Raw genomic sequence first — 1,022,674 nt, forward strand, 5'->3', positions numbered from 1 at the left:
TTGATGTGTATGGTCACTAGTCTCTCCTCAGTTAGCTTCGTGGCCAGCTAATGATTGGACATATATTAGATTAGACACATATGAGACATTAGGGCCTTCTCAAGTCTTCCCTAGGTATGCACATAGCCCTGCCCATACTTGCATCCTTCTAAAATTCCCAAGAATATGTTGAAACTTTTAAAATCCTCCTATGGACATCTCATTCCCTAGCTTTTCCTTTTATATTTTCTAGTCAACTTCATGTTTGCCCTAATTGTAGTTGACACCTCAAGCAGCTGCAGTGTTGAACAACTGCCACAGATTGATTTAAACAAAAGCCTGTTCACACTGAACGAGGTTGAATCAGGTGAAACAAAGACAAGTTCTATAGGTTGAGATATTTAGAGAACTGCCAGACAGGTCCCTGATGCCATTCTGTGGGGATGGAGCTGGCAGACACCCTTAATGGCCTTCTTCCACTTTTGATGGCTGCCAGAATGCTGTTTTTACACCACTATAATTGTAGGGCACTTGGCTTTTGAGAATATTGCAGAGTTGAGTAAAAGAATATGGAAATATGGTAAGTTAAAATGTCACAAATTTCACTGTTCTTGCCTATATCCAGAAAATTTTCAAAAATAAAGACTTCTCAAATTCTTACAAGTTTTTAATTAATTTCCAGAGTAATGAACAAGTTAATTTAGAATTTTCACCTGTGTTCTTATTGCTTTTATGGGGAAAAGGGTTTTCAGAAGTTCTTACACTGCCATTTTAGTAATTAACCACTGGAAGAAAATGTACAAACTACACCTCTGACAAAGGATTCATAACTAGACCATATACCAAACTGAAAACTCAATGAAAATTTCTTAAAACATCCAATAGAATATAGAGAAAATTCATCAACAATCATTTTGTAAAATAGGATATATGTATTCAAAATAAACACATGAAAAATATAGCTACTTTAAAAACAGTTTGGCAATATATTACAAAACTGAATATGTGACTATTTTATAACTCAGAAATGCTTATTAATTTATCTTAGATAAATGAAAGCCAATGATCACACAAAACCTTATACATTAATATCCATAACAACTTTATTTATAATAGCCCAGAACTAGAAAGAACATAAATGTTGTTCAACAGGTGAATAGTTAAACTATGGCACATCTCTACCATGGAATACCACACAGAAATTAAACATTGTATTACTGATATAGACAACAGTTTGGATGCATCTCAAGGGAATTGTGCTGAGTGACAAAAGCCAATCTCTATGTGTTATATACTGTATGATGAGATTTATATAACATTCCTGAAATAATAAAATTATAAGGATGAAGAACAGATTAGTGTTTACCAGCTTTTATAGATGAAAAAGGATGACAGGGAGATGTTTATAAAGGAATAGCACAAGGGATCTTAGTGGTGATGGAACAGTTCCATATCTTGATCATTGTGGTGGTTACCCAAATATACACATGTGGTAAAATTACATAGACCTACACACACACAACGCACACACACACACACAAAGTAGTGTAACACTAGTAAAGTCTGACTAAGGTCTGTGGATTATACAGATGTCAATTTCTTGGTTTAAATATGATACTGTAGTTATGTAAGTTGCTACCACTAGAGGAACTAGATAAAGGGCATATCGCACTTCCCTGTACTCTTGCATCTTCCTTTGAATCTATAAATATTTCAAAATAAAAGTTTTTAAAAAATCAATTGGAATAGACACATACTTATTCCTATAGTAGTGTTATTATATTCATTTATTAATATATTCTCATAGCCTTCTTCATATGAAGATAAGGTATAGGGAAGAGTCATATCTAGTATTTGGGAAACGGAAAGAAACTCCAGTGGACCCACTTGAGAGTATATCATGGCAGAAAAAATTTGTTTCAGATGTACTATTTTCTGGTACCACAGATAAAGAATAAGGATAATGCAATTGGAACAGTTGAAATATTGGCTTGTTTACTTGCATTTGTGTGTTTGTTTTTAAATTTTTACTCTGTGTATTAGTTCATTCTCATGCTACTATAAAGAAATACTCAAGACTGGGTAATTTATAAAGAAAAGAGTTTTAACTGACTCGCAGTTCTGCATGGCTTTGGAAGCCTCAGGAGACTTACAATCATGATGGAAGGCCCCTCTTCACAGGGTGGCAGGAGAGAGAATGAGTGCCAGCAGGGGAAATGCCAGATGCTTAGAAAACCATTGAATCTTGTTATAGATCACTATCATGAGAACAGCATGAGGGAAATCACCCCCATAATTCAATCCTCCATGTGGTCCCACCCTTGACACATGGGGATTATTACAATTCAAGGTGAGATTTGGGTGGGGATACAGAGCCAAACCATATCATTCTGCCCCTGGCCCCTCCCAAATCTCTTGTTCTCACATTTCAAAACACAATCAGGCCCTTCCAATAGTCCCCCAAAGTATTAACTCATTCCAACATTAACCCAGAAGTTCAAATCCAAAATCTCATCTGAGACAAAGCAAGTCCCTTCCACCTATGAGCCTGTAAAATTGAAAGCAAGTTAGTTATTTCCGAGATACAATGGGGGTATAGGCATTGAGTAAAAACACCCATTCCAAATGGGAGAAGTTAGCCAAAACAAAGCTATAGGCCCATGCAAGTCCAAAATCCAATAGGGCAGCTGTTAAAGCTTAAAGTTCCAAAATGATCTCCTTAGACTCCATGTCTCACATCTATCTGGGTCACAATAAAGCCAGAGGGGGGCTCCCACAGCCTTGGGCAGCTCTTCCCCTGTGGCTTTGCAGGATACAGCCACCCTCACAGCTGTTTTCATGGGCAGGTGTTAAGTGCCTGTGGCTTTTCCAGGTGCATGGTGCAAGCTATTGGTAGATCTACTATTCTGGGGTCTGGAGAACTATGGCTGTCTTCTCAGAGCTCCACTACACAATGCCCCAGTGAAGACTCTGTGTGGGAGCTCCAACCCCACATTTCCCTTCTGCACTGCCCTAGCAGAGGTTCTCCCTGAGAGCTCCACCTCTGCAGCAGACTTCTGCCTGGACATCCAGGCATTTCCATACATCCTCTGAAATCTAGGCAGAGGTCCCCAAACCTCAATTCTTGACTTCTGTGCACCTGCAAGCCCAACACCATGTGTCAGCTGTCAAAGCTTGGGGCTTGCACTCTCTGGAACAATGGCCTGAGCTGTATGTTGGCCCCTTTTAGCCACAGCTGGAGCTGAAGCAGCTGGGACACAGGGCACCATGTCTCAAGGCTGCAAAGAGTAAGGGGGAGCCTGCGGCCTGACCCACTAAACCATTTTTTTCCTTCAAGGCCTCCTGGCCTGTAGTGGGAGAGGCTGCAGTAAAGGTCTCTGACATGCCCTAGAGACATTTGCCCCATTGTCTTGCTGATTAATATTTGTAGTGAAAGGAATATTCTACATCTTGAAAGGAGTTTCTGTTACATGAGTACGCATTTGTCAGTACACATGAATTGGTATACCTAACAGGTTTGTATACGATACAGTATATAAGTTTAGCTCCATTTATCCCCCAAAGAAGTATAGAAATATTAAACTCTACCTCCTGATATGCATGATAAAGAGTTTAAAGATGAAGTGTATTGATGTCTGTAACTTATTTTGAAATGAAAAAAATAATTATTTTATAGATAAGAGCATTAATTGATGCATATATTTGTGTAAAAAGAAACATAAAAAAGTTTGTATATGACTGTATAATTCCTTACATTTTTCAGTGTGTTTGATTGAACATTTTCATAATGAAATGTTGGGTGAAATATTTGGAAATGAATATAATCAACTAACTTGTAACCTTAACTTGGAGATTGTATCAAATTGGTTAGAGGTGTGGACGAAGCCAAATTAAATTGTAACTATAGGTTTTTTAAAATTTGTGTTGAGTTAAATTGTAAGGTAAACTGAAAGAAGCTGTGTAAGAGAACCAAGGATCATCATGGTAAAGAGAACGAACATGAGATGTGTGTGTGTCTGTGCATGTACATGTGTGTGAGAGAAAAAGAGAAGGGGGGGATAGCTGGGCACAGTGACTCACAATTGGAATCTTCATGACTTGGGAGGAGGAGGTGGGAGGACCACATGAAGCCAGGAGTCCAAGACCCACCTGGGCAACATAATGAGACCCCCATCTCTACAAAAAATTTAAAAATATTAGCTGGGCATGGTGACACATGCCTTGTAGTCCCAGCTACTTGGGAGGCTGAAGTGGGAGGATCACTTGAACCAAGAAATTCGAGGCTGCAGTGAGCAGCGATTGTGCCACTGTCATCCATCCTGGGTGACAGAGTGAGACCTCAACCCCAGAGAGAGAGAGAGAAAAAAAAAAGAGAGAATATTTTAAATTATTTTGCAAAATTCAACAATTCCAAAATACACTTTATTCAAGAAAAAAAATAATTAAAGTATGCATTTTAGATATTGGGGTGATGTCAGCAAGATGGCAGAATAGGAATTTTCTCCTGTCATTTCTCCACTATCTACAATTTTGACAAACACTCAAGTATGAGAGTACCTTTGTGGGAGTCTGATAGTCCAGCTCACAGATGGAGCAAAACAATTATGAGAATAGGCACATTGAAAAGAACCATAAAATAGTTTCACTACTTATGTCATCCCTCTCTCAAGCTAGCAGAACTCAATGCCAAGAGATACACCTTTGATGCATGATTTCTCCAATGGGTGAAAGGGAGAGTGTAGTAAATGAATGCCTGGCTTTCCTAGCCATATGGGACACTGACCAAGAGGCCTACTTCTTTCTCTCCCCACTCAGAATACTGAGGGAATCATCATGGCTGAGTGACTGAGAGGCTGTGAGCAGGGAATAGAGGTAGGAACTCATAGCAACCAGAGACTGAAATTCAACAAAGGGACACATATGCTACTAACAATTTCATAGACTCCATCAGGAGACCCACTAGTGGCTTGGGATGCCTGAACTGCAGACCCCCGAAACTGACACATGGGTGCTCCTGAAACTTTGCATGTCTCCCTCCTTCCTCTACCTTGGCTTGCTCCCTGCACATGGCCCAAACCCTGACAGTGAGTGTGAACTTGTGAGCATGCAGAGGCAGGCAGCTTGACTCTGTGGGAATGGGAGAAGGCACACGAACTTGAACACTTTAGGGCACCATATTAGAGAAAACAAATGGGAAACTCTCAGAATTTGGTTTGGTTTTATGAAATTAAGAAAAAACAGATAATTTTAAAATTTCTCAAAAAGAGGTTGAGTGACACATCTACAGAAAGGATGTGCAAGAGTCTTAGTTTCCCCAGTCAGGCTAACTGGTATAACTGTTTCTCTTCTGAAGCCAGGCAGTATAGACTGAAGGAGGTGACTACTTCTTCAAATGTGAACATGGCAACATGAGATTTCAAGAAACACCTGCCAAAAACAACACAAATATAATACCACCAAAGAAACTCAATAATTTTCCAGTTACCAACAAAAAAAAAATGGAGATCTACAAATTTCCTGACAAAATATTAAAAATAATTGTTTTAAATAAGCTTTGGTTGCTACATGAGAATATAGACAGAGAAGTCAGTAGAATCAGGAAAACAATGCATGACCAAAATGATAAGTTCAACAAAGAGATAGAAACTGTGAAAAACAAACAAACAAACAAATTCTGAAGCTGAAGAATACAATGAATAAAATAAAAAATGTAACAGAAAAACATCCACAGGATACTCAATCAAATTAAAGAAATAGTGAAGTCAAAGCATTAGGAGAAATGCCTAATATAGATGACAGGTTGATGGGTGCAGCAAACCACCATGACACGTGTATACCTATGTAACAAACCTGCACATTTTGCACATGTACTCCAGAACTTCAAGTATAATATAAAAAAAAGAAAGAAACTATCAGAGTGAACATGCAACCTACAGAGTGGGAGAAAAATTTTGCAATCTATCCATCTGACAAAGGTCTAATATCCAGAATCTACCAGGAATTTAAGCAAATATACAAGAAAAAAAAAAAAAAATCAAGAAGTGAGCAAAGGACATGAACAGACACTTCTCAAAAAAAGACATTCATGAGGTCAACAAACATGAAAAAAAGTTCAACATCACTGATCATTAAAGAAATGCAAATCAAAACCATGAGGAGATACTATCTCATGCCAGTCACAATGGTGATTATTAAAAAGTCAAAAAATGACAGATGCTGGCAAGGTTGCAGAGAAATAGGAACACTTTTACACTGTTGGTGGGAAAGTAAATTAGTTCAAACATTGTGGAAGACAGTGTGGTGATTTCTCTGAGATCTAGAACCCAGAAATAGCATTTGACCCAGCAATCCCATTACTAGGTATATACCCAAAGGAACATAAATCATTCTATTACAAAGATACATGCACATGTATGTTCACTGTAGCACTGTTCAAACGAGCAAAGACATGGAGCCTACCCAAATGCCCATCAATGATAGAGTGGATAAAGAAAATGTGGCATATATATACCATGGGATACTATGCAGCAATAAAAAGGAATGAGATCATGTCATTTGCAGGGACACAGATGGCACTAGAAGCCATTGTTCTTAGGAAGCTAATGCAGGAACAGAAAACCAAACACTGCATATTTTCACTTATAAGTGAGAGCTGAAAAATGAGAACGCATGGACACAGGGAGGGGAACAACACACACTGGGGCCTGTCAAGAGGGGTGGGGTGTGGGGAGAGATAATGTTAGGAAAAATAGCTAATACAGACTTGGCTGAATACCTCAGTGTTAGGTTGAAGGTGCAGTAAACCACCATGGCACATGTTTACCTGTGTAACAAACCCACATATCCTGCACATGTACCCTGGAACTTAAAATAAAAATAAAAATTAAGAAAAAACCAAATCAAACCATAGTACTATAGGAAAATCATCAGTCACAAAGAAAGACAGCAAGAGAGGAAGAAAGAAACAAAAAAACTCACAAAACAGCTAAAAAACATTTAACAAAATAGCAATAGTATGTCTTTACCTATAAATAATTAATTTTAATGTAAATAGATTAAATTATCTAATCAAAAGACACTGAGTGGCTGAATGGATGAAAAAGGAAGACCTAAGTTCTTGCTATCTATAAGACAGTCACTTTAGCTGCAAGGACACATACAAACTGAAAGTGAAGAGATTAAAAAGATATTGCATGTAAATAGAAACCAGAAAGAAGCAGAGACAGCTATACTATACCAGATAAAATAGACTTAAAGTCACAAACTGTAACAAGAGACAAAGAATGTCATTATAAAACAATAAATGAGTCAATTCATCAACAAGATGCTATTTTGAATATATAGACACCCAACATTGGATCACCTAAATATATAAAGCAAATATTAATAGATCTGAACAGGAAATATAGACTGTAATGGTATAGTAGTAGAGGAATTTAATACCCTGCTTTCAACAATGGACAGATCACCCAGACAGAAAATCAATAGGGAATTGACTTGAACTACACTTTAGATCAAATGGACTTAACAGATACAAAACATTCCCTACAAAAGCAACAGAATGTACATTCTTCCCAAGTAATTGCGCAGGTACATTTTGAAGATACATCAAATGTTAGGCCACAAAACAAGTGTTAACAAACTTAAGAAGACTGAAATCATACCAAATATCTTTTCTGATCACAATGGTAAGAAATTGTCAATCAATAAAGGGAGGAAAACTAAAATTCACAAGTATATGGAAATTAAACAACACACTCCTAAATATCCAAAGAATCAAAGAGCAAATCAAAAGAAAAATTTAAAAAACTTGAGACAAACAAAAGTGGAAAAACAATATACCAAAATATATGGGATGCAGCAAAAGGCATTTCTAAGAAGGAAGTTTATAGTGATAAATGCCTACCTTAAGAAAAACAAAATCAAATGAACAACCTACACCTCAAGGAAGTATAAAAGAACAATAAACTAATCCCAAAGTCAGACGAAGGAATGAAGTAAATATCAGATCAGAAAAAAGTGAAATAGAAACTAGAAAAATAAAAAAGAGCAATAAAACGGAGTTGTTTTTTGAAAAGACTGAAAAACAGACAAGCCTGTAGCCAGAGTAACTAAAAATGAAAGAGAAGACATTACAGCCAATACCATGGAAATGTAAATGATCATTAGAGACTATTATGAACAATTATACACATGTTGGGCAATCTAGAGGAAATAGATAAATTTCTAGAAACATACCACAACCTAGCAAGACTGAATCATGAATAGAGAATCTGTAGAGACTAATAATGAAAAAGAATATTGAATCAGCAATTTTTTAAAAAAGAACTTCCTAACAAAGTAAAGCCCAGAACCAGATGGCTTCAGTGGTGAATTCTACCCAACATTTAAAGAAAATCTAATACCAATCCTTCTCAAATCTTCCAAAAAACGAAGAGTAAGGAACACTTCTAAACTCATTTTATGAAACCAGCATTATTCTCCTACCAAAGCCAGGCAAGGACACTACAAGGACAAAAAAAGAATACAGTCCCAAATCCCTGTTGAATACAGATGCAAAAATCCACAACAAAATACTAGCTAAAAGAACTTAACATCACATGAAAAAGATCATTCACCATAATCAAGTGGGATTTATCCCTGGGATACAAGGATGGCTCAACATACTCAAATCAATAAATATGAACAATAAGACAATGAAGGATAATAATCATATGATCATTTCAACAGATACAGAAAAAGCATTTGAAAAAAATCAACATCCTTTCATGATGAAAACTTTAAAAAAATTAGTTAGAGAAGGAATATCCCTAAACATAACAAAGGCCATATATATGACAAACTCATATCTAACATCATATTCAGTAGTGAAATGCTGTAAGCTTTTCTTCTGAAATCAGGATCAAGAAGAGAATGCTCACTCTTGCCACTTCTATTCCACATGGTACTTGAAGTTCTGCTTAGAGCAACAAGTCGAGAAAAAGAAATAAAATGCATGCAAATCAGGATGGAAGAAGTAAAATGGTCTCTGTTTCAAACCACATGGTCTTCAATACTGAAACCCAATGACGCCAACAGAAATTAAAAATGTTGGAAGTGATAAATAAATTCAGTAAAGTTGTAAAGATTTTTGGGGACTTATGTGGTTCCATATGAATTTTAGAATTTCTTTATTTCTGTAAAAAATTCTATTAAGATTTTGATAGAGATTGCATTGACTCTGTAGATCACTTTGTTTAGTGTTAACATTTCAGTAATATAAATTATTCTAATCTATGAACAAAGGGTTCTGTTCCTTTTTTTTTTTTTTTTTTTTTTTGAGACGGAGTCTCGCTCTGTCGCCCAAGCTGGAGTGCAGTGGCCGGATCTCAGCTCACTGCAAGCTCCGCCTCCCGGGTTCACGCCATTCTCCTGCCTCAGCCTCCCGAGTAGCTGGGACTACAGGCGCCCGCCACCTCGCCCGGCTAGTTTTTTGTACTTTTTAGTAGAGACGGGGTTTCACCGTGTTAGCCAGGATGGTCTCGATCTCCTGACCTTGTGATCCGCCCGCCTCAGCCTCCCAAAGTGCTGGGATTACAGGCTTGAGCCACCGCGCCCGGCCGGGTTCTGTTCCATTTGTCTTCAATTACTTTCATCAATATTTTATAGTTTTTAATATACAGATATTTCACCTCCTTTGCTAAATTTATTTCTAAGTCTTTTTTTTTTTTTTTTTTTTTTTGCAATTGCAGATGGGATTGTGTTCTTAATTTATTTTTTGGATAGTTCATTGTTTGTGTGAAGAAACAACTGATTTTTTATGTTTTTTTAAATCAACATTGGTGAATTCTATCCAAGTGAAATTGGTGAAATCCCACTTGATCATGGTGAATGATCCTTCAAGTATGATGTTAGGTTCTTTTAGCTAGTGTTTTGTTATGGATTTTTGCATCTGTGTTCAACAGGGATTTGGGTCTGTAATTTTTTTTTCTTGTAGTGTCCTCGTCTGGAATGGTATGAGAATAATGCTGGCTTCATAAAATGAGTTTGGAAGTGCTTCTTTCTCTTCATTTTTTTTGGAAGATTTTGAGAAGGATTGATATTAGTTTTTCTTCAAATGTTGGGTGGAATTCACCAATGTTGATACAAAATCAACATAAAAAAGCAGTTGTTTCTGTACACTAACAATGAACTATCCAAAAAGTAAATTAGTGGCTGAGTGCAGTGGCTCACGCCTGTAATCCCAGCACTTTGGGAGGCTGAGGAAGGCAGATCACCTGAGGTCCAGAGTTTGAGACCAGCCTGGCCAACATGGTGAAATCCCATCTCTACTAAAAATACAAAAATTAGCCGGGCATGGTGGCAGGTGCCTGTAATCCCAGCTACTCGGGAGGCTGAGGCAAGAGAATCTCTTCAACTTGGGAGGCAGAGGTTGCAATGAGCCAAGATCACACCACTGCACTCCAGCCTGGGTGACAGAGCAAGACTCCATCTCAAAAACAAACAAACAAAATAAAATAAATGAGAAAAACAATCCCATTTGCAATTGCATCAAAAAGGAAAACTTATTTAGGAATAAATTTAACCAAGGAGGTGAAAAATCTGTACATTAAAAACTATAAAATACTGATTAAAGTAATGAAGAAGAGAAATAAATGCAACAGTATCCTGTGTTCATAGTTTAGAAGAATTAATTTTGCAAAAATGTTGATACTAACCAAGGTGATCTACAGATTCAAAGCAAGCCCTATCAAAACCTTAATATAATTTTTTACAGAAACAGAAAAAAAATTCTTAAATCTATATGAAACCACATAAGTTGCCAAAGATCTAAAACAATCTTGAGAAAGAAGTTTAGAACTAGAGGTATCACATTTCCTTATTTCAAATTATGTTATAAAGCTATAGTAATCCAAACAGTATGGTATTTGCATAGAAACAGACACATAGACCAATGGAACAGAAGAGAAATCCAAGAAACAAACCCACACATATATGATCAACTAATCTTCAACAAAGGCACTAAAAATACATCATGGGGAAACATAGTCCATTTAATAAATGGTATTTTAAACATTGAATATCCAAATACAAAATAATGAAACTGGACCCTTATCCAACACCATACATTAAAATCAACTCAAAATCTATTAAAAACTTAAACATAAGACCTAAAACTGTAAAATTACTAGAATAAGAAATAAGGTCTCTGACATTGGTCTTCGCAATAACTTTTTTTGGCTGTAACACCAAAAGCACAATGCAACAAAGTAAAAATACACAAGTCAGACTACATTAAATTCAAAAGTTTCAAAGCTAATGGTGGCCTATACCTCTAATCCTAACACTTTGGGAGGTCCCAAGGCAGGCAAGATGGCTCGAGCCCAGGAGTTTGAGACCAGCCTGGGCAACATGGTGAAACTCCATCTCTACTAAAAATACAAAAACTGAGGTGGGAGGATCACCTGATCCTGCAGAGGCCAAGGCTGTGGTGAGCCATGATCATGCCATTGCACTCCGCCTGGGTGACAGAGTGAGACCCTGTTTCAAAAACTAAATAAAATTTTAGAAAGTATCTGCCTAGCAAAGGAAACAATTGACAAAATGAAAAGGCAACCTGTGGAATAGGAGAAAAGAGTTGCAATCCATATTTCTCATAAGGGGTTAATATCCAAAATATATAAGGAACTCATACAACTCAATAGCAAAAATACAAATAACCCTATTTTGAAAAATGGACCAAGGAGCTGAATAGACATCTCTCCAAGGAAGACATACAAATGGCCAACATATATCTGAAAAGGTACTTAACATCATTAATCGTAAGGGAAATGCAAGTCAAAACCACAATGCAGTATCACCTCACACGTGTTATTAATAGGAATAATATTATCCAAAAGTTAAAAGATAATAAGTGTTGGTAAGGAGGCATTATTGTACACTGTTTATGGGAAGGTAAATTAGTATAGCCATTATGTAAAACAGTACGGAGATCCTCATAAAAGTAAAAACAGAACTACTATATGATCCAGCATTCCCACTTCTGGTTATATATCCAAAGGAAATGAAATCAGTATGCACTCCCATTGCACCATTATTCACAATAGATAAGTTACGGAACAACCTAAGTGCCCACGGACAGATGAATGAAGAAAGAAAATTTTATACATAGATATATATATATATATACCTTAGCCATATAAAGAGGGAACTCTTTCTATTTACATAAACATGGATGAAACTTCAGAGCATTTTGATATAAGCAAACTAACTGAAAAAGCCAGATGCAAAAAGAAAAAATACTAGGACATCATTGAATCTTAAAAAGTTGAACTAACGGAAACAGAGAGTTGAATGGTGGTTACCAGGGTCTAGGGGTTGAGGTAACGTGGAGTTGTAAAAAAGAATTATTTAAAAAAAAAAAAAAAAAAAAAAAAAAAAAAAAAAAAAGAATTATTTTAATTTTTCACCTTTATATACCATTTAGGTTGTTCACAGTAATTATGTTACCTTAAAAAAATAAAATGTGCACGTTAGATGGGAAGATGTTGTTAGAACATAATTTTGCTGATTTTTTTTATATGATTGTACTGGTCAAACTACCCTTATAACTTGAAGAATTCCTTTTTGAGCAGGCAAAATACAGATTGTTCAATAGAAGAAAGGGAGGAATTAGTAGGGCAATCTTCTATAGCCTAATAGGCAAGGTTGTGAATCACACTTTGCTCATAGTCCATTTTCTTTCATTTTATCTACTGACGAGAATAATTTACTCATTAGGTTTCTACAAAACATATACAGCAACTCCATTACAGAGATGCTCAAATAATACAGACCTAAGTGGCTCATCATCTCTTTCTGGTAATGAGGTATGATGGAATGAGGAATTATAGAAAGATTGCTCCTTTCCCAGACATCATTTGCATACCAGGGGCTCTGCCCCTCATTGTCCAGCAACACTAGGCTAATTAATATTTTTGAGATACCCAGTGCTATTTCTTGTGCCTTTCATGTGAAGCTCTATGCCTTCACTTATACTATTCTGTTCTGTTTTGTTTTATTTGACATTGAGCATCTACACTTCCTTTCCGGCTGTTGAATTCCTACTCATCTTTTAAGACTCCACTGAAAAATTAACTCTTCCTTGAAAATGTTTAAATTTTCCTAACAAAAATTTTTCCTCCATTTTGCTTTTTATATTACCGCATTTATTATAATCTAAGTGTGATGCTTGCATGTCTATCTACCACTCTACACTGAGTTTGTAGAAAGAAGATCATGCAAATTCGGCTTTAGTACAGTTAGCCTTGCAGGTGACTCCAAGGAACTTTGAAGCTCTCTTTACCCAAACTTCCCTAAGAATAGCAACATGACTTCATTAGTTAGTGTCCTGCTACACACACACACACACACACACACACACACACACGCACACAAACAATAGGATAGTGTTTGTTTTGTGTATATCTGGCACTAAATATGTTGGTAAATATATTGGTGGTGTATTTTGAAACGTCCTTAAGACTCATGAAAGTCGCCGGGCGCGGTGGCTCACGCCTGTAATCCCAGCACTTTGGGAGGCCGAGACGGGCGGATCACGAGGTCAGGAGATCGAGACCATCCTGGCTTACACGGTGAAACCCCGTCTCTACTAAAAAATACAAAAAACTAGCCGGGCGAGGTGGCGGCGCCTGCAGTCCCAGCTACTCGGGAGGCTGAGGCAGGAGAATGGCCTAAACCCGTGAGGCGGAGCTTGCAGTGAGCTGAGATCCGGCCACTGCACTCCAGCCTGGGCGGCAGAGCGAGACTCCGTCTCAAAAAAAAAAAAAAAAAAAAAAAAAAAAAAAAAAAAAAAAAAAAAAAAAAAAAGACGAAAGTCAAACATTTTTCAAGCCATTTTATTCAGCTGTTTTACATTAAGAAGAAAACTATAGTATAGCCAGACTTGGAGAACTAATTCATTCTGGTTTTGAAACTTTTGAAGAAGAAAATAACACTTGGATTGTAATCATCCAGTTTGTCCCAGGGTATTAGTGACAGAGAGGTTTCCATATGTGAAGAACATAAAACGGAATACTTTCAATTGGAGTCCCACTGTATTAATCCCAGTAAGGAAAGAAAAATTCTCTGTTACTAAACCCCAGAATATCTTTTTCTACAAAATTGATGCAGTTTCAATCAATTGATCTTTGTGTGAATGCTTTATCCAGGCCTCAGTAATGTGCTGTGCAGCACTGACAGTATTTAAGGTATTAAATATCTACTGTGCCAACAAGCTGAGTGATTGACTCAAAGGAGCTGAATTTTTACTCAATCATTGTCCCATACATTTCTCCTACTCTAATTGCTACCTTTACACAGCATTAAAAACAAATTAAGAGCATATACATTATTAGAATATAAAATATGCAGATATGCTAACACGTTGCAGGGCAAACCTGGGCAATACTATTTAGTGTACGCAAGTGTCATGGCTGAAAGGATAGCTTCTGAAGCCAGAGAGCCATGGATTTTTGAACTTGACTGCTCCGTTCTCCCAACTGAATAGACATATGATCATCCTCCCAGAGGAAGACAGCATCTCTGAGTTCTTTTGGAGGTACATCTATGTGTGTGCCTGTGTGTGTGTGTGTGTGTGTGTGTGTGTGTGTGTGAAGTGTTTGTACAAAACAGAAATAGAGAGGAAGTGTTTGTAACAAAAACTAATAAAAAATGAGAAACTGAATTGACATTTGGTTAATTAGTTTACAGTTCTAAAACTGAAAATCATCCACATTGTGTGTTCTAGAAAGACTTCCTGCATTGTGACAGAATTGCAACTGTTACAAACTTCTTCCAGTATGCCCACATAGAAATTGGAAAATCCCCAAAATGATGTCATATATTCTACTTGTCTGCATTCTTTATTATGGTAAATGTGATGAGAAATACAAGATACTTGTACTCATGCATGTGATATTAGCAAAGGAGTTCATTGATTTGTCACAGATTATTGTTCTCTGTGCAACAAATTCAAACCAACCTCTAATAGTAACAGTGTTTAAAGATTAAAAAGGCCCAGAATATGTGATGGTTCACGAAAGAAAGAGTAACTTCCAAAATTCCTCCAAGCTGGGATTTTTTTCATTCTCTCTCTCTCTGTTTCTTGGAGATAAAGAGCAGTCCAGAATTAGAGACACGTTCTTTTGAGTATACTACTACTTATAGCATTCTCAGTCGTGTGAAACCATGAGACCGCATCTTTGTGGACAGCGCAATAAAACTTATGAAAAGTTGTCTTTGTAAATATGGTTAAGAATTTGAAGGGTACTAGTGGCCTGACCTAGCTATACTTTGCTAATTGTTTTATAATTGGAAATGGTCATCTATTATACCACTGCCATATCCCTGTACAGATTTTTGTACTGGCAATTAGAGTCCCGCTGTAATCAATTTCTAAAGTACAAAAATGGCTTTGAATAGAGGTTGAAAGGATTTTCAGAAACAATAGAAAAAAGTGTAGACTGTCTTGAAGAGATTGTTGTTTAAAGACTCTGCCAGTGAAGGCACATTTCAATTTTACCCATGAAGGATATCTCATCTAAATGAGCCTTCTAAGACACATTCGTATGAAATTTGTTGAAAATGGTTATCAGTTCTGATCCCACCACCCCTTATCCACAGAATAGTTATGGTCAGCTGATGTAGATGAAGAGATATTCATTTTCCCTCATACGTTCATTTCGACAACGGATGCTTGGAAAAGTTAAATCCATGTAGCTGAGGTCTTTGAAAAACTCTTCAGTGAGCTTGACTGGCTTAAAACTGGAACAAATGTACTGGTTAGGGAGTGGAGGAGTGCCACAGATCACTTCCCTCTCAGTCCTTTAAGGATTCCATGGCAATGAGCATGTATTCTCTTTGGGTACAAACAAAACTCTTGGAAGGGGGAATTGAAGCCTGTTTTGCTTTGAAAAACTTGCAAAAAAGCCTGAAGAAAGTGTTGTTTTCTTTTCCATATTCAACCTCAGCCTAAATACAGTGTAATGACTGAATATACATTCACATATGGGGTGGAAAACTGACATTAAGTGTTAGGCCATAGAACACCGACATTAAGTGCTATGGGTATAGAACAGTAGGTATCAGATTCAGGAGATTCCCAGGCCAAGCCTGAAACAAAAGAAGCATACAAAACGTCACAGATGATTCAGGTACCCATAAAAAGCTTGAGGACTACTACTCTACTGCAATGTTAATAGACGCTCCATGAAAACGTGGCTTTGTGGCCAAATAAGTTTGTCTCAGCATTTGTAAAAGTCAAACAGATTTCTTTAACACAAGACTTTTCAGAAATTAATCTGCTGATTCACACTAATCCTGAAGAAAGGAATAGTGTATGCCAGTGTGATATGGTTTGGCTCTGTGTCCCCACCTAAACCTCATTAGAATTGTAATCCCAATGTGTTGGGGGACTGACCTGGTGGGAGGTGACTGGATCCTTGGGGCAGTTTCACCGTGCTGTCTCAAGATAGTGAGGGAGTTCTCACTAAATGTGATTGTTTGATAAGTGGCGCTTTCCCATTCTCTCTCCTGCTGCCATGTGAAAAAGGTCCTTGCTTCCCCTTCATCTTCTGCCATGACTGTAAGTTTCCTGAGGCCTTCCCAGCAATGCAGAACTGTGAGTCAATTAAACCTCGTTCCTTTATAAATTACCCAGTCTCAGGTATTATCTTTATAGCAGCATGAGAACGAACGAATAGCAGTGGTTCTCAAAGTCCCAAGGACCAGCAGCCTCAGTATCACCTGGAAACTTGTTAGAAAAGGCAAGTTTTGGGCCCACACAAGACTCACTCAGTCAGAAACTCTGAAGGTGAAGTCCGGTGATCTGAGTCTTATAAGCCTTCCAGGTGATTCTGATGTGAGCTAATATCTGAGACCCAATAGTATTTGAAGTGTTTCCCACAACTATTTGACTAAAGAGTCTTCTTTTTTCTTTCATCAGTTAGGTGGCAAGACTAATATTTTCTGCCAGGAGGAATGCTACTAAAAGATGTGCGTGAGGGGGTGGGGTGGGAAAGGGTGTGTGTGTATGTGTGTGTGTAATGAAGATGTGTGAAAGTATTGATATCATCACTTGTAGGAAGGTTTATTTGAAGACTATTTATTTACTTATTAATTTATGTTAACACCACCGTCTGTTTAAAACAACTTTAAGGCAGCTCAAAAAGAATGCTGGCGGTAAAGGATTGTTCCCGGGCATTTTGACTCCATCCTATTAATGCAGGCATCCCTGAGACCCCCATTGTGCTAATATGCTTATTACCAGCAGACCTACACTATTTCTGAACAATAAAAAAAGGAAGACCAGCAACCGAAGTAGTCAATGACCAAACTTCAAAGTTCTTAGAGAAAGAGGGAGATAATGTACAATTTTCCCTACTGATTAAAAATTAATAAGAGTTAACAGGGAGAGGTGGTTGAGCGAGAGTCTCCTGATTTTTAAAACATGGTACAAAGGCTCCTGCATTTGAAAAAGGCAGGTGGGCTTACCTCATGTAGGTGTGCTTTAGAGCTCAGGCAGGATGAAGCAGGATGAGGAGGACTTATGATGAAATCACGAGGTGACTAGACTGGGCTGGGGTGGGCAGGGGTAGGAGCTCATGCTGAATCTAGTCCAAACATCATAGAAAAGAGGAGTCTCCCCTCCTTGCAAAAGCAGGCTGTTTGGAGCCCCAGTAATTTTATTTGCAGATGCTCTGAAAAACACTAGTCAGTTACATTTTATGTATTTCACAATTCTTCCCTCTATATACAGATGTTCCTTTACTTACGATGGGCTCACATACCAATAAACCCATCTTAAGTTGAAAATGCATTTAATACACCTAACCTAGCAAACATCATAGCTTAGCCTAGCCTACTTTAAATGTGCTTGGAACGTTTATATTAGCTTACAGTTGGACAAAATCGTGCACTACAAAGCACATTTTGTAATAAAATGTTGAGTATCTCCTGTCATTTATTGAATACTGTACTGGAAATAAAAAGCAAAATGGTTGTATGGGTGCTTAAAGTATGAGTTCTACTAAATGCCTATTGCTTCTGTACCACTGTAAAGCCCCCAAAAATGTAAGTTGAACTATTGCAAGTCAGGGACCATCTGCATTGACTGTTTTCAAAGTGTTCATTGCCAGACAGTGCAGCTTTGGGGAGCTAGAGAAAAGTCATCAACATTAAAAACAATTGTACATTTTCCTTCAGTTCTCAAAGGTAGAAACGATACTAGATATTTAGTCCTGTGTATTCGCTCTAGAGAGGAGAGAAATAAGCAACAGAGACGGGAAATGACACTGTGAGTGGCAGAGAAAATATTAGCACAAAGGTCTCATTTGTATAATTTGACCACTGAATGGGAACGTGAATTCCTCTGTACCAATCTGAAGTCCAGGTACGGTAACTAGTAAAATAAACACATTTTAAAGTGTTCATGTTAATATGAATCTCTAGACTGTAGATTATCTGAGGACAGTGACCTTATCTACATTATACAATGTTTACTTCCAGTTGCTACGTCAGTTACTGGCACATAATGGACACTCAATAAATACATGTTGGAAGATTATTCTTTGAATGAATATAAAGAGTTTATTTGGTGCGTATTTGGGTATACAACAAATATTAAACAACTTTTTTTAAACTTTTTGTGCACAGGACAGAAAACTGCCTGTACATGCTATGTCCACTTTTGGAACACAGATTTTTAACAATTATTAATGCACAAATCTTACATATCATGCAACTCTATGCCAAGAACCCAACTTTCTTCCATGCAACAGATATGAAGCTCTAAATGGAAACCTAGCTAAGTCTTAAACACTTTTCCAGTAGCAAGTATAATATATGTTGTTGAGGGAAAACCAGTCTTAACAATTCCTTGTACACAATATTCATATGCCAAATACAATGACAGGAGGACTCATACATATACAGGTAAGACATTTCTTGTTTTAACAACACAAAAGACAACATCACAGTTCCACAGTTCCTGTCTTTACACAAGAAGCCACAACAATAGTTTAACATGATACACAAATGGAATTTAGAGAAATCTACACTTGAGGATAATTTTTTGAAGTTATCTTTACTGACTGGGGTTGACAATACAACTCAATTTCTACGCACAAAGTACAGCACAATAACTTGACCAGAATACTACAAATCTAAAAAAAAAAAAAAATTGGTAAAATCACAAGAACACTGTTACCTTGAGCCTGAGAAGCCAATTCAGATTCAACCCTGAATTTGGTTGATTTGGATTAAGTGACGCAAAAAGTCAATAGAACCATTGAATTTCAGAAATCATAAAGTTGCACTATGCCAAAGAAAAGAGTACATGTGAAACAAGCGTAGATAGAAAACATCAAGCCAAGAAAACAACACAATTCACATAATTTTGTTTGCCCCGACAAAACATTTAAGCAGTTAATTTTGTTATGTTTTGTTTTGTTTGTTTTTGAAGAACAATTGTGGTCTTTGAAATTTTCTTGGTGGGAGAGCAAATTTTGATCAGCATTAGTGCTGTGAAATCTTTTTGGATTATCATCCCCAAAGTATAGGTGAGATCATGAGAAAATTTGGCAGTCCTTCTCCCAGATTTAGTTCACTGAAATGCTTGGCATTCTTTTGCAGAAGCTCAATCTAAATAATGGGGCTTTAGTATGGACGATAAGAAGGTCTAATGGCAGATAGAATAGTGAACTCTGCCTGTTTGTTTGGTAAATGTCACTGACAAATTTGAACTTTTGGGTGAAGGACTGCGAGAAGAATTCAACAGCACCTGGAGGTAAGGTTCTGTTACAGAGCCCTTCTTTTGCCCTCACTGGCTACGTTGATTCATTGTGGCTCATGGATTTGCCTCCGTTCAGCACGCCAGAGACACTTCTGCTCTTGGTTGGGGTCCCGCTTCCAGATCGGGAGAACTCCGTGAGGTCGTGCAGTGATGGCTCCTTGTACATGGCCACTGAAAAGCACACAAAGATGGTGTAAAAGGCCTTCAAATGGGCATACCGATCGTGAAAATTTCTAAGAATAGCTTGTAGGTGTTCTGTTCTACACACCTAAATGATAAGAGTGTGAGGTAATGCATATGTTAATGAGCTTGATTTAGCTATTCCACAATGTATACATATTTCAAAAATCTTGTTCATAATAAATATATACAATTTTTATGTCAATTATAAATTAAATTCAGAAAAGGAAAAAGAGAAAAAAATACATTAAAAACATGGGCACACCGCACTGGTCCTCAACTTTTCTTTTGGTTACTAGGCTTCTGTGCCTTAAGCCAGACATGAAAAACACTGCTTTCAAGGACTCAGTAGAGAGTGGACAGGATCAGATTAAGCAAAAATCTAGCCTTGGTGTAGTAGTGTGTGAAGAATTTTAATGCCTAACTTCAATCACATATGGTTATGTAAGAGAGGATTAATAAAAAATGCATTTAATACACCTCTTAGAAGTTTAAATATGATCTATAGCATACTGTGCAAGGCAAATATTACAATTTAAAATATTTTAAAACACTGATTTCTATCGTACTTTAAAATGAAACACTTTAAGAGCCTAAGTATTGGATAATTCTTGGTATATTAAATGGTAAAATTTATTATTGTTGTGCTATAAATAAACATAATAGCTTAGAGTTATGGAACACTTATAACACTAGATACTACTCTAAGTGCTTTGCATGCATTATCCCATTTAGTCCCTATGAGAATCTTATGAGTACTCTTATCCATATTATACAGATGGACTTGAGGCATACACAGGTAAATAACCTGTTCAAGACCATCCAGTTAGTAAAAAGTGAACTTGGGCCTTGAATCTAGGCAGTCTGGCTCCAAAAAACGTGCTATAAAACACAGTGCTATGCTTGTTTGAATTGCGCAGTGTCTGCCTCTACTCTAAACCCCTACTCTAACCCCAGGCTAGTAATCTCTTTGAAGTCTTCCTCTGCTTTGCCTGCATTTTCTGTCTCTTCTCTACCATATCTCACTATTTCTTATATTCCTATCTTCCATAGCCTATTCTTATCCCTCACCCTTTCTAATCTGCTGTTAATTTGCTAATAATCATGGGAAAACTATAAGCAAAATTTGCTGAAATAATGTGTTGGGCCCTTAGAGAGGACCCAAGGAACTTTCTGGTGTTAAGAGTACACACATTATTTTTTTTTTTTTTTTTGAGACAGAGTCTTGCTCTGTCGCCCAGGCTGGAGTGCAGTGGTGTGATCTCGGCTCACTGCAAGCTCTGCCTCCAGGGTTCACACCATTCTCCTGCCTCAGCCTCCTGAGTAGCTGGGACTACAGGTGCCCACCACCACGCCTGGCTAATTTTTTTGTATTTTTAGTAGAGACGGGGTTTCCCCATGTTAGCCAGGATAGTCTCGATCTCCTGACCTCCTGATCCGCCCGCCTCAGCCTCCCAAAGTGCTGGGATTACAGGTGTGAGCCACCACACCCAGCTGTGTACACACATTTTTAACACCTATGTTTCTGCCCAGGAAACACTGTAGCATAATTTGGGGGTCTTGGCTGTCCTGAGTTAGCATGTAAGTTACTTCTACACAAGTAAACTGTCACTATATGTACATGCATTATGGAAAAATTAAAATCAGGAGAGCAAATGTTTTTGAGTGTTACAAAATGTACGGTTTTAAAATAAATGTCTTAATGTGGAACAACTGTTTCATTTTCAAAAGTATTATTAAGGACTGTTTTAAATTACTATTTCTAAATGTTCAACCTCACTAATCATCAGGGAAATGCAAATTTAAACCACAATGGGATACCACCTAAATGCTGCAAGAATGGCCATAATTAAAATGTCAAAAAACAACAGATGTTGGCATGGATGTGGTGAAAAGGGAACACTTTTACACTGCTGGTGAGAATGTAAATTAGTACAACCACTATGGAAAACAGTATGGAGAATCCTTAAAGAACTAAAAGTAGCATTGGATCCAGCAATCTCACTCCTGGGTAGCTACTGAAAGGAAAATAAGTCACCATATGAAAAAGACACCTGCACAGGTATGTTTATAGCAGCACAACTCACAATTGCAAAAATATGGAACCAACTTAAGTGCCCATCAATCAATGAGTGGATAAAAAAAGTGGTATATATACACCATGGAATACTACTCAGCCATAAAAAAGAATGATATGATGTTTTTTACAGCAACTTGGATGGAGCTGGAGGCCATTATTCGAAGTGAACTCAGGAATGGAAAGCCAAATATTGTATGTTCTCACTTAAGTGGGAGCTAAGCTATGAGGACACAAAGTATAAGCATGATATAATGGACTTTGGGAACTTGGGTGGGGGGAAGGTTGGGAGTGGGGTGAGGGCTAAAACACTACATATTGGGTACAGTGTATACTGCTTGGGTGATGAGTGCACCAAAATTTCAGAAATCACCACTAAATAGCTTGCCTATGTAACCAAAAACCACCTGTACCCCCAAAACTATTGAAATTTAATAAATAAATATTATTTAGTAGCATAATCCATAGTTCCCAAAATATCAAATGTACCTTTTAGTGGTTTGGGCAGAAAATGAGCTGCAGGCTTGTTCTTCTTCACATGGTTGCCTTTCATGATCTCTCCTTCTTTGTTCAGACCCAGATACCACCCTCGGCCTGACTGCTGCTGACGGTATATCATTGATGAATATGTCACATAATAATTTTCAAACACTGATTCTTTGAATTTGCACTCAGGTGTGAAAAGTTCCTGCAACAAAAGTATATAAACAGAAGTTCAGTGTTTATAGCTACGAATTTCCTGTAGAATCATGCGGTATTGCCTTTTAGGAGGTTAAGACATACTTTGTAAAAGCTTGCATGATTGGTGCTCTATTTTAATAGTATAAACTATCATAACTGGAAACCAGCAGACTATATATAACATTTCACATGATGCTTTAGAAAAAGCCGTAAGTGAAAGTGTTATTGATCAATGATTAGCTCTCTTTGTAATAGGTAATGGGAACATCAGAATAAGCCACATAAGTGAAATATATCGGACAACTACAAGAGTCAAGGACTGAAAAGACAAGCACAAAACTGACACATGGAGCTTTGTTCCCTTCAGGGTTCAATATGAAAAAAAAAAAAACATTCGGTCCTTGTACTTAATTTTCATGGATTCTTGAGTTATTATACACTATGGTTGTCAATTGCCTCAGGCTGAAACCTGTGTTACAGTGCTTTCTGCCTATGTTTCTAAAAGAATGCTACAAAGAAAGCCTACCTTTTACTTTTAGGTAAACCAAATCGATTTTTTTTTTTTTGGATCAATGAACCTTGACTTGAGACAGAAAGAAAAATTCCCCCCTCACCCCATCCTTGCCTTATAGTAACATTTACATGCAAATCAATACAAAAGCAAGGAATTTACGGTGATTTTACTAGCAGACATGATAGAGCAGCCCAGTGGACTTTGAACTCAGGAATGTGGTTTTCTGTCATGCATTTGGCCATTTTTACTTTAGACTGGATTTTTCAAAAGAAGGGCTCCTGCCCTCAATAGACCATTTCAAAGAAAAAAAAAAAAAACACCTTTTGTGTGTTTGAGTGTACGCGTGTCTATGTATACAATAAACAGCCATTAAAAATGATAATTTCTAAGCTAAATGAAATGAATAGTTTGAATCTATAAGAAATCCACAGAGTAGCAAAGGGCCTACTTGGAGTGGAAGATTATTAGGAAAATGCTAACTGAGCTACATGTGATAGAGGCACCAATTAAACTACCAGATTTTTGCTAATTTGCTGAGATGTTATCAGGAAAAACACTTGGTACTATCATCAAAAACATGTATACAAACTAATATTGCAAGCTTTCTGGGGCACCAGTCTTTTAAAAACAATGTCTCCATCGTTTTACCTTTCTTTATTTTCATATTGGATACCATTTTAAGCAACACACACTAGCTGAGCACCAACATCTGAAGCCCTCTCAGTCACTTCAGCAAAGAGGGATATATTCCTCATGCAAGGCAGCTTTTCTCTGAAATTTAGGCACTCAAGCAATTTCCTTTCCTTTTTTCTAGGATTCTACGATCAGTGCTTCACACAGTAATCTGCCTAATCTCCCCTCAGCTTCCCAATCTGGCTCCCAGAATGCACGAATTGGAGTATCTTTGGGGGTTATTTCAGCCTAGGGGCATACTCATAGATCTTCAGAGGATTCACACAAATTCAACCTACTCAAGAAGCAATGTACTTCTAAGGCAACTGTCACATGTTAGGAACCAAAATGTTCTATTTATGGGCTGTGAAAACTCCTCTTTGTAGGATTTCTCAACATAGAGAAAGCCAAGAAAGTACCAAGAAATTTGACTAGAAGTCTCCACATTTCCTTTAGTGGTGAGGACAACTACATAGAATGTTGCTGAAATTCTTTGGGAATTAAATCACTGTATGGAAAAAAATCATCATTGGAGAATGGATTTTCCTTTCATAAAGAGTCAAACCATTTGAAAATAAATCTGGTGAAAAATGCATATGATCAAGGCAAGTGATACCAATTAGCCACATAAACAATGTATGGCTGACTTCAGAATGGTGAGATGGGATCATTGCATATTCTAGGTCAGGTCCCCAAAATGGGCTGCATTTAATGTCTTGTGAGATAGCAGCATTCATTCATTCATTTAATACACATTTTCTAAGGATCCCTTATGTACTTGGTTGGTGCTAAATATTCATAGGTAAGTAGTATGTGGCCTCAGACAGCTTATCATATATTTGTAGGTGTCAGGCATGTACCCAAATGTCATAGATACAATGTGTGCTACCATAAGGAAAGAAAGGGAGGCTTACAGGAGGTGCTGTATGAAAACAGAAAAGGCCAGACTTAATTCTGACTGAGGGACTAGGGAGGGATTCACAGAGAGGGTATCATGTTAGTTAAGCTTTTCAATACAGAAAACGGAAGAATATTTGAAGCACAGGGCCACACTTCCTCTACTTTTTCTGTATTCTCTGTCTTAGTAATTGGAGTCCACCATCCTGGCAGTTGCTCACACTTAACACTTCAGAGGGCCTTTCATTTCATTCCCGTGCTCTCTAGTCCGTGATCCATGACCTTCACCTTCCATTCCCAATGCCACTGCTCTACTTTGCGCCTTATTACCTCTTCACTGGACTGCTGTCATAACCTCCTAACTGGTTTCTTCTCTTCAGCTGGCAGGTTTGCTTTCCTAAAGCAAAGTTCCCTTCCTTGGGAAATTTGGATTTCACCTTGCCTATAGTAAAAACAACAAACAACTTGATGTAACATTTAAAACTTCTCCACAATTCAGTCACTACCATGCCTTCCAGCGTCATCTTCCAGTGTCATTCACCACAGAACCATGTGTGCCTTTGTGCTTTACTGATGCCTTTGCTTAGAATGTCATTCCTTTGTTTCTCTACCTACTGGCTTTCCTCTAATCCTCCAAGGCCTAGCTCAAATATGACTGCTTCCAGAATCACATATAATCTCTCCCAATCAGAACTGATCACACCTGTTATCTGTGCTGCCATAAACTCTATCTACATCTCTAGCATGGCCCTGTGACTCATACAACTGTATGATTAGCTCCAGATGGCAGGGAACTTGTCTTACTTTTTTCCCCAATCTACCTTCCCTCCACAAAAATGACACGTTAGCACATGGCAGACCACTTGATTATTGTTTATATAATTTGAATTTCAGATGTTCAGATTTAAATATTGGAAATTCTAGGATTCAGAATTATCAACTAGTAAAAAGTCTGCAGGGAATTTCCTTAATACCATATCATGAAATCAGTTGTATGTAAAATGAGGTTGTCACTGCATGGACAGATTCTGCAAGTGTAATTTAGTATCTGTTAAGAATAACATAGCACCTACAACTTCAGGAGAAAAGACTTGGCAATTGTTACAACTATCGAAAAATGGCAAGGAAGGACTCAATGAACTGAATGCTCTGTCACATCCTGGCAATTTCTTAGTCATCACCACTAAATTTGGACTCAAAAACTCCGTAGAGAGGGAGAAAAATGAGGCCAAAAAAAGAATGTTGAAGCTACCAAAGGAGTGTTCTGTTCTCTGTGTATGACACTGTCATTTTATCCAGTGTTGAGTAGGCAGAAGAGGCTTGATTTTTATCAAATGTGAAAAAATGTGAACATCCCACCCAACACAGGCAGGTCCACCAAAAGGATACAGTTTCACCCCTGTGTCTCTGCAGTGATTCATATGAATAATAGAAACTGGATTTGTCCCAACCCACGAAATCCCTGTTCAGAGGAGACTAGGTAGATGTATGCCAAGGAACCAACCTACTTTGATTGATCTGGAGATGCTCACTAGTGCACTGGAAGAAGGTACCATAGCGGTCTTGACACATGGGAGGCACTAAATAAAGGCAGCAATCACTGTGTTCTGTATTTAATAGGCACTAGATGAATGTCTGCTATTGTAATTAATGCACGAATGAGTTAAAAAGATGTCATGCATTCCCTGCATAGTCACTGAGAAATTACTTGACATGACTACAAAATAAAAGATGCTTTAAGTCTTATAACCTTTTATGTGTTGATTTCTCTTAAAAGAAATATATGTTTTGCATATCTATGTTTTTTCAGAAAAATAACATTTACTTAATGAAATAATCAATCTGTCTCTAAAATTTTTCCTCTGTATAATCATGTCTATTCCCCTTGAAGTTCAATGTCTGTTTCTTAGTGAATACTGAACCTTTTATTTAAGAAATTCATGGTGGCTCACGCCTGTAATCTCAGCACTTTTGGAGGCTGAGGCGGGTGGATCATGAGGTCAGGAGATCGAGAGCATCCTGGCTAACATGGTGAAACCCTGTCTCTAGTAAAAATACAAAAAAAAAAAAAAAAAAAAAAAAAAAAAATTAGCCAGGCATGGTGGCATGTGCCTGTAGTCCCAGCTACTCGGGAGGCTGAGGCAGGAGAATCACTTGAACCTGGGAGGCGGAGGTTGCAGTGAACCGAGATTGCACCAATGCACTTCAGCCTGGGCGACAGAGCAAGACTCCATCTCAAAAAAAAAAAAAAAAATCATATCAGTTAGTATTATTATAGTATAATGATAATATTTTGGGTAAGGAATGAAGAATCTACATTCAGAGAATAGGTGGATCCAGGAGCAAAATCTAATATTCCTTTTTACCAACGTAGTCACATGATGATGGAGGAAATAATTCTTTGGAGGTTGAAATATCACTGACAAGAATAAAACATTTGAACCCTGAAATCACATCCATATAACATATTGGGGAATTGTTACAATCACAGATGTTAATGGTCAGCTGCCCTTCTCAGGGCATATTAAGACCTCCACACAGACTTTGAGAGGCAAGTGAAGAATGCATTCGTGCAACAGTTATGTTAAATATATGCAAATAACTGCAAGACCCAAGGGTGTACCAGAAAACATTTTTTCCCTAGAACAAAGGCTTGGGAGCAATATAAATTGTTATTCTCTGTTACAGTCAGAAGAAGCAACAGTGGCCTGGCTTGCCCCTGGCACCAAGGGCAAAGTATAGACAGAGAATAGTAGTATCTCTTTGGCCTCCCAGAGCTGGAGCCAGGTTAATAGAAGAGTGGGCTGTGATGATGGCTTCCCTGAATGGAGCCAAGTAAGGACCATGTCAGTCAGCAGATGGTGTGCAGCTATATCTTCAGTAGCCATACCAAAATGATGAGGGCTAAAATATCTGTATAACATTTATGTTATTTCAGAGTCTTAAACACATCTCCAATACCAAAAGATACACACCAAGACTAAGTGCCTTCTTGATTAAAATAAGTAATTTGGCAAACACAGGCCTTAATAACAGGTTTTTCATACTTTTTTTCACCCTGCTCTTGTATTTTCAGCTATAGTGCTGAGATAGAAAGCCCCTAAGGGAAAAATTCTAAACATACATGCATGTGACCACCCCCCGGGCTTACACAAACAACTTATCTAGAAAACCCCTAGCCGTTTGAGGTTGCAACATACACGCATGTGACCACCCCCCGGGCTTACACAAACAACTTATCTGGAAAACCCCCAGCCGTTTGAGGTTGCGAAAAAGGCGGGAACCAACCAGAAACTGCCGAATGTTCAACTTTAAATGTTAACCAATAATAAGCTTGTAACTACTGTTTCTCTGTGACTTGTTTGTACCTCGCTATAAAAGAAACCCTAAAACAGCAGCCGGGGCCTCTCTCTTTACCTGCCATTGTATAAAGCGGAGAGGTCCGGGTTCGAACTCGTAATAAAGCGACCCCGGCTATTTGGCTTTGACTCTGGACTCTGGTGGTCACTTACTGGGGTCTCGCGACTTCGGGCACAACAGTGCAACTGATAAGGTGGCACTGTTTATTTGAGTCCGCATCTCAGCAGGATGGGAGGCTTTGAGGATTGCCATGCAGACTGTAAATGTTTCCCTTTAGCATATTTCTCTCAAAAACATATTTTTTTTTTTTAACGTGGGCTGCACTGATTCCCTTGGATCTAGAGGGAGCAACAGAGTGTACTGAAGTTGTCCATACATAAAATGGTAACACTAAGTCCCCAGTCTGGCGAACAAAGCCTGTGATGGCAGTGTTGCCAAGTGCACACATCCTGGTATAGATTCATGTGTCTCAATATATTTTGTTTAATTCACATGTAACTTTTTTTTTTTTTTTGAGACGGAGTCTCGCTCTGTCACCCAGGCTGGAGTGCTGTGGCCGGATCTCAGCTCACTGCAAGCTCTGCCTCCCGGGTACACGCCATTCTCCTGCCTCAGCCTCCCGGGTAGCTGGGACTACAGGTGCCGCCACCTCGCCCGGCTAGTTTCTTTTTTTTTTTTTGTAGTTTTTAGTAGAGACGGGGTTTCACCGTGTTAGCCAGGATGGTCTCGATCTCCTGACCTCGTGATCCGCCCGTCTCGGCCTCCCAAAGTGCTGGGATTACAGGCTTGAGCCACCGCGCCCGGCCCACATGTAACCTTTTTTAAAGCAAGAACAATAGAACACAGAAAGAAAAACAGTTGATAGATACTATGAGTGGGCATTTAAAGAATGTTTCATAATGAACCTAGAAAACACAGTTTCCTCTTTTTAGTGGGTTTGATAAACCTACTTTAACTAATCTACCTTTTCCTTCTACATTCCCACCTCTCTCTCCTTCTCCTCTCTTCCAGTCGCATTTTCAGTAGCCTGACCTTCCAATTCATTGAACAATTACTGCCAGTAGCAAGGGTCACTCTTCTAATTCTGAGCCATGTTCTGATGATAATTAATTTTCCAGATTAAAAGTTAGGTTATTTCAGCAGGTTTGACTTGCGTGCACCAATTATTCCCCAGCCTAATGAAATTAATGTGCAGATTAAAATTAGATGTTCGACTCTGTTAAAAAACTTGAAACAATAGAACCTTAAAACATAAATCATGCCCATGGGGGTGACAATGTAACTACCTATATTGTCTATACAGGCTTCCCTTCCACCAGTGATTTCAAAATCCGGGACTAATTATTATATTTAGGGCTTTGATGTTCTCTTCCAGGGTATATTTGATGTGAATGAACTTCATTATTACTGAAATCAAAGCATGGGAAGGGAGAGATTGAGGAAGAGGGAATCAATACTCACCCAGTGCACTGTAGCTAAGCAAAATTATTAATTCACGATAAACAGAATATGGATTGCTCCCTCAAATATCCACTGGACTATTAGATACTTGAAGGTAGCTCCTAACATAAGGTCTGGCATACAGTAAATTATCAAAACATACCTAGTGAAATAAATAAATTAAAAATAGAACATATGAAGAACATATGGAAGCTCCCTTGTATAAATCCAAAAAAGGTTTAAACGTGGCACTACATTTTCCAATTAATAGAGGACTATTTTTTTTTTTTTTTTTTTTTTTGAGATGGAGTCTCGCTGTGTCACCCAGGCTGGAGTGCAGTGGCCAGACCTCAGCTAACTGCAAGCTCTGCCTCCCGGGTTTACGCCATTCTCCTACCTCAGCCTCCCTAGTAGCTGGGACTACAGGCGCCCGCCACCTAGCCCGGCTAGTTTTTTGTATTTTTAGTAGAGACGGGGTTTCACTGTGTTAGCCAGGATGGTCTCTATCTCCTGACCTCGTGATCTGCCTGTCTCGGCCTCCCAGAGGGCTATTTTATAGCAGAGACAGGCAAGTCAGAAACTTGCCTGTGAGGGTAAAAAAAGTAGGTGATCAAAGGAGGAAAGTGGCCTAGAGGTAAATTCAATTTCAAAACTAGAAAGGATGAGAGACAGGGGAAGGAAGAGAGGTATGGAGAAGAGGGGGAGAGAGTGAGGGAGGGAAGCAGGGAGGGAGGGAGGGAGAAAAGGAGGAAGAGAATAGAGAATAACAAAAGCAAAACAATACTTAAGCAAAAATAAAGAAATTCCTAATAATCCAGACATAGGCAAGAACCTTATACTCTTAATCTTTTTGTCTGCAAATAGTTAAGTGTTTCAATTAAATTCTACTAGACTGATTTTTGTAAAATGGTGAAAAAAATCTACCAGTTCTGCTGATCTTACTGGTTGTTGTATGAGGATGCAATGAGATGATCTAGGGTGAAAGAAGCTCTGAATATTGTAAGCTCCAAAAACATGAAATGTGGGATTGCTTCTGATAATATAGGCCCAGAAATCAGGGCCAAATAAATAAATCCACTTTTCAAGATTGTTCTTCACTATGGGATCGATTTACAAAAAAAGAGGCTGGGCTATATGTGTTTTATTAACATGGAAGAATATAAATTCTGTCAAAAATTAGGACTGCACATGAATTACACTTTGTGTTCAGTGCTCTCCTCCAAGCTTGGTTCTCAGAGAACTGTTTTGCCTCCTTTCATTTTTCATTTCTGTCCGCAATAGGCTGAAATGGCTGTAGTCATCCAAGCCATAGCACTAAAGAAATGCAGTGCTTAAAAAGGGTTTCAAGAAATACCATGCCACAAAATGACTTAAAAATACACATGTTAATTAGCAACCATTTGTAAAGAAATGCAAATTGGAATTAAGAGTATGCACATTGGGACTATTTTTCCTCATATGGTTACACTGAATTATTTACCAAGAATTTCTATCTTCCTAGATATTTCATAGATATTTTAATTTACCTTATGTGGACCCCACAAAATGTCAGCAGAGTGTCGCTTTTCCTCCTTAGTTCTTCACAAACAAAAATAAGAAAAATATTCAGGAACCTGTCAACTAATGGCCTGTTGAAAACAGAACTAGGAGTCAGATATGACCATATTTCAGCCCTGGAGTTCATTTAGTCCTCTATACTGAATTGTTCTGGATTTTCATATATTTCTGTAAAGCAATGTCATACAATGGCTTATCCAGGCTCTGAATTCTTCCAAAACAATGTTTTATAAAACACACTGAAATAAGCTAGAAGTTAAAGAATGAGAGCAAACAAATACAATACATTCCTTCCAGAGGCTAAGATGGGTTATTTTTGTTGTGATATAAAAATTACATGATCCAAACGCCTCACTCTCCTGCAAGCCTGGTCAGCAAATACATTCTGACATGGAAGTAGCTTGTTGAGACTCGTGACAAAGAAGAGAGAGAGGCCACATGTCTTCAAGACTGTGTGACTGGCCCAAGACTGTGTTAGTCTGACCCTAACCTTGCAGAAGAATACAGATTGCTTAGGCAATCCAATTAGGTGGCAGAGGGAGTAATTCATTTTACATAAAGTATGTTCCAGAGAGACTGTGTGAACTGCTGTATATTTTAAAACTTATTAGGGCATCTCACTGTTTAACAGAAATCTGTGGAATGTTTTTTTCAAGTGAAGAACACTTCTCTAAGGTGAGTAACCCCCTGAAAAACCTCCTATTAACCTGCTTATTATGTGTATTAATTCAGCATATTGGTTTTTTTAATGGCAGGTTGATCTATGTGTTTTGTTGTTGTTGTTGCTGTTGTTGATTTAAAGTCTGTGCTTTTTTATTTTTATTATACTTTAAGTTCTAGGGTACATGTGCACAATGTGCAGGTTTGTTACATATGTACACATGTGCCATGTTGGTGTGCTGCACCCATTAACTCGTCATTTACATTAGGTATATCTCCTAATGCTGTCCCTCCCCCCTCCACTAACTCCACAACAGGCCCAGGTGTGTGATGTTCCCCTTCCTGTGATCTATGTGTTTTGAAAGGTGAATCAAATATCAGATATCTTTTCTAAAAATAAACCTTCTAGATTTTTAGCCAGTCGCTGGAATTCATTTGTGCCCATTGGATACATAGTCTCTGCTACTATGAAGCTTTCTAATTTGTGGCAGTCCTCTTCTCTGTATTGACTTCAGAGTGGGATCTAAATCCAGCTGCAAGAATATGAGTTCTGAAGTACATGTTATCCGGAGAACAAGCTTAGTAGGTTGTGTCTTTTTAAATAGCTGTTGCAAGCACTTGACTAAAAATTCAAAGCTTAGGAGCTCTGAAAAATTTTCACAGAGATCCAACCAACTGTCATGCACAAGACAAAGGTCCTTTCCTCCTAAATGAATTGAAAAGCTCTAGCAAGGCCTATTAAAAATAAAATGACACCAAAGTGGGTGCATATTATATTCTTGTACCTCAGGATTCTTTTTTCTTTCTTTCTTTCTTTCTTTTTTTTTTTTTTGAGACGGAGTCTCATTCTGTTGCCCAGGCTGGAGTACAATGGCATGATCTTGGCTCGCTGCAACCTCCACCTCCCGGGTTCAAGGGATTCTCCTGCCTCAGCCTCCCAAGTAGCTGGGATTACAGGCAAGGGCCACCACGCCTGGCTAATTTTTGTATTTTTTTAGTAGAGATGGGGTTTTACCATGTTGGCCAGGCTGGTCCCAAACTCCTGATTTCAGGTGATCCGCCTGCCTTGGCCTCCCTAAGTGCTGGGATTACAGGCGTGAGCCACCGCACCTGGCCAGGAATTTTTGAGAATCATACTTTTGACACACATTGGATAGCAGCTCTGTTACATTTGGTAGGGTTTGTCTCTGAAGAAAAGTGTCACAGTAATTAGGAGTCTGCTTCTTCAAAAACTTTGAAAGGAGACTTTCTTGAACAAGTAGGAAAGTAACGCTAGACAATAGCAACTGCTCAAATGGAAGTCACCAATGTATTCTTTCTCCTGCAAAACATAAAAGCTGGTGTCAGGGCAAGGTGCAAAGGCCTCGTCTATAAACCAAGGATTTGAATGGATGAGAATGGTGCTGCAGAGGACTATTAAACTGCTGCATCACATTACATCTGCAAATGACTACTGAGGATAACAAGTGCTAAAGAGGGGAATCTTTTTTACGAAGAGCGAGCGCATTTCTACTCATCAGTCCCTTGAAAGGAGCTACATGAGAGGATGCTAGTGGCAGTCATTTGTCACGAATCTGAATGGAGGGAGCCAATTTATTCATTTGAGACCTAAACAGAAGAATTAATTCTAATCTAGGATTTAATGAAAGCCTACTGTGTCCCAGGCACTGTGACAGCCCCCTTTGAAATATATAACAATCTGCTTTACTCTTGAAGGCACCTCTCAGTAATTACATCCCTCTGGCCTGAGAGTTCCTCCCACCTCACAGGTTAGAAAATCACAGCATCGGTACCCTTAACAAGTCATTTTTTTAAATAAACTCAATTGCAAGTGCACTTTTTCACCCACAGAGTAGTTACTGGGTAGACAATAGCTGTAATGTCAACTCCCTTCTAAATGCGCAACTTCAACATTTGCTGAAGGCTCAGCCCTCCCTCCTATTTGTGTGCCCTGGCCCTTTTGAAGAGCTCAGTTCTAATTTGCCTCTTCCACTTCCCAGTTTTCTGACTGTAGGCAATTGGTGTGTTTTCTGATCCTGCATCTGCAAGATGGGGACAGTATAATGTGCCTCATAGGGAAGATCGCAGAAGGCATGGGGAAGCAGTGAGCCTAGGTGGAAATGTTCAACAACTACCAGATCCCTTCCCTTCCTTTAACTTTCCATTTGTGTGATATATAAGAAAATGTAGCATTCTCCCCACCCTGCAATTTGAAACTGGTATAAAAACTGGTGAATGTCAATAACAACAGAGAAGAAAAGCACCTTTCCATTTCTGTGAGGGGCGAACGCTACACATTAATTGTATGTGCGAGAAAGGCTTACAGTACTGATTTCAAGGATGACAATACATGAGCCTTTGATTTAGGGCTTACAATATTCTAAGAATCTAATACTAGAATTACTATAATGTGTATCAGTGAGACCACATGATAATAAAGGGATTTGTGAAATAATCCAATATTAATAGGCCAGATGACATTTACACATCTCACTTTAATTACTATGCTACAAAACTACAGTATTATTATCTCATTTCCTTTGTTCCAAACCACTGTTTTACTAGTTCTACTTTCATAATGTAGGTTACTAATAACAATAATGAAAAATATAACAGTACTTTATGTTTAAGCAGTGCCTACGTTTAAAGTTTTCTACAACTGCTTGAATAGTTATGGCATTCAAGTGATAGGTAAGGGACAGTTTAACAAAAGTAATGATAACAAAAGTAATAATTATAATGGGTTTTGGTAGACTTTTAAAAAATTCTCTAAAGAGCTTGTTTTAGAGTCAAAGAAATGAAACCAGAGATGCTAATACACTGGAACCTGGCATGAACGCTTTCTGCTGGAGAACTAATCCAGTGCAGGGACGCAGCTCCTTCTAGAGGAAGCTGGGATCTGTTTAAGGTAGGTGGTACTGGCATGTGATTGATATTCCTGGGGCTTCAAGACACTGAAGATCCAGGAGCTCTAACTGATCCTGAGTTCCAGAGGGTAGGAAGAGGTTTGACACAGAACAGAAGCCAGGTCAGGCAGCCTATCCCCTAGGCCACTTCTTTTTCCATTACAGTGGACAGCAGCATTCCATTTATTTTATATAAATCTGTCCACTTAACATTCTCCTAGATCGTGGCATGAAAAGGTCACTCTTCTATTGCAAAACTGTTCACAACTGAGTTTGGGCACATGTTGGGTTTTTTATTTCCAGTGAACTCTGCTCTAGAAGTATTCAGGAAATGACCCCAGAGCCCCTTTACTGAAATTAGGCTTCTGCCTTTTCAGGTACAGATGCGGGTAACACATATAAGGAGATATATTAATTATTGAGTCAGATTCGTGTGTTTATGTGTGCACTCACATGCTTACATACGTGAGAGAGAGAGAGTGAAACAGAGAAATATAAAGCAGAGAAAGACAACAGAGAATGAAAACACGGAAAGTTAAAAAAAAATGAGCCATTTGCTTTCCCCAATTCTATAAACCTGTGGACTTGGAGAAATATCCACCACCCTCACCCGTGAATGTTTAATGGGGAAGACTGGAGAGGAAGTTGTCTCTCCTTTGCTGGAGAAGACATCTCTTTACTGTCCAAACTCCCAGCTGTGCTCAGAGCTCAGGGTGAAATCTGATAGGTTGCCCAAGGTAAGTAAAGTTCTTCTTTAAAGTTAGTGTCTATAGAGGAGCCAAATAGAGGAGTAAACGTATTTCTTCCTGGAGATTTTGCTATGCTCAATGCACATCCATCTCTGGCGGGGGGGTGGGGGTGGGGGAGGAAACCCAGGACTCTTGAGAAGTTCAAGATTGGTGCAAAGAAATCCTGTGAAAGCTCATTAAAACAAGACACTTTGAAATATGAATGTCACCATCATAAAGTGAATCACATTTTCACAAGGGACATATAATGCTTAGATGTGTAGCTATGTTGCAGTGAACAAGACAACGATTTCCTATTTATGACTAAACTGCCATCACCTGTGATGCTGTTTATGCTTGTTATCACTTTATATTATGGCCTCTGTAGAAACCACTGCAGTGAAGCCTGAATTCTAAAAATGCAATGATTTACAGGAGTGTTTAGGCCACGTATCTAGCTACAATTCATAACTGAGCCCTTAGTGGCTTGAATTAAATTTGGCTTGCCTTGTATTTCCTGAAATATTGCAACATTTTATATTAATATTTTAAAAGGATTTTGATAACATTAAATTTTGAAATTGGCAAATTACAGTTCTTTATCAAAATATGCAATTTAAATTTTCAAATATTTGTTACCTAAGTATCACTGTAGCTGAAAACACAACACAGTAATATCATATAAACTATGAGAATATGTAAAAATGATTAATACTCCATAAGCTTTGTACAACCATTACCTATCTGAAAAAATGTTCAGTTCTACTTTCAACAATGTAGACTGTTAAAGTATTTGCATGAGAATGCAAAATACATAAATTATTCCTGCAGGGAGCACTTAAAACTTGAGGTAATTATATAGCATAGAAGTTGTTTCAGACAACTCAAACAAAATAACAAGTAATTCTACAGTCACCCTTTAAAATGATTACTATTCTGTGTTACCAGTGATCCTGATCATTTAAAAATCCCTCCTTACAATTACATTCACATGATCAATTCTTACTTTGTTCTTTTACCATCAACCTCTTACAGCTGGCTCTGAAAATTTGCATGCTATAAAAGCTGAACTAGTCAGCTAGTAGAGATGAATCCTACAGTTATATTCATGCTGTGAACAGAACCGTAACACTCCCTTAATATATCTTATCATTGCACTTTTATACTAAGCGTGCATCCAAATCAAGTCCTATTTTTTACATTCCTCCTGCTCAAAATCTTTTAATGGCTCTCTGCTGCCTACAGGATAAAATCTAAACTCCCTGGCCGGGCGTTCAAGGCCCTCCACAATCTGGCACCTGCTCTCCTACAACTCTAGCATAAGATTCCTCAACTCAAGCCAGATTGGAGAAATAAGTCCAGGATGAAAAGTAGGAGAGATTTTTTTCTTATGAATGGAAAAATATCTCCTACAAACCAATTACTGTGCTTCAAGGGTAAGATACTCTCTGCGGGTAGAGAGAGAATCATTAGGTCACAGGGAGTATGTAACTAATTGCTACTAAATCTCTTTCTTATGCTCTGCAGTATTATTTTTTTAAAATCCTGAAAAACGACTTGCAGTTCTCGAACATCCCAGTTGTCTCATGTCATGGTTCCTCACACTGTGATTTAGCAGGCAGTGCACTTGTGCAAGGCTGCCATCATGCACGCAATTCTTTAGGGCCACTTGATAATAATAGGCACCTCTTCTTTTCACAGTGCACAGAGAAAAAGAGTCAAACGTCAGCATGTCAGAAACCTCCAGGCTCAGCTTTGGCAGGAATGCAAATACACTTTACCATTGATTATTTCTGAAGACTTTTCACAGCATCAAGGAAGAGGAAAATGAAGTCGTATCTGAACAGAAGGAAGCTAAATTATTTATCTCATACTAATTTTTACCAGATGGCTGGTGAAGAAAAATCTATATTGGCAAATATGTTGTATATATTACCTTAAAGATAATCAAGGGGCCTAAAACTTTAAATGTCCACAATATATTTGCATTTAGTCTTAGTGCTCACATTGATTTCATGCACAGGTTCTTCTGAGTGCACGTGATTGGTATACAATAAATTGTTATCACTAAGTCATTATAAGTTGCACCATCTATTCATGAATCACATCAGCAATTAGATTGCTTCTAATTGTTAAACTCTCGGATAAAATATATTTGGTATGTCATTACATGATGATGGCTACTATATCCCTCAATATCAGGAGGATACAAACAACACTCCTTCCCCAAGAGAAAGGGAATATTGCCCTTCAGTGAGAACACAGTTCTCAGAATTAAACTCCCTCACTAAGCTTCAGGCAGAACTTGTTAAATGCTAACTTCCAACTAAAATAAACACAGTCAGTTGATGGAAAGGTGATGACTGTAAGGGAGACAGGGTGTACCAGATATACATTCTTTTCCTTTCCTGCCCAAGTTATGTCTCCGGGGGGAGGGTTGCATGTATTCCACATCGGATTCTACCCTCCCCGGCCCTGTCATGGATCCATTTGCTCTGCTTTGAAGCTCACTACTGGGGAAAGGAGACATAGACTTGTTCTTTGATTGACTCTCAAATGCCAGTTGTTCAGGAAAGACGACATTCAATTATGTGTGCTGGTTTATATCAAATAAAACGTTTTCAGATGAGCCTAGCTATTCTATTCTGTTCTCTAGGTAAAGCAGGTATAAGTTCTGGCTCCAGAAAGAAAGTGGTTTGTGTAAAGAATCATAATGCATGGTTTACCCAGATGGCGAGAACTCCTCTGAACAACATCTTGATATAATGTTTGTTGTTTGGCAGAATGTATGGTATCACCTCTGGCTGACTTATGAAGACCAATTTTTCTATATGGCATTTAATGAAGAGTTTACTCATTCAATTCAACAAAGAATTCTTAAGTGCCTATCACGTGCACTAGTTTTCCTAAACTAGATTCAGACAACCATGGTGCTTAGCACTTTTGGAATAGCATGTGCCTTCTCTAGACAGTTGTCCAACGAGCAGTTCCCAGGTCTCAGCCTGAACTCATGAAGTATCCTAAAGTGTATTCTTACAGCAAGAAGACAACAGATCAAAACTGAGTTCTATAGTCTACACTGGCCAAGCAAGATATAACTCTACTTTGCATGAAATCTCTTCCTACTAGAATAACCTGCTCGAGCATTTATTCAATTCCAAAAGGATTCATTTGGTAAATTCATGTTATAGTTAAGTAACCTATTACCATCAGAAGCGGCAGCAGCTAATTACTTACCAATTTCTTGAAAAAAAAATGTGATTATCCTAGATCAAGGTACAGATTAAAATTGAAATAGCTTATGTTGAAACCTAAAACCAGATCTTTCAGAATCACACTTCAGAATGACCCAAGTTGCCACCGTGACAGTACCTACAAGAACATACAAGTTGTACATGCTATGACTAGCCAAATATGAGTCAATTAATCATAGTGAACTATAAACAGTACTGTACATTCTAGGCCAATATAAGACATTAAGATTCAATTTTTTCTTTCTCTTTTTAGTTGACACATCATAATTGTACATATTAATGGGATACAGGGTGATGTTTCGATACATGTATACAAGGTATAATGATCAAATCAGGATAATTAGCATAGCCATCACCTCAAACATTCATCATTTCTTTGTGTTGTGACCATTCAAAAATCTTCTCTTCTAGCTTTTTGAAACTATATAATAAATTATAGTTAACCATATTCACCCTTTACTGCTGCACAACACCAGAATTCATTCCTCTTATCTAGCTATAATTTTGTACAATAGGGCTCCATTTTTAAATCACCTTTCTGCACAGGAAGATTGCTTCAATCATCAGAAACAACATGCCACGAAATACACGTTGGTGTCACTGAAGTTATAGTTGTTTATGCAATTCAGATCTACTGAAAGAATGTTTACAGAAGCTGGATATTTGCTGAACACCGTAGGGAAGAGGAAGGAACAGGGGAACCATAAGCCAAGTGACCAGAATAAAAGAGAGTATGAAGACTCTGAGTAAACATTGACAGAATTTCAAATCTCACAGCTTTGGGGTAAGCTCCACAGACTAAGTTGCCAGGGACTTCACTAATTTTCTAGCGTTAGAAGGAAATAGGAGTAGATAAATTTAGCAGGTATGAAGCCATTAGAACAGGAATGTTTAACTCTGTGCAAGCACATCAAATTATGTGTACAACTCCCATGACAAAGCAAAGAGATGGGGTGTGTAAACAGCAGTGACAGGAAGACAGACACACACATAAGCAGTGAAAATAATTTCAGACTACACATTTGTTTTCTTAGCAATATAAACTCTCCATTGTTTTAAGTATTCTCAATATTTAGGCACCGTTGCGCACTGTATTCTGTATAGATAATAATAGATTCGATTTTTCCTGAGCCTGAGTCACAGCCTGGTAGTAAATTAGGTGCTTAGGAAGGTACTTTACTTCTGAGGCCACTGAGCCATCATTTAGGGCGTAATATGTTTGCCATGGTTTATGAAGATGCTCCTGACTCACTTCAGTGGGAGTTGTTTTTGCTGCACTGCTGGTAGCTGAGTTAAATGAGTGTACTCATTATTTTCTTTGTGCAGTGTAGATGGGATGGGCTAATAATACTTTCTTGCCAATTCCATTCTGACCTACAGAGCAAATACCCACAACGTTTTGTTAAAATCTGAGGTTCATTCTTTGTGTGTGGAACAAAGCAAAGTCAATGAGGCTACATGGGGTGGAGGGAAAATTGTGGACTCCTTGATAGCATTCCCTAATTGACTGTGTTAGTTGGCCACTGGTACCATGTAAACTATACATGTTGTATAACAGTAATTTACAATATAAAGCAGATCATGTCATTCTTCTACTCTACACCTTCCAATAGCTTTTCATTTCACTCAGAGTCAAAGACAAAGCCCCTGACTTGGCCTAGGAGATCATCTGTGACCTGACCACTACCTACATCTTTGCTCTTGTGTATCATTTGTCCTCTTTTTCATTTTATATGTCACACTGGCTTCCAGGCTTGTCCCTTTAATATGCTAAGCATAGCCACACCTCTGATTCTTTGAACTGGCTTACACCTCTACCTTGAATAATTTTTCCCCAGATATCCGCCTGAACCTTCCCCTCTCATCTTTCAAGTACCACCTCAACAGAGAGGCTTTCCCTGACCATCCTATATGAAAGAGAAACCCTTCTCTCTCCACACTCTCTATCCCTCTAACCCTTCTTGTTTATTCTCCAAAGAAAACTATATCTTTATTTGTTTAATGTCTGTCTACCCTCTCTATAATATGAGTTCCCTGTGGACAGGGATTATGTTTTGCTTATTGCTGTACTCCAGCATTTGGAACAGTACATGGTACTCTGTATTCCTGCCATAAAAATGTACTAAATTGAGGGATAGATGAATCCTGGTGGCCTGATACATTGAAGGAACAAATTATTCCAAATTATTAAGGTCTTTGCATAACTATTAAACAATTAGACCTGTCAAAAAATATTTAGGACCCTACTGAGGTACAGTTCTCAGGACTTTAATTTTCACTGCTGTTATGAACTGCATTGTAATTATAAATCAGCATCTCTACCCAAAGAAACAAAATAAACCTTTATGAATACTTTTGAGCTAAACATGAAAGGCTATTCACGAAGAAGGTAGGGCAAGATGAAAGGAAACAGCTAAAGAGAATACCTTTGAAAAGTGTGCCAACAGGTAATTAATCATTAAAAGCAGCAAATCCTGATGGCTAGTAAATTTCAAGGACTTATCCTAGTAATATATGAAAGTGAAATCTTCTCAATGTATCAGAAATGCCAATTCCTTGTACTGAACAAAACAACAAATGAAGAATACATCTTTCCAAAGAAAATTCTGTAATTTTGATGATTTAATTAAAATACATTGCAGATTACAGATTAAACATTAAAACATCGAAAGCAGGTTAGCCAGGGACCTAGTATTTATCTCTGATGTTTCATGGGGGCTTAAAACCTGATGTCACTCGTGCTTAAAATGCTCTTTGTAGAATATGAGCATCTCAGGCTGAGCACATATAGTATAGAAGGGTTCATGGTTCATTCTTTTTGCCATGGACCACAGTTTTTCTTCAATTTACCAAAACAAAGATAAGAATTTTTTTAGAAAGAGAAATATTAACCAAATACATGCCACAACTTGCTAATTAAGTACAATGGGATACAAAAATCAGTCACTTCGGTGCCGCGCTTCCAATGTTATTTAGAGAAGGAAATGATTTGAAAGGAAGCATAGTAAGGAGAAAGAAAAAAGAATGATAAAGTTAATTAATTATTAGCAATTAATTATTAAATTAAATTAAAATTAAATAAAAAGTTAAGAATAAATTTTTAATTACAAATTAATCACAAATTGGATTAAAAGAGTGATTAAATTGTGAATTACACTTCACACAAGTAAGTATTTTACCAACAGCAGTAAACACAAAATGTATCTTTATTTTACTCACTGGCAAGTAGGTACATCAGGACTCCATCATAGTGTACCTTGTTAATAAGTGAACTCAGAAGTAACGTATCTAATCAAATACTTGGGATGGTTTAGCCAGGAGCAGAGGTTCAGGGCCCTGACCTAAGAGCAGTGAAGAGGTTTAGCTGAATTCCCTGCAAGATAGTCTCTTTTGTATATAAACTAACAGACTAGATACTGGACTCAAAATAAAAGTAAGGCAACAAGCACAATAGGCCCTTTAGTTGCTCCTTTCATGGAAACTGGTTTTTAAGACATGCTCACTGCAATCAACTGTCTTGGCTTGCTGATTTTGGCACACTGGGAAAAGGAAAAATGTATAAGGGGCGATTACATGCATTAAAAAAAATCTGAACTAAAGGTTAATGGCAAATAGCGTTCCAGATTGGTGTGCTGTACACACGTTTGTTCTTCACTTTATATTCTATATTAAGGACGCTTTGCATTTGCATACTGGTTGAGTTTTTAAGTCCGTAAGTTGCAGAACAATAATTAGAACCCAGCCAGGTCTGTCTAACTTAGTAACTTTGGGCAAGTAATGTTACCTCCATGCCTCAGTTTCCTCATCTTTAAAATGGGGGAAAATATAGTACATTCTCCATAAAGTTGTTAGGAGGATAAAATAAGTTAAGATTTGTAAAGGGCCACCCAGCCTATAAGGAATTTCCTAAAGCAGAAGTTTATAAATTGAGGAATGAATGGCAGTATTTTAGGATGTTTGTATTCATATAAAACAATTACTTTATGCCTGAATAAAATAGCATAGTAATGGCTGCCCCTATGTATAAACCAAAACAGGACTAACAACCAATTAGTGTCTACAGTCAGCATCAAATCTGCTTCAAGGTGAGTGATTTAGGCTTTTGGTTTTCAAAATGGGGTGATGGGCTAGGCACGGTGGCTCATGCCTGTAATCCCAGCACTTTGGGAGGCTGAGGTGGGTGGATTGCTTGAGGTCAGGAGCTCAAGACCAGCCTGGCTAACATAGTAAAACCCCGTCTCTAATAAAAATACAAAAATCAGCTGGGCGTGGTGGCACTCACCTGTAATCCCAGCTACTTGGGAGACTGAGGCAGGAGAATCACTTGAACCCGGCAGGTGGAGGTTGCAATGAGCTGGGATTGCACCACTGCACTCCAGCCTGGGTGACAGAGTGAAACTCTGGCTCAAAAATAGATACATACATACATACATAGCGAGTGATGGCAGGTAATGAAATTCTGTGACCTCATTTTTTTTGGTAAGCTTGTTTTTTTTTTTTTCTGTACTTCATCAGTCATCCTTAGAGCATAGGTTAGAATCCTCCAACTTGAAGAATTTAAGTGATATTTCTAAATATCTGGCTAAGAAATCCCCAGGAGATTTCTCTGGAAGCACTTTTCCACTCCTTTGGTCTTCCACAGCTTTTGAGGAGTAAGGCTGCTCCTCCTATTGCCAGGAAATGAATTGCAAGAGCTTAAATTTTGATAGTGACCACCTAAAAGTGCATTTCATTCTAGTGTACCTTCTTCTTGTCTACATAGTAGTTCCTAGGTTTTTCTTGTGTGTGTGTGTGTGTTTTTGTTAATACCCTCATCTAAAATATTGTCAAAATGTCGCTCTGCAACAGTCATCTGTGCCTGGTAGTCTTCATTTGGGAGTGGCCATATCATAGAAAGAAGGAAATCCAGAGTATCCACTGGCTTTTAATTCAATGTCTGTTCAATATCTGTTTCTCCCATTTAACGACAAGCTCAGATAAGGCAGAGGAAGTTTTTGGCAAGCATCAGACAATCAGTGGATTATTGTTGAATGAATAAATGTTTGGATGGATGAAGGGATAGAAATATATAATGTAGGAAGCTATTTTGACGATGGTAGAAGGAGTAAAGATACAAGGGTCAAAAATAGATTTATTCAGAATTTTGCTAATTGGTTAAAGAAAAACAAGAGAAGTTTAGATTGTCTATAAAATTTGGTGAGACTATTGATAACAGGTAGACAAAGTAAAAAGTGAGAGAAGGTTAAGATGTGCTAAGGAGGGGCTACCAGGGTTGATGAATGTGGGTGACAGTTACTTGAGAGGTGAAATGCCTTTTCGAAGGTGCTACTCTAAGCAGATTTTAGCCAATCAGTAATGATACTGCATAATGATGGTAAAATAATAATTTATTATGCAATCAAATGATTTTAATTAATATCAAAGTGTTATTATTATGTTACATCCATCCTGAGATTAGCATTTGGAGCATAATTGCTAATATTAATGCTTTGCATCTATTCATAGCAAATATGTTGATTATGCTAACCCTATGGTTTCAGAGGGTAACTGGAGAATGCATACCTTGTTTGGGGGCTACTCTTAACTCTGTAGGAATAATTCAGAACCTGTGATACTAGGATACCTTTCATTCATTCATTCATTCATTCATTCATTCAACAAACACTGAATACCTACTACATGCATGAAAAGTGTAGACACTATGCTAAAGCCCTAAGGATACTACAGTGAACAAGTCACAGCTATTTCCTGCTTTTTCAGAATTTACAGTCTGGTTAGAGAAACAGGAAGGATAAATGTTGCAAGCACTGTTTGGTAAGATGAGTACCAAAGTAGGAGTAATCATAGTGCGCTATTAGGAACTCTGAGAACACGTGGCGCTCTAGTTAGAGAAGGAGCTGCTGTTTAGTAAGAGCATCCTAGACTGAGGTATAACAGCCATTTTAGCCTGAGGGCCACTAGAGAGGCTCAGTCATAACAATGGATATTTTATAATAGAAATAGCTGACATTTATTCAACACGTATAGTATGTCAGTAATGTGTACAGAACTTTACATACATTATCATAGGGAATACGACGGCACAGCGTATGTAAATCCCATAGGTGTGGGGGGGAATAGCAGAGTTGCCTTGGGAAATTTTCTAAGGCTTTCTCTAGGCTGCAGTGGCTCCTCAAAGCTGATAGCAATAGCAAATAAGAACAATCCCGTCACAGTATCTCTTGGTTGGCAAGGAGTTCAACTGAGCTTATTGGAGGAGGAGACCATAGCATCTTGTGGGGTTCATGATAGCCAGTGAATGACAAGACTTGGTATAATATTTCACATTGCCAATCACTAGGAGCATATGGGTTTAACACTAACAAATCTTCTGGCAGATGCCAGTAGGTTATTAGCTTAATGCTGGTGGGTTAAAGTGTCAGAAAAGTAGGGGGCACAACCTCCTTTTCAATCTTCTAGGTAGGTACTATTAAAGTGTGAAACAAATGGCAGGCAGACTCCTCAAAAAATAGACACAATGTCCAAAAAACACAGAAGGCTGAAAGATACTAATTTGAGAACATGGTGAGGCATCTTAACCAGGGAAATGCTACACATACATAGAAAGGAACAAAGTACCAGCTATGGACATCATGAAGGCCTAACTTTTCAATCAGACTGACGGCACTGAATGAAATAATCTGTTATATTTAATAACCCTTGCTAAAGCTTTTCAGAAATCATGATGGCATTTCATAGATCACCCCTGTGCACTCTGAGCTCAATTCTCAATTATTGGTAAAACGACTCCTACATATTATTCTCCTTGACCTTGTTCTTTAGGAATTATTGGAAATCAATTTTAGAAAAAAAAAAAGCAAATTAATTGGCATATATTTATTGATTGCCTATGGGCAGGGTAATGTACTAGGTTCTTGGAAATGAATGAAAATATTTAGTTGAATCTTTAATTTTGATCCTCTGGGATCCCATTTGTCATGAATAAACACAACCCAGTAACTTAAGAAGTAGGTGTTTATGTGACTTCATCTATTATTAAAATAACATTAATCACCATGTTATTGAATTATCTTATTAGAACTGCAAACACAGAATTTCCTTTAGCAATTACTGACTTCCTACAGACACAAGCATTTAAATATGGCCATTTGCCTTTAGCCATAAAGAGCCAATATTAGGAGCTTTTGCCTCAAGCCACATGGGTATGCATAAACTATTTGAAACCATTTTGAAATTTTGACACAATATTATACAATCATATTGCATGCGATGATGGGACTACATTGACTACTTTTATCATCTCAATTTTCCACTTAATGGCTTTGGCTATATACTTAAGGAAACCAAACCAATGATTTGGAGTGTCCTTCTTGGAAATTCTCATGACACACATTTAATTTTTTAAGTTTGAATTTAAATTTTTTTGTGGGTGCACAGGAGGTGTATATATTTATGGGGCACATGAGATATTTTGATACAGGTATACAGTGTGTAATAATCACATCAGGGTAAATGGGGTATTCAACACCTCAAGCACTTACCCTTTCTTTGTGTTACAATCCAGTTATACTCTTCTAGCTATTTTAAAATGTACAATAAATTATTGGTGACAGTAGTCACCCTGTGACTATGAAACACTAGATCTTATCATCCTATCTAACTATATTTTTGTACCCATTAACCATCCCCACTCCCTGCCTCACCCTTTCCAGCCTCTAGTAACCATCATTCTACCCTCTATTTTCTATGGCAAATATTTTATTTGAATGTTGCTCTATGTAGGATGTACTTCATTTTTAGAATAAAGTGATCTGAAATATATTACAGTTGGTGGAATTATACAGATAATACACACTCACTATAGTATACATCTAAGAAAAATATAACGAGGAAGTTTCATTTCTGTCCCCAAACACTACGTTATACAATCCAAAGGTCCAATAGAAACACATTTGAGGAAGTCTGCTCCTTTAGGTAATATACACTGTGTTGCCTTTTCAGAAATCTACCACCACTACTCCTCATTGAGTAGAGGAGTTAGGGCTAGTTAATAGATCACAAGTGACCCAAACTACATAAGTTACTTGGCTAGTATGTGTCCATGGAATTTTCCTTCCTTCTCCCAAACCCTATCATAGTTCTCTTACTCAGCCTTTTCTTTTGTTGTACCCTAAATAAATAAGAACTTGGAAAAGGGTATAAGAAGCAGCATATCCCTCAAAGATCTTCTTCTCAGATACCTGGTGCTCCTCTACAATTGACATTTGTGGATACAGAGTAATGGTTGCTTTCTGCCTCTTACATAAATCAAAACTGTGTTTCCATTTCTTTGCAGAGACTTATGGCTAAGGAACGCTTCAGTTTCTTAAGTTCTGATGCTAAGTCCACTTGGTGCTTTGGAGTTCCAGTGGGGATGAATGAAAGCATTTCACTGTGAACTCTGGTGATGTTACTAGTGCTGCATTACTTAATCATATTAGATAACTTTCATATTAGGAAGTCCAGGAGGCACCATGATTGTTCGGAGATTTTCTCTGTTTCTCACGTAGTCTTCTGTTTTCACCAATAGTATTAGATAGAAATTTAATTTCTCTGCCTCAGATGACTTTGGTAAAAGAAAATGAGAGAAGGAGAGTTGGTACATTAGGTTAGAAATAAGGGTATAGGAATAGTTGAAGATCAGTATTTCCTTGTTCATTTTTACAGGTAGTTTGCCATTTTCATGTGTTTCATTCTATAGGAATGGCTTTGTTTTATTGCGTTTGATAACTGGGCTATAATGAGAAATAGAACAAAGCTGTGAAAGGGTTCATGACAATATCTCACTAAGTACTATTTCTTTGAATGTAATGCAGATTTCATCAGGGGGTTCTAACCTTCTTTATCACCTTAATCTTTAAGAACAATAAAACACAATTCTCAACAAAAATTCTAATCTGCATATTAATCAAGATTTTCTTCTCCTTGGAGGAGTTAGAATAAAAATACAAATAAACAATGCATCAATATAAGAAATGAGAACACTTGCATTTACATAAAGCTTCATCCAAGTCTATGTGAGAAATATAACAAAATCCACACTAGTAAAGTTGAAATTCATGAAGTCCTAATGATGTTTCCCTGAATTCTATAGGACTGGCATTGAGTGATTCACTTCCTGAGCATTGACAAAATCGGATCCATTGTTCCTTTAATTTCATTATTTTTTCTTACACAATAGTTCCTTTTCAGACAAGAGTACAGTAATAGGTAATGACAAGTACAATAAAAATGATAATGTTCTTAGTTAACAATGAATGATTAAACTGTCTTGGTAGAAGTCAATACGGTTCCATATTCTTGTGAGTTAAAAGATGACTTTGGAATATGCTTCAACCATCACTTTAATATACGTTGTTCAGCATGAGAAAGTTAGCTTACTAAAGAGTGCTTTCTAAAAAGCATCTGAAATAAACGCAGCAATCAGCAAGACATACTGAATCCATGTCCAGAAAATTTCTGTTTTTAAATGGAATGAAGCATGTACCCCATGGCAGAGACAAAAAATGGAATTCAGGTAAAATGGCACATCTGACTCTAAAAAGAGCATTTTGATTCTGTTCAAAAGTTACATCTAAACACTAAAAGCAGCAAGGGCCTCTTCAATTTTCCATTTGCTAAGTGTTTCTAATCTATTCTGCAATAAAAACATGGTGTGCTAATAGATAATCATTAAGAAGGAGAGAATGGTTTTCAGCTAGCTCCCATTCTCTCGAGGTCCACCAGTTGTACTTCAGATGCCCTGGTGCCTACTGGATAGCTACTGGGTGCTGTCACCAGCCAGCTGACAAGCATAAGATTTGGAGTGTTCCTTTGCTCTAGAAGGCTCTGAGCTTTCACATTTCCTTTTTTATTGTTTGGTCCAAAGCCTTATTCAGGGTTTCCAAACTATCTCTCATTAATAAGGAACTCCAGCTTGAACAAGACTAGTTCCCCCTCCACTCTCAAAGTCTAGAGTCTGGACTAATGGAAAGGAAGAAAAAATTCCACATTAGTGAAGTTGTGGAATCACAGACCTCTATTCACAGTTAAGTTATCCAGGTTAAAAAGAAAAAACCTCAAATGCGTTTCTCTTGGAGTTTTGTATTAATATTATGTAACACAATATTTAGGACAGAAATTTATCTTCCTATTTTATTTTGCTTAGGTGAATATTGAAATGATTGTGTATTTTCTGAGCCTCCTCAGATAGGGAGGAGGCAGTCAGAAGTGTGGTGAGACTAAACCAACCTGGAATCAAACATTTTCTACAGGCAGAAATCACTAATCAGTCTTGTGTTAAATTGCTCAAGAAAATCCATAAAGCAGTTAACATCACCTTGATTATTTATATACACAGACAGTTGAAAGTTGACTAATAAGATTTGGGAACAAAATATATAAAGCAGCTGACGCCCATCATAGAAAAGCGCACATAAAATCCACACCATAATGCAGGATGACCATTTCTAAACTCATACCTTGTGTTCAGGCATCTACTAAAACCTTGAGAAGGATAATATTTGTTTTATATTTTAATTCTGTGTCTAGTTCCAAATGAATCATCATTGACTACTCTCCCTCACCCAAAATTATGTAAGCATATAATAAATGGCGTTGTGGTTGTGGATAATCTTAGAAATAGACATTCAAATAAACAGGCATATAATTCTTATTTAAAAGTAAACTGGCCATCTATGCAAAATCCGAATACAATTTGTATCGGAAAAATTATAGGGTTGGGGTGTGTTTGTTTGATAAGAGAGAGAGGAGGGGGACCATTTTAGTCTATGTTTTCAAGGCTTTACACTTCACTCAACATAATTGCAGCTGCAACTTTAGTTATTCTAAAGTCATGGTGGGGAATTCCTAACAGAAAATCTCACAGCATCTTCTTTTGTGATTCACCTGTATCTTTGGCATTCTTTGTCATCTGATCATCTACTAGTCTAAATTACGTTTCATTTAGCACACTTCCAAGTCTGTTCTGACAAACAGGCAGCTGCCACTAGAGCATCTTCTTAAATGGCTCCATAAATGAAGTAAAGAGTATGGCTGTTCCAGTGGCCTGTTTTGGCTCAATGGTACAATCTTCCAGCTGGTGAATTCCCCAGTAAGTAACCACTACAAGAACAATTTGTTTGACTGATGCAATGAAGCCTGAAAATTGCTATGGCACAAAGCTGCCTCCAGATTGGGAGGAAACTTTGGCTAGCACAGTCCCTTGAAGACATAAATGTGAAAGGCCATCTTACATTTTGTTTTGACTAGGGCTCTCGAAAAGCTCAAAGTTACTTCAAATTATTAGTCAGGTTTGAAATGTTATATTCAATACCTGTACAAGTCTTTAAAAGACCAATCATTCCTTTGTTTCAGTGAAATTATTTAAGTGATTTTAGGAGAAAACATTCAGAAAAGCAAGCAGTAAAGATCAGCTGAAAAAGGGAAGTTGTTACAAGAGAGATCATTTGCTCATTGATCTTCAAACACTAGTTTGCATGTGTGAGAGAGAGAGAGAAAAAAGGGAAATGAATTAATTTAAAAAATTAACTTAAGAAAAAAATATTCCACAGATGGCTAGTTATAGAACACTTGGCAGTTAGAAAATGCCAAGAGGGTTTCCCACATAAGGCTGAGAAAAAAATGAGTTTATTTCTTTTTAAAACAAGCAGTGGCAGAAGGACCAAGAAACGGAAGGAAAAAGATAGAGGTGGAAAATCTGAACCTCCCTCTACCAATAGCCAACAACGGTCTGATTACAAGAATTTAGGAAACATAGACTACTTATTTTGGTTCTAAGAAATGCAGAGGAAGTTCCCTTCTCATCCTTTTCCACCTTTCTCACCACTGCTCCATTCAATTTTATACCTACGTTGTTTTTAAACTCAGCATGCACTGACCTTAATATTCAAGGGTATGCTGGGTCCAATGAGCTCTCTGGAAGTGAAGGAACACAACCAAGATCTTTGTTTGTGACCTAGAGTTTGCTCCTTTAGTCCCTTCATATTCCTCTACCCTGGAGAGTAGATTATATCCCAGTTTCCAGAAATCACCCCAAGACAAGATCCAGGTCTCACTGAAGTCTAAGACTCAAAACTAATTTGAAGGAACAAAGAGAGGCTTGTCTGCTTCTCCTTGAACCTGTGAGGCCTTAGAATCTGTGTCAATTCTTCTTCAAGTATCATAGGAATTCTATGGCTACCTGGGGTTCAGTTTGAGCCAAGGCTCTAATGATCTCAATTTATTATTGATTTGACTCTGTAATTAAGTTAGTTTAATCCTTGTGCACTGAACAACCAGTGTACTTACTGCAAGTGTTCCTGACTGGATGGAAGAGATAGTAAGGGAGCTGTTTCCTGTGCCTTTTAAGCAGACACAGGCAAAACCATTTTGGAAGATTTTGTAAACACTCAGAATATGTGTATCTGCAATACATCTTTCTGGCTGGGCCTTTGGAAATACATCAAAAGCGTCTAGCATACTTTAGTTAATGCCTAAGCATTAACTCTGAACACAGGGATAATATTACAAGCAGTTCATTCCTATTTATGAAAAGTTTGTAGATTTTTGGCAGTAGATTGTATGTCAGTACTCTGTAAGTGCTTGTCAGATGAAGGCAGTTTAACTGAGATGTAGTGGCACTTAATTTTTGAAAGGAAGAGAAAGCCCCTACCCTCATGTAAAACAAGTGACCAAAGTGTGTGCCTAACCACTTTGTAAAAGGGCACAAGGATAAGACAGGGCAGCAAAAGGTGCTATTTTAAAGTACAAAAGAATAGCAATCTGCTATAAAGAGAAAAACATGAAAGCAGGGAGCAATAATGCCATCAACTAAATTAGGGCTGATACAGGGCTGGGAGGTACATAATCATCTGTTTCTCAGATAATCAGATGAGAAGTGAAACCATTCCCAGTGTTTTCAAAAATGTTAACACGTATGCTATCACTAAGATGTTTTCACAGGGAGTTTTTGTCCTATGATTTAATTCCCTGGCATTTACATTGTATTTCTTCACTTATCTACATTTTGAAATCAAAATGTTCAAACGCTGAATGATGGCAGTCTAGACTCTCTAAACTGTCCAACAAAAGACATGGATTTTCTTCTTCCTGAGAAAAGCCTGAGTTGCTATATTATCTCATAAACCTCATCAATAAGGATCCAATATCTGAGAGTTTTTTTCTAGATATAATACACTGTGTATTTGCATTCCTGAAAAGAAAAAAAATGTGTTTTTATAGTTAAAATCTAGCCGTATTCTGTTGTCAGCTAATGAGGAAACTCATGAGAAAGCTACACTCTCCTAAGGTATGATCCAAAACATATGTAAGACAATAATTGAATAAGAGGTGCTAGAAAGAAGCACTTAAAGAAAGTGAAGTTGGGACATGGCAAAATATATTGGAAAGAGTATTGGTTAGGAGTCACAAGACTTGCTTTCTAATTCCAAATTCCAATGTTGTCAATTATTTATTAACTGCGTGTCTTTTGGAAAACCACTTCATCTTTTTGGACATAAGTTTCCTTACCTATAAGGACAGAATAATGAGTCCTTCCCTTTCTCACAAGGTGGTGCAGGGATCAAATGAGGAAATAAAGATGAAAATACTATAAATTTTAAAGTGTTAGATATAGGTCTATTACAATGATCATATATGAACAGAATACAGAAACCTATATAACTTATAAATAAAAGATTATGATTCCATTTCCTAACACTTTTTTAAGAATTCAAGTGCCTGATCTAGACATAAAGGTTGCACACATTTAGGTGTGAACAGTTCCCTGTTCCCAAAAACAAAAATAAGTAGAGAACAAACTAGATTATTACTATTCAACCACTAAAATTATGATTAAGAATAATATGTTAATATATGGAAGAATATTCATAATAATGAGTAAAGAGCAAGTTTGAAATATGGTATGCATAGAATTATTCCAAATGTACCTATGTATCTTTATGTAATATATATTTTATATATGTACACATATATGTGTATACATATGCTATATTATATATTAGGCTATATATGTATACTATGTATTTATAAATATATATGAAATACATATATATTACACGAAGATATATACATATATTTGGAATATATGTATACATATATAATATACATATATAGTACACAAAAATGTATATTTAGATTATGTGTATGTATATATATTTAGAATATATATAGAGAGAGACAGAGAGAGCAAGAAAGACAAAGAGAGAGACAGAGAGACACAAATTCCAGCTAGCCACTACAAGGATCTATAACAGAACATTAATATTGGTTTTCTTGTGGTTGGGGGACTTTTTTTTGTGTCTGTAGATACCGTTTTGTATTTTCCAATTATTCTGCAAAGACCATATATTACATTAGAAAACAGAAAATAAGCATGCACAAAATAAATGCTCAGAGAGAAAAGCTCAATTAGAAACTTAAAATTCTCATTGAACCTAAGACTATAAGAGAGTTACAAAGACATTTCAATAATTACTAAAGAGACTTATCAGGATTAAGTTTCTTCATAGAAGAAGATCAGTTGACTTTTCATGAAGCATTGGGGTGGTGGGGTAAGATTCCAGGTGAAATGGCTTTGAAGTTGAGTTCCAGTCAACATTTGCCATACGGTGGTAGTCTGTGCCCTCTGTATGGGAAACCCTGCCCTGCGCTCCCTTCAGTAAGAATACAGATAGAGTGCAGACCAGGGTCTCCCAACAGCAGCTGATTCAACATTCCACTCCATATTTTCTGTCTTCTTGTGATTCTACGTGGGAATTGGATGGCTCGTTGAGTTACCTTTTCCTTTTGAGTTATTCCACTTCAGTGATGGACACTAACTGATGAGGGTAGACTGTGGCTTTGTGGATCAGTTTGTCCCCTGTAAATAACTGTACTTTCGGACTTTACATAAATTTTTCTTAGTCTTAAAAAAACAAAATATGACAAATTTAATGCATGATAGGATTTCCATAGTCTTCCAAGAATTACAGGCTTATATATATTGGCCTGAAGTCAGCATGTTATTATATGGACTGTAACAGCAAATAATATCAAGTATTTGTTAACTCAAGGAACTTAATACTGTAAAATGTCGTGCACATATTATCATTCCATTTAATCCTCTTAAGAGCCCTATGAGGTCTATACTACTATTACCTCCATTTTATAGATGAGGAAACTAAAGGACAGATGGATTAATAATTCCTTTGCCCAAAATCATAAACCTTATTAGCATTTGAATTGTGTTTCAAACCCATGTAATGTCAGAGCCCTCCCTCTTAACCACTACAAGCATTTTAAAGGCAGATATTACATATCATTTATTATGATGCTGCAGCCTGCTTAAAATTTGGATAGCAAAAGGTTGTAGCCACAGGGTAAGAAGGGGAAGAAGTGGGGGAGGGTAGTGTGTTCTATTTCAGAGATAGAGACAATGACTCCATTGTTGGTTATTTTGAGTTTAAAGAGCCATTAGTGAAGGTTAACGTGCAGCAGCCATTTGTATATATAAGTCTGGCTCTCGAGATGAAAGGTGTCTGCAGATGAATGGTAACTGAAACCACAAGACTACATGTAATAATCTAGAGAACACAAGCAAAATACAAGACAACTACTGAGGCTGGAAACTGGGGGTGGGGAAGACATCCGACCTTTAAGAGGAGATGAGGGAAGTGTAAAAATTAAAAGAAAAATAGTGGTGGTGTACAACAGAGAAAAAGCTGTGTTGTGAAAGGCCATAGTGTCAGGCCTCTGAGCCCAAGTCAAGCCATTGCATCCCCTGTGACTTGCACATATATGCCCAGATGGCCTGAAGTAACTGAAGAATCACAAAAGAAGTGCAAATGCCCTGCCTCACCTTAACTGATGACATTCCACCACAAAAGAAGTGAAAATGGCCGGTCCTTGCCTTAAGCCATGATATTATCTTGTGAAATTCCTTTTCCTGGCTCATCCTGGCTCAGAAAGCTCCCCCACTGAGCATCCTGTGACCCCCACTCCTGCCCGCCAGAGAACAACCCCCCTTTGACTGTAATTTTCCTTTACCTACCCAAATCCTATAACATGGCCCCACCCTTATCTCCCTTCGCTGACTCTCTTTTCGGACTCAGCCCGCCTGCACCCAGGTGATTAAAATGCTTTATTGCTCACACAAAGCCCGTTTGGTGGTCTCTTCACACGGACGCGCATGACACATAGACGAGATGGTTTCAATGAAAAAGGTGACCAACATGGTCAAGTGCTGTAGAAAGGAGAAATAAGGTAAGGACTGAAAGGAGAAATGGATTTTAGTTGGCAGTCACTAGTGACATTAGCAAGAGGAGCTAAAATGAGGGCAGAAGATAGAATGAGGAGGGCTGAATAATTAAGAATTAGATGAGAAAATAAAAGCAAAGGTAAAGCTGAATAATTTAAAAATAGGCGAGAAAATGAAGAAAGCTCTTGCCTATCAAAGGAAAGAGACAGTCTGAAAGAGAAACTTAGGAGAGACTTTTTAGGATGAGAAGTCTTGAAATGATCTGTATGCCAGTGGGAAAAAGTTAGTAGTCCAGGAAACAATGAAGTTACAGGACAAAGGATAATTGATGTATCTAGGTCCACATGGCTTTGGGAAGAGATAAAATAAATGGAAATATAGGCCCCGAAAAAGAAGAGGAACTTTTCTTTTGGGAGACGGTTGTTGAACTGAATGGCTTTTAAGGCCCTTCACAATACAGATGTAATTTGATAAAGGATGGAAAAATCCTACCGTTATTGTAGTGAGTTCTGGAAAACTAGACAGAGAATGTACTCCAACCGTATTAAGCTGGCAAAATATGGCACAAAACAATGTTATAAGGCTCCAGTGTACTTCAGACAACTACCAATAACCCTTCGCCTGATGCTAAACCCAGACTTTTTTCAACAAATCACTGTCTCTTTTTCTTTCTTGTCTGGCTTCTTTTAAAAGCTGAGTTTGAAATGTGATACCTTTGCATGAAAGTGGCATGCAATCTACATGTCAGTTGATAAGAGTATAGTGGAAATGTTGCACTTTAATAATGTGAACAGGATCTTTCTGCCTCTCCCCTGGCCCCCCACACCTTGTTCTTACTATCTCTGGATTCCCTCTCTTCCCTAAAATACCTTTAGGATTTCTCCTATGTGCATAACAAATAACAGCATGATTTACATTTTAGCACTTCTTCAAAGAGGTTTCCAGGTGCTAGATACAAGCTGTAGAAGAGCTTGCATTTTTTCCTTTAGATCTAAATAGTCTGAATCTCAGTATTGCTCATGGGAAACTGTTTCAAAGGCTGAAGTGTCAGATGCAGAAAGGAAAGAAATGAGTGGGTGGGAAGTTCTACATGCAAACCTGTCACACTCTTCTTTCATTTTCAGACCTGAATATGCATGGATGCAGAAATTATAGCTTATTCCAAAGTTTTTATTGTCAGCATCAAATTTAACAAAAAAAAAGTCAAGAATATCAGATTGGTATATTTAGGTGAAAATGTTCAACAGACTTCATCTTTAACTCAAATAGTTCTATCTGTTAATAAGCCCTTTAATTCCCTTTGAATACACTTCAAGAGAGGGCTCCAAGCAAAGTACACAGTAAAATCTTATTTATTCCAATTTTACTACTTTGAAATTTACGAGAATTTAAAAACAGAATAGGGAAGAAACTTGATTTTGTTTAGAGATCCCTTTATACATATAGAACAAAATAATAACACTGAGAAAGAAACTTTAAAAATACTTGCAAGTCAAATTATAAAGATGATGCATGCATAAGAATGTTTACCATAATATTATTTTATAACAGCAACAAAGGAAAAAATGCATCAGCAGAGGACTGGATAAGCAGATTATGGTACACACATACAACAGAATATTATTCATCTTTTAAAACAATGATGTGGATGTACATTTATTGACATAGAAATACATGCACAAGATGTGAGTAAAAAAGCAAGTTACAGGACAGGTCATATAAAGTTATCTCATTTACACACAATCAAGTAGATATATGTGTATATATATATACAGGGAGGCATACAGGTGATAGACACTGAAATATCTGTGTAGTGAGTTTGCGGTGATGTTTTATTTCTTTTTGTTTCAGTACAAAATAAAAACTAGAGATGAAAAAGTGCCTATGAACAAACTTTTCTGGAATACTCAAACAACTTATACTTACACGTAAACAACTGAAACACTAATTATATGTCATTTCATTAATTCAAGTCATCTGAGGACAAGAGTTAGCATAGTTTGAGATAATCTAGAAAACTCATATAATTATGTTTCCTTAAAAATACTTCATAAGACTGTCCCACTTCATAATTAATTTTTAGTTGTAAGTGGATTTTCTGTGTGTCGTGTGCACTGGAAAAGTTTCAATGTTGTTCTGTAGCTGTGACAAACACGCATTACCCATCACCATTGCCACCACCACTACCACCACCACCATCATTTCCATTATTAATCTATATCACCATAAAGTATATTTAAAATATATTAAAATTGATTAAATAACTCTTAGTGGAAATAAATGTATACTTCAAATACAATGCTCCCTAGCAACAAATGTCAGCAAGTGATAAGGAATCAATAGTTGGACTATAGGAGTTCAATATAAATTAGGCTGAATTATGTCTCTGCTTCATATAGAGGGATACTCTTAGCAAGAAAAACCTCTGGTTTTTCTATTTATATTTACCTGCTTTTGGACAAGTCAACATTTCCTCATCAAAGAGTTGAGTAAAATTATGAATCTTATAAATACAGGTAATGTTTATCAATATCTTTTCCTCACACAGTACTTGGATATTTATCCATTACATTGATTGAGTTTAAACATTACTCTTGGAAGCTGTTTGAATGTCTGAACTAACTAATCAATTAATTAAATAGCGTAGGCACCATTTATTGAGTACCTAGTATATTCCAGGTACTCAGGATAGATCACTAAGCAAAATAAAGACCCTGCCCTCAAGGAGCTGACATTCTAGTAGAGGAAGACAATAAACAAATAAGCAAGTACATATTTATTCATTCAACGAAAAACAGCAAAACAAAAATCCTGACTGCAAAAAAACTTATATTCTACTGTGCATACACAAACAATATACAAATAGACATTTTATTCAATAAATGTACATTTAACATATTTAACATGACGATCTATTTAAATGTGCTGTATAAATCATGGATGCATAAAATGGATATACAAATAATAGATAATGGGAGATAGGAAATTATGACAAAATACTATTTTAAATTAAGTAGTCAGGGAAGCCTCTGTGGAAATGTCATATATGAATAGAGACCTGAAGGTAGTGAGGGAGTGAGCAATGGGGAAATCTGGAGAAGAGGAGTCCAAGCAAAAGAAACAGTCAGTGCAAAGGCTCTAAAGCAGTGGTGGGTTTGTCACAATGTGAAGAAATGGCAGGAAATCTGATATGACTGGAGCATAGTGAGTGGTAAGTAAGGAGCTAATAAGGGTTAGGGGGATGAGGTCAGAAAGATAGCTAGGGGCCATGTCACAGAGGGCATTAAAATCCATACTAAGGATTTTGGACTTTAAAGAATCCATTGGAGAAATCTGAACAGAGGAAATGTCACATGATCTGACTTACTATGAACAGGATAACTGTGGAGCACAAAGTGGGGAGGCATAAGGGATAGAAGCAGGGATGCTAATGAGGAGTCTATAACAATAATTCAAGCGTGAGAGGGTAGATGTAAAAGACAGAAGTGGAAGTGATGAGAATTGGTTTAGTTCTGGAGTGCATACATTCTGAAAGAAAGACAAAGGTTTGTGATGCGTTGGCTGTGTCGTGTTAGAGAAAGAGAGAAGGCAAGGAAAACTCCAAGGATGTTGACCTAAGCAAATGGAAGGATGGGATTGCCACTTATTGAGATGGAGAAGACTGTGAGCATGTAATATTTAGGGAAGTGATATGAGTATTTCTATTTGGGACTTGTTAACTGAAAGATGATAATCAGGCATCTACATGAAGAAGTCAAGGAAGCAGTCGGAAATATGCCTTAACTTTAAATAAGAACACCAGGCTGGAGAATTTGGGGAATCACCAGTATGTAGACAGTGTTTGAAGCCATGAGAGTAATACATAAAGAGGGTGAGTGAGGGTAGAGAAAAGAACAAGTTCAAGGATAAGTCCTGGAGCCCACCAAAGTTTACAGGTTAGGAAGATGAAAAAGAACCAATAAAGGAGACTTAGAAGGATCAGTCAGTGAGGTAGAAGAAAAGCTAAGCGAGTGCGGTGTCCTGAAGCCAAGTGAAGAAAATGTTTTCAGGAGGAAGGAATGGTGAACTGCATCAACCACCACTGTTTAGGTCAAGGAAGCAGATATTGAAGACTAGACACCATATTTGGGAAGGTGGAGGTAATTGTTGATTTTAGGAAGAGTAATTGGGTAGAATAATGTGGGGAGGGCTAAAAACCTGGTTGGAATAGGTTTAAACAGAGAGAAAGGGAAGAGATGAAGTAGATACAATGATATACAATTCTTTCAGGGATTTTGCTGTAAAGGGAAACTGGTCAATGCAATGGTAGCTGGTGAGGCATATGCAATAAAGGAATATTTTTCTCATTTAAATGAAGCTGAAAGAGGAGACCCTGTGTTTAGGGGATACCAGCCACTTATATGCGATGGCTGGAGGAGGTGGTGTTTGATTTGCATAGGGCTCAGGGGATTGGTTTGACCAGGCATGTTATTTATGTAACCCATGAAAAAACTGGCTCTTCCACCCTAGCCTTTTAATATGGAAATGCAGCGAGCCATGATGTTTATACACATGGGGATATGTGGGAGTAGCCATGCTGCCAAGCACATGTGGAGGCAAGGGCAAGGGGACAGCAGTGGCATTAGGTGGACCCAGTTTTTAATGGCTTGGATTTGCATATTAAAGGTTGTCAGTTTGGGTTTAAGAGCCAGGGATTTTATGCTAGACAAGAAATTACTTGGAACTGCAAAAAACCTTTTAAGGACCCCTTTTTCTTTTTATTTGCCTAAATTAAATGGGATAAATAACAGTAATGTTGCCGGGTGTGGTGGCTCAAGCCTGTAATCCCAGCACTTTGGGAGGCCGAGACGGGTGGATCACGAGGTCAGGAGATCGAGACTATCCTGGCTAATACAGTGAAACCCCGTCTCTACTAAAAAATACAAAAAACTAGCCGGGCGAGGTGGCGGGCGCCTGTAGTCCCAGCTACTCGGGAGGCTGAGGCAGGAGAATGGCGTAAACCCGGGAGGCGGAGCTTGCAGTGAGCTGAGATCCGGCCACTGTACCCCAGCCTGGGCGACAGAGCGAGACTCTGCCTCATAAAAAAACAAAAAAACAGTAATGTTTGTATGCTGATGGGGTTGATATGGTGGAGAGGGATACGAAGATATAAGAGAGAGAGAGAGAGACAGACAGAAAAGAACAATTTCTAGACTGATAAATTTGAGTAAGAACTATGGAGTTGAATATACTGCATGACTGTAAGAGCTGGCCTTATATAAGAACAAGGAAAAGCATCCATAATAACAAAGAAAAAGACAGAATATGGATCACAGCTAGAAGTGGGTGAGTAGATATGGTGGTAGGGGTATGAGGACATTTTGTTCTGACTTTCTGTTTTCTCTGTGAATTAAAAGCCTTAGCCTTAGGAACGGGAGAGGGAGGCATTCAGGATTTCAGGAGAAAGAAAGTTCAAAACAATTAATTAGGTTGGTATAAAGGTAATTCACTAGGGAAATTCTAATATAGTACTACTAAAAAGGACAAGGTGGAAGAGGAGAGGGGGAAGGGGGGGAAGCAGAATAAATTGAGCACTTACTAGGTACCATGGGAATACACTTAAATCCCTCAACTCTATGACCATAGTTTTCTATTATTATCGCCATATTATAGATGACAGAACAAAGTAAAGACAGTAACTCATTTGAGTAGAAGACTTACTGGTTTGCATTGATGGTCATTAAGTTTAAGCCAAACCAATCAGCATGGTTGTATTTTCCTCCAGCAGAACTAGTATAGATGCCAAATTAGCACAGATGTGGATTGAACAAGGGCTGGAGTATTGCCAATTGATTAATTATGGTGGGAGAAACAGAAAATTGAATCAATGATGTATGAAAGTGTGATTAGTATGAGGTCTGCATCACCTAAGATGAGGAAAGACAGAAGTGAAGACATGGAAGCAATTGGAAAGAGGGAGTGGAGGCTGAGGAACTGAGAAAAGGTTTTGGGTAAATATACTATCTCTCTGTGCGTTCATGAAATTTGAAGTCTGAGAACTAGAAGGAATGATCTGTAAATGTAGAAGGTAACAGTCAAATTGTGGGATGATTGAAACGGAGATGGGACAGAGGGCAGAGGTTACTGATGATGACAGTCTAAGATTTTCCATAAGAGTGGATGACTGAGATAGGGTGGACAGGATCATTGGAGGATAAAAGTTCAAGGAACTGAGATGGCAGAGCACTTAAGAATCATCTATATGGATACTAAAATTATCGAGATTTACAGCAAGAGTAATGCTGGAGGGTGTGACCAAATTGTCAAGGGGCAATTGATAGTGGTGTTGGAGAGAATGACAGTCAAACACAGGAAAGCCTCCCAAAGAGTTTTATCTCCCCTTTAAAGGAGATGCAACCAAGGGAGAACTAAATAGTGGTGTACAGTATAAGGTCAACTAATAGTTAAGGACAAACATTTGGCAGTTCTCATGGTTATGGCTCTGATGAGCACTCCAAACTCTTGCCACTTTCCCAAGTAATCAGTTTACGTTTCTATTAGTTTGCTACTTGCTAACTCATGTCGTCATGAGTTTGTTAAATCTATGGATACTGTTGCTCATGCCATTTTCTTCCCAATGAAGCAAGCTAGACTTTGTACTATGCAAACGCAGAGCTCATTTGTTGTAACAAGCTTCAAACAGAAATATTTGTCTGATAAATATTTTTCTTTAAAGTCCTGGTCACCTAGTCAAAGAAATAGGATTTACTCAACTGCAAGGCAAAGGATACATGGAATCTAAATTTTTGACATTTGAAATATTCATAATTTTGCTATGAAAATCTTGAGAAATCATAATATTCATCTGTCACATTTTTAACTGTACATTGTATACTACATGCAACAATAATTCTGTGAAAGAAAAATTCTTTTTCTAATTTTTGTTTTTATTGTATGTTATAAAAGAAGTATGAATAACTATATAAATATTACGAATTCAGTTTACTATTATTTTCATTTTTATTCTATTTTGATTTATTATTCTTAATTTTACTCCTTTTTTCACATTGATGCACTTCTGATAATCTAATATGCATCTCAATAACAATGCCACAAATTAAATCAATGCCTACACAAAGGGGAGTGGAAAACTGAGATAAGTTAGACACTGTCTAAAGGGTCCATTCTTCTGCCTTTTTGTCTTCAACAAAGGTAACAAAACTAATTTTAGAAACTTGGATACAGGCATAAACATAAGAATCACATATTATTCTACCATGTGGTAACAGCCATTTTGAATCTTTTTGGGGAATGTTCATCTTTGGTAGGGAAGGAGACCTAAGAGAGATGAGACCTGAGTCCTGTAAGATATATTTTTGTTGCTGTTATACCCTCTCACTATTTGCATTTTGTAGTAATTCAGCCTTCTGCTAAATCATCGAGAAAAACGACAGTTGCTAAAGCATCGTTGTCATTAACCAACAGTTTTACTTTAAACAATGAATAGCTGTTTTGAATGAATGGAAACATTTTCAATCTGCAGTAAAACCAAAGGGGGAAAAGCAACTAAAGATTAGAGTCAGCAGAAAAAGACATAAGGAAAAAAAGCTGAAAAACACTTCCATATTTTAGACTTGTAATAGCACAGTGAATCCACAGCTACCTCATGCCTGGCCCCACCAAACCTACAAGGTCTGTTAGCCCGGCAGACTAAGAAAACTGGGTGAGTTGGAACTAAGGTACAGGCTAAGTTTAGGGGCCATTCAGGGTTCAAAGACACATTAAAAGATGAATGGGATTAATGGACTTGGAAAATCCACTTAAATGTCCAGTAAAGATTTATCTTTATGAATTTATCTTTTCTTCACCACTATGTCTCATTGACTTCATAATGTCTTAATGGTATCCTCAGTCTTTCAATCTATGAAATACAGACCCTATAAAACAGTGGTCCCCAAGCTATTTGGCACCAGGGACCAGTTTCATGGAAGAAAATGTTTCCACAGATGGGGTTGGTGGAAGGGGTGATGGTGTCGTGATGAAACTGTTTCACCTCAGATCATCAGGCATTCGATTCTCCTAAGGAATACACAACCTAGATCCTCCATTTGTGCAGCTGACAATAAGGTTCGGGCTCCTATAAGAATCTAATGCTGCTGCTGATCTGACAGGAGGCAGAGCTCAGGTGGTAATGGTTGCTCCCCCATTGCTCAGCTCCTGCTGTGCGGCCAGGTTCTTGACAGGCCATGAATTGGTACGGAGGTTGGGGAACCCGTGCTACCAAGCATAAATGGTTATATTATCTGAATTACAGAGTACATCATTCTTACGGACACAGTCACTATTTCCTTATAAGGAATTCACATTGCTACAGAATCTTTCCCATAAATCATTCAGTTGGAAATTTAAAAGGTTGAAAATATGATTCGTATTTCAAACTAGCTCTCTCTTCAGATTTCGTTGATCCTTTCACAGAAATTTTCATATTTCACTATATTATGTACTGTCTATTATCATTATGCGCTGATAGAACATCTCTGTAAAACAGACCATCAGGAATAGTGGTGAACTGTGGGATGACAGCTTAAGAAATAAAGTAGCATTCCAAATAAATTATCCCTCAAAATGAATCACTGAACTGTTAGATTCACTCATGCCAATCTTTCTTATTGTAGTTTTAAAGCACTCTTTGCTCCTTTCTGATATATGGCATTCACACTGATCTTGAGTCTATGACCAAGTTAGAAGAAGCTACAACTGTGAGCCTATCATCATGCCCTATTTGTTCACATTTACAACTGAACCATAGATGTTTTACTGTTACACAGGTGAGCCATGTAAACTCTTTGCTTTGAAACAATGGCAAACTTATCTAATACGAACTTGAATGAGCGTAGTGTTTCTTTTTCCACTGATAGTCTCAGCTTATTTAACTTAGAAAAGCTTTTGGCCTATACTGAACAAAGAAGTACACTCAACCAAGTTAAACAGGGTAACAAAGCACTCACAAGAGATGTTTTTCTTTACAAAATGTTCCATTAAAAGTCCAAAAATCCAGATTGCTTTTCCTCAAGTTGCACTTCTAAGCTAAAATTAGATTTTAGATCCTACAACTATATGAGCCTCAAGAAATGTTTCCAAAACTTTTGGTACATAGAAGGTAGCCTTAGTCCGATGTTCATTCAGCCACAGTGATGGGGACGCAAACCTTTATTTAGCACATATATATGACTAAAAATTCACACAAATAATCTCACATAACCCCATGAATAGATAATGCTCCATTTTATTTTTAGAGGCAGGGTCTCACTCTGTCAATCACCTAGGCTACACTGCTGTGACATGATTACAGATCAATGCAGCCTCAATCTCCTGGGCTCAAGCAATCCTTCCACCTCAGTCTCTTGAGTAGTTAGGACTACAAGCACATGCCACCACACCTGGCTAATTTTTTTTCCTTTTTGTAGAGACAGGGTCTCGTTATGTTGCCGAGGCTGGTCTTGAACTCATGGGCTCAAGTGATCCTTCCACCTCAGTCACCCAAACTGCTGAGGCTACAGGCATGAGCTACCACACCCAGTCCCATACTCCATTTGTTATTAAGGATTCTATTAGGTAACTTTCCCAAGAGCACACATCTTGGGAGTGGTAGAATATACAGGCATAACTTGGAGATATTACAGGCTCAGTTCCAGACCACTGCAATAAAGTGAGTATCTCAATAAAGTGAATATTGCAATAAAGTGTGTCACATGAATTTTCCTTTCCCAGCTCATTTAAAAAGTATGCTTACACTATATTATAGTGTATAAAGTATGCAACAGCATTATATCTAAACATTCAGTGCATATATCTTAGTTTAAAAATATTTTGGTGTTAAAATATGCCAATGATCATCTGAGCCTTTGGCAAGTCATTATCTTTAGTCCTACTTGAGGGTTTTGCCTGGATGTTGATCGCTGCTGATTCATCAGGATGGTGGCTATTGAAGGTCAGGATGATTCTGGCAATTTCTGTGACAATAATGAAATTTGCTGCATCAACGGACTCTTCTTTTCATGAAAGATTTCTCTATAGTAGGTGATGCTGTATGATACAACTTTACCCACGGAAAAACTTATTTCAAAATTGGATTATGTCCTCTCAAACCCTGTATATGATTTATCAACTAAGTTTTTGGAATATTCTACATCATCTGCTGTAATTTCAAAAATTTTCATAGCATCATCACCATTCAAGAATAGATCCAACCTATGAAACTCTTTGCTCATCCATAAGAAACAACTCTTCATCCATTTGTTATGAATTTTATCATGAGATTGCAGCAATTCTGTCACATTTTCAGGCCCTACTTTTAATTCTAGTTCTCTAGCTGTTTCCATGACATCTGCAGTTGCTTTCTCTACTGAAGTCCTAAACCCCTCAAAGTCATCATGAGTATTGGAATCAACTTCTTTCAAAGTCCTGTTAATATTTTGACCTCCACCTATGAATCATGAATGCCTTAATAACATCTAGAATGATGAATCCTTTTCAAGTTTTCAATTTGCTTTGCCCGGATCCATCACAAGAATCAAGATCTATGGCAGCTATAGCCCTATGAAATGTATTTCTTAAATAAGAAGACTTGAAAATCAAAATTACTTCTTGATCCATGGGCTGCAAAATGGATGTTGTGCTAGTGGGCATGAAAACAACTTTAATCTCTTTGTACATCTCCATCAGAACTCTTGGATGACTAGGTGCATTGTCATTAAGCAGTAATATTTTGAAAAAAAATATTTTCCCCCCAGCAGTAAGTTTCAAAAGTAGGCTTAAAATATGCAATAAACTATGCTGAAAACAGATTTGCTGTCATCCAGGCTTTGTTGTTCCATTTGCAGATTAGAAGTAGAGTCATAATTCTTAAGTGCCCTAGGATTTTTGGAATGGTAAATGAGCACTGGTTGAAACTACACTAGCTCCTAACATGAGAGTCAGCCTCTCCTTTGAAGCTATGAAGTCAGATATTGACTTCTCTCTAGGCATGAAACTCCTGGGTGGCATCTCCTTCCAATAGAAGGCTGTTTCATCTACACTGAAAATCTATATGGCCGGACATGGTGGCTCACCACTGTAATCCCAGCAGTTTGGAAGGCCAAAGCAGGCAGATCACTTGAAGTCAGGAGTTTGAGAAGAACCTGGCCAACATGGTGAAACCCTGTCTCTACTAAAAATACAAAAATATTAGCCTGTTGTGGTGGCAGGCACCTGTAATCCCAGCTACTTGAGAGGCTGAGGTAGAAGAGTCTCTTGAACCCGGAAGGAGGAGGTTGCAGCGAGACAATATTGCGCCACTGCACTCCAGCCTGGGCAACAGAGTGAGACCAAAAAAAAAAAAAAAAAAAAAAAATCAGAAAAAAAGACAATCTGTTGTTTTGTGTAGCCACCTTCATCAATGATCTTAGCTAAATCTCCTCGATAACCTTGCACTTTTATGTTACAGAGATGGCTTTCCTTAAGCTTCATGAAGCCACCTCTAGCTTGCAACTTTTCTTCTGCAGCTTCCTCATCTCTCTCAGCCTTCACAGAATTGAAGAGAGTTAGGGCCTTGCCCTAGATTAGCCTTTGGCTTAAGGGAATGTTGTGGCTGGTTCTGTCTTCTATCCAGACAACTAAACCTTTCTCCATATCAGCAATAAGGCTATTTCTTTCTTATCATTTATGTGTTCGCTGGTATAGCATTTTTACTTTCCTTCAAGAACTTTTCCTTTGCATTTACAACTTGGTTAACTGGTGCAAGAGGTCTAGTTTTTGGCTTATCTCAGCTTTCAACACGCCTTTCCCGCTAGGCATAACCATTTCTAGTTTTTGATTTAAAGTAAGAGAAGTGCAACTCTTACTTTCACTTGAACACTTACAGGCCACTGTATAGTCACTAGTTGGCCTAATTTCAATGTTGTGTTTCAGGGAATGGGGAGGTTCAAGTAGAAATAGAGAGATGGGGGAATGGCCTGTCAGTAGAGCAGTCAGCACACACACAATATTTATCAATTAAGTTTGCCATCTTATATGGGCATGATCTGTGGTGCCCCAAAACAATTACAAGAGTAACATCAAAGATCACTGATGACACAAGATCACCCATAACAGATATAACAATAACGAAAAAATTTGAAATACTTCAAGAATTACCAAATGTTACCTGGAGACATAAAGTGAGCACATGCTGTTGGAAAAAATGGCGCGGATAGAGTTTCTTGATGCAGGGTTGCCACAAACTTTGATTTGTAAAAAATGCAATATCTGCAAAGCATAATAAGACAAGGTATGCCTGTACATGCTTATGGTGGCTATATTTGGTATCAGGACTGGATTCCCCTATATCCCTATTTTCTAACTCTGTATACGAGGAAAACAAGGTTGTGTGTAGCTACCACTGTAATTCTGTCCCATCGCTGTCTATAAGTATATTTTGAGATGGAAAATATAATGCATTGCCATGTCTAGGAAATATTTACAGTGCTGCCACAAGTTGTGCCATTCAGGTGAGCTATGTCTCTAAGACAGAAAACAAGAAGTGCCAACAGTGGAAACCTACATCATTGAATAAGTTTCTTTCCTCTGTTAATATCAGAGTTGTGTGTGTGTGTGTGTGTGTGTGTGTGTGTGTGCGCGTGCGCACGAGCGCTCCTTTGTTTAATTTGCCCCCCACAGTGCAGTCTTCCACACCATTTGTTATTTCATTTGTTATTTTCATTTTCATGTCATGTGAATAAATGTGAGTAATTGTGGTAGTTAGAGACTTTACTCCCTCGGATGGTAATTATCCAATCTATAGTTCCATTCCAAACTCAGTAAAATAGTATTAGAAAAGTTGATCTTCATCAGAAAGGATCTCTGGGCATAGCAGGATACATAAGACATGTAATCATAGGTCAAATTAAAATAATTTTACCCCCCAAAAGTACCTGTTATTTACTATGTTAACAGGTTTTATTTGTATTACTGCAAAATGTCAGCAAGCTTCTCATATATTCACAGGAATCTTCTATCCTCTCTGAATTTATCAAGCTATTATTGCCTAGGACTTACATTACTTTTGCTGGCAAGAAACCATGCTTGAGAATGCTTCAGAGGAATCGTTAGCAGATGAAACATCCAAGCTCTGGTGATCTGAAGTGAGAGGAGGGGCTAATGCGCCAGGTGGGCCTTAGTTTTGCTTATTTATTCCTTTATATTTAATTCTATCAAGTATAAAAACTGTTGACATTTGGGATTTCTGAAAATTAAACCCAAGGAGTTCTGTCCTATTCCCTCATAAACAAGCCAGGAAAAAGCTAGTTTATAGTTTACAAACTCCTTTCGTTGATCACTAAATAGCAATGAAATTAAACAAAACTATTAGAGGACATAGAGTATGTCATAAAATTCCTGTTTATGCACAAATTATTACATTTTAGAGAAACACAGTAAGATCCATGATTCCAAGTTCCTCCTGCAAAAAAAAAAATATTTGAAGATGGGGATTATCTGTCAGGAACTATGAAGATTCTGAATCCACTTAATTTGCAGGATCATCAGTGCTTGGATGGCAACTAAACACACACACACACACACACACACACACACACACTCTCTCTCTCTCTTTCTCACTCTCACACACACAGCTCCAATGTTAATAAAGAAATCATGTCTCTTCTCTTGTTGTATGGGGTATTGATATTTGAGTTTTAAGTCCACTTGATTTGCTTCCCGAGTCATTATCAGTGAGGCAAGTATACAGACTAGGCAAGTGAGCCCTCATTAAATGATTTAACAACTAATTGCACCATAGATGCACATGTCTAAGTCCAAATGAGAATTTTCTTCAGTTTAGAAATATCTAGTTATATACCTTACCATTTTCAAAAGCTGTCTACCTCCCTTTACATACAACGAATTGCTGTATTTTGACACTATTCACACATTCATTTGTTATATGAGTCATAGGCCAAGGAAATGTGACATTTTCCATAATTCAGCGGGATGAAGAGGCGGACCATTAAGTGGAGGCAAATAGAAGGCACAAACAGTCATCCTTTATTGGTCAAGTCCAATTATGTCCCCAGTGGAATTCTGTTACTTTTATATAAATAAACCAAATAATGAAAGGCAGAGGAAAATAAAAGAATGCTGTCATGAAAGATTCATTAGAAACCTATGTCCACTGTTGTAATAACGAGCAGGAAACAGTTGTTCATTTCCCTAGGTATATCCCACCTATTTCAAAGATGATCCCCTGGATATCCAGTGCTAAAGAGCACTCATTAGATCTATATTCTACATAACCTCATTGCTGTAGATTTTATTAAAAATTTAATAATGGATGCAAAGTTAAGGCATTTATTACTTGCAAAATAGACTTAAGAGGTCAAAGGAATATATTATGCACTATCATTTGATATTTAAGGTAATTGAGAACCGAACAAAGGAAGGGAGCTGCTCAAGTTCATACATTCATTTGAACATGGGTTAGAAACTGCATTCTGTATTTCTAATTCTGTGTGCCCATATTGTGAAACACACATAATTTGAACCTCCAAATTCTTCCTTACTAAAGTGTATCATTTTGATCCAGTCATCTTTTACTATGTAAAAGAGAAAAATCACTCATTTTTTTTTTCTCAGTCCTTGGCTTTGTACATAGTAAAATTCTCTTCTATCATTTATTTACTAAATACTGGTAAAATATTTACTGGGTATTTAGTAATGAATTTGGTATGGTGGGAAATATAAAAGATGGGGAAGGCATCCTTCTTATATTCAAATAGGTTAAAATATGGTTTGGGAAATATCAGATTTACATGCAACAAACATTTGGAAATAAAGGAGATATGAGAAAATATTACACACATTGTGCTTCAAGAACACAAAATGAGGCACAGTGATGCCTCTGCAGGCTTTTTATGAGGTTGTAACATCACAAGAAAATAGCCTGATATTAGCCAATATTACTTATCTCTTATTTACAATTGACTTAATGAAGCCCAAACAGTGTATGTGGTCTCATGGGCATGCAATCCAACCTCTTCTACTCAGGAGATTTTTTTTGCTAAATAAAAATATGAAGGCAGTGAGTCCTTTCATAAACAATTCAAGAAAGGGAATAATTGCAGAGAACAACAGACAATAAAGCAAAAACAAACCCCCAAAAAAATCCTAACTCATTTGAATTTAGAATGTTACACCTGAAAGGAAAATTAACTACTAAATATTCTTATAAACTGAAACTTCAGTTAAAAGCAGGAAGTACTGTTGAGCTGGTATGCTTCGTTTAGCAACCACAAGGAGATATAATAAAACTATCTAGAGCAACACTTCTCCCTTTAATTAAGTGGGATGACCACTAAAGGAGTATAATTGCCTTGGGACCACTAGCAATGTCGTAACAGCAAGAGAAACTTTCCAAGACTTCTGGAATCTATACAAATCTGCCACAAGATCGCACCAGGGGCAGTGATTTGGGAATTCTACACAAGATTGAGACTCATCAAACAACTAAAGAAAAGTTATTGTATCTTGCAAGAAAGCCAATTAATGGTTTCCTGACCAGCACCCCTAACAAATAAAGGTACTTCATCTACAACTTCTAGAATGAAATAACCCTTTAGTGTGACCCCATGCCATTAAAAAAAAACTGTCATAAATGAAAAAAAAAAATGGACAAAATGATGAATGGCACATTATCACGATTTACTTACTGTTACAAATATACTTACTTGGACTTTATATTTAATTCAACAGTTCAAAATAGCAATCCAAATACAGCAGCTTTTCTCGATCACTTGACAAGTGCACATAGTGTGATGTAAGATAATGCAGGCAATAGGGCTTTAAAAGTATGAATTGCCATACTTAAAAGTATGTATTTTAATATTATTATTACACTGAGCTGTCTCTATAATCCTACTCTTAGAATCCTAGAAGCAATTTAAATGGAAACTATTTTTATAGCAAAGTTTATTTGGCATGTTACAAACTAAATTCCCTCAGATGAGATTCTCCTATATAGAGTGAGAACATTTATTATTTTTTTTATCAAGGGTCCCTATGAACTTTTGACCCTCAATGTATTCTGATGTAGTAGCACTGCATGTGGCTTCCTGAAACAGTAATTTTCTCAATATACTAAATGAAATGCTGGTTTGTGATGAGACGGTAATAGGTTGAGTGACCACAATAACAGCAAATAAAGGTTCAATAAAATCTTTTAAAATAGAAAAATTCTTTACTATGGCTGTACTTAGATAAACCTCCTATGAATAATATTATTGCGTTTCAACATCTTGCTGCTAACTTTTAAGAAAAAAGGTTAATCTTATGTTCTAAGGGAAAAAAATACTATTTATGCAAAACTGATACTGGTTGGCATCAATTTTTCCCGAATGCTCCAACAAACATTTGAGAATGCTGTTTAGCCACTTGGTTAGGTGAACCTATATTCTTATTTATAATGTATGAAATAGTCATTGATTCATTAAGAAATTAAATGTTGGCAACACTTATGTAAAAGAGAGTGTTATTGTGCTTATAAAAGTGAAATGGGAACGTGATGAACAATTTGTGAAATAATTAACTAACGTGCCAGAAATGAACAATTTGTTGGTAATACATTCCAGGATTTTTTATAATGTGCCCAATTTTCATTTTTCTTGACTTGCAAATACTATATGAAGTTTGAGATCTGTCAGGTTCAGGGGTCTGAGACATACAAAAAGCAAGATTTAACTATTAATATATGCTATTTATTCAATAAATCAGTAGGATAATATTTCACACTCTTGCAACACATTTCATATAGAGATCTTAATATACTTACACCTCTATGCAAATGACATTGATGTCGTGGTAGAATTTCTTGTATTACTCAATTTTAGGTTTGATAAAAATCTATACAATGTCAGCTAAGAAAATTATATCATATGAAACGAGTGACTCAAACAAACTGTGTAAATGACACCTATACTTGATGATTAGTTATACTTAGAAAAAGCCCAGAATGTGTATATATAAAGCCTCTTAAAGGTTGACTTAGTCAGTATTCAATTAAGTATAATAATATTTCAGGAAATAACAATAAAACTATTAAGCACGGGTGGTTAAAGCAATGTAAGAATCCAAAACAAAATGATGATCTATCTTCCCTCAGCATGCTTTTAGGTCAGCATTTAGCTAGTACAATAACCTACCACATTCAACATATACAAAAATAAACCCAAAACGTATTAAAGATCTAAATGTAAGACCTGAAACTGTGAAACTAATAAAAGAAAACATTCAGGAAATGCTACAGGACATTGGTCTTGGCAAAGATTTTTTGGGTAAAACCTTAAAAGCACAGAAAATAAAATTTAAAAACTAGACAATACATGAAGCTAAAAAGTTCCTGCACAGCAGGGAAACAATCAACAGAGTGAAGAGACAACCTACAGAATAGGAGAAAATATTTACATACTGTCCACCTAACAAGGGATTAATAAGCAGCATATATAATGAACACAACACAATAGCAAAAATAAATAAATAAATGAATATATTCAATGATAAAGTGGGCAAAGGACCTGAATAGACATTTCTCAAAAGAAGACATACAACTCTTCAACAGACACATGAAAAATATGCTCAACATCACTAATCATCAGGAAAACGCAACTCAAAACAATGAGATATCATTTCACCTCTGTTAAAATGGCTAATACAAAACAGACAAAAAATAACAGATGCTGGGTGCGGATGTGAAGAAAGGAGAATTCTTGTACACTGTTGGGAATGTAAATTAGTACAGCTATTATGGAAGACAGTATGGAGGTTCCTCAATATACTAAAAATAAAACTACCATATGATCCAGCAACCTCACTACTGGGTATACATCCAAAAGAAAGGAAATCAGCATATCAAAGAGATATCTGCATTCTCATGTTTACTGCAGTACTATTCACAAGAGTTATGATATGGAATCAACCTAAGTGTCCATCAACAAATGAACGAATAAAGAAAATGTGGTACATATAAACAATGCAATATTATTCAGCCATAAAAAAGAATAAAATCATGTCATTTGCAGCCACATGGATGGAACGGGAGGTCATTATGTTAAGTGAAATAAGCCAGACACAGGAAGACAAATCCTGCATGTTCTCACTCACATATGGGAACTTAAAAAATTGGATTTTTTTTTTTTTTTTTTTTGAGACGGAGTCTTGCTCTGTTGCCCAGGCTGGAGTGCAGCGAGTGGTGCGATGTTGGCTCACTGCAACCTCCACCTTCCAGGTTAAAGCAATTCTCATGCCTCAGCCTCCAGAGTAGCTGGGATTACAGGCGCGTGCCACCATGCCCAGCTAATTTTCTGTATTTTTTTTTTTAGTAGAGATGGGGTTTCAACATGTTAGCCAGGATGGTCTCGATCTCCTGACCTTGTGATCTGCCCACCTGGGCCTCCCAAAGTGCTGGGATTACAGGTGTCAGCCACCGCAGCAGGCCCCAAAAATTGGATCTTAATGGAGGTAGAGAGCAGAATGATGGTTACCAGAGTCTGGGAAAAGTAGGTGGGAGGGGGAATGCAGAAAAATTGGTTAATGGGTGCAAAAATACAGTTAGATAGAAGGAATACATTCTAGTATTCGATAGTACAGTAGGGAGATTATAGTTTACAAAAATTTATTGTATCTTTCAAAATAGCTAGAATATTTGAAACATTCCCAACACAAAGAATTGAGAAATGTTTGAAGGGATAGATGTCTCAGTTACCCTGATTTGATAATTACACATTTTATACATGTATTAAAATATGACGTGTACCCCCCAAATATGTACAATTATTATATATCAGTAAAAAACTTAAAAAAAACCCTACTCTAGTAACAACCAAATCTCATTATGGTTCCAATTTTTAAACTAAGGCAGTTCACAATAATTCTGACAAGAAGGATGAGTGTTTCCACTTCAAAATGGAAAACTGACCATATAAAAAGAAGATTGCTCAAATGCTTCTATATTTACCATAAAAAAATACTTTTTTCAAATATCCTAATAGAAAATCGCTAAATGAACAATAGGAGAATCTGACTTTTGGGTATGAAATCAAATCATTTAAAGCCTATTTGCATAGGTATGAATGTGAATATTAGCACAGACGGAGAGAAAATCAACGATTAGTGTCTTTTAAAATTCTGTCATCATATCATTTTCACTACTAAATAACTGAATTTACTCCTTTTTATACTGTATTTTTTTTTATTACAGAGGTGATACAGAGATTACTGGGCATCTGGACCAGGAGTTCTCACACTGTTGAACCCTGAGGGCAGAGGTTAGTCAGAATTTCAGAGAATACTAAAAACCTTGTGTAAGAAACTGCCTTTCATTTTCATTTCGATTCCCTGAAACTCCCAAGAGTGGTGTCCTGACTGCCAAAAAGAAAGGTAGCTAGGTCTGAAATAAATCTAATTCAGAATTGTTTTACATTTCTGGAATTCTTGTTTCTTTACTATTATTATCTCTCATTTATCTGCCAGCATCTTTTGAATGTCTTGATTTTACATAATTACAAAGCAACACTACTATCCAGGCGGTTTGTTGCAAAACAACTTTCTCCTTGGGTCTACACCTACACTCACGCCCCAAGTGGCAGAGCCCTTGCCTCTGACAGCAAGGACCATCAGTGGTTCCTGCAAACTGATAGGCATCACCAGAATGTGTTATAGATACTGAAAAACAAATGAACCAAACCAAACCAAACACCTCTTTTGATGCTGAAACTCCTAGTCTCACCAAGGCTTCTGAGGTTCAAGATAGCTGCCGCTGAGCAGAGGAGGCAAAAGGCTGAGTTACAGAGAAGAAAAGTCTCACCTCAAAATCTGAAGCGAAAGCATACCTCAAGTAAGTAGGATATTGGGAAAGAGAAAATGAAATAAAATGCTGCTCTGTTTGCCCTCCATGTGGGCATTTAAGGCCAAGGTCCACAGCAAAGAAAATAACTCAGCAAAACCACCCATCACGATTCTGTTGACCCCCTATTTTCAAGTTTAATTATTTGTTTGAATAGTCTCATGCCTTGATCAGGGATGGCATTTAAAGTGTCTGTTGAGTGTATTTTCTTATGTGAAATTTAATAATTGTTTGACTGAAATACCCTTGTGATGTACATGAGCTTTGATTTTTTGACAGCCCTACTGAAAGCAGAACTTTTTTGTTCAAGCAAATAATTATTTTTGGGACTAGAGGAGTACAGAGAAACATAATGAGTTGGCCAGGTCGCTTCCCTTACTAGTAAAGATTTGAGGAACATAAATGTAATGAAGAGCTTTAATAAATGTGTTTTTTATCCACTTACTGCTTCTAGTGTTAACCACTCATCTAATTACAGGGAAGGGGTAAATGAGTAATGGGGATCTCAAAGAAGGAGGAGATAGGAGGGTCAAAACTTTGCTCTGTTTCCTCGTCACTCATGAACGTCAATAGGAGAAAATGATAACTCTTTTTTTTTTAAAGAGAAATAAGCACTTTCCATTCCTCAAAATATCAGGTGTTAATAGATATTGCATGTTATAGATTCAGGAAATTATATCTCTCGCTACGGGTCAGCATTGTTTCTCTTTGCTATGCCTACTATTGGAACTTGAAGTTATAGAAAAATGGAGGGAAATATATCCCTGTGTCATTGGCCAAATATGTGAGGTGGACTCTGATACATCTAAAAGCTTTGGTTGGTTGAATCTACTGTAATCCACTTGTGCTGGGTAAGTGGGAGCCTTTTCTTTTCTGAGTCACACATATATAAAAATTTTAAAGAATTTTATCCTACATCATTTCTTGATATGATTGAAAAGCATTTTCCAGTATATTCAATTTTACCTCCTCATGGCATATAAGCATGATCTTAGTGTGATCTGCTAAAGTCTGTGGTGCCAAGCAACCAATATATATTGTTTGATATAACTGGTAAATTTCCATAATGATGCACTCTCACCCACCCCCATCCCAAGGCATTCAAATTGTTTCCCTCTATGGAATCTTCTTACAGTGAGTTCTGGGCTAAAAATAGCATTGCCAAGCTGCAGAAGTCAGGATGAAACAGTTTATGCTGATCCTGTAGTAGATCAACTATTAACAATTACAGATCTGAATCTGGGATGAATTTCCTTATGTATACTATAAATTCCAGACATTGACAGTATGAATGGATCAACATGATCACGGTTTGGGGAGCCTAGTATCTTATGGATATTCAACAGGTATATGCTAATCAATTGGTTGGCAAAGCTTCTGGACCATTTTATGCTTCGACTTCTCTGGGAGATTAGATGTGTGACTGGGCTCTCTGAGACTCGAAGAGCAATAAAGAGAGTTTTCAGGAAATTTCTACTTCAAAGGTTATGATACAATATAAAAGCTCTCAGTTTCAGGTCTCCCGTAGGCTCTATCGTCCTCAGGGAAAATAGCACTGCAAAGAGGCTCTTTCGTTAACACGTTTATTACAGTGAATCATTGTTATGACATGGGAAGGAACCAGGGAATACTTGAAATATTTTTAAGACGTCTTTAAGCAGATCAACAAACAAGCACTCTAAAGAGGACTTTTGTTATAGCCTTGCTGATTCTGTGGCCAGGATATAGCAATAGATTTGTTGAACGCAGGCTTTTTCGTTATAGTATTTACTATACACAATGAAGTTTTACCTGTTCAAATGTCATTTCTGAAAGCTATGACTTTCATTTCCTGGTATCTCATTGCCAATTAAGAAAGTATTATGGAATGATTCACATCCTCTTTCTATCAGACATTTTTCACCCTTTGTATTATTACAGTCTAAGTTATGATACTTTGGGGTTATTTACATATGACTCTTCCAAATCCTTACAGGACATTTTTTCTTGGGTAAAAATGAACATCATACCTAATTTTAATTACTTTTGTTATATGATGTGCCAGAATTCCTATACACATCTGAGGCCCTTTTAAAAGGAGGTGTTATATATTATGGCTGCTGGCTATGTGAAAAATCCATCCAAGAAATCAATTGAGGCTTTCACGGTACTTCTATTTCCAGAACTGTCAAAAGTAGTTAGCATCAGATTATCTGATGAATAACTTAATCAGAATGTTAGCATAGATGTGTTATCTATTCACACATTCAGCCTGGACAAAAAACATGAAATGTATTATTCAGGGGCTTGCCAGTTATTAACCTTGGTTACAGCTATTACAATGATCAGAAAATGCTTTCATTTAAAATTTCCCTGTTCAGAAGTCACAATTCCCTTTAAGTGGTGTAATCATTGAAACCAGTGCTGTAGCTTCCAATTTTTTTTCTTGTGTCTCAGTAATTCACTTTCTTATGTAATTTTAAAACGTTACCACTTCAGAGGACCCACAAAAGTTTACAATTGGTCTCTGCAACTTATTCGAAATATTCAATAGGCCTGACAGAAATAATATCATCAGTCTTTATGTTTTATTATACACATCTCTATTAATTATTTCAATAAATATGTGTTGAAAGCTTCCTTTTGTTAGGCTGCTCTATGACTAAGGGGGAAGTAGACAGAAAGCAAATCAGTTACTAATGAATGAGCATAGGGTTTTGTAGGCAAACTATTTCAATGCACAAGGTTCATGGGAAAAATGTTTCGCTGAGCTTTTTTTTTTTTTTTTTTTTTTATGTTGTGGATTAACATTATAAAAACAAGGAGATAGAGACTAAAAACAATGTCTTCACCAAGACATGAGAATCATTGGGTAATCACATAAAATAAAGCTAAAAAGTCGTATTTGCTGTCTTTCATAAAGCCATGTAGCATTACCAAATATGTTGCTAGAGCAATCTCCAAATGTTCAGTGTAGGTTATGTATTTAAAACTTAGAATTATTTTAGGAATTCCAAAATAACTAGTGCCGTTATAGCAACAGAGCAATGAATATAACATTACATTTTTCCATTTGTTTTTCTTATATGTGCGTGTACATGTGTGCGTGTGTGTGTGTGCGTGTGTGTGTGTAAATCCCCTTACATCTGGCTTTACTTGCTAAAATTCCTCTTAGTCATTCCTGCCAGTTATTTTATTGTTTAGCTTCAAGAGTCTCGCTTTTTCCCACAAATATGAATTTAGCTTCAGAGTTAAAACCATGAAACACTCTGTTAAATATGTGCTCCATGACCTCTAATTTGTATTATTTTTTTCAACTTGGACTCTAAAACAGAATACAGAGCCAGTCACATTCTATTTAGCTACAACCAATATTGTCTCCCTGATTTCTCAGAAAGTGCCATCCTCAGTCATTCTTACACCTAAAACACTAGACCATCACCCTGAATACTTTACCCATTTTTTGATATTTTTTTAGAGTCCGTAAAGAGAAAATAGTTGACTTTGAAGGTACAAGCAACCAGATTTATGCAATTTCATATACAAATAATGCCAAGCTAGATTTTCTTTCATATTTTAGTGAAACTTACATTAACTGCAAAGAATAATAAACGTGAAACAATCTGTGATGTAGTGAATGTTTTTTGGCCTTGAAAATTATACTGATTTACTTGTGTTTGGAAGTAAAATCTAAGATGAATACTGCTACTTCTGTATATTTTTCACTGCAATAAATTTAAAGATTTTCATCTTACTAATACCAAATCAATAGCTGGACACCTCTTTAAAACATAAGAGCTAGCAGACCCATTTAGTAATAAACAAAGTTTGATTATTTTTCTCTGCTTTTTTCCTGTAAAAATTTAACTTTCTGTATTTTCCATTTCTAGTGATAGCATTCAGAAATATGTGTGTTTGTATAATTACCCATACGAACCATTAGTGTGAACTGAAAACATTCATCAGAAATGTTTAATCCCATAAAATTAAATGATTCATCAAAAAAGTTTATCTAATGTATACTACACACCAAAATTAGGAACCTAAGTTTTGATAGTAAACACTTTTCCAATTTTATATTAAATAAACCAAATTCAACAATTTGTTAATTAACTGACATATATCAATAAGCAAAAGTTTTAATCAGAAGTTAGAATACCTTTGTGCCTATGCTTTTTGATTTTTTTATTGTATAATGATCATTTTCTTCAATATTGGATGTGATACTGCTTGTGTTTATTTTAAATCAATTTCCTTCCATAATTGAGTCCATATCACTTCCCTAAAGAGTTTTCATTATTAAACAAAGCTCTCCACTTAATTCTATTAGATTTTTAAGCCTCTAAAAAGTAACACCAGAATTTAAATTAGATGTACCTGCTGATATACCATCCGATATAATTCAAACATTTTACATGCTAGAAGTACATTCATCACTGTAAATTGATCAATGAGTTCATCTAAAGTTTGACATCCTTTCTGTATTACAGTAAGAGTTAAAGATGCAAAGCCATACCATTGAAAATTAGGTCTTCAATTGTCACACATTAAAATCATAGGAAGTAAACAAATCAGCAAAAGCGTAAGCCTGCAGTTGACAGGTAAACATACTGAACATCTGAGGCATCTTAACATAAACCAACCCCCTACTCATGGTATGAAATTAAAATATGTATCAGAATCGATGTTATTGCACCTAAACAATGCAAACAACCCTTCCATTAATTGTATTTAAGCCCAGTGACTAGAATGCTGAACCCAGAAACTGCTGCCAGATCATATTTTTTATGACATTTTTTGGGGGGGGGGGAAATACACGTTCATCTTTTCTTTTGTTTTCTTTTTTCTTTTCTTTTCTTTTTTTGAGATGGAGTCTCCCTCTGTCGCCCAGGCTGGAGTGCAGTGGTGCGATCTTGGCTCACTGCAAGCTCTGCCTCCCGGGTTCATGCCATTCTCCTGCCTCAGTCTCCCGAGTAGCTGGGACTCCAGGCGCCTGCCACCAAGCCCGGCTAATTTTTTTTTTTTTTTTTTTTTTTAGTAGAGCCGGCATTTCACCGTGTTAGCCAGGATGGTCTCAATCTCCTGACCTGGTGATCCGCCCGCTTCGGCCTCCCAAAGTGCTGGGATTACAGGCGTGAGCCATCACGCCTGCCCATTTTATTTTTTTCTACCTCAGTTTAGCTATCAGTAAACTTATATGACATATCTGGGAATCATTGGTCATTTGTCAATTTATAGACTAATTATTTTACTTTTCTAAAGAGGTTTGGGATTGCTGAAAACATAATATTAAAAACTGGGCTCTTAGGAGCAGGATATTTACATGGTCTCAAAGTGTCTCCCAGTGGATTATTTACTAGTTGAAACACACACACACACACCCCACACACACCCCCAGAAAACCAAGCATTATAGAGGGGGAAATCAGATAGCACCTTGATTTTATCATCAAAATTAACGTCCAACGAGGGGCAAATGGATATTGCCAACCTCTAGATGTGATACCCTAAGAAGGACATACTATCACTTATGCAGTACTCTGGCTAAAATGCTTAATCTCAATTGAATTAAGAAAAACCACCAAGCAAACCCCAAATTGTGAATGCTTATTTTAAAATTAGAAAGTGGACTCTTGTCTTCAAAAATTCTATCGTCATAAAACACAAAGAAAGTCTCTGGAAATGTTCTAGATTAAAAGAGACTAAGAAGACATGCCAATGCTGTAACTGACCCTAGACTGGATTCTCTACTGAAGGAAAAAATGAACATATTTTTCCCTTAAAAAATTGGAATATAGACAGTCGATTAAATAGAATATTGTATTAATGTTACATTTACTGCAGTTCATTACTGTCAGTATATAAGAGAACATCCCTATTATTAGGAAATAGGTGTCAAGTGCCAGGGTAGAACATACTCTCAAATGGCTCAGAAAACTGTGTGTGTATGGGAAAGAAAGAACAAATGATAAAGCAAATGGAGCAAAATGAATTGGAGGATAGGATATATGGAGTCATTTGTACTAGTGTTATTCTTGCGAGCTTTCTCTAAGTTTGAAGTTATTTCTGAAAAAAAATTTTAAGCAAAGGAACTAAAATCAGACTGTAAGTATATATTATGTATCCCTTTTGATGACAACAAAGTCAGTCAGTAAATACATATTGAGAAAACAACAGTATGCATTAATCAAGGCACTGGGGATACAGCAGTGAATAAGAAAAACACAATATATGCTGTCAACATGTTAAATTCTAGTTGGAGAAGATGCAAAATAAACACACAAAATGATAATTTTAAATAGTGATAATGCCTTGAAGAAGATAAATGTGGATAATACAGACAGTGAATGTACTGCTTTAGTTAAGGTGGTCAGAGATGACCTTTCTAAAGAATGTCACTCCAGTTGAGACGTGAACAAAGAAGGAAGCAGCTATGCAGGTATTTGGGGAAACAACCCAAATGTCCATCAAATGACAATGAATAAACCAATGTAGGAACATACAATGGAATATTACTCAGCCATCATATGGAATGAAGTACTGATACATGCTACAACGTGTATGAGTCTTTTAAACTTTACGCTAAGTGAAAGAAGACAGTCATAAAAGGCCATATATTGTATTCCTTTTGTATGAAATGTTCCAAATAGGCAAATCCATAGAGAGACAAAGTAAACTAATGTTTGCCTGAGACTGGGGAAAGGGATAAGGTGTGTCTATTAATTGGTATAATTTCTTCATTTAGCGTGATGAAAATATTCTAGAATTACACAGTGGTGACGGTTGGACAGCCTTGTGAAATATACTGAAAACAACTGAATTGTACACACTTTAAATGGATGATTTTAACATACGTGAACTATATCTCATTCAAGCTGTTTTAAAAAAGGAGGAGGTAATAGATAATGGAAAAGTGGTCAATAGCCTGAAATATGAAAAGGTCCAAGAGTATGGCCATGAGATTGATCAGGCTGAGAAATAGAAAAATATCCTTACAGTTAAAAAAGGTCACAGAACTTGAGACCAGTTTTGTTGGATGGGTCATCTTCAGGGATTCTTAAGTTACCAAGAATGTTAACATATGAATGACAAACTCAATGTTAGTGTCTTTGAGAACAAGGAAAATGACAAAACACTTACTAATTGAATCATCTAAATGCTGCATCTTGGGCTGCCATCTCAGGCTTTTCCCTGTTCACCAGCAAAAGCATTCTAAGAATATTCATGCATGTATTCATACATCACACACCTTAGTAATTAGATGCATCTCTCTAAATGTAACGTGTTTAGAGGCATAGTCAAATGAAGAATTTTTCCATTTAATATTTATATTTCTCATGTTTAGTTTGTTTAAAGCAGTAATTCTTAACTGATTTTACAATGGCCAAAAATTTGCAATATGTGTTTAAAAATTATAAAAATTTAAAAACCAAGCTAAATGCATAGAATTAACTAAATATTAACTTAGGCATAGAATATTCTTAAAGGAAAGCAAATCTAAGTTGTCAAAGAATAAAACAAGTGAAGCTAAGGTGTCACAACTGCTAAGGGGCTGGTATTGTTGTATTTGTCACTATTTCTGATAGTGATTCCTTCAAAGGAGATTGCATTATGAGATGTTGTGAGTGAAATGTAAGAACTCTATGTAATGAGAGAAGAAACAGTAAATTTAAGGTATGTGAAAATAATCCAGTAGAGAAGAAAAATATGTCCCCTTAGCTCAGATTGCAATCTGACTGAGCCGTTGGGATTAGTAACACAAGCTGTCTCATTCCCATGGCATCAAGCTGACTCTCAGAAAGAGGACTGCTTTCTGGTCTTGCATCTATTTTGCTTTGGTAGTCCCAGGACTACAAAACATGACAGTAAAATCACTCCCACAAGTTTTCCCTGGAAATTCATGAATGAAAAAGGCTTGTCAAAGGATTTCTACTTGTCTATACATTTTGTCTGCCCCAACCTCAACCCAAGCAATACATGTATTGTGAAAAAGGAAAACTAGATTTTTTTGAAAGGTAAGTAATTATATGGGTAGAACTGCTGCTAATGAGTTCTAGAACATTCCAAAATAAAAAAAATAATGCTTTTGGTTTGAGTTTTTGCTATCCTGTTTCTAATATATGTTATTTCTTATTAAAGTAGACACAGAATGGGAATTTTTTTATATTTAAGACACTGGACTTTCTATAGTTAATGATTATTTATTTCAAGCAGTTTTAAAACATTTATTACAAACAGCTTTATGCTATTAAATATTCATACTGTGAAATTTTGAGGAACTCTCAAAAGCCTGTGTACAACTCCTTATTCTTTCTAAAGAAAACCAAAGGTAAGAACAAAATTCTCTCTGCACAATAAATAACAACTTCCTTGCAGTCCCAGAAAGACTCAGCATACATCACGGACAAAAGTAAATATGTTATGAAATAATGGCTAATTATGATTCTCTGTGCCACAGATGGTTTTGCACTGCCACTTGAGCCTACATCAAGTCTGTCCCCCATGGCAACAAGAAAAAAAGGGGGGGGGGAAGGGAGAGTGCAGTGCAAGAATTCCGAGATTAATCATGGAAAGTAAATTGCTATCTCTGTAACAATAACAATGTGGAGGTGTTGTTTCTTTATTTAATGGCCAAAAGGGAGAAAAAAATTGGTAAAAACTGTAAAGTTGAATTTCCCCCCCGCCAAAAAATTGAGGGATATAGAAGTGGAAATGCAAAAGAAGGGAGAATAAAGAAAAAAAGATAAAATAAGAAAGCTCTTCCAGGGGTCAGTATTTTCTATCATCTCAAGAAATATTCCTTCAAAAATGTAAAAGCAATTTGCTTGCAACAACAGAAAGACATTGGTATCAGGAATTTGGAACAAATGATTAAGTGCATATAAACTCATGGTTTCTGACTTCAGTGGTGGGTCCTCAATGCCTCAGTGCTATTCAACAATCATTTTTCTTAAGCTCAGATCAGTGGTTTTCATAAGCATTAGCTGGGAACTTTCGAAAATATTCATGCATAGATCCCACTCTTGGATATTCTGATAGAATTGGTCCAAGTGTAACACAAAGAATGGAATGTTTTAAAGGTCCCCGGGTAATTCTGATGGGTACCTATGACTGAGAATCATTATCTAATTACAATCTAGGGGTCAGCAAGCTTTCTGGGAGGTAAAGGGACAAGTTATTTGGTAAATAATTTAGGCTGTGTGGGCCATAAGGGCTCTGTTGCAACTATTCAACTCTGCTGTTGCAGTGCAAAAGCAGCCGTAGACAATAAGTAAATGAATGGGTGTGGCTGCGTTCCAATAAAACTTTATTTTCATAAATAGGTAGTGGGCTGGATGTGACCCATGGCCTCAGCTTACCTACTCTTGTTTATTAAACTGTTTCCACTACCCTTGCCCAAAACAGTTGTTCCCACCCCTGTTTACCTACAGTTACCCCCGTACCTTTGACTTTCAGTAGGTGACCTCTTATTCTACTTTAATGGAAAAATGCAGATCATCTGATAGAAAATTCTTCTACTTCCTTGTCTATCACTTGCAGACTCAGTAAACCTATGTCTGCATCTGTCTTCATCTCTTTGTCTCCTATCATAGATTCAGTGTCCCTTCTTTTCAAAATGAATGTAATTCTTTCAATTATACTTAATTCCATCACCCTTCCATCTCTTCTGCAGCTCCACTACATAAAGAATACCATTTCTTATGTCTTTAATCACTCCCTTTCTATTTGTTCCTTTCCTTTCCTTAACAAATATGTTCAAGTGATATCCTTAACCAAAGAACCCTTAGTCTTCCTCAACCCTGTATTCTGCCCTAAATACACACCCACCCTTCCCTTCCCTTAGAAATTCTATACCTGTTGCCTCTACTTCTCTCATCCCATTTACTCCTCAAGCCACTAGAATCCGGCTTCTGTTCCTAATATTCCACTGAAACTGCTTTTGTTAAGATCACCCACAACATATGAAACATTTCACATTCCTGACTCTTCTTAAAACTCTTTCCCCATTTAGTTTTTGCAATACCATTATATCTGCCATAATCAGTTATTCTTCCTCTGCTGGTCACTTCTATGCTGTTATTTTCTAATACTATTTGACAAGCTCTCTCCTCTTCTTATGCTACATATTCTCATAATTATTTCCATGGCATCGACTGCTACCTACATGTGATAACTCCCGAGTCCTATTTCTAGTTCATGTCCCTTTCTCAAGTGCTAGGTCATATTTTCAAATATCCCTTGAAAGCTATACTCAGGTATCTTCCTCAAATCTGCTTTTTTCCCCTTTATTTCCATTTGGTTAATAGCTTCACCATCAGCCCAAATGCCAGAGGCAAAATTCCCCCTCTCCCTCATGACCCCTGATAATCCACTGAGCACTGCTGTGAAGACTTTTATTAAAATTCTCTACCTGAAGACACCTCATTCTCATCTATGCAGTGAATGGCGACCATACATGTTTTTTTTTTTTTTTTTTTTTTTTTTTTTTATTATACTTTAAGTTCTAGGGTACATGTGCATAACGTGCAGGTTTGTTACATATGTATACTTATGCCATGTTGGTGTGCTGCACCCATCAACTCGTCAGCACCCATCAATTCATCATTTATATCTTGTATAACTCCCCAATGCAAGCCCTCCCTCCTCCCCCCTCCCCCCTCCCCATGATAGGCCCCTGTGCGTGATGTTCCCCTTCCCGAGTCCAAGTGATCTCATTGTTCAGTTCCCACCTATGAGTGAGAACATGCGGTGTTTGGTTTTCTGTTCTTGTGATAGTTTGCTAAGAATGATGGTTTCCAGCTGCATCCATGTCCCTACAAAGGACGCAAACTCATCCTTTTTTAACCATGTATGGTGGTTCTGCTTTCCTTCCAAATCCAATCAGCCACCAAATCCTGATGACTCTACCTCTAAAATATTTCAGTAATTCATCTCCTTTTAGCCATTCCCACTGCAACCGCTTTTTAGGCAGACTATAGTCATCCTTCACCAATTTTTTTTTTTTAAAGTTGCCCACAACAGTAGCCCCTCACCTCCTTTGCTTACTTTTGCTCTCTCTTTATGTCATTGTCCTTCTCTTTGCTAAGAGACACTTTGCAAAGTTGCATGTAGTATTTCTGTAGTAGAAGTGCCCTGGTTTTATGCAAGGGAAGAGTGATCCTTCCTCTTTGGTTGCTGTCTCCTCTTGATGAAACATGGTATTTCATTAAGCTTTTGATCTCAGCAATATAAGTTGCTGAAGTTATTAGGAGAGAACTCCATCCTAAATAGTCTGGGCACCACACTTTAAATAAGATGATAACAAAATGAAGTGCCCACTGAGGATGGTGATCAACTTGGTGAATGGATTCCCAGCCACAATCAATAAGGAGTAATTGGAAGAACTGGAAAATTAATTCTAAAGAGGATTCTGATTTATGTTCTGGAGCAGACTAATTTGGATATTCTTTCCATATATGAACTCCAGGATCATCAATCAGGCATATTTCCTCCTTAACAAAAACATAGTTCCTTTTCTCTAATAGAAACACTTACTTAAGGCTTCTTTTTTCTTAACAGGACATACATGCAAGGTGTGCCACATTTGGGTATATATTGGCCCACCCATCATGGAAAGGAAGTTCACCAATCTATAGTCCTCATTTCCCCTGGGAAGCCTTTCTTAGAAATGAGCTCACATTGACATTTACCAGTTTGCTGGAATAATGATTAATTTGAATGGTAGGCTATACATTTTCAATATTGGTTCCTTAAGTATAATGTTGAATGCCCTAATTTTCTTGAGTGGGGGCACCTGACGTAAAACCCAAGTTAAATAATTTTCCACATTCTTACTTAAATATTATTTCCAAAGTACGTTCTTCAATTGTGATGTTGCAAAATTTATATTTAGTCAGCTTTTCTCATCAGGGCACCATAACGGTGACTGCAACCCATTGAAATTCTGGATGATTTATCAGTAATTATTTCCTATGATATCTGGCATGTGCTTTCTCAAAAGTATGCCCAGTATATTCCGTTTCCTTATCATGCCTTCACAATATTTTCAGAAAGCATCTATTTTATTAAAAAACCTACCTTTGTATCTGGTCCGGTTGAGAGAGTCTGTTGAGCTACAGGAAATTACTTAAAATTAAATTATCTTACCTTAGTACACAAATCTAAAATAAAATCCCCTTTCCTATCTTTTATAGTAGCACTCTAGTATTAAAGTGACATATTTCATGAACTTTGCCATAAAATCACATTTTTCATTTAGTAAAAAGAACAAACCCCCCATATTTATTAAGCAATCAGACTGCTGAAATTGCCTGATAGGAATACTGATAGTGACGAGGGTTTGAGTTATATGCTGATAATTATCTTTTTTTCATCATCTTTTATCATAATATGAAACAAACTACCTGATTTACCAAATAAACAGGCCCTCTGTGGCCTTACTCTTCTCCCACCTCTTTCCCATCTTGGCCTCTGCAAAACAGGGTTATGATATGGTTTCCACCATATCTGCCAAGAGTCTTCCTGCACACCTGGCTTTGAAAGAAATTCAGGAAACAAGCGAGCAAGAGTGGTTAAAGGTAGTGTTTCACTTGAAGTTCAAGGAACAGATTTCTATAGTCATACTAATAACCTTCTTCAAGACTTGCTAGTAAGACGTTCGACAAGCAATGTTCTCCATTTTAAACATTCTTTTCCTTTATTAAAATACTTGAATTCAAAACAAAGATTTAAAAGTATTCATATATTACGCTGGGTGTGGTGGCACACGCCTGTAATCCCAGCAACTTGGGAGGCTGTGGCAGGTGGATCATTTGAGATCAGGAGTTTGAGATCACCCTGGCCAACATGGCGAAACCCTGTTTCTGCTAAAAATATGGAGTGTCACCACTGCACTCCAGCCTGGGCCACAGAGCAAGACTCTATCTCAAAAATCATAATAAATAAATAAATAAATAAATAAATAAATAAATAAATAAATAAAGTTAAATTAAAAATTCATATATCAAATAGTCTCCTATAATCTGAAACTAGATCTGCCAATAAGAATAAAATCTTAACCTTAATACTGTATCATTTTGCTTATATCTAAATGTCAAAATTTTTTTAAAGTTTAATTTGGCCCCATGTTCCATACTGAATTTTAGTCTACATTCTTTATACATTCATCTGAGAAAAAGTTCCATTTTTCATTTTGTTCACTCCGAAGTTACAAGAAAAAGACAAGCAGGAACTTATAGGTAAGGAAAGGTTAAATAGTGCTTGTATTGAAAGCAGAAGCAATCAGGAATCCTATTCTAATCAAACTGAAGATAAGAAATAGAACTCTAGAAACCCTTCAAGAACTGATTTTCATTTCCTCGAGTTGATCTGAGGGAGAGACCTCATTATGTTTTTTTAGGAGTAAACCTGGATAAACACATGTTCAACTGAGTTATGGAAATGACTTTCTTTCCCACAGCTGCAAGGCAAGGCAGCGAGACAGACCATTATATGCTACATAAAATGACCCAAATGACACTATATTAAAAAATGTTCAGTGAATCTTTGATTATATACTAAAATGCTTGCTTCAAATAATTGATTGGTAATAGATATATTTTTCACAGAAAGTTAATCTGTCCTTTCAATGAAATATTTCCATCAACATTCTTCTCCTCATCACAGAAATCTGTAATGATAACACATATAAAGCACATTTTCTTTCATATCGGATGAAAACTAGAATAGTCAAAACATGCACACAGTCAAAGGCTTACCGAGGTGTACAAGTATCCCTCACTGTTCATTGCCAAGTACAGCTTGGTTTGAACTCCTTGGATAGCCACCACTCGCAGACCCACAGGGATGAGGTTAAACAGAGCTGAAATTTAAAAAGAACATGAAAACAATGTCACAATTCTGAATTTCAGAACTTTTCAATGTTTCCAGCAGGACTGTCTGGTCCTCCAAAAGTAGTGTGTAGTTGGTGAGGGTATGCGTATATGTCTGTTTATGTATACATACATACACATACACACCCCCACAAACATACCCACACACACCCCAAGGCAGACAGATAGGGTCTCATTCTTCCTTTTAGTGTATTTAATTTCATGGTTGCAGCCAGATAACTGGAGCTGTAACTACATATTATTTAGTAGCCTGGAGAAAATGGAAGGCTTTGGTCACAATTTCATGGTTTTTACAGTGTTGGAGGTGGGGAATCTTGATGCTGCTGGAAAGATACAGTCCCAAGAATTGTTCTGTACATTAAATAGTGTCATTATCAACAAATTAAGGTTTTAAACTGCTCCCCAAGATAACTGCTGAAATTCTCACAGTCATATTTAAAATCTACCTGTTGGGTAGAGAGTCATTAGACTTTTAGAAGAGTCCAATGCCTTTATCTAAATTATCTGTGTTATTCCGTATAAAAGAACCCCAAAATAAATCCAGGTCTTGTAAAAAGAATAAGTCATTTTGTAGTCCTATGTTTCCAGAGTAGTATTTCCTTTTTTTATTTTTGTTTTTTAATTTTCGAGATGGAGTTTCGCTCTTGTTGCCCAGGCTGGAGTGCAATGGTGCGATCTCGGCTCACCGCAACCTCCACTTCCTGGGTTCAAGGGTTTCTCCCGCCTTAGCCTCCTGAGTAGCTGGAATTACAGGCATGTGCCACCACGCCCGGCTAATTTTGTATTTTTAGTAGAGGTGGGGGTTTCTCCATGTTGGTCAGGCTGGTCTCGAACTCCTAACCTCAGGTGATCTGCCTGCCTTGGCCTCCCAAAGTGCTCGGATTATAGGCGTAAGCCACCACGCCTGGCTTCAGAGTAGTATTTCTTAAAGGATCAACATTTTCCAAGATTAGAATTGAGAGGGCTCCTAGCTTTTAGTCTCCAAGAACAAAAGACATAGGAATAAAAATAATGAACTTAAAAGAGGTTTATTTTATTATTTTATTATTATTATTTTAGCAAAATAGTTGCACGTGGGCAGCCAGTTGGTGCCAGTGAGGACTTCATTTCTCCATTTGAAGATCTGACTGCGTGAAACTTACACCCAGGCTTTCCTCACAACCACACACCACTCACTGGAGACAACTAGTGGGTGTCCTCCCACTACCAGCTGTCTACTCCCTCCCACACTGTGAATAAAAATAAAACAGTACATTTTTAAAACGTAGTGCTTGCCACACACATCTTTTGAAAATAGCCTGTGCACCTTTCTCTCAGGAGTCGTAGACCAATGTTGATGATTTTGCCTTGTTTTGTAAGTTTATTGAGGATGATAAATCAGTCTGTTATGGTTTCTGTGAACAAGAATGTAAAGGAGTCACCCTGTGGGTAAGAGTAGTTTTTCTGGGATCACTCATCTCTGTGCATATATATTCTGCTGCAGTAGGTGGGGTAATATGGATGAGAAATACTAATGAAGAACTAAATATTCCTTGGTGAGCCTACAATGTATCGTTCCTTTAAAACCAGGGTGTTACCAAAGAGGAGCTAGGACATATTGTACAGTTCAAAAGACAAGTGTTCCTACCACATGCCACTGATGGCACTTCATTCAATACTCATCAAATTAAAAGCTGTGCCCTTCTGTTATGTGAGGTAAAGGAATGTAATTGCACAGATTGCAAGCCAAGATCTCATGCTATATTTGACAATGCAATACACAGACAAGAAGTCTGACATCTCTGAGCATGTCATGTGTTTGTCATATCCCTTTCTGTTGAGGATATCTTGTTCACAGCAGGTGTTCAACACCCATTTGTGGATTGATAGCAATCTGTATGGTGAAAATATGATACTATGTTTTTGAAAAGTAAGAGATCACAATCCCATTTATATAAAAGTTCATACTTGAAAAATTCTGAGATCTAAAAAACTAAACCAAAACTTCCAATATGGGGTTGGTTTAAAAGCCATATCACTACATACCACTTGACAACTATAATATCAGTATATGTTTGACACCTAGTTTAGTCATAGTAATAAATGACAGAGAATGATAAATTAAATTCAGAATTATTTATAGAACTGCATTTTTAAAAATAATATTCTGAACTTTCTCAGTGCTCTTAATGTGGCTTATAACAAGCACAAGAAAGAAACAGAGAGAGATTTAAAAAAACTGATTTGATTTTCACCATGTTCTCCAATCACTCTGACTCAGGTTTTAATGAGCAATGAAATGTCTAAATTTCAAACATCAGACAACAGAAGGAGGAAGAGAAGAAAAAAAATCAGCAATCCATTCCTGTGATTATTTAATCTTGAATAATGGTATTAACTATATAGCAGAACTATGTACTTTTCACTATACACTTTAAATTTCCATGAAGTCTGGCCGGGCGCGGTGGCTCAAGCCTGTAATCCCAGCACTTTGGGAGGCCGAGGCGGGCGGATCACGAGGTCAGGAGATCGAGACCATCCTGGCTAACATGGTGAAACCCCGTCTCTACTAAAAAAATACAAAAAACTAGCCGGGCGAGGTGGCGGGCGCCTGTAGTCCCAGCTACTTGGGAGGCTGAGGCAGGAGAATGGCGTAAACCCGGGAGGCGGAGTTTGCAGTGAGCTGAGATCTGGCCACTGCACTCCAGCCTGGGTGACAGAGTGAGACTCCTTCTCAAAAAAAAAAAAAAAAAAAAAAAAAAAAAAAAAAAAATTTCCATGAAGTCTAATTAAAAAACAAAAAACATGACCCCAAAATAAAAACTTGATGAGAGTAGCAAATCTAGAGATTGACTGATCATACTACTACGATCTTTTCATTTCTTTAAACATTCAAGATAGCTCATACACTGGGTTGGTTTAAAATATGTCTAAAGGGACAATCTGCCCAGATAAAAACGCAAAGAAATTATATCAGGGGTGAGCTTAAACCAAATAAATATCTTCCTATGTGCTTTTGTTTCTCTATATCTGGTATCTTTCCTCATGGATTTAAGATATTATTTTGATCAGGATAAAAATATTATAAATATGAGAAAAAAGTTAACTTCATTTATGTATTTAAAACACATTCATTAAATACCTAAAATCTCTTCTTCCATCTCAGCAAAAGTTTTGAAGAAGTATTTAAAACATAAATGTGCCTGTGTTTCTTGTTTGTTCTGTTATGTCTGCATAAAAACAAACACCTTCTATTTAAAGGGCCACTTCATCAGAGCCATGCACCTAGTTGTCACCCAGTGTTTGCTGAAGGCAACACTGAAGCCATGCTTCTTCATCAGCTGGCCAAGGTCAATTGCTCAAGAGAGAATAATTAATAAAAGTATATATTAATGTAGGTTGGAAAGGCAACATGTTGAACTGATAACGCTTCTGCAAGTTTGAAGAGAAAGGGAAAACTACTCTTTTAAAATGTCCTTCCTTGCACCCAGGGCGGATATAATAAAACTACTGCCATGGGATGTCTATCATCTTTTCCTTTTCAAGGGAAAATACATAATTTATAATGGCTGATTTCCTCATGATGAGATTTTATTGAACTGAAATGTATCATTATAATACATCTACATAAGGTAAGGTTAAATGCATAATATCAAACATATGTTTTCAGAAATGGATATATCTGTATAAATGTGAATTGATTTATCATGACATTGCTTACCATGTCTGAATAAAAACAATGCAATTCAATTAAATTAAACTAAATGAGAAAATATGCTGCAAATAATGAAGGTTAATAAAAATAAGAAGAGTAAGAAAAATATAAACATAGTATCATGAATACATATTAAGGAAATATCACATACATGAGTGATAGTTGAAAAAAACAACGTGTATTCTCGTTATGCACATTTAAAATAATTAAACAATTAATACCAATAAAATGGCTTGGTTTTAAGGAAAAAAAGAATAAATTTGGATGGCTGGTCTTCATGCTATATCAGTTTAATCATTAAACCTTCTTGTTTCATGATGACTTATGCCCCACCATATCCTCAGTGGCAAAGCTAAGCTAACTCACTAGCTTCTGGTCACTCTTAACATCAGGAGCAGATCCAAGCTCTACTGACTTGCTATTTCTATTGAGATACTTTCCATTTGTATGCATCATGTTATGACGATACTTACCTTTAGTTGACTTACCTCTCTATTTTAATCTGCCTAAATACAGATTCCTGTTATCGGGCTATGTTCTTTAATGGTCTTTCAATATCATTAGTAGTACACAGAGATGCCATGCATACCAGTCAGTTATAAGACAACCAAAGGCAGAAGCTATGTATATGTAGGAACTGAAGAGTAAAACCTACTGTATGATTTAAAGCTCCACAGTAAGAAATGGAGCCTTGATATATGTGTGTGTAGTATGTGTGTGTATCTCCTAAAATGATTACTTAGAGTGTGATCTTGATGAATTTGGTATATTGCCGTTAATAGGACACAGCACATGAATTGTCTATTTTTTTTTTTTAATTTCCTTTCAGGAAACACATGTGCACACCAGCCCCAAAATATTTCTTCTCTGATTTGTACCCAGAGATGTTAAAAAGGGGAAAGAAACGTGACTGGATAGGCTCACTGGCAGCTAATCATGAACTTCCCTTCAATAATGCTCAACAGACCCATTTTCCTGAGGCACTCTGGAAAGCAGGGCAGCTTACATCCCCTAATTCCTTCCCCAAATATCAATTTGCACAATAACTTACGGGAATGTTTTATTGCAGATCATCACTACGCACTAGTGTCTGTTATTTGATTACAGTAAAGCCCTCTAGTTACACTTGCCCTAATAGTTTCAAATAGAAGAGTGTGCATAAAAGAACAACTAGGATTCACTATAAAACTTTAATATCACAACAGTGACTTTTGCAAAACAGTGAAGAACCATTTAATATGAGGTTTTTGTTCATCCTCCATACCAACAGAGCTTTCTTCAATGGTAATTAAAAGTGACTTCCTCTTGAGGTTATAGATTGGCCATCCCCCCGAAGCATTCCTAAAAGGTGGGAAACTCTTTACAGTTATTGGGACCCTCGTCAATGGCATTGCTGTAGCCATACATCTCTTAAAAAGCTGCAGAGTACACTGCTTAGCATTCAGACCTACTTTCCTTGGCTATTTTCTCAGCCGACAATGGGATTATTACTGGGAAATTATCAAAGGGTTTGAGAAAAATTCAGTAGTTGGAGAAAACAAAAAAAAAAAAAAAATTGTGAGAACTAGGTGTTTTAGCCTTGTGGAATATTTAATACATCTCCAGAAATCTGTATATTGCAAGAAAACATCAATTATCATTGAAGAGAAGCCTGCGCTATTTGTGTTTATATTTTTATTACTCCAAATAAATAAAACACGTAATTAAAGGTTATGTTACATCTTGGAATCACCTTCCTTCAATAATTAGAAATAAAACCCAATTATTTTTTATGTGTTTCTATTTTAGGCCCACCATTATAGTCTCCAATTTGGTCTTAAACCATGGTTAAAAAGAAAGAACTAAAAGAAATCCCTTTACCCACCTGTGGAGGTATCTCAATGTTTAAATTCCACTAGTCTCAGAGTTATCAGTGTGTGTGTGGAGCAGGCAGCAGAAGTGAAAGCTTGTAATGATGAATTTTCGTGGTATGAAACTACTCCTCTCTCTTGGGTTAAGACCGGTTCTTAAGAGTAGAGATAACATGCTATTTCTGGATCAGTGTGTGGGTGAGTAAATTTTCTGTGGGAAAAAAAGTAATAAAACCCAAAGGATAGCCATAAATCTATCTAGATTTCCATGGAGATGACATTTGGATTATTCTTCAGATGGTGTCAACATTATTTGCCCTAGTTTACTATCTTAGATAGACTCACATTCAACTTCCTTTAGGTTAACCTGTGTAAACAGGATTATGTAGTGTGATTATATTTTTGCATTCAATTCAGGATTTAGGAAAGCGTATTTATTTTTAAAATAAATAAAAAGAACAGAATGTTAACAACATACTGGCATATACTATTTATTTCGCAGTCACTTACTGTAAGTGCTGTCCTCATCTTTGGTGCCATCAATGGTTCCATCCGCCTGCAGCTGCAAGTGGTAGCCTTGTCGGCTGTATAGCTTGGTAACTATACCCTTAAGCTGAGGCTCTGCAAAGAGAACAATGGTTTGGATCAATCGATAAATTGTGCCTATGTAGTTGAAAAGACTCGGAATTTCAATTTCTAATTTCAGTTACAAATCTTAATAGAATAAGTCAAACTACACTTTTTAAGTGTCTGAAAGTAAGAAAACAAACTCCGAGTTTCAGAATAAATTTCCAAACTAAAGAAACATTTTATTTCTACCTGGAAACATTGGTAAAGCTTCTGAAAGTGTCTATAGTTTCTGACAACCTGTCCTTTGGTTTATAGAGGGGAACTCTATCTCACTGAGTATTTGTAATGGGATGGCAAATGGCTATTATGCCTCTTGAAATTGTGCTACTTTTCATGTGAAAGAAAAAGGAGAAATACAAAGATAATTCCAAGTTGTTTGCCAACCAACCAAGGACCAAAAACCCACTAGCAAAGATTTCCTTCAGAATGACCACAATTTGAATAAATAATCTCCTTTATTCTAAGAAGGTAGAAAATGCATAAACAACCTGGAACCCCATTAAGGAAACTGTATTTGGAAAATTGAGCCTTTTATACCAAAAAAGGGAGGAGGGAGATACAACAACCCATGAACACATCTTGTCATATTAATTACCATGAGTGAAAATGTGTGTGAAAAGAGCAGCGTTTTTGTTGGTGGGAAGGAAAAAATCAGTGCACACTAATTTTTCAAATTTCATATCAGAAGTGTGATTATCAAAAATATGAATTCTTAATTAAAATTATTTTCAATTATGAATAACCATAGATTAATCAAGTGTCTAATTTACCAGTAACAGCCATGTTATCCAAAATTTTCTTTTACTGAATACAAACACCTGCGCTGAAATAATATTTATGTGATTATTCGAGCCACATAATCATTCTTTGCAACCACTTAAGCCTTTTTTGAAACATGCTTAATTTACAGTTAATGCATTAAAAACTTTGTGCAAACAGAAAACGTTATGTCTGCTTTCCCACGCCAGGGTGTGTAGCACACATAAATGGAGAAATAACAGATCGGTGAGTCTTATTTTTTGTTTTGTAATATTTATCTAGTAAAAGGTAGAAAAGAGTGTAAAAGATTCGTTTGGTTGAGAATGGCAAATAAACTGCATGCTCGCTTGAAGGTCTACCTTGACGCAACCTGACACCTAGAGCTGAATTTCCAGTCGCTGGAATATCGCGCTACTCGTACCACCGAAAACGTTCAAAAGCACCCACAGTCTGGCTATGAGTTTAAATTCCCTCTTCAACACCGCATTTTAGTAGCATGTAACCAATTATACTAGTCTAACCAAATCTCTAAGCTCTTTGCAGCAAGGTTCTAGAAATCCCCCCTCCCCCCGCCCCAGCAAACATTTCGAAGCTGCACCACAAGTCAAGTCTGTCCCCAAAAGCTTAAAAGTAATCAAAGAAACGCAATGCCTAGACAGCAGAAGCCCACGTCCCTTGGAGGTGGAAGCTGGAGGGGAAGGGTCTGACAGGTAGAGATAAAGGTAAGAGAGGGATTCCCCAGGCTCTCCTGGGGCGGGAGGATGGTGTCTGCCCAGCTCTGCGCCTGCAATTTCCACGCCACACACATCATAGCCATGTCTGGGTCACGCCTGCCCACAGCCCACCGGGCATGCACATATGTGACATGTCCGAAGCTGAGGGCAAGCCTCCCAGGGCAGAGTATGCCCCCAGGCTCTGCGCCTGTCCCAGGGCAGTTGCAATGCAGCAAGCGTGTTACTGTTACGGAGGCAAGAAAGCCATCGTCTTCCCACGCACGCACACAGGCTAGGTGGCCTCTTCTGCACAAGATGGGCCACCGACAAACTCACCTACGCTACATACCTGCTCCCCACCGCCCCCACCTCACTCGTAAAGTATGGGGAAAAGAAAGCAAAAACCCTTTCCGACCTGGTCTTCTTCTGCGTCTCTTCTTGGAGCCGAAGAGTTTGACCCGGGAAAAGACATTTAACTTGTTTTTGTCGCAGCTGGTCTTGCCTTTGCTGGGGCTGCTGACACACTTGCAGGCGTTGGATTTCTCGCGCTCGCGGGCTTGCCTCTTCTGACGGATGAGCGAGCTGGCGATAGCCGCCGCCATGGCCACGACGCCCACCACCACCGCTTCTTTTGCTGCCCCTCTGTGGGTTCACCTCCTCCTCCTTCTCCTCCGCTGCTCGTCCGCTGTCTCGCGACTTCGCCGCTTTAGTCTCCTTAGCCTGCGTTTGCCCGGGCTTCTCCGCACTCGGGCTTCAGCCAAGGAGGGGGCTCAGCATGCCGTCCGAGCTCCTCCGGCGGCGGTCCGGCTCCCGCGCGGGCTGCTGGCTGCCTGGGTCGGAGTCGACGCCACAGCCCCGGGCCGGGATCGCGGGCGAGACTGGCAGGCGGAGGCAGCGCTGCGCGACTGCGTGCGGTCGGCCCCTACGCCCCGAGGACACTGTGCAAGTCCAAGTGGCTCGGGTCGGAGTTTCGCGGCACCCCCCGCCCTGTGCCGCGCGGAGGGGGCCAGAGGAGGAAGGCGGGCGGAGGGAGTGAGCGCGGGCGGGAGACAGGCCGGGAGCCCGGGCGGCCGGAGGGAGGAGGGAGGAGGCAGCGCGCGGGGGAGCGCGCCCTCGCCCTGGCCCCTCCGAGTCTTCCACTAGTCCTTGCAACTTCTCGGCGTGATAATCGGGAAAAGTTGGCCCGTGCCAGCTTTCCGACAGGGATCAAACAGGTAATGGCCTCGCATCTTCGCTGTTGCTGCTGCTCTGGGCGCGGCCCAGTCGCAGCACAGGAATTCAGCCGCCGCAGGCACCCTCCAGAACAGCGCGACAGCCTCCTTGCAGCCCCCTCCCGCGGCGGCCCCTCCCTCCCGGAGCTGAGCCCGTGGGCTCGGAGCCGCAGGCTGCCCCTCCCACCCCCACCCCCCAAGTCCCCGGCAGGCCGTGCCGGCTAACACCTGTAGGGGCTTCCGCACTGCCCCATCGTCCAAATCCTTCTCCCCTCCTTTTCCCGAAAGGAGCTTCGGGAGGAAACAGTGATGGAGGAGGAACCGGGATGAGGTAGTTGGGCTGACGGAGCGTGGGTTTGCTTGGCATTGGGGGATGGCGTGGTGGGGGTGTTTCCTTAGTGTTTGAGCTGACCAGATTGTGCTCGGGCTGGAGCCCCTCAGAAGTTCGCCAGATCCCTGCCTCAGGCTTGGACGCACCAACAACCCGGAGAACCCTCACACACCCGCGCGGAGGTATTTTGCTTGGCGACACTTGTAGCCATTCAGGAGAGGAGGCCAGAGTCCCCAGACGGGTTCAGCACCAGCGGCAGCAGCAGAAGCAGGCACTGCAGAGCTGCGCCCGCACAACACGCTGCCACCCAGTGGTTTTTGCTGACTTTTCATTTCAAGCCAATTTGTAGGGTCCAAAACCTGTTTTTCCTCTACGCCTCCTTATCTGTCCGCTCAGATTTGGGATTCAAGCAGAGAGCTTGGGTCGTGTAGCATGAGCACTACGTGTCTGGGAAATGCAGAGTCGAACCCCTCTATTTAAGCCGCGGCCCATCTCTAATCTCCTAACTTAGTTTTTTCTGCTCCTCCAAAATCAGGCAGACTCCCTCCCTCCAATTCAGGAACCAGTCTGGCTTTTCGCTGGCCTCACTCTATTAACAAGTTCTGTCCTCTCCCTGCGTTATATTTTATTCTGGAGGAAAAGAAAGAAGAGGTTTTGAGGCCAGAAATGCAGTGAAGAGAAATGGCCTATCTACATCCCTACCTTCAAACAGACACAATTATTTGACTATTTTATTTGATTTCTGAGGTCAAATAGGAAGCAAAATAGAGCAGCTCTACTACCTGGCAGCTCTACACCGTCTTTACTGAACTCCTGCATGGCACCCCCATCACCTCTTCTCAGAACTAATGTAGATGCAAAAGCAGATGCTCAGCTTATCTTCAGACTCTGGCCCTTTTTTCCTTGCCTGACCGTCCAACAAACACGCTCGGACTCAGCAACGCTGAAATGCTTTCAGGCTTCCTAGAACATAAGAGCTGAATCACTGGACCGTTCTGTAGATTCCATTGCTTCACAGGGGAAGCTGTTGCTACCCCTCCTTCCACTTCTCCCCAATCTTGAAATGTCTCTTGCTCCATCAGAAGCACCACTGTGTGTCTGCAAGGTAGACTGGGGTAAAGGTTGCAGTGGGCTGAGACTGATAGTTACAGGAGAATGATGCCAAAGGGTCTGACATTTGCCACCTACTGTTTTGTGCTTTTGGCTTTCCCAAATGAAAAGGGAGGACAAGGTAGACGAGAGTTTTAACACCTCAAGTCTATTCAAGTATCCACTTCTTTAAACTTTGATTCATGGGGAAAAATAAATCCCTGATGAATGACTGGTTGATATTGATTCTGAAGAGTAGGAGGCTACTTCCTAGTTCAAAATGTATGTGATTGTTGTTTAAATTCCAGATACCATGAAGGGAAATATCTTACATAAAGAGGGGTCAGGAGAAGCTTTGATCGGGCCCAAATATTTGGGGTGGGTGATGAACAGGTACAAGTTCTCTGCTATTCTCTTCATGTCTTTACCTTTTGCTGAGCACCAACCCCAAGGGCCTTTTGTTCCTACTCTCATTTCTGTGTTGGGATCCTGACCCAGATCAGGCATGCAAAAGCTAAAGAAGGATGAAGTTCTGATTCAGGAAGGGGATAGACCTTAGAAGGAGAGATGGTATTGAGAAAATCATAAGGGCTTTCCCACACCCTTTTTACTCCACTTCTCCTCTCAGATAGCCCTCACTGTTTGCTTCTGCCAACACCATTCATAAGGTATTTTCAGGATGCCTGTAGAATTATTGATGTGGCCACTCTGTGGTACATATTAGAGGTAAACAGACTCCGAGAAGACTTCAGGAATATATAATAAGAATGGCGGGGGCATTTATTACAAATTTGCAAACACAAACTGTAAATACATCCTTTTGGTTCTAACTCCTGTCTACTCCACATGAGCTCATGGAACCACTGGGCCAAAGCTGATAACCAGGTGATTCTACACATGTTTGTAGATGTCTTTCATTGGTCTAATCCTTCTCTCCCTGATTAAATTGTATAATATTGAAAAATGAAGAGTATGGGGAAGGGGGAAACAGACTCTCCCTCCATCACATGTTCCTGCCAACCCACAAAAGGTGTTTCTGTCTTTTTATACCCTGCCCCCCTTGAATCTTCTGTCTTCATGAACAGGAAAATGCATGGCACGTTATCAATGAGACTTGAGAAGGGGGCATCTCTCTGTGATCTGTCTGCCTACAGACCTCATTCATTCTCCTCTCTCTTCTACTAAGAGAACTCACAAAGGTCTGTGACCAGAGGGTAAATTCAATCTGGGGCAGAAAGTGAAAGAAAACCATTTTGAAATTGGGTCCAAATCATATTGCTCAATGAACTTAACCATTCATAATACAGATATTGGCCAGGCGTAGTGGCTCACGCCTGTTATCCCAGAATTTTGGAAGGCTGAGGTGAGCAGATCACCTGAGGTCAGGAGTTTGAGACCAGCCTGGCCAACATGGTGAAAGCCTGTCTCTACTAAAAATATAAAACTAGCCAGGCATGATGGCGCTTGCCTGTAGTCCCAGCTTCTCAGGAGCCAGAGGTTGCAGTGAGCCGAGATCAGGCCACCACACTCCAGCCTGGGCGACAAGAGTGAAACTCCACCACACACACACACACACACACACACACACACACACACACACAAAAGCAGATATGTTCGTGTTTTCCTAACTCTCATGTCTATTTCCCAGGTGCTTAAAATTTCAGAGACGAATGTGAATATTACTTTCAAATCTCCAACAGGAAACTATGCCAAAGTCACATGTATCTTGAGAAAGTATAATGAAAGAATTGCAGCCAATCCTAGAGAAGCATATTTTGCTTTTCTTTGCTGTCCCACTGCCTTCCTGGGCCAATAGTATGACATTTGTGTAGGGGAAGTAATAAAGAATTCTCTTTTGACACCTATTTACGAATCCCTTTTTCTCCTGTTTTGATTTGTTCCTAGCAGTTCACATTGTGCCTTTGCTATGGAACTTCCTGGATCTCCTTCATATTTGTAAATTTCAATTATCTCTGCTTATCCCTGGTGGTTCAAACTCTTCAGTGCTCTATTCTAATGTAGGGTCTATTCTCCTTTGTTTCTCCCAGGTGTCCTCTCTCCCATTGCATTGTCCACCAACCTCTTTTTTTGACCATATTCAGAAAGAAAGCATTCTTAGCTTCTTTTTCTAACTCAACTCCTAAAGAGTTCTATAGCCTGGCAGGCTGGAAACATATGTTTTAGTCCTATCTCTGCCACTAATTGGCTGTGTGACCTTGAGTATGTCATTTCTCCATATTACAGACCTCAGTTTTCCCATCTTTAAAGTAATGCTTAGACAAGATTGGCAGTTTTCACTTTGTATTCTTCAGCACTCTAAAAGTAATGAAAAGTAATAAAAGTTCCCTCGCCAATGTTTCAACAGTAGATTTCATCTATTTTAACTCTTCTCATTCAACTGTTTATTTCTATTTCTCTTTTCATCTGTTTTATATAGTGGAGCGCATTGTATGATTTCTTATGTAAAAAATAAAAATGAAAAGATTCTGGTACTAAAAACAAAATGTTTGGAAACCTCCAGATGATATGTTCCTTAAAGTCCTTTTGGCTCTGGGAGCCTCTGATTATTTTTCCCATATGTTCCTGTTCCTACTTCTTTATCTTCCCCTCTTCGTACTTCCCATCTCTCTGTTCTCTTCCCACCCTATGAGAACATAAATTCTAAATTGGATTCCAAGGAAAAATGCAAAAGTCCCTTTGATTCCACTCCTCGTGGGTTCACTTGAGAACTAGGTTTTAGCATTCTTTTCAGAGAGAGGTATGTGAGTTATCTGGGCATAGAATGCTGATCGTTCTCTGCCAATCTCTTTTGGCAGGCCTCAGAGGAGCTGTAAGGAAGCTGAGGGGACCTGCTCTCAAGAGGCATCTCCAGGAGAGAGACAGAAACCCAAACAGATGTGACTGTGATGAGTAAAAGTGAGAGAACTCAGACAGCCTAATCGGGAGCAGCCTCAGTCCATTCTGAGCAGAAAGGAATTGACTGTCTTTCTGAAATTCTGAAAATGAGAGGTTTCAAACACCCTTCTTATGTGAAGATAAGCTCACTCAGAATCACTTGCCAGTTTGTTCTCCTTCTACACTAACAGTTCACCAAAATATCTGAGTGGCAAGTTACCAGGTCAAGGACTGATGATGAGCTCAAAGAAAGGAAACGTTGGCAGATTCAAATGCACCAAGGTCGAGTAACACTGGGATCTCCCCATTCACTAAGTAAGGCAGCAGAGGGAGTATTTATGAGATAAGGCAGCCAAGTACCACCTTTTGTAGTCTATCTACAAAGGCTCAGAGAAACAACTGGATAGAAATACAAATGAGGAGATTAGAGAAAAGCTAACAGAATAGGCTCTTTTCAGCCAGTCAGGCACAGTGGCTCACACCTGTAATCCCAGCATTTTGAGAGGCTTAGGCAGAAGGATCCCTTGAGCCCAGGAGTTCCAGGCTGCAACAAGCTATGATCCTGCCACTGCATTTCAGCCTGGGTGACAGAGTAAGACCCTGCCTCTAAAATAACATAACATAACATAACATAACATAACATAACATAACATAACATACCATAACATAACATAAAATAAAGAAAAAAGAAAGGAAGAAAAGAAATAGACTCTTGACAGTTAACTCCAGGAAGAAAAATGCAATTTAAGGAAATCTTGTTAGTGTCACACTAGAATTCCAGGTAAAGAAAGAGTGACTACTATATTCTGTTACATGCCCTGACACATATATTAGCTGGCAAAGATTAGATCATTTACGGGAGTTAATACTTCAGAAACAAAGGTCTCCAGAACCATCCTTTTAGAAACTGATTGGCCCTCTGAATTGCATTTAGAATGAAAATCCACAAGACCTTAGGCTTGCATCACACTAGGATGGTGGCTTGGTCTTCATTATGTCCTGTCTCTGAGATCATTCTCTAAATACTTAAGCTATAGAATTTACTGAAGCTACCTTTGATTTATATTTAAAATCAATTGAGAAAACACTGATTAATTCTGATCCTTAAGAAGAAAAATCCTATCACCCACATAAAAATTTCATTGTTCAGTCATAATTTATGAACATTAAAGCCATAAAACGCCCTGATGGTATTAATCATGTCCGTGAATTCAGCACTTCACCATTTAATTAGCCATGGCAGCTGCAACATCGAGAGTTCAAGGCCTCTGATTACCTGCTTGGCCATTTAATCAAGAAAACCTGGAGAGAAATAGCAGCTTTCTGGGGTGGAGGTTTCTCTCTTAATCTTGAGGAGAGAACACAAGGAAATGAGCTTAAGCTTTAATATGTGGGGATTTAAGTTTGGTACAAGGAAAACATTCTTTTCAGAGAGGGTTGTTAAATACTATAATTGATTGCTGATTTTTCTTCTATAAAAGCTTTTATGAATACAACAAAAACCTTTTCTATCTAGGTGGGTATGTGGGTTGATTTTCATTAAGACTATCATTCTGTCATAAAAACTACACTACGAATTGTATAACCATGACCTGCCACCACGAAGTAATCACAGGGAAAGTGGAAAGGGGCAGTAACACCATTATGAGAAGGCAAAGGTTCCCTCTGATAGGACATGGGGATTGCTAGTGCTTTTGTTGTTGTTTTCGTTTGTTTTGTTTTTTTGAGACCTGGTCTCTCTGTCACCCAGTCAGGAGTGCAGTGGCATGATCAGCTCACTGTAACTTCTAACTCCTGGGCTCAAGCCATGTCCCACCTCAGTCCCCAAGTAGCTGCAACTATGGGCACATGCCACCACATTTAACTACTTTTCTTTCTAAGGCTAAGGTCTTTCTTTGTTGCCCAGGCTTGTCTCTATCTATCTGCTGGCTTCAGGTGATCCTCCCACCTTGGCCTCCCAAAGTGCTGGAAATTACAGGTGTGAACCAAAGCACAAAGCTGATTGTTAGTGCTTTTGCCTTTGGAAGATCATACTGGATGAACCTGGAGCATGTGGATCAAGGCAGTCACATTCATTTCCTAAAGTTTCTCTCATCCAACTTGCAGATAACACTTTGTAGACACAATAAATGTATTATTAATCAAATGGGTTGCTTCAGTGGTGACAGAGTGTCTAGAGCCAAGAAAAGCATCAGGTTCTCTAAGTGAATTTGATTCTGTTTTACTCAATAATATTTGAAGATCTTGAAGGAACAATTTCTATTTTATGAACTAAATGATAGCTAACAAACATAAATGAGGTGTTTCTCTGGTGAGACATTTATGGCAGCCTAAAAATGTACAAGAATCAGAGGCAAAGTATCTGTAACACTGGGTTCATTTCTTGCCCAGTGAACTAGGTAATCTAAATGAAAAGCTAGGGGAAAAAATGATGGAGGATTTGAGGCAAAAACAGACAACCTAATTTTTCTGGATTTAAGCCAATTCAGGAAATAAAGTTACTGGAAGGTGACCTAAACTCAGGATTTGAGGAGAGGAATGCAGTGTGGGCAAATGATCTAGTGTCTGTTACTATTTAGCATATGGAGGCAAGATTCACAACCAGCATTAAGGAACACTGGTGGATTTCCTACTTGCCAATGGCACTGTTTTACCCCAATTTCCTATCAAGAATTTATATTTCTTAAAGCAACACAGAGGTAATGGGAAAATACTTTAGTGTTCCCTCAGGATTAAGAGTCTTAACACAACTCTTTTCAGACACTGACCAAGATTTGGGCAGAAGAACCTGGTATATTCAGAGAAAATACTATCCTCCATATTCTGAGGAGATGAAAGACAAGTTGTGCAGATGCCCTAGATGAAAGAGTTGTGCAGATGCCCTAGATGATTTTTAAGCTGTCCCCTCTGCTTTAGATTTGTTTTTCCCAAAACTGGGGTTGGAAATGATGATAACACTCAATAAATACTATGGTTATAATTGGACAAGCAACTTGTTAAGTGCTATAACCTTATTCCCTTTAATCCTTACAACAACATGTAAGGTACGTATTATCATTATTGCTGTTGCAAAGGTGAGGAAAGTGAAGCCTAGAAAGGCGAAGTGATATGATTATGGTTTCCTGGCTAGTACATAAGTGGAAGTGCAAGTATTTAAACTAAGGATCCTTAGCCAAAAAGTACAATTTATGTGTACAAGGCCAGACCTTTAAATACCACTTCTTTCCTCATTGGCAGTGGGTCTGGAATTTGGGTTGCTCAACAGTGGTGTCTGGATGTGACTATCTTTTTGCTTGGGGGACTGAACAAGATGAAATATAGCATGATTTTCTAATCAGTTTTTTTTCTTTTAACAAAACTGAATTATGAAATAAAAATAATACATATGATCTATTTCTAGTTATAAGCACAGTTCATAACATTCAATAACTTCTTACAGCAATATTTAAAGAAAACATTGCTAACTTTCTCATGAAAATTATAGGACTATAAATCACTACTTAATGTTATTCTTTGTTTCCTAGTCCAAGAAATAGTTTGACACTGGAACCTGCTTTGACTCAGGTAATCTGGGACTTTGGAATGCTATGAGACCCAAAGGACACTTCCCGGCCTTTCTCTCCATCACTACTTAGCAGAGACAAGAAGTTAAAGCACTTCAAACACTCAGTTCTTTTCATATAGGAAAAACTGGCTTTCCACACTGTAAGCTTTTTTTGTGCCATCTGTTTTTAACTACAGGAAGCTTGAGTTCAGCCAAAAGAGAGAAAAATGTTATACACAGTGTATTCACTTCCATACTAGGAAGCCCATGACTATCCTTTTGTAATTAGGAGTTTCTCCAATATCTATTCTAGCTAATTTGCTCTATCTTTTCCCTTCTGACAAACAGTTAAAAGTACAGTCAACTGACTGAACTTATTTAGCAAGTTTTCTTGCAACCACTGAAGGCCTCAAGCAATTTTAGAGACTGATTTCCTAACAGGAACCTTGATGCTCACCTAAAGATTTCATTTTAGAGAAGAGATCTGAGGCAAGAGAAGTTAAATACATTTGGCTTGGGCCATTTGTTCATTTGTTCATTCATTAATTTATTCATTCAAAATTTACTGAGAACTATTTGCCAAGTACTGAACTAAGACCTGAAGGATACAAAAATACTAATAGCTCTAATGTATTGAGCACCAACTCTCCTCCAGGCACTATTCAAAGTACAATAAATCATTACTTAGTGGCATTGATATGTTCTTGAAAACTGCAATTTTAAGCGAAATGTCATAACGAAACCAAAATTTCTTCTCATCAACATTATGAGGAAACAATATTGAAGGAAAGGACATTATTTGAAGACCTGCTGTGTGTCATTTCACTTAAAGTTGCAGTTTCTAAGAACCTATTTATGACATTTAAGCGAGGACTTATTGTACGTTATCTTTGTTTACTCTTTTAATACTTAAAATAACCTTATGGACTTATCCCCATTTTACAGATTAACACACTGAGATGAAGAAAAGATAATGCATTCATTAGTGTAGGGAGTGGTGGAGTCAGAATTTGAATCCATGCATACTGACTTTATATCTCATGTTTTAAAAAACGACTCTACTGCCTCTCCAGGGACTGTCCCTGGCCTCAAGTGGAGGAGAAAGAGAAGTAAAGAGTTCACTAAAACAGAAGTGTGACAAGCACTTTAAGAATGATACTAAATATCCAGTGTTTTCAGAGCCCAAAGAGGGCACAGCTAACTCCGTGGGCAGGAGGGCAGGAAGGCAGGAATTGAGTCCAGCTTCAGAAAACAAAACCTGTCAGTGAAGATGAATGTGGGAGGATGGGAAGAAGCTCAGAAGTTGGGGAACGAAATTAGGTAAAGCCAGACTTCAAACCTGGATTTCGACTGACTCCTGGTACTGTATTCTTTTTACTAGGCCATATTACTCAGCTTAAAGAACTTGCAAAACCTTTAGATTTTTATATCCCTACACTTTGAACATCAACCATTGGGGATTGGGAGAAATCGACTGTGCCATGTGGATATTCTGATGAACATTTGTAAGTTTTTATTCCTTGCTTATAAAAGATTGTCTTCTTTTTCCTGCTGATCGCATTCAGCACATATTGTCAACATTGATGTCCAAGTATACAGTTGTTACTGATTTCTGACTGGCACCAGTAGAAGTAATCCGTTTAGAAAGATGCCAATAAAAATAAAAATTACATTGGCATGTATGCCATGTGTAAGTCAGCCATTCTCCTGATATGACTGGAGTGAAGTTGGAGACCAGACATTTTTCACTTGGGCAGTCAATAAATAATTTTATGATGATAAAACTTTAAGCTAACAAATTAAAGATTGTGTGAAAAGGTTGTCCAAGCCAGGTCATGCCAGTAATTCATCTATATAGATTTCAATATTCCTACAGGAGAGAAACAACTAGGATTTGGTTGGTATTTGAATATATTGAAAACATATTGAAAATTTCCCTGCTCACTGTATTCCTCTTCAACTGTGCTTAATCAGTTTTTGTATTGCTGTGCTTCAATTCTGGAAATTTAGCTATCAACTCTTTACTTATTGCCTCTCTTTAAATCTCTATTGTTCTACTGAAATTTCTGTTAGGCGCATCCTACCTATTCTTCCACAAAACGCAGAAATAATGGATAAAATATTCATTTTATTTAGTCTCTCCTTCATGATTCCTTACTTCTCTTTCCTAGTTCCATCTCTATGTCTTTCTTTGCAAAATCTGGGTGCTTCACTGCTCCCCTCTTTAGCTGGATTTATCTGTTGATTTTGTTTTATTTCATTGATAGAAATACTATATTATATATTATACAATAAGATGAATGACATAAAATTACATACATACACAAATGTTATATATATAATATATATACACATATATTAAATACATATACATATTTACATTTTGTTTGGTGTTTGATAATATGTCTGCTATTTTTTCATGATGTTCTGACCATATCTTATGAATTTTATTCCTTTATCTTACTGAACATTTTGATGACACTTATGCACGTATGTTAAAGCCTCTTTCATATTGCCTTATTTCTGGAGTCTGAATTACTCTGGTTACTGTCACTGCTGACTCTTCCATGGTGTTTTATTCCTCTTCTTGCTCTGTAAATTCGACTGTGTGCTTACATTCAACAGGAGAGTTGTTCTCTGTAAAATACCACATGAACCCTGGATAGTACAGTTATCTACCTCAATAGTGTTGTGTTTTTCTCTGCCAGCACTCTATGGGTTTCACTGATTAACAGATCAGTTTTTATTTTAATTTCCCAGTACAGATTGATAGTATGAGTTCAGATGTGGGTTCCAATATCTTATATTCTCAGCCCAGAATGGAAACCCCACTTACATTCTGTGTCCCCAGGCCTTGGACCCTGATTTGTCATGAACTGAATTGGACTCATTGGCTCCTGGGGTTGTGCAGTAAATTCAGGGCTCTGTATCAGGGCTGTGGCTTCAACTTAAGTCCCAGGGTATATACCCACTTCTGCTACACTTGATGGCCATTTAACTTCAACTGCTGTAATTTGCTTTGGCTTTGAATTGTTTCTTAATTTCTATCACCTACAGAGTTTCCTTTTTTTGCTTTTGAACTCTCTTGCATATTGTCAAAGACTTACGGTAATATTTTACTATTTCTGTGTTTTTGTAGAACAGGTAGTAACAAGCAATATATTCAACATATTGACTATAAGTCCTCATTCATTCTTTACTTTCACCATATCACTAAAACTACTGTTACTAAAGTGATCGGTAACCTTCTTATTGTCATATCCAATGCCTTGTTCTCTGTCATTACTTTATACAACCTTTCAGCAGTGTTTGATGCTGTTGACCATTCTCTTTGTAACACATGAACCTTCTCCCCTTGGCTTGTCCAACATTATGCTCTCCTAGTTTTCCTCATATCTGTATTTGACTGCTCCTACTTTGTCTCATTTTCTGGTTCCCCTTTCCTCTTATTAACCATGAGTGCTTTAGGATTCTGTCCTATACCCTCTAATTTTCTCCTTCAATCTTTTCTTTCTAGGTATTTGGTCTAGTGACTTTATTCATCCATCCTACAAATGTTCTTTGAGCATCTACTATGTGCCAGGCGGAGTTGTAGGTATTCAGTGGTGATCAAAGCAGATATCTTGACCACATGAAAATTATAGTGTAATGAGGAGTCAGATAATAAACAACACATATAATTAGTTATAAATTGTGATTACTGCTATAAAAATATGTCATTCAAGAGTAATGCAGAAGAACCTAACTGAAATTGGAAGGTTAGAGAAGGCCTCTAAAAGGAGATAACATTTTGCTGACTCTTAAAATATGATATGGACCCAGCCATATGAATAGTGCAGGAGAGAAGTACCATTTACACTATGACAACTCCAATGGTCTCCACTGCTTTCATCTACTCAGTTCTGAGCTCCATATAAGGATAGTTATACCCAATTGACCCTCAGGACCTCAAACGAAACAAATCCAAAATTGAACTTATCTCCCAATACTGATTCCTCTTCTCTTATCCATGTAGTGATTAATGGTGTTTCTTTTATCTCACCCCTTTCTGGATACATCTTCTATTTTAACCAAACCAGAAACCTGGGCATTATCCTCAACTCTTTCCTTTCCTCCCACTCTACATCCAAGGGGTAACCAAATACCTTCTTCATAGCACCTCTAAATTCCAATTGTTAAGACATTCATCTATTCTTGTTTCATTTCTTTCCTGAATTTCATCATAGTCTCCTAACCGCATTCCTCTGCCTCTTGTCTTGCCTGTGATCAAACTACTCTGCTCACTGCTACAGTTCTAACCTACATATCTGATCACATTATGCCCTGCTAACAGGTATTCAGTGGCTCTTCATCATGCACAAGCCTTCCAGTATCGGGACCCAGATTTCTTTGTCACACTTACTTTTTGTCACTCTCTGACACACTGTATTTCAGGCATACCAAAGTATTTCCTTTCTCCAAAATAACCTCCTCATACCCTTTAGCCACTCCAACTGCTATACCCTTGAAAATTCTATTCCCTCCTACCTAGCAAAGTCTTTAGGATTGATCTCAGATATGACCTCTTCTGGGACACCTTCCTCAAATTTCCCATGTAAAAATGTTCTGTTCCATAGCCCATATATATATATATAGCTATTTAATGACAACTGTAAGATTAATTTCTTTCCACTTGTCTGTCTTTCCCACTAAATAGTGAGCTCACTGAGGCAGGGATTAGGACTTCATCTCTGGGTCTCCACATCTAGACAGAGTAGGGGCTCAATAAATTATAGTTTTATGAATAAATGAATTAGCTAACTCTCTCTTTCTCCCTTTGGAAACTGCACAGGGGACATCTGAAGCAATGAAATGCAAGACAGGTCCATTTTGATGAGTAGGTTCATGTACAATAAATGTTAGAGTATGTAGGACTTAGTTCATGTTTTAATAACAAACAGAAGCAATGTTCAGGCATTAAAGTATAAACAGAGGACTATTTGATTCTTGTTAAAGGGAAAGTTAAATCAGGTTAGTAATTATGTTGGTCCATAGTTTAGCCATATTCTGATATTAAAATACTCTTTTACAAGTATACAATTATACAATACTCTGTCTCACGAAACTCTTTCACAACCAATGTCTTATTCAATCTGCATGAGAACTAGTGAAGTAGGCACAGTAGGTTTCAACTGGGTCTTTTTATAAACCGGACAATTGTGTGCCACCAAGAGGTCGTGGTTTGCTTAACAGCACACAACAAATTTATTAATTCATCATTCATTAACTCATTAATTATCTCATTCCAAAGAAGAATTGAAGTGGCTTACAAAAAGGTGCACAAGAAAATAAAATTGAAACACAAATAAAGAAACATCAGAGTGAACGACCAAGAGTCAGATAGAAGAGGAGGCCAGCAGGGTTTCCAACCAAGGTTTCTAACTCCTAGTCTCACTCCCTTTCAGCTCCATTAGGCTGCCTCCAAAAGCTTTTGAACCACTGTGTGGTGACTGGCAAGAGATTTGCTGGCATTAATAAAAAAGTAGCAACAATTTTGACCTCACAAAGCAAACAGCCCAGTATCTATTTGAATAATCTCCCATCAAATGTAAGCACTGAAAATTGAATCCAAACTTGAATTACGGCAATTACCCTGCTTGGATTAGAAGCCTAATCAACCAACAGACACAAGTAAGATGAAATGAGCTGAAACCACAGAGAAAATTGGTCCATGAGAGGACAGGGGCCTGGGTTTAATTTTCAGAGCTACATATATGTTTAAAAAGATAGCTCTATTTCGGAGGTAAACTAATTCAATTTTGATCACATCACATTTTACAGATATCCACCTGCTCCTGGATTTTGATGAGAGTTTAAATAATAAAGTGACTTTACTTGGATCCTATGTTTCAACTAGAATCACAGCTATCATTTTCTTAAGTGTTGTACTGAAAATGAAAATGATAATATCTATAAAACCTCTCTAGTGCTGACATTTCCAAGTCTCTTTTCCAGCACAAACAAAATTAGAAAATGAAAAATATAACCTTTCCCACTCTGTCGTTTCTTTACAGGGTATAAAATAGAAAGGTAGTCTATACCCAAGAATTATGACCAACTAACAGGAATAATAATAACAGTGATAACAATAATAGCAGCTAACATTCTTACAAGCATTTACTCTGGGCCAACCATTGTTCCAAATACTTTGCATATGTCAACTTATCCAAATCTCATAACAACTTTCTGAGGTAGGTACTATTATTAGCTCTACGTTATAGGTGAGGAGGAAAGATACAATGAGATTAAAAATTTTGCCTAAGGTCACACAGCTAATGAATGGTGGAACTAGGATACTAACTCAGACAGTCCTGCTACACACAGATATGGAAATAATCCTGATTTATAGTTATTTGGTTAGAGGTCATAAAATATACAAAAAATGTATATTGTATACAATTTTTTTTTGTATATTTTATGAATGATTTCAGACCCTCTTCTACTCCCTCTTACTTTCTTTCTGTTTATATCACTGTCAATTAACTTTCCAGTAGTAGAGGCTCAGAGATGGTAAAACTACTACTAAATTTACAGAAAGTTGTATGAATTTCTTTAAGAAGTGGGAATACTTCTCCTTTCCTCAGTTTTTTCCTATTTATGGTCATTGCAGTAATTTCTATCATCCTTTGCAGCTTTGAAATCACTTCTTCACATGTAAACAGCTAACCCTGGTGTTGCCATGGAGATTTATATCAATGCCATGAGCCAGGGCCTAATTTGCACATTCTGCTGATTAACAGGAGTATTTGCTAATCCCTGCCAAGCTCTCCCATCCACTACCATGACTAATCTCACCGGTTTCAATGCATGGAATTCATGAATGCTAGAAACCCATCGTCTTAGGTTATTTAACACTTCAATTCTGTTCAGTAACAACTTAATTAAATCTTGAGGGGAAAAAAAGGTCAACAGAAAAATAAAATTAAACCTTTTAAGAAATTAGTTAACAAGAAGGGAACATTGGAATTCACTGCTGTGAAGCAGAACTAATAATACAATAATGCAATATAACATAAATGGTACATTTCATCTTGGGTACTCAGGAGGTGATCATCTGACCAAAAGGTAACTGTCATTTATTAAGAGAATTCTCTGAGCTTGTCAGTGTGGTAGGTGCTTCAATATGTGTTATTTCTTTCATTTTTACAACACTCCTATGAGGTAGGGTGTTTTTCTGTTTGTTTTGTTTTTATCAGGTAAGAAAATTAAGACCCAGAGAAGTTGAGTCATTAGCCCAAATTCACACAACTAACAAGTGACACTATGTGAAAAAAGCTACGACCACCCAATTGTGTCCGACTCCTTGCATACCACTTGAGTGGAACTGTGCACGGAGCTTACTTTCCATCCCATATTTTGATTTTCTGGAAGACAGAAATAGGACAAATGAAGAGAAGCTGCAAGGAAATAGATTAGGGTTCATTTTGATGAAGACATTTCCAACAACAGGGATTGTCTAAAAATAGGTAGCATGGACTATCTTGAAAGGTAATCAATGTCTTGTCACTGGCAATGTTCATAGAGGGGCCATGGGATCACACAGACCTGTGCTAGTACCAATCAGATGTTGTGGAAGGGATCCTTGCATTTAGTAGATGATTGAATAGTATCATCATAGACCCTTTTGTCAAAGCCCTCACACAAAGACTACCAGAGAAACCTGCTGATCATACAAAGCCGGGTATGTGAAACACACTAAGCAAGAGAAAGTCTCCCTTGACAGAGTCTCAGTACTATGTTCAAAAGGAGGAGTTAGCAAAAAGTACTTCCAGGGTTTTCAAGGCTGGGGTTAGTCAAAGGTAATTCATTTTAGGACAGAAGTTGTTAAGTATGGTACTTAACAATGCAGGTTGGAATTCGTAAACTAGGCAAATTGCTGGAATAGTCAGTGGTCTTATCTTTAGGATGCATAAGCCATGTGGAATTACTATTAAAACAGTCTGAGCTAAAAACCAATAAAAAGCAAAGAAACTCTCACAAACCAGAGGAGATTGAGGAGACATAATGACTAAATGCACTGTGCTATCCTGGATTGAATCCTGGAACAGAAAAAGGGCCTCAGTGGAAAACCTGGGGAAATCCAAATAATGTCAGGGGTTTAGTTGATAATAATGTACCAGTGTTGATTTCTTAGTTTTGACAGATGTACCATAGTATGTTAACTTTAGGGAAACCTAGATGAAGGGTATATATGAATTCTCTGTACTATATTTGCAACTTTTCTGTAAACCTAAAATTATTCAAAACATTTTTATAAGTTTATTAAAAATATTTGGAGTTTCGTATGTCTTGCACGTCACAGTTGGCTTCAATTTATCTATTTTGTGAGCTATGGTTCAATATGTTTTACAACTTACAGTTTGCTTCATTTCTTACCTTGATCTGGAAACCACCTCAGAGACCATCTGGTCTGAACAAAGTTTCTACTTAATTCGAACTATGGGGAAATAAGTAATGTGGTACCATGGGGCTCCAAAGGTGTATGTAAAAATAAGGCCTATTTTTTACTCATTCTTTTTTTCCCTCTAACTTTATAATTTCTGGAGTTAAGAGGACCATCTTGAGTACATAAATAATACTGCACCAACAGGTCTATAGGAGAAGCATGCACATCCTTCGTCACTGCTAATAGAAAAGCAACAAGTAAAGACTACTGAAGGCCATGATATGGTCATTTACCCAGGGGATACAACTCCCTGGATTTAAAAGCCAGTGCACGAGAAGTCAAAATAGGTCAAGAACAGCTCCTTTATGTCTCATTCAATCAGAAACTGCACACTTGTTCTTCCTAAGCAGTACGGTAAGATTTTTCAGTATTAAGGGTGCCAGCACCAGACATTATGAATTTCAAGTCTGTACTTCTTCGGGGAAGCTGGCTGCAGATGGTGTTCATGATTGCAGTAGAGAAATGCCATTTAGGGCAAGGAGTATTGATAATATAATGGATATTTTCCTAACGGTATTTGGCATGTATTTGTACTGATATTTACTTTTAGGTACTCAGGAAGCTTGAAGTTCCTCCCTGCTCACCCCCTCCTGTAAAAATATTATATTATTGGTAATGAACAAAGCATGACTTTGCATTTGCAAAAGTAAGGGCTACGCATTATAATAAGGTAACATTTGTTATGGGTTTGCACATAACTAGAAACAGCATTGAGTTGTGTAAAAGTTGCATTGTCATTGCCATTTTTCAAACTACAGGCTTGGTGGAATGATGGAAACAGACATCCTGGGATTTGAGTATCAGTTTTCCTACCAACTAGTCTTAAACTTCAGGAAAGCTCCATCTATACTCTGGGCATCTACTTCCACACCGATAAAATGACAGATCTAAGTTATATGACCCCCAAGGCCTATGGACATGAAAGTTCTTAGAATTTAATTAGTCCACCACTAATCAACAAGACAATAGTTATGAGGGTTTTCAGTTGCTACATCAAACTGAAAAAAAAAATCATGCAGCACAGGAATCCTGAAGCCCTGGGGTAAGCTTCCCACTTAGTGCAGAAGACAGTGGACTATATGGCAGAGTGGTTAAGAGCATGGGCTTTATAACTGGGAAATTTAATTGTGAATCTCAATCCAGTAGCACACTAGATATGTGACTTTAGAATGCTATTTAACCTCTCTGATCTTCAATTTTTTCTGTTGTGAAATTTAAATAACCATAGTGTCTACCTCCTAGGGTAACTGGGAGAACTAAATGGTTAATATTTGTAAAGAGTTTAGCATGTGCTTCACTTGTAGTACACACTTAATAAATTGTAATTGCTGCATTTGTTATTCTTCTTGTTGATATACATATACTATTAAAGACAGCTTTATCTGCGCATACATTTTGACAAAAAGTCATAATCTCTTATCTACTGTAGACCAACTGAGATAACTGATACTCAGTTAAGACCTCTAATGGTCTTCCATCTCCTCAACTTGCCCTAGTGTGGGCTGTCTGAAATGGAGAAGAATAACAGCAAATACTTATATTGCACTTACTCTATGCACCAAACACAGGTCTTACACATGTATTAATTAACCTAATCCTACTGATGAGGTAGGTACTGTTATTACTCCTAACTTTTGGATGATAAAACTGAGAGGTAGGGAGGTTAAGCAATTTGGCCAAATAGCAGCTAGTACATATCAGAACCAGGATTTGGTCACAAACAGTCTGGATCTGGAGTCCCTACTTTTAACACTCTGCTTTGCTGCCATAATGACAGCTCATATTTGGTAAGTGCCTACACCAAGTACCAAGCTCATTATAAACCATATCTGTAATCATTACAATAATCCTTCAAAGTAGGTATTAAGTGTATTTCAATTTTTTCTGATATGGAAAGTGATGCTCAGAAAGACTAAGTAACTTGCTCGACATCACATAAAGAAAAGGAGTAAGATTCATTTTTTAAAAAACTCAGAGGCTTTAGGAAATAAGGCAAATTTTACTCGGTATCAAATATCTAGAAGGGTAAGTAACTGCAACACCAACATTCTCTCTGGGAAATATGCATAGCACCCCTATTAATGAGGCACAGGAAGCAGTAGCCTTCATTGAAGCCTCCCCTGCTGCTAGTTCAGGCCCCACAGGCCCCGGGGAGATCTGTAGATCTCTTCAACAAGAAGATTTTCTCTTATATAAAGGGAGAGAGTTACTGAAGCACATAAAGAAAGCTATCATATGAAATTCAAATTTGTTCAACCTTCCTGAGAATGAATCTTAAGTGAACAAAATAACATTCTGACTAAAGCCCATAATCACATTACTTTCTACACGATGAAATACAATGAGATGCATAGAGAAAATAACTGTGGAACAAATTCACCCTATTTAATTATATGGGAGAAGAGTTCTAGATTTACCCTAGAAATACATAGGATATCAATGTGAAGCTAATACATTCTTTGTACTCTACTAAGGAAATCTACCTAGGAAAAACGTGGAACTAGGCTAATGATTAATATTTTCTTGTCTTTAAATTAGATGTTTGAAAGTATAGCCCATAAAGAATGTTCCCCAAAGCATTATGGTGAACATGAACAATAAAGAGATGGAAAAACATATACGTTCTGCAATTTTAGGCTTTCATCTTTGGACATTACTTTCATGTAACTCCTTATTTCGATTGTGTGCAAAAAATGTCTCCCAAGTTCAAAAGGTCGTAACAATAAATATGAAAAAGAAGACAGATGGGAAAACTTATATGTTAACAGTGACTTTTATTCATCCAGTATTTTCATATTATATTATCCTTTCCAAAGTCAAACTTAGCAAAAACTAAAGAAAAATGCGTGAATTAATACTCTGATGAGGATCCTTACATGCAGTAAAATATAAATACATTTATATTAGATCAAAGTCTTTTATGAACCATAATCCATCATGGAATGGCTTGTTTGATAATATTCCACTCCAAGTAACACAATTTTTGCAACTTTCTTGTTTTGGCTCTGTGGGTTATATAACTCCTGGTTATCCAAAGTTTCAGAGTGGAAGCCATCTCTCATCTAGATGTAATTGGGGAGTATCTCCCATTCCTTGAGTACTCCATCCCTTGAGCCATTGCCCCTTGAATCTTTAAAGAGTATTTTCATTTAAAATTTACCAAGAACAAACTCTGGTATCCAAATTGGAGACTGGGTTTAACCAGGCAATATGTGTAATTATTGCTTAGTCAAGTATGCACAGAATTTTGGAATATTATGTGACTGGTGGATATTTGATTTACATTATATTGAGTTCGCATACTTTTGCGATAATGGTACTCAGGCACAAGTCTAATATATGCTAGTAAACACATTTCAGAAAGTATGAGTTAAAACCCTCCCACACTCTAGGCTTTACAATGAGTAGGAAATAGTGACCATCTACTATTGGGAGAGGGGAATAAGGGCTGAGAGAGACCTCCTCTCCCAGTCCTAGGTGCGTGGTACAGGAAGGCTAGGAGTAACATCTGAGAGACACCATTGACCCGCTACTGTTGTGAAGGGTAAAAAACGTAAGAGAGAACACACCCTCCTGCCTGTGTTATGGAACACAGAGCTTGTAGAAGTATGGTGTTAAGAGAACAGAGACAAACCATCCAGGTACTCATAGCTAAAGCATTGCTATAGATAAGATGGTGATCCTGCTCTTAAATAAGGTAAAGTCTGTGGTGAAATGAATGTCACTAAAGCTCAGATCCAGATCAATCTAAGAGTAGATTGATCCCAAACAAAATACTAATGACCTAATAGAAGAAAAGGTATTCTTATTTTTGGACATTGACATAATTGACCTCAGTTTCTGTTCTTTTACACATAGTGACTTGCCTTCAAATAGAAATTAGATAAACAACAAGAAAAGACTTACAAAGAAAGGAAGAATATATGAAACATACTCGAATGATAGATCTGAGTCTGAGATGGCCCAGGTTATGGGATTATCAAACAGGACCATAAAATAACTATGATACGTATTTTAAAAGGTCTACTGAGAAAAGTAAATAACATGCTTGAATAAATGCATAATTTACGTGTTGCGATGGAAAGTACAAATAGAGAAAAAATTGAAAAGCTAGAAATAAAATGTAGAATGTCAGAGATGAATTCTTTGTAAGGGCTAATCAGTTGACTGAACATAGTAGAGAAAGGAATTTGTGACTTGGTACTTTGGAAACAAGTATCCAAACAAAGTATCCAAATGCAACAGAAAGAAATAAAACAGTTAAAAAAAAAAAAAGGAACAGTGTGTGATATCTGTGGGACAACAGCAAACCATCTGGCACATGAGTAATTTGGAGTCTCAGGAGAAGAGAGAATCAAGCAGAAGCATGTGAGGGGATAATGGCCAAGAATTTTTCAAAATTAATGAAAGATAACATCTTATATATCTAAGAATCTCAGAGAATATCAAACAAGACTAATAAAACAAACAAACAAACAAAAAACAGCTAAACATATCATAGCCAAACTGCTAAAAACCAAAGATAATGAGAAAATCTTGGAAGCAGGCAGAGAAAACAGAAACACTACCTACAGTGGGACTACAATAAGAGAGACATATAACTTCTGACCAAAACAATGAGGGACAGAAGACAATGAAATATCTCATCTTTAAAGTGCTGAAAGAAAAATAAAATCTGCCAAACTTGACTTACATACCCAGCAAAAATATGCTTCAGAGATAAAGGTAAAATAAATAAGTTTTCAGAAGAAAAGAAACAAAGAATTTTTCTCCAGCAGATATACACTAAAATAAATGAACAAAAATGCTCTTTATAATGAAGGAAAACTGTATCATATAAAAATCCAATCCTGCAGGAAGAAATGAAAAACACCAAGAGTAAATAAATTGGTAAAATATTAAAGATCTTTATTTTAAAACTAATGTGTGCATGTATATAGAAATTACATCAATGTGTATTGACTGCTATTAAAAAATAATAGAATTGTAATGAGAGGTTTATAGCACATATGGAATAAAATATGAGAAAACAATCATGAAGGTTGTAAGAAAATTGGAACAATAATGTTGTAAATGTCTTACCTTGTTTGTGAAGTAATACAGTATGTTTTGAAAGTAGCAGAGATAATTTAAAGATGCATATTGTAATCTTAAGAAATGCTAAAAATAATAAAAATAATGTAATGTAAAAGTTATTTGATTCACCCCCGAAACATTTAAAAAGAAAAACAGAGGGACACAGAGAAGATGGGACAAACAGAACTCAAATACTAAAATGGAAGATTTATATCCAAACACATGAACCATTACAATAAAATTGACTAAAAAATGAAATAAAAGTCAGAATTTGGGAGCTAGAAGAAGAGAGACTCAATTACATATTGCTTACAGGAAACAGACATTAAACATAAAGAATAACAGTCAAAAGATAGAAAATATAGACATTGCAAACACTAATCCTAACAAAGATTGTGACTGTATAACTATTAGATAAGGTGGACTTCATGGTGAAGAATATTATCAGAGATAATGGGGGAAATGTCATAATTATAAAATGCTCAATTAATAAATAATACACAAATTCCTGTATGTGTGTGTGCCTACTAACAAAGGCACTACATACTTGAAGCAAAAGATTGATAACACTAAAAGAAAACATAGGTAAATCCATAATCATAGTTGGAAGTTGCAATATGCATCTTTCAAGAATTGACAGAAATTGTATTCAAAGTCAGAATATAGAAGAATTGAAAAACACTGTCAATCAATTTGACCTGATATAAATTTATAGAACTGACCAACAGCAAATAACACATTAATTCACATGAAATAGTCACCAAGTAAACCATAAGCTGAGCCACATCCCATATTTAAATGCATTCATAAGAAATCAAACAGAATGTTATCTGACTGCCAAATATCAAGTTTGGAATTAACATCCAGAATGTACATAGACCACCCCCATAATAAGAAATCAAACATTATATATCTAAATAAGTCATGAGTAAAAAAAAATTCAAAAAGAAAGTTAGAAAATAGGTTGACTTGAATGATTAAGTACAATATATCAAAACAATGAAATTAATGTAAAGCTGTTGTTATAGGAAAATGTGTACCTTCAAATGCCTTCACTCAAAAAGAAGAAAGTTATAAAATAAATGATTTATGTTTCCACCTTAAGAAATGAAAAAAAAAAAAAACTAATTAAACCCCAAATAAGTAGGAAGAAAGAAGTAATAAAAATGAGAAAGGAAATCAATGACAGAAAACAAATGGAGATAATCACCAAAGCCAAAAGTTGGTTCTTTGAAAAGATTAATACAATTTTAAACTGCTAGCAAGACAGAGCAAGAAAAGAGAGAAAAAAATGAATCATTAATATAATAAATAGAAGTAGAGATATCACTAGAGATGCTACAGACATTAAAAATATAATAAAGAGCTATTGTGAACAACTCAATAAGATAAGAAAATAAAGATTGGTGAAAGACTTGAAAAAATACTTCTTTAAAGAATATGTACAAATTATGTATTCTGTGATGTTTGCATGATGCCAAATCACCTAGCAATGCATTTCTCAAAATGTATCTGCATCCCTAAGTGATGCGTGACTCTATCTTTGGGTTCACATGCAAAGTATTTCTATAGAATTGTTTTTAGAAATGAATTACTGGGCCAGGTAGTTTGTACATTTTTAACTTTGATGGGTACTGCATGTTCTCACTTATGAATGGAAGTTAAATGAGAACTTATGAGCACAAAGAAGGAAAACACAGACACCGGAGTCTACCTGAGCGGGGAGAATGATTAAATAACATGTAAAACAAACCCCCATGACAAGTGTTTACCTATGTAACAAACCTTCACATGTACCCCCAAACCTAAAACAAAGGTGAAAAAATTAAATAAATAAATAAATAAATAAATAAATAAATAAATAAATAAATAAAAAGAATATGTACAAATTACCAATAAGCACATGACAAAGTACTCAACATCATTAGTCATTAGGCAGATGCAAATTATTACCAAGATGCAATGCTACCATATACATACAAGAATGAATAGAATGAAAATAACTGACAACCCTAAAAGCTGATGATTATGAAGAACAATCAGAACTCTCATACATCACTGGTGGGGATATAAAATGGTACAGCCATTTGGGAAAATTCTTAGGCAGTAACTCAAAAAGTTAAACTTATATCAACCTTATGACCCAATAATTTCACTACTAGGTTTTTGTCCAAAAGAAATAAAAGCATTTCTCCACAAAAAGATTTGTAAAAAATGTTTATAGCAGCTTTACTCATTTAAGCTAAACGCCAGAAACAATCCAGATATCTCTGAATGAGAGAATAGATACACAAACTGGCATATTCATGCAATGGATACTAGTCAGCAATAAAATGTAGTGACTTACTGATATACACAGAAAAACAGGTGAATTTCACAAACATTATTCTGGATGAAAGTAGCCAGACACATGAAAAAGCACAAAATGTAATGTTTCCAATTCTATGAAGTTCTAAAATAGGAAAAACGAACCTATGGTAATAGAAGTAAGTTAAATGGTTTCTTCTGGTGGCAGAGAAATGTTGACTAGGAAAAGGCATGTGGAAGCTTTTTGTGGTGATGAAAACATTCTAGATCTTGAAAGAGGAATAAATTGCACGAGTATGTGTATTTTGAAAAACTGATAAAACCACTTAACATCTGAGCACTTTATTTTATATAAATTACACTTAAATTGAAAAAAACTTTAAAAGCAATATACAACTGCTTGTGTATGGATGGGCGAGGGGAGGACAACAATGAAGACTAGTGAGTCACTGGTGCAGAAGAATACTTACAGGAGTGAGATGTGGATGGTCTTCCTGTATCAGAATCACATGGAGCGCTTATTAAAATGTAGATTCTTGGGTTCCAACCAACTCAGCTTGAAATCTTCAATTTTAGCCAGTTTCACAGAGGATATTGATGGCACACACTAAAGTTTGGGAACAGCTGGGTTGCAGAATTTTCAGCCCAGAATACAGAATTTTCCCATATAGAAATAATGTAGTTAGACAACATTGAAGCTAATGCTCAAAATGTGATTTTGGATATTTTCATGAGTTATGAGTGTTATGAGTCAGCTTTCATATGTCTATAAAATCAGATTATTTTATTTTATTGAGATGAGCTGACACTTATTTTTAGTTGGATCTTTGAAACTGGGCATCTTACAGAAACTATAACTGGGATTCTAAATCTTTTTGTGTTATTTACACGTGAATTGTCAATAAGTATTCATGTAAAAATGTTTAAAGAATGTTTAAGCATCAAAATAATAGCTTTGTTTCTGTTAAGAATAAAGCATTCATGCAATTGCTATTAGGAACATAAACACACATGCCTGAGATTAACAGCTACCAAAGACTAACAAACTCTTATATTGTAATTTAAAATATATAAAGATCTTTCAATCAGAATGGTAACAATCGACCAACGAACAAACCAAAACTTGCTGAAAATCTACTATGTCTGGGATAGGATGGCATTACATGAACTGAAGACTGGCTCCAGGGTTCATTAATCAGAAATCTTGGTCATGCTATGTCACCTCTCTGAGCCTCAGTTTCCCTCAGTATTAAAATGAGGAAGACAATAACCTACCGTGTGCAGTTACTGTATGAATGAGTTATACCTGTGCAGTGTACAAGTTGGGGAAGGGGCTGTAGTTGACATTGAACAAATGGTAGTTTTCATTTTTTGATCACACAGTCTAACCAGTAGGGTGGTTATTTAAGACTACTTTATTTAATGAAGAGGAGCCAAGAGACTGTTTAACAAGGATCAAGTGGATCACATACTCAGAGTATGAAATAGTATGGACGGGGAAAAAAAAAATGAAAACCTGACATTTTGTCTTTGGACTCAGTTTTCCTTTGGAGTACTAAGATACATAGTACTTGCTTAGCGCAAGGGGACAAAAAACATTTAGAAAAGCTATATAGGACAGGGTTATGATGTGACTTGGGGGAAAAGGACCAAAGGCTGTTTGAACCGCTTCTACACTATATATCCCATGTTCCATTCAGTACTGCATACCTAGAAGCTAGCACACTGCCTGGACTATTGTAGGTTCTCACTGCATATTTGTTGAGTGAATGAAAGAAGGCAAAGGAGTCTTCACAGTTTGTATGCAATCCAGTGCAGTTCCCCAGGAGACTATATTAAGGTTTGGAATGACGTTCCCAGTCAGTAGTAGCAAATTTGAGTCGCTTTGTCATCTGTCTTATTATCTTGGTATGCTACTGTATAGCAGTGTTTAACTAAGTCAAGGAATTCTCAGAACCTAACCAGGTTTTTTTTTTTTTTTTTTTTTTTTTTCACATAAATGACATGTGTAGTTACTATCATTAGTAGTTCTGTGCTATCAGTTAGGGAAATAAGGTGTTGAATATGGGCCTTGCCTCCTAGGAATTTAATAATCCAGAGGGGAAAATGAGCACAAAGGTAAAAACAATGTAAGAAAGTTTTGGATGAGTGTCATATGATTGGTTTAGCCAGTAAGTACTATGAAAGTTCTAGAGGGGAAGAAATCTCATTTGGTTGGCAGGAGAGGAAAGGTATCTCAGAGGACACAAACCAAATTTTCACATACATTGAAGTCCCTGGTTAATTTATACCTCCTCGATGAGGCTATCCCAAATCCAGCCAGCAGACGGCATCTTTCCTAGTTCTAGTCCTCTGCTGCTTTTTTGTTATTTTGGTTACAGCATTCATCATAGAGTGTCTGATATCAGCTAGCTGGGCAGTCAGACTGTGCCTTCCTGGGAGGCAGGGTCTATGATTCTTTCATCTTGGCACCTTCCTCGGTGTCTAGCACATCACAGAGAGAGCACTGCATAGATTATACATTGATGAATTGGGCAAATTCCTCTAGGAGGCGATTGGATTGCCTGAAGTAGTTCTTGTAGGAAAGGAAGGAGATAAGACTAGAAAGGTATGTTGAGCCAGACTATTGTGGGCTTTGCTTACAGAATGACATCAAACACTGCCTCCAACTAGTTGGCATTCAAAGTGAAGCCCGTAAAGGTTTTGATATAAGGAAGGGACATGAGGAATGTGGTATTTCGAGACATTATTTAGATTTTATCCTATTAGCTAGTATTAGAGCTGGAAAAATATCTTCTCTTATTCAGCTACACAGTTAAGCATTAGTGGAACAATGAATATTACAAAGAACACTTATATTTTGTATTTACACAGAGATGCATGCACATAACCAACCACAGAAAGAATCCTAGTAAACACCTCCAAGGCCGACTGCTCTGGAGCCCTGGAATATGCCTAAATAACACCTACTCTATTGTGCAAGGTGAAGTTCCTGTATCATAACTCTTCATTCTCTAAGAACAGAGTAAAGGATGGAGTACATTGGGAAAGAGCCAATATTTAGACATTTCAGCGGCATGTTGAACTAAATATAGGGAATTGGCATGGTAACAGATTAGAGTTTTGGGTCCAGGAGATATGCGTATACCCTATTTACATAAGTAAGTGGCCATGCCAGTTATTCACGGCTCCTTTGGATAAAGTTTTTAAAAATTCTATTTTAGAAGGCAATAATATAATGTCATATCAGATAAAGCTGCTAAATAGTAAGAAACACCAACAAGCTATTCAGAAACTTCCAAAGCAAAGTGAGCAGATTTAAATGTAACCATTTTTAACATTCTCACAAATGAGGCATTATTACATTAAAGCATACATAAGCTTAGCAAGCTTTGGTCAAATAATTTCTTCTGAATAGAATGCAGATATCTTGTTTTCAGTCTGATATTTTAGAACTCAGACTTTCAAATGGATAAATTAAAGAGTAATCCTTTTAATATGTCTATTATAAAATAAGTCTTCACTTTATAGAAACACTCACAAAAAGGCTCCTTTCTTTACTGCACATCCCATGCGGATTTCACGTGGGATTTGATTTACATATAATTTTATGGAAACAATTGTATTTTATAAAATGAGAGACACTTACACTGCCAACTGAGATATGCCTAAACTTTTAGGCCATACCCAGTGGCCCTGCTGGAATGAAAATAAAAGTTATGGCACAATCATTTTTCTCCCATGAGACTGGTATCCCAAGGGGAACTTACAAAACTCTTTCTACCCAGGAGGCACTCGCTTCCTTTTGAATACTCTCCTTCCTTCTCAAGCGCTTAACTGCTGGGGTGAATTTTTCTACCACCCTGGATGTCTTCACTTCCAATAGTTTTCTCAATTCCAAAGCCTCCAGTTTCTAAGGCAAATGGCAAAAGACAAATATAGACTACCACTATACATTCTAAAAACCTGAATTGAAGATGGTCATTTTTGCTTTGTTTTATAAGATCAGCTAGATTGTTTAATCATTTTCCCAAAGAAAATATAAAGAAATATGTTCTAGTGGTCTATACAGCCATTTTGGATACATACAGTTACTCAACAAACACTGAGTATATACTACGCACAAGCCCAGGGCCAGGCAGTTGGAACTGCATATCATGAGAAAGCACTTTGAGGCACTGCCCAGGTGATAATGGCCTCAATGTTTGGAATGAGTTGAAAGTACACATTTGCAGTCCCTGAAAAATGGACAGGGAATTGTTGATAAAAAACAATTAGTAAACATATTGTTTCCTAAGTCCCTACAGCTAAGGAAATTATTAACAAATACATTGTTTTATATATATACACAAAAATATATACAAATATATATATATGTAAATATAGTTTTCTTCCCTGAGAGAAGAAAATCTGTCTTCATGTGCTATTTGAGAAACTCTAAGTCAATACGATACACGGAGTACTAGGCAGGTGTAGGAATAGCCACTGAATAGAAAAACTCGTAATTATTAGAAAAGAACATGAAAGGACCTTAAAAAGCTGAAGAAGTAGTTGTGGACAAGCAGAGGGGAGCACAACAAGGACAAAAAATATTTAGAGAAGTAAATGGTGAGCTAAATAAGGTAGGTTAAAAACAAGATTGAAAGGGTAGACTAAAGAAACTAGGGTTCCTTAACTTACATAAGCATAATCATGAGGGCTTCTGGGCTGGGAAGAGTTACACAGAGCACAGCTGCTGTCTGCTCTTTAGCTTCCCTGAGGATCAAATGAGAGGCAGCAGACTTAACTGGAGATGGAGAACTTAGGGTGGATGTTTCTGCCTTGAGAGCTACTGAGATGAGTTCTTTAGTGAGTTTGTGGATGTGGTGGCTGGGACAGTCTCATCTGTGTACAAGGGTTGAAGTGTTTTCCCATATGAAGGCTAAGAGATAAACTACGTGACCTTTCTTGTGACTTGCCATTCTTTGGCTGCATATCCTTTCTCCTGATCTCATTTGCATTGTTCTATTATGAACTCAGAGCCTATGCTACATCAGATACTTTCATATTTCCTTCAGAGGAGCAACTGCAGCATGTTCAGTCATTACCAATCTGTCCCATAGCTTGCATTCATTTCTGCAAAGGGGCTCAGTTTCTCACAAACATATATTTATTAAAAATGGACATGTCTATTTATAACATTTCATCAATCAACCTAGAAGTCTATTGTAAGCATAAAGTTAGTTTGTGCTTGAATCTAACAAAACAGCTTAGATGGCAATTTGACAGTCTCCAATTCATAGACTCACATGTCAATAAAATAATTGTTTGGTGAGAATTTCCTGTATCACAGTTCTTACTCAGCAACGAATTAATGTGTGTGTTTCACTCAAATACTTTCAAGCAGAGTGATGAGCGTAGTTGTTTCAGCCATATATACTGTATCCTGAGTAAACAGGCATATAGTCTGTAGTTCCTTCCTTTAATGATTATAAGCTGTCCCCCACCTGGAAGGTGAAAACTCTAATGGGTTTCTCAGAGACATGAATTGTGGAAATAATCAGAACATTAAGTGTTGAACCAATCCCACAAATTCTGTAATGATTTTCATCACTAATATTGCCCTTGATGTACTACTCATTCAAAGAAGCTTTTTTATTCTCTCATTTTTATGGGGAACCCAATTAAAAACAATTAGATAAACAATGCTCATGTAACATGACAGATCAATCCAAATCTCCATTTGGGGATGCTCTAGGAGAACTCCAAATAGCTCCGGAGAACCTGTGAAGTACTCAGAAAGCCTATTCATCCCAGTTAATTACGTGAATAAACACATGCTACTCAGCAGTTTCAGGACAGAGGGAAGGATCTGGAGGAAACAGAAAATCACCATGAATAATTACTCATCTGGACAAAATGTTCTAACAAAATAAAACATTTAGCAAGGTTAGAGTTCTCTGGGATCCTTTAAGGTTCAACGATAAAGAAAGTGCAAAGGGTTTCCATGAAAGTGTTTGCTTCATGAGGTTGCTTTATTCAGACAATACGAAGATTGGCAAAAAGTTTTCCAAGAAATGATGCCATTTTGTATTAGTTATATGTAAAAACTTCCCATTAAAAATGTAGCTGGAGGAGTGATTTCAATCCTCCAAAAGAATCCCTGTCCTGCTCTTTTTAAAGAGACTTGAAACTGGTCGCTCCGGCAACCTTCTCTCAGCTTGTTTTTCTCCGTGAGCTGGAAGCTCTTGGGCGTTGGTTCCATCAGCTATCTGCGGCATCTGCCTTGCCGCCATGGAGGAACCGATACTCTCCTAGTTTCACTGAGACATTATGGAGTGCCTATCTTCTGTGATTTCCCTGAAGATACACCTAATAAGTTTCTCAGAATTAAAGGGTGATTGTGTCCACCTTCCCTTGGCGAAGTGTCATCTTCTCTTTCTTTCCTTTCACTAAGCTAAAAGAAAACTACATTAAAAGCCAATTATAATTACTTATTCTCTTTTTTTCTTTAGAAATTAAAATTAATGTTTTGTGCTGTATGCATAGAGTCAATGCAAATCTAGAAGTAGGAAATCTCTCTTGAATCAGTGAGTGCCACCATTTTCTAAATGCAAATAGAGTTTCAAATGATCAGAAAAACACATTCACTTTCCTATAACAATTAATATTTGAAATTCCTCCTAGAAAAAAAAAAATGATGCATTTTTCAAAAAGAATCCATTAACAGCCAAACATCCCGGAGTAAAGGGAATCAAGAACCCCTGTCCCATCCAGAAAGAAAAAGATATCAGCAGAAAGATCCCTGGTATAATTTTGTTAATTTCTACAAAGTCATCAATGTCCAGGATAAACATTCAAATCTACGTCCTTCAAAAACATTGCATAAATAAATCTTACCTGAATACGACTTCCTTAACAAAGCCATGCTTCTTTATAAGCTGGTCCTACCCAGACAATTGCTGTCTACATTTGGAGCAGACACAGAGAGAGAGGAGATCAGAGAAAGTTTAAGGCATATCTAAAGTATTCTCCAAGGTAATGGCCAGAAACATCAAGCTCATACTCTCGGTATAGAGAGATCATTAATGGGCATTAGTGACAGACCATTATGACTCTCCCAGATCATTAATGATTCATCATGTAGCAGTATTGTTCTGGCAGTAATCAGACCACTGCTTGGACTCAGACATAAGCTTTGCCTATACTATTTGCTGAAACTTATTATTTCCAAGCATATGATTTTATTTTGCCCTCTAGAATTGTGAAAAACGGTCTGTAACAGGATCCCTTAGCACCTTAGAGAAGTTTTTGGAGCTAGCTGCCTTATTTGCTAGACTTCTCCCACAGTCAGGAATCTTACAGTCTGAAAGGCTCCCCGATAGCCTTTGGGATGTTGAAATGTGTCTTTTATTTTGAAATTGAATTATTGATGAATAGAAAATGCTACAAGCAAAATAGACATTTGTAAGAATTATAGTTGCTCAATCCTCTGTAACAATTACTCGTAAAATGTTGAAATTCTACCAGAACTTTTAGTTCTGTGCCACAAAATTATATTTTCATATCAAAGTCTCTTGTTAAAAATTCAGAAAATCTATGAGCAGCCTATGAAAAGGCTTTTAGCTAATTATAACAAAGAGCAAGAAACAGACTATTTTAGCATTACACCATTCTCGTTACTGAGGCACTCAATACTGCTAATATAGGAATCAAAATTTTAAGAAAAAGCAAACCCTGAAACAAAATTGCCATACTTTTTATTTTTGCTTCATGGAAGACCCACTAATTTTGTTAAAAATTCAAATAGAAATGGAAATGTAAGTTATTCTGGGATCAAATGAGTCCTTCCTATTGAACAGATTGGATTCTCCTTCTGTGTGGCTCTGGGAAAACTGCCCTTGAGTCAGAAAGAAAGGAAATCTGTCTCAAGTTCTGAATATTGTCACTATCAATGACTATTGAAGAATTACCAACACCCACGGGGAGCTATATTTATTAAGCCCCAATACTCATATTCAGTGCTATATGGAAAGGAAGATAATGTATATCCAAAAGCATTCCACAAACTTACATATTTTTTCATAAGCTTCTCCGCATAATCAAAATTGCCTTGTGCTCTCTCCCTCCACTTTTCCATCTAACATTAAGAGTGTAACAGACAATAGCCGCAAATGTCAGCCCCTCCCAAATGGATCCAGCCTCAACAAAATTGGTTTAGCTCTGAGGATGGGATTTCAGCAGTAGGCAGCGGATGGAGAAAATTTGTTCTGCCCTGAAATCAAACACCGTCCCCTCTACCCCAATAGCCATCCACAGCCCAGGGACCTGAACAACAGGAGCCTTTAGAACCCAAAAAGGCAAAATATCTGTTCTTTGGTAGGGCTACCTCCTGGACACATGACCTATGCAGCAGCAAAGGGCCCTGCTCTGAGAAGGGCCCTGCACTGGGTTTAATGATTTGCCGTCACCATTTTGAAACTAACAATTTTTTGAACAAGGGTCTCTACATTTTCGTTTTGCACGAACCCCTGCAAATTCTGTAGCCAGTCCTGTTCCCTAGAAAATCCTTATTTTAACTAGTCAATCATGCTTAGAAGCACAGATGATCAGATTCAGAATGTGGCCATGGGGTATTCCCCATTGATCTTTGGTTGGGAAGCTGAGCTAGTGCTCAGGCCACCAGGTAAAAAGTTGCAAATATTCAGATCCCTGTTTGCAAACCAAAATGGCTAATGGAAGAATTTAGGTTTCACTAAACTCTTTACACAGGAGAGATGCCAATTTCCTTCAAACAAAAATAGAAAACCCTAATATGGAGGCAGTCTCTCTTGGCCAATGTAAGAGCTCTTAAAAAAAAGGCATTTCTCAAGGGACAAAATTAAGTCATCTTAATATGAGTGGTCTTATCAGGTCTAATCAAGAGACTCACTCTTTCAGATGTGCCATAGCTTCTTATAATGGCCCTGCAGGGGCTGCACTGGTCAGTGTAGTGGGGAAGGGGGTCCCCAGGGATGGCAGCAGCTCAATCTATTGATGTCTAGACAGCACAGAAATAAACAAAATGAGGGCTGACATGGAGCCAAATTGCAAGTCAGGTAAGATTTATTTCTGCTATCCTCTCTTTCCTTTCTCCTAAACTAATTCTCAGCCATGCAGGGCCTTTGTGCTGTTCCCTAGCTGCCTGTAATTCCACTGCAAGAGGAGCCCTCTCCACCCTCAGTACCCCATGCTCCTACCTTCTTTTGCATTCCATATCCCCCTATTCTCCTAGTCATCAGAGTGGCTGGTCTTGGTCAGGTGTTGTAGAGGAAAGCAATCTGATTAAGCTAATTCACACAAATTTGTCAATTTTCACAAAGGTATTCTCATTTTGGAAGCAAGTGTCTTGTTCTCCAATTGGCATACTTTTAAGAAGTATGACAAATGGAAGGATTTTAAGCAATAGAAAGGCACAGACAATGGTAGTGCTCACCTATTCTATGTAGCCTTATGTGGTGATATACTTCAATAACATCATCATTTATTGAGTGATTTAAGTTTTTAAACCTGAGGACTAAGGTCACCCCATCCTTTAAAAAGTACCAGGGGACTCAGGTTCCATACTACCAGACTTGGTTTTTGGAATGTACTAGGCTTTTTCACACCTCCACAGGTTTGTTCAAGAACTTCCCTCAGCTTGAAGTGTCCTTGTCCTCTTATCTGCCTACTAATCTTTCAAGTAGAACCTTGTCTACGAAGAATTTTCTGCCAGCCCCTCCACATCTCTCAATTTGAATGTGACCTCCTTGGTCCCCTCACTGTACCCAACACCTATCGTTGTACTGGATTGTACCCAGCTGCTTATATGTTCCCTCATTTACTGGACTGTGAGTAGCTAGAGGGTAAGAACCACATGTGATCTGACCACCACCTGTGAATAGATCAACTCAATAGAGAAGGTGAATACACTAGATGTTTGAGACTGCGTGTCTGTCATAACTGTGGCACACACATGTTCACAGATTAGAGTGCAGTTTGCATTAGTTGACTTAGGCAGTGACTACATAGGTGGCTTTCACTTGCTTTACAATGGTTTTAATCCAGATAGTGTAAATACTGAGGTCCCCACATGGCTCTGTGTCATTCAGCCTTTTCTGATAGATGCCATCAGCAAGGGGCTCTCTCTCTCTCTCTCTCTCTCTCTCTGTCAATCGACGAATAATACCCCAGAGGTCAAGATGTATCATCTGTTCCTACAGGCAGAGTCCAACTAAACAGAAGCTGACAAATCTAGTTAAATTTTTGGCTAGTGGCCTTTAATTCCAGCCCAAGAAGTTACAGATCTCCAAGCTTTCATTGCATTGTGGTCAAGCAGCACAAGTAAGCTTCCTGCCTTCCTGGAGGCCTCAATCAATACTCTGCCCTCTTCTTAAAGCCCAGACACATCAAAGGCAATAATGCCTGAGATTTAATCATTTCCCATTAAAATGCAAAGCTCTGTCTCCAGGCCCCCTTGACAGTTTAATTGTTTTAAAATGTCTGCAGAAGCTGCTGTAAACAGATTTGTAGTACGTTGTTTACTTGCTGTGCCACAGCAGCCTCTTGGCTAATTAATGAGCATTTTGCTGCAAATTGGGCCTCTTGGATGCACTGATCCCCCTCACCTTGGGAAGAATTTATGGAAAGGAGGAATTTATGGGAGTAAGGACAGATATATTTTTCATTTAAACAATACTGAGTACTAATGAGTTGAAATCTAAAATCCACACGAAAACCTGCACAGTGATGTTTATAGCAGCTTTATTCATAGTTGCCAAAACTTAGAAGCAACCAAGATGTCCTTCAGTAGGTGAATGAATAACTAAACTGTGGTACATCCAGACGATGGCATAAAAGAGTGCTAAAAGAGATGAGCTATCAAGCCATGAAAATACACAGAACTTTAAATGCATATTACTAAGTGAAAGAAGCCAATCTGAAAAGGTTACTCCACGTGACTCCAACTGTATGACATTCTGGAAAAGTCAAAACCATGGAGGCAGTAAACAGATCAGTCATTGCCAGGGGTGGGTAGGGAGGGAGGGATGAATTAGAGGAGCACAGAGGATTTTTTTGAGCAGTGAAACTCCTCTGTATGATACTATAATGGCCTTTTATACATTTGTCCAAACCCAGACAATGTACAACATCAAGAGCGAACCCTTATGTAATCTATGGACTTTAGGTGATAACGACGTGTCAATGTAGGTTCATCAACTGTAACAAATGTACCACTCCAGTGGGTGGATATTTCTAGGGGGGAGGCCATCCAGGGGATCACAGGGTATATGTCAACTCTGTACCTTATGATCAGTTATGCTATGAACCTAAAACTGCTCTAAAAATAAAGTCTATTTTTAAAACATGTACTGGGTACCTAACATATGCCAGGAGTATGTTTTCTCTGATCTTCATGACAACCCTATAAGGTTTTGTTTGTTTAGATTTTTCATTTTTGTTTTTGTTTTTGCCTATGTGGAAACTCACTAAGAGAGAAGTTTTTTGCCAAGGTCACAGAGATGGCAATTTGGAATACTGTCAGGGGATTCAAAAGCTTGCTTAGTGGTTAACCTGGATACCCTTGATGGTTTCTCTCAACCTAGAGTTTTCAAGATTTTGTGTTCCTCCTCCTCCTCCTCCATAAAATGTTCTTCAGTGAATCCAGTTGTTTGAAGTCTATCGCAATTGCCCAAGTCACTCATTTCCTACAATACTAAAGAGTTCCAGGAAGGAGGGGAAATGCCACACAGGAAGCTCTCCAACCACAGTTAGAAGGTTGGAAACCTTCATTCCTGTCAACCACTATGTACTGTGCTTCCTTTAATTTTCACTGAGGGTAACAGGGGCAGAGAGAACAGCCAGGAAGATTTCTGCCCTCCTGCATGAACACAAGAGTCAGCTTCAAATAACAACCCATGAACTATACTAACCCATAGTGCAAATCCTAGTCAAGCATCATTGAGATCCTGATGTGTGGAAGGCATAGGTAAAGACTATTATATACCTCCAAATACCATCTATTTGATTATTTTGATATCATGGCCACAATCATGCAAAAAACAGGTGGTGGGGCTGGGGTGATAATTATTTCTTCATTGGGCTTTTATAAGAATTAAATGAGATATTCAGATAAAGTCCTCAGTACAGTGCATGGCATTTCGTGAGCAGTCAATGGAAGTTAGTCCTCTTCTCTTACCCTTAGTCTCTTCTTGCCCATTCAGTTGTCTCTCTTGTAACCTCATCATTATCCTGCTTGACATTTTTTGGCAGCATTTTTGTGAAAACAGATCAATAAGCAAGCAATCCACAAACATTAACTGAGTCCTTAGAACGTATCAGGACCTTTGTCACGTGCAGGAGTTATAAATATAGAAAACACACACATACACACAGAGCCCAGGGGTTAAAGGAACAAGTCTCAATGAGAAGACATACATGAGTACAGTGTAAAAATATTACTCAGAATCCAAGGCCATCAAAATATGCTGAAGGTAGAAACTGGAGACGAGATGTTGAAGACAAGATGTGATTTGCTTAAGCCACTGGTTACACAAAGTACAACGTTCCCAAATATTGGCTGTGTTATGTGTGCTCCCCATCATGGTTTCATAAGAAACAAATCTAAACAAGTGTACACAGCTCATACTACTATATCTATGTGTTATTACTGACAAGAGCTGACTGATATCCCATCTCTGATACCTGGATGAGCCTTCTTCTAAAATGGTCTATCCTGTATGAGAGTTAAAAGCAAACATAGTGCATGTGTTTATTCTGTTCAGTTGTGTTTCTGACATCATAGTACGTAACATCTAAATTTGTCAATGAACAAATTCCAGATATACCACAAATCATACATCTTTAAACTTGATGCCTGAATCTTTTAAAGGACTTAGGGTGTGTGAGTGTGAATCTTATTAGTAGGAAGACTTGGCCGAGGCATACATAATTTTCTGGCAATGGTGGAGAGTCATTCCATTCTTGCACAATTGTACACAATGCAGGGAAAATAAAAAAGTTACTTGGTTTGTGCAGTTCCTCTCTCTCTGAGGAAGAATAAATTAACAGAGAATGGCTTCTTTTGTGTTCGTAGCACCCCTTTGTGGAGAAATAATGTATTTCAGTTGCATGCTAATCCTCCCAACAAGGCACGTTTCAACAATTTCTTTTTCCTCTCAGGAGTTTCATGGAAAAATAAATTAAATATTTAGATTTTTCCAGGTTAACATCTCATGACAATAGGGACAAAACAAATCAAATTACAATCCTTATTCATTTCATTTATCTGGAAGATTCTCTTGGCCAATTTAAAAATTAATGTCAAATTCTTACCCTATTTTAGGAAAAATTCCTTTCCATTCTTTTATTCCGCAAACATTTCCAGGGTTCCCATGATGTTTAAGGCCTTTTCTGGGTGTTTGAGACACAAGAATAAATAATCCCAGGTCCCTGCTAGGGAAGGAGCTTGTCTAGAGATGAGAGAAACCTGCGGAAGGCAATCAGTGCCATCTTAAAGAATATAAGGCTCAGAGGCTGTGCCAGGCCTGGTAAGACTCAGAGAAGGTGAGAGGGAACCAGAAAAACTTCACAGAGCAGGTGATAGTTGAACTGAGCATTGAAAATTGAACAGCTGTTCAAAAGGCAGATGAGGTTGATGAGGGAGCACATTTAGAAGTGTGAAATTACCTGAAACTAAACAGGACACAGCTGAAATTGGAAGTTGTTTGGCATGTCCACAGACTAAGGGGTGAGACTGGGCACAGAGGAGAGGGTTTGGGAGGTTCACACTGAAGAAGCAGGCAGGGAATAATTTAGGAAGCCAGTTTAAGGAGTTTGGATTTATCTCAATGGTGACTAGGTTTTACACCAGAAAGGAATCAAATGACATTCAAAAAGGTGACTTGGGCTGCAGAGTGGAGAATTATGAGGGGGAAGGAGGAAGATAGGATATAGGGAGCTCTGTTAAGAGACACAGGTGACAGTGATGAGGATCTAAGTTAGCATCTTGCTGTGAGGATGAAGACTGGAGTTGTAGGTTCCCTACCAGAACCTGGATCACTGTCTATTAAAAAAAAATAGTTCTATTGACTACAGAACTATTTCCTAAAAGTAACTGGCTCTTGCAGGAGGGGGCAGAAAGAGATGATTTCAAATAGCTATATAAGGTACTCTTTGATTTGACCAACACAATGCAGATGGACTTCACCACCTCCCTAGATTCACCCGGAAGCAACAGAGAAAATTAGTGAAAAGCAGGAATCCTAGAACCACAAGGGCATAGACTGGAGTCCTGGCTCTTCTGCTCATGCTAAGATATGCTTCCTTGGGCTTGTCTCCTCATATTTTTAAAACTCAATTTCCTGCTCTGTAAAATGGATCCAAAAATTCTGTCTATCCCATAGGTTGGTTGTAAGAACTCGAGTAATGTATGCAAAGCACTTACTACAGTGCCTAGAATATAGTAAGCAGTTGATAAATGCTGGTTTCCTTCTTCTTCTTCCAGGCAAATTAGCCTTTTGTAAGATGGCTAGTGTGCAAGTCCCTTAGTATCTCCCTAGGGCTCTCTACCCTGGGCTGTAAGCAAAGCCTCTATTTGAAAGGTATCACGTGATTTCATCTGTTTCCCTCCTAACCATGACAGACTCTAAGCTCCCTGATAGAGTTAGGAACAAACCAGGTTCTGACACTCCCAAGGGCCTGATCTGTGTGCCCAACAATTCTCATCAGAAAGAATGGAACCTGAACACAAGGCTGACAACAGAATCCTATGGAAATTCTAAGTCAGTCAAGAAAAAGGCAGGCTAACAGGAGAAGGCAGCCCAGCCAAGATAGGAGGCCAAACGGATGTTGAATTACTGGGGGCCCATGTGTAGGTGACTCAGGGAGGGAGAGAGCAGGGTAGGCCTGGAGGAATTATTTGAGTCAAAGTACAACTCACAGCAATCACTTTTTTCATGATTTTTTCAGAGTTACCATTCCTAAAAGAGAGTCTTGGAGAAGAATAATCCCATCAAGGTTCTCTGAATGAAGAGGTCCTGTGATCAGAGAGTTTGTGAAAGATGGCACAGCACAGCAAACTATTGGGAATTAGTATTATGTATTTGGCTTGCTAAAGGGACAACTAAAGCCTACAGTAAATAAATCTATTTAATGTGAGAAACTCTGGAATAAACATACTAATTTGCCTTCAGAATCCTTTATTTCCCACAATAGCTACTAAGGTCCCTTAATAGTAGCATTGAGGGAAAATCACTTCAAGGGCACACTAGGCTGATGTCTCCTGGGCACGGGCCTCTTTAGCCAGGACTGACAGAATCACTCAGAGAGGCCCCTCTTCGTGGCCTCTCAAAGGTCTTAATCCCAGTTGGCACTGTATTCTCAACCCATCTATCAGATGGCCAGAGTGGGATGAGGTCAGAAAGTTTCCAACGACGATGCCATCTTCACTGCTTGTAGTATTTTTGGTTTCCAGGCAAGGGTTCTTTTAGGGAGCTTTTAGATGCCTGGTACCTTGGAAATAGTAAAATTAAAGTCCTTGAAGAAAGATGTCCACTTGACCTGGAAAGAATGGAGCTTCTCTGCCGGCCAAAGAGATTCTAGGCTGCAGGATTAGTAACCTGAAGGGACGGAATGGGAGAGAACTCAAATACCGTTTCTCAAGCCCAGAGGTTCTCCGGGGCTTCCACTAGTCCCTGCACTGCTCCAGCAGCATAATCCTTTGAGATGAAAGGTAAATGACACTCAGAATATTTGATCACTGGTTACAACTAATTCTGCTGCTTTGCTCCAAGGTGATTTAAATATACTGTTTCATTTAATTGCACAAAATTTTGATAATCTTGGGATGTATACCTGTTATGAACTGAATTGCATCCCCCAAATGCATCTACTAAAGCTCTAACCCCCAACGTGACTGCATTTGAAGACAGGACCTTAAGGGAGATAATTGAGGTTAAATTAGGGCCCATAAGGTAGGGCTCTAATCTGATAGATCTGGTGTCCCTATAAGCTGAAAAAACACTAGAGCTCAATCTCTTTCTATGGAGAGGAAAGGCGATGTGAGCACAGCATGAAGGTGGCCACCTATAGCCAGAAAGAGGGGTTTCTCCAGAAACCAACCTAACAGTACCCTGATTTTGGACTTCTAGCCTCCAGAAGTAAAATCCATTTGCGTTGTTTATGCCACTCAATCTGTGGTATTTTGTTATGGCAGCACTAGCAGACAAATACAGAACTCATTTATTTTAAAGCATATACAACTTTGCCATTTCTTTTTCAAACAACTCCACCTAGAGGACAAGACAGCAGTCCAAACGTATAAAACTATGTAATGCTTGGAAAAGTTGATGTAACCAGGAGTGTTTTAAAAATGGAAATCCGCTGTACAACATTGTGCTCATAGTTAACAATATTGTATTGTACACTTAGAAATTTAAAAGAGTAGATATCATGCTATGCTTTCTTACCACAATAAAAATATTTTTTTAAATAACTGGGAAAGCAATTTTAATGAAAGAAATAAGAGGCAAAATCACAATCTCCAAATGAAAAGTGAATCAGCAAATGTTTCACAAGTGTCTAATCTGTACTGCTCTCTGTGCTTGGCTCTAGGAGGTTGCAGTGGGAAACATAATTGTGAACAAAACCTAGTCCCTTTCTTCAAGGAGTTCAGTGTTTACTGGAAGAGACAGACAATAAACAGGCACTTTCAATGCAAAGGAGAAGTTTCATGCTACAGAGAAGGGATATCTCACAGGACCTTCCATTGGTTGGGGGTTGGGAGGTTGAAGTCAGGGAAAGCATCCCAGAGAAGATGGTATTAAGCTGAGAACTGAAGGAAGAGCAGGAGGCAACCAGGTGAAGAGAGTAGCTGCTCCAGAGAAATCATACAAAGCCTCTGCCCTAAATGAGCTTTTAGTCCCAGGGGAGAGAGACCAAAATACACACACACACACACACACACACACACGCGCGCGCGTACACATAATTACCTTAAAAGGAGATAAGTGTAATGACAGAAATGTGGCACAGGCATTGTAAAATCACATGGGGGGGTGGGTACACATGCCTACCTACCAAACCTAGCCTCAGGGATGATCAGGAAAGCCTGTCTTAGAGCAAGTGTTTGTAGCTGAGCTTTGAAGGCTAGTGGCCATCAGTCAAATCAATTTTGGGGAGGGTGAAAATGTGCTGGGCTGAGAAAATTGCAGGCAGAGTTCACAAGTACAAAGACATACAGGCTTGGGACAGTCTAGCACAGTTTAGAAATGCAGGCAGTTTGGAATGGCTGGAGCACAGATTTCCAGGGATGGGATGAGGAATAAAACGATGGAAGGTGTTAGGAGTCAGATTGTGTGTGACTCCCTGGACCACGGGAGAGGATTTGACACAATCCTTTATGCCATGGGGAACCATGGAGGCCTTTAAGCAAGGGAGAGACTTGATCAGATTGGCATTTTGGAAAGATTTCAGTGGCTGCAGCATGAAGACTAGTATGGCGGCTGTAGGTACAAGACTAGAGGTGGAGAGAACTATGGACAGCATGTCAATTGTGCAAGAGCAATGCTGATAGCCTCAATTAAGGCAATGACACTGTGAATAGAGAAAAGGCAACAAACCACAGGGCCACTGTGGATATACAATCTATAGACGTTGGTTATGGACCGCAATGGGGAGGGGAAGAGGAGGTAGGTTCCAAAGAGTACTACAGGGCTTCTGACTTGGGCAACAGGATGGTTGGGGTGTTAGAAACTTGGAGTGCATTTCACCATTTTTTTAAAAAAAATAAAGGTTTATAATTATATGGGTGATTTAAATAACTATGGTTATATGAAAAGAGTTGTTGGATATTAGAGCAATAATTATTTCCAGCTACATTACAATGCTAAACTGTCAGGCTTTTAAATAATTCAAATTAATGGAGAGATACTTCAAATTTTTTATTTCTTTCCAAAAGACAGCTTTAGTTAACATCTTAAAAAAAATTAGATTCAGGGGGTACATGTGCTTGTTTGTTACATGGGTGTTACAATTGTAAATGGGGGCGGGGGCTAGGCTTCTAGTGTACCCATCACCCAAACGGATTTTTTAACATTTTTATAGGTGAGGAAGCTAAATTTGCACATCACTCAAAAAGTGACAACTCGTACTGCATACCAATGTTTTTTGACTCTCTGCCAACTAATTGTTTTTTGCTGCACACATGTGAATGTGCACACATATACACATACGTTCAGTGTTTAGGTATGCCTATAGGGGATGGCAGTGAAGATAATCTAGAAGTAATAAGCCTGGAATATGGGAAAGGGACCTGGTCTAGAGAAAAAGATTCTGTACTGATGAGCAAAGAGATGGTGCTTACAGTCATGGCGGGGGTGTGGAGATGGATGAGCTGCTCTAGGAAGAATGCAGAGAGACAGATTAGAAGAAGGCTGAGGATGAAACCATGAGAAACACTAACATTTATAATAGAGGAAGAGGACACAGTGAAGGAGACTAGGGAAGACCAGACAAAAGGTAAAAGACAAAGTAGAAAATAATGACATCACACAAACCAAGGAAGGAGAGAGTTTCAGGAAGGAAGAAGGGCCTCCCAAGAGTTCAAATAAAACACTCTTGAGAAGTCGAGTTAGTTCAGGATTGTATATATCCACTGGCTTTTGTCACTAGAAGACGACAACCTTGGGAGGACAACCTTGGTGAAAGTGGTGGAGATAGTGGGCTGAGGAAAGAAAAGGAGGTGAGGAAGTTATTTTTCCTTCCTTCTTTCCCTGCACCATCTATTGCCCCATTGCCAACTCACAGTATAATCGTGCACTATACTGCAGACTAGCAGAATCTGGACTCTAAGGAGTCAGAAGAGAAATGAGAAATGTGTGTCCCTGCAGAACTTTTCCTGGCTTCATTCCTGCCTTACTTCAAAGTGATCCATGCTCAGAGGCATAGGCAGGTTCTGATGAGGGTGGAGAGGCGGGTGGAGGGTAACTCTATGCCTGAGAGTTAATTAGATAGGGGAGTTAGTACATAAGATGTCACCCTTTAACTCCTCTAAGTGTGTCTTGGTCTTGCTTTTGTATCATTTCCACTAGCATCTTTCTTTCACAACTTATATCAATGAAAGGTACTACTTTTGGAGATATGCTTAAAGAGGGTAAATACCTCCTCCTTTTTTGCTTTTCTCTATGCCCATTACCAGAAAATTATGTTCACAGGCTGGAACAGATGTCCTGCAGGAACAGATCTTGCTTTGAAATCCTGTGTATGGAATGCATCATGTCAACTGGAATATATGAGGTGTATCCATGGTCAAAAGTAATGGTGTGATGAGGGCAAGGCATACATCATTTCATCTAAGAAGTGGAGAATTAAACATGTTTGCCACTGTTCTCATCATCATCAATATCACAGCAATTATTATTAACATTTACTCTATTATTTAATTTAAGCCTCACAACGACCCCCCAATACAGCTATTATTATTTATACCATTTTATGGTGGACAAAACAAAGGCCTAGAATATTGATAGTAGAACCTATTCAGGTTCACACAGTAAGTAGAAAAACCTGGATTTAAACTCATTCAATAATTCAACAAATGTTATTGATTGAGCACCTATGATGGACTACATGCTAGAGAAGTGTTCTCCAAAGTGGGATGCATGAGCCTTAGGAATGGGCAAGAGAATTATATATGGACGGCTGGGCGTGGTGACTCACACCTGTAATCCCAACACTTTGGGAGGCTGAAGCGGGCAAATCTCCTGAGGTCAGGAGTTCAAGACCAGCCTGGCCAACATGGGGAAACCCCATCTCTATTAAAAATACAAAAATTAGCTGGGCATGGTGGCGCATACCTGTAATCCCAGCTACTTGGGAGGCTAAGGCAGGAGAATCGCTTGAACCCAGGAGGCAGAGGTTGCAGTGAGCCAAGACTGTGCCACTGCACTCCAGCCTGGGTGACAGAGTAAGACTCCATTTCAAAAAAATAAAAAAAAATTAGATATGGAAAGAGCATATTGGAATATGTATTTTTCTCAACTTTTAAAATTTGTATGTTTGCATATACTCTATAATACAACAAATAAAAATATGAAATATATTAGTAGATATATACATATGTGTAATTTATACATACATAAATATATACACTCGGGTAGAGGTGTGTCATCAGAAAGTTTATAGATGGGTAGTCTAGTGATAGTGGCAAAAAAGATCTTATTACCCCTGACCTCCTGGAGTTCACACATTCAGACATAGGACTGTCTGTCCTCTGAGCCTATGCTCCTGAGTCTCTCAATTTTATACTGCTTTGAAGTACACAAATCCTTCACATTGTTTGGACCAAAGCACAGACCATGGGTTTAATCTAAAACATAGTTTTGTGAACAATTTATTTTCTAGACATTTATCTCTGAGGCTATTCCTCATTGTCAGAAAAAAATCAAAGGTATCTATGTTTGAATCTGTACCTTCCATAACTCATTTTTATTGATGATGAATTTTTTATAGTTGAAACATGAAATGAATCTTAAAATTTGAAATACAAACCCAGATAACTGACCATACTACAGAATAGTTTCAATTTTCACACACTCCCTAATTACGATTTTGTATTTGTATATTTAATTAATCCATTCTTTCAATAATTAATTCACCAGATATTTATTGAGAGCATGCTGATTTCTGGCCACTGTTCTGTTGTTCTAGGCACTAAGGAATTAAAGCAATGATTCAAGTTGTACATCAGCATATCTCGAAATTTTTGTCATTTCCAAGAGCTAAATGCTAGGGAAAGCTTTACTTATCTGAAGTGCTGTGTTTTTCGCCTTGCTGTTTCTTAGCTACATTCAGCAGACAGGGTAGCACTGTCAGTCACTCACCTTTGTCAGATAAAAACGCAGCAAATATATAGAAATTTATTGTATTGGTAGAAACAAAGTAACAGTTCCAAAAGTGGTTTCCCATTTTCCTGGCTATGAGCTACACTTTGGATTTTTAGCGTACAGACATCAGGATAGAACTGATTAATCAACTTTCTGCCTTATCAGCGTACTGGAGTTCTCAAAGAGCCTAATTCAGTTGAAAATAAACAATGTCAATCTATAAGATTCATGGGACTTTGAGATGAGTGTATAAATGCTGTAACCATCCCAACCTCTTCAGTTTTGTGGCCAAATATGGGGAATTTCTGAGTGTAAGACTGAACTCTGTGAAAGTAAATGTTTCTTTTATGAAATGCCTCAAGTTAACCCAAGAGGAACTCTCAGTGGTATAATATGTAGACAGAATTGAGATGTGTCCTGGCTGACTACACAAGACAGTTAACAAGAATAGTTCTAGTCTACTAAATGGCAGTGTTCTTGTTGACTTAATCAAAATTGATCTGATACTAGGCTTCTAATGATGCTCTTTTGTTTGAATAAAGCTGATTGATCTCTTTACTGAACTGGTTGTGTCTTACTGCTCTCTGAATAGCTAACAGGTTGTTCTTCATTATGGTTATCAACAACAACGAAATCACACTACTAGCACATAAATGGGTTTCTGATCATAGGACTCAGAATTGACAAAATGCCAAGCCCTCTGATCATAGTGGCAACACATAGCTTCCAATTAGAATCAACTTTATCAGCATTTAATACATACAGGTTACTAATACACAGGCCTAACTGGAATTTTGAGTAGAAGGCATCTTCTTGTGTTTCTTCTAATCATGGAGTGTGCCAAATATATGTAAATGTTGATGTTTTGCTCAAGACTGGAGAGAGGATTTCCAGTAAAATGGATGTGGCATAATTCAGTGTATGCATATAAAAGGCACTAAAATGTAGGCTCCATAAGGACATGAATATTTGTTTGATTCCCTGTTATGTCCTCAGTTCCTTATATAACACCCAATGCACAATTTTTGGATGAATAAATGGATACGAGTATTACAAAGAGTGTCCATTTGATTACCTTGACTCCCTTACCTTCTCTTGGGCATACCAAATTACATTCAGCTTCATGAGTAAGTCAGGCTCCCTCTCCCACTAGGGCTTTTGCATCTTTTGTCGCTGCCATTGGGAATCTTAATTTCCAGAATACTAGCCCCACTCACATTACTTCACTAGTCTCCGGACATGAGACTTCTGTCCTTAGAAAGGCCTGCTTGAACAGTTGACCCTTGGCTGGTGTCTGGGAACTTGGCTGGCAAAAGTTCTTTACACGGATACAAAACTTGCTAAATGGTAAAAGTGCCTCACTATGTTTAAACAGTTTTGCACAAACAATGTGGTTTATGCCAAACACCTACCTGTTTCCCTTCTGGGCATCTGGGATTTTGGTACATCCCAGGCAGAAGATGCCTATGTGACCAGCCCACAATAAAAACCGTAGGCACTGATTCTCTAATGAGCTTCTCTGGTAGACAGTATTTCATGTATGGTGTCACACTTGTTGCTGGGGAAAATAAGCATGTCCTGTGTGATTGCGCTGGGAGCGGACTCTTGGAAGTTTGTGTCTAGTTTCCTCCAGACTTCTCTCCATGCACCTTTTCCCTTTGTTAATTTTGCTGGGTGTCCTATTGCTGTAATAAATCTTAGTCAGGAACATGAGTATGTGCTGAGCCCAACAAGTTCCAGAGTGAATCATCAAACCTGTGGGTGATCTTAGAAGCCTCCAACATATCTTTTACTATACACTCATCGCATTTCATGAAACAAACAAATAGCCTCAGATTCAATCTAGACAGTAAGTTTTATGAGGGCAATAACCTTCCTGGTTTCACTCAGCACCATATCCCTAGCCCCTAACCCCATGCATGGCACATTGTGGATATTAAAAATACTATTGGAATTCAGGAATCAATGAAAATAAATAAATAAATAAACAAATAAACCAACCAGAGAACTCTCTATAGGGAATTAAATTAATCAAAGTCTACAGTTACAAACCAATTGTTAATAGGAGAGGAATGGTTATAAACTCAATATTGGTTTTGATTTTGACACTTCAAGGTCCAACAATTTCTTGTGGAATACATGTCTAAACTTATAATAAGAACTAATTAAAAAATATAATCTAATGCATTCAGCTTTTTTTCTCACATGTAGCCTAGTATGTGGCATGCATAAGGCAATAAACATGGTTATTAAATAACAAATACATGAAAATATATAGCAAGTTCAAACTCTATAATGAAATTACATTAGTTTACTCTCAGAATAAGAAATCACCCTGAACTGTGAAACACCATTCATTAGCCAGTCATCACAAACTTGCATTTCTTTTCTGCAAAACTTACCTGTACTTTATAGGATCACTTGTGTTTTGACAAGATCTCCAGGCTTCTTGCTCTAACTCATTATTGTAGTGATGGGAAGACAAAGGTTCAGAGAGGAAAAGAATCACGGCTCTCTGATAACTGTATGCAGTGTGTTACGGATTGAATTGTGTCCTCACAAAACTCATAGGCTGAACTACCCCCAAGACCTCACAATGTGACTATATTTGGAGATAAGGTCTTTATACAGGTGATTAAGCTTAAATGAGGTTGTTACGATGGGCTCTACTTCAATCTGATTGGTGTCCTTACAAGAAGAAGATACTAGGACACAGAGAGACACCAGGCACGCATGCACAAAGAAACATCCGTCTGAGAACACAAGGAAAAAAAAGGTGTCCATCTGCAAGCCAAGGAGAGAGGCCTCAGAAGAAACCAAACCTCAAACTTGGACTTCTAGCCTCCAGAACTGTGAGAAAATAAATTAGTGTTGTTTAAGTCACCTAGTATTTTTGTTATGGCAGCTCTAGCAAACTAACAAAAGGATTTTCTCATCCTCCAGACGAAAACCTTTGCTACAATTCCTGTCAAACCAGAGAAAAGGGAAGGCAGCGGGCAGTCAAGGATTCCAGAAGCCCTGGGCAGTTTCTCCCTTTCTCCAGCTGTCCAGTCAAATTTCAGGCTGGAGAAGTCAAGCTAGTCAGTGGGAACCGCGGTGGGGGTGGGAGGAGTCTGCCTGGGCAGCCAGTTTGAAGCCGGCCTGCTGTGTGCTGGCTGTTAGCAGGCAGGCTCCTGGAGATGGCAGCATTAGCTAATGATTGCTCCTTCAGGCAGGACAGCTGCCTTTCTGCTTTTTTTCCGTAGCAATTTGTGGCAAGGGAAGGCTAAGCAACGGGCCCAAATAAAGCAAGGACCCTTGCCAGGGCCATATGTTTCTAACTGAAATGGGGACCCCTAGAAATGCTTTTTGAAAGAACCATGTACTGTTAGCTAACTGCAATTCCCCTGCCCCAGCCCTTTCTTTGTCAGACCATAGCCTTCAGGAATACCAGGCTGCCTGGGGGACAATTGTACACTGCATTGTTAGTCTGGGGTGTAAGTTTCCCACTCCAGTAATCCTGTTCAACTCACAGTTCTGTCCCTCCTCCTAATCCTCCTTCCGCAACATGCCATTCGTATTTCTGGCTCCAGGTGATGCCCACTATATACTCCATCTGGAATACACTCCTTCTTTCTCTTTATCTAGCTTCAGTCCTTTACCTACTTCCAAGCTGAATTAGACCTCTGTTATCTGTGAGGCCTTCCTTGGGCACCACAAGCTGCAGTAAGGCTTCTTTTCCTGAAGAGTAATGGTGCCACATAGAAGGAGTTGAGCAAAAGGTACACAGAGGCAGGGGATGGAAGCGATGAGAAACAACCCTGTCTGTGCACCTAGTGTGCCATTTACTGGCTTGGTACCTAATCCGATGCTGCCTGAGTAACATACCTAGCATCATGGTTTGACTCTTGGTCACATTACATATCATGTGCATTGGTCACTGCTGCCTCAGGGTTCTCCCTGCCAACCTCACCCCTTTCCCACCCCTCCCCCATCCTTTGAGCATCACCTACGGTGTATGTCGCTGAATTCCAAGTGGCTTGCAATTTTCTGAACTTGGTGTTGAATATACATTCAGAGGTGAATTCAAAACCAGCACGGAACCTCTGTGAATTTCCAAGAAACTCTAAAAACAACTATTTTGCTGTGTTTTCTGCCATCCTTAAAATATCAGTCAAGGGCTTGAAGAAAGAGCTAGCTGCTCCGTGAATTTTTTTTTTTTTTTTCTGTGCCTAGAAATGTGTGTGAACCAATAGTGAGCTGGCAGTATATGAGACAGGGCAAAAGGAGCACAGGAAGGAAGACACCAAAAAATGCCCAACACAGGATCTCTGACCTTGAATTGTTTAGACGAATAAGGAAGACAAGGTACTGAGTGCCACAATGAGGGACAGGCAAGGAGATGTGGGGCCAACAGGAAGGCAGAAAGGAATAGAAAATGAGGAAGGTTTCCTGAGAACCCACTATACACCAGATTCAGTGACAGTGGCTTCCATGGATGATCTGCTTCAATTCCTTTAGCAACCCTGTGAATTGGTAGTATTATTACATTAATGTCTGACAAAATGAAAATCAAGCATAATTGAATTGCCCAGAACTGCACATCAAAAAAGTAGTAAGGGTAGGAATTGAACTCAGGTCAATTGTACTTCAGGGACTGTACTGTTAGTCACTGTGCTGAACTTCAGCTCTAAATCCATGGCAAGTCAACTTTTACTAGGCGGGAATAAGGAAGCTGTGTCTGCGCCTCAAAGTCAAGTTGGAAGGGTTGAGAAACAAATGCAGGGGAAGCCAGAGTGATCCCTAAATGTCACTACTACTACACTTCTTCCTCCCATCTGAGCTCAGGGAACCTAGTCCTCACCCCCTCCCTCAATGTACACACCGGGGGCATGTACTCTGGGGAAGAGAAAAGGACTTGTCCTGTGTTCACACAGCATGTCTCCTGATGCTCAGTGCACTTTCCTTGCACCCAGTGTTTAGTCCCAGAATGTTACACCTTCTCAAAGCAAGGACCGTACATTTCTATGCATGGTCTTTTCCAGACACATCCCAGCTAGAGCAATCAACAGCCAAGACCTCGGCCACTAGATCACTGAAACTGACCAGAAAAACACAGCAAGTTCCTAGGTCCTCATGCCTGGCATTCAAGCTCTTCACTCATCTCTGCTCTGGCTCTTCGACCCTCTCTTCTCAGTGACCACTAGCTCATGGTTGAGATGAGTCCAATCTGGCTCCTCTCACACAGGAAATGCAAGGCCCTCGGCATACCAGGTGTCCTCTCCTTAAACTGCTTGACTCCTGCAGCCTACCATGAAGCTTTCTGGTCCTACAGCTCTTTTTGCTTTTCAGCAAAAAAAGAGTTTTGATTACAAAAACTCTCAGAAGTAAGAACATTTATCCTTGTTAAAGGACACAGCCAAAATCAATATATACATACATTCGATCCCATACAGCAGTCATTTCATTTATGCTAATTAAATAACAGATCCACAGTCAATTATTTGGCTATTTACTAATGGAAAATTATGAAAGTGACTCATGCGAATAAATTCATGCTCCTCCTTTTAATAATTTTAGGATGGTCTGCACACATTTTAATGCAAAAGTGCTCACATTCCAGGTCTGCCTGAAGAGCAGGCAGGTCCTTTCCTTGAACGACAACTCTTTAAGGCCAACAGGGTAGCAAAAAGTAATGAGTGGAAGCTGAGAGGGTAAAAATATTTACTGCACATAGTCCACATTTGGCTTCCATTGCAGGTTGGTCTGAGTCACTGCTGGCTTTTGCTTCATAAATTAAAAAAGCAGATTTCTGAATAATTGCAGATTCCGTGACCAAGGGCTTGGAATGGCATCACGTATCTGATGAAACCACTTTTGCTTCAAGATCTCAACACCCTTAACCTTCTGCAATAGATTGAGAACACTGCATACACCAAGTGAATATTGATGTCCTGACATCTCCTTAGGGCTTATTTCAAACTGGTTGCTTTCCCTGTAAAATGCCATTTATGGCAACTGGCTGAGAGGGAGCTATTTATAGTAAGCAAAGCAGGGCATTGCTCTCGCAGACAACTCAAGTGTGCTTTTCTCATCACCTGTTTCTCTGAACAAGCAAACAAGGGAAGAATGAAGTTCTAATGTTGGCTGAGGAGAAAGAAAATGTGTGGAGCAGCTACAAAGCATCAGCTTGCTGTTCTCAGGCCCTGGTTTCCAGGGGAAATGGGGTAATCTTTAACCTTCTCAGTGCAGTCCCGCCTGCCTCACTCTGTGGCTGAATTCTGGCCACTGCATTGTCCCAACTGGCCTACTTCTCAAGTGCAGCATTAGAAAAGAGGAAGGGGTACGGGCTGTGGGATCCAAGAGACCTAAATCCACTCTGGCACTTAGAAGTCATGTGACTTTGGACAATTACATCACCTCTCTTCACTTTAGCTCCTCATCTGTAACATGGAGCTGTGTAGGCCTGTTGTGAGGCTAGAGCAGCAAAGCAGCTGACACGTCATAGGCCTTCTGTAAATGGCAATTGTTACTGTCAATAGTGAAGGTCAAGATCCTGTATTTCACCTCTTCTCTATACCTCGCAATGATTAGACCAGTTATTTTATGAATGAAAACAGCCTTTAATAAATCCTTGCTATATGCCTGGAACTCTGCTGGATGCTATGCATGCCTTGGTGGGGTATATGAGGATGTAGTGGGGGTAAGTGGGGAGATAATTGTTATAATGAAAGGAGTTCTCTGCTTTCTGAACTCCTGTCACCCTTAGCAACCATTATCAAGCTCAAATATGTTTGTGCCAGAGTTCCTAAACAATGCACAGTTAATCCAGACCGATGTTATTTATATTGCTGTTCACCTAACACATATTTACCATCTTTCAACAATTCTTTGCAGTCATCCTAAACAGAATAAGTGGAAAGGCACCACTGTGTGGTTTGAATGTCTATGTGTGCATGTACATGTGTGTGCATACTTGGACCAAAGAGAAGGCAAGGAATCAAATCCTTTGGCAAGTACTTAAAAAGCAGTTTCTTTCCATGAACCCTCTTCCCCTTCCTTTGAGTTCCAGTGTTGATTCCTAGGGAAAAAGGACCAGACAGCTGACACAAGCCTGCCTTGGTGTCAGCCTCACTTTACAAAGTTAGAGAAGAGAGATTCTGGAACCCACCAAGGTGGGCAGGGGAGGGTGTTGGGGGGATCTGGAAAAAACAAAGGAAAACGTTAACAGACAATTAGTTGCAAGTTAGAAGACTGAAGGCTAGCAGACTTGCCTTTGTCCATACCACTCCTCCTTATCCACAAAACTATGTGAAGCTCAGCAAGTTTAACTACTTTGTCCAAGGTCATGTGGCTAGTAAGAGGCACAGCCAGGATTCCACTTCAATGTGAGCTTACTGTCAAGGCCTCCAGCTTTCCTCTTGTACCATAATGTACCACGAGGACTTTATTGACAGGTCACTGAGTCAACACAGAGCCAGATTAGAATCCATATCTAAACTGTTAACCTAGGTCCTCTAACATCTCACCGTAAGAGGTGCCTAGAAAGCTACAAGTGAAAACAAACAAAAAAACAAACCTGGAACAATCAAGTAAGGACAGGTCAAAATGAAAACCAAACGTTCTCCCAGCTTCTAAGAACTTGTGTCTGGTCACAAATTGCATTATGTCAAGTACTGGATCAAAATCCAATACTGTCATACTGGATGTAGATTTACATGGATATAGACACTGTCATATCACGTAGATTTATGTTCCTCTCTGGCCCTGATCTCAGCAGAATCACCATGTTGAATGTGCCTGAAAGAACCTCAGGGGGTTAATTCAAGTCAACTTAAAAGGCCCTTGACAATACTTTTTTATGGCTCTTGAGATTTAATATTCTCTACAGTGCTGCCTGCTCTCTCCTTCGCTTGCCATTCAGATCTTGTTAATGATAACTGACGAATTTCACAAAGGTCACAGACACGATGTTTTACTATCATTACTGCACTCAGTCTTCACCCTTGAATTGAGTAGTACTGCTCTCCCAGAGCTCTGAGTGCTTCACCACTCCTGGAAGTGCTTTGGGAAAGTTTAAGGTCAAAGGCTTTGAAAGGGCCACTGAGGCAGCAGATAGATAAGGAGCCATGCTGCCGTCCACAGGGTTAAAGCCAATAGTAAGCCAGTGGCAAGTCAGTTGCTCAAAAAGCAAGTCAATAGTGCACTTCCGCATGATGTCTGCCCCATTGGATTCGAAAGCAGCAGCTGTGACTAGGGACCTCCACTGTCCAGCACAGTGCCAGTCATAAAGCAGCCCCATCATCAGTGCCCATCATGTTTGCCCCAAATGTCCACCTCCAGAGGATATTTTTGACCTTTAACTTCAAAAGACCACTTACCAGCATTGGACATTGAGAACCACACTTTATTCTTCGATATTCTCACACCTTGACTTTCCTGACTCTGCATTATCCTGGTTATCTTCCCACCAAATCCATCTCCTCCTTTGTCTCCTTTATCGCCTGATTTTCCACTTTCTGACTCCTAATTGTAGGTGGTGCCCAAGGTCTGTCAACACCTCTTTTTTTCTTTCTCTTCTTGCCTTTATCTCTAGATAAGTGCTGTGCAATAGCACTTTCTGTGATAATAGAAATGTTCTCTACCTCTGCAGTCCAATATGGTAGCCACTTTCTAGATGTGACCATTGAGTAATCAAGTGTATCTAGTGTGACTGAAGAACTGAAATGTTAGTTTCATTTAATTTTAATGTTTAAATTTAACTAGCTGCACGTGGCGGCTGCCTATCTTATTGGATAATGTAGCTCTAGACATTTGCATGTAGCAATCTCATCTCATCCTATGGTTTCAGGTATCAACTCCATTTATGACTCCTCAATGTCATTTGGCTTGATACCAACTCCCCAATGGTGCCTTTGACTTGATAACTACTGTATGTGGAAGAATTTCATAGCCGTTAACTCCAATGAAATCTCTACTTACTGCCCTAGCATATAAAATAAATACTTATTTAATGAAAGGATGAATAAAGGATAGGTAGTTTATTTTAATTTCATCCATTTTTGTGAGAACTAGATTTTTTGCACTGAGATGAAGACTATTTAGACAAAGAAGAAATTAATTGGCTGGTTGTTCAAAGATAAAATTTACATCTTTCTTCAAATTTATTACATTTCTCTACCACATTTAGGACCTTATGGGCTTCAATCCTGTCTTATGAGGAGGAAGCAGAGTGTCAGCATTAAGATCTTGGTATTGACAGTCAAATTGTCTGGGTATGAACCCTGGGTCTACCACTAACAAGCTATGCAACAATAGGCAAGTCACTTAACCTCTCTGTGCCTCAGTTTTCTTATCTGTAAAATGGGAATAATAGTAGTACTTACTTGATAGGCATATTGCAAGAAGTAAATGAGATCATGCATTAAAGTGCACCTAAAGCAATACCCAGCATATAATAATGATGCTAATAATAGCTAATATTTACCTGAACCACAATCTTCCTGTGTTCACTAAATCTGGCTTGGATACATCATCCATTGGGAAGCCCAGGAATGCTGGATCTCCGGTCCAAATGAAGTACCCTTAAGGAGGTACCCAAACTCCAGAATCTAAGTTAGCAGAACTGCTGAATAGACATAGTCTTGTATATAATTTCCAAAATGGCTGAGTTTTGTTTTTACCGTACTTGACTATAAGTAGAGAAAATGGAGACACCTGCTTAGCTCACAGCAAACTTGGGAAAAAATGTTTATGTTTATGTATATGTATTATATCATACATATCTAAGATAATACATAGTTTATATTATATATACATATATATATTTTTCAAAACATGCTGTGAGTTTAGCAAAGGGATCCATTGTTTCAGTTATACTACATACATCTTATATAAATATATATTATGCAGACAACAAACTATATATTTATTTATATATATATGGAAGAGTTTCCCCTATTTGAGTGGATACTTAATACCTACAAGTCTAGCTGGGAAATCATGTATGTCCTTGCTGGTTTGGGGACCAATACAGAACACACTCCACAAGTGTTTGTAGTCCTTCCATTGTCACATCCAACACATTTGCCTGTGCACAAAAGCGTGGCTGTTGTACCTATAAAGACACTGTGTCTCTTGTACTGCAAGCAAGATAACTGGATGCTAAGACCCAAAAGTCAACATTTGTTTTTGGATTGAGTGTTCTGGTAACAGTTAATTAGCATCTTCATGCACAGTATTATCCTCTATCCTAAATCGTGAACCTCGACATGAGGGGCTGCTTCAGTGGATACTAAAGAGTTGGCATTCTTCCCTTTGTGCACCACCCCGTGCCTGCCTTTAATTCACCAGCTGTAAAACATGGCCTTTAGCTCTTTCTCCACATGGTATGTTGCAGTTATATGCTACATCCAGTGTTAAGAATACATCTTCAGCAATGGAACAGCTGTCGCTCTTGCATTTACATATCATATAGTGAGAAAACAGAGCCAGGGAAATGGCCGTACCAGGGCAGCATGCGGACAGTAAGTGCTCACACACCAGCTGGCTGCTCCTTAGAAAGAAGAGGTTGTCAACTAGATACCTTGCCATCTACCCTTTGCCTGAGGCATAGTAGAAAGGTAAGCACTGACAGTTCCACTGATCCAATCATTCCAAACCAGCTTTACTTCCCCCTGCGTGAGTAGCCTTTGCTGACCGTGTTTCTAGCTTAGACCCTGAGCTGAGAAACCCCTTCCATTCCTAAAGAACTTCAGATCCAGGGAACTATGAGAAGAATCCAGCATCTCAGGAACAAACCGTGACGAGGAAGCATGCCATCTCTGAACCTGAGCCGTGGACTCTTGGCATAAACCTCAACGTGTGGGGCTTCTTTTCCAGATGAAAGCATGTGCAATTAACCCTGTGATACTCTAACTGAATAAAATCAAATTCTATTTTTTTCTGCCTGAAATAAAGTTTGGATATGCAGCAATCCTCTAACCCCTGCTGATGCAAACACTCAACTTTTTGCAAATAGTATAACAGTTACTAGGCATACACTCTTGTGTAGGATGCTTAACTGTGGCCACAAGTTCAAATCTGGCCCAATGCCATCTATGTTTACACAGCAGCAAGTTTAGGGTGACTTCTACATTTTTAAATGGTTTAAACAAATAAAAACAAAGACTGTTTCATGATACATAAAATTATGTGAAATTCAAAGGTCAAGGTCTGTAACTATAGTTATAGAACCTGCCTTTAGTTATAGACACAATCATACTCATTGGTTTTGTAGTCTATGGCTGCTTTCTAACCAGAAAGTTGAGTAGTTGGAACAGAGGCTGCAAACTCTAACATACTAAGTACGTACTGTCTAGCATTTCACAGAAAAATTTGCCAACCCCTTTCTTAATGCTCCAGTAGCCTGTTTTATAAAATGTCGTTAACTTTACCTTTATTTTTAGACTTTTCTAAGAATCCAATTAGATGATAAACACAAATATGCCTTCTTGGGGATTTGAAAGGCAACACAGAGGCAGGAAAGAAATCTGGGGTAATCAGAGAAATGGCTGTTACTTCTTCTTTTCAGTAAGTTCCTCCACAATAATGGCAAGCATCTATTCAACACAATAAACATGTGTTAAGCCTCTGAATGGCAATAAAATGGTTAAGAACTCAGGAGTTGGAGGGATCTTGCTTTGGATATGAGTTCTATTGTTTCCCTAATATGTATTTGGGAAAAGCCTTATGACCTCACTGAACCTCTTTCTTCATCTGTGAAATGAGGCAATAATATATCATTCCATATAATGTTCACAGCAGTCCAGTGAGAAAAGGAATTATTAATAAAGTGTTTTGTAATGCAAAAATGCTTTGCATGCAGCTGTGATTATTATTACAAGTACTGTCTCTCCCTCAGTCACTTGCTTAGTCACCCCTTCAGAAAATTCCAGATCTATTAGGCATGGCTTCTCTTTACAGACTCTAACGACACATACTGCCTTTCTTCAGATAGATTTCTGTGGTCCTGTTCTCTATGATAAATTCCAGCAGCTTATTTGACATAGAAAGTTAGACTCACTCATCTCACTGGTACTATACCAGGCACTCTGTCCCAGTGCCCATTTGTTACATAGTAGAAAACACCCAAGACATATTTCAAAACAAATCAAGGCACAATTTGAATGAGAGATTGCCTGAAGCTTAAGGCCTAGAGGAGATTTCAGAAAAAGCGTAGTTGCATAACAATGAACAGGAGCTATGTTGTGATTAACAGAGCTGTTTCAGCAGTCAGATGGCCTTGGGTTTGAATCGCCACTGTGCCCTTTACAGCTGTGAGGCTTGGAACAAATTATACTCAATCTCTCCGAGCCCTTTGAGGTCTCCCCATTGCACTAGAGAAAACACCACCATCCTTCCCATGACTATCAAGGACCTGCACAATCACACTTGTCGTGTGCAACTCTTCCTCTCCCTTATACTCTCAAGTCTTACTGGGCCTGTTTCAGTTCTTGAATGTTCCATGCTCTTTCCCACCAAAGGGACTGTGTACTTGCTGTTTCCTCTGCTGGGAATGAAGCCCCTATTTCCACTCTACTCTCTTGCCCATCTTACCTAGTTGACACCCATTCATCTTTCAGACCTCATCTCAGCTTAAAAGTCATTTCTCTAAGAAAATCTTCTCTGACTCCATCCTCCATGTCTACATAACTAATTTAATTCTTTCTCACAGATCCCCACTGTAGCCTGTACCTTTGTGTACTAGCATTTGACACCGATACTTACATTTTTAAAGTATAAATTGAGCATTATTTGTTAAATGTCTGTCTCACCCAGAGAGCTCACCACAGAGTTTGGATTTCCTCACCATTTTATCTCTAGCACATAGATTTGCACTTGCTACATAGTAGGTGGTGAATAAATGCTTGTTGTATACATGAATGAGTGACTCTGTGATGTGCTGTTGCTAATATGAAATTTTAGAGGACATCACCTTTACAGAGCTAACAAGTTCTGGAAGGCTATCAATTGCACAGTGGTCATTCTACTGATGACAAAATGCCCTGGGAAGCAGGAAGAATGTTTTCAGAGTGGCAGTTACAACCTCCCTGCTGACATGATTTCAGTGCAAACCCATTTCTCTTTACTATTGCCAGTCAGAATGCTATTAGAAATCAAATAATGCAACCCATATTTAGGGAGTTTAAATATCTTTTTGATGTTCCACATGATTTATAATGTCTGCAAATGCATAGCCGAGGTGGCTGATGTTTCCTTACCTCGCAGCAAATTAAGTTGTCTATTTTTCCCTAGTAGGTGTGTGAATACTGTAAACCCAATGAATGCTAACGATAGAACATGCTTGTAAAGAGACCAAAGTGAATGAGAGAGATCGTTCCTATTAGAATCTTCTCACCACTTCCCATGTTATAGTTTGAGGTCTTACATTTACATCATTAACACTTTTTGAGTTAATTTTTGTATGTGGTGAAGGGTAGTGGTCCAGCTTCAATCTTCTACATATAGCTAGCCAGTTATCTCGGCACCATTTATTGAATAGGAGGTCCTTTTCCCATTGCTTGTCTTTGTCAGTCTTGTCAATGATTAAATGGTTGTAGGCGAGGTGCTGAGGCCAGGAAACTCACCAGAGCATCCATGCCCAGATGATTCACAGGCCCATGTGCTCAGGGACAAGGCCCTGTGGGCCAGGTTTTCAGAGTCTAAGCGGCTTCAGGGGGATCTATGTTTTCGGTTGAGTGATGTGGGGTGAGAGGGGACCAGAACTTGGAGAGCTATTATGGAAACAGGATTCAGGAATTGAGATCGCCAAGTTGAGTCTCTTGGCCTCAGCAAGGCACTGGTGCCGCCTTCTTCTTCTTGAAATAAAATAAATAATCTCATTCATATTTTTGCGTCTTTTATATAAGATATAAACACCACATAGCCCATTTAGCAGAATATACTAAACGTTGTTTCCAGGCATTCAGTGATGCATCTGAAATTTTAACATGTGCACAAGTCCCATGGGGATCTTGTTAAAATTCAAATTCTTACCCAGGAGGTCTAGGATGTGGCCTGAGATCCTTCATTTTATTCTGCTGGTCCATGGATCAAACTTTGGGAAACAAGCAATACTTTAGTCTGTGTCTGATATCATCAGTAGTAACTGATGTGATTCATGATCATTCTGAGCCCCTGCAAATTCCTTCTGAATCATCTCAAAATAGTAGAAACTCAGGACATCTATCTGAAATTCTGGAGGCCATAGTCAAACTATCTCCAATGAAGCAACTCTTGGTGAAGCTATGGAGTGTTTCAAGCTTGATATATAATGGATACAGGCAGAAGTTCTACTCAAAACAGATATGGCTTTGCATCCTGGCCCAGGCATTTACTAGGTATGTGACCTTGGTCAGGGCATTTAAACTTTCTGAACATCAGTGTTCCCATCTGTGAAAAGGGAATAACAATTTCATGGGGGAATTTGGAGAATTAGAAACCGGAGATAGACGACAGAGCTTGGCAGGAATTACATCATCAGAGCAGAGTGTTGTCTGTTCAGCCACATAAAATCTGGTTGCAATTAAGACTCACACTACCTGGCCAATGAAGCTTTGTCATTGGTAGTTGTCTATTGTGGGAATACCTTCTCAGAAAAGAGAGCCCCGAAGGGACCGCAAAGTTACAGAGGTTTAGGACCTGGCCCTTAGCCCTTTTTGATCACTACCATCATGAACCCATCCAGGGCGCAACATCATGAAAGTCGGCCATCATCATGGGCTCCCCTCTCCACAGCCACGGTCACTCTTTCAGGCCTGGTTATTTAGAAACTTGTCATTTTAACTTGAGACACCATGAAACATTTTTTGAACTAAAAATATTCTTCCCTCGATGAAATGTGGAAAGGCTTGTAGTTTTAAGCATGCATTATCTGATGTATAAGCTCTGGAGTCAGACAGTCCAAGTATCATGTCTGTCATTTAGTAGTTGGACCATGGTTTCAGTTCTTCTAGCTTTTATGCTGTTCCAATTTAGGATAGAGGTTAGCCTTAAGTGTTAGTGATCACAGTGGCTCTTTTTGGGGGTGCTAGTAATGTTCTGCTTCTTCATCTGGGTGCTCATTATTTAGGTGAGTTCAGTTTGTAAATATTCATCATTAATTATACATGCACTCTTTTGTATGTATGTTATACTTCACGACAAAATTAAAATATGTCATTCCTACCTATTAATGCAACTACAAGGACTAGGCAATGATCTGAATGAATACTTTTAAATGCAAGTGCAAAGTGCAAAGTCAAGAGTAAGTAGTATATGTATCATTAAATAGTATATATATAATATATACACATAATTTCACAAGTGGCCAGTCTCTGTGCCAATAGCCTAGGAGGAGACATTCAATTAATCCACACAACCAACCTACTTCCTTTTATTTTGGTCTATGTGTGAGAAGATAGAAGAAGCAGATTGCAGATTCATGGATCCCTAGAGCCTCTGAGGGAAGAGTGGGGAAGACTGAGTAGTTTGGGGTTCAGCACAGCATACTCTTGACTGCTTTTGTTCTGTTCCGGGGGTGTCTAATTGTGTTATGCTGTGAGTAGTCAATATTCTGCATCCAGTAAAAGTTATGAACCAGGGTTTAACATGACTCAGTTGACTGTTCTAGTAACACTGTAAACACGCTTGATCTATCTACATATATAGCAATGATACGAAATTGATCCATGACTACTTGGCAAGTAGGTATAAATGGATCCTATTTAATGGTAGTCATTGAGGTTAGGGTGGTTTTCTTGAATATATATTTGTGTGGACATAGGAGTGGCATTGAACTTCTCTTTGATTATACACTGCAAAGGATTTACAGTAGGCTTCACAGTAATATGGCAGGGTGGTTAAACATATAATATGTGAGCTTTGGCATCAGGCAGACCCAGGTCCACGTCCCTAATCTGCAAGTTACCAGCTGATGTAACTTTTTACAAGTTACTTAACCTCTCTGTGCTTCAGTATTGTTAGAAATGAGTTGGGCTGTCATGAAGGTCAAATGAGATAACAATTGTAAACTGTACTTAGTCCACTGCCTAGCAGAGAGTAAACATTCAATATGTAATTATTATCATACCACTATGCCCATCACCATCATGGAAAATCAGTAAGTTAAAATGTGGAAAGTGCCTGGTGTAAAGTTAGTGCTTGATACGTGTTTTTACCTTAAGACCACAGTTTCTGAGATTAGCATTGGTGTGGGACCATTCGGCCGACGGGGAAAGTGAATATTTTTCTGATTAGCTATAGTACAATCTGAATGTGTAAACAAGGGAAAATAAAAAGTGAATACAAATTATTGTTGCTGAAGAGGACTTGCAAAGCCCCCCAGAACTTGGGCCAGCCCACCTTGTGTCTGGCCTCTCATGCTGCCTACTATCAATGAATCACCTAGTTCCAAGGAGACGATAGAGAAAAAATTGAGCACCATTTCATGTAAGCATAAGCCCTGAATCCTTATCATAGATTTCTCTCACTTTATATTTATTCATGTAGTTTTGCATTTTCATGTCTCCTTTAGAACATGATTTCCCCAAGTGTGTTTCAAAAATAATAGTTTTTAGAAATGTATTATTCAGTGACAAAAACAGTTATGTGGTCAAATAAGGTAAGAATTCTGCATACTATGCCCCTCTCTTGAGATCTCTAACACACATTGTTCTGTCAAAGGCTCTGACAAGTCCTGCCATGTATTCAATCACTTGTTCATTCATTCATTTAATAAAACATATATTGAGTACTTACTATTAGCTAGTCAATATTTTTGGCACTGGGGAGAATATAACAGGAGCAATATTACCCCATAGGGCGTTGTTTAATTCCGTGTTTCCCAAATCATTATCTCTGTAAAGACCCTTTATAATTTGCCACACTCTCAGCCCCCTACTTTTACCCCAGATAAAATGAGTATCTTAAGGTTTCCCAAGCAGGGCACTCAATTTCAGACCTCTGTGAATTTGCTGGTGCCGTATCATCCTCAACTTAGAATGCCTTTTCTCCATCCCTTCCACCCCCTTTTGACTCACTAACCCCATCCTTTCATTTACATCCTGCTTAAGTTCCAGCCTCTCTGAGAATCCCTCCATGTTCCATGGCACTAGACTGAGATAGCTTTCTGTCCTCTGGGCTCTCGTCATGTCCTGTGCACAACTACTATCGTGGCGCATTTTTAAATGATTTCTTTGCTTGTCTGTCCCATGCCAGACTCTAATTTCCTAGAAGGAGGAGACCATGCCCTGCCCCATCCATCTCTGTATTCCCAGAACTTAACACGGTGCTTGGCTCTGGGTAGTGACTTTGCAAATGGGTGTTAAATGTTTTTGTGAATCAGGGCCAAGAGTCTACTGCCTTCATGCAAATTATATAAAAAGGCACCAGCTCTGAGGAGGCACAAACTGGGAGTGCATAATCTGGCAAGTGCAAGGCCCATATGTGCATGTCTGGGTGGGGGTGGGGTGGAGAAGGTGGGAAGTGCCTTCTCTGGGGGCAAGGTTTGAAAAGCAGAATGTGGGTTGGTCTTTGGCCCCAATTGACCCCTTTGGCCTGGTAATTTTTTGTCAGCAACCCAAGAGTGTAAAGAATGGGGTCCCAGGTCAGAGGGGATTTTGGAGGTGACATTACACTGATTGACCTCCACAGCTTTTTCAGACTCTGAAATACTATACATCTAAAATGAATAAACTAAAGAAAAATTCCTATGCAAGCCTACATATAATTAGCATGCATCCTTGCTCCTGCTTAAATTATTATATAAGTTGGTTGTACTCAGTTGATAGCCCATTCACCAAATCAGACATCTGCTACTCATTTGTTTCTAAGGAAGTGAAGACAATTCGGCAGGATTCCCACTACGATGAAATAAGTTAAAATTGGTCTTACTGCTGTATCTCAATTATGCAATCTGGAAATTATAATTAGTATATAGGGTTGCCAGATGAAATATAGGGTGCCAATTTAAATTTGAATTTCAGATAAATGATACTTTTTTTAGTACAAGTCTATCCCGTGCAATATTTGGGATCAACTTATACTAAAATTATTTTGTTGTTGTTTCTCTGAAGTCAAATTTAACTGGGTGTCTTCTATTTTTGTTTGCTAAATCTGAAAACCCAACATGTGATACCCTTCCAACAGCCAAAATAGGGAAGATTTTCCTGGCACTTCCCCTCCAGAAAAAGGTGTATTTGGGGTAGTAATTAATAGAGACACATTAGAACACTGTCCGGTCGTTTCCTGACTGCAAGATAGAGTATACAAGGAAAAGAATACAGTTATGATTCTGGAAGAGAAAGAAGCTCTTCTCTCAGAAAAAAAAAAAAAAAAAAAAAGGAGGAAACTCAGTTTAGAAGGATTTAGAACACCAAGGTGTCATTGCTAAATTCTGTACAGACTGTGATAATGAGTCCATTTGAAGTGTAAAAGAGTGCCCTCATTTTTGCCATTGATTTGTTAGGTTTTGTTCTCTCTGCTTTAAGAGAGCATATACATTTATTTTTTCTTTAAAATGAAGTTTTTAAAATATTACACTGAAGAGATTAAAAATATTTATATACAAGGATTTCATAAAAGCAAATATTAAGATACATATACATATAGTAAAATTGTCTCTATAGTGGGACAAATGAACATATCCATCACCATGCTGTATACCTTAAATATGCACAAAATTTATTTTAGGATGTGGAGAAATAGGAACACTTTTACACTGTTGGTGGGATTGTAAACTAGTTCAACCATTGTGGAACACAGTGTGGTGATTCCTCAGAGATCTAGAAACAGAAATACCATTTGACCCAGCCATCCCATTACTGGGGATATACCCAAAGGATTATAAGTCATGCTGCTATAAAGACACATGCACACGTATGTTCATTGCGGCACTATTCACAATAGCAAAGACTTAGAATCAACCCAAATGCCCATCACTGACAGACTGGATTAAGAAAATGTGGCACATATACACCATGGAATTCTATGCAGCCATAAAATAGGATGAGTTCGTGTCATTTGGAGGGACATGGATGCAGCTGGAAACCATCATTCTCAACAAACTATCGCAAGAACAGAAAACCAAATACCGCATGTTCTCACTCATAGGTGGGAACTGAACAATGAGATCACTTGGACACAGGAAGGGAATCATCACACACCGGGTCCTATTGTGGGGAGCAGGGAAGGAGGAGGGATAGCATTAGGAGATATACCTAATGTAAATGACGAGTTAATGGATGCAGCACACCAACATGGCACATGTATACATATGTAACAAACCTGCATGTTGTGCACATGTACCCTAGAACTTAAAGTATAATACTAAAAAAAGGAAAACAAAAATTTATTTTAAAATTAACATACTGAATATAAAAAATAAAATAAGATTTCAACTGGAAAAAAAAGCAAGAATTAAATGTGATAATGCATTTTAGGCATGTAAACATGCCTAAATATTAGGCTAAATGTTCCCAAAATTACACTTGTTAATATTATCATCCTTATTGTTGTTATTATTTCCACATCTGGGGCAATCTAATATGAGCTTCCTTTCTTTTAGCACATAACAGGAGGACGACCCGTTAGAAAAGGGGACATCCGTACATTGAACTTCGCCCTCAAGGCTGTGTTTGTGCTCTCAAATTATGGCACACACAACAGCAAATGTTTTACCCAGACACAATTTTGATGTTATTTATCTTCATTCCTTATATATTTTGTGTGTGAGTTCTTCAATCCATGCTGTTTTCATCCATTTTCTTAAACACTGGCATTGGACAAACTTTGCTGAGTTTTGTTAGTTGAGTTGCAAAGATCGGCAGAGGTTGTATGCTACTTTCCATTCAAAGGCACATTCTGCTAACAAGATTATGAACTAGAAACCTGAACTCTACCATAAGTTGATTCACCATGGTTTAGGCCAAGCCACTTTTTCTTTTGCCTCGGTGACCTATTTAATAAGCCATTAGCTTTGAAAACCTTCAAAATCCAGGAAGTACTCTGAGTATAAATAGATCCTATGTAAAGCTGGTGTTACCTCTCATATTATTAGTTCCTGATAGCAATCTGGACAGGTATCATTCACTGAGTCTTGCTGGCATAACTAGCTATAAAAGGACCTATAGTGGGCTCAAATCATAGCAGCATAGAAGAATATTTCTGCACTACTAACCGAACTAACTGGTGTGTCAGTTTTTAAGTTCCAGTTGATGGCTGGTCTATATTTAGTAAAAAAAAGAACAAAGAAAGAAATAAAAAATAAAAATAAATAAAAAATATATTTTAAAAATGCCCTCACTGAGAAATGATAGAGGTGATTGGATGAATGATCAGCAAAAGCAAATGATAGTTGCCAAATAAAATTAAAAGAGGCATCAGGATTCCAGGAGGGAAGTCAATTCAAATACAGCCATGAAATTGGTTAGTTCACCCATATGGCCTGTGAGCCCGCAATGTATAGTGTGCCTGGGAATCCATCCTGATGCACAGTGCTGCTCCTTCCACTGGGGTCACTTGCAGCCCTTCCAGAAAAATCCTGATCTCACTGGGTCCTCAGAAGGCAAAGGTCCTCAGGAGCAAAGGTGGACTGACAATGGGTGAAGTTGATGAGCTTCCCAGATTTCAGTGATCACATCACAGGGAGCGCAAACATGTCATTATTCCCACTTGGACTTTTTTACAACATAGTAAACACTCATGACTACAGCCCATCAGGATCTCACTCTGAAATACTGAATTTGGATCTCAGGACTTAAATGATGCATGTTATCCATGTTTCATAAAGTCACACTACAATATGTTGTCAGGTGGTTAAGGCTAAGTGAAATTTTAGCCGTTCTTAGTCCATAGCAGTTAATTTTACAGTTTTACTTCTTAGCTGCCAATACTTTCACCGTGGCACAAAATTAATTTATGATTAAAAAATTTATTAGAAAATAATGTTCAAGGAGGGGTGATTTCACAACTTGGGGACAAAGAGCGTTCAGCATCAACCAAGTATCCACAGAACAGGCCTAAGGTACTATATGCCAGCAATGCAGCATGCCTTTGGCCTTACTTTATGTAGCTTCTGTCCAGCTATTTCAGCTGATTTTGTTAAAGCCAACCAAGAACAGGTTTTGCCTTCACAAATATACACGTGAATAGATACAAATAATCCAAGTCTTGGCTTATCTCCTCCATAACTTGATACAAGCCCCCATGAGCCATTCATTCCAACGACAACAGTCTTACTGTCCTCTGTCCTTTCATTTTCCCATGATTTTTGCCTGTAAAACTCTTGCCTCGGGCCCAGCCTTTACAAAAATGATGATCTAGTAGAGAAAAGTAGGTAAGGGTATTCCTACCCATTCTTCACAGGAACTGGGAAAAATAGGAACTCAATAAATAAATTCTTGGCAAAGTTTTTCAATGAAAAAATGAATAATGAAATTTAACTCAGTTTACAAAACACAACTCTAATACTTCTGCAGGAATAGAGATGATGATGGTAATGATGATGACGATGATGACTGATGATGGTGATGAAGATAGCTAAAACTTATACACAACTTGCTATGCACGAGGAATTATTCCAAGTACTTCGGAAGTCATTTAACCCTTGCTTCAATCATATGAAGTGGGCACTATGCGATGTCAATTTATATATGAGGAAACTGAGGAATAGAAAAGCATAGCACTTTGGCCAAAGTCACCCATCTAGTACGTAGTGAAATTAGCATTCAAACTGAGAGAGTTTGGTGCCAGAGTCCGTGCTCTTACCCACCATTCCAAACCATTATGGTTTCCTAGACCTCCCATAGCACCTCCGCAAAATTTGGTTTAACTCCACACTGTTGGCACTTAACAGAAATTATTAAAATAAAAGGCATGGTATCTAAGTGCCCACTTTCACACCAAATGGTAAGATTCCTAAAGGCAGGGCCCATGTATCATTTGTCCCTGTATCATCTAGGGCCTACTACAGTATCCTGACCTATCATATATCCAGAATAAATTGTTTTAAGTGAACCCATTTAAAATATTAGGCCAATCCATAAGAAACTGACATTGTTATAGGTCAAAATAGTTGATTGTCAGAAATTTATTTTAGTTAAACTTAATAGAATATGGACAACACCCACCTGCTCTGAGGCTGCACATATTCTTTATTATGCTCTTTATTTTTCTTATTTTTAAAATGTGCATTTATTTATTGAGACAGGGTCTCGCTCTGCCACCCAGGCTGGGGTACAGTAGTGCGATCTCGGCTCACTGCAACCTCCTCCTCCAAGGTTCAAGTGATTCTTGTGCCTCAGCCTCCCAAGTATCTGGGATTACAGGCATGCGCCATCTTGCCGGCTCATTTTAGTATTTTTTGTAGAGACGGGGTTTCACCATGTTGGCCAGGCTGGTCTTGAACTTCTGACCTCAAGTGATCCACTGTTTTTCTCCTCCCAAAGTGCTGGGATTACAGGCATGAGTCACTGTGCCCCAGCTCCTCATGTTCCTTGAATGATTTATTTGCAGCACATTGATAATCAGGAAGAGAAAAATACTATTAGAAAGTTTACTCACCTACTACTGATAAGGCCAGGACAAGAAAAAGTGCATAGTTCTTGATTTCTTCATGCAAATATTTTATTCTTCATTTTCCTTTATGGGAGGTACATAATTATGCCTTGGGGTGTCTGCAACACCGTTTTTAAAGGTCTCCAAATTGGCAATGGACAGTGCATCAGACATTTTATCAAGGTGATGTTTAAATTAACAAAGTCTCCATCCAATTCTTATCTCCTCTCTCATTTATTCATTTAATTCTGCAAGTAATATTCAAGCATTTCTTGCAGACCAGGACTTGGGAGATACTAAAAAAATATAACCCAGTTCACATAGGTGGCTTTTTGTGACTCTTAAGTGGTAATGATATATCACTCCACAAGATGGCACTAATTCTTCTTTGTATTCCTTTTCCATCATGATCGAAGATTCTATGATTTTTCTGCTGTCACAGAATACATAGAAGCATGACTTCTGTTTTGCAATTTATGCAGCTGACTGCCCATATTAACATATTCCAGACACTTGAGTCCATTTGGCTTTCTCAGGGACTTTCAAATGTTTCTTTGGGAGAGGACGTGTATTACAGCATGGAGACATGTTGTGATGTGAGGGAGTCGAAACCTTTTCCTATTGCCGGTCTCTACCCTGGAGGAGCACTCAGGCTTCAAGAAAAGGAGGGCAGAAAGCTGCATACAACATAGCAGAATGTACGCTAAGGCTGGAGGAGCTCAGTGGGCCTTGGGCACTTGCCTAAAGCTTCCCAGGAAAATAGATGCTCCAATTGCATCTTGGAGTTCCTCATATGCAGCTTCGCCATCCCTAGTATTTCTACCAAGACTGATATTATGTATTTGTGCCCACTGACACCTAGATCCTCTCTGACAAAAACATGGGGTTGGCAAATTGTGACCTATGATTTTACTTCAAGAAAATATCCTAAGGCTGCAAAGAATACTTTCGAAAATCATATTAACACTGAATGTTATATACCAGGCAGTTTGCTACACACATTGTAGAGCTTATCTTATTTAATACAAGAAACTTACGAGATATTTTTGCCTGCATAACAAACACTTATACCATATTAAAAGCACTTTTCAAATATTAACTCACTTAATTAACCATCATAACAGTCCTACGAGGATATATGCTGTTTTAATCTCCATTTTGTGAGAAACTGAGGCACAGAGGGATTTAAGTGATTTGCCAAAGGCCTCACAGCTGCTAAGAAGTGTAACTGGGGTTCATAACCAAAAATGTAAAACATCGAGTTTGGGCTCTTATGTTGCCTCTCTGTTTCACAGGAAAGTTAAGTAGACCCATCACCTAAGAATGTCCTCAATTTCCTGCCACCAAAACCTATAAACTTATCTGAATATGCATCTTCTCTCCTCCCTGTCCCTTGCTAATACTTATATCCTCATCTGTGTTCTGAGTTCTTTTCTCTAAGCACGTTTTGGGACCTCACTCTGTTGACTCACTCTCTCTCTCTCTCTCTCTCTTTCTTTGCTTCCCATTTTAGGCCTTTAAACTATAATCAGATGTCTGGTCCAGACAAGATGGTGTAGATGTATTTCTGCCTGCTCCTCTGCCCAAAGTGTTAATACAAATATGAACCCTGGGAATGATGCAAGCAACAACTAGAGGAAAACTCTGTAAGGTGGTAAAAGGCTGGCTAACTGGTTTAGGATCCCAGTATTGGAGAAATAGCACAGCAGCAGGGTGTCTTATGATCCTCCCCCTATCCAACAGAAGAAGGTGACACAGACCCAGCATTTCCTGATCCCTGACAGAACAGCAGATGGCAGCCCAGGTAGGCTTACTTCTTTACTGGATCAAATGGTAAGTCCTCCGACAATATCAGGTGAACCTGGTAATGGTGGCAAGGGGACATGATTGGGAGCCCTACTAATAACAAGTAGCCAGGGGAAGCACTCTCCTTCCCTGCCAGCCCAGGACTCTCTTCCCTTACTGTGAAACAGCAGGCAGTCAGGCAGTACCAGCAAGGGGTATCCTGCCCCAACAAGCAGACGTTGTCCAAAAAGATATTTTGTTTCTACAGACCTGACACTCTCTCCCATTTTGAGAGACATCAGGTATTCAGGAAACACCAACCAAGGAATTTCTACCACAAGAGGGTGCCCTGTACATGAAGCATTTTTGTCCCAACAAAGGGGGAAAAAGGACCCAAGCATCCCTTCTTCTGCCAGAGGATGCTGGAGCAGGTGGGTGGAAATGATGGGAAGGGCCCAGCCATGGCAAGTGGCCTACCAAGGAAGGTTCTTTATTTCTGTGGGCCTGGGAAAACCCTGTCTGCTCCCTTAGGCAGCACAAGAAAGGACCAGTGGGAGTTCCAAGGCACCAGATAAACCATGCCGACCAAAATAGCACCGAAAAAGCTCTAAAAAAATATTAAAATGCCATTGTAACCTCAACTCACAAAGTAGGCCAGAATCTAATGCCAAATCTCAATGGAGTGACTTCCCGCTAAAATACAGGATTTAAACACGATCCATAGTCTCCCAACATATTAGCCAAAATGTCCAGGACACAAACAAAAATATCACCTGTCATACCAAGATCCAGGAAACCCAAAACATAAATAAAAAAAAAAAAAAAGATACACTCAGTTCATAATAACATTGAGATGACTTAGATGTTAGCATTACCTGATTGATATGGATTTTAAAGCAGCTATCATAAAAATGTTTAAACAGCAATTACTTATTGAAAAGGTGTCCTGAGTTCTCTGTCAATTTCCTCACTGCCCATTCAATCCTGCTGTTTCCTTTTGGAAATACTTTCCCCTCCTATCACAATGGCCAATCCTAATATTTCTCTATTAGCCTACTTCTTTTCCTTCCAGTTCACAAGCCAGAGTAATCTCATTCTGTTAATTATCTAATTTTAGCAAGACCTTCAAGGTACTGACCTCACCACCTTCTCACAGTTCGTCATCTACCTCATGTATTCACGTCTCTCTACCCAGACCTTTTATTTGATAATCCATTATATTCACCATTTTCCAAATATTATTAACTCCCTAATTTCTCTTTCCCTCCATCACACATATCTGCCTTGCAAAGCCCCAACTCTAATTAACTCTATTCTCTTCCTACTTCATTGCTGTCTTTTAGCAGGTGAGTTTTGCTTGAGAAAAGCACACAGCAGTGTTGACAAGTTTCACTTTAAAATCATAGTTGGACATATCAAATGAGCCCTCTGTGTTGTCTGAACAGTCTACTACACCTACACTTCCCTTTAATGTTCACACTTCCATTCTCCAACACAATGATGTTACAGTGTTTTTTCTATTCTTAAACCTACATGTACATCCAACATCCAGAACTTCAGTCACATATGATGACCTTGACTCAATTGACCAGGAGGAGCACTACAGTGAAATGTCCTTACTTCGCTCCATGGCTAACTCCTCCAGTTGTGCTCAGCATCCATCTCAATCCATCTAGCCTTCTTAAGGGCTTTTTTCTCTTTCTTGTATCTTACGTTTTTCCCTCTTTACAGGATTGCCCACATCAGCAGATAGGCATACCCTATTTATCAAGTATCTTACCTCACCTCTGCATTGCAGTTACCACTCCATGTCTCTGTTCCCTTTCACAACCAAATCTCTTTCATAAGTAGTCTATCATCACTATTTTCAACCCTAAAGTCTTTTTCTCCCCTTGACTCATTCTAATGTGGCTTTTCCTTCTCTACCACTATACAGACATCACTGTTATCAAAGTTATCAACAACCTTCAGGTAATCAAAGTCAGTGATCTCTGCTCTTCATTTACTTGGGCTCCCAGCAGGATCTGACACTGCCATCTAGCCAATCTTTTAAAAACTCTCTTCTTCTCTGGGCTTCCTGGATACTTTATTCTCATAGTTCTGTTTCTATGCCACTGGTCTTTCCTTCTAAATATTTTTTACAGCTCCTTTTCTTCTCACTCTAAGTGACCTCGGCCTCATTCAGTCCTCAGATTTAAACACCATGTATTTGTTGATGACTCCCCAGTTTATGTTTCTACTCATGTCCAACTGACTACTTGACATCTCCAGCTGAATGTCCAATAGGCACCTCAAACCTAGGATTCCAGATACAAACTCGTGATTCTTACCCACAAATCATCTCTCCCAGAAATTTCTAGTTGCTCACATAAGAAAACTAGGATTGATTCCACTTATTTTCAAACATCATGTTCAATTTTTTCTAAGTCCTTCTGACTTTGCTTTCAAATGTATATACCAATTCTGTCTACTTTTGTCCATCACTACTATTAGCATCTTAATCTGATCCACTATACCCATTTTTCCAAAGCACTTGCTTCAGATGTTTTCTTTCTTAGCTTCGTTAACCCTCTAGCATCCATTATTCACTCAGAACCAGAGCAACCTATTAAAAAAATAAAGCATTCACTCCTTTTCTTAAGATCTTCCAGGAACTACCCAACAGACTTATAATAAAATCCAAACTCCTTTTTCTGTCTATTTTTCCAACAAGTCCTATAGGAAAAGCCACAGAGGGATTTCCATCTTCACTCCCCAGAAAAAAAAAAACTTGAGCCAAGGTGGAATGGAACTAAAATATAAATACCAATTCTGTATCTGCACCTGAAGAGGAGGAAGCTGCTTTATTTGCAGGAAATCAAAAGACCATGGCAGCTCTTTTCCAAGTAAGGATGACTCAGTCTGGCACCTCCAGAGCCTTCCTTGGGGGACAACTTTCCAAATTTCTCTAATATAAAGTCCTTGCTTGAAGCATGCTTACTTCTTCAAGGTGTCACAGTGAGTCAGACAACTTCCTGCCTCTCAGAGTTTGTCAGAATCCTCCCACCCATCTCTTTACTTCGCCTCCTACTGTATCCTCACCTAGACAAATCCAATGATCATTCACCAGCAAGGCCAGAGGGCAGCAATGACCCAAGGAAAGGCAACAGAAAATTTTTGGCCTTTTGACTTCAGGTCCCATGTAGATCTGCTGCTAACTAGTGTGTGATGCTGGGCAAGGCACATAACCTTTCTGTGCCTTCATAGTGTCAAAGTGGTCCCTACTGACACCACAATTCCATCATTAGTTTCTACTCTTCAGGTCACCACACATCACCAGTTCTATTAGCACCAAGTCAAAGAGAGAAAATGCAATAGGTCATTTTGGAAAAACTATAACTGGGCATTTTCCCTTCTTTTTGGGAAATCCTGTACAGTGAATCAATGTTTTAATCTTTCTCTTGTGAAACAGAGAAATCTTAAGCTCCTGGACCAAATTGTCACTATCTGCTCACTTACTAGTTTACAATTTGCAACAGTTTTAGACTAATTTCTTTAAAGTAGTGGGTCTTGCTTGACTTTTCAAAGCAGAAGATTCTTCCTCATTATCTGCACTGTGAAAATGTTTTAAAAGAAATTAAATGAGGAACGATTAATTGATATTTGAATTAGCCCTTAATCAGCCAGATGGGGCTGTGGAAGCATCAGGCCAGTATTGGCTCTGGCAGCCCAGATTTTGCTGCACAGAGAAAGAGTGCTGCTCCCCATAACAGACACTGGATGTCTTAGTCATTTGGGGCAGCTATAACAAACTACCAGAGGCTAGATGGCTTAAAACACAAGCATTTATTTCTCATAGTTCTGGAGGCTGGAAATTCAAGATCAGGATGCCAGCATAGTTGGGTTCTGGTGAGAGTAGTCTTCTGCATTGCAAATAGCCAACTTCCCTTTGTCTCTTCACATGGCAGAAAGACAGCCAGTTAGTTCTCTGGCTCCTTTTTGGTTGGTTGGTTGTTTTATTTATTTATTTTTTATTTTTGCTCTAAGTTCCCAGATACATGTACAGAATGTGCAGGTTTGTTACACAGGTATACATGTGCCATGGTGGTTTGCTGCGCCTATCAACCTGTCATCTAGGTTTTAAATCCTGCATGCATTAGGTATTTGTCCTAATGTTCTCCCTCCCTTTGCCCCCCACTCCCCAATAGGCCCTGGTGTGTGGTGTTCCCCTTCCTGTGTCCACGTGTTCTCATTGTTCAACTCCCACTTATGAGTGAAAATACTGTCTTCTTCTTATAAGGTCACTATTCCCATCATGAGGGCTCCACCCTCATAACATAATTACCTGCCAAAGACCACACCTCCTCCTAATACCATCACATTGGGATTGGATTTCAACATATGGATTTTGGGAGGATGAAAACATTCAATTCATTGCATTCCAACCTGGCTCCCCCAAATTTTTGTCCTTTCTGAAGGCAAAATAATTCATTCCATTCAAACCAACCCCCAAATTCTTAACTCAACTCCAAAGTCTCATCTAAATGTCATCTAAATCAGATATGGATGAGATTCAAGGTACAATTCATCCTTAGACAAAATTCCTCTCTATTTATAAACTTGTGAAACCAAACAAGTCATATCTTTCCAAAATACAATGGTGAGATGGCCATATGATAGACATTCCCTTCCAAAATGAAGAAATAGGAAAGAAAGAAGGGGTGACCAGTTAGTTGCAAGCAAGTCTGAAACCTAGCAAGGCAAAATCCACGACATCTTAAGTCTTGAGAATAATCCTTTTTGGCTTAATTCTCTGCCCTCTAGTCCCATTGAGATGGAGGTCTCATCTCTTGAACATGCTGGGGCAGAGGTCCCAACTTCTGGATCCACTGGGGTGGCTATCTTGCCCTTGCAACTCTGCTGGGCAGAGGTCAGGCCCCTAAGGCTCTGGGTATCGCATACGTCATGGATATGGGTGGGGATTGTTTGACCTTTTGAAACTCAGGCAGCGGCACTAATGATCTCTGAATCACCTTTAGGATCCTTCTTCCCTTGTCTTCAGGAATAAAGCATATTTTCAAGCAAATAACTCTTTGGTCCTGTCCAATACAATCTAAGAAGCCTTCCTTCCCTCCTTCCCTCCCTCCCTTCCTTCCTTCCTTCTTGATCAATACAATCTAAGAAGGCTTCCTTCCCTCCTTCCCTCCCTCCCTTCCTTCCTTCCTTCTTGTCCAATACAATCTAAGAAGCCTTCCTTCCCTCCTTCCCTCCCTCCCTTCCTTCCTTCCTTCTTGTCCAATACAATCTAAGAAGGCTTCCTTCCTTCCTTCCTTCCTTCCTTCCTTCCTTCCTTCCTTCCTTCCTTCCTTCCTTCCTTCCTCCCTCCCTCCCTCCCTCCCTCCCTCCCTCCCTCCCTCCCTTCCTTCCTTCCTTCTCCATTCCCATCAGTTCAAACTGTCCGTTTTTTCTATTGGGGTAGCTGATTATGTTTGTGGTTGACATCCATGCTAATCTCCTTATCAAAGATTCCTTGGTCAAACAAACTTTTACTTTTTTTTTTTTTTGCAATATGGACATACTGAGAAATTTCCAAATCTTTAAGTTCTAGTTCCTTTTGGCATAATTCCATCTTGAAGTCATTTCTCTCTCTCTTCAATTCATCTTGAAGTCTCTCTCTCTCTTGAATTTTACTATAAGCAGTGAGAAGGAACCAAACTACTCATTCAACAGTTTGTGTAGAAATGTGCTCAGCTAAATAAATATCCAATTTCATCACAAGCTCTGCCTTCCACAAAACACCAAAACATGAACATGACTCAGCTAAGTTCTTAGCAACTTCATAACAAGGATCACCTTTTCTTCATCGTCCAGTAACATGTTCCTCATTTCCATCTGAAATTTCATAAGAATGGTCTTTATTCATGTGTCTACCAGCATTCTATATAGGATTATTTATTTATTTATTTATTTATTTATTTATTTATTTATTTATTTGTTTTAGACAGAGTCTCCCTCTGTTGCCAGGCTGGAGTGTAATGGCGTGATCTCGGCTCACTGCAACCTCCGCCTCCCGGGTTCAAGCGATTCTGCTGCCTCAGCCTCCAGAGTAGCTGGGATTAAAGGTGCCTGCCACTATGCTCAGCTAATTTCTGTTTTTTTTTTTTTTTTTTTCTTTTTTTTTTTAGTAGAGACGGAGTTTCACCATGTTGACCAGGATGGTCTTGATCTCCTGACCTTGTGATCCGCCCGCCTCGGCCTCCCAAAATGCTGGGATTACAGGCATCAGTCACCGTGCCCAGCCCAGGATTACGTATTTATTCTCTAAGGAGATGGAAGTTTTGTCTACAGTGTTCCTCTTTCCTTTCTGAGCTCTCACCAGAATCACCTTTAAAAGTCCCTTCACCACTAGCTTCTTCCAAAATGCACTTCAAAACTCCTCCAGTTTGCAGTATCTATTTCCAAAGCCACTTCCACATTTTTACGTATTTATTGTATCAGAACCCACCTGTTAGTACCAACTTCTGTCTTAGTTCAGGCTGCTGCAACAGAGTACCATAGATGGAGTGGCCTTAAAAAACAAACACACATGCTGGCACCGTGATCTTAGACTTCCAATCTCCAGGACTATTTTTCACAGTCCTGGAGGCTGGAAGTCTAAGATCACGCTGCCAGCATGGTTGGACCCTGGTGAAGCCTTCTTCCAGGTTGCAGAAAGCCAACTTGCCATTGTATCCTCACATGGGGGAAAGAGAACTAGCTATCTCTCTAGACTCTTCTTATAAGGACACTAATCACATCACGAGGACTCTACCTTCCCAAAACTACCTCCCAAAGGCACCATCTCCTAATATCATCACACTGGGATTAGAGTTTCAACATATGAATCTTGGGAGGATACAACATTACATCCATGGCACTGAAGCAAACCTGAACTGCCCACCCAATATACAACCCTAAAACCTCATGACTTGCTTGCCTCCACACTCTCTTTCCTTTTCAATAGCCTATCCATCACCTGGTCCTGGCGAACTAACTTCAGAAATGTTTCCCAGATAGGTCCAGACCTAAAGAGCCAACCCTTTCTCTCATCACCTTCATCTACCTTATGCTTTCTTTGTGTTTTCTCACCCCTATGCCTTTGGCCTCTGCCTTTAGTAAAATGTCTGCCTCTAATCCCATGTTTGCTTCTTATTCATCTTCTCAAATGCAGCTGAATTGTCCTCTCCTCTTGGAAGCGTCACCTGACTCTCTAAGACATAGGCATGCTTTCCTTCCTCTGTACTTTCAAAGCTATTTGCCATACCCTTTCCAAAATGCACCATAGTGTATGAAAATATTTCAAATTTACCTGTTAAGGCTAAGTCATTCTTATCTATATATTGCCAGCACCTTGCATAAGGCTGGTATACTCAAGTACTGTCAACCCTCCCTATCCGTGAGTTCCATATCTGTGGATTCAACCAGCCACAGATAAAACATATTCAGAAAAAAGAACAATAAAAAACTGTATAACAATAAAAAATACAAATAAAAATATGTCAATAACCCCATAATTATATACAACTACTATGTACAAATAAAAATGTAACAAAAACCCCCCAAAAACTATAAGACAAACAATACAGTTTAACAACTATGTCCATAGCATTTACATTGTATAAGGTATTATAAGTAATCTAGAGCTGATTAAAAGTATGCCGGAAGATACGTGTAGGTCATATGTAAATACTACACCATCTTATATAGGGCACTATGGCATCTTCAGATTATGGTATCCACGTTGAGGAGGGGGGTTCTAGAACCAATCCTTCATAAACACCAACTGATGACTATACTTAGTCACTATCTGTTGAACAAATGAACATAAGAATGGATCCTCAAAACCTGGAATTGCCTATTCATGAAACCAAAAAGTTGTGCTTCCTTTACCTAATCTCTAGAATGATAGCTAGGCCCACTTTTTTATGCCAAACTGTTAATTGACTGTTTTATCTGGAAAGTTCTTTCTTCTACCTACCATTGGTTGTGCTATTGCATTTGAACTGATCACAGAAGACTTAGCTACTGCTTTGTATTAAACTGCAATCAAAGGAAGAAGTAATAACTCCTAGATTGCTGTCCTGGAAGGCTCCCTCAGTGGCCTGAATGGTAGTATCTTAATGTCTGAAGCAACACTTTAATTTCTGTACAAAGCAAGATATTTATGTACATTCAAGCTAGCTTTCTCACCCTAATGATCATCATTGGAAAAACTCCAGGAGCATTCAGCTAGAAAAGTAAAATGTAATTTTAAAAGGTTCATTTGTTAGTCATCTACCTTTCTCAACTTACCCCCAGGATATATTTAAAATCCACGAATTTTGACAGAAAAGACATTAGCTTCATCTGTGGTCTTCATATCAAAATTTTAACCATAGTTAAAATGTTTGCCCATTAAAATTTAATTCACCCCCAGCTTCTTCATTCCCTTCTAAATTCCTAAAATTTATGCAATTTTACCCAAGAGCAAAGATGACTTAACTGTATTCGAAGAAAATAATTTTAGTGGCCAAAAAGCTGAGTAGCGCTGCTAGCTTCTCACAATAATACTATCTTTCTCCCTTATGATCAATCTGCTCTATAGGAGGGCTGAGATATATACCTGCATTGCTCATGCATGGCAGAATGTCTAGCATAGACTAGACACTCTGTAAGTTGCAGCTGACACCAACAATAACAACAATAAATTTAATAAACATGCATTGACACCCACTATATTTTCTGTACTTCTTTATATTAAATCTTGACATCTCTTCAAATTATTACCCCTATACTTCAGATTAGAAAACTAAGGTTTAGAGAGTTTCAATGCCTTGCCCCAAATTACATGGCTAGATAGTGGGTGGCAGAGCCAGGAAATAAACCCATGTCTCCTTGTCTCCAAAGCCTAGATATTTTTTTTCTCACTAGAGCATGTGACCAAAGTGATCTCATTTCTATTTTGCAGGTGAGTAATCTAAGTCCTAGAGAGGTTAAAGTAACTTATCCAAGGCCATATCACCTAGAATTATTGGAGTAGTTTTTAACCAATTTCTGCCATATTCCTAAATTTATACTCTTTCTCTTATACTACTTTGTTTCAGTGAACAAATGGATCTTGGATGGCCTGAGACTGATCCCACAGGATGTCAAGAGAATCTGGAGGCGGATGGGGCATGATGGGTGAGGAGTGACATTTTAAAAGGTAGGAATGGAAGGCAGCCATAATTCTCTCTTCATATTCCTAGTGGTCCAATTTGGCCCTGTACATGCTGGTTTCCTGTATTTCAGAGCACAGTTGGGGATGTCAAGTCCCCTGTAGTGGGTTGAGTTATGTTCCCCCAGAATACATGTCCCTGCCCTAACTCCTGTAACCTGCGAATGTTACCATGTTTGGAAAAGGGGTCTTTGTAGATGTAATTAAGAACTTTGAGATGAGATTATATTGGATTATCTGATAGGCTCTAAATTCAATGACAGCAGTTTCTTTATAAAAGGAAGGCATAGGAATATTTAAGACAGAAGAAGAGAAGACACATAAGAAGAGGAAGTGATGCGAAGACAGGCAGAGACTGAAGTGCTACAGCCACAAGCCAAGAACACCAATGCCTGGAGCCACTATAAGCTACAAGAAGCTTGAAACGAATTCTTATCTAGACCTTCTAGAGAGTGCAGGCCTGGTGAAAACTTGATTTTAAATTTCTTGCCTTCAGAAACTCAAGAGAATAAAACTTTATTAACTGAAGCCACCACATTTGTGGTAATTTGTTATGGCAATCACAGGAAACTACCACATGCTCTGAGCATGGTTTAAGGTACTTTCATTTCTAGATACACAAGAGGATAGTTCTATTAACCTCTAGGGCTGAGCACTTTCATTCTGACAAATCCCCAGCCACGGAATTCAGGATGGTCAGCATTCAGGGTGCAAGCCAAACTTCTTGAACTGCAAGGCACAGGGAATCAATGGGTGGCAGTCAGGGCCTAGTAAATGCCCTGTGATTGGAAACATCTCTTGGTCCAATATGTTTGTCAGTAAATTCTTAATAACTGTGAAGGTAAAAATTCTAACAGAAGGAATCGATACCATACTACATGTATTAACCTATACATGTGAGGACTTCAGCTAGGCTTCAATTAGGTCAGTTTGCCCTGCCTTTAAACTTCATCTGAAGATTCATGATGTAGTGAAGTCATCATGGTCTTTGGTCTAATAACCTGGGTTTGAATTCTGGTCCTGTCCAAGGTCACAGTTATTTTGAGCTGACATGACTAGAAGCTTCTCAGTTTCCTTGTATGTAAAATTGGGATAGTGACAATAACTAACTCATTGAGATGCTGTCAGGATTAAATTCAATATTGCAATTTTACATGCAATATCATTGACACAAAATAAGTGCTCATTAATGGTAGTTTTTGCTCCATTCAGTAATGAGACCTCAGGCTGCATGCAGCTCTACCATTGCCATCCTCTCCTCCAGCTGGATTGGGAGTAAGGGGTAGAGACTATACTCCCATTCCCATTGCTCTAACTTAAGTGGAACATGGCTTAGAACAACAGCTTCCCCTCCATCCTGGATCAAATTCTCAAAGTGGGGAAATGGTGAAATTCAGTGTATTTTATAACTCTGAAAAGAGGTGACGGCTTCTCACCTTATCTGCTAATCGTTTCTCAGATCTTACAGTAAAATTGTTGGGGTGAGTAATGTGATTGTCCCCAACCAGTATTTTTGGCAACTCAGGATAAAATGTAGTCACATTTATGACATGAATGATTCATAAGGATTAAATTTTTTAAATGAAGCCAGCAAAACTATACAAGCTGCCATCACAGCTAATAGGCTAGACTCTAGAATGTCATGATGTTCAGGGAAGGCATGCACTTGAGTAGCTATGGAGATTGGATGATCCCAGTGACATGAATAATTTCTATGAAGTCACACTTCATTTACATTGTGACATTTATATTGTGACATCATATGATGCAACTCATCTGTTACACTAAGTTAACAGGCCTTACCTCCAGTCTGATCTCTCATGTCTTTTTAGAGGTATTACAAGGAAGATCTGCCAACCTAATGGGTGGTCTTTTTAAAATTCTGACAACGGAGAAAATACCTGTAACTTCTTATTTAGTCGCAGGGAACATCAAAGGTAAGGAAACTGACCTATTGTCCCAAAGGTAATAATTTATTTTGAAATATTCTCTAGAGAAAGAAGAGGTCAGGATGGAGTGAGCAAAATTTAGTGTGCTTTTAAATCTCTATCACTGTTACCAAGTCACAGGTTAACTCCCTCTTCAGAATGTCAGTCATTTAAGAGAGAAAAAAACAGAATCATAAATAACTCTAGCCAGAAATAGTACAATGCCTGTGTTTGTCCTTAACTGAAGAGGTATTTTGACATTTTGTGCTGTGCCTGACATCTTAGAGTTTCTCCATGAAAGTATGCAAGAAGTTAAACTCAGACAATCCAAGCGAGGTTGTATTCATTCTTTTGGGAGTTCTCTTCATAACTACGAACTCAGAGTATACGATGGGTCAAGTTATTCCCTCAAGAAGCTAAACTGTAGGTGGAATGGAGCCAAATTAATTAACTCCTACATAGGTTTAAGTTATTTATAAACCTGAGAAATAAGCACAGCCTGGATTCCCAAGTGCCTCTAGCTAACATTCTTAACTCTTTATTGACCAGCTAAAACTACCCTGAGTCCAGCTTCTATACAGGAGAAATTTTAGTTCAACCAGGTCATTTCTACTAGTCTTACTCATTCTTCACACTATAAAATTTGGCAAAAAGTCCTACAATAAACACAATGACACAAAACAGTGCTAAAATACACAATTATTTTAGGATACTTTGTACCATAAGTTATTCCTGTAAGTGATGGAGTTATTCTGAATCATCAAGATCAATCCAAATTGAATGGCTGTCATGGTTGCTTGGCAGATAACACATAGAGAGCAGGTCTGGGACAGGTGAGTTCAGGAACACACAGCCTATGTTGGAAAGACAATGGTGATGAAAATGGTTCCTTTCATAGACCACACGGCCAACATAGATGTCTCATTCAAGTTGAGTTCATGCTAAAAGAAATGTAGGACTGGATTGGCCCATAAGTGATAAATATAATTACATAATTTATTGTCCAAATCAAGATACTTCTGAAGATATAATGAAGAACTATGAAAACTTATACTAAGACCCAGCTATAAAGCAGGGAGCAGGGACTGCTAATATTAGACCTCAGTGGCAACAGAGAGCTAACACCTTGCATGATGCCTGGCTTATAGTAAAGTCCAATAAAAATGTATTGAATGAACAAAGGAATAAATTAAAGTTGAATCACTTTACTTCTCCAGTGTCTTTCAAGCACTAATAATTGAGGTTGGTGAAGTGAACCATTATTAAGGACTTGGTGGTGGCAGTGGTCTTGATTTACCTGTGTTATAATAAAGGGAGAGAATGGTGTTCTAACCATCAAATCCAACGGCTTTGTTTCAGGTGACACATTCTTCTTGAATTTTTTTTTAGTAAGTTCTCTATCTTTCTTTCTTTTTTTTCTTTAATTTTACTTTAAGTTCTGGGATACATGTGCTGAACATGCAGGTTTGTTACATGGGTATACATGTGCCATGGTGGTTTGCTGCACCTATCAATCCGTCATCTAAATTTTAAGGCCGACATACATTAGGTATTTGTCCCAGTGATCTCCCTCCCCTTGTCCCCTACCCCCCGACAGGCCTGGGTCCACGTGTTCTTATTGTTCAACTCCCACTTATGAGTGAGAACATGCGGTATTTGGTTTTCTATTCCAGTGTTAGTTTGCTGAGAATGATGGTTTCCAGCTTCATTCATGTCCCTACAAAGCACATGAACTCATTCTTTTTTTATGGCTGCATAGTATTCCATGGTGTATATGTGCCACATTTTCTTTATCCAGTCTATCATTGATGGGCATTTGGGTTGGTTCTAAGTCTTTGCTATTGTAAATAGTGCTGCAATAAACATACGTGTGCATGTGTCTTTATAGTAGAATGATTTGTAATCCTTTGGGTATATACCCAGTAATGGGATTTCTGGGTCAAATGGTATTTCTAGTTCTAGATCCTTGAGGAAACGCCACACTGTCTTCCACAATGGCTGAACTAATTTACACGCCCACCAACAGGGTATTTCTCTGCATCCTCGCCAGGATCTGTTGTTTCCTGACTTTTTTTTTTTTTAATTTTATTTTATTATACTTTAAGTTCTAGGGTACATGTGCATAACGTGCAGGTTTGTTACGTATGTATATTTGTGCCATGTTGGTGTGCTGCACCCATCAACTCGTCAGCACCCATCAATTCATCATTTATATCATGTATAACTCCCCAATGCAATCCCTCCCCCCTCCCCCCTCCCCATGATAGGCCCCAGTGTGTGATGTTCCCCTTCCTGAGTCCAAGTGATCTCATTGGTCAGTTCCCACCTATGAGTGAGAACATGCGGTGTTTGGTTTTCTCTTCTTGTGATAGTTTGCTAAGAATGATGGTTTCCAGCTGCATCCATGTCCCTACAAAGGACGCAAACTCATCCATTTTTATGGCTGCATAGTATTCCATGGTGTATATGTGCCACATTTTCTTCATCCAGTCTGTCACAGATGGACATTTGGGTTGATTCCAAGTCTTTGCTATTGTGAATAGTGCCGCAATAAACATACGTGTGCATGTGTCTTTGTAGTAGAATAATTTATAATCCTTTGGGTATATACCCAGTAGTGGGATGGCTGGGTCATATGGTACATCTAGTTCTAGATCCTTGAGGAATTGCCATACTGTTTTCCATAATGGTTGAACTAGTTTACAATCCCACCAACAGTGTAAAAGTGTTCCTATTTCTCCACATCCTCTCCAACAACTGTTGTTTCCTGATTTTTTAATGATTGCCATTCTAACTGGTGTGAGATGGTATCTCATTGTGGTTTTGATTTGCATTTCTCTGATGGCGAGTGATGATGAGCATTTTTTCATGTGTCTGTTGACTGTATGAATGTCTTCTTTTGAGAAATGTCTGTTCATATCCTTTGCCCACTTTTTGATGGGGTTGTTTGTTTTTTTCTTGTATATTTGTTTGAGTTCTTTGTAGATTCTGGATATTAGCCCTTTGTCAGATGAGTAGATTGCAAAAATGTTCTCCCATTCTGTAGGTTGCCTGTTCACTCTGATGGTAGTTTCTTTTGCTGTGCAGAAGCTCTTTAGTTTAATTAGATCCCATTTGTCCATTTTGGCTTTTGCCGCCGTTGCTTTTGGTGTTTTAGACATGAAGTCCTTGCCCATGCCTATGTCCTAAATGGTACTACCTAGATTTTCTTCTAGGGTTTTTATGGTATTAGGTCTAACATTTAAGTCTCTAATCCATCTTGAATTAATCTTCGTATAAGGAGTAAGGAAAGGATCCAGTATCAGCTATCTACTTATGGCTAGCCAATTTTCCCAGCACCATTGATTAAATAGGGAATCCGTTCCCCATTTCTTGTTTCTCTCAGGTTTGTCAAAGATCAGATGGCTGTAGATGTGTGGTATTATTTCTGAGGACTCTGTTCTGTTCCATTGGTCTATATCTCTGTTTTGGTACCAGTACCATGCTGTTTTGGTTACTGTAGCCTTGTAGTATAGTTTGAAGTCATGTTTCCTGACTTTTTAATGAGTCCGTCATTCTAACTGGCATGAGATGGTATCTCAATTGTGGTTTTGATTTGCATTTCTCTAATGACCAGTGATGATGAGTTTTTTTTTCATATGTTTGTTGGCTACATAAACGTCTTCTTTTGAGAATTGTCTGTTTATATACTTTGCCCACTTTTTGATGGGGTTGTTTTTTCTTGTAAACTTGTTTAAGTGCCTTGTAGATTCTGGATATTAGACCTTTGTCAGACGGATAGATTTCAAAAATGTTCTCCCATTCTGTAGGTTGCCTGTTCACTCTGATGATAGTTTCCTTTGCTGTGCAGAAGCTGTTTAGTTGAATAAGGTCCCATCTGTCCATTTTGGCTTTTGTTGCAATTGCTTTTGGTGTTTTAGTCATGAAGTCTTTGCCCATGCCTGTGTCCTGAATGGTATTGCCTAGGTTTTCTTCTAGGGTTTTTATGGTATTTTGTCTTATGTTTACATCTTTAATCCATCTTGAACCAATTTTTGTGTAAGGTGTAAGAAAGGAATCCATTTTCTGTTTGCTGCATATGGCTAGCCAGTATTCCCAGCACCATTTATTAAATAGGGAATCCTTTCCCTATTTTTTTTTTGGTAAAGTTTATTGAAGACCAGATGATTGTAGATGTGTGGTGTTATTTATGAAGCCTCTGTCCTGTTCCATATCTATTTTGGTACCAGTACCATGCTGATTTGGTTACTGTAGCCTTGTAGTATAGTTTGAAGTCACGTAGCATGATGGCTCCAGCTTTGTTCTTTCTGCTTAGGATTGTCTTGACTATACGGGTTCTTTTTAGGTTCCATGTGAAATTTAAAGTAGTTTTTTTTTTTTTTTTTTCTAATTCTGTGAAGAAAGTCAGTGGTAGCTTGATTGAATAGCATTGAATCTATAAATTACTTTGGTCAGCATGGCCATTTTCACAATATTGATTCTTCCTGCCCATGAGCATGGATTTTTTTTTTTCCATTTGTTTGTGTCCTCTCTTATTTCCTTGAGCAGTGGTTTGTCATCCTCTTTGAAGAGGTCTTTCATGTCCCTTGTAAGTTTTATTCCTAGGTATTATTATTCTCTTTGTAACAATTGTGAATGGGAGTTCATTCATGATTTGGCTCTCTACTTGTCTATTATGGGTGTATAGGAATGCTTGTGATTTTTGCACATTGATTTTGTATCCTGAGACTTTGTTGAAGCTGTTTATCAGCTTAGGGAGTTTTTGGGCTGAGATGATGGGGTTTTCTAAGGATACAATCATGTCATCTGCAAACAGAGACAATTTGACTTCCTGTCTTCCAATCTGAAAACACTTTATTTCTTTTTCTATTTGATTTTAGATCTTTCCCACTTTCTGATGTGGGCATTTAGTGCTAAAAATTTCCCTCTTAACACTGCTTTAGCTGTGTCTCAGAGATTCTGGTAGATTGTCTCGTTGTTCTCTTTGGTTTCAAAGAACTTGTTTATTTCTGCCTTCATTTCATTATTTACCCAGTAGTCATGCAGGAGCAGGTTGTTCAGTTTCCATGTAGTTGTGCAGTTTTGAGTGAGTTTCTTAATCCTGAGTTCTAATATGATTGCACTGTGGTCTGAGAGACTGTTTGTTATGATTTCCATTCTTTTGTATTTGCTGAGGAGTGTTTGACTTCCAATTATGTGGTCAATTTTAGAATAAGTGTTATGTGGTGCTGAGAAGAATATATATTCTGTTGATTTGGGGTGGAGAGTTCTGTAGATATCTATTAGGTCTGCTTGGTCCAGAGCTGAGTTCAAGTCCTGAATATCCTTGTTAATCTTCTGTCTCATTGATCTGACAGCGGGGTGCTAAAGTCTCCCACTATTATCGTGTGGGAGTCTAAGTCTCTGTAGGTCTCTAAGAATTTGGTATATGAAACTGGGTGCTCCCGTATTGGGTGCATATATATTTAGGGTAGCTAGCTCTTCTTGTTGCATGGGTCCCTCTACCATTATGTAATGGCCTTCTTTGCCTTTTTTGATCTTTGTTGGCTTAAATTTGTTTTATCAAAGACTAGGATTGCAACCCCTGCTTTTATTTGCTGTCCATTTGCTTGGCAATTAGTCCTCCATCCCTTTATTTTAAGCCTGTTTCTTTGTACATGAGATGGGTTGCCTGAATACAGCACACTGATGGGTCTTGACCCTTTATCCAATTTGCCAGTCTGTGTCTGTTAATTGGGGCATTTAGCCCATTTACATTTAAGGTCAATATTGTTATGTGTGAATTTGATCCTGTTATCATGATGCTTGCTGGTTATTTTGTACATCAGTTGATGCAATTTCTTCATATTCTCATTGATCTTTATATTTTGGTGTGTTTTTTTGCAGTGGCTGGTACTGGTTTTTCCTTTCCATATTTAGTGCTTCCTTCAGGAGCTCCTGTAATGCAAGCCTGGCGGTGACAAAATCCCTCAGCATTTGCTTGTCTGTAAAGGATTTTATTTCTCATTCACTTATGAAGCCTAGTTTGGGTGGATATGAAGTCTAGGCTGAAAATTCTTTTCTTTAACAATGTTGAATATTGGACCCCACGCTCTTCTGGCTTGTAGGGTTTCTGCACATAGATCCACTGTTAGTCTGATGGGCTTCCCTTTGTAGGTAATCTGACCTTTCGCTCTGGCTGCCCTTAACATGTTTTCCTTTGTTTCGACCTTGGAGAACCTGAAGATTATGTGTCTTGGGGTTGCTCTTCTCAAGGAGTATCTTTGTGGTGTTCTCTGTATTTCCTGAATTTAGATGATGGCCTGTCTTGCTATGTTGGGGAAGTTCTTCTGGATAATATCCTGAGATGTGTTTTCCAACATGGTTCCATTCTCCCGTCACTTTCAGGTACACCAATCAATTGTATGTTTGGTCTTTTCACTTAGTCCCATATTACTTGGAGGCTTTGTTTGCTCCTTTTCATTCTTTATACTCTAATCTTGTCTTCATGCCTTGTTTCAGTAAGTTGATCTTCAATCTGTGATATCCTTTCTTCCACTTGATTCGGCTATTGATACTTGTGTATGCATCACAAAGTTCTTGCTCTGTTTTCCAGCTCCATCAGGTCATTTATGTTCCTCTCTAAACTGGCTATTCTAGTTAGCAGTTCCTGTAACCTTTTATCAAGGTTCTTAGCTTCCTTGAATTAGTAGAACATGCTCCTTTAGCTCAGAGGATTTTGTTATTACCCATCTTCTGAAGCCTACTTCTGTCAATTCGTCAAACTCATTCTCTATCCAGTTTTGTGCCCTTGCTGAAGAGGAGTTAAAATCATTTGGAGAAGAGGCATTCTGTTTTTTGAAACTTTCAGGATTTTGGCGCTGGTTTTTCCTCATCTTTGTGGATTTATCTACCTTTGATCTCTGGTGTTGATGACCTTTGAATGGGACTATTTGTGTGGGCATCCTTTTTGTTGATGTTGCTGTTATTGCTTTTGTTAGTTTTTCTTCTTACAGTCAGGCCCCTCTTCTGCAGGTCTGCTGGAGTTTGGGAGAAGTCCACTCGAGGTCCTGTTTGCCTGGGTATCACCAGTGGAGGCTGCAGAACAGCAAAGATTGCTCCCTGCTCCTTCCTCTGGAAGCTTCATCCCAGAGGGACAACAAACCAAACCAAACCAAACCAAACCAAACCAAACCAAACAAAACAAAACAAAACAAAACAAAAAACTACTGCAGCTAGCTCAGTGTCTGGCCAAACAGCTGCCCAGATTTGTGCTTGAAACCCAGGACCCTGGTGGTGTAAGCACACGAGGGAATCTCCTGGCCTGTGGACTGCAAAAACCATGAGAAAAGCATAGTATGATGGCTGGGTAGCACAGTCCCTCGCGGCTTCCCTTGGCTGGGGGCGCTAGGGCCCCCAGCTGCTTGTACTTCCCAGATGAGGCAATGGAAACATAAGATTATTTGATTTTTCAGACTGTCTCTTCCAGTAAACTACATTAAAACAATTTTAATATTAGAAACAGATCCTTTGCAGTCTAATAACTTCATTTCGGAATGTGGGGGTCTAAAAGATCCTATCTCATTTTAAATAAATATTGAAATATCAGCTTGACTATAGGGTGAAGATGTGTAATAGTATTTAATACTAAATGGTATCATGATTCATTCAGGATAAAACTATCTTACAAAAATTATTTCTTGATACCAATCAAATTGAAAAGGCAGATGCTTTAAGCAGGTGAAAAATTAATTGACTTGGGTTTATGTATGTTTTGTAAACACAAAATTGCAGATGTATAACTTCCTACACATTCTATAAATACCCTCAGATATGGATAACAAAAATCATCTATATATGGTAACTTGGGGGAAATAAATATACAAGGTAATATCAGATGCTAAGTTATTTTCAAATATTGATGTCTAAGGAAATCTCATCATTTCCTTCCCCTAAACCCATTTAAAATACTTTGCTATATGTTCAGACAGTCGGCAAATTACACCTGAAGTTAACTGAATTGAGAAAATTGTGATAAACATACTTTCAGGAAGGAATTTAAATATAAAAATGGCTGATGTTTTCATTAAATTGACTGCATGGATTGTATTTTATATTTTTAAAAAATGCAACATTTGATTGGACTTGTGCTCCAGCAATCTGAGGTCAAGAGTGAGAGTGGGGGAATCTTTTGGGTTCTACAATCTAATCAATCATCTGCTAAGTAGCTGGAATGAGAAGCAAAAATTGCATAATTCAAAAAGCATAGGGGCCAGTTAAATTCTGTAAATTTTAGGATATAACCAATTCAAAAACTTTTATTTTCTTCAAAAAATTTCATTTTACTGTAGTAAGAGCACAACATGAAATCCGCCCTCTTAACAAATTTTTACACATACAACATGTTATTGTTGACTATGGGTTCAAGGTTGTGCAGTAGATCTCTAGAGCTTATTCATCTTGCTTAAATGAAACTTTATGCCCCTTGATTAACTCCCACTTTTTTCACTTCCAATTTTAATCCTAGAGAAAAAGGGGGAATGTTGGGTCACTACTCAAAACCTGGTATGGCTGATTATTTGATTAAAAATGTCTACAACCCTTGCATCTAGTTCATCTTTGTGACCCTAGGACGAAGCCTGGCATGTGATACAGTGTGGATGTTTAATAAATGGCTGTTAATGAATAACTACGTTAATGAAAATAAGATCCTTACATAATAACATAGTTTTCCAAAATATTCTCTTAATCATTTAGTTAAGTGGCATCTTACTCTAGTCATTTGTATTGTTAATTTTGAAGGTTTATTCTCCCCTTAAAATTCATATTTTTCTGCTATATAACTTACCTAATCATAAAAATAAACATGTTCTTATGTTTCAGAAGCAGCCAACAATTCTGAAAAAAAAATCTCCCAATTTATTGAAAGACTTTAGTCACATGAAGAGCGTGAATCTCAGTCAGCACAGCCAGCACAGTCTGCCCATCCTCACCGTGTGCCAGGGGGCCCGTCCCCCACTGTAACCATGGACACTATCAATAAGAAAATGCAGATGCTAAAGGTGGAGAAGGATAATGTCACCGACCTCATCGAGCAAGCCAAAGCCAATGAGAAGCAAAGTGAAGACTGCTAGAAAGAGCTGGGTGAGGAGCAGCAGTGCTTCCAGAAGAATCTGAAGGGGACAGGAGATGACATAGAAGAGTATTTAAAATTCATGAATGATATCATGGAGAAACTGGAACAGGAGGATAAGGATACTGTTGCTGAGGCAAATGGGGTCTCTATAAAATGCCTCATTCGGCAGGTAGAAAAGGAGCTTGTCTGGGCACAGGTGCATCTGGCTGTAGCCCTGCAAAAGCTGGAAGATACTGAGAAGGTAGCCAATGAGAGGGACAGAAGGATGACGTTTATCAAATACCAGGCCATGAAGTAAGAGGAGAAGATCCAGGGAGGAAAACTAGATCACTCAGGAGAGATAGCTGAGGTGACCAAGATCCGAGCCAGACAGCTGGAGGAGAAACTTCAAGCCATGGACCAGGCCATCAAGGCACTCAGGGCCTTAGAGAAGGAATATTCCATGAAAATGTGCAACTATGCAGAGGATATCAAATTGGTGGAGGAGAAGCTGAAGAGGATTGAAATCCAAGCAGAATTTACAAAAAGGTCTACAGCAAATTGGAGAAGGCCATCAATAAGCTAGAGAAAACCATGAATAGTCCCAAAGAAAAGAATGCGGAGACTCGCCAGACCTCGAACCAGACCCTACTCTATCTATAAACTAAGTAACCTGTGAGGGCCAGCCCTGCCTTCAGCCAGACTATAGAGTTGACGCCCCAATGCAATAAAACTGATGCTACTAGCAAGAAAAAAAAAAGAATTATTATTTTCTATTATTTTTATGTTTAACAACAGCAAATTTCAGTTTATATAACTGAAACCCTATGTGACACTCAAGACAAAACAATTAAAAGCAGAGCTTGGATGTATGGGGAGGTAGCCTTTAGTCCCACTCTGAATCCCTCTGTGCCCTAATCTCATTATCTCTCCCACAGCACTGTGCAGCTCAGAAACCCTAGGGCTACCAAAGGCAAAGTTTGTAAACAACTACTCTAGGACACACCTTCAGTAGGGATAGAGTAGGAAGCCAAGTTTTAGACCATGGTAGGACTGTGAGGGCATGAATTTGGAGCTGGACAACACGAATTCACTTGAAAGAATGTATCACGAGGTAAAATGAGCAAGAGCTACAACCAGATTATGGTAGCTTCCTAGAATAGCACAGCCTATGCTCCTGTTGGTGGCAGCTGCCTCAGCAGAAACATGGAAGCTGTTGTCAACATTCAGAGTGCACTGGTACAGAAAGTCAATGCTTCCAAGTGTTGGAAGAGCTTTTTTCCCCATACACTCTCACCTGCACATCTGTATTTCTTTCCATAGCTTCGCCGCCTGAGAAAGTGAATTGATACTACTCTGAGGGAACCACTCTACATACTGGTCCAAGCAGACGGTATAATCCCAGGAGGCAGGGATTATGTCTAGTGCTCTAGATAGGCCACAGAGGGCACAGATATTTGAGATTCCTTGAAAGTCATATGCCCCCTGCACTCCACTGTCCACATCCCTCAACTATGAGCAAACACTATAGAAGAACTGGGACATTTCAATCTCAAAGCAAAGTGGAGCACAGCACCCAGGGCACTCTCAGGAAATATCGAAGTCATCAAGTCAAGACATATTAAAGCATATTCACCATAAGGAACTAAGGCCACTCTATTTTATCAGAGCATTAATTCTCCACACCCTTCCTCTTTCCCTGGGGATAAATCTTAAGGATCAGATTAAATCCTACGTCCTGCAGGAAGCCTTCTTCCACTGCAGTTTTCAATGACTTCTATCTTCTAGGACCTTTATTTGCACTTATCATTTCTACTACATCACTTTTAAATTATTTACTTTTGCTTCCTGAATTTATTCTATAATAGTTTTCTGGGAGAGTTTCCAAGACAGTCAAATAGGAACAACTCCAGTCTATAGCTCCCAGCGTGAGTGACGCAGAAGACGGGTGATTTCTGCATTTCCCACCGAGGTACCAGGTTCATATCACTGGGGCTTGTCAGACAGTGGGTGCAGCCCACGGATTGTGAGCTGAAGTAGGGTGGGGCATCGTCTTACCCTGGAAGCGCAAGGGATGGGGAAATTCCCTTTCCTAGCCAAGGGAAGCTGTGACAGCTGTTACCTGGAAAATCGGGACACTCCCACCCTAATACTGAGCTTTTCCAATGGTCTTAGCACATGACACACCAGGAGATTATATCCCACGCCTGGCTCAGAGGGTCCCATGCCCACGGAGACTGGCTCACTGCTAGCACAGCAGACTGAGATCAAACTGCAAGGCTGCAGCAAGGCTGGGGGAGGGGCATCCACCATTGCTGAGGCAAAAAAAGCAGCCAGGAAGCTCGAACTGGGTGGAGCCCACTACAGCTCTAGGAGGCCAGCCTGCTTCTGTAGACTCCACTTCTGGGGGCAGGACATAGCTGAACAAAAGGCAGCAGAAACTACTGCAGACTTAAACATCCCTCTCTGACAGATTTGAATAGAGTAGTGCTTCTCCCAGCACGGAGTTTGAGATCTGAGAACAGACAGACTGCCTCCTCAAGTGGGTCCCTGACTCCCCAGTAGCCCAACTGGGAGGTACCTCCCAGTAGGGGCCCACTGACACATCATATGGCTGGGAGCCCCTCTGAGATGAAGCTTCAGGAAGAAGTTGAATCCCTGAATAGACCAATCAGTCAGGAACATTTGCTGTTCTGCAATATTTGCCGTTCTGTAGCCTCCGCTGGTGACACTCAGGCAAACAGGGTCTGGAGTGGACCTCCAGCAAACTCCAACAGACCTGCAGCTAAGGGTCCTGACTGTTAGAAGGAAAACTAACAAACAGAAAGGACATCCACACCAATACCCCATCTGTATGTCACCATCATCAAAGACCAAAGGTAGATAAAACCACAAAGATGGGGAGAAACCAGAGCAGAAAAGCTGAAAATTATAAAAATCAGAGTGCCTCTTCTCCAAAGGAACGCAACTCCTTACCAGCAACGGGACAAAGAAACTCAATCAAAACCACTCAACTACATGGAAACAGAACAACCTGCTCCTGAATGACTACTGGGTACATAACGAAATGAAGGCAGAAATAAAGATGTTCTTTGAAACCAATGAGAACAAAGATACCACATACCAGAATCTCTGGGACCCATTTAAAGCAGTGTGTAGAGGGAAATTTATAGCACTAAATGCCCACAAGAGAAAGCAGGAAAGATCTAAAATTCACACCCTAACATCACAATTAAAAGAACTAGAGAAGCAAGAGCAAACACATTCAAAAGCTAGCAGAAGGCAAGAAATAACTAAGATCAGAGCAGAACTGAAGGAGATAGAGACACAAAAAACCCTTCAAAACATCATTGAATCCAGGAGCTGGTGTTTTTTGAAAAGATCAACAAAATAGATAGACCACCAGCAAGACTAATAAAGAAGAAAAGAGAGAGGAATCAAATAGACGCAATAAAAAATGATAAAGGGGAAATTACCACCGACCCCACAGAAATACAAACCGCCATCAGAAAATGCTATGCCTCTTAATAGGGGACTCTTAATAGCCTCTTAATAGGGGACTTCTCTGGTCCCTCCTAGCTCTAGGACTTAATTCTTCAGAGGAAAAAGGTAGAATATTTCAAAGCACCGTATGGAAACTTTTTTTTTTCAGAAGTCCTATTGCTTCCATCTCAGAAAATCTTAAAGTTTCTATGGTAGTTAAGAGCATGGGTTCTTGAGACTTAGGTTGAAAACCCAGATCTGCTACTTACTTCTTATGTAGCCTTTTTGAGGTTCAATATCCTTTTCTGTAAATAAAAAATATTAGTATCTACCTCAGTGGGGTTTTTTTAGGACAAGATATCAATTATATAAATAAAATATACAAATGGTATATAGTAGTGCTCAATAACCAGAATCTGTCATTAACCTAAGAATTCTGAGAAAAAGCAAGCTAGAAACATAAACTATAAGGCTGGAGGTGGGAGTGAATAATGAATGCTTCTAGCTACTAGTACATAGAAAGTCCTTTTAGAAATGGAACTCCCCAGTGATAGCTCTGGTACTTTTTGCTTTCATATCATAAAGCCTCCAGATCCTTCTCTGAGATTTCTATCCTCTTATCCTTCAAGTTGCCCATTCATAAATGTATGGCTTAAGTGTGGAAGCCATTTCCCACGTTTGCTTTCAGAATTCCACTTTTTAAATATGACATTAAAAGGGATGGCCAAATGGTCTTTTGGTGTTAATATGGTAGTATTGGTGGCCACCGGTTTCTTACCCAAAACAGAAAACTTTCAATAATGGAGGCTGACTCTTAGTAATGTTGAAAATCAGCACATATAATGTTTATTTCTCCATTTTTAGTGGAGAAAAATACCTTCTTTATTTAAAAAATAATGTTCATAATACTTATTAAGGAACTGCATGTCACATTCACACGTACTTCAAACAATAACTTGAAGGTGGAATACTGTGATTTGCACTGAAGATTCAGAAAATAACACCAACAAGATAGGCCAAGGGTCTTATCTGAAGCAGCCAATCAGGCCAAACATCAAGCCAAGACTTGAATTCACAGCTTCTGTTATGTAATTGTGTATTGGAGGGACTCAATTTCTCAGGATTTAATCCGTTTGCATCCTTGAGAAACAAGTAAAATAAAATAGAAATTACAGTAAAAATGGTAGGTGGTACATAGTATTAAACTAAAAGAACGAAGGTGGTAAAACAAAAATTCTTTTATTTAAGTGAACAATTATAAAGTAACAATAAGATAAATATCATAAAGCATTCTAAAGAAATAGCAAGAACCATTCCTGTTCTCAAATAACTTATCAATTACAGACAGAAACATCAACTTTTATAAAACTCATCAATTCAATTTGATTCAATTTATCTATTGTTCGATTCCACAAACATGTACTGAAAACTTGCATGTACCTGGTGCAATGCTTAGCACTGAGGATGCATAAGACAGTATCCTCATCCTCTAGGACACAGGTAGCCAAACTTTTTCTGCAAAAGGCAAGATAATCAATATTGTGGGTTTGGGGTCATTAAGTTTCTGTTGCAACTATTCAACTCTGCCACTGGAGCATGACAGCAGCAATAGATAATATGTAAATGAATGAGCATAGGTGTGCTCCAAAAGAAACCTGTATTTATTAAAACACACAATTTGGCTCATGGGCTATAGTTTGCTAACCTCTGCTCTGAGCTCGCAGACTAGTTCGTGAGACAAATCAACTTACATCTGAAGGTAATACAGTGGAAAAAGTATTTTATTTGAGAGATAAATGGGAAAGTTACTACTGCCTGACAGAAGGGCTTGTGGAAAGCTTCTGAAAGTAAATGGCATTTGATCTGGGTTTTGAAGAAAGTGCAAGATTTTGGAGAAATTAGTAAAAGTGAATTTGTGGAAGGTTGTTTGTGCATGGTGCTCCTAGATAATGGAGACTAGTCCAGTGCATTTAAAGTAAGGGAAATACATGAGGGGTGGCAGACTAAGGCACTAGGAAGGTTGTCAGGGAACAGCTCAGAGAGGATCCAGCAAGTCATATTCAGAAAATTGGGTATTGTATTTCGGTCAACAGTGGGCAGTAAAGAAAAAATTATGTGACCAGATATGCGATTTACCAAAATGCCTCAGGAATCAGCGAGGATGATAGCCTGAGGTAAGTTGGCAGAAAATTAAAGACAAAGAGGCTAGATAGGAGAATGTGGTAATAGGCCAAACAACCAATGGTAAAGCCTTCATCTTAGGCTTTATTAGTGAAATGAAAAAAGGAGACACATTCTAGAGATAGCTTATACCTGCATTGTCCAAGATGGTGTCCACTAACAACATAAGGCTCTTGAACACATAAAATGTAGCTAATGTGACTGAGAAATTGAATGTTTAACTTGTTTAAAATTTTAATAAACTTTTATTTTGATATAAAAACCAGTACTTGGTTCAGTTATCAGAAAACTTTTGAGTATGCCTGGAACAACTTGGGTAATATCAATATACTTTTTCAGCTATAAATGTGATGACATTGAAATACAAAATATTTCTGATGAATATTTAGTGTCTGCATTGAGATGTACTTTAAGTACAAAATATGTACAAGATTTTGAAGACTTAGCATTTAGAAAGTACAGTATTTCACTAAAAATTTTTATATTGATTAAATGTTGAAATACTATTTTGGACATATTGGGTTAAATAAGATATATTATCAAAATTACATTCACCAGCTTCTTTTTAGTTTTTAAATGTGACTACTAGAAAAAGTAAAATTACACATGTGGCTTGCATTATGTTTCTATTGAATAATGCTGCTTTAAAAGAGATTTCTATGGTTCTGTGACAAAATACATGGAACAGAGTAGAGGGATCAATGGCAATAAAATTGAATGATAGGAGGAGTATAAGATAAAGATAATTTCAAGCCTTTTAAAAAGAAAAATAATCAAATTATTCTCCCATAGCCTAGTTTCTTCAATATGGGAAGGAGAACCAGGCTCATACCCTGCATGTCTGTTTCTAGCATGTATTACAGGTCCTCATATATGAGAGGTACAAAATGGCTGATGATGAAGACATGACATGATTACACACCAAATCAAGATCAACCTCAGGTTTAGAAGTGACCTAAAAGATCAAGATCAAGTCAAGAAATGTGATTTTTTCCTCTGCCCAGGATTTCTATGCTTGGTTAGAATCAATCATTCTAAAGCATACAGAAGGCCTCTGTTAATCTCCTCCTGCAGAAATGAGGACAGGTTGTGGCACTATATTCTTCACAGTAAAAGAGTCAAAGCAATTTCTTACCTTTACGTTGTTGCACATAGTAATGCTACGGATTGTCAACAAGTTTCCCAGACCACAGTTATAGATAATGGGATAGAAATATTTCGAGACACCTCAGGGGCAGTCAATAACCTGATGGAAACAAATTACCAAAAGCTACCTGGGTTCACTGAAAAGAAGGGTCTTTTCATATGGGCAGTGTCCTTGAAGAAAATAGAAAGCACACTCAAGGGAATAACTGAGGAGTGTTTAATAAAGGGACCATTTAAAGAAGTATGGATAGCACTCACAAAACCCTTATGAGGTGGTGAAGCTCCCAGGAATGAGTAAGAGTATAAAGTTGTTATCACACTTAAACTTGGAAGAGCAAGTGGACAGAGTTATTACTGAAACTTACAAAGAGTTGCAGGCTTGAAAGAAGGGCCACAGATAGAGGAACCCCAAATTTTATCTCTCTCCTGTCCTCCAATCTGTCACCAGTGCTCCCCATTGGCCTATTCTAAATGAACCAACTTGAAGTCAAAGAGCAAGAGTTTCTGGATGATTCACTCAGTCCGCATCTTATGGCCAGCAAAGGGCCACAAAAAGGAAGCGTATGAATCTAGAGGGGCAAATGGGGAATGTTTTCCTTCTGAATTCATTCTCCAGCCCAGGTATGTAATCTGTGAAACTATACTGAAAATTAAAGCATAGGCAAAACCTGTGCCCAGATGATGAGGAACTTAATGAAAAGGGAAATCAGTTAATAGGGATAAAATTAAACACATACAAGTCCTTATAATAGATGAACACACCCAAGTCCTTATAATAGATAAACACTACAAAAATATCCAGAAAGTGAGTGGGATTGACTCAACATCATTCTTTGGAGAAAGCCTGCCTTACCTATCATTTTCTTCCTCTTCTCTTTCTAAAATAGCACAGTGCCATGTCCTGGCACTGAGGTTTCAAAATGGATAAAATCAATAACAACGTAAGTCAACTTCCCCCTGTCCTCTCCTATGAATTCATAGGTATCCCAATTGGCAGGTCTTATAACCCTTTTACATATGTGGTGGCTAAGAGAGGTTAAATACCATGCCCAAAGTCAATTATCTGGTCAATGACTATGCTGGAGACCTTAATCACTGTGCTCAGGATAATGGTATGGAGAGTCTTGAAATGATTCAAACAAGGATAAAAGGGGACATTTGAAGAAACTGACCTTTTAGATCACTTCTAAACCTCAGGTTGCTAACAAGTAGAGAACAAAGTAGAAAATTCACTTTTGGAAGAAAGGATCTGATCTCCTTGCAAGAAAAGCAAAGTAAGATCTTCAATATATCTATAGCTAAAGACTAAATATAACGAAACCATTACCTGGCACAAGGTTGTCAACCTCAAAAGAAAGCAACAATCCTAGTCCCCTGGCTAAGCAAGCCCTTTATTCTTCCTTCCTCTTCAATCAATTTCTTGTCTACCAGCAGCATACCCCTGACCCTGCCAACAGGATTGAGCCTGAGCCAGTTGGATTCTCTTGTCTACAACTCTTTGCTAAATGCTGAAGCTGGGCTTTTCATCTTGGATGAAAGAGAAAGTTGATGATAATTACTGCCTCCAAATTTGTTATGTGGCCATATACACATCGAACAAGGAATATGGCAGAGTTGTCTTTAAATTTGATGAAAAATCACTAAAATCAATCAAGGCTTCACAGAGAGGTGAAGGAAGAGTGGCTGAGAAGAGATTCTGCTTATTGGAACCAATTATTTTGAAGAAGCTACCCGCCCCTTGTAATCAAGAAACTAAAAGGTCCAATTTGTTAGTATTCATTGGAATAGAAAGAGAGGACACACATTTGCATTATTTCCTTATCTATAGAATATTTAGGAAACTGACATTGCTATTGAACTGCTCTAAAATTTCAAAAATAAAGAATCTCTAATAATGTAATCAAAATTTTTGTTAAATTGGCCATGCAGTTCCTTACCTGGTAGGCAGTGTCATGATGCCACAGAAGTTGTCCATTACCACAATCGTTATGGTTTTACTGAATACCCAGGCAGTGGAGATACCAAGCTGAACTCATCCTTGTCCTCCAGGAGTTCCAAGTGTAGCAAATGGAAAACCAAGTCAGCTACGAACATACAATGTGGTACAGTACATATAGAGACTGTGGGATAACCAACACTGCAGAGTAGTGTGGAGATGAGGAAAGTGTCACATGTCAGAGAACATCATTCCAGGTCTTATGGAGAAGCGGAGGTCTTATGGAGAAGCGGGAAAGGCAGGGAAGACTGAAGGAACAGCATGAACAGAGTCAGGAGGCATGAAAGTCCACAGCATGTTTGGGGATTGTCAAGTGGTCCAATGTGTCTGGAACAAGAGAAGCTTTGAGAGGAGATGATAGAAGGTTTGGATACAGTTGTAATATATTAAACACTGTGAAAAAGGATTGGGCAGTGGGGCTATGGTGAGATAGCTAGGTGGGAAGGGGTCTCCAGAGAGACTCCAGCTGGCCTGCGCTCTAGGAGGAGTGCATGATGGGGTGGGGCCACAGAAGTTCACACAGTTTGCAGCAGGGAGGAGTCTGGCCTCTCCTCTTTCTGGGTGGAACCTGGAATTCAATCTGTGAGTCAGGAAGCCCACTGGCAGGATAAACACACTCTCTCACTTTGCTAAGAGTCTCTGTTTCCCCTTTTCTTCCTTTTTACCCAATAAAACTCTGCCTTCCTCACCCTTCAAACTGTCTGCAAGCCTAATCTTTCATGGCTATGTGACAAGAACCCTATCTTTAGCTGAGCTAAGGAAAAGTCCTGCAACAATGGGATTCAAGCTTCTACTTGTAGAAGCAAGGGGCAACTTGAATCTATTTCAATTCAATTCCCCTATACAATTCCTCCCGCTATTAATACTGTAAGTACTGTAAAGAAAACCATGACTGCAATTGTTTTCATTTCTGAGCACTTACCAGGTGCCTGTTTCTATGTTTGGTGATACACATTGTTCAGTGACGTGATATGCACTGTTTCATCTGATCCTCAAAAGAACCATACCATGTCCATATTATTGTATCCATTTAAGAGATCAGAACATTAAACTGATGGATTATTTTTATATAGGGAATAGCTGAAACATGTGAGTGAACCCATAACTCATTTTCTTGCATTTCCTATCCGTGCCAATTAGCACCAATAGTCATCCAGTCTCCAGAGCTCCTTTATCTGAGCATATTTATATTTTGAAAGACAGCATAGTCAGTGAAGTGAGAAGGAAGAAGCTAGAACTGTAAGAGAGGGAAGGCTGACTGAGATCAAGGTAATTGAAGAGGCAGGAAGAATGTGATCCACAACACATAACAAAAAGGAAAGGAGGATTAACCTGGCACAGGAAGAAAGACATTTTCTGAAAGATGGGGAATGGGATGGAGGCTGACTGCAAATGAGGGTAAGTTTGAAGGTGCAGAAGAGGGAAGCTAAGGGAATTCTCCTGGACTTTTATCTGCAAAGTCAGACAGTTCATCTGATGAGTAGACTTAAGATGGGGCAAAGGCTTGAGCCTCGTTGCAGAGGTTTAGGACGTCTGCTGTGAAAGATGAAAGAAGAAAACGATAAGACATATGACTGAATGACTGATGTGGTGACTTCAGTGGCAAGGCTAAATCCTAAATGCACATGACCTACTCACTTGTCAGGGCAAAGAGCCAATAGGGAGAATTATTCTTTTTAAATAACCTAAAAAATTAGAAACTGACAAACTATGATACTTTTTGTTCAAAACTGACCTAATGCAGGTCAAAAGTTAAGGGATAACTGAAGATATACAATGACAGTAATATGTAGTAATATGTTAGTCTTAAAGATAAAAAGTATATTTTAAGTGGAGCTATATACAACACTGGCTATAAATACAGGCCAAATTTTACTAAATTTTGCCTATATTCCTTCTAAGTATATTCAAAGAGCCCATGATATGTTAACATTAGGTCTTTGAAGAAAAGTGATTGGGTGTGGTTAGGATTTTCCATGTTAAAAAGTCTTTAACTCACCTCCTTTTCCTTCACTTAGCTATAGTTTCATGGCCCCTAAGGAAAAGGAATAATGTCTTTCTGCTTCAAGGGAATTATATGCCCTGTTCAATTTGTACATAAGAACAATATTCATGCTCAACCATTTTCTCCTCTGGGCATTTCCTCCACTACACAGGTAGCTCCCAATACATTTTTTATGCATACAGGACTAAGGACTTGAGAAAAGTGTTGCTTTAAAGAGGACGACTCTAGGATCACTGAATAAGGCTATGGGGTGTTTGGGCTGTTCTGACACTAATATTCTCTTCCTCTTACCTATCACTGTGACATCTCAGTTGTGAGAAATCCCCACAAGGTTATGACAGTTTCAATGTTTTAGGAGCTGCTCACTGGGGAAATGTATACATAATACTTAAAAAGCACTGTCTTTGGAGTCAGACAAATCTGGGTTCAAACTCCAGCTCCAATTTCCTAGCTAGGTGATCTTGGGCAAGTAAACAAAAATTCATGCTCCACACCTCCATTTCTCATCCTGAAATGAAGGACAAACATTAAGATCAAACTCATGATATTCTTATGGGGATTACAAAAATAATGTGTATAAAGACTTATTTTGGTACCTGGCACATAATAGTGGTCCATAATGTGCAGCTAAATAAAAATAACTCAGTGCTTTCTCTTGCTCTTACTTCAAAGGAAAAAGCAACTCTTTCATCCTTTACGTTTCCAGGCCCCCACGATAATCACACAAACTCTCTGAAAATGAACTGCTATAGTTAAGAACTTGACCTCTGGACTCTGATTGCCTGGGTTTGAGTCTCTGCTCTGCTACTTACAAGCTGTGTGATCTCAGGCAAGTTACCTTTCTAAGCCTCAGTTTTCTCATTGGCAAAATGAGCAGTAAATGGAATCATGTATTTAAAGTGCAGTGATTAGCATATAATATGTGTTAAATATGTAAGCAAATGATATTAATAGGCAGCCTCACTCTTAGCTCATGAAGATAAGCTGATAGTTTTTTCAGAGGCAGTATGACAAAAATGGAATTTTAGGCTTCCTGCCAATAGTGTACAAAATTCTGTACTATACTTGGTTCTGTGGTGGCAGCAAAACTCACCCTAGGATGGTTAATTACTTGGCTTCTTAAATAGGGAGTTTCTAACTCCTTAGGCAATAAAGAAATAGTTCAGCTACACTGGGACAACCTGTGAGGACTTCTAGACCTCCGATTATGGGTCTCACAATGTGGGCAAGGGCATTCAGAGATAGCATCTGACAAAAAAATGTTTTGGATTGAATAGCCATCTATGCTCTCAGTTACCATCAGCTAAGCTTTCTGATTCATAAAGATCCTTTCTAGAGGATCACTACATCTGTCCTTTCATAAATATTTGGATCTGCTATTTTCCACAGTATCATGTGCCACGGTACTGGAGCTCTAGTTTTAGGATGCCTAGCCCAATGCATTGGGTACTCTCGGGAATAAGTTTGCTATTTCTGGAAACCTCTTAATTCTTTTAGGCTAAGTGAATACCATTAGACAACATATGTCTATAATGTACTAATGGCACCCAGGTGGCCTAAAATGTGGCACACCCCTTAAATTCCTAACTCATTTCCATACAAGTCATTTATAATTTTCAAACAAACTCTACCCAAAATGAAACCAAATTATGGTATCTTTCCATAGAATATAAAACACAGAAACACATGCTTAAAATGTGCATTTCTCAAGTGGTAAAGGAAAGATATACATGGTAATATTTTACAATAAATATTCCAGTTATGAAAGCCTCTTCATGATCTGCTAACTAAACGGAAACAGAAAATCAGATCCTAAGAATGCTGCTAAGGGATGGAATCAAATAAGGTAATCCCTTATTTTATCTAATAAAATGGTTTGATCTTAGAAAGGTGCGTATGAACCAATACTTATTTAAATATACTTTGGAATAGCATTACAAAGCAATCTTTCAGTGGATCTATTAGCAAATTGAATAACCACTCCCATTTACCTCTTTATAAATCCAAATACTCAAATAGTAATACTTAAAGTGGCATTTGCTTATGAGCCAAGAGATGCTAGCTCAAAGCTACATACCTCAAGTAATTTTTATTCCAACAAGGATCTTATGGCACTACACTGGTACACAGGTTTATTGAGGCATAGTAAACTGAAAGACAAGCCATAAGACTTGTAACATCAGGAACTGTAACATGGAGGAGCATTTATGGCACATAGCCACCTCTATATAGATTCTACTTCCTGTTCCATTGGCTACATTTATTTTTTGAGACGGAGTCTCACTCTGTCACCCAGGCTGGAGTGCAATGGCATGCTCACTGCAAGCTCTGTCTCCTGGGTTCAAGCGGTTCTCCCACCTCAGCCTCCTGAGTAGCTGGGACTACAGGCGTGTGCCACCACACCTAGCTAATTTTTGTATTTTTAGTAGAGACGGGGTTTCACTATGTTGGCCGTGCTGGTCTCGAACTCCTGACCTCGTGATCGGCCTGCCTCGACCTCCCAAAGTGCTGTGATTACAAGTGTGAGGCACTACGCCGGGCCCCAATTGGCTACATTTTGAGATTCAATGGTATCAAAGGAAAAGTCTGCCAGCTACCAGAGCATGTTCTAATGCTAGAAGAGTTTGTATCCAAGATAGAAAAAGGCATTGAGAAGCAACTCCCTGGAAACTTCTAATGAACAGATCAGGTTGTTCTGCGGTGCTGTGAACGGATCCCAGTGATTGCAACTTCATACCCTTGCGTATTGAGGGACACTCCTGAAGTGGAAAGACAGTGAAAGAATGTTGAGGGTCCTGAATAGAGAAATTAAGACAGGAGCACAGAAGAGCTTTCATGGGGGGAGGCAGTACTTTGTAACTGTGGAAATGATTTTATACACATAAAATAAATCATATAGGACTCTTTAGATTATTTAATATTCTAACATGCAGTGAAAAATTTCCAGGGCAGGGTTATGCCAATTATCTGTTTCTCAAACAGTTTTTACTCTTGGGAACTTTCGTAGGTGAGTATTTCATTTGGGTAACATATTGGGAAATGCTGCTATAAAGACAATTTTAACAACAATAGTTAGAATAACTAGAATTTATTAAGTGTTAGGAACAGAATATGTGAAACTCAGGAATCATTCTAGAAGGAAAGTGTAAGATAGGTCCCAGTGAGCAGTTTGCGAGTGGCTAAAAACAGATGAGGACTCTGAAGGCCCATTTTTACATGTCAATGACTGTATAAGCTTAAGGATGGCAAGATGAGTTTAAAGGATCACTCAGAGCTAAATCATGATAATCATAAACAAAGGTAATAGTAATAATTTCCCTTTATTGATTACTTGCTATGTTACAGGCACTATGCTTAATCAATCCTCAAGACAACTCTGTAAGTTGAATCTTATCATTGTCTCTATTTTGCGCTTGTTTTCCTCCAATCACACAGCTAATAAGTGGCGGAGGTGGGGTTAAAACCCGGGTTTGTTCAGCTACTAGTTCTTTGTTTTAATTCTAGTGGAATGTTCCCTCATTAATACACTGGTGACAGCAAATTCTTAAGGACCTTCAGAATATCATGTACAGTGGTTTACACTAGAGTTAATTGCACTCAACAGAAGGCACTAGGAGAAAACGATATATATGAATGGATTCTCACAGTTCAGAATTAAAAATACAGGAAAATACAATCAGCAACCCAAATGTCTTTAGTCCAAAGTAACTTGCAAAAAAATTCCATGTGGATGCTAGTTGCCTTGATAAACTAATGAATCTATTGCTCACTCTGCATTTTAAAATCTCCATTAAGGTAAAACAGCAGTCAAGAGACAGATCTTATTGTGCAACACATTCTGTGAAAGCCACTTACTAGTAAGATTAACATGCCCTTAACAATGGTGTGGAACAGTCAGCATTTCCTATTATGAGAAGTATTTTTTTTTTTTTGCATTGAGAGTTATCAGAAGGTTCCATTTACTTTGTATGCCACCCTCCCACCACCCTGTCTGCTTTATAAAACAGTAGCATTGTGGTCTTCAATTGAGAAACATGTATTGGGCACCTACTACGAGGCAGGAAAAAGACACAGGACATTCCCTCTATGGGAAGACCAAATCCTTTAATTTTTAGCAGGAAGTGATGAGAACTTAAATGGAGAGTACAATAGTTTCAATATCCCCTCTAAAATCCATATTGAAATTTAATTGCCATTGTGATGGTATTCAGAGGTGGAAACTTTAAGAGGTGATTATGTCATGTGGGCTATGGCCCCAGAAATGAACTAATGCTGTCATAACAGGAATGGGTTACTTAAGGCAGAAGTGTGCTCCTGATAAAAGGATGGCCCAATTTCCTTTCTCTGTCTCACACACACATGCTTTCTCAGCATATGATGCTGCTATAGTTTGGGTATGGTTTGTTTGTACCCACTAAATCTCATGTTAAAATTTCAACCCCAGTATGGGGGTGTTGTAAGGTGGGGCCTAGTAGAAGTTATTTGGGGCGTGGAAGTGAGTAATGCTGTCCCTAGGGGGTCAGTGAGTTATTACTCTACTGGTTTCCAAGAGAGCTGGTTGTTAAAAATAGCCTGGCACCTCTTCCCCTTCTCTTGCTTCCTCTCTCACCGTGTGATCTCTGCACATGCCTGCTCTGCTGCTTCTTCCATGAGTGGAAACACTCTGAGAACTTCACCAGATGTAGATACCAGTGCCATGCTTCTTGTTCAGGCAGAACTCTGAGCTAAATAAACCTCTTTTCTTTACAAATTACCCAGCCTCAGGTATTCCATATAGCAACACAAAATGGACTAAGGCAGATGCTTTCTGCCATTTTTTGACTCAGCAAGAAGGTCCTCACAAGATGCCACTCAACCTTTGACTTCATACCCTACAGAACCCTGAGCCAAATACACTTTTTTTTTTTTTTTTTTTTTTTTTTTAAGACAGATTCTTGCTTTGTCACCCAGGCTGGAGTGCAATGGCATGATCTCAGCTCACTGCAACCTCTGCCTCCCAGGTTTAAGTGATTCTCCTGCCTCAGCCTACCAAGTAGCTGGGATTACAGGTGTGCGCCACAATGTTTGGCTAATTTTTGTATTTTTTCAGTAGAGACAGGGTTTCACCATGTTGGCCAGTCTGGTCTCAAACTCCTGACCTCAGGTGATCCACCCACCTCGGCCTCCTAAAGTACTGGGAATACAGGTGTGAATCATCGTGCCTGGCTTAAACTTCTATTCTTAATAAATTGCCCAGTCTGTAGTAGCCTATTGTAACAACAGAAAACAAACAAAAACAGAAAATGGGTACTAAAAGATGGGAATGTTGTTATAACAAATTCCTAAAACTGTGGAAGTAGCTTTGGAATTGGGTAATGGGCAGAGGCTGGAAGAATTTGGAAGAATAGGCTAGAGAAAGCCTAGCTGGCTGTGAATAGAATGTTAAGGGGGATTCTGGTGAAGGCTCAAAAGAAGAAGAGAGCTATAGGAGAAATTCAAATCTTCTTAGAGATTACTTAGGTGATTATGATCAGAATGTTGATAGAAATACGGAAAGAAAAGACCCTTCTGAGGATGTCTCAGAGAGAAATGAGAAACAAAGTATTGGAAACTGGAGTAAAGACCATCCTTGCTATACAATTATAAAAAACTGAGCCGGATTGTGCCCATGTCCTAGAACTTTATAGAATGCATAATTTAAGAGTGGTGAATCTGGCTGAAGAAATATCTAAGCAGCACAGCATTGAAGCTATTGCTTGGCAACTTTTAATCACATACAGTGAGATGTAAGAGAAAATAAATTATTTAAAGATAAAATTTATAATTAAAATAGAGAAGCAGAACAGAAAAGTTTGGAAAATTTGCAACCTGGCCATGTAAAGAGTGAAAAGGTGCGTGTGTGTTTGTGTGTGTGTGTACATGTGTGTGTGTTTTAAGCTATCTCCTACAAGAAGGAGAACAGGTGTGTTTAGGAAAGCAAATGAAAGGTATTGCCAAGCAACCATTTGCTAAAGAGATTATCATAAATAGAAGGGAGCAGGAGCTACTTGTCAAGACAATGGGAGAAATATCCTGAAGGCATTTCAAAGATCTCAAAGATCTTTGAGGCTTCCCCTCTCATCACAGTCCAACGGCACCGGGGGTGCAGAATGGTTTTGGGTGAAGGGCTTGGGGCATCTTCCATGCACTCTCTGCCTAAGGATGCCTTGGGTCTATTCTCCCCACATTCCAGCACAGTGTCCCCTGGCCAACCCAGCTGTGACCTAAGTGAGCTCAAGTGCAGCTCAACCTGTTGCTCCAGAACGGACAAGCCATACATGTTAGCAGCATCCATGTGGTGCTACTTCTTCAGGTTTGTGGAAGGCAAGAGCTGTGTAGAGATGGCTTCCTCCACTTATATTTCAAAGGATGCTGTGGACTGCCTGGGGGCCTAGTTATAGACTTGTCACACAGAGAGACTACTAGGCAATGACTAGAGGAGCCATGGGAAAGAGGCAACCTCAGAGAATCCAGAACTATGGGGCCACAAGTGGCCAACTCCATAGTAGGAAAGCTACAGGCATAAGACTCCAAATTGTGAGAGCTGCTGGGTAGACTGAGCGCAGAGAAGCCATAGAGGCAGAACTGTCTGAGACCTTGGGGGCCCAACCCCAACCTCAGTGTATCGAAGAAGTGAGACATGGAGTCAAAGGAGATTGTTCTCCAGCTTTAAACTTAATGATGTTTTCCCTGTTGGGTTTGGGAATTATTTGAAACAACTAACCCTTCGTGCCTATTTCTCCATTTTAGAATAGGAATATATATTCTATTCCTGTCCCTCCATTGTATGTTGTTATTTTTTTCCTTTGCCATTCTATTTTTCTTTTTTTAATTAACTTTTATTTTAAGTTCAAGGGAAGAACTGTAGGTTTTTTACATAGGTAAATTTGTATCATGAGGGTTTGTTTTACAGATTATTTCATCACTCAGGTACTAAGCCAAGTACCCACTAGTTATTTTTGCTGATCCTCTCCTTCCTCCTACCCTCCACCTTCTGAAATGTGCCAGTGTGTGTGTTGTTCCCCTCTATGTGTCCATGTGTTCTCATCATTTAGCTCCCACTTATAAGTGAGACCATGCAGTATTTGGTTTTCTGTTCCTATGTTAGTTTGCTAAGGATAATGGCCTCCAGCTCCATCCATGTTCCTGCAAAGGAGAGGATCTCATTTTTTATGGTTGCATAGTATTCCGTGGTGTATATGTACCACATTTTCTTTATCCAGTCTATCATTGTGTCTTTGCTATTGTGAATAGTGCTGCAATGAACATACACGTGGATGTGTCTTTATAATAGATTGAATTATACTCCTTTAGGTATATATCCAGTAATGGGATTGTTAAGTTGAATGATATTTCTGTTTTAGGTCTCTGAGAAATTGCCACATTGTCTTCCACAATGGCTACACTAATTTACATTCCCATCCACAGTGCATAAGTGTTCCTTTTTCTCCACAGCCTTGCCACCAGCATCAGGTATTTTTTGACTTTTTAATAATAGCCATTCTGACTGGTGTGAGATGGTATCTCATTGTAGTTTTGATTTGCATTACTCTAATGACGAGTGATGTTGAGATTTTATTTTCATTTGATTATTGGTCGCCTGTATGTCTTCTTTGGAAAAGTATCTGTTCGTGTCCTTTGCCCACTTTTTAATAGGGTTGTTTATTTTCATTCTTGTAAATTTGTTTAAGTTCCTTATAGATGCTGGATGTCAACCTTTGTCAGATGCATGTCTGGCCAAAATTTTCTCCCATTCTGTAGGTTGTCTGTTTAGTCTTTTGATAGTTTATTTTGCTGTGCAGAACCTCTTTAGTTTAATTAGATTCCATTTGTCAATTTTTGCTTCTGTCACTATTGCTTTTGGCGTCTTTGTAATAAAATCTTTGCCCATGGCTATATCCTGAATGATATTGCCTAGATATTCTTCTAAAGTTTTTACAGTTTTGGATTTTACATTTAAGTCTTTAATCCCACTTGAGTTGATTTTTGTATATGGTGTAAGAAAAGGTTCCAGTTTCAACCTTCTGCATATGGTTAGCCATTTATCCCGGCACAATTTATTGAATGGGGAGTCCTTCCCCCATTGCTTGTTTTAATCAGGTTTGCCAAGGATCAGGTATTTATAGGTATGGAGACTTATTACACGGCTCTCTATTCTGTTCCACTGGTCTATGTGTCTATTTTTATACCAGTACCATGTTGTTTTGGTTACTGTAGCCCTGTAGTATACAGTTTGAAGTTAGATAGCATGATGCGTCCTACTTTGTTCTTTTTGCTTAGGATTGCCTTGGCTATTCAAGATCTCCGTAGGTTCCATATGAACTTTAAAATAGTTTCTAGTTCTACAAATAAGTTTAATAGGAATGACATTGAATCTATAAATTGCTTTAGGCAGTAAGGCCGTTTTAACAATATTGATTCTTCCTATCCATGAACATGGAATGTTTCTCCCTTTGTGTCATCTCTGACTTCTTTGAGCAGTGTTTTGTCACTCTTATTGTAGAGATCTTTCACATCAGTCATTAGCTATATTCCTAGATATTTTATTCTTTTTGTGGCAATTGTGAATGGGAGTTCACTCCTGATTTGGCTCTCGGCTTGACTGTTGGTGTACAGGAAGGCTAGTGATTTTTGCACATTGATTTTGCATCCTGAGATTTTGCTGAAGTTTCCTATCAGCTTAAAAACTTTTGAGCTGAGACTAGGGTTTTCTAGCTGAAGGATCATGTCATCTGCTAACAGGGATAGTTTGACTTCCTCTCCTCTTATGTGGAGGTGATTTATTACTTTTTTTTTTTTTAATACTTTAAGTTCTAGGGTACATGTGCATAACGTGCAGGTTTGTTACATATGTATACTTGTGCCATGTTGGTGTGCTGCACCCATCAACTCGTCAGCACCCATCAACTCGTCATTTACACCAGGTATAACTCCCAGTCCAATCCCTCCCCCCTCCCCCCTCCCCGTGATAGGCCCGGGTGTGTGATGTTCCCCTTCTCTTGCCTGATTGCTCTGGTCGAGAGGGCCAATACTACGTTGAATAAGAGTTGTGACAGAGGGCATCCTTGTCTTGTGCTGGTTATCAAGGGGAGTGTTTCTAGCATTTGCTCATTCAGTATAATGTTGCCAGTGGCTTTGTTATAGATGGTTTTTATTATTTTGTGTTATGTTCCTTTGATACCTAGTTTACTGAGAGTGTTTAAAATAAATCAATGTTGAATTTGATTGAAAGCCTTTTCTGCATCTACTGAGATAATCATGTGGTATTTGTCTTTAGTTCTGTTTATGTGATGAATCATATTTATAGATTTGTATATGCTGAACCAACCTTGCATCCCAGATATGAAGCCTACTTGATCATGGTGGATTAACTTTTTGATGTGCTTGCTGGATTTGGTTTGCCAGTATTTTCTTGAGGATTTTTGTATTGATGTTCATCAAGGATACTGGCCTGAAGTTTTCTTTTTTGTTGTATCTCTGCCAGGTTTTGCTATCAGGATAATGCTGGCCTCATGGAATGAGTTAAGGATGAATCCCTTGTTTTCAAATTTTTGAAACATTTTCAGTAGGAATGGTACCAGCTCTTCTTTGTACATCTGGTAGAATTCAGCTGTGAATCCCTCTGGTCCTGGACTTTATTCAATTGGTAGACTATCTATTAATGCCTCAATCTCAGAACCTGTTATTTGTCTGTTCAGAGATTCAGTTTCTTCCTAATTCAGTCTTGGGAGGATGTATCTGTCTAGGAATCTATCCATTTCTTCTAGAGTTTCTGGTTTCTGTGCAAAGAAGTGTTCATTCTATTCTCTGATAGTTGTTTGTATTTCTATGGGGTCAGTGGTAATATCCCTCTTGTCATTTCTGATTGTGTTTATTTGAATCTTCTCTTTCCTTCTTCATTAGTCTAACTAGCAGTCTATTTTATGTACTTATTTTTTCAAACAAAAGAAAACAAAATAAAACAGCTCCTGGATGGATTGATCATTTGAATGGTTTTTCATGTTTCTATCTTCTTCAATTCAGCTCTGATTTTGGTTATTTCTTGTCTTCTGCTAGCTTCTGGATTTGTTTGCTCTTGGTTCTCTAGTTCTTTTAGTTGTGATGTTAGGTTGTTAACTAGAGATCCTTGTAACATTCCAATGTGGACATTTAAAGCTATAAATTTACCTCTTACCATTGCTTTAGCTGTGTCCCAGAGATTCTGGTACACTGTATCTTTGTTCTCATTAGTTTCAATGAACTTCTTGATTTCCACCTAAATTTTACTATTTGCCCCAAAGTCATTCAGGAGCAGGTTATTCAATTTCCATGTAATTGTGTGGTTTTCAGTGAATTTCTTAGTCTTGATTTCAAATTTGATTGTGCTGTGGTCCAAGAGGCTGTCTGTTATAATTTCAGTTCTTTTCCATTTGCTGAGGAGTGTTTCACTTCTGATTAAGTGATCAATTTTACAGTAAGTGTCGTGTGGTGATGAGAAGAACATATATTCTATTGTTTTGAGTTGGAGAGTTCTGTAGCTGTTAGGTCCATTTGATCCAGTGATGATTTCAGGTCCTGAATATCTGTGTGAATTTTCTGTCCCAGTGATCTAATATTGTCAGTGGGTTATTAAAGTCTCCCACTGTTGCTGTGTGGGAGTCTAAGTCTCTTTGAAGGTCTCTAAGAACTTGATTTATGAATCTGGGCCCTCCTGTGTTGGGTGCATAAATATTTAGGATAGTTAGATCTTGATCAACTGAACCCTTTACCATTATGCAATGTCTATTTTTGTTTTGTTTTGTTTTTTGATCTTCATTGGGTAAAGTCTGTTTTGTCAGAAACTAGGATTGCAATCCCTACTTTTCCTGTTTTCCATTTCCTTGGTAGATTTTCCTCCATCCCTTTATTTTTGAGCCTACATATGTCACTACATGTGAGATAGTTCTCTTGAAGACAGCATACCAATGGGTCTTTGATCTTTAGCTTGCCACTGTGTGTCTTTTAATTGGGGCATTTAGCCCATTTACATGTGAAGTTTTTATTGATATCTGTGGATTTCAACCTGTCATCATTATGTCAGCTAGTTATTTTGCACACTTGTTTATGTGGTGCTTTATAATGTCACTGGGCTGTGTACAGACTGTGTAATTCAGTGTGTTTATGCAGTGGCTGGTAACAGTCTTTCCTTCCACATTTAGTGCTTCTTTCAGGAGCTCTTGTGAGGCAGGTCTGGTGGTAACAAGTTCCCTCAGCATTTGCTTGTCTGGAAAGCATCTTATTCTCTTTCACTTATGAAGCTTAGTTCAGCCAGATATGAAATTCTAGCTTGGAATTTCTTTTCTTTAAGATTGTTGAATGTTAAAAAAAGGAAAGAGAATGTTGAATATTGGCCCCCAATGTCTTCTAGCTTACAGGGTTTCAAGTGAGAGGTCTGCTGTTAGTCTGATGGGCCTCCGTTTTTAGGTGACCTGGCCTTTCTTTCTCTCTAGTTGCCTGTAACATTTTTTCTTTCATTTAGACCTTGGATAATCTAATGATTATGTGTCTTGGGGATGATCTCATTGTAGAGTATCTTAGTGGGGTTCTCTGCATTTCCTGGAATTTGAATGTTGGCCTCTTAAGCTAGGTTGGGGAAGTTCTCATGGATGATATCCTGAAATATGTTTTCTAAATTGGTTCCATTCTCCTCATCTCTTTCAGGTACATCAGTTGGTTGTAGATTCAGTCTCTTTACATAATCCCATATTTCTCAGTGGGTTTGTTCTTTCATTTTCATTCTTTTTTTCTCTGTTCTTGTCTGCCTGTCTTGTTGCAAAAAGCCAATCTTCAAACTCTGAGAGTCTTTCCTCCACTTGGTCTATTTGGCTATCAATACTTGTGATTGCATTATGAAAGTCTTGTGGTGTATTTATCAGTTCTAGCAGGTTGGTTATGCTCTTCTCTGTACTATCTATTTTGTCTGTCAGCTCTGACAATGCTTTCTCATAATGTTTAGCTTCCTTGCATTGGGTTACAATGTATTCCTTTAGCTCAGTGAACTTCATTCCTATCCATATTCTGAATTCTCCTTCTGTCATTTCAGTCATCTCAGTCTCAGCCTCAGCCCAGTTCCGAACCCTTGTTGACGAGGTGAAGCACTCATTTAGAGGAAAGAGGGCACTCTGACTTTTTGAGGTTTCAGTGTTCTTCTGCTGATTATTATTTCTGATCTTTGTGAGCTTATCTACTTTCAATTTTTGAGGCTGCTGACCTTTGGGTGGTTTTTTTTTTTTTTTTCCTTTAACAGTCTGGCCCTTTTTCCATAGGGCTGCTGTGGCATGCTGGGGGTCTGCTCCAGTTTCTAGTAGACTTGAATTTTTGAGTACCTGGAGGTATTACCAGTGAAGGCTGTGAAACAGCAAAATATGGGAGCCAACCCCTTCCTCTGGGAGCTCCATCCCAGGGAGGTATGGACCTGTTGCCAGCCTAAACACATGTATAGGAGGTGGCGGACAATCCCAGTTGGGTGGTCTTGCCAAGTTAGGAGGAGTGAGACTGGGGACATGCTTTAAAAAGTAGCCTGGCCACATTTTTTGTAGAGCTACTGTGCTGTGCTGGGGGTCCACTTCATCCCCTGGTCACCATGGACACTCTGAAGCCTGAAGACTGGAATGATTATATTGTCCTAAGAGCAAAGATGGCAGTCTGCCCCTCCAGTTGGGAGCTCCCTCCCAGGGAGGGCTGAGACGACTGTCAGCCAGAGAACACCATTAGGGGTAGCCAGAGACCCCAGGTGCGAGGCTCCACCTGGTGATGAGAAATGGGTTGGGGAATCCACTTTAGAAAGCAGTCTGACCACATTTTTGTGGGTCTGCTCTGCTGTGCTCTGGTGTTACTTCCACGCCCGGTCAGCTTGGGCTCTGCAGAAGCTGGAGGCTAAGTTTTTAAACAGCAAAGATAGCAGCCCACCCCTCCCTCTGGAAGTTCAATCTCAGGGAATTTTCAAAACTCTGTAGACCAGGGAACACTAGTGGGGGTGGCTGGAGGCCCTGGCTGGGAGGTTCTGCCCCGTGAGGAGGAACCTGATTGGGCACCTGCTTAAAGAAGAAGTCTGACCACACTTTTGCAGAGCAGCTGCGCTTTGCTGGGGTACTGCTTCTGTCCCCTGTCAGTTTGGACACTCAAAGGCCCACAGGCTGGACTGGCTGTGTCACCCAAACAGCAAAGATGGCAGCCTGCCCCTCACTCTGGGTTCTCTGTCCCAGGGAGTTTTCAAATCTCTGTTGGCCAGAGAAAACTGGCTTGAGTGGCTGGTGGCCCCAGTCGGGAGTTCCTGCCCAGTGAAGAGGAAAAGAGCAGGGACTCATTTAAAGAAACAGTCTGGCCATGTTTTGGTAGAGCAGCTGTGCTGTGCTGGGGGATCCCTTCAAACCTTGGTAGGTTTAGACTCTCCAAAGCTTGCAGGGTGGATCAGCTAAGTTGCCCAAACAGTAAAGATGGCGCCCCACCATTCCCCCAGAAAGCTTTGTCCCAGGTAGGTGCAATACTGCTACTGGTGACTGGTTGGAATTCTAAAGCAGTGGGTCTTATCCTGTGAGACACAGTGGAAGTGGACTTATCCTGTGTATTTATCACAGGATAAAACCAGTGGGTCTTATCCTGTGAGGCACAGTGGAAGACTATCACTGCTTAGCCCCCTAGATTCAGCCCCTTTTGTAAGGGTATGTACAGGTGTTCAACCTCCCACTTTGCTGGAGTTGCAGTTACTTTTGCTAAGAAGCCTGAAAAGCTGGAGTATCTAAAGCTCCTGGGTCTCCACACGTGCCCGAGTGGCTACTCTGCAGAAACTCCATGTAGCTCTGTGTGTCAGACTGAAGGTCCCAGTAGAGTGGATTCATGAGGGGATCTCCCGACCTGAGGGTTGCAAAGATCCATGGGAGAATTGTGGTTTCCCAGGGTCACACATTCTACTCAACTGCTTCCTTGGGTGGGGGAGGTTCACTTGGTTCTGTGTCACTCTCAGGTGGGCTGTCATTCTTGGCTCTCCATGGGTTGAGTTGTTTCCTTCATTAGTCCCAATGTGAGTACCTGAATGTTTCAGTTGAAGGTGCTGTGTTTTACTGCCCTTTCCATTCCTCTCTGTGAGAGCCACGGAACTTCTAGTCAGCCATCTTGGCCACTCCCCATTCCCTCCATTGAATTTTGAAAGTAGACAGTTTGTTTTGATTTCACAGTCTCACAGCTGGAGATAAATTGCCTGAGGAATTTGCCAACCTGAGTCTCACCAATATATGATTTAGATGAGACTTTGAACATTAGAGTTGGTATTGAAATAAGATTATTGGGGCTACTGGGATGGAATCAATCTATTTTAAATGTGAGAAATACATGAAGTTTGAGGGACTAGGAGAAGAACGCTATGGTTTGTATAAGTCCCCCCAAACTCCTGTTGAAATTTAATTGCCAATGTGATGGTATTTATGGGTGACACCTTTAAAAGGTAATTAGGGCGTGAGGGCTCTGCCCTCATGAATGAATTAATACCACTATTGTAGGAATAGATTAGTTAAGGCAGGAATGGGGTCCTGATAAAAGGATGGGTTTGGTTCAATTTCCTCTATCTTTCATACCTGCACACTTCTTTGTCATATAATGGCTTTCATTATCTTATGACACAGCAAGAAAGCCCTCACTAGATGTGGCCTTTCAATCTTGGATTTCCCATCTCCCAGAATGGTAAGTCAAATGAATCATTTAAAAAATAAATTATCCAGTCTATGGTCTTCTTTTATAGCGGCAGAAGACAGACTAAGACAGAGGGTCTCAGAAAAGTGCTGAGAAATTGAGAATGAAGGGTTATTCCACGAATATATCAAGATGAGAGTATTGGGAATAGATCTGGGAAGGCAAAGGGTGAGGTTATGGTTTGTGCAAGGTTTTTAAGAGTTATGAACTTGACAAACTTTGAACTTATAGTGACGAGCTGTGCTGTTCACAGAAAAAGAAAAGTGAAAAATCTCAAGTTAAAATGTCAGATATGAAAAATCTTTAATAAATCAGGTCTTCCATTTATGAACAAGCAGATTTGAATGCATACATATGCAGCTACCATCTTTATACCTAACAAAAGATTTACCAATGCAGTGTTTTTGTACCTATTATAGCAATTACTCTAGAATAAAATATTTTGCCAATAGAGAATATAAATTTAAATTTAGCCACATCTTAAACAACAGTTCAAGTTAGTAACCCAGGTAACACCCCAGATGGAAAAGTCATCTGGTTTAGAAAACTTACAGTTCAAAATTCAAATCACCTTATATTTTTAACACCTCCTGGGTTTTTCAGTTCTGCCTTACCTAAACTCTTTGAGGTTCAATTTCCTTCTGTATAAAATTGGGATAAAATATCTACATTCTAGCATTTCTATTGAGATTATAGAAACTTGACGTGATATCTGGCCCAGATTGCGCTTTAGAAATGGTGGTTATAGTGTTGCTGCTCTAAATCCAAAGTCAGATGCTGGGGACAAAGGTAAAGAGAGGAAAACCTGACTTGAGGCAATATTCTACAAGGTTGTCTAGTTTCCACTGAAACTGGAACATCTGTATGTTTCTCTAGCTATTCATTAAACTTCTCCATTATCTAAACTACTGGAATTTGGAATAGCTGTAGAAATATTAGAGATTCGAGCAGCTATGGTGCTCATAAATCAGTAGTGCTACTTCTATGAATAGGCTACCATCTAAAAGAGAAACGGGTAGTTTGAAAACCTTTATACTTTTAGTTAGATAAACATCCCACCTGTGTACCTAAGGCTTATCCAGAAACAGTTTACACCCAGGGAGACTATGGATTGTTATTCAACTTCTAGCAGAAATAGGCAAACATTGAAGCAAATGAATGGTAAAATTCGATATGCACAACAGGTCGCCCTGCCACTGTATACTTCTTTACAGGGGAAACCATAATAAAACAGTAATAAAACAGTGGATATCTAAATGAAAAAGGGAAACGTAAGTGAAAACAGATGTGGTTCCTTTCAGACTAGAGCCTCCCCATACCTGACTCTCATGACTCTCACTGTGTATCTGGAAGGGAAGGAAGGAAATATAGGTAGAACATGAATGCCAGGGAAGCCCCAAGACAGGGGCTGGTGAATTGAGGAGTGATGTTAAAATTGATATCTATCATTTTGACTCAGGATATAAAGGTATGAAGTCCAGTGGCCAGGATGGTGGTCTACCAACCAAGCATTTTCTCTCGCTGCCGGTTTCTGATTTTCTGCCTATGGTGAGGGGATTTTCTTTGCTCCAAATTATTCTTCCACAAAATAACACAAAACAAGGAGCTATTTGCATTAGGTTCATGAAAGCATTAGGTCCCTGAAGTCAAGATTTGACGCACTAAAAGGAAGAGTTAACAGGTAACAAAAGGAAAAGTATGCTTACCTCCTAATCCATATAGCAGGTCTTGAGAGTCTCCCTTTGGGAAGAAACAGAGTGTGGCTTGGAAAGAGTATATAGTTTTGCACTTCGATCTCCCCATTTTCTAATGGTGAGATATTGGGTAAGTTACTTAGCAAATTCAACAGGTTAACTAATTTTCAAAAGGAAGACAGGCAAATATTTAGAAAACGTTACTTTTGCTTCTCCCTGTGCCCATACCAGGTCATACCTAGGCTTTACTCTTCTCAAAGCCTAGAATTAAGATCATGACTTTCAGCAAAAATGTGAAAAAGGAGAAGCCCATGGCCATCATATATGGCCAGGAAACCTCCCCTCGAGCTCAACCAAGGCAGCAAAAACTTGAAACATTTATGAAGTCAGACTTCAACAATATCTATTAGTTGAATTTCCATTTTAACGATGCATAAAGTTGTCAGGAAACATAGTAACGAATTGAGTCTTATTTTAAACCATCTTGAGATATATAAAATAAGAAGAGAATTCAGTACCATACACTGTGTACAATACACAGTGAGAGTCAGGTATGGGGAGGCTCTCGTCTGAAAGGAACCACATCTGTTTTCACTTACCTTTCCCTTTTTTCATTTAGATATCCACTGTTATATTATTGTTTTATTATGATTTCCCCTGTTCAATCCTGTTTTTAATTTTTTTTTAATTTTTATATATATAAGGATACGGAGACTCAAAGAAGGAACAGACCTTATCCAAAGTAACATGAGTCACTGAGGGCACTTTACCATGATAAAGGAACAAAATCAAAGCTAAGAAACAGGAACCAGATAAACCACAATTGCTTTTGAAAAAAAAAAAAAGTCAAAATATATTAAATTAGCTGAGAGGTAAATTTAATTATATTCTTTAATAGTCTTTTGAAATATTAATTTCTCTGAATTTTAATGAGTTTAGTTACTGTATGGCCCCCAAAATATTATGTGAAACTTCACAAAATACTTTCTTTCCTGATCTCAAACACTTGCTGACAGTGTAAAGAAACCAGGATGATGTAAGGACAAAGTGATGCTTCATTTTGGCAGTCATTTTAAAAATTAAATACTGAGTGAAGCAACTAGCCCAGTGCCTGGCACCATTATAGGTACCCAATGTTAGTTGGGTCTCAATAGTTAGCTTGAATGTTCTAAGCTTTTTAATGTTGACCTAGATATGAAAACATGCAAAATAGAATCTTGAGGAATACCTTCACCTCTGCTCATCATCAGACCTGCTGAAGAAAGGCTAAACTGAGCAGAAGCCTTCTAAAAGGACAGCAATGAAAAGATCTTTCTGAATGAGCTTATATTTGAGCCTGAGCCCATGACATAACTGCCTTACATTCCTTTTCATATACAGAGTTTTCATGTCAAGCTCCTAAAAGGCAGGGACTCTGTCATATTTCTCCAGATCTCTTATAGTAGACACAGGGAAGAAACCAAGTTGGAACTCATTCAATGACAGTGGAATTTAACCCGAAGTAGCCTCAGTTTTCTTACACCAAATCATTACACTGAGCTCGACTGGAAAGCCTTATATAATATAAATATATTTATACTTGTAGAAATAGCTGAGATAAGTTAAAGGTCTGAGAAGGGCAGGGGAAGGATCAGGAAGAGTAAGGTAGACTTTGAATTAAGTTGAAACTATTATCTTAGTAACCCAAGGATGGAGAACCTTGGTTATGATGAAACCAGAAGTATTTTGACTGGCTCTCAAAGAAGCAGAGTAATTTTCAGGCTATATGTGCTTTGTTTGTATAGGTATTATATAGCCCAGTGGTTCTTAACAAGGGGATTTTGCTCCTCATGAGATATTTGGCAATATCTGGCCATATTTTGAGTTGTCACAACTAGGATGGGGTGCTACTGGCATCTAGTGGGTAAAGTCAAGGGATGCTGCTCAATATCCTTCAATATATAGTACAGCTCTTGACAAAAGAATTATCTAGCCCCAAATGTCAATAGCACCAAAGTTGAAAAATCCTGCTCTAGCTCAGCACAGAGCCTGGCACTACTGACTGAAGGAAAAATAAATATCTCAGCTAATTTTTACAGCAGAAAAGCATCACTAACAGATATGCTCACTGGGTTTTAGGTCTCACTTGTGCTTCTCATGATAATTTGGTGTAATTTTTAGGCCAATGTTATCCATTATCAAGTATTAGAATGTGTTGGTTGATTTGTTAAAACCCTCTATGTAGAAAAAATAGGTAACATTCCATAAATGTAATAAATACAAAAGCTCTAGAGCACTCTAGGGGCACAGGATGGCTTCTGATTTTCCCGGTGTCCACTCCCTGCCCCTCCCACCAGCAGTGATATTACTAAATAAGAGAGAAGATAAAGTTCAGTTTGCATGTTAAATGTAACCTTTTTCCATCTACCTGCAGAGATATTTCTCCTCCTTCTTCAAAGTCCTTTCTCAAGGTTACCACATAGAGGAGAAGAGGATGACAGGATATCAAAGGGGTTCACAAGCTCCCTGGTTAGCTCACATGTTCCACTATTGAGATTCCAACCTATAATCAAAGCACCAGATCCTCTCTCAGCACAGATTTAATTTAGACAAAGTCAGGAAGAAAAGTAGTATTGGATATGCTAAGGAAAAAATGGAATGCTGCTAGAGGTGGATCCGTGAATGCAGTATTTTCTTTCTACTTTTTAAAATTTTCAATAGATTTTTTGGGAATGAAGTATTTTCTGTCATGACATTCTCCTGTCTTAGGAAAAAGGGCAGTCAGAAAAAAGTGTCTAAAAGCTCTAGTCTCTGATATTAGTTTAGAAATGGGTAGTATCCTAATGTAGTCCAAATTAAGGGACAATCCAAATGCAAGGGAAAAAAACATTCAAATGTATAGCACAAACCTTAAAAAAGATTTTTTTCCCCAAACACTCTATCTTACACTATGAAAAATGAATTCATTTAATTTATTATTGTTTTAATTCCAAACACACATTGCCTCTTTCCTCCCTTGAGGCTACTAAGGAAGTAGCATTTGATCTTGGTGAATGGGACACTCTGTACAGAAAACTTTCATCAAATTTTGCACAGGAAGTTATCATTTCCTTGGGATCAAAATTCACAAATTCTAGACAAAAACTTAGCCTAATTACATAGACTGTATATCATACCGTTAACAGCTCTTCACCACAAAACTGTGTATTTGTTCTTTTTAAACACTAGTTCTTCTATTCAGCAAGAAACGTTCACTGCTAGACAAGGAATCAATTTCTACAGTCTAGCAAAAGTGCACGTCTGTAAAGTTGGCAGAACACTTGCTTTATTGGCAACACATGTAATGTCATCTTGATTGCACCCTATTAATATGGCTTCTTCAAAGTTTGTCAGTTTTAAAATACTAAACTTAAGAGGTGATTTAATTTTAATTCTCAGTGGTCCAATATTTTTAGATTACAGAAAAAATTACTGAGCAAGTTTAACTACACTCAGAAGGATAAACAACAAAAGAATAAATCGGTCTTGCCAAAGCCTTAAACTGAACAGGCATTATAGAGAAGAAAAATTGATGACATCTTTACAAAGACCTACTCTCTCCTTAGCACTCAGACGGCATCTAATTCCTCATCACTCCATCTATCAAGGGTCATTTTAACTATTTCAGTGATTTATGCCAGCTATTCCCAAGAGCATGAGAGGCAGAGGCATCTGTTCTACCTTGAAAGGAATTGGATTACAAAGCCTAGATGCTAAAAGGGATATATGAAAGGATTGTATTAAATTAGCAATGATTTACTGCATTCAGCTCTACTGAGCCATTCCTCCTTCCTGAAGCCGAGTCCTTCCTTGGCTTCCCTAGACCTCATTTTCTTGGTTTTCCTTCTTTTTCTTCTGGAGTCCTTTCTCCTCTATAACATCTTACAATGTTTCTATGCCCCAGGCCTTGCTTCCCTATTCTCTCTCCCTGTGTGTCTCATCTGCTCTCATGGTTTTAATACTGGCCAGAGGCTAATAATATTGAATGTCTGTTACCAGCATAGAACTCATTCCGAAGCAATTTAAATGCAAGGCCATATAGTGCCTGACACACAGAAAAGTTGCTCAGTAAATGTTGAATGAAAAAAATTAATAAATGAAATATTAGAGAAGATAAATAAGACTTGAAAGACACATGGAGAGCTGAGGTGTGCTATACAAACTCATCATAGAACAGTCAGTGCCACCCTGCCTTACCAGCTGACCACAAATATATTGTTGAGCCCAGGAAAGCTCAGCAAAGCCCAGCTTAGATCAGCAGAACCACATAGCCAACTTATAGCCCAAAAGAAATAAAATATATCTAGCTGGTTTAAGCCACTATGTATTAGAGTGTTTTTGAATGCAACACAATCTTAATAATCAACTAGTCTGCTTTCCTGCTAGTCTTTAATTCCTCCTTGAGGGCAGAGATGTAATCTGTCTTATCATGCTGTGCCTAGCCACCATAATGCCTGGCTTATGCAAGACACTCAATAAACGTCTATTAACAAATATATCAATTCTGCTAATGGTGATGAGAAGCACTCAGTCATTTGCCACCTGGAATTAGAGCGAATGGCCGCTGAATGCAGAATATCTAAATGTGTTAGATAAATAAGTTATTTGTAATAATAAATATTAATTGAGCACTTACTGTTGACAGACACTGTGCTATGCTTACGGTATCTATTTAACAAACCTCTATTATAAATAGGGATGCAATAGAGGTTGTATATTGAAATGGAGTCCTGGTTGGGAAGGGAGATAGACCACTTTTAAGACACCAGTAGCCATTCACAAAGAAAAAGTGGCAATAGAGGAAAAGGTTCCTCAACTATTCTGATTTGCTTTGGGGATTTTTTTCTCCCTCATTAAATATTCTGGGTACATTTAACCAATTATCCACTAAGTGAACAGCTTACCATGTATGCCAATTAGAGATTTACTGAATTAGTTCATGTACCTTCTAACATGGATTCTAAATGCTGTCTTCTCAGAGAAAAATCAAGTAAGTACAGAGGGGAAATGGCTGAAGAAGGAACATAAGAGAAAAGTTACTAGCTGGCAGCTTCTATAATCCCCACTTTTTGAAATGCCCTTTGTTCCTTCCTTGTTGCTTGAAAAGAACCCGATTTTGTTCACAGCCTGAGGCACTCTGCTAGACAAATGTCCTCGCTGTATGAATGGCTTGCTTCAGCCCATATTATCCCATAAAGGGCTGTGATTAATCTGGGCTTTGTTGGGCTGGATGTATCATAGAAAGAACTCCAGTAGAGGTACCATGTGAGCTGTACTATTCTGCTTTTAAGAGTTTTTCCCCCAAATAAACTATTTTAAATAGTAGTATGTGTCCGTGTGTGTGTGTGTGTGTGTGTGTATTCAAACCCTGTTTGAATGGCAACCAGCAAACACAAAGGGGCATGTTTCCCTGGTCCCAGTGTTTTGTGCTTTTGGAAGGGACAGAATCAACTGTGCCATCATGAGGGCAAGGGCAGGTCTCTGGTGGGGCTCAACTGAGACATCTCCTGCCTTATCGAGGTCCTCTGTGAAGGTCTTACACCCACTTCAGGGTAAGTCACCTGTGCTCATGCATGGAAAGAAAGAGAGAAGAAGCAAATAATCTCAATATGGGTATGTCATTTCCTAGAATCTCCCTGTATTTGTGGACAGACTATCGTCAAAAGGATGCCACACCTCTCAGTGCAAAAGATCACCACAATCCAAGGGGAACACAAAAATCTGGAGCAAGAATGAAATCTCTGAGCTCTTACTAGGAGTGCCCAAATCTGGATGACCTAAAATGGGCTTCCTCTACCAGAGTGCACTGCACCTCAGAAACACAGCACTCCCAGAACTTTGCATCACTCCTGCCCTTTTCTTCACAAGGGAGCTCACGACACAATCAGTTAAGGCCTAGTGGTTCCAGGTGAACTATGTGTTTGAAGCATGACACCATTTAAGCAAGCATTTCAGGAAAAATGACCTGCACTTGAGATTCTATTTCTGCCCTCAAGGAGGAATGAAAGTGACTAGATGTTCATACAGGGAACAAAGGGAAGGGATGTGTGACAAATCTCAAGAATGTTGCTTTGTTTAACCCCTTGCCTACTGCGTATCCCAACAATCAAACCAGGATGTGGGCAACACACCAAGGAAGTCCTTCATTGGGTGCACTGGGTAAGTCTATCCTGCTGAGAGGTTAAAGGTAGTTCTCCAGTTTTCTTCTAAAGATAAGCTCTTGCCAAAAGTCGGTAAGATAGTGCTGAGCTCTTTTCTCGTTTCCTATGCCTAAAAGGAGTCAGGATATAGAAAGAGCTGAGAGAGTACAGTATGGTGGAAAAGATCAGGCTTGGGAACTAAACAGACTTGGCTTCGAATCTCAATCAAGACACCAATTAGCTGTGTGACTTTGAATGAGAATTTCACATCTCTACACTCATTTCCCATTATGCCTTTCAAGACTGATGACACGCACCTCATGGGGTGGTTGGGAAGATCAGCAATAATAAACCTGAAGTACCTGGCACATAAAAGATGCTAAAACTTGTTAGCTAAGCATCTAACTATAGCACAGTATAGAATCTTCTGCACAGAATGCATCATGAAAATTGCTGGCTCCTCCTTCTTCATGCTTTCGGAGGAAAATGGACCATTGTATGCAGTCCCACTCCTTGTACAAACTGCAAAGAATAATCTCTTAACAGTGACCCAATCCAGTGAGCAGGACTTAATACTCACGTGCCTTAAGTCACTTCTCACTGTGTAATGACAGTGTTTTCATGCAGGTGCTTAGGTCGCCAGAAGATATTGTGTGAGACAAAGTTTTTAAGTGGAAGAAAAATTGACCTAAAGTAACCAAGAACTGCCCTGTGGTGGAGAAACTTAAACCAGCAGAGTGAATAGATTCCAACTCTGACAATGCAGATTGTAAAGTATTTTGACCAAGTCGAATGTCATAGGAATTTGCCCTGAAAACATATTTTTAAATTAAATCTGTAAATTTCTATTTTCTCTTAAGAACAAGTCAACTCTTTATTGTTTTCCTGACAGCAAGTACAAGGTCCCTCCAGCTTTGGTTACTTGGTAGATCAGGCAATATGTCTCAATAAGGTATAACCCACACGACTAGAGAACAAAGTGGGGGCCCCTTCTAAGGCCACCTTTTGTTTGAAACACATTTTCATGTAACTGAAAGAAAACGGACTTTGGAGTGAGATAAGCTGCAGTTCAGTATTGGTTTTACCATTTTCCAGCCAGGTGACTTTAAACAAGTTATTTCACCTCTGAGTGTCTGTTTCCTCACCTATAAAATGGAGAGAAAAAATACGAACCTACTTACCTTCAAAAATCACTGTGAGAATTAAGATGATGTTACGTGAAGTGTTTGGCACTGTTGGGGGCCCATAAACTGATACCCTGAAGACTGACACTTTGGCATGCTGAGAGATCGGAGAAGCTGCCACAGAATTAAGGTCCCGCTAACCTTGCCTTTTCTACCGGCTCCCATGCCAAATGAAGAGAGGGACTCTTCTGGAATTTCCTTATCTGAGCAAAAAAGCTTCTTTCCAAAAGAAATACAATCATCTTAAGTCCCACTCCCTAGGGATCTCATCAAATAACCTAGAAAGCTCAAACCACTGGAGAAGAGAGTGGGACTCATCACCACACCCGACAGACCTTTCATCCACTCTTCTTAAGGGGCTATGTACAGTGCTCTCACTATATGTAGTAGTGGGCCAGTGGAATTGTGCTCTCTTCCCTTTCCCCCTAGTGGATCTGGTCTTTAAGTCAATGTACCCTTGCTGTTTTCAAAGCTGACCATGCCTGAAGGTTGTCCTACAGCTGTTCTGAGAATATATATCTTAAAATAGTAGTTCCAAGAGATTACCTAAGAAACTTTATCTGCATAAGACAACCTTTGCTCCTCTGAATCATTGTCTGAGCACTGGGTCTATTCGTTTTCCCTGAAAATCATCTGCTCCTACAACTCTCATTTCCCTCTCCCCTATGAAGAAGGCATTTAAGTCTCAATCTGTTGGCCTCTCTTTGAGTTCATATTTTGTATGAACATGTGTGTGCATAACAGTAATAAATTTGTTGTACTGTTCTCTTATTAACCTGTTTTCTTTTCTTTTTTTTTTTTTTTTTTTTTTTTTTGAGACGGAGTCCCACTCTGTCGCCCGGGCTGGAGTGCAGTGGCCGGATCTCAGCTCACTGCAAGCTCCGCCTTCCGGGTTCACGCCATTCAACTGCCTCAGCCTCCCGAGTAGCTGGGACTATAGGCGCCCGCCACCTCGCCCGGCTAGTTTTTTGTATTTTTTAGTAGAGACGGGGTTTCACATTGTTAGCCAGGATGGTCTCGATCTCCTGACCTCGTGATCCGCCCGTCTCGGCCTCCCCAAGTGCTGGGATTACAGGCTTGAGCCACCGCGCCCGGCCAACCTGTTTTCTTACAGTGCTGGCTGTTCGCTGTGAACATTTATGATGGAGAAGGAAGGGGTCATACCCTTTCCGTCCCTACCGCAAATACTAAGTTCTGGATAACTATCAATCATTGTTTTCATTATTAATTACCTCAGGTTAGAGAGTAGGGATCCCATAAGTTATAAAAAATAATTCTTTGCTAATACCCAGATGTCTATGTAATATCTGATCCTATGGGACTTGGGAAAGTGCTCAGGGCAAGTTTTAGTAATACTCCCAACAATGGTAGAAATTTTACTCTACAGGGAAAAAGTTAAACAATGGAATCAGCTCTTGAATAATTAAAAATGACATTTCCTCATTTTTACTATTATGGTTAATATGGTTTGGATCTGTGTCTCCACCCAAATCTCATGTTGACTTGTAATACTCAGTATTAGAGGTGGGGAATGGTGGGAGGTGATTGGATCATGAGGGAGATTTCTCATAAATGGTTGAGCACCATCAGCTCAGTGCTGTTCTCCTGATAGTGAGTTCTCATGAGATCTGGTCATTTAAAAATGTGTGGCACCCCCCACCCTGCTCTCTCTTCCTGCTGCTCTGGTCATGTGAAGTGCTGGCTCATGCATTGCCTTCTGCCATGATTAAATGTCTCCTGAGGCCTCCCCAGAAGCTAAGCAGATGCCAGCATCATGCTTCTTGTACAGCCTGCAGAACTGTGAGCCAGTTAAACCTATTTTCCTTATAAATTACCCAGTCTCAGGTATTTCTTTATTAGTCAGTGTGAGCACTGACTAATACATAGGTGGAAAGGCACATTCCCTAGCCTAAAGAAAGCAGAGTAGACAAATGAGCTTTTAATATCTTTTATCTAGGAACAGATCTATTGCATTTAAATTGAATTTAAGTATTCATTAATCATTCCACTATTTGTATGCCGGGACCAAGTCTTCAGTTCCTTAAAGGTAAAGGTCATTTCATCTCCTCCTTTTGAGTGCTGCACTCCACCTAATCTTAGGCCTACAGAATGAGCAAGTACCTCCTGTGTCCCTTCTGCTTATGACAAACTCTTGCTTTCACAAAGCTGAGGAAGGACTGTAGAAGAATTTTATTTCTTTACACTTAAGATCACTTTTTAGCACTACAATTTGTTTTAGATAACAAATGTACTTGTGGAGCACGAGTGGGGAAACTGAGCATATGGAGAAGCCACGGAGGGGAGAAGGCATGGGTTTTAGAAGCCAGAAAAACTAGGTTCAAATCAAGTCCTCCCATTTACTGGTGAAGTGACTTACTCTTTCTGCACCTTAGTTTGTTGATCTGTGAAATGATGGTAGCAACCCTATCTGACAGGGTTTTTGTGATCATGCTTCTAAGGGGCTATGCACAGTGTTGTCACTGAAGATGTGGCCCAATGGAAGTACGCTCTCTTCCCTTTCCCTTTTGTAGATATGGTCTTGGGGCCAATGTACACTTGCTGCTTCCAAAGCTGGACATGCCTGAAGGTTGTCCTGGAGCTGTTCTGAGAATATATATCTTAAAATAGCTAGGGCACATAAGTAAAAATTTGCTAGCACATGGTGGAAGCGGACAAGTGATTTTCATGTGTTGGAGTGAGTGTGGATGTTGGCTATGAGGCAAGACAAGGGTAAGTGCTGATAAAATGCAGAATGTAATGTCTCTTTGTTTAACACTTTCCCAGTGGTCGTTATTCAAGGTGCTATTCTTAAGCACACTAAAAAATGCAGTAGAGTATAAGAAATGAATATCAGAATCCATGTAGTTTAAAATGCTAGGAATGATTTATAAACAGGGATAGCAATGAAAGCCTCGTAATCATGTCAGAGTCAATTTTCATATACAGGCTGCTGTAATCTTTTCATGATGCAGTAGACGATTACATTTAGATGATGAGGGCAATGCTTCGATGATAACAGCCTCTGGTGTAACAGAGACAGATACCCAGGTTCCAAGCTGCTTGAGTCAAGCTTTGCAATCTTACTCTAGAGCAGTAGCAATCAAGTAAATAACTGTCAGTACTTTTCTGGCATATCATGACACCCTTTTCTCCTCCATCTTCTTGTTTAAGTACAGTTATACATGGCTTCTGAGCACCTCTTTGACCTATATTTGCAAGCTGCATCAGATTCGGAGAGCAGAACAAGTGTTTCAACAATTGCTTGCAAGAAAGAATGTTGGTCACAAGGTGGCAGATTACCACACGGTTATGGAGAAGCCTAATTTATTTTCTAAAAGCACAGTGTGGCAAAAAAGAAAGGGAACTTCAGAAAGGTGTATATGCACACATGGTGGGAAAGATGGATACCTTACATGGCCATAAGTTCTAAAGGTCATATAAGGGCTGACTCTCCAGCTGAGCCCTCTATCACAGGGCACCTTTTGAAAAGGCCCATGCAATCAGCATAATAAGATTCCTGGATTGACAGCTGACATCACTCAGCAGACCTTATGCCAAGGTGATTATTTCCTAGGGCAGTGATTTCAACCCTGTTAGCACATTATAATCACTTAGGGAGATTTTAAAAAAGTACCCCTGTTGAGCCTCCACCACAATAAATTTTTTTCCAGTTATAAAGTTCTTTTTGTTTAATTATTTCTTCTCAAGAAATATTTCTTCTCATGAAATAATTTACAAGGACATAGAATAGAAACGTTTTATCTGTATAAAAACTAATAACTAAAAGTTGAGTATCTCTTATTTGAAATCCTTGGGACCAGAAGCATGACAAGAGATTTTGCAGGTTTTGTTTGTTTGTTTGTTTGTTTGTCAGGTTTTGGTTTGCTGTTGAGCTCAGGCATCAGTAGTATTTAAAGGTCTTCAGTTGATTCCAATGTACAGCCAAGCTTGAGAATCACTAATCTAAAGCAGTGTTACTCAATGTATGGTACAGAAACCTAGCACTGATCTGTGAACTATGTTACTTAATACAATTCTTATTTAGTACAACTGACATTACTTTTCACAGCAAGACAGCAATACTTTCTTCACGAACAAAGCAGCGATTTACTTTCTGGCATAAGATCCTTATCTAGTCATGGATTGATAACAAACAATTTGGGATACATGAACAACACTTTGAGTAGCCTTTCTCTAAAGATAGTAGGTGGGAGTCAGAGAGGAAGGGAACAGCAATCATTTTCACAAGTGTGCTACTTGACAAAGCTCATCTTTGATGAGAATACACTGCTTAGTAGAGCCAGCAGAGTCTGTCCCAAAGTGTTACTTGGAAGATGTTTATCTGTATTATCAGTAAAAGGGTCCAGTAGCTGGAAGATGCTATTTACCACTGAATTGCCTGAGGTAGACAGCTTCTTAATCCGCAAGACTCTTTAAAATCTTTCATATACTCATATGCATTGTGACTCTCTAGGAATGGTGTATAATTTGGGAAACATGTTTGACCGCAAATGCTGTCTTTTTAGATAAATGTATGATCAATGTTGCATGAAATATTATTGGAAAACGTTGATCTGATAACTATTTAAGAACCTGTGAAAAAGATTATAGTTCACTCCTGTATTCTCTTCAACCAGGCAAGTGAATTGTCATTTAAAACAAAAGACAGGGTGAAAATTGGAGCAGAGGGAGCAGAACATTCTTGTGCATCTCCTTAATAGAGGTAGACTTCTAACATCAGGATTGGGCGTGATTTGGGGAATCAACTAGTCTTTCAGGCTATGCCTTTGTGGACATGGAACACAGCCTAGCTGGGTCATACCATGCTGAGTCCAGAAGGCAGAATTTCTTAAGTGTTTTATCAACTGGCTAGGAAGAGAAAAAAACTCCAGAAAACTTGGCAACACAATCCCTGATGTCTTGGCCTTGAAAGGGGCAACACCCACATGGATGTATAATCTCCAGATGTTTTCAAGTATCTTTGATTTTGACTTTATAAAATCAAAATCACCAGCATACACTGTCACTCATCTAGTAGACCTTTCAAAGCACTTTTGCAAATAAGTATCATTTTAAACATAAATGACTGAAACGGTTCATTGGTGCTGGCTTCATACAGGAGAAATGTCTGCTCCAAGTATTAACTAAGGAAGACCTCAGCCAAGAGAGTTACAAAGGAGAAACAATTTTGTCTCAAGGAAACCACCACCATGATTGGAACACATAACATCAAGGGAGAGGAGAGGTCAGTTGCTTTAAAAGGTGAATAATATTCTAAAGAATGAAAGGTTATTAGTTTCTACGGTAAAAGCCAGCCTCCAGCCTAGAGACTGAATGGAAATGCATATATTCAATAAGAGAATGATAAATGTCCATCTTATGAAAGTGAATTACTGGCTACTACACATACCCCTTGATTAGACTATAAGTTTTCCAGAGAGTAGAAACTATCCACAAAATATGACTTCATTTTGTGTTTGCTGCCATAAGTTAGGAGAAATAGGAGGGAAGAAAGAATGAGTTTCATTGCCATTGCTGGTTTCCTAATGTTATCAGGACATAAGCTGTAAGAGAATCAGAATTAAATACTTTGTGGGGAGAGGATCGTGTTTACTCGTTGCTAGTGACCAAGGCCACCAGATTTCTGGCATTAATTTGGACTAATTTTATTTTTTATCTTTCTTGTGACTCTTCAATTAAGCTGCCATTTGCTTCAATGAGCAAAGAAAATTGTCTTATGTCATTTTGTCATCCTTCAGGTCATAAATCAAAGGCAGGGGTGGTCCTAAGTCATGAAAGAAAAAAAGTGACTTTGAAATACAAAGGTTGAGAATACTGTCTTCTTATCTCTTCAGAGTCACCAGAACACATGGTCCCATGCTTTTCTTTTTAAGTTCCGGTGTACATGTGCAGGATGTGCAGGTTTGTTACATAAATGTGTGCCATGGTGGTGTGCTGCACCTATCAAACCATCACCAAGATATTAAACCCAGCATGCATTAGCTATTTCTCCTGGTGCTCTCACTTCCCCGCATACCCCCACCTCAACATGCTCCAGTGTGTGTTGTTCCCCTCCCTGTGTCCATGTGTTCTCATTGTTCAGCTCCCACTTACATGTGAGAACATGTGGAGGTTGGTTTTCTGTTCCTGTGTGTTAGTTTGCTGAGGATAATGGCTTCTGGCTCCATCCACGTCCCTGCAAAGGACATGATCTCTTTCCATTTTATGGCTGCACAGTATTCCACGGTGTATGTATACCACATTTTCTTTATCCAGCCTATCATTGATGGGCATTTGGGTTCATTCCATGTCTTTGCTACTGTGAAGAGTGCTGCAGTGAACATACACATGCATGTATTTTTATAACAGAATGATTTATATTCCTTTAAGTATATACCCAGTAATGGGATAGCTGGGTCAAATGGTATTTCTGGTTCTAGGTCTTTGAGGCATTGCCACACTATCTTCCACAATGGTGGAACTAATTTACATTCCCACCAACAGTGGAAAAGTATTCCTATTTATCCACAGCCGCACTACCATCTGTTGTTTCTTAACATTTTAATAATCACTTTTCTGACTGGCATGAGATGGTACCTCCTTGTTGCTTTGATTTGCATTTCTCTAATGACGCAGAAAACGTCTTCAGTAAAATTCAACACCCCTTGATGTTAAAAACTCTCAATAAACTAATTATTGAAGGAACATACCTCAAAATAAGAAGAGCCATTTATGACAAACCCACAGCCATTATCATTCTGAATGGGCAAAAGCTGGGGGCACTCCCCTTAAAAACCAGCACAAAACAAGGATGCCCTCTCTCACCACTCCTATTCAACAAAGTATTGGAATTTCTGGTCACGGCAGTCAGGCAAGAGAAATAAATAAAGGGAACTCAAATAGGAAGAGAGGAAATCAAATTGTCTTTCTTTGCAGATGATGTGATCCTATCTCTAGAAAACCCCATTGTCTCAGCCCAAAAGCTTCTTAAGCTGATAAGCAACTTCAGCAAAGTCTCAGGATCCAAAATCAATGTGCAAAAATCACAAGCATTCCTATATACCAACAACAGAAAAACAGAGAGCCAAATCGAACTCCCATTCACAACTGCTACAAAGAGAATAAAATACCTAGGAATACACCTAATAAGGGAAGTGAAACACCTCTTCAAGGGAACTATAAACCACTGCTCAAAATACATCAGAGGACACAAACCAATGGAAAAACATTCCATGCTCATGGATAGAAAAAGTAAGTACGTTTAAAATGGCCATACTGCCCAAAGTAATTTATAGATTCAATGCTGTTCCCATTAGACTACTATTGACATTATCCACAGAATTAGAAAAAAACAATTTTACAGTTCGTATGAAACCAAACAGAGCCTGCATAGCCAAGACAATCCTAAGCAAAAAGAACAAAGCTGGAGGCATCATGCTACCTGACTTCAAACTATACTATAAGGGTACAGTAACCAAAACAGCATGGTACTGGTACAAAAGCAGACACTTACAACAATGGAACAGAATAGAGAACTCAGAAATAAGACCGCACACCTACAACCATCTGATCTTTGACAAACCTGACAAAAACAAGGAGTGGGGAAAGGATTCCCGACTTAATTAATGGTGCTGGGTAAACTGGCTAGTCATATGCAGAAAATTAGAACTGGACATCCTCCTTGTACCTTATACAAAACTTAATTCAAGATGGATTAAATACTTAAATATAAAACCCAAAACTATAAAAACCCTAGAAGAAAATCTAGGCAATGCCATTCAGGACATAGGCATGGGCAAAGATTTCATAACGAAAACATCAAAAGCAATTGCAACAAAAGCAAAAATTGACAAATGGGATTTAATTAAACTAAAGAGCTTCTGCACAGCAAAAGGAACTATCATCAGAGTGAACAGACAACGTATATAATGGGAGAAAATGTTTGCAATCTGTCCATCTGGCAAAGGTCTAATATCCAGAGCCTATAAGGAACTTAAACAAATTTACAAGGGAAAAATAAAACAACCCCATTAAAAAGTGGGCAAAGGACATGAACAGACACTTCTCAAAAGAAGACATTCATGCAGGCAACAAACACATTAGAAAAAAAAAAGCTCATTATTGCTGATCATTAAAGAAATGCAAACCAAGGCCCCATGCTTTTCTAATAGAAAACGAATGTCCCCTCAATTATTCTAAAGGAGACAGACATGGAACCTAGTTATGTCTTTCCTGAAAGTCAAGATACTTTCAGCTGACAAGCATCAGAGGTTATTACCCAACTCTAGCTTAGTGACAAAATGATTTAATAACCATAGTTTAGTTTTATTTAATTATTAATTCAAATTAACACTGACACATTTTTCTCGAAAGGAAAATTAGTATTAAGATGAGAAAGGTACAACAGGAAACAACAGTGTTGAAAAACCATGAAGATGAAAAACATTTCCCTCAGCATGTTCCTTAGCATTCCTCTGACTTCCTCCTCTCCCATCATTAAGGCAAGATTGATATTCATGGTGACGTATGCTCTTTCTGGAATAGCGCAACGCATTATCAGAGTAACAGACATGGTAGTTACAAATATACCCCCTTACCATTTAGCATATAATTTTGCTTTCTCTTGGTTGGTGGAAGCTGCCATACTTTATCATCAGTCTCCAGTACAGATTCTCTTCTCCAACCAAAGCCACAATGATTGGACGGCTCTCTGAATAAAAAGGTTACGAATGCTATAAGGGAGACAGAGTGTGTGTGTGTGTGTGTGTGTGTGTGTGTGTGTGTGTGTGTGTGTGTAATCACATGAAAACAGGACTATAGGAAAGAGCCCAAATGCCTGATAAAAAGATGGTGACATATCACCAAGCTCTGTACTACTTTCCTGTGTTGCATTAATTTCTTCACATTTACTATGTAATCAGAATTTTCAACCCTAAAAGCAAACGCTGGGAATCCATGATTTACTTTTCCCTGTAGATTTCCAGCACTATCTACTTGCAAGCATGTTTATCTTGGTGTGATTCTCTTTAACAATCTTCGAACATCAGTAAAAGCCCAAGGAGTGGCATTTAGGAAATGACAACTATGCTAATATTAGATTGGCTTCCAGGAGTTACTCTAAACTAGTGATTTCATTTTGGCACACATGGCATAGAAAGATAAAGTGAACAAAAAAAATAAAGCTATGAAGCTTATACTTTCTTTTGCCAAAAGGCTCCTGGAACGGTAAGAAAAAGATTTTGGTAATGATCTCCACTCTCCATGTGGCTTTCTTTTAACAAAGAACATTGCTGGTACTGGGCCAAGTTAGACTCTCAGATACTTTGTGTGCACTTCTTCAGCCAAATTCCAGCACTCACATAATATTGTATCATAAGTGGTTTTTATAGAAATAATCATGTCACTGAAAATCACAAATGTTTGGAACAGATTTAAAAAATCGTTTCGGAATTGGATATTCATAAATAGAAACCTGGTTTTGCCAAAGTGTAATTTGGCCTTCGTGTATCCTGAAAACCCAGTGAGATATTTTAGTCCCTTTATGTATTATTTTATATGGATTCTGAGGGCCCTGGGCATAATACAAAAATATCTTTAAAAAGATGGGTGACTATAAACAATGTTAAATTACCTGAAGCAAATTGTAAGAGGTCATAAACTATGGAAATAGCCCAGCCCTTATAAACCTCTGCCAAACAGAAGAAATAGCAAGACTTTACACTGATTAAAAAAGAGTTGGATAATTTTTATCAATTTAGTAATTCCAACTGTATCATAATACACATAAACCTGTTTAATTTAATTAATCGTTTCTAAAGCTTATGCAATTCAAACATTTATTTCCCCAAAAGGCTTAAATTTTTTTTTTAATTTTTCTTTTGGGGGTTTTAATATTGCATAAAAAAAACTTCATTAGGAGAGGTTATACTAGCATGTTGGCATTGCATAGACCAAACGATGTATGGCTTAACCACTCTGTCCATTGCCTTCACCTGCTGTAGAATTGGTGGGCCTCCACAGCCAAGGTCAATTAAGGTCTCATGTTTTGGCACGGAGACCATGACAGGGAGTATCTCTTCAAAATGTTTCACAGAACAATGAAATGTTTCAATGTGTAGACACCGTTTTAATGCAAAACACTATCCATTTGTTAAAAAAAAAAAAAAAAAAAAAAAAAAAAAAAAAAAAAAAAAAAAAAAAGAGGTCTTTTATTTCTACTAATTATAATAAAATGTTACAACAACTTTAAGAGGGAACTGAACACTATAACTGATGGCAATTATAAAACAGTTCTGCAAAAAATCTTCCAGGTTGCCAGAATGACCAGTGAACCCTTCCAAACCCACAATTACTTCACCTGCAAAAATGTTCCAGGTTGCCAGAATGACCAGTGAACCCTTCCAAACCCACAATTACTTCACCTGCAAAAATCTTCCAGGTTGCCAGAATGACCAGTGAACCCTTCCAAACCCACAATTACTTCACCTGCAAAAATCTTCCAGGTTGCCAGAATGACCAGTGAACCCTTCCAAACCCACAATTACTTCACCTGCAAAAATCTTCCAGGTTGCCAGAATGACCAGTGAACCCTTCCAAACCCACAGTTACTTCACCTCCTGGAAATGATGGGCTTCGATATCCTACATGAAGTAAGCATGTTAATTTCTTGGCAATGTTTCCTTATTTATCCAAGTTCAGCTCCACAGCATGTTTTCTTTTGCCCCCATCTAAAGTCTTCTGGATCCTGTTAATTTGTGTAGAGATCAAGTGTTTTCATTTTAAGGTCCGAGTTCACAATTAGATTCTGGGATCTTGCTTGCCGGGGTACAGTAAGATTGCAAATAGTATTTAAATGTCATCCCAGAAAACCTCTGACTTTAATACTAGTTACAAATCATTCATAAGAATAAAAACAGAAATATTAGCTTTGATATCGTGGCAGGAGGACCTGAAAGGAGGGCAAGACTAAGGAAAATCTCCAATCTGAAAAAAGGCAATGCCCATCATCACAGTACACAAGTGAAAGGATGGCAGCCACATTAAACACAATGGCAACAGCTCAATATGTGGATTAAATGACAGATCAAAAACTACCCAAACTTTGTAGAAGAGAGTTGAACTGCTACCTATTCTCTTAAGAATTCTCTATATCTGAAAATATTCATAACAGTATTGACAATACACTCCAGATGGTACTTGAAAATAACAGATCCTGTCAAAATTGTATGTAATAATAAAAGGAATGGGGTCTTAACTGTTTTTTAAAATCTGAAATATTGTAAAAAACATTTTAATTATGTAACTGATTGCTTGACTGAATTTAACCAGCTGCCTCTTAACTGGGTTATGTTTCTTAACGAAACCAAATTTTGATTTTTAGGCTGATTTGAAGGTACAAAAACTGTGTGTGTGTGTGTGTGTGTCTCTGTATGTGTGTGTGTGTGTGTGTGTCTGTGTGTCTGTGTGTGTGTTTATAATTTTTAGAGAAAAAAAACAGAGAATATTGGAATGTAGTATATATAGTAAAGTAATTGTCACTAGTTAAAATTTTTTGTTTCAATAAAGTACAAAAGAAAGTTAGTATCTTCTCCACTAAACAACCAAATGATTGCTTTTACTCACTGTAAAGGTTCACCATTTATACCTCCAGATGAATATGTGTGGAAATTGGTCGTCACACTCAACATGAATAGTTTAGATACCAAAAGTATGGGTAGAATATAAATATGAGTGCTCTATTCTATTGTTGAATTAAACACAGATACATGTAGGCTTCTCATTTTCTCCCAATGATTGTCTAAAACCCTATTTGGAAAGAAGAAAAGGGGAAACTTTGAGTTGTGAAGTTTTGCTTCCAAAAGTGTGGACTACAGTGCATTTGGAGAAATTTATTTACTCACCAAATTTTAACCCCCATGCCAGTCCTTCCCAGATCAGAAAGACAATTATCATAAGGATTCCTCTAATGATGCAAAAGGACAACTTGAACTAGAAACAAGGTCGCTTTTAGAAATTATACAAAAACCACAAAAGTATACACCAACTGCCAAAGAACAGGTGAATTTTGTCACTTCCAAATGTCATTCATTGGTAAACTGCCTCAATGATATTTAATGTGAGGGGAAAATGGGCTGTTTAACAATAAGTATTCGCATTTACATTATAATTCTCAGATGTTATTTTGGAAGCTGGAATGTAAACAGATGCAATACATTTACCACATTTTATTTGTAATGTGAAAAAATATTCCTCTTTGATAGATGCAAAAATGTTGGAAACAATGAATAAATACCATTTCTGGCCAGATGAAATACTTTGAAGGTATATTTGTGATACGAGTTGCAGTGAGTACCTTATTAACCTCAGTTTAAGTAACAGCAAGTAGAGTTGTCCAAACCTGTACTTGAGCTGAAAAGAAAAAACAAACTACTCATAGTTTCCTTTAGGCATGCATTTTACCATGGCAAAGTGCAACGGGGCGTGCATTATATAGGTAATCTGACCTGCTTCAGCAAACTAAGTAGATCATGAGCATTCGTCGAGTGCAATGCAGAAGCTTTATGGAGTGAAGGAGAGTTGACAATTTTTGAAACAATCTTCTCATTATTTCATTTTAGAAGTTTCATTCCTCAGCTGACTGCCGCTTCAGGAATGCAAGGTGATGGGAACAGACTTGGCCAGATGTTGGCTACAGAAGCAAGCAATTTTGCCAGCCCAAATGGGGCAATAAAATGACAGCAACTGAAAATGTTTCAGCTGTGAAAAGCAGTGTAACGCTGTGCACTGTGACAGAGATGACCATATTATACAGCGTCCCATCTGAGACTGTATAACACTTTCACCAGCCAGCCAGGGGGCCTCCTAGCTATGGCAGGATCTGAACAACACACAGCACACCAGAGGGCAATGCACAATCCAAAAGAAAGAGAAAGAAAGAAGAATGAGAGAAAACAAGCAAAACACGCGTCTGTCGTGCACAAACCTTCCGGCTCTGTGTTCTCTTTGTGGTGTACTTGCTTCAGCGGGCAGCAGAAGATTTCGTGACACTTAGCACGAAAGGGGGACTCTTTTTTCTTTAATTCCGCAGATTGGATGGAATCTTGTCGTAACATAATGTATTCCTGTGTGCCAGGGGGGGCGTCATCCAGAACTGTGGTCACCACATAACAAAATGAACTCAAGTTAGGGCCTCAGAAAAGCAGCGAATGTCTTAAATCAAATCTACTCCCAGGGAAGACTAAAACAACAGCCCTAAGAAAAGTTTCAAAGAAAAACATCTAATAGCTTAGTGATTTTATTTTAATGGGCTTAGTTTAAAATACTAAAGCTTTGCCAACAGCTACTCGACTGTATATACCTCTGTTGCTAGTACAATGAAAACAGTGTTAAATCATACCCAAAGTGCAAAAACGTATTTTAATATGGACACTCATGTTGTATCTAAATAAACACCATGTAGAACTTATAGGTTTCAGATTGAGATACAATATACATATTTATAGGTTAAACTGGCTAAGGTCCACCCATTATCAGTAAATTTGCTTCTGTTTCTTTTCTTGGTCTAGCTCCTGGTGAGGGCCTTACTTCTAAGCAGTATACACGGAGACAGACAGAAAATCAAAGTCACTGCTCTTTACTCTTTGATTTCCAAAGAGAACTGAAGCTGTTGCAAACATTCTTCAGATGTTCAAAACCCCTTAATGAAGACAAGAGATTCCAGCTGAGAGCCCATGAAGCAACACCTCGTCAAAGGACTACCTTGTTGGATTGTAAAAGAGCCAGGCCTGTTGTAATAATTTTGGCCTTAAGTATACACCAGGATCCTCTCAGTCCACATTTTCTTTCTAGGCTCTTTATATGCTTCCTAAGTGTATCACTAGTGTTTCTGTATCACTATTATTTTTATTCCCTGCAAAAGCAAGATATCTGCCTTTATAGGGTTCACTGCTACATTCTCTATTCTGAAAACCTTCCATGAAAATAGGTGCACATTTGATCTGCATTTTCAGAAACAGGGAACTGACCCCAGCATGAATTATTTTCTTTCACACCCTTCCCAATGAGGCCATTCCATTTCACCAGAAGTGAGTCAGTGCCTCCAAAGCTTTGATTAATGATGAGCTGACTCATTCTACTACCGGAAATGCATACATTTAACATGCATTTAGGAGGACTGATACTACCAAGCAAATTTCTTGTGGGGTGAATAATGCCGTGGTGTTTGTAAAAAAATAAATAAATAAACAAATGGTGGCTGAATCTCGATGGGATATGAAGCTTCTGTGTTGGGTAAAACATTCCTAGCTCATTGGCTGGGATCTTAAGGGGTTTTAAGAACTTCCTTTCATGTTAAGGAAAAAATGGTATAAAAACCAACATCACTTTTAAGTTAGTATTACGAGTTTAGAACAAGTTCTTGATAGGTTGACTCTATGAGGAATTGTTGTCTCCCTTTATAAGTCATTAAATTATGCAAGATGGTGATGAATATTTTAGTCAGTTCTCTATTTTCCTCTAGCATTCAGCAGCAGCAATCAAAAATATATATAGACACACCACGATAGCTTTTTCTGCAGAGGGTTCCCTTCATCTACTAGGAATGTGACTCTAACTTCTTAGAATCTCGTTGAATGTACATCTTTGCTAGCAACAGCTGCTATTCAAAACATTTGTAACCATTTCCTGCCATGAGCAGATAGTTATGATAATATAGACACTCATCAAATTCCAGCATCACAGCTGAAGACAAATTCTAGTTTTACCATCCAAAATATTTAAATAAAACTCCCCAAATTGGAACTCTTTAAAAAAAGAGGCACCCACGATTTTATGGAATCTGAGAAATTCCATTTTCATCCACTGCTGTATAGAAAACATATAAGACTGAAGGACAATTGGAGGATAAAAGAGAAAAAAATGACTTTTTGACAATGCATAAGGAATTTGTTATTCAGAAGTACGTGACAAATAACAGTAAATTCTCTTCCATTTTCATTGTTCAGTACCAACAATGATGTCACAAATGGCATTTCTGGAGATTAATAGTGGACTGAAGCTAACAGCCTTTGGCTGACTCTCCAGCCATCAGCTTTTCCCAGCTGGTCATTAATTCCCAGAAAATGCCTTGTACTGGCATCATTGTTGTTTAATTAGATACAACTGGTTATCTGTAACACACAACAAAATTCTAGTGAAAGCTACATGCTGACTGATACAAGTGTTAACCCCCAAATTCATACGATGGGAAAAACATGAAGGTCATAAAAGTGCAGGATAATTGCTTTCCACAAAATTCTCCCTGTCTTCTGTTCTTTCTTCAAATTGAATTTAACAAGTGCAAAAGGTGCCAAGATGAGAGTGTTTAAGGAGTCATCTGAACAATAACCACAGGCACAGAACATTTCCTTGGAAATCGTGAACATCTGGGAGTTAATGGGTCAGCTTTGGGTCTCAGGCTGTCTCTACTCAATACCTCAAATGTCAGTCAATTCAAGCAAAACCGAAAAAAAAGAGTAGTCAACCAACAGTAACTTGATGTTATGTTGGCAGAAGAGCTAGAAACACTGATTTGAAACCAGAAGTGGCATTGTATAGGCAACACATTACTCTGGCTTATAAAATCTCTTTAATTGGAGATATTTTGGATGGGAAATTAAAACTATTATATCAAATACACTTATTCCCAGGGCTCCCTCAAGTAGGAGAGTGGCTGTATGTGCAGTGGACAGCAGAAAGAATGAAAGATGACTTCCCACAAGACTCCAGCAGTAAGACAGGTGGGCAGCTTTGTTCTAATTCCCGAAGAAAGTGATAAGGATGCAATGCATCCGTGGGGTACCAGCTCTAGGAAGGGAAAGGGAGGCTTGCAAAGAATCCAGCCCATTAAGATAGGAAAAAGGAACGGGTTTCTTTTTTCCCTGGCTTAGTCCAATGTTTTCATCCATTTTACCCAATCTGGTACATTCCCTTCTTACACATGACCTCTATTCTCAGACAACCACTCTTGCCACTGTTCATTTGAACCATTTGTCCACCTTCCATTCAGTGACTCCTGCTGCCCTACCCAAATCCAGTCTTGGAAGTGGACAAAAAATTCCAGTGATTAGGTAGACATTAGATTTATACAAAGCTTCCTCCGATGTCAGAAATTCAACTTGACTCTTCAAGACAGATAAGGTGGTAAAAGTGGCTCATGGTTTCTTTCTGGATCTGGAAGCCCCATGGTGTCTGAAAGACTGCTGAGCCCCGTGAGAACAGCTACCAAAGAATAGGCCTCTGGGGGAAAATTTTGCCCATATAGGCAGTGCCCCCAGCCTTGAAAACACAGCCCTCCTATGCAGGACTCCGAAGTCTCACAGGAGTAGTACAGAGTAGGAGGACACAAGGGCACATGTGCAAATCCACACATCCACAGACACACAGACATTGACAGGTGGCATACTCAGACACAGAGGTGATAAGGAGAAGTGACTTTACTGGTGGGATGATAGTTATAAACACCATTTAGAAAAGAGCTACTTCCCATTGCAAATGTTGTTCCACTGACTAACCATCAGGTTGGCAAGCTTGCACGTAGGTTTGGTTTCTCAGCAGCAGCAGTGCTGTTTTGCCATTGTCAAGGTCAAGGACACAGGGAGCAGTCATGGTAAGACGAGAGAGTTTGACGGAGTCTAAGCCTGCTGACCTGGCCTAACGTACTCATGTTCACAGAAATACAGTATTCCCATTTCAAACTAGAGGTAAAGAAAGAACCAATCAATAGAAACCTTAATCTCTGATAGAATAAAAAAAACAATGCAATGTATCCTTTAAATATATTTTAAACTAAATAAGTTAATCATTTATCTTTCCCATATTTGGAATGTCTTGGTTTACTCTATAAAAGTTCTTGATTTGGGGGGGCGGAGCAAGATGGCCGAATAGGAACAGCTCCAGTCTCCAACTCCCAGCGCGAGCGACACAGAAGACCGGTGATTTCTGCATTTTCAACTGAGGTACTGGGGTCATCTCACTAGGGAGTGCCGGACAATCGGTGCTGGTCAGCTGCTGCAGCCTGACCAGCGAGAGCTGAAGCAGGGCGAGGCATCGACTCACCTGGAAGCGCAAGGGGGAAGGGGATCCGTTTTCCTAGCCAGGGGAACTGAGACACACAACACCTGGAAAATCGGGTAACTCCCACCCCAATACTGCGCTGTAAGCATACAGGCACACCAGGAGAATATATCCCAATCCTGGCCGGGAGGGTCCCACGCCCACGAAGCCTCCCTCACTGCTAACACAGCAGTCTGCCGCGATCTATCCGCAAGGCAGCAGCGCGGCTGGGGGAGGGGCGCCCGCCATTGCTGAGGCTTAAGTAGGTAAACAAAGCCGCTGGGAAGCTCAAACTGGGTGGAGCTCACAGCAGCTCAAGGAAGCCTGCCTGTCTCTGTAGTCTCCACCTCTGGGGACAGCGCAGAGCTGAAGACCAACAGGGGAAGTAGCTGGAGCCGGTGCAGACGCGAACGACTCTGTCTGACAGCTTTGGGGAGAGCCGTGGATCTCCCAACGCGGAGGTTGAGATCTGAGAACGGACAGACTGCCTGCTCAGGTGTGTCTCTGACCCCTGAGTAGCCTAGCTGGGAGAAATCCCCCACTAGGGGCAGTCTGACACCCCACACCTCACAGGGTGGAGTACACCCCTGAGAGGAAACTTCCAAAGGAAGAATCAGACAGGTACACTCGCTGCTCAGCAATATTCTATCTTCGGCAACCTCTGCTGCTGATACCCAGGCAAACAGGGTCTGAAGTGGACCTCAAGCAATCTCCAACAGACCAACAGACAGTCCTTCTGACTGTCAGAAGGAAAACTATCAAACAGGAAGGACACCTATACCAAAACCGCATCAGTACGTCACCACCATCAAAGACCAGAGACAGATAAAACCACAAAGATGGTGAAGAAGCAGGGCAGAAAAGCTGGAAATTCAAAAAATAAGAGCGCATCTCCCCCTGCGAAGGAGCACAGCCCATCGCCAGCAACGGATCAAAGCTGGTCAGAGAATGACTTGGACGAGAGGAGAGAAGAAGGCTTCAGTCCATCAAACTTATCAGAGCTAAAGGAGGAATTACGTACCCAGCGCAAAGAAACTAAAAATCTTGAGAAAAGAGTGGAAGAATTGACAGCTAGACTAATTAATGCAGAGAAGATCATAAACGAAATGACGGAGATGAAAACCATGACACGAGAAATACGTGACAAATGCACAAGCTTCAGTAACCGACTCGATCAACTGGAAGAAAGAGTATCAGCGATTGAAGATCAAATGAATGAAATGAAGCGAGAAGAGAAACCAAAAGAAAAAAGAAGAAAAAGAAATGAGCAAAGCCTGCAAGAAGTATGGGATTACGTAAAAAGACCAAATCTACGTCTGATTGGGGTGCCTGAAAGTGAGGGGGAAAATGGAACCAAGTTGGAAAACACTCTTCAGGATATCATCCAGGAGAACTTCCCCAACCTAGTAGGGCAGGCCAACATTCAAATTCAGGAAATACAGAGAACGCCACAAAGATACTCCTCCAGAAGAGCAACTCCAAGACACATCATTGCCAGATTCACCAAAGTTGAAATGAAGGAAAAAATCTTAAGGGCAGCCAGAGAGAAAGGTCGGGTTACCCACAAAGGGAAGCCCATCAGAATAACAGCAGATCTCTCGGCAGAAACTCTACAAGCCAGAAGAGAGTGGGGGCCAATATTCAACGTTCTTAAAGAAAAGAATTTTCAACCCAGAATTTCATATCCAGCCAAACTAAGTTTCATAAGTGAAGGAGAAATAAAATCCTTTACAGATAAGCAAATGCTTAGAGATTTTGTCACCACCAGGCCTGCCTTACAAGAGACCCTGAAGGAAGCCCTAAACATGGAAAGGAACAACCGGTACCAGCCATCGCAAAAACATGCCAAAATGTAAAGACCATCGAGGCTAGGAAGAAACTGCATCGACTAACGAGCAAAATAACCAGTTAATATCATAATGGCAGGATCAAGTTCACACATAACAATATTAACCTTACATGTTAATGGACTAAATGCTCCAATTAAAAGACACAGACTGGCAAACTGGAGAAAGAGTCAAGACCCATCAGTCTGCTGTATTCAGGAGACCCATCTCACATGCAGAGACATACATAGGATCAAAATAAAGGGATGGAGGAAGATCTACCAAGCAAATGGAGAACAAAAAAAAGCAGGGGTTGCAATCCTTGTCTCTGATAAAACAGACTTTAAACCATCAAAGATCAAAAGAGACAAAGAAGGCCATTACATAATGGTAAAGGGATCAATTCAACAGGAAGAACTAACTCTCCTAAATATATATGCACCCAATACAGGAGCACCCAGATTCATAAAGCAAGTCCTTAGAGACTTACAAAGAGACTTAGACTCCCATACAATAATAATGGGAGACTTCAACACTCTGCTGTCAACATTAGACAGATCAACGAGACAGAAAGTTAACAAGGATATCCAGGAATTGAACTCATCTCTGCACCAAGCGGACCTAATAGACATCTATAGAACTCTCCACCCCAAATCAACAGAATATACATTCTTCTCAGCACCACATCGCACTTATTCCAAAATTGACCACATAATTGGAAGTAAAGCACTCCTCAGCAAATGTAAAAGAACAGAAATTATAACCAACTGTCTCTCAGACCACAGTGCAATCAAACTAGAACTCAGGACTAAGAAACTCAATCAAAACCGCTCAACTACATGGAAACTGAACAACCTGCTCCTGAATGACTACTGGGTACATAACGAAATGAAAGCAGAAATAAAGATGTTCTTTGAAACCAATGAGAACAAAGATACAACATACCAGAATCTCTGGGACACATTGAAAGCAGTGTGTAGAGGGAAATTTATAGCACTAAATGCCCACAAGAGAAAGCAGGAAAGATCTAAAATTGACACTCTAACATCACAATTAAAAGAACTAGAGCGGCAAGAGCAAACACATTCAAAAGCTAGCAGAAGGCAAGAAATAACTAAGATCAGAGCCGAACTGAAGGAGATAGAGACACAAAAAACCCTCCAAAAAATCAATGAATCCAGGAGTTGGTTTTTTGAAAAGATCAACAAAATTGACAGACCGCTAGCAAGGCTAATAAAGAAGAAAAGAGAGAGGAATCAAATAGATGCAATAAAAAATGATAAAGGGGATATCACCACTGACCCCACAGAAATACAAACTACCATCAGAGAATACTATAAACGCCTCTACGCAAATCAACTAGAAAATCTAGAAGAAATGGATAATTTCATGGACACTTACACTCTCCCAAGGCTAAACCAGGAAGAAGTTGAATCCCTGAATAGACCAATAGTAGGCTCTGAAATTGAGGCAACAATTAATAGCCTACCCACCAAAAAAAGTCCAGGACCAGATGGATTCACAGCTGAATTCTACCAGAGGTACAAGGAGGAGCTGGTACCATTCCTTCTGAAACTATTCCAATCAATAGAAAAAGAGGGAATCCTCCCTAACTCATTTTATGAGGCCAACATCATCCTGATACCAAAGCCTGGCAGAGACACATCAAAAAAAGAGATTTTTAGACCAATATCCCTGATGAACATTGATGCAAAAATTCTCAATAAAATACTGGCAAACCGGATTCAGCAGCACATCAAAAAGCTTATCCACCATGATCAAGTGGGCTTCATCCCTGGGATGCAAGGCTGGTTCAACATTCGCAAATCAATAAACATAATCCAGCATAGAAACAGAACCAAAGACAAGAACCACATGATTATCTCAATAGATGCAGAAAAGGCTTTTGACAAAATTCAACAGCCCTTCATGCTAAAAACGCTCAATAAATTCGGTATTGATGGAACGTACCTCAAAATAATAAGGGCTATTTATGACAAACCCACAGCTAATATCATACTGAATGGGCAAAAACTGGAAAAATTTCCTTTGAAAACTGGCACAAGACAGGGATGCCCTCTCTCACCACTCCTATTCAACATAGTGTTGGAAGTTCTGGCTAGGGCAATCAGGCAAGAGAAAGAAATCAAGGGTATCCAGTTAGGAAAAGAAGAAGTCAAATTGTCCCTGTTTGCAGATGACATGATTGTATATTTAGAAAACCCCATCGTCTCAGCCCAAAATCTCCTTAAGCTGATAAGCAACTTCAGCAAAGTCTCAGGATACAAAATTAATGTGCAAAAATCACAAGCATTCTTATACACCAGTAACAGACAAGCAGAGAGCCAAATCAGGAATGAACTTCCATTCACAATTGCTTCAAAGAGAATAAAATACCTAGGAATCCAGCTTACAAGGGATGTAAAGGACCTCTTCAAGGAGAACTACAAACCACTGCTCAGCGAAATAAAAGAGGACACAAACAAATGGAAGAACATACCATGCTCATGGATAGGAAGAATCAATATCGTGAAAATGGCCATACTGCTCAAGGTTATTTATAGATTCAATGCCATCCCCATCAAGCTACCAATGAGTTTCTTCACAGAATTGGAAAAAACTGCTTTAAAGTTCATATGGAACCAAAAAAGGGCCCGCATTGCCAAGACAATCCTAAGTCAAAAGGACAAAGCTGGAGGCGTCACGCTACCTGACTTCAAACTATACTACAAGGCTACAGTAACCAAAACAGCATGGTACTGGTACCAAAACAGAGATATAGATCAATGGAACAGAACAGAGTCCTCAGAAATAATAACACACATCTACAGCCATCTGATCTTTGACAAACCTGAGAGAAACAAGAAATGGGGAAAGGATTCCCTATTTAATAAATGGTGCTGGGAAAATTGGCTAGCCATAAGTAGAAAGCTGAAACTGGATCCTTTCCTTACCCCTTATACGAAGATTAATTCAAGATGGATTAGAGACTTAAATGTTAGACCTAATACCATAAAAACCCTAGAAGAAAATCTAGGTAGTACCATTCAGGACATAGGCATGGGCAAGGACTTCATGTCTAAAACACCAAAAGCAACGGCAGCAAAAGCCAAAATTGACAAATGGGATCTAATTAAACTAAAGAGCTTTTGCACAGCAAAAGAAACTACCATCAGAGTGAACAGGCAACCTACAGAATGGGAGAAAATTTTTGCAACCTACTCATCTGACAAAGGGCTAATATCCAGAATCTACAAAGAACTCAAACAAATATATGAGAAAAAAACAAACAACCCCATCAAAAAGTGGGGAAAGGATATGAACAGACATTTCTCAAAAGAAGATATTCATACAGCCAACAGACACATGAAAAAATGCTCATCATCACTCGCCATCAGAGAAATGCAAATCAAAACCACAATGAGATACCATCTCACACCAGTTAGAATGGCAATCATTAAGAAGTCAGGAAACAACAGGTGTTGGAGAGGATGTGGAGAAATAGGAACACTTTTACACTGTTGGTGGGATTGTAAACTAGTTCAACCATTATGGAAAACAGTATGGCAATTCCTCAAGGATCTAGAACTAGATGTACCATATGACCCAGCCATCCCACTACTGGGTATATACCCAAAGGATTATAAATTATTCTACTACAAAGACACATGCACACGTATGTTTATTGCGGCACTATTCACAATAGCAAAGACTTGGAATCAACCCAAATGTCCATCTGTGACAGACTGGATTACGAAAATGTGGCACATATACCCCATGGAATACTACGCAGCCATAAAAAAGGATGAGTTTGCGTCCTTTGTAGGGACATGGATGCAGCTGGAAACCATCATTCTTAGCAAACTATCACAAGAACAGAAAACCAAACACCGCATGTTCTCACTCATAGGTGGGAACTGAACAATGAGATCACTTGGACTCGGGAAGGGGAACATCACGCACTGGGGCCTATCATGGGGAGGGGGGAGGGGGGAGGAGGGAGGGCTTGCATTGGGGAGTTATACAAGATATAAATGATGAATTGATGGGTGCTGACGAGTTGATGGGTGCAGCACACCAACATGGCATAAGTATACATATGTAACAAACCTGCACGTTATGCACATGTACCCTAGAACTTAAAGTATAATAAAAAAATAAAATAAAAAAATAAAAAAAAATAAAAAAAAAGTTCTTGATTTACTCTATAAAAGTTGTATCAATAGACATCACATTGGCCTCATAAAACAGCTACTGAAATATTTATTACATAACAAACACTGTGATGCAATCCTCTATGTCATTTCAAACAAAATTTCTTTAGAGATAATTTAATGCCCCTTTGTTTTAAAACATAAGAAAAATAAATCTCAGGAGGGGAAGCAACTTTTTAAAAGTCACGTAGTAAGTTATTGAAAAAGTCTATCCTGTAGCAAGCATTCCAGTGTGTTTGTCAACAAGTCTAAAGTAAGACAACTTTGACCGGGTTCGGTGGCTCGCGCCTGTAATCCTAGCATTTGGGAGGCCAAAGCGGGTGGATCGCCTGAGGTCAGGAGTGTAAGACTAGCCTGGCCAACATGGCAAAACCCCATCTCTACTAAAAATACAAAAATTAGCCAGGCATGGTGGCACACGACTGTAATCCCAGCTACTTGGGAGGCTGAGACAGGAGAATTGCTTGAACACAGCAGGCAGAGGTTGCAGTGAGCCAAGATGGCACCACTACACTCCAACCTGGGTGACAAAGTGAGACGCCATCTCAAAAAAAATTAAATAAATAAATAAAGTGAGACAACTTTGTAAAAGCATCAACACATTAGACAGTTATTGGGTTCTTCAGTATTTTTTAGCTTCCAAGATTGCCCGTCTCCAGAAAACCTTTTCCTTTACTCAAAGACAGAAAAGCAACCAGAGACAGCCTAGGAAACTATTTTGACAATGCCACAGAGGCATCTGCCCCCTCATCAGGCCACTATAATTCGTAAGCTTTGCTGGCTTCAAGCTGGAAGCAGTTAACAAGCCCTCAATTATTTGATGATGATGCTGTTTGCCTTTAACTCTTCTGAAACATAATGCAACATAATTAATGATACATGATTTTAAATCAAAGCAAATCTGAGATCTCCAAGGCCACAGCAATGTAGACAGCAACGGGACTACCAATCAAAATTATTAGACACATATTAGTGACTCCAACAATACTTTAAAAATCTATGAAACAGAAAATATGGCAAAATATACAGATTATCAAATGTCCTTAACTGATCAGAAAGAGAGAAAAAATGGGGTAATTAGAGCAATTACTCTTTCATGTTAGTGAGCACCTGTCATGCTGAAAAGTGCATTCAACCACAAGATGTGTTAGCTCAAGACCTCCATTTTTCCTCCCAGCTAACCATCTACTTATCTCTATATAAGATTTCAGCTTTACTGCCACCATGAACACTATGAAGTTAGCAGGTTTAAATGTGCATGAGTAACTTAAGTAAATAATTCACTGAAGGGAACAGATCAGTACTAATGGTCTTTCAATTTGTCCAAGGTAGAAACAACTTTTAAATGTTTGGAAATTTCAGTTACCTTCTCCTTTGCAACCTCCCTCATTCTCCAAGCATTACTAGATCTTCATCCTATGTTTCTTCAGGCTAACTTGCTCTTTTCATGTTAGAATGAAATGCAAACTCCCTACCCTGGTGGCCCCCCACTTCCTGAATTTTATTATACACCTCTCTTCTGGCTCACGTTAGCTTTCCATTAGTATCTAGAATATGCCACGCTTTCTCCTGCCTCAAGGCCTTGTACCCCTTTATGTCCTTCAAATGGCCCCTTTATGTCCTTCAGGGATCCATTAAAATGTCACCTCCTCAGAGATGCCCTTTTAACCACCTTAAGGAGGTTTCAATTCGTCACAATCTATAATTACTTATATATGTATGTATTTGTCTCTTGTCTGGCTCTCCCTACAAGAATGTTAGCCCCCTGAGGCAGAGACATTATATGTCTCGTTGACCATTTATATGTGGGACCTAGGATAGTGCTTACTCATAATACACACAAACAATTATCTTTGACCTATGTAGCCTTCCCACGATGCTAAGACATATGGTCAGCTCCCTCTCCTAACTCTTAATTTCCATATACGTTTTAAGAAATTTATCTTGTGGTGCCTTGGGCCAGGTTTTTGGTTATTATCATGGACCTTAAGTAAAAAGATCGATGATCATTATTTTGACATATATCTTTTTTCAACAACTTGAATGTAAGCTCCCAGGACAGGAACCATGTCTCAGTCTCTTTTGTAATCATTTTTGCTTTCCTAATGGCCTATGACGCTTGCCATACAGTTGTTTTGCACGCACAAAATCAGCCCCTTCTAGGGATAGTCATGCCTACATTGAAGGTGTACGTTATGAAGCGGTAATAAATGAAGAGTCTAGCCCATTGCCTGACACCTAGTAGGCACAAAGTAAATGGTATCTGCAATGGAGGAAACAGTGTCCCTGCCAGAGATGAAACTGTTGAGCAATGCACTCTGGGAGTTGCAAAACCAGGAGCCTCACCCTGACCTGATGCTTTCTGTGTAACCTTTAGAATGGAATTTCACCTCTGTGGGCCTTGGCTGCCTCATGTCAAAAATAAGGGATTTAGACTAGGTCAGGGTTTCTCAGCACGGGAAATTTGACGTTTGAGGCCTAATAATTCTTTGTTGTGAAGGGCTGTTTTGTCCATTGTAGGATGTTGAGCTGTATCCCTAGCCTCTACTCACTAGATGCCTGTAGCACTGTTCCCCAAAGTTGTCACAACCAAACATGCCTCTAGACATTGTCAAATCCCCCCTAATCCCCGCCCTGACAACTGAAGGCAAAATTGCCTTATTTGAGAATCACTAGACTTGATGGGTAAAGTCCTTTTGGCCTGCAAACCTCTTTGTGAAGAGTTAGCATCAATCCTGGAAACACTTTTGTGACCCTCAAAGATGTTCAGCATCCTGCAAGGACTCAGCTATTCCATTCTGGAGAGTTTGGCCCATACAATGCTGACCAGGAAGAGAGGGGAATGCACTGGTGTGCACATCAACCTCCCAGGTAACAGAACGCCTCTGACGGGCAAAACATAAAGCACCACTGCTACACATCAGTGGGGTCTTCACTCGGCATAGGACAAAGACTTTCTCTACTCAGTGGCATCACTTGGCATTCTGTGAGTAGCCTCAGGGGCCTGCTGTGAATGGCAGGTGGGGCCCAGCCAACCAAAGTCCTGGCCCAGGTGGGAACAAGAAACAAGAAGGGGAGGTTGGGGGACCCTCTTTCACCTTATGTATACAGCTTCCTCAAAGCCCATCCTTTCCATCAGCCAAAGGCCCATGTGGCCAGGAAGGATAGATAACCCTCCTGAAGACAGAAATGGGTCCACTAAGAAGAAAAGTGCGGTTTCTACCAGAAAAGCAGTCTTCTTCCAGAAGTCCTCTGCCCCTGTATGAATGACATGTATTTTTTTCTGTGCTACAATTTCAAACAGATAAGAAAGCTATGTTAAGGCTAGAGAGGGGTACATTCCACCTTAGAACACTGGTTATTGCTGTACATCTCTATGGGACCATCAGGAGAGTTGACACCAGCTAGTTATGTTCAAATTTTATTGCTTTAGCTCATTGCACTCCCTTTCCATAAATGTTGTTCACGTCCAAGTCAAACTTAAGTGAGCCTCACAGTCACCTAGAGGGCTTGTTGAGACTCATTGCGGACCCCCACCCAAGAGTTTCTAATTGAGGTGGTTTGGGATGGAACTTGAGAACTGGCAGTTATAACAAGTTCCCAGGTGGTGCTGATGCAGCTGGTCAAGGATCATACTTAGATTGGAGAACGACTCTCCCAAGCTACTTATCTCTCCCAGGTTTCTCTGCCTGTATGCATTCTCCTCTGCCCAGTACGAACGCTATCTAAACCAGTGGTTCTCAGTTGTGGTTTAGCATTAGCACCACCTGGAGGACTTTTAAAAACTAAAATACTCATGTTGCCACACCAGACCAATTAAAGCAGAATTGCCTGGCTGGGGTCTGAGCACTAGTAGGTTTCAACGCTCCTCACATGATCTGACTACAGAGCCAAGGTTGAAAATTACTGCTCTAAGTAAAGCCTTTCTTTACTCTCTCCAGTGAAAATTCCCTTCTTTCTCCTCTCTCTCCTCTCTATCTCCCCTGAGGGCAGGCGCTGGCCCATGATTATCCAATTATTTGCATTTCTTTCCACGCCTCAGGCTAGTTGCTACATAACTCTTGTGCAGTGGTGCTGTTCATTGTGTAAAATTGTACAGCAGCACACGTCTCTACGCAGAAGCCCTGTTCCAGCCTCAACCACCACGGGGGTTTGCTCAGAGTTCTATAGCATTAATACAACCCTGCCCTGTGTTCTCATTTTTTAAAATGACCATCTCTTGACTAGCCAGTTTTGAATTGAATAAAATCAAATTCCATTTTTCAAAATACGCCCCCCTTCGAGATCTTAGGTGAGCAAGAAAGTCAGGACCTATAACATGTGTCTACCCTGGAGCTGGTCTATGATGTTGTATCTCTACTCTCATCCCTCCTGACCAGCTCCCCACCCTTAGGGTCCGTACAGAACCATTTCAAACTTTATATAGGCTGCAATCTCAGAGCAGTCCAAGCTCGCAGTCACAAAATAAAACGGTACCAAGAACTAATTGGAAACCTTGTTGGTGAATGTCTAGTTAAATACACTGGACATTCTTTTATGACATCCACGAAAAAGGGGACTGAGGCTACATTTTTCCAGAAATTGTTTCCTTGAATCTTGTAATTCAGTGGTTCTTTACCCTAGCTGCACATCAGAATCACCTGGGGAGCATTAATACCATGCCTGTGTTTGGGCCTCACCTCCAGAGATTCTGGTTTAATTGGCCTATGAGTGGGGTTTAGGTCTCAGTAGTTTAGAGTTCCCAAGGTGAAGCGAGGGTGGCAAATCAAAGTGTCTATTTGAAGAAGCAAGAGAAAAAAACATAAACGTATGCACAATTAACTGCAAAGACCATGTTTTTCTGAGCTTAGAAGAAAGAGCTTTAGAAGAAACTAGGACTTTAAAGTGCTAGGCCCCTTCATCAAGCATGGAATCGAAATGGATTATCTCCTCTCTTAAGAAGAAAGTTTCAAAAACCTTGGGCGGTATGGCAGATTGTGCTATACTGGCAAGGGCCTTATAATCAACCTATCCTGCTTTCAGATCACAGTTCCGCTCCCCCCACCACTGCCACTCACCACCAGTGTGACCTTGGGCAAGTCCTGTGTACTCCTGGAGGCTTAGTTTCCTCAACCATAAGATGAAATGATAGCTATTGTTAAGTGTAAATCCTGGCCCAGCATCGTGGGTTTCACCTGGGAGCTTGTGAGAAATGCAGACTTGCAGCACCGCTAAGTCCAGATCAGCAGAATCAGAATCTATTTTCACGAGGTTCTGAAGTGACTGCTATGCACATTAAAGCTGGAAATGCGCATTGCACAGTAGCTGGCACACAGTCACATAGTCAGTACTAACTCTGGGTCATTCTCTCCTGAGGCCAAACATTATTTGGGCATAAGTTAAATGTATACTCATGGAAACACAACTACAGTTTGGGGAAAGAACACCGCCTACAGCATGACCTTGTGCAAGTCAATTTCCAATCTCTTACAGATGATCAAACTGAATCTCGACGTTTAATTCCTAACAAGGTCACTTTAACAATTGAAAAAGATAATGTGAGTGGGAGCATCCAGCATAGCGCCTACCCCATGATAGCTATTCCCTGTGTATTAAGTACTCCCTGCTGGATGCAATGGCTCACACCTGTAATCCAAGGGCTTTGAAAGGCTGATGCAGGAGTTTGAGACCAGCCTGGGCAACATAGTGAGACCACATCTCTACAAAAAAAAATTAATGTAAAAAATACTACCCACACATAGTGACACACACCTGTAGGTATGGCTACTCAGGAGTCTGAGGTGGGAGGATTGCTTGAGCCCACGAGTTTGAGGCTGCAGTGAGCTACGATTGTGCCACCCCACTCAAGCCTGGGTGACAAAGAAAGACCCTGTCTGTATTAGTCCATTTTCATGCTGCTGATAAAGACACACCCGAGACTGGAAAGGAGGTTTAATGGACTCACAGTTCCACATGGCTGGGGAGGCCTCACATCATGGTGGAAGGCAAGGAGGTGCAAGTCACATCTTACATGGCATCAGGGAAGAGAGAGAATGAGAGCCAAGCAAACGGGGTTTTTCCTTATAAAACCATCAGATTTTGTGAGACTTATTCACTACCACGAGAACAGCATGGGGGAATCCGCTCCCATGATTCAATTGTCTCCCACCAGATCTCTCTCACAATATGTAGGAATTATGGGAACTACAATTCAAGATGAGATTTGGGTGGAACCACAGCCAAACCGTATCACTGTCTCTAAATCTATCCTCTCTCTCTCTCTCTCTCTCTCTCTCTCTCTCTCTCTCTCTCTGACTACAGGTGTGTGTTACTAAGGAAGTTAACGTGAAAGTGTCTTCCACTCCCACCACACGCAAAAAATTGTCAACCACTTATATCTGCTGGTACAGAGAAGGCCTCACACGAACTTCACTTTATTTTCTAACCAAAGTAAGAGAGATGACTCAGGGGAGAAAAAAGATGGCTGTACTACTTATGGATTATCAAATTGACTAACAGTATTTCTTTCAAAATGCTGTCTGAAATTTCATGCAAATGTTCAATATGTGTCTGGCTTCCTTGAAAAATGTTATTTGGTCTCACTCACTTTGTGTTAAATGCAAAGTGCCTCTGGCCACAGTGTCCCAGGAACTGAATCATCTAGGCAGCCTTTAAAGATTATTTACATATTGATTCCAGGCACTGTTTTTGCACTAAATTTTGCCTCTTCCTCCATGCATACTTCTGGAGGTCACTGCCAACATTTCAGGCAAAGTTTCCAGAAAACTCACTGCCCTATGCATGTTGTTCCAGCCAGCTGTGCCCAGTGTGTGTGTGTGTGTGTGTGTGTGTGTGTGTGTGTGTGTGTGTTTGCATGCACATGTGTGTAAGGCTGGACACATGTCTTTTACTTTAGTAACTATTAGTACAGAAACTCCAGTTAGGCTCACAGAGTGATGTCATAGTTACTTATATAAACTTTCTTGCCTGAAATCTTCTCAGCCCTTGATCTTAACACGTTTCTCAGACAACATGATAGGCTAAATTGCTAGAGAAAGCCTATTTTCTTGTCTCAATCTTTACAATTTTTGGAGTATTACAGCACAGAGGACCGAGGTTTCCTCACCAATATACAATAGAGTGCATTCTCAGGCATTACACTCCTGTATTCCTAGAAAATGTTCTCATCAACCCCACACCTCTTCACACGACATGCTGGAAGAGCCCTGCATTATGCGTCATCGCTATCCCCTTCATAATTTTATTTGGTGTTTGGAAACCTAATCTCTGATCCAAATTTCATGGGTCAAATGAGAAGTTTGGTCCCGATGGTTGCCTGAAATCTCCAGGGATATGTTCAGAGCTCCCTGCCTCATGAAGACTCCACCTCATGGACTCAGTTGACCACCAGGAATTCCTTGGTTCTAGTGCTAGCAGCAAAAAAACTTACACTGCACTGTTGCTTAAAAATTATATGATTGTTGGTGGGATTGTAAACTAGTTCAACCATTATGGAAAACAGTATGGCAATTCCTCAAGGATCTAGAACTAGATGTACCTTATGACCCAGCCATCCCACTACTGGGTATATACCCAAAGGATTACAAATTATTCTACTACAAAGACACATGTACACGTATGTTTATTGCGGCACTATTCACAATAGCAAAGACTTGGAATCAACCCAAATGTCCATCTGTGACAGACTGGATTAAGAAAATGTGGCACATATACACCATGGAATACTATGCAGCCATAAAAAAGGATGAGTTTGTGTCCTTTGTAGGGACATGGATGCAGCTGGAAACCATCATTCTTAGCAAACTATCACAAGAACAGAAAACCAAACACCGCATGTTCTCACTCATAGGTGGGAACTGAACAATGAGATCACTTGGACTCGGGAAGGGGAACATCACGCACTGGGGCCTATCATGGGGAGGGGGGAGGGGGGAGGAGGGAGGGCTTGCATTGGGGAGTTATACAAGATATAAATGATGAATTGATGGGTGCTGACGAGTTGATGGGTGCAGCACACCAACATGGCATAAGTATACATATGTAACAAACCTGCACGTTATGCACATGTACCCTAGAACTTAAAGTATAATAAAAAAAAAAAAATCTACTAAACAAAAAAAAAAAAAAAAAAAAAAAAAAAATTATATGATTGAAGAGTGATCAGTGCCATCATGCGCACCTCCATCTTTCCATACCCACCCCCCAAAGGTATCTAAGTAGCAAACTCATTTTACCTTATTAGTCAGGAAACACTTTTATTTTCAAGCAGGTAGGGTTCTCTCCTTTTCCTTCCTGCCAATGTTTTGTGATCATATATGCTTCTGTCACCTATTGGTGCTTTTCTCCACGCCCAGGAACAATGGTGAAAATTCACTCAAGTACATTAACAACCCATCTTGACTGACCTTTTGGCAAAAACAATAAAGCAGATACCAATAGATAGGCTGATCTATAGAACCCATTTCTGAAATATGATGAAGTATGTGTATGACATTTTGGCTTTGTGCTACCTGGCTTTCCATGTGATGTGGCTGTGCCACTGATGAGATGAGTAGCAAAAGGAGGGAGGAAGTAGAGGAAGGGATGTAGGAGAAGCTCTTCCAATTGATCAAGACATGAGTCCTGGGATCCTCTTGTTTCATTTAAAGAATGCACTGGTAAAAGCCTTCTCTCCCTAGTTAGTCACAAGCTGCACTCAAGCTCATGAAAAGGCAGCTAGTTCAATTTGGCCGCAACATCATATTCATCAATTTGCAAGCTCAAATGGTCAACACCTCCAGGAAATGCATTTCTCTACCTATATGCTGTGGAGGAATTTGTCCTTACATACTTAAAAGAAGCACATTTTTAGCTAATGGAAAACACTAGAACATAACTCTCAATTACAATAGCTGAAATCCAGAAAACAATTCTAATAGAGAAAGAAATATTCCAATTAAATGGGTGCTTTTCTTAGCATTCTTGCATGCCACAGGTTCTAATTCCCCATTCAGTAAACAGAGCTGCTGTTTCTTTTCAGCGGGGCTGTCCTTGCAGGGATTACAGATGGAAGAATATATTGTGCCAGGTTAGAACCCACTCCAAATTTGTTTGAGAAGAATTTCAAAGCAAATGGTATTTTAGTTTGCTTACTCTTGGCAGCGTTTCTATTTAAGAAAAAGGCATTATGACTTCTTTGAAAGCCTCAAGCCATCAAATGTCCTTAAAATAGCATTTAACGATTTAGGTTTAAATGAATTATAAACACTGACATTTAACTCCCCTCTCATTCCCTATAAACCTAGCTGGTTAATTGAGGTTTTAGCAAAAGAGCACTTGGCCTTCTTTATTTTATTAAAGACAACTCTTCCAAATTGAGCTCTAAGCTGCATTTGATGCTTAGATTCAGAACATTAGGAATTGTCACATTATTTTGTTAAGTAGTAAAATAGAGTTCTTGATATATACCATACACTTTTACATATCATGTTTAATATTCATAGCAACTCATGTTCACATTTAACACAGAGAAAACTGAATGTCAAACAGGTTACAACATATCCCGAGTAACCTAGCTATCAAGATGCAGAGCTGATTCAAACCAAGGTCTGCATGCCTCGCAAACCTATCTTCTTACCAACTATTCCATACCTTCTATTTGTCTCTGTATCTCTGAAAGGCTGAATAATGGTCCTCAAAAATGCCCATGTCCTAAATTCCTGTAACCTATGACTATGTTACCTTAAGACTGCAGATGAAATTAAGGTTACCATTCAATTTACCCTTAGATGGAGGATATTAGCCTGGATTATCCAGGTAGGCCCAATGTAGTCACATGAATTCTTAAAATCAAATAAGGAAGGTAGAATAGTGGAGGAGAGAGATGAAAGAAGCGGCAGGAGGGATCAAAAGTTTGAGGAGACTCAACTTGCCATTGCTGGCTTTGGCGATGTAGGAAGGAAGTCATGTGCCAAGGAGTATACATAGTCTTTAGAAGCCAGGGATGGCCCGCAGTTGACAGCCAGCAAGAAAGCAGAGATCTCCATTCTGCAAGGAATTGAATCATGCTAAGGATCAAAAGGAGCAAGAAAACAGATCCTCCCTAGAGTCTCCAAAAAGGTATGCGGCCCTGCCAAGACCTTAATTTTGGCCTAGGGAGATGGGTGTCTGACTTCTGACCTACAGAAATGTAGGGTAATCAGTTTGTGTTGTTTGAGTCCCTAAGTTTGTGGGTAATGTGTTATGGCACCAATAGAAAACAAATGAAATGTTCAAACCTTGATACTAAAAACCTAAATAGGTTTTAAAGTCCACATACCTGCTGTAGTTATAACAATAATCAAATATTGTATGCAGAATTGACACAGCTTCACTGAATTTAACCTGAGAAGAAAGCATACACACAAAGAAGCTTCCTCTGGGGTTTTGATTTTCCATTCCTTCTCATCACACTGCCTTTCAACATTCTTCCAACAAATATTTATTGGAAATCTACTGTATGCCAGGCACTATTCAAAGCATACAGTATGTAGAAGATGGGGGAGAACAGACAAAAATTCTTGCTTTCATATAGTTTACACATTTGAGGGTGGTGAGTCGTAAAGAGACAGTAAACAAATTGTTAAGCTGAGACTTCCAAGGGTATCTGAGTTACTGATTAGAAAGAAGCTGCTCTGAATTGCTGCTAGATCCACCTAAGTGGGAAATAACCATTTATGAGTTAAGTTCCTAATGTGTCAATTAGCTTTCTGCTACTGCAGTACAATTTAGCCTAATCTACGTAATATAGAAGGCCTCACTAAGAAGAAGACATTGGCACAGAGGCCTGGAGGAAGTGCAGAAGAGAGTGAGCCATAGAGATATCCAGGAGAAAGGTTTCCAGTATAAGTATCAAAAATGTAAAGGTCCTGAGATAAGAGTGTGAATTGCTGTTTTTGTAGAAAATGAAGGAGACCAGTATGGTAGGAACTGAGAGATTGAAGAGGAGAGAGGTAGGAGATGAGGCCAGAAGGATAACAGTAAGTCTGCTTATATAGGCCATTGTAATAGCTCTGGCTTTCATTCTGACTGGTGGACAGCCAGCCACTGGATAGTGTCAGGCAGAAGAATGATGTGAGCTGGCTTATGTGTTCGAAGGCTCACTCTTGCTGCTATGTAGAGAACAGACTGCAGGGGGAAAAGATGGAAGCAGGGAGACTAGTTAGGAGGCTACTGCTATTATCCAAGCAACAGGTGACCGTAGTTAGGACCAGTGGCAGTTGTGTAGTTGGGAAGAAGTGCTTAGATTCTGGTTATACATAATAGGAATATAAAACTCTGATGAACAGAAGTCATGGCTGATGGTAGGCAGCATCTAATGACACTATTTACTATAGATACCCTTTGATGATAATAATTCCCTGGGATACACATTTCACAGAGGGAAAATAATTACTGTGAATTAGCTAACTCTACTCTTCGGGCAAGGAGGAGAGACATCCCACACTTAGCTCTCTCCTGCAGTGTCTCATTGCACTAAATACATCTATGTAGAAGGTGATCACATAGGTACTTGGCAAATATTAACATTGCAGGAGAGAATTGATGGCAGTGATGGAAATGATGATGGGCAGTTTGCAAAACAACATCCTTGAAAAATTGATTCTCTAGAACCCCTACACCATTCTTGTTTCTGTCCTCTAGATCAGCCTAAATCAGCCTAGGCTCTACTCCTTATTGTATAAGACACATCATCTGTGTGAGTCCAGATTTCCTCAACTGGAGCTGACCAGATGATCTCTATTTTTTTTCAGAGCTTACATGGGGCAGGGGGATCTTCCCTCTTCTTGATATTGTTTTTTGATATGAATCTCACTAGCATAACAGTGCTGGCTTCCCTCTGGCCCGTGATTCACTCTTTTTTTTGGAAGCGGTAGACTGACTGGTGAGGTTTTAAAAGATAAACTAGCATTCATAGCTCAGCTCCTTCCTTTTTACTTTCTCCTTGGGAGTCAGCTCACTGGAGAAAGCATTCATTCTTCTCTGCTCCTTTATGCCTTAAGTTTGTAGGGGGAGGGTCTTTGTGACAAGCGAGGGGTGGAAGATGGAGACAAGGGTCTACTGTCACTCAGGGTTTTCTGTGGCCAAGTGATTATGTCTATCTAATTGCTTTTTATACACTGTTCTCATTTTACTTCTTAATTTGTTTGCAACTTAGAGGGAGAAAAAGAACATTTTGAGGTTTCTTTGTGCTCCGCTGCCACAACTCCCAGCAATATTTGTGAATGCTCAGAATCATGGCCTTCATAGTATTGGAGAAGCCTAAATCCTCTACAAAATGTGAAGCTTTGTTGGCCAATTTGGCTCTGGCTTCCTGTGTTTCATGGTCCAGATCAGTACCAGGAGACCTGCACTACAAGGCAGGAAAAAAATTGGAAGGAGGAATGATAAAAACACCAGGTAGAAGGAAAGAGGGTGGTGAGGGAGCGTCGGTTTGGTCCTTCACAGATGGAAGGTACAGACTGCCACACTCATTTAAAAATCTGCTGCTGCCATGGAAATCACTAGTTATTGACTGAAGTTCGTGTAGTCCCACAGGAAGCTCTGTCAAAATCTGTATTTCAAAGCAGCAATAAGGACATGGGAAAGATAATGTAGGTCATACATGGGAACAGGAAAACTGATGCAAAGGGGAAGTAAAGCTGTGAATTCATTCTTCCTGAATGGCATTGGAGTAATGTCCACACTGGGAGGCAGCACAAGCTTCCCAAATCTTACCTCCCTGTCTTTTCCAATGGCCCCTGTCAGTGAGTCTCTCTTGACATGCCTCTGATTTTCCCGTTAATTAGACTCATGTTGAGAAACTGGTCATTTGGGGAGTGTTTATTGGTGTCTTCTAGAAATTGAAACATGCCAGTTTTCACAAGCTTGAAAAATATCAGCCAGAGGAAAACCATTTCCCAATTCTCATACTAAAGACAGCTCTCTACTTCCTCCTTAATGGACAGTTAAGTAGAATTTAAGATTAGACTCAAGAAAGACAGGGCAAAAGTTCCACATAAATTATCTCCCAGCCAATTAGATGCTTAATTGCTGACTGGTAGAAGAGATACTTTTAGAGTTCTTATGAAATGCAGAATAATCACAATCCTTTAAGAGTTGTCTAGAGGACAATTCTTTCTTCTCTTTTTTTTTTTTTCCCCAATGACTTTTTGTAACCCCTGTTTAACTGACAACTTCTCAAAGACAAGCTTACTACATATAAGACATTCTAAGCTACTCGAGACATCACTTGATGCAAGTCTCTATATGGCAAATAGATCGTTAGGTGAAGTTATGACAACCTTGAAAAAGATGTTTTGGGCAAGAGAGCAAGATGTCTTGGGTCACACTCAAATCTGAGGCAGCAATGAACATGGACTGACTTACATGCAAATTTGGGTTGTCAGCCTTTTTGAGCAGGCCATTTCTCTATAAGCTCCTCTTCTCTGCAGGGAACATTGGGAGTTCCTTACCAAATTTCCAGTCATCAGAAGAGTAACTTGGTTCTCTTTTTGATATCTATGCCTAGGTCAGTCCTAATGAATGGAGAATGTGGCAAAGGCAAACAGACAGAGGAGGCAATAGGCATGCCTAGCTGGGAAACTATAAGCAGCCTTGGGCCTCTCTCTGTACTTAGCTTCCTATTAGCCTCTCTGCTCCTGAGAAAGTGCAGTTTGTGACTGGGCGAGGTGGCTCATGCCTGTAATTGCAGCACTTTGGGAGACCGAGGCGGGTGGATCATGAGGTCAGGAGTTTGAGACCAGCCTGATCAACATGGTGAAATCTCGTCTCTACTAAAAATTAGCTGTGCATGGTGGCGCACACCTATAATCCCAGCTACTCAGGAGGTGGAGGCAGGAGAATCACTTGAACCCGGGGGGTGGAGGTTGCAGTGAGCCAAGATTGCACCACTGAACTCCAGCCTGGGTGACAGAGTGAGACTCCGTTTAAAAAAAAAAAAAAACAGAGAAAGTGCAACTTGCTTCTCTTCTCCCAGCAGCTCACTGGAGACACACAGCTTAAAACCTTGTAACCACACCTGTAATGTACTCCAGCGACAGATGCAGGAAACAACCTGATGAAGGCCAGTCATCCTTGACTGGTTTATTGGAATAGCAGAAACTGGATGAGACCATTTGTCATAATAACTGAATTAGTGCCACTTGTTAGGGGAAAGGACATGTGATTACTGAAGGACAATGTGATGGCTAATTTTATGTGTTAACCTGACTGGGCCATGTGGTGCCCAGATAGTTGGTCAAACATTATTCTAGGTATACCTATGAGTGTTTTTTTTTTTTCTTAAATCGGTGGACTCAGTAAAGCAGATTGCTCTCCATAATGTGGGTGGGCCTCATCCAATCAATTGAAGGCCTGAATAGAACAAGAGGACTGATCCTCTACTAAGTAAGAAATAATTCTTCCTGCCTGGTGACCTTTGAACTGAGTCATCAGCTTTTCTCTTGCCTTCAAACTTGAGCTGAAACATTGGCGCTTCCTGTGTCTCAGCACTATGAGCCAATGGACTAGAATTGCATCATCAGCTCTCCCCTCCTGGTTCTCAGGCCTTTGGACTTGGATTAGATATATAGAATCAGCTCTTCTGCATCTCTAGTTTGCTGACTAACCCTGCAGATCTTGGGAATTGCATACCTGCATAGCCATGAAAGCCTGATTTATTATTATCTCCCTATCTGCTTGTACACACACACACACACACACACACACACACACACACACAAACTTTATTGGTTCTGTTTCTCTGGAGAACCAGATTGAAGCATACACACACTATGGGAAGCCGAAACACATAAAAGGATCACTTGCCCATTTCTTTTACCAAGTTTGACATAGCTGCTTTGGGTTTTCATTGTAAAAATCAGTTCTCTTCTTTCCATCTCTCACCAATGCTGGGTGATAGTTCCACATTGTGGTGGACACACCCTAGAATGATGACAAATGGGTTACACTCTTGTATAATCCTCGCAGCTTAAAATGTAGGGAGAATCTCTGACATGCTTTTAGCCAATAGAATATAGTAAAGGTAAAGTGATTTTTAAGATGTGATTTATGCCCCTGATCAGTTGATTTTGAGTTCATCAAAAGGCACATTAATCTGGGTAGGCCTGACTTAATCAAGTGAAAGCAATAAAAGAGAGATTTACCTTCAGGTCTTAAAAAAGTAAACTGCCATGTGAGCAGGCCTAGGAGGGGCCACGTGGCAAGGGACCGTGGGAAGTCTCCAGCAGCTCAGAATAGGCCCTGTGTGACAGTCAGCAATAAATGGGGATGTTGGTCCTACTGCCACAAACAACTGAATTCTGCCAACAATCACATGAGCTTAGAAAAGGATGGTGACCTCCAGAAAAGAGCACAGCCATAGGCCTTGTGAGATACTGAGCCACCTATGCTATGTCCTCTAAGCATTCACTGGCAAAGAGTTTACTAGCCCCAAAAATGATGTCATTTTGAGACTTTGACTGTTAAGCTTGAAGAAACGAACTACAGTGATGGACCAGAATAGTTAAGATGGATTCTCTATATGTTCTTTAAAGATTAAAGATAATAAAAATTATCTCAAAACTTAGTTACCTCAGAAAGATTACAACAAAAGAAAAATTTCTTAATAGAATCTAAGTAAAGCAAATAAGGTGTCAGTACTATTTCTTCCATCAAAAAGTCATTTTAAATATAAAATCTGAAAGCCTCCTTTTAACAGAAAGCCAAGCACTGCATGTTCTCACTCACAAGTGAGAGTTGAACAATGAGAACACATGGACACAGCGGGGGGAACAACACACACCAGGGCCTGTTGGGGAGTTGGGGGCGGGGGGGGGGTGAGGGGCGGGAACTTAGAGGACAGGTCAATAGGTGCAGCAAACTACCATGGCACACGTATACCTATGTAACAAACCTACACGTTCTGCATATGTATTCTGTTTTTTTTTTAGACGAAATAAAGAAAACAAAAGCCTCCTTTTAATGAACATTTCATTTTTATTCATAGAAAAGACACATTTGTGATCATCTCTTTTTCTCTTTTAGAGAAAAAGATTATTGAAAACACTTTTGCTTCATTTTAAATAATGAAACCACTTTTGAATAACTTTATTTTTAATTGGAAAGGTTTTCTTTCTCCATAATATTTTTTATTGTGGTAAAATATATACAGCATGAATCCATCCATTTAAATAGTTTTTAAGTGTACAATTCAGTGACATAGATTATAATCTCCATGCTATGAAGCCATTACCACTATTTCCAAAATCTTTTCATCACCACAAACAAATTCTGTAGCCATTAAACAACAACTTTCTATCCTTCTCTTCCCCCAGCCCCTAGTAACATGAAATCTACTTTTTATCCCTATGAATTTGCCTAAGTGGAATCATATAGTATTTATCCTTTGATAACTAGCTTCTTTTACTTAGCATAATGTCTTCAAGCTTTATTCATATTGTAGCATGTATCAGAACTTAATTCCTTTTTATGGTTGAATAATATTCCATTGTGCATATATACAACACATTTTTGTTTATCTTTTCATCTGTTGATGGATTCTCAGGTTGTTTCCACCTTTGGGCTATCGTGAGTAATGCTACAATGAACTTTGGCATACACATATCTGTTTGAGTCCCTGTTTTAAATTATTTTGTGCATATACCTGGGAGTGGAATTGCTGAATCAGATGAATCTCTATTTAGCAATTTGAAGAACTGCCAAACTATTGTCCACAGTGACTGTACCATTTTACATTTCCACCAACACCACATAAAGTTTCCAGTTTCTCCACATCGTCATCTTCACTTATTTTCCTTTAAAAAAGTACACACGCTAATGAGTGTGAAGTGGTATCTCATTTTGTTTTTTATTTACTTTACTCTAATGATTAATGACATTGAGTATATTTTCATGTTCTTATTGGACATTGGAGAAATATCTATTTAAGTCCCTTGTCCATTCAATTTTCTTTTGTCTTTGTTGACTGTTAGGAGTTCTTTCTATATTCTAGACATTAGGCCTTTATCAGATATACAGCTCACAAATATTTTCATCCATTGTGTAAACTGTCTTTTTCACTTTCTTGATAATGTTCTTTGATACACAATTTTTAATTTTGATATAATCCAATTTTACTTCTGTTGCTCACGCTTTTGCTGTAATATCTAAGAACCCACTGCCAAATCCAAATTCATGAAGAGTTACCCTTACGTTTTCTAAGACTTTTATGGTTTTAGATCTTATATTTAGATATTGGTCAACATGAATAAATTTTTTTTATTAAGTTCTGGGGTACATGTGCACAACGTGCAGTTTTGTTACATAGGTATACAAGTGCCATGGTGGTTTGCTGCACGAATCAACCCATCACCTATATTAGGCATTTCTCCTAATGCTATCCCTCCACTAGGCCCCCACCCCCTGACAGGCCCCAGTGTGTGATGTTCCCCTCCCTGTGTCCATGTGTTCTCATTGTTCAACTCCCACTACCTAGTCAATACCATTAAGGGCATAGGCATGGGCAAAGACTTCATGACTAAAACACCAAAAGCAATGGCAGCAAAGCCAAAATTGACAAATGGGATCTAATTAAACTAAAGAGCTTCTGCACAGCAAAAGAAACTATCATCAGAGTGAAAGGCAACCTACAGAATGGGAAAACATTTTTGCAGTCTATCCATCTGACAAAGGGTTAATATCCAGAATGTAAAAATAACTTAAACAAATTTACAAGAAAAAAAAAAAAACCCTATCAAAAAGTGGGGGAAGGATATGAAGAGACACTTCTCAAAAGAAGACATTTATACAGCCAACAGACACATGAAACAATGCCCAACATCACTGGACATCAGAGAAATGCAAGTCAAAACCACAATGAGATACTATCTCACGCCAGTTAGAACAGTGATCATTAAAACGTCAGGAAACAACAGATGCTGGACGGGATGTGGAGAAATAGGAACGCTTTTACACTGTTGGTGGGAGTGTAAATTAGTTCAACCATTGTGGAAGACAGTGTGGCAATTCCTCAAGGATCTAGAACCAGAATTACCATTTGACCCAGCCATCCCATTACTGGATATATACCCAAAGGATTGTAAATCATTCTACTATAAAGACACATGCACACGTATGTTTACTGTGGCACTATTTACAATAGCAAAGACTTGGAACCAACCCAAATGCCCACCAATGATAGACTGGATAAAGAAAATATGGCACAGATACACCATGGAATGCTATAAAGCCATAAACAAGGATGAGTTCACGTCCTTTACAGGGACATGGATGAAGCTGGAAACCATAATTCTCAGGAAACTAACACAAGAACAGAAAACCAAACTCTCCATGAGTTTATTTATGCATATGGTATGAGATATGGGTTCAGTATGCATGTGGAAATCCAGTTGACTCAGCAGCACCTGTTAAACTGTTTCTCCATTGAATTGATTTAGCACTCTTTCAAAAATTAATTAATCTTAGATGTATAGGCTTATTTTTGCAACCTCAATTCTATGCTATTATTCTATATGTGTATCCTTATGCCAGCATCATACTGTTACCATTACTGTACTTTATAGAAAATTTTGAAATCTATTAGTATGACTTCTCCAACTTCGTTCTTCTTTTTCATGATAGGGGTCTATATAGGAGGCCTTTGTAATTCCATATGACTTTGAGGATCAGCTATTACATTTCTGTAAAAAATGCTCTTGGAATTTTGATAGGGATTGCACTGAATCTGCAGATCACTTTGAGTAGTACTCACATCTTAACAGTATTAAGTCTTTCTATTCATGAATACAGGATGCCTTTCCACTAATTTAGGTTATTAATTTCTTTCAGCAATGTTTTATAGTTTTTAGTGTGTACAAGTCTTTTACCTCCTTTGTTAAATTTATTCCTAGGTATGTTATTCTTTTAGATGTTATAATAAATGGAACTGTTGTCTTAATTTCCTTTTCAGATTGTTCATTACTGGTGTATAGAGACACAACCAAATTTACATGTTGATTTTGCACCCTGCAATTTTGCTCTATTTGTTTATTATCTCTAGGAGCTTTCTTGTGGATTCCTTGGGATTTTCTGTATATACTATTATGACACATGCAAAGAAATAGTTTTATTCTTTCTTTCCAATTTTGTAGCAGGGTAATCCTGGCCTCAGTGAATGAATTAGGAAGTGTTCCCTCCTCTTCTATTTCATGGAAGTGTTTGAGCAGGATCACTGTTAATTCTTCTTTAAATGTTTGGCAGAATTCACTAGCAGAGTCATCTGGTCCTGGACTTTTTATTGGGTAGTTTCAAATTACTGATTCTATCTCCTTACTTGTTGTCAGTCTATTTAGATATTGAGTTTCATCATTAGTCAGTCTTGGTAGATTGTGTTTTACAAAAGTTTGAGCATTTTGTCTAGGTTATCTAGGTTATCTGATTTGTTTGCATATAGTTGTTCATATTATCCTCTTTATTTATATTTATATTTCCATAAGGTTGGTAGTAATGTCTCCACTTACATTCTCATCTTTTTTATTTGTATATTCTCTGTTCTTTGTCAATCTAAACAAAGTTTTCTCAATTGTTCTGATCTTCACAAACGAACAACTTCTGATTTCATCGATTCTTCATGTTGTTTTTCTCTATTCTCTATTTCAGAAGTCTCTGCTCTAATCTTTATTATTTCCTTCCTCTGCTTGCTTTGGGTCTAGTTAGTTCTTCTTTCCATAGTTTCTCAAGGTGTAAAGTTAGGTTATTGATTTGATATATTTCTTCTTTTTTAATGTAGGTATTTACAGTTTTAATTTCACTCTGAGTAGTCCCTTTGCTATATCCCATAAGTTTTGGTATGTTGCTCTGTGTTTTCATTAATCTCAATGTATTTGCTAATTTCTATTGTGATTTCTTTTTTGGCTATTGGTTGTTCAAGAGTGTGTTGCTTAATTCCCATATATTCCTGAATTTTCCAAGTTTTCTTCTATTATTGATTTCTAGTTTTGTTCTATTGTGGTTGGAGAAGATACTTTGGGTGACTTAGATCTTTTTTAAAATTCTGAGACTTATTTTGTAACTTAACATATGGTCTATCCTAGATAACTTTCCATGTGCTCTTGAGAAAAAATGTTTAATCTGCTGTTGTTGGGTGGAGTGTTCTATATATGCCTGTTAGGTCTAGTTGATGTATAGCGTGATTCTATTTAATAGTCATTTTATGAAAAGAAGTTTGGTATTATCAGCTTGGAATCAAATAACTTTCTCAAAATAAGTAATTTTCTTCTATCATCTATCCTCAAAGGAGTCCCAAATTCTTCAGGATAACCAACAAAACCTTTAGCTCCCCACTAAATAAGCTGTTACATCAAGGGAAGCATGGTTTCAATTTATACCTCAGGAAACTCAAGACATCCAGAGTAAACTAGCTGTTACCCTCAGCTTCAGCTCTCATTTTGTAGGACTCAGTGGGGCTGGTTTCAGTAGGGAGGTTATCTGTTTAGTGTAGTAGACCAGTGATTCCCAAACTTTCTTCAACAGCCAAACCCTCTGTTCAGACAAACTCTTGCATGGAAACTCAATACATAAACTTGTTTGAGGAAGGGTTAAAGAGGAATCCCTGCTGGATTTCCTCCTTCCCCTTCCGTCCCTCAGGCTTCCTTCTTCATCCCAGAGGTTTTGAAAACCTCTGCCCTAGATCACAGGCTTTGAGGCTAGGAGAAAAGATATAGAAATCTGCCCCCCAAAACTCGTCTATTCTCTCTGCCTCTAGGACAGTGGCAGCTACCACTTGCCTATGCAATACTGTCAGGCACAGAAGCAGGTATGATGTAAAGAAGCATAGACACATGGCTCAAGCAAATTACAGTGTTGTCATCTCTGGCATCGGCTGTCCAAGGCTTGCATCAGCTTCAACAAAGAAGTTTTCTGCTGCAGGGTCAGCACTCATTTCACTGCAACTTTTCCATGCACCAAACAAATAAATTCAGCCTAGTGTGAACATTTCCTTTCTATTCTAGAGATTGCAAAAGTAATTGCCTCTGATTTGGAGGTAAAGCCCAACTTCATCTCTGTCAGCCAGAAGTGTATCCAGCAGCATCTTCAACCAACATATGGGAATTAGATATTAGGTGTGTGGGGGGTGGGGGTGGGGGAGGGGGACAGAGGACCCGAGATGAGAACATGTGATCCTACCTCATAAAACAAACCTTTTCTTCAGGTCATAAGGTGAGTTCATGTCCAAACTGGGGTACCAAGTTTGCATTTAGAAGAGCAAGCACAGGCTAATGGAGGGAAGATCAACCACTTTAAGGGAATGGAAGGCATGCCACCACGAAGCTGAGGTACAGAGTCATGGTTACTGAAAATCTCATACAATGGAGTATGGGATTAATCGATGATATTTCTCAGTAATAGCCAACCAGGAGCCAAGACAATAAAAAGAAGGTGGCAAATATGCTAGCAGATGACAGAGATAGACAAAGAAACAGGTGGCTGTACAACTGATGAAAAGCAATGTAAAATGAGATCCAAGAATAATACAGCCACAATCCAGAATATCAGAGCTCACAGAACCGCTCTGTGGGAATCACAGTCAATCTCCAGGGGGCTTTAATGAGAAGAGCACTACCTCAGCAAATCACTTGGAGAAAACAAAGATTTGGCTTGAATAAATGGAGATGCATTGGCACCCCCACACAAAGAAGAAGTGAAATGATCATATTAACAAGCAAAATGCTAAAAATAAGTCATTATCTTTCCCTAACACTTTCTCCAAAAGGGTATAGCAGTTAGAAGACGTGGGGTCTATTTCTGACTTAGCCACTTGCTAGCTTTGTGATCTTGGGAGAGTCACTTAAATCTCTGAGTCTTTATTTATTCATCTGCAAACTGGAAATAAATTGTGCCTCCATTTACTAATTCACAGGAAAGTATTAATTAAGGTGAGAGACAGGGCAATTCACACCATTTGGACTCCTACAGGTGTTGGAGAACTAGAGAGTCAGACAAAAGGAGTATGTATATTACACAGTATGAGTTGCCCTGATCTTATACCTTAGAAGTGGTTTTGTGAAAGGGGGAATCAAATGCCCTCAGGACCATGGTCAAATCGTATGCCAAAGGTGGCTAGTGGAGAACTTCAAAGAGTTGGAGCAGCTTTTCCAAATCTTGGATTTGCTCATTCACAGCCCACGCAAGGGAGAGGGCCTCCTGTTGCAATTTTCTCACACTGCTTGATAAACTTCATATTTACAACCAGACACTTGTTACCCAAAGTATTTGTTCTCTAAACCTTGTCCCCAATAACAATGTCCATTTGTCCAAACTAGTGAGAAGTGGAGAAAACTCAAATTTGTTACTTGGTATTATTGACATTGGTTCAGATTTTCCAGCCACAGATTATTTCCCCTTCTTAAAGTTGATACAAGGAATATGATGGCTCCTGGTTCGCTATTATTGAGAAATATCATCAATTAAATGACGTAAAGACAAAATGACGTAAAGCACTAGGGTATCTCAGAAAAGGACAAATACTACATTCACACACACAATTGCAAGAGGACAGGAAGGAAGTCGATATTTATTGAACAGGATTTCAAATAACTAAAATGAGGCATATAAAGGGACCTTCCTGTGGATTCACTTATCAATGTAAAAAGGAATCAATCACCGCAACACCATGCCATTGAGACCCTAGTTAAAATGCTCCCCTTTACTGAGTGACAGAATTAGAAAGACATTCACAGATGTCAACAATGGCACCATGAGCCATCAAGTTCAAAAATATCCTTCCTGGCTCCTTTAGACTGGCATGAATGATCTGCCTTACCACCCAGGGTGCCTAGTTTAATAAAATATAACTGAAAGTTGACATTTGCAGAGAAAAATAGAGCATATTAGCTTCTAAAATTATATTGTTGAAAGTGTGTTGTTTTAGGTCAGGTTTCTTAGGTAGAAGCAGATCCTGAGACGGATTATTTGGGGTAGAATGAGAGTAAGAAGGAAGGGGAAATGAAGGAACTGAAAAAGCAACGCTGTGGTCTCATCTGGAGTCTAGCTCTAATTGACCCCAGGAGAAGCTCTGCACCATGAATGGCACCATAGGATTGGTCTCACCTTGAGCCAAGGGGTTGAGCCAGTCATTGGCTGTGGGCTGCTCCCAGTGCTCCTGCTATAGAGAAGGGGGTGACCATAAGCTTTAGCAACCAACACTCCAAGTAGCTAAGGGATAGGTACCCCTGTGTGGTAAAGCGGATCAACAGTGTCCACTACACAGTTGAATATCACCAGTTACTTTGTAAACTTCTTTCCATGGGTCAGCCAGCTCCTGGCCATGTCTTTAACTTCATCTCCCATTATTCTCTGTCTTGCTCACTCTACTTCAGCCACATTGGAGTATATCATCATCGTAAGGTCTCTGCTTGGAGCTGTCTGTGAGCATGTATCTGCATTACATCCTCCTTTAACTCCTTTAGTTCATTATTCAGATGTCATCTTCTCCATGAGGCCTTCTCTAAACCACCCCCAATACTGCCACCCATTACTTCCCCTCGTGAATGTTAACTCCAACAGGGCATGAATTTTCATCTTTATTATTCTTCTTCACTGATGTATCTCCAGTGTCTAGAACAATGCCTTGTTCATTAAATATTTGTTAAATAAATGCATAAATATTTCCTTAATATGAATTTCTTCTACCCTAAGCTTGAGCTAACTGGAATGTAATTCCAATATTCACATATTTCCCTATACTTCATCTACACTACTTCCAGTACATTAGTTTCACTTTAAAAAAAACAATTACATTAATGGTATTGTTTATTCCCACTTCGTATTTTCAAATGTTTACCAAATCAACTACAGTCATTGCATCCACATGGGTTATGAGTCATGTTTGTTTTGAGAGTGAAAATGCTTAAAGCTACCAATTCTGCCAGTCATGAGGGACAAGGCGCTATAAGAAATAATGTACTTTCACTTACCAAGTACAAAAATGGCATTCAAATGGAATGAAGGTGCATTGTACATTCTAAAAGAGACCCAAGCCCCTACCCCCACCCCAGTGAGCTGCATCTGAACAGAAATCCATGTAGCTTTTATTAACTAAAGATATCCATTATATACTATTTATTTTGAAACCCAGAAAATAATGCAAGCTACTTTTTATATTCCTATTTATAATACAGTGTTTTATAAACAAAAATCAATACTTGTGGTATGAGTCTTTTGAACCTGGAATGAAAAAGAAATCCCAGTATTTTGAAAAGCCAAATGTTTTCCTAACTGATTCATCTCAGTAGGGACACAAAAACAGTGCAAGCTCTGGTAGATTTCACCCATTTCCCATAGTAAAGGTGCATAGCAATGGCTCCAAAACCTTACTAGTTTCATGACCTTGGACTTTCTCAGCCTTATTTCCCCAACTATAAAATGTGAATAACCCTCATCAGGGTTGTTGTGAGCATTTCATGAGATCATGGATATGAAAGTACTCTGTAAACAATAATACAGATGGTTTGAGGTAAATCTGGCCTCTCAGTAGGGCTCTAAAATTCAGCATGTATGTTGTGTTTCATAGTTTTAATTACTTGGAAAAAAAAACTCCACCAAACTAGGCAGATATAAAGTCCTTGCAAATTATGACCACAAAGTACTTTGGATACGATGGTAGGAAACTCGGATTCAATAGTCACTTTTAAGTCCAATCCTGTGCTTTTGTACCTGTTAAACAACTATGACTGGGAGTCTTGCCAGGAAGAGCAAACTTTGGCCTTTATCCCAGACTGCTCCTTTGTCTCTGGGCTAGTGTTATCTACTTTGCTCTAGTCTGGTAAGTAGATCCAATGTGGCATGGTGGTTAAGAGCATGGGCCGTGGCATCAGATTGAATGGGTTTGCGTCCTATAACCCTAAATTACTAACTGAGCAAGCTGAATAATGCTGCATAATTATCTCCCTGAGTCTCAGCATTCTCATTTGCAAAGTGGGCAAATCAGTACAAGTATTTACCTCACTTATAGGATTGTTATTAGGATTAAATAAATACATGAAATGCGTACAACGTCTAGCTCACAGCAAACTCCAGAAGGGTTAGCTATGATTGTCACATAGATGAGCTATACGCAAATTCTGTTTTTGTTTCAATTTTACCTTAATAGACTCGAGTTCCCACTGTGCTAAGTAAGCATTATGGAAACCCTTGAGCTAAACCCAAAAGCTAAGCTACCTCATCTGGCCAAGTCATCATGGATGTAACTAACCAGGCCTCTTCCTTGTTGAGCTGCAATGTGATACCATGAAAAGAGCACTGGACTTGAAGTCAGAAGACTTCAAGTTTTGGCCCTACCACTTACCAGCATTGTGACACAGATAAACTCCCACTACTTCCCCCATTAGAATGAAAGCTCCAAGAGGGGAGAGACAATATATAAATGTGTTCATCCAGGCCCAGCACAGTGATTTGAAACTACTAGGGGCTTGACAAAGACTCATTAAATAAATTAAATAAATGAATATGTCTGAGTCTCAATGTCCTTATGCATTCAAGGGGATGATGATAGTGACCCTGCCTCTCTGTCAAGGTTATTTAAAGACTGAGCAGTGGCTCCTGCAGTAACCTCTCTTCTCCTTCTCTAGCATTTATCCCACTTAAATGTGACTGCCTTTTTATGTTGACTTCCTTTGCCTAATAGAATGTCTCTCATGAGTTCTCTCCTCCTTCTTCTCCCTTTTAGTTTAATACCCATTCATCCATCAGTTCTCAGCTCAAAAGGTCCTTTCTCTCCTCAGAGCTTCCCTTGCCATTATAGCTTTTCCCATATCTTCTCCATGGAACTTACGCTATATTTGTACGGTTGTTTCATTCTTCCAACTAGACTATAAAGACTGTCAGGGCAGGGCCCATGTCTACCTCGCTCACCACTCTATATTTTGTGCCTTGGCCATTTGCTAGTCTACATTTGCTAACCTTGGCCATTTGCTAACCTACATCAATAATTATACACCATTGAGTTGTATCATTCCTTTCCAATGCTCTTGGGAATATCACTTGGCAAGTTATTCATCAGGAAAAATGCACTATAAAATATTCTCAGATACTGAAATTGAGAAAGCCAGAACTCCACCTCAGTCTTTGTGAGGACACATCTGTTTCATTATGATCCCAAGAGACTAACTTTCTTGTCCTTGGACTCTCACTAACTCTTCTACTTCTAGGTTTCAGTCCCCAGCCGCCTATATCTACAGCTTAGCATGGAACCTGGCTTAGTGCTCTACTGTTGGGTCATCTAAGACCCATGCTCACCAGGTCTTTATGTGTGATGGTGCTTCTCAGATTCCCTAAGGTTGGCAGCTGACATTTAGCACTCCTTTTGGCTTGTAAAGGGTGGTGGGGAGGGGATGGAGGTGAGGAGAGAGAAGAGGTGTAATCTTTGCTTGCTTCCCAAGTTACTGCCATTTTTCCTTCTTCTTCTTCCTTCTACCTGCTCATAGGACCAAGAAAAAGAAAAAAATTCCACCTGCTACTACCAAAGTCATGAGTCAGCACCGTTTAAAAGATCTTCCTGCTGAATCTCTACAACCTTCCAGGCAATTCAGTATTATTATCATGCCTACATTCCAAATGAAGAAACTCTATGGCGAACCATTCTGTTAGCAGCAGTCTCGTGAATGCCATCATTCTTCTGATATCTTCGTCCACAAGAAGTCCTTAGTGCAATATAAATATGATGCATGACACTGTAATAATTTTTGCTGTGTTCCATGGGCATTAGAATCATTCATCCAACTAATTTTTTTTTTTAGCACCAACCATGTCCATGTGCTGAGCACTGTTGTCAGCACTGAACAAGACAGACAGACACAGAGCTCCAGGAACGGGAGTGGGAACAGAAAGACAGATGAAAACAAATATCACAGTATTACGAGTGCTCTAATGGTGGATACAAAGTATGTCTGCTGGTGCAGAAGAGAGTGGTAATCCAGGGTTGGGGTGTAGGGGGAGAGAAAAAGCCTTCTTTGCTGAACTACAGAAGAGAATGGCCAAATCCAAATAAGCTAATAACACAAAGCATTTCTTCCCTCTGCAAAATATTTATGTAACCAACACATGTCTGTTGCATACCAACTCTATGCAAAGCACAGTGATGTGCACTAGAGATGCAGAAGGAAATAAGGCAAACATGGTCCCTACCCTTAGATGGGAATTTGAACCAGATGTACTAAAAAGACATCCCAGCAAGAATATTTGATTGTTTTTCCTTTCAAGCAAATAAAAATCCTTTGATTTGGTATCACCATGACAAACCCCAAGGGTAACAACGGGCAGTCTGTCCAAGATAAAAGCATCTCCTTAGAATCTTAGAAAGTGAAAACCCATCAAATCTCCCTGGTGTCTTAGAGAAGACAACACAGGTGGCTTTCACGACTCATCCCATAGCCTGACTCTCTGGAACAGGCCCATGAAAGAAATGACAAATAACTCTAAGCAGCAGGCATGGAGAGAGCTCCGTGAAAAATCATTCTCATTCATATGCCAGAGCAAAGACTTATTACTGTGGCATCCTTGCTTATAGCTGTATATCAAGGCTAGAACAGAGAAGAGTCTGCCATGAAAAGGAGGCAATGTGTACTACCGTGCCAGAAATTGGGCTTTGGGAGCTCAGAATGGAGAGAGAGCCTAGATGTTGGTGTATATTGGAAACCCACTCGTTTTAACATGAGAGGAATGTGTTACCCAACCTCCACCTTTTGAACTTTTTTTTTTTTTTGAGATGGAGTCTTGCTCTGTTGCCCAGGCTGGAGTTCAGTGGTATGTTCTCAGCTCACTGCAACCTCCACCTCCCAGGTTCAAGCGATTCTTCTGCCTCAGCCTCCCAAGTATCTGGGATTACAGGCACCTGCCACCACACCCAGCTAATTTTTGTATTTTTAGTAGAGACAGGGTTTCACCATGTTGGCGAGGCTGGTCTCAAACTCCTGACCTCAGGTGATCCACCCGCCTCAGCCTCCCAAAGTGCTAGGATTACAGGTGTGAGCCACCACGCCTGGTCTGAACTTTTTCTGTGTAAATACTTGAGCACTGTGAGGGTTTGACATCATCTCATGACTTTGATTCTACAAATATTTTTGTAGTACCTATTATGTGGCAACTACAGTGCCAAGTTACATATAAGATAGTGATAGTGCTTCTCTTTCCTTGAGATATATGAACCACTGGTGTCATTATTAACACTAACCCTCTCCATTTTGTATCAAGTTGTACACACTAACAGCAATGGCAACAGCACTGATACCAGTGACAAGAAATATAGGTCTTTCTCTTTGCCAGGTATTGTTTTGAGTATTATACATACATTAATTCATTTATTCCCCATAATACCCTTATGAGGAAGGTACTATTATTATTCTCATTTTACTGATGATTAAAGTATGGAGAGCTTAAGCAACTTGAAGAAGTTTAAGCAGTGATTTTGCTTACTTAATCTGGTGTTGAAATACACCATTCCAGGAATGCTTTCAGTACACTTACCATGTGCCAAACTAAGGTACACTGCGCTAGCCTTTACTAAGGTTCAGTAACCTCTCACTTATTAACCAGTCAATTGGGCTTTGTGATCAACTCACAAATACTGAGCATAAAACAACTTCCTAGGTCCATTCTAAGGTGCTAAGGAGAGATCCTTCAACGAATGTATGTTTCTGTGATTGCTATTACTGCTGTTGTCATTTTTGTTAATGTGTGTAACTTGATACAAAATGAAGAGGCATGTCTTAGTCAGTTGGAGCTGCTATAATAAAATACCATAGACTGAGTGGCTTAAAAAAACATTTGTGGCCAGGAGCGGTGGCTCCTGCCTGTAATCCCAGCACTTTGGGAGGCCGAGGTGAGCAGATCACGAGGTCAGGAGATTGAGACCATCCGGGCTAACATGGTGAAACCCTGTCTCTACTAAATATACAAAAAATTAGCCGGGCGTGGTGGTGGGCACCTGTAATCCCAGCTACTCCAGAGGCTGAGGCAGGAGAATGCCTTGAACCCAGGAGGCGGAGCTTGCAGTGAGCCGAGAATGTGCCACTGCACTCCAGCCTGGGCAACAGAGTGGGACTCCGTCTCAAAAAAAAAACAAAAAAAAAGTTGTTCCTGACAGTTCTGGAGGCTGAATATCCAAAGTCAGGGTGTTAGCATGTTCAACTTCTGGTGAGGGCTCCCTTCCTGGTTCAGATGGCCACCTTCTTTCTGTATCTTCATGTTGTGAAGAGAGGAAGCTCTGGTTTCTCTTCTTATAAGAACACTAATCCCAACACTGGAGCTCACCCCACATCAACTCATCTAAGCCTAATTACCTCCCAAAAGCCCCACCTAACACCTTCACGTTAGAGGTTAGGACCTCAATGCATGAAATGTATGAATTTGTCAGAAACACATTCAGTCCATGTGATGGTTAATGCTGCCTGTCAACTTGATTGGATTCAAGGATACAAAGTATTGATGCTGGGTGTGCCCGTGAGGATGCTGCCAAGAGAGACTAATATTTAAGTCAGTGGGCTGGGGAAGGCAGATCCACCCTTTACCTGGCGGGCACAATCTAAACAGCTGCCAGCGAATATAAAGCAGGCAGAAAAACATGAAAAGGAGAGACGGGCCTAGTTTCCCTCTTTCTTCTGTGCTGGAGGCTTCCTGCCCCCAAATATCTGACTCCAAGTTCTTCAGTTTGGGGACTCGGACTGTCTCTCCTTGCTTCTCAGCTTGCATATGGCCTATTGTGAGATCTTGTGATCGTGTAAGTTAATACTTAATAAATTCCTCTCTCTCTCTATATATGTGTGTGTGTGTGTGTGTGTGTGTGTGTGTGTGTGTGTGTGTGTGTGTGTATAATCTCCTACTAGTTCTGTCCCTATGAGAGAACCCTGACTAATACAGTCCATAACAGGGAAATGAGTTGATGTCCAAGTCTTATCCTCCCATCTAGAGTGCAAGCACTTTTAAGGGCAGAGATTATTACCCAAATATGTGGTAGTTATACAGAGCCAAATTCATACAATAACTGAGTTTAAACCTCAGTTTCACCACCTACAAACTATGTGTCCTTGGGACGGTTACTCAACCCCTCTGAACCTTATAAAACAGGCAAATTGATAACACTGAATGGTAGGGATTAAGTTATGTTATTGATGTAAAATATTAAGTACAATGTCGGACACAAAGCAAACAATTCGTGCTAGCAATACATATATGTATATCACAAGAAGCAGAGTAAGAATAAGTAGGGAATTAGCAGTACAGAGGGTAAGTGCTACAGAAGGTCAGCAGGGACAAGTAATATACAGACAAGATCTGTATAAACTGCAGGTGTCAGTGAAGGCTTTATGCAGAAGGTAAGAGCTACAGGATTCTTAACAATAAGTGAAGCAGAGGAGGCAGAGTGTTTCAGATGAGGAAACAACTTGAGCTACTACAGAGATCTGGAGGTGGGAATGAGTAGAAGTCTCCAAAGGAGTGACCAGGGATCAGGCTGCCAAGAATAGCTGGTGCTTAGTGGGGAGCCTCTAGTTATAAATTTGGCTGATTTAGATGGGCCCTTGAATGCCAGGAAGAGGAGATGGGGGCTCATATATAGTGGGTTCTGGAGAATCTAGTTGAGAATTCAAGGGAGCATATATGGGTGGTAGACATACTTAGCTACATGAATGTTTCTCTCCTCTAAGGTTTAAAGTGCCCTAAGAATGCAGCCATCCAATATTTAGGGAGCACCCACCAAGACCCAGGAATACATAGATACATGTGGGGAGGAAGCAAAGGAGGGGAGGGGGCGGCAAAAAAGGGAGGGAGGAGCGGGGTGGAGAGAGAGAGAGAGAGAGAGAGAGAGAGAGAGAGAGAGAGAGAGAGAGAGAGACAGAGAGACAGAGAGGAAAATGAAGGTGATGTTGTAAGAAGCTACAAAGCACACTGCAAGAGGCAGCTACCAAGGCAGCTCAAGAAATCCATGCAACATTTGAAGCATGAGGATTAGAAGAGTAAGGGGACAATTAAGAGACTCCCAGGGATATGAGAAGGACCTCAGAGGTAATTGAGAAGGCTGAAAAGGTCAGATGGTTTGAGCGACTGCCTTCGCCCTGATGACATCTATCTTCCCCTCACCGTCTCCCCAAACCCAGATCCTTTGCTTTTTGAGATATTCTTCTCACTCCATTTTGGCCATTTACCTCCCAAGTGGGACTCATAGCAAGTGGATACACGAGGCTTCTCCTTGCATTTATAATTTTTCCACCTTATGTTGAAGTGGTGCCTCGGAGATTACAAAGTGCTCTCACATTTATTTATTATTTATCAAAATCCTCACAGCTGTCTTGTCAGGTGGGCTCAGAAGGGATAACCACCCCCATTTTAAAGATAGGGAAGCCGATGCCTACAGAGATGAAATGACTTGCCCAAGAGTCACCTAATAAATGACAAGTCAGTATGACCACTCAGATGCTTCCTTCACCCTGCTATGCTTGCAAGGAGCTGAGCTTTTTCTCTGAGAACGATTTCATGTCATCAATCACTTAAGGGTAAGGAAAACAAAAAAAAGCAGGTCTTAGAGAAAAGCTTCACCTGAGGCCTATATTGGTAACACTTCACTAGATGGATAATTAGAAATAAGTCGGAATTACTAGTGCAACCTGTAAGGTGAGCCACCTTGCATAGTATCCAGCATAGGCACCCAGATATTGCTTAAAACTAGGAGCTATTATGGGTAAACAGACTCACAATAGTAATGCTGACTCCAGCCTGTCCTCAAAATGTTCCTTGACGCACTAATCAGAGTCACTATCTGAATGAGCCAAGCAGAGAGTTCATATTTTTCTGTTCATGATGCTTACATTCATTGTTATTGGGATAATACAGGTCTACCATACCTTATGAGGTTATTAGCAATTTCAAACTCCAAAAGGTTCTACATAGAAAAGACATATTATATTTCTGTGGTATTATATGACCTGAATGGACGTATTGGGCAGCAAAATGTTACCTGAACTGCGATGAGGAAACTTACTCTCTTTATTAATCCAACTTTTTTTTTTTCTTTTTTTTTTACCATTCTAATACACAAAAATGTTCTCTATTTCAAAACGCCCCAGGTCTCGGGGATTTGAAGGAAAGACTAAAGGACCTGTAGTATATTCTCTGCTTACCTTATAAAACTATTCTGAGGAGAAAATTTAAATGAATGTGTATGTCCTAGGAGTTCATAGAAAAAAAGACACTACGAAAATCAAAGTGATTTCCATATAATTTGGAACTATAGCTATAGGGATAAGCTTGTATTATAACGGTGCCGATCTAAGTGGCTGCAATTTTTGTGGGATCATTGAAAAATAAGGGAGCAAAATTTCAATGCACCACCCACTAAGGCTGGTGAGCCACTGATGCAGGAGATACTTTGTAAAAGTGATCCAGCAGGTTTAGCCTGAACTGTGGGTTTCACTTCCCAATACAAGGGCTCAAGTTGCTGTTGTAGATTTTCCATCAGAGTCAGGGTATGGATGCGTGTCTGAAGTTGGTTCCGTTGTGGTACCCTTGTCCTTGAAACTCTATTTCCTGTGACATAGAAGCTTCTTCCTATTTTCACATATTTGATTTGGAAAAAACTTCTTCCATGCCCTTATGACTAATCCCCAGACTCAAAGCTTCATTAATAAAAAACAACAAAAAAATTAACTAGTGGCCAGGCGTGGTGGCTCGCACCTGTAAACCTAGCACTTTCGGAGGCCGAGGAGGGTGGATCACCTGAGGTCAGGAGTTCGAGACCAGCTTGGTCAACATGGCGAAACTCTATCTCTACTAAAAATACAAAAAGCCAAGTGTGGTGGAGCACATGCCTATAATCCCAGCTACTCGGGAGGCTGAGGCAGGAAGATTGCTTGAGCCCCAGAGGTGGAGGTTGCAGTAAGTCAAGATTGTACCACTGCACCACTCCAGCCTCGGTGATACAGGAGAATCTATCTCAATAAAACAATGATGATGATGATGATGATGATGATGATAAGAAGAAGAGGAAGAAGGACGAGGAGGAGGAGGACATCATATGAGATACCGCAACCTACTTATGAGCTGTGTGTTCACAAGCACAGAGTCAAAGAGGTATCTGATTATGAAGGCCATCTTATTTTTCCCAAGGAGGTAGTGACACTTTCACAAGTAATTAGATCCTAATTCCCCTTATCAAAGGAAGTGAGCAAAGTGCATGGTGTGATGCACCCTCTACAGCCTCTATGCTTTGCTAAATCCCTGGTGTACCAAATCTAGTCATTTTCATCAACTCATTCCATTTTCCTGGGAATCTGTAAAGTTATACTGCATATGGGCACAATCAATATCTTCCAAATGTAGTCTGTCATGACAATTCATGTTTTCAGGCTCAAATCTCCAAACAGAATTAACATGGTCTTGGTAGGTTTGAATTTAAACGATAATTTTAGTTGCATCTTATTCAATGGGAAAGCAAGTTTTTTTTTTGCAAAAACGACCTCAGAAGTATGTTATTACATCCGTACTGTATGCATAAATAGAACTAGAGAGGTTGAGTTCAGCAATTCTGTGAGGACTGCAAACAACAGGTAACTCAAGGCAGTAGAATGCAAATGGTGCATTCAGAAAAAAATAAAAGAGCAACATTTATTTGCAAAGTTTTCTGATGCCTTACTGAAACTTTCTGGTCAATCGAATTTATTTGATATTCATGAAATATAAATTAAAATAAATAAGCCCGGCCAGGCGCGGTGGCTCAAGCCTGTAATCCCAGCACTTTGGGAGGCCGAGACGGGCGGATCACGACGTAAGAAGATCGAGACCATCCGGGCTAACATGGTGAAACCCCGTCTCTACTAAAAAATATAAATAACTAGCTGGGCAAGGTGGCGGGCGCCTATAGTCCCAGCTACACGGGAGGCTGAGGCAGGGGAATGGCGTAAACCTAGGAGGCGGAGTTTGCAGTGAGCTGAGATCCGGCCACTGCACTCCAGCCTGGGCGACAGAGCAAGACTCCGTCTCAAAAGTAAATAAATAAATAAATAAATAAATAAGCCCTTGCCTACTGCTACTGCCCAAGTAGCTACTGTATTCCAGCCACTTTCCCATTGGGAATTACATGCATGATATCAATAAGAACCCAGTAACAGAATGTACCCAAGAGAGGAAAGTAAGCACTAACAAATTTCCTTTTTAGGTAAAGCTATATTAATATGAGCTAGTGGGCACAGAACTGATAGTATTATGCTAAATAAAATCTATGATCTCAATCCACCCCAAATTACTGAAATGTAATGGGAAAGGACTTTACATCCTTTCCTACCACTGGTCTGTGCCATAGGTATACTTAAATTAACTTGTTTCTGCTTATTAATGTGGCACATGCCCAATTGTGCAAAATTTAAAAATTAGGAAAATCATTAAGAAGAATACCAAATAAAGGTAATCTTCTATTGACATCCTGGCAATGTTTCTCTTTCAGTTCCTTTTTTCTACACATTGTTAATTTTTCTCTCATACAACTAGAGTCAAACTTTTATATCCAGTCTTTTCACCTAACATATAACTGGCATTATCCATGTTACTATAATTCATTGTCAAATTTTAAACAGCCACATAATAAGCTACCAACCAATCCCCTAACACTGAACATTAATACATAAGGCGACAAAGAACATCTAAATCAGGTTTACAGACAATCACAATGAAATTTCTTAGTTTACGCTATAGATGTAGAATTGTAAGATCAAATGATATGTACATTTTAATACTTTAGACACATCTTCTCGACATGATTTCACAAAAGATTGTTTGAATCTACTTTTCCATCAGCATTGTACTTGAATACGTCTCAATGTTCTTTGACAATGCATATTATTAAAATAACACCAAATAAATGAAACCACCTTTTGTCAATTTGATAAATAAAGGTTTCATTAATGTGAATTTTGTTGATTACTAGAGAAGAAAGTTGAGCACTTTCTCATAGATTTATTGGCTATTAGTAGGTTATATTTTGTAAATTTACTCATTAAGTCCTTTGAGACTAGGGTCATATTTAAAATAAGATTCTAGATATTTAAAATAAGAAGAAATAAAGTTTCCTTATACTTCCCTATATCTATCCTAAATACCTCTTTCCAATATCCAAACCTACTTTCCATTGTTCTGTTCTTAATGGGGATAGCTCTATGCCTTGAGATATATAAAGATCTTACTTAGTTTAGCCATCAGCATCCTCTTCCTTAGAAAGATCCTTTAGTGTAATGGCTCTCAATCTTTAATACACATAATAATTTGGCATGCATCTTTAAATTCAGATTCCTTTATCCCATTGCCAGAGATTTTGATTTAGTAATATTTGTGTGGGACCCAGAAAGTGCGTTTTAACAAGCATACCAGTTAATTCTGATGTAGGTGATGTAGAGACCATACGTTGAGAAGCACTGCTTTAGCCATTCATCATAGATCTTTAGTTACTAGAAATTTGGTAGGAACTCCCCTGTGCCTGCTTCACCAGTTTCCTCTTCAGTGTTTTTTTCCAGGGAACTTTGGCATTTAGGCCTGGATAATTTCTTGTTGTATGGGACATCCCACTCAATGCAGAGCATTTCACAACTCTATCACCTGCCCACAAAATGCCAATACTTCCCTTCAGTCAATACAACAACCCCAAAACACTCCCAGAACTTTGCCAAATATTCCCTATAAGGGTAATACTGCTCCTGAGTGAGAATCACTACCATAGTCATTTTAGCTCAAATTGTAAGGGCACCTCTGACCAGTGCTGAGACTCACAAGAGAAAGTCACTCTGTGTGTGTGCATACGTGTCTATGTTTAACCCAACATCATGTTTCTTTTTACTTTTTTTTCTTTTAGTTGGGTCTCGCTCTGTCACCCACGCTGGCACATAGTGCAGTCATGGCTCACTGCAGCCTCAAAATCCCGGGCTCAAGCAACTCTCCTGCCTCAGCTTCCTAAGTAGCTAGGACCACAGGTATATGCCACCACATCCGCCAAATTAAAAAAAAAAAAAAATTGTAGAGAAGGAGTTGCTCAGGCTGGTCTTGAACTCATGGCCACAAGTGATCCTTTTGGCTCAGCCTCCCAAAGTACTGGGACTACAGATGTGAGCCACCACATCCAGCCCACGTTTTTTTTGTTGTTGTTGTTGGTTGTTTTTTTCTCCCCTACATGACCTCAGATCTACTTGTTACCTTTTAGCAAAGATTAAGACATTTGGCACACACAAGATGGTAGAAGTAGAGCAGAGAGTGAACTAGGGAATGAAGAGCACACATCTGTCTCTTTTGGTCTCTAGGGAGCAGTCTCCATTCAAGTATAATGGAGGAACAATAAGGAGTTTGAAAGCTACACGATGACACAATTATTGCTCATATTTCTCTCACATAATAAAGTCCTTGCTATACTTTTCACCAAAGCTGTCATCCTATGTCCAGGTTGACTCTGGTTTGAGGCAATCAGGTGGCTGCTGGCATTGGAGGCTAAGGTACATGAAGTATGTTCCCTTGGACTGCCCATTACAAAAGAGCAGAGACGGGAAGAGTGAGACAGCAGGTATACATTGGGCAGCTATGGCAGCCAGAGGGCAATTTGTGTGGAACTATGTGGGCATTTTGCTCACTATGAGTTTCAGTAACTCCTGGGCTTTCTTTCTCTTCCTTCCTGACAGTGAAGCAACACTTAGGATGGCTTGCCATGAAAATATCTCTGCATTAGTAGTTGATCATCTGAGATTAAGATGAAAGAACCAATTTCTGCCACAGTCTATGGAATGGAATGGTCCAACTAGCATGACTGTCAGCTTCTTGGATTCATTTTATTTTTTATGTTAAGCGGGATAGAGGAGACAGGTTCAAGAAGTGATTCTACTAGGGATATCATCTGGTCAATAACCAATGGTGCAAGACCAAGGGCTACTCAACACACCAAGTAGGAAACTTGCCATGGAGCTGAGAGTTACTATGCAGGGCTGTGTGTATAGGCCACTGGGGTGTGGCAGGCCTTACTGCTGCTCCCATTGCTTAAGCAACCACTGTGGGGATGGACATTTCTATCCTCCGATTGATGGTCAAAGGAAAAAGAAACATAGTATCCAGGGTGAAAGGGTCATTCTTGAGAGTTTCAAAGAAAAGACTACAGAGCAACAGTGACTCAATAAGAATTTCTGGGCAGCAATATCAACAGGGCATCCATTCATGCATTTTGGTGGCAAGGATGATTAGTGAGTTCTTCTCTCCAGAGTTTTTGCCAGTCCATTGACTGGCTGCATGACCTCTGTGCAGCAAAAAACACTAATAATCACTTGTTTCTTACTCCAGCTCCCCACGTCCTCAGTCTCCAAGGTGCATTTTCTGTCTTGCCCCTGAAATGGCCCGAACATGTACACGCTACACATCCACACTGGGAATGTGAAACACCTGATTTGGCTCTGTAAATATACTTGATACTTTTCTTGGACTCCCTTACTTGATAACCTATTTTTTCCAGCTTTATTGATGTATACTTGACAAATAAAACAGGATATATTCAAGGTGTACAACTTGATGATTTGATATATGCATACACGGTGTAATTATTACACCAATCAAATCAGCACATCCATCATCATCCACAGTTACCAGGTATGTGTGTGTTGGGAGGAAGGGTGAGGACACTTTTGTCTTATGGGTTAATATCTAAAATGTATGGGGAACTCATACAACTAAATATATAAAGAATTCATACAAACAAAAGAAGAAACCCCAAATAATCTAAATGTAAAAATGGGCAAAGGATTTGAATAGACATTTTTCCAAAGGAGACATAAAATTGGCCAACAAGTATATGAAAAGGTATTCAACAAATCAAAACGACAATGAGGTAATCACCTCACATCTGTTAGGATGATCATTATCACATAGATAAGAGATTTGTACAGTGTTAGTGGGAATGTATATTGGTACAGCCATAATGAAAAATAGTATGGAGGTGCCTCAAAAAACTAAAAATAGTACTACCATATGATCCAGCAATTTCACATGGGTATATATCCAAAGGATATAAAATTAGTATGTTGAAAAGATATTTTCAGTCCCAAGTTCATTGCAGTTTTATTCACAGTAGGCAAGATAAGGAGTCAATGAGTGTCCATCAGTGGATGAATAGATGAAGAAAATGTGGCATATATACACAATGGAATATTATTCAGCCATAAAATATAAGGAAATGTTATCACATGCTACAACATTCATGAACCTGAAAAACTTATGCTAAGTGAAATAAGCCAGGTACACAAGGTCAAATACTGGATGATATCACATACATGTGAAATTTAAAAATTTTCAACTCATAGAAATAGAAGAATTACCAGAGGCTGGGGTTGGAAGAAGGTCTTGAACTCCTGGGCTCAAAGGGTACAAAGATTAAAGGGTACAACATTTCAAATAGGAGGAATACGTTTGTGAGATCTATTGCACAGCATGCTGACTATAATAATAATGTATTGTACTTTTCAAAATTGCTAATGTAAATTTCAAATATTCTCACTATAAAAATGGTAAGTACATGAGATGATGGATATGTCAATTAGCTTGATTAATTATTTCACAATTTGGGTGTGTCTGTGTGTGTGTATATATATATATATAATATATATCTCAAAACATCACATTGTACCCCATAAATATGTACCAATACTACTTGTCAAATTAAAAGTTAAAAATACACTTTAGATAAATATTATGATAGGGGAATTAAATATCAATAGTTCAGTATACAATAGAGTCGTAAATCATTTTCACCTATACTTTTCTTTCACCAACCAGTCTCTATTTCTAGCCTCTCACTTTCCTAACCCATCCTGCACATGGCCACCAAATTAATCTTCATAAAACATTGCTTTCATCATCTAAGTCTCCTCTCTAACCATTCAATGGCTCCCTACTTCTTATAAGATACATCCAAACTCCTCACCCTATCCTTCATAAGACAGTATATGTACAAATACACAGGCTTTGGAGTCAGGCAGACATGAGCTTGAATCCGGGCTGTGCTTTTTAGCTATGTTAACTTAAGCAGGATGCCTAACTTCTCTAAACGTCAGTGTCCTTGTTTGTTAAATGGGAAATAATTGCCCTTCGACATCTGACACTTTTACATGCCATTCCTCCTTCCTAGAATGCCTTCCTCAACCTCACCTGTGCCACCCTGTCTGAATGTGCCCTACCTATCCCTCAGGATACTGCTGCAGTAGCTATAGCATATTAGACAGAAAAGTAATGAGACCACGTAGATGATGGCAGATGATGGTGAGCATCTAAATCCCGGTTCCAATCAAAAGTTCTGGGGGTGGGAACTTTTGATTGGATCTGGGATTTAGATGTTCACCATCATCCTTACTTGACAACCTATTTTCTCCTTTTAGTTTAGGTCCTCCCCCTCCCTTGAGACAGGGTCTGGCTCTGTCACCTAGGCTGGAGTGCAGGGGTACGATCTTGGCTCACTGCAACCTCCCCCTCCCAGGCTCAAGCCATTCTTCCACCTCAGCCTGCAGAGTAGCTGAGACTACAGGTGCACACTACCATGCCCGAGTAATTTTTATATTTTTTGTAGAGATGGGGTTTCGCCATGTTGTCCAGGCTAGTCTCCAATTCCTGGGCTCAAGTGATCTGCCCGCCTTGGTCTCCCCAAAGTGCTGGGATTACAGAGGTGAGGCACCACGCCCAGCTTATTTTCATTTATTTTTTTTCTTTATTCAAGGCTAAGTCTGTTGCTGCTTTGGCTTGCATATTGGAAGGGCTTGGGGCTCCATTCAGCCTTGCTTGGCTAAGTGAATATGGATCTCAGGTTTGGAATGGCTCACACGCTGTTGATCACTAACTGCTGTGAACAATTATGTGAGCAAGTTCTAAGGCCACATGACATCAGGTAGAGTTGTTGAGAATCTAGAAGAAAAGCCTACCAGTGAAGCATGAGGGAAGCAGAGCCAGTCACAGCAGATGCTACACACCTGCCATATCTCTGTCTGCTGGGCCAGCACTATTTCCATTGTGTTGGATCTGGAAGACTTTAAGGGTCCCTCTGAGACTGGGCACACTTGCTGATTAAGCTGAGCACATGAGGCACAGAACTAAAGAGTTCACGCCACCTAACTACTGTGAGGTTGATGAGTCTCAGCCCTCACACCACATCTAGGGTTGGGATGATCATCCATGGCAATTTGTCATAAGAATGCATTTCACAGCCAGGGCACTGGTCCAGATTCAGATCTGAACCAGAATTATTATCTCTGTGATAAAGAGATAAACAAAAGTCCATGCCTTTGTTTTATCTTGATGAGGTCAAACATTCATAGGACTCTCACAAACACCTGATGGATCAGGGAACATCCTCTCAGGCTTTCAGTAGCACTGCTGACAAATCACACCACATGTACAAAGCTTAGACAGAACATCAGCTGCCTCTGAAGTTAAATCCCACTTGCCTAAATAAATGCCATGGGATCTTTCTCCTGCTACAAGAGGCATATTTGCTCTTCTATTTAAAAATGCATCCTCTGACATTAACAACAACAATACAAATTATGATTTCCTAGTAGAGCTGCAAACAAGCCAGGAGAAAGGGAGGGGGTATGAACAGTATTTCATTGCACACCGTTTAACTACCTAAAATGTATGAGTTGTTTGAGTACAAGCACTACCTATATTATTTACTTATGTGTCATCGGTGACTAGTACAGGGTCAAAGCTAAAAGTAGTTGGTTCATAAATATTTCTTGAACATCTAGTGGGGGCCAGGCCAGGCAATTTACCACACGTTAAGTAGATGCTTGGTATATGTGGATTCAATGGATGCTTTTGTTTCATTTGCTTCTACTCAGTCACTAAGGCAAACACGTAAGTGCAAGGACCATGAAAGGCCCAGCACCCATTTTATGCCCCAGTTCTTTGAAAGAGAAACACAAGGAATTATTTCACCTTCAGTCAATGTGTCTAGACTCCCTTTTTTCCCACTGTGTCCTTTTTACTATTTTGAAGTATTCATATATTTTTTTCACAGAAGGTTTAAAGAATATTGAGAGGTGATTAAATGCCCCAAGTTTGTTGGGAAGGGGGAGATTCGTGAGAGAGAGAGGATAAAACAGAGAATCACCTATTTTAACATCTTCATAAAATATCAGAGCAATTTTATGATGCAAAGGAGAGAATTTGCATCATCTGCCTTTCCTGTGCAATTGGCAGTTTGAGGGAGAAATAATTGACAAAACTCTTCGGTCATTTATCGTTGCCTCCCTTCTCTCTTCTCCCATTCTCTCTTCTATGCCCATATCAAAGGCTCAGAAGGAGGTTGTCACACTAAAATTCTTGGAACATCTCCTTTCACTGAGGAAAGATCTTTCTGGTGTTTACTTTCACACTGGTGGGACTGGCCTCCCCTCCCTGCTCCATCACGATTCCAGCCGTCAAGTCCATAGAATTAGAACCCAGATTCAATGTTCTGTCTCTCATGTTTTCTCACGTTCTCTAGCTTTTATTTAGTTTTTTTGTTCAAGGCTAAGTAGGTTGCTGCTTTGGCTTGCATACTGGAAAGACTTGGATGAGAAAAAAAGCTTGTGCTTTGGGGGGTTGAGTTATCAGAATATGGAGAAACTCAACACTTGCTGGCTCTAGGCTAAGGTTGATACGCATGAGTAGGAGAAACATGGAGAAATGGAAGCTTGTATTTAAATACAAATTTCAATGTCATGGTTGTTAAGCCAATTACAATCCCCCTGTCGTGTGCAGCATAGCACCCTGTCCAGGCTATACCCTGCACTCATATCCCATGGAACATCCTTCCAGGTGTTGGTTAAGGTCACTTTATCAGTCCTTCCCTTAGCACAAAAAGTTAGTCATATCAGCACAGTTCTCTCCATTTCTTGGGGAGAATGCTTGCCAAAGTTGACATTCGTGAAATGCTTGCAAGGTTTCATGAGAAACAGAGGCTGCTTGGTCCAGGATACACATGCCCAGAAAAGCTTTCTGGATCTCAAATCAGGAAGCTGCCAGAATTAGAGAAAGAAGTTTCAAAACTATGTACATGGTGGGTCAAGACAAGAATGAATTGAATGATACCAACTCAGGATGCCCTCCATCTTGGATTTCTCCAAAAAAGAACCTTCTATGCAGTGTATTTACCCCAAAAAGAATATTTTAGCTTTTCTTAAGGTAATTAATAAATGGATAACTAGTTTCCACCACCCTCAGGAAATTGCCTGCAATTTAGAAGCATGAAGCAGACAACTAGCTAGTTCAGCTCCCTAAGTGAGGTCACTCATTTTTGGTCAGAAAATTAGAAATAGCACCATTATGTATGTATATGAATATGTAAGTGTCTATGCACATGAGTATATGCGCATATACCCTGGGTTTATTCTCATGAAGGGAGCTCAGTTTTGGAGATTAAAAAAAAAAAAAAAATGGGAGAAGAGAAGAGGAAGGAGAATGAAAGCTATAAATGATGAGATGTCCTATCGGGCCTGATAAGTCAGTCAGGTTCTTTTTACTAATTGAAAATGTAATGTGACTAAAGACCACCAGTCAATATTTTGAGGCTCCCACTGGATTCTCAGCTGCATTTACATACCATAAGCTGACCATGTCACTTACTAATGTCTAAAATTCCACTAACTCAGGGATCCACACAGGATCATGTCAACTCCTCAACAAACCATTCTTACATAGTATCTCCATTCTCATCCCTCCATCCCTCAAAACTGCAACTCTTTATACTCATCCTTCCACCTCTGTTCCTTTTCTTAATCTTCTCCATCTCAATAAAAGGTACTATCCAGGAACGCAGTACAGAGAATCTGGGTTTCTCTCCTTCCCACACACCCTCAGTTCCTATCCACCAGCAGTTTCCATGAGCTCTATGTCAAAAATAGGTCCCAAATCTGATCACTCTCATCATCCTCACAGCCACAACCCTAGTCCAAGATACCACTACTCCTCCGCTAGATTCTATAGTAGCTTCCCAATATATCTCCCCTTCTGCATTTTCGGCCCCTTCTACTCAATTATTCACATAATCTTCAGAGCAAGGCTTTAAAAACTGAAATCTGATTGTGTTGCCTCTCACTTAAAACTGTCCAATGGCTTCCCATGTCACACAGAAGAAAACCCAAACCCCTTGGCATGGCCTACAAGGCTTTATATGACGTTACCCCTGGGCACCTCCCTGGCCTTATCTCCTCTGACTCTTCCCCTAGTTCACTGCTTTTTTCTGCCCTTAGAACATAATCAAAATATCCCTGCCATAGAGGCTTTGCGATTCCTCTGCCCTTGGCCTGGATCACTCATTCACCTCTTTTCGTTGATGAGGCCAGCCCCTTCTTACCATTTGGGTCTCATTCTTAATTCCAACTCGACCCCACCTTAGGTAAAGAAGTGCTCTCCAATTATTCCCTGTCTACTCACCTTGCTGTGTTTCTTTAGGACATTGATGACTTTTAGACATTAGATGTATATCGGCTTCCGTGTTTATTCTGTCTCCTTACTTTGGCACATAAGATACACATGAACAGGGACGTGGTCTGTGCACTGCTGTATCCCCAGCATATTTTCTAGCACATAATCAGTAAGTATGCACTAAAAGGCATGCTAGACCTGCCCTTGTTTTTTAAGTTGGTTATTCCTCTTTCCTTCCCAGTTTCAGAATTTAGCATCTGGACTGATATGTATTTATGAAATGATGAAGCACACGGTGGGGCTGTTTGCTGGAACTTTGCCCAACCCTGGTAGTTCTGTCACAGACCCTAAGCCCATAGGTCCCGCATATCTTTGTAATCACCAGGAAACCTGCATGGAAAAGTGGGGAGCTCAGTGTGCTGAGGGCACAAGTGCCTGTGCAAGAGGCCAGGGCAGAGGATTACCCTTCCTTTGATGTTTATAGCATTCCCCTTGTCAGGAGCTATTGATATGGTCATCCCCAGGCACCTAGACTCTCTCGAATCTCTGAGCCTTTGAATATAAAGTATTTCCTTTCTCTCTTCTATGATTTATCCCACTGGCAAACTTGTATTAATAGACTTCTCATCAGCACCAAATGGAGTAGTATTTTTAAAGTACTGAGGTTGTTGGTGGGGACTGAGGTATCTCCATCCAGCTAACCCATCATTAAACAAGTGAAAGTGAAATTTCAATCCCAGAAAAAATAAAACTGAGAGAGTTCATTGCTTATAAAACTTCACTAAAAGGATATACTGTAGTTTGAACAAAATGCATGGAGTAGGATGTAAGAAAAAAACGGCAAGCAAAGAAGTTGCTAGTGAATTTAAATAAACACTAACTGTAAATATTAAAAGAAATAATGGCTAATGGAGGAATTGTGAAAGTAAGGTAGAACTAAATATTGATAGACAATAATTTGGTATGTAGTAATTGGGAGAACAAAGTTAAAACATTCTAAGTTCCTTACAAGTATTGGGAAGAGAGTAGAGAAACTGAATAGTTTTAGATTTGTGAAGCTAATCATACTTCCTAACATTTTAAGAAAAACCAGTAAAATAACAGAAGGGAAAGTTTGATTATGCTTCTGAGTGTTTGACTGGTAATGCAGAAATCTACTTTCCAGACGTTTAGCCTGTTGAGTTGCAGATTTAAGTATGTCAGATATTTCTGTTAGACTGCTAGAGCAAAGCACTCAACAGAGGTTATTTTGATGGTTATAGCAAGGGATAAATGTGGCACCCATTTTGTATAATACAGAAATGTTCTTAATGTGGCCTATAAGCTTGAAAACAAAGTGAGGGTATATTTCACTCATTTGAGTAATTCAATCTTGTTCTCATATGATCTCCTTGTTCTCTGAAGGAAACCATCCCTCCTTTTCTAATAGTTTGATCACGCCTTAAAGTTTTCCTTTCCACAGATACTCTCACAATCTCATTTAAGCTAAAAATTTTAACGTTCTCTCCATCAACTTTTTAGCTATTTTGGGGGTAGGAACAAAATCTAAATTGGAGTTTTACTTCCTCATTTTTTTCTATCACTGTGATAACAACAAGTAGGAAGGATAAAAGAGGAGGAATACAAAATCATACTGATTAAAACTCTGCAAAGAAACCTCTTGGTAGGAATATTTAAATACCAAAAATACATTTATTGGGGTAATGATTTTTTGAAATCTATGCAAGAAGTCTATATATATTTGCTAATGGCCTCTCTTTAATACAAATTATATGCAGCATCACCTAAATGCCTAAGTAAAACCACAAAATCATGTTTCAGTGGCTTTAAGGAACCCATTACCACATTTGACTAAATATTCTTAGTTTTAAATAAAGATCAATTTCATAGAAGGTGAGATTAGCTATTGTTTTAGAGCATGGTGAAAAGAACAAGGAGGAAAAAAAAGATCTAAAGTTTAAACGCTGGTTGACCATTAAAAAGGAAAAAAAAAATACTAATTACCAGATTTTGTCAATCATCAAAGGACAAGCTTGATGCATACAAATTTCTAGGCCATCAATTAAAACTGGATTTCTAAATTCCCATTACTGAATATGCCAACAATCAAATTTTAAGGTTGATATACTACTGCATAAATGTTATTGTAGAAAGGAAGACAAGAAAACTGACAAGTCTATAAAAATATAAAATGGCAAAATGAGTAGGAACCAATAAAACTATATTCCATCAGCTGAAAGCAATCACTCTGGTCCAGGACAATGATTTCTTCTGGCATCCAGATGTCTACAACTGTTTAACAGGGCATAACCCAGCACCCTCCCCAAGCATCTCTACCACATTGTACGTCAGACTGAGAATGAGTTTTTCTCGAGTATTCAAAGCATCTTATTTTCACTGGTGATTGGTATCTTTGCTTCTCAAAACAGAAAGGAGTGGTTTCAACTGGACCTTAGGCTGCATCATGATCACTGCTCCTTCCAAATAAGAAGTCTCCAAACCCCAAACAAGTAGATTAAACGGACACAACTACCACTATATTTGAGACAAAGTTTTCCCAAATACCAACGTCATTTCTAGCTCCATATCCATGATCTCCCTTTCCACTTATCTAAGATGTCTTCCCAGGCCTCTATGCCTATCTTAGTTCTCTTACAGTAGAGTCCAGGTATCTGTTCCCTCTATTAAAACTTGAGAAAATTCTTGCCTTTTATGACGACTGTAGCATTTATTTTAAACTAAATCACCTTGCATATGTGCTCTGTTTAGTTCACATGTTCTTTCTCCCCTAAAGTAGAGTATTCTATGCTGCTCAATAGCAGAATGGTACAGTTCTGGGCACCTCAAGTCTCAAATACTGGCCCAACAATGCTTCTGTGAACAGGTGTATATGCATGGTAGGTAGGAATGGGAAACAAAGGAAGGCCACAGTGGCAGTTATGATTGACCATGTATAAATGACTAGAGATTGATTCTCTAGGTGAAAGTTTCTAGCTATATATATGTATATATTAAAGCCTTTTTTCCATTTGGCAGATATGATTGTTCTGCCTCTCTTCCTCCCAGAGCTTTAGAAAAGAGATATACAAACAAAAACCCAGTAAATACTAATGTCAAAATAAAATATATTAAAGACGATTTCAAGCACAAGAAGACAGTGGCTTGTGTCAGGATACTTTAAATAGTGTCAGGATACTTTAAATATGGATACACAGAAGTAGCACAAATAAGATTTCAAAGAAGCACTTTGCAACTCCCAGGATGACATTTAGAATTTGTGTGTGTATCGTGGTCGTGTGGGGTGGGCTGGGGCGGGGGGGCAGTATCTTTTAAATGAAATATAGTTGGACCTGTGTTGGTGCTTCTGGCAATGACATAAGGTGTTTGATGCAAATTGAATTGTTTCGAAGAGCTGTTATATTTCACATATGAGTGCTGAGCACCTGCCAGGTTCTAAGCCCTTTGCTAGGCACTGGGAAAACAGATAAAACATAGGGCCTTCCCTTAAGACACTTCCATTCTAGATCAGTGGTGTTCAACCCACATCGGCTGCACAAATAAACTCTGCTGATGGACAGCACTAGAAATTCTGTAATTCAGTGGTTCTCACTCTTGGATGCACATTTAAATCCTCCTTGGCCTTACCCTGAGACATTCTAAATTGCTTGGCCTATAGGAGAACCTGGAGGCTGGACACTGGTAATTTTTAGAAGCCCTCTCAAATGAGTTTAATATGCGGCCAGGATGAGAACCTCTGAGTTGGAAAAACAGACATGTGCATTCCAAGAGAAAAAATCACATAAGCCTTTTTTCTTCCTTGATAATTTATGACTTGAACTAGTAGAGTATGTTGAAAGTGAAACTTGATAAAAAATAGATTTTTCTCTAATGTGACAGGAATCTAAGTGTCAGGAATCTTTCTATTAGAAATTTAGTCATTACCTGCAAATCCATATGGAATATTGAAAAGAACTTTGAAATCTCAGTTAACTCACAGTAAACTTAAGTACAACCATGACCTAACCAGACAGAAAGGAAGAAGAATGACTTAAGAAATCTGGCAGTGGTCTGCACACTGACATGGAATCTGCATCCAGATTGGGTTGAGTTGCATAGAATTCCCCTAAAATCTGGGATTCTCGGGACAGAGACCTCACTGAGCACAGAACCCATGGAGTAGATGGTGCTACAGCTTGCCTGTTCTTTGAAAACGGAGCGGTGACCCATTGAATTTTTCATGAAAACAGAGTCTCTCACTCAAATGTAGGTCTCCTCTAAAAGGAATAGTAAAAGTATTTAATTAGCTAATTATAATACAAACACACGATAGAGACTTTAATTTTTATAAACATCAGATAATGTGACTACTTTGACAATGGAATATACCAGATATTGCCATGGGGATAAACTATGCTCAGGATGAAAATGAGACTCCATGTACTCCCTAAGCCACGTGGTTGACAGTGCATGGGAGCCCCCAGAAGGCAGTAAGACTCTAAGGGGACCTTGACAACTTTTGGATGCACATATAAATAAATATGCACTGCCCTAGGGAGCTCAGTGGGCAGCTTTTACTAGGTGTGATTTTTGTGGTCTGATGTATTTTTGTTGTATTTTATTTGGGGAGAAGGCAGTACATACAAATTGCACTTTTGTGAGTGAAAGTGACTAAACACATGACCAGGAAGCCCTAACATGCTCTGGCTTTGTAAAACACTTTAAGTTGGGAAATGGAGTTGTTTAGGTCGTGGATCCAGTGGGAGAAAGTCCACATTACAGCATGTCGGAAGAGCCATTAGTCCTTATTCTTAAACCCCCCTACCATTCTCTATGTGATCTAGCATCACCGTTGAACCACAACTAAGCCAAAACATGTTCAGTGGGTTATTTTTGCCACAGAACAATGAGGCATATCCTGCTCTTCTGGTTTGAGTTTTTAATGACAAGTCCATGGGTGCTATAGGTTAAGCAGATGGAAATGAAACATCCACCTCATATGGTCATTTTATTCAAAGAGTTTTACACGGCTAGGTAAGAATCATGGAAGAAAATTCCAAAAAACAATGCAAAATACTATTAAGTGAATGCTCGGTCTAATATGTCTGGAATCATCATCCCCAGGCTCATGATCAAACCCTGGCTGTATTATGTATTCATGCTGTGACCCAAAGGCAACAGAGGCAAGTCACTTAGCCCCCAAGTCTCATTTTCCTTAAATGTAAAATGAAAATAAAGACAGCATGTACCATGCAGAGTTACTGTGAGGAGTAAGTGAGTTAATGTGCAGCATGCAATAATTATTGATTGCTCTTGTCGTTTTTCTTGGCATACTCATTGTCTATTGGATACTAAGTTTATTCATTCACATGTTCATTCATTAATTCATTCAACATATATTTCCTGAGCACCTATCATGTGCTGGGCATAGTTCTAGGTCGTGGGGACATAGCAGTGAACAAAGCCAAGCCTCTGTCTTTTTGAGCCTTACGTTCTAGTGGCTGAGACAGAAAATAGAAAAATTAATAAACAGATAAAAAGCAATGTCAGGTAGCGATATATGCAGGAAAAAATAATAGTGTAGGCTAAAAGAAGCGTCAATGGCAAGGGTTACTTTTAATAGACTGCCAAAGAAAACCTCACTGAGTGTAACATTTGAATAGAGACCTGAGGTTTCAATACTCCTGGTGACTAGGCCACCTATTTTTTTTTTTTCTAATTAAATCAATCAGGCCATTGGTATAGCATGCAGTCTCAGCCTTCAGTTCTGTGACATGGAGTCCTGTGTCTCCTTTCCCCAGCATTCATGTTTTAGTTGCCCAGGGATGTGTGATTACACTGACAGCATTGCACTGAGGCAGGCAAAAACGTCTGTCTCACTTGTAGCCCAGCTAAAAAACCTTGAATGTTAAAATGTGGCAGATCATTATTCTACCTGTCGATGCTCAAAGAGTAAGCTACTACTTTTTTCCACTCTTCTAAAAATAGATAGCTGCTTCACTAACATGCTGTGTAACAAAGAGGCTGCCTGGCTCTCCATCACATTTATTTCTTATTATTCAAGTTGGCTAGGATGGTAGAGTTAGCTCCTGCCTCCCGAAGGAATTGTGGCCAGCCAGCAAGACACAGAGAATGTAGATTCCCTGTTAGAAAAAGCCTGGAGGGATCATCTTAACTCAGCTTAACTAAGGGAATCCGGACAAGGAGGCAGGGGTTCTCCTACTCTCTCCCCAGTGCAGGGATGGTTTAGCATCACCTTCACTAAGACAGAATATACTGGAAGGCCATTCTGACCTATCTCAACTGCCCTTAGTCACATCTCTGCTACCTCCCCCTCCCCTCTCCCTAACAGATCCGAATCAGACTGATAACAAGATTGTGGGTTGGGAAGAGAACAGGGAGTTAAAGTTCAGGCTGCAGCTGGAGTTCTAGTAATTCAGCCTTGGGAGAGAGAACTGAAGCTGAGTCAAAATGCCTAGGGCCTAGGCATTGCATTCCTGACATTAACAGGACTGTAGGAAGCATCCCATGTGGCCTTTTCATTTTCTGCTCCATTTCTGAGCTGGGATGAGCACAGGCATACAGCCCTTGTTTCAGACAAAGGTCCTGCCACTGAGCATGCTCCTTGAGGGCAGGGATGTGGTTGTGCTTTTTGAGACACCTTTGAGTGTCTAGCATCATGCTTGACTCTCTGATCTAGGTCACTTTGGTGATGTGTTTATTCATGATTTCATTATGACACCTGTTTTCTTAATGAGCCATATACACATGGGGGCTCACGGGCAGCATTACTTGGTTTTGAGAATTTAAAACCTAACTGTTGTTTACCAAATATCAAATAAGAATGCTGATTAGAAAGGCAGCCTGATATGCTAAGAGAAAGCACTGAGCGGGAAGTCAGAAGACCTGAGTTTTAATGTTTCTGAATAGCTGAAAGAAAATGCACAGAGAGAAGACAGAGAGTTATTTGCTATTTCGTGCATCAAATACACCAAAATGTTAATGATATCTGTAGATCGGGATTATTGGTGATATTTTTCTTCTTAATCATTTTCTATTTTTTTCTCAATTTTATCTAATGAGCACATAAAATCAGAATATTGACATCATATAAGAGATCAAGCTAGAATCTCATTTTTTTCATCTATTACTTCTGTCACTTTGAAGCCACGTACAGTCGCTTTTGAGGGTCCTTAGCTTCCTCATGTACAAAAGGAGAGGTAGGGATAAGGAAGATCCTTCCGTTCTAACATTCTGCGCTGCTAATGAAGTTTTTAAAAATGATATGAGTTAAAAAAAAAAACACAATTTAAAGAGCTGAGACATTACTACTTCTTCAAGTCACCATTACCAGAGTTGCCATGTGCTGCGGGAGCCAATCCTTTCAGCAGGGTTCTGACTCCCAGGCTGAGAGTCCACTGGTGTTGCTATTATTCTGAATTCACTTGTGAGTCACAGTCGGCCCGGTATTGGATGTTGAAATGTCTTTGTTGCCAACGTGTGGGATTAATAACAATCTATTCCTAACATCTGCCTTCAGCTGAAGCAATGTCTTTATTTCAAATTCTGCCTTAGCTTGTCCATCAGACATACATAGAACATAGTACATCAATTATCTCCTTTAACCACACTACGAAACAGAAACAAGTATTATTATCCCCATTTTATGAATGCTGAAACTGAGGCTCAGAGAAACACAGCAAGGTACCAGAATTTGAACCTAAGGCTGCTCAGACATGCTAAATGTCATTCTAGGAATCTGACTGAAGAAAAATGTGCATAGCTAGGTTTGCTGGGGGTTACTGAGCTTCTAGTTGTCTTTATAAGGTTTTCCTCTGTGACTTAGGGACAGCAAATCTCATAGCCAAAAGGATTTTGTTATTGTGCTGTTTTCCTGTTTCCCAGGGATGGGGATAATGATCAGCACTGCAAAAGCCTCTACCGCTGCTCTCACCCAGAGTGGGAGACTTGAGGGTAGAGGCAGAAGCTGACAGAGTACCCCAATGGAGCAAGGGGTAATTATGCCACGATCTCGGCTCCTTCCATGTGAGAATGTCCCAAAACCCAGAGAGATGTAAATGTGGCAGCAGACCCAATGGAAAGCTCCTGGATGTGAGACTAAACGACACATCCATGGAGGCTTCTCGACTTGGTTTTATGGTCTCAGTTCAATTCAGACCTGAAGTAGAGCCCATTCATGCTTTAAGATTCAGAGAGGTAACACTGGCTTCTGATTGGCATGGCCACCCTATGGAAGCGTATTGTTTCCCAACTTTGTGCTAGCATGATATTTTTATCACAAGGGCCAAGAGCAGGGCTAATGCACGCAGGGACAGTGAGTATGGTCAAAGAGCAGCAGGATTACTAATTAGTGTGCACAACTCTGCAACTTACAGTGAGGTGATGTTGGACGAATCCCATAAGTTCCTTAAACTCCATTTCTGCATCCATAAAAGGGAGATAATAAATCCATTTCACAGCATGTTTATGAGGATTAAACTAGGACATTTATCCAAAGTGAGAGGAAAATATTATCTGGGTATGTTAGCAGGCATTTGGTGGGTATATATGTGAACTGGCATGCACATGAGCAGGGAGTGTGCCATAATCTAATGAGTCTGGGAAACACAAGAGCAAAAAAAATTAAGTTAGTATATCATAGCTTTTATATCACAAACTTCCCACTCCATCATGGAGTCCAGAAGCTGCTCAAAAGCCCCACAGACAGTTCAAAGGAGACCCAGAGGGTCAGGATGGCCTGAAGAAGTTAATCTAGCCCACCTGCTTGTTTAGAGTATACAGAGACAAGATCAAGCTATGTACCACAGGTCTTCCTGCATTTGGCTAAAGGACATAAGGACATCATGTTAGGAGTCTTCAAGGTTAAGGAGTACACCTCAAGGTCAAGAAATATACTGGCCCCAGGCTGGTGCCCAAGACCCTCCATCATGATCAGGTTGGTCACTTTTGATCACAAAGAGCAACCCGTAAGATTGGCTGGCAAGATTTGCCATATGAAAAGACCAAGTTACAAGAAGATATTAGTTTAGCCTAGAGGTGACATTAATATCTTGGTACTGTTGTGGTCAGATTCCCAAGCAGATAGGGCAAAACCAGCAAGATTAGAAAGTTCAATGTAGAGGCCAAAGAATAGCAAGATGGCAGCATCAACTTAAAGAAGTCCCAAATGAATCTAACGTCAACAAAGGAAGCCACTGCAAGTTCTGAAAGGCTGGTCTTTCTGCTAGATCAGAAATATTTAAGGGAACTTTCCAATCTTGGCTAGAGCCAAACAAAAAGCTGAGATTTGAAGGAGACAGAGTATGCTACAAAACAGCAAGAGAAATATACTTTGGCTCTATGGAAACCCAGGTGAGCATCTACCATCCCTCCTTGAAACATGGTCTCTACACACAGGACCCAGGTAATTAATTTATTGAAAATTTATAATATACCAACTGTATCAGCTACATGACATTATATTTAATGATTAAATAATGTGCCTAGGGTAACATTAATGGCAAGAACCAGGATCCAAGTTGATCTGATTTCCAAAGCCCAGGCTTTTTCATTTATACTGTGAGGTAAGCAGGTCGTTTGGCTTTCCTAAACCTATTGGCCTCTATGTCAGTATCCCAGTGCAGGATCCTTGCCAGTATTCCTAAAACTTGGTCCCATGCTTATTCATTCACTCCCACAGTTCAAAGGCCCCAGCACTCAGGATTTTTTCAAGCAAAGGAGGATTTAGGATGTTGGGATAACATATCCTCAGGTGACTAAATAGTAAAATGAACCACAACTTATGTCAATAAAGGAGAAATTACCCCACTTCCAGGAAAATCTGAAAGTCTTGCAGTAGATTTTGAAGACAATTTCATACATACTTTGCCTGAGTGCACCTCCAGGCCATAGTTCCAGCTTTGTTCTGTAGTGAGAATGCCTGTGTCTGGTCAAATCCTGTGTGTTTTTCAAAATCCATCTCATCATGTCCTTTGCAGAGACATGGATGGAGCTGGAGGCCATTATCCCTAGCAAACTAATGCAGGAACAGAAAGCTTAATACCACATATTCTCACTTATAAGTGGGAGCTAAATGATGAGGACACATGAACACACAGACGGAGACAACACACACTGGGGCCTACCAGGGAGTGGAGAATGTAGGCAGGGAGAAGATTAGAAAAAATAATTAATGGATACTAGACTTAATACCTGAATGATGAAATAATCTGTACAACAAACTCCCACAACACAAGTTTACGTATATAACAAACCTGCACATGTACCCCTGAAATTAAAATAAAAGTTAAAAAAACACAGTCTATCTCAAATCTATCTCAAATCTAACTTCCTGCTGGGAAGTATTTGCTCGTTCTCCCAACATGCAGGGGCCTTCACTGCTCTAAATCTCCACGGCAAATATTTTATCTTGTATCACAGGTAACTAATAATTTACCTTTACAACCATCTGTAAACTTTGCAAACCATCTGTAAACTTGTCAAAGTGGAGACTGCATATTCCTCACATCTGTATGTTCTGAAACACCAAGAATAACACCCTGTCTCAGAAGACACTCAGGAATGATCCCTGGACTTAAATGCTTATGGAAATGTCCAATACATATCGTAACAGAATAGCTCCTTCCAGCTTCCTGGAAAAAAGAAGTAAAAGGGAGTAACACCCTTGGTCTCTGAGCAAACAGCTTTCCTGCTATCTTGGAGACTGGTATTTTTATATATCCCAGAAGTAGCATGGCACATTTTATAAAAATGTTTGGAGTTGAAATAAAAAATACTAAACCAGACAAATTCTGACCTGAAATCTATAATTCCTTTAAAATCCTTCTGTTTAAGATGACAAGCAGAGATTGATTAATCCAAGGTTGATGAATGGATAGCTTCATTCCCCTCAATCTGTCTTCCCCTTTCTCTATTGAGAATACACGTTTTGCCATTGCCATAATGTTTCCATGGCAATTTACATTTTGAACTTATCACAATCGTTTTCTGTTTGCATTCAGCATGCTAAAAAAGAGTGGGTAGGTCCACATAGGAAACAGCAAAAGACTCAACCATTGAGATGTTAAAGGTCATCCTTCACATCGGAGGCAGATCTGAGAAGACAACACTGACTTCAGAGACTTGGGCTCTTAAGGCATATTAATCAACAAGCCAGCTGTCCATACAAAGGAAATAAAGAAAAATGCTACCGAATTAGAGTTAGAAATTTCTATAAATATATCACTATTTAATCAACTTGGAGTAAAAGATTGATGAAAGTTGATCAAAATTGGGCAACCTAAGGAGCAGATTAAAGAACACAGATCCAAGCCCTACCCAAAACCCACTGAATCAACACCTTGGCAAAAATGCCCAGTTATTTGCATTTTAGTAGGTTCCCAAAAGATTCTGTTGTGCAGCTATGATTAACATCAAGGATTTATGTAACTGCAAAGATGTCAGATTTGAACTCTCACTCCCAGATTCTGTTCTGCCTTGGCATGAAGTTCCCATTCAAAATGGTAGTGGGGGTTTTGGAATGATGTGGATAGTTTTCAGCCTGCATCCAGGTTTATTTTGAACCCCTTTAAAGAGTCCTGAACAAGTCTCTGGAAGAGAGCATCCTGACCCTTCATCTGCTCGAACGCAGTCTTTGGCCCTGACATTTCCCCAGAACCAGGTTTTCACTCTTGTGTTGTCCTGGTATGAAAAGAAAACAAACCCCCAGCAAAGACAGCTCATTTAAACCCAAGATATCATTCCACAGCAATAAACTGTAAACACAAATTCACTACATCTCAAACCCATTTGTAACCAGACAGCATTATTCTACTTTTAAGGGAAGGACCTTGTTATGATTTTCTTCTCTTGCACCCGGGAAGAAAAATCATTTCTTTTTTTTTTTTTTTTTTTGTTTTTTTGAGATGGAGTCTCACTCTGTTGCCAAGGTTGGAGTGCAGTGGCATGATCTTGGCTCACTGCAACCTCCGCCTACCGGGTTCAAGCGATTCTTCTGCCTCAGCCTCCTGAGTAGCTGGGACTACAGGTGTGTGCCACCACATCTGGCTAATATTCGTATTTTTAGTACAGACGGGGTTTCGCCATACTGGCCAGGCTGGCCTTGAACTCTTGACCTCGTAATCTGCCTGCCTCAGCCTCTCAAAGTGCTGGATTACAGGTGTGAGCCACCACACCCGGCCGCATCTACTATTTAGAAGTCCCAACTGTAGTTCGGTTACTGTTAGACTTGTGAAGATTTGAGGAAGCAGATTACCCTGAATCACAGCAATACACAAGTCAGGAAGGGGAAAGAAAGAAAGAGAAAGAAAGAGAGAAAGAGAGAAAGAAAGAAAGAGAGAGACAAAGAAAGAAAGAGAAAGAGAAAGAGAGAGAAATGAAAGATGGAAGGAAGGAAGGAAGGAAGGAAGGAAGGAAGGAAGGAAGGAAGGAAGGAAGGAAGGAAGGAAGGAAGGGAGGGAGGGAGGGAGGGAGGGAGGGAGGGAGGGAGGGAGGGAGGGAGGGAGGGAGGGAAGGAAAGAAGAAAGAAGAAAGAAAGAAAGAAAAAAGAAAGGAAGGAAGAAAGAGAAAGAAGAAGAAAGAAACAGAAGAGGAAAGAAAGAAAGAAGGAAAGAAAGAGAGAAAGAGAGAAAGAAAAAGAGAAAGAAAACTATCAGGTCGAACAAGGAGTATTTTAACATCAGCCTTAAAACATAATAATATGATTTGACTGATTTTTCCAATCCTTATGATTAGAAGAATTTTTTGTTTTGGGTTTCTGGTGCAAAGATAAGACTCCAGGATGAAATAACTTAATGGAAACAACATGCATCCACCCCAGGATTACATCCAGACCAACCCTGAGGGAAGGCTCTCACTGTTATCCTGTTAGTATTCTTTGTACTGTGCTTGAACCAGGTGAGCTAATGCCTCATTAATGAGGGCAAGGCCACCACTGAGATAATTCCTCCCCTTCCGGGCCTTAAAAATAAAGAAAATACAAAACGTCATGGAAAATTTTCATGAGCCTTTGACAAAATCCATTCACTAATTACAAATCAATCATCAGTCTTCTCAGAGATCCCACGCTCAAGGCTCCTCCTGAGAGCGCCTTATCCTCACCTCTTACCACTCCCCTCAACAGCAAGTAGCTCATGGCCAATAAAGTATTGAGATCCAGGCAACAGGGCACTAGGTGGGATGGTTCCTTCTACTTGTGGTCCCAGAACTGCCATTGTCTTTCACACAAATACCCTTACAATCCTTCTGGCCCCATCCCATTTTCATGAATCCTTCTCCTACCATTATTTTGCAGCTATCTCACTCTGTACATAGTCCAACTTTGTGGTCTCAGCCTGCTCTTTCTGAAACCATTTGCAAAAAGTGAAAGTCTAGCCCTTCGTGCTGCCTTCCTTCGCTGATTCCCCAGACAGCAGGGTTGGGGTATTCATGGCATGGGAAACATTCATCTCTGCCTTTTTCTTTAGATCCACCGTGCCTGACAGCACATTGGCAGCTTCCAAACCCACTAATGGTTTCCAAAGGTTTTGTAAAGCCAAGACCTCGCTAGTTTCGAAGCTTCTGTTGGACTTTTTTTGCCTTACAAACAGAAAAACATAAGAAATAAAGGAAAATAATCTTTTTTATTCGTACAAAAAGACCTCCCATGCTTATATTGGAAAGGCCCTGCTGAGAATTCCTTGTAGAGAAAAGGAAGTAGTAGGAAAACTGCTCCAAGTTTAGTTTAGTTAGTTTTAGTTTATCTTAGAAAATCCACCAGGTAGTTTCAGGTCCCATGACAAATGCGTCACCATCTATTCTCTACCTGTAACCACTTGGCACTGCCTGCTCCTGTGCACATGGACAATTCTTTATGGCAATTACTTGCAATTTCTGCCTGCCAGAGTGCATTCTCTGGCCCCAGAAGTTTGCTCAGCCTGGGCATGGGGTAAGCTGGAGAGTTAGTAATTTCCAGGGAGTTGACATTCCCAGGAGTAGCCCTTAGCCAATGACTGATAGGAGTTAGTGAATAGCTACTCCAGTTTTTTCAACTCAGAGGCATGTTCTGCACAATTCCTAGGGTTCCCAGGATGACTGTGCTCCAGTTGCTCATTAATATACGTTATATTGGCTTAAATACATTCCTTTCTTCCCTGTTTCACTTCCCTACTCCATTACTGGAGCTTCCGGAAATCACCTCCCAAAGAAACCACTGGAAGTCAGATCTTATCTCAGGACCTACTTCAGGAAGAAGCTGACTTAAGACACTTATCCTCATTATCAGACCCAATAAACTTGGAAGAAGAAATTGGACATATTCGATTCAGTTTCTTTCTCATTCTTGGTAACTGCTTGCTTGAAGGAGCATGCATTCTTGTTTGCTTGGCCACCAATCTAATCTATGTTCTACAAGCAGCTTTACCAAAAATTGAGGTGATATTTTCACCTTTATCTACCGCACTACTTTGTCTCATTTTTTCAAGACTCAAATGGGGAATGAAGGGGTGTTATTTATTGATCCACTAAAGCCTCCACAGGTATTTGTGTCTTATCCCCATCTATTGTCAGATGGGATCTACAGACGAGTAAATCCAAATCCTCAGGGGTTCAGGCTGATGGGTCCATGGTCTTCTCTTCATCATTGTCATCAATTTCTATACACACTCATCAGAGATGTAAAAATGCTCATTTCTTGCTCTATGAACTTTGGGAAACTACTGAAACCTCTGCATTTCCATCACAGAATTTTTGAAGGATTAGATGTGAACTAAAGTGTCTTTAAAAATGCCTGGCTTGTAGTATGTGTTGAACAAATGGTAGGTAAATTTAAATGGTGAACTGTGTTGGCTTCTCTAAGTTCTTCCGGGTCCTAGTACCTTCACTGATCACATTTACTTCTTACCCATTCCATAGCAAATAAATTATATAAATACATCTTTGTTTTGGGTCATTAGAAGCTGCAAGATGTGAACAGCAAGCAGCTCTGTAATGACTGGGTAATTTCTTTTTCAATTGGTCCTGCTGGTGTTGCATAAAGGTGCCTCCAGAGCTTTGGGAGACCTATTGATCACAGAGTAACATCTGCTCCATGATTCCCAGTGAGTCGATTACAAGACAGCAGGAGATGACTTGAAAATCTCACTCTCTAAGTCTAGGATAGCAAATTCCTGACATACGGGACACTCAGAATTCTTAGTGCACGGTGCCCAAAACACTTTTCACAATACTTCTAAATAGAGACTCCTGGTATATTTCCACAATTGATTGGAGTTGACAAGTGAAATGAGCTAATTTGCAAACCCTGATCTGGTTAAATTAGATCAAAGAAGAAACAGTCTTCATTTAATATGGGAAAGCTTACAGGTATGTCTAATTATGATGCGAAGAAAGGGTCTGCATTTTGATAGACCACCATAAGACAGGGACAGCAATGAATCAGAAAAAGGCCAGCTTTCAAGACATCATATTGATTATAAACTCATTTTCTATTTCTGATATTGACAAAGGTATCATTCAGTGAAATATTAATATGAAACTGGCAGAACAAATTAACTCCTTTAAAACAAATTGAATTCTCTAAAAAAAAGCTGCTTCACTTAAGAGACTGATCACATTTTACATGCTATTCAGGTATCACATCAATATTCAACTGAGTACTGATCATATTTCAGTGAGACCAATACGAGCAGAAGCAGATGAAACTTTAGAGACCGAGTTATCCAACCTACTCTTTGTACAGATTAGAACACTGATTTCTACAAAGGACAAGGAATTTGTCCAAGTTCACATAGTGAGTGAGTGACACAGTCAAGGTGTCCCAGATTCTGGGCCAAAGCTGTTTTTACTACATCAGATTATCCCTAAATCACCAAAACAAAAAACAAAAGGATGGAGGGAGCAAGAGTGACAAGAAAAGAGGGAAAGAGGGGAAAGAGCAAGATAGTAGAAGATGTGAAAGTTTTGTTTTAAAGCTGATCCTGATTATAACTATGTAAATGGGTTCAAATAATACTATTAATTATGCAAAATATGAGAAATAAAGAAAAAGAGAACAGCATTATATTGAATTACTAAGTGGTCTAACACTTAGGAAAACGCATGTTTAGTTTTTGCCTCCTGCACTGTTAAGGACTGAATGTGTGTGTCCCTCCCAAATTCATATGTTGAAGCCCTAACCCACAATGTGATGATACTAGGAGCTGAGTCCTTGGAGAGGTAATTAAGGTTAAATGGGTTTGTGAGGAAAAGCCCCTAAAATTAGTGTCCTCACAAGAAGAGGAAGAGATACCAGAGCATCCTCTGTTTGCCATGTGAAGGTACAGCAAGAAGGTAGCGATCTGCAACCAAGAAGGGAGCCCTCACCAGAACTCAACAATTCTGGCACCCTGACCTGGGACTTTCAGCCTCCAAAAATGTGGGAGATACATGCCTATTCTGTAACCCACTCAGTCTACAATATTTTGTTACAGTAGCCCCAGTTAACTAAGACACCCACACTTCACGTTACTTTTTCAGCAGCAAGTCTCACTCAAGATATTTTATTTTCCTATCATTTACAATAAATTCTAAATGACAGATCACTTTTGGACAATTGCTTCAAGTTCACTAAAGATTATCAAAGTGTGTTCTTTATATCTCATGCTTCCTTGGAGTTATGCTTTATTTTCCTTTTTTTTTTTTTTTTACTTTTAAGTTGCCTTTGTTATGAACATATTTTGCTACAGGCAACATCTGGGGGTGTGTATTTCAGATGCCACAAGTTACCATGACATAAAATTGGGCTTTCAGCTCTCTAATTAAAAACAGACTTTTTGCTTCAAAATGGAAAAGTCCAGAAGCGGCAAGAATTGACTCGAAAGGAGGCTCTATTTTCCCTCACTTACCATCAGAACAATCTTCCTGAGTTATGATGAATCTGAAAGGAATGTCCATGATTACTTCATCTGACATAAGGAAGTACCGGGAATTTTAAAGAGTCTGACCCATCTCCCTTGGAAAGAACATGTGTCTGTGTCTATGATGGGGAGGCAAATCATACCAACAGATAAGTTAACCATTTTGGACTAAAACTTTTCCAAAACAATTGATACAATTCTCTGCTTCTTTAAAAAGAATACAAAAAAATATGATTTCCTGTCTTCTTGTGCTTCAGTATTATTTTAATGCAGCTCTTGGCTTTTAACACTGAGCCTTGTTATTTGTACATACTCTCTGGGAATTGAACTTCGGCTTTCCTTCACTCTGTCATGATTAAACAACCCTTTTTATTACCAAGGTCTTCACTGCCTTGAACACAAATCCTCCACACTGCATCCTGTGGCCCCCAGACCCTTATTCACGGTTCTAAGCAGGTCAGCCTACAGAGCTCTGGCCAGTCCTGCTTCTCTCATGAGGAAGGGAGCCATAGACTATAAGGGAATTTGCCTGTGAACTAAGAACACTAAGGTTGCTTTGCTCTGTGAGGTCTTAGGTCTGCTTATTTTGAATGCATCTCTTTCATCCCCACATTCGATAAAGGGTCTCTGATCACTTACTATCCATCAGACCCTGCACTGAGGGATACAGCTATTAAACAAGTCACAGTCTCATCTCTCATGGAATCTACAGTTGGTTGGGAGACATAGGTGAGTAAACATCCAGCTACACTGCAGTGTGAGAAGGGCAATAATGAGGGTAGTGCAGGGTGATGATTAAACATAAAGAAGGAGCTCAAAACAAGTCTTGGGAAATGTAATGAAAGGCTTCCCAGAGGAGTTAACAGTTGAGCACTGAAGGATGACCAAAAGTAGATGACCAACTGGAAGAAAGTCGAATTAATTGAGATGGGCTGAAAAATCATCATTTGTTGCCTTCAGAGTACTTGTCTATAGAATTTCACTTATGCCTTTCAATGTAATTCTAATGTATGACGTGCTTCCAAATTAGATCAGTGGAAGTATTAATACCATGTAACAATTAAGAGCAAAGAGGCTCTTTGGTCCCTAGGGGCTTACCTATGAAAAAAATGCAAAGGAATTTATTATGTAAGATCACAAAAACCACAAACCATAAAGGAAATGACTGATAAACATTGCTACGTTAAAATATAAAATGTGTGCATGAAAAAATACACCACATACAAATTAACTCAACAGGTCACAGACGGGACAACATTTATGGTATACTTAACAAGAAAGGATTAGTGTTAATAATTTTAAAAAGAACTCTAACAAATCAGCAAGAAAGGGGCCAAAAATAACATTAGAAAAAGATGGGCAAATGATATAAATGGAAATTTCAAGGAAGAGAAAGTCCTAATGACTTTGTCACATATAATTTCGAAAGTGTAAATTAATAAGAGGAAGATGGTACAAAAACTCAGAAAAATAGTCTGGCAGTGACTTTCAAAACTAAATATGAACTTATCATACAACTCAACAATTGCACTCTTGGGCATTTATCCTAGAAAAATAAAGAAGTTTTGCAAATTGTAAATGATTCAAACGTCTTTCAATGGGTAAACCAATACGACTGCATGCAACAACTTGCATGCATCTAAAGGAAATTATTGTTGAGTAAAAAGGTCAATCTCAAAAGGTTATATACTATCTAATTCCTTGTATATAGTACTTGTGAAATAATAATTATAGATATGGAGGACAACTTAGTTGCCAGGAATTAGGGAGAAGAGACAGGAGACGAATATGGCTGTAAAGGAGGAGCACAGGAGAGTCCTCTGTATAGGGAAGTATGTTAACTGTCATGGCGGCTACATGAGACTACACATATGATAAAATTACATAAAGCAACACACAGAACAACACGAAGGCGCTCATGTCTAACTGGTGAGATCTGGGCAAGCTCTAAATATTTGACCAGTGGTTTTGATGTTGTACCATAATTGTGTAATATGCTAATATTGGAGGAGGCTGGGGAAGGTTGTATAGGACTTCTCTGTGTATTCCTTTGCAATCTTCTGTGAATTTATAGTTATTTCTAATAAAAAGTTTTTTAAAAATTAGGAAGAGGGGAGAGTAGACTTGAGGCAAAGTAGGCAAAATGACATTTGTTTATCTTGTCAGCAGGCAAGTGAGAGCAGGTAATATTTCTGCGCCAAATACTATATGTTTAAATTATTTTGTGATCATAATAAACAATAATAGTAATAGAAAAAACAGGTTTGAAGTCAAGCATACCTAATTTAAATGATATGTCTATCACTAATTAGCTATATGATTATGAGACTGTCAATCTCTCAGAATATCTATTTCCTCTTTTATGAAGTCAGCGTAAAAATCCCTGTTTTTAGGGAGTTTTTTTTTTTTTTTTTTTTGAGATGGAGTCTCGCTCTGTCGCCCAGGCTGGAGTGCAGTGGCCGGATCTCAGCTCACTGCAAGCTCCGCCTCCCAGGTTTATGCCATTCTCCTGCCTCAGCCTCCCGAGTAGCTGGGACTACAGGCGCCCGCCACCTCGCCCGGCTAGTTTTTTGTATTTTTTAGTAGAGACGGGGTTTCACCGGGTTAGCCAGGGTGGTCTCGATCTCCTGACCTCGTGATCCGCCCATCTCGCCCTCCCAAAGTGCTGGGATTACAGGCTTGAGCCACTGCGCCGACCAGGGAGGTTTTTTTTTTTTTTTGTAAGATTGATTAAAATAACGAACATAACACGCCTGGCATATACTATGAATGGAATAATGACTGGTATGAATTTATGATAATGATGATGATAAAGGTTGCACCTTCCTATAAGGCATCAGCTGAAATGAATTTGACATGGTCCCACAAGGCAAGCTGAAAATCATTCAAGTTAACCTATGGAGGCTTTTTCTTAAATGACAACAAGTCCATCTTTGGTGGTTTTCTTCACTTTGGCAACATCAAATCATATCATCCTTTAAATAATTTCATATAATACCATGAAATGCTATCACATAGAAGGTAAACTGGGATAACTGATGTGCTATCAACACTGCCACAGAGTTGTATTACTAGTGTTCAATGTTGTAATGATAGAGAAAGATAGAACTGGAAGAGTGAGGTGAGAGTAACTACTGGGAAATACGCTCCAAGTTCTCTTGGTCTTCTCTACTGTCTACCTTATCTCTGTAGATAAAGGTTTCAACGGTTCTTGGCAAGTCTCTATGAACTCGGCCAACTATGCACAGTAGAACTGGTATCAATTTTAATGTAGTTAATATATTATGTAAGCAGTATACCTTAGTTCTCTTAAGAGCAAGGACTTTAGATTTAGCTGACCACTAGCTCTGCCACTTACTTCATGTATATCCCCAGACAAATTACTTGGTCTCTCTGAGCCTTCACTTTCTTATCTATAAAAATACAAATGATAAAACCTACTTCAGAGGGTCATTATCAGCATTAAATAAAATAATCTGTGTAAAAGTCTCAGTCTGGTGCCAAGTACATAGTAAGCACTCAAAAATTAGCTATTATTTACCTACCAAACCACTAAGTATTACTTACATCAAAAGCAACCTCTACTGAGCATGATATTTTTTTCACAAAAGTTCCTAGAGGGAATTAAGAGGTCATAGAAAATGAACTGGGCTAGGACATTCACGCACTCATCACTACTACCATGCAGAAGTTGTGCAATGTGAACTCCAAAGTGTGTAAAGGCTTTGTTTCACTGTGTGAACTCAGGTGGTAAATACTATGGATATTTGTCAAGTTATTTGCACATTTATTATTTCATTTTATAGTATCAATTCTTACTCCAATGTAGCCCTGACTGTGCTACTGACAATGTTGATGGAATAGGTATTATAAAAAATGCTACCAAGTTCCTTAGTGTGAGTACTACATGTACCCTTTCCTGTCACTATTACTTCCAACTCCCTTGGGAAACTATGGTTTCTCTACTTGTCCTTTTTGCCTCAGCCTAAGAAACATATCTTGTGATTTGTAAGAAGACAGTCAATATTATGGGGCAGCGTGATTGCTATCCTGCACAGAGGCATGAGAACAGACTTGACTGCGTTTCCAGGATGTTTTAAATCTAACCTTGTAATTCTACTTGTTGTGATGTATTTTTTTCCACAAGAGATATCTGAGTGCATGGTACACTAGTTCTGCACTGTGCTAGGCACTGCAGGGAGAACCAAAAATTATGAGGTAGAATCCATGCTTCAGAAAAGATGAAAATTAACTGAGGAGATAAAACAAACATAAAACAATCAGAAGAATAGGCTAATCATGTTCTCCTTATGGAACTCAAAAAAAAAAAAAAAAAAAAAAAAAGAAGAAGACCTCTCTATCATTGTTTTTCATCTTAAGTCTATAGTTTAAGGTGTCAATAGCTGATTTTGCTACTGGCTACACTCCAAATAAGTCTCTCTAAGAAATGACTTCCCATTTCTGAAAATGTTTCCATGGCCATATTTTCTCACAAAAAAATGAAACTAAATTGGGGATTTCTAACTAACATCCTGAGCGTAAGCAATGTTTTTTCTCAAAATAACATGTCCATTATCCAGATACCAAACAGGCTTTCAATGGCAGAATCTGAATGTCTTCGTAAGTTTTCCTCTTCCATAGCATAAGGCTTATATCCCAAATCGAACTGGCCCCAAGGGTGCCAATCACATTCATGGGGAAAGGGATGGGGGATTATGTCAAGGTGGCCTGCATAGAGCTCTGCCTGCCTCAGTCTGTGGGGAGTTTCTTCTCTCTCTACATTGACCTACTGGATGAGCTCATCTATTTCCATAGCTTTAGTCATCATCTTTAAGGGGGTGATCTAAAAACGTCCATCTTCAGGACTTAACTTTCTGCTCAGCTCTAGGCCTGCCTTCCAATTGTCCACTAGACATCATCTTCTCAAACTAGAGTTCCTCAAGAATTCCCACTTCTATCAAGAACACTCCAATATTTCCAGTTGACTTTATAGACATATATTTGATTCCTGTCCCTCTCTATTTCCTCACCTCTAATCTGTCACCAAACCCTGATAGTTTTGCTTTTAAATATCTGTCTTTACCCATTCCTCATTTCCACTGTCACTTTCGTAGTTCATGGTAAAATTTCACTTAACCCATAGTACTAGAAACATTTCTTTGTAGGATGCCCTGCTTCATCTCTAGCCTGCATCCATTCATTCCCCTTACAAAAAGCAGTCTTCTTTCTACACTACAAATCCACAGCAAACAGCCCATATATATTTGTTGAAATGATATGAATTAAATTGCATTACAAAATATTCCTATATGACAGACAGTTTCCTTATTTGGAACATGTGCATATTAATGATTTAGGGATGCTATGAATGCTAGAGAATAAACATGATTTCAAGGTATTTTGCAAGCATAATGTCCCAGGACTTGAAAGTAAAAATACATTTCTGTCTGCTATATTCACATTCTATGAAACCATGAGCATTTTTGCAGTATGATGTGCTTCATAATACCAGCTTATTAACATTGTGTGTTTGTATCTATGGTACTGCCTTTTGGAAACTGAGGAAAATTTTAAGAGTAAGGTACTCACACTGAGATAGGGCATACTACTGGCCCGTCTAGGGCAATAAGGAAGCCCTGGTGAATGTGAGATGTTAACTTATTTCCAACCTAATCCATTTATTTTCAGCTCCGCTAACTTACTAGAGGATGAAACGGAATATATTTAACTATATGATCAAAACATAAGGATGATTCACTGACTTTTCTAGCTTGGTAGTACAGCAATTGATTTGCTGGTACAGCCCTGCAGACACCATCTTGTACAGCTACACTGCGTGAAACAGCGCCAAGCAAGCCACCCTGCGTTTTCATTGAATGAGTACAGGCCTTCTTTGCTGCCCTGGTTGCTGCCCATTTGACATCTGTCCCAACTCAGACAATCTTCAATTCATGTATTCTCCTGAAAAATGCACATGGCCCTGGGCTTCTTCTCCATTCCTATATGTCTCCTCCTCTTTGACAAAGATCCAGCCACATGAACCTTCTGTGGAGTTCTTAAGCCAACAATCAGCCTCTTCTTTCCTGTCTCTGGGCCTTTGTGCTTGCTGTTTCCTCTACTTAAAATGCTTTTCCTCTAGATAAGCATATGTATGGCTGCTTCTCATCATCCATGTGTCAGCTCAAATGCTTATTCCTTTATTTAAAGGAGCAATGCTTACCACCACATCAGGTGCTCTTCAGCCCATTACCAAGGAAATCTCTCCAGTGGTATCATTATTGGTGCATTCCTGAATTGGGTAAGACAGGAAAGGATAACCAAGTTGAAACTTTGATACTAGAATTAATACCTTGTTGCTAATGGAAAGTTCCTTTTGATTTTCATGAAACTTTATGAGGTACTGAGGAGAGGATATATTAGTTCGCTTTTTGTTGCAAATGGCAGAAAGCCCACTCAAATTAGCTTTAGCAGTGATGGGAATTTATTGGCTCACATGTGGGATGTCCAAAGGGGTATGTTCGCTTCAGACATGAAAGGATCTTACGGTTTGAACAATATCAGCAGTACTCTACCTTTTTTCTCCATCTCTCAGCTTTGCTTTTCTCTGTGTTGGTTGTATTGTCAGACAGATTTTTCACACAGTTGGAAAAGATGGCCACTAGAAGCACTAGGCTCTGGGCTGGAGACATAACCATGAATAGGAAAGATACAATTCCATCTCGCTTAGAGGTATGACTTGAGGAATGATGAGCTGTCTGGACATCCACCTCTTGTGACATGATACAGAAGTAAAATGGACAAAAATGGAGGCAGCAAGGGCATATAGATATGCAAATAATGAAATAAATAAGGTAATTTTAGATGGTGACAACCAGTATTTAATATGCCTTTAGGACGTCTTGGTCACAGCTTCCCATTTATTTCAATTCTAGCCACTCTTTATAAAGCACCTACACTGTGCTTCCCTGTGTCAAAGGGTTGGAGTGCAGAATTGAGTAATTGAGTCCATGCCCCTTAATAACATACAGTAGTATGCTATTCTGACTCAACTAGCCACACAGTAAGCACAACAGGATGGAAACCATAAGGGACATGCTAACCAAGGGACCATCCTAGTAGGTGAACTCCCAGTGTTTGAGGTAGGGGGAAAGTTTAAAAAAAAAAAAAAAAAGGTAAACTATTCTATGTATGAAGTGGTGAAGGGCAGAACTAAAGTCCTGGTAGTGGTAATTGAGAAGTGATCAGCCATCAATATGCCTGGGTGAACGATGGTTTCCTGAGAGCTACAATGAATTCAAGTAGCAGCAGGTCTCAATGAAAACAATAGGGCAGAGAGTGATAAGCTTGCTTTGAGACATGCTAGTTTGAAGAATATGTGGAAAGCAATGATCAATATCATTTCTGTTCCCATTTGTTGAGGGCCTTTATGTGCCAAGAAGTATGCTTCATATACATTGTTCCACTTAATTACACATCCATTGTCTCTTGGCAAAGCAGATGTTGGTAGTATCACTTTTTACTTTTGGGACACTTGAGACTCTGAAAAGTTATGATGCTCATGCAAGGTCACACAGCAGGTTATGACACAGCCAACATTTGACCCCCTACCACTGTCTGACCCTTTCCGCCTTACCACCCTATGTTATCACAACTATACCTTCAAAATCGGCAACCAAAAAAACCTTACTGGCTTACCTTCCCATTAAAATCATTTCCAGTTGAAGAAAGAAGAAAAGGGGATGACTCAACCCCAACAGGAAGGTTGATTTATTTTGGAAGACTTTTCACAAGACTCTTTACGGAGCTCTCTGACAGCGCTAATTTTAACCAAGTCATTGTGAAGCAACCTTGGATTCTTCTATGCAAAGCAAAGTACAAACACAAGCATATGACTCAGCACAAAGCAGCTGTGGCTCTCCCTCCACCCCATTACCCACACCCCAAAAGGGATGAGTAACAGGTTCACTAATAAATTCAAAACTTTTTCAGAAAGCCCGTCCACATCCCCCACTGCTCCCAGTTTTTAATACTGAGGCTTCAGCACCACTTCCCCAAAAGTCCACCCTGGTGAATATTCTTCCCAAAATTCCCTCTTGCTCTGGTGTTGAAGGCAGGATCAGCTTCGTTGTGGGACATGCCCTACAAATGGTAAATGTCAGTATGCATCTCTTTTCTCACACCACTGATCAAAGAGAAAGGTGAGCATGGAAGAGCTCAGATTGCAGTAAGAGCAGCAACAGCAATGGTCATGGAAATCCGGTCTCAATTTTTGGATGAGGGTCTCTGCGTAAAGAGCTCTGAGATGCTTCCCTACATTACTGTCACTGTGAGAGAGCTGCCCAGGACCCTCTAAACCCAAAGTCTCCCCACGATTTTGTCCTATCTCTCTTGTTGACCTCACTCTCCACCGCCAAGAAATGGAGGTGGGTGGTTCCTCAGACTTTGATCTGGAGTCCACAGCCAACTACCCAGCAGGTGAGGGAAGTTCTCCCTCACTCTTTGGAAAAATCTGAAGATCCTCTTTAATGTTGCCTGCCAATCACATGATGTGTTATTCATTCCACAAAAATATAATAATGCACTACTGTGTTTAAGACACTTTTTTAGGGTTCAGTGACACAGCATGACCCAAACAAAGATTCTTGCTTTCATGAAGTGGGAGAAAACAGACAATATGCAATCAGCATAACATGTAAGTAAATCATGCAGTAGAATTAAAAGTATGGTATAATTTGATGAAAAAAGAAAAATGTGAGCAGAATAAGGAGAACAAGGAGTGCCAGCGTGGGAGGTAGGTTGTGGCATTAAATAGGATGATCAATGTGGGCCTCATTGACATTGTGAGCGATAAGCAAAGACTTGAATGAGATGAAGGATTTGGTCCAATAGACATCTAAGAAAAGCCCATTCCAGGCTGAACGAACAACCAGTGCAAAGGCTCTAATGTGGGAGCATGCCTAGTATATTTTTAAAACAATAGGCTGGGTGCAGTAGCTCACACCTGTAATCCCAGCACTTTGGGAGGCCGAGGTGGATGGATCCCGTGAGGTCAGGAGTTCAAGACCAGCCTGGCCAACATGGCAAAACTCCACTTCTACTGAAAATACAAAAATTAGTAGGGCGTGGTGTGGCGAGCACCTGTAATCCCAGCTACTTGGGAGGCTGAGGCAGAAAGAATTGCTTGAACCCGGGAGGCAGAGGTTGCAGTGGACCGAGATCGCACCACTGCACTCCAGACTGGGCGACAAAGCAAGACTCAATCTCAAAAAGGAAAAAAGAAAAACAAAAACAAAAACAAAAAAACAATAACAACAACTAAGCCTACATGGCCAGAGCAGAGTAAGTGAGTCTTATTCGGTCACCTCTTAGAAAGCCAAGATGATCCATTTAGGGCCAGAGTGCGAACCTTGCACCAACCGACCAAATGCATTTGAACAAACCAACCAAGTGAAAGCTCTAGTACTATCTTCACAGCTCCATACTCGCTACAGAAACAGGCAAAATTCAAAAACAATGTGTTAAATGGATGAATGAAAGAATGAATAAATGAATGTAAAACTGTAACTTTTATTATTACAACCTTATCTCTCTGCAGTTCACACTTAGTCCCAGGCCCATCCAACTGTGCTCCATAGACCCATCCATAGACCCATCCAACTGGGCTCTAGGGTTCAACCCACTGGTTTTTACATTGAAACAATCCATGGTCTACTCTGCAGTCACCTATGCTGTGCTCCATGGAAGAGACCACACTTCATTTTAAACAAGTTTCTCTCCTTGGCCCCATTTGCTTATATGAAGTTCCAATGCATTTAACAATATTGTTGCTCACTGGCCTTTTGCTTCTCAATCCTACCTCTCTACTGTTTCCTCCTACATATGCTTAAATTAATTTCTTCTTGAATTCCCCACAGACTTAGAACATAAAACATGTCTTCATAATAGATCTTACCACCTTCTCCTTTGACTATGGTTTATTCAACTAACTTGCATAGTGTGCCTGATATGTGCTGAACACCATTAAAGGAGAAAATGCCATGGTCTTTACCATGAAGAAGCTTTCCACCTATCAAGCTAATATAAACTACAAGCCATATACTTAGTACCAGCAAGGATGAGGTAGTCAGTCACTACCATAGACTGGGTGTCTATATAAATTGTTGCACTCTTTTGAGCAAACAATTTGGAACTGTATAACAAGACCTTAAAATTTCACATCATTTTCCCTAGTAATTTCAATCCTTGAAAGCTGGACTAAAGAAATAAAGATGTGATCAACTATTTAAATATAAAGCTATTTATCCCATTCTGTAGGTTGCCTGTTCACTCTGATGGTAGTTTCTTTTGCTGTGCAGAAGCTCTCTAGTTTAATTAGATCCCATTTGTCAATTTTGGCTTTTGTTGCCATTGCTTTTGGTGCTTTAGACATGAAGTCCTTGCCCATGCCTATGTCCTGAATGGTATTACCTAGGTTTTCTTCCAGGCATTTTATGGTTTTAGGTCTAACATTTCAGTCTCTAATCCGTCTTGAATTAATTTTCATATAAGGAGTAAGGAAAGGATCCAGTCTCAGCTTTCTACTCATGGCTAGCCAATTTTCCCAGCACCATTTACTAAATAGGGAATCCTTTCCCCGTTTCTTGTTTTTGTCAGGTTTGTCAAAGATCAGGTGGCTGTAGATGTGTGGTATTATTTCTGAGGGCTCTGTTCTGTTCCATCGGTCTATATCTCTGTTTTGGTACCAGTACTATGCTGTTTTGGTTACTGTAGCCTTGTAGTATAGTTTGAAGTCAGGTAGCGTGATGCCTCCAGCTTTAGAATACAGAATGGGAGAAAATTTTTGCAAACTACTCATCTGACAAAGGGCTAATATCCAGAACCTATAAAGAACTCAATCAAATTTACAAGAAAAAAACAAACAACCCCATCGAAAAGTGGGCAAAGGATATGCACAGACACTTCTCAAAAGAAGACATTCATACAGCCAACAGGCGCATGAAAAAATGCTCATCATCAATCACCATCAAAGAAATGCAAATTAAAACCACAATGAGATACCATCTCACACCAGTTAGAATGGCAATCATTAAAAAATCAGGAAACAACAGGTGCTGGAGAGGATGTGGAGAAACAGGAACACTTTTACACTGTTGGTGGGACTATAAACTAGTTCAACCATTGTGGAAAATAGTGTGGCGATTCCTCAAGGATCTAGAACTAGAAATACCATTTGACCCAGCAATCCCATTACTGGGGATATACCCAAAGGATTATAAGTCATGCTGCTATAAAGACACATGCACACGTATGTTTACTGCGTCACTATACACAATAGCGGAGACTTGGAATCAACCCAAATGTCCATCTGTGACAGACTGGATGAAGAAAATGTGGCACATATACACCATGGAATACTATGCAGCCATAAAAAAGGATGAGTTCGTGTCCTTTGTGGGGACATGAATGTAGCTGGAAACCATCATTCTCGGCAAACTATTGCAAGAACAGAAAACCAAATACCGCATGTTCTCACTCATAGGTGGGAATTGAACAATGAGATCACTTGGACACAGGAAGGGGAACATCACACACCGTGTCCTATTGTGGGGAGGGGGAAGGGGCGAGGGACAGCATTGGGAGATATACCTAATGTAAATGACGAGTTAATGGATGCAGCACACCAACATGGCACATGTATACATATGTAACAAACCTGCACGTTGTGCACATGTACCCTAGAACTTAAAGTATAATAATAAAATAAAAGCAAAATTAATTCCTTCTTCAGTTACTCTGAATAAAAATTTCAGAAAAACAAAACAAAACAAAAAAAAAACAAAGCTATTTATCCGAAAAATTATTTAGGACAATTAAATTCCCCTAAATAAGTAAATATTAAAATATATTACAGTAAAACTGTATAGCTACCAGGAATATTTAATGACATGGAGAAATGTTCACTAAGAAAAAATGGATACAAAACTGTATGTACAGTATTGTAATCATTTTATTTTATATAACATACATGCATAAAATATTGAAAAAGAATACAATAAAATACCTATTTGATCTTCTTTGGATGTTTAGGGTTACATGTACTTTGTCATAGGCCAAACTTGTGTGCTTTCCTGAATCCTCCAGACTGAGCAAATATTTTAATTTGTATATTAAATTTTAATAAATAAATAATTTATACATTTTAAAATTAAACAATTTAAATATTCTAAAGTAAGCAATAGGCATTAGACAAAAATATATATCTCGTTTTTGGAAATTTTCTCCAAGAAAAAGGGCATGAATATTTTATATATGTGTTGCATTATATCTGGAGAGGTGACAGTTAGAGATTGTTGAATCTTTTCCATTCCGGCCTTTGAGGGACACGCTGCTCTTGCAGGAAGACGTTATGACAGTGCTCTCAGAAAGTGAAAGACCCCACCCAGGGGTGCCCTCACACCCCAGGAATCTCCCAATCCCCAGAGGGCAGCATGATCCCTACAGCAAAAGAGTAATAAAGTTCCTCTCAGAAAGGAATCTGCAGGAGCCTCAAACGAAAGAACTATAGGCTGGGAAACAATCTTAGAAAATGCTCACTGTAGCCCCACACCTCCTCACTGACGACAAGAATTTTGTCTAGAGTTTCTCTGTGACTTAGCCAAGTCAGAATGTGCCTCAATATCAATGAGACATGAAGATTTCCCTTTCCCACACTTAAAATGACATCCTAAAATATAGACTCACCATATCTTTCCAGTCTTCATTCTCACCATGCCACACCATGGAAAGCCTGGTTTTCAGTGATGCAGGTCTCACTACTGTTTACCAAACACATGTGTTCAGGTCAGATACTAAGCAAGCTCTGCTTGGGCTTTGCTTTCTCTCTCAACAATGACTGACTGTACTTGACATAACAATCACTTATTTCTCTTGCTCTCTTGTCAAAGTCACACAACTTGCCCAAACAGGCATAACTGATTGGAAAAGAATGGACAACTGACCAAAGCTGGGTGACTTTGGCATCGGGACACAGGAATTCAAGTCAATCTCTGTTGGATCCTCAAACTAGGAAGTATTTTTAAAGTGGAAGCTGATGTGACTACAAGTGTGTGAAAGCAGAAAAAGAAAACTGTGTGTGTGTGTGTGTGTGTGTGTGTGTGTGTGTGTGTGTGTGTGTGTTTAGTGTGGAGAAGAGATAAGCTTGAAGTGGTCTTCGAAGCAGCAACAAAAGTTTATATGACCCAAGATGATGAAACAAGTAATCTTGGGTTCTCAAAACTTTCAGTTGTTGAATCCTACCACAAGATCTAGGGGCAGGCTATGATCATGGACTCTTCCAATATAATCTCCTTTCTTATTTGAGCAGTTCAAATGGGTTCCCAACTTACTTACAGAAATTTGCCCATAAGTTAGCCAGTACAAAAGAATTAAAATAATTGTCTTCATACTAAAAGATAAGCTCCATAAGAGGCCAGATGATGCCTGGGTTATTCCTCACTCTGTCCCTAGCACTTAGCAAATAAGAGGCCCTCGACAATTATTTGCCTCACTTGGACAGCATCCTGAATCCCTGTCCCTTGTGCCTAAAATATGCTCCCATTTCTACTTAGTCCAGTTCAAACTCTATTTTTTCCACAGCTCCTTTGTTGGCTGCATGAGTCCACAGATAAGACATCCTTTCCCTGTACCACTCTGCAACTGCAGTCCACAGCATTCACCCTGGTCCACTGTTGTGAACTGCCTTAGCTCTGTGTGTGTGTGTGTGTGTGTGTGCGCGCGCGCGCACGCGCACGCTTGATATCAAAAGATTATAAAATCCTGGAAGGAAGGGGCCACCCTTTCTCCCACTTTTCAGTATATTTCCAGTACTATCTTTGCCAGAGAGGACATTTAATAAATATTTGCCTAAAAAGTGCAGCATGCATTCAAAATGTACTTTTTCAAAAATCCTCAAGTCAGTCTGACAGGAAACTGATAATTTTTAAAGCCATGAACTCAAGCCAGCAGGGTATTGGGTGCCTAGCAGCAAGTGGCCTGAAAGAGTTAATGAGCCTCAAGTCTGAAAAAAATATATAACTTGTTTACATTGAGGCCAACATATTTGTTAAATTCCTAGCAAAACATGCACTATGCTAGAGTGTCTGATTTTCTTCCACTGTGTTTATGCTGTAATAAAGTAATGATTCTATTTGAAAACTGATTGAATTCAACTAATAACTGCTGTGTTCATTTATTTAGTAAAAGCAAAGTTCAGATTGTAAGGTTTTGTTTATTTTAAGGTTCACATAAACAAGGCAGATAGTAAAATGCATATAGAATGGAAAATATGATCCACTGCTTTCTGGATGGGTCAACTTTCCCCTTCAAAAAAGACTCCAAATCCAGAGAAATAGCAAAAATGAAGATGTATGAACAAAACTTAGGAGAACAGATCTGAAGGTCTTTTAATCTCTTCTATTTAAAGTCAAAAATAGTCACTTGTTCAGTGTCATTTCTCATCATGAATCTAAGAACCTATGCTGTAAAACTCTATCCGTTTTCACTTGCTGTATCACCGTCCCCATGTAGTTAAATGGCGGCTTAGTACAGATGGTAACAAATAAGCCCAGCTGCTTATGTACTGCAGTTGTTTACCAAAAGTGCATCACAGGGAACACACACAGTTCAAACCACAACTTGACCAAATGGATTTATAATTGAAGTTGAAAAGTCAAGAGCTGTAGAGACACCCCAAACCTCCCTTGGCTGCTCTGGGCTGAAGCACTTGATGTATCCCTAGCAATTTGGGTCACCGAGGTACACATGTATCCTACATTTAATAATTGGTTGTCTGTAGGAAATGAAAAATGAACAGAAATGACAGAAGAAATGAGCATGAATACAGCTCTGAAATCAATTCTCTTCTGAAGTGTATTTCTTATGAATTACACATTAAAAAGGATTTTCTACCATAATCAAAATTCCAACCATATTTTGCCCTTAAGGCCAATCTTTGGGACTATTTACTCTCTACCCAAAATGTTTGGCAATAGTGACTATGTGCTGTAGGAGATACCAGAATACCTGAGCACTGGATACAGCCCATCTGCAACAGCAGACTTGGTCCTTTACTGAAGTGAATATGACAGAAAAGGGCTCTCCTTTTTTTTTTTTAAAAACTGTCAGCTTTTCCCTAGGCAGCAGGGCTGTGGACCGATCTATAGCTAGGGAGTAGAGACTGACAGGGACTCTTCCAGCTACAGATGCTTCTGGGAAATCTTCAAGCGAACACTGTCTAGGATAGTATGAATCCCCTTTGCTTTAGCGCAGATGTTTTTGTGAAACTCCAACCCACCAGGGAGTTGAGAGTCTAAGCAGAATCCTTTTGTCAAGAATCAAAATGATGAACCAACACCTCCAAGCTGAAACAAGAAAATAAACTCATTAAAAATAGAACATGTCACATTATCTAGTTTGGGGGCTGAGTGTTCTTCCAATCCTAAAAACAACTCTCTGTGGCCAAATTGCTACAGGCCTCCAACACACCCAACGTAGCTATATGTGAATAGAGTCATCAGCTTCTGCTGTTCGTATACAAAAGCCTGTGTATTTCTAGTTTTATCCAAGGATATGGAGATGGCAGAATTTATCGTTTGCAAAACCTCAAATGTACTGTACTCAGCTGTACCCTAAATACATATGTGTCTACTAAGAAGAGTGTAACAAAGGGTGATTTGCAGCATTCAAATATAGATGTATGTGCTCAGATAAAAACAAATAAGTACACAAATAAGAAAAAATGGCCCACACTCAGTGTGCGACAAGTGGGCCCTTTAGCTAGTGTCGTCGTGTCCATTCTCCGGCAGCTTAGGTGGCCACATGGAATGAAAAGCCAGCAGCCAACTATCCCCCCAGCCAACCCATTTTAAAGATCCCTCCTCCATGGAGTTTGCAGCAGTTCACTCCCTCGAAAGGCATAGTTTAGCCTGCAATGCATCTTCTTTAAAAAGAGTTGAAGGCCATTTACTGTTCCTGAGATTCGATCCAATGGAGTCGTCACTCTCAACAACGTCCTTTAAAGCTTAAGTGGCCGGGCGCATTGGCTCAAGCCTGTAATCCCAGCACTTTGGGAGGCCAAGACGGGCGGATCACAAGGTCAGGAGATCAAGACCATCCTGGCTAACACATGAAACCCCATCTCCACTAAAAAAAAATACAAAAAAAAAAAAAAAACCAGCCAGGCGAGTTGGCGGGAGCCTGTAGTCCCAGCTACTCCGGAGGCTGAGGCAGGAGAATGGCGTAAACCCGGGAGGCGGAGCTTGCAGTGAGCTGAGATCCGGCCACTGCACTCCAGCCCAGGAGACAGAGCGAGAGTCCGTCTCAAAAAAAAAAAAAAAAAAAAAAAAAATCGCCACGAAGATAAAAGGTGCAGAGCGTAAAGGTGGAAGAGCTTAGTACCATTTGCAGCAAAATAACCCACTAATCCCATCCTTTTGTACCAGATCACAGTTTACTGAGCCATTAAACGAAACCCCGGCCGGGGGCGGTGGCTCAGGCCTATAATCCCAGCACTTTGGGAGGCCGAGGCGGGTGGATCATCGGGTCAGAAGCTTGAGACCAACCTGACCAACATGGTGAAAACCCATCTCTACTAAAAATACAAAACTTAGCCGGGCCTGGTGGCATGCGCCTGTAATCCCAGCTACTCTGGAGGCTGAGGTGGCAGAGTCGCTTGAACCCGGCGCGGAGGCGGCGGGCGGAGTGCAGAGGTTGCAGTGAGCCGAGATCGCGCCATTGCGCTCCAGCTTGGGCGACGGAGAGGGACTCCGTCTCAACCACAACAGCATAAAAAGAAACCCCTTCCCGGAACCAAACTGAAAGATAACCCCAACTGAAAATAGAAAGGCGAAAACATGTCAGGAGTATAATGTGTGTGTGTGTGTGTGTGTGTGTGTGTGTGTGTGTGTGTGTGTGTGTGTGTGTGTTAACTTTTAAGTTGGTTTGCTTCTTGGTTGTTTTTATATTATACAGATGTGTCTGCTAGAATCAGTAGCCATCCTGGACTGTTGTCTCGTCTTCATGGCTAGTGCCCCTGCTCTACAGGCCCTGGATTATACAGACACCTTATATCTCCTCCAGTCTAGAAGCAATTTATGTTTCATAGAGGACCAGTGTTAGTTATCTGGAGCTAAATTTTAGGCCCACCTCTGCCACTTAATATGTGAGACCTAGGGCAAGTATAACCAGGAGACTAGGTGTTAAGTCTGTAAAAGAGAGGTCACCAGTTTTCTTTACACCATGCTGCCTTTAGATAGAAATTTCAGAAATATTTTTATCATGTCAATGTCCAGCTCAAAACTTGTACTGGCTCCCCATTGCCTGCAGGACTAAGTTCAAGTATCTGTCTTCCCAACCAGTCTGTGAGGTTACTGAGGGCATTCACCATGTCATAGTCATCTTTAGATTTGCAGAACCAAACATCTTTGGTTCTATACCTTTCTAACCAAGGGCATACTAATTTTTTAAGAAAACCAAAAATATTTGGACGAGAACAGCAATAGACTTGTGGAAGATTCCCTATGGTATTTCTTAACATGGACACTCAGTGGCATGACTTGGGGTTAAATATCTGTCTCCTAAGACTTAGGTTCTGTAGTGTAGACTGGAAGCTCAGCCAACCAGACAGAGAGAGAAAAAGTTGTGTCCCCACTCTAAACACAAACAGTGAGGGGCTGTCAAAGTGCCTTGTTGCTCAGTAAATGTGATGAGGGCAAATCTAATCTCTAAGTTTCACTTTTGGAAGTCCCAAGGGTAACTAACTTCAGAAGGAGGTCACTCTGGTTGAATAACATTGTGTTTACCTTAAGACAAAAGAGTAAAATGTGTGGGCCTTTGAGCAATGGCTTCCGAATTGGTCTTTATGCTTCAGGCCCAGCTTTCTTCACACCATGCTGTCTTTAGATAAAAATTTCAGAAATATTTTCATCATGTCAATGTCCAGCTCAAAACTTGTACTGGCTCTCCATTGCCTGCAGGACTAAGTTCACGTATCTGTCTTCCCTACCAGTCTGTGAGGTTACTGAGGGCATTGACTATGTCATAGTCACCTTTAGATTTGCAGAACCAACCATAGTAACTGTACACATTAAACTGGATTAAGTTATGAACCCAGTATCCTACGTTGAAGACTACAGATGATTTTAATTTTCTGTCTTACTAACCAATATTTCAAAATCTTCTATAATCAACAGATACAATTTTACTTTTCTAAATGAAAAAAAAAATAGGTTACTGAGAATTTTGGTGTAACCTCTTTTGCTTTTAACTTTCAAGAGCTAAATCGAGATACCAGCAATCCACAAAGAACTCTGCAAAGTTCTCTGAGCAAGACTTGGCTGCCGTGGAGGGGCTCCTACACTATTCAGGTATGTGGCAACTAGAGGAACAATTATGCCATGAGGCAAAATGTGGCAATAGCTATAAAAGTAGTCCTAGCAAAATATCATAGGAGTTCAGTGGAGGAAATGGAGCCATAACCAAGAAGAAGGTGAGGATGCCTTCTCCTTAAAAAGCTGATCAAGATAAGGAGGAGGAACATTCTTCCCCATATGATCACATCTAAAAAGTGCTTGGTTTGACCATTTCATGGGCAAGCAGAAATGAACTGCCATCATGCTAAAAACTGCTTTTCAATCCTGCCTAATTAGTCTGAAGCACAGTAACAATTTGACATCTTGTTTAACATGTCAGAATATCTTGATGGGAACTCGTATTTTATTTCAAATGTGTGCTGCTCATGGAGCATGGCTCTCTGCTTACAGCTTTGAAAATAAATGGGATAAAATGTGCTGTAGGTTGCAAAACTGCATCTGTGATTTGGTTGCTTAGTAGGTTGGAAATAAAAACATATGCTCTAATGGGAATAAATGGTAGGGGCCCAAGCCAGTCCATCATAAATCTTATTCAATTGATCCTCATCCTCATACAAGTGTACCCAGCATTTTGACATTCGACCAAGTCTTTCTGGGAGTTAAGCAAGGCAGTAGTCATTAGCCATGTATCGAGGATGTGAAAAGAATCTAAAAGTTTTAAATGTCTGGCCAAAGGTCCCAATATCCAGTAAGGAGAGGAGTTTGGGGGGAAAAAAAAATACTATGCGTATTACTAAACATAGTCTAGTCAGAATAGAATTTGTGATAAAATTTTCTCCCTCTTCTCTTCCTGCCCTCGAATACAGCACCCCCAAGATTTCAGGAGGAGGAAAAGAGTGAAAGGAGAGATGGACACCTCCCCGATTTGGTGAAGATGAGTGGTCCTCCTGTCCTATAGCATCAGAAGAGAAGGTTTCAGAGTCTTTACTCTTTGCAGGAAACTGTTGGGCAACCCCTTCAATGGGTCAGGGCCTCTATAATTCAAGGTCTGCTTGCTCTGTGCTGCAAGTACAAACAAGAACTACAGTCATGTCAAATACTGTTAGAAAGCTGGGAAGCTGAGCATTTGAGGATTGTGGGCCACAGTTTGGGGGGAAAATGGAAAAAAAAAATGCTCTTTCAGACTGCTTCACATTACTTTCCTGGAGAGTGGACTGTGATCATGCACCATCCTATTTTGCCCACAGGGCATTTCTCAAATAAGGGCACTCAGTAGCTTAACAACAGAGATGGCACAAGGGAGGATAGATTAACTTCTAGTGACTTGAAAAGAATCAGGTGCCAAGTTCAAGTAATCTCCTCACTTATTACCCTTCTTCCAACTCTGCCAAATCATTAAAGGCTTTGAATGCTCACATTTTGTACAGCCTGAGAGGTGAAAAATAGAGCACATGAGATGATGTGTGCTTTCTTATTTTTATAATTGGACTTTTAAAATTAACCTACAGTAAACTTGACTTTTCTTAGTGTATAGTTCTATGAGTTTCAACACATGTGAACATCTGTAGAACCTCCACTGCAATCAGTCACTCCCACAGACTCCCTCATGCTACACTTTTAAAGTCACACAGACCCTCTTCTATATTCTGACAACCACTGCTTTGTTCTCCATCATTATAGTTGGGTCTTTTCAAGAATGTCATAAAAATGTGAAAACGGAATCTATGTGGTATGTGTTTTATTTTGATGTGCATGAGGCACACTTGTAGGCCCTGCTGCTTCCAAATGTCAGTGGTTAAATGTACAGCCTGGCTGGGCTGTGGGGTCAGGAAGTTATTGTAAAAACTTCATTTCTCCATCGCTTCTTCAGGGTCACTTAGGCATCCTTAGTGACAGAGACAAAGACAAGGTATATTGGGTGATTCCAAGGCCCCAAGGTTGTACATGAGCAAAGGGGAATTATCTCAAAATTCTTGATAAGGCTCAATCATCTCTTGGGGTGAAGGCCCCACAGTCTACACTGGTTGTGCTCCCACAGACCAAAGAGCCTCCTATGTTCTACTGCTTCTTCCTAAACCTCCATCCCTGGGATGCTTCTTTTTACACAAAAAGAGCTCTCCCTTAGTAATCTTACTGATGGCTGCCAAAACTCCCTCAAGCTTCAGCCCAGACCCAAACCAACATCAAAAGCACTTTGGATGATTCCGAGAAAATTATTTAACCTCATTGTGACTAAATTTCCTCATCTGGAGAGTAGAAAATAATGAAATATATCAAGTAGAGTAATCGTAAGGATAAAATGAGATAATGCACATGAAGCGTTACCTAGACATAGTAAGGGCTCACTAAGCATTAGCTATTGTTATAATAATTATAACACCAAATAGTAATTACTTGTTAGCATACCAGTTTCTTGCATCAGACTGGGAGTTGAGTTCCTTGACAGCGGGGACCTGGTGTCATTCTCCTGTAACCCCAAACATCCATAATAATGGCTGACCAGAATAAGTTCTGGCTAACTCCTGCTCACTCTATAATTCATTAACTCATTCAATAAATACTAATTGAGCACCTATAATGCATTCCTTTCTACGGAAGCACACCTTCTGCGGGAAAATTTCTGTGAAAACTTACATATTGTGGTCTCCAGGGAAAATCTTAATGTTTTACCATTCTCCGTTACCCCTTCAACAGTGGGGACTGCAAGGCCACAGTGAGGGGAGCGGTCACAATGTTATAGGGTAAAGATTATACTTCATTGGGAAAAGGGATTAAAGGTCTGTGTCTGTGTAGCACAAAAATGAGGATGAGTGTGACTTTGGCTTTTTTCTTTTACATCTGTTTGTGAGAACACCTCCCTGCAGTGCCAGGCCATCTCTCTCAAGTGGTGCTCTTAGACAGCTAGTATGACAGAAGCAGGCCCAGGCCCCCTTTCTGTGTGAGAAGAAGCATCCTCTTTCCAGTTAATCTCTACTCCCTCCTTTATGGAGTTTAGTAGAAACCCAGAGACACTGAGTTTAGACAAAATGAGCCCTTCTGGTCTTATAAATCTAATTCAGCTCACTAGGGCTAGAGTTACACAGTATGTTGAGAACAAAACACCCAGAGAGTGTTCCTTTGTGTATATCATGGGGCAAGATGGCAAGGATGTAGCAAATATCAATATTTTCAACACAACTTATAATAACACACACGCACAAATACACACAGGCTAGATATGAACCCTCATCTGTACTCATTTCTGCACCCAAATCATCTCTATACGACACTTCCTGCTGCCTTCTGATTGCCTTCTGACTCTCTAGGAGCTATGCCCTTGTCCTCATGGCATTTCTAGTGTGTGGCATAGCACCCAGTATATTGGCATTCTCCATTAGTATTTGCTGAATGAATATTTGTATGTAGCTATGTACATATGACTGCATGAATGTAAACACACTTTTCTGGTATCCCATGGAATCCTATATCCGGGTACACTGTAACTTCCCAATCCCCAATCTATACTGCAGCTAGCACTGTGTCTGACACAGTATAGATTATCTTTTAATATTTGTTGAAAGAGTAACTCTAGGTGAACAATTTAGAAAAGAAAAATTGAAGGCCAAAAAGATAAAGAGAAGGCTATTAATCAGTTGACTGCACTTTAGTATTCTGCTTTAGAGAGAAGATTTAGCACAACACATGTTGCTAAAAGGATTAGGATTGGAGATAGAAATATATAAGTCAAATGCATAAAGATTAAAGCTTGGGGAGTAGATAATCTCACTGGAGCAGGATGTAGATGAAGGCAAGAAAGCCCAGAGGCAATCCCTAAGGAAACTACCATTTAGAGAATGGTAAGTAGGAAGAAGACAATTAAAGAGACTGAGAAGCAGTGGCTATTGAGGAAGAAGAACCAGGAGAACATAAATGAGGATGAGGGTGACTAAACATAGGCATAGTACTAAACATAGTGTAGTCAGAATAGAATTTGTGATAACATTTTCTCCCTCTTCTCCTCCTGCCCTGGACTACACCACACCCAAGAGCAGTCAACAGATGGATGGTGCTAGGAGGCAAAATGGATGTGAAAAGAAAAGACTGATTGGGTGACACAGGAGTTCACTGGTAATCTTGACAAGAGCAAGACTGGCTTGATGGAGGGGTGGCTGGAGGGATAGCTGAAATGGTGTGAAAAGATAATGGGAGAAGTAGAGGCGGTCAGTATACACACAAAGAGTAAGTCCTTCTTCCAGCCTTTGGGGAAACTTAGTCTGCCTGCCAAATACCTTTAGAACTTCATTCCTTGCCCACTACTTGAAAAAACATTTCTCCTGGCCAAATCAGAGCAGTTGTAGGATGTAAATAACAGGCATACATAAAAGGAAGCCAGTGGTGAGCTCTTGGCCTGGGATTCACTGGATTCTGCAGCTCCAAAGAACTATGACGTAACTGCTTATGCTACCCTCTGTTTGCTACTCAGGCCCGGGCATAGTCTCAGCCATGCCCCCACCCATTCCATCCATTATTAATAACATAATTGTAATTAAAAGAGAGAGAGAATTTGTAATGCATCAAGTAGGAGCTGCAACAAAATATTTTGTTATTCAATGATGAATTTGTAAATTAAACATCTAAATACAGATTTCTCCCCAAGAGATGTTCTGACTTGAGGCTGAGCTTGATGTACATCCAAGAAACTGTCTAATTACAAACTAGGCCCTAAACCTAGATGCTTAGGTAAGTTTCTCAAGCAGAGCACAGTGCAGTTTTTTCTACTCAGCTTCTTGTGCAGGACTGGGGTGCAATGCAAGGCAAGGGTTAGACAAGCTCTGCTAAGAAATTTGTCCATTTGGCCCAAGGAAATTGTCCATTAGGCCTTCAGAGTCATTTGCCATGTTGAGGTGGTTGGCTTTAAATGTAATGTTAATTTTACTTTGCCTTTAAAGTACTTGGAGAAGAGAAACTGGTATTTAAAGGCATTTCCTAAAACAACAACAAAATCCGAAACTTGATTTGTCCCAAGATTTTCATTCTTGGTTGAGATAGTGCCAGGACATAGTAAAACCAGGCCTAGTCTGGCCTCCTGCTGACATTGCCAAAGCTGCTAGTAAGGGTTTATTTATGGAAATAAGGCCAAAGATTAACTGACCCAGAACAAGCCCTAAGTCAAATGATTTCTCCCTTTATTCATAAGCTAAAACTAAGACAACACAAATATTGTTTCATATTCCACGAACTGCAGATCCTCAGCGTTTCAAATTTAATTTTCATATATCAGAGTTTTGTTATTTAACTTTTATTTTAGGTTTAGGAGTGTACATGTACAGGATCATTATACAGGTAAACCGTGTGTCGGGAGGGTTTGATGTACAAATTATTTAGTCATCCAGGTAATAAGCATAGTACCTGATAGGTATTTTTTTTATCATCTCCCTCCTCCCAACCTCCACCCTCCGGTAGGCTATGGTGACCGTTATTCCCCTCTCTGTGTCCATGTGCTCTCACTGTTTAGCTCCCACTTATAAGTGAGAACATACGGTATTGTTTTTTCTGTTCCTGCATTAGTCTGCTAAGGATAATGGTCTCCAGCTTTATCCATGTTGCTGCAAAGAACATGACCTCATTCTTTTTTATGACTAGATAGTATTCCATGGTGTAAATGTACCACATTTTCTTTATCCAGTCTACCATTGATGGACATTCAGGTTGATTCCATGTCTTTGCTGTTGTGAATATTGATGCAGTAAACATACATATGCATGTGTCTTTCTGGTAAAACAAATTATATTCTTTTGAGTATACACCCAAAACTGGAATTACTGGATCAAATGGTAATTCTGTTTTAAGTTCTTTGAGACATCGTCATACTGCTTTCCACAACAGCTGAACTAATTTACACTCCCGCCAGAATTGTATAAGCCTTCCCTTTTCTCTGCAACCTCACCAGGATCTGTTTTTACTTTTTATTTGTTTATTTGTTTGTTTGTGTATTTATTTATTCATTATTTTGAGACGGAGTCTCGCTCTGTGGCCCAGGCTGTAGTGCAGTGGCGCAATCTAAGCTCACTGCAAGCTTCACCTCCAGGGTTCACGCCATTCTCCTGCCTCAGTCTCCCACACAGCTGGGACTACGGGCGCCTGCCACCACGCCTGGCTAATTTTTTTGTATTTTTAGTAAAGACGGAGTTTCACCATGTTAGCCAGGATGGTCTCGATCTCCTGACCTCGTGATCCGCCTGCCTCGGCCTCCCAAAGTGCTGAGATTACAGGCGTGAGCCACCGCGCCCGGCCTATTTTTCTACTTTTTAATAATGGCCATTCTTACTAGTGTGAGATGCTACATCATAGTGATTTGGATTTGCATTTCTCTAATGATTAGTGATGGTGAGCATTTTTTTATATCCTTGTTGGCCGCATTTATGTCTTCTTTTGAAAAGTTTCCTTTCCAAAACTGTTCATGTCCTCTGCCCAGCTTCTAATGGGGTAATTTTGTTTTTCTTGTAAATTTGTTTAAGTTACTTATAGATTCTGGACATTAAACCTTTGTCAGATGCATAGTTTGCAAATAATTTGTCCCACTCCGTAGATTGTCTGTTTACTTTGTTGATAGTTTCTTTTGATGTAGAGAAGCTCTTTAGTTTAATGAGGTCCCATTTCTCAGTTTTTGTTTTTGTTGCAATTGCTTTTGGGGTGTTCATCATGAAATCTTTGCCTGTGTCTATGTCCTGAATGGTATTTCATAGCTTTTCCTCCAGGGTTTTTAGAGTTTTAGGTTTTACATTTAAGTCTTTAATCCATCTTGAGGTAATTTTTGTATATGGTGTAAGGAAGGGGTCAAGTTTCAATCTTCTGCCTGTGGCTAGCCAGTTATCCCAGCACCATTTATGGAACAGGGAGTCCTTTCCGTATTGCTTGTTTTTGTTGGCTTTGTTGAAGATCAGATGATTATAGCTGTGTGGTATTATTTCTGGGCCCTCTATTCTGTTCCATTGGTCTATGTGTCTGTTTTTGTACCAGTACCATGTTGGTTTGGTTACTGTAGCCTTGTAGGATAAAGTTGGGTAATGTGATGCCTCCAGCTTTGTTCTTTTTGTTCAGGATTACCATGACTATTTGGGCACTTTTTTGATTCCTTATGAATTTTAAAGTAGTTGTAATTGTGAATAATGTCATTGTTTTATCTCAACACACGCAGAGAACGCCTTCAGTAAAATTTAACCTCCCTTCATGTTAAAAACCCTCAATAAACTAGGGATTGAAGGAACATACCTCCAAATAATGAGAGCCATCTATGACAAACCCACAGCCAACACCCCACTGAATGGGCAAAAGCTGGAAGCATTCCTCTTGAAAACCAGACAAGAAAGGATGCCTTCACTCACCACTCCTATTCAACATAGTACTAGAAGTTCCGGCCAGAGCAATCAGGAAAGAGAAAGAAATAAAAGACATCCAAATAGGAAGAGAGGAAGTCAGACTATTCCTGTTTGCAGACAATATGATTTTATACCTATAAAACTCCATAGTTTCTGCCTAAAAGCACCCTGATCTGATAAACAATTTTAGCAAACTTTCAGGTGCAAAATCAATGTACAAAAATCAGTAGCATTCCTATACACCAACAACATCCAAGCTGAGGGCCAATGCAATCTCATTCACAACTGCCACAAAAAGAACAAAATACCTAGGAATGCAGCTAGCCAGGGAGGTAAAAGATTTCTGCCAGAATTACAGAACACTGCTAAAAGAAATCAGAGATGACACAAACAAATGGAAAACATTCCATGCTCATGGATAGGAAGAATCAATACCATTAAAATGGCCACACTGCTCTAAACAATTTGCAGATTCAAGACTATTCCTTCAAAATCCTCAGTCTTATACAGACAGAAAGTCCTCAAACCTCATGGGATCATATTTAAGTGGAAAGTCCCTGCTTCTGAAATTTGAAGCCAGACTGGGTTGTATGTATGGCCTCTCATTCCTCTGAAAAAAAAAAAAAAAGGTAGCATTTCTGCTGATACGCAGGCACCAGATGCTCCCTCTCCACTAGTGTGTCTATGATCAAGTCCCCTTATACCTGGAGTCCCTCAAAACCAAGGCCATAATCTGGAAGAGCACCAGATAGAGCTTAAATGTGCAGTCTATATACTTAGGTCACAATTCTTCCGAGTGAGACTTACTGGCCCAAGAGAAAAAGACCTCTCTCATTGGTGTTATTTTCAAATAAACAGAGTCTATGGTCCCAGCCTTTCCTTGTCCTACAAAAGGCTGTCGTGCCCATCTATCTTTTCTTGAGCCACTACTTAATGATATGTCTGGCATGGTGAGATGGGTTTTCCATGGATTATCTCATTTGATCCATACAACAAGCCTTGGAAGTTAGTATTATTATTCTCCCCATGTCTTAGGTAAGCAAACTGAGGCTGAGGGTGAACCATTTGCCCCAGGTCATATATATAATAAATGACAGACCTTAGCCTCCATGTCTTATGTTCCTACTCCTGCATACTGTCTACTCTGGAACAAAGTGCCTGCCTGAGTCAATAGCACATTGTACCACCTCCATTAGGAAAGATGCCCTCCAAACAACCAGGACTGGAGTGTCTTTTTAACACATACATATCTACATAACAATTTGGCAAAGAAAAGGATGCCTTAGAGGCAGCCTACAAACTTTGACCCTAGGTTACCTGTGTATAAGCTACAGTTCTAGGTCCAACAAACCTGGTCATTTGAGCAATAAGATAATGTCCTTTTCTGTTTTGCTCTCCTCCCCTACTTCTTTGGAAAAGCCATTAGGAAGAAATGCACCCTTTTTTTGCTTGCTACAGAGCTAATTCTTCCTGTCCATACAAAGAACCATTCTCAGAATTTTACCTCTAACAACACATCTCTGGACAGTTAATTAAGAATCCATTCTCAACTAGACACAATGGTATTTTCTATCTCTTTAGTTCACAATGGGGGAAAAAACAACATCGATATTGCAAGAAAAATACAACTGGGGAAATTCTCATTATGCTGACTCCTTGTATATTGTGGTCTTCAAGTATCTTGTTGTTTTTTGTTTGTTTATTTTGCCATTTAACACATAACTTTTCATCTTAGAGATTGCTCTAGGCCATTTACAAGACTGAAAAATTTTATCTGGGCCTGACAAATAGTTTCTGAAAGCATTAGACTATCCAAGATTCTACTTTGCTCATGTAATTTATGTCAACTCCACCTAAAATCCCCCAAAAAACCCACCTGTTGTCTCGCATTGACTATAAGCCCTTCATCAGAATTCAATACTGTGCATATATATAAACTTTTTTGTACCATGGGAAACATGGAAGGGGACTGTTGATCAGGGACTGGACAATCTGTTCCTCTCCTGGGCATCACAGTGGGCCCCAGGGCTGTGCCTGGGAGTATCACTGGCTCACTCCCAAAGCCCATGGTCTGTGATGAGGGTTTGCAGAGGCCCCTTGCAAGATCCAGTGTCCAATGTGTAGTAACTCAACATTTAGTCTTGCAGGCTATGCAGAACTCATTCTGGCTGATGTGAAGGGCACCTTGCATGTAGGACAGTACACGGCAACTAAAGCCCTGCAACTGAGCCCATATTTCAACATTCCATTGAGCTAAGAGAATATAAGCTAGCTAGGAGCTCTCTAATATGAATTCCTATGAAAATCACATAAAGTATGCACTGCTGAAGCTCTAATATCTGACCTACTGGGAAGTAGAAATCCTGTCTGTCAAAAATGTCATTCACTAAATGTCATTCAGTAAAATGTGCCCCACATGGATAACTGCAGGACATTTGAACAGTAATAGAAAGGAAGAAAAATTGAAAAGCTAAGTGGATCTTCACTATGACTTCATCTAGAAGGACTGAGAATGAACCATCCCGGAGTAGACATATTCACATTCTCATCATTTTAAAAAGCAAGGATCATCACTGTAAAGGGGATGAAAGCAAAAGAGGAGGGTGAACTTCACTGCTGAGAATAATTCCATGCTATTTTCACCTCTCGGGGACAGGGTATAACAGGTTACATGGACACTATTTGACTGCCCGAGTAAACCTTTTCAAGAGCAACAGCAGCTGAAATACTCTATAGGGAGATGTCTGAAATCATTCATGAAAAGGGAAGGAAAGGAGGCTGGGCACAAATTCAGAACTGGGAACTGGATATTTGTATTATTTTACTGGTTGTTTAATGAATTCATCACAGATTTTTTTTTTTATATCTCCTATACTTAAGTATTATTGCCCCTGTTCTACCAACTCATCGAGCAAAGATTTATGGAATGCCTATACAATATTAAGCTCTAGACCTAAGGCACATGAAAATTGTGTGTGTAGAGAAAGAAGATGGAGACTCAGGAGATGCAAATTCTGGTCCTCCTTGCCATTAAGGTGCTGTGTGACCTTGAGCCAATCACTTTGCTTTTTAACTCTGATTCCCCTCCATTCTCCCTACAGAAGGATAAGATAAATGGCTTTCCACAAAGATTATAAGAAGGTCATCATGGGAATCCATGAGCTATTTTTAACATTTCAATAAGCCTAAGGGAGATGGTTTATAAAGATTGCTAAGATCAAGCTGACCCTAGACCAACTTAACCATCTACTGCCTTCGCTTTGGGAAGGAATTATATCATCTTATTGTGGTTACACTGGTTATTTCATGCTGACCAGATTCTCTCCTGAGAGATCATTAATGGCTCTAAGCAAATAAAAAAAAATGACAAAAGGAATTATTACATGATAAAGGTAATTTGTTTAGTAGGCCTGATATTTCAAAACACTATATGCAGGGGAAAATTAATTAAAGATGCCTTAGATAATGAAAACTTTTGGAACCACTAGACTAGATCATTTCTAAGGGCCCCTCAAGTTCCAAAATCCTCTAAAGCACTCCTGAGCAGCCAATAGATCACAGGATGCATCTTACAGCCAGGCAGGCTAATTTCAGGCTGAAAGATTAAAAAGCAGGTTCTGTACTGCCGTTTCTCAAATATGACTAAATATTAATTTTTTTTTTTAGTTGCTAAACAGAAGTGGCAATTCTCTCACTGGTATTTTTCTATTTAGGAAAAAGTTGACATAAAATTTGAATAATAAGCTACCCATTCTTCCTTCCTTCTCTCTAAACTTATGTATTGAGTATCCACTATTTGTCTCATACAGTATTCTTTTTACCAGTTTGACCATCCACAAAAGCTGTTGGTCACCATTGCTCTAAGGACTCTGTTCTTCTTGGTGGTGGAAGGGTTGAGGTGAGGTGTTGAGCGTATAAAAGCAGTCTGCACTAGGAGGAGGTCAAAGTGCAACTGCAAAGAGCAGTCTAGTAAAAAGTAGATACTGTAGTTAGAATCTGCAGGATCCGATGATAGACATGTAGTATAATGGAGGGCTTGAATTTTGGTTTCCTACATCTTTATAAACCAAAATGGTATTCTTCACTGCTATGAAGACTACATGCGACATGCATTTATCCCCTTTTGGTGCAAAGTTCTACGTCCTAAAAGCATGGGAAATCATTAAGATGATTTATGTTAGGACTGCTCCTCTACTCCTCAAGCACAGATGCTGGCCTCCACAATCTTGAGTAATCAGGGTGAGTCACAGGTAGCAACAACAAAAGGTAGTCAAATGTCTACTCTACAGATCAAACAGATAGCAGGACTGGTTAGTTCAGCACTTCTGCAATGAACAGTGGGGGGGCATTCCTAGAAGAAGGGATCTACTGCCCCAGGGCTTTTTATTATTAACAGGGGTTGCCAACAGAACCAATTAAGTCTTTGTCAGGAAAGCATTCAGTAACTGAGAATTATCTTGGTGAGTATGTGTTCAATTAAGTGAATGTGCATGAACTAAAAGGAATAGGTAGATGGAAAAATGATTCAGTGGGTTAGAGACATTGGAGAACAAAAATTGTTTTGTATTAGGAATGAGCAAAGAAGGTATCCTCTGTGCACTTACAGTGACTGTAGGTTATCCTCAGAGAAGCTTGTCTTACACCATAAGCTTTCCAATCAACTGTAGAATACTATTAACAAATTAGATGATATCGATAAATTAACAATTTAGTTTTTCTAGATACATATTTCATTGCATTTTTTAACATTATGATTTATTTTTGTCAACCTATTTCCTAAGGAATGGATTCCTCCAAGCTGTAACTTCCAAATTACTCAGTTAAAAAAGTCAGTCTACTGAATTTAAAGAGTTGTGGTGGTTTAAAGCAATGGTCTGAAGCCAGACTGGATAAGCTGAAGTTCTGGCTCTGCCACTCACTATCTGTGTGATGTTAAGAAAGTTACTTAACAGCTCCAAGTCTCAGTTTTCCTATTTGTAAGGCAGGTATGATAATACCTCTCTTGCAGAGCTATCAATTGTCACAATTGGAAATAATACATAGCCAGTATCTACCATATGGTCGATTTTCAATAAATGGGGGCTCATTGTTATGAAGTACAAGCAGCAGGAGGAAAGCACTGCGAACTGAATTCACTATGTGTTCTGTTAAAGAGGCTAGGGAGAAAAGAGCTGCTGGATCTCAACTGACATCCTACTGGACATTTGAAACCAGTAAGCAATTACTAATGGTCCCAATTCTACATAATGTTTTTCCAGGAGGACAGAATGTGTACCAATTTAAAGTGAATGAACTCAGTGTATTGGACTTACAAAGAATAATTTAGCAAGGGAGTTGGTGGTGATCAAAAGATGTGGGAGCTTGTCCTGCCTCCATTTAACCTCTTTGAATCTCAATTATTACATATGGAAAGTGGATATAACAATCCCTGACTGATCACTTCAATACGTTTTTGTGAAAATCAAGTGAGATATAGAAGATCCATGTAAACTCTAAATGATGCAACAGCAGGAAGCATCGCTATTATCAACACCATCATCATTTTTAAGTGGCCCTCCAATCCTCTGAAATATATTTCATCTGTCACAGGACCCAATACCCGCTTTCTCTCAGCAAATAATCTATCCTTACAAACTGCACCATTCACTAGGCAGGAAGAGCATCCGAAAATGTGTCACAATCATATGTTCAGAAAACTATGATGCTCCTGACTCTTCTGTCAGTCTCTAACAACTTCAAAAGTTTGGGAACAAAACTGCAAAAGAAACAATGAACATAAATAGAACATTTCAGTACTGTAAAGCAATTTGTTGCGACAAAGCAAACAATAACTTGAGTGCAGAGGCCACAAGGCAAATCTAAACTACTTCATTACACCAGTGTGGCTAAAACGGCTCCCTGCACCATCATACCCCAAATTGTTTTTTCTGTGTATAATTAACCACTTTGCTGTCACCATTTCCTGATTCTTCAGTTGTTTAAGTTTCCATGGCAAGCTCAAAAACAAAGTGAAGCAATGCTAGTCAACTATGAGTATATGATAAAGGGACATATGGATAAAGGATGACTGTGAACATCTAGAAACTCATATAATTATTTTTTCGTTTTAATGTCACAGTTTGAAATGAGAAAAAAAAAACAAAAAACTTTGCTTTTTCAATTCCAGATAAAGGATGTATGAGGAAAGGGCATGACTTTATAGTCAGGCAGATTTATATTCAATTCTTAACTCCAGTACTTACTAGTTTTATGCCTTTGAGCAAATCACTTTAGCCCCCCTGAATCTCAATTTTCTCATCTACAAATTGGGGGTATAAATATTTATTTTTGCTAACTGATTGTGAAGAATAAATAAAAAATCCTATGACCATGCCTGTCACATGGTAGGTGTTTACCAAGTGTTGACTTCCGTTATTCTTTTGCCTGTCCTGTCATGAGGAAGACCTGTGAATTGTGCTTGAGTTAATTTCTCTGTGTATACTATGAGGCTAACGTCTCAGCCCTCAGAGGTCAAGACTAAATAACAAACAAATCCATAACCAAGTGATAGCAAAATAATTTGATCCTAATCACATAACTACTACAGGACTGAACTGTCACTACCCAAAGTTCTTATGTTCAAGTTCTAACCCCCAGTACCTTGGAAGGTGACTGTATGTGGAGATAGGCCTTTAAATTACAGTAATTTCAGTAAAATGAGGCCATATGTGGGTGGGGCCCTAATCCATTCTCACTCCTGTCCTTAAAAGAAGAAGTCTGGACACAGATATATATGTGCACAGAAGAAAGACCATGTGAAGACAAAGGAAGAAGTCAAGTCGGCCATCTACAAGCCAAGGAAAGAAGCCTCAGAAAGAAGCCAACTCTGCCAACAACTTGACCTCAGATTTCGAGCATCAAGAACTGTGAGGTAATACATTTCTGTTGTTTCAGCCATCCAGTCTGTTGTATTTTTGTTATGTCAGCCCATGCAAACTAATACAAGGGCTTACCCACACAGAAGGGGCAGGTGTGTTGTGCTTATTACTTTCCCCATGTTATCCAAGGTAGAGGTCAATGCCTATAAACTCTCCAGTATGCTTTGATAAAAAAGCTCTGAGATGATTCTGAGGATATACCTGCAAAAGAAGATGATGAACTAAACATAAGAGGATGATGTTACCTGTTGACCTTTTTTAAAAAAGATTGGTGGGCATAGAACCTGGGGATTCAGACAAAGAAAACTCAGGAAGGATAAAGAGCACATGCTAAGTCCCCACTTATGGCCAGGCAGTGTAGGCTGCGGGAGTGAAAAAACAGATTTCCTCTAGAGCTGAGGCCTTTCGGAAGGTGCCCTAGAGGAAGAGAGACCAGAATGCCATGTGGTGAACTTTTGGCTTCATTATAATGTGCAGCCAAGTACAAGTATGTTCCAGTGTCATATACAGGAGCTGTGAAATCAGTAGAGGTCTCTAACATTTCCAAAATTTTGGCTCCATTTTTAGGCATTAAGACAAAATCTACCTTGGATATTACAATGCTGGAATGCAAGGACTAAAAGGAGGTTTCTCCCTTTCAATTTTGTAAATCAGTTTCCTAGTTTATAGTTGGAACTCTTAGTGTAGACAACTGAATTCCTGAGATTGTCACTGTGAACACTACTTGTCTCTACCCTTGTTAGATGGCACATTTTGTTTTATTGTGTACAAAGTTGATTGCTTATCTGTCTCTGCTCACTCCAGCCTCTGAACTTGCAAAAACAGAACTATAGTGCTCTTATTACAAAAGTATTGCAATCTGAGGCAGCATGGGTGAATGAGAGAGGGAAGGAACAGTCATATTTATTGACCCAACAACTGTATTAGGTAGGTATTATTATTTCCATTGTACAGGTGAAGAAATCTAGTCAGTAGCTGGGCCAGGATAACAGCAAAAAATTATCTGGCACCAAAGTTTGTGATCTTTTTTCTGATACAGCATTGCTACAGAGGTGAAGAAGAGAAATGACATCTAGTTGAAGAAATCTGGAAAGACATTATATTTGAGCTTGATCTTGAAGAAGGATGTAAAAAAAATTCCTAAGGCTGCCATAACAAATTACCAAAAACTGGGTAACATAAAACAACAGAAATTGGTTCTCTTACAGTACGGTACGCGAGACATTTAAAATCAAGCTATTGTTATGGCCATTCTTCTAATGAAGGCTCTAGAGAAGAATCCTTCCTCGCCTCTTCTTAGCTTCTGGTGGTTGCCAACAATCCTTGATATGCTTGGCTTGTTGCTGCATCACTTCAATCTCTGCCTTCATCATTACATGGCCTTCTCACCTGTGTGCCCGTGTCTCTGTGATTTCACACGACTTCTTATAAGTCTTATATAATCCAGTCATTGGATTATAGCCCATTGTAATACAGTATGTTCTCATCTTAACTAATTACATCTGCAAAGACCCTATTTCCAAATAAGATCACATGCTGATGTTCCAAGTGGATGTGAATTTAGGGGGAATCACTTCAACTCAGTAAAGATGGATATATGTTTAGCAGATAGATATGGGAGGGAAGGTTTCTCAAGATAACAGAATAAATGCAACAGCATGAATAAAGAGGCAGAAACAGTAAAACATTGGAATTATTTAAAAAATAGTAAATGGTTTGCTGTGGCAAGAAAAGAGGTAAGGGGATATAATCAGGTTGCGACCAGAGCACAAAGGGCCTAGAATAATTTGCATGGGGAGAAAACCAGTACATGTAGTTCAAAACACTTGGTTAGAGACTTTGATGCCTAAGGCAAAAGGAATACTCAGTTTTTTGTGCTTCTGTCCATATATTGACTCTGAAAACAGCAGTGGTAGCATCAGCAGAAACCAACTTACATACACAATCCTCTCCCTCTCCATCCCCCACAACAGGAAGATGTTAAAAAGGGAAATGTATGGAGCAAGTTCCACATTCTTCTCTATCACTGGAATCATTCAAATAGGTGTTTCCATCATTCAGACGTGACAGATAGCCAGGGACCCTCCTCTATGATTCAGAAATGCATTGAATCAATGAGGGAGTTGCAAAATGACCTCACATATCAAACAGATATATTCTGTGAGTACCGTTCCTGAACACAAAAGAGAAATATATGAAAAAATAGACCCACAAAACTATCCTTCACCTTTTTAAGGATTAACTCATTTGAAATTGGAATCTCACTTTAGTTTACGTTTACATATGTATGTCATTACAAATATGAGGCTAACCAATAAGTACTGTTTTCAGTGCCTATGATGTTAGCTACTGCGTTCATATTCTTTGAAGCACTTATATTCTCCAGTATTTATTTAAACCTCTTTCGATAGATGGTAGGAGTGAGCCTCACAACAATCAAGTCATATGTCCTTGTATTCCAGTTCCATGTTTGCTTTATGTCAAAGTCCCTGCTCTTTTCACTGTACACTGACTTAAAAACCTCTTCAACATCTACATTTACCCATATTTAATGAACACATTGTGTCTCTGGAAAAGCATTACATGTATTCCTTCATATAATTTGAGTTTTCACTAATAAAATTGTCCTTTATGCCAGGGAGTTTTATAATCATATCTGTCATGTCTGTGCTTGGAGATTCAGTTATTACTATCACTCAAAATAATAAAGATGTGATTTTAGACATATAGAAAGAACTATGTTTGTAACTATAGCGTAACCCTTCTTAATGGGTCATCTCTATGTCAATGGTTCTGTTTGAGGTCTAGTAGGGGAAGAAAAGGTAACCCTTCCTATATTTGCTTCTGGCACTAAAAGCTCTGGGTGAAACTGGTATAATATGTATGAAAATTATTATAAGTACAACAGATACCATCCGTTGAGGGCTTACTATGTGCTATGCCCTGTGTTAAGAAGTGACCATATACTTGCTCATTTAATAATGATCCTCTGACATAAGTTAGTGTTATTATCTCCTTTACACAAATGAGAGAATTAATACACAGAAAGATCAAGTGACTTGCCTAAGGTCACGCCGCTGGGACTGGAGTCAGAAATTGAACAAAGATCTGTTGAACTTCAAAGCTGTCTTGCTGAATTCTATAGTATTCTGCCTCCCATCAGTTTATTCTGATAAAAATTATCTCATGGACTAATGCGTCCTCTATAATAAGTAAGGGCAAAGACGGATGCATGTTGTAGTCATTAAAATGTAGGCTCTTGAAGAAAACAAGGAAGAATATCTTCATGACTTTAAAGTTGGCAAATATTTCTTAGACAGGATATAGTATAAACCATAAAACATTGACAAATTAGGCATCATCAAAATTAAAATATTCTGTACATAAAAAGAACAGAAAAAGATTAAGTAAGCCACAGTCAGGAAAAAATATTCACAAAAAATATACCAAACAAAGGACTTATATTCATAACCCCTATGATGCAATAAGAATGCAAACAGCCCAATTTAAAAAATAGGTAAAAGACTTGAACAGTTGCTTCACAAAGAAAGATATATGAGTGGCCAAGAAGACATGAAAAAGTGCTCATCAGGGAAATATCAGGAAATACACATTAAAACCACAATAATATAGCAACATACCCACTAGAATGGCTAAAATTTTAAAAAACTACATATATCAAGGCTGGCAAAGATGTGGTGCATCCATAACTCTCATATATTGCTAGAACCCTGTTTGGTATAGCGTGTTTAGAAATATGCTTTGTAGTTCCTTGAAATGGTAAACATACTTTTTCCATTATCACCCAGGAAATCCACATCTAGGTAAATACACAAGAGAAATGAAAACACCTGTTTGCAAAAATACCTGAAAACAAACAATCACGACAACTTTACATATAATAGCCAAAACCTGAAAACAATTCACACGCCCATCAACAGAAGAATGATAAGCACATTGTGATATATTCATACATTGCAACACTCCTTAGCAATAAAAAGAAACCACTGATACATGTAAGACTATGGACAGATCTTAAAACCACCATCTGAATGAAAAGCAGCTAGGTACAAAAGAGTTCATAGTATATAATTCCACTTATATGAAATTCTAAAAAAGACAAAACTAACGAACATGTGGTAAAAAATAAATAAATAAACATAGAAAAGCCTTTGTCTCTGGAGTGGGTGAGGCAGTTGACTTAAAGAAACAAAGAGAAACTTTCTAGGATGAAGGAAATATCTTTATCTTGTTAGGGATGTGGGTTATACAGGGATAAGCATTTGTCAAAGTTCATAAAATTGTACACCAAATGTTGATGCATTTCATAGTATGCAAATTTAACAAGAGAGAGAGAGGAGAGAGCATACAAATTACTGAAGAGCAAGTTTTAAAATCAAACAGACTTGGGATGAATCCAGGCTTCATCACTTAATTTATTTCATGAATATTTATTTACTGAGTCTCTGTTGTATGACAAACACTGTTCTTACTGCTGAGGATACAGCAGTGACCAAAACAGACAAGTATTACTGCCCACACAAAGTTGTTTAGATAATTTTTTAAGCACAATGAATAAGTCACTGAAAATTGTTAAGACAGAAAGTGGTTCAAGTTGCATTTTTAAAATATCATTGTCATCCCTATTCAACAATAAAAAATAACTTACCAGTTGTGTGGCCTTAGGTGAGTCACTTTAAGGTCTTTAAGCTTAATCTTAAAGTCTCTTTAAGCTTTATCTTCTTTCTTTGAAAATTACAGAAAATATGAATGCCTATTTCAAATATTATCATAAGGATTATGGAAATATAGGTAGCAACTGACACTGAGAAGTTACTCAGTAGCTATTATTGTGATCTACTGTGAGATAATTCTACTTTATTACATGTGTCGTTAAACTTCATTACTTAGAATTCAATCACAAAATAGAGAGAAAGCATTTTTTTTTTTAAAATGATCTGAGAGATCAGCTGGGGAAACTAATTAAAAGCAGATGCGTCAAAGTTCACCCTATTCTGTATTACACGCCTTGTGGATCTGATATCAAGAGACTAAAGCAGAAACAAAATGAATTTTCCGTGGGGAAAAATATCATCTTTGAGGACAACTAGAAACATTTTATTTTCTCTGTGTGAATATCACCATGTTTGAATGGTGTAGGAAGTCATAGGCCTCATTAATGGAAAGACACTTTTAAACGGTAAGAAGTTCTAAGACTGAAAGCAGCGAGGGAAGGGAGAATCTTTACAACTCCCTAGATCAGTGGTTCCCACATTTGACTGCTGATCAGAATCACCTTGCGACTGGACCTGTAGTATAGATCCTGTGACCATCCCCTAGATCTCCTCAATGAGACTGTCTGGGAACTGCAACTGTGCATCTACACTTAAAAAATAACTTTTAAGATAATTTTGACACACTCAAGTCCTGAGTCAGCATAAAGAACATGTGCTCAAGCACAAACTCTTCATTGCCTAGTGGAAAAAATTAGTCCATAGAGACAGGAGGGAACTCAATCGTGTTTCACACAACAGTTATTGGCTAAACCAAGGCTCTTTAACCCATGCCCTGACATGTTTCCTGTGTTCCCTCCATTCAATAGGGATACAGATAATTGGTGGTGAATACAACATTCAGAATACAAAGTCTGCTGTGGGGTCCTGACGAAGATAGGCAAAATTACAAACGCTTGGTAGTCTCTCTTTTACTCCTCAAAACACTCTCCTAATGTGGGTATTATTTTTTCCAATTTGATTGATGAAAGCACGGAGGCCCAACAAGAATAAGTTAACTCGACCAAGGTTATACAGGTAGTAAGTGGCAGAGCCATGATTAAAATTCATGTCTCACTGGATACAAAGTGTGTGCTCTTAACCACAACACCACACCACTCCCCTGGTTTGAAACTATGGCCTGGAAATTTTTCAATAGTTTTTAGTTCCTTGGATAGGCTGAAGCTATCTCTAAGTAGGTCTCTTGTTTGGCAGATGAACTATCTTCGTTTCTGAGGTAGCACAGAGAAATTCCACCCAAAGAAACATCAGACTTCAACTCAGGAAGTCTAAAGACCACCTTGCCTCTAACCCTAAGAAAGAGGTCTGTGCACCGCCTTTCTGCTTTCTTGAGTTCGTTGATTTGTTTCTTCCTCTCCACTTTGGTACTCTGAAGCAATGTGCTCATCCTGCACCAATACACAAGAAAGAGAGACTAGGAAACACTAGGCTTGGCTTGCCCATAATCAGGTCCATAACGGGTAGATACTTCGGCTGAGGCTCAGTTGGATTTCTTGACAATGACAAAGTAGGTTAGAAGACTGGGATGGAGACAAGCCCAATAATAGCCTAGGTTGTTTTGCCAGTGGCCTGAAGCCAAACAAGCACCATACCAGGGCCAGCACCAGATACTGTTTCTTTAAGAATTAGGGGCAGAGAGTGTGTTTGTGGGAGGCCAATAGGATGGCACTTTGTCTAGGAAAAAGAGGATGCTTTTGACTATGATGTATATTTGAATAAAATACACGTCATAAAACGGAGACAAGTCACACAGACACGAGAACCAGCAGAAATAAGGCAGAAAGAAGAAAGGCCTTGATGGAGCGACAACACAGAAATCAGCTGTTATATCCTTTGCCTGCTGCTCAAATGGGGGTGATTATTTGTAATTGTGGGTTTAAATTACACTGCGCCCAGGTTCTTCGAGAAGCTAATGTGGTATGAATGTAGGAGGTTTACAATGAGAAGAGAAGTGAGGGTTGGCTGAGACTCTGTCCTAGGGATCAAGGGCATGGGTTCCAGTCTCAGCTGTGCATTGACTGGATGCATGCCCTTGAGTTAGCCAACTCTGCTCTTTTTGGATCAATTTTCTCATATAAACAATAAAGGAATTAGACCTAGATCACTAGCTTTCAAACTGTGTTCCTCAGAACCTCCTCAGGAACCACTCTAAGCGAGGTAGGGGTGTGCATGATTCAGTCTCTCCCTTCCTTTTACCCCCCCCGTTTCAACCAGGGATTCTGTGGTAAAAATAGTTTTGAAAACCAGTGAATTCGATGATCTGTAGGGTTGTTCAAGCACTGAAATTCTGTAGTCTTCACATACTATGGGCATGCATCCAAGAGTGGACTAAACCCTTGAGACTCTTGTAACTGGATGATAAATTATATATACAAAACTACACATTTCTGGAAGAAGTGTTCATAGCTTTCATCAGATTCTCAAGAGTCCATGATTCCTGCTAAAAGGGATTTCATAAGGCCCCATATGCTCTAAATCAATTACACTGTAATCAAGATTTGGTACACATTAGGATATTAGTATATGCCTACAAGGAAAGAAGAAAAGAAAGGAAAAGGAAAGAAGAGTGAGAGAAAGATCAGCCCACATCTAATCTATCAAATCAGAATTAGAGAAATCATCAAAAACCACATACAGGCGCTTCATAGAGGAGACTGGAAGTATTGTCCAAACTAATTAGACCATGTCGTAGTAAGAAGAAACAATTAATATATCCATGACACAGTATCAAAACACATAAATGATTTCACGGTATTCAGAGAGGCTTGGCACAGCTGCCGGGTGCTACTTTGTAAAAAGATGGATGAAGAATGAACAGACACAGGAATAGATTTACTTTTCATCTCCAAATCAGACATATGTTCAATTCAAGATGAAGAAAGCAGATGGGAGTTAAAAGTTCAGACTTCAGAAGTCAGGTAGCATGATGCCTCCAGCTTTGTTCTTTTCGCTTAACATTGTCTTGGCAAGGCGGGCTCTTTTGTGGTTCCATATGAACTTTTAAGTAGTTTTGTTCCAATTCTGTGAAGTAAGTCATTGGTACCTTGATGGGGATGGCATTGAATCTATAAATTACCTTGGGCAGTATGGCCATTTTCACGATATTGATTCTTCCTATCCATGAGCATGGAATGTTCTTCCATTTGTTTGTGTCCTCTTTTATTTCGCTGAGCAGTGGTTTGTAGTTCTCCTTGAAGAGGTCCTTCCCATCCCTTGTAAGTTGGATTCCTAGGTATTTTATTCTCTTTGAAGCTATTGTGAATGGGAGTTCACTCATGATTTGGCTCTCTGTTTGTCTGTTACTGGTGTATAAGAATGCTTGTGATTTTTGCACATTTATTTTGTATCCTGAGACTTTGCTGAAGTTGCTTATCAGCTTAAGGAGATTTTGGGCTGAGACGATGGGGTTTTCTAAATATACAATCATGTCATCTGCAAACAGGGACAATTTGACTTCCTCTCTTCCTAATTGAATACACTTTATTTCTTTCTCCTGCCTGATTGCCCTGGCCAGAACTTCCAACACTATGTTGAATAGGAGTGGTGAGAGAGGGGATCCCTGTCTTGTGCCAGTTTTCAAAGGGAATGGTTCCAGTTTTTGCCCATTCAGTATGATATTGGCTGTGGGTTTGTCATAAATAGCTCTTATTATTTTCAGATAGGTCCCACCAATACCTAGTTTATTGAGAGTTTTTAGCATGAAGGGCTGTTGAATTTTGTCAAAGGCCTTTTCTGCATCTATTCAGATAATCATGTTGCTTTTGTCTTTGGTTCTGTTTATATGATGGATTATACATATTGATTTACGTATGTTGAACCAGCCTTGCATCCCAGGGACAAAGCGAACTTGACTGTGGTGGATGAAATTTTTGATGTGCTGCTGGATTAAGTTTGCCAGTATTTTATTGAGGATTTTTGCATCAATGTTTATCAGGGGTATTGGTCTAAAATTCTCTTTTATTGTTGTGTCTCTGCCAGGCTTTGGTATCAGGATGATGCTGGCCTCATAAAATGAGTTAGGCAGGAGTCCCTCTTTTTCTATTGATTGGAATAATTTCAAAAGGAATGGTACCAGTTCCTCCTTGTACGTCTGGTAGAATTTAGCTGTGAATCTCTCTGGTCCTGTATCTTTTTTGATTGGTAGGCTATTAATTGTTGCCTCAATTTCAGAGCCTGTTATTCATGTATTCAGGGATTCAACTTCTTCGCGGTTTAGTCTTCGGAGGGTGTAAGTGTCCAGGAATTTATCCATTTCTTCTAGATTTTGTAGTTTATTTGCGTAGAGGTGTTTATAGTATCCTCTGATGGTAGTTTGTATTTCTGTGGGATTGGTGGTGATATCCCCTTTATCATTTTTTATTGCATCTATTTGGTTCTTCTCTCTTTTCTTCTTTATCAGTCTTGTTAGTGGTCTATCCATTTTGCTGATCTCCTCAAAAAACCAGCTCCTGGATTCATTGAGTTTTTCAAGGGTTTTTTGTGTCTATCTCCTACAGTTCTGCTCTGATCTTAGTTATTTCTTGCCTTCTGCTAGCTTTTGAATGTGTTTGCTCTTGCTTCTCTAGTTCTTTTAATTGTGATATTAGGGTGTCAATTTTATATCTTTCCTGCTTTCTCTTGTGGGCGTTTAGTGCCATAAATTTCCCTCTACACACTGGTTAAAATGTGTCCCACAGATTCTGGTATGTTGTGTCTTTGTTCTCATTGGTTTCAAAGAACATCTTTATTTCTGCCTTCATTTCCTCATATACCCAGTAGTCATTCAGGAGCAGCTTGTTCAGTTTCCATGTAGTTGTGAGGTTTTGGGTGAGATTCTTAATCCTGAGTTTTAATTTGATTACACTGTGGTCTAACAGACAGTTTGTTATGATTTTTGTTCTTTTACATTTGCCGAGGATTGCTTTACTTCCAACTATATGGTCAATTTTGGAATAAGTGTGATGTGGTGCTGTGAAAAATGTATATTCAGTTGATTTGGGGTGGAGAGTTCCGTAGATGTCTAATAGGTCTGCTTGGTCGAGAACTGAGTTCAAGTCCTGGATATCCTTGTTAACTTTCTGTCTTGTTGGTCTGTCTAATGTTGACAGTGGGGTGTTAAAGTCTCCCATTATTATTGTGTGGGAGTGGAAGTCTCTTTGTAGACCTCTAAGGACTTGCTTTATGAATCTGGGTGCTCCTGTATTGGGTGCATATATATTTAGGATAGTTAGCTCTTCTTGTTGAATTGATCCCTTTACCATTATGGAATGGCCTTCTTTGTCTCTTCTGATCTTTGATGGTTTAAAGTCTGTTTTATCAGAGACTAGGATTGCAACCCCTGCTTTTTTTTTGTTCTCCATTTGCTTGGTAGATCTTCCTCCATCCTTTTATTTTGAGCCTATGTGTGTCTGCACATGAGATGGGTCTCCTGAATACAGCACGCAGATGGGTCTTGATTCTTTATCCAATTTGCCAGTCTGTGTCTTTCAATTAGGGCATTTAGCCCATTTACATTTAAAGTTAATATTGTTGTGTGTGAATTTGATACTGTCATTATGAAAATTGCTGCTTATTTTGCTCATTAGTTGATGCAGTTTCTTCCTAGCATCGATGTTCTTTACAATTTCGCGTGTTTTTGTAGTGGCTGGTACTGGTTGCTCCTTTCCATGTTTAGTACTTCCTTCAAGAGCTCTTGTAAGGCAGGCCTGGTGGTGACAAAATCTCTCAGCATTTGCTTGTTTGTAAAGGATTTTATTTCTCCATCACTTATGAAGCTTAGTTTGGCTGGATATGAAATTCTGGGTTGAAAATTCTTTTCTTTAAGAATGTTGAATATTGGCCCCCACTCTCTTCTGGCTTGTAGAGTTTCTGCTGAGAGATCTGCTGTTGTCTGATGGGCTTCCCTTTATGGGTAACCTGACCTTTTTCTCTGGCTGCCCTTAATATTTTTTCCTTCATTTTACCTTTGGTGAATCTGACAATTATGTGTCTTGGGGTTGCTCTTCTCGAGGAATATGTTTTTTACTTCCTGAATTTGAATGTTGTTGGCCTGCCTTGCTAGGTTGAGGAAGTTCTCTTGGATCATATCCTGAAGAGTGTTTTCCAACTTGGTTCCATTCTCCCCATTGCTTTCAGGTACACCAATCAAACGTAGATTTGGTCTTTTCACATAGTCCCACATTTATTGGAGGCTTTGTTTGTTTCGTTTTACTCTTTTTTCTCTAAACTTCTCTTCTCACTTCACTTCATTCATTTGATCTTCAATCACTGATAGCCTTTCTTCCACTTGATTGAATAGGCTACTGAAACCTGTGCATGGGTCAAGTGGTTCTCGTGCCATGGTTTTCAGCTCCATCAGATCATTTAAGGTCTTCTCTACGCTGTTTATTCTAGGTAGCCATTCATCTCATCCCTTTTCAAGGTTTTTAGCTTCCTTGTGATGAGTTCTAACATCCTCCTTTAGCTCGGAGAAGTTTGTTATTACCGATCTTCTGAAGCCTACTTCTGTCAACTCATCAACGTCATTCTCTGTGCAGCTTTGTTCCACTGCTGGTGAGGAGCTGCGATACTTTGGATGAGAAGAGGTGCTCTGGTTTTTAGAATTTTCAGCTTTTCTGCTCTGATTTCTCCCCATCTTTGTGGTTGTATCTACCTTTGGTCTTTGATGATGGTGACCTACAGATGGGGTTTTGGTGTTGATGTACTTTTTGTTGGTGTTGATAGTATTCCTTTCTGTTTGTTAGCTTTCCTTCTAACAGTCAGGACCCTCTGCTGCAGGTCTGTTGGAGTTTGCTGGAGGTCCACTCCAGACCCTGTTTGCCTGGGTATCACCAGCAGAGGCTGCAGAACAGCAAATATTGCAGAACAGCAAATGTTGCTGTCTGATCCTTCCTCTAGAAGCTTTGTCTCAGAGGGGCACCTGGCTGTATGAGGTGTCAGTCAGCCACTACTGGGAGGTGTCTCTCAGTTAGGCTACTCAGGGGTCAGGGACCCACTTGAGGAGGCAGTCTGTCTGTCCTCTGATCTCAAACTCTGTGCTTGGAGAACCACTGCTCTCTTCAAAGCTGTCAGACAGGGACATTTAAGTCTGCAGAAGTCTCTGCTAACTTTTGTTCAGCTATGCCCTACCCTATACTACAAGGCTACAGTAGGCAAAACAACATGGGACTGGTAGCAAAACACAGATATAGACCAATGGAACAGAACAGAGCCCTCAGAAATAATACCAAACATCTACAATCATCTGATCTTTGACAAACCTGACAAAAACAAGAAACGGGGAAAGGATTCCCTATTTAACAAACGGTGCTGGGAAAACTGACTAGTCATATATTGAAAGCTGACAATGGATCCCTTCCTTACACGTTATACAAAAATTAATTCAAGATGGATTAAAGACTTAAATGTTAGACCTAAAACCATCAAAACCCTAGAAGAAAACCTAGGCAAACACCATTCAGGACATAGGCATGGGCAAGGACTTCATGAGTAAGACACCAAAATCAATGGCAACAAAAACTAACATTGACAAATGGGATCTAATTAAAATAAAGAGCTTCTGCACAGCAAAAGAAACTACCATCAGAGTGAACAGGCAACCTACAGAATGGGAGAAAATGTTTGCAATCTGCTCATCTGACGAAGGGCTAATATCCAGAATCTACAAAGAACTTAAACAAATTTACAAGAAAAAAATAAACAACCCCGTCAAAAAGTGGGTGAAGGATATAAACAGACACTTTTCAAAAGAAGACATCTATGCAGCCAAGAGACACATGAAAAAATGCTCATCATCACTGGACATCAGAGAAATGCAAATCAAATCCACAATGAGATACCATCTCACACCAGTTAGAATGGCGATCACTAAAAAATCAGGACACAACAGGTGCTGGAGAGGATGTGGAGAAATACGAATGCTTTTACACTGTTGGTGGGAGTGTAAACTAGTTCAACCATTGTGGAAGACAGTATGGCGATTCCTCAAGAATCTAGAACTAGAAATACCATTTGACCCAGCCATCCCATTACTGGGTATATACCCAAAGGATTATAAATCATGCTGCTATAAAGACACATGCACACGTATGTTTATTGTGGCACTATTCACAGTAGCGAAGACTTGGAACCAACCCAAATGTCCATCAACGATAGACTGGATTAAGAAAATGTGGCACATATACACCATGGAATACTATGCAGCCATAAAAAAGGATGAGTTCATGTCCTTTGTAGGGACATGGATGAAGCTGGAAACCATCATTCGGAGCAAACTATCGCAAGGACAGAAAACCAAACACCGCATGTTTTCACTCATAGGTGGGAATTGAACAATGAGAATGCTTGGACACAGGGTGGGGAACATCACACACTGGGGCCTGTTGTGGGGTGGGGTAGGCAGTAGAGATAGCATTAGGAGAAATACCTAATGTAAATGATGACTTAATGGGTGCAGCACGTCAAAGTGGCACATGTATACATATGTAACAAACCTGCACGTTATGCACATGTACCCTAGAACTTAAAGTATAATAAAAAACAAAAAAGAAAAAAAAAATTCAGCCATCAGAAATAGAATCCCCATTTGACTTTCTTGGTACACAGTAGGGACCTCACGAAACACTTGCTGATGGATTAGGAGACTGTCCCAAATCACCCACTGGTAGGAAAATTAAACTCTTTCAGGTACCTAGAGTCTTTCCTCATGAGTCAGAAAAACCCTTAACTTACTTCTTGAGCATCTGTTAGAACCCCACTCCTGGCAAGGCCCTCTGACCACTCCCACCGGTGGACAGCTCTCAGCATTCTGCAGTTGCAGACCTGTGTGCAGCAGTTTGAGGAACATATCACCTGTCCCTTCACACCTGCCCTAGAGGTTACTGTTTGCTTTGCATTGACTAGCCGTTATCCAGAGAAGTGACTCCTGAAGGGATGTGGCCAGTGTGACTCCCCTGTCTTGGCTAAGCACTTGACTCTAACTTTCTCTTTGACCCCACATTGCCACAGCAACACATGCCCCACATAAACCTTCTTGGTACTTGCCATCTACTACCTTGGGTTGTCAGACTTATTTGCTATGCAGTTATCTGACCTCCCCTATTACATTGCATATGCCATGAGAACAAGGAGAAAATAAACCAAACACAATCTTTTTCTGTTTTAGTGAGTCTCACTATGTTGCCCAGGCTAGTCTTGAACTCCTGGGCTCAAGAAGTACTTCTGCCTCAGCCTACTGAGTAGCAAAATACAATCTTCATGGTTAGTGTTTTGCTTACTGAAAGTCCTATTTAATTTGTCTTCTTTGTCCTATTTCTAAGTATCCTATTTGAATGTTTAAAAAAGCAGTGTAGTTAACTGGAAAAGTATTTCTATTCTACTATATAATAGCTTTTAGTGTGGTCGTAATCAACTAGCTATGCCTCAGTTTCATCCTCTGAAAAATGGGGACAGTAATACTGCACTCATATATACACTTAACAAATACTTGTTGAGCAGCTACACTCAGCCAGGCAGTGGGCTAGGAGACTGACTTGAACTGTTTAAATAAAAGGCAACTGTAGATTCTTCTTCCATTAAGTCTTCAGTGTATGAAGAGACTTAAATATTAAGCAAACAACGTAGGAGTTGATAAGGAAGTTCCAAGGATACTACAGAGACAGACAGCAACAGAAAAATCGGTTTCCACAAGACTGTAGAGAAAGAAGGATTCACTGTGAGGAGAAGAGGCCTACAACAGAAACAGGTTGAGGGAGAGTTTTCCAAGCAGAGAGAAAGCAAATGCAAACAAAGATCTGTGGCCTGAGACAACTTAATTCTAAATCAGAAATCAGCAAACAATGGTTTATGGTACAAATCTGACCCCCCACTATTTTCCTATGTCCTGTAAGCTAAAAATAGTGGCTAGGTCTTCCAGGGATCACAGAAATTTTGGCAGAGTAAAAGTCTATTTGAAATCTAGGATTTTTAAAATATCCAGAGGGTGGGATCAGGTGCCTTAGAGATAAGGGGCACGGTGGATATTTCTCCTTTCTTTTTCCATAGGACATTTCAGACATCAAACAATAAGTAATTCCAGCTGTCTTAGTCGACTTGCGTTGCTATAAAGGAATACCCAAGGCTGGGTAATTTGTAAAGAAAATAGGTTTGTTTGGCTCACAGTTCTGCAGGCTGTACAAGAAGCATGGTGCCAGCATCTGATTCTGGCAAGGACTGCAGGAAGTTTCCACTCATGGTGGAAGGTGAAGGGAAACTGGTCTATCACATGGTGAGAGAGGGAGCCAGAGAGACGGGAGGAGTGCCAGGCTCCTTTCAACAACCAGCTCTTGCGGGTAGCTAACAGAGTGAGAACTCACAAATTTATGGGGCTGGGGGGTGCCACAAAGCCATTCATGAGAGATACACTCCCATGGCCCAAACATGTCCCACCAGGCCCCACCTCCAAACATGAGATTTGGAGGGAACAAATATCCAAACTACATCACCACCTATTCTAGGAGACAAGTACAATAGGTAGCTTGGAATGGGAATAAACTTCCTGAGAAGAGGCCAGCCATCTGTTCCATACACACCTGACCCCTAACGTGATGAATTCCCAGGGCAGGTTAAGATCCTTGCCCTGCTGATGAAAGAATGATGAAAGAACAAAAGGAGGACATGCCATTTCCTTGGCCTAAATGGCCTCCCCAGGATATGCCTCTCACCTCCACTTCCTTTATCCCTTCAGGTCTTCATTTAGATGTCAACTCCCTTACTCATCTCTCAGGCTGTGTTAGGGGCCCCTGCTCTGGGATGCTACACTATCTATCATGCGGTATTGCCATCTATTCACCTACAACCTTGCTTCCTTTAGAGCACTGACTGAATCCATCTTGTGCACCACTGTATCCCCAATGCATAGCACAGTGCTTGACACAAAGGATGGACTTGAAAAATGTTTGCTAAATTAATGAAGGAATAAGTGAATGGATGCAAGGATATCTGGTACACTGACAAGGTAATGAACATCCAGGTGCCCTTCTATATTCTCATTTAAGTCCAATGTTATTGAGCAAGTGGTTTCTTGCATTCTTTCACCAAGCATCATTCAAATGGGCCTGTCATTAAAAATTTCACTATGAGCAGGGAGGTTCCAGAATGATTCGAGACTCAGGACCGGCTACACAGTTTGTGGGGCTCAGTACAAAATTTAAAAAGTGAAATGGCCCTTGTTCCAAAATTAGGAATGTCAAGATGGATACAACAGAGCATTGAACCAAGCACAGGATCCTTCCATGTGTGGTGGCCTGTGTGACTACACAGGCCAAACACCCATGATGCTTTCTCTGAATAAAATCCAGAAGTCCCTTTGATATTTATAGCCCATGAATGGGAGTATTAAAGAAAATATGTTTTTATTTTTGGTGTTTTGATGAATGAAAGCTTTGGTTTTTATTTTGTTTTAAATTTTGATATATCAAATCTATCAGTCATTTGCTTTGTGATTTCTGCTTTGGCTTTAAATACCCCTGTAATAGTTAATATTGAGTGTGAACTCGACTGGATTAAAGGATGCAAAGTATTCTTCCTGGGTGTGTCCATGAGGGTGTTGCTAAAGCAGATTAACATTTGAGTGAGTGGGCTGGGAGAAGCAGACCCACTCATGGAGAATCTCTGCTAGGGCAGTGCAGAAGGGAAATGTGGGGTCAGAGCCCTCCCCTCCCACAGAGTTCCCACTGGGGTATTGCCTAGTGGAGCTGTGAGAAGAGGGCTACCGTTCTTCAGAACCCAGAATAGTAGATCCACGGACGGCTTGTACTGTGCACATGGAAAAGTCACAGACACTCAATGCCAGCTGTGAAAGCAGCTAGGGCAGGGGGCTGTGCCCTTCAAATTATTTGCTTCCAGATACAATGTGCATACAGGCATTGGGTAAATACACCTCTTTCAAATGGGAGAAATTGGCCAAAACAAAGGGACTTTGTTTGTGCCCTTCAAAGCCACAGGGACAGAGCTGCCCAAGTATGTAGGAGCCCACCTCTTGTATCAGCGTAAACTGGATGTGAGGCGTGGAGATTGGTTAATGCTGGAATGGGTTAAGACTCTGGGGGACTGTTGGAAGGGCATGATTGTGCTTTGAAATGTGAGGACATGAGATCTGGGAGTGGTCAGGGGTGAAATGATATGGTTTGGCTCTGTGTTCCCAACCAAATCTCACCTTGAATTATAATAATCCTCATCTGTCAAGGGAGGGATAAGGTGGAGATAACTGAATCATGGGGGTTGGTTTCCCCCGTACTACTATTGTGATAGTAAGTTCCCATGAGATCTGATGTTTTCATAACGGGCTTCCCCCTTTGCTCAGCAGTCATCATTCTCTCTCCTGTTGCCTTGTGAAGAGGTGCCTTGCACCATGATTTTAAGTTTCCTGAGGTCTCCCCAGCCATGTGGAACTGTGAGTCAATTAAACATCTTTTCTTCATAAATTATTCAGTCTTGGGTATGTCCTTATAGCAGCCTGAGAACAGACTAATACAACCTCCCAAAATTGCTCCCTACCCCCCAAAATTGTTAAATATTCCACATTATTCTGATATTTACTATTTCATTTTCTTTTATATTTAACTCTTTAATATAGCAGGAATTCACTTTGTCTATGTTGTAGGGTAAGAATTTAATTAGATTTTGTCCCTTAATGGGCAGAAAATTAACAAATACCATTTGTTGAACACTCCATCCCTTACACTTTGTGGTTCTTCATGATTTTCTTGGCTTAAAAAAAATCATTGCATGCTAAGCTCAATGCACACAATTTAAACATAAATTTCTCATCTTCTAAAAAGGATAACCATTAAGAATAAACAATGTTTTGTGATACTGAACTCACAGGTGGCAAGTCTTCCAATGTTACAGAACCTTAAGGAAGTAAAGTAAAACTGGACAAGGTGGCTACGGCTAAGAAAGGCATGGATAAAGGGAAAGAGGCCTAAAGAAGATGGACAGTCCTGGGGGGAGGGTGGATTAAGACACCAGGGAAATCAACATCCATGACATCTGGGTGGAGAGACTCAAGCCACAGTTTTGAATATAAGCCATTTGATCCAACTGCATAATGCCTTCGGAGTTTATCCCTTGGCAAAGGTCAAGACAAAATACAGTAAACAGAATATAAGGCTATAATGGGATTTATTTATAGCCACAGGAAAATACAACGCTGTACCTTGTGGAGGAGATGAAATGGAAACTAAGGCAGTCTATAACTGATCATCACTCAATTAGTATGTTTGTAAAATTTCCTGGAAGCACGAAACTAAAATGAGAAGAGGCAAACTGGAAACAGTGCAGTGAGCGGTCATTCTAGTTCCTTCCTTTTCCAGACGACAAAACTAACGCTCCCCACTGTGAAAATGCTTCCCCTAATTCGGCCAGCTACTAGGTTCCAGAAGCCAAACTCCACTTCATATCTCCTAACTCTACTCTTTCTATTTCATCTTGATGCCCCTCAGGAACGTGATTAAAATAAAATAAAAACATACTTCTTGCAAGTTGGGCTGGGCGTGGTGGCTCAAGCCTGTAATCCCAGCACTTTGGGAGGCCGAGATGGGCGGATCACGAGGTCAGGAGATCGAGACCAACCTAGCTAACACGGCGAAACCCCGTCTCTACTAAAAATACAAAAAACTAGCCGGGCGAGTTGGCGGGCGCCTGTAGTCCCAGCTACTGCGGAGGCTGAGGCAGGAGAATGGCGTAAACCCGGGAGGCGGAGCTTGCAGTGAGCTGAGATCCGGCCACTGCACTCCAGCCTGGGCGACAGAGCGAGACTCCGTCTCAAAAAAATATATATATATATATTACTTCTTGCAAGTTCTGACAATTATTACATAGCAAGAAGATATGAAGGTAAAGATTAATTCACCTGTGTGTGATGGAGATTTCATTTAATTTGTTAGTTTAATATTAACGTGTAGGGATAATGATTAATAAACCAAATCACAAGGGGAAATTTCCATTTCTCCCATACTTTTAAGGAAATGGAAGTTGCAAAATTTAGTGGCACTTTCTTGACTTTGCAATCCTACTGGGTCATAACACAAAACTAGTTATACCTTTTCCAAACCAAGGAGAAGTGAAATTAAATTGACTTTTCTCCCTCCCTCCCTTTCTCCCTTCTTCTCTCCATCCCTCTCTACTTTTTATTTCCTTTTTTCTATCTTCCTCCTCTCTTCTTTCCTCCCTGCCAGGCTTTCATGGACTCAAACATCTTTTCTGATTCCTGACCAAGTGCTACAATAGTGCCAAGTACTGTGAAGACAGAGTAGAAAAGATACAGTCATGTTAAATAGAGAATGCCACGAGGGAGGGTTCTGACATGCAAATAATGAGAAACAACAGCAAAGCAGAAGCTATAGTGAAACTCTGCATGTTTCACAAAGTTCTCATGCTGCATTTTTCAGCTCCATCAGGTCTTTTATGTTCTTCTCTACACTGGTTATTCTAGTTCGCATTTTTTCTAATCTATTTTCAAGGTTCTTAGCTTCCTTGGGTTGTGTTAGAACATACTCCTTTATCTCAGAGGAGTTTGTTATTATCCACCTTCTGAAGCCTACTTTCGTCAGTTCATCAAAATCATTCTCCATCCAGTTTTGTTCCCTTGCTGGCGAAGGGTTGTGATGCTGTACCTTTTCAGAGTTTGCTGATGTTGATGCTATTGCTTTCTGTTTGTTAGTTTTCCTTCTAACAGTCAGGATCCTCAGCTGCAGGTCTGTTGCTGGAGGTCCACTCCAGACCCTGTTTGCCTGGGTATCACCAGCAGGTGCTGCAGAACAGCAACTACTGCTGCCTGATCCCGCCTCTGGATGTTTGGTCCTAGAAGGGCACCTGCCAGATGCCAGCCAGAGCTCTTCTGTGTGATGTGTCCGTTGGCAGGAACTTGTAAGTCTGCTGAAGCTGCACCCACAGCAGCCCCTTCCCCCAGGTGCTCTGTCCCAGGGAGATGGGGGTTTTATCTATTAGTCCCTCACTAGGGCTGTTGTGTTTTGTTCAGAGATGCCCTGCCCACAGAGGAGGCATCTAGAGAGGCAGTCGGCCTTGCTCAGCTGTGGTGGGCTCCGCCCAGTTTGAACTTCCCAGCAGCTCTGTTTACACTGTGAGCATAAAACAGCCTACGCAAGCCTAAGCAATGGTGGACACTGATTTTCTGAAAGAGGACTAGGCAAGTTTTAGACAAATGGGGACTGAGAAAATTACTTCAGGCAGAGGAAATGGCATATGTAAAGACACAAAAGTTGTAGAAATAATATATCCATTCAGTTTGTTTCTCTCACTAGAATGTAAATTCTATGAAGCACCTTTTGTCTGTATTGTTCACAGCAATATACCCAGTATCTAAACAAGCACCTGGCACACAAATATCCACTGAGTGAATAAATGCTTTTTTCTGGAGCTAGAAATATTTTGGATGACTAGAAAATAAACAGAGTTGATGAGAGTTGAAACTGGAGAGAGAGGGGCAAAACAGGCCGACCTTTGTATGTCATACTCAGGAGTTTGGGCTTTATTCGGCACAGACAATGGAGAGTCATTGAAAAACTCGAAAAACAGAGAAGTGACACAGTCATCTGTGTGTCCGAAGACTTATTCTGTAGTATAGGTAGTAGGAAAGATGGAGGAGAGGGATTGATTGGAGGTAAGGAATTCTGTCGAGTTATTGCTGTAACCTTGAGATGACTGGAGCATGAACTGAGGTAGTGGCAGTGGGGATGGGGATACATTTATGGAGCAAACGCAAGAGAACTTTGGGATAGGACATATCTAGAGAGATAGGTGACAGAATGAAACATCTAGGCTGGCTTCTAGGTTTCTGATTTATCTGGTTGTATCACTTACAAACATTTGGAATATACAGGGCAAAGCAGTTTGTGGAGAAGAATCGAACAGGACATGAAATTGCAATATACCTTGTATGTCTGAAAAATAAAATAAGATTGTGGGGTGTCACATTTATGAAATTTCTCATAAGATAGGATGGTGCGTTTTTCTTACTAGTGTTATAGTTTTATAAGAACACTGGCTCTGAATCCAAAATGGAATGTATTAGGAATGTGTTTTAATTAGCACGCCACTACAGCAAATTAGAGAGTTGAGAGCTTGTCATTGCCTCCCATGTATAACAGGCAGCAAGAAACTAAATTTAAAAGTCTAACACCAATGGAAATCCATAAAGCTACCTGACTCAACAACTATATCCACACAGCCATTGTCCTTTGTTGGCAGGCAAGCAGCTCAAAACGAATCAATCAAACCTGTTTTTGATTGGCTGACTCACCTACCGTAACAGCTGTGCATGAAAATGGCAACAATCTTAGACTAAAATAAGTGAAGCTATAGAGAATTGAGTGTGTGTGTCTGTGTGTGTGCATGGACACACCCCGGATGCTATGCTGCATGTACATGCCATCTACAGTTAACGCTATAAAGCCAAAGTGAAGTAAATGAAAGGAAATTCACATTTTGTGAACACACTAACCATGTTTTGGGCACTTTACATCCACCACGCCTATTTATTCCTCACAGTAGGCTTACTGATCAGAAGGCAGATACAATCTATAAAATTTTTAGTTTCTGGAGTGCATGAATGATGTCTTTTTTTTTTCTTTTTTTTGTTTTGAGATGGAGTCTCGCTATGTCACCGAGGCTGGAGTGCAGTGGCCAGATCTCAGCTCACTGCAAGCTCTTTCTGGGTTTACGCCATTCTCCTGCCTCAGCCTCCCGAGTAGCTGGGACTACAGGCCCCCGCCACCTCGCCCGGCTAGTTTCTTTTTTTTTTTTTTTTTTTTTTTGTATTTTTTAGTAGAGACGGGGTTTCACCGTGTTAGCCAGGATGGTCTCGATCTCCTGACCCTCGTGATCTGCCCGTCTCGGCCTCCCAAAGTGCTGGGATTACAGGCTTGAGCCAATGCGCCTGGCCAAATGATTTCGGTTTTATTCGCCATTGCAGCTACAGTGCCTAACACAATGTCTGGCACATGGTTGGCACTCAGTATTTTTAAAAATAATTAAGTGGAGGAAGAGAAGGAGGATGGGTATCAAGACCTATTTTACAGTGAGTCATACAGTTAGTAAGGGACATACCTGGGACTGATATGCTCTTTGTTCTACGACTCTATGCTATTTCTGCACTGCCATATTGTTCTCCACAATGACATAGGAGGGAGATAAAGAAGAAGAACAATATGTCACTCTGTTTGGAGATTGTTAGGCTACAGAAACAGCATCAATTCAGATGCTCCTAAAAACAGCCTTGCTGAAAAGCTTTTGACCCAGAGCACGTCACGCTGCTTCTAGTTCAACTGTTTCCAATTATACCTAATTCACCTACAGGAGAAATTTATCTTCTCATAAAGCAACAGGGGGACCCACGATATTTGTTAGTGATTAACAAAAAATGCATCTAGGAGTTAATCACTTCCAAACTGGCCTTCATCTGCTTGAGTTTCCATCAAGCCTTTCAGATTCTCCTAAGTTCCCACTTATTCTCCACACTTTTTTCAGCAACCAAATACTATTTCGAAATATGACAAGAAATAAAATGATTTTAGGCACTAGAGTTGAGAATTTATAGATAAATGTTACATTTAGATGCTTAATTCAAATAACCACACAATGGTGGCACTTAGTCTTTTAATCTTTCAGCAAACTCATTGGCAACTTGAGTAAGAGTAAAATTCAAAAATCTGGTCTCTGCAGTTAACGAAGATTAAGCGGGTTCATGATGAACTGTATTTTCCTAAACTTCAGAAGTTGAGTGTTTCTAAGTAATGAAAAAGAATATATGCAAATCTGGGGAGCACTGACCAGTGTGGCCCACAACACCAAGTGTTCCCTGGTGAGAAATAGGCCAGGGTATTGCCAAGGGCCTGGAGTCAAAAATAGATTGAATTCCTGGCTCCTCTACTTATTAGCTATATGGCTTTTGGCAAATAAACTATCCTCTCCAGATCTGTTTCCTCTGTTAAATGGGAACAGTATCTACCTCAAAGGAATATGGTTAGAATTAAATATAATGTTACATGTAAAGCAGTTAACTCAGTGTCATGTACATAGTAAGTGCTAATAATGGCTAGGGGTTTTTGTTTTTAATGGACAAATAATAATTGTACATATTTATGTAAAACTATCTACAGATTCTCCAATTTAATAATTTTGTTGTCTTTTTTTAATTGAGTTGTAATAGGTTTTCCTAAGTCCCTTGTCAGATATATGGTATACAAATATACTTTTTTCATTGTGTGGGTTTTCTTTTTATTTTTGTTTTATTTTTAAGGTATATTTTCTTTATAATTGTCATATAATAATTGCACATGTTTATTGGATACAGTGTGATGTTTTGATACATACATATACATTGTGTAAAAGTCAAATCAGGGTCAACAGTATGTTCATCACCTCAAACACGTGATTTCTTTGTGGTATGAACTCAAAATCCACTATTTTGAAGTATACAATACATTATTGTTCACTGAGCACTCTACTGTGCAACAGAACACAAACATTTTATTACTTCTAACTGTAACTTCGTACCCATCGATCAACCTCTCCCCAACAGTGGTTACTCAAGCCTTGGTAACCACTATTGTACTCTCTACTTCTATGAGATCAATTTTTTTAGATTCCACATGTAAGTGAGATCACATCATGTTTGTCCTTCTGCACTTGGCTTATTGCATTTAACATAATGTCCTCTAGGTTCATCCATGTCACAAATGACAAGATTTTATCTTTCTATGGCTCAATAGTATTCTATTGTGTGTGTGCATGTGTGTGTGTGTGTGTGTGTGTGTGTATCTCACATTTTTCTCTATTCATCCATTGATGGACATTTAAGTGGATTCCATATCTTGTCTATTGTGAATAGTGCTGCAATGAACATGGGAGTGTGGATATCTCTTCAAAGTGCTTATTTCAATTTCTTATTGTTATTTTTTTGAGAAGTTTCCATACTGTTGACCTATACTAATTTACATTACCACCAATAGTTTATAAGGATGGAGTATCGCTCTGTCACCCAGACTGGAGTGCAGTGGCGCGATCTCAGCTCACTGCAAGCTCTGCCTCCAGGGTTCACGTCATTCTCCTGCCTCAGCCTCCCGAGTAGCGGGGACTACAGGCGCCCACCACCATGTCTGGCTAAATTTTTTTCTATATTTTTAGTAGAGACGGGGTTTCACCATGTTAGCCAAGATGGTCTTGATCGCCTGACCTCGTTGTCCCCCCTCCTTGGCCTCCCAAAGTACTGAGATTACAGGCGAGAGCCACCGCGCCCGGCCCTCACCAGCATTTTTTATTTTTTGTCTTTTTCATAATAGCCATTTTAACGGGGATGAGATGATATCTCATTGTGGTTTTGATTTGCATTTATGTGATTAGTGATAGCGAGCATTTTTTTCATATGGCTGTTAGCCATTTGCATGTCTTCTTTTGAGAAAAGTCTATTTAGATCTTTTGCCCATTTTTTAAATCAAGTTTTTTTATTTTGCTACTGAGTTTCTTATATATCCTGAATAATTTACTTAATTATTTTTTCCTAGGTAGAAGCCTTGTCAGTTTTGTTTATTTTTTCAAAAAGCTCTTAATTTTGTTGAGCTTTATAATTTGTTTAGACCCTATTTGTTAGTTTTGCTTTGATATTTAATATTTCTTTTCTTCTACTCATTTTGGGTTTAGTTTGCTTTTGTTTCTCTAGCTCCTTGAGGTGCAATGTTAGGCTGTTTACTTCAAATATTTCTACTTTTTAATGCAAGCATTTATTGCTCAAACTTCTCTCTTAGAGCTGCCTTTGCTTTATTCCATAGGCTTTTGTATGTTGTGTTTCCATTTTCATTTGTCTCAAGAAATATTTAAATATCTTCATTGACCCATTGGTTGTTCAGGAGCATGTTGTTTAATTTCCATGAATTTGTACAATTTCCAGAGCTTCTCCTCTTATTGATTTCTAATTTCATTCCATTGTGGTCAGAAAATATAGTTAATATGATTTTCATTTTTTAAAATGTTTTTAAAACTTGCTTTGCAGCCTAACGTATGACCTATCCTGGAGAACGTTCCATGTGCTGTTAAGAACAATGTATATTCTGGTGCTGTTAAATAGAATGTTCTGTAAATGTCTGTTAGGTCCATTTAATCTGGAATGTGGTTAAACTCCAATGTCTGTTTGTTAATTTTCTGTCTAGATGATCTGTCCATCGCTGAAAGTGAGGTGTTTAAGTCCCTTACTATTATATTGCAGTCTATCTCCCCTTTTAGGTCTATTAATTTTTGCTTGATACATTTTGGTGCTCTGATGTTGGGTGCATGCATATTTGTAATTATTATATCTTCTTTCTGTATTCCCCTTTATCATTACATAATTGCCTTCTTGGTCTCTTTTCACAGTTTTTGACTTAAAGTTTATCTTGTATCATATAAGTTTAGCTACTCATGTTCTATTTTGTTTTCTGTTCACAAGGAATATATTTTCTCCTTCCTTTACTTTCAGTCTATGCCTGTTCTTACAGGTTAACTTGAGTCTCCTGTAAGGAGTATATAGTTGGGAGGTACTTAGGATTAGATAAAGTCATCATCAGGGTAGAGCCCCCATGATATGACTGGTAGCTTTATAAGAAGAAGAGAGATCTGAGTTAAAGCACTCTTGCCGTCTCACCATGTAATGTCCTCTGCCATGTTGTGATTCACCAAGAAGGCCCTTACCAAATGACAGAACCATGCCCTTGGACTTCCCAGCACAGAGAACTGTAATAAATATATTCCTATTGTTTATAAATTACCCAGTCTGTGGTATTCTGTTACAGCAGCAGAAAACAAACTAAGACAAGGGATCAGAGGCCAGGAGTCAGGTGAATGCAGAATTGGATAATACAGGACAGAGCAAATTTGGGGAAAATAAAGGAAACTAAGGAAATGATAATGTTAACAGAACTGGGTTACCTGTGACTTTTCACTATTGGGTGCTTGGTACGTAATGAGTTGATTAAAAGGATATGAGCAGGATATATAGTGGAGCTATCTGGCTAGTGCGATTTTATTCATTTTATAATACAGCCTACAAGGATCCCATGACCCTGGAAACAAGGGCTCAGGCAAGATTGCCGCCCTGCAGAAGCCTCATCTCTATAATTCAGCCAAGTAGCTACTATTTGACGTGATTGTTACCTTTCAACAGTCTTTTCACTGAGTCATTATCTCCTCTTTCTGGTTCTAAGTCTTTTATTCTCAAATATTTAAATAAAGTTAGGAGAATTCAACTCCATAGGAAAAGCAAGGAAAGAGAAAAAGTCTAACAGCATATCAAATGGCCACAATACATGTTTTGTAATCTAACAACTAGGATTTCAGTTACATATATTACATCAGTAGATATTTACATTCATCACAGCTCAGTAAAGGAGACCGTGAGAATTAGCACATTCTATGGATTGGCATCAGCATGGTGCTAAGCAATGTAGAAGACGCATAGCTGAATCATATGCGGTACCTGTTTTCATGGAATTCATATCTAGTGCAATCAAGTGCTGTAACTACAGGCACCCTAATTTTTAAACCCTAAATCAGAACACACAGTGGGACTGAGGACTTCAATTTCTCTTGTGGTGCCAGAGGCAGTCTGGAAAGTAAAGTTTGGAGGCTGAAATACTGAAGTTTCTGGGGCACTTTGATGGTTGTGCTCAGGGACTGACTGACAAACTTCATCCTTCTGTGCCATTCAGATGAATTGCTTCAAGCAGCCTTGGCTGATTTTTCAATGGAAAAACAATAATGAAAGCAATAATACTCCTCCTGTGCATGGCACTTCACTGTATATAGAGAGCTTTCACATGCATTATCTCCGTTGAGTTTCACAGCAAGCCTGTGACATGTGCAGGGAAGGCATTGTTATCTCCATTTTCCAGTTGATGGCACAGGCTCAGAAAGTGAGGTTAACTATCTTGTCCAAGATCATGTACATAGAGAAGGGCAGAACTGGGATCCAAACTTAGGATTTCTGATTCCCAGCTCTTCTACTATACCAGAATGTTAAAGAACCAGAGAACTGTAAAGAAGAAAGGCCTTCCGTATTACCGGGGGCTCTAAGAAGGTTCCTTGGAGTAGATAGGATTTGAACTTCAATGAGAAGAATGGGTAGTTCTTTTGTCACAGATCCAGAGGAAAGAAAGGGCCCTGGAGAAAGAATGGTGTGAGCAAAAGATGGCCAAAAAAAGCACGGGGGATGACATCAGGACTGAGAGCAGTTCACTGGGGCTGCAGGGGAACAAAATAAAAGCAATGTTGAGAATGAGGGTAAGAGGAAAGTTGTGAAGGACTTTGACATTTAGGGCAGAAAAGACCAGACCTTTGTGGTCTTTGGAATCTATGGAAGGTTTGAGATGATCAGAGTTCAAGGTCACTATGTTGTGTTTTATGGAGCCTAAGCTGGCAGCAATGTGAATATACTGGGGAGGTGGCAGTTTGGCCTATATAGGAAATGGAGCTTGAGGGAGTTGCCTAAGACCAAGCGCATTAGATTTTCAGCCACTGTTCATTGGACACTTCTCACTTTCTCTTAATAGAAAAACAAATTGACAACCTGAATTGCATTAGTGGTCATTCAGTGACAACTGCTGTTTTCAGTCAGGTCTTGTGACACTGCATTACTTTTGTTATGCACTGGACTCAGGAATGCTCCTGGTCCCTTGTGACCACCTGAAACAAAGCTCACATTCCTCTGACCTTTCAAGTAAATCATTGTTAATAAATACGTTTACTCTGTAAACATGTGAGAGCTTTCAACAGCTCTATTTTAAAGAATATTTTTAAAAATTGTGAATTGCAAAGACATGCAACAAACCTAAGTGTCCATCAACCAATGAGTGGATAAAGAAAATGTAGTATATATACACCATGGAATGCTACTCAGCCATAAAAAAAGGAACAAAATGTCTTTTGCAGCAACTTGGATGGAGTTGGATGCCATTATTCTAAGTGAAGTAACTCGGGGATGGAAAACCAAATACCATATGTTCTTACTTATAAGTGAAAACTAAGCTATGAGCATGCAAAGGCATACAGAGTAATATAATGAGCTATAAAATCTCAGAAGGGGGATGGTAAAAGGAGGACAAGAGATAAAAAATGATATATTGGGTACAATGTACACTACTCAGGTGATGGGGACACTAAAGTTTCAGACCTCACCACTATACAATTCACCCATGTAGCCAAAAACCATTTGTACCCCCAAAGCAATTGAAACAGAAAACTTTCAAAATATTTGTGTGAATTTTCTGGAAAAAAGAGGCCATTGAAAATGGATTAAGGTGAGTTGTTAGCAGATAGATGGAATGACATTTTACACAAAGAAAACAGGCACAATAACACATTTGAGACTTGATTGTTGAAATTATAGTCCTTTTCTCAGTGGTCAGATGGAATAAAAGGTCAGAGTCACCATTTTCTCCACAGAATGCTGCTGAAGTTATAATTTTAATATGGATGGATTCCATAAATAAAAAGATGTTTTACAGTGTTCTATAAACTAGCTTCTGTTAGAATAGCAAATGTTCAAGTCATTTAAGATATTAACTATGACTCAGTGCACATTTAAGATAATCAAAATACTAACAATGAACTCTTTGAATCTGAATATTAGCAATGTAGAGAGGGGTAGTTTTGGAAGGTCCAGAAACTTTGTTCACATGATGAACACTGGCCCAAAGCACTGCCTGGATAACAACATCAGTGATTCTCACTTGATGTGGTCTGGCTGGTACTTCTTCACCTACCAAATATATTAAATGCAATTCATTTTCTTGACTTATTTTAAGTGTTTATCCTTCCCTTAAAGGACTATTTAAACTTTCAAAATATAGTGTGTTATAACATGAGGAAGGCATTGAAATGTCATCTTTATATAGCTCTGGTAAATAGTGGGAGCTTTTGCCATCAGTCTACAAAATCTTAAATGATCTTGCCTGTGATCTACTACTTCATAGGTGAGTGGAATCAATACTAACTTGATGGACAGTAATTCTTCACACGAAAATACTGTGGGAAAAGGTTTCTTTTTGCCACAGCTTGCAAATTCCTCACAATCACCTTCCATTCCTAAGAAATTGGCCTTTGCACCACAAGTGTCTTCATATACTTGCTCATGAATATCTGACCTTAATTGGTAAGAACATACCTATACATGCACAGGTATCAAAATATATTTGACTGAGGAGCCTGACTTGAAAGAAACATGGAGTAATGAAGGAGGGTAGCACAGATGAAATGTGAGAAATGGGAGGAGAGCTAGAGAAAAAGAGATGAAGGAGTAACAAAGAGATGGACAGAGCTGGAAGAGACAGTCTTACCTTCACTGTTCTCATGAATTATTTAAGCTGGTTTAGTATTCAAACATTTAAGGTAATTGACAAAAGCTAAGCTGAAGTCTGGGACCTGTACTGGCCAAAATATTAGCCACTAACTATATGTGGCCATATAAATTTAACTGTACATTAATTAATATCAAATACAATGAAAATTTCAGTTTTCTATTCAGATTAGCCACATTTCAAGTGCTCAAGAGTCATATGTGACGAGTGGCTATCATATCAAATAGCAGCAATCATAGCAAAAAGTGTGGATGTGGAGCATTTCTATCATCATAGAAAGTTCCAGTGGACAGCATTGTCCTAAACCATTATTTCAGACATGACTTGATGGACCTCCCATAACACTGCCAGGCCACTTCCTTCTGCACGTCTGTTCTCTCTGCCTCAGAACTTACCTCTGTGTAAATTTAATCTACTTTCCAACCTGTTTAATCTCTATCGGCTAGCTGCCCCAGTGTTCTTAATGTTAGATTACTTGATGGTTTCAATCAACAATGATGATAACAATAGTTAACATTTACTGAAGACTTATTATGCTTGTACCAGGTTCTTCTAAGCATTAGATTTATATAATATATTCAACCATCACAACTCATTTTACAGAGGGGGAAACTGAAGTAACAAGAGGTTAACACTGCCTCCAAAGTCATACTGCTAGCAGGGGGCAGATCAGTATCCGAACTGAGTCAGTTTGACCAAATTACTGAATGTTTTACAGGATTTTGAGAAAATAGAGTAAAAAACAGAGTTATGTACTTTAAGACCCTACAATTAAATCTACAAAAACAGCAAAATTAAGTAAATAGTAAACTATTCCAAAAAAATGATAAACATCAAAAGATTTAGGTACCAGAGTAAAAAGTGCATTTTCCACTAATACGGAGCAAGCTTCTCAAATTACAGGTTTTTGAATGAAGACTTGTTAAGTGGTCACCTTACCTGCTTCACCTGCAAGTAATGTCAAAGCAGATACAAACAAATAACTACTAGCATCTTGGCATTCTCTACGTACACACACCTCCGTGTAAAGAAATGTAAAGGTCAGACCTCTTCTGTGAGAAAAACCCCACCGTGACTGGATAAAGAAATTACAATCGTTTAAATATAGGACAGATTAAGGAGACACCATCAGGCAGGAAGCACATTAGTTGGGAAATCAAAATGCCTATATTCCAGTACTGGCTTTGCCACTGGTTAACAAGCATTGGCGCCTGGGGTTAGTCCATTCTTTTTTCGAGGTTTCAGTTGCCCAACAACAAAATAAGGGAGGAGTAGACAAGATCAGAGATTTTCAAATTTCGGTATCTGACTTTCCAAGAATGAGTAGCCTGGTATATCTTCCTACCATTTGTGTATTCCTTTTTTTCCCATTTCAATTTCCACAATGACCTTTTACCCATTTGACAAAAGACAGACAGACATACCTCTCATCCTGAATTTTAGTATGGAGCATTGTACCAGAGGGCAAGCTCCTCTGGGGAACCAAACAACGAAGAAGGAATTCAAGACCATAGAGACTCCTGAAAGAGTTTCTGGAGAGCAAAGCAGAGTGTTTGGGTAAGAAATCATTGATGAGGCAGTGCCTTTATTTCATCCAAGTGACAAACTCATGGCAAGGCTCTGCACCTTAGCTACCTATCTTTGTGTTAGAATTCAGTAGTGAGATGCTTGTCACAGGGGAATATAATGAAATCAGACTCTTCAAACAGAAAGCCAGTCTGAGTTGGCAGGCTGGTTTGACAATGAGTACTGGTTTCACTATTGAGGTTACATGGCAGACATTTCCCATAAACTGAACGAGTTAATTAAGCAATGCCAAGGCTGTGATAAAAATGTACTTAAAATGTATAATCAATATGCAATATGCTGAAAGTTATTTCCTTCATAACCATTTAAACTCATGACTAAAATGTATATACATATATCTCAACATAAAGATGTATGAACAGTTACGCAGGTTTTCAAATTTTTTTTTCCTTTTAGAGGGGATATAAGCAAAAAGAGAAATTGAGGATCACTGAAACAGATATTCTGAAAAGCCTGTCCATCTCTACCAGTCAGTCTGGGCTTCTCTAATGTTCAGAAGCATTTTTTACCCCTTCCTTTTAATCCCTGAGCGAACCCTTACGTGATTTTCAGTCTTCAGAATATATATTACCGGATTCTGCAAATCTCCTTGAAACATGTAGCCTCTTACCTTTCAAATTCTGAAGTAGGAATGAAAAAGAATATACTACTCCATCTCTCTCCTGGCTCATGAGTGATGATCAATAATAATTTTATGTTGTCTTTACCATAAGGACTTGATTAGGGAGAGAATGTTTTCTTTTAAAAACCAAATTTTGCATTACTCGACACTTTGTTCCTGCAATTAGCTACAAAATGCAATACCATTGCTAACACTCTTCCCATGAAACAGCTGCTTGATACATTTTAATAATCTCTAGAGAATAGTAATGATCGTAAGCACTATGGATGCTTCCAGAAGTGTGGGTTTGTTTTCGTTTTTGTTTGCATTAATGGCAAGGAAAGCATAGAATAAATTTGTGTTCAGGAGAAATACAGGTTGTTTTCTGGATGATAAGAATGAATAATAGAGTTTGCTTGTAGATACCCATTCATTTTGGTGACTTCTTTATGTATTCAGTTTACAGACCAAAAAAAAAAAGGACGTGAAAAAAATGTCAAATAGAGCAGAGAATATAAATAGGAAGAAGGTTTCCATTCACATATTAAGAAAGAGACATTGAATTCCTATTATGTGCAAGGTCTTGGGTTAAGCACTAGGAGTAGAAAAATACGAATAAGATACAGTCCCTGCCCTCTACAAGCTCATGTTTCAATATGAGATGAAATCAGACACAAAACTGTCAAGTTTTGTTTATCTCATTCTTATGGCAATGATGCCTTAAGAGTGGAATGCTATGAGAACACAGAAAAGGGACATCTGAGGAGATTCTAGGGCCAAAAAGAAAAGCTTTTTGGACAAAGTAATGCTTGTGTGAAGACTGGAAGATTGAGCAAAAAATAGAGGAAAAGGGTAGTCTAGGTAGAGAAACAGCAGGTACAATGGCAAGAGGATGTGAAAGAACCTGGCCCAGTTGGATAAACACAGTTGGAACAAACTTCTGTGCTTACACACACACACACACACACACACACACACACACACACACACACACACACACACATGAACACAAGGGAGGAGGCTTATCCTGATGAGAAATGAGGCAGTTATGAATCAGGGTTCTATATGCTATACTAACGAATGCAAGAATTATTCTGAATAAATGATCCTATTTTGAGCAACCATGTATGTCAGGTATATACCAACATGCTAGGAGTGAATGTGAAGAAATGAAGATGGGTAGGAAATATTCTGTGCATTGTCATTCACCCACAGGGGGTTCCAGAAAATGTTCAATCAGCCTGCACCATCAGGCTATACTCCAACAGCCCATTTGGACGGCAGTTCACAGAGAGGTAAAAATTGGGAACAAGCCTACCTCATTAAACTCAACTCAATACCCACCCACAGGCAAAACGCATTTAATTCTAAGCTTGGTGGCATACCATGAAGCCTTTCTCATACTCAGTCCCCTTACCCTTTTTCTCACATCTTATTTTTCTCTCTCTCCCACATATCTCTTGGTTCATCCAATTTCTTTGCTCTTACCACCTGCCTTAATCAGGCTTCCAGAATCAGTCACCAGTTGGTGTTCAGAATCAAGGATCAGACTGGGCATCTGATCAGAGCCAAGCAGTTTGAAAAGGCTTAGAAGAAGAGTCAGAAAGGGTGTGTTAAATACTATTGTTGTGTGGCCACTGTAGTGAGCATGAGGATAGAAGTATAAAACTACTTTAAAGTTCATATGGAACCAAAACAGAGCCCACATTGCCAAGACAATCCTAAGCCAAAAGAACAAAGCTGGAGGCATCATGCTACCTGACTTCAAACTATACTACAAGGCTACAGTAACCAAAACAGCATGGTACTGGTACCAAAACACAGATATAGACCAATGGAACAGAACAGAGCCCTCAAAAATAATACCACACATCTACCACAATATGATCTTTGACAAACCTGATAAAAACAAGAAATGGGGAAAGGATTCCCTATTTAATAAATGGTGATGGGAGAACTGCCTAGCCATATGTAGAAAGCTAAAACTGGATCCTTTCCTTACACCTTATACAAAAATTAATTCAAGATGAATTAAAGACTTAAATGTTAGACCTAAAACCATAAAAACTCTAGAAGAAAACCTAGGCAATACCATTCAGGACATAGGCATGGACGAGGACTTCATGACTAAAACACTAAAAGCAATGGCAACAGAAGCCAAAATTGACAAATGGGATCTAATTAAACCAAAGAGCTTCTGCACAGCAAAAGAAACTACCGTCAGAGTGAACAGGCAACCTACAGAATGGGAGAAAATTTTTGCAATCTACTCATCTGACAAAGGGCTAATATCCAGAACCTACAAAGAACTTAAACAAATTTACAAGAAAAAAAGCAAACAACCCCATCAAAAAGTGGGCAAAGGATATGAACAGACACTTCTCAAAAGAAGACATTTATGCAGCCAACAGACACATGAAAAAACGCTCATCATCACTGGACATCAGAGAAATGCAAGTCGAAATCACAATGAGATACCAACTCACACCAGTTAGAAAGGCAATCATTAAAAAGTCAGGACACAACAGGTGCTGGAGAGGATGTGGAGAAATAGGAACACTTTTATACTGTTGGTGGGACTGTAAACTAGTTCAACCGTTGTGGAAGACAGTGTAGGAATTCCTCAAGGATCTATAACTAGAAATACCATTTGACCCAGCCATCCCATTACTGGGTACATACCCAAAGGATTATAAATCATGCTGCGATAAAGACACATGCCCACATACGCTTATTGCGGCACTATTCACAATAGCAAAGACTTGGAACCAACCCAAATGTCCATCAATTATAGACTGGATTAAGAAAATGTGGCACATATACACCATGGAATACTATGCAGCCATAAAAAAGGATGAGTTCATGTCCTTTGTAGGGACATGGATGAAGCTGGAAACCATTATTCATGGCAAACTATCACAAGGACAAAAAAATCAAACACCACATGTTCTCACTCACAGGTGGGAATTGAACAATGAGAACACTTGGACACAGGAAGGGGAACATCACACACCGGGGCCTGTCGTGGGTGAAGGGGAGGGATAGCATTAGGAGATATACCTAATATAAATGACGAGTTAGTGGGTGCAGCACACCAACATGGAACATGTATACATATGTAACAAACCTGCATGTTGTGCGCATGTACCCTAGAACTTAAAGTATAATTTTAAAAAAAGAGGTACACTTAACAGTGGAGGACATGGTTAATGGGGGTCGAATGGCCTCGGCTCAAGTGGCTTTTTCTTTTTTTTTTTTTTTTTTTTTGAGACGGAGTCTCGCTCTGTCGCCCGGGCTGGAGTGCAGTGGCCGGATCTCAGCTCACTGCAAGCTCCGCCTCCCGGGTTCACGCCATTCTCCTGCCTCAGCCTCCCGAGTAGCTGGGACTACAGGCGCCCGCCAGGTCGCCCGGCTAGTTTTTTGTATTTTTAGTAGAGACGGGGTTTCACCATGTTAGCCAGGATGGTCTCGATCTCCTGACCTCGTGATCCGCCCGTCTCGGCCTCCCAAAGTGCTGGGATTACAGGCTTGAGCCACCGCGCCCGGCCTCAAGTGGCTTTTTCTAGTTGAAGGATGTAATCAAGGTTGGGAGAAGGTTGTTAAGGTCAGGAATGTGGGTGTGGCCAGAGAGAGGTGGGAAACAGGTCTGGGAAATTTATCTGAGTTGTTGGGTATCGTCAGGATTCAGAGATATGATTTTGTTAAGGGATGTAGTTGTGCTTGGAATATAGTGAAAGGTGAAAGATGTAATGCTACAAGGGACAGGGAGCCATTATACTGTTTCTTTGTTTCTCTGATTTCAAGCTCTACCATTGTCTGTACTTTACCAATATTCTCAGTCCTTCCTCTATGAAATGTTATTTTCCTCTTCCAGTCCCTCCACATAGTCAGGACACACCTATGCTAAAGAAAACAAAAGAGGACAAAACCCCAACTCAGAAGGTATGTATTTGAATGAGGAACAGATTGTTGCTAGTGGGGGAAAACGGCTTCTGCATTTAGTAATGCATTTATGCATGGAGACTCAGGGATTCATAGAGGAAGTTACACAAGAAAGACTGAAGAAATAATCATTTCAGCTAAATATGATAGAATCCATGCCCTCAAAGACTGGTAGAAGAGAAACTTTAATACATATGATTTAGTGGCAGAGCAGTCATCAGTACAAACTGGAGTGGGAAAAGTATGCCCAAGGAATCAGAAGGCCAAGGTTCTCATCTGGGCTCTGCCACCAGATAGTTTAGAGTCTTTGGGCAAATAACATTCTTCTTTCTCTTCTTTGACCATCAATTTCTCCATCTCTAAAATGGGATTTGATTTGCCTTTCCCTGTTGATTAGTGATGGTGAACATCTTTTCATATACCTGTTGGCCATTTATATGTCTTTGTCTTTGGAGAAATATCTATTTAAGCACTTTGCCAATTTTTCAGTGGTAATATTTGGTTTTTGCTATTCAGTTGTAGGAGTTCTCTACATATTTTGGGTATTAACCTTGTATCACATATACAGTTTGCAAATATTTTCTTTCATTCCGTACGTTGCCTTTTCACTGTATTATTTCCTTTGCTGTACAGATGCTTTTTACTTTGATGCAATCCCATTTGTTTATTTCTGCTTTTGTAACCTGTACTTTTAGTGTAATATCTAAGAAATCATTGCCAAGATCAATGTCAAGAGGCATTATCCCCATGTTATCTTCTGGGAGTTTTACAGTTTCATATTTTACATTTAAGAGTCTTTTTTTTAGTTGATTTTTGCAAGTGGTGAGACATAGGGGTGTAATTTTATTCTTTTGCATGTGGTTATACAGTATTCCCAGCATCATTCATAGAAGAGGCTATTCTTTCCCCATTGTGTATTCTTGGCACCCTTATCAAAGATCAGTTGAATATATATATATATATATGAGTTTATTTCCGGGGAAATGTAAATCAAGACCACAGTGAGAGATCATACCATACCTGTTAGGATGGCTACTATCAAAACAAAACAAAACAAAACGAAAACTACCAAGTGTTAGTGAGAATGCAGAGAAATTGGAACCTATATACACTGTTGGTAGGAATGTAAAATGGGGCAGCTACTATGGAAAGCAGTATTGAGGTTCCTCAAAAAATTAAAAATAGAACTACCATATGATCTAGCAACACCATTTTTGAGTATTTACACAAAAGAATTAAAATAAGGATGTGGAAAAAATATTTGGATTCACATGTCCATTATAGTATTATTCACAACAACCAAGATATGGAAACAACCCAAATGCCCATCGATAAATGAATGAATAAAGAAAACTTGATGTAGATATACGATGGGATGGTGTTCAGCATTCAACTGGTATAAAGTTCCAGTTATGAAAGATGATTAAGTTCTAGAGATCTGCTATAACATTTTGCCTATAGTTATATAACATTTTGCCTATAGTTATCAATACAGTAGAATGCACTTAAAATTTGTTTAAAAAGACAGGTCTCATGGTAAGTGTTCTTACCACAATTGCAAAAAATGAGGAGTTTTGACTAGTGAGCAATAAAGATCAGAGCTAGAAGAAACCTCAGCATTTTGTTTATGGTTTTGTTTTGCTTTGTTTCTTAAGAAGAAGCAAGGGTAGGGCGGGCGCAGTGCCTCACACCTGTAATCGCAGGACTTTGGCAGGCCAAGTCAGGCAGATCACTCGAGCCCAGGAGTTTGAGACCAGTCCAGCCAACATGGCGAAACCTTGTTTCTACTAAAAATACAAAAATTAGCTGGGCATGGTGGCACAAGACTGTAGTACTAAGTACTCAGGGGTCTGAGGCAGAAGAATCGCTTGAACCCGGGAGGCAGAGGTTGTAGTGAACCGAGATTGTACCACTGCACTCCAGCCTCCAGCCTGGGTGATAGAGTGAGATTCTGCCAAACAAACAAGAAAGAAAGAAGAAGAAAGAAGAAAGAAAGACGCGAAGAAGGAAGAAGGTGAAGAACGGATAAGAAGGGAAGAGGAAGAAGAAGTAAGGAAGAAGGAAGAAGGAACGAACGGAAGAAGGAAGACAGGGAAGAAGGAAGAAGAAAGAACGGAAGAAGAAGAGCAAGAAGAAGAAGAAGAGAAGAAGACGAAGAAGAAGCGCAAGAAGAAGAAGAAAAGAAGAAGAAGAGGAGGAGGAGGAGGAGGAGGAGGAGGAAGGAGAAGAAGGAGACGGAGGAGAAGAAGGAGGAGGGGAGGAGGGGGAAGGGGAGGGGGAGGAGGGGGAGGGGAAGAAGAAGAAGAGGAAGAAGTAGAGGGAAGAGGGAGGAGGAGGAGGAGGAGGAGGAGGAGGAGGAGGAGGAGGAGAAGAAGAAGAAGAAGAAGAAGAAGAAGAAGAAGAAGAAGAAGAAGAAGAAGAAGAAGAAGAAGAAGGAGAAGAAAGGAGAAGAGGAGGAAGAGGAGGAAGAAGAGGAAGAGGAGGAAGAAGAGGAAGAGAAGCAGCAGCAAGGTAAAGGTAAAAATGTACTGAGGTTCTATGTCAGTTCTCCACGTGTGTATTTCTTATTATGTTTGTATTTTTTAAGAGCAATGAGGCAACACTGACATCAGTTCTCGTTAAAATGAAAGTACAACTGGAGATGTTCCCCAGTCACAAAAATTACCTACAGTACAAATAGGATAAAGGCAGTTTGGGGGAATATTAATGATATCACACTTAATCATACTAATGTCTTTTAGTTAGGTAGTAGCTTCCTCCCAAATAACTCAAATGATGCATCGCTACTTTTTTCATGCTTACCCTCACGACACCCCTGTGAAGTAAGGAAACAAAACATCAGCATCCTCCATTAGGCCTATGTGGAAGGAAAAGTTTAGGCTGTGTCTAGATCACACTGAATATGTTGCGACAAGGAACTAAATGTTCCACAGATTTACAGAAAGGAACTGATGTCCTGGATTTTGGTTTTGGTTTCTGTTGGTTTTTCACCAGCTAAGCTAACAAGCTTCATAGAATCAGAGTTTTACAGAAACACACAGAGAGGAGAGGACAGTGAATAGTGGCAGAGATGGGATGAGGATTCAAGTCTGCTGTCTCTATCTATGGCCTTCCACCATGCCCCTGCCTGCCTCATATTTCTGTTAAACAGGATGGAGTTTCCTGTGATAACACCTCCTCAATCATTCTGGTTTTTTACAGAGATTAAAAATAAAAGTGATTCTTAATCTAAATACCCTAGCAGCCTCTGAGTACAATTTAGAAGATGAGATATATCAGTAGCCCAACAGGCTGGAAAGCTTGAAAGTGCTTCCAGGTTTTGCACAAGGTCATACTGGACTATTCTCAAACTCCAAGACAATGGTTACCTAACAAATATGAGTGATTACTGGATGTGGTTTCTAATTTGCCTAAGTGTCTTATCACTTAGTCTTAAAAAAATGGTTTAGGCCGGGCGCGGTGGCTCAAGCCTGTAATCCCAGCACTTTGGGAGGCCGAGACGGGCGGATCACGAGGTCAGGAGATCGAGACCATCCTGGCTAACACGGTGAAACCCCGTCTCTACTAAAAATACAAAAACTAGCCGGGCGAGGTGGCGGGCGCCTGTAGTCCCAGCTACTCGGGAGGCTGAGGCAGGAGAATGGCGTGTACCCGGGAGGCGGAGCTTGCAGTGAGCCGAGATCGCGCCAAAGCACCCCAGCCTGGGCGACAGAGCTAGACTCCGTCTCAAAAAAAAAAAAAAAAAAAAAAAAGGTTTAATTATTACTCAAACTATTGTTGTTAGAAAATAAGTGAACAGTAAATAAAAATATTATTTTCTCAGCAGAATACCTAGCATTGGAATAATTTTATTAGGAGAGACTATCATTTTTGATGAATAAAAGCCATCTGGTAATAAAATTAAATGTGACATTTTTTCTACAAGATGCCTTGAGAGATGAAAAGACTGCTAGTATATGTGATCTATATAGATACCATATAATTTGGCTACTTGATAAAAACCCAGCACCCTGCTTATAATCGACTCTTGCTTCTGACGATTTTACATGCATTACTTCATTTTACTTTTACAACCAGACAACTTGGCACTATTATTACACCCATTTGACAGATGAAAAACTGGGGCATAGGGAAGTTAACAAAGTCAACTAAAGTCACATAGTTAGTGAATGATAGAGATAAAATTCAAACTCAAATAGACTAGCTCCTATGTCTATGTGCCTGGAAATGTACCAGTGGTAGGATTGTTTGTTTTTAATTTTTTGCCCTATAAGGGCAATGGAGTTCAGCTCCATCTCCATGTCTGATCATGGTAATTGCAACCAAAGAAGCACTTTGAACTCATCTATCACAATTTCTTTCATTTTGCCCATGAGAACACTGAGGACTAAGCCAGGTTCAAGATCAAACAATGAGTGAATGGCAGATCCAGGAATTGAAACTATGTGCCATTACCTCACACGTCTCCAGCCTGAATTTCTTTCACTACACTATGCACTTGCCCTCTACTGGGTTAGCAAATCCAGTTAATCACTGCTTCAGCAGCAGCATGTATTACCCCAACATGGGAGGAAGGAGGGTACATTTTCCCACAAAATGGAAACATTTAAAAAATTGTTTTAGAGATGCAGTCTTGCTATGTTGCCTAGGCTGCATTTGAACTCCTGGGCTCAAGCAATCCTTTTGCCTCAGCCTCATGGGTAGCTGGGAGTGCAGAGGCACAGCACTACATCCAGCTGGAAACATTTTTTAAAGAGTAGGCTGCCATACCAACTAAATAAATTTGCTCTAGAATAAATTTCTATAAAGCAACCTGATTTTCCCATTGAATCCATTTTAAAAATAGAAATGTGTTACATTAGATTATCTTGCCATATGATATTATAAAAAGTATATCAAAATAGTCATAGGAAGGAAACATAGAAATTTAACAGAAATAGAGCATTCTTAATAATCACCTATTACCTCGTTATCTCTTCATACCAAATATTTAATACTGTTATAATGTTGCTTGTGCGACAAATATTTAAAATAAATGAAACCTGAAAAACCTTCAGAAGAAAGAAGACTGACATAGCTTTGTAAATGTATGTATCATTCTGAAGGCATGCAAGGAGTTAAATGGCCCAGCCACACTTCAGTTCCTCTACATACTGAGGAATTGGACATGCTGGCAAGAGACAAAAAATGTCTCTAAGATATCTCTGAAGTGTAGCACAAATGTTGTGTCACATCCATAAAGGTAGCAGTAGTGTTGGCAGATGTCAGAGTAAGCATTCCGTTGTTATAGAAATCTAATTATTTTAAATATTCAGATCTCCCTGGGTCACTGTTTGCTCTGCCCCATCCTTTCCCTTTCCTTATAGTGTTCACTCTTAGACTCTGTTCCTACTCTACTGATAAGCCTCCGGGTTATTCTGAATACTCTGCCAGAACTGCTGTAACCAGCATCAGCGGCAAAATGGAAGGTGCAAATCCTGCAAGTAGCTCCAGATGTGCAGTTCCACAGAGGGAACTCATGGCTTAAATTCATTCAATTAAATTTTAAAATTCAAAACTGGATAATTTTCAGCTAAAGTAAAGCTTTGGCTGATGTTCATTTTGTTGACTAATCTTAACATTGACCAAAATGACTTCTTAATGCCTCAGATGGTAGATGAAGTTCTGATCCAAATGATGTATAAAAAATGTTAACACTGGAAAATTAGCTGATGATAATATTAGTCAGCTATATCAGGGGAAATTAGTGCATTATTGAACTCATATTGGAAATTTCTTAGGGATCATGGTGAAGTTAACATGTGTTTTCTTAACAGCTATTACGCAGCTTTTGGCTATAAAATACGTGTACATTTTGATGATAAACTAAGCATATATAAAACATGCTGTTCATTTGTGAGTTCATTCTCAATGTTGATGAGGGGACAAAAACATAATCTATACGACGTCCTTAGTAACCTACAATACCTTGGAGGATAGGAATGAATTTTCTCATTACAATAATAAAAATAGCCTATTGTTTTATTGTTACACATAAAAATAATAGTTTGATTTGTACAGCTTAATTATGCTCTCTCTGGTTTTCACTTGTTCCCTAGTTTCCAACAACAAGCAGAATCATTTTCCACCTAACTCACTATATGATCTTTCACAATTCCCTTGGTGGACTCTTACATTTACACTCCTTGCCTAAATCTTGGTCTTCCAAAATCTCCTTTATTAACACCTTCCTCTTCTTTCTCTATACTCACTCCTGCTGTGAGTATCATCTGCTCCCTGTCTCCAACTAGCCATGTGCTAACATCTCTCTTTAATCACCTTATTTTCTGTAGCAGATGAATTTGGCAATTAAGTCAGAAAATCAGATTTCTAATTCTTAGTACAGGTGAAAAGGCGTATACCATGTGTTTCCTAAATATTTGTTGAATGAACAAATGAATAATTGAATGCAATCTATGCTATATAATGATGAGCTATTGTCATAGGCTCCTCAGCTGGGATCTCTAAATCATGTTCTATAAAAACGTAGGAAAGCCCACAGATTGAAAATTTATCAAAATTGGTTACTATTTTTCTAAAAGGCTCCAGGTTCTGAATGTACATATTCTCATTCAAAATAGCTTTTCTCTGCCATTAGTATGCAGAGGGAGTATGCAAGCATTAGTATATATGACTGCAACATGTGCATCACACAGAAAGCCCAAACTTCCTTTAGCTCTGGAACACACAAACATCATTTACTACTTACGTGAATGGGACAGTCAATCTACCTAGCTGCCTCATTCTAAAATACAATCAAAGAAAGCAGGAGCTGAAACTAGCATAGAGTTTTGAGGTTTAAGTAAAGAGTGAAAGAGACAATTGCACACCATTGCGTCATTCCGAGCAGGCTTGCTGGTATCTTCCTTATTGTAGCTCATCTTTTAATAAATTTTTGTACTTCATTTGCTCAACACTAGGAAATATACACAAATATCCTGAAGATTGCTGAGAACAGAAATGAAGAATGACTAAGTATTCGTTTTAGAAAGATGAGAGCTAAGGTTTTATACTCTTTCTCTTAACACGTATCCTTGGCTGTTGGCTACCACTTACAGATGAGTAAAATATATGCTACACTGAGTTGGGAAATAAGTTTATTCTCTTATGTTAATGATATGTTTGTTTTAATATCTGCAACCAGGAACAATGAAAAGAAGAAACTAAGAGACAAATGGCATCTGTATTTAACTACCAGAAAGGCCTCTTTAGAAACTGGATCAAAATGAAAACTTCCCTCCCTAGAAGCAAGTTTGTCAGTATGGAAGGACTCCATTTTGAAACTGATTTGGTATCCTGGGATTTTATTTTGCTGCCGAGTTGTACTGGCCAGAATACCACGAGGCTATGGTGATCACAACCACATTTCTTACCGGATTTCCCTACAATTGAAGTGAACAGCTGGTGAGGCCCACCTTGAAACATTTCCTAACCCAAAATATTCATTTAGAAGGGATCCAGCACCTGGTAGAAACTCAATAAACAGTAACTATTGTTACTAATTTTTCCATATTTAGAAATTCCCAAGCTAAATAAATTTCTTGGTATTGTCATAGATATCTGCAGTAGACAGATTTCATCTGAAAATAACATTCCGAATTAGAGGTCTTGCAGAGATAAAGCTATAACAGTAATCATCACAGTTATGGGAAAATAGCACAGACATCTAACCATAATAGGAGACTGATTACATTTGATAGTTGAGCCACACAATGATACTATGCAGACATAAAAATCATTATATAAAATGATAATGACATGTGAAAACAATCATAATTTACTATTAAGTGGGAAAAAAACAGGTTATACATCTTTGTGGAGTTAAATGGCCAGCCTAGAGTTATACAACTACTTTGAAAAAGCACCAGGAAAGAACCAAGATTCATCCATACCCAAACCGTGTTCATACTATTGTGTCACATTAAAACCCCAAAATTCAAGTTTGGAGTCCCCAAATAAGCTATAATATCCACTGCCTTGAATTAAGTGGAGACTTAGTATAAATTTCCAGGCAGATATTTTTAAAGACTTTATAAAAACAAAGGAATGCTGAAAATATGTTTTTGGCATCTTAAAAGAATCCTGCCTGAACAGTATGTCTCAAGGACTGTAGATTTCCTAATATTTCAAAAAATAGAGACATCCTTTTTTTCCAGAAATACACTGAAAGATACCTTCAGAGTGAGGTATATGTACTGTGGGATTATGTGCAGGGCACTTAATCATAGGGGGCCAAAATTATGGTCTATAAAGGGTAAGATTTGGAGTAGATATTCTCTAAAATCTTCTGGCTTTCTGGGTTAAGATTTAAAAATACAGCCCTTACACCTATGTACCCATAAAAATTAAATCATTAAAACTAAAAATAATACATAAATAAATAAAAACTTAGCTTTCTGAGTAAAGATGGAGAAACACAGGCTTTATGGTTAGACAGACTTGGTTTTGAATTCTAACCAGAGCCTATGTATTAGTCCGTTTTCACGCTGTTGATAAAGACATACCCGAGACTGGGCAACTTACAAAAGAAAGAGGTTTAATTGGACTCACAGTTCCATGTGGCTGGGGAGGCCTCACAATCATGGAGGAAGGCAAGGAGGAGCAAGTCACATCTTATGTGGATGGCAGCAAGCAAACAGAGAGCTTGTGCAAAGAAACTCCTGTTTTTGAAACCATCAGATCTCATGAGACCCATTCAGTATCACGAGAACAGCATGGGAAAGACCAGCCCCCATGATTCAATCATATCCCACCAGGTTCCTCCCAACACACTTGGGAATTACGGGAGCTACAAGATGAGACTTGAGTGGAGACACAGAGCCAAACCATATCAGCCTCCGTTACCCTATGTGGCACCTCTGAGTGAATTGGAAAGCTCTCCCATCAAGGTAGACACAACTCTGTAGGCACATGTAGACAGCCTTTGGGAGAACAAAGTGCTCCTTCCTTGGGAAAAGACAGTCCCAAGCAAGGGCTCCAGGCTTAGTTAGCAGACCGTACGCTGGATTTCAGCTCCCATGACTTCCCTCGGTATGCATCCTTGTGCACTGTGCAACCACAAGCCTCCTTTGAAATGGAGGCTCCAGGCCCAGTGCAGTCCCACAGTTACTAAAGCTCAGAGTCAAACTATCAAGAGGAAAAGATAATAGAGCTGGCCTGAAATTTAGTAGTCGCTAGTCCATTGATGCCCTCTCATGATGTTGTAGCTGTTAAGTGCTAATGGATGCCTGCTACTTGAGAACACTGGGAGAAATATTATTAATGATCACAGAAATAGAGTGCATGCTTTCCTCAATTTGGTACTTAAAACACAAATTCCTCTCATGGAATGAAATTGGGAACCCTTGCACCCTTTGAAATAAGTGGTTGTTATTGCTCTCATATATTGCATGCGACTGTGTGTCTGGTACTTTACATATCTTGCCAGAGATATGGAGCGTTCTGGTCAGGACCCTCTTCTTCCAGTCTTGGCTCACTGTGTGACCCTGGGAAAGTCATTGCCCCTCACTGGGCCTCGTTTCCTCCTCTAAATCATTCAGGCATGGGCTAGATCATCTCTAAAGGTCTTTTCAGCTCTGAGTTATATGACTCTATAGCTCTATTTTCTTTTAGAAAATAAGTCAGATCTCTGAATCAGGTGGAGAGTAGGAGGGAAGCAGAAATAGTTTCAGTAACAATGGAGATGGCTGGCATTTTGACGCTCCCTGAACATGACTATATTTTCTTAAAGACAATCAATAAGGGAGAGTTTCGGAAAGTATTTCAAGTAGCTATAAATGTCAGTTGTATAATCTTATGTAATATAACTTATATTACCAGTGACCTCCAGAAACATCATCGTAACGCAGTCTTCTCCCAAATATCACCAGAAAATAAATACATTTCTGTTTCATCTGTATAACCTCTGTGCTAGATAGTTGAAAAAGTCCACTTTTGCACTGGTTTGCATTCCCATCAGCAATAAAGAGGAGTAATTCTTTCTCCACAGCCTTGCCAAGAGAATATGTTGTCATATTTTTAAATTTTCACCAGTTTGATAGGAAGAAAACAGCATCTTGCTATTGTTTTAGTGTGCATTTCTCTAATTATAAGTGAGCTTAGGCATTTTTCCTCTACTTATGGGATATCTTACATATACATATATATGCACATATATATACACATATATATGCACATATATACATATATACACATATATATGCACATATATACATATATATGCACATATATATACACGTGTGTGTGTGTGTGTGTGTGTGTGTGTGTGTGTGTGTGTGTGTGTGTATTTCCTGCTTATGTCTTTATTTTTCCCTTTTTTTTGATCATCACTATGCCAACTGGGTGTAATGAGGGTTTTAGTCATTTAGCACTCGATTTAAGAGTTCTTTATATTTGCGGGATATTAGTCTTTTGTGATATGGTGCAAACATTTTCATCCTGTTTATCAGTTATCTTTCAATTTTGTTTAGCATGTTTTATAGTGCAACTGTTTTAGTTTCATGTAGTCTATCAATAATTTATGTATTTAGTTATTTTTGCATATGGAATTTCATGTAAATTGAAAAGTTGTAGTTGGAAAGCCTTAAACAACAAACTTTAAGAGGAAATTATCCATGTTTTCTTCTAGCATTTCTGTGGTTTCATTTTTACACTTATTTAGCTGTTCATTTTGGAGTTCATTATTTTATATAGCATGAGATATAGGGATAATTAAATGATGATAATAACAAAATAAATATCCTGGAGTATATACTGACAAAAATAAATAATTGAATAAATAAATAAACGGAGAAGGGCAGATGTTTTTACAGTACAATTCAAATTAACAAATGTAGAATGAGTGATGTAGATAGAACATTGCCATTGGGCAAACACCACAAAAGTAATTATTGTAGTTAAGAAATGTTAACAGGTGCTAAAAGTAGTGAGCAAAACATATGATGAATAACAGGTATTCATGGTATTTACAGAATCTCAAAGTATTTCCTAACAAAATACGAATTAATACAAAGGGAAAACCAGTATCATCCTTATAATGGAATGACCTAGTGACACCACATTTCCCAAGTGATCAAGGTTAACATCACAGTAAGGAGACACAGAGAAATTATGTACCTCTTGGTAGCATGCATTGGGAAAGACACACTTCTGTGTTATCCCTGCCAAAATTCCTAACCTGAATTTAACCATGAGGAAACTTCAGAAAAACTCTCATTGAGAAACATACTGAAAACTATCTTACCAGTTTACCTCAAAAATGTCAAGGTCATGAAAGACAAGACAAGGCAGAACTGTCACAGCCTAGAAGAGGCTAAAGAGAATGGCAACTAATTGAAACATGAGATACTGGATGAGATCCTCGACCAGGAAAGGAACAGTGGTAGAATAACTGGTGAAATCTAAATAAAATCTGTAGTGTAGGTGACAGTATTGTATCAATGAGTGTCTCCTAGTTTCAATAATTATACTATGGTAATAGAAGAAGTTAAAATGAGGGGAAACTAAGTATGCAGAAAATCTGTACTAATGTACTAATGTTGCCACTTTTCAGTAAGTCTAAAATAATTTCAAAATAAAAAGTTACAAATGTCCCTTTTTGCAATCCAGTCTATTTATCCAAAGTGAACAGCTTAAGAACTGAAGCAGCTTTCATCATCAATGCTTAATGAAAACGTATCTCTAAGACAACAGAGTACTCAAACCTAAACTCTAGCTATTGGTTAACCATCATAGCTGAATACCATCCCTTCTAGAAACTCATCCCTCATTACACCCAGTTGGCATAGTGATGATCAAAAACACAGATACATAGGAACCAAACCAAATTCTCACACTTTTTGCACATCATAGCTATATGATCTTAAGTGCCTTAATCTCTTAGAGATATACTTTCCATACCTGTGAAATTGAGACAATCCCCACCTTCCCATAAAGCATAATAAAAATTAAATGACACACCATGTTGTCATCAAGATTATATGAGTTCAGGTGTAAAAGTGTCTCTTACACTGTCAAGAAACTAGTAGACACCAAGTAGAAACTACTCTTTCCATCAATTTTATTATCATGCTAATTGATCCAAGTTTTCCTCTTGGGATCTATGCTTTTAAAATTACTAGAACTATTTCTGGTCATTAGAGATATATGTTTTACCTCCTGTATAATACTAGAGACTACTGGATCCTTGAAATAGCCTCCAGTTTTGCTACTGTCATTTGTTTTAGTCTGATCAGACTGCTATAACAAAATACCATATTCTGAGTGGCTTCACAGAGACATTTATTTCTCACAGTCTGAAGCCCGAAAGTCAAAGCTCAGAGTACCAGCACAGTCAGGTTCTGGTGAGGGCTCCCTTCCTGGTTGCAGATAACCACCTACTTGCTGCATCCTCTGACAACAGAGAGAGGAGGCTCTGGTCTCTATTCCTCTTCTTATAAGGGCACTAATCACATCACAGGTGCCCCAACCTTATGAACTCATCTAAACTTAAGTATCTCCTAAAAGTCTTACCTCCAAATATCATCAAGTTGGGGGTTAGGGCTTCAATATGAATTTTGTGGGCAAACATCTAATCCATAATATTATTGATAGTCATTTTACTTGGTAGACTTAATTTCAAATTTAGAAATAAATACATTTTAAACAAATAATTCCCCTACCATAAAAGTTGACTAATTATTATTTCAGGATATTATCCCTTATATTTTCCTATACATATATGTTAGAGATATTATAAATTACACTGAACATATAGTGTGTGTTTTCATTCAGCATTTGCATCAATATTCATACAGACTTAGAAAACACCCAAAATTCATGCTTTTTACCGTGCTTAATATTTAATCAGAGTATGCATTATAGTACTAATTAATCCTCTATTGTTTGATATTTTACGATTTGCTTCACACAATATTATTCTTATAAACAATGTTACAATGTGTTGCAAAGTATGTAAACAAGTATCTCCACTTTTGAGAGCATTTATCTATGCCAATAAATATTCTTTCATAATATTCTTTTTAACAACTGCATTCAGAGAGGGGTGGAGCTACAAGACCAAAGAGAAAGCTCCACTGTTTGTCCCACCCCAACTCAAGGACAGCAATTTAACAACTATATAACAACAACAAAAAAAAAGCATCTTCAATCAGGTAAACACTCACAGTACCGGCTGTTAACATTGTATCACTGAAAGAGGCAATGAAGAGGGCAGAAAAGACAGTCTTAAATTGCCAACATTACCCCTCCCCCATCCCCTAGCAATGGTTACATGGCATGGAGAGAGAATCTGCACTTGGGAGAGGAAGAGTGCAGCAACTGTGAAACATTGCTTTGACCTCGGTGCTGCCCTGTCTCAGCAGAAAGCAAAACTGGGATAATTTCAGTTGATGTCCACCTGTGGGTTGTGTACTTATTTTATTTATTTTTTAATTCTGACTTTTATTTATTTTTTAACTTTTATTTTAGGTTTAGGAGTACATGTGAAGGCTTGTTACATAAGTAAACACGTGTCACAGGGGTTTGTTGTAGATATTATTTCATCACGCAGGTATTAAACCCACTATCCAACAGTTATATTTTCTGCTCCTTTCTCTCTCCCTAACAGCCCTCCCCCAAGTAGATCCTAGTGTCTGTTGTTTGTTCTTTGTATTCATATCTTCTTATCATTTAATTCCCACATATAAATGAGAACATGCAGTGTCTGGTTTTCTGTTCCTGCTTTAGTTTGTTAAGTATGATAGCCTTCAGCTTCACCCATGTTCCCACAAAAGACATGATCTCATTTTTTATGGCTGCATAGTACTCTATGGTCTATATCTACCACATTTTGTTTATCCAATCTGTCATTGATGGGCATGTAGGTTAATTCCATGTCTTTGGTATTATGAATAGTGCTGCAATGAACATCTGTGTGCATGTCCCCTTATGGTAAAATGCTTTATATTACTCTGCGTATGTACCCAGTAATGGGATTGCTGGGTCGAATGGTAGTTCTGCTTTTAGCTTTTTGACAAATCACCACACTGCTTTCTACAATGGATGAACTAATTTACATTTGGAGGGAGTATTTAAACCACCCTCAGAGGGGAATCGCCCATCCCAGCAGTTGGAACGTCAATTCTGGCAAGCCTCATCATGGTAAACTGAAGTGCACAGGTACCCTAAATAAACTTGAAAAGCAGTCTGGAGAGGGTCCAGCAAGATGGTCAAATAGCAACAGCTTTGGTCTGCTGCTCCCAGGGAGATCCCCGCAGAAGGTGGGTGATTTCTGCATTTCCAACTGAGGAACCTGGTTCATCTCACTGGGATGAACCTCGTTCATCTCAATTGCCAGAAGAAGAATTCAGAAGGTCGATTATTAAGCTAATCAAGGAGGCACCAGAGAAAGGTGAAGTCCAGCTTAAATGAATAAAAAACATGACCCAGAAAATGAAAGGAAAATTCTTCAGTGAAATAGAATAACTAAAAAAAAAAAAAATCACAACTTCTGGTAATCAAGGACACACTTAGAGAAATGCAAATTCACTGGAAAATCTCAGCAATAGAATCGAACAAGCAGAACCTAATCCATCAAAAACAAAGAAAAAAGAATTTTAAAAAATTAACAAAGCCTCCAAGAAGTTTGGGACTATGGTAAACATAAGAATAATTGGTGTTCCCGAGGAAGAACAGAAATGTAACAGTTTGGAAAACATATTGGAAGGAATAATCAAGGAAAACTTCCCTGACCTTGCTAGAGATCTAGAAATCAAAATATCCCCAAAGAAGCTCAAAGAACACCTGGGAAATTCATCATATAACGATCATCACCTAGGCACAAAGTCATCAGGTTATCTAAAGTCAAGACAAAGGAAAGAATCTTAAGAGCGGTAAGGCAAAAGCATCAGCTAACCTATGAAGAAAAACTTATCAGACGAATGCAGATTTCTCAGCAGAAACCCTACAAGCTTGAAGGGATTGGGGCCTTAATTTTAGCTTTCTTAAACAAAATAATTATCAGCCAAAAATTTTGTATCCAGTAAAATTAAGCTTCGTAAATGAAGGATAGATACATTATTTTCCAGACAAACAAATGTTAAAAGAATTTGTCACTACCAAGCCAGCACTACAAGATATGGTAAAAGGAGGTCTAAATCTTGAAACAAATCCTCAAAAAACACCAAAATAGAACCTCATTAAAGCATAAATCTCACAGGACCTATATAACAATAACACAATGAAAGAAAACAAGTTATTTAGGCAACAAATCGCAATGATGAATAGAATACCACCTCAATACCACCTCATACCTCGATACTAACATTGAAAGTAATGGGCCTAAATACTCCACTGAAAAGATACAGAATGTCAGAATGGGTAAGAATTTACCAGCCAAGTTTCTGCTGTCTTCAGGAGACTCACCTAACACATAAGGACCCACATAACCTTAAGGTAAAGGCGTGGAGAAAGATATTCCATGTAAATGCACACCAAAAGCCAGCAGTAGTTATTCTTATATCAGACTAAACAAACTTTAAAGCAACAGCAATTTCAAAAGACAAAGAGGAACATTATATAATGATAAAAGGACTAGTCCAAGAGGAAAATATCACAGTCCTAAATATATATGCACCTAACACTGGAGCTCCCAAATTTATACAACAATTACTATTAGACCTAAAAAATGAGATAGATGGCAACAAAATAACAGTGGGTGACTTCAATAATCCACTGAGAGCACTAGACAGGTCATCAATACAAAAAGTCAACAAAGAAATGATGGACTGAAACTACAGCCTATAACAAACGGACTCAACAGATATTTGCAGAACATTCTACCCAATGACTGTAGAATATACATTCTATTTATAAGCACATGAAACATTCTCCAAAATGGACCATATGATAGGCCACAAAACAAAATCTCTGTAAATTTAAGAAAACCAAATTTATATCAAGTATTCTCTCAGACAACAGTGGAATAAAATTGGAAATCAAATCCAAAAGGAACCCTCAAAACCATGCCAACAACATGGAAATTAAATAATCTGCTCCTGAATGATGGTTGGGTCAACAATGAAATCAAGATGGCTATTAAAAAATTATTTGGGCCGGGCGCGGTGGCTCAAGCCTGTAATCCCAGCACTTTGGGAGGCCGAGACGGGCGGATCACGAGGTCAGGAGATCGAGACCATCCTGGCTAACACGGTGAAACCTCGTCTCTACTAAAATTACAAAAAACTAGCCGGGCGAGGTGGCGGGCGCCTGTAGTCCCAGCTACTCCGGAGGCTGAGGCAGGAGAATGGCGTGAACCCGGGAGGCGGGGCTTGCAGTGAGCTGAGATCCGGCCACTGCACTCCAGCCCGGGCGACAGAGCGAGACTCCGTCTCAAAAAAAAAAAAAATTTGAATTGAAATACAATAGTGACACAACCTCTCAAAACCTCTGGGAAACAGCAAATGCAATGCTAAGAAGAAAGTTCATAGCATTAAATGCCTTCACCAAAAAGTGTGAAAGGGCACAAATAGACAATCTAAGGTAACACCGCACAAAAGTGGAGCAACAAGAACAATCCAAACCAAACTCCAGCAGAAGAACAGAAATAATGAAGATCAGAGCAGAACTAAATGAAATTGAAACAAAAAAAAATACATAAAAGATAAGTGAAACAAAAAGCTGGTTCTCGGAAAATATAAGTAAAATTGATAGACAGTTAGTGAGATTAACTAAGTAAAGAAGAGAGAAGATCCAAATAAACTCAATTACAAAAGAAACGGGAGATATTACCACTGATGCCACGGAAATACGAAAGATTATTCAACACTACTGTGAACCCCTTGAGGCACATAAACTATAAAACTTAGAGGAGATGGATACATTCCTGGAAATATACAACTCTCCTACATTAAACCAGGAAGATACAGAAACTCTGAACAGACCAATAGCAAGCAGCAAAGTTGAAATGGTAATTAAAAATTTGTCAGCAAAATGACGTCCAGGATCAGATGGACTCACAGCTGAATTCTATCAGACATTCAAAGAAGAATTAGTGCCAATCCTATTGACACTGTTATACAAGACAGAGAAAGAAGAAATCCTCCCTAAAATATTCTATGATGCCAGTATCACCCTACTACCACAACCAGGGAAGGACCTAACAACAACAACAACAACAAAACTACAGACCAATATCCCTGATGAAAATAGATGCAAACATCCTCAACAAAATAATAGCAAACTGAATCCAACAGCATATCAAAAAGACAATCCACCATGATCAAGTAGGTTTCATACTTGGGATGCAGGGATGGTTTAACGTACGTACGTCGATAAATGTTACACACCACATAAACAGGATTTAACACAAAAATCACATGATCATTTCAATAGATTCAGAAAAAGCATTTGACAAAACTCAGCATCCATTTATGATTAAAACCCTCAGCAAAATCGGCATTGAAGCAACATACCTTAACGTAATAAAAGTCATCTACAACAAACTCACAGCCAATATTATACTGAACGGGGAAAAGTTGAAAGCATTTTCCCCTGAGAATTGGAACAATACAAACATGCTCATTCTCACCACTTCTATTCAACATAGTTCTGGAAGACCAAGCCAGAGCCTAGTCAGACAAGAGAAAGAAATAAAGGGAATCCAAATTGGCAAAGTGGAAGGCAAACTATCGCTTTGGCAAACTATGATCGTATACCTAGAAAATCCTAAAGACTCATCCAAAAAGCTCCTAGAACTGGTAAATGGATTCAACAAAGTTTCAGGATACAAAATTAATGTACACAAATCAGTAGCTCTGCTATACAGCAACCGCGACCAAGCTGACAATCAACTCAAGAACTCAACCCCTTTCACAATAGCTGAAAAAAATAAAATAAAATACTTAGGAATATACCTAACCAAGGAGCTAAAAGGCCTCTACAAGAAAAACTAAAAAATACAGAAGTAAATTATAGATGACACAAACAAATAGAAACACATCCCATTCTCATAAATGGGTAGAATCAATACTGTTTAAATGACCATACCGCCAAAAGCAATCTACAAATTTAATGCAATTCCCATTAAAATACCACCATCATTCCTCATAGGACTAGAAAATAGACAATCCTAAAATTCATATGGGACCAAAAAAGAGCTCACATAGCCAAAGCAAGACTAAGCAAATAGAACAAATCTGGAGATATCAGATTACCTGACATCAAACTATACTATAAGGCCATCGTCACCAAAACAGCATGGTACTGGTATAAAAATAGGCATCTAGACCAAAAGAGAACCCAGAAATAAACCCAAATACTTACAGCCAACTGGTTTTCAACAAAGCAAAGAAAAACATAAAGTGGGGAAAGTACACCTTATTCAACAAATGGTGTTGGTATAATTGTCAAGCCACATGTAGACAAATGAAACTGGATCCTCATCTCCCACCCTATACAAAAATCAACTCAAGATGGATCAAAAACTTCAATGTAAGACTGAAGTCATAAAGATTCTAGAATATAACATCGAAAAAACTCTTCTAGACATTGGCTTAGACAAAGATTTCATGACCAAGAATGCAAAAGCAAATGCAACAAAAACAAAGATAAATAGATGGAACTTAATTAAACTAAAAAGCTTCTGCATGGCAAAAGAAATAATCAGCAGAGTTAACAGACAACCCACAGAGTGGGAGAAAATCTTCACAATTTATACATCCAACAAAGAACTAATATTCAGAATGTACAAAAACTCAAACAAATCAGCAAGAAAAAAAAAAAAAACAAACAATCCCATTAAAAAGTGGGCTAAGAACATGAAAAGACAGTTCTTAAAAGAAGATATACAAATGGTCAACAAGCATATGGAAAATGCTGAACATGACTAATGATCAAAGAAATGCTAATCAAAATCAAAACGCAATACCACCTCACTCCTGCAAGAATGGCCATAATCAAAAAATCAAAAAATAATTGATGTTGGCTGGAATGGCTAAATAGGGAACACATTTACACTGTTGGAGGGAATGTAAACTAGTGCAACCACTATGGAAAAGAGTGTGAAAATTCCTTAAAGAACTAAAAGTAGATCTACCATTTGATCCAGCAATCCCACTACTAGGTATCGACCCAGAGGAAAGGAAGTCATTATACCAAAAAGATACTTGTGCACATGTTTGTAGCAGCATGATTTGCAATTGCAAAAATATGAAACCAGCCCAAATGCTCATCAATTAATGAATGGATGAAGAAAATTATATATATGAATACTATTCAGCCATAAAAAGGAATGAAATATTGGCATTCACAGCAACCTTGATGGAATTGGAGACTATTATTCTAAGTGAAGTAACTCAGAAATGGAAAACCAAACACTGTATATTCTCACTCATATGTGGGAACTAAGCTATGAGGACACAAAGGTATAAGAATGATATATTGAACTTTGGGGACTCAGGGGAAAGGATGGGGGTAGCAAGGGATAAAAGACTATTCATTGGGTACAGTGTACACTGCTTGGGTGATGGGTGCACCGAAACTTCAGAAATCACAACTAAAGAACTTATTCATGTAACCAAACACCACCTGTTCCCCAAAACCCTACTGAAATAAAAAAGAAAATGTAAATCAAGCATCTTCTCTGAACACAACAGAATACAACTAGAAATCAATAACACAAGGAACTGTGGAAACTGTGCAAATACACAGAAATAAAACAATATGCTTCTGAATGACCAGTGGGTTAATGAAAAAATGAAGAAAAAATTCAGAAAATGTATTGAAACAAATGGAAATTGAAACACAACATGCTAAATCTTATGGGATACAGCAAAAGCAGTACTAAGAGGGAGGTTTACAGCTATAAGTGCCTACATCAAAAAAAAAAAAAAAAAAAAACTTAAAATAACCTAATGATGCATCTTAAAGAACTGGAAAAGCAAGCACAACCCAAACACAAAACTAGTGGAATAAATGAAATAATAAAGAGCAAGAGCAGAAATAAATGAATTTGAAATGAAGGAAACAATACAAAAGATAAAGCTAAAAGTTGGTGTTTTGAAAAGATATACAAAATTGACAAACCTTTAGCCAGATTAACCAAGGAAAAAAAGAGAAAATAGCTGAATGAAAATCAGATGTGAAAAAAGAGATGTTACAAATGGTACCACATTAATTACTACTATTAGCAACTATATTCCAGTAAGTTGGAAAATCTACAAGAAATGAATGAATTCCTAGAAACATACAACATATTAAGATTAAACCATGAAGAAATCCAAAACTTGTATAGACAAATAACAGGTAAAGAGATTGAAGCCATATTGAAAAGTCTCCCGCTCAGGACCCGATGGCTTCACTGTTGAATTATACCAAAGATTTCAAAAATTAACACCTATACTACCCAAACTACTCTAAAAAATAGAGGACGATGGAATAATTCCAAACTCATTTTACAAAGCCAGTGTAATCCCGGTACCAAAACCAAAGATACATCAAAAAATGAAAACTATAGGCCAGTATCACTGATGAATATTGATGCAAAAATCCTCAAAAAATATTAGCAAACTGAATTCAACAATATATTAAGAAGGATCATTCATCACGACCAACTGGGATTTATCTCAGGCATGCAAGGATGGTTCAACATACAAAATCAATTAATGTGATACATCATATCAACAGAATGAAGAACAAATATCATATGATCATTTCAATTGATGCAGAAAAAGCATTTGATGAAATTCATCATCTCTTCATGTCAAAAACCCTCAAAAAACTGGGCATAGAAGGAACATATCTCAACATAATAAAAACCATATGTGATAAACTCACAGCTAGTATTGTAATGAATGGGGGAAAAAAACTGAAAGCCTTTCTTTCACGATTGGGTACATGATAAGGGTGTTCACTTTCACCATTGTTATTCAACATAGTAGTGGAAGTCCTAGGTAGAACAAACAGACAAGAGAAAGAAATAAAGGGCATCCAAGTTGAAAAGGAAGGAGTCAAATTATCCTTGTTTAAAGATGGTATAATCTTACATTTGGAAAAACCTACTAAAGACTTCACAAAAAAAATTGTTAGAAATGATATATAAATTCAGTAAAGCTGCAGGATACAAAGTCAACATACAAAAATCAGTAGCATTTCTATATGCCAACAGCAAACAATCAGAAAAATGATATCCAGAAAATAATCCCATTTACAATAACTACAAAAAACCTAAGAATAACAAAAGAAGTGAAAGATCTCTATAATGAAAACTATAGAACATTAATGTAAGAAATGGAAGTGGACACCAAAAATGTAAAGATATTCCATGAACATGGATTGGAAGAAGCAATATTGTTAAAATTTCCATAGTACCCAAAGCAATCTACAGGCTCAATGCAATCTCTATCAAAATACAAATGATATTATTCACAGAAATAGAAAAAAAAATCCTAAAATCTATATGGAACCACTACAGACTCAGAATATCCAAATAAATCCTGGGCAAAAAATAACAAAACTGGAAGAATCACATTTCTTTACATTAAATTATAGTACAGAGCTATAGTAATCAAAACAGCATGGTACTGGCATAAAACAGAAACATAAATCAGCAGAACAGAATAGAGAACCCAAAGACAAATCCATACATCTACAGTGAACTCATTTTTGACCAAAGTGTCAGAAACATACATTGGGGAAAGGACAGTCTCTTCAATCAATGGTACTGGAAAACTGGATATCCATATGCAAAAGAATGAAACTAGATGCCTATCTCTCACCATATACCAAAATTTCAACCCTCACTAGAAGAACATGAAACTGCCCATCTCCTTGTACTCTTACCAATACATGTCATTATTTTTTAATCTCTGCTGTTTTAATACGTAGAAAATATCTCACTTCTGCCCTTTTTTTCTTCTTTGAGTTTAGCTAAACATTTTAGTCTCATTTAAATGTGAATTATGCGAACCTAGGAAGGAGTTCACCTGTTTGTGCTTTATATGTTGATAACAAGCAACATGTGAAAAGAGGGGGGAAAGTATTATTATCTCTATTGCTATTTTTGCAAATAGTGAAGCTGATGCTCAGGATATCAAAGAAATTTTCCCAAAGTCAGTGAAAGATCAAATCTTCTAGCACTCTTCCTAGTTCTCTCCTAATCTGCAGTTGCTAAGTAAACACAAGGCTGATAGGCAATCACAGTTTTTCTAACTGCAAATAAAAATGTAACATATATAATTTAGTGATGGAGTTGTCCCAGCTTTCTCCTCTCCTCTCTCCTTTTCCTTCTAGCATAATCTTGGCAAAAGAAAGCAAAGGGAGGAGGAAAGTAAGGCAGCTGGACTTGGGAGGTCTCCCAAGCATAACTAGAACATATTTTATTCACTTCAGCATTTGGCTCCACAACAGTACTTGAGATGACAGTCTGTGAGATGCCTCAGGGCCAATCACATGGCCTCCCTACTGATGTCCTATCTAGGTTGCTCCAGCCTCCCTGGTCTCCAGTTTGCCTTTTGCATGGAGATCCAAGAAGAAATGGGCCACTTGAGGGACAGTTGCTTTCCCCCATACCACACAAATAGACTCATTTCCTACTTTATTTTCTGTGTTTTTAAAGAAAGATGGAAATGCACTAATCTCTTTCACTCAAAGTAATGTTTGTTTTGTCTTTCTAAAATATTCGTATCCTTCCTTCACACCGAATACTCAAAACAGACCTCTGTGGTAAATAGGTGCAGCATTCCTTCAAATGACTTAAGTAACTCTCCATTTTACTCTAGAATATATGTATATACAAACATACACATATACATGTGTATATATGTATATACACACACACACATATATGTAATACATATACACATACATACATATCAAAACATTCAGGCTAGGATGGTTTGTGTGGAGATGGGGGGATCAAACTTCTTACAAAATTTAGGCCCAAGTTATGTCCCCAACTCTGTTATATAGACTGCATTGAAAGTTCAGAATGAATCTATGTTGTTGGGAGTAATTCTACAATGATTCCAATGGAGATGAATAGATGTGTATATATGTATTACATATACATATACACACACACATACACAAATGTATGTGTACACTCCTATATATGTAATATATATGAATACACACACGAGTGTGTGTAAATACACATGATAAATACCCATGTGGTTGTATGAATGGAGGCGATAGAAATGAGTCCAGAGGCAGTGAGAACAAACATTAGTTAAGAGACTGCTGTGTACCAAGTACTATAACTATATTATCTAATTGAACCTTCAAAGGAATTCTTGAAGTGGGAAAAGATGGTACCAGGTTAATCCATCAGACCTACTGGACGTATTCACTCTTCAGGTTCCCTGATCATACAGAATGTCTCCGGTAAATGCCTGGCCATATAGAATGCCTCCAGTAAATCTGCATCCGGTGACTTCACTCTGGGCGGTGTTAATTCAGGATGCTTTGTAATAGAGATAAGTAGGAGCAACTTCTTATAAAATTGCAGCCTGAGGTGTATCATCAACTCTTATATATTCCAGAAGTTATTGAAAAACTGGAGTAATTCAGCATGGGAGAGAGATAGGTCAGGATGGTTTTTGTGGAGATGGGAGGATCAAACTTCTTATAAAATTTAGGCCCAAGTTATGTCCCCAACTCTGTTATATAGACTGCATTGAAAGTCCAGAATAAATCTATGTTGTTGGGAGTAATTCTAGAATGGTACCAATGGAGATAAATAGATTCAACTTCTTATAAAATCAAAGTGCAAGTTGTGTCATTTCTTTCAGCTTCCTTGATAATATGGACTGGCTCAGTGGAAAGCAAAAGGTAAGAATGGTTTGTTGTGAAGACTGATGCGTGGGACCTCTTACAAAATGGAGACCCAGGGCATGTCTTCAACTCTTAAACCTTCCAGATTGTATCAAATGTCTCTAGTAAACCTGCAGTGAGTAATCCACATTGGAGGATATTTCTCAGTGGGGACGATCAAGGCAGATTCCTTAAAACATATGCCCTTAACTCTATAAAATGAGTCAAGTAATTCAGCATTGGAATTGCCAGGACTATCAGGCCAGTGCAGTTCGCATTAAAGACAAACGCATCAGACCTTTGAAAAAATTGAGGCCTCAGGTATGTCTCAACTCTTCAGCTGAGGATATTAAGAGGCAACTAAGTTCCATCTGCCATAAAGCCCCAGGTGGCAAATTATTTTTGCTCTGTGCTTACCTTAGGAAGCTGCCAAATGTAGCTTCCAATATCCACAAAGGGATAGAGATTTCCAAGCTGTGTTTCTAAAGCGGGGAAAGCCTGTTAAAAAGGTCACTGTGATGCAGCTAAGGAGACTCTGTCCCGGTGCAAGACCAGGTACTTGTGAGAGTTTCACTGGGCCACGAATCTGGATGACCAAACTAGAACATGGAAAAAGGTTCATCCGGGCCTTTGAGGTTGAAGGGACTCCATTGTTGGCCATCTCAGGAACTTTCCCTCCTTTAATCTTTTTTTTTTTCTTTTTAAACAGCTTAATTGAAATGTAGTTCATATGCCATATAACTCACCCTTTAAAGCTAACAATTAAATTTAGTATCTTCACAGAATTGTCAAACTATCTCTACAATCAATTTTAGAACATTTTCACTACCCCCAAAAGAAACCCCATATCCTTTAGCAGTCAATGCTCCCCACGTTTCCCTCCTAGACCCTCTCATCACTAGCCAACCACTAATCTATTTTCTGTCTCTATAGATTTGCCTAAGCTGTACATTTCATATAAATGAAGTCATAGAGTTTTTTTAATTTATCTTTGAAATGTAGCTGTCTTCATGTCTTATTTAAAAAATGAGCACTCAGAGAAGTCAAGTAATTTCCCCATGAATACACAGGTAGAAAGTGGTGGAGCCAGGATATAAACCAGGGCGTTCCAGAAAACCTGGGTTCCAGCCCTACCTTAGCCACTATTTTGCTTTGTGAAATGAAATGATTCAACACATACTTTGGATGTATGTTAGAAAAGATTTGGCAAGGTTTTGCCTGTAAGAATTCAGACACAGAGAGCTCCTGGCTTGAGCAATTGGGTGGATGAAGGTTCCATTTATTGAAATACGGGGAAAATGGAGGGAAAGGTAGGTCAAGAGAGGCACATTAAGTGAAAAGCCAAACTAACACTACAGAAAATAAAACAAAATCCTCACATTCTGAAGGTCTCCAGAGTACAAAAGTCAAAAACTAAAACATTGAAAAGAAGAGAGAAAGGAATATAGATATGAAGGGCTGAACTGACTTAGCCATCATAGGCATTTCGATGAAGTAGACAGCATAAGTCCACAACAAACAATTATTAAAACTATAACTGAGGATGACTTTTCTGGGCTGAGGAAAAAGCTGAGAATATTGATAAAATGAGTCCCACAAATTCCAAGCAAAAACAATGAAGAGATCCACACCTAGATAAATATGATGTGTATATGTGTGTGAGTGTTCATGTGCATGTGTATGTGCATAAAATCCTACAATGATCCAGCTAGAAAAAAAGTGCTCAATAAACAATAACTATAAGGCTGGACTTCTCTAGAGATTTTTTCCTTCTGATATTTAGTATTGCAGAATTTTGCTAGGAAAAATTAAGACCTTACAGACCTCAAAGCTGTGAAAAAAGGGCTAGCTACCACTGTTATCATCATTAAATACTATCACATTGAGCCCTGAAGAAGCAGTACAGATTAATAGAAAACCTGTCAAACTAGGTGCCCGAAGATTTAGCTTGTGGTGTTGGTCACATGAAATTACTCAACCCCCTTGAGATCTGGTTCCTTCCTATTTAATATCAGGATAATTACACTTCCTCATACTTTTATAAGAAGGACAAAAAATGATGATCTATGCTAACTTGGGGTTACAAATTCACCAGCAAAATCAGCCTAATGTTTTTCACTTTCCTTTCTTAAAGCAGTTCTGCTTTGTCCTTCCCTTCTTCGCAGACAGAAATTTGTAGTTGAGACTGCATAACCTATGGGAACAAAAAAATTCCTCTTTCCTCATCTCAAACTACCAGTTTATCAATGTGGCAGCAACACAGCTAGAAGCATCTCTTTTGCACAGAGAGCAGCAACTCTTTTGACAGTCTAGGTCCTCCAGAATTTGGTCCCATCCTGCTTGGTAAATTGTATACCTGCCCCTCTCAAGAATGAAGCTGACGGGTCTTCCTATTACATTATTGCTGTCTAATCTACTTTCCATCACCCACTCTGTATTATGGGGCCTGGTTCACACCTGCGCTAGTACCTTTGCTAAATGGAGTTGGCTTGGCATTGACGAAAAGATCGACGATCAGCTTAAATTCCACCTTTGCTATAAAGCTTTCCCCAAGAAGGGCAACCATTGTAAAAACTCGATAATTCAAGTTTCTAAACAGTGGTACAAATAATGTGATTAATGGTCAAGTCATATTCTTTAGTTTCTGTTCTTCACAATTTAGTTCTGTGCTATTCACTATTTTCGGTATATTTTATTGCATCCCAAAGTTCACTGTAATTCTCTTAGTTGTTAGGGGTGGAGAAGTAGGATGTACAAAAGAGTAATGACGTAAGAAAATGTGTAAGCTATAACGAAAGTTAAAACAAATCAAGATAAAATATTGAATTGGATAATAACCTCAACCAGGAAAAAAAAATGTACAGAGGGAAGAATGGAAGGCTGTATGATGAAATGTTGGCAGTGATTATGACCGGGTGATGAAATATATTGTAAAATACGTTTCACTTCCACTAAAAAGGAAGCGAAATATATTCAACCACATTCAATCGCCAGAAGCACCTAAGACATTCTCCACTGAGGCCAGCAAACAAAAATAATTAAAATGTATGTATACATAAAAGAAGCCAATAATTTAAATTCCCACAATGAACAGTTAATTACATTTACAAGTTAACAAAATTAAGAGATATGCTTTTGGAGGTAAATTTTGGGCTGCTATTCTCTAAATTTTATAACATTTCTAAGAAGTAAGTACTTGTTTAAAGTTTTATCTTTTATTAATTTTACCAAAAATAAACAGGTTTATTACATAAAGATTAAATGTAAAAATATTAATAAAGTAGCACTACAGTCTAAATATAAGTGACACAAAATGGCATACATATAAGGAAAATTAATAAATCCACAATTACCGCAGTAGTTTTAACACACACCTGTCAAAAAAGTGCCAGATCAATCATGCAAAATTTAATACAATCATAGATTTGAACTACATAATTAACAAGCTTAATCTAATTAAACCGTATAGAACCCTGCACCCAATAATGAGAGAATACACATTTCTTTCAAGCACATGCAGAACATTAGAAAATCTGGCCACACATTGGTTGTAAAGGAACTCCCAAAAATTCCAAAGAAATGCTTTAATAAAGAACACAAGCTCTTTCCAAAATTCCAAAATCCAATAATAAATGATTATCAAAGACAGGAAGGAAGGGAAAGAGAGAGAAAGAGACCTACCAACCTGTGTGTTCAGAAACTGAAAATATAATCTAAATAATGTATAGGCTGAAGATGGATTTTAAGTATTTTGAACAAAGTATGCGTGGTAAATACTTTGAAAGTGAATACTTAAATAGCCACCACATCAACATCGCGTTCAATCAGTCTAGATGATGGAGAATTGATTATGTTAAGAGACGTCAGTGACTACTCTCTTTTATCTCCATTAGATTCTTTCTTTGTGTTACTCCAAATACCAAAGAGAATTCTTTGATAAAATTTCTAGAGAAAGTATCACTTGGAATGGTTGAGGAGTAAGTGAGATGGAAGGGATAACTGATGAAGCAAGGTGGGAGATTTGCCAGGTAAGGAAGGGACGGGAGCAAGAGGAGGAAGGGAAAGTAGGACTAATGGACTAGTCTTTGTAGGAAAAGAAGGACTATTTTCTTCTAAGATGAGAGAGAAAGAAAAAAGGGATGGATATGGAAAGAAGCACAGAAAAGACTTAAGTTACATCAAAGGGGCAGTAACTCCAACCTTCGGTTACATGGCAGCAGTACATTAATGTACATAGCAGTACATTAATGCACGTAAAATCCTATGTTTTCTGTATTATTTTTAGGCACACAATACACAGGGCATTGTAAAAATATTTTTCCTACATGTTTTTTAAAGTTATAAAGCAGTCATCACACCCAATATTTTTTCTTCTGTTGGCTTCCCTCTACTCTGTCAAGTCCCTTTTTTCTTTCTTTACATCTTCTTTATCCAACCCAGTTTTTATCTTTCCTTTGGTGAAATTGTTTGTTCCATGTGCATTTGTAATCCATATGCTGCTGACAGTGACTTTGTAGAGCAAGTGAAATATATTCAATCACATTCGACCACCAGAAGCATCTAAGATGTCCCCACCAAGGACAGCAACCCAAAGTTGCTACTTGATCATGGAGACCAATTCCCACCCCAGCCACATGAAAGAGCCTCTGCAATCATTTTAGAAGGCAGATGTGGGTCAAACACATACAGTACGAGGTTCTCCAAAAGAAGCAAACTCTGTCTGTCTTGCTTCCTTTGAAATGAATAGCACACTCTTCCAATGGGACACTTTGCAAGCAGCTGCAAGCCCTCTAGTGATGTTACTTTTCAGTTCTGAGCCAAGCACTATTCAAATACTTGAAATGTATTTCATCTCTACCCTTCACAAAAACCATTTGAAATTTGAAATCATCACTACTATTAGACCCATTCTACAGACAAGGAAACTGGGGTTCTGCTTCACAATATTAGTGTATGGCATACAAGAAAACTGTTTTGGAATCAAGTTAATGGATTGACATTATCTATAATAACTTCGTAAACTCCTCAGGTTTAAATCAGGACTCATCAATCATTTCCTGTAAAGAACCAAATAATACATATTTTAGGCATTGTGGGTCATATAGTCTCTGTTGCAACTACTCAACTCTTCCATAGTAGTGCGAAAGCAGATATAGACAGTATATAAACAAATGGGCATGGCTGTACACCAAACTGTATTTATGGATCCTGAAATAAAAATTTCATATAATTTTCACATATCAAAGAATATCATTCTTCTTTAGAATTTTTTAACCATTTAAAAATGTAAAATGCATTCTTAGCTTGTAGGATAAAATTGGTTTCAAGTGTAAATTGTAGCAAAAAAAGAAAAGCAGACAAGAAAGCAGGAAGAGAAAAAGAAGGAAAGAGAGAGAAGGGAAGAGAGCAAGAGAGAGAGAGAGAGGAGAGGAGAAAACACTGAAAACACTTACATTTCTAAGAATGCATCCTAAGTAATCATAAACGTGTGCGAGATTAATTTCTCTTTAAGACTGTTTATACCAGGGTGATTCATAATTCTACAAAGGTGAAAATAACCCAGATGAACAGCATGAGGAGACTGGTTAAGTAGATACAGTAAGTCGATGAAATACTATACTGAATATCATGCGATAGAAGATTATTGATGATGTGATCATGTTATAAGATAATCAAGAAAATATAAAATATGTTGCTACGATCTCATTTTAGCTAAAAAGCATATTCAGAGACATAAAAATATTGAATAATATGCATCCAAATGTTAACAGTGGATATCTCCAGCTGGTGAGATTTAATGTGATTTTTTTCTTTTATCTTTGCATTTCTATATTTTTAATACATTTTACAATACATATATCTTACTTTCATAATTAGGAAAAAATAAGCTCAACTTCTACCTGCTCCACACCAGTCAGTAGTGCTATAAAATTTCTGAAGGATTACTAAATGTTTCTCCTGGCTTAAAGCATTTTTAGTTTAGGTCCACACATTTTTTTTTCTAGAAGGGCTAGGACTTCTGTTCACAGGGGCAGTGAACCTACAGACAACCAGCAATTGCATGGAAAGCAGTAATCAATGAAATCCACACATAGTGCCCCAAACATATTTTTGACCAAAAGTATCCCCTGAAAGCCATTTAAAAAAAAAAAAAAAAAAAAGTGTGTTGCAATGTAAATAGCTTGAAATCTGTATCTAAGCAAGCTCCCAGCTTGGTAAGAAAAACTGAAAACTGACATAAAGTACTATGTAAGTTTAGGATCCTTATACAAACTCAAGCTCGGGACTCCAAGAGCTCTCACCCATGACTCGCTTTTATACAACTCACAAAATTGCAAGGAAACTCCATAAGGCTTCCCATTGGCCTTATGCACCAACATGAGGCCAGCAAACTTCAATATTCCTCTATCCCATACTTGTCATCCTTGGTCATTGCCCTGAATATAAGTCCCTTTGTCATCTACAGTCTACAGCACCCCATTGTGCTGCTTCCCTCTGCCTCAAGATTGTATTGCTGCCCTTGTCCATAAACATTCTCATTGTGTGTTCTGGATCCTTAAGATCATGGTAGATTGATTCACATACTTCCTAAACTTGACAGAATTCTTCTCCAACTTAAACCTTTAATGGAACCTGGCTCTTCTCTGATGACACTGCTTTCTCTAAAGGGTTTCAAGTGAAGACTGCTTAGTCTTTCCTCTACTCCCGCCATTGCAGGATCAGAGTATTGGTGATATGGCCCTGTTATTTCCTACCCAACATCATGATCATTATTCCTGGATCATTACTCTAAAGACTTCTGGTCTGTTGAAATGTTTGTTTCTCAACTATATACCCTTCCAGGCCTCCTAATAATTCTTCCACATTCAGGATGATTCTGGGGCATAGTTTACTGCTTCTTTTACCCCATCCTGTTATCACTCTCAAAGAGTCCTGCCATCCATAGGTCTCTGCATTTCCTCCCAGCCTAGTAGATGTCTCCTATCTTCACTTTCTTTCCTGCCCTGCCTGGATATGATGGTTATGATTACACACCACTTGTCCTCTAGTCCTCTCAGTGTCTTTTAACCACTATCCTTCTGCCAAAACTCTAAATCCCAAACCCTGGTCTAATTTTACAATCCACCCTTTCTGATTTACATAGCAAGAGAAAGACATGCAAATTTGGAAGTTTGGCATCATTACAAATTCATGATTGCCAACCTTTGCTGGATTCTCAGCTATACTCTTTTATACTTTTCTTCAGTCCATTTTCTATTCTGCTTAATGACCCTGTTCAGTTTTTACTCCCTTGCTCAAAAGTCCTTAGATCAATCCCCATCCCTTCCAATTTCAATATTTTGCTGGCCTCTCTGCTTCATCAAGACAATTGAGGCCATCAGCTATGATTTTCTTTAACTTTCCACATCACAATATAAGCATTCAAGAGTGAGGACATTGGGTTCCCTCATCTAGTTCAAGGTCAGTCAGTTCCCTCTGTGCCCTGGCCCACATCTTTCTGTTGCTTCTGGGGCATTGGTCTTCAAGTCCCTTCCTATATCTCAAAGCAGTCTCTCCCTTTTCTTTCAGACTCCAGTAGTTATGCTAGAGATGCTCCATTTCCTTAAACTTGAAAAAATACCTCTTCCTTACAGATGTGTTCCCTCTAGAAACCACACTCTTCTTTCCAGCAAAACCTTTGGAAGGACTGGACTATTCACTAACAATCTTCTCTCTTCCTTCCCTTCCTACTCATCCCTCGTTCTGCATATCTGTTTGTTGCCCTTTCAGTTTCATAGAAGGGGCTCTTGGTAAGGTCAGCAGTGACCTTCCATCTGCAAAGTCCTATGGCTATTTTCAGTCTTTATCATTCCAGACCTCTCTTCTACATCTGACAATGTTGAACACTTCCTTCTCCTTTGCATCCACGACAATGCAAACTCCTGGTTCTATTTGCACCTGTCTGACTCAAGGACTCTCTTGTAAGGCCTGCCACAGGATTCAGAACTAGACTTGACACGTGTATGCTTAATGTGGTTCATTATGTTCCAATTCCCATTGCCCCAACTTCCCTGTCCTTACACCACTTCACTGGTGAAATGTCCTTGTTATAATTTTCAATACCTAATCAACATTTTTAATAATAGTATATATCTATTAAAAGATGATGCCCTTATCATCTTTATGTCACATTATGTGATATAATTTTATTTTTTTAAATGTTAACATACTTCTCCTTGAATTCAGAAGAGCCACAGCATGAAATAGAGGGCCTTGGTTTAATAATTTTAAAATAAAAATGTCAACTTATTTCTAAACTATTATGATTATCAAATGAGATAAAAAGTGCCAGAGTGACCAGAATACTGCCTGGCACAAAGTAAGTCACATAAAAAATGTTTACCGAATTCAAATCCAAAGTCAGTGAGTCTCCTTGGCCACTAAATAATTGGCCAGTTGGCAAAACACAATGTTAGTCAAGGCAAGTAAAGCATATCAGTTCAACCAATTGTCTCGTGTAGTGACATCAAGGCCAGAGGTCAGTATCCTCTGGTGTATGTGCCAAAGTATGCAAACCAGTGTTTGTTCAGCATTCTCTTCCCCAAACTGTGACCCAGCACACCTTGGCACACTCCTTTATAAAACTGCCAAACACCAGCATAAAGAAAACCAGTGGCAGATGGACTGGATACTGACTTTTACAAGGAGTCGTTTTGTCATTATGCATCCAGTCTTTGAGTAATTCTCCTCCCCAAGATTAATGAGGTCACCATGGGAGTTTGTGAATAGACATAGGAGGTGAAACTGCCACGTTTCTTTAACTCCTCTTTTTTGACTGTCAAGTGAAATTACTCAGTGTGACTCTAGTAGTGCCCAAGGCAATCACAAATTTAGCACACATTACACATATCCATTGCATCTCCTCTACTGTGCCCCTTATTCAAAGTGGCATTTGGTTGTATTGGGAAAATATTTGTTCTTATGTAAGCTTCCTTAGACCTTATAAAATGTACTGTCACTTGCAATATAACTGATACAAAGATGTTTACATAATGTGACACTGATCTTTTTGAATTTGGAAGTGGCACTAATGCATAACCTTTTTTTCCAGAATGGCATGCAGGTTTTCATTCTACATTTTCCCAAAAGCATAAATGTTTAAAAACTTATCTGTGCAGTCAATAAACTTTATCATATAGGAAACTTTCAGTGAAAAGTAATACAGCGTGTCACATATTTTCTTTCCTGAGCACAAGGACTCATTTGTAAGTTTTAAAATTCCCAAACCATTTGTCTCCCTAAATATAATCTCATTCATACTTTGAAGTTACCACATGGATTCAGTTCATTTACATCCAAATGTATACACTGACAGTAACACTTAAAACATATAACATCTATTAACATCTGTTCTTCTTTTGTTCAAAACACAGAGAGGTGTGTTTCCAGTCAAGTTTTCATTCAATACTGGTAAGCTGTAAGTAGAGATATATCTGTAAACATGTTAAATAAAAGGCCAAGAGCCTTTTGTGCTCTCTCTTTAATGTCACTGCAAATAAAGAAACAGAAAAATGCAGGCCGACCAAAAAAAAAGAAAAAAAAGAAAAGAAATTTCTAGACCTAGAGAGAAAGAATTCTGGGACCAAGATACACCTGTTCTCTCAAGCCAGACATTTCATCTCAAATGTTTGAAACAATATCACAAAGCGTCACAAGAAAGTATACACAGATACTTATTTCTGGCAAATCATTTCTACATGATTTCAAAAGAATGGACAATACAGAAAGTTCTAAGGTGGACAGTATCAGTCACACAGAAGCCCTCCACCCAGAGATCACTGACAGTATTTAAGCATAGGTTCCTCCAATTGTACTTGTCTAGGAGTAAGTAAGCTAACACACACATTTCCACTTCAATACATCATGCAGGGAAAGCTGAGATTGCAATGTATACAGAGCTCTTTTTATCAGCATTACACTAAAAATATTTCTGATTTCACTAAATATCTTTATAAACATATGTTTTAGTATTTATATATAAAACTCCATCCACATGGAAGTGCCAAGCTAAAAAGAAGTTTGTGGAAAAAAATGGTATTAAGACTACCTTGGATTTGATAGGAAAATCTGAAGCTTGGAAGTGATTAAAGCAGCCACACCTCACACAAACAAATAGAGTAATCTTTGACTTCTTATGTCAATTGCATGAAATGCCTTGGAAATTCCTGGAATTGAGGCAATAGAGCAATCAGGTGTTTGTGCTATGGGGAAAATAAAGACTGAATGATGATGGTCCAAACCTCATGTCATTCTATCTTTTGTTGTAGGTCCTGGAAAGGTCCACCATATGTTTAGGTTAAGGCGGAAGAGAGAGGGAGAGAGAGCATGTGTGTGTGTGTATGTGTGTGTGTGTGTGTGTAAGGCAGAGAGAGAGTGTGCTGCAAAGAAGAGGTGCATGATCACAGGGGCACTTTCATCAAGTAAGTTCTGCTTTAATCTGCTTTATACACATTGGATAGAATCGCTGGCAGCTTCTTTTAAGTAAAATAAAATTCCACTGCCAAATACATAAATTCTTACATAAATACATACATACAATAAAATAATGAGATAACAATTTTTAAAGCACTAGTATAGAATAAAGAACCCAATACTGGGCCCATGGACTGGGTTCATGTCCTAGCCTAGTCATGTCAATAAATGTATGACCTTAAGGAAATCATTTTTTTTCTCTCAAAGTCTCAAATTTCCTTACTGTGAAATGGAGATAGAAATATCAACCTCACAGGATTATTATATGTAGTAATGAATGGCATAAAAGAAAGCATATATCATGGTACTGAAGGAGTGCCACTCCAAAATATGCCAGATAAGTGTATTGATTATTTTGAATTGAAAACACTGGAGAAATTGTAGTTTCAGAAACCTGGCTCTTCCTGCATTCAGCAAGCTGTGAAAGCCAGGAAGATTCCTCTGAAAGGTGTACCCTCTCTAAACCAGGGTGAGAAAACCGTCCTTATTACTAGATACTTGGAACTGATGGCCGCCATGGACATGAATAAACATACCTAATGAAGTAACTCCTATCTTCCACCTGTTTTACACCCGTAATATATCTCCTAGTGACTCCCCTGGGAAATTTTACTGCCCTATCCAGATCTTCTTAGTCCTATCATTTCTTTTCAAATTTATTGCTCTTTGTCTAGAAAATGTATAAGCATCTTGCTTTGGCCACTTGTTTAGACTTCACTCTCTTATGAAGATCTCCTGTACTTGTAAAACTAATAAAATTTGTCTGTTTTTATCTTGTTAATCTGCCTGGTGTCGATTTGGTTTCTAGACCCAGCCGAAGAGCCCACTAAGAGCTAAAGTAGGGCTGGAGGTGATCTCTGGCTCTCCTACAGTAACTATTGCATAGTAGGTACTTAACACACGTTACATGAGGCTCAATTTACCTGCTTAGTGGTCCCCAGCAAAGATGAACTTAGAAGAACATTATCATGAAGTCAAGATCTCAGACTGACTCTATGATACTGTACATAATCTCAAATATCATCAACCAGTTAGTTCAATAGTCAAGACCAGGTTTGGCAAATTTTCTGTAAAGGTTAGAAAGTAAGTAATTTTAGTTTTGTACACCATACCATCTCTCTCACAACTATTCAACTCTGCAATTACAGTGCAAATCCAGAAATAGACCTATGTAAACAAATAAGCATGCTCCAATAAAACTTTTCTTACAAAAACATGTGGACTGTCTGCAGGTTCTACTTTGGCAACCACTAGTTTTAAAAGTTAGACAGAGTTAGCCTGGCAAGTAATTTGGAAGAACCATGGCAAAAATCCTCCATAGAACTTAAGAATAAGAAATAAAGTGAAAATTTGGATGCCAAAGAGTCCAATGGGAAAGATGAAAGCTGGATTTTTGTCTCAGTGGCCTTGAACCTAATAACAAATGATTTTCTGGATCTGAGATCTAAGCCTTAACCACTTGAGTCAATGGCAATGAAAGCTGGCCTAATTACTAGGAAGCTCCAGGACCGCTAACAATCCTACCAGACACTGTGGTGATAACTTCAAATGATTCACCAGTATTTGTATTTCTGTGTGTCTGCAAACGATGTGTAATGTAGGCATCTGTTTCAGTTATCTAGTGCCGTGTCAAAACCATCCAGAACTAGTAATTCAAAACAACATTTTACTATATTACCTGACAGTTCTGTGGGCTAACTGGGTCAAACTAAGAGGTTCTTAGATAGATCTCTTCTGCAGTTGCAGCCACCAGGGCTGCATGTCTAAAATGGCTATTTTACTCACGTTTCTGGCACGTCAGCTGGGGCGACTAGAGCAGCTAAGGGCTGGTCAGACATATCTCTCCCTCCATGTGGCCTCTTCCTGTTTAAGTTTCTCCAACATGGTGGAGTAGACAGTCAGACCTCTTACCTGGTTCGCAGCTACTCCCAGAATAAACATTCCAAGAAACTCAGACTGAAGTTGCAAGTCTTCTTATGATCTAGCCTACAAAGTCATGCATTGTCACTTCTGCCACATTCAATTAGTCAAATGCTAGCCCAGGTTAAAAGAGAGGGCTTGAATCCAGGGAAGCATAGTCCACCAGAGGCATGTTAAAAGGTATACATTTTAAAGATCCAGTTTTTGGAATAGGTCTAGGCAGACTTATTTAAAAGCCTGAAGCCAAAGTACATCACAAACTCTAAGCTTACACTATCTAGTATAAATGTGTACCTCCCTAGACAATTTGGCTACAAAGTGCAACATGTCAGCAAGTTAGTCAAAATCTCATCTTCCTCAGGGACACTCAGAGCCACTTTACAATAAAGATGTAAAATCTCTTCAAAGCAGCTGAAGATATTTGTAAAACATTTGTGAAGCTGGATTTTGAGGCAAAAAAACAATAATTTCCCAAGATTCTATACATAAAGCTCATTTGAAGGTAAATCCAAAGCAAAACATAGCAGAAAGGATGAACCAACAGAGAATCTCAGCATTATAAGGGGCTCAAGAGGATCTAATTCAATTTCCCACACAAGGCAGATTGTATTTTCTGTAATAAATTATAAGGAATTTTAGGGAACTGACATTTTTACCACCCACTCTATGCCCACCTAATTAACTCCTCCCAACAACTTTATGAGGTCATTATAAAGTAGGCAATATCATTACTCCCATTTTACAGATAAGAAAACTGAGACTCTGATAAATTAAGTGATTTGCCCAAGGAAACATATGTAGAAATTGGAAACAATAGAATCTAAAATATATTCTGGGTTGAGGCAAAGTAATCAAGCATTAAGTTTGTCATGAAGTAGCCCGTTCCAATTCCAATATTGGGCAGTTCTAAAGATCAGGGAAAAAAAAGAAAAGAAAAAACATGCTCCAGAACTTTGTGTGGTCAATCAAGAAGCCTCTCCTGCCAAGTTTGTTATGCTCAAAGTGCACAGCTGGACTTCAGTGACACCAGAACTCCTTGAAATAATATGTAAATTGTGCTGTTTACAGATGTCTTTTATAACAGTGGTTCTATAACTCTCATCAGATTATTTAAAAAGGACAGCTCCAAAAAGTTTAATAACAGCCAATCCATAAGACAGCGTTATGCCCAACAAGAACGGATCAGGTGTCTATTCATAAAGACAGCAAACCTAGGCCGTGATTCTCAGGAGTTCACATTCCACTTGAGCAAACAGAAAATGCATCCATGCAACCACAGCAGGTACAAAATAATATTAACACTAAATGTTAATATTATTGACATTACTTAGGTCCCTACCCCTCTACAGATAAGTAACAGGGCTAAGCAGATGCTCTCCCCACTAATTGTTTTGGCCATAGAACCCTTTATCCAAATATTTGCTGATGCCAAATATAAGATACAGATTAAAATGGAACTTCTTTGGTGGAAGTGATGACAGCTTGCCCATAGCCCTTTCTGTTTAGCTTTCCTTGGACACCAAACCACCCATCTTCCACCAACTTCCTTTTTGTAAAATCTTTGGGATTCCTTCAGAATATACCTATAGGGTTCTTCTGAAGCACAGTTTGAAAACCACCAAGTATAACTCTTAGGATGGTCTCTGCGAACCCATTTATCTCTATACTTCTAGCACTATGCCTCTGTATGATACCTAAGTAGCGAATGAGCATATAATGTGTTCCTAGCTAGATTACACAAAGAGTTGTTTGGGAATAAGATTAAACGAGGAAAAGACATTCTGAGAAGGAAAGAGAAAAACCCTCAGAGACATAAACAAAGGGCAACTTGGCTTAAATATTGAAAGGCAAAGGTAAGAAGAAGAAAGGCATCAACCAAGTCACTGAGTGGCCTAAAGAGCTGTGATCCTTCAGTAGAAGCAAGGAAAAACCAATGTATGCACTTTGCAGCTCACTGCTTCCTGCTCTGCTGGGGTCTCAATGACAGAAGAACCACGACAACTGAGATGGATGGATGTTTCTTTATTCAGTTCTCTACCACCTTCCTGCTGCAAGTTAATAACCTCACAGTCTCAGGAGGCAAATCACAAGCATTTCAAAGGAAACAAGGAGAACTTCAATGGACTTTCGGCTCTTCTTTGAATTTTTTGGTGCCAAGGAAAAATCAGGCTTATTTATCAGCTCTCCTTTCCTGGCCTGGTAAAATAATTAGAAGGCCAAAGTCAGAGTATCCGATTCTACAAAAAAAAAAAAAAAAAAAAAAAAAAGCTGCAGCTCACATTCAAGGTCTAATTCGGAGAGATTTTTTGGCTCTTCCTTTTCCCCTCAGCTCTGTGAGGAAACTCCTAGCTTGTACTGGATCATATCAAATGAGAGCAAAATTGGAGTTTCTGACAACTATTGCTTCAACACATCAATTTTCTTTGGAAAGGTAAGTTACATTTGACATTTTTCTTTTCGTAACTGATTTGCAGAGGGGTAAATAAGTAATACTAATAATAAAAATAATTAAATGCATTCACAAACTTTGTAAAAGAGGAAAGCCAGAAAGTTCACACTTATTCCTTCCAATGAGATAAGTCTTTCCTTGATATTTGGATTTAATAGACCTTTATCAATCACTGACTTAGGTACAAGAGAATTTTCACCAGGTTAGTATGAAGCTTATGTCACTGCCCCATTTTAGAGATAGGAAATCAAAGCTCAGAGTGAGGTATTGGCCTGTCCAAAGTAACACTGTAAGGAAGTAGAAAGATGAAAAATTTTTTACTACAAGTTCAGAGCTACTTTCAAGATACTACAGGGTCTTGCTTACAAGGAAATAGTCAAAATGTTACTGAGAAAAAAGCCATGTAAACACACGTGACATTTTATAACACCCGCCTCTGTGCTTCTAACCCCTAACTGTCGTATTTCAGGCACCTTCTACTTCTACACCAAATGACTGCAGCACACGGCAGAGCTTCCGAAGCTTCGAAGCACTGAAGCATGGAAGCATTGAAATAGGCAATGGTCTTGGAAGCATTCAAGCTAGCAACTAATATGATCTTTTCTTGCATAGAGCAAGTGTTAACTAAAAGTGAAAATTAGTTTGGGATGAGCTGATTTCTCTCCTTTGCTACATGTCTTATTATAATCTCTAACATAATACCTGAAGAGAAAACCATCAGCAGGGAAAAGTCATGTCCAGTTACAGGGTCTACATGCTGTCTGAGCATTCTGTGTTCTCTCACTGAACGATTATGACATCCTTCTCTAAAAATGACTTCTATCTGCATTACTGACATATTCCAAGCGCCTTTCAAACACGAAAAACATAAACTTTATAATAACAACAGCAAAATATATGCCTTGAGTACTTACTCTGTCTGCTACGTGCTGGAAATACAGTGACAAAGCCAGCGTTCAGAGCCTATCATCTAACAGAAGAGACACCTGTTCACTAAGTAATCATCATTCACTGGGACAAATGGCTCAATACAAAAAGTACCTACAACAGGGAAGCAAGTCTGAAAACTTGAATGGGGGAAGCGGGGAGAGAATGTGATCTAGAGTTAACAACACGTATGAAGACCCAGAAGAAAGACCATGTTCTAGAAACTAAAATATGTTTATCCTGACTAGAGTTGTATGTGGGAATGGAGGGGAGGGAAAGTGGCGAATGGCTCGAAAGTTGAAAAAGTAAATAGGGGCCCAGTTTTAGAGATCTCATAGGCTATGGTGTCTGGAGCCCAGCAGGAAGTCCCTAAAGTAAGTGGCTTGTTCTTCTTCTGTGACTTTCAAGTAGCAAATGCGGATTCCAAGCATCCTGAAGACTGGCCTATTTTTCTTAAATACTTCACTTGTTGATTTTTCTACTCCTATTTATTTTGCTTAAATAGAAGTCTTCTAAGGATAGATGAATGCTCTGAAAATAATCAAAGGTTTTGTGATATTGGAGGATTGGAGTTAGGAATTACTTTGTAAATTTCCTTTTTCTTTACTTTTTAAAGCTATTGGTAATAATTCTTCATTTTTTGTTAAAACATGAAAGAACTGTGGGAATGTTTTCATGATAACAAAACAAAAGACAATGTTTTCTATAATTTCTGCAGCAGGATTGGCCCATATCATTCAATTTGCTGTATCTAATGGGTAGAAAAATCCCCTAGCAGTAACTAGACGCAGTATAAACATCATTTGGCAATGATCTATCTTTCTATCATCTCTCCATCTACCAACCTATCTATTGCCTCATTTCAAAATCATTTGAAGTAGATCTAACAAATACATAATGAAAAATTGATTTAAAAAATAGGTACAGAAATTAGGAGGAAGAGTAAATCAGAACATGTCACTATGATCAAGCCCAGATCAGAACCACACTCAGAAAGGCACATCCAGTAGTGTATAACTGTTCAAAACTGCCCCAGACTTGATTTTGAGATTTCCAATGGATAAATCACAGAGACTTTATTTTGTTATAATAGTGATCTTCAATGTTATAGCTACATATTAGAATCAGGAGGAGGGTGAGAGGAGGGTTTTTGCAAAATTAGCCTCACCATTTCAAAAATTCAGTTCCTGAGAGTGGGGCACTGTATTCATGCATATCTAATATGCAGCTATGGTTTTGTTATTTAGTGGGTCTGGTCACTGAATAACAAAATTCCAAATACTCATAAGTTTAAAAACACACTAGTTGCTGAAGAGAAACACAGCTTTTCCTGGCAATGAGGTCTGAGAGAACTTCTTCCCTTTCACGGGTTCTTCTAAAGTGTATTTGGGGGATTCTGGACAATGCTCCCAATACCACCCCTACCATAAACACAGTGAGAAGTCTGTGACAAAGACTTTTTGGAGTGTTCTCTATTGGAAGACCATCACCTAATGCTGAAGTACAATTCAGAGAAGGTGGGCTTAGGAGGGTTGAGGAGCATTTCAGGGACATAGCTCTCTGATGTGCTCATTTCATTCAGAAAGACCATTTCTAGAGGAGCAGACAAAAAAAGAGCTTCTTCACCCACTCACCCACCTCCAAAAGAGAAGTCCTTTAAAACTCGAGCATTTCTCAGCAGCCAGTCAAAGTTAACAGCTCAATGTGCAATAATTTCAGATGATATATTTAAAGCATTAGAGATAGGAAGTGTCCTTAGTTTGCCAAGGGACCAGTAAGTAAACCTTAAAAGTCATTTTTATGTCAAACAAATGCTTAAAGATCACAGAGAAAGTCACTAGTGATCTATGGAATAATAGTGCACCTGACCTATGACATAGGGGAATATTTGCAAATTCTATTGATTTTGACCTTTGCCAATGCAACAGAAACATCCCGTCGTCACAAATGTGTTTTGTTTAAGCCTCATAGGATATGGAGCTCCAAATGCTATAATCTACTTTAAAAATCAAATAAGAGCCCAGATGCTGTCATATCCATGACATTCTGCTGCTTCTCACAGCCAGCTTGTGCTTGGGGGTCTCCAAGAATTCTGCTCTACCTCATCCTCCTTTCTCTGAGTTCTGTGGAGTTTGAGTGAAAATCACCCTGGAGTTTCTACTTCTTCTTACCGTCTACAGTGAAAGTTTGCAGAGTGTCCACCATTATGTTCAAACTTTTTAGCCCCAGAATCATTTTTGTGAATTGAAATGTGGCCTTCTCCATGCAGCTGCTGCCCTCTCCAAGCTCTGCTGTTTTTTTAATTTCCTATTATGTAGAATAGAATGAGCAGATCCATTTTCACTATAACCCATTTAAATGAATGAGATAGCACTCGAGAGGATTAGCTAAGATTATAAAGTGTATACAAAAGCACTGATACTAATACATGGATATCTAGGTTGGAAGTAGAATTTCTATCTGAATCTCTTCTGCAGGATGGACTCCTCCTATTGACACCTAAAATTATACTCTAGATGAATTTCCTTTTTTATTAATTACTACAGGTACTTATCCATTTAACTGGCATTAGTGTGTTTTCAGCATTGCATTTAGTCACATTTTAGGTTTGCTCTTCTACATAAACTCAGGTACTTTAATAGAACTCAGTTGCTTCCATAAGTCTGATTCTGTGTTCTAAATGCAATCACAGTTCCTAACATTTTTCAAGTAAGCCTAATAGGTATTTTCCAATAACATTAACCACACCAACTTGAATTTAATTTAATGTATAAGCTGGCATTTTAACACAACATCACAAAGCTTAATGATTGTGGGTGGAAGAACAATATGGAAAATCCACTATAAGAATTTGTTCAAATTTAGGTAATAAACCTCAAAAGCATGTATTTCCTAGAAAGAAAATGATGTGCATTCTTCTATCAAAAACACTCAAAAATTATGTATGGTATTTAGAAGCCTGTCACGGAGAGAAAATAGTCTGAACATTCAACCACATGAGTAAAACTGCAGACCTGTCGGAATATTTCATCATGGTATTTGACAATACTGGGCTGTTAGCCATTAACTAGAAGAATGGATATGTCTAAATTACCTAAGAGCTTAAATAAAATTTACACAGAGCAATAAAGACGGCATGGTTACATGTGTTTCTTTCCATTTCAAAAGCTGGAGCTATGCTGTCTATAGAATAGTGCTGTTATTCTTAGCAAGAGATGGGTGTTCTCTGTGGCCCACACTAATGTGATACCCAATGATACAGAACATGGGTTTTGGGTATGTGGAGGCAGATCCATGAGAAATGAATCATTTGGACCAGGAATCATCCCAAGAATGGAGTGCTGTGTTGGTATAATATTTCAGGTAGTGCCTGACAATGGTTAAATGGAGTAGGTGGAGATATAATCAGCTCATTGGTAATGCCTGCTCTCAGGAGTTTAGGGACAGATTCGTGTTTTACATGATGATGGTAAATTCTCTCAGCTATAAATTGAAACTGACAAATATAATGCAATTATTGCAGTGCATGTTGCCTACTGATTAACATGCATTTATGTAAAAAATATTTGATTTTAATAATAAACTTCAGCTAGTGATTAGTTTGGTTTCTTAATTTAAATATTATTTTAAAGACAGATGAACCACTGTAATTTATTCAATTTTCTGCAGTGCTCATCTTAGCTGAATTACGTGTAATTTTTTGGACATGGTCCTCTACATATTTTATGAACTGCCATAATGTGAGAGTGAGGTCACTTATCATTGAGAGATATCCCCATATAATGTTAAATTTGTATTTCAGAGAATTGGATTTTTAAATGTATCGTGGATTCTGATTAGTGCATTACGATTTCATTAAAAATTAGTGCTCAGCTTTTAGAATCTGAGCTTATGGAGGACAGAAAATTTTCCTTGTTTCTGGATCCACAATGTTTGTCACAATTTTTGGTACATTATAGGTCTTCAAGAAGTTTGTGTTTAATAGCTGGATGTCAGTTATTGCTCCCAGCTATACGTCATCTGTTGAAGGTGGCATGCTCTTTTTCCCTGCCCTATATGTACATGTGAAGGAACTTCAGGTGTAGTAACATCCTGGCTTTGTACCCACATGTGACTTACCCCATCCCAAGGAGGAGGAAGTTACCTCATTAGTGGGGCACATCCACTGGGATACACTTTTCAATTAGGGAAAGCTAATCAATATTTTTGGGGGTGGGGATGGAGTCTCACTCTGTCACGCAGGCTGGAGTGCAGTGGTGCAATCTTGGCTCACTGCAACCTCCGCCTCCCAAGTTCAAGCGATTCTCCTGCCTCAGTCTCCTGAGTAGCTAGGATTACAGGCGACCACCACCACACCCATCTAATTTTTGCATTTTTTTGTAGGGACGGAGATTCACCTGTTGGTCAGACTGGTCTCGAGCTCCTAACCTCAGGTAATCCACCCGCCTCAGCTTCCCAAAGTGCTGGGATTATAGGTGTGAGTCACCGTACCTGGCTGCTAATCAATATTAAAGCCACAAGTGTGAAAAACAGTCTGGTGCTTTCTCAACAAGTTAAACATAGAATTACCATATGACCCTGAGATTCCACTGCTAGGTATCTACCCAAAATAATTGAAAGTGGGTATCCAAGCAAATACTAGAAAACAAAAGTTTAATAGCAGCACTAGTCACAATAGCCAAAAAGTGGAAACAGCCTAAATGTCCATCAACAGATAAATGAATAAACAAAATGTGGTATGTGTATACAATGGAATACTATGCAGTCCTAAAAATTAAGAAAGTTCTGTCAGATGCTACATCATGGTTGAAATCTTAGAAACATTTTGCTAAATGGTGAAAGCCAGACACAGAAGGCAATGTATTATATGATGCTATTCATATGAAATTTCCATAATAGGCAGATTCTCCATAGAGATAAAATAGATTACAGCTTGCCAGGGTCTTAAGGGAAGGAAAGTTGCAGGGGAGGTAACTGTTTTATGGGTATTGAGTTTTCTTTTGGGGTAATAAACATGCTTAAAACTAGATAGATGTTGTGGTTATACAATATTGTGAATACACAAAATGCCACTTAATTGTATACTTCAAAATGGTTAAAAGGTAAATTTTATGTTGTGTATATTTTACTGTTTGTTAGGCCATTTTTGCATTGCTATAAATAAATACCTAAGACTGGGTAATTTACAAAGAAAACAGGTTTAATTGGCACACAGTTCTACAGGTTTCATTGGTGCTGGCATCTTCTCAGTTTCTAGGGAAGACTCAGGAAGCTTACAATCATGGTAGAAGCCAAAGTGGAAGCAGGCACATCACATGGCAAAAGCAGGAGCAAAGAAGAGACAGAATGAGGTGGGAGGTGCCACACACTTTCAAATGACAAGATCTCAAGGGAATTCTATCGCAATGACAGCACCAATCCATGAGACATCCGCCTCCATGATCTATACACCCACCAGGTCCCATCTCCAGCATTAGGGCTTACAATTCAACATGAGATTTGGGTGGGAACAATTATCTAAACTATATCATTCCATCACTGGCCCCTCCCAAACCTCATGTCTTTCTCACATTGCAAAATACAATCATGCATTCGGAACAGTCCCTCAAAGTCTTAACTTATTCCAGCATTAACTCAAAAGTCCAAAGTCCAAAGTGTCATCTGAGACAAGGCAAATCTCTTCCACCCTTGAGCCTGTAAAATTGAAAAAAAGTTAGTTACTTCCAAGATGCAATGGAAGTAGAGTCAATGGGTAAACATTCCTGTTCCAACAGGAAGAAATTGGCCCAAAAAGGGGGGCTACATATCCTATGCAAGTTCAAAATCCAGCAGGGAAGTCATTAAGTCCTAAAGCTCCAAAATAATCTTTGACTCCATGTCCCTCATCCAGGGCACGCTAGTGTGAGGAGTGGGCTCCAATGGCCTTGAGCAGCTCTACCTCTGTGGCTTTGCAGGACATAGCCCACATACCTACTCTTTAGGTGTAGGGTACAAGCTGCTGGTGGATTTGACATTCTCGGGTCTGGAAGATGGTGACCCCTATCCCACAGCTCCACTAGGCAGCACGACAGTGGGGACTCTGGGTGGGGCCTTCGACTCCACATTTCCCCTGTGCACTGTCCTAGTAGATGTTCTCTGTGGGGGCTCTGGCCCTGAAGCAGGCTCCTCCCTGGACACCAGGCATTTTTCATACATCCTCTGAAATCTAAGTGGAGGCTGCCAAGCATTCTTCACTCTTGCATTCTGCACAACTACAGGCTTAACACCACATGAAAGCCACCAAGGCTTATGGCTTGCCTTCTCCAAAGTGGTACCTCAAACTGTACCTGGGCCCCTTTGAGCCACAGCTGGAACTGGAGTGACCAGGATATGGGGTGCAGGGTCCTGAGGGTGTGCAGGGCAGTTAGGCCCTGGGCCCAGCCCATGAATCCATTCCATTCTCCCAGGCCTCTGGGCCTGTGATGGGACAGGCTGCTGGGAAGGTCTCTGAAGTGCCTTTGAGGCCTTTTCCCCATTGCCTTGGATATTATCACTTGGTTCACTTTTAGTGATACAAATACCTCTAGCAAGTGCCTGCTAGAATACCTCTCCCTAAAGAGTTTTTTCTTTCTTTACCACAGGGTCAGGTTGCAAGGTTTCCAAACTTTTATATTCTGCTTCCTTTTTAAATATATGTTCTAACTTAAGTCATTCCTTTGCTCCTGCATCTGATCATAAGCTATTAGAAGAAGCCAGGGTAGTTCTTGAATGCTTTGCTGCTTAGAAATTTCTTCCACCAGATGCGCTAAATCATTACTCTTTAGTTCAAACTTCCACAGATTCCCTAAGGCATGAACAGAATGCAGTCAAGTTCTTTGTTAAGGTATAACACACATGACATTTGCTCCAGTTCCCAATAAGTTCCTTATTTCCATCTGAGACCTCAGCAGCCTGGACTTTATTGTCCCTATCACTATCTGCATTTGGTCACAACCATTTAACCAGTCTCTAAGAAGTTCCAAGCTTTCTCTCATCTTCCTGTTTTCTTCTGAGCCCTCCAACTCTTCCAACCTCTGCTCATTACCCAGTTCCAAAGTTGCTTCCACATTCTCAGTCATCTTTATAGTAATACCCCACTCCTGGTACCAATTTTCTGTGTTAGGCCATTCTTGCTTTGCTATAAAGAAATACCTGAGACTGGTTAATTTAAAAAGAAAGCAGGTTTAATTGGCTCATGGTTCTGCAGGCTTTACAGGAAGCATGGTTCTGGCATCTGCTTGGCTTCTAGGGAAGCCTCAGGAAGCAAAGAGGGAACAGACACATCATGTGGCAAGAGCAGGAGCAAGCAAGAGTGGCGTAGGAGGTGTCACACACTTTTAGATGACTAGATCTTGTGAGAACTCACTGTAACAAAGTCAGAACTGAGCCACGAGGGATCCACCCCCATAATCCAAACACCTTCCGCAATGCCCCATCTCCAGCACTGGGGATTATAATTCAACATGAGATTTTGGGGGCAGGGTCAAGTACCCAAACTATATCACCCTGCAATACAAAAGGTCAAAGGCACTGAGGATTCATACTTTTCTGTCACTATCTGCCTAGAATCAGTAAGAGGCAGCATCCTGGGTAAATGTAGTGGCTTCTGTGGGCTCAACCTTTCCCTTGGGTTTGCTGTCCTGATGTCCGGACTTGAGACAGTTGAGGGATGTGATAGAGTACAAATGTCAGAAAACCCTTTTCACTATAGATCTAAAACCAAATTCTTCTGTTGGATTTATTAGTAATAATTCTGGCATTCTGTCTCCATCTCTCCACCTCTTGAATTTTATTTCCCAACGAACTTTTAACTTAGAAAGGAATGAATGGAATACTATTTATTGGCATACACCCTCTCCATCAGCAAAACTGAAAAACCTGACAAGTGTGGCCCCTGTGGCTTCCTCAAATTCAATGATTCATAGGTTGAACAATAAAATAAAGGGTTAAAGACAGAAGAGCCTGTAGGGCCCCCTCTACTACAGTGCACCCTCCAGGGTCTACGAAGCCAGGCTGAGTATCTGCTTTGATAATACAAGAATTAAGAAAATAACTGGTCTGTCCTCAAAACCCTGGAACAATGTAGACACAGAGCCCTAATTCAGCATTCTCCTGGTTCAATCATTCAAGCCTCTTATGTATCTACCTCATGGGATCTGAGAGCCTTGCTGAGGTTTTCCCTGTGTGTTAGCAGTCAAGCCAGAATCAATAGACTGAATTCCCTGGATACTTGAAGTCCTCTTTGAACTATAATGCATTATCAGCTCTATGCCAACAATATTGGGGTATAATTTCTTAATGATCTAAAAATTCATCTAACTATGCCACCATCTAGCACATTTTCCCAGGCTGCAGATAGTGCAGGAGTCAACATTAATGTTTATTTTTAATAATTACAGTATTTATTATCACTATGGTTTGTTCCACCATGATAATTTCCTTATTGAGCCAATCTGCACTTCTAAAATTAAGGTATAATTTCACTTTTTAAGATTTTAATTAATTTAATTTTTAATTGACAAATGAAAAATGGTGTATATCTATAGTATATTATGTGATGTTTTGATATATGTATACAATGTGGAATGAGTAAATCAATCTAATTAACATATTCATATCACCTCACATCCTTATTATTTTGGGGAACGAGAACATTTAAAATACACTCTCTTAACACATTGATGTTAACTATAGTCACCATGCTGTACAACAGATCTCCAGGAAATATGCTAGCTGTGCCACTTTTGAACTGCATGACTTTGGAAGAGTTAGTCAAACTCATTGAGCCTCAGTTTCCTTATGCATAAAATGGATAAATTAGCATTAACTGCCTGTAAGATGAGTTTTGAGGTTTAAATGAGAAGGTAGATTCCACTTTTCATAGTACCTAGCATACAGTGGATGTGTCATATATGTTAATTTACTCCCTCTGTCAAATAGGAAAACACAATTACTTTTGCACCAACCTAATAATATTCCAAATAAATGTTTCAACAAATTTGTAATTTCTCCTTTAAACTGCCTATTCAAATCCTTTGTTCATTTTATCTATTAGGTAGTTCTTTTTTCTTATGAATTTGTAGTAGTATTTTTTATATTAGTGAGATCAAGTCTCTCTTCTATCAGATGTATGCAAATATTTTCTTCCAATAGATTACTTTTATATAATTAAATCTATAGAGATTTTTTTTTCTTCAAAGAACATGGATCTATATCTTGTTTAAGGAACATCACCCCACAGACATATACATATTTTTATACCATTTTCTAATACTTCAGTAGTTCTTTTTTCATATCACTTCTAATATATCTAGAATTTACCTTTGTATATGTTGTGAAGAAGCAGTTCTATTTTTATTTTCTTCTAACACCATATATTGAAAAAGTCATACTTTTGCAACTGATTTCAATAACACTTTAATCATGCAGCAGATTCCCATATATACTTAGATCTGTATTCTCCATTCTGTTCCATTGATTTGCTTGTCCACATTTGGACCAATGTTATTCTCATTTATGTTAAATTTCGTATCTAACAGGGGCAGTTTTCCTTCAGTTTTCTTTATCCTAAGATTCGCTTCACAACTGTAGCACCTGTGTTCTTCCACAGAAACTTTAGAATCATGATCTGAAGTTTTAAAAAATATTATTAAGTGCTTAAGATAATATAATTCTTGCCACGCAGGGAGCATGGTATGTCTCTCACCTTCTACAACTCTTGGTTTTTTTTCTATTAAATACAATGTTGTGATTAATCTCACATAGACTGTATCATCCTAATTCATTCTATTCCTGGGTAATTTTTTAAATTATCACCTTGCTTGTGAACAGGATTTTGTCCTGTTTCTAACTGGTTAGTGCCAGTAGAATTAAAAGCAATTGTTCAATAATATATATTTTGCACCAAGCCACCTAGTTAAATTCTTATTCATTCAAATGATTTTATAGTTGAATCTCTTGGATTTTATAGATATATAGTGGTACTGTATGCAATTTTGTTATTTCTGTCATTTTCCTATTTACAAAACTAATTTCTTTTCCATGGCATATAACACTAATGAGTACTTCTAAAACAGTGTTGAATAGTAGTAACAATGGGGAAATCCTGTCTTGTTCCTGATTTTAATGAAAATGCCACTTACATTTCTCTATTTATTATGATGTTTACTATTGGTTTACGGTAAATGCACTTCATCATATTTAAGATTAGCATTATTTTCTTAATTTAAAAAGTCTGTAATTATCCAGGTGCAGAAAGCCAAATATCACATATTCTCACTCATATATGGGAGCTAAAAAAAATTGAACTCATGGAGATCGAGAGTAGAATAATGGTTACCAGGGGCTGGGAAGCGTAGTGGCAGGGGGAGGTAGAGAGGGAACGGTTAATGGGTACAAACATATAGTTAGGTACAATTAGCTATTTTTTTTTCTGTTTCTACTAATGATATGGCTTATTTACTTCAAATCTATCATACTGAGAGATCTATCATACTGATTACCAATTGTTGAGACAGTCTTGCATTTCTATAATGAACCTGACTTTGTAACTAAAATGTTTCTGTCACTCTTCCCCTCCAACTCTCCATCTTCTCTGCCCAACAGTCAACCTGACTCCATGGAGATAAATGAGTTAAAGGAAATCTATTTGTTCAGGAATGTCAGAAGACTGACTTGTGTGCTTCCCTGCCCATTTATGGTCTCCACTCTGGGTTAGGTACCTCTGCTCTTCAGTTGTTTGCTTTTTCAAGCTGGGAACCTGCCATGAGTCACAATGGCAGCTGGGCTTCAGAGGAAAGCTGGTCTGAGTCTGCTAAGTTGTCTGCCTATGCAGATGTTATTTCTATCTTGCTGACTGAATGACTTTTCATAGTTCAGCCACACATGGCCCAGATGGCAATAAGTTTTGGAATCCCATAGCATTTCTTTTGATTTCTGGGATGTGTGCATTTGTGTAATAAGCAGTAAGTAGAACAATGTAAGTCTCCTTTTAAATAAGACTGTCATGAACATTTGAGCGAGATCTAAATGTTTTCCTGCCCCAGTTCAAAGCCAAGTCAATTAACATCTTCTTCCTAGATGTTAATGACAGTTTAAAACACGGCATAGTAACACATATTCACCGTGTTTTACTTTTCTAGAATAGTCCCTCCCAAGTTATAGCTCAGACTCATGTCTGTCATTCATTGAGTAGGTGCATAACCAACTCTGTAGGAAGTGTGCTAGGTTCTAACCATCCAAATTGAGTCAAAAAGCTGCTCTCAAGGCACTCTAATAGGGAAGAGACATATGTCAACAGATCAATGTGATACAATGAGATACGCTGCAATAAAAAAAGATGTATAGGATCCATGTCCTTTAAGTCTTCCCCCTTAGCCTCCATCTTGGATATGGTAAACAACTTTCTTTCTCCAGTTTTAATCAGGGGCCTCATCCAAGACAATAATCTATCTTCAAGACACTGTCTTCTAAAATGCAGTAACATACTAAGAAGAGTGGCTAATCATCTCTATATCCCCAACAGTGCCAAACACAGACTTGCTTTGAATCAGTAGGTGCTCTGTCTGCTTTGGATCACATGAACGCATGAATACAGCCAAATGTCAAAGCATTAAGGCCTACAGAGATAGAGTAAAAAGCAAAAATGAATGAATGAATAGGGAATAGATAAAGAGGATGATAAAAATGGATAAATGCACATAAAAGCATCACTAGTGCCACAAAATTCTCTCTCTCACTAATAGCACTACTACTAATAGCACCACTGTCTCTCAGAGGGAGGCCACTATGTTTTAAAATAGAATGTGCTATATGCCTCCAGCTTATTTTCTTATAGATGTCGGGTGTATTCTGACAAAATCTAGATTTTGCTTTCATGCACGTGTTTTCTAGTCACTTGGAAATGTAATAGCTCAGAATAGCCATTTTTAGTCATAGTTAATTCAGACTGCCTGAAATAACACTTTGCCTCAAATAAATCAGCCTTTACTATAAGTGTATAAAAAATTGACCAATACTTCATACACAATCCTCCTCTCTGGTTCTTCCTCATGACATCTTCTATATAGATGCGAGAAGCGTTGCCTTAACTTCAAGTTCTTCACTGTCTGATTCAATAAACGTTCAACTGCCTGGCATAACTGGGGAATGGCATATATAGGTCAACGAAACATTCTAGTTACTGGAGACCCACCAAATATACCACACATAGATAGAAATATACAATAGTAAAATGACAATTAAGCCAAATTTGATCTTTCTCTGATGATTCAGAAGCTCTTTTCAATTCAATAATCAAGGTGTAAGATGTCCTAGGTAGCATGGTAGGTCATTCATCATTGGGCATGTCTATTACCATCATCATTCCAGCCCTAGAACTGGCTAACATATCACAGACAGATAAGTTACAGAATGTCACAAACACCTACTTTGGTTATTCAGATATCAAAGAACCTTAAAACCTGAAGAACCTTGATCAGGTTATGTATCCTAAGTCAGGATCATTTAGCCTGGTGGTGCTCCATTTTACTCAGACCTTAGAAGCTTTTACTCAAATGAAACCCCAAGAATAGCCCCTGTATATAGACCAGTGGATAAAAGAACTACTTGGGTCATATGTGGGGATTAAGGTCACAGAGTCCCTCCTTCAGTGATCTCTGTGGCACCTCTATGGAAGCCTATTACTACAGAACATAGTTTATAATTAATAGTTTTGACTAAACAAGTAGTTTTCAAACGAGGAAAGTAAGATCCACAACATTAAAGTGACTTGCTCAGGGTCACCCTATAAAGCATTGACTGATCTAGAACAAAAAGCCAAGTCTCCTGACTCCCAGCCAAAGGGCATTTTTCCACCCACTAGCAGTCTGCCTGTGCAGTTTCTCTTGTCTTATATTTGACCTAGAAAATATGAGTTAGCACTGATATCCGAGAGTTCAAGGTTAAGCATTATGTCTGATTTCAGCCATGTTCTAAAAGTTCTTCTGAAGAAAAATGATCTTTCTCTTATTTTAGGCCACCAATCCAACAACAGAATATCCCATATCCAGGAGTTGGTATAAATTACAAGTCTCTGAAGCTTTAGTTCTAACAATTATCAGTTTAGCAGAAGTTGCTTTATAGTTCATTCGCCTGTTCATATGTTTATGTTATATGCTGGATTTGGTATGGAAACATTCTTTCCAACATTGCCTTGTTTTAGTATCCTGGAACCTAGCACTGGTAATAATGGCTATTTATAAAAACCATAAGTTAAAAATAATACAAATAGAACGCAACATGCTTTAATGTGAAAATTTTGTTTTCACACAACACACACACACATTACACTAATATGAGGAGATTTCAAAAAGTTAATGGAAAAATGGAAGTAAAAGATAATAATAAAAAATATAAACTTTATTCCTCAATGTAAGATCCATCAAGGTAATGACAGTTTTGTAAGTGATGATCCCAGTTATTTAGTCCATCTCTAAAGAACTGAGCGTCCTGGGAATTTAACCATGTCACTGCGGTCTTTTTTACATTATTAACTGGAGAAAAATGAGTGCCCTTTACAGATCTTTTTCAGATGAGGAAACAAAAAGAAGTCAGCAGCAGCCAAATAAGGACTTAAAGTAGATGCATAACAATTTCTCATTGAAACTCTTACAAAATTGCCCTTGTTTGATGAGATGAATGAGTGGGAGTATTGTTGTGGTGGAGAAGGACTCTCTGGTGAAGCTTTTCCAGGCATTTTTCGGCCAAAGCTGTGCCTTGTTTTCTCAAAACACTCCTGTTATAAGCAGATGTTATCATTCTTTGGCCCTCCATTTGAAAGTCAACAAGCAAAATGCCTTGAGCATGTCTTGACTGACCTACTTTTGCTTTGACCACTTCCACCTCTTAGTAGCCATAGCTTTTTTTTTTTTTTTTGAAACACCAATTTTCTATATTTTATTTTATTTTTATTTATTGTCATGATTTTTATTTTTGTTTTTGTTTAAATTTTTCCATAAGGTATTGGGGTACAGGTGGTATTTGGTTACATGAGTAAGTTCTTCAGTGGTGATTTGTGAGATTTTGGTTGCACCCATCACACAAGCTGCATACACTGCACACTATTTGTAGTCTTTCATCCCTCGTCCCCCTCCTACCCTTATCCCCAAGTCCCCAAAGTCCATTTTATCCTTCCTGTGCTTTTACTTCCTCATAGTTTAGCTCCCACATATTAGTGAGAACACACGATGTTTGGTTTCCCATTCCTGAGTTACTTTACTTAAGTCTCCAATCTCATCCAGGTCACTGCAAATGCCATTAATTCATTCTTTTTATGGCTGAGTAGTATTCCATCATAGACAGATATGTGTGTGTGTATATCATATATAACATATATATGACGCAAATATAACATATATATATCATATATATATATATATATATATCGCTTCTTTATCCACTCATTGATTGATGGGCATTTGGGTTGGTTCCACGATTTTGCAATTGTGAAATGTGCTGCTATAAACATGTGTGTGCAAGTATCTCTTTCGTATAATGACTTCTTTTCCTCTGAGTAGATATCCAGCAGTGAGATTGCTGGATCAAATTGTAGTTCTACTTTTAGTTCTTTAAGGAATCTCCACACTGTTTTCCATCATGGCTGTACTAGTTTACATTCCCACTAGCAGTTTAGAAGTGTTCCCTGATTGCCACATCCATGCCAGCATCCACCGTTTTTTGGGGTTTTAAGGCCATTCTTGCAGGAGTAAGGTGGTATTACATCGTGGTTTTCATTTGCATTTCCCTGATCATTAGTGATGTTGAGCATGTTTTCATTTTTGTTGGACATTTGTATATCTTCTTTTAAGAACTGTCTATTCATGTCTTTAGCCCACTTTCTGATGGGATTGTGTGGTTTTTTTCTTACTGATTGGTTTGAGTTCGTTGTAGATTCTGGATATTAGTCCTTTGTCAGATGTACAGATTGTGAAGATTGTCTCTCACTCTGTGCATTGTCTGTTTACTCTGTTGACTGTTCCTTTTGATGTACAAAAGCTCTTTAGTTTAAGTAAGTCCCAACTATTTATCTTTGTTTTTATTGCATTTGCTTTTGGGTTCTTGGACATGAAATCCTTGCCTAAGCCAATGTCTAGAAGGGTTTTTCCAATGTTATCTTCTAGAATTTTTATACTTTCAGGTCTTAGGTTTAAGTCCTTAATCCATTTTGAGTTGATTTTTGTATAAGGTGAGAGATGAGGATCCAGTTTCATTCTCCCACATGTGGCCAGCCAATTATTCTAGCATCATTTGTTGAAAAGGGTGTCCTTTTCACACTTTATGTTTTTGTTTGCTTTGTCAAAGATCAGTTAGCTGAAGGTATTTGTGTTTATTTCTGGGTTCTCTGTTCTGCTCGATTGGTCTACATGCCTATTTTTATACCAATACCGTGCTGTTTTGGGGACTATGGCCTTATGGCATAGTTTGAAATCAGGTAACCTCATACCTTCAGATTTGTTCTATTTGCTTAGTCTTGCTTTGGCTATGTGAGCTCTTTTTTGATCCCATATGAATTTTAGGATTGTTTATTTTCTAGTTCTATGAAGAACGATGGTGGTATTTTAATGGGAATTGCATTAAATTTGTAGATTGCTTTTGGTGGTATGGTGATTTAAACAATATTGATTCTACACATTTATGAGAATGGGGTGTGTTTCCATTTGTTTGTGTCATCTATGATTTCTTTCAGCAGCATTTTGTAGTTTTACTTTTAGTTTTCTTCCCAGCATTTTGTACTTTTCCTTCAAGGGGGTCTTCAACCTCCTTGGTTAGGTATAGTATAGTATAGTATAGTATAGTATAGTATAGTATAGTATAGTATAGTATAGTATAGTATAGTATTGTACTGTACTGTACTGTATTGTATTGTATTGTATTTTGCAGCTATTGTAAAAGTGGTTGAGTTCTTGATTTGATCCTCCGCTAGTTGCTCTTGGTGTACAGAAGAGCTACTGATTTGTGTACATTAATCTTGTATCCGGAAAGTTTGCTGAATTCTTTTCTTAGTTCTAGGAGCTTTTTGGAGGAGTTTTTAGGGTTTTCGAGGTAAACAATCGTATTCTCAGCAGTGACAGTTTGACTACCTCTTTACTAATTTGGATGTCCTTTATTTCCTTCTCTTGTCTGATTGCTCTGGCTAGGAATTCCAGTACTATGTTGAAGAGAAGTGGTGAGAGTGGGCATGCTTGTCCTGTTCCACTTCTCAGAGGGAATGCTTTCAACTTTTCCCCATTCAGTGTTATGTTGTAGTCATTGCTTTGATTGTACTTTGCCTTCAAGATTGTACTGGTAAAGCCAGGTTTTATCTCCTGTCATGCTTCTTTGTTTTTTCTTTTCTTTCTTTCTTTCTTTCTTTTTTTTTTTTTTTTTTTTTTTTTGAGACAGACTTTCGCTCTTGTCACCCAGGATGGAGTGCAATGGCACGATCTCGGCTCACCGCAACCTCCGCCTCCTGGGTTCAAGCGATTCTCCCGCCTCAGCCTCCTGAGTAGCTGGGATTACACACATGCACTACCACGCCCAGCTAATTTTGTATTTTTAGTAGAGACGAGGTTTCTCCATGTTGGTCAGGCTGGTCTCAAACTCCCAACCTCAAGTGATCCGCCTGCCTCGGCCTCCCAAAGTGCTGGAATTACAGGTGTGAGCCATCGCGCTCAGCCTTGTCATGCTTCTTTGAAGAAATGCTTTGGAATCTTGATTCTACTTGTTTAAAATTTCCATTGAAAGCTCTGCTCTTAGCTGCAGCTGATCTGGATGCAATGGGTGTGGCACCCGTGGAGTGGAGAGTTTGCTCAACTTTAATTTTTCACTCTGAATTGTGTAAAATGAACAAATTGAGATGTCTATGGTGTTGGCTATAGTTTCTTCTGTTAATCGCCAGTCCTCTTCAATTAGGGCATGAACAAGATGAATTTTTTTCCTCACAAATTGATATGGATGGTTTGCCACTTCAAGCTTCATCTTCAACATCGTCTTATCCCTTCTTAAACAAGTTATCCATTTGTAAACTGCTGATTCCTTTGGGGCATTGCCCCTATAAGCTTTTTGTAAAGCATCAGTGATTTCACTATTTTTCCACCAATCTTCATGATGAATTTTATGTTTGTTTTTGCTTCAATTCTAGCAGAATTCATGCTGCTGTGATAAGGACTCTTTTCAAACTAATGTCTTATCTTTCTTAGTGCTTCAAAACTAGGTCCTGTTCAGACATGTTATACCAAGTTAGTGTGAGTTTATTTTGGTGCAAAAATAAATTGAAATTCATGTATAATTTTTTACAATACATATTTTTCACGAACTTCTTAAAGTCCTCTCATACAGGGTTAGGAAGCAACCAATCTTTGCTTTCTCAATAAATTAATGAATGAATAGAAGAGTCTGGGGAATCCCCAAAGGCTGCCACTTCTGTTCCTAGACAACAGCCTTCTCCAACAAAGAATTTAAAAGTACCCACCATATAAGGAACACCTACTAGTACTAGGTGTTTTACACAAATTATTCCTCAGAAATGGGTATATAATCCTCACATTTTACAGCCCAGGAACTGAGGGTTATATAATTACTGAAGAACTAAGGTTCTCCCACTTGAAGTAAATTCACAGTGAGCCAAGAGATCAAACCTTGAAACCTGGACAGCCAGTCTGTGTTAGCATCTCCATCTGAGGACCAAGGATAACAAGACTGGCCCAGGGCAGTCATCACAGAATAAGGATTAGGAAGTTCATGTTTATAGCATTTCCCTTAATCTCCTTTGAAAAAATACAAACTCCATGAAATTACCAAGCATTGTTGTTATTACAAGGGATTTTGAAAACTGCTGAATGTACTTTCAACTTGAAAGATTGTGCTGGGAATCATTTTAATTCAGATTCTCATTTGGTATGAAAGCAATAAACATCCTTTTAAAAGATTTCTTTCTTTGCTCTAAGTGGCTATGAGTAATAATGTGGGTGTAAATCTTCTTAATTCTTCCTGAGCTATTTGAAATTCTTAATCATGATCAGAGTATAAAACAGAACAAGTATTATATGTGTATCATTAAAAATGGTGTTTGCTGAAAAGTCACTTTAAGTTTTCTTTCTCTGGCTTAAATGATAGTAGTTCTCAGTGATGGAGCATGCAAGCCTTCAATGGGAGGAGAGCTGCTTCTTTGATGTTCAATTTAAGCCCTAGAAACTTACAATATTTTTTCCTGTCAAAGATGAATTTCAATCTCTTCAAATTAGCATCAGAGGAGAAGCAAAGATGAGTAGAGGAAGCTGTCTGGGGAGACAGACAGAACCATGGAATAAAGTCACGAGACTTGCCCACTAGGCCCATGTTGGCTGGTCATGTCCATTCCCTTCCCTGAGCTTCAACTTTCTCATCTATAAAATGATGGGATTGGGTAGATGGCCTCTAATGCCCTCCCAGAACTTGGATGCAAAGATTCTGTAAGAAGGAGCATCTGAGCTGAATCTTCAAGGCCTTGACCACATATTTTAGAAAACACAGGAAAATACTTCTTGCTCCAATTAAATCCCTGGATAGGAAATGACTTAATACTAGTTAATTTATAGAAGTTCATATTAGTATTATTTTCTGAGTATCACAGCATTATATAAAAACCTGTCAAGAAGAAAGAAAAAAAAAAACAAACTTTTCCACCAGAATGACTAAAATTAAAGACACTGACCATACGAAGTGTTAACAAGGATGTGAAACAAGGGAAACACTTATACATTACTAATACAAATTTAAAATGGTGCGGTCACTTTGAAAACAGTTTTGCATATGACCCAGAAATTTCGCTACTAGGTATATACCCAAAAGAAATGAAATGTATACCCAGAGAAAACATGTACCCAAAATAATTGAAAACACATGTCCACACAGAAACTTGTACATAAAGGTTCATAGCACAATTATTCATAACCACCACAAAGTAGAAAAAGCTGCAATCTCCATCAACTGATGAATGGGTACAAATATTCTGGTATATCCATGCAAGGAAATATTATTTGGCAGTAAGAATGAATGATTACTAATACGTGTCACAACATGGATGAACCTTGACAACGATATGCTAACTGAAAGAAGAAAGTCACAAGAGCTGCATATTGCTTGATCCCATTATATGAAATATCCAGAATAGGGAAAGCAAATTAATGGTATTAAAAGTTATAGCACTTAACCTTTTGGTGAGGAATAAGGTTTAGAAGGAAAGGACAGAAGACATTTTGGGGTGCTGGTAAAATGTTATCTTTCTTTATGTGGGTGCTGATTATTATCGTTTCTCCAATTTGTGAAGATTTGATGAGATACACACTTAGGATCTGTGCGCTTTTCTGTGTGAATGTCATTCTCCTAAAGAACTTTAGGAAAAAATCTAAAGAGGCTATTTATAATTCAGCTATTTTGATTTTCCGGGGGAATATTAACTCTGCACAATCAAATACCTGCATCATGTTGAATGCTATGTTTGAACACAAAACCAGAAAAGGAAAAGGTGCAGTGTAGCTTTGATGTGATTTTCTTCCCTTACTCCCTGGAAGGGCTTCAGACATTTTCAAGATCATAAATAGCAAGTATCCTGTGGCTGGCACTGTGGGTATTCAAAGTAAGGGGACAGATATTTTAAATATAAAAGACAATGCTCCTAAAAGTGAATATCTTCTTCATGAAAGCTATTTTCCAGCAGATTTCTCCTTTCCATCTGCCTGCTCTGTCTGTTCTTCCTTTCTTCCTTCAATCCTTCCTTCCTTCCACCCATCCATCAATCCATTTATTTAACAAATACTGACTCATAAACCTCCACAGTCACAATTTAGTCATATAAATGAGTAAAATGTCCTTTTATAGAAAGAGGACTAGGTCCAGTTTTCTATATTAGTCGTTAGAATTGACCATGAACTCTGTGATATTAAAATAGTGTCTGTACATACTGATTCTCAACATAATGTGTGAACATACTAAAATAAGATGAAAAAAATCTATAAATCTGTAACTGCATCTGAACTGTTTATTAGCACAAAGTTACACATCAACAAATGTATTGTAATAGTTGCAGGTTCCTGGAATGAAGAGAAAAAGTTCCAAATGAATACATAATTCAGCCATGCTCTTTTATATATGCAGAAGGGATTTCAGATCAAACCCCAGGATTCATGAACCTTACCACCTAACTTTACCACCTATGTATGGTGACAGTAGCCTGGGTAGCCATGAGGTCCTGATTTGATCTCTGCTAGTCTTCCCTTTTTCTTTTAAAGTTACATTGCATTCAAGGGGATTACTCAACCAAAAAGTTAACTCTTCAAAACTGCCTTCATCTTTTGTGTTCTGAGATTGAAAGAAAAGGGGGTGGGAAAGAAAAAAGACTTTTAGTGTCATTTTCATTATTAGCATGGCCCAAAGCATGAAAATTGTGCTGAATTTTGAGAAGTGGCATTCTAATCTTTAACATAAACCAACCAAAAGCTAGGTGATTAGAATAACCACCAAGAACTTTTTCTTTCAAAAAGTTTTCAGTGATGCGTAAAAAAGAGAGAGAATAAAACGCAATTTAAGTTCCTCTGGTTCAGCTTGTAAACTCGGCCTTTTAATCTAGAAACCTTAGTCATTTGACCCCTCAACTCTCCTTGGCAGAGAGCACCAGACAGTATACCTGAGTCACTGCCACAATAATAGATGGTCTTAACACCAGGCTTTTCTCCAGTGATAAAGTGAAAAATGTTCTTAAAAGGGGGAGAGAGAGAGAGAATATTCTCTAAGTAAAACAAGCCAGGAGGACCTCTCTGCTTCACTGCTTCAGGTTTGTCAGGCACGAGGAGACAGGACTGAACTTTTCCAACAATCTCCTCAGAGAACTCTCCTTGGTTTTGTGAGGCCCAATATACAAATCCTGCAAGACCCTCTGGGCATGACCAATTTCCCTCTCCTTTTGCATAAATGTATGGAACATAATGTTTTCTAAATTCTTTTGTACACTCAACACTATTTTCCAGAGTCATCTTTGTAGAAATATATGGATGTGGTTAGTTACTTTAAACTGCCATATAGCCTTCCATTTTAAAATATGCTGCTATTGATAGTATTAATCCATTCCTATATGTTGGACATTATCTTTTTTACTATGGAAATGAACATCCTTGTTTATGTCTCCTGTATACACATGCCAGGATTTCTCCATAGAAAATATCTAGAAGTGGGACTTGGGATTATAATAAGGTGTGCATATCTTTGACTTTGTCAGATGTTGCCACATGCTGTCCAAGGCAGGTGTATAAATTGATACTCCCTCAAAAATCCTAATTCCTTACATCTTTGGGATATCACCACTTGGCATTATTCCACTTTTTAATACTTACTAATTTGATGATTGTGAATTATTTTGAATTTAATGTACATTCCCCTCATTACTAGTAAGCTTGGGGACCTTGGATCATATGTTTATAGGCAAGTTTGGTTTTCCCTTCTGTAAATTGCCTGGTCACATTGTTTGCACATTTTTCTAATGAATTGTTTGTCTTTTTCATGATAGTTTCTCTAGTGCATTATAGCTTCTGGATATTAATTCATCATTATTTATAGGTGCTAAAATTACCTTCTACGACTCTGTGGCTCCTGATTTTGAATGTTCTTTGTGGCATATTTCATTATATAAGTCTTTATTTTTAATGAAGTCAAATTTATCAATCTATTCTTTTATGGTTTTCGTCATGTAATTGTAAGGAATCGTTCCTATCGTGAGATCATGAAGAAATTCCTCACAATTTTAGAAGCAAGTAATTTTTATTATTCATGTTTAGGTTTTGAATCCATCTTTAATTTAACTTGTGTATAGTATAGGGTAGGAAATTTTACTTTTTTTCTATATGAATAGCCAGTTGTCCCAGGATTACTTGACTAATTCATCCCTTCTCTACTGTTTTGTAGCATTCCCTCTGTTATACACCAAATTCTCACTTACGTGTGAGTTTGTTTCTGGAATTTCAATTCTGTTCTACTGGTATATTTGTCTACCCAGTACCAAAATCACACTTTTTATTAATACAGTTTAATAATAATTTTTAATTTCTTATAGAGCTGGTCTTTCTATCTCATTCTTTTTCTCCAAAAGAATAATGGCTGTGATTTGCCTTTTTCTTTTTATATGAATTTTAAGATAAATATGTCAAGTTCCATGAAAACAATAATTGGATTACATCGAACTACAAATTAATCTGTAGAGAATTAACTCCTTTATGACAACGAGCTTTCCAAACCATTAAAATGGCGTATTTCTTCTTTTATTTATATTTATATTGTTGTTTACATTCTTCAATAAAATCTCATAATATGTACTTACAGATCTTGCATATCTTTTGTGAGGTATATTTCTAGATCTAATATGGGTTTTGCTGCTATAGTGTTTTCCAACTTGGTTCCATTCTCCCTGTCACTTTCAAGAACACCAATCAAATGTAGATTTGGTCTTTTCACATAGTCCCAAATTTCATTCAGGCTTTGTTCATTCCTTTTCATTCTTTTTTCTCTAATCTTGTCTTCTCACTTTATTTCATTAAGTTGATCTTCAATCTCTCATATCCTTTCTTCTTCTTGATCGATTCAGCTATTGATACTTGTGTACACTTCAGGAGGTTCTTGTGCAGTGTTTTTCAGATCCATCAGGTCATTTATATTCTTCTCTAAACTGGTTATTCGAGTTAACAATTCGTCTAACTTTTTTTCAGGTTGTTAGCTTCCTTGCATTGAGATGTCATCACCAACAGGCCTGCCTTACAAGAGCTCCTGAAGGAAGCACTAAACATGGAAAGGAACAACCAGTACCAGCCACTACATAAATATACCAAACTGTAAAGATCATTGACACTATGAAGAAACTGCATCAACTAATGGGCAAAATAACCAACTAACATCATAATGACAATATCAAATTCACATAACAATATTAACCTTAAATGTAAATTGGCTAAATGCCCCAATTAAAAGGCACAGACTGGAAAATTGGATAAAGAGTTCAGACCCATTGATGTGTTGTACTCAGGAGACCCATTTCACATGCAAAGACACACATAGGCTCAAAATAAAGGGATAGAGGAATATTTACCAAGTAAATGGAAAGCATAACAAACAAACAAACAAAAAAACAGGAGTTGCAATCGTCTCTCATAAAACAGACTTTAAACCAACAAAGATCAAAAGACACAAAGAAGGGCATTACATGATGATAAAGGGATCAATACAACCAGAAGAGCTAACTCTCCTAAATACATATGCACCCAAAATGGGAGTACCTAGATTCATAAAGCAAGTTCTTAGAGACCTACAAAGAGACTTAGACTCCCACACAATAATAGTGGAAAATTTTAACACCCTGCTCAATATTAGACAGATCAATGAGACAGAAAATTAACAAAGATATCTAGGACTTGAACTCAGCTCTGGACCAAGAAGACCTAATAGACATCTACAGAACTGTCCATCCCAAATCAACAGAATATACATTCTTCTCAGTACCACATCACACTTATTCTAAAATTGACCACATAATTGGAGGTAAAACATTCCTGAGCAAGTGCAAAAGAATGGAAATCATAACAAACAGTCTCTCAGACCACAGTGCAATCAAATTAAAACTCAGGATTAAGAAAATCACCTAAAACCACACAACTACATGAAAACTGAACAACCAGGTCCTGAATGACTACTGGGTAAACAACGAAATGAAGACAGAAATAAAGATGTTCTTTGAAACCAATGATAACAAAGGCACAGCATACCAGAATCTCTGGAACACATTTAAAACAGTGTTTAGAGGGAAATTTATAGCACTAAATGCCCACAAGAGAAAGCATGAAAGATCTAAAATCGACACCCTAAAATCACAATTAAAAGAACTAGAGAAGGAAGAGGAAACAAATTCAAAAGCGAGCAGAAGAGAAGAAATAACTAAGATCAGAGCACAACTGAAGGAAATAGAGACACAAAAAAACCTTCAAAAAAAATCAAGGAATCAAGGAGCTGATTTTTTGAACACATCAATAAAATAGATAAACTGCTATCCACACTAATAAAGGAAAGAGAGAAGAATCAAATAGACACAATGAAAAATGATAAAGGGGATATCACCACTGATCCCACAGAAATACAAACTACCATCAGAGAATACTATAAACACCTCTATGCAAATAAACTAGAAAATCTAGAAGAAATGGATACATTCCTGGACACATATTCCCTCCCAAGACTAAACCAGGAAGAAGTTGAATCTCTGAATAGACCGGTAACAACTTCTGAAGTCTAGGCAGTAACTAATAGCCTACCAACCAAAAAGTCGACAGCCAGACAGATTGACAGTCGAATTCTACCAGAGGTACAAAAAGGAGCTGGTACCATTCCTTCTGAAACTATTCCAAATGATAGAAAAAGAGGGACTCCTCCCTAAATCATCTTATGAGGCCAGCATCATTCTGATACCAAACCCTGGCAGAGACACAACAAAAAAAATCAAATTTCTGGCGAATATCCCTGATGAACATCCATGCAAAAATCCTCAATAAAATACAGGCAAACCAAATCCAGCATCACAACACAAAGCTTATCCATCACAATCAAGTCGACTTCATCCCTGGGATGCAAGCTTGGTTCAACATATACAAATCAATGAATGTAATCCATCACATAAGCAGAACCAATGACAAAAACCACATGATTATCTCAGACGTACAAAAGGCCTTTGATAAAACTCAACACCTCTTCATGCTAAAAACTCTCAATAAACTAGGTATTGATGGAACACAATCGCAAAAAAATAAGAGTTATTTATGATAAACCCACAGCCAATACCATACTGAATGGTCAAAAACTGGAAGCATTCCCTTTGAAAACCAGCACAAGACAAGGATGCCCTCTCTCAACAATCCTATTCAACATAGTATTGGAAGTTCTGGCCAGGGCAATAAGGCAAAAGAAAGAAATAAAGGATATTCCATTAGGAAAAGAGGAAGTCAAATTGTCCCTGTTTGCAGATGACATGATTGTATATTTAGACAACGCCATCATCTCAGCCCAAAATCTCCTTAAGTTGATAAGCAACTTTAGCAAAGTCTCAGGATACAAAATCATGTGCAAAACTCACAAGCATTCCTATACACCAATAACAGACAAACAGAGAGCCAAATCATGAGTAAACTCCCATTCACAATTGCTACTAAAAGAATAAAATACCTAGTAATACAACTTATAAAGGACGAGAAGGACCTCTTCAAGGAGAACTACAAACTGCTACTCAAGAAAATAAAAGAGGACACAAACAAATGGAAAAATATTCCATGCTTACGGATAGGAAGAATCAATATTGTGAAAATGGCCATACTTCCCAAAGTAATTTATAGATTCAATGCTATCTCCATCAAGCTACCATTGACTTTCTTCACAGAATTGAATAAAACTACCTTAAATTTCATATGGAACCAAAACAGAGCTTGCGTAGTCAACACAATCCTAAGCCAAAAGAACAAAGCTGGAGGCATCATGCTACCTGACTTCAAACTATACTACAAGGCTACAGTAACCAAAACAGCATGGTACTGGTACCAAAACAGAGATATAGACCAATGGAACAGAACAGAGGCCTCAGAAATAACATCACACATCTACAACCACCTGATCTTTGACAAACCTGATAAAAACAAGAAATGGGGAAAGGATTCCCTGTTTAATAAATGGTGTTGGGAAAACTGGCTAGCCATATGCAGAAAACTGAAACTGGATCCCTTCCTTACACCTTATACAAAAATTAACTCAAAATGAATTGAAGACTTAAATGTAAGACCTAAAACCATAAAAACTCTGGAAGAAAACCTAGGCAATATCATTCAGGCATAGGCATGGGCAAAGACTTCATGACTAAAACACCAAAAGCAATTGCAACAAAAGCCAAAATTGACAAATGGGATCTAATTAAACTAAAGAGCTTTTGCAGAGCAAAAGAAACTATCATCAGAGTATACAGGCAACCTACAGAATGGGAGAAAAATTTTGCAATTTATCCATCTGACAAAGGGCTAATATCCAGAATCTACAAAAACTTTAAACAAATTTACAAGGAAAAAACAAACAACCCCACCAAAAACTGGATGAAGGATATGAACAGACAATTCTCCAAAGAAAGAGATTCACGCAGCCACCAAACATGAAAAAAAGCTCATCATCCCTGGTCATTAGAGAAACGCAAATCACACCAGTTGGAATGGCGATCATTAAAAAGTCAGGAAACAAAAGATGTTGGAGAGGATGTGAAGAAATAGGAATGCTTTTACACTGTCGGTGGGAGTGTGAATTAGTTCAATCATTGTGGAAGACAGTATGGCAATTCCTCAAGGATCTAGAACCAGAAATACTATTTGACCCACCAATCCCATTCCTAGGTATATACCCAAAGGATTATAAATCATTCTACTATAAAGACACATGCACACATATGTTTACTGTGGCACCGTTCACAATAGGAAAGACTTGTAACCAACCCAAATGCCCATCAATGATAGACTGGATAAAGAAAATGAAGAAAATGTGGCATATACACACTATGGAATACTATGCAGCCATATAAAAGGATGAGTTCATGTCCTTTACAGGGACATGGATGAAGCTGGAAACCATCATTCTCAGCAAACTAACACAAGAACAGAAAATCAAACACAGCATGTTCTCACAATGAGAACACATGGACACAGGGAGGGGAACATCACATACTGAGGCCTATGGGGGGTAGGGGAGGGATAGCATTAGGAGAAATACCCATGTAGATGATGGCTTGATGGGTGCAGCAAACCACGATGGCACTTATATACCTACATAACAAACCTGCTCATTCCGCACGTGTACCCCAGAATTTAAGGTATAATAATAATAAAAAAGAAAATCCAACACTGAGAATCTTTATCTTTAAACCAGTAATTTATCTATACTTATTATAATTCCTGATGATTCCTACAATCTAATTTTGAATTTTGTATTTACCATTTTGAATTTTGTCTCTACTTCTCTGTCTACCATTTTATTGACAGTTTTCATTTTATCTTTTATGCCTTCTATTGGTTTGGAAGTTTTATGTTTTATTATCATTCTTTTAGTGGTACACACAAGTTTTTTACATAATACTTAACTTTGAAAAGCATGAAGTTGACCAATATCTCCATCCTCCTCTTACAAAATACAAAGATTCAGAATGTTTTAAATCTTATTACCTCTATTCATTGTCCATGCTACCGTTGTCCAAGAATTTTGTTCCTTCTTATTTTAACCTTCTCAACGTAATGATTATTGTTGTTTATGCAGCCCATGTTTATTAAGATTTACATACTTTATCAATAACACTGGTCCCCATTGCTTCTTATAGCTCACACCTTCTTATTTTTAATAAATTCCCAATACAATCCATTCTATAATAGTACTTTTTATTAAGGACCTGTTATTCATAAAATTCCTCCAGCTTTTTCATCTCAAAATGCCTTTATTGGCTGGGTGTGGTGACTCACCCCTGTAATCCTAGCACTTAGGGAGGCAGAGGTGGGCAGATCACAAGATCAAGAGATCAAGACCATCATGGCCAATATGGTGAAACCCCATCTTTACTAAAATTACAAAAATTAGCTGGGTGTGGTGACAGGCACCTGTAATCCCAGCTACTCAGGAGGCTGAGGTAGGAGAATCGCTTGAACCCAGGAGGTGGAGGTTGCAGTGAGCCCAGATTGTGCCACTGCACTCCAGCGACAGAGCGAGACTCCATCTCAAAAAAAAAAAAAAAGCCTTTATTTTTCTCTCGTGCTTCAACAGTAATGTTTTGGAACCAATTGTGCCCCCTCCCCAAAATTCATATGCTGAAGCCCTAACTTTTAAGTATTTGGGACATAGGCCCTTTGGGGAGGTAATTAAGGTTAAAGGAGTTCATAAAAGTGGGGCCCTAATCCAATAGCACTGGTGTCCTTATAAGAAAAGGAAGAGAGAACAGAAATCAGAAATCTCTCTCTCTCTCTCTCTCTCTCTCTCTCTCTCCCCACACACACACACACACACAGAAGAAAATCCATGTGAAGACACAGCAATAGGAAGCCATCTGCAAGCCAGAAAGGGAGTCTACCAGACACCCTCTCTGATGGCACCTTGATCTTGGACTTCTAGCCTCTACAACTATGAGAAAATAAATTTCTGTTGTTTAAGCCACCCAAGATGTGGTATTTTGTTATGGCAGCCTTAGAAGACTAATACAATGACTTTAACTGGACATAGAGTTCTAGGTTAATAACTATTTTTTTCCTCACCTATTGGAAGATACTTTTATTGTTGCTGATATCAGACCCACTGTCTTCTAACTTAGAATCTTCTAATAGGTCATCTCTTTTCTCTCTGACTTTTAAGATTTTCTTTTTCAGGGTTTTGCAATTTCACTACAATATGTCTAGGTTTATTCGTTTTTATTACTCCACTTAGGATTGTGTGGGCTCCTTTGAACTGAGTATCCAAGTCTTTCTTCAGTTCTAGAAAATTTGGAGCTGTTATCTATTTGAATATTGCCTTTCTTATAGTTTCTTGATTCTTTCCTTCTGGAACATTTGTTAGATTTATATTGGGCCTCCTCATTCTACTTCCATGTCCTTGAACCTCTTTTGTATCTTTTTATGTTTCTGTGTTGTATTTTGTGTGATTTCTTCAAATATTATTTTGATCTTCCCTTTTAAAATTTCAATCATCATTTTTTTCTAGAAATTATATTTATTTCTTTTCAAATCTACCTGTCATCATATACTATCTGTCATTAGCGTTTCTAATTCTTCCTTTATCTAGTTAATTGTCTCAACATTTCATTGTATTGTTTTATTTTTTTCTAGTTTGGAGCTGTTTGTCCCCCACTTTTCTGTGTCTCACGTTGCTCCATCCATTTCCCCATGGGGTTTGTAATTTGAGATTTTTATACTTTTCTCTACAAAACTCACGAACACTTGGCTTAGGCTTCCCAGTACAGTGCAAAGAGCATATCTTTTGAAATCAGATAGAGCAGGGAATGACTTTGGACAAGTCACTTAAGCTTTACAACTAAGGAAACCCCAGTTTTCTCAGTTGTGAAGCAGGGATAATAATAAAAATAGCAATATAAGAGCTGTTATGAAGCCCAAAGAATAAAATGAGGTTAAAGTAGGTGGTGTACAGAAGATTTTATTAAACATTAGCCTTTGAATCACCTCTATCTCACTCACGCTTTTCCCTTTCTTAAGGTGTTAAGGTAATTATCTCTCTCTTTCTTGTGTTATAGATCCCTGGTTTCTAACTTTAGCCTCCCTGTTAGACAAAAGGATTCTTGCTTAGTCAAGTGGGATAAGGAAGCGGTTGGACAGCCCCATGACTACCTTCTTTGAAGACATCTAGCCCAAGCCCTTGCCCAGAGAACGTGTACCACAACACATATCAATCAAATGGAACTGAACCATTTGAAAGACATAGGCATCTAATTTCAGTGTTTTTCTCCTCTCCACTGGGAAAGTTATTTGGATACCCAGAATAGAAATCTTCATTCACAGAGCTATTCGTTTCCTATCCCAATTGGACACTGTGCAAAATTATTACAGGGTTTAGTGTGACGAGCTGGCAAGAAATGTTTGCCAAGTTTCAAAGTTGTAGGGGAAGACGTTATAACCCTGAGAAGCACTTTGTTTTTAATTCTGTTTGGAAGTGTTTGCAATTCTCAGAACAAAATGTAGTCCTTGGGCTGTCTTTTCTCAGATAGCTGGCGCTAAATTTCTCTTTCCTGTTACCAGTTTCCTAAATAAGTGTATTTGTATTTAATTACTGCTGAATGCTGGGGGGTCTTCTATTGGTCCTTCTGTTCAGCACTTTAGGATGAGAGGAATAACATGCGTGGTGGCATGTCAATGTTCTTTTATTCATTTGAAAGCCAATTTTTATCACAAAAATGTATAGCTCATCCAGACCACCAGCCTAAAGGGAGTAACTTAATACAATTCTGAATAAATTCTAAAGACTCCAAGCTAGTTCTATCTTTCATTCATAAATCAAGTGTGGACATAACATTTTTGTTGAATAGTTAACACATATAAGGGAGGTTATGCAGAGCAGATAATCTGAGAAGCAAAATCCAGTGTATTCATTAGATATGTTAGGGCCAAACCTGAGAGAAAATAAGCTTAATTAGGCTCAGAGAGGTGAAGCTACTTGTTCAAGGTGACACAATCTATCCATTTTTCTCCTTGATTCTACCTCATTCCAAGAAACCATCACACCTTGTCCAGACTGCTGCTAACAGCTGCCTAAATAGTCACCATGCCTTCAGTGTGGTGTCTACTTTAATCCATTGTCCACCTTACACTTCCAGAGACATCTATTTAAAACACCATCTTCCATAAAACCTGTCAATGGCTTCCCATTGTTCTTACACTAATGTTCAAGTGCTTTGCCATGGACAGGTAGACCTGGAAGTCTCTGCCCCTTTCTCAACTCCTCAGCCTCAGCTTTCTCCACTCTTATGTGCTGTGCTCCAGACATGCTGGCTTTCATACAGTGCATTAGAACATACTGCATTCTCTTGTTATGGCTTAGGAATTTTAAGCTTGCTCTTCCTTCCTTCAGGAATTTTCCCTTCACATACCCTTGCCTAAATAACTCTTCATTTTTCATATTCCTTGTTTATGCCTCTACTCGATTTTCACTGTCTCAGGATGTGAAGCTCCATCAGTGAAGTTCGCTGATGCCCCAGAATAGACCAGGTCTCTCACGACATGTATTTTTTCCTCATAGCACCTACCATGTTTGTAATATAGTAAGTTCAATAGCTATTTGGTGAACATTATGAATAACCTGATTAACAGCTCACTTCCTGACTAGGTGTTAAGCTACCAAATGATTGTTAGTTAAGTAGTAGTCCAGGATTTGAACCCTGGGATTCATCCTCTCCCTATTCTCTCCCATTATCCAGACTCTATCTTCCCATTCTGCCTTTCTCCACTCCTCTGTTCCTTTGTCCCCAACTTGTCTGGCCAGTGGTCTCCTCACAACACGCACTACCTGATCCCACTGGCGGTTCAGTGGGGACTCTTCTCAGTTTCATCTAAACACACATTGGCAAGTGATCTTTGTCCAGGGACAGCTTTCCTCATACACAGAAGAGGCCATTACCTGCTAATGCTTAAAATGTCACCATCGGGATATTGTTCCACCCAATAAGAATGGCTGTCTCCACATATCCCTCTCAAAATCCTTCTAAGTCTATTGTGGGAAAGGTAACACTTGCCTTGTCCACACCTCAGAGTCAACATTTTTATGAGTCCATTCTCTTCACCTGGCTCAGAGTGGGCTTAGGCACAGACGAAAGAAGGAACGGAAATAAAAAAGAAATGGAGGAGAAAAAGAAGGCTCTCAACTCATCCACAGGCTAAACCTGCCTCTCTTTTCCCGTCTATTTTCCCATTTGCCATTAGTGCACAATGAGGATTTTAATTTGCAAACCTGTATACTATCTGTACGTTAATTTGTCCATACCAAACCAAAGGCGAATTGTGTGCATGTGTGTCTGTGTATTTCTTACACTACCTTCATTTATATAGCTTGAATCTATAACAATCATTCAACTCACCCACATGTAAAACTGCTCTCTGATGATTATACCAGTTCCCTTTTCTGGCCATTTAGAGCCTCCATGCATGAAGATAGCCTTCCCCACATTTAAAGTTCTCCATTAGCAAGAACATCATATAAATGGCTTCTCTGATCACCTAACACTGAAGTACTCTGTAGGCCATTAGTGCATTCTGGATTAGAAAACCCAAAAAGTGTAAAATGGGAATTTGGGATTTGAATGTGCTCTAATTATCACATGGTCAAATAAAATCCGTACAATCACTGGAATAAATGCACTGGCATGGAAGTGCAATTTGCACTTATTTGGATACTTATTTACTCTCAACAGTATCTAGTTTTTGCATTCACCAGATGTGAAAAAGTAAAAACACACACACACACACACACAAACAGGGAACCATAGCACCTTCTGCATGTATAGAGATTAATTTGCTTTAAAGCAATCAACATTAGTGGGTGGTGTCTTTTTTATTTTAATGACCTTTTCCTCTTCTGTCATTTCATTGACCAGTGAAATAAGAATGCTAAATAGAAATATGAAAAACTGCAACGCTATACTACCATAATGTTTCATTCAGTATTGATGTCACTGCTTTCTAGTAAACTCCAGTTGCCAACTCATCAGACCCCTTGGTAGCATTCAATAAATGCCAGTTAAGATTTAATAAAATGTATTGCTATTTGAAAAGCTAATGGAAGATAACTAAAATAAAGATTACCAATGAAGTGTTTGTTATTGGTTAGTTTATAAGACAATTCTGTTTGGAGAAGCTTAGATTTGTTTGAAATAAAACTCACCTTTGAATGTCACAGGGGATTTTTGTTATACTGTATTTGCAATACTGTGCCACTTTATTACAGAGCAGAATGTGGTATTAGGCAATTTCATTCTTAGGGTTAGGGACAATGATTCATGATCTCTGTGTCCTCAGCAACTAGCACGGTGTCAGGCACAGCGTAAATATCCAGTAAATACACACATACATACACGCTTTTATGAGGTGGCTCCATAGCATAAAATTGGAACCAGTCCCTGAACACAGACTTGAAGCAAGTGTTTCATATACTTAGCTTTTAAGAATCTTTTAAGTGTAGTGATTCTCAGTGGGGATTGACCTGCAGATAATGTGTAAACTTCTTAAAATGCAGAAGCCTGATTGCCACATAAGAATGAATCATAGGAAGCACTCAGATATTAAATATACTTTTTAGTGATTACTGGTCACTGCATTTTCTCATTCATTCCTCCCATAACCTAATGAAAGCAGGGCTATCGTGTTACCCATTTGAAAAATGAAAAAAAATGATGAGGCTAGGAGAAAGTAAATGATTGCCCAAGGGCACACGAGTAGCAAGTGATGGAATCAAGAGTCAGACCAAAGTTCACGTGTCCTCCTCTTCTCTACTGTCTTAGATCTACTTGAGCTATTCAAGCAACATCTCCAGGGCCAGAGCTTAAGCTTGTGGTGGTTTTTTGTTTGTTTGTTTGTTTGTTTGTTTAGTTTCCACAGTGATTCTGATTCATATGCCTAGTTGAGTCAGAAATTTAGGGAATGATTTAAATGAGAGAGAGAGAAAGTGACCCGGAGGGAGGAAGGAAGCAAACGGCTCAGGCCATTAGCACGGTTCTCCAAATCTGAGTAAAGCTATGTGAAATAACCCATCCACGTGAATCAAGCAGAAGATACTGGGCCCTCACTTCGCTGCAAATCAAGCACGCTAACACTTCTGTTGCCAGCGGCTTGCCCTAAACAATCTGTCACTGCACAGCAAAGATGGCCCAGTCATTTATGGTACCATTGCACAGTGCTCACTAAGCCTGATAGATGGGCGTACAAGGACAATGACATGATCTACATGCTATCCTAACTTAATACAAAAGGGTAGGTGCTATTTTCAGTTAACATTGCTGATTTTTCCCCCACTGAATTTGTAAAGACTTTGAAAAATATTCTAAACTTCAGTGCTATTGCAGAATCAAGAAGCAACTACTGTCCCAGTTCCATAACAAATGCAGATCAAATACATTTGAATTGGAAAAGTAAATTTAATTTGCAGGTTTCTGTCTACATCCTCTGCTTCTATTTTCTTTGATAAGATTAGTGAACAAAGTTCAGAGGACTTTTTCAGTTCAAACATTTTCTCATAATGGCAAATCAATCTGCTCAGGCAAACAGAACATCAGAACGCTAACAGTAAGGAGCTATCATTGGAAGCTGATCCGATTTGCACAGAAATATACCCACTAACGTTTAAATGAAACTTTATAGAGGAATAAAATTGGTGAAAGAATCTTTTTAGTCTTTTAAAGCAGTTACTATAATAATAGCTGCAGGAGTATGCACAAATCGTGCCAACTCTGATCAATCTTGTGTATTTCTTCTGCACTGCTACAAAATACATTTCATAGAAGGGTAAAGCAAGCTCACAGCAGACACAATGTAGTAGCTGAATTCAAGCATAGGTAATTTGCTGCTAAGGACAGATGTGATCTACAGAGTTCACCAATCCATCCTCAGCAGCTCTGACATGGAGGACCGATTCGCAGCGTGTGTTGCTTCTGTGGATTTTATGTTGATGAAATAGGCCTCTTGGATCTAGATGGATACAGGAGATGGTGACAGCATGTGAGCAGAAAGCATATCCTATTTTACATGTTGGCATTAAGTATGATAAGAAGGCAATTTGTAATGCCAAGCCTGATGAAGTGGGAGCCAGGAGCAGGTCTCAGACCAAGGTGAGAGCTTACAGAAAGGGCAGGGGCAAGAGACAGGATCAAACTATGGAGAACAAGAAGGTTGCCTAATATCCATGGATCAAGAAAAAGCAAAAGATAAAACCAGGTCTGAGAGATGAAGGAAGCAGAGGCATGGCCCCAAAGGCTTTGTCATCAGAATATATATTATGAGCCCAGAACACAAGTCTCTGGAACAGCTTTGCAGGACAAACACCATCCTCCTTCTAACTTCTTTTAGAGTCCCTATATGAGCACAAAAATGATGAAGAATTTGGAGCTGAACTGCACCCACACCTTTGCCCCAACCAGCAACTAACGCATTCACTTAGCAAAGAAACTGGGCATTAGGACAGTTCTATTGAAGGGATAGAGAGATGGATGAGTGTACCAACTTTAACATGCAAAGTCTTTGGCACTGAAAGGCAATGCAGGAGTGGCTAAGAGTACGGGCTAGGGAATCATAATGTTCTGGGTTCAAAATCTAATTTTGTATGTTGTTAGTCATACACTGGATAAATTACCTAACCTTATCTAAAAATGGGAGTAATGGTTCTGAATTCCTATGACTGTCATGAGGATTAAATACATTACCGAATCAAATGAAGGCACTTAGTGAAGTGCCTTCTTCATGGTAAGTACTCAGGAAATGTTCATTGTTTCTATCAACATCACTGTCATCACATCATCATCATCAAATGATCAGAAGGTTTTTACATTGATCAAAATAGAGACACTATTACCAAACACACACACACACACACACACACACACACACACACACACACAAAGTAGAACCACAGTAAGTTTTTCCCCAAAATACGTGTTATACAGTTTCTTAATATTAAATGTTCTACAAGTCCCCCACGCCCTGCCAAGCAATCTTTCATCTCACTACACTACTAAAAATACTCTAACCAAGATCACCAACCTCCTTGTTGTGACATTTAGGAGAAAATTTTTATTCTTCCGTGCCAATCTCTCATGGTAACATACATGTGCTTCTTCTGGGACCATGTCATTTCCTCACTCTCTCTTTCATACTTGTCTGTAGTAAGTGGAACATACGCCACATTCAATACCTGTGTAGAAGTATTATCGGCCATGTTATAAAATGAGAGAAGGCACAAAAGGTAAGGAGGAGACATTAATGAGGCTGAAGAAGATGAATCCAAGAAGAGGTTCATATATATCCTCAATTCCCAGGCTCCTGTCTTCCTCTGTCATGTCTCTTTGGCAAAACCCAAATTTGAGTCAAGTCCAACTCTTTGATGACTCCATGCCTGCTCCCAAGCAGCTTATTGTGGCTAGAAAAACACACAACCATGCTGTCTGTTCTCATTTAAACTGAAGGCCTCATACCCCAAGTGTGGGCCATCGGGGCTGTCTGCCATCTAGTCTCTTGGATAGTTATTTCATAATTTCCCTTTTTAATTATCCTTCCCTCCTCCTTGGTTTCAACTGATGTCCAAGCTTCTGATTTCCGTGAGGAAATAGAAGCAATTAGAAGAGAAATTCCACATCCTCCCACTACATTTACCCATCTACCAGCATCTGTACAATATAGTCTCCCATCCTTTCTTAACTAGTCAAAGACTTTGCCCCTGTAATTACTCCCTCTCATGTCCATCCTCATCACATTACAATAACTCCCATCTTTAAAAAATATAAACCTATTCCTTGAATACGCATTCTCCCTCCTCCAGCCACCACCGTATCCTTCCCTTCCACTTTAGAAAACAACTTCTTGAAAGAGTTGTCCATCCATAGTTACTGCTCCAATTCAACTCCTCCTTTGAAATGCCCCCCATGCCCTGCCAAGCAATCTTTCATCCCCACTACACTACTAAAAGTACTCTAACCAAGATCACCAACCCCCCTGTTGTGGTATCTAGGAGAAAATTTTTACTCTTCATATTGTATAATTCTCTGCAGCATTCATAGAGTGGATTACTCCTTCACCCTTGAAATATTTTCTGGGTTTCTAGGATATCTCACTCTCTTAATTTTCCATCTATATCCATCAGCCACTCCCTCTCATCTCTATGTTGGCTTCTTCTTACCACCTGACCTTTTAATGTTCGAGTAACCCAAAACAGAATGCTCAGACTTTATCACTTTTCTATCTACACTTCGTTATGATCTCATCCAGTCTCATATCTCTATGGATGGCTTCCAGATTTACATTCTCCATCCCAGTCTTTCCCTTGTACTCCAATCTTGTACATCCTATTACCTATTTGCCACCTGCATTCTAATATGCATCTCATTCTTTACTACCTGAAACTGAAGTCCTGATTTTTTCCTGCAAACCCTCTCACTTTGCGGTTTTCTCCAACTCAGTAAGTAACGCCACTGAGTGTGCTCAGACCAGAAACCTTGGAGCCATTCTTAATTCCTCACTTTCTCTCTCTTTGTCTCTCTCTCTCTCTCTCATGTGTTGTATTAAATCCTTTCATCTCTATTTTCAAATGATAAAACTAATCTGGCTACTTTTTATCACCTCTACAATGACCACACTACTTCAAGCCACCGTCATCTTTTGCCTGGATTTCTATAATAACCTCCAAATTTGCTCCTAGGACACTATCCTTGCTCTGTGACTGACTGTTGTCCACACAGCAAGTACAGTGATCGTTTTCAAATTGAAGTCAGGTTACATCAATCTCCTGCTCAAAAGTTTCCAGTGGGTTCTTTCTGCCTTTGAAATAATACCCAGATTGTTTCCCCCAGTCTTTAAGGTCCTGTATGATCTGATCTCTGGTTTCCTCTGACCTCATTTCCTACCACTCTACTGCATGTCTTCACACCGTACTCCAGCTGTGCTGATCTCTTTGTTTCTCTTCTAGCATACCAAGCACACTTCAGATTGACAGCCACTGCATTGAGCCTTTCCTCTGTCTAGAGTGCTCTTCCCTCAGATATCCTCATGGCTGGCTCCACTTCTCTCAGTTCTCTCCTCAAATGTCCCGTCTTCAGAGAGGCCTTTCCTAACCATTCTGTCTAAAGACCAACCGTAATTATCCCTTCTCTTTCCCCATCCGCAGCGAGTTTAATAATGCCTCCCTCCACCCAAACTTCACGTCTACGTAGAACATCAGAATGTGATCTTATTTAGAAAATAGAGGGTCTTTTCAGAGGTAATCAAATTAAATGAGGTCATGCTGCATTAGAGTGGGCTCTATATCCAATGACTGGAGTCCCTGTAAGAAGAGAGGAGGACATACAGACACACACAGAGAAGCTCATGTGAAAACAGAGACAGGGATTAGAGTGATGCAGACAAAAGTGAAAAAACATAAAGGATTACCAGTAACTACCAGAAGCTAGGAAAAGTCAAGAAAGGATTCCCGAGAGCTTTGAGAGGGAAGATGGCCCTAATGATGCCTTGATTTCAGATTTCTAATCTCCAGTACCATGAACAAAAAGATTTCCATTGTTTTAAGCCATTCAATTTGTGGTAACTTGTTACGGCCATCCTAGGAAATTAGTACACCTGTTTCATTTTTCTTCGTAGCATCATGGCATTACAGCAATTACATGATAATATAATAGAGGTCTATTTGTTTACTGTCTGTCTCCCTCATTAGAATATAAATGTTTGAGGATAATGTTGTATCTTGGAGATAAAAGCACCGCTGGGCACTTGTTAGGCACTCGATGAATGTCACCTGAGTGAATGAAAAAATGAACAAGGAAAGAAAAACATGAATTTCTCACTATGTGTGAAATTCTGTTTTGCAGGCTTATGGTGCTCGCTTTCTCCCTCCCTCCCTCTCTCTCTCCTTCCCCTCCTATCTTTTGGAGAGAAACCTAATGTCCCAGGAGTCTAGGTTATTAAAAGTTGATGTTCCCTTTCCCTGCTTTCTCTTTCTTTTTCTCCTCCCTCTATTTCATTTTATTTTTCTCCAGTCTCATATTCATAACATCTCTGTTATGTACCATGTATGCTATCCAATTAACAAGCTATTATTACATCCATTATCTCATTTGACTCTTCATGTATCATGCCCCAGTGCTCAGAAACTGGGCATCCATGTGAGTGATGATGCCTTAGATAGAACCTGGTCTTGACTAAAGAGTGCGGATGAGTGAGGCCTCTCCCACAGAGAAGTGCCAGCCAGGAAATATGGAAAGTATGCTTGTCAAGCAAAGCTTGATTTAAGACCTGGATCCCATGACAGGAAGGTTTCTTGACTTCTGAGTCTGATTATGCCAGAGAATGTGGCAACCCTCAAATACCTATAGAAAGTATCCCAGGGAGGGCCGGGCATGGTGGCTCACACCTGTAATCCCAGCACTTTGGGAGGCTGAGGCAGGCAGATCACGACGTCAGGAGATTGAGACTCTCCTGGGCCAATATGGTGAAACCCCGTCTCTACTAAAAATACAAAAATTAGCTGGGTGTGGTGGCATGTGCCTGTAGTTCCAGCTACTCAGGAGAATTGCTTGAACCAGGGAGTAAGAGGTTGCAGTAAGCCAAGATCGCGCCACGGCACTCCAGCTTGGTGACAGAGACTCCGTCTCAAATAAAAATAAATAAGTAAGTAAATAAAAAGAAAGAAAGAAAGTATCCCAGGGAGAAAGTCCATGGTTTGTATACAGCATCTGCACAGTGTTCAGGAAGCCAGTCAGCCTTTTCAGTCGGGGGTGGGGGGGTGCCAGGGCGGGGGACTGGTGTGTTGGCTTGCACATTCTGCGTCAGGGTAAGATTTTTAGTCTCTGAGCACTACGGCCATGATACATGAAGGATCAAATGAGATAATGGATGTAACAGTAGCTTGTTAATTAGCTAGCATACATGACACATACCAGAGATGCTGTTAGGAATATGAGAATGGAGAAAAAGAAAATAAAAGAGAAGGAGGAGAAAGAGAAAGAGAAAATGGGGAAGAGAACAAAGGGTGGAGAAGGTAGAAGAGGGAAAGGAGGGAGAAAATGAGAAGGAAGAGAAATCATTTATTTAGTTCTATATGTCATTGGTGAATATAACATACAGAAGATTGCAAATGTGACCACTAAACTTTTGACACACTGGCAGTCACCCGTTTGGGCACCTTGAACACGTCCCTTTCTTTGCCTAGGCCCTGGTTTTCCCAGCAGTCAATGTGAGGAGTTCACTCCTTAGATGCTCTCCAAGGACCTGCACAACTCTGACCTCTTTACGTCCATAATGTTTGCATTCGCCTGTTTAGCTCTGTGATCTGGGTCAGTGGAGCCACGAAGCATCAACGCCAACCAGGACACAGTTTGGGGACTTAGCAGATGTCCTTGAAAACAGGCAAAGATTCCCAGTGCCAAAATTATTTCAGTCCATGAATGGAACTTTACCTGCCTTCCCATAGTCCCCAGCTTTATTTCCAGAAAAACATTGTCCCTGGGGGCTTTCTGATGTGTATCTTATTTTACAGTTTTTTCCTAAAAACTAAATAGCACAAGCTATCATCTGTTCCTCTGCACAGAATAAAACGGTCCAATGAAATTCAGCCAATTTGTCCTTTAATACTTTTTACTGGCTCTTTAATGATAAATCCATTTGAGCACTTGGCCCCAGAACCCTAATTCACAGTAACTCTTAATGTAAATGAGATCTCTCCCAATCTCTGCTCCTGGCCCCTTTTGAACTTTCATAAATCACACCTCGCTGTCTCAGCCATAGTCACTCTAGTCTTACTTTGGGAAAGGATCCAGCATGGCAGGAACCACACTCACAGTTCCACAGAAATTAACCACAGGCAGGTATCCCCAGAGGAAGCCAGCCTAGACTAGAAATGGAGGCGGCAGGCCGGGCGCGGTGGCTCACGCCTGTAATCCCAGCACTTTGGGAGGCCGAGGCGGGCAGATCACGAGGTCAGGAGATGGAGACCATCCTGGCTAACACGGTGAAACCCCGTCTCTACTAAAAATACAAAAAATTAGCCGGGCGTGGTGGCAGGCGCCTGTACTCCCAGCTACTTGGGAGGCTGAGGCAGGAGAATGGCGTGATTCGGGGAGGCGGAGCTTGCAGCGAGTCAAATTGCGCCACTGACCTCCAGCCTGGGCGACACAGCGAGACCAGACTCCGTCTCAAAAAAACAAAAAGAAAAAAGAAAAAGAAAAAAAAAAAAAAAAAAACAAAGAAAAAGAAAAGAAAAGAAAAGAAATGGAAGGGGCACAGTCTATGAACACCATGTTGCTTCCTTGTTGTTAAATCTTTCCAAGATAACTAGTGCAGAATCTAAATCCCTTGCCCAAGTGTAGGCTCAGAATATTTTACAATTCAAAAAAAGGACTTGTGATATACTAGGAATAATACTGGATCTAGAACCCAAAATACCGAAGTAAAATTTTAGCTTTACCACTTATTGTGCTTTGGGCAATTTACATAATGTCTCTGAGCCTCCTGACTCTCCTCATCTCTAAAATGGAAATAATGAGAGGACATAACAAATAACATTGAATGAGATGCCTTTATCTAAAGCACACAACGCCTGGCACATACGTGTCCAATAAATATTAGCTATTAGCCACTGAGAGTATTAAATGAAATGATGGGTGTGGGTATGCTATGTAAAATAAAAAGAGCCGCCCAAAGTGTGTTTGCAAAATAGCTGACTCTAATGTGAGCAACTACATTTTAGCCTTAATTTCATTATATTGCATCATTATCATCATGAGCAAAGGTCACGTATTTGTTCAAAGGAAATAATCATAGATACAGGCACAAATTTAGGTGCAAGCTTCAGCATCATTATGATAGCTGACGAATGGAAACGACCTAAATGCCAAAAACAAAAGCCTAGTTGAGGAAACTGTAACATCTACGTACAATGGACTACTAGCCAGCAATTAAAATGATGCTCTGAAACTATATTTATCGACACAAAAATATGTCTGAAATGTACTGTCTATCAAAAAATAAGATTGGGAAACAGATGTTCTATTTTCTATTTTATAAACCTGTTTTGTATTAATTTTAACAATTTTTTACCTTGTAAATGAAATAAGTGTGTACTATATGATCTTATTTTTGCAAATACATCGTCTATATGTTAAAACGCAGAGGAAGATTCCCAAAGATGTTACAGGAAATGGTGATTATGCCTGGATAACATGGACTTGGTTGACTTTTACCTCTTCTTTGAACTTAGTCGAAAAACTTTCAGGGTTTTGTTTTTAATAATTTGTTTAAAATAATGAACTTGTATCTGTTCAATATCATGACAGATAGCTCCCTAGCCTTTAGTCTCTAAGTCTCTCAAAGAAGCCAAAACTTGGTTTCAGAGGCTGATATGCTGGTTTCAGGGACATTTGAACTTGCCAGTAAGCACAGGCAGGCACCTACCTACTGCCCCCCAAACATACTGTGTCAGAGAAATAAAGGCAAAATATAAATTTTTAAAATTATGCCATTCAGGAAGAAAGAGCAAAAGGAGGAGTGATTACTTAAATGGGTATGAAGTCTCCTTTTGGTGTGATGAAAGTGTTTCAGAACTAGATAGAGCAGATGGTTGAACAACATTGTGAATGTATTAAATACGACTGAATTGCACATTTACAAATAGTTAACACTATTTTATTATATATTGCAAAATAGCTAGAAGAGTTGAAATATTCCCAATGCAATAAAATAATAAATGCTCGAGATGATGGATACCCCAAGTACCCTGATTTGATCATTAACACACTACATGCTTATATCAAAACCACATGTGCCCCTTTAATAATGTACAAGTATTATGCATCCATAATAATTAGAAATTTAAAAACGGAAAAATGTGTTAATTGTATTTTGCATGAATCTCACTTTAATCAAAAATAAAAATTAAGTCACCAACTAAGTGCAGGTAACTTCATTATTCATGTGAAAATTTTGCCTCTTTAGTTTTTATGTGGCCAACATGTAAACACCTGCGCAACTAGATCAAAATTTTAACAGAAGCCTTTTCACTTTGTTGTGGGGAAATGTATATTATTAACCAACATGCAGATTCCATCACGTTGTTATCATAGTCATAGAATGTCAGAACTGAAAAACAGCTCAGCCAGTTCATTTTAAAGAATAAGAAACTGGCCAGGCGCGGTGGCTCACGCCTGTAATCCCAGTACTTTGGGAGGCCGAGGTGGGTGGATCACCTGAAGTTGGAAGTTTGAGAACAGACTGATCAACATGGAGAAACCCAGTCTCTAGTAAAAACACAAAATTAGCCGGGCGTGGTGGTGCAAGCCTGTGATCCCAGCTACTCAGGAAGCTGAGGCAGGAGAATAACTTGAACCCAGGAGGTGGAGGTTGCAAGTGAGCCAAGATTGCACCATTGCATTCCAACCTGGGCAAAAAGAGTGAAACTCCGTCCATAAAAAAAGAATAAGAAACTTAGGTGAGAGAACAAAAGCTTGAATACAGATGTAAGTTTAAAAAACAGATTTAGAATTCAAGTGTCCCTGTTCAGCATTATTTCCACCATAATCTACAGCTAGTCTTTTCTTCATTTATTTTTCTGGGCCTCTTTAAGAATTATTTTTTAAATAAATATTTACTCTTTGTTTTTAAATAAATATTTACTCTTTGATCAGATTCTCTGCCTTCATGCCATTTACCAGAATTTGCTTTGTGAACCCAAAATCTTTTCATATACTGTACATAGGCCATGTGTTTTGATGGTTATATTGAGCAAAGTCATCCTTGTTTGCTATAGTTATTTCAGTTGTGAGAAGCAGGTGATGGGTTTTGGATTAACTCAGTAGTGCGCCACACCTTCTTGGCCCTACCACTTTATTCCTGGTAGCTGAAGATCTTATCTGGGTCTCAAAAGCACTATCATTAACACAGCAGTTTCTGTGTCTGCGCCCCTTACACTGCCCTGATTCCTAAACCCAGCTAGATTGTTTATTTGCTGGACAAAAACATATTTCCATCAACAGCTAAGAAAATTAGACCTTACTTGATCTTTGTATAGATTAATTTCTGAGAAGGCCTATGATCACATGGCTCTCAAATTTGTCTCCATAGTTGAACAGTACAGTTACCAGTGATCTCCTATTTGGAATCAGAGGAGCATTGACATGAGGGAGGCAGCAAGGACCTTCCAGAACATCTTGTTAAGTTTCATATCACTAATTTTCAGTTTTGCAACACATCTGTGCAGCCATTTGGAGTCTGACCTGAAGTATGTTATTCCTGAAAAATGGCAGGTTTTCGAAAACATGCTGGGCAGCTATGACATTGTCAGGAGTTCTGATACATTTGGACATTCGGAGCAAATGATCTGATTTGAATCTGTATCCCAGCCTCTAGGGGTTTATCCATTGCACATCTCAGCAGTGAAACCCTATATAGTGATTCAAAATCACTCCCTAAGCTTTAGAACAAACAAGATTAAGGAGTTCAGTTTGCTTCTTGCCTATCAGAGAACCACTGATGACTTGGTAAGTAATAACTTGAGCAGGAAACAAAAGAGAAGGAATCCTATTTCTTAACATATACCGATCTGTGCACATAATCAATTTTGAACCAAGGCCTATTTTATGGTGGGGCTTCTGATGCAAGGGAACAACAGTTTTTCCAGGTAGATTCAACAAAGTCAGCTACAGTTGGATTCACTCAGCATTACTTGCAAGGAAAAAAAAAAAAAAAAAAAAAAACCAATGACCACTGACACTAAATTTGGCCACTATACATAGGTAGATGTAGACCAAAATTCGAAAGGACTGCCAATGATATGTCCCCTGTCACAGTCTCCAATTCAGGGATAAAATGAGGTTGACTGCTATGATTTTCCACATTTTTTTCCACAGTGACACACAAGCAAGGAACACACTCCATGGAGGTGGCTACGGTCTGACTGTTTGCATACCCACAAAACTCAAATGATGAAATCCTAGCCTCGAAGTTGATGGCTTTTGTAAAGTAATTAGGTCACGAGGTTGGAGGCCTTATGAACAGGATTAGTGTCCTTAGAAAAGAGACCACAGAGAACTCCCTCAATCCTTCCACCATGTGAGGACACAGTGAAAAGGCATCATCTATGAGCCAGAAAGTGGGCCGTCACCAGACACTAAATCTTCCAGTGCCTTCATCTTGGACTTTCCAGCCTCTGGACCAGTGAGAAATAAATTTCTGTTATTTCTAAGCCACTCAATGTGTGGTATTTTGTTATAGCAGCCAAATGGACTAAGAGAGGTGGTTACCCAGATTATGATAAAACATGTGTGCATGTGTGTGTACAAGCATGTGTGTTGGGGAGAAAGTGGGAGGAAGCAAGGCAATGAGGCAGCTGAGGACAGGTGGCTGAAGCACTCCAGGTAAATCCTGGCATACAGGAAATCAGGTGGCTCATAGACTAATTGATTTCAAAAGGTAAATCAAAGTTGGAAACTCGTGGACTGCGTACATACTAAAGTCCTTTGTGCTCTTTAAAATAACTGACTTGAATAAAAATTACTATTATCCTTATGAGACTTTTGTGGTACCCGACTGGACTCTCATGAAGGGGTGAAAACCATGTTTCATTTGTCATGTTTATGTCCATGTCAGCCTCCACATGATTAACTTCATTCAATGGTTATGGGCTAATATAAAGGATGGACTTTAGAGACAAAAGACCTGGATTCGAATTTTTTTTTTTTTTTATCTGCCATTGACTAGCTTTATGTGCCTCAGCTTCTTCATCTCTACTGAAATCCTGGAGCAACTATCTGAAATTTCCTCAATTTCTCTACGGTTTGCTCTCATCACCTATAAAGCAAAGATAATAATAGTTATTTCTCTCCCAGGCTTGTTAAGGATTTAAAGAAAAGATACTTGTAGAGCTCTTCAAGGTGCCTATGGCAAAGCAAATGCTCAATAAGTGTTACTGACAGGTAACAGTAACATCATCTTCATGACCATCGTTATTATTATTATTATTGATGGGATCTACCTCTGTCATCCAGGCTGGAATGCAATGGTGCAATCATAACTCACGGTGGCCTTGAACTTTTCTCCTCAAGCAATCCTTCCACCTCAGCCACCCAAGTAACTGAGACTGCAGGCGTAAGCCCCTGCACCTGGCTATTAACATTATTATTAAGGTGTTTTCATAGCTCTCAGGATACAGTAGGCACTTAAAATTGGCTTTTGAATGAATTTATTAAGTTCCTATACCATAAAAATGCACATAAAACTACTACTAATAATAATAAAAATAAGCTACATTTTTGAGCTATGACATGTCAAGCACCATGACCCCAGTAGCTGTTGTAACATAAAGTAACTTACTTAACACTAACAATGCGTCTGCGAAATAAGTTTCCAGTAGAGATTCCCATAGATCAAGAACCTGACGTCACTAGTCACACACCACTAGTAAATCACAAAGTCAGGATTTGAACTCAGGTCCGTCTTACTGGAAAGTGACTATTAATAATAACAAAAATAGCAAAGACTCATGGAGTGCTCACTAAGTAACAGGCATTAATATCTGTTATGTAGTAATCAATACCCAATGTGTTTTTTTCAGCCTCTTATTTTAAGTTCAGGGGTACATTTCAGGTTTGTTACATACGTAAACTTGTGTCATGGGGGTTTGTTGTACAGATTATTTCATCACCCAGGTATTAAGCTTAATACCAATTAGTTATTAATATCTTCCTGATCCTCTCCCTCCTCCCACCCTCTGCCCTCCGATAGGCCCCAGTGTGTGCTGTTAAACATGCACTGAGACTGCATCCAAGGCCGAGTGTGGTGGCTCACGCCTGTAATCCCAACACTTTGGGAGGTCAGGGTGGGACAGATCACTTCAGGTCAGGAATTCAAGACCAGTCTTGGCAACATGGTAAAACCCCATCTCTACAAAAAATGCAAAAGTTAGCGGGGTGTGCTAGTGCACACCTGCAGTCCCAGCAGGCTTGGGGGACTGAGGCGGCAGGATTGCTTGAGTCCGGGAGGTTGAGGAACAGGCTTCAGCCATGTTCATGCCACTGCAACCCAACCTGGGTGACAGAGTGAAACCCTGTCTCAAAAACAAAAAAATAAAGACTGTGTACAGTGGATTCTTTGTAATTATAAAACATGGCGCCTTGGTTTCCAGGGTTAGAAATTAGAAAGGCACTGGAAATATTGGGAGAACTGGGGTGTCAAGATGCAAAAAAAAAAGCAGAGGCAATCTCTTGGTCTCTTTCTTTGTCTAAAGAAGGAAGCAAAGGTAACAAAAGCCCATGTTGCAGAGGAACAATTTGAGATCTAAGTAGAGCACAAACAAACACAAACCCCTTCTTGGAAAGTTGGGTCAGAATCCTAGAACTAGCCAAGGCTTTGAAAAGCAAACTTTGCAAACCCCCCGATTTGTCGTCCAGAAACCTGAAGTTCTGAGAAGGGGAGCAATGCAGTTTATCATCTCCCACAGGGTCTCAAAGTATTTGCAAGCTTTGGCGTCTGGTAGGTAGGGCCACTACAACATTTATCACGGGCTCTGTAGGGACCAGAGGCAAAATGTGACAATCATGCATCTGGCACAGGTCCTGGCCCTCGAGGAGCTTACTGTCCACTGAACGAGACAAACAAGTCATGAGCACATGAATTTAAGCCAGGAGAGAAGTTCAATCACACAGTCTACGTGAGTTCTGAGGAAGTAAACCCCTTTCATTTGGGGTTAGGGTATCAAAAGAAGATTAGTAAAATAGATGATAATGACAAAAGACAAGTAAAATTACAAGAAGGAGAAATACATTTAGGTAAACTGCTATAGATCAGAGGCAGAAAACTTCAGGGTGTGTTCAGCCAAGAGGTCGGGGTCAGTTTTGCTGCAAATGAGCACATATGAAGGAGAACAGAGGGGCATAGGCTGCTCAGTTTATTGAAAAGCCTATGGACAAGAAGCTAGGGAGGGGAGATTCTGTTCCTTAGCTGTTGTAGTCTGAGTACAGGATGAAGCCGATAGAACTAAGCCTTAGAAAGAGGTACCTGGCACCACTTTATGTTCAATGCTGGAAGGAGAAGAGGCCAGAGAAGGCAGGCATGGAAAGTTGAAGAATAGTTGGGAAGCTATTTGTTGCAATATACAGACAAGAGGTATCGAGTGCCTGCCTAAATGAAATAGAGCAATGCCCTGGGAAGAGGAAAGGAGGGGTGGCTGCCAGCTACACTTTTGCTTCTCTTCCATTAAGGCTATGCTTAATTGCTGAATGGTACCCAGGTGACCTGAAGCAATACCTAGTCCCAACTCACACCTATCTTATTCCTTAGATACTTTTGCTCCCTAAAAGGATATGACTCACTAAATAGCTTCTGATTACTCAGTCCTTCTATTCCGGCCTGCATTTGGTCAAACTCTGGCATAATCGAGGACCTTTTAACATTCTCAAATCTTAAATGTTATGATCTCATCAACACATTCCTACCAATTGCTTGCTTTCTTGTCAGAGAAAAGTCATGAAGTGGGATGCAGAGGCAGAAGCCAGCCAGTTCAAACAATAGCCCTGACTGTGATCACATCAACAATTGCATCCCATCATCTGTGACCACTGCTTTTCTGGGTCTTAGCTTCTAGTTGGAGCTTCTTGCTGCACCAATTCTAAAACAACAAAAGGCATCTGCCTCTCAGGATCGGTGCTACTTGGCCATTTGATATGTGCATTCAGAAACTAGCATTTACCAACTGAAACGCTTCAAAAGTAGCTGGGAGGCAAAGAGCAGGAGATCCCTGATTAATTCTCCACCATGTTCTTAGACATTCCAAGAAACCCAAAAGCTACACAAGAGAAACTAGTCCTTGGCATTGCATGTTTATGTTTGACCTACTCAGAGCAATCTGCACTATCCTCCCACCATTCAGTGAAGATATCTGCTAAAAATAAACTAGGTGGATTTGACTTTCTCCACTAAGATGAGTTACTGATCTTAGGATAAGGCAATAATACTCAGTAAAGCCATGCCTGTACCAGTAGGACACATCTCAAATCTTACTACAACAAAGTCTGTTTAACAACTTTCACAAAGACTAAAAATGCAACCAACACAAGCAAGCAAAAGAGCTTGGAGCGATCAGCAGGGAAAAGAATAATAAAGAAGGAGGCATCAGCTTTGCAGAGATGAGCACTGGGGCATGCTGCAAACACCTGTGGAGCACTATTTACTAGAACCAATGGCGAGCAAAATCATCCCTATGAAAAGACATGTAAAATTAATCCAATTGGTCAGCTTTCTGCAACACACCAGGTGGAGGGTATGGTTCTAGGAGACTGGGAATAGTTGTCACAATCACATCCCAGCTTTTGCAGTCATGTGATTTCTTGCCTTCAAATTTCTCCCATCCTGATTCTAATTTACTCCCCTGCCTGTGCATGCAACGTTCAGACAGCTCCTCCTTGGAAGCTGCTTTCAGAGCTGGTCATACATACTTTGAAACATCTGCTATTGCGAGAAGAACCAAGGGTCAGTGGAGAAGCAAGTGACAGATGAACTGACTCAAGAAAAAGAGATAAGCTCAAACCTCACACTATAGAGTTGAAAACTTTCAGAGATAGTGAAGTGGGCTCTAAACTTACTTCAGGATTTGGTCACCTATTATGCTGGATTTTAAAGGAAGGTGCGATTCCAGAATCTACACTGGGGTATTACTTTTACAAACTGCTCTTCTTGGGCAGGACTATTAATGCTCTCGGTCTACTGGGGATGCTAGTGGTTTCAGCCTGCTGGACTTCCATGGAGCCAAGATGCACGTTTGGTAGTACTCAGGACTCTGGGCTTAGGGAACACGTACAAGAGTACAACAGTACCTCTGCTGTCACAAAAACCCCCATATAACTGGATTTTATTATTTTCTGAGCCCTCCAATAGCGAACAACTGTACTGCTACTATTCAGAGAATTGAATACATCATGTCCAAGCACTTTGGCAGACATTACTTTATTAGATTCTCCCAGCATTTCATGGTCAGGGTTTTTATCTCTATCAACAGATGAAGGATCTGAGACTGGAGCAATGAAATGACTTGACCAAAGTCACTTTGCTTGGTAGAGGAGGCCAGGGATAGCACCTCAGCCTAATACAGAAATGTGAATGAAGAAAAGACTAGCGAATCTGATATGCCTTTCAGATATCACATCATCATATAGGCCTTCTCTAGTGCTTGTTTGTTTTTTTAGATTAATATCCCAAGAGAGGATTCCTTTGTTTAAAATGTGGCAGGACCCAAAAAACTAAGATTGAGAACTGAGTTACTCTGCATCTTATGAACTTGGTAAACAGAGCTATATATCTCTGTTAATGGTGCTGCATGAATAATTATCATGTAGTTCTAAAGTTCAGTGAAGAAAGCTGTACAAACTGTATGTACACAATGCAAAACCATTATTTAAAAACCTACATGAATTAGAAACAGAGTTTGGAATGGACTTCAAGAAACTAGATCTAATGGAGATACTAGCTGTGGAAAATCTGAGGGTCAGCACACTTAGGAACCATATCCAGGTGAGAGGAGTTGCATACAGTTGAGGGCTGCATAGTGCCAAGGGTAAGGCCATACAAAGATAACAGGAGTCATGTTTAATAAGAGTCAGAAGAAGAGGAGAGGGTTGACCTGATCAACAAACCCCTGTATCTACAAATCATGGTAGGGAGCCAAAAATCAATTACAAAATGTGCTTTCAGTCTTCAAGGCACTTAAGGACTAACTGAAAATAAAGAGCATATTCCATAGAAAAGATAACTGATAAAAAGGGTCGTCTACACTGAGGGCCAAATAAAGTTTCCCAACCTGGGACGTTCTATCAAAAGTCCTGAGTCTTGATGCAGGCTTGACTCCCACTCTGCTATGTGACTCTGGATGAGACACTCCTCCTTTCTGGTCTTTAGCTTTTTATCTACACAATGAGGGGTCTGGACCACATGACCTGTAAGACTATTGCTATGACAGCCCTAAATGGCGCTGTCAATTGGAGTAAGGGAAGAAAAAATGTGCTCTCCTAGTCAGCAGAGCTCTGTCTTGAAACAGCAAGTACAAATTGCCCCCAAATATATGCAATCAACAAACATTCATGCTCTCTGGTTGGCCTCCTGGGCGATCTTCTGAGGATACATTTATTCCCAGCTTCCTTTGAGATCGCTGTCTCCCTCTTCTTTAATTGAGGAAGCTGTTGTTTCCAAGAGCTGGATGTTGGTGTGCTCAGGCTTCACGAAGAGCCTACAGATGGGGTTGGAACTACTTGACAAAGCAGAGACTTGTTTCTGAAAAAAAAAGTTCCAGATCCTTTCAAAACCCAGACATCCCCACTCAGGGAGCAGAGTAAGATGCTGTAGGGACAAGAACCAGCCAAAGGAATTGCACACATCACACATTCTTGCCTCATTCCAGCAGCTTCAGAGATCAGTCAGCAGAGATGAGGTCACTTTTGACCACTAAAATATCTGAAAAACTGACTGTGGAACAGTGTGGAGCCAGCAGAGGTTACTCGTGTAACAGGTGTTTGACAAATAGCTGAGGTCTTGATATGAGGTCATAGAGAAGAGATAGCTTGGGTAGTAGAAGAATACTCTACCAGACTTCACTTTGAATCCCAACTCTGCCATTTACAGGCTGAGTGGCCTCGGCTTAATGGCTCTACCTATCTGAATCTCAGTTTTCTCATCTTTAAAACTGGAGATAATAATAGAACCTAGCTCTTTGATTTGGTGTGAAGATTACATGTGACTTGGCACAACACTTGGAATATAGTAGATACTAAATAAAGAATAACAGCCATATGTGCCCACCACTTTCTGCATCTTTGTTCTCCCTTAGGGATGTTCCTTTTCCATGTCCTGTCTGTATGTTTGCTATCAGGAAAAGATCTAGGAAAGCCACCATTTGTTAGGTAACAGGGAAAACTGCGAGGGGTAGGGTGCAATGCCAGAGAGGGCCTCCTCTGCTTTCCAAGACCAGTTAGCATTTTTAACAAGAAAGAAACACATTAAGGAAAATGAGTGGAATTCAAATGGTGGATTTTCAGACTTCAGCCAGTTGGTGAAGGGGGAATTCGGGGGTGGGGGTTAAGGACATCTTCACATTACTCCAGTATGAATGCCTGTTCAATTCCACGTTGATTCATTCCATTTGAATTGAACAGATTCTGAGTAGTCCCCTGCTAAGTGTTTAGAATGTAGGCATGAAAAAGACAAGGATTTGCCTTCAGGAGGCTCACAACCTACTAGTTTGCAGTCATGTAAGCAACTGATTAAATTAAAACAACACAATACTTGCTATGAAGAAGTCTGAGGCAATGTGTGCTGGAAACGCAGGAGAATGAGTTATCTATTATGTTTGGGGGAAACTGGGGGAATTCATGGATCAGGTAGAATTTGTGATGAGGCTTGAGAAACAATGAGTATTTCAAAGGATAAAGACATAGGAAAGGGTGGTCAAAATGGTGAGGAGGGCATAAACAAATGTACCAGGTTATGAAAGTTAAGAATACATCACGAGAAGTACACTAGTTTTGTGTGACTGGAACTCAAAATACTAAGTAGAAAAATGATGTTTTTTAAATGGAAAGCTAGGCTGGAGCTAGATCATAAAGGGCACTGAAAGTCCTCCTATCATTTGTAAGTAAAGAAGATAATTATATGATTAATAACATGGTTAATAACATTGATTTAGTAATTATGTGGACTTTGAAGTAAAAGGGAGTAGTACGAGAAGCAGAGGCACAAATAAACAATATTGAGAATTAAAAAGGGTCATAACTACAGATGTAGCAGATAAGAAAAAAGATCAGTCAGTGTTATGAGTAACTTTACACCCAGAAATTTAACAATTTCAATAAGATATCCACATTACTAGAAAAACACAAATTTTAAAATTGACTCAAGAACATTCTTATCAGCACTAAATTTTTTTAAACTTCCTATTAAGCAAACATCTGTCAAGTTTTACTAAATATTAAAGAAACAGATAATTCCAATCTTACACCAACTCTTCCAGAGAAAACAAGACAGAAATATTTCCCAACTCATTTTATGCAGCTATTCTTACCTTGTCAACCCAAAATAGACAATAATATGAGAAAGGAAAAATATATACTAGCATAACTTGTGATCATAAATACAAAAATACTAAATAAAATATTAAGAAATGAAATCTAGCAATGCATAGAAAACAGAATAAATTCATGACCAACTTGGATTAAATCCAGGAATTTAAGTTTATTTTAACTTTAAAAATTCTATGAATGTAAAGTGCTATATTGCTTTAAAGCAGGAGTGTCCAGTCTTTTGGCTTTCCTGGGCCACATCGAAAGAAGAAGAATTGTCTTGGGACACACGTAAAATACACTAAGACTAATGATTGCTGATGAGCTAAAAAAAAAAAAAAAAAATCACCAAAAAATCTCATGTTTTAAGAAAGTTTACTAATTTGTGTTGGGCCACATTCAAAGCCGTCCTGGGCCACATGTGGCTCACGGCCCACGGGTTGGACAAGCTTGCTTTAAATGATTAAAGGATGAGATTGGGTGCATTCAGGATGGCCCAAGCCCTCAGCCTCATGCAATACACCCAGGTAACAAACCTACACATGTACTCCCTGAATTTAAAGGAAAAGGTGGGGGAAAAAAGGCATTAAAGGAGAGAGAGAGAAAAAAAAATAAACTACACTATACGATCATCTCAAAAGACACAGAAAATGCATTTGATAAAAGTCAACATTCATTCACAGAGTAAAATATTGTAGTATTCCATTTAAAAGTCTAGAAGAAAAGAAGAATGTCTACCACTCTGATACAACATGGGACTACAGGTCTTAACCAGTGCAGTAAGGCGAAACAATGGAGTAAATGGCATAGGGATCGGAAAGGAAGAAATAGAAGTGTCATTATTTGTAGATGATCTCATTGACTATACAGAATAAAAGAATGTTACAAATTATTAGAATTTTATTAAGAGAATTTAACAAGGTTGCCAGAGCCAGGCTTTTAAAACAGGTAACACTCTTATTTCTCAAGCTATATGATAAATACATGGGAGTTCATTTTATTTTTTCATTATAATTATTTTTAATCTTCATGGTTCTTTTCTATGCACTTTTTGAATGCATCTATCACCATAAACATTAGAAACACACACACACACAAACAAAAAGTTTGGAGGCAGAAAGATCAATGTTGTGCTCTCCTGTTTCAGGCGAGCGAGAAAAGGGTGTGAAATAGATCAGTGACAGTGAGCATGGACCAGGTGAGGGCTCTTAGAAGAAGCTCATGACCCCCACCTCTGAGCTCAGAGGGGGATGGAGACAGCGAGAGGGATCTTAATAGGGTAGCACATCTGTTATTTTTTTGAATTTTTAATAATAGTCATTCTGACTGGTGAGGTTTCTCAAATAACTAAAAATCGAACTACCATTTGACCCAGTAATCCCACTACTGGGTCTATACCCAAGGAAAAAATAAATAATTCTACCAAAAAGACACATGCACTTGTATATTTCTCACAGCACTATTCATAATGGTAAAAACATGGAATCAATCTAGATGCCCTTCAATGGTGGATTGGTACATATACATCATGTATATATTGGTACATATACACCATGGAATACTACACAACCATAAAAAGAAATGAAATCAGGCCCTTTGTAGCAACATGGATGCAGCTGGAGGCCATCATCCTAAGCAAATTCATGTCCAAACAGAAAACCAATACTGCATGTTGTCACTTACAAGTGGAAGCTAAACACTGGGTACACAGAAACACAAAGATGGGAACGATAGGCACTGGAGACTCCAAAAGTAGGGGAGGAAGGGAGAGGGACAAAGACTGAAAAATTACCTATTAAGTACTATATTCACTATTTGGGTGATGGGTTCAATAGAACCCCAAACCTCAGCATCATGCAATGTACCCACGTAACAAACCTGCACATGTACCCACTGAATCTAAAATTTAAAAAGAAAAGAATGAACAGCAAAAATAAACAAAAATAGGGCAAGGCAGAGCCACTCTTCACCTATCTAGCAATGAGGACTCCCCTGAGTTAGCAACCTTGCCCACAGAGTGTCATTCCTGACACCCTGCTCCCTCTGTACCCTGCTACGAGAAAATGGGAGCTGATCTCTTATGGCTGCCATGGCTACAAATGGTGGTATCATCTCACCTTGGTTTGCTTCCTCTGGCGACTGCCTGCCTATGGACACACCCGTCGTAGCCATGGACTAAAATATCGTAGCCAAATGAATCAAAGAAATACGCATTTACTAGGTCTGACTGACCTAGTCTCACTTAGAATAAAAGTTAGAAATAACAACCTAATTATAAGAGTAGAACTTACTAACTTAAATTATCTAAAAGGATGGCAACCTGTTGAGTTGCTATCCACAACCGGTTCTGTCTGAGGCTTGTGGCTGCAGAGAATAGTGGTGAAAAGGTTCCTCTCCATCAGGAAACGAAACGGAAGTGAGGGAAGGGGAGGGAAGGGGAGGGAAGGGAAGGGAAGGGAAGGGGGAAGGGGGAAGGGGGAAGGGGGAAGGGGGAAGGGGGAAGGGGGAAGGGGGAAGGGGGAAGGGGGAAGGGGGAAGGAAGGAAGACAAAGAAAGAAAGAAGGGGGGGCGGAGCAAGATGGCCGAATAGGAACAGCTCCAGTCTCCAACTCCCAACGCGAGCGACACAGAAGACCGGGTGATTTCTGCATTTTCAACTGAGGTACTGGGGTCATCTCACTAGGGAGTGCCGGACAATCGGTGCTGGTCAGCTGCTGCAGCCTGACCAGCCAGAGCTGAAGCAGGGCGAGGCATCGCCTCACCTGGGAAGCGCAAGGGGGAAGGGAATGCCTTTTCCTAGCCAGGGGAACTGAGACACACAACACCTGGAAAATCGGGTAACTCCCACCCCAATACCGCACTTTAAGCAATGGGCACACCAGAAGAATATATCCCTCACCTGGCAGGGAGGGTCCCACGCCCACGGAGCCCCCCTCATTGCTAATACAGCAGTCTGCGGCGATCTAACCACAAGGCAGCAGCAGGGCTGGGGGAGGGGCGCCTGCCATTGCTGAGGCTTAAGTAGGTAAAAAAAAGCCGCTGGGAAGCTCGAACTGGGTGGAGCTCACAGCAGCTCAAGGAAACCTGCCTGTCTCTATAGACTCCACCTCTGGGGACAGGGCACAGCTAAAAAAACAACAGGGGAAGTAGCAGAGGCCTGAGCAGACGCGAACGACTCTGTCTGACAGCTTTGAAGAGAGCAGTAGATCTCCCAACACGGAGGTTGAGATCTGAGAACGGACGCACTGCCTGTTCAAGTGGGTCCCTGAACCCTGAGTAGCCTAACTGGGAGACATCCCCCCACTAGGGGCAGTCTGACACCCCACACCTCACAGGGTGGAGTACACCCCTGAGAGGAAGCTTCCAAAGGAAGAATCAGACAGGTACACTCGCTGTTCAGCAATATTCTATCTTCTGCAACCTCTGCTGCTGATACCCAGGCAAACAGGGTCTGGAGTGGACCTCAAGCAATCTCCAACAGACCAATAGCTGAGGGTCCTGACTGTCAGAAGGAAAACTATCAAACAGGAAGGACACCTATACCAAAACCCCATCAGTACGTCACCATCATCAAAGACCAGAGACAGATAAAACCACAAAGATGGGGAAAAAGCAGGGCAGAAAAGCTGGAAATTCAAAAACGAAGAGCGCATCTCCCCCTGCAAAGGAGCGCAGCCCATCGCCAGCAACGGATCGAAGCTGGTCAGAGAATGACTTTGACGAGATGAGAGAAGAAGGCTTCAGTCCATCAAACTTCTCAGAGCTAAAGGAGGAATTACGTACCCAGCGCAAAGAAACTAAAAATCTTGAAAAAAGAGTGGAAGAATTGACAGCTACACTAATTAATGCAGAGAAGGTCATAAACGAAATAACAGAGATGAAAACCATGACACGAGAAATACGTGACTAATGCACAAGCTTCAGTAACCGACTCGATCAACTGGAAGAAAGAGTATCAGCGATTGAGGATCAAATGAATGAAATGAAGCGAGAAGAGAAACCAAAAGAAAAAAGAAGAAAAAGAAATGAACAAAGCCTACAAGAAGTATGGGACTATGTAAAAAGACCAAATCTACGTCTGATTGGGGTGCCTGAAAGTGAGGGGGAAAATGGAACCAAGTTGGAAAACACTCTTCAGGATATCATCCAGGAGAACTTCCCCAACCTAGTAGGGCAGGCCAACATTCAAATTCAGGAAATACAGAGAACGCCACAAAGATACTCCTCCAGAAGAGCAACTCCAAGACACATAATTGCCAGATTCACCAAAGTTGAAATGAAGGAAAAAATCTTAAGGGCAGCCAGAGAGAAAGGTCGGGTTACCCACAAAGGGAAGCCCATCAGACTAACAGCAGATCTCTCGGCAGAAACTCTACAAGCCAGAAGAGAGTGGGGGCCAATATTCAACGATCTTAAAGAAAAGAATTTTCAACCCAGAATTTCATATCCAGCCAAACTAAGTTTCATAAGTGAAGGAGAAATAAAATCCTTTACAGATAAGCAAATGCTTAGAGACTTTGTCACCACCAGGCCTGCCTTACAAGAGACCCTGAAGGAAGCCCTAAACATGGAAAGGAACAACCGGTACCAGCCATTGCAAAAACATGCCAAAATGTAAAGACCATCGAGGCTAGGAAGAAACTGCATCAACTAACGAGCAAAATAACCAGTTAATATCATAATGGCAGGATCAAGTTCACACATAACAATATTAACCTTAAATGTAAATGGACTAAATGCTCCAATTAAAAGACACAGACTGGCAAACTGGATAAAGAGTCAAGACCCATCAGTCTGCTGTATTCAGGAGACCCATCTCACATGCAGAGACATACATAGGCTCAAAATAAAGGGATGGAGGAAGATCTACCAAGCAAATGGAGAACAAAAAAAACCAGGGGTTGAAATCCTAGTCTCTGATAAAACAGACTTTAAACCATCAAAGATCAAAAGAGACAAAGAAGGCCATTACATAATGGTAAAGGGATCAATTCAACAGGAAGAGCTAACTATCCTAAATACATATGCACCCAATACAGGAGCACCCAGATTCATACAGCAAGTCCTTAGAGACTTACAAAGAGACTTAGACTCCCATACAATAATAACGGGAGACTTCAACACTCCACTGCCAACATTAGACAGATCAACGAGATAGAGAGTTAACAAGGATATCCAGGAATTGAACTCGTCTCTGCACCAAGCGGACCTAATAGACATCTATAGAACTCTCCACCCCAAATCAACAGAATATACATTCTTCTCAGCACCACATCGCACTTATTCCAAAATTGACCACATAATTGGAAGTAAAGCACTCCTCAGCAAATGTAAAAGAACAGAAATTATAACAAACTATCTCTCAGACCACAGTGCAATCAAACTAGAACTCAGAACTAAGAAACTCAATCAAAACCGCTCCACTACATGGAAACTGAATAACCTGCTCCTGAATGACTACTGGGTACATAACGAACTGAAAGCAGAAATAAAGATGTTCTTTGAAACCAATGAGAACAAAGATACAACATACCAGAATCTCTGGGACACATTTAAAGCAGTGTGTAGAGGGAAATTTATAGCACTAAATGCCCACAAGAGAAAGCAGGAAAGATCTAAAATTGACACTCTAACATCACAATTAAAAGAACTAGAGAGACAAGAGCAAACACATTCAAAAGCTAGCAGAAGGCAAGAAATAACTAAGATCAGAGCAGAACTGAAGGAGATAGAGACACAAAAAACCCTCCAAAAAATCTATGAATCCAAGAGTTGGTTTTTGGAAAAGATCAACAAAATTGACAGACCGCTAGCAAGACTAATAAAGAAGAAAAGAGAGAGGAATCAAATAGACGCAATAAAAAATCATAAAGGGGATATCACCACCGACCCCACAGAAATACAAACTACCATCAGAGAATACTATAAACACCTCTACGCAAATCAACTAGAAAATCTAGAAGAAATGGATAATTTCCTGGACACTTACACTCTTCCAAGACTAAACCAGGAAGAAGTTGAATCCCTGAATAGACCAATAACAGGCTCTGAAATTGAGGCAACAATTAATAGCCTACCCACCAAAAAAAGTCCAGGACCAGATGGATTCACAGCTGAATTCTACCAGAGGTACAAGGAGGAGCTGGTACCATTCCTTCTGAAACTATTCCAATCCATAGAAAAAGAGGGAATCCTCCCTAACTCATTTTATGAGGCCAACATCATCCTGATACCAAAGCCTGGCAGAGACACAACAAAAAAAGAGAATTTTAGACCAATATCCCTGATGAACATCGATGCAAAAATCCTCAATAAAATACTGGCAAACCGGATTCAGCAGCACATCAAAAAGCTTATCCACCATGATCAAGTGGGCTTCATCCCTGGGATGCAAGGCTGGTTCAACATTCGCAAATCAATAAATGTAATCCAGCATATAAACAGAACCAAAGTCAAGAACCACATGATTATATCAATAGATGCAGAAAAGGCTTTTGACAAAATTCAACAGCCCTTCATGCTAAAAACGCTCAATAAATTCGGTATTGATGGAACATATCTCAAAATAATAAGAGCTATTTATGACAAACCCACAGCCAATATCATACTGAATGGGCAAAACTGGAAAAATTCCCTTTGAAAACTGGCACAAAACAGGGATGCCCTCTCTCACCACTCCTATTCAACATAGTGTTGGAAGTTCTGGCTAGGGCAATCAGGCAAGAGAAAGAAATAAGGGGTATTCAGTTAGGAAAAGAAGAAGTCAAATTGTCCCTGTTTGCTGATGACATGATTGTATATTTAGAAAACCCCATCGTCTCAGCCCAAAATCTCCTTAAGCGGATAAGCAACTTCAGCAAAGTCTCAGGATACAAAATTAATGTGCAAAAATCACAAGCATTCTTATACACCAGTAACAGACAAGCAGAGAGCCAAATCAGGAATGAACTTCCATTCACAATTGCTTCAAAGAGAATAAAATACCTAGGAATCCAACTTACAAGGGATGTCAAGGATCTCTTCAAGGAGAACTACAAACCACTGCTCGGTGAAATCAAAGACACAAACAAATGGAAGAACATACCATGCTCATGGATAGGAAGAATCAATATCATGAAAATGGCCATACTGCCCAAGGTTTTTTATAGATTCAATGCCATCCCCATCAAGCTACCAATGAGTTTCTTCACAGAATTGGAAAAAACTGCTTTAAAGTTCATATGAAACCAAAGAAGAGACCGCATTGCCAAGACAATCCTAAGTCAAAAGGACAAAGCTGGAGGCGTCACGCTACCTGACTTCAAACTATACTACAAGGCTACAGTAACCAAAACAGCATGGTACTGGTACCAAAACCGAGATATAGACCAATGGAACAGAACAGAGTCCTCAGAAATAATACCACACATCTACAGCCATCTGATCTTTGACAAACCTGAGAGAAACAAGAAATGGGGAAAGGATTCCCTATTTAATAAATGGTGCTGGGAAAATTGGCTAGCCATAAGTAGAAAGCTGAAACTGGATCCTTTCCTTACTCCTTATACGAAGATTAATTCAAGATGGATTAGAGACTTAAATGTTAGACCTAATACCATAAAAACCCTAGAAGAAAATCTAGGTAGCACCATTCAGGACATAGGCATGGGCAAGGACTTCATGTCTAAAACACCAAAAGCAACGGCAGCAAAAGCCAAAATGGACAAATGGGATCTAATTAAATTCAAGAGCTTCTGCACAGCAAAAGAAACTACCATCAGAGTGAACAGGCAACCTACAGAATGGGAGAAAAATGTTGCAATCTACTCATCTGACAAAGGGCTAATATCCAGAATCTACAAAGAACTCAAACAAATATACAAGAACAAAACAAACAACCCCATCCAAAAGTGGGCAAAGGATATGAACAGATATTTCTCAAAAGAAGACATTCATACAGCCAACAGACACACGAAAAAATGCTCATCATCACTCGCCATCAGAGAAATGCAAATCAAAACCACAATGAGATACCATCTCACACCAGTTAGAATGGCAATCATAAAAAAATCAGGAAACAACAGCTGTTAGAGAGGATGTGGAGAAATAGGAACACTTTTACACTGTTGGTGGGATTGTAAACTAGTTCAACCATTATGGAAAACAGTATGGCAATTCCTCAAGGATCTAGAACTAGATGTACCATATGACCCAGCCATCCCACTACTGGGTATATACCCAAAGGAGTATAAATTATTCTACTACAAAGACACATGCACACGTATGTTTATTGCGGCACTATTCACAATAGCAAAGACTTGGAATCAACCCAAATGTCCATCCGTGACAGACTGGATTAAGAAAATGTGGCACATATACACCATGGAATACTATGCAGCCATAAAAAAGGATGAGTTTGCGTCCTTTGTAGGGACATGGCTGCAGCTGGAAACCATCATTCTTAGCAAACTATCACAAGAAGAGAAAATCAAACACCGCATGTTCTCACTCATAGGTGGGAACTGAACAATGAGATCACTTGGACTCGGGAAGGGGAACATCACACACTGGGGCCTATCATGGGGAGGGGGGAGAGGGGAGGGATTGCATTGGGGAGTTATACATGATATAAATGATGAATTGATGGGTGCTGACGAGTTGATGGGTGCAGCACACCAACATGGCACAAATATACATATGTAACAAACCTGCACGTTATGCACATGTACCCTAGAACTTAAAGTATAATAAAAATAAATAAATAAATAAATAAATAAATAAATAAATAAATAAATAAATAAAAGAAAGAAAGAAAAACTAAAAACACAAACTCTACTTGCTAAGCCTCAATACTGGCTGGACCGTTGTTAGAGTACTGACAAATGTAGGTGGGATCAATGGTTGTCCTTTTGCTTCATGCAGGACCAATGACCAGGCCCTGGTCACAAGGTACTTCAACTTTCTGTCCTTGAGCCTTTATGTTACTGTCCTCTCCCCTGTCCTTGTCTCTGGTTCTCACCTATGAATTGAAAGAAAAGAGAACCAACTCAAGGGTATATCAAAGTCTGCTCCAAAGAGCTGTAGCTGAGGCCAGGGAAGAGGAAGGAAAACTGAATTCTCCATCAACATCTCAAGCACAGCAGCTACAATTTGACCTGTTTGAAACACTAAACTTTACATAAGATTTCAGAGAGAATTTTTTTTTAATTACTGTTAGAAGAAAACAAAGCAAAACAAACCTTAAAAGGTGTGAAAACTGCTACATTAGTAGACTTCTGGTCATAAAAATGGCAATTTATTTTTAGATAAGTCCAGAACAATAACCTGAAATACTGGTGGCAGCAACTGAGAGGCAGAGTTGAACGTGATCAGGGCTCACCCACAACCCCAAGAATAGTGCAATAGCCTTGTGTGTCATCTTTCTCATTACTGGGGAAAGCAAACACACACACACACACACACACACACACACACACACACACACACACACACACAAAAACATGTTCAGTAACCGCCAGGGAGGCAAAATAACTTCTTTGGGGCTGGAACTCATTGTAATAGTATGGCATCAGAAAGATTAGGTATGAGTTGGAATTTGCAGACAGATGGCCCCAGCTTGGAACATTCCTTTACCATGTACCATAGGCCACAAACCAAGGACACACAAGCAGATTAAGGAGGTAAGGTAAAGCTATCAAATAAGTACCTCAGGAAGAACATGTTAGCACTTAAAAGTGAGAGGAATGGAGAGATGGTGGGAGAGAGAGAGGAGGGAAGGATAGAGAAAGGGAAAGAGAGAGGGAAGGAGAAGAGAAGGGACGATAATAGGCAATATGAATAAGAATGGGAGGCTCTGTGTAGCACTGACTATAAACAACATTAGGAATTTGATCTGAAGCCCAAACCCCAAAAGATGATCAACTCAGGGAAAGGCAGACTACCAACTAAAACACACACACACACACACACACACACACACACACACACACACACACACACACACAAACTTATGTTTAAAGGACCATGATGAGAATTATTCAGTGGAGCTGCAATACAACGAAGATGATAAAAAGCTTTTTTCCTTTGAAAAATGTGAAAACCTGTGAATGACAGGATTCCTCCACTAGCCAAGAAAGGTGAAAAGCTTTGTAATAATTACCACTTGCTTGAAAAGTAAAAGCTCAGAGGCCAAGCATCACATTCAAGAAGACATCACAGGATTCCCAGGGCCTTGGTTCAGGGATGCGATCTCTTGTATTCTAACAGAGAAAGCAGGATCACTAACCTTACGTGGTCCTGTAGGTGGTTTTCTATGTGGTCCACCTTCCACGGCCCAAGTAAAAGAAATGGATATACTATTAATATCATCCATTATCTACTCTTCTCCAGTGATACCATGAATGAAGAAAGGCAGTTGCTATGGCTTAGCATCTCAAAAAGACACAAAAAATCAAGCAAGAAGAGCAATTATTTGTAAGGGTGAGATGCTCTGAATTTGTCCAGTACTCAAATATGACTCATGCCCATTTAAATTGAACAAGTTCATCAAGGCTGAAAAAACTTTGCTGCTAAACCATTAATGCACTGGACTCAGAGACCCAATTCTGACTTCTGCTGAGAAGCTGCTATTAGTACCAAAGGCCATACTCTCCTCAAAGCCATTCTGGCAAAATGCCAATAGTCTACTATCCCTCCACAGATTATTAATATTGTGGTTTTGTTAGAAATCAATAAATCCACTTTTTAATCATCCTTGAAGCCAGCAGTTATTGAATAGTCTGCTGCAAATACCTAAAAACCTGTGTGATTTATTTTACTGCTATTCCAACTACAGCATTTGTTTTAAACACATTTTCTTGTTTGTGGTTTATAATCAGACTTGGTATTATACTTTTATGTGTGAAACAGATTTGCAATTTTGAAAAAGAATATTCGATGGATTGGATATTATTTTTCCTTTCACAAAAACTAAAAGAACTATTATACTTGGAAAAGAAAAATTTGAATTTGAGGAAGTATAAAATCTTTATAATAAATATTAAATATGTCTGCAATTAAACAAATAAATAAAGGCCTCAATCAATCCCCTTTAACATTGTAGTAAGTGAAAATACAGATTTTAAAATCAGGACATCATCAAATTGTATAATGTCCTTGCCTTTCCCTTTGAGAAATATAAACATATTACAAAGCCGCACAACCATTTAAATATTATGCAACTATTTGTACCCTTCTAACAGCTGTCCCAATGGTGGTTCCAACCAGTGTCCACACTCTTTCTTAGAGAATTTGAGTGAATGTGGAGGACTGGGCTGGGAGAATGGCTCCACAAGAAAACTTGAATGTCTTTCTCTCTCTCCTTCTCTTTGCCTCTCTCCTTTGTGCTTGGCTAACCTCACCCATCCTTTAAGGTCTAGCACCAGCCTTCCTTCATCTAAGATGTTGTCATGACTTTTTTCAAAATTTCTATGACATTTATAATCCCTACCACAATACAGCATCTTATAGTTCTTCTGTCGTTTGTGTATGTGTGTCTTCTCCTCCCTATTGTTTTATAGCATGATAATTATTATAAAATAGCCTGCTGAGATCCCAACCTACACAAATATCATGGTAAGGAAAAATAAATTTGTGCTTAGAGATAGAAGTTTTAATTTTAACGTCTCTGCTTTATTACTTACTATGAACGTGGCTCTGGAAAAAATACTAAACTTGTATGAACCTTAATTTCCTCATCTGCAAAATGAGAATGATGCTGGGTGATGACAAAGGAGGAAGAGGAAGAGAAGGGACAGGACGAGCAAAAAAAAGTCATTGTCAGCACAGCATCGTGGAAATTACACTTTGGTATCAGATAGACCTGAGCTCTATTACTTACTTGATGAGACACCAAATATAAGTTACTTAGGATCTCTGAGTCTGTTTCTTCTTTGATGAAACTAGAATAACAGCTCCTAGCCTCATGTCTTTTCTTGTTAACAAATGTAAGGATGTAGTAAAAGACCTGACATATAACAATGCCTAGGACAAATGATAGCGATTACTGTTACACTAATGATCATGATAATAAGTCATACTTGATCCCTGGCCTCAAGAGGTTCCCAGTCCACCAAAGAAATTAAGATAGAAAAGCATCTCCATCTCAATGTGCAGCCCCACGTGCTGATGGCCAAGTGGGCCGTACAGACGGTGAGAGCCTTAGGGGTTGAAAGGGAAGGGAGAGCTAGCTGAAGGCCGCAGCAACGTGGAAAGTCTCCATGGACAAGCAGGGTTTAGATGGGCTTGATTTAGTCAGCCATAAAACAGAAAGGCATTTCAAGGAGGAGAAACAGTCTAGACAAGACAATGAGAAACATATGTGAAGAATGATGCCTAGATCCATGTAAATAGAATAGAGAGTTTGTGTTGAGGATCTTGGGAGATAAGGCAGGGTAAGGACAAGAGCTCAGTAAAGCACAGTTCCCTTGCCATTCCTTCCCCAGTGTAAGTCCTCACTCCAGGCCTTATACTTTCCCGCAATAAAATCCAAACTCAAAAGTTTCAACAGTGTCCTAGAGGCAATGAGAAAGCAGTGATGACTTCTGATTGGAGGGAAGACATGATGAGAGCTGCACTTTCAGAAAATTAATCTGAGAGTGCTGTGCAGAATCTAGTTAAGAGGCTGGTTAGTTCGTAATGTCCAAAAGATGGAAACAACCCAAATGTCCATCAACTAATGGCTGGATAAACAAAATGTAGCATGTCCACACAATGGAATATTATTCAGTCATCAAACGGAATGAGGTACTGACACATGCTATATGTGAGACTTAAAAACACTACTAAGGTCAAGTGAAAGAAGCCAATCACAAAAGGACATATATTATAAGTCCACCTATGTAAGTCCAGAATAAGCAAATTCATTCAAAAAGAAAGCAGATTAGCAGTTGCTTAGGGTTAGTGGGGAGGGAAGGCACAGTGAGCAGGGATAGTGGCATGATAGCTGAAGGGTTTGGACTTCTTTTTTGACATGTCAGTGTTCTAAAACGGACTGTGGTAATGGCGGCAAAATTCTGTGAATATACTAAAACCATTGTATTGTACACCTTAAATGGGTGAATTGTATGGTACTGTATGTGAATTATATCTCATTACAGTTGTTTTTAAAAGAAACAGTTAAGAGCTACTGCAGCTGTCCAAGTGTGAATTACGATAGGACTGAGACTGAGAATTGAATAGCATGGGAGAGGGAGAAGTGAGAACACATTCTCAGACCTAGACTGAAAGGAAGGTGGAGATAATGTCTGCTTTAGAAAGGCAGGCTCCTTGTGCCTTCTGGAACCTTAAACAGGGATGAAAGTGTGGCAGAGTGGTAAACAGCAGACTTTATCATCACCCAGCATGAGCTTCAGATCTGCCTCAGCCACTCATTGACAGTGACCTGGAATAAGTCATTGAGCCTCTTTGAGCCTCAAGTTTCTCATCTGCAAAATGGCAGAAATGGTAGTATCTGCCTCATAGAGTTGTTGTAAGAATTGGATGATAAAAATGTATTAATGTTGGGTAAAGTGCCTGATACATAGGAGACCTTCAATAAATGTTATCCATCATCATCATCCTTATCATTACTCATAAATACTTTTGAACAAACATGGACAATAATAGGGAGGGTGAAGCTTTAAATTCAGAGGAGCAGTCTGTAGGACCTGGTATTTGATGAAACCTAGGCTGGGACTTCTTGTCATTGTCATTGGAATACATATTAGCTGATGTGACTTCACTGCCAAAAATACCTTTTAAGCTGGCTTTCCAAGCAGAAGAGTGAAACTTAATAGCCGGTCTATCAGTAAGAAATACCCTCAGAGAAATGCAGCCTTTGGCTACCCAAAGGTAACCAGGAATATTGGGGAGCACTGGACTATTCTGCCTTTACTCAGGCTTGGCCATTTCCTTCCTGCCAGATAAAAAGAGAACACATATCCCAAAGCAGTCATAAACACACTGTCTTAGTCTGTTCAGGTTGCTTTAACACAGTACCACAGACTAAGTGACTTATAAACACCATAAATGTATTTCGCACAGTTCTGGAGTCTTGAAGACCAAGAGCATGGTACCAGCATGATCAGATTCTGGTGAGGGCTCTCTTTTAAGTTGAAAACAGACAACTGCCCCTTGTATCCTCACATGAAGGAAAGACAGGGAGCTAGCTCTCTGCTCTATTCCTATAAGGGCACTTAATCCCATTCATGAGGGCTCAATCCTCATGACTCAATCACCTCCCAAATGCCTCACTTCCTAATAATTTTACATTGAGGGTTAGATTTTAACATATGAATTTGTAGGGGAGATAAACATTCAGTCAAACTCCACTCCTTTTACAGAGAAACTTTGTCAACCCCCAATTTAAGTTATATTGAGCCTGCAACTGTGTCCTTTACAGTTTTCCATTTATTTCAAGATTTTTTTTTTTTTTTCATTTTAAAATTGCTATTCTTCTTCACTGTATTTTACCAAGACCATTGCTAATACCAACATTGCTTTTCAGTAGGACATAGGATCGATTCCCTATCTGGCCAACTCTCACCTCAGGTATAAAAAGTGGTGGAAGTCGGGGCTGCCGGATGCTTTGAAAGATAAGGTCTGTTTACAATTCATTCCATACCCTTAATGGCCATGCTACAATTGACATCTTTAGACCATGAGGTGCTGTGTGTAGTAGGCACAATGTGGTATGGAGGAACAGGTGCTGAGTGGGAACCCAGGCCTTTCCACTAACTTTTTTAATAACTCAGGGAATTTTTTTTTCTTTCTAGACCACAGAGTCCTCTTCTGGTTGCAACCTAAGATTCTTTACGTTCTCGTCTGACCTCATGATGCGGGCTTCAAACTCTATAGAATATAAACTACTAGAATCTACCTTCATGCTCACGAACTCCTATCCTTAAGTCAGGCAGGCCTGGATATAACCATCACACTCATATTTGGCCTGCTCTCAAACATCAGATACACAACTTAACCTCTTAAAGACATAGTTTCTTCATCTGTTAAATAGTGAGGATCCAATAAGATGGGGCATATAAAGCAACTAGCACAGGTTGGGACACATAGTAAGCAAATAATAAACAAGTAATTATCAGCACTATTACTAAATATTCACTATTTATTTAGTAGATATCTAAATGACATCAGCATCTTTTTAGAATATGTTAGAATACATTATGTTACACTACAATACTTTAGAATGCATTCCTGGCTGGCATGACTAGAAAAAAATTACATAAAAGAACCTAAACTTATAGAACTGATAGATTAGAAGAGATTACAATAGGGCTTTTTCTCTTACCAAATAGTTCATCACAGGTTTCCTGCAAAAAGTAAACTTCCCTCAAGAAAATATTATTCAATTCTTTAAGATCACTTCCATTGTGTAAAAACATATAGTATGCTTGATACAGATTGTGGAGAGGCATTCGGTTGACTTCTGTTGGCAAGAGCAGCATTCCAGAGATGGAGTGACACTGCATGGGGATGCTAATCCTGTACATTTGCAAACTGAGGCTAAAGCAAACCTGTGCTTCTAATGCAAAATCTCTGAGTAGCCATCCTAAGATGAGCCTCTCCCATGGGCATGACAGGCATCTTCCAGCTGACGGAGCACATTCCACACACACAGGCACCCTTAAGCCTCCTGGCAACTCCACAGAGGCAGTCAAGATTGATTATGCTCATCTGTCAAATGACTCAACAGAGCCACAGAAAAGTTGGGTGACTTACCCAAGGCCATCCAGCTGGGCAGCCACAGAGTTGGTGTTTAAAGTTCAGTGTTACTTCTCACTATACCTTCTGCATGGTTTTGTTCCATTCCAATGTCATGAATACCTGAAGAAAATTTGGGCTTTGCTTGCAGGAGTCCAGAGTTTTGTAATTTCTAGCTGACTATGGTCTTACTGACCCTGCATTTATAAATTTTTAGTGCTGGATAAAGTACCAGCCTTCACAGATGGAATTGGAGCACAGAATAATGGATTTGGGCCTCCGAGATGTTTATCCTCATTATTGTTTCTGGTAGCTGATTTAAATATTTTAATGAATCATTTTATTGTACTTAAGCTCAGAGAATATGTAAGCAAAGACAATGACTTCTAAGATCTAGCTAGGATTCCAAATTTCCTGATGAAAATACTACGTAAAGTTCAAATGTAGCTTTGACATTCTTTACAAAGGGGTTTTAAACTCTTCATTGCCAAGTGTGTAAGAGTCTGGATTTGCCCATGCAACCAGCGCCATGAAGGCCAGAGAGGAGACTAAGAAGTCTCTAAGAAACTAGGGCCAAGAAAGCAAGAGTGCCTGAGCAGCATCTCTGTAAGACCACTATTACCCCCACTGAACAGATGGGGAAAGCAAGCCTCAGGATATCTGCAGAAGGCTTCAGAAGCTTGTAATTATCCTTTGTGCCAAGGCTATGCTATTTATGCTAATTTTTTTTTCGTTGTTATTCCACTGTTAATATGTATGAGACCCTGGGGATATTAAAGTGATTAAGACACAGTCCTGTCCTTAAGGAGTACACAATAAAGTGGGGAGGAGGAGTGTGAAGAAGTAAATTGACAAGTATGATAAAGTGTGATAAAGAGTGGCAACATGCTAGGCACTATTATAAGAGGCATCTGGCCCCTGGTAATAATGCTTATAGAGTAAGTTAATGCCTAAAATTATGGTTGTGAGAGGAGAAGCATATTGTGACTTGCTCCTTTAAGATGGCTTTCCCTGAAACAAAAGCAACTGGTTATTTATGATGAATACACTACATGCAAGAAACCTTTTCAATAGCCCAGGGAACAAAATAAACTAGGCCCCACAGATGGAAAGTAATCAGAAAGCCTTAGGTCATTGATAAAATATGCTGATCCTGAAATATTTATCCTTCATTGCTGAAAAGAGAAGGATCAGGTTATGAAAGCTGGCCTCTCAGGCCATCTGCCAGGGCTAAGTGAATATTGTGAAGAACAGTTCAAAATAAATATTTATGGAAGTAACTGAAGAATGAGAGAAATATGGAGGAAAGGAGGGAAAGGAGAGAGGTAGGAAAGGGAGAGAAGAAGATGCAAGAGGGATGACTTTGACCCCTCTTGTTCTGTGGATTATGAGACTAGTTCATGAACGGATATTCAGACCCCCAAAATATACAATATTAACTGACAGAAGGATATTGAACAGAAGGAAAAGATGATGGTGACAATCACAATGATGAGAAGGAAGAGGAGAGGAAAGGCAGCAGTGGCGGTAGTGATGATTTTATTGAATATCTAGAATCATTTCAATTAATTCATGAAAATACTGTAGTGAAGCAGCGAAAGTAAAAAAAAAAAAAAACAACCAAAAATGTGTATTCAAGTCTTGGCTCTGCCACTCCCTAGTTGCCCACATGAGGCTTCAGTTTTCTCACCTTTAAAATGAAATAATCCTATGCTACCCACCAGGAAGACTGTGAAGGCCAAATGAGATGATGGAAGTAAACAGCCCATGTAAATTCTAAAAAGTACCATTCAGAAGCTAGTTATCATTTTTCATAATTGTATTTCCAATGATGGAACACTGCTTGCCTTTGACATAATGTGGTTTTCAAGTCCCTTGTGAGTTATAGATCTCAGTAAGGTACGGATTTCTTGTTGTTTCCACATCAAGTAAGACACAGAAACCTGTGTAAGAAAATATATTCCAAAGGTCAACAGTACCAAATTTAGAGGGTCCAGATCACTGAAGTTCTAAGCTATGGACAGTCTGATAAATGCCTGAGTCAGGCATCTGATGCCACCCTAATGTCTCGAAACCCCAGCTCTGCCCGGGCAGTTGACATAGAAGAGTGCTGTGTCTGATTGACTGGGAGGCAGAGGCACAGAGGAAAAAACATAACAGACTCAGCTATAAGAAGATACCAATTAAGGCCATGGTCAACATTTTACTTTATCATTCTTACAAAAGTCATACAAGCCCATGATAGAAAAATCTCAGAATATACATGAGAAAATAAAATCAACTAAAATATGTCATAGCTGTACTACCTATTGACAACCATGGTTAACACCCTTTAGTGTGTATTTTAAGTTCTCATTCTGTGTAGTATGCATGGATTTTTTTATATTTTGTCTGTTTTTTTTTTTAAAATTTTAACTTTTATTTTAAGTTCTGGGGTACATGAGCAGGATGTACAGATTTGTTACATACGTAAACGTGTGCCATGGTGGTTTGCTGCACCTATCAACCCATCACCAAGGTATTAAACCCCACATGCATTAGCTATTTTTCCTAATGCTCTCCCTCCCCCAACCCCACCCCCTGACACGGTCAGTGTGTGTTGTTCCCCTCCCTGTGTCCGTGTGTTCTCATTGTTCAGCTCTCACTTATCATGTGGTGTTTGGTTTTCTGTTCCTGTGTTAGTTTGCTGAGGGTAATGGCTTCCAGCTCCATCCATGTCCCTGCAAAGACGTGATCTCTCGTTCCTTTTTATGGCTGCAAAGTACATATGGATTTTTAAAACAACAATGACATATAGTTATCTTTTTTAAAGAGTAAGAATATTTTATCACAAAAATAAGTGAGTTTTATAAAATAAAAAGTATTAAATAATGAATGCAAGGAAGAACCAGGACAATATGGTGAGGGCACCACAATAAAGTTTTCTATTTTGTATTCTCTTGACAGGTATTAAAACCTGGTCCTGTGGTATCTGTCCTTGCTCTAGGAGATGCGACCAACTCATTAGTGTTTATTAACCAACTCAGCAACAAAAAATGCTCTCAGATGTCAACACATGTCACATGTAGAGTAAGCACTTTATTACCAACAAAGGGGATGAGAATCATAAAATGTATGCCAAAGTATCTGCAGTATGTTTTTGGATGATGACAAAAATGAAAAAGAAGACATGGCAAGAGAAAAGGAAGGGAAAACAGATGCATGCCCTAGATGTCATTCTCTTTGAGAAAACTAGGGCTGTCTCAGCTATTAAGAGCATGGGCTTAAAGTCAGGCAGGCACAATTTGGCATTTGAGGTTGGCCACTCAACAGCGGAGAGACCGCAGACCAGCCACCACTTTTTTCTGAGCACGCATTTCTTCGCATCTGAAACATTTCTTCACTTCTTCACCTGGCTGTTGGGAGGCTCAAGTGAAACAATGCATGTTAAATGCTTAGAACAGAGCCTGGCACATAATTAGAGAACCATAACAGTAGCTCTTCTTTAGGCTGCCCTATACAAATCAACCTAAGGAACCCTTAGGGATATAAACTGGAAAGAATTTAGAGATCATTGAGTCCAAGCCCTTCATTTCTCAAAGGAAGACCCAGCCTCGAAGAGGAAAAGATCATTTACCAATGGCACACACCTATTTTCAATTAATTCACCAAATACTTACTAAGCATCTGGACAAAACACTGCTGGATGGAATAAAATGTGTCTCATAGAAGAAGATGCTTACAATCTGCACAGGTTACTTAATTTCTCTGTGCCTCAGTTTCCTCATCTAAAAAATTGGAGCAATTTTGTAGACCACTGCCTGGAACATAGTAAGCTATATATATATATTTTTATGTAAATATATTTATATTTCAAATATTTATGTATTTTATATTTGTATACTATAGCTGTGTACATGCATTTTATATACATATAATGTATATATAAATGTATATAAAATGCATATATATATAAAATATAAAAAGATATATATATCTTTCATTTTTATATGCTGATATGGTTTGGCTGTGTCTCCACCCAAATCTCATCTTGAATTGTACTCCAATAATTCCCACGTGGTGTGGGAGGGACTCGGTAGAAGATAATTGAATCATGGGGGCGGTTTCCCTCATACTGTTCTCGTGGTAGTGAAGAAGTCTCACGAGATCTAATGGTTTTATAAGGGGTTTCCACTTTGTTTCTCCCTCATTCTCTCTTGCTGCTGCCATGTAAGAAGTGCCTTTTGCCTTCTGCCATGATTGTGATGCCTCCCCAGCCATGTGGAACTGTGAGTTCATTAAACCTATTTTTCTTCCCAGTCCCGGGTATGTCTTTATCAGCAGCATAAAAATGGACTAATACATGTGCCTATATATTTTATAAACTAGAGTAAGGCAAAGATTATCTTCCCACAGCTCCAGCTGTTTAGCTTTTTACTCCTGGTAAGCAAAGCTGTGGAGACATGGAGTATTCACAGCAATATTTGAGAATCCAGTGACTTGTTTTTCAGGTGTTGAGAGACAATTGCAGTAGCAGTGGTGGTGGCCTCTTTCCCTTGGACTGCGGCATCAGCTATGTGTGTCCTGAAATCTAGCGTTCCAGTGGTGGCTTCCCAATTCCCCACCTCTCTGCATGTAAAAGCAGTTGCAGCTCCCTTTGGCGGACCAGTTTTGTGGTGGTGGGGTCTAGGTTTCATTCCTGGAGACACAGCCTAAAGCCCCCACTTCCACCCACCCCATAGATTTCGTAAGTACCTAATTAACAGCACTGAAATACCTATTTTAGCTTATGTTACCTACAGATGAATGTTGACTGCTACAGATGGGTAAGATCTCAAAAGGCAGAGATGGAGTGGAGGGAGAGTAAATGCATCCCAGCTGGTGGGAACAGCCAGATCAGGTATATGCAGCATACTTTCAGGCGACCATGAGGAGAAGCGGCCTCTGGCCAATCACAGCACGTCTGGTAAAGGTTTTCAATAGGGACTGATGCACCAAAATGAACTTCATGATCATGTTATCAGACATTGAAGAGGACAGCATATGACTGCATACCACCCCAATGAGGCAAAGCTGGGAGATCCTCACAAGCATCAGAACTCCTAAGAGTTCTCTTTTAGAACTGGGGAAAGAAAATCTGGAGATATATAGTTATGGTGTCAGACTCTAAAGATTAAGATGTTTTCAGCAGTAAGGATAAAGATAGAACCGAGGCTGCCTAATACTGAATAACTTTATTGTTTCTAAATAGAATTTTTTGATTAAAGCATATCAATATTAACTCTATTTTATAGGATTCCAGTATTTCTGCCAAGACAGTTCTTTTGCAGTGCCACAGAAAATGTCCCCAATGAAACTGTTTCAGTTTATGAATGCTATCTATTTCTAGAAAAAACACACGTTGCTGCTTCTCATAAATGGGGAAAGTTTACATAAGAGAAACAAAACAGAACACCCAAAATGAACAGTACATTTAAAATAAAATGCTTCTGTACTGCCGGAAAATGAGCATAACGAATAGCTAATATAGTTTCCCTATTCTAAATTCCTTATACATGAAGCATTTTTTATTCCTTAGTTTTTAACCTAATAGATTAAAACTTCATCATTAAATTGCTGGATGAACAACCTCCTCCCCCAGCCTGGGCTGTTTCTATGTGGAAAAATAAAACATGTGGGTAGGGATGTGACAGAAACATTGCAAAGTTTTATTCCATGACCATTTAGTAGTAGAAATGGTCATACATTCTAAGACCAATAAAAACCAGGGCCATATTTCTTTGATACCAAAAAGAAAATCAATCACTTTCTTATTTTACAAAGACAGAGAAAGCACAATCTTTAAAGTCAAACAAACATGAGTTTGAGTCCTGGCTCCCACACTTACTATGTACATGATCCTGGGCAAGTCCCTCAATCTTTCTGAGTCCTGATTTCCTCATCTGTAAAATGGGGGTTATGATACACTTATTTCACAGGGCTGTTGTGAGATGAAATAAAATAATATTTGTAAAACTCTTAGCACAGTGCACAACATAGAGTAAGCTCTCCATCATCATTAACCATCAAGTTACCCTGCTTTTTTTGTAATAACAACATTGAGATACCATTCATATACTATATAATTCACTCATTTAAAATATGCAATTCAATGATTTTTCATATTAAATAAAAAATCAAAATTGGGCAACCATCACCATAGTCTAACCTTAAGATATTATTGTCTCCCAGAAGCAAAACCTTGTACCCATTAGCAGTCCTTTCTAATCCCCAGAAAATGTTGCCAAGACCTTAGGCCCTGGAGCCAGTCACAACTGGGCTCAGATCCAAGCTCTACAACTTACTAGCTACATAACCCTTGGCAAGTTGCTTCACTTTACCAGCTCTCAGTTTCCTCACTGTAAGAGGGAGATGATAGTAATACCTGCCTTATAGGCCAGTTGTAAGAATCCAGTGAGACAATGTATACACGGTACTGGCTAATGTCTGGCCTATAGTGAGCACCAGATAAATGGCAAGCATCTTCATTGCTATCCTCCTCTTCATACATTCTGCTTATTTTCCTCTTCCTTTTCTTTACCTGTATTTTACATTATTCCATTAGAATGCATCTGCAGGACCTGGAACAGTGCCTCACCCATAGTAAGCACAACACGTATTTAGTGAATTAATTACTTGATTACGTTGTGGGTGTTTGTGTGTGTGTGTGTGTGTGTGTGTGTGTGTGTGTGTGTGTTTTCATTTAGACCAGGTTCTATTCCAGAAAATAAAATTAAAGTGGCTTCTTGAGTAGTGCTAAGACACTAAGTCATGAAAACAAAAGGGTAAATGTTCACATCTAATGCCAGCTAGAGGCTGTGTCTATCAACACTGCTCCAAATTATCAAAATGCCTGTCTAGATTCATCCACAGAGACCTAGTGGGATTCAGTCACATTCAAGAGCTCCGGACCAACCCATCATCTCTCTCTCTCTCCACTAGCCCTTCTCATATTCTTCAAGTGTACGGACCTACACCTGCCAGGTTCTCCAATAGCTCCGAGAAGGTTCTTACCAAAGGCTCACAAGGCTAGTAGATTGTGAAGCCATGACTTAAAAACAGGCCACCTGACACCAAAGCCTATGATCTCTTGGCTACAGCACATTCCCACCTTACTAGAATTCTTAATGTTTCTTCAGGAATTAAAAAGAAAAGTATACTCCCTCTTTGTGCATTCTGCAATGGTAGCAGGTAACACAAAGATAGAAAAACACCACTAAAAATAATCATTCAATATTCAATCACAGATGTTATTTCAAACCAGGTGGGGGGTGGATTATTCTTGGCTTATCATTTAAAATACATGATTAAATTTTAACAAATCACCTCTTTACCCTTTAGTAAAAGTCCTTTCACAATTCCTTATACACGATGAGAATACCTTTTAAGTGCTGAATAAGTGGTAGCATGATAGAATAGAAAGAGCACTGGAGTGGGAGGCAGATGGTTAGGCCACTAAATGCTTGACTTGGCCAAGTGCCTGTTGCCACTCTGAATCTCTACTTCCTCTTCCGGAAAAAGAGGAAGACTGAAACAAGGATGACTAAGCCCCTTCTGGTTCCCGTATTCTCAGATTCTCTGGTGTCTCTAGGCAAAGCAAAAGTGACTTCGGATTCTCTTAACACCCACTTAATTTAAATAATTAATGTCTTTACAGCCTTGGATGGCAAGTCATCAAGTGACTTCATCATGAGCTACTCTGAGTAAAACAGAGAGCTCAGGTCTCCTTCTAAGGCCTCAGGGCCTGGTTAACTGGAAGCTGGTTTGCTAAAGGGAATGGGAAAATTCATGCTCATGAAAAAAGGCCCTTTGTATAGAATGATTTGCCTTGGAGGGTCTGAATCATTTTGCCTTAAAGTAAGCAAGCTCCATTATGCAAAGAAAGAGAACTGGTTCTGCTTTTGAAAATACAATTACCTAAAATCTAGATGTACAAAATAGATGAATCATGAGGCAACTGTTCAAACACACGGATAGAAGGTATGTAAACTAGGTAAGCCAGTCGTGTTCAACAACTGGACATTTACTGAGCATTGACTATATGCCAGGTTCCAGGTCAGGGGATAGGACTATCAAACTCTGTACAATCAGTAGCTGCCCATGAAGATCTCACTGGCTTGTGAGTGGAACAAACACTTAAATAGGAAGCTTTCCTGGAGGAGATAACACATGGGCAAGGCATTGGACTTACCCAACTTCTCTGAGCCTGTTTTCTCATCTGTTCAATGAGGAAAATGAAGTCTGCCTCGCAGGACTGATATGAGAGTTCAACGAGGACATCAGTGAAGAAACTGAACGCAATAAAAATCCATAATGATAGTGCTCATGATGTTTTCTCAATATTATAGAAATGATGACTTAACTAATCTATTTATTGTGATGTTAATTATTTCTTGTCTGTCTGCCTCACTAGAATGCTCTACATCAGGAAAGAGACCTTTATTTTGTTCTAAATATATATCCCCAAAACCTAAAACAGTGCTTTACTTATACTAAATGCTTATTAGACAGTTCTGGAAGAAAGAAGAAACTATAGAAAACTTTGAGATTTTTAGAAATACATAAAATACAATTTAAGATAAAAGTGTATGTATTATACAAATATATTTTCATATTAAGTCTCTGAGCTCTCCCTTTCAATCATAAGTCCTTCCTTTATGAAAACCTGGGTTTGACAGGAGAAGTAAAGTAGTGGTATGTCAACCTGAAAACTCAACTGGAAGTCTCACAGTCATCTCAAATTTAATGTGTCCTAAATGGAACTCTTGCCGTTCCTACAAACCCATTCCTCCCAGCCTTCCCCATCTCAGTAAATGTTACCATGCAGTTCTACTCCTCACATCCTTCCAGTCTGTTTCATTTCTGCTAGTTGATTATCCAACATCCATACCTGCCTTCTTTCTTACTAACAAAGCTCCCATTTTATTCAGTATGACTACATATCTGGCTAAAAGATAGCATGTCCCAGCCTCCTTTGTAACTGATATGTAAAACACAGTAACTAGGTGAGGCTTCCAAGTATTGCTCTTCAAAGGGACCGAATCATATGGTAAGCAAGCCATTTTGCATCCACATCACCATCCTCCTCCTTCCTGACTGGAAGCCAGCAGGCATCTTGGACCAAAAAGTGACTTTACGGATGAGAGCCCCATTTTAACTCTGGAAAAGAGAAAGCCAGAAGGAACCTGTGTCCTGATAATATTCTGGAACTACCGTATCTACCCTGGAATGCTCACCTCCAGACATCTTTCACTTGAAGGAAATATATTTAAGCTACTACTTTGAAAGATTTCTGTTATCTAGAGTTGAATGACTTTCTGATACAAATTCTCAGGTCAAATATTTATTTTCTTCATAACATTTCTCAACAGCTTTCAATAATTGTTCTTTTTTTTTTTCAGTGTTCTATTGTTTCGCTGTTTGTCTTCTCAACTAGAAACATGAACTCCATGACTACAGAGACTGTATGTTTGGTTCACCATCTGGTAGCATGTGCCTGACACATAATAGAAGCTTAGTAAATATTTTCACGAGTGATTCAAGTATCTTGGATAATATCTGATATATAATGGGTGTACCAGGCCACTCCCATTTTTGGAATCATGAAGGGCTCTTCAGTTCAATGAGTAAATACGTAGATCTCCAGGATCACTTCTGTGAATACAGCTCAACAAATTTTATTGAGCACCTACTAGGTGCCAGGTCCTATGCAGGAGACTAAAGGGAAGTGTTCCCAAATGTTCAGCTCAAGCATGTCATACAAAACCTATGTCTTGATTTCAATAGAAAATTAACAAAAGCAACCCGACCCTTATCGTGGGCTACTTTGCAATCTTACCAAGAAATATACAATGAGTGATCATTGCTAATTTCATTAAAAATGTATCAATTCCAACATAGTGGAATGTTCATTTTATGACATCAGGTTTAGAATTCTTAATTTATTTTGCTCATTTCTGGCATACTTTATTTCCATTGGTATTTTTCCTTCTAAGTCCAAAAAAAAAAGAAATGCCAGAGCAAATATTTCTAATTTATCCCAAAGACCAACTTGTTTTGGGTAATTAACACATGACAGACTATAATAATTCTATTATAGCTTTGTATTTTCTAGTAGTTGAATTCTTCCCATGAATACTGTTTTGGCATTTTTTGAATCTGAGAAATAATATGAATATTAATATGACAAAAGCAAATATCTCTTCTCATTGCAAACCTAAAAGCTGATTTTAGTTGTCTTTCCATAGAAACTCCCTGGAAGTTGTGCTGAAGGTTGAATCCTGCTCCTTCAAGTTGGTGAAGAAAAGAAAAAGGAGAGCAGGGGGAAAAAATCCATTTAGCACTATGTCATGTTCACCAGAAAAAGAGAAAAGAACACCAGGGGGAATATTAGTGAGGAAAGGAAAGGCCAAATTGAAGAACATACAGCAGGAGGGAGAATAGTACAGGGTGACCATGTTCCCATCTCCGCCGTAGCAACCACCTGATTACTGATGACTATACTTCCCTGGGGACTGCTAACAAGAAAGTAAAGCAGCCCATTTTGCTTTCCAAAATGTGCTGTGCTACCAACTTGAACATTAAAAATAACAGTCACAGTATGACATGAGACATAGCCAGGTTATCAATACTACTGAAGGGAAGCAAATAACAATATTATCAACTACCATTAACTGAGAACTTAAGATGTTCCAGACACTGTGCTAAAGGCCTCTTAGGAGTAATCACTCAAGTAAAAAAAAAAAAAAAAGAAGGCACCAGAGACCACTTAACGCAATGGTTCTCAACTGGGGGTAATTTTGTAACCCCCCCAACAGAAAACATATGGGCAATATCTGGAGACATTTTTATTTGTCACAATTGGAATGGGAGGTGCTACTGGTGTAGAGTTGGTAGAGGCCAGGATTACTGTTAACCATCTTACAATGCACATGACGGTCCTACACAGCAAAGAATTAACAAATCCAAAATGTCAGCGGTTCAGAAATCTCAATTAAGCTCTATACTTTATGCTATAGGAGATCAAGGTCCAGGGATGTGTGTCTTATGCAAGGTCATTCTTATCTACCTGTCATCTATATATTGGACGTATATTTTTATCTATCTATCCATCCATGCATGTAGGCATCTATTGGGCTTAGCTTAAAATTTCACTTAAATAGAGGGGGCGGAGCAAGATGGCCGAATAGGAACAGCTCCAGTCTCCAACTCCCAGCGTGAGCGACACAGAGGACCGGTGATTTCTGCATTTTCAACTGAGGTACTGGGGTCATCTCACTGGGGAGTGCCGGACAATCGGTGCTGGTCAGCTGCTGCAGCCTGACCAGCGAGAGCTGAAGAAGGGCGAGGCATCGCCTCACCTGGGAAGTGCAAGGGGGAAGGGAATCCCTTTTCCTAGCCAGGGGAACTGAGACACACAACACCTGGAAAATCGGGTAACTCCCACCCCAATACCGCGCTTTAAGCAACGGGCACACCAGAAGAATATATCCCTCACCTGGCAGGGAGGGTCCCACGCCCACGGAGCCCCCCTCATTGTTAACACAGCAGTCTGCCGCGATCTAACCAAAAGGCAGCAGCGAGGCTGGGGGAGGGGCGCCCGCCATTGCTGAGGCTTAAGTAGGTAAACAAAGCCGCTGGGAAGCTCGAACTGGGTGGAGCTCACAGCAGCTCAAGGAAACCTGCCTGTCTCTATAGACTCCACCTCTGGGGGCAGGGCTCAGCTAAAAACACAACAGGGGAAACAGCAGAGGCCTGAGCAGACGCGAACGACTCTGTCTGACAGCTTTGAAGAGAGCAGTGGATCTCCCAACACGGAGGTTGAGATCTGAGAACGGACAGACTGCCTTCTCAAGTGGGTCACTGACCACTGAGTAGCCTAACTGGGAGACATCCCCCACTAGGGGCAGTCTGACACCCCACACCTCACAGGGTGGAGTACACCCCTGAGAGGAAGCTTCCAAAGGAAGAATCAGACAGGTACACTCGCTGTTCAGCAATATTCTATCTTCTGCAACCTCTGCTGCTGATACCCAGGCAAACAGGGTCTGGAGTGGACCTCAAGCAATCTCCAACAGACTTATAGCTGAGGGTCCTGACTGTCAGCAGGAAAACTATCAAACAGGAAGGACACCTATACCAAAACCCCATCAGTACGTCACCATCATCAAAGACCAGAGACAGATAAAACCAAAAAGATGGGGGAAAAGCAGGGCAGAAAAGCTGGAAATTCAAAAAATAAGAGCGCATCTCCCCCTGCAAAGGAGCGCAGTCCATCGCCAGCAACAGATCGAAGCTGGTCAGAGAATGACTTTGACGAGATGAGAGAAGAAGGCTTCAGTCCATCAAACTTCTCAGATAGCTAAAGGAGGAATTACGTACCCAGCGCAAAGAAACTAAAAATCTTGAAAAAAGAGTGGAAGAATTGACAGCTAGACTAATTAATGCAGAGAAGGTCATAAAGGAAATGACAGAGATGAAAACCATGACACGAGAAATATGTGACAAATGCACAAGCTTCAGTAACCGACTCGATCAACTGGAAGAAAGAGTATCAGCGATTGAGGATCAAATGAATGAAATGAAGTGAGAAGAGAAACCAAAAGAAAAAAGAAGAAAAAGAAATGAACAAAGCCTACAAGAAGTATGGGATTATGTAAAAAGACCAAATCTACGTCTGATTGGGGTGCCTGAAAGTGAGGGGGAAAATGGAACCAAGTTGGAAAACACTCTTCAGGATATCATCCAGGAGAACTTCCCCAACCTAGTAGGGCAGGCCAACATTCAAATTCAGGAAATACAGAGAACACCACAAAGATACTCCTCGAGAAGAGCAACTCCAAGACACATAATTGCCAGATTTACCAAAGTTGAAATGAAGGAAAAAATCTTAAGGCAGCCAGAGAGAAAGGTCGGGTTACCCACAAAGGGAAGCCCATCAGACTAACAGCAGATCTCGCGGCAGAAACTCTACAAGGCAGAAGAGAGTGGGGGCCAATATTCAACGTTCTTAAAGAAAAGAATTTTCAACCCAGAATTTCATATCCAGCCAAACTAAGTTTCATAAGTGAGGGAGAAATAAAATCCTTTACAGATAAGCAAATGCTTAGAGATTTTGTCACCACCAGGCCTGCCTTACAAGAGACCCTGAAGGAAGCCCTAAACATGGAAAGGAACAACCGGTACCAGCCATTGCAAAAACATGCCAAAATGTAAAGACCATCGAGGCTAGGAAGAAACTGCATCAACTAACGAGCAAATTAACCAGTTAATATCATAATGGCAGGATCAAGTTCACACATAACAATATTAACCTTAAATGTAAATGGACTAAATGCTCCAATTAAAAGACACAGACTGGCAAACTGGAGAAAGAGTCAAGACCCATCAGTCTGCTGTATTCAGGAGACCCATCTCACATGCAGAGACATACATAGGCTCAAAATAAAGGGATGGAGGAAGATCTACCAAGCAAATGGAGAACAAAAAAAAGCAGGGGTTGCAATCCTAGCCTCTGATAAAACAGACTTTAAGCCATCAAAGATCAAAAGAGACAAAGAAGGCCATTACATGATGGTAAAGGGATCAATTCAACAGGAAGAGCTAACTATCCTAAATATATATGCACCCAATACAGGAGCACCCAGATTCATAAAGCAAGTCCTTAAAGACTTACAAAGAGACTTAGACTCCCATACAATAATAATGGGAGACTTCAACACTCCACTGTCAACATTAGACAGATCAACGAGACAGAAAGTTAACAAGGATATCCAGGAATTGAACTCATCTCTGCACCAAGGGGACCTAACAGACATCTATAGAACTCTCCACCCCAAATCAACAGAATATACATTCTTCTCAGCACCACATCGCACTTATTCCAAAATTGACCACATAATTGGAAGTAGAGCACTCCTCAGCAAATGTAAAACAACAGAAATTAGAACAAACTGTCTCTCAGACCACAGTGCAATCAAACTAGAACTCAGGACTAAGAAACTCAATCAAAACCGCTCAACTACATGGAAACTGAACAACCTGCTCCTGAATGACTACTGGGTACATAATGAAATGAAGGCAGAAATAAAGATGTTCTTTGAAACCAATGAGAACAAAGATACAACATACCAGAATCTCTGGGACACATTTAAAGCGTGTGTAGAGGGAAATTTATAGCACTAAACGCCCACAAGAGAAAGCAGGAAAGATCTAAAATTGACACTCTAACATCACAATTGATTAATTCAAGATGGATTAGAGACTTAAATGTTAGACCTAATACCATAAAAACCCTAGAAGAAAATCTAGGTAGTACCATTCAGGACATAGGCATGGGCAAGGACTTCATGTCTAAATCACCAAAAGCAACAGCAGCAAAAGCCAAAATTGACAAATGGGATATCATTAAACTAAAGAGCTTCTGCACAGCAAAAGAAACTACCATCAGAGTGAACAGGCCACCTACAGAATGGGAGAAAATTTTTGCAATCTACTCATCTGACAAAGGGCTAATATCCAGAATCTACAAAGAACTCAAACAAATATACCAGAAAAAAACAAACAACCCCATCAAAAAGTGGGCAAAGGATATGAACAGACATTTCTCAAAAGAAGACATTCATACAGCCAACAGACACATGAAAAAATGCTCATCATCACTCGCCATCAGAGAAATGCAAATCAAAACCACAATGAAATACCATCTCACACCAGTTAGAATGGCAATCATTAAAAAATCAGGAAACAACAGTTGTTGGAGAGGATGTGGAGAAATAGGAACACTTTTACACTGTTGGTGGGATTGTAAACTCGTTCAACCATTATGGAAAACAGTATGGCAATTCCTCAAGGATCTAGAACTAGATGTACCATATGACCCAGCCATCCCACTACTGGGTATATACCCAAAGGATTATAAATTATTCTACTACAAAGACACATGCACACGTATGTTTATTGCGGCACTATTCACAATAGCAAAGACTTGGAATCAACCCAAATGTCCATCTGTGACAGACTGGATTAAGAAAATGTGGCACATACACACCATGGAATACTATGCAGCCATAAAAAAGGATGAGTTTGCGTCCTTTGTAGGGACATGGCTGCAGCTGGAAACCATCATTCTTAGCAAACTATCACAAGAAGAGAAAACCAAACACCGCATGTTCTCACTCATAGGTGGGAACTGAACAATGAGATCACTTGGACTCGGGAAGGGGAACATCACACACTGGGGCCTATCATGGGGACGGGGGAGGGATTGCATTGGGGAGTTATACATGATATAAATGATGAATTGATGGGTACTGACGAGTTGATGGGTGCAGCACACCAACATGGCACAAGTATACATATGTAACAAACCTGCACCTTATGCACATGTACCCTAGAACTTAAAGTATAATAAAAAAAATAAAATAAAATAAAAATCAAAAATACAAAATAAAAGAAAAAAGAAAAACAAATTTTTCACTTAAATAAAGGGTCCTGTTACATTAAAAGTGTGAAAATCACTGCTCCAGTCCCCAGGTATTCTCAGAGGAACTGGTGCAGGTGTTCCTTCCATTTTCCAAGAAACCCACTACTATCCAGAAATATATATAACACTCTAAGTTAATTCTTGTTGCTATCATTAGTTTTAAATGAGAAGCACAGCTATCTAAACAAGAGAGGAGGCTGGGCGCGGTGGCTCAAGCCTGTAATCCCAGCACTTTGGGAGGCTGAGACGGGCGGATCACGAGGTCAGGAGATCGAGACCATCCTGGCTAACCCGGGGAAACCCCGTCTTTACTAAAAAATACAAAAAACTAGCCGGGCGAGGTGGCAGGTGCCTGTAGTCCCAGCTACTCAGGAGGCTGAGGCAGGAGAATGGCGTGAACCTGGGAGGCGGAGCTTGCAGTGAGCTGAGATCCGGCCACTGCACCCCAGCCCGGGCGACAGAGCGAGACTCCGCCTCAAAAAAAAAAAAAAAAAAAAAAAACAAGAGAGGAGATCGTCCACCTTGCCACCCCACTCCCCCTACACACACATTACATCTCACTGACGCCTGGGGTAATACCTCCTTGTTGCTCAGGACCCATACAATAAGTCCCCTGTCCTTCCTCAATCACTACCCACTTGTTTGCTCAATGAAGGATCCTCTTTCATGCTTCCTCGCATATTCTATTCTCTTCATATTATCTCCTTGGTACAAGGCACTAAGCTGCGGTTAGGTGTAGGGGATAAAGAGATCTCAAGAATAAGGCACAGTCCAGGTCCACTAGGGACTCCAAGGCTGGTAGGGGATGGAGTGGGTAATGAATGATTTTCCACCAGGTATGCTGTGATAAGAATCTCTGCAGTTCACACAGTCCTGTAGGGGAACACAGGAGAAAAGGAGTACATATGGCAGCTGAAATGATGAGAGAGCACTTCATAGAAAAGGTAGCAGACATTCTCGATGGCCAAAAGCAAGTAGCAGATTGGCCCTTTATAGAAATGTGCATACAGATTCTCCTCGACTTACAATGGGGTTACAGCCCAATAAAGTCAACATAAGTCGAAAATATTGTAAGTCAAAAATGCTTTTTCAGGTTACAGTATTTTCGACTTACTATGGGTTTATCCAGACATAACCCCATCATAAGTCGAGGAGCTTACTAAATGCGTATTGCTTTCACACCATTATAAAAGTTGAAAAATTGTAAGTCAAACCATCATAAGTTAGGAACTCTCTGAACTAGGAAATGAGGAGACTCCACAAAAGAGGAAACAGACAGAAAAGGAGGCTCCAGATCCATCCTAGTTTTACAGCTTTTGACATTTAAGCAAAACAACAGACCCTTCCTGTAACCCCGTGTGTGCCTTCTATTCAATGGCTTATAGACTATCACTAGAGAAATAAAAAAATAAATTCCCTACCTTGAAATCCAATGCCCTTCATTCCCTACCTTACACCAAATCTCCCTCCTCAGAAACCTGCTAAAGGATAGAAACTGGCCTTTCATCACCACCAGAACTCCCTGAGAGCTTTTCACCTTCCTGCCTTTGCCATTATCTAAACCTCTCCCTCTCAGCTTTGGGAGGCTAGACCAGGAGAATCACTTAAGGCTACAAGTTCAAAAGCACCCTGGGCAACATAGGGAGATCCCACCTCTACCAAAAAAAAAAAAAAAAGCTAGGTGTGCTGGCTCATGCCTGTAATCCTGGTGCTGTGGGAGGCCAAGTCAGGAGGATCACCTGAGGCCAGAAGTTCAAGACTACTCTGGGCAACATAGAGAACCCATCTTTACAAAACATAGAGACCACCAACACAAAACCCCATCTCTACAAAAAAAAAATTAAAAATTAGCTGAGCATGGTGCAATGCACCTGTGGTCCTAGCTGCTCTGGAGGCAGAGGTGGGAGGATCACTTGAGCACAAAAGTTCAAGGTTGTGGTGAGCTATGATTGTGCCACTGCACTCCCATCTGGACAACAGAGCGAGACTCTGTCTTTGATTAATTAATGAATTAAACCTCTCCTCCCAAGTCCTTATTTACCTTTTGCACTGGGGGCTTGCACTCTGCCAATAGTAACGAGAGTTACTCCTTGTATTCATTGCAATTATGAGGCTAAGTAGTAATTGTTGAATAACATCTTCATTTACTGAGTACTAACCATGTGCCAGGCACTATTCTAGGCCCTTTATGTGTATTACCTTACATAATCCTCCCAAGGATGTGCTGTCATCCTCACCATTTCGTACTCAGAGAAACAGGCACAGAGAAGTGACATAAGTTGTCCAAGGTCACTCAGCTAACAAGTGGCTGAGCCGGTATTCACACTTAGTTCTGGTAGGCCCATGGCTAAGCTGTTTTCCATCATGCTATGCAAGGTTCCTAGGGCCTGCCTGCTCTGTGATGCCCCTCTTGAGTTCCCAGCTCTCTGAGCTCCCGTGTTTCTCTGAACTCTAAAACACACAGAGTTTGCAACTCTTGTGGTCCATGTTACCTTTGTTAATGATATAAATTAATAGTAATGACAGCAGACTTTAAATAGTCCTTCCATAAAGTAGGCACTCTTTTAATTGCTTAACATAGGTTAACTTATTTAATCCTGGCAACATCCCTTTATCGTCATCATCCCCATTTTACAGATGAGGCAAGTGGAACACAGAGAGGTGAAGGCACTTGACAAAGGTCCCACAACGAGTGGTATGGTTTGGCTCTGTGTCCCCACCCAAATCTCATCTCAAATTGTAATTCCCAGAGGGAGACACCTGGTGGGAGATGACTGGATCACAGAGGCAGTCTCCCCCATGCTGTTCTTGTGATATTGAGGAGTTCTCAGGAGATCTGGTTGTTTGATAAGTGTCTGCCATTTCCCCTGAGCTCACTCGCTGTCTCTCCTGCTGCCATGTAAGACATGCCTTGCTTCTCCATAGCCTTCTGCCAAGACTGTAAGTTTCTCAAGACCTCTCCAGGCATGGGGAACTGTGAGTCAATTAAACTTCTTTCCTTTGTAAATTACCCAGTCTCAAGTGGTATCTCTATAGCAGTGTGAAACAGACTAATAACAACTAGTTAGTGGTTGAGCCAGTTTATGAACCAAGGCAATGTTGCTCCCATGCTGTCCCCTGTCTTCCTAATCACTGTATAGTATTACCTCTTGTATACTAACTCACTTAATCCATGCATCAAACCCATGAAGTAGGTACCAAAATTTCTATTTTTATAGCTGAGGAAACTGAGGCTCAGAGATGTTAAGTAACTTGCCCGAGGTCCCAAAGCCAAAAGGAAGAGGAGCTAGGATTGGAATCCACTCAGTCTGGCTCCAGAGTCGGTGGTCTTAACGTCTACACTATGACCCCTAACCAGTGATAAGCTGTCTGGGGCCTCCCAAGCTGGGTCCGTTATTAAACCACCCACCAGAAACAGTAGGTTTGAGCCCAAGAAAAAGTGTTTTTAAGCCACATTGCTAAAGGCCTCCAACAGGTTTCCCCCCAGGTCTACATGGGAACTGACCTCAATTAGTTTGGGACATGTCCCATGGGTAGCTTCAGAGCCTGGGCTTCCTAGGCCTTCAGGCACTGTGGGCTGTGGGCCAGCCAGAGGACTTAAGTCCCTGCCTCCTTAGCCGCAGACTGAAGTCAGGTCTAAAGTGACAACCAGATTCACTATTGAAATACAGATGAATAATGAAGGCAGAGGAGGCAGAGAAAATGACAAGCGTATTACTCATTCTTAAACCACAAACGTACAATTATGACCTCACTCACGAATAATTTCAGGTGGCACTCTGCTGACAAGTAAGGATGACTCTCTGCATGCAATAGGACCATTTAATATAGTAGAAAGTGGTATGGGGAGAAGCATATAATCATTTATTGTTGTTTACATTTCCCCTAAGGGCTTCCAACGTTAGGATTCTGACATCATTATAATTTATTACGTTTCTTTCTATTCCTCAATAGAGCTTGTCACAAAATGTTAGCAATTCTCATTCTTTATGAAAGGATCAGATAGGATTTAAATGTTTACAGTGTTTTCTTGAGGCCAGAATCTCCACACCATTTGTGAAATAAGCAAATTTTACAGGGTAAAAGAAAGAGCATGCATCTTAATTTTGGAGATTTGGATTTCATCCTTCTAGGCATGTTTAACGGTACCAAATAGTTGATTTAGGGTCTAACTCTGTCATCCAGGCTGGAGCACAGTGGCAAGATCATGGCTCACTGTAGCCTCCAACTCCTGTGCTCAAACTCTCTTCCTGCCAGCTTCCTGAGTAGCTGGCACAACAGGCATGTGCCACCATGCCTGGCTATCTTTTTTCTTTTTTATGGAGATGGGGCTCACTATTTTGCTTAGGCTGGTCTCAAACTCCTGGGTGCAAGTGATCCTCCCATCTTGGCCTACCAAAGTGCTAGGATTATAGATATGAGTCACCACCCCAAACTGAGGATTTGTTTTAATCAGGTATTTAATCAGGTACACAGACATGGAAATGACAGGAAGAAAGGGGTTTAGTATACTACTCAAAGGCCCCTCGAAGCAGGAGGGACACCACACCATATAGGGCCACGTGGGGAAGCACCAAGGCCAGTCAGGAGACAGAGGGAGTGAGAGAAAATGTGAGCAAGAGCATTTATTGTGGTTTCTGCAGGAAGAAACAGGTAAGGCAAGGTAAGCAAGCTTAGGATTGGCTAGTTTAAATAATTTTAGTGGACTCTGGGATAAAAAGGCTGTCCCTAGTTGTCTGATACCTAGCTCTGCAGTGATTAAGCAAGGAGATAATGACCCAGACCATGAGATTCTGATAATGAAGGCAGTTGGGGTATAGGCTTTGTATTGCTTGGTTTGCATATGAAAAGACACTCAAACTGAATTGTTTTCTATCTCTAACAAGTGGCTAACACCAGGAGGGGTGGTCCCTCCAGGGTCAGTAAGGCCCCAAGATGCCAAAGCATCAGAATACAGAAAATAAAACAGGATTAATACAAGACCTCAATTCCCTTCTCTATAATTGGGGATGGTAATCATGGTGTGAAGTTATTTTGAGGAGTAAATATCATATCTGTAAGTGCAAGTTTCTCTGTGCTATTCCAGAACACATAGAAGTAAAGCTGTTAGACAGAAATCATAAGGAGGTGGATTCTCATTCAAGAACCTGCTCCAAGCAGGTTTTCATCTCTACCACTCCACTGGCACCATACTTACCATGATTACCAATGATCTCCACGTTGGCAAATCCAATAGGCAATTCTCACTCGTCTTATTCAACCTTTCTGTGGCATTTGACACAAGAAATCTTTTCTATACATGGCTTCTGTAACCAGCACTCTTTTGACTCACATTCTTCCTCTTTGGCTACTCCTTATTTCTCCTCTAAGGAATCTTTAGATATATAACAGGCTTCTCAAAATTCAACATTGAATTATTGGTTACTCCCATCCAAACCTTTTCCCTAAAACTTCTTCATCTTAGTGAAAGGACTGGCACTTACTCAGGCCCTCAGATCAAACTTTTTGGGACCATTCTTGACTCCTCCTTACTCTCACACCTGCATCAGCAAATCTTGTAAACCCTACCATCAAAACTACGTGTGTATCTCTAGGGTAGGATTGTCTAACTTAGGCACTATTGATATTGTGAGCCACATGATTCTTTATTGTGAGAGGCCATCCTGTGCACTGTAGAATGTTTAGCAACATCCCTGACCTACACCTACTAGACACCTGTGGCAACCCTGTACCCACATTGTGACAATAAAAAATGCCTCCAGACATTGCCAAATGTTCCAGGGTGGCGGGAGCAAAATCACCCCCAGTGAGAACCACTGCCCTAATGTAATAACTTCTCACCACCTCCACCCAAGTCCAAGCTACCACCAGCTTTCCCCTGGAGTAGGACAATGGTCCTGTGCCCACCTCTTTCTCCTACAAGTTTATTCTCAAAAGAACATCCACTGATCCTTTAAAAACATAAGTCAAATCATGTCACTTCCTGGCTCAAAACCTTCTAAAAGCTTCTTATTGCATTTTTTTAAAAAATGTTGGTGTTGGGAACTGAACAATGAGATCACTTGGACTCGGGAAGGGGAACATCACGCACTGGGGCCTATCATGGGGAGGGGGGAGGGGGGAGGAGGGAGGGATTGCATTGGGGAGTTATACATGATATAAATGATGAATTGATGGGTGCTGACGAGTTGATGGGTGCAGCACACCAACATGGCATAAGTATACATATGTAACAAACCTGCACGTTATGCACATGTACCCTAGAACTTAAAGTAAAAAAAAAAAAAAAAAAATGTTGGTGTTCTTACCATGGCTTACAAGGCCTACAAGATCTGGCCCCTGCCTACCTCTTAAACCTTGTCTCCTGCCACCTTCCCCCTCACTCCCGCCATGATGGCCTCCTTGCTAGTCCTCAAGTACAACAAGCAGGTCCTGGGCACAGATGCTTTGTACTTACTCTTCTCTCTACCAGGCATGCTCTTGTCCAGTTTTTTAGATGACTCACTCACCATATCGAGGTCTCAATTTAAAAGTCACCTCCTTGGAGAGGACTTCCATAGCTAAAATAGCACTCTAGGCACTATTCCCTTCTTTTTTTCTTTTGAAGCACCTATCACAACTTGGTATTATATACTTGTTTATTGTGTGTCTTCTGTATTAGAATGTCAGCTCCACGAGGGCAGGCACTTTGTCTTGTTCACCACTGCTTCCTCCCCACTAAGAATGGTACCAAGCACACAGCAGGTGTTGAATAACAATGTGTTGAATATATAAGTCCTAAATTAAGGGCCAATATTACGTGCTGCCTTCCCAAGTGGTAAAATTAGGAGGATCTTGAATGCCATAACCACAAGTTCTCTTTCCCACACCACTCTTGTAGATAAGGTCCCCTAGGCAAACAATCGTCCTTATCAAGGGGACCAGGCACAATTGTTGCTTGTATATGTGTAGGGAGTTTCAATTCCCTGCCAGAGTGTGGAGTTATTCAAACCAACCAATCACATCTTTCCAGGGAACAGGGAACCCCACTCTCTTCATACTACAAAGCCTGCCTCCCACAGACCCTGCTGCTTCGACTTCTTCAGGAGTTTCTCTTTGTTCACCAGTGAACCCCCATGTGTCTTTGCATGAAATGTAGTGCCCTCGTCCCTGGGATGTGAGTATATGTGCCTAATAAACTGCTGTCAGTCTTGTCTGTTCAGTGACAGATGTCATGTGTTCAGCCATCCACATAACCCCACGACATGAATCTCTCCCTCAACAATGGGATAATATGAGGCAAGTAAGACATTGTATGAATGAACATAGAAATCTTTTCACAACTAAGACCCATCAGATATGGGAATTTAGCTCTCACTTTCCTCTAAGTCTTTTCTTCTCCAGGATAAACATTATCCAGTCCCTTCAGTGCCCTCACAGGTCTTGACTCCCAGACCCTCTGCATCCTCATACACTACTCTGGATGTCCAGATCATACCCGCCTCGCAACACAGGGCCTACAAGTGAGCATAGGAACTTCTCTCCACATGTGGGCTGACCACTGAAATGAAAACAGCAGATCCTGGAATTGAACAATTCTGGGGTCTGATCAAAGCTCTCTAGCTTCCTCTCTGAGTCAACCTAGACAGGTTACCTTACCTCAGTTTCCTCATCTGGAAAAGTGGAAATAACAGCAAGTTCCTCATAAGGATTTTGTGAGGCTCAATCAAAAGCATCTCTATGGAGTGCAGTCCAGAGTTGGTACTCAATGAGCAGTTGCTATTATTAACATAATCAAGTAAGAAAAGACAAACGTTCCTCAGAAGTAAACCAGGATTTCGGGAAGAAAGCAGGCTGAGGGTGGCCTGAGGATGAGTACAACCAGCCTAGGCTTCCAAATGGGAGCTGTCCCACATGGTTCCCCTAGGAAGAGGGCGCGACTGCTAACTCCCATCCCAGCTGCACAAACAGAAAACACTCTCAGGCTCCAAAACAGGAGTCCAATTACCAAAATCACATAATATATGTTTTTTGCTTCTGTCCACGAGACCAAAAGAAAATCTTTTAATTTTCTGTCAAAATTATGAGTCCCAAATGTTCATGACATGGAACAAGGACCCAATCAATTAAAATGAATTATGGAAGTGAGGGGGAAGTCACACAAATAGAAATTGATACATATCTGACTTCAGGAGTATTTTTAAGTCTCTTTAGAAGCAGTTTCCTTATGGGAATATTCATATTTAGGACTGATTTTTCATAAATGTCTTCAATCAGATCCAGAAAAAAAAAAACTGTTGTCACTAACACCAGCAATTTTTTTGCAATAAAAAGATATTCAGCTCTTTCTCAGCTTGCAAAATTATGGATTTTGTAATGTTCCACCTGCCATTCCCTTAAAAAATGATTAGTTAAGAATGAAAACTATTTTTTTTCTCTTTGGGGAAGCTCCAATATAATCTGGAAGAGTTCCCGTGGTTGTGATGCAGTTCCATAAAGTTGTATGTCTTAGTTTTTATGAATATTAAGTTGCAGCAATTAAAACAAATGGAAATATCAAAAGAATCTGCTACCAGTTATATTAAAAAGAGTGATTGAAAGGACCCATAGCCCATAACTGAATGCTAGGTAAATCAATTAAGCAGACGTGGTCTGGGCACCTGCTCAGTGCCTGGCCCTGTGTTAGGGGGACAGTGAGAATGAAGATTCATGGTTGACAAGCACACAGCTACAGCAGAGCCTTGTTAGGGGGACAGTGAGAATGAAGATTCATGGTTGACAAGCACACAGCTACAGCAGAGCCTTGTTAGGGGGACAGTGAGAATGAAGATTCATGGTTGACAAGCACACAGCTACAGCAGAGCCTTGTTAGGGGGACAGTGAGAATGAAGATTCATGGTTGACAAGCACACAGCTACAGCAGAGCCTTGTTAGGGGGACAGTGAGAATGAAGATTCATGGTTGACAAGCACACAGCTACAGCAGAGCCTTGTTAGGGGGACAGTGAGAATGAAGATTCATGGTTGACAAGCACACAGCTACAGCAGAGCCTTGTTAGGGGGACAGTGAGAATGAAGATTCATGGTTGACAAGCACACAGCTACAGCAGAGCCTTGTTAGGGGGACAGTGAGAATGAAGATTCATGGTTGACAAGCACACAGCTACAGCAGAGCCTTGTTAGGGGGACAGTGAGAATGAAGATTCATGGTTGACAAGCACACAGCTACAGCAGAGCCTTGTTAGGGGGACAGTGAGAATGAAGATTCATGGTTGACAAGCACACAGCTACAGCAGAGCCTTGTTAGGGGGACAGTGAGAATGAAGATTCATGGTTGACAAGCACACAGCTACAGCAGAGCCTTGTTAGGGGGACAGTGAGAATGAAGATTCATGGTTGACAAGCACACAGCTACAGCAGAGCCTTGTTAGGGGGACAGTGAGAATGAAGATTCATGGTTGACAAGCACACAGCTACAGCAGAGCCTTGTTAGGGGGACAGTGAGAATGAAGATTCATGGTTGACAAGCACACAGCTACAGCAGAGCCTTGTTAGGGGGACAGTGAGAATGAAGATTCATGGTTGACAAGCACACAGCTACAGCAGAGCCTTGTTAGGGGGACAGTGAGAATGAAGATTCATGGTTGACAAGCACACAGCTACAGCAGAGCCAAGGCCTTGGAAAGGGATAGTGTGGTGTGTGGAAAGGACAAGGACAGAGGGTGAAAATAGATCCAGAGCGCTAGGACCATTCTAGATTCTCACAGCTCAGTCCATGCCCATCTACTGCAGCTCACCTACATGCCATATCCCACGTACACCCTCAACCCCTGCTACCAGTGCCTGGGTTTCGTCTGTTCAGATGAGGTGCTTAACACACAATCAACTGGTTGGCCTTCAGCAAGTGACTTCACCCCTATGAGACTCCATTTCTTCACAGTCAAATGGAGATGATAAATGTACCTATACTTTACATGACAGCAGTCAGCCATAGCTACAACAGTAAAGTTCACGTATTTATATATTGTCTCTGGTGGTTTTTGCACTACAAGGCTGAGTTGAGCCATCGCAACAGAGACTGTATGGCCCACGAAGCCTAAAATATTTACTATTTGGCCCTTTACAGAAAATGTTCACTGACCCTTCCCGTAGAACGTCCTCCCCTTTTGTTTCTGCTTGGCTAAGCCTTACTCGTTTTTAAAAATTCAGCTCAACAGTCCCCTCCTCTAGGAAACTTTCCCAGACCTTTTGCCCTGTCAGTTCTCCAAAGAAATTGGGAATCTAACCCTTCCTCTCCACCCCCACTTTGCACTCAATTCCTGCCCCTATCAAAGTACAAATCACACTGGGCTGGAATTATCTGTCTGAAACCCAAGACATTGACTTCTCTGTGGGATGGTTCATTCATCTGAGTACCCAGAACACAGGGCATGGCCTGGAAAATGGTACCAAATAAATCCTGCTTGAATGAACAGGCTTGGCTGGCCTGTATTTTTCATGTCACACAAAGTCAGCATTCAATAATCCCCTTGGCACTTAGTTGAAGTCACAGTCATGTCCCGTCGGCAATAATAATAACCTCTAGAGGGAGCTGTGCTCCAGTAGACAGGTGTGGCTGAAGAAAGTCAGCGGGAGAGTACAACCTGCTCCTGCTGGGCAGTTTCATCCCCCCAAGCCTCAAGCCCAAAAGCTATTTCCAAATCTTTCTCCACTCAAATGTCAGCTCTGAGAATGGCTTCACCAGGGGTCTGTTGTCTGAGCCGCATACCAGTCCACTGGGTCCTCTTGCCTGTCCAAAAGGCTTATCTCCTTCATTTCAGCTCAGCTCACCACACCCAACTTTGGCCAATCCCTGACTCGCCACACCACAACCAATGTGTCTTGGGTACAACTTCACTCACCACCTACTAGCATGGCTATGGACCCTGGCTTTTCACTTGATCATTTTCTTCGTAGGTATTAATCTTAGTACTAGCAATGGAGGGTGCAGTGCCACAGAAAAAAAAGCACTGGACTTGGAGTCAGAAGACGCAGGTGTTACTACAGGTTCCTCCACTTTCTTACTGTGGAAACCTTGAGCAACTTAGGCCTCACCTTCCTTATTCATAATCTGGAGATGAGAATCACCACCTGGTCAGAGGAAGGGAGGAGATCATAGGAGTGAAAATGCTCTTCCATCTAAGATGTGTGATTCTCAATAGATAGGAGCATGACCCCCTTCCACAAGAAGGGTTTTCAGAGCCACCTGGAGTACTTTCTCCAATTATATCCAGCCCTGGAAAGATCTAGAACAAGGTCTTCACCTCTTGAGAATGAGAGCTGGATGAGGCATCTTTACCTGTGGTGGATTCTTGGGTCTCAAAGGTCTGAGGCAAGAAAGGGCTTGACAACAACCACTCTGGTGTTGTACAAATAAAAGAGGACATTGTAGTGTAGTAATGAAGAGGCCAACAAGGAATGGGGCTCCAGTTATGTTTCCCAACTTTTTTCATGTATGGCACTTAGTACAGCATGCCAATAATATATGGCATGCTGGGGAAAACAGCTGAGGCTGCTGGCCACCACAGGCAACTCAGGGCCAGCCCAGCACTCTTGGCAGTCACAAGGGCTAAGGAGAACAACACGCCAAATACCCCTCAACTCATTTTTCAGCACATACTTAGGAAACCGTGCTTCAGCAGGTATTGGTAACTTTGACATATGACCACCTTTCAGGGACAAGTAAGCCAGCTGTAGCTACCTCTGCCTATACAAGGGTTAAGAGTACACTTGTAATCATTACCCCACCAACCCCTGGGCATACCAGGAGTCAAAACCACATTTTATCACTAGGAAAATGGGCTGATGTCACCTTAGAACCTCACCCTGCTTTGAGTTTAAGGGAGGTTCTTGGTTCACTACATGAGTCTGCCTCTCTTTCCACTTCTAATGTTCCTCAGCCAGGACTCATAGGCATTATCCTACCTCAGCCTGAATCCTGGCCTATGCTCAAATGGGGATAACAATTTGCCCAGAAGCTTAAGAAACTCAAGAGCTGAAGAAACTCAGCATCAGGACGGAGCAGGATCACTCTCAGGACCAGGGATGCAGGTGCTGCCCTGGTCCTGGACTCTAGTTCTCATTACCAGGGTTATCCTTCTTCCTTAGAGTGAGATCCCTGCCTCATCTTCCAAACCCAGTAACTTGTTTCTTGTTTTGCTTCTGTGTCCAAGGCTATCTGTTTCCCAGTTCCTAAAGGCCTGGATACCTATTTTATTCTTTCCTAATCTCTAAAGGCCTAGAATGCATACTCTCAATCATAACTACGACCCCAATCGTTATGTACTACCACAATCCCCTAGGCCCACTTGGTTCTCTGGATCTCATTTTTTCCAAGACCTTGATGCTAATTGTTCTACCCATTGCTTGTGCCATCCTGTCTGGGTTGCCTGCTGTCTACATCCATGCCCTTCCTGGTCTGGCCCCAGCCTAGTCAATGGGGTACAAAGGCTCTTTCTCCTATATAGTCTCTGCTTTGGCATGACAAAGATATGGAGTAAAACTGCAGGTCAACTGCTCACTAGCTATATGACCTTGAACAAGTCAGTCTACTTCGACGTCCTCATTTATGAAATGATAATACGAAAATTGCCCACCTTATAATGTCATTGTGAGCATTAATGAAAATGTTGCATTCGTTCATTAAATAAATGGTTGAGTGCCTACTGTGTGTGAGGCACTGTGCTCGTCAGTCAATAGGAGATACAGTGGTGCTCTCTGGTGTTAACATTCTAATGGAAACTAGTAAAGAATTATCTAAAAGTATTAGTTATAATAATGATAATGCTGGTCAGAGACCATTTCATTTTAAGTGTTTACTAGACCCTCTGCAGTCTATTTCAGCACCTGCAATAACTGTGGGCATAGCAACACTATAGTCAGTCTGAACATTGTTCCTAATTTAATCCCTTCATTCAATGAATGTGGGGGGCAGCGCTCCTCTGTGCAGGTACTCTGTCTGATGCTATGGAGGCATTCTTCCCAAACCTGGTTATTCAGCAGAATAATCAGGGAAATATACACACACACACATACACACACGCGCGCGCGCGCGCGCACGTGGGTGTGTAATTTATGTAAGTAATATAATATGTAATAACATAATGAAATATTTAATATAATGTAATTTATAATATCGTATGATATATTCATCATATATTACACCTCCAGTTCTACTAAATCTGAATCACCATGGTCAAGAATATGTGTATTTTAAGGCTCCTCAAGTGATTCTCATAACCAGCCCAGCTCAGAAACTGATGTAGTGGAGAACAGGCAGAAGACAGCCTAAATCCCACTCTTGTTAGCATGGCCTTCCTTAGGCCCTTTGTAGAACAAATAAACTACTGCAGGCATAAGTGCAGAGGAGGAAGAGGCATTTTTTTGCAAGGGGCACTTGAGAAAGATTTCATATCAGAGACAGGCCCCAAAAAATGACAGATTTCTGGCATCTTTTGAAAAGACCCAAAGCAGCAAAAGAAAGCAAGGAGATACCAGACTGGGGCCCATGTTCAAAATTCTCACATTTCTTTATGAAGATAATGATGAGTTCGAGCTCCCAAGTATCATGATGACCCTATCTGTAACACAAACACATACTGAGAAAAAGTCCACACAGAGGGCTAGGAGGCAGATCCTTTATTTGCTTGAAAATGTCAGCAGACAGACTACTAGACCCAGGAACGGTGTCTTCCTTTCTCACTGTGACCACTCCTGCCTTACTTGTTTAAAATGAGGGCAAGTCCCTGATGTTCCGTCTTATCAATTCTCTGACATTTCGGAGAAAGCCACTTGTCCATCTCAAGCCCCTTTTTCAAAGCCCTTCAGTAAGGATTCCTTTCTGCTTTCAACCAATATTTATGGAGTACCTTTTATGAAGCAGGGACAGTGCTAGGAACTGAATGAATAGGGAACAAGGAACTAACAAAAGATTGAACAAATACTTGACAGAAGTATAACTTCAAATGAAGAATTTTAAAACTATTTAGTATTTCTGCCTCCTTATTCTTCTGTACAAATTTTGCTAGCAATTTGTCACATCTTATAAAGTAACCCACGGGGACTTTAATTGGCATGTAGTGACACTATATATTAACTCAGGGAATATTGTCATCTTTCTTATATTTTGTCTTTTCATCTGGAACAAGGCATCTCTCCATTCATTTATTTAATGTCTTTTATTCTTCCCATTATGATTGTATAATTTTGTTTAAATAAACCTCATGTTCCAAATTAAATTAATACCAAAGTATGTAATGTATTCTGTCCCCATTGCAAATGAATTCTCTTACTCACTATATTCTTCAGTTGTTTACAACTAAAAACATGTGTTAATTTGCTTTGAATTTCATGACGTTGCTAAATTCATTTATACCAACTGATATTTGATAATCTTCTGTGTCCTAGACATGCACAGTCTTTCTGGATTGTATCCCCAGTACCTATCACAATGCCTGACATACAGTAGGTGCTAGACCTGTTAAGAAAGGTTTGGCTTTCTTTGCTGATGGCATTACTTTTTCCTTACTAATTCCTATGGCTCACATTTCTACTATATTGTTAAAAAATGGTAGAGCCTTAGTCCTATTTTTGTCATCTGTATTTTTTTCTATTTTCATACGTATTTCCTCTTTTCTCCATGAAATAGTGTTAGATTTTATACCAAAATATATGAAAATCATACTCATTTTTGGGTTGCCAAATAAATTATCCAAGAATAGTTGTTTCGTTTATTGGATGCTTTTTCAACATCTATTTTAAAATACTATTTTAATTATGTTTTCATATTATCACTATTTTTGTTTTATCATCTTATCCTTTGCCCCTAGATTAAATGGCACTTAGAGATAAATTTGTAAGTGGAATGATTTTTCTATTTGTAATGTTTAATGAAGAATGAATATCCATAAATAAGGTTGACCTATAATTTTCTTTTTTGTGTACTTTTTCTCAATTTGAGGACTGAAATCATATTTCCTCAAAATATAAATTAGGAATTGGGTAAACTAGTATCAATTCAACATTTAAAAACAGTTTATGAAAGAATTTTTTTTTTTCTGGTAGAAAGTGTTGTATAGGAAAATATTATAAACTTTGTAGCTAGATAAATCTGGGTTCATATCCCCACTCTATCACTTATTTGCTGAGGGATTCAGGCAAGCCATTTAACTTTTCTGAGCCTATTAGATCAGCTGTAAAGTGGATTTACTAATGGTACCCATATATAATTGTTGTATGGATTAGAATATAGAGGGGTGTGTGTGTGTGTGTGTGTGTGAAGGATTAAGTTTATAGTAGGCAGTCAAAACTGATGAACAGAGCTAGGTGCAGTGGCTCACACCTGTAATCCCAACACTTTGGGAGGCCGATATTGGAGGATCTCTTGAGACCAGGAGTTTAAGACCAACTGGGGAAATATAGGGAGACCTTGTCTCTACAGAAAATTTTAAAAATGAGCTGGGCATGGTGGCATGTGCCTGTATTCCCAGCTACTCAGGAGGCTGAGGTGGGAGGATTGTTTGAGCCCAGGAGATCAAGACTGTGGTGAGCCATAATCATGCCAGTGCACTCCAGCCTGGGTGAGACAGCATGACCCTATCTCAAAAAATAAAAATAAAAACGATCAGTGTTGCTCTAAAAGTCTGAATTCTTTCTATTAATCTATTGGAGCCAAAAACCCATGGTTTGTGTGGATTTTATGATAGGACTTTAATTATTTTTCTTATTCTTTCCTTTGTTACCAGTCTATTCGTGTTTTCTATTTAGGCTTGCATGAGTTTTATATTATATAATTTTGCAGGAGGTCATTCATTTCTGCTCTGGTTTATCTGATTTATTAGCATGTAGGGAAGGTTATTGTTTCTCTGCAAATTTCTAAATCTTTCACATTTGTCATCTGATCTCCTGTCTCGGTCCTAATGTAATGAATTTGTGTTTTTTCTTTTTTTAGTTAGCGAAACAGTTGTTCATTTTTTTCAAAAACAAGATGTAGTATTTAATAGCTTTTTCCCTAGTTTATTTCTGCTTTTACGTTTACTACTTCCTCTGCCCACCATTTCTGGCTTCTGACATTCTTCCTATTAGAAAGCATCCAGGTGCAAGCTTAATTCATTATATTTGGCCTTTCCTTTCTTTCAAACAGAAACACCTAGAGTAATGCATCTTCCTCTAAGCACCACTTTGGCAACATACAACACTATTTTGTTATGTTCGTATTTATGTTTGTTGTGCTTTTTAAAATGTCTGGGTTATTAGATCTGCACTTCTGTCAAAATCAAGGTGTTATATAAGAGAGCATGTTGGTAATTTCCCTTATTTCTCATTTTCTTGTGGTTGCATAAAATGCTTTCTTAGTACTTTTGTCTTTTAACATTTACAAAGTATATATCTAAGTCCAAGTATGTCATTTTTATGAATGATATGCATATATCTGTGAAGAAATTTTATCACTACCTTAAGAGCAAATAATGTGATTAGTTGGAAATCTATGCTGTCATTTTTAATTAAAATAAGAGCAAGAGGACTGTGAAAAATGTATATTTTCATTTTAAGATTCTAATCTTGACTATGGGAATTCTTCCAAAGGAAAATGAAATGCTGTTAGTTAATTTCCTAATATTGCCACTTAAACATAAGAATGACAGACTAAACAATTTTAATGTGTTAATTCTAACCAAATGTAGTAATTCTTGGTATCTAAACTCAGGAACATAGTAAGATCTCTTTTAGTAGAATGAAAATACACCCATGTTGCAATATGTACCTCTTCTATGGCCATAGGTCAGGGGAAATAAAATCCACATACTTCTTTTCTTATAATTGACCAGCACTTTCCAATGTATATTCATTGGGTATTGATGGAGAATAAGTGGGAAAAAAGGCTTCAGTGGTAAAATACATTTGGGAAATGCTAGGTTGCACAAAGACTTTCTTATTGCAAAATTTCTTAGGTTCTTTATATACTAATGTACCTTATGAATCTCTTAAAAATAGGGACATATGTTCTCAGGATTTGACCATAGAATCTTTCATTGTTCAGCGTGTTGAAAGACTAGTATTTTCATGGAATGCACTCTGGGAAACACTACTGGTAAGTAACAAAAGCAGCTCTCCGAAGGCAGGGGTGCTTGGCCTTTGGAGGCAGTTTCTCCAGGCAAGCACATATCTGAGCCTGGAGGAGGCTCAGTAAACTCAAGCTGGGACCACGTGGGAAAAAAAAAAAAAAAATTCTCACCAGGAGACTGAGAGAAAGCAAATGCCCAAGATGGAGGGGAAAGGAGTGAGAGGAACGTCCTGGTGATTGTTGTACAGATTTCAAAGGGTATTCATCCAAAGGCCAAAGCAGAGACTGTCCCAAGTGAAACTCAACATAGCAAAGGAAGAATGACTTCATGTTTTCAGAAATGTATCCTTTCTCCTTTGAGGTTCACAACTATGCAATTATAGTGCTCTCTCCCTCTCCTCATCATTGTCACTTTAGGCCTCACAGGAACCTTCTCATATTCCCTGGGGTCTGTGGTACCTGAATCCCAAGTTTTCTCTTGGCCACAAGCCCCACCTTCACTCCGGGTGACTTCAGCGCACATGTGGATAACATATCCAACTTACGGCCTCTGAGTTCCTTGCTCTCTTCATCTCCAAAGATATTCACCTTTACATACCCACGTTGACCACTAGAGTTTGTTCTCACCTGGAACAGTTCAACTCTGAAATCTTAAATTGAAGCAGTCTACTTTCTGAGCACTAGTTTCCTCAGCCTTTTATTCTCACTCTTCTGGGACTTAGAAAGTAGAAGAATCAGGAGGCTATGAAGTCTCCATTAAGTCTATCAATGAGGCCACCCTTGTCTTCCATCTTAGATATCATGGTCCCTGACTTCAATAATTATTTTACCAATATTCTTAATATCTTTGCCTCTGCTTTCCATTTTTCCCACCTGGCAACCCCCTAACTCCAGATCAACATGGCAGAACATATGTCATGGAATCATATATCCTGGCACCACTAAATATTTACGTTTTCCAACTTCATTTGGGTCTTCAACCATGCTCAATAACTTTATCGTGTACTAATACTACGTGTCCTAATCCAATTTCTTTCCCATTCCTCAGTACAGCTCATTTAATTCTTTCATCTGTTTCCTCAAGCTTGATTTTACTACCTGTCAAAATACAGCACCTGTTTAAATCCCCTTCATCTGCCATTCTGCAGATCCACATAACTATTTATTATTCTCAGAAGAAATCAGGTCTCTCTTGCCAGTGGGACTTTGCACATGCTGTTTCCTCTTCATGGAATACCTTTCTCCTGTGCTGGTAGAAAGTTACCTCCCCTTAAGCCTAGATGCCATCTCTCACAAAATGCTTTAACTTACACCCCGTCCCTTGCATCACCTTGCATCATGGTTTCCTCAAAATCCAACCATGTCAACCCATAAACTGCCAGACCCTCCTTGAAAGCGGGGACCATTCCTATTCATTACTGGAGCCGAATACACAATGTAGAGTAGTTTAAGGTACAGTTCTCAACCCGTGTTTGATGAATGCTTAAACATAGAGTCATTAAACCCTTTTAAAGAAAGTAGTGAGTTGCAACCTCTGCCTCCCAGGTTCAAACAATTCTCCTACCTCAGCCTCCCCAGTAGCTGGGATTACATAAGGATTACCCATCCTCATGCCTGGCTGATTTTTGTATTGTCGTAGAGACAGGGCTTCACCATGTTGGCCAGGCCGGTCTCGAACTCCTGACCTCAGGTGATCCACCCACCTCGGCCTCCCAAAGTGCTGGGATTACACGTGTAAGCCACCACACCTGGCCTGTCCAGACAACTTCTGAGGTCTCTTCCTTCTCTTAACTGGGCAGAACCTTGATTGGAACGATTTCACAGGAGCTCAGATGAATGGCAGAAAAAACAGCTGCTTATTCTTTTTAAATTGTTAATTCATTACTTTATTTTTAAAAACTCTTTAATTCACTAAAATCATTTATCCTTGAGTCTTACTCTGGTACAGAGCAGTGCACAGTGAGACTGACTTTAGAAAGCCAAAGATAGACTTGGCCAGTCCTGCTGTCCTTTCTATTTGCAATGTCTTGTGGGTATTAGTGGGAGTGAAAGAGCCTACTTGCAATTTTAGAGTGGCTATATATCCATTTTTCAAGATTCTAGTATCCTGGGGCTGTGAGGAGTGGAAAAATACTGAATATCAGAGGTCAGAAAAGTCGGGAAACTCCCCTTAATGCTAAAACAACAAGGTTATCTGGAAAGTCCCTAGCAGGGCAAGCGGCCGTTCGTGGTTTGGTCAAAGGGCGGGAACCAATGAACAACTGACTAATGTTTAACTTTAAATGTCAGCCAATTGTAAACCTACAACTGTAAAAATTCCCAGTGACTCTGTAACTTGCTGTAACTTGTTTGTGTCTGACTATAAAAGACGACTGAACACCGAGCTCGGGGTCTCTCCCTAGGATCGGATACCTAGCTGGAGGGAACCGAGTTCGAACTCGAAATAAAGCGATCCCTGCCGCTTGGCTTTGTCTCTGGACTCTGGTGGTTGCTTTCGGGTCATCGCGGGTCTGGGCATTACAGCTGATCCTCACCTGTTGAGCTCCATAAGAAAGTGATGATTGTAAAAGTGGCTGTCCAGGCAGAGTATGTATGGTCCACACAAAGTGAAATGCTGCAAATTGTGTTAAAAACATTCTACTGTGGAGATCTCGATTGAAGGGTGATAGAGCAATTTGGTGTTGCTGAAAGAGATGATCATGTAGAAGTATAATATCTCTGGTAATTATTTTCAAAGCAGCATGGAGTGTGTCTTTGCTAATTTAGATCACATATCTGGTCTTAGTATCAATGATCAGTGCTTGGTTATGTCACGCATCTGCTGAATTTCTTGTGCTTGACACTAGGACAGTTACAGGTTGCAAATATCTATACAACCTTAGTTTCCTGGCTCTATGTGCCACGTTTCTGCAATGGGAGTCTTAGATGTTTAAAATGACTGATAGTATATGGAGGTGCTAAAAGCATCACTGCCAATCCCTACTATTTGGGGACCCAAAGAATTGTTTTTACTTCCACTTTCATATCTGCACAGTGATCCACTCGACTGCCACCCTATGGGGTTTCTGTCTCTGTACGTCTTCATCAGTCCTATTAGCATCTTTGATTCACATGTTAGAAGTTCAAAATAAAATTAAATAATGTTAAAAAAAAAAAAAAAGAAAGCAGTGAGTTAAATCTAAAATTATTGAGAGGAGCACGTTATACTTTAAAGGTATATAATATGTCTTTTCTTCCTGCTTCAGATAGTTAACTTCTTTTTTTTTTTTTTTTTTTTTTTTTTTTTTTTTGAGACGGAGTCTCGCTCTGTCACCCAGGCTGGAGTGCAGTGGCCGGGTCTCAGCTCACTGCAAGCTCCGCCTCCCAGGTTTACGCCATTCTCCTGCCTCAGCCTCCCGAGTAGCTGGGACTACAGGCGCCCGCCACCTCGCCCAGCTAGTTTTTTGTAATTTTAGTAGAGACGAGGTTTCACCGTGTTAGCCAGGATGGTCTCGATCTCCTGACCTCGTGATCCGCCCGCCTCGGCCTCCCAAAGTGCTGGGATTACAGGCTTGAGCCACCGCGCCCGGCCCAGATAGTTAACTTCTAATTACCTTTCAAGATTTAACTCAAGTGTTAACTCTTCCAAAAACCCCTCCCAGATCCCCAGGGCTACTCTTCAGGGCTACCCTTGCCCTCTGCACTAACAACACTCATTGTATTGTAATTAAATGCTTACATGTTGGGCTTTCTATCTAAAGTATGAGTGTTCTTTTTTTAATTGTTATTTTTTATTGAAATAGCTTTTGGCGTACAAGTGGCTTTTGGTTATATGGATGAATTCTATAGTGGTGAATTCTGAGATATTAGCACCTGTCACCTGAGTAGTGTACACTGTACCTAATGGATAGTCATTTATCCCTGCCCCACCCCCCACACACACCTTCCCAGTTCTGAGCCTCTAAAATCCATTATATGATTCTGTATGCCTTTGCAGTAAATTGCGAGTGTTCTGAAAGGCAACACAAGTGTTCTACATTTAAATCTAAATCGATGTGTTAGGTTCTCAAGATCAAGTCCAGGTTCAATGATCTGCTGGGAAGACTCACTAGATTTAACAAATTGTTGCACTCACACAACTATAATTGATTACAACAAAAGGATACAAAGCAAAACCAGCCTAGGGAAAAAGCACATGAGGTAAAGTCCAGGAGGAACCAGGTGCAAGCCTCCAGGAGTCCTCTCCCAGTAAAGTCACATAAAACATGCTAAATTCTCACAGCAACAAGTTGTGACAACACATGGGAAATGTCATCTACTAGAGAAGCTCATTAGACTCAGTGCCAAGGGTTTTTGGAGAGAGTTGGTCATGGAGACACTCTCTGCCAAGCACATACCAAAATGTTAAAAACCCCAGAGGAAAGCAGGTGTTCTTTAAAAACAACATTGTTTGTGCAAATGGCTTAGGCACCAAGAGACACTTTATCAATTACAGAATGGTGGAAACCCTCCTGAAAGACGACTTCCCAGATGCCTGCCAAGGCCCAACCATGTAAACAGGGCTTTCAACAGATAGCAATCAGGCCTACTATGCTGTTTTCTGCACAATCCATAACACCTAGTGTTGAGCCTGAGACTACCAGACATTTAGATAGGTCATTCACCTATGTTATCCCATGACTTTTCACAATCACACTGGAACATCAGCATTATTATTCTAACTGTTAACAGACAAAAACAAGCTCAGAGAGGCTGAGCAACATGCCCAGAATCACAGTCAATTAAACAGGGCTATCATTTGCTATTTTAGCTGCCTAATCTAGATCTCACGCCTTTTACACTTTACCACAATGGCCTATTCGGGGGGATTATATAAGCAGCAAGTAAGTAGAACAAGGTAGCAGAAACTGCACGGTTAGGCAAACATACAAACAAGCAACTGAACTTGCAGAACACATACCAACCAAATTTCCAAAAGTTCTCAAGAGGCATTCCTGTAGTACCTTATGCAGAGATTTCTGGAGCCCTTTTCTGGATTCCATCCACTCTCCAGAGGCAGCTACTGAACTGTACAATTGCTAAGTTACAGACTTCTTCATCACTTAGAACTGAAGCACGTACCAGATGTACTGCCACGCTCATTAGGGCTAAGAACACAGAAGCCCACCAAAGTATTCCACTTGGGATCCAGCCTAGCGAAGAGTAGTTGGAAATAATCAAAGCACCAGAACCCTCAGGCCCTAACTGAGGAACACTCACTTTTGCTAATTAATCTTTCCTCGTGAAATATTTTGACTTTGTCAACTCTGGCACCCACTGATGGAGTTTTGAAACTGCAACAGCAGACCAAACCCACTTCAGCAACTCATCTAATGAGTTAGGTGTTGTGTGTATGTTTAGGGAAAGCATTTTAGATCACTGTGAAGCAATGGCCACATGGCCAGTTCAAGTTCTCTGCCTTGTATTCAGTGCCTGCTCACTGGCCAACGCACTAGCCTGGGCCCTGAGAATGCAGAAATGAACAAGAACCAATCATCATCTTTGCAGGCAGAGTCCAGAGTAATGGTTAAAAAGTGGAATTTCCCTTGTTCCCGTATCCTATGATTGACTAGGGACTATCCTTTGTCAATGCAAAGTTGAAAGGACCCACTGGAATCAATATAAACAATAATAACAATAGCACACACCATTTATGAAGCACTTACTGGGTACACCAGGAACTGTGCTAAGCATATTACATGCTTCATCTCATTTATTCCTCAAAATAGCCCTGTGAGGTAGATATTCTTATTATCCCCAAATTACAGATGGTAAAACTGAAGGTTAGAGGAACCAAGTCACTTTCTCAAGCCCAAACACCAAATATGTGCTAGCAGTGGGATTCAAACCCACTTCTGCTTTACTACAAAGCCCAAGTTCTTAACTTCCTACCGTAGAGAAGCTATTATAGAAACCAATTGAAGAAGTAAGACAGCAGGATTTAGCCACTCTGCCCCTCTCTCCCAAGTCAGAGGCTCTTTCTGCACCAAGGACAAAATAGTCTGCTCATTGCAGGTCCACAATGGGCTCAAAGAGCAGGTCTGTGACCTAGAGCCCATCAGTTATTTTCACATGAACAACTCCATTCTCAGAGACCCATGTACACAGAGGGTTTAAGGCGGCCACCAAAGCCCGCTTAATAATAGGCCCATATCTTAGAGACACACAGTACAGGGGAAACAACAGCATAGACTGGGTACAGATCATGTACCCCAGGCCTCAGAAAGGTCTGGCTGGGGTTTCAATGGCAAGCTTCCCTACCACAGAGGAAGGATTTCCAGTTTACAAAGCACTTTCATATCTGATCCTCCTGGCAACCTTTTTAAAGAGGTATGTATGATTCTCACTTCTGATTTGAGGAAACTGAGGTTCAAGGATGTCCAATGACTTGCCAATATCACACAATCTGTACGAGACACAGCGTGGACTCCAAATCAGGTGTTTTGATTCTGAGTCCGATTGCCTACACCAGGTCACACTTGTTATTAATCTTTTTTTTTTTTTTTTTTTTTTTTTTTGAGATGGAGTCTCACTCTGTCACCCAGACTGGAGCACAGTGGCGCAATCTCAGCTCACTGCAACTTCCACCTCCCGGATCCAAGTGATTCTCCTACCTCAGCCTCCCTAAGTAGCTGAGATTGCAGGTGGGCACCACCATGCCTGGCTAATTTTTTTGTATTTTTACTAGAGATGTGGTTTCACCATGTTGGTCAGGCTGGTCTCAAACTCCTGACCTCAATCTGCCTGCCTCAGTCTCCCAAAGTGCTGGGATTACACGCGTGAGCCACCACGCCCAACCTGTTATTAATTAATATAAGCCCATTACTACACTAGTTAGGCAAAGACATATTGAGTGCCTTATTATCTACAGAGAACTGTATGAAATGCCCAAGAGTCCACAAAAATAGGTATGAGTTATGCATCTTCATGTGCACACAGAAATGCTCACCTGGGAATTAGCACATCACTCGAAGTCCAACAAAACATGAGCATATTTTTTTAAAGAAGTCTATTCAACAAAGTGTTAAATTCCTTACAGACTTAAAAAGTAGACTACACAACGGAAGGCAACCAATTAAAGGTACCAAGAATGTTCAAGCTTTCAGGATTGCACAATGGTGATGAATTGAAAGCGGGGAAAAGTTGTTTGTTCTACTTATCTTAAAATGATTCAAATGTACCTTAAAAGAAAAAGGTAACCTAAATGTAGTAAGGTCTGTCATCTTTATGGGTCCATTATAGATTCATCCATTCATTTACTCAACAAATACCTACTTAGAACTACATGCTAAGCAATATACTAGTTGCTAGGCATAAAAGGAAAAATAAGGCATACTGTAAGAGAAATACACAGAGAAGGGTAGAAGGGAAGTCTAGGTACTGAGAAAAATGTGTACAAAGACACTGAGGCAAGAGAGTATGGTGGTTGCTATTGACAACTCCTATTTGAAACACCCTATACATGGCTTTTCTGAAGCATGCCCTCTGGATTTTCCTTCCACACCTTTAAACATTCTGTTTCTATGTGTCTTACTGATTCTACTCCTCTCAACCTTTACAAGAGGTGTTATGCAACTTAGGTCATATCTTTTTCTCCTCTCACTCTACTCTTCAACAAGATCATCCATAATCCAGGACTTCATTTCCCATTCATATCTTCCTCCTCATTATCCTTTAAATCCACATCTCCAGCCTGGGACAAACATCTGAAATCCAGACTCGTATATCCAATGATCTACTCTGTTTCTCCCCTTTCACATTTTATAGGAATTTCCAAAACAACCCCAGTTCAAACTGGAGTCATTCATTCACCTCACCACCAAACTAATATGTGCCTAGTGGTCCCAGTAAATGACGTCACCCCCGTGCTCCAGCCAGACACCCAGAAGTCATCCTTGACTCCTCCCTCACCCTCATTCCTGACATCCTACCCATTGGCAAAGTCCTGTGGGTCAGCTCTGTGTTCTGACTAACTAGCTGATATTCCCACACCTCTCCATCTCCAGGCCCATATTCATTTCCAGAACACCATCAGCTTTCTTCCAGTCTCCTAATGTATCTAGTGCAACAGGCTGCTAAAGAGTCTCCCTGCTTCTATTCTCACCCTCCTTCAAATCTGTTCTGTAGTAAGTCATTCGATCTTATCACCTTTACAAGAAGTCCCTGATACAAATCATCATTTCCTTGCTTCCACTTTGTCCCTCATGGTCCATTTCAACAGAGCATCCAGGCAGTATGGGGGAGGGGGGATGGGGCAGCAATTAGATCAATCCTGTTAAAACATCATGTGCATTTTATCATTCCTCCAATGTCTTTCCAACTCACTCAACATGAAAACTAAAATCCTTACATTGGCTAACAATGCTCTCCATGATCTGGGTCCCTACTATCTCAGATATGTCATCTTCCACCACGTTTCCTTGCTCACTCCATTTCAGTCACACTGGCCTTGTTGCTGAGCCTTGAATATGCCAATTCTCCTTTCTCCTAAGGGCCTATATCTGCTCTTCTCTCTGCCTGTAAAGCTCTTTTCCTTCATGGTCAGTCTCTCGCTTCCACCAGGCAGGCCTTTGCTGAAATGCCAGCTTTTCCTCGAGGTCTTTCCTCATACATAGATAGATAGATAGATAGATAGATAGATAGATAGATAGATAGATAGATAGATAGACAGAGTGTACACACACACACACACACATACACACACACACACACAAAATTGGGACCCTTTCCCCAAGGGCACACTCTTGGACCTTTGCTGCCTTCATAGCACTCCTCACCATGTGATATGCTCTATATTTACTTGTTGGTTTCTTTACTATCTCCAAACTCCACCTCAGTAGAATATAAAATCCGCAAAAGCAAGGAATTCCTTGTCTATTTTATTATTTGACTTATCCCTCAGAGCCAAGGACAATGCCTGGAATGTAGTAAATGTTCAATAATTACTTGTGAAATGAACAGTAACTGCATTGACCTTTTCAAAATGTAACTGAAAATTGAATCATGTTACCCTAGGCTTAAAATCCTTTAATGACTTCCCACTGCTATTAGAAAAAGGTTCAAATCCAGCACCATCTTGTGCCACCCTCCAGTCACTCTGCTCCAGCCCTGTTGAATTTCTCTGTTTCTCTATCATGGTATTGTTTATTCTACTGATAAGCCTTCCCACATGCTGGTCCCTCTAACTGCAAAGCTCTCCTCCCTTCTCATCATATAATGACCCCTCCACATTCTTCCTAATCCTAGTTGAAAAGTCACTTTCTTGGAAAAGTCTGTCAGGTTTGTACATCTCCTTTGCAGTTTTTTCCTACTTCTCTCATTAACTAATGTATATTTAGCTCTTCAATGTTCTGTTTCTTCAAATAAACCATTAACATGGAGACCATATATATTCTATTCAATACTCTAGTTCCCAGTAGGCACATAATAGGTACTCAGTGAATATTTCTTAACTAACTGCTAAGAGCAAGTGCCTTATAATACAGCTCAAATCACATTAACATCTATGAAAGTAGTAATGTCATGGGTTTTGTGTGCCCTAGGAACCACACACTGATTAGCCAAAGAAGTCGAAAAAGTGATCCTGGGAGCTCAGGCTGACTGAAGACATTGCGGGGCTCAAACACTTAAGGTACACATTCTGCCTGAAGAATACATAGGCAAGTGAAAAAAACCCATTCCTTTTTTTTTTTTTTTTTTTTTTTGAGACGGAGTCTGGCTCTGTCGCCCAGGCTGGAGTGCAGTGGCCGGATCTCAGCTCAGTGCAAGCTCCACCTCCCGGGTTTATGCCATTCAACTGCCTCAGCCTCCCGAGTAGCTGGGACTACAGGCGCCCGCCACCTCGCCCGGCTAGTTTTTTGTATTTTTTAGTAGAGATGGGGTTTCACCGTGTTAGCCAGGATGGTCTCAACCTTCTGATCTCGTGATCCGCCCGTCTCGGCCTCCCAAAGTGCTGGGATTACAGGCTTGAGCCACCGCGCCCGGCCAAACCCATTCCTTTTGTGAGATCTAAGTTGGTGCTGTAAACATCAGTTGTTTACAAGTGCATCTGTCACCTGAATACAAAGGCAGGTAGTTTCCCAAACTCATTTATGATAAATGTGTCTCACTGCATTTTTTTCCTAAGCTGCAAGCAATGACTGATGTTTATTGTCAATATTTTAGTTGTCACGTTAGAAAATGGCACAGATAATCGGCTATAGGTTCTATAGGTAAAAATGACAGCTAACAGAAAGAAAAAGATAAAAATACCACCACATAAAAACATCATAAATGGCATCACAGACAATAAAAATAGGCAAGGTGTAAACTTTCAGAGAATAGCAAAGTACTCTATTCAGGGAAACTTTAATTAAGTACACGGCTTTTCAAAATCTGCCAGTAAGTAGTACATCTCTCTAGCTCTTAACAGTTTCGGGAGGGGGGGTAAGTGGTTTTCAATTTCTGGGTATGGTGTCATGGTTAGGAAAGAGCGAACGGCCACCAGCCTGCCTGAATTCAATTCCTGGCTTGGTCACTTTCAAGCCACATGACTTTGGCAAGTGGTGTTATTTCTTGGAGCCTTGGTTTCCTCCTCATCTGTAGAAGAGTAAAATTAATGCCTGTCTCAAAAGTTGTTGTGAGAATTAAATGCAATAACAAAAGAAAAGAACAGAAAAAGCACTCATCCATTTTTTTTCTTATTTTCATTGTGGTGGTGGTTGTTGCCATCATCCACATGATCATCATCACATCGTATGTGGATGATGACAACAACCAGAAGTATTTGCAAGTAGAGGTCCTGATAGACTTTTAATGAAAAGACTCGGCATGTGAAGACTCATCTAAGGCCATACAAAATAAAATGTTGTAACAACACACTGTCAAAGATAGGGCTTAGCAATGCGAACACTATATATGCCCTAAGTTTGATAACCGGGATAAACAATACAAGGAGTTCATGAGAATAAAAGCCAATGGGAAATATCTTGCCTCTGAAAATCATGCTATAAAGATTTTGAAAGGGGAGCCAGAAGTCTCTAAGCTCATTTGTGCTTGGATATTTATTTGGTAATCTGGGTTACTGATTCCATATTACTCATGCCTGTGTTAATAGTCCTAGTAGTCTGGAAGAGCTCCAATGCTTCACAGTCATCACCAAGGTGTCTATCATCATTTACAGGTGTTCCACACTTTGCAAAAACTGATAAGCTTCCACCCAGCAACCGGAACACAGGCCTGACTAAATGTTAAATGTTAACAAATATATAACATAATAACAAAAGTAAATATTACAGCCCTGGTTTTATCCAAATGGACATTATTTGGATTGCTAGTATTCAAATTAGTGGAGGTTTAACAAAGTTCAGAAGGAAGTACTTCGGTATACTCTGTGTTGTCTGTCTTCCCTACACTGAGGATGCGATCTCACTGCTCAATTAGGGAAGATGTCCCCCATTCATCCCAGTTTGAACCTGCTTGTCCTCCCAAAACTTTCTCTGGACTTGAAGACAAACTAACCTAAGTAAGGAGCTGCTCTTTTAGGTGATGAAGGCTCCTTCCCTCCAAGGTGGGCTCCAACCAGACTCCACCAGGGCATTGCTGGAGCCTTTGAGCACAGATTGGGGATGCATCAAAATCTAGTCCCAAGGGACTTCCATGCATAGTGGACCTACATACTAGCTGGTCACATAAATCAAACTCTGCAGTCTCCTGAACTGCCTTCCAGTGTGGTCTCAGGCTCAAATAACTGCCTTTCTCTTCTTGCTACTCTAATACGCACCTGTCACCCCCAAATTTCTGTTATAGTTCACTCCCCTCACCAGTGGCCAGCTCTGCAGACCACCAACATGCTAGCTGAAGCCCACACCTACCAAAGCCAAGGAAAGGTAGCCCTGGCAGGATACAACACTCCCCTCCTTCTCGCCCTTCCTATTCTCACTGGCACTGCTAGCCTCAGGCCTGGGATGGCGTACTCACTGAGCTGCAACCCTCACCACAGTCTCACTCTATGCATTGAGTGCCCATTGAGCAGGGAAGCCTGAACCCCCTCCTGGCCTGTGTGAAAAGAACTCTGACCTTAAGTTCTGCCCAGCCCTTGCCAACCCTTTTCCTCTACTCTGATGGTGTTCTACCACCGCCCAAGCCAGAAACCCTGGAGACAAGACGCTGCTTCTCTCTTAACCACTGCCTGAGACACTCCCCCCTTTTTTTTTTTATTTTTTTTTATTTTTAAATTTTTTTTTATTATTATTATACTTTAAGTTCTAGGGTACATGTGCATAACGTGCAGGTTTGTTACATATGTATACTTGTGCCATGTTGGTGTGCTGCACCCATCAACTCGTCAGCACCCATCAACTCATCATTTACATCAGGTATAACTCCCAATGCAATCCCTCCCCCCTCCCCCCTCCCCATGATAGGCCCTGGTGTGAAGCCAGTTCACATTCACATCCTATGAGAAACAAAGCCCTGAGATTGTACCTCCTGTCCTGATTATTCCTCAAGCCATATCACTTCTCTCTAGTCCCCACTGACATGCCCTGCAGTCAGGCACTCATTCTCCCTTGCCTGGACTCCTGCAATGGTCTCCTTCCTGGTCTCCCTGTCCAGTCTTCCCCCATCTTTATGCTGCCAAAGGCCTCCTAAAAGCAAGTCAGATCCCCTCACTCCTCTGCTGAGAAGATCTTCAACAGGTCCCCATTAGTTAAGGAAAGGAATTCCACAGATGTTAGCATATTATCAAAGCCTCTAGAGCAAGGATCGTCAAGCTTTTTGATCTCAGAATCCTAAAAATAATTGAGATGTGGCAGAGAAAAAAAGGGTGATTTCTTGGGGGGGGAAGGAACAGTACTCCAAAGAGCTTATATTTTTGTGAGCTACATCTGTCAATATTTATTGAATAATAAATAAAAACTAAAAATTTTTTAAATATTCAGGTATCAATGCACTTGAAATTAACAATAATAAATCAACAACATGTTCATATAAATAATATAATTACATGGTAACATAAGTAATGTATTTTTAGGAAAAATAACTACAGTTTTATGAAACATAACCATATTTTTCAAAACAACCAAAAATGTAGGTCACAACAACACAGTTTTGTATTTTTGCAAATCTCTTTAATGTCTGGCTTAATGGAGGACAGCTGGATTCTTACGTTTGTTTCTGCATTTGATTTATTACGGTAGTTTGTTTTAGCTGAGGTACATGAAGAAACTCCAGTAATACACAGATATGTAATTAGAAGGGGCAGGATTTTGCAGACCCCCTCAAAGGGACTTTAGTAAGGAGGCATCCAATCAGCATCAAATCAAATGGGCATCAAATCAGAGAGACAGGGAGAGAGGGATTGCAAAAAGGCACAGGTATACTTTTGAGAGTGATGGATGTGTTTTCATTACCTTGATTGTGGTGATGGTTTCATGGTATATACCTATGTCAAAACGTATAAAATTGTATATTTTAAATATCTGCTATTTGTCATATGTCAGTTAGTTCAATAAAGCTGTTTAAAAATAGGAGAAAAAAGCTTCAAAAACGCTGCTCATCATGACGTCAACCTCCCTTTCTTCCTCCTCTTCCTCTACTCCCCTTCAAGCCATAAAACTAACACTCAAACTGTGTGTTACTAACAGTGGTGCCCCAGACCCACCAGCACCGGTCCCTTTCTGCACCTTTCCTCTCACCCCTTCCTCTGCCTAAAATCCTTTCCCCATTAATGCCTCCACTCTCCACCTTCCCTCCTCTCCAACTGGATAAATTCCTCAAAATCTACATCAAATGTCTTCATCCCTAAGAAGCTTTCCTAGATCCCAACACCCTCTTCCCGGAAAATTAAGCTATTGTTTCTTCAAGTCAGGAAGGAAGCAGGTGAGAGCAGCGGGGGCACATTTCTATCTGAATTTCCTCAGATTGGCTTGTCTCCTGTTAATCTTCTTAGAATCAAGAAAAGACACTAAAAAGCGGATCCAAAACGTCTATGAGCAGATGAAGACAGCCTAGGGCAAGCAGCCTAGTGCTACACGGCCTACTGGAAAAGTCGATTTCCTCTGTGTTCCATCTCCCCACCACACACATCTGCAGGGAGCTTGCTGATAGGCCTACAGCCATCTATAATCCTTAAAGCACCAAGCCCATCACAGGTTCTCACCACATACCTGTGCTGCAAGGGAAGCAGGACTTCCATAGTAAGACTAAGCTTTCTCAGTAAGACCTTCAGACACAAAAAGCATCTAAGAGTATCCACCTGCCAGGGTCGCCATAAGTCCTTATCAACAGAGTGTATTCTTTTCCTGGGGCTGCCATAACAAAATCACAAACTGGATGGCTGAAAACAACAGGAATGCATTCCCTCACAGATCTGGAGGCTGTAAGTCTGAAATCAAGTTGTCAGCGGAGACATGCTTCCTTGGCTGGTAGTTGCATCACTCCAACCTCTGCCCTCGTCTTCACATGGCCTGTTATGTCTCCATGTGTCTCCAAATCTTTCTCCTTATAAAGATGCCACTGATTGGATTTAGGGTTAACCCTAATTAAGTATGACCTTGTCTTAATTTGATTACTAGGTTCATGCAAAAGTAATTGTGGTTTTAGCCATTGAAAGCAAAAAAAAAAAAAAAAAAAAATCATCTGCAAAAACAAAACTCTATTCCAAATAAGGTGACATTCTGAAATTCTGGGTAGACATGAATTTTGGTGGATGTACCATCATTCAGCACAGTATACAGAGCATGTGTGAAGGTATACAGTAAGTGACAGGCTCATGCGAACATCTTCCCTTCTTTCTACAAAGGTAGAAGAGTAGCAAAGGCCCCTTTCCCAGGAGAATAACCTGGGCTTGTGGAGGGCTTTTTACTCAAGACACTTACCAACCAAGTAGGAGCAACTGGAAGGAAAATGAAAGACAGAAGGGGATGATCATTGTTTTCCTTCTCAGTCACCGCCCTCCTCCCATGACTGCCTTCATTTTTCCCTGTTTCCTCACTCCACTGTATGGTCAGTGCCATACAGAACACACACCTGCCTATTCAGAGTAGAACTTCATACACTATCCAGGAATTGCCTCCTTACACTTAGGGAATATAATTTATTGCTAAAATTTCTCAGCGATGAGGAGAGAATATCCCACTGAGGGAATGTTTGTTTTGTGCAGCCTACACAATAAATCCTAAAGGCCAGCTTTTTTAAATGAATCAAAGGGAAAGAATGACTGAAAAAAAAACTACTCTAAAAATGCCTTCACAACTAGCTCTGATCCATAATGCTATAATGTGATTGGGCTTTCTAATGCCACGTAGCGGCCGCTAGTTGAAAAAGAAAAAGAAAGAAAGAAAAAAGAAAAAACATGAAATATCATGGCAAAGTATCAAAAGCCTTCATGGGAAAACAGATCCAAGTCAACATTCTATGTCCATCTTTAACACTGAAAGGCCAGAGATGTTCAAGCCCACATTTAGGAACCTGCAGTTGATCTGTTAGCTGTAGTCAGTGTGCTCCTAATGTCAGTTTTGCTGTAAGTGCATATCAAACCCTACTAGTTCACAGAGGCTTGGACGCCTAGGAAATATGGTGACAACCATGGGGGCACGTTGGGCAGGGTCCTGACCCCCTACCCAGAACACAGGAATTTGTCAGACAATGAGGTAGCAGGCCTGGAGTCCTTCTGGGATCCCCTTTTGCCCCCAATACCAAATCTTAAGTTCAGTTTTGAGTTGCTCAAAACATCATTACTTCTCAAAGGCAACTTGAACTGAGCCTCCTGCAATGTTCAAATGACCTTGACCTTTCCTGCTGTCAGTCTTGGCGATGTGGGGAAGTATTTACAAAACTCTATTATTTCCCTTGAGAATTCCTTTTCCCTCCCTGTTTTTCTTCTATTCTTTACTCTCCCTTTATTCTTTCAAGATATTCACAGTGCTTTATTCAAATTGTGATACTTAACACATCATTAATTTGCACCATTTCAAAGGTTTTCCATTTCTAGACCTATCCCCATAACATATACTATTGCAATACATTAGATTAAGGATTTAAAATTAGAAATATGGAATTGACATCAAAGGGAGGCCACATGCCATGTTACATGGGCAATACTTTGTTAAATGTACATAGGAACCTAATCTTCACATATGCTGAAAATTGGTACTGTTTACACTTATAAGGGCTACTAATATTATCTCTTACTAGTGTGTTTGGTGAAAGAAAAGTGTGTTTAAGTTTAAAACATCCTGAGAATAACAGGTAAGTATCTGGGTCAAAATTCCCATTCAAGTAATTACATTTCCCCAACCAAAAGTTAATTAGCACTTCTTAATAACACTGTTGGATAGTGCTACTGAATAAGATTATTTGAGCAAGTACAAGTCCACAATGTACAAAACAACCCAGATCCCCATAGGTTACTTTTTTCTATTAATTGGAAATCTGTGGTCTCTTATTTAAGGGTGAGCCTCCATTAAAGGAATCTTGGACAGTCCATTAAGACAAAAGTCAACTTCATGTACATACTCTCCATAAACTCTTCTGAGAAAATATGATACTAATGACTTGCTTATCCAGCACAAAACCTATCAGTGCATGTCACCTATCCAGAACTCAGGTGATAATGGGAAGAAGAGCAAACAGATTCTGTAGTGGTGCACAATTGCACACACACACACACACACCCACACCCACACCCACACACAAAGTTTCAGAAATCGTTATTCACAGGAGAACTCCTCAACTCCTCACTAGGAACTTCCATTTTCCTACTTTACACAAAGTTTTTACAGGGTTGGCTCATTCTCTCCATCTGAATATCCTAGAATTACCAAATGAGAGGCAGAAGAGTGAGCAAGTGCAGTAGGCCTCTAACAACAACTCAGAGTGACAGCTGCTAGCCTGCCAGGGAAGAAGACAGAAAAACTCAGAAACCCCAGCCCAAGAACTCAGAAAGTTCTTGGTTTCAGACCATTTGTTGCAGGATAAAGTGATCCCCATACCTCAAGAACTGATACTTACTAGGAAGCGTCTGGGTTGCCAACAAAAGATAAAATATATTCAGCAGTATTTGCTTTAAAAAACCAAAGTAGTGACTAATACATTTTAAAAAGAGACTACTGAAACTTTTCAAATTAAAACTGCTTTGCTATCTAAATGGCAAATGGTCAAACTCACCTAACCACAATGACTCCCTCCCTGGTGCTCAAAGAGATAAAGTGGTGTTAAAGGGAAGGCTTTGTTTGCAGGTGGTGGCTTGGGATTTTTTCAAATAGTGAATCTTCTTTTTCCTGTTCCTGTATCCAGCCGTCATCTAGCCTGTGAAGTAGGCTGAGTCCACCTGCAGTGCCTTCTCTCTATCCTATCAACAAATATTTACTGAGCCCTTTCTATGTGCCAGGCACTGTGCTAGATACTGGCAATAGGAACAAGATAGAAACAGCCAAAGCCTGCACAGAGCTGATAGACTAGACAACTTATAAAATACCAATTACTCATTGCATGATAAGCACTGGGATGCAGTGAACCTAAGAGATACAAGAATTCCAAGGAGCAGCCCCTAATGCTGCTTTGATTCCATTACTGTAGTAACCTCATACTAGCAGCCCAGGCCACTTGTTTCAGTGGCCCACATAGGGTGCTACACCCACAGCAGTGTCTCATGCCCTGAATCTTTCTCATACTCTGTCCATATCCTTTTAATACTTAGCTCTCCTGGGCCCCGTATATTAGGGAGTAAGACTCCTAAGAGGACACAATCAGATAAACCATGCATTCTCAAAGGGGCAGCACAATCTCCAAAGGGTTGAAGTTGGTTCTTTGGGAGGGAAGAAAAAAAAAAAAAACTTACATATTACAATGGTTTGTGGCCCTCGAGAGCTTAACCCTACCCAACAAAATCTTACAGCTTGTTATTTCATTTCTCCTGTTGTGTTTTCTTGGGTATCACATTAGTAACACTGTGCTTGACTTCATAGAAGACATACAAAATGTATGCCAGATCAGTACTAGAAAACTGTGGTGAATAGATGACTGCAATTGGAAACTTTCTCTCCATTGATCGCCCATTCTAAAAGTCAAATGGCAGAGGTGGCTGCCACTGGCTGCCTTGTAAATGTGGTTTATATTTGATCTTCAGTTGATATGTTATCATTTAATTCTAATAACATTATTCAGCCCATTATTAATTATGTCAAATATAAAGAAAAACTGTCAGCAAGATCTGAATGTCTAGCAGCTAGTTAAATTAGAAGTTATTTTCCCACATTGAGCAGTAGTTAAAGTTCAGTAAAATGTTTTAAGAAGCTAATGTAATTTTTTTAATTACTTCATTTTTGCTGGAAAAAGAGCAGATGTGGATGAATTTTTTGAACATTGAAACACGTTGCTATTAAATATTACAAATTTATATAAATTGTTAATTTGTATATGTAGTTGATACATTGAAATTTTTAGGTAAATAAATTAAATTAAAATTGACTCAGCAACTACACACAAAGTTAATTGTTAATAGCTTTTTAATTTTTAACTTAATTGTTAACTGCAAATGTTAGTCATTCTTAATCCTTCATGTTATAAAAAGAATAAGTAGGCCGTATACTTATCCTTGTTCTATATAAAGGACAGATATAGGTACAACACATACATAGTATATCTCTGGAATTAAAATGTCATGGGGAACAATTAGGAAAAATGTCCAAAAAGGCTCCTTAGGGGAGCAATAATGAAAAATAAAAAGCCTTGAGAAACATTAAGATAAGCTCATCTCCACTGCCTGAATGAGAGCTAACTGTAACACCATTAGCAGAGATTGGGTAACAATTGGGTAACAAAAAATTCTGTGTACTAGAATTTGAGGAATTCCCTGCAGATGGAAAACACATGGGATCAGATCGACACGAGAAGAGCAAACCATAGCTCAAATAATGCACAGGAAAGGTAAAAGCAGATCCAGACAGACACTAAATTCAGAGCAAACTGTCATAAAAAAAACGGAGGAGGCCTTGGGGCCATTACCGGTGTGATTAAGTTTAAAAAAAAAAAAAAAAAAAAATACAAGGCCAGTATGTACTGGGCAGTAAGTACTCCAGTGTGGGCCCAGCACACAGGTGCACAAACACACATACTGAACAGTGACCTTCAACCACAGACTAAAGCCTGAAAATATTATAAAAGGGAACTCTGGTTCCAGGGCCTGATCAAGCACTGTAGCTAATTCTGAATCAACAAATATGTTGGGGGAAAGGTTGGAAAGGTGGATCTTAACCAGACTGAAGATACCCTGAAGCCTTATTTGTTTAGAATAAAGCTCCGTTCACTATCATTTGGGACTTGGGATCCCCAGTCTGAATGCCTACTCCATACCCAGAAACCTGAAATGGTTTCCCACTGCCTAGGGGAAAAAAATAAAATCTCTGAAAGGAAGTTTACAAAGCTCTTCTTCATGCCCCCCAGACCCTGTGCTTCAGCCAAACTGAATTTCTTGCTGTTTTTCCACCATGTGTTTCTCTCTCTCTCACCACCAAGCCCTCACACAAAGCCTTCCCTTTGTAGGGAATACTCCTTCACCTCCAGCCTTTTGTACTGCTCCTTTACTGGGTAACTCTTATGTTTTGGGATCTCAGCTCTTTGACCGTCCCCGACTCCTACCTCCCTTCCCCCAGGGTCGAACTGGATGCCCTTACTATGTCCTTCTCTCACTACACTCAGAAAAATAAGTAGACAATCGGAGTCTAGCACTGTTTAGGTGCTCGCTGTTAAGGAGCTCCATAAAGGCAGGGAAAATCTCTACCCTTGTGATCAGTGAATCCTCAGGGCCTACTTCTGGTTAATAGCTCAATAAAAAGTATTGATCAGATTGAACTGAAATGGGTGGAAGAGAGATTTGGACCTTGGTAGGGCTTTTGGCTGTCAATTCACCCTCTACAGACAGCCAAGAATTCCAACTATCGGCAGGTCCAACCTGGCTTCCACTTTCCCAGCTATTTCTGGTTTTATAGAAATTTGCCTCAATGTCTGTTGCCACATGGTTTTTCAACCACTATTGCCAGTATCTTTATGAAGAGATAATGGAGAAAAAAAAGAAAAAAAAAAAAGTCCTATCCTAATCTCAGAATCAGGAAATGAAGTCTGACGACTGGCTCTATCCCTTATCAGATTTCTGACCTTAGCCAAATAGCCTCCTCTCCCCTAGACCTCAGTTGGTGAAAGAAATGGGCTATAATTTCTTCCAGGACTTTCCTCCTCCTCCTCTAACATCTATGACTTTTAAGCCATATAAATCAACTCATTCCTGTGCCACTGGGTGGAGGGGAGTTTTCCCTTCCTTTAAATTTAAAAACTAGGAAAAATAACAGAGATGGGGAAAAGCCACTGTTGTGAGTTAAATTATGTCCCCCAAAAAGATGTGTTTAAATCCTAACCCCCAAGTACCTGTGAATGTGACTGTATTTGGAAATAAAGTCTCTACTGATATAATCAAGGTAAGATGAGGTCATAGTGGACTAGGTTAATTGGGCCCCAATCCAATGACTGTTATCGTTATAAGTAGAGGAAAATTTGGACACAGAGAAAGGGGAAATACATGCAGATACATGGGAAAAGGCCTTGAGAAGACAGAGGCAGAGACTGGAATGTCAAAGATTGTTAGCAACCACCAGAAGCTAGAAGAGGTAAGGAAGCACTTTCCCCTAGAGTCCTACTAATACTTAGATTTCAGATTTCTAGCCTCCAGAACTATGAGACAATGATTTTCTGTTGTTTCAAGGAATCAAATTTGTAGTCATTTTTTATAACAATTCTAGGAAACAAACACAGATACCTCCTTGAGAAAAGACCAAACACAAAAGTCTTCTCTGATTTTACCTGAAATCTAACACCCCATGACTACCCGCCTTGTATATGCACACATAGGTCCTATTGGTGAGAAAATTTCCTATGACCACTACTAGCAAGATGAGGTTCTGGCTAAACAGAAGCAAGCATGTGTGCAGGAGTGGGCAAGGGGACAAAAAATAGCACTCCTGAGAGTCTCCGTGAGTTTTTTCTACTCAGAACATTATGTGCTGTTCACAAAGCATGCCATAACTCATTATTTTAAGAGCACTGACGAAGCGATGTATTGACCAACTCCAAATCAGCAACAGGGAAGTATCCAGGACAACATATCAATTGTCTAAAGAAAGGGCTGGATAAATACATCACATAACCATGGAAGCAATAATGATGAACAAGGGCTGTCCTGCAGATATTAAATGAGAGTCGTGTGTCCAGACAATTATGGCTTCTAAATTAGAGAAGTCTCCAGTAGCAAAATGTAGCCACTAAATGGCAATAAGCCCTTAACAACGACAAAAGGTGTGATTGCTTTTCATTAAGCAAAGGCTTCAAAAGACAAAATATGCAATCTGCAATAGTAAAAATGATGTGGCAAGTGTAGTCAGGAGCCCTAGGCCCTGTCCCTGGCTCTGCACTCATTTAAGGAACATAGCAGCAGTTGTGCTTTCAACATCTTTTGATTGAGAAAATAACAAACTGCAAGCAGCTACCATGTCTTGGGTAGCTCTTTTAATGTGTCTATTAGTAGTAATACAGGCTAATATTTAAAGCACTTACTTTGTACCAGGAACTGTTCTAAAGATTTTTTTAAAATATTTAATGTAAGGTAGACAACAACCTTTTGAGGTACATGCTATTATTATATTCCTTTTCCGGACAAGGATGTTGAGGCTCAGAGAAGTTAAGCAATTTGTCTAGCATCATTATAAATACATACAAAGCTTGTATGTTCTAAATGGACAATCTCAAAACATGCAGTCTGGTTCCAGAGCCTATTTCGTATCCTGCCATCACAAGAGTATGCATATACTTGTGAAAAACAGGAGCACATACACAGGCCATATTAATCATTTAGTCTATAGCTAAAACTAGGTGTGCATATTTAGTACGTTAAGCATTAATGACACCCCCATACCCTCAGGGTCCATGGCTCCTGACTACTTGCTACATCATTTATGCTACTGCAGACCCTACTTTTCGTGTCTTGAAGCCTCTTCTTAATGAAAAGCAATTGCACCTTTTGTTGTTGTTTGCGGCCCATTGTCATCTAGTAGCTACATTTTGATATTGGGGATCTCTAATTTACATGCAATAACATGAGACCCAGCGCTGAAGACGCTTTAGAGCCTACTCCAGCTCTGTCTCTCTATAGGCCCTTCCAGGTCAGTGCTGGCCAACAAGTATCTACTAGAAAGAAAGTCTCCCAAGTCACCAACTTAGGCAAAGAAATCCCCAACACTCAGATGACAGGTGGAGGGATACAACTTCTTTGACTTTTTAGTTTGTCTCCATAGTTATCTTCAGGACACTGCAGCTAATCATGGACTACTTTGACTCACCATTCTAGGGTAGGGACTGTAAGTTTCTGGGGACAGGAAGAAAGGCAGAAATGTGAAAAAGTTCTTACTGGCCACAACACAGGAGACTAGCTCCAGCAGTCTTCAGAGGCATGTTTGCCCTGGAGATGTAGATGCCTAGTGAACTGAAGATGAGTGCAGAAGAGTAGGGAAATGCTTGTCTGAGAAGCCAATTTTTCTCCTCTGCTTAACATGAGCTCCCAAAGAGCACAAGATCAGATACAAAAGCAGTCTTCTGGAGCTTGTCCTCCCCACTCTTCAGAAAGTGCTTGGGATCATGGTTTAGGGATTTCCACTGCTAATGACCACCTCCTGGTAAAAGCTGATAGGCCAGGGATATGCAAGCCACAGCTGGGGGCTGTTTTTCAGGGTGAGTCCTGGGCAGCAGAGTCTCCTCCAGTGAGAGAAAATAAATCACACAAAACTTCTTTAGATTCATGATAAATCAACCTTTGCCCACAAGTTTTTTAAATGTCACATGCAGACAACTGAATTTACCATTTCCCCTCTCCCCTCACATTCCATGGGGACAGGCTCTAAGGTGGCCCCCATGATCTCTGCTTCCTGGTATTCATGCCCCTGTATAAACTCCTCCCTTTAAGCCTGACTTGCTTCTAACCAACAGGACATTGCCAAGGTGATAAGACCAATTTGATTATGTGTACATGATTACAATGCATCAAAATATAACATTTATATTGCTAAGTGACTCCCTTACTGGCTTTGAATAAGCAAGGGGTCTTATTGGGAAGGCCCATGTGGCAAGAAACTGAGTGTGGTCTCTGGCCAACAGCCAGTTAGAAACCGAGGCCTTCGGCCTTAAAGCCCACAGGCCTCAGTCGTTCTCCAACTTTAGTATGCACAAGAATAATCAAGGGAGCTTATGATAGTATTTATTCTAACATATTCTACCATTCTTAACAAAATCAGAGCCCACTCCCAGATATTTATTCAGTAACTCTACCATGGGGCACGTACTTAACATCTAAGGTGAGAAAAAGTACACTGCAGTCCACAAGCCAACAAGTTTAAGCTTTATGGGCCACAATAAATGAAGGTGAGAAAAAAGTACCTGGTCCTTATGTCATTGCTTTATGTCAAATTGAAATGAGAAGTCAAACACTAAGGAAACTAAGTAAACACCAAAAAGTCATCTGAAGAAAACAAGAACCAAACAGAGGTGGCTGGGAAAATCTAGGAGCACAATACACTATTCCAGGAACCATTAGAAGGGCAAACTGCCAATATGAGAAGAGAATGGAAAGGAAAGTGACATTTGCTGAGCATCTACCATATGCCAGTCATGTGAAATACACTGTAAATCTGATTATTATTATTATTATTATTTCCTTACTATAGCCCTGTAATGTAGGAATTGTCATCCCTATTTCACTGATAAGCAAACTAAAACTCAGAAGCTGTATCATTTGCCAAAGGTCACATGACTCATTTTAAGTGACAAAGCAAGGACTCAAACCCAGGTATTTCTGATTTAGACCCAGGCACTTTGTACTAGATCAGATTATAATGAGCCCCACCTTCCACTGCTATCTTCCACTACTACTATTATTACTGCCACCACTACTATCACCACCATTATTATTTCTATTATTATTTAGGTTAATGTCTGTTTCTATCAAATGAACTCAGCAACTCTAAAATTTTCCTTAAGTTTTCTTAGGAAAATCCAGTCTAAGGATGCTGTGCATTAGAGATCCAGAAACAGTATGTTCAAGCAGCATTATGAATTTAAGTTGGAATGACTGAGCACAGCATGCTTATTTGGTATGTATTTTTCCTCTAGAATATTCCCCCCAAATATTCCAAATCAGGAATCGTACTTTGTGAACAACCAAAACTGAAGTATTTATGATAAAGTTGAGGTAGGGGCTGAGAACTCTGAAATTTGCAGGGCAGGCTTGCAGGCTGGAAATTCAGGCTGGGTTTTCATGTGCTAGTTTTGTGGATAATTCCTTCTATGTCAGGGAACTTCAGTTTTTGCTAAGAACGTTTCCAACTGACTGGATGAGGACCATGTAATTATGGAGACTAATCTTTGTTTCTTAAGGTCTACTGACTTAAATGTCAAATCACATATAAAAGTACCATTAGCCAGGTGCAGTGACTCACGTCTGTAATCTCCACACTTTTAGAGCCAAGGTGGGTGGATCACTTAAGCCCAGGAGTTTGAGAGCGAGCAGCCTGGGCAACATAGCAAGACCCTGTCACTACAAAAATTAACACATTTTGCCGGGCATCATGAGATGTGCCTGTAGTCCTAGCTACTCGGGAAGCCGAGGTGGGCAAATTGCTTAAGCCCAGGAGGCTGAGGCTACACTGAGCCAAATCGCACCACTGCACTCCAACCCGGGTGACAGTGAGACCTTGTCTCAAATAAATAAATAAATGGAGAATTCTATTAAAAAATACATTCACAGCAACATTTGGACTGATGTGTGAAGAACTGTGTACTTATAGCTTAGCTAAGTTGATAAAGTTAATCATCACAATAGTAAATGAACTACTTAATATTATTTTATCTTTTCTTATCTGTACTTTAAACAAAATAAGAATGGTTGCTATACTGGAAAAAAACAAGAATCTATAGGAGCAAGTTTAAAAAACCCTAGATTGCTGTGAATAGGGCATTAAGGGAGATTCTGGGGAGGGCTCAGAAGAAAAGAAGACTAGAGAAAGTCTGGAACTTCTTAGGGATTACTTCAGCGGTTGTGATCAGAATACTGGTAGAAATATGCACGTTAAAGTCCATTCTGACAAACTCTCAGATGGAAATGAGAAACAAGGTATTGGAAACTATAGTAGGTGCGACTGTACAATTAACTTGGCAGAATTGTGTCCATAAAATCCTAGGACATGGAATGCAGAAAATGATGAACTAGGATATCTGGCAGAAGAAATATCTAAGCAGCATACCATTCAGGATGATGATTGGCTACTTTTAACCACATAAAGTGAGATGCGAAAGGAAAGAAATGACTTAAAGATAAATTTTATAATTATAAGAGAGTAGCAGAACAGAAAGATTTGGAAAATCTGCAGCCTGCCACATAAAAACTGAAAAAGCTTGCAAGAGTGAGGCCAATGACCATTTGTTAAGGAGATTGGTATGGCTAGAAGGGAGCCAGGTGCTAGCCATCAGAACAATGGGAGAAAAAACCCAAAAGTACTTTGGATACTTTTTACTCCGCCCCTTCCATCAGGGGCCCAGAGCTCTCAGAGGGCAGAATGGTTTGAGGGAACAGGCCTGGGTGGCCTCCAAAAGTTCACTGCCCTGTGTGGCTTCAGGACACTGCTCCCCACGTTCTGGAGCTTTGTTCCCTACTTTGCCCCATCGGTGTTTCAAGCGGCGCAAGGTGTGCCTCAATCTCCCACTCTGGGAGGTACAAGCCATTAAGCTTTGTTGCATCCACTTGGTATTAATCCTGCAGGCCCAAAGAATGCAAGAACTGTGGGGGTATGACAGTCTCCATTTAGATTTCAAAAGAGGTTATCAAACAGCCTGGGGATTAAGGCAGAGACTTGCCACAGGGTTGGAGCCACCACAGAGAGCTCCACCAAGGCAATACTTAGTGCAGCCTCAGGAGCAGGACTGTTGCAAGCAGCCCAGAACGGTACAGCTACCAAATTGCTATATCAGCCTGAAAAACCCAACTCAAACTTGTGATAGTGCAGTAGGATGAGCCACAGACAAAACTCCTCAGACAGCGAGTTAAAGAAGGAAGGGATTTATTCGGCCGGCGGCATTGGCAAGACTTCTGTCTTAAGAGTTGAGTTTTTTGAGTGGGCAATTTCTGTCCCTTTTAAGGGCTTACAACTTTAAGGGGGTGCGTGTGAGAGGGTTGTGATTGATTAAGTAGGGGGTACGTGACTGGGGGCTGCATGCACCAGTAATTAGATCGGAACAAAACAGGATAGGGATTTTTCACAGTGCTTTTCTATACAATGCCTGTAATCTACAAATAACAGAACCGATTAGGTCAGGGGTGGATCTTTAACTACCAGGCCCAGAGTGTGGCCCCGGGCTGTCTGCCTGTGGATTTCATTTCTGCCTTTTAGTTTTCACTTCTTTCTTTGGAGGCAGAAATTGGGCATAAGACGATATGAGGGGTGGTCCCTCCCTTATTCCCCCATTTTGAGACTTTGACTTATTTTATTAGTGGGAGTTTTTACTTTTATTTTTGTTATTTATGTCTTTCTGTAAGACAGATGGATAGTGATTTATATAGTACACTTGTATATTATGGTGAACTAAAGTAGTCATGAAGGTTTTTATTATTTGAAGAAGTACAGGTAGTAAATAAGGGAGTAGGAAGTAGGTTTTTATTACTATTATAATTTTTATTATAAGAGTTTTAAAATTTTTAGTGTTGGGAGCCTTTTTTTTTTTTTTTTTTTTTTTTTTTTTTTTTTTTGAGACGGAGTCTTGATCTGTCGCCCGGGCTGGAGTGCAGTGGCCGGATCTCAGCTCACTGCAAGCTCCGCCTCCCGGGTTTATGCCATTCTCCTGCCTCAGCCTCCGGAGTAGCTGGGACTACAGGCGCCCACCACCTCGCCCGGCTAGGTTTTTGTATTTTTAGTAGAGACGAGGTTTCACCGTGTTAGCCAGGATGGTTTCGATCTCCTGACCTCGTGATCCGCCCATCTCGGCCTCCCAAAGTGCTGGGATTACAGGCTTGAGCCACCGCGCCCGGCCCGGGAGCCATTTTTTAAACATGGCCCTAGACTTAAATTTATGTCACACTTGCACGGGCACATGTGCCAGTTTTGTCATATTTTTAACCATGTTTTTAACTACTTGTCCTTGATTATTTATGTGTAGGCAGCAATTAGTAAGGTTAAATTTTTTACAGTTTTTTCTTTTAGTTGCTAGCAAGTAGTCAAGAGTTATTTTGATAGATAGTATTTTTTATTTGAGTTTTTTCTGGGCCGGAATAGTCAAGGCTCTGCCGATTTTATTAGTGATTATTTTTAAGACAGTTTGTAATCATATAATTTGGTTGATTATGTAAAAGGGGGTCCGGTATTTCCACCAGTCATTTTGTGTCTAAGTAGTAGGCCTATAATATTGTATGATTTTTTTAGTGGGCCATTTATTTTTGTTTAATTTTTTATAGCTATGTTTTTTTGTGTGTGTGGGAAGTATAGACAGGGAAGCCCAGGAGTTTGTCTGTTTTTATGGGTAGTAGGAAGAAAGATGGTTTAATAGTGTCAATAATATAACTACCTGTCCACTGGTCAGGTAATTTGGCGTAAGTTCTATGCCCACATATTTAGTATAATTCAGTGGGGACTGTCCAGTCCCGGTGGGACTCTGGGTGGGTGCACACGGTTTGCAACTTTGGGAATTAGGACTGTTTTTGTGGTACCATTGTACAGTTTTTGTTTTAGACAACTAAGTCGTCCTACGGGGTGAGTGAATTTTTGTTGTTGTTGTTATGTAATATTGTCTAATAATTGAGGCTTTTAGGACCCAGAAATTATTAGGGTGACTTTTTTGAGCTGGGAATTTATTAGGAACTGGGTCTGTAGGTACTAATTATCGGGCTTTCTATGGCCATTGATTTTTTATTACAGTTTTTTTACATACATAACATGAAGTGACATTGAGAGACTGTGTTACATGCTTGGCTAATTGCAAAAACAAATTTTTTGTTTTTTCTGGAATTTCTGGTACTGGCACATTTAGTTTATTATAGAAAGTTTGAAACACTGACTCAGGAGAGCATTTGTAAACTTTTTCTCGAACGAAGATGTTTACTTGAGGGTTCAGTCTGGCCCTGTCAATTTTTAAGGTCATATGCTCTTTTTTTTTTTTTTTTTTTTTTTTTTTTTTAGTAAGGATTAAGGGGATTGGTTGTAACTACCTTTAAGGGTTTTTTTTTTTTTTTTTTTTTTGAAGGTGGACTCGATTTTTTTTATTTTTATTTTTTATTTAAGTGGCCTAAATGACACAAGACTAGTATTTACATTTATTTTTATACAGTTTTAATTTATGACAGATGTACTTATTGTTCGTCATATAGTCTTTTTTTTTTTTTTTTTTTTTTTTTGAGACGGAGTCTCGCTCTGTCACCCAGGCTGGAGTGCGGTGGCCGGATCTCAGCTCACTGCAAACTCCGCCTCCGGGGTTCCTGCCATTCTCCTGCCTCAGCCTCCCAAGTAGCTGGGACTACAGGCGCCCGCCACCTCGCCCGGCTAGTTTTTTGTATTTTTTAGTAGAGACGGGGTTTCACCGGGTTAGCCAGGATGGTCTCGATCTCCTGACCTCGTGATCCGCCCGTCTCGGCCTCCCAAAGTGCTGGGATTACAGGCTTGAGCCACCGCGCCCGGCTCCATATAGTCTTTTTTTAATTAAGAGAACTATACCTTATTTTTAACTTATTACTATTAATGACAGTACAGGCATTAAATTTTAAGGTGACTTGTTTGGGCATCCTTTTTTTTTTTCTTTTTTTTGTTTTGGCTAACACTTTATTTATATTGTTTATGAGTTTTTACCAGTCCTTAGTCTTTAATTTTATTTCAAGAACTGTGGTCATGGGAGGCTCAGATGGGTCATAACACACATTAGGTTGGTCATTTTCTGAGCTACATACCTTGTATAGAATAACATTATACAAACAAGTTCTTTTTAGAGTTTTAGTACACTTATAATAACCATAAAATAATAGGACCGTAGTAACCTTTTGTCCTACCTCAGTGACTTGATGTATACACTGGGAACAGCCCTTAGTCTGAGGAAGGTCAGTGGAAGTCCTTACTGTACAAAAGTCTAAATTTTAAGGAAAATGAGTTCCGCAATGAGTTTTTTCATGTTTTGGTCGTGGGTGGAGCAGTCAGCTTCCGGGTGTGACTGGAGCAGGGCTTGTCGTCTTTTTTAGTGTCACTTGGCAGGGGTTGGCAAAGCTGCTCCCGTCCACGTACTGCTTATAGTCTACTAATGTTTAAGGATGGTCTTGGAGGTTGGGCCTGCTAGAATAAACTGAGTCCAACACCTCTACACAATTATGTTTAACTGGGCTTTCTGATACCGGGAGCAAGGTGGTAGGGTTTAGTTTTGTAAACTTCAATGGTTATGTGGGGATGTTTACAGAGCAAGCTTTGGTACTTGGTTAATCTAGTATTTGTTAACCAAGGATGTCCTTTGGTATTTATTCAAGTTACCAGAGCATGGGGGGCCTTTATATTCAGGTTTTGTCTAAGGGTTAGTTTATTTGCTTTTTGTGTTAACAGGGCCTTTGTTGTTAGGGCCCTTAGACCTGGGGGTCAGCCTTTGGAAGCTCTGTCTAGTTGTTTTGAGAGATAGGCCACTGGCCTTGGCCAGGCCCCAAAGTCTGGGTTAAAACTTTAACTGTCATTTTTTATTTTTTTATTTTTTGACACATAGAGTGTAAAGAGTTTTGTCAGGTTAGTTAGTCTCAGGGCTGAGGCTGACATGAGTTTTTTTTTCTTTTAACTTACGAAAAGTTTGTTGTTGTTGGTTGTAATAGATGTAGTTTATTTAATTTACATTTTTATCAACTGTCATCTATTAAAATACTGACTTAAATTCTGTAGTTATTTCATTTTAAGTTTTAAATTGATCTGGTATTCCTCGTGAGACTCCAATTGTGTCTAAAGAGACATGACAGTCGAAAGACCCATAAGGGGCTTTTCTCGCTTCATGATGTCTTCTTCTTATTTTTTTTTTTTTTTTTTTTTTTGGTTGATGAAATGTCAGGGTGAAAGGGATAGTCAATTGGACTAAAGTACAAGTGCCACTCCAGTTATTTAGCAGAGTGTCTAGTAAAGGTCCACTATAATACCACTACACATCTGTTTAGGGAGGAACAAGGACTGACTGACTGATAAGCTTTTGACAATTTTTAAGTTCACTGTATTCTTTTAGGTCTTTAAGGAATGTTAAGTTTTTTCCCTGTTATGACAGACACGAAGTGAACTTAGTGTTGGGAGACGGAAGCTGGATGGCCCTTGGGGGCTGACCCGCAGGGATTTGGGATATAGTAGAGAGAGCTTGGCGTGACTTATTACTTTAGGTTGTAGAATCCTGGAAAAGAGCTATTATGTAGCCTACGCCTGGTCGACTGGAGGACCACCTTAGTGGAAGGGGGACAATCTGGGCCTCTGGCCTGTCATGTGTCCAAGTATAACAGTTGCTGTTGTTTAATGTGTAGATGGAATATTTTATTTATTTTAACCAGGCATTTGCATCTTGGTATCCTGTCTTAATTGCTAAAGTTTCTTTTAAGTTTTTAACTTTTATGATTCTCTAGTAAAATGAATGTATGGTTTTAGGGAAATTACAAAAACCAGTTGGGGTAGTCCATCCTTGCTCTTTAGTGATTCACAGAACGTTGGACCAACTACGGCATGAAAGTTTTACATCGGGGGGCAACACTCCTGGGTTGGCACTGGGGTCTTTATTGAAATTTTCCTGGATTAAATGGTCCTAGTTTACTAATGCCTAGTCTGAGGAGAGTCAGGAGGGACAGAAGTACTTCTCTGAAGTAGAAAGCTGTCTTTGACTTGGCAAGTCTCCACAGGGTATAACAAGGCAAGCATTAAATGTAATAGTTTGAGGCGAAATTGACTTGGTTGTATTAAGAACTAGATGGTCAGTAATAGAATTAAGAAAGAAGAAAGAGTAATGTAATAGATTAAAATAGTTAAATTTTTCTTAGCTTTAGTTTGGTCGGGTTTTCCCCTGGGACTATGGCCCACGACTCTGGAGGGGTGGTGCTTTCTTGACTCGGGTGTGATGAGTCGATTCTTTTTTTGCTATACGAACATCAGTCTTGGTGGTTAGCAGCACAAAGTAAGGTCCTTCCCAGACTGGCTTAAGTTTTTTTTTTTTTTTTTTTTTTTTTACCTTTTGATGAGAATGTGATCTTCAGGCTGGGGCTGGTTTACCAGAAATTCTAGGGGAGGTACTTGTGCTAAAAGACTTTTAGTAGTTTTTTTGTTTGTTTGTTTGTTTGTTTGTTTGTGAGAAAGGAAAGTGGAAGATAAACCAAGTATATAATTTTTAAGAAACTGACCTTTTGTTTTAAATGTGGGGACCCTGGCAGTGAACTTTATAGTTCTTAGTGTCTTTTTACTGAGAAATTTTCTTTAGTACATATTTTTATTAGTTTTTAAACCAAAGAAAGCCAAATACCATTTTATATTTAACAATGTTTCTCGTATGATTTTTATACCAGATAAATTAAATTCTACCTTTATATTAGTGTGTTATTAATGTTAAACTTAATTTTAATAAAACCTTGTAGATATACTTATTTAATTTTTAATGTTTGACCATAAGGTAAGATTTTATAGACTCTTTTTAACCTTTTATAATTTTTGTTAAAGAGCAGGTTGGTGCTTTAAGAAAAACCTGTTATGCTTTTATTTTAGTGTCCAGTTTACAGAAAAATTGCATGATACTTCTTTAACTTTAGTTAATATGTTTACACACAGAATGTTTTTTACAATTAACATTTTAAAACTTAAACCTTTAAAACAATAACTTTTTTAACTTTTTAATGTAGGTAAAAATGTATATTTTTATGCCTTCTTATAATCCTTTTTTACTAAAGGTATATTTTGCTTTTTTATACACCTTATACATAAACTGGTTTTTTTAATAGTTTTACATTTAGGAGGCCTAGTTACTTTTAAATTATACAACATTTTTTGCATAAATTTTTTTAACACTTTTTTATAACTTTTTTTTTTTTACGACTTTTACAGGCAATTTTTCGACATGCCTTAACTTTCTGACTTATTACAAACGCTTTTTTTTTTAAACAACCAGTTAATTTATTTTAGGACAAGAATTTACTATATAACACTCTTGTTATATAAATTTCACCCCCCACCTTTTTTTCTTTTTTGGAAGATGATAACCATTTTTTTTTCAAAGCGAACCTTTTTTCATGTCTGTGGACTAGACTATCTAAGGCCACAAGAATAGAAGTTACTATAATACATATTACACTGTTAACTTTTAGCAGACTTTACTTTTGTTGAAAACCTTGTAAGTCTGGGATTTTAATTATTCTTTGCTATTAATAAGAGCTTATTTTGTCCAAATTAGAATTGGTATGATGGCTTTTAAAGGAATAGTGTACACTGTTTTTTTCTTTTTTTAACTACTTGTGTTATCTTTTTTTTTCTTTGACTTTCTCTGTCTCTCTTTGACTTTTCTTTTGCCTCTGTCTCTTCTCTCTGTCTCTCTTTTTTCTCTCTCTCCTTGACTCCCTCTTTGTCTGTCTCTTCCTCTCTCTCTCTTTGCCTCTTTTCCTCTTTGTCTCTTTCCTTTTTTTCTCTCTGCTGGTCTTTCCTTGCCTCTGCCAGCCGCTTATGCTGCTGTTTTCTTAACCACTGAGTGTTGGGGGCGGGGGGGTGTCTAAAACCAGCTGTAACCAAGTGTCTATGTACAGGAACTGGTCTGGGTTCCCTGGCTTACATGTCACCTTGTGTTATACTATACCTTTGAAATAGGGACCTCCCCAGGCTTCTTTCTAATGGCCACCCTACCTCTAATGCTGGCCAGTCTATCTTACACAAAGTTTTAAGTTTTTCTGGTGTCATAGTACTCCATAGTCTTCCTTAAATCCTTTTTTTTGAAATTTTTCAACATAGTTCCTAGTGGGGTGGGCTTACTTTGTGCCTCACCCATGTTTACTCAAGACAAAACACCATGCTCACACCACACGCACACCACAAAACAAAGAACGGGTAAAAAGGGCACACACACACTTTTGTAGTTTACACAAAACCAAAATCAGAGTATCCAGAAATTAAAGCCAGGTCAAAACCAAAACCAAAGTATCAAGTAATCCAAGTCAAGTCAAAAACAAAAACCAAAGTGCCGGTACAGGCACACCGAGGGTGATCAGGCCACGCTTCCACTCAAATGAAGTAGGCAAGTTCCCAAGACCAATCCTGTCAAGCAATTTAAACCAAGTCAAAACCAAAACCAAAGTGCTGATAAAGGCAGGCCGTGAGTGATCAGGCCACGCTTCCACTCAAATGGAGTGGGCAAGTTCCCAAGACCGGTCCTGTCAAGCAAATCAAACCAAATCAAAACCAAAACCAAAGTGCCAATAAAGGCACACCATGGGTGATCAGGCCACACTTCCACTCAAACGGAGTGGGCAAGTTTTAAAGACTAGTCTTACCAAGTTTTAGATGTCCAGACTCCAAGTGCCCGTTCCTTTCTGGTGTTTAGCCACTGCGTTGATCCTCCACGGGGGCCTGCTACACACTGCTCTGGCGAGGCGTCCCACTGGGTCAACCCTACCCAGGAGCGTTCGCAGGATTCGCATTGCTGGGGCTGGTCGGAGTTCCTCGCAGGGATGTTCCACAGGGCAGGCTCAAGCCGCCTAAGGAGCTGCCTCAACCATCCGCCAATCACCTCGCTTCCCGTCACGGAACCAAGAAATGTAGCAGGATGAGCCACAGACAAAACTCCTCAGACACCAAGTTAAAGAAGGAAGGGATTTATTTGGCTGGGGGCATTGGCAACACATCTGTCTCAGGAGCCGAGCTCTCCGAGTGGGCAATTCCTGTCCCTTTTAAGGGCTCACAGCTCTAAGGGGGTGCATATGAGAGGGTCATGATTGATTGAGCAAGCAGGGGGTACGTGCCTGGGGGCTGCATGCACCGGTAATTAGATCGGAACAAAACAAGATAGGGATTTTCACAGTGCATTTCTATACAATGCCTGTAATCTACAAATAACAGAACCAATTAGGTCAGGGGTCAATCTTTAACTACCAGGCCCAGGGAACAACGCCAGACTGTCTACCTATAAATTTCATTTCTGCCTTTTAGTTTTTACTTCTTTCTTTAAAGACAAAAATTAAACATAAGACAATATAAAAAATGGCTTCCTCCCTTAATAGCAGCAAAGCCATAGGGGTGGGACTGCCCAAGGCCATGGGGCCCAACCCTCGCCCCAGTGTGTCCAAGAGGTGGCATGTGGAGTGGAAGATTATCCCCCAGGTTTAAAACTAAATGTGGTTACCCTGTTGGGTTTTGAGGCCTGATACTCCTTTCTTCTTCCCTATTTATCCCTCTTGGAATGGGAATGACTATCCTATGCTTGTCCCATCATTGTATTTTGGAAGTACATAACTTCTTTTGATTTCAGAGGCTCACTGCTAGAGGGAATTTGCCTCAGGATGAATCATGCCTTGAGTCTCAGATTAGACTCTTGACTTTGGACTTTTGAGTTGGTGCTTCATATGGTTTGGCGGTGTCCCCACCGAAATCTCATCTTGAATTACAGTTCCCATAGCCTCCACATGTTGCGGGAGGGACCCAGTGGGAGGTAACTGAATCATGGGGGCGGTTTCTCTCTCCCATGCTATTCTTGTGATAGTGAGTAAGTTCTCACAAGATCTGATGGTTTTATAATGGGCTTCCCCCTTTGCTTGGTTATCATTCTTATCTCTCCTGCTGCCATGTGAAGAAGGGCATGTTTGCTTCCCCTTCCACCATGATTATAAGTTTCCTGAGACCTCCCAAGCCATGCTGAATTGTGAGTCAATTAAAACTTCCCTTTATAAATACCTGATCTCAGATATGTATGCCCTGGATGTGAGACATGGAGTCAAAGGAGATCATTTTGGAATGTTAAGGTTTAATGACTGCCCTGTTGGATTTCAGATGTGCATGACACCTGTAGCCCCTTTGTTTTGGCCATTTTCTCCCATTTGGAATGGGTGTATTGCCCCAATGCCTGTACCTCCATTGTGTCTAGGAAGTAACTAATTTGCTTTTGATTTTACAGTCTCATAGGAAGAAGGGACTTGCCTTGTCTCAGATGAAACTTTGGAGTTGGACTTTTGGGTTAATGCTGGAATGAGTTAAGACTATGGAGGACTGTTGGAAGGGCATGATTGTGTTTTAAAATGTGAGGACATGAGATTTGGGAGGGGAAGGTCAAGGAATGATCTGGTTTGGCTGTGTCCCCACCCAAATCTCATCTTGTAGTTCCCATAATCCCCAAGTATCATGTGAGGGACCCACTGGGAGGTAACTGAATCATGGGGGCAGCTACCCCTATGCTATTCTTGTGATAGTAAGTTTTCCCAGGATCTGATGGTTTTATAAGGGGTTTCCCCCTTTGCTTGGTTCTTTCTTCTCTCTCCTGCAGCCATGTGAAGGAGGACGTATTTGCTACCCCTTCTGCCATGATTGTAAGTTTCCTGAGTCTTCCCCAGCCATACTGAGCTGTGAGTCAATTAAACATCTTTCCTTTATAAATTGCCCAGTATCTTTATTAGCAGTGTGAGAACGGACTAATATAGTGCTGAAATAAATAAGGCTTAAAGGCTATTTGGATGGAATGAATATATTTTGTATGTAAAAAGGACATGATTTGGGGGGATCCAGGAGCAGAATTCTGTGGTTTGAATACCCCCATCCAAAACTCATGTTGACATTTAATTCTCAATGCAACAGTGTTGGGACGTGAGGCCCAGTTGGAGGTATTTAGGTCATGAGGGCCTTACAGATGCCAGACACCAAGCCACTGGACTTCCTAGCCTCTAGAACCATTAGCGAAATAAACTTCTTTTCTTTATAAATCACTCAGTCTCTGATCTTTTGTTATAATCACACAAAATAGACTAAGAAACCCTCCCTAAAACCTTTTCCATATGAAAATTTCACTTTTCCACATGAAACACTCCTTCAATTCCCCTTAAAAGATAACACCCAAGCTCCTTATCACGATGCATGAGACCCTTCATGATCTGGCCCAACCTCAGTTTTTAGCCTCCCTCTTACCCTCACATATGCTTGCCAAACTCATCGTCCTCTTTTATACTTCTGTGCCTTTGCAAATGATATACCCTCCGCATTCAATTTGGCAAACTCCTATTTACCCAGTAAGACTCACATCAAATATCACCCCCTCTGAGAAGCTTCCCTTGAGCAATTATTATATAAACAAATATCTCCTTCCTTTTCTGTTCCTCTAATATATTGTGCATAAGTCAATGGAAGCACCTGACAAAGTACACTGTCTCCCTTATTGGACTGTAAGCTCTTCAAGAGTAACTTGTATATACCCTGTACTTGGCATAGTAGCTGGCGTATAGGAACATTTGATAAATGATTATGGGAAAATGGCAGGTTTAATTTAATCAAAACAAGATATATTCTAATTACAGAGATAAAGATAAGCAAAAGTCAAGTCAGCAAATACATTCATGTATGTACACACACATGTCATGTCACTCAACTCACCCTAGGTAACTTTTTATTCCTGAAATCTGAGATATTAATGTTGGCAACATCTGAAAATGAGGACATCTCACTTCGTGATGTGGTAATAACATTGTGCCAGATGAGTTACATCCAATAAAGCCAATACATCAAATACATAGCCAGGTGTCAAAGCCTCAACTGACCCTGATCCTTTATGAGTGATACATAATGATAAAAATCATCAATGTCTCTGGAGTCCCAGCTAAAAGTCTCAGAGCACATAAGTGATAACTGCACTGATAAGTCACAAGATTGATTCAGAAATAAATATGGCATCATTCATCAGCCCACAAAGTCTGACACATTCCACTTAGCAAAAAATGTGGGACAATGTATTAATGTATATGCCATATTCTGCTTTAAAAGAAAAAAGCATAAGACTCCTTTCAAACAGTAAAGTGTAAGTGCTGTGGATTAATAATTTGCAAACGATAACAATGCAACTTTACCAGAATATAAACTCCAATATCTATCCTTTCAAAAACCATGCAATTGTAGCTAAAGAGAAGACATCATATTTCACAAATATAAGACTCTGGAGTTGAAAATGAAAACTAGGATACTATTTCACACTCAAATGAATAAACGTGAGAGAATGGTATATAGATGCATGCTATTGCATTTAAAACCTTTCATGAACCCAACTATTTTTCAAGACACTTTCATACTTAGTAGTCAAGATGCCAAGTCTCCAAATCCAAGCAAGTGTTATGTAAACAGAATTGTGGATCTTTCATCAATACAACCATTCAATCGAGGTTTAATAAGATGCAGGTTTTGGTACCCTATAATTATGAGTGGCCTGTAGGTATGTCAGATAAAATTCCAAAAACCAACTCTCATTCTGCCTATGTCTTTCAGAAAGTCAATTTCAAATACATTTAGTATTTTAAATTTTTCTTTTTAATTTTACAACAAAAAGCTGACACTCTTCTCCATAATAAATAACAATTTTTATTACTTCCCTACCTTATGTACAGCAACAAGTATATGTTAATATCGATGTTAGGTAAATGTTGAGGGGGGAAAAAGAGGGCTGTTGAAGAAAAAATACAGTAAAAGGTCTTCTACATAAAGTTAAAATAATAAAAACATTATATATTCTTTACAGATAGCTACAAATGTAATAGCAACATTAAAACATTCATGAAAGTTATTCATGCCAAATTCAGAAACTTGGTACCCTCCAGGCAAGAAGGAAGGGAATATCAGTGAGGGATACACAAGGAGCTTTAACTGCATCAGTAATGTTTTACCAAGCTAAGCGGTGGGTCCATGAGTACTCCCTGGATTATTCACCATAGCATCCAATTTTGTATCTGAAATACATCTAGCAATTTTTACAATCCATGCTAGTAGTCATTCCTTGTATTTCTTTTACAGGACATAACTGAAAATATAAGATGCTCATGCCCACGTTGTTGAACTGAGATATGAAGTCTGAAGTTACTGCTGTAATGGAGTACACAGTGTTCTGATTACAAATAGAGAATATTAACAGCCAAAATATATTGAACTTACTAGGTACCAGGCACTGTGTTAAGTACTTTATACAAATTATCTTCTTTAATCTTCATAAAAGCCCACAACAGGAGGTACTAGTATTATATCTGTTTCATAGAGAATGAAGCTGATGATCCAAGAGATTAGGGAAGCTGTGCAAGGTCACACACCTCATAAGCGTTGGGCAGACATTTGATTCCAACTCCAACTCCCCATTTATCTCTTGCTCTTCACCACCTCTTCATGCTGTCTTCCCAAATATCCAATGCTAGAGCATAAGGTGCCTTTGTATGAATTAGAAAAAGGTAATCCCTCTGGAAGAGTGCAGCTCCTCGTCATCTGCCAAAAGCACTGTCTGAATATCAGCCCCACAGACCCTGAGGGCCAGACATCCTTGTGCAATGGCCCTGTCTCCAGCTCCCCTTGCTTGTCTCTGGCCTAGGCACCTCTTTCATCCCCTGCTTGCTTGCTTGTATTTTTTAAAGAGACAGGTCTTGCTCTGTTGCCCAGGCTGGAATACAGTGGTGCAATCACAGCTTGAACTCCTGATCTCAAGGGATCCTCCTGCCTCAGCCTCTCAAAGAACTAGGATTACAGGCATAAGCCACTGCGCCTGCCCCTGCTTTCTACCTAGAACCCAGAAATCTCTTTCATGAATTCAGCCTGATTGGACACAAACAATTGTCCAAAATGCCTCAGGAACTACAGTGTCCCTAGGTATCAAAGAATCCTCCAGATGTCTCACCAGTGACCAAGATCAGTGAGAGCCTCTAAAAGAGATCAAGATGATTGTCTCCAGATAAGCCTGCCTTCTCAGTGCCCAACCATGACAGCAAGAGGCCAGTTTCCCTCTCCCAGCAGCATGGAGGGCAAAGGCCTGGGCTTTTGGTGGAGCACATGAATCTTTTCAGGGCAGTGGCTTTCAAACTGCATTTGCTGAACTACAAAGGGTTCAAGGAGGTACCTCAGGAGCCATCATGAAATTGTAGGATTTCAAGGGAACAAGCAGGCTTGGATCCAAGCCCAATTCCCACCTGAACTCCATGCAGCTTGGCCCTCATCTGTCATGGAGTTTGTGTAAGATTTCCTTTGAAACAAAGAGACCTATTGTGAAAACCACAGCATTAATTAAAGCATAAAAACCATTCCCCCTAAATCCCTTCAGTCCACCCTCTGTCTTGCCCAGACTTTAAGCCCCAAACGCTGTTTCTTTACGTATTTTAGATCCATTGCCACCCCGCTGCCTCAGCAAGCTAAGCCTTTATCATTTGTGCTAATACATCCTCCTCACCACTGCTAGCGCGATATTTCTCAAAGCACACATCACAGTTGTTTCCTGCATACAGCCCTTGAAGTTGAAACTACCCAGCCAGGCCTACCAGTTCTGCTAGGATCTGGTCTTTACCCTCTTCCTAGCTTGGTCTCTTGCTACCCAATTCCCAGACACCTGCATTCTCTATACCAAAGTAATTGCCATTCTTCAGCATAACATGCCCTCATAGACGACTGGGACTTTGCAGGTGCTACTCTTTCTGCCTGAAATGTCTTTTCCCAACCTATTCCCTGGGGAATTCATATCCATCCTTCAAGGTTCAGCAAAATGTCATCACTTTCATGCAAACTTCCTTGACTATGCTCCAGCTTTCACACCTTGGCAGCTTAGTGGCTCCCTCCTCGATGCCTCCAACCATTTTGTACTCTCATGTTTCTTGCCACAATATGCTGTAAATACCTGTTCGTGTCACCGCCTAGCTAATTCTCTGGATATGTCTTAGCACGACCTATAAAGTCCCAAAGACATTGGCCTGACATTCAAGGCTGTCCCTACCAATCTAGCTTCAACTTATATTGCTAACCTGATCTTCCATCATTTCCCTTCCCAAGCCTCAGACTCCAAGAAAGAGGTGCGTTCTCACTGTTAGCCAACACATCACATGATTTCTCAACTATGTGACAGTTGCCCCCATCTCCTCCCATCTCTTCATGTGCAGATCCTACCTGTCTGCCAAAGTCCAGCTCTAATTGCCCTCTTCCAGGAAGCCTTCCCTGAGTCCCTCAGCAGGAATACATTTCCTCCCTTCTGAATTCCCACAGGGCCTTGATAATGCCTTTACGCTTCACTTATCCTGAGCAGCCAACTGGATTATGAGATCCCAGCAAATAAGGTCGTGCCCTATTCATCTTAGCGTCCCCGGAGCTGACGGTGAGTGTCCAATGCAAGTTTGTTGAAAGAATAAGGATGCATTCTTCGGGCTATTTTTAAAAGAAGAATCCTTATTAGAAACATGAGAAATGCAAATTCTAGCTTGTGTTCCTTTTGCCTCCTTAAGAAAACTATTATTAGATGCCTAATTTATTTTAGGTGGTACAACAGAGTACCCAAAAACGCTGAAAAAAACTTGTGAAAGAAGTAAGTGCAAGAGAATAGGGGAAAGAGAATACCTCTTGATGGCTTCCGATGGGAAGTCCTAATCCAACCCTCTACTGTATGCTCTTAGGCTATAATCTTCCTTCATCAGAAATGGGATGTGAACAGATCCTGTGCCCCAGTCAGGGCTCTGCCCTGCTGTATTGTTTGTCTGCTTGCTTGTCTCCCTACCTCCTGTAGTGATGACTTTCATTTTGTAAAAAGGAAAAAAAAATCAATTTAATTTCTAAATCGGATGGTTTTTCTAAAATATATAAGCATTAATAACAACTCAGCAAGCCCATTTTCAACAGCTTCCTGAGTAGGCCTGAGGACTTATCACAAATATGTGAAAGAGTGTGCTAATTGTTTTCTTTTCAATGTGTGATTTACAAATGAATGAGTAAGTTAGAATGCTAACGACTCTATGCAAGAAAACAATGGATTATCTTCTCTGCTTTGTGATTATGATATTGCTTTGCCATGCAGCTTATTCGTAAACTTTTCAAGAGTAAAGGATGTGCATTCTTCTATGATTTTCCTTTATAAACATTCAAGTTGCTTCGATGTGACTGGTTCTTTCTTTCCTGCAAAAATTTAAGAAACTGAAAAAAATACCTTTTGAATGTGTTTTATCCCCAGTGGGTCCTCAATAAATGTAGTTGTTTAAAACTAACTTCATCAAGATATGATTTCAATGTAAAAACTCAAATATGACTCTATATTTATACTTTATTTGTATTAAATTCCCTGCTGCTCCATGAAATTCCCATAAACTTTCACAAACATTTGAAATGATTTTAAGATGTTTTAACTCCTAAATATCAGAACCCAAAACCAATCTGAGTGGAAAGTTACATGTGATGAATTTGATAGCTCTTGAGCTATTCCTGCAGCAGGTTGTAAGGCCAATTAACTCTTTCTGGCCAGCAGGTCATCTGGGGAGATGACAATCAGCCCTGCCAAAAGCCTTGTTTCCTGATTCAAACATGGGGCTTGCATCCAAACTCCTACTCACATTGGCTTACACTTTCCATTTCTTCCTTCCTCTTGCCCTCTCTTCATTTTCTACCCATGCGTAATCTGGCTTCCACTTTCCTAGCTCTTAGCACACACCAGGATGCCAAGGTTCTGATGAACCTTTGCACAAAGCTCTAAAGACAAAAATCTTTAAAGAAGAGACAAGATCAACTTTCCACTATTGATAGACATCAGAAAGCTCTGAGGACAATTTAGGTAGTAGTTCACAAACCCTATGGCAGAAGTCTGCAATCTCAAATTAATCTTTATATTCATGTTCCAACAGTCAGAACACACTGGCAGATACAGATTTTGTCAAATCAGGATACAAATTTTACATAATACCTGATTAGGCTAGAAAACTTGCAAATTTTATTACCCATGATGCTTTTTTTATCCTGAGCCAAGAACCAAAAGAGACTTTAATTTCCACATTTATATTAGACATACACCAACCTCCAGCTGACTTCCACTATCAGACACTAAGGAAGATTCAAAGGCAGTATAAAACCTGGCTGGCCCTCAATCTTCAGAGAGATTATAATATAGTTAGAGAAACAAAATATCTACAAATTTTAAAAGTTAATTACCAATCTAAGGCAATTTGCAAGTGCCAACGAATACTAGCGTCAAAAGAATGACATAGGAAGTGATTCCTTGACAAACCCAAAAGGACAGAAATGTATGTTTTGAAAGAAAATAATTCAGAGGCAATATGGTGTGCTACAAGAAATCAGAAGATCTGTACTTTAGTCCCAGCTGAGCCGCTGGCTACATCTTGGGCCGTTAACCAACATTTTAACCTTCCTGGCTCTAAAATGTCTCTTACATAAATTGATACAAAACAACCTGCCTCACCTGTCTCATCAGATAGTTATTTTTAAAAAATATATGAATATAAATACAACATATATATATTTAAATTTTTTTAATTATACTTTAAGTTCTGGGATACATGGGCGGAACGTGCAGGTTTGTTACACAGGTATACACGTGCCATGGTGGTTTGTTGCACCCATCAATCCATCATCTACATTAGGTAGTTCTCCTAATGCTATCCCTCCCCTAGCCCCCCACTCCCCAACAGGCCCAAGGGTATGATGTTCCCCTCCCTGTGTCCATGTGTTCTCACTGTTCAACTCCCACTTATGAGTGAGAACATGCAGTGTCTGGTTTTCTGTTCCTGTGTTAGTTTGCTAAGAATGATGGTTTCCAGCTTCATCCATGTCCCTGCAAAGGACATGAACTCATCCTTTTTTATGGCTGCATAGTATTCCATGTGCCACAATATCTTTATCCAGTCTATCATTGATGGGCATTTGGGTTGGTTCCAAGTCTTTGCTATTGTGAAGAGTGCTGCAATAAACATATGTGTGCATGTGTCTTTATAGTAGAATGATTTATAATCCTTTGGGTATATACCCATTCATGGGATTGGTGGGTCAGATGGTATTTCTGGTTCTAGATCCTGGAGGAATCACCACACTGTCTTCCACAATGGTTGAACTAATTCACGCTGCCACCAACAGTGTAAAAGCATTCCTATTTCTCCACATCTTCTCCAGCATCTGTTGTTTCCTGAGGTTTCAATGATCGCCATTCTAACTGGCATGAGATGGTATCTCATTGTGGTTTTGATTTGCCTTTCTCTAATGACCAGTGATGATGAGCTTTTCTTCATATGTTTGTTGGCCACATAAATGTTTTCTTTTGAGAAGCATCCGTTCATATCCTTTGCCCACTTTTTGATGGGGTTGTTTGTTTTTATCTTGTAAATTTATTTAGGTTCCTTGTAGATTCTGGACGTTCGCCCTTTGTCAGATGGATAGAATGCAAAAATTTTCTCCCATTCTGTAGGTTGCCTGTTCACTCTGATGATAGTTTCTTTTGCTGTTCAGAAGCTCTTTAGTTTAATTAGATCCCATTTGTCAATTTTGGCTTTTGTTGCCATTGCTTTTGGTATTTTAGTCATGACGTCTTTGTCCATGCCTATGACCTGAATGATATTGCCTAGGTTTTCTTCTAGGGTGTTCATGGTTTTAGGTCTGTTTAATCCATCTTGACTTAATTTTTGTATAAGATGTAAGGAAGGGGTCCAGTTTCAGTTTTCTTCATATGGCTAGCCAGTTTTCCCAACGCCATTTATTAAACAGGGAATCCTTTCCCCATTGCTTGTTTTTGTCAGGTTTGTCAAAGATCAGATGGTTGTAGATGTATGGCATTATTTCTGAGGCCTCTGTTCTGTTCCATTGGTCTATATATCTGTTTTTGTACCAGTACCATGCTGTTTTGCTTACTGTAGCCTTGTAGTATAGTTTGAAGTCAGGTAGTGTGATGCCTCCAGCTTTGTTGCTTTGTTGTTTGCTTAGGATCATCTTAGCTATACAGGCTCTTTTTTGGTTCCATGTGAAATTAAAATAGTTTTTTCTAATTCTGTGAAGAAAGTCAGTGATAGCTTGACAGGGATAGCATTGAATCTATAAATTACTTTGGGCAGTATGGCCATATTCACGACATTGTTTCTTCCTATTCAGGAGCGTGGAATGTTTTTCCATTTGTTTGCGTCCTCTCTTATTTCCTTGAGCAGTGGTTTGTAGTTCTCCTTGAAGAGGTCTTTCACATCCCTTGTAAGTTGGATTCCTGAGTATTTTATTCTCTTTGCAACAATTGTGAATGGGAGTTAACTCATGGCTTGGCTCTCTGTTTGTCTATTACTGGTGTATAGAAATGCTTGTGATTTTTGCACATTGATTTTTTATCCTGAGACTTTGCTGAAGTTGCTTGTCAGCTTAAGGAGATTTTGGCCTGAGGCAATGGGATTGTCTAAATATACAATCATGTCATCTGCAAACAGGGACAATTTGACTTCCTCTCTTTCTATTTAAATATGCTTTATTTCTTTCTGTTGCCTGATTGCCCTGGCCCCTACTTCCAATACAATGTTGAATAGGAGTGCTGAGAGAGAGCATATTGTCTTCTGCCAGTTTTCAAAGGGAATGCTTCCAGTTTTTGCCCATTCATTATGATATTGGCTGTGGGTTTGACATAAATAGCTCTTATTATTTTGAGATAGGTTCCGTCAATCCTAGTTTATTGAGAGTTTTTAGCACGAAGGAGTGTTGAATATTATCAAAGCCCTTTCCTGCATCTATTGAGATAATCGTGTGGTTTTTGTCATTGGTTCTGTTTATGTGATCGATTATGTTTATTGATTTGCATATGTTAAACCAGTCTTGCATCCCAGGGATGAAGCCCACTTGATCATGGTGGGTAAGTTTTTTGATGTGCTGCTGGATTCAGTTTGCCAGTATTTTATTGAGGATTTTTGCATCGATGTTCATTGGGGATACTGGCCTGAAATTTTGCTGTTGTTGTTGTGTCTCTGCCAGGTTTTGATAGCTGGATGATGCTGGCCTCATAAAATGAGTTAGGGAGGAGTCCCTCTTTTTCTATTGTTTGGAATAGTTTCAAAAGGAATGGTACCAGCTCCTCTTTGCACCAATGGTAGAATTAGGCTGTGAATCCGTCTTGTCCTGGGCTTCTTTTGGTTGGTAGGCTATCGATTACTGCCTCAATTTCAGAACTTGTCATTGGTCTATTCAGGGAATCGACTGCTTCCAGGTTTAGTCTTGGGAGGGTGTATGTGTACAGGAATTTATCTGCTTCTTCTAGATTTTCTAGTTTATTTGCATAGACATGTTTATAGTATTCTCTGATGGTAGTTTCTGTTTCTGTGGAATCAGTGGCGATATCCCCTTTATCATTTTTTACTGTGTCTATTTGATTCTTCTCTCTTTTCTTCTTTATTAGTCTGGCTAGCGGTGTATTTTGTTAATCTTTTCAAAAAATCAGCTCCTGGATTCACTGATTTTTTGAAGGGTTTTTTTGTGTCTCTCTCTCCTTCAGTTCTGCTCTGACCCTATTTATTTCTTGTCTTCTGTCTTCTCCTGGCTTTTGAGTTTGTTTGCTCTTGCTTCTCTAATTATTTTAATTGTAATGTTAGGGTGTCTATTTTAGATCTTTCCCAGTTTCTCCTGTGGGCATTTATTGCTATAAATTTCCCTCTACACACTGCTTTAGCTATATCCCAGAGATTCTGCTATGTTGTGTCTTTGTTCTCATTGATTTCAAATAACTTATTTATTTCTGCCTTCATTTCGTTATTTACCCAGTAGTCATTCAGGAGCAGGTTGCTCAGTTTCCATGTAGTTGTGCGGTTTTGAGTGAGTTTCTTAATCCTGAGTCCTACTTTGATTGCACTGTGGTCTCTGAGAGACTGTTTGTTGTGATTGCCATTCTTTTGCATTTGCTGAGGAGTGTTTTACTTGCAATTATGTGGTCAATTTTAGAATAAGTGCAATGTGTTGCTTTGAAGAATATATGTTCTGTTGATTTGGGGTAGAGAGTTCTATAGATGTCTATTAGGTCTGCTTGGTCCAGAGCTGAGTTTGAGTCCTGAATATCCTTGTGAATTTTCTGTATCATTGATCTGTCTATTATTGACAGTGAGGTGTTAAAGTCTCCCAGTATTATTGTGTGGGAGTCTAAGTCTCTTTGTAAGTCTCTAAGAACTTGTTTTATGAATCTGGGTACTCCTGTATTGGGTGCATATATATTTAGGATAGTTAGCTCTTCTTGCTGTGTTGATCCCTTTACCATTATGTAATGCTCTTGTCTTTTTTGATCTTTGTTGGTTTAAACTCTGATTCATCAGAGACTAGAATTGCAACCCCTGCTTTTTTTTTTTTTTTTTTTTTTTTTTTTTTTTTTTGCTTTCTCTTTGTTTGATAAATATTCCTCCATACCTTCATTGTGAGCCTCTGTGTGTCTTTGCATGTGAGATGAGTCTCCTGAATATAGCACACTGATGGGTCTTGACTCTATCCAGTTTGCCAGTCTGTGTTTTTGAATTGGGGCATTTAGCCCATTTCCAGTTAAAGTTAATATTGTTATGTGTGAATTTGATCCTGTCCTTATTATACTAACTGGTTATTTTGCCCATTTGTTGATGCAGTTTCTGCATAGTGCCCATGGTCTTTACAATTTTGTATGTTTTTGCAGTGGCTGGTACTGGTTGTTCCTTTCCATATGTATTGCTTCCTTCAGGAGCTCTTGTAAGGCAGGCCTGGTGCTGGCAGCAAGAATTTCAAGCCATTGGATCTTAGCTTGCTGGGCTCCATGGTGGTGGGATCCAGGGAGCTAGACCACCTGGCTCCCTGGCTTCAGCCCCTTTTCCAGGACAGTGAACATTTCTCTCTCCCTTGCATTCCAGTAGCCACTGGGGCATGAAAAAGAACTCCTGCAGCTAACTCTGTGTTGGCCCAAACGGTCAGCCATTTTTGTGCTTGAAACCCAGGGCCCTGGTTGTTTAGGCACCCAAGGGAATCTCCTGGTCTGCGGGTTGTGAAGACCATGGGAAAAGCATAGTAGCTGGTCCGGAATGTACTGTTCCTCATGGCACAGTCCCTCACAGCTTCCCTTGGCTAGGGGAGGGAGTTCCCCAGCTCCTTGTGCTTCCCAGGTGAAGTAATGCCCCACCCTGCTTCAGCTCGCCCTGCATGGGCTGTACCCACAGTCTAACCAGCCCCAATGAGATGAGCTGGGTACCTCAGTTGGAAATGCAGAAATCACCTGCCTTCTGCGTTGATCTCGCTGGGAGCTGCAGACTGGAGCTGTTCCTATTCGGCCATCTTGCCAGCCACCTCATTAGATAGTTCTGAAGAGCAAGCAATATGATCAATGGAAATGATTTCCAGAAGCTATACCTGGCTATGCCAAAAAACCTTGAGCAGGTCCTTTACACTCTCCAGGACTGAGTTCATCAACTATAGAAAGAATGGCCAGGTGATCTCTGAGGTCACTGAGTTTAGGAAGACAGAAAATGGAAAGAAAGGATATGAGTGACATCACTTACACCATACTGCCAGAGGGAACTTGCAAACATCAGTATTTCTGTCCATTCAGGTCTAATAGCCTCAGAGAAAATGCTGCCAAGTATATGACTATTTTCATGCTAACACTACACCAATCCCATCACAAACTTAGAGCCAAAGCCCACACTCCACACCACTATGTCACATAAGCAATTTTTGCATTATTTCAGTTTGAAACTCTCCATGTAAACCTCAAGTGAGGGTAGGGCAGATTCAGATTGTGATTATGAGAGACAAAACATCTCAAGAGCCAGTTCTTCATCTAAGGTCTTTAAACAAACACCCAACAAGTTATGCATAGAAAAATATTATACCATGTGTTTCATGTGGTCTCAATCTGCATAATTTGGGAGTCAGTTCTATAATAATAATTTTGGTGTGAGGTTTGTAATCACAGTCAATTTCTTTTTTTCATCTCTGTCACCAACTGATTCCAGTTATCTTCCTACTTTATCTTTTGATTGCAGAAAAGAATAAGGGATTAAACTGGACATCAGTGTTCTAAAAGAGATCTTTTGTATATCTCTTTTCTTATCTTAAAATTATTGACTCAGTGAAAGGAAGGAAAGAGAAAGAAAATCTACATAAGGGACTCTTGCTTTTAAAAATACATTTATAAATTGCAAGCCAGCAAGATCAATAACTAACACATGAAGGTGATTACGTAACACCAGTGACTTTTTAACTATAGTTTTACCTTATAGAACATTTAACTCTGTGGTCAATATTCCATGCTACTGCCTTCAGCCTGCCACCAGTTATTTGGAAAAGAAATCTTAAGAGATCCAAACAATTCCAAAAGTAGTGTGAAGAAGAGTTTTCATGGGGAAAGCTCTAGTCTAGTAAATTCTCATTTTTAATCAAGGCCCTCTCCAAATATTACCACCTCAATGTTCAGCAGTCAGCTTGAAAGGATTCTACAACTACATTGGAGCTCTAAGACAAGAAGGAATGACACAGGACATACCAGAGATCATGGCAAATCCAAGCTGGGTATGTATTAGTTTGTTGCGAAATTAATTGTGGTTTTCGCCATTAGTTTTAACGGCAAAAACCACAATTAATTTTGCACCAACCTAGTATCTCACAGTGGACTGGTAAAGCAACACACCCCAGTGTGGTCCCTTCTTATTTTTAGTACTTTGTTCACTCTCCCATTACATGTCTTCAAACTTTTCATAACTCCTCCTGAGTTGATGACAATTTTCCCATTCGAAGAATCATTCTTTCATCTTTTTAGAAGATGCCTCTCTTTTTGCAGAAAATCAGTTTTCATTTTATTTCTGCTCCTACAGTACGATTCAAATAGTCTTGTGATTCCAGGACATTAAAAAAAAAAAAAAAAACATACAAAGGAATTGGACTCACTTCTCAGCTCAGCTACTTCTTAGCAGTATGAGCATAGACAAATTGCTTAACAGTTCTATACCTTAGTTTATCATCTAAACTCATAATCTTACCTTCATATCTCACAAATTATGTGAGATGGGGAATATAACAGAAACAACCTCACAGGATTGCTATGAGGATTAAACTTGCCTCATATGAGAGAAGGACTTTGCAAATAGCACATAGCTGATTGTATGTTTTAACACATGCATCTACCTGGAGTATGAGAGTATCTTGGCCTGGTCTGACTCATTTCTGTATCCCCAGCATCCAATGCTGAGTAAGACCCAAAACATACGCTTAATGTTCATTGAAGACATGAATGACTTATCAGTCATTTAACTCTATGGTCAATAAAGGAAGGCACTTCTTGTATGTCCCCATAGTACGCCAAAAGCAGGGACCATGTCCTATGTATCTCCGTGTCCCTAGTATCCATCATAGTGTCTGGCCCAAGGTAGCTGGTCACATACATTTCAACTGATGAATTAATGAACAACCCAGTCAGGATACGCTATTACCAACACCTCAGGTTCACTTTTACTTTCATTCCCAGGTCCCCCTACCCTCCACTTTGACTTTAATTTCCACTCACCTATTGCTTTTATCATAAAGCCTTCCTTGACGTACCCCACCCTTAGCATGTCTCCCCTGAATGCCTCTCACATGCACAAAATAGATAGCTTAGCTTTATATTTTATACTCTTCCAAGTTGCTCACCACCACTGCAGATATAACATCTGAGATCACCAATGAGAATGCAAATACTTTGGGGGCAAAGGCCATGCATCATCAATCTGTCAAATTTTCTACAATGACTGGCATCATACTGGGCACTAAGCTAAATGATGATCTTCTGGAACTTACATACCCTAAGGGTATTCCATGCACAAATTGCTCAGAGCTGGGTAGCTACTGTAAGAATTATATCATCCAGAGTCCTCAAAAATTGAGTTTTCTGAAATATTGGGAATTATCTTTTTTCTTAGTTCTGTTTTTCTCTGTATGAAAATAAAAACGCCTCATTCTAACATATAACATATATTTCTTTTACTTTTCAAGTGGGGGCTCACAAACATGATTTGGCCACCTTATATGCATCATTAATTACAATTGACTGTACACACAACTGAAGATGGAGATGATGATGTGTGCAATAGGGCTGCCTGATTTAACTGGTGACTGTGTGTGGTCACAGTCCCCGATCACATCTAAACTGCACAGGTTGGCACACTGACCCCCTCCCCAAAGGACTACTGCACTATGGGTTGCTGACCTATATCCCTGCCTCCAAATACATCCAGAAAATAAAAGAACCCTACATCTGTGTTGCTCTCAGGTGCCATTCAGTTCAATAGTTATCTGCTGAACTATCCCTATGTGCCAGGTACTATGTGAAAAAGAATAGTCCCACAGTTTACTGAAGGTTGAAACAAGCAGAAAAGATGACTGATAAACAAGTAACAAAATATGCCTCTTAACTGACATTTGGACAGATCACTGAAGTAGTATCAGAAAGACAAACCGACACATTTGCTCATTCATCAACCATTTACCTAAAACAGCTCTACAGAACCAAAACCTCACAGTTCCTGCCTTCATGTGACTCACAGTCTGGTGAGAAGCAGATGTGCAATAAAATCACTAGTCCTTTGACAGAGACGTTCAAATTGCAGTGAAGCACAGGAGTACTAGCAGTTAGCTGTGCCTGGGGGCATCTCAGAAGACCTCACAAAAGGGGTAACACAGGGCATGTTCTTGATCTCAGCCCTGTTCTTGATCTCAGTCTAGCTGGAGTACTGAGGTATAGGGAACAGCTACGCCCAACACTGACCCCAACTCCAGGAAGGCAAAGATGTACTGTCATTCTAGTTGCCTCTTCTCTTCACTTCTGCCCTAGCAATCTCCACAGCTCACCTTGGTTTTGACTACTACTTCATTCAGATGTTTAGATCCCCACTGCAGAGAGTCCAGGCCTTTGGCCAAGTGGCAAATTGAAGGTGGTTGAGACTGGCTTTAGTCTAGACCTGCAGGGAAGGAAATGAACACAAGGAAGGGCAACCCTGAAAGAGAAATCTGCCCAGCTGTCGTCTGCCATTCCATGAGCATCAATGGCTAACTGCGTACCACGACACTATGCTTGAATTACACCAGTCCCTGCCTTCAAGGAGCCGACAGTATAGTGAGGGAGAGCCCCATAAACAGATAATATAATGCAGTGTGATAACTGCTATAATTCAGAAACTGTTTGATATAATTCAGAAATAAAGTGCTGAGATAACAGTGGGAATTGTCCACTGGGAGAAGGGTGGAGAAGGTGGAGAGGGTTGATGCTTGAACAGGGTCTTGAAGGGACTGGAGGGCTTTTCCAGTTGGATGAAGTGGGGAAGAACCTTTGCAGCAGATATTGCTAGTTCTTTACTGAAAAAAAACTCCTTCACCATCCTCTTTTCCCTCTCCAACACAACCCAGACTTTATGCAGACTATTGTTTTAGACAGAGACGCTCTAGGCAGATAATCTCCATAATAAGGACTTAAGTAATAATAATAATAGCAAACACTTATACAGAGCTTACTCTGTATCTGTCACTATTATATGTGTTGTATATATTAACCAATTTAATCCACACAACAACCCAATGAGGCAGGTACTTGTTATCCCCATTTTACAGATGGGAAAACAAAGGCACAAGCTCTGCATGCTTCATTCCCTCTTTATTACGAGATGTTGAAGGTCCACACAGCAAAAGGGACTTTATGAGCAATCTTAGGAAGTACCCTGGATTAAATATGAAACGGTAAAGCTCAGGGAGAGCATTTCCTAAATAGTATAAATTGTCCTTCCTGAAAATTTTCCAAGCTTTGAACTTCAATAGGACCATCAGTCTTTTATGTTAAATAAATTGAAGTGTCATAAGGTGGCTTCTTCTGAAATTGCGTATTGTTCTAGTTCATATAGTATTAAATGTTCTGTAATATTTTCACCATTGAATGACAGCAAGGCAGCAGAAGTGCAGGCTCTCCTGCTGATTCGGGCCTGTCACTTTCACAATACATTATCTTTTATCTGTCAATAGTAAATTGTTCACATATTCCCTTGGGATGGGGTGGGGAAGGTAGCAAAATAAAATAATCTGGGCCATGAAAACTTAGAAACCAAGTATGTAATTTCAATTGTGAATCATGCTAAATTAGGGGAAATTCCTAATAAAAGTCCGTGTTTTTTTGATAGCTGAACAATATTCTACCACTTCAAGGCCTTCTAGGGAAAAGCAAGTCCATTCATTTAAAAAGTACATTTACATGTATAATGCTCACCAAATGCTTTCACATATCATATCTTGTTCTATACTCCAACAAGCTTAGTGGGTGCTTAATGTTATTATTCTCACTGTAGAGTTTCACAAAACTGTGACCCATTGAGATTAAGAGGCTCACTCAAGGGCACCCAGTTCCTGTCTTCTTTCCACAAATACACACAGTTCCCTCCCTCCTCACCACCACATTCAAATATTTATATAACAGATGGGCACTTCACTGAAGACAAAGAGGAAGGACAAATCTGCAGCCCCTTACTACAACAGCTAATTGTCCTGGCATGGATTCACTCCCCTGCTCTGTCTACTTGCACACCATTGGCTGGCAGGACATGCCAAAAACATGTCAAAAGTATCACATGTCCAAACTTTGTACAATGGAGGCTGGAGCAATAATTTTTCACATTAGGTCTGTGACCTCCTCAATATAGAATCAACTCTGCCCTTCCAGACCTAGTGGGTCTTCCCCACCTTATCTACCTAGAAGTGGCAAGAGTTACACAGAGCACTGTTCAGAGTGTGAAACGATTTGGATGTGTGTCCCCTACAAATCTCATGTTGAAACGTGACCTCCAGTGTTAGAGGAGGGACTAGTGGGAGGTATTTGGGTCATGTGGGCAGATGCCCCATGAAGGCCTTGGTGCCGTCCCCATGGTAATGAGTGAGTTCTCACTCTGTGAGTTCAGGTGAGATCCGGTTGTTTAAAAGGGCCTAGCACCTCCTCCCTCTCTCTTTTACTCTCTCTCATCATGTGATAAGGCAGCTTTCCCTCTGCCTTCCACCATAATTGTAAACTTCCTGAGGCCTTGCCAGAAGCAAATGCTGGTACTACACTTGTTGCACAGCCTACAGAACCATGAGCTAAATAAACTTCTTTTCTGTATAAATCTCCCAGTCTCAGGAATTCCTTTATAGCAATGCAAAATGGACCAATACCAGGAAATAGGGAGCATATGGATCTACTAGTCCTAACAGTAATCCACAGCAAATACTGAACAACAACCACTTCTCTCCATAACTTTGACTCACATACTACTCAATGCAAGTGGCTCCACACTGTTCTTGCTTGCACTTTGCAGATCCTCAGGAGAGGCTGATCCATCTAGCTGATACTTTCTCCTACTTTCAGGAGTCAAATGGTCTAAAGTAGCTCAAGCAGAACCCATGTTCCTGAGAGGTGCTCATTCTTCCCAGACATCAGAACAGTTAATACTTTCTTTTGCATAAATGAAAATATGTTATGCCTGAATTTGCAAATCATCAAGTAGCTTCAACACCAAAGCGAGTATATCCATGGGTACATACCAACTTAGTACATGTAAATGCTATCTGTATCATATATAGAAATTTCAGAGAGTACAATTAAAAATGCTGTTCATGCCTGACTTATGGGTAATACATTTTTTATTCTTGTGCACCTTTATTTTACCCAGGCAACATGCAAAAGTTGGTAACCCTCTTGCCCAAGATACCTGCATGGCTTTCTCTCAGAATTTTACTCAAATATCATCTTCTCAGCAAGTCCATACCTAATCATCATACTCAAAACTACAGCCATTTACCACCACCACCACCATACACACACATTCCCAGATTTATTTTCCTCCATAGCACTTGTCAGCAGATAACATATCTTTTTTACCTATATATATTGCTTATTGTCTGTCCCTACACACACACATGCACACACACACACACACACACACATGAATGTAAGCCCAGGAGGGCAGAGATCTTTGTTTTATTCATTGCTATATCACTTATATCTAGAACACTGCCAGGCACATAGTAGGTATTCAATAAATATTTGTTGAATTCGTGTCAAATGAAAAATCTTTATTTTCAAATTTGAAATAAAATTTTCCCATACAAGCCATAAGTGTTATTTCAGAATGAACAATCTTTTTCATTCCTTCTTTTGCTGATGCATTTCTGACTTAACATGGTTGTCTTCTTCTTTAGAGAAAGCACTCAAATGCACACTCCAGGACACTTTATTGGGAGGACTCTCATTATTTTAGCTTCATATGTAAACGATTTAGTTCTAGTTCACAGACAGATGAAACCAGACCTGGAAAGTACTTGTATTAAGTTTGTTTTGCACTGCAACAAAACTCATTAAATCAGACCTAACAATGCAGAATTCGTTGAAGTATCCACGAGAAAGGGGCATGCTGAGTACATAGTAATACTTGCCAACCACACTCACAATAACTGCTTTCAAAAACAGTAAGAAAATTTTAAAATATTTTTATTTCTTCATTATGGCAAACACGAAATCCATAAAATTCTACTAGCTAGAAGTTCATGTTACTTTGTATACTTGAGCATAAGTGTCTCTTTTAATCCACTATATAATACTGCCTTTTGGTTCTACTATTCAGAAAACACCTATACCCTGATGCAATTATTGCAAATCTCTGTGCCTTTGAAATGTTTATCTTATAATCTAACTTTTGTCAATAGCAGTTCCAATTCCTATACATTTCCCCTTTACTGGTAAGTGAGTTCTTACCAGTTGTAGTTTTGGCTTTTACATTTGATGTTCTGAAACATGAGAAGACCATAATGCTACAAGACTATGCAGAGCGGGGAAGGTCCAAAACAGTGGTAGTCCACTGTGCATGTCCACCCATGTGCCCCCACTGAAGTTGGCGTGGGGTAGAGTCAGGACCTAGATTCTCTGAAAAAGCTCTTCAGGGGCTTCTGTCCTCTGCCTTACACCACCTCCAATGACAAACACCAGGAAGTTCTTAGAGGAAAGGTCTATTATAAACACTAAATGATTATGCTTAAAAGCTATTATCTTGTTAATAATATCACCCCTAAAACTAAAGTCAGGATCTGGCATTATCATAGACATTTTACAAATGGGAATACTGATATAAAAGCATGTAAGTGATTTTCTGTTGCACTAAATAAAGGCAAGATCACAGCAATGTGAGTTCTTAAGTCCCAGTCCGGTACAGGGGACCATTATATCACACACATTCTATGGTTTGATTTCCACTTTAGATTATTCTCAGTAATAAGCTACAAATAAGAAAGACTAAATAGGCTAATCTGTACCTAACCAGGAAGTATACCTGCATAAGAATGTACTTGTATAATGCCAGTTCATTTATTTGGGCAATATTTATAAATGGTCTGCTATGTACCTTAGAAGTAAAGGATATTAGGATCATTATGAATCACCATTGAAAATCAGTCTGCAATCACAGAGGGAAAATGTAAGAGATGAAAAAAAGGAGATACAGAGAAGAAGTGATACTGCTCAAGTGCTAGAGATGGGACTGAATCCCAGAAACATAGGAGTCATCATTCATGACTCCTGTCTCCCGCTTAAGTAAATGAGGTATCATTGTACCACTCATGTTATTATTTGCACAAAACCCAGTCTACCCCAATTCCTGGATAGTGCTCTCAAATCTTTAGACATTGTCCATCTTCATTCTCACTCTACCAAGTCTCAGCCTGGACCACTGCATCAGCTTTCTCACTGCCTTCCTAGCCAGACAGGGTTTTTAAAAATGTAAATCAGATCACAGGGCTTCCCATCATGGAAGTCTCCAAAGGCTTTCCAATGCATTTGAAATGAAATCCAAACTCTTCATCCTCATACACAAAAGTACACCTCAATGCCTTGGTGTGCCAGCCCCTGCCTACCTATTCAGGTACACCTCATGCCTCTCTAGCCATAATGCATGTCGTGCAGTTATTCCCTTTTACACTTACATATGTAATACCTCTCTCTCTCTCTCTCCCCCCCCCCACCCCCACCCCGTCCCCTTCCTTCCTGCCATTCTTCTCACTTCTTTGTCTTCAAATGAGCTGTTCTCTCTGCTTGAAATTCTCTTTGCCCTCCTCTTTGCCAGGCTAGGTCCTAATTCACTTTTCTGATCCCAGCTGATCTCTCTCCTCAGGGAACATTCCCTGGCCCTTCAAGGCTGTGTTAGCTGCCCTCCTCTGAGCTTGCACAGTTTCCAGGGCATCTGCTATTACAGCACTGGTCACACTGTATTTGTCCCAATTGACTATTTGCTTGTCTGTCTTCCCCACTACACTGTGAGCCCTGCAAGGGCAGGGACAATCTGTAGCTTGGTCACATTTTTCCAACACCTACAATCAAGCTTGACAGAGAGCCAGCACCCAATACATGTTCCTTGAATGAATAAATGGTATGAATGGAACTATCCTGAAATTTCTGTGTGGCAACATCTGGGAAGTATCTGTGATAGTACATTTACTTTCATGCAACTGCTGGAGACAAAGCAGAAAGTCAACATGAGTGATACAGTTGGAAGTCAGAAACCAGTTGTGTTCTGCCTGACTACACCCTACACTGTCAAGAATGGCATTATCTGTTAAATATCAATGTTCTTTTTGACTTAATAAAAATTCATAGCCTACTAATAATAGCCATAAAACTATGTACTTTCATGTGAATAAAGTTGATTAAGCTGCTTTCTGGACTGATTGTGTCTTACTGCTAAATAATGTATATTTTGAATAGTTAAAAAGTTATCCCTCTTTCTTGTTACTAATAAAAAAATCATGGCTGCAGACACATTTATGGATTTCTGATCATGGAGTCCACATTGACAAAACCCTGAAGCCTCTAATCTTAGCAGCAAAAAAAAAAAAAGAAAAAGTCTACTTAAAATCTAATGGGTTTCATTCATTTATAATGATAATACCTGAAGTTTTGTTCACAATCAGCACTTCATCAAGTGCATTAAGTTACTATTGAGCCTACTTGTCTTTCATGTATTTCTTCCTACCAGGGAACCTCTTTATTAATGCACAGAAAAATTGCATTTTCAATATTTCTGCTTAAAAACTGGAATCAATGGGACTGTCCACTGAAATGAGAGTGGCATAATTCAGCATATGCCAGGACTATCCATGTAACTAAGGTGACTCACTACTCTAGGAATAATGTACTTCCTTCCGTTCTCTAAGTAAGCCATGTTCTTGTTCATCTCCTAGCTTCTACATGTGCTGTTACCACTTCCCAGGACACTCTTATTCCTCCTCATCAACTGACAAATTCTTACTCATCCTTGAGGTGTCAAGTTAATGATCGCATTTGCTACCACCACCCAACTATGTCAGCTCCCTCTCCTGTGAGCTTCCCTAGTTCTGTGTTTCCCAGTCAAGGCACTGCTTCCTTTTTATTTCTCCCACTATCAGCTCTGTAAGAGCAAGAACAGAGACTCTTCCCCATCAGTGTTTCACCAGTGCCTGGGCCTGCCATAATGCTTGATGCTCTTTGAATGAATGGAGTCCAGACTCTTAGGCATGTGTCTCTAAAGCATTGTCTACCGCCTGAAAATAAATATATCTGCAGGCTTTCTGCCCACCAGTGGGAAACAATGTATTAAAGATTGAAGGCCTTTATTACAAGCCACAAGCCACTTTGGGAGATTTCTATTTCTGGAACATTATAAAGATGTTGGAGACGGTTCAGGAGAATGTAGGGGGCATGAAAACAAAGCTTAGGAGCCAATACATGGAGTGGGAAATCTGTGCCCTGACACAAAAACAGCACTCACAGCACTAGCTGCACAACTCAAAGCCACACACACCTCTTCAGAGGTGGCAGGGAGGAGGCAGAATTCACAGTGGAAATATCAGAGGGACTTACTCAAATCAAAACTAAAGTCAAGGCCTGGATATTTCCTCCATTTGATGCCAAGTATTCAACAAATGTTTCTCCTACTCCCCAAAAAGAGTTAAAAACAAAAAAAAAACCTGATTGCTTCATATTTAAAACTAATCTGTGCTCCTAAACATGAGCTATGTTTCAAATATAAAAGAAGCAGATAAAAACAAATAAAAATGTTGAATTCTTCTAAGATTAACTGTTAAGTTAAATTTTTCCAAATTTCTATTCAAACATTTCTTGCATTTGCCTTATGAGCCAGGCTTTGTCCTAAGTACTATTCAGAAATTAATAACTTGATCCCTGCACTTAACAAGTTTACAGTATAGTGGGAGACACATACAAAGGGGAATGGAAATCAATGGTAAAGGGCAAAGATGTAAGGATGAAGGAGCACAGAGGCTATCGCAGAAGAAGTTCATTATTTCCACACACACACACGCAGAATCACTATAAAAAAGTCACATCATAGACCCAAGAGGACCTAAAAAAGTCCTATTTACTCTACTCATGGTTCTTAAACTTGAAAGTCATTTGGATTGATGCCTCAATTCTCCAGTACCCTAAAAATTTGCATTGTTCCTTTATTTTATTCACCATGTTATTTTAATAATCTTAGACTAAAGATTGAGAAAACAAATTGAGTATTTTAAAACAATTTATCCCATCAATTAAAAAAAGATCTACACCCAAGTTCATAACAGCATTATTCACAAGAGTCAGAAGATGAAAGCAACCCAAGTGTCCCTCCATGGATGAATGGATAAGCCAAATGTGGTCTATACATACAATGTAATATTTTTTTTTTTTTATACAATGTAATATTATTCAGCCGGAAAAAGGAAAGAAATTCCCACACACACTATAACATGGATGAGCCTCAAGGCTCATCTTTTCCCAGTCTCAGGTGTCTCTTTATAGCAATGCTAAATGAAATAAGCCAGTCACAAAATGACAAATAACTATAGTTCCACTTACATAAGGTATCTAAAGTAGTCAAACCCATAGAAACAAAGCAGAATGGTGGTTGCAAGGGACTGGGGTAACGGGGAAATGGGGAATTGCTTAATGTATACACGGTTTCACTTTTGTGAGATAAAAGTGAAGACTTTGATCTTCACTGGTTGCACAACCAGGTTTCAGATTATATACTTCAGTTAAATACTTAACACTACTGATCTGTACACATAAAAATGGCTAAGAAGGTAAATTTTATGTTATGTGTATTTTACCACAATTAAACGTAAAAATAAAATTTTCAAGGGGGATCATGCTATAATGCTACATGGTGTATTGTCCTAAAGCTCTACTCCAAGAAAACATGATTGGGGTACACAAAGGCCCCAAATGTGAGAAAATTCAATACTTCAGTTCTTTTAGTCATGAATAAATACATTGTGACGAGAAGGATGAGCATACTTTTAAAACCTGTTCTTGCCTTTGTGGGGAAAACAATACAAGCAAACTTATTTAGGTCACAGTAGTTACTGTAAACATCCCAAGGAAAGCTTATTAATAACAGCCACCCACAAAGGACCTGGTTTCAGCCAAAGAATGTCATGGAGTCAGTGAAAGGAAGGCTCGGGAAGAATTGTCATGTATTTTAGAAATAAGAATGTTAGCATCTTTTTGTAGTTCAACTTGGATTTAGAAATCACAAATACAGCCAATATTTTAAATAAGGAAATTGAACTAGATAGTGTCTGAAGGACCTTCTGGCTCTAAACCATAACAATTGGTTGCTTGCTTGATAAAAAAAAAAAAAGAAAGAAAGAAAGAAAAAGAAAAAGAAAAAGAAAGAAAAATACCCTAAACATTTATGTCAATCCTCGATTCTGCTATCAGTAGAGTAACAGAGGCCACCTGCCTGAATCTGTTACTGTGTCAATGTGGAAATGTACTGGGCTAGGCCCCTGCCACTAACTTGTTCTATGACCTTGGGCAAGTCATTGCCTCTCTGTGGGCCTAATTCTTCTACTCTGTAGTAGCAAGGTTAGACCAAATGATGATGAAGGTCCCTTCCAGCCATTATAGCCTATGATTAAGGATCTGTGGAGCATGGTGATTAAGGCTGCAAAACAATGTGAATATACTTAATACTATAGAACTGGATACCATAGAATTGACCATAAAATGGTCAGTTTGATGTTGTGTATTTTGCCACAGTAAATATATTTACAATCATTAAAATAAAAAAGATAATAATCTGAGAAGCAAGAGAGCCACTCTAAGCAACAGTTTCTTTTTTTTTTTTTTAATTATACTTTAAGTTCTAGGGTACATGTGCATAACGTGCAGGTTTGTTACATATGTATACTTGTACCATGTTGGTGTGCTTAGACTAGAAGGAAACAAATGCCTCAACAGGAGGCCTCTAGGCTTGGTTTTTACTTCTTTCTTTTTAATCCTTCGTGCCCAAAGAAACATGCAAGCACACTAAAGATGATACTATTAAAAGAAATACTTTTCATAAAACAATAACTCTTTTAATACTGTAACTACCTCCACATTTGGCATTTGAGTTAGATTTGTATATATAGTCTTTATAAACTGAGTCTCCCCTATATACAATGTGGTCAAGAGAGATGCACTCTGGACCAAATCTCACTCTCAGCAGAGCAACTACTCTCATTTCTTCCAGCCATGTAAAATAAGCAACTCATCTCTAGCTCAAAGGCAGGGAAATAAGTTTATTATCTTCTACCAAGATTTTCAGATCCTGGGGAGATGCCTCTGCACTAAAAATCAATACAAGATTTTTCAAGGTATTCAGTTTTGTCACTTGTTCACAGACAACGGCCTCAGAAAAGAAGATGAACTGCCTTACTTCCTTTTCCTCCCTTTTTCTGCATGCTGCCCTTTAAAGACATGCTCTTTGTGCCATAAATTCAAAGGTTGCTTTTATGTCCAGTGGGGTAGAGGGAGGAAGCTCAGTGTGTTTTAAACGGTGAAATCTGTCAAAGTCCCAAAGGCTCTTGTGATACAAATCAGGTCATCCTATACAGCCTGAACCCCCAATTCCACAGAGGAAATAAAAACCATTTATAACTCAAAGTAACTAGCAGTAATAGGTCAATGCACTTGATTGGTCATGAACCAATTACAGAGACACTGCTTGGTGCCTCAAGGATGACAAGGGGTGGGGGTGCACCTAGGCCCAGCCCAACACTCACACTCCTGCTTCCACCTCCCATCACCACCTGCTGCCAGATGCAGGCAGAAAAATTATGTCCAAGGAAAAGGGGAATGACTTTGTCCGCCCTGTGTCATCCTGTTCTAGACTGGCAGAGAAATGTCTTGGAAGTCCCACTCCCACCCCCTTATCCCACCAGTTTAAAATCCACGGAAGTTCAAGCTATCATAAGGGTCCAAATATTTGGACACTGACCTCTGCTATTCTAACAGCTGTGCTAGGATTGCCATCGCTGAATGGCATGCCCAAAGCTCCCTCCCAGCCCCACCCTCTCTGCGAGAGCCAAGGCCTTGAAATTCTCCTGCTTCCTTACTTTCTCCTAAAGGGAGACCATCCAGGGAAACAATTGAGGCAAGACTGGCAATAAGATAGAAAAAAGTAGCAAAAAGGGAGAAAGAAGGCTTCCAAGCAGAACATTTATATGTGGAAGATGAGTAGGGCTGGGGAGATCTTTAAGGTTACTTAATCCAACCCGTGAAGACCCTGAGAACTCAAAACATACGGTTGACAACAATGCTGGTCCTAGACTTCGGGGCTCAACCTCATGTAACAGTTTTGGAGTGGTTGACTCCTTTGAGAATCTGTTCAAACAATGGAGCCTGCTCACCAGAAAAATTGACATTTTTACATAATTTCTAAGAGGATTCTGTGATTGCCTCTAGGACAACATTTCCCCAACTAGCCTGATGATAAGAATCACCAGGACACCTGCTTACAAGTCAGATTACCAGCTCTTTTCCTAAAGTTCTAATTCAGTAGGTCGGAGGGAGGGTTTTTGTTTTGTTGTGTTTAATTTAGAAAAAACAAACAAACAAACCCTACAGGGGATTCTTTAGGCAAGCTTGAGAAACACTGCCCAGAGGCAGTAGGTCCCTAAACCACTTGTGCATTAGAACCACTTCAGGAGCTTAATAAAAAATGTGGCTTTCTAAGGCTCACGCCCAGATATACTGAATCAAATTCTCATGATCGGGGGTATATGTGGTTAGAGGTGATGCTGATGCCCAAGCTGGTCCAGGAACCACAGCTAAGCAACCCATGTATGACTTCATCCAGCTTGACTCATTAGTTAATTTGGCTTGGCCAGAGTCTGATAGCTATGATGGGCACCATCTCACTCACTGCTTGACATACGACCAACATGGAACAGAGTGCTTCATGCACTGAAAGTCTGTTTCCCTAAGGAAACTTGCAAAATATGCTTGTATTATCCATGAAGGCAGAGATCCTTATCTGTTCTGCTCACTGCCGTATTCTCAGTGTCTAAGGAAGCCGATGGCACATAGAAGGTTCAATATATATTTATCGAGTGAATTAACAGATGAGTTAATTTACACATGCATTAAAATAACTGAAATCACTTAAGTTGGGGTATGACTGTCCAATGCATGTGTGAATCTGCAGATTTATTTCTATCACCAAGAAACCCTCTATCAAGAGTCCTCTAACTTGAAAAATTGATATGAAAATCACTACTATTTCAGTAATATTATCAGTATCATCATTGACCAAATTCTACATAAATAGCACATTATGAAGTAGCAATCGTATCCTAAATTAAATTAGCAAAATTAAATCCAGCAGGATTATTGCTGTCAGTCTAAGGGCTTTTGGTACAGAGTTTCAAAAGTAAAGGAGCATTTACAGAATCCTAGGATGGATGATAAGCATTGTCATTATGTAACACATTTAGTGAGCACTTGTTTCGTGAAAAGGATCCTTGAAGACATTCCAGTCTACTCAGAGAGATAAGACATAAGCAGATGAGAAGTTAACCATGAGATATACCCAAAGTAGCCCATGGAGATTGCCAGATGGGTGATATAGAAGCCCTGTACAGGAAGTAAGCAGTGCCTGCTGGGAGGGTGGAAAAAAGGCTTCATGGAGGATGGAGATTTAGCTTACACTTGAAGCATCATATAATATAAAAGTAATAAGTGGTTCACGCTAGATCAAGGAATGGGGGAGCAAAAAACTCAGTTTGAAGACAATCAGTAAGTAATATTTCATTAATATTATTTTTGTTATTATATCATTAATATAATTATGTATTTCCACTGTAGATAAAAATAGAAAATATGACTAAACACTATAAATTCCTATAAGCCAACTACCCAGAGATCCCTTTTAGTGCATATTCTTTCAAGATTTATTCTTAGCGTATTTGTTGTGTATCTATTTACATATGTGCATAGTTGTCTATGTGTATTTAATTTGGTATTTACAGATTTATACATACATATACATAGCCCCACATGGGCACATATTCATACATGTACTTTTACAAAATACTAATCACGCTTGTGGTGTCCAGTGAGAAGGATCTCAAGGAGGTGCAAGAAAAATGTTCACACCCCAGGCACAAATCACTATCTCTCCTTGGTTACCTCTAAGTCCACACCTAGTAAACACACTGAAAATGATGGTGCAAATTATTTAATGACATAAAATAACATTCTAACACGTTGAGGGAAAAAAAGGAAGTATCGTGTATGTGCCTGATCCCACATACACACTTAAAGACAATTAGCCATGTCTATGCATTATAATATGCAGAGAAAAAGGACTAGAAGAAAAGCCTCAAAAAGTTAACTTGGTAGTGGAACCTTGGGTGATATTTTCTTCTCTATGCTTTTATGATGTTCCAAATTGTCTCCGGTAAACATGCATTATTTTATAATCTGAAAAAAATCAAGGTAATAAAACATAAGCAATATAAAAACACACAAATAAATTCAAAACTGCCTGTGAGCGTCCTGCTCAAGATGCATCTTCGGTTTTTGAGCAGCTAAAGTCAAATTAGCATTAACAAGAAGACAGAAAGCAAAGCTCTGGGGTTGGTCAAGCTCTGACTTCAAGGCTCTTGGCCTTCTATGCCTGCCTTTGAGGTGTCTAGCGGGTGGGTCAGGTGTACGGAGAGCAAAAAAGCCTTGATAGGTGTCGGTGGGGGAGGAGGGCGCGCCTCCCTGAGCCCCGCCCGGCCACCACCAGCGCTGCTCTGACGGCCACCATCTTAACGCTGCTTCCCCACAGGCTGCAACGTGCCAGCGGTCTAGACTGCGAGGCCGCGGGCTGCACCGGAGCGCGCAGTATCTTCCCCCGGACTGCAGCCGCCCGCACCGCCTGCCACGGAGCCTTGGCCCGGACCCGCGGTTCCCTTTGCGACGCCTTCCCGTGAGTCGACTGGGCCGTGGGTATCGAGGGCAAGCAAACAGAAACCCCCACTGCCCACCGCCGCTGCCGCCGCCAGGAAGGCGCTTTGTCATGCCCGGAGCCGGCGCCGGGCATCTCTTTGCCAAGTTTCACCTTCGGTGACACAACTTTTCCGTGTTTCTTTTTTAGGCAGCTGCCACATCACGAGGCTAATGAACACACTAAGGTTTGTAATAAACCCGCCTGCCAGATACACAGGAACTAGGGAGGCTGGTTGACCAGACCTTTCAGCGCGATCGTCGGGTTCCCAGCTAGTCGAAAAACAAATGTTCCCCCGGAATGAGAGCATCTAGGAGCACCTTGTCCTGTTTCCAAGAGAATGGCTCACATTGTTCCCAGAGCTCCGAAAATCACTCACAAATTCAAGAGCTCTCGGAAGCCTTAATGTTCAATAAAGCCCCCAAGAGGAGAGGCAAGCATACACACAGAGAATCAAAGGCAAAATAAGCAGGTCAATTCTCCATACTTTCAAAGTCACCATTGAAAGAAGATTCTGAAAATATCTATGGGCATATTCAAGAACTGCACTCAGCCTACCTTGTTTAGGTTGTTTACTTCTACTTTTAAGAGCTAGATAAATATTTTAAGAACCCTAGCTATTTACTAACCCTCAACTCCAGAACAGTAACAAATGCTACCTACATTATTTGGAGCAAGTTTTGAGAACTGGGTTTCATGTTTGTTATTCAATTTACCTATAGTCATGCAACAGACCCATCACTGTTAATTACTGCCGTTAAGCAACGGTTCTACAATACACATCAACACTACATGATTCCCAACTTCAAGAACTATAATTAATATGCTCGTTCAAGGCGTTGTGTCTCTGTTAACAAGATATATTTTTGGAAATATTATCTAACTGAAGGCAGCATAAATAGTATACAAAATAAAGCTTGCACTTTTTTATTTTTCCATTTAAAATGAGTTACATAAGTAGTGAAAAAGCTCTTCTATGGAGCTACACTTTGTTGTGGGGGGTGGATTTTTTTCACCACGATTAATATAGCTATCAAAGGAAAAAATCCAGAAATGAAAATCTTTCAGTGGGCTCAGCACACCCTGAGGAGCCCCATTTGGTTAATAAAAACCACTGACATCTGTTAACAAGAAAAGGAGGGAGGGAAAGAAGGAGAGACAGAGGAAGAACGGGGTAGGGTTGAGAGACAAAGAGAAGGGAAATGAGACATATGATTCTGATGGGAGACAGACTGAAAGCATATACCATGGAATGAAAACTAAGATAAACAAGTGGAGTTTTCACTCAACAGTGAATTAAGAGGATGTATAATCTTGAAGACGCAGGTGAAACAAGGTCCCAGATGCAGTTGTAGAAGAAAGTACCATTGTTTTTAAACCAATATGAAAGCCAAAGTCACCTGGCCAATGAAAGCCACAGTCACCTAGCCAATGTCCTGTAGCAGTGGTTCAAGAGAATGGCCAAGTGAAGTGAGATGCACATCGGAAAGTGAAGTCAGAATGTCCCAGGCCAGAGAAGAAAGAAAGGGCACCCCAGCACAGCGCCTGATACAGAAAAGTCACTCAAACAGTGTTCAGACGTTTGTTTAACTGAACAAAGACCACAGCCCTGGAGCAACCATGCATTTAGTATAGGCACACTCCTCCTAATTATGTCCAATCTGGTGAATGAAAGTAATTTTGTCTTGGTGAAAACCTGCATTAGAAAGACTCAGCTGTGCTGCCTAGGAAGGGAGTGTGATATAGTGGTTAGTGGTTAGGAGGTAGATTTGGAGTCAATCAAATCTGGCTCAAATCCTCACTTCACCGTCTTTTTAACTGAGTGACCTAAGGATGTCCTCAGTGTCTCAGTTTCTTCATCTGTCACACTGGAAGAATAGTATGGATATTCATTCTCCATACATTGAATGTCCATACATTATTTTGAGGCATTCATGAGATGCTTCATGTCAACTCCCTGGCCTATAGTCAGTGCTCAGAAAATACTATTATTTTTAGGACACCAGTCAAAAGTATTTCTCCAACGTAGCTAGGTGTTAGAAAGTCAACCATTAACTATTGAATTCTTTGCATGAAAGCTCTACCCCAGGCAATCTTTAGAACATAAATCTCCCTAGGTATTTATCAGATTAAGCCACCAGGAGGCTCTGAAAAAGTCTTTCTCTATCACAGTGCCTTCTGATATGACAACAAAACAGGAAGTGAGCAGGGCATAGGACCAATGAAGTTCCACAGGTGCATGGCACATGCATTCATCATTTATTGATTACTACAAGGCCAAGCACTGTGCTAGTAATTTGCAAACCACTAGCGGTGTGACTTCATATAAGCTACATGATCTCCATGAACTTCAATTTTCTCATCTCTAAAGTCTGTATGTACTAAGACCTACTGTACTTCATTTGGCTGTCAGGATTAAATTAGATATATGTAAAAATAATGTTTGCCTAGTAAATAGTAACTGCTCAGTAATTTAGAGGCTACTACTATAAAGATAGCAATGATCATTATTGTTATTTGCTATTAAAGGATGAATAAAACATACCTCTGCTTAAAGGAATTCCCTAGCTTTCCCAGGTCATTCAACAACCACTCCTAGAATACTAACCATGTCCAAGATTCTATTGAATGCCCCAGTGTGGGGCAGGGTGGGAGTCTTCCAAGTAAACCAGAGGACAAGACAAGAAGGGTTATCAATAGGGGATGAAGAGTGTTGCATGGGGAGGTGGCCAAAGAGTGCATACAGGCAAAACTAATAGTTGATGATAGAAATAAAAATAGGAGGCCAGGCGCAGTGGCTCACACCTATAATCCCAGCACTTTGGGAGGCCGAAGCGGGTGGATCGTTTGAGGTCAGGAGTTCAAGACCAGCCTGGTCAACATGGTGAAACCCCGTCTCTACTAAAAATACAAAAAATTGGCGAGGCGGTGGTGGTGTGCGCCTGTAATCCCAGCTACTCGGAAGGCTGGGGCGGGAGAATCACTTGAACCCAGGAGGCGGAGGTTGCAGTGAGCGGAGATCGTGTCACTGTACTCCAGTCTGGGCGACAGACTGAGACCCTATCTCAAAAAAAAAAAAAAGAATAAAATAAGAGCTGTCTTTAGGTAGGGGGAATGACTAGAAAGGGGCATGAGGGAACTTTCTGGGATGATAAGAATGCTTTGTATCTTGACTTTGGTGTTGATTTTACGGGTGTAAATATTTATCAAAAATCATTGAGATGCACACTTAAGATTTGTACATGCTACTGCAGGTAAACTTCAATTACAAAAAAAGGAAATTGAATTTTACTGTTTTTTCTTTTCTAATTTGGCCTTTGACTAGGCCTGCCTTTCACCAAAGATTATTTTCTTTCTTCCCAGCCCTACTTACAGGAACCACAATAAAAGGACAGACATGTACAACTAGGGATTCCTTTTGGCCAAAGAGTGATTGTCCAGATCAAATCTGATGTCTCTGCAGGCAGGCCAAGTAAGCAACTTAGCTCTGGACACAGCCCTATTGTACTCCCTAGAATGTCAACCACAACCCTACACCAGCAGAAGCTTTTGCCTGTGGGGAAGATCATTAGCCAGAGACACTAGTACTATTTCCATTTGAAAATCAATGCTCAAAGTAATTTCAAAGGGCAGAGGCAAGAATAGCCATGAGAACTGCTTTACAGTAATCACAATAAACAGTCATTATAATTTAGGCTTAATATTTATTACAACTCAGATCCCTTAATAAAATAGTCCTTCATATGTCCATTGTGCCCTAAGAATCAGTAATTTATTTCTTTTCTAATAACCCCCCTCCCCATTTTCAGAATTAATGCTCTGGAAAACACTGCTTTAAAGGAAAAAAATGGCCATCCAATTCAAGGAGAAATCGGATCTGAGGCCTGGAGTGGTGGTCATAATGACTACTATATATCGTTTCACTTTCTTTAGGAAATTAATGCATTTACCTGGAAACCCACACTCTTAGGAAATGTTTCATCAATATATGACATTCAAAAAAGTGATAAAATGCCATGTTAAAAAATGTCAGAAATAAGATTCAACTAAGTTTGCAGAGCTGGTGTATTACAAATAGATAACCTATATTTCAAGTTGATGAAGACTAACTAAGATGACTCACATTGCACAGGACAATGAGCCTGAAATCCACTCTTCAGCCTGTGCTGATAAATCATGGTGACGATGTGTCTTCTTGATAGGGAAACAAACATCAGCGACTGCAGAAAATTAGTTATGCAGACATTTGTGTCCGGTACTAATTGCTAAAACTATAATATGCGCCTAGTCGTCACATTTCAAAGATAATGTTAAGCTGAGCAAGGTAATAGACATGTAGGATCCCCTTCATCCAATCTAATGCATATGGTTTTTCCCCCCTCCTTCAATTGCTTAATCTTGACAATGATTGTCCATTCTTTTCAAATTTCTCAACTCCAAAAATATGTCATACTGAAGCAGACACTAGAAAGCCTTTTTATTGGATATATTTGAAGAACTGCAACACATTCTGGTTGTTCTATGTTGATTGTAATTCCCAGAATAAGAAGTTGATTTGGACATAAAACAGCACAGCTGCAAAGAGACCTGGAACGCTAACAGTTTCATCTCCTAACTCACCGCCTGACAAGTCAGCCCTCTGGCTTATCCAATTCTGATTCCAATTCTCTCCCTAATTCCAATTCTCTCCCCAGTCCTGACCCTGTCCTCAAAGCCACCCATAAAATCTCCCTGCTGTGGGCACAGACCTCAACTCCTTCCTTCACCCCACAGCTCACCCTCTGCTTCTTACCCAGGCCCCAATTCAACATCCATTGCCACTCCAACTTCACCGACATCTCCAGACCTAGGACACATACTAACCCCCTTAAATTATTTGAACTGTGCTGAAAAGAGGCTTAGAGGAAGCAGTACTAAGCTAGAAAGAAGATTCGGTACCCCTCACCCATGCCCCAACTTGCTCCCCCTTCTAGCTTTAGCCTTTGTCAATAAAGAAGCTACACGCTGCTACAAATAACTATGAAGAGGACTTGGGTATAATGTGGACTATCTTTTCCACCTATCCCCAAGAACAGACCAATATTTCTGATTAGAGATCTCCCTGGTCACACCTCCTTAGCAAGGCTATGATCTACCTCCTTCAGCACAGAAGAGACCGTGTGGCTTATGACACTGTATGTAAAACCATGGGACCATGATGTCAGAGTGAAAAAACAAGTCCCTACATCAGTAATAGACAGATGATCATTGTTACTTTTTAATAAGAGGTCACCAACCGCATCATTTCTTGCCGGTAAAATACCTCTAAACATCTGCTTTTGCCTGGTCCAAGTCTGAGAAAGACACTTGACGAAACCTATTACAGTAAACCACAATGATCAAGATGATCTTTTGGAAGGAATTCAGGACTCAAGCCTAGATATCTGCTGGCTGCATGACCACAATGTCCTGTCCTTCTTAAGTAGGATAGGGTAGAAAGACTATTGGAAAGGGCCAGGAAATGAACAAAAAACCAACTGTGGTGTAAATGCATGGGGCCACCATAAACCATTACAACAGCAGCTGTACAAGTGGCTGGCTTCTTGGGCTATGCATGCAATTGTCCTCCCTTGTCCAGCAGCCAGCATGAGCCCAGCCTGACAACAGTGCTGTCTCACCAAGAGAACCCACAGCCCACAGAGCCTTGAAACTTGCCTGGATATCGTGGCTGTTAGGCTAAGCACAAAGGAAAGGGTTGTTGAAAAAAACACACCCAACTCCAAACATGTAGCCATAAACCTAAAGACAGTTTTGAAAGTGAGAATTAGCTAGCATTTTTACTTAATCCAAAAAAGATTTGGTTTTATCTATAGCAGCCTACAAGATTTCCGATGCCACAGGAAAACTGTTGCAACAAACCAGAAACAGCCTTAACTGAGTGCTTTTCCAACAGAAGACTGCTGAAAAGATCTTATGTGACAAGGTAGAGAAGAGTGAGTCAAAGCTAAGAGAATATCTGCTTGAACAAACAAATATTATGCTTTCTTCTTCCCTGAAATGGAAACAGATCCTCCAGTCCAAGAGCCGCGTGACTCAAACTATATACACATCTGCCAATCTTAAAGTTTATACAAAGCATAAATAAATACACAAAAGGCGACTGGCTGCACAAGAGGCCTTTTTAATAGTTTCAAACAGAATCAAGGTCCCCGCCCCCTTTCCAAAGAGAACAGCCTATCTTGTCTGGCTACATTTTTGAAAAGGTTATGAAAAAGATCAGTGTCCATCACTGGTCTTAACCTCAGTAAGTTGAAGAAAATGTCATTTAAAAAGACAATCAGCAATTTATATACTCTTAAGGCCATATTCCATTCAGCAGCACAAAATAATTTACTGGAAACCTACTACCTGTGCTATAAAAGCTCTGGAAACACTGTACTCTGTAATAATCTATGTAGTTATGATACACTGTGGGTATGAGCCCTAACCGATGGGGGTGGGAGGCTGAATTTAAATGAGCAGTAGACTGTGAAAACAGATTATGAAATTCATTCAAACTGTTACTAAATTATTTGATTTCATCCAATCATCTGTCACACCATTGTTCAAAATTAAATGTGTGTAGATTCAAGGTATCTATGAAATGCTTGATCCTATATCTTGCTATATTACAAAGAATATGCCAATTAGTTTTTCAGCGTAAAAAATTAAAGATGACCTATATATAGGAAATGTGTAAGTAAGGAAAACTCTTCAGAAATATGGTCAACATATATAAACTATTGACTAGAAGATAAAATAGACCTTGAACTTTTCATCTCTAATATAAAAATTAGTCTTTAAAATTCAGTCACATAAGACTTTTCACATACGTGAAAGAAGAAAATACTAATGGCTACTGCACATTTACTGTTCTGAAAATGCTCTAAATTCAACAACGAACAGAAAGGCTGAAATGGCAATCTTGCTCTTAGCAGCCTAAAGCTTCCCATCTTCTCGGGGAAGTAAACTCCTTTCTTAAAAGTTGCCTTGTAAAATTAATTTATTCTAATTACAACCATAATTTCAAGTGCTAATTACACAATTCCTACAGAGGTATGTGGTTTCAAATGTGGTGAGTCAACACAAGAAAATGTTATGACACATGTCTAGTACAAATTTGTATTATTGAATTACAGAAACCTGTCCTGTTTCCAGATGCATTAATCCATCCTGGACAACTGCAAATTATATTCCTAAAACAGAAACTCGTTTTCTTTGAATGAATTTGGTTTCAGGGTCTCCCAAAGGCAGCCTGAAATAAACCTGAAGTAACCACCTGATGGAAATCGGGAACCAAAGTTCCAGAAACAAACGTGAAATACTCCCAGATTCAACAGGGGAATGAGGTGCCTAGATCAATCTGGTGCCACATTCTGTAATTACATTTACTTCTCTGGGCCCTCAGTGGAAAACAAAACGATTTAATGACCCCGAAGTCATTTTCCTTTATCATATAAATGCCTGTTTGAGACTCAACAATTCGGAGAGCTCTGGAAACCTGCAGCTGTAGTTCTACATTCCAAAGTTACTCTTTCACTTGAGATTGAATGCTAGCCTTGAGCCAGACCGGGGGCAACACTGACCCGTGTGACAACGGCTGTGACCCCTCCACAAACTCGCGGAACCTTTCGTCACCCTTTCGCCTAGTTGGGGAAGAAATGGCTCCATTTGGAAACAAGGAGAAAGGCCTTGAGGTGAAGACTTTGACAACTTTCTGCGGGGGAGGGCTGGTGCTGCCCTAGAATCTCCCGGGAAAGAAAGCTCTGAGAGATGGGGAGAGGCGAGAAGGAGGAGAGGAGAAAAAGGAATAGAGAAAGGAGTGGGAGTGAAGGGGGCCTGAGGGATCAGGGAGAAATTGGGGGCCCCCATGAACAAAACCTGGGACTCCCCGCGCTGCAACCTCACTTCTGCAGTGGGGACTCAGCGTGGGTCGCTGCGGTCCAGTGTGCTTGGGGCCCTCAGGGCTAATCCAGCCCACTCCAGCGTCCGTTTCGTGGCCATTCCGGATACTTGCACCTAAGGCACCTGCCGTTCCCCACTGCTGTTCACATTCCCTCTCTGTGCCTCTCTCCGCACCCGGGTCTCCAAGGCCGCTGTCTCCAGTTCACATTCTGGAGCTAATCCTGGTCCTCAGAAAGGCAACGGCTAGAACCGGCAGGGGGTGGGGGGGGCGTCCTCTTCCTTTGCCTTAGTTCTCCCCAGCCTGAGCACTGCTTTGCTGTGCCTCCCCAACCCGCCGATGGGAGGCCCCGGGCAGAGGCGCGCACTCCAGGGGGACCAGTGGTCGGGTGCCCCGGGCGAGGTGACTGAACCCCAGCAAGCAGAGGAAGAGGACTGCCCCCTCCCGCGGAGGCCCACTCACCCTGGGCACTAGTGGCAAGGGGACAACAGCCTTTGTTCTCCTGGGGTTTGGCGAGGCTTTGCTGCCAAAGCGCAGCGCGGGCGGCGCCAGGGCACCAGGATTGCTCACTTTTGCACGCGGCGTGTCGAAGGGTGCAAACTCCTGCCTTCCCCGAGGGCTGGGGTGGATAAGGAGTTTGGGATTAGGGGGTGTACGGGGTGGGGGGAGGAGAGGGGGAGGGGCTCTGCGTCTCCACCAGGCTCTTTGTTTGCATTGGGGGCGGGGAGAGGGGGCTGAAGGTGGGTTCAAGCTTGGGTTCTGAAAGCAGGCCAGATTCCTGAGTATGTCACCATGTTGCACACGCGCAGCACACATATGCACACTCGCGCACACGCACACACATGCACTCATACAGACAGGCGGCCGACTGTCAGCAGACAGCGCGGTTCCCGGCGCTCCGGGCGGCAGCAGCTTCGTCTGCCCGCAGCGCCACCACCGTGCGTCCAGAGCGGGAGTGGAGGAGGCTGGAGGCACTCGAGGGTCGACAATTCCGCGAGGAAGGAGGGAAAGTGGTGCAAACCTAGATCCACCCCCAGCGACCTCTGCCCCTCCTTTTCTCCCGGGGTCGCAGAGGTCATGGGCAGCTTAAGCTCCGGGAAGGAGGCAGGGAGCCGCCGGAGGGCGGCGCGCACGCCAGGGGGCGAGGGAAACGAAGGAAAGGAAAGCCGGCGGACTCGGCGGGCGGGCTTACCCTTAGAAGCATCTTTCTCCTCTTTGGGCTTGGTCACCTTTCCACTCATAGATCCCAGCTTGCTTGACAAGGTTCGCTCAGAAGACGGAAGTCCTCGCCGAGCGGGCCGGACTTGGGAGAGTGCTTAGGGCGGCAAGTCTCGACCACGAGCTCCCCTCGGTGTGGCTCGGGGAGGAATCCGCTTTTCCCCACCGCTGCCGCCGCCGCCGCTGCCTACGAGAGAGTGGGGAGGAAAGGAGAGGGGTGAAGGAGGAGCCGCCGTCGCCGCCGCGGCGATCCGGAGCGGCCGGCCGCGGGAGGAGCGGCTCGCCGCGCTCAAGAAGTGAAGAGACAAAGCCGCGCGGCGCTTCCTCCGCTCCCCGCGCCCTCAGCTTCTGCCCGCCTGCGGAGAGCCACGCTCGCAACCCCCAGGGCGGCCGAGAGGAGCGGCCGGGACTCCCCGGCTTCACTGCCGGCCTCCCTGGGCTCCGCGCGGGCCGCTCGCTGGGAGTTGCCTGGGTGGGCTGCCCGCGCACTGGCAGGCTGCTTTCCCCCGCCTCTCCCAATCCGCTGCGGGCCGCCAACTCGATCAAAATAAAACCCCGAGGAAGGTTTTTAAAAAAATCAAAACAAAGATAAAAATATTCACTTAAAAATAACAAGCCTCCCTGAAAGGGAAATGTTTGAACATGTGATGAGCAACGTGTGAGCCTGTTACACCGCAGAGTCGCGCAGCTTCTCGCCCGCGGGGAATTGGGAGGAGAGGGTCGCCTCTTTCCTTTCTTTCTATTTAATCCATTTCCAGGTTCCTATTATTTTGCCAAAAAGGGGGCCGGAGTTGCTCGCCGGCGGAGGAGTGGGAGACGATGGCCCTTACCTGCTCTCTTTCTCTCTCTCCCTACACCCACACCCCCTCGGAGCTCGCCCGCTCCCTCGCTCGCGCTCTCCTTCCAAAGAACTCTCCGGTCCTAGAGAGCCACGAATCAACACCGCGGCGCATTCTATATAAACGGCAAGGTGTGGGCACGCGGAGGGTGGGGGCTGGCGAAGGCGGGGCCTCACAAAGCCGCCTGCCCGCTGTAGTAAAAGAAGAGCTCGGCAGGGGCGCGCCGACGTCAGCCGCCGGTTGGCAAAACCCCGGCGAGCCCCGCGTAGTGCAGGCGAGCGTGTCTGCCGGGCGTCCCCTGGCCCCTCCGGGGCAGGGAGGGCCTGCGGGTGCCACTGTAGCGGGCTCCTACCGTTGACCAAGGAGATGGAAGCCGGGCGCTCCCCCCATCCCGGCCCCTGTAACTCCTCTGTTCCTAGCGCCTGCTTTCCCAGGCCCGTGCTGGTCGCCACCTACACTTTGGGGACTCCCCTGTTGGCAACTGCTCGCACCGAGCAGTGGAATCTCAGTCCGGGAGTCGACGACTTTTCGCTTCTGGCTAGCTGCTCAAGTTGAGACAGTCGGGCTCTCATGGGGGAGAGAAGGGCCCTCGGGATCTCATGGGGGAGAAAAGGACCAGCCCCTGTGGAACTCATGGGCTGGGTGTCACTAGGTCAGAGGGTGAAACTGACCGCGGCGGCTGCCACCTCCCACCCCCACCCTCCCACGCAGGCCCCTCCTCCTAGGGCTGGTCGCTCTTGTTGGTAAACTGGAAGCAAAGAGTGCCCACCCCCAGGATGGCCAATCCCAGGCAAACGGGTGAGGTGGGACTGGGGACGAGTGCTGAAGAGGAATAAGTAGGATTGAAACGTTGCCTGAGGAATACTTGTGGCAAAATGAGAGAGAGAGAGAGAAGAAAGAAAGAGGAAGAGAAGAAGGAGAGGGAGGGAGGCAGCGGAAGGGAAGGGAAGTAAACGAACGAACTAGGGAAGGAAGGTGATTGATAGTATTCAGGAAGTAGCCCCTGGGGCATCCTGGAAAACCTTTTCTGCGATGGCCTTTCTTGTGCTTGTGAATCCCTGGTAGCCTCGCGCTCTGTTGAGGGACTGGGGTGGTGACTAGCAGGGCTTGGTCCTCAGAACCGTCCATTAATCAGACCTTAGACTTCAGCCTGGCCATGAAGGCGCGGTAGCAACTCCCATGCAGAAAATTCGTTTTCCCTCATCCTACTCAACCCCACCCCCTTCTTAATTCGGTTTGGTTAATGGCATTAAACCAGGCGAAGAAATCATATAGATGGATTAGTCTTACTGAATCCCAGGCGGTAACTCAATTACAAGAGCCTGCTGTGGCTTTCAAGACCAGGAGTGTGGGCTCCCCCTGCTCCCAGTCCAGGTCTAAAGGTCGGCAACCCTCTAAACTCAATTTGCAGCCTCCATCCTCAGTCTGAGAGGAACTCCAGGCCCATTTTTCTTGTAAATAATATCTAATAATCTGGAGCTTGATGACACAATGTGATTATCCAACCCAAAGTTAGACCATTAATTAATATCAGTTGTCTGGGAAGGAAAACATTTCTCTTCAAATGATCGAATTCAAAAGGGTTGGAGGTTTAGATGGGTTTAGAGGAAAGGTTGAGGGAAAGAGGAGTCCTACCCCAAATCTCAGCATTGTGCAGTATACCCATGTAATGAACCTGCACATGTACCTCCTGTATCTAGAATAAAAGTCAAACATTTAAAAATCATAATAATTTACACCCAATAACAGTAATCATCAATTTAGCTGCATGCTAAATGCTTTACATCATTATCTTATTCCATCTTCACAACAACCCTAAGGACATGTTTGTTCTGTTGTTATTTTCATTTCACAAATGAGGAAAATGAAGCTCAGAGAGGTAAAGTAGCTTGCCAGGAGGTCACACAGCTGGTACGTGGTGGAGCATGGATCACAAAGATGGGTGGCAGGCTAGGATACCCGGTGGGTCTGTCTCTAAAACCAGTGTTCATCTGTTATACCGCTTGGTCTCTCAAAACTCCTATCAGCCTCTTAAAAAGAGGTGGGAGGCACATTTTCACTGGTCCTGTCTGTGAATTCTAAACTCCTAGATCTTTTAAAACTTCCCTAGCTCAGCACGTTCAATCAAAAGCATACACACGCATACTCCTCTGTTGTGTACATACCATTTACTTTGTCCACATCCCCCCAATAAGTAACAATACCGGCCGGGCGCGGTGGCTCAAGCCTGTAATCCCAGCACTTTGGGAGGCCGAGACGGGTGGATGACGAGGTCAGGAGATCGAGACCATCCTGGCTAACACGGTGAAACCCCGTCTCTACTAAAAAAAATACAAAAAAACTAGCCGGGCGATGTGGCAGGCGCCTGTAGTCCCAGTTACTCGGGAGGCTGAGGCGGGAGAATGGCGTAAACCCGGGAGGCGGAGCTTGCAGTGAGCTGAGATCCGGCCACTGCACTCCAGCCCGGGCTACAGAGCCAGACTCCGTCTCAAAAAAAATAAAAAATAAAAATAAGTAACAATACCTTATTTTGGGGAAAGGGTCAGTTTCTGTCTTGGAAGATATTAAGCATGGCATCGATGTGGACACCAGGTGTCTCAGCTTTCCCGCCACATTAAGATTTATAGGAAAGTTCTCTCCACAGATAAGATCCCTCTGTAAACCCTATCAACAACGACACCTCTAGCAAGGGTAACTTCCAGCTGGAAGCTAGATATCATTCTGTTCCTTAAAGGAGACTAATCTTCAATATATGACTAAACCCAGGTTAGTTAATATGATCAAAGTGAGTTGAGATGTCTGCTTCGGAAAATTAGGGGAGTCTATCTGTCCATAAACACAAACAGGTAAAATACAGTGTTTTTCTTCACTGTAAACTACCTTGGAAAAGAAATATCAGAAGATAAAGGAAATACTTCATGCAAGAACAATATGGTGGTTTGTGTCCATATAGAGACAAATCAATGACATCATAAGGATGTTCATGTCAGAGACCAAGGATTATGAATATTCAAGTGCAGGGACAAACATTCTTATCTAAACCAAGCTTCTGAAGATTCTGCTAAAGAGGTCACTGGCAGCTTGTTCTGTGAAAGGAATGGGGGACTTTCTCTCTTCAAAGCCCCATGAGATATTTAATATGAAAAAAGTGTTGTTGAAATTGACTCGGAAAAAGGCCTGCTCCAGTGTCCAGCCCCCAAGTTACTTGGTAATGCAGGATGGTCAGCTGGAAGATCTGACATCTGTGTGAGGATGGTCCAAAGGTCCTTTCCTGCCACCAAAGGGATTCAGTCTTGAAGCATCTCAAGGAAGACCTGGCTTAGCTTATAGTACTTCCCCTTTCCCACCCAGATCCATCTCCCTCATCCCGTTGTAGTGGAAGTACCCTCAGTTTTCAGTTTAGCAATTTCCACTTATCTGGTCACCAGACCTCTCTGTGCCTTGTCACTTTGGTAAAATGTGTCCCATTCTGTCTCTGCTGCTCTTATGAGAGAAATTCCATTGACCCGGTAGAGCATGGGGTGCAGAGTTATTCCGTGTAGTAGAGTGAATTAGTCCTGGAATTAAAGCGATCTTCTAAAACAAAATGTTGCATGACCGTGCCTCTAAAGAGGACTGGGTTGCTTTCTGGAATAAAGGACAGAGGCTTTACTACTTGGTAGTGAAGTGGAAAAGGTCCTAAGAGGCTCACCCGCTTGACCCTGTTATCTCAGTATCAGTTTCCTACTAGTCTACAAATGCCTCAAGATACCAGACTCTGGATTCCAGGTTTGCTCATCCTACAGCAGTTCTGAGCAATGTTTCTCGGCAAGAGGCCACATGGTTCCCTTGTCTGTGCTAGAGGGTAAAGTTGGAGTGAGCAGGAGGGCAGAGGACACATACACTTAGGGGTTTTTTTTCTGGCAGTTTTGGACTACCTGGGTGTAGAGACACTGTCATCAGGCACCACTAAATTAGATCTTTTAGTGATCAGACTGCTTCTCACTGGATCAAACACGTTTTTCATTTGTGAAAACGTTTCACAGCAGAAAGCTGGTTCAACAGGAGGCAGCCTGGCAAAAGCTACACTTCCAGCCAAGGTGCTTGAGATAAAGAAAAGCCCACTGGGCCAAGATCTGGGAGTTGGAAGCCACTTTAATTTTTATGCTTAAGTCTCAACAATTTGAATGTTCAGATCCAAACGCCAGAGCTCTGAAAGGCATTCATTTCTGATTCAAACCCTGCAGTGTTTATCTATATCATGATTTAAGGTTCATTTTTATGGGATCTCCGATGAGTTGGTGGATTTCTATAACATAAGAGCTGGAAAACATTATCTCCAACTCCCCAACTCTTGGCCACCGTGGTAGTTTTAAAATGGGACATTGAAAGGTGGCCACTACGTCCTCCCTTCTTGATACTGACTGGGTTTGTAACTACTTCAACCCATAGAGTATGGTAGAAGTGCTACTCTGTTACTTTTAGGTTAGGTGAGAAGAGGCCATGTAGCTTCTGCCTGGCCCTCTTTGGAATGTTTGCTCTGGGAAAAGCCAGCTGCCATGTATGAAGTTTGTCCACACTGAGGCTGCCACACTAGAGAGTTCACATTTAGGCTCACCAGTCAACCATGCTAGCTGAGCTCCCAGATAAGTCAGCATTGCTGGCAAAGGGAGAGATCTGTCTTGGATGTCAAGTCCAATCATACCACGAGATAACTGCAGCCCCAGCTGACATGTGACTGCAACTTTATGAGAGATCCCTCAGTGGAGAACTACTCAATGGAGTCCTCCTCACATTCCTAACCCATAAAATTGTGAACAAAATTAAATGTTTTTAATTTCTAATTTGTTTTTAACTACTCAATTGGAGGGTAATATGCTATGCAGCAATAGTTACTGGAGTCGTGACCAACAAGTTCTCCTAATCCTGTATATATGTATATGCCACTCCACCTTGCAGAGCTAATATCTGTTTCCCTCACCGTTGAATCCAGGCTGTCCTTGTGACTTGTAATGTGGCTAAAGTGATCTTATGCCAGTTTCAGTCCTCACCTTTAAGAAACTTGGCAGATGCACTTCCCTCAAGGGGAAGCCAGACACCATGTAAGAAGTCAGACACCCTGAGACTCAAGTTATAAGGAAGCCCGGGCTGACCATATGAGGAGTCCATGTAAAAGGGAACTGAACAATCCAGCTGATGGCAAGAACTGAGGCTCCAGATATATCACACCAATTAAGCCATCTCAGTCAGCTCCTAACCATTCAAGCTGTGAGCCTCCAGATTTCACAGGACACCAAAGAGCCATTCCTGCTGCACCCTATCCCCATTCCCAACCCACAGACTTGTGAGCAAATCGGTGGTTGTTTTAGGTCACTTAGTTTGGGAGTGCTTTGTTACATGGCAATAGGTAACTGAAATGAGAAGTCCAGAAAGATTTTCAGATCAAATCTTCTCTGTTCTCTATGTTTGCCTGCTATAAACCCGAATGGGTTTTAGAGTGAGACAAAGTTACAAGACAGAGCGATGCCAATGATGTATCCAAAAACAGCTTAACACTAAGACCTTTCCAATCTACACCAAGCAGATATGTGATTTTCTGCCTCCTATAAAATTGACATTTGGGCCATTATAATGTGATGTTGGGATGCCTGTCAGGAATGAACATCTTTAAATGTTTGTCACTTTCTTCTCCAGTGAAGAAGGAAACAATGAGTTACAGCTTTTTTAAAAGATTCCATCTCATTCCCAACCAACATCACTGGGCAGCACTGGATCTTCTCCCAGAATCCCTATCATTCCACAGCATTCAGAATCACCTGTGTCAAAGAGGAATGGGTCATCAAAGTTGGCCTTTTCCTCATAGCATGCTCCCGATATTCACTACATCCGAAATTGAGGACCTTGCCATTTTCTCTCCCAGGAAGTAACACACAAAAGACTTTGGCCTGGGTCAGTTTCCAGAAGATTTTCAGGTCTTGTTCTTGCCTTCATTCTAGCAGTCATACTGACAATGGTAAAATGAAACGGTTCGGGAAAGAAAATTTTATTTCACAAAAAAATTATTGGATATAGTAGTAAGTTGTTAGCCCCTCGTATTTGCCTATATCTTGAATTCTCTCAACAAGATTGTAAATTCGTAGAAGAAAAGGACTGTGTGAAACTCCTCTAAGAGTAACTTGTCCCATGCCCAACCTGTGGTATAACAGTGACTGGCACATAAGAGGCACAATAAATATCCTCATCATTATAATGTTATTTGTTTAATGTACTAGTATGTACTACATATTTATCCAGAATATGGCACTTTATACTGAAAGCAACCCTCTGAGTGAATGACTATTATTATCTCCATTTTCCAGATGAGGAAACGAGCTCAGAGAGGTGGAGCAACATATCCAAGATTATACAGCTAGTAAGAGGTGCACCCAGACAGGACTGAGATGCAAGTAGGCCCTTCTGCTCCCCAAATCCCTGGCTCTTTCCACAATATGACACTGAATATTTTGTTAATATTATGAAATAAAAAATACCTCTAAAATTTCCCTTAAGATAAAGTCAAACATTAGAGAAAGGGAAGAGATCTCAGGGCTTACTGGGCTTTCCTTTGTTTTCTGTCAGTGCCTGACCCCCGCCCCTCCTCACACCCCGCTACCCCCTACCCCCACAGTGTAGTAGACATAAAGGAGTGCTGTCCAGATTCTCCTCCCAAGAAAGGCTTGCTGCCCAGCTGTGGGGAGTGCAGTCACTAGGTAGCTTCCGGCTCTCAGCTCCCTCACGGTTTGTCTCTGCCGTGGAACTGCTTCACCTGAGGTCATTCCCTTCCTAGGTCAGCCCACATTTCCATGAATGAGCAAAGCCTGGCCATTTTAGATCAACACAGGCACTCTGACAGACAATATTCACTCCAGAGCTCCCTGCCAGGTAGGCTAAGGCTTCGTTGGTCCTGCTTCACAGTTCAACTTCTCCCTTTGCCCAATCCAGCCTCCTCCCACTTCCTTTCACAGTTGTTGATCCCTAATGAAAACATCTTCCACCACAAACTCCATCTGCTTTCAGAGATTCCCATCTGTGACACATTCTCTCTCTGTTTCTCTCCAACCCTGTCTTACTGCCCACGATTTTGGTAAAGAAAGATTCTGGAAATCTTCCTCTTCCTCAGATAGTTGAAATGATCACTGCCTTGCCAGGCCTTCTGCTTCTGATCCTTTGTCTTCTTGGGTAGCTTCTTGGAGTCTTCTTTGGAGTGCCAGGGGTTGGGACATGTGAAGAGCCCTTATACACAGCTAGTACTGTATACAACTGTTACATTTTAGAGAAAGAGAAGTGACTTACAGATGGTCAAGAAATAACAAGCTGGGTTTCTAATGATAAGACACTTAGACCTATACTTTCCTTCACTTGAAACTGTAACCTACTTGGTATGATTTTACATGGTACAGAAGGGATGTGTCTGGCACATGGCTGAAGTGACTTTACCCGTTACACTGTTGTCGTAACTGTACCTGCCAATACTGTAGCTAACTGCGGTCTTCTCTAAGAGACATCCCTAGTCATGTACTCTTGTCAGTATCCCACGTGTGGGATTCTTTATTCTTCCCCATTTTACTTCTCCCAGTGCAGTGTCTGCTGCTACTTCCCTTTCCATGTTCTCATCCCGTCTCCCAATATGAGGATCTTGCATGACTGTTTCTTATTACATTTTTTTTCTCTATTTATTCCACTGTATTCTATAAGGCCTTTTCCCTCCCTACATCACCCAGCCTGCAAGGTAAGAATCCACTGTTGTCTACTTTGGGGAGGCAACTCAGATCAATAATAGGAGGTTTGCCTTACTGTTGCTAGGACAGCAAAAGAGAATCTCCTTGGAGGGTCCCCACTTACTATAAAAGAAAAGAAACAACAGCATCATTTTCCTTTGCTTTAGGCATGCACCAGAAGCATTGTCAAGGCAGCAAGACTAATGACCCAAAAAAAGGGAGGTAATTAATATATGGTGCTTTATATAAACTGTCATTTCATCCTTGTACCTTTTCTCAGTATTACATAGTGTCACCCTTGGTTTACAAGTAATGAAAAGAGCTTGGAAAGGGTAATTTACCAGCTTAGGTTCCCATGTCTATGTAATAGCACTAGCAGTATTTGAACCCAGGTTATTCTGTTGCAAAATCCAATACTTTTTGAATATCAGATGCTGACATTGTCAAGAAGGCTACGGTTGGCATGGGCCGGAGGATTCTGAAAGAATCCGTGGATAGTGAGTGATGCTTTGTCTTTTTTGGTAGTGAAGAGGACATTTCTGAAAACCACATCAAGGCACACTAATCAAGAAAGCTATGGCATTGTGACTAAGGACAGAGGAATCCTCTCCAGAGGCTCCCTTAGCCACACTCATAATCCTACACTGCTAGTCTTTGTTCTTTCTTCTGGGGTACTCTGCTGGATTGCCTGATGTCAACTCAGCGACCACTTCTGGTTAAGGCTGGGAAGTAGGTTTTCAGAAGCTCCTTCCTTGTATGGTTCCAGGTTAGAGTTTGCCACTGAGAGAAACTCACTCAAGATTTGGAATGTGGGAGTGAAGCAGAAGTCATTGTTCTCAGGAGGCTGTGACAGTCAGACAGTGTGGCTTCACAGATCTCTCTTTGAGGTCCCACTTCCTATTAGCCTTATGTAACTAGACCTGGCGACTTCTCAGAATTCTTGTGAGCTTTGGTCTCCTCACCTCCTCCAGTGTTTCAAGTTAAAGTCATTAGAGATATTTGTCTGATCCTCCAGCATGAATCTCCCAGACTTTCACTCTCCTAGCTCCTCCTACTTTTGATGAATCCAGTTTCTAAAATATATTAAATTCCTCATCATTGTAACATTTCGGTAGCTCTATTTTCATGACTGTACCCAAACTGATGCAGGTACCCACCCTGAATTTCACCACCAGTTCTGTGTTATTATAAAGTGACTCCCTAGGAAAAATGTAACTAAAGTCCATACAAAGGCCTTTTTACTTCTTCTTTAGAAACCAAACAGAAGGCTCTGGGAAGATATCAACCTAAGCATGTGTTGTTTCCCATTGTCAGCACCAGGCTACCTGCTTCTCCTCAACCTAATGGCTGTTGAAGCCTAAGGAGAAGAGCTGGATACGAGTGGGGGTCCTAGACATTGTGGGAAGACTCAACAGAAATAAGGGTTGTCAGGCTAGCCCCTGGATCCAGCACTAGAAAGGCCCAGCACAAAGAGACTAGGAGACTGGGAAAACAACATTATACTCGTGTTCCTGGTCTCCTAAACCTTCAAGAGGCCAAGAAGGAATGAACTAAAGGAACAGACAGGGTCCCTGTAGACCTGGGAAGGCAGCAGCTTTCTCCAGGTACTAGTTTCCCACTACTCGATGGCTTACTACCCCTTGGGGAGCTCCCCTTCTAATATGAGCTGACCTCAATGTGCTGACAACAAAATGCTTTGTAACCGTTTCTGTGGGTTCAGCAATCACCAGTCAGAGAGGTAAATTGAGCAATGTATACCTAAAAAAATTAAACTGATGGGAGGAGAGACGAGCGACAACTTGAAAACCATCACTACCAACAACGATAACAAAATAGGAGCATATAAGGAGATACACGCACAGCATAAAAATGACTTTCTAGAACTGCAAACAAAAAACTGATTTCCCAAATAAACAGTTCAGTAGATGCATTTAAGAAAAGGATTATGGCTGAGACCCAAAACAGTGGCCTGTAAGATAAAGTGGAAGAAGAATCACAAAGCACAAAGTCAAAAATATAAAGACAATGAAATGATGAGGAGAAACATAAGAACCTTGGAGGACAGATCCTGAAAAATAATAAGTCTCCGAGAAAAGAGAAGAAATACAGGAAAATCTGTGCTTTTTTTTTTTTTTTTTGTTAAAGACAATGGAAAAGAGCTTTTCTGAGCATAACAACTATACAATTTAAATGAATGATTTAAAAATATGCAAAAATAACTGTTTTGGAGTATATACCCAAAGGAAAATGAATCGGTCTACTAAAAAGACACATGCTCTTGTATGTTCATTGCAGCTTTGTTCACAATAGCAAAGATGTGGAATCAACCTAACTGCCCATCAACAGCAGACTATATAAAGAAACTGTGGTACCTATACACTATGGAATACAATATCACCATAAAAAATAATGAAATCATGTTCTTTGCAACAACATGGATGCAGCTGGAGGCCATTATCCTAAGTGAACTAATACAGAAACAGAAAACCAAATACCGCAGGTTCTGACTTATAAGTGGGAGCTAAACATTAAATACATGTGGACACAAAGATGGGAACATGAGTTGGGAGGCTACCTGTCACATACTATGTTCACTGCCTTGGTAGCAGAATCATTCTTACAACAAGCCTCAGTGACATGCAATTTACCCATGTAACAAACCTGCACATATAGTCATCGAACCTAAAATAAAATAGAAAAGAAAAAGAGGAAATTACAAAATATACTCCTAGAACACCATTGAATCAAAAGTGAAATTATAAACTACGTAAACAGCTGTTAAAAAGAACATTTTATTCCAAAACCTATGTGACACAAAGAATGTTGTACTCAGAAAAAAAATTATATTCTTTTATTTATTTATTTATTTTTACTTTAAGTTCTGGGATACACGTGGTGAACGTGCAGGTTTGTCACATAGGTATACGTGTGCCATGGTGGTTTGCTGAACCTATCAACACGTCATCTAGGTTTTTTTTTTTTTCTTTTATTTTATTATACTTTAAGTTCTAGGGTACATGTGCATAACGTGCAGGTTTGTTACATATGTATATTTGTGCCATGTTGGTGTGCTGCACCCATCAACTCGTCAGCACCCATCAATTCATCATTTATATCATGTATAACTCCCCAGTGCAATCCCTCCCCCCTCCCCCCTCCCCATGATAGGCCCCAGTGTGTGATGTTCCCCTTCCCGAGTCCAAGTGATCTCATTGTTCAGTTCCCACCTATGAGTGAGAACATGCGGTGTTTGGTTTTCTCTTCTTGTGATAGTTTGCTAAGAATGATGGTTTCCAGCTGCATCCATGTCCCTACAAAGGACGCAAACTCATCCTTTTTATGGCTGCATAGTATTCCATGGTGTGTATGTGCCACATTTTCTTAATCCAGTCTGTCACAGATGGACATTTGGGTTGATTCCAAGTCTTTGCTATTGTGAATAGTGCCGCAATAAACATACGTGTGCATGTGTCTTTGTAGTAGAATAATTTATACTCCTTTGGGTATATACCCAGTAGTGGGATGGCTGGGTCATATGGTACATCTAGTTCTAGATCCTTGAGGAATTGCCATACTGTTTTCCATAATGGTTGAACTAGTTTACAATCCCACCAACAGTGTAAAAGTGTTCCTATTTCTCCACATCCTCTCCAACAACTGTTGTTTCCTGATTTTTTAATGATTGCCATTCTAACTGGTGTGAGATGGTATCTCATTGTGGTTTTGATTTGCATTTCTCTGATGGCGAGTGATGATGAGCATTTTTTCATGTGTCTGTTGGCTGTATGAATGTCTTCTTTTGAGAAATGTCTGTTCATATCCTTTGCCCACTTTTTGATGGGGTTGTTTGTTTTTTTCTTGTATATTTGTTTGAGTTCTTTGTAGATTCTGGATATTAGCCCTTTGTCAGATGAGTAGATTGCAAAAATGTTCTCCCATTCTGTAGGTTGCCTGTTCACTCTGATGGTAGTTTCTTTTGCTGTGCAGAAGCTCTTTAGTTTAATTAGCAAACCTGAGAGAAACAAGAAATGGGGAAAGGATTCCCTATTTAATAAATGGTGCTGGGAAAATTGGCTAGCCATAAGTAGAAAGCTGAAACTGGATCCTTTCCTTACTCCTTATACGAAGATTAATTCAAGATGGATTAGAGACTTAAATGTTAGACCTAATACCATAAAAACCCTAGAAGAAAATCTAGGTAGTACCATTCAGGACATAGGCATGGGCAAGGACTTCATGTCTAAAACACCAAAAGCAACGGCAGCAAAAGCCAAAATGGACAAATGGGTCATCCAGGTTTTAAGCCCCGCATGCATTAGGTATTGGTCCTAACGCTCTCCCTCCCCTTTCCCCACACCACCGACAGGCCCCAGTGTGTGATGTTCCCCTCTCTGTGTCCATGTGTTCTCATTGTTCAACTCCCACTTATGACTGAGAAAAAATTCTATTCTTAAATGTTTTCAGTATTAATAAACAAAGATGAGAAGGTAAATGAGCTTAAAATTCATCTTAAAATATTTGGAAAAGAACGACAAATTAAACTAAAAAGAACTAGGAAAGACTTTGCTAACATAAAAGCTGTAATCAATGAAATAGCCAAAAATTGTTCTTTGAGAAATAAAACGGATAATCATCTTGCAAGTGTAATTAAGAAAAAAAGGAATAAATATTTACAAGACTTGAAATGAAAAAACAGACATAACCACAGAGGAGAAAATTTTAAATAATTATAAAAGAAACTACATTAAACTCTGTAACAACACATTTGAAAACCTAGAGAAAAAGGAAGATTTTTTTAGAAAGCCAAATTAACCCCACAAGAAATATAAAAATTGAATAGGTCAGTTATCAAATAAAAGAAATCATGAGTAAACATCTACCACTGAAACAGTCATCATAGCAGAGAGAATCATTTGTTTCAAGTCAACTTTTTTCTTTTAAAACAAGTAATTTTACTGTCATTTAAACTCTTATGGACCATAAAAAATCAAGAAAACCCCTTAATTCTTTTTTATAAAACCAACCTACATTTAATATCCAAACCTAGAAGGCACTAATTCTTGTGTGTCAATGCTGACATTCTGAATAAAACATTCGCAAATCCAATCCAGCAATCTTTCAATAAAGTATAATTATAACCAACTAGAGTGTGGTGGATTACAGTATTGGTTTCAGTTCTTCACTCCTCCCTGTGTCCAGGTATTTTTACATGGTGTACATTTCCCTGCCCCTTAACTTTGAAATCAGCCAACTGACTTGCTATGGCAAATAAAATGAGATGGAAATATGCCACTTCCCAGCCTAGGTGTTAGGAAACTTTGTGCATTTTCTCCTTCCCTCCTGTGTCTCTTGCAGTCACCTCGAGACTAGCCTGGCTAGTCTACTTGCCTGGCTAGCCTGCTTGCCTTGTCAGGAGGGTAAGAGTTACTTAGGGCAGAGCTGCACTTGCCACTACAACCTGAAGTAAAGCAGCCCCAACAGACCTACAGTGACAATCAGAGCCAGTCAGCTCAACCCAAACTGGATCAGCCAGACCCCAGCTAACCTGAAGACACATAAGCAGTAACAGATGATTGTTGTTTTTAAAGCCACTGGGATTTTGACTGGTTTGTTTCATAGAAATTACTAACTGACATACATAATTGAATTTGGAAATGCAAAGGAGTTTCAGTATCGGTAAATCTATCAACATAATTAATTACATCAATACCTTAAAGAGGAAAACCACATGAGTGATGATATCAAGAAAGGCTTAAAAGTCAATTGATAAAATTCAGCTACCTTCCTAATAAATTTCTAAGTTAAATAAGATTAGAATAAAACCTTTTAAAATAGTACAGATTGTTTAACAAAAATGGATGTGAAATATAATCCCAAATGGCAAAGCACTGACCTGTTCAAATAAAATTCAGAACAAGACAAGAATGCCTCTTATCTTTGTTTATTACTCAACATTGCCTTGGATGGTCTAGTTAATAAAAAGACCAAAAAGTAAATGAATATAAACATCAGAAATGATATCTATTTCTTTATCTGCTAATGGTATATTTGTATAGCTTAGAAAACCAAACACTCTAGTAAAATCGATGAGATTTATTCAAAGAATGTGGTACCATAAAGGAATACAAGGTTACTGTAAAACAAATAGTGTATCTCTATTCAGACAACAAACACCAAGAAATAGAAATGAGAAACATTATATTCACAATAATGAAAATAACCTATGTAATACACTGCACTGAATTTAACAAGAAAGGCATCAGACCAGCGTGAAGAAAATTGTTCTACCTTACTGAAGGATGTAAAACATAATCTGAAAATAAGGAATGAATGAATGAATAACAAAATTTTGTATCATAAGACCTCACTTCTCCCAGTCAATATTATTTTTTAAATTCCAATTGAAAATTCCCAGTGTGGTTTTTTTAGGGGAAAAAAAAGAGGGCATTTATATCATGTCATCTTAATACTTATATAAAAGAATAAATACCCCAGAAAAGTCATGAAAAATAATAATAATGAGAGAGAAATATCTTAACCAGATATGAGAATATACTCTAAAGTCATTGTAATTAAATCAAAACACGGTAGTGGCTTGGGAGTAATAGATGATCAGATCAAAGGAACAAAATAGATAATGCAAAATTGAAAAGCATATTTAAGCATTTAATACATGACAAAGGTGAGGTTTCATTTCAGTGGGGAAGAGATGGATTGTTAGTGAACAGTGTGGCTGCAACTGGCTATTAGCTTAAAATCAAGACGAACCTCTATTTTACACCTAAAAGCAATATAGTTTCCAGATAAATACATATTTTAATGTAAAAATAGTAAAAGTCCTGCAAGAAAATCTAGGGAACAACATGCACAATCTAGAAACGGAGAGACCTTAAGATATTTGACTATATACAATTCTTCAAAATTTTGGCAGAAGACATAATAATTAAATGAATAGGTAAACAAGGAATTGGAAACATAGTTGCTCCCAGAGAGCAGATGAGGGGCTTATAGCTATAATATAGAAGAACCTCTTCACAATTGACAAAGAAAAACAACCCATTCAAAAAACAGGCAAACGGTAGGAAGAACCACTTTATAGAGAAGCAAATTCAAACGGCCAATGATTTTTACAAAAGTCAGACTCATAGGTAAACAGAGAAAGTTAAGTTAATGTAACAATGAGATGACTTGTTTTTATCCATAAGACTGACAAAATTTAAAAAGAGCAGTAAGATAAACTGTTGGTGGGATTGCAAGGGGAAATTTGTACTCTCCTAAATTACCAGTAGACTTGTAAATATGTTATATGCTTTTTAAAAAGCAATAAGTCAACATTTGATGAAATTAAAAACAATATGCATATACCCTTCAACCCAGCTATTTCATTCCTAGGAACCTGTTTCAGACTGAAAAAAATCAACAGCATGTAAGGGTATATATATAAAGGTATTTATTGCTATGTTGCTCTTTAGTGGTAAAATATAAATTGGAAATAAAGTGAATGTCCACTAAAAGTGGAATGGTTGAATAAATTATTCTCCATCTATATCACAGAATGCTTTGCAGCCATTGAAAAGAATGAAATAGTGAGACTGCCATTGATTTGTAGGTTTTATTGAATGGGAGTAATACTAACGATGATAATAGCAAACATTCATACATGGTATTCTTTTAAGTGCTTTATGTATTTTAACTAGTTGACTGCTCACAACAACTCTATGAGATAGGTTCTATTATAATCCTCATTTTCTCGTGAGGAAACTGAAGCTCAGAGAATCTAAGGCCACGTAACTAGTAAAAGGCAAGAAGAGTAAGATACAAAAAGATGTGAGTAACATGACATAATTTCTGTAAAATAATCTATAGTAAAAGACAGGCATGGGCATATGTGTATATATACATGTATACATGTTTTATATAATTATATGACACTGGCAATATGGAAATATAATACTCAGCTGGTAGTATGGATTATTATATACATATTATATGTAAAGTATATTAAAAATAATTAAGGAGCCTCAGCATTTCAAAAACAACTTCAAAGAAGTTGCAATTGCTGCTTCAGGTGGGACAAAGAAGGGAAGCCTGTCCCAAGGGAAGTCCATCCAGATCCTTATCATCAAATATCTCTTGCCCCTCCTTGGTACCCCTTGGTACTGTGCTGATCCCTTCCTTATGGCGGGAGGGATCCGCCTATGGCAGTGCTACTGTATTTAGAAGTGCCAGGTGCTTCCCATCCTATCTAAGCCAAGAGACTCCCTGGAATACAGTCATCACTGTGCTCTGAGACTGCCCAACCGCAGAAGGCTTCTGAGATCCCACTCTTGTGCATAAATCTAAGATCTGGGACATAGAGACAGGGAAAAGACCTGCCTCATGTACATACCTCCTTGGGAAAATAAAGTTTCATCTTGGGACAAGTTCTATCCTCCCTCCCATCTACAGCAAAGAGATTTAAACTTTACCACCCCCCCCCCTTGACACAGACCAGATTCATGCTTAAGTTTACAGTGATAAATAAGCAGTGTCCTTCTTAAAGGACTCTTAAAATCTCTCAAAGAGTTTAAGTTCTTGAAGGAAAGATATGCTTTTTATATTCAATAAATATGCATTGAGTGAGGAAAATGATGACATACATGAATAAATCAAATATAAGGTAAAGAGTGAAGTGTTAAATCATAGAACTACAAACAAAATACTATAAGAGTCGTAGTAGGAAAGGGCAAACATTTCCAGAAATGGTTTTGTAAAGAGATGGCATTTGAGCTAAATGCAGTGTTTCTGAATGTGTGGTCAGCATCAGATTCTCTGAGGTTCTTAAGAGCTCCAGATCTACTGGATCAGAAACTCCAGAAGTGAGACCCAGGATTTGGCATTCTAAAGGAGTCTTCCACATCAATCTTATGCACACTATAGTATAGACCATGAAAAATGGGGTAGATTTGGGTGTGCAGAGAAGTGGGGAAGGACACATCGTCAAAGGCAATAGCATGAGTAAAGTTTCCAGGCATAAAAGCAAAATGGAACACAGTGGCTAGTTCAATTCTACCATGAGTGTTGGAAGTGGGGAAGAGGAATAATGAGAAATAAGATTTGAAAGGTAGCTTAGGGCTAGATCATGGAGGGCCTGGGGGATGCTGAGTTAAAGAATTTGAACTTTATCCCAAAGGGAAAAAGATTAAGATATATGAGACAAAACAAAAATATGAGGGCCTAGACTTTCACAGTGCTTCTCAAACCTAGCCGTGCCTCAGAATGATTGCTTGCTAAGTCTAGCTTCTGGAGCTCCACCCCAGACTTTCTGAATCAGAATTTCTGGGGATGTGAATCAGAAATGACATCTTTAAACAACCTTGTCAGGTGATTCCTGGGTAGCCAGCCTGGCATTGGTTCATGAAATGGAGTTTGGGAACCACTCCTTTACTGACAAATGCATTCCTAAAAAGTTGTTTGTATGTAGAAATTATATTAGTGGAGTCACTATTCAAAGTAATAGGCAAGTAGACTATTAAGAGGCAACCTCCTGCAAATCTCCTTGTTCAGCAGAAGAAAAAGAAATCACTTTATGTGGAGTGTTTATATTAAATAAACACCCCATTTAAATGTAAAACCCCTGACAACTTTCCATAACATGTGACAGCACATTCGAATTTCTGGTATTGGTGATGACATATGGTTGTACAAAAAGAACATGGGAAAAATAATTCAAAATATTTAAGTTTCCTTTAGATTTATGCAAAATAAATGGCCATAAGGTAATGTTGGAAAAGAGATAGTGCTAGTAGGATGTGATGCTGATAGAGCATAGCTTCAAAATGGACTTATCTACCATGTAGCCCTCTTGAGGTTGCAGGGGAAATTGAGACACCAATATAGGTGGAAACCAGATGGTCACTCATCTCAACTCAAGCTCCAATAAGGATTAGACTATATGACTTCCAAGATTTCCTCTAGCTTTAAGATTTTAAGTTTGTGCTATTTGCACACTATCTACCTTGAAGATAGGCAAAAGGAAAAAAGTGGGCAAGGGATACAAAGTTCAAGGATCAGTCTAATTCATCTTTCTTTCTTTCTTTTTTTTTTTTTTTTTTGAGGCGGAGTCTCGCTCTGTCGCCCAGTCTGGAGTGCAGTGGCGCCATCTCGGCTCACTGCAAGCTCCGTCTCCAGGGTTCAAGCCATTCTCCTGCCTCAGCCTCCCGAGTAGCTGGGACTACAGGCGCCCGCCACCACGCCCGGCTAATTTTTTTGTATTTTTAGTAGAGACAGGGTTTCACCGTGTTAGCCAGGATGGTCTTGATCTCCTGACCTCGTGATCCACCCACCTCGGCCTCCCAAAGTGCTGGGATTACAGGCATGAGCCACCGTGCCCGGCCTAATTCATCTTTCTAAAAAATGCACAGACACAGATGATTCTGAGGCTGAAGGTTTGTTTCCTAAAGCCATGTGATATTTTAAGATTGTCATTTTCCTTTAAATAAAGCATATCTGTTACTAAAGTGTCTCTTAGTTTTCATGAAAACACGTCGGTTTGGCTAGTTGGAATGTTGGCATAGTAATTTGCTTAGCAAATGCTCAAAAGTCATCGTTGAGCAAGAAATTGCTAGTGTTTAACCTTCCAACAGCTAAGCTTGCTTCTTTTCCTCTCAGAGGGTGTCTAACCTCACCCCCAGAACTTTCTAGCTCCCCTTCAATTCCAGCTCCTTCCCTAATGCCCATTGCTATAAACAGGCCAGAAATCAGAGATGAGTTCTGACAGCAATATTTCAGGAAGGAAATGGAATCCAAGCAAGTCTTTTGTGCATCTGGGTTGGAATCTCTCTTTCACAAGGTCTGTCTGAACTATAGGAATACCTGCCCTGTGCAGCTTTGTATTACTCTCCACGGCTGCACAGCAGACAAGGAAAACACAGATAACCAGTGCTCTGACCCAAATTCACATTCACACAGTAATGAGTCAGGAAGGACAAAGCACCTACAATAGAGCAGTTTCAGGTAGAGTAGTTGATAAAGGGTTAAACTTAACATTGAGGTGCTTTCTTGCTAGCTAGTTCCTTAGCTTTTGGGTGAGAGGGTACAAGGAAAGGAATTAATTCCCAAACATGACTGTGCCTTGATCAGTGTGTTGGGAGCATGGAGTTGTATTTTTATTCAGAGGCTATGTCCTGCCCAGACATTTGTCTCCCCACCCTAGGCCAAGGAAACCTGGGCCTGGGTTACCTAAGAGGATACCAATTCCCATAGCATTTTCCCCAATGAGTTTGGTTTCACCTACCTTAGAAGTGGAGATGCAATGGGTCTGGTGGTGAGAAACAAGCAAGATTCCACCATGGACCAAAATCTTAAAAGGCCCTGTTGTTATTAGTGCCCACGGTCACTTGCTCCCAGGCCAGGGGTAGGAAGCTTCTTGGTCATGTCGTCACTGTGCGTTTCTGCAGTTTGCAATAGTCTGCATCTGAGCCAAAGCACCCCCAACACCCTAATCCCCTCCTGGTTTCAAGGGCTCCAGGCTGGAAAAGCAAATAGTCCAGAGTGATTGCAGGGGCCCGTGGACCCTATGCAGTTCATATCAGACTGTTCTGAGGAGTGGTAAGTCACTGGGTCTATATTGCAGCTATTTTTAGTGAAACTGAATTCCTTCCCCAAGTTCTCTTGCTTCCAACTTGTTCTAAGTGTAGGAGACCAGCTGTGGTCAGATCATCTTACTGGACCAAGGCTCTATCAAGGCGAAGGGACCAAATCAGGGAGGTGGAGCAAAGAGCTCGTGGCTGTTGGCGCTTTGGCTCTTTCTCACTCTCTCAGACCTCTCCAGAGCAGTAGGATCCTTTGGAAAGGAAAGTGTCACTACACAGGGGAGTGGGGATTCCCCTCTAATCTGGCAGAAACTTGACAGGTAGATGACATGAGAGGGAAAAATCGAGAAAGTGGCAGACCTTTCCGTTTTCCCCCTCAATTCCTAAATACACACACACACACACACACACACACACACACATATCAGATTCTACAGGCCAAACCCAGATCTTGGACAGACTTGCCAGAAGGGTCTAGAAAAGAATGTCATCATCCATGAGCCAGGCCAGAGGTGAAAGTATGAGGAGGGCTAGTGTCTAGTCACTTTCCAGATGTCATTTTTTATTCTAAGAGGGAGTTTTAATGGGGAAAAAAATTCCAGGAAGATTGATTTTGGCTTTGAACTTTGGCAAGAAGTGTTAATTCAGAAGAGTCAGTTTTCTGGGCTTCTGAGGGTGCCAATTTCGTTCCCTGGCTTCATCTAGGTAAGTATTTTACCAACTGTGGGCTATGACCCATTAGACAGTAATGAAATCTATCTAGTGGGCCATCATCAGCATTAAAAAATGAAAAAAAAATGTATAAAATTATTTTAAAAAGTTTCACAGAAAATACTCACCGTTACTATATGCAATGGAGTGTATTCCACATAGTATGTTCTGTAAAACTTTCGTTTCTTCTATGTATATGCGTACTCAATCGCTGCATAAAATGTATTTTTTTTTTACTCTTGGTCACCATAAAATTCTACTTTTTTGGAAAACACTGATTTAGATGATTCGGTAGAGAAGCGCATGAAGATAAATCATTTAGCACTCCCAATTTTATAAATACTACTACTGTTACTATAACCGCTATCTTAGGGGTGTTCATTTTATGTCAGCACTATTCCAAGTATTTCGTTTTCATCATTTTCTTTAGTTGTTATCATAACCTTCTGTGATAAATTCATCTCAGTTTCACAGAAGCAACAGCAGAGGCTCAGTATCAAGTTCAAGACCTATCAAGAGGAAGTGCTGGGGTATAAACATAGGTCTGTCTGCCTCCAAAGTTCGTGCTCTAAAAAATTCTACACTACTTCCCTCCTTAATTGGTCAATACATAGTTAATTCTATTTGTTAAACAGATACGAAAATCTTGGCTGTGTTGGTAGCTTTATGTAAAATCAAATGAAAATGTTTAGAAAAATAATTTCAGATTCCGAGAAACTTCTAGTAACCTCTTCTTTAAAAAGATGGTTTCATTTTGAATTAGTTCACTATTTTACTCAGAACCTCACACCCCAAACTGAACCTCGAGACTCTCTAATGGACATCTGAAAGATCAGCTGAAGGAATATGATTTTAAGACACTCTCTTTTCATGGCCTTACCCCTCTACTTACTTCCATTCTATTCCACACAGAAATCTTGTCCCAGGGCGCATTTGGTTTTTGTCTTTTTATAGTTTGAGCTAAATCAGTTCCACCACTTTTTGAGTTGATGAGGAAAAAAATCATAGTTATTCTACTTCCAAAATAAGCTTCTCTTTTGGGTACACAGAAAGCTCAGAAAAGGCTGAAACTTTCAAACTTCCCACTACACATATGGGGACTACTAGGTCCTCATTACTTTCAAATTTACTTTAAAAATTCCTAGTGATTTGCTCATTTTGCAAACTCCTATGTTCTGTTGTCATTTTTGTAATTTCATGGCACATACTCTCCGTGCATGCCCAATATGTTACAGATTAGAGGTACTGGTTTCCATGAACTGGTTTCATGTGGAAAGTGTGTTGTGGGGAGAGGGAGAAAGGTTAAGTAGGAGGAAAATATTGAATACAGCCTCCTGCAGAGCCCCTGTGGGAGTGCAGGTGAGATGAAAGATGCCCCAAAGGGAAGTATTTCCTGGCTGCTTGTGTGGATCAGAGCTACACCACATGGCTACCGGCTTCACAATGGTATTTTCTCCAAACCAGGGAAAGCTGAAACCCGACCTAACTGGCGATTAGCTTATCTGTAGCAGATCCCGGCCTTTCATCAGAGCTGCTCTGATCTTCTTTGTTTGGAATGAAAACTAATTGACTCATAAACACATGCGGAATTTCCAGGCAAGAAGTTCTCCATTGTCACCAGTGACATGGCCAGATGCTGGGGTCACAGGTGCTGTCAGGAATCCAGCCTAAATCTCAGTTCCCCACCATGCAGGCCCTGCAGCTTCCTGGCTGGGCTTGGCTCTTAGGGGCAGACATTCACCCCCACCTGTAGCCACATCCTTCCGATGCTTTTCAAAACAGGAACAGTTGTCTCAGTCCTTGCATTCTCCTGGCTATTCTATTTTTGCCGGGATGGAATAGGATATTGCAGGGCTTCTCCGGCCAGAGCTGGGCAGACTTGTCTAAAGGGAGCCCAGGACTCCCTGCCCCAGGGCTCCCCACCCCAGGGCATGCTCCTGACTGTATCTGTTGCCGTCACCACATTCATGGAAGCCGTGTGGAAAGAACAAAGGAAAGGGGCTCTACTTAGCAACCTTACCACTCTGCCGAGCTTCGATGAACAAAAGGACATTTAATAATAGAATTCCTCCTCTGGTATTTATAGCACCAATTGCTCAAAGCTGTTTTAGGTTTTATTTTTTAAATCCAAGCCTTTGTCACAATCTCCCCAGGAACTGGAGCAAGAAGCCAGGTATTAGTAACTCCACTTTGCAGACCAGGAGACTGAGGAATCAATGGAGAGAGACTCTTCCCAGTATGGACAACAAGCAAAGACAGCTGAGAGCTGTCTATGTCTGAAAGCACAGAGCCCATTCAAACACTGTGCCAGGATGACGAGGCTGTGGTCCTTAACTCACTGACTCACTAACTTAATCATCCATTCACCTAACATTAAGTTCTGATTATTTCCTAGCTACTGCACTAGGCACCAGGGATACAGAGACAAATACATTATGCGCTCCTGTTTCTTCAACAAACAAATTTCAAGGAAACAAAAGAAGGAGGGCAAACTTAATGACTGAAAGAGATTTGAAATATACATGAACCAAATGTAATGTGTGGACCTTGTTTGGATCCTGAATCAAAACATACCAAATGCAAGAACACATTTATGAAACAAGAGGGAGTGGATATTTAGTCATTACGGAGTTGCTGTTAATTTTTTAGATGTGATATAGTTACTGTGTTAAAATTACCTTACCATTTAGGGATATATACCAGAGCATTTAGAGATGAAATGACATGATGGTTGAACTTAAAGGGAATGGGTAGGGATATAGAAGAACCAAGAATGCCCTTGAGTTGATGATTACTGCAGCTGAATAATGAGTATAGGGTAGTTAATTGTGCATTTCTCTTTAGTTTTGTGTATGCTTGAAAATTTCCACAATAGATGCATATTTTTAAAATAGAAGTCATGGTACGGTAACTGCCTTCAAGGAACTCCCAGGGTCTACATTCCCCAGAGACCCTTATTGACAGCCATTTTTGATGAGCCCAACCTCTCCTGAGCTAGAGAGGTCAACATCAAATAATGTAAGACCCCAGCATAGGGCCACAAGTTCAGAAACAAGTTAGCTGGAGCACTGCAAGGCAGGACAGGAGTAACTCTGACTGATGTGGGTCTTGATGTCATTTCTCTCCCCATCAAAGACTCACCAGGTGATGTTTGAACCGGAAGGATCCTAAGGTCCTCAGATAGGGAAACAGGCTGAGAGGCTGGAAGTGCTTTCCCAATGCTACACAGCAAACAAGTGATAAAATTAACAGTCTAAAACTGGGGCCTTTGACTTCTATAGCAGGACCCTAGTTTTTAAACATGCCAGCAATCATGCTAGGTACTATTATATTGTAGTTTCATCATTAGATTCTCAAATACCGAGAAATCCATATTTATTCCTTTCTGCTGCACTTAGTCCAGTATCCCCCACACAGTAAACACTTGACTGGAGTTGGATTTAATTAGGGTTGGGTCCTGAAGAACAATTTTTAGTTTGTCATTAGGATGGTAGGTTTTAATCCAAATACAACGGCTGTCTTTTTCAAAAGGGGAAATTTGGACACAGAAACAGAATTATGTATAGGGAAGATGACGTGAAGAGAGATAAGGAGAAGACAGTCATCTACCAGTCAAGGAGAGAGGCCTGGGACATATCCTTCCCTCATACCTCCCTGAAGAAACCAACCTTGCTGACACCATGATCTTGAACTTTTAGCCTCCAGGTCTGTGACACAAAACACTTCTGCTGTTAAAACCACTCAGTCTGTGGTACTGTGTTATTGCAGACCTAGAAAACTAATACAGCTTACATGAGTAGGCAGCTCAGTGGAGGAGGAGGCTGAAGGAGGGTTGACGAAGAAATTCATTTCACAGATGCCTATTGCGCCCCTTTGATGTGGCAGGCACTGTGCAAGGTACCATGGGGGCTATAAAGATAGCATTTTGCTCCCAGTGTCCTGATAAGTAGTCGTCATAGAGATGACATGTTCATTCACAACTATAATATAGGAAGCAGAAAGTAACTAGAACCATGAAGAAGTACTGGTAAAGTGCCAGCGAAGTTCAGAACAGGAGAAAGAACTCTTTCAGCTAAGAGAAGGAGAGAATTAGAGAAGACTAAATACAGAGGGTGTCAGTTAAAGTATATCTTAAAGATTGAATAAAATTTAGACAGGCTAAGATATCAGAAAAGGGCATTCCAGTGGAAGAAATAGCATAGGCATAAGCATGGCAGTGACATAAAAAGAGGGGACTCCAGTCGGAACGGTGAGGAGTTTTTCAGATCAGGGTCTAAGGTGGGTGAAAGAGAATCTAAGGAGAAAAAGCTACCCAAAGGTACGCAGGAAACCAGTCAGAAGGCAGTTGTAGGAGTGTAGCTGAGACAGACGATGGTGGCCTGAAGTAGGGTAGATATAGAGCATAAGATTTAAGGCCGAGAAGGTAGCTCACAATTGGCTTATTGAAACTTTTTCTCAGGTTCACGGCTATGGCAGACAGAGGGGTTGAAGTCACTTGGTTTAGTAAACTAATAGGACTTAGATGAGTCAGAGTGCTCCTGCTTGGGGCCAAGCTCATGCTAGGCCCTGACTGGTGCTTCCAGGCCCAGGAGTGAGCAAAACCATGGTCAATATCCTCAGAAAGCTCAAGCTGGGGAAGATGGGGGCAGTATATCCACAACTAATTGCACATACATCTCACTCCAGTTTGAGAAATGCTAAGAAGGAGATATACGGGATACTGAGTGTGTGTGTGTGTGTGTGTGTGTGAGAGAGAGAGAGAGAGAGAGAGGAGAGAGACAGAGACAGAGAGAGAGAGAGAGAGAGAGAAAGAGAGAGAGAGAGAGAGAGAGAGAGAGAGAGAGAGAGAGATCTTCCCAGTCTGAGCATTCATCAGTCTGAGCATTCATAGAGAGAAGGCTTCTAAGAGGAAGTAATATATCCATTGAAAACAGAAATTAAAGGAAATTTGTGATGAAGTGGTGGGGATTGAAAGGAAATCCTCTCAAGTAAAAGGAAGACTGAATTGGGGAAAACCTTGAGAGAAGGTTAATGTAGTTGGAGCGCAGAGAGCTAGGGCGAGCATGGCATGAGATGAAGTTAGATAGGCAGAGAAGGAATAGATTACACAGGGCCTTATGGGCCATGGTAAGGAGTAGAGACTTTGTTCTGAAAGCAGTGGGAAGCCATTAAAGTGTTCTAAGCGAAGTGTTGACATGCTCAGATTTGCATTTTTAAAACATCCTACTGGCAACATTGTGGGAACTTGAATGGTGGAGATGTGGAAAGAAGCAGGGGACCAAATGACTGAGAGTTACAGAGAACCAGGTGAGAGACTACAGTGGCCTGGAATAGGGGGATGGAATGAAGATGGAGTGAAGTGGACACTTTTTATAAAAATTTAGGAACTATAATAAACAGAATTAGGTGCCTATTTGGAAGCAGGGGTGGAGTGGGAGGAGTCAGGGATGACTCCTCGGTTTTTGGCCAGAGCAGCCAAAAAACAGTAGGGGTAGGAATTGCAGCGAACATATTTAGGAGTGAGCGAAGGTCATGAGATAAATTTTGGAATTCCATGCCCAATATTTGCTGAGCAGCACTGTAAGGATGTAGTGGCTTCACCAGGCTGAAAGCTAAGTTTGTCTAACATCCTCTCACTGAGGGCAATTTGCAGGCTAAATCACTGAGCAACCTAGGGTGTCCTGGTGCCCCACTCCTCATTCCTGTCCCTATGAGTATATCTAAGGTGATCATGCTGGGTCTGTGCTCCCTGTGATCTCTGTTCTCCAGGAGTTCCTTATCTGGGACCTTGTATGGATAGGTTCAGCCCTTAGGCAGTATGAAACAGGTGGAGTCAAAAACAAGGAGACTCTGGATCAGTCTGGAAATTCTAAGACAGACCACAAGGCCACTCCCACTCCCACCTCCTACCTGGAGAAACTTGACATATTTTCCCAGTCATGAGCCCATTTGTCCTCCACAACACTACGATGACAAAGACAGGAAATGAAACAGCTGACAGATGTGGAGACTGAGGCCAGAGAAGTTAAGTAACCTGTTCAAGTCATTTAACAAATACTCAATGTGTGTGCTTTGGGGACTGTACCTTCTTTGTTCATCTCTCTCTCTCTTTCTACCTCTCAGTATCCCTAGCGTTTAGCACATGGCTTGGCACAGAGAAGGGACACAGCGAGCACTTAGTGGAAGATATAAAATGATATCATTTATTTTAAGTAAACAAAAGAAACAGTAGCACCTTCTAAATCTCTCTAGACATCATCTAAAGTTCCAATCTAAAGCTGTCTGGATGCCTTTTCCAGAAATACAAAACATGCCCTACAAATACAAAACATTCCTCTACAACAAGTAGTTTTAGAGGAACTACTTTTATTTGTTATCATTTGTTATATATCTAAGCATTTCAAAGTGCCAGGTATAGTAAACGATGGGGCCTAGCCTTCTACAAGCCATATGATCCTTTGTTTAAATAAATTTAATCAAGTGCCTTCAACAGACACAGAAATTGCCATCTGGGAATGTGAAATCTGCAAGGGAAGCAGCAGACCTTTATTACTAGAAGCCTGGGTCAGCAATAAAATTGGCAATGCTGGAGGTGGCGAGTACAGGTTATGGGGTAAAGTAAAAGAGGAAAACAGCTCTCTTGGTGGGAGAATCCATAAAGGCAGAGACAGAGGTGTACAGCATGGGCCTTAGGAGGAAGCCAGCTTTGGAGCTGCTTAGGTTTCTCAGACTGAGGTCTGCATGTCATTAGGGCAACCTTACCAAAGGTCCAATGTATTTTTGGTTGGGAAGGTGAGGGAGAATGGCTGAGAGGGACTTCTCTCTCTGTTGATTGCAAATAACAGAAACCCAATTTTAGCAGACTTTCCCTGTCAGACTGGCCCCTTTCTGATAACCTCAGAGATATAAATCTACTAAAAAGAGATCTATTTTCCAATAATTCCAACCAAAACTCTAGAATTGAGTTCCATGTTTAATCCTAAACCATCAATGTGGAGAAGAGGCTGGAATATATCAATAGGCCAGGCCAGGCCCACATGCCTATGCCTGAGGGATGGATGGGCATGAATCCCACCCAAACTAGTTGGTGAGAGAAGAGAGGCCAAATGATTCCTCAATGAAAAGTTCACGTCATCAGAAGATGGGGAGATTAATGCTGGGTAGGCAGAAACGACCAAAGTGCACTCACCAGAGGACAAGACTGCAGAAAATAACACGCACGGAAAATTTTGAGGGGAGTGAGTCAAGACAGGAGATGAGGAAACAGCCTTGGATGTGGATGGGAGAGGAATATTGGTGGAGATAAGGGGCCTCCTTGAGACCATCTGCATGTTCTTCAGGGATTATTGCTTTGTGTTTGGGACCGTGACAAAATTCTTCACAGAACTAAGAGAAAAATGCTCCTCTGCTGGGATACCCAAAACGGAAGCATCACTTGTGGGCAGGAATTTGAAAAACGTAGTAAGGCCCTGTGTCCACAAATTTGTTTCTTAAAAATTAGCCAGGCATGACTGTACATGACTGTAGTCCCAGCTACTTGGGAGGCTGAGATGGGAGGATTGCTTGAGCCCAGGAATTCGAGGCTCCAGTAAGCTGTGATCATGCCACTGCACTCCAGCCTGGATGACAGGGTAAAACCTTGTCTCAAAAAATAATAATAAAAAAGTAGGGCCTGAAGTTGGTCATGTGCTGGGGAGCAGCAAAATGCATGTGTCATGGGCTAAGCAAGTGTGCATAGTTTTTTTTTTGTTTGTTTTTGTGTGTTTGGTTCTGCTGTTCCAAGCTCCTTCATAAATATTTGCTATTACAAAGGATAAAATGATTAGTACTATTCCACAGAGTACCACCAGGCGTAGTCTGGCTTCCCATATTACTAGGGAAGTCAGAGAGTAGAAATGAGAAACTGAAAAGTTATCTATCAGCCTGTTGGGGTCATTCCATCTCATTCAGCTTCAGTTTTCTTATCTGTAAAATGCAGATAATAATATTGTATTTACAAATACTTAGCATCCTACCTAGTTCATGGTAGACACTTAAAAGTGGCAGTTCCTTTTCTGCTCTATCCCCCTTCCCACAAGCATACACACCCCAAGGTAACAAGGAAAGCCAAGGCCTTTTTCTAAAAGCATCTGTTCACTCATTAGCACACTCTTAGCCGGAAAGCCTATAAACAAAGGAAAAGCATGCTATCTTTGTGCCCCTCCTCACTGCTTGAGGTCACTTGTAATTGCCTGATGACCTTCTCCATCTTCCTTGCCTAAGAATCTGGGACTGTTACTGGTCTTCTCATTCTGATCATTCTGCTTTACCAGTAGATTGAGAGATTCATAGCATTTCCAAAACTCAAGTGAGCCACAGGGGTAATCTGGTCTGATTCTCTTCCCTGTTTTACAGATAAGAAGACTGAGGCACAGACGGGAGAAGGTTTCACAGTATCTTAGGAACAGAGTCAGGAATAGATATTGGGACTGAAAGACCAGTGTTCTTTCTACTATTACACAGCTGTTACAAAGCTGATTTGTTGTTTTCACCAAATGTAATACATACTTTATCAGCTAAACCAGCTTCTTCCAACATACCTCTACAATAAGGGCTTTCAGGAATGAGGCAAAGGGATTAAGTAGGGACTACTCCTCCAAGAAAAGAGTCATCCTTCTATTTATCCAACCAGGGCCGATTAAATGTAGTGAGGAATGTGAAAGAAGGAGGTCTCTAGGTCTGACCCACATATTCACAGAGGACCTCAAAATTAAATATTTGACTAGTCATTACTTGACAATAATGACAACAGCAACAACAGCCGCATGGTACTTGCTAGGTATGAGACCCTATTCTGAGCCCTTTATAGATAATAACACATGTAACCCAAATGATGTTATGAACTACAATGATATTTTAAGAGCATGTTAAAATTGTTACTATGTTAATATTTTAAACATGATACAAGTATTGTGACTCTATTTTGGCATCACTGGTTTTCTTAATATACCATGAGCTTCAAACAATGAAAGAAGCCTGGATCTATTGACCTTGGAAAAACTCTGCCACCATCTATCATCTATCATCCATCATCTATCCATCTATCATTCATCATCCATCATCCATCCATCCATCCATCCATCCACCCACCCACCCACCCACCCATCCATTCACCCAACCATCCATCCATCTGACGTTGCTGAGTTCATCCCATAAACCAGGCCCTGTGGTTGGTGCCAGTGATATGCAGATGGAGAGAATATAGTACCTGTGCTTGAGTTGTTCACGGTTTTTTGGTAGAGGAGGAATAACTATGAACAGACCATAGGGCATGGAAACCACTTGGAAACAGTGGCATAGAGTACAGAGAGGAGGCACCTTGCCCAATCTGTTTGCTTGATTGTTTTAGAGGGAAGTAAGTGTCAAGGAAGACCTGCCCAGGAAGGTGACACCTCAGAGGAGACCAGGATAATAAGAACAGAAGATTCCAGTGAGAGTTCTTCAGCCATGAAGTCACAATATTCTTGGAATATCTGATGAAAATTGTTATCACTCTAGATAAATGCATTTATATATTTGTAGATGTATTTCATCTTTTCAGAGGTGAGTTTAACATTTAGCTCCATCACTCAATAGCTGTGAGACTTCAGGTCTCAGTAACCTAATTGGTAAAATGAAAGTAACAATAATACTTGTCGTCCTCTCAGAGTATTGTCACCATCACATCCAAAATTGTGTGTCAGGCGCCTGCAGAGACTTGACAATTAATAAGTTGTAGCTTCTTTTTTTTTCCCTAAGTGGAATTTAACTTTCAAAAGCAGTGGGATGAAAACATAGCCAAGAGGGTAAATTGATCTTTTCTTGTTTCAATATGGAGTCCATTTTTTTCTGCCTCTTCTATCATGCATGTTGTTCTATCTAGCCTCATTTCCCCAAGTGGCTTCTTATGGCCAACCTCTTAGATTATTTAGAACCCCTTAGGGTATTGAGAGTAGAGTGGGAGGCAGTTCTTTCCCTTGTGGAAATCTTTTTTTCCTACCTAAAATGACTTCAACGTCTTTTCTTGTAGGGCCCTTAGAAGTTTCTCAGCCACATTCCAATCCCCAATTCGAACAGAAAAATGGCATGGGCTGGAGGTGATGTGTCAGACCTTTGGTAAAACATCTCCACCGCCCCAACTAATTTCTTAGCTTACCTTCTAGGGTCTGTATTAGTGTTCTAGGGCCGCTGTACCACAAACTGATTGACTTAAAACAACACAAATTTATTATTTCACAGATCTGGAGGCCAGAAGGTGGAAATCCAAGTGTGGGTGGGGTGGTTCCTTCTAAAGGCTCTGAGGGAGAATCCATTGGCTGCTGCCTCCTTCCTAGCTTCTGATGGTTGCCTGTGACCCTTGATGTTCACAGATACATCACTCCAATCTCTGCTGTCATCTTCACACCCTCCTCTTCTCTATGTCTCTCTCAGGATCAAGTCACCCTTTCCTCCATCTAAAAAGGACACTTGTCATTGGATTTAGCGCACATCCAGATAGTCCACAATAATTTCATGTCAAGATCCTTAACCTAGTTACATCCACAAAGACCCTTTTTCCAAATAATGTCACAATCATAAGATCTAGGAATTAGGACTTTGACATGCCTTTTAGAAGTCCATCATTCAAGCCACTACAGGTCTTATTTCTTTGACCAAATCAAGCCTTTTCAATCATTGGGTTTAGGCTTTTGTGTGTGTGTGTGTGTGTGTGTGTGTGTGTGTGTGTGTGATGTCACTATCTTTGAATAAAAGAAGAAAAAAAATAAGATCAGTTACGAGTTGGTGCCAGACACAGGGCTAGGAACTGTATATGCATTGTTTTATTGAGTCCTCACAACCTTTGTGGAAGGCAGATGTCATGATAATCCCTATTTTGCAGATGAGGCTGAGAGTGATTCAGTAATTTGTCCCAGGTCACAAAGCTAGTACATAGTAAAGCTGACATCCAAACTCATCTCTGCCTAATTTTGAAACTTAATTGATTGGGCATTGACCCTGGGCAAAGTACCCTTCTATGTGTTTTACAAATCAAAACACACCTGGCATTCATAAGAACCCTACACATTGAGTACATTATTAATAGCTCCTTACCACAGAGATAAGGAATTTGAGGCACAGTGAGATTTAGTAATTTGCTCAAGATAATATATCAAGAAGAGCAATCATGAACGTGGATGTCCTTCATCATCGCGGTGTAAAACAAAGGTTTACTGAACACTTACTACCTGTCACCTTGTTTTTTCACACTGAGTCTTCCCTGGAAACCTGTGAAACAGATACTATAATTATTCCATTTGATAGAAGAGAAAATAAGACTTGGAGGGGTGAAATAACTTGCCCATGCATGATAGAAGTGAAACACAAACACAAGTCTTTGCAGTTGGCCAGCTATGTTATTTCCACTGTCCTTTATTGCCTTCCAGAGTCATCACGTGGATCTAGTGAGATAATGCGGTGACTCGGTCTCACTTTGAAAAGAAGGGTCCTATGGAAAACTAAGTAATTATCAGTACCCTTATAGTACCCTTCTTCATCATCATCGTCATCATCATCATCATCATCACCATCATCGTTGTCATTATTGTCATCAACATCAAAGAATTACTGTAGTTGTCCAACCAGAAAAGTTCAAGGCCAGGGACAGCAGTGCCCAGGGGATGCTACTGGCTTGCACAGCTCTGATCTGACTCTGATACTTTTGAGATAAAAATTACATAACCTGAGGAAGGGAGGATAAGTTGGCATAAAGCACACAGTTCAGCCACATTGTAGTCATGTTTGAAGTGTCTAGGTATTACGTGTGTGCTTCTTGGCAACAGCTGAAAAGAGGGTCAGGACAGAACCACACACATCCTGCACACAGGACCGCACAAGGAACTGAGAAAGTAGAACATGAAGGTGCAACAGAACCATGTGGCACCAACTGCTTCTCAAGGTGAGCCAGCTGTTAAAAATGCTGGGGCATGGTTGGGGATGGGGGAGGATAGAGTTAATGCCATCAGAAATACAGTCTGAATATGCACCCTAGAAGTATGGGGCAACGGGGATCCAAGCATACAGAGCATGTTCCCCAATACACTAGCTTTCCTTGGGTTTCTTTTTGAATGATACAACCAGTTCTGAACCATCGGGTGGCCTTGACTCCTTCTTTACCCCTATTGCCTGTGTGACTTGCATTGTGGTGGTGGTCCTGGTCCCAGAAGTCTCCACAGGTGCTATGTCACTTGCATTGTGGTGGTGGTCCTGGTCCCAGAAGTCTCCACAGGTGCTATGTCTGTGGTTCCCACCTCTCTTTTGAGAAACTGTTCCTATTCCACCATGACTATGTGACTCTAGGGAGCCACCATTCCTAGCACCTCACCTCCCATCCCTGCTACTGTTGTGGAGGTAGGTCCAACTATAAAGTGCTCTTAAGATATAAACCTGGCCAATTCACATTCTTTTCTGGGATTTTTCTCATTGGAGCTAGAGATGAAAACCCTTTCTGTTCTTGGATCAATGGCGTGGAAGGATGTGAACTTGAGGCAGCCCTGTAGTCAAGTTTCTCACCACACGGAGAACGCCAGCCTCCAGCAGGAAAGAATACAGCTGACGCATAAACAGAAGACAGACAAGAGGAAGAAAGAATGCTTAAAAGCACTGTTTCTTTCTGATTTCCAGCTGTCCCCAAGGCCAGCACTACTCTTGTCCTTTCCCTGGCTTGATCATGGGAATGATTATAGTCTGCCTTTTGGGGGAGTTTAAGCTCAATTGAATTGTGTTTCTGTAACTTGCAACCAAACAGCTCTTATACATCCATGTGCCAATAAGACACATAGTAATTCTATGTAGTCCAAAATATTGGTTGCCTCATAAGATTTTTTTCTGAGTCAACTAGCTCCATTTTATAGATGAGGAAGCTGAGACACAGAAAAGTTAAATGAATTGCTATTCAGTAGGAAAGCCTGGAGTCTGTGTTTTCCCCTACCCCATTGCTACTAAATAGTTAATTTCACCCCTGCAATACATCTTGTAGCCTTCATTTCCTTTCTGTCCCTTCTGTCATCTACCTAGGTTAGGGCGCCTTCACCTCTTTCCTAGTGTACGACAGTAACATCCTCACTAGTTCCCCTGCCTCTCTCCATCTCCAATCTATTGTTTCCCAATCAGTATTCCTAAAACATTCTCTCTGGTTGTATAATTTACTCAGCTAGAAAAGATACTTGAGGGCTTCCTATTGCCTACTCAATTAACTTGTTAACCTGGCATTCAAGGCCATTCAAAATCTGAGCATAATCAACCTTTATATGTTTCTCTTCTTTTCCCTTGATCATCATCGTCCAGATTCCAGCTATATCAGTATGCGTTCCTGCTTCCACTCCTTTGCTCAAGTACGTTTTCCACCCAAGCTGCCTTGGTGTCCACTTTGAAAATCCAACTGGTTCTTTAAGGTCCATCTCAGAGGCCATCATTTCATACATCCTTCACAGGGCCACTAATTATCCATCATGTTCACCTCTCAGATCCTGATGAATCCTTCCTTCCCCCTTGTTTAGGGCACTTTTCTCATTCTGCTGAATATTATAGCCATGCTAAAGTTTTTCTTAAAATTTTTACCAAGCCAAGAGTGCCTGGAGGACAGAGTCTGTGCCTTCCTTCCTGTTTTCATTCAACACACATTTTTCAATATTGTCTGTATGCTTGGCCCTATGCTTTGTGCTGAGTATAGTTAATATTATTAGATAATATGCAAAGCACTAGTCTAAGACCTTAATGTACATTAGCTCATATAATTCTTTTTTTTTTTTTTTTCTGAAACGGAGTCTCGCTCTGTCGCCCAGGCTGGAGTGCAGTGGCCGCATCTCAGCTCACTGCAAGCTCCGCCTCCCAGGTTCACGCCATTCTCCTGCCTCAGCCTCCCAAGTAGCTGGGACTACAGGCGCCTGCCACCTCGCCCGGCTAGTATTTTTGTATTTTTTAGTAGAGACGGGGTTTCACCGTGTTAGCCAGGGTAGTCTCGATCTCCTGACCTCGTGATTCACCTGTCCCGGCCTCCCAAAGTGCTGGGATTACAGGCTTGATCCACCGCGCCCGGCCTAGCTCATATAATTCTTAAAATAATTCTATAAAGTAGGTATTGCTGTGCCCATTTTACAGATGAAGAAACAGAGGCACAGAGAAATTAAGTAACTTGCCCAAAGTTACACAGCTAGTGAGTGGCATAGTTGGCATACAAACCCATGCAGTCTGGCCCCAGAGACTGTGCTCTTAAGCACTACACAAGATGCCTTCGAAAGCCATCTCCTCAGAGTGATCCAAGATGGCTGATTAGAGGCAGCTGTGGTCTGTAACGCTTACAGAGAGGAATGAAAAGGGACAAGTGAATTCAGCACTTTCAGCTGAGATATCCAGGTTCTCGCATTGAGGCTGACTGGAGGAACAGCTCCACCCGTGGAGAATGAAGAAAAGCAGGGAGTTGGTGATGGCCCACCAGAGAGCAGCACAGAGCCAAGGGAAGCAATCCCAGCCCAGGGAATCAGTAAGTGATTGTGTGACCCTGCTTGGGAAAACACATTTCTCCCATGGATCTTTGCAACCTGCGGATCAGGAGATTCCCCTTGTAAATCCATGCTACTGGGGCCCTGGGTCTAATACACAAAGCTGTGTGGAGTTTCAGCATAGCAGGCACTCGGCCGCACACAGAGGCCTAGAAGTTTTATATATTCTGGCCCTGAGTTTCCCAGCACGGTGGGAAATGCTTCTGTACATATCCCTAGGAAGGGAGCTAAATCCAGAGAGGGAGGAAGCATCTTTTTGTGGGCCCCATTCACACAACACCTCACAAGTTAAGATTTACTGGCTTGGAATCCCAACCCCTAATGGCAGTGAGTTGGAAGCTACTTGAGATGGTCCAAGTTCCTGGAGGAATGGACAGCCACCATCTCTGTGATTCAGTAGACTCAGCCACTGCAGCCTGCCAGCTGTGGAGAATACAGAGGATCCAGACAAGGAAGGTTCTCCTACAATGCAGCACTGCTGCCTTGCCAGATTGTGGCCAGACTGCTTTTATTTATTTATTTTTCTTCTTTTGGTTTTAAATTATACTTTATATTCTAGGGTACGTGTGCACAACGTGCAGGTTTGTTACATATGTATACATGTGCCATGGTGGTGTGCTACACCCATTAACTCGTCATTTACATTAGGTATATCTCCTAATGTTATCCCTACCCCCTCCCCGCAACCCCACAACAGGCCCTGGTGTGTGATGTTCCCCTTCCCGTGTCCAAGTGTTCTCATTGTTCAATTCCCACCTATGAGTGAGAACATGCAGTGTTTGGTTTTCTGTTCCTGTGATAGTTTGCTGAGAATGATGGTTTCCAGCTGCATCCATGTCCCTACAAAGGACATGAACTCATCCTTTTTTATGGCTGCATAGTATTCCATGGTGTATATGTGCCACGTTGTCTTAATCCAGTCTGTCATTGATGGACATTTTGGTTGGTTCCAAGTCTTTGCTATTGTGAATAGTGCCACAATAAACATACATGTGCATGTGTCTTTATAGCTGCATGATTTATAATCCTTTGGGCATATACCCAGTAATGGGATGGCTGGGTCAAATGGTATTTCTAGTTCTAGATCCTTGAGGAATTGCCACACTGTCTTCCACAATGGTTGAACTAGTTTACAGTCCCACCAACAGTGTAAAAGTGTTCCTGTTTCTCCACATCCTCTCCAGCACCTGTTGTTTCCTGACTTTTTAATGATCGCCATTCTAACTGGTGTGAGATGGTATCTCATTATGGTTTTATTTGCATTTCTCTGATGGTCAGTGATGATGAGCATTTTTCATGTGTCTGTTGGCTGCATAAATGTCTTCTTTTGAGAAGTGTCTGTTCATATCCTTTGCCCACTTTTTGATGGAGTTGTTTGTTTTTTTTCTTGTAAATTTGACTGAGTTCTTTATAGGTTCTGGATATTAGCCCTTTGTCAGATGAGTAGATTGCAAAAATTTTCTCCCATTCTGTAGGTTGCCCATTCACTCTGATGGTAGTTTCTTTTCTTGTGCAGAAACTCTTTAATTTAATTAGATCCCGTTTGTCAATTTTGGCTTTTGTTGCCATTGCTATTGGTGTTTTAGACATGAAGTCCTTGCCCATGCCCATGTCCTGAATGGTATTGTCTAGGTTTTCTTCTTGGGTTTCTATGGTTTTAGGGCTAACATTTAAGTCTCTAATCCATCTTGAATTAATTTTTGTATAAGGTGTAAGGAAGGGATCCAGTTTCAGCTTTCAACATGTGGCTAGCCAGTTTTCCCGGCACCATGTATTAAATAGGGAATCCTTTCTCCATTTCTTGTTTTTGTCAGGTTTGTCAAAGATCAGATGGCTGTAGATGTGTGGTATTATTTCTGAGGACTCTGTTCTGTTCCATTGGTCTATATCTCTGTGTTGGTAGCAGTACCATGCTGTTTTGGTTACTGTAGCCTTGTAGTATAGTTTGAAGTCAGGTAGCATGATGCCTCCAGCTTTGTTCTTTTGGCTTAGGATTGTCGTGGCAATGCGGGCTCTTTCTTTGTTCCATATGAACTTTAAAGTAGTTTTCTCCAATTCTGTGAAGAAAGTCCTTGGTAGCTTAATGGGGATGGCATTGAATCTATAAATTACCTTGCGCAGTATGGCCATTTTCATGATGTTGATTCTTCCTATCCATGAGCATGGAATGTTCTTCCATTTGTTTGTGTCCTCTTTTATTTCATTGAGCAGTGGTTTGTAGTTCTCCTTGAAGAGGTATTTTACATCACTTGTAAGTTGGATTCCTAGGTATTTTATTCTCTTTGAAGCAACTGTGAATGGGAGTCCACTCATGATTTGGCTCTCTGTTTGTCTGTTATTGGTGTTTAAGAATGCTTGTGATTTTTGTACGTTGATTTTGTGTCCTGAGACTTTACTGAAGTTGCTTATTATCAGCTTTAGGAGATTTTGGACTGAGACGATGGGGTTTTCTAAATATACAATCATGTCATCTGCAAACAGGGACAATTTGACTTCCTCTTTTCCTAATTGAATACCCTTCATTTCTTTCTCTTGCCTGATTGCCCTGGCCAGCACTTCCAACACTATATTGAATAGGAGTGGTGAGAGAGGGCATCCCTGTCTTATGCCAGTTTTCAAGGGGAATGTTTCCCGTTTTTGCCCATTCAGTATGATATTGGCTGTGGGTTTGTCATAAATAGCTCTTATTATTTTGAGATATGTTCCATCAATACCTAATTTATTGAGAGTTTTTAGCATGAAGGGCTGTTGAATATTGTCAAGGGCGTTTTCTGCAGCTGTTGAGATAATCATGTGGTTTTTGTCTTTGGTTCTGTTTATATGCTGGATTACGTTTATTGATTTGTATATATTGAACCAATCTTGCATCCCAGGAATGAAGCCCACTTGATCATGGTGGATAAGCTTTTTGATGTGTGCTGGATTTTGTTTGTCAGTATTTTACTGAGGATTTTTGCATCGATGTTAACCAGGGATATTGGTCTAAAATTCTGTTTTTTGTTGTGTCTCTGCCAGGCTTTGGTATCAGGATGATGTTGGCCTCATAAAATGAGTTAGGGAGGATTCCCTCTTTTTCTATTGATTGGAATAGTTTCAGAAGGAGTGGTACCAGCTCCTCCATGTACCTCTGGTAGTATTTGGCTGCGAATCCATCTGGTCCTGGACTTTTTTTGGTTGGTAGGCTATTAATTATTGCCTCAATTTCAGAGCCTGTTATTGGTCTATTCAGGGATTCAAGTTCTTCCTGGTTTAGTCTTGGGAGAGTGCATGTGTCCAGGAATTTATCCATTTCTTCCAGGTTTTCTAGTTTATTTGCGTAGAGGTGCTTATAGTATTCTCTGATGGTAGTTTGTATTTCTGTGGGGTCGGTGGTGATATCCCCTTTATCATTTTTTATTGTGTCTATTTGATTCTTCTCTCTTTTCTTCTTTATTAATCTTGCTAGCGGTCTATCAGTTTTGTTGATCTTTTCAAAAAACCAACTCCTGGATTCATGGTTATTTTGAAGGGTTTTTTCTGTCTCTATCGCCTTCAGTTCTGCTCAGCTTTCTGAGCATTTCTTGCTTTCTGCTAGCTTTTGAATGTGTTTGCTCTTGCTTCTCTAGTTCTTTTAATTGTGATGTTAGGGTGTCAATTTTAGATCTTTTCTGCTTTCTCTTGTGGGCATTTAGTGCTATAAATTTCCCTCTATACACTGCTTTAAATGTGTCCCAGAGATTCGGTTATGTTGTGTCTTTGCTCTCATTGGTTTTAAAGAACATCTTTATTTCGGCCTCCATTTCATTATGTTCCCAGTAGTCATTCAGGAGCAGGTTGTTCAGTTTCCATGTAGTTGAGTGGTTTTGATTGTGTTTCTTAATCCTGAGTTCTAGTTTGATTGCACTGTGGTCTGAGAGACAGTTCGTTATAATTTCTGTTCTTTTACATTTGCTGAGGAGTGCTTTACTTTCAACCATGTGGTCAATTTTGGAATAGGTGCAATGTGGTGCTGGGAAGAATGTATATTCTGTTGATTTGGGGTGGAGAGTTCTGTAGATGTCTATCAGATCTGCTTGGTGCAGAGTTGAGTTCAATTCCTGTATATCCTTGTTAACTTTCTGTCTCGTTGATCTGTCTAATGTTGACAGTGGAGTGTTGAAGTCTCCCACTATTATTGTATGGGAGTCAAAGTCTCTTTGTATGTCTCTAAGGATTTGCTTTATTAATCTGAGTGCTCCTGTATTGGGTGCATATATATTTAGGATAGTTAGCTCTTCTTGTTGAACTGATTCCTTTACCATTATGTAATAGCCTTCTTTGTCTCTTTTGATCTTTGTTGGTTTAAAGTCTGTTTTATCGGATACTAGGATTGCAACCCTTGCCTTTTTTTGTTTTCCATTTTCTTGGTAGATCTTCCTCCATCCCTTTATTTTGAGCCTTGTGTGTCTCTGCACGTGAGATGGGTCTCCTGAATACAGCAAACTGATGGGTCTTGGCTCTTTATCGAGTTTGCCAGTCTCTGTCTTTTAATTGGACCATTTAGCCCATTTACATTTAAAGTTAATATTGTTATGTGTGAACTTGATCCTGTCATTATGATGTTAATTGGTTATTTTGCTCGTTCGTTGATGCAGTTTCTTCCTAGCATCGATGGTCTTTACAATTTGGCATGTTTTTGCTGTGGCTGGTACTGGTTGTTCCTTCCCATGTTTAGTGCTTCCTTCAGGATCTCTTGTAGGGCAGGCCTGGTGGTGACAAAATCTCTCAGCATTTGGTTGTCTGTAAAGGATTTTATTTCTCCTTCACTTATGAAACTTAGTTTGGCTGGATGTGAAATTCTGGTTTGAAAATTCTTTTCTTTAAGAATGTTGAATATTGGCCCCCACTCTCTTCTGGCTTATAGTTTTTCTGAGCGATCTGCTGTTAGTCTGATGGGCTTCCCTTTGTGGGTAACCCCACCTTTCTCTCTGGCTGCCCTTAACATTTTTTGTTTCATTTCAACTTTGGTGAATCTGACAATTATGTGTCTTGGAGTTGCTCTTCTCGAGGAGTATCTTTGTGGTGTTCTCTGTATTTCCTGAATTTGAATGTTGGCCTACCTTGCTAGGTTGGGGAAGTTCTCCTGGATAATATCCTGCAGAGTGTTTTCCAACTTGGTTCCATTCTGCCCGTCCCTTTCAGGTACACCAATGAGATGTAGATTTGGTCTTTTTACATAGTCCCATAATTCTTGGAGGCTTTGTTCATTTCGTTTTACTCTTTTTTCTCTAAACTTCTCTTCTCACTTCATTTCATTCATTTGATCTTCAGTCACTAATACCCTTTCTTCCAGTTGATCTAGTCGGTTACTGAAGCTTGTGCATTTTTCACGTAGTTCTCGTGTCATGGTTTTCAGCTCTATCAGGTCATTTAAGGACTTCTCTACATTGGTTATTTTAGTTAGCCATTCATCAAATCTTTTTTCAAGGTTTTTCGCTTCTTTGTGATGGGTTCGAACTTCCTCCTTTAGCTTGGAGAAGTTTGATCGTCTGAAGCCTTCTTCTCTGAACTTGTCAAAGTCATTCTCCGTCCAGCTTTGTTCCATTGCTGGCGAGGAGCTGCATTCCTTTGGAGGGGTAGAGGCACTCTGATTTTTAAAATTTTCAGCTTTTCTGCACTGCTTTTTCCCCATCTTTGTGGTTTTATCTACCTTTGGTCTTTGATGATGGTGACGAACAGATGGGGTTTTGGTGTAGATGTCCTTTCTGTTTGTTAGTTTTCCTTCTAACAGTCAGGACCCTCAGCTGCAGGTCTGTTGGAGTTTGCTCGAGGTCCACTCCAGACCCTGTTTGCCTGGGTATCAGCAGCGGAGGCTGCAGAAGAGTGAATATTGCTGAACAGCAAATGTTGCTGCCTGATCGTTCCTCTGGAAGCTTCATCTCAGAGGGGTACCCAGCTGCATGAGGTGTGAGGTGTCAGTCTGCCCCTAGTGGGGGATGTCTCCCAGTTAGGCTACTTGGGAGTCAGGGACCCACTTGAGCAGACAATCTGTCCATTCTCAGATCTCAAACTCCGTGCTGGGAGAACCACTGCTCTCTTCAAAGCTGTCAGATAGGGACGTTTAAATCTGCAGAGGTTTCTGCTGCCTTTTGTTTGGCTGTGCCCTGTCCCCAGAGGTCGAGTCTACAGAGGCAGGCAGGCTTCCTTGAGCTTTGGTGGGCTCCTCCCAATTTGAGCTTCCCAGCTGCTTTGTTTACCTACTCAAGCCTCAGAAATAGTGGGCGCCCCTCCCGCGGCCTCGCTGCTGCCTTGCAGTTAGATCTCAGACTGCTGTGCCAGCAATGAGGGAGGCTCCGTGGGCATGGGACACTCCAAGCCAGACACGGGATATAATCTCCTGGTGTGCCATTTGCTAAGACCCTTGGCAAAGTGCAGTATTAGGGTGGGAGTGACCCGATTTTCCAGGTGTTGTGTGTCAGGGTTTCCCTTGGCTAGGAAAGGGAATTACCCTCCCCCTTGTGCTTCCTGGGTGAGGTGATGCCTTGCTCTGCTTTGGCTCTTGCTCGGTGGACTACACCCACTGTCCTGGACCCACTGTCTGACACACCCCATTGAGATGAACCCAGTACCTCTTTCGGAAATGCAGAAATCACCCGTCTTCTGTGTCGCTCATGCTGGGAGCTGGAGGCTGGAGCTGTTCCTATTCGGCCATCTTGGCCAGACTGCTTCTTTAAGCAAGACCCTGATCCATTCCTCCTCACTGGACAGGACCTTCCTGTGGGGGTTCTAGCCACTCCAGCAAAGCTTTAGAAACAGAGCTTTGATCTCTGCCTGGGACAGAGCTCCCTGGGGTAGGGGTGGCAGCCGTTTATGTGGTTCTGTCAACTCAGCTGCTCCAGCCTGCTGGCTTTGGAGAATACAGGGAGTCAGGATAAGGAAGCTCCCCCCTACTCCCCCACTCCCTCGCCCCCAGCCAGTGTAGCACACTTGCTCTACCAAAAAGCAGTCAGGCTGTATTTTGGGGCAGGTGCCTGATCCCATTCCTCCTGACTTGGTGAGACCTGCCAATGGGGAGTTTCAGCTACTTCCTACAGGTGCCTGCAGGCCAGGAAGAGGTCAGTAACCCCCAGCACAGAGCTTCCAGAGGAAGGAGCTGGCTGCCATCTTTGCTGTTTCATGGCCTTCACTTGTGATACCTCTAGGTACAGGAGAAATCGAAGTGACTGGGGTTTGGGGTGGACCCCTAGCAAACTGCAGCAGCCCTACAGTAGAGTGGCCTGACTGTTAAAAGAAAAACAAATAGAAAACAACAACAACAACAACAAAAGACCTCACAAAAACCTCATTCATAGGTCAGCAACCTCAAAGATAAAAGGTAGATAAGCCTCAAAAGATAAGAAAGAATCAACACAAAACACCGAAAAATCAAAAAGCCAGAATGCCTCTTCTCCTACAAATGACCACAACACTTCTCCAGCAAGGGCACAGAAGTGGGCTGAGGCTGAGATGGCTGATTTGACAGATGTAGGCTTCAGAAAGTAGGTAATAATGAACTTCACTGTGCTAAAAGAGCATGTTGTAACCCAATGCAAAGAAGCTAAGAATCGTGATAAAACAATACAGAAGCTGATGACTGGAATAGCCAGTTTAGAGAGGAACATAACCTACCTGATGGAGCTGAAAAACACAACACAAGAACTTCACAATGCAATCACAGGTATCAACAGCAGAGTATATCAAGTGGAGGAAAGAATCTCAGAGCTTTAAGACTACCTTTCTGAAATAAGACAGGTAGACAAAAATTGAGAAAAAAGAATGAAAAGGAATGAACAAAACCTCTGAGAAATATGGGATTACATAAAGAGGCCAAACCTACAACTGAACTGGGGTACCTCAAAGACACAGGGAGAATGGAACCAGGTTGGAAAACACACTTTAGGATATCATCCAGGAGAACTTTCCCAACCTAGCAAGACAGGCCAACATTCAAATTTAGAAAATGCAGAGAACCCCAGTAAGATACTCAATGAGAAGATCAACTTCAAGACACACAATCATCTGATTCTCCAAGGTTGAAATGAAAGGAAAAATGTTAAGGGCAGCCAGGGAGAAAGACCAATTCATCCAAAAAAGGAAGCCCATCAGACTAACAGCAGACCTCTCAGGAGAAACCCTACAAGCCAGAAGAGATTGGGAGCCAATATTCAACATTGTTAAAAAAAAGAATTTTAGAAATAACATCCTTTTCAGACAGGCAAATGCTTAGGGAATTCATCACCACCAGACCTGCCTTGCAAGAGCTCCTGAAGGAATCACTAAATATGGAAAGGAAAATACATTACCAGCCCATAGAAAAACACACTGAAATACACAGACCAGTAACACTATAAAGCAAGCACACAAACAAGTCTGCAAAATAAGCAGCTAACATCATGATGACAGGATCAAATCAACACATATCAATACTAGCTTTAAATGTAAATGGGCTAAATGCCTCAATTAAAACACAGAATGGCAAGCCAAATAAAAAGACAAGACCCACTGGTGTGCTGTATTAAAGAGACCCATCTCACATGCAAATACACACATAGGCTCAAAATAAAGGGATGGAGGAAAATTTACCAAGCAAATGGAAAACAGAAAAAAGCAGAGGTTGCAAGCCTAGTTTCTGGCAAAACAGACTTTAAACCAACAAAGATCACAAAAGACAAAGAAGGGCACTACATAATGGTAAGGGGTTCAAATCAACAGGAAGAGCTAACTATCCTAAACATATATGCGCCCAATACAGGAGCACCCAGGTTCATAAAGCAAGTGCTTAGAGACCTTCAAAGAGACTTAGACTCCCACACAATAATAGTGGGAGACTTTAACACCCCACTGACAATATTAGACAAATAATCAAGACAGAAAATTAACAAAATATTTAGGACCTAAACTCAGCTCTATATCAAGTGGACCTGATAGATATCTACCAGATTTCCCACTTATTTAACAGAGTATACATTCTTCTCATCACTACATGGCACTTACTCTAAAATTGATCACATAACCAGAAGTGAAACATTTGTCAGCAAATGCAAAATAACTGAAATTGTAACAAAGTTTCTCAGATCACAGCACAATCAAATTAGAACTCAAGATTAGGAAATTCACTCAAAACCACACAATCATGTGGAAATTGAACAACCTGCTCCTGAATGACTTTTGGGTAAACAGTGAAATTAAGGCAGAAATCAATAAGTTCTTGAAACTGATGAGAACAAAGAGACAACATACCAGAACGTTTGGGACGCAACTAAGGTAGTGTTAAGAGGGGAATTTATAGCACTCAATGCCCACATTTAAAAAGCTAAAATGAGCTCAAGTTAACAACATAACATCTCAACTAAAATAACTAGAGAAGCAAGAGTAAACAAATCCCAAAAGTAACAGAAAAGACAAGAAATAACCAAGATCAAAGCTGAACTGAAAGAGATAGAGACACACACACGAAAAAAAAAAAAAAAAAAAAAAAACAAAAAAAAAAAAACACTTCAAAAAAATCAGTGAATCCAGGAGCTGTGTTTTTTGAGAAAATTAATAAAATATATGGACCATTAGCTTGGCAAGTAAAGAAGTAACATCTCAATTAAAAGAACTAGAGAACCAAGAGCAAACAAATCCCAAAGCTAGCAGAGGACAAGAAATCACCAACATCAAAGCTGAACTGAAAGACATAGAGACACAAAAAAATACTTCAAAAAATCAGTGAATCCAGCAGGTGTTTTTTTGAGAAAGTTAATAAAATATATAGACCATTATCTTGGCTAGTAAAGAAGAAAAGAGAGAAGAATCACATAAACACAATCAGAAATGATAAGGGGGATATCACCACTGACCCCACAGAAATACAAACAACCACCTGAGAATACTATAAACACCTCTATGCACATAAACTAGAAAATCTAGAAGAAGTGGATAAATTCCTGGGCACATACACCCTCCCAAGACTGAATCAGGAAGAAATTGAATCTCTGAATAGACCAATAACGAGTTGTGAAATTGAAGCAGTAATAAATAACCTACCAACCAAAAAAATCACAAGACCAAACGGATTCACAGCTGAATTCTACCAGCGGTACAAAGAAGAGCTGGTACTATTTCTATTGAAACTATTCCAAAAAATTGAAAAGAAGGGACTCCTCCCTAATGAATTCTGTGAGGCCAGCATCATTCTGATACCAAAACCTGGCAGAAATACAACAACAACAAAAAAACTCTGGGCCAATATTCTTGATGAACACGGTGCAAAATTCCTCAATAAAATACTGGTAAACCAAATCCAGTAGCACATCAAAAAGCTTATCCACCATGATCAAGTAGGCTTCATCCCCAGGATGCAAGGTTGTTTCAACAAACGTAAATCGATAAATGTGATTCATTACATAAACAGAGCTAAAGACAAAAACGACCATGATTATCTCAATAGATGCAGAAAAGACTTTCGCTAAAATTCAACATCCACTCATGTTAAAAACTCAATAAACTAGGCAATGAAGGAACATAACTCAAAATAATAAAAGCCATATATGACAAACTCACAGTCACCACCATACTGAATGGACAAAAGCTGAAAGCATTCCCACTGAAAACCAGCACAAGACAAACACACCCTGTCTCACCACTCCTATCCAACATAGTATTGGAAGTTCTGGCCAGGGCAATCAGGCAAGAGAAGAAATAAAATGTGTTCAAATAGGAAGAGAGGAAGTCAAATTGTCTGTATTTGCAGATGACATGATTCTATATCTACAAAACCCCATCATCTCAGCCCAAAAGCTTCTTAAGCTGATAAGCAACTTCAACAAAATCTCTGGGTGTAAAATAATCAATGTACAAAAATTGCTAGCATTTCTGTACACGAACAGGCAAGCAGAGAGTCAAATCATGAATTCACAACTGCTACCAAAAGAATAAAATATCTAGGGATACAGTTAACAAGGGAAGTGAAGGACCTCTTCAAGGAGGACTACAAACCACTGCTCAAAGAAATCAGAGAGGACACAAACAAGTAGAGAAACATTTCATGCTCATGGTTAGGAAGAATTAATGTCATGAAAATGTCCATACTGCCCAAAGTAATTTATAGATTCAATGTTTTTCCTGTTAAACTACCATTGATATTCTTTGCAGAATTAGAATAAACTATTTAAAAATTCATATAGAACCAAAAAACAGTCCAAATAGCCAAGACAAGTGTAAGCAAAAAGAGTAAAGCTGGAGGCATCATGCTACCTGACTTCGAACTATACTATTAATACAAGGTACAGTAACCAAAACAGCATGGTATACTTGTATAAGAGCAGAGACATAGACCAATGGAACAGAATAAAGAACTCAGAAATAAGACTGCACACCTACAACCATCTGATCTTTGACAAACTTGACAAAAACAAGCAATGAAGAAAGGACTTCCTGTGCAATAAATGGTGCTGGGAGTGCTGGCTGGCCAAATGCAGAAAATTTAAACTGGACTCCTTCCTCACACCATATACAAAAATTAACTCAAGATGGATTAAAGATTCAAAGTAAAACCCCAAACTATAAAAACTTGAGAAGAAAATCTATGCAATACCATTCAGGACATAGGCACAGGTAAAGATTTCATGATGAAAATGCCGAAAGCAATTGCAAGAAAAGCAAAAATTGACAAATGGAATATAATCAAACTAAAGAACTTCCGCACAGCAAAAGAAAATATCATCAGAGTGAACAGACAAGCTACAGAAAGGGGGAATCTTTGCAATCTATCCATCTGACAAGGGTCTAATATCCAGAGTCTACAAGGAACTTAAAAAAATTTACAATAAAAAAAATTAAAAAGTGGGCAAAGGACATGAACAGACACTTCTCAAAATAAAACATACATGCAGCCAACACACATATAAAAAAAAGCTCAACATCACTGATCATCAGAGAAATACAAATCAAAACCACAATGGAAAATACAAATCAAAACCGTCTTACACTGGTCAGAATGGCTTTTATTAAAAAGTCAAAAAACAACAGATGCTGGTGAGGTTGCAGAGAAAAAGAAACACTTTTACACTGTTGGTGGGAGTGTAAATTAGTTCAACCATTGTGGAAGACAGTGTGGGGATTTGTCAAAGACATAGAGGTAGAAATACCATTTGACCCAGCAATCTCATTACTAGGTATATATCCAAAGGAATACAAATCATTCTATATAAAAATACATGCATGCATATGTTCATTGCAGCAATATTCACAGTAGCAAAGACATGAAATCAACCCAAATGCCCATCAATGATAGACTGGATAAAGAAAATGTGATACAAATACACTATGGAATACTATGCAGCCATAAAAGGAACAATATCACATTCTTTGCAAGGACATGGATGGTGTTGGAAGCCATTATCCTCAGCAAATTAACCAAGGAACAGAAAACCAAACACTACACGTTCTCACTTATAAGTGGGAGCTGAATGATGAGAACACATGGATACATGGGGGGAAATAACACACACTGGGGCCTGCCAGGGCAGGTGGTGGGAGAGAGAGCATCGGGAAGAATAGCTAATAGAGGCTGGGATTAATACATAGGTAATGGGATGATCTGTGCAGCAAATCACCATGGAACACGTTAACCTATGTAAAAAACCTGCACATCCTGCACATGTACCCCTGAACTTACAAGTTGTAGGTATAACCACCCCTGACCCCATACCACTCCCCCAACCAAAAAGAAAGCCATCCTCTCTCTCAGCACTCTTCCTAGATGATACCATCTACTCTTGCATCTTCATTTCTTTATTCTTTTATCTACTCATATCACATGGTTTTATTGGGGGCCTACTAAGAGCCAGGCAATCACGGTGAGTCAGCAGTATAGCGAGCTGAATGGTGGCCCCAAATGTATGTCCACGTCCTAATCCCTGAAACATGAACATATTACCTTATATGGCAAAATGTGTGATTAAATTAAAAATATTGAGGGGAGGGGCCTACACTGGGTGGAATTATCTGGGTGGGCCCAATGTAATCACACAGATCCTTATAAAAGAGAGTCAGGAGGGTCACAGTCAGTGGAGATGTTACAATGGCAGTAGAGACTGGCATGGTGCAACATAAACCAAAGAATTCTGGCAGCCATCAGAAGCTGAAAGAGGCAAAGAACAGATTTCTCCCCTAGAGCCTCTGGAGGGAGTGCAGCCCTGCCGGCACCTTCATTTTGGCCCAGTGATACTGATTTCAGATTTCTGGACTCTAGAATTGCAGGAGAATACATTTCTGTATTCTTAACCACCTGAGTTGTAAAAATTTGTTATGGTAGCCCTGGGAAACTAATAAAAACAATGAGCAAGATGAATGTGATTTCTGCTGTCATGGAATGGGCAAGACGGATACTAATAAAAAAATTAGGAGGTCACTAAGTATTAGAAGTTGGAGGTGTAGGGCACTATGAGAGCTTCTATACTAGCAAGCCCACAGCTCTCCTGTGTCATCATACACATGCGAGGGATAAAGGGATGAGAGGTATGGCTGAGGGCTGGAGGAGAGACTTAGTATATTAAACAAGCATAACAGCAGTGCATTTTGACCACTGTCCCTGATAATGTGAATTTACCATGGCGTTGCTTTATGAGACTAACAATGAAAGGATATCATTCTCATCCTAACAGCTATCAGTGTTTTCATGGAGGTTACACAGCGGCTTTTGTGTACTGTGACCAAAAGAGTACCTCTCTGCTTTGTCAACATATGTTCACAGGTTCCTGTTGAGGCATTTGTGTAGCCACTTATGCTGGGATGACAAATAGATCTCCATTAAACTGGTAGTGACTGACTAGAGTGCCATTTTGAGAAACACTCTGAAGCCATGTTCAGGTTCAATCAGAAAGGGTGTTATGATTGATTAGCCATACTTGCCATAGGTTACGTATCATGGAATGGGAGTATCATGCTTTTCTGTCCTTGCTCTAGACAGTGGCTCTCAAACTTTAGCTCACATGAGAATCACCTTGAGGGCTAGTTAAAACACAGATGGCTGGGCACCACTCCCAGAGTTTCTGATTCAGTAGATTTGGAGTGAGGCCTGACATTTTACACTACTGTCAAGTTCCCAGGTGATGCCAATGCTGCTGATCCAGTATAACACTTTGGAAACCACTGCTCTAGAGTGTTTCTGGAAATGTGATATAAGTACAAATCAGTTGAGGTTCTTGTTAAAAGGTAGATTTGGATTCAGCAGTTGTAAGTTGAAGCTCAAGAGTCTGTATTTCTCGTCAGCTCCCAGGCAATGCTCATGCTCCATCATGGACTACACACACCTTGAAAAGAAAGGAGCTAAATAAATGGTTATCAGTTGTGGTGACAGGGCACACAAGTGTACCAAGGCCAATTTGAGGGGTCACAAATATTTACAGTTTAACCCCCCTTATCCACAAGGAATATGTTCCATGACGCCTAGCAGATGCCTGAAACTGCAGATAGTACTTAACTCAATTGCCATCAACTAGAACACGTTTCTTCATGTCTTCCACCCACAAATTTAACACCTTTTGCATCTTAGCTAAGTACTTATCACATACTGTGGTCGTAACTTTTGCAGTTTGAGATGTGACAGCAAAACTAGCGCAATTTTTTTTCCTTCTTCACAGTTTAACAGATAGAAGACTTGTTCTTGCTGTAGGTCTTAGCAACCTCAGCATACAATTATTTTTCTTTATTTAAGTCAAGAACTTTCACCTCTTTACTTAATAGAAGCACTTTACAGCTTCTTTTTGTCATATTCGAATGGCCGGCATCTCTTCTCTTGCACTCTGGGGCAATAATGAAGTAAAATAAGGGTTCTTTGAACACAAGCACTGTGATACCAGGACAGTCAATCTGATCACCCAGACGCCTACTAAATGACTAACAGGAAGGGAGTGTCTACAGTCCTGAATGTGATGGACAGAAGGATGATTTATGTCCTGGGTCAGATGAGGTAGAGCAGGGAGAGATTTTTATCATGTTACTCAGAACAGTGTGCAACTTAGGAATTGTTTATTTCTGGAATTTTCTATTTAATACTTTCATACATTGGTTGACTGCTGATAATTAAACATCCAAAAGGGAAACGATGGATAAACAGGGGACTACTGTAAAACTAATTACTATCTCTAAAAGTAAACTAGGGGAGATCCATTTTTTCTCTGTTTAAAAAAGCCTGTCTTGCACTTGTGTAGTATGAGAGAAAGGGATCCAATTATAGCAAATCACTAGGAATTGTGTGCAAATTCAGAGACCACCCCATCTGTGCAGTAGTTCTTAGTGCATGTCATGCCTCCAATGGTCATTTATTGTGTATAGCAGCAGGAAAAGGCTAAGACCACTGTGACAGAGATTTAGATGCAGTCCTTTGGCAAAGAACACCCTACTTCTTCCCACTGAGCTGAATTACAAGAACACCATGAAGGGTGAGGAAAGAGAGAGTAAGTTCTCTAATTAAAAAGGATAAGTGGGAGCACAGTAGGGTGACAAACATCCTGGTTAGCCCAGGTCTGAGTGTCTGCTCAGAATGAAGAAATCTCAGTGCAAAATCCTGGATGGTGTCAGGAAAACAGGGATGTTTGGTCACGCTGGCATCCAGCATCTTTCTTCTGCCCTCCTCACATTTTATGCTCCTGTGTTACATAATGTCCTGCCCCTCGCCAAACATACTATATTCTCTGGAAAGTTTCTGGTGCAGTTCTGGAACATCATAACTGCCTCCTGAATATTAGCCTTTATTATTTCACCTGTGGACACTGCTGGAGACACACCGTATAACTTCCAGTTTCCCCACTTCTCTCCATCTCCAAAAAAGAGGCAAAGGACAGGAGAGGAAGAGAGAATAACAAGATGAGAGGCATGGGAAAAGGAAGAGAGGCTCTGATTTGGGAAGAGGCCACACAAGTGAGCAGGGAATTGTGTTTTCAGAGACACAGAGAAGATATCACACACACACATTCCCTTTCATTTCTTGTGTTCCCTTCTGGTTAGTTTTGTAGCTTTTTTCTCTGCTCCCTGCCTTGCTTGGTATAATGGGCCTATAACGTGGGCCGGAGGCTGCTTTATTCAGGGATCTGGTTTATTACAAACAAGCTAGAATCTTTGTGGATAAAGATGGTTGGACAGACAAGGGAAAATCACCCAACCAAAAACCTGCTCATCTGGAGTCATGCATGAATGTGTCAAGCCCACAAGTTCTCTAACGATAATTGGTATGCCCTGGTCATTCTTGCATAATTCAGGAATTCCAGGCTTGTGTTTTCTCACACACATTGTCAACGAAGGGAAACAGAAGAACAGGGACCTCTCTTTTTTGGGGGGAACTATCTTCTGGGGTTGCAAGAGAGGAGATATAAAACTAAATTCAAACCAAGCTGTCATATTTAGAACCCTGATGCTTTAAAAATCCAAGGTCCTATCATAGTCTACAGCTTTCTCAGAAACAGTAGAAGAACTTTTAGTCAGTACTTAGATGAATTGCAGCATGTGTTTGTGGGGAAAAGAAAGAGAGATCAGCCTGTTACTGTGTCTATATAGAAAGAAGTAGACATAAGAGACTCCATTTGGTTCTGTATTTGAGATGCTGTTAATCTGTGACCCTACCCCAACCTTGTCCTTGCAAGAGACATGTGCTGTGGTGACTCAAGGCTTAATGAATATTGGGCTGTGCAGGATGTGTCTTTGTTAAACAAGTACCTGAAGGCAGCTTGCTGGTTAAAAATCCTGCCCGTCCCTGGGCAATGGAACATCTCGGTGTAAAACCCATTGTGTGCTTTGTTTACTGAGCAAGGAGAAAACCGCCTTTAGGAATAAGGTGGGACTTGCTGGAGCAATACTGCTAAAAGGCTTATGGAGATGTTCGCATATGCATCTCAAGGCACAGCATTTTCCTTTAAACTTATTCATGTTACAGGGATTTTTGTTCATATGTCTTACTGCTGATTTCCTCCCTACAATGATCCTATTGTCCAGCCACTCCCTTATGTTTAAGATGGTAAAGATAATTATCAATAAATACTAAGGGAACTCAGAGACCGGTGCCGGTGTGGGTCCTCTGTAAGCTGAGCGCCCGTCCCCTGGGCCCCGCTTTTCTTTCTCTATACTTTGTCTCTGTGTCTTATTTCTTTTCTCAAGTCTCTCATTCCACCTAATGAGAAACACCCATAGGTGTGGAGGGGCAGGCCACCCCTACAGTGTCGAGGGAGAAAAAAGCTCTAAGTCATGTGGTGTGGCTATGAATTTTAGAAACAAATACATGTATGCAAAAATTAAGCTTCATTTGTCTAAAGTTTAACTTAGCTCTTATGCCTCCTATTTCTATTGAAGACAGAAAATGTAACCTTACCAATACAAGGTAAACTGTCATTTCTGTGTTTTTCCAGTCTCTTTTAAGTAAATACTTAGACCAAGCTTGTCCAAACTGCGGCCTGTGGGCCACTTGCGGCCCAGGATGGCTTTGAATAAGGCCCAACACAAATTTGTAAACTTTCTGAAAACATTATGATTTTTTATTGATTTTTGTAAAGCTCATCAGCTATCATTAGTGTTAGTATATTTTATGTGTGGCCCAAGACAATTCCAATGTGGCCCAGGGAAACCAAAATGTTGGACACCCCTGATACAGAGAATCCCGGACACTCCCTCTCCCCTTTCTTCTTTCCTTCTTCATTCTGGGGGGTTAACAAAGGGTCCACATATGTGTGATCTGCTTCTTGTCCTTGATCAGTTTCAGTCCTACGCTGACATCCACTGTCCATGTAATTTACCCAGTCTGTTCTTTGCTATGTTGCTATATCCACTGCTGAATTTGCCTGAGTCCTCCTCTAGTCATTATTCCCCTGGACCCTGCTGATTGTTTTGCATCATTCTTTTTGACTGTGCAACTTCCCCAAGCCAACTGGTCTACTTTTAGACACCATGCCCAAATCACAGGAGACAGGAGCAGGTGTCAGGCAATGTCTTGCTAATCATTCCATAATGCCCTTGATGTTGGCAAGGTGTTGTGGGGTGGAAGTAGGTATCTTTACTGGCCCCAGAGTGTCTCCTGATCAAGGGATACCTCTGTCCTCAGAAGGAAAAAGAGAACCAGAGTAGCTCTGAGGGAAAAGAAGACAAAAAGCAGGCTGCTTAGCTTATCTCTGGTCTGGGTAAACAATGTCTTGGTCATGCAGAAAAGCTCACTGGAGAAGTGATCACACAGGGACCTGTGGTCGGAGTTCCAGCTACTAATTTGTTTTAAGATATGACTTCCACTTTCAGGAACCTACAGTAGTAGGAGAAAATGCCTTTAGTGTTAGTAGATTTGGAGATCTGGCCAAACTGCTTGTAATATCCAGAAACCAGTTGAGCTTTATTTCCCCAACTATTGATTACCCTTATTTGTGTTATATATTCTCCCATCTTTCAAGCAATATATTTTGGCATTAGCTCAGCTCAGTTATGTTGGCATTGCAAAGAAATACTTTTCCCCGTAAGGCAAGAGTTACTGTAAGGTGATCTTTACACAATCTCTCAGGAGGCTTGATTATTGAAACCCACAAAAAAACTAATTATCAAATGTTTTAACGATAACACCTTAGCATGTGTTCCTTCCTACTAGTTTAGAACTATGTATCTGTTTTTTTTCAATAAAAGATATAGTTCATCTTAGTTCAAGAGAAAAAACTTGTTAATCAAATACACCTTAGTAAAGGGATCATTTTATTTGATATAGAAATTATAATGCTGGACTACTATAGCAGTAGCTGAAGGAAGTAGATGTGCAAAATTTTCCTTACAGCAATTTGGCCATATGTACAAAGTAGTCTTAAAAACATGTTTACGCATATCCTTTGTTTCAATTGCACTTCTAGGAAATTATAGTAAGAAATGATTAAAGATGTATGAGCAGACTGTGCTTCTACTTAGGATATAGAGAGATGCAATCGACTGTCTCTTCCACCCTAACAATGAGAAAAAGCTGGATAATTTATAAAAGTGTAACTTTTTTTAACCCATCAAAAATCTGAAGTCATAGGATCTTAGTCCACTTAGTATTAGTACAAAGAAATACCTGAGATTGGGTAATTTATAAAGAGAAAAGATTGATTTGGCTCATAATTATGCTGCCTGAAAGGTCCAAGATTGTGTATCTGGTGAGGGCTCAGGCTGCTTCCTCTCATGGAAAAGGTAATGGGAAGTCAGTGTGTGCAGCGATCACATGGTGAGAGAGGAAGCAAGAGGTCGAGGAAGGAGCTGGTTTTTTTTTTTTTTTTTTTTTCAACCAGCTTCCTTCAACTAATATGGCAAGAATTTACTCACCCCTTCCCCGAAGGAGGGGATTAATTTATTCCTGAGGGATCCATCTTCATTCCCCAGACACCACCCATTAGACCCCATCTCCAACATTGGGGATAAAATTTCAACATGAGATTTGGAGGGGACAAATATCCAAACTGCAGCCTAGGGAAAACAAGTAAAATGTGTTCCATGGTGACCAACCACTGTAAAAAGAGATGACACACATAATATGTTTCATCTTTGGCAGAGCAGAAGGGAAAATGAGGGAGCCACACAAGTGGTTAAGAAGAAATAAGCTAACTTTTTAATTAATTCTTACGGACAAGTGGGGATTGGCATATCAGTTTGGAATATATAAAAACCACAGACATATGGAGAGCTCACACTCACTTCCACAGACCTCTACAGGATGTTCAATAAAAAGGCTGAAGGAAAGTCAGGAGACTGAGGAGGACTCCTCTCAATGCCACGGGTATGCAGGAGGTGATTGGCTACTGCTGGAGAAAGACACAAGTCCCACTTGACTTCCCTCACCTTTCATTTCTCTGAATCAAATGCTTTAAGACACTGGTGAAATGGCAGCAAAGTATTTAGCTCCCAGGCCACTAGCAGAAATCTATTTCTTCAAGAGGAGAAGTAGACAGGGCATAGTGGCTCATGCCTGCAATCTCAGCACTTTGGGAGGCTGAGGTGGGTGGATTGCTTGACATCAGGAGTTCAAGACCAGCCTGACCAATATGGTGAAACGCTGTCTCTACTAAAAATACGATAATTAGCTGGGCGTGGTGGCGTGCGCCTGTAATCCCCGCTACTCGGGAGGGTGAGACAGAATAATTGCTTGAACCCAGGAGGCAGAAGTTGCAGTGAGCCGAGATTGCGCCACTGCACTGTAGCCTCAGTGACAGAGAGAGATTGTGTCTCAAAAAAATAAAATAAAATAAAATAAATAAATAAAAAGAAAAAAATGAAAGAAAGGAAAAGAAAAAAGAAAGGAGAGGTAAAAGCAGAAATGTGTTCCTAAGAGAGAGGCAGGAATCCATCTTGGGCTCAGGATCCTGAAAGGATGTTATATCACCTCGGAGAGGGGACGGAAACTCCCACACCAGATCAAGCACAAAACAAATTAGAGTTTGACTGCCACACAAAAGAGAGGTAAGAACGCTGAGAAAGCCCTACATTTGAGGCCCAAGTGCACAGGACTTATCTAAGGAAGAAGCTGCAGTAGAACAAAAGAAAATCATTCCATCCTCCGTCATAAGCCCAGCATGGAGTGAGAAGCAACAGTAGTTTAGCAAGCATGTATAAAGAGTTCACCACTGTGGCGCAGTTGTGAATGGTCGAATAAAAGCTGAGGGGATGTGTTAGTCTGTTTGCATTGCTATAAAGAAATACCTCACATTGGATAATTTATACGGAAAAGAGGTGTATTTGGCTCACAATTCTGCAGACTCTACAAGAAGCATGGCACCAGCATCTGCTTCTGGTGAGGACCTCAGAAAGCTTCCATTCCTGGAAGAAGACCAAGAGGGAACAGCTGTGTCACATGATGAGAGAGTAAGTAAGAGAGATGCCATGCCATGCTCTTTTCAACAGTTAGCCCCTGCAAGAACTCATAGGATGAGAACTCACTCATTACCATGAGGAGGGCAACAAGACATCCATAAGGGATTTACCTCCATGACCCTAACACCCTCGATTAGGCCCCACCTCCAACACTGGGGAACACATTTCAACATGAGATTTAGAGCAGACAGAACACCTAAAGCATATCAGCCGAGTAATGGAAATACTGAGAAAAACCCATTCACACCCCAGTCCCATCCTAAGCACAAGGTAACAGCAACCAATATCTGGAGGAATTTAAAGTTCATGCCACACTTAATGTAAAAACAGCAACAACAAAACCCAAATTCCATTCAATTCCTGACTACATTGATTCAACACCTAACACTAAGGGCCTGACAAAATAAGACATGTACTCATTGCCAGGCTAAATACTATTTACTTCTATATCTAATGTTCTTCTATAAATGATGTCTGGCATTCAATCAAAAATTATAATAAACATCAAAAAAGCAAGTTTAAAAAACATTGTCAGAGATAACGTAATCAAAACAACCAGACTCAGTGATAACCTATTTGTTGGAATTTTAAAACAGGAATTTAAAACTAAATATTAATATATTAAAGGCAAAAGGAGTATAATGATAGATGGAAATTTGGATATATGTAAATAAATTAAGAGTGTCAGAAATGGTAAAGATTAACGTAAACATAAAATATACTATTTTCACATTTCTAACTGCTTTAAAAGATAGTTCATAAGTTCAAGCTCTCAGTAATTTGGAGAAAGCACACTCTATGCTCTCTCCCACTGAATGTAGTTATAAAACCTTGGTTAAGTGTGTGATTTTCTATACAAGGATTCTGAAAAGTAGATAGTAGCAGGAAGATTGGAGCAGTAGACCGTAATTTAAAGTATTACCAATCCAGCGATGAGTTAACCATTTTCTACCTCCTCTGCTATCCTCCAGCCTAGACTTAATGCAGCCCAAAACCTGCAAGTGGGAATTGGCATGAACAGAGAAAGTTTTAGGAAAAACCCTCTAGTTATCACTCAAGAAGCAGGGAAGTAACTTTCAAATGCTCAAAATGGGGAAAATTAACATTTTAAAAATGTCTCAATTTTCTCACACTCAAGTCCCCAAGCAATACTGTATAAGTGGCAGCAGCGGCAACAGAAGCAGAAACAGCGGCTGGTAGGGGCCAAAAACTCCAAGAGAGTGGAACTATCCTTTCAAATGAGAGGACCTGTGGTCCAGAAAAGACAGACTGAACCTGCATTGCATTTCTTCCTCTGTCCTCCCACAAGCTGGTGCCAAATGTGGGCAGAGTCATGGGAAATGCACAGCAGTGTGGGGGTAAAGACAGCCTTAGCTACCGAGCCAGAGGACCAAAAAAGGGAGACACAGGGAACCAAAAGTACCTGTAAGATTATAGAAAGCAAGAGAAAGCATATCAGGATAGAAAACCCATAACGTTGTTTATGAAATCATGCGCATGTGTGAATTAGACCCCGAAAAGCATAATGTAAACTTTGAAAGCTAAGTGAGAAGGTAGTCTGCATTTAAGTCCCAGATGGAACACTTGGTGGTACATACACGGGACCAATACCAATCATACTTCAGAAACTTTGAAAGTAGAACTAACACTGAAATCACAACCCACAGAAGGATGGTTAAAACTTGAGATCTGAACCTGACAGAGGTGACTGCTTGCAAGAGCCAAAATATCAAGATTTTCCATTAGATTTAAACAAAACCCAGACTCTTGCAACATGATATTTTAAATGTTCAAGATGAAATCCATAACTACTTGGTATATAAAGAACCAAGAAAAGGTAAACTTGCATAGGAAAAAATAATCCACACACATCAATGACCAAATGACAGAGACATTGGGATTATCAGACAAAGCAGCTATTAAAAATTGTTTGTTTAAAGAAGCTGTTATAAAAATGTCTCAAAAAGTAAGGATGGGCCGGGCGCGGTGGCTGAAGCCTGTAATCCCAGCACTTTGGGAGGCCGAGACGGGCGGATCACGAAGTCAGGAGATCAAGACCATCCTGGCTAACACGGTGAAACCCCGTCTCTACTAAAAAATACAAAAAACTAGCCGGGCGAGGTGGCGGGCGCCTGTAGTCCCAGCTACTTGGGAGGCTGAGGCAGGAGAATGGCATAAACCCGGGAGGCGGAGCTTGCAGTGAGCTGAGATCCGGCCACTGCACTCCAGCCCGGGCGACAGAGCGAGACTCCGTCTCAAAAAAAAAAAAAAAAAAAAAAAAAAGTAAGGATGAATGAATGAAAAATGTAAACCTTAGCAAAAAAAGATACAAGAACATAATGCAATTTTTTGAACTGAGAAATACAATTAAAAAAACATAATAGGCCGGGCGCGGTGGCTCACGCCTGTAATCCCAGCACTTTGGGAGCCCGAGTTGGGCGGATCATGAGATCAGGAGTCCAAGACCAGCCTGGCCAACATGGTGAAACCCAGTCTCTGCTAAAAATACAAAAATTAGTCAGACGTGGTGACATAGGCCTGTAATCCCAGCTACTTGGGAGGCTGAGGCAGGAGAATTGCTTGAACCCAGGAGGCAGAGGATGCAGTGAGCCAAGACCATGCCATTGCACTCTAGCCTGGGGGATAGAGTGAGACTACATCTCAAAACAAAAAAATTATTTGAATAAATTGTGGATGAAAATTCCCCAAAGTTGGTGCAAGACATAAACCTATAACTTCAAGAAGCTCAATGAACCCCCCACCCCAAAATATAAGCCTAAAGAAACCCATGCCCATCATAATCAATTTGCCAAAAACTAAAAACAAAGAAAAAACCTTAAAAGCAGGCAGAAAGAAATAGCACATCACCTTTAGGGAATAATGATGTGAATGACTAGATTTCTTGTAAATAACCATGGAGATCAGCATTTCAAAGAGATGAAAGAAAATAACTGTCAACCCCAAATTCTATATTCAACATAAATATTCTTCAGAAATAAAGGTGAAATAAAGACATTTTCAGATGAAGAAAAATGAAGAGAATCTGTAGTCAGCAGACCTGTCATAAAAGAACTGCTAAAGAAAGTTCTTTGAGGAGAAGAGAAATGATACCTGATAGAAACTTGGTAAATCAGGAATGAAGAAAGTACAACAGATATAACAAGTATCTGGGTAAACATAGTAGAACAATCTTCTCTTCTTGAGTCCTTTAGAATATGTTTGATGGTTAACTATTCTTTAAACATTAGGTGGAATTCTGCAGCAAAACTCTCTGAGCCTGGAGATTTATTTTTATGGAGTTTTGAAATTAGGAATTCAGTTTTCTTAGGAGTTATAGGGCTATTTGAATTATTCATTTCATATCAAGTGAGCTGTAGTAGTTTTTGCTTTCTGAGGAACTGGTTCCTTTTATCTCAGTTGTCAAATTTATGTGTGTACAGTTTTTCATAGTTTCCCTTATTATCCTTTTGCTGTCTGCAGGATCTGTAGCAATATCTCCTGTTTCATTCCTGATATTGGTAATTTGTGTCTTCTGGCTTTCTTGTTTTTATTTTACAGACTTGTTACAAGTTTTTTCCCCCAATATTATTAATCTTCTCAAAGAGTCAGCTCTTTACTTTGAAACAATGTTCTTCTCTATTGATGTTATAGTTTCAATTTCATTGATTTCTTCTGCTTATCTTTAATTTTCTTCCTTCTGCTTGCATTGGGTTTATCTTGCTCTTCTTTTTCTAGGTTTCTGAAGTTAGAGCTTAGATGATTAATTTAAGACTTTTATACTTTTCTATTGTATGTGTTTAGTGGTATAAAGTTCCCTCTCAGCACTAATTTAGCTGTGTCTCATGAAATTTGATATATTTTATTTTAATTTTAATTCAATTCAATTTTTTTTTATTTCCTTGAGTTTTCTATTTGATCTGTAGATTTGTTAGAAGAATGTTGTTTAGTTTTCAAGTGTTTGGAATTTTTCTGTTATTTTTCTGTTATTGGTGTCTAATTTGATTTCACTGTGGTTGCAGAACACACTCTGTATGATTTCAATTTTTAAAAATTGGTTGAGGTTTATTATACGGCCCAAGATATGGCCTCTCTTGGTAGATGTTCTGTGGGTACTTGAAAATAATGTTTATTCTGCCGTTATTGGGTGGAGCGTTCTACAAATTTTGATTAAATCTTGTATTGTTGATTTTTACATGGCCTTGCTGATTTTCTGTCTAGTTTTTCCATCAAATGTTAAGAGAGTGTTGTTGAATTCCCCAACTATAGTAGTGGATTTGTCTATTTCCTCCTTTTTTTTTTTTTTTGTGCTTTGCATATTTTACAGCTCTGTTGTTTCATGCATATGCATTTAGGACTACCATGACTTCTTAGTGGATCAACCCACTGGTCATTATATAATGTTTCTTTCTTTCCTTCATAAATATATATATTTTTGGCTCTGAAGTCTACTTTATCTGATATCAGTAAAGGCACTCCTGATGTCTTTTTATCCCTCCTTTCATTTACAACGTGCTGCTATTGTTATATTTGAAGTGAGTTTCTTATACACAGTACATGGTTGGATCATGATTTTAATCTCTAATAGCAATCTCTGTTCTTAATCAGTATATTCAGACCATTTACATTTAATGTAACTATTACTTTGTTAAGACTTGTCAATTTATTTTTTGTTTTTTGTTTATCTTCTATATTTTTCTTCTCCATTTTCTTGTTCCTATATTCTTGTGGGCTACTTGAACAATTTTCAGAACTCCATTTTGTTTTATCTAGGGTGTTTGAGTATTTCTATTCACAGTTATCTTAAAGTAGTTTAAAACACTTTCACTATATGCATGACTTATTGCAATTTATTGGTGTCATCATCTAACCACTTGGAGTGAAGTGTAAAACCTTACCTCTACATCCTTTCACATTGTTACTTACAATATAATTTTCTTATACAGTTCATCTATGTACAATTAGAATCATGAGACTATTATAATTTTCACTTCAACTGTGAAGTATAATTTAGAAAACTCAACAGGAACCGAACAATCTATTTTATTTACGCATATTCTTACTTACTGTGTACTTTCTTTCTTCCTGCAAGCTTTCTTTTTAATCATTTTATTTTTTTAAAGAACTATCTTTAGTCTTTCTTTTAAGATAGGTCTGCTGGTGACAAATTCTTTTAGTTTCCCTTCATTTGAAAAGTTTTGATTGCCCCTTCATTCCTGAAGGATATTTTCAGTGGGTATAGGATTATGTGTTGACAGTTTTTAGTTTCAGCACTTGGGAATATTGTGGCACTGTTTTCTAGACTTCCTTTTTTTTTTTTTTTAATGAGAAATGGTCTCCATTCCAATTGTTTTTTTTTTTCTCTATAGGAAAAGGTGTTATTTTTCTCTCACTGCTTTGAAGATTTTTTCCTTGCATTTATTTTGCAAAAGTTTAATTATGATGTGTCTTAGCATGGATTTATTTGAGTTTATTCTTTTCAGGTTTGTTTAGCTTCTTAAATGTGTAGGTTAATGTCTTTGACAAATTTGAGAAGTTTTCAGCTATTATTCTTTAAGTACTTTTTCAGCTCTACCTTCTTTCTTCTCTCCTCTAGGACTCTTATTACATTAATGTTACATATTTTGTTTTAGTCCTACAGGTCTTTGAGGTTCTATTCCTTTTTAATCTATTTTCTCTTTTTGTTCAGATTGGGTAATTTTTATTACTCGATCTTTCAGTTCACTGATTCTTTCCTCTGTCCCCTCCATTTTGCTGTTTAACTCATCCACTGAGATGGTTATTTCAGTTATTGTGTTTTTCAGTTCTAAAATTTATAATTTTTTCTTTACATTCTCTATTTTTTTTTTTTTTTTGAGAATTTCTATTTCTTTTCTGAGTCTTTCTACTTTTTCACTTTTTGGAAGCATGTTTGTAATTGCTTCTTGAAGTATTTTTTATGATGGATACCTTTACATAGTTGTCAGATAATTCTAACAGCTACGTTATCTTGTTGTCGGTGTCTCTAGATTGCCTTTTCTCATTCAGTTTGAGATTTTCTTTCTTTTTTTTTTTTGTATACCATATAATTTTTGAGGGAAACCTGGGGAATTCTGTATTATGTTATGAAATTCCAAGTATCATTATTTAAAAGCTCTGCTTTAGCCAGCTGTATCTGACATCACTCTGGGAGGGGAAGGGTGATAGAGTCTTATCACTGACAAAAGGGGTTAGACATCCAGATCTCCCATTTGGCCTCTGTTGACACTTAAGAGAAGGCACCCTTTACTGTGAGAGGTGGGAGGGTTCTGGATCCCCATTAGGCTTCACCTGATACCTCTCTGGCTGGGAGGGGTAGGAGTGCTTTGTTTTTGCTCCTACAAGACCGCCACTGACACCTTGAGGTGAAGGAATGGCCTCATTACCACTGAGAGGTGCCAAAAGTCCAGACTTTTCACTAGACTCTCTCCAACACGACCCCAGTAAAGAACTGGAGGAGCACTCCATTAAAGCCAGTTGGGAATAGAAGTCCAGGCTTCCCACTTGATCTCCACTCACACCGAAAGCAGAGGGTCTCACTACCAACTGGTGAGGATGAAAGTAACTCCCTACTTGGTCTTTTCTGACACAATCCTGGTTACAGTTTGGGTCTATTTGTTACAAGCTACAAAGGTGGACGTCTAGCCTACCCACATTTTATTTGTTTGTATGAATGGTTGTAGGACAATTGCTTTTTCTGTTGTGTTTGGCTGGGGTACAACAGTTACTGTCTAAAAGTTTCTGTCCTGCTATGCTGCCTCTTTCCTAGTCCTTTGGTTAGAGAGGCAATGCTTTTATTTGGAACACTTTTATTTTGTCTGTACCCATTAGTGTTTCTGAGTTGGTGACTTCTCTAGCTCCAAGTCTAGGATGTATGAGACAAGAGAAAATCCTGGGAGCTCAGTACCATGTCCTATCTTTTCCAAAGTCTTTTTATGTTTGTTTTGTATATAAGTTCCAGGGTTTTAGTTGTACTTAGCAGGGGAAACAGGATAAAGTATATCTGCTTCATCGTCTAAGAAATGAAAGTCTTCTACAAATGTTTGAGAACTGAAATCATTCAAAGTATGTTCTCTGGTCCCAAAAGAATAAACCTAGAAATAAATTTTAAAAAGATATCCAGAATATACCCAAACATTTGAAAATCAAGAAATGTACTTCTAAATAAATCATGAGACAATAGAGACATCACAAGGAAAATTAAAATATTTTGAGTTTAATACAATTAGAGCATAAGATAACAAAATTTGTTAAAGGCAGCTAAAGCAGTGCTGAGAGATAAATTTATAGCACTCAAATGCATAAATTAAAAAAGAGAAAAAGTCACAAATCAATAATCTAAGCTCACACCCCCAAAATCTAGAAAGAGTAGAGGAAACTAAACTCAAAATACCAAAATGAATGAAATAATAAAAGTAAGAAAATTAATAAATAGTTTAATTTGGGTTTAACCCATTTAACCCAGGAATGTAAAGCTGGTTCAAAATTTGAAGACCATAGAATACTGATAAGAAACTTTGAGGTCCCAGTATACTTCTTAGTTTCCCTAAAATCATCACCATAGGCAGCTTTCTACTCTGCTGAGGCAGCCGGCTACCTTTTTTTTTTTTTTTTTTCAAAAACAATCTCCTCCTCGGGCACTTTTATTGGTAAGCCTTACTGCTTATTGACAAAAAAAGAAGGAGCAAATCCTTCCTTTATTTCCAAGAAATAGGAGAGTTTATGAAGATGTGCAGTGTAGTAGATTATCAGAAAGGATAGACAGAGTTCCTGCTGAACCCTGTGTAATGGACCAGCCTATGATGGTGGTGAAAAAAATGTGTTTTTGGTAGACGGGGGACACTATTGGCAAAACACTCTGGACTCAAGCCTGGGGTTAATGCAATTCTTCTGAGCCATTTTTAGTGTATATGAATTAATATAGGTAACAATATAAAATTATTTCAAAAGCTTATCTTTGAAAAAATGTATCATAATATGATCATGCAGTCATTTGGTAAATAAAAAAATGCTTATTTCAAAAGAAAATACATTTGATAATTAAGACAATATAATGAAAAATTACAGAAAACTAAATGAAGGAACATTCATAACTTTCCTTATTATATATTTCAATGTAAATAAGCAAAATAAATTACACTTTTGTCACTTTTAGGTTTAAAAAATGTTAAGCCAGGTGTGGTGGCTCACACCTGTAATAGCAGCACTTTGGGAGACCAAGGTAGGATGATTGCTTGACCCCAGGAGTTTGATACCAGTGTGGGCAACATAGTGAGACCCTGTCTCTACAAAAATTAAAAATAAAAGTAAATTGGGCAGGTGTGGTGGCACGTGCTTGCAGTCCCAACTACTCAAGAGAATGAGGTGGGAGGATTGCTTGAGCCAAGGAGTTGGAGCTACAGCAAGCTCCACTCAGCCTGGATGACAGAGCAAGAGTCTGTCACAAACATAAATAAATAAATAAAGACAGGAAAAAAGTTAAAATAAATCTAGTTTTTTTCAAAGTAAAATAAAAAATATTCAAAGACCAATAAAGTAATTCATCATAACAGTAGACAAACTTATAAAAACGTTTAATTATCTCACTTGATACAGCAAGAACATTTGACAAGATTCAATATTCATTCATGTTAAAAACTCTCAGGAAACAGGAAGAGAAGAAAAATTCCTGAAACCGATAAAGGGCATCTACAAAAAACCTATAGCCAGCAGATCTCTAAAAAATTTCTGTATTATACTAAAAGATGAAAAACTTAATGTTTACCCCCTATGATCAAGAAAAATAAAGGCATGGTCAATTGTTCAATCAGACCTCTCTCTCATTCAACATTGTAGTAGACAAAATTTTCAAACAATCTAATAAAAGTTTCTAGAACAAATAAGTGAGTTTAGCAAAGTCACAAGATATAGGGTCAATGTACAAATGTCAGTTATATTTCTGTTTGCTGGCAATGAAAAATTGGAAAATTAAATTTAAAAAATCTTATCAGTTACAATAGCACCAAAGACATAAAATACTTGCATATATATAAATCTAACAAAATACTTACCAGATCTGTATGCTGAAAATATAGCTTCATTGTAATATTGATTTTATAGATAAAAACTACAAACTAGGTAAATACCAATAATAGAGGACTGGTTGAATAATCTATGGTTCTTTCAAATAAAAAAGCACTATTCAACAATTTAAAAAGACATCATAGATTACTATTTATCAAAATGTGCTTTCAATGTGTTATGTTTAAAAAGCAAGTTTTAAAATATGCAGTAAAATTTTGTTTAAAACTAAATATGTTTATGCATAGATATGAGCTGCAATAAATATACATCAACACTAAAATAACAATTGTCTCTGAGATTATCAGTATTTAGAAATTTTTTATCTATTTGCTTACTTGTTTTTCCTCATTTTTATACATGAATATATGTAGCTTGTCATAAAAACAAACAATAATTATTTATATACATTACATTTTGTCTCCATCAGCTCTCTTGTATGGTTTAGAAGAAGTGTGAGAGTGAGATATATGCACCATCTTTCTAAATTTCTCTTCATCCTTCTTATCTTCATCTAAGTAGCTCTCTAGATAAATTTGGCTCCAAACTTATCACTAAACTAAGTAGAGATTTGGATAATTTCATTTGACCTTCATATTTTCAATATTCTGGAATCTCAATTACATTTCCTATTTCTCTGAAACACTTTAAGATCCCTTTATATTTTGACATTCATATGCAATTTTGCCTTTTTGAATTTCTCTTTTTACCCTCATTACATTTGGTGTAATAATGTGACACATCACTAATTTCAACAGTAGTTTTAATCAAAAAATAGTATAAATGCTCACATTTTCATCTGCATTTAAAAATATCACTAAGTATTCATATCATGTATATATATTTATTCAGGTACTGCTAAGGAATGTAATTTCTGTTTTACTTGTACAGTCTGCTTTGAAGAAAATAACTAATTTACATCTTGAAATTACTATTATGTTAAAATGTTCCTGAGCAGAAATCAGATCCTGAATCATCAACAAAGTCTTCTGCCTGATCCTTTTTCTAAAAGTCACCTGTCCTCCCATCCCCTTTAAAGGACTATAGAAATCATTACACACTAGTAAGTTGCTGACCTAGGATTCTATCATGTGATGCTGAAATTGAGTAAAAAATCAAGTATTGATAACTGAGTTAATCATGACGGATCTGCAGCATGGCATAGCGTTTAGGACAACAGGCACTGGCATCATACTGCTTGATTTCCAAATCCTGACTTACGGGCCAGGGGACCTTGGAAAAGTTACTCAATCTCTCTCAGCCTCCATTTCTACTCCTATAAAAGAGAGATAATGCTAGTACATTTCTCAGAGGAATGATATGAAGATAAGTTGAATCAGTGCTTGAAACATATTAAGGACTCAATAAATATTATCGATTATTATTTAATGAACTGGTGGTTTGGGGTGGGGAGTTTTCAGGATACAGTTTAATAAACATTAGATTAAGAGGCCCTAATTAATCTAATGACAGCTACCTGACTGACAAAATTGTCTGACATTTACTTACTGAGTACTGGATTCCACATATCAGTGCTAAATGCTATTGCATAGGCTGGGTGCAGCAGCTCACGCCTGTAATCCCAGCACTTTGGGAGGCTGAGGTGGGCTGATCATCAGGTCAGGAGTTTGAGACCAGCCTGATCAACATGGTGAAACTCCGTCTCTACTAAAAATACAAAAAAATTAGCTGGGCGTGGTGGCGCATGCCTGTAATCCCAGCTACTCGGGAGGCTGAGGCAGGAGAATCACTTGAACCCAGGAGGCAGAGGTTGCAGTGAGCTGAGATGGCACCACTGTACTCCAGCCTAGGCGACAGAGCGACACTCTGCCTCAAAAAAAAAAAAAACAAAAACAACAAAAAAAAGCTATTGCATAATATTATCTGGTTCAATGTAACTCCCCCCCAAATAATCCGATGGGATAAGTGTTAGCATGTCTATGTCATAAGCAGCATAGCATAGCAGTTAAGAACTCAGGCCCAGAATCAGACTTCCAGGATTTTAATTCTGGTTCTACCAGTTATTAGCCATGTAACTTGGAGCAGGTCATTGAAATATTCAGAGCTTCAGTTCCTCCATCTGTAAGGTGAGGAGCACTTTAAGAAAAAGCCTATGTCATATGATAACTATGAGGATTAAATGAGCTACTGCATATTAAGCTTTCAGCACAGTGCCTGGAACAGAAGGGATCAAAAACTCTTAGCTGTTATTATTGCTACTAGAATAGATGATAACAAGTATCTTGTCCTAGGCACAATGTTCCCTAATTTTTTATTTTATGTTTTTAGCATATTTCTGCTTATGATGGTAATTCAATTATGTTTCCTTCATTTCAATGATGATTCTCATCTTTAAAATGTGATCTCTGGCTGCTCTGTAAGGTCCTTGCTACTCAAAAAGACAATAATTTTTGGACAGATCTAGGTAGCTTAAGTTAAAAGTTGAACAAAGAGCAGGAGGGGATTCTTTCTGGGCGTCACATAACATGTCAGCATGTATGCAGGACTGAAAGGGAGATGCCAGTAATCGGCTTTGTCATTTACAGCATGGGTATTTGCATGATTTGTGAACTATCTTGTCTGTTTTTTTTTCTTTTTTTCCTTTGTTTTGTTTTGTTTTGAGACGGTCTCACTCTGTCACCCATACTGGAGTGCAGTGATGCAATCTCTGCTCACTGCAACCTCCACCTGCCAGGCTCAAGTCATCTTCCCACATCAGCCTCCTGAATAGCGAGTAGCTGGGACCACAGGCATGTGCCACCACACCTGGCTAAATTTTTTTTGTATTTTTGGTAGATATAGGGTTTCACCATGTTGCCCAGGTTGGTTTCAAACTCCTGAGCTCAGGTAATCCACCCACCTTGGCCTCCCAAAGTGCTGGGATTACAGGCATGAGCCACCACTCCCAGCCTGTGCTTTTCTAATAGTTATGAGTACAGAGCATATATGGTCCAATATTCTGATTAAGCTTACTAAAAAGTGCAGTAAACTAGGAATGTGTTTTGTCCAACCCAAAGATGAGATGAATTTGATTCCTGGCAGTCCTCTGTGAAAAAATGGGAAGGTGATATCTAAATGGAAAAAGGCAAGCATCAAAATCCACATTCATGTGAAAATCTTTATTTTTATAATGTTAAACTATTTATTTATTTATTGAGACAGAGTCTCACTCTTTCACTCAGGCGGGAGTGCAGTGGTGTGATCTTGGCTTGCTGCAACCTCTGCGTCCCAGGTTCAAGCGATTCTCCTGCCTCAGCCTTCCGAATAGCTGGGACTACAAGCATGTGCCACCATGCCTGGCTAATTTTTGTGTTTTTAGTAGAGATGAGGTTTCACCATGTTGGCCAGGCTGGTCTTCAACTCCTGACCACAGGTGATCTGCCTGCCTTGGCCTCCCAAAGTGCTGGGATTACAAGTGTGAGCCACCACGCCCATCATGAGAAAATCTTTCTATGGAGACAACCAAGGAGCTCTAAGCAATGATCTCCTCTGAACAGTCTTGAATACCCTTGATAAGATATAGCCTCTAAATTTGACAAACAAATCTTTTTAAATTTATTTTGATGAGAAAAAAGATCATTTGAATCCTGAGATTTCACTTCAGTAGTAAAGTGGTACCAAACCAACGTGAGTTTTTGTTTTATGTAGGCTATATGATTGAATGATCTTTTAAAAAACTTTGAGGATCGGACAGGTGGGGTGGCTCACGCCTGTAATCCCAGCACTTTGGGAGGCCAAGGCAGGCAGATCACTTGAAGTCAGGAGTTCGAGACCAGCCTGGCCAACATGGTGAAACCCCATCTCTACCAAAAATATAAAAAATTAGCCGGGTGTGGTGGCACATGCCTATAATCCCAGCAACTCAGGAGGCTGAAGCAGGAGAATCACTTGAACCCAGGAGGCGGAGGTTGCAGTGGGTGGAGATCGTGCCACTGTACTCCAGCCTGGGTGACCGAATGAGACTCTGAAAAAAACAAAAAACAAACAAACAAACAAACAAACAAAAAAACAAAAAAAAAACCTTTGAGGATCAAAATTCAGAAGTCAAAAATGTCATGAGAGACATCTTAGCAAAAATACTAAATTTTGTGAAACATCCCAGGAAAACAATACGAGAAAAAGTGGCTAAGCGTAATGCCTGTTTACTTCATTCTAAACCTTGCACCATTTACATTGTATTTAAATTGTCCTTGGAGAAAGCTGTATAAAACTTTCCACACTAAATGAAAATGCAGGATAATTAGTTTATATTTGTGTCTGAAGTTATTTGAAGCAACTTATACATCAAGAGTATAGCTTCAAATTAGTAATACTAAGTACTGTAAAGCACAATGCACATTAACAAAAGTACTTTTATCATTACATCCTTGATCTAAGATCAATTGTATGATAACATTCCCTTACCAAGTTTTTGGTTCTGACAAATATAAAACCAGAGGAATTTCTTGTCAAGGTAGTGTACTAAGATATCAGTAAAAACAAACACAAACTTCTTGCTCCAAACACAAATAAATACCAGATAAAACATTACAAAATCACTTTTAAATGCATAATCAAGGTTAAAAATAAAAAGAATAAATCCTCGTGTGCCAAAAAACAAGAAGAATCTCAAAGTCACAATGGTAAATGGCTGTTGAAATAGAGCAGCTTGTGGAGATCTAAGGAATAGAGTTGCATCTGGGAGTTTGGATTTTAACATCTACTCAGAAATAGCAAATAAGGACTCAGGCCCATGTAGAAAACTAGAATTGAGTCCACTGCATAAAGCCACATGCCTCAAAAATATCTCTTATATAAAATGGGTAACAGGAAAACTCTGCCTACTAGCCAAGGGAAGCAGCATAGTATTTCATCATCTTCTTGGCACTCTGGATTATCATCATAATAATACAGAGAATTGACTACACAAACGGGCCCCCAAGTCTGAATCATTCACGATGTGAGTTTTCAATTCACAATACTTGCATGTTACAGAAACCTGAGGCTAAATAATAATCACAAAAATAAGTCTGAAGAAAGCTAATTCTGTAGAGATCTCAAAAAGAGCCAAATTGATGTACAGGATTGACTCTCTACAACCAAATGATCTAGGATGCCTTCTGAAAATAACTCCTTTGAAGACTGGTTGACATTCAACAATTTCAAGAAAAAAACATATGAGTGAGAATTTGGACCCCCAGAACAATGAAGACTTCAGAATTTAAAATGTACTTAGTTTAGCATCTTTTGAAGTCAACTAAAAGAAGAAAAGATAAAGGAAGGAAAAAACAATATAGTAAGAATAAGTAGGTTTTGAAAATATATAAATAAGAATGCACATTGAAAAATGTAATTATTGAAATTAAAACTCAACGTATTAGTTAATACATTAGGGATAGCTGAAGAGAGTTAAATGAACTGGAAGATAAATCTGAGGGCATCACTGAAAATGCAGCAAAAAGAGATAGAGAGATGGAAAATATGAAAGAGGTTAAGAGATATGAAAGATGGATTCAGAAGAGTCAACCCATGGCAATCAGGAGTTTTAGAAGGTTACAATATACATGGAATCTTTAAGGGAATAACTGCCAGAAATTTTTCAGAATTAAAAAAAAAACTAGTGTCCCCAGATTCAAGTAGCATCTTGAATCTTTAGGAGGATGAGTTACAACTAACCACACCTAGACACACTGTGGTGAAATTTCAGAACAAATAACAGCCAGAAAGAGAATAACAATTAACTGCAAAGGAAAGAAATGCCTGTTGGCTGTAGATAGTGCATTACCAGTGAGATCTCAGAAAACAGTGGGATAATGTATTCATAGTACTAAGAAAAAATTAACAATCTAATAAGCTATACACAGCTAAACTATCATCCTAAAGTGAGCATAATATAAAAACTTTAATAGACATATAAATCGTGAATTTATTACTGACAAACTAACAGAATTACTAAATGATATGTTACCATGAGAATAAAATAGAAGCTAGAAGAAAAGTGTTAAATGCAAAAAGCACTGTAAAAAAAGTGCTAAACACTTTGATAAATCTAAACATTATTTCCACTACTAGTACATAATACTTATAAAGCAATATGAGGCAGACACTGTCATAAACATTTTACAACAATCCTGTGAGACAGTTACCTATTTAATCCTATTTTATAAATGAGAAAACAGAGAGGTTAAGTAACTTTCTCAGAGTCTGACTACAGAGACTGTGCTCATAATCATTTTGTTCTATTGTGTCTTCAATAAATGTCAACTATAAAAATTTCCTAATAAAAGTGATCATGATAAGGTGAAATTAAACATCTAAACAATAGTAACATGGAAAATGGAAAGTGTGAACGCAGAATTAAAGCAGCTTAAAGTCATTGTATTGTTTAGAAGGATTGAAATATTGATTAACTTTGGTTTGTGTTAAGTATAAAGAGTAAAAGTTTAAGGATAATGACTAAAATAATAGAAATAAAATGTATAACAAACCAAGAGAGGGGGGAAAGGATTAAAGAATCCTTGATTGTTCCAATAAGCAGGTAAAGAGAAAAAATGAATTAAATAAATAGCAGAGTAAAAAGGAAAGACAAACTGAAGAGGAGAAATACCTCAAGATACTTAAAAGATAAATGTGAACAGGTTAAATACAACTATTAAAAGAGAGATTCTCATACTGCACTAAAAATAGCGAGCCATCTCATACTTATAACAGATACATCTAAAACATAATAATACACAAAGTAAAAAGATGGAAAAATATATACAACTCAAATACTAAGAAAAGTTGATTTAATGATATTAGTATCAGATGAAATCAATTATAGAATGCAAAGGATTAATAGAAATAAGAAGACATTTAGTAACAATAAAAAGAAAAATCCACCAAGAATAATCACAGTGATGTACTTCTATGTACTTGACAACATAGCATTAATATATATAAAGCAAAACATTAACCAAATGACAACATTTTATAAATCCACAATTAGAGTGGAAGACTTAATATACCTTACTAAGAAACTGATGGCTCAAGCAAACAAAGATTAGCAAACCTATGGAAGATTTGAATAACACTTGACAGGTACTCCGTGATAGGCTCACATGGAACTTTGAACCCAAATAATAGAGAATTCACATTCTTTTCAAATACACATGTAGGATGCCACAAAGGACTGATCTGAGATTATTTTTGAGAGAAGGAGGCAGTGGTCTTTATTTCAGTTGGCCTTCATGTATTTTTATTCTAACTCCCCCCAAACTTTTAAGAACAATGTGCTCCTTTGCACATTTTAAAGTTGACTTTTTTTGTTATATGTGTAAATAGGTACAAGGAGTATTATTTTCCACGCAGCATAAAGAAAAGAAAACTGCTAAACCATTCTTTATTGCTCACCATTGTCTACTTTAAATATACATAATACCTGTTTTTCCTTGACCTTAGACATCCATTCCATTCCCTCCCTGGATTTTTATGCTTGAATATCTATAATTTATCCACATTAAAATGTGTACATAAATTAAAATTAATTTTTTTTATTAACACAAGGCTCTGTGTGTTTTTATTCTGGATTGGGCTGTCATTACAATGACCCATATTACACAATTTTAAAAAACAATACACATGTATTAAATATTTTGATGAAAAATTACTAAACCCAAAATTAAATTTTATTGCAAATGCATCTCTTAATGTGTTGGTTGAAAATGGGGTTTTAATTAATTCATGTATCTCAGGATGAATATTACTTTTTGCTAGAGATAGAGTTCAGTATCAATTCTATTCTTCTTTTAACATTTTTGTATTTGCCAGGACTGAGAAATTTGATTTATATAAACAAGTACTAGAAAGAGTTTGGTATAACAATGTCACTCTACTCCTTGAACTCTTTCTGAGTTACATGCCAAAATCACTTAACATATTTCATCACAAATTATTTTTTGTACACTCTTGATGATAGTGTAAATTAATGCAGTCATTATGGAAAATAGCATAATATGTGGTATAGAGGTTTCTTTAAAGATTAAAAATAGTACTACCATACGATCCAGTAATCCCACTACTGGGTATATACCCAAAAGATTTAAAATCAGTAGGTTGAGATACCTGCCCTCCCACATTCATTGCAGCATTATTCACAATAGACAAGAAATAGAATCAACCTGTGTCCATCAATGGATGAATGGATAAGGAAAATGTGGTATATATCCATAATGGAATAGTATTCAGCCTTTAGAAAGAAAGGAATGGTGTCATTTGTGACAATATAGATGAACCTGGAGGACGACATATTAAATGAAATAAGCCAAAGACAGAAAAATAAATACCACATGACCTTACGTAAACGTGGAATGTAAAAAGTCAAACTCACAGAAATAGAGTAAAATGGTGGTTACCAGAGGCTAGAGGGTTGGCAGTGGGGGACTTAGGAGATGTTGGTCAAAGGACATAAAATCCAGTTAGACAGAAGGAGTAAGTCCAGAAGATGTATTGTATATCACAGTGGCTATAGTTGATGACAACATATTGTATATTTAAAAATATACAATTTAAACATTTTAACTGTCTCACCACAAAAAATAATAAGTATATAGGGCAATGTACATGTTAATTATCTCTAAGTATACATTTTCAAAACTTCATGTTGTACACAATAAATATATATCTATTTTTGTTCGTTTTTGAGACAGTGTCTCACTCTGTTGCCCAGGCTGGAGTGTAGTGGTGCCATCATGGCTCACTGCAGCCTCAACCTCTTGGGTTCAAGCGATCCTCCCACCTCTGCCTCCTGAGTAGCTGGGACTACAGGTGCGCACCACTATGCCCGGCTAATTTTTGTATTTTTTGCAGAGACGAGGCCTCACTATGTTGCCCAGGCTGGTCTTGAACTCCTGGGCTCAAGCCATCTACCCATCTCAGCAATCTAAAGTGCTGGTATTACAGGCGTGAGCCACCACATCGAACTTCAATAAATATATATCAATATTGTCAATTAAAATTAATGAATTAATTAAAATTATTTTTAGTGATCTATCAGTGGGCAACTTTATTAAGTCATCCTGAAATCTTTTGTCAGGCAAATCAATTTCAGGAGAGAATGCATAAGGAGGGGATATAGAAATAAACATAAAGTGCCTATGTAGTCCCGTGAGTAAATTCACCCAAATTCAGATATCACTGCTTTACTTCACCATCTTAAAACTTAAAGTGTCTGTAACAGAATGTTTTAATTAAAAAATAAAAAAAACCTGAGCAAAATGTCAACATTTATTAATTTGAGATGTGGGGATACAAGTGTGTCAATTCTAGTACTTTCTATACTTTTCTGTGTATTTAAAATATCTCATTTAACATAATATAAGAATACCTTGGAGATACTGTGAGCTTGGTTTTAGACCACCAAAAAATTCACAAGTCACATGAATTTTTTGGTTTCCCAGTTCACATAAAAGTTATGTTTACACTATACTGTAGTCTATTAAGTATGCAATAGTATTATGTATTTAAAAATAATGTACCTACCCTAATTTAAAAATACTTTATTACTCAAAAATGCTAACAATCATCTGAGCCTTCAACGAGTCTTAATCATTTTGCTGGTGAAGGGTCTTGCCTCCATGTTGATGGCTGCTGACTGATCTGAGTTGGGTGGTTGCTGAAGGTTTGGGTGGCTGTGGCAATTTTTAAAAATAAGACAACTATGGCATTTGCCACATTGATGGACTCTTTTCATGAAAGATTTCTCTGTAGCATGTGCTGCTGTTTGATATTATTTTACCTACAGTAAATCTTTCAAAATTGGAGGCAATCCTCTCAAACCCTGCTGCAGCTTTATCAATTAAGTTGATACGATATTCTAAATCCATTGTTGTCATTTCAACAATCTTCACAGCTCTTCACCAGTAGTAGATTCCGTCTAAAGTAACCACTTTCTTCTCTCATCCATAAGAAATAGGGCCTCATCTGTTAAAGTGTTGTAAGATTGCAGCAACTCAGTCACAACTTAAGGCTCCACTTCTAGTTCTCTTGCCATTTCTGCCACATATTCAGTTATTTCCTTCATTGTAGTCTTGAACTCTCAAAGTCATTCATGAGGGTTGAAATCCACTTCTTTCAAACTCCTGTTAATGCTGATATTCTGACCTCTTCCCATGAATCACAAATGTTCTTAATGGCTATGGAATAGCCATCTGGAATGGTGAATTCTTTCCAGAAGGTTTTCAGTTTACTTTGCCCAGATTCATCCAAAGAATCTATGTCAGCTATAGCCTCATAAAATGATTTTTTTTTTTTTTTTTTTTTTTTTTTTTTTTTTTTTTTTTTTTTTTGAGATGGAGTCTCGCTCTGCCACCCAGGCTGGAGTGCAGTGGCCAGATCTCAGCTCACTGCAAGCTCCGCCTCCCGGGTTCACGCCATTCTCCTGCCTCAGCCTCCCGAGTAGCTGGGACTACAGGCGCCCGCCACCTCGCCCTGCTAATTTTTTGTATTTTTTTTTTAGTAGAGACAGGGTTTCACCGTGTTAGCCAGGATGGTCTCGATCTCCTGGCCTCATGATCCGCCCGCCTCGGCCTCCCAAAGTGCTGGGATTACAGGCTTGAGCCACCGCGCCCGGCCTGATTTTCTTAAATAATGACTTGAAAGTAAAAATTACTCTTTGATCCATAGGCTGCGGAATTGTTGTTGTGTTAACAAGCATGAAAACAACATTCATCTTGTACATCTCCATCAGAGTTCCTGGGTGACCAGCTGCATTGCCCACGAGCAGTAATATTTTGAAAGGAATCTTTTTTTTTTCTGAGTAGTATGTCTCAACAGTGGGTTTAAAATATTCAGTAAATTATGCTATTAACACCTGTACTGTCATTCCTGCTTTGTTGTTCCATTTATAGAACACAGGCAGAGTACATTTAGCATAATTCTTAAGAGCCCCAGCATTTTAGGAATGATAAGTTAGCATTGACTTCAACTTAAAGTCACTAGCTGTGTTAGCACCTAAGAGAGTCAGCTTGTCCTTTGAAACTTTGAAATCAAGTATTGACTTCTCTCTATTTATGAAAGTCCTAGGTGATATCTTCTAATAGGCTGTTTCATCTACATTGAAAATCTATCATTTAGTGTAACCATCTTTGTCAGTGATCTGATCTAGATCTTCTGGATAAATTGATGCAGCTTCTACATCAGCACTTTCAGCTTTGTCTTGCACTGTGTTATGTAGACAACTTCTTTCCTTAAACCTCATAAACCAACCTATGCTAGCTTCAAGCTTTTCTTCTGAAACTTTCTCAGCTGTCTCATCCTTTATAGAATTGAAGATAATTTGGGCCTTGCTCTCAATTAGGCTTTGGCTTAAGGGAATGTTGTGGTTGGTTTAATCTCCTATCCAGTCCATTAGAACTTTCTCCAGATCATCAGTAAGGGTATTTCACTTTCTTATCACTGGGGTAGCACTTTAATTTCCTTCAAGAACTTTTTCTTTGTGTTTAAAACTTTGCTGACTCTTTGGTGCAAGAGGCCTAGCTTTCAGCCAGTCTTGGCTTTCAACATACCTTCCTTACTAAGCTTAATCATTTCTGGCTTTCTAAAGTGAGAATCATGCAACTCTTCCTTTCACTTGAACACCTAGAGGCCATTTTAGCATTATCAATTGGCCTAAATTCAATATTGTTGTGTCTCGGGGAATAGAGAAGCCTAAGGAGAAGGAGAGAGACAAAAGAATGGACTGTTGGTTGGTGAAGTCAGAACACACATGAGTTTTGTCATTTTATATCGGCACAGTACATGGTACCCCAAAACAATTACAATAGTAACATCAAAGATCACTGATCACAGATCATTGTAACAGATATAATAATAATGAAAAAATTGAATTATTGTGACATAACCAAAATGTAGTACAGACATGAAGTGAACATACACCATTGGAAAAAAAAAATGGTATCACAGACGTGCTCAAAGTTTCCACAAACCTTCAATTTGTAAGACAAAACAAAAAAATGAACTTCTGCAAAGTGCAATAAAGTGAAGTGCAATAAAATGGGGATATGCCTATAATTCATTCCAACTTGATAATGGTTAAAAGGACCAAATAAGAATATTTTGCTCAAGTCTTAGTACGAGCCCCACTCATTGTGTAGCACATCTGTTTTTTTTCTTTGCGACATTCTATTGCTTTGATTTCTCAGATTTCACTGTAAATTTCTTTTTTTTTTTTTTTTTTTTTTTTGAGATGGAGTCTCGCTCTGTTGCCCCGGGCTGGAGTGCAGTGGCCGGATCTCAGCTCACTGCAAGCTCCGCCTCCCGGGTTTACGCCATTCTCCTGCCTCAGCCTCCCGAGTAGCTGGGACTACAGGCGCCCGCCACCTCGCCTGGCTAGATTTTTTTTTTTGTATTTTTTAGTAGAGACGGGGTTTCACCGTGTTAGCCAGGATGGTCTCGATCTCCTGACCTCGTGATCCGCCCGTCTCGGCCTCCCAAAGTGCTGGGATTACAGGCTTGAGCCACCGTGCCCGGCCCACTGTAAATTTCAAAATGCATTATTTAAAATAATCATTTAAAATCCACTGAATTGTGTATAGAGAATGTGGAGGCCTTTTAAGTTTGGAAGCCCCAGATATGGCTGATGTTCATTTATGTTTGCTAGCCTCCACCATTCCATATCCATCCACTCATACCTACACCCACACACTCTGAAAATACTCTTTGGGAAGGATCTTTGAGAACAAGGCTATAGTCAAAGTTTGGTAACCAGGATATCTGGATTAGGATGTGAAGGGGTTGAGGCAGAGTGTAGTATGACAGTGAAACTATCTAGCCTGAAGGTGGTAGCATAAACAGTAAATGCTAAATTTGATCACACAGGTTAGACTACTAAATTATAGTCAAGTAAAGAAGTGTTCATTGAGTAGCTACAACCTCAAGACTGTATGAATATCACTGCAAAATCAGCCTATTCAGTGGGAAAATGTACAGACCTAGGAGTCTGAATGACTTCGGTTCAAATTCTGATTATCCTGGCATATACTAGCTGAGTAAGCTCGAACACATTGCTTAATTTCTGCAAAGTTTAGTTTCATCACTTGTAAAATGGGGGTTATAGCATCTATGTGAGAAGTTTGTTGCAAGGATTAAATTAAATGAGATTATTTTATGTAATAGGTCCTGGTCAAGGCTAGCACAGAGTAAGCATTTATTCAAAACATGTTTCTTACACCTACAGTGAACTCATTTTTGATATAGGTGCCAAGAACATACACTAGGGAAAAGATAGTCTCTTCAATAAATGATGCTGGGAAAACTGGGCGTCCATATGCAGAAGAATGAAACTAGACCCCTATTTCTCACCATATACAAAAATCAAATCAAAATGGATTAAAGACTTAAATCTAAGACCTCAAACTGTGAAACTGCTATAAGAAAACATTGGTGAAATTATCTAGGACATTGGTCTGGGCAAAGATTTCTTTTTTTTTTTTTTTTTGAGACGGAGTCTCGCTCTGCCGTCCAGGCTGGAGTGCAGTGGCTGGATCTCAGCTCACTGCAAGCTCCGCCTCCCAGGTTTATGCCATTCTCCTGCCTCAGCCTCCCGAGTAGCTGGAACTACAGGCGCCCGCCACCTCGCCCGGCTAGTTTTTTGTATTTTTTAGTAGAGACGGGATTTCACCATGTTAGCCAGGATGGTCTCAATCTCCTGACCTCGTGATCCACCCGTCTTGAGTAATACCCAATAAGCACAGGCAACCAAAGCAAAAATGGACAAGTGAGATCACATCAAGTTAAAGAGGCTTTTCTGCACAGCAAAGAAAATTATCAACAAAGTGAAGAGACAATCCACAGAATGGGAAAGAATATTTGCAAACTACCCATCTGACAAGGGATTAATAATGAGAATATATAAGGAGCTCAAACAAATCTATAGAAAAAAATCTAATAAATTAAAATGGGTGACAGATCTGAATAGAATTTCTTAAAAGAAGATATACTAATGCACACAGACATATGAAAAGGTGCTCAACATCATTGATCATTAGAGAAATACAAATCAAAACTACAATGAGATATCATCTCGCCCCAGTTAAATTGGCTTATATCCAAAAGACAGGCAATAACAAATGCTGGTGATGATGATGTGGAGTAAAGGGAACCCTTGTAACTGTTGATAGGAATGTAAATTAGTACAACTACTTTTGGGAACAGTTTTGAGATTCCTCAAAAAAAACTAAACATTGAACTATATGATTGAACTATATGATCCAGCCATCCCCCTGCTGGGTATATACCCAAAAGAAAGGAAATCAGTATATCGAAGAGATATCTGTACTACCATGTTTGTTGCAGCACTGTTCACCGTAGCCAAGATTTGGAAGCAACCTGTGTCCATCAACAGTTGAATGGATAAAGAAAACGTGGTACATATACATGATGGAGTACTGTTAGCCCATTATAAAGGATGAGATTCTGTCATTTGCAACAACATGGATGGAACTGAAGATAATTATGTTAAGTGAAATAAACCAGGAACAGAAAGACAAAGATTGCAAGTTCTCACTCATTTGTGGACTCTAAAAATCAAAACAACTGACCTCATGAAGAGGCTTGGAAGGGTAGTGAGAGGGAGGTGGGAATGGCTAATGGATACAGAAAAATAGAAAGAATACATAAGAGCTACTATTTGATAGCACAGCATGCGACTATAGTCAATAATAATTGTACATTTAAAAATAACTAAGAGAGTATAATTTGATTGTTTGTAACACAAAAGATACACGCTTAAGGGGATGGATACCTCATTCTCCATGATGTGATTATTATGTGTTGCATGTCTATAACAAAACATCTCATGTACCCCATAAATATATACACCTACTATGTATCCACACACACACACAAAACATAAAATAAAAACAAAACTAAAAAAGTTTCTTTTATTTTGTCATTTTATAAAGACATTTTTCATCATTTTAGGTATTGGAGGTAGAGAAGTTTACACAGATAAATTTTGCCATTGGGTGGATGGTCATATGCAGGCTCGGTATAGTGCGCTGGTTAAAGAGTTCCGTTATCCAACTCGCTGGGCACAATTCCTGTATCTGCCACTTTTTAGATGTATAAACGTGGACAAATTACTTTACCTTTTTGTCCTCCACCCCTCAGCTGTAATAGTGTCCCTCGCGGGCTTGTTATAAGAATTAAAAAGGAATAATCCACATAAGACTTTAGCATTGTGCCCGGCACACATACTAAACATTCAGTTTAGTTATTTTACAGACACACAGACACACACACACAACTTTATGCAAGACCTCAATCCCAACAAACAATGCCTACATGGCTTTCTATTATAGTTGTTTATTTAAAAAAAGTGCTGAATGAATGGTTTAATTGACAACTAGGTCAGACAATCTTTTTTGGTTTTGCTTCTCAAAGTAAGTTCTGCAGAGATCAGCAACATCAGCGTTACCTGGGAGCCTGTTAGAATTGCAGAATCTCAAGCCCCACCTCTGATCTACTGCATCAGAATCTGCACTTTAGCAACATGCTCAGGTGTTTCCTATGCCTATCATAGTTTGAGAGTTGCTGATCTACACCTCTACCTACACTCTTGTTTTTACCACTAATTGCCTCACAGGCCTGTAGCAGACAGAATGTCTTCTAGTGTTTCCATGAAACCTACCATTGTGACCTTGGTCTCTTCTGGAAGTTCTTGGTGTCCTCTTGGGTCTGTCCAGCCCTTCCAGTATAGAGACTGCAAGATTTATATCTGGCTCCCCTCCAGCATTAAGCAAGGAAGGCCCTTGGTGTTAGTGTGATCTCCCCAACTAGATTGTAGGCTCCTTGAAGGCAAGGACTATGCTTTTATGTTTCATCTGTATCCTACCATTTCCCTCAAATATTCAGTGTAAATTATGTATCATTGTCTACCTTGGTGTCTTCATTATGATAATTTCAGCAGACCTTGGAGGGAGAGACTCTAACTGCTGTGGCTCAGGATAGCATTTCAGAGGGGGAATAAGTGTCCCTAGCACTCCTGATTCCAGTCCAGAAAGCTGTCTTCCAAACTGAGTAATGGCCCTAACAGAGCTGAGTGTGTCCTTGATGGTTTGCTTGTTAAACACATTGTCAGCAGGCCTGTTGGACCACCTGCCCTTGAGATCCAGAAATCCTCAGAATAACAAAAGTGGAGGCAGAGAGGGCACCAGTGGCTGGCATAAGTAGAAAGACTGAATAATTTGGAGAAAAATGTCTCTTCTTATTCTCTTGAGGCCCTGATAAAGCAGAGTGACAGAAGTGGGGGTATGGGAGCTCTGCTTGGTTGAACATGTGCTAAGCACTTATATAAATTCTTATTTAATTTATCTAATTTGTTTCTTTAAATTTGATGTGATTTCTAACCTGGAAGAAACAAAGAACTTCTGCATACTCTTTCCTGAATTCACCAACTGTTTACATTTACTCTCATTTGTTTTATGGTTTTATTATTCATTCGCATTCTCTCTTAGCATTATATATATATACATATATACACATATATACATATATACACATATATACATATATACACATATATACACATATATACACATATACACATATATACATATATATACATATATACATATATATACATATATACACATATATACATATATACACATATATACATATATACACATATATACATATATACATATACACATATATACATATATACACATATATACACATATACACATATATACACATATACACATATATACATAATACACATATATACACATACAGCAATTCAGAAAAAGGATTATGTGTGTGTGTGTATATATATATATTTGTGTACATGTATATAATTTCTTTTTCTGAACCATTGTAAGCTGGACACATTGTGCCACTTAACCCTTAAATGAGTCAATGTGTAATTCTTAAGAACATTCTCTTTTTTTATTGTGGTAAATATACATAACATAAAATGTGCTATTTTAGCTAGTTTTAAGTGTCCAATTCAGAATGTGGTTTGTGACATTACCACTACCAATCTCTAGAACTTTTTCATCATCCAAAACTGAAACTCTGTACCCATTAAATAATAACTCCCCACTCCGCTCTCTACATAGTCTCTGGCAACCACCATTCTATTTTTGTCTCTACGAATTTGACTACACTAGGTCCTCATATATGTGACATCATACAGTATTTGTTTTTGGGGATTGGCTTATTTCACTTAGTACAATGTATTCAAGGTTTATCCATGTTGTAGCGTATGTCAGAATTTCCTTCCTTTTTTAGGCTGAATAATATCCATTGTGTGTATATACCACATTTGGTTTATTCATTTATTTGTCAATAGATACTTGAGTGGAATTGCTGGATCATATGGTAGTTCTTTCTTTTTTTTTTTTTTTTTTTTTTTTTGAGACGCAGTCTCACTCTGTTGCCAGGCTGGAGTGCAGTGGCGCGATCTCAGCTCACTGCAACCTCCGCCTCCCAGGTTCAAGAGATTCTCCTAGCTCAGCCTCCCGAGTAGCTGGGACTACAGGTGCCCGCCACCATGCCCAGCTAATTTTTGTATTTTTAGTAGAGATAGGGTTTCACCATGTCGGCCAGGATGGTTTGATCTCTTGACCTTGTGATCCATCCACCTCGGCCTCCCAAAGTGCTGGGATTACAGGTATGAGCCACTACGCCCAGCCCTATTTTTAAATTTTTTGGGAAGCCACTATACTGTTTTCCATAAGAGCTGCACCATTTTACATTCCCACCAGCACCATATAAGGATTCCAATCTGTCCACATCCCTGTCAACACTTCTTATTTTCTGTTACTTTGATACTAATCATCATAATGGGTATAAAGTGGTATCTCACTGTGGTTCTGTTATGTATTTCCCAAATGATAGTGATGTTTAACATCTTTTTATGTGCTCATTGGCAATTTATATATATTACTTAAATTATGTATTTTCTTTAGATTTATAAATTTTATTTTATTTTTCCTAAGAGTTTTATCATTTTAACTCTTATGTTTAGGTCACTGATCCACTTTGAGCTAATTTTTGTACAGTTGTCCCTCAGTATCCTCAGGGGATTTGGTCCAGGACCACTTGTAGATATAAATCCACAGATGCTGAGGTTTTTTTTTTTTTTTTTGAGACAGAGTCTTGCTCTGTCACCCAGGCTGGAGTGCAGTGGTGTGATCTCAGCTCACTGCAAACTCTGCCTCTTGGGTTCACCTGCCATTCTCCTGCCTCAGCCTCCCGAGTAGCTGGGACTACAGGCGCCCGCCACAAGGCCCGGCTAATTTTTTTGTATTTTTAGTAGAGACGGGGTTTCACCGTGTTAGCCAGGATGATCTTGATCTCCTGACCTCGTGATCCGCCCGCGTCAGCCTCCCAAAGTGCTGGGATTACAGGCCTGAGCCACCGCGCCCAGCCTCAAGTTCTTTACCTAAAATGGGATAGTATACCCCTGAGCCCACGGAAACCATGTACTGTACATGCTGTAAGGTAAAGGTTCACCTTCATTCTTTCGCTTGTGGATATACAGTTTTCTCAGGTTCTCACTTGTATGTGGGAGCTAAAAAGTTGATTTCACCTAAGTAGAGAATAGAATGATGATTACCAGAGGGTGGGAAGGGGGCGCTAAAGAGAGGTTGGTTAATGGGTATAAACATACAGTTAGATAAAAGGAATACGTTCTAGTGTTTAATAGCAGAGTAGGGTAACTATAATTAACAAAATTTATAGTATACTTCAAAATAGCTGGAAGAGAAGTTTTGAAATGTTCCCAACACAAAGAAATGATCAATGTTTGAAGTAATGGATGCCCTAAATACCCTTATTTGATCATTACACCTTGTATATACGTATCAAAACATCTGACATACCTCATAAATATGTACGATTATTATGTATTAACAAAAAACTGTACTTCACCCATGGAATAGTCTTGGCATTTCTATCAAAATTCAATTGACTATAGATATGCGGGTTTATTTATGAACTCTTTTTATGATTTTACCACACTTTTTTTTATTACTGTATCTTTTTAGTAAACTTTTAAAATGGCAAGTGTGACCCCTCCATCTTTGTTCTTTATTAAGATTGTTTTGCCTATTTGAGATCTCTTTAAATTCCATATTAACTTTAGGATAGAAATTGCTATATATGCACAAAAATATTACTGGGATTTTTTTTGAGACAGAGTCCAGGCTGGAGTGCAGTGGTGCAATCATAGTTCACTGTAACCTCGAACTCCCGGCCTCAAGTAATCCTCCTGTCTCAACCTCCTGAGTAGCTAGGACTACAGGTGTGTGCCACTACACTCAATTATTGGGATTTTGATAGAGATTGCATTTAACCTTTAGATCAGTTTGGAGAGTATTGCTGTCTTAACAATATTCTTTCAGTTCATGAACGCCAATGTCTTTTCATTTGTTTAATTCTTCTTTAATTTCTTTCAACAATGTTTGTAGTTTTTAGTGTACAAGTCTTGCACCACCTTGGTTAAATCTATTGCTAAGTATTTCTTTTTTTTTTTTGATGCTATTATGGATAAAATTATTTTCTTGAATTTCTTTATGGACTGTTCATTTTTAGTGCACAGAAATGCAACTGATCTTTTAATGATGATCTTGTATCCTGGAACTTTTCTTAATTCATTAGCACTAAATTTTTGTGGCTGCTTAAGGATATGTAAGATTATGTTATCTGTGTTAGTTCATTTTCACACTGCTATAAAGAAGTGCCTGAGACTGGGTAATTCATAAAGAAAAGAGGTTTAATTGACTCACAGTTCTGTATGGCTGGGGAGGCCTCAGGAAACTGATAATCATGGTGGAAGGGGAAGCTGGCACCTTCTTCACAAGGCAGCAGGAGAGAGAAGAGTGAGGATCAAAGCGGGAAGAGCCCCTTATAAAACCATCAGATCTCATGAGAACTTACTATTACGAGAACAGCATGGGGGACACTGCCCCCATTATCCAATCACCTCCCACCAGGTCTCTCCCTAGACACATGGGGATTATGGGGATTACAAATCAAGATGAGATTTGGGTGGGGACACAGCCAAACCATATCATTATCTAAGAATAGAGATCATTTTACTTCTACCCTTCAAGTTTGGATTCTTTTTTCTTTTTGTTGTCTAATTGCTCTAACTAGAATTTCTAGTAAATATTGAATACAAGTGACAATAGAAAGCATCCTTGTATTGTTCTTGATCTTAGGTGGAGAGCTTTTAGTCTTCTACCATTGAGTGTGATGTTCATTGTGGGTTTCTCATAAATGTTCTTTATTGCATTCAAGAAGTTCTCTTCTATCCCTCCTAGTTTTCTGTTTTTATTATGAAAGGGCATTGAATTGTATCAAATGTTTTTCTGCATCAATTGAGCTAATCATGTGGGTTTTAAATTTTATTCTATTAATGTGGTTATTACATTGTGTAATGGACTGAATTGTGTGCCCCAAATCCACATGGTGAAGCCTTAGCCTCCCATGTGAGTACATTTGAAAATAGGGCCTTTAAGGAGGTAATCATAGTTAAATAAGGTCATAAGGGTGGGGCCCTAATCCAATAGTACTGGTGTCTTTATTAGAAAAGGCAAATACTCTTAGAATGCCTGTGCACAGAAGAAAAGTCATGTGAGGACACAGCAAGAAGGTGGTCATCTGCAAGCCAAGGAGAGGGACCTTGCAAGAAACCAAAACCAATCCTGTCAATATCTTTATATCTTTAGTATTCCATTATGGTAGCCTTAGCTGACTAATAACCATTGATTGATTTATTTTTATAATGAAACCCTTGCATTCATTAGACAAATCTCAATTGTTCATGATGTATAATCTTTTTGATATGCTGCTAGATTTGGTTTGCTAGCATTTTGTTGAAGATTTTAGCATCTATATTCGTAAGGGATATTGGTCTAAAATTCAGTTTTTTAAAGCATGTTTATAATGGCTAAGTTTTAGTTTCTGGAGAATACATCTGTCATCTGGGCTCCCTCAGGGTAAATGTCTATTGACCGCTTTCCCCCCCGTATGTGGGCCATACATTTTTCTTTCTTCAGACAGCTTAATTCTTGATTCTAAACTGAACCTTTATAATAATATAATATGGTAACTATGAAAATCAGATTCCTTTTCCCCAGAATTGATTGCTATTAATGTTTATTGGTGTTTTGCTTTTGTTCCTGTTTGTTTGTTTAGTGGCTTTCCTAGACCAGTTCTATAAAGTTTCTATTATCTTTCATGGGCAGCAATTGAAGTGTCTGCTTCATCACTGTAGTGGTAAAGCTACTAATTGAACAAAGATTTTTCTTAAATGTTGTGAACCAAATCAATAACCCTTCCACCCTTTGCCTAGAGCAATCTTGTCCAACCCATGGCCTGTGGGCTGCATGCAGCCCAGGACAGTTTTGAATGTAGCCCAACACAAATTCATAAGCTTTCTTAAAACATTATGAGATTTGTGTGTGTGTGTGTGTGTTTTTTCTTAACTCATCAGCTATTGTTAGTGTTAGTGTATTTTATGTGTGGTCCAAGACAATTATTCTTCTTTCAGTGTGGCGCAGGGAAGCCAAAAGATTGGATACTCCTGCTCTAGAGTGTGTGAGTGTGTGTATGTGTGAGTGTGTGTGTGTGTGTTTAAACAGGGTACCTGTTTAAATGTTCCAGCAGTTGGCAACTCTGCCTTAGTGTTTACTTCATGCTTGTGCAGGGCTTCCATATTAGCCCTAGGTGATATATTAGTGCTCTCTGAGGACTTCCCTGGGCATGTTCACATTTCTGTATACATGCATGGCCTTCTAGATACCCAGCACTTTATTGGAGTTTTTCTTTTTCTTTTTTTTTTTTTTTTGAGACAGAGTCTCGCTTTGTCGCCCAGGCTGGAGTGCAGTGGCACCATCTCGGCTCACTGCAAGCTCCGCCTCCTGGGTTCACGCCATTTTCCTGCCTCAGCCTCCGAGTAGCTGGGACTACAGGCACGCACCACCATGCCTGGCTAATTTTTTGTATTTTTAGTAGAGACGGTGTTTCACTGTGTTAGCCAGGATGGTCTCAATCTCCTGACCTCGTGATCCGCCCGCCTCGGCCTCCCAAAGTGCTGGGATTACAGGCATGAGCCACCGTGCCCGGCTATTGGAGTTTTTCAAAACACCCCACAGGCATCTCATTTCCCAGTTTTCCCTCTAAAGATTTTGGCTGGCTTCTTTTCTGTCTAATTGATATTTCTGTCTCAGGCACCTGCACTATTAAGCAATTGTTGCTGACCGTTTTTATCAAACACCTTGTGGATAGGGTTATTTGCCATGGACAAGACGTGAGTCAGGTCAAAGAAAGAAAAGCCCTGAGAATGGCACTTTTCTGCATGCTGCCAACTAACTAGGTCCAATAGTGACACTTCTTTAGGGATGGGCTTTGGGGGAGCTCCAATCCGTTCTTCCCTTTCCACTGGCTGCTGGGCAGCTGATTTTCAAGGCTGCTGTTGAGTTGAGGAGAGAAAGATGTGAATAGGGAAAGTGAAAGCACCACAAAGCTCTCTGTTCTTATCATGATTCAGCTGCTTTACTTGAATAAAATGCTCCATGGATTTTTGCTAGCCTTTAGTTATTTTCCAGAGTTCTGAAAAAGTTGATTTTGACAACTTTTGCCAGTGACTTCCTTGCCTTCACAGAGGGGTGTGTTTCTGGAGATTTTTACCCTGCCATTGTGCAAATACTTTTCTTTTTCTAGTGCATTTTGGTTCTAGACCCATATTGCCTCTGTAGCCTTGGGAAACTCACATTACTTCCTTGGTCCCTCTTCCCCTGTACAACATAAAGGTGTCTGGAGGTATAAAGGGTAGATAGTCTCAAGATTATTTTTCTTACTGAGTAAGACATTTTAACATCACTGAATTGGAATGCATGTCATAATTGAATTGTCAGGCAGAATTGTATCACAGTTGAATTTTTAAAGTTAAAAAATTCTTATTGGTATGTAACATAAGAGAGCATCTTACATATGTGGCATCTTAGATTCTATAAGGTACATTAAGTTAGTCCTAGTCAGAAGGCTTTAAAGCATGAAATTATGGCAAGCTAATTCAACCTTTTTGATTAGGGTGATCAGATTATATCTTTTTCCCTTCAGGTCTTGGACCCAGGCTGAAGTACTGTTAGACTATACAAGACACTTCCTTCTCTAAAAACCTCATAGCTTGGAAAAAGAGGTGGAGATGAATTGTAAACCTCAACCTGTTGGTTTGTAGTCTTAGATCACTACAACTGGCAGGAATCCTAAAGATCAATGTCCATCCACCTTTTTGTGTACACTGAAACACTGAGGCCCAGCTTGGCAAAAGGTCTTCTCAAGGTTGCTCAGAGAGTTAGTGGCAGAATGGAGTTGAAACCATGGTGTATATGGCAGGCTGCCTCTCTTTTTATTCCTTCCCTCTCAACTTCACATTTATCTGCATATCATTTTTCAAACCATTCTAAAGGCATTCACCTCACCTTAATGGGCAGTTAGAATGGAGACAGCTATATATTTTTAAAAGTCATTAAACTATGTTTGTATTTCAAGTAATGTGATTCCCATTTAGAAATGAGGAAATACGCCAAGATAAGCCAGAGCCTTTTTGCAGACTAGGTTCTCCACCTTCCAGGCCCCAGCCAGATCACTGTGGATGAGTAGGGGTGGGGCGGGTGAGCTGGCAGCAGCCTTTGTTAACTCTTAGCAGTAACCCAAATGTTTACCAGTCACTGGGTTAGGAGATGTTGGAATACAGAAATACTGCATATTTCAGTGAAAAAACTACAAATAATATTCAGTACGATGTGATTATTTAAGTAAATGATAACACGCCTTTACAGTGAAATGTGATTCAAGTCATCAAAAATAAAAGTAAAATATGTATTTATGGTGATGGAAAAATTTTCACAGTTGATCAAAAGGCAGGTTATAAAATAGTGTGTGGGCTGGGTGTTGTGGCTCATGCCTATAATCCCACAGCACTTTGGGAAGCCAAAGTGGGAAGATCACTTGAGACCAGGAGTCCGAGACCAGCCTGGTCAACAAGGCGAAACCATGTGTCTACTAAAAATACAAAAATTAGCTGGGCACGGTGTCATATGCCTGTAGGTCCAGCTACTTGGGAGGCTAAGGCAAGATAACCACTTGAACCTTGGGGGCGGAGGTTGCAATGAGCCAAGATCATATCACTGTACCTCAGCCTGGGCAACAGAGCAAGACTCTGTAAAAAAAAAAAAAAAAAAAAAAAATGGAAATAATGCGTGAATTATAATGCCATGTTGATAAATTAGAAATATATGTGTCTCTATATGTGGACTGGTAGCTCTGGAAGACCAGAGGATGTCCACCAAATGTCAGCAGTATTTTACTCTGGTCAGTGAAATTAACACATTTTTTTCTTCTTTTGCTTATTTATATTTTGTATACCTCCTACAAATAATATATAATTTTTGCATAATTAAAAAATGTAGTGCTTAAGAAAAGCAGAATGACAGACCTTTAAATGCAGAAGAGGCTAAGTAGCAATAAAGACTATGGGAATGAATCCATGAAGTGAAAACTATGGGAGCCTGGACAAACTAAGCAGTGCTGACCAGGGGAAGGTGGAATGTCGCTCTGTGATGAAAGCTCTTCTGGCTTTCTTGAAGGCTCCTGTGCAAGAACATGGGGTGGGTCTTGAAAGCTTAAGGGCCAGTACCCCAGAAGAGGGCACTGTTTTTTGCCCATACATTTGCACACTCTCGCAAGCAACACCTAGCATGGTGCCCCCAATAAATGCTCTGTAAATGTTTAATGACTAAATAATGATAAACAGATATGCAGCTATTAGTCATTCATTAAGAAACAAATTTTTTACATAACACAGCAGAGGCAAACACTGCATGATGTCAGGCAAATCTCCAAATTAATATTTCAGAAAGAAACACTTCATTTACAACACTATGATATTGTCAAATAAACATATACACAAAGATATTACTCGCTCAGCTATATTTCCACAACTTCCCCTGAGTTTGGGGGAAGATTTGCCTCCAAGCTCAGTGCACTGTAAAAGATTTATCACATTAAAATTACGTCTCATCTTTATGAAATGATAAAACCCAAATTTACATTGAAAGAGTCTGGAGCAGTCAGCCTTAATCTCGTTCTCGCTCTGGCACTGACCAACCATAGGATGCTGAACAGGTCTTGTCTACTTCACTCTCTGAAGCCTCCATCTGTACAATCTGTACAAAATCTCTCCCAGATTTAAGAGTAATGCCTCCACAGGTTGATGAGAGCTACAATAAGCCTCTGTGTTACCTGTTTAAAACATAGATTCTTTGTGCTCCTGCCCAGGGCCCTCTTTCCACTGAGGTATCTGGTATTGAATATGCAAATCACCATTCCCCAATAGTGATTCTGCTTGTATTGACCCTTATGGGTCAGAGTCACTGCAGAAGGTTAGGAGGACAGATTTACCTTTAGATAGATGCACAGGGACTGGTGGTGGGGACAGAAGACCTCCCTCAGGTCAGTAGTGACTGCCACACATTAGAACCCTCCTCAAAAATATCTCCCCCATATTCCACCAATTGGAGAGATACTGAGGTTGATCAATGTGTTCGCACATACATAGAAGTCATTAACTCATTGGTGTCTGCTGCTTTTACTCTACGTGAAAGGTAATGCTCTCACTCAGTCAAAGTTCTGTTGATTTCTTTTCAGAAAGGAGAAGACAGCAATAAGATAAAGGATACAAGGAAGTGGAGAAAGAGGGTTGTTCACTCCAGCATATATCAGTTCCTCCTCATCAGTGTTTCTGCTTTTCTTGACTTGTTTCACCTCCTTCCTTTCAATCTAAATTATGGACACCCCAAAATTATATTTTCCTCTATATTAGTTAAATAAAGCTAGCCTCTGTATCTCAAACTTCAATGAGTTAACACAAAAAGGCTATTTCTAACTCATGTCACCATCCAATGCAAATATTCCTGGTTGAGCAGTTCCCACATTGTCATCCAGGACCCAGGCTCCTCTAAGTCCTCAGAGTTCTATGCACTAATCTAATACATAGGAAAAGGGAGTGAGGATCAAAGACTCATTATGAGCTAAGTTTAGGCACAGTGCACATGATTTCCTCTCACATTTTATGTGGCCATACCTTATTGCAGCCTGGGAACTATAGTCAAGTGTGGCTAATATGATTAGAACATGAATGTTGGTGAGTGCTAAGGGTCTCTGCCACATCCTCCAGAGTCAAGGGCCTCCATTCGTTGGTCTTCAGTCAGGATTGCAAATCACCAAGTCATTGAAATAAATCTGAAGATGAGTAAAAACTTAAGAAGATCCTGAAACTGACCACAGCATGACTAATACCTCCTCTAAATAACCAAAAAGGAAATATCCAGGCCACAAATTAAAGGTTATTTGAATGAAGACAGAACTTTCTACTGACAGAAAGGAGCTGCTCTCTGACAGTAAAGTACTCAATAGCTGAGTCACATAATTAGAGGTGAATGACAGGTGATACAAGTCATGTACTCCTCCTCTCAGCCTATAAAATTATGCTGCTGCTTAGGGGAAATTAAGAAATGAGACCACTGGGAGATGTGGGAGAGGTTGTAGTATTCCTCATGTGTCTGCAGACATATTTCTAGGCTTTGGGAGGCAGTGGGTTTAATGAAAAGAGAGCAGGTAGACAGTTTGATTTTAAGCCTTTGGCTTGTCTTACACCAGATATATGGCCTTAAGAAAGTAACTCAACCTCTCCAAGCCTTGGTTCTCACATCACTAAGATAGGTATAATAATAATACTTTTCTCACAGAATGGCTGAGAAAGGTCACTAATTTCTGTAACAGTTATTGACTTGAAACTTGGCATAGAGTAGATGCCCAATAAAGGGTCTCTTTTAAAAAATATTGGCAGGCTAATTTCTAAATGTGGGACCTGCTGTTCTAGCCTATCCTCATCTTTCATATTGTCCACTAGGTAAAGGGGAAGAGAGGAGGCAATGAGTTTGAGAGGTAACAGGGACTTGCAGGCCATTACAAGACCTTTGGCTGTTATTCTGAGTGAAGTGGAGGAACTCTTCGGGATAATATTAGCACTTCCCTCACAGGTTTGTTTAGAAGATTAAATGAAATAATGTATGTCAATGCTTAATCCAGTGACTGGCACATGCACATCAGCTATTATCATACACAGCACTGATATTATTTATTACTTCTCTTTTGAAGAGATGAAAGTGGTACTGGCTGGGTGAGGATAAACGGAAAGGAAATCATGGAGTCCCTCTTGCTGACCTCAGTCTTCTCAGTCACATAGAGGGTGGGGTAGGGGTGCAATGGAAGGCTTGAGGCCAGTCACAAGGGCCTGCCAATGCTGCCATAGTCAATGCTGTTTTCCTGAGTCCAGCCTCATAGGAAGATAGTTGAAGACAGGATGAGATCATGCCTTGAAAGTTCTTTGTGCTCCAGCAGAGAAAGATGTCCTGCACATTTAAGTCGCTATTATTTTGAAAGCCAAATGCCAGGCTTTGAAATGCAGCCTGCCTCTCGTCAATATCTAGTTATGTTTCCACAGCACAGGAAGAAAGAAAAAAATGCTAACTGTTTATACACAGTAGTATTTCTGGTAACTGAACTTATTAGTTTAAAAGGCAATATTTACAGAGCTCACAAAATAGCATGCTTTCTGTCCACAGAGACCTGTTTTAATTAAAGCTCCACCTTTAAAATTCATTAAAGTAATCAGTTCTAAGAGATTAGGAGCCTGCATATTAGATTTCAACATATGAGTGCCACATAGTCCCTTCCACAGGTGCAGGAGGCCATGATTTAACCAACTGTAAAGATCTCTTTTTTCATCTGATTTCAGTTTTATTTAAAGGCACTGACTGGGAGGACATCTTGGCAAGATGGCCGAATAGGAACAGCTCCAGTCTCCAACTCCCAGCGCGAGTGACACAGAAGACCGGTGATTTCTGCATTTTCAACTGAGGTACTGGGGTCATCTCACTAGGGAGTGCTGGACAATCGGTGCTGGTCAGCTGCTGCAGCCCGACCACCAAGAGCTGAAGCAGGGCGAGGTATTGCCTCACCTGGGAAGCACAAGGAGGAAGGGAATCCCTTTTCCTAGCCAGGGGAACTGAGACACACAACACCTGGAAAATCGGGTAATTCCCACACCAATACTGCATTATAAGCAAACGGGCACACCAGGAGATTATACCCACACCTGGCCGGGAGGGTCCCAGGCCACAGAGCCTCCCTCATCGCTAGCACAGCAGTCTGTGATCTAACCGCAAGGCAGCAGCCAGGCTGGGGGAGGGGCGCCCGCCATTGCTGAGGCTTTAGTAGGTAAACAAAGCCGCTGGGAAGCTCGAACTGGGTGGAGCTCACAGCAGCTCAAGGAAACCTGCCTGTCTCTGTAGACTCCACCTCTGGGGACAGGGCACAGCTAAATAACAACAACAAAAAAAGCAGCAGAAACCTGTGCAGACGCAAACGACTCTGTCTGACAGCTTTGAAGAGAGCAGTGGATCTCCCAACACGGAGGTTGAGATCTGAGAACGGACAGACTGCCTGCTCAAGTGGGTCCCTGACCCCTGAGTAGCCTAACTGGGAGACATCCCCCTCTAGGGGCAATCTGACACCCCACACCTCACAGGGTGGAGTACACCCCTGAGAGGAAGCTTCCAAAGGAAGAATCAGACAGGTACACTCGCTGTTCAGCAATATTCTATCTTCTGCAACCTCTGCTGCTGATACCCAGGCAAACAGGGTCTGGAGTGGACCTCAAGCAATCTCCAACAGACCTACAGCTGAGGGTCCTGACTGTTAGAAGGAAAACTATCAAACAGGAAGAACACCTACACCAAAACCCCATCAGTACGTCACCATCATCAAAGACTAGAGGCAGATAAAACCACAAAGATGGGGAAGAAGCAGGGCAGAAAAGCTGGAAATTCAAAAAATAAGAGCACATCTCCCCCTGCAAAGGAGCGCAGCTCATCGCCAGCAACGGATCAAAGCTGGTCAGAGAATGACTTTGACGAGATGAGAGAAGAAGGCTTCAGTCCATCAAAGTTCTCAGAACTAAAGGAGGAATTACGTACCCAGCGCAAAGAAACTAAAAATCTTGAAAAAAGAGTGGAAGAATTGATGGCTAGAATAATTAATGCAGAGGTCATAAACGAAATGACAGAGATGAAAACCATGACACGAGAAACACGTGACAAATCCACAAGCTTCAGTAACCGACTCGATCAACTGGAAGAAAGAGTATCAGTAATTGAGGATCGAATGAAATGAAGCGAGAAGAGAAACCAAAAGAAAAAAGAAGAAAAAGAAATGAACAAAGCCTGCAAGAAGTATGGGATTATGTAAAAAGACCAAATCTACATCTGATTGGGGTGCCTGAAAGTGAGGGGGAAAATGGAACCAAGTTGGAAAACACTCTTCAGGATATCATCCAGGAGAACTTCCCCAACCTAGTAGGGCAGGCCACCATTCAAATTCAGGAAATACAGAGACCACCACAAAGATACTCCTCGAGAAGAGCAACTCCAAGACACATAATTGCCAGATTCACCAAAGTTGAAATGAAGGAAAAAATCTTAAGGGCAGCCAGAGAGAAAGGTCGGGTTACCCACAAAGGGAAGCCCATCAGACTAACAGCAGACCTCTCGGCAGAAACTCTACAAGCCAGAAGAGAGTGGGGACCAATATTCAATGTTCTTAAAGAAAAGAATTTTCAACCCAGAATTTCATATCCAGCCAAACTAAGTTTCCTAAGTGAGGGAGAAATAAAATCCTTTACAGATAAGCAAATGCTTAGAGATTTTGTCACCACCAGGCCTGCCTTACAAGAGACCCTGAAGGAAGCCCTAAACATGGAAAGGAACAACCGGTACCAGCCATCGCAAAAACATGCCAAAATGTAAAGACCATCGAGGCTAGGAAGAAACTGCATCAACTAACGAGCAAAATAACCAGTTAATATCATAATGGCAGGATCAAGTTCACACATATACAATATTAACCTTAAATGTAAATGGACTAAATGCTCCAATTAAAAGACACAGACTGGCAAACTGGAGAAAGAGTCAAGACCCATCAGTCTGCTGTATTCAGGAGACCCATCTCACATGCAGAGACATACATAGGCTCAAAATAAAGGGATGGAGGAAGATCTACCAAGCAAATGCAGAACAAAAAAAAGCAGGGGTTGCAATCCTAGTCTCTGATAAAATAGACTTTAAACCATCAAAGATCAAAAGAGACAAAGAAGGCCATTACATAATGGTAAAGGGATCAATTCAACAGGAAGAGCTAACTATCCTAAATATATATGCACCCAATACAGGAGCACCCAAATTCATAAAGCAAGTCCTTAGAGACTTACAAAGAGACTTAGACTCCTATACAATAATAATGGGAGACTTCAACACTCCACTGTCAATATTAGACAGATCAACAAGACAGAAAGTTAACAAGGATATCCAGGAATTGAACTCATCTCTGCACCAAGCGGACCTAATAGACATCTATAGAACTCTCCACCCCAAATCAACAGAATATACATTCTTCTCAGCACCGCATTGCACTTATTCCAAAATTGACCACATAATTGGAAGTAAAGCACTCCTCAGCAAATGTAAAAGAGCAGAAATTATAACAAACTGTCTCTCAGACCACAGTGCAATCAAACTAGAACTCAGGACTAAGAAACTCAATCAAAACCGCTCCACTACATGGAAACTGAACAACCTGCTCCTGAATGACTACTGGGTACATAACGAAATGAAGGCAGAAATAAAGATGTTCTTTGAAACCAATGAGAACAAAGATACAACATACCAGAATCTCTGGGACACATTTAAAGCAGTGTGTAGAGGGAAATTTATAGCACTAAATGCCCACAAGAGAAAGCTGGAAAGATCTAGAATTGACACTCTAACATCACAATTAAAAGAACTGGAGAAGCAAGAGCAAAGACATTCAAAAGCTAGCAGAAGGCAAGAAATAACTAAGATCAGAGAAGAACTGAAGGAGATAGAGACACAAAAATCCCTCCAAAAAATCAATGAATCCAGGAGTTGGTTTTTTGAAAAGATCAACAAAATTGACAGACCGCTAGCAAGACTAATAAGAAAAGAGAGAAGAATCAAATAGACGCAATGAAAAATGATAAGGGGTATATCACCACCGACCCCACAGAAATACAAACTACCATCAGAGAATACTATAAACACCTCTACGCAAATCAACTAGAAAATCTAGGAGAAATGGATAATTTCCTGGACACTTACACTCTTCCAAGACTAAACCAGGAAGAAGTTGAATCCCTGAATAGACCAATAGCAGGCTCTGAAATTGAGGCAATAATTAATAGCCTACCAACCAAAAAAAGTCCAGGACCAGATGGATTCACAGCCGAATTCTACCAGAGGTACAAGGAGGAGCTGGTGCCATTCCTTCTGAAACTATTCCAATCCATAGAAAAAGAGGGAATCCTCCCTAACTCATTTTATGAGGCCAACATCATCCTGATACCAAAGCCTGACAGAGACACAACAAAAAAAGAAAATTTTAGACCAATATCCCTGATGAACATCGATGCAAAAATCCTCAATAAAATACTGGCAAACCGGATTCAGCAACACATCAAAAAGCTTATCCACCATGATCAAGTGGGCTTCATCCCTGGGATGCAAGGCTGGTTCAACATTCGCAAATCAATAAACGTAATCCAGCATAGAAACAGAACCAAAGACAAGAACCACATGATTATCTCAATAGATGCAGAAAAGGCTTTTGACAAAATTCAACAGCCCTTCATGCTAAAAACGCTCAATAAATTCGGTATTGATGGAACATACCTCAAAATAATAAGAGCTATTTATGACAAACCCACAGCCAATATCATACTGAATGGGCAAAAACTGGAAAAATTCCCTTTGAAAACTGGCACAAGACAGGGATGCCCTTTCTCACTGCTCCTATTCAACATAGTGTTGGAAGTTCTTGCTAGGGCAATCAGGCAAGAGAAAGAAATCAAGGGTATCCAGTTAGGAAAAGAAGAAGTCAAATTGTCCCTGTTTGCAGATGACATGATTGTATATTTAGAAAACCCCATTGTCTCAGCCCAAAATCTCCTTAAGCTGATAAGAAACTTCAGCAAAGTCTCAGGATACAAAATCAATGTGCAAGAATCACAAGCATTCTTATACACCAGTAACAGACAAACAGAGAGCCAAATCAGGAATGAACTTCCATTCACAATTGCTTCAAAGAGAATAAAATACCTAGGAATCCAACTTACAAGGGATGTCAAGGATCTCTTCAAGGAGAACTACAAACCACTGCTCAGTGAAATCAAAGAGGACACAAACAAATGGAAGAACATACCATGCTCATGGATAGGAAGAATCAATATCTTGAAAATGGCCATACTGCCCAAGGTTATTTATAGATTCAATGCCATCCCCATCAAGCTACCAATGAGTTTCTTCACAGAATTGGAAAAAACTGCTTTAAAGTTCATATGGAACCAAAAAAGAGCCCGCATTGCCAAGACAATCCTACGTCAAAAGGACAAAGCTGGAGGCATCACGCTACCTGACTTCAAACTATACTACAAGGCTACAGTAACCAAAACAGCATGGTACTGGTACCAAAACAGAGATCTAGACCAATGGAACAGAACAGAGTCCTCAGAAATAATACCACACATCTACAGCCATCTGATCTTTGACAAACCTGAGAGAAGTAAGAAATGGGGAAAGGATTCCCTATTTAATAAATGGTGCTGGGAAAATTGGCTAGCCATAAGTAGAAAGCTGAAACTGGATCCTTTCCTTACTCCTTATACGAAAATTAATTCAAGATGGATTACAGACTTAAATGTTAGACCTAATACCATAAAAACCCTAGAATAAAACCTAGGTAGTACCATTCAGGACATAGGCATGGGCAAGGACTTCATGTCTAAAACACCAAAAGCAATGGCAACAAAAGCCTAAATCGACACATGGGATCTAATTAAACTAAAGAGCTTCTGCACAGCAAAAGAAACTATCATCAGAGTGAACAGGCAACCTACAGAATGGGAGAAAATTTTTGCAATCTACTCATCTGACAAAGGGCTAATATCCATAACCTACAAAGAACTCAAACAAATTTATAAGAAAAAAACAACCCCATCAAAAAGTGGGCAAAGGATATGAACAGACATTTCTCAAAAGAAGACATTCATACAGCCAACAGACACATGAAAAAATGCTCATCATCACTGTCCATCAGAGAAATGCAAATCAAAACCACAATGAGATACCATCTCACACCATTTAGAATGGCAATCATTAAAAAGTCAGGAAACAACAGGTGCTGGAGAGGATGTGGAGAAATAGGAACACTTTTACACTGTTGGTGGGATTGTAAACTAGTTCAACCATTATGGAAAACAGTATGGCGATTCCTCAAGGATCTCAAACTAGATGTACCATATGACCCAGCCATCCCACTACTGGGTATATACCCAAAGGATTATAAATCATGCTGCTATAAAGACACATGCACACATATGTTTATTGCGGCACTATTCACAATAGCAAAGACTTGGAATCAACCCAAATGTCCATCTGTGACAGACTGGATTAAGAAAATGTGGCACATATACACCATGGAATATTATGCAGCCATAAAAAAGGATGAGTTTGCGTCCTTTGTAGGGACATGGATGCAGCTGGAAACCATCATTCTTAGCAAACTATCACAAGAACAGAAAACCAAACACCGCATGTTCTCACTCATAGGTGGGAAATGAACAATGATATCACTTGGACTTGCGAAGGGGAACATCACACATCGGGGCCTATCATGGGGAGGGGGGAGGGGCGAGGGATTGCATTGGGAGTTATACCTGATATAAATGACGAATTGATGGGTGCTGACGAGTTGATGGGTGCAGCACACCAGCATGGCACAAGTATACATATGTAACAAACCTGCACGTTATGCACGTGTACCCTAGAACTTGAAGTAAAAAAAAAAAAAAAAAAAAAGGCACTGACTGGCTAGCCTCAGGAATTTCACTTTCTTATTAAGCATGAATAGCTCAGTTGCCTATTATGTAAATTACCTCATTATTATTGTCACCTGGACAGAGCCATGACTCAGAAACTGGTACAGGGGAAGAGGGAATGGAAAGGGGGCAGTTGACTGTTGAGAGACAAAAACATCACCATATTCCCCTGCTACAAAGAGGTTTTGCTCTTATACCATAGATCCCTGGCTGTGCATGGAAGAGGGATGGCTGGAAGAGCTTAGCGGGGTAGCTTAAAATAGTGACGTTATAATAACTACAACAATAGCAATTACAACAACTATTATTAATGCAATGCATGGAACATTTGCTACGTGTTAGGTATCCACATTACATTTTGTGAGTCTTACGGCAACCCTATGAGGTGGGGCATTTTGTCATCCTCATTTCTTACATGAGACTCAGAGAGTCTCCAGTGATAGGTCACTTGCCAAAACCCACATAAAGATTAAGTGCCAGGGAAACAGTGTAGGAGGAAAATGATTGGCTTTGGCATTCAGTTATGTCCACTTTCTAGATGTGAGTTCTTGGGCTTTATTTCTCTAGGCTTTTGTTTGCTTGTATGTAAAATGGGCATGACTATATCTGCTTTTACAGGGTTGTGGCAAGAATCAAATGAGGTAACACAAGTAAAACATTTAGCACAGAGCCAGGCACAGAAGACATGCCCTATGTGGGGTAGCAATTACTATCATGAGATGGTGAATCATGAAGCTAGGCCTCCAACTGCCAGAGAACCAGCGCCCTGGGCCTCAATTCCCTCCCTGGCAACCCTGACTGGGAGACCAGAGTAGAGGGCTGGAATGGTACCCCATAAAGGGAAGACAGGGATTTAAATCAGCTTGTGCTAGACACATAGAAGAGCCTTGAGTGTAAAGAAGCTGTGGCAGCAGATAACAGTCAGCTCTTCTACTCCCAGAGGAAGAGGAACAAAAGTTTCATGGAAGGCACTAAGGCAGGAATCCTAGGTCCAGGCTGACAGCATAGAACAATGAGAACAGGAAGAGGACAACTGGGCTTTGAAAGGGGCCCCAGCCCCTTCTTCCAGGCAAACAACTTGTTGCTGCCAGGTGGAAAGATTAAGAAAGGTCCTTGACGGCAATCTTGTCCAGCCTCCTCAGTTTCCACATGGAGGTACCAAGGTCCCATGGATGTAATTCACATAGTTGTGAGTCTATTCCATTTTCTTTAATGTCCAGAGAGCAAATCTCCACACTGGAGAGTTTAAGATGACTCTGTCACCTTACTAGGTATATGACCTTGATAAAAATAACCTAATCCCTTTATGCTTCAGTTCCCTCATGTATAATGTACATTACATTATGCATTATTCTTCATGTATACATTATCCCTCAATATATGTTATTTCTCATGTATAATGAAGCACATACTTCACAACGTTTTTCAACGATTACATTAGACAATGTCTGTAAAACCCTTAGCACAGTGCTTGGCATCTGGTAAGCATTCAATATATAGAAGCATCCTCTTACTTTTCTCAAATGCTATGAAAGTTTACCTCCTATCATAGCTATCATAGTCACCTTCTCTGTTGTTCCTTACCTCTGCTGTTCCTAAAATCTATCAGTCAAAGCTTGCCTAGATGCCTGCTGTTGCTCAGTCTTGTTACCTGTGGCAGTTAGGTCTTCACTACTAACGTCCACAATGGGGAGGTGCTTATTCTGTGAGCCTCTGGCAAATGGAGGTCCTGCCTCAGTGTTTTTGCTCTGGGAGCCCATCTGTGACAGAGATGAGTTTCAGAAGTTCCCTCTGGATAGGCCTGCCTTGCCAGCTATGGCTTCTCGTGCTGAGAACATGGAACGTACCGCTTGCAGGCTTGGCATTCAGTTGCAGGCTTCTACATACCTTTCTCATTGTCCCTGAGGCAAGACTGGTTCCCATTCCTGAATCCAACTCACTCACTGGGCACTGAGGTTGGCACTGAAACTACAGTGGTGAGAAAAATAGACACAGTTTCTGCCCTCAGTGATCTGGAATGATAATTGGTTAAACAAGAAATAAACACAAGGTGATTAGAGCTATTCATTTATTTATTTAACCAATATGAATTGAACCCATATTTTGAACTAAGTGCTATGTTAGGTGTTAGAAATAGGATGTGAATCAAAAGCAGACACTGTCCCTGGCAATATGATACTTAGTCTAGTGAAGGCGACTGCGTAATTGTAATTATATATACTTTATGTCGTAATTTCTTGCTTAACAACTAGGTGACAGAAAAAAAGAAACAGGTTGCTAAGACAGCAGATCCTGACCCAGCCTGGAGTATCAGGGGGCCTTCTCTATGGAAGTGACATTTGACCTGAGCTCTAAAGAATGCAGAGTTATCCAGGCAAAGGCAGTAGGAGGCAGGATTGTGGGTGGGAGAAACTATTAGAGGCAGAGAAAACATGAGGGAAGCCTTAAGGAAGAAAAGCATGTGGCATATTTAAGAAACTGAGATATTATTAGTGTGTCTGGGGCTAAATTAGCAAAAGAAGGAATGGTACAAAATGAGGTGAGGAGGTTAATGGGCTCAGATCACACAAGGCCTTGTGTTCATAATAAGGAGTTCAGACTTTCTTTAGTGGCAATGGGAAGTTGTTGATGGATTTTAAGCCAGAGAGTGTCATGATTGGACTTACATTTTTTAAAGATCTAGCTACTATGCAAAGAATGGATTGCAGGAAGGCAAATCAGAGGGAAAAGTGCAGAGACGAGTTCAGATGCTATTATCCAGTGAGAGATGTTGGTAGCTTAGACAAGGGGGGTGTTTAGAGGGAATGATGGAAGTGGGGTTGATTTGAGAAGATATTAGAGTCATAATTGAAAATACTTGATGATGAATTGGATGTAGAATGTGAAGGAGAGGGAGGTGCTGGCAATGACTCTTTGCTTTCAGGCTTGCACATTGGGTGGATGGTGGTGCCATTCACTGAGATGGGAAACATGGGAGGAAAAGCAGTGGAGTGGGGTGAGAGGGAGATCTGTTCATTTTGAGATATGTTGAACTGAGGTGTCTTTGAGACATGGAAGTGAACAGGTCCGTATATAGATCTAGAGCTCGGAAGAAAGGTGCAGACTAGAAATAAAAATCTTGTTGCTGTCATTTCAGCACCAAGGTGACAACTGAGGCCAGGGAGTGAATGAATTCACCTTGGGAGAATGAAAGTGAGCACAAAAGAGGACCAAAGGCAGAACTCTGATCATCTCCAACAGTTAAGTCAGGTAAAGGGGGATAATCTGAGAAGACCAAGAAGAAGCCACCAGAAATAGAGCTAGGAAAGAGAATGCTTCAAGGAAGGCATGGTCAAGGGTAGTTCCTGGGACAGATATCAAGTAAAATGAAGACTGAAAAATATCCATTAGATTTAACAACATAAAGACAGTAAGGCACAGGGAAGAACCAGGCCAGCCCCTCCCACTCTCCCCTTTTGCTGAAAGGCATTCTTCTGGCGACTGACCTTAGGTTGTGGAATCCAGCCTCAAGTTTTCCACATGTCCCTTTGCCCTTTGCCCTTTGCCCAGGGCATTCCATCCACATGTTGCGGAAAACTCCAGTGGTTGAGCAAGACCCCCTTCAATACAGTTCATTCAGCCCTTCAGATCTCTGGGTTACTCCCAACTGATTGGTGTTCCAGGCATCATTTTTATAACTACCACTTATCACTAATTTGTTCTTAATTCTAGCTTCATGTCATTTTCCTTTTAAGCCCTAACAGTCATGCATTAGCTACAATTTATTCCTACAATTACTTTTGAAGGACTCAGTAGTTTTTAGTCCTATACTATAAATTGTTTTTGATGCTATTATGATTGCATAATTGTATAAATAAGTAAATGAGCAAATTATTCAAAGCAAAATTCTCTTAGACTCCCAGCATCCCATCTTATTCTTTAGTATGTCAGGTACATTCCCTTTCAAACACTTCTCAATAACCTTCCTCATTCCCGTATGGATACATGAAAATTAAGCACAAGGCTGGATTACTATAGCAGCGGACAAAAATTTCCAGGTCCACCTTAGGTAGGAAATTTGATGATGCAGAAATCATTGAGAAATGGGCAGTTATCTAAAGTCACAGAAATTCATAATTAAATAAATAAAATGCAGGATCACAATTCAATTTGTTTCAAAATTGGTTATTATTTTTTCTTATATAAGAAAGTAGAACATATTGAGGGTGGATTTTCCTCATATTGTACAAGTTCATCCATTAACATCTCCTTTGAGGCTTATCATCAGGTTTGGTTTCAAAGATGCCATTACTGGCCGGGCACGGTGGCTCAAGCCTGTAATCCCAGCACTTTGGGAGGCCGAGACTGGTGGATCATGAGGTCAGGAGATCGAGACCATCCTGGCTAACACGGTGAAACCCCGTCTCTACTAAAAAATATAAAAAACTAGCTGGGCGAGGTGGCGGGCACCTGTAGTCCCAGCTACACGGGAGGCTGAGGCAGGAGAATGGCATAAACCTGGGAGGCGGAGCTTGCAGTGAGCTGAGATCCGGCCACTGCACTCCAGCCTGGGCGACAGAGCAAGACTCCGTCTCAAAAAAAAAAAAAAAAAAGATGCCATTACTGACTACTTAACATTTGGACAAAATGGTTCCCTTTTACTCTGCAGTTGTGTTTGAATCTATTAGAAATGTAATTGAATGTGATCTACCCAGGTTGTCATCGCAAAAATACCATATAGTTATGGGTAAGGAAGATAAGACCAAATGTGATTTGTGAATATCCTATATTGTGCACATGTGGCATGATGTCTGCCAGCTTCTTCTGGGACTTTTGCCCATTGTTCTGGGCTTCAGGCCCCACTCAGAAACTTGGGGAATATACCTTCTCGGTCAGCTGAGCACTTCCTACCAACAACCCTTTAGCTCAATTCATAGATAACTTTAAAAACAATCACCATGTAACACTGTGCCCTTACAACAATCTACTTGGTCTCCATTCCCTTTGCCAGGACCCAGTCTCTTAACTTCAATAAGGATCTGCTTCTGCAAGTCTTCCTTTTTATTGCCTGGTCTCCCTGGTTCTCCTGAGGTTTGCTGGTTTATGTCCTTGCTACTTCTAGTTATCTTTTAAAATGCCCTCTCATTTATGAAAAATGCCAACTTAACGGGAATCACTAGCTCACTTATAGTGTCTACTCATGAAGAGACATACCCCTTTCTTTAAAAAATCCCTCTTACTCTGCTATTACTGGCGTTCAATGAAACATACCTCTAATCAGTTAGAGTGGCCAGTGCTGTAGGCCAAACTTATTGTATTTCCAATCCCACCTGAAAATTGAAACATTCTTTTTCAGAAGACTGCACCCTAAATCTCCACAGGCTTCTCCAGCCCCTTGTTTATGTCTCAGTTATCTGGAAGAGACCATGGAAGCATAAGAAAATCAGTCAAGTAATAATCAAAGAGGCCCCAACAACCATCAGAGGTGTGAAGGTATTTTTAAAAGGCAAACTTTCTGATTTTGACCAATTTCTTTATTAAAAGATTTCAGTGCCCTAACTCCAGTTTAAGAAATGAAAAAGAGTCTCAGTCGCCGCCGCCAGCTCGCGCACCTTGTTCTTCTGCCGCTCAACCGTCCTACTCCTCTGCCGGTCGCAATGGAAGAAGAGATCGCCGCGCTGGTCATTGACAATGGCTCCGGCATGTGCAAAGCTGGCTTTGCTGGGGACGATGCACCCCGAGCCGTGTTTCCCTCCATCGTCGGGCGTCCCCGACACCAGGGCGTGATGGTGGGCATGGGCCAGAAGGACTCCTACGTGGGTGACGAGGCCCAGAGCAAGCGTGGCATCTTGACCCTGAAGTACCCTATCGAGCATGGCATTGTCACCAACTGGGATGACATGGAGAAAATCTGGTACCATACTTTCTACAATGAGCTGCGTGTGGCCCCAGAGGAGCAGCCGGTGCTGCTGACCGAGGCCCCCCTGAACCCCAAGGCCAACAGAGAGAAGATGACTCAGATTATGTTTGAGACCTTCAACACCCCGGCCATGTACGTGGCCATCCAGGCCGTGCTGTCCCTCTACGCCTCTGGGCGCACCACTGGCATTGTCATGGACTCTGGAGACGGGGTCACCCACACGGTGCCCATCTATGAGGGCTACGCCCTCCCCCACGCCATCCTGCGTCTGGACCTGGCTGGCCGGGACCTGACCGACTACCTCATGAAGATCCTCACCGAGCGTGGCTACAGCTTCACCACCACCGCCGAGCGGGAAATTGTGTGCGACATCAAGGAGAAGCTGTGCTACATCACCCTGGACTTCGAGCAGGAGATGGCCACTGCCGCATCATCCTCTTCCCTGGAGAAGAGCTACGAGCTGCCTGATGGCCAGGTCATCACCATCGGCAATGAGCGGTTCCGGTGTCCGGAGGCGTTGTTCCAGCCTTCTTTCCTGGGCATGGAATCTTGTGGCATCCACGAGACCACCTTCAACTCCATCATGAAGTGTGACGTGGACATCCACAAAGACCTGTATGCCAACACGGTGCTGTCTGGCGGTACCACCATGTACCCAGGCATTGCTGACAGGATGCAGAAAGAGATCACCGCCCTGGCACCCAGCACCATGAAGATCAAGATCATCGCACCCCCAGAACACAAGCACTCAGTGTGGATAGGTGGCTCCATCTTGGCCTCACTGTCCACCTTCCAGCAGATGTGGATTAGCAAGCAGGAGTACGACCAGTCGGGCCCATCCATCGTCCATTGCAAATGCTTCTAAATGGACTGAGCAGATGCGTAACATTTGCTGCATGGGTTAATTCAGAAGTATAAATTTGCCCTTGGCAAATGCATACACCTCATGCTAGCCTCACGAAACTGGAATAAGCCTTCGAAAAGAAATTGTCCTTGAAGCTTGTATCTGATATCAGCACTGGATTGTAGAACTTGTTGCTGATTTTGACCGTGTATTCAAGTTAACTGTTCCCCTTGGTATTTGTTTAATACCCTGTACATATCTTTGAGTTCAACCTTTAGTACATGTGGCTTGGTCACTTCGTGGCTGAGGTAAGAACGTTCTTGTGGAAGAGAAGTCTGTGGCTTTGGTGAGTCTGTGTGGCCAGCAGTCTCTGATCTGTGCAGGGTATTAATGTGTCAGGGCTTGAGTGTTCTGGGATTTCTCTAGAGGCTGGCAAGGGCTCCTGAACCAGTTTCTGCCCTGCCAGTCTGTCAGGGTTGGAAAGTCCAAGCCATAGGACCCAGTTTTCTTAGCTGACGTTTTCTGCCAGAACACCATGGGCTGTTACTTGCCTTGAGTTGGAAGCGGTTTGCATTTACACCTGTAAATGTATTCATCCTTTTAATTTATGTAAGGTTTTTTTGTACGCAATTCTCAATTCTTTAAAGAGATGACAACAAATTTTGGTTTTCTACTGTTATGTGAGAACATTAGGCCCCAGCAACACGTCATTGTGTAAGGAAAAATAAAAGTGCTGCCGTAAAAAAAAAAAAAAAAAAAGAAAGAAATGAAAAAGAGGAAACGCTTCTCACACTATTTAGAAAGCACAGGGCCAACTCTTTATTTTAGAAAGAACAAACCAAGACAAAAATCTAAGTGTCATTATCTTGATATTTGACATGTGGCTTCCCTTTCATTTCAAGGTCCACTTGATTTTTATCATAATTGGTTTTAAAGATCTTCTGCAAATTTTCCAGAGCTTGATGGCATAAGGTTAAGTGACTCTAAAGTCAAGTCAGTAATTCCCAAGACTCATTAACAATGAAGAGGAACAATGCGATATGAATTTCTAGGTGAGCTGTGCTCTCAAATGAGTAGCAATAAGCAATATACTTGTGATTTATGGCATTACTAATATACCCTCTTTAAGAAAATCCTACCCACAGAACTTAGAAACAATACAGATAAATTAGGGAAAGATTATTTACATTACAAAAGGCCTCTTCACTTTACGAAAAGATTCACCATAAGGCTTCTTTAATGAGAGAGCGTTGGTATGAGATTTTGTTTACAAAAAATGAAAACATCACTTCGTACCAGAGTTACAGGAACTCTCCAATGGGTAATATGAGATCCACCCTCTGTTAGATGATTTATCTTGGGGCAGCTGGAATTGAAGGCCACACTGGGGAATGTGCTGGCTGACTCCTTCAGGACCCTGAAATCCACTGAGTTATTCTAGGCTTGTATTTCCCAAATGCCCCACTCTCCTTATCTGTTTTCTGTGTGCACCCATGTGGAAGGGTGCACCTATGTGGAAGAGTGCCCCAAGAAACAGTCTTTGGAAACATTTCAACTCAGAGGTGATCTGGCCTGATCCTGCGTTATCTATCCCAAGGTTGAGGAATTATACCACTATTATCTTCCCACTTTCCAGCTTTCTGACCACCAAAAATAGGGAAGTTTGGTAGTCAGGTGCTCCCCTAGATCCATGAGGCTGGACCTTAATACCTATCTGCAGAGACAGGGCTCTTTATTCTCTGCTCTGATGTTGAACTTGGATGAAACTGCTCTAAGTCTCCATTTAAAAATTTTTGTTAATGATTGGCTTAAAACATCCGTGAAGGTTCTTTTCTAGCATAAGCCCCAATTTGAGACTGGAAGCTTTGCAAAACAAGGACATGTGTTCATTTAAACAATTATTTAAGGAAGCTCTAAAGCGTGTTTTAATGATGTTAAATCTCTTTAAACTTTGTAGTTCCAGAGAAAGAAGGAAATGGCATAAAAAGAGGACCATTCTGTAGTCTCCTGTAAAAGATATCAGTGAGAAACCTTTACCATTCAGGGACATATCCTACTGTGATGCTTCTCCTTCCATTTCAACCCAGGGGGAAACAGGAAGAAACAAAGTGGGCATCACATAAATGTGGAATGCTTCTCCTGTCTGGAGATGAGCTGGAAAGGCAGCTGGAAGCAGTTGAGCGTATTATTAGAAAGAGCCTGTGGAGCTTGGCAGCTCAGCAGACCTGGGTGTGAATCCTAGCTCCACCATTTATTCTCTGTGGAACTCGGGCAAGTGAATGTATCTCTCTAATGATACAATTCCTAATCTGGGAAAATGGGAGAATACCATCATCTTTTCAGGGTTGTTGTGTTAGATGTTATATGTAAATGGTGTAAAGGGCACAGAACCTGGCACATACCAGGCTCCCAAGAAATGTTGAATTAATGAATGACTACATACAAAGATTGAAACTAAAGCTGCCCCTTGAATTCATTCTAAAACTTAAGCAAGGTCAAGGGAACCCCTATGGTTGTGACATAATGAAAACTAGACAGGTCATTAGGCATTTAAAGCAAATCTTATACCCAGGAAGGATTTGATTCTCAGATAATATTTATAGTAAGTTAACAAGAATGATCTCATCAAAGCCTATAAGCAAAAAGAGTCAGGTGAAATGTCAATATTACCAGTACTTTGTCTCAAAGAACCAGTGCACATAGTAATAGTATGACCTCTTTACATATAACTTACCTGTGTGGAAAAATAGTGCCAGTGAAAAAACCTATCAGTCTTATTACCTCAAAAGTGTGGTACCCATGATAACAGCCCGTTCAAATCACTGTCAGTTACTGAACTAGGTTCTTTAGGGAAAAGACGGATCAAATGTTTTTCCCTTTCAAGCCTGTGACTCCCGGTCATGGAGGTTGCAAGAACAAGGTAACACAGAGGTAAGAAGGAAAAAGGAGGTAAGAACACTGAGGTAAGAACTTCTGAAGTTCTCCTTCTTATAGCATCAGGCTCCTTGGCTCTTGTTGCTGTTGTCTTGGATTAGTTTGATGAGAAACACATGGCTAGAAATAGAGTGACACTAACAGGTGTTCTACAAAGCAAAGCAAAGCAAAACAGAGCGTGAAACTTGCTTTGGCTTAATGAATCTGTTTTTCTTTATCCAGTTTGATATTGGAGAAAATGTTAGCTGATCTCTCTTATTCAAGTTGTACCAGCAACCCTCTAGCCTGCCCCCCGGTTGAATTCACCTTATCTGAGGGGTGAATGCATTTGTTTTCCCACGACTCCCTATCCAGAAGTCAAAGGCAGCCTTTCTCTTCCCTTATCTGAGTGTGAGGGGATCTACAGCCTAGTGCCATAGAAAAGTGTTGTGGGCTCCAAAGTACTCTCTACACAAGGGCCCCATTCTGGCTATCCCAGCTCCTTAGGCAAACGTGAAGTTTAGGTCTCATTTGTTCTTAGGCTATAGATGACCACACATGGTGTTTCTGACCTTCTTTAGTTCATTCATTCGTGTATGCCTTTATTGAGTATGTATTGAGCACAATGAGGAACACTTACTTGATTGGTAAATCGGGGTATATTACCTGGACATTCTCAAGTCAGTTCATCCTCTTTTCTCTTGGGAGCAATCATATTCATAAGAGTGTGTGTTCTACTCTGCTCCTTCAGTGGGCAATCTGTCCTGCTCCTATGCTGCCTATATTTAGGTGAAGTCCTCGTATCTTTTGCAATCCATTGAGTAGACACTTTGACTTTCTCATTAATTTAGATCTTCTAGCCTGGCCTCCATCAGTAATGAAGTGGTATTTTTAAGTTCATATTTACTGTTTTGTGTATTTATCAACATCAGAATCTGGATGATAAAATGAAGTGCTACTTAGTGGGGTTTTTGGGAGACCCCTAAAAGTACCAACTATGTGCCAGGCATGTAGTCTAAGTTGCAGGGATAAACGGTGAGCATCATAAACAGAGGTCTTGTCTTCATGCAACTTGTATATCTAAGTCTCCCAGGACACATTTCTGGTGTGAATAGCATTTCTCTCCCCATCACTTGTGTAACATGTTATCTCCATGGAGTAGACTGTTGGGGAGGTCCCCCAGCCATCTGACATCAGTGGCAGAGCCAGGGTAGATAATCCGCCCTGCTTTCCTGCTCATGCCTTTTCTTAAAATGGCTTTGCTTGGAGTTGTGTTCATAAGAGACAAGACTGTTGCTGAAATAGAGATGGACTCCTTCCTATTAGACCTAATGTGGAAACTTAGCACTTTTTTCCTTTTCAAATATTGTTTATAGATCACTTCAACGCCCTGTGGCAGAGTCAAAGCTTTTGAAGGTTCACTGTTGAGGACTCAGCAATACTTCAAAGTCCTGGAACCTTTAAGCCTTGACCAAATATCAGATATAAATTTCCAAATAAAACCAGAGAGTTTCCAAAAATATTATATGTGGTGCATTGTGCTTAAAATTCTGAGACTGTTTCAATGTTCCTAGGTGTGCAAGTCCAGAACCATGACTTAGGACCAATTATAATTTTACTGGATAGATTGGCATTACTTCCAATAAGTAACGCTCCTGTCCCTAGGCCCATCCTCCTCTGTGGTAAGGGCATTAGCTCAGTGTACCTTCAGCCCGGGCCCCTCCCTCTCCTGGCGCACTCCTCCCTCGACCCCCATGGCACTGTGCTCTCCAGATTTTCACTCTCCCAGGCTCTGGCCTTGTTGCATTAGCCAGCTCTGTTTCTGCATTCCACTCTTTTTTTTTAATATAAGTAGTCTCAATCAACATGCTTCGACCAAGTGCCAAGGATGTGCCCAAAAGTATGGTAATTGTCAACCCCTGCTTGCCTAGTTACCATTTGTGTGTGTGTGTGGTGAGAACACTTACGATCTACTTTCTTAGCAAATTTCAAGTTTGACAGTTCAGAACTTAGTTTCCTCATCTGTAAAACTGCCTGCCCTAGATGTTCTTTAACATTCTTTGTTCCATTTCTAATCTTGCCCTCAGGAACGAGGTTCTGGCAAAGAGGCAAAGAAGGATATTATAATACCATTATCTACTTTCCTGATATGCAAATAAAATGTCCATGATAGGGATTTGAAAGAATACATTCTATTAAGGCTCATGAAAAGCAGTTAAATGCATATGTTTATATGTATGAAAATGGTTTGGCATTGCATATTGTGAGAGAAGGCAGGCGGCAGGTATCTATTCTGATCTTTTTCTAATAATGCTAACATATATGTCTGAATCATGAATAATTGTGAGTGGGGAAACAGAATATAGACACTGGCTAAGCATTTCTCATTCACCTCTAATTGATTATTCACTCATTTATTCAACAAACATTGAGCACCTCAGCTTCTGGAAATGCAAGGCTACCTGAGCAGGGTTTCTTGTCTCACAGTTAACTAGCATTAAGAGGTGTCACATTTCACTGAAGAATATAACAAACAGTGGGAATGTGGTGGCTGAGGTATTTTCAAATGGTGTCCTCCCTTCACATATAAATCAGTTGTATTCAGACTGATTTTGGAGCTTCAAGGATCATTCACTGTCATGGGAAAGAAGTCGTAGGGGCTAGATGGAGAAGACACTTAATATAGCAGCTCTGCTTTTATGCAATTTATATATTTGATTCTTTACATTATTTCACTTGAAAAAAAGTTGTACTGGTTGTGGAAAGCTGAATACTGCTCTCTCCCAACAGACATATAATATCCTAATTTCTAGAACCTGTGAATGTTACCTTATAAGGCAAAAGGGACTTGCCAGTTGTGTTTAAATTAAGAATTTTGAAATGGGTAGAATATTCTGGATCGTATGGGTGAGACCAAAGTAATCACAAAGGTTCTCACAAGGAGACAGGAAGGTCAGAGTCAGAAAGAGGGAAGGCAATATGACAATGGAAGCAGAGGTTTGAGTGATGCAACAAGAAATGCGGTAGGCATTGGGCGGAGCAAGATGGCCGAATAGGAACAGCTCCAGTCTCCAACTCCCAGCGCGAGTGACACAGAAGACCGGTGATTTCTGCATTTTCAACTGAGACTCCACCTCTGGGGACAGCGCACAGCTGAAGACCAACAGGGGAAGCAGCGGGGGCCTGTGCAGACGCAAACGACTCTGTCTGACAGCTTTGGGGAGAGCCGTGGATCTCCCAACGTGGAGGTTGAGATCTGAGAACGGACAGACTGCCTGCTCAGGTGGGTCCCTGACCCCTGACTAGCCTAGCTGGGAGACATCCCCCACTAGGGGCAGTCTGACACCCCACACCTCACAGGGTGGAGTACACCCCTGAGAGGAAGCTTCCAAAGGAAGAATCAGACAGGTACACTCGCTGTTCAGCAATATTCTATCTTCTGCAACCTCTGCTGCTGATACCCAGGCAAACAGGGTCGGGAGTGGACCTCAAGCAATCTCCAACAGACCTATAGCTGAGGGTCCTGACTGTCAGAAGGAAAACTATCAAACAGGAAGGAGAACTATACCAAAACCCCATCAGTACATCACCATCATCAAAGACCAGAGACAGATAATACCACAAAGATGGGGAAAAAGCAGGGCAGAAAAGCTGGAAATTCAAAAAATAAGAGAGCATCTCCCCCTGCAAAGGAGCGCAGCCCATCGCCAGCAACAGATCAAAGCTGGTCAGAGAATGACTTTGACGAGATGAGAGAAGAAGGCTTCAGTCCATCAAACTTCTCAGAGCTAAAGGAGGAATTACGTACCCAGTGCAAAGAAACTAAAAATCTTGAAAAAAGAGTGGAAGAATTGACAGCTAGACTAATTAATGCAGAGAAGGTCATAAACGAAATGACAGAGATGAAAACCATGACACGAGAAACACGTGACAAATGCACAAGCTTTAGTAACTGACTCAATCAACTGGAAGAAAGAGTATCAGCGATTGAGGATCGAATGAAATGAAGCGAGAAGAGAAACCAAAAGAAAAAAGAAGAAAAAGAAATGAACAAAGCCTGCAAGAAGTATGGGATTATGTAAAGAGACCAAATCTACGTCTGATTGGGGTGCCTGAAAGTGAGGGGGAAAATGGAACCAAGTTGGAAAACACTCTTCAGGATATCATCCAGGAGAACTTCCCCAACCTAGTAGGGCAGGCCAACATTCAAATTCAGGAAATACAGAGAACGCCACAAAGATACTCCTCGAGAAGAGCAACTCCAAGACACATAATTGCCAGATTCACCAAAGTTGAAATGAAGGAAAAAATCTTAAGGGCAGCCAGAGAGAAAGGTCGGGTTACCCACAAAGGGAAGCCCATCAGACTAACAGCAGATCTCTCGGCAGAAACTCTACAAGTCAGAAGAGAGTGGGGGCCAATATTCAACGTTCTTAAAGAAAAGAATTTTAAACCCAGAATTTCATATCCAGCCAAACTAAGTTTCATAAGTGAAGGAGAAATAAAATCCTTTACAGATAAGCAAATGCTTAGAGATTTTGTCACCACCAGGCCCGCCTTACAAGAGACCCTGAAGGAAGCCCTAAACATGGAAAGGAACAACCGGTACCAGCCATTGCAAAAACATGCCAAAATGTAAAGACCATCGAGGCTAGGAAGACACTGCATCAACTAACGAGCAAAATAACCAGTTAATATCATAATGACAGGATCAAGTTCACACATAACAATATTAACCTTAAATGTTAATGGACTAAATGCTCCAATTAAAAGACACAGACTGGCAAACTGGATAAAGAGTCAAGACCCATCAGTCTGCTGTATTCAGGAGACCCATCTCACATGCAGAGACATACATAGGCTCAAAATAAAGGGATGGAGGAAGATCTACCAAGGAAATGGAGAACAAAAAAAAGCAGGGGTTGCAATCCTAGTCTCTGATAAAACAGACTTTAAACCATCAAAGACCAAAAGAGACAAAGAAGGCCATTACATAATGGTAAAGGGATCAATTCAACAGGAAGAGCTAACTATCCTAAATATATATGCACCCAATACAGGAGCACCCAAATTCATAAAGCAAGTCCTCAGAGACTTACAAAGAGACTTAGACTCCCATATAATAATATTGGGAGATTTCAACACTCCACTGTCAACATTAGACAGATCAACGAGACAGAAAGTTAACAAGGATATCCAGGAATTGAACTCATCTCTGCACAAAGCGGAACTAATAGACATCAATAGAACTCTCCACCCCAAATCAACAGAATATACATTCTTCTCAGCACCACATCGCACTTATTCCAAAATTGACCACATAATTGGAAGTAAAGCACTCCTTAGCAAATGTAAAAGAGCAGAAATTATAACAAACTGTCTCTCAGACCACAGTGCAATCAAACTAGAACTCAGGACCAAGAAACTCAATCAAAACCGCTCCACTACATGGAAACTGAACAACCTGCTCCTGAATGACTACTGGGTACATAACGAAATGAAAGCGGAAATAAAGATGTTCTTTGAAACCAATGAGAACAAAGATACAACATACCAGAATCTCTGGGACACATTTAAAGCAGTGTGTAGAGGGAAATTTATAGCACTAAATGCCCACAAGAGAAAGCAGGAAACATCTAAAATTCACACTCTAACATCACAATTAAAAGAACTAGAGAGGCAAGAGCAAACACATTCAAAAGCTAGCAGAAGGCAAGAAATAACTAAGATCAGAGCAGAACTGAAGGAGATAGAGACACAAAAAACCCTCCAAAAAATCAATGAATCCAGGAGTTGGTTTTTGGAAAAGATCAACAAAATTGACAGACCGCTAGCAAGACTAATAAAGAAGAAAAGAGAGAGGAATCAAATAGATGCAATAAAAAATGATAAAGGGGATATCACCACCGACCCCACAGAAATACAAACAACCATCAGAGAATAGTATAAACGCCTCTACGCAAATCAACTAGAAAATCTAGAAGAAATGGATAATTTCCTGGACACTTACACTCTCCCAAGACTAAACCAGGAAGAAGTTGAATCCCTGAATAGACCAATAGCAGGCTCTGAAATTGAGGCAATAATTAATAGCCTACCCACCAAAAAAAGTCCAGGACCAGATGGATTCACAGCTGAATTCTACCAGAGGTACAAGGAGGAGCTGGTACCATTCCTTCTGAAACTATTCCAATCCATAGAAAAAGAGGGAATCCTCCCTAACTCATTTTATGAGGCCAACATCATCCTGATACCAAAGCCTGACAGAGACACAACAAAAAAAGAGAATTTTAGACCAATATCCCTGATGAACATCGATGCAAAAATTCTCAATAAAATACTGGCAAACTGGATTCAGCAGCACATCAAAAAGCTTATCCACCATGATCAAGTGGGCTTCATCCCTGGGATGCAAGGCTGGTTCAACATTTGCAAATCAATAAACGTAATCCAGCATAGAAACAGAACCAAAGACAAGAACCACATGATTATCTCAATAGATGCAGAAAAGGCTTTTGACAAAATTCAACAGCCCTTCATGCTAAAAACGCTCAATAAATTCGGTATTGATGGAACGTACCTCAAAATAATAAGAGCTATTTATGACAAACCCACAGCTAATATCATTCTGAATGGGCAAAAACTGGAAAAATTCCCTTTGAAAACTGGCACAAGACAGGGATGCCCTCTCTCACTGCTCCTATTCAACATAGTGTTGGAAGTTCTGGCTAGGGCAATCAGGCAAGAGAAAGAAATCAAGGGTATCCAGTTAGGAAAAGAAGAAGTCAAATTGTCCCTGTTTGCAGATGACATGATTGTATATTTAGAAAACCCCATCGTCTCAGCCCAAAATCTCCTTAAGCTGATAAGCAACTTCAGCAAAGTCTCAGGATACAAAATTAATGTGCAAAAATCACAAGCATTCTTATACACCAGTAACAGACAAACAGAGAGCCAAATCAGGAATGAACTTCCATTCACAATTGCTTCAAAGAGAATAAAATACCTAGGAATCCAACTTACAAGGGATGTAAAGGACCTCTTCAAGGAGAACTACAAACCACTGCTCAGTGAAATCAAAGAGGACACAAACAAATGGAAGAACATACCATGCTCATGGATAGGAAGAATCAATATCGTGAAAATGGCCATATTGCCCAAGGTTATATATAGATTCAATGCCATCCCCATCAAGCTACCAATGAGTTTCTTCACAGAATTGGAAAAAACTGCTTTAAAGTTCATATGGAACCAAAAAAGAGCCCGCATTGCCAAGACAATCCTAAGTCAAAAGGACAAAGCTGGAGGCGTCACGCTACCTGACTTCAAACTATACTACAAGGCTACAGTAACCAAAACAGCATGGTACTGGTACCAAAACAGAGATCTAGACCAATGGAACAGAACAGAGTCCTCAGAAATAATACCACACATCTACAGCCATCCGATCTTTGACAAACCTGAGAGAAACAAGAAATGGGGAAAGGATTCCCTATTCAATAAATGGTGCTGGGAAAAGTGGCTAGCCATAAGTAGAAAGCTGAAACTGGATCCTTTCCTTACCCCTTATACGAAGATTAATTCAAGATGGATTAGAGACTTAAATGTTAGACCTAATACCATAAAAACCCTAGAAGAAAATCTAGGTAGTACCATTCAGGACATAGGCATGGGCAAGGACTTCATGTCTAAAACACCAAAAGCAACGGCAGCAAAAGCCAAAATTGACAAATGGGATCTAATTAAACTAAAGAGCTTCTGCACAGCAAAAGAAACTACCATCAGAGTGAACAGGCCACCTACAGAATGGGAGAACATTTTTGCAATCTACTCATCTGACAAAGGGCTAATATCCAGAATCTACAAAGAACTCAAACAAATACACAAGAAAAAAACAAACAACCCCATCAAAAAGTGGGCAAAGGATATGAACAGACATTTCTCAAAAGAAGACATTCATACAGCCAACAGACACATGAAAAAATGCTCATCATCACTCGCCATCAGAGAAATGCAAATCAAAACCACAATGAGATACCATCTCACACCAGTTAGAATGGCAATCATTAAGAAGTCAGGAAACAACAGTTGTTGGAGAGGATGTGGAGAAATAGGAACACTTTTACACTGTTGGTGGGATTGTAAACTAGTTCAACCATTATGGAAAACAGTATGGCAATTCCTCAAGGATCTAGAACTAAATGTACCATATGACCCAGCCATCCCACTACTGGGTATATACCCAAAGGATTATAAATTATTCTACTACAAAGACACATGCACACGTATGCTTATTGCGGCACTATTCACAATAGCAAAGACTTGGAATCAACCCAAATGTCCATCTGTGACAGACTGGATGAAGAAAATGTGGCACATATACACCATGGAATATTATGCAGCCATAAAAAAGGATGAGTTTGCATCCTTTGTAGGGACATGGATGCAGCTGGAAACCATCATTCTTAGCAAACTATCACAAGAAGAGAAAACCAAACACCGCATGTTCTCACTCATAGGTGGGAACTGAACAATGATATCACTTGGACTCGGGAAGGGGAACATCACACACTGGGGCCTATCATGGGGAGGGGGGAGGAGGGAGGGATTGCACTGGGGAGTTATACATGATATAAATGATGAATTGATGGGTGCTGACGAGTTGATGGGTGCAGCACACCAACATGGCATAAGTATACATATGTAACAAACCTGCATGTTGTGCACATGTGCCCTAGAACTTAAAGTATAATAAAAAAATTGAAATAAAATAAAATAAAATAAAAAAAGGAAATGCGGTAGGCCTCTAGAAGCCAGAATAACGAAGGAATGGATTCTACCCTAGAGCCTCCAGAAGGAACACAGCCCTGTGGACACCTTGATTTTAGCCCAATAAGACCCAATTTGGACTTCTGACATTCAGAACTATAACATAATAAATTTCTGTTGTTTTAAACCGCAAAGATTGCAGTTATTTGTTACAGCAAAAATAGGAATTCAGTAATATATATAACACATATGATATTTAAAGGTCTTTCTAATCAAAACCAGGCCTCCTTTAACCTAGAGGTAGAGCGTTTTCCCAGAGCAGTGCCTCTCCATAACTCCTTCTAGGGCCCGTCTAATCCTGACACTGCAGGTAGAATTCTAGGTGCAAACTACCCAAAGGCTGCCGTTTTGAGATGACTCTGCCCCAACCAGTTTCTCCAGGCCAGAAGTTGATTGTCTCTTGTTTTAGGTGCAGCTCAAAACCTCCAGTTTTTCCCTCTGTGAGAGCACTGACCCAACTCTGCAAATCATCACTAGTTAGTAACAATCAGAAAAGGATATGTGAATGCTTATTCTTCTCCATCCTATTTTCTAACCTGGCTGTATTAACAGCTAATCAGCAATTAATGCTATGAGTAGGCACTCTCCTGACTCAAGAGGGAGCAAGTCAGCAAAATATTTAAGTGACCATTTTATGGACCGCCTCCACTCCAACAGGGTTAATGATCATGAGGCCTGGAACTTGGTCATCATCATTTCTCATTGGGATTTTGGCTGTTCTTTTAGTTCTTGAATTTAGAACCAAAGAGAAAACAAACAGTGTATAGCAAAAACTTGTTACATAGTGAGGTTAAGGAAGGTTTTCTTCCGTGCCTTTTTCCATTTGGGGTGGCAGGGCAGGGGAGAGGAGGGTTCAGTTAGCCTGAGTATCAGGTGATTGGAGTTCTAGTCTTGGTTCTGCTGCCAACATGCTTTGTGAGTTTAAGTCCCTCAGTTTATTTATCTGTAAAACTGGGATGAGGAGTTTAATGGTGAAGAATGCTTTTATATTTTTGGCAATCTGGATCAAGGGCTGTCAGATTTTTTTAGATTTCATGGACCAATATAATTTCCCACAAGCATTTTAACAACCATTATACATAAACAAATATATAAATCTTGTATATATATATACACACACACACACACATGTGTGTATATATATATATATATATATATGTAGAGAGAGAGAGAGACTTTATAGAGAAGTACATGTAAATCCTATTCTGTAGGATATTTATATTTAGGATTTATATATATGCTCATATATACATACATAGGATTTCTACATACGTGTGTGTATATATGTACATGCACACATATTTATATATACACAGATATATAGGATTCACAAATTTTGACTCCCAACTGAAAGTATTTTAAAAAGCTACCACCATAATTTTATGAAAGAAAAGACATTTTATCACCAGAAAAGTTGGAAGGGCATCATCTCAAAATAGAGGGCAGTTCATTATGTTGACCTCTTTTTAACTTTATGAAACACTCTCACCACCTTGTATTTATTTTTTCTGATTTAGATACAGATATGAAAAGATTGGTAAAGTTCCACAGACCCACCTTTAGAGTCCAATGTTCTGCAGCACCAAAACTTTATCCTTTCTCTCCTTAAGTCACCCTAGGTGGGGTCAGTGATCACTTCCATCAGGTCTGCTCATTACTGCTCCAGTCAGAACCACATCCAGGGGGATACCATTGGGTTTTTTCTCTCCCAAAGGGGAAAAAAACCACCCTCTGTTTAAAAGCCTCAGAGAGCAAGAAAGAGAATAAAGTGACAAAAGAAGCTGGGTTTGATGAGCTGGAAGAAATCAAACAAACAAATCAAATAAACATGCGTGAGTGTGCCCACACACATATTTCAAAAGAAGAATCCAGGAAATTTGAAGTCTGGCTTCAGGCATCTGAAGCCGGACCTCATTTGTGGGACTCTGGTTCACAGTGGAAAAATACCATGCTCCACGTCACTCCACCCATTAGGGATGGCTGAGCAGCTATTTTAAAGTCAGGCCTCTTTAAACATTTCAGCACATGGCACTCAAATAGTCTCAGCTCCGAAATGTTGTGGTTGTTTATTGGCTCACAGGATTGAATCCCTAACCTGTGCTGCTGCACTATGCTGACTTTTTATTTCATAGACTCAGAAATTTAGGTGACTTACCCAAAGTCACAATTCAGTCAGCGGAGAAGCTGAGATCCCGTCAAGAATTGATGAAAAACAATGCCTATGTTCTTAACCACAGTGATATTCTGTCTTCCAAATAGTCCATTTTTATGGTAGCATAGGCTATATGATGGCTTTGTTTGCCCATCCATCAAGAAGTATTCTTAAATTCCAAATAGTAGAAAGAGAATAATAAAACCATTGTGATAAAATCTGGATGAGGAGTAACTGGGGGTTCTTTGTGACTATCTCTGTAAGTATGAAATTATTTCAAAATGAAATGTTACCAAAAGAAATAAAAGATTAACAAAAAGTCCAAATCTGGCAGGTTTGTTTAAAATGATCACAAAGGCCAGAAGGTGTTGAGTGCTTATTATGTGTCAGGTACTGTGCAAAACACTTTATATATGCTATTTCATATTATTCTCACAATACCACTTTAAGTACTGCAATTATCCCAAACTTACAGATGAAGAAACTGAGGTACTAAGAACTTAAGTAACCTGACAGGTCACAAAGTAGTAAAGCCTGGACATAACCATGATCTAGATTGGTGCTCATCCACTAGAGCACATTGTTTGAATATGGAGTATTAATATTCAAGCATATAGATGTGAATTAATATTCAAGCATATAGATAATAATATAATAAACACCCATTTACTCACATTTGGTGTTATCAAATCTTAACTTTAGGACATATTTGTTTCAGACTTTATTTTTTTTAAGAAATGGCATTTCAGTTAGAGTTGTGAACCCCATTGTACCCTCCCAATTCCATTCTACAATTGTCTCTTCTGTTAGGAAATCAGTATGAAAGTTCCCATGCATATTTTAAATAAATTTGCACCACACATATACATCTATAAACAATACACACTATTTATTTGTGTGATTTTCAACATTTAACAAATGAAGTCATACTGTACTAAGAGGCAAATTGTTCTTTTCACTCAATATTATGTTTTCAAGATATCGCATAGTATCTCTGTGCTGATTTTTTTAAAATGCAGAATCAAATATATCAAGGGATCATTTTATGATTTATGCTTTTTTGTTTTATTTTGTTTTGTCTTGCTTTGTTTAAGAAAAATTTCCCTGTCCTATATCTGAGTCCATTTTGTGCTGTTATGATAGAATATCTGAGACTGGGTAATTTACAAAGAACAGAAATTTATTTCTCACAGTTCTAGAGTCTGGAAAGTCCAAGCAAGTAGATTTTCTGGGGAAGCCTACTCTCTGCTTCCAAAATGGTGCCTTGATACTGCATCATCCAGAGGGGAGGAACACTATGTCCTCACATGGAAGAAGGTGAAAGGACCAAAGATATGAACTCCTTTCATCAAGCCCTTTTATAAGGACACCTGATCCAACTAAAGGAGGAGGAGCCCTCAAGGCCAAGTCATCTGTTAAAGCCTCCACCGATAACACTATCACGTAGGCAACACCTGAAATTTGAAGGGGACACATTCAAACCATAGCAGCTATGGTCATAAAGATTTTCTCTTGTGTTTGTTTTTGTATTATGTATGTTAGGGGCTTAATTTTACTTTTCTCTGCATGTGTAACTATTCTATTAGAACCACACATTGAATATACTTTCTCTTCCTGACTCATCTGAAATGCTACCCTGGACATACATCTGACATGGTTTGGTTCTGTGTCCCCACCCAAATCTCATCTCAAATTGTAATCCCTACATGTGGAGGGAGGGAGGTGATTGGATCATAGGGGCAGTTTTCTCCATGCTGTTCTTGTGATAGTGAGTGAGTTCTCATGAGATCTGATGGTTTTATAAGCATCTGGCATTTCCCCTGCTTGCCTGTCTCTTTCTTGCCACCATGTGAAGAAGGTACTTACTTCTCCTTCACCTTCCACCATGGTTGGAGGTTTCCTGAGGCCTCCCCAGCTGTCTGGAACTGCCAGTCAATTAAACTTCTTTCCTTTATAAATTACCCAGTCTTGAGTAGTAACTTTATAGCAGTGTCAAAATGGACTAATACATTAAATTGGTACCAGGAGTGGGGTATTGATATAGAGATACTTGAAAACATGGAAGTGACTTTGGAACTGGGTAACAAGCAGAGGTTGGAACAGTTTGGAGGGCTCAAAAGAAGAGAGGAAGATGTGGGGAAGTTCGGAACTTCCTAAAGACTTGTTGAATGGTTTTGACTAACATGCTGATAGTGATATGGACAATGAAGTCCAGGTTGAGGTGGTCTCAGATGGGGATGAGGAAATTTTTGGGAACTGGAGCAAATGTCACTCTTGCTGTGCTTTAGCAAAGAGACTGGTGGCATTTTGTCCCTGCCCTAGAGATCTGTGGAACTTCAAACTTGAGAGACATGATCTGAAATTGGAACTTATATTTAAAACAGAAGCAGAGCATACAAGTTGGAAAACTTTGCAGCCTGATGATGCGATTAAAAAAAAAATGTTTCTGGCCGGGTGCGGTGGCTCAAGCCTGTAATCCCAGCACTTTGGGAGGCCGAGACGGGCGGATCACAAGGTCAGGAGATCGAGACCACCCTGGCTAATACGGTGAAACCCCGTCTCTACTAAAGAATACAAAAAACTAGCCGGGCGACGAGGCGGGCGCCTGTAGTCCCAGCTACTTGGGAGGCTGAGGCAGGAGAATGGGGTAAACCCGGGAGGCGGAGCTTGCAGTGAGCTGAGATCCGGCCACCGCACTCCAGCCTGGGCGACAGAGCCAGACTCTGTCTCAAAAAAAAAAAAAAAAATGTTTCTGGGGAGAAATTCAAGCCTGCTGCAGAAATTTCAGTAAGTAATGAGAAGCCAAAGGTTAATCACGAAGACAATGGGAAAAATGTCTCCAGGGCATGTCAGAGACCTTCACAGTACCCCTCCCATCACAGATCTGGAGGCCTAGGAGGGAAAAATCATTTCCTGGGCTGGGCCTAGGGCCCTGATGCTGCTCTATGCAGCCTTGGGACTTGGCAGTTTTCCCAGCCATGGCGAAAAGGGGCCAAAGTACAACTCAGGCCATTGCTTCAGAGGGTGTAAGCCTCATGCCCTGTTGGCTTCCATGTGGTGTCGGGCCTGCCGGTGCACAGAAGAACTGAGGTTTGGGAACCTCTACCTAGATTTCAGAGGATATATGGAAACGCCTGAATGTCCAGGCAGAAGTTTGTGGCAGGGGTGGAGCCCTCATGGAGAGTCTCTGCTAGAGCAGTACAGAAAGAAAATGTGAGGTTGGAGCCCCCACACAGAGTCCCCACTTGGGGACTGTCTAGTGAAGCTGTGAGAAGAGGGTCACTGTCCTCCATTTAAGATTTAATGACTGCCCTGGTAGTTTTAAACTTGCATGGGGCCTGTAGTCCCTTCATTCTGGCCAATTTCTCCCATTTGGAATGGGAGCATTTATCCAGTACCTGTACCCCCACTGTATCTTGGAAGGAACTAATTTGCTTTTGATTTTACAGACTCATTGGTGGAAGGGACTTGCCTGTCTCAGATGAGACTTTGGACTTGGACTTTTGAGTTAATGCTGTAATGAGTTAAGATTTTGAGGGATGGTTGGGAAGTCATGATCGGTTGTGAAATGTATAAAGGACATGAGATTTGGGAGGAGCCAGGGACAGAATGATATGTTTTGACTCTATATCCCCACCCAAGTCTCATCTCAAATTGTAATCTCCATGTGTTGAGGAGGGTGACCTATAATCTCCACATGTGGAGGGAGGGAGGTGACTGGATCATGGGGGCGATTTTCCTGGTGTTGTTCTTGTGATAATGAGTGAGTTCTCATGGGATCTGATGATTTTATAAGTGTCTGGCATTTTCTCTGCTTGCAATTCTCTCTCCTGCCGCCATGTGAAGTAGGTGCCTTGCTTCCCCTTTGCCTTCTGCCATGATTGTAAGTTTCCTGATGCCTCCCCAGCCATGTGGAACTGTGAGTCAATTAAACTTCTTTCCTTTATAAAGTACTCAGTATCAGATGTACCTTTATAGCAGTGTGAGAATGGACTAATACAACATTAAAGTTTCATTTCTGAGCTCTCTATACTAGTTCATTGGCATTTTTGTCTCTCCCTACACCAAAACATAGCATCGTTATTACCTTAGCTTTATAGGTAGTTTTGATATCAGGTAGAGCAGGATCATATGCTTAGTTCTCCCCATATCTCTCAGCTATTTCTTCCCTATTTTTATATTTTCTGAAACAATTTGGAAAAGATAAGAATTATCTGATCCTTCAAGATTTGGTAAAACTTTTCTATAAAACTGCCTGAGGCTAGTGTATTTGAAGGTAGAAAACTTTTGAATACAGTTCAATGTCACTGATATTTATTGGTTTATGGAGGTTTGTGGTTTCTTCAGTCACTTTTGACACATTTTCTAAGGAAGTATTGACTTATAAGTTTTCAAGATTATTGGCATAAAGTTTATTGTAGTTCTATTTTATGATCTTTAAATCTTTAATTTATCTATACAACCATTACATTCCCTTTTTTTGTTACTAATTTTTTGTGTCTTTTCTTGACTACTGTTGATATTTTCTCATTGTATTCATTTTTTTCCCCAAAGAACCAACTTTTGATTTTATTGATCCTCTCTATGGTTTAATTGTTTTCTACCAAACTCATTCATTTCTGCTCTTATTTTTACAATTTTCTTCCTTCTAGATTACTTTGTCTGGTTTCTTGAGTTGAACACAACTCATTTTTATTCAATCTTCCTTAATTTTATAATTAATTGTGATTAAGATTATACAATTACCTTTATTACTTTAGCAAGATAACACTAGATTTTGTAATATAGTATTTTTATTATGATATAATTTTTGTTTTGTTTTTAAATAATTTGATAGAAAAGATGCAGAAGTAGTAAAACAATATCCATTTATCACAAACTAATTCTACAAATGTTGCAATTTTATCCTTTTTGATTTAACTTTCTCATTTCCTATCTTACACATACACACACACACACACACACGTAAACACACACAGCTGTGTATGCCCATATGTATGTCCTAAATTGCTTTGCTGAAAGAAAGTTCCTAACATAAACCCTCTTTATGCCTTATAATTTAGTGTGTATTTTCTAAAAACAAGGTCAATCGTTTATATAATTAAAGTACAATGATCAAATATCAGAAAATTGTCCCTGAAACAGTATTATAATCGACAGATCTTTATATTTCACCAATTGTCCCATTAATATATTTTGTAGCAAAAGGCTCCTATCCAGAATCATGCATTGCATTTAGTTTTCATGTTTTTTCATGTTTCGTTAGTCTACTATAACTAGGAACACTCCCTTGGCATTGCTTTATCTTTCATGATCTTGACAATTTTGAAGAGTACAAACCATTTATTTTGTAGAATGTCCATCAAATCTGAGTTTGTTTGATGTTTCCTCGTGGTCATATTTAGGTAGGTTATGTAATTTTAGCAGAGATACTACAGAAATTATGTTGTGTTCTATTTGTATTATATCAGAAGATACATGATGTATATCTGTCTTAACTGGTGATGTTAATTTTGATCACTTGGTTATGGTGATGTCTTCCAAGTTTCTCCACTGTGAAGTACTACTTTCCTCTTTGATATTCATATGTGTCTTATAGAGGAAATATTTTGAAAATATGTAAATATGATATTTCTGATTCAACTTTAACCAACTAATTTTAGCATCAATTGATAATTTTTGCCAAGTGGTGATTTTCTGTATTATTCCTACTACATTTATTAGTTAATTTTCTTGTGAACAACTAAAAGATTTCACTCATTCTTCATTTATTTAGTATTTATTTATATTTTTGTGAACTTGTAGATGCTTAGCAGGGCCTAGTGAGGAGAATTGGGCAGCTGGGGTGCAAAATTTATGGAGGCCCTCACTCTCAGTGTCATTCAAGTGTCTTCTTAAGAGTGATGTGCCTACAGCCCCCCCTTTTTTTTCTGTTTCCACTTCTATTTTCAGCCATTCCAATCTAGCAGTTTTATAGTTGTCTCCACCTAGACCTGCAGGTCCTTGTTCCAGAACCAGGTCTCACAGGGTCAATTTGGAATTTCTGCCCAGGGGTAATATTGACGATGTGGCAGATCCTTTCACTGAACAAATGAAATAACAAATGGATAACTTGGTTTATTTTTAAGTATGGGACTGTGTTCTCCTACCTCCTTATGTCATATCTTGCAGGGGGATGATCTTAGCTAACATTTTGCAGCTTCCTTGCTTCCTTGCATGAGACAAGGTGAAGTATTCTGTCTCCCATTCCCAGTTTTTTATTTTAGGCATTCAGTCAGTCCTGTTCAATGTCAAATACTTTAGCCATCTTACCCATAGAGGACCTAATTCCATAGCCTTCATTGGCTGTTATTAGACTGGGAGTCCAGTAACACTCAACCTTGCTTAAATTTGAATTTTCTCTTCTGTATTTAATCCATGCAGATGCTTGTGTGCTATCTAAGACAAGCTATGTTTTTCTGTTTATCTTTTCTATATTTCACCCATCAACATTGTTGTCTGTAATAGAGGAGTTAAAGTATGTGCCTTCTCAAAGTATGTGTCATTTATCTTATTTTTATTCAGAGATGTTTAACCTATGAGCATACAGACACATTATAAATTATTGATCTATCATGTTAATTATAACTTTAAAGCCTCCTAAAGAAATGTATATGCTTTCTCTTTATTTTATTTAGGTATTTAAAATCCAGCTAATTATATATTACAGTGTTAAATAAGACTTTACATTTTAAATAAGAGAAGCTGGATAACCAAGTGCAAACAAGGTAGAAGAGCTCCATAAGAAAGCTTAATTAGATGACTAGGCAGGTCCAAGATAGCCGAATAGGAACAGCTCCAGTCTACAGATCCCAGCGTGAGCGATGCAGAAGATGGGTGATTTATGCATTTCCAACTGAGGTACCAGGTTCATCTCACTGGGGTTTTGTCAGACAGTGGGTACGGGACAGTGGGTGCAGCCCACTGAGCAATGAGTCGAAGCAGGGTGAGGCATTGCCTCACCCAGGAAGTGCAAGGGGTAAGGGAATTCCCTTTCCTAGTGAAGGGAAGCTGTGACAGATGGCACCTGAAAAATCGAGTCACTCCTACCCTAATATCACACTTTTCCAACAGTCTTAGCAAACTGCACACCAGGAGTTTATATCCTATGCCTGGCTTGGAGGGTCCCACACCCACAGAACCTTGCCCATTGCTAGCACAGCAGACTGAGATCGAACTGCAAGGTGGCAGCGAGGCTGGGGGAGAGGCGCCCACCATTGCTGAGGCTTGAGTAGATAAACAAAGCCGCCAGGAAGCGCAAACTGGGTGGAGCCCACTGCAGCTCAAGGAGGCCTGCCTGACTCTGTAGACTCCACTTCTGGGGGCAGGGCATAGCTGAACAAATGCAGTAGAAACCTCTGCAGACTTAATTGTCCCTGTCTGACAGCTTTGAAGAGAATAGTGGTTCTCCCAGCACGGAATTTGAGATCTGAGAACAGACAGACTGCCTCCTCAAGTGGGTCCCTGACCCCCGAGTAGCCTAACTGGGAGGCACCCCCCACCAGGGGCAGACTGACACCTCACCCGGCCAGGTACCCCTCTGAGATGAAGCTTCCAGAGGTACAATCAGGCAACAACATTTGCTGTTCAGCAATATTCACTCTTCTACAGCCTCCGCTGCTGATACCCAGGCAAACAAGGTCTGGAGTGGAACTCCAGCAAACTCCAACAGACCTGCAGCTGAGGGCCCTGACTGTTAGAAGGAAAACTAACAAACAGAAAGGACATCCACACCGAAATCCCATCTGTCCATCACCATCGTCAAAGACCAAAGGTAGACAAAACCGCAAAGATGGGGAAAAAACAGAGCAGAAAAGCTGAAAATTCTAAAAATCAGAGTGCCTCTCCCCCTCCAAAGGAATGCAGCTTCTCACCAGCAATGGAACAAAGCTGGATGGAGAATGACTTTGATGAGCTGAGAGAAGAAGGCTTCAGACAATCAAACTTCTCTGAGCTAAAGGAGGAAGTTCAAACCCATCACAAAGAAGCTAAAAACTTTGAAAAAAGATTAGACAAATGGCTAGAATAACCAGTGTAGAGAAGTCCTTAAATGACCTGATGGAGCTAAAGACCATGGCACAAGGACTATGTGATGAATGCACAAGCTTCAGTAGCCGATTTGATCAAGTGGAAGAAAGGGTATCAGTGATTGAAGATCAAATGAATGAAAGGAAGCGAGAAGAGAAGTTTAGAGAAAAAAGAGCAAAAAGAAACAAACAAAGCCTCCAAGAAATATGGGACTATGTGAAAAGACCAAACTGACGTCTGATTGGTGTACCTGAAAGTGATGGGGATAATGGAACCCAATTGGAAAGCACTCTGCAGGATATTATCCAGAACTTCTCCAACCCAGCAAGGCAGGCCAACATTCAAATTCAGGAAACACAGAGAATGCCACAAAGATACTCCTCGAGAAGAGCAACTCCAAGAAACATAACTGTCAGACTCACCAGTTGAAATGAAGGAAAAAATGTTAAGGGCAGCCAGAGAGAAAGGTGGGGTTACCCACAAAGTGAAGCCCAACAGACTAACAGTGAATCTCTTGGCAGAAACTCTACAAGCCAGAAGAGAGTGGGGACCAATATTCAACATTCTTAAAATAACTTTTAACCCAGAATTTCATATCCAGCCAAGCTAAGCTTCATAAGTGAAGGAGGAATAAAATCCTTTACAGACAAGCAAATGATGAGAGATTTTGTCACCACCAGGCCTGCCCTGCAAGAGCTCCTGAAGGAAGCATTAAAAGTGTAAAGGAACAACTGGTACCAGTCACTGAAAAAACATGCCAAATTGTAAAGACCATCGATGCTAGGAAGAAACTGCATCAACTAATGAGCAAAATAGGCAGCTAATGTCATAATGACAGGATCAAATTCACACATAACAATATTAACCTTAAATGTAAATGGGCTAAATGCTCTAATTGAAATACAGACACTGGCAAACCGGATAAAGAGTCAAGACCCATCACTGTGCTGCGTTCAGGAGACCCATCTCGACTTCAGAGACACACATAGGCTCAAAATAAAGGGATGGAGGAAGATCTACCAAGCAAATGGAAAACAAAGAAAAGGGCAGGGGTTGCAATCCTAGTCCCTGATAAAACAGACTTTAAACCAACAAAGATCACAAGAGACAAAGAAGGCCATTACATAATGGTAAAGGGATCAATTCAACAAGAAGAGCTAACTATCCTAAGTATATATGCACCCAATACAGGAGCACCCAGATTCATAAAGCAAGTCCTTAGAGACCTACAAAGAGACTTAGACTCCCACACAATAATAGTGGGAGACTTTAACACCGCACTGTCAACATTAGACAGATCAACAAGACAGAAAGTTTAAAAGGATATCTAGGAATTGAACTCAGCTCTGCACCAAGCAGACCTAATAGACATCTACAGAACTGTCCACCCAAAATCAACAGAGTATACATTCTTCTCAGCACCATATAGCATTTATTCCAAAATTGACCACATAGTTGGAAGTAAAGCACTCCTCAGCAAATGTGAAAGAACAGAAATTATAACAAACTGTCTCTCAGACCACAGTGCAATCAAGCTAGAACTCAGGATTAAGAAACTCACTCAAAACCACTCAACCACATGGAAACTGAACAACCTGCTCCTGAATGACTACTGGGTACGTAATGAAATGAAGGCAGAAATGAAGATGTTCTTTGAAACCAATGAGAACAAAGACACAACATACCAGAATCTCTGGGACACATTTAAAGCAGTGTGTAGAGGGAAATTTATAGCACTAAATGCCCACAAGAGAAAGCAGGAAAGATCTAAAATTGACACCCTAACATCACAATTAAAAGAACTAGAGAGGCAAGAGCAAACACATTCAAAAGCTAGCAGAAGGCAAGAAATAACAATCAGAGCAGAACTGAAGGAGATAGAGACACAAAAACCCTTCAAAAAAACCAATGAATCCAGGAGTTGGTTTTTTTGAAAAGATCAACAAAATGGATAGACCGCTAGCAAGACTAATAAAGAAGAAAAGAGAGAAGAATCTAATAGACACAATAAAAAAATGATAAAGGGGATATCACCATCGATCCGACAGAAATACAAACTACCACCAGAGAATACTATAAACACGTCTACGCAAATAAACTAGAAAACCTAGAAGAAATGGATAAATTCCTGGACACATACGCTCTCCCAAGACTAAACCAGGAAGAAGTTGAATCCCTGGATAGACCAATAGCAGGTTCTGAAATTGAGGCAATAATTAATAGCCTACCAACCAAGAAAAGTCCAGGACCAGATGGAATCACAGCCGAATTCTGCCAGAGGTACAAGAAGGACCTGGTACAATTCCTTCTGAAACTATTCCAATCAATAGAAAAAGAGGGAATCCTCACTAACTCATTTTGTAAGACCAGCATCATCCTGATACCAAAGCCTGGCAGAGACACAGCAAAAAAAGAGAATTTTAGACCAATATCCCTGATGAACATCGATGCAAAATCCTTAACGAAATACTGGGAAACCAATCCAGCAGCACATCAGAAAGCTTATCCACCATGATCAAGTGGGCTTCATCCCTGGGATGCAAGGCTGGTTCAACATATGCAAATCAATAAGCATAATCCAGCATATAAACAGAACCAAAGACAAAAACCACATGATTATCTCAATAGATGCAGAAAAGGCCTTTGACAAAATTCAACAGCCCTTCATGATAAAAACTCTAAATAAATTAGATATTGATGGGACGTACCTCAAAATAATAAGAGTGATTTATGACAAACCCACAGCGTATATCATACTGAATGGGCAAAAACTGGAAGCATTCCCTTTGAAAACTGGCACAAGAGAGGGATGCCCTCTCTCACCACTCCTATTCAACATAGTGTTGGAAATTCTGGCTGGGGCAATCATGCAGGAGAGAGAAATAAAGGGTATTCAATTAGGAAAAGATGAAGTGAAACTGTCCCTGTTTGCAGATGACATGATTGTATATTTAGAAAACCCCATCACCTCAGCCCAAAATCTCCTTAAGCTGTTAAGGAACTTCAGCAAAATCTCAGGATGCAAATTCAATGTGCAAAAATCACAAGCATTCTTATACACCAATAACAGACAAACAGAGAGCCAAATCATGAGTGAATTCCCATTCACAATTGCTTCAAAGAGAATAAAATACCTAGGAATCCAACTTACAAGGGATATGAAGGACCTCTTCAAGGAGAACTACAAATCACTGCTCAATGAAATAAAAGAGAACACAAACAAATGGAATAACATTCCATGCTCACGGATAGGAAGAATCAATATCACGAAAATGGCCATACTGCCCAAGTTAATTTATAGATTCAATGCCATCCCCATTAAGCTACCAATGACTTTTTCAAAGAATTGGAAACAGCTCTGTAAAGTTCATATGGAACCAAAAAAGAGCCCACATTGCCAAGACAATCCTAAGCCAAAAGAGCAGAGCTGGACACATCACACTACCTGACTTCAAACTACACTACAAGGCTACAGTAAGCAAAACAGCATGGTACTGGTACCGAAACAGAGATATAGACCAATGGAACAGAACAGAGGCCTCAGAAATAATACCACACATCTTCAACCATCTGGTCTTTGACAAACCTGACAAAAACAAGGAACGGGGAAAGGATTCCCTATTTAGTAAATGGTGCTGGGAAAACTGGCCAACCATATGTAGAAAGCTGAAACTGGATCCCTTCCTTACACCTTATACAAAAATTAATTCAAGATGGATTAAAGACTTAAATGTTAGACCTAAAACCATAAAAACCCTAGAAGAAAACCTAGGCAATACCATTCAGGACATAGGCATGGGCAAGGACTTCATGTCTAAAACACCAAAAGCAATGGCAACAAAAGCCAAAATTGACAGATGGGATCTAATTAAACTAAAGAACTTCTGCACAGCAAAAGAAACTACCATCAGAGTGAACACGCAACCTACAGAATGGGAGAAAATGTTTGCAATCTACTTATCTGACAAAGGGCTAATATCCAGAATCTACAAAGAACTCAAACAAATTTACAAGGGGAAAAAAACAACCCCATCAAAACGTGGGCAAAGCATATGAACAGACACTTCTCAAAAGAAAACATTTATACAGCCAAGAGACACATGAAAAAATGCTCATCACTGGCCATCAGAGAAATGCAAATCAAAACCACAATGAGATACCATCTCATACCAGTTAGAATGGTGATCATTAAAAAGTCAGGAAACAACAGGTGCTGGAGAGGATGTGGAGAAATAGGAACACTTTTACACTGTTGGTGGGACTGTAAACTAGTTCAACCATTGTGTAAGACAGTGTGGAGCTAGAATTACCATTTGACCCAGCCATCCCATTACTGGGTTTATACCTAAAGGATTATAAATCATGCTGCTATAAAGACACACGCACACACATGTTTATTGAGGCACTATTCACAATACCAAAGACTTGGAACCAACCCAAATGTCCATTAATGATAGACTGGATTAAGAAAATGTGGCACATATACACCATGGAATACTGTGCAGCCAGAAAAAAGAATGAGTTCATGTCCTTTGTAGGGACATGGATGAAGCTGGAAACCATCATTCTTAGCAAACTATTGCAAGGACAAAAAACGAAACACCACCTTTTCTCACTCATAGGTGGGAATTGAACAACGAGAACACTTAGACACAGGAAGGGGAACATCACACACTGGGCCTGTCATGGGGCAGGGGGAAGGGGGAGGGATAGCATTAGGAGATATATCTAAGGTAAATGACAAGTTAATGGGTGCAGCGCACCAACATGGCACACGTATACATATGTAACAAACCTGCACATTGTACACATCTACCCTGGAACTTAAAGTATAAAGAAAAGAAGAAGAAGAAGAAAGAAAGTTTGATTAGCATTGTAAAGTGAAAAAGAAGAAAAGAGTGAAGTGAAATAGTTTTGCTAGATATTACAGATTGAGCTTTGAGCTTCTGTAATAAATACCTAAAAAAGAGAAAGAGGTTATTTTTGTTCTTACGTATGCATGCAAATTTTGTTTTCATTAGCAATTATGATAACAGATCTCTTTCACAGGGGAGGCTAATTGTACATTTATCTAGGCTCTAGCCAACTTCACTATAAAATTAATTATGTGGCATGGACAGTATGTTTATTAATCAACTAATAAGCTCATTTTAAGAAAGAACTGGAAGTTGGCATTTTAGACCTTAAAATTTTTTTGTTGTGGGCTCAATATTGAAATTAAAGGCATGTTCAATGTTTTAAATTCCTAAGCTCTCATTTTTTCCAAGGCCTGATTCATGTATCACATAGCTAACATAGTTTTGTGGTGGAAATGTGCAGCTTTAGCTACCTAAGACATGTGACTAATTACTCTGGACAGCAATTACATGGACAGATAATCTCCCTTTAATTAAATATCAGACTTAATATCTATAACATTAATGTCACTTCAGAAGACATAGTGGAAATAATGAAAATGCAAGTATTTTAGAATCATAGATTAGAAGAGTGTAAATATGAAGCTCAATCTTTTATTTTAGGGCTTATTATATATTCTCACATCCCTTGCTTTTATCTCAAAGAATTTCACTTCAGTAGTTATAGAATGGCAAGACTTTGAGAGATATGAAATCAACACACTGAATGCCTAAAAATGATAAATATAGATATTGTAAAACTGGAGTCAATGTCTTGCAGTCTAACAAAAGCCCTACAAATACTACAATGCACATGATAGATACATTTTATTTTCGAATCTGTTCTGCATTTGATAGCAAATGATTCTGGCTAAAGTAAGATTCCTTTTGTTCAAAAATCTAGCCATGCAAGGAGCAGTCACTGTCTTCCACTTAACATGATTACTTTCTCTCTTCCCATTCTCTTTTGCCACTATCTCTGTAGACCCTTACCATCTGATGCCAGGGTTGTGATAACTTCCAAGCTAGTCTCACTACTTTTTCTTTTTACAAAAGTGGTTCTACTATGGTTTGAGTGTTTGTGTCCTCCCAAAATTCATGTTGAAACTTTATCCTCAATGCAATATTATTAAGAGGTGGGGCCTTTGGGAAGTGATAAAGTCATGAGGGCTCCACCCTTGTGAATGAGATTAGTGCCCTTATAAAAGGACTTGGAACAAGTTCATCCTTTTTTATCTTTTCCATCATGTGATAACACAGCAAGAAGGTACCATATTTGAGGCAGACAGCAAACCCTCACCAGATGTGTAATCTTTTGCTGCCTTAATCTCAGAATTACCTGCTTCCAGAATTATGAGCGAAAAATTTATGTTGTTTATAAATTACACAGTCTAAGGTAATTTGGTAGAGAAACTTGAGCTGGCTAAGACAGGTTCCCATTTACTGTATGATTACCATGGGTCAGGCACTGGGTAGAGCATTTACATATTTTGTCTTGTTTTATTCTCATAGCATCCCTGTGAAGCAAGCACAGGTTGAATAAACTTTATCTGAAATGCCTGAGACCAGAAGCATTTCAAGTTTCAGATTTTTTTTCCTGATTTTGTAATACATGTATTATACTTACCCACTGAGGGTTGAGCATTTCAAATAAAAAAATCTGAAATCTGAAATGCTCCAGTGAGCATTTCCTTTGAGTATCATGTTGACACTCAAAACATTTCAGATTTAGGAACATTTTGGATTTCAGATTTAGAATGTTCAATCTGTACATTCTATTATCATCTTTATTCTAAAGCGGAAACAATTGAGGGCAAAGAATGAGAGCATATCTTGACTAACATCACACAGCTAATCAATGACAGGGCCTGGCACTGGCTTCAGACTCAGGTCTCTGTGTCCTGTGCCTATTCCTCTGTTCTTGGACTATAGAAATAGCATCTTAACTCACCCAATTTCCGCCATTTAATTAATTCGTCCTTGTTTTCTTTTCTTTTTTTTTTTTTTTTTTTTTTTTTTTGAGACGGAGTCTCGCTCTGCCGCCCAGGCTGGAGTGCAGTGGCCGGATCTCAGCTCACTGCAAGCTCCGCCTCCCAGGTTTACGCCATTCTCCTGCCTCAGCCTCCCGAGTAGCTGGGACTACAGGCGCCCGCCACCTCGCCCGGCTAGTTTTTTGTATTTTTTAGTAGAGACGGGGTTTCACCATGTTAGCCAGGATGGTCTCGATCTCCTGACCTCGTGATCCACCCGTCTCGTCCTTGTTTTCTAATGCCTGAGAATCTTCCCAAAATACAGCTCTTATTATCTCAATTCTGCCATCTCATGACATTTGACTAACTCTCCACTGTCAATAGGCTAGAATCTCAGAATACTTGTAATCTGGGCCCATCATGGTCCCTGGGCCAGGCCTTAGTCTACCTCTGCATGTTTGTTCGTGCCACTCACGCACACCTGGCTATATTATCTTGCTTAGTTTTTGTTACCTAATCTACAAACTGCGAAAAATGACATTGCTCTGGTAAGATACAGTCATAACTAATTTAAAGTACCTAGTGCAATGCCTGGCACATAGCAGCCTCTAAGTAAAAGAAGATTCTGTGCATTCAAGTTTTAGTTATCCCTCAATGATGCACTTAATCACTTCTTCTTCCATGGAGCCATTCATAAACATCCCAGTCAGAAATGGTATCTCCTTCTTCCACAGGACAACTTCTTCTCCTTCCTCTTCTTCCTCCTCTGTCCTTATTCTAGTCCTCCTCTTTCTCCCCTTTCCACCTACTTCTTTTTCATTGCTCACGTGGCACTTACTGCACTGGGCTTTGTATTTTAGTGATTCATATCTAGGGCCCCTTCCCCACAGATTAGAAACACAAATTCATAACGAGCAAGGATCCCGTTTTATTCATCTTTGTAACTTCCTTGAAGACTAGTGTTTTAGAATCAGAAAAATTGATATTTGAGTTTCAAGTCTGCACCATACCAGTTAGATGAACTTGGGGAAGTTATTCTGTACATCAGTTTCTCAATCTTGATGACAGAGGTGATAACAGTACTTACCTCTTAAGGCTTCTGTGAGGTTGTTTTTTTTAAATGAAGCACTCCACACAGAACTGGACACAATATTTTCATGAATATACTGTAAAATTCCTGTAGTGATCTGATATCCACAACAATGCACCTAAGTTTTTAGGTTGATCCATTATTGGGTTTAATGGCTAAGAGCACTGGCTCTGGAATTAAACTACTTAGATTCAGTCTCAGCATTGCCTCCTACTGTCTGTGCTTGAGAAAATTAGTTTCTCTGAACCTCAATTTCCTCATCTGTTAAATAGGTAGGATAATAATGCTTTATTTCCCACTTGACTGTTTTGAGGTTTGACACTACTGCCAGCAAAGCATCTACAATAATATTCCAGCACATTGTAGATGCTTGATCCTGTCATATCATTGATGATCAGTAAAAATCAGTACATGTGTGCATATGCATGTCTGTGTGTGTGTGTGTGTGTGTGTGTGTATTGGTAGTGGGAGTGGGTTTGCAGTGTCTGCCATGCTCTCTTGTCGTTTTCAGGGTAATCGTTGACCCTGAGCATGTCAATACTGAGCACTTAATAATTTTGGGGGAGGTAATGACATAAAACTATTTTTGCCATTATGCTTCTTTGAGAAGCATGGCTTTCCCTGTTTTCCCACTTCCCAAGGAGAAAACTAATGCACATACCAGCTGTCTGATCCCCAGTACTATCATAGTCAGAACTCCAAACCAAAACCATGTGTGGTTTTAGCCTCATTAGCATCTATGGCTTTGATATCAGATGACTAGAGAGTCTCACTATTTGCATTCACTGTTCATAGGAAGAATCAAGCTATAATCGACATACCATGTGTTTTAGTTGGAAAGAGAAAAACATGGCAGGAAACTATTAATTTCTCCCAGTCAAAATGACCTCTTGTTTCAAAACAGGGGCTCACTAATGCTTCTTGGAAAATTATAGTTCTGTTGCTAGAGTGCCCCTTCATCTGGAAGCAAATTTGCCCATTCCTATGATTGAGCAAGGATGAATAAAACATGCTGGTAGTGAAATTCACTAGGTATGAGGTCCTATTTAATCTCATTCCACTGCGTCAGCACATTCTGTGGAGATAAGTTTCCCAGACTGCATCGTTCTATTTGCTATTATTTACTGAATGCTGATTTTTCTTGACAGGCACTTTTCAACATGTAACTCTGGGAGATGGGTATTATGAGTTCTACTTTCGTTACCAACTACATGACCTTGGATAAGTTATTTTACCTCTCACTTCTTCTACCTACTCATTGGTAAAATGGTGTTTGTGATAACTTTTTGTCCCCACAGTTACAAACATACACAGGGATATATACAGATGTCAGAGAATTAAACCAATTATTTGCCACTGTGCTTGTGAGCAAACTTGATCTATTACTGAGACCCTTTAGACAGTGTTAGGCACTCCAAAATGAGGGCTGAAATTGCCAACTGCATGCCGATTCCTACAGTGGATTCTTAGTGTAGAGGAAAGATCACAGCTGAGACCTTGACATGCATGGGTTTTAGTTTAACTGCTTAGCCTCCAGAAGACTTGAAACAAGGGATGACTCTGGGGACACACTAACTGGGTTTGAATCCAAGTTCTGCCATTTGCTAAACTTGTGGCTTTAAATATACTATTTAAAATTGTTGTGTCTCATTCATATCTTATTGTCTTTATCTATGAAATGTAGTATCTGTCTCATAGCGTTCTTTTGAGGATAAAGGAGAATACAGGCAAAGCACTTAGAATAATGCTTGTCCTGTAGCATGTGCTTAATAAGTTTCCATTGGCCAGGTGCAGCAGCTCATGCCTGTAATCTCAGCACTTTGGGAGGGCAAGGTGGGAAGAATGCTTGATTTGAGGCCAGAAGTTTGAGTCCAGCCTAGGCAACATAGAAAGACATGGTCTCCACAAAAAAATTAAAAATTAGCCAGGTGTGGTGACATGCTCCTGTAGTTCTAGCTACTCAGGAGGCTGAGACAAGAGGATCACTTGAGTTCACAAGTTCAAGGTTACAGGGAGCTATGATCCTGCCACTGCATTCTACCATGGGCAACAGAGCCAGCATCTGTCTTCTAAAACAAAACAAAACAAAGAATAAATTTCCATTGTCACTGTTGTGATTTTCTGTACAATGTGGATAAAAGTACTTAAGCTGTTTGCCTTATTGGGTTGTTACAAGGGCATGGCATGGAGAATATCATGACAGCTTCAAATAGACAGTATTTAAAATTCAGTTTCCAAGCTAGAAGATACTCTAAGTGCTCAATTACTTTTACTTCTCTTCCCTACTCAATTATGCCAATCCTACAAATGGAATATAGCTACAAATATTGCATCCATGTAAAATCCTTATAGTAGGCAGACATCCCTCAATGTCTGTCCTGCAGGTCATCCTTCATGGTAGCCATGTATTGCTGTAGATGCCATCTAGCCCCACCTCAGGTTTCCTGAGATGACCACACCCTTTCTGATTTAGTAGGGTTGAAGCCTACCCCTTTATCTCTCCCCTTATTCCCAAGACACAGCTCTTAAAATATTTTAAAAAGTCCAAATCTATTTTGTATTCAATGACCATATAAGAAAGATGCCTCGGTTGGGTGCAGTGGCTCATGCCTGTAAACCCAGCACTTTGGGAGGCTGAGGCAGAAGGATTGCTTGAGCCCAGGAGTTTGAGACCAGCCTGGGCAACATAGAGAGACACGTCTCTAAAATAAAAAAGAAAAAGAAAAAAGAAAAATGCCACTAGTATTTGGTTCAACCAATTATAAAGTATATTAAAGTCAATTATGGCTCATTAAAATAGATATTATCAAGAATCCATTAAATTTGATAATATTTGTGAAGGGCCTTAAACATGTACATATGTTTCAAACAGTAATTTTACTAGGCTTTTATGATGAGGAAATAGTTGATCAAAATATAGTCACATGAATTCATAGTAGAATTATTAGGATTGTTTTTTGTAATAGCAAGAAATGAAATCAGAAAAATGTCCAGTAATAAAGGACTGGTTAAATAAATTATGGTACAATTGAATGACATGCCACCATGAAAATGTTTTTAACAAAATTGAATGACATGAAAATATGCTCATAATAAGAGGTTACATGTTAAAAACCAGAGTAAAAAACCATGAATAAAACCTGTCCATTTAAAAAAATATATGTATCCCTCAGGGATGACAATTTGGAGAAGATATCAAATGCAACAGATATCTCCAGGTTAAGAAATTATAGATCATTTTTATTCTTATTGGATTTTTCATTATACTTTATCTTCCTCAAGTTTGTTCTAATGGTCATGCATGGAAACAGGATTTGGAGCCAGTAGTGCACAGGCTCCAGAGTCAGAAGACCCAGGCTCTAATTCTAGTACTGCCATTTCCTAGCTGTGTAACTTTGAACAGGATGCTGAATTTCTTTGTACCTCCGTTTCTTTCTATGTTAAATAGAAATCATAATATTTACCACAGAAAGTTGCGGAGATTAGTCAATGCATGCAAAACACTGAGCCCAGCACTAGCTGGTAGTATAGACTCAAAAGTATGCAATTATTATTATAATCAGAAAGAAAAAGTTATTTTAAATATAGCTCTGGACTTCAATACCTAAAGTTGGCCATAGGCACTAGGGGTGTTGTTTACCTGGAAGTTTGTTGGATAAGAAAACATGAGCAGAGCAAAGAACATGCTTAAATTAAGGCCTCATTTAAAACACATCACTTAAGAGTTATCTTGGATGAAAATGAAGTTACACTCTGATTCTCCTATGGGAAGGAAAACCAGTTTCTTTCAGTTTGAGCATAGAGCACGGAAAACCAGATCCAAGTTCCCTGGGATATTCATTGAGAATGGGTACTTTAGGAACACATGGCAGGTTTTCACCATATCCTCCATTCAGATATTTTATGAGATGGTGATGGTGTGAATTGTCTCTGTACTGTGCCAGATAGACTCCACACCTCTCCTCAGTGATCCTTTTCAGATAAGCCATGCCAGGCTTCACTATGCATGTCTAATAGCTTCCTTATACAAATTCAGGGTACCAAAAGACACCGGACATGTGACAGCACAATCTGGACTATAAGTAGCTCATCAATCACTCTCCAAAATCCTGGGCAGGGACAATTATTTCCTTCTTCTCCAGGAAGTAATCAACTGTGGGTAAGATAATCCGGAGTCCTTTTGAGACGCCAACTTCAAAACCCAGTGTCAGGTCAGAAAGAAGAAGATGGATTGAGTTTACACATGGGAGGAAATGTACACAGTTCACCAAAGCATTGTAGATAGAGAAAGCAGTATCCAATATAGACTAAGGTCATAGCGAAGTAAATGACTGAAGATAACAAGCCAGACCAGATGTAAGGTGAAGAATCAGAGACTGAGGATTCACTCTAAGATTGGAGATAGCTCAACGCACACACACAAAAAGGCTAGACGGACAAAAAAAAACTACTAAGAAATTGGTGTGGAAATTGTAGGGCACAGTAGAGCACATTTCTGCTTGTTTTATTCAGGAATAAGCTGAGTATCCTCAACAACTTCAAGAAAGCCCCTTGGGAAGAAAACTCCCAAACCCAAATAACTGCCCTAGAAAATGATGCAAAAACACAATGCAACTGTAAGTGTTCACTAGACTCACTAATAGCTATGAGTGATCACCAGTATCCACAGTCTTTTCTTCTTGGGTACACAGCTAGATTACATTTTGTAGCCACTCTTGCAGCTAGATATGGCCATGTGACTGAGTGATGGCAAATAGAATGTGGGTGGAGGTGACACATCATTTCCAAGCTGGCCCCCAAAACCTACTACATGCAACAGCTCCCCCACCCTAGTCCCTGTGGAAGTTCACTAGACTATCAGAGAAAAACTAACTTTTATTCTGTTCAGCCACTGAATCTTTGAGGGTAGTTTATTACAGCAGTTAGTCTACCCTGATTATGCAACAGATCATTTTGTTCCCTTCCTCCATATTTGAACACCACAATTACATTCCAAAGTTATGTCTCTTAACTATGCTCTGACTATTTTTTCCTTTTAAATTTTTCTCATTGATATAAAACAATACATGCTCAGTGCAAGAAACATGAGAAGCACTGGACAAAACAAAGAAGACAACAAAAATCATTCACAATTATCATCTACCATTCAGAGATAATAAAGGCTGACATTTTGGTTCATGTCCTGCCAATATATTTTCAGGATTGCTTATATATGTATATACATCAAAACTGGAACCAGTGCACACATCATGTACATTCAATACATATACTTCCCCATCATAATTTTACAGCTATGTAGGAAATTATTTAATAAAAATAACACTAACCTTTCCATTTATGACAAACAACCAGTTAGGAAATATAATCAAAGAAAACAACCCATCTGAAAAATAGCAACAGAAATGATTCTTACTAAAACAATTCTGGCAAGAATATTTATAAATTTCAACAATCCAAATAAAATACAGTAGGGCTTCATTTTCAATCAGCCACACTATAAAGTTCAAATTGAAATATAACTTGTCAGAAACCTAAGGAAAATTCTGAAAAAGAAGTGTATTGAGAGTATGCTAGCAATAACACCTATTAAAATATCATAAATCTTGTGTAATTAAAGTTTGATATCAGTATATAAATAGACAAATCAAGGAAACAGAACAGAGAGCCTAGGAATAGGCACACACACACACACACACAAATATATATATATATATAACAAATATATATATATAACAAATATATATATAACAAATATATATATATAACAAATATATATATATATAATATGTAATTTAGTTTATTATGAAGGAAGCATTTCAAATCAACAAGGGGAAATAAATTATTCAATAAGTAGTATTGGGCCAACTGCCTAACCACTTGAAAAAAAATAAAGTTAAATACTTGCTTCACTTCTTATACCAAAATACATACCAGATGGGTAAAAATGATAAATGTATGTTTTAAAAATGATATCACTAAGGTAACAAAAGAAAACAGAGAAAACTGATTTTTAAAATATTCTTAGGAGTGTTTTGTAAGCATGATGCATACCCGCAGAGTCATTAAACAAGAGACAGAGACAATTGACTAAATTAAAATTTAAAATTTTCCATGTATCCAAATACCATTAACAAACCCAAAAGGTACGTGGCAGACAAAATACTTTCAAACATATATGGCAAATAATAGACATACTCAATATATAGAGAGGTTTTACAAACAAGTAAAATAAATCTAATAACACATAAGATAAATGGGCAAAGAACCTCTATGTAAGAAACTGCAAATTACTTCTAAATATATTAAAAGATGATCAATTTATCCATAGAAACAGAGATACAAAATTAAAGTAAAACAAATGATCATTATTTAACTATGACTGAAAATGATTATAAAAAACTATACTGTGTTAGTTCAGGATGTGAAAAGACTCATTCATTCTTGGTGGTAATTAAGCCATGACAGACACTCTTGATGAAGGAAAATTTGGCAATATTTATCAACATTATAAATGTACAAACATGTGATCAGTGATTCTAGTAACAGCCATTTATCCTATGACTTTACATGTACGTGAGCAATAATGTGTATATGAAGATAATGCCTTCACAACTACTTGTAATAGCAAAAGATGGTAAACAACTTTGGGACTATTTAGTAAATTGTGAGATATCCATATATTTGAATATCATGCAACCATTAAAAATAATGAATGAAAGCTATTCATGCTGAAATGGAAAGATCACCAAGAGACATTGTTAAATAATAAAACCAAAGTTAAAAGCGGTGTGTAGAATATGAGATCATGTGTGAGAGAAAAGGCAGAAGGATAAAAATGTACAAATATGCTCTATACAAACAGAACAGTGCTTGAAAGACACACAAAATAATTGCAGTGGTTACTTCTAAGAAGGATGAGTTGGGGGCTGGGGTGGTGAGAAGGAGCAATTTATTCTTCAGTGTATAACCTTTGATAGCTTTTCCTTTTTACCTCATGTGCACATATTATTAAATTCTAGTGTTCTACACCTCATAGGATGACTATAGTTAGCAACAAGATATTATATAGTTTCAAATAGCTAGAAAAAGGATATTGAATGTTCCTAACACAAAGAAATGATAAATGTTTGAAATGACAAATATGCTAATTACCCTGATTTTATCACTATGCATTAAATACATTGAAACATCTCTAGGTACCCCATGAATATATACAATTGCTATTTGTCAATTAAACAAAAGCAGAGAAATTAGTTAATGGATACAGTGTACATTATTTGGGTGATGGACACCCTAAAAGCCCTGACTTGACCACTGCGAAACCTATGCATGTAACAAAATCGCATGTGTATTTCATACATTTATATCAAAAATAAATAATAAATAAAAACAAAAGCAGGATAATCTGGAGAAATACAAAATATATATAAAGTAAGAAAAAGGTCAAATTTTGGAACCCTCTGTGATGTACATTCTTTGAAAGGTTAGCATTTCCACGTAAACACCAAGAGGACAGAAAGCTTGGATGTTAAGGGGAAAAATAAAGAACAAAATTGTTTCAGCTTAGTTTTCCAACTTATTCAAATTCTAATGAAAAAAAATATATACTCTTAATGAGAAAATAGTAGAGCTAAATTTTAACTATGACTGCTGTAAAGCACAAACTGAAAATTGCCAGCTGTCCATAGAAAGGCAAGATCTACAATTATAGGGAAGGAAAAAGTAATGAACAAATAGATGCTGTACTAGACCTTCTGTATACTTTCTCTTTTAATCTTAATGGCAAATGTGTGTATATGAAGAACCAAAATTAGAGAGAATAACAGATTTGCTCAAGGTGACATTACTGGTGACTCTGAGAAAGCAAAAAGATAACAGTTCAATCTCCATGTTATTTCACAGAGGGCTACTGACTAAAAAGAACAGGAAGAATGAGGAGGCAGAGAAAGATGGTGAAAGGGAAGACTCCACCGATCGTTCCCCCAGCAAGGACACCAAGTTAACAACTATCTACACAGAAAAAAACACATTCATAAGAACCAAAAATCAGGTGAGTACTCATAGTACCTGGTTTTAACTTCATATCACTGAAACAGGCACTGAAGAGATAGAAAAGAGTCCAGAATTGATGACATTACCCCTCCCCCACCTGCTGCAGCAGCTGCATGGTGCCAACAGCATCTCCGGGCACTGAGGGACAGAGAACATAGCAATCGTGATGGATTGACTCAGTGCTGTTCTGTTAGAGCGCAAAGGAAAACCAGACCAAACTCAGCTAATGCCTGCCCACAGAGGGAGCATTTAAACCAGCCCTAGCCAGAGGGGAATCACCCATCCCAGTGGTACAAATTTGAGTTCTTGTTAACCTTGCCACCAAGGGCTACAGCATTCTGTGCCTCCAAGTAAACTTGAAGGGCAGTCTAGGCCATGAGGACAGCAAATCTGAGGCAAGACCTAGGGCTGGACTAGGCCTAGAGACAGTGGACTTGGGGGCCATGTGAAATACTGTGACATCAGCTGGGACCAGCCAAGGGAGTGCTTGCATCATCCCTTCCCTAACCTCAGTCTGCACAGCTTGTGTCTCCAGAAGACACCCCTTCCTTCTGCTTGAGGAGAGGAAAGTGAGAGTAAGGAGGTGTTTGTCTGGCATCTAGGATACCAGTCTAACCACAGCAGATAGAGCACCAGTCAGAATTTTGAGGCCCCATTCCAGGCTCTAGCTCTCAGACAACATTTCTAGACATATCCTGGTCAAGAAGGGAACCCACTGCCTTGAAGGAAAGGACCCAGTCCTGGCAGCATTCTTCACCTGCTAACTGAAGAGTCCTTGGGCCCTGAATAACCAGAGCGATACCCAAGTACTGCATCGAGGGCCTTGGTGAACCTCTAAGACTTGCTGGCTTCAGATGAGACTCAGCACATTACCAGCTGTGGTGACTATGGGGCAAAACTCCTTCTGCTTGAGAAAAGCAGAGAGAAAAGTAAAGTGGACTGTCCTGCACCTTGAGTACTAGTACAACCACAGGGGAATAGAGCACCAAGAGGGCTCTTGGAGTCTGTAATTCCAGAACTTGACTCTTGGATGGCATTTCTGGACCTTCCCTGGGATATAGGGGAGCCCACAGCCCTGAAGAATGAGTCCCAAGCCAGGCAGCATTCACAACAAGCTTACTTAAGAGACCTTGGGCCTTAAGGGAACATCAAGAATGGTCTGGCAGTACTCCTCATGGCCTGAGGTGGGGGTGCCTATAGGGTGAGAACTCCTCTGCCTTTGGAAAGAGGAGAGAAGAATGGGAAGGACTACCAGACTGTTATCTTGTGGTTTAAGTGCCAGCTCAGCTGAAATACAGTAGAACACCAGGTATACTTCTAAGGTTTTTGACTCTAGCCCCTGACTCTTGGACAGCACTTCTGAACCCAGATGGGGCCTGGGGAACTTCTGTGTCCTGAAGGAAAGGACACAGGCCTGATTGGCTTTAACATCTGCTGATTTTAGAGCTCCAGGGTCATGAGAAAACACAGGCAGTGGACAGGGAGTGGTTATAGCAGGTCTTGGGTGAGACCCAGAACTCTACTGGCTTCAGACCTGACTCAGTGTAGTCACAGTGGTGGTGACCACAGGTACTTATGTCACTCCACCCCAGCTCCAGGTGGCTTTGAACACAAGGAAAAACTATGTGTGGGAGAAAGTAAGGGAAGAGAATTCTGCTGGCTAATCCAGATAATTCTCCTGGATCTTGTCCAAGACCACAAAGGTGGTACCTCTACGAGTCTGCAAAAACCATAGCATTATAGGGCTTGGGGTGCCCCCAAAAGCAGATATAGCTTAGAGCACAATACCCAAGTTCTTTTAAATATTTGGAAAGCCTTCCCAAGAAGGACAGCTACAAATAAACCCAGACAGTGAAGACTACAATAAATACCTAACTCTTCAGTGCCTAGACACTAAAGAACATCTACTAGCTTCAACACCATCCAGGAAAACATGTCCTCACCAAATAAATAAGGCACCAGGGACCAATCCTGAAGAAACAGAGATATGTGACCTTTCAGACAGATAATTCAAAATGGCTCTGTTTGTTGAGAAAACTCAAAGAAATTTAAGAGACACAGAGAAGGAATTCAAAATTCTATCAGATAAATTTAACAAAGAAATTGAAATACTTCAAAAGAATCAAGGAGAAATTCTGAAGATGAAAAATGCAACTGGCACACTCAAAATGCATGAGAGTCCTTTAATAGCAGAAGTGATCAAGCAGAAGAAAGAATTAGCAAACTTCAAGACAGGCTATTTGAAAATACAGTCAATGGAGAAAAAAAAAAAAAAGAGAATAAAAAACAATGAAGCAAGCCTACAGGATCTAGAAAATAGCCTCAAATGGAAAATCTAAGGTTACTGGTTTTAAAGAGGAAGTAGAAAATGAGATACGGAGAAAAAGTTTATTCAACAGGATAGTAAGAGAGATGTTCCCAAACTTAGAGAAAGATATCAATATCCAAGTACAAGAAAGTTATAGAGCACCAACCAGATTTAATCAAAAGAAGATTACATCAAAAGATTTAATAAGCAAACTCTCAAAGGTCAAGATTAAAGAAGGGATCCCAAAAGCAGCAACAGAAAATAAACACACAACACACAGTGGAGCTCCAGTATATCTGGCAGCAGACTTTTCAGTGGAAATTTTATAGGTCAGGAGAGAGTGGCATGACATAATTAAATTGCTGGAAGAAAAAAAAAAGTTTTACCCCAGAATAGTATATCTGGTGAAAATGTCCTTCAAACATAAAGGAGAAATAGTCTTTCCTAGACAAAGAATAGCTGAGGGATTTCATCAACACCACATCTGTCCTACAAGGAATGATTCATGAAATACTTCAATCAGAAAGAAAAGGACATTAATGAACCATAAGAAATCACTTGAAGGTACAAAACTCACTGGTAATAGTAAATACACAGAAAAACACAGAATATTATAACAATGTAACTGGGCATGTAAACTACTCTTATACTAAGCAAAAAGACTAAACAATAAACCAATCAAAAATAATAACTAGAACAACTTTTCAAGACATAGTCAGTACAACAAGATATAAATAGAAACAACAAAAACTTAAGACATTGGGGAACAAAGTTAAGTTGTAGAATTTCTATTAGTTTTCTTTTTCCTTGTTTATTTATGCAAATAATGTTAACTTGTCATCAGTTTAAAATAATATGTTATAAGATAGTATCTGCAAGCCTCATGGTAACCTCAAACCAAAAAACATACAATGGATACGCTAAAAAATAAAAAGCAAGAAACCAAATTATATCACCAGAAAAAATTACATTCACTATAGAAAGACAGCAAGGAAAGAATGAGGGAAGAGAAGACCATAAAGTCACTAGTAAACAAATTAAAAAATGACAGGAGTAAGTCCTTATTTATCAATAATAACAATGAATGTAAATTGACTAAACTCTCCAATCGAAAGACACAGACTGGCTGAATGAATAATAAAACAATACCCAGTGATCTGTTGCCTACAGAAAACATATTTCACCTATAAAGACACACATAGACTGAAAATAAAGGAATGGAAAAAGATATACCATGTCAATAGGGATCAAAAAAGAGCAGGAGTCTCTATACTTATATCAGACAAAATAGATTTCAAGACACAAACTATAAGAAGAAACAAGGAAGGTCACTATATAATGATAAGGGGGTCAATTCAGCAAGAGGATAAAACAGTTTTAAATATATATGCACCCAACACTGGAGCGCCCAGATATATCAAGGAAATATTAGCACTAAAGACAGAGATAGGCTCCAATACAATAATAAGAGCTAGAGACTTCAACACCCCACTTTCAGCATTGGACAAATCTTTCAGTCAGAAAATCAACAAAGAAACATCAGACTTAATCTGTACTATCAACTATATGGCTCTAACAGATATTTATGGAATATTTCATCCAAAAGCTGCAGACTACACATTCTTTCCTCAGCACATGGATCATTCTCAAGGATAGACCATATGTTCAGTCACAGAAAAGTTTTAAAACATTCAAAAAATTAAAACAATTAAGCATCTTCTTGGACCACAATGGAATAAAACTAGAAATCAGTAAGAGGAATTTTGGAAACTATTCAAATACATGGAAATTAAACAATATAAACCTGAATGATCAGTGGGTCAATGAAGAAATTAAGCAGCAAAATAAAAACTTTCTTGAAACAAATAATAGTGGAAACACAACATACCAAAAGCTCTGTGATACAACAGAAGCAGTAATCAGAGGGAAGTTTATAGCTATAAGTGCCTACATCAAAAAAGAGGAAAAATTTCACATGAACAATCAAATGATGCATCTTAGAGAATTAGAAAAGTAAGAACAAACCAAATCCAAAATAAGTAGAAGAAAAAAAAATAAAGATCAGAGCAGAAACCAACAAAATTGAACAGAACAAAACAATACAAAAGATTAATGAAACAAAAAGTTGGTTTTTTGAAAAGTTAAATAAAATAGACAAACTTTTAGCCAGACTACCTAAGAAAAAAGAGAGAAGATATGAATAAAATCAGAAATGAAAAAGGGAATATTACAACTGACACTGCAGAAATTCCAAGGATAATTAATGGCTACTATGAGCAACTATATGACAATAAATTAGAAAATCTAGAAAAAAATGGACACATTTATTGTCATTATATGACAATAAATTAGAAAATCTAGAAAAAATTAGACACAATAAAGTAGAAAATCTAGAAAAAAATGGACACATTTTATACAACCTACCAAGATTGAACCAGGAAGAATAGAAAACCTGAATAGACCAACAAGAAGTAACAAGATTGAAGCCATAATTAAAAGTCTCTCAGTAAAGCAAAGCCTCAGACCTAGTGATGTCACTCCTGAATTCTACAAAATACAGAAGAAATAATACCAATCATACTGAAACTATTCTGGAGGAAGGAATACTTCCAAAAGATTTTACAAGGCCAGTATTACCCTGATACCTAAAACATACCAAAAACACAAAGACACACACACAAAAAAAAAAAAAAAAAAAAAAAAAGAAAAGAAAACTGCAGGCCAATATCTCTGTGAATATTGATGCAAAAGTCTTTAAAATATACTAGCAAAGCAAATTCAACAATATATTAGAAAGATTATTCATCATGATGAAATGGGGTTTATCCCTGGGATGCAAGGATCATTCAACATACATTAATCAATCAATTTGATACACCATATCCACAGAATAAAGGATAAAAACCATATAATCATTTCAATTGAGGTTATAACATCATTTGATAAAAGTCAACAACCTTTATGATAAAAGCCCTAAAAAAATTGGATATAGAAGGAACATACCTCAATGTAATACAAGTCATATATGACAGACCCACAGTTAGTATCATACAGAATGCAGAAAAACTGAAAGCCTTTCCTCTAAGATCTGGAACTCAACACGGATGCCCCCTGTCACCACTGTTATTCAACATAGTACTAAAAGTCCTAGCTAGAGCAATCAGACAAGAGAAAGAAATAAAAGTCATCCGAAGTGTAAAGTTAGAAGTTAAATTATGCTTGTTTGCAAATAATATAATCTTATGTTTGGAAAAACCTAACGAGTCCATAAGAAAACTATTAAAACTGGTAAAAAAAAAAATTCAGTAAAATCGCAAGATACAAAAGCCACATTTAAAAATCAGTAGCATTTTTATATGGCAACAGTGAACAAGGTGAAAAAGAAATAAAAAAATTTAATCCCATTTACAATAGTCACACATAAAATTAAATACCTAGCAATTAACTTAAAAAAGAAGTTAGAGATCTTTATAATGAAAACTATGAAACACTGATGAAAGAAATTGAAGAGAACACCAAAACATGGAAAGATATTCCATGTTCATATTTTGGAAGAATCAATATTGTTAAAAATGTTCAAACTACACAAAGCAATCTACAGATTCAATGTAATCCCTATCAAAATACCAATGACATTCTTCATAAAAACACAAAAAACAATCCTAAAATTTATATGGAAACACAAAAGATCAAGAATAGCCAAAGCTGTCCTGAGCAAAAAGGAAAAGACTAGACAAATCACATTACCTGATTCAAATCATACTACAGAGCTATAGTAACCAAAGCAGCACATTACCTGACTTCAAATCATACTACAGAGCTATAGTAAACAAAGCAGCATGGTACTGGTGTAAATACAGACACATAGAACAGTGGAACAGAATAGAGAACCCAGAAACAAATCCAAACATCTACAGTGAACTCAGTTTTGACAAAGATGCCAAGAACATACATTGGGGGAGAAGAGAGTCTCTTCAATAAATGGTGCTGGGAAAACTGGTTATCCATATGCAAAAGAATTAAACTAGAACCTTATCTCTCACCATATTGAAAAATCAACTCAAAGTGGATTTATGACTTAAATCTAAGACCTCAGTCTATGAAACTACTGCAAGAAAACGTTAGGGAAAATCTCCAGGATATTGATCTAGGCAAAAGTTTCTTGAGCAATACCCCATAGGCACAGGCAACCAAAGCAAAAATGGACAAAAGGAATTACATCAAACTAAAAAACCTTCTTTACAGCAAAGAAAATAATCAACAAAATGAAGAAACAAACCCCAGGATAGGATAAAATGTTTGCCAACTACCCATCTGACAAGGGATTAATAACAAGAATATATAAGGAGCTCAAACAAATCTATAGGAAAAAAAAATCTATTAACCCGATTTAAAAATGGGCAAATATTTTAATAGACATTTCTCAAAAGAAGACATACAAATGTCAAGCAGGCATGTTAAAATGTATTCACCATCACTGATCATCAGAGAAATGCAAATGAAAACGGCAATGAGATATCATCTCACTCCCATTAAAATGGCTTTTCTCCAAAAACAGTTAATAACAAGTGCTGGTGAAGATGTGGAGAAAAGGGAAACATTTTACACTGTTGGTAGGAATTTTAATTAGTACAACCACTATGGAGAACAGTTTGGATGTTCCTCACAAAACTAACAATTGAGCTACCATATGATTCAGCAATGCCACTGTTAGGTATGTACCCAAAAACAACAGAAATCAGTATATGGAAGAGATAGCTGCACTCCCATGTTTGTTGCAGCACTGTTTACAATAGCTAAGATTTGGAAGCAACATAAGTGTCCATCAACAAATGAATGGATAAAGAAAATGTGGTACTTACATGCAATGGAGTACTATTCAGTCATAAAATGAATGAGATCCAGTCATTTGCAACAACATGGATGGAACTGGAGATCATTATGTTAAATGAAATAAGCCAGGCACAGAAAGACAAACATTGAATGTTCTCACTTATTTGTGAAATAAAAAAATCAAAACAATTGAATTCATGGACAGAGAGTAGAAGGATGGTTACCAGTGTCTGGGAAGGGGGCTGTGGGGGAGGTCAGGATAGTTAATGGATACATACAAAATATAAAGAATGAATAACATTTACTATTTGATAGAGCAATACAGTGACTATTGTCAATAATAATTGTACATTTTAAAACAACTTACAGTGTAATTGTTTGTAACTCAAAGGATAAATGCGAGAGGGGATGGATACCCCATTCTCCATGATGTACTTATTTCACATTGCATGCCTGTATCAGAACATTCATGTACCCCATAAATATATTCACCTGCCATGTACCCACACAAATTAAAAACAAAAATAATTTAAAAAGAAAAAAGAACAGAAGTTTTGACCCTTCTTACCTGCTCAGGATATGTTTAATGAAATCCAGTAACATACGTCTCTTTTGCCCCTCAAAGGCATTCTTATATTCACCATTATTCCCCCCCCCCCCCCCCCACCGCCCAAAGAATATGAAGTTCACAATTAGGAGAAGAGACTTAATCTCTACAAATTCCAAATTCCTTATCCAATAAAATGGGAAGCACCTGTTTAGTAGGACTGTCATGAGAATTTAAAATAAATTCTGTAAATTGCCTGGCACATCGTAGATACTCAATACATGGCAAGCCTTACCACTATTACTATGATCAATTGAAAGTGAAATTTGCATGGGCAACAGTGGGATTCTGATTCCAGATTATGAAAATTTCTGGTAGCAAAATAATGAAGGATTTTAGAATGTGAGCTCTGGAGTCACACTGACTTCTGTCCAAATCCTGACTTTATCACTTCCCAACTGTGTGACCCAGAAAAAGTAATTTAACATTTCTTCTCCTATAGAAAGGGGATGACAGTTTGCAGGCACTATCTCATAGATTTGTATGTCAATAACTATTTTTTGCACTTGTATTCTCTAATAAATTGTGAGCCTCTTGAAGTGAATAAACCAGGTTTTAATTACTTTTACACTTCCCCAGTACTTCATTTACATGATGCCTGAATAACTTTAGGTGCTTGTAGAACTGTTGAGCAAATGAAACCTGTCACCACCTCCATGTGAGGTGTCCCACTGCATGGAGGATAGCAAATAACAAAACAATGCCTGACACCAGAAGCAGCAGTTAACATGCTCCAGCATGTGAACCTATTCCATGGTTTGGGGAGGCATCATCAAGAAAGATATGACTCACACAGGCACTAGGCAAAATGACTCCTTATTCACATGGAGAAGAGACAGAGCAACACTAGCTTCAATTGTGAGCACTGGTAATGCATGGGCATAAGGTCCCATTCCACTACCAATACAGGGAGACAGTCTGCACCCACAATTCTCAAGCTGCAAGAGAAAGGACCCTGTTCCCTCACCACCAGGAACAGACATAGCAGTGTGTTTGGCCAGATGCTGTATGATGCACACACTTAAGCAGAACAAAGGAATACACAGAGTCTGAAGCAAGGAAAGATATTCCTGCCTGTCCAGGCTCTTTATCTTTTGGTAAGGAATTCCTCTAGGCCCAAGATCCATTGTTGTACGAAAGCCTTTTGTTTTCAAAAGACTGTGCTTACTCATGAGACTGACTTTCCCAAGAGTGCTTAATGAATATTTATTGACTAAGTAAATTGAAGTAATATTTTTTTTGTCTGAAGTCTACATTCCTAACTAAGCCTTCCGGGGTTGTTTGAGAGGGAGGATCAAGTGTCACCAACTAGGCGCTGAGAATGGGAATGTCAGAAAGCACTAAGGGACTCATGGTAAGATACTGATTGATATATTAATTAATATTCCAACATTTGTCAAATGCTTGCTACTTGCTAGGCACTAGATAAAAGGGTGACTAAGACTCATCCCTGTCCTCATGAAGCTCACTGGATATGAAGAATATAGGAAAGGGAACTAGTGATTATAGCAGAGCATAACAAGCACTCCGGTAGAAGTAGACCCAGAAGGTGGTACTTATATGTAGACCTGGAGAGCAAAATCTAAATTCTAAAATTGCAGAATTTTAGAGCTAGGAAGGATCTCAGAGAGGAACTGTTTAACCTGTTGCACCAATAATAAAAATTGACCGTCATTATTTGAATGCTTACTATCAGCTCTACATGCCCTTAATCTCACAATAGTCCCTTGAAATATGTATAATTATTTTCATCATTTTAGAGATGATAAAACTGAGAATCAGAGAGGTTAGATGGCTCTCTCAAGGTCACATGGCTAGGAGGTGGCAGATCTGGGATTTATCTAACCCATGCCTGTCTGGATTCCAAGCCGGGGCCCTTTTTGCTATGGAGTATTCCCTCCCTTTGTCGCAAAGCTTCCTGCTCCTAACATCTCTGAGTTCTAGACTCCCAGACCTGTGCCCTTGGGACTTTATCAGTGCTACAAAAAAGGATTCTGTGAGTGCTGAGCTTCAGAAACCATTTCCACAGTCAGAATCCTAGTCTATATATTAACTCCATTTAACCTCTCTTTTTTCCTTTTTGCTCAAAAAAAAAATTAATTTTTAAAAAAACTATTGAATACGGTTAAATGCCCAGAACTTAAGTGTACAAGTTTTGATTAACATATATACCCATGTAATCACCACCTGAATTCACAATGAAGAATATTTTCATCACCCCAGAAAGTTCCCGTGCCCCACTTCCCTTGACGGTTACTGTTTTATCTGTTCTTGATGTTAATATAAAATGAATCATACAGAATATACTTCGTCTACTTTCTTTCACTTGTAATATTTTTGAGATTCAGCCATTGTTTTGCAAGTATTAGTACTTTATTCTTTTTTTTTAGTAGAATTGCATTGTATGAATATATCACATTTTGTTTATCCATACTTCTGTTGATAAACATTTTGGTTATTTCCAAATTTTGCTTTATATGTAAAGCAGCTATGACATTCTTATGCAAGAGATTTTACACACGTTTTCATCTCTCTTGGGTCAATAGCTAGGAATGGAATTACTGACTAGATCATAGGGGTAGTTCTATAAAAACTGTAAATCTGCCTCACAAAGTGATTTTCATTTTACACTGCAACCAACAAGATATGAGATTTTAGTTTGCTCCATATTCTCATCAACATTGATGCTGTCAGTATTTTCAATTACAGAAATTATAGTGAGCATAAAATGGTACCTCAGTGAATTTACTTTGCGTTTACTTTAGGACTAACAATATTGAAAAATTTTATTGGTCAATTGTCTGTCTTACTTTCTGAAATGTCTGTATACTTTTTTTCACTATATTTTGGGGGGTTGTCTTTCTGTCATTGATTTGTAGAATTAATTTATATATTCTTTTTTTTTTTTATTTTTTATTTTTATTATACTTTAAGTTCTAGGGTACATGTGCATAACGTGCAGGTTTGTTACGTATGTATACTTATGCCATGTTGGTGTGCTGCACCCATCAACTCGTCAGCACCCATCAATTCATCATTTATATCTTGTATAACTCCCCAATGCAATCCCTCCCTCCTCCCCCCTCCCCCCTCCCCATGATAGACCCCAGTGTGTGATGTTCCCCTTCCCGAGTCCAAGTGATCTCATTGTTCAGTTCCCACCTATGAGTGAGAACATGCGGTGTTTGGTTTTCTCTTCTTGTGATAGTTTGCTAAGAATGATGGTTTCCAGCTGCATCCATGTCCCTACAAAGGACGCAAACTCATCCTTTTTTATGGCTGCATAGTATTCCATGGTGTATATGTGCCACATTTTCTTAATCCAGTCTGTCACAGATGGACATTTGGGTTGATTCCAAGTCTTTGCTATTGTGAATAGTGCCGCAATAAACATACGTGTACATGTGTCTTTGTAGTAGACTAATTTATAATCCTTTGGGTATATACCCAGTAGTGGGATGGCTGGGTCATATGGTACATCTAGTTCTAGATCCTTGAGGAATTGCCATACTGTTTTCCATAATGGTTGAACTAGTTTACAATCCCACCAACAGTGTAAAAGTGTTCCTATTTCTCCACATCCTCTCCAACACCTGTTGTTTCCTGACTTCTTAATGATTGCCATTCTAACTGGTGTGAGATGGTATCTCATTGTGGTTTTGATTTGCATTTCTCTGATGGCCAGTGATGATGAGCATTTTTTCATGTGTCTGTTGGCTGTATGAATATCTTCTTTTGAGAAATGTCTGTTCATATCCTTTCCCCACTTTTTGATGGGGTTGTTTGTTTTTTTCTCGTATATTTGTTTGAGTTCTTTGTAGATTCTGGATATTAGCCCTTTGTCAGATGAGTAGGTTGCAAAAATTTTCTCCCATTCTGTAGGTTGCCTGTTCACTCTGATGGTAGTTTCTTTTGCTGTGCAAAAGCTCTTTAGTTTAATTAGATCCCATTTGTCAATTTTGGCTTTTGCTGCCGTTGCTTTTGGTGTTTTAGACATGAAGTTCTTGCCCATGCCTATGTCCTGAATGGTACTACCTAGATTTTGTTCTAGGGTTTTTATGGTATTAGGTCTAACATTTAAGTCTCTAATCCATCTTGAATTAATCTTCGTATAAGGGGTAAGGAAAGGATCCAGTTTCAGCTTTCTACTTATGGCTAGCCAATTTTCCCAGCACCATTTATTAAATAGGGAATCCTTTCCCCATTTCTTGTTTCTCTCAGGTTTGTCAAAGATCAGATGGCTGTAGATGTGCGGTATTATTTCTGAGGACTCTCTTCTGTTCCATTGGTCTATATCTCTGTTTTGGTACCAGTACCATGCTGTTTTGGTTACTGTAGCCTTGTAGTATAGTTTGAAGTCAGGTAGCGTGACGCCTCCAGCTTTGTCCTTTTGACTTAGGATTGTCTTGGCAATGCGGGCTCTTTTTTGGTTCCATATGAACTTTAAAGCAGTTTTTTCCAATTCTGTGAAGAAAGTCATTGGTAGCTTGATGGGGATGGCATTGAATCTATAAATAACCTTGGGGAGTATGGCCATTTTCACGATATTGATTCTTCCTATCCATGAGCATGGTATGTTCTTCCATTTGTTTGTGTCCTCTTTGATTTCACTGAGCAGTGGTTTGTAGTTCTCCTTGAAGAGGTCCTTTACATCCCTTGTAAGCTGGATTCCTAGGTATTTTATTCTCTTTGAAGCAATTGTGAATGGAAGTTCATTCCTGATTTGGCTCTCTGCTTGTCTGTTGCTGGTGTATAAGAATGCTTGTGATTTTTGCACATTAATTTTGTATCCTGAGACTTTGCTGAAGTTGCTTATCAGCTTAAGGAGATTTTGGGCTGAGACAATGGGGTTTTCTAAATATACAATCATGTCATCTGCAAACAGGGACAATTTGACTTCTTCTTTTCCTAACTGGATACCCTTGATTTCTTTCTCTTGCCTGATTGCCCTAGCCAGAACTTCCAACACTATGTTGAATAGGAGTGGTGAGAGAGGGCATCCCTGTCTTGTGCCAGTTTTCAAAGGGAATTTTTCCAGTTTTTGCCCATTCAGTATGATATTAGCTGTGGGTTTGTCATAAATAGCTCTTATTATTTTGAGGTACGTTCCATCAATACCGAATTTATTGAGCGTTTTTAGCATGAAGGGCTGTTGAATTTTGTCAAAAGCCTTTTCTGCATCTATTGAGACAATCATGTGGTTCTTGTCTTTGGTTCTGTTTATATGCTGGATTACGTTTATTGATTTGCGAATGTTGAACCAGCCTTGCATCCCAGGGATGAAGCCCACTTGATCATGGTGGATAAGCTTTTTTATGTGCTGCTGAATCCGGTTTGCCAGTATTTTATTGAGGATTTTTGCATCAATGTCCATCAGGGATATTGGTCTAAAATTCTCTTTTTTTGTTGTGTCTCTGCCAGGCTTTGGTATCAGGATGATGTTGGCCTCATAAAATGAGTTAGGGAGGATTCCCTCTTTTTCTATTGATTGGAATAGTTTCAGAAGGAATGGTACCAGCTCCTCCTTGTACCTCTGGTAGAATTCAGCTGTGAATCCATCTGGTCCTGGACTTTTTTTGGTGGGTAGGCTATTAATTGTTGCCTCAATTTCAGAGCCTGCTATTGGTCTATTCAGGGATTCAACTTCTTCCTGGTTTAGCCTTGGGAGAGTGTAAGTGTCCAGGAAATTATCCATTTCTTCTAGATTTTCTAGTTGATTTGCGTAGAGGCGTTTATAGTATTCTCTGATGGTAGTTTGTATTTCTGTGGGGTCAGTGGTGATATCCCCTTTATCATTTTTTATTGCATCTATTTGATTCCTCTCTCTTTCTTTCTTTATTAGCCTTGCTAGCGGTCTGTCAATTTTGTTGATCTTTTCAAAAAACCAACTCCTGGATTCATTGATTTTTTGGAGGGTTTTTTGTGTCTCTATCTCCTTCAGTTCTGCTCTGATCTTAGTTATTTCTTGCCTTCTGCTAGCTTTTGAATGTGATTGCTCTTGCCTCTCTAGTTCTTTTAATTGTGATGTTAGAGTGTCAATTTTAGATCTTTCCTGCTTTCTCTTGTGGGCATTTAGTGCTATAAATTTCCCTCTACACACTGCTTTAAATGTGTCCCAGAGATTCTGGTATGTTGTATCTTTGTTCTCATTGGTTTCAAAGAACATCTTTATTTCCGCTTTCATTTCGTTATGTACCCAGTAGTCATTCAGGAGCAGGTTGTTCAGTTTCCATGTAGTTGAGCGGTTTTGATTGAGTTTCTTAGTCCTGAGTTCTAGTTTGATTGCACTGTGGTCTGAGAGACAGTTGGTTATAATTTCTGTTCTTTTACATTTGCTGAGGAGTACTTTACTTCCAATTATGTGGTCAATTTTGGAATAAGTGCGATGTGGTGCTGAGAAGAATGTATATTCTGTTGATTTGGGGTGGAGAGTTCTATAGATGTCTATTAGGTCCGCTTGGTGCAGAGATGAGTTCAATTCCTGGATATCCTTGTTAACTTTCTGTCTTGTTGATCTGTCTAATGTTGACAGCGGAGTGTTGAAGTCCCCCATTATTATTGTATGGGAGTCTAAGTCTCTTTGTAAGTCTCTAAGGACTTGCTTTATGAATCTGGGTGCTCCTGTATTGGGTGCATATATATTTAGGAGAGTTAGCTCTTCCTGTTGAATTGATCCCTTTACCATTATGTAATGGCCTTCTTTGTCTCTTTTGATCTTTGATGGTTTAAAGTCTGTTTTATCAGAGACTAGGATTGCAACCCCTGCTTTTTTTTGTTCTCCATTTGCTTGGTAGATCTTCCTCCATCCCTTTATTTTGAGCCTATGTATGTCTCTGCATGTGAGATGGGTCTCCTGAATACAGCAGACTGACGGGTCTTGACTCTTTATCCAGTTTGCCAGTCTGTGTCTTTTAATTGGAGCATTTAGTCCATTAACATTTAAGGTTAATATTGTTATGTGTGAACTTGATCCTGCCATTATGATATTAACTGGTTATTTTGCTCGTTAGTTGATGCAGTTTCTTCCCAGCCTCGATGGTCTTTACATTTTGCCAAGTTTTTGCGATGGCTGGTACCGGTTGTTCCTTTCCATGTTTAGGGCTTCCTTCAGGGTCTCTTGTAAGGCAGGCCTGGTGGTGACAAAATCTCTAAGCATTTGCTTATCTGTAAAGGATTTTATTTCTCCTTCACTTATGAAACTTAGTTTGGCTGGATATGAAATTCTGGGTTTAAAATTCTTTTCTTTCCAGGTGTTGTGTGTCTCAGTTCCCCTGGCTAGGAAAACGGATCCCCTTCCCCCTTGCGCTTCCAGGTGAGGCGATGCCTCGCCCTGCTTCAGCTCTCGCTGGTCAGGCTGCAGCAGCTGACCAGCACCGATTGTCCGGCACTCCCTAGTGAGATGACCCCAGTACCTCAGTTGAAAATGCAGAAATCACCGGTCTTCTGTGTCGCTCGCGCTGGGAGTTGGAGACTGGAGTTGTTCCTATTCGGCCATCTTGCTCCCTAATTTATATATTCTTATGAGTCATTTGTCAGATGCATGTATTAAGAATTTTTTTTCCTAGTCTGTGACTTACCATTTCATTTTATTTCCTTTTCTTAATAATTTCAACTTTTATTTTACATTCAGGAAGTACACGTGCATGTTTAATACATGAGTATATTGCATGATGCTGAGGTTTAGAGTGCAATTGCTCTCATGACCCAGGTAGGGAGCATAGTATCCAATAATTAGTTTTTAAATTTTTTCTTATTTTAAAAAATTTCAATAGGTTTTTGGGGAACAGGTAGTTTTTGGTTACATGAGTAAGTTATTTAGTGGCATTTTATGAGATTATCGTGCACCCATCACCCGAGCAGTGTACACTGTACTCAGTGTGTAGTCTTTTATCCCTCACCCTCCTCCCACACTTCTCCCAAGTCCCCCAAGTCCATTGTATCATTATTATGCCTTTGTGTCCTCATAGCTTAGCTCCCACTTATAAATGAAAACATACAATGTATGGATTTGCATTCCTGAGTTACTTCACTTATAATAATGGTCTCCAACTCCATCCACATTTCTGTGAGTGCCATTATTTTGTTCCTTTTTATGGCTGAGTAGTATTCCATGGTATACACATGTACCCTTTTTTTTTTTTTTTTTTTTTTTTGAGACAGAGTCTTACTGTTGCCCAGACTGCAGTGCAGTGCAGTGGCACGATCTCTGTTCACTGCAACCTCTGCCTCCCGGGTTCAAGTGATCTTTCCACCTCAGCCTCCCAAGTAGCTGGGAGTACAGGTGTGCACCACATCTGGCTAATTTTTGTATTTTTAGTAGAGACAAGGTTTTGCCATGTTGGCCAGGATGGTCTTGAACTCCTGACCTCAGGTTATTCGCCCACCTTGGCCCCGTATTTTCTTTACCCACTCATTGATTGATGGGCATTTGGACTGATTCCATATATTTGCAACTGCAAATTGTGCTGCTATAAACATGCATGTGCAAGGATCTTTTTCGTATAATGACTTCTTTTCCTCTGGGTAGGTACCCAGTAGTAGGATTTCTAAATCAAATGATAGTCCTACTTTTAGTTCTTTATGGAATCTCCACACTGTTTTCCATAGTGTTTGTACTAGTTTACATTCCCACCAGCAGTGTAGAAGTGTTCTCTTTTCACCACATCCTTGGCAACACCTATTATTTTTTAATTACGGTCATTCTTGCAGGAATAAAGTGGTATCACACTGTAGTTTTGATTCGTATTTCCCTCATAATTAGTGATGTTGGGCATTTTTTCGTATGTTTGTTGGACATTTGGATATCTTCTTTTGAGAGCTGTCTATTAATGTCCTTTGCCCACTTTTTTATAAGATTATTTGTTTTTTTCTTGCTGATTTATTTGAGTTCCCTGTAGATTCTGGATATCAGTTCTTTAAATGAAATGTAGTTTGCAGAGATTTTCTCCCACTCTGTGGGTTGTCTATTTACTCTGCTAATTATTTATTTTGCTCTGCAGAAACTTTTCAGTTTAATTAAGTTCCATCTATTTATCTGTTTTTGTTGCACTTGCTTTTGGTTTCTTGGTCATGAAGTCTTTGCCTAAGCCAATATCTAGAAGGGTTTTTTCAATGTTACCTTCTAAAATTCTTATGGTTTCAGGTCTTAGATTTAAGTCTTTGATCCATCTTGAGTTAATTTTTGTATAAGGCGAGAAAAGAGGATCCACTTTCATTCTTCTACATGTAGCTTGCCAATTATCCTAGCACCATTTGTTGAATAAGGTGTCCTTCCCACTTTATATTTTTGTTTGCTTTGTCAAAGATCAGTTGGCTGTTAGTACTTGGCTTTATTTCTAGGTTCTCTATTGTGTTCCATTGATCTCTGTGCCTATTTTCATAGCAGTACCATGCTGTTTTTGTGACTATAGCCTTATAGTTTGAAGTCGAGTGATATGATACCTCTAGATTTGTTCCTTTTGATAAGCCTTCTTTGGCTATGCCAGCTCTTGTTTGACTCCATATTAATTTTAGGATTGTTTTTTCTAGTTCTGTGAAGAATGATGGTCATATTTTGATGAGAATTGTGTTGAATTTATAAATTGCTTTTGGTAGTATGGTCATTTTCACAATATTGATTCTACCTATTTATGAGCATGGGATGCGTTTCCATTTGTTTGTGTCATCTATGATTTCTTTCAGCAGTGTTCTGTAGTTTTCCTTGTAGAAGTCTTTCCTGTCCTTGGTTAAGTATATTCCTAATTTTTTTTTCAGCTATTGTAAAAGGGTTTGAGTTCTTTATTTGATTCTCAGCTTGGTTGCTGTTGGTGTATAGCAGTGCTGCTGAATTGTGTACATAGATTTTGTATCCTGAACTTTACTGAATTCATTTATCAGCTATTGGAGCTTTATGGATGAGTCTTTATGGTTTTCTAGGTATATGATCTTATCGTCAGTGAACAATGACGTGGTAATATATTTGATTAATACTTGTATATATGCTGTCTTTTACTCACCCTGAAATATGAATATCTTAATGAGTAAAAATTTTGTTGTAACAGTATTTTTCCTTCATTAGGTTGTAACTATTGATCCAGTCTCCTATGTCTTCTGGATTCCTGAATCACAGATGAAAAGTCTACTACTGGTATGATTCCCCTTCCATTACAAATAACTTTCTCATGAATTTGATGACTTTTTTGGATCTTGAGATTCAAATTTTTCTTCAAATCAGGGTTTTTTTGTTTGGTTTGGTTTGGTTTTGAGACTGAGTTTTGCTCTTGTCACTCAGGCTGGAGTGCAAATGTGAGATCTCAACTCACTGCAACTTCTGCCTCCCGGGTTCAAGTGATTCTCCTGCTGCAGCCTCTCTAGTAACTGGGATTACAGGCACCCACCACCAGCCCAGCTAATTATTGTATTTTTAGTAGAGACAGGGTTTCACCATGTTGGCCAGGCTGGTCTTGAAATCCTGACCTCAGGTGATCCACCCACCTCAACCTCCCAAAGTGCTGGGATTACAGGCATGAGCCACCCTGCCCAGCCAAAATCAGGGTCTTTTTTCCTTATTACCTGTTTAAATATGTCCTCTCTTCCACAATTTTCTGGAACTCCTAATATTCTCCCACTCAGACTCCTGGATCTGTTTGTTCTTCAAGTGTCACTTCCCCCAACTATTTCTATTTCTTTATATTTTGCTCTGGTTCTGAATTATTTCTTCCATTAGAGTTTTCAGGTCACGAATATGACATTCCACAGTGACCATCTTCTTTTTCCGTTCATCTATCAAATTAATACCAAATCATATTATTTTAATTCCAGTCAGTATATTTCAATGTTCCCATTACATTATTTATTTAATAATTTGTACTCTTTTTTTTATTTTTACTAAAACCCTTTCCTGACAATTTTAAAATTCTACATAAATAGAGAACACGGAAAAAGTTGTTCAACAAAGTTTACTTCTCATTGTAGCTGAATTTCATTAAGTGCATTATTATTTGTCTTAATCATTTCATGTTTGGTTTATCCTCAGTCTTCAGTTAAGGCTGTTTGGGTTTCTTGAACAGTGGCAGTTTTCCACTGTAAGTGCACAACCTTGAAAGCCATTATTCCTCTGAAGAAGATTAAAAGCTTCACTGATCCCAGAATTCACAAAATACAAGAGAAATTTATCACCTCAAGGACTGTACAACTCAACCCACCAGTTTGTTTTCACATCAAACACTGATAGAGAACAAGATTATGCAGCATCGCAGAACCACAAGCAAACAAGGAGAGGAAGCTCTTCCCTGATTCTTGCCCAAGACCTCTCTGCTACTGATTCCTGGGTTTCTAGTCAGCACAAAGTGCCTCAAGGTTCCATATCTTCTTTACTATCCAGAGATGCTGGTAGAGTCTGTAGACTCAAACGTACCATCCAGGTTTGACAGCTTGCCTGCTAACGTCTCATTCAAAAAGAGAGTTGAGGAAAATTTGATATGGATAAGGATTTAGGCATGTTGCTCTCAAGCCATCATCTTTTCAGAATCCTCCATGCATAGATCAGTTGTTAGCAAACTGTGGACCTTGGGCCAAACTTGGCTCACCAACGCTTTTGTATTCCTTGTTAGCTAGGAATTGTTTTAATGTCTTCAAATGGTTGGAAAAAATAAAAAGATCACTATTTCATGGCACATGAAAGTTACATGAAATTCAAACTTCAGTGTCCTTAAATATACATCCATTCATTGACATGCTGTTTATAGCTGCTTTCATACTACAAGAGTTGAATAGTTACAACAAAAATGTAAGACTTAAAAACTTTATCTGACCCTTCACAGAAAAAGATGATTAATATCTTATATACATCTTGAAAATTATTTTATAATAATTTGTGAATTTGTATCAAAAAGTAAAAAGTGCAGTTGAAAAAATTAAAGCATACTAAGAAAGAAACTATGTATAATTATTAACTCTAGATGCTATTAGAAAAGTGTAAGGTGAAGTACTGGTATTTGTTATCTATCGATGTAGAACAAATTACTCCAGGTTAGTGGCTTCAAAAACACTTATTTTCTATTGCTCCAAAATTGCTGTTGGTTAAAAATACAGAAGTAACTCAAGGTGATTCTAGCTCAGGTTCAATACATGGTCAAGGCTAAAGTCATCTTAAAGCTTGAACGAGCTTGAAGATCCTTCTTTAAGATAGATCATGCACGTGACTATTGCCAGAAGGCCACAATTTCTTGCTAGCTCTATGCAGGAGTTCTTTGTTTCTCACCACATGAATCACTTCATAGGATGCTTGAATGTCCTCACAACATGGCAGATAGATCTCCAAAGTGAGAAAATGGAGAGAAATGGCAACGATGGAGCTGTAGCACCCTTTCTTTAAAATACAGGCATGCAATGTTTAATAATCACAGCAGGATAAATGGGATAACGATCATCTCAAGTATTTATCCTTTGTGTTAAAAACTATCCAATTATACTCTTTTAGTTATTTTTAAATATACAATTTATTATTCACTACAGTCACTCTGTTGTGCTATCAAATATGAGGTCTTATTTATTCTTTCTAACTACTTTTTAGGACTATCTTTACACCTCCAAACCCACCACTCTTCCCAGCTTCTGGTAATTATCATTTTACTGTCTAGTTCATTAAGTTCAATTATTGTAATTTTTAGCTCCCCAAAATAAGTGAGAAAATGGGAAGTTTGTCTTTCTGTGCCTGGCTTATTTCACTTAACATAATGACCACCATGTCCATTCATGTGGTTGCAAATGACAGGATCTCATTCTTTTTTATGGCTGAATAATACTCCATTATGTATATGTACCCCATTTTCTTTATCCGTGTATCTGTTGATGGACACTTACTTAGGTAGCTTCCAAATCTTGAAATTGTGTAACAGTGCTGCAATAAACATGGGAGTGCAGATATATCTTCCATATACTCATTTCCTTTATTTTGCATACATACTTAGCAGTGGGATTGCTGGATCATATGGTAGCTCTATTTTATGTTTTTTGAGGGGCCTCCACTGTGTTCTTCATGGTGGTTGTACTAATTTACATTCCCACCAACAGTGTATGAGTTTCCTTTTCTCCACATCCTTGCCAGCATTTGTTATTGCCTGTCTTTTGAATATAAATCATTTTAATGGAAGTGAGATGATATCTCATTGTAGTTTTGACTTGCTTTTCTCTGATGATCATTGATGGGGAGCATCTTTTCATATATCTGCTTACGATTTGTATGTCTTCTTTTCAGAAATGTCTACTCAGATATTTTGATCATTTTAAAATTCAATTATTAAATTTTTTCCTATAGAGTTGTTTGATCTCCTTATATATTCTTATTATTAATCCTTTGTCAGATGGTTCCTTTGCAAATATTCTCTTCCATTCTGTAGCTTGTTTCTCCACTTCGTTGACTGTTGCCTTTACTGTGCAGAAGCTTTTTAACTTAATGTGATCCCATTTGTCCACGTTTACTTTGGTTGTCTGTGCTTGTATTGCTCAAAAGATATTTGCCCAGAGCAACATCCTGGAGATTTTCCCCAAAGTTTCCTTGTAGTAGTTTCATAGTGTGAGTCTTACATTTAAGTCTTTAATCCATTTTGATTTGGTTTTTGTATACAGCAAGAGATAGGGGTCTAGTTTCATTCTTCTGCATATGGATATCCAGTTTTCCCTACACCATTTATTGGAGAGACTGTCCTTTCCCCAATGTTTGTTCTTGGCGACTTTGTTGAAAATGAGTTCACTTTAGATGTATGGATGTGTTTCTAGGTTCTCTATTCTGTTCCACTGATCTCTGTGTCTGTGTTTATGCCAGTACCATGCTGTTTTGGTTACTATAGCTTTGTATTATAATTTGAAGTCCGGTAGTACAATTCCTCCACTTTTGCTTTTTGTGCTCAGTATAGCTTTGGGTATTCTGTGACTTTTGTGGTTCCACATAAATTTTAGGATTGTTTTTCTATTTCTGTGAAGAATGTTATTGCTATTTTGACAGGGATTGCATGGAATCTGTAAAGTGCTTTGGGTAGTATGGACATTTTAATATTGATTTTTCCAATCTATAAATATGGAATATCTTTCTATTTTTGTGTCTAATTCAATTTCTTGCATCAATATTTTATAGTTTTCATTGTAGGGATCTTTCACTTCTTTGGTTAATTCCTAGGTATTCAATTTTATTTTTAGGTATCATAAACGGGATTACTTTCTTGATTTCCTTTTCAAATTTTTGCTGTTGGAATATAGAAATGCTACTGATTTTTTAATGTTAATTTTGTATTCTACAACTTTACTGAATCTGTTGATCAGTTCTAAGCTTTTTGGTGGAGTCTTTAGTTTTTTCCTAACATAAGAACATATCATCTGAAAACGAGCATAATAGCACTTCTAACTTTCCAATTTGGATGTCCCTAATTTCTTTCTCTTGTGTAATTGCTCTAGCTAGGACTCCCAGTACTATGTTGAATAACAGCAGTGAAAGTGGGCATCCTTGTTATGCTCCTGATCTTAGAGGAAAGGATTTCAGTTTTTCTGCATTCTGTATGACACTAGCTGTGGGTCTGTCATATATAGTTTTTATTATACTGACATATGTTCCTTCTATACTCAGTTTCTCAGGGCTTTTTATCACAAAAAGATGTTGAATTTTATCAATTCCTTATCAGCCTCAATTGAAATGATCAGACAGTGTTTGCCCTTCATTCTGTTGCTATTATGTATCATATTGATTGATTTGTATATGTTAAACCATTATTGCATACCTGGGATAAATCCCACTTGGTCAAGATGAATGATCTTTGCAATGTATTGTTGAATTCAGTTACCTAGTATTTTGTTTAGGATTTTTGCATCAATATTAATAAAGGATATTGATTTGGAGCTTTCCTTTTTTGATGTGGCTGTATCTGGTTTTGGTATTGGGATAATACTGGTCTTGTAAAATGAGTTTAGAAGTATTCCCTCCTCCTCTATTTTTTGGAATATCTTGAGTAGGATTGGTGTTAGCTCTTCTTTAAATGTTTGGTAGAATTCATCAGTGAAGCAATTGGGTACCAGGCTTTTCTTTGCTGGGCAACTTTTTATTGTGGCTTTGATCTTCTTACATATTATTGGTCTGATCAGAATTTGGATTTCTTCACAGTTCAATATTGTTAAGTTGTGTTTGTCTAGGAATTTATCCACTTCTTCTATATTTTCCAGTGTACTGGCATATAGTTGCTCATAGTAGCCAATAATGATCATTTGAATTTCTGTGGTATCTGTAATAATGCCTCCTTTTTCATGTCTGATTTTATCTATTTGACTCTTCTCTCTTTTTTTCTTATTCCAGCTTAAGGATTTTCAATTTTATTTATCTTTTCAAAATACAGACTATTTGTTTAATTAATCTTTTGTATTGTTTTATTTCTATTTCAAGTATTTCTGCTCTGATTTTTGTTATTTCTTTTCTTCTACTAATTTTGGGTTAAGTATACCCTTGTTTGTCTAGTTATTTAAGATGCATCAATAGATTGTTAATTTAAATTTTTTATTCTTTTTTCACATATGCACTTATAGCTATAAACTTCCCTCTTAGTACTGCTTTCACTGTATCCCATAGGTTTTGGTACACTGTGTTTCCATTATCATTTGTTTCAAGACATTTTTCAATTTAATTCTTAATCTCATCATTTACTCACTGATCATTCAGGACCATATTGTTTAATTTCCATGTATTTTTATAGTTTCCAAAATTCTTCTTATTGATTTCTACTTTTATTCCACAGTGGTAAGAGAAGATGCTTGATATTAGTTCAATTTTTCAAAATGTTTTTAAGACTCATTTTGTGTCTTAAAATATGGTCTATCCTTGAGAATAACCCATGTGCTGAGGAAAAACATACCCATTCTGCAGCCCTTGGATGAGATGTTCTACAAATATCTGTTAGGTACATTCGGTGTATAATGCAGATTAAGTCTGATATTTCTGTGTTGATTTTCCATCTAGATTACCTGTCCGGTGCTGAAAATGGAGTGTTGAAATCTCCACCTATTATTGTATTTGGGTCTATCTCTTTTTAATTCTTATAATATTTGCTTTATAAATCTGTGTGTTCCAGTGTTGGAAACACATGTTTATAATTTCCATATCCTCTTACTGAACTGACTCATTTATTATTATGCTGTGACCTTGTCTCTTCTTATAGTTTCTGTCTTGAAATCTCTTTTGTCTAAAATAAGTATAGCTACTCCTGCTTTTTTTTTTTTTCTTTCCATTGGCATGGAACACGTTTTTCCATCCCTTTATTTTCAGTCTATGTGTGCTTCTATAGGTGAAGTGTGTTTCTTGTGAGTGACAAATCATTGGTTCTTTTTTTTTAATCCATTCAGCCACTCTGTCTTTTGATTTGAGAGTTTTATCCATTTACATTCAATGCTATTATTGATAATCAGGAAGCAGGGAATTTCTTCTGCCATTTTGTTATTTGTTTTCTGGTTGTTCTTGAGGTCTTCCTTTCTGTTTTATCTTCCTTCCTGTCTTCCTTTTAGCGAAGGTAATTTTCCCTGGTATTGTAATTCAGTTTCTTTGTTTTTATTTTTATTTTTTGTATATCTGTTGTAGATTTTTTGATCTGAGGTTACCATGAGGCTTGCAAATATTATCCTGTAACCCATTATTTTAAACTGATTGCAACTTAACACTGATTGCATAAACAAACAAGCAAACAACCAAAAAGAAAACCAATATAAACTCTATACTTCAAATTCTTTCCTCCATCTTTCAACTTTTTGTTATTTCTATCTCACACTGTTTACATCTAGAAGTGTTTCAGTTATTATATTTGATTGTTTCATCTTTTAGTCTTTCTTATTAAGATGAGAGTAGTTTACACATTACAATTATGATGTTATAATATTCTGTTTTTATGTGTACTTACTATTACCAGTAAGTTTAGTATCTTCAGATGATTTCTTATTGCTCATTAATGCACTTTTATTTCTGGTCAAAGTACTCTTTTTAGCATTTCTTGTAGGACAGGTCTGGTGTTAATAAAGTCCCTCAGCTTTTGTTTGTCTGGGAGTCTATTTCTCTTTCACGTTTGAAGGATATTTTTGCCAGATATACTATTCTAGGGTAAAAGGTTTGTTTTTTCATAGCACTTTAAATATGTCATACCACTTTCTCCTAGCCTGTAAAGGACCTTGTCTCTTTTGAAAAAAGAAAAGTCTGCTGCCAGTTGTATTGGAGCTCCGTTTTATGCTACTTACTTTTTTTTCTCTTGCTGCTTTTAAGATACTTTTTTTATATTTGACCCTTGAGATTTTGATTATTAAATGCCTTGAGGTATTCTTTGGGTTAAATCTGTTTGGTGTTCTATAACCTCTTGTACTTGAATGTTGATAACTTTCTCTAGGTTTGGGAAGTTCTCTTTTATTATCCCTTTAAATAAACTTTCCATCCCATCTCTCTCTACACCTACACTTTAAGGCCAATAACTCTCAGATTTGCCCCTTGGAGGCTATTTTTGACATCTTGAAGGTATGCTTCATTTTTAAAATTTTTTGTCCTTTGTCTCCTCTGACTGTGTATTTTCAAATAACCTATCTTGAGCTTACTAATTCTTTCTTCTGCTTGATCAATTCTGCTACTAAAGCACTCTGATGCATTCTTCAGTGTGTCAGTTGCATTTTTCAACTCTAGAATTTCTACTTGATTCCTTTTAATTATTTCCATCTGTTTGTTAAATTTGTCTGATAGGATTATGAATTCGTTCTCTGTGTTATCTTGAATTTCTTTGAGTTTCTTCAAAATAACTAATTTGAAATCCCTGTCTGAAAGGTTACATATCTCTGTCTCTCTGGGATTGGTCATTGGTGGCTTATTTAGTTCATTAGTGAAGTAATGTCTTCTTGGATATTCTTGATACTTGTGGATGTTTGTTGGTGTCTGGACATTGCAGAGTTATGTATTCATTGTAGTCTTAATAGACTGGGTTTGTTTGTATCCATCCTTCTTGGGAAGGTTTTCCCGGTATTTGAAGAGACTTGAGCATTGCCATCTAAGCCATGTATGCATTAAGGAGCACTTCAAGCCCAGTAAACTTGTGATTCTTATAGAGTTGTGGAGGCATCCCCTTAATGGTCTTTGGTAAGTTTTTGAAGGATTCTCTGTATTAGCAGGCAGAAACTCTTGTCCTCTTCCTTTATCTTTCCTAAATAAATGGAGTCTCTTCCTCTGTGCTGAGATGCCTGGAGCTGGGGGTAGGGTGACATCAGCACCCCTGGGTCACCAGCACTAAAACTGCACTGGACCATACCTGAAGCCAACACAGCACTGGGTCTCACCCAAGGCCTACTGTAACCACTACCTTGTTACCTCCTAAGTTTGTTCAAGACTCTAGTACTCTACAATAAGCAGATGGCAAAGTCAGCCAGGCTTTTGTCCTTCCATTCAGGGTGGTGAGTTTCCCCAGCCCCCAGGCAGGTCCAGAAATGACATTCAGGAGCCAGGGACTGGAGTTAAAAACCTTACAGATGTACCTGATGTTTCATTTAATTATGGCTAAGCTGGCGCTGAAATCAAGAGGCACAGCCCTTCCCACCCTTCCTTCCAATTTCCACAGGCAGAGAGGCTTCTCCCCATGGCCACCACCACCATAGGCCCATGGGGAGTAGTGTCAGGCTCCTGCTGATGTTCACTTAAGACCCAAAGCCTCTTAATTCAGCTTGTGTTGAATGCTGCCAGCCTTGGGACTCACCCTTCATGGAAGTGGGCTCCTCTCTTGTCCAGTGAGTCAGAAATGCCATCCACGTGCCATGGCCTGGAATCAGGGACCCCAAAAGCCTGCTTGGTGCTCTACCCCACTGCAGCCAGGCAGGTACCTAAGGTGCAAAACAAAGTCCCCTTTACTTTTCCCTTGACTTTTCTCAAGCAGAAGTATCTCGCTGTAGCCACCACATCTGGGAATGTGCTGGGTCTCGTTTGATGTCAACACATCTCAGAATCTACCCCAAGGCCCATAGCAAGTACTGCCTGACTACCATTGCTGATTATTCAGAGCCCAAGGGCTCTTTAGTCAGCACATGATGTATCCTGTCAGGATTTGGTCCTTCCCTTCAAGGCAGTGGGTTTTCTTTTGTCCCAGGGTTTGTGTAGAAACGTCATCCAGGAGCTAGGGCCTGGAATGGGGGCCTCATGACTCTCACTGGTACCCTAGCCTTCTGTGGCTGAGCTGGTATCCAACATGCAAGACAAATCCTTCCCACTCTTCCCTCTCCTTACCTAACGCAGAAGGAAAAGGTCTTTTTTGGAGTCACAGCTGGGCAGTGTGGGGTTAGGGGAGGGGTGATGCCATCACTCCCTTAGCTGTCCTAATTGATGTTTCACTAGGTTGTGTGTGCCCCAGTTCCACTGACTCTGAATCCAACACTGCACCAGGTCTCACCTAGGAGTTGCAGTGTTTCTGGCCTAGACTGCCTTTCAAGTTTATTTAGGACCCCAGAGTGCTTTAGCCTGCCATGGTAAGGCTTGCCAAAACTCAACTTCCAACTGCTGGGATGGGTGATTCCCCTCTGGCTAGAGCTGTTCTCAGTGTTTCCTTCGACAGCCGGAGTCTCATGAGGGAGCTGAGTTCAGCTTGGCTTTGCTTTCCACTGTGGCAGGGCAGCACTGAGTTCAAGGCAAATCCCACAATCACTGTGCTTTTCTCCAGCAAGTGCACAGATTGTTTATCAGTGCCACACAGCAGCTGCCAAGGGATGCAGGATGGGTGGCATCAGTGATATAAGACTATCTTTCCTACCTGCTCCAATGCCTCTTTCAAAGATATGAAGTTAAATCCAGGTACTATGATTGCTCACCTTATTTTTGGTTTCTATTAAGGTGATTTTTTGGTGTGGATAGTTATTAAATTTGATCTTCCTGCTGGATGGGGGATCATTGGAGGCTTCTATTTGTCCACCTTGCACCTTGTAGCACCTTTCATGACCCAGTCTCCAAAGTTACATATCATCATTTCCACTTTTTTTATTCTTTAGAAGAAAGTCACTAAGTCCAACCTATACTCAAGGGACAGGCAATTAAACTCTACTTCTTGAAGGGAGGAGTGGCAAAGAATTAACGACCATTTTTTAAATCCACTATAATGCAGAGATCAAAATTTTGAAGGTCACAATACTCTATTAGAAATTATATGCATAATCTTCAAAGCAATAGAGCAGAAAAGAGGTAATAAGAAAAAAAGATGACAAAAAATAGCATGAAATATGACAGGAGAAATAACTACACAATTTAATATATAGTAAATAGAAAATCAAGTGGTTGGAATGATTCCAAGCATATCATTAATCACAATACATTTTAAAGGGTTGTGTTCTCCAATTTATTGAAAGATTCTCAGACTAAATTTTTAAAAATTGAATGCATTTTTTTTTAAAAAAAGAAACCTAAAACAAAATGAACAAGACAGGTCAAAAAAAAAAAAAAAAAAAAAAAAAAAAGAAAAGAAAAAAGGATACAGAGTATTTGAAGAACATTTAACAGAAATGATCTAATACTGATTTAGAGAAACTTTTATTCAAAGAAAATCTACGTATGAAACAGTCTTAAAAATTAACTATGCTCTATTTCATACACACATACACACACACACACACACACACACACACACACATGCTTTCACACACACATCTCAGGAAATTATAAAAGTAAATGTCATTGAGGCAAAATCTATTGATAATGCAATAAACTTAGGCATCAACCAGAAAATGGTGACTGTAAAACAAAACAAAATGAAAACTACAAACAACAAACAAACAGAGATTCAAAAATCTATTAGAGGTAGTTTCTTAAATTAGACACTTGAAATAGTATAATGTAGCAACTCTGGAATTAAAATTATTTCCTTCTTCTTGGGGTTTGCTGTTGTTGCTTGTTTTTGTTATTGCTGCTGGTTCTACTGTTTGTTTAGTTACTTTCACGGACTAAGACTGCAAATTCTGTGCTCTGTCATGTGTGGCCACTGAAGTCTCTGATTGGTTAGCTTAGTTGTCAGCTAATAATTGGATAGAGTTTTCAATAAACGCCTTGAGCCATCTGCTATCTGCCCATTAGTCACTTAGTAACTATGTTGGTTCTTGGTTCAACTGCCATAATATCATAGTGCTTATGTTCAAGTAGTCCTTATTTTACTTCATAATGACCCCAAAGTGCAAGAGGAGTGATACTAGCAACTCAGATATGTCAAAGAGAAGCCATAAAGTGCTTCCTTTAAGTTAAATGGTAAAAAAACTTTTGACTTTAAAAGGAAAGAAAAAATATATATATGCTGAGGTTGCTAAGAGGTACAGTAAGAATGCATCTTCTACCCATAAAATTGTGAAGAAAAAATAAATGTATGCTAGTTTTGCTATTGTACCTCAAGCTGTAGATACTATAACCAAAGTATATAAGTACTTAGCTAAGATGAAAAAGGCATTGAATTTGTGGGTAGAAGACATGAATAGAAACATGTTGCAATTGATGGCAACATATTGCACCAGAAAGCATTAAGCCTATATGAAAACTTAAGCACGGGATCCCCTGAAATGAGTGACATGAAGTCATTTGCTGCAAGTAAGGGATGATTACACAGATTCAGGAATAGGTTTGGACTAAAAATGTAAAAATTACTGCAGAATCTACATCTGCTAATGAAGAAGGTACTGCCACATTTCCAGAAGAGTTGAAGAAGTTGATTAAGGAGAAAGGATACCATGAAAAGCAAGACTTCAATTGTGATAAAACTGGACTTTTCTGGGAGATCTCCAATAGAGCTTAAAAATTCATGAACATGCAAAGAAGGCACCAGGGTATAAAGAAGGACAGATTAACTCTGATACTAGTGGCAATGATGCAGGGCATATGATAAAGCCAGGAGGAGTGTGCAGAGCAATGAACCCATGTACTTTCAAAAACAAAAATGAAAATTGTCTGCCTATGTTCTGGCAACATAATCAGAAAATATAGGTGACAGTCATCTTGTTTATGGAATAGTTCTACCAATGCTTTTTCCTGGAAGTGAGAAAATATTTGGAAGAATGGTTGGAATTTAAAGTTGTATTAATAATAGACAATGCACATGGCCATCTTGAATCTGTTTGCTATGAAAATAAAAATGTCCAGGTTGTATTTTTACCTCACAATACAACCTCATTGCTTCAGCTCCTTGACCAAGGCATCATTTGATTTGTTAAGGCCACATATGCATGTCTGGTATTTGATAACGTTCAACAAGAATTTGATGCAGACCTTAGTCTGGACATAAAACAGTGCTGGAAATCATTCACTATTGTTGGTGCAATAACATTCAGCAAAGCTGCAACTGATGAATTAAAACCAGAAACTATAATGCCTGCTGGGAAAACTTGTGAAGTCATGAATGATTTTAGTCTTCCCAAGGATCAGTGGAGAAGTTAGAAAAATCATTCATGCAGCAAGACAAGTTGGTGAAGAAGTATTTGTTGACCTGCTTGATGAAGAAACGGAAGAATATATTGAAGGCCAATGAGAAGTGTTAACAAATAGGAACTAGAAAAACTTGAGTCATCTACAGAGGAAAAGGAAGATGAAGAAACTGAAGCAGAACTGGATTGCTGAAATTTGTTAAAGTGTTTCAAATTGCATAGACATTAATAAATAAAATTATGAATGCAATCCTCTGTTAGAACAAAACATTTAAATCACCCACATGTCAACAGAAAAATTATAACTTCTACAACAACACTTTGATGAGTTAAATAGAGACAACTTCCCATTACAATGTTCTTCCAAAATGTTTCCACACACACCCAAAAAAACCTTCAACTATCGAGGATCCCTGTATTAGTCCGTTTTCATGCTGCTGTTAAAGACATACCCAAGACTGGGTAGTTTACAAAGAAAAAGAGGTTTAATGGACCCACAGTTCCACGTGGCTGGGGTAGCCTCACCATCGTGGTGGAAGGTGAGGGGCATGTTTTACATGGCGGCAGACAAGGGAGAAAATGAGAACCAAGCGAAAGATTTTCCCCTTATAAAACCATCAGATCTTGTGAGACTTATTCACTACCCATGGGAACAATATGGGGGAAACAGCCCCCATGATTCAATTAACTCTGCTAGGTCCCTCCCATAATACACAGAAATTATGAGAGCTACAATTCAAGATGAAATTTGACTGGGGACACAGCCAAACCATCATCTATTCCTGGCATCCAACCATGGACATTATCATGGCTTGATGATCTAGGATCACCCAAGGTAGAAGATCCTCCTTCTGATATATTGTCAGAAGGTCTGTATTAGCCTAGTGATATGTCACAATGCCTACATCATTCACCTCACATGATTCTCATCACATAGGCATTGTATCATCTCATATCATCACAAGAAGAAAGGTGAGTACAGTACACTAAGATAGTTTGAGAGAGACCACATTTATATAACTTCTATTACAGTATACTGTTATAAGTGTTCTATTTAATTATTATTGTTGTTAATCTCTTGGTGTGCATAATTCATAAATTATACTCTATCATAGGTATGTGTGCATAGGAAAAAATGTATATAGGGTTTAACACTATCTGGGGTTTCAGGCATCCACTGGGGGCCTTAGAATATATCCCTCACAGATAAGGAAGATTATTGTTATGAAGAGCTGGAAGGGGGATGGGAATAGGCTAGTTAAAATATCACAAAGCTTATGGTTCTTACCATGATTTAAACATGTTTTCAAAATAAACACTCCTCAAATTATTGCAAGTCTTTTTTGGTTAGTTTCTATAATTCTGAAAATTTAATTTGGACAATTTTAGCTAGAGTTTTTATATACTTTATAAAGAAGTAGAATTTTGGAGGTTTTTACTGCACCATTCTGGAAGTGCTTCTCCTAGATTATTTCTGAGTTAAAGACAACTTTATGATGGAAATTACAGATAGCTTTAAAGCAAACAAAGAATTAAAAACCACATATCTACCTCTGGCCAACATTTATTCAGTATAGAATTTACACCATAGAGTGCATTAACTAGAAAAAATAAAGGCCAACAACAAATAAATTTCATTTATAATTCAGGAAACAATGAAAAGAATCAACATAAATAAAGCCAAATAAAGTATAAGAGAGGAATTAAAGATGTAACAAGGAAACCTTGAAATGTAACAAAACAATCCCTGTGGAACTCAAAAGTCATTCAATATATTTTAATGAAGCCTTAAATAAGTGCTTTCAATGCTCTAGAGCAGCACTGTTCAATAGAACTTTCTGTAGTGATGGCAAATCTGCACTATAATCTGCACCGTCTAATTTGGTAACCACCATTTACACTTGAGCCTACTGAGCACTTGAAATGCAACTGTGTAACTGAATTTTACATTTTATTTATATTTAATTAAGTAAAAATAAATAAACAAATTTAAATATGTTTAATTGCTATAATATATTATACTATTAAATTAATATAATACAACACTAAATTATATAATGTAATTATATTTAATTAATATAAAATCATATTAAGCTATAGCAATTAAAATATGTGATTAATTTAAATTAATTAAATATAAATAATTTAAAATAGTCACTTAGTCACATTGCTGAGTCCTGACGGATGAGAGGGAGCCAGCCAAATAAAGAATGAAAAGAATGACATTCTGTGAGAGGACATGGCAATTGAAAAGACTTTAAAGTACGAACAAGAAAGCCCTTTTTAAAAAAGTGAACAAGAGCCAGTGTAGTTGGAGAGGCAGGAACCAAGCGAAGAATAGCCAGAGATGGCATCAGACAAGTAAGTGGGGATGAGCTCATGCAGTCTTAATAAAAACCAAGGGAAGGTGCTTGAATTTTTTTCCCATTGCAATGGGAAACTACTGAAAGTATAATTTGTATTTTAATATGATCAATCAAATGCAATATAGAAAACGAATTGAGTGTGGGTGAGAAAAACAGCAAGACCAATTCAGAGATGATAGCAATAACCTAGACCAGATATTATGATATTTTTGACTAAAACTTTTAGTTTTGAGGATGATGCAAAGTGATTAGATATAGAATATATTTTATTGGTAGAAGGAACAGGACTTGCTGGTAAAGGTAAATTTAAAAATAAAAAAAACAAGATTTTTTAAAAGACTAAAGGAAAATGAACAGACGTTTGGCAATTTTGACTAAGAAAAAAATAGAGAAATCACAGCATTTAAATGAAAAAGAGAATATAACCACAGGTACAAAAGAGATGTTTTAAGTATAAGTGTAAAGCATAAAGCTATGTACAATTTCAATCAAAACATTAAAACCTATATTAAGTGCAATTAAAGCTACATAAATTGTCAAAAATAGAACATCCCAATAGACAATAAGCAACAAAATAAATTAAAATTTAGTCAAAGACCTATATCCTTAATAGGTATAGGTACAAGGCCCAAATGGCTTTATATGTGAGTTCTAATAACCTCCAAGGCATAAGTAGTGCCTAACTTGAACTGTTTGAAAGTATAAAGAAGTTGTAAAACTAACCATTTATTTTACCAGAAAAATATATCACAGGAAAGAAAAGTGAAGCAAATTTCACAAATGAAAACAGATGCAAAAGTTCTAAATAAAATGTTAGGAAATCAATCCACCACTATGTCAAAAAATAACATATCATGACCAAGTAAGTTTCATTCTAGACATACCAACATGGTAACACACTGTAAATTCTATCATTATAGTTCTTCATATTATCAGATTAAAAGGAAAATATTATCTCAAGAAGTATTTCAATTGGTAACATTTAGTATTCATTTATGATTATAAAAATCCTCTTCTCATTTCAATAGTAGAAAAAAGCATATTAATTTAGTAAAGGGTATCTCATAAAACCATACAGTAGGATAACTGCTTCAGACCATTTTTGGTTGACTTGTAGCAGACCAAACCTATCGCCAAGAAGAACTTAAAAGGTTGGATGAAGAGTGGAGTGGCTGTCAGAGATGCCTGATGTTTTGGCCTAAGGACCAGTCAGTGAGGCAATGGAGCAAGCAAGGGATCACTTACACCTGAGATGGACTACAGACCAGCACATGCCAGAGGTGGAAGTTCAAGTCAAATACAGAACAGCTGCACTGAGCAACCAAGAGTGTCAACTGTACCTGAGGCATTCTCAGCAGCAGCAAGTGCCTGTGGTGGATTTCCAGGCCAGACTGAGACAAGCATTCATAACTGAGACACCAAGATGTGGTAAAAGCCATACTGGAACAATGAGGAAGCTGAATCCGAGTAAAAACCAGGCTCCATCTACTGTTTGCTTCTGCTTATTCGGGAAGGAATGAGTGATAGCCTAATAAAAAGAGAAATGAGCAACTTTGAAATCCTAAGTAAGAATAAAAAGAATTGAGGCCTTCGTCATGTTTTTATTTTTGCTGCTGTGGAAGCTGTATCTTTAGGTAAATACATAATATAAACATTTCTGGATACAGAGATGCTGTTCAGAGAAAATATTTCATTTTCTAGAAGAATATTTATGTTGCCAAACATAAGGACAGTTGAAACGGTCCATCAGAGGACTTCATGGCCCATGTGACCTATTTTTACCTCTCTTCTCCCAAGCAGAGGCAAAATATCCACAAAGAAAAATCCTAAGTGGAATTGGATAGGAATAGTAAATCAAGGAACTCTCACAGAAATCATAACAAAAAGTCAAGACAGAAAATCTAAGATAATTTCTTTTTAAAATTTTCCTATTCGATTGACACCAAATGACCACAATATAAAACAAAATGGAATTTACCTCAGAAACTCAAATCCCATCTGAGCATACTTCAATACTTGGTCATGTTCCTAGGTCAGTGACAAAATAAAGATCATCAGGAATAACTCTGAACTTTATGCTCCTCTGTGCAAATATGTCTCTTAAACCCTGTTGCCTTCCCCATTGATGATTCCTCCCTTTTCCCCTCTTTTATATCTTCTGCCTCACTTTCCATGTTGACTCTTCCTACTCATAAATATCAAAACGCCCAAATCATTCCTAATTTTAGAAACTCCTTCCATAACCCCCAAATACCATTACGTTTTTTTCCTTCACAACTAATCTTCCTGAAAGAATTATCCACATACAGAATCCTTTATCTTCCACTACTGAATTCACAGCAATCTGCCTTCTGACTCGCCACTTAAGAGTTAACTGCTCTCACCAAAGCCATCAATGTCCTTCTAGTTTCTAAGTTCAAGAGATAATTTTCAGTCACTCATACTTGACCCAGTCGCATCATTTGTCACTTTTGACCAACTTCTCCTTTCTAGACTTGGTTTCTGATATACCACTGTCTATTTGTGTGTTTCCTTTCTCTCCCTTTCTGGCTCTTTCTCAGCTCTTTTTCTGGTTTCTCATCTTTCAAAGGATCCTAAATATTAATGTTTCCCAGGTTTCTATCTTCAGCACTCCCTTCTTCTCAATCTACCAATATTTTGCAGGTAATCTTATCCACTCTTATGTCTTTCGATTGATGATTTCGAAATCAATTTAGAAATTGGCCCATACCACCCATACCACCTTTGGGGATACACATCTCATTCATTCATTCAAACTAATTCATACAACATTATTTTAGGCACTGAGGATCCAGCAGTAAACAAAACAATTCTTCCCTATAGAGCTCACATTCTAGTGGGGAAAATGTACAGTAAACAATCAAATATGCAATGTGCCAGATGGTGATAAGTTCTATAGAGAAAACTTAAGCAGTAATTGGGGAGATAAAGTTGTGCTTTGGAGGGTCCAATCTAAAATAAAGTGGTCAGAGGATAGTAGGCTCATAGAGAAGATGAACATATAAGCATAGGCCTAAAGGAGTTGAGGGAGTGATTCAGGCAGATAGCTAGGGAATGAGTGCTAGAGGCAGAGGAATAAACAAGGGCAAGAGTCTTGAAATGAGACTATGCCTGTTGTGTTTGAAGACCATTAAGGAGGCCAATGTGACTATAATGGAGTGAAAAGGGCAGTACCAGTATGAGATGAGAACATAAAAGTAACAAGTAGCTTAGAATAAGACAATATCAGTTTCTGTTTTCATGGAGCTTGCAGGCTCATCTATCCAAATTCCTACTGGACATCTTTATTTTGGATGTCCCACAGACACATCAAATTAAACATGCTGAAAACAATTCAGGCCTCCTCCCATCACATTTCTTCCCCTTTCTATGTTTACCTCTTGGGGCGAACAACATCATCATCCAATTGGTTTCTCAAATTCAGAAGTCATCTGAGATCCTTCATATTCTCCCTTACATGTGATCAATCACCCATAGTTGTCAATTTGCCACCCGTATCAGTGAGACTCTAGTTGAGAAACAGATACTACTCCAGAAATTGCAGACATAGGGAATTTAAAGAAGGTAATTGGCTTAATATGTGATTAAATTGCTGGGAAACCCAAACAGCAGCCATAAGGTAACCCAGAGATTAGCTACTACCTGCCTACCAGGAACTAAAGACAACAAATGTAGTTAGTGTTATCAGATCCCTGAAATTGCAGCTGCCCAGTGGTAGCTGAAACTATGGTGGAGATTACTGGTAGGAGCTGAGATCATATGGGCAGGGGCTATCAGGAACAACAGAGGGGGCACAACCACTGTGGAACATGCTCCCCAAAGTAGAGCAAGAAAAGGAGCAATACCTGGACTTTCCTCTTCAGTTTCTACCATTCATTCTCTATACTGCTCAGATTTCTAACATGTATATAATGTCATTATCCTGCTCAGTATCCTTCACTATTTCCCAATCACCTATGGGCAAAATCTAAATTCTTTTGCATGGTATATGTGCTAGTTTTCTGTTGTCATATAGCAAATTGCCACAGACGTAACACTTTAAAACAACACAAATTTATAATCTCAGCGTTTTCGTGGGACAGCTCAGGTTCAGGTTAACTGAGTCCTCTTCTCTGGGTCTCGACAGGCTGAAATTACGGTGTGGCCCAGGGCTACAATTCTCATAGAAGGCTTGGGGTCCTCTTCCACACTCATTCAAGTTGTTGGAAGTATTCATTTTCTTGCATTTGTAAGATTGAGGGTCCCATTTTATTGCTGTTTGCTGGAGACCATCCTCAGCATCTAGAGACCACAGCTAGTTCCTTGCCACGTGCTTCCCATAGGCAGTTCACAACATGGTTATTTGCTATTTGCTATTTGCTATCTTGCTAGCCAGGAGGAGTACATCTCTGACTTCTTAATACCCATTTAAGAGCTCATAGTATCATCTCCCTTTTTATGAACTCAAAGTCGGTTGATTAGTAACCTAAACACTGGAGTTATAGCCTATTATATTCATAGCAAAATCAGTGTAGTTAACACTGGGAATTTGGGGGCCATCTTAGATTTCTGTATCCCTTAGTAGATATGTCTCTAGCTTCCACTGTGAGAACTACTCTCTCACTCTTTTACAATTTCATTCTAGAATTACAGAACTATGTATAGATTCTGGAGTATGTATTTCTATACTTCTATACATGCTGTATCTCTCTACTTAGACAACTCTTTCCTCTATTTGTCTACCTGGTAAACTTCTCTTCATCCTTTAAGTGTCAGCTTAAATGCTACTTCCACAATGACACCTTTGTTGACTCCCAGGTGGACTTAAGTGTTCCTTATCCTCTGTTTTTATTGTATTTTGTATATGACCCTTTAAAATTACTCTCTCCTGGACTAAGTTTCTCAAGGGCAGGTGCCCTATCTTTTTGGCTGTATCTCCACATCTAGTATAGTGCCAAGTATGAGTAAAAACTCTGTCATTGGTGGTTAGGTAAATGAATATATTAAAGAATAGCTAAGGAATTATAAGAAGTCTGGTATGGGGAGGAGAGGTTGAAAATAAGGTTGTAGAGATTGTCAGAAGCTGCTTTGTGGAGGGTTTTGTATGCCGTACCAAAGAATTTAGACTTTATCCTAAAAGCAATAGGGATATCAGCAGGTTCTTAAGCAGGTAATAAAAATATGAGATTTGTGGTTTTAGTAATTTTACTCTGAAAATTGTAGACCAGTGTTTCTCATAGTGTATTCCTTGGTACACCTCCATCAGAATCAGTGGTGTTTGGATAATGCAGATCACCAAACTCCTGACCTATTGCATCAGTGAGTGTCAAAGGGTAGAGTCTAGGAACCTGTATTTTAACATACCTTCTCCCCCATGACTCTTGCGTTCCATAAAGCATGAGAATCACTGCAGTACAGATTAACTTGGGTACTCACTGTATGCGTGTAAACCTGGACAAGTTTCTTCACTTCTCTCTGCCTCAGTTTCCTCATCAGTAATACATCAACAATAATGGCACTTATGGAATGGTTATAAAAATTAAGCAAGGTAATGAATATAAAGCTCTTAGAAAATACCCGGCATACAGGAAGAACTCTATTGTAACTATTATTATCATTATTTCTAGAAAGAGTGAGAGTGGGAACAAAAGAATCTTTTGCACCAATTTGTGTCAGTGATGATAAGGAAATGACTTAAGGCATTGGCAATTGGAATAGAAAAAAGGGTATTAAAGGACATTTTGGAGGGATTATCCACAAGGTTTTTTCATTGTACAGGAATGGGGAGAGCAGGAATTTGGAGTTGAAATTACAGGGGATGAGGGGGAATCTTAAGTTTTGGAAGGAAAATCCTAAATTCATTTTGGAATATGGTGAGTCTGAGATGCCTGCAAGTCTTCTAAGTGAAGCTATCCTGATAGATTGGCAATACCCTGGAGAGGAGAGGAGTATATTGTGAAAAACAACATCAAACACATGGTTATCAGGACTTGCTCAGTCAAAACACGTCTGTTCTCTCAAGTCACTCACCAGTCAGTCACCCAGCTCCATTAGGAGTTCTTCTGCAAGTCAGACATCAGAGTGGATGTAGGGGGTTGGCATCTTACCTTAACGCTTGGGGCCTACCTGGAGACTAGCTTCAATTAAAAACCAATTCTAGAAGAAATCCTCTTCTAGAACTACATGTTGTGAGGTTGAATTAAACCAAGATCAGGAGTTTTTATCTACGTTTGCAAAGGTCTCTGGAATAAGTCTCAAGTGTTACTAGGCGGAGTATGGTAGCCATTCAAGATTAAACATAACTGTGACCACTTAACAAAACCAAGGTGGTGGAGGGGTACTGAAAACTAATGCTGTTCAGCCCTTGATGTCTGTGGAAGAGGGAGTCACAGGCCCAGGGTATGTGTTTGTTTGTTTTCCCCAGCTTTATTAAGGTATAATTGACAAATAAAATAATTAAATATTTATGGTGTACAACAGCATATTTTGAGATACACATTCTTTGTGAAATGCTCAAATCAAGCTAATTAACATATCCATCACCTCACATTCTTGTAATTTTCTTTGGGTTGATAACATTTAAGATCTGTCTTAGCAATTTTCAAGTATACATTATTAATGGCTATATTTACCAGGGTATACCATAGATCTCCAGAACTAATTCCTCCTATCTACTGAAACTTAGTACCCTTTGACTAACATCTGTCTCCCTATCCTTGTCTCCCAACCCCTGCCAACAATTATTCTATTCTCTGCTTCTATAAATTTAACCTTTATAAGATTCCACATATAAGTGTGGTCATGCAATATTTTTCTTTTTATTCCTTTATGTATCTCATTTAACATAATTTCTTGTCACAAATGCCTGCTTTTTTAAGGCTGAATAGTATTCCATTGTGCATATATAACACATTTTCTTTATTCGTTTATCTGTTGATGGACGCTTAGGGTGATTCCATGTCTTGGCTATTGTAAATAGTGCTGCAATGAACATGGGAGTGCAGATGTCAATTTCACATGCTGATTTCATTTCCTATGGATATATACCCAGAAGTGGTATTGCTGGATGATATAATAGTTCTATTTTTCAATTTTTGAGGAACCTTCATACTGTTTTTCATAATGGCTGTAATTTCCATAATTTATTCCCAAGAGTGCACCAGGGTTCTCTTTTCTCCACATCCTCAACAACACGTCTTCTATCTTTTTGATAATAGCCATTTTTAACAGATGCGAGGTGATAGCTCATTGTGGTTTTACTTTGCATTTTCCTGATGATCAGTGATGATGAACATTTTTTAATATACCTGTTGGCCATTTGTATGCCTTCTTTTGAATAATTTCTATTCAGGTCTTCTGCCTATTTTTTATAATTGGGTCATTTTCTTGCTGTACAGTTGTTTCAAAAGCTGTTAGAGCAAGACAACTGCTTGTCAACTCCCTCCTAGGATGTGAAACAGGATGTAAAAATAAAAATGAAGGGATACACAGATAATTGTTTTAAATGGAGTCAAGATCTCACTCTTGTTGCCCAGGCTGGAATGCGGTGGTGTGATTATGGCTCACTGAAACCTCAAACTCTATACATAGGTTTTATGATAAAAATGTTGCTGTGGTGGTGATTGATTTATCAGACATCTCTCATCAGTGTAAAAAAAAAAACGAACATTTTCAAAATCACATTGGCCCTGGGTAATCTACATGACCTACTACCTTTGGTGTTTGCAGACTCTTTTATTTGTGCAGTCTTTCCTCTGTATGTGGCGAAGGCTTACATTCAGCCCAAAAGGTCTCAGAGAATCTATGTATTAATTAATTGTACCGAAGACCTGTTCCCTAGCTGTTTCTCATTTAGTCAAAATGTATCAAGTCTTTTCAGGAATTCTGATGCGCTCTGAATTAGGCCCAGCTGATTTCTATTATCTGCCATCCGTTCCTCTCTTTTCTGCTGGTAGGCTGTAGAAAATATTCGCCACCTACTGCTGTCAATATTATTGATATTTACAACCAAGCATTAGGAGGATTCTAACAGTAAAATTATATATGCCTGTTTCCATGCACATATTTACAATGCAATCAATGAGACAGTATAAATGACAAAACACAAGTGCAAAGAATTTGTTTCTTTCATAATGTTTGGCATCAAAATACAGGGCCCTAGGAACCATATTTTCGAAAAACTACCATTGACTATTGCCTGGAGTCTGGGGGTTTGTAGTGTCAGAGCAATGGGAATTATTTTTTGATGAAAATTTATTCCTCCAATTGTAACTACCCAATGGGGTCCTTCTTGCCCATTGCCCTGATAGACCTGATTTATCAAGACAGGAAAACTGCAATAAAGAGTTTACACACATAGAGTTGGCTAAACAGAATACCACAGTTATATTATTACTCAAATCGGCCTTCTTGAAAATTTAGAGGCTAGGGTTTTTCAAAGATAGTTTGGCAGGGAGAGCAGTGGCTAGTGAACAGATGCTGCTGATTGATTGGGGATGCAATCATAGCGTGTGGAAAATGGTCCTCCTTCTCTCAGTTCACTTCTGGGTGGGGGCCACAGGACTAGTTGGCAGGTCCAGGTGAAGCCATCCTATCATCAGAAATGCAAAAGCCTGAAAAAACATCACAAAAGGCCAATCTTAGGCTCCAGAATAGTGATGTTATCCACATGAGTAACTGAGGAAGTCACAAATCTTCTGACTTCCAGGATAATGGCTGTTTATCATTTATGTCTGCCTATTAACAATTCAGGCTCCTCTCATTCTCCTAACTTGGTGGTCTTTCATTAGTTTTACAAAGGCAGTTTAGTTTTAGAGAATGGCTAATATGATTTAAAGTATAAAGTAAATTTCTCCCAAAGTTAGCTTGGCTCAAGCTGGGGCATCACTAAGTGCAGGTTGGAGGTTAAAGGTAAGATGGGGGTTGGTTAGATCAAGTCTCTTTCATTGTCATGATTTTCTCACTGCTACAATGTTTGCAAAGGCAGTTTCACAAAGACACCAGCAAACCTGTTTGCACCCTGTAAAATATTTCTTATAGAGTCCTTTACTTCATGTAGTAATTATGATAGCATTGAAGATAAAAATTGATATTGCAAAGCATTAAAGTTTATATTTTACCTAAGATATTCTATTTCTATGTGTTTTCAATATAAATTAACACAAGTAGTACATGCACATGGTTTAAGAAAATCAAGTGCCACAAAACGGCATATTTTTTAAAGTGAGTCTCCTCCCACTTGCGACTATCCAAAGGTCACTACTTCAACAATTTCTTACGTTTCCTTCTAGCAATTTCCCATGCCAATATACAATTATGTAGATATGCATCTGTTCAAATAATAAATGAGAACATACTGTACAAATTATCCTGCATCTTGTTTTACCAAAGTCAAATTTCCTCATCTGTTCTCTAGACTTCTGTAGTAACGTGTTTAATTGAAATTTTCATTGAGATAACTAAAGATTCACGTGCAGTTCAGAAATAATACAGAAAGTTCACTTGTTCACTTTTCCCACTTTACCTGATTGGTAACATTATGGAAAACTATAGTATAATATCAGAACCAGGATACTAACGTTGATACAATCCACCAACATTATTCAGGTTTCCCCACTTTTACTGGTACTCATTAGTGTGCACTTAGTTCTATATGTTTTTTTTTCTCTCGTGCAGGTTTATGTATCCACCACAAACTCAAAACACTGAACAGTTCCAACAACACAAATATCTTTCCTGTTGCCCTTTTATAACCACATATATCTACCTCTTGGTGTTCTCTCCCCCAACCCTGACCCCTGGCAACCACTAATCTGTCCTCCATTTCTGAAATTCTGTCATTTCAAAAATGGTATATAAATTGAATCATATATTGTTTAACCTGTTGATATTTTTTTTTCCAATCAGTAAAATTTCCTGGGGATTTGTCCAAGTTCTTGGTCTATCAATAGTTTGTTTCTTTTTATTTCTGAGTAGTAGCATTTCATGATATGAATGTACCACAGTGTTGTTTTTTGTTTTTTGTTTTTGTTTTTTTGAGACGGAGTCTTGCTCTGCCACCCAGGCTGGAGTGCAGTGGCCAGGTCTCAGCTCACTGCAAGCTCCGCCTCCCGGGTTTACGCCATTCTCCTGCCTCAGCCTCCCGAGTAGCTGGGACTACAGGCGCCCGCCTTGTCGCCCGGCTAGTTTTTTTGTATTTTTAAGTAGAGACAGGGTTTCACCGTATTAGCCAGGATGGTCTCGATCTCCTGACCTCGTGATCCGCCCGTCTCAGCCTCCCAAAGTGCTGGGATTACAGGCTTGAGCCACCGCGCCCGGCTGTTTTTTGTTTTTTTAACCATTCATTTGTTGAAGGACATCTGGACTCTTTCCAGTTTGGGGCTACTAAGAATAAAACTGCTATGAACATTTGTTTACAGGTTTTTGTGTGAACATACATTTCCATTTCCTTGGGATAAATACCCAAGAGTATGCTACTTGTGTCATTTGGTAATTGTATGCTTAGTTTTGTAAGACTGGGAAACTGGTTTCCAGAGTGGCTGTACCATTTTACATTCCTACAGCAATTTATGAATGATCCAATTTTTTCTGAATCTTCACATTCGGTGTGGTCACTGTATTGTATTTTAGCCATTCCAATAGATGTGTAGTAATATTTCCTTGTATCAATTTGCATCTCCCTGATGACTAATGATGTTGAACATCTCATGTACATATTTCCCATCTCTATACCCACTGTGGTGAAATGTCACTCATCAAGTCTCTTGATCATTTTGTAATTGGATTGTTTTTGTTTTTACTGCTGAGTCTTGAGAGACCTTTATATTTTTTATACGAAAAAATATTTGTCAGCTGTATTGTTTGCCAATATTTTCTCCAAGTCTGTTGTTTATCTTTCATCCTTTTCACATGGAATTTCAAAGAACAAAAGCTTTTAATTTCGTTTAGGTTCATTTTTCTATTTTTCCTTTTATGATGACACTTTTGGTGCCAAATCTAAGAACTCTTTGCCTAGTTGTAGATTCCAAAGATTGCCTCAAGTTTTTTTTGAAAGTTTTATGGTTTCATGTTTTACAGTTAAGCCTCTAATCCTTTTGAGTTAATTTTTGTATAAAGTATGAGGTTCAGAAGAATTCTTACTTTTTTTTTTTTTTTTTGGCCTGTGGATATGCAATTTCTCCAGCACTATTTGCTGAGAAGGTAATCTTTCCTCTATTGAATTGCTTTTGTACATTTGTCAAACAATAGTTGAGCATATTTGTGAAGGTCTACTTCTAGATTTTTTTTTTTTTTTTTTTTTTTTTTTTTTTTTTTTTTTTTTGAGACGGAGTCTCACTCTGTCACCCAGACTGGAACAGATTCTTTGTATTATTTGATATTATTTGATTCACCAATCTGTATATCTGTCTACTGATACCACATTGTCTTGATTATTGTAGCTATATAGTAAGATTTGTTAGGTAGAGTGATTCCTCCCACTTTTTTTGGTCAAGATTATTTTATTTATCCTAGGGCCTATGCCTTCCCATATAAATCAAAAATGCAAAGAAAACTCATTTGCTGAGAATTATTTTTTTTATTTTTATTTTTTTATTATACTTTAAGTTCTAGGGTACATGTGCATAACGTGCAGGATTGTCACATATGTACACTTGTGCCATGTTGGTGTGCTGCACCCATCAACTCGTCAGCACCCATCAACTTGTCATTTACATCAGGTATAACTCCCAATGCAATCCCTCCCCCCTCCCCCCTCCCCCCTTCCCATGATAGGCCCCGGTGTGTGATATTCCCCTTCCAGAAACCAAGTGATGTCATTGTTCAGTTCCCACCTATGAGTGAGAATATGCGGTGTTTGGTTTTCTCTTCTTGTGATAGTTTGCTAAGAATGATGGTTTCCAGCTGCATCCATGTCCCTACAAAGGACTCAAACTCATCCTTTTTTATGGCTGCATAATATTCCATGGGGTATATGTGCCACATTTTCTTAATCCAGTCTGTCACAGATGGACATTTGGGTTGATTCCAAGTCTTTGCTATTGTGAATAGTGCCGCAATAAACATACGTGTGCATGTGTCTTTATAGCAGCCTGATTTATAATCCTTTGGGTATATACCCAGTAGTGGGATGGCTGGGTCATATGGTACATCTAGTTCTAGATCCTTGAGGAATCGCCATACTGTTTTCCATAATGGTTGAACTAGTTTACAATCCCACCAACAGTGTAAAAGTGTTCCTATTTCTCCACATCCTCTCCAGCACCTGTTGTTTCCTGACTTTTTAATGATTGCCATTCTAACTGGTGTGAGATGGTATCTCATTGTGGTTTTGATTTGCATTTCTCTGATGGCCAGTGATGATGAGCATTTTTTCATGTGTCTGTTGGCTGTATGAATGTCTTCTTTTGAGAAATGTCTGTTCATATCCTTTGCCCACTTTTTGATGGGGCTGTTTTTTTCTTGTAAATTTGATTGAGTTCTTTGTAGGTTCTGGATATTAGCCCTTTGTCAGATGAGTAGATTGCAAAAATTTTCTCCCATTCTGTAGGTTGCCTGTTCACTCTGATGGTAGTTTCTTTTGCTGTGCAGAAGCTCTTTAGTTTAATTAGATCCCATTTGTCAATTTTGCCTTTTGCTGCTGTTGCTTTTGGTGTTTTAGACATGAAGTCCTTGCCCATGCCTATGTCCTGAATAGTACTACCTAGGTTTTCTTCTAGGGTTTTTATGGTATTAGGTCTAACATTTAAGTCTCTAATCCATCTTGAATTAATTTTCATATAAGGAGTAAGGAAAGGATCCAGTTTCAGCTTTCTACTTACAGCTAGCCAATTTTCCCAGCACCATTTATTAAATAGGGAATCCTTTCCCCATTTCTTGTTTCTCTCAGGTTTGTCAAAGATCAGATGGCTGTAGATGTGTGGTATTATTTCTGAGGGCTCTGTTCTGTTCCATTGGTCTAGATCTCTGTTTTGGTACCAGTACCATGCTGTTTTGGTTACTGTAGCCTTGTAGTATAGTTTGAAGTCAGGTAGCGTGATGCCTCCAGCTTTGTTCTTTTGGCTTAGGATTGTCTTGGCAATGCGGGCTCTTTTTTGGTTCCATGAATTTTAAAGCAGTTTTTTCCAATTCTGTGAAGAAACTCATTGGTAGCTTGATGGGGATGGCATTGAATCTATAAATAACCTTGGGTAGTATGACCATTTTCACGATATTGATTCTTCCTATCCATGAGCATGGTATGTTCTTCCATTTGTTTGTGTCCTCTTTGATTTCACTGAGCAGTGGTTTGTAGTTCTCCTTGAAAGGTCCTTTACAACTCTTGTAAGTGGGATTCCTAGGTATTTTATTCTCTTTGAAGCAATTGTGAATGGAAGTTCATTCATTATTTGGCTTTCTGTTTGTCTGTTACTGGCGTATAAGAATGCTTGTGATTTTGGCACATTAATTTTGTATCCTGAGACTTTGCTGAAGTTGCTTATCAGCTTAAGGAGATTTTGTGCTGAGACAATGGGGTTTTCTAAATATACAATCATGTCATCTGCAAACAGGGACAATTTGACTTCTTCTTTTCCTAACTGGATACCCTTGATTTCTTTCTCTTGCCTGATTGCCCTAGCCAGAACTTCCAACACTATGTTGAATAGGAGTGGTGAGAGAGGGCATCCCTCTCTTGTGCCAGTTTTCAAAGGGAATTTTTCCAGTTTTTGCCCATTCAGTACGATATTGGCTGTGGGTTTGTCATAAATAGCTCTTATTATTTTGAGGTACGTTCCATCAGTACCGAATTTATTGAACGTTTTTAGCATGAAGGGCTGTTGAATTTTGTCAAAAGCCTTTTCTGTATCTATTGAGATAATCATGTGGTTCTTGTCTTTGGTTCTGTTTATATGCTGGATTACATTTATTGATTTGCGAATGATGAACCAGCCTTGCATCCCAGGGATGAAGCCCACTTGATCATGGTGGATAAGCTTTTTGATGTGCTACTGAATCCGGTTTGCCAGTATTTTATTGAGGATTTTTGCATCGATGTTCATCAGGGATATTGGTCTAAAATTCTCTTTTTTTGTTGTGTCTCTGCCAGGCTTTGGTATCAGGATGATGTTGGCCTCATAAAATGAGTTAGGGAGGATTCCCTCTTTTTCTATTGATTGGAATAGTTTCAGAAGGAATGGTACCAGCTCCTCCTTGTACCTCTGGTAGAATTCAGCTGTGAATCCATCTGCTCCTGGACTTTTTTTGGTTGCTAGGCTATTAATTATTGCGTCAATTTCAGAGCCTGCTACTGGTCTATTCAGGGATTCAACTTCTTCCTGGTTTAGTCTTGGAAGAGTGTAAGTGTCCAGGAAATTATCCATTTCTTCTAGATTTTCTAGTTGATTTGCATAGAGGTGTTTATGGTATTCTCTGATAGTAGTCTGTATTTCTGTGGGGTCGGTGGTGATATCCCCTTTATCATTTTTTATTGCGTCTATTTGATTCTTCTCTCTTTTCTTCTTTATTAGTCTTGCTAGTGGTCTGTCAATTTTGCTGATTTTTTCATAAAAACAACTCCCGGATTCATTGATTTTTTGGAGGGTTTTTTGTGTCTCTATCTCCTTCAGTTCGGCTCTGATCTTAGTTATTTCTTGCCTTCTGCTAGCTTTTGAATGTGTTTGCTCTTGCTTCTCCAGCTCTTTTAATTGTGATGTTAGGGTGTCAATTTTAGATCTTTGCAGCTTTCTCTTGTGGGCATTCAGTGCTATAAATTTCCCTCTACACACTGCTTTAAATGTGTCCCAGAGATTCTGGTATGTTGTGTCTTTGTTCTCATTGGTTTCAAAGAACATCTTTATTTCTGCCTTCATTTCATTATGTACCCAGTAGTCATTCAGGAGCAGGTTGTTCCATTTCCATGTAGTTGAGTGGTTTTGATTGAGTTTCTTAGTCCTGAGTTCTAATTTGATTGCACTGTGGTCTGAGAGACAGTTTGTTATAATTTCTGTTCTTTTACATTTGCTGAGGAGTGCTTTACTTCCAATTATGTGGTCAATTTTGGAATAAGTGCAATGCGGTGCTGAGAAGAATGTTTATTCTGTTGATTTGGGGTGGAGAGTTCTATAGATGTCTATTAGGTCAGCTTGCTGCAGAGCTGAGTTGAATTCCTGGATATCCTTGTTAACTTTCTGTCTCGTTGATCTGTCTAATGTTGACAGTGGAGTGTTGAAGTCTCCCATTATTATTGTATGGGAGTCTAAGTCTCTTTGTAAGTCTCTAAGGACTTGCTTTATGAATTTGGGTGCTCCTGTATTGGGTGCATATATATTTAGGATAGTTAGCTCTTCCTGTTGAATTGATCCCTTTACCATTATGTAATGGCCTTCTTTGTCTCTTTTGATCTTTGATGGTTTAAAGTCTGTTTTATCAGAGACTAGGATTGCAACCCCTGCTTTTTTTTGTTCTCCATTTGCTTGGTAGATCTTCCTCCATCCTTTTATTTTGAGCCTATGTATGTCTCTGCATGTGAGATGGGTCTCCTGAATACAGCAGACTGATGGGTCTTGACTCTTTATCCAGTTTGCCAGTCTGTGTCTTTTAATTGGAGCATTTAGTCCATTTACATTTAAGGTTAATATTGTTATGTGTGAACTTGATCCTGCCATTATGATATTAACTGGTTATTTTGCTCGTTAGTTGATGCAGTGTCTTCCTAGCCTCGATGGTCTTTACATTTTGGCATGTTTTTGCAATGGCTGGTACCGGTTGTTCCTTTCCATGTTTAGGGCTTCCTTCAGGGTCTCTTGTAAGGCAGACCTGGTGGTGACAAAATCTCTAAGCATTTGCTTATCTGTAAAGGATTTTATTTCTCCTTCACTTATGAAACTTAGTTTGGCTGGATATGAAATTCTGGGTTGAAAATTCTTTTCTTTAAGAACGTTGAATATTGGCCCCCACTCTCTTCTGGCTTGTAGGGTTTCTGCCGAGAGACCTGCTGTTAGTCTGATGGGCTTCCCTTTGTGGGTAACCCGACCTTTCTCTCTGGCTGCCCTTAAGATTTTTTCCTTCATTTCATCTTTGGTGAATCTGGCAATTATGTGTCTTGGAGTTGCTCTTCTCGAGGAGTATCTTTGTGGCATTCTCTGTATTTCCTGAATTTGAATGTTGACCTGCCTTACTAGGTTGGGGAAGTTCTCCTGGATGATATCCTGAAGAATGTGTTCCAACTTGGTTCCATTTTCCCCCTCACTTTCACGCACCCCAATCAGACGTAGATTTGGTCTTTTTACATATTCCCATACTTCTTGCAGGCTTTGTTCATTTCTTTTTCTTCTTTTTTCTTTTGGTTTCTCTTCTCACTTCATTTCATTCATTTGATCCTCAATCGCTCATACTCTTTCTTCCAGTTGATCGAGTCAGTTACTGAAGCTTGTGGATTCGTCACATATTTCTCGTGTCATGGTTTTCATCTCTGTCATTTCGTTTATGACCTTCTCTGCATTAATTATTCTAGCTATCAATTCTTCCACTCTTTTTTCAAGATTTTTAGTTTCTTTGCACTGGGTACGTAATTCCTCCTTTAGTTCTGAGAACTTTGATAGACTGAAGCCTTCTTCTCTCATCTCGTCAAAGTCATTCTCTGACCAGCTTTGATCCGTTGCTGGTGATGAGCTGCACTCCTTTGCAGGGGGAGATTCGCTCTTATTTTTTGAATTTCCAGCTTTTCTGCCCTGCTTTTTCCCCATCTTTGTGGTTTTATCTGTCTCTGGTCTTTGATGATGGTGACGTACTGATGGGGTTTTGGTATAGGTGTCCTTCCTGTTTGATAATTTTCCTTCTAATAGTCAGGACCCTCAGCTGTAGGTCTGTTGGAGATTGCTTGAGGTCCACTCCAGACCCTGTTTTTCTGGGTATCAGCAGCAGAGGTTGCAGAAGATAGAATATTGCTGAACAGCGAGTGTACCTGTCTGATTCTTCCTTTGGAAGCTTCCTCTCAGGGGTGTACTCCACCCTGTGAGGTGTGGGGTGTCAGACTGCCCCTAGTGGGGGATGTCTCCCAGTTAGGCTACTCAGGGGTCAGGGACCCACTTGAGCAGGCAGTCTGTCCATTCTCAGATCTCAACCTCCGTGTTGGGAGATCCACTGCTCTCTTCAAAGCTGTCAGACAGAGTCGTTTGCATCTGCACAGGTGTCTGATGCTGTTTTGTTGTTGTTGTTTAGCTGTGCCCTATCCCCAGAGGTGGAGTCTACAGAGACAGGCAGGTTTCCTTGAGCTGCTGTGAGCTCCACCCAGTTCGAGCTTCCCAGCGGCTTTGTTTACCTACTTAAGCCTCAGCAATGGCGGACGCCCGTCCCCCAGCCTCGCTGCTGCCTTCCAGTTAGATCGCAGACTGCTGTGCTAGCAATGAGGGAGGCTCCATGGCCGTGGGACCCTCCTGGCCAGGTGTGGGTATAATCTCCTGGTGTGCCCGTTTGCTTAAAGCGCAGTATTGGGGTGGGAATTACCCGATTTTCCAGGTGTTGTGTGTCTCAGTTCCCCTGGCTAGGAAAAGGGATTCCCTTCCCCCTTGCGCTTCCCAGGTGAGGCAATGCCTCGCCCTGCTCCAGTTCTTGGTGGTCGGTGGTCGGGCTGCAACAGCTGACCAGCACCGATTGTCCGGCACTCCCTAGTGAGATAACCCTAGTACCTCAGTTGAATATGCAGAAATCACCGGTCTTTTGTGTCGCTCGCGCTGGGAGTTGGAGACTGGAGCTGTTTCTATTCGGCCATCTTGCTCCGCCCTCCGAGATTTATATTAAACATATAGATTAATTTGGAGAGAATTGACATCTTTATTATGTTGGGTCTTTCAATCAATGAATGTGGTCTATGTCTTCAATTATTTGGGTCATTTTGGATTTCTTTCATCAGCATTTTGCAATTTTCAGCATACAGATAAAATACATGTTTTGGCACATGTATTTCTGATTTTGTTACATTTGGAATGATTATATATTGCACTGTTTTAATTGCTATTTCCACAGGTTCATTGTTAATATATAGAAATGTGATTGATTTTTGTGTCTTGCTCTTATATCTGCAACCTTACTGGATTCATTTATTAATTCCAGGAGATTTTTTGTAGGCTCCTTGGATTTTCTATGTGTGCAACAATATCATTTGTAAATAGAGAGATTTATTTTTTCCTTTCTAATACATATAAAATTATATTTTTGCTTTAATGAAGATATTAAATTTATAGTCTGTTTAATAAGTATACTGAGGGCAGATATCCTTGCTGATATTAGAAGGAAATCATTCTGTCATCATTAAGGACAATGGTAGCTTTTTTCTTGTACATGTAAGTTCCTTCTACATTCTCGATATTAGCCCTTTGTCAGATGGATAGATTGCATATATTTTCTCCCATTCTGTAGGTTGCCTGTTCACTCTGATGGTAGTTTCTTTTGCTGTGCAGAAGCTCCTTAGTTTAATTAGATTCCATTTGTCAATTTTGGCTTTTGTTGCCATTGCTTTTGGTGTTTTAGTCATGAAGTCTTCACCCATGCCTATGTCCTGAATGGTATTGCCTTCATTTTCTTTTAGGGCTTTTATGACTTTGCGTCTTACGTTTAAGTCTTTAATCCATCTCGAGTTAATTTTTGTATAAGGTGTAAGGAAGGGGTCCAGTTTCAGTTTTCTGCATATGGCTAGCCAGTTTTCCCAACACCATTTATTTATTTATTTATTTATTATTATACATTAAGTTCCAGGGTACATGTGCACAACATGCAGGTTTGTTACATATGTATACATGTGCCATGTTGGTGTGCTGCACTCATTAACTCATCATTTACATTAGTCATATCTCCTAATGCTATCGCTCCCCTCCCCCCCAAAATAGGACCCGGTGGGTGATGTTCCCCTTCCTGTGTCCAATTGATCTCATTGTTCAGTTCCCACCTATGAGTGAGAACATGTGGTATTTGGTTTTCTGTTCTTGTGATAGTTGGTGAGAATATGTGGTATTTGGTTTTCTGTTCTTGTGATAGTTTGCTGAGAATGATGGTTTCCAGCTGCATCCATGTCCCTACAAAGGACATGAAGTCATCCTTTTTTATGGCTGCATAGTATTCCATGGTGTATATGTGCCACATTTTCTTCATCCAGTCTGTCACTGATGCACATCTGGGTTGATTCCAAGTCTTTGCTATTGTGAATAGTGCCGCAATAAACATACATGGGCATGTGTCCTTATAGCAGCATGACTTATAATCCTTTGGGTATATCCCCAGTAATGGGATGGCTGGGTCAAATGGTATTTCTAGTTCTAGATCCTTGAGGAATCGCCACACTGTTTTCCACAATGGTTGAACTAGTTTACAATCCCACCAACAGTGTAAAAGTGTTCCTATTTCTCCACATCCTCTCCAGCACCTGTTGTTTCCTGACTTTTTAATGATTGCCATTCTAACTGGTGTGAGATGGTATCTCATTGTGGTTTTGATTTGCATTTCTCTGATGGCCAGTGATGATGACCATTTTTTCATGTGTCTGTTGGTTGTATGAATGTCTTCTTTTGAGAAGTGTCTGTTCATATCCTTTGCCTACTTTTTGATGGGGTTGTTTTTCTCTTGTAAATTTGATTGAGTTCTTTATAGGTTCTGGATATTAGCCCTTTGTTAGATGAGTAGATTGCAAAAATTTTCTCCCATTCTGTAGGTTGCCTGTTCACTCTGATGGTAGTTTCTTTTGCTGTGCAGAAGCTCTTTAGTTTAATTAGATCCCATGTGTCAATTTAGGCTTTTGTTGCCATTGGTTTTGGTGTTTTAGACATGAAGTCCTTGCCCATGCCTATGTCCTGAATGGTATTAGTTAGGTTTTCTTCTAGGGTTTTTATGGTTTTAGGTCTAACATTTAAGTTTCTAATCCATCTTGAATTAATTTTCATATAAGGAGTAAGGAAAGGATCCAGTTTCAGCTGTCTACTTATGGCTAGCCAATTTTCCCAGTACCATTTATTAAATAGGGAATCCTTTCCCCATTTCTTGTTTCTCTCAGGTTTGTCAAAGATCAGATGGCTGTAGATGTGTGGTATTATTTCTGAGGGCTCTGTTCTGTTCCATTGGTCTATAGCTCTGTTTTGGTACCAGTACCATGCTGTTTTGGTTACTGTAGCCTTATAGTATAGTTTGAAGTCAGGTAGCGTGATGCCTCCAGCTTTGTTCTTTTGGCTTAGGATTGTCTTGGCAATGCGGGGTCTTTTATGGTTCCATATGAACTTTAAAGCAGTTTTTTCCAATTCTGTGAAGAAACTCATTGGTAGCTTAATGGGGATGGTATTGAATGTATAAATTACCTTGGGCAGTATGGCCATTTTCACAATATTGATTCTTCCTATCCATGAGCATGGTATGTTCTTCCATTTGTTTGTGTCCTCTTTTATTTCACTGAGCAGTGGTTTGTAGTTCTCTTTTAAGAGGTCCTTCACATCCCTTGTAAGTGGGATTCCTAGGTATTTTATTCTCTTTGAAGCTATTGTGAATGGGAGTTCATTCCTGATTTGGCTCTCTGTTTGTCTGTTACTGGTGTATAAGAATGCTTGTGATTTTTGCACATTGATTTTGTAACCTGAGACTTTGCTGAAGTTGCTTATCAGCTTAAGGAGATTTTGGACTGAGACAATGGGGTTTTCTAAATATACAATCATGTCATCAGCAAACAGGGACAATTTGATTTCTTCTTTTCCTCATTGAATACCCTTGATTTCTTTCTCTTGCCTGATTGCCCTAGCCAGAACTTCCAACACTATGTTGAATAAGAGTGGTGAGAGAGGGCATCCCTGTCTTGTGCCAGTTTTCAAAGGGAATGCCTCCAGTTTTTGCCCATTCAGTATGATATTGGCTGGGGTTTGTCATAAATAGCTCTTATTATTTTGAGATACGTTCCATCAATACATAGTTTATTGAGTCTTTTTGGCCTAAAGGGGTGTTGAATTCTATTGAAGGCCTTTTCTGCATCTATTGAGATAATCATGTGGTTTTTGTTATTTATTCTGTTTATGTGATGGATTACATTTATTGATTTGCATATGTTGAACCAGCCTGGCATCCCAGGGATGAAGCTGACTTGATGGTGGTGGATAAGCGTTTTAATGTGCTGCTGGATTCGGTTTGCCAGTATTTTATTGAGGATTTTTGCATCGATGTTCATCAGGGATATTGGCGTGAAATTTTCATTTTTTGTTGTGTCTCTGCCAGGTTTTGGTATCAGGATGATGCTGGCCTCATAAAATGAATTAGGGAGGAGTCCTTATTTTTCTATTGCTTGTAATCGTTTTAGAAGGAATGGTACCAGCTCCTCTTTGTACCTCCGGTAGAATTCAGCTGTGAATCCGTCTGGTCCTGGGCCTTTTTTGGTTGGTAGGCTATTAATTACTGCCTCAATATCAGAACTTGTTATTGGCCTATTCAGGGATTCGACTTCTCCCTGGTTTAGTCTTGGGAGGGTATATGTGTCCAGGAATGTATCCATTTCTTCTAGATTTTGTAGTTTATTTGCGTAGAGGTGTTTATACTATTCTCTGATGGTAGTTTGTATTTCTGTGGGATCAGTGGTGATATCCCCTTTACCATGTTTTGTTTTGTCTATTTGATTCTTCTCTCTTTTCTTCTTTATTAGTCTTGCTAGTGGTCAATTTTGTTAATCTTTTCAAAAAAAAAAACAAACAAACAAACAAACAAACAAACCAGCTCCCAGATTCATTGATTTTTTGAAGGGTTTGCGTGTCTCTATCTCCTTCAGTTCTGTTCTGATCTTAGTTATTTCTTGTCTTTTGCTAGCTTTTGAATTAGTTTGCTCTTGCTTCTCTAGTTCTTTTAATTGTGATCTTAAGGTGTTGATGTTAGATCTTTCTTGCTTTCTCTTGTGGGCATTTAGTGCTATAAATTTCCCTCTAAACACTGCTTTAGCTGTGTCCCAGAGATTCTGGTACGTTGTCTCTGTTCTCATTGGTTTCAAAGAACTTATTTATTTTTGCCTTAATTTTGTTATTTACTCAGTAGTCATTCCAGAACAGGTTGTTCAATTTCCATGTAGTTGTGCAGTTTTGAGTGAGTTTCTTAGTCCTGAGTTCTAATTTGATTGTACTGTGGTCTGAGAAATGGTTTGTTATGATTTCCATTCTTTTGCATTTGCTGAGGAGTCTTTGACTTTCAATTATGTGGTCAATTTTAGAATAAGTGCGATATGGTGCTGTGAAGAACATATATTCTGTTGATTTGGGATGGACAGTTCTGTCGATGTCTATTAGGTCCACTTGGTCCAGAGCTGAGTTCATGTCCTGAATATCCTTGTTAATTTTCTGTCTCGTTGATCTGGCGAAGGATATCAACAGACACTTTTCAAAAGAAGACATTCATGTGGCCAATACACTTATGAAAAAAGCTCATCATCACTGGTCATTAGAAAAATGCGAATCAGGCCGGGCACGGTGGCTCAAGCCTGTAATCCCAGCACTTTGGGAGGCCGAGACGGGCGGATCACGAGGTCAGGAGATCGAGACCATCCTGGCTAACACGGTGAAACCCCGTCTCTACTAAAAAATACAAAAAACTAGCCGGGCGATGTGGCGGCGCCTGTAGTCCCAGCTACCCGGGAGGCTGAGGCAGGAGAATGGCGTGAACCCGGGAGGCGGAGCTTGCAGTGAGCTGAGATCCGGCCATAGCACTCCAGCCTGGGTGACAGAGCGAGACTCGGTCTCAAAAAAAAAAAAAAAAAAAAAAAAAAAAAAAAAAGAAAAATGCGAATCAAAACCACAGTGAGATACCATCTCACGCTAGTTAGAATGGCAATCATTAAAAGGCCAGGAAACGACAGATGCTGGAGAGGATGCGGAGAAATAGGAACACTTTTACACTGTTGGTGGGACTGTAAACTAGTTCAACCATTGTGGAAGACAGTGTGGCGATTCCTCAAGGATCTAGAAGCAGAAATGCCATTTAACCCAGCAATCACACTACTAGGTATATACCCAAAGGATTATAAATCATTCTACTATAAAGGCACATGCACATGTATGTTTATTGCGGCACTGTTCACAATAGCAAAGACTTGGAACCAACCCAAATGCACATGAATGATACACTAGATAAAGAAAATATGGCACATATACACCACGGAATACTATGCAGCCATAAAAATGGATGAGTTCAGGTCCTTTGCAGGGACATGAATGAAGCTGGAAACCATCATTCTCAGCAAACTAACACAAGAACAGAAAACCAAACACTGCATGTTCTCACTCATAAGTGGGAGTTGAACAATGAGAACACATGGACACAGGGAGGGGAACATCACACACCGAGGCCTGTCAAGCGTTTGGGGACTGGGGGAGAAATAACATTAGGATAAATGCCTAATGTAGATGACGGGTTGATGGGTGCAGGAAACCACTGTGGCATGTGTATACCTATGTAAAAAACCTGCACGTTCTGCACATGTATCCCAGAACTTAGAGTATAATAATAATAACAATAATAATAATAAAATAAAGAAATTAGGCTATTATCATTCTGCTAGATTTCTGAGCTTGTCTACTGGTGTCTGCCCTGTGCATATGCCCTTTGTTGAAAGACGTAAGAATTTATATTTCCATGGTGTTTGTACGAAAAAAATATGATGTTAGCTACAAGGTTTTTGTTGATGCACTGTATTAAGTTGAGGCAATTCCCTTCCATTCCTAACTTGCTGAGAGTTTTTTCATGATTGGGTGTTAGATTCCATCAAATAACTTTCCCTTTATCAGTTGATATGATCTTGTTTATCTTCCTTTAGCTTCTTCATACGGTAGATTACATTAATTATTTCTCAAATAATTAATAAAAAACTTACTATAATCAAATAAAAAACTTAGGTTGTTGATCAAACCTTGCAACCTGGAATTAATCCCATTCGGTTATAGTGTAAAACATTTTTATACATTGCTGTATTCAATTTTCTCATATTTTGTTGAGAATTCTGGCATCTAAACTCAGGTGAGATATTGGTCTATCATTTGGCTGCCTGCCTGCCCGCTCGCCTGCCCACCCGCCCGCCTGCCTTCTTTCTTTCCTTCCTGTACTGTCTTTGTTTGGTTTTGGTATCAGGGTAATAGTAATATTGGCCTCATAAAATGTGCTGGCAATTGTTCCCTGCTCTTCTATGTTTTTCTTTAAATGTTTGGTAGAATTCTCCAGAAAAAAAAAAAACAGAAAATTTTTTTTCAGGAACTTTTATGTTATTAACTCAATTTCCTTACTGGTTATAGGCCCATTCAGATTACATATTTCAACTTTGGTGTCTATAAACTTTTGGTTTTCAGGGAATTGGTCCATTTCTTCTAAGTTTTCAAATTTATTTGTTTAAAGTTGTTCCCAATGTTTTCTTATTATCTTCTTAATGGCTGTAGGATGTATAGTGATATCTCCTAGTTTATTACTGATCTTGGTGATTTGTATCTTTTCTTTATATTTTTGCCAGTTTTGCTACAGGTTTAGCAATTATTTTGAGGTTGATCGATATTATTGATTTGTTCAAAGAGGTAGCCTTTTGTTTCATTCATTTTCTCTGTTTCCCTGTTGTCAATTTCATTAATTTTAGATCTTATTATTTCCTTTCTTCTGCTTGATTTAGGATTATTTTGTTCTTCATTTTTTAGTTTCTTGAGGTAGAAACTTAGGTTGTTTATTTGAAACCTGTCTTTATTTCTAATTTTAAAATTTTGTATTGCAAATATCCTTCTCACTCTAGTATATCCCACATATTTTGCTATGTTTTATTTTTACTTTTATTCAATTCTATGTATTTTTTATTTCCACTGAGACTTAGTCTGACTAAGGGATTATCTTAGAAGGGTGTTGTTTAATTTTCACATATTTAGATATATGGTGTTGTATTTTTGTTACTGATTACCAGTTTGATTCCATCATTGTCAGAGCACACACTATATAATTTTAATTCTTTTAAATTTCTTGAGGTTTGTTTTATGGACCACAAAATGTTGTATCTGTGAGAAATTCTCTGGGCACTTAAAGATATCCATTCTGCTGTTTGGGGGTGAACTTTTCTGTATACGTCAATTAGTTCCTGTTGGTTGGTGACATTGCTCATCTCTTCCATAATTTTGTTGATTTTCTGTGTAGTAGTTCTATCAGTTGCTGAGAGGAGAGGTTTTGAAGTCTCCAACTATAGTTGTGGATTTCTTTATTTCTACTTTCAGTTCCATCAGTTTTTGTTTCATATATTTTGAGATTCTGATTTTTGGTGTGTACACATTCTGGATTGCAACACTTTTCCTGAGTGACTGGTCCTTCTATAACTATATAATGACTCTCTTGGCAGTGATTTTTCTCTAATGAGAAGTCTATTTTATCAGATATTAGTATAGCCACACCTGCTGTACTAAATTAATGTTTGCATATATCTTTTCCCATCCTTTTACTTGCAACTTATTTAAGTCATTAAATTTACATATGTCATCAAAAAATAGTGTCGAGAAGGAAATTTAAAGCACCAAATGCTTACATTAGAAATGAGGACAGTTCTAAAAAGAATAACCTAAGGTGCTACGTAAAAAATCAATCTAGAAAAAGCATTGATGTTTTAGTAAGGAGCATATGGTTGGGTCCTTTTTTTATTTACTAGTCTTTGTCTTATGATTATTGATTTATACCAATTTAATATAATTATTGACATTTATCACTTGAATTTGGTGTTTTACTTTTTGCTTCTGGTGATTCTTATTCCTCTGTTTCTCTTTTCTTGTCTTATTGTGGCTTGCTTAGACAATGTTTTGATTTCACCTTGGTTCATTTATAGTGTTTTTGAATCTCTCTCTTCAAATGGTTTTCATATGTGCCTTATAATAGTATAATAGTCTTCTGGTATCAACCACCTTTTTTTTCTTTAGAAATGAAGCTTGTTTAATGGCAGATGGCAGGAACTAGCATAGTAGGTTGTACAAGTTCAATAACTGCTCGCTGAATAAATAATGATTATATTGAAGTTTTGGATAATCATGATACCATTCTAAACAACTTTACAACATGCTTTATTTTATACTTCCCTCAGCATTGTATGAGTATCCATTGCACTGCACCTCACTCACCCTCAGAATGAATACTACATTTCAAGACTTTTGCAGCTATGGCAAATGAAAGTTGGTCTTTCATTTTAGTGCATATTTCCTTTAAAATTTTTTAAAATTGTTAATGTTTCTTTATTTTGAAAAATAAGTTTCATTGTGTATATTTGATATTTATAACATGATGTAATGAAATTCATATAAATAGTAAAATGGTCACTGTAGTGAAGCAAATTAACATATTGGTCATCTCACATAATTACTTCTTTTGTGACAAGAGCAGCTAAGATCTACTTATTTAACAAAAATTACTAATACAATACAATTTTATTAACTATAGTCATCATGTCATACATTAGATCTCTAGACTAGTTCATGGTACATATCTGCTACTTTGTATCTTTTGACCTACATCTCCCTGTTTCCTTCCCTCACCCCTACCCCAGGTAACCACTGTTTTGTTTTTTATCTCTGTATAATTGGCCCTTTTCGATTTTCCTTTTAAAAAAAAAATTCCACCTATTAGTTAAATCACGCAATCTTTTTCTTTCTGTGCCTGGCTTGTTTCATTTGCATAATGTCCTCCAGGTCCATCCGTGTTGTGGCAAATGGAAAGATCTCCTTTTTTAGGCGAATATTTCATTGTGTGTGTGTGTGTGTGTGTGTGTGTGTGTCTGTGTGTATGTCTATGTGTGTATCATGTTGTCATCCTCTATTTGTCCAGCAATAGGCACTCAGATTGTTTCTATATCTTGGCTATTATAAACAATGTTGCAACGAACATGGTAAAAATACCATTTTACCAGATGGTGATTTCCTCTCCTTTAGGTATATATTCAGAAGAGGAATTGCTAGGTCACATGCTGGTTCTATTTGTAATTTCTTTAGAAACCTCTATACTGTTTTCCATAATGGGTGCACCAATCTGCCTTATGCCAACAGTATATTGAGGTGCCGTTTTATACACATGCTCACCAACATTTGTTATCTCTTTCTTTTTTTATTTTACTTTAGGTTATAGGATACATGTGCAGAACGTGCAGGTTTGTTACATAAGTATACATGTGCCATGGTGGTTTGCTGCACCCATCAACCTCTCATCTAGGTTTTAAGCCCACCTGCATGAGGTATTTGTCTTAATGCTCTCCCTCCCCTTGCCCCCCACCCCCCGACAGGCCCTGGTGTGTGATGTTCCCCTCCCTGTATCCATATGTTTTTCTTATTTCTTTTTTTTATGATAGCCATCTTAATGGCCAGGAACTTATGGATAGCTAGGACTTTCTCTGGTCTCTCTTTAGAATTCATGCAGCCTTGAGCATGTACACCTTTCTACACTTCCAGAGACATGTGGGAGCCTATCCAGTCCATCATGGCTATCACATTCCTTGAATTTTCTTTAGTTTAAGGCAGTCTGCCAGTCTGTTGCTTTCTAACCAGCATCACATCAGGTAAGCTGTGATGTCTTTCTCTCATTTGTTTGTCACCAAGATCACTCTGTTTTGCACAATTCTCAGGGTTGTGGGTTTTTTTTCTGCTGCATTCCAGATCAATTCAGCCACCTCGAGCAGCAAAATCGGTTTTACAGCTTTCCTATTGTAGTAGAACTGCTGCACTGATCATTGTAGGGTGAACAGGAGCTTCAGACTAAAACACATCAGATTCTTGCTATTCTTACATGAGGTTTGGTGATTTTGTCTTTTAAAAAATAAACAATGCTCACATTGTTATATGCCCTTAATTGATTTCCAGAGTCCAGAGATTCTTTTGTCAATTTTGACCAGCTTGATGGTTATTTTTGGGGAGAATATTTGCTGATCTTCTCTTCTGGCATAACCCATAATAGTCTGTAACTGTTCTCCTTGCTGCTCCTCTTGTCCTGCTATCTTTCAGCCTGGAGGAGGACACCACTTGTTTTCTGTAGCACTAAAAATAAAATCCCAGACTTCGTAGAGTGGCCTACAGGTCCCGATGTTACAAGATCTCTGGGGTGTCGACTTTTCTGGTCAGAAACCTCTGTGGCTGTGGCACCTTTGCCTGAGTTATTGTCCTGTGTCCAGGAAGAAGGAGGTATGCAGACAAGTGAAGGGTGAAGAAGAGTTTTATTTAGTGTTAGAACCCCTCAGAGGAATAGGTAGCTCCTCACTGCAGGCAGCTCGTCCTGTCCAGAGATTTAGCTCTCGGCAGAGAAGAGGCCCTGGAGAGGGTGGCTCCTCTCTGCAGACAAGTCATTCGAGCATCTCTGCAGGTCTCTGAAGCACTCGGCAGAGAGGGTGCTCCTCTCTGCAGCTGGTCATCCCCGCAGCTGGTCATCCTATCATCTCCAGCCATCAGCAGAGAAGGTAGGTACTCCTCTCCACAGCTGGTCATCCCCTCCCAGCATCTCTCTGCCCCCTTTGTCCTCTGGTCATCCTCTGCCCTGCTCTGGCTGAGCTCAGGGCTTTCACGGACCTCAGAGGGGAGAAAGTGCCTGCTGATTAGTCCATTGGCAGCCATAGGTTGCCCAGAAGAGGGATCATGAGTCCCTACTCTGGTCTGCAGGACTGGCAGCCCAGCCCCCACTCTTCAGGCCCTCCCTGGCCCAAAGGTAGGGCCTTACTGGGGGCCCGCCCCATTCCACCCAGGAATCAATCTGCCTCCCACTGCTATTCATGGCCCCAAGGCTTGACCCCAACCCCGACTCTGAGATCGGAACAGGCACCAGGAGTGGAAAGAGGCCAGGCAGTGGGAGAAGATACCCCTGAGCCTGCAGGAACTGGGGTCCTTCCTGGGGAACCCTAGGGTACAGGCTGCAGAAACACCTGGCTCCTATGCCTGGGAGCGTGGCCACAGCCATACCCAGGAAGGCAGATCCTGCCTGCTCCTGGCCCTCCCCCAAGAGCACAGAGAGGCTCGGATCCACAGCTCCATTTTGGGTGCCGGAGGCCTGGATCTGCAGCTGTGGTTTGGGTGGCTGCAGTGGCAACTGGCAACCAGGGAGTGCCAGTCCCAACTCAGAAGGGGCGAGGCTCCCACAGGCTCTATGGAGTATGCAGCCCAAGCAGCGCCTCCCTGCTGCAGCCAGAATGATGGCAGCAGCCTCTGCCATCACTGACATGACCCCAAACTGCACCCACTACCCAGTGAATCCACTATGCCTGAGCCCCGGCCCCTTCTTTCTCTTTCTGCAACATAGATGCTCTTTCCTTCCCTGTTCTCTTATACTCGCTGTTCCCTCTGCCTGAAATGCAGAACTGTCTTCTTCTCATCACTTAGATCTCACCACCTCAGAGAGGCCTTCCCTGAACACCCAACCTAAAACATCCTCTCTGGTCCCATTATTCCATTTAATTTTGTTCATAGCGCTAGTTTATTATCTGTGCCAAACCCCCCTTATACATGCTCCGTGAAGGCAGGGACTTTGTATTCCTTGGTACCTTATACTGTGCCCAGCGTGTAACAGGTGATTATTGGGCATTTTTGCGTGTATAAATAAACAAAAGTATATATTAGATGTATTTCTACACTTTTACCATTCTTTGTACTGGCTGTGTATTTTCTCATTGTAAAATGTACTATAATTCATGACCTTGAACATCTTATTACTATAAGAACTCAGTATCAGCTGGGTGTGGTGGCTCAGGCCTGTAATCCCAGCACTTTGGGAGGCCAAGGTGGGTGGATCACCTGAGGTCAGGAGTTCAAGACCAGCCTGGCCAACATAGTGAAACCCCATCTCTACTAAAAATATCTGTTGTATATGTAGATGGGGGTGGGGGTAGCTGGAAGTGATGGGGCAAAGAGATATTTATAAAATTTACATTTATTTGGTAGAAAATGAACTTTGCCAGAAAATGAAATTTTAAACCTCAAATTTTTATTAGAATCATACAAACCAAAAACGATGGTCTATTTGATATGTAGTAATATTATTGATAGAAGGTTACATCCAGATTTTAAAAATCTGAGGAGGCTAGGCACCGTGGCTCACACCTGTAATTTGGGAGACTGAGGTGGGTGGATCACCTGAGGTCAGAAGTTCAAGACCAGCCTGGCCAACATGGCAAAACCATGTCTCTACTAAAAATACAAAAAATTAGTTGGGCGTGGTGGTGAGCACCTGTAATCCCAGTTACTTGGGAGGCTGAGGTAGGAGAATTGCTTGAACCCAGGAGGCGGAAGTTGCAGGGAGCCAAGATGGCGCCATTGTACTCCAGTCTGGGTGACAGAGAGAGACTCTCCAAAAAAAAAAAAAAAAAAAAAAAAAACTGAGTAAATTTGGCTTCCTGTTATGCAACCTAGGTGTGGTACAGGCTTTCACTTTTGACTTAAGAGGCATGGTTTAACACCACAGGATGCAATTTGAATTTCTCTTGCACTTGGAGGCTCCTCTGTGAGGTCTTCTCTTTTAGGTAACTAGTGGAGACTCTCCCCTAATAAACCACTTGGCAGAGGACTGCCTTTCCAGTACCATCTTATTCTGAGCAGTATGTATGCCATTTGCAGGCTTATAACCATCCCTTCTCGACAGCCTCACCATTATTTCACAAGCATATACCAGATTACAATGAGGGAGGATATAAAGTTCTTTAATAAAGAGTGAGAGAAAGCAAGAGTAAATGGAAGTCACAGTCTTTTAGAAACGGTCTACTACATTTGCTATCCAGTAAAGGGGCTGCTGCAGTCCAGTGACAGAAGCATGGTCTTTTCAACATATGGCACTGGATCAATTGCATATTCATGTGGAAAATTAACCATGGCACGCAAACAGTACACAAAAAGTAACTTGATGGCCAGGCGCAGTGGCTCATGCCTGTAATCCCAGCACTTTGGGAGGCAGAGGTAGGCAGATCACTTTAGGTCAGTAGTTCGAGACCAACCTGGTCAACATGGTGAACCCTCGTCTCTACGAAAAGTACAAAAATTAGCCAGACATGGTGGCAGGTGCCTGTAATCCCAGCTACTCAGGAGGCTGAAGCAGGAGAATTGCTTGAACCCAGTAGGCAGAGGTTGCAGTGAGTCGAGATCGCACCACTGCACTCCAGCATGGGTGACATAGTGAGACTGTGTCTCAAAAGAAAAAAAAAGGAACTTGAGATAGATCATAGTCGACCTAAATGTGAAAGGTAAAACAATAACACTTCTAGACAAACATATCAGAAAATACCTTCATGGCATTGGGTTAAGCAAAAATATCTTCAACAGGGCATAAAAAGCACTAAGTCTAGATGAAAAAAATTAATAAGTGAATTCACTACAGTTATGAACTTATTAATGAGTTTTAATTAAAATACCATGTAAAATCATATATTAACTTAATTAGCACTAGCTACTGAAACAAACCATGCAACAGTGGTTTATTTCTCATTCACATTATAGTAAAATGTGGATTAACTCTTTTCTAAGAAGTGACTCAAGAACTCAGGCTGCTTCTATCTAGTGGCTACAAGGTCACCCTGGTATTATCCAGATAGAGGACAGGGAAAAGAGTGTGATAGTCTGAATGTTTGTGTCCCCCTAAAATTTCCTTGTTGAAATCTTAGCCCCCAAGGTGATTGTATTAGGAGGCAAGGCCTTTGGAAGAATTATAAAAGAGAGAGCTAGCTAGATCCTTCCTCCATGCCACAGCAAGAAGGTGTCACCTATGAACCAAGAAAGGCACCCTCATCAGAGAGCGAGTCTACTGACACCTTGACCTCAGACTGCATGCTTCCAGAACTGCACAAAAATAAATTTCTGTTGTTTATAAGCCACCCCAGTCTATGGTACTTCGTTATAGCAGCCCAAATGGACTATGAGAGTTTAGAAAAGGCAAACTGGATATTTAACCACCTAGGTGCAAAAGTGATTCATGTCACTTTCCCTCACATTCTGTAGACTAGAACTAGTCTCAGGGCCAATCCAGCTGCAAAGGGATGCCAGGAAGTGCAGAGTAGTTTAGGGATATCCATAAGCACTAATAGTGTGTGCCAAGATCAGCCGATGGAAAACGAGGTATCAAACACTGTTATTACCTTTAGTCAAAAGAATTTTGAAATGATCACATGCCAAAAATAAGTGTGAATGGAAAAAATATACTTGTAAATGACCATATTCCAAAAGTAAATGTGAAAGGAAAAATAAACTTGAAGTTTAGATATTCTGGGCACGTCCTGCTATTCCTGATTTACAAAGACCATTTTTCTGCCTGTCTGCCTCTTGAGACCACTTGGAGGATTTGCACTGGACAGAGCAGAAAGATACTGATACGAAAGAGGTAAATAGATCCTAAAGATGAGAGGAAATAGCAAGACAAACAAGAGCCAGAAGCACAAGCTAGACTTGGAGAAAATTTGAGAGAAACTGAGTGAAAAATGAGAGAGGTGTGGGGACACTGCACTGTGGGTAAGCTTCTGAGAGAGAATGACATGGAAAAGGAAGTTTTAGAAAGAACTTTATGAAAGTTTGACTTACTGCACTATTGAAATCCCCTTTGGTGCTTTCTGAGACAATATCTATAATGCTAATTGTAATTGCTTTTCGTATTTTTCTTGATATTTAGAATACTGTTTCTTCAAATATGACCATGTGCCAAGACTGAGTCTTGAGGTAGATAAAATGTATAGAGGTTACATAGAAGTTCATAGTAGATGCTACCAAGTGCTTGCATAAAATTCTCACTTTCAAGGAATATAGCAAAATAGATGTTTTGTATACAAACCTCTTTTCCTGGAATGACTGCATCTAGTTCCTTCAAAATACAACAGTATTATGACTGTGAACGGAACTCCTATGTCCAGGAACTTAGAACTCCCATGTTATCCAATTGATACCAGCGATCGATATGTTTCAGTTGCTAACCTTAATATCAAAATTACTATGGCCACAACATTTCTCCTGGGAAGTCAGTGAACAACTTGAAAGGCAGATAGAAGCAACTAGCTTTATGAGAAAGAGCAGAATCTTTGCAGTCATGGAAAACTGAGTTTCTTTCTAGGCTTATTAGTTTATCTATGTCACCTTGGTTGAACTGATTAAGATTTCTGAGTTCAAATTTCATCCTCTGTAAGATGGAGGAAAGGGTATTACCTCATGGTGTTATGATGGGGGCTAAATATTGTAAATACAAAGAATTTAGCACTGCGCTTGGTGCATACTAGTTACTTAATGTACGTTAGGGGCTAGTCTCTCTTCATCCACACTTCCTTGATGCCAAAATTCAGGGAATGAGAAGATGAGTAAGACTTTGTGTAGGAGATGGATGATGAGAAGAGGAAGTATTCCTGAGGAAAATAAAAATACAAGTAAAGAACTGAATGTGGGTAGCAGAGCAGGTCATGGCATCTGCTGAAAAGAACAAAGACTTTGTGAGGGGAAGTGCAGAAGATAAAATTGTACAGTTTTTCCCACAGACTGCCATATTCTTTACGGATTGGCCTAACGATGTCTCCAGCTTCATTTTGTACCGCAGAACTCCTTATCTCTGAATTTCATCCACAGTGGCCGTCTCAGTTTGTTGTTGCTGCTGCTGCTGTTGTTGTTGTTGTTGTTAATATTCTGTGCTTCTTCATATACCTGCCTTACATGGGGAGGCAAGGTATTTCCCATTTGCTGTTCTCTTTATCTGGAATGCATTCCCCATCTTCACTTTTTTTACTCAGTTAACTCTAATTCATCCTTTATATGTTAACTCAAATGTCAGGCAAGTCTTCCTTAAGATCAGACCTATTATATGCTCTGAAAATAATCTGCACTTTTCCTTTGTATCACAAATCATCATTTGAAATTACATATTACCTTGTGTGATGATTTGTTTAATGTGTATATCCCGCGGTTGACCCTTTTAATTTTACTCATCATTGTATTCCTAACAGCTAGAGCATAGAAGGACCTCAACAACTACTCTTTTTTGACTGGATGAATGAATGAGTACATGTCTTTGGGAGTGATTAAAATATAATCATGTTAAAGTTTTCCCCCTAGGCCCTCTGAATAAGAAATGACAGGTTGGTCTAGACCCCCTCATTAATATCTCCAAACATCCAGCCCCATGGCAGAACCCCATTGCAATGTTATTTGCGGGCTGAAGATTGATGGATATCCTCCTAGTATTCCTGGCTGTATCCTCCAGCTGTGAGCTATGTGTGAAACATGTCTCAAGAGCTAGAAGGGAATTTAGACTCCTTTCCCAAATGCTATACTCCAAGTCCTTTATATAAAAGAATTGAAGATTCTGCTTAAATTACTGTTACCAAGATCTCTAAGCAAGAGCCCTTTCCGCTGACAAGGCCAGTAAGAATGGCAATGTGGAGGTAAAGCTGGAAGCCCCTATTTCAACTCTGTTGCTGTTTTCCAGCTTATAAAGAGTTGGCTTACAGTCATTCTGTCGATTCCACAAGGCAGGCCTAGGTCCAATTTACAGAATGATGGACACTTGTAATTCACATAAGAAAAAGTTATCAGAGTTGTTTCGAGAGTAAATGGGTGACACTGAGAGACAATGAATTCTCTGTACCTGGAGCTATTCGAGAAGAGACAGGATAACCTTTTAACTGGAGTTCTTTCCAATGCTGCCGTTGGAAGATTCTGAGATATGTGTTCTTTGAGTTGTCTCTCTAGTTGTGGAGGATGGGTTACGCTGAGTCATCTCCTCTGTCCCCTGGATTCCCTTGGCCCCAAGAGTCTTCTGGCTAGGGTTGGGGTACAGCCTGTGGCCAGGGAACATAACTGAGTTAACACCCTTACAGAGACTGAACCCATGACCTTGTCCCCATTAGCTCTGTCCTCTAATCCCCCAAGTTCACAGGCACACTTCTGATACACAGCAGTGAAATTAACTCCAGAGTTTTACACCATGCAAAGTGATGTAATCCAAAGACGTCTATTTCAGCATGACAACATTATGCTCCATTTAAAAATGAAATTTTCAGGGTGATAAAAATTAAAATGATGGTTTTGAAGTATTTGAGTGAGGAATTTTCTATCAAAGCAAGAGGAAATGTTATGCATAAGGATTTGCAGTTTCAACCATGCAGAGACATAAATATCACATATTAATAGATTTGACCCAGTTGCAATCATAGTCAGTTTCATTCTCATCTTGTCTCCCTCACATGTTTATTCTCTATTTGGATAGCTTACTCTGAAAGCTCATGGGATATCTGTGGATATGCAAAAAGAATGAGAAGTCGACAGTGTGATAATAAACAACACAGAAAATAAAAATAAAGTGAGCTCGAAGAAATCTTTTATTATTACTAACTTGACTTAAAATTATTGGGACTTGCTGGTTGCTGGTCCTTATTACTTTTGCTGTCTCTAATTTAAAATCATATAGTAGATAAACTCCTTACATAGTTAGATTTTCAATTCTACGTACCAATGGCAAATATAATACAGCCTTCACTGGACTACCTGTTGAGTTTCCTATCACTCTCTGCTCTGCTAAGGAAGAGCTGTAATAAAACTGCTTAGCAAATCTCCTTGAAATTTAGAACTACACAGGAACTTAAAAAGTACTTATCTCAGAAATTCTTCATTTTCTGGGGTTCTATGAACATCTGAGAAACTGATGAAAGCCATAGGCTCTATCCTTAGCACACTACATAGAAGTATTTACATACACATATACATGCAATTTTGCATAGTTCCTGGGCTTTACAGGCCCCTCCATAAAGTCTGTCCATCGAGCCCAGATTAAGAACCTGTATTCTAATTCAGTTTTTTTCCTTTAAAAGACAATGAAGCTGAGGATCATGACCTATCTAAAAAGCAGAAAACTTAAAAAAGACACTAAAGGTATAAGATTTAAGAGAAGACATCACCTGAGGAAAAAAACACTATGAATAAACTTTGAGATAGTAAACATTTTACAGTCTCTATGTATCTCATAACATCATGCGGTAAACCTCAAATATACACAATAAAATTTATCTACAACACAGGAAATCAAAGTAACAAAAACTCTGACATATAAAAATTAATTCTATGGAAATTAGTAAGAGAATATGAAGATTTTTATTTCAACAAACGTGGCTCCTGGCTTTTCTAGAATCATGTGTAGGCAACAATTACCACCTTATCGCTGTAGACTCAGTTGTTTAGTCTGCAAATATATGATCTTATGTTTTTGAGTCCCATATTTCTGCAATAAATATTTATTGAGTTCCCAAAAATAATTATATAAAAACTTCAGATAATATTGTGAGCAAAATAGTTAAAAATAAATAAGTAAAATAAACTTTGAGACTCAGGAGTCATTACTAAAATGTGAGACTTGCATATGTAAATGGAATATTTTAAGTGATATATCCAAAGAAGAACGAAGACCTTTCTACCTGCTAAATTTATTATAAGTTCTCTTACTTCACACAGTCATATATATTTTAATAAATCTACACCTGCCCTTCTGTTAGTTTTTTGAAACTGCACACATCAGTTAAATAATATTTTTTCCCATTCTAAGGAAAGCTTACAAAGGAACTGTTTCTTTTCTTGTCCGTCCGTTTGCTTGTGGAAATAAATTTAGTGTGGACCCGCTAATACATAGAAAGATTCGCTTAACTCTTGCAGTTAAGCATCTTGAAATGCCAAATGAAGATTTTCACATTGATCAAACCCTGGTCATTTCCACATTGTCTGCATTGGAATGGTTTCCCTTGGGTATCATTTTTTTTTTTTTTTAGAGTTAGCCTAGGAGTGTTTCCTGCAGTGACTGATATAGAACCATGTAGCTTGAGACCAAGCAGTTACCGTAAATATATCATCTGTAATTCTCTCAAATCTCATTTATCCACAGAGTCATGTGAAGGCTAGAACTAAACATTGGCACCGGGAAGACGCATAACCTATAGGTTTCCACAAATCCTCTTTTTCCTCCAGTATAATAAATCCACTGAGCTATGACATGCTCTATAAACCTTAAACCAAACGTTGCCATCCTGAAGGGTGAGCATAGTTCCCAGTGAGAATATTGATGCTAACAGATTGAATGCCATGGAAACTGAGAAAGACTTAATTTAAACAGAAACCATTGCTATTTATTTATTTATTTATTTAGATCAGTCTTCTAAACTCAGAGTGAGCAAGAGTTTGAGGGCTTCTAAAAATAAGATTCATAATATTTAAAACCAATCGTGTTTTTCTGAATGTAGGGCAATGAATACTAAATTTTCTTTGCCACTTACTTCTTTCTTGCAGTGAATCAAAAGAAGACTTCACGACTATGAAATTCTTGAGGTTGGGCTTGAAAATTTTGTAGCAATTGGCAAAATTGGAAAAATTGGCAAAATTGGGCTGGAAAATTTTGTAGCAATTGGCAAAAATGTGTAGAGTTCCCAGTCTTCACCTGCAGAATCATATACTTGTACAGCTGAAAGTTCTCTTGGAACCAGTTCAGAGATTATTTAATCAAGTCAAAGATTATTTTACTATACTGCTCACTTTTCTCCAGGGGTATGACATAGCAAGATGAATGTTGGTTTCACCTTCATTAATTTGAACAAAAGGGTGATTTGGTCCACCCTAGCAAGATTTGGTCTACTCTTGCTAACATAATTAGCAAGAGTAGAATCAGTTGACTGGGGGGGGGGGGGGGAATTGCTCAATTTTCACCTGGGGGAATGATAAATTACTAGGGGGCAATAGACTGTGAAACCCAGAGTGCAGTGGAGATGAGAGCTAAACTCCTCCTGCTACTTCATGGGGTCCATGGTAAGGCCTGGTTGCTAGTCAAAGAATAGTTCTTAGATGCCACCTACTCAGTCTCCCTACAAAAATGGACAAACAACAATTAGACTGGTAAAGAAGCAAATGTAGGCAAACTTCTGGGATCTTCTAAGAGTCGTATATTGTGGCCAAGCAGTTTCCACATAGCCCAGTGTTTAACACATGAACTGTGAAGTTAGACAAAGCTAGGTGTGAATCCTGAGTCTGCAACTACTTGTCATGTGACCCTGGACAAGTTATTTAATATACCTGTGCTTCAGTTTACTCATCTTTAAAATAAGAGAGTAAAACCTACCTTGGAAGACTACATTGAGGATTAAACAAAATAATATAACTGCGACAATGAATTCTTAGTTGCCTCAAAAGTTGAGCATGTAAGCACATATCATGTTACAATGGCTGACCTGGAATAGGGAACTCAAAGTACCTATTATTTTCTCTGCTTTTTAGCACAGGGTTGCAAACTTTTCTTACCAGCTGAGAACACTTAACAAATCATGGAACACAAGTCAAACCTCAGTAGCAGTTTTAGTCACTTCCACCTCCAGGTAACAACCTTGCAACAAATTACCCTTTCCCAAGCCTCAGTTTCCTCATGTATATGATGAAGGGGTTAGATAATCTCTAGGGGCCCTTTCAGCTCTGGTATTCTAGGTTCTTATGGTTTTATATCTAGAGATATAAACATGTAGAAACATTGTGTTACTGAGATTTTTAAAGAAGTGATAGAGACAAAGATGAGGGGGAGAATTATTGGGAGTAGTGACGAGTTCAACCCTTAGGAATTCAAAGTGAAAGAGAAAAGAGTTACAGAATTCCCATAGGCTCTTCTAGGCAGGGAGTAAGGAAGCGGGTGTATGAGAGTTAATGACTCGACCTCAATCAGTTTCAGTGAAGACAAAAGATGATTGTTGGAGTGGGATATTTACCTCTCTCCACTCTTCTTACCCACAGACATAGGAGACTCCTACAACTTATAACCCTGGGACCACTTGTGCCCTATTTATAGACTAGGACCATGGACTAATGAAATCTGGCTATGGCCAGGGGTTTGTTACAGAAGAAACTGTGATCCATGCACCAGGGCCAATTTGAATGCAAATTTACCCACTGTAGGTCTTGGCGTGAAGTAAGAAACAGATTTGTTTCAACAGAACAGTCTTTCTATTTGCAATCATGCCACTGTGTGCTGTGATCCTATTAGTTATCACAAGCAATGCATCTCTGTGGGGCTGACTGCCTCCCTCCACGTGCACACACACATGCAACTTCCACGGAATACTCAGACTGGTATCATGGAGGCAGCAGGTGGCAGTCCTCTACTTTGTAACTCAGAAAGAGTTCAGGGATTGGAGGCTATCTTCTGCTGAAAGCAAAACTATGGTCCTGAATATTTCTTGAAAAACCACTGTCTATTTTAAGGTTGATGGAAGGAATCAGATCTACTCTTCACTAAGAATAGGGCAGAAACCCTAGTTAATCCGCTAATGGGAGGCAACATAGTATGGTGGATGAGAACACGGTTTCTGGAGACAAATTGCCTGAGCTTTCTTCTCAACTCTGCCACTTATCAACTGTGTGACATTGGGCAAATTATTTAATATCACTGTGCCTCAGTTTCCTCCTAATGTAAAGTGAAGGTAATAGAGCCTACCTCATGGGGTTGCTGAGAAAATCAAATGAATCAATATATATTAAGCAGTTATGACAGTGCCTAGCAGACTAAGTGCTATATAATTGTTTATTAAACAAAATAATCTTTATATGTTTGGCACTAAAGTTGTCTCAAAGTCAATATTAATTTAGCTGTTTCTCCTTTATTAAAAATCTGCAGCCTACTTACAGAGCACAAGTACTAATGGCCAAAATCAGTAAAGAGGGTTTTAAATAGCTTCACATTACTTTGAAATCCAAATTATAAATCCAGAAAGATCCATCTCACATAAGACACTTGTGTTGGTTAGGGTAGGATAACTTCCAGGACAAAAAGATCCAATATATACAACCGGCTCAAACACAATAGGAGTTTATTTCTCACTCATTTAGAAGCCCACATGGATGGTCCTGTTAGGCAGACAGCTCCCTTCTAAATGGAGAATTAGAAACCCAGGCTCCTTCTACCTATGGTTCCATCATCTTCAACACATGGCTTCCCAGGTCACTATGCTCCTCTGCAGCAGGTCAGTAAAAATGAAAACTTTGGGACTTCTCTACAGGTATGTTTTTGTGATAGGTTTAATTCATACAAATTCCCCTTCCCTTTCTCCTTGAATTCTAGTTAGGGATCAACCATTCCAAAATAGGTCAGATGAAACAATTCCCGGCAGCACTTGTCAGTCCCATGGAGCCAGGCTTTGATGATGTGAGCCAATTCCAGCATCTCTTGGAAGCTGAGAATTTAAGCATGAACTGTTGATGTCATCCAGTCTTTACTGAGTGGCAACTGGCCAAGCTCAGTAACTCCAAAAATTATCTTTTCTTGGATGAAGAGCAACAGTTTCTGATCCTTTGTGTTTCTTCTTATAAAGATTCAAAAGTAAGGCTGGAAATGAATTCAAAGCAAAGCTCTTTTCAAATCCTCACTTTGATAGATAATATGAATATAACTTGTTTAAAAGCAGAAATGAAATCTTCCAATAATGATTTTAAAATTCTCCTGGTATGATAAGATGTGTTTTGCCATTAGGTATGCTGTGGGTTTGAGGACTGATCTAGTTTGAACATAGATCAGAGACATGGGCACACCTGAAATGTACAGCCTGGTTCTCATGTAAAACAGAATAATGCTGTGAATGTGTGTGTGTGTGTTTGCATGTGTGTATGAATGTGTGTAGGTATGTATGTTTATGTGTTTGTACATACATATATGAGTGTGTATGTATATTGTGTAGGTATATGTATAGGTGTGTGCCTGCATCTGTGTATGTGTATATATGTGTATATGTATATGTGTTTATACGAGCATGTGCATCAGCATGTGTGAACATGTATTTGTGTCTTTGTTGGCATACATGTGTGTGCATGCGTGTATGCTAATGTATGCCTATGCATCTGTGTATGCATGTTTGTTGTGCGTATGTGTTTGTATATACATATATATGTATGCATATTTTGGCATGTATGTATATGTTAATATGTGTGTATTTATATATGTGTGTATTTTATGTTAGTGCATTGCATATTTACATATGCATATGTGCATATGTGTGTGCATAGGTATACATGTATTTAAATGTGTTTGTAAGTTTGTATGCATGTTTCCTTGTGTATATGTGTGTCTGTATACCTGTGAATATGTGTGCAAGTATATATATGTATGTGTATATGCTGTGAATGTGTGTATATTTATAGGTTTGTGTTTGCTTGTATAAATGGATCTATATATTTACATGTATAAGTATGCATATGTTTTCATGTGTACCCATCTGTGTATCTGTATATGTATGTGAACATTTATGTGTGTGTATATATATATTATATATACACGCACACACAAATACATGGAACAAATTTCAAAAACAACATTTCCATCTCCAACATTCAATGCATTCATATTTTTTATTCATTGCTGTCTCATTAATAAAATATCCAGGTCATGACTACGTATTTTTTATCATCTATTAATGAGTTGCAACAACAGTGTGGAAAATACTGGTAGGATATAGTAACAGCAAATATTTGTTAAGCACTGGCTATATGCCAAGCATTTTACATATATTATTTCATTTAACACTCATAAAAATCTGATGGGTTAGGCACTGTTATTAGTTCCACTTTATGGATGAAACAAGAGAGTCATAAAAGGGTTGATTAACATGCCACAGCCAGAATTAACAAGTTCATCGTGGTTCCTAAGCAGAGCCAGAATTTGAAGCAAAACAGTGTGGTTCCAATGCCCTAGCTCATAACCAATAGTCTACAATGTTCTGCCATCCATTTGTAAAGAGGCCTCTCTAATCCCCTTGTCTATGGTCCTTGTTAAAAGCATATTCCTCCCCCATACCTCCCTACTCTATTTTCCCACCTCCAGTGCCTGCTACAGGGGCCATAGCTGCCAGCCTCCATAACTTTGGCTACAAATACGCAAGATAATCTGGCACTGCTTTCTGAGTCGATGGGCACAGATGTCGTGGAATCAGATGCAGCTGTAAGAGGTAGTCATTATTCTTCAAGTTTCATCACTATGATTTTTCCAGTAATAATGCTCCCCAAGTCTTTGGGCCCCAGTCAATCACAGGAATTGGAAGATGGGCCCCAGCAAATCAAATTGACTGAAATTTCCTGGCATGTCTGAATGAATTATGGGCATAAATCTATGGCCTTCATCACCTTTATGAGTCTTGTTTTGACATCTACTAAATGAAGGTCATAACTGCAGCCTTTATGAAGCCCTCCTTGCTGATTTCTGTTAATTTTCATAATTGACAACTGTCAACTGTTCTTTTTGTTCTTGTCTGTGTTGTGTGTATGTGTGCGTGTGTGTGTGTGTGTATGATTGCTTTCTGCTTTTCATCTACCTGAATAGATCACAAGGAACTCAAGGCCCAAATCATCCATCTCATTTCCTGGTTGTTTCCCAGCCAGCTGAGAGAAAGTGCTCTGCATACAAATGCTCCAGTGCAGCTGTGACTCCTTTGCTCATGTACTGAGCTCCTATCCTGTGCCTGGCACTGTGCTAGAACCTGTGGTTACAGAGAGCCAAAAACACATAACCCCTACTATTAAGGAGCTGTGATTGTTAATATAGAGTGTCAACTTGATTGGATTGAAGGATACAAAGTATTGATCCTGGGTGTGTCTGTGAGAGTGTTGCCAAAGGAGATTAACATTTGAGTCAGTGGGCTGAGAAAGGCAGACCTACCCTTAATCTGGGTGGACAAAATCTAATCAGCTGCCAGCACAGCTAGAATATAAGCAAATAGAAAAATGTGAAAAGGGAATTGGCCTAGCCGCCCAGCCTACATCTTTCTCCCATGCTGGTTGCTTCCTGCCCTTGAACATCGGACTCCAAGTTCTTCAGTGTTGGAGCTCATACTAGTTCTCCTTGTTTCTCAACATGCAGATGGCCTATTGTGGGACCTTGTGATCATGTCAGTTAATACTTAATAAATATATATATATATAAAATGGAATATATATATATGTGTGTGTGTGTGTATGTGTGTGTGTGTGTGTGTGTGTTCCATTAGTTCTGTCCCTCTAGAGAACTCTGACTAATACAGATTTTGGTACCAGGAGTGGTTCTAGATGAACAGAATATTAAGGATGGTTTTAGGGTTTCTGGATTTGGCTGTTTAATATGATTATACCCAAAAATGCAAAGGACTCTACTTCTAATAGTATGGAAAATACTGATAGTCCTTGGTGTGAACTGTTTAGAGAGTTATGCAAAATAAATAAATTTGACACTCCTGATTCATTTCTCATGAGAGGCAAGGAGTTTATTGACTCATTACATAATACCTTTGACCACATGTGGAGAACCAAGGAACATAATGAAGCTGGTTGGTTACTCCTAAGTTCAGTGGACAATGTGATGAAAGAAAATGATGAACTCAGGGATTTTATCTCCCAGCTTTAGAAGCAGATACTGAGCCTCAAATCTGCTAAGATTGCCCTGAGTGAGAGTCTTATCTCCTGTAGAGAAAGCGCTGAAGTTTTGGAAAAGCAGACACAAGCTCTTATCATGCGAGTGGCTGACCTGCAACGAAAGGTGCATGCACAGCCTTGCCAGGTGCCTACTGTTAAAGTGAGGGCATTGATTGGAAAAGAATGGGACCATGCAACTTGGAATGGGGACGTCTGGGAGGACTCTGATGAAGCTGGGGACATTGAGTTTGTAAACTCTGATGAAACTTTTTTTGCCAGAAGAAGCAGGTTCCCCATCCCCAGTAGTAGTAACACCCTCTTCCCAACCCACGCTGCCATTATCCTTTCCACCTTTGTCTGAGGAGATAAACCCTGCGCTGCCTGAGGCAACAGTGCTGGCATCCCCTGAGGCAGTTGCCAGGCAAGATAATGTTGATTCTCCTCAGGAGCCACCCCCAACACCCCTGTTTACTTCTAGACCTATAACTAGACTAAAGTCCAGGTGGGACCCTAGAGGTGAGGTTCTGAGTGTGACTCATGAGGAGGTGCACTACACTTGAAAAGAACTGTTTCAGTTTTCTAATTTATATAAACAGAAATCTGGAGAACAGGTATGAGAATGGATATTAAGCATGTGGGACAATGATGGAAGAAACAGAGTTGGATCAGGCTGAATTTATTAATTTGGGCCCACTAAGTAGGGACTTTGCATTTCATGTTGCAGCTCGGGGAGTTAAAAAAGATTGTAACGGTTCATTTGCTTGGTTAGCTGAAATGTGGATTAAAAGATGGCCCATTGTGAGCGAGCTGGAAATGCCTGATCTCCCTTGGTTTAATGTAGAGGAAGGGATCCAAAGGCTTAGAGAGATCGGGATTGTGGAGTGGATTAGTCACTTTAGACCTACTCATCCAGCTGAGGGGTCCAGAAGTTATACCCTTGACCAATACCTTGTGAAATAGATTTGTGAGGGCAGCACCTGCATCTTTGAAGAGCCCTGTAATTGCTCTTCTCTGTATGTCAGATCTAACAGTGAGAACCACAGTCACTCAACTACAAAATTTAAATACAATAGGAATAATTGAATCCTGAGGTGGCAGGGGCCAAGTGGCGGCACTCAACTGTCAAAGGCAAGGTGGCCATAGCAACTGTAATAGACAGCACAGACAAAGCAGCAATCAGAATAGTTTGATTCATGTAGAGGTCTGGCATTGGCTAATTAATCACAGTGTTCCTAGAAGTGAAATTGATAGAAAGCCTACTGCATTCCTACTTAATTTATACAAGCAGAAAACTTCTAGGTTGAATGGATAAAAGACTGATTTTAATTATAAAAACAGAGAATCACAGACCCTTGATCAGTTTCCAGACTTGACCCACTTTACAGATCCAGAACCCCTTGAATGAAGGGGAGGCTGGGTCTCCTTAAGGAAGAACCTCACTACACTACTGACAATTTATGCAGTGAATCTTTCTCCCATCCTTCCCCAAGAAGACTACTGGCCTTTCACCAGGGTAATTGTGCAATAGGGAAAGGGAAATGATCAGACATTTTGGGGACTACTGGACACTGGTTCTTTGCTGACGTTGATTCCAGGGGACCCAAAAGGTCATTGTGGTCCTCCATTTAAAGTAGAGGCGATGGAGATCAGGTAATTAATGAAGTTTTAGGTCAGGTCTGACTTAGAGTGGGTCCAGTGTATCCCCAGACTCATCCTGTGGTCATTTCCCCAGGGCCGGAATGCATAATTGGCATAGACATACTTAGCAGCTGGCAGAACCCCCATATTGGCTCCTTGACTGGTAGAATGAGGGCTAATTATGGTGAGAAAAGCCAAAAGTCAAATGGAAGCCATTACAGCTGCCTCTACCTAGAAAAATAATAAATCAAAAACAACATCGCATCCCTGGAGGAATTGTGGAGATTAGTGCCATCATCAAGGACTTGAAAGGTGCAGGGTTGGTGATTCCCACCACACCCCTGTTCAACTCTCCCATTTGGCCTGTGCAGAAGACAGATGGATCTTGGAGAATGACAGTGGATTATCGTAAGCTTAACCAAGTGATGACTCCAATTGCAGCTGCTGTACCAGATGTGGTTTCTTTGCTTAAGCAAATTAACACAGCTCCTGGTACCTGGTATGCAGCCACTGACTTGGCAGATGCCTTTTTCTCCATTTCTGTCCATAAGGCCCACCAGAAGCAATTTGCCTTCATCTGGAAAGGCCAGCAATATACATTTACTGTCCTACCTCAGGGGTATATCAACTCGCCGGCTCTGTGTCATAATCTTATTAAGACAGACCTTGATCGCTTTTTGCTTCTGCAAGATATCACACTGGTCCATTACACTGATGACATTGTGTTGACTGGATCAAGTGAGCAAGAAGTACCAAACACACTGGACTTATCAAGGAGACATTTGCATGCCAGAAGATGGAAAATAAATCTGACTAAAATTCAGAGATCTTCTACCTCAGTAAAATTTCTAGGAGTCCAGTGGTGTGGGGCCTGTCGAGATATTCCTTCTGAGGTGAAGGATAAGTTGCTGCATTTGGCCTCCCCTACAACCAAGAAAGAGGCCAACACCTAGTGGGCCTATTTGGATTTTGGAGGGAACACATTCCTCATTTGGGTGTGTTACCCTAACCCATGTATCAGTTGACCTGAAAGGCTGCCAGTTTTGAGTGGGGTCCAGAACAGGAGAAGGCTCTGCAACAGGTCCAGGCTGCTGTGCAAGCTGCTCTGCCATTTGGGCCATATGACCCAGCAGATCCAACAGTGCTTGAGGTGTCAGTGGCAGATAGGGTTGCTGTTTGGAGCCTTTGGCAGGCCCCCATAGGTGAATCACAATGGAGGCCTCTAGGACTTTGGAGCAAGGCCCTTCCATCTTCTGCAGATAACTACTCTCCTTTTGGGAGACAGCTTTTGGCCTGTTACTGGGCTTTGATGGAAACTGAAGGTTTGACTATGGGTCATCAAGTCACCATACAACCTGAACTGCCTATCATGAACTGGGTGCTTTCTGACCCACCTAGTCATAAAGCGGGTCATGCACAACAGCATTCCATCATCAAATGGAAGTGGTATATATGTGATCAGGCTCGGGCAGGTCCCGAAGGCACAAGTAAGTTAAACAGGGAAGTGGCTCAAATGCCCATGGTCTCCACTCCTGCCACCCTGCTTTCTATCCCCCAGCCTGCACTGATGGCCTCGTGGGAGTTCTCTATGATCAATTGACAGAGGAAGAGAAGACTAGGGCCTGGTTCACAGATGGTTCTGCATGATATGCAGGAACCACCCAAAAGTGGACAGCTGCAGCACTACAGCCTCTTTCTGGGATATCCCTGAAGGATAACGGTGAAGGGAAATCTTCCCAGTGGGCAGAACTTTGAGCAGTGTACCTAGTTGTGCACTTTTCATGGAAGGAAAAATGGTCAGATGTGCGATTATATACTGATTCATGGGCTGTAGCCAATGGTTTGGCTGGATGGCCAGGAACTTGGAAGAAGCATGATTGGAAAATTGGTGACAAAGAAATCTGGGGAAGAGGTATGTAGATGGACTGCTCTGAGTGGTCAAAAACTGTGAAGATATTTGTATCCCATGTAAGTGCTCACCAACGGGTGATGTCGGCAGAGGAGGATTTTAATAATCAAGTGGACAGGATGACCCATTCTGTGGACACCACTCGGCCTCTTTCCACAGCCACCCCTATCATCGCCCAATAGGCCCATGAACCAAGTGGCCATGGTGGCAGGGATGGAGGTTACGCATGGGCTTAGCAACATGAACTTTCATTCACCAAGGCTGACCTGTCTACAGGCATTGTTGAGTGCCCAATTTGCCAGCAGCAGAGACCAACACTGAGCCCTCGATATGGCACCCTTCCTCAGGGTGATCAGCCAGCTACCTGGTAGCAGGTTGACTATATCAGACCTCTTTCATCATGGAATGGGCAGACATTTGTCCTCACTGGAATAGACACTTACTGCAGATATGAGTTTGTCTATCCTGCACACAATGCTTCTGCCAAGACTACCATTCGTGGATTCATGGAATGCCTTATCCACCATCATGGTATTCCACACAGCATAGCCTCTGACCAAGGCACTCACTTTATGGCCAAAGAAGTGCGAAAGTGGGCCCATGCTCATGGAATTCACTGGTCTTACCATGTTTGCCATCATGCTAAAGCAGCTGGATTGACAGAGCAGTGGAATGGCCTTTTGAAGTCACAATTACAATGTCAACCAGGTGACAATACTTTGCAGGGCTGGGGCAAAGTTCTCCAGAAGACCATGTATGCTCTGAATCAGCATCCAATATATGGTACTGTTTCTCCCATAACCAGAATTCACAGGCCCAGGAATCAAGGGGTGTCAGTGGAAGTGGCACCACTCACCATCACCCATAGTGATACACTAGCAAAATTTTTGCTTCTTGTTCCCAAGACATTACGTTCTGCTGACCTAGAGGTCTTACTTCTAGAGGGAGTAACACTGCCACCAGGAGACCCAACAACAATTCCATTAAACTGGAAATTAAGATTGCCACATGGACACTTTGGGCTCCCTCTAAATTTAAGTCAAGAAGCTAAGAAGGGAGTTACAGTGTTGGCTGGGGTGACTGACATGGACTATCGAGACGAATTCAGTCTACTCCACAACGGAGGTAAGGAAGAGTATGCATGGAATACAGGAGATCCATTAGGGCGTCTCTTCCTCTGTGATTAAGGTCAATGGGAAACTACAACAGCCCAATACAGACAGGACTACAAATGACCCAAACCCTTCAGGAATGAAGGTTTGGGTCACTCCACTAGGAGAAAAACCACAACCTGCTGAGGCGCTTGCTGAAGGCAAAGGGAATACAGAATGAGTAGTAGAAGAAGGTACTCATCAATATCAGCTATGACCACGTGACCAGCTGCAGAAATGAGGACTGTAATTGTCACGAGTATTTCCTCCATCTTTTGCTAAAGCCATGTTTGTGCATGCATACACTTGTACTAAGAAAATATCTTCATTTTATTTTCTTTCTCCTTTATCATGTGACATAAGATTTATTGACTTTACATCAGTATTTAAGTATTGTTAACTTTATGTATAGTATTTGGGTTGGGGATTGGTGTATTTCTGGTTATATGAAGGATAGTTGTATTAGGTTAGGCATAATTATGGTCTTATTATTGTCCTTATTTAAAGATTATGTATGATCTCAGGAGATATGTATAGGTTCAAGTTGACAAGGGGTGGACTCCTGAGGCAAGAGAATCACTTGAACCTGGGAGGCAAAGGTTGCAGTGAGCCAAGATTGTGCCCTTGCACTCTGGGCAACAGAGCAAGACTCCATCTCAAAAAAAAAAAAAGTGTTTGGAAACTTCTAAGAAGGAGGGTGACATGACCTGATTTACATTTATAAAGGATCATTCAGGCTGCTATTGTAGAAAAAGTAATGGATTGTAGGCACAAGAGTGACCATGTAGAGTGACCAGAGAGACCAGTTAGGAGGCTATTGGCTGTGGTCCAGGTTAGAGGTTATATGTACAAAAATTGTATGAGTATATACAACATACATACATGTAATCACATTCTGTATATGTTTTCAAGATGGAGACAATTTGGTTTTCTTTGTGAGAGTAAGAATTGAAGAAAAGAGACATATGCTATCCCAAAAGAACATAATATCCCTCAACTTTGAGTGAATCATAGCAATTAACCATCAGGCTGAACAATTCTGAAGTGGATTAGAAAGAAAGTCCTGAAGCAAACAGGCTTGAGGAGGGGATATTAAGGTAGAGGTATGATCATGTTCTACAATGATATTTGATGACGCTGAGGGTGATGGTGATAATGACGATAACGGATAGAGTTTGCAAATAGTGAGGTAATGATCTGGCAGTGGCTTGCTGGAAAAAGCTACCCCTCATGTGAGAAAATGAAGAACATGAAGAATATCGTGAATACTCTCAACCCTGCCCAAACTCAATTACTAAGAGTAAGATCATACCCATTCTCATTATTTTTTAAGTATGGAGCCACAGAGCTGGTGAGTCTTCTTACAGCGTAGCAAAGCTAAAATTAACAACAACAACAAAAATGCTTGTTTTTAAGCTTCTTACACTTTCCTAGCATGTGTGGTATTGTACTGCTGCTAGTTCAAAGATTTTGATACTTAACAATTGCCTTTAGATTTGAAAGGTCCATTCATCAATCAAGGTTTAATCTCAGCTGTGAGCCAACACTAAATTGAGTCTTGTATAATATGCTTTACATGCTTAAACAAGCACATGAGATCCTGGTCCCAAGATTAAAGATGAAGATGCAGGGCTAGCTGTGCACTCAAGAGCCCCAGGCTAGGCTAATTATGACCTATTTTCACCTGGTTAGAAAGAGAAACATTTTGCTGGATTCAGGGTTCTAAGGACACAGGACAAAAAAAACCAAAGAGCTCCACACTGGCTCTTTGAATATCTTGAAATCATTATTTTAACAAAAACTATTTAGTGGACTTGAGCTTGATGAATGGGACGTACTGATGGAATTGGGGCAATTCCCTTCAGAGGGGTCATGCCCAAGCCCAATAACACACTTAATTTACCAAGCCACTAGCAAACATCAGTAGAAGAATAAAGAAGAGTGGAAGAAAAACTTGCAGCAGCAAAAAAAAAAAAAAAAAAAAAAAAAAAAAAAAAAAAAAAAAAAAAAATTGCTTTTTAAAGTGTGTAATATATGTTGTATAATATTCATTTTAGCATTGGCTCACAGCTAAAACCTTGACTAATGAATGAATCTTCTTTCTTAACTTTCTATAGATGCTTGCCCCATTGTCAAAAGTCTGTATGTTGGGAGACTACTCTTTGAAAATATGGAAAAGTGGGTTGGTACTTGAAAGTAAAGCACGTATTCTTAACAGAACCTAAAGAATTATCAAATTGTCAGCAGCCTCAGCCATTGAAAATGAGAACACTTTCCTCTGAAAAGGTTGACCTTCTATCAGAAAATCCACCACCACCTGGTTGATGTCAATATGATGGTGGAGATGATAGAAAGCAGTAAGTTGCATGGCAAAAAGAGCACAGGTTTTTAAGGCACAGAGATCTGGGCTCTGATTCTGGCTCGTTTAATAATTATTACCAGTGTAACTTTACCCTTTCTGAGCCTGTTTTCTCATCTGTAAAATGGTAAAGACACAACAGTTATAGGATTGTTGCAAAGTTTACAGGAGATATACATGTAATATGTGTAGTGTGTAATAATCATAATAGTATTTATTACATACCAAATGTATTGATTCATCTATGCATTCATTCATTCATTCAAATATTTGAGTGCTACCTAAGGGCCAGATACTCTTATTGCTGCTGGAGATGTAGCAGTGGACAACTTTTCATAGTTACATTATTTGAGTTAATTATCAGAATAATCCTGTGTGGTAGGTATTTATTATCCCCATTCTACAGAGAAGGAAAAGGGTTAAAGATCTTAAATAACTTTAAATCACCTCAAAACAGTTTTCACCAATGTTTATGGACAACCAAATGTGTGCTGGTCACAGAGCAAATAATGGCAGGACAGAGATTCCCACTGATCTCATCCTGACTCCAATACCATATTCTTCCCTCTGTATACCACTTCAGAACTGCTACTTTTCCTTCCCTTTTCCACAGTAGCTTTGCATATTTGGATACTATGATTGCAAAAGCAAACAAATGCCATGTTGAGGGTGTGGACCATGTATCAGATCCTGCTCAAAGGAGGTGCTGGTTGCAGGGCACTGTGTGCTAATGACAGTCCCTTGGGGGCAATACTGTGTTCTTCTCTGGACCTTTCCATTAGTGAGATCGTTCACAAACTGTAACCGGTACTGACACAGGTGACCAGAATGGTGGGGGGTGTGATAGACATGGACTTGCTGCACCCCTGCAGGGAGTGTGATCAGCACACAGGCTCCAGCTGTCACCTCCTTCATGGTCCACCTCAATTGCAGAGCCGGTTGGTCTCAGGTAATGCCCACAAAAAGCAATGTGATGCAATATAATGACTTTCTCAAGGCTGTCATTATCTGATGACTGAGCAAAGTTGGTGAGGGGTGATAAGTTAAAAGGCCTGGCCATTTCAGCCCGTCTGGGAGCAACTGTGAAGGGCAACATTTGATCCAGAGTTCCTCATTAGGTTGACCAAGCTTTTTCAGGACTACATTACACATTGACTCCTCCATCAAATCAGTCATGCTTCCTTTCATAGGTGTTGGTCCCTAAACAATATCCTGTACTCTAAACTCCATCTCAGTGTCTCCTTCCAGAACATGCAGCATGTGGAAATTAGTGCCAAGAATGATCAGCATTAGCAGGTAATAAGATTGGACTTTGGAGATGGATCACTTACTGCCAGGCTGCCAGTGAGAAGCCCCTCACCAGTGACAGGTGGAACACAGACAGCTCCTGGCCCAAAGTGCTGGTCCAATTGTTAAAGCTTTCATCAAAATTGGGAGAGTGGTCCCACAGGAAGGAAGGTTCTGGTGGGAAAAATGTATCAGACTTTTACGGAGGAAATAGTAGACGTTACTAAACCTTGGGAGTCTATAGACATAGCTCATCTAGTAAGAGTTAGTTCTCCATACCATTGTGGGAAGACAATACAGAATTCTCTACCCAAAAGGCAAGGTACCCACCACGATATCTGCCCCACAACATTTCTCCTGGCAACTAGACCTATGATTAGGGATAAGGTGAACCATAACCCAGCTGGAAAAGTGTTGGGCTTGATGAGGGAGGAAAGGAATTATACCCCAAAGAAGTTCTAAGAACCAGTCAGCATGTTCCAGCACATGCTCAGGGAGGAACACATGAGACTGGATTCTGAGAGTGTTTGATCAAAGGGATGTATATCATAAAATTGGATACAGAGTCTATGGACTTGTGAGTGTTCTCCAGAGGTGCAGGATTTAACATCCTGGTAAGGACTCCAAGATATAGTGTGAACTTCCAATGGAACAGCTCCTAAAAGCAGGGAAAAAGTGATGGCCCATACTGAAAGAAGTTGAAATGCCAAAGCACATGATGGAAAGAAGATGTAAAGGCTCAGAGAAATAGGCATGGTATAGTGATCTACTTTGTTCAACTGAGAGAGACTCATCAGATGATTATGTTCCACAGGATGGATCTGGATACACACAATATACCAAGGCCATAAAGAACGCTCTGATAAGAGAGGCACCAGCTTCACTTAAGAAGTTCAGTTATGTATCTGCTCTGCAGACTAGGGCTTATAGTAGGACAGCCAGTAAATAATTTAGCTTGCTGATAGCAAGGTGTATGAGAAGATGCCAAAACTATGAGGTCAAGTAGTGAAGCTTAAATGCCCAAAGCCACCAGGACACAATTGCCACAATGCCTGACAAGGTTAGAGTGGCAGTCAATAGAGTCTGATCTGTAAGAATGTTATGGAGATAGCTAACAGAATATAAGATCTTACAGGCAAAATAGATGAGCATGGAACAAGAAATTAAGACTGGATGGGGGCGGAGCAAGATGGTCGAATAGGAACAGCTCCAGTCTCCAACTCCCAGCGCGAGCGACACAGAAGACCGGTGATTTCTGCATTTTCAACTGAGGTACTGGGGTCATCTCACTAGGGAGTGCTGGACAATCGGTGCTGGTCAGCTGCTGCAGCCTGACCAGCGAGAGCTGAAGCAGGGCGAGGCATCGCCTCACCTGGAAGCGCAAGGGGGAAGGGAATCCCTTTTCCTAGCCAGGGGAACTGAGACACACAACACCTGGAAAATCGGGTAACTCCCACCCCAATACCATGCTTTAAGCAAACAGGCACACCAGGAGAATATATCCCACACCTGGCCGGGAGGGTCCCACGCCCACGGAGCCTCCCTCATTGCAAACACAGCAGTCTGTGGCGATCTATCGGCAAGGCAGCAGCGAGGCTGGGGGAGGGGCGCCCGCCATTGCTGAGGCTTAAGTAGGTAAACAAAGCCGCTGGGAAGCTCGAACTGGGTGGAGCTCACAGCAGCTCAAGGAAGCCTACCTGTCTCTGTAGACTCCACCTCTGGGGACAGCGCACAGCTGAAGACCAACAGGGGAAGCAGCGGGGGCCGGTGCAGACGTGAACGACTCTGTCTGACAGCCTTGGGGAGAGCCGTGGATCTCCCAACGTGGAGGTTGAGATCTGAGAACAGACAGACTGCCTGCTCAGGTGGGTCCCTGACCCCTGAGTAGCCTAGCTGGGAGACATCCCCCACTAGGGGCAGTCTGACACCCCACACCTCACAGGGTGGAGTACACCCCTGAGAGGAAACTTCCAAAGGAAGAATCAGACAGGTACACTCGCTGTTCAGCAATATTCTATCTTCGGCAACCTCTGCTGCTGATACCCAGGCAAACAGGGTCCGGAGTGGACCTCAAGCAATCTCCAACAGACCAACACAGTCCTTCTGACTGTCAGAAGGAAAACTATCAAACAGGAAGGACACCTATACCAAAACCCAATCAGGACGTCACCATCATCAAAGACCAGAGACAGATAAAACCACAAAGATGGGGAAGAAGCAGGGCAGAAAAGCTGGAAATTCAAAAAATAAGAGCACACCTCCCCCTGCAAAGGAGCGCAGCCCATCGCCAGCAACGGATCAAAGCTGGTCAGAGAATGACTTTGACGAGATGAGAGAAGAAGGCTTCAGTCCATCAAACTTCTCAGAGCTAAAGGAGGAATTACGTACCCAGCGCAAAGAAACTAAAAATCTTGAAAAAAGAGTGGAAGAATTGACAGCTAGACTAATTAATGCAGAGAAGATCATAAACGAAATGACAGAGACGAAAACATGACACGAGAAATACGTGACAAATGCACAAGCTTCAGTAACCGACTCGATCAACTGGAAGAAAGAGTATCAGCGATTGAAGATCAAATGAATGAAATGAAGCGAGAAGATAAACCAAAAAAAAAAAAAAAAAAGAAGAAAAAGAAATGAACAAAGCCTGCAAGAAGTATGGGATTACGTAAAAAGACCAAATCTACGTCTGATTGGGGTGCCTGAAAGTGAGGGGGAAAATGGAACCAAGTTGGAAAACACTCTTCAGGATATCATCCAGGAGAACTTCCCCAACCTAGTAGGGCAGGCCAACATTCAAATTCAGGAAATACAGAGAACGCCACAAAGATACTCCTCCAGAAGAGCAACTCCAAGACACATAATTGCCAGATTCACCAAAGTTGAAATGAAGGAAAAAATCTTAAGGGCAGCCAGAGAGAAAGGTCGGGTTACCCACAAAGGGAAGCCCATCAGACTAACAGCAGATCTCTCGGCAGAAACTCTACAAGCCAGAAGAGAGTGGGGGCCAATATTCAACGTTCTTAAAGAAAAGAATTTTCAACCCAGAATTTCATATCCAGCAAAACTAAGTTTCATAACTGAAGGAGAAATAAAATCCTTTACAGATAAGCAAATGCTTAGAGATTTTGTCACCACCAGGCCTGCCTTACAAGAGACCCTGAAGGAAGCCCTAAACATGGAAAGGAACAACCGGTACCAGCCATTGCAAAAACATGCCAAAATGTAAAGACCATCGAGGCTAGGAAGAAACTGCATCAACTAACGAGCAAAATAACCAGTTAATATCATAATGGCAGGATCAAGTTCACACATAACAATATTAACCTTAAATGTAAATGGACTGAATGCTCCAATTAAAAGACACAGACTGGCAAACTGGAGAAAGAGTCAAGACCCATCAGTCTGCTGTATTCAGGAGACCCATCTCACATGCAGAGACATACACAGGCTCAAAATAAAGGGATGGAGGAAGATCTACCAAGCAAATGGAGAACAAAAAAAAGCAGGGGTTGCAATCCTAGTCTCTGATAAAACAGACTTTAAACCATCAAAGATCAAAAGAGACAAAGAAGGCCATTGCAAAATGGTAAAGGGATCAATTCAACAGGAAGAGCTAACTATCCTAAATATATATGCACCCAATACAGGAGCACCCAGATTCATAAAGCAAGTCCTTAGAGACTTACAAAGAGACTTAGACTCCCATACAATAATAATGGGAGACTTCAACACTCCACTGTCAACATTAGACAGATCAACGAGACAGAAAGTTAACAAGGATATCCAGGAATTGAACTCATCTCTGCACCAAGCGGACCTAACAGACATCTATAGAACTCTCCACCCCAAATCAACAGAATATACATTCTTCTCAGCACCACATCGCACTTATTCCAAAATTGACCACATAATTGGAAGTAAAGCACTCCTCAGCAAATGTACAAGAACAGAAATTATAACAAACTGTCTCTCAGACCACAGTGCAATCAAACTAGAACTGAGGACTAAGAAACTTAATCAAAACCGCTCAACTACATGGAAACTGAACAACCTGCTCCTGAATGACTACTGGGTACATAACAAAATGAAAGCAGAAATAAAGATGTTCTTTGAAACCAATGAGAACAAAGATACAACATATCAGAATCTCTGGGACACATTTAAAGCAGTGTGTAGAGGGAAATTTATAGCACTAAATGCCCACAAGAGAAAGCAGGAAAGATCTAAAATTGACACTCTAACATCACAATTAAAAGAACTAGAGAGTCAAGAGCAAACACATTCAAAAGCTAGCAGAAGGCAAGAAATAACTAAGATCAGAGCAGAACTGAAGGAGATAGAGACACAAAAAACCCTCCAAAATATCAATGAATCCAGGAGTTGGTTTTTTGAAAAGATCAACAAAATTGACAGACCGCTAGCAAGGCTAATAAAGAAGAAAAGAGAGAGGAATCAAATAGACGCAATAAAAAATGATAAAGGGGATATCACCACTGACCCCACAGAAATACAAACAACCATCAGAGAATACTATAAACGCCTCTACGCAAATCAACTAGAAAATCTAGAAGAAATGGATAATTTCCTGGACACTTACACTCTCCCAAGGCTAAACCAGGAAGAAGTTGAATCCCTGAATAGACCAATAGCAGGCTCTGAAATTGAGGCAACAATTAATAGCCTACCCACCAAAAAAAGTCCAGGAGCAGATGGATTCACAGCTGAATTCTACCAGAGGTACAAGGAGGAGATGGTACCATTCCTTCTGAAACTATTCCAATCCATAGAAAAAGAGGGAATCCTCCCTAACTCATTTTATGAGGCCAACATCATCCTGATACCAAAGCCTGGCAGAGACACAACAAAAAAAGAGAATTTTAGACCAATATCCCTGATGAACATCGATGCAAAAATTCTCAATAAAATACTGGCAAACCGGATTCAGCAAGACATCAAAAAGCTTATCCACCATGATCAAGTGGGCTTCATCCCTGGGATGCAAGGCTGGTTCAACATTCGCAAATCAATAAACGTAATCCAGCATATAAACAGAACCAAAGACAAGAACCACATGATTATCTCAATAGATGCAGAAAAGGCTTTTGACAAAATTCAACACCCCTTCATGCTAAAAACACTCAATAAATTCGGTATTGATGGAACGCACCTCAAAATAATAAGAGCTATTTATGACAAACCCACAGCTAATATCATACTGAATGGGCAAAAACTGGAAAAATTCCCTTTGAAAACTGGCACAAGACAGGGATGCCCTCTCTCACCACTCCTATTCAACATAGTGTTGGACGTTCTGCTAGGGCAATCAGGCAAGAGAAAGAAATCAAGGGTATCCAGTTAGGAAAAGAAGAAGTCAAATTGTCCCTGTTTGCAGATGACATGATTGTATATTTAGAAAACCCCATCGTCTCAGCCCAAAATCTCCTTAAGCTGATAAGCAACTTCAGCAAAGTCTCAGGATACAAAATTAATGTGCAAAAATCACAAGCATTCTTATACACCAGTAACAGACAAGCAGAGAGCCAACTCAGGAATGAACTTCCATTCACAATTGCTTCAAAGAGAATAAAATACCTAGGAATCCAACTTACAAGGGATGTCAAGGACCTCTTCAAGGAGAACTACAAACCACTGCTCAGTGAAATCAAAGAGGAGACAAACAAATGGAAGGACATACCATGCTCATGGATAGGAAGAATCAATATCGTGAAAATGGCCATACTGCCCAAGGTAATTTATAGATTCAATGCCATCCCCATCAAGCTACCAATGAGTTTCTTCACAGAATTGGAAAAAACTGCTTTAAAGTTCATATGGAACCAAAAAGGAGCCCCCATTGCCAAGGCAATCCTAAGTCAAAAGGACAAAGCCGGAGGCGTCATGCTACCTGACTTCAAACTATACTACAAGGCTACAGTAACCAAAACAGCATGGTACTGGTACCAAAACAGAGATATAGACCAATGGAATAGAACAGAGTCCTCAGAAATAATACCACACATCTACAGCCATCTGATCTTTGACAAACCTGAGAGAAACAAGAAATGGGGAATGGATTCCCTATTTAATAAATGGTGCTGGGAAAATTGGCTACCTGTAAGTAGACAGCTGAAACTGGATCCTTTCCTTACCCCTTATACGAAGATTAATTCAAGATGGATTAGAGACTTAAATGTTAGACCTAATACCATCAAAACCCTAGAAGAAAATCTAGGTAGTACCATTCAGGACATAGGCATGGGCAAGGACTTCATGTCTAAAACACCAAAAGCAATGGCAGCAAAAGCCAAAATTGATAAATGGGATCTAATTAAACTAAAGAGCTTTTGCACAGCAAAAGAAACTACCATCAGAGTGAACAGGCAACCTACAGAATGGGAGAAAATTTTTGCAACCTACTCATCTGACAAAGGGCTAATATCCAGAATCTACAAAGAACTCAAACAACTATAGAAGAAAAAAACAAACAACCCCATCAAAAAGTGGGCAAAGGATATGAACAGACATTTCTGAAAAGAAGACATTCATACAGCCAACAGACACATGAAAAAATGCTCATCATCACTGGCCATCAGAGAAATGCAAATCAAAACCACAATGAGATACCATCTCACACTAGTTAGAATGGCAATCATTAAAAAGTCAGGAAACAACAGGTGTTGGAGAGGATGTGGAGAAATAGGAACACTTTTACACTGTTGGTGGGATTGTAAACTAGTTCAACCATTATGGAAAACAGTACGGCAATTCCTCAAGGATCTAGAACTAGATGTACCATATGACCCAGCCATCCCACTACTGGGTATATACCCAAAGGATTATAAATTATTCTACTACAAAGACACATGCACACGTATGTTTATTGCGGCACTATTCACAATAGCAAAGACTTGGAATCAACCCAAATGTCCATCTGTGACAGACTGGATTAAGAAAATGTGGCACATATACACCATGGAATACTATGCAGCCATAAAAAAGGATGAGTTTGCGTCCTTTGTAGGGACATGGATGCAGCTGGAAACCATCATTCTTAGCAAACGATCACAAGAAGAGAAAACCAAACACCGCATGTTCTCACTCATAGGTAGGAACTGAACAATGAGATCACTTGGACTTGGGAAGGGGAACATCACACACTGGGTCCTATCATGGGGAGTGGGGAGGAGGGAGGGATTGCCTTGGGGAGTTATACATGATATAAATGATGAATTGATGGGTGCTGACGAGTTGATGGGTGCAGCACACCAACATGGCATAAGTATACATATGTAACAAACCTGCACGTTATGCACATGTACCCTAGAACTTAACGTATAATAAAAAAAAAAAAAAAAAAAGACTGGATGACTGGGACAACAAAAGTAGCAACTCCAATAAAAAAAAAAATCATGATTCCTGGCCCAATTTCTAAACGTAAACCAATTTTATGACCTGGATTAATGGGGTAAAGTGGCTGGATCCACAAGAGGAAGGTCTCTGCAAAATCATGGCAAGTATACACAATAATAATTCCCTCAGTCCTTTCCCAAAGAGTATTACAGTCATTTACTCAGATATAGGTATGCTGGGGAAAAAGAATGCCTGGACATTTCAAGGAATCCTGGACCATGGGACTGAATCAACATTATTATCAAGAGATCAGAAGGATCATTATCATCTCCACTGCTACAGTGAAAAAATAAAAGGGCTAGGTAATATATAGATTCCTGGCCAGAGTCTAGCTTACAGTAGATCCACTAGATTTGTGGACACACTTGATAATCGTTCCCACCTTATCCAAATGTATAAGATTGACATATTTAGCAGTTCAAGCAATGGCTATGTTGGATCCTTGGACTACGGAGCAAGAGCCATCACAGTGAGGAGGGGCAGATGGGAGCATCTGAAACTGCCTCTCAAGCAAGATAGTAATTAAAAAACAATATTGCATCATGCAACATGAAGGAAGATGGCAGAAATTAGTGCCACCCTTAAAAATCTAACAAATGTAAGTGTGGTGGTCCCGATCAAATCTCCATTGAATTTACCAGTCTGGCCCTGCAGAAACCCAATGGTCCCTGAAGGGTAACTACAGATCACTAAATTTAACGAAGTAGTAGTTCTGAATCATAACCACTTTCCCAGATGTGGATCTTTTGTTTTGTTTTGTTGATTTTTGATTTTGCTTTAATAATTTTGTTTATTCATTTGTTAATTTTTTTATTTAAAGTTTAGTGGGTACATAGCAGGTGTATATATTTGTGAGTTCATGAGATGTTTTAATACAGGTATGCAAAGTGTAATAATCACATCATGTAAAATGGGGTATCTGTCCCCTCAGGTATTTATCCTGTGTTATAAACAATTCAATTACACTCTTTTAGTTATTTTTAAATATACAATTAAATTGTAATTGACTATAGTCACCCTGTTGTGCTGTCAAATAGTAGGTCTTATTCACTCTTCCAAACTACTTTGTACCCACTAATCATCTCCACCTCCCCCAACCCACCCACTACCCTTGCGAGCCACTGGTAACCATCCTTCCACTCTCTACCTTCAGGAGTTCTGTTGTTTTGATTTTTGGATCTCACAAATAAGTGAGAACATGCAATATTTGTCATTCTGTGCCAGACTTATTTCACTTAGCATAATGACCTCCAATTCCATCCATGTTTTTGCAAATGACAGAATCTCACTCTTTTTTATGACTGAATAGTACTTCATTGTATATATGTACCACATTTTCTTTTTTTTATTTTTATTTTTATTATACTTTAAGTTCTAGGGTACATGTGCATAACGTGCAGGTTTGTTACATATGTATATTTGTGCCATGTTGGTGTGCTGCACCCATCAACTCGTCAGCACCCATCAATTCATCATTTATATCATGTATAACTCCCCGATGCAATCCCTCCCCCCTCCCCATGATATGCCCCAGTATGTGATGTTCCCCTTCCCGAGTCCAAGTGATCTCATTGTTCAGTTCCCACCTATGAGTGAGAACATGCGGTGTTTGGTTTTCTCTTCTTGTGATCGTTTGCTAAGAATGATGGTTTCCAGCTGCATCCATGTCCCTACAAAGGATGCAAACTCATCCTTTTTATGGCTGCATAGTATTCCATGGTGTATATGTGCCACATTTTCTTAATCCAGTCTGTCACAGATGGACATTTGGGTTGATTCCAAGTCTTTGCTATTGTGAATAGTGCCGCAATAAACATACGTGTGCATGTGTCTTTGTAGTAGAATAATTTATAATCCTTTGGGTATATACACAGTAGTGGGATGGCTGGGTCATAAGGTACATCTAGTTCTAGATCCTTGAGGAATTGCCGTACTGTTTTCCATAATGGTTGAACTAGTTTACAATCCCACCAACAGTGTAAAAGTGTTCCTATTTCTCCACATCCTCTTCAACACCTGTTATTTCCTGATTTTTTAATGATTGCCATTCTAAATGGTGTGAGATGGTATCTCATTGTGGTTTTGATTTGCATTTCTCTGATGGCGAGTGATGATGAGCATTTTTTCATGTGTCTGTTGGCTGTATGAATGTCTTCTTTTCAGAAATGTCTGTTCATATCCTTTGCCCACTTTTTGATGGGGTTGTTTGTTTTTTTCTTCTATAGTTGTTTGAGTTCTTTGTAGATTCTGGATATTAGCCCTTTGTCAGATGAGTAAGTTGCAAAAATTTTCTCCCATTCTGTAGGTTGCCTGTTCACTCAATGGTAGTTTCTTTTGCTGTGCAGAAGCTCTTTAGTTTAATTAGATCCCATTTGTCAATTTTGGCTTTTGCTGCCGTTGCTTTTGGTGTTTTAGACATGAAGTCCTTGCCCATGCCTATGTCCTGAATGGTACTACCTAGATTTTCTTCTAGGGTTTTTATGGTATTAGGTCTAACATTTAAGTCTCTAATCCATCTTGAATTAATCTTCGTATAAGGGGTAAGGAAAGGATCCAGTTTCAGCTTTCTACTTACAGGTAGCCAATTTTCCCAGCACCATTTATTAAATAGGGAATCCTTTCCCCATTTCTTGTTTCTCTCAGGTTTGTCAAAGATCAGATGGCTGTAGATGTGTGGTATTATTTCTGAGGACTCTCTTCTGTTCCATTGGTCTATATCTCTGTTTTGGTACCAGTACCATGCTGTTTTGGTTACTGTAGCCTTGTAGTATAGTTTGAAGTCAGGTAGCGTGACGCCTCCAGCTTTGTCCTTTTGACTTAGGATTGCCTTGGCAATGGGGGCTCTTTTTTGGTTCCATATGAACTTTAAAGCAGTTTTTTCCAATTCTGTGAAGAAACTCATTGGTAGCTTGATGGGGATGGCATTGAATCTATAAATAACCTTGGGCAGTATGGCCATTTTCACGATATTGATTCTTCCTATCCATGAGCATGGTATGTCCTTCCATTTGTTTGTGTCCTCTTTGATTTCACTGAGCAGTGGTTTGTAGTTCTCCTTGAAGAGGTCCTTGACATCCCTTGTAAGTTGGATTCCTAGGTATTTTATTCTCTTTGAAGCAATTGTGAATGGAAGTTCATTCCTGAGTTGGCTCTCTGCTTGTCTGTTACTGGTGTATAAGAATGCTTGTGATTTTTGCACATTAATTTTGTATCCTGAGACTTTGCTGAAGTTGCTTATCAGCTTAAGGAGATTTTGGGCTGAGACGATGGGGTTTTCTAAATATACAATCATGTCATCTGCAAACAGGGACAATTTGACTTCTTCTTTTCCTAACTGGATACCCTTGATTTCTTTCTCTTGCCTGATTGCCATAGCCAGAACTTCCAACACTATGTTGAATAGGAGTGGTGAGAGAGGGCATCCCTGTCTTGTGCCAGTTTTCAAAGGGAATTTTTCCAGTTTTTGCCCATTCAGTATGATATTAGCTGTGGGTTTGTCATAAATAGCTCTTATTATTTTGAGGTATGTTCCATCAATACCGAATTTATTGAGTGTTTTTAGCATGAAGGGCTGTTGAATTTTGTCAAATGCCTTTTCTGCATCTATTGATATAATCATGTGGTTCTTGACTTTGGGTCTGTTTATATGCTGGATTACGTTTATTGATTTGCGAATGTTGAACCAGCCTTGCATCCCAGGGATGAAGCCCACTTGATCATGGTGGATAAGCTTTTTGATGTGCTGCTGAATCCGGTTTGCCAGTATTTTGTTGAGGATTTTTGCATCGATGTTCATCAGGGATATTGGTCTAAAATTCTCTTTTTTTGTTGTGTCTCTGCCAGGCTTTGGTATCAGGATGATGTTGGCCTCATAAAATGAGTTAGGGAGGATTCCCTCTTTTTCTATGGATTGGAATAGTTTCAGAAGGAATGGTACCAACTCCTCCTTGTACCTCTGGTAGAATTCAGTTGTGAAACCATCTGCTCCTGGACTTTTTTTGGTGGGTAGGCTATTAATTGTTGCCTCAGTTTCAGAGCCTGCTATTGGTCTATTCAGGGATTCAACTTCTTCCTGGTTTAGTCTTGGGAGAGTGTAAGTGTCCAGGAAATTATCCATTTCTTCTAGATTTTCTAGTTGATTTGCGTAGAGGTGTTTATAGTATTCTCTGATGGTAGTTTGTATTTCTGTGGGGTCGGTGGTGATATCCCCTTTATCATTTTTTATTGCATCTATTTGATTCCTCTCTTTTCTTCTTTATTAGTCTTGCTAGCGGTCTGTCAATTTTGTTGATCTTTTCAAAAAACCAACTCCTGGATTCATTGATTTTTTGGAGGGTTTTTTGTGTCTCTATCTCCTTCAGTTCTGCTCTGATCTTAGTTATTTCTTGCCTTCTGCTAGCTTTTGAATGTGTTTGCTCTTGACTCTCTAGTTCTTTTAATTGTGATGTTAGAGTGTCAATTTTAGATCTTTCCTGCTTTCTCTTGTGGGCATTTAGTGCTATAAATTTCCCTCTACACACTGCTTTAAATGTGTCCCAGAGATTCTGATATGTTGTATCTTTGTTCTCATTGGTTTCAAAGAACATCTTTATTTCTGCTTTCATTTTGTTATGTACCCAGTAGTCATTCAGGAGCAAGTTGTTCAGTTTCCATGTAGGTGAGCGGTTTTGATTAAGTTTCTTAGTCCTCAGTTCTAGTTTGATTGCATTGTGGTCTGAGAGACAGTTTGTTATAATTTCTGTTCTTGTACATTTGCTGAGGAGTGCTTTACTTCCAATTATGTGGTCAATTTTGGAATAAGTGCAATGTGGCGCTGAGAAGAATGTATATTCTGTTGATTTGGGGTGGAGAGTTCTATAGATGTCTGTTAGGTCCGCTTGGTGCAGAGATGAGTTCAATTCCTGGATATCCTTGTTAACTTTCTGTCTCGTTGATCTGTCTAATGTTGACAGTGGAGTGTTGAAGTCTCCCATTATTATTGTATGGGAGTCTAAGTCTCTTTGTAAGTCTCTAAGGACTTGCTTTATGAATCTGGGTGCTCTTGTGTTGGGTGCATATATATTTAGGATAGTTAGCTCTTCCTGTTGAATTGATCCCTTTACCATTATGTAATGGCCTTCTTTGTCTCTTTTGATCTTTGATGGTTTAAAGTCTGTTTTATCAGAGACTAGGATTGCAACCCCTGCTTTTTTTTGTTCTCCATTTGCTTGGTAGATCTTCCTCCATCCCTTTATTTTGAGCCTGCGTATGTCTCTGCATGTGAGATGGGTCTCCTGAATACAGCAGACGGATGGGTCTTGACTCTTTCTCCAGTTTGCCAGTCTGTGTCTTTTAATTGGAGCATTCAGTCCATTTACATTTAAGGTTAATATTGTTATGTGTGAACTTGATCCTGCCATTTGATATTAACTGGTTATTTTGCTCGTTAGTTGATGCAGTGTCTTCCTAGCCTTGATCGTCTTTACATTTTGGCATGTTTTTGCGATGGCTGGTACCGGTTGTTCCTTTCCATGTTTAGGGCTTCCTTCAGGGTCTCTTGTAAGGCAGACCTGGTGGTGACAAAATCGCTAAGCATTTGCTTATCTGTAAAGGATTTTATTTCTCCTTCACTTATGAAACTTAGTTTGGCTGGATATGAAATTCTGGGTTGAAAATTCTTTTCTTTAAGAACATTGAATATTGGCCCCCACTCTCTTCTGGCTTGTAGAGTTTCTGCCGAGAGATCTGCTGTTAGTCTGATGGGCTTCCCTTTGTGGGTAACCCGACCTTTCTCTCTGGCTGCCCTTAAGATTTTTTCCTTCATTTCAACTTTGGTGAATCTGGCAATTATGTGTCTTGGAGTTGCTCTTCTGGAGGAGTATCTTTGTGGCGTTCTCTGTATTTCCTGAATTTGAATGTTGGCCTGCCCTACTAGGTTGGGGAAGTTCTCCTGGATGATATCCTGAAGAGTGTTTTCCAACTTGGTTCCATTTCCCCCTCACTTTCAGGCACCCCAATCAGACGTAGATTTGGTCTTTTTACATAATCCCATACTTCTTGCAGGCTTTGTTCATTTCTTTTTCTTCTTTTTTCTTTTGGTTTCTCTTCTCGCTTCATTTCATTCATTTGATCCTCAATTGCTGATACTCTTTTTTCCAGTTGATCGAGTCGGTTACTGAAGCTTGTGCATTTGTCACGTATTTCTCGTGTCATGGTTTTCATCTCTGTCATTTCCTTTATGACCTTCTCTGCATTAATTAGTCTAGCTGTCAATTCTTCCACTCTTTTTTCAAGATTTTTAGTTTCTTTGTGCTGGGTACGTAATTCCTCCTTTAGCTCTGAGAAGTTTGATGGACTGAAGCCTTCTTCTCTCATCTCGTCAAAGTCATTCTCTGACCAGCTTTGATCCGTTGCTGGCGATGGGCTGCGCTCCTTTGCAGGTGGAGATGCGCTCTTATTTTTTGAATTTCCAGGTTTTCTGCCCTGCTTTTTCCCCATCTTTGTGGTTTTATCTTTTTCTGGTCTTTGATGATGGTGACGTACTGATGGGGTTTTGGTATAGGTGTCCTTCCTGTTTGATAGTTTTCCTTCTGACAGTCAGGACCCTCAGCTATAGGTCTGTTGGAGATTGCTTGAGGTCCACTCCAGACCCCGTTTGCCTGGGTATCAGCAGCAGAGGTTGCAGAAGATAGAATATTGCCAAACAGCGAGTGTACCTGTCTGATTCTTCCTTTGGAAGCTTCCTCTCAGGGGTGTACTCCATCCTGTGTGGTGTGGGGTGTCAGACTGCCCCTAGTGGGGGATGTCTCCCAGTTAGGCTACTCAGGGGTCAGTGACCGACTTGAGCAGGCAGTCTATCCGTTCTCAGATCTCAACCTCCGTGTTGGGAGATCCACTGCTCTCTTCAAAGCTGTCAGACAGAGTCGTTCGCGTCTGCTCAAGCCTCTGCTGCTTCCCCTGTTGTTTTTTTAGCTGTGCCCTGCCCCCAGAGGTGGAGTCTACAGAGACAGGCAGGTCTCCTTGAGCTGCTGTGAGCTCCACCCAGTTCGAGCTTCCCAGCGGCTTTGTTTACCTACTTAAGCCTCCGCAATGGCGGGCTCCCCTCCCCCAGCCTCGCTGCTGCCTTGCGGTTAGATCGCCGCAGACTGCTGTGTTAGCAATGAGGGTGGCTCCGTGGGCGTGGGACCCTCCCGGCCAGGTGAGGGATATATTCTTCTGGTGTGCCCGTTTGCTTAAAGCATGGTATTGGGGTGGGAGTTACCCGATTTTCCAGGTGTTGTGTGTCTCAGTTCCCCTGGCTAGGAAAAGGGATTCCCTTCCCCCTTGCGCTTCCCAGGTGAGGCGATGCCTCGCCCTGCTTCAGCTCTCGCTGGTCGGGCTGCAGCAGCTGACCAGCACTGATTGTCCGGCACTCCCTAGTGAGATGACTCCAGCACCTCAGTTGAAAATGCAGAAATCACCGGTCTTCTGTGTCGCTCGCGCTGGGAGTTGGAGACTGGAGGTGCTCCTATTCGGCCATCTTGCTCCGCCCCTCCCGTGACCCCACTTATTATGGAATAACTAGTGTCCCTCCCTCCACAATTCATATGTGGAATTCCTAATTCCCAGTACGTTGGATATGACCATATTTGGTGATACAATCCTTAGAAAAGCAATTGGCCATAATTTAATATGACTGGTATTTTTGTAAGAAGAGGAAATTTGGATACAGATACACACAGAGGAATAATGATGTAAGGACACAGAGAGAAGATGGCCATCTACCAACGAGAGTGGCCTGGAGCAGATCCTTCCATCACTGTCCTCAGAAGGAACCAACCCTGCTGACTAAGGCTTCCAGCCTTGATCTAAGACTTTCAGCCTCCTGAACTGTTAAAAAATAAATTTCTGTTCTTTGACTCACCCAGTCTATTGTACTTTGTCACAGAAGCCCTAGCAACCTAAGATACCACTTATCACGCACAAGACCCACTGGAGGACTTCGTGTTTCCATACCTGAAAGTCTGGGCTTTGCTGGGTTAGAGTCTGGGATTCCCCAGATGGGAACACCTCCTCCAGGGGACAGAACAAGAGTTGAATTATAAGCTACAGCTTCCACTTGGGCACTTTGGACTTCTTACTTCCAGAAACAGGTAGGAAGGGTAATTGCCTTGACAGAGGCACTTGACCCTGGTTATCAGGAAAAAATAGGGCTACTGTCAAACAGCATAGAAATCCAAGTAATCTACTGAGACACCTCTTCGTGGTCCCTTGCCTATTTGTGACTATAAATGAACAGGTAGGGCAACCCCTGCTTGAGAAGGTGTCAAACCCCTCAGGGATGAGGGTCAGAGATGGTGACTGAGAGGGGGAGACTCTAGACTGGATAGTGGAGGAGGGAAATGGCATCAATTGTGGTCCTGAAATGAATTTTCATAGCAGAAGCTTTAATTTGTCCAATTAACTTCCTTCACCTGCCTTTTCTAAGGTTCTCCTCAGGAAGAGAGGCCCACTGACTCCACTGGTTCCTGGAAGACCTGTGTCTTGTATTTGTGTGAAGTGAATCCACATGGCACAGTGGATAGGCTGATAGACAGAGGAGTGTGCTAACCCAGATACCTCTCCAAGGAAGGACATGCCTAGATTTACGAAGTACAGTCAGCAGACAGACTCAGCTACAGAGAGCTGCCTCATGCAATGTGACACTCTTCCCCATCTGGGGATTGAGAGAGGTTGGGCATAATAGCTGGCCATTCCAGCTGGTTGCTGGGCAACTCTAACAGGCAAGACTCTCCAGAGCTCCCTGCCTTATTAGTCGCAACTCTGTTAGCCTCACGTGTAGTTCAGCTTCTTCCTCTCCATTGTGCTGCTTTGCCCTCCATTCCTTTCATAAGCATTGATCCATAATAGACACCTTGCACCCAAAAGTCCATTTCAATGTCTACTTCCACAGAACCAATCTGTGACAGAGTGAGGGAGCTATATCCTCTGAGGCACAGCTGAAGCTTTGGGGGATTTTCTGAATAGATCTAATTTCAAAATGTCAGGAGAGCTCTTTTTAAACATATCAAGGCATGTCATAAGGTATCAGGTATAGTAGAATCTATTAAGCTTACTCTAGGTGGCTCCACAAAGCAAAACTAGGTAGGCCCAAAGGAAGGGTATCACAAGCAGACAGATTTGGGCTCAATCTAGACAGAGAATTTCCTAGCATTTCAGATTGCATAAAAAATAAATTAAAACTTCCTTGACATCAAATGCTATCCTGGAGAATGTGCAGAGGAATCTGAATGTGCCTTGGCAGGGCAATGGTAGCAGAGTTTCCGGCACTTGTAGGGGGAACAGGCTGGATGACCTCTGAACTTGTGGCCAACTTGGAGACTCTCTGGGAACATGACATGGCAGTCAATTTCTTTTTTTTTTTTTTTTTTTCCACACAAAAGTTACAAAGGTAACCTATGCTGTCTATAAATTTCAAACAATATAGAAGGGTATAAAGTAAAATGTGAAAGTCTTCCATTTCCTCCACCATCCCAACTCCACTGCTCAGAAGTGACCACTCAGAGTATTTTACATGCAACCCTGCAGACATTCATCTGATTACCTACTATGTTTCAGGCACTGTGCTGTACTTTACATTTATTATTTGACCCCAATCTTCAACAATCCTGTAAAGTAGGTACTAGCATCCCTGTTTTATAGATGATAAAACTGAGGCTTAGAGAATGGTGCATGGTTAGGACGTGCAATAAAGCCGGGAGTTAAAACAGATTCAGCTCTGTCTGATTCTAACTCTGGGCTCTTATACATAACTGCTGCAGATGAAATGGAGATGGGGGTAGACATAGGTAAACATTACTATGACAATTATTTCTTAGTGAAGGATTAATGATCCTGAAACTTTTCAAATTATCAATGGCCATACACAACTTACTGAAAATCAGAAGATTTATCACATTCCAGTGACTTATCAGGTTCTAGGAAGCCACCAGGAATTTCTGCCACCATGACCCTCGGGGATCCATTTCATGCAGCAGTCACCCTGACCCTCGGAGATCCAATTCCAGAAATCTGGAGATTTCTGCTTGTCAGAAGTGCTTAAGCTTAGCTTTTGGAAATTCAGATCATTCTATAGCAGAAGATTTCAACTCTGACTACACTTTAAAATCACCTGGTGAACATCTGCAAATTACCTAGGCCAGACCTCACCTCACCAGTTCCAAATTAATTGGACTAGGAGAGGGCGTGGACACTGGAATTTTATTAAAAAGTCTCCTCCGATTTGTTTAATGTACAGCCACATTGAGAACCACTGGTTTAAAGCAATATCAAGGCTCTCAAACATGGAAATCACCCTGAGGATAAATCAATGCTATTGGCATCTGGATAACCTTGGGAAAACAGGATTCATAGTACAAAAAGTAGTACAGGTGCTGCCATTCTCTACTAATAAGCCAGGCACAGAAAGACAAACTTTGCATTTTCTTACTTATATGTGGAAGCTAAAAAAGTAGATCTCATGAAAACAGAGAGTAGTTTTGTGGTTACCAGAAACCAGGACCTGTGGCAGCGGCAGTGAGGGTGGGGAGTGGATGAAGAGAGGTCGATTAATGGGTACAATAATACAGTTAGGTAGAAGAAATGAGACCTAGTATTTGATAAATCAGTAGAGTGACATAGTAAACAATCATCTATTGTACATTTCAAAATAACTGGCAGGAAATAATTTGAATATTCCCAGCATAAAGAAAAGATAAATGTTTAAGGTGATAGATATCCCAAATACTATGATTCGATTATGACGCATTACACAAATGTATTAAAATATCACATGTACCCTGAAAATATGCAAATATATTATGTTTCAATAAAAATGTAAATTTGCAATCCCCACCTCAGAACACAAGCTTCAGAAATGGGACTCACACATGTGTGTTTTATCAAGCTCTCCAAGCAATCAGTAAGCACTCAAAGTTTGAGAACCACCGATTTATAGAAGAGATTTCAACTCCTTAGGAGGTGATACAAAACCCTTTACCCTCTAATCCCAATTTCCCTTCCTAGCCTCATCTCCTCATCTTCTACAGGCAGTCAGTGCACCAAATACTCTCTCTCCAGAGCACAGCATATTCTTTCTATGAAAATTTAACTCATTTTTAATAACCTACACAAATATCTCTTATGTGGAATTTTCTTCCCTGTTTCTTCATTCTTCTATTCATTCAATTATTTATTCATTCAGTCAGCAAACACGCAGTAAGCTCATAGTTGCTAGGCTATGGGGATACAAAGATAAAGAAGTTTACAGTCTAGTGGGGGAGATTAAAACAAAAATGAAAGGTTAAAATAGAATGTGGTGAGTGATACAATAGAGTCAATAGCAGAATCCTATGGAAGCCGAGTTGAGGCATCCCTAACTCTGCCTGGATGCAGGCAGAGTATTGTTCTGGAAGTCTCAGAAAGGTGGTGACACCAACAGAGTCCTGAAGGACAGTAAGAAATCTTGAAAGGCACACCAAGGTTTCCCAGACCTTCCTTAAACAGAGTTGCTTCCCTCATCGAAGCTCACCATTCTTGCCACTCCTTGACCCATTACTCACTGGACACCATACTCAACCTGCCTCATAACCCATCTCCTACTTGAGGACATGGGTCTGCCCCTCCAATCACCTGAACTGCTCTGGCGTTCATTTCTGGTAGTTAGTTCCACTGTCTTCCTAATGTGGCTCTTCTACTATGGCCTAGAGTTCTTAATACTCATGTCTCTGTTTTGCTATTGAATAAAGTTCTTACAGGACCCAGAAAGGCTGGACACCATGACACTGTCCCCTTTATAAGAACATTGCATTTGCAACATAGAAGGCAGAGGGAGAGTTGCAATATGGAGGCACAAAAAAAGAGCTTTCATCTTCTGTTTAAAGCTAAATGGCCCATTTGGGATTCAATCTATGACCTTGGCCTCATCAGCACTGGGCCATAGCTAACAGAGAGCTGATTACCCCAGTGCAGGTTTGCTACAAATAATATTTTCAAGGTGCTTCTGTATTAGGGGTAAAACTGTCCTTTGGAAAAATAGGTAGTGTCAGATACTCATTGGTAGCCATGTTGTGTACAATAAACAAGGAGCATGTGCATTCACTTCTTTAGAGTCACTTGAAATCTGTCAGAAGGAAACTTTTTAGAAACTGCTTCATAGGCAGTGTTTAAGACCAACACAATCAAGCTGAGTGGAGACACTGAACACCTCAGGACACCAGAGGATATATTTCCTGCTCACTTAGTCTCTGGTTGTTTAACAAAAGCAATGTCTTATAATACTCAGTGCAATGATTTGCAACTTGAAAGCATCTTAGTTTTCCAATTGTGGGGAACTAAAGGTATTTCAAGAAGTGATTTTTAAATATTCCTAGACTTGAACCAACTAAAAATAGCCAATGCAAATAAATACAAAATTGAAAGTCAAACCATGGTTTACCTTCTGTTGCTACACAACTAGGCCAAGAATATAGCAGCTTACCTCCCTTCTGCCTTGCTGAAGTAGGCATTAGTCCCTGGAAGCTCACTCAGCAGGCAAATGGAATGGAAAATAACTGCTGTGTGGTGGCAAGAAGGCCCTTGAAGGATCCCATTTGCCCTCTGCCCATAAGTAAATTCCCTTTTACCATGCCTGAGAATCTTCCATTCTAACTTCATTCTTCTGAGTTCCATAAAGCTTTTCAGCCTTCCAGAGTCCTCTATGAATTAAACATGAGAATCCTGGGAAGGCATCAAAGCACAAACCTTTCCAGTTATCATGTACCAGGAAGAGGGTAAATGAGGAACACAAAGGATCTTATGGCACTGTATTCTAGTGAGGAGGTACTGAGAGGAGAAGCAAGATACTGCAGAAGATATGACTGTTGAGCTAATCTGGGCATAGCTGAGCCAGAATAAGACTGTATAAAAGATTTCATTGAGCCTACTTGTGTTTGCCATTTCCAGGGGAGGACTTTTTTAAAAGTCGTCTTGAAGTCCAAATTTGAAGGCTGGGTAATGACAGCTTCAAAGTTTTGGCCCCATGCCTAACTTGTGGCTCCTCAGATCTACTGGGATTTTTCAGACCCTCTGTGTGGTTCCTTTGTGCCTATTTCAAATAGCTCCTTTTTTCTAAGCTCAGTTGTAAGATTGCAACTCTGAGTCTACATGGATTCTGCCAAATTCTGCCCTGATTCCAAGAAAGAAATGCACATCCGGAAAGAGCTAAGAAGAGCAGCAAGATTTTGCTCACAAAATCAGGATCTATTTCTTCATGCCTGAAATCCCAAGCTTTCCTCTCTTTATTTAGCAAAAATAGTAACTGGGTCAAATATAGAAAACTCACCACCTCTCCCTTTTATTTACTTCTCCGTCTGTGTACAGGCTTCATCAATGATGACAGCGGGAATCGGCTTGGCTTTTGAGCTCTGGTTTGTTAGCTATTTGATATGAGGAAGCAGCTGGGAGAACATATACACATGCCATTCCTGGGCCACATTCCAGGAGGGGCCTGCCATTGGGCTTTTCCCCATTTGCCAAGCGAGAGACTGTTCTGGAAGTCAGTTACAGAACCCTTAGAAAAGATGCTTTCCCTCTTTTGCTTTTTTTTTTTTTTTTTTTTAATCATACATGGAAGTATTTTAATAACACGTATTGTGTCTTTCTTCTAAATACAAAAGTAATAAATGTCCACTCCAGATCACAGTACTGCAAAAACACATTAAAACAAAGTAAAATAAAAGTAATCCATAATGCCACTACCATAAATTAACCATAATGATTATTTTTGTTTATGTCTTTCTAGGATTTTTCTCTGCATACCTATGAAAATAAAGAAAATGATTAGTTATTCATAATCTTCCCATGCTTTTCAGTAATTTCTAAGCAAGGTGGATGCTGAGAAAAAGTCATTGAATCAATTCTTCCATTTCCTGTACACAATAAAGCAAAGTTGAAGATGAAGAGGAGACTTAGCTTGTTCTGCCTAAGAATGGACTAGAGCTGTGTTATCCAATACAATGGCCACGAATCATATAGGGGTACTTAAGATCTCTATTATTAAATAAAATGTTAAAAATACATTTCTTCAGTTACACTAGCCACATTGCAAGTACTCAATTGCCTTGTGTGGTTAATTTAAATCAGTTAAAAATAAATAAAATTACAAGCGGGGGGCGGAGCAAGATGGCCAAATAGGAACAGCTCCAGTCTCCAACTCCCAGCGTGAGTGACACAGAAGACTGGTGATTTCTGCATTTTCAACTGAGGTACTGGGGTCATCTCACTAGGGAGTGCCGGACAATCGGTGCTGGTCAGTTGCTGCAGCCCGACCAGCGAGAGCTGAAGCAGGGCGAGGCATCGCCTCACCTGGGAAGCGCAAGGGGGGAGGGAATCCCTTTTCCTAGCCAGGGGAACTGAGACACACAACACCTGGAAAATCGGGTAACTCCCACCCCAATACCGTGCTTTAAGCAAACGGGCACACCAGGAGATTATACCCACACCTGGCCAGGAGGGTCCCACGGCCACGGAGCCTCCCTCATTGCTAGCACAGCAGTCTGCGATCTAACCGCAAGGCAGCAGCGAGGCTGGGGGAGGGGCGCCCGCCATTGCTGAGGCTTAAGTAGGCAAACAAAGCCGCTGGGAAGCTCGAACGGGATGGAGCTCACAGCAGCTCAAGGAGACCTGCCTGTCTCTGTAGACTCCACCTCTGGGGGCAGGGCACAGCTAAACAACAACAACAAAAAAGCAGCAGACACCTGTGCAGACGCAAATGACTCTGTCTGACAGCTTTGAAGAGAGCAGTGGATCTCCCAACACGGAGGTTGAGATCTGAGAACGGACAGACTGCCTGCTCAAGTGGGTCCCTGACCCCTGAGGAGCCTAACTGGGAGACATCCCCCACTAGGGGCAGTCTGACACCCCACACCTCACAGGGTGGAGTACACCCCTGAGAGGAAGCTTCCAAAGGAAGAATCAGACAGGTACACTCGCTGTTCAGCAATATTCTATCTTCTGCAACCTCTGCTGCTACTACCCAGGCAAACAGGGTCTGGAGTGGACCTCAAGAAATCTCCAACAGACCTACAGCTGAGGGTCCTGACTGTTAGAAGGAAAACTATCAAACAGGAAGGACACCTATACCAAAACCCCATCAGTACGTCACCATCATCAAAGACCAGAAAAAGATAAAACCACAAAGATGGGGAAAAAGCAGGGCAGAAAAGCTGGAAATTCAAAAAATAAGAGCGCATCTCCCCCTGCAAAGGAGCGCAGCCCATCGCCAGCAATGGATCAAAGCTGGTCAGAGAATGACTTGGACGAGAGGAGAGAAGAAGGCTTCAGTCCATCAAACTTCTCAGAGCTAAAGGAGGAATTACGTACCGAGCGCAAAGAAACTAAAAATCTTGAAAAAAGAGTGGAAGAATTGACAGCTAGACTAATTAATGCAGAGAAGGTCATAAAGGAAATGACAGAGATGAAAACCATGACACGAGAAATACGTGACAAATGCACAAGCTTCAGTAACCGACTCGATCAACTGGAAGAAAGAGTATCAGCGATTGAGGATCAAATGAATGAAATGAAGTGAGAAGAGAAACCAAAAGAAAAAAGAAGAAAAAGAAATGAACAAAGCCTGCAAGAAGTATGGGATTATGTAAAAAGACCAAATCTACGTCTGATTGGGGTGCCTGAAAGTGAGGGGGAAAATGGAACCAAGTTGGAAAACACTCTTCAGGATATCATCCAGGAGAACTTCCCCAACCTAGTAGGGCAGGCCAACATTCAAATTCAGGAAATACAGAGAACGCCACAAAGATACTCCTCCAGAAGAGCAACTCCAAGACACATAATTGCCAGATTCACCAAAGTTGAAATGAAGGAAAAAATCTTAAGGGCAGCCAGAGAGAAAGGTCGGGTTACCCACAAAGGGAAGCCCATCAGACTAACAGCAGATCTCTCAGCAGAAACTCTAAAAGCCAGAAGAGAGTGGGGGCCAATATTCAATGTTCTTAAAGAAAAGAATTTTCAACCCAGAATTTCATATCCAGCCAAACTAAGTTTCATAAGTGAAGGAGAAATAAAATCCTTTACAGATAAGCAAATGCTTAGAGATTTTGTCACCACCAGGCCTGCCTTACAAGAGACCCTGAAGGAAGCCCTAAACATGGAAAGGAACAACCGGTACCAGCCATTGCAAAAACATGCAAAAATGTAAAGACCATCAAGGCTAGGAAGACACTGCATCAACTAACGAGCAAAATAACCAGTTAATATCATAATGGCAGGATCAAGTTCACACATAACAATATTAACCTTAAATGTAAATGGACTGAATGCTCCAATTAAAAGACACAGACTGGCAAACTGGAGAAAGAGTCAAGACCCATCAGTCTGCTGTATTCAGGAGACCCATCTCACATGCAGAGACATACATAGGCTCAAAATAAAGGGATGGAGGAAGATCTACCAAGCAAATGGAGAACAAAAAAAAAGCAGGGGTTGCAATCCTAGTCTCTGATAAAACAGACTTTACACCATCAAAGATCAAAAGAGACAAAGAAGGCCATTACATAATGGTAAAGGGATCAATTCAACAGGAAGAGCTAACTATCCTAAATATATATGCACCCAATACAGGAGCACCCAGATTCATAAAGCAAGTCCTTAGAGACTTACAAAGAGACTTAGACTCCCATACAATAATAATGGGAGACTTCAACTCTCCACTGTCAACATTAGACAGATCAACGAGACAGAAAGTTAACAAGGATATCCAGGAATTGAACTCAGCTCTGCACCAAGCATACCTAATAGACATCTACAAAACTCTCCACCCCAAATCAACAGAATATACATTCTTCTCAGCACCACATCGCACTTATTCCAAAATTGACCACATAGTTGGAAGTAAAGCACTCCTCAGCAAATGTACAAGAACAGAAATTATAACAAACTGTCTCTCAGACCACAGTGCAATCAACTAGAACTCAGGACTAAGAAACTCAATCAAAACCTCTCAATTACATGGAAACTGAACAACCTGCTCCTGAATGACTACTGGGTACATAACGAAATGAAGGCAGAAATAAAGATGTTCTTTGAAACCAATGAGAACAAAGATACAACATACCAGAATCTCTGGGACACATTTAAAGCAGTGTGTAGAGGGAAATTTATAGCACTAAAAGCCCACAAGAGAAAGCTGGAAAGATCTAAAATTGACACTCTAACATCACAATTAAAAGAACTAGAGTGGCAAGAGCAAACACATTCAAAAGCTAGCAGAAGGCAAGAAATAACTAAGATCAGAGCAGAACTGAAGGAGATAGAGACACAAAAAACCCTCCAAAAAATCAATGAATCCAGGAGTTGGTTTTTTGAAAAGATCAACAAAATTGACAGACCGCTAGCAAGACTAATAAAGAAGAAAAGAGAGAGGAATCAAATAGACGCAATAAAAAATGATAAAGGGGATATCACCACCGACCCCACAGAAATACAAACTACCATCAGAGAATACTATAAACACCTCTACGCAAATCAACTAGAAAATCTAGAAGAAATGGATAATTTCCTGGACACTTACACTCTCCCAAGGCTAAACCAGGAAGAAGTTGAATCCCTGAATAGACCAATAGCAGGCTCTGAAATTGAGGCAATAATTAATAGCCTACCCACCAAAAAAAGTCCAGGACCAGATGGATTCACAGCTGAATTCTACCAGAGGTACAAGGAGGAGCTGGTACCATTCCTTCTGAAACTATTCCAATCCATAGAAAAAGAGGGAATCCTCCCTAACTCATTTTATGAGGCCAACATCATCCTGATACCAAAGCCTGGCAGAGACACAACAAAAAAAGAGAATTTTAGACCAATATCCCTGATGAACATCAATGCAAAAATTCTCAATAAAATACTGGCAAACCGGATTCAGCAGCACATCAAAAAGCTTATCCACCATGATCAAGTGGGCTTCATCCCTGGGATGCAAGGCTGGTTCAACATTCGCAAATCAATAAATGTAATCCAGCATATAAACAGAACCAAAGACAAGAACCACATGATTATCTCAGTAGATGCAGAAAAGGCTTTTGACAAAATTCAACAGCCCTTCATGCTAAAAACGCTCAATAAATTCGGTATTGATGGAACGTACCTCAAAATAATAAGAGCTATTTATGACAAACCCACAGCTAATATCATACTGAAGGGACAAAAACTGGAAAAATTCCCTTTGAAAACTGGCACAAGACAGGGATGCCCTCTCTCACCACTCCTATTCAACATAGTGTTGGAAGTTCTGGCTAGGGCAATCAGGCAAGAGAAAGAAATAAAGGGTATCCAGATAGGAAAAGAAGAAGTCAAATTGTCCCTGTTTGCAGATGACATGATTGTATATTTAGAAAACCCCACTGTCTCCGTCCAAAATCTCCTTAAGCTGATAAGCAACTTCAGCAAAGTCTCAGGATACAAAATTAATGTGCAAAAATCACAAACATTCTTATACATCAGTAACAGACAGAGAGCCAAATCGTGAATGAACTTCCATTCACAATTGCTTCAAAGAGAATAAAATACCTAGGAATCCAACTTACAAGGGATGTCAAGGACCTCTTCAAGGAGAACTACAAACCACTGCTCAGTGAAATCAAAGAGGACACAAACAAATGGAAGAACATACCATGCTCATGGATAGGAAGAATCAGTATCGTGAAAATGACCATACTGCCCAAGGTTATTTATAGATTCAATGCCATCCCCATCAAGCTACCAATGAGTTTCTTCACAGAATTGGAAAAAACTGCTTTAAAGTTCATATGGAACCAAAAAAGAGCCCCCATTGCCAAGACAATCCTACGTCAAAAGGACAAAGCTGGAGGCGTCACGCTACCTGACTTCAAACTACACTACAAGGCTACAGTAACCAAAACAGCATGGTACTGGTACCAAAACAGAGATATAGACCAATGGAACAGAAGAGAGTCCTCAGAAATAATACCACACATCTACAGCCATCTGATCTTTGACAAACCTGAGAGAAACAAGAAATGGGGAAAGGATTCCCTATTTAATAAATGGTGCTGGGAAAATTGGCTAGCCATAAGTAGAAAGCTGAAACTGGATCCTTTCCTTACCCCTTATACGAAAATTAATTCAAGATGTATTAGAGACTTAAATGTTAGCCCTATACCATAAAAACCCTAGAAGAAAGCCTAGGTAATACCATTCAGGACATAGGCATGGGCAAGGACTTCATGTCTAAAACACCAAAAGCAATGGCAACAAAAGCCAAAATTGACAAATGGGATCTAATTAAACTAAAGAGCTTCTGCACAGCAAAAGAAGCTACCATCAGAGTGAACAGGCAACCTACAGAATGGGAGAAAATTTTTGCAATCTACTCATCTGACAAAGGGCTAATATCCAGAATCTACAAAGAACTCAAACAAATATACAAGAAAAAAACAAACAACCCCATCAAAAAGTGGGCAAAGGATATGAACAGACATTTCTCAAAAGAAGACATTCATACAGCCAACAGACACATGAAAAAATGCTCATCATCACTCGCCATCAGAGTAATGCAAATCAAAACCACAGTGAGATTCCATCTCACACCAGTTAGAATGGCAATCATTAAGAAGTCAGGAAACAACAGGTGCTGGAGAGGATGTGGAGAAATAGGAACACTTTTACACTGTTGGTGGGATTGTAAACTAGTTCAACCATTATGGAAAACAGTATGGCAATTCCTCAAGGATCTAGAACTAGATGTACCATATGACCCAGCCATCCCACTACTGGGTATATACCCAAAGGATTATAAATCATGCTGCTATAAACACACATGCACACGTATGTTTACTGCAGCACTATTCACAATAGCAAAGACTTGGAATCAACCCAAATGTCCATCTGTGACAGACTGGATGAAGAAAATGTGGCACATATACACCATGGAATACTATGCAGCCATAAAAAAGGATGAGTTTGTGTCCTTTGTAGGGACATGGATGCAGCTGGAAACCATCATTCTTAGCAAACTATCACAAGAACAGAAAACCAAACACCGCATGTTCTCACTCATAGGTGGGAACTGAACAATGAGATCACTTGGACTCGGGAAGGGGAACATCACACACCGGGGCCTATCATGGGGTGGGGGGAGGGGGGAGGGATTGCATTAGGAGTTATACCTGATATAAATGATGAATTGATGGGTGCTGACGAGTTGATGGGTGCAGCACACCAACATGGCACAAGTATACATATGTAACAAACCTGCACGTTATGCACATGTACCCTAGAACTTAAAGTGTAATAAACAAAAAATAAATAAACAAATAAATAAATAAATAAAATTAAGAATATATTTTCTCAGTTGGACCAGTCACACTTCAAGTGCAGCCACATGTGGCTAGTGGCTGCCACATTGGACAGAGCCGTTTATAGTACATTTTGATCACTGCAGAAAATTCTATTGTATATGCTAGACTAGAGAAGCACAGAAGGCTGCATGGTGGTGATGGTGGTGGTGATGGTGATAGAGGAGGAAAAAGAGGAGATGATTCTGCCAGTAGAAAGTGAGTCACTGAATGCGTTTGAGAGAAAGTGAAGGGAGAACAGCAGCTGCAGAAGGACATTGGTGGAAAATAGAAATGTTTAAAGGGAAAGTGATTTAGGAGGCTGTTTGACATATGAAATAACTTCATCCCTATAACATTTTCTTATAAAATTTTTGAGAAAACCTATGTCATTTATTTATATTTAGATTTGGATCTGTGGGTGTGTGTGTTTACATGTGATATATGTTACTGACCTCAAAGCGGACATCTAGAAAAAGCAAGTTTGGCCTACATTTGGGTTATGTAAGATATACATGGGTATATAAAACAAATGAGACATGAGATTTTGACAGAATGTATTGTCTTGTTTCTTGCTCTTATTCACTTAGCAATGTCAGAAACATTTCTCATGTTCATCTTTTATATATACATACAATCAATTAAATACATATATAATTATATATACAACAAACACATATTCCTTTAGGAAATATTTCTAGAAGTCCAATAGGTTGGGATAGAAGATATACACAATTTTAATGCTCTCAATATATTATTTTGACATTGCTCTCCAGAGCAAACACAACAACATAATTACCCACAGTAATGTATGCACATTCCCATTTCTTCACATGCTCATCAAAACTACATATTTTTATTCTTTTTATTTTTTGATGCTTTCAGAGGCAAAAACATAGTATTTGTTTTAATTAGAAGTATTTTTGAGGTTTCTCTAATCATGTGCAGAAAGAACAATATCAATGCTAACACTAATATCATCTTTAGTCTCTCAAAGCATCATGGGGAAACCTCTCCATGAAGTCTGGAAGAGGTACCCTAAACCAAACAACCTCTTATAATTCAATTCAAACAAATCTCTTCTGACTTAAGTCTCCAAATCACTTGGTGCCTCTATGAGAACACTTAGTAATCTGCTTGTACTAAATATATTTATATACATCTCCATTTATCCCCACTGGATCAGGATTATATTTCACTCCCTTGTGAACCACTTTTGGGACTTAGCACAATGTTGTTTATACAAAGACAGTGAAGGACGTATGTATTAAGTTGAAGAGCTTTTGCTCTTCTTTGAAACCTTGAGCTTCTGATGGGAAAATACAGAGACATAGTGCTGACAGTACCAGAACAGTTTTTAATCCTAATTCTTCTCTTTTTGAGCTTCAGTTTCTCTATCTATAAAATGAGGGAGTTAACCCAGCTGATGTTTCTGATCTAAAACAATTGTATTCCAAGGCCCCAAGTGTGTGTAGGGATTAAGTGGGATGGGGTGAGAGAGGTGTGTGGTCTTCACATGAGTCTATGCATGCAAGTGTGTGTGTAGGAAGAGGGGAGGAGTGATTAACAGATGTTCCCTCCTCTCTGCTGGGAGCCCTTAGAGATAAGGGAAAAGAAGAGGCAGCAACACGTTTGAACACCAATTAGATAAGACTTCAAGATATACAAGCACACCCTAATAAATTGTTTTGTGATGCCTGCTCTGGGCCTTGGGGAGAAAAGTTCCCATGATTCTTTTAGAAGCTGAAGGTCGAATCAAAGTGCCAACGTTTGCATTATTCTTTCTATACTGAAGTCGCAACCAAAAAAGGATGTCTGTGTAGCTTAGTTCTTGATTAAAAGCAGCAAGATCATTTCCAACATGAGTTAGTAGACCCCTGAGGCTGACATTGAATGGTTCTAATATTTTGGAGTCTCTATTCTAATTACCATTCTGAACAAGTTTTATGCCAAGGACAGAACATTTCATCAGTGGAATATCTGGGTGCTATGGCCTCATGAATAAATGACTCCCTGGCTGGTTGTTGGAGATTTTGTGTGGTAATACGGGTTTTCAGAAGGGCATGTCTTTATCCTAATAAGAAGATAGTCATTCTTCAAATAATACATCACGAGCATCCAACATCCCAGTCACAGACAAGGCTGTTTTTAGGCATAAACACAACATCAGGTTTGCACGTTATACTGTAGTCTGAAGAAATCTATTTTTCTGCCTTTTTCTTGGGTCAAATAGAGAGTTCATTGAATCGGGGAGACTTTCTGCAGATTCATTGTGAAGAGTCACACTTATTCCTACAAGATGTAGAACTTGAGAACACAAAGAACATTGAAAATTATTTTTCAGATGGGTTAACTGAGGTCCTGGAGGCAGAAAAGATTTTTCCAATGTCTCAGAGACGGTAAAGGGGCAGACCAGGACTCGAAGCCAACTACTCGACTCTCAGTTCAGTAGCAAATGCTGAGGAGCTCCCCTGCCCCTATTTCATCCACACCACCCATACTGATTGGTTACTTACTGTGTGCCTGGCACAATGATAGATACTGGGGAGACACATGTGAACAGGGCAGATCCATCTCTCTGGATGCTTTCTGGGATGGCTGCTTCCTGAATTACTAAAACACTACTTGGCTGAGCTCTGAACTCACATCTGAGGACCATTTGCACCAGGACCAAAAATATCAGTATTTTCTTACTATCAAGAGTCTATAGGACCTTGTATTGGTGACTGAGTGACTTCCAGTTGTCTCTTTATTTGTTCCATCCACTCAGCAATGTACAAAGGACTAGGAGACATTTACATTCTTCTTTGCTGAGAAATTTCAAAAAATACAGTCTCTTTATAAACTGCATTATGCGAACACTAAAATAAAACTAGCATTCATTCTGTCAGGGGCATCTGTGCCAAACATGGATTTTACCAAATTCACAGTGCCTTCGAGGTCACTTTTTTATTAGTTGAAAAATGCTTAGTATGTTTCAGGAGGGAGGAGAAAAATCAAATTATTCCATCAAGTCAGAAGCTCTAAGTGACTGAGGAAAGACCAGAACTTTAGGCCTGTTTGACTCTGCAGAGTCCACACAAGAAATGTCAGCAGGAACTTGGGCAATGGCTGTGGGAAGAAGAAGAACAAACATCCCCAAGACAGGATCATCAGGACTAATGGGTCTGTGTTAACTCAGTAGTCATGCATCCCTCAGATATTTATTGAGCCCTTGCTATGGGCCAAGCCTGTGCATTCCAGTAATATTTACTTCTGTAGCACCCCTTAAATAATTGTGATTTGTCTGTAGTTCTACAGATATGCCTTATCTCTTAAACTAGAAAGTAAGCTCTTTGAGGTCAGATGCTACGGTTTATATGTCTTTGTACCCACCTCCCAGAATGACTATGGAGAAAAAGTTCTAAAATACTAGAGAGGGAGGGGTTAAGTGATGTACAGAAGAGCTACCTTTTTTTCCAGCTGTCCTAAAGAATTATTGAGTACAGAACATGGCAATGCTGTCCAGAACATCCCAATTGGAAAACCTCCTAGTGCCTATTCCTATGTTTATCCCACACTCAGCATTCTGTTTGTTCCCACTCACCCCAACAGTCACCTCATCCTTGCCTTGACCTGTTCCCTTGTATATTACTTATATTAAAATACGTTAGTTCCTTCAGGATCGTTAGCTCCTTGGGGACTATGTGCCATTAATCTGTGGTCAATCTTCCCCATAGAACCCAGTGCATTTGCACATACTAGGCGAACAAGAAATATTTTTAAAATAAAACGTAATAACAGGGACAGGTTAATAGCAAATATGCCACAAGCCATGGATCTTCACTTGTGCTGGTTTGCCTTTTTTCCAAATGGATCATATCCTAAATGGAGTTCTTCATTTACCAAATCCAATCTCACTGCAATCTCCTTTATATCTGTCCTTGGCATCAATAGCACAAAGAATCTTCCAGTCTCCCAAGCTGGGTACTTTGGGGGTGTCTTTGATGAAAATAAGATGTGAATGGCAATACATCAAAACTGAACGATTTAACAGACATTTGAAAACTGAGGCAGAGGTGGAAGAGTCCTGCTTTTCCTCTGAGACTGGAGAGAAGAATGAGATAACATGTATAGAGATGACTTGAGGTAGAGATGAGTTGAGGTAGAGATAAGAGGATATACAAAGGACTCAGTCTCAGCAAAGCAGGAGAGATAATCTGCTAAGGCTGGGGGTGGGTGGAGGCTTGAGGAGAGAAGAGGAACTCTGGAATAACTGGTGTCAGGAACTCCCTTGAGTATTGACAAGATTGAAATTCTGCATCAAGGATCCTGAATCAACATGACATCCTCAAATAAAGGTCTCATTGTTTGTAGTTTTTGAAAAATGACTGTAGGAACTGACTAAATTAAGTATTCTTCTTAGACAATTCGTGGGTATAAGATGGATGTTCCTTGTGTAGAGTGGCCCATTTAAACAGGTCCCGTTTAAAATTAAGTTAGGATACAGCTATTCTAGATACAGTATAAGATGATTTTCTTTTGCAATTCCTCCATTTGAGTTTTAGGATGGGATAGAAAGTCAATTTCTAAACATTAACCTTCTGTATCATTAATTTTACTTGCTGAAATATGCTAACTCATATTATTGTTCTGACCTCTTCCAACCTTTGGCTTTATGTAGGTCATTTTTACCCTCTTATTTTTAAGACAAAGACACAGCCACACACAAAAAGGTAGAGCTTAGTAAATTATTATATGAATAATACCCTTATAAACACTACTAGCTTAAAACATGACCAGTCACCCCACAAGTTTCTTCAAATGCCCAGTCATGAATATGGCCTCTTCTCTCCCTCCAGACGTAAATAGTATCCTGAACTTTATACTAATCATTTCACTGCACTCTTTATGGTTTCATCACCCAAAGGTGAATTGCTAGACACTATAATATAATCTTACCCATTAAAAAAAAAAAAAAACCTGATATGTCTTGTAAACTTATATTAATCTATAGGTTCTTCCTCTGTCCATTTCTTTTCCCTAGCATTTATATGCTAAAGAACCCAGGCTGTTTTACCTGTAGAAGTTCCCACAGTCTGCATGTTGCTGATTACATACTCATGGTGCACTTCCATATGCTCTTCTGTATTTACCGGTGGATCCTGGCCTTGTTCAGTCTCAGGTTTTCACTTTTTTTGTTGTTTGCAGACATTGATGTTCATTTTGCAAAATGAACACATTCTATAATTTTATTTTCATTTATTGGTTGGAATATTTTTATTGAGATATAATTTATATACCATAAAAGTAACTATTTTAAAATACACAATTCCATGATTTTTAGTATATTTACAAAGTTGTGCCATCATCACCCTGTTTATTGTTGTTATTGCTCTTTAATAACTTTTCTGAACTAATTTTGTAAAGTTTGCATTCTTTGCTGCGTGCAGTCAAGTGGTCACTAAAGTCTCAGCTGCGTTAGTTTGGTGATCAGTTAATGATTAGACAGAGATTTCCTTAAATGCCTGGAAATAATAAACCTTCCAGTCTTTTCCTAGAGGCTCTGTGTGTGTGTGCTGGGACATGCTTTCAATTCCCAGTCAGGCAGTTTTCAGCTATGCCTTAGCCTCCCCTTCCTCCTTGTGCAATAAACGTATGTTAGCTGGCACGGAGAGTGTGAGACTTTCTTACTGTGCATGTGCACAGTTCTTCAAATGTGTGCATCCTTCTAGAGTCTCAGGAACATGTTGTAGCTTTTCAAAGTTCCTATTGACATCTCATTCCCCCGCTTTTCCTTTTAAGCTCTCTGGTTAGCCAATTGTTTACCCCATTTGTCATCCACTACTTCAGGAAGATTCAAGCTTCAACAATTGTCTTCCAATATTTTCAACACACTTCTCCAGGGAAAGGGCTTTTTGCACTATAGGTGATCTCTATTCCGGGTCTACTAAAAACACCCTTGCAAGTGAAGTCTTCCAGGAAACCACCAGACACTTCAAATAACCACAATTCTTTAGGAAAGGAATTTTGATGGAGCTCCAACTCTGTTCTGCCCCATCTAGTGGCTGCCAAGATGCTGGTTTCCACTGTGATTGGAGTCTGGTCGCTTTCTTTTTTTTTTTTTTTTTTTGAGACGGAGTCTCGCTCTGTCGCCCAGACTGGAGTGCAGTGGCCGGATCTCAGCTCACTGCAAGCTCCGCCTCCCGGGTTTACGCCATTCTCCTGCCTCAGCCTCCCGAGTAGCTGGGACTACAGGCACCAGCCACCTCGCCCGGCTAGATTTTTGTATTTTTTAGTAGAGACGGGTTTCACCGTGTTAGCCAGGATGGTCTCGAACTCCTGACCTCATGATCCGCCCGTCTCGGCCTCCCAAAGTGCTGGGATTACAGGCTTGAGCCACCGCGCCCGGCCTGGAGTCTGGTAGCTTTCAAGGCTACTGTGAAAATGAAGCCGGGGGATAGACATAAGAATGGGAAAATACCACAAAGCTCACTGTTCTTACTGAGATTAAGCCATTTTCTTGAACAAAGCTTCCTTTTTTCTAGCCGCTTGTTAATTTCCAGAGTTCTAAAAGCATTGATTCTGACATTTCTTTTGCCAATTTTCTTCTATCAAGATGGAAGAGAGAATTTTCAGAGGTCTTTACCATTTTGGCTGATATCTGATGATGGAAATGATTTTATATATAAAAAAAAACTTTCTCTCATCCTATATAGGAAAGATAATAAATGTTGGCTTCTTTTTTATTTTTATTTTTTGCCCGTATCTTATCATCCTTAAAAAACCATCAATTATTATTTTTAAAACAATTATGAACTTATTAAATAATCCTATTTGGTGGTTTTCAACTCATTGAAATTCTCATAATTATTGTAGCACAATCTGTAACTTTGGTCAGTGAGAATTTATTTCAATGGGTTCCCAAGTCATTTTGGCATGACATTAATATTACTTAGTAGTTTCTTATCAAGGATATTAGGATGTTTGGGGTTTATCTTGTTCATTTCCTGCCTCAGACCTGGAATCAACTATTTTTTCCCAAGAGCCCTGGCTTCTTTTGGGCACCAGGGGTGCTCACTGCTAATAGATTCATCATTGTTTCTAAACCTTTTTAGTGTACTAAGCAAGGGAATACATATTTAAAGACAAAATATCTCATGTTTTCATACTGATATTTGTTTTAAATTCAGGATGACATGGTTTTTAATGTCTTTTATATTTCATTTGTATTTCCTTTCTTCCACATTAAGAGTCAATTTTCTCACTGACACAGAGATGATAGACTTAAAACACTGCTTCTCGATATTTTATTCATTAATGATGCCCCCAAATAGCTTTTGATATATGTTTTTCCTAATAGCCCTCCACCATTAAATTTTAATACCATAGATATACTGTGTATTTGTTACCATACTGTATGTATATCTGCACTTTATATATATCTGCACTTTATCCACTTCCTTGTTTATATATAACAAGTGGATGACTTTTTTCACTCCCCAAGAATCATTCTTTGCCCTCTTGAGAGTAATATTAGTCCCATTGAGAATACATGACTTAGGACATTCTGTACTCATTTGCTCTTTTCCATGTACACACACAATAATATCTGTATAACAATACTATTATGGTCTCTGCCAAAATGGTTATTGAAAATAATTTAGGATTTTGCATGTGCTAACCCCTTTCTTCTCCAATTTTTGTCTGTTGTACTGTACCTAAAATGCCTCATCATATAGCCATACAATACTCTCTCCTAACTCTCATTTAGACTTAATTCTAGGAGTAATTGCATATTTAATGCATATCACCAATACTTATGTTGGTATCTATCTAGAGATGTCTAACAAGTTTTAATTGTTTAACATTCATTTTTCATTATTTTCCTCAGAAAGAACTTATGCAAACAAGTATTTTAGCTCCTATATATTGCTGACAATTTGTTCATTGTATACAGGAAGATCTGTGTTCGTGGATATAAAATTCCTGGTTCATATGTTCTTTCTTTACATACCTTAAAATATTATTCAATTATCTTGTGGCATAAATAATTGCTGTTGAAAAGTCTAATGACAGTCCGATTTTATTTTTCCTTATAAGCCTTGCTTTATTTAGGATGCTTGAAGTTTTTATCAATTTCTTTAATGCCCAGTAACTTTAGTAGAATATATTCCTTGTTTGTCACTCTCAGTCAGTATTCTCAGGTACACAGTGAGTGTGCTTTTTCAATGTGTAGTTAAGTAAGTATGTGTGTGTACATGTATGTTTTGTATGTATCTGTTCTGTTCACTTGCTTCAGTTTCCTTTCACAGATTTCTAATATCTGTATGTTGGATCATTTTTGCTTACCTTCCATTCTTGTAATTTTCTTTCAAGTTATTTCATATTTTCACTTATGTTTATTTTTTTAAAGTTTTACCTTTTAATGTTCTGTTTCTGGTAAGACATTATTTGTTGTACTTATTATCTTTTGTATTTCTTCTAGTTTACTCTTCATTTCTTTTTTTTTTTTTTTTTTTTTTTTTTTTAGTTTCTAATTCTTGAGTTTGGTTACCCAATTTTTGAGTTTTTCTAATTATCATTTGTTCAGCTACTCCTTGACTTACAATAGGGTTATGTCTGAATAAACCCATCATAAAGTTGAAAAACTGTAAGTCAAACCATTATAAGTTGGGGACTGTCTGTATTGCTTGTCCATATCTTGTATCATGTTCTTAATATGTTTTAGTTTGTTTCAAAATAATATAAATTTGATCTGTTTTTTAAGCATGCCTTTCTGATACATTTTCATGGTATTTAGGGATATTACTTTGCTCCTTATTCTCTTTTCTTGTAATTACTTCTTATGAGGTTTTACCTTAACACGTTTTTGTTGCTCATTTTAATGTGAATTGGCTTTGACTCATCTTTTAGAAACAGGCATGATTCAGATGGATTTTCTAACTTCAAAAGACACCCTGTCGCTATTTTTGTGTAATGTTAAACAATATGGCCACTTGTTTTCTGAGATTTTCTTTATCTTTTTCCCTCCTTGTCTTTGATTTGGACCTTCCTTTTCCCTCCTCTCCATTGTTTCTAACATGTTCTAATTGTACTCAACCTCCAGGATTTCCTCCTCAATATGGGGCTCCATCCTAGAAAAGGACTCCTAGTGGGTCAATCTTAATAGGTCATAGAGAGTACACAGCTCCAAGCCCCTTTAGACCTTCTTAAGCTAGGCTCCTATATTTCATTTTATTTTTAATAATTTAATTTTTATTTATATCCTTCAATGTATCCCAGTACTTTTCATATTTATCATTTTCATCAGTTGCAAACATTTTCATTAAGTTTAAAATGCCATAATTTTATAACCATTTCTCTGTTAATGGCTGTTTGGGATATGTCCAGTTTTCCATAATAATATGTAATACATAATGCTTTCTTTCTTTTGAATAATATCTTTAAAACCTATCCAAGAGTGAGATTATTTATTAAAAAGGTATGAACATTTTATGGCTCTTGCTAAAAAGTACCAGATTGCTCATCAAATTGACCAAAATCATTTACAATGCCACTAGAAATATATAAATGTGTTAATTTCCCCAATAGTCCCATCACTGGTTTTAATAATGCTCCTTTATTGTTGCTAATTTTGGAGGTATAAAGTGACATGTCATTGCTGTTCCAATTTGCACTTCTTTTCTTGTTGGCAAGACTGCAGTTTCCTATGTTAATATACTAATGATGCTTCATCTTATGTAATCATTCTTCACATCTTTTGACCACTGTCCACAGGGAACTTAATGTAAACTTATAAAAACTCTTAGTACATTTTAGAAATGCATCTGCCATTATATATATTAAATATAGTTTTCTCTTTTGTCACTTAACTTTTGTCATGGTTTTGTTGCATTTTAGTAGTATTAATTTTTGTGCAATCACACTGCCTATCTTTTCCTCTGTAATTTATTTTCCTACTTTAATCAAATATTATCTCCCTCCCTAGGCTGAATAAGTGTTCTATTTTCTCTTGTTTTTTAGCCATGTAATTATATTTTTCTGAATATTTCACACTTTAATTTTTGTGTTCTTGATTGGGATATGTCACATGAGGTATAGGTTTAAGTCAATTTTTCTCCATAGTAATCTCAAATTATCCCACTATCATTTAAGTAAATGAACTCATTCCTTGTTGCTTTGTTAAATTTAGCAGGACCTATACTGAACTCTTACATATTGATTAAAGTTCATACTATTGTTTGCCAGAAGGCACCCAAAAAGATTCAAACAGGCCGCGTTAGTTATGCTGCTTTTTGAGAAACCAAAGGCAATGTTGCTGCTGTCTTATCATCAGGCCATATAGTGGCAAGTGCTCAAAGAGTTTCTTTATTCTTTCCTTCACTCCCTTTCCTTCCTTCTTTCTATAGAGGAAGCTCCACCCATCCCTTGGCTCTATTTCCACCACAGATATGATGAGGTACCAGCCTAAGAAAAGTCTGACCTTTCTATCCTTTATGGATGGAAAACAGGTAGGGTGTGGGGAGATCTACCATCTGTACCCATAAGCCTTTTCCTATAAATCTCCTTTCTTCACACTTCCTCATTATCCAGGATCTGATTCTTCTCTGATAGAAGTCAGCAAACAGTGCTGAATGAAAGAGAGAATGCTTGGAAGGCTTGAATCGACAATCACACTTCCATACAATCTTTACATTAAGCAGTAGATGTGTTTCTGAAGTGTGAATTGAATTACTGTAAATTTAGCTATGTTTTCCCAATGAATAGAGTTAAAATATACACCTTCCTTGTGGCATCATTGACAAGTAACTTTGTTAATCTAACCTTTGTTAAAACAAATACATGTTTCAGAATCATCTGTGAGGTTTTTTTTAAGTATATAACCTGTTCACGCCTCTCCCTAAGGCTCTATATGGCTTAGTGCCTGAATATTTAAAGAGCTAGTAAAAGGAGAGATGAGGAATATAGGAATGTGTGAAGCTTTACAAAGCCCCCTGCACACACGCTGAAAACCTCTGGAGCAAAGTACACCGATGTTTTATATGTTCTGAGTTTTTCTTTATTAGATGTGCTTAAAGTGTAGCCTATCATCTGTGGCATACACAGCTAGCCAAACCCTCTGGCATGCCAAAGAATGTAGACAGATATAAAGAGGGCCATTAACAATTTTTAAATTAAATTGAATTTTCAAAAAAACATATTTCCAAAGGAAAGATTTTGTGCATTTGGCATTCTTTGCTCTGTAGTTAAACTAAGCTGATGTATTTGAGTTTAGATGGCAAAAAAACGAATGATACAAAAACTGCTTGAGAGGCAACTTTTAAGCTTTGCGTATCCAGGCTAGGACTCATGAGACATAATTGCCTATTAGACATTGGACCTGAAATTAAAGCAAACAGTAGCTGTGTAAACATAATACCTTAAGGACTCAGTATCCAGAGATACTTTGGACAACCAAATCTATGTTTACTAAGCTCCTACTACGAATCAGACACTGTTCTAGAGTCTACCACTAGCATAGTGTTGGTAGCAGGTAAAAAATGGATGCAGCAAAGCAGAAAGCAATCACAACCCATGCTTCTGGTTGTACTCATATCTACAATGACCTGAGGAAAACAATGAGCCTACTGTCAATCAGTGTTGAATTTTTGAAGGCCATTTCTATTGAGAGAAAGGAGAGGAGTAAAATATCAATGGACTACATTGGCCTTCTAGGGATCATCTGTTATCATATGCCACTTGCCTTAAAAATTAAGCCCGTCGGTTGAACTCTCTCATTACATATTTGAGGAAAGAACTTTAGGTATGTTCTTTCTTCTTTCCACACTCTCAGCTCAATCAGAGCTTTAATTTTTTTTCTTTTTTTTTTTTTTTCTGGTTTTTGTTGTTACTTTCTTCCCCACCCCGCCCCCCCGCCCTTAAATTATACTTTAAGTTTCAGGGTACATGTGCACAACGTGCAGATTTGTTACATATGTATACATGTGCCATGTTGGTGTGCTGCACCCATTAACTCATCATTTACATTAGGTATATCTCCTAATGCTATCCTTCCCCCAAACCCCTCCTCACAACAGGACCCGGTGTGTGATGTTCCCCTTCCTGTGTCCAAGTGATCTCATTGTTCAATTTCCACCTATGAGTGAGAACATGTGGTGTTTGGTTTTCTGTTCTTGTGATAGTTTGCTGAGAATGATGGTTTCCAGCTGCATCCATATCCCTACAAAGGACACAAACTCATCCTTTTTTATGGCTGCATAGTATTCCATGGTGTATATGTGCCACATTTTCTTCATCCAGTCTGTCACAGATGGACATTTGGGTTGATTCCAAGCCTTTACTATTGTGAATAGTGCCGCAATAAACATACGTGTGCATGTGTCTTTATAGCAGCATGATTTATAATCCCTTGGGTATATCCCCAGTAATGGGATGACTGGGTCAAATGGTATTTCTAGTTCTAGATTCTTGAGGAATCGCCACACTGTTTTCCACAATGGTTGAACTAGTTAACACTCCCACCAACAGTGTAAAAGTGTTCCTATTTCTCCACATCCTCCCCAGCACCTGTTGTTTCCTGACTTGTTAATGATTGCCATTCTAAGTGGTGTGAGATGGTATCTCATTGTGGTTTTGATTTGCATTTCCCTGATGGCGAGTGATGATGAGCATTTGTTCATGTGCCTGTTGACTGTTTAAATGTCTTCTTTTGGGAAGTGTCTGTTCATATCCTTTACCCACTTTTTGATGGAGTTGTTATTTTTCTTGTAAATTTGTTTGAGTTCTTTGTAGGTTCTGGATATTAGCCCTTTGTCTGATGAGTAGATTGCAAAAATTTTCTCCCATTCTGTAGGTTGCCTGTTCACTCTGATGGTAGTTTCTTTTGCTGTGCAGAAGCTCTTTAGTTTAATTAGATCCCATTTGTCAATTTTGCCTTTTGCTGCCATTGCTTTTGGTGTTTTAGTCATGAAGTCCTTGCCCACGCCTTTGTCCTGAATGGTATTACCAAGGTTTTCTTCTAGGGTTTTTATGGTTTTAGGTCTAACATTTAAGTCTATAATCCATGTTGAATTAATTTTCGTATAATGAGTAAGGAAAGGATCCAGTTTCAGCTTTCTACTTATGGCTAGCCAATTTTCCCAGCACCATTTATTAAATAGGAAATCCTTTCCCCATTTCTTGTTTCTGTCAGGTTTGTCAAAGATCAGATGACTGTAGCTGTGTGGTATTATTTCTGAGGGCTCTGTTCTGTTCCATTGGTCTATATCTCTGTTTTGGTACCAGTACCATGCTGTTTTGGTTACTGTAGCCTTGTAGTATAGTTTGAAGTCAGGTAGCGTGATGCCTCCAGCATTGTTCTTTTGGCTTAGGATTGTCTTGGCAATGCGGGCTCTTTTTTTGTTCCATATGAACTTTAGAGGAGTTTTTTCCAATTCTGTGAAGAAAGTCATTGGTAGCTTAATGGGGATGGCACTGAATCTATAAATTGCCTTGGGCAGTATGGCCATTTTCACAATATTGATTCTTCCTATCCATGAGCATGGTATGTTCTTCCATTTGTTTGTGTCCTCTTTTATTTCACTGAGCAGTGGTTTGCAGTTCTCCTTGAAGAGGTCCTTGACATCCCTTGTAAGTTGGATTCCTAGGTATTTTATTCTCTTTGAAGCTATTGTGAATGGGAGTTCATTTCTGATTTGGCTCTCTGTTTGTTGTTACTGGTGTATAAGAATGCTTGTGATTTTTGCACATTGATTTTGTAACCTGAGACTTTGCTGAAGTTGCTTATCAGCTTAAGGAGATTTTGGACTGAGACAATGGGATTTTCTAAATATACAATCATGTCATCTGCAAACAGGGACAATTTGACTTCTTCTTTTCCTCATTGAATACCCTTTCTTTCTTTCTCTTGCCTGATTGCCCTAGCCAGAACTTCCAACACTACGTTGAATAGGAGTGGTGACAGAGGGCATCCCTGTCTTGTGCCAGTTTTCAAAGGGAATTTTTCCAATTTTTGCCCATTCAGTGTGATATTGGCTGTGGGTTTGTCATAAATAGCTCTTATTATTTTGAGATACGTTCCATCAATACCGAATTTATTGAGAGTTTTTAGCATGAAGCGCTGTTGAGTTTTGTCAAAGGCCTTTTCTGCATCTATTGAGATAATTATGTGGTTTTTGTCTTTGGTTCTGTTTATATGCTGGATTACGTTTATTGATTTGCATATGTTGAACCAGCCTTGCATCCCAGGAATGAAGCCCACTTGATCATGGTGGATAAGCTTTTTGATGTGCTGCTGAATCCGGTTTGCCAGTATTTTATTGAGAATTTTTGCATCGATGTTCATCAGGGATATTGGTCTAAAATTCTCTTTTTTTGTTGTGTCTCTGCCAGGCTTTGGTATCAGAATGATGTTGGCCTCATAAAATGAGTTAGGGAGGATTTCTTCTTTTTCTATTGATTGGAATAGTTTCAGAAGGAATGGTACCAGCTCCTCCTTGTACCTCTGGTAGAATTCAGCTGTGAATCCATCTGGTCCTGGACTTTTTTTGCTTGGTAGGCTATTGATTATTGCCTCAATTTCAGAGCCTGCTATTGGTCTATTCAGGGATTCAATTTCTTCCTGGTTTAGTCTTGGGAGAGTGTATGTGTCCAGGAATTTACCCATTTCTTCTAAGTTTTCTAGTTGATTTGCGTAGAGGTGTTTATAGTATTCTCTGATGGTAGTTTGTATTTCTGTGGGGTCGGTGGTGATATCCCCTTTATCAGTTTTTATTGCGTCTATTTGATTCCTCTCTCTTTTCTTCTTTATTAGTCTTGTTAGTGGTCTTTCAATTTTGTTGATTTTTTTTTAAAAATCAGCTCCTGGATTCATTGATTTTTTGAAGGGTTTTTTGTGTCTCTATCTCCTTCAGTTCTGCTCTGATCCTAGTTATTTCTTGCCTTCTGCTAGCTTTTGAATATGTTTGCTCCTGCTTCTCTAGTTCTTTTAATTGTGATGTTAGGGTGTCAATTTTAGATCTTTCCTGCTTTCGCTTGTGGGCATTTAGTGCTATAAATTTCCCTCTACACACTGCTTTAAATGTGTCCCAGAGATTCTGGTATGTTGTATCTTTGTTCTCTTTGGTTTCAAAGAACATCTTTATTTCTGCCTTCATTTCGTTATGTACCCAGTAGTCATTCAGGAGCAGGTTGTTCAGTTTCCATGTAATTGAGAGGTTTTGATTGAGTTTCTTAGTCCTGAGTTCTAGTTGATTGCACTGTGGTCTGAGAGACAGTTTGTTATAATTTCTGTTCTTTTACATTTGCTGAGGAGTGCTTTACTTCCAATTATGTGGTCAATTTTGGAATAAGTGCGATGTGGTGCTGAGAAGAATGTATATTCTGTTGATTTGGGGTGGAGAGTTCTATAGATGTCTATTAGGTCTGCTTGGTGCAGAGCTGAGTTCAATTCCTGGATATCCTTGTTAACTTTGTGTCTCGTTGATCTGTCTAATGTTGACAGTAGTGTGTTAAAGTTTCCCATTATTATTGTGTGGGAGTCTAAGTCTCTTTGTAGGTCTCTAAGGATTTGCTTTATGAATCTTGGTGCTCCTGTATTGGGTGCATATATATTTAGGATAGTTAGCTCTTCCTGTTGAATTGATCCCTTTACCATTATGTAATGGCCTTCTTTGTCTCTTTTGATCTTTGTTGGTTTAAAGTCTGTTTTATCAGATACTAGGATTGCAACCCCTGCCTTTTTTTGTTTTCCATTTGCTTGGTGGATCTTCCTCCATCCCTTTATTTTGAGCCTATGTATGTCTCTGCATGTGAGATGGGTCTCCTGAATATACAGAGCTTTAATTTTCTAACAATCTTTCCTTAACTCCTCACTGACACTTAGTATACATCATGGTTAGGTACTTTTTTTTTTTTGCAAGACTTTCTTAAAACTGAGATGATCAGAATGTTTATTTCATGGTCACGTTTAAATGTTTTTAATTTTTAACTGTGCTACAACACACATAACATAAAAACATCTACTATCTTTACTATTTTTAAGTATACAGTTAGTAATGTAGAGTATATTCATATTGTTGTGCAACAGATCTTCAGAGCTTTTTCATTCAACAAAAGGAAACTCCATAACCGTTAAACAACTATCTATGTCTTCATCCTTCTATCTCCTGGAAACCACCATTATACTTTCTATGAGTTTGACTAGATACTTCAGATACATGAAACCATACAACATATTTCTTTTTGTTACTAGATTATTTCATTTAGCACAGTGTCCTCAAGGTTCATCCATGTTGTAGCATGGGTCAGCATTTCCTTCCTTTTAAAGGCTGAATGATATTCCACTGTTAATACATGCCACGTTTTGTTTATCTATTCACCTGTCTACGGACATTTGGTTACTACCATCTTTTGGCTATTATAAATAATGCTGCTGTAAACATGGGTGATCATAGCACCAATAATCGAAGAAGCATTCAACACCCTGCTTTCAAATTTGGAGGATATATACCTCGAAGCAGAATTAATAGATCTTATGGTAGTTCTACTTTTAGTTTTTTGAGGAACTCCCATACTGTTTTCCATAGTAGCTATACCATTTTACATTTCCACAAACAGTGAACAAGGCTTTCAGTTTCTCTACATCCTCACCAGCACTTGACATTTTCTGCTTTTTTGACAGTAGCCATCCTAATGTATGCAAAGTGATATCTCATTGTAGTTTTGATTTGCATATCCCTGATGATTAGTCATGTAGAGCATCTCTTCATATGCTTATTGGCCACTTGTATGTCTTTGGGAAAATGTATATTTAAGTCCTTTGCTAATTTTTTATTTAGGTTTTTTTTTGTTGTTGTTGAGTTGTAGAAGTGTTGTTATATTTTGGATATTCACCCCTTATCAGATTTGCAAATATGGTCTCCCATTCAATAGATTTCCCTTTTACTCTGTCAATTGTGTCTTCCGATGTACATTTTAATTTGGATGTAATCCAATTTAGATAAATTACTTATGCTTTTGGTGTCATATTCAAGAAATCATTGTCAAATCTATTGTCATGAAGCTTTTTCCCCTATGTTTTCTTCTAAAATTCGTAGAGTTTTAGGTCTTATATTTAGCTTTTTTAAATCTATTCAGAGTTAATTTTTATATATGGTATAAGGTAAGGGTCCAGCTCCATTCTTTTACATGGGTATATCCAGTTTTCCCAACACCATTTGTTGAATATAGCCATTCAACAATTTTTTTATGCTTCTTCTTTAACTTGCTTATTGGAGTCATTCAGGAATGATGAGCTTCCCTTCTGAGTTTCCCATCTTTCTGGAGCTATCTTCTTTTCTAGAGTCTCGGACCATGGATTCATACTTGACTTTTTATTGGACATTTTGAAATCACAGTCTATGACAGGCTTCTGAGCACAGTTTCCCCTTTATTTGCTTTCATGAATGCTGTGGTAGTCTGTCTTACTCAGTTACTATTCCTCCTCTTAATTTTAGTAAAATGTACCCAAGCTGACTCACTGAATTTGTACCTGTCCTTACCGTACTACACAACAGAACACTAAAGGCAAATGTCCACTGTTATACTTAGATGGAGCTTTGGTTGCAAATCTTTCTGTGGAGTCTCCTATCCTGACTGATAGGGCTAAAGCTTTAAGAATTCCCTCTGCTCAAATATGGAAAGACCATGCATCTTCTGCCTTTATACCTGTCTCTGGAACAACCCAGTTTCCCATGCACCAAATCCTGGCCTTCTGACTTTATCTTCCAGAAGTAGTAAAGAAAAACAGTCCAGAGAATTAGAGCACTTCTCCCTAACTCTATCATGGTCCTGCCTAGACCATTCTAAGGTGACTGGTGTGTGGGGAATAGTTCAAATATGCACAGAAAATGAATTCTAATAAAGTGGTCTTTCTATAAGAAGGAAGATGGCCCAAGCCCATGTTACTGATGGGAAAGCTTGAGGAAGAAGAGATTCTAAAATGGATACACCATTATAAGAGAGAGTTCCACCATCTGAAAAAAATGATGTTGCTGGAAGTCATGAGGTAAGTTATAGAAATAAATTCATATAGCTGCTTTGTCCAGTACTTGCCTATTTGGAAGTACAAGTTCTGTCTCATGGCCATCCCTTTCTCATTCTAAGGCACATAAAGTCCTCTGTTTGAGAGCTGAAACGTCCTCAAAGTAAATCAACAATCTTTTGAATGCTATGCTGTAGGGGATATCTCTAGTCATTATTGGTATAGTTGAAATGTGCAGTTACTGTTTTATCTTTCTTTTCTTTTTATATTAGAAAAGCATCATCCAAAATAACCATAGTATTCCCTCAGTAACAATACCTCCTAACTGCTTTTCATCATGTTTCCCCTTGGTTCTATGGATTTAGCTTATGGAGTACAGTACCTTGCAACTCTTAACTCCTATCAGATGAGGTTTTTAAAAAAATAAAGCACACACACCTATTGCAGTATTCCAGTCGTGAATCTCACTCTACATACCTCAGTAAAACCGAGGAAATAATTTAAACTCCATGTACAAAATCTTTTAGGTCACTTTGGCCATGACCCATTCTCCATATGTTCGAAACTGACAGCTGAAGCCATGAGAAATTTTCCTCAAACATTTATTTACCTTGTAGATTACTAGCCATCTTCTTCCATTTCTATTCTCCTACTCAAGATTTTTCAAATTTTTTTAAACCACAATTCTTCTTCAATGAATTTTTAAGCAGAAGCCCAAAAGATAGATAGATAAAATCATAGCTGGTCTGGTTTAGCAGGTGCAGAGTATCTGAAGCCTCACCTATGCCATTCCCCTTCCACTCCTTCTCCACTGTCTCTGATAATCTCAGAAATGTTTCCTTAAACACATAAAGTTCCACATGACACAATTTGACTTTATCTTTTTTACCTCCACAACTTCTAGTTATTCATGGTGTTTCTTTCCCTTGTCTTCAATTTCAGTTCAAACCCTCGAATCCAACATCTTAGTGACTAAAGTATCCACATGGCATGGCAGGTGTAACCACTCCTACAATGTAAAGAGATAATTTATCTGATTACAACATCTGGTTGAAAATACACTTTAGACTGGGCTCAGTGACTCACACCTGTAATCCCAGCACTTTGGGAGGCCGAGGCAGGTAGATCACCTGAGGTCACGAGTTCGAGACCAACCTGACCAACATGGGGAAACCCCATCACTACTAAAAATACAAAAATTAGCCAGGTGGTGGTGGGCACCTGTAATCCCAGCTACTCAGGAGGTTGAGACAGGAGAATCGCTTGAACCTGGGAGGCAGAGGTTGCAGTGAGCTGAGATCCAGCCACTGCACTCCAGCCCGGGCGACAAGATCAAAACTCCATTCCACAAAAAAAAAAAAAAAAAAAGAAAGAAAGAAAAGAAAAAGAAAATACACTTCAGTGTTGCAATGTTTATCTGATCCGTTTAGTAATTTGTCCTTGAGGTGATTGATTTTAAAAATTTTATACATATCTATCTGCATAAATCTCATAACGGGGAGCATACCCAGAAGGCTTTGTCATTAGGCATCTTGATATTCTTTCAGTAATTTTCTTTTAATTCTATGGGAAGCAGGATATTCTTTATTGTTGAAATGGATGAAAAGGGGCCATATAATAACTCATGAGGGAAAGTCCCTTATTTTGCCAGCTGTGTAGTCACCTGTGTGCCCATTCTTGATTTGGGGGTCCAAACTAATTTTACCACTCAAAACTGGCCCTTACAATTTCATGTGCCTATTTCTTCCAGAATAGTCCCTGGGCCTAGAATAAGAATTCTTATATAGTTTGAGGAGCAAGGCAATGGGAGTGAAAAACAGATTAGGCCCCGCGAAATTCCAAATGAGGAAGGTTCACAGACTTTGTCAAAGCATTTCTCCAATCTTGGGTAAATGCAGAAAACTTTTATGGGGCCCTTTAGTGTTGAGGGATCAGCAGGGGCTCTTTGTGATTCACCCAACCTTGAATAGTGTCATATTAATACCTTTGTTTTAACCCTATCAATTTTCATTTATTTTATTTCTTAATAACCGCATAAAGATTTCCACTCTCCTGGGATGAGTCTTTTGACTCCCTTTTGCCTTTGCCATTTTTTTTTTGTTTTGTTTTTTGTTAGTTATCCTAATGTTTTGTTAGCATGTGTAAGACCCATGAGGAAAAGCTGTGACAGCAAATTTGATAAAGCTCTCAAACTGTTGTGGAAATCTTGGCAAAAAGGGAGATAATGTAAACCAAACATGACTCTAAGTCCCCCAGCTGACTGAATGGACCCCCATGTCAGCCAAGGGCATTCCAAAGTAAAACTGAAAAATTAGTTCAGGCCATGTTGGGAAGAGAAGGTCAGACACGCCTCATTATACCCTCCTTCCTTTGAAATTCAGGCACAACTGACCAGCATTAACATTAAAACAGAGATCTTAAGGCTGATAAAACAGACTCTTTGTAGCAATGAGATACCACATCCCAAAGTGACTCTACTACAGCATCACATGACAGACAGGAGGTCCTGAAAGAAATAGAAGTATTTTACCCCAAAATATACTTCTTTGACAATTTTTAAATGGCCCTGCAAAGCTGTCTCATGTGGAGAAAACCAACTTTCTATAGAGAACCCCTTTGCCTTTCCAGGTTTTCTCTTGATCCAAGAGAGATTAACTGAGTTTGGCACATTTTCATGTCTGATAAGAGGTACTTATCATCTATATTTTTGGATCCTGCTACCTGGAATCTTCATCTATATAAGAACCTTGTTCTCCACAACCCCTTGTCTTAACCTGGACATTCCTTTTTGCTGATTCCAGGTCTTTAGATAATAATTTAACTCTTTCAACAAATTGCCAATCATAAAAATCTTTGAATCCACTTATGATCTGGAAGCCCCCACTTCAAATTGTCCTACCTGTCTAGACTGAACTAATGTATACCTCACATGTATTGATTGATGTCTGCCTGCAACTTCTGTCTCCCTAAAATATGTAAAATCAAGCTGAAACCCAACCACGTTGAACACATGTTCTCAGGACCTCCTGAGGCTGTGTCCTAGGCCTTGGTCACTCATACTTGGCTCAGACTAAAACTCTTTTAATTTTTTTAAAAAATATATGTTAGAATTTTACAAATCCACTTGTTGTGACTCCGTTTTAATCACGCATGTTTCTGCTTTCATGAATTTTCCAAGTAAAACAGAATATCTCTTAAACGAGCTCCATTTAAATTACTCTTAAAAATTAACCAAATTCTTCATTCCATCTGTAAAATGTCCTGCCCAATGGGTGCTAAATCCTCAAGCATGATAAACTAGACTCTAACACACCCACCCCACTCTGCTTCCACCATTAGGCTACATGCATACTGAATATAAGTTAAATTTATCCACTAATCTGTATATTTAAATTTTACTTGTTACCAGAATTGCCAGGTTTAATTAAAATATTAATTAAACCAACTAAACAGAAATTTGGGGGAAAAGGTGAGCTATTTTTGTTTAACTGTTAAGTTGAATAGTTCAGAAAGACTTTATAAAAGAAAGTCAGTATTAAATTAGATATAAGCAAGCCGTTTTTGAAATGATGAGGAGAATGGTAAAACCCTAGAAGGATTCTGCACTCAGATTTCACTGTAGTGTCATAATTAAGCTCATTACCTAGTTTAAAGAAACAGAAACTATAACTGTTGAGAGAGAGGACTAGCTGGATTTCCTAGGCCGACTAAGAATCCCTAAGCCTAGCTGGGAAGGTGACCGCATCCACCTTTAAACATGGTGCTTGCAACTTAGTTCACACCGGACCCATTGGGTAGTAAAGAGAGCTCATCAAAATGCTAATTAGGCAAAAACAGGAGGTAAAGAAGTAGCCAATCATCTATCGCCTGAGAGCACGGGGGGAGGAACAATGATCAGGATATAAACCCAGGCATTGGAGTGGCAACAGCAACCCCGTTTGGGTTCCCTCCCATTGCATGGGAGCTGTTTTCACTCTATTAAATCTTGCAACTGCACAGTCTTCTGGTCTGTGTTTGTTACAGCTGGAGCTGAGCTTTCGCTCACTGTCCACTACTGCCGTTTGCCTCCGTTGCAGACCCGTGGCTGACTTCCACCCCTCTGGATCTGGCAGCATGTCCGCTGCACTCCTGATCCAGCTAGGCGCCCATTGCTGCTCCCAGTTTGCCTAAATGCTCGCCATTGCTCCTGCACAGCTAAGCGCCCGGGTTCATCCTAATCAAGCTGAACACTAGTCGCTGTGTTCCACGGTTCTCTTCCATGACCCATGGCTTCTAACAGAGCTATAACACTCACCGCATGGCCCAAGATTCCATTCCTTGGAATCCCTGAGGCCAAGAACCCCAGGTCAGAGAACAAGAGGTTTGCCACCATCTTGGAAGCAGCCCGCCACCATCTTGGGAGCTCTAAGAACAAGGACCCCCGGTAACACTGTTAGAGCAGGCATCATTAGTGCAATGAAAAAAATTAACTCTATGTTAAATACTGATGAACAATGTATATTACTTTGTCTTAAATTAAAATGTTAGAATCTGTATGTAAACATTCTAATTAATCTCTACAATTATAATTTTAAAATTAACTAATTAAACCCCACCTAAGCACATCATAGTCAAACTGATGAAAACCAAATACAAAGAGAATTTTAAAAGCAGAAAGGAAAATGACACATGACATATAGGACAGAACAATAACACATATGAGGATGCTTGGTGGCCACTAAAAACAAAGATCGTGATTTGAACTAGAAAGAAGGTTTGAGAGACTCAAGACAATTCTAGCCAGATTGATTGTTGAAGATCCTTTCCTATACAAGGGCCAATCTCTGAAGATCAGAAAAAGGGAAAGTTTTTTCTAACATAGATACCAACAAAAAATGAAGTCAAGGAAAATGAAGATATAATAAAACAAAATCCAAACAAGGATCAAGATAAAATTCCAGACACAGACCTTAAAGAAATAGAAAATATACATTATCTGAGAGAGAATTCAAAGTTACTATCATAGAAATATTCAGTGAGCTCAAGAGAACAATGCATGAGCAAAGCGAGAATTTCAACAAAGAGATACAAAATACATTTTAAAAGAACCAAATAGAAATCTTGGAATTAAAGAACGTTATCACTAAAATGAAAATTCAATAGAAGGGCTCAACAGAAGACAAGAGAAAGCAGAATAAAGAACCAGTGAACTTGAAAATAAGTCATTTGAGATTATCTGGTGAGAAGGGAAAGAAGAAACAAGAATGAAAAAGAATAAACAGCTACTGTTTTTCAAGATGACAGATATGTTACCAGAAAGGGGTTCCGATCCAGACCCCAAGAGAGGGTTCTTGGATCTCATGCAAGAAAGAATTCAGGGTGAGTCCACAGTGCAGAGCAGAAGCAAATTTATTAAGAAAGTAAAGGAATAAAAGAATGGCTACTCCATAGACAGAGCAGCCCTGAGGGCACCTGGTTGCTCATTTTTATGGTTATTTCTTGATGATAAGCTAAACGAGGGGTGGATTATTCATGCCTTCCTTTTTAAGACCATATAGGGTAAATTCCTGACATTGCCATGGCATTTGTAAACTGTCATGGCGCTGGTGGGAGTGTAGCAGTGAGGACGACCGGAGGTCACTTTTGTGGCCATCTTGGTTTTGGTGGGTTTTAGCTGGCTTCTCTACTACAACCTGTTTTATCAGCAAGGTCTTTATGACCTGTATCTTGTTCTGACCTCCTATCTCATCCTGTGACTTAGAATACCTTAACCATCTGGGAATGCAGCCCAGCAGGTTTCAGCCTCATTTTACCCGGCTCCTATTCAAGATGGAGTTGTTCTGGTTCACATGCCTCTGACAGATAGAAGGCAGTGTTAGCATGCCTCTCCCCACTGAAAGGACAGAATAGTGGATAAAGATTCACATTGTTCTTTTTTTTTCCAAGAACCACCATAGGAACTTACCAGGAAAACCAAAAGAATTCACAGAGCCTTTGAAAAAACCAGTAGACTGTAGCCTACTCCATGAGACAGGAGAAAAACTAAGTTTTCAGAGTGTGAGAAGGGAAGAGCCTGCTTCTGACCACATATTTCCACTGGGGAATCTGAAAACCCAAATCATGGGAGATGGCCCTTAGACCTACTCAGAACTGGAACAGTGTTAGGAAGCAGTGTGAAATATAAAAGTAGAAGCAGCAGCAGGAAGTGCCTTGTAGGCATTCACAGTCTCCATCGCCAGCCCAGGGAAGTCATTTTTGACTATTTCACACAGGGGCCCTTTGGGATGTGAGCCAACAAACTCAGGGAGGGGTCACAGGGTGAAAGAAGCTCCCAACTGAATTTCATGATATAGTTTCTATAGTGGGGATGAAACTCCCTTGGACAGAACCCAGGGGCGAGTGGGAAGTGTGCTGCAGACAAAAGTGCAGGAGCTGGGCACCCTGAGGGCAGATGAGGAAGGGTGTGGCCTGAAAGAAGTGCTTGCTGTCTCTGCAGGGAAGCTTATGGCCTGAGGCAAGTCTGAGTTTTGTGTGCAGGCTGTCTGGATCTAAATCAAGCACCGTTAGTGGGACATTGTAGGAATGAGACCAGCCTTGCCAACTGCATGGGAGCTGGGTGGAGCCTACCGCTGCCAGCTACTCCCCACTCCCTTTGCAAACTCTTCTGTGTAGCAGAGGCAGTTCTATTCCCCTCTGGAACATTACCCCAGTGGCCTGAGAACAACCCCCTGTGCCCCACCCAAGGAGAGTCTGAGCTCAGACCCACCTAACTCTTCGTTTTCTTTTGTTCATTTCGTTTTATTTTTTGTTTGTTTATTTGTTTGTTTTCAGACAGAGCATCGCTCTTTCACCCAGTCTGCAGTGCAGCAGCACAATCTCAGTTGGCTCACTACAACCTCTGCCTCCTGTGTTCAAGCGATTCTCCTGCCTCAGCCTCCTGAGTAGCTGAAGTTACAGGTATGTACCACCATGCCAGGCTAATTTTTGTGTTTTTAGTAGAGACAGAGTTTCACCATGTTGCCCAGGCTGGTCTCAAAATCCTGGGCTCAAGCGATCCACCCACTTCGGCCCCCCAAAATGCTGGGATTACAGGTGTCCACCACCATGCCTGGCTAATTTTTTTGTATTTTTACTGAATACGGGGTTTCACCATGTTGGCCAGGCTGGTCTCGAACTCCTGACCTCAAGTGCTCTGCTTGCTTCAGATTCCCAAATTGCTGGGATTACAGGTGCCTGCCACCACGTCCAGCTATTTTTTGTATTTTTAGTAGAAACACAGCTTGGCCATGTTGGCCAGGCTGGTCTCAAACTCCTGACCTCAGGTGATCCACCCACCTTGGCCTCCCAAAGTTCTGGGATTACAGGTGTGAGCCACTGCACCCAGCCATATCCGCCTAATTCTTCCCCAACCTGATGGTATTTCTTTACCTGCCCCAGTGGCTTAACACAAAGGACTTAAACTTTTGAGAGCTTTACGGCCTCACCTATCACCTGAGAAACCAGAATACTTCCCCTGGATGACTTAGAACAAGCTCAAATCCCAGTGCTACCACTGAAGCTGGTGTTCTCTTGTAAGTACCACCTCCTGGCTGGAGGCCTACCACTCAAGCCATTACAGCACCTCTCTGCAGAATAACAATGCACCCAGGAAGGAGAAAATGATTGTGAATCCTAGCTAACACCACTGCCTGCAACACACTGGCTAACCAGAGGTCCTGAGTCTGTCCAGGTGACAAATTCACTACTAGTTTAACCAGCACTCAAGAAAGCCAGCACACTAAACCTATCTACAACCAAGGAATCTCACAGATTCTATGTCACTCCCCTGCCACCTCCATCAGAGCAGGTGCTAGCATCCATTCCTGGGAGACCTGAAGACAGGTCACATTTATAGATCCCTTGCAGACATTTCCCAGCACCAGCCCAGAGTCTGGTATCCCCACTGGGTGGCTAGACCCAGAAGAGCAATAACAGTCCCTGCAGTCTGGCTCTTAGGAAGCCCCAGTCCTAGGGGAAGGGAGAGATCACCACATCAAGGGATCACCCCTGGGACAAAAGAATCTGAACAGCAGACCTTGAGTCCCAGATCTTTCTGCTGGTTGAAAGCTTCTTACAGCAGAGATACAGTTGCCACGCTGGGCCTGCACTTCTACCTCAACAGACACACAGCCTCTGTGATCATGAAGGGCCTTGGAGAAGAGGTCCTTGTTCCTCTGGCACAACACTGCAGACATAACTGGACCTTCTCCCATGAGGATGCAGTGTGGATGCACCTATAGACATGCTTTCTGGAACAATTCAGGATGATTGAAGACCCACAGGAGGACCACTCTGCAGATTCAGGCCTGTATAAGAAGCAGTCACAATTCCTCCCTACTTGAAACATCAACATTACTACAGATGAAAAGAGGTGCCTATCTGATCTGGACAGCTGGAACACTGGGACAGGAGTGAGGCTGTGAGGTGGATAGCCTACCTGCTGGCCTGGCAGGAGAACTGAGGTATCTCCCACTCTTTACCCTGATAAAACTGCAGCACATCTAATTGAGAGCTCATCTAGTCACCTTTATCAAGGCTGGAACCTCTGCCAACCAGTGGGTATTACATCAACAAACCTGCCTTAGCTACAATTGGTGCCTACCCAGTGATACCTCCCCTACTGGTCTGAAGCCAGGATCACCAACTCAATAAATAAAATACTAGGGGAAAATTAAATGAATACATAAAGTGTACACCACAAGAGAATGAGATAAGCTTCAAGAGATTCCTGCCATTTCAACCCCATAGGAGACAGTGAACTTGCCCACACACCAAGCACATAACTACTACAACCAGTATCGGGGAAAGCCAGTGCAAAAAGTCTTGCTATAACAAAGGAACTCGTACAGAGTCTTCACCCCTAAAAGCAACAAGAATCAAATTAGGCTAAAATAAACTATAAATATTAAAGTTCGATCCCTAACAGGGAAAAAAAAGAAATTTAAAAAAAAAAACAGCCCATTCAACAATAAATTCAAGAACAATTTGAAGAAATAGTCTAACCAAGTAAGAAGGAACCAGAAAAGTAATTCTGGTGATATGACAAAACAGGATTCTATAACACCCCCAAAACATCACACTAGCTCCTCAGCAATGGATCCAACCAAGAAGAAATCTGTGAAATGCCAGATAAAGAATTCAGAGGGTTCATTATTAAGTTACTTAAGAAAATACCAGAGAAAGGTGAAAACCAACTTAAAGAAATTTTTTAAAAATCTGCGATATGAATGAAAATTTTTCCAGAGACATAGATATCATAAAGAAGAAACAATCAGAACCTCTGGAAATGAAAGACACACTTAGGAAATACAAAATGCAGTGGAAAGTTTCAACAATAGGCTAGAACAAGTAGAAGAAAGAATTTCAGAACTCAAAGACAAGGCTTTTGAATTAACCCAATTAGACAAAGACAAAGAAAAAAAGAATTTAAAAATGAACAAAGTCTCCAAGAAATATGGGATTATGTAAAATGGCCAAACCTAAGAATAATTGGTGTTCCTGAGGGAGAAGAGATGTCTAAAAGTTCCAAAACTTATTTGAGGGAATAATTGTGGAAAAAATCCCTGGCCTTGCTAGAGATCCAGACATTCAAATACTAGAAGCTCAAAGAACTCCTCAGAAATCTATTGCAAAATGATCATCACCAGTAATTGTGTATCCAGTGAAACTAAGCTCCATAATGAAAGAGAGATAAAGTCTTTTTCAGATAAACAAATGCTGACAAAATTTGCCACTATCAAACCAACACTACAAGCAATGCTAAAAGGAGTTCTAAATCTTGAAACAAAACTTCAAAATACAACAAAATAGAACCTCCTTAAAGCATAAACCTCACAGGGCCTATAAAAACAATAACACAATGAAAAAAAAAAAAAAAAAGTATCTGGGCAACAACTAACATGATGACCAGAACAGTACCTCACATCTCAATATTAACACTGAATGTAAATGGCCTAAATACTCCCCTTAGGAGATACAGACTAGCAGAATGGATAAAAAACCACCAACCAAATATCTGCTTTCTTCAAGAGACTCACCTGAGACATAAACTTAAGATAAATGGGTGGAAAAAAATACTCCACATAAGTGGAAACCAAAAGCAAGCAGGAGTACCTATTGTTATATCAGAAAAAAACTGATTTTAAGCAACAACAGCACAAAAAGACAAACAAGGACATTTTATGATAATAAAAGAATTAGCCCAACAGGAAGATATAATCCTAAATTTATATGCACCTAACATTAGAGCTCACAAATTTATAAAACAATTACTATGTGACTTAAGAAATGAGACAGATGGCAGCAAAATAATAGTGAGAGACTTCAGTGCTCCCCTGACAGCAGATCATCAAGACAGACGGTCAACAAAGTAACAATAGACTTAAACTAATACCTTAGAACAAATGAACTTAACAGATAGTTATAGAACATTCTTCCCAGCAACTGTAGAATAGGCATTTTTCTCATCAGCACATGGAACATTCTCCAAGACAGACCACAGAATAAGCCACAAGTCTCAATAAATTTGATAAAATAAAAATTATATCAAGTATCTTCTAAGAACACAGTAGAAAAAAACTGGAAATCAGCTACAAAGGGAACCCCCAAAACTATACAAATACCTGAAAATTATATTAAATGCTCTTGAATGATTTTTGGGCTAATGATGAAATCAAGATGAAAATTTACAAATTCTTTGAAATGAATGATAATAGTGATACAACTTATTAAAGCTTCTGGGATATAGCAAAAGTGATGCTGAGAGGAGAGTTCATAGAATTAAATGCCTATATCAAAAAGTCTGAACAAGTACAAATAGCCACCTAATGTCATATCTCATGGAACCAGGAAAACAAGAACAAACTAAACCCAAACCCAGCAGAAGAAAAGAAATAACGAAGATCAGAGCAAAATTGAAACAAAAAAAAAATTACAAAAGTTAAATGAAACAAAAAGCTGGTTCTTTGAAAAGATAAATAAAATTGATAGCCCATTAGTGACATTAACCAAGAAAAGAAGAGAGAAGATCCAAATAAGCTCAATTAGAAATGAAATTGGAGATATTACAACTAGTACCACAGAAATACAAAAGATCATTGAAGACTACCATGAACACATTTATGTGCACAAGCTAGAATATCTAGAGGAGACGAATAAATTCCTGGAAATATACAACCCTTCTAGATTAAATCAGAAAGAAATAGAAACTCTGAACAGACCAATGACAAGCAGTGAGACTGAATGAGTAATAATAAATTGCCAAAAAAAAAAAATGTCCAGGATGAGATGGAGTCACAGATGAGTTGTAAGAGACATTCAAAGAAGAATTGGTACCAACTGAAACTATTTCAGAAGATGGAGAAATAGGGAATCCTTTCTAAATCATTCTATGAGGCCAGTATCACTCTAACACCAAAACCAGGAAAAGACATAGCAAGCAAACCTACAGACCAATATTCTTGATGTACATAGATGCAAAAAATCCTCAACAGGATACTAGCTAACTGAAACCAATGGCATAACGAAAAGATAATCCACCATGATCAGAGGGATGCAGAGATGTTTTAACATACACAACTCAATAAATGTAATACATCACATGCACAGAGTTAAAAACAAAAATCATACGATCATCTCAATAGACACAGAGAAAGCAGTTGATGAAATCCAGCATCCCTTTATCACTGACACTCTCAACAAAATAGGCATAGATATCTCAAAGTAATAAAAGTCATACATGACAAACCGACATCCAGCACAATACTGAATGGGGAAATGTTGAAAGCATTTCCCCTGAGAACTAAAACTAGACAAGTATGCTCACTTTCACTGCTTCTATTCAACATAGTACTGAAAGTTCTGCCCAGAGCAATCAGACAAGAGAAATAAATAAAGGGCATACAAATTGGAAAAGAGGAAGTCAAACTGTCACTGTTTGCCAATAATATGATTGTATACCTAGACAACGCTAAAGACTCATCCAAAAAGCTCCTAGATCTAATAAACAAATTCAGTAAAAATTTAAAATACAAAATCAATGTACACAAATCACTAGCACTGCTATATTTCAACAACAACCAAGCTGAGAAAACTCAATCCCTTTTACAACAGCTGCAAAAAAAAAGAACCCCAAATATTTAGGAATATACTTAACCAAGGAAGTGAAAGATGTCCATAAGGAAAACCACAAAACACTGCTGAAAGAAATCATAGATGACACAAACAAATGACAAATGAAAACACATCCCATGCTCATGGATGGGTAGAATCAATACTGTGAAAATGACCATACTACTGAAAGTTATCTACAGATTCCATGCAAATTCCATCAAAATACCACCATCATTCTTCCCAGAACTGGAAAAAGATCCTAAAATTCATATGGAACCAAAAAAGAGCCCACATAGGCAAAGGAAGACTATCCTAAAAGAACAAATCTGGAGGCATCACATTACTTGACTTCAAATTATATTACAAAGCTCTAGTTAGCAAGACAGTACAGTAATGGTATAAAAATAGGCATATAGACCAATGGGACAAAATAGAGAGCCCAGAAATAAAGCCGAACACTTACAGCCAACTGATCTTTGACAAAGCATACAAAAACATGAAATGGGAAACGGACACCCTATTCAATAAAAGGTGCTGTGATAATTGACAAGCCATATGTAGAAGAATGAAACTGGATTCTCATCTCTCACTGTATACAAAAATCAACTCAAGATGGATCAAAGACTTAAATCTAAGATCTGAAGTTGTAAAAATTCTAGAAAATAATGTTGGGAAAACTTTTCTAGATATTGGCCTAGGCAAATAATTTATGACAAAGACCTCAAAAGCAAATGCAACAAAACAAAAATAAATAAGTGGGACTTAGTTAAACTAAAATCTTCTGCACAGCAAAGAAAATAATCAGCAGAGTAAACAGACAACCTACAGAGTGGGAGAAAATATTTGCAAACTATGCATCCAACAAAGGACTACTATCTAGAATCTCTAAGAAACTCAAAGTGGCAAGAAAAAAATAATCCCATCAAAAAGTGGGCAAAGAACATGAATAGACAATTCTCAAAAGAAGATATGCAAACAGCCAAAATACATATGAAAAACATGCTAAATAACACTAATTATCAGGGGAATGCAAATCAAAACCACAATGGGATATTACCTTACTCCTGCAAAAATGGCCATAATTAAAAAGGTAAAAAAAGAAAAATAGATGTTGATGTGAACGTGGTGAAAAGACAACACTTTTACACTGCTGGTGGCAATGTAAATTAGCACAACCATTATGGAAAACAGTATGGAGATTCCTTAAAGAACTAATAGTAGAACTAACATTCGATTCCGCAATACCTCTACTGGGTATCTACCCAAATGAAATAAGTCATTACATGAAAAAGACACATGCACACACATGTTTATAGCAGCACAATTCTCAATTGCAAATATATGGAAACGACCTAAGTGCCCATCAACCAATGAGTGGATAAAGAAAATCTGGTATATATACACAATGGAATACTATTTAGCCCTAAAAAGGAATAAAATAATGTCTTTTGTAGCAACACGGATGGAGCTGGAGGCCATTATTCTAAGTGATGTAACTCAGAAATGGAAAACCAAATGTTGTATGTTCTCACTTATAAGTGGGAGCTAAGGTATGACGATGCAAAGGTATAACAATGATATAATGAACTTTAGGGACTCATGGCAGAAGGTTGGGTAGGGATGAGAAATAAAAGTCTACATATTGGGTACAGTATACACTGCTTATGTGGCGGATGCACTAAAATCTCGGAAATCACCACTGAAGAATTTCTTCACGTAACCAAAAACCACCTGTACCCCAAAAACTATTGAAATTAAAAAGACATAAAAAGAAGAATAAACAAAATTTAAAAGACTTATGGGACATCATCAAGAGGACCAACTCATGCATTATGAACATCTCAGAAAGAGAAGAAAAAAACAATCAGAAAGCTTATTCAACAAATAATGGCTGAAAACATTTCCAAATCTGGGGAAGAAAATGGACATCCAGTCACCAAATAAATCAGAGGAATTCAAGAAATTCATACTGAGAGACATTATAATCAAATTACTAAAAGTCAAAGAAAAAGAGAAAAAATTTAAAGCAGCAAGAGAAAGGTGACTTGTCACGTAAAAGGACTCCCATAAGACCATAAGGTTGCTTGCAGGCCAGTAGAAAATAGGATTATATATTAAAAGTGCTTCTAGAAAGAAAAAACACTAACACGGAATACTATGCCCAGCAAAAAATATAGAAGAAATAAAGACTCCCCCCCAACCCCCCACCCCCCAAAGAAAAAATGCTGAGGGAATCATCACTGCAAGATCTGCCTTCCAAGACATGGTAAAGAAAGCTATTCAGGTAAACAAAATGATACTAAAAAGCAGCACATAACAACAGATCTCTCAGCAGAAACCCTACAGCCCAGAAGAGACTGAGGGACCATATTCGACATTTGTTAAGAAAAAAATCTTTTGGATTTGTGCAACACTTGAAGGAAAAATGAAAAAAAAAAAGAGAGAATGATCTTCAATCAAGAACTTCATATCCAGCCAAACTAAGCTTCATAAGCAAAGGAGAAATAAGATGCTTTTCAGATAAGCAAATACTGAGGGAGTTTGTTACCACCAGACCTGCCTTACAAGAGATCTTGAAAGGAGCACTAACTATGAAAAGGAAAGAGCATTACCAGCCACACAAAAACACACTAACACTATAAAGCAATCACACATAGAAGCCAGCATAATAACCAGCTAACAACACAAAGACAGGATCAAGTTCATACATATCATACTAATCTGGAATGTAAACGGGACTAAATGCCCTATTTAAAAGATAGAGTGGCAAGCTGAATCAAAAAGCAAGAACAAATCGTATGCTGTCCTCAAGAGAACCACCTCACATGCAATAACATCCACAGGCTCAAAATAAAGGGATGGAGGAAAATCTACCAAGCAAATGGAAGACAAAAAACCAAGATTGCAATCCTAATTTCAGACAAAACAGACTTTAAACCAAAAAGATCAAAAAGGACAAAGAAGGGCATTACATAATGGTAAAGGGTTCACTTCAATGAGAAGACCTAGTTATCCTAAATATATATGTATCCAACACAGGAGCACCCATATTCATAAAGCATGCTCTTAGAGACCTACAAAGAAACTTGGACTCCCATGCAATAATAGTGGGAGACTGCAACACTCTACTGACAGTATTAGACAGATCATTGAAGCAGAAAATAAACAAAGATATTAAGGATCTGAACACAGCATTGGACAAATGGACCTGATACACCTCTACAGAACTCTCCACCCCCAAACAACAGAATATACATTCTTCTCTTTGCTACATGTCACATACTGTAAAATTGACCAAACAAGAGAACGTAAAACAATCCGCAGCAAATGCAAAAGAACTGAAATCATACCAAACACACTGTTGGACTACAGCACAATAAAACTATAAATCAATACTAAAAACATTGTTCCAAACCATACAACTACATGGAAATTAAATGACCTTATCCTGAATGATGTTGGGGTGAATAACAAAATTAAACTATAAATCAAGAAGTTATTTGAAACTAATGAGAACAAAAATACAGTATACCAGAATCTCTGGGACACAGCCAAGGTAGTGTTACGAAGGAAACATAGCATGAAATGCTTGCCTCAAAAAGTTAGCAAGATCTCAAATTAACAACCTAACATCACAACTAAAAGAACCAGAGAACCAAGAGAAAACCAACCCCAAAGCTAGTAGAAGGCAAGAAAAACAAAATCAGAGCTGAACTGAAGGAAATCAAGATACAAAAAACATTCAAAAGTTCAATGAATCCAGGAATTGGTTTTTTGAAAAAATAAATAAATAAATAACAGCCAGGCGCGGTGGCTCACACCTGTAATCCCAGCACTTTGGGAGGCCAAGGGGAGTGGATCACCTGAGGTCAGAAGTTTGAGACCAGTCTGACCAACATGGAGAAACCCTGTCTCTACTAAAAATACAAAAAAAAAAAACATTAGCTGGGCATGGTGGCTCATGCCTGTAATCCCCAGTACGAACCTGCCCAGGAGGCGGAGGTTGCGGTGAGCCAAGATCGTGCCATCGCACTCCAACCTGGGCAAAAAGAGCAAAACTCCGTAATAAATAAATAAATAAATAACAAGATATATAGCCACTAGCTACACTAATAAAGAAAAAAAGAGAGGTCCAGATAAACACAATTAGAAGAAAGGAGATGTTACAATACCATTCTGGATGTAGGAACAAGCAAAGATTTCATGATGAGGAGGCCAAAAGCAATTGCAACAGATTCAAAAATTGACAAATGGAATCTAAGTAAACTAAAGAGTTTCTGCACAGCAAAAGGAACTATCAAGAAAGTAAAAGACAACCTACAGAATGGGAGACAATTTTTGCAAACCATACATCCAACAAAGATCTAATATCCAGCATCTATAAGGAACTTAAACAAATTTACAAGAAAAAACAACCCTATTGAGAAGTGGGAAATGGACATTAAGAGACACTTCAAACGAAGACAAACATGTTGTAAACAAGCATATATTTTTAAAAAGCCTAACATCACTGATTATTAGAGAAATGCAAATCAAAACCACGAGGACAGATCATCTCACACCAGTCAGAATGGCTATTACTAAAAAGTCAAAAAATAACAGATGCTGGTGATGTTGTGGAGAAAAATGAATGCTTTTGTTAGTAGGAGTGAAGATTAGTTCAAGCATTGTGACAGACAGGGTGGCAGTTCTTTAAAGAACCAAAAACAGGAATACCACTTGACCCAGCAATCCCATTACTGGGTATATACACAAAGGAATATAAATCATTCTATCATAAAGACATATGCACGCATATGTTCACTGGAGCACTATTAACAATAGCAAAGATGGCCGGGCAGGGTGGCTCACGCCTGTAATCCCAGCACTTTGGGAGTCCAAGGCGGATGGATCACAAGATCAGGAGATCGAGACCATCCTGGCTAACATGGTGAAACCCTGTCTCTACTAAAAGTACAAAAAAATTAGCTGGGCGTGGTGGCGGGTCTTGTAGTCCCAGCTACTTAGGAAGCTGAGGCAGGAGAATGGCATGAACCTGGGAGGCGGAGCTTGCAGTGAGCCGAGATCGTGCCACTGCACTCCAGCCTGGGTGACAGAGCGAGACTCCATCTCAAAATAAAAAAATAAAAAATAAAAATAAATAAAAAAAAGAAAACAATAAAAAAGACATGGAATTAAGGTAAATGCCCACCAATGGTAAACTGGATAAAGAAAATGTGGTATATATACACCATGGAATACTATGCAGCCATAAAAAATGAGATCATGTTCTTTGCAGGAACATGGATGGAACTTGAGGTCACTATTCTTAGCAATCTAACACAGGAACAGAAAACCAAATTCCACATGTTCTCACTTAAAGTGGAAGCTAAGTGATGAAAACACATAGACACATGGGAGCAACACACATTGGGGCCATTTGGAGGGTGGAGGACGGAGGGTGAGAGAAGGGAGAGGATCAGGAAAAATAACTAATAGGTACTAGGTTTAATACCTGGGTGATGAAATAATCTGTACAACACACCCCTGTGACACGAGTTTACCATATAACAAACATGCACATGTCCTCCTGAACTTAAAATAAAAGTTAAATAAAATAAATCCAATTTAAAAAATAAATAACATCACATGGTAAAGAATAGATATTGCAACAGATGCCATATATAGGACTATAAGATGCCATAAAAGGACTATAAGAGAGTACTATGAATAATGTCATGAATTCACAAACTGGGTAACAAGGAAGAAATAGATAAATTCCTAGAAGCACACAACTTACCAAGGCTAAATCATAAAGAAATAGAAAGACAGAGCACATCTATAACGACTTAGGAGATTGAATCAGTAACAAAAAACTTCCCCAAAAAGAAAAGCCCAGGATCATATGATTTGACTCCTACCAAACATCTGGAAGAAGTCATGTAATTCTACCAAACATTTAAAGAAGAATTAACACCAATCTTTCTCAAACTTCTCCAAAAAATTGAAGAAGAGGGAAACTGTCACGCTCATTTTTAGCCAAACATTACCCTGATACCAAAACTGGACAAAATTGCCACAAAAAAGAAAACTACAAGCCAACATCCCTGATGAACATAGATGCAAGAAAATCAACAAAATATTAGTAAATCAAATTGAAAGGACAATGCATTATGACCAAATTATCCCTGGGATGCAAGGATAGTTCAACACATAAGAATCAATTAATGTATACACAACATTAACAGAATGAAGGATAAAAGTCACAATCATCATCATAGATACAGAAAAAGCATTTGATAAAATCCAACACCATTTCATGATAAAAACTCTCAACAAGCTAGAAATATCAATAGAAGGACATATCCTCAACATAATGCAAGTCATATATGAAAACAACACAGCTAGGAATAAGGCAAGGATGCCCACTCTTGCCTCCGTCTTGGGCATCACCAGGGTTTCCAACTTCTAACCTGGATCCCTGATATAAAAATCAACCAAAACATTACAAGAAAAGAAGGTATGTTTCAACATCCCTCATAAAGACAGACACGAAATTTTTGTATCATAATTTTGATAACAAAATATTAAGAAAGAGAATTAAGTCAAGACATAAAAAGGATAATACCTCAGGACCATGAGGGGTTTATCTCATGAATGCAAAGTTAGATTAACATTAAGAAAAATCCTAACCAACATATAAATTGACTAAAAATTAGACCCTTATGTTTATCTCGATAGATGCAGACATCCTGAAAAAATTCAACACCCTTTCTTGATAACAACTCTCAGAAAACCAGAAATTTAAGGGCACTTCCTTAACCTTATAGAGTATATCTTCAAAAAAAAAAAAAAAAAAACTACAGTTAATATTACATTAAATGCTAAAATATTGAACATTTCACCCTGTCTTCAGTAATAGGTGACGATGTTCATTTTTTTATTGATACATAATACTTTATATATTTATGGGGTACATGTGATATTTCGTTACATGCATAGCATGTGAAATAATCAAGTCAGGGCATTTGGGGTATCCATTACCTTGAGTACCATTTCTTTGTGTTGGGAACATTTCAAGTCCTCTCTTCTAGCTAGTTTGAAATATACAATACATTATTGCTAACTATGGTCACTCTACTCTGCTGCCAAACCAAATAACTTAAACTTTTTATCTAACTGTATATTTGTACTGGTTAACCTACCTCTCTTTATCCCCTAGCCCTGAGGATGTTCTTTGTTGACATTTTTATTCAACATTATACTAGACAATCTAATATGGCAAGAAAAAAAGGCATAAAGATGGAAAGGAAGAAATTGATCTCTTTTTGCAGTTGCCATCATTGTTTATGTACAAGATCATAAAGAATATCCAAAGCAATTACTAGAACTAATAAATGTTCAGTAAAACATCAGAATATGACATCAATATATAAATATCAATTGTACTTTGTATGCTACAAATAAATAATTGTAAAATGAAGTTTAAAAACAATTCCATTTACATTAGTATCAGCCTGATATGATGCACTGAGAAAGACATAATATCACTTTTGTGGTATCTTTGCCAAAAATATATAACCTGAGTCTAATTATGATGAAATATCAGAGAAATTCATATTGAGGTAAAAACTATAAAATAACTAGCCTATATTCTTCAATAATATCAACATCAAAAAAGTAAAGAAAAGCCTAGGAACGGTTCCAGATTGAAGGAGATTAAATTCACATGGTAACTAAGTGGAATACGTGATTATGAATTGCATACGGGAGAAAGAAAAAAATTAGCTATGCAGGACATTATTAGGATAATTGGCTAAACTTAAATATGGACTATAAATTAGATAACACAATTGTAACACTATTAAATTTCCTGATTTTGATAATTATGCTCTATTTATCTAAGAGAATGTCCTTGTTCTTAGCAAACACATAGTCAAGTATTTGATGGATACCATATCTCTAACTATTAAATGATTCATGAAAAATTACACATACACATGTGTATGTGTGTGCACAATGTGTGTCTACATTCATACACTGCATGATGTTTCAGTCAATGACAGCATATATGACAATGGTTCCATAAGATTATAATACTATACTTTTACTGTGCCTTTTCTGTTTAGATAGGTTTAGATACACAAATACTTACCATTGTGTGGTAATTGCCTATAGTATATAGCACAGTAACATGCTGTACAGGTTTGTAGCCTGGGAGCAATACACTATAACCTATAGCCTAGGTGTGTAGTAGGCTACCCACCTAGGTTTGTTTAAGCGTACCCTATGATCTTCACGCAATGATGAAATCACCTTATGACACATTTCTCAGAATTCATCCCTGTCATTAAACAATGTATGGCTGAATGGGGGGGGGAGGGAGGGAGGGAGGGAGAGAGAGAGAGAGAGAGAGAGAGAGAATGTGAGAGAGTGAGTGAGCAAGAGAGAGAGAAAGAGCAAGTGCAAATGGGACAAAAATTCACACAGTCAGTAGATCTGGGTAAAGAATACATGGTAGATAGTACATGGGAGTTCCTTGCACTATTATTGCAATATTTTTGTATTTTTAAATTTATATCAAAATAAAAATGTAAATGAACTAGCTGACCAACTGCACACCCCCAGTGCATCAGATAAGGGTGTTCTGACTACAGCTTTCCTTCCTCAGAGGTAAAGGACTAATGTGAGCATTACCTCATTTGACAGTAATGTTTTCATTGTAGATTAATAGATTTGTTTTCTAACTCACAGTCCGAGCTTTGGTGCCACAAGTCAGCTTTCCTAGAGCTAAATCCTTAAGGAATGAGCTGCTCAAGGAAATTCCGAAATGTATTCTTTCCTCAAATATTTCCCATGCACATCCCTTGTGTAATACTCTATATTACTTGGACTCTAGAGCCCAAGTAATACTCCCAGGAGACATAGCCTATGCAGCTTGATGTAATACATCCTACAAGTGTCATCCATCTTTACCTCTCACTCCATTTGTTTGGCAAAAGACAAAATGATATATTGCCATTTGGGTCTGTCACTTCCTCAACTGATTGCAAAGACAGGCTCTCCCAACTGGCAATTCTAGAGTATCAGCGCCAAAATACATTTTGCCCACATGCTCTGTGCTGCAATACACTGCTGCAACTTTGTTTACTCATTGAGTGATTTTGCCTGTTACCACTGAAATGCCCAAGAATTGTTTTTGAGATCTCAGAACCCTCAGTGGAGCATCACTCCACATACCCTGAATTTCCTCCTTCTACACCTAACATGAAGCTATTTCTTTTGTTTGGGAAAGCAGACAGCAAATTACCAAGTACACTACAATTTTAAGGAGAAATGTGTGTGTGTGTGTGTGTGTGTGTGTGTGTGTGTGTGTGTGTGTGTGTGACTGTACATGTGTAATGATTTTTCCTAATCTGGCACTAAGATAACATTGTGCTGTGATCAATTTGCGAGAATCTCTGCTGTTCCTTATCTATGATCTTCCCTAATCTTTACTCTCTTTTTCAAATTTCTCAATTGGTTTTATGGGGTGGGGGGGGGCTTGAATTCCTCATATGCTATCTAAAATAGTCCCCATGCCTTATTCATTTTTTCCTATCTTCTCACCCTGGTTTACTTTTTCTTCATGCCTCTTAACACTATCTGAAATATTATAAATATTTGTTTATTATCTTTATGCTGCCTAGTAGAATAGAAGTTCCACTGTGAAAGAAGGTTTATTTTCATTGTTATATCTCAGGACCTAGACGAGTGCCCAATATATAGTTAGAAATATATATATTTCTGACTATAAAAATACATATTTTCTGAAATATATATTTAACAGTATATAGCATGTGTGCTTATGTATATATGTATATACTATATATAACTGCTGTCATTTAACAGTATATAGTATGTGTGCATATACACACACACACACACATACACATACACATTATATATACCGTTGAGTAAATGAAGGCATGGATAATGGTATAGCAACATCTTATATTTCTTATAATAACCATGTGAGTTAGACAGAAAGAATGATGTTATCTCATTTTATTAGTTAGAAAGATGAATTAAAGTACTATATATTACCAGAGAAACTAAGCGATATGCCCAAGTTCATAGAACAAGTCACAGGCAGAACTGAAATATATATACAATCATTTTCCAAGCTTCAAGACCAGACACTTTCTACCCACTTATTTTGCCTTATGTAGACCTCTCTTGTTTTAGGGTAAACCTGGAGGATGGGTGATGAAGCAGCCCCAGAGCCTTAGGATAATTCTTCCTTCAAGAAACTGGGATATGACACCCTTTTCCACCTGGGACTAAACTTCCCCCTCAAACCAAAGTGAAATGATGAAGTGTTGGATGAGAAGGCCATGGCTTTTGCCTCAAGTCTGAGCCATGGTGATTTATTTGATTAGAGGGTCCTGAGATTTCATGGGAGAGATAGGAATTTTAGTTTTTTTATTGAGTTTGGGTGCACCTACCATCTCAGAGCACACTAATATGCCAGCAGAAGTGATTCCTAAGATAATGGGTGTGATATGGTTTGGATCTGTGTCCCTGCCCAAATCTCATGTGGAATTCTAATCCACAATGTTGGAGGTGGAACTTGGCAGAGGTGATTGGATCATGGGCACGGATTTCTCATGAATAGTTTAGTACCATCCTCTTGGTGCTGTTCTCGTGATAGTGAGTGAGTTCCCATGAAATCTGATGTAGCACTTCCCCCTCCTTTTGCTCCTGCTCCTGCCATGTAAGCCTAACCTTCCACCATGATTGCAAGTTTCCTGAGGCCTCCCCGGAAGCTGAGCAGATGCCAACATCATACTTCCTGTACAGCCTGCAGAACTATAAGCCAGTTAAACCTCTTTTTGTTATAAATTACCCAGTCTCACGTATTTCTTTATATCAATGCAAAAATAGCCTAATGCAGGGTGTATATGACGACAAACTCTTCTTTTTTATCAAACTTAAATAATGAAAATTTACTATTTTGCAACGGTCAATGGTAACATCTTAATTATCAATCAGTATCTAGAAATGTGACATTCAGAATGGTGGGCTTTTCCACATAAGCAAATATGAACTCTTTAAATCCTGACCTTAACTATTTAAACACAATTTGATAGAAATCATTCCAACATCTACTCTATGTTTTCAGGCACTCTTTATTTTTATTTTTATTGTTTTAGAGTCAGGGTCTGACTCTGACATTTGGGCTGGAGTGCAGTGGCATGATCATGGCTTACTGCAGCCTCAACCTCCTGGGCTCAAGACATCCTCCCACCTCAGCCCCTCAAGAAGCTGGGACTACAGGCATGCACAACCATGCCTGGCTATTTTTTTTAGACCTGGGGTCTCACTATGTTGCCCAGGCTGGTCTTGAACTGCTGGCATTCAGTGATACTTCCACCTCAGCCTCCCAAAGTGCTGGGATTACAGGCATAAGTTACATACTTAGCCTGTTTCCGGGCACTCTTAAATTAACACAATGAATAATTTATTAAACAGCTACAGTCATTATTATGCACTGTGTATTTTTATATTGCTGTAACTTAATTCATATAGTAATAACAATAGTGGTGGCAGCAACATTATTTGTTGAATGTCATAGACATCATTCTAAGATGTCATTCTAATAATGTCAACAGACATCATTCTAAGCACTTTACATTATTAACTTATTTAGTTTTTAGCGTGCCATATTTGCCTCATTTTACAGATAAGAAAACTGAGACACAGATATGTTAAACAACTTGCCCAAGATTACAGTGGGAGAGCTCCTAAGTTTAAATTCAAGTATAAACACAAAAGGCAAATATGTGACCCTAAAATGTGATTTAGTAAAATAAGAATGTGAGAACAGCTATTACTTGGCTGAGTGCACAATACGATGCGAGGGCTGCTATAAGTCTCCAGCCACTAAAAAGCACAATGTATTTTTCCTTTCCGCATGTATGTGTGCACACATTTTGCCATACACTAGCCACCATTCTGAACTGAATCATGGAAAGATTTTTCAAATTTAATTTTTAATTGACTAATTAAAATGTATAAATATATTTGTGGTGTACAATGTGATGTTTTGACATATATATATGTGTGTGTGTGTATATATATGCATACACACTGTGGCATGGCTAAATCAAACTATTTACTATAGAAAATATTTCACGTTTACAATTTTTTAAATGGGAACACTTTAAATCTACTCTCATGTAGCAATTTTCATGTATACAATATATTAGTGACTGTAGTCACCATGATGTAAAATAGATGGTTTGAATTTATTCCTCCTAACTGAAATTTTGTGTTTTTTGACCAACATCATCCCAATCTCTATCCATCAGCCTCTGGTAACCACCATGCTATCTTTTGCTTCTATGAGCTTGACTTTTTAATGTTCTACATATAAATGAGATCATGAGGTATCTGTCTTTCTGTGCCTGCCTTACTTCACTTACAATGTCTTCCAGGCTGATCTATGTCATTACAAATGACAGGCTTTCCTCCCCTTTTACGGTTATATAGTATTCCATTTTCTATATATATGGCTTTTTTCTTTTTTTGGTTACATGGATACGTTCTTTAATGGTAATTTCTGAGATTTTGGTGCACCCGTCACCCAAGCAGTGTATGCTGTACCCAATGTGTAGTCTTTTATCCCTCATCCCCTCCTACCCTTTCCCTCCAAGTCCCCAAAGTCCATTATATAATTCTTATGGCTTTGTATCCTCATAGCTTACCTCACACTTATAAGTGAGGACATACGATATTTGATTTTCCATTCCTCCACTTAGAATAACGGCCTCCAACTCCATCCAGGTTGCCATCAATCTCATTATTTCATTCCTTTTTATGGCTGAGTAGTATTCCATGGTATATATATACCACATTTTCTTTATCCACTCGTTAGTTGATGGGCATTTGGGTTGGTTCCATATTTTTGCAATTGCAAATTTACACCACATTTTCTTTATCCATTGATCCACTGATGGACACTTAGGCTGATTCCATATCTTGGCTATTTTGAATAATGCTGCATTGAACATGGAAGTACAGATGTCCATTCAACATACTGATTTCAATTCCCTTAGATATATAACCAGAAGTGGAATTACTGGATCATTTGGTAGTCTTATTTTTAATTTTTTGAGGAATCTCCATACTGTTTTTCATCATGGCTATACTAATTACATTCCCACCAACAGTGTACAAGGATTCCCTTTTCTCCACATACTCGGCAACACTTTATATCTTTTGTCTTTTTGATAATAAGCACTCTAAAAGACATGGGGTGATATCTCATTGTGGTTTTAATTTGCATTTTCCTGATGATTACTAATGTTATGCATTTTTAAAAGTATACCTGTTGGTCACTTGTATGTCTTCTTTTGAGAAATGTCTATTCATGTCATTTGCCCATCTTTTAAATTGGGTTATTTTCTTACTATTGATTTGTCTGAGTTTCTCACATATTTTAGATATTACCCCCCTATCAGGTGTATGGTGTAAAAATATACTCTCCTATTCCATACATTGTATCTTCTCACTCTGTTGGTTACTTCATTTGCTGTGTAGAAGCTTTTAAATTTTATTTAATCCCATTTGTCTAATTCTGCTCTTGTTGTCTGTGCTTTTGGGGTCCTATCCAAAAATCACTGCCTACATCAGTACCATGGAGCTTCTCCTCTATTTTCTTCTTCACAGTTTCAGGTCTTACGTTTAAGTCTTTAATCCATTTTCAGTTGATTTTTGCATACATTGTGAGGTGAGGGTCTTATTTCATACTTCTGGATGTGGATTTCCAGTTTTCCCAACATCATTTATTGAAGGACTTTCTTTTCCCCACTGTGCATTTTTGGCACATTTGTTGAAAATCAATTGATCATAAACATGTGTATTTGTTTTGGGACTGTCTATTCTGTTTCATTGGTCTGCATATCTGTTTTTATGCCAGTTCCAAGTTGTTATGATATAGCTTTGCAGTATATTTTGACGTCAAGTAGTGTGATACCTCTAGTTATGTTCTTTTTTTCTCAAGATTGCTTTAGCTATTCAGTCTTGGTGGTTCCATGTGAATTTTGGGATTGTTCTTTCTATTTCTATGAAAAGTGTCATTGGAATTTTGATAAGAATTTCAATGAATCTGTAGATCACATCGAATAGTATGGACGTTTTAACAATATTAATTCTTCTAATCCATGAACACAGAATATCTTTCAATTTATTTGTGCTTTTTTTCTTTTGTCAATATTTTATATTTTTCACTGTATAGGTCTTTCACTTCCTTGGTTAAATTTATTCCTAAGTATTTCATTTGTATAGCTATTTTAAATGAGATTTTTTGAGTTCTTTTTCACATAGTTCACTAGGGTATAGAACTGCTATTGTGTTTGTATGGTGATTTTTGTATCCTGCAACTTTACTGAATTTATTTATTGGTTCTAACAGTTGAAAGCTTTTATTTAAAAAATAGCTTTATTGAGATATAGTTTACATAGTATACAATTCATGCATTTAAAGTATACCATTCAATGGTTTTTAATACAGTCACAGAGTTGTGCAACCATCACCACATTCAATTTCAGAACATTTTCATCACTCCAAAAAGAAATCCTGCACCTCTTAGCTGTTACCCCAAGTACATCAGTCATGGCCCTCTCCCTGCATCCCTGCTATTAATCTACTTTTAGTCTCTATAGATTTTTCTGTTCCAGACATTTCATACAAGTGGTGTCACAAAATATGTGGTCTTTTGTGACTAGCATCTTTCATTTAGCATAATGTTTTCAAAGTTAACTTACCAAAATATGAGAGTTTCAATTTCTCCACCTCCTCACCAATATTGTTATAATCTGTATTTTTTTATTATGGCCATCTTAGGGGGTGTGAAGTGCTATATCCTCCAACTGTGTAACTGTTCCTTGTGTATTTTTTTTTCCAAGATTTTTCTGGCTATTCTGGATCCCTTGAATTTCCATATGTTGAACTCTTATAGTAAAACACATCATAATCAAATTGTAAAAATTCAAGGACAAAGAAAGAATTTTGAAAGCAGCAAGAGAAAAGCAACTCCTCATGTACAAGTGATCCCGTATCATATTATGAGTGAATTTTTCAGCAGAAGTATTACAGGCCAGAAGGGAAGGGGGTGATATATTCAAAGTGCTGACAGAAAACAACTGTCAACCAAGAGTATTGTACTTGGCAAAACTATCTCAGAAATTAAGGACAAATTAAGACTTTTCCAGACCAAAAAAAAAAAACTTAGCTGAAGTGGTTTGTCACCACTAGGTCTGCCTTAAAAGAAATACTAAAGAGAGTTCTTCAGGTTAAAATAAAAGAGGTTAAACAGCAACACAAAAGCATATGAAAGTATAAAACTCACTGTTACAATTAAATATATAAACAAATAGAGAATGGATGACTAGAAGCAGCTAGTGCATGACTCATGGAGAGGAATGAAAGGAGCAAGTAAATACAGCACGTTGGACTGAAACATCCAGGCACTCGCATTGGGACTAATCAAGGAAACAACTTGATGCACAGAGGATGGAGAGAACAAGGCAGGACGATGGCCCACCCAGAAGTGATATGGAACCAGGAGAACCTCTGCCAAGGAAGTGGTGAGTGAATGTGCTACCCCAGGAAATGATGCTTTTCCCACAGATCTTTGCAACTCTTAATTCAGGAGATCCCCTTGTGAACCCACTTCACCAGAGCCTTCAGTCTGACACACAGAAATACCTGGAGTCTCGGCAGAGCAGTCACTTGGGCATGAGCAGAGACTTGGGAACTTTAGATACTCCAGCTCTGGGCAAAGTGGGAGAACCAACCCCTGTACATACCGCTAGCAAAGAGGCTGAATCCAGGGGGCCAAGCAGTGATGGTCTGCGGGCCCTAGTTCTATGGCACCTGACAAGATAAGACCCACTGGCTTGGAATTCCAACCAGCCACTAGCAGCAGTGTTGTAAGGTGGGCCGCCATCTTTGCTGTTTGGGCGACTTATCAGTTCCAGTCTGCAGGCTTTGGAGAGTCCAAACCCAAAGGGTGCAGAAGGGATCCCCCAGCACAGCACAGCTACTCTATCCAAATGTGGCCAGACAACTTCATTAAGTGGGTCCCCAATCCCATTCCTCATCACTAGGCGGGACCTCCCAACTAAAGCCTCCAGCCACCCTCACTGGTGTTCTCTGACTAAAAGAGATTTGAAAACTCCCTGGGACAGAGCTCCCAGAGGGAGGGGCAGGCTGCCAACTTTGCTGTTTGGGCAACTTAGCCATTCCAGCCTCCAGGCTTCAGAGAGCCCAAGCTGACTGGGGATGGAAGTGGCACAGATGCTCTATGAAAGTGTGGTCAGACTTCTTCTTTAAGCAGATCCCTGATCCTGTTCCTCATGACTTGGTAAGACATCCCAGTCAAGCCTTCAGTCACCTCCTACAGGTGTGTTTGGGCCAGCAACAGATCCATACCTCCTGGGCCGGAGTTCCCAGAGGAAGAAACAGATTGTCATCTTTGCTGTTTCATAGCCTTTACTGGGGATACTTTAGGATACTGGAAGATCCAAAGCAACTAGAGATTGAAGTGGACCCCAAGCAAACCACAGCAGCCCTACAGAAAAGTGGCCAGACTGCTAAAAGAAAAAAAAAAAAACTAAAGGTTAGCAACTTCCAAGATTGAAGGTAGAAGCCCACAAAGATGAGAAAGAATCAGAAAAAGAACACTGAAAACTCAAAAAGCCAGAGTGTCCTCTTGCCTCCAAATGAGTACGTCACCTTTTCATCAAAGGTTCAGAACTAGGTTGAGGCTGAGATGTCTGAAATGACAGAAGTAGAATTCAGGATGTGGATAGGAATGAACTTCATTCAGCAAAAGGATTACATTGTAATGCAATGCAAGGAAGCTAAAAATCATGATAAAACACTGCAAGAGCTGATAGACAAAACAGCCAGTATAGAGAGGAATGCAGTCGACCTGATAGAGCTGAAAAGCACACTACAAGAACTTCATAATGCAATCACATGTATTAATAGCAGAATCGATAAAGCAGAGGAAGGAATTAGAGCGTAAAGACTGACTTTCCGAAATAAGACAGACAAGCATAGAGAAAAAAGAATGAAAAGGAATGAATAAAAGCTCTAAGAAATATGAGATTATGTGAACAAACTGGATATATGACTGATTGGTGTACTGGAAAGAGATAGGGAAAATACAATCAAGTTGGAAAACATGTTTCAGGATGTCGTTCATGAGAACTTCCCCAACCTAGCTAGAGAGGCTAACATTCAAATTCAGGAAATGCAGAGAACCCCAGTAAGATACTCCATGAGAAGATCATCCCCAAGACATTTAATCATCAGATTCTCCCAGTCTATTCTCAGAGTATTTGCTTTAATAGGACACTCCCTTACCCAAAACTCTACAATGGTACCACAGTTTAATCAGGGTAAAAGTAAAAGTTCTTATAATGACCCATGAGGTTATTATGATCTGGCTTTCTGTTGCCTCTCTTACCTCATATTTTACTTTTCTTGCCCTCAATCATACCATGCCAGCCTCTCTAGCCTCCTCACTCTTTCTGAAACATGTCAGCCACACTCTCACCCATGGCTTGCCATTGCTGTATACTTGGAATATCCCTATATATGTTAAGTGTGCCTAGAAATACTGGGGACTCAAAAGTGTTGAATTGAATTTACAAAGTGCACAAATGAAACAACAGATTTTCTGAATGTAGGAGGCATAAGAGCACCCCACGGATTCAAACAATCTCTTCATTGTACATTGCATTTTGTCTTCATTCTTTCTCTTGACTCTTCTTTCATGTGTTCAGCAGGTAGAGGAGGTAAGACACTAGCTTTTTAAGATTCAGATCACAGCTTCTTTCTTCACTGGGAGAACCGGCACTCAGGCTGCTCTGCATGGAAGCCAAGGTCTTTGCTCATTCACATGTGCATTCTTGGGCATCTGTGAAATATGAGTATCATCTTCCTTTCCAGTTGCAGAGTAACAAATGTGTTCAGAGAGTATATTCAGTGAGTTTTCTGTCTGAACATTCTTTCTGAACATAATCAGCTATTTAGAACATGACTCACTCAACAAAAACATTGCTGTAGTTTGGAGAAACAATGTTGAGATTGCCATTTCCCTCATCCTGCTGGGTAAAACTGTTGCCTTTGGTCTGGCACATGTGTACTTGCATTATGCTTAATTTAATAAATACTCATAGCTAAATTCTGATTTAAAACCTGGGAAGACACACTTGGGTGTTTACAGTTAACAACACTGCATACAACTAATTAAACTCATTCTTAACCTTTTTTTCTCAATTGACTTTTCCTCATTGAACATTTATGTGCTTACAGGGTTATTCTATTATAATCCTCTGTAATCTTCTGATGCCAGATCTGACATTCAAATACTACTGACCTTTCTGTTGGTTACCTTTTAACATTGCAATGAAATTCAGTGAGTATTTAGTTTTAGACCACAAACTGCATTAATCTGACGGATCTCCACATTTTACAATATCCTTCACATATATATCATAAGTGAGAGAAATAAGTGATAAAGAATGAAGAGGGCAGATTTGTCAGAGTATCAATGCCTTGGGGTTATAAAAATGAATTTTTAAGGACACTGCCGATATTCATCATGTCTAAGAGAAAGTGACTTCATGTCAAATAGCTGTTGGTAGTACTTTGGAATCAAAGATGTTAGTGGGGATGTTACAACTTACATAAAAAATTTCTTCTGTAAACACTCGTATTGGTGCAATCATCACTTTTTTTTAACCTTTCAATCTTTTATCTTATTTGACTAGCCTGTAAAAAGTGTTCAGATAGGGGGAACCTCATTTATCCTGAAGAAAAAGCATTTGCTATTAAAGAATTTATTTGGCAACAAGCCCTGGGGCTTTTAAAACAGAAGAACTGATGACACGTTCTTATTTTCTGGGTAATTTGTTTTCTCTTTGCTATGTCCTAACCTCTATCTCAGAAGTGTTTTCTTAGCAAGCTGAAAAGATCCTAGGTCTCTATGGATCTCTATGGATCCTAGGTCTCTATGTGGTTGTGGCACTTCATTATAGTTATAAACACTTTTGAAGACTCCAAACTCTTTTACATACACAAGAAATATTTCTCTCTGAAAACTCAAGGAAAATGTCATGATCAGGTCAAATAGGAATCAGGTTAGAGAATTATGATCTACTTTTCTCAGCAAAGAGTTGCAAGCATATATGTGTTAGTCTTGGAGGATTCCATCGTTACTTCCTTTCCTATGTTCCTTCTTTCCACTCCCAAATCCAGTAAGTCACCTGTCCAAAATCTTTCCTAATGATAGCTTTTACACTAGTCAACTCCTTTTTGTTCCTAGTACCTTATTCTTATGGGTTGAATTGTGTCCTACCCCGTAAAAAGATATGTTTGAGTCCTAACCCCCTGTATTTTGAATGTGACCTTATTTGAAAATAGGGTCTTTTCAGATTTAATCAAGTTAGGATAATGTTCTTGTAAGAAAAGAGACACAGACATACATAGAGGAAAGACAGTCAAGTGAAGACAGAGGCAGAGATTGGAGTTATGCTGCCACATAATTCCAGGGGACAGGGGTAGAAGATGGGAGAACAGTGGGAATCTAGTGCAATAATATAAATAAAAGATGATGGTGGCTTAGACTAGGATGGTAGTGATGGGTGAGAAAAAGTCAGAATCTAGAAGGAAAGAAAAAGGAGGAGAGGGAAAGAGGGAAGGAGGAAAGACGGGTAGATACTATGGTGCAGTCAAACTAATTTTCTGGTGGATTGCATGTGAGGTACAAGAAGATAAGTAGCAGAGAAGAATCAAGAAGTGCTCCAAGGTTTTGGGCCTGAGCTAATAAAAAGGAAGGATGGAGTTGGTATTAAATAATATATGGAAGACTGTTAGTGGAGCAGGTCTGAGGGATGGGTGAAGCTCCGGAGTTCTGTTTTCATCATGTTAGTTTTGAGATGATTATGAGATATCCAGGTAGATATGTCAAGTAAGAAGTTGGATACACAAATATTGAGTTTAGTGGAGAAATTGAGGCAAGAGATATACATTTGGTAGTTAAAACCACATATAAGGTATTTGAAACAAACAAGATAATGACCTTCAGAAGAACAGTTTAGTAGAATGGTCAGGGTGAATGCCTGTTTGGAGTGGGTTCAAAAAAAAAAAAAAAGGGAAAAGATGAATTGGAGACAGTTAGTGTAGACAACTCCATGAATTCTTATGTAAACGGAAGACAGGAAATGGGATTATAAGTGGGGTCAACAAAAAATTACTTTAAACCGAGAGGAGTAATAGCATGTGTTTATGCTGAAGAAAAATTTATACAGGAGAAAGGCAAAAACAACTGAGGGAGAAAGGAAAATTGCTGAAGTGATGTCTTTGAGTAGGCGAGAGGAGGGTCTAACGTAGAGTTGGAAGGGTTGGCCTTGGATAGGCAGAAGCAATAAGAGTTCATCTTTTGCAACAGGATAGAAGCCAAAGAATATGGGTTCACACAAATGCATGTGGGTAGATGTTTTAGTAGGAGTCTGCAGAAGTTTTCTTCTGACCATTTCAGTTTTCTCAATGAAGTAAAAAATATGAACACTAACTGACAGAGAAGTTGAGAGAGGAGGTGTTGGGTGCTTGAGGAGAGAGAAGAATGTGTGAAATAGTCATCTGGGAGAGTGAGTGTACAAACTAGACGAGAAAAAAAGTGGTGGGATTTGCTAGGTGGTACTAAGGGCCCACTTGCAGTTCAGGAAACCAGTCAACAAGGCTGTGGGTTGTCTCCAGTTATTTTCAGTTGCACAGTTGAATACACAGAGAAGTTGAATTTAGCCAGGATTGTAGTTTTGCCATATAAGAGATGGAGGCAATTGATTAGAAGGTGCATTTTACAAAGGATCCATATAATGATTGGCCATGCAATTTAAACTGGGAAAGGAAGGAGAAGCGGATATGAGACAGGCAAAGGACAGCAAACCATGGTAGAGCATACCATGGCTAGACTCCTAACTCCATCTCCACTACTGAGAAGAACTAAAAAAAATAAAGAAGAGGAGTCCAATAAATGATGGGAATTGTATTAACACCCTTTAACTTGTAGAGAAATGGAATGTGCCAGTACATAGGTCCCCATGCGACCTCAGCAATATGATGATCCATCAGAATTCACCACCTTTTCCAAAGGAATGTGTTGAATTGAGGAGATGAGTTAATACTCACACAAGTGAAATGCAACCCTGGCTTGGTAGAGGGGTCCTGATATGTTTAACAGGACTTTAGGAGAGAAAATCTTCAACATGGATTTTTCTGCAAATACCCATGTAACACCAACTCAACACTCCACCAATAATACCAATTCACCTAATAGAACTATCCTTCAGCACTGAGACTACAGAAACAATACCCAGAGCTCACACTGCATGCAACTGGGGTTAAAAAGATGAACCTAGAAAAAGTAGGAATACTGGTAAGTTCATTGTCATGCATTAATAAAGAGCAAATAGAAGGTTCAGCCAAAGCTGCCAATAATAAGCAAGGAGGGCAAAATGTAAAATTATAAAGTAACTATGCAAACATACAATTACAGAAAAGTAGGAAGGGAGGGGAAGGAAGAAGACTGGAATAGAGGGAAAACTCAATCATTCTGGAGAAAAACATAACTCAACAAACAGAAACAACTTTTTTTTCTGGGTTTCATGCCACAACAACAAAAATGAAAGAAAACACAAGTTAAAACAGAATATAATAAAACGAGAGAATGAAAAGAGAGATGACGGAGCTAAGAGAATGAAATGAAATGTTCTTAATACAGACTGTAAAATATAAATTGGAAATAGGAGGAAAATAGAGTCAATCTAATAGAGGAAATTGTTTTTTTTTTTTTTTTTTTTTTTTTTTTTTTTTTTTTTTTTTTTTTGAGGCGGAGTCTCGCTCTGTCGCCCGGACTGGAGTGCAGTGGCCAGATCTCAGCTCACTGCAAGCTCCGCCTCCCGGGTTTACGCCATTCTCCTGCCTCAGCCTCCCGAGTAGCTGGGACTACAGGCGCCCGCCACCTCGCCCGGCTAGTTTTTTGTATTTTTAGTAGAGACGGGGTTTCACCATGTTAGCCAGGATGGTCTCGATCTCCTGACCTCGTGATCCGCCCGTCTCGGCCTCCCAAAGTGCTGGGATTACAGGCTTGAGCCACCGCGCCCGGCCGGAAATTGTTTTTAATGAAGGCAAATGCACAGAAAAAGGTATTAAACAACTAGGTGAAAGATAAGACAGATAAAAGTGATCCTACGACTGCGTCCTTGAAATAAGGAACATTTCCATGAAGGAAGAATTGGATCTTCTAATCAAAAGGGCACACTATATATTAGGGAAACTGACACAATGCAAACATCATCAAAACATATTCTGGTTATTAAAACTGGAGGATGAATACAAATTATTTAAGTATTCAGGCAGAAAAAGCCAGTTATCTGCAATGCGGGAAATTCTCTCTAGACTCAGACTCTTCTCTAGAAGCTTTCCGTGCTAGAAGATAGAACAAAGTCATAAGGGAAAGTAAATGTGAGTCCAAAATACTTTACCCAGACAAGCTGTTCAAGTGTGAAAGCAACAGGCAGATATTCTCAGATATGACTAAATTAAAATTTCAGGAAATATAGCCCTAATGAGCTCTTCTTTAAAAAATACTACTTGAGGCCAGTCCCGGTGGCTCACGCCTGTAATCCCAGCACTTTGGGAGGCTGAGGAGGGTGGATCACAAGGTCAGAAAATCGAGACCATCCTGGCCAATATGGTGAAACCCTGTCTCTACTAAAAACACAAAAATTAGCTGGGCGTGGTGGTGTGTGTCTGTAATCCCAGCTATTTGGGAGACTGAGGCAGGAGAATCGCTTGAACCCAGGAGGCAGAGGTTGCAGTGAGCCAAGATCATGCCACTGCACTCCAGCTTGGGCGACAGAACAAGACTCCGTCTCAAAAAAAAAAAAAAAAAAAAATTACTACTTGATAATGAAATCCAGTCAACCAAGAGGGAAGTCCAATAAGGAACTCAGGACAAGATAATATAAAATAATGTGACAGTAAGCATTGAATCCAATTAAATATAGAACTTCAACAACGGAAAGAATTGTGATTGCAGAACAGCATGTAAATAGTATAAGCCCTGATGAAATAAAACCAAAACAAGCCAAAAAAATAAAAAATGAAAGCTAGAGGGGAGGGAAATGGAACAAGTGGTAAGATAACTAAGTAGCTGATTTTATAAGGTTGTGAGCTCAGTCATGTTGTTTAAAATTGAGATATGGAGAAAAGTAATGCACTAAAATAAATAAATAAAATAAAATTGAGATATGGAGCCCTACAAGAAAGCATTACTTCAGTCTCCTAGTGCATCTTTACACTGTGTCTGCTTACCTTAAAGGGATATTTTAGGAACCAATATCTCCTATGGCAAATACAGGAAAAAAAAATTAATAGGTTTTATTATTAAAATAACATGCTTCTGTATCATCTTTTTCTTTTTTTAATTTTTTTTATTTTACTTTAAGTTCTGGGATACACGTGCAGAACGTGGTTTGTTACATAGGTATACATGTGCCATGGTGGTTTGCTGCACCTATCAACCCGTCATCTAGGTGATCCTTTTCTTTTAACTTTGTTTCTATCTCTGCACACCTACACATCCATTCATCCTTCTATCTGTATATAGACAGCTATCTATAATTATGTCCACAATGTATGCTATTATCACTCATCTCTAAACATTGTGATTTGATATTTTAAAATATATATTCTTTGTACTGTTTTATATTGCTTGCTTGTGTCATTTTAAAAATTTTCTGCCTATTAAAATGAATTAGAGGGTCACTGATGGTCGAGAGGAAAAGGAGAAAGACCGTTGGCAAATTATTTTTGATTCTAACATGAGACTTTGTAAGTTTCCCATGTCAGAACTATTTTACAAGGTCATCACTTTGGTCAATTTCAAATTGATTTGTTATTAAACATGCACTGCCTATACTGTTCCAACATGTAATTCTTTCTCCTTCTGCTTGTAGTAAAACAAACCCTCTCCAAGAGAACACTGACAGAAGACATAAATTATCCTGTGAGTTAAAGGGGCAACCAAGATTTCTATTGTTTGCAGCAGTGGTTAAGTAGTTGTTCAGAGATAGAAAACAAAAGCATCCTGGTGACACGATAATAGCTCTGTGATACTCTATTGCAGGCTGCTGGATGGTAACTGTCCTGGCCTTCTACCATTCAACATACATGATCATACCATGTGTTATCATCCATAGTTCAAAGTAGAGGCTGAGAGAGATAATGCCTATTTTTGAAGTATATATAAACAGCATAATTCTGAGGCTCTAGGTCAAGTGACTCAGGATCATTTTTTTACAGACTTAGAAATCTGTAGGGATTACTAGCCCACTGTAGATATAACTAATAAAGGCATGTGCCTATGGAAATGTTCACTAGACTGGGAACTAAGTTCTTCCCTTTGCAAACCAGTTGAATCTTGCCCTCAGAGATAAGACCACAGATCTACAGAAGGGAAGTTTCCCAGCATACAAATTGCAAAAATAGTAGGGAGTTCACATATACCCATCACTGTTTCCCTTCATATTAATGTTAATCTTACACAACCATGGCACAATAACCAAAACCAGGAAATTAGGATTGGTAAAACACTATTAACTACATATCTTGTTCAAATTTCCCCAGTCTCTCCACTAATGTCCTTTTCCCGTTCCAGAGTCTCACCTTGCATTCAGTTGTTCCTTCTCTTTAGTCCCCTCTGATATGCAAGAATTCCTCAGTCTGTACTTGTTTTTCATGACCTGGAGATCTTTAGAGGGTACTGAGCAGTTATTTTGCAGAATGAGCTTCAATTTGGATTTGTCTGATGTTTCCTCATGACCAGATTGAGGTTATGTAGTTTGAGCATGAATAATAAGAAGGCATGTTATACCCTTCTCAGTGTATCATACCAGGAGGTACATCATGCCCATATGTCTTATTACCATTGGTATTAATCCTGATTACATGATTAAGGTAGTATTTTGTTTCTCCACTACAAAGTCAATATTTTTTCCCTTTGTAGCTGGTAAACATTTTTCACACTATGCCATCGTCTTGCTTCTCCTCAAATGATCACCTACTGGCTTTGTTATCCATTGGTGGATCTTACCTGTAAATAATTATTACTGTGGTATTTTCCTAATGGTGATTTTGTATTTGACTCCTTCCTTCTACATGAATTGGAATCCTTCAGTAAGGAAAACTACCTTCTTATCTTCTATTTATTTATTCATTTAATTGATATCAGTATGGACAAATATATATTTATTTTATCCTATGGGTTAAAATCCATTAATATTGTTACTTTGTGGCTCAACTTGTCCCAGATTTGGCCACTGGGAGCTCTGGCAGCTTGGATCCTGTCTCCTTTTGACATGCTCCTATCTATTTGTGTAAATATTTTCTTATTTTCTGGCACTACAAGATGTTCCAGGTTCATTTTATATTTTCCATGCCCCAACTCTGGAATCAGTCACTTCTCTAAGAAGCCCTCTGAGTTCCTTTTATTGGAGAATTATGTTTAGAGAACAAGGTCTGAATACTAAGTATACTCACTGTTAGTATTCACTATTCACAATTCTGTCATTAGCTCTAGTCTTTTCAAAGGATCAAGCTGGGAAATATAGGTATACATGCTAACCTACATGGTAGACAAACATCAATGTCTACTTCCATATCTATATATATCTATACTAAACACTATGAGTTCATACTAGTACATCTGAGTCTAATTCAACACCTTAAAGTTCATTTTAGCCTTCCTTCTTTTCTTATTTGTAAATTATTTCTCCACCAATAAGAAAACTAGCTTTTATCTACAATAGATTCATTTATTTGTTCAACCTTGATCACAAAAAGTTGTCACAGAATTGCTAAACAATCCCTGTGAATAATGGTGTTACAAATGAGTCTAGTGTTAGCATATTTTTTTTTGTCATTAACCTTAAAATATCCAGTCAGAATACTGTTTTCCAATGTTACTATATTAGCTATTTATTGCTAAATAACAAAATTCCCCTAGAACTTAGCAACTGAACACAACAAAAAGGTTTTTCACAATTTCTGTGGGTCAGGAATCTGGGCATGGTTATGCTGGATGCCTTTAGCTCCTGGTCTCTCACAAGCCTCCAATCAAGGTGTCAGCCAGGACAACATTTATCTCAAGGCTCAATTGGGTGAAGACCATCCCAAGCTCATTCATATGGCTGTGGGCAGGCATCAGTTCGTCGTGTGTTTTGCCTGGAAACATCACTGCCTTGTCCCATACACCTCTCCAAAAGGCAGTTCACAACATAGAAGCCAGATTCTGTGTGAGTGGGCATACAAGGAGGAAAGGAAACCCAAGACAGAAGGCACAATCTTTTCATAATCTAATTTCAGAAGTAACATGCCACCATTCCTGCCACACTCTTTTCACTAAAAGAAACAATCAAATCCATCTCAAATTTAAGAAGAAGGGATTACACAGGGGCCTGAAAGCCAGGAGGTAAGGATCATTAAGGAGCATCTTACAGGGTACCTACCATAGGTATTTAGGTCCATTTTTTCCCCCAGTACCCTTCAGGGTGACTATGTTGTTCATTTGAAATACAATTAGGTTCATTTTTACTGCTTATTTCCCAGTTAGGTTCTCCCTCACCTCATCTTGCTTGATTTTAATGATTGATTCATCTTTGGCTGGTTGTGTGAAACATTACCATGGTTCTAAGAGTCAGAACTATATACAAAGATAAACTCCAAGAAGTGTCACTGCCTCCTTATCCCTATTACCTCATTCCCATTCTTCTCTTTTTCCCATGCATCTATCATTTAGACCTCGTAGGTAACCAGTCTCTTCAGTTTCTGGTTTCCTTCCTATATCTTTTGTACAAATGAGCAGATATATCATTATTTTCTTATATCCCTTTCTTGCTTACATGAAGAGTAGCATATTACAGATAGTCTTTTACACTTTGTTTATTCACTCAACAGTATATCCTGGAAATTATTCCAAATGCATTCATTAGACATCTCCCTTAACAGCTGCATAATACCCCATTGTGTGTATATACCATGGTTAATTCAACCATTCAGGGAGATAAATTTTTAACTACCCTTTTTTGACCAAGAAATACTCCTGCAAATATTTAAAGGCAATTTTTCAAGAGACAACTGGGAAAAAGAGTGCATCTTCTAAGCATCTCTGCAGATTAGGAAAGCAATGTATTAATTCTCATTACTTGGTAGGTATAATTAGAATCTTCACACTCCACTGGTAGTCTTGTGAATTGAAACATCATTTTGAAAGCAGCATAGCAATATCTAAGGGTCTCCTCCTTTGACTCACTAATTCAACTCATGAGAATTTATTCAAAGAGAATAATTTAACAGGGAAAAGTCTTGACACAGAAAGATGTTCATAGAAAAAAATGTATAATCCTCAAAGCCAGAAAATAATCTGAATGTCCAAAAATGGCCTAATAAATATTTATCAATATGATAAAATATTATGTGATGACTAAAAACTATTATGCAAACTATGCAGATAGGAAAGGTTTTGATACAATATTAAGTGAACAAGCAAGACATAAGATGATATGTTATGATTGCAAAGATGTCAAATTGAAAACAGTAGCTGTGTATAGCCTCACCAAAGTGGGTTGATGCTAGTAAAAGTGGCTGCCTTGCCAGATAGTACATTTCCAAGTTCTTCTTATATACTTGTAGAGCCATGTGATTGTGTTCTGGTCAATAGAATTGTGTTAAATTTATGTGAGCAACTTCCCTTCCTGGTCCATAAACATCTCCTTCGTGGTTTCTTTCTTTGTCTGCTAATTGGATGTCAACACCAGGAAACCCTGTTTTGAAGATGGCAGAATCTCTGTTAGTCTGAGTCTCTGAGTCCCAGAACCTCACACATACCATTGCTGAATTGACTTTAATAAGTAAGAGATAACTATCCACTACAATAAGCCACTGAGATATCATGGTCTATCTGTTGCAGCAGCAAGCATTACTTTAACACCCTGTACTATAGTGATAGAATTAACGAATAATTTTACTTTCAGACTTTTCTTTAATGCCAATATTCTACCATTTGTTGATAATGAAAAATAATGTAATACTTCAGTCTGTAGGAAATAATTAAAAATAAGCAAGTGAGTCATTAGTACTCCTTCACCAGGAATATGGTTAATGGAAGCCTGATGTCTACTGTACAGCAAATTATTCTAAGAAGAGTTTCAGAATACTCCTGAATAAGGGCTGGAAATGTTCCTTTGACCCTCAAAATGCTATACTCACAGGACTACCACGGCTAGCAGGAATACAATAATCTAGGAAACCAACAGCATCAGAGATTTGGAGCCATAAAAGATGACTAGCAATATATCAAAGCATCACCTTAATTTAATTGTTGATGCAAAGATATATTAGACTGAACAGCTGCTTTGGGCCTGCCAGAAATTGGCTGACCTAACCCTCTAGACCCTGACAAAAGAAGGCAAGGGGACTGTACATCATTGGCCTTAATATTTGCAGCTACATCTACAAACAGCATTGCTTCTTGTTAGAACTCCTGCTACCAGTTTGCCACCTGTGGCTTTGTGCTGACAGTGCTGGTGGCTTACTACACCATTCAGAAGTCAGAACTTGGACAAGCTAAATGAACAGCGTAAGGGGCTTACACCTTTTAAAAACCCAGATGAAAGCCCATGCTCTCCAGAAAGCCACCCTTACCTCTCTTCCACAACTACAGCAAGAAAAAAACCTCTGACTCCTATGAGCTCTTAGAATTTATTCACTATGTGTTATGCTTATTGTAGTTGCTTAAATATACATCTCATCTTCCCTCTTGCAATCTTCTTCAGAATAGGAACCATGTCTTTTTGATTTACGATCCACCCCCTCCACCATCTCATTTTAGTGCCTAGAAAAGGATCAAACAAGTCCTCCCCAATCATTTATTGAATTTGAAATAGATTTGCGAACATTTAAATAGTCAGTGTTTCAATTAGAAAATGTTTTCACATTAGTAAGCCATTGATCTAAAGAGGCTGGTGTGTTGATGAACCCAATATATTATTTATTTGTTTTAATTTAGGAAAATTTTCCATTCAAATGTCTTTCCTGATTAAACTGATTATACAGGCCAATTCAGCCTTTCTGATAAATAGGACACTTTTTTTTTATATTCAGTACCAAATAGTTGGTTTGAATGCTTTTCTTTCCCCTTGAGGAAATCAATTGTGCAAATAATTAATTGTTCAGGCTCACTCCCTGCCTTATACGAATACAATAAGAGTGTTCTTTTATTGAATCTAGAATAGCTCTGGCAACCCATTAAGTGTTGCAAAACTTTCAAGTTACATAGTCTTTGCAAAACTCTGACATGCAGATATCATATCCATTTGACAGATAGAAAACCCCAGAGACATTAACTGATTTTCCCTATCCCATGCAGTACATAAATAACAGTGCCAGGATCTAAACTCAATTCTGTCTGATTCCAAAACCCGCTATGCCAACACTTGTCCAGAAGGAGAAACATAAAACCTGTGTCTGAGTAGATTCTCTGTGTGAACCAGGTCCTCTCCTTTAAATGTAGCAACTGGAGTATCAGAGAATGTAATCTGGCAGGCTTAAATTAGCATGGTGAATTACATTTAATGGAGGAGTTGTTGAGCAGATGGGGAAGGAATCTGATCAGGTCCTAGGAGAGGCTGAAAATGGTGTATGTTGGGAGAATTCTAGTTGTGGCAAACTGAACCACACGGGGTTATATGTTTCCTTCCCAAACACCATAAAGTGAGAGTAAAGGAATAAAAATAGAAAAAGTCTACAAGAATGAAACACTATTAAGGAAAGGAACATTCAGAAAGCAAAATACACTCTTGTAGATTGAGAATTTAGCAGCATATTGGCCAGGCCTGGTGGCTCATGCCTATAATCACCGCACTTTAGGAACCTGAAACAGGAGGATCACCTGAGCCCAGGAGTTCAAGACCAGCCTGGGCAACATAGTGAGACCTCATCTCTACTTTAAAAAATCAAAAAATTAGCCAGGTATTATGGTTTGGCTCTGTGTCCCCAACCAAATCTCATCTTGAATTGTACCCCCATAATTCCCATGTGTTGTGGGAGGGACCTGGTGGGAGATAATTTGAATCATGGGGGCGGTTTCCCCCATACTGTTCTTATGGTAGTGAATAAGTCTCATGAGATTTGGTGGTATTATCAGGGGTTTCTGCTTTTGCATCTTCCTCATTTTCTCTTGCCACCATCATATAAGAAGTGCCTTTCACCTCCCGCCATGATCCTGAGGCCTCCCCAGCCATGTGGAAGTATAAGTCCAATTAAACCTCTTTTTCTTCCCAGTCTCAGGTATGTCTTGATCAGCAGCATGAAAACAAACGAATACAGTAAATTAGTACCAGTAGAGTGGGGTGTTGCTGAAAAGATACCTGAAAATGTGGAAGTGACTTTGGAACTGGGTAGCAGAAAGAGGTTGAAACAATTTGGAGGGATCAGAAGAAGACAGGAAAATGTAGGGAAGTTTGGAATCTAGACTTGTTGAATGGCTTTGACCAAAATGTTGCTAATGATATGGACAATAAAATCCAGGCTGAGGTGGTCTCAGATGGAGATGAAGAACTTGTTGGGAACTGGAGCAAAGGTGACTCTTGTTATGTTTTAGCAAAGAGACTGGCAGCATTTTGCACCTGCCCTAGAGATTTGTGGAACTTTGAACTTGAGAGAGATGATTCAGGGTACCTGGCAGAAGAAATTTCTAAGCGGCAAAGCATTCAAGAGGTGACTTCGGTGCTTTCGAATCATTCCATTTCAAAAGGGAAACAACATAAAAGTTCAGAAAATTTGCAGCATGGTGATGCAGTAGAAAAGAAAAAAAGAAAAACCTATTTTTTTTTAGGAGAAATTCAAGCTGGCTGCAGAAATTTGCATAAGTAACAAGGAGTCGAATGTTAATCCCCAAGACAATGGGGAAAATGCCTCCAGGGCTTGTTCTAGGCCTCCACAGCAGCTCCTCCCATCACAGACCCAGAAGCCTAGAAGTAAAAAATGGTTTTGTGGGCTGGGCATAGGGTCCCCATGCTGTGTGCAGCCAAGGGACTTGGTGCCCTGCATTCTAGCTGCTCCAGCCATTGCTAAAAGGGGTACAGCTTGGCCCATGACTTTAGAGGGTATAAGCCTCAAACCTTGGCAGCTTCTACATGGTGTTGAGCCTGCAGGTGCACAGAAGTCAAGAATTAAGGTTTAGAAACCTCCACCTAGATTTCAGAAGATGTATGGAAACACCTGGATGCCCAGGTAAAAGTTTGCTGCAGGGGTAGGGCCCTCATGGAGAACATCCACTAGGGCAGTGCAGAAGGGAAATGTGGAGTCAGAGCCCCCACACAGAGTCCCTACTGGGGCACTGCCTAGTGGAGCTGTGAGAAGAGGGCCAACATCCTCCAGACCCCAGAATGGTAGATCCACTGACAACTTGCACCATGAGCCTGGAAAAGCCAGACACTCAACACCAGCTCGTGAAAGCAGCCAGGAGGGGGATAGACCCTGCAAAGCCACAGGGGTGGAACTGCCCAAGACTATGGGAAACCACTTCTTCCATCAGTGTGACCTGGATGTGAGACATGGAGTCAAAAGAGATCATTTTAGAGCTTTAGAATTTGACTGTCCTGTTGGATTTCAGACTTGCATGGGCCCTGTAACCCCTTGTTTTGGCCAATTTCTCCCATTTGGAATGGCCGTATTTACCCAATACCTGTACCCTCATTGTCTAGGAGGTAACTAACTTGCTTTTGATTTTACAGGCTCATAGGCAGAAGGGACTTGCCTTGTCTCAGATGAGACTTTGGAGTGTGGACTTTTGGGTTAATGTTGAAATGAGTTGAGACTTTGGGGACTGTTGGGAAGGCATGATTGATTTTGAAATGTGAGGACATGAGGGGCCAGGGTTAGAATGATATGGTTTGACTCTGTGTCCCCACCCAAATCTCATCTTGAATTGTACTCCTATAATTCCCATGTGTTGTGGGAGGGACCCAGTGGCAGATAATTTGAACCATGGGGCAATTTCCCCATACTGTTCTCATGGTAGTGAATAAGTCTCATGAGATCTGACAGGTTTATCAGGGCTTTCTGCTCGTGCATCCTTCTCATTTTCTCTTGCTGCTGCCATGTAAGAAGTGCCTTTCACCTCCCGCCATGATTGTGAGGCCTCCCCAGCCATGTGGAACTGTAACTCCAATTAAACCTATTTTTCTTCCCAGTCTCAGGTATGTCTTTATCAGCAGCATGAAAATGGGCTAACACAGTGAGGTCTCCCCAGCCACATGGAACTATAAGTCCATTAAACCTATTTTTCTTCCCAGTCTTGGGTATGTCTTTATCAGCAGCATGAAAATTGACTAATACAGTAAATTGGTACCAGTAGAGTGGGGTGCTGCTAAAGAGATACCTGAAAATGTGCAAGTGACTTTGGAACTGGGTAGCAGAAAGAGGTTGGAACAGTTTGGAAGGCTCAAAAGAAGACAGGAAAATGTGGGAAAGTTTGGAACCTCCTAGAGACTTGTTGAATGGCTTTGACCAAAATACTGGTAGTGATATGGACAATAAAATCCAGGCTGAGGTGGTCTCAGATGGAGATGAGGAACTTGTTGGGAACTGGAGCAAAGGTAACTCCTGTTATGTTTTACAAAGAGACTGGTGGCATTTTGTCCCTACCCTAGAGATATGTGAAACTTTGAACTTGAGAGAGATGATACAGGGTACCTGGCGGAAGAAATTTCTAAGCAGCAAAGCATTCAAGAGGTGACTTGGGTGCTGTTAAAGGCATTCAGTTTTAAAAGGGAAACAGAGCATAAAAGATTGGAAAATTTTCAGACTGACAATGCAATAAAAGAAATACCCATTTTCTGAGTAGAAATTCAAGCTGGCTGCAGAAATTTGCATAAGTAACAAGGAGTCCAATGTTAATCACCAAGACAATAGGGAAAATGTCTCCAGGGCATATCAGAGACCTTTGTGGAAGCCCCTCCTGTCACAGGCTCAGAAGCCTAGGAGGAAAAAATGGTTTCACAGGCCAAGCCCAGTGTCCCTCTGCCATGTGCAGTCTAGGAACTTGGTGTCCTGTTTCCCAGCTGCTCCAGTTGTGACTAAAAGAGGTCAAGGTACAGCTCAGGCTGTGCCATCAGATGGTGCAAGCCCCAAGCCTTGGCAGCTTCCACGTAGTGTTGAGCCTGTGGGTGCAAGGAAGTCAAGAACTGAGGTTTGGGAACCTCCATCTGGATTTCAGAGGATGTATGGAAACGCCTGAATGCTCAAGCAAAAGTTTGCTGCAGGGGTAGGGCCCTCATGGAGAACCTCTGCTAGGGCAGTGCAGAAGGGAAATGTGGGGTTGGAGCCCCCACACAGAGTCCCTACTGGGGCACTGCCTAGTGGAGCTGTGAGAAGAGGGCCACCACTGTCCTGCAGACCCCAGAATGGTAGATCAACTGACAGCTTGGATTGTGTGCCTGGAAAAGCGGCAGACACTCAATGCCAGCCCATGAAAGCAACCAGAAGGGAGGGTATACCCTGCAAAGCCACAGAGGCAGAGCTGCTCAAGGCCATGGGAGCCCATCTTTTGCATCAGTGTGACCTGGATGTGAGATGTGGCATCAAAGAAGATGTGAGATGTGGCATCAAAGGAAATCATTTTGGAACTTTAAGATTTGACGGCCCTGCTGGATTTGGATGTGCATGTGGCCTGTAGCCCTTTTGTTTTGGCCAATTTCTCCCATTTGGAATGGCTGTATTTACGCAATTCCGGTACCCCCATTGTATGTAGGAAGTAACAAGTTTGCTTTTGATTTTATAGGTTCATAGGTGGAGGGGACTTGCCTTGTCTCAGATGAGACTTTGGACTGTGGACTTTTGAGTTAATGATGAAATGAGTTAAGACTTTGGGGGACTGTTGGGAAGATGTAATTCGTTTTGAAATATAAAGACATGAGATTTGGCAGGGGCCAGGGACAGAATGATATGGTTTGACTCTGTGTCCCCACCCAAATCTCATCTTGAATTGTACTCTCATAATTCCCGTGTGTTGTGGGAGGGACCTGGTGGGAGATAATTGAATCATGGGGGCAGTTTCCCCCATACTGTTCTCATGGTAGTGAATAACTCTCACAAGATCTGATAGTTTTATCAAGGGTTTCCGCTTTTGCTTCTTTCTCATTCTCTCTTGCCACAGCCATGTGAGAAGTGCTTTTCACCTTCCACCATGATTGTGAGGCCTCCCCAGCCAGGTGGAACCATAAGTCCATTAAACTTGTTTTTTGTCCCAGTCTCAGGTATGTCTTTATCAGCAGTGTGAAAATGCACTAATACACTAGGTATTGTGGCACATGCCTGTAGTCCCAGCTACTCAGGAGTTTGAGGCTACAGGGAAGTATGACAGCACCATTGCACTCCAGCCTGAGTGACAGAGTGAGACCCTATCTCAAAAAATAAAAAAAGAACTTAATAGCACATGGAAGCTACATTTGAGACAATCTGATCTCCTTAGTTGCAGATTGGCAGGCTAGGTAAACAGGAGGAGATGTAAAATGGTCCCCCTTTAAAAATAAAAGCATTCAGGTAGCTGTCCAAACAAATAACTACAGTCATAGACCTTTCCAGGCTGCAAGCACAATAGACTCTAGACAGTAATAGTACACTAACTCTATATCTACAGTGTCTAATACTGCTTTGCTAACTCCCCAGACACTCAACTCCTCAACCTCAGATGTTCCAAAAAATGATATCTCTTCTCCCAGCTCCAATATCTGGTTTTACCTTGACCAGCTCGGTCTAACCACTGCCTAAATGCCTTGATTTTGGTGAAGAACTTCATAAGGCATGGACCAGCAATCTTTGGCATCTGATATGGTTTGGCTATGTCCCCACCCAAATCTCAACTTGAATTGTACCTTCCAGAATTTCCACTTATTGTGGGAGGGACCTGGGGGGAGGTAATTGAATCATGGAGGCTGGTCTTTCCTGTGCTATTTTCATGGTAGTGAATAAGTCTCATGAGATCTGATGGGTTTATCAGGGATTTCCAGTTTTGCTTCCTCCTCATTTTCCTCTTGCCACCACCATGTAAGAAGTGCCTTTTACCTCCCTCCATGCTTCTGAGGCCTCCCCAGCCATGTGGAACTGTAAGACCAATTAAACCTCTTTTTGTTTCCAGTTTCAGGTATGTCTTTACCGCAGTGTGAAAACGAACTAATACAGCATCACTAACTTTCTAGGGCAGGCAAAATACAAATCCATCACCTACAAGAAACATATCGCTCCAAAATGGACATTTAAAATTCCTGCATAATGCCAGCCTTGCAGGACAGAACTGGTATCAGTTTCAATGGCTTATCCTATATAAAGTTGTTCTATTTGGGGTGCATGGTTTGGCCTGCAATATAACTGAACATATGTTATAGTAGAGTTGGGTGTCATAGAGTTCTACTACATTTACTCCTGCAGAGGCAAGGAAATCTGGTCCTTTACTGTCCCTCTAGGGTTGAGACTAGAAGATAAATTTATAGTCCAGATATTTTAATTTTAAGGGCTCGGGTTAGGCAAAAATTATTTTTGGAGGATATTTCACATTACATCACACATAGATCATCTAATTCAAGGAAGATTTATATCTCTCCTTTTTGTTGCAATTATAACTAAGCAACTAAGCTCTCAAATTGAAATGCATAGGAACTTGGATGATATTCCAAGAACTGAATGCTTTGGAATGTTAGATCATTTCACTAATCTTGCTTTGCAATGTCGTAATGGTAGCAGACCATGTGCATGCACATACTCAGAGGCTTTGTGTAGGGTTTATTCATGTAGAATTCCTTCAGTCTGTGGTTTTATTCCTAAAATTCCAGCCAGAGAGTTGGTAAAGAAGGTTGTGGAAAGTGTTGTTTGTTTGTTTTTAGCTTTTTGTTTCTTTGTTTTGGTGGGATGCATTTTGCATTTTGGTGGGATCCCTGTTAGTGTTCATGATGTCCTCCTCCACAAAGATGCTGCCCAAGGATCACAGCAGGTGCACTCATCAACACTGTCCTGAACACACAGTTGTCCCAGGAATGGATTTGCAAAGCGTAAAGAGGAATAAGAAGCATTTTATCATCAACTTAACATTTACTGCAAATATTCTCTCACTTTTCAAGGCCTCAGTGTTAGTACACAGTTGACTATCATGACATTTTTTTCTTCAGCAGTATAGGAGATATATGACCCCTCTTGGCCTTTATTTGACTAGAACCAGGTATAATATTCAAAATATTTAACAATCAGTACCCATACGTGCTGAACAATCAGAGAAGATGCAGGCCTGAGGGCTGGAGGTAGTTGCTGAAGATCCCTTCTTTACCATAATTTAACCCCCCTTAATTGCTAGCTGGGCAGAGGGTGGTAGAAAAGGTTTGTCCTGTCCGTGCAAAGCAGCTGAATATATCCCTGACTGGAACTGAAAGTTAGGCTAAAGCAATAAACTGATCCACCAACTTCAGTATAGCTAGATAGTACAGAGGTACTATTGCCACTGGTAAAGGGGAAGCTCGTGATCATAGCAGTATTAATGGTAATAATTGTAGTACCAGCAGGAGAAGCAGCAGCAGCAATCAAGCTATTGTCAATTGAGGATTAGGCAGTGAGCTAGCAATGAAAGTGATATCATTCTTTGGAACATCTGAGGTTGGAGAGTTGAGTGTCTGGGGAGTTGACAGAGAAGTATTAGAAACTTTGGACATTTATTATTTCTAATTGTCAAATAAACTTGCCAGGCAGGAAATACCTACAACCTGTAGATACAGACACAAAGTTTCAGAAACTTTAAGTAACTGTCTCCAAATCACATGGCTGGCACACCACAGAGCCAAGATTGAAACCAAGGACACTCCAAAGCCTGTGCTATTTCTCTTATGCAATACCGGCCTTCTCCCATGCGAAAGTAAACCAAGGACTACTGCCATCTACCTGGAAGCTACAATTTCATGACTTAATTCTTACACGTTCTTATAAACTTATAATTCTACAATGAACTTTTGGAAATGTTTACTACAAGGACCAATAAATTTCACCAGTAAAATTTAGGAATGACCAAAAAAGTGATATAACCAGTGTTTTCAATGCTAGGTCACTCTACATGTTTCTTATTTAAAGATAGAGTATTCAACCATTTAAGACAGCCAAACTTCACCCTTTCTTCCAAATTCTAGTAATTTTCATGAGAATGTTTAGATGCTGAACTTGATTGACAGTGTAGTAACTAATGTTCTTCTCATAAGTAATTCATGCTCATATTTAAACTTTGGAAAACACAGAGAAATATAAAGAATATAAAAGTCACCCACAATCCCATTGCCCAGAGATAACCAAATATAAAAGTCACCCACAATCCCATTGCCCAGAGATAACCAAATATAAAAGTCACCCACAATCCCATTGCCCAGAGATAACCAAATATAAAAGTCACCCACAATCCCATTGCCCAGAGATAACCAAATATAAAAGTCACCCACAATCCCATTGCCCAGAGATAACCAAATATAAAAGTCACCCACAATCCCATTGCCCAGAGATAACCACAGTTAAAATTTTGATCTTTTTCCAATAATTTTACTATGCTTATATCAGCACACATACACATGTAGACACATGCAAATTGAGATCATATAAAAATTATAAAATGAAATGTCATATTATGAGCATTTTCTAATGGCCATTAAAATTCTGAGAAACACAATTTAAAGCTTTCTTAATATTCTAATATATAGATGTAGCATAATTTATTTAACCATTCCCCTATCTTTGAAGAACAGCAGGCCTTGGTCAGTAAATAAATGGTTATATAAATAACAGGATCTGAATTAAATGCAGAAGATTAAGAACCCCAGGTTATTCCTTAGTCTCTGCAAGTTAATGGAATCCAGGGAGGCAGGACAATCAAATGCAATATTTTTAACCTTTTGAAGGATCCATTCATATACATATGTATTTAGCCTTTGTTGCTGATGTGTTATGCTGAAAGCTTCCCCAGAGCAAGATGTTTAATGCAGAGGCTTATTGCCAGAATGGTAAGAGTCACTCTCACATCTGTATGGGTCCGAAACCAGCACTAGAGAACACAACGGACGGAACTCCGTCGGCACCATCAAAATCCAGCTCTATGAAAAGTACATCATGGTTTTTAAATAATTCCCCTCAAATCCATGATATGTGACAAACCTGGAAATTTGAGCTAAAATTGTCAATGAATTCATTTGTTTTTTTATGCTCTAAGTAATGGGCCATTTTTTTGTTTTGCTTCCAGCTTTATTGAAGTATAATTGATGAAAATTACATGTATTTAAGACATACTATGTAATGTTTTGATATACACATACATTGTGGAATGATTACCACAATCAAGCTAATTAGCACATCCATCACCTCACATAGTTACTGTTGTGTGTGTTGTGTTGAGAACACTTAAGATCTACTCTCTTAGCAAATTTCAAGTATGTAATAGATTTTTTCTTTTTTTTTTGAGACAGAGTCTTGCTCTGTCGCCCAGGCTGGAGTGCAGTGACGTGATCTCAGCTCACTGCAACCTCTGCCCCCTGGGTTCAAGCAATTCTCCTGCCTCAGCCTCCTAGTAGCTGGGCTTACAGGCATGCACTACCACGCCCACCTGCTTTTTGTATTTTTAGTAGAGACGGGGTATTGCCATGTTGGCTAGGCTGGTCTCGAACTCCTGACCTCAAGTGATCTGCCTGCCTCGGCCTCCCAAAGTGCTGAGATTACAGACATGAGCCACCATGCCCAGCCGAATTATTATTAACTATAGACACCATGCTGTACATAACTGCAACTTTGTACCCTTTGACCAACATCTCCCCATTTCCCCCACCCCTGCCCCTGGTAACAGCCATTCCACTCACTGTTTCCATGAACTTCGCATTTTTAGATTCCACATTTAAGTGAGATCATGCAATATCTGACTTTCTGTAGTAATGGTCTGGTTTTAATGGCCGGGGGGAGAGGGATTTCTGACTCCAGAAAGCATAAACGGTAATTTCTTACAGTTATTGACATACAGAGGTGACTCACTCTTCTCCAGATACACTATTAAAATTAAGAAAAGGATTATATTTCTTACTGGTGGCTTTGGATTGAGGAGGATTTTGTGATTAAACACAGTTCAGGTAGAATAGACATGGGGTCAGAATCACCTAGTACTCAGAAAACAGCTGAGGCACTCTCATGGCACAATGTTTCCAAAGGATGGTAAGCCAGAAACAACTAGAAGTACACCAAAGCATAGTGATGTCATTGAGAAATGACTGCCTAGTCAGTGGCTACATTTCCCGTTCTTTTTGCCTCTCTGTGGGGCCATGTGACTAGTTCTGGCCAGTAGAATGACAGCAGAAGTGAAGTATGTACCACTTCAAAACCAAGTGTCAAGTATTCTGTTAGTGCACTTTCTTTCCCATCTGAAGTGACCATGAAGACTCATTATTGAAGATGATGGCATTGTAAGATGGAAGGAAGCAGCACCCTTGAGTCAGCATTTAGAAGATAGCCACCCAGGACAAATGCCTGACCAAGAACATCAACACTGGATTTTGTGAAACTGAGAAATAAATGTTTACTGTGTCAAGTCATTGACATTGGAGGGTTGTTTGTTAAAGTAGTCTGCATAGCCTGACAGGGACTCATTAAAAAGGCCTCTGCCATCTGAGCACCTGATTTGGAAGAGATAGAGCATGGGAAAAAGATAAGTGGGGAACACTTCTTCAAGATGAAGGACACAAATCATGCAAACACAGGGCAAAAACATAAAGCACCAAGGGTAATAGTAACAGAAAATCAAAGGCTAATCAAAGGTTAAGTCCACCAAAAAATAAAGGTGGTGGAAGGAAGTCTAAAATCAAAAAGGGTTGTTATACGACTTGGGCTTTGGATTTTTTCCATGGCCTACATGACCAATTAAGCAATAGTTACAAGTGTATATTTCTGTCAACAAGTGTCTTTTTTACTTTGGTATTAGAATCATTTCGGTTCCCCTAAATAATTTTTTGTTGTCGCTGTCGGTGACTGTTCACTGTTGATTTTAGGTCACATTATAATGCATTGTGTTCTCCTGAGAGTTTGGTTACTGGTACAAGCAACAATAAAGGCATGAAAAATAATTTGAGATTTAATTACATAGATTAAAGATGTTAATGAAAGCTTTTTTGATCCTAAGCAAGAGCACTCAGGATTTTTCAGTTAGCTATTGACTTTTTAGCCATCTGCTGTCATTCACCGTGACACAAAGCTGCACCATTCTGTTTACTGATATCTTGAGTGTTAAATGCTCCTTATACTACTCACTGAGGATAAAAGAATGTTGAACAGAAATAAAGTGCTAGCCCTTGCCTTCTGCTGAATTACTGAGCCTCATTTCCGCCTATCTATCTGTCTATCTGTCTGTCTGATTTTCTGTCTCTCAACTTTAAGCCCTCATAATGACCTGGGCAGGGAATATACTAGACACTAAAATATATACTGATTAGGACACAATCTTATGGGAGCACCAGTCACACCAAAAGGTGGGATCTAGATTGTATCTTGCTGGCCTCATATGGTCCTGTATCTGCTTGATATTTACTATATCCAGTGCTCTCTCAGTTCTTTACAGCCTGGGGGCTTTTTTTCCCTCAACACCTGGCTCAGAACCTGGTACACAGTAAATAGTCAACAAATGTACATTGAGTAGAACTAAGTTCTGGAATGCTCAGTCCTGATTTTCATGGAACCCTTTCTGAATTATTAAAGTCTGTTTGTGTGGGCATCTGCCTCACTTTCTGCCTAGGACTAAATATCGGCCCTGCAAACCAGCCATACTCAACCCCAGCACTGATCAGGCCCCTCTCACGTGAAGTTGGACCCTGTTTTCAGTAGCTACTTTTTAATTAATTAATTAATTAATTAATTTTGAGACAGAGTCTCGCTCTGTTGCCTAGGTTGGAGTACAATGGCGTCATCTCAGCTCACTGCAATCTTTGCCTCCTGGATTCTAGTGATTTTCCTGCCTCAGCCTCCTGAGTAGGTGGGATTACAGGTGCCCACGACCATGCCTGGCTAATTTTTATATTTTTAGTAGAGGCAGGGTTTCACCATGTTAGTCAGGCTGGTCTCGAACTCCTGACCTCAGGTGATCTGCCTGCCTCGGCCTCCCAAAGTGCTAGGATTACAGGCATGAGTCACCGTGCCCAGCCATCAGTAACTACATTTATCACTTTAGCACCTTCTACAAAAGAACCAAAATAAATTATCTACTTGATTTAAAAGCATCACTCACTTCTGCCACATGGCCCCCTCTCACCCACCCACACACATATGGACTGGAACCTTGAAGGTTTCCATGCAGGCTTTACTCAAGGAAAAGTTTACCCCACTCCATCAAGTCTTCCATTTTCCATTATTGGATAGCCATGCCTCTAGAACATGGTCTATAATTCTGCTTTTCCTGTTAACTTTTCCCACTATTTCCACAGCTTTTCCTTCAATACCTGCTCACTGCAAAGGTTCTAGTAAGTCCCTTATCAGAGTCCCCTCTCCTCCGCTCCCCAACTCCAAGGAATGACCTAAGGCTAGTTGGAGAAACTTCTCAAATGATCTCTGCTACCTATCAGACCTGAGGTTTGTGCCATGCAAATAACTACACACATAATTAGAAATCCATAGAATACGGTTGTTTCCTACCAATAACTCATTTGATCCAGGATTTACTGAAGGTAGAACAACTGCAAGGAATTAACACATATCTGTGAATATAAATAAAATGAACGAGAGAGGGAGGTGGACATGGTTAAAAACAACAACATGACAGATTCTATTTTTTTTTTAATTCACGAATTAATTTAATCCTCACAAGGACACTGAGGTAAATAATATCATTATACACATTTTACAAATGAAGAAATGGAGAACTTACAGATGTTACTAACCTGTACAAGGTCACATGTCAGTATGCTAGTTGGTGGCAGAACTTTTATTTAGAACCAGGTCTACTTGAATGGCAAGATATATTTCTTTCTTTTTTTAATTTTTTAATTTTTTATTTTTATTATACTTTAAGTTCTAGGGTACATGTGCATAACGTGCAGGTTTGTTACATATGTATACTTGTGCCATGTTGGTGTGCTGGGCCCATCAACTCGTCAGCACCCATCAATTCATCATTTATATCAGGTATAACTCCCAATGCAATCCCTCCCCCCTCCCCATGATAGGCCCCGATGTGTGATGTTCCCCTTCCCGAGTCCAAGTGATCTCATTGTTCAGGTCCCACCTATGAGTGAGAACATGCAGTGTTTGGTTTTCTCTTCTTGTGATAGTTTGCTAAGAATGATGATTTCCAGCTGCATCCATGTCCCTACAAAGGACACAAACTCATCCTTTTTTATGGCTGCATAATATTCCATGGTGTATATGTGCCACATTTTCTTAATCCAGTCTGTCACAGATGGACATTTGGGTTGATTCCAAGTCTTTGCTATTGTGAATAGTGCCGCAATAAACATACATGTGCATGTGTCTTTATAGCAGCATGATTTATAATCCTTTGGGTATATACCCAGTAGTGGGATGGCTGGGTCATATGGTACATCTAGTTCTAGATCCTTGAGGAATCACCATACTGTTTTCCATAATGGTTGAACTAGTTTACAATCCCACCAACAGTGTAAAAGTGTTCCTAGTTCTCCACATCCTCTCCAGCACCTGTTGTTTCCTGACTTTTTAATGATTGCCATTAACTGGTGTGAGATGGTATCATTCAAAAGCTAGCAGAAGGCAGGAAATAACTAAGATCAGAGCAGAACTGAAGGAGATAGAGACACAAAAAACCCTCCAAAAAATCAATGAATCCAGGAGCTGGTTTTTTGAAAAGATCAATAAAATTGACAGACCGCTAGCAAGACTAATAAAGAAGAAAAGAGAGAGGAATCAAATAGATGCAATAAAAAAGGATAAAGGGGATATCACCACGGACCCCAGAGAAATACAAACTACCATCAGGGAATACTATAAACACCTCTACGCAAATCAACTAGAAAATCTAGAAGAAATGGATAATTTCCTGGACACTTACCCTCTTCCAAGACTAAACCAGGAAGAAGTTGAATCCCTGAATAGACCAATAGCAGGCTCTGAGATTGAGGCAATAATTAATAGCCTACCAACCAAAAAAGTCCAGGACCAGATGGATTCACAGCTGAATTCTACCACAGGTACAAGGAGGAGCTGGTACCATTCCTTCTGAAACTATTCCAATCAATAGAAAAAGAGGGAATCCTCCCTAACTCATTTTATGAGGCCAACATCATCCTGATACCAAAGCCTGGCAGAGACACAACAAAAAAGAGAATTTTAGACCAATATCCCTGATGAACATTGATGCAAAAATTCTCAGTAAAATACTGGCAAACCGGATTCAGCAACACATCAAAAAGCTTATCCACCATGATCAAGTGGGCTTCATCCCTGGGATGCAAGGCTGGTTCAACATTCGCAAATCAATAAACGTAATCCAGCATATAAACAGAACCAAAGACAAGAACCACATGATTATCTCAATAGATGCAGAAAAGGCTTTTGACAAAATTCAACAGCCCTTCATGCTAAAAACGCTCAATAAATTCGGTATTGATGGAACGTACCTCAAAATAATAAGAGCTATTTATGACAAACCCACAGCCAATATCATACTGAATGGGCAAAAACTGGAAAAATTCCCTTTGAAAACTGGCACAAGACAGGGATGCCCTCTCTCACCACTCCTATTCAACATAGTGTTGGAAGTTCTGGCTAGGGCAATCAGGCAAGAGAAAGAAATCAAGGGTATCCAGTTAGGAAAAGAAGAAGTCAAATTGTCCCTGTTTGCTGATGACATGATTGTATATTTAGAAAACCCCATTGTCTCAGCCCAAAATCTCCTTAAGCTGATAAGCAACTTCAGCAAAGTCTCAGGATACAAAATTAATGTGCAAAAATCACAAGCATTCTTATACACCAGTAACAGACAAACAGAGAGCCAAATCATGAATGAACTTCCATTCACAATTGCTTCAAAGAGAATAAAACACCTAGGAATCCAACCTACAAGGGATGTAAAGGACCTCTTCAAGGAGAACTACAAACCACTGCTCAGTGAAATCAAAGAGGACACTAACAAATGGAAGAACATACCATGCTCATGGATAGGAAGAATCAATATCGTGAAAATGGCCATATTGCCCAAGGTTATTTATAGATTCAATGCCATCCCCATCAAGCTACCAATGACTTTCTTCACAGAATTGGAAAAAATTGCTTTAAAGTTCATATGGAACCAAAAAAGAGCCCGCATTGCCAAGACAATCCTAAGTCAAAAGAACAAAGCTGGAGGCATCACGCTACCTGACTTCAAACTATACTACAAGGCTACAGTAACCAAAACAGCATGGTACTGGTACCAAAACAGAGATCTAGACCAATGGAACAGAACAGAGTCCTCAGAAATAATACCACACATCTACAGCCATCCGATCTTTGACAAACCTGAGAGAAACAAGAAATGGGGTAAGGACTCCCTATTTAATAAATGGTGCTGGGAAAATTGGCTAGCCATAAGTAGAAAGCTGAAACTGGATCCTTTCCTTACCCCTTATACGAAAATTAATTCAAGATGGATTAGAGACTTAAATGTTAGACCTAATACCATAAAAACCCTAGAAGAAAACCTAGGTAGTACCATTCAGGACATAGGCATGGGCAAGGACTTCATGTCTAAAACACCAAAAGCAATGGCAGCAAAAGCCAAAATTGACAAATGGGATATGATTAAACTAAAGAGCTTCTGCACAGCAAAAGAAACTACCATCAGAGTGAACAGGCAACCTACAGAATGGGAGAAAATTTTTGCAATCTACTCATCTGACAAAGGGCTAATATCCAGAATCTACAAAGAACTCAAACAAATTTACAAGAAAAAAACAAACAACCCCATTAAAAAGTGGGCAAAGGATATGAACAGACATTTCTCAAAAGAAGACATTCATACAGCCAACAGACACATGAAAAAATGCTCATCATCACTGGCCATCAGAGAAATGCAAATCAAAACCACAATGAGATACCATCTCACACCAGTTAGAATGACAGATTCTTATAAGGACATAACTGTTCTGTATGTTAACAGTATCCTTGTCAATTTCCTGATGATGATATTGTACTATATTTCTTTCAAGACGTCAATACTGGGGAAAGTGGGTACAATCTCTCTTATTTCTTACAACTGTATGTGAATCTATAATTATGTCAAAATAAAAAGTTTTCTTAAAATTAATGAATAGGAGTAAAAGAAATTAGCCACGTTTAGAATTTGCTCTTAAAGGTTCTGTGTAGACATGCAAAAAAGCAAAGAAACTTTAGCTGAAAATGACTGAATTGATTTGCTGGTAAGGAAAATTTCTATAAGATGCAGGTTAGGCAATTCTGAGTAAAGAAAATGAAGAATGAGTAGAAAAAAAAAAAAAACATAATAGCAGAACCTTCTGGAACTCACCAGGATTTGAACCATGCAACTTCTGATAATAATACAAATAAAACTCTCCAAAGCGAAACATTTAATCATTTCAGTTCCTATATTGTGCATGTCATAATGATAGCTACAAGTGTAAAAGAATAGCCTTTGCATTCTACTTTATTCCATTTAAAAGTCTAGCATATGAAATAGTAAAACGAACCTCACATTCTCTGTTATAAGATAGGTGAGATAAACCACAATTAAAAATTGAGATGCCTGATGACCAGAGAAAGAAGTATTAGGCTGCAACCCAAGAGTCAACTAAATAAATCCCTGGCATTAACTTGGAAATATCTCTAACAGTTGCAATATAATTCAAATTATTAATGACATGATAGCTGATGTGCTGTAATCCTCTCAGTAGTGATACTAAGTTATACTCCCCACATGTACATTCGCTATAAATCATCATAATTAATTTAAGTACAGCCCTGAGCTATCATTAGTGATAAATCATGATAATGATTACATTCAAGTTTAATGTCATTGACTACATGAATGATAATGTTATTAACCAACTAGATTGAAGGTCTTATCTAAAACTAATGCTCTAATAGGGAGAAGTAAACCCCTTTCCATCTGAAGCCCAGAGTAACTTAGTGGTTGCCAGTACTGTCTCCATATGAACTCTGATGGTGTAAGGTGGATAAAATAAGAAGTAATACGTCTCCAATTCAACAGATAATCAGGCCCCTCTTCATAGTAAAAATGAAAGATAACCTTGCATTTCCTACTTGCAGAGTCATTAGCCAAGGCTTCCAGCTTCCTGCAGAGAGATCCAGAGAGCTGATATTGTAGGCACCTAAGAAACTGTGAAATATCCAGGTCTCCAAGTCGATATTACCAAAGTAGAGATGTTGCCAGAAATTCAAAGTTGCAGGGTAAGTCAGAACAGGAAGAACATGTGTTCACCCAGTTGAAATCAGCCATCACTGCCAGGGAGGGCCTGGTAAAGAATCCATACCCTGGTTCACAGGACAGAACCAGGGACAGTCATGTGCACATTTCCCCTTCTTCATCTCTGACCCCAACGTTTTCACTTATTTCTTATCTTGGACTATCTGTTTCATTGCAAGTCACTTCAAGTCGTTTTTTGAATAAAGTACAAATGAAAGGATAAAAATAAATGTCAACAGTACACTGGCCTTGCTTGCTGACCTTGTTTGCTATTCTTGAAGGCCTATGTCTGCCTTCTTTCATTGTGGCATGTTGGCAGCTTAAGTTGTGAGGTTGTAAATCGCCATTGATCAATTGCTGATTTGGACATGGGCATTTATGAAGAACTGTCCTGATCAGAAAATAACCCATCTAGTCCTTTCTGATCTCTTCAATTCACCTTTTTTGATCCAGTTATTATGATTCTTGATACACTCACAAACAATAATAGTTAACAAATATCCACTGAGTAGACACTATGTGCCGCCAGGCATTAATCAAGTGCTTTACATGAATTATCTCACTTAATCCTTACAATAAGCCTCCATAATAGGTACTGTTATTATTCCAATTTTACAGTTAAGAAAACTGTGGCACATACACAGAAAATTGATTTGCCTAGTGGAGCTGTATTCAAACCCAGTTCTGTCTATGTGACTCCATCCCTAAAGCTCATAGGTACTTCCTGGGTAGGGTTGCCCAGCTAAATTTGAATTTCAGATAAACTGGTGTGTTTTTTTTTTTTGTTTTTTTGGTTTTTTTTTTAGCATTCTCAGTACTTCATCATCTTTGCCTTGTTTTCTTTTTTAATCACAAAAGGAGCAGATCACCACTAAGGAGAGTAAGGACTGAAAATACAAAAGGATTCGTGAGCAATAGAGCCACATCCATGGAGGGTGTGAAGATTGAAAGGTGGGCTTTCAGATGGAAGAAGTGACACACACAAAGACACAGAGGAGATAAAAATGAGCTAAGTTTTCTCACTGCTCTTAGGAGTTCTTCTCCTTACTCTCTAGCTTCTATTTTCCTCACCAAAAAATCACTGAGTAGCCTATGCTTTGAAAAATTTTTCCTTTTCATTAAATCAATTCAGTCATGGTAGGCTTTAGGCAAATGAGACTTAAAAGCATTATCGCTAAAAACTCTTCTTCCACTGATTGCTGACAGACCAACTTCTACAACATATCAAACACAAAGTGTCCAAGGCAAATACAACATTTTCTCTAGAAGCTATAGCTCCTCAAGACAACTTTATGTCCATTCGTAGTACCACCCTTCTCCCAGGCACAAAACCTAGCAGTCATCTCTGGCCACTCCTCTCTCAAACCCACATCTAATATCTTTGATCTGACTTAAGTAGTTACAAGTTACATGTTAATTTTCTTATTTATACCACAAGACCATGACATTCTGACTTGGGATTATAACCATGTTATTCTTAGGATAACAAATGAGGGCACACATATGCTGTTTATCTGATTGATGCTCCTTTCAGAAGCAGAATATATGTTTATTAATTTTAGTATAAATCCCATAGTCAGGACTTCTTCATATAAAAGAACAACAATGTAAACCTTGGCTATTGGGAAGGTCACAGACTTTGGATATGAGCCAAGGCCTCAGTTTTATTTATTTATTTTTCCTCTTTAAGAAAAGCCAATACAACACAGACTTAAAGACTCTTCCACACTCTTAATCACATCACGCATGTCTCTATACAGTCTGAATCTAACATTTTTTGCAACTATACCTTATACCAACACAGAATATCAATCCATATACATACTCTTCATTGTGTACCTCCATGCTTCTTTGATCTTTCTTTCTTCTTTTCTTTTCTTTCTTTCTTTTTTTTTTTTTTTTTTTTTTTTTTTTGAGACAGGATCTCACTCTGTCACCATAGCTGAGATTACAGGTGCATGCCATCACACCTGGCTAATTTTTGTATATTTGGTAGAGACTGGGTTTCGCCATGTTGGCCAGGCTGGTCTTGAACTCCTGACCTCAGGTGATCCACTCACCTCGGCCTCCCAAAGTGCTGGGATTACAGGTATGAGCCACCACACCCAGCTGCTTCTTTGATTTTTGTTACTCCTTCATATTCACATTTTTGAGACTGGCATCAGGTGTCATCCACATACCCTGTACCATTTCATCTAATCCTTATAACAAACCTGTCAAACAATCAGCATTATCATCCCTATTTTACACACAATGGTAAGTCACTCCAGTGACTTACCAAAAAAACACACACTAGTGAGTGGCAAAGCTTGGATTTGAACTCAAGTCTTCTGGCTCAACACCCCATATTCTTTCAACTATACACAGCTTCTCTTGGATGCCAAGTGCCTCCATTTGCACCCTACTCCAAATTTTCACCTAGGAAAAACACTTTGTAAGGTTCATTTCAAACACTATCTGCTCCATAAACTCTTCACTGATCATCCAATCAAAAATGAACTCTCTTTACTTTGATTTCTTTACCACGTTCTCTGTCCACTCAGTCATTCAATAAACAACTGAGCACCTACTGTATGCCAGCTTCCATGGCAGGTGCTAAAGGAACAGCAGTGAATGACACAATAAGGATGCTGATCTCATGCATCATATACTTTACGGTATAAATCAGAGAATCATAGTTTCCAGTTTCATGTCATCTATAGCCCTTATTTTACAGATGAGTAAACTCACATACATGAAGTTCAGGTTCATGCCATTATAAGCAGGTCCCAGAACAGAGGCCTTCACCTATCCTTCCCATCAACATTGTTTATCTCCATGGCTTCTTTTCTCTACTAGGCTGCCAATAACTTGAGGACAGGAACTGTGGTTTAAACATCTCTGTACATTCCTCAGCATTAGCACAGACATTCAAAAATGAGTGGAATGTGTGATAATGGTGTCAAAACAGGAAAGACAGATTATCTACACTCTTAGATCTCCAATGGACAAAAGAGCCAGATATTTAACATTTAAAAGTATGTTACGATTTCAAAGTATTCCCTCACATCATTTTTCAGCAAAAGAGCTTTCATAAATTACAGATACATACTGCTGAGTTAAACTTGTGGAAAGTATCACATATTTCCAAAATGGAAAACATTGCTTTCTGTGAGAAAAGCCTTTAATCCCTCATTGTTTTCTCCCTTAATTCAAATCCCAATAATTATAAATAGCACATTAATACATAACTTATCTGGAGGCTACATAGCTATCAACTTCGACCATGAGGAAGTCACCTAAAATACAAAAAGAAGCAGAGAATCCCTCTGAGTAGCCAAAATACATTTTTAAAAATACAGGCATTAAAGAAATATAGTGCTTCGTTAATGTCAATATATTAGGTCTTTACTGTTTTGTTCAACGAATAGTTACTGAGTGCTCATGCTTTCTCTGTGCCTGAAAATCACCCTGGAACTCTTCACTCTTATTTGGGGCATGATTCTAATAGACATATACATCTAATTTTCATGACCCATAGCCTATGAAAAGCAGCAAGCAGAAAGTGGATAAGGTTGGCTAGAAGCAAGCTATTCTATCCCATCTTCCTACTTCATTGTAATTCCTACCACCACAGGCACATGTCATCAATGCCAAAGAATGAACACAAGGCAGCGTCAGCCTATGGATTACTACATTTCACATTTAGGAAATAAGTTATATATAAATATACTGTGGAAGAGAACTTGGGTTCCTTCTTCACAGCAGCCAGGTAATGATCAGACAGTAATGGCTAATGAAAGAAATATTTATTTTTCTTTCTGTATTTAAGAGACAAAATCATTAACTAAGCATAAGTGAAGGATTTTGTTTCCATGAGACTCAAATTCCCTCTCCTTAAATTATTCTGCTTTTGAACAGAATATATGTGGATTACTTTTCACCAGCAGAGGGAGGTGAAAAACAAGGAAGCTCTGAACATTTCTCTCTTCACCACAGAGGTTAAGTCTTTTTGCAATGTGACTGATTGGCTCCCTTTAGCAGCATAGTTTAATTTAGAAAGGTCAGGAAATTGTGTTTAACGTCTACTGAGTCAATAAACTTAGGAAAAACACAAGTAGCAAAAAGAAAACACTCTCAGCAGGATTAGCCCTTATGCAATGGCTCCAAGGAGAAGAGCTGAGGGAGAAGCTTAGCAATGTCTGCACCACTGCACACTGAGAAGAAACTCTTTATGCTATGAAATCACACTTTGCATATTTTTACAGTGTGAAGACATATGCACTTCAACTCAGTTTACTCTTTGTTGCAATGAAACTGATGAAATGAAGGCTTTTGTTGTTGTTTTTACATGAATATCATCAGGGCTAAACCCAACTTCTTGGCAGCACCAGGGGGAATGGGCAGAGGGAGGCCATCTCCTACTGCTGCTACTACCCCTGAGGTCCAGCAAATACGGGCATGAGGGCCTGGGGAAAAAAGGCATATCATAGAGAAAAGAACTTTCATCTGAAGAATGCAAGGCTTTTTAAGTTATGAGGCCCAGAGAGATGTTAAAATGAGACCACAATCACATCCTATCCCCCACGTGAGCTATCAATTCATCTCAAAACTATGTGCTTTTGGCCGGGCGCGGTGGCTCAAGCCTGTAATCCCAGCCCTTTGGGAGGCCGAGACGGGCGGATCACGAGGTAAGGAGATCGAGACCATCCTGGCTAATACGGTGAAACCCTGTCTCTACTTAAAAATACAAAAAAAAACTAGCCGGGCGACGAGGCGGGCGCCTGTAGTCCCAGCTACTCGGGAGGCTGAGGCAGGAGAATGGCGTAAACCCGGGAGGCGGAGCTTGCAGGGAGCTGAGATCCGGCCACTGCACTCCAGCCTGGGTGGCAGAGCGAGACTCTGTCTCAAAAAAAAAAAAAAAAAAAAAAAAAAAAAAAAAAAAAAAAAAAAAAAAAAACTATGTGCTTTTGCCACAGGTAGCTATAAATTAATCTAACAATGCCACACTGGACACTATAACCCACACCCTATAGCCTACCAACATATACCAGTCGCTAATCAATGTACTTCTATAAACCAGTGAGAATTCCTGACAAACAACTTTGTATCAATCCACTCCTTGTTCCCCTTTTTTACCTTTAAAAATCCACTTGTAAATGCTGCCAATTGGACTGTATATTCAGGGCAATTTGCATCTATGCTCCTGGCTGCAATCCTCAAGCCTGGCCCAAAAAAAACTCTCTAATTATATTAATTTTGCTTTAGTTTCTTCCTTTTAGGTTAACACCACTTAGGATTCTCCCAGGGAGGCTTATTCAGCTTATTCAGGTATATAAATCTAATTTTCCTGCCCCACAGCCAATGAAAAGCTACAAGTAGAAAGTGGAAAAGGTTGGCCAGAAGCAGGCTATTCCATCCATCCTATCTTATTATCTCATTGTAATTCCAATAGCCACAGGCATATGTCATCAACACTAAAAAATGAACAGAAAGTAACAAACTGGGAAGCACAGTATGATGGTTAATTTTAGGTGTCAACTTGACTGCATTAAAGAATATCTAGAGAATTGTAAAACATTACTTCTGAATCTGTCTGTGAGGGTGTTTCCAGAGGAGATTGGCATGTGAGTTCATGAACTGAGTGGAGAAGATCTGCCCTCAATGTGACGGGCACCGTCCAATCAGCTGGGGGCCCAGGTAGAAGAAAAAAGGCGGAGAAAAGACTATTTCTCCCTCTTTCTCCTGAAGCTAGGACACTCTTCTTCTCCTCTCCTCGGACAGCAGAACTTCAGGCTCTTTGGCCTTTGGACTCCAGGATTTACACCAGCACCCCTGGTTCCTGCTATGGGTTCTCAGGCCTTGGGCTGCGAGTCACACCATTGGCTTCCCTGGTTCCGAAGCCTATAGACTTGGACTGAACTATGCTACCAGCATTCCAGGATCTCCAGCTTGCAGATGTCCTGTTGTGGGACTTTACAGCCTCTATATTGATATGAGCCAATTCCCCTAATAAATACCCTATCGTAAGTCTGTATTTCTATATATATCCTATTGGTTCTCTCTCTCTGGAGAACCCTGACTAATGTGCATGGTACAAAATAACTATCAGACAAAACCACAACCAAGGAAAAAGAGAATCATGCTTTAAAAAATGTAAATTTTTCAAGCTATTTGCATCCCCTGAGAAACAAAGACACGGATAGCAAATCTAGAGGAAGTCCAAGTTCTAACATAAACTTGTTGTGTGACCTTGAACAAGTCACAGTCCCTCTCTTTGCTTCAATTCCTCCATCTGCAAATTGAGAAAACAGTATGGACTAGAGAATCTCTCAAATAGCTTCTCAGTTCTAACACTCTGAGCTCAGTGATTCAATTGTCAGATTGAAAATATGTAAGTAGCATTATCTTCCCAAACAAAGGTTATCACATGAATTTGTTTGTTCATCATAAGAAAGACAGGTCAATGATTATAATTATAATAGGTCAACCAACCCATATGAACTATGCTCAATTTCCAGCTACATAATTATATTGAGGAACAGGAACACTTGCTACTTTGAGCTGACAGCAAAATTCCTCTCTGGGAGAGAACTGTTTCTATTTAGGACAAAGACCACTCTTGGTTATGAAGATGAGTCCCCTGGGCAGAACCTGCATGGTCTGGGCTGAGATCAACTTAACAGCTAAACTGCTCTAAACAAGAAATGAAAATAATTTGGGTGGTTGGAAGGAAATGAGCTGGAGAGGGAAAGAGAAGAGATGGAAGGCAGGAGCAAGAGGCCCTGCAGCAAAATGGACAGCTAAATCACAAGTTTAAGGGAAATCTGGTACTAGCATTGCTGGATCAAATTTTACTGAGCATCTTGTATCTTAACTTCAGGTGAACAAATAATTTTTAGTATAACTTTTCCAAATATTGCTTGAGACATACTAAAAAATTAATTTATCAGAAGTTCAGATTTTACTGGGTGTCCTGTATATTTATTTGCTAAATCTGGCAAGTCTACCAGTGGCAGAAATGACAAACATTTTAGGAACTTCAATCTGAGATTGTTTAGCTATACGAGGGTATAACCTTCCTTAGGGCTACCACTAATCCATAAAGCATGATTACATTAATTAGAAAAAGTTGATTCTTCCTCCTAGTACCTACCTAAGGCACAGGCTTAATGAGTGGTTCATGGGTTAGATTTCAGCCTCGATTCTCCTCTAAATCCTGCCTCCATTGCATGTCTTCAAACCTTTAACAAAGTCTTCTGCACACGGCCCTAGGTCAAGAGTATGGAAGACAGTGAATGAAGGTCTCCTGGCCCCAGAGTACAAGATTTGCATAGAGAAATGCAGGAAAAGAGAAGCAAGCTTATTTCAGGATATGTGCCTCAGAGGAAAGATCAAGGATTCAGTGGCCACAGGGAATAGCATCCAGAGTGACTGAGGAGTCCTCAGCCCTTGCCAAAAATCCTGAGATATTAGAGATGTTGTAGGCTGCCCACTGTATATTGGGTGGGAATTAGAGTCAATAATAAGGGAAAGGGTAAAACCTGAAGATGGAACAATTTGGAATGTAAATGTGGTTATATAACTAAAGAGGGAAGTAGGCAGTTCATGGAGAAAGAGGAACTCCTACTTATACTCAAGACCCAGGTCAACTGTTACCTGCTTTGTAAAGCTGATGGTTCTAGGCAGAATTTATTCATTTTTCTTTGTGCTTCAATTCTCCTGGCACCTGTCTCTGTTAGAAGCCACTTGGAAAAAAACAATCAGAATATAAAGTACAAGTCTCTCTGTCTCTCTCCTCTCTCTCTCCCTCTCTCCATTCTCCCTTTCTCTAGAAGCAGATTATGAGTTATTTGAAAACAAGGACTGATATATCAACTAATTTTATAGTCCAAGTGATTGGCATATACTAGCTAACTGATACATTTGTGTAAAAATAAAATATATCTTGAGTTTAAAATTAAGACTAGAAAAACATAATAGTCTTAAGTATATGGCACTGTTTATAGTTGTGTTCTATGTTTTTAGAGGGCAACATAAGAGGATAGACATCTCAAATGCAACATGAAGGAAGTAGAATAGGCATAAGAAAGAAAAGAAGAATAATTTCAACCACTGGGTGATCAGCCTCTAATGTGGACTTTTTTAAAAAATTCATTTTTAATTCACTTTAGTCAGTTCAATATGGTCCTACCTCAGGGACCCTTGCAGATCTAAAATCCTGTTTCTCATGGCTCTAAACTCCAAGTACAGCAAGAACAGTAGCTACCATTTTCCTAACTCAGTAGGGCAGTTCACTATTCAAATTGCAATGCTATGCAAATGACCAGGAGAGCTGACGTTGTGGGAAGATTTGCCGGAAAAGGAAAACAAACTGCTAGTCCATAGGAAACTCACAGTTACCTACTTTTATTCCACTCTGAACTTTTCCTTTAAGGAGGAAGAGATGCAATTGACTCCTGAAAGCCCTGCTAATTCAGTCCTGTTGACTAATCGGCTTGGGTTAATTTTGGAAATGCTAGAACTGTGTGAACTCTTGTATAAAAGAATTGTAAATAGAAATCTGGAAAGGAGAAAGGAAGGACAGGTCAAGTCTTAGAATAATATTGCTAATAGTGATGAGAATTTTTCTGCCCTACAAAATCTCGTGGCTTCATTCTCCCTCTTTTGTTCACATTTGACTTAAAAGAAAAAAAAATGCATCCCTCCTTTCCAATGTTATGTCCACTTGACTTGGTGCCTTTGTGCCCATCCCTCTTTTATTAATTCTCATTGTTTCCACCCTCCTCCTCTCTTTTTTTTTTCCCAATTGCTCTTACTCTGGTACCTTTCTCTTGGCTTACACATATGCTTGGTTCTCTCCAAAGCCTCACTTTTCTGCATCTCTGCTCCCTTCCAAGCAAACATGACTCGTTCTCACCAATATCCAGTTGTCCTCTCCTCCCAGGCATAAAAAGTAAGCACTGTCCACTCTCTTGCAGTTACATAGGCTTATGTGACTCGTTTTCACCAGTGAACTATGAGTGAGGTAATATGTCACTTAGGGCAGAAGCTTGGAAGAGCAGGTGTGAAATGTCCATGCACTCTTTTGCATTGAAGCGGCAACTGAGGAGACTTCGTGTTCCAGAAGGTACAGCAACAGATGATTCAAGTCTCTGTTAGCCTGGGTCAAACAGAGACCTCTCCTCTGGATTATGATGATTATACAGTATGAGTGAGAAATCAAGTATTTGTGTGTGTTAAAGCATTGAGATTTGAAGGTTATTTGTTAATGTTATATTGCTTAGCCAATCCTCATTAATATAGTCCTCTTTCTCTCTCTTCCACTTTACTAGCAGATTTCTCGAAATAATAGTCTAAACAGTGGTTGTCAAATCTACCTGTGCATAAGTGACACCTGGAGTGCTTTCTTTTTCTTTATCTTTTTCTTTTCTTTTTTTTCTTTACGTTCTGGGATACATGTGCAGAATATGTAGGTTTGCTACATAGGCATACATGTGCCATGGTGGTTTGCTGCACCTATCAATGCATCATCTAGGTTTTAAGTCCCGCACGCATTAGGTATTTGTCCTAATGCTCTCCCTCTCCTTTCCCCCCACCCCGTGACAGGCCCTGATGTGTGATGTTCCTCTCCCTGTGTCCACGTGTTCTCATTGTTCAACTCCCACTTATGAGTGAGAACATGTGGTGCTTGGTTTTCTATCTGGAGTGCTTTTTTAAAAGCCAGCGTTTTAGGCCCCGCCCCAGACTTGATGAATCTGAATACAGTTCTGAGGCTTGGCAATCCATATTTTTACAGGCTCTGCAAGTGACTCTGAAGCAGCGAAACTGCACCAATCCTCAGACATGGACACCCAGAGTTTTACTTTCTCACCTCCCATTTACACATAAACATTCTGTAACCTGCCTTCTCCATCCCTTACCCTTGCCACTGCTGAAAGTGCTTTCTCAGAAGTCATGTAAGACTTCCAGGACCTTCAACTTGCAAAACCATTCAGTCCCTGTTCTATTCAAATTCCCTGTAGCAACTGGCAAAGTTATCTGCCACTCCCTTTCGTGAAATTCTCTTTTCCTTTAGTTTTCGTGACATGATGCTACTATTATTTGACTTTCAGTCCTGTGACCAATGTGTTTTTCTTTTTCTTCTTTCTTGTTTCATCCTTAGTAAAAGTGACCCTATACTTTTTAACAACGTTTTAATTCATTTTGACAGACTTCAGTTTGATTGTGCTCTTGAGCTTTTTAAATGGTTGATTTTTAAGCCATTTTATTTTTTAATTTTAAATTTTTTCAAAAACATTTGTGGGTACATAGTAGCTGTATGTATTTATGGGACACATGAGATGCTTTGATACAGGCATGCAATGTGAAATAAGCACATCATGGAAAATGGGGTAACCATCCCCTTAAGCATTTATCCTTTGTGTTATGAACAATCCAATTATACTCTTTAAGTAATTTTAAAATGTACAATTATTATTGACTATAGTCACCCTATGGTGCTATCAAACAGTAGGTCTTATTCATTATTTATATCTTTTGTGCCCATTAACCATCTTTACCTCCTCCCCAGATCCCCAATACCATTCCCAGCCTCTGGTAGCCATCCTTCTACTCTCTTATCTCCAAGAGTTCAGTTGTTTTGATTTTTAGACCCCACAAATAAGTGAGAACATGCAATGTTAGTCTTCCTGTGCCTAGCTTATTTTCCTTAACATAATGATCACCACTTCCATCCAAGTTGTTGCAAATGACTGGATCTCATTTTTTTAATGGCTGAATAGTATTCCATTGTGTATAGATACCACGTTTTCTTTATCCATTCATCTGTTCATGGACACTTAGGTTGCTTCCAAGTCTTAGCAATTGTAAACAGTACTGCAATATACAGAGGAGTGCAGATATCTCTTAGATATACTGATTTCCTTTCTTTTGGGTATACACCCAGCAGTGGGATTGCTGGGACCTATTGTAGCTCAATTTTTAGTTTTTCGAGGAACCTCCAAACTGTTCTCCGTAGTGGTTGTACTAATTTACATTTCCACCAACAGTGCACAAGTATTTCCTTTTCTCCACATTCTTGCCAGCATTTGAGGTAGGGAGAGTGCAGGCACTTATGGAAACCTATTGCAGTAGGATCTACCCTGGTTTTGTTTTACATTTCCAACTGCCTTTTGGCAGTATCTCCATTCAGATGTTTAACCACCATTGTAAACCCAACATGTTCAAAACCAAGCAAATCTTCTCATCTTTCAAATCAATGACTTAAACTGATTTCTCTAGTTCTATGAGTGATCCTATTTATCTAGTCACCCAGGCTTACAAATTTGCTGTCACCTTTGTTTCCTCTCTACCTTATCTCCAACATTCAGTGAGTTACCTAGTATGATGGTTAACTTTAGGTGTCATCTGGATTAAGGAATACCCAGATGACTGGACTGGTAAAGGATTGGTTCTGGGTGTGTCTATGAGGGTGTTTCCAAAGGAGACTGACACATGAGTCAGTGGACTGATTAGGGAAGATCTACCTTCAATGTGGGCAAGCACTATCCAATCAGATAGGAACCCCAGTAGAACAAAAAAGGGTGGAGGAATGGTGTTTTCTTCTCTGTCTTTCCGGGAGCTGGGACATTCTTCTCGTGCACTTGGACATTAGAACTCCAGACTCTCTGGCCTTAGGACTGCAGGACCTGAAGCTTTCAGACTTGAACTGAGCCATGCCTGTTAGGGGACTTCTCAGCCTCCATAATCATGTGAGCCAATTCCCTTAAAAAATCCCCTCCTCATCTACATCTATATCTGATCTATATAATCAATATCTACATCCTATCTGTTCTGTCTTTGTGAAAAATCCTTACACCAAGTCAGAACCAATTTAGCTCTCCAATATGTCAGTCAGTCCTGTTTCCTCTGTTCTCTTTCCACTGCCACCAGAGTAAGTCAGGCTCACATCATCTCTACCTAGACCACTGCAGTGGCCTAACTACCTTTCATACTTTCAAGATATTCTACAGAGTGTTATGCAATTCATGTTCAAAGTAAGAGCTGCTCTAGCTGACAATGGAGTTTACCCCCATATTTCTTTCCAGCCATGTTTCTTATCACTCCCCGACTTTACCTGGTACTGTACCTTGACCATGACCCATGTTTTCCAATCCCTCTGCATGCCTTAATTAGCTGAGATAAAACACTCTGTATTTACTGAGAGCACAGAATTTAATAATCACCTCTCTACCCTCCTTACTGTAATTAGAGTGCCTTGCACTCAGGAAAGACAACTCAGTACATATTTGTGGAAGTATGTGGTGTTCTGTGGTTCACAGAGGATATATTATTCATCTTCAGATTTGCTTGTTAACATAGGTTCTGCATTTGGCAGGACTCTACTAATCTCACTCCCACCCCAAAATATACAATTCTTTGTGGCTGATGTTTGTCAGCTTTGGGCTAACCTAACTGGGCCACAAAATGAGGAAAGACAGCCATTCTGGAGCTTTAAGAGCATGCCCCCTGCCCAGGGAAACATGCCAGGTCATACAGAGGAAGGCTGTATTCGTGAAATTACTTTTGGCACCAAGGTCAACCCTTTGCATCTTGCTTTCCTCTCTGCTTGCTCCCTTATGCTTATCTGGCTTCCAGCAAACACTGCCCTTCAAGCGTGATGACCTGTTTGATCAATCTCCTGACTCTTGACCTTCCTGCTTTTCTTCCTAGGTATAAATTACATTATTCCTCCAGACTCAGAATTTTCTCAGACTCAGTTCCAAGACAGCATTTGGCTTGGCCTCAGGACCTCACGACTAGGAAGAGCGTAGTTCTATCCCATGCCAGGAGAAACCATACAACTAGGGGGCTGCTTTCAAATTTTGTGCTCAAGTCTGATGGCAGTAACTAAAACCATCTGTTGTCTTGTTTTAGCATGAGTGGTATAGCTTGCAAATGCCTCGGCGCACCACCTTCCATCAATTATTCTTGAAATTCTAGGTTCTGTTGTGGAGGGATGTCAGAATCAAAGTTGATTGGCCTCTTAGCAAAATCTCTGGTGCCAGAGAGGGACTGTGCATTGATTTTCCCCATTGTGTGTGGCATCCTTATCACCTCCCAGCATACAGCTCCTTGTTGGTACTTTTTCTAGACTAAAATGAAAAAGCATTATCTGTTTTTTTCCCATTCTTACCTGCTGAAAATCCTGTCACACTTTTATGCTTCTGAGATGGGCGATAGGAAGGTCTTGACTAAAGGGCTTCAGGACACTAATCCAGACAAATGGCAGATCTGATATCAGCATGCTTGCTCTGCTTCTCTCTTCACAGTTATGAAACAAAAAGTACAGGACTGTAGGGAAAATATTTACTCATTCTGTAAACATCTGGGGAGCACCAACTCTATGCCAAGTGGAAGGAATTCAAATTTTGCTTCTCTCAAGTAGTTCATAATAAAGTAGGAAAGACCCAAACACATCATTTTCTTTTCTTATTATAATCACTTAAAATAAGCATTTTCTCACATTCAGGAGGCCTCTGTTCAACTTTTTCTTGCCCACTTCTTTTTTCTTCTTGCAAAAGAAAATGAGTTTTGCTTAGGGAATTTAGTATATAGATCCAGTGGACAGAAGATAAAAGATTTCCATGGTAGTGATTTACTTATAGCATTTTCCTTGCAGAGATTATTCCGTCATAGAAAATATTCCATTAGCATGAGAGCTTGCTTCATTTCATCTTCCTTTTGTCTTATGGAACCCCTATTGTAAGAAACACGGAACTTAAAAATGTCCAACTTTAACAAAGAGATCACTTCCCAGTATTGTGAATACATGGAGGGTAGAGATGAGGCCATGCTACTAGAGAAACACAAAAGGTTGGGCCTAGTGCCTGGCCCAGGCTGGGAAGTGGGAGTCAGCAAATGGTTCTTAAAGGTAATACTTGAACCAAGACTGAAGGATCAGGGGAGAGGGAAGAGAACAAGTCAGGCTAAGAGAGTCTCATCTGTGGTAGAGCAGAGAATGGGAGTAATGGCCTCAGGATGAGGACTGGCAATGACACACAGCACCTAAAGATCACTGGCCCATCAGCAAAAGGAAGGAAATGAGGCTGGCATGGTAGGCAGTGTCAGGTTACCAACAAGCCTCTTCTACTAAGCAAATAGAAACAACAAAATATCTGCAAATTCTCTACCTGTGATGTTTGGGAAATATCTTCAGGGACCTGGGAATGAATTTTCCCCGTGTTGCTTTAAAGAAGTTCCCTTTCTCCCTTAACCGGATAGTAATACATCCCAGGTATCCTGGGTGCCAATGTCACTTGGGAGCTTCTTTAAGTCACAGCAGATATTTTAAAGGGTGGTGAAGGTCACTAGGTCTCCTTTGAAAATACAGAGGCCCTAGGCAGCCATTAAGGTCCTTTTGTGAATGTCACAAGTAACAAATGTTCAATTGCCAGAGAAAACTGGAAGACCAAATGATAGGTGCAACCTGTAGTGATCAAAAGGAACATCTCACAAATGAGAACAAAGAGGAGATGGGCAGGAAGAAGGAAAGAGGAAGCACACAATTTGAAATGGACATTGAGCTGGCAACAGAGCTCAGCATGGTACTTTGAAGATGGCAAATATAGTGACTTGGGACTAAGAAGAGGGAGAGGCAAAAGCCCAGTCAGATGCTCACACAGAATAAATAACCAATTGGCAGCATGGGCCATTGCAGCACATATTAGTTTTCTGTGACCACTGAAACAAATTGCCACAAATTTTAAACAGAAATTTATTTTCTTGCAGTTCTGGTGGCCAAAAAGCAAGGTATCAACAAAGCTACACTCCTTCTGGAGGCACTAGAAGTGAATCATTCTTTGTCTCTTCTGGCTTCTGGTGGCTGTCAGTACTCCTTAGCCTGTGGCCATATCACTGCAATCTCTGCCTCCGTCTTCACGGGGCTTTCTCGTCTGTGTCTGTGCCTTCTCCTCTTCTGTCTCTTATAAAGAAACTTATCATTGGATTTAGGATCACGTGGATGATCCAGAAAGACTCATGAGATCCTTAACTTAGGTATAGCTGCAAACACTCTTTTTCCAAATAAGGTCACATTCATAGGTTCTGGGGGTTAGGATGTGAACATATATTTTGAGGGCCACTGTTCAACCCATTACATAGTGTTTATAAGGGGGAGAGATTTCTTCCCTTTTTCTCTTCCTGATTGTAAAATTAATATATGTTCACTATAAAAATATAGTGAATATAGAAAAGCACAAAGAAACTTAAAACTCACCTTTAATTTCACAACCCAGAGCCAGCCACTGGTAAAAATTTGAGAAATTATATTCCAGACTTCTATGACTATACGTACTGATTTTGTTAGGCTCCTATGGTACTTACTATTGTGAAATCTGCTTCTTTCTCAATTATAGACATATTGTGAACATCATCCCATGCCATTAAATCTCTTTCCATAACAAAATTTTTATCAGCTGCATAGTATGCCATCACATGTCTGTATCATAAGTTTAATGAATTGATTTTGAACTGTTTGACATTTAGGCTGTCCCCAATTTTTCAGTGTTATCAGTAACACTGAGATGAGGACATGCATGCCAGGGTATTTAAAAGAAGACGTGGGTTGCATGATACAATGGGACATTGACTGTGGATACCCTAAATACTCCGAGTTTTACAGTAAAGTGTGCACTTGACTATACTTAATCAGGCCCAAGTTAGGAAAAAATTTGGCCTGAAACACAGAATCACTTTATAACTTCTCTTTGTCAGGAAAAAAAAAAAAAATGCATTTATTCAGCTTCCTCTCTTGCCACTCTCTACGTTATGCTTTTTATTTTCTTAAAAGGGTGGGAGTAACACACCTATTTCCTCTTTTTAAAATGTTATTAATATTTTATTAATGCCTACTATCTTGTCTAGCCAAACAAACCATCTTACTCAGTGAAGTATTAATATAGCTTTTCATTTTCAGTTCCATGATAAAGCCAGAAATGAATAGCACTAAGAAAAAAGTCTACTTTCACTTTTTATTATTTCTATACCTGCACTGAGAAATATTTGTATCTAGACTAGAATAAATGGACAGGAGGATAAGGGTCATAGGTAAACTGAGTAAATACAGAGTTGTTAGAAAAAGCTATTTAGACTCCTAAATAACTAGAAAAGATATTCCTCAGATTGGGGTGAAAGGGAAGCTTATGCTTGAATTGTTAAAAAGTCAGTACAAACCCATCTGGGAGGATCATATAAGAGGGAATACAAACAGCCTCCAGACTGTTCATCAAAGAAAATTAACATTTGCTGAGTGTATAAGGCCAACATTGCATTGCCATAAGGAAATACCCAAGAATGGGTAATTTATAAAGAAAAGAGGTTTAATCCGTTCACAGTTCTGCAAGCTGTACAGGAAGCATAACACCAGCATATGCCTCTGGAGAGGCCTCTGGAAGCTTACAATCATGGCAGAAGGTGAAGTAGGAACTTGCACCTCACTTGGCAAAAGTAGGAACAAGAGAGAGAGCAGGAAGGGGCCACACACATTTAAATGACCAGATCTCACAAGAACTCACTGGCTATCACAAGGACAGCACCAAGGGGACAGTGCTAAGTCATTCGTGAGAAATTCAAGCCCATGATCCAATCACGTCCGACCAGACCCCATCTCCAACATTGAGATTTACATTTCAATATGAGATTTGGGTGGAGACACACATCCAAACCATATCAATGAGGAAGCCCATTCTTGTGAACATCCAGCTTACGTTTTGAAACTACAAGAGAAGTAAACGGTTCCAATGTACTGATATTTGTGATTTCCAGGCTTACTGCCATATAATTTTGGCCCATAAAGTGAATGTTCTTTCTGATTTGGCATTGTGCATTCATAAAGTTAGCAAAAAATAAGTCAATATTATAGTCATTTCTGTGCCTGGGTAGCACAAGTGGACAAATCTGATGGAATCACATAAGTGGTGACAGCAACACACAACACTAGTATACAGAGTTTCAAGAAACATGTTGGAAGTGCATATTCATCACTCACTCAGCTTGATTGACTGCAGTAAATCCACTCCAGTAGTGATTAAAAAAAAAAAAAAAAAAAAAAAAAAGATCCGATCCTGGCAGAGGAGGATTGTTGAGAACTTTGAAAGAACACATTTTAGTCCAAGCAATCAATTTGTTAATAGCAGCTTCTTTTTTTCTTTTTTTTTTTTTTTTTTTTTTTTTTTTTTGAGATGGAGTCTCACTCTGTCACCCAGACTGGAGCATGGTGGCACGATCTTGACTCACTGCAACATCTGCCTCCTGGGTTCAACTGGTTCTTCTGCCTCAGCCTCCTGAGTAGCCTTGATACACAGCATGATCCCTTACCCCTCAGATTGGCCAAGAATGAGTTTCTAGATTTGTCCCATTTACTCATTTTTTCATTCATCAGTTATTCTCTATGTCCACTATCAATGATCTTGAAATCAAACAGGAGATGAAACACACAAATAAAATTCAGTAAATAAATGACACTGCTAAGTATAGTGAGAAAGGTAAGAGCATGGAGGAGGAGCGAACACTTACCCTAAACCATCATCATGTTTTTACTTCCCAGATACTAATATTTGACTTAGCATCTCAGCTGACCACTCAATGTCTAGGTTCTTCCCAAGCTGACTACAGTGCTTTATATTTTTTTTATTTTGTGCTTACTATATGCCACATATTTTACATACTCATGTAATGCTCACAATCACCATATAAGGTAGATACAAATTCTATTTCATGGGCTTAGAAAAGATAAGTAAAATTACCCAAGAATTTGAACATAGTTTGTCCTAATTCCAAAGCTCTGGTTTATTCTGCCTCACTATGCTGACTCTCAAATTTTAAAAGAGATTTATAGAATTAAAGTGTACAGAGGGATTGACCAGAACGAGTGTGCCAGTCCATTCTCACATTGCTATAAAGAAATATTTGACACTGGGTAATTTATAAAGAAAGGAGGTTTAATTGGCTCATGGTTCTTCAGGCTGTACAGGAAGCATGGTACTGACATCTACTTAGCTTCTGGGGAGTCCTCAGAGAGACTACAATCATGGTGGAAGGTGAACAAGGAAGAAGAATGTCACATGGCCAGAGCAGAAGCAAGAGGGAGGGAGGGAGGTGCTATACACTTTTAAACAACCAGATCTTGTGAGAACTTACTATCACAAGGACAGCACTAAGGGGATGGTGTTAAACCATTCATAAGACATCCACCTCCATGATCCAGTCCCCTCCCACCAACTCCACCTTCAACATTAAGGATTAAATTTCAACATGAGATTTGGGTGGGGACACACATGCAAACTATATCATTCTGCGTTGGCCCCTCCCAAATCGCATGTCCTTCTCACATTTTAAAATACAATCAGGCCTTCCCAATAATCCCCCAAAGTCTTAACTCATTCCAGCATTAACTCAAATGTCCAAAGTCCAAAGTTCCATCTGAGACAAGGCAAGTCCCACGAGTCAATTAAACCTCTTTTCTTTATAAATTACCCAGTAACGGGTATTTCTTTATAGTAACGGGAAAACGGACTAACACAGTAGGTAAGAAGGAGCCCTTGGATTCAATCATTAGGAAATCATATTTGTGTCCACTGTATTAGTTTCCTAGGCCTGCATAACAAAGTACCAAAAACTGGGTGGCTTAAACAGCAGAAATTTATTGTGTCACGGTTTTGAAGGCCAGTAGTCAGTGATAAAAGTGTCAGCAGAGTTGGTTCCTCCTAAGCGCTGTGAGGAAGGCACTGTTCCAGACCTTTCTCCTAGCTTCCAATAGCCTCAGCCATTCCTTGGCTTGTAGATTATATTCTCCCTGTGTCTTCATATCATCTACTCTGTACACATCTGTCTCTATGTCCAAATTTCCCCTTTTTATAAAGACACCAGTCATATTGTATTAGGGCCCACCTTAATGATATCATTTTAACTTGATTATCTCTGTAAAGACCCTATTTCTAAATAAGGTCACATTCTGTAGTACCGGAGGCTAGGACTTCAACACATCTACTTTGAGAGGGCACAATTCATCTCAAAATACCCACTGAATGAGCACTTTCAGCTCAGTAGTATACACAGAAGGCAGACCAAAAAGGCATAAAGGTTGAGATATGGTAAGTCATGGAAATTGGCTGGGAGTAGGGTGCTAGAGGAGGCTGGCGAATGTTTTACAGGTGAAAGGCGCCAGGAAAGAAGGAGAACTTCAAGATCTACAGAGAGAGGATAATTGACAGAGCACAGTCCTGAAGGGAATGAGAGCAATGAATTATCAGAAAGAAGGTAGGATGCCACTTCTTTGGAAACAAAAGAGAAGGGAAAAGAAGCTTTAACCAACTTCTATTTGTGGGAATTTCTGGAGGTATCTTCATCACCTCAGCCCAAATCTCATTCCAGATTCTCATAAGGTCTGCCTCATATTCCTTCAGTAACTTGCAGTGTTAGCTTTATAACTTTATAACAGCTTCATCTGGAGCTTTAAAATTCTCAGGTACTGTTTACCACTTGATACAAAGTATCACAGGATCTTTCTCATAGTTATTTCAAGAAAAGTGTCAGTGGGCTCAAGAATATAGCACAACACAGAAGACAAGCAATTGAACAAATGAACACACACATATAAAGAGAAGGAGACAATGTCACACAGAACAATCAGGTCTTGTTGCTTCTTAAACCAGACCATAGCTCATTGCTCTGTACATCTGAGGTTGAGCATGCCTGAGGCAAAGGCCTGCAGGGACAGAGAGAAAGCACTGAACAAGGGTGTCAACAAAGCATATGCCTGGGCCAAGACATGTGACAGAGAGGAGCCATCCATTTGCAGCTGTTCACACTCCAATAATGGGGCACTCAGAAAACAATTACAAAATCCCTCACCCTCGTTTCCTGCTAGGGTAAGCAACATTTAGGTGTGGACCTAAAAACCTTATCGTAGAATGAACAGTTTGAATAAAAAGCATGTCTTATTGCCTAGAGTTTCAATATTTCAACCCAGTTGTCAAAATCTAGAGCTTCTAGGCAAGAGGCAAGTCCTACAGACAGATGTGAAATAGACACTTTTGGAAATGGACATTTTGGATACGATGACCCTATTAGCCACCACAGCTCCAGTGATTCTGGCAGTGCTTTTGGGAGTTGGCCCTGGTGCTGCTGATCTGGGGAGTTCATAGCGCATACCTCCTGCTATCACATCATGCTCATTTTGGCAAATTAAGAGAGCCCATTAGAGAAAGTTGAAATGCTTTCCTCAGGAGCTTTTATCAAGTTAGTGCAAGGATACAGACTAGGACCCTAAAACCCACTGAGTGCCCAGCTTGTCTTCTAACCATGAACAACAGTAGGCTCAAGAATATAGCACAACACAAAATACAAGCATGATAGCATCATCAGTATTTCTCTCTCCCATCACAATTTCCCTTGGACTCATACACATAGTATACATTTATGGAAATAGCTTATATAGCTTACCTAAAAGCATGATTCATTCTATATAAAATGTGGCATCTTATAAGCGAGCACTTACTCTACACACTTTATTCTTTCACAAATTTGACAGTTCTCTTTTGAAATGAAAAGCTCTCATAAACCAGCACCCTTTGTGTGTGTATCTTCTGTGTGTGTGTGTGTGTGTGTGTGTGTGCGTGCGTGAATGTGTATAACACAAAGGAGAGAATATTTTAGTACATAAAGCAATAAAGGCCTAAATTTCATAAACTCCATCCCAAAAATAAAATGAAAACTTCAAAAACCCCGACAGGTTCAACCATTAAGCCCTTTCTCTTTAAGGCATTATTCATAGAAAATGGTTTTTGAAATTTTGTATCAAATTATAAATGTTATTATGTAGTCCAACTGTTATACTACCTGTTTATAACTCAAATATTTTGCTTTCAAAGCAGGGTTTACATGAAGAAACAAAGCCCAGAAACAATTCCCATGGACTAATTCAGTCAGACCACTCATGACTTTGCTTTCTTCCCTCCCTTCATCTCCATTTGGGAGCTATGAGGCAATTAATGTTGTCTCTATGTGCTCTGGTTAACCACGGAAGAACTCAATTCAGAAAGTCCAACTGTTGCTTACTCATGCCAATTAAAGGACTCTATTCTTAAATCTGCTCCGGGCCACCTTTTAGAAATGAACCTTTGTGACCAAAATGATCAGATGGGGAAAGGCACTGAAAATTAATTAATGCTGTTCCTAGGTATCAGCAAGGATGCTGCAGTGCCATTGTGCTTTAGGAAACTCACCTGGGACTTGAAGCTACACTCAGAATTTGCACTATCTCACCTATTTTCTAAATTGATTCTTACAAATGACAGATACTGGCAGTCACTTCATAGAGGGTAAAAGTGAAAGAGCAAAGAACCAAAAATTGGGCTAAATCTTCAATTCACAATACACACGGCCTTAAACTTCTGCTTCAGAAGAGATTTATACATCAAGGTTGGCTCTTCAAACTAGCAGAGATATGGAATAAGCCTCCAAGTTGTCACTGCTGACATGACATTTAATGGTGGGGAAAACTCCAAGTGTCCTCTTTTGTGTGACTTGTTGGATGTCAGAATAAATGATGTTATATGTTCCAATGTTTATTCTTTCTTGCTTCATGCTAACCTTTCCATCTTTATCCTACCACACCCTGCTCCTCCCCACTCAAAATCAGCAAAGAACTCAATTGGCCTGTCATGATGATGGAATGTACCAATGTCTTAATTATAACACATAGTCTTGGTTAGAACAAAAAGTGTTTCCATTACAATATTTGCTTTGACACACCGTCACTGCCCAATATCTCTTTTCCATGTTGTAGTCAACAAAATTGTGAGGGGACTATCTCCCACCAAATATTAAAAATAAGTGAAGAATCTCCTGACATACAGTCTACTCTGAGATCCCGCCAACCCAGGGATGGGGCAAAGCCTAATAGAGTCAACAGACTCTTAAGAAACAAAATTTGTTCTCATTTACTCTCACCGCCAGGCACACACTTAAGGGTTCTCCAATTACCTCACTGGTCTCTCTTTTAAGTGACCTCTGCTACCTCTTCTGTATCTCCTTGAACTTTAAGTGTTAGAGGGCACCAGGGCCTTGTCTTTGGACCTTTTCCCTTCTCTATGCTCTTGGTGATCTCATCTGTGTCATGGCTTTAATTTCCATCTATACAGACACAACATCTAAATGTTTGTGTGTGTGTGTGGGAAGGGGGATGTGATCTTTTGAGGTCCAGATATATGTTTCAAACTGCCTCCTCAATAGCTCCACTTGGATATCAATAGGTGTCTCAAATTTAACATATCCAAAACCAAAACCCTGACTTTACCCCCAAAAACCTGCTCCTCCTCAACCTTCTCCATCTAAGTTAATGATAATCTTATGCTTTTAGTTGTTCAGGTCAAATCCTTAAGATGATCCTAACTCCTCTCTTCCTCCCACACTCCACACCCCATCGGTAGGAAAATTCTCTTGGCAATACTTTCAGAATATATCTAGAACCCAATCATTTTTCACTCCCTCCATTGTTGCCACCTGGTTTAGCCACCATCATCTCTCCCCTAGATTGTTGCAACAGACTCCTCACTGGTCAGCCTCGGCCCTTGCCTCTTCAGTCTCTTTTCAAAACAGCAGCCAGAGTGATCCCCTTAACACATCTCAGATCATATGATGTCTCTGCACAAATCCTTCCACTGGCTCCCCATCTCCCCCAGAATATAAACTCTACTCCTTGTACTGGCCTACAAGGACCCCCATGATCTGGATTTCCATGTGCTCTCTGACATTGTCTCCTACCACACTCTGCCTCTCTCACTCAGCTCCAGCCACCCAGCATTTCACCAACCTGGCTACACGTAGGTCCATATCAGGATCTTTACAATTGCTATTCTGCCTCTCCCAAATGATCTCTCCCCAGATAGCTGCATGTATCATTCCTTCAACTCCTTCAGGTCTTTGCTCAAATGGCACCTTCCCAGTGAGGCCTTCCGTTGCCACCCAATTCAATATGCTACACTCTCCTATATACCACATGTGTATTACTTGTCCTACTACCATCCTTTATTTTACTCAATGGCACTTATCACCAACACACTATGTGTTGCATTTATTGTTTAATTCTGTCTCCCCTGATACTTGAATGTACAGTCTATGAGGTCAGGGATTTATGCCTCTATTGTTCTCTGCTCTATCCCTAGCCCCTACAATATACCTAGCACATGGTGAGTGCTCAGTAAACATCATTACAATAAATGAATTAAAATCCCAAGGCAACTAGTCAATTCAGAATAAAACTAAGGAAAACCTATTAAGCAGTTATGTATTCAACTAAATATTCATTCCAGCCAATTATTCAATTATTTGGGATATATATTCATATATATATTCATATATATATATACATATATATATGACACAGAGTGAGAGAAAGAACTTAAACCAGTTAGCAATTAAGCAATAGAAGCAGAAATGAGGGTGGAGTGGCCGAGCAGAGGTAATCCCAGTCCCTGGGGCACCACCAAGGCAGCCAAGGTCAATTTTGTAGGCCTGAATGCTTTAAAAAGTAACTTGCAAAGTTTATGACAAAGTGTTATTGACAATTCAATTGGCCATCCAAAAAAGGCAGATTCATCTAGCCTCTAACTAAAAACTTTTTATTTTGTTGCATAAAATGGCTATAATCAATTATAGATATAAACAAAATTCCCAAGCATAATTATTTTTTATCTGATATTTCATCACCAATAGAAAAACAGACCAGTTTCTTCAGGACAAAGATAGGTCCTGGAAGAGGGAAATGTGGTTGACTAATGACTTAATGATCATATTTGTCCTTTCTACTATAAAGCCTGGACTTTCTCACCACTCATTTCCTTCACTTGAGTGAGAAAGCTATCCTTGCAATAATCTTTTTTAAGTTGGGAACTTCAGCTTAACTTGCATTTTCAATTCTTACCTTTTGATATTTTTTTCCAAGACATATTTTGCCATGATAGGATTTCTCAGATGAAAGCAGAGTTCAAGGTAGGTTACTACACACAAGTCTAATTAAATATTTGAGAAAATAGGTCTTTTGAACCAGCAAGAGTTGAAAATTTTATTTATTCATTTTCTTTCTAATATACTAAAATTGAAATGTGGGGGTTTGAGATGAGTGAATAAATGCTAGCCCAAACATCAACTTAGCTTCTAAGATGGCAAAGCTGGATAACAACAAAAGCACTGGCTAGAATTGGGAGTCTTGGTTTCTATACCTATAAGACTGATAGTAGCTCTCTTCCCTGCCTCTCTCAATGGATTACTGTGAAACTCAAATACGAAAACAATGGGAATGGGTTCTGTCAATGATAAAATGCTGTCCATGTATGTCCAATGCTGTCCAAACTACAGGGGAAGTACGGGGAACTTGCTTTCTACTTATTTCCCAAGCTGGGTGAACAAACAGAATCGTTAAAATGTCAAAACTTTTGGCCCCCATAGAAAATAAAATGCTTTAAAAAGCAAAAGAACATTATTGTGTTGAATCAATAAAAAATTCCTTTTATGTTTCACCTGCTATGATGTGTTATCTTTGGAGACAATATATGATGTTTCTCTTTTAAAAATGTCACAGCTTTGAGGATAATAATTTCTCTTAGTAGATCTTTTTTGAAAATGGCCAAATATAAATCTTTTACCCTCAATTTATGTCATAGCAATTGATAACCAGAGTGTCTGGCTGACTTGTAATTGGTTATATTCTACCCAATATGTCTCTTGATTCTAGAATGCAGGGATATAGCAACTACTTTTACAAGACCCTGAGATACATATTGAAAACCAGCTACCTATATAACACTACTTTCTAATATGTCAAAAACTTTATCATCTAACTTGGGTAGAACAGTGTCCTCTCTCTTCCCTTTTATCCACAGTCACATTATGCTGTACAATTGTACATCATTTTTCCTGGTCTCCTTTGCTAATTTGAAGATTCTTACATGTGGAGGCTACTGAGTGATTACTGTCGTATTCTCCAGTTGTTAGTTACAAGACAGAGCTTCAGTAAACCTATGTAAATAGTTCAGTCAGTTGTGCCTCAACTTCCCAACTCTGCAGGCTTCCCTGATACTTTCTCTTGATCCCTGTATTCAGAGGCAGGCAAAAATGATTGGTAATTGCTGCAAAGTTTAGTCCCCACCCTAATGTGACATGTGATTGATAGAGATCAAATATTTAAAAGGTTAGGTAATATTTATTTTATTGAGTACTTACCAAATGACAAGGACTTACAGATACTGTGTCACTTATTCATTCATTCATTTATTCATAAATAACTTATTAAATGTTAGACAACCCCAAATAAGCAAAGCAGACAATGTTCCTACATTCATGTAGCTTAAAATTGAGTGTGAGAGACAGCTATTTAAAAATTATCATACTACTTCTGCTTCCAAGTAGAATGTAATAAGTCACAGTAAATAGACACTTCTGCTGTAATAATTACTTAAATATGAATAAATTATAAAAGTGGTATTTAGATGCCTGAGAGAGCTTTGATAACAATTAGGACTAGATTAACTAAACTTCCATAGAGTAGACAACCATTCCAAGCCCTGCACTACAAAAAAGAATAAAAGGAATCCTTGAGACAGAAAAAAAGGATACCAGACAGGAATGTGGAAATGCAGGAAGGAATGAAGAATAGAGGAATGAAGTAATATGTGGGTTAATACAAATAAATATTAACTTCACAAAGTAATAACAATACTATCATGTAGAATTCATATTCAATGACAACAATAACAAAAAAGCAAGATAAAGGTAAACAGAGTTTTGAGGTTCTAAGGTTTTATATTGGTTATGGAGATATGGCTAAATAATAATTTTCGGTACAGTGAAATAATTCACAAATGCATGATATAATCTCTAGAGTAGCCTCTAAAAGTATAGCACAAATATGTATAACTAACAAATCATTAGAAGAAAACACAGAACAGAACAATATATTTTGTAGTTTATCCAAAAGACAGTAAGAAAAGATGACAGAAGAAATACAAAACAAATGAGCCAAGAATGAAATGAAAAGCAACATGGCACTTATAAACTCAGCTATATCAGTAATTACAATGTATGTAAAATAACTCATTACTCCAAATAAAAGACCAAGATTACAAAACCAGACAAAAAAAAAAAAAAAAAAAAAAAAAAAACCAAAACCAAAACTACGTACAATGATACCAAAACAAGACACAGACATCACAAAAAATAAGATGACAGACCAACATATTTTATGAATATAGATGCCAAAATTCTCAATGAAATACTACTAAAACAAATTCAGCAATACATAAAAAGAACTATGTACCATAGCCATAGGGAGTCTATCTTAGGAATTCTAGCTGATTTGGCATATGAAAATCAATCAATGTAATATACCATATAATAAAGGACAAAAATCACATGATCATCTCAATAGATGCAGAAAAAGCATTTGACACAATCCAACACTCATTCATGATGAAAACACTCAACACAGTAGGAATACTAGGAAATTTTTCTCAACCCGAAAAACAGCAATCTATGAAAAACCTACAGTCAACATCTTACTCATTAGTGAAAAAAAAAATGTTTCCTCCCTAACATCAGAAGGTAGATAAGGATGTCCACTCTCATCACTTTTACTCAACATTGTCCTGGAGATTCTAGCAGGGCAATTACACAAGAAAATGAAATAAAGTTCATCAAGTTATAGAGGAAGAAATAAAACTGTCTCTATTCAGAGATGACACAATCTTATACATATAGAGGAAATCACAAGAAATCTCCTCAAAAATCTATTAGAACTAATAAGAGAGTTCAGCAAAGTTCTAGAGTACAAGATCAATATACAACAATCTGTAGTATTTCTATACATTACCAACGCACATTATGAAAATGAAATTAAGAAAATTCCATTTACAATAGCATGAAAAAGAATAAAGCACTTAGAAATTTTTTAAAGGAATGCAAGATTTATATATTGAAAACTACAAAATATTGTTGAAAAAAATTATTAAAGAAGACCTAAATAAATGGAAAGACATCTTATATTTATGGGTTTGAAAAACTCCTATTGTTGAGATGGTAATGCTCCCCAAATTGATCTATAAATTCAATGCAATACCTTTCAAATTCCCAGTTGGATTTTCTGCAGAAATTGACAAACTAATCATAAAATTTATACAGAAATGCAAGAGACTCAGAACAACCAAAACAATCTCAAAAAAAGTTAGAAGACTCATTCTTTCAAATTTCAAAATTTATTACAAAGCTACAGTAATTAAGACATTGTGAGCGACATGAGGATAGATGTATACCTCAATGGAATAGAAACAAGAGCCAAATAGCTTGGCAGTTCCTCAAGGTATTAAATATAAATTTAACATATAACCCCAGCAATCCTACTCCTAGATATATACTCAAAGACACCGAAAACATATGTTGACATGAAACCTTTACGTAAGTGTTCATGGCAGTATTATTCATAATGACCAAAAAGTGGAAACAACCCAAACGTCCATCAGTTAATGAATGGATAAGCCACATATGTTAGAGCCATACATGGGATGGTTTTCAACATAAAAAAATTAAGGACTGATCTATACTACAAGATGGATTAACCTTACAAGCAGTATGCTAATTAAAGAAACTAAACACAAAAGACCACATTTTGTATAATTCTATTTATGTGAAATATCCAGAATAGGCAAATCTATAGGGACGGAAAGTAAATTAATATTTTCTGGGGTCTTGGGATGAGGGAGAAATTGGATGACAATAATGGGTTTCTTTGGGGGATAATGAAAATGTCCTAAAATTAGATAGTGGTTACAACTTTGAGAATAGGCTAAAAACCATTGAATTGTACACTTAAAAGTATGGAAATTATATCTTGGCTGAGCATGGTGGCTCACGCCTCTAATCCTAGCACTTTGGGAGACTGAGGTGGGCAAATCACCTGAGGCTGGGAGTTCGAGACCACCTGGCCAACATGGTGAAACCTGTCTCTACTAAAAATACAAAAATTAGCCTGATGTGGTGGTGCACGCCTGTAATCCCAGCTACTCAGGAGGCTGAGGCATGAGAATCACTTGAACCCAGGAGGCGGAGGTTGCAGTTGCCTGAGATCGTGCCACTGCACTCCAGCCTCGGTGATAGAGCAAGACTCTGTCTCAAAAAACAAAAAATAAAATAAAATAAAATACAGTTAACTTTATTATTCTTACAAGAGTTAATATTTTTTAAAAATATATAAGGGCACCAAAAAGTCTAAAGTAAAAGGGTAAAAAAAAAAAAAAATAAGTAATTCAAACATTAACCAAAAGAAGCCTGTCGTAACTATACTGATATCAGGTAAAGTAAATTTTAAGGCAATAAGCATTATTATAGATAATAGAACAGCATTTTATAATAAGCAGTAAAAACCCTTCAGTATCCTCAAAATGATAAAGAAGTCATTATCTTCAACAAGAAGATATTATTATCCTAAAACTATATACACAGAATAATATGGCCTCAAAGTATATAAAGCAAAAAAACCAACAAAACTAAAAAGAGAAATTGATAACTCTCCAATCATAAAGGAATATTAACACACTTAATAGCTGATAGAACAGGCAGACAAAAAAATCAGTATACATATAAAATTTCTGAAGAGCACTATTAACAAACTTGATGTAATATTCATTTATAAAGCACTGCATACAAACAAGCCAGAATCCACATTTTTCATGTCACACAGAGTATTTATCAAAATCAATTATATGAAGAAAACCTCAACAAATTTTAAAATATTGAAATCATTCAGAATTTTTTAACCATAATAGAATTAAAATAGAAATTAATAACAGAAAGATAACTAGGAAAAAAAAATCAACTGAATGAAAATTATACAGTACACACAAAACAACTATCACCAATGGGTCATGTTAGTTTAAGTATAAGTTCAAGTCTTTAAGTCTTTGCTATTCTCCTTGGAGTCTGTTTTGTAACAATGCGGTTCAAGGGTCAGCCTGAGACTTTCACGATGTTTACACACAGGATTAGGAGATCTCCTTCTACAGCTCTCTACCCTCTGGGAATTATCCTTCACTCTCCAGACATGGTTACCTGGGTTTCTTACCCTAATTTTCCTAGCCAGGAAGGCAGCACCATTTCTACTTGAGTTTTAGCTACCTTTACTGTCCTGCCTCACTGAACAACTGATGCCTGCTCTTGGGTCAAAACTACAAAAAATAATAATAGCACAAAATGCCCATGTCCATTATTTCAAGTTTCAGTTCTCCTTCACAGTTTGCCCATCTGTGCTTTCTCCTCAGTATCCCCAGGTAGTTATCTTTGTATTTTGCCCAGAGTGAAGAGTTACACCAGTGAGAGAGTTGATCTATTGAGGAGTTACACCACTATAACAGGAGCTAGAGGGCCTGCATTGTGATTTTAATTTACATTTATCTGATGACAATGAAGCAGGATGACTATGGCTTTCTCATTAGAAAATATAAAAATATAAGACAATGGAATAGCATACCTAAAGTGATGAAAGAAAAAAAGTTCACCCAGAATTCTATATCTAATAAAAATATCCTTCAGGAATGATAGTGAAATACATTTTCAGAAAAAGAAAAACTTAGAAAACACATTACGGTGTTCTTTAGACTAAAGGGAAATAGTACTAGAGAGAGGCTTTGAATTTTTAATGAAAATAATTTAAAATGATTTAGTTCTTAAATTCTTTAAAACAAACATTATTGCTTGAAGAAAAAGCATAGCATTTTCTTGTGTGGTTTTCAATGTAGGTAGATATAATACATATGATAATTATAACATAAAAGATGACAGTGGGGGTTAAAGGGACCTATAGGATTTAAAAGTTTTTACATTTTCCATGAAATGATACAATATTCATTCTAAACAAACTGGTAAAGTTTAGGGATATATATATCTCTCCAACTAGCAACTAGCAAATGCAACTATGTGTGTGTGTGTGTGTGTGTGTGTGTGTGTGTGTGTGTGTATATATATATGTATTTGCTAGTACAACAACTAAAAATAGTATGAGAGTGGTGTTAATAGGATAGAACAAAGATTCAAAGAGACTGATCAATTTGCCCAAGGTCACATCGCCGCTAAGTGGCTAAGATTTGATCCCAGATTGTGTAATTCTAAAGCCCATGCTCTGTTCACGACTACATGCTGCCTCTTCAAACTTTGAGTGTAATCAAATCCATAATCTTTGAGTTTCTCTGCACTAAGTCTCAGAGCCATACCTTAATCTAAGAACTGGAAACTACTATTTGTCTCATAAGTATCAACCAGCTGCTGGGCAGACTATTGGTCAGCAGATGTCTTCCTGATGCCCTGACGCATGACTTCACATGTGAGAAACAGCTCCTAACATTCTAGTCATAAAATATCATATGTATATATATATGTATGTGTGTGTGTGTGTGTGTGTGTGTGTGTGTGTGTGTGTGTGTGTATTCTCATTAGCATTTCAGAATTGAAAACAATAAGCAGCTGAGATTATGAGAGCTGGCTCCAGGCTTCAAGGAAAGTGTGGGTAAAGGAGGTTGTAGACAGGCAGAAGAGGGTTTAGAGGAAAATTGATGGGGCAGGTGGAAGAAAATAAGGCAAAATTCCAATCATATGGCCTCACTGGGGCAGTTCACCTCAGCCATAATGAATATAGGCCCTGGGAATAAAAGGAGATCCAAGCCTTCCCTGATGGTAGGGATGAGACGTCCTAATATCCCCTCTGCCTCAGAGCTGGTTGGGGTAAGTACACAGGTTGGACCCTGGAGAAGGCAGAGACTGACAGTCAGAGCTTTCCCTGAACAGAGAGAATGTTCAGTAGTTTATTGCACAGAGGAAAATAATATGGTCTCCCTGCAGAGTTTGATGTATGGGAATGGAACAATTCTATGACCTTCTATTTTGCTCCTATAACATAAACTCATCTCTAAAAATCAGCGCACTCATTTCTACGGCAACCCTCCACCACTTCTTGTGCCTGCTTCTCTTGGAGAAATGCAGAATGTTTTAGAGAATATCAACAGAGAGAATGCTGGAGTCTTTCCGTCCCCAAGCTAGCCAAGTTCCAGAGAAAAGTAAAAGGGATGAGATTAAATTCTGCCAGCAAATACCCTAGACATTCTTGGCATGAGCTTCTCTTGCCCAGCCCTGCACAGGCTGGTTCTTTGGGCTTTCATCTTCCGAGTATACTGGCTTGTCTTGATAACTAGGAGGCCATTTAACAGCCATAATTATTTCCCAGGTATATTGCAGCATGAGGGTTTATTTATTTTGTGGATGACTGAGTCAAATCTGGGAGGATAAGTCTAACACCATTTCTGCCTAATAGCTCAGTTGTTCCAATACCATTTTCTTCTCAACCTCCAAAATACAGGGTACTTTATTTATTTCAGTATTCTTTGTCCATTTGACCACCATTCTCATTCCATAGGCTTTGGTGAATTAAAGTAACTACAGTTACCAGCTCTTTTTATTCAAAAACTCTTTATGAGTTGATTGTAACTGCTTCTCCAATTACAATTGCTTCCTCTCCACAGGCCTCACTATTCAAGACCCTGAGTTACCTTGATCGTGAAACTTCAATGTGGAAATTTCCCGAGACCATATTTTGAAGTAGCCTTTTTAACCCTGACAGTGCTTTCGAGAGCTGTGTCCACATTAAATTCTGAACCGTCCTTTTATCCCATATTGCAGCCACAGAGATCAGACTGGTGGTTGACAAAGATTTAATCAGAGCATTTAATACTCTCAAATTCCTGCCAGTTGATTGTGTCACTTTATTTAAAAATGAACAAATCAGTTAGAAAAAAAGTTATTATAGTCCTTGGAAATTTTCAGTCACAATCAAAACTCTCTGTAGTGGGAACTATGGATGGATCCACATAAATGATGGTTTAGTGTATGCAGGATATTACATCTATGGCACAACATATGGGTGAGGCACAAAAGAACCTCAGTAATCTGGTCATACAATTACAGAAAGGAAGGAGGGTGGAGTTTTAAAAGCATGGGTTTTGGACTCAGACAAACCTGGATCCCAGTTCTGCCATTTCCTAGTTGTTACTTTGAGCAAGTTACCTCATGTCTTTGAGGCTCAATCAGTTCATCTACAATGTGGGAAGAGCAAAAATACCAACTTCACAATGTTATAAGGATGAAGACAGTAAGGACACAAAAAACTTGAGAATAGGCTCTGGCAGATGACCAAAGAAGCTCTGCTGATCAGAAATATTTTGACTATTACCAGACTCTGCTGTCAGTTAATCACACATCCTCTATTCCAGTCAACCTCTACTACTTGAAAGGCAGGATATTGGTGGTGGTGGTGGTGGTGGTGACAGTAATAGCAGTTACCCTTTATTGAGCTCTTTCTATATACTGCTCTGTTAAGTACCTTACATGCACTGTTTTACTTCATTTCACTTAATCCTGACAACCACTCTATGAGGTAAGTGCCAACACAGTAGCTAACCAGAAGGGTTTTGCAATCAGAAAGATCTGGGTTTGAAATGCAGCTCCCCTACTTAGTAGCTGGGTGACTTTGGAGAAGCCATAGAACTTATTCCAGTAAACAGAGTATCAATTTCCCCATCTGTAGCAAAAATATACTTCTTATTTCATAGGCTGTTGTGAGAATTTAAGGGGATAGTGTAAATAAAGTTCCTGGCGCATAACAGGTGTTCAATGTTAGACTACTTCCTTCTCTCCTTATAAGTTAGGACAAAAAGAGCAAATGAATGAGTTTATATGTTACCTTATCATGCTTTAAATCTAAACATTACACCAAAATTCACAGGAAGAAATATAGTAGAGAAATAAACGGAAAAATCAAGCCATCTTGGAAGAAAGCTGAAAGGGTATTTTTATCTTAGCTTTTTCCAATATTACTTCTAAAAATAGTGCTATTTTTATTTGAGTGTGGCGTTATTTCTCAGTTTTATTCATTTGACAACTACTTCAATAGTTCTTCACTGGGGTCATGTTTACTGAAAGAAAGCATATTGTGACATTTGAATAAGCCATTTTAGAGGTTCCATTTTAACCAAATATAGACAATATAGATGTCAGGCAAGCAGAGTCAGAAATCAATCTATCAGCAAACTCCATCTTAATGGTAACACACATCAATTGTCAATTCCCAGAAACACTCTAACTGCTCTCTTACCAGCAAGAGACAGGGCTCCACTCTGGACAGAACTTTCACAAGCTGCCCCTACTACAACATGCCACGTGCTCAGTGTTCACAACTTCCCACTCTCACTCGCTCTGTACCTTTTTCCTCATTCTGATTTCTTTCATCCACTGACCCTCAACCATTTCAACTCTAAATCACTCCCTTAGCTGGACAGATAATCTAGTCCATCCAGACATATTACTTTGGCTTCCTCCTGCTCAAATGATTCTGTGATCTCCCCACCTAGCACCTGCTGGTAACTCAGAGTAAACTCCTCTTAAATTGACCATAGAAAACTTCAGCCCACACACTGCCACTGCCAGCAGCTTCCTACACCTGTTCTACCACAGCCTTCTATACAGCCCTGGATTGACAGGTGTGAGTAAGAGGGATCAGCACCCCAACAATCATCCCGGCCAAAGGCTGAACTTGAAGGCAAATGGGATTTTCATGGAATAAACCTTTCTTCCAGGGTCCCTCTGGTATGGGGAGGGGGGCGGCAGGGAAGTGCTGGGAAAAGAAGGACGGGGTCCCTGCTAGGGCTCCACCCCCAGGCCTGTGCCCATGGACCTAGGTGAGGACAGGCATTTCTGTTTTTATGCCCAAATGTTGCATTTCCCAAGACCACCCTGGCCCACCATGCCCCCATCCTGTGCCTATAAAAACCCCGAGACCCTAGCAGGCAGAGACACAAGCAGATGGACATCGAGAGGAAGACACCAGCAGAAGAACACACCAGCAGGCCATCAACCAGCTGGGGCGGTAGGAGGAGAGCTTCCACCATTCAATAAAACCTTTCACTCATTCTCCAAGCCCACACGTGATCCGATTTTTCCAGTACACCAAGGCAAGAACCCAGTATACAGAAAGCCCTCTGTCGTTGTGATAAGGCAGAGGGTCTAATTGAGCTGATAAACACAAGCTACCTACAGACGGCAAAACTGAAAGAGCATACTGTAACACACGCCCACTGGGGCTTTAGGAGCTCTGAACATTCACCCCTAAACATTGCCATGGGGTCAGAGCCCCACAACCTGTCTGCACGCTTCCCCTAAAGGCTTGAGTAGCAGGGCACTAAAGAAGCAAACCACTCCCCCTGTCATCCACCTGGTGAGAGGGACAAGGGAACCTTTTCCCTTTCACTTCTCTCTTTTTATCACCTCACTTCTTGCATTATCCCAGTGGTAGTTTCTTTTAAGATCAATCTCCACTATCGCTCTAAATTAATGTTCCCTCCATAAGTCTTCTTTATCAGTACGTAGCTATTTGGATTGGCATTCCCATTAGCCAAGACAAGTGACTGCAACCAAGGAAACCTCTTTCTGAGTTGCTACTGAGCACACCAGCGTCTTCATCAGGTTCAGCTGAATGGCACAACATCCACCTTTCCATTTAGGAAACATGTGTTGGAGGCTATGGGCACAATTACAGTGTACACGTTAAGACTTTTGTAGCAATCAAACAAGTTATTTATACCCTTCCTTGTTACAAAAAAAAAAAATGTAAGGTAGCTTACTGTAAATAATGTGTACACATGAACATAGAGTGTGGAATGAGAGACAATGGAGACTCTATCTAATGGGTTGGGAGTGAGAAGGGAAGTGATGATGAGAAATTACCTAATGAGTACAATGTGCATTATTTGGGTGATGGATACACTAAAAGCCCCGACTGCACCACTATGTAATATCTCTTATGTAACAAAATTACTCTTGTACCCCATAAAGTTATACGAATTTTTTAAAATTGTAAAAGAAAAAACAATAAGTCAGGCAATCAGAGGAAGGTGAAAATAATGGTAGAAAGGTTACAACAGGGACAGGAGAAAGGTTAGTACTCAAAATGTCTACTGGAAGCCCAAAACTTGCTAATTGGTGAGCTACAAATTTGGCCAGTGTGAAGAAGGAAAAGCAGTTACATGATTTACGATGCCTATAGGAAATAAGCCAAACAAGAGAAGCATGGGTATTCGTGGGTACCAAGACAAGACATCACATTACATTATCTACAACAACATAGTTCATAGGGCTATTTCCTCTATGATCCCTCCTATAGGCCATTGACTTTGAGCCAAAGCACAGTCCAGCTTCTACAGGAGCCAGAGTTACAGGATTTAGGTAAGCAGCTCTCCAAAGGTCTGACTTAATTTAGAGAGAGGTTTTAGAACTTTTGTAGGAATGAACGGATGACAAAATTTGGGTGATCCCCCCCAACTATGGCGCCCACAACTGAGTTTTGGATTTTAGCATCAGGAGGTCCTTGAAAATGTTCCTTGACAAGTCACTAAAATGGAGCTCCTTTAGACTACCAGTGAAGAACAGAATCATGTACTTTAGCAGTGAGTCTAGCCGTAGTGAATCAAATACTCATGTCGGTCATTTAAAAAATATAAAATAATCATAAAATGTCTAACATAAAACAACATAATTTCCTGGTACACACTTTAAAATAAATCACAAGTGTAATTTATAAAATAAATCAAAAGGTCGCCTCCATGATGCCCTCTTTCTGGTATCCACACTCTTATATAATGCCTTCCCTCTGAATGTGGGTGGGACCTGTGGCTTGCTTCTGACTGACACATATGGCAAAAGTGATCTTACTCTGATGATCAGGTTACATTGCATACCACTTCATTTTGTTAGCAGTCTGTCTTTACAGACTCCTTGCTGGTTCAGTAAAGTTAAGTGACCATATTGGGGAAGCCCCCATGGTAAGCAACTATGGATGATTTCTAAAAACTGTGGGCAGCCTCTTGGAACTGAAGACAGCTTCCAGCCAGCAGTCAACATAAACCTAGGGCCCGCTGTACTCTTAATCCCAAGAGAATGAATTCTGACAACCACCTAATTGAGCTTGGAAGGAGATTCTTCTTCATTTGGGTATTCAAATTATTATACACCCTGACTGGTACCATGAGTGTAGCCTTATAAGACCCTAAGCAGAGGACCCAGTTAAGCCATGCCTAGATTACTGATCACAAAAAACTGAAATAATAAATGCATGTTGTTTTAAGCCACTATGTTTGTAATAATTTGTTGTACAGAAATAAGTACCCAATAGGGCCAGGAACTGTGGCTCGTGCCTGTAATCCCAGCATTTTGGGAGGCCGAAGCAGGTGGATTACTTGAGGTCAGGAGTTTGAGACCAGCCTGGCCAATATAGCAAAACCCCGTCTCTACTAAAACTACAAAAATTAGCCGGGCGTGGTGGCATGCACCTGTAATCCCAGCTACTCAGGAGGCTGAGATGGGAGAATCACTTTAACCTGGGAGGCAGAGGTTGCAGTGAGCTGAGATCATACTACTGCACTCCAGCCTAGGAGACAGAGTGAGACTCCATCTTAAAAAAAAGAAAGAAAAGAAAAGAAGTACCCAATAGAAGATAGATTTGTTCTAAAATGTGTGCCAAAATAATAGTCCATTTGTTAACTATAAGCCAATTAAATGGTATGGACCACCTACCAAAAAAGAAATCTTTGGTTTGAGAATAGTACAGAAAATCTCTCTAGATACAAATAGATAGCAGGGCTAGTTGATTATTAAATCTCTTCTGGTTTCTGCCAATACAACCATTTCATCTACTTTGGCTGTGTCCTTGCTGTGTGCAAAGCACCATTACTGGGCTTCAAGAGAGCAAGAACAGGAATTAAAGCCAAGATCACATGACCTCAAAAAACTTACAAGCTGCTCAGGGACACCAAACATATAGAAGTGAAACAACTTACAACAAATACCAAAAAACCTATCAATTTTATTCACACAAACTAACAAAGATGCAGGGAATCCAATCAGAAGTATGATAAGCATTTTTAAATGCATTTACATTCAGCTTTAGGTGTATAGGTGTTTTGAGTACTTATATTTGATTGTGGATACGTCTGCTGTTCTGAGATTTTACCCCAAAATAAACAGAAACGTTGTGTCCATTATCCCCCATTCTTCCACTGAAAAGGAGCAGGCTGGTTCTTTCATATCAATTGAGGCAAGGTTTGTCTTCCCTCTCCCCTGCCCTGAACCAAAGGAGATAACATTGAGGGGGAAACAGGTTCAGTGAACATTTCTACTTCCTCAGTGCCACTACTATATCTGAGTACATTAGCTCTAGCTGTTTTATTCTTAATTTCTAAAAGTTAAATACTCACTACAAAAAAAAATTATAAACAAGAAAAGAAGAAATGCTAAAAACCTGTAACCCAGCCTCAGAGGAAAAAAACACTGAAAATTTTGGGGTAACTTATTGTAAGTGTACATGTATTAAAATTAACACATACAAACACACACACACACACGGTGAATATACTTACATTAACATGCTCATTTTTCCCTGCCTTAGCAATTGTGAGCATCTTTTCATATCAAATATCCTTTCCTATTATTGCAATTTAAATCCAGTTTAAATTGTATATTTTAAGCTTCCTTGAAAATAAAGCAGATGTTCCAGTTTAGAATCATTGTAAACCATATTATTTTTCAGATCTAGTTCATTTATTTGTATACATTGATTGAAACCATAATTCACATGCCGTGCTATTCACCAATTTAAAGTGTACAATTTAATGTTTTTTAGCACATTAACAAAACTGTGGAACCATTACTACAATATTTTAAATATTTTGATCACCACCAAAAGAAACTCTATACCCATTAGCAGTAACTCCTTATTTCCCCCAACCTTCCCATAAAGCCCTTAGTAACCACTAGTCTACTATTTTGTCTCTATAGATTTGCCTCTTCTGACATTTCACATGAATGGAATCATATAATATGAGCCTTCTGTGGCTGGCTTCTGTGAGTTAGCATAACGTTGTCAAGGTTCATTCATGTCGTAGCATGTATAAATCCTTCATTCTTGTTTATGGCTGCATAATATTCCATAGTATGGATATACGAAATTCTGCTTATCTGTGCATTTGTTGATAGGTACTTGAATTGTTTACACTTTTTGACTATTAGCAATAATGCTGTTATGAATATTCATGTACAAGTTTTTATGTAGACATGTTTTCATTTCTTCTGAGTATATACCTAAGAGTGTAATTCCTGGGTCACAAGGTAACTCTGTGTTTAACATTTTAATGAATCATCACATTGTTTTCCACGGTAAGTATACCATTTCACTTTGCCAAGAGCAGTGTAGAAGGGTTCCACTTTCTCCACATCCTGGCCTAATATTTTTCATTTTGTTGATTATAGTCATCCTAGTAATCCATTTTGCATATAGCATGAGTTAGGGATTCAACTTCATTCTTTTGCATGTAGATATCTGATTGTCCCAGTACTGATGGCTATTATTTTCCCCCTTTGAATTATCTTGATACCCTTGTCAAAATCAATGACCATAAATGTGAGAGTTTATTTACAGACTCTTCATTTTGTTCCACTGATCCATATGATAGGCTGAATACTGGCCCCTCAATTATGTCTACTTCCAAGTTCCCAGAAATTATGAATATGTTACCTTATATGGCAAAAGAGACTTTGCAAATGTGGGTAAGAATCTTAAGATGGGGAGATATTCCATAACTATTCAATAGGCCCAATGAAATTATAAGAATTCCTATAACAGAGAGGCAATAAGATCATACTCAGTAGGAGATTTAATGATGAAAGTAAGAGTTTGGAGTAACAAAAGGAAGGGGCCATGAGTCGGAAATACTGGCAGCCTCTAGAAACAAAAAATGTGAGGAAATCAAATGTCTACTCTGATCTTTCAGGAGAAATTAGCCCTGGCAACACCTTGACTTTAGTCCACTGAAATTGATTTTGAACTTCTGACCTCCAGAGAAGAAGATAATACATTTGTTATTTTAAGCCACCAAATTTGTGGTGCTTTGTTACCACAGCAACAGGAAATTAATATAATCTACATGTCTAGCCTTATGCCAATACTATACTCTCTTGATTACACTAGCATTGCTGTAAGTTTTGATATCGGAAAACATTAAGTCCCCCAACTTCATTCTTCTTAAGGATTGTTTTGGCTATTCTGGCAAACCATAGTATGTTAATAGATTTCTGTTCCATTGTTTGTTACCATAATTTATTTGAATGATTCTTATTGTTGGGTATTTGGGTTGTTTTGAAATATTTTGCTATTATAATGACTACAATAAATATCCTCCAATATTTTTTTTGTACTTTTATAATTATCGCCTTGATTTTTATGTTAAAAGGAGTGCATTTTTGAATGCTTTTGGTATGGCCTCAATGATCTCCAGAACTTTATACTCCCACCAACAGTATATGAGAGTGCTCATTTTCCTACTCTCATCAACCCTGTTGTCAAATTATAGACTTAAATTTTACATTAAATTATACATTTAGATGTGAAAGATAAAGCTACGAAGTTAGTATAAAAATTTAAGAGAATATCTTTATGACCTAGAAGCAGGGAAGTACTTCTTAAATAAGACTTTAAAGACACAGACTATAAAAGCAAAAACTAATGAATTTAACAAATTCCAATTGAGAGCTTCTATTCAACAAAGTATAAGAAAAACACAAAGTTAATTGACATGTGACAGATTAGGAAACATTATTTGTAATGTCTAAAACTGACAATGAATTAACATCTGGAATATTCAAGAAAAGCCTTCAAATTAACAGCCTTGGTAGAAAACTAGGCAAAGCCTGTGAGCTGACAATTTACAAAAAGAGAAACCCAAAATTCTGAAAAGCCTATCAAGACGCATTCTAAAATGCAATAAGGGGATATCATTTAAAACAGATTGCACTTCACTTCTGTTAAACTAGAAAAACTTATAAAGGAGGATAATGCAAATAATTGACAAGAATTACAGTACAGAAATATATATGCATTGTTCTCACTCATAGGTGGGAACTGAACAATGAGATCACTTGGACTCGGGAAGGGGAACATCACGCACTGGGGCCTATCATGGGGAGGGGGGAGGGGGGAGGAGGGAGGGATTGCATTGGGGAGTTATACATGATATAAATGATGAATTGATGGGTGCTGACGAGTTGATGGGTGCAGCACACCAACATGGCATAAGTATACATATGTAACAAACCTGCACGTTATGCACATGTACCCTAGAACTTAAAGTATAAAAAAAAAAAAAAAAAAAAAAAAAAAAAGAAATATATATGCACTACTGGTGGGAGTGTAGATTGGTGCAGCCAATCTGGAGACAAATTGGCAGTGTCTAGACCAATCAGAGATATGAATACTCCAACATCATGGTATTATGTTCCTGTACATAAATCCCAAGTAAGTTATCACACCACTCCATAAGAGTACTGATAAGAAGGCATTAGTTGTGGAAACAAGGTGTTTTAGGCAACCTGGATGTCATTTACTGGAAAAGTAGTTAGGGAAAAAATGTGGTATCTGCACACCAGGCAGCAGTTAGGAGCACTAGACTGGATATGTGTATGGCAATAAAAATGTATCTTAAAATTATGGCACTGATTTTAAAAGTTAAAGAAAACAATGAGATATATAATACCATCCTATTCTTATAAATTAAAATATATGCAAGCTAAACAGAGTGGAGAGTTCAGAAATAAATTCACATCTACAGAGTCAACTGATTTTTGACAAAAGTGGCAAGGTAATACTAGGATCAAAAGACAGACTTATCAATCAATAGTTCTGGGAAAATTCTAAATCCATATAAAATTAAAAACCTCAACTATTACCTCATTTCATATACAAAAATTATTCAAGATATATGATAATCTAAAACATAAATGCTAAAACTATAAAGCTTTTATAAACTTGATTAATGTTCTAAAAGTGGTATGTGTTGGCCCTCTCAGAGGCATGGACAATTCAAAAGCATTTCAGAGAGAAAGCTATGCTTAGCACGAATTAAACACTGATGATGGAGTAACAGTTTTCTTTTGCTGTGTTCTGTAAGTTAGAAGTATAAGCTGTCTCAGGTGAGAGCTCAGCTTAAGATCTCACAAGGCTGAAGTCAAGATGTAAGCCTACTGGGCTCCTGCCTGGAGGCCCTAGAAAATAATCCACTTTTAGGCTCATTAAGATTGTTGGCAGAATTGAATTTCCTGCTAGCTGTTAGCCAGGGGTGACTCTGAGCTCCCAGAGACCAATCTTCAGTCCTTTCACATGGCCTCCTCCATCTTCAAAGTCATAAATGCTTTACCAAATCCTTCAGGTACTTTGTGTGTCTCTGACTTCTCTTTTTGCTATCAGCTGTAGAAAGCTCTCTGCATCTAAAGTACGCACCTGATTGTGTCAGGCTCATATAGATATTCTCTATATCATAACATCAACTAACTTGGAACTTTAATTATCAAAATAACACCAAAAGGATCTGATAATTGGAATTATGGCCCAGAAAATTAGGCCAGGACCTGTGTGTTAACCCTAAAAAGGGTTACTGCCTGCTAAATAGGATCCAGAGTCTGCTAACATACTTTACAAAATGTCCAGAATACATGTAAAAACCACCTTTCATATCAAGACGCAGGAAAATCACAATTTTAATAAACAGAGATAGTCAAGGAGAGCCATCTTTGAAATATATCAGATGTCAAAATGATCTGCAAGGATATTAAAGTAGTCATCATAAAAATGTTTCAATAATCAATTACAAATTATCTCAAAAATTAAAAAGCTGAAAACCTCAGCAAAATGTAGAAGTTGATTTTTTAAAAGAAGAAAATGGAAATTATAAAACTGAAAAAACAATAGCCAAATTTGGAAAATCTCTGGATGGGCTCAATATTATAGTGTAGCCAAGCAAGGATACAATCACGAACTTAGAGAGTTCAGTACAGATTTACTTAAGTGTTGGGGGAAAGGCTTGTGGGTGCCTGTCTAAACTGGCCATAAAAATATGGGACAATAAGTTGTGGAAAGCCACAAGAGTCCTCTGAGGAGGAAAGCCTCCTAACTGCCATCATGTTCCCATGCTCAGAGTGAGATCTGTTCTCTTATCTATAAACGCTGTGTTCAAGGAGAAAGACACTCCCTTAAAGCATTGGAATGTGGACAAATATGCAGGCTCCTAGTTAAGCCCGCTCCCACCAGCGACTCTCTGATAAGTTAAGGATATACTGTTTGAACACAAAGAAGATTCACTTAAACCGCCACTGCTATAAATTATGCATATGACACACTGTCTCCCTTTCACTGTTTCGCCCTGAATCTCTGCTTCTTAAATCTAAGTAATTGTACACAATAAATAATGTGGAGACCAGAGCTCTGAGCATTTTGCAGCCTCCATTTTACAATTGGCCCCCTGGCCCCCACTCTTTACATACTCTTAACCTGTCCCTTCTCATTCCTTTGTCGCCACCGGACTTTGGGTACCCTACGGGTGGTGTTGAGGCTGGTCCCCAACACTTAAGAACAGAGAAAAAGATAATAAAGACTAATAAAAGTGAAAGAGACTAAAGAACCTGTAAGACAATAAAATAGATGTAACATTTATATCATCAGTGTCCCAAAGGTAGAAGAAAAAGAAACGAGGGCCAAAGATATTATGCTGAAATTTTTCAGTTTTGGCAAAAGACACAAACTTAAAGATTCAAAAAGTTTAATAAACTTCAAGTAATATAAACACAAATAAATGCATACCAAAACACATAATAAGTATGCTTCTGAAAAAAAAAAAAGAAAATCTTGAAAGCACTCAGTGGAAAATGACACATTACCTATTTGAATTTGAATAAGTATCAATATCTGACCTGAAATCATGGAGGTCTGAGGGAAGTGGCACATTTTTCAAGTTCTGAAGAAGAAACAAGGAACTATCAACCACAAATGATATGTTTGGTGAAACCATTCTTTAGGAGTAAAAGGGAAATAAAACATTTTCAGGCAAAGAATAATGAAAATAATTTGTCGCCAACAGACTTATCTTTAATGAATGGCCTTAAAAATTATTTAAAAAGAAGCAAATAATAAAAGAAAAAATCTTGGAGGATTGGATAGGAAGATGGAATGAGCAGACATATAAATATAAACGGTCTAAATGCACCAATCAAAAGACAGAAATTGACAGAGATATTAAAAACATATGACTCAGCCAGATGGGTGGCACATGTCTATAGTACCAGCTACTCAGGAGCCTGAGGCAGAGTGATCACTTGAGCCCAGGAGTTTGAGACCAGCCTGGGCAACAAAGCAAGTCTCTACCTCCAAAACAAACAAACAAACAAACAAACAAATAAATAAATAATTTTAAATGAAATTTAAAAGGATGAACGCAAAAGGATAGAAACAGAAAAATATATATCATGTAATCATTAATAATAAAACGAAACACAGAAGTAGCTATATTAATATAAAATAAGTCAACAGAAGAGCAAAGAAAATTACTAAAAACAAAGAAGGACATAACATAAAAGGATCCATCTACCAGGGAATTATAATGACCCTAAATGGGTACACACTAAATAACAGCATTTCAAAATACATGAAGCTAAATGTGATAGAACTGAAAGAATAAATAGGCAAATCCAAAATTATAGGTGGGAACTTCAACACTGTCCTCTCAGTAACTGAAAGAAATACTAGAAATAATATTAGCAATACAGAAGATATGAATAACACAATCAACCAACAGGATAGAATCGGTATATATACAATGCTCCCCCACCACCCGCAATAGCAGAATACACTTTTTTTTTCAAGAGCCACATAAGATTCACAGATACAGACCATATCCTGGGCCATAAAAGAAACTCAACATATGGAAAAGAACTGAAATTATATAGGGTGTTCTCTGACAATAATTGAATCAAACTAGAAATCAATATCAGAAAGATAAAATGAAAATATCTAAACACATGAAACTTAACTAACTTTTAAATAAGCCATGGGTTTAAAAGGAAGCCTCAAAGGAAATTAAAGAAAACATTGAGCTGAATAAAAATGAGAATAGGACATGTCAGTTTTGGGAAATGAAGCTAAAGCAATACTGAGAAAGAAATTTAGAGCAGTTAATGCTCACATTAGAATGAGAAAAGGGTTGAAAAACTATTGAGTACTATGTTCACTAATTGGGTGATGAGCTCAGTAGAAGCCCAAACCAGCATTACATAATATACCAATGTAACAAACCTGCACATGTACTCCCGAACCTAAAATTTTTTTAACGTTCGTTATATTTTTAAATACCTCATTAATTGCTTGTGAAGGACATTGGCAAAACATACTATGAAAATGGATATTCATAGGACAATCAGGAAATCAGAACCAGATGAACATTGATTGGATATTTGATGGTATTTTGGAATCATTGTCAATTTTTTTACAATTTCAACTTTTATTTCAGATTCAGAGGGTACATATGCAGGTTTGTTACATGGGTATATTATGTGATACTGAGGTTTGGAATGCAAATGATCCCACCACCCAGGTAGTGAGCATAGTACCCAATAGGTGGCTTTTCAACCTTTACCCCCTTACTCACCCTCTAGTAGTTCTCATTACCTATTATTGCCATCTTTGTCCATGAGTACCCAATGTTTAGCTCCCACTTATAAGTGAGAACATGTGGTACTTGGTTATCTTTTTCTGCATTAGTTCACTTAGAATAATGGCCTTCAGCTATATACACATTGTTGAAAGAACATGATTTCATTCTTTTTATGGCTGTGTAGTATTCCATGGTGTATATGTACTACATTTTCTTTATTCGATCCACTGTTGATAGACACTTAGGTTGATTTCATATCTTTGCTACTGTAAATAATGCTGCAATGAACATGCAAGTGCATATGTCTTTTTGGTAGAAAGATTTATTTCTTTTGGATATATATCCAGCATCAGGATTGCTGGGTCAAATGGTAGTTCTGAGTTCCTTGAGAAATCTCCACACTGCTTTCCACAGTGGCTGAACCAACTTACATTCCCATCAACAGTATATAAGTGTCTCCTTTTCCCTGTAGCCTCACCAGTATGTGTTGGGTTTTGACTTTTTAATAATGGTCACTCTGACTGGTGTGAGATGGTATCTCATTGTGGGTTTGATTTGCATTTCTTTGATGATTAATAATGTTGAGCATTTTTTCATATGTTTGTCAGTTGCTAATATGTCTTCTTTTGAGAAGTGTCTGTCCATGCCTTTTGCTCACTTTTTAATGGGGTTATTTGGTTTTTGCTTGTTGAGTTGTTTAAGTTTCTTATAGATTCTGGATAAACTTTACTTGGATGCATAGCCTGTGAATATTTTCTCCCATTCTGTAGATTGTCTGTTTACTCTGTTGATAGTTTCCTTTTGCTGTAAAGAAGTGGATTGCTCCTGCAGGACCTTGGGAGACAGCATTAAATAGCCAAAACTAAGGACCCTCATAGAGACCATTTCACTGTCTTGCCTCCTCCACCAGAGCGGGTGCTGGTATCCACGGCTGAGAGACCTGAAGACAATTCACATCACAGGACTCTGTGCAGACAATCCCCAGACCCAGCCCGAAGCCTGGTAGCCCTGCTGGGTAGCTAGATCCAGAAGAGAAATAACAATCACTACAGTTCAGCTATCAGGAAGCCACATCCCAAGCAAAAGTGGGAGAGTACTACACCAAGGGAACACCCCATGGGACAAAAGAATCTGAACAGCAGCCTTGAGCCCCAGATCTTCCCTCTGACATAGCCTACCCAAATGAGAAGAAACCAGAAAAACAATTCTGGTAATACGACAAAATGAGGTTCTTTAACAATCCCAAATAATCATACTAGCTCACCAACAATGGATCCAAACCAAGAAGAAATCCCTGATTTACCTGAAAAAGGATTCAGAATGTTGATTATTAAGCTAATAAAGAAGGCACCAGAGAAATGAGAAAAAGGCACCACCAATTTAAGGAAATTTAAAAATGATACAAGGTATAAGAGGAGAAATCTTCAGTGAAATAGATAGCATAAATAAAAAACAATCACAACTGCAGGAAATAAAGATCACATTTAGAGAAATGCAAAATGTAGTATAAAGTCTCAGCAATAGAATTGAACAAGCAGAAGAAAGAACTTCAGAGCTCAAAGACAAGGTTTTCAAGTTAACTTAACCCAACAAAGACAAAGAAAAAAGACCAAAAAAAAAAAAAAAAATGAACAAAGCCTCCAAGAAGTTTGGGATTATGTTAAATAACCAAACCTAAGAATAATTGGTATTCCTGAAGAAAATAAGAGAAGTCTGAAGTTTGGAAAACATATTTGGGAGAATAATCAAAGAAAAACTTCCCTGGCCTTGCTAGAGACCTAGACATCCAAATACAAGAAGCTCAAAGAACACCTGGGAAATTTATTGCCAAAAGGTCATTGCCTAGGCACACTGTCATCAGGTTATCTAACATCAAGATGAAGGAAAGAATCTTAAGTCCTGTGAGGCAAAAGCACCAGGTAACCTATAAAGGAAAACCTATCAGGTTGACAGCAGATTTCTCAGCAGAAACCCTACAAGCTAGAAGGGATTATGGCCCTATCTTCAGCCTCCTTAAACAAAACAATTATCAGTGAGGAGTTTTGTATCCAGCGAAGCTAAGCTTCATTAATGAAGGAAAGATTTAGTCTATTTCAGACAAACAAATGCTGACAGAATTTGCCACTACAAAGTCAGCACTACAAGACCTGCTAAAAGGAGCTCTCAATCTTGAAACAAATTCTGGAAACAAACAAACAAACAAACAAACAACAACAACAACAATAAACAGAACCTCTTTAAAGCATAAATCTCATAGGACCTAAAAAGCAAAAATACAGAAAAAAAAACAAGGCATACAGGCAACAAGTAGCATAATGAATAGAACAGAACCTCATATCTCAATACAAACATTGAATGTAAATGGCTTAAAAGCTCCACTTAAAAGATACAGAATTGCAGAATGGATGAGAATTCACACACCACGTATCTCCTGCCTTCAAGAGACTCACCTAACACATAAGGACTCACATAAACTTAAGGTAAAGGGGTGACAAAAGACATTCCAGGCAAATGGACACCAAAAACAAGCAGGAGTAGCTATTCTTATATTAGACAAAACAAACTTTAAAGGAACAGCAATAAAAAAAGAAAAAGAGAGGCATTATATAATGATAAAAGGCTTTGTCCAACATGAAAATATCACAATTCTAGGCCGGGCACGGTGGCTCACGCCTGTAATCCCAACACTTTGGGAAGCTGAGGTGGGCAGATCACGAGGTCAGGAGATTGAGACCATCCTGGCTAACATGGTGAAACCCCGTCTCTACTAAAAATACAAAAAAATTAGCTGGGCGTGGTGGTGGGTGCCTATAGTCCCAGCTACTTGGGAGGCTGAGGCAGGAGAATGGCGTGAACCCAGGAGGCAGAGTTTGCAGTGAACCGAGATCGTGCCACTGGACTCGAGCCTGGGTAGCAGTGCAAGACTCCATCTAAAAAAAAAACACACATTGAAGGTATCAATTTTCCCAAATTCACATACAGGTTTTACATAATTCCTATAAAAATCTCAGTAAGTATCTCTTTAGATACATATAAGATCATTCTAAAATTTATACAAGCCCTTAGAACAGTTAAAAACATCTTACCAAAAGAAGAATAAAGTTGGAGGAATCACTCCACCTATTATAAAGTCTTACTATATAGCTAGAATAATTATGACAATGTGGTATTGGCAGAGGGATAAATACATCAATGGCACAAAGAATAGATAGAGAAACTGGAATTAGACCCAAAATATGGTTAACTGACTTATGAAAAAATTTCGCAAGCCATTCAATCAAGGAAGGATGGGGTGGTTTTTTCGTTTTTTGTTTTAACAAATTGTGCTGGGTAAACTGGACATCTCTATGGAAAAAAAAAATGAATGAAGGTGGACCTAAATGTCATACTTTACACAAATATTAACTCAAAATGAAGCATGGGCATAAATCTAAAACTTCAAAATGTAAAACGTTTAGAAAAAAATCATCAGGATCTAGTGTTAGTGGAAGAGTTCTAAAAGTGATCCATAAAATAAAAAAATAAACTGGACTACATCAAAACCAAAAAATTCTGCTCTGTGAAAGACTTAATTAAGGGAACAAAAGACAAGCTACAGGCTGGAGACAATATGTGTAATCCCCATATCTATGAAAGGACTCATATCTAGAATATATAAACAACCTTAAGAATCTGACAGTAAAAAAAAAAAAAATCAAATAAACTAACTGGACCACTCATAGGTTGCTGATGGAAATGTAAAGTGGTACAGCCATTCTGGCAAACATCAGTGCTCTCTTACAAAGATAAGACGTGTCCCACTGATGAAATGTGATGCCCCAGTAAATGTAGCCACTATGCCTATCTCCATTCTGAAGATGTGTCACTTCCTGTTTCAGCCTCAAATCAGCCACAGTGGCAGAAGCCCACAAAGTCAGAGGCGAAATTTGATAATGACCACTGCCCATTCTCTTCACTTGTCCCAAGAGGCCACTGGAAATAGTCCAAAGACCCATTGAGGGAGATGGACATTATTTCCCAGAAGTAAATACAGCTCAGCTTGTACTTTGGTACAACTAATCGACCTTACCACTTGCACAATCAGCTAGCAAAGGTTATGCAGCGTGTGAACATGATCATGGCAGAATCACCAGGCCTCATCACCATCTGCCTTTTAGGATATCTACTCAGTGCTGAATGTACAGGTTTGTTTCCTTTTTTAAAATACATTGAGTATGCTTGCCTTTTAGATATAGAAATATCTGATGCTGTCTTCTTCACTAAATTTTGATTACATGATTTGACAGCAATATTGAAGAGTCTAGCAGCCAGCATGCAGGTTGGTAAGTACTGGTTCTTTGTTAGCTAGGTTTTCTTCTTCATTTTTAGACGACGAGATCGGGCGCGTTCAGGGTGGTATGGCCGTAGACTTCTTCTTCATTTTTAAAACTAAACAGATCGACAATGCTTATGATGCATTTATGTTTAACAAACACTGTTCAGTTTATGATTTGGTCATGTAATTCCTGTTAGAAAACATTCATCTCCTTGGTTTAAAAAAACTAAAGTGGGAAAACAAAGAAATAGCAGAATACAGTGAAAAAATTAACCACATTATTTTTTGTTTGGACTTACCACTTTGAAATCAAAATAGGAAACAAAAGCACAATGGTCTTATTTACACAAAAAGTCTGATTTTAAGATACATGACATTTCAAGGTTTTAGAAGTATGTAATGAGGTATGTCTCTAATTTTGTAAATTATATATCTTCAATTTAAAGTTTTAGTTAAAGCATAAAGATTAACCTTTCATTAGCAAGCTGTTAGTTATCACCAAAACTTTTTATGGATTAGGAAAAAATCATTTTGTCTCTATGTAAAACATCTTGGAGTTGATATTTGGGGAAACACAATACTCAGTTGAGTTCCCTAGGGGAGAAAAGCAAGTCTAAGAATTGACATGAAGAGTAGGAAGTTAGCTAATGCAACATATATCACTTTGTTTTTTCACAACTGCGGTGACTTATATATTCCCCAGAGGAAGGCATATGGGGAAGAAATTATCCCATTTGGACAAACAGCATGTTCTCACAGGAAGCATTTATCACACTTACTTGTCAACCTTCTAGAATCAAATCTAGTAGTTGACAGTCCCAAGATCAGGGGTGCCAACCCTAAGCACCCCCAGAAAGCTGACTGGCCCTGTGGTTCCCACTCCAGACATGATGTCAGCTGTGAAATCAGACTGAAATGCTGAAATAATGATTAAAAAAATACAGAGGTTAAACTAGCAAAGTGAGTAAAGTCAAGGGATAAAGAAAATTTGTTGGAAAACTCACAAAGCAGGACATAAAGCAAGGTCATTAGACATATCTCATTAGTGTGACATCTGGGAGGACAAAGGATCCAAACCCTTTCTTCTATAGAAGTGGTGAGATGATCAAGGTAGAGGGCTTCCGCCCCCTTGAAGACTTCAGATGCTGGGGAAAGGATACATAAGAATAAAGATGAACCAGGCTTTTGGAGCAAGGGAAATAATGACTAGAGATAAACCTGAAGGGAAGTTAAATATATGATCCCCAGACAATATTAAGGAGAAAGGGAATGTGATTCTGCAGCCATTGTAGCCAGAGATAAGAAGCCCTTGAGGAGGGGGCCAGGGGAATTTTTCTAAGGATGGACAGTATTAATGCAGCCCTCTCTTCTGCTATTAAAACTCTCATTGGCTTCTAAAAGGAGTTTCTGTGAGTGATTTGCTGAGATGCTGCATTTTCATGGCTGCTGCCTTTAGGTATTATTGCAACAGTTTGGAATTTTGAAATTAAAACAGTTCTGTAAAACCAGTTTAGTTTTGTAAAGTGTATGCATCAAAGATATCCTTCATTCATTCAGATATTTCTGAGTTACAACTACGGTGCCAGGTACTGTGTCAGGGTATTAGGGGTATGGGGACAAACAAGACTCCCTCTTTGATCTAAAGCACCATGAGGCCAGGTGAGAAGTTTCAATATAATGTGATAAAATGTGCACCAGTTACCAAGGGATCATAGAGAAAAGAACATATTAAATGGGGACACACTTGATAGAAAATATTTTCATCTGGGTCTAAAGAGATGAGGTGTTCTGTCTCTTTAAATGTCTGATATGAGGGCATTTTATGCAAAGAGGATCACTCGTACAAAGACTCAGATCTGCAAGAACGTGAGGTATTTCAGGAGTTTTGTATGGTTCCATATGGAGTATGACAAGTGAGGCAGGTAAACTAGGCAGAGCTGGTCATCAGATAATGAAGGCGTTAACCTAAGGAGACTGGGCAATAAAATGCAATATGGAGGTACCAAAGTATAAACATAAGGAGTACGACTGATGGCTGATTTAGGATGCCCAGTCTGGCAACACTCTAATGAAATGATAGCTGGGGAGGGAGGCCGTACCCAGACTAGGAGAGAGCAGTCTTGAGACTATTGCAATTATCTACGGGAGACATAAAGGCTGGAACCTGAACAGTACCTGTACAAGAAAAGAGGGGAGTTTAAATGATATTAAGGAAGTAGAAGTGGTATGACTTAACCATCTGGGTATGGGAGGGGAAGTGGCTAGAGTCTTGGGCATTTTGTGTTTGATGTGATTATGGGCCATAGCATAATGTCTAGGAGAACTGGCTCTTTAGTCTGACTACCAGAGTCTGAATCCTGGGTCTGATGTTTTAGTATGTTTCCTTGGGCAAAGCCCTTAGCCTCTATGAATCTCAGTTTTCTTCATTTATAAAAATAAGATGATAGTGCCTATCTCGTGGGACTTTTGTGAGGATGAAGTGAGATAATGGATGCAAAGTTACTGAGCACAATGTCCAACACAGCAGAAGCATTACATATACATCAGCTATTACTGGCTACATTATGATAATCAGTTAGGGAGTTGGAAAGATAATCTGAAATTCAGGAGACATATCTGACTATAGATGAGTATTTGGAACTCAGTGTTCTGTAAACAGTAGTTACAGCCATGTGTGTGGGCATCTAGAGAGTGAGCATGGATACTGTGATGCCTAGTACAGTGCCTGGCAGTAGTGGTTATATGCTCAGTAAATTTTGTTAACAGGGTCAGGGCCGGACTAGGGTGTGGTAAGCAAGGCCTGTAGGGCATAAATATACTTGTACACCCCGAGAAGTGAGGACCTCTTAAATATTGTGCCCTACATGCCTTGTTTAGTTCACTCTTGTCCCAGCGCTGGCAAGTACGTATAAAGTGAAAAAGGAAAAAGCTGAGGCTGGAGCCTGGGAGAACCTTGGACTTCTAAGGGCCACGGAGAGGAACAGGAGTTAATCAATTCAAGTGCTGGATGGATAACAGGAGTTACAGCAAAGAGGGGAACCGGAATAGAGTGATTATTATAAAAAGAGTTTCCTAAAAAGGGAGAGATCAACAATTAGAAATTATTTAGAGCAGCCAGTAAATACACAAACTCAAAATTATTCTTTAGGTCATTTCGGATCGTGACAATAGTCATTTCATTATATAAATGTGATTAAGGAAGGAAAAGAGCTACACAAAAGTTATTAAAGAGCTAAAGAGAATTAAGACATTTAAAATGGAAGAAAGTAGGGCCAACATGAAAGGAGTAGGGAGAAAAAGAGATAACCAGCATATTGTCTCACTGATCCTGTCAACACCTGTGAGGTAGATATTCTTATTATACTACTGTTAAACCTATTTTACATTTGACAAAGTTAAGGTTCAGAGCTTACGTGACTTGTCCAAGGTCACAGGTCTAGAGGAGGCAGATACTTGATTCAAACCTATTTCTGCCTGATCTGATTTTAAAGTCTGTTTTTTCACTCAACCTCACTGTACAGTCAGTTCTTCCTGTGAGTTCCATAGCCACAGATTCAACTAATTGCAGATCAAAAATATTCAAGAAAAAAAATGGATGGTTGCATCTCTACTGAACGTGTACAGACTTTTTTATCTTTCATTATTCCCTAAACAATACAGCATAACAACTATTTACATAGCATTTACATTGTATTAGCTATTATGAGAAATCTAGAGATGATTTAAAGTATAAAGGAGGATGTGTTTAGATTATATGCAAATAGTAAGCCATTTTTATATCAGAGACATGAGCACCCACAGATCTTGATATTTGCAGGGGGTCTTGCCACCAATTTTCCATGGATACTGAGGAACGACTGTAAATGGATGCAGGTATGGATGCTATTTAGGAGTGTCCAGGGCCAAATAAATGAGTTGCTGAGCAGAGAGGTGGGTGGAGGCTGTGGGGCATCAATATCTGGTGGCATTCATCTGCAGTTTGGTGATTTTTTCCTTCATAGTCCTCGGCTGTCTGGGAAGAGAAGGGTGAAGGCAGATGGCTGCTCAGATTTAGGGTCTAGGATTGCAGGATAGGCACAGCATTGCAAAGAAGTGAAGGAAACTGAGAAATTTGGCAAATGAAGAGATGAAGAGAGGCCTGGCCTGGTGGCTCACACCTGTAATCCCTGCACTTTGAGAGGCCCAGGCAGGCAGATCACTTGAGGTCAGGAGTTTGACACCAGCCTGGCCAACATAGTGAAATGGTGAAACCCTGTCTCTACTGAAAATACAAAAATTAGCTGGGCATGGTGGCGGGCACCTGTAATCCCAGCTACTCGGGAGGCTGAGGCAGGAGAATAGCTTGAATCTGGGAGATGGAGGTTGCAGTGAGCTGAGATCGCACCACTGCACTCCAGCCTGGGCGACAGAGCAAGACTCTGTCTCAAAAAAAAAAAAAAAAAAAAAAAAGTTGAAGAGAAAAAGTCTAGGCTAAATCCAAAGACAAAAAGTGAGCCCAAAAGGAACTTGAAGAGCAGGGAAAAGCAGGGATGTCAAGGGACTAGAACACTCCATAGAGTGAACAGCTGCAATGAAAATAAGGGAAGAAAGTTTAGTTCATCTCCGTTGCTTTCCTTTCCTTTTTACTTTCCTTTCTCTTCCTTTTTGGAGTTAATCAGGAAGTAGTCCCAAATACCCTGGAAAGTTCATCTTATAAGCCCTTGGTCCTCTTGAGATGGCATCAGATATATTGCTAGACCCTTGAAGAAAGGAACAACTCCAGCAACTTCTTGAGTCCCTGTTATTAATTTTATACATACACACACATATATGTATACACATGAAAACACACAAACACATGTGTGTATACAGCCATGCATTCCTTAACAATGAGGATATATTCTGAGAAATGTGTCATTAAGCAATTTCATCATTGTGCGAACATAATAGAGTGTACTTGCCTAAACCTAAATGGTATAGCGTACTACATACCCAGGTTATATTTATGTGGCCTATTGCTCCTAGGCTCCTAGGATGCAAACCTGTACAGAATGTGACTGTACTGAACACTGTAGGCAATGGCAACAGTGGTATTTGTGGATCTAAACATAGAAAAGGCACAGTGAAAATACAGTATAATAACCTTATGGGACCACTGTCATATAATGTCGTCATTGACCAAATGTCATTATGCAACAAATGATTATCATATATATATGATATATATGATATATATGTGTATATATACATGTATACATGTATATATATTTATGTCATTATGCAACAAATGATTATCATATATATGATATATATGTGTGTATATATGTATACATGTATATGTACACGTATACCTGTATATATACACATGTACACACGTGTGTGTATATATATACACACACACATACATATACAGAGAGAGAGAGAGAGAAAGAGAGACAGAGGAGAGAGGAAGGAGGGAGGGAAGGAGAAAGATAATTCAGATAGAGACATCAATCCTAAAGGGTTCAGGAGTGTCTCTACAGACTAGGTAGATGTAGCTTAAAAAAACACACCCTGAATTCTAGAGAGATGTTCAGATCACTGCAATTCCTATTATAACCTTATGGGACCACTGTCATATAATGTCATCATTGACCAAATGTCATTATGCAACAAATGATTATCATATATATATGAGATATGATATATATATGTGTGTGTATATATATATATACACACACATATACAGAGAGAGAGAGAAAGAGAGAGGAGAGAGGAAGGAGGGAGGGAAGGAGAAAGATAATTCAGATAGAGACATCAGTCCTCCAGAGTTCAGGAGTGTCTCTACAGACTAGGTAGATGTAGCTTAAAAAAACCACATCCTGAATTCTGGAGAGATGTTCAGATCACTGCAATTCCTATAACACTTGTCAACCAACAGTGCTGTTGATCTGAAATTGCTTTATCAAATTAATGCAGTGGTTTTTCTTTAACATCTAGTGACAGACATTGGGGTCACATTTGCAGCTGGACCATAATTAGGCTTCTGTTCTTCAGGAGACATTTGTTCAAAGTCATTTGGGCAACCATATTCTGAAAACAGCCCAGCCAGGGTGATGGATCACTTTGCAAGGATCCGCAATGAGCTATTTTCAAGTGATGACAAAGTGTGAAGTTAACTGCTCATTTGAGAACTTTCTTTTTCATCCAAAGTAAATTCAAATACGATTAGAAATCTGACCTTTTATTACTGGAGCTCTCCTGACTAAAAGTAAAATTGAATTTTAATTCCTAAATCTCCATGTGTATACAGTACTGTGGGAACATCACAGATTTTGGCTCTATGCCCTAAAGAGAAATTGGCTTTGGGATTATTTGTATTAAAAACAAAGTCTTTCTTAAGAGATGTAAAATTTTCATGATGTTTTCTTTTTTGCTAACACTAAAGAATTATTCTTTTACATTTCAGTTTTTCTTGATCATGAAAATGCCAACAAAATTCTGAATCGGCCAAAGAGGTATAATTCAGGTAAATTGGAAGAGTTTGTTCGAGGGAACCTTGAGAGAGAATGTATGGAAGAAAAGTGTAATTTTGAAGAAGCACGAGAAGTTTTTGAAAACACTGAAAAAACAGTGAGTATTTCCACATAATACCCTTCAGATGCAGAGCATAGAATAGAAAATCTTTAAAAAGACACTTCTCTTTAAAATTTTAAAGCATCCATATATATTTACGTATTATAAATGTTATAAAAGATAGGGAATCAATATCAAAAGACTTTCAATATTACCATTAATTTGTCTTCTTTTATTCTTTATAGACTGAATTTTGGAAGCAGTATGTTGGTAAGCAATTCATTTTATCCTCTAGCTAGTATATGAAACATTTGAGAATTATGTGGGTTTTTTCTCTGCATAAATAGACAATATATTAAACTTTGTCAAAAGGACCCAGAAAGATCAGTCCAACCCTCTAACCCAAATTGAATGGTGATATACTACAGGGTTATGCCAGTGTGGGAACTATTGCTGGTAAATAAGTTTAATCCTCCCTATGTCTTCACAAAGAACATTGTTCCACCCCAGGAAGGTGGAAGGAAGAGACTGAAATGATTGTGTCTTAGGACCTGATGAAAGTTTGCATTCCTCAGTAAAATCAGAGAATGCTGATTGACTTAAATGTTTATAGCTTCAAAGTCCTCCTCATTATCATGGCCTCCAAACCCCTCCATGATTGTCCTTCCCCACCCTCCCCATTACCCTTTTTGCCTCCTCTGCTACTTCTCTCCTCACACACTGGGCTCCAGCCACCCTGACCTTCCTGCCACTTCTTGCACACTCTAGGAATGCTCCCACTTTAGAGGCTTTATCTGGCTGTTTCTCTTATCTGGCTGTTCCCAACTTCTTGTGGGCTGGCTCCCTCACCTCCTTCAGGTCTTTGCCCAAATGTTACCATCTTAATGAGGCCTACCTTCACCATCTATTAATACTTCAACCTGCCCCAGTAGCCTTACCACTCTAGACACCTGTACGGTACCCCACTTTATTTTTTAACAGAGCTTTTCACCATCTAATGTATCATATAATTTCTTATTCATACTATTTATCATTTATTTTTTCCTACTCCACCAAAATGCAAGTTTCATGTTGGCAGGGATATTCAATTGTTTTGTTTATTGATATATTCCTAGCACCTAGAACAGTATCTGGAAAAGAAGTACTCAGTAAATATTTATCAAACGAATTGACCAAAAGAAGGAAAACTCAAAACTTTAATGACAACTAATTTTAAAACTACAATAACTTAAAATTCAGCAGTAGGATTTTGAGGGAGGGTGAGTTTCAAAGATTGACTTCCCTAGGACTATCTGCATAAATAAAAAGAAATTAATCCAGATATCAAATTCACCAACTTCCATCAATTGGAAATTCAATTCTATTTCCTACAGTTTATGTTCTGGAGACACTACTGGACACTCTTTTACTCTGGTAACTCATAATTCCTCCACTTTTGTTTTTAAATCATGAGAGAAAAATAGTTGACTCTGTTACATTGTTTTATCTAACTATTCTTGATCTTAGAAATGAATACTACCATGCCAACTTCTACTGAGGTGCCCCCTAAAGTTAGTCCAAATAGGTCTTTGTAATCTCCATTCCTGCAGAATTTAGAACTTTGAATCACATGATTTATTTCTAAAAGTAAATCCATGACTATTTTCCCCACCAAAAAATTCCTGACTATTAAACTCCTACAATCCCCTTCATTGCTCACTCCTCACCCCCAGGATTGTATTTTAAAGTTGGGCCCTTGCCTTTTGGGTCACATAGGTATGCTGTTTGCTATACCACAAGTATAGCTATCTGGAAAACATGGAGGGCATTATTCTTTCACTACTGCTTCGTCAACCAAAAAATAGAACAACAAAAACAAGAACAAAAAAGAAACAAACTCCCTGCCTCTTTTCGCTTGCAGTTGAGATTCCTAACCACTATAAAATTAGCCCATGTTTCTTCTCGCACATAGTAGAAACCCAGGCTCCTCACTACTGTGCTATTCTGTACAATCAACTCACCACATAAAGAGCCTGGTTGAAGAAGAATGATTGTAGAACCACATTACTAGCATCTGTCAAGGACTTTCCAGTTTACAAAAGGCCTATCACATTTAACCCTCACACCATCCTTGTGACCAAAGCATTATTAACTCCATTTTACAGGAGAGTAAATTGAAGCTTAGGGAAGTTAAAAGAACTGCCAAAGGTCACCTAGTTGGAAAGTCATGAAGTCCAGAAGAGAAGCCAAATTCTCTACTGCTCAACCCCTTGTTTTCACTATTACACCTCATGGACTTCAAATCTAAATGCAGTTACTCATTAAACAGGAACCTGGTAGTCTTAAACAGGAATCTCTCACTTGGTAAGGTCTTGTCTCTTGTTGTATTTGACCCCAACTGTCTATGGCTTTGCCTGAACCCAAAGTACACACAGACAAGAACCCAAAGGAGAACCAAATGTGGGATAAAATGACACTCATTTTAACGACATGTCTCGGAAAATGAGTTCCTGTGTAGCTGGCTGAAAGCCCAGACCCTTTCAGTAAAACATCCTGAATAATTCACATTTGTTGGTCTATAATATAACGGGCAAATGTAGCTCATTTTTAGGCCAGTTCTGAACATCAATAATAATAAACCAGATAACAGATTTTGTTTTCATAGAATTGGAACAAATTGGAGTATCTGTGCAAAAGCATATCAGATCTAGGGGCAAAGGGGACAAGGTCTAATTTTTACAGCAAGCAAATTTTCCAGGGAGGGACTATTTATGATAAAGGGATATTAGTCTCTTAGTCAACAGAACCTGGATACACACTTCTGACAGAGAAGAGGGAGAACAGGCAGGAATCTACACACCACATATCAAGGAGATTTGCTCTAAAATATGACTGATAAGTAGAAATTTCTCAGTTTCCCCCTTTTCCCTCATTCTTTGATTCTTATTGTTATCTTTATCTCTTACTCCTTTGTTTCTCATATATTGAGTCTTAGAGATCAAGCTCCCATTTTTTTCTTCAGGGATATTTTTCTAGTTCAAAGTGCCTACCACCTCCCTTCTGGTTCTATTCATCATTCTTTCCCGAAGCTCCTTTAGAAGTGTGGATTAAGGCAGAGCACTAAGAAACCAGACTTAAAGGTTCCCTTCTCATCCTGACTTTTCTCCTTTCGCCTATTCCTTCCTCCTGTTTTCTTACCATCAGTGTCTTCAAAGACTTTCAAGTACACAGTAAATGTAGAAACTTCAAGAAAGGCAGAATGAAAACATAACCAATGCATACATCAATAAAGCACACTGTGGAATCTTTTCAAATTCTGTGTATCGAATGCTGTCTCTCACATTACCTAGACCATTTGAAACCTAATTTACAGAACACAGACTACCTTTAAGCAGTAACAGATGCTTCTGGCATCTTTTCTATTGTCTTGAACCATTACTGCATATGATACATCAAAGTTAAGTGACAATACAAGAAAGCAGATTCATTGGCTCCATGCCTAGGCTGTCAGTTCCTAAAGTGGAAACACCATATATTATCTAGCTCAGTTTGCTCTACAAGGCCTGCAATAGAGCCTTGTGTGACATAGAGATAATATTTGTTGAAGCAATTAAATTTGACTTGGAATTAACTCTGCCATCATTCTATAAGGAAAGATTGAAAATCCTCACCCTGTTCTGATATAGTACATTTCTATACAAAAACGTCCTTCTCCATCTTCCCTTGCATTGCATAAACTATGTACATGCCTTCCTCAGGGCACTTTCCTAGGACAGTGTCAGCCTAAGGATCTTTGTTTGGGTGGCTTTTAGAAACTCAGGAAGACAGGAGCATCATATGCCTATAGGCAGCTGGCTTCCAGGTCAGTAGTTTTGCTCTGACCCTAAAATCAGACTCCCATCCCAATGGGTATCTACAGGGGAGGACTGGGCATTCTAAGCAGTTTATGTGCCAATTCAATTTCTTAACCTATCTCAAAGATGGAGATCAGTGTGAGTCCAATCCATGTTTAAATGGTGGCAGTTGCAAGGATGGCATTAATTCCTATGAATGTTGGTGTCCATTTGGATTTGAAGGAAAGAACTGTGAATTAGGTAAGTAACTATTTTTTGACTACTCATGGTTCAAAGTTTCCCTCTGAAACAAGTTGAAACTGGAAAATGCAATATTCGTGTATCATAATTTTTCTTAAAAACGTACTTTCAACGCTCATAAACATTTCATTTGTAGTTATGGTTTTCAGGATATGAGTTGGAGAAGCTATATTAAAATCAGTAACAATATTTGGTAACTAATATTAAGTGATAATGTTGTTCCACTCACTTATTAATCCTTAATACAATTATATGTGGTTAGTGTTATCATTATCCCCATTCTATGCAGATGAGAAAACTGCAACTCCAACAGCCAAAAGTTACAGAGGCATAAATGGTTTAGACAGGACTTAAACTTCAGTGTGACCAAAACCCATGCTTCTAACTACTAGATTTAAAACTCAGAGAAAACTGAACCCAGAAAATTGAAATCATGACTAAATTGCTATCAACGTAGGTAGTGAAAGTCAATTAAGTGCAGAACTGGAGTATGACTGGCCAATTATCCCATATAATAGGAATTCTCCACATGTACAAACCACTTCATATGCTAAATTTATTGACAAAATTCAAAGCTCATTCCTGAATTTGACTATATTGATTACATCAAAAGTGTTACATAGCAACCTTAGAATCCTTGTGTACCTTTTCTTCTCAAAGCCTAGACTGTTTCATTTTCCGAGGTTTCAGTAATTGCAGCAGTAAACTCCAGTGTCCTTTACCCACTTGTTTATTACCTCCAGATGCAATATTACGGGTACTGTGATTGTGAAATGCACACAGTGCTAATGAGGAATTCACTTTCTACTCTGATACTCCAGAAGAATAGAGATGCAATCCTAAGGAAGAATTCAACACCACAGGCTACATGACTAAGGATAAAGAGTAGAAAATTAGCAGGACTCTATTAAGGCATTATAGCAATCCACCTGATAGATGAAAAAGGCATGAAATGAAATGAAATGTAGCAGCTACACTTGTCCTATTGAGATAGGAAAAAAGTCACCTGTAATGTTGTTCAGAAATCCTTTCAGTACTAAAAAGAAATTCATTGACCATCTTCCTTTGGGCTCGAAAATTTCTTAGAAGGTAAGAAAAGGAAAAGGTGACAGGGCAAAGACATTTGAAAAGAAAGAAAAGACTGAATGAACTTGCACACCTGGCTTGGACTCCCATTCCCTTAGGTTTCCATTGTAGGGACAAACTAATGCCTGGGTTACCTTTCTTGAGAGTGTGTTGATTGATTCAACATCTCTGAAGTGCTACTTTCATCCGAAAGGTTATAATTTGAAATTCAGATTTACCTGGATAAATTTGATCTTGCTATTGTGGAAACCTCTAGAAATCCTTGGAGTAGTTACTCATTATCAGCTTAAATAACATAACCGTTGGAGCTGAGGGAATGAGTAACTCAATTAGTCTCAGTTACAACTGAAGGGCACATTGTGGTAAACTATAATTGAAAACATAAATATCTTTACCTAGTTTAAAAATAAAGATGCTTTAAAAGGAGGAAGGGAATAACCCTGAGGAATGTAAATAGAAGCACAAAACTTTTACAACAGAGTTTACTACATGTGTGGCTATGTTCCACACAGCAAAAATGCTAAGTCTACAACTGACACAACTTGGATACTCTCATGTTCCCACATTTTGGTTTGGTCAGGGCTGTGCAGCTGTACTGCAGCCATCATCACTCCTGGCCTCTAAGGTATATTGATCTGATCCACCAATCTGATCAAGTTTTAGAAAAATATTTCCAGCGCAGTTAGCTCACAAACAAAATGAGAATTCCCACAAATTGTTCTTTATCTCAGACAATAGAGGAAAGCAACAGCAAAAGCATAAACAAATTACCATTTCAGTTTGTTGCTTCCAATTAAAGACTAATTTCAACAGCTACTAGATAGCAGAGTTTATGGGGGCATCTCGGCCCCAAGTCTTTTGTCATATGTGGTCTTGAAAAAAGGAAAGGAGATTTTCATCAATAAGTTTTTTTTGTTATCTTTTTCCCTTGTTCATCAGGCCCTTCACTGCGAGAGAGAGAGAGAGGTGTAAACATTCAGGGCATGCTTTCTAGTTAAAGAATATTAATTGGCTATTGGGTCCCTTAGGTTAGAAAAAAGACCTCTGTTTGATGTTCCCAGCTGTACATCAAATCCAAATATCTCTCAGATAAATGAAGGTCTGTAAGAATTTGGTCATTCCTGTCTCTTCTAAAGAGTAACAGAGGCATTTTCCCAGAATAAAGCAGAATGGAAAGAAAAACATCACAAGCATGTAAACACTTTTTTCAATTTTCCAGCATGTCACAGACACTACTGTCTTATTTACTACATATTTCTGAGGAGTGAAAAAAGGAACTATGTTGAGTTTAGCTGAAGCACAGCATATTTTGTGGTAAACTTGTTAAATAAAACATCTTTTGTCCAAGCTTTGGTTGTCATACCAGTGGATATATCAGGAAATATAAAGGCAGAATAAAATAAAGCAGAACATACTAACATTTGTAGTAGGCATGAAGAGAATTAGAAAGTGTTTGTGTTAACATGGAGGGAGAAAAACAGATGCTTTGAGATGTTCTTCAAAAGATATTCTAGGCACTGAGACTCCCTTCAGGACCAGAGAGAGTCCATACCTACCACAGTACCTGACATATAAATGCTCAGTAATTGATAAATGAGTCCCATTCTAACTGTTCCTTAGGCCCTGCTCTATGGAACTCTCCCCTGGAATTCCTTGTGCCATTATTTTATTTCTGGAATCTTCAGCCTTTTAGCTGAGGGCAAAAGATTGCTGATTAGGAAGCAATATTTCCCACCTCCTGCACAAAACAAGCCAAAGATCAACGGCAGCAGCAACGTACTGGGCCCTAAAGGGCAATGACAAATATGGATAATGATACAGAGTTCTGGTTACTTCTTGGCCAATGACACAGAATCACAATCGAGAAAACACGGAGTTTATTCATTCCCATTGTGCATGCCCTGGACAAACCGAGCTGCACCTTTCATAATTTATCACAATCTCATATTGACGGAACACTTTCTACAGGTAATGTTTGATTTGGCTGAACACTTTAGCATTGCTTCGTAGCAACAAAACGATAGCTGGTAACAAAAAAAGATCCAGGGATATTACCACTGTTAGTAAGGAGAAAGGCCTTTAAATCAATTAATTAATTAATTAATTAATTGGACCAAGTGCCGTCTTTTTGGATCATGCCCTTAGTGGATTATTGGTAGCAAAGGTTAAAGCTGAAGCTGGTTCCTTTGTCCCCCACTGGCAACAGTTGATTTGCCTCCCTTTATTTCCTGAAGTATCAGTAAGGACTAAGCTAATTATTACATTTGGCGATGCTAGCGTATGTAAAATAGAGTTTAAAAGTTTAGATTCGTCGCTCAAAAATTCATATTCTCCAAAACCATACAGTCACTCTGTTAGCCTGTGTTCCCCCAGAAAAAAAAAGTCACAAGCTTATAACATGTGCAATCCCAGGGGGCAAGAGAAAGGAACTGAAGAGTGAGGCAGAAAGGAAAAGAAAGCCAATAAGAGGATGAGTTATCAAACTACTCGTATCTAACTGCAATTGATTGCTTAACTTCCTGGGACTGTCTCCAATAAGTCAAATTGGTCTCAGGTTACTCCACCTCAGTGGGAAGAAGAGGTGAAAGAATTTGTATCCGTCTCTCATTGGTTAGAAGTTCGACTTATGGGGAATTAACTCCCTCACATTTCTTAGTTGGATATGCTTGGGTACCGAAAGGGTCATATGGCATCCATGCCTCAGCATTAACAGGGAAGCTTCAAGGCAAAAGACACCCAGTGCAGCTGTGAGCCAAGGCAATTCAAGGATACAGCCATAGGAGGTCGGTTGAAATCCACCCAGAGCTAATCACCACCATGCTGGAAAAAGACACAGGTGAAGCTGAGAAGAATGAGGGTGGTGCATAGGAGGTATCTAATGCAGTCACTCATTTTCAAACTTTCCATATGATTGCACTGACCACGGAGGATTTCTATTGAAAGTTTTACTGTTGTCAAACATGTACATAAGGGGAAAGGTGTCTTACATTGTTTATATTCCTGTGCTGCTCTAGAAACAGAAATAGGCTCAAGAGCAGAGCCCATTTTTCTTAATTCAGCAGGTCTAAGCTAACAAGTCCTGAAACATGCTACTTCCTGTTATTGGTATTGCATAGGAGAAACAAAGGGAAAGCACAGTAATTAGAAAATACAAAACAAGATGGCAGGAATAAGCCAAATATATCAGGACACACAATTATTGTGAATTGGGGTTAAACTAATCTATTAATAATGACAGCTTTCAGTTTGGAGTTAAAACTTTAATTGTATACTGTTAAGAAAAGTGATACCTAAACTAAAATTACACTGGAAGGCTAAAATGAAGGGATGTGAAAAGAACTATCAGGTAAAAACTAACAAAAAGAAACTAGGAAAGCAATCTTAATATCAGACAAAATAGAATCCAAGAGGAAAATCATTTCAAAAGACAAGATATATTTTTTATTAATAAGGGGAATTGCATAGGAGAGTAAAGAAAATGTGGACCACTGGAATGCTTAGCACTAATGACATATTGGTCTTTGGTCTTCAGTTACCGTACAGGACCCTATTTCATTCTCTTATGTTTGATATGTAACCACCTCAGGCAGCTTCAAGTTGCTTTTTGGCCCTAATGGACTTCCTAACGCTATAATTTCTTTTTTCAAAAATGTTTTATTTTAGGTTTAGGGGTACATGTGAAGGTTACATAGATAAACATGTGTCACAGGGGTTTGTTGTACATATTATTACATGACGCAGATATTAAGCTCAGTACCCAACAGTGATCTTTTCTGCTCCTCTCCCTCATCCCACTCTCACCTGTCAAGTAGACCCCAGTATCTGTTGTTTCCTTCTTTGTGTTTGTAAGTTCTTATCACTTAGCTCCCACTTACAAGTGAGAACATGGAGTATTTGATTTTTGTTCCTATGCTAGTTTGCTAAGGATGATAGCCTCCAGGTCCATTCATATTCCCACAAAACACATAATCTCGTTCTTTTCTATGGCTGCATAGTATTCCATGGTATATATGAACCACATTTTCTTTATCCAGTCTGCCATTGATGGGCATTTAGGTTGACTCCATGTCTGCTATTCTAACACTGTAATTTCTAAAGACTTCCAGGTTTTACTTTTATAGGTAACCGGTTAAACAGTCTAGCTCGGGACGCCAAGCAATTTCTAGAATAACTAAGCAATAGAAATTACACTTCAATTCAGAAAGGCAGTATCTACATGAGATTATGGAATTGCTGTTGCTTTTTGTGTTCACTAAAAAAAATAGTAAAACTGTAACTTTCAGAAAAAATGCTTGTACATATAGAAAACCCAAAGCATCTAAACAATTAAAATAAACAAATAAGTATAGAAAGGTTACTGGATACAGAGTCAACATACAAATATCAATTGCATGTCTATATACCAGCAATGATTCCAAAATGATTTTATAATGGCATTAAAAATTAGATGCTTAGTAATAAATGTGAGAAAGATGTGCAAGAACTCTACATAAAAAATGAGACACTATTGAGAAAAATTAAGGCAAACCTAAATAAATGAATGAATAGGCAATGTTCATCAATTAAAGGATACAATATAGTAAACATATCAAATATTTACTAATGGATTCAATGCAATACCAAAGTGCCCAGCAGGCTTTTTTTGGTGGGGGGAGGTCGGGCAGGATTCATAAGCTAATTCTAAAATGCATACAGAAATGCAAAGACCCAAGTATAGCCAAGACAGTTTTGAGGAAGAATAAACTTGTACTACTTATACTACTAGATGTCAAGACTTATTATCAAGTTACATTTATTAAGACAGTGTGCTACTGACACAAGGATAGACAAATAGATGAGTGAAATACAATAGAGTGCTGAGAAGCACACCTGTACTTATACAGAGGCTTGATTTATGATAGAGGTGCCAGTGCAGCAGAGAAGGGAATTGCTGCTTTTCAATAAAAAGTGATAGGTCAATTAGATATTCATATGGCATGAAGTATAAAACAATAACATTCTATATTCATAACTTGCAGAAAGTAAAAGTTTCTTAAAATACAAAAAGTGATCACCATAAAGGAAAAGATTGATAAACTGGACTACATTAAAACTAAGAACTCCTGTTCAGCAAAAGACACTACTTCGACTGAAAAGACCAGTCACAGACTGAGACAAGATATCTGCAATACAGATACCTAATAACTGAACCTCATACAGTGATGGTGGGAACTTAAGTTCGTACAATCATTTTAGAAAATTGCTTGGCAGTATCTACTAGATCTGAACATCTGATCCAGTAATTTCACTCATAATTATAAGTCAGTAAAAAGGCATGTTATGTCACCAAGAGATATATACAAGAATGTTCATTACACTATTATACATAACAGCCAAAAACTGGAAACAAACCAAATATCCATTAACAGTAGAATGAATAAATAAAAGCTGTAATAGTAATACAGTGGAATACTACACAGCAATGTATACTGCTATACAAAACATGGATTAATCTCATAGACAAAATGTTAAATGAAAGACGCAGACGAGTACATATTGTGAACTGTTTATAGTTCAAGAGCTGGCAAGAACTGTTTACTGTGTTAGAAGTCCAGGTAATAGTAACCTATAAAAAGAAAAAAGGGTGGAATGATTGGGAGGGGGCATCTTCTGGGGTATTGATAATGTGCTATGTATTGGTCAGTTTAGTGTTTAAACAGGCTCATTTACTTTGTGAAAACTTATACTAAAATTCTGTGTATTTTTTGAATATATGTTATACATTAATAAATAGGGTTTTTAAACCTGTAGTCCATGATTTAGTGAAAGTAGAATATCCAAACAGTTCATTTTAAACCAGTCCATTATAGTGCTACCACCATTTTTATGCCTTATTGAGAAGTTTATTTTACCTTTCTTTCCACTCTTAGTTCAAGGCTCCAAAATTTCTCTCCCCAATGTACACTGGGGGCAACATGAATGCCCCCAACGTATATTTGATCCACACATGAGTCAATATTTCCATGTACTTTTTAGAAATGCATGTTAAATTATGCTGTTACTGTCTATTTTGCTTCTTTTAGATGTAACATGTAACATTAAGAATGGCAGATGCAAGCAGTTTTGTAAAAATACTGCTGATAACAAGGTGGTTTGCTCCTGTACCGAGGGATATCGACTTGCAGAAAACCAGAAGTCCTGTGAACCAGCAGGTCATAATCCAAATAAGATTTTTTAAAGAAAATCTGTATCTGAACCTTCAACATTTTAACAAACCTACATAATTTTAATTCCTACTTGAATCTGCTTCCTTTTGAAATCACAGAAAAGATCAGTAGCTTGAATTAGACCAATTAATTTTCTAGATTGCATCATATTTTAAACTATGTAATCATCTACAACCTGAATTCTTTTCTGTGTCCAACTTGTCCAATTTTTTCTCTAACATTTATATCACAAAGCAATTAATTTGTGTGATTTCTGCATATATATTTGTAATTCATCAAGTCAAATCAATGTAGTAATACTATATCATAAAATATATACAAATAATTGAGTGATAGGCTTCCAGTACAAGGACGGTAAGTTTGAAGCATGATTCCATCTGGGCTGGCTAGTTTACTCTGAGAAAGTTATTTTTTATTGTTGGGTCTGAAGCTGAGTTTACACACTTGGTGTCAGAATGATTCTGGCAATGAACTGTTTTAAGTTCTGCTAGGCTGGTCAGCACAATCTATATGGCTGTGAACAAAGCAATGTTTCCCAGTCATATCAACCATGCCCCCATTTTAACAGCTGATTAGTGTATTCAGAGCATCTCCACTCCATGTTCGTATAGCTCTTATCTAAAGATGAAAGCAGTAGACACTTTTACTTTTTGAAAAATTTAGGCTCTTCAGGGTCAATTATATTTGATAAATGAGGGGCTTTTTTTTTGAAGCAAACGAGATATAATTTCTTTTGCATTTCTAAAGCCTAATATCTTATTAAATTGGTACATTAAATTGTGCACCATTTCTCTGTAACTGGTTCCAGTACCTATCTCAGCACTATACCAGGCAGAGGAAACTAAAGAAAGAACCAGTGCCAAGACCAGCTTGGTCGGGGAGACCCTAACCCAGTGGCACTAGAGGAATTAAAGACACACACACAGAAACAGAGTATGGAGTGGGAAATCAGGGGTCTCACAGCCTTCAGAGCTGCGAGCCCCGAACAGAGATTTACCCGCATATTTATTGACAGCAAGTTGGTCATAAGACTTACTAAAACTATTCCTTATGGGAAATAAAGGGATGGGCCGAAATAAAGAGATGGGTCTGGCTAGTTAACTGCAGCAGAAACATGTCTTTAAGGCACAGATCACTCATGCTATTGTTTGTGGTTTAAGAACACCTTTAAGTAGTTTTCTGCCCTGGCTGGGCCAGGTGTTCCTTGCTGTCATTCTGGTAAACCCACAACCTTCCAGCGACGGCGTCAAGGCCATCACGAGCATGTCACAGTGCTGCAGAGATTTTGTTTATGGCCAGTTTTGGGGCCAGTTTATGGCCAGATTTGGAGGCTTATTCCCAACAAACCAGAAGGCAGGAATATATATCCTGCAACTAAAATGGAGAATCTCTAAGGCTTACGGGGCCTGCCCACTTGTCCTTCTGCCTGGTTCTTCACATATGCTGTCTCAAAGCTAGTCTACCTTGAGAGGAGCATGAATATGTGTGTGGGTGTGTGTCTGTGTGTGTATTTTAACCTTAAAAACCTAACTTCCAGTATAGACAGATGGCATAGTAGCTAAACCCTTACAAGCTCTTCTAAGCTATAAAAGAGAAACAGAATTGAGAACCACCTCCAACTATTAAGTGTTATATTTGAATATAGCCTTAGCTTTAGCAGAACAAGTAGGCCAAACTTAAAATAAGCTTTTCTGCCTTTTCAACGATAATGGTCCCTTTTCTGTAGCCATTGTTGATCGTGTACATTTATACATAAGTGTTTTGAACTAATTTCCTGGTTTCTCAACCACTTGCTGTCTTCAGGATACTTTGTCGCTGCTGGTTGCTATAGAAATGTCTGTTACAAGGAATGTGGCTTGAAGGAAAGTGAGAAATGAAAATGAAATCTGAAGTGACTTTGTTTGACTACAAATTCCCATTCTGGTAGTCCCCAGTGTATCAATACATTATTTTTCTTCAGAAAATAAACGAACCCAAGGAAAAATGGTGGGCAAGTCCTGGTGAATATGACTGTGATAATTATATTAGCAATCTCTTTGGCTAATATTTGAAACCCAGGTAATTGAATCACAATGATCTCTCCCCAGAAAATACGTAAAATGCACCTTGGAATCTAGAAGGCATTTTAGTCTGCAAAAGAACCCTTCTTAATGATAAGCAGCAGAAGTCCCATTTACCAAATTGGAAAGTTAAAGTTACAAAGCATCAATCATCAGACTTCCATTCAGGGATGGCAACTGGGAGTAAGACTTTTTAGTAAAGAAACTAAACAGAAAGTCATTAGACTCTGTGAAAGTCTTACCAAATTTGATTCTGGAACACCTATTCTATTTCCGTAAAGATGATGAATTCCAGAGCCAAGTGTTCTTTTCATGAAGGATTTGAAAACTGTCCATGAAAATAATGCAATCAACCTTTTAGCTTGAGATTCTATTCACTGATTAGATTTTTTCAAATACTGATAGGCCTGCTTCTCAGAAGTGACAAGGATGAGCCTCAATCTCAATTTTTGTAATACATGTTCCATTTGCCAATGAGAAATATCAGATTACTAATTTTTCTTCTGTTTTTCTAGTGCCATTTCCATGTGGAAGAGTTTCTGTTTCACAAACTTCTAAGTTCACCCGTGCTGAGACTGTTTTTCCTGATGTGGAATATGTAAATTCTACTGAAGCTGAAACCATTTTGGATAACATCACTCAAAGCACCCAATCATTTAATGACTTCACTCGGGTTGTTGGTGGAGAAGATGCCAAACCAGGTCAATTCCCTTGGCAGGTACTTTATACTGATGGTGTGTCAAAACTGGAACTCAGCTGGCAAGACACAGGCCAAGTGGGAGACTGAGATTATTTTACTAGACAGCCCTATTGGGATGTGAGAAGTATTTAGGCAAGTTTCAGCACTAACCAATGTGAGAAAGCCTCCAGAGATGAGCAGCTTGTGAAAGAGAGGCCCAAATCAGCTACTATACAGGTCAGGAAGAATTTGGCATTAAGGAAATGCATAGCATGATTCCAGACAGGCAACTGGTCAACAACATGAAAGTCTGGAAGAAAGGTCCCAGGGTACTACTTCAGCCTCAGCCCTTGCAAAAACTGGTCAGAGTTGGAAAGTCTTTAGCCCAAGAAAAATTGGATTATTTAAAAGGGGGTAAAGAAAGGGAATCAAGGAGGAAGGATTAAGGCAAGAACTAGGTTCCACGAAATGGCATGAGAGTGTGTCTTGGTCTACAGCTATAGGTCTCGTGGTAGCATCAGAATCACCTGGGAACATGGAAATGCAAATTCTCCTACCCCACCCTAGACCTACCAAATCAGAATATCTAGGGGGTGGGGCCCAGCAATCTGTGTGCAAACAAGCACTACAGGTGATTTTGATGCACTTTATAGTTTGAAAACTAGGCCAGGTGCAGTGGCTCATGCCAGTAATCCCAGCACTTTGGGAGACTGAGACGGGAGAATCGCTTAAGCCCAGGAGTTTGAGACCAGCCTGGGCAACATAGCGAAACTCCATCTCTATTTAAAAAAAAAAAAAAAAAATGTAAAAATTAGGTAGGTGTGATGACTCCCACCTGTGCTCCCAGCTATTCAGGAGGCTGAGGTGGGAGAATCACCTGATCCTGGAAAGTCGAGGCTGCAGTCAATCGTGATCACACCACAGCACTTCAGCCTGGGTGACAGAGTAAGACCCTATCTCAAAAAAACACTGGCCCAAAGGAAATGAACTTGTTACAGAAGCCAGGGTTCAAAACACCAAATAAGGGACTTGTTGTACCTAGTCCTTCCAGTGTGCTCTGCAGACATTTCTCCAAGTGTGGTCTGCAAACAACCTACATATGTAGAATTACCTATGCACATTTTTCATTTAACAACCACGAGCTACATTTGTAGCAAAATCTGGGTTGTAACTTAGCCTACAGCTAAAGCCTAAGAGATTCCATCTGTGAGAAGGAATAACCTACCTCTTTGGCCCCCCTCCCCAGGCAGGAAGCCAAGATGGTCCTTATATAAAGTTGTGCTGTCCAATAGGTAACCACTAGCCACATATGGCTATTTAAATTTAAATTAACTACAATTAAGTGAAATTAAAAATTCAGTTCCTCAATTGCACCTGCCAAATTTTAAGTGCATAACAGTCGCATGCGGCTACTAACTACTGTATTGCAAAGTGCAAGTGGAGATAGAACATGGTATTACTGCGGAAATTTCTATTGGATAGCACTTATAATAGTTTAGTCTAACTTAAAACTCCCTAGTTGCCACAGTCATGATTTGGTAGTAATTTCACGGATTTCTCTACTGAGGTTTGAGTCTCTGCCATTACAGACTGATAACTTTTTTTTTTTTTTTTTTTTTTTTGAGACGGAGTTTTGCTCTGTCGCCCAGGCTGGAGTGCAGTGGCGGGATCTCAGCTCACTGCAAGCTCCGCCTCCCAGGTTTGCGCCATTCTCCTGCCTCAGCCTCCCGAGTAGCTGGGACTACAGGCGCCCACCACCTCGCCCGGCTAGTTTTTTGTATTTTTTAGTAGAGACGGGGTTTCACCATGTTAGCCAGGATGGTCTCGATCTCCTGACCTCGTGATCCGCCCGTCTCGGCCTCCCAAAGTGCTGGGATTACAGGCTTGAGCCACCGCGCCCAGCCACAGACTGATAACTTTAAAGACTGCAATGATCAAACTGGTAACAATTTAAGCCAGAAACAGGTAAATGCCCTCAGTTTTAACAGCACTGGAATTTTTCTGGGACTAGCTGTGTATCTATCCAGGATTCTTGAGAATGCCTGCCATTTTCCAACATAATGGATGTAAGGTATTACACATACACCTGGGGATGGGGCAGTAGGTATAATTGCACAAGCATTGTGGAGAATGGTATCAAAGAGTGGCAGAACATCACGAGCAAGGTTTTCCCTTTCTTTTACCTTTGCTTTTTAAAAAGACAGTATTTGCTGGACCTGATCTTATAGCCCATAAATGGGACACTGTACGTTCCTTTTTACCTCCTGTTTCTACTTAAATGCATCCTATGAGGGCTGCTTCCCTTACCCACCATAACCCCTTCCTTCACTCATCCATATCTTTGCTCTTCTTCACAATTCTGTAATATTGACCTTCTTTATGAACCTTTCCTGGAACAATCCCTCGAGTGCAAGCACTCTTATTATGCCTTCGAGGTATGTAATATCCATGTATCTAATTCTCTCTAATTTTGTCATTTGCGTTCTCATGTATTTTCATTCATTATGTGTCCAACTTCCATGGATAACATGGTTACAAAAAAAGATCCTACTTTATGACAATTATCTTCCTTGGCTTTGTGGGACATAGAACAGTGCTTACAGTGGGGGACCCAAGAACCCCGGAAAATATATTAGCTAAGAAGATAACTTCCGTTTTTAAAAGTCCAAGATTTAAAAAAAAAAAAAAAAAAAAAAAAAAGAAGGTATGCTTTGTGAGTTTAGCATTGTCTCCTTGTCATTCCAGAAATGAAATGGCAAATACATTTAAATCAGAACTAAAAAGGGGAACAGGGTATAAAGGCTCAGTTTAGTCACATAATTTCTCTTTCTCACCCACCCTCTTTAAACCAGATGTTTGCCAATGTGTTAACAATGCAGATCTTTCCTGAAAGAAAGTTTAGTAACTCAAGCAGACACTTTATTTTCTTTTCAAGCAGAAAAGACTATGAGATGGTGGTTGTGGTTGTTCTGGGAGGGAGAAGATATAAATGATACACATCATTTCAAATCATGTCATGACCTTCTCACTGCACACTTATAGTTATTGTACCTGTTGTCTTTTTGCTCTCAAGCCTAGCTAAGATCATTTGGAATGTTCAAGATCACTCATACATGCATGTGCACACATGCACGTGCACATATGTTCACTCCCTATTTCATCCATATGAACTAAGATTACTGACCTGGACAGATTCAAAGCACTAAGTTTTATTATTTTCCAAAGGCAAGAAGCTGAGCTACTTTCCAGAATAGTTGTGAAAGACCCCGTCATACTTCTGCATTGCTTCCTCCACACCACCTCCATCTAGTTCCTTATGAAAGGTTACTGGTTTTCAAAAATACGAGATAAATTGAGTATATAAAAGTCATTGCTAGACAAAATGAAACAAACCAGAATCTCTCCTCATTTGTGGATGGGCCAGCTCCACCATGTCATGGTTAATCTGCAGGAGGAAATACTAGATTTGATTGCAGATCAGACTGCAGCAAACCTGCTGTGACTAAGGCATCAAGAGAAAGCAAGCAACAGCTGGGGCTTCAGTGGTGAAAACATTATATACCCAGCTTTGAAATATGAAATACTATTTAGCAGTGTCACCTAGAAAACAGTGTTTCAAAATGCTGATGTTTCATAAGAACCTTTCTCTTCAGAGTGGTTTCTTTTATCTTTCAAATTAGCCAGGGTGAGGAAGTGATCACTTGGTGAAGAAATCTCACCAAGAAGAACATAGAGAGTTCACTTTCATCTTGAGTAAAGAACAGATTGAACAAACTAGAAATGTTTAGTCTGTTAAAGAAAAGGTGTAGGTGAGCTGTTTGCAAGAGCCACAAGGGAAAGGGGAAGACAACTTCTTTGTGGACTTAAGGGTGAAAGTTTCAAGCGGGCAGGAAGATTCTGACCTCCATTAAGAAAGCCCTTCCCAACCAACCACCACTGGGTTGGTTAAGTAGGTTGGGCAGCGTTAGGAGCAAATGTTGATTGAACAAATGTTTGTCGGAATTGTTGACTTAGAGTTGTTCTGTCACTGGGGACAGCAGCGGCTGGATAGCCCCATTCAGGGAGAGGACATTTGTTCACCTGGCGAGAGATCAGAGCAGGCTAAGGGACCGCTGGGATCCTGTCCGGCTTTGAGACCCTACAGAGCCATGTTCACCTAGCACGTATCCCGTCTGCGGTCGCGCTCCTTTCTTACCTTATTCCAGGGCTTTCTCTTTTTTTTTTTTTTTTTTTTTTTTTTTTTTTTGAGACGGAGACTCGCTCTGTCGCCGGGGCTGGAGTGCAGTGGCCGGATCTCAGCTCACTGCAAGCTCCGCCTCCCGGGTTCCCGCCATTCTCCTGCCTCAGCCTCCGGAGTAGCTGGGACTACAGGCGCCGCCACCTCGCCCAGCTAGTTTTTTTTTTTTTTTTTTTGTATTTTTTAGTAGAGACGGGGTTTCACCGTGTTAGCCAGGATGGTCTCCATCTCCTGACCTCGTGATCCGCTCGTCTCGGCCTCCCAAAGTGCTGGGATTACAGGCTTCCAGGGCTTTCACCTCAGCTTGCCAGGCTGGAGCCAAGGGCCAACGCAACCGCGCCTTGCTCGCCACGGTAGCTTCCCAGGAGCCCCCTATGGTTCCGGAACGGCGCTGCCGGCTGCATTCTCTTTGCTACCTCCTAAAGCCAAAGGCACTGGCGGGCCCGGGCCGGCTTCTAAAGTCGCGCGAGATTAGAAGTTCTAAGATAGGAATGGCGTGAGGCCAATGGAAGGAGGTACTTCAATTTCCCTCCAGATGTCCAGCGATGGGCTCAGAGCTCCTTGAGAATTCGGGCACGTTATGCACATGTACCCTAGAACTTAAAGTATAATAATAAAAATAAATAAAAAAAAAAATAAATAAAAAATAAAAAAGAGAACTCGGGAAAGGAAGCAGGGTCTCTGAAGAAATACTTCAGGAGTAGAAAGAGGAAGCCAGAGGGTTAAATGCACTACACAGGAACAGAAATGAGTTTTTCTTAGAGTAAGTATATATCTAGAGGTGTAGTAAGCTAAAACAAGTCTTGAATTACATACCGCTACATAGGGAAGAAATGAAAGCCTTTGAACATTAGTGAAGAAAGGGAACCTGTAACGCCTGTATTACTAGATAGCTTTCATCAACAACTCAAAAGTGAGAGATTTGAAGAAGCAACAAAGCTTTAATTTGGTTTGGATCCCATGGCCATGACCCTGGCAGCCGACAATTCTAGGCATGCGCAAACTGGCCCCAAAAATTCCTCCCACATTTCCAAAGAACTATTTGGCCCTTTATGTGAAGTACCTGGTTTTTCCATTTTCTGTTTTACCATAGGCCTCAGTTCGGTGTGTGGCATATATTCTTCAAATATTTAACAATTTGAAGATCATTCTATCAGATTTAAAAAAAAGAATACAATGGAAGCCAAGTGATTAAGCTTTCCTTATGCTCATATTAAGTTGTAGCATATGCATTTACCGATGGTTAACCGTATTAACCTACAGAAAATGTCCAGGGAAACGGTCTATTTCTTATTCTGTTTTTGACCTAAAAAAAAATCTTTGAAATGTCTTAACAGTTTCCCCTGTCTCCACTTCCCTCAGCTTTGGTCTGAAGCTACCCTTAAAGGTACCCTGTACAGCTCTTACCCTGTACAGCTAGCTACAGAGATTCAATCCTTTCTGTTCGATTAGGACACATCCCAGTGGCAGATAGCATGCAAAGTTATTATATGTATGAACCAGAACTTGTTTTTCCTTAGGGGCCAGGATGTTGCACTAAGGTCTTAAGACTATAGCAGTATCTTCACTTGAAAAAGGTAGCCCTCTATTATTCCTATCTCAGATGATAAAAATTCAATTAAGAGAAATAAGAACGTGACATATGTAACCTCACCTGACTCTACAAAGCTACTCTGGACAGACATTTAAACAATTATCCTCTAAGATTATTTGATGAAATGCACTTCAATGATTAGTTAACCATTGAAAACCAAAGTGAGCGTCCCATCTGTTCCCAGCCAATGACCTAGAGCAAAGGACTAGGCAAACCACATCTGTGGGCATAGCAAGCTGTATATCACAGACAAATGAATTTGCTTTGTATATGAGTGAGAGCAAACACTCTTTATTGTAAAGCTTGGGTGGGTAGGTAGGGAGAATAATGGTTTTACTGAAATCACAGGGAATGGTTACGATGGAGTTAAAGGTCAGGAAGAGAACAAAAGGGTAAGAGCTGTTGTTCTGGGCTGGCATCGTCAATGAAGAGCACAAATTCAGATGTGAATGTATATTTTGCAGAAGCGTGTGTGGTTGGTGTGTGTATATATGTGTGTCTGAAAGAGGGAAAACAGGCTCCCATTAGACTATGACTAACAAAAATGTTTGACAGATTATAACTCAGGTGCCTTACTCAGAGCATATGCCTTCCCATTTTCCCCATTATTCCCCAAAATGGTGTCTTAAAAAGTTCTTAAAAAGAACTTTTCCTTGAAGACATCTCATACCCCGAGCAGACATCTCATACCCCAAATAGCTAATATTTTGATAGCTATGATCCTGAATGACCAAACATTCCAAAACCAAGTAGTTTGTAATATCTTTAAATGCAAATATATTTTAGGCCTTTTCCTGGGCAAGGATGTTTGGTCAGGGGTTGGCAAAAATAATGCTCTTCAGACTTAAAAGAACACAACCGTATTTCTTAGCCATCCACCAGAAAGTAGTAGAAGCTCCAGGAAACAAGTCTTTGTCAGGAGTCAGACTAGCTACATCATAATCTCTCTGCCCAGGGGCTGTGGATGTCATTCATCCTGGCCTAACTAGCCTACTGGGCTGAGAGATGTTCAATTTCCCCACTAATACACTAGCCAGAGGAGAAGCACCGTGATATCATTGCATGTTAATTCTTAATTCCAATTGCTTAAACAGATATGTTCAGTTGTAACTATCATGACCAGTATATAACAGTGTTGGCCAAGTTTTATTGATGCTGAAAATCAACTGGAGTTACAGCCAGACACATGGTCTTATGACCGGCGTACTTACACAGGGCTTTGCACTCAAACAGATCATGCATCTGAGGTTTACTGCTTTGCATTTTTGTTTTGTAACTGAAGTCTGATGAGCCAGCCAGAGCATGGGCTACCTAGGGACCTGAAACCCTGCAACCCCACTTCTCACCACCTCCCAGGGTGGTTTCTCGACCCCCCACTCCCCTACCACCTGGTGCCTTAGCCAACCCTGGCTCTCCCTCCGAACACCTGCCCAATGACCACTGCCACCCCATGGTGCCCAGACATACTCTCCCTCCTCATCCCTACCCAGCTACCACTGCCACTCCTCTCCCCTGGTGGGGACATGGGCATAGGTGCAGGGAGAGTTAAAGTTGGTCAGGTGCACATGTCCTATGCTGTCTTGGAAGGTTGCTTGGCCATGTGGCATCTCTGGACCAACAATGTGCCACAGCACATTTGGAGGGTGAAAGGTGGGGGCACACCCCTTGTCCACCTCCATTTCAGGCATGGAACACATCCTGGCATGAAAGTTGAGTCCCTTGGGAATCACGTCTCCACCTTGATTGGCACAGTAGGCCAGTGACAAGGGAAGATTAACACACCCTCCCCTGCTGGGGCCCAGCATCCTGTGGCTGGCAGGCAGGGGATCCTAAGGACATGTAGGTGTTAAATTGTAGGGTGCACTTCCTGGACACCTTTGAGGGTCTGCACTGCCCCAGCAAATATCCCCATGCTAGAGGGAGCAAAATATTAAATGGCGAATTTAAAAAATGTAACATGATGGGTTGCAAAAGAGACTCCAGAGGAAAGAAAAAAGTTTTGTATTTTAGTATCTTCAATGGCACCTTTCTTCCTAGCTTTTGAACAAGGAGCACCACATTTTTATTTCTCACTGAGCCCCACAAAGTATGTAGCCATTCCTGTTTGGAGTGAGGACTTTTAAAACATAAAGATTATCAAGTCTTGGAAATTCTGATTCAGTAGATATATAACAGGTCTCACACTTAATTATGTAAAGAATATTCTGGAGAGCTTCATTTTACCCAGTCCCACCCACCAAATATTCTGGTAAATTAAGCTTGGATTAGCCCCCAGATCTGCATTTTATAAGGATGATTTTATAAGGATGATTAGCCCTCAGATGATTCTACTGCAACTGGTCCACAGACCATGCCTGGACTGGAATTGGGTGCTTAGGAGCACAAATTCTGGAGCCGGGCAGACTTAAGTTTGCTTCCTAGCTTTACCAACTGACCTCAGAGGAGTTAGTGTTTCTCTCTAAACTTCAGTTCATGCATCTATAAATATATTAATATCACATCACAAAGATATTATGTTGTATTAAATGTCTATAAACCCCACAATGATTAACCCAAAGTAAACCCCCAAATAAATGTTTAAAAATATTAGAAAAATTGTTAAGTCTGGGTTGTATGCACACTGATGTTTTTTATATTATGTAGTTTTTTTCTGTATTTTTCAACATTTCAGAATAAAAAGCAACAGCTAGGAGAAGAGGGAGATGGCCAGGCGCAGTGGCTCATGCCTCCCAGCACTTTGGGAGGCCAAGGCGGGCGAATCAGGAGGTCAAGAGATCGAGACCATCCTGGCCAACATGGTGAAACCCCGTCTCTACTAAAAATACAAAAATTAACTGGGCGTGGTGGCATGCACCTGTAGTCCCAGCTACTCAGGAGACTGAGGCAGGAGAATTGCTTGAACCTGGGAGGCGGAGGTTGCAGTAAGCTGATATCTCATCACTGCACTCCAGCCTGGTGACAGAGCAAGACTCCATCTAAAAAAAAAAAAAAAAAAAAAAAAAAAGAGAGAGGGAGAGCCAGAGTATGAAAAAGGAAGTCAGAGCCCTTTAATGACTCAGCCCTTAGGTCTCCAGGTAGGAGGCTAGTGCTTCAGTGTCCAGGACACAGTAGGCGTTCCGTAAATTAAATTCAGGACAAAAAGAACATGCCCCAAGGACCATCTGATATCCACTTAAAGTGATGGACCACCTCCTTTCCCTTGTTTATGAATGGGTTTATGCCTAAGACTGCGTGCACTTTAATACAAGGGCAGTCGTTCAGAACTAGTCAGCGCCTGAAAAGGATTTACCAAATGTTGAGTGTGCCCTCTAGTGTTCACACTTCCCAGCTTTCTTCCTGTGAAGGTGGATCAAGGCACTTGCTTACAACTGGAACTGAAATCCTCCAAGTCGATCTAGACATTGAGATGGAGAAAATATTCATTGTCCACTGTAATTATGCAACGAATATCCAGTTGAAATAATGGACTGGCCTCTTATCTAACAATACCCAGGCTCAATGCATCACTCCTTTGTCCACTTTGCCCAAAATTCAACCACAGCTAAGTTGATATTTTAGGACAAAGGCAGCTTACCATCCAGCCAGAGGGGAGTAGAGTATGGTTAAGAGAGAGTGGAAAGAATGAATGAGCCCTGCTATTCCTCACTGCCTGCATGGCTATAAGCACAGTCCTTATGGAGGCCTTAGGTCTTGTTTCATAATATTCCAGTTTGGAAAGGGTTTGAAAAGACCTCCTAGAAAAATCAGTAGTTTTTCTTTTTCAAGTAACATGTAGCAAAAAAATTTCATCATGTAGGCACAGGGAACACCCTAATAACTATTAATCTCAAGGAGTCAAGTCAGTGTGTTTCCTACTGTACCCGCTGTATCCCCATGAAGCAAATTTTGCCATCAGAGAAACTGACTCATGGGGAAAAACAATCCAAGAACCTCAAATCACCAAAAGAAGCCATTCCTCAGAGTTGCCTCAGCTTAAGCTTCCTTGTCTCTCACTGTGTGTTGCTTTCAATGCAGTTACATAAATGGCTTCTTTGTTTATGTACCGGAAACACTAATTCATCTGCAAAGCTCACATTTCCAGAAACTCCATTTCTGCCAGCACCTAGAAGCCAATATTTTGCCTATTCCTGTAACCAGCATGCGTATTTATTATTTTCTAGATCAAATATATTATGCAGTAAGCGTCTTCATTTTGTTTTCACAGGTCGTTTTGAATGGTAAAGTTGATGCATTCTGTGGAGGCTCTATCGTTAATGAAAAATGGGTTGTAACTGCTGCCCACTGTGTTGAAATGGGTGCTAAAATTACAGTTGTCGCAGGTAAATAAAGAATAATAATCTGCAGCACCACCAGCTCTTTAATATGATTTGTACACCATATTTTACTAAGGTCTAATAAAATTGTTGCTGAATAAATTGGGCTAAAGGCAGAAGGGTCATAATTTCAGAACCCAACTTGCACCATCCTCCAACCCTCCATAGTTCTTTTGATGTACCCATATTATCACTCATTTCAGTGAGGTACAATTAGTTCTTGATGTAGTCATTTCCCTACCAGAAAGTCTTCCCAAAAACCAGTGTCATGTCACTGATCCTTTTATCTCTGGTGCTTGGCACAACCTGTAGCAGGTCCTTAGAAAACAAACATTTGAATTAATGGCCAAATGAATTTGTGCTCAAAAAAGGGGTCAGAATACTTGAAATTTGGAAAATCTAGGATAATGCATGACTAGTCATTATCATCCATGAAAAGCTTATAACAGCATGAGTGAACAGAACCATCTCTACGATAGTCCTGAATAGCTTTTTGGTCTGAAAAATATGCATTGGCTCTCGTTACATTTAACCAAAATTATCACAATATAAGAATGAGATCTTTGACACTGCCAATTAGGTCAGTGATCCCGAGTAGACACTTAGAAAATCTGTGTATGTGAAATACTATTTGTGACTTAAAATGAAATTTATTTTTAACAGGTGAACATAACATTGAGGAGACAGAACATACAGAGCAAAAGCGAAATGTGATTCGAATTATTCCTCATCACAACTACAATGCAACTATTAATAAGTACAACCATGACATTGCTCTTCTGGAACTGGATGAACCCTTAGTGCTAAACAGCTATGTTACACCTATTTGCATTGCTGACAAGGAATACACGAACATCTTCCTCAAATTTGGATCTGGCTATGTGAGTGGCTGGGGAAGAGTCTTCAACAAAGGAAGATCAGCTTCAATTCTTCAGTACCTTAGAGTTCCACTTGTTGACCGAGCCACATGTCTTCGATCTACAAAGTTCACCATCTATAACAACATGTTCTGTGCTGGCTTCCATGAAGGAGGTAGAGATTCATGTCAAGGAGATAGCGGGGGACCCCATGTTACTGAAGTGGAAGGGACCAGTTTCTTAACTGGAATTATTAGCTGGGGTGAAGAGTGTGCAATGAAAGGCAAATATGGAATATATACCAAGGTATCCCGGTATGTCAACTGGATTAAGGAAAAAACAAAGCTCACTTAATGAAAGATGGATTTCCGAGGTTAATTGATTGGCACTGAAAATTAACAGGGCCTCTCACTAATCACTTTCCCATCTCATTATATTTGAATATATACATTCTATGATTATTGCTTTTTCTCTTTACAGGGAGAATTTCATGTTTTACCTGAGCAAATTGATTAGAAAATGGAATCACTAGAGGAATATAATGTGCTAGGAAATTATAGCCATTTCTAAGGGCCCAGCCCTTGACAAAATTGTGAAGTGAAATTCACCACTCTGTCCATCAGATACTATGGTTCTCCTCTATGGCAACTAACTCATCTGATTTTCCCTCCTTAGCAGCATTCCATCTTCCCGATCTTCTTTGCTTCTCCAACCAAAACATCAATGTTTATTAGTTCTGTATACAGTACAGGATCTTTGGTCTACTCTATCACAAGACCAGTACCACACTCATGAAGAAAGAACACAGGAGTAGCTGAGAGGCTAAAACTCATCAAAAACACTACTCCTTTTCCTCTATCCTATTCCTGAATCTTTTACCTTTTCCAAATCCCAATCCCCAAATCAGTTTTTATCTTTCTTACTCCCTCTCTCCCTTTTACTCTCCACAGTCATTAAAGGAGAGATGGGGAGCATCATTCTGTTATACATCTGTACACAGTTATACATGTCTATCAAACCCAGACTTGCTTTCATAGTGGAGACTTGCTTTTCAGAACATAGGGATGAAGCAATGTGCCTGAAAATTTTGGGGGAAAAATTTCTTTCAGAGAGTTATTTTATATATATATATATATATATATATATATATATACACACACACACACACACACATACATATATATACACACACATATATATATAGTGTGTGTATACACACACACACACACATAATGGAAGCAGTAAGTCATTCTAAGAGCTTGTATGGTTATGGAGGTCTGACTAAAAAAGCTGACATTGACCCAGATATATTGTACTCTTTCTAAAAATTAATAATAATAATGCTAACAGAAAGAAGAGAACAGCTCATTTGCAATCTACAACTAGTAGAGACTTTGAGGAAGAATTCAACAGTGTGTCTTCAGCAGTGTTCAGAGTCAAGAAAGAAGTTGAAGTTGCCTAGACCAGAGGACATAAGTATCATGTCTCCTTTAACTAGCATGCCCCTGAAGTGGAGAAGGGTGCAGCAGGCTCAAAGACATAAGTCATTCCAATCAGCCAACTAAGTTGTCCTTTTCTGGTTTCGTGTTTACCGTGGAACATTTTGATTATAGTTAATCCTTCTATCTTGAATGTTCTAGAGAGTTGCTGACCAACAGACATATGTTTCCCTTCGTGAATTAATAAACTGGTGTTCTGGTTCATACCTTGGCTTTTTGTGAATCCCGTTGATGTGGTTCAGCCATCCTATATTTGATGATGCATGGGACTACTGACAAAATCACTTCGACCCCCACCAAGCTGCTGCCTTCTCTTGCCCCCACCTCACCCCCATCCAGGCCTCACTCTTGCTAATTCCTTTAGTTCTTTTAGTCAATATATTTTTGTCTTCACATGTAAGTATAAATAAATATATTTTTAAATTTCTTGGCTTGGTCCAGTGGCTCATGCCTATAATCCCAGCACTTTGGAAGGCCGAGGTGGGTGGATCACCTGAGGTCAGGAGTTTCAGGCCAGCCTGGCCAACATGGTGAAACCCTGTATCTACTAAAAATAGAACAATTAGCTGGGCGTGGTAATGTGTGCCTGTAATCCCAGCTACTGAGGAGGCCAAGGCAGGAGAATCACTTGAGCCTGGGGAGCGGGGGTTGGGGGAGGTTGCAGTGAGCCGAGATCGCACCAGTGCACTCCATCCTGGGTGACAGAGTGAGATTCTGTCTCAGAAAGAAAATAAATTAATTAATTAATTAAATAAATACATTTCTTGCGGCGTTTCTTGTTAAATCATTCATGGAGAGGTATCCCAAACACTACATTCAACAAAACACTCTGAAAAATGTTTTCAAATGCAATAGAACACAGCAGAGATTTGATGCTCTCTTATCCAGCTTTCATATAAGGCAGTGTGAGCTGTGTTCCAGAGAGGAGTGGTCTGAATCCACCTGAGACAGAATTGGGTCTAACTAGCTGTGAGTATGGCCTTCAATAAATCACTCTCCATTTGGGAATTTGATTTCTCCACTTGTATAATGAAAGAGTTTGACAGGATGCTCTCCAAAAGCCCTTGCAATTTTGTTAGTCTGTGATTTTATGTTTTTATTTTTATGCCTTCATTCAACAAATATTCAAGGAGTAATTGTTGTGTGCCAAATACCAACAGTGTTCATTAAATTGCAATTCAGATTTTATATATATAGTTAAATAATGTATATACATTACTTTGTGAGTGCCTGTTACACTACTAGACAGTAGTTGCTCAATAATTGTTAGCTGAATCCGAATTCATGTTTATCCCAGAGTAGCAATTAGTCTTGTATTGAGTATCATGAAAGAAGGCCATACTTAAATAAGAATAATGCCTGGGGTTTAGATTTTATGAAGAAGTGAAAGGAAATTGGTTCTGCTTTTGTTGACTAAAGAAGGGGGAGAGAGAAGAGACACTATAATTGTCTGCCTCAGATTTAAGGATGATGCTAATTCATGCATTAAACATGTTGCTTCAAATTTGAATAACCAAAGGTCTGTAGCCTCAGCACTTCAAAATTGGTAAAAGTAAGATGCTCTGGCCTTGTTTCCATAGAGACCACCCCTTACAAAGGCACCAATGGGAAACTGGCCTCAGGACTCCTGTGATTAGTCTTCTCTGTGGCAGAGAAAGGAGCTCCTGGACCCATAAATCGCTAAGCCACAGTTCTTTTTGTCATGGGCTCAAAAATGATTGAATTCATCATAAGCCACCAGTGGCATGTTGCCACCACTAAACATGTGGGGCCTGTAAGCTCACTAAGAGCCAGTGTCCTCAGAGACAGCCCTGACTGGATTCTACCTAGGGCATTTGCAATTGCCATATAAGAATCATTAGTGCTTTCAAAATCACTGTAGCTACTTTGCCTACATAGACTAAAACATGCTGCCATCATATTGGAAGTGGCAGATTAAAATAGAACTCTTACCAAGTGAAGGAAAGTGTGCTAAGATAGTGCAGTCATTTTAACTTTCTGTTTAAGTATGATTGTTTTTAGTTCTTTTGAATATTTAGTTGTTTTATAGTGACAGGAACGAAGTACTGTCCAATTTTCTCTGCCAAGGAAAAAAGAAAAGGTGTTCTTCCTTACTTAACTGAACCAAAACAGACTAGTTTACAAAATTGCCTAATTATAATTGCTAAACACGTTCCAAATGCTTACAGTCTAATCCAAGAATGTCAGAGCTGCAAGGGCCCTTAAACACTGTCTAATCCACTCCACTTATTTAGCAGATGAGGAGATTGAGGCCAACATAAGGCCAGGCCCAAGATAACACAATGACAGCCAGGACTAGAGCTCAAGTCTCCCACCCTGCACTTTGAAATAATAATGCTTTCAACTGGGGTACATTAACTCTACTGTCTATATTTTTAGGGCAGCTGGGGCATTCTGCATTGGTGGTAATCCTCTCAACAACCCTGGGACTGAAAACTGCCTGGAATTCTTACTATCAATTCTCTAATTGACCAAAAGATGACAAAATCAAGGAAACCAATAGGTAGCTTGGAAAGCAGAGTGGCAGTCAGATAACAAACTGGAGCTTCAACCCCTGGCTCATAGCAGGTACTCAATAAATACATGTAGAATGAACGTGTGGTGCTGGTGTCTGGTGTTTAGCCCAGCTGTGAGCACTGGGCCTTCCAGATGTGACATTTGACTACTATAGCACATTCAACAGTGTCATCTGGCACACAGTCATTCCAGCAACAATTCAACTTTATTCACTGCAACTGTGCTGGGGAAGACGTGTGCACATGGAGACAGCAGGTTACTCCAGAAGCTGTTGTTTGAGGGTTGAAGGCAGGCTTCAAAGGCCCTCCGAAGGTGAGAGTCTAACAATGCATTGCACCTGCGGATGATTGCGACCCAGACTACAGCTGCTGAAAGGCCCGTCTGAGTAAAGCAATCAGGAATCAGAGCTCTTTTTGAATCTGAGGCTTATGCCATCTAAAAAATCTCAGGGTTAAAGTCATAAAAATCAACATGTTCTGTAAACTATGGAAACTATTGAAAGAATCACAGCAGGCAAAGGACTGTGGGACCCCTGCTCTTTTCAATCAATCCAGGCCCACAAATCACTTTACTCATTTTTTCCTATAGTAGTTTCGAGGCAAATCTTTTTCATCCTGACCTTGGGGCTATGGACTGCCTTGAGATTTCTGAGTTAATCTTGACTTCTGATATAGGTATCAAAAGGGAAGAAGAGCAGACAGATCTTTTCTTGCATATGTAGACAAAGAGGCAAAGACTTCTGGAAGAAGGCAAAGACATTTTCTCCATGCCTTCACAGAATTATTTCAAACTCCTGGCCAGGTCATAGGAGAGCTATCCTTCTATTCTCTTGGTTAAGAGAAAGCTGGAAATAGAAACGGGAATATTCCAGGCCAGACACGATGGCTCACACCTGTAATCCCAACACTGGGAGGCCGAGGTGGGCAGATCACTTGAGGTCAGGAGTTTAAGATTAGCCTGGCCAACATGGTGAAACCCATCTTTACTTAAAATACAAAAATCAGCCAGGCGTGGTGGTGCACGCTTGTAATCTCAGCTACTCAGGAGGCTGAGGCACAAGAATCACTTGAACCCGGGAGGCAGAGGTTGCAGTGAGCCAAGATCGTGCCACTGCACTCATATCTGGGTGACAGTGAGAAAGAGAAAGAGAGAGAAAAGAAAGAAAGAAGGAAAGAAAGAAAGAAGAAGGAGGAGGAGGGAGGGAGGGAGGGAGGGAGGAAGGAAGGAAGGACACTAATGATTCCAAAGACTTACCTTCAGTTGCTTCATTGTAATGTTAAATATGAGATCCTAATTTATAAAAATTTACCAACATAGTAAATCTCCCTGATACCATCACTCTTAAACCTTTAGAAATGCTACAGTATCTAGCTTCTCTAGATCAATAACCACAAAGAGGCTTAAGTGCTGACCTCATAAAAATAAAGAGTTCCCATGATTTACACATTACATGCTTTCGTGAATATCTGTATATAAAAGCCTATTTTCCTCTTGGACTGTATTACAAAAATAAGTATGCATTTTCATAAGATTCAAACCCAGTTCTAAATGTAAGACGCTGACTTAAGAATGTAGCAATGTATGAGTGAAAAGGAAGGAAAAAAGCCATTACTAACCACAACTCTGTGCAAAACTCCCCGTCATCTAACGTAGGAATAAGATATTTATCTTGGCTTATCTAGAAGATAGCTGAAGAGGAAGAGCTCCAGCCTCCAGCTCCCAGCGTGAGCGACACAGAAGACGGGTGATTTCTGCATTTTCAACTGAAGTACCGGGTTCATCTCACTGGGTGGTGTCGGACAGTTGGCGCTGGTCCGCGGGTGCAGCCCGACCAGCCAGAGCTGAAGCAGGGCAGGGCATCGCCTCACCTGGGAAGCGCAACGGGGAAGGGAATTCCTTTTCCTAGCCAAAGGATATTGAGACACACAACACCTGGAAAATCGGGTAACTCCCACCCTAATATTGCGCTTTACCAACGGTCTTAGCAAAGAGCACACCAGGAGATTATATCCCACACCTGGCCCAGAGGGTCCCACACCCACGGAGCCTCCCTCATTGCTAGCACAGCAGTCTGAGATTTAACTGCAAGGCGGCAGCGAGGCTACAAAAGCCAAATTTGACAAATGGGATCTAATTAAACTAAAGAGCTTCTGCACAGCAAAAGAAACTACCATCAGAGTGAACAGGCAACCTACAGAATGGGAGAAAATTTTTGCAATCTACTCATCTGACAAAGGACTAATATCCAGAACCTATAAAGAGCTCAATCAAATTTACAAGAAAAAAACAAACAACCCCATCAAAAAGTGGGCAAAGGATATGAACAGACACTTCTCAAAAGAAGACATTCATACAGCCAACTGACACATGAAACAATGCTCATCATCACTCGCCATCAGAGAAATGCAAATCAAAACCACAATGAGATACCACCTCACACCAGTTAGAATGGCGATCATTACAAAATCAGGAAACAACAGGTGCTGGAGAGGATGTGGAGAAATAGGAACACTTTTACACTGTTGGTGGGATTGTAAACCAGTTCAACCATTGTGGAAAGCAGTGTGGCAATTCCTCAAGGATCTAGAACTAGAAATACCATTTGACCCAGTCATCCCATTACTGGGGATATACCCAAAGGATTATAAGTCATGCTGCTATAAAGACACATGCACACGAATGTTTATTGCGGCACTATTCACAATAGCAAAGACTTGGAATGAACCCGAATGTCCATCAGTGACAGACTGGATTAAGAAAATGTGGCACATATACACCATGGAATACTATGCAGCCATAAAAAAGGATGAGTTCGTGTCCTTTGTAGGGATATGGATGCAGCTGGAAACCATCATTCTCAGCAAACTATCACAAGAACAGAAAACCAAATACCGCATGTTCTCACTTACAGGTGGGAACTGAACAATGAGATCACTTGGACACAGGAAGGGGAACATCACGCACCGGGTCCTATTGTGGGGAGGGGGGAGGGGGAGGGATAGCATTAGGAGATATACCTAATGTAAATGACGAGTTAATGGGTGCAGCACACCAACATGGCACATGTATACATATGTAACAAACCTGCACGTTGTGCACATGTACCCTAGAACTTAAAGTATAATAAAAAAAAAAAGATATTGATCTTGAACACATAAGGGAATACGTCATAGGAAGGGAGACAGGAAGTTTGAGCAGCCTGGGCAACATGGCAAAACCCTGTCTCTACAAAAAATACAAAAATTAGCCAGGCATGGTGGCTCATACCTGTAGTCCCAGCTACTCAGGAGGCTGAGGTGGGAGGATCACTTGAACCTGGAAGGTTGAGGCAGCAGAGAGCCATGATTGCACCACTGCACTCCCGCCTGGATGGCAAAGTCAAAAAAAGAAAGAAAGAGAAAAGAAAAAGAAAGAAAGGAAAGAAAGAAAGAGAGAGAGAGAGAGAGAGAAAGAAAGAAAAGAAAGAAAGAAAGAGAGAGAGAGAAAGAAAAGAAAGAAAGAGAAAGAAAGAAAGAGAGAGAGAGAAAGAAAAGAAAGAAAGAAAGAAAGAAAGAAAGAAAGAAGAAAGAAGAAAGAAAGAAAGAAAGAAAGAAAGAAAGAAAGAAAGAAAGAAAGAAGAAAGGAGAGAAAGAGAGAAAGAGAGAAGGAAGGAAGGCACTGGGGGAGAGAGGAAGGGAAAGGAAGGGAGACAGGAAAATACAAAAAATAAAAGGCCTCCTGCGTTCACTTTCTTCCTAGGCTATACGGAGGTGTTATCATTGATTTCTAGGAAATGTAAAAAAGAGTAGCCTAGGAAACTATGGTTATAACCCTGGCCTTTTTAATCTCCTGTTTTGTGTTTGTCATCTCCATAAGCTGTATCTACCCCTCTTGTCTGTGTTTTCTGTCCTCATTTAGGTAGCTATTTTGTTTTTGTACCTTATTTTTACAGATTCAGCTCTTAGCTTTCATTTCAATATCTTTCTCCCTATAGCTATTACCCAATCAAATAACCTTGTGATAAAGTTTACTATCTGAACAAAACTGTTGTTCTTGGCCACAGGGATTTCGTTTCTCTCAATATGCCTCCCATATTTTAGTTGTCCATGTTCTCTTCCATACACTCTGTTTCTAGTCCTAGATGAACAAGCTTAAGATTAGAATTTCCACTTTCTTGGTTTAGAAAATCTAGATTTAAGTAACAAATATGCTGAAAGGACAGGTGCACATTACCTAATAATTCAGAAGTCTTAGTACACTCTAATAAAGAATTTTACTGAACACTTTCTATGTACTTAGCTCTGTATCTATTTCCTAAAGTGCAATGAACGGTATGCTGGAACTGGCATATACAAACTAACTCTCAAAAACCAATGTTAAAAGATACACTTTAGACAAAATAAATTCAACTGGAGGTCATTATATTAAGTGAAATAAATGAGGCACAGAAAGATAAACATCACATGTTCTAACTTATGTGTGAGATGTAAAGAGCAAAACAACTGAACTCATGGACGTACAGACTAGAAGGATAGTGACCAGAGACTGGGAAGGGTAGTGGGGGGTTGGAGGGTAAGTGAGGATGGCCAATGAATACAAAAAAAAAAATAGAAAGGAAGAATAAGACCTAGTGTTTGATAGCACAACAGGTGACTATAGTCAATAATAATTGTACATTTGTAATAACTAAAAGAGTATCACTGGATTGTCTGTAATGCAAAGCATAAATGCTTAAGGTGATGGAGACCCCATCTTCCATGATGTGATTATTACGGGTTGCATGCTTGTACCAAAATATCTCATATATTCCATAAATATATACACCTACTATTTACCCACAAAAATTAAAACTAAAAAAGGAAAAGAAAGAAAAAAAATTCTACAGAGTTTATTTGAGCAAAGAATGATTCATGAATGGTGTAGCAGTCAGAATCAGGGGCACTTCAGAGGGCTCTGCTGCAGCAGCCTGAGCAGTGAGTTTTTATGGGTCGACAGAGAAGGAAGACAAATATATTTGATTGGTTAGTGTGGAAAGACCCTAGTTAGAGGTGAGTTGGCGATTTCTGATTGATAAAGTCTCTAGTCTCCTTTTACTGTTTACATTGGGCTACAGTTTGCTCATGTAGGAACTTAAATGGCTTCGGCGGTCTAAGTTGGGTGTCCAGTGGCTTCCCTCCCCTTTTTTTTTGAGAGTCTCACTCTGTTGCCCAGGCTTGAGTCCAGTGGCCTGATCTCGGCTCACTGCAACCTCCACGGCCCAGGTTCAAGCGATTCTCCTGCCTCAGACTCCTGAGTAGCTGGGATTACAGGCGCACGCCACCACATCCAGCTAATGTTTGTATTTTTAGTAGACACAGTGTTTTACCATATTGGCCAGGCTGGTCTCAAAGTCCTGACCTCAGGCGATCTGCCTGCCTCAGCCTCCCAAAGTGCTGAGATTACAGGCGTGAGCCACTGTGCCAGCCATTTTTTTAACACCAATTTTGCACATCACTTCCCAACTTCCAGTTCTGTGTCCTCACCTTGGTAGCTTGAAATCTGCCACGGTAGGAGTCTTTACACCATAGAAATCAGCAAATGGTACACAGAGAGTTTTGGTGCGTCTTTTAAGGAGACCCAGTTGCTTACCATTTGCCAACATACAACTGGACACAATATAATTGTTTGACTAACAACTCGTCATTTTTGCAGTTCAGCTACTCAATTATTGCTATGACTGAGCATTAAATTCACATTGTAAATTAAAATATAAAGGTTGTTTAAGGAAGCAAAACGTTCGTGAAGTAGAAATATTGAGAAAACCAGGCCTTTGAAGATGTTCACAGATGGTAACAGATACTTTATGTTGTAAAATAAAATGTAACATTTCTTAAGTGCAAATATTTCTCCTACAACACGTTCACACATTGTAATCCACCAAGGTTTATTTTATGATATTTTTCTGCTGTGCCAGTATGTCAGTTCATGGTAATTTGCAAGATACTTATAAAAACTGTGGAAAAGAATTCTTGACTGCTATTTTTGGTATGTAAGAAAACTAAAAAAAAAAAAAAAATTCCCACAGGGTTGTATGGAAGGTAAGTTTGATGCAGTTTCACTACATTTCAATCAGGGGGCACGACATTTTATTCCACTTTTTCCAGTACTGAACTAAAGCGAGCAGAATGTTATACAGTGTAAAATGATTTTGACATTTAAAAATGTGTTAAGAATAATGTCTTGAACTCCCAAGTACCAACACCCATCCATTTCTCATCTTTTATTTCCCTCTCTCTCTCTCTCTCTCTCTCTCTCTCTCTCTCTCTCTCTCTCTCTCTCCCCCCAGAGGTAGTTATCTCTCTTAATTTGGTGTTCATTATCCAGCATGTTCGTATACTTTAACCCTGAACTATCCATTAAAATATATATTTTGTTTTGCATATTTTAAAGCATTATAGAAATGCTACCGTATTGTTTCTATCCTGCATTTTTTTCCTGTGGGATTCATTTATGATGATATGGGTAGCTCTGAGTCATTTATTTTAGTTTCTATATCAATTTGATTGTATGATAGTCAATAAACTAGTTATGTAACCTTCTGTTCACGGTAATTCATGTTGTCTCCAAATTTTTTACTCTTCTAAACATTGCTGCTATAAACATTCTGGCACATGTGTGAGCCTTCGTGTGGGGTACATCCTTAGGAGTAAAAATGCTAAGCCATAGAGCATTCACTTTAACTGTACTTGGTATTAGCAAATAGCTCACTAAAGTGTTATCTGTGTATGCACCCAGTAGTAACATGTACAAGTTCTTGCTTCGTGTCCTTCCCAACACTTGGTATTTTTAGAAATATGGGCAGATTTTTAAGCTAATAATATTCATACATAGAATGCCTACTTTTGCATTGAATCCGGGTAATTTGAAACTATTTGTAAATGTATGACTACAGTCCTATGTGCTTTTTGGGGTCAGTAAAGAAATTATTTTAGCCTCTAATATGAGATTCCAAAATGTCCATTATGATATTTCTCTTTTAAGTCATTTTTATTATGGTTGTAAACTTATGGCTCACTTAATTACTTAACATGTTATCATTTGGTTTCTTATAACTTCGCATGTAAAAGAGTGCTTTCACTATCAAACTGTGCTATAAACTATCAAGTAAGATAATTCAGCCCAAGTCCTTCTCATGCTTTAAATTTTTTTGACTTTCTCTTCTCCATTTTTGCTTCATTATAATTTTTTAAATTTACGTTTTTTTTGAAACAGGGTCTCACTCTGTCACCCAGGCTGGAGTACAGTGGCATGATCATAGTTCACTGCAGCCTCGATCTCCTAGGTCCAAGCAATCCTCTGCCTCAGCCTCCCGAGTAACTGAGACTACAGGCATGTGCTACCATGACTGGCTAATTTTTTTTTTTAAGAGCTGGGGGTCTCACTATGCTGCCAGGGCTGGTCCTGAACTCCCAAGCTAAAGCAATCCTCCTGCCTTGACCTCTCAAAGTGCTGTAATTACAGGTGTGAGCCACCACACCCGGCCATAATTTTTTCATTTGTTCTCCAGAAAGGTTGTGTTTGTCGCTTATTTTGGAAATAATCAAGTTAGTGAGTCTTACAAATTTTTAGATGAAATTTATCTTTGAAATGGTTTATATTTTGTTTTGGGTGGGTCTAAGGAAAGTTTCATTTAGCTTAAGAAACTTAATCTTCACAGAGTTCAACTTCATTGGCTGTTCTCAATACACATTATGAGTCCTATTTGATGGACACATGCTGAAAATACCTGCTCAGAATTTAATGTGCTTATTCATACATGCAAAAATGAAGTGATCAATATAGAGCGGCAACTAAGCCCTCACCAAATGCAAAGGACAATTTAATACTTAACTATGTCATGACATTTTAAAAAATGCATTTTGAAGTAAAAATTAATTTTTTAAAAATCTGGTTATCACTTTTACTTAATGCCTTTTGAACAGCATAAAGAGTTTAGTTTTTGTCCATAACACTGGTTTCTTCCCATTTTTTCCCATAAAACCCCTTGCAAACTGACCAGTCGAAATCAATGTGAGGAAGTGTACTGAAATGTAATAAAAATGACTTGTTTTGATATTTTATTGCCTGAGATGTGACTCGTTAAACACCGTAGAGTCTGCTGCCCTGAAGGAAGAAGGCTCCTGTGTTCTAATATTTACTAAATAATAAGCATTTTCCTCAGTGAGAGTCTGTTGAGTGAAACCAGGTTGATTTCTGACTAAACCCAAAACAAAATCACTGACCTAATTTCTCTTCAAGTTAAGTATTTCTTCTGCTCTCCTACACTTTCCACAATGTATTATTACATTTTTCTCTTAAGAGAATGTAATCGCTTAGATGTCAGGGTGGCTTTTATAACAACCATGTATTTTTTTTAGATTTTTTTTTTTATTATTGTACTTTAAGTTCTGGGATACATGGGCAGAACATGCAGGTTTGTTACATAGGTATACATGTGCCATGGTGGTTTGCTGCACCCATCAACATGTCATCTACATTAGGTATTTCTCCTGATGCTGTCCCTCCCTTAATCCCCCACCCCCTGAAAGGCCCTGGTGTGTGATGTTCCCCTCCCTGTGTCCATGTGTTCTCATTGTTCAACTCCCACTTATGAGTGAGAACATGCAGTGTTTGGTTTTCTGTTCCTGTGTTAGTTTGCTGAGAATGATGGTTTCCAGCTTCATTCATGTTCCTGCAAAGGACAAAAACTCATCCTTTTTTATGGTTGCATAGTATTCCGTGGTGTATATGTGCCACATTTTCTTTATCCAGACTATCATTGATGGGCATTTGGGTTGGTTCCAAGGCTTTGCTATTGTGAATAGTGCTGCAATAGACATACGTGTGCATGTGTCTTTATGGTAGAATGATTTATAATCCTTTGGGTATATACCCAGTAATGAGATTGCTGGGTCAAATGTATTTCTGGTTCTAGATCCTTGAGGAATCACCACGCTGTCTTCCACAATGAACAACCATGTATTTTATATTGTGAGACTCATGTGTAATTTTGGAAATATCACCAATAGCATTTTACTCCTCAAATAACACAGGAATAAAACTTGAATACACATTTTATTTTTCGAGGAGTTCTTTGGAGATGAATTTAATTTGATTAACTAATTCACTGATAGTGCTGATATAATTTGGATGTTGTCTCTGCCCAAATCTCATGTTGAAACGTAATTCCCAGTGTTGGAGGTGGGGCCTGGTGGGAGGTGATTGGATCATGGGGACGAATTTCTTGTGAATGGTTTAGCACCATCCTTTTGGTACTGTCCTCATGATAGTGGGTGAGTTCTCACAAGATCTGATCATTTAAAAGTGTGAGGCACATCCCCCATTGCTCTCCTGCTCCTGCTTTTGCTGTGTGATGTGCAAGCTCCCACTTGGCTCTCTGCCATGATTGCAAGCTTCCAGAGACCTCCGCAGAAGCATCGGCCACTATACTTCCCGTACAGCCTGCAGAACCATGAGCCAACTAAACCTCATTTCTTGTAAATTACCCAGTCTCAGGTATTTCTTTAGAGCAATGCAAGAACGGCCTAATACAAGTGTTTTCTCAAAAGACCTCAAAACAAATTTAAAGGCAAAAGAGGTCGTTATCCTGTGATGGGATACCTATTAAGACATCTAAAACCGAAGCAACGCCAAAGGCAGGAAACAACAGGTGTTGGAGAGGATGTGGAGAAATAGGAACACTTTTACACTGTTGGTGGGATTGTAAACTAGTTCAACCATTATGGAAAACAGTATGGCAATTCCTCAAGGATCTAGAACTGGATGTACCTTATGACCCAGCCATCCCACTACTGGGTATATACCCAAAGGATTATAAATTATTCTACTACAAAGACACATGTACACGTATGTTTATTGCGGCACTATTCACAATAGCAAAGACTTGGAATCAACCCAAATGTCCATCTGTGACAGACTGGATTAAGAAAATGTGGCACATATACACCATGGAATACTATGCAGCCATAAAAAAGGATGAGTTTGCGTCCTTTGTAGGGACATGGATGCAGCTGGAAACCATCATTCTTAGCAAACTATCACAAGAACAGAAAACCAAACACCGCATGTTCTCACTCATAGGTGGGAACTGAACAATGAGATCACTTGGACTCGGGAAGGGGAACATCACGCACTGGGGCCTATCATGGGGAGGGGGGAGGGGGGAGGAGGGAGGGCTTGCATTGGGGAGTTATACAAGATATAAATGATGAATTGATGGGTGCTGACGAGTTGATGGGTGCAGCACACCAACATGGCATAAGTATACATATGTAACAAACCTGCACGTTATGCACATGTACCCTAGAACTTAAAGTATAAAAAAAAAAAAAAAAAAAAAAGACATCTAAAACCATCTCAGTGTTGTTTCATTTTAATGAAAGAGTCAGTCAAACCAAGGTTATAGGCTTCTCTCCCCACTCTATATTAAGGCACATGTACTAGCTCCCAAATGGGCTGTGAAAGAGATCATTAGGTCTGGCAATTCCAACTAAAGAGTCCTTTGCAGAAGAAAGTTATAGAACAGAAAACAACTGCAGGTATCTAGGTGCTTTCCAGGATTCCTTGAGCTTCAGTATATGGAAGCAGACTTTCTCAGGGTATGGAAGCATGCACTCATAAACATGGCTATCTAACCTTTGAAACTGCTTTTATTGCTATCTTACAGATTTGAGTAAAGCAACTTTTTGAGCAAAATATTTTACTCTGTCTCTGGTCGGATATCTCTATTTCTCTCCTCTCTCTCTCAAAGAGAGAATCAGGAAGCAAGGCTGAAGGTAAACATTAATCTAAAAATACTTATGGTGCCTTTAGGAGAGTATCACTGATAAATGAGAGGAAAGTTATTTTTAATGTATAATTGATGTTATACTAAACTGAAAAAAGTATATGAATGAATTTAAGGTTGAATATTCTTAATGTGGAATATATACAAGTGCATTTACATTGTAAGTACATTTACAATGTGATTAAATTTTTGAAGACCTTAAAGGGAAATTGCTGCTATATTTTAGAGTAACACACATTTATAGCCTAATAAAATTAAGACAGTACAGTTACATTTGTAAACATATACAAATATAGCATTCATGTACAGTGATTTAAATATTAAATTACTATAACAGAACCCAGCATTGTTTTAAATGATTAAAATCTCTAGTTTACTACCATGAAATTAAAACACTTTGTGCAGAGGGACATCACTATTCAAGAATTTCATTTCCCTAATTCTGTCTTCTAATCACAGTACTAGCACACAAAATAAATGTATTTTGATTTCAATCTGTTGTTGTTGCAGAAGCGTTAAGTGAAATATCAAGCATATGGACACTTTAATGAGTAACTTATAAATCTACCATCAGGAATTCCAGCAACTGGACATTAGAAGATTTATCTAATTAAACTAAAGAGCTTTTGCACAGCAAAAGAAACTACCATCAGAGTGAACAGGCAACCTACAGAATGGGAGAAAATTTTTGCAACCTACTCATCTGACAAAGGGCTAATATCCAGAATCTACAAAGAACTCAAACAAATATACGAGAAAAAAATAAACAACCCCATCAAAAAGTGGGCAAAGGATATGAACAGACATTTCTCAAAAGAAGATATTCATACAGCCAACAGACACATGAAAAAATGCTCATCATCACTCGCCATCAGAGAAATGCAAATCAAAACCACAATGAGATACCATCTCACACCAGTTAGAATGGCAATCATTAAGAAGTCAGGAAACAACAGGTGTTGGAGAGGATGTGGAGAAATAGGAACACTTTTACACTGTTGGTGGGATTGTAAACTAGTTCAACCATTATGGAAAACAGTATGGCAATTCCTCAAGGATCTAGAACTAGATGTACCATATGACCCAGCCATCCCACTACTGGGTATATACCCAAAGAATTATAAATTATTCTACTACAAAGACACATGTACACGTATGTTTATTGCGGCACTATTCACAATAGCAAAGACTTGGAATCAACCCAAATGTCCATCTGTGACAGACTGGATTAAGAAAATGTGGCACATATACACCATGGAATACTATGCAGCCATCAAAAAGGATGAGTTTGCATCCTTTGTAGGGACATGGATGCAGCTGGAAACCATCATTCTTAGCAAACTATCACAAGAACAGAAAACCAAACACCGCATGTTCTCACTCATAGGTGGGAACTGAACAATGAGATCACTTGGACTCGGGAAGGGGAACATCACGCACTGGGGCCTATCATGGGGAGGGGGGAGGTGGGAGGAGGGAGGGATTGCATTGGGGAGTTATACATGATATAAATGATGAATTGATGGGTGCTGACGAGTTGATGGGTGCAGCACACCAACATGGCATAAGTATACATATGTAACAAACCTGCACGTTATGCACATGTACCCTAGAACTTAAAGTATAATAATAAAAAAAAAAGAAGATTTATCATTTACAAGTACCTTTAGATAAAATACAATTGGTTTGCCATCCAGATTGTTCCATCAGATGATACCACTAGCATAATCAATATTATCTTGATACAATACATAAACCTATTTGAAAGACAAAGTATACATTATATAGCTATTATGTTTATTGTTTTTTATTAACCAATCACAGAAAAACGTGCACCTAATATGCAACTTGAAAGTCCAACTCACAACTCATGATTCAAAAAGCAGAAATTTCAAACCATTGTTTCACAAGTCCATAATATAAAATACTCCAAACATAAATTCAACATTGCATGCAACGACTGGCCATTTGCTTCAAAACAAGTGATCACAGTATTTATATATTCAAAAAAGAGAAATCTATATATGTACTTTTTAAAAAAAAAAACTAAGAAGAAATACAACTTCAGAAAATCTTTTCTAGAATAAATTTTTCTAGAAAATTGAAAAGTAACTAAAGACGTTGAAAAGCAGAGCTTTATTAAGAAACATCTGCGGTACAGATAAGAATATTTAACTTAAAGCTGTGATTTGTACCTAAACTTCAATGCATAAAATGTAAAGTTTAACATGTCAAAACTACAGAATGTTTAGCTTTGGATCATCTTAAAGCTATAAGATAGCTCTGACGACCCCAAAGGTCAGTCAGCATGCAAAAGAGATCCTTCAGAACATATCTCTTTGGGGCATTGTAATCACACAGATAGCACAAAATTAAATAATAAACTATCAATTAACACAGGAGTTTAAAATCTTTGATTCTCTCTCTTCTCTCTTTGAAGTTTTGCTACTGAAAAGTTACCCAAAAAATACAAGTAAAACTTTTTATCTGTAAAAGTTCAAAAGAATTGATTTCAGATTTTCAGGTGAAATCTAAACAGATGCTGTAAAAAACTTTAATTGGCAACAAAATAGCACCGCAATTCTGCGTGGGGGTAATGGAAGATGCGAAGATGTTTCTTGCAAGGCTGAGAAACTGCAAACGACGAAGTTCACCTCAATGCTGAGAACATTCCTGTAAATGTCATGGGCAGTGTAGGATAACCTGACTACGGTGCTGTTTATCTGTAACACTTTTAGGAAATATAATATAGTTCACACCCTCAAAGAAAATATTATTTTTAGAATGTCTATTCAATCTCCTTGAATTCAAGGGGAACTTGGTCTCCTTGTGTTACTCAGAACAGCAGCTCCAAAATAATTAAGAATGATGTTAACACTCAAATGAATTTTAAAGCCAAAACGTTATCTGTGCTATAACTTCTAACGCTAAGTGTGAGGATTCATAAAGGTCCATCATAAACTCAAGGTGATGTCTTCTGGTTATTAATTTTAATATGAAAGTTATTCAGTTTCATAATTATTAAAGGAATCTATTTTATAAAAGAGATAGCTTCACTGAAAGCAAAATAAAATAATTAAGATTCTCTTCTTCTACAATGAATTTTTATAAAGATTGTACTAATTATGCCATATGCGTGAAGGTAATAGGAAACATGTTAAGTGCATAATATCAGAGAGATGTTTACATTCTGTTTTCCAGATTATAAATGAAACTCTCTAACATATTTTTTAAACCTAATGCTGTTGACAGTTGCATACGCAGTTATAATTTCCTAATCCACTGATGGACACACATCACAATGTATTTTTATAAGCCACAATATACTATTTCGCTCTGTGCAATGTAATGAGAGGATAGATCTCAATCAAGACCACTTGATATTGTAGCATTCAACCAAAATCTACTGTGAAGTATTAATTTGTCATTTCAACATAAGTCATAAATGCATGTTATTTGAAAGTAATATATTTTAATAATATATTAAATCAGGGGCTTCTAGAGAACACAGATCGATGGGACCTTTTCCTCTTATCTAGTATCATGCCACACAATAATAAATGCTTAAAATGCTGATGATATAACAATACATTACATTTCAACTCTCCCAATAGCACTGCAAAAAAAGAATATTGAAAATGTGTCCTCACAGTAGAAATAAAGTGGCTAGAAAGGAATAATGTGAGTTGCCCCCCTAAATAAAATGTATTACATTGATAAATGTATAGGTAAGCCCTTCACTGCCTGAAAAATAGGCACAGACCCCAAAGTAGACTGAAATTGTTGTTTTTTCCATACGCTTTTCAAAGGGTGCTAATATGTCCTAAATCTACTGGAATTAGTTAACAGTAATAGAATAATTTCAAATTAAAACTAATCAAATACATAATTGTATATGTCCTGCATTACAATTAGCTAAAAATTAATGTAATTAACTTTGTTCTGAATTAAATGTGAGGAGATCTGGCTCTATACTTAAAATGATGATGATAAAAGTGATGGAAAATATACTCTGAGTCTTCTTAATGTTGAGTACGAATGTTTACATGGAAGTTAGATCAGTACATTTTGTGTTTTCACTTTTGAATCTTGGAGATCTGAGCACAAGAAGGAACTTTTTTCTAGTATATACATTACAGTATTATTTTATGGCTTTATTGGGTTTTTTAAATTGCTTCATAAAGAACAATTTATTTAAAACACTGATTTATGTCTTGATTCAAACAGTTCTTTGAGCACATATTTTAAGTGACCCATGTTTCTTATTTCTGTTCTCTCTTTCTGTGTCTTTGCCTCTCTCTCTCTTCATTAGCCATTTAAATAAGCATGAAATAGTTGGCAGAAAGCTGGCTATATTTATTTTCAAACTTAACAACTCTTCAATGCGATCAGTTAATTCTGGGGAAAATGTGACTAATTAGAACTATTTGGCTTTTGAAAGTGTTCAAAATGTCACTGTCTTAGATTTTATCCTTTTCTAATATGTATATATTTTTTAAGTTGTAAACTGCTCAATTCAGCATGTGTAATGTTTCTTTGTATTTATCTGATACTCTTCTTTTATGGCTACTGCTTTTTGTTTTTTTTTTTTTTCCATAGGTTATTGGGTTACAGGTGGTATTTGGTTACATGAGTAAATCCTTTAGTGGTGATTTGTGAGATTTTGGTGCATCTATCACCCAAGCAGTATACACTGCACCCTATTTGTAGTATTTTATCCCTCGCTCTCCTCCCACACTTCCTCCCAAGTCCCCAAAGTCCATTGTATCATTCTTCTGCCTTTGCATCCTCATAGCTTTTTGTCTTGTATAAGAAATTGTTAACTATTCAAAGTCATGACAACATCGTCCTGTTTGATTTTAGGAGATTTATTATTTTAGCTTTTATGTTTAGATCTGTGATCCAACTCAAATTAATTTTTGTGTACGAAGTGAGATATAGAGATGGAGGTTCACTTCTTTTTCCATATGGATACCCAGTTGCCAAACATCATTTGTTAAAACAACCTTCCTTTCCCCATTTAAATGACTTGACCCCTTGACTAAAAATGATCATGTGTATGTGGGACTATTTATGAAATCATTATCTTTCTATACTTACACTAATGCCATATTGTATTGATTACTGTAGTTTATAAGGGGCATTGAAATCAGGTACTTAAGTCCTCCCAATTTTTAAGGTTCTTCTGTACTAGATCCTTTGCCTTTTAACATATTTTTTAAAATAAATTTGTCTTTTAAATTTTCAAAAGGAGTTGCTGAGATTTTGATTTTGATTGCATTTAATCTATAGGACAATTTGGGGATAATGGGTTTCTTAACAAAATTGAGATTCCCAAATCATGCACATGGTATAGCTCTCCTTTTATTAGGTCATCTTAAATATATCTCAGCAATGATCTGTAGTTTTCAGTATAGAAGCCTTGTGATCTGTTATTAGATTTATTTCCATTTATCCTATATCTTATGTTGCCAATATAAATGTTCTTTTGAAATTTTATTTTGAAATTCTTTGTTGCTACGATATAGAATTATAATTTATTTTTGTAAAGACTGCACATTGTGGCCTTGTAAAATTCACTTATTAGTTCTAGTAGGGACTTGTATGTAAATTCCTTACGGTTTTGTACATATACATGATCTGCTAATCATGACGGTACATCTTCTTTTTTAATCTCTTAGTTCTTTAATATTTTCCTCGTGTTATGGAACTGACTAGGACTTCCAGTATAATGTTAAATAAAAGTGGTCAGTGAATATCCTTGGCTTGTTTCCAGTCTTAGGGAGAAAGCTTCCAATATTTCACCATTAAGTATGATGCTGTGGGTTTTCATAAGTGTGCTTTATCACATTGAAGAAACTCCCTTTATTCTTTGTCTGCTGATAGTTTTTGTCATAAATGAGTATGAAGTTCTATCGATGGTTTTCTTGTATCTATTGAAATGATTATATAATTTTCTTCCTCATTATGTTAATATGATGAATTACATTGATTTTCAAGTGTCTAATACAGGTATTTAAAGCCATACATTTGCCTCCCTCTTTAGCTGCATCCACAAATTTTTTGATATTTCGAGTTTTCATTTTCATCCAATTTGAAATAGCTCAAATTTCCCTTGTGCTTTCTTCTTTGCCCCATGTATTGTATAGATGTGTATTCTTTAATATCAAAATACTTTGGATTTACTGATTTCGAAATATAAGATTACATCCTGACTATATGATTCCAATCTTTTGAAATTTATGAAGACTTGTTTTATGACACAGAAGGTAGCCTATCTTGGTAAAGGCTCCATGTATACTTGAAAATGATGATGCCTTCTGCGGTTGTTGGGTGTAGATTTTTAATAAATGTCAAATAGTTCAGGTTGTCAGTATACTAGATTTTGGATTACTAATTAAGTAGTTTAATAATTATCTGAATAATTTAACAATTAGTGCAAAAAGCCTTTGAAAGGTGACCCAGATTAGAGTTCTCAAATGAACAAATGAGAAGTGACTCCATTTGAGCAGTTCCCATGTGACCCAGCATTATAATGAGCTTAATAGAGCCTCATTATCCTTAGATTTCATTGTATGTTATAAATAAAATTTGGAACCAAATAAGTTACACCTAGTGTGTTTAGACAGTGTACCATTACCTGGAATTCAAACAAACAAAAGACCAAAACTAGGATTTCGGAGGAATTATGTCCATGTAAGAATCATCTTATTTAACAATTAATTGATTTTCCTTTTCTGTGCTACCTTTTAACAGACAGCTAAGTGTCACTTAGAGGAAAAGTCTACAAGAAAACGGGTTTATATACAGAAATGTTACATACTAAGGGTTAATAGAAATGAACATCAGATTAGCTCCCAATGCTTCATACTACCTTCACACATAAGTCTAGGGTATAGACACAGGTGTGTTTGTATATGTGTGTCTGTGTGTGTGTAGCAGAGACCTACCACAAAGAAATAACATGCTCCGAGGACAGTGTAGAACCACACACTAGGAAAGCATTCTTGGACAGTAAGGCAGGTACCTTAAAAGCATATCCTCAGTATTTAATTCTGAAGGGTATCTTACAAAACACCATAGTATCTTAAATCTCTTTCAAGATTAGCAGCCTTATAGGGAAAAGTCTAATGTGCCTTTAAATTTTTCATTCATAAATTTAAAACTATTAAAGAAAAAAATAAATCCTAGCTAACATAATGTGTTTGCTGCTTTATTTCTAACTGCAGAGAGGTCATTACTCTATGTCAATGTCATCTTTGATGAAGCTTTAACATTTTTAGTCTTCAAATTGTGTACAGTTTATTCATATTATACTTGCAACTTTGCCATTCCGAAACCTATGGTCACCAATTAAAATATGTAAACTGTTTCCAAGAATCAGACCTTCTTTTCTTCTGTTTAGATTTTTCACCAACCTAAATAATAAATGAATTAGTAGCCAACAATGGTAATACTAAGTGAATCAAAACAAATACATTACACTGCAGCTCAAACTTTCACAAAGCTATTGCATGTGTTCAAAAACCTTCATGACCCTGTGCTTGAGTCCTTTAAGTAACCTACAAAGGACTTTGGTTATTAGAAAAAATTATTACTTTAATGAGCCATCATTAACTTTTAACTCTGTGTGTACCCTCTTCCACCTATAGGGTTAGAGTACACAGTCAATGTAGCATTTCAGTTCAAGTTATTGACCCAATGAAGACAGAACTGTTACACTTAAAATTTCCAAAAGAATTACGGAAGTTTCATTCAATCCAAACAATATTTTCTTCCTGCTTTGGGTTCTCTCCTACCTAAACAGTATATTTGGCAGAACCATCTTTACAATCAGTACTGTATAAAGTCAAAGACATAGGGTAGAATGATAAGACTAAAAAGTCAATATTTGAACTGATAAACAGAAGTGTAGCCATGTTGTAAAGTAGTAAAGTGTGGTCTCTGGCAC

General features: G+C 39.2%; 3 protein-coding genes, 1 long non-coding RNA gene and 1 pseudogene across 7 annotated transcripts; 4 read left to right on the forward strand and 1 right to left on the reverse strand.

Moving 5' to 3' along the window:
- Positions 1-18,562: 18,562 nt before the first annotated feature.
- Positions 18,563-606,657, reverse strand: FGF13 (fibroblast growth factor 13). Of its 4 annotated transcripts, none has more exons than XM_030934641.1 (7): positions 606,352-606,657; positions 586,476-586,688; positions 234,341-234,508; positions 94,804-94,914; positions 88,615-88,718; positions 22,536-22,734; positions 18,563-19,960 (listed from the first exon to the last, which is right to left on the reverse strand). In XM_030934641.1, the coding sequence occupies exons 2-7, from the start codon at positions 586,522-586,524 to the stop codon at positions 19,824-19,826; spliced, it is 768 nt and encodes a 255-aa protein (XP_030790501.1). In that variant the 5' UTR covers positions 586,525-586,688; positions 606,352-606,657; the 3' UTR covers positions 18,563-19,823. The 4 variants fall into 4 exon arrangements, with proteins under 4 accessions (XP_030790501.1, XP_030790500.1, XP_030790502.1 ...); XM_030934640.1 differs by lacking the exon at positions 606,352-606,657 and adding an exon at positions 587,332-587,465; XM_030934642.1 differs by lacking the exons at positions 234,341-234,508; positions 606,352-606,657 and adding an exon at positions 587,332-587,464.
- On the forward strand, positions 98,084-102,536 carry LOC104656567. Its single transcript, XR_747145.1, has 3 exons — positions 98,084-98,119; positions 100,675-100,760; positions 101,843-102,536. It is a non-coding gene; the product is annotated as an uncharacterized LOC104656567 (long non-coding RNA).
- An 84,779-nt stretch (positions 606,658-691,436) lies between the features above and the next one.
- On the forward strand, positions 691,437-693,368 carry LOC104681871 (actin, cytoplasmic 2-like). Its single transcript, XM_010388306.2, has one exon. The coding sequence runs from the start codon at positions 691,513-691,515 to the stop codon at positions 692,638-692,640; it is 1,128 nt and encodes a 375-aa protein (XP_010386608.1). The 5' UTR covers positions 691,437-691,512; the 3' UTR covers positions 692,641-693,368.
- Positions 693,369-764,334: 70,966 nt separating this feature from the next.
- On the forward strand, positions 764,335-764,699 carry LOC115898655 (annotated as a pseudogene).
- Positions 764,700-968,004: 203,305 nt separating this feature from the next.
- Positions 968,005-1,001,018, forward strand: F9 (coagulation factor IX). The gene is made up of 8 exons (XM_010388741.2): positions 968,005-968,112; positions 974,671-974,834; positions 975,023-975,047; positions 978,737-978,850; positions 985,999-986,127; positions 988,718-988,920; positions 998,917-999,031; positions 999,689-1,001,018. The coding sequence occupies exons 1-8, from the start codon at positions 968,025-968,027 to the stop codon at positions 1,000,234-1,000,236; spliced, it is 1,386 nt and encodes a 461-aa protein (XP_010387043.1). The 5' UTR covers positions 968,005-968,024; the 3' UTR covers positions 1,000,237-1,001,018.
- Positions 1,001,019-1,022,674: the final 21,656 nt, after the last annotated feature.

The sequence above is a fragment of the Rhinopithecus roxellana genome, chromosome 7 (assembly GCF_007565055.1).
Source record: "Rhinopithecus roxellana isolate Shanxi Qingling chromosome 7, ASM756505v1, whole genome shotgun sequence".
NCBI lineage: Eukaryota > Metazoa > Chordata > Mammalia > Primates > Cercopithecidae > Rhinopithecus > Rhinopithecus roxellana.

What these genes read in the sequence shown, in the direction of transcription:
- FGF13 (XM_030934641.1), bottom strand. Translation starts at nt 586,524, where the DNA reads ATGAGTGGAAAGGTGACCAAGCCCAAAGAGGAGAAAGATGCTTCTAAG. An exon ending in AGGGATACTTGTACACCTCG is followed by an intron (nt 22,735 to 88,614) that starts GTAAGCCTTTGA and finishes CTTTTGTTGCAG; the next exon opens with GAACTTTTCACACCTGAGTG. An exon ending in TCTGCCCAAACCACTAAAAG is followed by an intron (nt 19,961 to 22,535) that starts GTACATTTGATA and finishes TGTGCTTTTCAG; the next exon opens with TGGCCATGTACAAGGAGCCA.
- LOC104681871 (XM_010388306.2), top strand. Translation starts at nt 691,513, where the DNA reads ATGGAAGAAGAGATCGCCGCGCTGGTCATTGACAATGGCTCCGGCATG.
- F9 (XM_010388741.2), top strand. Translation starts at nt 968,025, where the DNA reads ATGCAGCGTGTGAACATGATCATGGCAGAATCACCAGGCCTCATCACC. An exon ending in AGGAAAGAACTGTGAATTAG is followed by an intron (nt 978,851 to 985,998) that starts GTAAGTAACTAT and finishes TGCTTCTTTTAG; the next exon opens with ATGTAACATGTAACATTAAG. An exon ending in TAAAATTACAGTTGTCGCAG is followed by an intron (nt 999,032 to 999,688) that starts GTAAATAAAGAA and finishes TATTTTTAACAG; the next exon opens with GTGAACATAACATTGAGGAG.